The sequence below is a fragment of the Delphinus delphis genome, chromosome 4, assembly GCF_949987515.2.
Source record: "Delphinus delphis chromosome 4, mDelDel1.2, whole genome shotgun sequence".
NCBI classification, from domain to species: Eukaryota; Metazoa; Chordata; class Mammalia; order Artiodactyla; family Delphinidae; genus Delphinus; species Delphinus delphis.
This window is the reverse complement of record NC_082686.1, coordinates 66028759-66996140: the sequence shown is the minus strand read 5'-3', so window position 1 is coordinate 66996140 and position 967382 is coordinate 66028759. Positions and strand designations below refer to the sequence as shown.

At 37.8% G+C, this 967382-nt stretch overlaps 8 protein-coding genes, 2 non-coding genes and 4 pseudogenes across 18 annotated transcripts; 9 read left to right on the top strand and 5 right to left on the bottom strand.

Moving 5' to 3' along the window:
* Positions 1-558: 558 nt before the first annotated feature.
* ARGFX (arginine-fifty homeobox) lies at positions 559-2140 on the bottom strand. Its single transcript, XM_060010136.1, is given in 4 exon segments — positions 559-716; positions 719-926; positions 928-1146; positions 1988-2140. Coding segments are annotated over 4 exon segments (738 nt in total).
* Positions 2141-16452: 14312 nt separating this feature from the next.
* Positions 16453-130708, top strand: POLQ (DNA polymerase theta). Its single transcript, XM_060009907.1, has 30 exons — positions 16453-16633; positions 17101-17280; positions 19233-19363; positions 20819-20975; positions 22587-22695; positions 30268-30487; positions 32981-33128; positions 35511-35657; positions 37350-37562; positions 42075-42214; positions 43899-44103; positions 44429-44571; positions 64506-64699; positions 65581-65705; positions 66997-67240; positions 80808-83917; positions 86257-86400; positions 87408-87604; positions 90361-90601; positions 96838-97031; positions 100555-100692; positions 101932-102106; positions 104618-104744; positions 105317-105438; positions 112829-113013; positions 115695-115806; positions 120703-120827; positions 126902-127055; positions 129184-129299; positions 129750-130708. The coding sequence occupies exons 1-30, from the start codon at positions 16453-16455 to the stop codon at positions 129861-129863; spliced, it is 7791 nt and encodes a 2596-aa protein (XP_059865890.1). The 3' UTR covers positions 129864-130708.
* LOC132423890 (ATP synthase F(0) complex subunit C1, mitochondrial pseudogene) lies at positions 84122-86064 on the top strand (annotated as a pseudogene).
* Positions 130709-145268: 14560 nt separating the features above from the next.
* Positions 145269-505591, bottom strand: STXBP5L (syntaxin binding protein 5L). 5 transcript variants are annotated; one of them, XM_060010734.1, is made up of 29 exons: positions 505438-505591; positions 504109-504305; positions 457554-457651; positions 417596-417677; positions 413816-413916; positions 387478-387612; positions 380985-381048; positions 359639-359722; positions 354263-354386; positions 323029-323107; positions 319660-319814; positions 314556-314628; positions 311274-311421; positions 310291-310358; positions 287634-287674; positions 283727-283944; positions 281424-281596; positions 278370-278495; positions 238111-238262; positions 236049-236120; positions 223166-223231; positions 216505-216597; positions 170513-170683; positions 167977-168216; positions 156557-156917; positions 152070-152235; positions 149504-149615; positions 147315-147535; positions 145269-146738 (listed from the first exon to the last, which is right to left on the bottom strand). In XM_060010734.1, exons 2-29 carry the CDS (start codon positions 504295-504297, stop codon positions 146697-146699), a joined length of 3654 nt encoding a protein of 1217 aa, XP_059866717.1. In that variant the 5' UTR covers positions 504298-504305; positions 505438-505591; the 3' UTR covers positions 145269-146696. The 5 variants fall into 5 exon arrangements, with proteins under 5 accessions (XP_059866717.1, XP_059866713.1, XP_059866715.1 ...); XM_060010730.1 differs by lacking the exon at positions 236049-236120; XM_060010732.1 differs by lacking the exon at positions 236049-236120 and having other exon boundaries at positions 156557-156896.
* Positions 196921-198785, bottom strand: LOC132424096 (actin-related protein 2/3 complex subunit 1A pseudogene; annotated as a pseudogene).
* Positions 505592-626045: 120454 nt separating the features above from the next.
* On the bottom strand, positions 626046-674590 carry GTF2E1 (general transcription factor IIE subunit 1). 4 transcript variants are annotated; one of them, XR_009519249.1, is made up of 6 exons: positions 674443-674590; positions 669390-669867; positions 648935-649136; positions 645681-645922; positions 640798-641400; positions 626046-626219 (listed from the first exon to the last, which is right to left on the bottom strand). XR_009519249.1 is itself a non-coding variant. In XM_060010726.1 (6 exons), exons 2-6 carry the CDS (start codon positions 669835-669837, stop codon positions 626213-626215), a joined length of 1320 nt encoding a protein of 439 aa, XP_059866709.1. In that variant the 5' UTR covers positions 669838-669867; positions 674443-674590; the 3' UTR covers positions 626046-626212. The 4 variants fall into 4 exon arrangements, 3 of the variants coding, with proteins under 3 accessions (XP_059866709.1, XP_059866710.1, XP_059866711.1); XM_060010726.1 differs by having other exon boundaries at positions 640980-641400; XM_060010727.1 differs by lacking the exon at positions 674443-674590 and adding an exon at positions 671840-672153 and having other exon boundaries at positions 640980-641400.
* LOC132425146 (small nucleolar RNA SNORA70) lies at positions 661924-662055 on the top strand. The gene has a single exon (XR_009519348.1). It is a non-coding gene; the product is annotated as a small nucleolar RNA SNORA70 (small nucleolar RNA).
* An 83-nt stretch (positions 674591-674673) lies between the features above and the next one.
* Positions 674674-713497, top strand: RABL3 (RAB, member of RAS oncogene family like 3). Its single transcript, XM_060010729.1, has 8 exons — positions 674674-674775; positions 680314-680405; positions 695528-695657; positions 699664-699778; positions 701964-702114; positions 707370-707441; positions 711574-711612; positions 712200-713497. Exons 1-8 carry the CDS (start codon positions 674730-674732, stop codon positions 712263-712265), a joined length of 711 nt encoding a protein of 236 aa, XP_059866712.1. The 5' UTR covers positions 674674-674729; the 3' UTR covers positions 712266-713497.
* On the top strand, positions 709079-709151 carry TRNAG-CCC (transfer RNA glycine (anticodon CCC)). Its single transcript has one exon. It is a non-coding gene; the product is annotated as a tRNA-Gly (tRNA).
* Positions 713498-720396: 6899 nt separating the features above from the next.
* On the top strand, positions 720397-765701 carry HGD (homogentisate 1,2-dioxygenase). 2 transcript variants are annotated; one of them, XM_060010724.1, is made up of 15 exons: positions 720397-720635; positions 724615-724688; positions 726221-726292; positions 727126-727214; positions 731140-731245; positions 745678-745737; positions 747430-747521; positions 748716-748750; positions 749580-749659; positions 750607-750706; positions 752787-752911; positions 755072-755176; positions 757479-757605; positions 762298-762479; positions 765351-765701. In XM_060010724.1, the coding sequence occupies exons 2-15, from the start codon at positions 724650-724652 to the stop codon at positions 765498-765500; spliced, it is 1362 nt and encodes a 453-aa protein (XP_059866707.1). In that variant the 5' UTR covers positions 720397-720635; positions 724615-724649; the 3' UTR covers positions 765501-765701. The 2 variants fall into 2 exon arrangements, with proteins under 2 accessions (XP_059866707.1, XP_059866708.1); XM_060010725.1 differs by lacking the exon at positions 724615-724688 and having other exon boundaries at positions 720400-720635.
* A 13452-nt stretch (positions 765702-779153) lies between these two features.
* NDUFB4 (NADH:ubiquinone oxidoreductase subunit B4) lies at positions 779154-785494 on the bottom strand. Its single transcript, XM_060010722.1, has 3 exons — positions 785271-785494; positions 780533-780679; positions 779154-779313 (listed from the first exon to the last, which is right to left on the bottom strand). The coding sequence occupies exons 1-3, from the start codon at positions 785448-785450 to the stop codon at positions 779251-779253; spliced, it is 390 nt and encodes a 129-aa protein (XP_059866705.1). The 5' UTR covers positions 785451-785494; the 3' UTR covers positions 779154-779250.
* A 50748-nt stretch (positions 785495-836242) lies between these two features.
* On the top strand, positions 836243-844256 carry LOC132424399 (archaemetzincin-2 pseudogene; annotated as a pseudogene).
* A 24657-nt stretch (positions 844257-868913) lies between these two features.
* On the top strand, positions 868914-869365 carry LOC132424095 (cyclin-dependent kinase 2-associated protein 1 pseudogene; annotated as a pseudogene).
* Positions 869366-902933: 33568 nt separating this feature from the next.
* Positions 902934-954043, top strand: FSTL1 (follistatin like 1). The gene is made up of 11 exons (XM_060010721.1): positions 902934-903044; positions 903206-903262; positions 936174-936278; positions 938975-939104; positions 939937-939969; positions 941254-941384; positions 944970-945088; positions 946408-946520; positions 946844-946954; positions 947880-947956; positions 951358-954043. Exons 1-11 carry the CDS (start codon positions 903042-903044, stop codon positions 951400-951402), a joined length of 924 nt encoding a protein of 307 aa, XP_059866704.1. The 5' UTR covers positions 902934-903041; the 3' UTR covers positions 951403-954043.
* The last annotated feature ends 13339 nt before the right edge of the window (positions 954044-967382 follow it).

Below are 967382 nucleotides of genomic sequence, written 5' to 3'. Positions count from 1 at the left end.
AAATGTCTTTTATTCGAACATTTCCAATGTCCATTATTAAGTTTTAAACTTTTCTGTACAGAGGTCTTAATTTTCTTAGTTAATTCCTAGATACTTTATATTTTTCACTGAGAGGTACTTATCTTGTTATGTGTTTATTATTGCTTTTGAGAAGTGCCATTAATTTTGTTCATTAATCATATAGCTGGAAAATTAGCTTAACTGTCATTCTAAAAATCTGTTGAAAATGTAAGTTTATAAACCTGCTGACAGTAAAAGTGGATGACCCCTAAATGCTACTGACCTTTTAAAAAGTCAAAGATAGTCTTGGGAAGAGGGAATTTTGCAGTCTCATTGGCCATCAAAGGGACTAGGAAGTCCTCTCCAGGGAGACTTGTGGGGCTGATTGTGTAGTACTGGGCTATACTTGCGGGAAGCTCCTAGTTTTTACAACATTTCCATGGAAATCCAAGTAACACTGAGCCAGATATTTGGGTTAAAAGCAGGCAAAGGAAAGAGCATGTACAAGATGCAAGAAGATCCTTTTTCAATACTGTCTGATATTTATTAGTACTTTGATCAGCAACCTCCAAAGTGTGCCATACTGAAGGGGTTCTGGAATTCCAGGCTGTTTCTTAGACTGTAGGCTGCAAAGCTCCAGCTTGTCATACTGAAGCAGGTTTGCCCAGGAGATAAACCTACAGCTGGATCAGCAAAGAGGCTAAGAAAGGAACTCTATTCTAACTGGGCTTTGTCGGTGAGAGATAATGATACAGAGAATGGAAAGAAGAGCTGGCTATCTCATCTTCATCAGGAAAACTGTACAGTTCCATGATTTGTGCTATGTCATAGGCATCAGAGTACAAAGCAGGAACTGAGGCCACTAGCCTCTCCAACTGAGGATCTTGCATTTGGACATCACTTGTCCAAGATTGCTTGGACAGCAATCTCAGTGATTATAGAGTCCCTTGCCCAATGGAAAGGGTCTAAGGGCTGAGGTGAGTGGGAGCTATAAGAATCTGAAACTGCAGGGAGAAAAGAATGAGGACTGGTTGATGCTGTGGGCACATTCTTGGCTGGAAGGACCTGGTTCGGTGGCTTCAGTGATTGCTGCTCTTGTTGCCACTGCTGCTTCCTCTTTTTGAACTGCCGATTCCTGAACCAAATCTGGGAGTGGGGGAAGAGAGATTATGGTCTGTTACTGGAGAAGGAGTTGGAGGCTTCTCCTGGGTGAAAAAAGTCAGATTATAACCCTCATGTCCTCTCCAAATCACTATGATACTGAGTTCTGAGAGAGCAGAGGTAGGTATGAATGGAGTCAATAGGAACAATGAGGGATCAAGGCTGGGCCCCAGAGGAAAAAGAAAGAAAAAAAAGGAGGGTATGTCTCAGAGGTTGTGCTGGGGGTTCAGAGAAAGGGTCCTGAACTCTAGAGAAGAGAAGGAAGTTCAGGGATGTAGGGAGAGGTGGAGAATTTGAACTAAGGGATTTTCAAGGATTATTTTAGAAGGCCTCTTCAGTGAACAATATTCTAACAAAAATTTGGGGTCTTAGCAGACTCAGTTGTTGGAGAAGTTACTTGTCTGTTGGTAATAAATGATTACCAGATTAGTCTGTTGTGAATAAATGAGTGCAGGGTTTTGCTAGAGAAGTTCCTAAGTAAGAAGTCTGTCAGGATGAGAGTCATTTCTCTAATTTGAGCTCTTTTGTACCTCTGGAGTTCTAATTCCAGTTATACTATGTATTATCTCCATGACCCAGTCACTTGGCTCCCGAAACTCACTTTTCCACATCCTCTAAACTGGGTGATAATAAAGCCAGCATATACAATGTGCCCAGCTCAGTACTAGCACACAGTAGGTACTCAATAAATGAAGTGTTACTACTTCATTGTGTTACAATGAAGTAACAATGTTACTTCATTGTGTTACAGAGGGAATTTCCAGGCTGAATGGTAGAATGTAATTTGGATGGGGGCTCAAAGCACACCTCAGAGGATCAGACAGACCTTTATTGGTGACGCTGGTAGGTTGAGTTTTAAAGCAAGTTCTCTCTGGAGGTTTTTATCTGGAAACATATTGCAGCTAAACAGAGCCTCCAACTCTTCATGCTGTGTGTGTGTGTGTGTGTGTGTGTGTGTGTGTGAATGAGGTGCGTTCATGAGGCTTCTTCCATTTTGCTGTAGAGCAGAGATGGAGAGGAGGTGGTTACAATCCCCTTCCCACTCAGATCCCCAAAATACCACAACTGTGAATTTCCCATGTCTTCCCCCCAACCAGGCTTGGAATCTAGGAGATAAAGATCCCAGGTCTTGACTCTAGGAGGCTGAGCCCTGTGTAGCAGCACTCTGTCCTCTGTTTTCTGAAATTTAGTTTGTCCCTGCTAGGAAATGTTACCTCTTCAATTTTCTCTGTACCCAGTCTGTCTACCCTGCCTAACCTTAGGACAGTGGACAGTGGTTTCCCTTGTCTTCTTTTCCATATTTTGTTTCTTTTAGAAACTGGGAAGAAACCTCATGTCCCTGTGCCTGAATATATAACACACTCTTCAAAATGGGTTTCCTTTTCTCATTTATTTATTCAGGAACCTAGTCTATCTCATCTAGAAAATGGGTTTTTTCTTCTCCAGGCTTTCTGAACCTCTATTCTTTGCTCTTCTGAGAAAAGGTTCATAAGAAATGAGACATAACTAAATATGTGGAGACAATTGAAAAATTATGGAATATTTTTAAAAATGGCAATGGAGAGAAAAAGGAAATTTTCTAAGAAAATACAATTACCAAAATTTGCTGAAAAGGAACTTCAGACACTGAATGGACTAATAACCATTAAAAGAACAAGTAAGTTATAGAATTCAAGGCAATGTTGTGCTAATTCTCCTGCTATATGCCCATTTCAGTATAAGGAAGAAGAGTCTTCACTTGGTCCTCACTTCTGTATTTGAAGTTCCTAACACCAACACTAAAACCAGACAAGAATATACACTACCAACAAAACTATAAAACTAATGCTACTTATGAACACACACAGAAATAACTTTTACACATATATTTAATATAATCACATATTTAAATGTACATATTCCTAAACTTATAGTATCTAATTTATTTTTGAAGTTCATATATATTTGAAATCAAATATATAAAATATTAATTTATAATTATTGATTTTTTCTACTCACATTTTACAAAATTATTCTATTCAAACTGTTTGCATTTACTTTAAATAGCCATATCTTCATCAACACTCTGATCCTCTTCTTTTTTTCTTTTTTTGGCCATGCCACGCAGCATTCGGGATCTTAGTTCCCTGACCAGGGGTCGAACCCTTGGCCCCTGCAGTGGAAGCATGGATTCTTAACCACTGGATAGCCAGGGAAGTCCCCTGATCCTATTCTTTTAATTAAATAGTGTAGTTTTACCAGGCATATAATCTTTACTTTGAAATAAGTTTTTTGTGATACAGCACTTTCGGAATACGTTTATGAAATGCTGTTACTAGGAATTTTGTTTTAAGTTACAAGAAACTTATATAATATTAAGATAACTCTTTTGCCCCCACATTCATCCTGTAAGGGTGCATTTGCAATCTCTACAACTTACTAGTTACCATATTGCTTTAAAACAAGACAATGTTTTATTCATGTATTTGTGTTGTCATGTATGGAAACAGTACAAATTTGAAACCATCCTTGTTCCCCAGCCACCCAATTACTTTCTAGAGCTCTTTTGTATAGTATAGTAGCCACTACCCAACATGGCTATCAAACACAAAAATGTGACTAGTTCCACCAAGTACTGAATTTTTAATTTTATTGAATTTTAATTAATTTAACTTTAAACACTGGTTTTCAATCCAGTTATTGGGAAGCTTTTTAATATGCTTAGAACAACTTGCATATGTGAATCTACTCTTTCAACTGTAAATTTTATGAGCTCTAAATGCAGAGTAAGTATTTCTGATGAAAATTTAGCATTTACATTGAGATATGTTGGTAAGTGTAAATTTTTCACTGGATTTCAAAGTCTTGATATGAACAAAAGAATGTTGGGACTTCCCTTGTGGTCCAGTGGTTGAGACTCCACGCTTCCACTGTAGGTGGCACAGCGCAGGTTCAATCTCTGGTCGGGGAACTAAGATCCTGCATGCGGCACAGTGAGGCCAAAATAAAATAAAAATTAAATTAAAAAGAATGTAACTATCTCATTGGATTGTATATTGTCTGTTTAGCAGAAATGTTACAAGTTAAGATGTTAAATCCTATGTGATATATACAATGTCTGATTTAATTATGTATTAAAAATAAAGGTAAAGGCTTTAAATTTATTATCTATTTGTGTATTAAACACAACATATGAAAGTAAATTAAATAAAAAGCTCACAGGTGATAAAAAAGGAAAAGACTAATCTTTGTGTATGTATTTACCTTTTTACATACTCTTAAATTATTATCAGCTTGCTTTTGTGTTTATTTGTAATATTATCCCTTTTAGTAAGGTTATAACAATTTTTTGCCTCAAAGATTTATGCCTATATCTTGGTGTAAGAACCAGACTGTTCTGACACTTCCTTTCTTGTGTTTATCAAATGGATCTTGAAGCTGCTGATTGTCTGTGGCTTCCCACTTATCTGTGCACAAAGATGCAGAAGGAAGACAGCAAGGAATCATCAGGGCTTAAGAAGATGAGAACCCCCCAGACATCAACAGTTATACACTGGAAGGTTCATCAGACCATTCTGCGAAAAGTCATCTGTGAAAAGATGCTTTTAGACATACAAAAGTTGAAATAATCCATTACCAGCAGACTTGTACTATAGGATATGTTAAAGATCATCCTTCAGGCAGAAGGAAAACATCATATATCTGAAAGGATTTGCATCTGGAATATATAATAAACTCTTGTATCTCAAAAATAAGAAGACATATATTCCAATTAAAAATCCTTTAAACCTAATTAATAGATTTGAGTAAGCGTTTCACCAAAGAAGATATATAAATGAAGATGCGGAAGAGTGTGGAGAAATTGGAACTTTCATACAGCAATTGGAAATTATAGGTGGAACTGTTAAATGATATAGCCACTTTGAAAAACCATCTGGCAATTTCTTCCTAGGAATCTACCCAAGGGAATAAGAACATTTATCTATGCAAAGATGTATACCCAACTATTCATAGCAGCATTGTTCATTATTGCCTAGTTGGTAACAATCTAAATCTCCTTATTGAATGAAGACACCAACTTTTTGCATTCATACAATGCAATACCATTCAGCAATAAAAGTAATGGATTACTGATGCATTTTATACAACATGAATGAACCTCAAAAACACTATGCTAAATGAGATGTATACTTGCTAAGATTAAATGATAGACCCATGAAATTATACTATTCTGTTGTGGTTTTGTTTTTTTGTTTTTTGGCCATGCCATGCGGCTTGTGAGATCTCAGTTCCCCAACCAGGGACTGAACCTGGGCCACAGCAGTGAAAGCACTAAATCCTAACCACTACACCACCAGGGAACTCCCCTCTTTTTTTGTTTATATTTTCTATATAATAAAAAGTGGAAATAAGTAAAAAAATGTAAACTTCAGCAATTATTTTTTCAAAAAGGAGAGAGTTTCAACCTGAGATGGAACTTTGATGAGTAGGAACTATGTTTGTTAAGATAAGTGGCTAGAAGTGGAGTGGAGATTCAGTAATCTCTGAATCATTTATGTTTAATAGTAGAAATTTTGCTTATCAACTGTACTTTTCTAGGAATGTGATCATGAACAGTTTAAACTCTTCACCTCAGTTTCATCAATGCAATCCCTATGAAACTACCACTGGCATTTTTCACAGAACTATAACAAAAAATTTCACAATTTGTATGGAAACACGAAAGACCCTGAATAGCCAAAGCAATCTTGAGAACGAAAAACGGAGCTGGAGGAGTCAGGCGCCCTCCAGCGCCTGGAGGGTGGAGAAAAGGGTGTGGAGAAAAGGGAGCCCTCTTACACTGTTGGTGGGAATGTAAACTGATACAGCCACTATGGAGAACAGTATGGAGGTTCCTTAAAAAGCTAAAAATAGAACTACCATATGACCCAGCAATCCCACTACTGGGCATATACCCTGAGAAAACCATAATTCAAAGAGAGTCATGTACTAAAATGTTCATTGCAGCTCTATTTACAATAGCCAGGACATGGAAGCAACCTAAGTGTCCATCAGCAGACGAATGGATAAAGAAGATGCGGCACATATGTACAATGGAATATTACTCAGCCATAAAAAGGAACGAAACTGAGTTATTTGTAGTGAGGTGGATGGTCCTAGAGACTGTCATTCAGAGTGAAGTAAGTCAGAAAGAGAAAAATAAATACCAAATGCTAACACATAAATATGGAATCTAAAAAAAAAATTAAATAATCATGAAGAACCTAGGGGCAAGATGGGAATAAAGATGCAGACCTACTAGAGAATGGACCTGAGGATATGGGGAGGGGGAAGGGTAAGCTGGGATGAAGTGAGAGAGTGGCATGGACATATAGACACTACCAAACGTAAAATAGATAGCTAGTGGAAGCAGCCACATAGCACAGGGATATCAGCTCGGTGCTTTGTGACCGCCTGGAGGGGTGGGATAGGGAGGGTGGGAGGGAGGGAGACGCAAGAGGGAAGAGATATGGGAACATATGTATATGTATAACTGATTCACTTTGTTATAAAGTAGAAACTAACACACCATTGTAAAGCAATTATACCCCAATAAAGATGTTAAAAAAAAAACACAAACATAAACGTAAAACAAAAAATGAAATAAGAAACCTAAGCCCTAATATCAATAATTACATTAAATATATATGGTCTAAATATGAAAATTTAGAGACAGTGAGTGGCAGAGTACGTGGGGAGGAAACGAGTCAACTGTATATTCTATACAATAAACTAAGTTCAAATATAATTACATAAGTTGGTTAAAAATAAAAGGATAGAAAAGATAAAATGCAAACATTAATCAAAAGAAAGTTGGAGTGTCTATCTTAATATCAGATGAAGTACAGAGCAAAGCCAAAAAATTATCAAGGACAGAGAGGGACATTACATAATGATAAAAGGATCAATATACCAAGAAGACATAGCAATCCTAAATGTGTACATATGAAACAACAAATGTGAAGCAAAAACTGATAGAGCTGAAAGGAAAAATAAACAAAACCAGAATCATAATTGGAGACTCCAACATCTCTCTCTCAATAACTGATAGAACAACCAGATGCAATAATTAATTCCCTCAAAGGATTGTAGTAAAGATTTATGGAACAAACGCCTGAGACCTTCAATACTCATCAGCAGGATATACAAAGTCAACCATAAGAGACATGATCTCTGACTTTATGCAGATTATGTCTAGTGGGGAAGACATAATTAAACAGCCATGTTCAAGTGTGGGTAAATGGAGTAGTGGAAATTCAGGCTCCTATGGGAGTTAAAAGGGCTTCTTTTCTTTGGGGGGATTTTATTTAATTTATTTTTTTTATACAGCAGGTTCTTACAAGTCATCCATTTTATACACATCAGTGTATACATGTCAATCTCAAACTCCCAATTCATCACACCACCAACCCCACCCGCCGCTGCTTTCCCCCCTTGGCGTCCATACGTTTGTTCTCTACATCTGTGTCTCAATTTCTGCCATGCAAAACGGTTAATCTGTACTATGTTTCTAGGTTCCACATATATAAGTTAATATGTGATATTTGTTTTTCTCTTTCTCTCTTACTTCACTCCATGACAGTCTCTAGATTCATCCACGTCTCTACAAATGACCCAATTTCGTTCCTTTTTATGGCTGAGTAATATTCCATTGTATATATGTACCACATCTTCTTTATCCATTCATCTGTCGATGGGCATTTAGGTTGCTTCCATGACCTGGCTATTGTAAAGAGTGCTGCAATGAATATTGGGGTGCATGTGTCTTTTTGAATTATGGTTTTCTCTGGGTATATGCCCAGTAGTGGGATTGCTGGGTCATATGGTAATTCTATTTTTAGTTTTTAAGGAACCTCCATACTGTTCTCCATAGTGGCTGTATCAATTTACATTCCCACTAACAGTGCAAGAGGGTTCCCTTTTCTCCACACCCTCTCCAGCATTTGTTGTTTGTAGATTTTCTGATGATGCCCATTCTGACTGGTGTGAGGTAATACCTCCTTGTAGTTTTGATTTGCATTTCTCTAATAATTAGTGATGTTGAGCAACTTTTCATGTGCTTCTTGGCCATCTGTTTGTCCTCTTCGGAGAAATGTCTGTTTAGGTCTTCTGCCCATTTTTTGATTAGGTTGTTTGTTTTTTTAATATTGAGCTGCATGAGCTGCTTATATATTTTGGAGATTAATCCTTTGTCGGTTGATTCATTTGCAAATATTTTTTCCCATTCTGAGGGTTGTCTTTTCGTCTTGTTTGTAGTTTCCTTTGCTGTGCAAAAGCTTTTAAGTTTCATTAGGTCCCATTTGTTTATTTTTCTTTTTATTCCCATTACTCTAGTAGGTGGATCAAAAAAGATCTTGCTGTGATTTATGTCAAAGTGTGTTCTTCCTGTGTTTTCCTCCAAGAGTTTTATAGTGTCTGGTCTTACATTTAGGTCTTTAATCCATTTTGAGTTTATTTTTGTGTATGGTGTTAGGGAGTGTTCTAATTTCATTCTTTTACATGTAGCTGTCCAGTTTTCCCAGCACCACTTACTGAAGAGACTGTCTTTTCTCCATTGTATATCCGTGCCTCCTTTGTCATAGATTAAGTGACCATAGGTGCGTGGGTTTATCTCTGGGCTTTCTATCCTGTTCCATTGATCTATATTTCTGTTTTTGTGCCAGTACCATATTCTCTTATATACTATAGCTTTGTAGTATAGTCTGAAGCCAGGGAGTCTGATTCCTCCAGCTCCGTTTTTTCCCCTCAAGACTGCTTTGGCTATTCAGGGTCTTTTGTATCTCCATACAAATTTTAAGGTTTTTTGTTCTAGTTCTGTAAAAAATGCCATTGGTAATTTGACAGGGATTGCATTGAATCTGTAGATTGCTTTGGGTAGTATAGTCATTTTCACAATATTGATTCTTCCAATCCAAGAACATGGTATATCTCTCCATCTGTGAGTATCATCTTTAATTTCTTTCAAGAGTGTCTTATAGTTTTCTGCATACAGGTCTTTTGTCTCCCTAGGTAGGTTTATTCCTAGGTGTTCTATTCTTTTTGTTGCAATGGTAAATGGGAGTGTTTCCTTAATTTCTCTTTCAGATTTTTCATCATTAGTGTATAGGAATGCAAGAGATTTCTGTGCATTAATTTTGTATCCTGCAACTTTACCAAATTCATTGATTAGCTCTAGTAGTTTTCTGGTGGCATCTTTAGGATTCTCTATGTATAGTATCATGTCATCTGCAAACAGTGACAGTTTTACTTCTTCTTTTCCAGTTTGTATTCCTTTTATTTCTATTTCTTCTCTGATTGCCGTGGCTAGGACTTCCAAAACTATGTTGAATAATAGTGGTGAGAGTAGACATCCTTGTCTTGTTCCTGATCTTAGTGGAAATGTTTTCAGTTTTTCACCATTGAGAATGATGTTTGCTGTGTGTTTGTCATCTATGGCCTTTATTGTGTTGAGGTATGTTTCCTCTATGCCGACTTTCTGGAGAGTTTTTATCATAAATGGGTGTTGAATTTTGTCAAAAGCTCTTTCTGCATCTATTGTGACGATCATATAGTTTTTATTCTTCAATTTTTTAATATGGTGTATCACATTGATTTATTTGCATATATTGAAGAATCCTTGCATCCCTGGGATAAATCCCACTTGATCATGGTATATGATCCTTTTGATGTATTGTTGGATTATGTTTGCTAGTATTTTGTTGAGGATTTTTGCATCTATATTCATCAGTGATATTGGTCTGTAATTTTCCTTTTCTGTAGTATCTTTCTCTGGTTTTGGTATCAGGGTGATGGTGGCCTCATAGAATGAGTTTGGGCGTGTTCCTTCCTCTGCAATTGTTTGGAAGAGTTTGAGAAGGATGAGTGTTAGCTCTTCTCTAAATGTTTGGTAGAATTCACCTGTGAAGTCATCTGGTCCTGGACTTTTGTTTATTGGAAGAATTTTAATCACAGTTTCAATTTCAATACTTGTGATTAGTGTGTTCATAGTTTCTATTTCTTCCTGTTTCAGTGTTGGAAGGTTATACCTTTCTAAGAATTTGTCCATTTCTTCCAGGTTGTCCATTTTATTGGCATAGAGTTGCTTGTAGTAGTCTCTTAGGATGCTTTGTATTTCTGCAGTGTCTGTTGTAACTTCTCCTTTTTCATTTCTAATTTTATTGATTTGATTCCTCTCCCTGTCTCTCGATGAGTCTGGCTAATCATCTTTGTTTATCTTCTCAAAGAACCAGCTTTTAGTTTTTTTGATCTTTGCTATTGTTTTCTTTGTTTCTATTTCATTTATTTCTGCTCTGATCTTTATGATTTCTTTTCTTCTGCTAACTTTCGGTTTTGTTTGTTCTTCTTTCTCTAGTTCCTTTAGGTGTAAGGTTACATTGTTTATTTGAGATTTTTCTTCTTTCTTGAGGTAGGTTTATGTAGCTATAAACTTCCCTCTTAGAACTGCTTTTGCTGCATCCCATAATTTTGGATCGTCGTGTTTTCATTGTCATTTGTTTCTAGGTATTTTTGATTTCCTCTTTGATTTCTTCAGTGATCTCTTGATTATTTAGAAAGTATCATTTATCCTCCATGTGTTTGTGTTTCTTACGTTTTTTCCCCTGTAATTGATTTCTAATCTCATAGGGTTTTTTTCTTTTTTTTTGCGGTACGCGGGCCTCTCACTGTTGTGGCCTCTCCCGTTGCGGAGCACAGGCTCTGGATGCGCAGGCTCAGCGGCCATGGCTCACGGGCCCAGTCACTCCACGGCATGTGGGATCTTCCCGGACCGGGGCACGAATCCGTGTCCCCTGCATCGGCAGGCGGACTCTCAACCACCGCACCACCAGGGAAACCCCTCGTAGCGTTTTGATCAGAAAAGATGCTTGATGTGATTTCAGTTTTCTTAAATTTACTGAGGCTTGATTTGTGCCCCAAGATGTGATCTTGCCTGCAGATTGTTCCATGTGCATTTGAGATAAAAATTTATTCTGCTGTTTTTGGATGGAATGTCCTACAAATATCAATTAAATCAATCTGGTGTATTGTGTCATTTAAAGCTTGTGTTTCCTTATTAATTTTCTGTCTGTAGGATCTGTCCATTGGTGTAAGTGAGGTGTTAAAGCCCCCACTATTATAGTGTTATTGTCGATTTCCTCTTTTATAGCTGCTAGCAGTTGCCTTATGTATTGAGGTGCTCCTATGTTGGGTGCATATATATTTATAATTATTATATCATCTTCTTGGATTGATCCCTTGATCATGTATTGTCCTTCCTTGTCTCTTGTAACATTCTTTTTTTTTTTTTTTTGCGGTACGCAGGCCTCTCACTGTTGTGGCCTCTCCCGTTGTGGAGCACAGGCTCCGGATGTGCAGGCTCAGTGGCCATGGCTAACGGGCCCAGCCGCTCTATGGCACATGGGATCTTCCCAGACTGGGGCATGAACCCGTGTCCCCTGAATCGGCAGGCGGACTCTCAACCAGTGCGCCACCAGGGAAGCCCTCTTGTAACATTCTTTATTTTAAAGTCTATTTTATCTGACATGAGTATTGCTACTCCGGCTTTCTTCTGATTTCCATTTGCATGAATATCTTTTTCCATCCCCTCACTTTCAGTCTGTATGTGTCCCTAGGTCTGAAGTGGGTCTCTTGTAGACAGCATATATATGGGTCTTGTTTTTGTATCCATTCAGCAAGACTGTGTCCTTTGGCAGGAGCATTTAATCCACTCACATTTAAGGTAATTATCAATATGTATGTCCTTATTACCATTTTCTTAATTGTTTTGTGTTTGTTTTTGTAGGTCCTTTTCTTCTCTTGTGTTTCCCACCTAGAGAAGTTCCTTTAGCATTTGTTGTAGAGCTGGTTTGGTGGTGCTGAATTCTCTTAGCTTTTGCTTGTCTGTAAGGCTTTTGATTTCTCCATCGGATCTGAAAGAGATCCTTGCTGGGTAGTGTAATCTTGGTTGTAGGTCCTTCCCTTTCATCACTTTAAGTATATCATGCCACTCCCTGCTGGCTTGTAGAGTTTCTGCTGAGAAATCAGCTATTAACCCTATGGGAGTTCCCTTGTATGTTATTTGTCATTTTTCCCTTGCTGCTTTCAATAATTTTTGTTTGTCTTTAATTTTTGCCAATTTGATTACTATGTGTCTCAGCATGTTTCTCCTTGGGTGTATCCTATATGGGACTCTCTGCACTTCCTGGACTTGAGTGGCTATTTCCTTTCCCATGTTAGGGAACTTTTTGACTATAATCTCTTCAAATATTTTCTCGGGTCCTTTCTATCTCTCTTCTCCTTCTGGGACCCCTGTAATGTGAAAGTTGTTGCATTTAATGTCATCCCAGAGCTCTCTTAGGCTGTCTTCAATTCTTTTCATTCTTTTTTCTTTATTCTGTTTCATGGCAGTGAATTCCACCATTCTGTCTTCCAGGTCACTTATCCATTCTTCTGCCTCAGTTATTCTGCCATTCATTCCTTCTAGTGTATTTTTCATTTCAGTTATTGTGTTGTTCATCTCTGTTTGTTTGTTCTTTAATTCTTGTAGATCTTTGTTAAACATTTCTTACATCTTCTCGGTCTTTGTCTCCATTCTTTTTCCGAGGTCCTGGATCATCTTCACTATCATTATTCTGAATTCTTTTTCTGGAAGGTTTCCTATCTCCACTTCATTCAGTTGTTTTTCTGGGTTTTTATCTTGTTCCTTCATCTGGTGCATGGCCCTCTGCATTTTCATCTTGTGTATCTTTCTGTGAATGTGGTTTTTGTTCCACAGGCTGCAGGATTGTAGTTCTTCTTGCTTCTGCTGTCTGCCCTCTGGTGGATGAGGCTATCCTGCATCCCACGTTTCTGATCAAGTGTATTTTCCAGCTGTTTCTATTTTTGCCAATCACTTCCACTCATGTGAGAAGCACATAGTTTTTTTTATTGCTTTTTTCTTCCAGTTTTATTGAGATATAATTGAAATACAATACTGTATAAGGTGTACAGCAGAATGATTTGACTTACATACATCATGAAAAGATTATCACCATAAGTTAATAAATATCCATCATCTCATATAGATACAAACAGAGAAATAGAAAAAAAGTTTTTTCTTGTGATGAGAATTCTTAGGATTTACTCTTTTAACAACTTTCATATGTAACATACAGCAGTGTTAATTATATTTATCATGTTGTACGTTACATCCCTGAGAAGCACAGAATTTATTTAGTCTGGTTAGATGTTTCTGTTTTAGTCAATTCACAATTTAGTTTGTGTAAATTTCATTTTTTCATATAACCTCTGCAATTTCAATGGATAAACCACTCTTCATTATTTGTGCAACTTACTAAAATAATCAGATGACATCTTTGAAGGTACATCAATTGTTATTGAGTTTCCTTTACTTCTGTCTTTAGCAATATTAGGCCAAACAAGAAACCACTTCTAGAACAGCACACTTTCCTTAAAATTCTGGATGTTATATAAAAAATACTTCCTTTAAAATTCATGACTAAACTGGTAAAATCAGAGATTTCCTTGTCAGTCAAAAAATTTGACATTTGACTCCTTAATAAAAGGAGTAAGTAGAGAAGTGAAGCGTTAGAATCAGAATTTTTCATAGTGATGTCTGCTGATCCCTGGTGGTCTAGAGTATGGATTTTAATGGATTATGTGTTCTGGGGGATAGGAATCTGGTGTTCCTAGCAGGGTGGGTGGTAAGATCTAAAATCCCCTGTATAAAGCCAAAACCCCAAAACGACAGCTCCCTCAGAAAGTAAAGCAGAGAAATATCTCTTCTGAACATTGAGATGGTGAGTGTGGAAGCTGTCCAAATCTGGCTCTGGTGTCTAACATTACTACTTCCATATCTTAAAAAATGCCAACCCAGAGATTACATTTAAAATGGGCCAGAACTGATATGTCTCCCAGGTAGCTGACAGAAATATATTCAAAAAAATTTTCAAGGTCTTTAATGCAGACCTTAAGGAATTACCACAGATACAATTCCAAGGAATCCAAGCTTACAGTTAAAAGACAGGTGGGAAATACTTCAGGTGTATTAGCTTTAATTATTATGGTAACTATTAGCACAAAAAATGTTTAACATTTTTGAGAAGTAACCTTCTCTTTTCTATTTTCTAAGAGTTTTTTTTACATCTTTATTAGAGTATAATTGCTTTACAATGGTGTGTTAGTTTCTGCTTTATAACAAAGTAAATCAATTATACATATGTTCCCATATCTCTTCCTTCTTGCATCTCCCTCCCTCCCACCCTCCCTATCACACCCCTCCAGGCGGTCACAAAGCACCAAGCTGATCTCCCTGTGCTATGTGGCTGCTTCCCACTAGCTATCTATTTTACATTTGGTAGTGTGTATATGTCCATGCCTCTCTCTTGCTTTGTCACAGCTTACCCTTCCCCCTCCCCATATCCTCAAGTCCATTCTCTAGTAGGTCTTTGTAAGAGTTTTTTTTTAAAATTAGAAATTTATGTTGAATGTTTGAAATACATTGTAAATTTTAAAATATTCTCTAGGTTTTTTAGAAGGATGACACAAACCATGCCTTTCAATTTCTTTGTAATTATTTTTCTCACTTGATTATAGTTCACCTAATAAAAATAGAATAACTTTGTGACAGAGATTTCTTTGGTTTATTCTTTTCCCATCGAAGTGCTGGATTTATATTAGAAGCAATATTAGAATATTTATATAGCACTTTCTCTGAAGAGCACTTATTATGTGGTAAGCACTTTACACCTATGACTATCTTAGTGCTAATAATAACCAAATAGTTGTTACTCTTATTATCTCCATCATATAGATGAGGAAAAGGAAGCTCAGGGGGTTAAGCAAAATCACACAGCTACTAAGTCTTCAAACAAAGACTGATTGGCTACAGAGTTGCTGCACTGTTGACCCCTATGCTACACTGCATCTCTGAAAGATCTTCCATGACTACAATCTAAATTAGGATCCTTTTATATCTTTGATAGCACTCTATTCTTTTTTGCCTGAGCAATAGTACAATTTAAAATTATCAATTAATTAATTAGTTTAATGTCTGTCTCCTCTAGTCTCTTTCACTTTGAGAGCAGGAGCCATTTCTTCCATTTCCCTGCCATATACCCAATGCCTAGCACGTAGTAGACGCTCAATAACTAGTTGAGTGAATGATTGCAAGAAAGGTTAACTAAGAAAAATGTTTCCTTCATGGAGTAATGTCTCCATCTTGTGGAATTTTAGAATACTGTCCAAAAAATTTTTCTTTTAACAAGGAAGGTTTCACAGGAGAATTGATTCTCCTATTTCCCAGACTACAAGTCCGGGAAATATGAGAATTTTTGTTGTTGTTATTGGACTGGTCCTTTTGAGACTTTTAGAGCTGTAGAAAAGCACCACCCCTTCAGGGCAGGCCTTTCCCTGACTAGATTTGCTTGGTGAAACGAATTGTGCAACTGGGTAATTAACTGGCATCAGTTTAAGTCCAGAACTCGTTTGATTCTACCTTGCCAAAGGTAGAGCACAGATCCATTAACAAACTCTTGGCTCCGAATGATCACTCGGGCACATCCAGAGCCCCTTCTATGCAGCGTTCTACTACCTAAGAGGTCTATCGGCCGCAGTCCCTATCTCTCCATCACATATTCCTCACAGCGTATGATGGCTAAAGTAGAAATTGTGTACAGAAATAACCTCTGCCCTACCATCTGTAAATCAGTTATACATATACATATGTTCCCATATCTTGTTATAAAGCAGAAAGTAAAGCAGGAGTAAATTGCACTTCATTCTAAATCCCAAATTTTACTTGTATAATATTTTGCACATATAATTTGTAATAATTGTTTTAAAAATACAATATGTTAAATAGAGCTACTTCTCTACCTATTATGGGCAGTTCATTTTATGAAGTTAACATAAACTTGCTATTTAAACCAGACATGGACAAAAAGAAAAGGAAAAACTTTAAGCCAGTATGATTATAATTGGAGATTATATATACTGAGTCTGGTTTTTCCCCCCGTTTAATCTAGGTCCAAGTCTGGTTCTCTTTCACTATCCGACAACCGAGGTGACAGGCCGGAGGTCTACGACACCAGCGAGAGCCCCTCCTTCCCCACGATTCTATGGTCCTCAGGTTACTCTCGTCACTGGGAACTCTATGGTTCCGGGGCGGGCTGGGAGGCCTGAGTTTGAAAGCCGTGGCGGGAAGATGGCGGCCGCACCTGTCGCCAACTTCCGTTTCTTCCGAGCGGGAGGACGCAGGGACTGTGCCTTTCCCTGAATGGCCGAGAATATTTCGCGATGAATCTGACTCGCTGGAGTGGGAAACGACGACGTTCAGCACCAGGCTCAGACTTCTTTTCGGGAAGTGGCGGTGACAGCAGTGACAGCCCCCTGCTCCTCTCGGGGCCGGTGCTGAGCCCGCCCCCGGGCCTGAGACGCAGCCTGAAGGACCGCGGCCGCCCGCCGGCTAGAGCTGCAGGTACTCCCAGGCACTCCGTGGGCAGCGGGCGAGGTAGGCAGCTCAGCCGGGCCACTCGTCGGGAGGTGTCCTCACCGCGCGGAGCTCGCGCGTTTGCACGGCCTGCTAGGCTTCTACTCCCCTTTCTCAGTTTGTGACTAGGACCTGGTGCGGCACGTCACTTTCTATTGACGTGGAAGAGCTTTCAGTCCATATTCAGCGACTGTCTTCAAGTGGTTTCTGGGTCTTTTCGACCTTTATTTACAGAAACAACTTACTAGCTGGCCAAATCTCATCACCTGTAGGGAATTCACTCCTAATAGTGCCCAGTGCTCCTTACAGATCCTTATATTGTATGTGTTTTATGTCAGGATGTACTTTAAATAGCCTCTTTACAACACATAGGAATCCCAAAACACAGTGGAAAGCAAATTACTGAAGTCTTATGTTAGAACTAAATTCAACTATTTCCTTTTTTTTCCTAAAAGGGAAATGCAAGCAGACGTTTCCTGACGATAAAGTAGACAAGCTGCTATTGGCAAACTGGGGGCTTCCTACAGCGGTTCTGGAGAAATATCACAGTTTTGGTGTAAAAAAGATGTTTGAATGGCAAGCAGAGTGCCTTTTGCTTGGACAAGTCCTGGAAGGAAAGAATTTAGTCTATTCAGGTATTCAAATTTGTGCAAGTTAATTTCTCTACTATTTTTAAGACATTATTAATGTAAAGGACACTCTATTGAGGTAAGGTGAGTGAGAGAGTGCTTTATAACTAGAGAAAGTCTTAAAATATTTGAAAAGCAGAGTTTCATCATATGCATACTTAAATTATGAAAATTCCATTAGATGGTAGGGTGGGGGAAGGCAAAAACCGAACAATTTAAACAGAATTATCTGCCTACCATTCCTCTCAAAAAACATGTGTCCCAGAGCTTCCCTGGTGGCGCAGTGGTTGAGAGGCCACCTGCCGATGCAGGGGACACGGGTTTGTGCCCCGGTCCGGGAAGATCCCACATGCCGCGGAGCAGCTGGGCCCATGAGCTGTGGCCGCTGAGCCTGCACATCCGGAGCCTGTGCTCCGCAACAGGAGAGGCCACAAGAGTGAGAGGCCTGCGCACCGCAAAGAAAAAAAAAAAACAACAACAAAAAAACATATGTCCCAGAGTGAGTGTGCGGTATGAGATGTAAATGTGCTCTTCCCACAGTTGATCTCAGTTGCTTTTCAGTGTGTGAACATTTTATGTTATATGTTTCTAAATTGACCTGCTTATACAGGATTGTATATACAAAACCCTATGTAATATACTTTATGAAAGGTTTATATGGGCTTTCAAGAGCAACTTTGACTTACATAATTTTTAACCGTCTGTGCTTAGTATACTGACTTTAGAATCTAATCACTTGGTAAGATGTACGTCCTTTGTATCAGTTTTCTCTGAAATTGTGAGTCATCCAGATTTTCATTATGGCTGCCAAAAATGATTAGAGAGTTAACTATCAATAGATATAAGTTCAGGCTGTTTACTGACTGTGTAACCTTGCAAATTAGTTGAGAGAGAGAAGCAGAGGGAGGGAGGGAGCGAGCGCCTACGCGCACAGAGAGCATGAGTGCCAGGGTGTGGGCTTAGAAAAGTTTTTGGCATGTAGGAAATACTCAGTTAATGCTAACTAGTGGCAGTTGGTGGCATTGGTAGAATGGCCTGACCGTTTCAGTTGCTTAAACAAGAATTTGGGTGTCATTCATAACTCTGCTCACCAACTCACATTAATTAATCACCAAGTGTAGTGTCTGTTACCTCAAATGTCTTGATTCTGGCTACTACTCTCTGTTCTTAGGTCCATTACCTAGTTTACTATCATCTTCTAGATTATGCAATAGTTCTCTAACTAGTTAATCTTTTCTTTCTGCTCTTGCTTTGCTCCTGCAGCCAAAAGTGATCTCTCTAAAGTATAAATATGATTTTGTCATTCCTTTTCATAAAACTCACTAGTCACTCTGCATTGCTTTCAGGATAAGTTCCTTACATGGTAGGATTATAAAAGTCTTCTCCATGTGGCACTTTCATATGTCTGTTTTCACTCCCCTACTTGTACTTTATACTTCAGGCTTACTAAATTACTTGCTATCATCTGAACATACCAGACTTTCCTCTAGAACTTTACACATGCTGTTTTTTTCTGCTTGGCATTCCTTTCTTCTTGCCTTCTTTGCTCTCATAAGTTCTGTTTCCATAAACTTCCTTACAGCTCTTCTCCCTCAACTTCTATCATAGCTCCTATCACAATGTATTAAAGCTTTTTATCTATTTCCCCAAAGCAGGGCTTTTAACTGTTCAGTACTTAAAGGAAAGGATCTTTAGGTATAAGCTAGGTACTCAGTAATATTCATCATTTATTTGATGTAAAGGTTTATTTGTCTCTATTTTCACTGTGAGAGTATTTAGAAACCTGGTTTAAAGTCAGGGGCATTTCAGGGTATAAAGGTTTCAGATGCTAGCTGGGGCCTTAATGATAGTTTAGCCTTGGGCTATTTAGTTACTGGATATGATTTAAAACATTTATTAATGCAGTGTATCAAATATTACTTCTTTTTGTGATAACCTTGCCGAATAACTTGTTTTAGCTCCTACAAGTGCTGGGAAGACTCTTGTTGCTGAACTACTTATTTTGAAGCGGGTCTTGGAAACGCGGAAGAAAGCTCTATTTATTCTGCCCTTTGTCTCTGTGGCTAAAGAGAAGAAATACTATTTCCAGGTAATGTTCTTTTACTAAGTTTGAAATTGTGAAAGGCCTGTTATTGGCAGCTTCGGCTTTACTCATTTAAAATGGAATTATAAAAGCAATTGGAAAATAAAATTTCTTTTATTACATCCCAATGTAGCTTTAAAAGTTGACCATTTATGAGGGGAAACTTTTAAATTACTGCATAAAGGAGAAAGGGCCATTAAATCAAAGAGCAATCAGTGAAAATTGTGTAAAAATTTATAAACTTTTCCTTAGGAAATAGGCAGGGTACTTTAATTAGCATATAAAAGTGCAAATTAAGAATCAACCTCTTAAGTGAATAGTAGGACTAGACTGAAGCATGGAAAGGAAGTATGTTTGAGGAAGCATATCCCATCCTGATGCAAGGCCATTTGGGAACGTTAGAGGATGAAGAACAAGATCCATTGGTGCTTATGTAAAGCTCTAAACCTGTGTTTTCTTCTCCTGTTCCCCTGCAAAAATGAATGACAACAGTATACATTTGTGTGACGCTCACTGGTCTTTAAGGTATTTTTACAAATACAATACTTCATTAAATAGAATAAATTTATTCTGATTTCTGCAGTGAAAAAATGTGATTTTGGAATGCCAAGATTATTGCAGTGGTAATACAAAAAATCTGAGTTCTAGTCCCAGTTTTGTCACTACCTGTGTCTTCAGGCCAGATACATAATCTGCTGGGCCTCAGTTTTTTCACTGGTAAAATGAAACTATGGGGTTAACTATGGGTTAACTTAGTAAACACTCAGAAACATTTTATTGAATGAACAGCTCTAAAATTCAATGGTTCTATAAATCTTTTTAACAGTTATTTCAGAGGTCAAATAGCCAACCAAGCTGGTTTTACATGGTAACATCCTTTCAACTTAGACCAAAGTAACAAAATGATGATCCTTTTTACTGAGAAGGTATGTTAGTTAAAAGTTAAACTAAAAAAATTAACATCAAAGTCCCATTGCATTTGACTTTTGAAACCTTTTCTTCTGTTATATAAAAAACTAATCTTTAGGGGGATAATGAGAATATTTTCCTCACGAAGTATAAATTTCTGAAAATATTAAGTTTCTGAAAATATTACATTAGTGTTACTTAAAGAAAGAGTGAGTTTCTTGCTTGTTTATTAGATTAAAAATGTTAGTGCTTAAGGTAGTTTTTCTTTAATTTTAATTTCTATAAAGAGCTCTTAGAACTTATTTGATTAAGTATGCCATTTTATTTGACTCTGTCTTAACAGAAAATCTCTGTACTGAGTTTTATCAGTTCTGAACTTCTTATTTTTAGTATATGATTCTAAAAAGAACCAGTGTGCCCTGACCAGGAATAACTAACAGTAATCTGATAAATGTATTTGAATACGTATGTCTATGTTTTGGGAAAGAACCAATTTAAGATTCATGAATTTCAAATATTTTCCCCTGTATTTTTCCTTTTTACTCAATTTAGAGTCTGTTTCAGGAAGTAGGAATAAAAGTAGATGGTTATATGGGCAGTACCTCTCCAACAGGGCATTTCTCTTCTTTGGATATTGCTGTCTGCACAATTGAGAGAGCCAATGGTCTGATCAATCGCCTCATAGAGGAAAATAAGATGGATCTATTAGGTAAGCAAATAAGAAAATAAGTATATACTTTCTCTTGCTATTTTTGATAGAATGGAGTGAAGCTGTTGTGATTTCTGTATGACTTATGTTTTATTCTATTGTCTGTCATCTACTTCTAGAGGTGAGAATTGGCATCTGTAATGTTAGGAACTCTGTAAAAAAAAAAAAAGTTTTGCATCCTACTGATGTTATTGACTCTACTTCCTTGTATTTTTGCACTTTACAAAGCATAGAGGGTATGCTTGAACCCTCAAGTCATTTCTCATTGCTTCTTTCCTATCTAAAGTTTACCAGGAATAGAAGGAAGCACCTGCCATCTCTGCAGTTAGTATATATATGTATTCATTATCATATTCTGGTACTGTGGTATCTAGATTAGGGCTGGACCCAGAGGCTACCATTTAGCAGGCAAATGGTAGGGAGCTATAGAAACTGGCACTGTATTTGAGCTTGGAACTTTTCTACCTTAATCCTTTTTTTTTTTCCTTTTCCAACCACTTGGGAAAGCCCACTATGTAGAGGTAGCAACAGGAAGAGAATGGTTATAGCAGCAATAGAAGCTGCAAGAATATCAGTTAGCTACTCATTGTTTTCCTGGTGAACGTAAATGGTAAAGTTAGGGTAGGGTAGGGGTGGGGAGTAAAATCAAAGATTAATGAGACACAGGCTCCGCTCTATAAAGCTTGGAGAGAGAAATCACATTCATCAGTTTGTATCAGAATTGTCAGATTGTGTTATATCAGATTAAGTGTTATATCTACTATACCTAGCACAGTTCTTGGCACACTAGGTAGAATAAATATTCTTTGGATGGATGAATGAATGCTGAAATAAGTCATCATACAATATGATTTGGAAATAGCTTACTGATGAGGAAAAGGATCATCATGTACCATTAGGAAATAGTCTGAAAGGTCTTTATTTTTGTAGGGGGATTTGTGGGGGGGACACTAGTGCACATGCAAACTATGATATTATGAAAATGTTTAAAGGAGGCATTCGTTGATACAAATTTCAGTACTTCTTGAGCATTATTCCAAGTGCATAGACTGGTTTGATTCTCCAAGTAGGGGAGGAGGGAATTACGATCATGTTTATGTTTTATAGTAGGGTGAGTCACTAGTCTACCATAATCAAACAAAAACATCCTCTTAAAATCATTTATTTCTTCCTGATCTGATTCTGTTTTTCTAAGCACTTGCTAACATCAGTATGGTTGCCCTGGCTGTTTTCCCCATAGAAAAGTCAACCCACTGAATAATTGTTGTGGATGTCCTTGATTTTCATTGTACATGTATTTCTACCAGGTTGCCAATTAAGAATTGTCTGAGTAACACGACAAAGTTTTTCTTGAGTTAGACCTGAGTTAGCTAATCATTGATTTTTAGATCCAGAATACATTGTGGTAAGACCACTTATTATACTTGAAATATCTTGGACAAGAATTGTCTGCTATGTGGAATCTGATTTTTGTTTTATGGTTAGAAATTTGTATTACGTGCAGTGTATTATAATGACAGCTATTTATGGTACAAGATACAAGATATTGAGTCTTAAAATTCTTGGAATTGTGAAATTCTGTAAAAACTAGTATCTGGAAAATCTCTTTAGGAATGGTGGTTGTGGATGAATTGCATATGCTGGGGGACTCTCCCCGAGGGTATCTGCTGGAACTTCTGCTGACCAAGATTTCCTATATTACTCAGAAATCAGCATCTTGGTAAGTACCTAAAATAATTAAGTTCCTGAGATTCCAAAGAATGTTGAGAATGTGTTTGCAAAAGTGCATAATAACTAGGAGTTAAATACATCAGAGGAGGGTAGTACTTATTTAGAACAAACTCACGTACAGCATTTCATTTTTGTTCCAAAAGAAGTACTTAAGACTAAGAGTGATTTTAGATTATTTTTAAAACATTCTTAAATTTCTGACTGCTCACCACTTTTATGATAGAATTTTTAAAATCCAGTTTTTGTATTTGTTATCTGCATACACATCCTTTTTAAGTAGTCAAGGCTAATTATGAAAAATAGCATTTCTTTATCCCCTACTTTCCAGAGGTAACTATTTTCAACTCTTACAGCTTATTTTCTTTTTTAAAAAAAATTTATTTTATTTATTTATTTTTGGCTGTGTTGGGCCTTTGTTGCTGCGTGCGGGGGCTACTCTTCGTTGCGGTGCACGGGCTTCTCATTGCAGTGGCTTCTCCTGTTGCAGAGCACAGGCTCCAGGCGCATGGGCCTTAGTAGTTGCGTCACTCGGGCTCAGTAGCTGTGGCACGCGGGCTCTAGAGCTCAGGCTCAGTAGTTGTGGCGCGTGGGCTTAGTTGCTCTGCGGCATGTGGGATCTTCCCAGACCAGGTATTGAACCCGTGTCCCCTGCATTGGCAGGCGGATTCTTAACTGTGCCACCAGGGAAGCCCCTCTTACAGCTTTTTAAAAATTCTGTTTACACGGATATCTCTAAATATAGCTACTTGAGTTTTTAGTTTTACACGTTATATATTGACTTTTTACTATGGAAGATGAAGATCTAGCTCTTTTTTATATTCTTTACTCACTCTGCCTGATCTCCTCCAGCCCCTTAGTCTTTCTTTATCCTCTCATTATATTCCCATTCTTCAAATATACTTATGTTCTAATTTTGCTTAGTTCAGTATTCAATATTACACTATTATGACTATATAAGTGTCGTTGTCAACTGAGCCATGTGGTATATTATGATTATTTTTACTTCCTAAATAACTTTTTGTTTTCTCTGAAATTAATAAATGTCTTTTGTTTGATGAGTTGGTTTTCTGTGAACTTATCATTGATTTATCTCTAGCCTCTTCCCCACTTATATAAATCTCCACCCAGTATGTTCCAATACATTTGTTATTCTGCCCAATTTGTTTTCTTGAAGAAGTTTCTCCTAAAGCCTCCTGAGTTGTTCCAATTTAGATAGGTGGTTAATCTATATATGTGCTGTACAACAGTTATCTTGAGATCTCTTTTTATCATTATCATTAATTCCCATTGCTGTTGGCTTGAGTCAGAGCCCTCCTTTTTTGTGATCATATGTATTTCTCTTGATTCACTTTCTCATTTTAGTGGGGATATCTTCTAGGAAGTTCCACTTTATTTCAGTGTACAGGCTATTATGGGTATAAATTTTGCAAAAATTAGCATGTCTGAAAATGCCTTACAATTATTTCATAGATTTTCCAGGTACAAACGTCAAGATTTTAAACACTTTTAGAGTTTTTAACATAGTACTTCATTTTTCTCATTACTATTGAGAAATGCAGTGCCATGCTAATCCTTCATCCTTTGTATAAATTTTATAAATTTATTTATTTATTTTTGGCTGCGTTGGGTCTTCGTTGCTGCGCGCGGGCTTTCTCTAGTTGTGGTGAGCAGGAGCTACTCTTATTTGCAGTGTGCAGGCTTCTCATTGCTGTGGCTTCTCTTGTTGGGGAGCACAGGCCCTAGGTGCGCAGACTTCAGTAGTTGTGGCTCGTGGGCTCTAGAGTGCAGACTCGGTAGTTGTGGCGCACGGGCTTAGTTGCTCCCCGGCATGTGGGATCTTCCTGGACCAGGGCTCGAACCTGTGTCCCCTGCATTGGCAGGCAGATTCTGAACCACTGGGCCACCAGGGAAGCCCTGTATAAATTTTAAAATTTTTCTCTGAGAGTTTTTAAGAGATCCTTTTCTTCCTTAGTAGTGTGAAATTTCACTGATGTGTCTTGGTGTTGGTCTATTTTCTAACATTGTTCTGGGTACTCAGTAGTTGCTTTCAGTCTAGGAGCTCGTGTCTTTCAGTTTAGGGAGATTTTAACACATCTCTTGCAGTATGTGGGAAAACATACAGATAGTCATCTATATCCCAAATTAGTAGGGATATAGAAGATATGACTAATACAATTAGCAAATTTGACCTAATGGATGTATGTAGAATATTTACCAAATAAGAGCAGTATATATATTCTTTTCAGTTACATATGAAACATTTACAAAAAAAAAAACCCCTATCATGTGCTAGGCCATAAAACAACATATTTAAAGGATTTAAGTCATTTAAAATATATTCTTTGACAGCAGTGGAATTAAGCTAGAAATAACTATAAGAAAAACATAACTGAAAGATGCCCACATATTTAGAAATTAATAAATAATTCTGACCCCTTTTGGGGTGAAAAAAATAATCACAGTAAAAACAGGAAGATAGTTTGGAATGAAAGTATAATAAAAATATCTCCTAATGAAATTGTGAAATGCAGCTAGAGTTGTTTTTTTGTTTGTTTGTTTGTTTATTTTGCGGTACGCAGGCCTCTCACTGTTGTGGCCTCTCCCGTTGCGGAGCACAGGCTCTGGACCCGCAGGCTCAGTGGCCATGGCTCACGGGCCTAGCCGCTCCGCGGCATGTGGGATCTTCCCAGACCAGAGCACGAACCCGTGTCCCCCGCATCGGCAGGCGAACTCTCAACCACTGTGCCACCAGGGAAGCCCTAGAGTTGTTTTTAAAGGGAAATTGATAGTATACAGTGTGTATATTATTAAAGACGAGAGACTGGAAAATTAATGACTTATTCATCTCTAGAACTTAGAAAAAGAATAGTAAAATAATGCCACAGAGAGTGGAAGGAAAGAAATAATAAAGACAAGAACAAAAATTAATGAAAGAGGAAAGTCATTATCCTGAACATTAAAAACAATTCTACAAGTCAATGAGGAAAAATACAATCTAATATATCAATGGGTAAGGAACTTGAACAGACATTTATAAGAGGGTATCCAAATGGTGTCTAAACATGAAATGGTGCTTAATTTCATTAGTAATCAAGGAAATGTAAATTACCTCTTCAAAGAGCTATTACCACACACTGTCCAAAATACCTAACAGATTGACAGTACTAAGTGGTAACAAAGATGTGGAACAGTAAGGAAGTCCTAGCCACAGCAATCAGACAAGAAAAAAAAAATAAAAGGAATCCAAATTGGAAAGGAAGAAGTAAATCTGCCACTGTTTGCAGGTGACATGATAACTATACACAGAAAATCCTAAAGACACCACCAAAATACTAGAACTCATCAATGAACTATGTAAAGTTGTAGGATACAAAATTAATATATAGAAATCTGTTGTATTTCTGTATACTGACACGAATTAACAGAGAAATTAGGAAAACAATCCTATTTATAATTGCATCAAAAAGAATAAAAATCCTAGGAATAAGTCTAACTAAGGAGATAGAAGACCAATGCAATCCCTATCAAATTACCAATGGCATTTTTTTGCAGACCTAGGGCAAAAAAATCTTAAAATTTGTATGGAAACACAAAAGACCCCGAATAGCCAAAGCAATCTTGAGAAAGAAAAATGGATCTGGAGGAATCAGGCTCCCTGACTTCAGAGTATACTATAAAGCTTTGTTCCAGTACCATACTGTAATCAAAACAGTTTAGTACTGGCACAAAGACAGACTTATAGATCAATGGAACAGTATAGAAGGCTCAGAAATAAACCCATGCACCTATGGTCAATTAATCTACGACAAAGGCAGCAAGAGTATACAATAGAGAAAAGACTGTTTCTTTAATAAGTGGCACTGCGAAAACTGGACAGCTACATGTAAAAGAATGAAATTAGAATACTCCATAACATCATACACAAAAACAAACTGAAAATGAATTAAGGACCTAAATGTAAGACCAGATGCTATAGAATTCCTAGGGGAAAACACTCTTTGGCAGAACACTCTTTGACATAAATTGCAGCAAGATCTTTTTGGATTCACCTCCCAGAGTAATTAAAATGAAAACAAAAGTTAACAGGTGGGACCTAATTAAACTTAAAAGCTTTTGCATAGCAAAGGAAACCATAAACAAAATGAAAAGACAACTCATAGAATAGGAGAAAATATTTGCAAACAAAGTGACCGACATGGGTTTAATCTCCAAAACAGACAAACAGCTCATGCAGCCCAATATCATAAAAACAAACAACCCAATAAAAAATGAGCAGAAGATCTAAATAGACATTTCTCCAAAGAAGAATACAGATGGCCAAAAAACACATGAAAAGATACTCAACATCACTAATTATTAGAGAAATGCAAATCAAAACTACAATGATGTATCACTTCACACAGAATCGCCATCATTAAAAAGTCTACAAACTATAAGTGCTAGAGAGGGTGTGGAGAAAAGGGAACCCTCCTACACTGTTGGTGGGAATGTATATTGGTACAGCCTCTATGTGAACAGTACGGAGGGTCCTTAAAAAACTAAAAATAGAACTATCATATGATGCAGCAATCCCACTCCTGGCCATATACCTGGAGAAAACCATAATTTGAAAAGATACATGCACCCCAATGTTCACTGCAGCACTAATTACAGTAGCCAGGACATGGAAGCAACCAAAATGTCCATCAACAGGAATGGATAAAGAAGATGTGGTACATAGATACAATGGAATATTACTCAGCCATAAAAAAGAACAAAATAATGCCATTTGCAGCAACATGGATGGACCTAGAGATTGTCATAAGGAGTGAAGTAAGTCAGACACAGAAAGACAGGTGTCATATAATATCACTTATATATGGAATCTAATAAAAAATGATATAAATGAACTTACTTACAAAACAGACTCACAGATCTTGAAATCAAACTTATGGTTACCATAGGGGAAAGGTGGGGGGAAGTGATAAATTAGGAGATTGGGATTAACCTGTACATACTACCATATATAAAATAGGGAACTAACAAGGCTGTACTGTATAGCACAGGGAACTCTACTCAATACTCTGTAATTACCTATACTGGAAAAGAATCTGAAAAAGAATAGATAAATGTATAACTGAACCACTTTGCTGTACACCTGAAACTAAAACAACATTGTAAATCAACTATACTCCAATATATATATATAAAAAAATCCTAGGAATAAGTCTAAGGAGGTAGAAGACTTGTACTCAGAAAACTATAAGACACTGATGAAAGAAATTGAAGACAGCACAAACAGATGGAAAGCTATACTGTGTTCATGGATTGGAAGAATAAATATTGTTACAATGACCATACTACACAAGGCAAGTTACACATTCAGTGCAATCCCTTCCAAAATACCAATGGCATTTTTCACAGAACTAGAATGAAAAATTCTAAAATTTGTATGGAAACACATAAGACCCTGAATAGCCAAAGCAGTCTGGAGAAAGAATAACAAAGCTGGAGACATCACACTCCCTGACTTCAGACTATAGTGCAAAGCTACAGTAATCAAAACAGTATGGTACTGGCATAAAAACAGACACATAAATCAATGAAACAGATTAGAAAGCCCAGAAATGAGCCCAGACTTTTATGGGCAATTAATCTATGACAAAGGAGGCAAGAATATACAACAATGGTGAAAAGACAGCCTTTTCAATAAATGGTGTTGATAAAACTGGATTACTGTCTCACAGCATGCACAAAAATAAATTCAAAATGGATTAAAGATTTAAATCAAGACCTGAAACCATAAAACTTGTAGAAGAAAGCATAGGTAGTATGCTCTTTGATGTTGCTCTCAGTAATATTTTTAGGATATGTCTCCTCAGGCAAGGGAAACAAAAGTAAAAATAAACAAATGGGACTATATCAAACTAAAAGGTTTCTGCACAGCAAAGGAAACTTTCAATAAAATGAAAAGGCTGCATACTGAATGGGAGAAGATTTTTGCAAATGATGTATTCAGTAAGGGGTTAATATCTAAAATATATGAAGAATTCATATAAATCAACATAAAAAAATCCAATTAAGAAATGGGCAGAGAGTCTGAATAGACATTTTTCCAAAGAAGACATACAGATGGCCAACAGGCATATGAAAAGATGCTCAACGTCACTAATCATCAGTGAAATACAAATCAAAACCACAATGAGATATCACTTCACACCTGTCAGAATGGCTGTTATCAAAAAAGACAGCAAATAACAAGTGTGGACAAGGATGTGGAGAAAAGAGAACCCTTGCGCACTTTCGGTGGGAATATAATTGCTGCAGCCACTATGGAAAACAGTATGGCGATCCCTCAAAAAATTAAAAGTAGAACTGCCATGTGATCCAGCAATTCTACCCCTGGGTATTTATCTGAAGTAAAACAAAAACACTAATTTGGAAAAAATATGTGCACCCCTAGGTTTAGTGCAGCATTATTTACAATAGCTAAGATATGGAAGCAACCAAGTGCCCATCAATAGATGAATGGATAAAGAAAACATGGTGTATTTATATACCATGGAATATTATTCAACCATACGAAAGAAGGAAATCCTGCTGTTTGCAACAACATGGATGGACTTAGAGGGTATTATGCTAAGTGAAATAAGTGAGACAGAGAAAGACAAACACTTTATGATTTCACTTACATGTGGAATCTAAAAATACAGAACAGATGGTTGCCAGAAGGATGGGGGTTGTGGGGAGGAAAGAAATAGGTGAGGAAGATTGAGGTATAAATTTCAGTTGCAAAATAAATGAGTCATGGATATGAGGTGTACAATGTGGGGAATATAGTTAATAACTAATAGCTTTGTATGATGACATATTGTAACAAGACTTATGCTGATCATTTTGAAATGTATAGAAATATTGAATCACTGTGTTGTGTAACAGAAACTAACAGTGTTGTAGGTCAGTTATACTTCAAAAATGAACAAACTCGTAGAAAAAGAGATCAAATTTGTGGGTTACCAGAGGCAGAGTTGGGGAGAGAAGGAGCTGAATGAAGGTAGACAAACTTCCTATTATAAGATAACTAAGTACTAGGGATGTAACGTACGACATTATAAATATAATTAACACTGCTGTATGTTATATATAAAAGTCATTGAGAGTAAATCCTAAGAGTTCTCATCACAAGGGAAAAACTTTTTTCTGTTTTTTTAATGTTGTATTTATATGAGATAATGGATGTTCCCAAAACTTATTGTGATAATCTTTTCATGATGTAAGTCAAATCATTATGCTGTACACCTTAAACTTATAGAGTGCTGTGTGTCAATTATATCTCAATAAAACGGGGAAAAAACACACATGGATTGCAGGGGTGTAACTCTGGTACAGTCTCTTTGGAAAACAGTTGGACATTATCTAATAAAATTAAGATAATATAAGACCCAGCAATTTTACTCCTAGGTATATACCCTAAAGAAATTTATGCACATATATACCAAAGGACACGACCAAGAGTATTGTTAGCACCATTTGTAATTAGTACTGTGTGTCTTTTAGCATCATTTTCATTTGTTTTTCACAGCCAGGCATATTTAGCCAGTCCTCTGTCTAAGGCCGTGCAAATTGTTGGCATGAGTGCTACTCTCCCAAATTTGGAGCTTGTGGCTTCCTGGTTGAATGCTGAACTCTACCACACTGACTTTCGCCCTGTACCACTGCTGGAATCAGTAAAAATTGGAAATTCTATTTATGACTCTTCATTGAAGCTTGTGAGGGAATTTCAACCCATGCTGCAAGTAAAGGTAAGTCATTATTTTTATATAATTACCACCAGTACTTTTGTGTTTGATTGCATTTTCTCACAAGTTAACAGTTTTTTTTGTTGTTGTTGTTATTTTTGTTTTTTGCTATACGTGGGCCTCTCACTGTTGTGGCCTCTCCTGTTGTGGAGCACAGGCTCCGGACGCGCAGGCTCAGCGGCCATGGCTCATGGGCCCAGCCGCTCCATGGCATGTGGGATCTTCCCGGACCGGGGCATGAACCCATGTCCCCTGCATCGGCAGGTGGACTCTCAACCACTGCGCCCCCAGGGAAGCCCAAGTTAACAGTTTTTGAGTTAAGTAAAGTAGGGGGTTGCAAAGTAGTTGAATATGCATTATATATGCATTAGAAGGATTCCTAATGCTAAGCTAATTGGTTTCATATTAAAGAATTGGTGGTGTTGGTGAGAGAGGAAATGTAGCTGTGTCTTAAATTTAAGTATTATCATTTCCTGTAAGTGTAAGTATAAAATTGTGTAGATTTTTCTTTTTAACTAGGAAAAAGATTTTCTTATGGCTTTGTTTACACTAAACACTAATGTGGAAAATTGACCTTTTGTTTAATGTTATAGGTATAATATAGGAGAGTGGAAAAATCATTTTTTGGAGTCAGAAAGACCTACTTCTGATACTTCATAGGGATACTTGATATGGCTATGATATTAGTTGAATCACATAACTTCAATGAATGTAGTGTCTTCATCTATAAAATGGGATATAATACTTGTATTTAGTATTGTAAGAATGAAATTTGATTTAAAAGAATTGCCTAGCACCTAGGAAGGGCCTGAGAAATATCCCCTCCCCACACCCCTAAATACACTTAAAAACGTTTAGTTCACAATATTTTTCTAAGCCTGATTCTTCAGTCCTGAGGTTAAAGGACTGACTCATGATCTGTGCTGTGAGGGATCTGTTTTTATGCCGAGCAGTGCCTCTGAGTACTGAAAAAGTTAAGGGTAAGTTTAGAACTAGGAATAGGACTAAATTCATGTGTTTTAGTACTGTCATAGGTATGCATTTGTAGCTTCCGCATGCCTGGTATGGAATCTTATTTAGTTGCTTCGCTCTGTACCCCAAATTTCACCTGACTGTGCCTTGGTTACCTTAAGCATATAAGTAAACACATTCATCTACTCTCCTGTTAATCTTCTTCTATTATCATGCCTATGCCTCCACCTCATTTAAATGTTACAACTCTTACCTGGATTTTTGAAATAGCCTCATAATTGATCTCTTTGCTTCCTACTTTGTCCCCTTCAGTCTGTGCTTAAATCAAGAGCTAGTGACCTATTTAAAATGAATATCACATGCTGCTCAAAAACTTGTGATGGTTCCCTGTTTCATTTAGAATGAAAGCCAACATCTTTAAAGTAGCCTACAAACCCCTGCATGATCTGCCCCACTCCCTTAGTGCGCTGACTTCAGTTTCTATATTCCTTCTTACTTCCTCGGTAGCCTTTTTGCTATTGCATAATATGCCAAGAATCTCCCACCTCAGGTTCTCCTTATCTGGAATGCTTTCTCCCCCAGGCATCAGTAGGGTTTACCCTTTCACCTTTGGACCTTTACTCAAATATCAATTTCTCAGACTTTCCTTGGCCACCTTATTTAAATTGCTGTGTTCTCCCATTCCTCCTATTTTCCCTTTTTATTTTTCCCCTTTGCACTTTTCAAAATTGAACATACTACGTGTTTTACTTATCTTGTTGTTTTTATCTATCTTTTCTTACTGGAGTAGAAGAACTCTGAGGGCAGAGCTGTTTTTCTGCTTTATTCTCCATCTGCAGTGCCTAGAACAATATATGGCACATAGTAAATATTTGCTTAATGAGTGAATGGATTAATGAATTAATCCAGTTACACACACTCACCTTCCAGTTTTGAGAACTCCCTGGGCCACCACTGGGTGTTTACAAATGCTCTTTGTTCTGCTTGAGATGTGTTATCTGTCCCCCAGTTACCTTTCATTAGGATAATGCTTCCCATTCTTCACGTCTCAGCTAAATCATCAGTTTCTCAGGGAAACCTTTCTTTCAGATCTTTCAAATTTATGTCAAATATGAGGCTTCAAAACACCATAAAACTCTCTTTCATAGTACGTATTATGATTGTATTTTACATTTGTTTGTTTAGTACTTTAATGTTTCCCCAGTGAGACCTAAACTCCTTAAAGATAGTACCTTGACTTTCTTTTACTCACCATAATATCCCCATTACTTGAGGGTTGGAGGTCAGTCAATATTAGTTGAATGAATATAAGATATTTCCTACTCACCTTGCATCATAAGGAAGTTTATTTTCTTCTTTTCTCTTTCTGCTTTTTCTTTGTTTTATTACTGATTTTGTGTAACTGATTTTTATCATGCCTTTGAGTAGAAAAACCTTTCCCTTGAAGCAAAATGAATGACTTTAAAATGATATGAAAATGTTTTGAAAGTACTACTACAGTGGCAACTTCTCTTTCTTTTTTAGGGAGATGAGGACCATGTTGTTAGTTTATGTTATGAGACCATTCGTGATAACCATTCAGTATTACTTTTCTGTCCGTCAAAGAAATGGTGTGAGAAGTTGGCAGATATCATTGCCTATGCGTTTTACAATCTACACCATCAAGCTGAGGGTAAGTTACTGATAGCAGTGAAAGCCTCCATACTTAGGACATTTGCTTGAAAGTAGTGTTAATAATTATATTAGCAAAGCATGGCTCTCTTTCATCATTGCCACCACCTGCCTACTGTATACTCCTTTGTAAAACTATGCTTTTGTGACTAATCATCTCCTTATCCTCCTTACAGACAATGTGTACACACATTTAGATTAATCTTCAGAATTTTAAAATGTTGGATTTCTACAGATATATACTGAGGTTCTTCATCTAGGATCCATGAGCTTTGAGAGGTTGACCTCGAAGCCCCTAAATTGTATAAAAAACTTCACATATACACATTTTTTGGGGGAAAGCAGTCATATCTTTTTTATATTTCCAAACTGTAACTCTAAAAAGAATCATACACACACACACACACACACGTACATATACATATATACACATGTATTGGGTTGGCCAAAAAGTTTGTTCATAACATCTTATGGAAAAAGCCGAATGAACTTTTTGGCCAACCCAATATTTTAAAAGCTTTACTGAGGTGGAATTTATGTGGAATAAAATGTACCCACTTGAAGTGTGTAACTTCATGAATTTTAACAAATGTGTTCACCTGTTTAACTCCCCACTGTGATCAACATGTAGAACATTTCTGTCACTCTAAAATGTTCTCTTTTGCTGTCAATCTCCTCCCTTTATCCCCAGCTTCAGGCAACCACTCATATATTTTCTGTCACTCTAGATTAGTTTTGTCTTCTAAGAATTTCATGTAGTAAATGAAATCATATTGTGTGTATGTGTCTTTTGTGCCTGGATTCTTTTACTCATCATAATATTTTTAAGATTCATCCAGATTGTTACTTTTATCAATTTGTTTCTTTTTTATTGCTGAGTATTGATCTAGTATATTGCTATAACCATTAGTATATATTTTTACTGATTCTAGGATGAGTACTAGCTTATGGTCCCTTGGGGTCAAAGATAAGTGTAGGGAAGACAGAGACCAGTTCTAGTTACAGAATACTGTGATATTTTATGACTTTGTTATGACAGTGGCATCTTGAGGACAGGTGATGGATATCTCAAGCCTAGCTCCAATAAGTAAACTTTGCCTGAAGTTATATTGGGTAGACTCTGATCCAACGTTTTAATATCTCTTCTAGTTCCCTCTTAATTGATACTTTCTTATTATGCCAACTTATATTTTTTATGTGAACCATGATAACTTATATTCCTTAATAACCAGAAACATTATTAATATTTTCTTTGCTTGAGGCTCTGTTATTTTGATTTATAGCAGTGGTTCCCAAATCCTAGTGCTTAGACTGGAGCCTGGGCTATGATGAACTTTTCACCAGAAAAGTAAAGACATGGCAGCACATTTTTCGTAAAGATGAAGTTTAAATTTTGAAATTATCCCTACTGATTTTTTATGTTAAAATAACTTTTCTTTTGAAATAAGGAATCAATGATAATTTAAAAAAAATTTTAAATTGTTCTTAGAGAAATAAAACTTTGGCAACCCTCTGTGGATCCTCAAAATTTTAGGAAAAGTTTACCTAAAAGACTTAAAAATATATAAAATATAAGATACATTCTATGAGAAGGTTTACTAGTTCAGAAATCCAAAATTCTAAGAAATTCTTTAAGCAAACATAGTTCTTGCATCTAAGAAGGTCTTCTGGGGGAAGTTACACATAGAGGCAAAAACAGAGGGTAATGTATGATTAATTACCACATTGGTGCCAAAAAGGCTAGAAGAATTGTCATTTAGAACTAAGCTCCTATGTGATTCTGACACTGCTGGTTTGGGGGGTGGGGCACACTTTGAGCGAGGATTTTGATTTTTAGTCTCTGAGTGGTAGTATCTGTAATTTTCTCCTTCCTTCAGCTGTTTCTTTGATCTCCTCCTGTGGGCTTGATCTCACCCTAATATAGTGTTTCCTAAACTTTGGTACACATTAGAATTGCCTGGGGAGATTTAAAAATCGTTATGTCCAGGTTGCATCGCATCACAAAGTCCAGAGGTGAATGCCAGGCATCAGTATTTTTAAAAGATGTCCAGGTGATTTTTTTTTTTTTGTGGCGGTACGCGGGCCTCTCACTGTTGTGGCCTCTCCTGTTGCGGAGCACAGGCTCCGGACGCACAGGCTCAGCGACCATGGCTCATGGGCCCAGCCGCTCCGCGGCATGTGGGATCTTCCCGGACCAGGGCACGAACCCGTGTCCCCTGCATCAGCAGGCGGACTCTCAACCACTGCGCCACCAGGGAAGCCCCATCCAGGTGATTATTATAAGTAGTAGTTTCAGAACCATTGCCCTCTGTCATGACTCAGGCAGATAGCAGTTAAAGAGGTCCAAGGGGAGGTGACAGTGTTGATGATTTTTTTGTGACAGGATTGGTAAGATCATCTGAACTTCCACCAGTGATACTGGAACAAAAGGGCCTCCTAGAAGTGATGGATCAGTTAAAACGTTTGCCTTCAGGACTGGACTCTGTATTACAAAAAACTGTGCCATGGGGAGTAGCGTTTCATCATGCAGGTATCCGTATTTATAATATGTTATTAAGAAGCCCCCTCCAAGAATCCTTATAATTTCTTCATTTTTATTTTTATATTTGATTTGCATTTGATTTCTTGTTAACCACACTTAATACTCTTAGATTTTATTTTAAGAAATTGTGTGATTAAGGTTAAACAAGAATAACATGTAGGTTTACTTATCTGTATGGTATATAAATACTGGATATAAGCTTTTTTGTACCATTGGGTAAATGAATTCTAAAATTATTACCTTTCTATACTTCGTTTTTTTAAAAATTAGGTTAGAGTGGTACTTGCTATCCTAATTTTATGCCACTCTGTTTCCTTTTATCTCAAGGGGTATTGGAAATATTCTCACGAGTATATCAAAATCAAATTAAGTTTAGAATTTGTCGTATTGTATTTTGAGAGGGCTACAAGTGTTTAAAAACCAAATACCTAGGTTGTCAAAATTGCAAGGGTTATGACAGTCACCGAATTAAATAATTTCTTTCAGGGTATGATCTGTCAATGATGATATATGCTGAGGATATGATTAAGAATATATAGTTTCTGGGGAGTGGGAAGGGTAAGCTGTGACAAAGCGAGAGAGAGGCATGGACATATATACACTACCAAACGTAAGGTAGATAGCTAGTGGGAAGCAGCCGCATAGCACAGGGAGATCAGCTTGGTGCTTTGTGACCGCCTGGAGGGGTGGGATAGGGAGGGTGGGAGGGAGGAAGACACAAGAGGGAAGAGATATGGGAACATATGTATATGTATAACTGATTCACTTTGTTATAAAGCAGAAACTAACACACCATTGTAAAGCAATTATACTTCAATAAAGATGTAAAAAAGAAAAAAAGAATATATAGTTTCTATGATTAGGAACTTAACCTTTTCAATTTATTTAAAATTTTTATCGTGCTATATATAAATAAATTTTTGAAATATATATATATATATATATATATATATATATATATACCCATACACACAAACACATAAAAGAATATTTTCATTGTATATAACTTATAATGCATACTAGTAAAATGAATACCGGTGGACCCACAACTTATTTACAAACTAGAATCCCAATCCTTTTGATTTTTTTTAAAATAAAAGAAAATAAAAAATAAGCCACATAAGTGTGTATTCTGTATGCTGTTTTTCATTTACTCATGTATTTATTTTTCAGACATTTATTTATGTGTCTCACCATGGTGTTGGATAGACCCTGCAGATACTGTCATAAGGCATGTCTCTACCTTCAAGGAGTTCTTGTCTAGAGCAGGGGTCAGCAAACTACAGTCTGCTGGTCAAATCCAGCTGTTTTTGTAAATAAAGTTTTATTGGAACACAGTCTTGCCCATTTGTTTTGCGGCTGCTTTCATGTGACAGTGGTAGAGTTGAGTAGTTGCAGCAGAGACCATCTGTCCTGCAAAATCTAAAATATTTACAGATAAAGTTTGACAACCCCTGGTCTAGAAGATGAGATAGAAGTACAGTATACAGTACAAGGGTTGGCAGATTATACTCTTAAATTGGTAGACTTTGATTACTTCTTTGTTTACAGTCATAACAATAGCTTGAAAAAAATCTTTACATGCTTGTAACAGATTCTCAGATCCATTTGTAAGTGATCAAGTACAATATTTTCATTATATGTTAATAAATATATGCTATTGTAATTTCTTTTTTTTAGGTCTTACTTTTGAGGAGAGGGATATCATTGAAGGAGCCTTCCGTCAAGGTCAGATTCGGGTCTTGGCAGCAACTTCTACTCTTTCATCTGGGGTGAATTTACCTGCACGTCGTGTAATCATTCGGACTCCTATTTTCAGTGGTCGACCTCTAGATATTCTTACTTACAAGCAGATGGTTGGTCGTGCTGGCAGGAAAGGAGTAGACACAGTAGGTAAGTGAGTTTGAATTTTGTAATAGTGTTGCTGAAGGACAGTGTCAGTCTACCTGAAATTGAATGGCAACCCTTTTCTTATCATGCTGTATTTCTTTGTTATCCAAAACACTAATGTCATCCTTTTGGATTTGTTTAATATTTATATGACTATAACTTAAAATTTTCATATCATCAACTATTGATTGTCTAGTAATGTAGAATCAAGATTTTCTTTTGTATTATATACAGTGAAATGATTCAGTATTATGTTAGATGACATCACATTAGCTGTAAGATGACTTTTAATTTCCAGTATCATCTACTATTTTGTGCTAGTGAAGGGATTAATTTATATGGGTATTAATTCTGTTTAGGTGCCTGCTGTAAGAGTTCAAATAGGGATGCTGAGAGCTGGGAAGTACTCGCACACTTTTGGAATAGGAACTTCATGTACCCTCTTTCTCTTTCTAAATTGGTGCTGGCTCTGAAAACACTTTTTCAGTTTCTTATTTTGTATCAACAAGTAATGACAATATTACCAGCAATGCAAACAAAACTTTTGTCTTAAGCAATAGGGAAGAGGCTTGTTTGAATTAAATATGAAGATAGCAGCAAATATTATTTCTTGCCTGCTACATTATTCTGGGTATGACTAAATTGTTGAGTCTTCTAACATTAAAGAACTTCGAGAGGAACATTCTCTGTCACACTTACTTTCTTCTAGTTTGTTTTTCCGTGTTCAGCAGTATAGTTTCTATCTTGTGGTATAAGATGGCTATTCCAGTCTCTGTTATCACATCTGCATTTCAGTCATCAGGAAGGAGAGATGAGGAAGTAAAGGGCCCATCCTACCCTTTAAGGACACTTCCCAGAAGTTGCACTTAGTGTTTCTCCTTACACACAATTGGCCAGAACTAAGTCATATGTTTACATTCCCTGACTACAGGGAAGCTGGTGAATATAATCTAGCTGAGTGACCCTGTGTTCATCTAACATTTAGGGGTTTTATTAAAGAAAGAATGAGAGAATGGCTATTAGGGGCAAGTATTAGTCTCAGCCCTAGTAGCAAATGATTCGTCTGTATGTAATCCCTGAAGGGCCACTGGTCTGCCTCACTTCTAAGCCCTAAGAAGTTTGTTGATTAAACAAACCTTCCAGCTCATTGGATTTCTCTTACTAAAGGCATCAAAGAAGTTTATCCTACTTCTGTCTCTTACTTTATCTACGAAATATGCAGATTACATTTATGTGTTTTAAAAGGGCGGGAGGAAGAGCTAAGATGCTCCCTTCTCATTCCTAACTGCCTCCTTCTGTCCTTCCTCCAATTTTCATTTCTCAGTAGACTCACAACTCTGGAGAGTGGAGTGTAAGTTCATTTTACATAGATACTCTTCTTTCAAGGCCAGAGGGTCTTCAAGGTGATGTAAAGATAAGGAGGTTTTATTTGCTTTGCTATGTTCTTAGCTTGTGCTTATCTTTCTCATGGGGAAGAATAATAGGAAGGTTGGCACCCTGGACTCATATCAAGCCTTAAATCAGATAACATTCAAACAATACTAAAATATACCACAACAACTTTGTTTCTGAGGTCTTGGAAACTTCTGAGATTTTGACTTTGCATAATGTTCCATTTTAGGTGGCATATGGCTTGCTCAGAATTTAAGTGGAGAATGTGCAAATAAAGGGTTTCATATCAACTATGAAGATTTAAATACTTGGTCATTCTTTTTGTAGCATTTTTGTAACTTCTTTGCATTTTATAAATGATATTAATATTTCCTGGATAGTTCATGGAGTTTTATTTAGATGACTCTTTAATCTCTCTTTGGATTTTTTGGAACCTTCCAGTGTAGGATGATGGTGCTTTGTGCCAAAACAGTGACTTGCAGTTAAAAAGTTTGCAGATCTATCTATATCAAATCTATGAATGATTTGACTCTAATTGACTTCTCAATTATAATATGGATACAGCCTCACTAGGCAAGTGGGAATGGGATCTGGACATATATACTGGCATTATTTTGGGCATTTTCATAAATCTTGCTCATCCTGAAAAAGGGTTGTCTATTTTGTTGAAGAATCAAAGCCTGGAAGAGCTTTACACTGCTCAAAGTGGCTTTTTACCTTGTTGCTAATGCTAGTTGATCCATTTTCTAGGTAGTTTTTTTGTTTTAAGCTGGGTTGTTTTATAGTTATCACAAGAGCCAGGTGGTATATTTTATTCACCTGGCTTTTGTTTGTTTGTTCTGATGGCACCTATGTTTTTGTAATTATATTTGGGGTAAATAACCAATGGTTATCAAGTTTATAGTTCCTTATATTTTTCCTATCTTGATTCTCAATTTGGCAGTGTTAAGAAAGCATCATCTGTATTTTCTCTCTGCCTGGGTGGTTAGTATAGTCCACCACAATCCTACTGTTATTTCTGTTTTTCTCTAATGCAAATGGCCTTCATTTTGCCTGTTGAATATCTTATTTACTTCCTCCTTTCCCTTACTATTGGATTCATTTTTGAAAAAAAAATAGTTTTCTCTAGTTTTAATTGTTGTAATAAGTGTTTATGTTTGTATAAATAGTATATTTTTTTTCTTAGTGACTTTTTTTAAGGTTTAATTTTTTTTTTTTTTTTGGTGGCTGCGTTGGGTCTTTGTTGCTGCATGCGGACTTTCTCTAGTTGCGGTGAGTGGGGGCTACTCTTCGTTGCAGTGCGCAGGCTTCTCGTTGCGGTGGCTTCTCTTGTTGTAGAGCATGGGCTCTAGGCATGAGGGCTTCAGTAGTTGCAGCACGTTAGCTCAGTAGTTGTGGCACGTGGGCTCTAGAGCAAAGGTTCAGTAGTTGTGGAGTACGGGCTTAGTTGCTCCATGGCATGTGGGATCTTCCCAGACCAGGGATGGAACCTGTGTCCCCTGCATTGGCAGGCAGATTCTTATCCATTGTGCCACCAGGGAAGTCCTGTATATGTATTTAATTAATAAGTGCTTTCACATATTTTTGTTCACTTGATTGTTTCAATAGCCTAAAGCATTTAAATTAATGAGTGTTATAATGTGATTTCTAGGTATCTGTTAATATTTTTGATTTTATATTATCATAATGTATAACTGATACTGAACTCAGGTTTGGCTACTCATTACACGATAGGCCAGTAAGTCAAGTGACAAGGTGTTCAGTCAAGGAAAGTGACTTTATTCGAAAAAGCCAGCTAACTGAGAAGGAGAAGATGGTGGACTAGCGTCCTTAAAAACGATCTTAACACCTTGGTGCAGGCAAAGAGCTTTTAAAGTCAGTGTGAGGGAGGGTGCTTCCGGGTGCATGAGCAGCTTTTGCACAATTCTCGGATTGGTTGGCATCAAGGTGAAGTTTCAAGCATCACCAGTTTTCTGGGTTCAGCTGGTCTGGGGTCTACATGCTTGCAGTCAGCAGTTTTCATCTGGGGGTCTGCTTCCTATAGAACAACTTAGGAACGTGTGTTAGACCTTTTATCTATATCTTTCAGGGAACTGAGAGTTCGGTGACTCTGCTTTGTGGCTGGTTTATAGTCTAAATTGTTACCAGTTTCCTGGCCCAACAGCTATTCTTTGTTTCTACACCTTCACATTTCCTAATCATTAACTCTTGAGCCAGCCTTTTGAGACTGAGGGGAGGCCTGGGAGCTTTTTACTTCAAAGGACAGGGACACAGGGACTGGTATGCAGTTTCATAACCAGTAATAATTTGCATCTGCATTTTCCTTTATAGTTTTCAAAATATCTATTACTATTATATACTTAATTATTCAATAACAATAGTTAATCCTGTAGGGAAGGAAAAAACTTTTCCTCTACCCTCTTAGGTTCTATGCCTAGTGCCTGCAAATGAAACTGACAAATTACAGATTAACAGGAAAAAAGCCATACATATTTGACTTGATGTTAATATTTAATTTTTTACATACACAGAGTCCCTAATAGAAAAATAAAAATCTAAAGAAGCAGTTAGATGCTGGGGGCTTATATACCCTTTTAACAAAGGTTGATGAATTGTAGAGAAGTGACAAGACAAAGGAAAAGGGGTTTGGGCTTCTAGGGGGTGGTACATTGTGGGAAGGTAGATATATGCTGGAGTTTAATGCAAGTTAAGGTTTCTTTAGTGAGGTTTGTGCACACCCATCTCAATACTGACTTTTTGTCTCCAGTGATAAGAATTGTCCTCCTGCTGTGAGAGACAGGAAGGGGAACACCTTCACAGAGAAATTTATGTCCTGCTTCTAAGCAAATAAGGAGAAAGCAAAGAGCTCTTTCTATGTTTGCTGCTTCCCAATTGGCTTCAGGTCAAAATAATCCTTATGCTAAAGTGGCATATTTTGGTGTAGCATATTCTGATCCCCTTCAATCCAAAATTCAGAAAATAAAAACATTAGTGATAATTATATGACTATAACAACCACTATCTCTTGTCTCCTTTTAAACAAGCCAGTTTAAATTCTCTTTAGCAGGTATTTTATGTAAACGTGTTGGGATTCTGCAACTGTATAGTTTTTTTTGATTATAGGTGAGAGTATCTTAATTTGTAAAAACTCTGAGAAATCAAAAGGTATCGCTCTACTTCAGGGATCTCTAAAACCTGTTCGCAGCTGTTTGCAAAGACAAGAAGGAGAAGTAACTTCGAGCATGATAAGAGCTATTCTGGAGGTAAGAGAGAGTTCACTAAATCACCATTTGCTTTTTTGTTCCTGTAGTACAATGATAGAACTTTAGTATGTGAAAAATCTTAGTTTTGTGTTTCTTTATGAGATTATTTATAGCCTTCCCAAGTCTGAACCTCTTCTACTTTATATAGTTATTTCCTGGAGTTTAATACAGCTAGTGCCATACGAATCTACTTCAAAACAGTGTATTAAATCACAAATGCCAGATGGTTATTTTTTAGATGTTCTTTATTATTTTCTGAATTTAAAAAAATGATGACAGGGCTTCCCTGGTGGCGCAGTGGTTGAGAGTCCGCCTGCCAATGCAGGGGACACGGGTTCGTGCCCCGGTCCGGGAAGATCCCACATGCCGCGGAGCGGCTGGGCCCCTGAGCCGTGGCCGCTGAGCCTGCGCGTTCGGAGCCTGTGCTCCGCAACGGGAGAGGCCACAACAGTGAGCGGCCCGCGTACTGAAAAAAAAAAAAAAAAAAAATGATGACAAAAATGGACCATAGTTCCTCCATCCAGATAATACCTGTTGACATTAAAATAAAATTAAATTACAAATACACAATTAGAAGTTGCAAACTTTTACAGACGGAAGTATCTAAAGTGAAAAATAAAGCCTTTTGCTCAGAGTCCTCAAAGGTAACCCCTTTTAACTGTTTCATGTATTCATCCAAAAAAGTTTCTATTCCTATACCAGCATGCCTTGCTGTTGGTTTCATTGCTGGTGCTGGAGGACTGGTATTGTACTCATTCTCGTTTTTTCCCCTTTAGCTCTGTTTGAAAAAAAAAAAGAAAGTAATTGATAGCACAGGGTAGGTAAGACTGTAGAAAGTAGGCACTCATACAGTGCTGAAACTCTTTTGGAGAGAAACGTGGCCATACCTACTAAGAATTTTTTTAAAAATGCACAAAGACATTTATCCAGCAGATTCACATCTAGGAATTTTACCTAGGGATGTATTTGTGAAATTTCATCAAATTAAAGATACAAGAATGTTTATTATAGCTCTATTGGTAATAAGAAGAAACTGGAAACAACTAAAATACTATTAAAACTAAACAAATCTTGGTAAAACTATGCTTTGCTGTCATTAAAAAGAATGAAATAGCTCTGTTTAGACTGATTTGTTATGTTTCCAGTATACTTTAAATGACAGAAGACAAGGGGCAGATTAGTATATGTAATAGAATAGTTTGAGGAAAATGATATCTATAAGATGCTACTTTCATCTTTTTCTACACTGATTCTCACCCCTCTTCTAGGTGGGGAGTATTCAATGCTTGCATTCATATATGCCCACATATTTAAAAAAGGAAGGATGAGAAGAATTGATTTGGTTCATGGCCATGAACCATCAACACCCCCTTTATATTATATATGTTATATACTTATAGATCTATATTATTTAATTATGTTGTTAATTCCCACATTTCAGATAGATAATGATTCATTTATTTTCATTTATGAGAACATGCTATATCTACTTTTAAGGAAAACTTTTCATGTTGTCAGTAGGTGTTATCTACCTTTGTAATGAATGATGGTGGAAGAGTTAATAAAGAGTCTCTACATTAAGATGCTGATAATATTTTAAGGGAACAAAGTTATTTCTTTTATATTTTGAGGACCTATGTGTCTTATTAAAAAGTTACAGAATATTTCAAACCTCTTGTCTCAGATAATAGTTGGTGGCGTGGCAAGTACATCACAGGACATACAAACTTATGCTTCTTGCACATTTTTGGCTGCAAGTATGAAAGAAGGGAAGCAGGGAATTCAGAAAAATAAAGATTCTGTTCAACTTGGAGCAATTGAGGCCTGTGTAATGTGGCTACTAGAAAATGAATTCATCCAGATTACTGAAGCTAGTGATGGAACAGAAGGTAAATTATTCTTAATTGCAGCTTACTCACTTTTTCACCTTTAGTGATTTAGAGTATCTAAGACTGCTTAGTAAAAGGAAATTGACTTTTTCAGCAGTATAAAAGGAAACTGACTTTTCAACTCATTTTTAGTAAATCAGTGCTGTGTTCAGCAACATCAGACAATTAGCATAGAGCCTGCTAATAAATATCCATGCATTGGATTCTGTTTGTAAAATTTATCAGAGCCTTAAAATGTTAATTATAGAATGCCAAAAGACAGCATTTGTTTTATTTTATTTTTAACATTTGGTCCTTTATTTCTCCACCCCCAATCCCAAATCAGGAAGTGTGTATCATCCAACACATCTTGGTTCGGCAACTCTTTCTTCTTCACTTTCTCCAGTTGATACTTTAGATATTTTTGCTGACCTCCAAAGAGCAATGAAGGGCTTTGTTTTAGAAAATGATCTGCATATTGTTTATCTGGTAAGTTCTGCTTTCTTCATTATTATATTTGTGAAAATGGGGAGAAAATACCTATAAGAATCCTGAGCATCAAAGATACCCTAAGGGAATATCTTGCCTGCTTCCCTTGACTAGGGTAGTACTGGTGGGAGTAGAGAAGAAGTAAGAAGAATTGTTGTAAAGTAATAAGCTAAATGTTCTAGTGACCTTTTCAATCTACTTGCCTACTTGTCTTTTTTCTCCAACTTTCTTTCAAAAAGTATTTGAGGTGACGTAAGAACACAGCAAAGGACAATGAGATATCTGGAAATTAAAGATAAGATCATAATGTAAAACTCAAGCAAATGTTGGTACATAAACAAGAACACCATTAAGTCATGTACAGTTGTTGTGCCCAACATTGGTTCTGGGCTGTCTAGCAGCTGTAGCAAAGAGGGAAGCTTTGTTAGTCTCAATATTCATAAGATAAAAAACAAAAAAATTTAGGAGAAGCATTGCATTTTATTGCCTAAGAGAAATGTCTTATAAAGATACTATGGGACTTAGATTCTTGATAAAATATTTATAGTAAATGCAATTAGGAATTTTAAAAGTTTGTCTACATTAGGTAATCTTTTATAAATGTTATTTCTTATAACAAATATTTTTGATAAGAATTGAGTAAAATAAAGTTTGAGATCATATTCTCTGGGAAGAACCTGACTGGAAATAAATACTTAATTTTGCAATTAAGAGCAGATGTAGGGACTGGTGTAAGCAAGATGGTGGTATAGGAGATCCCTGGCTCTAGTCCTCATCAAAAATACAGATTAGCAACTATTCATAGTCAAGAATGCCTTTCTGAAAATCCCAGAACCTGGTGGTGAGGTTAAAACACTCTCTTAGAGCACAAAAACTGAGAGAGGCCACATTAGAACACTAAGAACAGTGGTTTCACTTTGACTCTGTTGCCCCTCCTTCAAGCAAGCACAGTGCCACACTGAGGCATCCAGTTTCTCCAGTGGGGTGAAGAGAGTCAAGGTAGTCATCCAGTTTCCTCAGCATTATGGAGTATTCCCTGGGAAGGTCACTTCTGTCTCGCCTCATGGAGAACCCTGGGAGAATTGACAAGGCTGGACCACCAAGGGTCAGCTAGTAACAAAAAAGTGGGCGGGGCTCACAGTGACCAGTGTGTGGATCATGGCAGTGGCTCTGCATCTCTCCTGGCCACCTCACCCAATCAGAGAGGCCAGTAAGCGATTCCACTCACTGTGGCATCAGAATGATGTCCCCATCTGGCCAGGAAGCAGGGTGAGCAGTTCTGCCCAGCTGGCATCCCTGGCTAGTGGCCTGTGCATAATCCTCAATGTATATTTATACATTTTTATTTTTTATAATTTTGGGAGAATTTGTGGAGGGAAAAAGTAGTAACAGAGCCAGATTAAGAATGTGATTTATGAGCTCTTAATAAAGGTCATAATAAAAACCTTTTAATTAAAAAAAAAAAAAAAAGAGAGCCAAGCCAGCAGCCCCACCAGACTGCAGAGCTTGCTTGCAGTCTTGCCTGACCAGGGACCCTGACTGTGGAACATAGCCTGGAGTCCTGCATGAACACAGAGTTCATCCTGTGGGCACACCCAACTGTGGAGCACAGTCTCTGTCTACACCTGAACATGGAATCCAGCTAATAGCACCAACCAGCCAGGGAGTACAGTTTGTTCCTGCCTGACCAGAGAACCCAAGCAGCAGCCCTACCCAACCTCAGAGCTCAGCCAGTGGTCATGCCTATCCATGGACCCCAGCTAGCAGTTCCACCTGACCAGGCAGCTCAGGCAGTGGTCCTGCCTGAATGCAGAGCTGAGCCAGTGGCCCCACCCAACCAGAGGCCCTGCCTGCCCTCCTATGGACTCTAGCAGCTGGCCCTTTCTAGAGCCCCAAGCTAGCCTGACTAGTGAAGGTCTTTCTCTGCCAGAGCAAATGTGAGGATTGGAAGAGGAGACTGCTTCCTCAAATGCACAGACACCAACACCAGAATGCAAGAATAATGAAGAATCAGGGAAACATGACACCACCAAAGAAACTAATAAAGCTCCAATAACCAAACTTAAAGAAATAGAGATCTATGAACTGACTGACCAAGAATTCAGACTAATCCTTTTAATGAAGTTCAGTTACTACAAGAAAACACAGATAGGCAACAGAACAAAATAAAACAATACATGAACATAATGAGAAGTTCAACAAAGAAACAGAAACCGTTTTTAAAAAGCCCCCCAAGCCCCCTAAAACCCAGAAATCCCAGAGCTGAAGAATACAATGAGTGATCTGTAAAATTCAATAGAGAGCTTCAAAAGCAGACTTGATCAAGCAGAAGAAGGAATCAGTGAACTCAAAGATAGGTCATTTGAAATTATGCATCCAGAGGAGGGGGGGTGGGGGTTGGGGGGATGGAAAGAATGAAGAGTGAAAAAACCCTGCAAGACTTACGGGATGCCGTCATATACATTATTGAAGTCCAAGATGGAGAAGAGAGAGAGAAAATGGCAGACAGTCTATTTAAAGAAATAATGGCTAAAAACATGCCAAATATGGCGAGAGATATGGACATGAAGCTAAAAGGACCCCAAACAGGTACAACCCCAAAATGACTTCACCTAGACACAACAAACTGTCAAAAATCCGAGAATCAGAATTTTGAAAGCAACAAGAGAAAAGACTCTTGTCATGTACAAGGAAACCTCTAAAGGCCATTAGTGGATTTCTTAGCAAAAACTTTCCAGAGAGAATGGTATGATATATTGAAAATATTTAAAGAAGAAAACTGCCAACTAAGAATGCTATACCAAGTAGTTCTGTCCTTCAGAAATGAAGGTAAGATAAAGACTTTCCCAAACAAACAAAAGGTGAGGAAATTCATCACCACTGAACGTGCATTATAATAAATGTTAAAAGGAGTTCTTCAAGCTGAAATGAAAGGATGCTAATTAACAGTGTAAAAACATATGAATGTGTAAAACTCACTGGTAAAGGTAAATTTATAATCAGATTCAGAATTCTGAATGTAATGGTGGTATGCAAATCACTTTTATATAAAAGTTAAAGACAAACATTGAAAATAACTATAATTACAATAATTTGTTAATAGATACATAAGATAAAATGTAAATTGTAATATTAAAGGCATAAAATATGAGGGGATGGAGAAGTAAAAGCATAGAGTTTTTGTATAGCATCGAAGTTAAGTTGTTATTAGCTTAAAATAGGATTTTATAACTATGTATACAATGGAATATCATTCAGCCATAAAAAACAAGGAAACCTTGCTATTTGTGACAACATGGATTAACGTGGAGGGTGTTGTACTAAGTGTAATAAGCCAGACAGAGAAAGAAAAATTTTGTATGGTCTCGCTAATGGAGAATCGGAAAAGTTGAACTCAGAAACAAAGGGGAATGGTGGTTGCCAGGGGCTGGGGTATGGGGGACATGGGGAGGTGTTGGTCAAAGGGTACAAACTTTCAGTTAAAGGCATACCTCCTCGTTTTATTGCACTTTGCTCTGCTTCATTGTGCTTTGTAGATACTGCATCTGTTTTTTAGAAATTGAAGTTTTGTAGTAACCCCACATTAAACAAGTCTTTTGGTGCCATTTTTCGAACATCATTATTTTTATTTTTTATAACTAAAAATTTTATTTTTATTTATTTATTTTTGGCTGTGCCTTGCGGCTTGAGGGATCTTACCTTGCGGCTTGTGGGATCTTAGTTCCCCCACCAGGGAGCGAACCCCGGCCCTCAGCAGTGAGAGCATGGAGTCCCAACCACTGGACCGCCAGGGAATTCCCTTACAGCATTATTTTTAGATTAAGATGTGTGCATGGTTTTTTTAGACATAATACTATTGCATACTTAAGAGACTACTTTTATATGCACTGTTAAACCAAAACATAACTTTTATATGCACTGGGAAACCAAAAAACTTGTGTGGCTCACTTTATTATGATAATTGCTTTATTGTAATGGTTTTTTTTGTTGTTTTGTTTTGTTTTTTTACATCTTTATTGAAGTATAATTGCTTTACAATGCTGTGTTAGTTTCTGCTTTATAACAAAGTGAATCAGTTATACATATACATATGTTCCCATATCTCTTCCGTCTTGTGTCTCCCTCCCTTCCACCCTCCTATCCCACCCCTCTAGGTAGTCACAAAGCACAGAGTTGATCTCCCTGTGCTATGTGGCTGCTTCCCACTGGCTATTTTACATTTGGTAGTGTATATATGTCCATGCCACTCTCTCACTTTGTCACAGCTTACCCTTCCCCCACCCCATATCCTCAAGTCCATTCTCTAGTAGGTCTGTGTCTTTATTCCTGTCTTACCCCTAGGTTCTTCATGACATTTTTTTTTTTAGATTTCATATATATGTGTTAGCATATGGTATTTGTCTTTCTCTTTCTGACTTACTTCACTCTGTATGACAGACTCTTGGTCCATCCACCTCACTACAAATAACTCAATTTCGTTTCTTTTTATGGCTGAGTAATATTCCATTGTATATATGTGCCACATCTTCTTTATCCATTCATCTGTTGATGGACACTTAGGTTGCTTCCATGCCCTGGCTATTGTAAGTAGAGCTGCAATGAATATTTTGGTACATGACTCTTTTTGAATTATGGTTTTCTCAGGGTATATACCCAGTAGTGGGATTGCTGGGTCATATGGTAGCTCTATTTGTAGTTTTTTAAGGAACCTCCATACTGTTCTCCATAGTGGCTGTACCAATTCACATTCCCACCAGCAGTGCAAGAGTGTTCCCTTTTCTCCACACCCTCTCCAGCATTTATTGTTTCTAGATTTTTTGATGATGGCCATTCTGACTGGTGTGAGATGATATCTCATTGTAGTTTTGGTTTGCATTTCTCTAATGATTAATGATGTTGAGCATTGTTTCATGTGTTTGTTGGCAGTCTGTATATCTTCTTTGGAGAAATGTCTATTTAGGTCTTCTGCTCATTTTTGGATTGGGCTGTTTGGTTTTTGGTTATTGAGCTGCATGAGCTGCTTGTAAATTTTGGAGATTAATCCTTTGTCAGTTGCTTCATTTGCAAATATTTTCTCCCATTCTTAGGGTTGTCCTTTGGTCTTGTTTATGGTTTCCTTTGCTGTGCAAAAGCTTTGAAGTTTCATTAGGTCCCATTTGTTTATTTTTGTTTTTATTTCCATTTCTCTAGGAGGTGGGTCAAAAAGGATCTTGCTGTGATTTATGTCATAGAGTGTTCTGCCTGTGTTTTCCTCTAAGAGTTTGATAGTTTCTGGCCTTACATTTAGATCTTTAATCTATTTTGAGCTTATTTTTGTGTATGGTATTAGGGAATGTTCTAATCTCATACATTTACATGTAGCTGTCCAGTTTTCCCAGCACCACTTACTGAAGAGGCTGTCCTTTCTCCACTGTACATTCCTGCCTCCTTTATCAAAGATAAGGTGACCATATGTGCGTGGGTATCTCTGGGCTTTCTGTCAGGTTCCATTGATCAATATTTCTGTTTTTGTGCCAGTACCATACTGTCTTGATTACTGTAGCTTTGTAGTATAGTCTGAAGTCAGAGAGTGTGATTCCTCCAGCTCCGTTGTTCTTTCTCAATATTGCTCAGGCTATTCGGGGTCTTTTGTGTTTCCATACAAATTGTGAAATTTTTTGTTCTAGTTCTGTGAAAAATGCCAGTGGTAGTTTGATAGGGATTGCATTGAATCTGTAGATTGCTTTGGGTAGTAGAGTCATTTTCACAATGTTGATTCTTCCCATCCAAGAACATGGTATATCTCTGCATCTATTTCTATCATCTTTAATTTCTTTCATCAGTGTCTTATAATTTTCTGCATACAGATCTTTTGTCTCCTTAGGTAGGTTTATTCCTAGATATTTTATTCTTTTTGTTACAGTGGTAAATGGGAGTGTTTTCTTGATTTCACTTTCAGATTTTTCATCATTAGTGTATAGGAATGCAAGAGATTTCTGTGCATTAAATTTGTATCCTGCTACTTTACCAAATTCATTGATTAGCTCTAGTAGATCTCTGGTAGCATCTTTAGGATTCTCTCTCTATATATAGTATCATGTCATCTGCAAACAGTGACAGCTTTACTTCTTCTTTTCCGATTTGGATTACTTTTATTTCCTTTTCTTCTCTGATTGCTGTGGCTAAAACTTCCAAAACTATGTTGAATAAGAGTGGTGAGAGTGGGCAACCTTGTCTTTTTCCTGATCTTAGTGGAAATGCTTTCAGTTTTTCACCATTGAGGATGATGTTGGCTGTGGGTTTGTCATATATGGCCTTTATTATGTTGAGGAAATTTCCCTCTCTGCCTACTTTCTGGAGGGTTTTTATGATAAATGGGTGTTGAATTTTGTCAAAAGTTTTTTCTGCATCTATTGAGATGACCACATGGTTTTTCTCCTTCAATTTGTTAATATGGTTTATCACATTGATAGATTTGCGTATATTGAAGAATCCTTGCATTCCTGGAATAAACCCCACTTGATCATGGTGTATGATCCTTTTAATGTGCTGTTGGATTCTGTTTGCTAGTATTTTGTTGAGGATTTTTGCATCTATGTTCATCAGTGATATTGGCCTGTAGTTTTCTTCCTTTGTGACATCCTTGTCTGGTTTTGGTATCAGGGTGATGGTGGCCTTGGAGAATGAGTTTAGGAGTGTTCCTCCCTCTGCTATATTTTGGAAGAGTTTGAGAAGGATAGGTGTTAGCTCTTCTCTAAATGTTTGATGGAATTCACCTGTGAAGCCATCTGGTCCTGGGCTTTTGTTTGTTGGAAGATTTTTAATCACAGTTTCAATTTCAGTGCTTGTGATTGGTCTGTTCATATTTTCTGTTTCTTCCTGATTCAGTCTTGGCAGGTTGTCCATTTCTAAGAATTTGTCCATTTCTTCCAGGTTGTCCATTTTATTGGCATATAGTTGCTTGTAGTAATCTCTCATGATTTTGTATTTCTGCAATGTCAGTTGTTACTTCTCCTTTTTCATTTTTAAATCTATTGATTTGAGTCTTCTCCCTTTTGATGAGTCTGGCTAATGGTTTATCAATTTTGTTTATCTTCTCAAAGAACCAGCTTTTAGTTTTGTTGATCTTTGCTATTGTTTCCTTCATTTCTTTTTCATTTATTTCTGATCTGATCTTTATGATTTCTTTCCTTCTACTAACTTTGGGGTTTTTTTGTTCTTCTTTCTCTAATTGCTTTAGGTGCAAGGTTAGATTGTTTATTCGAGATGTTTCCTGTTTCTTAAGGTAGGATTGTATTGCTATAAACTTCCCTCTTAGAACTGCTTTTGCTGCATCCTATAGGGTTTGGGTTGTCGTGTCTCCACTGTCATTTGTCTCTAGGTATTTTTTGATTTCCTCTTTGATTTCTTCAGTGATCACTTCGTTATTAAGTAGTGAATTGTTTAGCCTCCACGTGTTTGTATTTTTTACAGATCTTTTTCTGTAATTGATATCTAATCTCATAGCGTTGTGGTCGGAAAAGATACTTGATACAATTTCAATTTTCTTAAATTTACCAAGGCTTGATTTGTGGCCCAAGATATGATCTATCCTGGAGAATGTTCCATGAGCACTTGAGAAAAATGTGTATTCTGTTGCTTTTGAATGGAATGTCCTATAAATATCAATTAAGTCCATCTTGTTTAATGTATCATTTAAAGCTTGTGTTTCCTTATTTATTTTCATTTTGGATGATCTGTCCATTGGTGAAAGTGGGGTGTTAAAATCCCCTACTATGAATGTGTTACTGTTGATTTCTCCTTTTATGGCTGTTAGTATTTGCCTTATGTATTGAGGTGCTCCTATATTGGGTGCATAAATATTTACAATTGTTATATCTTCTTCTTGGATCGATCCTTTGATCATTATGTAGTGTCCTTCTTTGTCTCTTGTAATAGTCTTTATTTTAAAGTCTATTTTGTCTGATGTGAGAATTGCTACTCCAGCTTTCTTTTGGTTCCCATTTGCATGGAATATCTTTTTCCATCCCCTCACTTTCAGTCTGTATGTGTCCCTAGGTCTGAAGTGCGTCTCTAGTAGACAGCATATATATGGGTCTTGTTTTTGTATCCATTCAGCCAGTCTGTGTTTGGTGGGAGCATTTAATCCATTTACATTTAAGGTAATTATCAATATGTATGTTCCTATTCCCATTTTCTTAATTGTTTTGGGTTTGTTATTGTAGGTCTTTTCCTTCTCTTGTGTTTCTTGCCTAGAGAAGATCCTTTAGCATTTGTTGTAAAGCTGGTTTGGTGGTGCTGAACTCTCTCAGCTTTTGCTTGTCTGTAAAGGTTTTAATTTCTCCATCAAATCTGAATGAGATCCTTGCTGGGTAGAGTAATCTTGATTGTAGGTTTGTCTCCTTCATCACTTTAAATATGTCCTGCCAGTCCCTTCTGGCTTGCAGAGTTTTTGCTGAAAGATCAGCTCTTAACCTTATGTGATTCCCTTGTGTGTTATTTGTTGTTTTTTCCTTGCTGCTTTTAACATATTTTCTTTGTGTTTAATTTTTGATAGCCTGATTAATATGTTTTTTGGCGTGTTTCTCCTTTGATTTATCCTGTATGGGACTCTCTGTGCTTCCTGGAGTTGATTAATTATTTCCTTTCCCATATTAGGGAAGTTTTCAACTATAATCTCTTCAAATGTTTTCTCAGTTCCTTTCTTTTTCTCTTCTTCTTCTGGAACCCCTATAATTCGAATGTTGGTGCGTTTAATGTTGTCCCAGAGGTCTCTGAGACTGTCCTCAGTTCTTTTCATTCTTTTTTCTTTATTCTGCTCTGCAGTAGTTATTTCCATTATTTTATCTTCCAGGTCACTTATCCGTTCTTCTGCCTCAGTTATTCTGCTATTGATCCCTTCTAGAGTAGTTTTAATTTCATTTATTGTGTTGTTCATCATTGCTCGTTTCATCTTTAGTTCTTCTAGGTCCCCGTTAAATGTTTCTTGCATTTTCTCTATTCCATTTCCAAGATTTTGGATCATCTTTACTATCATTATTCTGAATTCTTTTTCAGGTAGACTGCCTATTTCCTCTTCATTTGTTAGGTCTGGTGGGTTTTTATCTTGCTCCTTCATCTGCTGTGTGTTTTTCTGTCTTCTCATTTTGCTTATCTTACTGAGTTTGGGGTCTCCTTTTTGCAGGCTGCAGGTTCGTAGTTCCTGTTGTTTTTGGTGTCTTTCCCCAGTGGCTAAAGTTGTTTTAGTGGGTTGTGTAGGCTTCCTGGTGGAGGGGACTAGTGCCTGTGTTGTGGTGGATGAGGCTGGATCTTGTCTTTCTGGTGGGGAGGTCCACGTCTGGTGGTGTGTTTTGGGGTGTCTGTGGACTTATTATGATTTTAGGCAGCCTCTCTGCTAATGGGTGGGGTTGTGTTCCTGTTTTGCTAGTTGTTTGGCATAGGGTGTCCAGCACTGTAACTTGCTGGTCGTTGAGTGAAGCTGGGTGTTGGTGTTGAGATGGAGATCTCTGGGAGATTTTCACCATTTGATATTACGTGGAGCTGGGAGGTGTCTTGTGGACCAGTGACCTGAACTTGGCTCTCCCACCTCAGGGGCACAGCACTGACTCCTGGCTGCAGCACCAAGAGCCTTTCATCCACATGGCTCAGAATAAAAGGGAGAAAAAGTAGAAAGAAAGAAAGAGGATAAAATAAAATAAAATAAACTAAGATTAAATAAAATAAAGTTATTAAAATAAAAAATAATTGATGAAGAAAAAAAAATTTTTTAAGTAAAAAAACAAAAGAAAAAATGGACAGATAGACCCCTAGGAAAAATGGTGAAAGCAAAGCTATACAGACAAAATCTCACACAGAAGCATACGCATACACAGTCACAAAAACAGGAAAAGGGGAAAAAATAATAAATCTTGCTCTCAAAGTCCACCTCCTGAATTTGGGATGATTCGTTGTCTATTCAGGTATTCCACAGATGCAGGGTACATCAGGTTGATTGTAGAGATTCAATCCACTGCTCCTGAGGCTGCTGGGAGAGATTTCCCTTTCTCTTTGTTCGCACAGCTCCCGGGGTTCAGCTTTGGATTTGGCCCCGCTTATGCGTGTAGGTCGCCGGAGGGCGTCTGTTCTTCGCTCAGACAGGACAGGGTTAAAGGAGCCGCTGATTCGGGGGCTTTGGCTCTCTCAGGCCGGGGGGAGGGAGGGGCACGATGCGGGGCGAGCCTGAGGTGGCAGAGGCCGTCGGGACGTGGCACCAGCCTGAGGTGCGCCGTGCTTTCTCCCGGGAAGTTGTCCCTGAATCCCGGGACCCTGTCAGTGGCGGGCTGCACAGGCTCCCCGGAAGGGAGGTGTGGATAGTGACCTGCGCTCGCACACAGGCTTCTTGGTGGCGGCAGCCGCAGCCTTAGCGTCTCTCATGCCCGTCTCTGGGGTCTGTGCTACTAGCCACGGCTCGCGCCCGTCTCTGGAGCTCCTTTAAGCAGCGCTCTTAATCCCCTCTCCTCGCACACCAGGAAGCAAAGAGGGAAGAAAAAGTCTCTTGCCTCTTTGGCAGGTCCAGACTTTTCCCCGGACTCCCTCCCAGCTAGCCGTGGTGCAGTAACCCCTTCAGGCTGTGTTCACGCCGCCAGTCCTAGCCAAGCCCTAGCCTCAGCTCCCAGCCCCGCCTGCCCCGGCGGGTGAGCAGACAAGCCTCTCGGGCTAGTGAGTGCCAGTCGGCACCGATCCTCTGTGCGGGAATCTCTCCGCTTTGCCCTCTGCACCCCTTTTGCTGTGCTCTCCTCCGTGGCTCCGAAGCTTCCCCACTCCACCACCCGCAGTCTCTGCCCCTGAAGGGGCTTCCTAGTGTGTGGAAACCTTTCCTCCTTCACAGCTCCCTCCCACTGGTGCAGGTCCCTTTCCTATTCTTTTGTCTCTGTTTATTCTTTTTTCTTTTGGCCTACCCAGGTACGTGGGGAGTTTCTTGCCTTTTGGGAGGTCTGAGGTCTTCTGCCAGCGTTCAGTGGGTGTTCTGTAGGAGTTGTTCCACGTGTAGTTGTATTTCTGATGTATCTGTTGGGAGGAAGGTGATCTCCGCGTCTTACTCTTCCGCCATCTTCCCCCTCTTCCCTCTATTGTAATGTTTTGAACTGAACCCAGAATATCCCCAATGTATGCCTGTGTAAGATGAATAAGTTCTGGGAATTTAATGTACAGCATAGTGATTTTAGCTAATAATACTGTATTGTATACTTGGAATTTGCTTACGGAGAGAATCTCACCACACACATGCACACAGTGGTAACTATGTGAGGTGATAGATGTGCTAATTAACTTGATTGTGGTAATCATTTCACAGTGAATACATATGTCAAATCAGTATATTGTACACCTTAAATATATGCAATTTCATTTGTCAATTATGCCTCAATAAAGTTGGGAAGGGGGAAAGAGCAAATGCATGTGTTTTGATAGGCAAGAGAGTGGGGGGTAAATTTGAAATTATAAGAATTAGGAAGGCTTATCAAGAAATGTATTTCAATAAAAACACTATATAGAGGCGAGCAGAGGAGAAATTTCTGGACAGGGCCTTCCCTCCGTCCCCCCTTCCAGTGAACATGTGTACTACGTGGGTGATAATGTGTTCAAACTTCTGTGCCTGAGAATGTGTCTAAGAAGAATCTCAAAGCTGGTCTTACCAGTTATCTGGCATGGCCTTATAAATAAGTCTCATTTATTTTACATTGGTTATGATTATGGGCTCTAGAGTCAGACTGCCAGTTTCCTTCTATGAAAATTAGATTTAATGCAAGTTACTAAAATAATTGCTGATAAAACATGTGAGTGAGACTTCTGTAAAGCTCTGAAAAAAAATTATAATCTATATGGAAAACAACTAGAAGGATACTGTTCACAGAGTATTTTGCAATTTTCTTTAATGTCTAATTTCACTTGACCAAAAGAGTAACTGGATTTATGAGACAATGTATTGTGAGTATGGTTTACATAAGAAAGCCATGGTAAATTCTAATCAATAGACTCACACTCAAAAGACCTTAACCCTATCTCAAAAAATTGCCAAGTTAATGTACATGTATTTTTTTAAATAAAACATTTAAGTTTGCATGTACTATTTTGTTTTTTGAATATTTAAAACATTTATGTGATTCAAAAGTCAGAACTATATAAAAAGGAATACCCAGTGAAGTCTGGCAGCTATATGTCAATGCTCTGCATGCCATTTCCTCTTACCTTCATAGATAATTGTTTTCATTAGTTTCTGGTGTATGTCTTTTTCATTGTATAAATATTAGCAAGTGCTAATAAATATTAGCAAGTGCTTAGATACAGTCTCACTTTACCTTTCTTATTCAGAGGATAGTATTCTATATACATTACTTTGTACCTCTTTTTCCCCTTTAACAATATATCTAATATATCTTGGAAATCACTCTTTGTCAGTTCATGGGATTTTTATTCTTTTTATATCTGTATAACCCCATTGTGTATGTGGATAATCCATTGTTTATTCAGTCAGTTCTCTGATGGATATTTGAGTTGTTCCCAGTATTTTGGTATGGCAAATGATGCTGCAGTGAGTAACTTTGGCATATATTATTGTTTAGTTTAGTTTTGATGGAGGTGTATCTTTGCAAAAGAATCCTAGAAGTATGATTGCTGGGTCAAGTGTAAAGACATAGGTGATTTTGGTTTTGCATTGCCCTCTATAGCGTTTATATCATTTTCCAGTTTTACCAGTGCTATATGAGAGTGGTTATTTTCCCACAACCTCATAAATAAAATTATATTGTCAAGCTTTTATATTTTTGAGTGTACTTTTAATTTACACTTTTTATTATGAATAAATTTGAACATTTTTTCTATATGTTTAAGGTAGTATTCTTTTATTTTCTATGAGTTGTCCATGTCTTTTGCACATTTTTCTATTGTATTTTTGGTCTTTTTCTTAAGTTTTAACAATTCTTTTACATATATTAGGGAGAGTAGTTCTTTGTGGTATAAATATTTTTCTCCTAGTTTTTCACTTGGCTTTTGACTTTGTTTATTGTGTGTTTTGTATAGCATTTAAAAAAAAATGTAGTTGAATTTTGAACTTTAGAATCAGTGAGAAATGCTTTTCTTGTTCTGAGATTATAAATTCTCTCACATTTTCTTCAAGTAATTATATGATTGTAGTCCCTCTCTTTTGCGCTCTATTCCATTTAGAGTTTATTCTAATATATGGTTCTTCAATTTTATCTTTTTTCATAATGGCTATCTGTAGTCACATCTTTATTTATTAAAAAGATTTGTTTACACACAGTGACTGAAAAATTTTCTTCAGCTTTCATTTAACTTTTTTCTCCAATTTTTATGTACTAATTTGCATTTGTGTTTAGACGCATTTCTAATTTCCATTTGTTGTTGGGTATATTTCTATTTCATTTGTTGACCTGACAACAGACCAATTTTACCAATATGTACACTACTACCTCTGTTTTAATTAAAAGCTTTTGTTGTATTATCTAGTAGGGTTAGTTTCATTGCTCTCCTTTTTTAGTGTTCATAGGTATTCTTGCTTACCTCCCTTTTCATATATCGCTTAGAATTAACTTGGTATTTTCATTGGTATTGTTAAATTTATACATTAACATGGAGGAGAACTGACTGACATCCTTTTTAATTTGATTGGTCTTATTTATGAAAAGAGATGTTTTTCTATTTCTTTGAGTCTACTTTGGGGCTTTCAGGAGTGTTCTGAAAATTTTCTCATAGGGAATTTGAGTTTTTTTTAAATAGCTGTGTTGCAATACAATTCACATAGTATATAATTTAAAGTGTACAAGTCAATGATTTTTAGTATGTTCACAGAGTTGTGCAGTCATCAACATCTAATTTCAGAACATTTTCATCACCTCAGAAAGAAACCCTGTACCCATTAGCAGTCACTCCCCATTTTCCTTCAACCTCCTCATCTTCCCCTACCCCTGAGCAACCACCAGTGTGATTTCTGTTTTTCTATAGACTTTCTATTCTATTCTTATTCATATAAATGGAATTATATAATATGTGGTCTTTTATGGCTGGTTTCTTTCACTTAGCATAATGTTTTCAAGGTTCATCCATGTTTTATCATGTATCAGTTCTTAAGTCCTTTATATTGCAGAATAATATTTCATTGTAGAGATGTACTACATCTTTATCCATTCATCAAAATGATGGACATTTGATATGTTTTTACTTTTTGACTATTATGAGTAATGCTGCTGTTAACATTCATATTCAAGTTTTCGTGGACAGATGTTTTGGATTCTCTTAGGTATATTTCTAGAATTAGAACTGCTGGATCATATGGTAACTCTAATTTTAACATTTTGAGGAGCTTCCAAAGTCCTAAAAAGCAGCTGCATAATTTTACATTACCATAAGCAATGTACAGGGGTTCACATTTCTCCACATCTCTCCAATGCTTGTTTTTATCTGTCTTTTTAAGTATATCCTTATGGGCTTGAAGTGCTATCTCATTATAGTTTGAATTTGTATTTCCCTAATGGGTAGTGACGTTGAACACCTTTCCATCTGTTTCTTGACCACATGAATATCTATCTTCCTTAGAAAAATATCTACTCAGATCCTTTGCCCATTTTTAAATTGGGTTATTTATCATTTTATTATTGAGTTGTAAGAGTTCTTTATATATTCTGGATACAAGTCTCTTATGAGATATATGATATGGAAATATTTTCTTGCATTCTGTGGGATGTCTTTTCAAGTTTTTGATTATGTTTTTTGAAGCACAAAGATTTTTAATTTTGATGACAATTAACAATGTTAAGTCTTCCAGTTAGTGTACATGGCTGTCTTCACATTTGTGTAGGTCTTTAATTTCTTTCAACAGTTTTTATAGTTTTCAGAGTACAAGTTTTATATGTCTTTTGTTAAACTTATTCTTAAACATTTTATTGTTTTTAATGCTATTGTAAATGGAATTCCTTTGTTAATTTTCTTTTCAGATTGTTTATTGAAATGTATGAACAATTTTTTAATATTTTGATCTTGTATGCTGCAGCCTATTAAACTTGTTCATTAATTTTAATAGTATTTTGGTGGATTCCTTAGGATTTTCTATATACAAGTCCATATCATTTGCAAATAGAGGTAGTTTTGCTTCTTCCTTTCCACTATAGATGAATTTTATTTCTTTTTCTTGACCTGTCTGGAATCTCTAGTTAAATACGAATAGAGATAGTGAGAGCAGACATCTTTGTCTTGTTCCTGATCTTAGAGGGAAAGTGTTCAGGCTTTCACCATCAAGTATGATGTTAGCTGTGGATTTTTTGCACATAGCCTTTATCAGGTTGAGGAATTTACCTTCTATTCCTAGATTGTTGAATTTTTTTAATCACAAAAAGGTGTTAGATTTTGTGACGTGCTTTTTCTGCATCTATTGAGATCATCATGGGATTTTTGTCCATTATTCTATTGATATTACATTATTTGATTTTCAGATATGATATTAATCTTGAATTTTCTGGGTAAATCTCACTTGATCATGTTGTATAGTACTATTTACATGTTGCTAGATTTGGTTTGCTGGTATTTTGTTGAGGATTGTTGCATCTACATTCTTAAGACACATTGGTCTGTAGTTCTTTACTCTCATGATGATTTTGTGTGGTTTTGAGGTAGTGAATGAATTAGGAAGTGTTCCTCTCTCTTTTTGGAAGAAATTGTGAAGGATTGCTGTTAATTATTTAAACATTTGGTAATAGATTTCACCAGTCAAGCCATTTGGGCTTAGACATTTCTTTGGAGTACATTTTTTGATTACTAATTCAGTCTCTATTCTTGTTTTAGGTCTATTTAGATTTTCTATTTTTTCTTGAATCAGTTTTGGTAGTTGGTATGTTTCCAGGAATTTGTCCATTTCATCTAGGTTATCTAGTTTATTGGTATTCAATTGTTCATAGTATTTTTTTATGATTCTTTTTATTTCTATAAGGCAGTAGTAGTGTCCCCTCTTCCATTCCTGATTTTAGTAATTTGAGTATTCTCTCTTTTTCTTGATCAATCTAGCTAAAGGTTTCAGTATTGTTTCAAAGAACTGTTAACAATACTTAAATAAGGAAGCCTGTCTTAGCAGCTTATGTAAGCAAACAAGAACTTAAGCCTTAGTCAATGCACTTGAATCCAAGAAAGTGAAACTTGAGAACAACCAATCACAAAAAGCCAACTAGGTTCTCCCAAATAAGGCAACTGCTGAAGCTATAACCAGTCCTGTAATTGCTTTGATTTTCTTCAGCATCTTCTCTTTAAAAACTTTGCCCCTAGCTCCTGTCATTAGAGGACTCCTAACTGCCTTTGGTTTGGCACTGCCCAATTCTAATTGGTGCGTGCTCAAATAAACTCTTGAAAATTTTAATGTGTTTCAGTTTACCTTTTAACAGAACCTATTTTGGGTAGGTTGATTTTCTCTATTATTTTTTACTCTGTTTCATTAATTTCTGCTCTTTATAGTTTTTTTTTTTTTCCTTCTTGCTTTGGCTTTCCTTTGCCCTTCAATTTGCAGTGTCTTAAGGTGGAAGATTAGGATATTGATTTTAGATCTTTATTCTTTTTTAGTATAGGCATTTATAACTATAAATTTCTTTCAAAGCACTACTTTCACTGTATCCCATAAATTTTGGTATTTTATGTTTTCATTTTTTATCTTCATCTGTTTCAAGGTAGTTTTTAATTTCAATTGTGATTTCTTCTCTGACCCATTGTTATTTAGTAGCATCTTGTTTAATTTCTACATTGTGAATTTCCAAAATTTTTTAAAATTTATTTTTAATTTCATTCCATTGTCAGAAAACATATTTCACATGATTTCAATCCTTTTACATTTATTGAGGCTTGTTTTATTGCCTAGTAGATGGTCTGTCCTGGAAAATGTTCTATGTGGCCTCAAAAAGAATGTGCATTCTGCTGTTGCTGGTTGAAGTTCTACAGATGTCTGTTAGGTCTAGTTGATTTACTGTATCGTTTTCACCTTCTATTTCCTGTTGATCTTCTTAGTTCTTCTTTCCACTGTTGAAAGTGAGGGTATTTAAATCTTCAACTCTTATTTTTGAATTGTCTGTTTCTTCATTTCTGTCAAGTTTTGTTCATGTGTTTCAGAACCCTGTATGTATTTACAGTTGTTATGTTTGTTTGTTGGATGGGTCCTGTTGTCATTATAAAATATTCCTCTTCTGTGAACTTTTTTTTAGAAGTCTATTTTATCTGATATTAGTCTAGTTACTCTGGCTTTGTTATAGTTGTGGCTTGCATATTTTCACTTCCTTTTACTTTTGACCTGTTGTATTTTTGAATCTGTAATGTGTCTCTTATAGACAGCATATAGTTGGATTCTGGCTTTTTTCTTATCCAATCTGTCGATCTCTGTCTTTGATAGATTATTTAGTCCATTTGCATTTCATGTTACTATTGATGTAGTTGGATTTACATCTTCCACATTTTGTCTGTTTTCTATATATCTCACGTCTTCTTTTGTTCTCTTGTACTTTTACTGATTTCTTTTGAATTAAGCAAAACTTTCTAGTATAACATTTAAATTTCTTTACTTTTTCTCTATATTTTTTGAAGTTATTTTCCCAGTAATTACTCAAGGGGTTAGCATATACAGCTTAAAATTTATACTTACTTAATCCCATTGAGATATAGAAACATTATTCTTGTATAGCTGTATTCCTATTCCTTTTTTTTTTTCTTTTTGGTGCTATTAGTGTTATACATGTTACATCTAATCTACATGTGTTACAAACCCAACAATACATTGTTATAATTGTTATTTTATACAATTTTATGTCTTTAAAGAAGCTGAGAGTAGAAAGGAGAGCAAATGTATACATATAAAATTTGTTATATTTACATTTTTATTTAAGATTTGTGCTTCCCTTTTTTTGTTTCTATGGATTTAGTTACTCTCTCTTGTTATTTCCTACTTCAATATAGCTTTGCTCCCATCTGCCTCCTTTGGGCTGTTATTGTCAAACATTTTGTATTTTTATATGTTTTATACATACTGTTTTGTACAGTTGCTTTTTAAAGTCAGTCAAGAGAAGAAAAGAGGGGAAATATGCAATAATACTGTCTTTACAAGTACCCATGCAGTTACCTTTGTTGGCACTCCTTGTTTTTCTGTGTGGAATTAATATACTGTTTTGGGTCACTCTCTTTCAACCAGAAGAACTTTTCTTTAGTAGTTCTTGTAGGCAGATCTGCTAGCAACAAATTTTGTGTTTATCTGGGAATGTCTTTGTTATGCCTTTATTTTATAAAGTTAGTTTTCCTTTATATAAGATTCTTTGTTGACTTTTCTTTTCTTTCAGCAGTTTGAACACGTTGTTTCACAGCATTCTGTCCTCCATTGTTTTTTTTCTTTTTTTGCAGCATGCGGGCCTCTCACTGTTGTGGCCTCTCCTGTTGCGGAGCACAGGCTCCGGACGCGCAGGTTCAGCGGCTATGGCTCATGGGCCCCGCCGCTCTGTGGCATGTGGGATCCTCCCGGACTGGGGCACGAACCCATGTCCCCTGCATCGGCAGGTGGACTCTCAACCACTGCGCCACCAGGGAAGCCCTGTCCTCCATTGTTTTTGATGAGAAGTCGGCTCTTAATTTTTTTTGGTTTCCCTTGTATATGATGCATTGTTTTTCTTTTGCTGCTTTCATGATTTTCACTTGGTATTTTACATTTTGACTCTGATGCATCAGGGTGTGGGTCTTTTTGAGCTTTCCTAGTTGGAGTTCACTTTTAGTCTCTGGCATATGTAAAGTTTTCCGTTAAATTTGGAAAGGTTTTAGCCATAATTTCTTCAAATGTTCTTTCTGTTCCTTTCTGTCTTCTTCTGGTACTCTCATTATGCATGTGTTGGTACACTTTAATGCTTCCCACATTTCTCTGAGGCTCTGTTCATTTTTTTTTTCCTTTTTTCTCACCTCTCAGATTACATAATCTTGATGGATCTATCTTCATGTTTGCTGATTCTTTATTCTGCCAGCTTGCATCTACTGTTGAGCTCTATAGTTAATAGTTCATTTCAGTTGTATTTTTTAACTCTAGAATTTCCATTTGGCTCTTTTTTTTTAATCATTTCTCTTTATTCATATTCCCTACTTGATGAGACATTGTCATCATACTTTCCTTTACATTATTAAGCATGTTTTTTTTTGTTGTTGCTGTTCTTTGACCATACTTTTAATGTCTCTTTGAAGTCTTTGCAGATATTTCTGACATCTGGAACCCCTCAAAGGTGTTTCTTTTGCCTGCTTTTTCCCCTGTGTTTGGGACACATGTTTCTGTTTCTTTGAATGTCTCGTTTTTTTTTGTTGTTGTTTAATACTGGACACTTCAGATAATAAATATATTATAGCAATTGTGAATATTGATTCCTCTTTCCCCTCCCTGTATTTTCTTAGGAGTCATACAAAATACTTAAGATTGTATTTAACATCAGAATACCGAGGTTAAAAGTGTCTATGATTAAAGTCCTTGGATTCTGTAAAATCCAGCTTGTGTGCTTAGTGGTCTCTTCTCTTGTCAGTGAGTTGTTTGTGATTAAATGAAGTTTCCATATAAGTGAGGCATTATCATATTTAGAAATTTTTCCAAATACTGAAGACTTTGTTGGTTTGTTTGTTTGTTTTTTCGGTACGCGGGCCTCTCACTGTTGTGGCCTCTCCCGTTGCGGAGCACAGGCTCCGGACACGCAGACTCAGCGGCCATGGCTCATGGGCCCAGCCGTTCCGCGGCATGTGGGATCTTCCCAGACCAGGGCACGATCCTGTGTCCCCTACATCGACAGGTGGACTCTCAACCACTGCGCCACCAGGGAAGCCCATGAGGCCTTTGTTTTTAACATGAAGTATACGTTTACGATTTTGTCCCTTTTGTAATGCAATAGTTTTAGGTAATGAATGATGCTTCTTCCCTTTAGGTTACACCTGTGTTTGAGGATTGGACTACTATTGATTGGTATCGATTTTTCTGTTTATGGGAGAAGTTGCCAGCTTCTATGAAACGGGTGGCAGAGCTAGTGGGAGTTGAAGAAGGGTTCTTGGCTCGCTGTGTGAAAGGAAGAGTAGCAGCCAGAACTGAGAAACAGCACCGACAAATGGCCATCCATAAAAGGTAAATATCAAGGAGCCTGGACTATCCAGTTTTTAACACAGTATTGGATATACAGTAGATGTTCAGTTTATTGTAATCACTTTCATTGTCATTAAAATAAAAGTTTTGGCTGAATATAGTAAAAATTTTCAACTTCTTGTATTTACTGAATTTATTGATATTTTAGTTTCTTCTTTGTAGCTTATAAGAAGCCACTATATATCAAGACTTTTTAAAGTAGAACTCTTAATTACTTTCTTCCCTTAAAGAAGATATGATCAGAATTGCCAACGTAGTGTGGCTCCATTTGAGGATATGGTTTGTATCATCCTTTGAATTGATTTGTTACCAGTAGGGAAGAGCCAATTAAAAGATTCAGGTGGGGAAATTGTACAGGCTTTAGCTTCTTTGAAATATAATAAAATTATTTTTCTTAAAGCATTAGTCTCATATTATTTACATCATAGTCAAGTGTAAATTTTGTAAGGATTATATACTTGGCTTATTTGTGGCACAATTGCCTTTCACATCAAAACTTCTTTATAACCAAATTTTGATTGAAATATGATTAGGTGATATAATTGTGTATCAAGTGTTCTTTAAAATTTTTGTGCCATCATATTTCTTGAACCCAGTCTCATTTCTTAAAATTAGTTAGCATTATTGAAATATGAACAAAATCTTTTTGTTATACAGATATTAGTTTTTTGCTATAGTACTAACGTATGTTAGAATTTACGAACATTGAGCTCTTTGTCCACTAATCCTATATCCTATTAGGAATCTTCTCACCTTCTCACCCTCTTACCTTTTTTGGTTCTTTCTTGTTTCTCAACATACATTGTACTTTCATAGTAGACATAAGTGACCTCTTACCATACTTTTGGTAATTTACTTTCTAGGTTTTTTACCAGTCTTGTGCTATTAGATTTAATCAGTGAAGTTCCCTTAAAGGAAATTAATCAGAAATATGGATGCAGTCGTGGACAGATTCAATCGTTACAACAGTCGGCTGCTGTTTATGCAGGTCAGTTAAACAAGTGTTCCCACATTTATTTAAGACTCTGTGGTTTGAGGTCAAGTTAAGATTACTTTTTTTCAAATTCCATTTTACTGTAGGTTTCTCTAAAAGTGAGGGATCATGTTAAGCCATAATTTTATATAGTTCCTGTCATCATCAAAACACCCAAAACTATGACTCCTGTGGGCTCAGTTACCCTGCTACAGAAGACTGGCAGCTGGCTGAGTGTCTGGATCTTGGTCCCCTTCCATTCCCTAGCAACCTGCTGACCATCGCTCTTCTTTCTGTTTTTCTGTCTTTTTTTTTTTGGTGGGGGAGCATATTGTAAGAAGAAACAGACACAGTTCTCACTGGTCTTCATTTTTTCATCAAGTTATTGATTAATACTTGTTATTGTGGAAGATGGCAAGTGGAGAGGGCTTTCTGGACTTCTGTCTCATTGTTTTAAATATCTGTTCTCTAAGGAAATACTGGTCTTTCTTAATAAAATTAAACTCTTATCTTCTAAGCTAGGCAAACAAGGGAAGTTCTAGGTCTGATTTTACCAAGAAATCCTTAAGCCCTTAGGAGGGAAATCCTAGGCTGCTGGAGAGTGTGTTTACATGTGTAAGAAGTTTCCTTGTGAAATTGTGTGCATGAGAGATTACCGAGGGAAAGATGCCAGGAGAGGGTAGTAAGAAGGGAGAGACTTACCCTTCAACTCACTGGCATCAAAGATCTCAGATTACCTCTAGGGTTAATGTTCTTGTAGGGAAGTGATTTTCTTAATGACTTGAGACTTGGCTACTCTGGCCTCTTTATTTCAAGAGGGTATAGCTATCAAGCTGGGCAACCTTTTTTTTTTTTTTTATGAAATTATCAATGGGACTTTCACTCTTTGTAAATAATCCTCTCAGCACTTGACAATTTAAATTAGCTCTCTTGTTTTCCTCTAGGTGAAAAGAGTTCTTTACCTGTTTTAAGAGTTCTTTCTTCTTTAAAGAAAGTAAGGAAAAAAATAGAGAGAGAGAGGCAAACTAGTGAGGGCTTTTTGTTTGTTTTGTGTTTATGTGCTCTGCCTCAATTTTTTCAAATGCAAGTTCATGATTAAGAAAAAATGAGATGATATTTAATGTGTCTAGCCAATTAGCTAGGCCCTTAAAGATGTCTGCTCTCCTATTATTTTATACCTTGGGCCTGTTAAACTTTATAATTCTGCAGAAAAAATAACAGCAGTGAAATAAAAATACATCTCAAGAAACGGAGAATTGGTCTAGAAAGAATTTTTAATTCAATAAATATTATATGAATATTCTAGGGATGATTACAGTGTTTTCCAACCGCCTGGGCTGGCACAACATGGAACTACTACTGTCCCAGTTTCAGAAGCGTCTTACATTTGGCATCCAGAGGGAGCTGTGTGACCTGGTCCGGGTATCCTTACTTAATGCACAGAGAGCCAGATTCCTCTATGCTTCTGGCTTTCTTACTGTGGCCGATCTTGCCAGAGCAGATGTTGCTGACGTGGAAAGTGTTCTGAAAAATGCTGTGCCTTTTAAAAGGTAAGAAAAAACCCCTTGTCTACATATGTTATTAAATGAAAACAGGTCAATTTGTAAATAATAGATAATATACTAAAATATTTTTCCCTTAGATAATATCGTGCCATATTTGGTATAAGTGGAAGAAAATGTGGCTCCTTTTCCCCTTGAGGATTACTTTTTTCTTTTTTTGTATGTTTAAAATATATTTTATGACTTTAAAGACACTTCTAAATGTATCATAACTCTCTCCTAGAAAGTTTGAGTAAAGTTAAGTTACCAATGTTTCTGCTTTGATGGATTTTAGTTCTCAGTATATATCCAGGACTCATCTTAGATTTTCTTCAGGCAAGAAAACTTTAAAATATACTCTTCTGGAATATTCTTTGGAATACTAGTCCCTCAAAAACAGTTTATGAGAAGAGGACTTCTTGATGTGTGTGTGTGTGTGTGTGTGTGTAAGTGTGTAACGAATTCATTGAATGGGCTGGACTCAGCATATTATCAAGGAATAGCTTAATTATTTTCTCAACCACTATTCTTTGAACTCACTGTTATATGGAATCTTAGCTAGATTCTATAGCTGTTTAGGCAGTTTCAAGTATTAACAGTTTTATTTTCAGGTTTTAAAAATTTGTCCTAAATTAGAGCATTAATCTCATTTCCAGTTCAGTGCTTCTTTCCTCTTTGGTTTGACACATGCTCTGAAACTTGAAACATGTGTGAAGGGATGGGAGCGTAGTCAAAGAAAGGGCCTCACTGCGCAGTGCCATCTCACATCATGGGCTCTACTCCGTGTACTTCGGCAGCAACGGCAGGTGTGATTCCTACTAGTGGGCCCTAGTACAGCATGCACTACAGCCAGCATAGCTATAGCTGTATAGCTACCTCTACCTAGATTTTGAAGGATGAAATTGCTTGGAGTCTTAAGCATATGCAACCCAAGCAGAGAATGTGGAGCTGTGGGGGCAGGGTCATCCCCTGTGACCCCAGATTGGCAGATCCATTGGTGGGAGATTTTGTCACTTTGGGGTGTGCCTCTGGCTGAAACCTACATAGAGTATGCTTTAAAACCTACTTGTAAAGGTGTTGATCTCCTCTGGAGCCTGTGATTTTCACAGAATCTTTGGATATATTCATAGTTGCTTAGAAATATGTAATAAAAGACCTGAGGTGAAAAAATTCAGATGTGGGAGTATCTGTGTGGTAACAGCATACCACATATCATACTTAACCCTTCCAGGGAGTCATCTGAAGTCAGTACACATTTTTAAAAATTTAATTGGAAAAAATTTGTAAACATATTTTGGAATCTTTTCTGTGTGATTCTAAAGCTATTATTGCCATGACTATGATTCTTCTGAAAGCCCAGAACCTTCACTGATCAAAATTAATGAAACATAGTAATATGAGAAATCAACATTATCTGCCTCCTCATGTGACATACTGAGAAAGACACAACATTACTCCTGGAATATTTTTATCAAAAATGTCTAATGTAAATTTAACTGTAGAGAAACATCAGACAAACCTAAATTGAGAGACATTCTACAAAATAATTGGCCAGCACTTTTCAAAAATATCAAGGTCACGGAAACAAAGACTGAGGAGCTGATTCCAATTAAAGCAAGCTAAAGAGACATGACAACTAAATGTACCACCTTACTCTAGATTGGATTAGAAAAAGGACATACTTGGAACAATTGGTAAATTTTGAGTAAGGTGTGTAGATTAGATACAGTATTGTATTAATGTTAATTTTCTGAATAGAAACTGATGTATTTGGAGACTGGCCACCCTTTCAGTGCCCGGTACGTAAAAGCCAGAAAACCCATCCAACATTCAGATTGTCTCAAATAGCTTGCCATTACCAACAATCTGTAATGAATTACCTTGTGCATATGTATTTTCATATTGTTGGTGATGTTTCTTCAGAGTAAATTCCTAGATGTGAGATTTCAGAAGGTAAGTGCATATATATAGATTTATTAGATTCCAAATTGCTCTGCAGAAGGGTCTAGCCAAGTTACACTCTCACTAGTCTATTACCCCTCAGCTCACCAGTAGAATCCATTGTTGGATGTTGTTAAAAAACAAAATTCAGCTGAGTAAATTTGAAGATCCAACTAGCTTTATTAGGTGATTCATGAATTGCAGCATCCAATCTAGGAACTAGAAGGGGTTTTACTAAAAGATGGAAGGTTTTTGTAGGAAGAAGGATAGGGCAAAGGAGCTATTAGCAAAATAAAAGAAAGGATTATTTTTATACCAGGGCAGCTTTTTGGGGGTAAAAGGGAAAGGCAAGGGGGTTTTATCATGCAGATTGTATCTTGGGGGTGGGTGGGGGTGCGGGGGGGTGGGGAGGGAGGATGGACAGATTACCTCTTGGTGCTGACCAGGAAATTCTAGACTGGTTGATTAAGATTACATTTCTGGTGAAGGTCAAAACTGCAATTAGGTTAGGTATTAAATCTAGGTTTGGTATCATGGGCTTTAGCCATTTGGGGCCTGTGGCTTTTCTCTTTAACAGTTCCCTCCTTTTCATCATACTCTCAGCCTGAGAGATGTGATCAAAATTTAAGGCATTAGCTTCGCTCTCAACTACTGCTCTGCAGCTTTGTTGATCTTTGTTGTGCTATCCATAGGTCATGACGTCTTTGATGAACTCCTGTGATATTCACAGGCCATGACTTCAGGTTTGTTACCAAGTCCAAGCTTGTTCTGCTGCACAACAGACCAATAAATCAGGAGATGAGGTGTTGAGGCAAGGAATAGCGACTTTATTTGGAAAGCTGGGCATCCGAGAAGATGGCAGACTAGAGTCCTAGAGTACCATCTTATCTGGGTCTGGATGCTAGTTTCTTTTATAGAACAGAGATGGGGAGGAGGTGAGGAAGTAAAGTAAAAAGGCTCTAAGTCTTGCAAAATATCTTCTGGTTTGGCCAGCGTCTGGGAGGAGATGTGTTAATTTCTTCTTTGTTGCAGCCATTCACGGGCGGGCAGGGGCAGGGTGTTTCCCTGTGAGCTGAATGAAGGCACTTTGGTTTAACATTGAGGCAGAGGGGCAGGGTTCCCCAAGGGACGCCACTATGTATGCTTATAGCTATAAAGAGCATCCTTTTAGTGATTATAGTCACAAAAGCAACAGGAAGCAAAGGTTAAGTAAAAGAAACAGATCCAACATGGAGTCAGATTTTGTTCTTCCCTGTTACAGGTTCACAATTTTTAAGGTGGCTGTTCTCCTCATTTCTTTTCTGATGTTCCACTCAGGGAGATCACTTCTCTGCTGGTCAGTGGCTGTGAACATGCATTTAAAACTTTTGAGAGAATCCAATGTGCTGATGTTTATGACAGCTATAAATAGGATAACTCCCAGTATTTGGGGTGTGCTTCAGAGCCATAGTCCCCAAGACCCAAACCAGTCAAAGACACTGTTGAAGGAGTCACCCTTTTAAGCCAAGTGGCTTACTCAGTGATCTTACATAATTAAGTTTCAGCTTCACCAGAAGTGTCAATCCAGGTACAACAGATGGTATTGGTCATAGCACAGACACTTCCCTGCTCAGCTAAAAGATTATCAAGGGCTATCTTATTATCAAGAGCAACTGTGACCAGAGAGTCTAAGTATTTTTGTTGGGCAATTAGTGCCCTAGCAATGGAATCTGCAATGTTCTCTAAGAGTTGAGGAAAGGTTCCTGATTATATTCTTCTTTGTTTTAACTCCTAATCAGGGAAGTAGACCCTGCCAAAGGAAGCAGTTCTTGAATCATGAATCCTCCTGTTAGACCTTTTCTAGAACAGTTAGGGGCACAGTTAGATAACCTAAGACGCCTAGTACAGTTGTGTGCCAGCCATATGGGCATTCATATGGGCCCAAGGAGAATGATAACCACCACAGACAAAGACAAGACCTGTCGGGATGCAAACCATTCCTGTTAAGGAATACTGATAAAAGATTTATTCACAGGGACTGCTGCATTTACCTTTTCAAGCCAGGAGTCAGTCAGGTTTTTAGTGCATGTGGAAAGAGAATCTCCCATCCTAAAATAGAGTTATCCTAAATACTGAAGCTTATCCCTTCTTAGTAATGGCCTGGGAGATACAGATGAGGGTGTTATCTTTCCAGGCCAATGCCAGAGTGAAATTAAGAAAGAAAAGGAGAAAGGGTTTCATGTTTAACTAAAGCAAGAAGACTTGAATCTGGTGTCTTGGGTGAAAGCAGTAGACATCAATATCAGTGACTTTTCTTACTCATCATTTTGATTCAGGGGTCTCCAGTGTTGTGTAGGACCAGATGTCAGGTGGTCGTCCTTAGCTGTGAGACATGTACCCAAGGCTCAATGCTTTCCATAATTTTGCATCAGTGTCAGTGGTCAGGAGCACTTGGTAAGCTCCCTTCTGACAGGGCTCAAAGGCTGCCTTTGTTCTTAGTGATGTCAAATCAGAAGGGTGGGAGAAAATTGGAAATATTAATTTGGTGAGTTGTAGCCAGATATTTAAGGACACTAGAAGAATTCAGGATCCAGTCCAGTTTACAGGTATGTAATAAAACCTCAAAGACAATTAACAGGACTAGAATCTAATACTATCTACAAAGGTGCAAAGATAATTTTTCTCTCTTTAATTACCCCTATATTTTTTTTAACCAAAGATAATCGTAGTAAAACTAATTTGTTTGCATTAAACTTGGCCTGATTATTTATATAAGTACAGCAAGAATAATGATTGACCATATAAGTCCTTTTTTAAGACTGCTTTGCTGAAACCTTGTAAGCAAGGTACCTGGTTGATTTTGTTTTGAAGCAGTTCTTTGAAGCTATCTGGTCATATCTGAGTCTGTGCACACCTTTCTCAAATATGACATTCCAGTCAAAGCCTTGGTAATATAGCCAGTGTTTCTAATTGTATCCTGTTATAAGGAGAACAGATTGTTATTGAACTTATGCAAGCAAATAAATTGTTAAGAGAGTAAGAATATTCACTGAGAGTTCCTGAATTCTGGAGGGATCAGGTGGGGAGAAAATGTTTCATCTTTGTTCACAAAGGTATACTTTACCAAATTGTTGTTAAGTCATAGATAGCTTAAGAAAAGGTCTCCTTAAATCTGGAAGAACAGAAACATTAGAGTATCCTCCTCAGGTCATGTAGTCCTATGTAATTAATACTTTTTCTGCTTGAATACAGTTTTTCAAGGGCCCAGAGGGAGGAAGCCTAAGGCCTTTAGGGACACAAATAGTTGTTCTTACATATACTGTGGTGGGTGAAGGAATGGGAAAACAGAAAAATGAGATTTGTCAGGGAGCCAGGAAGAACCATGAGGCCATCTTGGTTTTCCCACAGCTCCAGCTGTTTGTTTAATTTACAGCCATTGTTTACCCATCTTAGTTTCTCTGATTCAGGAGCAGACTGTCGTCTGTTATAAGGACATCAGGTCTGGCAGTAAGCGGGTCATTTTTGGAGAAGTAGAACGAATCTCATCAACACTTGCCACAATCTTCATATAGATTCTGTTGCCTTTACATGAAAGTCAGCTAGGTCATTTCCCTGTTACTCAGGTTCAATATTTTTAGTGTGAGCCTCAATTTTGATGAGTAATTTTAGAAAGTAAGTGAATAGCAGTAAAAGGATTGTTTACTTGTTACCCATTTCTGATTGGGGTCCCAGAGGATGTCATACACCATTTTAAGATAATGACTAGAATTATAAGTTAGGATTATACCAGGATATATCAAGTTTCTAGGAATTTCACACAATTTCTAGAACACTTACACACCTAATCAAGTACAACATAAAGAAGGCTTAATGTTACTTCTTGTTTGGTAATGCTTCCGATGTTATTTAACATATCAAATAAGCCTAACATCTTTTGAAATGTTCCAGGGGCCTCTGAAAAATTTCAAAGTTAGTTTGTGGTCAAAAGACATCATTCAGAATTTGATTTGGGGAAGTTTGTCAAAGATATCAAATGGTTTGGACACTTGACTAAATAGGATCACAGGTCCATATGAAACAATACTCGATTGTCTATTTAGCAGATGAAGGAAAATTAAGTTCTAGTTTTATATAAGTACACTATTGATATTAAAACTTAATTTTTAAAATGCTTATAATAAGTCAGTTTTAGCCAGCTTGATTACACAAGGTAAAATCTTTTCTCTCTTCAGTGAAGAGAGAAAAGATTTTTGTATGCCTTTAGTTTACCCTTTATAACCAGAAGCTCTAGTTCAGACAAAATTACTCTCATTTCCCTTAACAAAATGCATCTTCATTCCTCATGCCTTTTCTTTTCGTTGTTTTTTAAAAAAATTAATTAATTAATTAATTATTTTTTGGCTGCGTTGGGTCTTTGTTGCTGCACGCGGGCTTTCTCTAGTTGCGGTGTGCAGGCTTCTCATCGCGGTGGCTTCTCTTGTTGCGGAGCACGGGCTCTAGGGCTGCGGGCTTCAGTAGTTGTGGCTCATGGACTCTTGAGCACAGGCTCAGTAGTTATGGCACATGGGCTTAATTGCTCTGTGGCATGTGGGATCTTCCTGGACCAGGGCTCGAACCTGTGTCCCCTGCATTAGCAGGCAGATTCTTAACCACTGTGCCGCCAGGGAAGTCTCTCATGCCTTTTCTAGCCAAAAGCATACCGTGCTTTTCTTGCATACGGAGATGTTTCCTTTGTTGTTTCTTGTAGCTTTAATTACATATATTAGAATTTTTAATCTTTTGAAAACCTTAATTTCTGGCTAAAATTTAGGAACTAAACAGTTGTGGACTCTTATACTAGCATTCCGAAGCTTGGCAAAATTATAAGTAATCTTTGTAACTTCTAGAAACATGTGCTTTCTCATAGAAACTTTCTTAGCATGGCACTGTTGACTGAAAAAAAAAAAAAAGCGCAATGTGAGAGTTGTGAGTTAAGTTTTATTTGGGGCAAAATGAGAACTATAGCCCAGGAGACAGCATTTCAGGTAGCTCTGAGAAGCCGCTCCAAAGAGGTAGCGGGGAAGGTCAGTGTTATATGACTTTAGTGAAGGGGGGTACGAGCAGCCAAGCACACATTTTGGCAGAGGCTTGCTGCTAGTCATGAGGAGCAGGCGTCACTGTTAATGATTTTAGTGCTTTTCTAGATATGACGAATGTAAGAATTGGGCTCATAAAATCTCCTGAAAATATCTATCTGAAGACCTTTTCTGCCAGTTTTTCCCAGAGCATGAAGTGCCTCATTCCTGATCTCCACCCTGAACTCCTTTCAGGGGGTGTTGAAGGTCAGCAGCTGCAGCAGCTCATGATTTAATCCTTGTAGAGGTAGATGGCAAGTGCCAATAGTTGGCAGCACCAAACATGCTTACTAATAATCCCAAATTTTATCTTTAGTTTTTAAACAATAGAAAGCCAAAAGTAGATAAAGCTGTGTTCAGTAATTAATCTTTCACCTATTTTATCTTATTTGGAATGATCTAAATGTTCAATAAATTTCCATTACTTAACCTAAGCTTAGCAAAAGGGTTTCAGGCTAAAGATTTGGAAAACTTATTTCAAAAGTTCACCTAGAAAATCTTTTTATTCTACTTTTATTTATTTAATTTACTTGCTCTAAACAATTATATTTAGGTTACTAATGAAAATTTCATCATACCAAGTTATTTTTCTTGCTGACAAATTTGTTAGCTTAGGTAGAATAAAAATATAATTAATGCTGACAAATATTAAGACTTGTCTGTTTTAATTAAAGCGACAAACTTAAACTAGCTTTTACTTCCTAAAGATTATCTTGGATAACTTGATCTTGAAAAGCATTTGAGTTAGCTATATTCCTTAGAACTTTGGAGTAGCCAATCCTTACAAGCTTGTCTTTAAACCAAAAAAAAAAAAAAAAAAAAAATACAGCTCTTATTGTACATCAACTATATTTCAAAAAAAAAAAGATTACACTTCTGATGAAGGTTTAAATTGTATTTAGGTTATGTATTAAATCTAGGCTTGGTATCATGGGCTTTAGCACAAGTGATGCCATTTGGAGCCTCTGGTTTTTCTCTTTGACAAAAAGGTTTTCATTTTTACTAGTTGGATAGATGAGAAGTTGTATCTCAGTATGATTTTAATGTGCATTTCTCTAAATGTGCGTGATGGTGAATATTTTTTCTTATTTTCAGGATTATTTAAAGAAATATATCTTTGTGAATTATCTGGTTATGTCTTTTCCTTATGTTTCTACTAGATTTTGGTTTTCACCCTCTCCTTTTTAAAGAGTCTTAGAATCTTTTCTTTTTAAAACTGATTAGGGTTCTTAGCCATTTGTTTCACATGTATATTTCATACATTTTTCTCAAAAACTTATCAATTGTCTTTTGACTTTATTGCATTGTTTTCACCATGCAGAATTTTTATTTTTCTTTTCATTTATTTTTTAGCAATCTTTTTTTTTTTTGCTTCTAAATTGTCATAGTTAGAAAGGTTTTTCATATATTGAGGTTAAAGAGGAATTCACACGTTTTCTTCTAGTATTTGTAAGTTTGCATTTGGATTCCTGATTCATTTAGAATTTAATTTTGTGTATGGTGTTAAGTCTGGATCCAATTTTATTTCTCAATGGTTCCCATTTATAAAAAAGTTTATCTTTGTCCCAGTGATTTGAGATGCCACCATCATATATTAAATATCCATATGTAATTAAGTCTATTTCTGGACTTTCTATTCTATTTGCTATTCTTTCTGTCAGTTAATGAGCCAGTACCATGCTTCTAATTATAAGGGCTTTATAGTGTGTTTTAATGTCTGGTAGAGTAAATTCTACCTTATGTTTTTTCAGTATTTTCTTGGCTATTCTTGCATGTTTGCCCATATGAAACTTAAAGTGCTTTTTGATATTGTATTAGAATTCGATTGAAATTTAATAGAACTGAAATCTTTATAATGTTGAGTGAACCTACCCAAGGATAGGTAATATCTTTGCATTGGATCTAGTCTTGTTGATTTTTCAGGAGTTTTAAAATATTTTCCTCATACAGGTTTTCCTCATACAAATTTTGTACATTTCTTGTTAAATTTATTCCTGTTTAATCATTATCCTGTTTTTAATTAGTGGCTCTCTTCTATGTCTTCTACATGGTTATTATTTGAATATGCAAATAGAATTATTTTATTTTTTATAGAATTTATAGAATTTATAGAATTATTTTACTTTTTCCCTAACAATTCTTGTGCATCTAACTGATTTATTTGGTCTAATTGAATTAGCTAATAGCTCTAATAGGTAGTGGTAGTAGACAGTAGTAATAGAGATAGTGGACATTTTTGCTTTGTTTGTGGTCCTAGTGGAAATGCCTCTGCTACCCTAGTAAGATACTGACTTCAGGACTATGGGTGGGTGTGTGTGTGTGTGTGTGTGTGTGTGTGTGTGTGTGTGTGTGTGTGTGTGTGTGTGTAATCATTTTAAGAAAATGTCCATTAATTGCAATTTTCTCGTATATTTTTTATCAGGAATGGGTTTTAAATTTTGTTAAAGGCTTTTTCAGTATCTATGGAGATAGTCATAGGTTTCTCCCCCTTTACATCTCTTAGCATGTTATATTAATAGATTTCCTATATTGAATCAGTTTTATGTTCCAGAATAAATTTCACTTGGTCGTGTTATATTATTTTTTTACATGATGTTGGATTCTATCTGCTAATATTTAATATAGTATACTTTTGCATTGTTATCCATAAATAATATTAGTCTACAGTTTTTGTATGTGTATTTTGCACTGTCTTTACTCAAGTTTTCATATCAGACTTTCTTCATGAAAAACAAAAAGGAAGATTTTCCCTTATTTTCAGTACTTTGGGACTGGTTAAAGGTTTGATATGATTACCCTATGAAACAGTCTTGGATGGTGCCTTTTTATGGGGTTAATTCTCTGATCACCTTCTCTATTTTATTTTTTCAGAACTTAATCTCTTTAAGCTTTCTATGTCTAGTGGGGTCAATTTTGGTAGCCTTTCTTTCCCAACGAAATTATCTATTTCATCTGGATTTTCAAATATATTTTCATAGCGATCTATAAATTAGTCTGTTAGGAATTTTAAATATTTCTTCTATTTCATTGGCTATGCCTCTTTTTTGATTTATTATTTTGTAAATTTCTGCTTTCTGTTTTCTTTTTGATCAGATTAACTAGTAGTCTATTTTGTAAATTTTAAAAAATCAAGTATTTTGTTTTACTAGTTAGGTCTATTAAAAAAATCTACCTCATTAAATCCTATTTTTTGAATTTTATTACTACCTACTGCTTTCTTTTGTTTTACTTTGTCATACTTTTTCTAGTTCTTTTTGTTGAACTAGGAGTTTAATTGGTTGACATTCATATTTTTATTGATAAAATACTGTGTGTTTTTATTTTAATACTATGAATTTACTACTGTGAATTTTCCTGTGGTCTCTTATTTTAAATGTACCATAGATTCTGATATTTAGGGCTTTCATTATTTTTTTTAGGAATTATGGAATTTGCATGTTTTCCCTTTTTTGCCTGGGTAGAAGTTCTTTTTTGTTGTTAATAATTTTTAGTTTATTGCATTGCAATATAAGCATGTTGTTTATAACATTTCTACTTTATGGAATTCACTGGCAATTTCTTTGTTTCCTAATATATGATCAATACAAACTAGATAGTTGTATTCTCTATTATAAAAGTAAAATGTTTGAGATATTTTCACAAAATCTACCTTTTTGATTATGTTAATTAAGTCTTATTCATTCCTATTTATTCCTCCCTGCCAGTACTTCATCTGTCTTTTAATAAGAATGGTTTATTAAAGTCTACTAATTGTTAGTACACTTCTCTCTTTGTCTCCTTGTATCTCTTACAGTGTTTGCTTCACAAATGTGGTTGCTTGTTATTTAGAGTGTAAATGTTCATAGTAAATATGACTGATTGATAGTTATCTTTGTTGTGCTTTTGGTTTTGAGCATTAAATTATACCCTTCTTGGAATATCCCTCACTGCTTTCTTCTTGTTTCCCTTTGCCTGGGAATTCCTTTGCCCATTCCTTTATTTTTAGCCTTTTTGAATTACTTTGTTTTAGGTATGCTTTTTTGTACCACATTGAGTTGTAGTTGTGTTTTGCTTTCTGAAACAAATTGAAGATCTTTTTAATAGATGATTTAATCCCATTCACATTTATCAATTCTCTCAAATTATTTTATAATTATGTGTATTATGTGATATTTGCTGTTTCTTTCTCCACCCAAGGGTATTCTTTGGTATTTTATTTTTAAATCTAGAAAGGTGTATATTTTTGTTTTAATGGGTGCTTTTGTACTTTTTATTATATGGTTTGTCAAGATTTTAATTGTATCCTGTAATTCCTACCTATTGCCGGAACAACAGTCACTGACATTGAGCTTACTTTAACTTTCTTTTTCCCTCTCCCTTTTTCAAAGTGCATTCTTTCTACTTTATCTCAATATAAAACTTGCATACATTAATTTTCCACCTTTGCCTCCACCCTTGTGGGGGGGTAGGGTTGGAAGACTAATATAATCTACATTTTTAGTTATTCAGATTCTTACCATCGTTCTTATTTCTGAAGTATTCCTTCCTCTCTTGAGTGGATGAAACTTATCCTCTAGTAGCTTTAGGTTCCTTGAGGAGGGCTTATATAATATAGAATTCTTCAAGTTCTTGTGTGTTTCAGACAGATTTTCCATAACCTTAATATTTGAAGCACACCTTGGCTGGATAGAAATCCTTGGTCTATACTTTCTTTTATTGAGTTTTTTGAAAATGTTGTTTCTTTGCTTTGTATGCTGTTTTCGAGAATTCTTACGGGAGTGTGATTCTTTTGCCCTTCCAAATATGTAGGCCTTGAGAGTTCTTTTCTTTTCTTTCCTTTTAACATTTATTTGTTTATTTATTTATTTTTGGCTGCATTGGGTCTTCGTTGCTGTGTGTGGGCTTTCTCTAGTTGTGGTGAGCAGGGGCTACTCTTCATTAGGGTGCACAGGCTTCTCATTGCAGTGGCTCCTCTTGTTGCGGAGCACAGGCTCTAGGGTGCGTGGGCTTCAGTAGTTGTGGCACATGGGCTCAGTAGTTGTGGCTCGCGGGCTCTAGAGCACAGGCTCAGTAGTTGTGGTGCACAGGCTTAGTTGCTCCACGGCATGTGGGATCTTCCCAGACCAGGGCTCGAACCCGTGTTCTCTGCATTGACAGGCAGATTCTTAACCACTGCACCACCAAGGAAGTCCCGAGATATATTTTCTATATCTTTGAAGTTCAATAGTTTTACTAGGCATTTTAGTTAACTCTTGCTATGGAAGAAATTACTTAAGAACTTAGTGTCTTAAAAGCAACTAGTAAATATATATTTACTCAAAGTTTTTGCAAGTCATGAATTTGGGAGTACCTTTCCTCGTAGTTCTGGTTTGAGCTCCTCAGGAGGTTGTAGTTAAGTTGTTGGCCAGAACTGTAGTCATCTGAAGGGCTGACTTAGATCTGCTTTAAAGATGCCTCACACACATGCTGGCAGGTTGGTGTTCATTTCTCTACGTGAACTTCTCCATAGAGCTGCTTGAGATCCTTTTGCCATGATGGTTGGCTTCCCCCAGAGTGAGTGACCCAAAAGAGAGCAAAATGGAGACTGCAATGTCTTTTATGACCTAGCCTCAGTTTTTAGTTGTTTTGGGTGAGAGGCTAAATTGGTCCCTGTTATTTTATCTTGGTTGTAAACAAAAGTTTCCCAGCTTCCATAATTTTTATGCCTCATCCTGTTTATCTTCTCTTCATGGTACTTCAGTTACGTATGTTTGACCTTTTAGGGTGTAGAATCTATTATTTTACTATGAAGAGCACTGATATTTTGTCAGTCAGCTTGGCTAAGCTCAAACTTTTCCTGTTGTAGGCAATAGCTCAAATCTCTGTTCAGTTGTTTAGACTTTCACCTAGCTGCTTGGAGTCTCTCCACACTTGCATAGTTTTGAGGTCGGCCAGATATTTGGGCAGAATTTGTATGAAAAATATGGGGTTCTCCTTCTCTGGGTCTCTCAATTCTGAACTTTCTCTCTTCATTTTGAATCTCTTGTAGTTACTCTGAACTGTCTTTCAAATTCTGTCAATAAACTCCAGGTTTCCATTTAAAGACTCTGTCTTAGTGAGGCCTTCCCTAATGATGCTATTTAAAAACTGCAGAACCACCTATCCCTTTCTGGTGCTTCATTTTTTTAACATCTTTATTGGAGTATAATTGCTTTACAATGGTGTGTTAGTTTCTGCTTTATAACAAAGTGAATCAGCTATACATATACATATATCCCTATATCTCCTCCCTCTTGCATCTCCCTCCCATCCTCCCTTTCCCACCCCTCTAGGTGGTCACAATTGTGCTTCAATTTTTTACACAGCTCTTATCTGTCACCAGTTGACACAGAATGCATTTTAACATTTGTTTACTTTCTGATTTCCCCAACTATAATGTAAGCGCTATGAGAGTAGATACATTTCCCTCTTGTTCAGTGCTATTTCTTCAGTTCCTAGAAAAGCTCAAATTGATGCTTAATAAATACTTGTATTAATGAATGAATCAATGCATTAATTTATTTCTTTTCCTACCTCTTGTATAGTACCCGAAAGGCAGTGGATGAGGAAGAGGAAGCAGTTGAAGAGCGTCGGAATATGCGAACTATTTGGGTGACTGGCAGAAAAGATTTAACTGAAAGGGAAGCGGCAACTCTTATAGTAGAAGAAGCCAGAATGATTCTGCAGCAGGACTTAGTTGAAATGGGAGTGCAGTGGAGTCCATATTCCCTTTTAAATTCTGATACACACTCATTGACCTGCAGTGAATCAGAAGTAAAAGAACACAAATTTATACCCCAAACTAAGAGTTCTTATAAAAGATTAGCATCAAAGAAAAAAAGTAACACAATATTTAATGATTCTTCTGTTACTCATTTACCAAATACAGTGCAAGATTTAGATAAAAGTAGAGAGCATACAGATTCCTTTTATTATAAATTTCAGGATGGGCATCAAGAATGTCAGTTGCATTCCATTTCCAGAGCAAAAAGACGGGCTTCTTTGAGTATAAATAAAGAAAAGCTAGGGACCTCTCTGAACGAGGGGAAAGTAAGCACTACGAAAGTTGTTCAGACTCTCTCATCTGAGAAAACAAAAAAAGAAGCTTTGAATCTCAGTTCAGAAGAGATGAGTACAACCTCTCAATTTTGGAAACATAGTAAGCATCTAAAACGATCTAGAGACAGTAGCCCTGTGAAAGACACTAGGATGTGTAGAATCAATTTACAAGAACAGACTCTGTCTAATCCTATTCATTGTGAAGAGTCATTTACTTCAGATGAGAAGAATATGGAATTTAGAAGTCCAGAGCCATTTGCTAAAAACATATCTTTCTGTGCTGAGGGAAGATATAGCAAAGTATCATTCCCATCACAAACAGAACAAAGTTGTTCAAGGAACAATAAAGTATCTAATGATATTCTTGTGGAATATTTTATCACAGAATCCCAGAATAAAAATGTGACTCATCAAGCCACCAGTGTGGTTAGTGAAAATGGAAGAGGATTAGCTGTTGAATCAGAAAAAACAAATGAAGTGCTGATACAAAATGATTCAAAAAACCAGCATGTTAATGTGAAACACCATGACACCCATCCAATTAACCAGTGCCTGGAAAAGCAGTTTGATAAACAGACGAATACTTACACCAAACTGAAAAAACCAATAGCAAGACAAATGCCCTATGAGAAAGACAGCAGTTATATGAATAGGGACTCAAATGTTGTTATGAAATGTGAAAGTACAAAGTTTAATGCTGAGGAAAATAAATCAAGTAATCTTCAGGTATCAGGAGATAACATAAGCAGCACTGAGATATCCAGTGGAGTACATCTACTAAGTGGAGTATTTGGTAAATCAGGAGGCCAGCGTGAGAATATTCTGAATACCCTTAGAGTACAAGTAAAAACAGATGCTTATGCAGCAGAGAGAACTAAAAATAATCATGTTTCTGACTTAGGTTTAGATCTCTGTGATTTTGAAGATAGTTTCTACCTGGATACTCAGTCAGAGAAAATAATTCAACAGATAGCAACTGAAAATGCCAAGCAAGAAGGAGCAAAGGATACCAGCCTGGCAACAGGAATGATGCAGAAGAGCCTAGACAAACAGAGCTCAGTGAGCTCCTTTCAGAAAGAGATTCACTTTACTTTTCCAGGTGAACAACATTCACCAGGAACGACAAGTCATTTGAAACTTAAGACTGTAGATGCTATGAAACAAAGCACTGATTCACATGGGGTTGATAACCTGACTCCAGAAAGCCCAATTTTTTATTCTCCAATATTAATAGGGGAAAATGACCCATGTTTTAAAGGCAATGAACTTTCTGTTACTGACTCCCAATTAAATAGTTTTCTTCAAGGTTATCAAACACAAGAAGCTATGAAACCAGTTATACCTCTGGTTCCTAAAATGAGAACTCGTACTGATATAGAAGTAGAATGTCTGCCAGTTCCTGAAACAAGTTTGAATTTGAGTGGTAGTTTACTGTTTGACAGTTTCAGTGAAGAGTACCTGGTAGAAGAACAACCACCTGATGTACAAGCAAAAGAACGCCTTCCTTCTGAAATAACTTCAGTCCATTTTGCTGATTCTCTGTGTCTACAACCAGAGGGCCCAATTAAAAAATCAGATGTGAATGAGAATCAAGATAATCAGCAGCCATTGTCTTGTTTCAGTGATGAGTCTACTGTATTTTCAGAAATGGATTCTGCTCAGATGGTTGAAGCTTTGGATAATGTAGACGTATTTCCTGTCCAAGAGAAACATAATACTGCAGGATCTCTTAGAGTATTAGAACTGAGTGATCCAATGATTGTGGGTAATGATTATTCCCAAAGAGAGGTAATTGGAGGAGATAAAGATAAAAGGTCTCAAAAATCCAAATTTACTGGGACAAGGCAAGATAATTCATTCATATGGTCAGGGGCATCATTTGATTTAAGTCCAGGACTGCAAAGGATTTTAGATAATGTGTCCAGTCCTCTAGAAAATGAAAAGCTAAAATTAACCATTACAGACTTGCTCAGTTTGAAAGGAAAAAACACAGAGGTAAATGACAAACAGGAAGTGATTTCAAATTTGGAGACAAATAAAGTGCAAGGAATTCCATTATCCCCTAATATTGTGGTAAAAGGCAATATTGACGCACTAGAGAACAATGTCATTCATGGTGAAACCTCCTCCCTCTTGCCTTGTAAAGAAAACTGTATAGTTGATGATAATGGACTCATTCCTCCTATACCATCTGCTTCTAAGTTGTCATTTCCAGGTTTTCTTGGAACATCTTCTGTAAAACTTCAGAAAATTAGTGGTGGTTTACAACTTGGTGAAAGTTATTCATTTGGCTCACCTTCAGATAATAAAAACTGCGATTTAAATCCAGAGACTAGAAATGGTTTCAAAGATGACAGTCCTATTGGAGACACAAGTTTTTCACCGCAGTTATCACAGGATGGATTGCAGTTAACTCTAGCCTCATGCAGTTCAGAAAGTTTGGCCATAATTGACGTAGCGAGTGACCAAACTCTCTTTCAAACATTCATGAAGGAGTGGCAAAACAAAACTCGATTTTCCATCTCATTGGCTTGTGAAAAGATCAGTAATTTGACATCTTCTAAAAGTGCTACTATTGGTGGTAGGTTTAAGCAAGGTAAGATTTTTTTTTTAATCTTTTACATTTTTATGTAAAATAGTGGACTGAGATGGGACTGAGACTTTTCAGTATTGGATATTAAATGTAATAAGTATGTTCAAAGTTTAATAAGTTTCAGGCTTCCCTGGTGGCGCAGTGGTTGAGAGTCCGCCTGCCAATGCAGGGGACACGGGTTCGTGCCCCGGTCTGGGAAGATCCCACATGCCGCTTAGCGGCTGTGTCCGTGAGCCATGGCCGCTGAGCCTGCGCGTCCGGAGCCTGTGCTCCGCAACTGGAGAGGCCACAACAGTGAGAGGCCAGCGTACCGCAAAAAAAAGTTTAATAAGTTTCTCCTATGTGGTTTTATATGTGGAACAGCCTTATTGTTCAGCACAACTAGATTAAAAATAGTTACCCTCTGGTATAAGAGATGGGGGACCTCTGGACACATGGGCAGGAGAGCTGAGCAGTGAGGCCAAGAGCTCAAGCTGGTAGACTGAAAACGTGCACACCACTAGGACACTGTTTGTTCCTCTGGCTCTGATCCATTGTTGTGCCTGGGGTCTAATCAGGCCTGTGTCTGCCTCCTTCCAAGCAGGCCAGAAATCCCATCTAAACAGCCTTTCTATAGCAGCTCCCCACAGGAGTTCCATACCAGTGTTGTCTCCCAGGACACTGACCCAGCAGCCAAGCTTATTGCTGGTGGGGACACCACAGTTGGTATGGCTGGTTCAGAGGCCAGCATTAGAACAGTGTTTGACAGATTGATGCTTGGGTGCCAGGCATACATACATACAAACAATACCTCTTCTATGCCATTCTGGGCTCTGCCTTGTCTGAGGCCATAGGGCCCTTCTGTTTGGTTATCTTCCTCATCCTCTACTTTGTGAGTCTCTGGAGGTTTCCTGTACATCCCTGCTGCTTTAGCTCCTGGTCATGCCTGGTGTTAGAGTGTGCCAAGCTTACCATTAAACACAGCATTTCTCTAAGAAAGAAATCATATATATATATACATCTGTGTATCTATATCTATATATATAATCATATGCATATATTAATGTATATTAGTTAGAATATAATTTTGTAAAATTTAAGATGTATATTTTGAAAATGGATCAGACTTGTTATGGTACCTTAATGGTGTGACATGGTTTGAATTTAATTAATTAAAGTATAGCTGATTTACAATATTAAATTAGTTTCAGGTATACAACATAGTGATTCACTATTTTTATAGATTATACTCCATGTAATGTTATTGTAAAATAATGGCTGTATTTCCCTTTGCTGTACAATATATTCTTGTAGCTGATTTATACATAGTAGGTTGTACCTCTTAATCCCCTACTGATATCTTTCCCCTCCCCCCTCCTCTCCCCACTGGTACTCCCCACTTCTACTCTTCTCAAGTAGAACTTGTACCTCTACTGATAGTCATGAAAGCCTCAGAACTCTTTCAGGTTTTCAGAGAATTGAAACTTTTGGTTAAATAATGCCATGTATTCCTGTCTTATTTCATGGAAGTAATGATTCAGTATTATGGGGGATAGCTGTAGTCAGCTTGACAATCTGTTGTGGAAATCAAAGATATGATCAAATTTCTTAAATCTCTATATTTATGAATGAGTTTGTTCATAAAGTTCTGAGTATTTGTTTGATCTTCAATTCAGGAAGCATATGTGTTAATGACAAGTTTTATGCACTTTCATTGTTGACTAGCTCTTTCCATTTTTCATTCAACAAACATAAAATTGAGTACATTTTCTGTGCTAGAGGTTAGAGGGATAAAAACATTCACTTAAATTTAACAAATATGTGACAGTTATTTTCCAGGTATTGGGGATATAATTGTAAATAAGATGGATTAGTTTTTGACCTATGTCTGTGCAATTGAAAGGTGTATTATTTTAGGAAAAATATTGACGCAAATACAAAATCATACCTAATTCTTCACTAAGAAGTAAGACTCTTGATTTTTCTGGAGTTTCTAAGTGTTAAGAATTGCTAAATTTGCTACAAAATTTTTGTAGTATGCAAGTGGTCTTTATTTCTGAGTTATAGAAATTCAAAATGCAGCTTTTGGAAAACTTTAAAAAGTTAATTTTAAACTATCTTAGTCATTATTACAGATCTCTTTTAAGAAATCTTTGGTAGATTTTTCATAGTGACAGTTATCTTAAATGATGGGAAGCCTAGGAAGATCTTACACCTAAAAATGACTATCCACATGATGCATATTGTAGGGATCTGAAAAATTTGCTTATCAAATAATTTTTTATTATATCATTTTTTTTAGTACTCAATTGAGTGGTTTCATTTTCAGAGATTTTTAACTATTTCACTTTGGTTTTACATAGTTAGTTCCTCTCAGGAAAGCCCTATTGGAGATGATGGAATTCCTGTTAAAGGTTGTGATGGCATCTTGGTGGTTGGACTGGCAGTATGCTGGGGTGGAAGAGATGCTTACTATTTTTCATTGCAGAAGGAACAAAAGCATTCTGGTAAGTAATCACTATTTGGTTAAGTTACCATATAATTTTAATGTAACCTCTATGAGGATAGTGACTTGTTTGTTGAGAATAGTTTCCTGAAATTTACCTAGAATTTATTTTTTAGGATTAAAAAAAAAACCTTTAAAAAATAGTAGCTATTGTATACATTATTTCATATATTAACTAGAATGACATTTTAAGAAGCCACCCCCCTTACTGTCTTCTGCTTGTCACATGTGGCTGTTACTGTGTTTTCTTCTTTGGGGTAGTGGATCCTTAAGGACTCACTGGCCACCTTGAGGATTTGCTTCTGAAGACTGGATCATGGCAGTTTCTTTCCAGGCTTTTCTCCTCCTATCGACTGTATCTGGAACTCATTTAGAGGCAGTGATGAGCTAGACATCTACAGTAGTTGAATCACACAGCCTTTGGAGAAGCCTTGGAATTAAAAGGATAGGACCTAGGTATAAATTGTGATCTGATTATGGTTGTTGGATACCTAGTTGATTGTTTGGTTTTAGACAGAAGCAAAATTAATAAGGAAACATTTAAAAAGATGCCATATAATGTCTGTTCTGAGTAAGCATGAAATATTTTCAGTTGTTTCATAGGAGAACATCTTAGGATAAGTAATTACTTGAACTTCTTTTATTTTAGATGTAATTTTATACATTCATACTAAAATTCCCTCTGAAATGAGTTCCTTTAAAATTCATTTAAAAATAACTTTTCTTTTTTTAATTCCACATTCTGAGAAGTGTAAATTTATTTTTAGGAATCTTAATGTTTAGAATTTTCTCCCACCTGATTAAATAGAGCATTATAAATCACCTAGCCCAATCCTTAAGTTTTAGATTACAGAGCACTTCATCTATATAGCCAACATGACCTGGATAAGGTCTTGCTGAACTAAACTGAGGCTTTTGAGTCTTTTTCAGTCTTGGCACTAAAGATTGCTGTTTCAAATGAATGCGTGTACTTTTTGCCTTAAGACTTCTTTTTTTTTTTTTTTTAAGAAATTAGTGCCAGTTTGGCCCCACCTTCTCTGGATCCAAGCCTGACTGTGAAAGACAGAATGCGGCACCTTCAATCTTGCTTTCAAAAGGAATCTGATAAAGAACGTTCTGTTATCATCTATGACTTCATCCAGAGCTATAAAATTCTTCTTCTGTCTTGTGGCATCTCCCTGGAACAAAGTTATGAAGATCCTAAGGTTCCCTGTCTTATCTAAAAGAATTTTACATACTTCAAAAAATATTTAATTTTAATGTTTAGGGTTAATTCTTAAATGACTTGGTATTTATTTAGCTTCAACAGTACAGCTTAAGTATTTTAGAGTAGTCACTTCTTTGTCCAATAACTTCATCCACCCAGAACAGATTATTATGCACCAAATGCCTCTGTGTAGATAAAACCAGAGATGTCACACATTCCAAGCACTAAAGTTCACATCTTTCTTCAGAGACTTAAACAATTTTCATTTTGGTCATAAGTTCTAAATTTTCTGTCTCATAGTAAATTAGAATGAAAGGAGAACTGTCAGATTTAGATATATGATAGCAGGGTGTTTCAAATATCCATGAGGATAGAGGCAGAAAATAGCAAAAGCATACAGATATAAGAGATCACAAAGCATAGTAGTTAGAGGCCATTAGCATAGGGACAAATGGCCTTACTAGCCCCTGAGAACTTTTCCATATAATAGCAAACTATGATATACTGTTCATAATGATGACTCTGAGTTATTAAGGAAAGAGTAACTTATGTTGTTGTAATATACACTTAACAGTATAATGCACTTTCAGAAGATATTTATTTACAGGATCATAGCCCTGAAAAGGGATATCGTTTTTTCCCTTCTGTTGAGACTGGATACATGAGGTGTGTGGAATATTAACTTTGAGTTGAGATATGATACTAATTGGTTGTTATTATCAATATGATCAATGATAATAGGATAATATTTTAGTTTCTTTAGCTTTTTTGGCAAAGATTTTTGAAGGCAGTATCAGGTAAACTAATGATACTATTCTTTGCTATACTTCAGACCAGCCTTGGTTTATATGTGATAAATTTCATATAGTTCCTAAACTGACCTTTACTGGATATAAAAGGTTATCACCTAATTTTGATGTTCCAGAGCCCAAAATGAGAATAATGGTAATGTGAGCTTATTAAAACTGTAGTAGTATCCCAGATTTATATAACACCTTTGGCATAAACTATTTGAAATATTCCATACTTGGTTTTGTTAATCATCACATTTTTGGTGTAAGAAGAGAAGCTATTAATTTATAAAATTTCACTTTTATAAGAGACGTTTGCCAACTTTTACATCAGACTATCTTATTCAACACCCCTAAAAGGGTTCTGATCACCAATTTCTAATGGTGGGGGGGGAGGGGGTTTCGCTGTATCTCCAACAGTTCTGTGGGTACCAGTTGGGTGTCCTACAATTCAGCTCAATTCTGTTACTATCTACCTGGAATGAGCATCAAATCCCATAAGTTAAGGGCTCAGTCCCACAAGCCCCCAACTTCAAACACCAGTTGCAAGCCCAGCTCGTTACCTGTGCTTCTGGTCAACCAGCTATAAATAAATCAGATTCCCACAACCCCCTCCTTGAGTTTGATTAATTTACTAGAGCGGCTAACAGAACTCAGGAAACCAGTTTACTCACTAAATTACTGGCTTATTACAAAGGATATTAAAGGATACAAGTCAACAGCCAGACGAAGAGATACATAGGGTGAAGTTTGTAAGAAGAGGTGTGGAGCTTCTGTTCTTTCTAGGCTTGCCACTCTCCCTGCATCTTCATGTGGTTACCAACCCAGAAGCTCTCTGAACCCTATCCTTTTGGGTTTTTATGGAGGCTTCATTACATAGGCATAATTGATCAAACCATTGACCATTGGTGATCAATTATCCTCTGGCCCCTTCCCCTTCCCAGGAGTTTGAGGGGGTGGAACTGAAAGTTCCAGCCCTCCTATCACAGGGTTGATTACTGGTGGCAACCAGCCGCCATTCCTAGGTGACCTAGGGGCACTCCAAGTCACTGCATTAGCATAATTAAAGACACCTTTATCTCTGTTGGGAAGACCCAATTTATATTTCTTATTATAATTTACAATATCGCCCCCCCCACCCCATAAAACTACATTCTAGACCTATAAAAGAAGTAACCAAGTCATTTAGTAATTATTGAAATTATGAACAAGGCTTAGATTTCCTTATTCTAAATGCAATTTCGCTCTGCTAAAATCAAGTATTAGAAAATACAGGTCTTCTAGTCTCATAGGGAAGCTAACAGTAGCAGTCAAATCACTAGTTGGATGGTCATGGTGACAGGTCCTCATCCTTGAGAGAAATTCTGTAGGCATTCTAAAACACTGGATATGAACTTGTAATGGCGAAATATTTATGTCTCACTTCTTCCAATATTGAATAAGCCACTCAACTGTACAATTAAATATGCTTAAAATAGTGTGTTTTATATTATGTGACTTACCGCAATAAAAAAATTTTTTTTAATTAAATAAACCTAAAACTATATAGGCCCATCTTTGTTATAGTAGTAGGAAAGCCAAAATTAGCCTTAGTGGAGAAGAATCCAGCTGCATTTTCAGAAACATGACTTTTGTTAGCTGAAAGGCACTTGGTTTTCAAGCCTACTTCTGAAGTAGGTCAGGAGGAGCATTGCAGTAGTGGAAAAGTATAAATTTTCCTTCTTTGAAGGCTACCTTTGAAGGCTCTTATTGGTAAAAAATGAGTTATTTTTTATACCAATTATCCTTTCCTTATCCTGGTACAATTATCCTTTCCTTCTCCTCTCCTGGGAAGACCATTGAATAAGTATTAAGTGAAAACGAGTGAGATTAGAAATGAGCTTTCTTTTTTCCCCTTTTAATTTAAGGGTACAGAAATATCTTGGAAAAATCAAGAAAATATTCTGATTGTTATCTCACTCAGGTGGCATGCTGGTTACTAGATCCAGATTCCAAGGAGCCGACTCTTCATGGCATAGTTTCCCGTTTTCTTCCTCATGAGCTTCCACTCCTGGAAGAGATAGAGACTGGCCAAGGAACTCAAAGCCTAGGGCTGAACGTCACCACTGAGCATTCTGGGCGATACAGAGCATCTGTAGAGTCCATTCTCATCTTCAGCTCTATGAGTCAACTTAATTCTTTGTTGAAGAAGGAAAACCTTCAAGGTAAAAACACAGTTCCTGGCATTTTTACGATGTTATGAGACTGGGGATAGTTATGTATTTAGCCACTTTATCACAGGTGGATAAATTATACTTTTTATGCAGACCCTTTCTTTTGATTGTCTAGTACAGGAATCAACAAATTTTTTTCTGTAAAAGGCCAGTGATGAATATTTTTGGTTTTGCAACCTAGACAGTCTCAATCACAAATATTTAACTCTGCCATCACAGCACGAAAGCAGCTATAGACAATATGAAAATGAGTGTTCCAGTAAATCTTTATTTACAAAAACAGACATCTGGCCCTAGTTTGGCCGTAGTTTGCTGACCTTTGGCTCTACTGTAATGAGGTGAATTAGTGGCATCTTCTTCATTTATTCCTAATTTTATATTTGAATGTTATCAAATGGTTTTTATTCACACTTAGAATATATCTTTTATGGATTTAAAAAAATGAACTGTTTTCTTTTTAGAGCTATTAACAGTTATTTTTTTCAGCCAAGGATGTTTATGTGAATCTTTTTTTTCCCTTGTGACAAATAGCATGAATTTATTGTGCAGGCTGCTGGCCCAGATTGAGTACCTTGACTTTGGAGAGCATAATATATGTTCATGGTGAAAATGAGAAAGTGGAACAAAGTTGGCTTCATTGTGAGGAGATATAAACTGTGGATTTACTGGCTGATTAATAAATACTAGAAACAGCAGACTGGTGAATTCACAGAGACCAGGGCTTGAATCTGTATTATTTATTTGTGAGGGACCTTGGGCAAGCTATGTTAACTCTCTAAGTCTGGTTCTTATTTTGTAAGTATTAAATGAGACAGAGAACTTAGTGCAGTGTTTGCAACAGAGCAGGCGCTCATTATTGTATTCCTTGATGATTATTATTACTGCTAGCACAAACCCTCTGTGCTGGTAATAAAGTTCTCCCCAACATCACTGGGGTAGAATATACAGAAGACCAGACTGACTTATTTGCTCACAGGAGACTTGCTTAAGTGATGTTAATTAGTAGCTCTTCAACAGGCATTGTAGTATTTCAGACAGCTTCTTTAAGCCAATCTAGGCAGGCCAAGGAGTGAGAGTATGCAGCACACATACCTCAGCTACTTTACAATAATGCTGAATGAACATAGCTCATTCCCTCTTAGTCTGACTAGTCTGCTCCTAGGATAGGCATCCTGGGTAGTCTGTATAGTTTCTAGACACTGACATTTGACGATGGTGATATGAATTAGTCTGTAACTTTTTAGATATTTGTTACCCATTATCAGATTTGTAAGTTTTCAGTCTGATTGGGAGGGGATGGTTCCACTATTTAAAGACAGTTTTTCACCTATAAAAAAAAGAAGACTGACTTTCCTTTCCAGAAAAGCACAAGAAACCCTCTAGATTTGTAATTTTTAACTTTCACAATTTCTTTCTATGTGCCTTGAAAGCTTTTTTTTTCCCTGCAGATTCAAAAGTGGGTGACCACGAGGTGTTAAATGCCTTCTTGTACAGTGTTAAATATTTCTTATTCACAGAATCCATAGAATTGAAGTACATTGAGATAAGGGAGGTTTTTGGAGAGAATGTGGACAACTATCAAATTTTATTTGAAAATAATTATTTCAGGATGTGCTTGTTAATTTTAATGGGCCTCCAGAATCTTCATCTTTTTCTTTTCTCATCTTCTTGCCTGTTGGAGAGGTGTGTTCTAACTGACTTTCTCCCCATAGAGAGCTGATTTTTGTTTGGGTATGAATTAATATTAATAGTACAATGTGTCTTTGCTTAATTTGAACCAGGACAAAGTATCCTGTCCTCTTCACATTGATCAATTAGGTCCTTTCTAGATAGTTTGAACATAGATTAGATGATTTTCTAGGTATGGAGTGAGTTGGTTTCTCTCTTTTTCAAAGGACCTCAGCTGCACAGATTTATATTAGTCATAATCTTTCTTTCATGAGCACTATCATCATTGGTCCATGTATGGTCCTCTTATTATTCACCATTATTTTAATAATATAATGATAACTGTTAACTCACATTCATAACTTAGACATTTGTCTACCTTTGTGCTCCTCCTTCCTTGTACATCCCAAGTTTTATGTTTATCATTCCCTTATTTTCTTATTTAAATTTTATTTTTAATTAAAAATTTTAGCATATATATGTCTGAGTCCAAACAATGTATTATTTGGTTTTGCTTGTTTTTGAACTTTACAAAACATCTGTCACACTATGTCTTGTTTTACTTGCTCTGCATCATGTTAGTAAGTTTCCTGCATATTATTGCAAGTATGTGTAGTTTATTGATTTTCACTGCTCTGTAATATATCACTGTGTTTTGTGTGTGTGTGTGTGTGTGTGTGTGTGTGTGTGTGCACCAAAATGTATTTATCCATTTTCCTCTTGGTGAATGCTCAGGTTGTTTCTAGTTTTGTTTTATTTTGTTTTTTTGTTCTGCTATAACAGGTATTTCTGTATAAATATTCTTATAAATTTACATGTCTCCTGCTATACTGGGCAAGAATTTCTTTTGCATGTAGAATTGCTCCGTCTTGGAAATGGGAATATTCAACTGTACAAGATTATGTTAAATTGTTTTCCAGAATGGTTGTATAAAGTTTGTTCTTTAAACAGCAATGTGAAAGAAATCTTGCTGATTACGTTGTCTCTACTTTGCCAAGTCATTGGTTGTAAAATGACTGTAATTTTTCTTTCTTGTGCTTTGTTTTTGGTAAGAGAGTTACTCTAGTTTCATGGAATGCGTTGATGAATATAGCCTCTTTTTGTTCTGGAGGAGTTTATGTATCGTAGGAATGATGTGTTCTTTAAAAGTTCGGTAGAATTTGCCTGTAAACTCTCTTTATGGAAATATTTTTAACTACTACTTTGACTTCTTTAATAACGGTAAGATTATTCAGTTATATCTTTTGATTATGTTTTGGTAAGCTATATATATTTTTAAGAATTTATCTAAAGGTATTGCTGATTTTTTATATCTCTGGTTTATCTGTTATGTCGTCTTTTTCTTTCATAATACTATTGTTTAATCTCACTAGAAGTTTATCCAATTTTTCAGTCTTTTTAAAGAACCAACTTTTGCCTTTGATCTTTCCTGTTGTTTTTGTTTTCTATTTCATTGATTTCTGTGAACATTTATGTAATCTCTTTTCTTCTAGTTCCCCTGACTTTATTTGCAGTCCTTTTTCTAAATTCTTAAGTTTGACACTAAACTCATTATTTTTAAAATCATGTTTTTCTTTTCTAATATAAGTACTTAAGGCTATAAATTTTCCTCAGAGTTCTACTTTCATTATATCTTACAAGTTTGACATATATTGTTTTCATTGTTTTATCCTAAATATTTAACATTTCCTGGTATACCTCTTAGACTTATAAATTATAAGAAGATTGTTTTTAATTCTCAAATAGTTGGAAACTTTTATTTCGTATTTTCATTATTACCTTCAATCTTTATTGTGTTGTAGCTAGAGAACATGTTTGTATAATACCCATTCTTTGAAGTCTTTTGATAATTGTTTTGTAACCTAAAACTTGAACTATTGTGTAAATGTTCTGTGTGCATATAAAATAATATGTATTCTAATTCTGGATGCAGAATTTTATAAATGTCTGTTAATTCAATGTTGTTGTTTAAATCTTCTATATCTGATTTTCCCTGTAGTTCAGGTAATTTTATATGTTTTGAGACAATTTTATTAGGTGCATACAGGTTTAAAATTGATGTATTTTCCTGGTGCATTAAACCTATCATTATGTTGTGACTAGCTTTTCCACTAATATGATTTTTACTCTTAATCTATTTTTTGGAATGAATATGGCAGCATCAACTTTCTTTTGATTAATACTTGCCTCATATATATATCTTTTCTTTTCTTTTTTTTTTTTTTGCGGTACGTGAGCCTCTCACTGCTGTGGCCTCTCCCGCTGCGGAGCACAGGCTCCGGACGCCCAGGCCCAGCAGCCATGGTTCACGGGCCCAGCCGCTCCGTGGCATGTGGGATCCTCCCGGACCGGGACACGAACCCGCATCCCCTGCATCGGCAGGCGGACTCTCAACCACTGCGCCACCAGGGAAGCCCCTCATATATCTTTTTTTCTACCCCTTTAAACCTTCTAGATCCTTACATTTTAGATGTCTTATAAACAAAGTATAGCTTATTTCTTCTTCAAACTATCAGTTTTTTTTTACAAATTTAGCAATTTATTATGATGATTGATGTGTTTCTATTCATTGTGATTATTGACATATTTACACTTTCCTGTTTTGTTTCTGTTCGTCTTGTTTGATTTTGTAGATAGTTCATTCGTAGCTGTGCTCCGTTCTAATGATTCCATACCTGCAATTCTTAGGGATCTAAATCTGTCATTTGTTGTTTCTGCTGAGTCCAGTTCATACATCTTTGCTATCTTATATTTTTTATAATCTTTGTGAAATCATACAAGATTTGATCAGTAGAGCCCTGCAGGGCTTATTTGGGGGAAGTCTTCCTCTAGAAAGGCTATGCTCTGGCTTCTGCTTGTTACTAAACTAAACTTCACCCAAGGCCTACATTAGCTTTTCTCGAGAGTTTTGGTTCAGAACAGAAGTCTGAGAATCAGCTTCTCCTCCTATTGCTACTCCAAAAATCTATTATTCCCTCAACCTTTTTGCAGTAGGACTCCATTCCCATTGCAACCCTGTTTCTTCCTACTGTCTGTGAATCCAGGCTGGCTTCCTACCACTCTTGACTCTTCTTTTTCTGACCCTAGTTCCTTATTTCTCTGGTCCCACATCACATGAACTTCTGCTCTGGTTCCAAGTCTCCAAAGCCAGGCTCTGACTGCCCAGTATGTTCTGACTATTAGAGGCCAGTAGCTCTCAATTGTTCACTTTTGGGGGTGGTTACAGGTGTCCTTTGGGATTTCGCCTGCTGATTGAGACCAAGAGTGCCTTAAAGAATGTGTGGGGGCTTCCCCGGTGGTGCAGTGGTTGAGAATCCGCCTGCCAATGCAGGGGACACGGGTTCGATCCCTGGCCCGGGAAGATCCCACATGCTGTGGAGCAACTAAGCTCATGTGCCACAACTACTGAGCCTGTGCTCTAGAGCCCATGAGCCACAACTACTGAGCCCGCGTGCCGCAACTACTGAAGCCCACACGCCTAGAGCCCGTGCTGCACAATGAGAGAAGCCACTGCAATGAGAAGCCCGGGCACCGCAATGAAGAGAGCAGCCCCCGCTCGCCGCAACTAGAGAAAGCCTGCGTACAGCAATGAAGACCCAACACAGCCAAAAAAAAAAAAAAAAAAAAGTGTGTATGTGGAGCTGGGGAAGGCAGGCCAGGGTTACACAGAGTCCTAGTGAGCCATAGTACTGGAGCAGAAATCTTTGTTATGGATTTTTTCTTAATAATTTTAGGATAGCATTTCCCACAGAGTGTTCTATGGACACTTACTTTTCACAATGTTAATAAATATTACACAGATAAAGGGTTTTATGGTCAAATGATTTCAGACTTTTGGTTAAAACAAAATTAAATAGTTGTCTTTGTTCATTTCTACTCAGAGCCTTTAATATATTAACAGGCATCATGAACATCTAAGAGTAATTTATAAATGATGAAACTCATAGTATACAGTGTCTCTCAATCCCAGCCTTTTATAGAGTATTTTTGAGACTAATATTCTAAAGAACATACTGGGAAAACTGATTTAGAGTGACTATTCTGTTGAGAAATGTCAGCAGATAGAAAAATACTCTGATTCTTACTTCAGGAATCTTATTCTTTACTCTTAGAGCATTGGAAAATATAATACCTTCATGTTTAGCTTTGTGCACGCCGGCATACCATGGGACCAGGAATACTGGAAAAAATTTTGGTGAATTAACCTTTTGTAGTCAGCTTAGCAAATTAGATTGGCTACCTTGTTCTTGCTAAGAGTAGAAGCAGAAACATCATCTTGGGAGAAATGCAATCTCTTATAATTCAGACTGTTCATAAGATTGCCTGTTTTACTCTGCATGGACACAGATAGTAATCCAATACTCAAGTGGAAAAGTGGAAAGTACTTTAATACCTTTCACTGATGGTTTGATAATGCTGCTCAAAAGACTGGATCTTGAAGGATAGCTTAGTAGCATCTCTGATTCTCCCAGAAATATTCTATGTATGTTTAGGTAATCATGCTGATCTAGTCACTTAGCTGGTGAATTAATGTTTTTTGCTTTCTTTTTTTCTTCCAGATGTCTTCTGTAAAGTGGAGATGCCCTCCCAGTACTGCTTGGCCTTGCTAGAACTAAATGGAATCGGCTTTAGTACCGCAGAATGTGAAAGTCAGAAACACATAATGCAAGCCAAACTGGATGCAATTGAGACGCAGGCCTATCAACTAGCTGGCCATAGTTTTTCTTTCACCAGTTCAGATGACATCGCTGAGGTTGTATGATGGGAATAAAAAATTTAGAAAAGTCATTTTTAAAGCAAAAACGTGTGTGTGTGTGTGTGTGTGTGTGTGTGTGTTTCATAAGTGTGTTTACCTAAGTACCAAAGATCAGTAAAATAAAACAATCAGTTAACCAGAATACTTTGGAGATAGAATATTCTAACATCTCCTTTGTAAGTTTATACCTATATTTATGAATAGGAAGGTAGTAAAGAAGTATCCTAGAATGTGTGTTCCATAAGGAGATTTGCCTGGAACAGAAGGGGAACCCAGTAAATATTTTTTTATTTTAAAAAATTAACTACCACTATGAGATCCATAGTGGTAGTTGTATAACAGTGTAGGTGTTTCTCCATGAAGTTAGTAATTTCATGAACTCTCACTCCTTCTTCACTGCAAAATTAGATATTTTTCTTAGATGTTAGTGAAAAAGGGATTTTGGGAACGCTCTGCTTTTTTAAACCTACTAATATTTTTATCATCTTAGATAAATTTTGACATAGTTTACTCTTCCCCCCGCCGCCGCCACTCAAAAGTTGGTGTTCTCTTCCCTCCCCACACTCCATAAAGGGTGGTTGGGTTGTTTTAGAGGAGTTACTGATACAGGGTGGGTGCTTACTCTTGATATCTTTGAAGTTCTATTGTTATCTAGATGTGATTCAGTATTATAGTATATTGGTATTATAGACTTTAAATCCAGACTTCTTGGGTTTGAATGCTACCTGCTCTATTTATTAATTAACTCCATGACCTTGGACCACTTCATTAACTCTATATCTCAGTTTCTTCATCAGTAAAATACCTCATGTTAGAAATACCTCATAGAGTTGTGAGGAATAAGCAATAAATGTAAAACACTTAGAACAGTGCCTATCTCATAGTAAGTGTTGTATAAATATTATATAAAGGGCTTACAAATGCCCCCCCCCCACTTTAGCCACAGTTATGCGTTTTTAAAAAATGAGGAACTTTGTTTCTCCTAATCACGTGGTACATTTGTACTGAATTCAGTGGTGTTTTTTGGGGTGTTTTAAAATACTTTCTTTTGATTTCTTTAGTCCACAAGTCCCCAAGCCAGAACCTAGCTCGCTACACCTAAAATTACATGGGGAACTTGTCAAAAATATAGAATCTCTGGATATCAGCACAAGTAGGCTTGGGGCAAAGGCAAGAACCAGTACTCTTGTGATTCAGATGGGTCCAAAGGCGTGTGGGCCTTAGGCCTAGACCAAACTCTGGCCTAGAATAAAAGTCCTTTGATATTATTGGCTTGTTCTTAGATCTTCATGTTAAAATGGAAGTTATATTAAAGGTAATCTAACATTTTCATACATTGATTATTTTATCCTTGGTGATTTTAAGTTGAATCTTTCAAATAGGCAAGATGTTACTAATCTTCTAGAGCTGCAGTGTTCAATAAAGGAGTCACTAGCCACTTATCTCTGTTTCAGTTTAAATTAACTGAAATTAAATAAAATATATCAATTAAGTTCCTTAGTCATGCTAACCACATTACAAGTGTTCAATAGCCACAGGTGGCTAGTGGCCACTATATTGGACAATACAAATATAGAACAGTTTTATTATTGCAGAAAGTTCTTGGATGGCACTGGTCTTGAGAAGGTATCAGCAAAATATGACTTGCAGGCCAGATCTGGCCTGCCACCTGTTTTTGTAAATAAAGTTTTATTGGAACACAGCTATAGCTGTTCATGTACTTATTGCCTGTGGCTGTTTTCATTCTATAATGGCACAATTGAAAAGGTGTGACAGACAGTAAAACAAAGCTAAAAATATTTACTGTCTGGCCCTTTGTAGAAAAAGTTTCTGACTCCTGGTCTAGAGGGAAGCATGGGTTAGTAGAAAGAAAAAGGACTTTAGAGTTAGAAGACTTTGGGTTCTAATTCTTAATTCTACTACATTTTGGGCATGCAACTTTGAGCAAGTTTCTCCAACTGTCTAAACTTTGCAGATTTGTCATAAAGTTGTTATAAGGATTGCATGTTAAAGCACCTAGCCTGATGGCTGGCACATAGGAAGTGCTTAATAAATATTAGTGTCTCTTGCTCCCATCCAGTTCAACTCCTTCAGTCACAGATGTGTTAGTTAAGACCTGAAGAGAGAATTTATGTGTGAAGTTTTTATAATTAATTCTGAAGGATTCACCAAAAATGGAAGCTTAAGATAAAACTTGAGATCTTTAAATTGTCTTAATTATGATAGGTCTTCCTTCCTGGTGTTGTCGATTTATTGTTATTGTAATAATGTTTCATTTTTTCTATTCAGTTATTTTCTTCTCTCTTCTCTGCTGTCATTCATTTATATACTCTTTGATAAGTATATTAGAGTTGCCTGATTAAATACCAGCACTTGGTTAAATTTGAATTTCAGATGAACAGTGGACAATATTTTAGTATAAGTATGCTCCATGTCATTCAAATTTGACTGGGCATCATGTAATTTTATTTGCTAAATATAGCAACCCCAATCCTTATGTGTGCATATGTTCATATCTATATAACACAGTCTTTGGGCAAGTTAGTTATTAACATCCATAGTAAGCCTCAGTAATTTTCATGCCTAGGACCCCACTTATTCACACTACTTAAAACTAAAACCAGATTTTTGTTTCTGTCATCACCACTGTTCTAGGGAAACAGGTATATCTTTACTTCCACCCCTGGCCCAACTTGTAGAAAAAATTCTCATGCAAAGGGTTTCAATTTTTAGAATTATTATTGGGAAAATAATCCAAGGTTCAATAAATCTTACTGAAAGTATATAAATGAATGAGTAGAAAGAGTAGATAGTGTTCTGAATTGCCTAAATTGGAACCCCTCTAACAAGAACTAGTGAGTTTAAGGTATACATGGGATCTTCCCTCTGACCCGCAGCCTGGATCCCTGTTCCGTGTAAGCCTAGTTTCTTCAGTGGGTGCTTACTGGCCACTCTCTAACTTTCATTATTGCTGCATTGGATCAATCACCTTCTCCTGGCTTTTTGCCCAGGGCCTCTCAGGGTCTAGCCTTGTGGTAGTGGAATTAGATGGCTTTTGGGGCCCCTTCCTACTTTAGTGTTCTCTGAGTTTTGTGATCACACAATAGCCACGAAGGCTCCCATGTTTATCCTCTATGGGGCTTAAATGATCAAGCAGCCGCATTGGTCACCACATCAAGGAGTATTTAGGTGAGCTTATAATCAGAGCAACCTAAAGTCGCAATGCCAATAGTTTGTCAGTCGTTCAGCACAGAATATACATTCTTGTATTCTTGACTGTTTAAGAGCCTGGTGTTACTGTTAATCTAATACTGACTAAATTAGGGTATAGACAGCCTACTTGATGTAAGATTTTATTGCCATTATTTACTAAATGTGATAATTCCAAATTGTCCAAAAATATTCTTACAATCCATGTTGAAATGTATAGAATCTTTTCTCGAATAACTTTTTTAAATGTTTTCTGAATGATAATACTTGTGATTTGATTCTTGACTAAAGAAGCATTAATTTCTTGCAGGTTTTATTTTTGGAACTGAAGTTGCCACCAAATGGAGAGAGAAAACACCAAGGCAGCAAGAAAACTTTGGGTTCTACCAGAAGAGGGAATGATGATGGATGGAAGCTAAGGCTGGGAAAACAGTTCAGCACTAGTAAGGTGCTCTTTGGGGCAGTCACAGGGCAGAATCTGAACTACTTTTAGCATTTTGGTGTCCTGAAAGAATGCTGATGAAATCAAGATCCAATGTAGTACACCATTTGAACTTATCCAGACAAAAACAAATTGGTTTTTTGTTCAGCTGCCCACAAACACTATGGAAACATTCCAGCATGGAAAATCTGGATCATAATCTGAGTTAGCAATTGTGTCCTTCCTATCATTAAAACAGTGTAAAGGTTTGTAAATTCAGACCTATATAGACATTAATTATTGATATGCACTACTCTTGGACTTCTAGTATAATATAATTTCTGTCGTTATATGAACATGAACAGAAAGGTATGGAAGAATTTAAAAAATAAAAAGACAGTCAATATAAATAAAATTTTGTTTTTTTCAATTTCAGAGCAAAATAGTAAGTTTTCCATGCATTTGTTTTGAGAATCTAATATGTTAATTTCAAAGTCAAATTGAATCACAACCCTTGGAAACTGTATACATGGGACAAAAGAGAGAAAACCTTAATTTTACATTTTTACTGAATGAATTATCAATGGAAAATAAGGATAGAAAGTACAGCCACAACAGCTATGGAGAGAGCAGTCCAAGTTGCCATTCTGTAGAATTTTGACCATAATATTATTAATTATGACTTGCCTGCCCCGGGGAAGTTTCCACAGCTTCATTCTGTAGCAAAACTTTTTATTTAATCGCATTGGCCCTTTTACCCTACAAGTTTTTGTTCCTTAAAGGTTCATTGAATGTCTGTAGCATGGAAAATTCAAAGTTTTAAAAATAAATTTCCTTGATACAAAGACCATGAAAGTATTATGGCAAAAAGAAGGAAAAAAAAAAGACTGGGAAACTTACAATCACATGAGCAATGGAGGAGGAAAATATAAAGGAAAGAGATGATGTAAACAATTGGGTGGGGTGTGGGGAAGCAGCTGTTTTACTAAGTTGACATCTCATTGATTTTTTTTTTTAATAGTAGATGTAAATTGACATTACTCAACATTAACATGTTTACATTTTATAATCTATAGTTATTATAGATTTATCATTATGGTGATTTCCAAAAAACCCAAATAGTAATTTTATAATAGTAAAGTTGAGTTTAGATACAGGAGTTATCAAATTTAGTTTTGAGATTATATTGTTTACTTAAAAGAGATTCTAGTTTGCTATGGAATTTGGACAAGAATCTGATCCTACTTTATTATAATTCTTTGGCAGGATGTTTTAAATAAATTAAGGGCATTACATCCTTTACCAGACTTGATATTAGAGTGGAGAAGAATCACTAATGCTATTACCAAAGTGGTCTTTCCCCTGCAGCGGGAAAAACGTCTGAATCCTTTCCTTGGAATGGAAAGAATCTATCCTGTATCACAATCACACACTGCTACAGGTAATGAGAAATCTTAAATATGGATAATATCCAGTTTTGCAAAAAAAAATTCATATGTAATATTTGCTTATGTAATAAGCAAATAATAATATTTTAATATAATATAATAATAATAATATAATATTTGCATATGTAATATTTGCTTTTGACGACCAAGGAATTCGAATGTTGATCATTGGGTTCAGTGAAGTTCTATAAACATTTATGAAACGCATACTACATCCAAAGCATAGGTGAATATCAGGTAGATAAAGAGATGAAATTTAGTAAGATAACAGTTCCTGCTTTCAAGTACTGTATAGAGTAACTTGGATGTCTGAGATTGGATGAGAGTATGGCCAGGAATTAAATATTTATTTGAGTCAGTGATCTTATCTAATTTCAGTCACAGCCCTATTCTGAATCTCTTAAGAGTCTCTCCAAGTTGAATCTAAGTAGGCCTGTGCAGTAATAAGGGAGTGTCTTACTTTACTCAATCGGAAAAGAAAGCTGTAGAGTCCTTTGCATGTCTTTTGGCCCTCTTGGGATCAGTATGCATGTAATCTCATGAAGAAAAAAAAGCATTCTTTTTCTAGGTAGTGCACAGCTTCACATATTTGTCAAATGCAATGTGCAGTGGAAGAAAGGGCAGCATTAACTCCTTCATAGAGGGGGCATTTTAGTTTGGTGGTATAGAATGTGGACTTTGATATCACATTTTCACAAGGTTTGAATCTTGGTGCTGAGAATCTTTAGACAAGGTACTTAACCTTTCAGTACCCAAGTTTCCAAATGTATAAAACAAGATAATAACAGTCCTACCTCACTGGGTCATCCTGAGGATTAAATAGGTCAGTACATGTAAAGTGTTTAGAATGATGCGTGGTACATTATCAGTTGTTGCTGTTATTGAGGATGGGGGCACCGTGAGGAGCTGCTTTTCTCTTTGCTTGCTTAGTCTCTGTTCTAAACAATTCCTCTTCCTTCTCCCTATTTAGGTAACCTCTTGGTGCTTCTTGCCTATTTCTTGCCCTGTTTTAAGTTTCATTTTGAAACGTATGCTAATGTGTAAACTTATGTAAAATAAATCCTTGTTGGTGAAAAAACAATCAACCTAGAGTTTTCAAAGCTTTTGCACATTTATTTGTTGCTTATAAAGCAGAAAGTCATCAATTCCTTGTTGTTTTCCTGATTGTTTTTCATTATACTATGCCTACATTTAAAGAATATTTTAGAAATACAAGCTTACCTAAGTATAGTAAAGCCCTTTCATTATTAGAATTAATCTTCATGAAGCTATATTCATGTTTTGTAATTTACTTTTGCCATTTTATTTGTCTACCAGTGTTACCTCATTAATTCAAACACTAGACCTGAATATTAAGTATTGATATTATCATAGAAGAGAAGACAGTGTGCTGAGGCAGAAAGAGACTTGGATTCTTTCCTGTGCTATTTGTTAGCTTTATAAAATTGATTAGGCCATTTAATGCTAATAAGTGTAATAATATCTACCATTAATTGAACACTAATTTTTGCTAAAATCAAAATAACGAGGATATAGTATCAGGAGTTTATTCAGAAAAACAGTATCTGAGATACTTAAGATCTCTGATTCATCTAAAGAAGATGGAATTACGTACAGTAGCTAGTAGAGAGCCTGTTAGAATGAAGAGTGTCATAAAACAGAGGATTTTTTGGTCACTATATGTGTATGATAAAAACTGCAGTAGCAGTCAGTTACCCGAACTTTTTGAACAACACCTGTGTGTTTTTGAAAAATTCATCCAATAAATAAATAAAATGTAAAATATTTGGGGGAAATTAAAGGCCATAAGCATTAAAACAAATAGCTTTCTGTTTCCTAGAAAATGTACTAGCCACCTGATTCTAGTTTCTAGTCATGTCAGTGCTACCTACCATTGATTCTTGTGATAAGTGATGAGGAGGAGGAGGAAAACTGGCCAGGTGATATCTAGAAAGTAACGTTCTAGTCACCATCTCTCACTACTACTCCATCTCCTGCATCCTGTGGCCTAACTCCTGTGGCCCCAGTTGTTCTGTTCAGCACTCAGTTGCTCTTCTGCTTCAGATCCTCTTTTCTGTATCTTGTTTGTTCCTGGCTTTTAAAGGCTTCGACAGTCATTTCTCCTAAGATCCATTTGATTTGTCTTTTACTCATTTGTATAACTGCTAGCATTTTATAGTGCTAACTTCTGGTACTCATTTTAGCGTAGAAATAGTATGATTTATCATATTCTTATCATGGGATTGTTTCTGTAGAACGAGGTTAATTATAAAACACTGTATTGTAGCTGATTCATATATTCACTTATATCACGATTGGTCTTGTACTTGTTATTTTTAGACACATGAACATAATAAAGTGTATATCATTTAAATTTAGTTTAACAATAACAGAGCATGCATTTTTAGGATAATTCAGAAATGGTATTCGTGTTAAAGTAAATGTCAGATTTCCCCTCTTCCCTTCCCCCCCTAATTTTATGTCTTCATTCTGCTTGATTTTAGGACGAATAACCTTTATAGAACCAAATATTCAGAATGTACCAAGAGATTTTGAGATCAAAATGCCAACACTAGTAGAGGAAAGCCCACCTTCTCAAGCCCTAGGCAAAGGCCTACTTCCTATGGGCAGGTAGACTCTATTTCTCTTTATTTGGGTTAATATACTTCTGGGAGTATGAATGGCTCAAAAATAGCCTATTGGACAAATAATGAAATCAGTTTAATTTTCTGTTCCAGGCATACACATTTCTATTCTATTTCAAATCCTGAGTCTGTCTATAAAGAAGCTAGTTGATGGCAAAAAGCTGAAAATCTGGGTCACTAATTAAATCAACCAGCACTATATGCTTAAGTCAAAAACTAAAGGGACAAGTTTAGCAGTGTCTGGAACATCCCCCTTCCTGCCCTCTTCATATGCTCACAAAAGGAAGAAAAAGCACAGATCATTTATATTAGATATGGTCAATGAGATTTACTGAATTGAGTGAAGCAGTTTGTGGGAAAGGTTATTACAGAAATACCTTCCTGTTTAATTGAAGGTTTGCTGAACGAGGTCTAGTATATTTGTTAAGCTTTAAAGTGTGTTTCAAATAAGGTTTTTAAATTTCTTAGATGGAAATATTGACTTACTGAAAAACTCAGACCATTTTCATATATTTAAGACTACTTCATGTCCAGCTGATGATGTTTTTCGCACAACAGAGGAGGAAAAAAGAAGGGTTGTGGCCTGAACCCCAGGCACCAGGGAAAGATGGAGGAGAGAGCCTCAGACAGAGGAATGCCGTTTTCAGTTAGCATGAGACATGCCTTTGTGCCTTTCCCAGGTAAGGTGACCGATGATAGTTTTTGAGCTTCTTTTTGCTGTGGGAATGGTTTTCAAAGCACTGATAAAGCCTGATTTATGAATAAGACTCAGAAGAATACATTAGTTTCTCCATCTTTCCTCTCTTTGGTGGAGCCTGTTTTTCCCCTTCATGTTGCCAGGTTTATAACAGTCAGTCATTATTGTCTTCATGATCTGCTCTGTGGGAAACCTCTGTGCTGTTTGCTCAGCATCCTGCTGAAATCATGTAATCCTGGGTCATTGTAAACCTTTTTGCAAAATCCAGTGAATTTTGTTAGTTGTCATCCTCTTTGACTTCTCTATAGCATTTGTCACTCTGTTAACCCTCTCTTTCCTCAATTTCTCTCCCCCCCGACCTCTAAGGGCACAATTTTTTTTTTTTGGTCTCTTTCTAACTTGTTTTGCTCTTTTGTTTCTTCTCCAGTTCTCCCCACTGCTGCTTCCTATTGCAGGGGGTAACCCTCAAGGCTATCTTACTTCTGTCTGACCTTTCCTCAGTACTCGTCATCAAAACATTTGGAAGTCATGATCTATCTCCCAGATCATCCCTATTATTTGTATACATATTTGCTCTTTTTGCCACCTGGCAGCTCTGGGTGAGTGCAGTTAACCAGCTGAATTTATTTGAATTCTGTCAGAAATTTATATTCCAAGGGTGAATTCAGGTCTATGATAGTATAACCCATTTGGCAGTTTTCAGCTTTGCTTTTTAAATATGAACTACCAGCATTTTACCATTGTAACTATATTTAAGTATTCAGTTCTGTGGCATTAAGTACATTCACATTGTGGTGCAGCCATTACCACCATCCATCTCCAGAACTTTTTATCATCCCCACCTGAAACTCTGTACCCATTAAATATAACTGTCCCCCTGGATTCCCACAGCACCTGGCAACCACCATTCTATTTTCTGTCCCTATAAATTTGACCACTCGAGATCATATAATATTTGTACTATTGTGCCTGGCTTATTTCACGTAGCATAATGTCTTCAGGGTTTATTCATGTTGTAGCAATTGTGTCAGAATTTCTTTCTTTTTTAAGGCCAAATAATATTTCATGATATTTATTTATTCTTACCTAAATAATAAAACTGTGTTTAACACAACAATATTTTATACTGATTTTGTTTAAAATTTTAAAATTAATTTAAATTAAATGTATATGGATTTAACCTGAAAATTTCTGCCATTTAAATGTACTGTTTAGTTAACTATCTAAAATAACTATTGATGGGGTTTATCCCAGGAATGCAAGGATTCTTCAATATATGCAAATCAATCAATGTGGTAAACCATATTAACAAATTGAAGGAGAAAAACCATATGATCATCTCAACAGATGCAGAAAAAGCTTTCGACAAAATTCAACACCCATTTATGATAAAAACCCTCCAGAAAGTAGACATAGAGGGAACTTACCTCAACATAATAAAGGCCATATATGACAAACCTACAGCCAACATCGTTCTCAGTGATGAAAAACTGAAAGCATTTCCACTAAGATCAGGAACAAGACAAGGTTGTCCACTCTCACCACTATTATTCAACATAGTTTTGGAAGTTTTAGCCACAGCAATCAGAGAAGAAAAAGAAAGAAAAGGAATCCAAATCGGGAAAGAAGATGTAAAGCTGTCACTGTTTGCAGATGACATGATACATAGAATCCTAAAGATGCCACCAGAAAACTACTAGAGCTAATCAATGAATTTGGTAAAGTAGTAGGATACAACGTTAATGCACAGAAATCTCTTGCATTCCTATACACTAATGATGAAAAATCTGGAAGAGAAATTAAGGAAACACTCCCATTTACCACTGCAACAAAAAGAATAAAATATCTAGGAATAAACCTACCTAAGGAGGCAAAAGACCTGTATACAGTAAACTATAAGACACTGATGAAAGAAATTAAAGGTGATACAAATAGATGGAGAGATATACCATGTTCTTGGATTGGAAGAATCAACATTGTCAAAATGACTATACTACCCAAAACAATCTACAGATTCAGTGCAATCCCTATCAAACTACCAATGACATTTTTCACAGAACTAGAACAAAAAATTTCACAATTTGTATGAAAACACAAAAGACCCCAAATAGCCAAAGCAATTTTGAGAAAGAAAAATGGAGCTGGGGGAATCAGGCTCCCAGACTTCAGACTATACTACAAAGCTACAGTAATCAAGACAGTATGGTACTGGCACAAAAACAGAAATATAGATCAATGGAACAGGATAGAAAGCCCAGAGATAAACCCATGCACATATGGTCACCTTATCTTTGATAAAGGAGGCAGGAATGTACAGTGGAGAAAGGACAGCCCCTTCAATAAGTGGTGCTGGGAAAACTGGACAGGTATATATAAAAGTATGAGATTAGAACACTCCCTACCACCATACACAAAAATAAGCTCAAAATGGATTAAAGACCTAAATGTAAGGCCAGAAACTATCAAACTCTTAGAGGAAAACATAGGCAGAACACTCTATAACATAAATCACAGCAAGATCCTTTTTGACCCACCTCCTAGAGAAATGGAAATAAAAATAAACAAATGGGACCTAATAAAAATTAAAAGCTTTTGCACAGCAAAGGAAAGCATAAAGAAGACGAAAAGACAACCCTCAGAATGGGAGGAAATTGCAAATGAAGCAGCTGACGACGGATTAATCTCCAAAATTTACAAGCAGCTCATGTAGCTCAATATCAAAAAAAATAAACAACCCAATCCAAAAATTAGCAGAAGACCTAAATAGACATTTTTCCAAAGAAGATATGCAGATTGCCAACAAACACATGAAAGGATGCTCAATATCATTAATCATTAGAGAAATGCAAATCAAAACTACAATGAGGTATCACCTCACACTGGTCAGAATGGCCATCATCAAGAAATCTACAAACAATAAATGCTGGAGAAAAGGTAACCCTCTTGCACTGTTGGTGGGATTGTAAACTGATACAACCACTATGGAGAACAGTATGGAGGTTCCTTAAAAAACTACAAATAGAACTACCATATGACCCAGCAATCCCACTACTGGGCATATACCCTGAGAAAACCATAATTCAAAAAGAGTCATGTACCACAATGTTCACTGCAGCTCTATTTACAGTAGCCAGGACATGGAAGCAACCTAAGTGTCCATCGACAGATGAATGGATAAAGAAGATGTGGCACATATATACAATGGAATATTATTCAGCCATAAAAAGAAATGAAATTGAGTTATTTGTAGTGAGGTGGATGGACTTAGAGTTTGTCATACAGAGTGAAGTAAGTCAGAAAGAGAAAAACAAATACCGTATGCTAACACATATATAGGGAATCTAAAAAAAAAAGGTTCTGATGAACCTAGGGGCAGGACAGGAATAAAGATGCAAACATAGAGAATAGACTTGAGGACACGGGGAAGGGGAAGTGTAAGCTGGGATGAAGTGAGAGAGTGTCATGGACTTATATATACTACTAAATGTAAGATATGGGACTATATGTATATGTATAGCTGATTCACTTTGTTATAAAGGAGAAATTAACACACCATTGTAAAGCAATTATACTCCAATAAAGATGTTAAAAAAATAAAATAATTCTTGATATATGGTTGGATTTAAGTCTATTGTCTTGTCATTTGTATTTTGTTCTATCTGTTCTTTATTCTTTTTTAAAAACTGTAAGTGACTATTTTTGTTATTGTTTTATTTCCTCTATTTTTTTTTTTTTTTTTGCGGTATGCGGGCCTCTCACTGCTGTGGCCTCTCCCGTTGCAGAGCACAGACTCCGAATGCGCAGGTTCAGTGGCCATGGCTCACGGGCCTAGCCGCTCCGTGGCATGTGGGATCTTCCCGTACCGCGGCATGAACCCATGTCCCCTGCATTGGCAGGAGGACTCTCAACCACTGCGCCACCAGGGAAGCCCCTCTATTATCTTTTTAACTCTATATCTTAGATACTTCAGAGTTTACAATATGCATCACATCACAGTCTAGCTTCAAATAATTTTATACCACTTCATCCATAACGTAAGGAGTGTTCTTCCATTTCCCATTTTTTGTAATACGTTTAACTTCTATGATTATTATAAACTTTGCTATGTAGTTTTTTTTTTTTGCTGTAAACAGTTATGACCTTTCAAAGAAATCAAGAAACAAAAGTGTCTTTTCTGTCTGTTTACTTTTTTACCCTTCCTGGCACTCTTTGTTCTTTGAAGTAGACTCAAGTTTCCATCTGTTATCAATTTTCTTTACGCAGAGTACTTCTTTAAGGTTTTTTTTGTAGTGCAGTTCTACTGACAGTGATTTCTCTTAGCATTTCCATGTCTAAATTTCTCTATTTTATCCTCACTTTTGTAAGATTTTTTTATTTGACATAGATTTATGGGTTTATAGTCCTTCTCTTTTAGCACTTTAAATATATATTTCCATTAGCTTATGGTTTGCATTATTTCTGATGAGAAGTACACCACTATTTTTCTTGCTATTCTTCCAAGCATAATATATTTTTTCCCAGGATGCTTTTTTGATTTTTTAAATTTGTTATTCAGTTTTAGCAATTTGATTTGGGTGTGAGTCTCTGGGTGGTTTTTTATGCTTTACTATTTGGGCTTTTGAGTTTGCTGAATTTCCTGAGTCCACTTAGGTTTTTTTTTCTTTCTTCTTCTTAATCTATGTGCTTATATTTTTCATTAAATTTGGAACATTTTCAACCATTATTTCTTATAATATTTTTGTCCATATTTTGCCCTTTTTTCCTATTACTCCAAATATACATGTGTAATACCACTTAGTATAGTCCCACAGATCACTGAAACTTTTTTTCTTTTCTTCTTTATTCCCCTCTCTTCATTTTTTTAAACTCTGTACTGCAATGGATATTTTCTACTGACTGTTTTAATGTTCACTGATCTTTTTTTCTACAGTGTCTAAATGCTGTTATATCCTTTTAGTGAATTTTGCATTTCAGATATTGTATTTTCAGTTTTAGAATTTTAAGTTTTTGTATAGTTTTCATTATTGTAATTCACTATTTGTTCCATCATTATTTTTATATGTCTTTAAATTCCTGAACATATTAAAATTCCATCATCTCTGTAATTTCTGAGTCATTTTTCTATTGACTGAATTTTCTCCTGGTCAGAGTTACATTTTCCTGGTTCTTCATATGTCTAGTATTTTTTTTATTGTATGCTGAACATTATGGTTACTACATTGTTAACTCTTTGGATTTTGTAGTCTTCATTTATAGCGTTTTCTTCTGGCAGGCAGTTAATTTACTTTCACATCAGCTTGATCATTTTGAGTCTTTTAAGCTTTGTGAGCAGACGTTTAGAGTAGCCTTTACTCTAGGGCTAGATTAACCATCATTGTAAGGTTTGGCCTTACTGCGGTCTCTACTTTGTGCTCAAGTTGTTCAGCAGGATTTCTCCACTCAGTCTGGTCAGAGCTTGAACATCTTTCAACATTCAAGAGTATGTTGTTCAAGTAGTTCAGCTGATAGCTGAACTTTGATAATAGCTATTTCTTTAGTGTTTGTTCTTTGTCTGGTTCTCTGAACTTTCTCCCTGCACAGTTTAGTATTTGGTCAAAAATCCAAAGGGATTACTGTGCATATTTCTGGTGATCCTTTTATGCAAAGTTCCTTTCTCTCCAAATTTCACAAGTTGTAGCAGCCTTAGCAGGCCCAAATTACACTTTCTTCTTCCAGCTCAGAGACCACAGTGCTTTGTTTCACCTCTTTCCCTGCGCTGCCTCCATTCAGAAACTTGAGACAGTTGCATGGCTCCTCTTATCTCCCCTCTCCTTCCCCTTTCTCAGGGATTGTAGTCCTGCATTGCCTATTGTCCAACATCTGAAAACTGTTATTTCATATAGTTTGTCCAGTTTTATTTTGTTTAGGGCAGAAAGGCCATAAAAGTTGTGGTCATTTGTTTCAAATCAGTATTTATATATTTTTGAATTGGTTATTCGTTCACATAGTTCAGAAATCAAAATATTTAAAAGGTATATATTGAGAAACTTTGCTTCCTTCCCTGTCCTAGCTACCCTGTTATGTATAACTCTTATAGTTAATTACATATTTGAGTTTCTTATATATCCTTCCAGTATTTCTTTATACAGATACAAGCAAATATGAATATGTACTATTTTCTTCCTCTGTTCTTACACAAGCATAAGCATTCTGTATACACTGTTGTTTGCTTTGTTTTTTTGTTTAATATTTTTATGCTGAAGACTTGTGATTATCAGTAAAGAAATTTGAACGTAAGCCAGTTTAATTTGTATGCAGATAATCTTTGCAGCAGCCTGTGGGCTTGTTTACTGAGTCACAGAGTTAAAAGCCTGTTTAATTTTGATGGATATTGTCAAATTGCCATCTAATGGGACACAGTTACCATTTACTTCCAAGTAACAATGTATGAGTGTTTTCTTTCTCCACAGCCTTGCCACAGAATGTGCCATCCAACCTCTGGATTTTTACAAGTAGAAAAGAATTGTTTCTTGTTATAGAGTTAATTTGCATTTCTTTTATTGTGAATGAAGTTAAGCATTCTTTAATAGGTTTAAGATTCTTTTGTTTTTATTAGTTCTGTGAATTGCTTGTTTATATTTTGTTCTTGATTTATAGCACCTCTTTTATACAATATAGCAGTGAGTCCTTTGTGATATCAGTTGCAAATATTTTTCTACTTTTTCTTTAACTATGCTTTTGCTTGTTCTATTTTGTTTTTGCCGTGCTTATCCAGTCATTCCTAGTCCATAGATAAATTATTTGAATCCTCTTAATTATTTGAATACTCTTTTTCACATACAGGCCACTTGACCTTTTTTTGTTGAGCAAGTTTATTTTCAAAGCAGAGCACACATTTCTCTCCATACCCCTTAAAATGTCAGCACACATTAGAAACCAGTTTCTTGATTCACTCATTCATTCATTCCTTCAACAACCATTTGTTAAGGACCTATTAGGTACCAGGAATTGTGCATTTCTGTAGAATGCAAAGGAAGATTATCTCCCATCCCTAATGGCTCAGTGTTACGTGGGAGAGGCATGAAAGAACCATTTTAGATTATGTATCAGTGCTATAGGAACACTGAGGAAAGCACTACCACAGTGGTTAACGGGCAGAGGTCAAGGGTGGCTTTACATATATTACATATCCTTGAAAGCTAAGCAAAAAATTTTTATATGTTACAGAGCTGAATTGCATCATATTAAGAGCAAGGTTTTAGCTTTTTTTGATTTGAGCTTTTTTACATGATCTCACGGTTGTATGTTGGAACTAAATTTCTGTCATCCTGCTCAGTGTTATAAAACTTAGTTTTGTCTTTGTACCGACTTTTCTAAAATCATTTCTGTTTCAGGTGGTTTAATATTAGCTGCTGATTACTCTCAACTTGAGCTGAGGATCTTAGCTCATTTATCCCACGATCATCGTCTCATTCAAGTACTAAACACTGGTGCTGATGTTTTCAGGAGTATTGCAGCTGAATGGAAGATGATTGAGCCAGAGTCTGTTGGGGATGATCTGAGGCAACAAGCAAAACAGGTGGTCTTTACTGAACATGTTTAACATAAATGAGGAGAATTTTTATGATTTAAAAAAAAATTTTTTAACTATCTCAATCATTTGTGGTTGAGGAGTGATTTCTCCCTCTTTGGATTTTTCACAACGTTCACCTGAGCCTGTCTCATGGTATTCATATTTTCCTTTGTAGAGTCAATAGAAAGAATCAGGTAGAGTTAGTCCGAGCCTACTTAGTTCTGGGAAATCTATATGCATTAGTGGTAGATATTGTGGTGGTGGTGGTAGATATTGTGTGTGTGTGTGTGTGTGTGTGTGTGTGTGTGTGTGTGTGTGTATGTGTGTGTGTGTATTTTTAAAATCTCTTTCTAGTCTGTAAGCACACAAATATTTATCTTTTTATATTCACACGCATTCAGCCATGGTGCCTTTTATAGAAGGATGCTCTCTGAATGTTTGTTGAAAAATAAATATTGCTGAGCTGCGGATTATAATCAGTAACTATTAGCTTTTTAGTTATTTTAAGATTTATTTATTATTATTTTTTAAAATAGATTTTATTTATTTATTTTTGGCTGTGTTGGGTCTTTGTTGCTGCTCACGGGCTTTCTCTAGTTGCGGTGAGCGGGGGCTACTCTGTTGCGGTGCATGGACTTCTCATTGCAGAGGCTTCTCTTGTTGCGGAGCACGGGCTCTAGGTGCGCAGGCTTCAGTAGTTGTGGCACACTGGCTCTGTAGTTGTGGCTCACGGGCTCTAGAGCACAGGCTCGGTAGTTGTGGCGCACGGGCTTAGTTGCTCCGCGGCATGTGGGATCTTCACAGACCAGTGATCGAATCCGTGTCCCCTGTATTGGCAGGCAGATTCTTAACCACTGTGCCACCAGGGAAACCCAGCTTTTTAGTTTTTTGAGGCCATTAGTTAGCTAATCTGCCTGTAAAACTTCATACTGCCCTTGGACTTTTCACATGGGCCCATATTAGTTCCTACTCCTGGATGACTGTTGGGCACAGGGAAAATCAAAGGCCACATTCACACTGTTCCCTGGCCTAGATTAACAACTGATACTTGTTTATCACATGACCTGTGGGAAATCTGATGCCCTTTTCAAGAGAGCAGGATTGTTGGCTGAGGTAAAGGCACACCACCTCTAAGATCCTGCTTTACTGGTTTTACATTTGCACTTCTTGTTACTCACAGCTGTGATTCTTGACTGGCTCATTAGGCATGAAACAATTCCTCTCACCACTGCCTGTTTAGCGCCAACACTTGTTTCTTCCACTATTTAGAAAGCCAGTTTTGTCTTCTCTATTTAATCCTCTCAGATTAAATCCTGCATTTAGCAAGAATCAAACCCTAAGTTAAATAGGTAATATTCCAATATTTAATCCTCGTAGTAAGTACACGAAATAGGTTTTATTATTATTGTTCCCATTTTACATAGGAGGAAACCAAGGCACAGAAAGTTAGTAGTTTGCTTAAGGTCATATAGCTATAAGTGGTGGAGCCAGGATAAGTTCAGAATGACAGAACTTAGACGTTCTGACTCCATAATCTAAGCATTTATATACTGATGATAGCTGCCTCTATTTAATAAGTTCTTGCATGATTTAATAGGGTTTATGATATACCAGTTTTTTTTTCTTGAATCGTCATGCACTGAACCATCTAATCTAGATCTCAGTCTTGCTGAGGTATCAGTTAGCACTAAGTAATATCTGAATTAAGAAAAAAAAGTGTAAAAAGACCTAAAAGGAAAAGAAAACAGGAGTGAAAAAACTCCCTCTCAATGTAATTAAAAAAAAAATATTTTGGGAAGTATTTTGGATTTTGATAATCAATTTTTGCAAGTTATCTTTTTAAATTTTATTTAACAATATTTATATGATCTTGCTTTATGTCAGGTGGTATCCTACACACACACACACACATATAAAATAACTCATCTAATCCTAACAAACTCATGATGTAGGTATTACTGTCCTCATTTTATAGTTGAAGAAACTGAGATACAAGGTAGATTGTGCAAGATAATACCTCTTGTAAATGGTGGAACTAGGATTTGAACCCAGGCAATACTTATTAATAAATCAGTTTCTTTATTGACCTATTTAGACCATTTTCCTCCACTACTCCCAAAATTTTCTCAAAAGTTTGTCTTTAACCCAAATGAATTCTGCAATTGTGGGATTTCAGGTGGCTGTGAGATGAAGAGGATATTTATTTCCAATGACGTCCTCCCTATTATGAAGCCATGTAGTCTACTCTTCCTGCTTTTTTAGTGCTATTCAAAGGTGAGGAGAGGAATGTTTGTAATGCTTCTCTTTCCTGACTCCTAGGCACTTCTTTAAGCAGCAGTTAATGAAGTATTATGAGGAGTAGAAAGCTTCTCTGAAGAGTTCTGGATAAATGACAGAAATATTTCCTTTTAAACAACTAGGGTTATTTTCTTCACCCACTCATATTCATTCATATTCTGCCCCTTCTTCTCTTTCTCTCCACACCTCAAAAAGTATTGCTAAAAGGCAGTAAAGGCGCTCACTGGATATCAGCTTCTATGGATCTAACCCACCAAAGCAAATCTAATCCTTTCTTTGACTCACTATGAAAAGTTTACCAAATCTCAATCCTAATGAACTTTTTATGTTTGCATTTTATGTAGTTATGACCTATAATTTACTTACTGTGTGTGATGAGTCCCTTTCAGATTTGCTATGGAATCATTTATGGAATGGGAGCTAAATCTTTGGGAGAGCAGATGGGTATTAAAGAAAATGATGCTGCTTTTTACATTGACTCCTTCAAATCCAGATATACCGGTAAGGAAGCATTGAATGTTAATTATCTTCTAGATACTATTCTTCTCAACTCTCTTTCCATATTATATTTTTAAAAATTTGTGTTACAGAATTTTCTATTAACAGAAGTTTTCATCAAGCACTGTTGATTAAATAACATCAACCTTACTTAGAGATGTGCTTTTTTCATAAAAGTAGGGACAGAAATGGAATAGCAAAATGAAGTTGATGTATATGCTACTGTGTCGTTGTGAAAATCTTATAAAATCTAGGAATTGTCCTGTGCTTTAGGTTTACATAGCTTTATCTTGAAACAGTAAACCATTGAGTAAATGTACCAGAAACTGTGAGAGAAAAATTGCTTTTATAGAGCAGTTTGAATATCACCATTTTAAATTCTCTCTTCTTTCGGCAGTTTATTGAGGTAATTTGCACACAATAAAATTCACCTTTTTTTAGTTGTATAGTTCTATGAATTTTGACAAATGCACGCAATCATACTGTCTACATTACAGCTGAGGTATGGAACCATCACCTCATCATCTCAGAGAGTTCCTTTATGCCCCTTTGTAATCTACCCTGTCCCCAGTCCCCAAAAAGAAAAACTTTTATTCACACATAACATGATCTTGTACATAGAAAATCACATGAATTCAACAAAAACAACTACTAGAACAAATAACTAAATTTGGCACAGGTTCCCACCATACAAGGTCAGTTTGTAAAAATCAGTTGTATTTTTTTTTTTTTTTCCTTTTTTTGGCCATGCCAGCATGGCATATGGGATCATAGTTCCCGACCAGGGATTAAACCCATGCCCCCTGCAATGGAAATGCGGTGTCTTAACCACTGGACCACTAGGGAAGTCCCTGAATCAGTTGTATTTTTATATACTAGCAATAAACAATTAGTGAATGAAGTAAAAATAAAACCATTTACAGTAACATCAAAAAACATGAAATACTTGGGATAAATTTAACAGAGTATGTGCAAGACTTTATTGAAAACTCCAAAGCAATCCTGAGGGAAATTGAAGAATACTTAAGTAAATGTGAGGTTTACCATGTTAATTTATTAGAAGACACAATATTGTTATCACGGTTCTCTGTAAATTGTTCTATAGATTCAGTGCATTTCCAATCAAAATATCATTAGACTTTTGTGTCAGATTTGACAAGCTGATTCTAAATTTATATGGAAATTCAAAGGGCCTGGAATAACTAGAATAATTTGGGGGGGAAAGCACAATGTTGATTATTTACACTCCTTGGTTTCAAAATTTATTATAAAGCTACAATAATCAAGATAGGTATAAGGGTAGATGCAGGGAACAATGAAACACAATAGAGCATCAGGAAATAGACCTATACATATATGGTGAATTGATTTTCAACAAAGTTGCCATGGTAATTCAATGGAGGAAAGATGGTCATGTCAACAGTTGGTGCCAGAACAACTGGATACCAGTATGGAAAAAAAAATGAACTTCTACTTTATCTCATACTATATTCAAAAATTAACTTGATATGAACCACAGACCTAAAAGTAAAAACTAGAACTATCAATCTTGCAGAAGAAAAGGGAGAGGAGCTTTATGACATTGAGGTAGGCAACAATTTCTTAGGTGATAATAACACTGAATTAGTCATAAAAAATAAATATTTATAAAAGACACCATTAAGAAAATATAAAGTCAAGCCACAGACTGAGAGGAAATATTTATAGTTCCTATTATCTAACAAAGGACTTGCATCCAGAATATATAAAGAACTCTTACAACTCAATACTAAGAAAGTAAATCATGCAATAAAATAAAGTTCAAAAATTTGAACAGATACTTCACAAAAGAAAATATGTGAATAACTACATCAAGTGTTATCGTCATTTGTTCTCAGGGAAAAGCAAGTTAAAACCACAAAGAGATACCATTATATAAACATTAGAATGCTAAAATTTAAAAACATTGTGTCTCTTTTACATTGCTGATTGGTTGTAAAATGGTACAACCACTTTGGAAGACACTATGGCTCTTTCATATAAAGTAAAACGTACACTTAACTGTATGATTCTGCAATTCTACTATTGGATGGTTGCCCAAGAAAAATGAAAACATATGTCCAAAGAAAGACTTGTATGTGAATGTTATAGCAGTTTTATTCATAACAGCCAAAGACTGGAAGTGTTAAACAACAAAAATCCTAGTGAGTAAATTAAAAAAAATTTTTTCCCAGTTTTATTGAGTTATAATTGACACACAGCACTTTATAAGTTTAAGGTGTACAGCATAATCATTTGACTTACATACATCATGAAATGATTACCACATAGATTTAATGAGCATCCGTCATCTCATATTGATACAACATTAAAGAAATAGAAAAAGAAGATTTTTTCCTTGTGATGAGAACTCTTAGGATTTGCTCTCTTAACAGTTTTCATATATAACATTCAACAGTGTTAATTAGCTTTATCGTGTTGTACATTTCATTCCTAGTACTTATTTATCTTATAACTGGAAGTTTGTACCTTTTGACCACCATCACCCATTCCCTCTCCTCCCACTCCCCACCTCTGGTAGCCACAAATCTAATCTCTTTTTCTATGAGTTTGTTTTTGAAGTATATTTGAACTACAAACTATGTTAATTCCTGGTGTACAACACAGTGATTTGATATTTCTATACATTTCAAAATGATCACCATGGTAAGTCTAGTTGTCATCTGTCACCATACAAAGATATTACATAGTTATTGACTATATTCCCCACACTGTACATTTCATACTTGTGACTCATGTGTTTTGTAACTGAAAGTTTGTGCCTCTTAGTCTCCCTCACCTATTTTTCTCCTCCCCCCAACTCCCTCCCCTCTGGCAACCATCTGTTTGTTCTCTGTATCGATTACTCCATTTCTTTATCAACTGAGTAAATTTATTAAAGATCAAATTGGCTTTATTCAATGATTCATGAATCGGGCAACATCCCATCTAGCACTAGAAAGGAGCTCCACCGAACTGTAGAAGAGAAAAGTTTTTTAAAGGCAGAAAGGGGGTAGGTGGATAAAGGAAATATTAGCAAAGAATGCATTGTTTCAGGCAAGGTCACTCTCCTAAGGGGATTGGACGGGCCTATTGGGCAGATAACCTCACTAGTGCTGACCATGTAATACCAGGTTGACTGGTTAAAGGTTACATTCCTGGGGGTGTTGAGGCTGCAATTTGGTTAGGTAGTAAGTCTTAGTTTGCTAACATAGGGTTTAGCACAAGTGACTCCATTTTGGCCCTGCTGTCTCCTTTTTAACAGGAACAAATATCTGTCAACAGGATTATGGATAAACAGATTTTGGTATATCTCTTCAATGGAATGCTACTTAGCAAGAGAAGGCAGACACAAGTGAGAACATACAGTGTAATTTATGAAATTCAAGAACATGAAAAAGATACAGTGTAATAAAGTAGATCCATTAGTGTTTGAGGCTGATAATGGGGAGCTGACTGTGAAGGTGATTAAAATGTTTTGTATCTTGTAGTGGTTGTTGGAGGGGTGCATATGTTTGTTAAAATGCATCAAACTGTTCACCGGAAGTGGGTGCCTTTTATTGTATGTAAATTATATCTCAGCTTTGTTTATTGTATGTAAATTATACCTCAGCATTGATTGTTTTTTTAAAGTAGTTCTTGCAATCTCTGAATATTTGAAGCCTTCCTACAGGAGTCAGGTAAGAGAATTCATAGAGGTGTAGTCTCTTAAATCTCATCCTTTTCTTTGCTCTTTACTCAGCAGTATCACAGTAATTCCTGAAGAGAAGATGAGAGCCTGATTGCTTTCTGAAATTCCTATGCTAGTAGTCAGATATCACCAACAGCTGCACTTGGCAGGATTTCTCCCCTTCCTTTCACCCACAGTCTGTGCCAGCCACACAATAGAAATCCTCAAATGAGGGGTTTTAATTGGGAGGCATTAGTGTTTATTACTTAGGATGAGCAGAGCTGTGAGAAAGCAGAAATTGCACAAAAGAATAAAGATAGATTAGCAGTCTCTGTACTTAAATGTGTTTTAAAGAGTATAGAAAAAGAATGTTCCAGGAGAGAAGAACCTCTCTAGCTCAGAGACAGGAATGGGCAATGAAGAGACTGGCCCATCTGAAGCAAAGAGTTCATCCTGGAGAGTCATAAGACCTAATAACGGACCTATATAGCAAAGGATGAATGCTGGTATAGGGAATGTGAATGTGTTTGAGTAATATACTATATGTAGTCTTTTTGAATTTTAAGAAGTGAGTTGTTTAAGTTTCTAATAAAATATTACAACTTCATGCATTAGTTTCAGTTAGGTCCTATTTGAATCATAGCATAGATGGTAACAAGGAGCTGTTGGAATGTATTAAGCCTGGTAAAGATAAGCTCAAAGAGTAAAAGAGGGTTAGTGTGATCAAAGAACAGAACCCTGTGAAAAGTAGCATGGAGTAGTCTTAAGGTCCTGTAATAAAACCATCTAGGTTTTAGTACCTGCTCTGTTGTTCTAGAGTTTAGTTTTGTATTTTTTGTTGTTGGTGGTTGAAAAACAGAGATTATATCATTTCTAAAGTCCCTTTTGTTTCTAACTTTCATAGCTATATGAGGTGATGAGTGTTAATTAAATTTATTGTGGTAATTTCACAATATATGTATATGTGCTGCCTAAGCGAGCACTATTTCACAATATATGTAAAGCAAACTGTCATGCTGTACAGTGATGTGTATAAGTTATTTCTCAATAAAACTGGAAGAAAAAGTGAATGAAAGTTTATATGCAAAATTTTGATGATGTGATATTAATGTTAATCATGGTGAAGTTTTGGTATATTTCACTATATTGAAACTAGTGAGTGAGATTAAGGATGGACATTGATTGTAATTATTTCTTCATTTTCTTTGCAGGGATTAATCATTTCATGAGAGAGACAGTGAAGAATTGTAAAAGAGATGGATTTGTTCAGACCATTTTGGGAAGGCGTAGATATTTACCAGGAATCAAAGACAACAACCCTTATCACAAAGCTCACGTATGTTGAAATTTCTCTGGAGTTTTAACTTAATATTTTAACTCAAATTTTTAACTTTAATGACATGTACTTTTTCAACAAAGACTGAACCCTGCTATTGTCCCTTTTAGAGATCACTAGCATATTAATTGGATCTTCTATTTTATTAAGGACTTCTGAAGTGATGGTACATGCCAGTATTTGCTGAACACAGTCTCTATAGGAGACTAATGTAAATATGAGTTCACTTAGTAATATTTCAGTTAAAGATGTTCTGTTTTAGTAAGCCAATTATTTATTAGCTTTGGTAATAAGTTATATATAAACTTAATTCTTACATTTGCTAATTGTTCTTTGTTTCAGATATCTATACTAATTTGTCATATTACACCAGATTGCATTGTCTTCAGAGATTAGCCAGTCATTGAATTGCGGTATTTTTTGGTTCATTCCTTTTGTTTATTTATTTTAGAAGCACTGGCTCATCAGAGGTTGTTATTAGGATACCCAAAATATTAAAGAAGATATTAAAATGATATTTAATATCATTCAAAAGATGTATTGATGGTATTTACTCAAATTATGGTTGAAATCTCTTTCTGAAATCATTGGGATCCATAAAAGTGTATCTGTACACTTTTTGTGTATCTGAGCATTTAAATTTCTGTTATAGTCCAAACCTTCCTATTTTAACTGGTTGTATTTTGCCCTTACCTCATACTTTTGTGTGTCAGTGCCCACTACACATTGTATGTAATGAAAATATCCAGCCCCCAAATTGCTAAACTACTGTCTTGAGCTAGAATCTCTCAGAGCAATAATGCTCTTAGGGACCATGGAGGAGTAGTTGGGGTTTTGTTACTTCTTCACTCTCTCGCCTCCCATATATCCACATACAGATGTCAGATATTTATCAGCCTTTTACCATATCTCCAAGTGAAGTAGGCACTGTAGTTGTTGCACTAGGAAAAGTAAGTCTTAAAATGTATTGGAAGAGATAAAGCAAACTAAAAAAATATAAAAGTAGCATGTATACTCAGTTATTTAGGCTTCTAGAGGAGATAGGACTTAAACAGATTCTTGAAGACTATTTAAAATTTAATTGATGGCATAAGAAAAAGATAATCACAAGTGACCAAGAGTTTGAGTAAGGATTGGCTAGAAGCCAATCTGATAGGAGTGGAAAGTTTGAGTTGTCACTTAGGAATAGATAATTTTCTACTGGTCAGATGGAATCAGCTATTGGGGAAGGCTTTTAATGGCAGGCTGAGAAATTTGGGCTTGATCTAATAGGGATTGATTATGTTTTTTGGTATTTACACAATGAAAAATGGAGGATAGAATGATTAATGTTAATGAACCATATAATTTTTTAAAAACTAATATTTTTGAAGTTAAAACTGTGAGAGTAAGACTTTTTATACCAAATCCTTAGGAGTCAGAGTTCTAATTGATTCATTATGTTGTTGCTGAGGGAAAAAAAAAAAATTGCACCCCTCTGAATCAGATATGGAGTAAATATAGCCAGATTTATTGTTTGGTTTTCATTTAGTTTGGTTTTACATTTTATTTCAACTTTTACTGTACTGAAAAATATACATAGAGAAAGCACAAGAAACAAATTTAAATTTCAGTAAATTATCATAGAGCTATACCTATGTAACTACCATACAAACCAAAATACAGAATATTGTCAGCACCCCAGAAGCTCCCCTCATGCCTCTTCCTAATCACCATACACTGCCTTCCCAGAAATAACCACTATAACCTCTAACCCTATGGTTTTGTTTTGACCTCTCTGTATATCATATATATGTATTCTGTGTTTAGCTTCTGTCACTCAAAATTACATTAGGCAAGTCATTTATGTTGTTTCATGTTGGGGTAGGTATATGGCTCTGTTATATGAATATACCACAATTTATCCATTTTTCTGTTGATGGGTTTCTAGTTTGGAGAATTTTCTATTTGGATGGGTTTCTATTATGGATCTTGATGATTTGATTATTCTTGTTCAAGATTCCTGGTGCACATATGTTTCTGTTTATGTTTGGTAAAGCGGTAGACATAGAATTGCTCTCATCTTCAATTTCAGTAGATAAAGCAACATTGTGTTTTATGGTAGTTGTAGCAATTTGTCCTCCCATATAAGTTTGAGTTCTCATTGCTCTGCATCCATGCCAACATTTGCTATTAAGTTAACATAATTTTAGCTTTTCTGGTGGGTGTAAAGTAGTGTCTTGTAGTTTTGCTTTTTCTTGAATACTATGTTTTGATATATGGTAAAGTTTTCCCAACTTGCTTTTTTTCTCTCCCCCAAGATTTGCCTGTTCTTGGGTTCTCTGCATTTCCATATAAATTGTAGAAGCAGCTTGTGAATTTCCACACAAACACAAAATCCTGTTGGGATTTTTTAATTGCAGTTGCCTTGAGTTCATAGATCAAGATGGGATTAATGACATATTTATAAATTTGAGTTTTCCAGTCGATAAACATGTTATATATGTCCATTTATTTAGGTCTTTAGGTCTTTTAAAATTCTCTCACTAATGATGTATAGTTTTGGGGAAGAGATCTTACAAGGTTTTTATTAAATTTATAGCTAGATATTGGAAAAGTTTCATGCTGTTGTGAATGGCATCTTTTTTAATTTTTAATTATTTTCCTTCCCTTTTTACATTTTCTAGCCCTTTACTACTGGTATAGAAAGATAATTGCCTTTATTCTTTTGTCTAGAAACCTTGCAAATATTACTTACTAATTACAAAATTTTATCTGTAGATACTTTTAGGTATTCTATCTACACAGTTATTATCTGGAAAAAAAAAGTAGTTTTATAACTGTCTTTCTGAGTCTTATTCTTTGTTTTTTTTTTTTACTTTTGCTTGACTTACTAGCTAGGACAGTGTTGAACAGAGTTAGTGATAGTGAGTATCTTTGCCACTTTTCAGGTCTCAGAGGGAAATTTTAAACATTTTACCAATAAGTAGAACTTTCCTTTAGGTTTTTAATAGTGTCTGTGTCAGAAAAAGTAAGCTCCCTTAAACATGTGCTTGTAGGCTGCAGAGTCTCCATCACAACTACTCAAGCCTGCTGTTCTAGTGCAGATGCAGCCATAGACCCTACATAAATGAGTGAGTGTGGCTGTGTTCCAGTAGAGCTGTATTTACAGAAACAAGAGATGGGCCAGACTTGGCCTGTAGGCTTTAGTTTGCCCATCCCTGGTCTGTTTCTTCTTTAAATGCAATCTGCCTTTTTTCTCTAGGTTGCTTTTAATACAGTGTTTTTCTTTCCTTGTGGTTTCCAACAGATTTTCTGTGATGTGCTTAAGTTTGTGGGTTTGTTTTTTTTTGTGGTACGCGGGCCTCTCTCACTGCTGCGGCCTCTCCCGTTGCGGAGCGCAGGCTCCGGACACGCAGGCTCAGCGGCCATGGCTCACGGGCCCAGCCGCTCCGCGGCACGTGGGATCTTCCCGGACCGGGGCATGAACCCGTGTCCCCTGCATCGGCAGGCGGACTCTCAACCACTGCGCCACCAGGGAAGCCCCTGTGGGTTTTTTTTTTTTAACTTCATGTGCCTGTGTGTGTGTGTGTGTGTGTGTGTGTGTGTTTAACTGATCTGTTTTTGAGGGTGTTAGGACTTCTTGAATCGGCACCGTGAGATCTTTTGTTGATTTTGGAAAATTCTTAGTCATTTCTTCTTCAGTCATTGCTTCATCAAAATCTCTCCTCTCTTTCTGGAACTTCCATTATAAATTTTAAAAACTTTTCTCTTTAATTCCTCATTTTTCGTATCCTCTGTTCCATGTTTATATTTCTTCATGCTTAATTCTGGATATTTTCTTCTAACTTATCTTTCAGTTGGCTGATTTGCTCTTCAATTTGCTGTTGAGCAACTATTGAGCTTTTAGGTTCTAAATGATATAGAACTTTTCCAGCACCCCAGAAGGCCTTTTTATCTTCTCTCCAAGTCGATACTATCTCCCCACTGCACACATACACCAAACTATAGGGAAAGCACTGTTTAAATGCTTTAAGTTCTGTTGTTTTAATTTTTTTGGTTATAGAGTTTCTATTTGGTTCTTAATGGTATTTTGTTCTCTGCCGAAATATTCAATTTTGTCTTTTATTTTCTTGATAACATGATCATTTTATAGTCTAATAGGTTTGATACTAGTCTGTAGTCAAATATGGCTCATACTTGAATCCCTGTAGTCTGTTCCTATTGCCTTTTGTTTTTCTTAGTTTTCTATAAAAACAGTTGTATTATCTTACCTCCTTACCAGGCCTCCTACTTATTGGGCTGTGAACCCAAATATTTCAAGACTATCAAGTTCTGCTCAGCTTCTTAGCCTGTCAGCTGCCTCTTCTGGAATCTGTTGATTTCCCTGGGAGAAAGGATGGCCTCCAATGCCAGGATCACCTCCTTGGTTTCCTTTCTCTCCCAGTTCTCTAGGTTCTATAATTCTTCACTTCCCTTTTCCTGTCTGATTCATTCAAAGAGGCATTTTCTGACCACCTTTTTCTGGTTATCAGTGGAAGGGTTAGTCCTAATGGCATAATCTCCTATTACCAGAAACCTGTATATTTTTATGTATATGAAAACACTCTAGTGATGAGAAGGGACTAAGATTGTGGGACACAAAGCTGAGACTGCCAAGTTTTCTTATTTTGGAATAGAATCAGGGAAGTACAGTATCATGAGAATGAATTATATATTTTAGTTATATTTGTTGTGTCACAGTAAAAACAACTCCCGTATTTCAGTGACTTATAATAAGAATATTTATTTTTAATTCATAGTATAGTTTGGCTCTGGGTTGACTCTGCCTCTGCTCTGTATTTTCTTCATTCTAAAATTCAGAATAAAGAAAAGTACCTACCTGGGATAAGCCCTTTTTTGTGACAGTGTTAGATAGCTTTTAAAACTCCTTGCATGTGCTGTATGTCAGTTTTACTCACATTTTATTGGCCAAAACAAGTCAAGGCCATTCTTTTAGAGTGAAAAACACTTTGAATTACATGGCAATGGGTGGGGGCCATGGGACTTCACAGAGAAAGGCAGCAAGTAATAGCAACAATAACATAATCCACTGCACAGAGGCATATAGTTTCAAGAACAGGAGCAGTCAGAACTTTGAAATTCAGTCACTCTTTAAACAATGACAACTGAATGAGTTTAGAATGGATTCATCAGCATTTGACAAAACAATAGTTAAAAAGTCTGTCTCTTTACCAGTATGTAATATACTAGGAGTTGGATGTAGCCCAGGTGACAGGGAACTAGAGAACACCTCTCAGGTTACATAGATCCCTCCAGTGAGTAGACCCTTCCCATTTTCTGAGCCCTTTTGCAACAACAGGAGTGATATTCATGGATAGATTACATCTTGGATATTAACCTAGACCCCTATTCCTACTGCCCCAGGATGTTCACTTTTAGCAGCTGTGGTTGCCTGCCAAGAAGCTCATGGCAGCAATAGTTTCAGGGAAGTTCTAATTTAATACCTGGGGATCTAGGATCTGCATTTTCACCAGCAGCTAACGATTAGGCCCAATAGCCCATAAAAAGCTCTGATTCATACCAGAGGGCTGCAGACTTGCTGTGGCCAAACTCTACATAGGACTGAGAGGCCACTGATATGGGGGATGTGCTTGAAACATTCCAACCCACATCACAAAGAATGGTATTCTAATTATATCTATTTAGTGTTAAGAGGAATTGTATTTTGAGGAATGGATCCTTTAAAGTGAAGTTTAGAATACTGATACTATATTTTTAAAAATAATTTTGAGCTTCTAGATACATTTTAAGTGTAATGTAGTTTTTGGTTCCTAACTGTCGAAGATTTCTAAACTGAAGCAATCTGACCTTCTTTTGTTTAGTCTATCCTCATGTGAATGATAGCCCAGGATCTAGAGCCCTGGATCATTCTGGTTGTTATTCTTAAGATACAGCTTATAGTGGATGCCCTGGGTCACATCTCAGTTCCAGATTTCCAGTCTGCACATGTGAGCACTAATCTGTGGACGCTAAAGGCAGGTATGAAACAATGCTGGCGTGTCTGATGGAGCATCTGTTGTTGTTTTTCATAGGCTGAGCGTCAGGCTATCAACACAAGAGTCCAAGGTTCGGCAGCTGATATTGTCAAAATAGCCACAGTTAATATTCAGAAGCAATTAGAAACCTTCCACTCAGCCTTCAAATCCCATGGTCATCGGGAGAGTATGCTCCAAAGTGACAGAACAGGTTTGTTCATAAATGAGGCCCTTGCTATAACATGGTGAGATTAATTACATCAGAAAAGAAAGGGGGAAACGATTTATATTTATTTCTCAGCAGTTCTCAAACATTTTGGTTTCATGATGTCTTTACACTCTTAGAAAGGATCCCAAAGAGCTTTTGTTTATGTGTGTTAATTATATCTACTAATATTTACCATATTAGAAATTAAAACTGGGAATTTAAAAACATTTATTAACATTTACAGGTAACAATAATAAACCCATCATGTGTTAACATAAATAACATATTTTTATGAAAATAACTACATTTTTTTCAGAACAACAAAAAAATTCGTGATGAGTGGTTTTATTTTTTCTGAAAATCTCTTTAATGTCTGGCTTAAGAGATGACAGTTGGAGTCTCTTATTTTTCTGCATTCAGTTTGTTGCAATATTACCTGTTCTGTAATCTCTGGAAAATCCTCTGTAGAGGATGATGAATGTCCCAGTTTGTGGGAGACTGATGGTTTCCCAGGATGTGGGACTTTCATTGCTAAAACCAAGGTAATTGATCACCTTGTTGTACGCTTATGAAAGAAGGAGACTGAAAAAGGAAAATAACCTTTGGGTGTTATTGGGAAAATAATTTGACTTTGCAGATGCTTTGAAAGAATTTCTGGGATCCTCTTCGATCCTCATACCACACCTTAAGAAGATGTTGATTTTCCTGTTCATGACTTTCCATGAACACATGCACACATTCACACTCTTATATTTGTAGAAAGAGGATGTATGGTCAAACTTATTTGGGGAATAACATTGTACTGTGTGCTTTGGAGGATTTAGAAGTAAAAGTTGTCAACCTATGTTTGAATTTTAAATCTGCTAAGGAAAGGAAGATATGATACCTGACTGTGAAATATTTACCTGACTCTTCACAGCAGAGTGATGCAGTGTCAAAATGAAGATATAGGTGGTATCACTCTTTAGAGTGAGTGGAAGACAATGTGGGTATGTCACTGAGGATGGCTTGATTGTGTCATGTTGAGTTAAAGGCAGTAGTAGGTCAGTGGGATCAAAGGGAGCTCAGCCTGAGGAAGCAGACCACACAGGGAACAGGAGGATCATGGCATTCTGGGTCAGAAGCCAAGTAACCAAGGGAAATCAAGAGGACAAAGGTATAACGATCAGAAAGCAGAAAAACTAGAGCATTCAGACAGCCAATGATGCAAGATAAGTGGGGCCCAATGGGTCAGATCAGATTTTAGCCAAACTGGCAAACAGATGCACAGCCTTTGCAGCCCTGGTATGGAAGCAACTTGCCATGCCTCATCTGCCTTTGTTCTCTTACCCTGTGAGAGCCACCTCTGAGAAAACTTGGGCTGCAGGTAGTGACAGCTAAAGAACTCTCTCTGAGGGAAGCACCAGATATCGAGGGAGACAGTATTTGTGCTGTCCTGTCCTGAAGAATAAGTATAGGAAATTTGAAAGGCAAAAAGGAAGGACTGCTCTGAGAAACGGGCAAACAATGGAAGGCAGATACTCTAAAAGTATTAATGTTGAACCTTATTTTAGTGATCAGAGGGGCATAATCTGTACCACTAGGCCCACTAGTTAGGAAATAGTGACTATAATAACTATATTATAATAACTATAATACAGTGATTTTTTTAAACCATTTTTGGATTCATGAGTTCTTTTGAGAATCTTCTGAAAAGGTATACATCATCTCCACAGAAAAATATACAGACATAGACCCTTTCATATATCTTGAAGGAATCTGTGTATTTTCTGAAGTCCACATTTGGACCCTAGGTTTAGAATTACTTGTCTAGAGTGTGTGGTCCAACTGGGGAATCACCAATTCTACCATGGTGACACTTCTGGCCAGAAAAAGACATCAAGGAGTGTCAATCAACTCCATTTACTGATGTCTTTTTTAGACTCCTCATTTCTGGGAGGAGGTAGGTGGAGATTTGAGTTTACCTGATAGGTGGGCTAGGTGGCAATCAGCAATTAGTTATTTTCTTGATAGCTCCAAATTTTATGTGTTTTAATCTCTTAATTATAATTTCCCAAAATCTCTCAAAAAAAAAATACTCCCATAGCACAGTGACATGCTGATCAGTTTTGCTACTTTTCTCATGGGGTAGGATTGTTACCAAAGAGAAAACTGCAAGGGATGTTCTGTCCCATCAGAGGAGGCTTCTTCATCCTTCAACTCCATGATGAACTCTTATACGAAGTGGCAGAAGAGGATGTTGTTCAGGTATTTTTGCAGTGTTCATATCCATTCTACAGAAAGCTAAGACACTGTAAGTCAGGCTAAGATGCATGAGATTTCTGGAGCCCTTCCCTAGCCCCAGGATGGCTATAGAAAAGTAGAATCCTTAAGGGTAGAGAAAGAGCTAAGAGTGCTCATCTTTAAACTCATTTTAAAAGAAATTCCTGATGCAGGGATATTTTTGTCTGCGAGAAGTTAGATGAGAATTTGGAGTCTTGCCCTGAGGATTTCAAAGCTCTGAGCATTCTAGTGAACCTGGCAGAGCTTCTGTTTGTCAGTGCAGATTAGTGTGGGATACCTGGCTCTTTTCCAACTTAGAGTTTTAAGCACCATGAGGTAAAGAGCTCCAGTCTGGTTTATCCCCTCAGTGAGTGGGCTGGCAGACAGTTCTTTGACTGGGCAGAGTTTGTTAACCTCTTTTTTTTTGTTTTGTAGGTAGCTCAGATTGTCAAGAATGAAATGGAAAGTGCCGTAAAACTCTCTGTGAAACTGAAAGTGAAAGTGAAAATAGGTGCCAGCTGGGGCGAGCTGAAGGACTTTGATGTGTGATTGTAGGGAAGCCTGGTGTAGGTACAATCACATGGAAAGAATAGAGATTACCCTTTCACCTACTTCATGAAAACAGAAAACCTCAAGTTCTGGTGAACTTACGATAGTAATTTTATAGTGAGAGTTTCAAAACATATATGAGTTTATTTTCTGTAGTATGAAAAACATTTTTGAGGCAAAATATCAAGTTTAATGATTATATTCGCTCTCAAAGAGTATCTATGAAATTGCCTTTTATAGTTTACTGTGGCCCTAAACAGTTTCAGAACACATGCTTGAAATACGTACTTAGCACTTTGGATCTTCATCTGTCTGGTTGAGCATGAAGAAAATGAAACTGCTGTCTCAGGGTCATTTTCATCCCAACCAGGATTCAGACACTGGTGATACAGACCCCTGAAGGAGCCAGAGGCAGATAAGGATTTGGTTTCACATAAACCACCAGGGTTAGGTGTTGTGTGTGATTTTCATCCAGTATCGGTGTAAGACTTTTGAAGTGGTATTTTTAAATAGCACTGGCTAGTAAATTAAGAATTCTGTAAAGTGGTAAGACTTGGTATGGATGTAGTCTAGGAATGGATTTTCATGAATTGCCATTTCTTCTTCCTTTCCCTCTCCCAATTCATGCAATTAATATATTTCCAATACTTAGGTATTATAAAACAAGCTACACCTCTTCAAGAGGTATTCTGATCTTAAGATCAGATATTTATACTGCAGTTTAATATAACACTGCCAGAGAAGGAAAACACCCCCTCATCAGTCCCTCAGTACCTTTCTCTGTGGCATGGTGAGAATACTCACGCTAAAAGATTGTACTTTATAATCCCAGTCAGAGGTGAATAACTGACCTTTTTTTTTTTGCTGTTTTAATAAAATTAATTTATGAGAAACTTTATACCAGCAGTTCAGTTTTCAAAATTGTGTTTGGTCTAAGTATCAGAAGCCTGTGTATCCATTTACTTATTCTATAGTTTGCTCAACAGTGTACACATAGGAAGTGTTTATTATATTCTTAATCAGTTATCAAAGAGCTCTTTTATGTTTATTCATCAGAATTTTAAAAGACAGTTGCTTTATAAACAAAGTGTAATACACTGTTAGTAGTTGGATATTAGTGCACAAAATCCTCAGATATTTTGGTGCTGGGGGGAAGTGGCAGAAGACGACAGAGGTAAGAGGGAAGTTATATCATTATTTCTCGAGTTTTTTCCATATTCACCTGTACCACGTTTCTCAGAAGAGTTGCAGTGCTGTTAGTATTCTGGTGGCCTTGAGAATCCAGCACAAGAGAAACCTCAGCCTATTTACATGAGTGTTCTCCAAATATGAGCGCAGACATATAGATCACTTCCACCTCATCTTCTGCAGCCATGGCTCTGCATGTGTGGTTACATGCATTTTCTCATCCTTTTTGACCTTCAGCTGGGCTTAAAACAGGAACTCCTTGCTTTGCATGATTCAGTTATGAAAAAATTCAAGTTACCATGGTTTACTTAAATAACACTAGTGTCCATACAACACAATTCAAATTTCAATTGGCATGGTATATTAACTTAATGATCGCATAAAGTTCAAACTTCAATGGTAGCTCTTCAGTCTACAAATCACTATGTTAGTAACAGATGCCCTTTGTTGTAGGCAGAATAATGCACCTCCCCTCCCCAACTGCTCACATCCTAATCCCCAAAACCTGTGAACATTTTCGTCACATGGCAAAAGGAACATTGCTGATGTGATTAAGTTAGAGATCATGAAATGGGGAGATTATCTGGGTGGTTCCAATGTGAACACAAGGGTCCTTGTGAGAGGCAGACAGATGATCAGAGTCGGAGGAGGAAATGTGACGATGGAAAGAGTGAGATTGAGGTTTGAAGATGCTGCACTGCTGACTTTAAAGATGGAAGAAGGAGCCATGAGCCAAGGAATGCAGACAACCTCTAAAAACTGGAAAAGGCAGTGGAATGTACAGCCTCCAGAAGGGACACAGCCCTGGCAGCACCTTGATTTTAGCCCAATAAGATCATATTGGACTTCTGACCTTCAGAACTGTAAGATACTAATTTGTGTTTTTGTTTGTTTTTCAGTTTTATTGAGATACAATTGACATACAGCACTGTGTAAGTTTGTGTACAACATGACTTACATATATTGTGAAATGATTTCTACTATAAGTTTAGTTAGCATTCATCATCTCATTAGATACGAAAACGTTTTTTTTCCTTGTGATGAGAACTTTTAGGATCTACTCTCTTAGCAACTTTCAAATATACCGTCCAGTAGTGTTAACTATAGTCTTCATTCTGTTCATTACATCCCTATTTTCTATATATAAAATCATGTGATCTGCAAATAGAGACAATTTTCCTTCTTCCTTTCCAATTTAGAAGCTGTTTATTTCTTTTTCTTGGCTGATGTCTAGTATAGGACTTCCAGTACTATTTTTTTCTATTAATTAATTAATTAATTTATTTTTGGCTGTGTTGGGTCTTTGTTGCTGTGCGCGGGCTTTCTCTAGTTGCTACTCTTCATTGTGCTGCGTGGGCTTCTCGTTGCGGTGGCTTCTCTTATTACAGAGCACAGGCTCTAGGTGTGTGGGCTTCAGTAGTTGTGGCATGCAGGCTCAGTAGTTGTGGCATGCAGACTCAGTAGTTGTGGCTTGCAGGCTCAGTAGTTGTGGGGCATGGGCTTAGTTGCTCTGTGGCATGTGGGATCTTCCTGGACCAGGGCTTTGACCCGTGTCCCGTGCATTGGCAGGTGGATTCTTAACCACTGTGCTGCCAAGGAAGCCCCCTTCCAGTACTGTTTTTAACAGGAGTGGTTGAGAGTTGGCACACCTGTCTTATTCCAAATCTTAGAGGAAAAGCTTTTAACCTTTCACCATTGAGCATGATGTTAGCTTTGGGCTTGTCATATATGGCATTTATTCTGTTGAGGTACATTCCTTCCATACCTAATTTATTAAGAGTTTTTATTATGAATAGACGTTGAATATTGTCATGCTTTTTCTGCATCTATTGAGATGATTGTATGATTTTTTTTTTTTTTTAATGCAGTACGCGGGCCTCTCACTGTTGTGGCCTCTCCCGTTGCGGAGCACAGGCTCCGGACGCGCAGGCTCAGCGGCCATGGCTCATGGGCCCAGCTGCTCCGTGGCATGTGGGATCTTCCCAGACCGGGGCACGAACCCGTGTCCCCTGCATCGGCAGGCGAACTCTCAACCACTGCGCCACCAGGGAAGCCCAATTGTATGACTTTTATCCTTCATTCTGTTAACATGGTGTATCACACTTATTGATTTGCATATGTTGAAACATCTTTGCATCCCAGGTATAAATTTCAGTTGATAATGCGGTATAATCCCTTTAATGTGCTGTTGAAGTCAGTCTGCTAGTATTTTGTTGAGGATATTTGCATCTGGGTATATCAGTTATATTGGCTTGTAATTTTCTTCTCTTGTAGTGTCCTTTTCTGGCTTTGGTATCAGGGTAATGCTGACCTTATAAAATGAGTTTGGAAGTGTTCCCTTCTCTTTGATTTTTTTCCGAAGACTTTGAGAGGGATTGGCATTAATTTTTCTCTAAATGTTTGGTAAAATTCACCAGTGAAGTCATCTGGTTCTGGGCTTTTGTTTGTTGGGAGGTTTTTTTTTTATTACTGAATTAGTATCCTTACTAGTAATTGCTCTGTCCAAATTTTCATGATTCGGTCTTGGTAGGTTTTATGTTTCTAGTAGTTTTTCCATTTCTTTAGATTACCCAGTTTGTTGGAATATAGTCGTTCATAGTAGCCTCTTATGATCCTTCGTATTTCTGTGGTATCATTTGTAATGTCTCCTCTTTCATTTATAATTTTGTTGATTTGGGTCCTCTTTTTTCCTTGGTTAGTGTAACTGATGATTTGTCAGTTTTATCTTTTTAAAGAACCAATTCTTAGTTTTGTTAATCTTTTCTATTGTTCCTGTTTTCTGTTTCATTTATTTCTGCTCTAATCTTTATTATTTACTTCCTTCTGCTAAATTTGGGCTTAGTTTGCACTTCCTTTTCTAGTTTCTTGAGCTGCAGAGTTAGGTTGATTATTTGAGATCTTGGTTTTTATTTTTCTTTAATTAAAAAATACTTTATTGCTAAAAAATGCTGACCATCATCTGAGCCTTCAGCGAGCTATAATCTTTTTGCAATGGTAATGTCAAAGATCATTGATCACAGATCACTGTAACAAACATAATCATAATGAAAAAGTTGGAAATATTGGGAGAATTACCAAAATGTGACACAGAGACACAAAATGAATAAATGCTATTGGATAAATGGTGTCGATAGACTTGTTTGACACAGGGTTGCCACAAACCTTTAATTTGTAAAATACACAATATTTGTGAGTTTGTCTTGTTTCTTAACGTAGGCATTTTTTGCTGTGAACTTCTCTCTTAGACCTTTTACTGCATCTCATACATCTTGATAAATTGTGTTTCCTTTTTCATTTTTCTCAAGCTGCTCTTTTATTTCCCCTTTAATTTCTTCTTTGATCCATTGGTTGTTCAGGAAAGTATTGTTTAATTTCCTTGTAATTGTGAGTTTTCCAGTTTTTCTCCTGTTGCTGATCTCTAGTTTCTATACCATTGTGGTCATAGAAGGTATTTGGTATAATTTCAGTCTTGTTGAATTTGTTAAGACTTGTTTTGTGGCCTAACCTGTGATCTATCCTAGAAAATGTTCCATTTGTGCTTGAGAAGTGTGTATATTTTGCTGTTGTTGGATAGAAAGTTCTGTATATGGCGGTTAGAGACATTTGATCAATAGTATTGTTCAAATTCGCTCTTCTTTAATGATTCTCTTTTTGGATGAGAATCCATTTTTGAGAGTGGGGTATTAATGTCCCCAACTATATTTGTATTACTGTTTATTTCTCCATTCAGTTCTGTTAGTTTCTGCTAACATATATAGGTGCTCCAATACTGGATGCATAAATATTTACAATTGTTACATCCTCTTGATGAATTGGCCTCTTTAACATTATATAATAATCATTTTTTTTGTCATTTTTATGTTAAAGTCTATTTTGTCTGATATAAGTCTAGATACCCCCTGCTTTGTTTTTTGGAGGGGGGGCAGCGTTTATCATTTGCTTGACGTATCTTTTTCCATCCCTTTGCTGTTAGTCTATGTGTGTCTTTAAGGCTAAAGTAAGGGTCATGTAGTGTTCTTTTTTTTCTTTAATCCATTCATGTTTTGATTGGATAATTTAATCCATGAAAGTAATTATTGCACCCGGATGCTTTCTGGTTGGGCAGGACTGGGAGCTACACTGAACAGTGAGTGGAGCTATGATTCTGCTCCCCTGCCTGGATGGGGAGAGTGGAGGGTGAGGGGAGGCAGACCAGGCTCCAGGGTGGGTAGGGGTATTTGTTTGAGGTCCCAAGTCAGGCAGACCTGCACCTTGCTGAGTTCCCTGGTCAGACTGCACCACTGTCTTGGCTATGCTGATGAGCAAAGCCACTAGTTGGGACTACCACCTGGGTGTTGTAAGTAGGACCTGGGTCTGCAAGATCTGAGTGCTGGTTGTTGCAGGCCTCTCACCCCTTCTTCATCAGGATCTGATTCTCAGAGGTCAAGCCCTGCAGATTCCCTTGTTATCCCCATAAGGCAAGACCCCAGTGGGACTCCTAAGAAGGGACCCAAAACACTGGAAGAGCTGGATGTCCACTGGGATCTCTTTTCCCACTGGAAGAACTGTAAGTTCAGGGGAGACCCATGCTGTGCTGGCCTGGGGGAGAGGCAGTATGGTCAGCATGTAGCAGCTCCTCTCATCCTTCTAACATGGTCTGTCTCAGTCTCTGTGGTACAGGGGATGCTTCAGTCTCACCCCACATTCTAGGATTTTCTCAGTGGTGTCTTGTCCATGAATAGTTGTTAGTTGTTCTTGTGAGGAGGAGTGAAGTTGGGAATGACCTATGTCACCATCTTGGTGATGTCACCCCTAAATTTGTGTTGTTTTAAGCCAGTAAGTTTGTAGTCATTTGTTATAGCAGTAACAGGAAACTAATACACATGGTGAGTTACCAATTGCGTCATTTCTTTCAAAGTCTGTCAATGACTGGTCACTGTACATCTGTCATTTACTTTACATACAGACAATAAAGCATGTAGCAGTGTTGACTCCTAGTCTCCCAGTGTTAAATCCATGTGACATTTTATAAAAATGGTTAACCAGAAGAGGAAATTGGCTAATTAAGATGCAGGTGCACCATGAAATGAAAAATGAAATGAAATGAAAAATGACAGCAGTATAAAGTGAACTTCAAATTGGATGTAGAGTTATATAAGAAGTAGTTGACTGTGGAAGTATTGACACTGATGCCATTCTAGATACTCTAGATATGCAACTTGAAAAACCTAGAAGGCAAAATTATCAACATAAATGAGGGAAATGGTTGTGACAAAGAGGATGAAGATATCCTAGGGGAAGCGATTTCAGCAAAAATCTTTGTTATTTATTAACCTCCAAATTTACTGTAATTCCAATCAAAGTCTCAACAGGAATTTTTTTTTTTGAGATAGATTATATACTAAAATTCACCTAGAGAAAAAAACTCAATACCTATTAAACTAAAAAAGATCAATATTAGGACATATTATAAAGATTGTAGTAATTTAACTATTTGATAAGGACCCTAGAAATAGACAAATAGATTACTTGGGCAGACTAAAAATTTAGAAAACAGACTTAGGTGTATATGGGAAATGATTTAAATGGCACTTCAAATTAGAGGTGAAGGGATAAGTCATTTAAAAATAGGGGTGTAATGATATGTTTTCCATTTGTAAAAGTATGGAGACTCCAGATGGATTAAAGGCTTAAATATAAAAAATAAAACTTTGAAAGTAAAGGAGATATGAGAGTTTATTATTTTATAGATGTAAAGGCCTTTAAAACAAAGTTCAAAAATCATAAAGCTAAAAGATGATAAAATTTGACTACATTAAAAGAAAAAAATCCTCAATATGAAAAAGTGATGACATCAAGATACTGAACAGCCTAGTCCAGGAGAAGGGCATAGATAACCCCAGAGGGCTCCATAGCCTAGATGAGTCTGAGTTAGCAAGTGAGACCACAGGGCCCTGCCCCAAACAAGAGAGCAAGGCACACATTCACTAAGTGTACTTTAGCACAAATCAGTGAAAGGTGCTCAAGTGTCTCGAACAGACCTGCCACTGTTATAGAGGGAATCACAGAGGACTCAGAGTGAATCACAAGGACCAGGACCCTTCTTCCTTTACACCGAGTTCATGTAAGCCTTCCTCTAAACCCAGAAACCAATCATCTTTAGGAAGACTCAAAAATAAGGAAAAAGCAGTTATACAAAGTAACTACACTAATTTCCAGAGTTATACTAAAAATCAATAATAGATAACCTGTGGTAAAGAGTCTGACTCCATCTCTTGATGTTTGCTGACAAGTTTCAAGCCTCACCCCCTCTTTTCCCCTCCAGCCCCATGTCTGGGTGAACTGAGAAGAAAGCCTGAGTGCTCCCCTCTTTCCAGTGCAGCCTCTCTCTGCAAACTCTGGTCCCACTCCCAACCACAATAAAAACCCTAAACCAGTCTCTTTACCTGTGCTCTCAAGCCATTTTAGACCATTTTGAGTGCTACCCTCCTCTCCCCAGAAAGCCTCTTTATGTCAATAGTAAATCTTTTTTGTGTCCTCCTAGGGTGTGTGTATGTGTCATTAGTCTTAATATCCAAACCAAATTTTGGGTAGGGTGTCTAGTCTACTTCTGTAGGATTACCACAACAGAACTATTAAGAGAACATAATAAAAAATTACAAACAGACAAGTCACAAAAGAGGGGGTAAGAACGTAAACATAAAAAGGAGTTCAATTTCACTAATCAGGAATAATAAAAACAAGATGCCATTTTCACCTTTCAGATTGAGAAAAAATTAATATTGAGAGTGGGCAAAGATGTAGGGCAACAGTAGTTCTCATATACTGGTGAAGAATAGTTTAATTGGCAACATCTATTTAAGAGGTTTAAACCAGCACACCCTTTGACTGAATTCCACAGTATCTTCCCTGGAGAAACACTTGCAGATATGCTAAATGCATGTGCAACAATGTTCACTGCAGTCTTGTTTGTAATATTGAGGGATTGGGAAATATCTAAATGTTTACTAGTAGAGTAATAGTAACAAAGTATGCTTTATTGACACCATGCAATAATATAAGTAAGTTAAAAAGAATGATTGATGTTTGAAGTACTGACCTGGAAAGGTATCTCAGACACAGTATTTGAATAAGCAAGTTGCAGCAGGGAAGAATGTTTGGAAGGAAACAAACCAATAACTAGTACAGATAAGGAGGTGACCAAGGGAAATTGCACTTTTATCTTGTCTAAATTTATTATTTGGTGTCACTACAAATATGTATTCATGTATTACATGTGTAATTAAAACACATTTTTGAAAGAAAAATTTTAAATAATGTTTGGATTCCCAAACCAGCTCAGAACTACTCTTTAATCCATAAAGCAGCTGTTCATTTGCTGTGAAAGGTAGAAGACAATGTTTTTGAAATGCAAGTAAATCAACAAAATTGAAAGTATTTTTTAATTTTTATTTATTTATTTAGTATTTTTTATTTTTATAATTTTATTTTGAAATAATTTCAAACCTAAATAAAAGTTTCAAGAATAGCACAAACATTCCCACTTAAGTGGGAAACCACACTTAAGTTTTGTGATTTGGGCCAATTATGTCTTATATAGCAAATCGGTCCAATTCCAGATCATGTGTTGCACCCACTTGTCACGTCTCCTTAAATCTGGAACATCCATCTTTCCTCTACTTTCGTGACCTTGGAAAGTTGGAATACAAGGTAGTCATTTTATAGAATGTCTCTCAGTTTGGTTTTATCCAATATTTCCATATTGTTCATTTTTGTCAGAATTATCACAGAGGTGATGCTGTGTTCTTTTCATTACATGCTGTCAGATGGCACATGATTGTTCCCCTACTGGTGATGGTAACATTGATCACCTGATTAAATATTGTCTGCCGGGTTTCTCCAGTGTAAAATTATTTACATATATTGTGTGTGTGTGTGTGTGTGTGTGTGTGTGTGTGTGTGTGTGTATGGTGATTAGTAAGTACTTTTTGTGAAGATACTTTGAGACAATGTAAATATCCTATTCCTCTATCCCACGTTAACTCGCTAGTTTTAGCATCCACTGGTATCTGTTGTCCATATTATCACTACAGTGGTTGCCAAAGAGAAATCTGAAAATTCCATCCACATTTATTGACATTCTGCAGTAAAGAAGAGCTTTCTCTTTTCCTAATTAATCAATTAATGTCAATGTGGACTCATGAGTTCCTATTTTATTCAATTCCTATCATTACTTTTTGATACAAATTATCCCTGATTTGGCCTGTATATTCCTTTTCAAGCTGACTTCTGTGTCCTTTTGACACATCCCCATGATTCTTTGAATATTTTCTGGCACAAAAACATGCTTCACCCTTGAAATCAGCTATTTCTTCAAGGAGCCCCAGTTCCTTTTAACAGAGAATAGTGTTTAGAAATAAAAATCTAGGCACTAGGTATATTCCTTTTTCCTCAGGTGCTGTTCCCAGTCCTCTCGGTGTTCGGACTTAGGATATGCATGTGTACAACACACGCACACACTTAGTTACATCATATATATGTGTGTGTATGTGTATATATAAAACTCATACTGACAGTTCAAATTCTAGTCCAGTGCTACAGAGGTTATTCTCACTTTCCCTTTTACTTGTTCTTCTCCATCAGTGAGAAACCTGCCTCTTGCCTCCTCAGTGTATTCACCCAATTGCTCAGTCCCTAATCTCCTGACCTGCTGGGCTGGCTTCTGCCCTGTTCCACCGCCTCCCTCACACAGGCACCGCTACTGACCACCTGAGGGCTGACCCTGCCCTTCGCTCCAGCTCTGTCCTCCTGTGGGCTGTCCCTCTCACCCTGCTCCAGTGCAGTCCCTACGTGGGGCTGTGGTCAGAACTTGCTCAGGTTGGTTGACTTTTGGACTGAATGAATGGACAAAGAAAAGAGGGAGGGAGAGAAGGAAGGAAAAATGTCAAATCAGTATTTTAAACACTGAATTACAGCTACGTGAAGCCTGAGTGATTGTAATTCAAAGAGGGTGAGGAAGTAAATGGATCCTTTTGAGAAAATTGCGAAGGGGAGACTGGGTATTTGGATTTTTAAAGAGTCTATCTTAATAGTTTTAACTTTAAATCAGAAAACATTCTTTAGCCTAGGGTTGGTTCGGTTTTTTTCCCATTTTTATATAGACCGAAACTAGGAGGGAAATTTGGTGGTGGTGGGAAATTTTTTCTGAAATACTTAGACAGCACTTGGAAGAGTAAGAGTAGTTGGCCAAGGCCACAGTGGAGGTAAATATAAAGAAAGTGCATGAAGAGGAATTAACCATGCAGCTGAAAGCCAGAGGAGCAGAAGAGTGCTGGCTTTCTGGGGGACTTTTGGAGGTGCTGGTTAATGTATGTTCATAATAACCAGTAGGTGGTGGTGTAAGCCCATAATAGCTTATTTTTTTTGCCTGCATTGGATTAAAGTCTGAACTTTAAAAAAGTGAGGAAGTAGGTATGAATGTTGAATTTGTAAGTACATCTTATTTATTTCTACCATTTTAGATTAATAAACTAGTAAAATCTTTCAGTTTGGGGAACTTGTGTTCAGTTTTTTTTTTTTACCCCTTTCTCTATTTTAGTTCCAATACATATGCTTTACATCGCTCCCCCACCCACCTCCCCTTTTTAAAACAATTTTAGTTTGCAAAACCATAGTTCACACTGTTGCAAATGAGGGTCTTACCTCTGTCCACATTTAATCTTGGCAACAATCATTAGTGGTGTATGACATAACATAAGAGAGCATCTATGTACAAACATATACAATTTTATTGATATCTCTACAGACTACAAGAATTTTAAGTATAGTCACAATTGCTGAGTGCAACAGAAAAATAGTAATTTGTCATTTTCTGAAAAGATGCAAAAATTCTTAAGATGAAAGAAAGATACATCAATGATGTCATCTGTTTCTTATTTCCTAGAATAAAACATCACATAATTAAGTACTAAAAATTATAGGTTATTAGAGATTTTGATCCTGTGCACACTTGTCCATAACTACCACCTAGTTTATTTTCTGGCTTTGCAGTTGAGAAGGATGGGCCAATACCAGAGGGGAGCAGTGTGAGAGGAGAGAACTCTTCTGTTTTCTCATTGACTAGTATTGCGTTGGATAGGCGGACTCTCCCGTTTTTGAAGGTGAAATCACTCTTTCAGGGCACTGGAGGCCACATAGTCAGCTGCAGGCATTCTTCTCCCTTTAAACACATGTCCAGTAACTAAGAAAATAAATCCAAACTCCTTTGCCCTGAGAGCAAAGACAAAAATCAAAAAGGGAGAGTTGCTCTCCCTTCTTGCTAAGATCAAATCCAATAAAATATAGCTGTGGCAGAACCAGGTACCTGGTACCCATGTCTCCTCCAAATGAAGAATGAGTAATAAATTTGGACCTGATTTGGTAAATGATTGTTTTGAGAATTTCTACTATCCCACTATTGAGAATTAGTTTTCCACTTCACGTTGCATGGTATTAAATTTCTTATGATATCTTTGGTGTCTGGTGATGTCACATGTATAAGGCAATCGAAACCTAGATGTTTGAATTGGAATAATTAGTGGCCAGTCATATAGGAGAAAATCACAAAGACAGAGATGTTAAGAATTAATGGGGCACTGCCTGGTCAGAAATTTTTACAGAACATTTGTTTTGGGTTGCGACACAGAATAAATATCAATCTGGCCAATATCTCCAATATCTTGTTTTCCTTGACCCCTCAGAAGTGGGGCTGAGACGCCAGTCAGGGTAGACAAATGTGTCTTCCTTAGTAATAGTTATCAACCTTGGCTGGACATTGGAACTATCTTGGAGGCTTTCAAAAACACTGATGTTTGGTACCCACTCTGAAAGATTTTGGTGTAACTGGGAATTTTAGAAGCGCCTTAGGTGATGCTTATGCACAGCCAAAGTTGAGAATCACTTCCCTACATAAATGTATAAATAGACCAACTGTGCCTCGGTTCCTCATCAAAGCTTCTTATGCTTCACTCTGGCTCCCATGTCCCTTTTTACCCCAGCCCGCTTGTACCAAATTGCACTTTCTCTTCTTTCCTAAGTCAGACCTTTCCTATTTTGAATTTTGTCCTTTCAGGGCTATGTTGTCTGCACATATACACAATAAACTTCTACAGCCATGCTCCCTGGAACGGTGCAATCCAAATACATGACTTACTGGCAAGTATTTCTGGCCCCTGGAGCAGTGTGTCTTTGAAACAGTAACGTCACAAGTGGGGTTGGGGCTACAGAAGACATAGGTGAAGAAGCTGCAAAGGCTACCACTTTTCTCCTGATGCAAAGGGCAGGCCTCGCAGAAACATCTGACTCTTGACATTGCCCTCTCAGAACAAAAGTGGTCAAGTTAACAATGCCTTCCCATGGACACGGGCTATAATCACACAGATACTCCTGGGTTGTCCCAATGACCCTAAACCAATGAGAGGGCTTTTAGCTTACTCTTCTAAATATGCTTCATTTTTCCCTTCTGCCAAACATTTTAAAACCAAGTATCTCAAAGAGCTAATCTTAATCTTCTTCAACCAAACTTGGGCATAATCTTTATTTTCCTTTTCCTTCCTCAAAGCCATGGTGATCCCTTAATGCAGATAACAGACACATGGTTCACATTTTAAAAAAGGACTCCAACGGTAAACTTTTTCCTTTACAATCCCTTAAGATCTTCGAGTACTAGAGACCTGGATTCTGATTTATTAACTGGAGAATCATTCAAATGCTATATGAAAGATTTGAAACATTATCTTTATGACTGAATTATCAGAAAACATCTCACTCAGTTCTGTCACCATCCTTCCAAAGTTAGTCAGATAATGGCCATGATGATGATGGGCACTAAGTCTGGGTCTCAATGAAGTGTAGAAAGCAGAGCTGGCAGTACTGCTTTTGCAGTGGATTAAAATAAATGATAAATCAATCATCCATCCCTCCAAACTCCAAGGTTAATGGATGATTTCTTGGTAGGGATTATTGCTCGCATATTAGAACCAGGAAAAAAAATACCTCTAGCTCCATGATGAATTATAATGCTAAAGGCCCATTTTCTCCTGGGACACTAAGAAGGGGTTATCTCTTCAGGGAATCATAATGAGATATGGTCAACTTGTAGAGAGACTGTGATTTGCAAGCCTTATCTTCTGATGTCACCTTAAGCAGACAAAATGTAATTTTGATGACAACTAAGGCTCAGAGTCATTTTCTCTATCATTGTTCAAGTTACTAGGAGTATTTTTCTTATGTTCTAAGATAGAGGCAAGACATTTAAATAGTAGAGAAGAGAGATGTAAAGTATTACATGGATCAACAGTACTCATTTTCTAAAGATGATGATGGTGAGATGGTGGTGTGTGTGTGTGTGTGTGTGTGTGTGTGTGTGTGTGTGTGTGCGTGTGCACGCGCATGCTAAGGTCAGTGCAACAGAAATGTTCAAAGAGAAAAATCACGTCCATATTAGATTCTTGTTATTGCTATCTCTGAATTAGAAAAATAATTTTGATACAGTAAAACCTCATTAATTTGTATTCCACTAATCAGGAGTCTGTGGGATGAAGTTACCCTTATATTAAGAAAGGGTTTATAAAAACAATATTGAAAGACGAAAAGAACCTATTCTTTTCAAGCATTTCAGAAGCACCTTACTTCCAATTGACGTGCCAATTATAAACTTTTGATCTATTCATTAAAGCCAGTTTTAAGCACTTCTGTGAAATGCTATTTTGTCCTTTCTGGTATTTTTTCTGTATGCTTTAAAATATTCTGTAATTGTTATCTTTCAGTGATTCATGTAAGCTTTCCCCAAAATAGCATTTTATTGCATATGAACCACACATGTAATTTTGGGTATAATAATTTGTTACTGTGTACTAACAATGTTTAATTTTATACAAGACATATTACATATTCACACTTAATCTGTCTCCAAATGATGTAGAACAGTGGCTCTCAACTGGGGGTAATTTTGTCAATGGCTGGAGACATTTTTGATTGTCATTTTGGGGCGGGTGGGAGTGGGGGTCGCTAGTGGCATCTAGTGGAGAGAGGCCAGGGGTGCTGCTAGACACCTGCAGTGCAAAGGACAGTGCCACATAACAAAGAATTTTCTGTTAACAGTGCCATTGTTGAGAAACCCTGATACAGAACAAGTTAAGTCACATCCTATTGGGGCTTTAGAGATAGTCATTGAATTTAATGCCACTTTGGGCTTTATTTCATTGCTTCTAAAATAAACCAATATTTTACTCTTAGGTTTTTTTTTAAGTATAGAAATGATAAAGTATTTGTTCAGAAAATCAGAAAACTGGGTCCTTAAAACTGATGGTACAAATAGTGCAGTGCAATTTGCCTACCAGTGTTTTCCAAATCCTGGTCTCAAGTTTCTTCAGTATTTTTACTATATAATTTTATGTATCATGTTTGTATTTCAAAGTCAGGTTCTGTTACCCTAAGGCTGTTCACAGGAGTCTGGAGAGATTCCTAGAGAGGCTTTTTTGAGAAATCAGGAGAATTCAAGGACTCTGAGAAATGCTATCCTGGTATACATTTTCTGACTCTTTCCCCCATCTCTTTTCAAAGATTACTCTTCTCAAAGATTAATTTGTTCTTCTCAAAATTACTGAGAACATTTGAAAGAAGTGCCACTTTAAACAAATTCACTAAAAATTTAAAAACTAAAAAAACAAGCAGAAATACTATTTTTGGCTACTCAAATAGCCTGGACTTCAGGAAAATGGTGAATTCTTAAGAAACAATGTGAGTCTGGTAAGACCTTGATTAATCAAAATTCAATGAGCCGAACCCATTAATTTTCTTTAAAAAGATTCTTTTTGAAAGAATAACATACATATTATAGGATGGGTCCCAGAATCTGCATATGTTCATTTCCTAAGACTTTTGACTTCCAGAATCATATTAAATGATGGTAGCAGACATCTTTATTTTGTTTGCCTCTACTAGCTCTCTGTTGAGTTATAATAGATAATCTTTTATCATGTTAAGGATATTCTTTATTCCTTTTTTTTTTTAGATGTTGGGGGTAGGAGTTTATTAATTTATTTATTTTTGCTGTGTTAGGTCTTCGTTTCTGTGCGAGGGCTTTCTCTAGTTGTGGCAAGCGGGGGCCACTCCTCATCGCGGTACGCAGGCCTCTCACTATTGTGGCCTCTCTTGTTGCGGAGCACAGGCTCCAGACGCGCAGGCTCAGCAGTTGTGGCTCATGGGGCTAGTTGCTCCACGGCATGTGGGATCTTCCCAGACCAGGGCTCGAACCTGTGTCCCCTGCATTAGCAGGCAGATTCTCAACCACTGCGCCACCAGGGAAGCCTCTTCATTCCATTTTTAAAAGAGCTTTTAATAAGGAATAGGTATTTGGTACCTGTTGACATAATCCTGTGGCTTATGTTATTTAGCCTGTTGAGTGACAAAATTTCTGTTGTCCATAATGGTGACTAAAGCCAAGATAGCAAAAACACCACCACTTTATAACAATTTTTAATAGTAAGTATTGAACCAAAAAGTAATTTCTAATGAAAGCCCTTGTTAATCAGAAATGTCAGAATCCCTTTCCTAAAACATTAACTGAGGTTTTACTGAATCAGACTAAAGAGAATGACCAGTTTGGTCTGTGAGTGTCAGGCTGCAAGAGCACCTTTGAATTGAAGACCCCACTGGGATTGAACAGTAATATACTGTGTAATTGGCAGACAAGGATACAAATGGAGCATTAAAAATATATCACTTTAGAACCTGAAACCAGAGTGAGTGAAATCAGTTCTCAAAGCTAACTACATTGTTCCTGTAAGTCTAGTTTCCCCAAACCTATTGTCAACTCCCCTGCAGAGTATAAGCCAGGCTGAAAAAATGCTTCGAGGTGACCCAACCCTGCACGGTTTGTGACTAAAAATAGCAACTTGTTCTGAAGGTGATAGAAATGGATATAATTGTGTTAGGAATAATTTACTGTACTGGCAATATTTGATTATGACCAAGAACTGTGAATAATGTAAAATATTATGGAGAGAGAAGAACGTTAATCAGACTCTTGCCATAAGAATTCAATAATGTTCTAGATAATGAAAGTTATAGATGAAAAGAAAAGTCTGGTTTTGTTTGTTTTTTCAGTTGGGTATTGCAAATGTACTTGAAATGCACTGATATCTTCTAACACAGATTTTTTTAAATTGTCAGGTGTGGTCCAATTTATAAAAATAGTTTACCATAAATCTTTTTTTCTTCTGTCACAACATGCTTTTTTTTTCTTTTCCTCTTAAGATGTTAATTTATCATGCAAAATTTTTTTTCATTAAGTGCATTAATGGTTTTTGTTTGTACAGGATTTTTTCAAATCAGGACTCCCCGTAGTTCCTAAATGTAAATCCTTAGCAAACGACATGCCAAGATGATAGCTCCATTCCACGTGGGAAGAGGCAAATTCAGCCATATCTTGGGGTTTTAACCAGGGTTCCAGCCTTTGGGTTGTACAGTGTCTCTGATAAGTCTCCCTTATGATAACTTCAGATGGACTGTAATGGAACATTTTGTGGAAGAAACTGTCTTCTAGCAGTTGAATAGTGATGCCGGGAATAAATATGGTTTCCCTGAATAATGGTTTCTCAAAGCAGTCATAGCTTCTTTAGAAGTTTAGAATTGGTACCATTTCTTATCCTTATATTTCAGCATTAACTGCAAAGAAAAAATAGTCACCATAAGATGTTAAAAAATTATTTAAAAGTGCTAATCAAAGCAAGCTCATATTGAGCTAATCATGCATATCAAAATCTCAAAACTTATAAGACTTCCTTTATTTTTTGAAATAAAGTGCATATAGAAAGACTTTTTAAAAAACCAATCAAGCTCTAAAGATTTGCCTGACAGGAAATGATTTTTAATGATTGAGACAAAAAGGGGTGTGTGGATCCCAGCCTCTACTGCCCCCTCACACCTTGTTGGGGGAGATCATGTAATCAACCTAAGTACCTTTTTAGCAGCTGATGCACAATATAGACCCAGTGTACCAGAACCAGTGGATAATTTTCTTTTAAGTCATCCTCTAAGGTAAAGAAGTATCAATATAGTATTAAAAAATTTTTTTCCCTCCAATATGAGGGGAGTTATAATACTTATAAAGAGATCCCAGTTACCTTGGCTCTCACACAGGATTACTTTCAGTGACATCTCTGTTTAGGCTTTCTTTTGCAGGACCTAAATGTTTAAAGTTATTACTGTATGAAGATGCCTTTATTTACTTAGGCAGTTTACCTCATGTGCATGTTTGGAAAATGCTTCTGCACTGGTCATCATGCCTGCAGTTTTCTCTTCCAGCTCTCCTAGCCTCTGTCCTCTCTCATCAAGTGCGATCCGTGCACGAGTCAGCTCTCCCATCACCCCTCCGGCAGCACCTTTCATCCCTTCTATACCACCTGGTCCAGGAATGTGCTGTGCGAGGCTGCGTGATGCTTTTCCTGCTGAAGCTTCCCCAACTGGGAGTTCAAGCCATAGCAATTTAAAACATTCTGTGAGTAATTCAAGTAATTATAGTCAAGTTTATCACCAAAGTACTTACATTGAATTCTACTGTCATAATTCTCATGAAGAGACATATTTGTTCCTATCATAGATCTGTATTTGCAGATGTTAGCATTTACCGAAGAAAAATGCCCATGAAAGAGACTGAGAGAGATATTGGTACCATATGCCTTATTATGTGTGTGTGTGTGTGGGGGGGGGGTGTTCCATACAATACGGCATAATTGCATTTCTTTCTTTTTTTTTTTTTTTTTTTTGCGGTACACGGGCCTCCCACTGCCGTGGCCTCTCCCCTTGCGGAGCACAGGCTCCGGACGCACAGGCCCAGCGGCCATGGCTCACAGGCCCAGCCACTCCGTGGCATGTGGGATCCCCCCGGACCAGGGCACGAACCCGTGTCCCCTGCACCGGCAGGCGGACTCTCAACCACTGCGCCACCAGGGAAGCCCAACTGCATTTCTTGACATTGCTGAATTGGGATGCTCACAATTTTATTGTGACCTCATATTTAACCCATATTAGTGTCTGTTCCAATCTCAGGCCTGATCATTTATTTAAATTTCTGCCCAAGTTGGCATTCCAATCTTCTGTATTCATCTTGCTGTCAGTCTTTGTAGGCCGCAGTTGTCGTTTTTTCAAAAATCTCTGTGTGTGTGTGTATGTAAATACTAGAGAATGGGGTGTATGCATGATGGGCATTAATAAACATTTGTAGGAACTTTATAAAAGACTAAAAATTTCCCCATCATTTACAAAGCGCATTTTCACTTAATTTTAATGAAGTAACTTTTAAATATTGAAAAACAGCTCTCTTAGTAAAAATTTAGTGAGAATTCCCAAGGATATAACATTAGGAATGGAATCTAGATCAGTTTTTTAAAAAATAAGAGGCTTATTGAGATAAAATTCACATATCATAAAATTCACCACCACCCCTTTTTTTAATTTTTGGCCAATGCTGCACAGCTTGCGGGATCTTGGTTTCCAGAACAGCGATCGAACTCCTGGCCCCGGCAGTGAAAGCTCCAAATCCTAACCACTGGACTGCCAGGAGATTCCCAAAACTCACCCTTTTTAAGTGTACAATTCAGTGGTTTTTAGCATATTCACAGATTTGTGCAACTATCACCACTGTCTAATTTTAGAACATTTTCATCACCCCAAAAAGAAAACTCTGTACCTATTAGCAGTCCCTTTCTAGTCCCTCCTTGCCTCAGTCCCTGGCAACTATTAATTTACTCTCTGTCTCTATGGATTTGTCTATTCAGAACATTTTGTATAAAAGGAATCATACAATATGTGGCCATTTTTGTCTTCCTTCTTTAATTTAGCATGATGTTTTCAAGGTTCATCCATGTTGTAGTATGTATCAAACGTCATTCCCTTTTATGGCTGAATACTATTCCATTGTATGGAGGTACCTAGATCTTTTGCATAGTTAAAAATTCAAAAAAGGAGTTTTGATCTGTAAGACCAAATGGTGGGTGAGATATTCTGGAAAATGTATTCTTAATTTATCTCTGAAAATGTTCCCTAGTATCTTTCTACTGCATTTTGATTATTGTTCATCAGAGTTTCGCAGGTAGATTTTTTTAAAGTAATTTATTCTGTACCATTGGTAAACCTTGAATTCTGAATAAATAATCTGTTTCCTAGAAGTAAAGGCAGGCAGATTCAAAAACATTTTTTCAGATTTTAGTAATCAAATGTCTTCACCCTGCCTTGCAGGTATGATCTACCTGCAAATGACACATTTATTAGCTTACTCATTTTTTGTATGAATTGCATGTACTATGAATTGCATATACTATTAGAATTGCATCTAATATAAAGTGACCAATTTTATTCATGTTTGGTAAACAAATAGTTTTCATGGTATAGAAGCAAAACGCTAGTCTAGAAATAGGTCTTCTGTTACTCACAGAGCTCTTCTCTGTCAAATGTTTGTCCACTTCCACCAAACAGTCCTTTGAGAAAGCCTCTGTTTTGAGCTTCTGGTGTCTCTATGGGAGTAAACAAATCTCCTAGCATGTCCTATATCAGATCAAAAGAAAACAGCATTAGACTAAGAGTAAAGTAACAGATCAAAAGATAACATGGTGGCAGGTTAGAGCATGTCATGAAAAGGCAGTCTGTTCTCCATATATTTTCCTGGTGATTTTTGCTTTGCTCCCAGTTCTCTCTGGCCTTTCTTTCTCCATCTCCTTCCTTTCCCTTCCCTTCTCCAAGAACTGACATCCTAAAATTTTCACTTTTCTGCCCTCTTCGTTTCTTCCTTCTACAATTAGAAAGCATGGGACGCTAATATTCACCCTAGGATTAATTTACACTTGATCAGTGACTGCCAATCTAGACTTCTGATTCTTTTTCAATTACCATAGCGTCTTTCCTGTCCTAGTTCCCTTTCTGGAACCAGGTGGTGTGTAGAGAAAGGCTGGATTTATTTTTATATCACGTACAAAATAATGAAGTAGCTCAAGATAATTTAAATGAGTCAAAGTAGGCAGCTACTGCATGGTGAGGTAAAATTGTTCTTAATATTTGATGTAATTTAGAATGACTGGGGAGATATCTTGTTAGAAACACAGATGCACTGGCTTTATTCCACATGCACTAAATCAAAATTTGCATAGATGTATTCTGGTTATCTGTATTTTTAACTTGCTCTAACTTTTCCTAACTTTTAACTTGCCCTAAAAAGTTTTAACTTGCTTTGGTCTTTCTAAAGCAGACCAAAATTTGAGAACCATTGGTTTGGAGGAAGGAACTTCAACCCAAAGTCAGACCGTTGACCTAATATCAGTTTGTCTGTGAACTTGCAGCATGACTGTCATCATCATCCCCTTTCACCTCTACTCCCCAGACCTGTGCTCTTCCTCCGAATCCTTTCTCTTTGGAAATGGCTGCACCATCTACTTAGTTCCCCAACCCAGAAATACAGGAATAATTATTAATTCCTTCCTTTCCTTCACTCCTACATCTAATAACCCTCCAATCCGACTGATTACACTTTATAGCCATTGAATCTGCTAACTTTTCTCTCTCCTCACTGTTGGCTGCCTTATTTCAAACCACTATTATTTTTGGCCTTAATTATTTTAAAAAGCCTCCAAATTTTTCTCCCTACTTTTAGTCTTAATTCCACAAAACTAATTGCCATACTGCAACCAGAATATTAGCTTTAATAAACAAATTTGTTAAACCTTTTCAATGACTTGCTATTGCCCTGGGGATAAATGCCAGATTCCTTAAGGAGCTTACAAGGTGTTCCAAGCTCTGTTCTTGACTAACTCTCCAGCATCAACCCTTCACTCTCTCCACTTCCCAACTCAGCACTTTGTTGGAAGTTGCCTGAACCTTGGGGCTGTCGCATGCCTCTGCTCTGTCAAGAATATTATTACCTTTTCCATCTCCAGCCATCCATTCCTATGGATAACTCCTATTCATCCTTCACAACCTTTTTCTAACTACCCCTTCCCTTTTGTTCCATCAACCCAGGTGCCCCTCTCACATGTCTCCCCAGCACCGGCACAGCCATATAACAGCATTTTCCAGAGTATTGTGGTTGTCTGTTTACTTATCTCTCCCTCCACACTAACAGGTAGGGACTCGTATCTTGTTTATGATTGTGTTCCTAGAGCCCAGCCAAGTACCAGGCATATAAAAAAACTCTAAGTATTTGTTGAATAACATTTATTATTATTTATTTTTAAAGCTTATTATGTTCCAGGCACTGTGCTCAGTGCTTTATATGAATTCTTTCTTAATTCTCACAGCAGTGCTTCAAGGTAGTAGATTAAGTAAAATGGCCAAAGTTATATAAGTGAGCAAAATGCTACTTAAATAGTTCAGAGCTTATGCTCTGAACCTCTATATTGTAATGAATGGGTTTTAGTTTTCTTATTTCTAAAATAAGGAGGAGAAACCAATTAAATCCCTAAGATGCCTTTTAACATTTTGTGACCATATTTACTTATCCAAGGTTAGATAGCCTTTTATATTTGTTTCTAGGTTCTGCTTAACCGCTATGATCAAAGACAAATGCCCAATTCTAACCTACAGGATATGTATTTATTTTGTATGGCTCTTAATCACAATTAAGATTTCTTTAAAAAAATTTCATTAACTCCCTGAATTGTATGCAGAATTTTTGTGTGTACATACATATTCCCCACCCTGGAGGAAGATTTTCATAATCTTTCAGAGGATTCTCCATAGGCAAAAAAACCAATAAAACACACAAAACAACCATTGATATGTATGATCACATTCTTCGCACATCCCGTTTTTTCTTATTTTTTTCTGTGTATATCTGGAACCACACTAGAACTTGGTAGCATCACAATGATGAACATATATTCAAAACATGTTCTAGGGCAGGCATATTTATTGTCTGGCTCAATAATATTTTAGCTTTTAGACATCTTTCTAACTTTTTCTCTTTTTACAACTGTGTCCTATGTTTATTCATAAATGTGCCTGACCTACCTGTAGATTATCACACATCTCTTGGCTGTATGTTAACCGCTGAATTTCAGTAGGAGAGACAAGGTATAATGCCTGTCCTTCATTGGTAAAACAAAACGTCCGTGCTATCCTCATGTCTGTCAGTGGCAAATAATTAACATCCAACATTGGGCGAAGACTAGGTAGGCTGAATGGAAAAAAACAAATCCACATTTCATTTTCAAGTTGTTAGAAGCTTTTAATTTCTTTGTATAAAATGTGCAGATCCTTACATGAAACAATACTTTTTATACCACTACTTTATGGTTGTTTCTTTATCCTCTTGAATTTTCAATGGTAGTAAACTAGACTTTCACATAAAATCATATTCACAAAAAATTATGGGCACAGTTCTTCTATCTTAATCCACACAGATACTTAGCAAATGTCTTTGAAGGATGGATTAAACGCAGTGGCCAGCAATTTCAAAATGCTTTTTGGAGCTTTTCACAGGTTCCTACAGTACAGTTATAATCTTTGATTATGGCAGAAACACCACAGCTAGAAAGTGGCTGCCTGCATACTTGGTCCATTGTCTCTTTTTAAGGCAGAACTGGGTCTGAGGAGGTTATACACTGATGAAGTGGGTCTTGTTCACTGTGCCTGGGAATGGAGTGGCTTTGCTCCCCATTCCTTTACTTCCTCTATACACAGAAAGTGAAAATCACCTATGACTTAGGGCACCTGCACTGAAGGGATGATTAATAAACAAACATGGCTGGGGGCTGTAACAGAATTAGTTACAAATAATAGATCAAAATTTGCACATCCAAGCTAATACCACATCTCAAGTGTCTTACTGATTGGCTCTATGCTTATCCTAATGTTGTAGTCAAATGATTCTGCTTACATATTTATAAAAATGTACTTTTGGATACTGTCACTGGAGCCAGATTTACAAACTACTAAAGAAAACCAATCTCGATGCTTTTAAAGCACATCTCTAATGCCAAAAAGAGAAAAATAAACTTGTAGTTAAATCTCAAGCTTTGAAATCATTCTACTAATTGTAGTGTGCACAATGATTTTAAATTAACCCAGATCATAAAACCAGCACCTTGAAAAAAAAGTACTTATTTCTCTTATCAAAGTAGTTTGTAATTACAACTTAAGCCCTAGAATCTTACCATATAAAATGGGACCTGAAATCTGTGCTATAGGAATAAGTTTTTCATGAGGTCCTAGTGCTGTGCTGTCCAATATGGTAGCCACTAGCCACATGTGGCTATTGAGCAGTTGATATATGGCTTGTCTGATTTGAGATATTCTGTAAGTGTAAATTATATACTGAATTTCAAAGATTTAGTATGAAAAAAGTATATTAAAAATACATGTGATGGCGTTTGAAGTAACAAAGATCCTTAGGATATGAGTCCAAAACAAACCCAGTTAAACAGACTTCCATTCATTCAGATTAATGGGCTGTGGTGGGGAAGAGGTTCCTATGGACTTTCCTGATAAGTTGTGTTGTCTATGTAGCATAATAAAAGTAAGCCAACAAAATACAACAGGTGTAATCACTTTTGGTAGGAAAAGGAAAGAGTAAGTCAATTGCTAAGGTCTAGGAAACAAGTACTCTTAAAGATGGAAAAAAAAAAGTTTTTTTCTGTGCAAGGACATTTTTATAAGGAAATAGTGTCAGGTAACTAAAGATGGTTCCCACTAAAAATGGCTCTCTCAGCCCAATTTGAGAACTTTATACATAGATAAGCCTCTTGCATCTCTCTCTACTCTTTTCTAGGTCTGGGTACATTGGCACATGAGCAATCATACCTACCTAGCAACTATCTGAAAACTAGGACTTGAGGAGATTGGGCTCAGTGTAGTTAAGTTCTGCATTGGAAGTACGGAGTCCTAACCACTGGACTGCCAGGAAAGTCCCGTAGTTAAGTTCTGACAGGGTCTGGAAAGATCTGGGAATATGCTTAGCAAGGTCAGGAGCATGCCAATTTGTAGACTCCAGTTACTCAAGCCACATGTTTCCTAGCCACACCTTACACATTACTAAAATCATGTCAAAATCACTTTTCAAATATTTTTGAGATCCTCGTGAACACAAAGAGTTTCCACTAGGACATAATATTAAAGTAGTCATTATCATGTAAAACAGCTTTTACAAAGGGCAGAGACAGAGAGATCATTTTATCTTTCCTATTGCTATGACTCCTGTTGCTTTTTAAACTCTTGCTTTTCATTTCTCAAGAAATTCCCCTCCTCATAAATGTAGATGTAGCATGTATTCATTTAAGTAGAAATTAATTTTCAGATGTACCATTTAAGAAAAGAAGACATACTAAAATTTTGCAAAAACAGGGTAAGTAGTCACTATCAAGCTAAAAACTCAATTGCGAAATAACATTTTTGAGTGACCAAACGTGAGCTCAGGGGAGTGTATACACACATTTTTTTTTCCTTCTAAACTAAGGCATGTCTAGGAGTTAAGTCGTTATTTTCAAACAAGACTGGAATGGCCTTCAGAAATCTTTAAAAAGAGCTTGAGAAAGAGAAACCAGATGAAGAGAGAAAGAGTAAGAAATATGTAAGAGAATGAGCAGGCCATAAATGATTTTATGTTTTCAAAACTTTCTCCTTCATTAACTACTTCTTGGCTTACAAATCTACTCATGTCTCCCCTATTAAATAAAACATAACAATAAAAACACTCTCAAACACCCAGGTTTGCTCTCGAACTACTTTCCTGTCTCTCATCTCTCTTTTTACCAAAATTTCCCCAAAGAATACTGTCTCAGGGGTTGGCAAACTTTTTTTTAAAGAGCCAGATAGTAAATATTTTAGGCCTCCAGTGCAACTACTCGACTCTGCCCTACTGTGCACAAGCCCCTCTGGGCAGTATGTAAGCAAGTGGGTGTGGTTGTGTTCCCCGAACCTTTGTTTATGGCCATTGAAAATTTGAATTTCATATACTTTTCACATATCATGAAATATTCTTCTCTGATTTCTTTCAACAATTTGAAAATGTAAAAACCATTCTTAGCTTGCAAGCTTTACAATATCAGATTTGGGGGAGGGCAGGGTAGATATGGCCTGGGGCTGTAGTCTGTCAGCCCCTGATGTATGCCACTGCCTCTTCTTGCCCCCTTGAAATTTAGTCTTACCTCCACCGTGCTCCTAAGATTTGCTTTCTCAAAGATCACTAATATCTAGGTGCCAGATCTAGGGTTTTTTCTTGTACTACCTCTTGACCATCGTTTTGATACTCTGCTGTCGTTTTCATTTCATGAAGTTCTGCTACTCTGATCCTTTTCCTAGCTCTCTGATGACTTCTCAATCTCCTTTGCTGGAGTTTCTTTTTTCTCCACTACATAAATGTAGACATATGCACCCCTCCCCCTCAATTTTTGTCCTAAGACCAGTCTATTTCTCCGCTTTTTTTATAGTGTCCTCTTTGATGATTTCATTCACGACTACAACTTTCACTAATGCATTTACGTAAATGGTTTCCAGAGCTGTATCTTCCATCCCTATTTTTTTAAGAGTCCAGACCTTAAATTGCTGGCTAAACTTCTGCAGGCTGGCATATAAGCACCTCACATTCCAAGCATTCATTCTCAATTCATTCCCAAACTTCTCATTATCAGTCTTTCTAAATTCTGACTTTCTTATCTGCTAATGACCTCACTATTATCCAAGTTCATGATAAAACTTTTTAACCTTTAAGTTCTTTTCTAACCCTGAGATTTAAAGACCTCCATTACCTTTCACAACCAATTGGTTTTACATTCAGCAAATTTCCCTCAATTATCCCTCACATCTGTTTCCACCTAGCCTTCAATATAGTTACGACTTCAGTTCAAAAGCGCATCCAAGCTCTCCCTCCATGTATATTTCTTAATGCATAGCTAGAGCAGGTTAAAATAAAATGACTTTTAGTATACTGTTCAGTATTGATCTCACTTTTTCCTAGACTTGCAACCTCAGGCAAATTTGTTAACATATGTAAAATGGAGGATGCAAATAACACTTTATTTTCCTATGTCCTAGAGAAGTTATAAGGATAAAATTAAATTCTGTATGGAAAATTCTTGTGTGTACTATGAAACATAGTAAAGGTAACAGTTCATTTCTTTTCCTTGTAGTTTATTCATCTTCATATATCCCGTGCCTAGCATAGCATCTGGGAGATAACATGTGCTCAATAAATGTTGAATGAATGTGTGGATGACTGGAGAATCACTCTTTCCTTAGATTCCTTGATGTCAATTAACATATTTCATTCACAATGCAAAGCATTTTTAGCAAAAACAAAAAACAAACAAAAAGCAAACAAAAACAAATAAAAACTCAAAGTCTCCTCAAACTTTTGAGCAATAAAACATTCACAAACATAATGAAACAATGATCTCAGGTTGCTTCTTGATAACATCTTGCACATTACACATATACTTTTCATAATTGTACCTTGTTTGCACTATTATGATTACCAGATAATTTATAAAGAAGGCAAGTACCTCATTATCATGATATGCCCATTGGCACAAAAGCATGCCAAGCAGGCACTGTTACACATGACCACCACATCTGCTTGCAGTATAAAAGATGTCTCGGTGATGTTGTGAACATAGAGGCAAGTCTGAGAAGGCAGTGAGAAGACTTTGGCTTGTTTTTCTGAGCAGATTATTGTATACTGATGATCTCCTATTTCTTGGGATGGAGAGGGGCAGTTCATGACCAGCTTTCTTCTCCAAGATTTCTCATTTTCATCTATGTTGTTTGGATCCCTCCAGACTTCATATGGTGGTTGCATTAATCTGCCAGTTCGGTCCATACAGGAGAATGTTAGGACAGCTCCTTTCAATGAGAGGAATGTACCTATAAAAACAATTTCATATCACTGGCACATGAAATTCTAAAACAGCTGCTATTCATCTATGGGTGATAAATGTTTTATATTATGATAATTCATTAATCTATAGTGTCATAATATTGCAGTATTATACATAAATCAGTAGATTTGTGAGTTCGTCAGTTGCAATAACTTGGAATCATAAAAGGTGGGGTCTAAAAGGAGTCTAAGACATCAACTTGTCAAATCCTCTCATTATATTAATGAGAAAACAGAGACCCAGAAAAATGATGAGACTTGGGCCAGGTCACATAGCAAGTCAGTGGCTGAGCCTGGACTAGAACTCAGGTTTCCTAATTCCTAATCCAGTATCCTTTCATTATACTATATAGTATTCATTAAAATACTTTTTTAAAGAGCAAATTTTAGAAAATTTATAATTTTAATTTATTGAATAACCAGCTGAAAAAATAATGCCAACTGATTCCACTTCTTTATTTTATAGACTTATTCACTAGAAAATGCTATTTTTCTTCTTCTGAAAATGAACACTCAGAATATTTCATGAAATTTAAATATCTAGAGTTCATGCTAGCAATTTTGATTGTATTAAAAAAAATCCAAACTAGCTTTGGTGTTTAGGCAGGCTTATGCATCTTTTATACAGAAAAATGGTTTACTCACCTAGACTCTCCAAGGTTGAATATCCATGCCAAACTATTACCTATGGGTGATTTTTACCAGTCCCAGAGACAAGATACAATGAAGCTTAGGAAGTAACTTGGGGTAGACTGACCTTTGGACATTTGCAGATTCTCCCCTAAGCAGCGCCCTAGCAGCCTTTTCTTTCCTTTCTCCTTTGACATCATGTAGAGAGAGTAAGGAAGTTATCCCAGGCTGATATACCTCAGGAGTGTACATGTACCAGAGACTTAGGAAGGGTGTTATAAAAATACATTCCATTTAGAAAGTACTTTATAAAGTATTTAAAATTAAAAATAACATGTTTAGATGATGTAACATGATTTTTAAAAAAAAGCTCAGTAAGTCCAAAATATAGCCTCTACTATTTCAGAAATACACATTACAAAGGAAGCTTAAATTTAAGGACTTCTATAGTAAGATATTAACAATTCGGTCTACAGTAAATAATTCACCAGACAATTAATGAGGATTTTCCTCCTAAAAGAGGTCTTACTGGCTAGAAGTGTACCTTCTCCAGCTTTCCAAATTACCAGTCTTCCCCACTAAAATCTTAATTCATTCAATCAACAAATACTTATTGAGGGTTTACCATGTGTTCTAGGCTCTGTTTTAGGCACAGGGGAATAAAATAGTGAATAAAACAGATAAAAATCTGTACCTTCACAGAACTAACTTTCTATGATAGAGACAGACAATATATACGGTAAGTATATATATGAGATTAGATAGCAATAAGTACTAAGGAAAAAATAAAGCAGAAAAGGGGATAGAAATTCTTGGAAAAGGGTGTGATTAAATTTTAAATAGAGTAGAAGATGTTAAGGACTAATATTTGTTCATTTCCCCTCCCCAAATTCATATATTAAAGCCCTCCCCCCCTCCCCCAGTGTGAATGTATTGATATTTGGAGATGGGCCCTCTATGGGAATATTTAAGGTTAAAGGAGGTCATAAGGGTAGGGCCCTGATCTGATAGAATTGGTGTCCTTATAAGAAGAGACACCCAGAGACCTAGCTCGCTCTTTCTCTCTCTCCCTCTCTCTCTCTCCCCACCTCCCCTCCCCTCCCCTCCCCCACACATAGGAAAGGTCACATGAGTACACAGTGAGAAGGCAGCTGTCTGCAACTCAGGGAGAGAGCTCTCACCAGATACCAACAGTGCAGGTATGTTGATTTGAGACTTCCAGTCTCCAGAAGTGTGAGAAAATAAAATTCTGTTGTTGAAGTCACCCAGTTTGTGGTATTTTGTTAAGGCAGCCTGAGCAGATTTATACAGAAGAGGAGGCTTCTTTGCATTGTACTGTGGAATTAAGGCTCAGGAAACCAGCACAAAATATTCTGGCAACTGTGATTATCCTTTATCTCTGATCCAAGAGTCTCACGTCTTCTATCAGCATCCATGAAACTGGCAACTTAAATTTATTAGCTTGCAAGTAAAGTGAAATCTCAAACTATTCACAGATCTTGACCTTCTGGAGCAGTTACGGGCAGACTTATAGGAGATGAGATCAGAGATAATACGGAGCTAAGTCATGTAGGTTCTTGTAGGACACAGTAAAGACTTAGACTTTTACTTGGTATGAGATGGGAAGATTTTGAGAATAGAGTAATATAATCTAATTTCCATTTAACAGGATCACTCTTCGTGCTGGGTATATCCTAAAGGGAGTCAAGGTTGGAAGAAAGGAGAGCAGTTAAAAGGTTAGTACAATAATTCAGGTGAGAAATGGATAGAGGCTTGCTCAAACCAAGTGGTAATAGTATAAAGGGTGAGAAATGGTCAGAATCTGAGTATATTATAAAGGTCAAGCCAACAGAATATGCCAATAAGTTGGGGTTAGAGTGTGAAAGAGATACAGTGGTCAAGATTGATTCTAATGCTTTTGACCTGAGAAACTGGAAGGATGGAATTGCCATTAACAGATATGGGAAAGACTGTGGGAGAAAGGAAAGGAATATTAGGAACTCAGTTTGGGACATAAGTTTGAGATACTTATTAGACATCCAAGTGTATGTCATATACCTATAACTGGATACCTATATCAGGAATTTGGGGATAGGCCAGACTATAAGTATAAATATATGACCCATTAGATTACAAAAGGCATTTAAGGTAATGAGGCTGGCTGATTTCATGTAGGGCTTGAATATAAATAGAAAACAGAAAAGGTTTAAGGAGTCTGTCTTTGAGCATGCCGGTGTTTTAAGTCCAATGAAATGTAGAGGAGCGAGCAAAGGGGACTGAAAAAGAATGGCTATAAAGGTGGAAGAAAACTAGGTAAATAAAGTATCCTGGAATCTAAGCGAAAAGTGCAATGTTATAAGGTAGGGAAAATGGTAAACTGCAATCTGTTGCTAATGTGTCAGGTAAGATGTGACTTGAGAATTGACCACTGGATTTAGCAGTGAGGTCAGTGATGACTTATATAGAGCTTTTTGTTGATTGGTGTGGGGGAAAGTTTGATTAGAATGCACTCAAGAGAGAATGGGAGAATAAAATTGGAAATAGTGAATATAGCATAACTATTTCAAGGAATTTTGCACTAAAGAAAAAGAAGTGAAATGGGGCATTGTAGGAGAATAGATTCAAGGAGGGTTTTTCTCTTTTAATGGGCGAAATAACAGCATGTTTGTATGCTGATCTAGTAAAATGATGAATATTTATTATAATTATATAAAGGAAACAGGAAAAATTCCTGGATTGACTTTCTTGTGTAGGTGAAAGGGAGTAGAATCTAGTGTACAAGTGGAGACATTCACCAAGTCAGGAGCTTACAGTTCAGTCACAACAGGAGAAAAGGTAGAGACCATGGAGATACAGACAGACAGGTTGGTAGACATGGTGGTGGCAGCTGCTGAAGTTCTTATCTGACCGTTTCAGTTTTCTCAGTGAAAGAGGACACATGGTCATTAGCTGAGATTGAAAACAGTGGAGGAGGTATGGGAGCTCTGAGGAGAGTGGAGAAAGTATGTAATTATTGTTCAAGAGGGTGGACAGAGGACTACCCAGCAGCACAGGAACCCACTTGAGGTTAATGATGATTTATTTCAAAATGAGACTTTTTAGTCTGGTTATATATTCTCCAGCCATATCCAGCTACACAGATACAGAAATAAAGTAGGTAGAATTAAATTTAACCAGGATTGTGATTAACCATATTACGTATGTATGATGTTATGATTTATGATAAATATCTATTTGGTCTTTATTCCTGTTTCTGGCACAGTGCTCTAAAATCCTTGGAATTTCCTGACAAGAGCAACACAGGTGTCTTTCATTTTGTTAATTAGGTGATTGGGGGCCTCACCTAAGGATAGGGGCTTCTTGCCAGGGGAACCAACCAGGTGATCAGAGGGTTAGCACTTTCAGCCCCACCCCCCTACTTTTGGGGCCAAGAAAGAAGCAGGAGATTGAGTTCAATCACCAATGGGCAATGGTTTAATTAATCACACCTGTGTAAGGAAACGTCCATTAAAAACCCAAAAGGTGGGGGTTTGGAGAGCTTCCGGGTTGAGCAGGCAGAGCTGTGGGAGAGAGCTCTTGGAGAAGGCATGGAAGCTCCACGTCCCATCCTACGTTCCCTGCCCTAGGCATCTCTTCCATCGGATGTTCAGCTATATCCTTTTATAGGAAACTGCTAAGCAGTAAGTAAACAGTTTTTTTGATTTCTGTGAGCTGCTGTAGCAAATTAATTGAGCCCGAGGAGGAGGTTGTGGAAACCTCAGGTCAGAAGAACAGGTGACTTGGGATTGGCATCTGAAAGAGCGGGAGGGGACAGTCTCATTGGACTGAGAACTTACCCTGTGTGATCTGACACTATTTCCATGTAGATAGTGTCCGAATTGCGTTAAATTGTGGAACACCCAGCTGGTGTCTCAGAGACTTGCTTGTTTGTGGAGAAAACCTCCACTCATCTGGTGTCAGAAGTGTTGTGAGTGTGGTAGTCGTGTGAAAGTAAAGGAAACGCACAGGAGAAACACGGAAGGAGGAAGGACTGGCTTTTTCCCTATACAGGAGGAAAGAACATTGTTTTCTCCATCCCAGCATGCAAAACTGCATCTGTACTATTATCACCTGCGGCTTATTTAAAAACAAATTCTCAGACTCCATCCCAGACCTACTGAATTAGAAACTCTGAGAATGATTGTAACAAACCCTCCAAGTGATTCTGATACAGACCAAAGTGATGGCTACTGGGATGGATAATCTTTAGGTGTTTTCTCACTCTAAAATTCAGTGATTTAGTGCTTTAGTTCAAATTTCCGTATCATTGATGAGAATTTGTTGTCAAGACAATCAAGATAAATTAATGTGAAATTAAATTTAAAAAGATAAGTGGGCTTTTCTTTGTTGAGAGATTTTTGATTACTGATTAAATCTCCTTATTAGTTACAGGTCTGTTGAGACTGTCTGTTTCTTCATGATTCAGTCTTGGTCGGTTATATGTTTCTAGGAGTTTATCCATTTCTTCTAGGTTATCCTACTATATTAAGAACTATGTATCTAGATCATTGGATTTTCCCAAAGAAGTACATTCTTTTAATCTCTCCATAAAAGAAGGGAGTCTGGCAAGAGTTTGAATTCATGACAGTAGCATGTGACAAAAGGGTATGTGAAATTTCATTTTTTTGATAGTACCTGTAGAGAATTTTATTTTGCTTTTTTAATTCAATGAATTTTCAAATATCTAAAAATCTTAATAGCTTCCCATGTGTCTAGCTATTAAGGGCTTAGACAGATTCCATGCTTTATTCAGCAGTTTCAAGTGACAGTATATCTACTTTGGGGAAAATAGAATTGCTACAAACACATTCAATACAACTAGTAATAAGAACTGTAAACAACTAATAGAGCTGCTACCTATAAGTGGAGTGTGTATATTTGTTTTCCTGTATTAAGCTGTGATTATACTTCAGTCAAATACAATCATTATGCTTGAACTATATTCTTACTGTATTAGTTTTTAAGATATAATGCATGAATTTCACAAATATGTTTGAAATATACACATCTTACATGGAAAGGCCCTAACTAAATACTTGCATAGAGCGAAATTTCTCATCAAGGTTTAGACTTAAGATGAAAAACTACATCCTTCTCATTTGATCTCCAGACAAAACCTATTAACTAGTTTCATATTATATCTGTGAGATAGCACATTCACTCATCTATACATTTGCATAAGTTAATTGTTCTTCATCAGAGAGCTAGATTTTAAAGGAATTAAATGCTAGCAAGTAAGTCTGACATAGGGAGTGGGCTGGGAAAAGTCTAGAGTAGAGGGTAAGTCTAGGAGATATTTCTTGTCAGCAGGCAAAGGACAACACAAGAATACTGTAAGAAAAAGAATAAAGGCAAGAAGATCATCTCTGATATACTTTTGCATATGAAAACAAATATATCTAAGCTTAGATGATATGTAAACAAATATATCTAAGCTTAGATAATATGTAATAAAAAACTGAATTAGTAAGTTAAAATCATATCCTTAGTATACAAAAAGGAAAATCTAGAGAAAATGAGGTAAGTCCATCTACACAAATCTTTATCTCTTACATTTTTAATTTTTCTTTATCAGCCCTTCTTTAAGTGAGGCATGTGTTCATGGGTTTTAAGTTTGTGAAACTAAAATATTTTAACCACAATCAAGTTAAACTCCTTTCTCTTTCCACTGTAATTTTTTTCCAGTTAAGTGACATTGTAGTGAATAGGCATTTCAGGAATCTGGACAAGGGGAAATTAAGATGGGGGTACATCTAGAATTTAGTAGACTTATGTACGTGATTCACAATCACTACCATGTCTAGGTTATTGAAAGCCTTTTAGGTATAGGAATGGCTCCTAGGAAAACTCCCACCACCCTGATGCAACTCAGCATTAATCTGACATGGAAGTGCAGGGCTGAAGATCATATTACAAATTATATACTATGTCAATATTAGAAATATATAGATAATGTAGAAGAAACAAGATTTGAAATTTGAAATGTCTGGATCCAAGAGCTAGTCTGTAGAAAATTCTTCCAAATCTTACAGCTCCCAAGAAACTTGATACACGTTTTCCAAAATTTTGGCAACAAACATGAAGTTCATATGATATCCACCAATGATAGATGATTGACAGGTAGCAAAGAGAAAAGGGAAGTGAGGAAATAAGACTGGTTGGACCAGAGAGCTGGTGCTGGGAAGTAGCAGGAAATCAGATTAGAAAGGTAGAACAAAGCTGAGCTTATAGAGATCACTGACTTCCAAGATTTTCAAGAAATTGCTTCTATGGGTAAGTGAAAGGTATCAGAGAATATGGTGTATAGAAATTAGGTGATGAAGACAATATTGTAATAAGACCAGTACAGAGGCAGTAAGTAAAGGGATCAGAAAAGAAACGGAAGTGATGGAAGTCATCTAGGTAGTATCATGGCACTATTAACAGAAATGGGGAGAAGAGCAAGAAGAAATAGTTCGGGGGTAAAGAGAATGAATTTATTATGGAAAATCTTTAGTTTAATCATGAGTTTAAATCTCTAGTTTGATCATGAAGCATGAAAATAATTTTTTTTTACAAAGCAGTGATAGGCACTTCATGTAGCAGGATTGGTAATTACAGAATAATTTGTAGCTGGTAGCACAAAGCGTTACATGGAAATGAAATAGGATTTAAAGTGAGTCTCAAAAAATTAGAGGGGTAGGAAACTTTTGGAGGTTATAAATAAGTTTATGGCATAGATTTTGGTCATGGTTTCATGGATGTATACTTGTCTCCAAACTCATCAAGGTGTTTACGTTAAATATGTACAGCTTTTTATATGTCAATCATACTTCAATAAAGTGGCTTTAAAATTAGAATCTCAGCAAATTTCTCAAAGAATTACTGTTGGAGAGTAAAATTTCTAGGGGCAGAAGTGTGGAGGGGGAGATGCGACAGAGAAGGGGGAATGTTTGCTGGTGGCGTAATTTTCATTTATCTTCATCTGTATTTGGATTTTTTTACAATTAGAAAATTTAAGCACCAGCGGTTGAGATAAAAAAGCATACCACGTCACAATTTTTTTTTTTGTACAAACAAAAACCCCACAGATCTAGGAAGTCTTTTCCAGCTCCTTAACATGGTTGTAAGGCCCTCTAATCTTCCCCTGCCTGCTTTTCCAGCCTCAACTAGCACCATTCTATCTCTAGGCTTTGGCTGTGCCATGCTCTTTTTTACCTCTAGGTTTTTACTCATGCTGCTTTAAATTACTCTTAAACATCAGTACTATGCACAGCTCCCTTCCAAACCGGTCCCATTTCAGATGGCTGCTGTGTTAGAGAGGTCTTCCCCAAACCCCCGCCTCCTATGCTGCACAGTATTCTTTACTTTCCTGATTGTAATTTTCTGTTTACTTTTGTTCTTCCCTACATATAATCTGGGAATAAAGATCATTCTGTGTCCTGATCACCATTGTATCCCCAGTGACTAATTTATTAGTATGAGCTTGGGAAATGTATGTTGAATGAATGGATGAATAAATTTCAAAATAGATTGTATTCAACTTTGAGGAAATTGCTAGACTCAGATAAATTTTGCTAGGCCAACTGATAAAAGGTAATTTAACAATGTTTTGATGGGAAGAATGCCTTCAGAGCCTGAGAACATGTCACCCACTTTAGCACTGGCAACAGAAGAGGGAAATGCCTCCGATTCCAAACCTTTAAAAATGGTTCCCATAATCTAGAGCAGTACCGATAGGGCAGGGACTAGTGGAACAGTGGAGACTAGTGGAGAGTAGATACTGGAAAGAAGGTGAAGAAGGAGTCAGGAAGTGAGATGTGAGGAAGAGGGGACAAGTTTTCTACTTTAAATTTGAATTGGCTTTCTGTCATCTCTATAGTTTTTCTTTTTCTTTCTTTTTTAAGTTCTATCAGACTATTCCACTTGCAACCCTTTCTTGTTGTAGTATGTATTGATTGATTGCTGCGTCAGGTCTTAGTTGTGGCACCCGGGATCTTGTTGCAGTGCGCGGGTGTGCTGGCTTCTCTCTCTAGTTGTGGTGCACAGGCTCCAGAGCACGTGGGCTCTCTAGTTGTGGCACTCGGGCTCTCTAGTTGTGGCACATGGGCTCAGTAGTTGCGGCACGCGGGCTTAGTTCCCCGCAGCACGTGGGATCTTAGTTCCCTGACCAGGGATCGAACCAGTGTCCCCTGCATTGCAAGACGGATTCTTAACCACTGGACCACCAGGGAAGTTCCTCTATATTTTCTTATGAAACTCCACCTTCCTTTTTCTTTTTATTGTCATAAATTATGGCTTCCAATTAGGCTATTTCTCTTTCAGTGGTTAATTATAAAACAGATCTGAACCTAGACTCATAGTTTCCTCCCTTACAGGTACTGCTTAATAGACTTAATATTTTTAGAGCAATCTTAGGTTTACAGAAAATTGAGCAGATAGTACAGAGAGTTCCCATATGCCCCCTTTGTCCTTTCCTGTTATTAAGGTCTTGTATTAGTGTGGTACATTCGTTACAACTGATGAAGTGATACTGATATATTAACTAACATCTTGAAAGAATGGAATACTGACATAGAAACCTGAAGATAGCTTCTCATTATCTCTCTTTAATGGATAAGGAAAGAGTACGCAAATATTTATGAACCAGATGCCAGAATATTAAGTTAAATATATACTTATTTTGTATTTTGCCATCATTTTAAGTCTAATTGCTAAGAATGTTGAAGAACTTTCTTATAGTACTGAGAGATCCATTAAATTAGTTCCAGACACTTGTTTATTTCTATGCTTGTGGCATAGAAAACCACATTCGTTAGAAAATCTCTTATTAGAAAACTGTCTTTCACTCACAGTTGTAAACTTGTGTATACAGGAGTTTGATTTTTACCTTTAAATTTGATGAATACATGGCATATATTAGGTATCCAATCTGTATACAAATTTATTGAGTTAAATAATGGATTGAATTAATACTTAAAAATTCATTTTGACCTTACTGATCTGGCTCTCTCTCAACCAGTATAAGAGAATTATACATATTTCCTTAAAATTAGAACTATAATAAAAGATATTTTCTTATTGTGAAGTATGTTTACAATTAAAATCTAGTGATCCTAACAGATTAACTTCTAAAATATGGTGCATGTTATGGGCTGCATTTTGTCCTCCCCCACGCCAAATCCATATGTTGAAGGCCTAAACTCCATTGACTTAGAATGTGACCATATTTGAGACAGAGCCTTTAAAGAGGTGATTAAATTAAAATGAGGCTGATAGGGTGGGCCCTCATCCAAACTGTCAAATGCCTTTCCAAGAAGAGGTTAGGAAACATGGGGAGACACCAGGGGTACAAGCACACAGAGGGACAGCCACGTGAGAATATGGTGAGAGTGTGGCCAACTGCAAGCCAAGTAGAGAAGCCTCAGAAGAAACCAGCCCTGCCAACACCTTAATCTTGGGCCTCCAGAAGTGTGAGAAAATAAACTTCTGTTTTTTAAGCCATACACACACAAAATACAATATGTTTATCTGAATTTGCCTCACTAGTAGAGAGCTGACTGTTCTACCTACAGTAAGTTACAATCCATCTATATGAATTTAGCATACCAGTTAACAAAGAAAACAGAACTCTATCTAACCTACCATGCCATATATGTGTTCTTTTAAAATAAAATCCCTTATCCTATATATTAATAAAATTATTTTTACTTAAGAAATGTTTTTCAGATAACTTTTACTCTCTTTTCTATATATGAAAAAGCTATTGATCAGAATAAATTTTAAAATACTCAAAGGAATAACAGGAGGAATCACACATCTCTTTAAAAGGAAAAAGACAAGTCAAGTAGGAAGAGAATACAACATATACTTTAGCAACAATACTCATAACGTGGGTCAAATTCTCTAGGTACTAGGATAAAAAGGGAAGAAATTGTGTGGCATGGCTTCAAAACAAGATGGGCACAGATTATCAATGAATTCAGAAAGCCACCTCAAGTCAGACTGCTTCCAACTTAATCATCTGAGTTCTTTAAGGATGATGTAAAACACTCATAGGCTCTGATCTGGCATGTAACTTTGGAGAAATGCTTCAATTCATTAAAAATTTTAAACTTTCGCTTTAAGGCTTTCCTAAATGCTTTTCAGAAACTTATTTCCCAAGGCATTGTTTAGGTTGGGAGTTCCACAATTTATTACCATAGAAATGGTTGACTATTTCACCCTGCAAGTAAGCTGCAATACTTGGGATAGTATATGATTTATAAAATTCTTAATAGTTCCTATTATACAGAATACCTAAATCCTTGCTCCAGATCAATACAAATCAAATGTTTTAAAATACCATATATTTAAATTTGAAAAAGTAGCAATGAAGGAATAAATAAAAACTCTTACCACTTGGCAATACCATGACTGGCTCTGTAAATCTTTGTTCATCTGCTGAAGGTAGGTTTAGGGAGATGATTAACACCATTCCCAGACTAGTTCCAACAAACAAACAAGGGGAGATAGTACAGTCATTTTTCCGAACAAAGGACTCCATGAAGTATAGTGCTGTAATCGCTTCTTTAGAATCTTTGTCAATACTGGAGATGCTAGAACTTCTCGAGCGATTATAGGAATTTTCTCGACTTTCTATGGGAATTTAAAAACCAAAAATTTAGTTTTAGTGTGTTTCCAGAACAAGTAAAGTCAAACTTAGTAAGTGAAAACCAAAATTATGGGGGAGAAGTAGAACTTGATTCGTTGTTAACTGATCTGTAAGGCAGTTTATCCAGTTCACCAGCTTATTTTGAAGATGAAGAGACAAGTCCAGAAGTGTAAATCATAAACTTAGGAAGAGCTGGAACTAGACCTTGAGTCTCCAGAGATCCAGTCCACTGTGTTTTTCTCTCTACCTCACCTCACAAGTTAGTTGAAATTCTCTAATCTAGAAAAAAAAGATGTTTAGTCTGAATAGTTAAGGTTACAAGAACTTCTGGTGCAGTTTTAATTATGTTTCCCTCCTATCTCTCAATTGTTGGAAGTACTTCTAATGATTTCTTGACAATTCCCACTTACTGACAACATTGTGGCTACTTACCTGAAGGGTCACAAATGTTCTGTGGTAAATACATTCCTCTGAGTTTGTTATATTTGGAGTAATTAAAATTGTAAAAATTGAACTATTTATATTTACACCAAGACTAAAGAGCAAATGTTATCTCCCTGAACTAGTTACAAGCTGCCTACTTTGAATGCAAATACAGTCTTGGCTTTGCCTAGGGCCAAATACAGAGTCCTAGACAATGCCACCCCACCAATAATCTTTCTGAGAGGGCTTCAGCCCACTTAAAGGAAACAAGGTGGTTTCAGGTTCTCCTGCTCATCAACTCTTACACATGTGTAACACTCCAACAAGCAGAAACTCACCACCTCAGGTAAATATTAGGAAGGTTGTATTGTTCATATAATCACTCCAGAGTACAAGTTCCTCATATTCCTCTTTCTACTGCCTTCCCTCTCCTTTCCTTTTTGATAGGTATAAGTGTGACTCATTTTTATAAAAAGAGATAATATAATATATAAATAAAATAATATACAATAAAACCAAATATAAGTTCCCCAGACTATCCCTTTTTCTACAAACCAAAATATAATATTCCTAATTTCCCCCTTCTATCCCTCAGCAAGTTTATACAAATAATTGTTTGTAATAGAATTTAGATCTGAGAGGGAGCTTGGAAATAATCTATATATTTTACAGATTTGGAGACAGAGACATAGAGTTAAGTAATTTTCCCAGAATCAACAAGTTAGAGGCAGAAAAGTCTAAAACTCAAAATTCCCAATTCAATCCAGTGATTAAAAGTACTACTTCCTTTATAACCTTTACATTTTGCTTCCATTATAACATTCCTAGCTAATGTTTCTAGGTTGCTATTCATAGGCACCTGTGAGAGAAGATCATCTGGACCAAATTTAGTACGGCATAGTGTTAAAGGAAAAAACTAAAAATTTTTTTTTTTTACTTGGCCAAGCTGCATGGCATGTGGGATCTTAGTTCCCCAACCAGGGATCGAACCCACGCTCCCTCCAGTGGAAGTGCAGAGCCTTAACCACTGGACCACCAGGGAAGTCCCTAAAAATTTTATTTTAAAAATTTGAAGAATAATATAGATCATTACTACCAAGTTTTTTGAGGGGTGGTAATGGTGAATTACTTTATAGCATAGAATTACCATAGCATATTCCTAAGATTATTTTTTCCTATTTCTAGTCCCAAAGCTTTTTATCAGCAAGACAATAGCAGCAGTTACAGGACTCCCGTGTGTGTGTGTGTGTGTGTGTGTGTGTGTGTGTGTGTGTGTGTGTGTGTGTGTGTGTGTGTGTGTGTGTGTGTGTGTGTGTGTGTGTGTGTGTGTGTCTGTCTTAATTTTAGGCCTTCTGGCTCTTGTGCTTTACTCCCTGCCCCTAACAGTAATTCCATAAGTAAGCAAATAATCCTCCCTTTTTCAAACATACGAAGATGAGATTGCAAACTTTAGAATTTAATGTCTTCCCTTTTTCTTGGTCACATTCACTTAACAGTTGAGGAAACTAAGGTTATAAGACATTAAATAACTATCTACAGATAGAGACACTAAGAGGCTTACCATTGAGATGGAAAGAAACTGGGAGTGCAGATTAAGACATAGGTCTCACTTTGTACAGAGGAGGTGAAAGCCTACTCATAAACAGCCATTCTGGTTTTAGAGATGAAAGAGGTGTAGTGAGGAATGGATTTGGAGTCATGGCCACGGCTCGACCAGGTTCTCAGCTGCTCACTGTCTAGCTGACCATAGTTTTTCAGATCTTTCACACCTGACCACCATCCCTTATCCTCCAGCTCCTGTTACTGTGGTATGTCAAATTTTAATTGTATCCACAAAAATTTGTATGTTTAACCTACCTTCTGTTGTAACTGGCAAAGAAATCTCCATGCAAGCAGCTGACTGTGCTTTTCGAAATGGTGGTCTTCCAGGACCCCAGCGATTTACTTTTGAAACATCAGCACTGGAAAGACGTTTTCCAGAACTGCAACTCTGAGAAGTTGGACTTGTGCAGTGTCCATTTACATGATCTGTACCAAGAGGAAGAAGGCAGCATAAATATCATAATTAAATCTTAATATAAAGGAATCTAAGTGTGTAGATTAATAAATGAAGAGAATTCCTTTTTTCAAAACATATAAAGATGGCTAAGTCCGTGCTATTTTAGTATTTAGTCACAATTTCAATTTTGCCAAAGTATTTAGCCAAATTTTTCATGATATTTATTAAATATAAGATTCGTTTTTAAAATTTGACTAGTTAACATAGTTTAAAATTTATTCTATGTCCTCATTATGTATTCTGCCATTTAATAGCAATACAAAATAGGTTATAGTATTAGACTTTCTTTTGCATAATTTTTTTTTTTTTTTTGCTGTATGCGGGCCTCTCACTGTTGTGGCCTCTCCCGTTGCGGAGCACAGGCTCCGGACGTGCAGGCTCAGCGGCCATGGCTCACGGGCCCAGCTGCTCCGCAGCATGTGGGATCTTCCTGGACCGGGGCACGAACCCGTGTCCCCTGCATCGGCAGGCAGACCCTCAACCACTGCGCCACCAGGGAAGCCCTGTTTTACTATTTTTTTAAAATGAGTTAACATTTATTGAATACTTAAATGCTAGGTATTTTATACACATTATTCATTTAATCTTCACAACAACTATGCAAGGTAGGTGCTTTATTATCCTGATTTTTGCAGGTGAGGAAAATGAAGGTCAGAATAAAGGGTTCAGAAAAGCATCTAATATTACATAAGTAGTATTCATGGAGACAGGATTCTAATCCAGATTTTTCTCACTTAGTGTCTGTATGCTTAAAAACTAGGCCACAGGGTCAGCTAAAATATTTGGTAAGGAGTAGCAATTTTGATGGCATATTTCGTAGGGTTTAGGAGTAGCCTGTATAATGTACATTGAGATCCAAGCCCTTTGGGACCAGTCATCTTCCATATTAACCTAGATCTCTGAAATCAGATTTCCTGAATGGAAAGGCACAAATATCACACGATGAGTTAGCTAGGGGGAAGCAGAAGTCAAGAGCTCTAGCCCTCCTTTGCTAACAAATCTAGTCTTATAAATAGGAAGAACACTGAGGGCAATAGCTGCCAGTAACAAAGACTTAGAGTGACTACTTTGGAGGTACAAATTGCCCCCCTCTGGGCATACCAGTTAGGAAAAGTTGCCCCTTCCACAGGTGTGAAGCCTTGTTCTAGGGCTTATCCAGAGTAATGTGGGATGGATTACAGTCCTCTTCACGTTCTCTTATCTAGGTACAAAAGTATATAGCAGAGCTCTGAGAACAGTAAAATTTGTTCACTTAGCCAGGACTCTGGACTTGCTAAGCCAAGGTCCCTGCCTATCTATTACCATCATTTGGTGGCTGTTTCATGTGAATATTGTTTCATTTGAGCTCATAATAGGGCAGTATCAATTATTAGATTACTCAATATGCTGGTCTTTTTTTCCCCCTACCCACTGTATGGCCACATTTTCCCCAGCTCCTCATGATTGACTCATGAGGTCTGGCTGAAATTACTATACATGGGTAGCCCAGAGTTTTTGGCCATATTCTTCTGTTTTCAATAGGGCTGATTAACTTAAAGGATTTTTTTTGTTGTTGCTAAAAATTTTTAAATATATGGAAGTTAATTTGCTTTAATTTTTTTAAAACCACAGTAAATATTCAAGATAGATATGAGTAGATACAAAACACTTATAAAGAAATTTGGTTATAGCCCGGACACAGTCATTCTGGAAATTTATGATAAAGAAATAATGCTAAATACAAAAGAGAAACAAAAACCTCTATTGATAAAATTATTCAGTATAGTTTAAGTTATAGATAAAAATTGGAAACCAGCTCTCCTTTACAATTTAGCATAAACTTTTAGGTACACTGTGGTATATATTACATAACAGAGTATTATAATCTTTAAAAATGTTTTTGAAATGCTTGTTGAAACTTATAAAATATCTATGATGTGTTTCGCTTAGCTCTTGTTGCATAAAAACCACTCCAAATGTTAATAATGTAAAATAACAATCATTTTATTATGCTTACAGATTCTGTGGGCAAGGACTTAGACTAAGGCAAGGTGGGGATATTATATCCATGATGTCTGTGGCATTAGTCAGGAATGCTTGAATGGCTGGGGGCTTGGAATCTTTTCGAGGCTTCTTTTTTTTTTTTTTTTTTTAAGAAGATGTTGGGGTTAGGAGTTTATTATTTATTTTTGCTGTGTTGGGTCTTCGTTTCTGTGTGAGGGCTTTCTCTAGTTGTGGCAAGCGGGGGCCACTCTTCATCGCGGTGCGCAGGCCTCTCACTATCGTGGCCTCTTGTTGCAGAGCACAGGCTCCAGACGCACAGGCTCAGTAGTTGTGGCTCACAGGCCCAGTTGCTCCGCGGCATGTGGGATCTTCCCAGACCAGGGCTCGAACCCGTGTCCCCTGCATTAGCAGGCAGATTCTCAACCACTGCGCCACCAGGGAAGCCCCTTTTGGAGGCTTCTTTACTCACATGGCCTGGGCTAGAATGATGCAAAGGTTGAGCTCAGTTGGGACTGTCAATGGTGCCTTCTTTAGAAGGCTTGGGCTTCCTCATAGCATGGTGGCCATTTTTACATAGTGGCTCAGGGCTTCAAAATGTCTGGCAAGTGATTTTGAAAATGGGATGCAAGCAATATTTATGCTGCTTTGGTGTTATTGCAATGGAGATTTTACTTTGTTTTGTTTTTGGAAGCAACATTCCAGTGTCCAGTCACAAGCTTTCTGTATGTCAAGAGGCAGTTGTAGTAGAACGCTGATCTTATAACAATGTGCTCTTCAGTTCAACAATTGATCGGCAGTAGTCTTCTGATTCTGTTTCTAACAGTAGCAAAGTTGTCTGCTTCCCTGGTATGTCTGTTTGGTGGCCTTATTCTGAAAGTCATACCTGTAGGCCAAGCTTAGAGTTTACGTCTCCATCTTTCAATGACTTGATAAGCACCTAGTTTCTTGTATTAAGTCACTTTCTGCATAATATAAATGGAATGGTTTGTTTCCTACAACTGCTTCCTGATTACAATGATGTTTTATCTCAGCTGTAGTGCTCTATGCCATTTAGAGAAAATTCAACATTCTAAAAAATTCAACCTTAAAACAATAAGCAGATTAGAGCAAATGGGAAATTGTTATTCTTTATTTTACAGAAAGATTCTCAAATCTAAAAAAATTACAAGTTTCTTTAAATTAGCTGATTCTCTTGTATCTTTAAATCAGTATTTGATTTATTGTATATATTATATAGAGTAAGGTACAATAGTGATTTACTGAAAAATGGCTTATTGACTCCAGTTGAAATTGTTTTTAACATAGTCCTTGCCAAAGCTTTATAGTAGTATGTAAATGAAGATTTAATTTAATACTTGATACACTAGTCTTGTTAAACTTTTTAATATACCATACGATTCCTAGAAAATGAAAATTAGTATTATGCCTATGCCACAGAGGGTGATTCTATGGTGAAATAAATGTTCAACATAATACTAAATCAAAATAAGTATTGGATTTTAAAATTCATGAAAACAAATGAAATAAAAAGGCTTTGCTTTGAACTATATAAAATGTTGCCAGTATCAAACAGTTAGTTAAAATATATGAAAACCCACATAACTTTACCCTTGCTTACTTTTATAGTTCAGAGGTAACTCTTCTTTCCCTCCCTCCCTTATTATTTTTTTTGATTTGAATTTTATTTTATTTTTTTATACAGTAGGTTCTTATTATCTATTTTATACATATTAGTGTATATATGTCAATCCCAATCTCCCAGTTCATCACACCAGCACCCCAATACCTTTGCCCATTTTTTAAATCAGATTGTTTGATTTTTGTTACTGAGTTGTATGACCTCTTTATATAGTTTGAATATTATCCCTTATAAGATATATGATTTGCAAATATTTTCTCCCATTCTGTAGGGTGACTTTTCATTTATTGATGGTTTCATTTGTTGTGCAGAAGCTTTTTTAGTTTGATGTAGTTTAATTTTGCTTTTAGTGTCAAATCCAAAAAAAATAATGCTAAGACTGATGTCAAAGAGCATATTGCCTATGTTTTCTTCTAGAAGTTTTAAGGTTTCAGGTCTTACATTCAAGTCTTTAATCCATTTTGAGTTGCTTTTCTGTATGGTGTAAAACAGAGGTTAAGTTTCATTCTTTTGCATGTGGCTGTCCAGTTTTCCCAGCACCAGAATATTTTGAAAGAGAATACTTTCCCTATTGTATACTCTTGGCTTCTTTGTTGTAAATCAATTGACGATATATGCATAAATTTATTTCTGGGATCTCTCTTCTGTTCCATTGATCTGTGTCTGTTTTTGTGCCAATACCATATTGTTTTGATTGCTATAACTTTGAAACAGTTTGAAACCAGAAAATGTGATGCCTCTAGCTTTGTTCTTCTTTCTCAAGATTGCTTTGACTCTTTGGGGTCCTTCGTGGTTCCATACAAATTTTAGGATTGTTCTATTTCTGTGAAAAATACCACTGGAATTTTCATAGGGGGTTGCATTAAATCTGTATGGACGTTTAAAAAATATTAGTTCTTCCAATCCATGAGCACAGAATATCTTTCCATTTATTTGTGTTTTATTCAGTTTCTTTCATTAACATCTTATTTTCAGTGTCTAGATCTTTCAACTCCCCAGTAAAATCTATTCCTGGATATTTTATTCTTTTCTTAATTTCTCTGGTAATTTGTTGTTGGTGTATAGAAAGGTAATTGACTTTTTTGTTTGTTTGTTGCGGTATGCGGGCCTCTCACTGTTGTGGCCTCTCCCATTGCGGAGCACAGGCTCCAGACGCGCAGGCTCAGCGGCCATGACTCACGGGCCCAGCCGCTCTGCGGCATGTGGGATCTTCCCGGACCAGGGCACGAACCCGTGTCCCCTGCATCGGCAGGCGGACTCTCAACTACTGCACCACCAGGGAAGCTGGGCAATTGACTTTTAAAAATTTTTTTTTTGGTACGCGGGCCTCTCACTGTTGTGGCCTCTCCCGTTGCGGAGCACAGGCTCTGGATGCGCAGGCTCAGCGGCCATGGCTCACGGGCCTAGCCGCTCCGCAGCATGTGGGATCTTCCCGGACCGGGGCACGAACCTGTGTCCCCTGCATCGGCAGGTGGACTCTCAACCACTATGCCACCAGGGAAGCCCGCAATTGACTTTTATATATTGATTTTCTATCTTGGAATTTTGCTGAATTTGTTGATTAGTTCTAACAGTTTTTGGTGGAGTCTTTGTGGTTTTCTGTAAAGATTATGTCATCTGCAAATAGAGAAAGTTTTACTTCTTCTATTCTGATTTGGATGCCCTTTATATTTCTTGCCTTATTGCTCTGGCTAGAACTTCCAGTATTATGTTAAATGAAAGTGGCAAGAATGGGCATCCTTGTCTTATTCCTGATCTTGGAGGAAAAGCTTTCAGCTTTTCACTTCTAAGTACGGTGTTAGTTGTGGCCTTGTCAATTTATGGTCTTCAGTATGTGTTGAGGCACATTCCCTCTATGCTCTCTTGGTTGTGAATTTTTATTAAAAACAGATACTGAATTTTGTCAAACGTTTTTCCTGCATCTATCAAGATGATCATATAATTTTTCTTCATTTTGTTAATATGATATATCACATTAATTTGCATATGTTGAAACATCCTTTCATCCCTGGAATAAATTCTACTTGATCATAAGATCCTCTTAATGTACTGCTGAATTTGGTTTGATAATATTTTGTTGAGGATTTTGTATCTATGTTCATCAGTGATATTAGCCTGTTATTTTCTTCTCTTGTAGTGTCCTTTTCTGGTTTTGGTATCAGGGTAATATTGGCCTTGTAAAATGAGTTTGGAAGTGTTCCCTCCTCTTTATTTTTTGGAAGAATTTGAGAAGGAGTGTTGTTAATTCTTTTAATGTTTGGTAGAATTGACCAGTGAAGAGGTGTTTGATTACTAATTTAATCTCTTTACTAGTAACTGGTCTGTTCAGATTTTGTATTTCTTCATGACTTGGTCCCAGAAGGTTGTATCTAAGAATTGATCTATTTCTTCTAGGTTCTCCAAATTGTTGGCATACAATTTCTCATAGTAGAATGTTACGATTCTTTGTATTTTTGTGGTACCAGTTGTAACGTCTCCTCTTTCATTTCTGACTATTTATTTTAGTCCTCTCTTCTTTGAATCTGGCTAAAGGTTTGTATATTTTGTATTTTCAAAAACCAGCTCTTTAATCTTTTCTACTGTCTTTTTAGTCTCTATTTCATTTATTTCTGTTCTGATCTTTATTTCCTTCCTTCTACTAATTTTGGGCTTCATTTGTCCTTCTTTTTTCCAGTTCCTGAGGTATATTGGGTTGTTTGAGATTTTGTTTCTTAATGTAGGCATTTATCACTATGAACTTCCCTCTTAGAACTGCTTTTGCTGCATACCGTAAGTTTTGTTATATTGTATTTCCATTTTCATTTGTGTCAAGAGATTTTTAATTTTTTTTTTGATTTCTTATTTGACACATTAGTTGATTTTCTGTCTGGATGAACTGTCATTTGATGAAATTGGGATATTCCCCTACTATTTCTACTGTTGTCTATTTCTGCCTCTATAACTCTTAATATTTATTTATTTATTTTTAAGTTGGGCTGGCCAAAAAGTTCATTCAGGTTTTTCCATAAGCTGTTACGGGGAAAACCCAAATGAACTATTTGGCTAACCCAATAAAACCATTCAAGCCACTCTTTGTCTTTTCATTGAATAATTTAGTCCATTTGTATTTAGAGGAACTATTGATAGGTATGAACTTACTGCCATTTTGTTAATTGTTTTCTGGCTGTTTATAAGTGCTGTTTCTTTCTTTTCTTGCTCTCTTCCTTTCTGATTGGATGCTTTCCTGTAGTGGTATGATTAGATTTCCTTTCTCTTTTATGTATATAATACAAGTTTTTGCTTTGTGGTTACTATGAGGCTTATATAAACCATTATTTTAATTCCTTAAAACTTGATGTATTTTTTGACACATAACATTGTACCTCTGTGTCCATGGGTTCCACATCCATGGATTCAACCAACCACGGAACCCTCAGGTATGGAGGGCCAACCATACTATGACATTTTATAGAAAGGACTTGAGCATCTGCAGATTCTGGTATCAGCATGGAGTCCTAGAACCAATCCCCCAGTGATACCAAGGAACAGCTGTATTAGTTTTAGGTATACAAACATATTTATAACAGTCTGTTTTAAGTTCATAACAACTTAAGTTCAAATGCATTCTGAAGCTGTATATTTTTACCCTCCCTCCCAAATTTTGTATTTTTGGCATCATAATTTACATCTTTTTATCTTGTGTATCCTTTAAGAAATTATTTTAGCTATAGTTATTTTTACTACTTTTGTCTTTTAGCCTTCATACTAGATTTATAACTGATTTACCCACCTCCATTACAACATTAGATTATTCTTAATTCTACTATATATTTACTTAGTGAGATTTATACTTTCATATGTTTTCCTGTTACTAATTAACACCCTTTTGTTTCAAATTAAAGAAATCCCTTTAATAACTTTTTCAAGGCCAGTCTAGTGGTGATGAACTCTTTCTGCTTTTGCTTGTTTGGAAAACTCTTTATCTCTACTTCAATTCTGAAGAACAACTTTTCTGGGTAGAGGTTACTTATTTGGCAGGTTTTTTTCCTTCTTTTAGCACTTTGAATATATCATGCCACTCCATGATGGCCTACAAATTTTCTGCTAATCTGCTAATAGTCTTATGGGAAATTCCATTGTAGATAACAAGTTGTTTTTCTCTTGTTACTTTTAAGGTTCTGTCCTTGTCTTTAACTTTGGACAATTATGTGTCTTGATATAGGTCTCTTTGGATTTATCTTATTTTGAACTTTCTGGGCTTCCTGGATCTAGATGTCTGTTTCCTTCCCCAGATTACGGAAGTTTTCAGCCAGTATTTCTTCAAATAAGTTTCTTCCTTTTCTCTTTCTTCTCCATCTGGGATCCCTATAATGCAAATACTGGTCCACTGGATGTTGTCCTATAAGTCCCCTAAGTAATCTTCACTCTCTTTTTTTTTCTGATTATATGTAATCCACTCTCCTGTCTTACAGTTCACTGATCCTTTTCTGCTCCATCCAGTCTGTTGAATGCCTCTATTTTTCTGTGCAGTTATTGTATTCTTCAGGTTTGTGATTTCTTTTTGGTACTTTCATATATTTTCTATCTCTTTGTTTAAATTCATTGTTCAATGCATTGTTCTTATTTTGAACACTTTATCAGGTAAGTCACTTATCTCTGTTTCACTAAGTTCTGTTTCTGGAGTTTACCTTTTTCTTTTGTTTGGATTATGTTCCTCCTTCTTTGTTTTCCTTGTGTTGGTTTCTACACAATAGACAAAGCTGTGGCCTCCCCCAGGCTTGATGGAGTGGCATTTTACAGGAGGTGACCCTTAGCATTCAGCCTGGCATGAGCTCTTGGTAGTCTCTAAATCCTTTGTGATTGTCCAAGCTCATTTTTGTTCTTAGTGGCTCCCAGTATTTGAGAGTATGCCAAGACCTGTTTCCGCATGGGTATTTTCTCATTCATCCAATGTTTAGAAGTTAATCAGCTACTTCTGGACATCTTTCAGAGGAAATTGCTCCATTTAGAGCTTTAGATTTGGTGTATCAGTGGGAGGAGGTGAGTTCAAAAGTCTGCTATGTTGTCATCTTGGACCATAACTTGAAATAACAAAAAATTGTAACATTAAAACACCAGTATATCCTGATTGATGATGAAGAAGCAAACTGACACCTTACCCTGCACCACATAAGTAAGTGTTCACTTCAAGTCCCATGTTAAGAGTGGGAAGAGTGTGTGTGTGGGGGTGAACCCACAGTGTATGCTGAGAAACAAATAAGAAAGAAGTTAGTCTATCTAAATAGTCTCCAAAGAGATGAAATCTTGTGTTGCTAAATTGCTCATTGCTTAACAAAATGTTGTAATTCCTGAAATTTGCAAAACGAATGTCTAAAGATATAATAATCATGTGGGTAAAATCATCCCCCCTCTCCCAGTATGAACAAATTTACCTCAACTTTGAAAAAGCTTATGAGTTTTTTGTTTCTTTGAAACACCTGCTGTAATTTACATTCAGTGAGCCAGTTCTTCAAATTCTGAACTTCCTTGTAAAACACTTGCAAACCAATAATCACTTCTTAATGTTTTTGTGTCTGAATATTCCTTTCACAATGAACTGTACATACAGTATATATTTTCTAAGTCATGTGAAAACTTATAATGAATAATTTGAATCTATTCCTTTTGAGGGGGAAATATCCTAATACGTTGAGTTTAAATTGTTTGGTTAAAAAGATTAAGACTGAGTTTTATTATTGTATATACTATGCAATGTTATGCTCTAACAGTGTTCTCTGGATACTGTAGTATCCATCTCCAATTTACTTTTCTTTAAAATAACTTTTAATGGGAGTCCCACCTCCCATTTAGACAGAGTGTTAACATTTTCTTTGAGTATCCTTCCAGAATTAATCTAATCATTTTTCAAAAGAAGTGGAAGCACATTTCACAATATTTTGTACCTTAGTATTTTTTCCATTTCACACTGTGCCTTGGAGGCCATTCCATATAGATATACATAATTGTTTTTAGTATAGTATAATAGTTTACAAAGGAAAAAAGTATCCATTTTTAGGGCTATATAACAATTAATTTGACTATTTTCTTATTAATGAACATTAGGCTTTCAGCATTTACTATTTCAAAACAAACTTTAATGACTGTAGTAATACTTCTTTGTACACATGCATGATTATATCTGTAGAATGAATTCTCAGAATTGAAATTGCTTGGCAAAAGAATATGCATTTTAAGTTTTGATTGCAAATGGTTTCCAAAAATGGTTAACCAATTTACATTCACACCAACAGTATATGAGAACTCCAGTCTCCCAACATTTTCACTAACATTTTGCTTTATACAATTCTTTGATATTTGTTGATCTAATAGGAAAAATACTGTTTTAATATTCATTTCTTTAATAATGAGTGTTGGACACCTTTTTATTCTAAAGACACTTATATTTCTTTGTGAACTACCAGTACTTAACCTTTGTAAATTTGTCCAGTGTTTTCTTCCATTTCTTGTTTATGTATGAGCACTTTGCACATTATAGAAACTAGTCTTATTTGTCAAGTTATTGCAGACTGTCATTTGTATTTTTTCTGTATTTTTATATAATCAAATTTATCAACTTTTTTGTTTTGTTTTTACATGGGTATTGAATTTTATGCCATCTTTAGCAAAGCCTAAATATTTCTCATGTTTTCTTCTAGCACTTTTCATGGTTTTTCTCTATACATTTATATTTTTATCATCTAGAATTTATTTTGGCTTAAGGAGATTACTTTTCTGATGCCCGGTTACTCATCCCCAAAACATTTATTAAATGACCTATCTTTATTTATTGAATGGCCTACCTGATTTTCAAGACTACTTATTTACAATGACAAAATTTATGTATGCATTTGGGTCTCTTTCTGAATTTTCTGCTTTGTTCTACTGATTGAACTTTCTATACATCAGTACCAAAATTGGTATAATTATTAGTAGATACATAATATATTTTAAACAGTAATTTAATACTGTATTTAACTATCTGGTGGGGCTAGACCAGATAGTTATGACTTGTTTTTCAGAATTTTCCTGGCTATCTTACATGTTGACATTTTCAGATGAATGTTAAAATCACCTTTTACTCCTCTGAAAAATCAGTAGATTTTTCTACTGTTATTTTCAGTAGAATTATTTATTTCTAAAGTATAAAATGTACACCAATTTCAAGTCTTCTTATCCAAAAGGAAGAAAGCAATGTATGTCTTATCATTAATTCAAGTCCTTTAAATGTTCTTTAATAGAGGTTAAAATCATTTTCACATAGATCCTATGGATTCAAGTTTATTACTACATATTATCTTTTTGATAGCATTATAAACGTGGTTTTCCCCATTTTAAAGTTGATGTTTGTTTATTTACTACTGGGGTATGAATCTGTAATCAGCCACATCACTGAATACTCACTCTATTTTTATTAGTTTTCAGTTGATTCTCTTGAGATTTCAGGTATAAAATTTTATCCCCTGTAAGTATAATACTTTTTATTGCATTCTTTTGAATACATATACATAATATATCTTTTATGTAATTTCATTGGCTAGAACTTAAAATGTAAGCTAACAGTCTACAGATGGTAAACTCTTAATTTTTGGATGTCTGAACAAGTCATTGCTCCCCTTCATTCTTGGATGATAGATTCTTATTTGACAATTACATTCCTCAGCACAGGTTGAGATATAATTGACATACTGCACATATTTAAAATTGACAACCACTAATCTGTTCTTAATCTCACAGTAAAAATAATAAATATATCCATCACCTCTGGTCAGTTTTCTCATTTCTATTTGTAATCCCTCTATCCTGCCTCTCCCTATTGGCGCTCTACTCTCAACAACCACTGATGTACTTTCTGTTACTATACATTAATTTACATTTCATAGAATTTTATATTAGAGCATCATACAACTTATACTTGATTTTGTCTGGCTTCTTTTACTCACTATGATTAGTTTGAGATTCCACCATGTTGTTGTATGTATTAAGAGCTCATTTCTTTTTATCGCTGAGGAGTATTTGACTGTATGGATATGCCACAATTTGCTTAACTATTTACCTGCTGATGAATATTTGGGGTGTTTCCAGTCATCAATTATCTTTTAAAGAGATTTACAAACTAAGTAAGTAATTGTTTTTACTTACTCATGCATTTACCATTTCCAGTGCTCTTCATTTCTGTGTAGATCTAGATTTCCCTCTGGTATTATTTTCCTTTCTTTCCAGAAGGACTTCCTATAATATTTCTTGTAGTGCTGATTTTCTAGTGCTGGATTCTTTTAGCTTTTGGGTCTGTAATATATTTTACCTTCACTTTTCAATGATATTTTGTCAAGTATAGAAATGTAGATTGACAATTTCTTTCAGTACTTTAAATATGTTCTTCCACTGTCTTCTAGCTTGTATAATTTGAGGAGAAGTCTGCTGTTATTTGTTCCTCTATATGTTAATATATATATATTTTTTTTTGGCTGGCTGGTTTTTTATGACTTGATTATGATGTGCTTTGGCGTAATTTTCTTCATGTTTCTTATGCTTGAAGTTCATTGAATTTTTTTGATCTGTGGATTTACATGTTCATCAAATTAGAAAGATTTTTGGCATTAGTTTTTCAAACATTTTTTCTGTCCCATCATTTCTTTCCTCTCCTAGGAATCCTATTGCATGTTTATTAGGCAACTTGAAGTTGAACAATAGATTGCTCATTCTCTGTTCACTGATTTTGGTCTTTTTCTTCCTTTGTGTCATTTTGGATGGTAAATCTTTGATTTCAGCAATGGTTTCTTTTTCAGTGTCAATTCTGATGTTAATCCCGTCCAGTGTATATTTCATCTCATATGTATTTTTCACTTCTAGAAGTTTAATTCAGGTCTTTTTTATATTTTCCATGTCTCTTCTTAACATGCTGGTGCTTTCCTCTATCTCCTTGAATATATGAGGTATAGATCTTCGAGTTATGAGGGGGTTAAGTCCCAATAAAGCCATCATAAATTGAATATATCCTATGTAGAAAATGCATTTAATACACCTAACCTACCAAACATCATAGCTTAGCCTAGCCTACCTTAAATATGCTCAGAACACTTATATTAGCCTACAGTTGGGCAAAATAATTTAACACGAAGCCTATTTTATAATAAAGTGTTGAATATCTCATGTAATTTATTGAATACTATGCTGACAGTAAAAAACAAAATGTTAGTATGGGCACTGAATGATTAGAAGTGTATCAGTTGTTAACCCTCATGATGATGTGGTTGACTGGGAGCTGTGGCTCACTGTTGCTGCCCAGCATCACAAGAGAGTATTGTACTGCACATTTCTAGCCTGGGAAGAGATCAAAATTCAAAATTTGAAGTATGGTTTCTACTGAATGTGTATTGCATTTGCATCATCATAAAGTTGAAAAACTGTAAGTTGAACCATTGTAAGTCAAGGATCATCTGTATATTTACAATAGCTGATTTAATGTCCTTGTCCACTAATTTTATCCTGTGTGTCACTTCTGGGTCAGTTTCTACTGACTGATATTTTGTCTTTATCAATTGTATTTTCCATTTATCATGGATTGTATTTTCCTGTTGACATGGTATCATTGCCTGGATGCCTGTGTTATTAAGTGCTACTTGTTTTCTATTCTTTAGATATTGATTTTTGTTCCAGGGCACAGTGTTTTTTAGAAATGGTACAGTTTTTTGCTTTTTATTTTGAAATAAATATATAACCACACCAAGTTCCCAAAAAGTATACAGGATAGCAGTATAGCTTGTGGATAAGTGAAATGAATGGCAGTAGTAATACAAGTAACAGGAGGGAGAAATTAGGAATATTTTGTTACTATAAGATACTTTCACTATCCATGAAGCAGTACAGTATTATTTAAAAGTGGACTTGTATCTGTTGTAAATGTATATTGCAAACTTTAGGGCAACTGCTAAAAAAAAAAGTAAAAAAGAAGTATAATTGATAAGCTAAGAAAGGAGAGGAAAAGGAATCATATAAAATGCCCAATTCAAACCACAAAAAGAAGAAATAAGTGGAAGAAGAAAACAGAAACAAAGAAGAAGGGAAATGAATAGAAAGTAACAACTGTGGTAGACATTATTCCAACTATATAACCACTTTAAATGTCAATTGTCTAAATACATCAATTAAAAGAGAGACTATCAAAGTGATTCAAAAAATGGGACCCAGGGCTTCCATGGTGGTACAGTGGTTGAGAGTCCGCCTGCCGATGCAGGGGACATGGGTTCGTGCCCCGGTCTGGGAGAATCCCACATGCTGCAGAGCGGCTGGGCCTGTGAGCCATGGCCGCTGAGCCTGCGCATCCGGAGACTGTGCTCCACAGCGGGAGAGGCCACAACAGTGAGAGGCCTGCATACCGCCAAAAAAAAAAAAAAAAAGGGACCCAACTTTATGTTGTCTACAAGAAATTTAAGGATACATATATAGATTAAAAGTAAACGGATAGAGAAAGATATACCACCCTAACATTAATCAATAGATTAATAGCTGTGTGTGTGTATATATATATATATATATATTTGCTTTAGGATGGTGAGGAACATTGTTAGACCAGTGACCCCATAAGCATTGGCCCAATGCCCCCCATAAGCATTGGCCCGATGCCATACTTCATTTGTTGTGAAATGAGTTCCTTGATGAAAAGTAATGCTATGCAGAATATCATAATAAGGCATTCTGTTAGCCCATGGATAATAGTTCTAGTAGAAGCATTCCATTCAGGGAAGGCAGATCCATATCCAGTGTAAGTGTCTATTCTCGTAAGAACAACATGCTGTTCCTTCCATGATGAAAGTTCAGGGTCATCAACCTGCCACCAGGTAACTGATCACCTGAGACATGGTGCCATATTGGAGTCAGTGTTGATTTTTGCTGTTGTCATAATGGGCACTCAACAGTGGTTGTAGTCAAGATGACCTTGGTGAGTGGAAGTCCATGTTGCTGAGCCTTTGCATAACCTGCATCCCTGCGACCATGGTTACTCTGTTCATGAGCACATTTGGCGATGACAGGGTGGCTGGGAAAGAAGCTGACTGGTATCCACAGAATGGGTCGTTCTATCTACTTGAGTGTTAAAATGCTCCCCAGCTGAGGTCACCCTTTGGTAAGCATTCACATGGGACAAAAACCTTCCTATATACTAGCAACAGAATTTGAAATTAAAAGCAATTAACATTTACACTAGTATCCTGAAAAATAAAATACTTAGGTATAAATCTAACAAAGCATGTTATATAAATCTAACAAAATATGTGCATGATCTATATGAAGAAAACTATAAAATTACAAAAATTCCTTACTGATAAAAGAAACTGAAGAACAAATAAATGGAGAGAGATTCCATGTTCATGGATAGGAGGGCTCAATACTGTCAAGCCATCACTTCTTCCCAACTTGATCTATAGATTCAACACAATCCCAATAAAAATTCCAGCAAGTTACTTTGTGGATGTTGACAAACTGATTCTAAAGTTTATATGGAGAGGACAAAGACCCAGAATACCCAATAGGATACTAAAGGAGAAGAACAAAGTCTTAGGACTGACGCTACTTGACTTTAAGACTTATTATAAACCTAAAGTAGTGAAGACAGATGATATTGGTAAAAAGATAAATATATCATTGGAATGAAATAGCCTAGAAACAGATTCAACAAATATAGTTAACTGATCCTTGACAAAGGAGCAAAAGCAATACAATGGAGAAAAGATAGTCTTCTCAACAAATGGTACTGGAACAACTAGACATATACATACATAAAAAACAAATCTAGACAGACTTTACACCCTTCACAAAAGTTAACTCAAAATTGATCATAGTCCTAAATGTTAAATACAAAATTGTAAAACTACTAGAAGAGAACATAGGAGAAAATGTAGATGACTTTGGTGTTACATCTAAAAAGACATTATCAAACACAAAGGCACAATCCATGAAAGAAAGATTGGTAAGTTTGACTTCACTAAAATTGAAAACTTCTACTTTGTAAAAGACATTATCAAGAAAATGAGAAGGCAAGCCGCAGACTAGAAGAAAATGGTTGCAAAATATATATCTGATAAAGGACCGTTAACCAAAATACACAAAGAACTCTTAAAATTCAACAAAAAGAAAACAACCTGACTAAAAAATGGGCAAAAGATCTAAACAGATACCACACCAGAAGATAGATGGCAAATGACCACACAAAAATATTTTAAATTTCAAATCAAAACAAGAATGAGAAACCACTACACAGCTATTAGAATGGCAAAAATCTAAGACACTGTCAACACCAAATGCTAGAATGGATGTGTAACAACAGGAACTCTCATTGATGGTGGGAATGCTAAATTGATTGTGGAAAGACAGTTTGCTAGTTTCTTAAAAAGCTAAACATAATTTTACCATATGATCAGCAATCATACTCCTTGGTATTTACCCAAAGAGGTTAAACTTATGTCCATACAAAAGCCTGAATGGATGAATAAACTGTGGTACATCCAGACAATGGAATATTATTCAGTGCTGAAAAGAAATGAGCTATCAAGCCATGAAAATAACATAAAGGAAACTTAGTTACATATTACTAAAGGAAGGAAGTCAATCTGAACAGACTGCATACTGTGTGATTCCAACTGTATGATAGTCTCAAAAAGGCAAAATTATGGAGACAGTAAAAAGATCTGTGGTTGCTAGCAGTTAAGGGGGAAGGAGGGATGAGCAGGGTGATGCAAGATTTTCAGAGCAGTAAAACTATTCTGTATTACACTGTAATGTATTATAATGATGGATACATGTCATTATACATATGTTAAAACATCAAGTGTAAGCCCTATTGCAAACTATGGATTTGGGGAGATGATGATGTATTCATATAGGTTCATCAGTTATAACAAACGTACCGTTCTCGTGGAGGATGTTAAGAGTGGGGAAGGCTCTCGGGGGGGGGGGGAGGGAAGGGGAATACGCAATATGTAAAATTGCTTTAAAACATTAATTATATTAAAAATATGAAAAGGGAACCCTCATACACTGTTAGTGGGAATGTAAATTGGTGCAGCCACTGTGGAAAATGGCATGAGGTTTCTCAAAAAACTAAAAATAGAACTACCATATGAACGAGCAATTCCACTCCTAGGTAGATATCCAAAAAAAAACCCAAAACACTAATTTGAAAAGATACATGCACCCCAATGTACATAGCAGCATTATTTACAATTGCTAAGATATGGAAGCAACTTAAGTGTCCATCGACAGATGAATAGATAAGGAAGATGTTATATATATAAATATATATATATAAAACACACACCCATGCACACACACAGTGGAATACTACACAGCCATAAAAAAATTTTGCCATTTGCTGCAACATGGTTTGTCTTGGAGGGCATTTGCTAAATGAAGTCAGTCAGACAAAGACAAATACTGTATGATATCACTTATATGTGCAATCTAAAAAATACAACGAACTAGTGAATATAACAAAAAGGAAGCAGACTCAGATACAGAGAACAATCTAGTGGTTACCAGTGGGGAGGTGGGAGGGGCAACATAGGGGTGGGGGAGTGGGTGTTATAAACTATTGGGTGTATTATAGGCTACAAGGATGTATTGTACAACACAGAGGATATAACCAATATTTTGTAATAACTAAATTGGGTATAACCTTTAAAAATTGTATAAAAAGTAAAATATATATATATATATATATATATATGTTATTTTTAAAAGCGTACAGGGAGTTTCCATGTACCCTTCACCCATTTCCCCATCACTAATATCTTGCATAACTATAGTTTAAAATCAAAACCAAGATGACATTTGTACAATTCACAGAGCTTACTCAAATTTGTCAGTTTTAGATGTACTTATTTGTATGTATGTGTAGTTCCAAATAATTTTGTCACATGTGTCAATTTGGGGAACTACCACTATAATCAAGATTCAGAACTGTTCCATCATCAACAGGATCTCCCGTGTTACTTCTTTATAGCCACACTAGTCCTTCCCTCACCCATTCCTAACTTTTGGCAAACACTAATCAGTTTTCCAGCTCTATAATTTTATTTCAAGACTGCTATATAAATGGATTCATATAGTACTTAACCTTTTAAGATCAGCTTTATTTCACTCAGTGCAATTATCTTGAGATCCATACAAGTTGTGAATATCAACAGTTTGTTCTCTTTTATTGCTGAATAGCATTTAATGGTATAAGGTGCCACATTTTGTTTAACCATTCACCAGTTGAAGGACATGTGGGTTGTTTCTAGCTTTTGGCTATTACAATTAAAGCTGCTATGAAATCTATATATAAATTTTTGAGTGAAGATCACTTTTCATTGTGTAGAACAGGGGTCCCCAACCCCCAGGTACCAGTCCATGGCCTGTTAGGAACCAGGCCACACAGTAGTAGGTGAGCAGCGGGCGAGCCAGTGAAGCTTCATCTGCCACTCCCCATTACTCCCCATCCCTCGCATTACTGCCTGAACTATCCCCTCCCCTCATCTGTGGAAAAATTGTTTTTTCCCACGGTTTCCACGAAACCGGTCCCTGGTGCCAAAAAGGCTGGGGACTGCTGCTCTAGAGTAAGTACCCAGGAATGGGATTGTTAGATAATAGAGTAATTGTGTTTTAAGTTTATAAGAAAATGCCAATCTTTTTTCTACAATGCTTATACCATTTTGCATTCCCACCAGCAGAGTATGAGAGTTTCAGTTGATCTGTGTTATCCTCATCATCACTTCGTTTTTGCCAGTATGCTTAATTTTAGCCATTCTAATGCGTATTTAGTGGCATTCCATTCTTGTTTAAATTTGCATTCCTCTAGTGGCTAATGATGTTGAATATCTTTTCATGTGCTTATTTGCCATCTATCTTCTTTGGCAAAGAGTCTTTTCAAGTAGTTTGCCCATTTTTTTTTAAAGGAAATATTTCATTTTGGAATAATTTTACATTTAGAGGAAAGTAGCAAATAGAATACATAAATTTCTCATTCTCCTTTCCCAGTGTCACCTTGGTGCACTACTATTGGCTGAACTCTAGACTTCATTCATATTTCACCAGTTTTAAAAATTTTTTTCCTACAGTTTTTATTGAGGTGAAATTCATATAAAACCATTTTAAAATGTACAGTTCAGTGGCATTTAGTACATTCACAATGTTGTGCAACAACTACCACTATATAGCTCCAAAACATTTTCATCACCACAAAAAACAGCACTGACCCATTAAGCAGTCACTGCCCACTCTACTCTTCCCTAGCCACTGATGACCATCAATCTGCTCTCTGTTTCTAAGGATTTACTTATTCCGCATATTTCATATAAATGGAATCATACAATATGTGGCCTTTTGTCTGGCTTCTTTCACTTCATGTAATGTTTTTGAGGTTCATCTACGTAGCATGAATCAGTAATGCCTTTTTAAGATAAAATATTTTAAGATTGTAAAATACACATAAAATTTACCATCTTAACCAATCTTAAGTGTACAACTCAGTGGTATTAAGCACATTTGTACTGTGCACCAGCCATCTCCAGAACTCTTTTCACCTTGTAAAAATGAAACACATTACCCATTAAAAAATAACTCCTCATTTCCCTCTCCCCCAGCTCCTGGCAACCACAATTCTTTCTTTATCTATACATATCACTACTCTGGGTACCTCATACAATTGGAATCATACAATTTTTCTCTTTTTGTGACTGGCTTAGTTTACTTAGCATAGTATCCTCAAGGTTCATTCATGTTGTAGTGTATGTCAGAATTTCCTTCCTTTCTAAGGCTGAACAAATTCCACTGTATGTTTTACACATATTTTGTTTATCCATTCATCCACTGATAGACTGTGGATTAGGTTGCTTCCATATTTTAGCTATTGTCAATAATGTGTGTTTTCCATGGCAGCTGTACAATTTCACATTCCCACCAACAGTACACAAGGTTTCTAACTTCTCCACATCCTCGTCAACACATTATTTTCTGGTTTTATTTTTTAATGGTAGCCACCACCTATTGGGTATGTGATATTTCATTGTGGTTTTGATTTGCATTTCCCCGATGATTAGTGAGTTGAAGATCTTTTCATGTGCTTATTGGCCATCTGTATATCTTCTTTGGAGAAATATCTATATAACTCTTTTTCCCATTTTTAAATTGAGTTGTTTGTTATGGAACTTTAGGAGTTCTCTGAATATTGGATAGTAGAACCTTATCAGACATACGATTTGTAAATATTTTCCCTGTAGGTGGTCTTTTCACTTTCTTGATAATGTCCTTTGTGCAAAAATTTTTAATTTTGAAGTCCAATTTTTCTTTTGTTGCTTGTGTTTTTGGTGTCATATTTGAGAATCCATTGCCAAATTCAGTGTCATGAACATTTTCCCTTATGTTTTCTTCTAAGAGTTTTTTAGCTTTATCTCTTAAAGTTAAGTCATTGATCCATTTTTTTTTTTTTTTTTTGGAAGTGGTATGAGGTAGTGGTCCATCTCCAATATTTTGCATGTGGATTTCCGGTTGTCTCAGTATCATTTGTTGAAGAGACTATTCCCTGCCCCCCACCCCAAACCTCACTGAATTGTCCTGGTAACTTGTTGAAAAATCAATTGGTCATAGATGTATGGTTTTATTTCTGGACTCTCAGTTCTATCATCGATCTATATGTCTATCTTTATGCCAATATCACACTGTTTTTTTTTTTTTTTTTTTTTTTTGCGGTATGCGGGCCTCTCACTGTTGTGGCCTCTCCCGTTGCGGAGCACAGGCTCCAGACGGGCAGGTTCAGCGGCCACGGCTCACGGGCCCAGCCGCTCCACGGCATATGGGATCTTCCCAGACCGGGGCACGAACCCATGTCCCCTGCATCAGCAGGCGGACTCTCAACCACTGCGCCACCAGGGAAGCCCCTATCACACTGTTTTGATATGTGTACCTATGCAGGAAGTTTTGAAATTGGGAAGTGTGAGTCTTCCAACTTTCTCCTTTTTTCAGTATTGTTTTGTCTATTTTTGCTTTGTCATTTCCACATGAATTTTAGGATAAGCTTTTTCATTATTTAAAATGGCTATTGGTATTTTGGCTGTGACTGCATTAAATCTGTTAGATTGTTTTGGGTATGACTTAAACAATATTAAGCATTTCAATTCATGAACAAGGGATGTATTTTCACTTACATAGGTCTTCTTTAATTTCTTTTAGCAATGTTTTGTAGTTTTCAGTGTACAAGTTTTACATCTCCTTGGTTAAATTTATTTCTAGGTATTTTATTATTTGGGAGACTTACAAATGGAATTTTTTAAAATTTCTTTTTCAAAATTTTCATTGCTGATGTATAGAAATGCAGCTGATTTCTGTGTGTTTATCTTATACGCTGCAACTTTGCTAAATTATTAGTTCTAGTTCTTTTGTGGATTCTTTGGGATTTTCTGTATAGAGGATCATGCCATCTGCCACAGGGATAGTTTTACTTCTTTATTAATTTGGATGCTCTTTACTTATTTATTTTGCTTAATATCTCTGGCTAGAACTTCCAGTACAAAATAGAAGTGGTAAACAAAGGCATCCTTGTCTTGTTCTTGATCTTAATGAAGAAAGTTTTCAGTCTTTCACCCTTGAGTAGAATGACTGTGGGCTTATCATGAATGACTTTTATCAGTTTAAGGACGTTCCCTTCTATTTCTAGTTTTCTGAATTTTTTTGTTTTGTGTGGTTTTTTTTTTTTGAATCATGAAACGGTATTCAATTTTGTCAAATCCTTTTTCTGCACCAATTGAGATGATCATGTGTGGGATTTTTCCTTCATTCTGTTAGTGTGGTTTTTTTACCTTTTTAATTTTCTTCTGTTGAACCACTCTTGTATTTCTGAGATAAATCTCACTTGATTATGGTATATAATCCTTTTAATATGCTGTTGGATTTTGTTTGCTAATACTTTGAGAATATTTGCATGTATATTCATAAGGGATATTGGTCTTTAATTTTATTATCTTGGGTGTTCTTTGTCTAGGTTTGTAATCAGAGTAATGCTGGTTCATAGAATGCATTAGGAAAGGTTCCCTCTTCTATTTTTTTGCAAGAGTTTGATAAGGATACGTGTTAATTCTTCTTTACATATTTGGTAGAATTCACCAGTGAAGCCATCTCATCCTGGACTTTTCTTTGTCAGGAGGTTTCTGAGTACTGATTCAATGTCCTTACTTGACATTGAATAGCTAAGCTCAGATTTTCTTTCTTCTTAAGTCAGTTTTGGTAATTCATGTATTTCTAGGAATTTGCCTATTTCATCTAGATTATCTAATGTTGGCATACAGTTGTTCATAGTATTCTCTTATAATCCTCTAACTTCTGTAAGGTTGATAGTAATGTACCCACTTTTATTCCTGATTATAACTGTTTGTATTCTCTTTTTTTTTCTTAGTCTAGGTGAGGGTTTGTCAATTTGTTGATCTTTTCAGAGTCAACTTATGGCTTGATTATTGATTTTCCATTATCTATTTTATTTTCTTTCATCTTTATTTTTTTTCTTACTCTGCTAGCTTTGGGTTTAATTGGCTGATCTTTTCTAGTTTGTTAAGGTGTAGAGTTGGATTATTGTTCTGAGAGCTTTCTTCTTTTTTCTTTTTAACATCTTTATTGGAGTAAAATTGCTTTACAATGGTGTGTTAGTTTCTGCTTTATAACAAAGTGAATCAGTTATACATATACATATATCCCCATATCTCCTCCCTCTTGTGTATCCCTCCCACCCTCCCTATCCCACCCCTCTAGGTGGTCACAGAGCACTGAGCTGATCTCCCTGTGCTATACAGCTGCTTCCCCCTAGCTATCTATTTTACATTTAGTAGTATATATAAGTCCATGCCACTCTCTCACTTCATCCCAGCTTACCCTTCCCCCTCCCCATGTCCTCAAGTCCATTCTCTACGTCTGCATCTTTATTCCTGTCCTGCCCCTAGGTTCTTCATAACCATTTTTTTTTTTTTAGATTCCATATATATGTATTAGCATACGGTATTTGTTTTTCTCTTTCTGACTTACTTCACTCTGTATGACAGACTCTAGGTCTATCCACCTCACTACAAATAACTCAATTTTGTTTCTTTTTATGGCTGAGTAATATTCCATTGTATATATGTGCCGCATCTTCTTTATCCATTCATCTGTCGATGGACACTGAGGTTGCTTCCATGTCCTGGCTATTGTAAATAGGAGCCTTCTTCTTTTTAATATAGGCATTTATAACTATAATTTTCCTCTGAGATGTGTCTACGGTGTAACCTATAGATTTAGTTGTTTGTTTTCATTCGTCTCAAAGTATCTCCAATTTCCCTTTTAATTTCCTCTTTGATCCATTAGTTGTTTAAGAGTGTTCTATTTAATTTCCAAGTTTTATGAATTTTCCAGCTTTCTTTTCTTTTCCTTTTTAAAAATTAATTAATTAATTTATTTTTGGCTGTGTTGGGTCTTCGTTTCTGTGCAAGGGCTTTCTCTAGTTGCGGCAAGCGGGAGCCACTCTTCATCACGGTGCGCAGGCCTCACTGTCGCGGCCTCTCGTTGCGGAGCACAGGCTCCAGATGTGCAGGCTCAGTAGTTGTGGCTCACAGGCCTAGTTGCTCCGTGGCATGTGGGATCTTCCCAGACCAGGGCTCGAACCCGTGTCCCCTGCATTGGCAGGCAGATTCTCAACCACTGCGCCACCAGGGAAGCCTTCCAGCTTTATTTCTGACTTCTAGTTTCTTTCCATTGTGGTTAAAGAGAAAACTTTGTATGATTTTAATCTTCTTAAATTTACTGAGTCTTGTTTTGTGGCCTAAAATATGTCCTGTCCTGGACAGTGTTCCATGAGCCCTTGAGAAGAATATGTCTTCTACTATTATTGTGTAGAGTACTTTATATATGTCTATTAGGACTAATTGGTTTACAGTGTTATTCACATCCTCTTTTTTGATCACCTGTGTAAATTTTCTATCCTCATTGAAAGCAGCCTATTGAATTCTCCAACTATTATTGTAGAATTGTCTAATTCTCCCTTCAATTCTGTTAATGTTTGATTCATATATTTGGGACTCTGCTATTTGGTGCATATTTATTTACAATTGTTTTATCTTCTCACTGAATTGATGCCTTTATCAATATATAATGTCCTTCTTTGTTAGTTTTTGACTTAAAGTCTACTTTGTCTGTTAGTATTAATATTGCCACCCAAGCTTTGTTTACTATTTGCATAGAATATCATTTTCTATCATTTTAATTTTAATATATTTGTTTTTTTAATCTAAAATGAGTCTTTTGTATAGTTGGATCTTATATACTTTTTAGTCTGCCAATTTGACTTTTAAATGGTGAGTTTAATCCATTTAAAGTAATTACTTTAAAAAAATAATTACTAATAAAGAAGCACTTCTGCCATTTTTATATTTGTTTTCAAAAAATATCTTTCTGAATTGCTCCAATACTGCCTTCTTTTTTGATTCATTTTTTTTTCTAATATACCTTTTTTATCCCTCCACATTTCCTTTTCTGTGTATTTTTTAGTTATTTTCAAATGGTTATTCTGGTGATTATAATTAACATCATAAATTTATAACAATCTATTTTGAATTGATACCAACTTAGCTTCAATAGCATACAAAACTCAGCTCTTATAGAGCTCCCTCACCTCCCCTTATGTTGTTGTTGCCTTAGTATCTTTATACATTGCATGCCCATTAAAAAAGATTTATAACAGTTTTATACATTTGTCTCTTAAGTCATGTAGGAAACAAAATAGAGGGGTTAAGAAAAATATAATAATACTGGCTTTTGTATCTGCCTATTTAGTTACCTTTACCAGTGTTCTTTATTTCCTTAAATGGCTTCAAGTTACTGTCTAGTGTCTTTTCACTTCAGCCGGCAGACTCCCGTTAGTATTTCGTGTGTGTGTGTGTGTGGGGGGGGGGGGGTCTACTAGTGATAAACTCTCTTTGCTTTTGTTTATCTGGGAATGTCTTAATTTCTCTTTCAGTTTTGAAGGAAAATTTTGCCAGTTATAGAATTCTTTGTCGACATTTTTCTTTTCTTTCAGCACTTTAAATATGTCATTTTACTGCATTTTGGCTTTTATGGTTTCTGATGTGCAACTGGCTTTTAATCTTATTGAGGAGCCCTTATACATGATGAGTCGCTTCTCTCTTGCTGCTTTTAAGATTCTCTGTGTAAAGTTTGATTGTAATGTGTCCCAGTGTGGGTCTCTTTGAGTTTTTCACATTTGGAGCTCATTGACTTTCTTGGCTGTAGAGATTCACATCTTTCCTCAAGTTTGGGATGTTTTCAGCCATTTCCTCAAATATTCTTTCTTCCCTTTTTTCTCCTTCTCTTCTGGTACTCCCATAATATACTGGCATACTCAATGGTGTCTCACAAGTCACTGAACCTTTGTTCATTTTCTTTCATATTTTTTTGCTCCTCTGAGTTGATAATTTCAATTGGCCACTTTCTTCTGCCAGCTCAAATCTGCTGTTAAACCTTTCTGGTGAATTTTTCACTTTAGCCTTTGTAATTTTTAGCTCCAGAATTTCTACTTAGTTCCTTTTTATAATTTCTATTTCTTTATTAATAGTCTCTATTTGTTCATCCATTGTTATCCAATTCTTAATTGGCTTTTTCATTTGTGCTTGTTTTAGCTTCATAATCTTCTAAAAAATTGTTTCATTGCTCCCTTTGAGTATCCTAAAAGTCTTTAAAATAAGTCTTTTTTATTCTTTTAATAAAATTAATTTCATATAGAATGAACTATTGTAGTACTTAACTTTTGTCTCTTTTAGCACGAGATTTTTTTTTATGTAGTCTGGAATTTTTTCTCCAGCTCCCCCTTCTTTGTTCTCTACTCTGGGTAAGTAGTTTTATAGTTGCTTTCCACTAGTTTCCAGATCTTTAAGTCTATAATTTTCAGAGTTCTTGATCCATGATATTGCAGGAGCTATGAAAAAAAAGCTAGTGGGAAATCCTGTCGGTCCAGTGGTCATGACTTGGTGCTTTCACTGCTGTGGGCCTGGGTTCGATCCTTGGTCAGGGAACTGAGATCCTGTAAAATGCACGGCACGGCCAAAAAAAAAAAAAAAAAAAAGAAAAAGAAAAAAGAGCTAGCTACTCACCTAGTAAGTCAGAAACCAGGCCCAAGAATTGTTTGAGGGTTTTAAAATCATGCAGGTGGTAGGGGTTGTTGTTGTTTTCTCTATTTTTTTGTTTTAATTTCTTAGGTCATTAATTTGATTTAAAAATGTGGTTTGTAAGATTCTACTTTTACATATTAAGGTCTTCTTTGTGGTTTTAACATTGGTTTAACTTTTATAAGTTTTTCAGTGGGCACTTGAAATTATAACACATTTTCAAGGTATAAAGCTCAGGATATATTAAATAAATCTTCCAAGTAAATTATGTTTCTTTGTTCCCATATGGTTTTTCTTACTTTTTGCCTCCTTGAGTTGTCATTAAATTATGTTAGAATCTCTTATGGTTATCACATTTCTGTTTAATGTTTCTTGTACATCAAGAATTGTAAGAAATGTAATTATTATCCTACATTATTTGGTTTATTAAAATTTGTAAAGTTTCATTGTAGATGGTACATTTCTGCACTATAAATATCAGCACTTTTCTAATTTAATGTATTTTGCCTTGAACTCAGCTGATATTAACATCATAATTCCTGTTTTATTTTTGCTAGTAGTTGTCTTATATGTCCTACTACTAGCCTTTGAATCACTTTGCTTTAGATGTCTCTCTTGTGAATTTTGTTTTGCTATACATGCTGAAAGCCTTTTTCTTGTAAGTAAAGTAATTCACTTTTTATGTCTATTGACAGAGACATTTCATTATAGTTCTGTCATTTAAAAAAACACATTTAGTATTTTTACTTAATTTTCTGGGAGACAATTTACATACTAACCCCCTTCTTAAGTTAATGTGACAATTTTCCATAATGAACTGCTTAAAGAGAAGCTTTGGTCTAGAATGGAATGAAACAGCCAAAAACCAAACGTACAAAAAAATAGATTAAAAACTTTAAAAGACTGTTTAAAAATCCAACATTTTCACCAGTTATATTCAAACAACACTCAAATGATATCGGCATATGCATTTTTAGTGTTTCCTTGTGGTTGGCTTTCCTCACCATCTTGCAAGTTACAAACAGAGCTGCAGTCAGTTGTAGTCTGTCATGCTAGATCATAGAGGTTCACTCAGCTTCATATTAGTTGAAGGCCCTGGGTGGAGGACTCTAAGGTCTTGAAATCCCAAATCATCATGGCTCCATTGATTCCTATAGGGCAAAATTTCTGATCATCTTGCTTGTCTATCTTGCAAATAGGTACTTGAGTGATGCTATTCTGGTGTACCATCTCTGAGGCTGTATTATGGTCCTTGATTGTGACTCTTGTCTATGTTGTGGAAGTGTTCCATGGCTAACATGTGCTGCATGCTGTGTTTTGGAAAGTCTAGTTTGGAGACTAAGGTCAAGCAGCCATGGTCATCTTAGTTAAAAAGCACTGGGCAGCATTCTTGGCCAGGAGCTACAACACCACTGTTCTCTGAGACAAATAATACACTCAGGAGTGACAGGAACTCTGTTTTCAGATTGCAACCTGAACACTATTTGAGACATCAGGACTGCATGTGGTGCTTACTCAGGCTCCCAGTGGTAGAGAAGTTGAACCAGGGACCCAGCCTCCAGTGCCACCAAACTGTGACATCAGTTAACCAAAATGCATCTTGCTGCTCCATGGCATGCTGGTTGGCTTTTCATCCACTTTTTAATTGTATGTAGAAGCACTCTGCATTTGAAGTCACATGATCCTGCTGTCAGCAAAACACGGAGATACCGGTCCAAACTAAGGACAGTGAATGAACTGGCTTTTTAATGTGCTTGCTTACCCACTCGTCATTTTTATATCCAAGTGACAGACAGAAATGAATTGTTTTTCACTCTCCACAGCAAATTTGTTCTTTAGAGGGGACCACTTCACAAAAGTGGCTGCATGATTAATTCTCAAGGTTACCAGGGTTAGCGTCCAAACCCCATCTTTCCAACTCCTGCAAAGGACAGTGTGATCATGCTCGAGAGCTCTATCCCTACCTGTGATGTCTCCACTGTGCTCCTGGAGTGCATGAGGTTTCACCCACTGGCTCCCATTCCTCTTAGAGGTGGGAACTTTGTGGGTATTGTGGCTAAGGGCAATCTGAGTATGGCACGGCAACTGGCTCCAGTAAAAATTGTTTCAGGGACAATATTTTTGGTGTTTTTAAAGGTTAGAAAGCTGGGGTCAGGGCAGTCCTGACAGGCTCAGAGTGTAGAATTTGAAGACTCTGGTCAGTCAACAGGAACAGGCTGTGTTCCATTCTGCAAGTTTTATGTAGATTATTTCATCTTCCTCTTCCTTCTCCTCCTCCTCTTCCCCCCTTCTTCCTCTTCCTTCTTCTTTTTCCTTCTCTAGTTTCTGTAGCTTCTTTCACTATATGGCCTGTATTTTCTTATTTTCTTTTTTATATGTATTATCCTTTGCCTGATTTATTTGGGGTATTAATTTTTTTAGTGGTTATCTTGAAGATATAATTTTAATTCTTCTTGAATTGCTATATATGCATAATGTCAATTTATTTCCCCTTGTGAAAGGTGAAATTAAGTATAATTCCTCTTCCTCTGCTTATCTTTGCTCTCAGTTCATCACCGATTAACCACCACACTTAGCTATAGAAATACTAACTCTTGTTAGCAACTTTAACCTCTCTTTTCCCTCTCGAAAAAATAAAAGTTAAGGTATTTCTATATCATTATGGATTTTATGTTTACATTTTATTTTATAATAATATTTGCCACTGTCATTTAACTTTAGTTTTACAATTAAATAAATTAAATTATCACTACTTGTCCTTTGACCATGGCCTCTCCACGCATCTTTTCATTGGCTGGAGGCCATCCTGTAGTAGATATTTTTAAGGGTTCACGGGGGCCTGTGTTTCATTTACAGTATTCTATAATGCATATATAACACTATATTCATAACGTTGTGCCAGCCCCTGGATTATGTGCATTCAGGGTTTGAATTATCAATTCATTTTTAGGTCATTAATTCAAAGTCTTTATTAAGAAAGAGAAATGTCTGTATTTTTTGTTAAAAATTGAGAAACAAGATAGTTTTTCACTGAATGTTAAAATGTTAGGGAATAAAGCAATTTACCATGATTCTGGTAACTACTTCATAAAAGGCTAACAACTTGAGGGTTCTAATTGCATAACTGTCCAACGTATGAGGTTTTTACTGTTATTACTATTATTTTACTTTTACTGTTATACTGCCACTCCAGATAAGGATTTTTGTAACAAAGAAGTTATTACATTAGTACCCAAAGCTCTCCAACACGTTGTCATCTTTCCTTTGTCTTCAGTGAACAGCTCATATACACAGTCATTAATACCTTTACACAGATGACTGTTATCTATTACTTTGGGCTTGAGATTTCCCCTCTACACTCTAGCCCTACATTTCTTTTTTTTCCTTATTTTTTTAATTGAAGTATAGTTGACTTACAATTTGTGTTAGTTTTAGGTGTACAGCAAAATGATATATACATATATTTTTTTCAGATTATTTTTCATTATAGGTTATTGTAAGATTTTGAATATTGTTCCCTGTGCTATATGGTAAACAGTCCTACATTTCTAATTGCTCACTGAGTGGTTAACATGAATGTCCCTGAGCAACTCAAACTCATTTTCCTTTCCTCTCAAACCAGGTATTCTCCATGAGAATGGTATTCTCCATTTTCTGCACTCTGTAGTCATCCTTGACTCCCCCTATTTCCTTATGCCTTACCAGTCCTGTTCCCTCACTGTTCCCAATCCCAGTTGTAAAGTCTCCCATGGTAACGCCTCTTCATTTTCACTGTTGTTATCCTACTTTGGTCCTTATTTGGTGTACTACAATAGCTTCTTACACATTTTCCTCCTTCACTAAAGGGTTATACACCACTGGAGAATATTCTTCCTGAAACCATGTTACAAGCAACCCAGGATATATTTTACAGCAAAGTTTTACATTGGAAGAATTTACATACATAAAGACATTTATCCTCTTTCAGAATCCTTACAATTTTTTTCCTGGAGATTTGTGGGAAACAAGTTTTAAAAATGAAATTACATTGACAACATAGTTAGAAATAGGGATTTAATGAAATTTTATTGTGAATACTTTTAATTGCAAAAAATCCTTTAGTAAAGTGATAAGCACTTGACTATTTTATCTTTTATATATGTGAGTTTTCATAATCATCTTTGTCTAAAGTATGTGTAAAAATAGAATGAAACAACTGGGAAGGAGAAAATTGGCGACTGACAGTTTTAGGAATTGTTTATTAATATGTTTATTAATAACAATCATGCCTAACTGACCTCCAGATTAGAATTAAAACTAAGAGCTTTCTTTGCTACTTCCAATAAATATGGAAGTGGGCTGAGAATCTTCTATTTTTTTTTATTATTCCTGTTCAACATTCTAGGAAAGAAATTATGATATGTGGAAATTATGTGAATATCAGAATGCATATTTTTCTAGAGAAAAGCATTCTCATTCTTTAGTCTTCATTTGACATTTGTCACAGTACATGCTATACAAAATGATAGGTAATTATAAGATTATAAGTTTTGCAATGATATATACCTGATTTAAATTCAGTTTTGCTATAGTTGTATGACCTTAGACAAATTTGAATTTTTCATAGCCTTAATTTATTTGTAAAGTGGGAACAATATTACTGATCTATCTCGGATAATTTGTACAAATTATGTAGCATAATGTCTGACATGTAGTAGCAGGTCAATAAATGGAACTAGAATGTTGATTCTTCCTCTGACATCAATTACATTGGCAAAATACTAATTAACTTCATAACAATTTTGTTAATATTAAACTAATAATAATACTAAATATGTTAGTGCTTTGCATTTAAAAATACAATAACATAATTGTCCAATTTAATCAAATTCGTCTAAGATGATATGTAATCAGATTTTGAATGTAACAAACTATTTGACTAAAAGTTATTTAATTTAGATACAATGAGATGAGGTATGTGAATATGCTCCATAAACTTTGGGTATTATGTTCTGTGATCTAGGTTAAAATCTTAATTCTACAATTTATTAACAATATAACCTCAGTTTCTACTCTGAAAAAAAAGACTGGGAACAATAATAACTATCTTAAAGAGTTGCTAAGAAAGTCAAATAAAATAATGTATGTGAAACAGCTTTGTACACTAAAAAATAATGCAAAGACTAATTATTGTACTTTTCTTATTTCAACCATGACATTAGTAGGATTTAATGCTATGACTTTAAGTCAGAATAAAGGAGATGAAAATAAAAGTAATTCAATTAAATTTCAGAAAAAAAAACTCTTGGCACAAGCAGATAAAAGTTCTGAAAGAAAAATTTATGAAAGCCTATTTATTTCAGAGCTAGAATTATGAATAAGCCCTTAACCACCACAAAAAATAAACTAAAAGTGAATAAAATCTTCTATAACTTTCTTAAATGGAGAGAACTCTATTCTTTTATGTATCGGACTTTGTTGTTGTTGTTGTTAAATAGCATTAATTCTAAATGATATTAATATACAAAATGGGAAAAACAGTTCCAGAAAAAGTGATGTTCATTTACATGGTTACAGTCACAAGGGTCCATATGCATGACTAGTTAATGTTTAAAACCATTCTCATGATAAAAAACAAAAACCCGAAAACACTATATACCTTGGTGTGTAATGATTTATGAAACATAATTTTGTAAAATGATTAACAAACAAAATGTTGAATGCTGCCAACAGAACTGTATGGTGATTTTTAAGAAAGGCTTTTTGGAAAGCCATTAAACACTGCCATCTAGGAAACTTGTTATTCATGGACTGGTTGGTTAAAATGTTCAGCCAAATGAATGTAAGAAAACTTAAAATTGTTGGCTTTTGCCTACCGTACCAAGATCAGCCTTAAGATCTGTTGGCAGACTTAACTTTCTTGATCCTTTAACTGAAACAACAGAAAAAGGAAAAAGGCAGTTGTTAATTATATAAAATTAAAGAGGAGTGTGAGGGAACAGTATGTTTTACAGTATAAGTATTGTGAACGTTACATTTAGTGAGCATTATGGAAGCAGAAATATTGTTCAGTGTTAGTTTGTTGTCATTCAGGAATAAATAATACGCAAACAGAAACATGAGAAAAGCAATTGTTATTACAGTAAATAATTAAGTGCATCTTTGCATAGTTTTTTTCACATGTAGCATGAGAAGTGATTTCTTATTTTGGAAAGAACCAAAAATCAATTCCAGATAAATCTGATAGATAAAGAAGTACTGCAACAAATGTATAAGTTCAGATCATAAATAACAATGGTAAGGGGGAAAACTGATTAACTCTGTAAGCATTTTTTGAAATAGAAAGAAAATTCTATTATAGATGTGTATGATATAGTGAAGGAAACTTTACCATACCTATGGCAGGTGAAATGACTTATATATTGAATACTACAATGTTAAATTCAATAGATAAAAAAATCTTAAATAAAAAATATTTGAAAATAAATTTAATTATATTATTATAAATCAAGCTGTCATAAAATGTTTGAATAAACCAAGAAAACTCCTACAATTTATTGAAAATTTGCCTCATTATCTGTTAATAAAAATTTTACATTGGGCATCTCATAAAATATTTAACTGGAATGTTATAATAGAAAGAAATTGCATTAGGGGAAATCATGTTAGAAATATTTTCTGTCAGTTAATACTTTATTAAGACTCAAATTGATACTATCAATTAATTTATACCTTCTAATGAGTGATTTTCTTTACAATTAGGAAAGATATTTTAAAATAAAGATGCAGTATGATACAGTAGAAAGAATACTCAATTTAAAATCAGAAAACATGAGTCACAAATTTCTGAATTGTTACCACCTAATTAAAAAACTTTGAAAAAATTTTATAAAAATTCCTTCATCAATTTTCAGCTTAATCTTCCCATCTGTCAAATAACATGTTTGATAGTATCTCTAATATTTCAGCTGGAATTATTGGAATATATTTTATAAAACCTAAATATAATAGAAACCTAAATATACTTTTTGTGTGTCATGAAATATTACTCATCTTTTGATTTTTTTCCAACCATTTAAAAAACCCATTCTTAATTCACAAGTCATACCAAAATAGGTTGCAAACTGGATTTGGCCTGTGGGCTGTAGCTTGCTGACTACAATATGCCATGCTAAACTACTTATTAAAGGAAATCTAAGCATTATCATTCTAATAAAAATAATAGCAACAGGCAGTTGTCTCTATAAAAAAGATATTAAATAATTCTATTAAGGAGAAATCAAATCAAATTTGAGCAATTTGGGTTTAGAATCAGCAGCACAACAAAAAGATTGTATTTATATAAAAATATGTCAAACTAAATAAATATATGTAATAATTATGCCAGAACAGGTTGCAAATAAAGTATATTTTGTAAATTGATTCACAATTCAGATAGACTGAGGAAGTGGGATGTTACTATTTTAAATCTTTCACTTAATTTTTAAAATAGGAACTAATTCTTTATAATGTAAGGATTTGTTTCAGAATTTCTTTTTGTTTCTATTTTGTTTTTAAATAGGGTATTTCAATATATCTATATAGTATAAATTCAAAAATGGATTATAAAGATGCTTTCAGAAAGAAGTCAAACAGTTCCTTTCTATTAGTCTAGTATCTAATTTACTCTGGCTCTCAAATCTCCACTTTTTGGGATACCCCTTCCACTTCACCACCAACCTTCTTGGCTTCCTGTAGACTGCTTCCTACCTAAAAATTGGGGGCCCGTAACAAACCCCAACCTCAATTGTATAAATGGGGGAGGAAAAGGGAGCAATTAGATGGTGGGATTGATTGACAAACTTCTTTAATAACAATGTTAATAACAGGTGTCTGTTATTTATGCACAGAAAAATCTTCACTTGTCCAGCTACTAGTAAACTCATACTCATCCTTTAAGACAGCTGAAAAATCACCACCTCCTCGAAGGCAGCCTCAGCCTTAAGGCTTCATTTGGTGCCATTATCTTAACTTTCATAGCACCTTGTACACATCTTTTATAACACATTTTATTATACTTGATTTTTTTTTACTCTGTCTACTATCGACTAAAATACTGAAACTTTGCGTTCTCTAGGGATGGGGATTATATTCCCAATACCTAATTAATTATTGGCATAGAATAGATGTACAATAAGTGTTTGCTGAATGAAAGTTTAAAAAAAAAACAGTAAAGTCGGAAGGTAGGGGTGAAGGGTTATTCTGAAGAGGCCTAAACAGACAGAAAGCATGTTTCAAGTGGTACAAGAATATGTTACACATTAACATTTGAGGAATTTGGGTTGGAAGATGAGTAAGGCAAGAGGGAATAAGAGGCAAGTAGTCCTGGAAATAAACTGAATGAAAACAGTACATATTAACCTGTGCAATGTGCCCTTGGGAATGCAGCTCTCTGAATTTCTTCATTTTTACTGTTACCTAGCAAAAGCATACATACCACTATCATTTCATATTGTTAGCCAAAGAGGAGAAAATGGGAAATAGAAACTTCACATTACTCATTGTCTTAGCACACTGCACTAAGAGAGGTGGAGAATCCTGGCTCAAAGGAATCTTTAAGGTTACATAGTCCAATATCCTACTCAATATAAGTATTCTCTTACAACATTCTTGACATCATACCTGTTTGTGATAGAAACCTTCAAAGTATAAAAAAATCCAATTTTGGGTTGCTATAATTGCTACAAAATTTCCTTCCATTTGAGCTCAAACTACTTTCCTTTACCATTTACTAGTTTGTTCCAGTTCTAACCTCTGGCACAATTAAAAAAAAAAAAAAGAAGTAACTCATTTTTGCTCTCATATGCCAGTTCTTAAAGCATTACGGGCCATCTAGGTACTCTCATTTGGTCAGCAGGAATCTGTATTTTAATAAGTGTTGCAGGCAATACTAATAAAAGAGGTTGGCAGATAGATCACATTTTGAGAAATCATGTTTTACTGTTTTATAAACTTTAACCAACCTATGGGACTTTCACTCAAGACCCTTCCACAAAAAAGTACATCCTGTGATGCATCTCAGATTTTCCATTAAAGAGATGCCATGTTGTCCTTAGTTGTTAAGTTTGATATAGATATTATGCTGCTGAGCATTTTAAGGTGATTATGATTATATATATATATATATATAAAGTTAACAGGTACTTTTTTAGTTCCTTTTGAGCAATTTTTTTCGTATCTGTCTTTGATCTTCCATTTTCTAAAGAGGAAGAGAAGTTGATAGTTACAAGGATAGTAATGCTCCTATTAGAAGAGAATAGATATGTTTTTTCCCTTCTGTAAAGCTCCACAAAGACTTCTGCTTTTCTCCAAGGTGAGTTTCCTAGGGTCTGGCGAAATGAAGCCCAGTGATCAAAACCATAGCTGAAGTCAAACCATAACTCAAACATTTGCCAGCTGAGTGACCCTGGTCTGGTAGTTACTTAAATCTCAGGATGACTGTTTCTCTTCCTTTGTAGAATGGGTTTGATAATTAGTCCCTACTTCAAAGGGATCTTGTCAGTATTAAAGAAATATGTGTAAAGTACTTAACATGGTGTGGTAAATAATATTAGGTATTATATTCATTATTAAACTTAGTTGGCAAGAAAGCTTGTCATTCTGTGGTATTCTGTATCAAAAATGACTTACCCAGACAACATGTCCTTTTTGCAATCTAGTGTCTAGTATTAAATACAGCACGTTTGATAATGCCTCCAGTTGCATATGGTACCATTATTTCTTTCCTCTGCACAATCCCTCAACACCTTGAAAAGCTGCCTGTCTTGGCTCACAGACAGTAATACAGAAAACAGTACCATACTGTAATCCAGCTGCGGGGCAGGGAATATTGCTGCAGCAAGTATTAGAACAGTTTGATTTCTTATTATCCTAGTCCTGTTAGATTCTGGGAAAATTGTCAGGAAATTCTTGCTACCTTAACATGTTGTGGCTTACATTTTTGAAAATAAAAACAAAGGAAAGAAAATGAATAACTGTACATTTAAAAAGGTGAATTTTATTCTAATGTAAATTACATGCCACTAAATCTGAGTTTTAAAAAATTTGAAGCATCCCCACAGATAGTTTTATTCACTTACCTAACCATATCTATCACCTTATGAATCACCTAGAAATTGTTAGGTAGGATGTCATAAGAGACCAAAGATGATGCAAATGAGTAAAAGGATTAGCTGATGGCAAAATACATATTAATATTTATAAATTCAGGCCTAAAGATTTGGTGACAGCCAAGCGCTACAATAGGACCAGATTATAAACCTTTGCAAAACTATTCATCTCTACTCCTAGATTATCTGCCTCCCAAATTCAGGTTCATTTACAGTAATGAGACATGGTACTGTGATGGTTTACCATAGCTTATGCCAGAATGGGGTCATATGCTCAGCCCTAAATATAAACAGAAGTTCAGGTATTACAACAGGGTTTTGCCTAGGAGGCTTCAGTATATCTTGACTGTATCGTTGCCTGTATATTCATATGCCTTTTTCCTAAGTCCTGATTCAATTTAAAGTAAATAATTAGTGCAGCCTGGCTTATCAGAGGAATGTCGTATTGGCTTCAAATAATTTTTTATTCAGATCCTTGGTTCCACATTTGAATCAAAATTTTAGCAACAGAGATGAACCCTCAATCAGTCTGAATATGGCTACTACTTTAATGGGAAATATCATAAAAAGCTAGGTTAGAAGTTTCTAACTCAAATCTTTGATAAGCTGTTTGTTGATTAGAAACAACTGGATTGACTTTTTGATTTCCCATGAAGGATTTCTACTTTAAGGCTAAGCTACAACTATTAATTGGAAATTTAGAATGGTCAAGGAGAACACGTTTAGTCTCTTTAGGCCATGGGAGTTCATCATTGCTTTTATAATATAACCACTATTGTATATTATTGAGAATCTCTGTTCTGGTCACTAGCACACAGTTAAGATTAAGAAACTTGGCTAAAGTTATAATGGTAGAAAGAGGTAGGGTAAGGTCAAATTTCTAAGACTCCAAAGCTATGCCCTTTGCACTAAGCAATACAATCTTCCTGACATAGAAGATACCTATGTATCCTAGACATCTTCTATAAAATAAATAAACCTAACACTAATTAAAATAAAAAGTTGTTTAGATTAAAATGTTTGTAAAGTTTATCTATCTATTGATTCATTACTATATTCCAACCAGTCAGTTAATTAATTTCATTTGTCTCTATCTTCCCTATGCTGGAAACGAAGATAGGACAAAAACACCTGGGGTGTGTGTGTGTGTGTGTGTGTGTGTATGTATGTGTATATATATACACATATATAAATATACATATATATGCATATATACATATACATATATATACGTGCAAGTGTAGTTAAAAAACACACACATAAAAATATTTTGGAGTTACCGTGCCATGGTGGAGTCCTGAAAGACCTATACACCTCTAATTTTGTTGCCATTTCCCACCCCCCATTTTTTTATAAGTGGTTATGATATAGCCAGGCAAAGAGGTATATTTATTAGAATTTGCCCCAGCATACAAAATTTTAATGTCATGACTCTAGCTTTCTTGCCACCTGAAAATATGTATTACATTTCTATCTAAATGATGTTAGTGAATCAGTGACTTTTTCTTAGTGTCATATGAGCAAATGTTAGTGTCATATGATAAGCTCCATATGAGCAAATGTTAACTGATTATGAAACTTTATTTCTGTTCTTGTCTATCTTGAATTATAAACTCCTAGAGAGAACTAGGTTCTTCAACACACCTTTTTGAAAGCATACAAAAGGAGGTCAAGTAATTTGTGGAGTGAGAGGAACTTGAGGTCTAAAGATTAGGTTGGTTCCAGCTAAGCCATGTACTAGCACGATAAACTTGGGCAAGTTATAGAATTATTTTTCTTAGCCATAATTCTCCACTCATATAAAATGAGAACTATACCAACCTTACAGGATTGCTATAGAACTAAATATGATAATACTCATGAAAAATACCTTGAGTACTTTAAAGTACTATACCAATGTTGATTACTGTTTTTAGCAAACAAGGTTTAATAAATTCAGATTGTGATAATTTGATTATATAAATTATAAAAACTACTTTCAAAACCAGTTTTTCCTGGAACTTAAATGGTAAACAGTGTTTCTGATGTTTCATGAAAAATATATCTAAGTTCTTTTTAATTTTTTTGTTAAAACATTGTCTCTTTATAATTTAGCAACTTCTCTCTGCTTGGATGTCATAATTGCTTGGGTTTTTTTTTTCCAGCTTTTTTTTTTTTTTTTTTTTTTTTGCGGTACGCGGGCCTCTCACTTTTGTGTCCTCTCCCGTTGCCGATCACAGGCTCCGGACACGCAGGCTCAGCGGCCATGGCTCATGGGCTTAGCTGCTCCGCAGCATGTGGGATCTTCCTGGACTGGGGCATGAACCTGTGTCCCCTGCATTGGCAGGCGAACTCTCAATCACTGCGCCACCAGGGAAGCCCTTTCCAGCTCTTTTAAAAAATTTTTATTTTATATTGGGGTATAGTTGATTAACAATGATGCATCAGCCTCAGTGTACAGCAAAATGACTCAGCCATACATGTACGTGTATTTATTCTTTTTCAAATTCCTTTCCCATCTAGGCCACCATAGAATATTGAACAGAGCTCCCTTCACTACATAGCAGGTCCCCGTTGGCCATCTGTTCAACACATAGTAGTGTGTATATGTCAATCTCAAACTCCCAATCCATCCCCTCCCATTCCTCCACCCCGGCAACCACAAGTCCATCCTCCAACTCTGTGAGTCTGTTTCTGTTTTGTAAATAAATTTATATCATTTTTTTAGATTCCACATAAAAGTGGTATCATATGATAATTGTATTTCTCTGTATGACTTACTTCACTTACTGTGATAAGCTCCAGGTCCATCCACGTTGCTGCAAAGGGCGTTGTTTCATTCTTTTTAATGGCTGAGTAACATTCCATTGTATAAATGTATCACAGCTTCTTTATCCATTTATCTGTCAATGGACATTTAGGTTGCTTCCATGCCTTGGCTATTGTAAACAGTGCTGCAATGAACATTGGGGTGCATGTATCCTTTCAAACCATGGTTTTCTCCAGGTATATGCCCAGGAGTGGGATTGCTGGGTCATATGGTAGCTCTATTTTTAGTTTGTAAAGGAACCTCCATACTGTCCTCCATAGTGGCTATACCAATTTACATTCCCACCAACAGTGTAGGAGGATTTCCTTTTCTCCACACCCTCTCCAGCATTTATTGTTTGTAGCCTTTTTAATGATGGCTGCTCTGACTGGTGTGCAGTAATATCTCATTGTAATTTGATTTGCATTTCTCTAATAATTAGCAGTGTTGAGCATCTTTTTATGTGCCTCTTGGCCATCTGAATGTCTTCTTTGGAGAAATGTCTATTTAGGTCTTATGGCCATTTTTTTATTGGGGTGTTCGTTTTTTTGGTATTGAGCTGCATGAGCTGTTTTTAGATTTTGGAGATTAATCCCTTGTCAGTTGCTTCGTTTGCAAATATTTTCTCCCATTCTGAGGGTTGTCTTTTCATCTTGTTTATGGTTTCCTTTGCTGTGCAAAAGCTTTTGACTTTAATTAGTTCCCATTTGTTTATTTTTGTTTTTATTTCCATTATGCTAGGAGATGGATTGAAAATATATTGCTGTGATTTATGTCAAAAAGTGTTCTTCAATTGTTTTCCTCTAAGAGTTTTATAGTATCAGGCCTTATATATAGGTCTTTAATCCATTTTGAGTTTATTTTTGTGTGTGGTGTTAAAGAATGTTCCAATTTTATTCTTGTACATGTAGCTGTCCAGTTTTCCCAGCACAATTTATTGAAGAGACTGTCTTTTATCCATTGTATAGTCTTGCCTCCTTTGTCATAGATTAATTGACCATAGGTGCTGGGTTTATTTCTAGGCTTTCTATCTGTTTCACTGATCTATATTTCTGTTTTTGTGCCAGTTCCATACTGTTTTGATGGCTGTAGCTTTGTAGTATAGTCTGAAGTCAGGGAGCCTGATTCTTCCAGCTCCATTTTTCTTTCTCAAGATTGCTTTGGCTATTCATGGTCTTTTGTGTCTCCATACAAATTGTGAAATTTTTAATTCTAGTTCTGTGAAAAATGCCATTGGTAATTTGATAGAGATTGCACTGAAGCTGTAGTATGGTCATTTTGACAATATTGATTCTTCCAATCCAAGAACATGGTATATCTTTTCATCCTGTTTGTGTCATCTTTGATTTCTTTCATTAGCATCTTATAGTTGTCAGAGTACAAGTCTTTTGCTTCCTTAGGTAGGTTTATTCCTAGTTATTTTATTCTTTTTGATGCAATGGTAAATGGGATTGTTTCCTTAATTTCTCTTTCTGATCTTTCGTTGTTAGTGTATAGAAATGCAACAGATTTCTGTGTATAAATTTTGTATCCTGCAACTACCAAATTCATTGATGAGATCTAGTAGTTTTCTGGTAGCATCTTTAGGATTTTCTATGTATACTATCATGTCATCTGCAAACAGTGACAGTTTTACTTCTTTTCCAATTTGTATTCTTTTTATTTCTTTTTCTTCTCTGACTGCCATGGCTAGGACTTCCAAAACTATGTTTAATAAAAGTGGCAACAGTGGACATCCTTGTCTTGTTCCTGTTCTTAGAGGAAATGCTTTCAGCTTTTCACCATTGAGTATGATGTTATCTGTAGGTTTGTCATATATGGCCTTTATTATGTTGAGGTATGTTGCCTGTGTGCCCACTTTCTGGAGAGCTTTTACCATAAATCAGTGTTGAATTTTTGAAAAGCTTTTTCTGCATCTATTGAGATGATTATATGGCTTATATTCTTCAATCTGTTGATGTGGTGTATCACATTGATTTGCAGATATTGAAGAATCTTTGCATCCCTGGGATAAATCCCACTTGATCATGGTGTATGATCTTTTTATTGTATTGTTGGATTCGGTTTGCTAGTACTTTGTTGAGAATTTTTGCATCTATGTTCATCAGCAATATTGATCTGTAGTTTTCTTTTTTGTGTGATATCTTTGTCTGGTTTTGGTATCAGGGTGATGGTGGCCTCATAGAATGAGTTTGGTAGTGTTCCTTCCTCTGCAATTTTTTGGAAGAGTTTCAGAAGGATAGGTGTTACCTCTTCTCTAAATGTTTGATAGAATTCACCTGTGAAGCCATCTGGTTGTGGACTTTTGTTGGGAGTTTTTATTATTTATTTATTATTATTGTTTTTTTCGGTATGCGGGCCTCTCACTGTTGTGGCCTCTCCCGTTGCGGAGCACAGGCTCTGGATGTGCAGGCTCAGCGGCCATGGCTCACGGGCCCAGCTGCTCCACAGCACGTGGGATCTTCCCGGACCGGGGCACAAACCCGTGTCCACTGCATTGGCAGGCAGACTCTCAACCACTACACCACCAGGAAAGCCCTGTTGGGAGTTTTTAAATCACAGTTTCAATTTCAGTAATTGTGATTGGTCTGTTCATATTTTCAATTTCTTCCTGGTTCAGTCTTGGAAGGTTGTACCTTTCTAAGAATTTGTCCATTTCTTGTAGGTTGTCCATGTTGTTGGCATAGAGTTGATTGTAGTGGTCTCTTATGATGCTTTGTATTTCTGTGGTGTCCATTGTAACTTTTCCTTTTTCATTCCTAATTTTATTGATTTGATCCCGCTCTCTTTTTTTCTTGATGATTCTGGCTAAAGGTTTATCAATATTGTTTAATTTTTCAAAGAACCAGATTTTAGTTTCATTGATCTTTGCTATTGTTTTCTTTGTCTCTATTTCATTTATTTCCTCTCTGAGCTTTATGATTTCTTTCCTTCTACTAACTTTGGGTTTTGTTGTTTCTTGTTTCTCTAGTTGCTTTAGTTGTAAGGTTAACTTGTTTATTTGAGATTTTCTTGTTTCCTGTGGTAAGACTATATTGCTATAAACTTTCCTCTTAGAACTGCTTTTGCTGCATCCCATAGGTTTTAGATCATTGTGCTTTTGTTTTCATTTGTCTCTAGGTATTATTTCCTTTCTGATTTCTTCAGTGAGCCATTGGTTGTTTAGTAGCATATTGTTTATCCTCCAAGTATTTGTGTTTTTTTTAGTTTTTTTTTCTTGTAGTTGATTTCTAATCTCATAGTGTTGTGGTTCGAAAATATGCTTGATATGATTTCAGTTTTCTTAAATTTTCCGAGGCTCACTTTGTGGCCTAGCATGTGATCTATCCTTCAGAATGTTCCATGTGTGCTTGAGAAGAATGTGTATTCTCTTGCTTTTGGATGGAGTGGTCTATAAATCTCAATTAAGTCCATCTGGTCTAATGTGTCATTTAAGGCCTGTGTTTCCTTACTGATCTTCTGTCTGTCAATCTTTCTAATGAGGAAAGTGGAGTGTTAAAGTCCCCCATTGTTATTGTGAATTTCTCCTTTTATGGCTGTTAGTGTTTGCCTTATATATTGAGATGCTCCTATGTTGGGTGCATAAATCTTCACAATTGTATCTTCTTCTTGGATTTATTCCTTGATCATTATGTAGTGTCTTTCTTTTTCTCTTGTAACAGTCTTTATTTCAAAGTCTATTTTCTCTGATATGAGTATTGTTACTCCAGCTTTCTTTTGATTTCCATTTGCATGGAATACCTTTTTCCATCCCCTCACTTTCAGGCTGTATTTGTCCCTAGATCTGAAGTGGGTGGGTCTCTTGTAGAGAGCACATATATGGGTCTTGTTTTTGTATCCATTCAGCCACTCTGTCTTTTGGTTGGGGCATTTAATCTGTTTATGTTTAAGATAATTACTGATATACATATTCTTATTTCCATTTTGTTAATTGTTTTGGATTTGTTTTTGAAGGTCTTTTTTCTTCCTGTTTTGTTCTCTTCTCTTGTGATTTGATGAATATCTTTCATGTTGTGTTTGGATTGCTTTTTCTTTTTTGTGTATCTTTGTAGATTTTCCATTTGTGGTTACCATGAGGTTTTGATGTAGCACTCTATGTATAAAGAAGATTGTTTTAAGTTGATGATCTTTTCATTTTAAATGCATTTCCAATATCCTGCATTTGTACTCTCCTCTTCTCACAATTGCTGGTTTTGAATTCGTATTTGTATGTGGATGATTTCCTACCTTTACTGTGTGTTGGCCTTTACCAGAGAGCTTTTCCCTTTGTAATTTTCTTGTTTTTAGTTGTGGCCTTTTCTCTTCCACCTAGAGAAGTTCCTTTAGCATATTTTGTAAAGCTGGTCTGGTAGTGCTGAATTCTCTTAGCTTTTGCTTGTCTGTAAAGCTTTTGACTTCTCCATCAAATCTGAATGAGAACCTTGCTGGGTAGCGTATTCTTGGTTGTAGGTTCTTCCCTTTCATCACTTTAAATGTATCTTGCCAACCCCTTCTGGCCTGCAGAATTTCTGCTGAAAAATCAGCTGATAACCTTATGGGAGTTCCCTTGTATATTATTTGTTGATTTTTCTCTTGTTCTTTTTAATATTTTTTCTTTGACTTTAATTTTTTCAATTTGATTACTGTGTGTCTCTGCATGTTCCTTCTTGGGTTTATCCTGCCTGGGACTCTCTGTGCTTCCTAGACTTGGGTGACTGTTTCCTTTCCCATGTTAGGGAAGTTTTCAACTATTATCTCTTCAAATGTTTTCTCAGGTCCTTTCTCTCTCTCTCCTCCTTCTGGGACCCCTATAAAGTGAATGTTGGTGCATTTTATATTGTCCCAGAGGACTCTTAGACTGTCTTCATTTCTTTTCATTCTTTTTTCTTTATTCTGTTCTGTAGCAGTGATTTCCACCATTCTGTCTTCCAGTTCACTTATCCATTCTTCTGCCTCACTTATTCTGCTATTGATTCCTTCCAGTGTATTTTGTATTTCACTTATGATATTATTCATCTGTTTGTTTGTTCTTTAGTTCTTCTAGGTCTTTGTTAAACATTTCTTGTATCTTTTTGATCTGTGCCTCCATTCTTTTTCTGAGATCTTGGGTCATATTTACTATCATTACTCTGAATTGTTTTTCAGGTAGATTGTCTATCTCCACTTCATTTAGCTGTTCTTCTGGGGTTTTATCTTCTTCCTTCATCTGGGACATATTCCTCTGATGTCTCATGTTGTCTAATTTTCTGTGATTGTGGTTTCCATTCCGCAGGCTGTGGGGTTGTAGTTCTTTTGCTTCTGTTGTCTTCCCCCTGGTGGAGGAGGCTGTCTAAGAGGCTTCTGAAGGCTTCATGATGGGAGGGACTGCTTCCTGCCCACTGGCGGCTGGAGTTGGGTCTTTTTCCTCTGGAGGGCAGGGCCATGTCAGGGGATGTGTTTTACGGGCAGCTGTGTGCTCAGAAGACTTTAAGTTGCCTGTTGGATGATGCGTGGGGCTGAGTTCCTGCCCTGTAGGTTGTTTGGCCTGAGGTGTCCCCACACTGGAGCCTACAGGCTGTTGGGTGGGGCCAGATCTTGGAGAGGAAATGATGGCCTCCAGGAGGGATCACACCAATGAGTTTCCACCAGTGTTTTTGTCCTTGCAGTGAGCCACAGCTGCCCCCCCAACCTCCACAGGAGACCCCCCCAATACTAGCAGGTAAGTCTGCCCCAGGCTCTTATGAGGCATCTTCGTTTTTTCCTGGTCCTGGTGCACACGAGCCCTTGTGTGTGCCTCCAAGAGTGGAGTTTTTGTCTCCCCCAGTCCTGTGGAATTCCTGTGATCAAACTCCACTGCCCTTCAAAGCCAGATTCTCTGTGGGCTCTTCCTTCCATTGCTAGAACCCCAGGCTAGGGAGCCTGATGTGGGGCTCACACTTTCACTCCTGTGGGAGAACTTCTGTGGTATAATTATTTTCCAGTTTGTGGATTGACCACTTGGTGGGTATGGGATTTATCACGATTGTGCTCCTACTGTCTCACTGTGGTTTCTTTGTCTTGTAGGATGTAGAGGATCATTTTTGGTATTTTCCAGCATTTTTTGTGGTTGATTGTTCAGCAGTTATTATTTTGGTGTTTTTGTAAGAAGGGGTGTGCTCACATCCTTCTACTCTGCCATCTTGTCTCCACTGACCGGATGTCATATAATTCCAATTGTGATTATTTTTTGTAATTCCCATATTTTTTGTTCTCAATTTATTAATGAAAATCAGGGGGAAAGCTCAGGCTTTACAACTAAATAGAACTCAGTTGGGATTCTAGCTCCACTTATTTAAATACTCTGAGCTTCAGTTTTCTCATCAGAAAAAAGGCATATCACAGGGGTGTTGTATTACACAAGGAATAAAAAAGAAACTGCTGTCTTGGAAAATTGTGGGTTACAATTATTTTTAGGTTCCTTAGTCACTGACTTTACTTGGGGTCTAGAACATTGGTAATTCAGGTTTGTTAAAGTTGTAAATCTAGTCACAACTATTTTTTAATGAATGCCTAATTTAAGAAGCTGTACAACTTGTGTTTGATTCTGATTTGGTCCCTATGAGCAGCATCAAATATTCAATGAATCTGCATAAAATTTACAGGACCTTTTTTCTGCTCACTACTTTTGAGACAGCAGTGCCCCTCTGAGGTGATTCTTTGCAGTTTCCATGATAATCACAGTTGTTTCTGATCACAGAAAATATTTAATTGTATCATGAAGAGTTAAGAAGAATTTTTACAAAACTACTTTTTGGCTGTTAGGTTTTCCCTAAATTATCTGTTGGCCACTCCATTATTTTCTTATAGGCCTGATGAAATTATCCAGGTTTACAGTAAAAAAACCCCCACCACTATCTAAATTCTATGGCAAATGTCAAAAGCCTTAGGTATTCCTGCTTTATATCTCCTGAAGTTGGTGTCTGTAGTTTTAACCACTGCTTTAGGAAAATTAGTCTTCATTCACTGTGAGAGACCTGTGTTTTCAGCACAACACGTAAGAATAAAGGTTTTGAGACAAATTGTGAAGTCTAGAAAATTATGGAGTATGAATAACTTCTTTGTTCATAAAAGAGATTTTCACTTTCACCTGGCAAGTGATGTACTTGATTCCTCTGTCTCACAGCTGGTATTTCATTCCTATAAAAGCCTGGTGCTGCCTCGGGAGTTCTGGTAGCAAGTCCTAAAGGAAGGGAATAAAAAACTATTGGCATGTAATTTTTAGCCCAAGTAAACCAAGTATTTTTACCTTAGAGGTGAATTTCATGATAACTATTTGGAAGGGTGTCTGTTTTGTGCCTTTACCTGAGTATTTTGGTACTGCCTCAACAGAGGACTCTTTGGAAGGAAGAAGCATTCTTCTTTAGAGGATGTAACGGGGTTCTAGACATGTAGAATCACACAGAGGCAGCATTCAAACTAGGCTATGATACCTAGTTCTAACTCAGGTTTGAGAACAACAGAGTTGATTACTTCTTTTTTAGTATTTTGTGACATTATTTTTTGTGATATTTTTTAATAAAGATTTTTTTTTTTTTTTTTTTTTTTTTTTGCGGTATGTGGGCCTCTCACTGTTGTGGCCTCTCCCGTTGTGGAGCACAGGCTCCAGATGCACAGGCTCAGCGGCCATGGCTCACGGGCCCAGCCGCTCCGTGGCATGTGGGATATTCCCGGACCGAGGCACGAACCCACGTCCCCTGCATCAGCAGGCGGACTCTCAACCGCTGCGCCACCAGGGAAGCCCAAGATATTTTTAAGGATAAATATTTCTATCACCCTAGTCTTCACTTGAATTTGGTAGCATTATAAGTCTGTTGTATATTGTGGACAGTGAGAATCATGAGGATGGATAGCTGCATAGGTAGCAGCTGTATTAGGACATAATGCTAACCTAAAAAATGATGTTGAACTGGGAAAATGATTTTTAAAGGCAAACCTTCAAGTAGGACAAATTAGAAAAATGCACACCTTGTGGGCAGATATAACCCTACAGTTGAAGGCTTGGTTAGTTTCTTGGGCCAAAGAAAAAGGGGCTGTTTCCTTTAGGGGACTGCAGTTCTGTTCCAGGTAAGTGGAGCTAGGGCTCATGTTAGCTTCTGCTCACCCCCTTGGGATGTATGTTTATGCAGTGCACAAAATGCACAAGCTTACCTGGTGAGGGAAAAATGGTTACACAGCTTTAAGGAAAAATAATAACAATTTGTATAACTATTGCTTTAATGTTGGTTTCTGCAGATAGACTGTCAGTTCCATTTGGCATGGGGTATGTTAATTTTGTTCATTAGTTTATTCTCAGTGGATATCATAATATCACTCTAACTGTAGATATTGTAAATTACTTGTTAAATAGTTGGGTGAATGAATAATATGAAATGATTGTTATCCTGGAAGCTGAGAACATCAGCATTCTGGTTGGCTCACTGGGACCCTTTCAGCTCCCAATCCCTACTCTTGTCTCTCTCATCATCCTAAAGGAAATACTTAATAGTCATTCTATTAATTAGAATTATTATTCTATTAATATTTAATTTAATAAAATATTAAACTTCACCCTATATTACTTGTGGTTTATTGGGCTAAAAGGGAGTTTAAGATCCATGTAGGAAAGCAGAGTTATAAAATGATTATCAGTTTCTGGCTCTCCTAATTTCTGACCTCTCTTACTCAGAGATATTCCTCATAATTAACTCTGAAATCTTGAAAGACTCATACCTGAGACTGGAAAAAAGAAAAGATATCTGCTAACACCACATCTATTCAGCATTGTTTTGGAGGTCCTAGCTAATTTTTTCCCTTAGAAAGAAGAAATGGAACTGTCATTTTAACAGGGGGGAGCATAATTGGATACATAGATAATCTAAAAGAATTGACAAATTACTGAAATAAGTTTATCAAATATTCCGGACGTGAGGTCAATATACAAAAATTAATTATTTTTATATTCTAGCCATAAAAAATAATAAAAAGATATTTAAAAATTTACAACATAAAAATATCAAATACTGAGTAATAAAGCTAATGAAAGATGTGTAAGACCTCTACAAAGAAGACTAAAAATATTAAAGTAAAGAAGACACATAAATGGAGAGATACCAAGTGGAAAATTCATTGTTGAATGTCATTTCTGACCAAATGATCTATAGATGAAATAAAATTACAATCACTATCCAGACATATTTGTTTGTGTGCAAACTGACGTTTTTTCTAAAAGTTATATGAAAAGAAAAGACCTAAAATAGCTATAGCATTCTTGAAAAAGAGCTACAAAAACAAAATTGAGGACCTATACAACCATCAATACTATAAAGCTCCAGCAATTAAAACAGTGTGGAATTGGATTAATGGTAAACACACAAATGAAATAGAACATAAAGTCTAGAAACATGCACATACATGGTAGAGTACACTAATTTGTGGCAAAAGTACCATTTCAGTGTAGTGGGGGAAATGATAGTTTTCTCATAAATGGTCCTTGTCAACTGGATACCTAAATGAAAGTAATAAACCTTGACTCTTTCCTCACATTAGACACAGAAATACATTTCAAATGGAACTTGAACTTAAAAGTGAAGGTACAACAATAAGCCTCCTAGAAGATAGGGAAATAGTTTTATGAACTTGGGGTGGGCAAAGATTTTCTTAAAAATAAAACAAAGCACATAAAGCACTAATAATAAAAGAAAGTATTGATCAATTGAATAACATTAGCATTAAAAACTTCTGCTCATGATAAGATCACCTTTAAGAGAGTAAAAGCAAGGCACAGAATGGGAAAAGATATTTTGCCCTATATACATCCAACAAAAGTACTTCTTTTTATGTATGTATCTACCTATCTACATACATATGCAGAATTTCTTATATATCAAAGAAAGTTGGCAACATAATAACAATGAGTAAAATACTTGAATATCTTATAAAAGAGGATATTAAAAATAGTCAATAAATGTAAAAGTTCATCAAAATCATTAGACATCAGGGATATGCACTGCAAGTTAATTCTACAGCAGGACAGCACTATATACACTCCAGAATGATTGAAACTGAAAAAAGAAAATTGGAAAGTATGTGGAACAAATAGAACTTTTATACACCGTTAATGGAAGTAAAATTGGTGCAACCACTTTAGAAAACTTGGTAGTATTTCCTGAAGCTGAACATATGCATACCCTATGACCTCAAAACTCACTCCCAGATACATGTAACACAGAAATGAGTTATATTTGTATTAAAAATTAGACAAGATTGGTCATAAAAGCTTTACTTATAATAGCCCCCAACTGAAAACCACCTAAAATGTTCAGCAATAATAAACTGCATAAATTGAGATATATTCATATAATGGATCATTACACATCAATAAAAATCATTCAGCAACATAGATATCATACACATAATGTTGAACAAAATAAGCAAAAAATAAAAGTAAATACTGAATGATTCCATTCATCTGAGAGTCCAAAACCCACAAAACTAATCTATGATGATAAAAGTCAGAATAGTAGGTAACTTTGTGGGGGTTAGTGGCTGAGAGGGGCATAAGGGGAGGTGCCCGGGGTTCCAGTAACATTCTATATCTTGATCTGTGTAAGTTTACTTGGTGTATTCATTTGTAAAAACTAGTCTACCTGAACTCTTAAGAATTATGCACTTTGAGGTTTACATATTGCACCTCAGTTTAAAAAAAGTTTACCTCAAAAGAGGTAAGGCCAAGGAATACAAAAAGAAATTACAAATAAAAGCAAGAGTTGTGGTATTAATAGCAAACAAGGTGAATTCAGGTGAAGGACACAATATGAAATGAACAATGGTGATTAATGGTAAAGAATGTATGGATATATCTTTGAATATTTACACATGAATATTTTAAAAAATAAACAGCAGATACAAGGAAAAATAGACAGAAACACATGATTAATACAATATTTTAATTCACCTTTTCCCCATCTTTGACAAGTCAAGTAATCAAAATATAAGTAATGACATGAGAGACTTAAATAATATGATTAATAAGGTAAAACTTACAGCTACCTAATGCCACATATTTACATTAAATAACTCTTGGGTCAAAGAAATATAAACAAACTGTTTACTATATAGAAAATACTGTTAATGCAATCATAATATATCAAAAGCTATTACATGTTAAAACAGAGTTCAAAGAGAAATTTAGCCTTGTTTTATCAATATGTAAGAAACAATAAATATAAATGAATTAAGCATCTACCACAAACAGGTGAAAAAGGAAAAAGTAAAATGAAGGAAAACAGAGGAGACTAATAAAGATAAAGCAGAAATCAGTAAGCTAAAAAACAAATTTAAAAAAACCAGTAAAACCACTGTTTGGGTTTAAACAGCAAAATAGATCAATTTAGTTACCCTAATTAAAGAAAGGCTCTCAATCTTTTCATATGTGTATTGTATATTTTTAGAAATGTTCCGTAATGAAAAAATTTTTCAGAGAAAGTACAAACATACAAGATAAGTAACTATAAAGGGTAAATGACAGGGGAATTCTACTAAAATGTTAAAAAGTAGATAACCAATAGTATTTAAATTGTTGGGCATAAAGAAGTCCTTAAAAGAAAAGATCAATGATTAGAAAAAAACTGCTCTAAGGCAAGATATACCACAAGCAAAGTTAAAAGTTAAAATTGAGAAAAATATTTGGATCTCATGTCATAAAGGGAAAATCTTCTTAACTTATGAAGAGGACTAATTAATTTAAAAAGAATGAACAACCCTATAGAAAATGGGCAAAGTATATGAATAGATAATTTACAAAAAATATTTAAAGAACTCTTAAATATATAAAAGGGTGTTCAACATCACTTATAATATGTGAGAGGTAAATTGAAACTGCATTGACATATTCTTTTTACCAAACAGACTTGCAAAGATAAAAAAATTTGATAACCAATATTTTCATGTTATTGCTAGAAGGAGAGAGAACTGTGCAAACCCCAAGAAGAGCAGTTGGGGAGTATCTATAAAGATTAAACAGGTGTATACTCTTTGACCCAGCAACTTCAATTTTAGGAATTTATCTGATAGATATACCTGCACACATTTAAAGTGAGGAATGTACCAAGGTTAGTCACTGTGGCATTGTTTGACATAGCAGTAGACTGGCACTAAACTATATGTCCTTTAATTGGTAAATTGATTAAATAAATTATAGTACACACATGTAATTCAATATCATATAAATGTAAATAATAAGAAAATACTTTATGTAATGAAATGGAAAGCAAGATACACTGTAAAGTGAAACAAGCAAAGTACAACGAAGTGCATAGTATTACTATTTTTGTACAAAACAGAAGGCAAAAGTCTGTTTCTTTTTGGTTTGTTTACAAACACAAATTGCCTGGAAGGATAAACAAGAAACTACCAATAATGTTTAATTTTTCAAGAGAGTAGAAACAATGTATGGGGAAGGATGGGAGGGAAATTTATTTTTATTCTATTTCTTTTTGATATTAGAACCTAATAAATGTATTACTATTCAAATTCAGATTATGGATGAGAATTTAAAGTGAGGTTAAATTGAATTTGATATAGAATATTAAATTATATTTTAATTGAAGATTTCTGACACGGGAAAATATCAAAGTAATATTTTAAGGAGATTAATTTTGCAACATGATATGCAAAATGAATTCTAAGAGGGAGAGATGGAAAATAGAGACACCTGTTAGAATAATTTTGTAATATTCTAGGTATGGTGTAATAAATACCTATATTAAGATGGTGCCAATGGGAATGCAAAAGAAAGGGTAAATGTATGAGACCATGCTTAACATGAAAGCAGTAAAATAAGGATTAGATGGATATGATTAAAACAGAAATTTACACAGGACACAACTAGATTCTATTCAGCCTACATTCCTGAAGAATAACAATAAACAACTAACAACTCTTAAGGAAGTACATTGAAGAATGTCACAATTCCAGCTGAATTTCTAAAAGTCAAAATTCATTGCTTTATAAAGAGATAACTAAATGTTTATAAATTTGCATGAAGTTAAAAATAAAATAAATAAAATAATTTAAATAAAAAAATAATTTTTTGATACTCTATGAAAACAGATCTACAATTCAATGTCAAAGATATACCTAATTTTTTGGTGCTTAAAAATTTACACATTACTATGTGTATATTACAGAAAAATCAGGTAAATAAAAAATTTTTAAAAAGCAAATTATTCACAATGCTGACACCCAACAATTTGTACTATACCTTTTTTTTTCACAGACCTTAAAAACTTATTCCTAAGAAGCTTTATACTCATATTTTTAATATAATGGGCTCACAACATATATTATCATTTTTCTTTTGCCAATGAATATACATGTTTCAAAACTATGATCCAGAGGGATGGTTTCATATGTTACTGCACCTACAGTATATATTTCCCACTAATTCAGCTCTAGCTATGAGACAGTTTCTGTATAATATTACAATTTTTACTTAGCATTATTAATATATCTGCAAAATAACTTCCTTTAAAATGTTTTTAGAAGTATTATACTCATACCTCTGATCTTAATTTTTTGGGAAGTAATAAATATTTTAAGACATTTATTTCTATTTTATTTTGGAATAGAATTTGCTTATGGTTAAATTTCAAAATGAAATTACACCTAATTACCAAAATTATGAATTTCTCAAGAATTATGAAGATAAAGCAGTAGATTACTGCAATGAAGTAATCTTCAAAAGATTGAAAAATACCACTCATGTTTACCTGAAGTGGGAGACTTGCAACGCTCAAGTTCCAGGGGAACTGGACTGTCATTCAGCTCAGTTAAACCTGAAAATAAAATGACAAAAAATGAGAAAATTTGCTAAAATTTCGCAGATAATTCTTATTAATTCCTATAAGTTTTAAAAGGTTTTATTTTTCCCCGTGAGAACTTTTCTATGCTTATGTTATGACAATTATTTTGAAAAATTTTAACAATGACATAGGAAAAAATAAGCAATAACTGATACATAAAGGGTAACTGAATATGATGGTGGAAAGATATAAAAGTCCTTTTCTTATTTTTTCATATGAAGTTAACTGTTTTAGTAAATGATGTAGTTTCATCTGAAAATAAACCAAGAAAAACATGAAGTAGAAGGGGTTTTTAAAAAGATCTAATCAAATCTTCCACTTCCAAGAGAAACGGTTATTGGCTTTTTAAAAGACCTTCAAGGAGATATAACAAATTTTAAATATTATACCTATTTATAAAAATGCAGTATTGTATAGTAAATACTAAATGATTTATTCAATGGTATCAAATTCCTTCTTATAATAAGCACTATATTTTCCTCATTTCTAATATTTCTTATATTCTATTGTCACTTTCCTGAAAAATATGAGGATAGGCACAATAGATTAATAAACATTTTGTAATTCCCACTATCTGCCAGTCTGCTTTCCTGTGTCATTCACAAAATATCCTTAGGGTTTTCCTACCCTTATTGGAGAGTTTCATATTTTTTCTTTGTAAATAAGTATTCAGAGTTTCTACTTTAATGTAAATCCCATACCCAGGGGTACTTAAGAGCCATTGTCAATTACCCAAACCATCTTTATTCATATTCCTTTCCACCACCTCCTTTATATAATTTGTACCAATAAACTTGCTGTAGGTTCAAAAAAATCATAGAATTTTAGAAAATGTCCATTGTCACACTCTATCCCAACCCTTACATTTTATAAATAAGAAACTGTAAGTTCGGAGAGCTTAAACTATTTAAGGTTACAGAACTGAGTAGTGCCAAATCTTCAATAGAATTCTTTATATATTTTCCTTAAGAGTCTTTTGTCGGAAGTAGGTATTGTGAATATTTTCTTCCATTTGTGACTTAACTTTCCATTTTCTTGGTGACAATAAGATGTCTTTTGATGAGCAAAAGATTAATTTGCCTTAAGGGCAATTTATTGATTTTTTTCTTTTCTTTAGAATTTTTTTTTTTTGGTTCCTATATAAGTAATCATTGCCTACCCCATGGTAATGAAAATATCACTCTTTGTTTTCTCAAGAAACTTTTTTAATTTTTAGCTTTCATTTTCAGGGCTATAATTAATCTCAAGTTAATTTTGATTATGGTGTGAGGTAGGGATTAAGGTCCATTTTCCCCCTATTTGCCCAGTTGTTCATGATTATTTATTAAAAAGATTTTCCCTCCTCATTGATTTGTGTTAGTGCCTTAGTCAAAAATAAATTGACCATGTATGTATGGGTCAAGTTCTGGATTCTCTATTCTGTAATCATTGGCCTATTTGTCTTTTTTTTTTTTTGACTACCACACTATCTAATTAATGCAGGTTTATATTACATCTTGTAATCAGGAAGTGAAATCTTCCAACTTTGTTCTTTTGCAAAAGTGTTTTAGTTATTCTAGATTCTTTGCATTTCTACATACATTTTAAAATCAGTTTGTCAATTTCTATAAAAAGATATGTTAGATTATTATTGAGTTGTGATAAATCTATAGATAATTTGGTAGAATAAATATCTTAAAAATATTGAGTCTTCCAACCCATAAAGATGGTATCTCCTCCATTTCAATAATGTTTAAACATTTTCTTTCTGTAGATTTGAGTGTACAGGTCTTATACATGGCATTTTTCAAGTCTTCTATTTCCTCTTTGGCCTTCTGCCTAGTTCTCGTATTATATTTAAAAGTGGAGTATCAAAATTACCAATAATTGTTGAATTGTCTATCCCTTTGATTCTGTCAGATATTGCTTCATGTACTTTGTAGCTCTGTTGTCAGGTGCATATATTTATAATTGTTATATCTTTTTGATATATTGACCATTTAATCATTTTAAATTGTCCCTCTTTAGTGAAATTTTTTGATTTAAAATCTATTTTGTCTGATATTGGTAGAGCTATTAGATTACTGATCTGAGATCTTTTTTCTAATTTAAGCTTCTAATGTTGTAAATTTTCCATTAGGCACTACTTTAGTAACATCTCAATATCACAAATTTTGATATTTTGTGTTTATACTTTCACTAAGTTAAAAATATTTTTAAAATTCCCTTGTGATTTCTTTTTTAAGTCATGAGCTATTCTTAATTTTCAAATATTTGGGGATTTTAAGACATATTTGTTACTGATTTCTAATTTAATTTCTTTTATGATCAGAGAACTTACTCTGCTTGATTTTAATTCTTTATTGTTTCATGACTCAGTCTATATTTGTGAATATTCCACATCTAATGAAAAAAATGCACATTTTCATTAGTGTGGTGTAGGTGTCTATTTATGTCAGGTCAATTTGGTTAAGAGAGTTGCTTAAGTTTTTTTATAGCCTTACCAATTTTTGTCCTTAGACAACTCAAGTGAAGTGCTAATCAATCAGATTCTACACAGTACTGAATTGAACTAGGGCTGGTCTGCAGCTTTAATTAGATTAGGTTTCCCTTCAAAATCTCTTTGCTCCTCAATCCAACACTCAAACTTCCCTAACCCTTCCTCAAGGGGCTGATTCCTAATTTTCCCAGTATTTGTGCAGAAAGAGGGTTGAGATGCAGTTTCAGATAGTTTAATTCAGTTTGGGTCAAATTCTATAATAACCCCTGAATGCAAGCACTTTGAGAGTGCATAAATTCTCTGTGCTTTCTCATTTGCTGCCACTTTCTCAGAAAAATTCTGAGAGTGGTGGGGTTAGTTGGCAGAGAATTGCCAAACTGAATAATTTTGTGTTTAGAGCTATTTCAGATTCCCATTCAACAGTTCAGTCCAGATACTCATTAAACCTATAGTTGTTCCTATTCTTTGCAGTCTGTCCATCTATAGAAAGCCCATTCCTTTCCTGACCTGTGTCCAGCTCAGTCACTTGCCCCAGGTATAAAAGCAGCTGGGGGTTCTGCTTATCTATGAATGGCTCTTATCTCTCTGGAATTCAGTTAATCAAGGCTTCTTTGAATCCACTCTTCAGAAGCCTCGTAGAAAAGTATAATTTTAATTTTATCATTGTTATTATCACAGGATTTTATTATTGTTGTGTCATCATTGTTACCATGGGGATGAAGAATTTTTATATCTTTCAACATCCTATCTGGAAATGGAAAGCCCCTCCATTTATGTCTAATCTCTTGGAAATACTGTTAAAGCTGTATTGAAGGCATGTGGAACAAAGGAATGGAAACCAGGTAAACTGGTTAATCCATTACTGACACTAGTAGGTATTCATTGAAGTGCTCAGGGTAATGCCAAATAATTGTGTTTTTCCTCATAATATATTGAACACTCAATGGTGAGATTTCCCAAAGATTATGTGGAGAAAGTTATGTTTGATATATGGATAAGTAAAGCAAATGGACAACTAAATTTGGAAGATTTGTATGGTGATTCATTAGAAAATAGTAAATCCCGGTTAAGATCAGATAGAGATATTTTATGGTAAATAAATAATTGAATATCAGAAGACAAAACCCCCTTGGGTACAATGAATTATATCAACATTTATTTAAAGATTTCTAAGAATATATACCTATAATGTGTCTTAATGGATAATTTAATCAATATCTTATTTGAAGTAGCAACTTGTGAATGTTAAATAAAATACCAATATTCTTTAGGAGACTAATACCCAGTGTACAAATGTCTTCACATATATAAATAGTCTACACTTTGGGAATGTTCTTACCAAATTACCATTTACCATATAAACTTCTCTGGTCTCAATGCTTTCAAATTTGATTGACATTTTAGCCAAATAATTTTTTTGTTGTGGGGTGATATATTGCAGGATGTTTATCAGCATCTATGGCTTCTACCCACTAGATGCCAGTAGAGTACTCCTCCCCGCAATTGTGACAACAAAAAATGTTTCCAGACATTGCCAAATATCCTCTGGGGGACAAAATCATGCCGGGTTGAGAACCACTGCCCTAAGTTATATTAGCTGTTTTATTTGTTCGAGTCACACTGAAATTACTATTAAACTAAACTCTAGAAAACTCACATAAATTACTAAGTAATATCTCCCCTATTTTTAATTTCTTTGTTCATTTTTTTAGAATTCAAAGATGGAACCTTATATTTTTATCAGTGTGCTTTTCAGTACAAAGTTTGGAGTAAGAAAACACTGTCAAACTGATTTCAAAAAGAAACCTATTAAAATACAGAACTGAAAAGCAGAGATGTGAAAATCACTTGTTTCATTTCTCAACCAAATCATACATTTTGTAACTTATCCCTCTGATTCTGTAGCTTTCTTCTTTTCTTTTATGTACCTCTCTATTACAATAGAGAAAACTTCCTATTAAATACTAATCTTTGTACATATGCTCTGATTTCCTCTCCTGTAACTTTCTGAAGGATTTTGCTTCTTTAGTTATTATTCCCTCTGTCCCCTACCACCAATCTCTCTTTCTCTATGGATCATTCAATATTCACATCAACTTTAAAATATGCTCTTTATCTAAAATGAAAAAAATCCTTCTTTTAACATTTTATTCCAATGCAGGTACTGACCTATTTTTTGGCACCCCTTCATAACCAAACATCTCAAAAGAGTTATTTAGTTGTGCTGTTTCCTCACTTGCCACTCCTTAGTCTAATATAATTGTAGCTTCTATCCCAATATTTTTCAAAACTACTTTTTAGAGAGTCACTAATAACCTTCACAGCACAGCACGCACTAGACCCTTTTCTAAGCTTACCCTACTTATCCTATCTGTAGCATTTGATGTGGTTGACCACTTCTTGAAACACTCCCCTTTAATTTGGCTTCTGCAATAGTCTCATTTCTTCTCTTCTCTCTGGCAAGTCCTCTCTGCCAGCTATTCTTCTTCCTTTGGAAATTAAATGTTGAAATTCCTGTTTCTTTATCCACAAGTCCCCTCTTCCCTTCTTCTGCTCCCTCCATGCCTACATAACTTCATTCCCATAACATTACATACTAAATTACAGCCCTGATATTCAGATTTGTTTACCTATCCACTTATCGTCTTCACTTGGATAAACAATACACACCAAAATTTAACATGTCTAAAACCGAACTCTATTCCCTACCAACATACTGTGCCTCAACCCTAGTTTCTTCATCTTTGTAAATAATATCATGACAGTCATTGGCTCAAGCCCAAATTTGGAAATAATCTTTGATTCCACTTTCTGATCTCCCAAATTGAATTATAATTAGTAGCTCTGTAAGTGATTCTTGCACCTATCTTTTTTCTCCAACAACAGTGCTATCACCCTGGCCAAAGCTACCTTTTCCTGCCTGGAGTATAATATTGGCCTCCCAACTGGTATACTGGCTTTCATTCTTTTTGGCCCCACAATATTTTCTTCATTCAGCAGTGTGGATAACATTTTTAAGATATAAATCAAAGCATATCATTTTCTTGCTCAAAACAGAATTTCTTATAATTGCTTTAGAAGTTTGTATGATCTTGTCCCTGCTCATCTAGACATCAAAATCTTAACCCACTTTCCCTCTCAATCACTACACCCCAAGCCTCCTTGACCTTCTATTTCTAGAAGATAGTTAAAGTCCTTGACCACCTTAGAACCACCTTAGAACCTTCTTATAAGCTGTTCATTCTGCCTGGAATACACTGCTCCCTGCCCTTTATGTGCCTAGTTCTCTTTTAAAAAATAGCTCTTTGAGGTTCAACTGACATATTTATAAAGTATTTAATTTGATAAATCTTGACATATGTATACCCCTGTGAAACCATCTCTACAATCAAGATAATAAATGTATCCAAGAGTTTCTTTGTGTCCTTTTGTAACCCTCCCTTCCAGCCCTCTCCATATCAGCCCCTTCCCCATCCCCAGGCAACCACTGGTCTGCTTTCTGTCACTCTGCATTAGTTTTCAGTTCCTAGAATTTTATATAAATGGAATCATACAGTATCTGCCCTTTTTGTCTGGTTTCTCTAATTCAATGTAAGATTCATTATTTTGAAATTCATCCATGGTATAGCACATATCAATAGTGCATACATTTTTATTACTGCGTAGTAGACCAATGAACAAACATACGAGATTTGCTTATTCATTTAGTTTTTGACGGAGATTTTAGTTGTTTTAGTTTTTGATTACTAAAGATATTTGAATTTTTGGCTGCTATGAATGTCTTTGTATGGATATATGCTTTCATTTATCTAGGGTAAATAACTAGATTAAAGTGGCTAGGTCATATTATAAGTGTATGTTTAAATCTTTAGAACCTGACAAATGGTTATACCATTGTACATTCCCACCAGTAGCGTGTAAGAGATTCTATTTTTTCTACATTCTTGCCAGTACTTGGTATGATCAGTCTTTTAAATTATAGTCATGATAATAGATGTATTATTATATCTCATTGTAGTTTTAATTTGATTTTCTTAATAATGAATGTTTTTGAGTATCTTTTCATATTCTTATCACTATATTTTCATTTGTGAATTATTTATTCAAATTTTTGGCCTATATTTTTATTGGGTTGTTTGCTTATTATTGAGTTCTGGGAAATTAAAAAATGTTATTCTAGATACAAGTCCTTTATCAGATATATGCTTTGCAAATATTTTCTCCTAGTCCATGGCTTAACTTTTCACTCTCAAAACAGTGTCTTATGAAGAGCACAAATTTTTACTTTTGAAAAAATCCAATTTATCCATACATTTGTTCTTTTATGGAGTATGTCATTGGTATATTACCTAAAACACTTTTGCCTAACCTAAGGTAACAAAATTTTTCTTCTTTCTTCCTAGATTTATGGTTTTAGGTTTTATATTAAAGCTTATGATCCACTGTAAGTTAACTGTTAAAAATATAGTACAAAGTATGGATCAAAGTTATTTTTTTTACAAAAGGATATTCAACTGTTTAAATATCATTTGTAGAAAAGATTATTCTTTCTCTGCTTAATTACCTTTGCATCTTTGTAAAAAAATCGGTTGTCCATATATGTGTAGATGTATTTCTGGAGTCTGTTGAGTTCCATTAACATATCTGTCTTTGGACCAATACCAACCTGACTCAATAACATACTAATTTTTTAAAAAGTCTTGAAATTAGGTAGTGTTGGTTCTCCAAGATTGTTCTTTTCAAAGCTGTTTTGACTACTATAAATCCTTTGCATTTCTATATGGACTTTAGAAATCAGTTTGTCAATTTCTATTAAAAAGTCTGCTGGATATTTATTGGGATTGTATTGAACTACAGATCAATTGGGAGAGAACTGATATCTTAATAATATTGAGACATGTAATTTTTCATTTTTTAAGGTCTTCTTTAACTTCTCTCAGAAATGTTTTCCGGTTTTCAACGCATGGGTCTTTCACATCTGTTGTTTAACTTATGGCTAAGTGTTGCAGGTAGACAGAAATAAAATTGATTTTTGTATACTGACCTTATATCCTGTACTTTGTTAAACTCACTTACTAGTTCTAGTAGCTCTTTTGTAGACTTCATTAGATTTTCTTCATAGATGATCATGTTGTCTATGAAAAAGGATGATTTAACTTCTTTTCCAGTCTGGATAACTTTTCTTTTTCTTGCCTGACTACACTGGCTAGAATCCCCAGTACAATGTTAATTAGAAGCAGATGTGAATTTTATATATATATATATATTTTTTTTTTTAGTCTGCCTGGTGGGAAAAAATAGGCACTATTCCCTTTGAGTGTTGGATACCATTTCCTTTAATCCTTTCAGATGGTTCTTTACCTGTCCCTGTGTAGCTACATCATAGGTATGTGTTGATCTGTTGGAGGAGGAAACTGTAGATATCTGGGATCCTCTCTTTAGGATCTGTAGCTGCTTTGGTGTCCCCAGTTTCTCATCTCCATCTTCTCAGCATAGGGAGTTGACTGGTTTCCTCTTGGGTTTCCCCTTCTCCCTTTGCTGCGGTCTAGAAACTCTCTCAGGGCAATAAAGAGGTATGGTTATAGGGTTTAATTGTTTCTTATCTGTCAGAAATTACTCTTCTTCATTGTCTGATGTCCCATGTCTTAAAAACCACAGCTTCATTTATTATGGCTGTTTCTGTTTGTTTGAGGCAGGATGTTAAATCTTGTCCCTGTTACTCTACCTTGGTCAGAAGTGTAAGTTCAAAGCTTTGTCTGATTCCTTCTTATCTTGTAAGGATTCACTTAAATGTTTCCTCCTCAGATAGGCCCTTCCCTAACAACACTCTCAAAAACAGGTCCAACTTTTCCACGTCTAATTTTTCTCTTTCATAGGATTGCTTTCTTTTTTCAACTGTAATTGTATATCTATGAATTTCTTTATATGTTTTCTCTTATAAATTGAGGGAAGAGACTATAATTATTTCATTCATCATTATATATCTACTGCCTAAAAAATGTTTTATACAGAGGATGCTTAATAAATATTTTTTAAATAAATGGACTTTTCCCATTCATTGTTTACCATAATTTTTGCTAGTTTTTGTTCCTTGAGGCATTCCTCTTATTTGTTTTACTCCTCCTCCATTCTTGACTTTCTCCATTTTTAAAAAAATAAATTTATTTTATTTATTTATTTTTGGCTGCGTTGGGTCTTTGTTGCTGCGCGTGGGCTTTCTCTAGTTGCAGCAAGTGGGGGCTACTCTTCGTTGCGGTGCACAGGCTTCTCATCACGGTGGCTTCTCGTTGTGGAGCATGGGCTCTAGGCTCGTGGGCTTCAGTTGTGGCATGTGGGCTCAGTAGTTGTGGCTCACGGATTTAGTTGCTCCATGGCATGTGGGATCTTCCCGGACCAGGGCTCGAACCTGTATCCCCTGCATTGGCAGGCAGATTCTTAACCACTGTGCCACCAGGGAAGCCCGCTCCATTCATTTTTGAAAATGTTTATTTGCCTTTCTTTGCTAGTTTTCTCTTATCTTCCCCTTTTCGTTCAATTTTTCTTTATGTTACTGATTTGTATTTCCAGGATCTGTTATGACTCCCCACATTCTGAACAAACTATGCAGTGAAAGAGAGAAAATGTCTGTAGATAGGACTGAAACTTTCCAAAGGATTTCCCAATGCATAACTAGAAATTGATGCATAAGCACCTTTTCTGACAATGTTCTACCTTAAGCATACCTTCCAAACCTCCTTTGGTGCAAATGGTATATTATCAATTTTTTTTTTAAGTAAATACCTCTTCAACACTGGTAAGGTTGTTCTAATAATGTTCTTTCTCAACTACCTTTTAAGTTGTCAAGCAAGCATGTCCTTTTGTTTATGTACATTGTGAACTTTTCTCAAATGTGCACTTCTACTATGTAGTCAAATTATAGATATTACCAACAAACAAAAACCTTTAACCACAAAGCATTAACTAGCAGAATTTGTCATTATAACAAGTAGAAAGAGCACTAGGTGATGAGGCAGCTGACTGGATGTTAGCCCTAAATTCTTCCATAGATTTGTTGTATTCTGGAAAGGTTATTTAACGTGTGACGTGGTTTCATCTTCTATTATAATAATAATATCTAATATTTATAGAAGTGCAATTATAAACACTAATCTTGAAAAGTTCCAAAAGTCTCTAAGGGGAAAGTAGGGATTATGATTTTTACTTTATATATGAGAAAAAAGAAACTCAGAGCAGTTAAATGACTTGCTTAAGATTATAAATGTAATGAGTAGTCAGTAAGAAGAAAAGGCAGAACTTGATATAAACCTTCTCACCCTATGTCTCTTGCTCTTTCCAAAGCATTTCTTTGCATCCACAAATCATAGTCCCATGGAAGACATAGAACATCTTTTATGGCCTTCTGAGGACTTGATTTTACTTCTGTCTTGACACTTTAATTCTTTGTTTAGAAGAAACTATGATTTCTTTTGCAAAATTCCAGTGAACCTAGAAGCCATGTCTACTCTCATTTATCAAATCTGAAAATTCTGCTGGCTATTCTTGTGAGCAAAGAGTCTCCTGTCATGCTCTATCTCACTACCATCATCATTGACTTGCTGAGCTCATACTTGTGCTGGGTGTAGAGGATAATAACAATTTTAGATATGGTTTTCAGGTTTTTATCATGCATTTATAAAGGTAGAGCATATGCATAAAAATACAAATAAATCTAAGTACCAATTAAATGGTTCAGACACTACTGTGTAGAAGCCTGTACACCGTAGGCACTATAGACATTTAAATTAAGGAATTGGTGCAAAGGGCTCTAATGGCAGCAGGAAAGGTTTACTATAGGGAGTGAAATCTAAGGAAAGTTTCACTTATAAATAAATTATAAGTGTAGTAAGATACATACACTGGCTTAAGAGGAGTGTTTTTATAGCAGTAGTAGAAAATTCATTTGAAGATGCAGATAAGAATTATATTTTAGAGTACCCTGAATGAAGGTTTAAAATCTTGGCTTTTTTATTCTGAAGGCAACATAAGATTATTGAAGTAATTAACTTTAATATCATGGTTGATATTGTAGAATTCAGATTAACTAAGAGCCTGCTTCTTATCCTCAGAATCCAACTTCTTTTTACTATAAAAGCATTATGTCTTTATTATAGAAATACTATAAAATACATTAAAAGAAATTTATAAAATCTACAGTCTCATGTTCCAGAAACTTTTTCTATCTGTACAGATGGATGCATTCTCACACACACACACACACAGTAGGGGGATTCTACCTTGAGAAGGCTAAACTAGGATTCTGAAGTCTGAGTATGTGTGTTAAACCACCTGGAAACTGTTTTCAGGAAATAGTGGCTGAAACCATTTAGGTGGTAGGGGATGGGTAACGAAGACTAGTATAGGGGAGAGGTCAGCAAATTTATGTGAGGGGCAAGACAGTAAATATTTAGGTCTCATGGGCCATATGGTTTCTTTTTTTTTTTTCGGGTGGGCAATTTTTTTTTTTTAACATCTTTTTTTTTTTGCTGTACACGGGCCTCTCACTGTTGTGGCCTCTCCCGTTGCGGAGCACAGGCTCCGGACACGCAGGCTCAGCGGCCATGGCTCACGGACCCAGCCGCTCTGCGGCATGTGGGATCTTCCCGGACCAGGGCACGAACCCGTGTCCCCTGCATTGGCAGGCAGACTCTCAACCATTGTGCCACCAGGGAAGCCCTTAACATCTTTATTAGAGTATAATTGCTTTACAATCGTGTGTCAGTTTCTGCTTTATAACAAAGTGAATCAGTTATACATATACATATGTCCCCATATCTCTTCCCTCTTGCATCTCCCTCCCTCCCACCCTCCCTATCCCACCCCTCTAGGTGGTCACAAAGCATCGAGCTGATCTCCCTGTGCTATGTAGTTGCTTCCCACTAGCTATCTATTTTACGTTTGGTAGTGTATATATGTCCATGCCACTCTCTCACTTTGTCCCAGCTTACCCTTTCCCTTCCCCGTATCCTCAAGTCCATTCTCTAGGGGCCATATGGTTTCTGTTGCAACTACTCAATTCTGCCATTGTAGTTTGGAAGCAGCCAGAAACAATATGTAAATGAATGAGTTTGGCTGTGTTCCAATACAACTTTTATGGAAATTTTAATTATGGAAACTAAAATTTCATATAATTTTCAGGTGTCAAGAAATGTTATAATACCTAATAAGTTTCTGTTTTAGTAACAGCAGAAGCCAACACAGATATGTGTTCTATCACAAGGCACCAGGAGTAGAGGCAGTGGGAAGCACTGAAAAAGGGGGTGCTCAGAGTAGAAAACTAAAGAATAGTTCTGAGCAAAAATAAGTCACCCTCTGCACCCCAGAAAAACTTTAAGGCTTTCACAGGTATTGACTTCTTTTAGCTAATAGAACACAAAATTTTAGGTTTTTATAAGTGATGTAATTCCATTAAGTATGTACAAGCTGGTGAGGTGAGGTCTAAAGAAATTTAGGATACAAGCAACAAACATGTATGTATCCATATATATATTTTATACAAATATGAGATTGTCTTATATGTATTAAGTTCTTTTTAAACATATTGATTAACATATTATATACATCTTCTCATGTCAATAAGTATTCACCCATAATATCACTAGTATCATCTGCACCTCCAATCATACTCTCACTCCCCACTCTTTCTGCACCATTTAATAGAATATCTGACACACCATCTTCAGATTTGCATTTGCTACCATGGTAAATGTTAATATTAGTGACTTTTATTTGTGACCTTAATTCCCCAGTTTCACAATGTTTGTTTCCTAAATTCACTATAGAAATGTGTGTTTGTATATTCTATTTTAATGAAAAGCATCAGAAATGCTACCTCCAAGAAATCTAATTACATTAGAAAAAGCAAGTATTGTGGCCCTGGTTAAAATAATTTTATAAAATGGCCAAAGGCATAAGGTTTCCAAAATAAGCATTCAATTATTATTGATGCTAGAATATCAGGTTTATTATTTACAAGGACACCATGGCTCTTCCTCCTCAAAACAAAAGACAATGGCTCTTGGACTAATAGCACATGGTACGCATGGTTTGAAATAAACACTGAAACAATGAATATGGGTAAATGGGTATATAACTATTTGAAATATTTATATAATTTTTATTAAAATTATCAGGTTGCATTTCCGTAACAAAACAAAAATTTGCATGCATGCTGAATGTGTTTTTAAAAACACATTACTAAGCACAGATATATGGATTTAACTCAAGCATTATGACTTTAAAAAAAGCTATTTGCCTAACCTTTATTGAACTTACTCTGGTAGGAAGTACGGATCCGTTTCGTTAAATCAGGATAAAAGTTAGACAGGCCACGCATGCAAAAGTTGTCTTTGGAACATGCCAGAACACCAGCATCAGCAGCAGGCAGAAGAAAGAGAGAAAAATAGTCTAAAGTGAAAGGAAGTGATATCATACCAGAATATAGAACAGCCAAGATGAAGAAATTGCAGCAAGTTTAGGTAATCAAATTAGAAAGGAGATATTAAAAAATTAAATCAATTAGAAAGTGAGGTGATAGATGAATGATGAGAATGCTGTAGTAATTTTATTTAATCAAATATCTTATAAAAATAAATGGCATATTTCTCTTTATGCTTTTTACATAGTAAACTTATTTAGCTTATAAGTAATATGTATGTTACCTCATAAATATAAAAATGGTTGTCTTTAATCTTCAGTATTAACAAGAAAGCTTAGGGATTTTAGTCTTTTTTTTTTAATAACAGAGTACTCATTATATATACTAAATACAAGCAGAGTTTACAACTTCATCACAGTTTTTCCTAATTTTAAAGTCATTAAAATTCTGAGCTCTAATCATAATTTTTGAGGCTCAGTAAGTTTAAATTAAATAATAATTGTATTACCTCTGTCAAAATATATACTTTGTCATCCCACTGTGTATATCCAGCAAGTAATTTAGATGTTGTCTTAGGATCCACAGCTTTTCTGATTGAATTAGTGTTTCAGCATGCAAACAGTGCCTACTATCCCCTAACATCTTTCTATCAATCAAGAGTCCATGAACTTTCAAAAGTCAACTTTCTCTTTCTCAATCGTGAGGGGATCTCATGGTATATTCATGCACAATTTCTCTTACTCTGCCTTTCTTTCAAAAGCCAGTAGTGGTAGAAGCAGAACCTGTCTAATTTTACATTGCTAGCACTCATAAAATATTGCTAAAAGTTGAGATCCCTAACAAAAAACAAAGAAGCTCCAGGTTCTGAAGGAGAACTTTTGTGCTCCTGAAAAGGGTCTAAATTAGCAATTTGGAAAGGGTATAGGTTTACAAAAGAAAGATTAACAAAGAAGGAGAATTTCAGTATATCAAGTAATTTTTCATTAGTTCAAAAGGAAACTTCATTTATTACCACATTCAGATGTTAAATTTGGCACATTTGCTATTTAGAAAATAACACCTACCATAATGTACTCTTTTTACTTTAAAATAGTCTTTACGTGGGTATATTTAGTAAAAGTGTCAATATTCAACTGATTATTTTAAAAAACAGTAGAAAATTTTAAAAACTGTATAAAATAACACATAATACTATAGATGCATTTCCACCTGCAAACCTTTTAGCTCAGCCAATATTTTACCAACTAAACTATGTCAGTGGACAGAAAATACACAAAATGTTGGCAATGTTTGCAAAGCCAGCTATTTGGATATGTACTGAAATTTTAGTACAACTTTGGATAATTTGGCATATCAAGGTTTGGCGTTATGCGTAGAAAGTATTTTGGCTTGTATTTTACTAACTTTGTATGTTTTTCTAATTTGTCAAGAAAAATATCATCTTTCATAGCATTTTAAGATGTTAATAATGTTTACTGCATTTGTGAAAATACCTCCAAGAAAGTCACCATCCAACAAGGAAAGGTGACAGCCAAAAAATGGAGTTACTTTAAAATATTAAAACTAGTGAATGACCTTAAGTTATATTTTTAAAGCTATCATATATTAGAAGAAAACTATCCCAGTTAACACAACCATAGCAAGCAGCTTTTTCAACTAGATAGCCTGATTTTAGCATTTTTATATTTAATACCTTCTTATCTTTTGTTATTTTTTAGGAATTCAACTTAAGAAACTTGAGATCCTTCCTAACGTTAACAACAAATTGAAGTTTAAACACCTCCTTTACCCTTTCAAAGATTCTTACTATGTTTCTGACCAATTTTACTTACGTGGTATTGTAAAGTATGTTGACTTTATATTGCTGTGCATTTGAATAGCATCACAGAAGAAAGACAAGAAATCTAAAGGTAAGAAAACAGGTGAACTAATCAAGTTCATAATGATCTTATCTCCTACCTGCAATGAACTGCTTGTTTTTTCGAGGAGACCGTGGTTGTCGTTGGTACAGGTCACTTGATCTATATAGGTCAATGGTCCCCATGCTTAACAGTACTGTCTTCTGTATAAAATCCACCACAGCCAACCCATTGCAGTTCCCAAATGCAACTCTGAGAGAAAAAAAAAATGCAACTAGAATGTATTACACCAACCATTATTATTTTTATCTCTGAATTTAAAAATAAATAAGATTATTGGAAAGTAATGCTTTAGGGTTGGGTAAGTCAGGCAGTGACTGGTGAAAGTCAGGAAGGATACGGTGCCTTTACATAGGATACGTTAACCTTATATAATAGCCATGACCACTGCAAAAAATAGGAATGACCTGCAATCATATTTTCTCATATATTTTATCATGTAAGTAGTGATTACTCAACTTGCTCTTTAACTTGATTTTATGTTTTTACAGATGAATCATATAAAATCTTTTTGCTATGAAGGGGGGAACAGATCAAGAAATGTCATACTTCAATAGCTACAGCTGCTTAGGTATGCAATTAGGTGACTTTTTTCAAAAATAATAATTATTAGGTTCGAAATTAATTCTCTTCTTAAACAGAGTGTATACTTAACACAAGATTTTACATAAAGATTAACTACATATATCAAAGATTTTGACACCATAGTAGGTATGAACAGAGATCTAACTCATTCACAAAAATTTAAAAATTTCTCAATCTTTTGTTCTTTATTTTGTCCCATTTACTAAAATACAAAGGCCATTTGATTAATTTCTTAACTAAATCTCCTGAAAAATTAAAATGGATCTCCTAAGCAGGCATTTTGGTCACCTTAACAACTGGCATACACTAAACTCTCTTTTTGCTCCATTTACAACATGCCCTTTAGCTGAACAATTGTAAATCTGCTTTTTGTTTCCTAAAGTAAATATAAAATAGTTGTATAAAAGTTGTTTTGCTCATTTTATGTAATTCCACGTTGTTTTTATTACTTAGATTGAATATGACTGACAAATCATCCGCTTACTCTAAATCTAGTTATTTCTATTCCACCATATTGCCTTCCTCACGAAAAGTGAAAAGTTTTGCTACCATACTATACTAGATGTTTTGCTATTTTACATAAAGTTCTATATCTTCCAGGAAGACAGACTCTGGAAAATTGGAAAAAACATTGTTATAAAAGTCAGAAGATCCTATCTCATCATTTATAGGTTATGCGATTGAGAAAAATTAATGAATCTTGTGAGGCCTTAGCTTCTTTACTTTGTAATGAGAATTATAACGCTAGATTTATCTAGTTCACAGAGCTTTTATTAGCATCAAGTCACAAATGTTATTAAAGTAGTTTGAAAAATTTCCACACAAAAGTAGAACTGATCTTAATATTATTATAAGTGCAATATTATACATACTATATATTGTAGCAAATTAATATCTCTAAACTTTTAATGTTAAAAAGTAGTTAATTACTTCTGCATACAGGTATGAGAGAGTTCCCAAATGCAGTACTGAGAAGAGAAAAAAAGGCAACTAGAATGTATGACACCAACAAAAATATTTTTCTTTTTGAATTAAAAATAAGAATACTGGGGACTTCCCTGGTGGTGCGGTGCTTAAGAATCCACATGCCAATGTAGGGGACACGGGTTCGATCCCTGGTCCGGGAAGACCCCATGTGCCGGGGAGCAACTAAGCCTGTAAGCCACAACTACTGAAGCCCATGTGCCTAAAGCCCGTGCTCCGCAACAAACTCCACCGCAATGAGAAGCCTGTGCACCACAATGAAAAGTAGCCCCCACTTGATGCAACTGAGAAAGCCTGCATGCAGCAACAAAGACTCAACGCAGCCATAAATAAACAAGTAAGTAAGTAAGTAAGAATCCTGGAAAGTTATACCTTAGGTTTGGGGAGGTTAGGCAATTGTTGTTGAAAAGTCAACATGGATACTGGATTTAATCTCCTACCTTAACTAGGAAGCTGAACAAAATATATTAAACGGCAGTCTTCACATATTGGTCAACAGGCAACATAGAATAAGATGAGAGAAGGATAACAATCGAAGTAAACTTTAGTTTAAACTAAGTGTTCTAGCTTACTGAATGGAGAGATTTCCCAGGAAACTGAAACTCAAGGAGAGATCAGAAGTCTCACCAAACCAAGGAGACAGAAATCAGAGTCTAATGTGGCAAAAACAGAATTTATGAGGCAAAATACTAGAGAGAAGAGAGCTGCATAGATAGAATACACCAGAGATTTATAGAACGGTTCTCTTGAAATTTTGTCTGGGTACTGATCTGTGCATCCATGTGAATAAACTACCCCAGGCTTGGGAACAAACCACCAAAAGGATAAAGCAGAACAATTCACAAAGCTCATACAAGGCTGAGAATATTTCATGTCACTACCAGCCAAACTGCTGAGATCTCCAACTACATGGGAAAACAGATATAGGGGTGTCACTTCAGTAGTGGGAACAAATTAGCCATAAACTAAAGGCTTTTCTAGACCCACCCTAAAAAAGCTTAAAAACTGATTCTAAGTAACATAACTTCCTTCCAGATAACTATCTATTGAAAAGAATCCAACAAAATATCACCATAAATGTAAAATTCACAATGTTAACTATGTGAAAAGTAGTAGGTATCAAGAAAAAGATGGATAACCAGAGGAAAAAAGTAAATCACCAGAAACATACCTAGAAATAAAAGAGATGATAAAATTAGCAGAAAAGGATATTAAAAATGCTTTGGAAAATATATTCCAGATATTCAAGAAGGCTGAGGAAAACATGAATGTGATAAAGTGAGAATTAGAAGATATTAAAAAGACTCAAATTTTGAGAGGTAATTTAATCATTTCAGATATATTTTTATCTGAATATTAGACATCATAGCAGAGAAGAATAGTGAACTTGAATAAAAAGCAATAGAAAATTTCCAAAAAGAAACATGAGAGAGAAGAAAACCCCAAAGCATCACTGACCCCTGGGACAAAATTGAGCAGTCTAGAATAAATGTAATTGGAGCCTCAGAAAGGAAGATCAGCAGAAAACATATTTACAGCAATGAAACCAAAATAGCAAAATGATAGCCAAACTTGGTAACAGTAAACCTAAAGATCCAAGAAACTCCTAAGCAGAATAAACAAAGGAAAATACATCATCACACTGTTGAAAACTAGTGATGAAGAAAAAATGTTAAAAGCAGCCAGAGAGAAAAGATATATTTCCTACACAGAGGCAAAGATAAGAATGATGAAATCTACTCACTGGAAACTACACAGTCCAAAATGACATGACATCTTGAAAGCAACAAATGATTATAATGGGTCAAAATAAAATTCTATACTCAGCACATATCTTTCAAATGGTGAAATACAGATTTTTACTCATGAATAAAAATCTGAGGGAGTTCATCACTAGGAGACATGTACTATAAGAAATAATAAAGGAAGAGATTGGTTCAAAATGGTGGAGTAGAAGGACATGCTCTCACTCCCTCTTTCGAGAACACTGGAATCACAACTAACTGCTGAACAATCATCGACAGAAGGACACTGGAACTCACCAAAAAAGATACCCCACATGCAAAGACAAAGGACAAGCTGCAATAAGATGATAGGAGGGGTGCTATCACAATAAAATCAAACCCCATAACTGCTGGGTGGGTGACTCACAAACTGGAGAATACTTATACCATAGAAGTCCACCCACTGGAGTGAAGGTTCTGAGCCCCATGTCAGGCTTCCCAACCTGGGGGTCTGGCAATGGGAGGAGGAATTCCTAGAGAATCAGACTTTGAAGGCTAGTGGGATTTGATGGCAGGACTGGGGGAAACAGAGACTCCACTCTTGGAGGGCACACACAAAGTAGTATGCACATCGGGACCCAGAGGAAGGAGCAGTGACCCCATAGGAGACTGAACCAGACCTACCTGCTAGTGTTGGAGGGTCTCCTGCAGAGGAGGGGGGCAGTTGTGGCTCACCAGGGGACAAGGACACTGGCAGCAGAAGTTCTGGAAAGTACTCCTTGGCTTGAGACCTCCCAGAGACTGCCATTAGCCCCACCAAACAGCTGCGGTAGGCTCCAGTGTTGGGTCACCTCAGGCCAAACAAGCAACAGGGAGGGAACCCAGCCCCACCCATCAGCAGACAAGTGGATTAAAGTTTTACTGAGCTCTGCCCACCAGAGCAACAGTCAGCTCTACCCACTACCAGTCCCTCCCATCAGGAAACTTCTACAAGCCTCTTAGATAGCCTCATCCACCAGAGGGCAGACAGCAGAAGCAAGAAGAACTACAGCCCTGCAGCCTGTGGAATAAAAACCACATTCACAGAAAGATAAGATGAAAAGGCAGACGGCTATGTACCAGATGAAGGAACAAGATAAAACCCCAGAAAAACTAAATGAAGTGGAGATAGGCAACCTTGCAGAAAAAGAATGCAGAATAATGATAGCAAATATGATCCAGGACCTCGTAACAAGAACAGAGGCAAAGATCCAGAGGATGCAAGAAATGTTTAATAAAGACCTAGAAGAATTAAAGAAGAAACAGATGAACAATACAATAGCTGAAATGAAAAATACACTAGAAGGAATCAATAGCAGAATAATGGAGGCAGAAGAACGGATAAGTGACCTGAAAGACAGAACGGTGGAATTCACAGCTGTAGAAAAGAATAAAGAAAAAAGAATGAAAAGAAATGAAGACAGCCTAAGAGACCTCTGGGACAGCATCAAACGCAACAACATTCGCATTATAGGGGTCTCCGAAGAAGAAGAAGAGAGAGAAAGGACCCGAGAAAATATCTGAGGAGATTATAGTCAAAAACTTCCCTAACATGGGAAAGGAAATTGCCACCCAAATCCAGCAAGTGCAGAGAGTCCCATACAGGACAAACCCAAGGAGAAACATGCCGAGACACATAGTAATCAAATTGGCAAAAATTACACAAAGAAAAATTACTGAAAGCAACAAGGGAAAAATGACAAATAACATACAAGGGAACTCCCATAAGGTTAACAGCAGATTTCTCTGCAGAAACTCTACAAGCCAGAAGAGAGTACATGATATACTTAAAGTGATGAAAGGGAAGAATGTACAACCAAGATTACTCTACCCAGCAAGGATCTCATTCAGATTCGATGGAGAAATCAAAAATTTTACAGACAAGCAAAAGCTAAGAGAATTCAGCACCACCAAACCAGCTCTACAACAAATGCTAAAGGAACTTCTCTAAATGGGAAACGCAAGAGAAGAAACGGACCTACAAAAATAAACCCAAGATATTTTTTGATCCACCTCCTAGAGTAATGGAAATAAAAACAAAAATAAACAAATGGGACCTAATGAAACTTAAAAGCTTTTGCACAGCAAAGGAAACCATAAATAAGACGAAAAGACAACCCTCAGAATGGGAGAAAATATTTGCAAACGAAGCAACTGACAAGGGATTAATCTGCAAAATATATAAACAGCTCATGCAGCTCAATATTAAAAAAAAAAACCCAATCCAAAAATGGGCAGAATACCTAAATAGACATTTCTCCAAAGAAGACATACAGATGGCCAAGAAGCACATGAAAAGCTGCTCAACATCACTAATCATTAGAGAATCAAATCAAAACTACAATGAGGTATCACCTCACACCAGTTAGAATGGGCATCATCAGAAAATCTACAAACAACAAATGCTGGAGAGGGTGTGGAGAAAAAGGAACCCTCTTGCACTGTTGGTGGGAATGTAAATTGATACAGCCACTATGGAGAACAGTATGGGGGTTCCTTAGAGAACTAAAAATAGAATTACCATATGACCCAGCAATCCCACTACTGGGCATATATATACCCAGAGGAAACCATAATTCAAAAAGACACATGCACCCCAATGTTCACTGCAGCACTATTTACAATAGCCACATCATGGAAGCAACCTAAATACCCATGGACAGACGAATGGATAAAGAAGATGTGGTACATATATACAATGGAATATACTTAGCCATAAAAAGGAACAAAATTGGGTCATTTGTAGAGACATGGATGCATCTAGAGACTGTTATACAGAGTGAAGTAAGTCAGAAAGAGAAAAACAAATATCGTATATTAGCACAAATATGTGGAACCTAGAAAATGGTACAGATGAACTGGTTTGCAGAGCAGAAATTGAGACACAGATGTAGAGAACAAAACATATAGACACCAAGGGGGGAAAGTGGCGGGGGGTGGTGGTGGTGGTGTGCTGAATTGGGACATTGGGATTGACATGTATACGCTGATGTGTATAAAATGGATGACTAATAAGAACCTGCAATATAAACAAACAAACAAACAAACAAAACAACTAATACTAAACTTTCTTTGGGTTATTTGTATGGAAATATGTTAATATAAATGTTTCAGACATTACATGAAATTTCTAAAAATCTTATATGTTCTGGTATAATGTTATATGTCATAATTCTAGTTATTACTTTAAAATGTATATCTCAGAAATAACTAAATTTCCTTGTCAATTGCATTATTAGGAACTTTCATCAAATCTTTAACCGTGGTCATTTTTAAGTCTTTTGTCATTTACAGACAGTTCTGGGTGTATTCTGATGCTTTTGAAAGTATGTTCCTATAAAAGGGTTTCATCTTCAAGAAATTCATGGAAAAGACTGACAAGTACAGGTTTCTGGTAACTGACTATACTGCTGAACTGAATGGATAAGCATTTTCAGAACTCTAATGGAAAACTGATGAACTCATAAAAGTGCTAACAAAAGATCAAGATAAAAAACATTAATTACACGGGACTGAGTGAACTGATGAGGATGTTTATAATTTTTGTGACTTTCTGTTTGAATAAAAAAAAAAATATATATATATATATATACACACACACATACATATGTACTATTTGCTCAACTCCTAAATATACACTTTTCACATTTTAATTTTCTTAAAAAAAAAGGATGACTAATAAGAAAATAAACATTAAAATTTTAAAAAGCATTTCCAATATAAAATAGAGCAAAAAGGGGAATGAAATGTTGCCATTTGCAGCAGCATGAGTGGACTCAGATGGCATTATGCTAAGTGAAATAAGTCAGACAGAGAAAGACAAATACTGCGTGTTATCACTTGTATGTGGAATCGACAAAAAATACAACAAACTAGTGAATATAACAAAAAAGAAGCAGACTCAACAGATAAAGAGAACAAACTAGTGGTTACCAGTGGGGAGAGAAGGGGAGGGGTCTGGGAGTAGGAAGTATAAACTATTGGGTGTAAGATAGGTTCCAGGATGTATTGTACAACATGGGGAATGCAGCCAATATTTTGTAATAACTATAAATGGAAAGTAACCTTTAAACATTGTATATAAAAACTAGAGCAACTGTACTGTAGGAACACAATATGCCTTCTAATCCCTTGTATATAAAATAGCTACCCTATTCTCCATAGCATTATCTTATTCTAGAATTTTTTGGCCTGTCAGTATTGATAACTTATCTTTAAATAAAATAGCTGAAGTATTAAAAAGAAATAATAAAGGAAGTCCTTTAGGCAGAAGAAAAATGATTCCAGATTAAAATATGGATCTACACTAAGTAATGAAGAACACCATAAGTGGTTAAATATGTGGATTAATATTAAAGACTCATTTCTTCAAAAAATCATTGATCACTTAAAATGCAAATAACAATGTATTGTGGGATTTATAACATGATAGAAATAAAATATATGGCAACAGTAGTACTAAGAACAGGAAGAGAGAGAGAACAGGAAGAGAGAAGTATTAAAGGATTCTTAAATGTGAAGGATTCTTATATTAGGATTCTTATATGTGAAGTGGTATAATGCTGTTTATTTATTTGAAGTTAAAGATATATATATAATATACATAATAAACCAAAGAGCAAAATGTAAATTAAAAAAAAAGTTTTTAAATTAAAATTTAAAACAAATACTTAGGACAATAGGACATAAAATAGAATCATTAAAAGGTAACATAAAAAAGAAACAAATGCGAGAACAAATGGGACAAATAGAAAAATCTTTTCATTCAAGGCAACAATAGGGATAATCACATTAAAGTCAATAAATTGTCTAAACACTCCAATTAAGGGCAGAGATTGCCTGAGTGGAAAAAAAAATTCAGATCCAATATATGTTGCCTACGACAAATACAGTTTAAAAATAAATTAAAAGAATGGAAAATGTATACCATGAAAACACTAATTAAATGAAGGCTGAAGTGGCTATATTAATGGATCATTAATATAGACAAAGTATATTTCAGAACAAGAAAAATTTTGAGAGATAAATAGGGAGAATGATTATGAAGTCAATTCATCAAGAAGATATAGCAACCTTTTATGTGGATTCATCTGGTAACAGACCTTCAAAATACATGGAGAAATACTGAGAGTTAGAAGGAAAAACAGACAAATCTACAATTAAGGCTGAGGATGCAAACATTCTTCTTTCAATAATCGATAGAATTATTAGGCAAAAAATAATTAGAATATAGAAGTTCTGAACAACACTATTGACATCCTTGACTAAACTGAAATTTATAGAACTCTCCATCCAATACTCATAATAGCATCAAATTATAAAATAGGTATAAATTTAACACATGTAGAAAATATGTATACTGAAAATTATAAACCATGTTGAGGGAAATGAAAGAAGACCTAAATAAAGAGATGTACCTTGATCAATGGTCAGAAAACTCAATATTGTTCATTTTCCCCAAATTGATCTACAAAGTGAAAGCAATGCCAAACAAAATCCCAGCAGACTTTTTTTGTTTAAGAAATTGAAACATGATTCTAAACTATGTATGAAAATGTAGTGATCTAAAATAGCCCAAACGGTTTTCAAAAATAAAAAAGTTTAAGGAGCTACACTATAAAATTTCAAGACATACTCTAAAGCTACAGGAATCACAATAGGCTGGTATTGAAAAAGTATTGAAAAAATATAAATATTAGTGTAATGAAACAATATCCACAAACACACACATAAATGACAATATTTGGCGAAAGTGCTATGGCAACTCAGAGGAAAGATAATATTTTCAATAAATGATAAAACAATTAGATACCCATAAATTAAAAATAGAGCCTTAACTTTCACCTTTCATAAAACGCAAAAATTAACTTAAAATGGATCAGAAGAAAATCATAGTAATCTTGGGTTAGACAACAGTCTAGACAAGTTAGACAACAGGGCATGAAAAGCACAAACCATAAAATAAAAAATTGATAACCTGCATGACATCAAAATTAAATCATTTTGCTCTACAAAAGATACCATTAACAAAATGAAAAGATTAGCCACAGACTGAGAGAAGATATTTGGAAAATACATATCTTATTCAAAATATTTACAGAACTCCCAGTAATAATAAGACAACTTGATTTAAAAAGTAGGTAAAAGTTTTGAACAGACATTTCACCAAACAAGATGCACAAATGTGAAATAAGCACTTGAAAGATGCTGAACATCATTAGTTACTAGGAATATGTAAATTAAAATCACTACTAGATACCAGTGCACCCATCACTGGTATCTAATTGAAAATATCGACAATAGGAAGTGTTGACAAGAATGTGGAAAAACCAAAACCCTCATACATTGCTGGTGGGATAGCAAAATGATATAACCTCTTTATAAAATAGTTTATCCTGTCTCATAAACATATACTTACCATATGACTCAGTAATTCTCCTCTTATCTACTCAAGAAAATACAAATAAATGTTACACAAGGACTTTTACCTGAATGTTAATAGCAGATTTATTCATAACAGCCCCAAACTGGAAACAACCCAAATTTCCACCGTTAACGGACACATTTTTGTATATCCACATAATGGGATATTATGCAGCAATGAAAATAAGGATGAATCACAAAAGCATTATGCTAAGTGAAAGAAAACAAACAAAATTATTTATGTTTCTATTTATATAAAATTGTAGTAAATGTAAAAACTATGGTGACACAAAGCAAATCAGTGGTTTTGTGGGGCCAAGGAGTGAGAGGTAATAATTGAATGCAAAGGGCACGAGAGAACCTTTTAAGGTGATGAATAGTTTTTATAAAATTAGTCTGTTGGTGGTTACATAACTTATATTGTCATGTATATTTGTCAAAACTCATATTACACACTTATAATTAGGAAACTTTATTTCATATACATTAATACTTTAATAAAGTTTATTTTTAACATTAATATTTAATTAAATTATTACCAGAATGGACCCACGTGCTTCCTGACCTGGTGGTTGACCGTCCCACCATGCTTTGAGGGTGCCACCTCTGGCCTAGGGTTGTGGCCCCAGCCCTGAATCAGTGAGGCCAGAAAAAGCAGCTAGGCCAGAGCAATGACTCCAACTCACCAGCCTGGACTTGGGGAAGCCACGGGCCGTTATGCCCCTGGCATGGCATGGCACAGCACCCGCAGTCTGGGGGAGGTTGAGGACAAGATGGTGGAGTAGAAGGACTTGAGCTCAGCTCTTCTCACGAAAACACCAAAATTGCAATTAACTGCTAAACAACCATCAACAAAATAGACCGGAACCTACCAAAAAAGATATTCTATATTCCAAAGACAAAGAAGCCACAACAAGATGGTAGGAGGGGCACTTTTGTAATATAGTCAAATCCTATACCTGCTGTCTGGATTACCCACAAACTGAAAAATAATTATATCACAAAGGTTCTCCCATAGGAGTGAGAGTTCTGAGCCCCGCATCAGGCTTCCCAGCCTGGAGGTCTGGCATCAGGAGGAGGAGCCCCCAGTGCATTTAGCTTTGAAGGCCAGTGGGGCATGAGTACAGGAGCTGCACAGGACTGGGGTAAACAGAGACTACACTTTGGGAGGGCAAACACAAGGTCTTGTGTGCACCGGGATCCATGGCAAAGCAGTGACTCCATAAGAGCCTGAGCTGGACCTACCTGTGGGTCCTGGAGGGTCTCCTGGGGATGTGGGGGTCGGCTGTAGCTCACTCTGGGAGCAAGGACACTTGTGGTGGAGGCCCCAGGGAATATTCATTGGTGTGAGCTCTCCAGGAGGTCGCCATTTTGGCACTGAGACATGTCCCCACCCAACAGACTCCAGTGCTGGGATGCCTCAGATCAAACAACCAACAGGGTGGGAACACAGCCACACCCATCAGCAGACAGGCCGCATAAAGTTGTCTGGAGTGCAAGCCATTCCTTGACAAGGCCCTGCCCACCAGAGGGACAAGACCCAGCTCCACCCACCAGTGGGCAGGGACTAGTCCCTCCCATCAGGAAGCCTGCACAAGCCCCTGGACCAACCTCACACACCAGGGGGCAAGAGAAACCAGAAGCAAGAGAAACTACAAACATGCAGCCTGAGAAATGGAGACCACAAACACAGAAAGTTAGACGGCAGAGAAATATGAGATGGCAGAGAAATATGTTCCAGGTGAAAGAACAGGATAAAACCCCAGAAGAACAAATAAGTGAAGATAGGCAATCTGCCTGAAAAATAATTCAGAGTAAAAGATGATCCAAGATCTCAGAAAAAGAATGGAGGCATAGACCAAGAAGATATAAGAAATGTTTAACAAAGGGATAGAAAATTTAAAGAACAGAGATAAACAATACAATAACTGAAATAATATACTAGACGGAATCAGTAGCAGAATAAATGAGGCAGAAGAAAGGATAAGTGAGCTGGAAGACAGATTGGTGGAAATCATGGCCATGGAACAGAATAAAGAAAAAAGAATGAAAAGAAATGAGCAGTCTCAAAGACCTCTGGGATAACATTAAATGCACCAACATTCACATTATATGCATCCCAGAAGGAGAGGAGAGAAAGGCCCTGAGAAAATATTTGCAGACATAATAGCCAAAAAATTCCCTAACATGGGAAAGGAAATACTCAAGTCCAGGAAGCACAGATAGTCCCATACAGGATAAAACCAAGGAGGAACACCCCAAGACACATATTAATCAAGCTGACAAAAAATAAAGACAGAGAAAATATTAAAAGCAAAAGGGAAAAGCAACAAATAACATACAAAGGAATGCCCCACATGGTTATCAGCTGATTTTTCAGCAGAAACTCTGCAGGCCAGAAAGTGGTGGCATGATATATTTAAAGTGATGAAAGGGGAAAACCTATAACCAAGAATACTCTACCCAGCAAGGCTCTCATTCAGATTCAGTGGAAAAATCAAAAGCTTTACAGACAAGCAGAAGCTAACAGAATTCAGAACCACCAAACCAGCTTTACAACAAATGCTAAAGGAACTTCTCTAGGCAGAAAAGAAAAGGCCACAACTAGAAACAAGAACATTACAAATGGGAAAGCACACCAGTAAAGGCAAACATATAGTAAAGGTAGGAAAATATACACACACAAATATGATCACAAAACCAGCAACAGTGAGAAGAGGAGAGCACAAATGCAGGATATTGGAAAGGCATTTGAAAGTAAGAAACCGGCAACTTAAAAAAATCTTGTATATATATAGACTGCTATATTAAAACATCATGGTAACTGCAAATGAAAAACCTACAATAGATACACACACAAAACAGAAAAATCAATCCAAACACAACTCTCTTTTGGCACTGAGACATGTCCCCACCCAACAGCCTACAGACTCCAGTGCTGGGATGCCTGAAGAACAAGAACAAAAGAGAAAGGGAAGAAAAAAGAACTTCAGAAACAAATCCTAAACAATTAACAGAATGGCAATAAGAACATACATATTGATAATTACCTTAAATGTAAATGCTCCAACCAAAAGACTGGCCGAATGGACACAAAAACAAGACCCGTATATATGCTGTCTATAAGAGACCCACTTCAGATCTAGGGACACATACAGCCTGAAAGTGAGAGGATGGAAAAAGGTATGCCATGCAAATGGAAGTCAAAAGAAAGCTGGAGTAGCAATACTCACATCAGACAAAATAGACTTTATAATAAAGTCCACTACAAGGGACAAAGAAGGACACTACATAATGATCAAGGGGTCAATCCAAGAAGAAATTATAACAATTGTAAATATATATGCATCCAACATAGGAGCACCTCAATATGTAAGGCTAATATTAATAGCCATAAAAGGAGAAATCAACAGTAACACAAAAATAATAGTGGGGGACTTTAACACCCCACTTACATCAATGGACCGATCATCCAGACAGAAAATCAGTAAGGAAACATGGGCCTTAAATGACACATTAGACCAGATGAACATTCTATCCAAAAGCAGGAGAATACACATTCTTCTCAAGTGCACATGGAACATTCTCAAGGATAGATCACATGCTGGGCCACAAAGTGAGCCTTGGTAAATTTAAGAAAACTGAAATCATATCGAGCATATTTTCCAGCCACAACACTATGAGATTAGAAATCAACTACAAGAAAAAAAATTGTAAAAATCACAAACACGTAGAGATTAAACAATATGTTACTAAAAAACCAATGGATCACCAAAGAAATCAGAGAGGAAATAACAAAATAGAGACATATGAAAACAAAAATACAATGATCCAAAACCTATAGGATGCAGCAAAAGCAGTTCTAAGAGGGAAGTTTACAGAAATACAATCTTACCTCAGGAAACAAGAAAAATAAACAACCTTACACCTTAAGCAACTAGAGAAAGAAGAAAAAACAAAACCCAAAGTTAGTAGAAGGAAAAGAAATCATAAAGATCAGAGAAGAAATAAATGAAATAGAGATGAAGAAAACAGTAGAAAAGATCAATGAAACTAAAAGCTGGTTCTTGAAAAGATAAAATTGAAAAACCTTTATCCAGACTCATCAAGAAAAAAAGGGGAAAGTGCTAAAATCAATAAAAGTAGAAATGAAAAAGGTGCAGTTACAACTGACACCACAGAAATACAAAGGATCAAAAGAGATTACTACAAACAACAGTATGCCAATAAAATGGACAACCTAGAAGAAATGGACAAACTCTTAGCAAGGTACAACCTTCAAAGACTGAATCAGGAAGAAATAGAATATACGAACAGACCAATCACAGCACTGAAATTGAAACAGCGATTTAAAAACTTCCAACAAACAAAAGTCCAGGACCAGATGGCTTCATGGGTGAATTCTATCAAATATTTGGAGAAGAGTTAACACCTATCCTTCTGAAACTCTTCCAAAAAATTTCAGAAGAAGGAACAGTCTCATACTCATTCTATGAGGCTACCATCATCCTGATACCAAATCCAGACAAAGATATCACAAAAAAAGAAAATTACAGGCAAATATCACTGATGATCATAGACACAAAAATTCTCAACGAAGTGCCAGTAAACCAAATCCAACAATACATTAAGACGATCATACACCATGATCAAGTGGGATTTATTCCAGGGATGCAAAGATTCTTCAATATCCACAAATCAATCAATGTGATACAATACATCAGCAAATTGAAGAATAAAAACCATATGATCATCTCAATAGATGTAGAAAAAGCTTTTGACAAAATTCAATACCCATTTATGATAAAAACTCTCCAGCAAGTGGGCACAGAGAGGGAACATATCTCAACATAATTAAGGCCATATAAGCCATATACTTCCAAATTGGAAAAGAAGAAATAAAACTGTCACTGTTTGCAGATGACATGATACTATACATAGAAAATCCTAAAGATGCTACCAGAAAACTACTAGATCTCATCAATGAATTCAGTAAAGTTGCAGGATACAAAATTAATACACAGAAACCTGTTGCATTTCTATACACTAACAATGAAAGATCAGAAAGAGAAATTAAGGAAACAATCCCATTTACCACTGCATCAAAAAGAATAAAATACCTAGGAATAAACCTATCTAAGGAGGCAAAAGAGCTGTACTCTGAAAACTCTAAGACACTGATGAAAGAATTTGAAGATGACAAAAACAGTTGGAAAGATATACCATGTTCTTGGACTGGAAGAATCAATATTGTCAAAATGACTATACACCCAAGGCAATATACAGATTTAATGCAATCCCTATCAAATTACCAATGGCATTTTTTGCAGCAGTAGAACATTTTACAATTTGTATGGAAACACAAAAGACCTGAAATAGCCAAAGCAATCCTGAGAAAGAAAAACAGAGCTGGATGAATCAGGCTCCCTGACTTCTTCAGGCTATACTACAAAGCTACAGTCATCAAAACAGTATGGTACTGGCAGAAAAACAGAAATACAGATTAATGGAACTGGATAGAAAGCCCAGAAATAAACCCATGAACCTATGGTCAATTAATCTACAACAAAGAAGGCAAGAATATACAATGGAGAAAACACAGCCTGCTCAATAAGTGATGCTGGGAAAACTGGACAGCTACAGGTAAAGGAATGAAATTAGAACATTCTCTAATTCCATACACAAATATGGATTAAAGCCCTAAATGTAAGACTGGATACTATAGAACTCTTAGAAGAAAAAGATAGGCAGAAGACTCTTTGACATAAATAGCAGCAGTATCTTTTTGGATTTACTTCCTACAGTAATAAAAATAAACAAATGGGACCTCATTAAAGTTAAAGCTTTTGCACAGAAAAGGAAACCATAAACAAAACGAAAAGACAACCCACAGAATGGGAGAAAATATTTGGAAATGAAGCCACTGACAAGGGATTAATCTCCAAAATCTACAAACAGCTCATGCCACTCAATAACAAAAAACAAATAACCTAATCAAAAAATGGGCAGAAGATCTAAACAGACATTTCTCCAAAGAATTTATAGAGATGGCCAAAAAGCACGTGAAAAGATGCTCAACATTCCCAATTACTAGAGAAATTCAAATCTAAAGCACAATGAGGTATCACCTCACACCTGTCGGAATGGCCATTATCAAAAAGTCTACAAATAATAAATGCTGAAGAGGGTGTGGAGAAAAGGGGACCCTTCGACAATGTTGGTGGTAATGTATAGATAAATTGGTATAACCACTATGGAGAACAGTATGGAGGTTCCTAAAAAAATTAAAAATAATACTTCCATATGATCCAGCAATCCCACTCCTGGGCATATATCTGGAGAAAACCATGGTTCGAAAGGATACATTCACCCCAGTGTTCATTGCAGCACTATTTACAATATCCAAGACCACTGTTTACAATATCCAAGACTTGGAAACAACCTAAATGTCCATTGACAGATGAATGGATAAAGAAGATATGGTACATACATATAATGGAATATTACTCAGCCATAAAAAAGAACAAAATAATGCCATTTGCAGCAACACAGATGGACCTAGAGATTATCATATTAAGTCAGACAGAGAAAGACAAATATCATATGATATCACTTATATGTGGAAACTAAAAAGATGATGCAAATGAACTTATTTACAAAACAGAAGCAGACTCACAGACTTCAAAAACAAACTTATGGTTTTCAAAGGGGAAAGGTGTGTGGGTTGGATAAATTAGGAGGTTTAGATTAACATATACACACTACTATATATAAAATATATAATCAACAAGGACCTACTGTATAGCACAGGGAACTCTACTCAATATTCTGTAATAATCTATATTGGAAAAGAATCTGAAAAAGAATGGATCTATGTATATGTATAACTGAACCACTTTGCTGTACACCTGAAACTAACAGAACATTGTAAATCAACTATACCCCAATATAAAAAACATTAAATTAAAAAAAAATACCACCAAAATGGCAGTCTGAAAGAATCACAGCTAGAGTTATAGAGTTGTGGATTGTGGTCCCTAATAGTGTTCTGGAGAGAAATGGACAGAGAACAATAATAGGTAGAGAAAAAAATACTTTTAATTGGATATTTTGGTTAACCTACACAAAAGGTAATTTCACTGAGAAAAAAGTGTGTGATTTTTTTCTTCCAATATTTTGTAGGTGAGGAAATTCAAAAGAAAATACTAATCAACAGGGAGATATTTTCAAGATTTGGGATTTATAATAAAAATAACTAATTTTATTAGTCCCTTCTTTGTTTCTTTAATCAACATCTACCTTAAAGTCTGTGTCTTATTAAATTAGCTCTTTTAAATTGTATGGGTTGATAAACTTTTCTATTTTATTAGTATAAAATATTTTTAAATAAAGAAATTAATATAATTTGTCTACCTTAGAAAGGGAATTAAAAGTATAGATTATAAATTCTCTACAAGTCCTATGGGCATCCTGTTCTATTTGCCATTTATAAACAATGTTAATGTATAAGCACTTACATAAGTGAAAATCAAATATTTTAAAAATATTCCTATTTCATATCTTTAAATGTATGTTGGTGCTTCAAGAAATTACTTTCCTGGGACTTCTCTGGTGGTCAAGTGGTAAAGAATCCACCCTACAATGCAGTGGATGTGGGTTTGATCCCTGGTCAGGTAACTAAGATCCCACATGCCACAGGGCAACTAAGCCAGGGCACCAGAACTACTGACCTCTCGTGCCTCAACTAGAGAGCCTGTGTGCCATAAACTACAGAGCCCACGTGCTCTGGAATCCACGCACCACAACTAGAGAGCCCACGTGCCCTGGAGCCTCTGCGCCACAACGAGAGACACCTGCGCCACAACAAAGAGCCTGTGCGCCACAATGAAGAGCCCGCACACTTCAATGAAAGATCCCGCATGCCTCAAAGAAGATCCCACGTGCCGCAACTAAGACCCGATATAGCCAAAAATAAATAAAATTAAATTTTAAAAAAGAAATTACTTTCCTTTCTAAAGCTGTAACTCAAAATATTGACAAAAAACAAGTTTAAATATGAGTTTATTTAATGACTGGATACTAGGTCACAACATGAAAAGCAAAAATTTGCTTTTAAGTACCTTAACATTTTTGTTATTGATATATACTCAGGAAAAATGCTCATGTGATATGTAGTTGATACAGTCTGGAAAAATTAGACTGATTTAATAATTTCATCTTTAAAACAGCTTTGTGTTTTCTCTCTGATTTTACCACCATGTAAAAATAAACAAGTAGTGCTAACATTAAGTTAAATTAAAATTAAACATTTAAGCCCAATCAAACAGAATTGAAAGCTCAGTTCCTTAGTCTTAGTGGCTTTATTTCAAGTGCTCAGTGTAGCTAGCAGTACCATATTTTACTGCACAGATTATAGAACATTTCCTTACTGCACAAAGTTCTATTGGACAGCTGTAAGTTATGTAAGCCTTAGGTTTATTTTCTCATAAAAAGTCTAATTAATTTTAATTTCCTAAATTCCCAATATCAATTGTCTTGGTCAAAGAAACAAATACTATTTTAATATTATAAAATTCCGTATTTAAAGAAATTATAAAAGACAAGACCTGAATAAAATGGACTTATAACACTACAAATCATTAGGCCTTCATGTATTGGCTCAAATTATAATTTCTAGATCTTTAATTATATTCAAGAACTTAGTTTAGTGTCAAACTGAATTTACTGATAATTTAGGATACCTGGATAATTTACAAGAAAAAGACATACAGATAGGTATTCAGATCATAAAATCTGTTTTTTTCTTAAGCAGATGGACCTTTCTAATTATGTTAAACACTTTTCACTATGTATAAAAGACAAGGTTATGTTTTAGGGTTTCTAATTCAAAATGAGAAATGTATTACAAGTTTTCTGCTCAGCCTAATATTTCTCTTAACACTTAGAAAAAGTTTATTTATTTTTTACCTGCTTAAAGTGATGACCAAACAATATTCAATATTTGTCAGCTGGTCACAGTAGTGCTGATGAAATTGTTAATATTTGTTTCCCACATAACTGTTCAATATAGCTGTAATCTAAACCCAGCTAAACTACTTCCCTTCCTGATGAAGGTGAATCACATGATCATCTAATAGCTATTGAAACTTTTAACTTGTCTCATCCTGACTTGACCAATGTTCAACTCTAATATACTATTAATTGATTGTGGTTTGTATACTTAAGAAATCAGATATATCTTATAGTTAAATATTATAATTTTAATATAAAGTATCTAAAATAAAATATTCTATTACCTATACTTATTTTATTTAGATCCACTTTAATGTACTGATAGTAGATGTGCATTCAGGGAGGCACATGATTTTGATATACTGTAAAAATAAAAGGAATATCTTATTTGGATATTTCAGTTTTTAAAAAAGGAAAAGAAATTATGACTATTGGAAGTAATCTAACACCTGGGGGAAAAAAATCCCCTCAATTATTAAGAATAAAGCCCAGATTAATAAAGTTCTCTAGTTGATTTACAAATAAGTAGTCCTACATGCATTTACACCATTAAATAGAAAGAAGATTCACTGTCATCAGACTCTACTACAAGAATACTAAATAAGTTACTGAGGCTAAAAGGAAATGACACCAGATTAAAACTATAGAATTGGGGCTAAAGAAGGAACAGAACATTTACCAAAATAAATCATATGCTGGGTCATAACAAAATTTTCAATAAATGTTAAAGGAATGAAAAATGACAAAATATGTTCTTTCAAACACGTAATTAAATTGGTAATCAATAATCATTAGGTATATAGAAAAGTCCCAAATATATGGAAATTAAACAACACAGTTCTAAATAACCCAAGAGCAAAAAGGAAAGAAATATTTTAAACTAAATGATATTGAAAATAACAAGGCAATATTTATGGAAGGTAGCTCAAGCAGTGCTTGCAGGAAAAAATGTATTACTCTAAATGGTAATATAAGAAAGAAAACAACCATACCCCAATTAAAAAAAGAAGAAAAAATGAAAGACCTGAAAGCAATTATGCAATCTTCCAGCTTAAGAAGCTACAAAAAGAAGAGGAAATTAAATCCAAACTAAGTAGAAGGAAGAAAATAAAATAAGAGGTTAAATTAATGATATAGACAACAGAAAAACAATTGGGACTATTCAGAAGCCAAAAGTTGGTTCTCTGAATATATTCATAAAATTGAAAGTCTCTAATAAGATGGATCAAGAAAAAAAAAAGAGAGAAGATGTAAGTTACCAACATCAGAAATGAGAATCCCAGTGACATAAAAAGGATAATGAGGAAATGTTATATATAAATTTTATGTCAGCAGGACTTATAGAAATGGCTGCATATGGAGCTCAAGAAGTCCTTTCCTCAAAAAGCAATGACAAAAGTGGACAAAATTGACATAAACCAGTATTTAGGCCTCTGGAAATTTCCCAAAGCATACATCAAATTGAGAATTGTTTGTTGAAGAAAATCTACTGAAACTGAGTAAAAACAGTGGAAGTCTGTGGAATTTTGGCCAGGGGCTGCTCTGATTCCTCCCTCCCCAGTTTCACAGCCTGGGTTCTACCAGAGCAAACCCAAGCCCAGATGTCTTTAGTGTTGAATTCTATCAAACATTTAAGGAAAAAGACCAATCCTTTACAAACTTTGCCAGAAAATACAAGATGGAATTCATTCTACATAGTCAGTATTACCCTCATATCAAAGTTAGATAAAGATATCCCAAGAAAACTAGATCAGTTCCACTTCTAGGTAAATCCCCAAGAGAAATGAAAACTTATGTCTACACAAAGACTTATTCATAAATTTTCATAGCAACATTATTCATAATATCCAAAAAGTATTAACAATCTAAATGTCCATGAGCTTTGAGTAGAAAAATAAAATCTAGCATATCTATAAAATGAAATATTATTTAGCAATAAAAGGAAATGAAATACTGATAGATTCTACAACATTGATGAATCTCAGAAACATTATGCTAAGTTAAGGAAGCTAGATGAAACGACCACATATTAAATGATTTCATGTATGCCATATGTCCAGAAAAGGCAAATCTATAGAGATGAAAAAGAAATTAGTGGTAGGAATAAGAATTGATGACAAATTAAAGTGAGGGTCTTTTGGGGGAGTGGTTAAAAAGTTATAAAACTTGATTGTGTTTATGGTTTTCACAACTCTGCAAAATAACTGAACTGTAAATTTAAATGGGTGAATTTTAAGTTATAAAAATTATATTAAAATAATTTTGAAAACCACTTCAAACTATCATTATGTTTATTGCTTTTTTCATGTCTCACATGTATGACAAGTCCCTTGAAAATCACATATTACTAAAATGGACACAAAGAGAAATAGAAAACCTAAATAGTCCCTGGTGCAGCCACTGTGGATAACAGTGTGGAGGTTTCTCAAAAACTAAAAATAGAACTACCATGTGGCCAGCAATTCTGCTTCTAGGTATATAATCCAAAAAAAAAACAAACAAAAACAACCCACTAATTTGAAAAGATAAAGGCACCCTAGTGTTCATAGCAGCATTCTTTACAACTGCCAAGGTATTAAAGCAACCTTAGTGTTCAACAACAGATGAATAAATAAAGAAGATCTGGCAGATAGATATATACAATGGAATACTACTCACCCATAAAAAAGAATGAAATTTTGCCACTTGCAGCAACATGGATGGACTTGGAGGGCATTATACTAAGTGAAATAAGTCAGACAAAGAAAGACAAATACTGTATGATATCACTTACATGTGGAATCTAAAAAATATAAAAACTAGTGAATAAGACCAAAAAAAAGCAGAATCGCAGATACAGAGAATAAACTAGTTCTTACCAGTGGGGAGAGGGCGAGATAGGGGTAGGTGATAAATAAAAAGGTTATTATGGAATTATATGAAATCATGTGTGTGAAACTTGAAAATTGTAAAGCTGAACTTCCCTGGTGGTGCAGTGGTTAAGAATCTGCCTGCCAATGCAGGGGACATGGGCTCAATCCCTGGTCCTGGAAGATCCCACATGCCATGGAGCAACTAATCCCGTGTGCCACAACTATAGAGCCTGCAATCTAGAGCCCGCAAGCCACAAGTACTGAGTCCACATGCCACAACTACTGAAGCCCACGCACTCTAGGGCCAACGTGCTGCAACTACTGAAGCCTGCATGCTCTAGGGCCCATGTGCCACAACTAATGAGCCCGCATGCTGCAACTACTGAAGCCCAAGCATCTAGAGCCTCTGCTCCGCAACAAGAGAAGCCACTGCAAATAAGAAGCCTGTGCACCGCAACTAGAGAACGTCCGTGTGCAGCAACGAAGACCCAATGCAGCCAAAAAAAAGAAAATTGTAAAGCACTACAGAACTTAAAGAATATTCCATTCAATTAAAAAATAAATGAAAAAAGGACATTTTAATAGATTTTTATAGTATTGTTAAATTGATTTCATGAATACAATTATATATTACAACCAGAAAAAAAAAAGAAAATCTGAATAGCCCTATATCTGTTTTAAAAATTGATCTGTAATTTAAAACCTTCCCACAAAGAAAACGCTAGGCCACATGGCTTTCCTGGCTAGTTCAAATATCTAGGAGAGAAATAATACAAACCTTATATAAATTTTTCTGAAAACAGAGGAGGTGAGAACACTTTTCAATTCATTTTATGAGGCCTAAAAACCTTGATACCAAAACCTGACAAACACATTACAGAAACAGAAAATTAAAGGTTAACATTCCTCATCAAAAAGCTCTAAGACGGCTTCCCTGGTGGCGCAGTGGTTGAGAGTACGCCTGCCGATGCAGGGGACACGGGTTCGTGCCCTGGTCCGGGAAGATCCCATATGCCATGGAGCGGCTGGGCCCGTGAGCCATGGCCGCTGAGCCTGCGCATCCGGAGCCTGTGCTCCGCAACGGGAGAGGCCACAACAGTGAGAGGCCCGCGTACCACAAAAAAAAAAAAAAAAAAAAAAAGCTCTAAGAAATCCCTAATAAAACACTGCCATATCAGACAGAGTAATATATTAAAAGCATAACACATTATGACCAAATGGATTTTATTCTAAGACTGCAATAATAGTATACTATTTGAAAATTAATCAGTGTAATTCACCAAAGTAACAAAATAAAGGAGAAAATAATACAACCATCTTAATAGATACAGTGAACAAATTTGACTGAATGTACAAGTCACTCACGATAAAATTTTTCAGCAAATAAGGATTAAAAGGCATCTCTGACAAATCTACAGCTAATGATATTCTTAATGGTGAAATACTGAATACTCTCCCCCAAGGTTGGTAATAAAGCAAAGTGTCCATTCTTACCATGTCTATTCAACACTGTACTAGACAAAAAAAACTAGAAAGTCAAAAGTAGAACTGATTTCTATTCATAGAAACATAATTGACTATATATAAAATCTTAAGGAAACCACATGTAAGTACTAAGACCAATAAGTTAACTAACAAAGCTATAGGATACAAGTATACAAAAACACTAGTGTTTCTAAATACAAGCAGTGAACAATTAGAAAATGAATTTAAAAATAATACCATTTGCAATATTATCAACATATGCAAAATACTTTGAAATAAATTTAACAAAATATATGCAATAACAGTATACTTGCAAAATTATGAAGCATTGCTGAGAGAAATTAAAGATGCCAAATAAATAGAATGCTACACCATGTTTATAGATGGGAAGACAATAATATCAACATGCCAATTTTCCCCAAATTTTTCCATGGAATCAATATAACCTGAATCATAAACCCAGCAAGCTGTTTTGGATGAAACTGACAGGCTGATTCTAAAATGTATATGGAAATTGAGGAGTCCAGTTCCGGGCTAAAAACCTTTGTGTGATTTTTCAGTCTGACCATAGGCAATTACAAAGGCTTTTTACTTGGTAGGCTTCTCAAGGGAAAGCTGCCCTCAGAAGACCAGATTTAGTGCACAGCCAATGCACTGCAGTCTCTGAAGGGAGGTGCGGTCAAGGATCCAGGCCCCTCTAGCAGGTTATGCTCTTATGCCCATTTTCATTCCTAGCTCAAGTGCCTTCATTGGTAGGTATTTTTTTCTGAGGCCTTTGCAGAAGTCTTCAAGCACCTCTGCTGATGCCTCCTCATTGGGGATGAGGTGGTACTCTGAATATACTTTTTCCCCACTCTGACTCTGTACCTAGTACTCTTCCACTCCTAGCCCTCCCCCTTTGCCCTCTCCTCTGACTCAAGGTCCATAGCACTGCCAGAGCCTTCTGTTTGGGGCCATCCCAACAGTGAGAAGACCCTTATTCCTGTGCTGATTCACTTGATCCTCCACTGATGTGCTGTTCCATAGGGGGAAAATAGAACAGGGGGCAGTTGGTGCTTTTTCCAGTTTTACTTCTTGCTTACTCTATCAAAGTAAGTGATTGAAGGCTTCATTTTGGCTCATTGTGTTAAGCAGCTACTCTGATACCTAAGGAGCTCAGCTCTCTCTCTAGCCCAGCTGTGTTTCTGACAGAAATTCAGAAGACCTGGAATAGCCAGAACAATTCTGAAAAAGTAGTACAAATTCAAAGGCCTTATACTACGTGATTTCAAGACTTACTATAAAGCTACATTAATCAAGACACTGTGATACTGGCATAGGGAATAAAATAGATTAATGGAGCAGAGTAGAGATTCTGGAAATAGATTCACAGCTGATTTTTTGACAACCATGCCAAAAGAAGTCAATGGGGAACAGAGGATCTTTTTTATCAAATGGTATTGGAACAGCTGAATATATGAGGAACAGAAAAGAAATCAACTGCTACACATCATACTCAAAATTAATTTGAGATTGCTCATACACCTAAACATAAATCCTACAGTTATAAAACTTCTGGTTCAAAAAAATCTCCTGAGGTAGGCAAAGATTTCTTAGAACACAAAAAGCAATAAACATAAAAGAAAAAAATTGATAACTTAAGCTACTTCAAAATTAAAATCTGCTCATAAAAAGACACCATTAAAAACAGGTAAGCCACAGATTGGGGGGTGAATATTAGCAATACATATACTTAACAAAGAGACTTGAATACAGAATTAACTTTTAAAACATTCTGCATTCAATAATAAAAAGAAAAACAATGGGTAAATTTTTGAACACACTGTCCATAAGGGAAGATATATAAATGATCAACAGACGTGTGAAAAAGGTGTTCAACATCATGAGTTAGACCGTGTGGAAAGGTTAATTAAGAAGACTTACAACACCAAATTGATTGTTGAGGATATAGAACAACTGAATGTTTACATACTGCTGGCTGTAATGTAGATTGTACAACCACTTTGAAATTTTTTAAAGTATTTTTTATAAAAATTAAACATACATCTATCCTATTACCCTGTGATTCCAATCCTAGGTATTTACTGATAGAAATGAAAATACAGTTGACCCTTGAACAAAACAGGTTTGAATTGTGCAGATTCACTTATATGCAGATTTTTTCAATAAATACAGTCAGCTCTCTGTATCCATGGATTCCACATTTGTTGATTCAACCAACTGTGGATTGTAAACTGTAATACATGATTCTTAGCTGGTTGAATCCGTGGATATGGAACCCACATATATGGAGGGGTGACTATGGGACTTAAGCATACACAGATTTTGGTATCTGTGTAGAGTCCTGGAGCCAACCCCCTCATGGATACCAAGGGATGACTGTACAAGTCCCTTAAAACTTGTACAAGAATATTCTTAGAAGCTTCATGTACAATAGCCTCCAAATAGAAATAGCCCAAATGTCCATTAACAGGAGAATGTGACGTATTCACATGTTGGAATTCACATATTCACAAATCATGACGTATTCATATATTGGTAAACTTCCAAGAAATAAAAGGATTGGACACTCATGCACACACATATACATACATATGTATACGTTTTTATATATTGGTGAATATTATTTAGAAACCAGTATCTGATACAAACTTGTGTGTATACATATATGTGTGTGTGTGTATATATATATATATATGTATACATATATACACATACAAACATATTTATACAGTTGATCCTTGAACAACATGGAAGATGGGTTAGGGGTGCCAACCCTCTGCATTGAAATTCCCATATAACTTTGTAGGTGGCCCTCTATATCTGTGGGTCCATATCCTTGGATTCAATCAACCACAATGGTGTAGTATTGTAGTATTTATTGAAAAAATTCCATGGATAAGTGGACCCGTGCAGTTCAAATCCATGTTATTCAAGGATCAACTATATATATACATATATTTGAGTATGTGTGTGTGTGCATATATACATATATACACATACACATATACCCACATACATACTGGTTTATAATTCTCTAATAAAAGGAACCAGAGTTCCTTGCAAAAATTTGATTCCAGGGTTAGGGCAAGGAATCTATAAGATAAATATAAAACAATCTAAATATTTTTACAGAACCATAGAAGACCCAGAATTGCCAAAGCAATCCTGAGGGAAAAAAAAAAGCAGGAGGCATAACTTTCCCATACTTCAGACAATACTACAAAGCTAAAGTAATCAAAACAGTGTGGTATTGGTACAAAAGCAGACATATGGATCAACAGAACAGAATAGAGAGCCCAGAAATAAACCCACACACCTACAGTCAATCTTCGACAAAGGAGGCAAGAATATAAAATGGGAAAAAGACAGTCTCTTCAGCAAGTGCTGCTGGGAAAGTTGGACAGCTGCATGTAAATCAATGTAGTTAGACTACACCCTCACACCATGCACAAAAGTAAAGTCAAAATGGCTTAAAGACTTAAACATAACACATGACACCATAAAACTCCTAGAAGAGAGCACAGGCAAAACATTCTCTGACATAAATAGAACCAATGTTTTCTTAGGTCAGTCTCCCAAGGCAATAGAAATAAAAACAAAAATAAACAAATGGGACCTAATCAAACCTACAGGCTTTTGCACAGCAAAGGAAACCATAAAAAAAAAAAAAGACAACCTACAGAATGGGAGAAAATATTTGCAAATGATGGTACAGACAGAGGCTTAATCTCCAAAATATACAAACAGCTCATACCAGTGAACAACAACAAAACAATCAAAAAATGGGCAGAAGACCTTAATAGACATTTCTCCAAAGATGACATACAGATGGCCAGTAGGCACATGAAAAGATGCTCAACATCATTAATTATTAGAGAAATGCAAGTCAAAACTACAATGAGGTACCACCTCACACCATTCAGAATGGCCATCATTAAAAAGTCTACAAATAACAAATGCTGGAGAGGGTGTGGAGAAAAGGGAACCCTCCTACACTGTTGGTGGGAATGTAAGTTGGTGCAGGCACTATGGAAAACAGTGTGGAGGTTCCTCAGAAAACTAAAAATAAAATTACCATATGATCCAGCAATCCCACTCCTGTGCATATACCTGAACAAACTATAATTCAAAAAGATACATGCACTCTTATGTTCATAGCAGCACTATTCACAATAGCCAAAACACAGAAACAACCTAAATGTCCATTGACAGATGAATGGATAAAGAAGATGTGGTACATATATACTATGGAATACTACTCAGCCATAAAAAATGAAATAATGCCATTTGCAGCAACATGGATGCAACTAGAGATTATCATACTAAGTGAAGTAAGTCAGAAAGAGAAAGACAAATACCATATCATATCACTTACATGTGGAATCTAAAATAGGACACAAATGAACCTACCTAGGAAACAGAAACAGACATAGAGAACGGACTTGTGGTTGCCAAGCGGGAGGGGGAGGGTCGGAAGGACTGGGAGTTTGGGATTAGCAGATGTAAACTACTATATATAAGGACAGATAAACAACAAGGTCCTACTGTATAGGACAGGGAACTATATTTAATATCCTGTGATAAACCATAATGAAAAAGAATATTAGAAAAAGAATGTATGTGTATAACTGAGTCATTGCTGCACAGCAGTGATTGGCACAACATTGTAAATCAACTACACTTCAATTAAAAATATATAAATATAAAAAGGAAGGAAATTCTGCAATATGCCACAACATGGATAAACCTTGAGCACATAATGCTAAGTGAAAATAAACCAGTCACAAAAAGAAAAAAAAAAAGATAAATATGAAATGTTATGGAGCACGAGAAAATAAGAACCTGCTGAAAAAATGATGGGTATGTATAAAAAGGACACAGAAGCCATCTTGATAGGGTCCCATAGGGCTGAATCTGGAACAATTTGAGCATCACAATAACAAATGATAATAACAGATCTTATCTCATTGAATAAAATAGAAATTCATGATTCCATAGTGATATAAACAAATGAATAAGTAAATATTTATGTAAGATAGGAGGTTATACTCTCTAACCAGTAAAATGTTTATGAATAAATGTAGAGGAAATAATGGAGTTAGAAAATCACCAACGGATACTAAAACTAATGAGTGAAACTTGGATAAAATTTTTACATAATTTCACAAATCTCCCCATAAATTACTTACTATTTACAAAGGAAAACAATAACGTTATAACGGTGAAACCTAGTGGGCATCATCTTCACCAAACAATCAAAATTATCACGACTAATGTTAGGATAAACTATTTTCAAGTGCCTTTTGATATGACAAACTAAGGAAGACACTGCCTTCTGTGCTATACCTGCCAAAATGCTTAATTTGATTCTAATCACGAGAAAGTATCAGACAAACTCCAACTGAAGTACATTAAACAAAATAACTGGTCTGTACTCTTGAAAAATATCAAAGTAAAAAAAAAAACAAATGCTGAAGAACTATCCCAGATTAAAGGAAATTAAGAAATGAAAACTAAGATGTAAGAGCCTGGATTTGATTCTGTTCTGGGAATGTACTATACTTATGCTGTAAAAGAATGTCCTTGTTCTTAAGAAATACACAGTGATATAGATCACTTTTCAACTCTTAAATTTGTTATCTTTCCAAGTTCAGAGAAAAACCCTCAGTTACTCACATCTTATTAAAAGTCCAATATGGTAATATACCCCCAAACCTAGATTTCAAAGGTTCTTACAAGAATCTCTATTACAGCAAAAAAAAATTCCTAAAGAAAAAGGAGAGATCTACAAATTGTCTCTGATCATAGACTCAAATGGCAAGTAAAACAATTCAAGCTTTAAGGGCCTCACAGACTAACATAACCAAATTGAGTAAATTATTCCTAAATAACAATGTACAATAGGTACCACATCACACTGTTGTTTGCAGACCATTCTCCATGAATAATTCCGTTAATCCTCCGTGTCTTCTTAGTGAAGGCATTTACAGCCAAGTTAAGGACGTTTGTATAACGTTCCCAGACATCCCAGGCTTCGAGGTAGCTCCCTTCCTGAAGACACTCCAAGGGAGTAAAGATAAAGACCTCTCCTTTTCTTCCCCAGAGAAGATTTTCTTACATTCCAGAGTAAAGATAAGGTTTCTTTCTCTAGATGGGAGAATGGATAGACCACCAGCAGAACTATTTTCAGATCTGAGTTTTAAAAACTTGCGTTCTCGTTATACCACTGCACATGCAGGAACCTTCTGTTCCTCACCATATTAACATGTTGGGACTGAGGGTCAGGAACTGATGCAAGATGTTGCTCTAGCTGCTGGTTTTGCTATCAATAATAAACTATCTTTGTCTCTGACACATATGCCTGTCTTCTGTCACTATACACACAAAAGTGTGGCAAGGCTAATTAACTAGCTTGTAAGAGGGGAAAATCTTAATCTTGCAAAGTTTCTGACTTAAGAGTTGACCTTTGATAAATTGCTCAAAAGAGTAGAACAATCAGTAATCAATGGGAAAATAGGGCTACTCAGTTGGCTAAACTTGATTACACTAATCCTTGGGACTTATTCTCTGGGTTAGACTTAGGCCAACTAGGATATTGGACAGCAAGTGGTTTCAAATCTTTTTTATAATAATTGTGATTGTCCTTATGTTTTTCTCCTTCTTTGATGTCTGATATCCAGGTACTTAAATGCTGCCACAAAATCACTGATCTGGGGCACTATTCAACAAATTATCTGCTTTGTAAAGAGGCTGAGGCCCTCGTAGTCAGTCAGCTGAGGGGGTTGAGTTTGACCAAAAGGGTGGAATTGAGAAATTCTAACAAGAAAAATGGTACAGACCTGGCATATTTCAGATGGAAGTATTCCTAAATGATGACAAACATAATGCAGAAAAGGTCTTTTACATATAGGTCACAAATTAAACAGCTAAGGTCTTCTGGAGATGCCATATATAACTAAAACTGCTTTAGTTAATGATTCATACAGTTGCTCAACAGCAAATACCCTGACTGGTCTCTTTGTTAGCTGCTAACCCATTACCATTTTAATGGAAAACGCAAAGTTCATTATTTAGAAAGTGTCTGTGGTTTTTCTTTCTCTGCTTTCTCCTTTCTCGTATATAAATTCTGTTTTGTATGTATTAGACAAAATCGACATATTGGTTTACTTTGTATTCAAGTAAATAATGTGGTAACAATTAAGTATGTCTGAGTTATCCTTTGACAGGTGGTAATAAAGTACTGTTCTTTCTAGCTCTGGAACACTACATTAGCTCATGTTGTTTCTCTACATCCTAGATAAATAATCAATTTATAAAAACTCCTCAAATTATTCTATTTTGAATATGTCATGTGTATCCTGCTCTAAGCCTAACAGATTATACTTTATATGTGTTAATATATTTATTTAATCCTCTCAACATTTTATTGTCATTTTACAGAAAAAGAAACTGAGCACAAAAAGCTTAAGTAACTTTTCTAAGATCCAACAGCTAGAAAGAAGCAGAATTAGGATTTGAGTCTCAAAGAATCTGACTCTAGTGTTAATGCTCTTTAACTCTATACTAGACTATCTTAGTAAGTAAAAACAAACAAATAAAAAAACAGAGCTCTCCACTAAGCCTAATTATCAAAGCTCCATGGTTCTGTATCCTCTGGAAATGATGGGAGGAGAAAGAGCTGATAATAATAGAAAAGCTGACTCAACATAATTCCTTTTATCTTTGGAATAAAAGTGAAGTAGTCACACTTTATCTTCTCATAAGATTCCTTCAATGACTTTGATTTCTCACGCTCTTTTTTACACTCATTTTGTTCTGTCAGTTACTTTGCTGCATTCTATCAATTTCTACATTTACTCTTTTAAATGACTTTCAAGTCACAGTATATTAATATTTCCATTATTAAATACCCTGACTAGAATATAAACTGAATGAGGGTAGCGCATTTTTCCCCCTGAATTCTAGGGAGTAATTATTTTCAAAGGTCCAAGCTTTTATAGTCATTTTTGATATCTGATGATTCTCACCACCTCACATCCCCAACTCCCAAAGGAAGGTACTTTTCAGAGGCATAGTGCTATTTCTTCTTGTTTTTTTTTAAGTTTTAAAAATTACACTTGAAAATATTCTTACTTTAAAAAATTGAAACAATAACTATAAAATGAAAGTTCCCTTAAATCAACCCACTGTATGCCAATCCCCTTTTCAGATTACTTCCACAAACAGTTTTGTTTATATCCTCTTGGCCTTTTTCTATATTTTAACAAGTAGATATTTGTTCTATAACTTTCTTGTTTTCACTAAAATATGTCTAAGAGGTATTTCCTTGCTGTGTTTTTTAACTTTTGCATTGTATTCTATAGTATAAAAGTAACATTAAAAAAATATCTTCCTATTTATGGACTTTTACATGGGTTCCAAATATCTTGCTATTATATATAATGATGCAAAGAACATCCTTCGACAAACTTTGTGCATAAGTGACAGTCTCCAGGAATTATTAAAATTTCAGTAAGGTTAGATTTTTAGAGTCAAAAGATATGCTTAGTTTTATTTAAAAAAATAAAATATATGTATATGTGAGGATCTACTTTCTAACACTGTTAACAGAAAATACTAGTAATCTTTAAAAATTTGCTCATATAATAAGCAAAAACCACTATTTTGTTATTTCATTTTTCTTTTTCCTTGTTGTTAGTGTCGTTGAGAATCTTTTCAGGTTTGTTAGCCATTTGTATTTCTTTTGTTTACATACTTTGCTTACTTTTGATTGGGTTATTTTTCATATCAATTTACAGAAATTTTTAATGTATTCTGGGAGCTTATAGCATATAGAAATGTATTCTGGATGTTTATAGCATATTACAGATAAACAAATTTTGCCTGGTGCAAATAATATCATGAATCTTGATTTTATAAAGTTTACTATATATTTTGGTAATTATTTATATAAATTCATAGGAAGCTAGTTTTTTAAATGGCTTCAAAATATTTGTGTATACTCTAATTTATTTACTTAGAATTTTGTTACAGACAACAAGGTTGCTTCTAGTCTTTTGCTATTAACAACACAATAATGAATATCCTTTATAAATTACTTTGCATTCAAATATTGAGTATATTTACAGGATAAATTTCTAGAAATAAAATTACTCAATTATTTGAAAAAAACTTTATATTTTACTCTTTAATTCAAGTATAAGACACATAAATGAAATTGTACACTTCAATGAATTATCAGAAAGTGAACAACCTTAAATAATTACCACTACATCAAGAAATAGAATGTTACCAGCAGCTGTGCTGTGCATCTCCTGATTTTTGCTCCTCTCTCGTCTCCCCAAATCTGACTTCCTACATACACCAAAAATCAGTTTTGCTTGCTGTTGATAAATGTTTCACTTTTTTCTAAAATATTGTTGCACATAAATGAAGTTAATTCATTTCATTGCTGTAGAATTCAATTGGATTAATATAATACAATTTATTTATTCAGTCTACTCTGATGGTCATTTGTTTGTAGTTTGGGACTATTATAAATATAAAACTGCCATTGCAAATAATGCTACTGTCATTCGGTGCATATGTGCTTGCATTTCATTGGGTATATACCTAGAAATGAAACTTCTGGGTTGTAGGGCATGCATACATAGGTATGCTAAAATGAAGTAAATAAAGTTAACAACTTTATAAAGTAGATTCACCAATTTACCCTCTTAGCAGCAGCATCTGAGAGTTCTTGATACCCAATATCATTGCAAACACTACCAACATTACCAATGGTAATGGTGTACCTTTTCATATAAATATGAAAATATATGTCATTTAGATACTCTCTTTTATGACATGTTTGTTCAAATTTCTTCTGCATTTTTTGCTATTGAGTTATATTTTCCTTATTGATGATTCTGTTTACACTCTGGATAGGAGTCCACTGTCAGATAAAATTAATCCAAATATCTCTTCCTTGTCCTGCCATTTCACTCTCTTAATTGTGCATTTTTTTCCAAGAAATTCTTTTTTTTGTTTGTTTTTTTGGTTTGTTTTTTTGCGGTACGCAGGCCTCTCACTGCTGTGGCCTCTCCCATTGCAGAGCTCAGGCTCCAGACGCGCAGGCTCAGCGACCATGGCTCACGGACCCAGCCGCTCCGTGGCACGTGGGATCCTCCCGGACCGGGGCACGAACCCGTGTCCCCTGCATCGGCAGGCGGACTCTCAACCACTGCACCACCAGGGAAGCCCCCAAGAAATTCTTAATGTTTTCCTCTATGGTTTATACTTTTTGAGTACTGTTTAAGAAATAATTCCTTAACCCAAGTATTATGAAGAAACTCTCCTATTACACTTTCTAGAATCTTTGTGTACAGTGGAAGAGTCAAATTTCATTTTTTCTATATAATTTTTCAATTGACTTTGTACTACTTATTGGGTGGCAGGGAACCTGTCATTTCCTCCATTGCTCTGCAGAACCAATTTGGCTAAATATGCTTGTATCTATTTCTGTGCTCTTTATTCTGTTCATTGGTCTATTTGTCTATCCTGCACCAATAAGAACACTGTCATGACTAATACAGCTTTATTTAGTAAGTCTTGTTTTCAAGTAGAGCAGTCTTCTAATTCTGTTTTTCTTTAATACTGTCTCAGCTAGTTGTGGCCCTTTGCATTTCTCTGTACGTTTTAGAAGGGAAAATATCAGCTGAAATTTATATTGGTATTCTGGTATATCTATAGATCAATTTGTGAAAAATTGTCATCTTTACACTACTGCTGAATTTTTCATTCCATGGTTTAGGTTCTTAAATTTATCTTAAGTTTTATAGTTTTCTGGGTAGAAGTCTTAAATATCTTTTATTAGATTTATTCCTAGATCTTTTATTATTTTTATTTTATTGTAGATGAAATCTTTATACAATTTTAGTTTCTAACTATTTTGTAAGTATATGAAAATATAGTCTATTTTTTACCTGGACTCTGTATCCAGTAACCTTGTTAAACTCAATTACTAATTCTAATAATTTATCTGCTAAATGATTTTTTTTTACATTTCCTTTGTTTCCAATCCATACGACTGATTTATTTACCTTTCTCAGTACAATGAAAATAGAAGTGGTCACAGCAGTCATCCTTGTCTTGTTTTTATCCCAGAGGTAAAGCTTTTAACATTTTTAAGTATGAATAATATTTGCTGCCATATATCACACTAAAGAAATTCCCTTCTTGTTTTAGTTGTTAGTAAATGTTTATTTTGCTTTTCTCATCTATGGCTTAATCATTATGGTTTTCTACGTTATCCTATTAATGTGATGATTTACACTGATTCATTTCAAATGTTGAATAAACCTTGCATTCCTGGTATAAAACCAAACTCGATTATGATATTTTTATTGCTATATTTATTTATAGTTTGGCTGGGATTTTTGTATCTATGTTCATGCATGATATGGACTTATAATTTTCACTTTTTGTAATGCTTTTTTCAAATTTTTATTTTTTAATTTTAAAAAATTTTAAATTCAACTATAGTTGATTTATAGTATTGTGTTAGTTTCAGCATGGTAATTTGGGTTTTTTGTAGATTATATTCCATTATAGGTTATTACAAGATACTGCGTATAATTCCATGTGGTATACAGTAAAAACCTTGTGCTTATCTATTTTATGTATAGTAGTTGTGTTTGTTAACCCCATTCTCCTAATTTGTCCCTCCCCTCTTCCCTCTACCCTTTGGCAACCACACATTTGTTTTCTATGTATGTGAGTCTGTTTCTGTTTTGTATATAGATTCGTGTGTATATTTTTTAGATTCTACAATACAAGTGATATCATATAGTATTTGTCTTTCTCTGACTTATTTCACAAAGCATAATATTCTTTAGGCCCATCCATGTTGCTGCAAATGGCAATATTTCATTCATTTTTTATGTCTGAGTAATATTCCATGGTATATATGTACCACATCTTCTTAAGCCAATCATCTATTGATGGGCATTTGGGTTGCTTCCATGTCTTGGCTATTGTAAATAGTGCTGCTATGAACATTGATTGGTGTGCATGTATCTTTTCAAATTAGAGTTTTCATTTTTTCTGGATATATACCCAGTAGTAGAATTGCTTATCATATGGTAGTTCTACTTTTAGCTTTTTAAGAAACCTCCATTCTATTTTCCATAGCAGCTGCACCAATTTACATTTTCTCCAACACTGTACAAGGGTTCTCTTTTCTCCACATCCTCTCCAACATTTATTATTTGTAGACCTTTTGATGACAGCCATTCTGATTAGTGTGAGGTGATAACTCATTGTGGTTTTGATTTGCATTTCTCTAATAATCAACGATGTTGAGCATCTTTTCACATGCCTGTTAGCTGTCTGTACATCTTCTTTAGAAAAATGTTTATTTAGGTCTTCTGCCCATTTTTTAAATTGGATTCTTTGTGTGTGTGTGTGTGTGTGTGTGTGTGTGTGTGTGTGTGTGATATTGAGTTGTATGAGCTGTTTGTATATTTTGGATATTAACCCCGTGTTGGAGGCACAGTTTGCAAATATTTTCTCCTATTCCATAGGTTGTCTTTTCATTTTATTGATGGTTTCCTTTGCTGTGCAAAAGCTTTTACATTTGCATTGATTTCTTTTGCCTTGGGAGACTAATCAAAGAAAATATTGCTACACTTTATGTCAAAGAATGTTTTGTCTATGTTCTCTTCTAGGAGTTTTGGTGTCATGTCTTACATTCAGGTTTTTAAACTATTTTAAGTTTATTTTTGTATATGGTGTGAGGGAATGTTCTAATTTCATTGTTTTATATGCAGTTGTCCAGCTTTCCCAACACCACTTGTTGAAGAAACGGTCTTTTCTCTATTGTATATTCCTGCCTCCTTTGTCATAGATTAATTGACCATAGGTGTGTAGGTTTATTCTGGGCTCTCTATTCTGTTCCATTGTTCTATATGTCTATTTTTGTGCCAATACCACACTGTTGTTTTGTTTTTTTTTGCGGTACGCGGGCTTCTCACTGTTGTGGCCTCTCCCGTTGCAAAGCACAGGCTCCAGACGCACAGGCTCAGTGGCCATGGCTCATGCGCCCAGCCGCTCCGTGGCATGTGGGATCTTCCCAGACCGGGGCACAAACCCGTGTCCCCTGCATCGGCAGGCGGACTCTCAACCACTGCGCCACCAGGGAAGCCCTACCACACTGTTTTGATCACAGTCGATTTGTAGTATAGTATAGAATCTGGAAGGGTATGCCTTGTTTTTTCCCCCCAGGATTGCTTTGGCAATTATGGGTCTTTTCTGGTTCCATATAAATCTGTAGATTGCTTTGGGTAGTATGGCCATTTTAACAATATTAATTCTTCCAATCCAAGAGCATGGGATACATTTCTGTTTCTTTGAATAATCTTCAATTTCCTACATCAATGTTTTATACTTTCAGCATATAGGTATTTCACCTCTTCAGTTAAGTTTATTCCTAGGGTTTTTTTTTTTGTTTTTTGGATGCAATTTTACATGGGATTTTTAAAAATTTCTCTTTCTGATATTTCATTATTAGTGTATAGAAATGCAGCAAATTTCTGCATATTAATCTTGTATCCTGTGACCTTGCTGAATACATTTATTAGTTCTAATAGTTTTGGGGTGAAGACTTTAGGGTTCTCTATACAGAGTATCATGTCACCTGTAAATAGTGACAGTTTTACCTCTCCCCTTCCAACTTGGATACCTTTTATTTCTTTTTCTTGCCTGATGGCTGTGGCTAGAACTTCCAATACTATGTTGAACAGAAGTGGTGAGAGTGGGTATCCTTGTCTTCTTCCTGAATTTAATAGGAAAATTTTTAGCTTTTAACCATTGAGTATTATGTGAGTTGTGGGTTTGTCATAAATGGCCTTTATGATGTTGAGATATGTTCCCTCTACACCCACTTTGATGAGAGTTTTTATCATAAATGGATATTGAATTTTGTCAAATGCTCTTTCTTTGTCTACTGAGATGATCACATGGTTTTTGTCTTTCCTTTTGTTAATGTGGTGTATCATATTGATTGAGTTGTGTATGTTGAACCATCCATCCTTGTGACTCTGGAATGAATTCAACTCGATCATGTTGTATGATCCTTTTTACGTATTGTTGGATTTGGCTTGCTAATATTTTGTCAAGGATTTTTGCATCTATATTCATCAGTGATATTGGCCTATAATTTTCTTGTCTTGTAGTATATTTGTCTGGTTTTGGTGTCAGGGTGATGGTGGCTTCATAGAATGAATTTGGGAGTGTTCCCTCTTCTTCAATTTTCTGGAATAGTTTGAGAAGGACAGGTATAAGTCCTTCTTTGTAATTTTGGTAGAATTCCCCACTGAAGCCATCCAGTCCTTGACTTCTGTGCAGGGAGGTTGTTTTGTTTGTTTGTTTTTGTTTTTTTAATTACAGATTCTACTTCACTTCTAGTGATCAGTCTGTTCAAATTATCTGTTTCTTCTTGATTCAGTTTTGGCAGGCAGTTCTATCTACAGCCAAAGGGGCTTGTCTCCTCTGTGTAGGGCCCCAGGACTGGGAATTCCAGTCTGTGGCTTGACCTACTCAGCCCCCAGGGTAAGGGTCCACAGGTGCAGACCTTCTCAACCTTTCAGCTCCCTACCCAGGGTGGAGGTCCCAACCCTATGACTTTTTTCCATCCTACCCTGTTACATGGAAATCTTTCTTGCAGCTTTAGTTGTATAGGAATTCTTCTGACAGTTTCCAGTTCCATGAGACTTGTTCCACATGTAGGTGAATTTTTGAGTTGTTTGTGGGGGGTGATGAGTTCCACATCCTCCTACTCTGCCATCTTGATCCAATCCCTTTTCAAGTTTTGACATCAGGTTATGTTGGCCTCATAAAATGAGAGGAATATGATTTTTTTCTTTCACAATTCTCAGAAAGAGGAATAAGTTCTCAGAAAGAAAATAAGTACTGTTGTTACTTATTTCCTAAAACTTTGGTGGAATATACATGGATAGCCAATTGAACTGGAGTTTTTTGGCAGTTGAGAGTATCTATGAGGCAGGCGTCCAAGCTTTCTCATACAAGTGTAGGTTCTTCAGAGGCTTTGTAATGACTGTCAACCCCACAGTAACTTTATAAGGGAAATATGCTCTCTACCTGACTTACTTATTCCAACAACCTTCAGCTCCTGAACCTGGCAATACACCTTCATAGCTCTTAATTTTGGCATTGCCTTGCCTTTGTAGGTCAGTCTCTAAGTAGGGAACCCTGAAAATGGCTTGAGCTCAGCCAACTTCAGTGATAACTACCCGGGTTAAAAGATAAGCATATCTTCTTGCCATATCAAACAATGGGATTATCAGCTGTCCCCACACTCCCTTCCTTTCCTCCCCTCATCCATGGACTGTTCCTGCCAGCTTTCCTACCAAAGAAGTTTTCAGCCAAGAAGCAAGCTCCCAATATCATATTCACATACATCTACCCCCACCCCAAATTCTAGGAACACAGGTTTTCTTCAGGTATTCACCCTTTCAGCTGGCTTCAAGGAGTTCTCTTAGAGCTCATGAGACTTAGCTTAGGGGCAGACTGGGAAGTATAGAAATAGAGCCAAATATATATATATTTTAATGTATTATTTGATAAAAGATGATTCCAAATTTAGAGGGGAAAGATGAAATATCCAGGAAGTGGTATTGGCATAACTCTTAGTCATCAGGTAAGAAATAAAGTTTAATCCCTATTTCATACCTCATACCTAAATAAACTCTAGATAAAGACTTAAATATATTAAAGAAACAATGATATAAGACAATATTCTTCATTATTTTGAAGTGAAAAAGGCTTTTCTAAGTATGACACAAAATCCAGAGCCATAAAAGAAAAAAATAGAATTTAAAAATTAAATTAAAAATTTTTAAATTTTTGCATGGAAAAAACCATCCTAAACAAAGTCATAAAAGAAACAAAAGAAAGGAAAGTATCTATAGGTTACATCACAGAGAAAGCTAACTTACTTACTATGTAAATATTTTTCACAAATCTAAAAGACAACAACTCTGCCAAAAAATGGACAAAGAATAGAAACAGAAATGTCACAATAGAGAAAAAGATGTCCAATTTCACTTAAGATACAAGGGAAGTGTTAGTATTATAATAATATACTCCCTTTTACTTAAAATGACAGGGATTAAAAGTTTGGTTATATACTATTGTTAGAAAGGTTGTAGGGAATCAGGTATTCTCAAACATTGCTGGTGGGAGTAGAATTTGGTACAACTTCTATGCAGGGCAACAACCTAGGAATAAGGATTAATTAGAACTAAATTAGCTTTTAAAGGGAATACAATCCAACTTTCAAAGACAGGATGTCTGACTGGATTATGCTGTTCTGCACTTTCTACTGACTCTCAGTTTAGCCTGTCAGAGGAAATGAAAAATACTTTTTGGAGAATGATAACATCATTTAGAACCTCAAATTATCTCTATAATATTCTCTATTATATATATATATATATATATATATATATATATGGGAGTATATAATGTTCATATAATTTTGAATTAAAAAAAACAAAACGGAAACAAAATCAAAAAGCAAACGTAGGTTACATGAAGACAATATAATGTGACCAAAAACCAAGACAAATGCTAAGTTAGAAACCAGTTATGGAGTTATCAAACACATATTTAAAGTAACTATATTCGACATGTTCAAGGAAATAAAAGACAAGAGTGATAATTTAAGAAGGTAACAGAAAGCTTTAAAAAGAACCAAATGGAAGGTCTAGAACTAAAAAATAACTGAAATTGAACTCCATGAGTCAATCTACCATTAGATTAGACAGCACTGAAGAATTAGTGAACTTTTAAAGACAAGTCAGAAGAAAGTATCCAAAATGAAACACAAGGAGGGAAAGGATAGAAAAGACAAAGCAAACAAACAAACATGTATGAGTGTATTAACATCCTAACAACCTCCCAACAACATTAAAAGTGGGGATACTATTAAAGTTTGACATCAAGAAAGAACACAGAATCACAGTTTATATTTAAATTATTATTTTTCTTAGTACCATTTTCAATCTAATAAAAATCCAGGTAAGGGCTTCTTTCCATTTTTAGGATTTCACTTAAGTATTTTAAAAGAAACATTTAAATATATCAAACATATCAGATAAACAGTACACATTAGAAGACTATTAACTACTTACATTCCATATGCCGAGCTTACAGCAAGGCTAGTAATCTGTTGTGGAGGTTCACCATCCACCCAGACCAACTGAATAACAAGTTCTGCTTGATACCCTGGAGGCATCCGCACTGGTCGTGTCTTAACACTAGAAAACAGAAAAAGTAATTGCATCATATACAGTTCAAATACGTATGTTCATGCTTATTTTCAGAATTTACAACAAATCTTCCTACAGAAATATACAACACCAGGCATTGAGGACATTATGCAGGTAGGCAGTATCTTCTCTAGGTGTCTCAAAATAAACCAAGACACTTGTGATTTCTTAGCCTTTCCTTTAAGTAGTTTTTCAGTCAGATCCACAACTTCACCTGGCTTTCATCAGTTCCTTTTTCTCTTGTGATAGTAGTATTTTTAATTATTTTTATTATTTATTTTTCTTACATAATATTTGTTACATATATGTAAGTTATAATGCATAACAATAAAAACTATGACCATTAATCTACCACCCAACTTAAGAGTTCAACATATTCAAAAGCTGAATTCCTGCTTTCTCTATGAATTTGCTCCACTTGCATCCTTCTCTATTCCAGCTGATAGCGGCTCTTATCCTTCTAGTTATTGAGTTTAAAAACCTTAAAGTAATCCTTGACTAATATTCTTATACCTTGCATCTCATATCTCACATCCAACCAATTATCAAATGTATTGGTGCTACCTTCAAAATATATGCAGAAGCTGACCACTTTTTATAATACTTTAGTACTGCTACCATCCTAGTTACAGTTGACAAATAAAAATATGGGATATCCATTTAAATCTGAATTTCAAATAAACAATAAATAATGGGTTTATTTTGTTTATTTGGTTTTTTTTTTTACTGTATTTCCCATGTAATATTTGGGATATACTGATACTAAAAATGTTCATTGTTTCTCTGAAATTCAAATTAGTGTATCCTGTTCTGTTTTGTTTTCTTCTGTTTTGCTGAATCTGCCAGACCTTAACATTATCTCTAGGTAGGTGCAATAGCCTCCTTATTGGTCTCCCATCTTTTACCTTTCCCTTCCATCCCCAAATCTACCTTCACCATAGTGACCAAAGTGACCAGTTTAAAATTTAAGTCTGATCATATCACTTCTGTATTTAAAACCCTATAATCATCCCCATTTAATTAGGAATAAAAGTCAAGGTCCTTACAATGGCCTATAATTTGCCCTCTATTACCCATCTGACTTCATCTCCTACTACCTGTCCTCTACTGCCCACCATCCTTTCCTTGTTCTAGCTACACTGACCTCCTTATATGCCAGGCACTTTAAGACCTTTGCTTTAGCTGTTCCTGCTGCCTGGAATACTTTTCTACCAGATATTCTTCAGATAACTCCCTCATCTACATTTGGTTTAAGTCTCATCCTCCTAATGAGGCCTATGATGACCTCATACAAAGTCAAAAGAAAATCAGATAATTGCACAAACATGTGTATATTGATAAGAATTGTAATATTGCTAAAAATGAAGAGCTGGCAGTATTGAAAGGCTTATTTATTAGCTTATATATATGGATATCTAAATCCAGCAAAGGAAAGTCATTTAGGGATGGATGCCAACATATAATTTAGTAAAGCATAGATTATATGCAACTCAAGAACCACTTGTAATATACTGTAACTCAAAGAATAATACACTTCTGCTGCTTGGTCCTTTGGAGCTTATATACATAGAGGATTATACTGAATCCCCTTGGTTCTCTTGATAATCCTTAAGATTGTCACTACTACTTTACAAGTCTGCATTAAATGCTACAACACATGGTATTATTTACTTCATCTCCACTTTCAGATTTCTGCTGATTTTACTGGTTTTTCTCTTTTATCCCTATCTTTTATATTTTTTAAATTTTATAGAAAAATACTCAGGTCATTGCAGGACCCACTTTAGTGATGGGTCTTCTTAGCTAATAAATCTACAGTGCTTTCTTAAGCTTTGTTTAATTTTTTGTTCTCTTTCTGTCTTTCATTTTAATATAAATCAATTAAGTGAAGCAAAGTGATATGAAGGAAAAATTAAATGTGTAAAATTATAACATTATGAAAGTTTTCCATTTGCTAAAGTTTAATGATTTTGTTTCCCCTTCATAGATTTTCCTCTCAGTAATGCCTACTTATACTTCCTTTTTTAATTTCACAAGAAAAATTTGGGGTGCGGGGCAGAAGCAATGATTACAAAAGTACAGCAACTGCTAACTGTATGGTAAGCTTATTTTTCTCCTGAAACCTCATCTTTAAATTTCCCATAAGTGTTTTTATAGGAAATGAGGAAACTAGTTATCCACAGTTTCTTGAGTAGCAGACTCAGATAGTTTCATATGAGGCTCAGAGAAATTCCTTGCTTAGGCTAAATTCTCCAACCAGCTAATACTAGAAACATTTGGTTTGACGATGTAGAAGCAGTAAGTGGTAACTTAAGGAAACTACATTCTTTTGTACCCTATTACCAGAAAGCATAAAAACAAGATAAACATCACTATAGGCTTGATTAACTTTAAGTTTTATTTGAGCATGACACTAAATTTGTTTAGATATACTGAGACAATGCAGTTTATTACAAAATAGTATCAGTTGAAAAAAGAGAAAGAAATATTATGCAATATCCTAGTAACCATGAGAGAAAAAAAGCCTTTTTTCTGACATAGTATTCTTGTAGTAAACTTGGTTTAACTTTTGGATTACAAGAAGGCTGAAGACGTTCCCTAAAAATACTTTATCAGTTGAGAAGTACCAGGCAAGTGGCAAGTTTCTGCTCTGCCAAACGTTTTCCCATTCTATCAAAGCTATGTTTTCTTTAGGGTCGGTCAGGGAAGGAAATATATTAATTAGTAATGAAGAATGGAAATATTGTGCCCTCTTCATAGATATTCCAAAAAAAGAAGACAAAGGTACCCCTTGGTGGACTGTAGACCACTTGACAACAACTTAATAAAAGAGGAGGATGATTTTATTTGGTACAGTTTCAATGAATGATACAATTAACATGTAAAATTGTTTTAAAATTTGGTAGCAACTCTTACTTGAGGCATGGGATACTATCCTTCGTTACTCCTTCACTAGCCACAGTGTTAGTGCTCCCAGAAAGACTCCTTGAAGAAGGAAGCTGGGATGAGAGATCAGGAAATGGAGGACTTGTGTCTGGTTCTGGCGTAATAATATCTTCAATATCACACTGAAGTCGTACCTCTAATGACTTAAAAAAAGAAAAATCAAGTTTTGATTTAACCTAGATTTTCATAACAATCACATTAAAATATCTGGTACTCTTTCAGTAATTATTCATTATTTTTTTCAGATTAATTAGTTCAATTCATAGTAAAGTTGAGATACCCCAAACTGAATTAAATAATAAATTATATAGAATATTCAGTGGCATTCACAAAAAAATGTAAATTAAAAAAATAAATAAATTTATTTATTTTTGGCTGTGTTGGGTCTTCGTTGCTGTGCACGGCTTTCTCTAGTTGTGGCGAGCAGGGGCTACTCTTCATTGTGGTGTGCGGGCTTCTCACTGCGGTGGCTTCTCTTGTTGCAGAGCATGGGCTCTAGGCACGTGGGCTTCAGCAGTTGTGTGGCACACGGGCTCAGTAGTTATGGCACATGGGCTTAGTTGCTCTGCGGCATGTGGGATCTTCCTGGACCAGGGCTTGTACCCATGTTCCCTGCATTGGCAGGCGGATTCTTAACCACCGCGCCACCAGGGAAGTCCTTAAAATGTTTTTTAATTCTTCAGAATTATAAGAAAATACCTACCAGTGGAGATAAATTTTCTGTATAATAAATATTCCTTAAGATAAAGTATAAATTACAATTCCATATATGATAAAATAAAAGGAGAAACTGGTCATGGTTATTCCAATGAAAGAAACTAAATTGGATGTGTGTGTCTGTAAAAACACACACACACGCAACACACAAATTGTTATTTGTACAAAGCTTCTTAGCTTTAAAAAACCTTCATTCAATCTTGACTTTGAATTACTTCAGTATAAATTTTCCAAAATAAATTCCATATTTTTGTTTGTTTCATTAGTTTAGCTCTTATATAATTTCATTAGCTTGGTCAGAATTGCTTAATGAAAAACATATGATAATTTATACTGGAATAAAAAGGTGATCCACACCCTTTTTTTTTAAAGCTGAAAATGTTTTTAAATTACTTTATGACTGCATTCAATGCTCAAATAAAATCTATTTTATAACATAAACATTCACTTTTCAATGTAAAAATAAGCATTTTTGAGATTAAAAACAATTGCTTACAAAAAGTGTAATTATGGAGTAGTGAATACAGCAATATTATCAAAATGATTGTCATAATTATCTTAAAACTTAAAACCTCTGGTGACAATAACAATTACCAATTATTGAGTGCTTACTAAGACACTCTGCTAATGACTTTATATAATCATCACAAGAACTCTATGAAAGTGGCATTACAATTTCTAGTTTATGATTATTTTCTGTTTTTCTATTTTATTTACACAGGAAGTTATATGAGTGATGAAGTTGAGACTTACCCAGACTGTACTACTGACTAATGGGCCTTGTGACTTGTTCAGAATCACACAGATATTCATTGGTAAAGCCAGAATTAAAAGCTAGGCTCATCTGACTCCAAAGCCTGGGTTTTAACTAATATATACTTTAAGGGCAATGTTTAATTTTAGCCGTTGAGGTAAAAACAGTTATACATAGGCCTTTAATAGATAATCTTTATTTTCTGATAAAATGGTAAAATGGACTGGGTAGAGAAGACCCATTATCTATAGGTGCCTTAAGTTAGATTTAATTTATCCCATGAGAGCATCATTATTTTGAATAATTAAATTATTTCATCAGTTTAAAAATTAAGATTACGTAAGGCAGGCCCATAATTATTTCCACCCTACAAATATGTTGCTATTTAAAAAATCATTCAAAGTAATCTTATTGTAGTTGAGAAATAATCATTTATGGCAATTAGTTGGCAAAAAGATAAATTTTTAAAAAATTTAATAAAGATATAGAACAAAGCTTGCATTAATTTGACATTTATATAAAAAATAAATCAGTAACTATCTATATAAAACCTATAGGCACAATCTATCCTATTTAATAATACTAAATTTTGATAGAGAACTGTTTTTGTCATTTTAAGCCAAATTTTTTTTTAATATGTTATAATAAGTAACAAGAACAATTAAAAATTCTATGAATTGGATTACTGGCCACATACTGTACTCTTGGTGGCTTAAAACCATACCAAGCACTAGTTAAGATCTATGATAACTGTTTTCTTTTAATAACTCTAAGTGTGAAAGTTAAATTTTAAATGACTTACCACTATTTCTGTTGTAATTTCATGTCTGCTGAATTTATAAATTATGACATATGCAGAGACTCCTGATACACAGAATATTCTGCTCTCTGGACACCAGTGGATCATCTGAATGGCATATGGATCTTCCTCTACAATTTCACATGTTTGTTTTCCTTCTCCTAGCTTCTGTTTTTCAAACACTTTTGAAGTTTTTAGCTTGTACAGCATCTGCAGTGTTACTATAAGATATTGAATCATAGTTATCTTCTAATTTGAACTTAATTCATAGATGTTGTCGAAGCCTTTTAAATATACGTATTAAATCACAAAAGTAAAACCCAACTGAACAAAATAAACTACATTTTAACAAGGAATCATTCAATGTCATGCTCTCATATCAGTACCATTTAGCTGGAGGAAGACTATAGGGAAAAAATAAACATTTATTGAACATATACTACATACCAAAGAACATGTAGGACCTTTGTATGCATTGTCTCATGAGCTCCTCAGAAAAGTCCTGCGAAGTGAGTATTTTTATCCTTGTTTATTGACAAAAATACTTGGGTTCAGAAACTTTTAAATGAAACTACTGAGCCTACTTCTCTCTTAAGGGGGACTCCTCAATACTATTTCACAATTTTTTCCTTTGATTGTTAGATGAGAGGTTGATGCTATTCTTCGAGGGTTTATTCCTCTCAACAGATTTTTAGACACTCCTTCAGATGAGAAACATTTGTAATTTACCAGTACCAGTTAGTAATATTGGGAGTCCAATGATCTGGACTCTTTTAGAAAGAATCTTTTCTGAGTAGCTCTGTGTTAGGAAATGGTCAGTTGTAATTGCTAAAAAAGTCTGGTTTTGTGAATTGTTTTTGGGAATATTTATTTGGGGGAATATTAGTTCCATTTTAGAACCTGATGATAACTCCGCTATATAAAAGCTCTGATTCTACAAAGGATCCTTGAGAAACATTCTAAAACTCTAGGAGTTCCTGCCAAAAGTGCATAATCTGGACCTAATCATGAGAAACATTAGTCAAACACAAATTGGAAGAGATTCTACAAAATAACTGGCTTGAACTCCTAAAAATGTCAATTTCAAATACTCAGCAACCATTCCAGACTAAAGAAAACGCAACAGATACGATAACTAAATCCAACAAATAATTCTAGATTTTCTTTTATTATGAGAGATATTATTGGAACAACTGGCTAAAACTGAGTCAGATGTGGAAGTTAGATAATAGTATTGTATTAATATTAAGCTCCTGATTTTGATAACTATAATTCGATTATATAGAAGAATGCCCTTGTTTGTAGGACGTATACACTGAAGTATTTAGGGGGGCATGTACTGTTAGAGGAGCATGATGTTTGCAACTTACTCTCAAATGATTATAAAAAGCTATATATATATGTATATATGTATGTGTGTGTGTGTGTGTGTGTGTGTGTGTGTGTGTGTGTGTGAAAATGGAGGGAAGAGAGGAAGACTAAAGGGTGGGGGAGGACAGGAGGGAGGGGGAGGGAGGAAGCGGGGAGGGAAGGGAAGAGAGAGAGAGGGAGCAAGCAAGTGCTAGATTGAGAGGAGGGCGGGTAAAGGGAACACATGCATACATAGATATTTGGGGAATCTGGCTGAAGGCTATACAACAGTTCATAGTATGTTTTTATGATTTTTCTGTAAGCCTGATGTGACATGGAAATATTAAAGAATATTGCAGACATAATTATTTAACTTTGAGTTAATCAACAGAGATTATCCTTAGTAGGCCTGACAGAATCAGGTGAGCCCTTTAAAAGAGGGATCAGGGCCTTCCCTGAAGTTAGAGAGACACTCCCTTGCTGGCCTTGAAGAAACAAATCACGAGTTTTAAAGCTGCAAGAAAATGAATTCTGCCAACAACCACAAAAGCTTGGAACAGAACTCTGAGCTGCAGGTGAAACTGCAGTCCTAGCCAACACCTCAACTGCAGTCTCTGAGACCCTGAGCAAAGAACTCAGCTAACCTGAACCAGATTCATGACACACGGAAACTGTGAGACAGTATATGGGTTTTGTTTTAAATTGCTAAATTGTGGTAATTTAATACTCAGCAACTGAAGATGAATACAGTTGACCCTTGAAGAGTATGGGTTTGAAATGCATTGGTCCACTTATTCTCAGATAATTTTCAATAGTAAATTCTACAGTATTACACAATCTGAGGTTGATAGAATCCTCAGATGCTGAACCACAGATACAGAGAAATAGTGTATAGTGAGGGCCAACTATAAATTATGCCCCAACTATAAGTTATGCTCAGATTGTGTAGAGGGTTGGCACAATCTGACTGACTCCCATGTTGTTCAAGGTCAACGGTACACATATTAACATAAACTCAACTTTCAAATTCGGTATAACCTCATTTCCTGTACTGGACCTTATCCCACAAAATTGGCAAATTAAGTGATATTTCTCCAATGACATCCATCGATTTGGAGATATGCCCTTATAATTGATTACAGTAAAAATATTAAACATGCTGCAAACCTCTGCAACATATGTTCTGAATGTAATAAAATATTTTATTTAAAATTAACTTCTTAAAATATTATCGTGCATGCTTAAGGGTGGTATGCACTTCAGTCATTAGAGTGTTAAAGTGTCTTCTCACATTTTAGAAGCTAAGGAGTGACTCTGAGGTGGTGGAAAATGAGCAAAGATGTTTGCTCGTTGTAATTGTAACTATACAATTAACTGTGTTCGTGGAACAAACTCAGATTTACATGAAAAGGTTCATAAAAATAAAAAATCTGTTGTCCCTTGGAATTTCCCCCTGAACAATTGATCTTTATTGTGTGAGGTCAGAAAGGGCCCTCAGATTTCATGGCTTTAAATCTTTTAATCATTTCCTCTTGCTGATGCTTTGCTCCACTGCTAAAGGACTCTAGATTGCAGACGAAGATTATCACTAATGTTCAACCTTCTTCCCTCTGCTTTTCTGTTTATCAGTCTTTCTCAGTTCACTTCTATAGCTTCAAGTATCACTTCTATGCTGCTTCTTAATTAGTTACCATTCTTGACTGTTCTCCCTACCTGATAGACAGTTTTACTTGAATTTCCTGGTGTTCCAACAAAATCCAAACTTCCAGAACTCTTCTGTATCCTTATTTCCAAAGAGTTATCTCTATCTTGATGGTTACTCAGAAACTTAGAGACATTACTCACTTCTTCTCCTCCTAGTCCTGACTATCAAAATCTTAACTATCTCCCAAAACTCACATTAAATGTCACCCCACCAAAATACCCTTCCTGGATCTACCTGGTTCAAATAAATCTCCCATTTCCGATAAAAAATAGAATTTGGGTTGTACTACATTTAGAGTTCTTATCATATTGTTTGCCCTGTAAGTTCTCTGAAGGGTATGTATGGGTATAATCAAGTCTTAAATCTTTGCATGCCCTTCAACATTGAACAGAGTACCTGTAGTCCTTAAATTATGTAATTCTCAAGATTTCAAAAGAAGTTTTACATTTATCAAATTATTTCTTTTGATTCTCACGGACTTGGTAGACAAGTGGCAAAGAAAAGTGAAGACTAGTGGGATAAAAGCACTTTTCTAAGAGTGAGGAGGTGAAGGAAATTCCTTGAAAAGAGTTAGTCTGACAAAGTTTGGTACTTTTTCCAATGTACATTACCTCATAAATATAATAGGTTGCTGATAAAGAGTGATTTCAGTTGTGTCTGTTTATATCATAAAAGTACAGTAGAGATAATACTTTAGACTGATTCAATAATATAGGAAATGCATTTTTGTAACACAGCCATATGTGTATGCTAAATATGTATCAAAAATATTAACTGTCCAAACTAAAAAGTGGTCAATGGCTATGAGTAAATATTAACTGTTTTCTGTAATATAAGGAGAAACTTAAAACTTACTTGCAGAAGCATCCCAAAACTTTATCGATCCATCTGCATGACTAGATAAGAAATAAATTAGCATTAAGTATGGTAAATAAAAATCATAATTGTTCTAAATGTATAAAAACTTGAATTACTATTAAAATTTGGTTTAAAAATACCATTTCAATGAAAACTAATGTATGCTAAACAATTTCTAAGCTTAAAACAATGGTTTATTTTTTAAATACCACACAAGAATCTAAATTTTAGAAAAAGACAATAATTATTTAGATTTATTGTAAGAATATTTTATACGTAATAACAATGAAAACTGATCTGTGAAGAATGAACAGTATAATTTTATATAAAATTGTTTTCACTGAATAAAGAGACCTGAGTTAGATTACATTAAAATAATTTTGAAATGAATATCATAGCGGAATTAAAGTTGAGCATAAAAATATAAAAAGCAAATCCTTAAACCTATCTAGAGTTGTATCATTATTTGATAATAGGTATAATGGTAATTCTATAAGAAATCGTCTACAAATAATCGCCATTTCCCCAATGACTAATGATGTTGAGCATCTTTTCATTAACCATTTGTATATCTTTTTTTGAAAAAAATCTATACAAATCCTTTGCCCACTTTTAAAAAATTGGTATATTTGTCTTTTTGTTTTTGAGCTGTAAGGGTTCTTTATATATCCTGAATACTAAACCCTTATCAGATATATGATTTTTAAAAGTTTCTTCCATTCACTGTTAACCTTTTCACCTGATAGTGAAGACCATTTTATCTATTTTTTTCTTTGTTGCTTATGCTTTTTCCCCTTTTTCTTCAGTACATTTATTAAATGCATAATTGCATGAAGCCTGAGCTGTGTATGGGCCGTTAAAGGGTTGAGTGCATAGCTAAAACTAGGAAAACTGCTGCCCCTTTCTCATGTTGGCAGAGCAGCTACTGCTCATAGTTGGGCCAGTTCTATGGCCTGCAAAGGAGTGGGTAAATATCCCACAGCAAGATTCTGCTGAACTGGAATGGAGCCAGGAGTGAGGGCACTGAGCCACCCTCCCAAGGAAGTGATCTTACAGCCTATTCTTCCTGGTGTCCAAGCTCTTTTGCTCTGAAGACAGATGGGGAGCTTACAGGCTCTCTTCTGGCTGGGATGAAGCAGGTAGATAATAGAAAAGAAAGCCAGAGAGACTGGGGAAGGGAGACAGGAGTTGCTTTTTATTGACTTGGTCATGGGTTCCATAGAGGAGCCCCTTGGTGTTTAGGAGCATTTTTCTGCTTCCTTTTTTTTTCCCTGAAAATTCTCCTGCTGTCTGAGCTGCCATGCTAGTAATCCAGCATCCATTTCCTATAATTTCTATGTTTTGGTGTAATATCTAAGAGCCACAGCCACAATCATATTCAGGAAATATTATCCCTGTTTTCTTGAGTTTTATAGTCTTAGCTGTAAATTTACATCTTTGACCACATCTGAGTTAATTTTTGTATATGCTAGGAGGTAATAAGGGTCCAACTTTATTCTTTAGCATGTGGATATTCAATTCTCCCAACACCATTTGTTGATGAGATTATTGTTTGCCCCATTAAATAGGCTTGACACCATTGTGAAAAACCAATTAGTCATAGATGTATGGTTTTATTTCTGGACTCCCAATTCCATTCCATTAAATTATAAATCTGATCTTACGTCAGTACCACACTGTTTTGATTACTGTAGCTGTGTAGGTAATTTTACAATTGAGAAGTGTAAGTCCTTCAATTTTGGTCTATTTTAAGATGATTTTGGCTATTTTGGATCACTTGCCATCTCATATGAATTTTAGGATAAACTTTTTTCATTTCTGCAAAAAGATCATTGGGATTTTGATATGAATTGTAGTGAATCTGTATCACTTTGAGATACTGCCATCTTAATAATATTGCCTTCTAATTCATAAACATGGAATGATTCCACTTATTTGTGTATTAATTTTTTTCAGCAAAGTTTTATAGTTTCCAGTGCACAAGGCTTTTATCTCCTTGGTTAAATTTATTTATAAGTATTTTATTTTTTGATGCTATTGTAAATAAAATTGCTTTCTTAATTTTCTTTGCAGATTGTTCATTGTTAGTATATAGAAACACACTAACATATATATAAGATTATGTCATCTGCAAATAGATATAATTTTACTTCTTCCTTTCCATTGTGATGTCTTTTATTTAAAACTGCAACAACAGCAACACTCAGAAAACTAGGAGTAGAATAGAACTTCCTTAACCTGGTAAAGGGCATTTTTGCAAATGCCCTTTTATTTTTCTTGCAAATGCCCTTTTATTTTTCCTGCCTCACTCCTCTGGCTAGAATTTCTGGTTCAATAAGAAATAGAAGTAGCAAATGCAGAAATCTTTGTCTTGTTCCTGATCTCAGAGGGAAAGCTTTTAGTCTTTCACCATTGAATATGACGTTACCTGTGGGTTTTGCAAAAATGCCCTTTACCAGGTTAAGGAAGTTCCATTCTGCTCCTAGTTTTCTGCATGTTGCTGTTGTTGCAGTTTTAAATCGTGAAAGTGGTGTTTAATTTTGTCAAATGCTTTTTTTATGCGTGAGATGACTATGTGTTTTTTCCCCTTTATTCTATTAGTGTGGGTATTACATTGATTTTTATATGTTGAAACACTCTTGTATTCCTAGGATAAATCCCACTTGATCACAGTTTATAATCCTTTTAATATGCTGTAAGATTCAGTTTGCTAATATTTTGTTTAGTATACTTGAATCTATATTTATAAGGAATATTGTTGCAGTTTTCTTTTCATTCAGTGTCTTTGTCTAGTTTGGTATTAGAATGATGCCTCAGATAATGAGTTAGGACGTTTTCCCTTCTATTTTTGGAAAAGTTTGAAAAGCATTTGTTGTTACCTATTTAAATGACTGATAGAATTCATCACAAAGCCATCTGGTCCTGGTCTTTCCTTTGATGGAAGGTTTCAATTACTGATTTAATCTCTTTACTCGTTATAAAACTGTTCAGATTATCTATTTCTTCTTGAGTCAGTTTTGATAGTTTGTGAATTTCTCAGAATTTATTCATTCATTTAGGTTATTTAATTTGTTGGCATAGAACTGTTTACAGTATTCTCTTATAATCCTTTTTATTTTTGTAAGATTGACAGTATTATACTCATTTTTCATTGTGATTTTAATAATTGTCCCCCATTTTTTTTCTTGAGTCACTCTAACTGAAGTTTTGTCAATTCTGTTGAAATTTTCAAAGAACAAACTTTTGGTTTCATTGAATTCCTTTATTGCTTTTCTATTCTCTGTTTTGTTTATCTCTGCTCGAATTTTTATTATTTCTTATATCTGCTGGTATCAGTTTTTCTTCTAGTTCCTCAAGGTGTAAAGATAGGTTATTGAACTTTCTTCTTCCTTTAATGTAGGTGATTACAGCTATAAATTCCCCTATGAGTACTGTTTTTGCTACATCTCCATGCTATTATTTTTCTTTTTATTTATATCAAAGTATTTTCTAATTTCCCTTGTGATTTTTCATTTGGTCTGTTGGTTGTTTAAGAGTGTGTTGCTTGATTTCCATAAATTTATGATTGTTCCATTTTGTTTCTTCTGTGTTTCTTGACAATCTTGTACATACCTTTAGCAACTTTATTATTTATTTCCATAAACCAACTTTGGCTTTGTAAATCTTTGCTATTGTACATTTTCTTTCTATTTCATTAATTTTTGTTCTTAACAGTATTATTTTCCTTTTTACTTTTGGGGGAATAATTTTTTATCCTTTTTAACTTCTTAAGATAGATAATTAGATCATTAAATTTTTAGTCTTCTTATTAACATGCATGGGTATAAATTTATATTAACTTATATAAACATATAACATGGGTATAAGCTTACCTCTAAACATAAATTTAGATTTATCCACCTGTTATATTTTAGTTTCACTATCTTTCTGTTTGTGATATATTAAAATTTTACATTGTGATTTGCTTATTAACCAGTAAGCTAGTTGGGAATAGACTGCTTAATTTTGAAAACTTGTGAATGTTCTTTATATATTTTTGTCATTTGTTCCTAGTTTAATTCCCCTGTGGTCAGAGAACATGTTATATATGATTACAATCCTGTGACATTTATTGGCACTTTTATTATGGTCCTGCATATGGTCAATTTTGGCCTGTGTCTCATGTGCACTTGAAAAGAATGTACATTCTTGAACTGTAGAGTGTAATGTTTTAAATATGTCAGTTAAGTCAGACTTATTAATCAGGCTGTTCAAAACTTTCTTTATTGTTATGGATTTTTCCTTTAATTTTAAAATCAGTTGCAGAGAGAGGTTTGTTATATTTTCTTCCACTTATTGCAGAATTGTCTATCTCTTTGTGTATTTTGGGGCCCTGAACTCAAAATTCTTATGGATTCATCCTTTTATTATTTTAAAATAGTCCCTTTTACATTTGATAATGCTTCTTGCTTTAAAGTTTACTGTGGTAGGCAGAATTCTAAAATATTCCCCAGGATTCCTGCCTTCTGGATAATCCTGTATATTCTCTGGGACTGTGGATATAATAGAGAATATATCACTCCCATGACAGTTATATTATGTTGACTTTAAGAAAAGGATACTATTTGGGTGAACCTATCACATGAAACCTATAAATATAGATCTAGAGGTCAAAGATGAAAGAATTTTGAAATTTGAAGCATGAGAAGTACTAGATGCATTGTTACTGGCTTGAAGTAAGAAGGGGCCACGTGGCAAGAAATGCAGGCAGACTTAGGTAGCTAACATGCTCTCCCCCCATGACACCTAGCAAGGAAATTGGGAGCTCAGTCCCACAACCACAAGGAACTAAATTTTTCTAATAAAAACAATGAGTTTGGAAGCAGATTTTCCCTCAGAACCTCCAGATGACAACTCAGCCTTGTTGACCCCTTGATTTCAGTCATATGGTACACTGAGCAAATATCTCAATCATACAGTGCCAGATGTCTGACCTATAGAGCTGTGAGTTAATAAATGAGTTTTCAGCTGTTAAGTTTGTGGTGATTTGTTATGCAGCAATGGAAAACTACTGGTATAAGTAGATATAAGTAGAGATGTACCAAAATTTTAAATTGTTCATGTTACAATTTTTCATGTATTTACTTTCAAATTTTTAGCATACATATACTTAATGTGTCTCATAAGTGATTTAGAATTTTTTTTATTTAGACTGACAGTCTTTGCTTATGACTGCAGAATACAGTCAAATTATATTTAGTGTAATTACTGATACACTGGAATTTAAATCTGCCAACCTCACAATTATATTCTATTTGTCTAACCAATTCTGTCTTCTTTCTCTCTCTTTTCTGTCCTTTTAAGGATTAATCACATTTTAAAATATTACTCTATTTTATTAGTTTTTGAGTATTATATTCTTGCACTATTATTTTAGTGGCTAACACAGATATTACAAAACTGACCCTTAAATTGTTGATCCTTCAGTTGTTAATTTGACACCTACCCAGACAAAGCAAGAATGTTAAATATTTTATCTCTATTTTCCTTTCTCCCACCTTTTGTGCTAGCATTATGATATATTTTCATTCTACATCACAATATTATTAAAAATTATTGACATTTTAATACTTATACCAAAACATAATATTATTGCTATTTATTTAGATTTATTCTTGCATTTACCTTTTTCTGTTGTTATTATTTAATTTCTGCATTTCTATTATTCTATCTGGTATTGTTTTCCTTCTATTTAAAGTATTCACTTTAATTCTCTCAACATTTGTTTGAAAAAAAATTTGCCTTTATAGTTGAAGAATATTTTTGCTAAGTATGAAATTCTATATTAGCATTTTTCCCAGTAGTACAGAGATTTTATACCAATATCTTCTCTTTTCACCATTTCTGTTAAAATATCAACTCTCAATCTTATTACTGTTTGTTTTATTGTAAAGTGTCCACCTTGGCCGCTTTCAAGAATTTTTTCATTACCCTTTGTTTTCATCAGTTTTACTACAATCTGTGTAGATGGTTTTCCTTTTATTTACTCTGCTTTTAGTTTTTAGCACATTTTGAATTTGTGTTCTCAATGGAAAAAATCTGAGCCATTATCATTCAATAATTTATTCTGCTTTATTCTCTCTCTCTTTTGTTTGTGTCTCCAGTTATATATATGTTCAAACTTCTTCACCAAGTATCGTATATCTCTTATGGTTTTCTTTTTTCTCTGTGATTCCATCTAGATATTTTCTACTCACTATCTTCCAGATTACGAATCCTTTTTTCAGCTGTCACTACATGCTGTTAAGCCAATTTATTTAGTTCTTATTTTCAGTTATGGTAACTTTTAGTTACATATTGATTTTTTTTATTGTGGTAAAAAGCACATAACATAAAGTTTACTATGTTAACCATTTTAAAGTGTATAATACAATAGTATTAACGATACGCACATTGTTGTGCAGCAAATCTCTAGAATTTTTTCATCTAGAAAAATTGAACTCCACATCCATTGAACAACAACTCCCTTTTACCCTCTCTCCTGAGAACCACCATCCTTTCTGTCTTCTGTCTTTATGAATTTGTCTATTCTAAGTACCTGATATAAGTGGAATCATGCAGTATTTGTCTTTTTGAGACTGGCTTATTTCACTTAGCATAATTTCTTTCTGGTTCATCCATGTAATAGAAAGATTTCCTTCTTTTCTAAGGCTAAACTAAATAGTATTCCATTGTATACAATGCATTTAAGAAACCCATTCATTTTTTGATGGACATTTATGTTGCTTCCACCTCTTGGATACTGTGAATAAATGCTGCAATAAACATGGATGTGCAATAAACATGGAACACCTTTGACATCCTGTTTTCAATTCTTTTGAATACGTGCTTAGAAATGGGATTGCTGGATTATATGGTAATTCTAATTTTAATTTTTTGAGGAAACTCCATATCGTTTTCCATAGCAGCTACCTCAGTTTACATTTCAACCAACAGTGAACAAAGGTTTCAATTTCTCCACATCTTCACCAACACTTATTTTCCTGTTGGTGCTGCATAGTGCTATCTTAACAGTTGTAAAGTGATATCTCATTGTGGATTTGACTTGCATTTCCCTGATGAGTAGTGATGTTGAACATCTTTTCATACGCTTATAAGCCAATTGTGTATCTCTGGAGAAATACCTAATTCGAGTCCTTTGCCCATTTTAATTGAATTGTATGTTTTTCTTGTTGAGTTACAGGAGTTCTTTATATAGTTTGGATATTAACCCCTTATCAGATATACGGTTTGAAAATAACTTCTCTGACTCTGTAGGATGTCTTTTCACTCTGTTGATTGTTCCCTTTTTTTCACAGAAGGTTTTAAGTTGACGTAGTCCCATTTGTCTATTTTTGCTTTTGTTGCCTGTGTTTTTGGTGTCACAACTAAGAAATAATTGCCAAATCCAGTGTCATGAAATACTTCCCATTTTCTTTTGGGTGTTCTTTAGTTTCAGGTCTTAGATTTAGGGGTTTTTGTTTTCAGTTGATTTTGTGTATGGTATATGGTAAAGGTCCAATTTCATTCTTTCACATGTGCAAATAATGTTTTACCAACATCATTTGTTGAAGAGGCTATCCTATCCCCTTTGTATAGCCTTGGTATCTTTATCAAAGATTTGACCATATAGGTGATGGTTTATTTATAAGTTCTTTATTCTGTTTCAGTGGTCAATATCTCTGTCTTTATGTGAGTACCATACTGTTCTGATTACTTTGTAATATTTTTGATTAGCTTTGTATCATGTTTTGAAATCAGGAAGTGTAAGGACTCCAGCTTTATGTTGAATCAAGTTGTGTGAGTGGGTATCCTTCCTTTGTTTCTGATCTTAGAGGGAAAACTTGTAGTTATTCACCATTGAGTATGATGTTAGCTATGTGCTTTTCACACATGACCTTTATTATGTTGTGGTAATTTCCTTCTATTACTAGACTGTTTAATGTTTTTATCATTAAAGAGTGTTGAATTTTGTCAAATGCTTTTTCTGCTTCATCTGAGATGTTCATGTGGTTTTTGTCCTTCATTTTGTTGGTGTGGTATATCACACTGATTGCTTTTCATGTTGAACCATCCTTGCATCCTGAGGATATATCCCACTTGTTTATGATCATTTTAATGTGTAGTTGAATTTGTTTTGCTCGTATTTTGTTAAGGATTTTTGCAATAATAGTCACTGGGGATATTGCTCTGTAGTTTTCTTTTCTGGTAGTATCTTTGTCTGATTTTGACATCATGTAATGCTGGTCTCATACAATGAGTTTGGAAGTGTTCCCTCTTCAATTTTTTGAGGAGTTTAAAAAGAACTACTGTTAATTCTTTAAATGTTAGGTAGAATTCTCCAGTTAAGCCCTCTACTTCTGGGCTTTTCTTGGTTGGGAGATTTTTTTTATTACTGATTCAATGTTCTTACTGATTATAAGTCTGTCAGATTTTTAAATTTCTTCATTATTCAGTCTTGGTCGGTTGTATGTTTCCAGAAATTTATCCATTTCTTTTAAGTTATCCATTTTGTTGGCATATAATTCTTCAGAGTAGTCTCTTATGAACCTTTTTTATTTCTGTGGCATCAGTTGTAATGTCTCCTTTTTCATTTCTGATATTTGTTGAGTCTTTTTTTCTTAGTCTAGCTAAGAGTTTGTCAATTTTGTTGATCTTTAAAAATCTCAGTTTTTAATATTTTCTATTGTTTTTCTACCCTCTATTTTGTTTTTATTTCTGTTCTAATCTTTGTTATTTCCTTCCTTCTGCTAAATTTGGGTTTAGTTTTTTCTAATCCCTTGAGGTGTACAGTTAAATTGTTGATTTTAGATCTTTTTTTAATGTTGGCATTTACTACTATAAACTTCTTAGAGGTTTACTTGTAAACCTCTTAGTTGTGCTTTTGTTGCATCCCATAAGTTTGATATGTTGTCTTCTTTATCATTTCTCTCAAGACATTTTCCAACTTCCTTGTGATTTCTTTAACCCATTGGTTGTTCAAGAGGGTATTGCCTAATTTCCACATATTTTGTGGATTTTCCAGTCTTCCTTTTGCTATTCATTTCTAATTTCATTTCATTGTGGTTATAAAAAAATACTTGTTATGATTTCAATCTTCTTAAAAATTTTAAGACTTGTTTTATGGCCTAACATGTGATCTATCCTGGAGAATGTTTCACGTGTACTTGAGGAGAATGTATATTCTGCTGTTGTTGGGTAGAGTGTGCTGTACATGGCTATGAGGTCCAATTGTTCTATACTGTTTTTCAAGTCTTCTGTTCCTTATTGAACTTCTCTCTGGGTGCTCTCTATCCATTATTGAAAGTGGGGTATTGAAAACTACTATTTTTGCACTATTTCCTATTTCTCCCTTCAATTCTGTCAGCGTTTGCTTTATATATTTGGGCAATATGTTGTTAGGTGAATATACATTTATAATTTTTATTTCTTTCTGGTGAATTGACTATTTTATCATCATATATTATCCTCCTGTGTCTTTTTGACAGTTTTTGGCATAAAGTCTATTTTGTCTGATAAAAGCATGCTCACCCCGATGCCTTTTTTTGTTAGCATTTGCATGCAGTATCTTTACCCATCCTTTCATTTCAGGCTATGTACACCCTTATATCTAAAGTGAGTCTCCTGTAGACAGCATACAGTTGGATCTTGTTTCTTTTTCCATTCTTCTACTCTGTGTCTTTTGATTTGGGAGTTTAATTCATTTATCTTTAAAGAAATGATAGTATAGGACTTACCACTGCCATTTAAAAGTTGTTTTATGCTTATATTGTATTTATTTTGCCCCTTGTTTCCTTTCTTGCTGCCCTCCTTTTGTTTCATTGATTTTTTATAGTGACATGTTTTGATTTGTTTCTCACTTTCTTTTGTTCAATTTCTTTGCAGTTACCTTGTGTATTATGTAAAACATCTTGTAGTTATACTGATCTATTTTAAAGTGACAATTTAACTTCAATTGCATACAAAAACCCTACTCCTTAAGTGGGCTACACTGACCTGCCCATTCCAATACCATGTAGAGCAGACACTGATGTCTTCCCAAAGGCAAAGGGACTAAAAACTGGAAGCAACTCTCACCAATGTACCCAGCAGCCCTTGGGCTTAAACCTGGTCTAAACTTAGAATCACCTGGAGTTAAAACAACATGGATGCTCCCACCCAGATCAATAGACAGACTCTGTAGGGAGGGCACATGTGATGTAATTTCTAAATACTCATCATGTAATACTAGTGGGAAACTGCATGGCAACCACATAGCAAACATTTCTTCTGATTCTTTAAAGTGCATACAAATTTGGAGGGAATCAGGGCCCCACTGTAAGTTATGATTCTCCTGTGGGGCTCATGAAATGGCACCTTTAACAAGTTTTCTTATTGGTGCAGATATTATTCCCTCAGGCCCGTATTCAGTAGCACTGAGCTAGAGATATCACGCATAGCACACCTGAGACCACTGAGTAGTTTTTCCAGGGCCTGTTTCCTAGTGGCTGAGCTCCTCCTGGAATAGGTGTGGCCTTGTTGTTGCCTAGGGTAGATGCTGCTGGGTTAGTGGAAATCACATGGTGTATTTAAGGTTTAGGGTTGTGTGAGGGGTCACCCTTAGAAATCTACCCCAAAATACCCTTAGTCCTCAGGGCCTTTAGCCCCCTCTCCTCTCAGGGCCCACTTGACCCACAGGAATCCCCGGGGGCAAGGCATGACTACCTGTCCTCAGGTGAGCTGAGCCTCCATTCCCCATAAGATCCAGAGCATGAAGTTGTTTACATCACAGATCTGTTTGAAAATAAACCAAAGGTTTCAGTGGAGGGTGGATTAATATTTTGTGTTGGGAATGGACAGAAGCCTTTGAAAACGATGCCATGAATGCATATTTGAGGATTAACAACGGAAGATGTGATCTACGTTAAGTAATACAGCACGTTATAACTGAAAAAAACACTACTCCTTTCTCTCTCCCCTCACTTTAATGTTAATGATGCTGTAAATTATCAATACATCTCTTTATATTTTGTAACCATTAACACACCTTTATAGTTATAGTTTCTTTTTGTTTTTTTTTTTACATCTTTATTGGACTATAATTGCTTTACAATGGTGTGCTAGTTTCTGCTTTATAACAAAGTGATCAGTTATACATATACATATATTCCCATATCTCTTCCCTCTTGTGTCTCCCTCCCGCCCACCCTCCAGGCAGTCACAAAGCACCGAACTGATCTCCCTAGGCTACGCCGCTGCTTCCCACTGGCTATCTATTTTACGTTTGGTAGTGCATATATGTCCATTCCACTCTCTCGCTTTGTCACAGCTTACCCCTCCCCCTCCCCATATGCTTAAGTCCATTCTCTAGTAGGTCTGTGTCTTTATTCCTGTCTTACCCCTAGGTTCTTCATGACATTTTTTTTTCTTAAATTCCATATATATGTGTTAGCATACGGTATTTGTCTTTCTCTTTCTGACTTACTTCACTCTGTATGACAGACTCTGGGTCCATCCACCTCATTACAAACAGCTCAATTTCGTTTCTTTTTATGGCTGAGTAATATTCCATTGTATATATGTGCTACATCCTCTTTATCCATTCATCCGATGATGGACACTTAGGTTGTTTCCATCTCCTGGCTATTGTAAATAGAGCTGCAATGAACATTTTGGTACATGACTCTTTTTGAATTATGGTTTTCTCAAGGTATATGCCCAGGAGTGGGAATGCTGGGTCATATGGTAGTTCTATTTTTAGTTTTTTAAGGAACCTCCATACTATTCTCCATAGTGGCTGTACCAATTCACGTTCCCACCAGCACTGCAAGAGTGTTCCCTTTTCTCCACACCCTCTCCAGCATTTATTGTTTCTAGATGTTTTGATGATGGCCATTCTGACTGGTATGAGATGATATCTCATCGTAGTTTTGATTTGCATTTCTCTAACGATTAATGATGTTGAGCATTCTTTCATCTGTTTCTTGGCAGTCTGTATATCTTCTTTGGAGGAATGTCTATTTAGGTCTTCGGCCCATTTTTGGATTGGGTTGTTCGTTCTTTTGTTATTGAGCTGCATGAGCTGCTTGTAAATTTTGGAGATTAATCCTTTGTCAGTTGCTTCATTTGCAAATATTTTCTCCCATTCTGAGGGTTGTCTTTTGGTCTTGTTTATGGTTTCCTTTGCTGTGCAAAAGCTTTGAAGTTTCATTAGGTCCCATTGTTTATTTTTCTTTTTATTTCTATTTCTCTGGGAGGTGGGTCAAAAAGGATCTTGTTGTGATTTATGTCATAGAGTGTTCTGCCTATGTTTTCTTCTAAGAGTTTGATAGTTTCTGGCCTAACATTTAGGTTGTTAATCCATTTTGAGCTTATTTTTGTGTATGGTGTTAGGAAGTGACCTAATCTCATACCTCTACATGTACCTGTCCAGTTTTTCCAGCACTACTTATTGTAGAGACTGTACTTTCTCCACTGTACATTCCTGCCTCCGTTATTAACGATAAGGTGACCATATGTGTGTGGTTTTATCTCTGGGCTTTCTATCCTGTTCCATTGATCTATCTTTCTGTTTTTGTGCCAGTACCATACTGTCTTGATTACTGTAGCTTTGTAGTATAATCTGAAGTCACGGAGCCTGATTCCTCCAGCTCCGTTTTTCGTTCTCAAGATTGCTTTTGCTATTCGGGGTCTTTTGTGTTTCCATACAAATTGTGAAATTTTTTGTTCTAGTTCTGTGAAAAATGCCAGTGGTAGTTTGATAGGGATTGCATTGAATCTGTAGATTGCTTTGGGTAGTAGAGTCATTTTCACAATGTTGATTCTTCCAATCCAAGAACATGGTATCTCTCTCCATCTATTTGTATCATCTTTAATTTCTTTCATCAGTGTCTTACAATTTTCTGCATACAGGTCTTTTGTCTCCTTAGGTAGGTTTATTCCTAGATATTTTATTCTTTTTGTTGCAATGGTAAATGGGAGTGTTTTCTTCATTTCACTTTCAGATTTTTCATCATTTATGTATAGGAATGCCAGAGATTTCTGTGCATTAATTTTGTATCCTGTTACTTTACCAAATTCATTGATTAGCTCTAGTAGCTTTCTAATAGCATCTTTAGGAGTCTCTATGTATAGTATCATGTCATCTGCAAACAGTGACAGCTTTACTTCTTTTCTGATTTGGATTCCTTTTATTTCCTTTTCTTCTCTGATTGCTGTGGCTAAAACTTCCAAAACTACGTTCAATAAGAGTGTTGAGAGTGGACACCCTTGTTTTGTTCCTGATCTTAGTGGAAATGCGTTCAGTTTTTCACCATTGAAGACGATGTTGGCTGTGGGTTAGTCATATATGGCTTTATTATGTTGAGGAAAAATCACTCTATGCCTACTTTCTGCAGGGTTTTAATCATAAATAGGTGTGTTTTTTTTTTTGTCAAAAGCTTTCTCTGCATCTATTGAGATGATCATATGTTTTTTCTCCTTCAATTTGTTAATATGGTGCATCACGTTGATTGATTTGCATATACTGAAGAATCCTTGCATTCCTGAAATAAACCCCACTTGATCATGGTGTATGATCCTTTTAATGTGCTTTTGGATTCTGTTTGCTAGCATTTTGTTGAGGATTTTTGCATCTATGTTCATCAGTGATATTGGCCTGTAGTTTTCTTTCTTTGTGACATCCTTGTCTGGTTTTGGTATCAGAGTGATGGTGGCCTCGTAGAATGAGTTTGGGAGTGTTCCTCCCTCTGCTACATTTTGGAGGAGTTTGAGAAGGATAGGTGTTAGCTCTTCTTTAAATGTTTGATAGAATTCGCCTGTGAAGCCATCTGGTCCTGGGCTTTTGTTTGTTGGAAGATTTTTAATCACAGTTTCAATTTCCGTGTTTGTGATTGGCCTGTTCATATTTTCTATTTCTTCCTGATTCAGTCTTGGCAGGTTGTGCATTTCTAAGAATGTGTCCATTTCTTCCAGGTTGTCCATTTTACTGGCAAAGAGTTGCTTGTTGTGATCTCTCATGATCCTTTGTATTTCTGCAGTGTCAGTTGTTCCTTCTCCTTTTTAATTCTATTGATTTGAGTCTTCCCCCTTTTTTTCTTGATGAGTCTGGCTAACGGTTTATCAATTTTGTTTATCTTCTCAAAGAACCAGCTTTTAGTTTTATTGACCTTTGCTATCGTTTCCTTCATTTCCTTTTCATTTATTTCTGATCTGATCTTTATGATTTCCTTCCTTCTGCTAATTTTGGGTTTTGTTTGTTCTTCTTTCTCTAATTGCTTTAGGTGCAAGGTTAGGTTGTTTATTTGAGATGTTTCCTGTTTCTTAAGGTAGGATTGTATAGCTATAAACTACCCTCTTAGAACTGCTTTTGCTGCATCCCATAGGTTTTGAGTCATCGTGTCTCCAGTGTCATTTGTTTCTAGGTATTTTTTGATTTCCTCTTTGATTTCATCAGTGATCACTTCGTTATTAAGTAGTGTGTTGTTTAGCCTCCATGTGTTTGTATTTTTTACAGATCTTTTCCTGTACTTGATATCTAGTCTCATAGCATTGTGGTCAGAAAAAATACTTGATACAATTTCAATTTTCTTAAATTTACCAAGGCTTCATTTGTGACGCAAGATATGATCTATCCTGGAGAATGTTCCATGAGCACTTGAGAAAAATGTGTATTCTGTTGTTTTTGGATCAAATGTCCTCTAAATATCCATTAAGTCCATCTTGTTTAATGTATCATTTAAAGTTTGTGTTTCCTTATTTATTTTCATTTTGGATGATCTGTCCATTGGTGAAAGTGGGTGTTAAAGTCCCCTACTATGAATGTGTTACTGTCGATTTCTCCTTTTATGGCTGTTAGTATTTGCCTTATGTATTGAGGTGCTCCTATATTGGGTGCATAAATATTTACAATTGTTATATCTTCTTCTTGGATTGATCATTATGTAGTGTCGTTCTTTGTCTCTTCTAATAGTTTTTATTTTAAAGTCTATTTTGTCTGATATGAGAATTGCTACTCCAGCTTTCTTTTGGTTTCCATTTGCATGGAATATCTTTTTCCATCCCCTCACTTTGAGTCTGTATGTGTCTCTAGGTCTGAAGTGGGTCTCTTGTAGACAGCATATAAATGGGTCTTGTTTTTGTATCCATTCAGCCCGTCTGTGTCTTTTTTTTTTTTTTTTTTTGCAGTAGCGGAGCACAGGCTCCGGATGCGCAGGTTCAGCGGCCATGGCTCACGAGCCCAGCTGCTCCGCGCCACGTGGGATTTTCCCGGACCAGGTAACGAAACCGTGTTCCCTGCATAGGCAGGGGGACTCTCAACTACTGAGATACCAGGGAAGCCCCAGTCTGTGTCTTTTGGTGAGAGCATTTAATCCATTTACATTTAAGGTAATTATCGATATGTATGTTCCTATTCCCATTTTCTTAACTGTTTTGGGTTTATTATTGTAGGTCTTTTCCTTCTCTTGTGTTTCTTGCCTAGTGAAGGTCCTTTAGCATTTGTTGTAAAGCTGGTTTGGTGGGGCTGAACTCTATCGGCTTTTGCTTGTCTGTAAAGGTTTTAATTTCTCCATCAAATCTGAATAAGATCCTTGCTGGGTAGAGTAATCTTGGTTGTAGGTTTTTCTCCTTCATCACTTTAAATATGTCCTGCCAGTCCCTTCTGGCTTGCAGAGTTTCTGCTGAAAGATCAGCTCTTAACCTTATGGGGATTCTGTTGTGTGTTATTTGTTGTTTTTCCCTTGCTGCTTTTAATATGTTTTCTTTGTATTTAATTTTTGACAGTTTGATTAATATGTGTCTTGGCATATTTCTCCTTGGATTTATCCTGTATGGGACTCTCTGTGCTTCCTGGACTTGATTAACTATTTCCTTTCCCATATTAGGGAAGTTTTCAACTATAATCTCTTCAAATATTTTCTCAGTCCCTTTCTTTTTCTCTTCTTCTGGAACCCCTATAATTCAAATGTTGGTGCGTTTAATGTTGTCCCAGAGGTCTCTGAGACTGTCCTCAGTTCTTTTCATTCTTTTTTCTTTATTCTGCTCTGCAGTAGTTATTTCCACTATTTTATCTTCCAGGTCACTTATCCGTTCTTCTGCCTCAGGTATTCTGCTATTGATCCCATCTAGAGTATTTTTAATTTCATTTATTGTGTTGTTCATCATTGCTTGTTTCATCTTTAGTTCTTCTAGGTCCTCATTAAATGTTTCTTGCATTTTCTCTATTCTATATCCAAGATTTTGGGTCCTCTTTACTATCATTATTCTGAATTCTTTTTCAGGTAGACTGCCTATTTCCTCTTCATTTGTTAGGTCTGGTGGGTTTTTAGTCTGCTCCTTCATCTGCTGTGTTTTTCTGTCTTCTCATTTTGCTTATCTTACTGTATTTGGGGTCTCCTTTTTGCAGGCTGCAGGTTCGTAGTTCCCGTTGTTTTTGGTGTCTTTCCCCAGTGCCTAAAGTTGTTTCAGTGGGTTGTGTAGGCTTCCTGGTGGAGGAGACTATTGCCTGTGTTCTGGTGGATGAGGCTGGATCTTGTCTTTCTGGTGGGCAGATCCACGTCTGGTGGTGTGTTTTGGGGTGTCTGTGGACTTATTATGATTTTAGGCAGCCTCTCTGCTAATGGGTGGGGTTGTGTTCCTGTCTTGCTAGTTGTTTGGCATAGGGTGTCCAGCACTGTAGCTTGCTGGTCATTGAGTGAAGCTGGGTGCTGGTGTTGAGATGGAGATCTCTGGGAGATTTTCACCATTTGATATTATGTGGAGCTAGGAGGTCTCTTGTGGACCAGTGTCTTGAAGTTGGCTCTCCCACCTCAAAGGCACAGCACTCACTCCTGGCTGCAGCACCAAGAGCCTTTCATCCACATGGCTCAGAATAAAAGCATGAAAAAGTAGAAAGAGAGAAAGAAGGAAGGAAGGAAAGAAAGAAAGAAAGAAAGAAAGAAAGAAAGGAAGGAAGGAAGGAAGGAAGAGAAAGGAGGGAGGGAGGGAGGGAAGGAAGGAAGGAAGGAGGGAAGGAAGGAAGAAAGAAAAGAAAGAGGAAAGAGGATAAAATAAAGTAAGATAAAATAAACTGAAGTTATTAAAATAAAAATTAAGAAAAACAATTTTTTTTAAGAAAAAAAAAACAAGAAGAAACAAAAAAACCGGATAGAACCGTAGGATAAATGGTGACAGCGAAGCTATACAGACAAAATCTCACACAGAAACATACACACTCACAAAAAGAGGAAAAGGAGGAAAAAAGAGTCAATCTTGCTCTCAAACTCCACCTCCTCAATTTGGGATGATTCGTTGTCTATTCATGTATTCCACAGATGCAGGGTATATCAAGTTGATTGTGGAGCTTTAATCTGCTGCATCTGAGGCTGCTGGGAGAGATTTCCGTTTCTCTTCTTTGTTTGCACAGTTCCCATGGCTCAGCTTTGGATTTGGCCCTGCCTCTGCGTGTAGGTTGCCGGAGGGTGTCTGTTCTTCGCTCAGACAGGACGGGGTTAAAGGAGCAGCTGCTTCGGGGACTCTGGCTCACTCAGGACGGTGCGCGGGAGGGGTGCGGATGCGGGGCGAGCCTGCGGTGGCAGAGGCCGGTGGGACGTTGCACCAGCCTGAGGCGCGCTGTGCATTCTCCCGGGGAAATTGTCCCTGGATCCCGGGACCCTGGCAGTGGCGGGCTGCACAGGCTCCCTGGAAGGGAGGTGTGGATAGTAACCTGTGCTCGCACACAGGCTTCTTGGTGGCGGCAGCAGCAGCCTTAGCGTCTCATGCCCGTCTCTGGGGTCCGCGCTGTTAGCTGCGGCTCACGCCCGTCTCTGGAGCTCCTTTAAGCAGCGCTCTTTATCCCCTCTCCTCGCGCACCAGGAAACAAAGCGGGAAGAAAAAGTCTCTTGCCTCTTCGGCAGGTGCAGACTTTTCCCCGGACTCCCTCCCGGCTAGCCGTCGTGCACTAACCCCTTCTGGCTGTGTTCACTCTGCCAACCCCAGCCCTCTCCCTGCGCTCCGACTGAAGCCCAAGCCTCAGCTCCCAGCCCCGCCCGCCCCTGCAGGTGAGCAGACAAGCCTCTCGGCCTGGTGAGTGAGTGCTGGTCGGCACTGATCCTCTGTGCGGGAATCTCTCCGCTTTGCCCTCCGCACCCCTGTTGCTGTGCTCTCCTCTGCGGCTCCGAAGCTTTCCCTCCTATAGTTATAGTTTTTAAAAATGCTTTTATCTTTTAAATTCTATACCTGAATTTAAAGTGATTCATGCACCACCACTACAGTGTTACAGGATACTGTTTTTGTCTGTGTATTTACTTTTACCAGAGAGCTTTATATTTTCATATGCTTTCATTTTGTTGTCTAGTGTTCATCCATTTCAACTCAAAGGACTCCCTTTATCAATTCTTGTGAGGCAGGTATAGTGGTAATAAATGGTTTCAGTTTGTTTTTTTTGTTTTTTGTTTTTGCAGTACACGGCCTATCACTGTCATGGCCTCTCCCATTGCGGAGCACAGGCTCCGGACACGCAGGCTCAGCGGCCATGGCTCACGGGCCCAGCCGCTCCGTGGCACGTGGGATATTCCTGGACCGGGGCACGAACCCGTGTCCCCTGCATTGGCAGGCGGACTCTCAACCACTGCGCCACCAGGGAAGCCCTGGTTTCAATTTTTGTTTATCTTGGAAGGTCTTTATTTCTCCTTTTTTTTTTGAAGTACAGTTTTCCAGATATAGTGTCCCATGGCTGGCTTTTCTTTTTTCTTTATGCACTTTAAATATATCATCCTTCTCCCTTCTAGCCTGTAATATTTCTGCTGAGAAATGCAATGATAATCTCATGACATTTTTCATACAGATAATGAGTAGCTTTTCTGTTGCTGCTTTTAAGATTGTTTCTTTGTCTTTGACAATTCAATTATAATGTGTCTCAGTGTGGACCTCTTTGCGTTCATCCTCATTAGAATATTCTGATACATATCCAATGAATATGGAAGTCCATTTACCTCCTCAGATTTGAGAAGTTTTTAGCCAAGATTTCTTCAAATTGGTTCTCTGTCCCATTCTCTCTCTAGTCCTCTGGGACTTCCATAATGCTATACTGGTATGTTTGATGGTTTCCCATAAGTCCTTTAGGCATTCACCACTTTTCTTCATTCTTTTTCCTTTTGTTCCTCTGACTCAGTGATTTCTTATTACCTATCTTCAAGTTTGCTGGTTCTTTCTTCTGATTAAATCTGCTGTTAATCCCTTCTAGTAAAATTTTCAATTCAGTTATTGTATTCTTCTCTTTAAGAGTTTCTTTCTGGTTCTTTTTAAAAGTTTCTACCTCTTTGTTGATATTTTCATTTCATTCATACATCATTTTCCTGATTTCATTTAGTTGTCTACCTGTGTTCTCTTTTCATGCATTGAGCTTCTTTAAGACAGTTATTTTCAACTGCTTGTCAGGTAATTCACAGATACCAAATTGTTTAGGGTCAGTTTCTAGATAATTATCTTGTTCCTTTGATTGGGTTGTGTTTGTCTGTTTCTTCCTGCACCTTGTTATTTTTTACTGTGAATTTAGCATTTGGAAAACAGCCACCTGTTATGGACGGCTTTATACAGGGGAAGACCTTCTCCAAGCTCAAGATCCTTGGGGTCTCTCAAACCTTCAATGGGGATGCATCTTCTCTGGGACTGTATGTGTAATTTCCCAATTAGAGAGGTTTGCTGGTTTCTTTTTCAGGAGCTTGCATCTCTTGCTCCTTCTATTATCTGTCTTAGTTCTGCAAGTTTCTTAGCACTTCAATAAGCCACTGAGCTCTCTTTTGTTCTCTGCAGCCCCCAGGCATCCAGGTTCCATCAGTACTCTGACTCAGAGGAGATAAAAACTAGTCTCTTTGGAAGTCCCCTGAAAAGCAGGAACATTGGATGTACAGTCTACTCCACTACTTCCCTCTCATGAGAGAAGATTCCTCCTGAACAAGAGCTGTGCCAATTTGGGGAAGAAGCTGATATAGTTGAAATAAAATAGCTGTTTTTACCCATTTCAGTGTGGCTACTCTTGGCTTTGAGCTCCCCTGGGGTACTATGATTTCCTAATTGGTTTCTAGAGTTTTCATAAAGGTTTTTGGACCATATATTGTTGCATCAGTGTGTCTGTGGGAGAACGAGGTCTGAGGCTACTTATTTTGACATCTTGCTGATGTCACTCTCCATTGATTCTTTTTTTTTTTTTTGCGGTACGCGGGCCTCTCACTGTCGTGGCCTCTCCCATTGCAGAGCACAGGCTCCAGACGCGCAGGCTCAGCGGCCATCGCTCACCGGCCCAGCCGCTCCGTGGCATGTGGGATCCTCCCAGAACGGGGCATGAACCCGTGTCCCCTGCATCGGCAGGCGGACTCTCAACCATTGCGCCACCAGGGAAGCCCTCCATTGATTCTTTTATAAAGTATTTTTCTGTCCTTCTTCTCTAAACCTGATTATACTGTGGTATTTGAAGTGAGTGTATTGTTAATAGCATAGCGTTGGTTTATGTTTTTTAATCCACTCCGCTAATCAATTCATTTGAATTGATGTATTTAGACCATTTACATTTAAGCCTTAACACTTCCATGATTAATTAAGTCCGTCTTTTTTTTTTCTTTTCTATTTTTCCCTCTTTTATTGTCACTGTTTTTTTCCCCCTGCTTTCCTGTAGGTTAATTGAATTATTTTAGTACATCCATTTTTATGTGTCAATAATGTTTTTCAGTGTATCTCTTAGCCCAGATCTTTTTACAGCATTGCTTTAGGTACTGCATTGTAATATTCATTTAATTTGTCACAGTCTACTGGTGTTATCATACTACCATTTCAAGGGAAGTATAAAAACCTTACCTTTCTTTATACCAGTTTACCCTCACCCATTTATAATTACCTTAAATATTTCCTCTATACATATGTAGAACCACATCAAACAATGTAACCATAATATTTTCTTCAACCATCAAATATAATTTTAGCAACTCAAGAGAAAGAAAGCCTATTGTATTAACCCATATTTTTGCTTACTGTGTTCTTCCTTCCTTCCTCATATTCCAAGGTTCCTTCTTTTATCATTTGCTTTCTGTTTACAGAATTTCCTTTAGCCATTCTTTCAGAGTAGTCTGATGTTGACATACTCTTAGTTTCCCTCATTTTAGAATGTATTAATTTCTAATTAATTCCTGGAAAATATTTTTGCTGGGTATATTATTCTAGGTTGCCAGTTCTTTTCTTTCAGCACTTGAAAAAGATTCAGGTTTCCTCTGGCCTCCATGGTTTCTAATGGAAATATGCCATCATTCAAATTGGTTTTGCCCTGTCGGTGAGGTGTGATTTCTCTTTTGCTGTTTTCATATTTTTTTCCTTGGTGTTTAGTATTCAAAAGTTTGACTATGATGTGTCTTATTGTGAATTTCTTGTGGTTCGCTCACCTTCTGCAATCTCTAGGTTCATGTCTTTTGCCAAATTTGGGAAGTTTTCAACCATTATTTCCTTATGAACTTTTTAAGCTCTGTTCTTTCCTCCTTCCTCACTGGACTTCCATTGACAAAAAAGGGGAGGGTATATGGCTCCTCATTACTGCTGGGCAGTGCTGGGAATTCTCTCCCCACATTATCTCTGTCACTACAGGTAAAGAGTTTCACTACCATTCAGCAGGGTTAAAAGTCCCAGCACCCTACTCAGCCTTAGCTCAGTGTCAGAAACTGACACCCCCTTCATGGGCAAGTTGAGGCACCTTATTATGGCCTGATGAGGGTGAAAGTCCACGCTCTCCACTCAACCTTTGATGAAGTGGGCAGGGGTGGAGTCATAGTTTTTTTCTGTGTTGGTTAGCTATAATAGAAAGATTATTTTCTAAAAGTTTACTGTCTTTATAGGCTTCTCCTTTCCTCACCTTTTGGCTAGAGAGAGCTAGCTTTCGTTGGGCTTTTTAGGTTTGTGCCTGGAGCTCCAGGTTGCCAGCTTCTTCAGCTCCAATTCTGGGATATATGAGGCAAAAAGAAAAGCCAGGAAACTCACTTCCATGTCATTCCTTGAGTCTTTGGGGACCTATCCAGTCTGACTTCTCTCCATCTTTTCCAGTCATATTATAATAATATCCAGGGGTTTTAATTGTACTTAGTGGGAAGAATAGGGAAAAGTACATCTATTCCATACCTCATAAGCAGAACTCCTTATGATCTTTTAAGTCTTATCTTTATCTGTTGCTATGTTTCCATTTTCATTCCTAATATTAGAGCATGAAATGGGTTGCTATAGGAAGTAACAACATTTCCGGTGCTATAAGTTTTGAAGTATACTTTAAATAGCCACTTGATGGAGATACAGAGCACTGATTCCTGGATTTAGATGGAATCAAGAGATATTGGTAAGGGCCTGTCTAAGGCTAATAATCTATGATTTCTACAGAAATTCTTCTTTGACTAATCTCTCATGATTTTTCTATCTCTGACTTTCTTCTGGTCTTATAATCTATACTTACTTATTTTTGTTATATGTCTATGTTTTCAATGATTTGATTTTATCTTCTATAAAGGTTATAATCTTTGGATAGAAGCTGTGTCTTATATTTTAATTTAAACTGTCAGCATTCCTACAGCACAATTATGGGAAAGTGTGAAAATTCAATGAAATCTTTTTGATGATAAATTGATAAACTCATAAATCACATCCCACTTACCCAGTAATAATAATTTCTGGATATGTCTGTGTGCCAAGGTTCCAAGCTCCTCCACTGATTGGCCACTCCTAAACAGATTATGTGGGAAGAATTTATAAGTTTTATTTTTTAAATTTAAATAACTTAGAAATTTAAAATAAAAATATTTTAAAATAACAGTAAAAGTTTCACTTAAAAATAAATAGCTGTTAAGTAATGAAGAATGAAATGTGTACCTATTTTTTAACTCCTTCATTGAACAAACAATTCCAAATGCAAAATTTCATATCCTTTAAAAATATAGATTTTAACAGATATTACCATTCATATTAAAAATGCAAAGAAGTATCTTTAATCATACAAATGTGGTGTTGCTACATCTTCCATGTAATCTATGTACCTCCAAACTATGGTGGTGCCATTTAACACAAAATACTATGTAAATTGTGCCCCCTGGAGTTGTCCATCTCAACAGTCCTGTTCAAATAACAGAAATCATAATAGGGGGGTCTATTATAATTGTAAGTATTTGAATCCTGTAGTTAAATATAACAAAATGGAATTCTAGAAAGTTATTTAATGAAAGTCTTTGACAATTATGTCTTATTAACCATTGATTGATAAGAAATAACTAGAGAGAGTTGACTCCTGAATTTCTTAAAACGTAATCCTTCACCTAAAATAATCAAAAGTAACATCTTATGATTCAAGCATATGTTAGTTTAAACATATATTTAGTATATAAATATATATGATAGGTAAGTATATCTTAGTAGATAATTGTATACTTTTTATATAAGAAATGTATATTCTCATAGACTTAAAGCTATGTAGCATTTAGGAAATTTGAATTTCAGAAATTATGTCTTTTATAGGTGCCAGCTTATGACTTGAAAAGAATTTAGTTCAAGTTTTCTTCTACGGAAAGTCAGAAAATAACAGAAAAAAGTATGACCATATGATATGGATATGAATACAAGAAAATTTCTAATTGTTGCTTTTACCTTATTACTGTATCCTTGTTTTTTATGCTTGACTCCTATAGAGTAGAGCACTAGAATCAAATCTGGTGGGCAATCAGCAAAGTATGCTGTGCACGTAACTGGTGATTCATGAATGTCCATGGGATATGGATTTTCAAAGATAGGAAAGCTAATAGATAAAGATAATATATTAGTGTCATTTTGCACTGATATAAAAATGAAATAACTTTTATAAAACAAACCCTAAACTCTTCTAAATATTGATTATATTGAATATATTTCACATAATTGTTTTTTAAGCATCATAAAACAATGATCACCTGAATAAGAATTCTCTTTTAAAAATATATATCTATAAAATGTAATATGAATACTGGTAGATTTTTACTTGAATAAACTCATTTTCTTTCCAGTAATTTCAAAATTGCACAGTGATATCACTTTCTAAAATGGATAGACTAAATTATGTTAAATTGAAAATATGTAGCAAGTTGACTTATCAGTCAGTTATTAAAACATTATCAACTAGGTACTTTATCTACATACAAGTTTATCTATATATTTATATAATACAAGTATTAAAATATCTTAGAAAATTTTACATGCTCTCCAAGGGACATAATACATAGGCAAGTATTTTGGTTTTGTATTTTTATAGGGAGTAACTGAAAGTTGTGTGTGCAATGTAGGTATGTGTGTGATTACACATGTTTAAGATTGTTTCCTATGTAAACTAGAAAACAGGGGAAATGCAGACCTATGGCTGTAGTAAATTTCATATCCTCAAGCCATATATCATTTTTAAAAGGGGTATCAGTAAGAACCAAATTAAGAATTCTTAGAACCACAATATATTGTACACTTCTCATGTACCAGATGTACCAGGTACTGTAGTAGATGGAATGGAGTATTATTCTATGCTGCATCCGTTCTCAGTCTGTGTGATCATGTTACTTCTGATACAGCGTGCTTTTGGGGGGTGGGGAGGACTATTAAAAATAATTTTCCCCATATTATAGGAACTTAATCAGAAACTTAGTTCAAACACCAGAAAGAGTTTGGTGTGTGTGTGTGTGTATGTGTGTGTTGACAGCGGTTCTCTTCCCTCCAATCTTAATGGTTTCCCAGATAAGAATAGTAGTATATGCAAAATCACATGGAAAGGAGAAAGTTGTGTTTAATAAATGGCAAGTAGTTTAAACTGAATGGATCAGAGGTTCCCTGTTTCAGAGCAGAAATTATCAATATTTCTGATATTGAAGAATTAGAAGTAAAATAAGTGCATCACCTTAAAGATCAGATCTACAATTTGGGATTTGATAATAGCAAGAGATTACAATGATAGACTCCTGAGAAGGTGAACAATATCATGGAAATGTTTGGGGAAAATAACTTTATTATATTGGCAAAGAGTAGAAAAATGACATTTAAGAAAGAAATAACTAAAAATGTATTACAAAAATTTACATGTGAAAGTGTGAACTGGTTGTTGTAGAAATGTAAACAAAGATGTAAATCCAAGAAGAGGAAAAATTTTTAAGCCCTAATGCTTGCTTTCATGTAGAGGATTAACTGGAAAAGAAGGAAGGAAGGAATAAATTAATTTGAAAAATGAGTACAAAGCTGCAATTTAATTGTTAACATTAAACATGGCTAAAAGTAACTATTTGGAGGGAAAGAGAACATGTTCAGTTTTTCCACATTAAACTTCTTGTAATAGACAACAAAACAGGAATGTCACATAGATTTTAAAACATGGTGCTGAAGAAGGCAAAATATTAGATAAAAACGTGCAAACAAAACGTCAATTCACATATTTATATAAGGTAATGAAAAGCATAAGAATTAGTGTATAAAAATAGTAACTTTTATGTTATATGTATTTTACCACAATAAAAAAGTTTTAAAAAGAATAAATGTATATGCTAAAGAATGTGAGTATTAAAGACAAAGTATAGTGGGCCTTGGAGGATGTTAGACAATTAGACAAGGTATGAGGAACCAACAAATATGGCACAGAAGGAAGAGGTGACTACCAGTGAGATCAGAAAAGTATATTTTAATAAAACCTATATTAGAACTTAGAGAAAGAGGCATAAATCCACACTCGTACACAAAACTTAATCAGGTTTTATGCTGATAAATACAGCAGCTAGGCAGAATTCAGTTATGGTGATATTATGGACCAACCCTATTCCCTTTCAAAATATTGAAATACATGTGATGCAAATTATCACAAAGAAGAACTTTGGCTCTTACATTCACAAACTACACTGAGAGTAAAACTCAGACTGTACTTCATCCAACAAAAATTTATTAAGAACCTACTTCATGTGGAGACAAAACCTGTCCTTCATGAGGCCTACAGTCTAGTAGGGAGACAATCTTTAAAACAATAACAAATGGAAAATTTCATCTGTGTCAAAGCTATGAAGGATAGGAACATGGATCTAAGACAGCCCTTAATAGGATATTTGACCAAATTATACAGATAATGAAAGATTTTCTTTAATGAGAAAACGATATCTGAGTTGAGATTCTTATAGATGTTAGTAAGGAGAAAAAGGAATGGAAGATTATTCCATGCAGAGAAGAGAGAATGTACAAAAGCTCTGCAAATATAACGGGCTAAAAAATGATCAGTGAGTCTAGAACAAAGAATGAGGGAAAATGAGCTTCATGCCTATCATCATTGATAATGAAAATATGTAGCAGGAAGACAGTGTTCATCAGTTTCAAGTCTACTTTTACTGTACATGTAAAGTAGTGGAGAGCACCACTCTAACAGCAATATTTAATATTTGTTTCTACTGCCCACAACATAATGAAAAAGAAAAGAAAGTAAAAGAAGGCATCTATCATCTCTTGCCTCGAGATCCTGATCTTCTGTATCGTCTGCCACAGTAGTTCAATAATACTTTTATCATGTGCCATTTTTCTTTAGTCAATAGAGCAGATGGACAAACAGTACATTATGTAATTTTTGTAACAATTGTTTTTTGCTTAGGGAAATAGCAGAAATGTGATCCATTTTATGTGTTTGGAGTCCCCAAAGGCATCTTTTTAAACATTAGGTGTTGCCTTTAAAATATCTTACAATATTCTCAGTGTCCCCTAAACTCTCCTGGTTTAGTTTTCATTATTGAACCAAATTACATTTTTGTAATTCTAGCAAAACAATATTACACATAAAGAATATTTACCATCTAAAGAATTCTAATGCCAATTATCTATAATGTCCTCCTATATTTTAATTGCAATAAATAGTCTAAAATAGTGTTAATCCGTACATGGACAACTTACTTGCTTTGTGTCAGATCAACTACAATGAGATCTTTCTCCAGAAGTACAGCAACGGCATAGGGTTCTTGAAATTCTACAAGTAGAAAAGAAAAATGGAAAAGTTTTCATATTTAACATTTTATAAAATCACCAAACTTGTATTTCCTTTATCTCCTGTATAAATGTTATTTAAATGATTTGAGAAGACCAAAGTATGAGCTAAAATAAGAAGTAACAAAGAGCACTTTTTAAAAATATATGTTGTCCATTGTAAAGCAATTATACTCCAATAAAGATGTTTAAAAAAAAGAGAAAAAGAAAAACGTGGGACTCAAAAAATATATATATATGTTGTGTTTCTCAAACAATGTTTAAGACCATTATAGGAAACAAGGAAAAAATGAGAAGTTGCATAGCATAGAGTTAAATATTATCTCAATAATCATGATAGTAGTAGATTATTTGAAGAGAGTGAGTCTGTCACCTCCATCTCACATTTATCTTAGTCTTCCATAACCTTCCATTTCAGATCTGATTTCATGCCTACAGGAGATATACTAAGGAAACAGTTCTGCTTCTCTCAGTTGTGATACATATTCACCTCCCTATGAGAGCAACACTCCTTATACTAAAAAAATTACTTTCAATTCAATGTGATTTAACAGGTACTTAAAGACTTCCTACTATGTGCCCAGGAGTATATATCTCAAAAAATCAGAGTCTGAGGATAGCCTAGGATTTTCAAGTTCTTAAAATTCAACCCTTCCTTTCTCCCTTTCTCCATCCTCCCTTCCTTCCTTCAAGATGTTTCAGAAACTGTCTTAAGAACAAAGGATATATGGGGAATAAGAATGACAAGGTCTTTGTTCTAATAAAGTTTACAATCTAGGGGTACATACAAACAATGAACAAGTAAACAAATAAGATTAATTCAGAAAGTAAAGTGAACTATGAAAAAAATAACAAGGGTAATAGTATAAGAAATGACTTCTGGTTGGTGGGGAACACTAATTTAGTTATAGTGGTCAAGGAAGACATTGCTTTCCATCTGTAATAAAGGACTAATAAAGGAAAGCCACAGTTACAGTGTTAGCTCAATTTAAGGAAAAAAGTATTTACAAAAACATTTTACATACATGGTATTTGATTCTCAGTAGCTAGAGCATGTATCATCATTTTTTCATTTCATAAAGAAAACTGGAGTCCAAAGAGGTTATGAGATTGGCACAAGGTTACAAAACTAGTAAGTTATAGACCTGAAACTTTAATGCATGCTGTTTTCATTATACCAGCAGTTTCTACTGGCTAGTTTAAGAGGTATTTAATCCTAAACTCAACAATCACTTGGCAGGAATTTTGTATTCAAGAGTATTCAAGTCTTGAATGGTAAATTAAAATAGATGGCCTTCACAGTCCTTCCAGTCCTGAGAAGCTACAGAACCGATTCATATTTATTTTTTAAGTCACAAGCTATGAGAGAAAAACTAGAATCAAAAAAACACAAAAGAACAAAAACTGAGGAGCCTGACCTTGTTTGGGTGCATATTTATACAACAGTATACAGTCCTCAAACTATTTGCTACTCAAACTTTTTCAAACTGAGGCATTTCCCCTCTTCTCCCTTATCTCTTAGAGCTGTTTTAAGTTTTCAACATTATTTCAAAACGTTTTGGGGTTTGGGGATTTTTTTGTTTGTTTTTCAGTTTGAAGAATACTACTAGTTTCCTCTTTGTCTTCTCATCCCTCTCTAGGAAAATCACTGGTTGGGAAGCAATGGCTACAAAAATAAAACAGCTGAGACATTGGCATGAATGAGCAAAAGTCTTAAATAAATTTTTATTTTAGGTAATAACACCTGTTTTAGATTATTGTTTCTTTTCAAATAATAAAAACTGGTAGCAAAAGTTTCACGTTTGTAGAAGTACTTGGTGTGCTGTGGTAACCACTGAATAAAAAGATTTCTTGTGGAGTCAGTGTTAGGTTCAATTTGTGTCTATTATTTATTAACAGTTTGATCCTAAGCAAATTAGTTAACTTCTTTGATTTTCAATTTCTCTACCCATTGAAATGGCAAAATAATACTACCTTAGACTGTTAATAAAGATTAGATGTATATAAAAATGTTTGATGCAAAGGCTGGCCTATAGTAAGTACTCAATAGATGCCAACTGTATTACTTTTTTTATTAGATTGGTTGTTTTTGAGCAGGCTCAGCCTTTTAACCCTAGCCCCCAACAAGACGGAAAAGCTCTATCATAAATACTACTTCTCTGAAGAGAAATGCATTATTTATGACACTTGTAGAAGACCAGATACAATTAAATATAGATGCAAAACTGACAAATTCGGAGTATAGTTGGTTAGTTACTCTGGGCAATGCCCCCTGAGATAAGAGGATTAGGCATTTGTGTTCTTTGAGAAATAGGCTGAATTGTCAGATGTCACAAATGATTCAGCAATATTAAAAACTGTTAATAAGTGTATTTTGTTTAACATATGCATAACACTTATCATTATGTGGCTATAAAGGAGATTAAAGTTCCATATTTACTAATATGGAATCATAATCAAAATACTGTATACTGTTAAGTGAAAAAAGTGTGATACAGAACAACATATAGAGTATGCTGTCATTTGTATAAAAAAGATAATGCATATATGCATACATTATTTGGGGAGAATACATAAGAAACTTAGTAATAGTGGTTGCCCCTGGAAGGGCAGTGAGAAAGTTTTCACTATTACTGTTGTGTATTGTAGGGTTCTTTTCTGGCATTTTCATGTACTATTGTTTTAATCAGAAATAGTTAATAAAATACACTTATATTTTACTGAGTAAAGTTAAACTATTTCTCCCAGCTCCTAGTAAGTAAAAAGTTCCATCCTCATTACCACTTCTCTGAAAAGCAAAGTAATATATGTGGCTTGGAAGTGATTAGGCTTGGTTACAGTACATTTATAATTTGTTTAACATTATTAGAAACTGTCCTAACATCTCTACTGATGTGCACAAATGTATATACACATATACCTATAGTGTTTGGTCTTGGCAACCGCACATTTTCAGTTTCTATTACTGGTATGCACACCTTTTTTCTTGAGGCTCCTTAGTAGAAGGCATTTTCCTAAGCTCAGCTTTTGGTCCTCTGTTCTTTCTTTCTTTCTTTGTTCCTTTATCATTCATTCTCACAACTCCAAAGAGCATCCATATTCTGATGACTCAAAAATAAATATTAAAGACCTTTTCTCTCTCCTTTTCTGCTCTCTAAACAACTCTACTGACTCAAACTTATTTTTCTCTCTTTCCAAGAACTGTTATTACTTCATATGAAACCACTATTCCTAAAATGTTTTCTTTGACTCATCTCTCATATCACTCCCTAATCCAGTTGTTGACCAAATTCAATGGGTTTTCATCTTCCATTCCTACAAGCAGCACTCTGTTTCAGATCTTGACCATTTTAATGTACACTACCACAAAAGCCTCCCAGTTGGAATCTGAAGTTTTAGATTTCAGGGTCTCTCTCTTCAAACCCACACACTAGAACATTGCTTTCTTTCACTTAATATTTCCTCAAAATTCCTCTGTAGTTCCCTATTTCCAAATACCTACAAAAGGCTTTCAAATTTTTCTCTGAATTGATCTCACTCTAGCAAAACCTCACAATTTCTAAAACCTTTACTCAATATTATTTTCAAGGCCCAAGTCATTCTTCAAGCCCTATCTAAATCCTACTTGTTCCATGAAGCTTTGCATGAATATTTCAGTCATCGACTACCTGACTAGCCTATAAATTGGTACATTATTTAAACTCTGATTCGTATAATTCAGCGCTTAATTAAGCCATTATGTTTTTTAAACTTAAGTCATAATTATCTTCCTCATGTGGCCAGATTTTCTGATTTGACATCAGAGATCAGTTTCATACTTCATCCATATTCTCAACAAGTTCTTGTCATACTGAGGCCATAGAAGCATCCAATAAATATTTGTTGGTTAATTTACAACACAAGTAATTTGTCTGCCCCTGGAAACTCTGGGAATAAAGTGCCACACTGATTGTTATTTTATATCACTTTATTTCAGTTTTTAAATATGAAACTCAATAATTTAAAACAATGAATACATTTATAATGAAACTAATAGCTATTTATCTTCATAGTTTATAAGGTATATTCCCTTTGGCCTTCCAGTAATCATGTGGTATCAATATTATATTCTTTCTTCAAATGATTAATCAAACTTGTAAATATGAAGTGACTTGTCCAAGGTCACATAGCTAGTAAGTGACAGAGCTAAATCATAAGCCCAAATACTCTGTCTCCAAGTACAGTGCTCCTTTCCCTACATCTATGTTCCCTCTTGAAAATGTAGTAATATATATATATACATACTACCTTTTGTAATCATAAACTCATATTTCCCTTTTTATATTTCACCCTTCTCAATTTTTAGATTCCATTATTAAAATATTTCATCATTAGATTCCATTATACAGTTTGCATATAAGTTTAGACTGTCTTTTTACGTTTACGAAGTCTTTATATTTGGGATAATAAAAATACATAAGCACCTCTCCTCCCAAAGGCTCTTCTAATTATTTTCAAAATTGGAATAAATCACTAACCATACATCAGCAATCCTAGAGTAATCACAGGTGCTACAGTTGCATCTGAAGCAAAGCCAGATGTGAAACAGATGCAGCACCACCAGAGTTACAGATCACTGATATCAGGTAAGTGCTTTAACTTTGATTGGCACAGGATTGGGATGGGTGGAGCTGGCCTAGGAAAGGCTATTAGGAGACCTCAGTTTCTCCAAGTGATTTCACCCCGGACCCTGAGTGGACCCTCCCAGCTCAGCTTCCACCATCCTTATCAAAGTTTAAAGCACTTACCTGATATTAGAACCTGAAACTCCAGCACTGTTGCACTACATCTGTCTTACTTCCATTTTCTCAAGTAGGTACAGCTGCAGAACCTGCTCCAGCACCTGTAGCTCACCGTGTTGTATCACAGTCGATATCAGCTGCTAAAACTAAAAATATTTAAGCTTAATTTTGTTAGGAACTTATCATTTCAAAAATGATTTTTCAACATTAATAGTTTCATTTTAGTTACTTACCATTTGGATAGGGTGTTTCACATAAAGTTAGAAATTCAACAATAGGATGATCCATTTCAAGCACTGTAATTGCTTTTCCATGCATGATGGTTAAACTTGGTCTTCTGCAAGCTTTGTCATAGGACAGCCCACCAGAAAATATTATGAATGGTTCACTACAGAGGAAAAAAAGTTAATGAGACTGAGTTCTTTAAAATGACACAATCTCACAGTATTGAGGCAAAAAGGAATGGGCTTAGTAGGGATTATATACAATAATTCGACAGAGAGTAAAAGCCTTTCCTGGCCCCAAATATCTCACCCAACAATTTACTATTCTACCATTTCCTTTTTTCTGGATGTATATTCTCACCATTAAAATTACTAATGAATCAATCTAAAGATGTTGAGGTGAGATGGGGGAAAGGCAGTGAGGTTGGTGAGAGGGGAAGATGCTGACTGACTCAACAGAACATCTTCACATATATTAGTTGGTTACCAAACTCTAAATTACTACTATTAGAATATTAGGCTATGTTACTTTATCATATTAACCAGTAGGCATGTGGGACCCCAAATCACTAAGAAATAGAGGCAAATTTCAACATGAAATGAAATGTGACAGTGGCAAGCCCAGAATGGTAGAAGGTAACATGAAAAGTCTACATAATAGAGTTTCTGTGGGAAAGGGTTATGACAAACAGATGGAGAAAACGAATATATAACGGGAAAATGATTCACCAAAAGTAAATGTGACCTTCTTCTCAACTTTACCTAGGGTCAGCCAGTTCTATTTAGCTTGTAAAACTAACTTCGAACAAATTTTTTCATTTCTGTTAACTGCAGGTTACAGTTAGATAATAGAGTGGGGCTGAAATGACCATAAAATATCGTAGCTATGAAATATCTCCAAAAGTTTTCATTTTCCTTTTCTCAAATATCTGTATCTCTAGTATATGTATATAAAAGAAAATGTGTGTTGATATGAAGTATTTTTCAATAAGACCAAACTGAAAATACTCTCCAAAATTTTTTTAAAGGAACTAGACACTTTTATTGTACCAAATTCCTTGAGAACATGTTTCTCTAAATAATTCACTTCTATCCATCTACTAAACTGAAGAATCTACTTGTTTCTAGAACTCACTCCATAAAATTTCCCTTTCTTTTCCATTTTGTATCATACATAATACCAAACATTATCAAAGGGACATTTGCTAATCTTATGCTGGCTATGTAGTAACAACAAAAAACCCTTTTAAAAAGTTTCCATCAAAACCTACATATAAAATGCCTTCACTACTTTTTATTTAAAGTTTTGTCTTAATATTTTCATATAAATATTTGTGTTGTAAGCTAAAAAAGGGAAAATGCTCTAATTTATTTTTTTAGATTCCATATATGTGCGTTAGCACACGGTATTTGTTTTTCTCTTTCTGACTTACTTCACTCTGTATGCCAGGCTCTAGGTCCATCCATCTCATTACAAATAACTCAATTTCATTCCTTTTTATGGCTGAGTAATATTCCATTGTATTTATGTGCCATATCTTCTTTATCCATTCATCTGTTGATGGACATTTAGGTTGCTTCCATGTCCTAGCTATTGTAAATAGTGCCGCAATGATCTTAATCATTATTTTAAACTGCCTTGCCTTGAATTCTTGATTTCTGAAGTACATTTTCTTCATGTTTACCCTTTTCTCCCTTCATCTGGCACCATCCTATCTTCCATCCCTTAAATCCCATCTCAGGCATCTCCTTTCCTAAGGAGAATTTCAGTGATTTCTCTCTTCACTGTTGTCTTCCCTACTCCCTTTAGGCAAGGTTAGCTGTCCTTTTGCTGTGCTCTCATAGCATGTCTCTATAAAAGCACCTTACATGTTGTATAGAAACCACGAGTTTATGGGCTTACTTCTGGTACTAGACCATAACAGATTCAAAAGCAGGCGGTAATTTCTATTTTAGTGTGCCAAACAAATTGCTCAATGCACATTATGCAGTAATAACTTAATACATTTTGTTTTAATTGAATTAAGCTACATATTGTTGAGCACCTCATAAAAAATACATTTATATATAACAAAATACATGTCATAAAGTCCATGGATCATGTACTTTATCAGGGAAAAACCTCTCACGCCTTCACATGAACCTCTTCATTCTCATTTTACAAACTAGGGTTTCAAATTTCTTAGTCTATAGCAAATAAAAGACTAGATACTAGTGGATAAACACAATGGAAATTAGAAGTCCCAAAAGCCCAAAACTGAAGGATAGAGGAAAACTTTCAAAAACAAATACATACATGAAAAGAAAAGAAAAAAAAGAAACCACAAGCTGCTAGGAACAGTTAATAAGTGTGAAGTGGTCAACTGCTTCAATAGTCCTTTAAGTGTGACACTGTATAACAATGGATGTAAATAACATTGAGCCTGAAGACTCAAGCAAAGTTTAAGTTATAAACACTGATTTAAGAAGGAAAAGAATATATGTAAAATATTTTCATCCATAATGATTAAATTTTAAGTGTTTTAATACTTTAGTTACAATAGTAATAAAATCATGATGATTTTTACTAGTTATACATAGTAACATTAGGCTGAACTAAAGAGGTATTGATCCATCTATCTACTATACCTTGAGAAGAGCAGCTATAAGCAAACATTAAATGCACCTATGACAACAGGAAAATATTCTAGTGTGAACATTTAAGTAATATAAAGTAGAATTATCCAATTTAGACTTAAAATAAAACTAAGGTCTAGGCAAGATTTGTAATTATGGTAATTCTGGATGAGAGTATTGCCACTAATAATTACTGTAAGTATAAACATTGCTGATGCATAGGATATGGCTGCTGTATATACAAGATAAATTTCTATTAAATATTATTTTTTATTTAATTTTCTGTATCTTAAAAGTTAGCACTATTGTATTATGGCAATATACATAAATGTTTACCTTCACAACTAACTATAGTCTTTCCAACTTCAGAATGTAAGATCCTAAAGTACAGAGACTTGGTTATGTATTTAATTCATGTGTAATACCAACAGGTACATAGCTTCTGCTGTTTAATAATGTTGAATGACTGCTGCTTGTAATTGCATGGCCCAAAAGCCCTATATTGTTAAAATTAATGTATATAATACTCATCTGAATATTCATATAAATTTTAAAATAACTGATTTGCTATTTATAATAACGTTGACATAATACATTTGCCACTTGAACAATAAGAAATCTGTTACTATCAATGAAGAAGATTCAGCCAGTTAATATAATTATGTAAAACTTTAAACAATATATAAACATTAAAGGTTATCTGAATTTCTTGTCTCTGTTTCTTACATATTTTCCCATAACTCTCAAAGTAAAAGTGCATACCTGTTTCTACAGGTTTTGTATTCTACTTTAAGAATTGGTTTGCAAGATTCAGATTTTCTTCCTTCTCTTTGAGTTTTTCCTAAAGAAAGAAAAAGGACTTTATTAAATATGATTTAAATTCTACTAACCCATGAGAATTTTAAAAGCTTAATTAAAGGAATATTTTTAAATGTAATTATGTGTTTTTCATAATACAATAAACACATTTCTACGCATCCTAACATATTTGTTAAATTTATAAACAATTTGTTGAACCCTAATAATTGACTGTTATATAAACAATAAAGTTATTTGTAAACATATTTGTATTGCTTCACATTCTCCATGTATAAATATAGTATCATATAAAGTTATCTTAATTATTTAAGTTTCAAGATAAACAACTTCAGAATTGAAGACATACACATACATACTTATCTGCATAATGAAATGTATAATGAAAATCCATACTAGGCTGAAAATTTTACCTATAAAACAAGCAAATCCCTTTCTTATGCAGAAAGATTTGCCATTTAAAACTTATGAAAATCTTTGCATTTTCATCAAATTTATTTAAAGGAAAGTCCATTAGACAATGAACACTGATGGTATATTTCATGATTTTTTAAAATTTTAATGATGTCCTCTATTTGCATAAAACAAAAATAATAGTTTCTTATAAGGGAAGGATTATGTTGTTTAGACTCCATAAGAGTCTAAATGAAAGATCAAGAAGAGTTGAAAATGGAAATAAAGCTGCTTCTGCCTATAACATACTTATCTTTCTAGTTATGATTTTACTTATAATTCTACATCTCATTTTGATAAAATTCATCTGTTTTTCAAGATATGTTTGTTTGTTATTTTAATAAGTACCCTATTTATTCTTGTATTGCCATAGCTGTTTATAGACACAGAAACCTATTATGTAGATAGATGTTTACATGCATATAAGTTAAAATTTCAGAATGGCAAAGCCAAATCCAACTAGGATGTCAGGACAATTTTATCCAATTTGCTTAACGGGCTATCAGCATAGAATACACCTTATCTGCTCCATGGCATGCTTTCTGAAATTGCCTTCTCTTTCTTTTATGTCAACTAAAGAGGCAACCCAATAATAAAATACTGGTCAGTATCATTCACATTGTAAAATAGGATTAAAAGTATCTATATTATATGTGAAAAAGAAGTGCTGACATTAACTGTATTATATATGAAAAACAATTGCTGATATTAAATATAGATCATTACAAAGAGACAACTTTGGCTCAGGGACTCACTCTGAACAGTGGTCTTAGAGGTGAGGAACATCTGGTTGGTGATTACTAGTTTTGATAATGAATGGAAATAGAGAGAACTGAAGGAAATGACAGAGTCAGCAAAGAGACCCATTCTTCTCAGTTGATGTTTTTTCTATCCAGAGCTTCTCTAATAATCGCCAAACCATTAGTTGACCAAAACAGTATATTTGCAGTTGTTTATATATATGGGACCAACTACTATTTTTCAATCAATAAACACCACTATCATGCACTGATTTTAGTAGAAAAGAGTAATTGTTTAATTAATTAATGTTTTACTTCAATTTCCAACTCTAATAATTAATTTGGGGGTAAAGCTTTTCTGTTTTGATTATATTCATTGCCTGTCAGTAATTGAAATATGCTTAAATGTCATGTTGCATAAAACATTATCAACAACTGCATTTATTGCTTTTCCTTATGTTCAGAGTACTGTATTAAGTGGGAAGATGCAAAGAAATAACTAACTACCAAAAAGCTTAAAATCTACTAAACTGAACAAAACAATTTTTGAAAATGACAACACGCGGTACCATAAACAAGTGATAGACATGAAGTGTTGTAGGAGTTGAGAATAAAACTGTGGCTTCCTTTTACAACAGACTTACCTAGATTTTCACAGAAGACTTCCTAGAAGCTAGATTAAACATTAAAAGATAGAAGTTGGCTAGGAGAGCATAAGAAAAGACATGAAGGCAGAATGTGCCTAGTATGTTGAGAGAATAATGGATAAGCCAAATTGGGCAGATTAAAAGATTAATGTAGAAGAAGAGTACAAAAAGGCTGATGAGGTATGATGAGCCATACAATGGCAATCTATAAAACTGATTTGCAGTATAGACAAGGGAGAGTCCCTGGAAGCTTTCAAGTTGGGAAATAATATGTGTAAGCAATGCCTCAGAAATATTAATATGGATTTATTTAATAAAGAAATTTTGAGGATGTAAGATACTGATAATGGAAAACAAGGAGAAGATAATCACAACTGTGCAGGAAAAACTGAAGAAAAGTGAACAGTCTCAAAGAAAAGTGGGATACTATTAATCACACCAACATGTGCATCTTGAGAGTACTGGAAGGAAAGGAGAGAAAGGAGGAGAAAAACACTCAGAAATATTGGTTGAAAATGTTCTAAATTTTTTGAAAAGTATTATTTATACATCTAAGAACCTCAATAAACTCCATGTAGGATACAATCAAAGAAACCTACTCCCAGACACATCAAGGTAAAAATGCTAAAATCAAAAAAATATATATTGAAAGCAGCAAGAGGAAAATGATTCATTGTATACAAGGGAGCCCCAATAAGATTAATAGCTGACTTTCTTACCAAAGACAATGAAGCCAAAAGGTAGTGGAATGACATACTTAATGTACTGGGAAAAAAAACAACAACCCTGTTAACCAAGAATCAAAGTTCATCAAAATTATCTTTCAAAAATGGAGGTGAGGGCTTCCCTGGTGGCGGAGTGGTTGAGAGTCCGCCTGCCGATGCAAGGGACACGGGTTCGTGCCCCGGTCCAGGAAGATCCCGCATGCCGCGGAGTGGCTGGGCCCGTGAGCCATGGCCGCTGAGCCTGCGCGTCCGGAGCCTGTGCTCCGCAACTGGAGAGGCCACAACAGTGAGAGGCCCGCGTACCGCAAAAAAAAAAAAAAAAAAAAAAAAAAAAAATGGAGGTGAAATAAAGATGTTTCCAGATAACAAAAACTGACAGAATGTGTTGCTAGCAGAGCTCCCTTTCAAAAAATACTTAAGTTCTTCAGGCTGAAAGAGAGTAATATGAATCTACACACAAAAAAAAAGATTACAAGGAAAAGTAATTAACGTAGATAATTATAAAAGACAGTATAATTGCATATTTCCTCTCCAATCTTAACTGGTTAAAAAAGCAATGTAAAAAGTAATATGTATATAATTGTAATATGGGATATATAATATATTTGAAAATAATAACACAAAGAAGGTGTATGGGAACAAGGTTACACTGGAGGAAGAAAATGACACCAAATGGCAACCTGAGTCCACAAGAACAAAGGAAGAGAACCACAAATCAGAAGCAGAAAGGCTAATGTAACAAATTTTATACATATGTGAGTTTGTATATATATATATATATATATATACACACACACACACACACACATATATATATATAATATATACCCTTGACTAAATAACAAATGGGTGAAAGAAAAAAACAAGAATATTGTAGAACAGTGTATGCTACAATGCCATTCATACAATGAACAGTGTTCACAACATCGTTCAACAATTGTAGAACAATGTATAATACAACACATCAAAACTTCTGAGATGAAGCCTAAGCAGAGCAGAGAGGGAAATTTATACCTACGAGCAGCTATATTAAAAAAGAATATATGAAATCACTAACCTAACCATTCACCTTAAGTCACAGAATAAAAGAACAACCTGAAGCTGAAGCAAAAAGAAAGAAAGAGATAATAAAGGTTTGAGCAGAAATTAATGACATAGAAAAGAGAAAAATATAGAAAATCAATTAAACTAAAATTTGATTCTCTAAAGAGATCAAGAAAATTGACAATCCTTTAGCTAAACTGACCAGAAAAGAGACAGACAGAGATAAAAGACTTACACACACACACAAAAGATGGAACATAATTACCTATTTCAGCCTGAAGGGGCTGGAGTGTGCCTTAGGCTGCAACTGGGGGTACGCAGGACAGAGCCCAAGTCTCCCATTGAAGCCCCATTGTTAGTGTATGCAAGAAGGGAAGGGTGGAGCCCCACCAAAACATGCTTGCAGTGGGCACAGCTCTGCCTCTGTGAGCTCTGGGAGTACACAAGCACCATGGGCTGTCCACACTCAGAGGCAAGGCTGAAATCTGTGCTGATCCCCAGGAACCGCACAACTTTCAAAGCGGGGCTGAAATTTGAGCAGTGTCCTGGTGGCTTTTGAGGTTTTATGCCATCATCTCCTTTGTAAGCTCAGTGCCTACGGAACATTCGAGCAGACTACTGGTACTCCTGTGGCTGGGTGGATCCAGCATTAGCAGCTTCCAGAACACACAGAGGCAGGGTCGAGGTGTGGGTTGACTCCATAAGTCTCGGCTGGTCCCAGTGCCTGATTTCAGTGGATCTGTGCCAGCCTATCTATGCTGGTGGACTGGTGAGCACAGCGCCTGAGAGAAATCTGGGCTGATTGCTTGCATTCTCAAGGCTGAGGCAGGGCCAAGGGCAGTGCCAACAACAGTATACTTTGTGAGCCCACACAACAGGTAATGGGCTAGACCACAGAGTACACTTCCCAATAGACAGCTCCTGTGGAGGAACACTCAGTGGCTCTTCTTCCAGTGGAAGTGTTTCAGTCCCACCTACCTCACACCACAGCTTAGAAACGGATCAGGAAGCTTCTACTCCAACAGTTGGGGAACAGACCCTACCCGCAACAGGGCTGTGTGAACCACAGAGCAAAACGGAGGCCCCGCTCAACATCCAGTGCAGGCTCTGATCACCCCAACACCAGCCACACCCCACATCAAGAGGATAACAGGCAGTACACACTGAGGAAAGCCAAGGAAGGCATCCATACTAAAAACAGCCCTCTAACCAAAAATATTAGACTCACACAGGCTAGACAGGGAGGGTCCCACATAAAAACAGCCCTTCAAGACCACAGTAGATAACTGTTTCTCCTAAATTCGTAGAGTCACAGAAATATAAAATGAAGAATCAGAGGAACCAATTAAAAGAACAAGAGAAATCCCCTGAATGAAAAAACAATTAAACAGATCTCTCCAGTCTACCAGATCCTGAGTTCAAAAAGGATGTAATAAAAATACTGAAGGAATTAAGAAAGGCTATTAATAGAAATGCAGACCACTGTAACAAGGAACTAGAAACTATAAAGAGGAGCCAATTAAAATTAGAAAACTAATTTGCTGAGCTAAAGCAATAAATACCAAACTACATAATTCAGAAGAACGAATAAGTGATCTGGAAGATTAGAATGGAAATCACCCAGTCAGAACAACAGACAGAAAGACAAATGAAAAAAAACAAACAAACAAAGTGAAAGCAACATACAAGACCTATGGGATAATATAAAGCAAACAAATTTACACTTAATAGGGATCCCAGAAGGAGAAGAAAGAGAAAAGAGGATTGAAAATGTACTTGAAGAAGTTACAAATAAATTGGCTGAAAACTTCCCAAATCTAAAGAAGGAAATTATATCTAGGTACAAGAAGTACAGAGGGTCCCAAAAAAAATGAACCCAAATAGACCTACACCAAGATATATTATAATTAAAATGGCAAAAGTTATAGTTAAAGAGAGGATTCTAAAGGCAGCAAGAGAAAAACAAAGAGTCAGTTACAAGGGAACCCCCATAAGGCTATCATCTGATTTCTCTACAGAAACACAGACCACAGGGGAGTGGCAAGATATATTCAAAGCCCTAGAAGGGAAAAACCTGCAACCTAGGATACTCTATCCAGCAAGATTAGCATTTAGACTAGAAGGAGAGATAAAGAATTTCTCAGATAAGCAAAAACTAAAGGAATACAGCAATACTACATGTAACCCAAAAGAACTATTGAAAGGACTTATGTAAACAGAAAAGAAGCAAGAATCTATAGGAAAGAGAAAATCACAGTTGGAAAGCAAATCACTTTAAAAAGCCAGTACATAAATTTTAAAAATAAAGATAAAAAAATTTGAGCGTGATGAAACTACAATGAATAGCAAAAGGATAAACATGAAGATGTAAAACAGTGCATCAAAATAATAAAATGTTGAGGAGGGGTGTAAGAAAATGGAGAATTTTTAAAAAATGTGTTTGAGCCTATATGACTACAAGTCTAAAGCAAGTAGGTATAGTAATGGGTTAATACACTTGAAAAACACTAACCACAAATCAAAAACATAAAATAGATTCACAAAACCCAAAAAGAACACAAGCATAATACAAAAGAAGATTATCAAACCATAAAAGGAAAGAAAAACTAAAAGAAAGGAACAAAACAGAAATATAAAATCAACTGGAAAACAAGGTTTAAAATGGCAATCATCAAAAATTACCTTAAATGTCAATGCACTAAACATTCCAATCAAAAGGCATAGAGTGGCAGATTGGATAATAAAACAAGAGCCCACAATACGCTGTCTATAAGAGATTCATTTCAGGGCTAAAGACACAGACTGAAATTGAAGTGATGGAAAAAGGTATTTCATGAAAATAGATATGAGAAGAAAGAGAGTGTAGTAAAAAGAATTCTACACCATGACTAAGTGCTATTTATCCCAAGTGTGAAAGGCTGGTGCAACATTCAAAAACCAATTGATAAATCCATCATATCAATAGGCTAAAAAAGAAAAACCACATCATCATATAAATAGATGCATAAAAAGCATGTGACAAAATCCAACACCCATTCATGACAAAAACTCTCAGTAAACTAGAATGAAACTGAGCAGGACCCTGAGAGGCCTTCTCAGACACAGACACCCCACTGTGTCCCCTGCCTTTTGTTTGTAGAAGAAGGTTTAGCCTCCTAGGCCTTTGCCGAGTTCCAAAGAGCAACTTTAATTAAAGAAGTGAGAAAATACAGGAACAAAGGAAAACCACCAAGCAAGACAAAATAATATTAATTAGCCATAAAACATCATGAGGATACTTAGCTCCTCCTCAAGAGCCATAGATAATATTTAGAGCCATATCCTTAAGTTGTTTTGCAGATACTAAAAAAAACCCACCAGGTGGAAGAAGTTAACTGCATGCTGACAACCAGCATGTAGACCCCAGACTAGCTGGAACCAGAAAGTTGATGATCGAGATTTTAGAAACATCACCCTGTTATGTCACCATCAACCAGCCAGAGCACAAGCTGATCATGTACTCTGCAACCCTCTCCCACACACTGTCTTTAAAAGCCCTAAAGGCCAATGGGGAGTTCAGGTCTTTTGAGCATGAGCTGCCCATTCTCCTTGCTTGCCCCACATTGGGCGCTTTGCAATAAATACTGTACTTTTCTTCACAAAAACCCAGTATCAGCAGATTGACTTTACTGCACACAGGCAAGTGTACCCAAGTTTGGTTCACTAACAGAAACAGATGGGAACATTGTTAACTTGATAATACCTACCAAAAATTCTATAGGTAATATGGTACTTAATGGTGAGAAACTCAAATCTTTCCCACTAAGATTAGGAACAAGGCCAGGCTGTCACCTCTCACTACTGTTTTTCAACATTGTACTGAAGTTCCAGCTAATGAAATAAGACAAAAAAATGAAATAAAAGGTATACAGACTGGGAAGGAAGAAATAAAACTATCCATCCATAGATAACATAATCACCTATGTAGAAAATCCAAAAGCATTGACAAAAAATCTTCTGGAACTAAGAAATGATTATAGCAAGGTTGCAGGATACATTGTTAATATACAAAAGTCAATTTATTTCCTATATACCAGCAAAAACTAACTGGAATTTGAAATTGAAACACAATACCATTTACATTAGCATCCAAAAAAATGAAATACTTAGGTATAAGTCTACTGAATATGTACAAGATCTACAGGAGTAAAACTAAAAAATGCTGATGATGAAATCAAAGAACTAAATAAATGGAGAGATATTTCATGTTCACGGATAGTTAGACACTATATTGTCAAGATGTCAGTTTTCCCAATGTAGTCTATAGATTCAATGCAATCCCAATCGAATTTGGGATTTTGTGGATACCAACAAACTGATTTTTAAAGTTTATATGGAAAGGCAAAATATCTAGCATAGCCAACACAATACTGAAGAACAAAATGGGAGGGCTGAAAGTACCGGGACTTCAAGATTTACTATAAAGCTAAAATGATCAAAACAATGTGGAGAAAGATAGACAAATAGATCAGTACAACAGAATAGGGATCCCAGAAATAGACCTCTGTAAATATAGCCAACTGACCTTTGACAAAAGAGCAAAAGCAATACAATGGAGCAAAGACAGTCTTTTCAACAAATAATGTTGGAACAACTAGACACCTACATGCAAAAAAAATGAATCTAGACACAGATGTTACACTTTTTACAAAAATTAACTAAAAATGGGTCATAGATCAATTTGTGTAAACACAAAACTACGTAACTCCTAGAAGATAACATAGGAAAAAACCTATCTGACCTTTGGTATGACGTTTTAGATACAACACCGAAGACATAATCTATGAAAGAAATAATGGGTAAGTTGGACTTCATTAAAATTAAAAGCTTCTGCTCTGTGGAAGATAAGAGAATTAAAGACAAGCCACAGACTGAGAGAAAATATTTGCTAAGGCACAGCTGATAAAGGATTGTTATCCAAAATTTACACAGAACTCTTAAAAGGCAGCAATAAGACAACCAACCCAACAAAAAATGAGCCAAAGGTCTTGACAGATACCTCACCAAAGAAGATATACAGATGGTAAATGAGCATATGAAAATATGCTCCACACCATATGTTACAAGGGGAATGCAAATTAAAACCACAATGAGATGCCAGGACACATTTATTAGTATGGCCAAAATCTGGAATACTGACAACATCAAATGCTGAAGAGGATGTGCAATAACAGGAACTCTCTTTCATTGCTGATGGGAATGCAAAATGGTACACCACTTTGGAAAACCGGACAATTTGGCAATTTTGTAAAAAACTAAACATACTGTTACCATAGGATCCAGGAATTTCACTCCTTAGTATGTACCCAAAGAAGCTGAAAACGTACATCTACACAAAACTCACACATGGATGCTAATAGCAACTTTGTTCAAAACTGCCAAAACTTGGAGGCAACCAAGATGTCCTAAAATAGGTGAATGCATACATCAATGGTGGTACAACCAGATAATGGAATAATATTTGGCACTAAAAATAATGAGCTATCAAGCCATGAAAGATACGGAAAACCTTAAATGTATGTTACTAAGAGAAAGAAGACAATCTGAAAAGGCTACATATTGTATGATTCCTACTATATTCTGGAAAAGGCAAAATTACGGCGAAAGTAAAAATGCCAGGGGTTGTGGGGGAAGAGGGTGAGAGAGAGATGAATAGGCAGAGCATGAGGATTTTTAAGTTATTAAAACTACTTTGTATGATACTAGAATGATGGATATAGTCATTATACATTTGTGCAAATCCACAGAATGCACAACACCAAGAGTGAACCCTAAGGTAAACTATGGACTTTGGGTGATTATGATGTGGAAATGTAGGTTTATCAGTTATAACATATGTACCACTTTGCTTGAGGATGTTGATAATGGAAGAGGCTACTCATGTGTGCGGGGCAGGGGGTTTATGGGAAACATTTGTATCTCCTTCTTAATTTTGCTGTGAACCTAAAACTGCTCTAAAAATTGTCTTTAAAACTAAATATATCAGTAGAAGGACATGTGCTCACTCCCTCTTGCGAGAGCACTGTAATCACAAATAACTGCTGAACAATCATCAACAGGAAGACACTGGAACTCACTAAAAAAGATATCCCACATCCAAAGACAAAGAAGAAGCTGCAATGAGATGGTAAGAGGGGTGAAATTACAATAAAATCAAATCCCATAACCACTGGGTGGGTGACTCACAAACTGGAGAACAATTATATCAGAGAAGTCCACCCACTGGAGTGAAGGTTCTGAGCCCCACGTCAGGCTTCCCAAGCTGGGGGTCCGGCAACTGGAGGAGGAATTCCCAGAGAATCAGACTTTGAAGGCTAGCAGGATTTGATTGCAGAACTTCTACAGGTCTAGGGAAAACAGAGACTCCACTCTTGGAGGACACACAGAAAGCAGTGTGTGCATCAGGGCCCAGGGGGATGAAGGAGTGAACCCATAGGAGACTGAACCAGACCTACCTGCTAGTGTTGGAGGGTCTTCTGCAGAGGCAGGGGGTGGCTGTGGCTCACCAAAGGGACAAGGACACTGGCAGCAGAGGTTCTGGGAAGTACTCCTTGGTGGGAACCCTGCCAGAGTCCGCCATTAGCCCCACCAAAGGGCCTGTAGGCTCCAGTGCTGGGTCGCCTCAGGCCAAAAAACCGACAGAGAAGGAACTCAGCCCAACCAATCAGGAGACAAGCAGATTAAAATTTTAATGAGCTCTGTCCACCAGAGCAACACCCAGCTCTACCCACCACTAGTCCCTCCAATCAGGAAACTTGCACAAGCCTGTTTGAGAGCCTCATTCACCAGAAGGCAGACAACAGAAGCAAGAACTACAATCCTGCAGCCCGGGGAATGAAAACCACATTCACAGAAAGATAGAAAAAATGAAAAGGTAGAGGACTATATACCAGATGAAGGAATAAGATAAAGCCCCCCAAAAACAAATAAATGAAGTGGAGACAGGCAACCTTCCAGAAAAAGAATTCAGAATAATGATAGTGAAGATGATCCAGGACCTGGAAAAATATGGAGGCAAAGATTGAGAAGATGCAACAAATGGTTAACAAAGAATAGAAGAATTAAAGAACAAACACCTAGAAGAATTAAAGAACAAACAAACAGATGAACAATATAATAACTGAAATGAAAAATACACTAGAAGGAATCAATAGCAGAAAAACTGAGGCAGAAGAATGGATAAGTGACCTGGAAGACAGAATGGTGGAATTCACTGCCGTAGAACAGAATAAAGAAACAAAAATGAAAAGAAATGAAGACAGCCTAAGAGGCCTCTGGGACAACATTAAATGCACCAACATTCACACTATAGGGGTCGCAGAAGGAGAAGAGAGAGAGAAAGGACCCGAGAAAGTATTTGAAGAGATTATAGTCGAAAAGTTCCCTAACATGGGAAAGGAAATAGCCACCCAAGTCCAGGAAGCGCAGAGAGTCCCAAACAGGATAAACCCAAGAAGAAACACGCAGAGACACATAGTAATCAAATTGACAAAAACTAAAGACAAAGAAAAACTGTTAAAAGCAACAAGAGACAAATGACAAATAACATACAAGGGAACTCCCATAAAGTTAACAGCTGATTTCTCAGCAGAAACTCTACAAGCCAGAAGGGAGTACATGATATACTTAAAGTGATGAAAGGGAAGAACCTAAAACCAAGATTACTCTACCCGGCAAGGATCTCATTCAGATTAGATGGAGAAATCAAAAGCTTTACAGACAAGCAAAAGCTAAGAGAATTCAGCACCACCAAACCAGCTCTACAGCAAGTGCTAAGGGAACTTCTCTAAGGGGGAAACACAAGAGAAGAAAAGGACCTACAAAAACAAACCCAAAACAATTAAGAAAATGGTAACAGGAACATAAATATTGAAAATTATCTTAAATGTGAGTGGACTAAATACTCCAATAAAAAAAAAGACTTGCTGAATGGATACTAATATAAGACCCATATATATGCTGTCTACAAGAGACCCACTTCAGACCTAGGGACACAATCAGACTGAAAGTGAGGGGATGGAAGAAGATATTCCATGAAAATGGAAATCAAAAGAAAGCTAGAGTAGCAATACTTATATCAAATAAAATAGACTTTAAATATAAAGAATGTTACAAGAGACAAGGAAGGGCACTACATAATGATCAAAGGATCAATCCAAGAAGAAGATATACCAATTATAAATATATACGCACCCATCATATGAGCACCTCAATACATAAGGCAAATGTTAACAGCTGTAAAAGGGAAAATCAACAGTAACACAATAATATTGGGGGACTTTAACACCCCACTTTCACCAATGGACAGATCATCCAAAATAAAAATAAACAAGGAAACACAAGCTTTAAATGACACATTAAACAACATGGACTTAATTGATATTTATAGGACATTCCATCCAAAAACAACAGAATACACTTCCTTCTCAAGTGTTCATTGAACATTCTCCAGGATAGATCATATCTTGGGTCACAAATTAAGCCTTGGTAAATTTAAGAAAATTGAAATTGTATCAAGTATCTTTTCCAACCACAACGCTATGAGACTAGCTATCAAATACAGGGGGAAAAAACTGTAAAAAAACAAACACGTGGAGGCTGAACAATATGCTACTAAATAACCGAGAGATCACTGAAGAAATCAAACAGGAAATCAAAAAATACCTAGAAACAAATGACAATGAAAACACGATGACCCAAAACCTATGGAATGCAGCAAAAGCAGTTCTAAGGGGGAAGTTTATAGCAATACAATCCTACCTCAAGAAACAATAAACATCTCAAATAAACAATCTAACCTTACACCTAAAGGAACTAGAGAAAGAAGAACAAACAAAACCCAAAGTTAGTAGAAGGAAAGAAACCATAAAGATCAGAGCAGAAATAAATGAAATAGAAACAAAGAAAACAATAGGAAAGATCAATAAAACAAAAAGCTGATTCTTGAGAAGATAAATAAAATTGATAAACCTTTAGCCAGACTCATCAAGAAAAAGAGGAAGAGAACTCAAATCAATAAAATTAGGAAAAAGGAGAAGTTACAACGGAAACTGTAGAAATACAAAAGAATCATAAGCGACTGCTACAAGCAACTCTATGCCAATAAATTGGACAACCTGGAAGAAACGGACAAATACTTAGAAAGGTATAACCTTCCAAGACTTAACCAGGAAGAAATACAAAATATGAACAGACCAATCACAAGTAATGAAATTGAAACTGGAATTAAAAATTTTCCAACAAAGTTCAGGATCAGAGGGCTTCACAGATGAATTCTATCAAACATTCAGAGAAGAGCTAACACCCAGCCTTCTCAAACTCTTCCAAAAACTTGCAGAGGAAGGAACATCCTGAACTCATTCTACAAGGTCACCATCACCCTGACACCAAAACCAGACAAAGATACTACAAAAAAAGAAAATTACAGACCAATATCACTGAGGAATATAGATGCAAAAATCCTCAACAAAATACTAGCAAACAGAATCCAACAACACATTAAAAGGATCATACACCATGATCAAGTAGGATTTATCCCACAGATGCAAGAATTCTTCAAAATATGCAAATCAATCACTGTGATTACATCATATTAACAAACTGAAGAATAAAAACCATATGATCATCTCAACAGATGCAGAAAATGCTTTTGACAAAATTCACCACTATTTATATAAAAACTCTCCAGAAAGTGGGCACAGAAGATACCTACCTCAACATAATACAGGTCATTATTCTCAATGGTGAAAAACTGAAACCATTTCCTCTAAGATCAGAAACAAGAGAAGGATGTCCACTATGATTCAACATAGTTTAGGATGTCCTAGCCATGGCAATCAGAGAAGAAAAAGAAATAAAAGGAATACAAATTGGACAACAAGAAGTAAAACTGTCACTGTTTGCAGATGACATGATACTATAGATAGAGAATCCTAAAGATGCCACCAGAAAACTACTAGAGCTATTCAATGAATTTGGTAAAGTTGCAGGATACAAAATTAACGCACAGAAATCTCTTGCATTCTTATACACTAACAATGAAAAATCAGAAAGGAAATTAAGGAAACAATCCCATTCACCATTGCAACAAAAAGAATAAAATACCTAGGAATAAACCTACCTAAGAAGGTAAAAGACCTGTACTCAGAAAACTATACGACATTGATGAAAGAAATCAAAGATGACACAAACAGCTGGAGAGATATACTATGTTCTTGAATTGGAAGAATCAATATTGTGAAAATGACTATACTACACACAGCAATCTACAGATTCAATTCAATCCCTAACAAATTACCAATGGTATTTTTTACAGAACTAGAACAAAAAATCTTAAAATTTGTATGGAGATACAAAAGACCGCAAGTAGCCAAAGCAATCTTGAGAAAGAAAACTGGAGCTGGAGTAATCAGACTCCTGATCTCAGACTATACTACAAAGCTACAGTCATCAAGACAATATGGTACTGGCACAAAAAGTGAAGTATAGATCAATGGAACAGGATAGAAAGCCCAGAGATAAACCCACACCCCTATGGTCAACTAATCTACGACAAAGAAGGCAAGGATATACAGTGGAGAAAAGACAGTCTCGTCAATAAGTGGTGCTGGGAAAACTGGAGAGTTATATGCAAAAGAATGAAATTAGAACACTCCTTAACACCATACAGAAAAATAAACTCAAAGTGGATTAAAGACCTAAATGTAAGACCAGACACTATAAAACTCTTAGAGGAAAACATAGGAAGAACACTCTTTGACATAAAATACAGCAAAATCTTTTTGACCCACCTCCAAGAGTACTGCAAATAAAAACAAAAATAAACAAATGGGCCCTAATGAAACTTAAAAGCTTTTGCACAGCAAATGAAACTATAAACAAGACAAAAAGACAGCCTTCAGAATGGGAGAAAATATTTGCAAATGAATCAGTGGACAAAGGATTGACCTCCAAAATATATAAACAGCTCATGCAGCTCAATATTAAAAAAACAAACAACCCAATCAAAAAATGGGCAGAAGACCTAAATAGACATTTCTCCAAAGAAGACATACAGATGGCCAAGAGGCACATGAAAAGCTGCTCAACATCACTAATTATTAGAGAAATGCAAAGCAAAACTACAATGAGGTACCACCTCACACCAGTTAGAATTGGCATCATCAGAAAATCTACAAAAACCAAATGCTGGAGAGAGTGTGAAGAAAAGGGAACCCTCTTGCACTGTTGGTGGGAATGTAAATTGATACAGCCACTATGGAGAACAGTATGGAGGTTCCTTAAAAAACTAAAAATAGGGCTTCCCTGGTGGCACAGTGGTTGAGAGTCCGCCTGCTGATGCAGGGACACGGGTTTGTGCCACAGTCCAGAAAGATCCCACATGCCGTGGAGCGGCTGGGACTGTGAGCCATAGCCGCTGAGCCTGTGCTCCTCAACAGGAGAGGCCACAACAGTGAGAGGCCCATGTACCAAAAAAAAAAAACAAAAAAAAACTTAAAATAGAATTGCCATATGACCCAGCAATCCCACTGCTGGGCATAGACCCTGAGAAAACCACAATTCAAAACGACACATGAACCCCAATGTTCACTGCAGCACTATTTACAATAGCCAGGTCATGGAAGCAACCAAAATTCCAATCAAGTGATGAATGGATAAAGAAGATGTGGTACATATATACAATGGAATATTACTCAGCCATAAAAAGGAACAAAACTGGGTCATTTGTAGAGACATGGATGGAACTAGAGACTGTCATACAAAATGAAGTAAGTCAGGAAGATAAAAACAAATATTGTATATTAATGCATATATGTGGAATCTAGAGAAATGGTACAGATGAACTGGATTGCATGGCAGAAATAGAGACACAGATGTAGAGAACAAACATACGGACACCAAGGGGATAAAGCGGGAGTGGGATGGTGGTGGTGGGATGAATTGGGAGATTCAGATTGACATATATACACTAATATGTATAAAATAGATAACTAATAAGAACCTGCTGTATAAAAAATTATTATTAAATAAAAATCAAATAGTTTGTTCAATAGGAAAATTAATAATACATGAACATGAAAAACAGGAATTTTATTGTGCTTGTTGACTACATGAATAAAGAATCATATAATAACAAAAAAACTATATATATCAGGCAACTACTGTTCAAAGGAAAGCTAGTACAGCCATATTTCTTATCAGACAAAATGTTTTAAGACAACAAGCATTATTAGGCATAGAGATGATTTACAAAATGACCAATGGTTTCTTACATCCTAAAATTCTAAACTTGAATAAATTAATAAAATTAAATTCTCCTTCTGAGAACAGGTAATATAAATTTGCAGTGCACAATGGCATTTTTAAAGCAGGTTTCTGGTTGGCAGTTCTCAGGTTACTTTTATCTCCCTTCCTAATAAGCACTAGTTTTGATGCAGGCAATCAAGTTTTACTTTTGTGCATTTTTGAAAGGTAGAACTTACTTCTTGTTAACTAGTTTCACTAACTGTACAACCACCTTGAGTACAGGCTTTACACAAGTGTTTCTTATTAGACTATTCACCTCGAGTAGGCCTCTAGGTTTTACCTACTCCCCTCCATTCTACTCCATGGAGCCTTTGGAGCAAACGTTCAAGTTTGCATTTGGAGTATTTGTATTTGTTGATTCCAAAACCTACCAAAAAACTACAGTAATCAAGACAGTGTGGTGCTGGCATATAGATTAATGGAATGGAACTGAGAATACAAAAATAAACTCTTACATTATTTGTAAATTAATTTTCAAAAAGGGTGCCAACAAAATTCAATGGGTAAATAATCTTTTTCACAAATGATGCTGGAACAATAAAATATCCTCATGCAAAAGAACGATACTGAACCTCTTCCTTACACCATTCATAAAAACTAGCTCAAAATGGATCACAGACCTAAATATAAGAGCTAAAATTATATACTGTTAGGGCTTCCCTGGTGGTGCAGTGGTTCAGAGTCCGCCTGCCGATGCAGGGGACACGGGTTCGTGCCCTGATCCAGGAAGATCCCACATGCCGCGGAGTGGCTGGGCCCGTGAGCCATGGCCACTGAGCCTGCGCGTCCGGAGCCTGTGCTCCGCAACGGGAGAGGCCACAACAGTGAGAGGCCCACGTATCGCCAAAAAAAAAAAAAAAAAAAAATATATATATATATATATATACTGTTAAAGGAAAACAGGAATAAATCTTTGTGACCTTAGGTTAGGCAATTATTTCTTAGATACTATACTAAAGGCATAAACAATAAAATCAAAAGCAGATAAAATGAGCTTTATCAAAATTAAAAGTTTTGTGCTTAAAGGGCACCATTAAGAAAGTGAAAAGACAACATACAGAACAGGAGAAAATATTTTCAAATCATATATTTAATAAGAGATATGTATTCAGAATGTACAGTGAACTGTTACAACTCCATAATTTAAAAAAAAAAAACCTTCAGTTTGTAAATGGGCAAAGCAACTGAATAGACATTTCTCCAAAAAATACACAGAAACAGGCAACAAGCACATGAACAGACGCTCAACATCTTTACTCATTAGGGAAATGCCAATCAAAACCACAGAGTGGGGGGAATCGGGAAGATGGCGGAAGAGTAAGATGCGGAGATCACCTTGCTCCCCACAGATACACCAGAAATACATCTACATGTGGAACAACTACTACAGAACACCTACTGAACAATGGCAAAAGACCTCAGACCTCTCAAAAGGCAAGAAACTCCCCACGTACCTGGGTAGGGCAAAAGAAAAAAGCATAAACAGAGACAAAAGAATAGGGACGGGACCTGCACCAGTGGGAGGAAGCTGTGAAGGAGGAAAAGTTCTCACACACTAGGAAGCTGCTTCATGGGCGGAGACAGCGGGTGGCGGAGGGGGAAGCTTCGGGGCCACGGAGGAGAGCACAGCAACAGGGGTGCGAAGGGCAAAGTGGAGAGATTCCCACACAGAGGATTGGTGCCAACTGGCACTCACCAGCCCGAGAGTCTTGTCTGCTCACCTGCCGGGGCTGGGAGCTGAGGTTCCGGCTTCGGTAGGATCCCAGGGAAAGGACTGGGGTTGGCGGAGTGAACACCGCCTGCAGGGGTTAGTGCACCACGGCTAGCCGGGAGGGAGTCCGGGGAAAAGTCTGGACCTGCCAGAGAGGCAAGAGACTTTTTCTTCCCTCTTTGTTTCCTGGTGCGCGAGGAGAGGGGATTAAGAGCGCTGCTTAAAGGAGCTCCAGAGACGGGCACGAGCCGAAGCTAACAGCGCGGACCCCAGAGACGGGCATGAGATGCTAAGGCTGCTGCTGCTGCCACCAAGAAGCCTGTGTGCGAGCACCGGTCACTATCCCCACCTCCCCTCCCGGGAACTTCTGCAGCCCGCCACTACCAGGGTCCTGTGATCCAGCGACAATTTCCATGGGAGACGCACGGCGTGCCGCCAGCTGGTGCAACGTCACGCCGGCCTCTGCCGCCGCAAGCTCGTCCCGCATCCGCACCCTTCCCTCCCCCTGGCCTGAGTGAGCCAGAGTCCCCGAAGCAGCTGCTCCTTTAACCCCGTCCTGTCTGACCGAAGAACAGATGCCCTCCGGCAACCTACACGCAGAGGCAGGGCCAAATCCAAAGCTGAACCCCGGGAGCTGTGCGAACAAAGAACAGAAAGGGAAATCTCTCCCAGCAGCCTCAGAAGCAGCGGATTAAAGCTCCACAATCAACTTGATGTACCCTGCATCTGTGGAATGCATGAATAGACAACGAATCATCCCATATTGAGGAGGTGGACTTTGAGAGCAAGACTGACTATTTTTTCCCCTTTTCCTCTTTTTGTGAGTGTGTATGTGTATGCTTCCGTGTGAGATTTTCTCTCTATAGTTTTGCTGTCACCATCTGTCCTAGGGTTCTATCTATCCGTTTTTTTTTTCTTTTTAAAAATTTTTTTCTTAATAATTATTTTTATTTTAATAACTTTATTTTATTTTATCTTATTTTATTTTATCCTCTTTCCTCTTTCTTTCCTTCCTTTCTTGCTTCCTTCCCTCCTTCCCTCCTTTCTTCCTTCCCTCCTTCCTTCCTTTCTTTCCTTCTTTCCTTCTTTCTTTCTTTCTACTTTTTCTCCCTTTTATTCTGAGCCATGTGGATGAAAGGCTCTTGGTGCTGCAGCCAGGAGTCAGTGCTGTGCCCCTGAGGTAGGAGAGCCAACTTCAGGACACTGGTCCACAAGAGACCTCGCAGCTCCATGTAATATCAAACGGTGAAAATCTCCCAGAGATCTCCATCTCAACACCAGCACCCAGCTTCACTCAACGACCAGCAAGCTACAGTGCTGGACACCCTATGCCAAACAACTAGCAAGACAGGAACACAACCCCACCCATTAGCCGAGAGGCTGCCTAAAATCATAAGTCCACAGACACCCCAAAACACACCACCAGATGTGGATCTGCCCACCAGAAAGACAAGATCCAGCCTCATCCACCACAACACAGGCACTAGTCCCCTCCACCAGGAAGCCTACACAACCCACTGAAACAACTTTAGGCACTGGGGAAAGACACCAAAAACAACAGGAACTACGAACCTGCAACCTGCAAAAGAGACCCCAAACACAGTAAGATAAGCAAAATGAGAAGACAGAAAAACACACAGCAGATGAAGAAGCAAGATAAAAACCCACCAGACCTAACAAATGAAGAGGAATTAGGCAGTCTACCTGAAAAACAATTCAGAATAATGATAGTAAACATGATCCAAAATCTTGGAAATAGAATAGACAAAATGCAAGACACATTTAACAAGGACCTAGAAGAACTAAAGATGAAGCAAGCAATGATGAACAACACAATAAATGAAATTAAAAATACTCTAGATGGGATCAATAGCAGAATAACTCAGACAGAAGAACAGATAAGTGACCTGGAAGATAAAATAGTGGAAATAACTACTGCAGAGCAGAATAAAGAAAAAAGAATGAAAAGAACTAAGGACAGTCTCAGAGACCTCTGGGACAATATTAAACGCACCAACAATCGAATTATAGGGGTTCCAGAAGAAGAAGAGAAAAAGAAAGGGACTGAGAAAATATTTGAAGAGATTATAGTTGAAAACTTCCCTAATATGGGAAAGGAAATAGTTAATCAAGTCAAGGAAGCACAGAGAGTCCCATACAGGATAAATCCAAGGAGAAACACGCCAAGACACATGTTAATCAAACGGTCAAAAATTAAATACAAAGAAAACATATTAAAAGCAGCAAGGGAAAAATAACACACAACAGAATCCCAATAAGGTTAACAGCTGATCTTTCAGCAGAAACTCTGCAAGCCAGAAGGGACTGGCAGGACATATTTAAAGTGATGAAGGAGAAAAACCTACAACCAAGATTACTCTACCCAGCAAGGATCTTATTCAGATTTGATGGAGAAATTAAAACCTTTACAGACAAGCAAAAGCTGAGAGAGTTCAGCACCACCAAATCAGCTTTATAACAAATGCTATAGGACCTGCTCTAGGCAAGAAACACAAGAGAAGGGAAAGACCTACAATAACAAACCCAAAACAATTAAGAAAATCGGAATAGGACCATACATATCGATAATTACATTAAATGTAAATGGATTAAATGCTCCCACCAAAAGACACAGATGGGCTGAATGGATACAAAAACAAGACCCATATATATGCTGTCTACAAGAGATCCACTTCAGACCTAGAGACACAAATAGGCTGAAAGTGAGGGGATGGAAAAGATATGCCATGCAAATGGAAACCAAAACAAAGCTGGAGTAGCAATTCTCATATCAGACAAAATAGACTTTAAAATAAAGACTATTAGAAGACACAAAGAACGACACTAAATTATGACCAAGGGATCAATCCAAGAAGATGATATAACAATTATAAATATTTATGCACCCAACATAGGAGCACCTCAATACATAAGGCAAATACTAACAGCCATAAAAGGGGAAATCGACAGTAACACATTCATAGTAGGGGACTTTAACACCCCACTTTCACCAACGGACAGATCATCCAAAATGAAAATACATAAGGAAACACAAACTTTAAATGATACATTAAACAAGATGGACTTAATGGATATTTAGAGGACATTCGATCCAAAAACAACAGAATACACATTTTTCTCAAGTGCTCATGGAACATTCTCCAGGATAGATCATATCTTGTGTCACAAATAAAGCCTTGATAAATTTAAGAAAATTGAAATTGTATCAAGTATCTTTTCTGACCATAACGCTATGAGACTAGATATCAATTAGAGGAAAAGATCTGTAAAAAATACAAACACATGGAGGCTAAACAATACACTACTTAATAATGAAGTGATCACTGATGAAATCAAAGAGGAAATCAAAAAATACCTGGAAACAAATGACAATGGAGACACGACGACCCAAACCTATGGGATGCAGCAAAAGCAGTTCTAAGAGGGAAGTTTATAGCAATACAATCCCACCTTAAGAAACAGGAAACATCTCGAATAAACAACCTAACCTTGCACCTAAAGCAATTAGAGAAAGAAGAACAAAAGAACTCCAAAGTTAGCAGAAGGAAAGAAATCATAAAGATCAGATCAGAAATAAATGAAAAAGAAATGAAGGAAACGATAGCAAAGGTCAATAAAACTAAAAGCTGGTTCTTTGAGAAGATAAACAAAATTGATAAACCATTAGCCAGACTCATCAAGAAAAAAAGGGAGAAGACTCAAATCAATAGAACTAAAAATGAAAAAGAAGTAACAACTGACACTTCAGAAATACAAAGGATCATGAGAGATTACAACAAGCAACTATATGCCAATAAAAAGGACAACCTGGAAGAAATAGACAAATTCTTAGAAAAGCACAACCTTCCAAGACTGAATCAGGAAGAAATAGAAAATATGAACAGACCAATCACAAGCACTAAAATTGAAACTGTGATTAAAAATCTTCCAACAAACAAAAGCCCAGGACCAGATGGCTTCACAGGCGAATTCTATCTACATTTAGAGAAGAGCTAACACCTATCCTTCTCAAACTCTTCCAAAATATAGCAGAGGGAGGAACACTCCCAAACTCATTCTACGAGGCCACCATCACCCTGATACCAAAACCAGACAAGGATGTCAGAAAGAAAGAAAACTACAGGCCAATATCACTGATGAACATAGATGCAAAAATCCTCAACAAGATACTAGCAAACAGAACCCAAAAGCACATTAAAAGCATCATACACCATGATCAAGTGGGGCTTATTCCAGGAATGCAAGGATTCTTCAATATACGCAAATCAATCAATGTGATACACCATATTAACAAACTGAAGGAGAAAAACCATATGATCATCTCAATAGATGCAGAGAAAGCTTTCGACAAAATTCAACACCCATTTATGATAAAAACCCTGCAGAAAGTAGGCATAGAGGGAACTTTCCCCAACATAATAAAGGCCATATATGACTATGACAAACACACAGCCAACATTGTCCTCACTGGTGAAAAACTAAAAGGATTTCCACTAAGATCAGGAAAAAGACAAGGTCGCCCACTCTTACCACTCTTATTCAACATAGTTTTGGAAGTTTTAGGAACAGCAATCAGAGAAGAAAAGGAAATAAAAGGAATCCAAATCAGAAAAAAAGAAGTAAAGCTGTCACTGTTTGCAGATGACATGATACTATACATAGAGAATCCTAAAGATGCTACTAGAAAACTACTAGAGCAAATCAATGAATTTGGTAAAGTAGCAGGATACAAAATTAATGCACAGAAATCTCTGGCATTCCTATACACTAATGATGAAAAATCTGAAATTGAAATGAAGAAAACACTCCCATTTACCATTGAAACAAAAAGAATAAAATATCTAGGATTAAACCTACCTAAGGAGATAAAAGACCTGTATGCAGAAAATTATAAGACACTGATGAAAGAAATTAAAGATAATACAAATAGATGGAGAGAAATACCATGTTCTTGGACTGGAAGAATCAACATTGTGAAAATGACTCTACAGCCCAAAGCAATCTACAGATTCAATGCAATCCCTATCAAACTACCACTGGCATTTTTCACAGAACTAGGACAAAAAATTTCACAATTTGTATGGAAACACAAAAGACCCCGAATAGCCAAAGCAATCTTGAGAACGAAAAACGGAGCTGGAGGAATCAGGCTCCCTGACTTCAGACTATACTACAAAGCTATAGTAAATAAGAGAATATGGTACTGGCACAAAAACAGAAATATAGATCAATGGAACAGGATAGAAAGCCCAGAGATAAACCCACGCACATATGGTCACCTTATCTTTGTTAAAGGAGGCAGGAATGTACAGTGGAGAAAGGACAGCCTCTTCAATAAGTGGTGCTGGGAAAACTGGACAGGTACACGTAAAATTATGAGATTAGATCACTCCCTAACACCATACACAAAAATAAGCTCAAAATGGATTAAAGACCTAAGTGTAAGGCCAGAAACTATCAAACTCTTAGAGGAAAACATAGGCAGAACACTCTATGACATAAATCACAACAAGATCCTTTTTGACCCACCTCCCAGAGAAATAGAAATAAAAACAAAAATAAACAAATGGGACCTAATGAAACTTAAAAGCTTTTGCACAGCAAAGGTAACCATAAACAAGACCAAAAGACAACCCTCAGAATGGGAGAAAATATTTGCAAATGAAGCAACAGACAAAGGATTAATCTCCAAAATTTACAAACAGCTCATGCAGCTCAATAACAAAAAAACAAACAACCCAATCCAAAAATGGGCAGAAGACCTAAATAGACATTTCTCCAAAGAAGGTATACAGACTGCCAAGAAACACATGAAAGAATGCTCAACATCATTAATCATTAGAGAAATGCAAATCAAAACTACAATGAGATATCATCTCACACCAGTCAGAATGGCCATCATCAAAACATCTAGAAACAATAAATGCTGGAGAGGGTGTGGAGAAAAGGGAACACTCTTGCACTGCTGGTGGGAATGTGAATTGGTTCAGCCACTATGGAGAACAGTATGGAGGTTCCTTAAAAAACTATAAATAGAACTACCATATGACCCAGCAATCCTACTACTGGGCATATACCCTGAGAAAACCAAAATTCAAAAAGAGTCATGTACCAAAATGTTCATTGCAGCTCTATTTACAATAGCCCGGAGATGGAAACAACCTAAGTGTCCATCATCGGATGAATGGATAAAGAAGATGTGGCACATATATGCAATGGAATATTACTCAGCCATAAAAAGAAACGAAATTGAGCTATTTGTAATGAGGTGGATAGATCTAGCATCGGTCATACAGAGTGAAGTAAGTCAGAAAGAAAAAGACAAATACCGTATGCTAACACATATATATGGAATTTAAAAAAAAAAAGTCATGAAGAACCTAGGGGTAAGACAGGAATAAAGACACAGACCTACTGGAGAACGGACTTGAGGATATGGGGAGGGGGAAAGGTGAGCTGCGACAGGGCGAGAGAGAGTCATGGACATATACACACTAACAAACATAGTAAGGTAGATAGCTAGTGGGAAGCAGCCGCATGGCACAGGGATATCGATCGGCTCGGTGCTTTGTGACTGCCTGGAGGGGTGGGATAGGGAGGGTGGGAGGGAGGGAGTTGCAAGAGGGAAGAGATATGGGAACATATGTATATGTATGACTGATTCACTTTGTTATAAAGCAGAAACTAACACACCATTGTAAAGCAATTATACCCCAATAAAGATGTTAAAAAAAAAAGAATAAACAAGGAAAAATTACAAAATCAACTTGAAATCAAGGAATAAAATGACAATAAATACATACCTATCAATACATGGAATAAATGCTCTGATCAAAACACATGGAGTGGCAGAGTTGATAAAAAATAAATAACACAAGAGCCTACCATATGCTGCCTACTAGAGATTCACTTCAGGGCTAAAGACAGAGACTGAAAGTGAGGGGATGGAAAATGATATTTCATGCAAATGGAAATGAGAAGAAAGAGATGGTAGCAATACTCATATCAGGCAAAATAGACTTTAAAACAAAGTCTATAACAAAGACAAAGAAGGGAATTACATAATGATAACAGAATCAACATAAGAAGAGGATATTACACACATCAACATATAAGCATACAATACAGGCACACCTAAATATATAAAACAAATACTAAGAGACATAAAGGGAGAAATTTACAGGAATACAATAATAATAGGAGAAGTTAACACCCGACTGACATCAATGGACAGATCATGCAGAGAGAAAATCAATAAAGCAATACAGGTCCTAAATGACACAAGAGACCAGGTGGACTTAGTTTATATCTACAGGACACTACATCCAAAAAAAAAATAGAAAACACATTATTTTCAAGTATTTATGGAACACTCTCTAGGATAGAGCACATATTAGCTCACAAAACAAAGTTTCAACAAATTTAAGAGGACAGAAATTATTTCAAGCATCTTTTCTGACCACAACAGTATGAAACTAGAAATAAACAATACAAAGAAAAATGGAAAAATAAGAAACATATGGAGACGAAACAACATGCTACTAAAAAAACCAATCGGTCAATGATGAAATCAAAGAAGAAATCAGAAAATACCTCAAGACAAATAGCAATGAATACAGAACCTTACAAAATCTATGGGATGCAGCAAAAGCATTTCTAAGAGGGCAGTTTATACTGATACAGCTCTTCATCAAGAAACAAGAAAAATCTCAAACAGCCTAAGTGACCACCTTAAAGAATTAGAAAAAAAGAACAAAAAAGCCTAAAGTTATCAGAAAGAAAGAAATAATAAAGATCAGAGAAGAAATAAATAAAGATTTAAAAAATAACAAAAAAGAGCAATGAAACCAAGAGCCGTTTTTTTTGAAAGATAAACAAAATCGACAATTCACTAGCCAAGGTCACAAAGAAGAAAAGAAAGAGGACCCAAATAAACAAAATAAGAAAGGAAAGAGGAGAAATAATAACTGATAGCACAGAAATACAAAACATCATAAGAAAATACTATGAACAACTATTATATGCCAAAAACTAGACAACTTGGAAAAAATGGACGAGTTTCTAGAAACATACAGCCTGCCAAAACTTAGTCAAGAAGAAACAGATAATGTGGACAGACCAATCACTAGAAGTAAAATAGAATCTGTAATAAATAAAAAAAAAAAATTAGGGACTTCCCTGGTGGTCCAGTGGCAAAGAATCCACCTTACAATGCAGGGGACAGGGGTTTGATCCCTGGTCAAGGAACTAAGATCCCACATGCCATGGGGCAACTAAGCCTGTGTGTCACAACTACTGAGCTCATGTACCTCAACGAGAGAGCCCACGTGCTGCAAACTACAGAGCCCACTCGCCCTGGAGCCTGCGCACCACAACTAGAGAGAGAAAACCTACACGCCACAACTAGAGAGAAACCCACATGCAGCAACAAGAGACAGGCCCATGCACCATGATGAAGAGCCCACATGCCTCAATGAAGGTCCCGAGTGCTGCAACTAAGACCCGATGCAACCAAAAATAAATAAATAAATAATGAATAAATCTTTAAAAAAAAAATTCCCTGCAAATAGAAGTCCAGTACTGGACAGATTCACTGGGGAAATCTACCAAACATACAAAGAATAACTTATTCCTATCCTTTTCAAACTATTCCAAAAAACTGAAGAGAATAGAACACTCTCTAATTCATTCTATAGGGCCACCATCACCCTGATACCAAAACCAAACAAATACACTAAAAAAAAAAAGAGAAAGAAAGAAAAGAAAATTACAGGCCAATATCTCTGATGAATATAGATGCAAAAATCCCCACCAAAATATTAGCAAATCAAATCCAACAATACATAAAAAGGATCATACACCATGATCAAGTTTGTTTTATTCCAGGGTCATGAGGATTGTTCAATATTCACAAACCAATCAATGTGATACACCACATTAACAAAAGAAAAAATAAAAATCACATCATAATCTCAACAGACACAGAAAAAGCATTTGGCAAAATTCAACATCCATTCATAATAAAAACTCTCATAAAAGTGGGTATAAGGAACATATCTCAACATAATAAAGGCCATTTACACCAAACACAGAGCCAATATAATACTCAACAGTGAAAAGCTGACAGACTTCCTGCTAAACTCAGGAGCAAGACAAGGATGTTCACTCTCACCACTTCTATTTAACATAGTATTGGAAGTCCTAACCTAACCACAGCAATAAGAAACTGGAAAGGAAGTGGTAAAACTGTCACTCTATGAAGATGACATGGTACTGTATGTAGACAACCCTAAAGTTTCCACACAGAAACTATCAGAACTAATAAAAGAAGTCAGCAAGGTAGCAGAATACAAGATTAATATACATAAATCTGTTGTATTTCTTTATATTAACACTGAAATGTCAGAAAGAGAAAATAAAAGAAAAATCCTGTTTAAAATTGCATCAAAAATATAAAATACCTAGGGATAAACTTAACCAAGGAGGTGAAAGACCTTACACTGAAAACTATAAAACTTTGATAAATGAAACTAAAAGTGATTTAAAAAAATATATATTCCATGCTCTTGGATTGGAAGAATTAATATTGTTAAAAATGGCCATACTACCCAAAGCAAACTACAGATTTAGTGCAATCTTTATCAAAATATCCATGACATTTTTCACAGAACTAGATCAATCCTAAAATTTATATGGAACCACAAAAGGCCCAGAATTGTCAAAGCAATTCTGAGGAAAAAGTACAAAGCTGGAGGTATAACCCTTACAGACTTCAGAAAAAGCTACAGTCATCAAAACAATGTGGTACTTGCACACACTAAAAAAGGCACATAGATCAATGGAACAGGACAGAGAGCCCAGAAATAAACCCACAACTTATGGTCAATTAATCTACGAGAAAGGAGGCAAGAATATACAATGGAGAAAAAATAGTCTCTTCAGCAAGGGGTGCTTGGAAAGCTGGACAGCTACATATAAATCAATGAAATTTGAACACTTCCTCACACCAGATACAAATATAAACTCAAAATGGTTTAAAGACTTAAATACAAGACTTGACACCATAAAACTCCCAGAACAGAACATAGGCAAAATATTCTCTGATATAAATCGTAGCAATATTATCTTAGATCAGTCTCCCAAGGCAAAAGAAATCCAAGCAAAAATAAACAAATGGCACTTAATCAAACTTAAAAGCTTTTACAGAGTAAAGGAAACCATCAACAAAATAAAAAGACAACCTACAAAATGGGAGAAAATGTTTGTAAATGATGCAACTGACAAGGGGTTAATATCCAATATATACAAGCAGCTCATATAACTCAATATCAAAAAAAAACCCCAATCAAAACATGGGCAAAAACCTAAATAGACATTTTTCCAAGGAAGACATACATATAGCTAACAGGCACATGAAAAGATGCTCAACATTGCTAATTATTAGAGAAATGCAAGTCAAAACTACAATGAGTTATCACCTCACACTGGTTAGAATGGTTATCATCAAAATGTATACAAATATATGCTGGAGAGGATGTGGAGGAAAGGGAACCCTTGTATGTTGTTGGAAGGAATATAAATTGGTGCAGCCATTATGGAAAATAGTATGGAGGTTCTTCAAAAAACTAAAAATAGAGCTACCCATATAATCCAACAATCCCACTCCTGGGTATATATCCAGAAAAAAAATGAAAACTCTAATTTGAAAAGATACATGCGCTGCAATGTTCATAGCAGCACTATTTACAATAGCCAAGACATGGAAACAACCTAAATGTCCACCAACAGATGAATCGATAAAGAAGATGTGGTATATAAATACAATGGAATATTACTCATCCATAAAAAAGAATGAAATATTGTCATTTGAAGCAACATGTATGGACCTAGAGAATATTATACTTAGTGAAGTAAGTCAGACAGAGAAAGACAAATACTATATGATATCACTTATATGTGGAATCTAAAAATTAATCTATATACAAAACAGAAACAGACTTATAAATATAAAAAACAAATCTATGGTTACCAAAGGGGAGGGAGGTTGGGAGGGACAAATCACATGTATTGGATTAACAGATATAAACTACTATACATAAAATAGATAAGCAACAAGGATTTACTGTATCAAACAGTGAATTATATTCAGTATCTTGTAATAACCTATACTGGAATATAATATGAAAATACAAATAACTGAATCACTACACTGTACACCTGAAACTAACAAAACATTGTAAGTTAACTATACATCAATAAAAAAATACTTAAAGAGTATTGAAAGCAAAAATTGTAACATTGTATTTAGATGTAATACATATGATAACTGTTGCATGAAGGACAATGGGTGAAGATAAATAAATATATGTGGTAGTGAAATTTCTACATTTTATGTAAAGTGTTACAATTAACCCTAATAGAATATGGAAAGTTAAGGAAGTACAATATATTGTAATCCCTAGAGCAACAGATTAAAAAGAATATGTGAAGATAAATTGCCTATATGTAAATTCAAATGGAATCATAATAAAAACTTTCAAATAATCCAAAAGAAAGCAAAAAGGGGAGATAAAAGGAACAAAAAATGATAGGACCAACAACAACAAAAAATAAACTGGTATACCTAAATCCAGTCCCATCAGTAATTATATTTAATATTAACGGACTAAACACTCCAACTAAATTATGTAAGACTGAATAAAAAAGCAAGACCCAACTATATGTTCTCTACAGGAGACATGATAGCTACCTAACAATAAAACCTTAAAATACATGAAACAAAAAAGTACAGAATTAAAGTGAAAAGTAGACAATTCTATAATCATTAAATTTTAATACCGCTTTCTCAGAAATTGATTCCTAGTCAAACACCAGTTAAATCACAGAATATCTGATAAACGATATCAGCCACATTTAGCTATTTGATTTTTAGAGTATAAAAACAAAAATAAATAGAAGTACAAGGAAAATATTCATAACACATATTTTAACTTACTTCTCTAAGAATTGAAAAATCAACCAATAATAAAAAACAGTGAAGATTTAAACAGTACAAAGTAAAAATGAGAATTTCAAATTTGACTCAGATCACATATGTGTGTGTGTGTGTGTGTGTGTATATCTCACATCTATATAATGGATATTACTCAGCCATGTAAAAGAATGAAATTCTGCCATTTGCAACAACAGGGATGGCAGAATAGCATAGAGTACTATGCTAAGTTAAATAATTCAAAGAAAGACAAATACTCTATGTTATCACTTATACATGGAACCAAAAAATAAAACAAAAACAAAGCAGAAACAGACTCACAGAATAGAGAACAAACTAGTGGTTACCAGAGTAGAGACGGAAGGGGGGAGGGGCAAATTAGGGGTATGAGATTAAGAGATACATATACATTTATTTATATGTATACAATAAATAAGCACTAAGGAATATTGCACAGCACAGGGAATTATAGCCATTATTTTGTAAAAACTTTAACTGGAGTGTAATCTATAAAAATATTGAAAAACTATGTTGTACACCTGAAACTGATATAAATAATATATCAACTGTACTTCTATTTAAATAAATAAAGCATCTCTAAGTAAGTTTTTAAATGTAACGTAATCACTAAGTAAACTGCTAAGGTAAATGTTGCAATAATTTAATCTTTTGTGGTGGAACATGCAACTGTGGTACAAAAAATGGCAAACCAACCCAAGCTGGAATAGTTCCATCTTTTGATTTCACCCACTATAAAAACATACCACTATTTTCTCAATGTGAAACTATAATAAACACTCAGAAACTATGAAATAGAATGTATTTCATTAACCTCTAGGTTTTGACCTCTTTATTCTTACAACCAACCAATGGTAAGAGATAAACACAAAACTCAGATCATCACCAATATTAGGGAAAATAATATGGCCTCTGAATAAAAAATATTCATACATTTGAAATTTTTATTCTGCCTAGTTAGATCCAACATAAATCCTAAATATCTCCTTTCAATGAGGAATATAATAAGATAAATACAACCTACTATAAAAACCAGGTAGTCATAATTTAGTGGAATCAAATGGCAGAAATGGAAATAAATGGGAGAATTTAGAAAACAACAGACTCTAAAGCAGTATAGAAATTAGGTCCAAGAGTCAGATCTATAAAGTGTCATTCTCTCACTAGCTCCTTACCCCTTAAAATTCGTCAAATATCCTATATTATCTCCTCTGCTTCAGGTACATCAACCATCAGTTATTCAATTTTTGGTATCAAAATTGAATAGGTATCACTTACAATGTAGGAAAGTTGATATATAGGAGGAAGGGAAGTATAGAAACTTTGGGTCATAATGTAGGGATCTGAAGGAGGTATAAAGGGGTATTTAGAATCAGAAGCTATGTGCTATTACCTCTTTCTAGTGATAATGATACCAACTTTCCTACTTCAAGTAACGGCACTGAATGTCCAGAGTTGATTTCTTTTGAAAGCATACATCTTACCATGTGGAATTGTGGTCTGGAAAGGACGACTTGGGCTTTTCAGGTTCCATAAAGTCAAGCTACCATCTGAATGGCTGCACATGAATTGTTTGCCCTCATGATGCCAATCAATTGAATGAATAGCCTAATGAAATAACAATTAAAAACAAGTAGAGGAGGGGAAAAGTTGATATATCATTCTATATTCCAAAGGAAAAATATTTTAACACAGAATTATTATAGCAATAACACTTAGGAAACATATGTAATTTTTCTGACCTAGGTCATACTACCTTTGGTTTCAACCTTCTATAGGCTTATAGAAGGCTACAAAAACTCACCTCCTAAGATAAAGAAAAGTTAAGTAAATTTCATAGTATTGTTAGATCCCAGAACTTTTTGTTGTAAATTCTAGGTCCTCCCCGTACCCTTTAATGCTTCTTTGAAAATTATTACACAGAAGTAAAAGCAAGGTTATCAGAAAATAATCTCTGGTGAGGTAGAAGCCTAGTTCCACTTAAAATAGCCAACTTAAAAGGTAGTTTACATAAGAGTTGCAATTTGAGGGCTTACTACATGACAGACCCCAGGGTAAGCAGTTTAGGTACATTATCTCATTTAATCCTACAAAACAGATATTATGTTTTTCCAAATTACACGTGGTGAAATAGGCCTAGAAAGATTGAGATACTTGCTCAGGTTACACCACTCAAAGCCAGTGTCTGACTACAAAACCCATATTTGGAATCATTGGACTATATTAACTCTAACATATACTATTTAATTTGACTTAAAGCAAGAAGAGTTTAAAATTTTTGTATTTACAGATTCATTCTGTAGATGTGAATTAAATAAAATTAAAAAGTGATCATTACATTTTCCTAATTTGTTTTATTCCCAGTGGTTGCACAGTGTCTTGCATAAAGTAGGTACTCAAAATATCTGTTAAATGAATAAGTAATTAATGTTATCAAATATTTCCACACTCTTGGTATTCTTTCAAAATTAATAAAGTATATATGGAACTTGGGTAATGTGCTAATAAGCAGAATGAAAGAAACTCTAGTAGGCATAAAAGTTGAACAGATGTATATGCAGACAGCATGATGCTTTCCTTAAAAGAACTTAAACAACTGCGAGGTAGGAAACATTTATACCAATATTAATACTACTTATTGTTTGGAACTTTTAACGTTTAGTTTTTTAATCTATATTTATAAAACTAAGTTATGTATATATTTATTTTATACCAAACTTATACATATATACACACACACACACACACACACATATTTCCAAACAATAAGTATTGTTAGAGTTATAAATAAATGATGACTAGAGCAGTCATTAGACATATCAGAAATGAAATAGTATATGAGTGGACCTCAAGATAAGTAAGATTTGGTTAATTGCAAAAGATACCATGACACACTGGACTTATGTTTTCTCTCACCCTGGTCTTTATTACTGGGCAGAGAAGACTTCTTTATTGCCAGGGTTCAGCAGAGGCAGTGAGAGGGAAAAAACGCTCTTCTTTGTCTTCTCCTCTGCGTATTTCTTCTCATTTTTTATGTGACTAAAGGGAAATGTCACTTCTTGCCTCCTCTACATGTTAACCTGGATGAACCTTAGTCAATTTAAAGTTCTCTCAGACTACTTTGCTATAAATGGTAGGCACAGAGCCCCAGCCCTAACCTTTCTTTCTATCCCACTGCATTTCTGTCTACTGGAGAAGACAGATATAAAAATGATATATATAACATAAAACCAAGATAAGTACTATAAAAGAAGTACATTTATTGTACAGAAGAGTAGGCATGTAAAACCAACTTGTTATTAAAGAATAGGATGTCAAATAGCCCATCATTGAAGAGACTGAACAGCTGGAATTTGAACTGACTTAATGGGTAAAAATTCAATTTCTATTTATTTGATTATACCCCACTCTTTTCTTTAAAAAGGACCTTAAGCATTTGCTGAAAAACCAAATATAATACAACTAATTAAAGAAAAAAATTTTTAATGAAGAACAATATGGAAAATAAACTCAGTGGCTGTGACTGAATTTCTTGTAAACGAAAAAGACAAAGGAAACCCAAAAAGCTAGGTAACAATCTGAAAAAAGGAAAAACAGCAGTTAGTAAGGAATTAAAAAGTTATCCTCATGTCAGACTCTGAGAGATTTCTCTATCAGAGATTATTTAAGAAATATTGATGTAATGAAACAAAAATTTCACAGCTAATGTGGAAGTAAAATTCATATGGTTATTTCTGAAAATGATCTTGGATTTCCAAAACAAAACTCTGAATTCATCAGTGGTTATCTATCAAGTGGCTAGTTAGATAGTCCAAATAGCTTTACAGTAGCTAAATAATAGAATTTTGATATGCATAAGAGGAAAGAAGGGAGTTCATGATAAGGTATTAGCAGAAGCAAAGACCTGGAGGTAGGAAGTAAATGGTATGTTTAGGAGACAGTGAGTAACATGTCTGAAGTGTAGAAGTGTGTAGAAGGATGCAGTAAATTAAATTCAAGGGAAAAAGCACCAGGGCCTTAAACCTCCTGTCAAGGAATAAGACTTTGTACTGTTGACAACTGGAAGCCATTCAAAGGTTTTGAGGTAGAGAATTACCTGATCTGCTATGTCTTAAAATGATAATCTTGTTAGTGAAAGATATATTGAAAAGGTAAGATATCTGAGGAAACATGATTAGTTAAAAGGCTACTGTAAGTCTTCCAGGCAAAAGATAACATCCTCAACTAGGATGCTGAATGTGGGAATGAAAAAGGAGAAGAAATAAATCAGAGACAATATAAAAATTGGATCAAGAAGACCACAAAAGTGATTGCATATGATATATGAAGAACAAAAAAGGGTCAAATATGACTCTGAGGGTTATAAATTAAAATAACTAAATCAAAATTGAAAAACTGAAACAGAGGTTCAGACCTGTAAATATAAATTCAGTGCCAATGGAATATTCATCTGGACTTATAGATTATTAGATATTTGGATCTAGATCTCAGGAGAGAGGTAAGAGTTAAAGATATATGAATTTTTAATTTATCAGCATAATATAGGTAATATTTGAAATGGTGGGAGGGGATATGAACATAAATGTAAACTGAAGGAGAAATGAAGAGAGGGTGAAGACGTAGAATCCTGAAGAGTATCTATAATGTAAAGGAGAGTTAAGGAAAGAACCAGTGATGGAGAAAGGAGGGGTGAAAAATGAGGTGGAAAAACACAAACAAGGGAAGAAACCATTTTAAGAAGGAAGGACTGATGTAAAGTCACAGGTTTAGTGAGGAACTTAAAAGACTAAGGAAGGGGTCACTGATCATTGGTGACTTATGAGAAACCATTTCAGGACAGATGATTTCAAAATATGAGACGTAAAGTGATGAGGAAAGTTTGAAAAGTTTGGTAATAACATGAAGTATACAACTATCTTTATTAAAATGATAGGACATATAATTATGCATTAAAGTAAATCAATTTTATATATATTCATATAATTCTAAGTATAAAGTGTAGTATTCTACTGACTTAAACATTGTTAATCTTTATTTAAACATTTCATTGCAAAATTACTTTCACTTACTTTTTAAAGTTAGAAATCTTCCTTCCACACTTTTTAAGGCCACAGGAAAACTAGCTGATTGAGCATTCTCATCTGGATTTCCATTTCAGCTGCTCCACTCTAGTTCCAACTGGCTAAATACACAGATGGTATTTGGACTCTTATCTAACTGCTAGTCTTTTTTTTTTGCAGTACGCGGGCCTCTCACTGTTGTGGCCTCTCCCGTTGTGGAGCACAGGCTCTGGACACACAAGCTCAGTGGCCATGGCTCACGGGCCTAGCCGCTCTGCAGCATGTGGGATCTTCCCGGACCCGGGCATCCGGTTAGGAAGCCCTAACTGCTAGTCTTAAGAGAGGAAGTGATCTTCATACTCATCTTTGTATTTTATGTATTTAACAAAAGGAAAACCCTAGCTTAGCTCTCTAGGACCTTCTTGCCTTATGATTCAAGGTGCCTCGTAAGTTGATCATAAAGAGCATAATTGTATGACATTGCTTGCCAGAGTACTGTTCACTAATCATGACCAAATTACCCAGCTGTTATATCATTTACTTCTGAATTCTTTATCACCATGACAATAATCTTGTATATATCATAAAATCTTAGTTTTCCAGAACCACTAAGAAATGAATGGGGGGTGGGGGTTATGGGATAGCCGAAGGCTTGTACCTTTAAGCACCAAAATTTAAATTTTATTTTTATAAGGGGATGGAAGAGGGCATAAAAAGAAACTGTTCTAAAAAAATGTGTTTTCCTTTCAAATTTATTTCTCTATTTATCTTAGTGTTGTCTTAAATTCTTTGGCACTCTTCCCATTTAAGCCTGGGTAATTCTAAACACTGATTTTTGACCTGTATTTTCCTATCTTTCATCACTGTAACAATTTTTAGTTTAATTGAGAGCCTAGATGATCTCCTTTATTTCCACAGCTACAAGATATAATTTCCCTTTCTCACCTTTTGCCCCTAGCCTCACTCTTTTCACATTAGCTTCTTCTTAAGAAGGAAATAATAGCCTAGAATCAATCTTCGAACAACCGAAGTATCAATTAACAGACTATCCTTGATAAGAGTTCATTGTTTTCTCTACAGGAAAACCTAAAATCTCAATTCTGTATGATAAAATGTACTTCAAGATCTGACTTTTATTATTAAGTATTACTATTTTAAAAATCTCTCTTTACTGTAAGAAGGCAAGTATTAGAAGATAAGGCCTTTCAAACTGACTACTTAAACTTTCTGCCACAGAAAAACAATTTTCTAAAGATGTGAATAGTATCTTTAGAGACCTTAAGGACAAAAAGGTTAAGAAATAAGCATAGGGCTTCCCTGGTGGCGCAGTGGTTGAGAGTCCGCCTGCCGATGCAGGGGACACGGGTTCGTGCCCCAGTCCGGGAGGATCCCACATGCCGCGGAGTGGCTGGGCCCATGAGCCGTGGCCGCTGAGCCTGCGCGTCTGGAGCCTGTGCTCCGCAACGGGAGAGGCCACAACAGTGAGAGGACCGTGTACCACAAAAAAAAAAGAAAGAAACAAACATAGAGCCTAAAGGAAAGAAAAAGATAGGTAATAGACACCAACATATGTAAATGCCCAAAAAAGGCTTAAAAATAATCCGTCAAGGCAAAATTTCCACTCAGGAGAACAACCCAGAGGTGGAACTCGTGCAAATACCAACAGGCAGTGTGAGGCACTGGATCAGAACTAGGCAGTTTTCCAATGATAAAAATACTGGTAACATACAAGGCTTAAATGTAGAAAACAGGCATAAAATCACAATACTCTTTTCAAATATTCCAGTAGAAATCACTTACCTCATCATAATAAACTCTCAGTTCTGCTCTTTTAGATTTCAAGTCCCAGAATACTACAGTACCATTTTCATAACCTATTAGCAGCTGGAAAACATTAGAACAATCATTTTTGTAATTCTAACATTAATTTTACCTTGCTCCAAATAAAGATTAATGTTAATACAATAAAGTATAATCATACTACATTATACAACTTTATTTAGAATACCAATTTTTCCAAACCTGAATACAGGTTTTCTACATTGAAAAAAATTGGCAAATAAACTCTACTTCAATATAAACATTTACCAATGAAATCTACCTCATTCCAAAGAGTATACTGAGAAAATACGTAAGTATATATGAAACAACATAAAAATAAATGAGAACATTGGAACAAAAGAAAAATGGGATTGAAAATGAAGATGAAATAAAGGATGAAATGTGATAACTTTAACAAACAGTGTATATGCCATTCAGTTTTTTGCACGTGAAAAATGTGGCCACAAATTTGGCTTCAAATTTCTTTCTATCAAATCCAATTTTCTGACTTACGTCAGTATTTTAAATTGGTGATTTATGAACTCTCTGCAGTTCAAAAAGGTATTCTAGAGATTCACATCATTAAATATAGTTGATACTGATTTATAAATCAATAAATAAGACAATTAACAAAATATACATTCTTCATTTCAAAAGAAAAGGATTTGAGAACAGAAAATGATTATTAGATGATCATATTCAACACTCAGTCATTCAGCTAAATACTGCTAGCTGTGCTGATGGTTTTTACTATGATTCTGAGTTTTATTTGTAGTTATATTTTGTTAAATTTAATCTACCATTAGTTAAAAAAAAACCCAGAAAGGATAAAAATAGGCCAACGTTCAAATAATATTTCACAGGAATGTGCCTTAAGATGATTTTCTTGAAATCCATTAGTATTTCTCTGGTGAAAATTCTTATACTGTTAATAAAGATGTTTCAGTAACTCCAAAACACAGTGGTAAAAACAGAAAATATAATGGTAGTTATAAGTTACTCCTACATAGCTTCTTGAGACCTAATCATTTCCCTAGAAATTTTATAACAGAACACAAAAAAACAACAAAAATAAGCCAGCTAGTAGTTTTAACAGGAAACAAAATTTCAAATATCAGATCATGAAAGCAATGCATATTACTTTTGAAGGCATAGCATATACTTAAATGCTTTATTATTAAACTGCAAACAATAAATTCTAAAATTGACTTAAAAAATTGAGCTTTCTACATATTAAGTTAAAGTAAATGGCATAATGACTTCATAAATTTAAAAAGTCAAAATTAGTGTAAACAAAGACTTTCTTAAAATAAAATTTATATAAAGTAATATATACTGTACTAAGATATGTATTAACTTCAACTTTTTTTTATATACCAGAGAAAATGATAAACAATAAAACCAAATCCTATGAGGTGTATGATAAAAGTTTCTATGAAATGTATGAAAAGAAGATTTATAAGTCTAAAAAGTTTGGAAAATCTGACCTAAGCAAGAAAATGAATAATATAACCTTTCAGAAATTGAGCCTCAAGATGTAATGGAATGATATTCTAAAATGCTATTATATTTTTTATAATAAACATAAGATAGAAGTCATTTTGTTTATAAAACATTATAAGCAATAGCCCCAGTAAATCACAAAATATAAAATAATAAACCTCAAAGTATCAAAAAATTGAGATAACTATACAAGATTGTGATATAGGAAATATGAAAATATATTAGAAACACTTAAAGAATTGAGAATGAGAAAAACAGCCCCTGACATCCAGGAGACACCAGACAAAGTCATTCTGTGACCATGATGAATCAAGACAAAAATAAGATCCCTCTGTAATCATGCCTGATCACATCAAAACAGGAATATTGCCCACATCACAAATACATATCATATATGTACGTGTGTGTACATATATATGTGTGTGTGTGTGTGTGTGTGTGTGTGTGTGTGTGTGTGTGTGTGTGTGTGTATATATATATATATATATGGGCAAAGAAGTAGGTGATTTCTTCACTACATATTATCAGGACCTGGAAAAGTTTCTGAAGAAAATAGGTATCTGCAAAAATATCTGTTAAATTAGTTAGTAAATACCAAATAATCAAAATCAAAGATACTATATATTCTCTAACAAACATGAAATAAAATTAGAACTCACTGACAAAAATATTTTGGAAACTAAAAAATATGCATTTAAGTAATTATGGCCAAACAAGAAATCATAATGAAAAGTATGAAACAGAAAAGAACAAAAATGCCTCATATTGAACCTTGTGGGATACAGATGATCCTCATCAAGAGGGAAATATATGGTTTTATAAATACAGGCATACCTTGAAGATATTGTGGGTTCAGTTCCAGACCACCTCAACAGAATGTAATATCAAAATAAAGTGAGTTATACAAGTTTTTTTTGGTTTCTCAGTGCATGTAGACTTCTATACTGTAATCTATTAAGTGTACAATAGCATTATGTCTAAAAAAGCAATGCACATAACTTAATTAAAAGTACTTTATAGCTAAAAAATGCTAACCATAATCTGAGCCTTCAGTGACTCATATTTTTTCAAGAGTAATATCAAAGATCACTGGGCAGAGATGGGATCAAGATGGAAGAGTAGGAAGACCCTGAGCTCACCTCCTCCTGTGCACACACCAAAACTACAACATATATATAAAATAACTCTCTCTCAGAACAACCTGAAGACTGGCTGTACAGCTTTTTTACAATTAAGGATATATATTTTTTTAATCACATAGAGACAGGTACAAGGGTGAAAGAAGTGATCTAGTCAGGACCCACACCCCCAGCAGGTCACCCAAAAGACAAAGGGGATATTACAAACTCAGAGGCCCCAGCCAATGCTCACTTCAGCTCCAGCCCTCCCACCAAAGCCACCAAGCACACACAGTCTGCAAAGGGACACTCCTACACAATGACACACTTTCCACACCAGGTGAGACAAATGTTTTGCCTAATTAATAAAGACAAACACTGAAAGTGAAACAAATTAAGAAGGCAGAGGAATATGTTCCAAATGAAATAACAAGATAAAACTCCTAATGAAATGAAGATAAGTAATTTACATGATAAAGATTTCAAAGCAATGTCATAAAAATGCTTACCAAACTCAGAAGAATAGAGGATCACAGTGAGAACTTCAATAAAAAATTAGAAAATATTAAAAAAGAACCAATCAGAGCTGAAGAATACAATAACTGAAATGAAAAATATACCAGAGAGAATAAAAAGCAGATCAAGTGGTAAAGAAGAATTAATAAATGAGTTGGAAAACAGAATAGTGGAAATTACCCAATCAGAACAGTAAAAAGAAAAAGTTTTTAAAATGAGGATAGTTTAAGGGACCTCTGAGACAACACTGAGTGTCACAATATTCATGTTATAGGATTTAGTCCCAGGAGGAGAAAAGAGAGGAAAAGGGGCAGAAAATATATTTGATGAAATAAGGGCTGACAAATTCTCTACCCTGGGAATGAAATAGATATCCAGGTCCAGGAATCAGAGACAGTCCTAAAAAGATGAACCCAAAGAATCAACACCAAGACACATCATAAGAAAAACAGCCAGAGTTAAAGAGAGAGAATTCTAAAGGTAACAAGAGAAAAACAAAGAATCAAACAAAAGGGAACCCCCATAAGGCTCTCATTGATTTTTCAGCAGAAACTGTAGGCCAGAAGACAGTGGCATGATATATTTAAAGTGCTGAAAGGGAAAAACCTAAACCAAGGATACTCTACACAACAAGGTTAGGCATTCAGAATTGAAGGCGATATAAAGGTTCCCAAGACGAGCAAAAAGTAAAAGAGTTTATCGCCGCTAAGCAAGCCACACAAGAAATGTTAAAGGATCTTCTTTACGCAAAAAAGAAAAGGCCATAACAAGAAATGAGAAAATACATGAAGAAAATAAATCTCATTGGTAGAAGCAAATATAATAGTAAAGGCAGTGGATCAACTGCTTAAAAAGCTGATATGGAGGTTAGATGACAAAAGTTGTAAAATCAATTCTAATTACAATGAGTAATTAAAGGATAAACAAAAAGATGTAAAATATAATGTCAAAAACATAAAACATGGTGATGGGATTATAAAAACTGTAGAACTTTAAGAATGTGTTTGAATTTAAATGACTATCAGTTTAAAACAAATATCTATCTACCTACCTACCTATTTATTGCATAGTAACCAAAAACCAAAAACCTAGACTAGATACACAAATACAAAGAGAAAGAAACCCAAACATAATACTAAAAAAAATCATCAAACCATAGGGAAGAGACTAAAAGAAGAAGAAAAGAATAGAGAAGAACTACAAAAACAACCAGAAAACATATAACAAAATGGCAAAAAGGACATGCCTATCAATAATCACTTTAAGTGTAAATGAACTAAATGCCCCAATCAAAAGACACAGTGTGGCTGAATGGATAAAAACAAACAAGACATCTATATGCTGCCTATAAGAGACTCAATTCTGAGCTAAAGACACACATAGACTGAAAGTGAAAGGATGGGAAAAGATATTCCATGGAAATGGAAATGAAAAGAAAGCAGGGGTAATATAACTCATATCAGACAAAATAGACTTTAAAACAAAGATTGTAACAAAAGGCAAAGAAGGGCATTACATAATGTTAAGAGGGGGGTCAATCCAAAAAGAGGAACTAATATTCATAACATATATGCACCTAACATAGGAGCAACTAAATATATAAACCAAATATTAACAGACATAAAAGGAGAAATTGACAGTAACACAGTATTAGTAGGGGATTTAATATCAATGAATAAATCATCCAGACAGAAAATCTATAAGAAAACTTTGGCCTTCAATGATACTTTGAGCAGTTGGACTTAATAGGTATCTACAGAGTATTCCATCCAAAAACTATAGAATACACATCTTCTTCAAGTACACATGGAACATTCTCCAGGATAGATCACATGGTAGGCCACAAAACTAATCTCAGTAATTTAAAGAGTAAAATCATATAAAGTATCGTTTCTGACCACAGTGGTATGAAACTAGATATCAATTACAGAATGAGAGGTGGAAAAGACACAAACACATGAAGGCTAAACAATGGGCTGCTAAAAAAAATAATGGGTCAATGAAGAAATCAAAGAGAAAAATTTTTTTAAATGTCTTGAGACGAATGAAAATTGAAACACAACTTTTCAAAATCTGTGGGATGCAGCAAATGCAGTTCTTAGGGGGAAGTTTGTAGCAGTACAGGCCTATCTCAAGAAATTTAAAAAATCTCAACAAACCTGACTTGAAACCTAAAGGAATTACAAAAAGAAAAAACTCAGAGTTAGTAGAAGGAAGGAAATAATAAAGATCAGGGGAGAAATAAACAAAATAGAGACCAAAAAAAGGAGAAAAAGATCAATGAAACTAAGAGGTTATTTTTTAAGATAAAGAAAATGGATGAAACTTTAGCCAGACTCATCAAGAAAAAAGAGAGAAGGTCCAATTAAATACAATCAAAAATGAACATGAAGTTATACAAGATATCACAGGAATACAGTAATTGAAGAATACTACAAACATTTACACGACAACAACTTGAACAATCTAGAAGAAATGGACAAACTCATAAATGTACAATATCCCAGGAAAAAATAGAAAGTATGAACAGACACCAATTACCAGTAATGAAATTGAATCAGTAATAAAAAACAAAACCAAAACTCCCAACAAACAAAAGTCCAGTATCACATAGCTTCACACTGGAATTCTACCAAACACTGAAAGAAGATTTACTATCTATCCTTTTCAAACTCTTTTAAAAAACTGAAGAGAAGGGAACACTTCCAAACTCATTCTTTGAATCCAGCATTACACTGATACCAAAGCCAGGCAAAGACACTACAACAAAAGGAAATTACATGTCAATAAATCTGAAAAATATAGATGCAAAGATCCTCAACAAAATATTAGCAAACAAAATTCAACAATATATAAAAAGGATCATACACCATGATCAAATGGGATTTATCCCAACGGTGCAAGTTTGGTTCAGTATCTGCAAATCAATCAATGTGATACACCATATTAACTAAAGGAAGGATAAAATCACATGATCATTACAATCAGTGCAGAAAAAGCATTTGACAAAATTCAACAACTATTCATGATAAAAATCCTTATCCAAGTTGGTATAGAGGAAATATATCTCAATATAATAAAAGCCATTTGTGACAGAACCACAGCTAACATCACACTCAATGGTGACAAGCTAAAAGCTTTTCCTCTAAGTTCAGGAACAAGACAAGAATGTCCACTCTTATTCAACATAGTATTGGAAGTCCTAGCCCCAGGAATCAGACAAGAAAAATAAATGAAAGTCATCTAAATTAGAAGGGAAAAAGTAAAATTGTCACTATTTGCAGATGACATGATACTTTATATAAAAATCCCTAAAGACTATTAGAACTAATAAATAAATTCAGTAAAGATGCAGGATACAAAATTAATATACATAAATCTTCATTTCTATACATTAAAAATGAACTATCAGAAAGAGAATGCAAGAAAGCAATCCCACTTAAAATTGCATCAAAAAAATATAAAATATTTAGGAATAAAGTTAACCAAGGAGGTGAAAGACCTACACTCTGAAAACTATATGACACTGATGAAAGAAACTGAAGACAACATAAATAAAGATATTCTATGTTCATGGATTGGAAGAATTAATAGTGTTAAAAAGTCTAGGGGCTTTCCTGGTGGCACAGTGGTTGAGAGTCCAACTGCCGATGCAAGAGACGCGGGTTCGTGCCCCTGTCCAGGAGGATCCCACGTGCCATGGAGCGGCTGGGCCCGTGAGCCATGGCCACTGGGCCTGCACATCTGGAGCCTGTGCTCCGTGGCGGGAGAGGCCACATCAGTGAGAGGCCCGCGTACCGGAAAAAAAAAAAAAAAAGTCTATACCACCCAAAGCAATCTACATATTCAATGAAATCCCTATCAAAATACTGATGGCATTTCTCACAGAACTAGAACAAATAATCCTAAAATTTCAATGAACCATAAAAGACCCTGAATAATCAAAGCCATCTTGAGAAAGGAGAACAAAGCTGGAGGTATCACACACACTCCCTGACTTCAAAATATACTATAAAGCTAAAGTAATCAAAACAGTATGACACTGCACAAAAACAGACACATAGATCAATGGAACAGAATAGAGAGCCTAGAAATAAACTCACACACATACGGTCAATTAATCAACAACAAAGGAGGCAACAATATACAATGGGAAAAAGACAGTTTCTTCACATAAGTGGTTTGGGGAAAACTGGACAGCTACATGTAAAAGAATGAAACTAGACCATTTTCTCACAACATATAAAAAAATAAACTCTAAATGGACAAAAGAGGACTTCCCTGGTGGTCCAGTGGTAAAGAATCTGCCTTCCAATGCAGGGGACGGGGGTTCGATCTCTGGTCGGGGAACTAAGATCCCACATGCTGTGGGGCAACTAAGCCTGCACGCCACAACTATTGAGCTCATGCACCTCAACGAGAGAGCCTGCATGCTGCAAACTACAGAGCCCAGATGCTCTGGAACCCGTGCACCACAACTACAGAGCCCACTCACCCTGGAGCCTGCATGCCAAAACTAGAGAGAGAAAACCCTCATGCCACTACTAGAGAGAAGCCCACGTGCTGCAATGAAGAGCCCATGCACCACAATGAGCACTGCAACGAAAGATCCCACATGCCGCAATGAAGATCCCATGTGCCACAACAAAGACCTGATGCAGCCCAATAAATAAATATTTTTTTAAAAAGCCATAGCAATGGGCATACCATTAAAAAATAAATAAATAAATGTACAAAAGACTTAAATATAAGACCTGAAACAACAAAACTCCTAGAAGAAAACATAGGCAGTATGTTCTTTGAAATCAGTCTTAGCAATATTTATTTGGATCTGTCTCCTCAGGCAAGGACAACAAAAGCAAAAATAAGCAAACAGGACCACATCAAACTAAAAATCTTTTGCACAGTTAAGGAAAGCATCAACAAAATTAAAAGACAAGTACGGAATAGGAGAAAATATTTGCAAATGATGTGACTGACATTCAAAATATATAAAGAACTCATACAACTCAATATCAAAAAAACAAACTATCCGATTAAAAAATGGCATTTTTCCAAAGAAGCTATGCAGATGTCCAACAGGCACATGAAAAGATGCTCAACATCACTAATCAACAGGAAAATGCAAGTCACAACCACAATGAGATATCACCTCAACCTGTCAAAATGGCTATCATCAAAAAGACAACAAATAATTAACAAGTGTTGGCAAGGATGTGGAGAAAAGGGAACACTCGTGCATTGTTGGGGAGAACATAAACTGGTGCAGCCGCTATGGAAAGCAGTATGGAGGTTCCTCAAAAAAATTAAAAATTGAACTACCATACAATCCAGCAATTCCACTCCTGGGTATTTATTTAAAGAAAAGGAAAACACTAATTCAAAAACATATATGCACCCCAATGTTCACTGTAGCATTATATACAATAGCCAAGATATGAAGCAACTTAAATGTGCATAAACAGATGAATGGATAAAGATGTGGTACACACACACACACACACACACATACACACACTGCAATATTTCTCAGCCATAAAAAGGAATGAAATAATGTCATTTGTGACAGCATGAATGGACCTGGAGGGTAGTATGCTAAGTGAAATAAGTCAGACTAAGAAAGACAAATAGTATATGTTTTTACTTATATATGTGGAATCTAAAAAACAAAACAATCAAATACAACAAAACAGAAACAGACTCACAACAGAGAACAAACTAGTGGTTGCCAGAGGGAAGGGTTGCAAAATAGGTGAAGGGGATTAAGAGGCACAAACTACCAGTTTTAAAATAAGTCATAGGCATGTGATATACAGCACAGGGAACATAGTCAATAATATCATAGTAACTTTGTATGGTGCATAATCTATAAAAGTATCAAATCACTATGTTGTACAGCTGAAATTAATATAAGTAAACTATATTTCAATTAAAAATAATCACTGATGACAGACCACCTTAAGAAATATAATAACGAAAAGTTTGAAATACTGTGAGAATTACCAAAATGTGACACAGAGACATAAAGTGAGCAAATGCTGTTGGGAAAATGGTGTCAATAGACTTGCTCGACTCATGGTTGCCACAAATCTTCAATTTGAAAAAAAATGCAATATCTGTGAAGTGCAATTAAGTGAAGCACAATAAATCGAGGCGTGCCTGTACATATTAAAAGGAGAAAAGTATAAATTTTTAATAAATATAAGCATTTAACAGTAGAATGTCAAGAAAAAGAATAAAGTCCAACAAATAGAAGAAAAAATGAGTCATCTTATCCAGGAGCAAAGCATACCTTTCACTTATTCAAGTTTTCAGGAATTTTGAGTTTTCCACATATAGATTTTCTTGTTAATCTTATAGAAAATTATTTTTAAAACTTTTGTTGCTATTTTGTACAGGATCTTCTCTTTATTATGTTTTCTCAGAGGGTACTGTTTCTATAGTTGGATTTTAGTATGCTACCTTCTAAATTATTTTATTCTTTGTATTAATTTTAATGTTGATTTTCTTAGGCATTCCAGGTTATATTAGCATATAATCTAAAATAGAGACTATTTTACTTCTTCCTTTCCAATTTTTATACCTCTAATTGTTTGTACTTGTCTAACTGCATTACTAAAACATCCTATAGTGTTAAAAATAGTGGAGGGGATGAGCATCCTTGCTTTCTTCCTAACTTTAGTGACAATGTCTCTTGGTGTTTCCCTATTAAATAAAATCCCAGATTTTATATATATATATATATAATATTATTATTATATAATTATACATACATATATAATATATATAACATATATCATTAAAGAAGTATGAATTCATTCAATATTTTATAAATTTATTTTATCAGGAATAGATGTTTAATTTTTTAATATTTTTATTGAAATATACATATAGAAAAGTACACAAATTACAGCTGTGTCTTTCTTTAGTAATGACATTTAATTTTTTTCTTCCAATTTTGAGACATAATTGACATACAGCACTGTATAAGTTTCAGGTGTACCACATAATGACTTGACTTAGATACATCATGAAATGTTCATCAAATAAGTTTAGTGAACATCCATCATCTCATACAGATACAAAATAAAATAGAAAAATTTTTTTCTTTTGATGAGACCTCTTAGGTTTTGCTTATTTAACAACTTTCATATATAACATACAACAGTGTTAATTATATTTATTATGTTGTACATTACATCCCTAGTACTTATTTATCTTATAACTGGATGGTTCTACCTTTTGACAGCCTTCATCCAATTCCCCCTCCTTCCACTCCCTGTCTCTGGTAACCATAAATTTGATCATTTTTTCTATGAGTTTTTTGTTATTTTGAAGTATAATTGACCTACCACATTTTTTAGTTCCTATTACACAACATAGTGATTTGGTATTTCTATACATTTCAAAATGATCACCACAATGAGTCATAGTTATTGACTGTATTCCTCACATGACTCATTTATTTTGCAACTGGAGGTTTGTTAAGCTTAATCTCCCCCACCTATTTCTTTCCTCACGCCAAACTCTCCTCTCTTGCAACCACTTGTTTGTTCTCTGTATTTGTAACTCTGTTTCTGTTTTGTTATATTTGTTCATTTGTTTTGTATTTTAGATTCCACATATAAGTGATTCACAACAGTATTTGTCTTTCTCTGTCTGACTTATTTTATTTAGCATGATACACTCTAGGTCTACCCATGTTGTTGCAAATGACAAGATTTCATTCTTTTCATGACTGAAAAATATTCCTCTGTGTGTGTGTGTGTGTGTGTGTGTGTGTGTGTGTGTGTGTGTACCACATCTTAATCCTTTCATCTATTAATGGGCACTTAGGTTGCTTCCAAACCTTGCCTATTGTAAATAATGCTGCAATAAACATAGAGGTGCACATATCCTTTCTAATTAGTGTCTATGCTTTCTTTGGATAAATATCCAGGAGTGGAATTACAAGATCAATTTATTTTTAATTTTTTGAGGCGCCTTCATAGTGGAAAACCACTATGCCTTCCATAGTGGCTGCATCAATGTACATTCCCATCGAATGGAAAGAAATTTTTGTTTCTGGATTTTTTTATTATTGTGTTTCATTCTCAATATGAAATGCACAATCAAGTATAGTGTGTGGGGATCTATGCACTGTAAGAATTTTTCTTCATCAGGTCACTCCATGTCACCCCCTAAGTGGAGACATAATTGAGCAGTACTCCTTGCCCAGATAGTACCAACCAATCATCTGACCCTGTCTATGAACCAGGCCTGAATTCTGTCCTACTCCATTAGTTTGTTTTAGATATTCCCCTCCTACTCCATAAGACCATATATGTGGGTTGAGAGAAAGGCATTGTTGCAACATAGGAATTCTTGGTTCCCCATTTATCCAATTCACTTAGGCCTTTTGGACAGTTCAAGGTTGATTTCCCAAATATACCTCTTCCATTGTAAAATGGACTGTCACATCCCTCACCCAATCCTAGGAATCAATGAATATGATGACATCCAACTCATGCTGGACAGGTCAAGTCACAGTCACTTGGTGTCCCATGGTTAGGTGTTCAGTCTCCACAAGGGCCCATTAGCATACCAGAAGTTACTTTGAAAATGGAGAGCAACTGTTGTTCCTCTCTTATGGGGCTTTCCAATAGAGTGTTCTTAACTACCAAATACATTAAGCTCTAGCAGATCATAGATACCAAATGGTAGGGTAGGCTGCACTTGGACTTAGGGAAGAGACCTTTTTTTCTCTAGGCTCTACTCAAAAGTGGCAGAATTTTGGATAACCTAAAAAACTGATTTGGAACAGTAATTTCTAGGGCCTTATATACTATTATCTAAATCCAAAAGCACCCACCAAGTGACATGACACTTTCTTAATAAGGAGAAATACAAAAGCTTACATTTTACCTTAGAGGAGATGCCCCTCCATCCCCAGACCATTAGACCTTCAAAATCATCACATATAGGGCCAGGTCCTAGATATTTATGGGATAAAGCCTTAGGACACATGAGTCTCTGACATATGAATCTTATGAGCTATATAGCTACTTGCCACTTCTGCTCACCAGATGAGAGTTGGAAGACCTCAGAAAGTGTCCTTACTTGGAAATAGGGTCTTTGAAGATGTAATTAGTTAAGAATTTTGCAACGAAATCATCCTTAATTTAGGGTGGGCCCTAAAATCAAATGACTGGTGTCCTTATAAAAGAAGAAGAGAGGATACAGAGACACAGAGGAAAAGGCCATGTAAAGACAGAGAAAGAGATTGGAGTTATCCTGCCAAAAATCAAGGAACATTAGGCGGCACCGGAAGCTGGAAAAGGCAAAGAAGGATTCTCTCTTCCAGAGCCTTCAGAGAGAGAATGGCCCAACCAAGACTTCTGGCGTGCAAACTGTGAATTAGTAAATTTCTGTTGTTTTAAGCTACCCAGTTTATACAACGTTGTTATGGCAGCCCTAGAAAGCTATACCAGGTGTCAGGGTCATACTCTTTCCTATCAGGGCTTTGACTTTAACAAATAAGACCTTTCAAACTATGTGTTCAGTCTCCTTATAAAAAGATCCTGGGCCTATTTTTAGCACAGTCTGCCCTAGAGCTGCAGAAGCTAAGAGTTCCTTTAAGTTGTTTTAGAGGGCCTCTGGAATGCCTTAAATCAGTAATGAACTGTTCTAAGTTGATCATTTTATTTTCATACAGTCTCTGTGTTTTGGTAGGTGAAATAATGCTCCCTCCAAAACTGTCTATGCCTTAATCCTCAGAACCCATAAATATATTACCTGATATTACAAAAAAAGACTTTAGATGTAATTAAGGTTTGTTGAGATGGAGAGAGTATCCTGGATTATCCAAGTGGGCCCAATCTGAACATACGAGTCCTTAACAGTGATGAACCTTTCCCAGCTGTGGTTAGAAAGAGGTTTGATAACGGAAGGAAGTCAAAGAGATGCTAAATTATTGTCTTTATAGATGGAGGGAGGTGGCTACAAGCTTAGAAATGTGTAAAGCCTATAAAATCTGAAAAAGGCAAGAAAAGTTCTCCTCTAGAGCTACCAGAAAGTAATGCAACCCTGTAATATTTTGATTTTATCCCAGTGAGACCTGTGTTGGACTTCTGGCCTACAGAACTGTAAGACAATACATTTGTGTTGTTTCAAACTACCAAATTTGTCATAATTTAAATTGGAATAGAAAATAACACAAATGGCATCAAAGCAAGCTATTTTATTCCATCATCATTATAATTATCATTGCCCTTTATGAATTAAGCACCACAAATATTCGATCTCCTGTTGGCTTGCCTTTCCATTAGCCCCTCATCCTAATTAATCAAAGGAGAATGTTTGAGTAATTTTGATGTCACCACATGATAGGGTTTAATACTTCACTTGACACCTTCACTGGGTCCTTTGATTTTAGGTAGGAGATAACCCAACTCTAAAATCCCATCCTGAAGGTCTACAGTCTAGAACAGGGGTCAACAAACTTTTTATGCAGGGAGAGACAGCAAATATGTTAGGCTTTGCAGGCATATAGTTCTGTCACAACTGTTCAGCTTTGCTTTTGTAGTAAGAAAACAACCACAGAAAAACATGTTAATGCATGAGCATGGCTGTGTTCCAAGAAATCATTTTACAAAAACAGGCAGTACACTAGATTTGTCCCATGGGCTACAGTTTCCTATCCCTGATCTAGAACAATTCTGATACTATTATCTTAACTGGGGTTCTATAGAAAATAGACTGAGGCAAGGCCTAAGTGCTAATGTTTCACTAAGAAGTATAATCTCAGGGCTGCAATAATAAAGGAAAAGTGAAGTAAAGCAAAGAAGTAAAAGATGATTCATTATCATACTAACCACTACTTCTTGGGGAGAAGCAGAAGAGACATAGCCAATAACCCAGCAGGTGTATTTACTTGGCTTGCAGGATGTCTCTAACAGCTTACAGGGAAAAACCATGATTCAGAATAGCCCAACCATAGGAAGGAAGGGAGGGAGAATTTATTTCTTGTGTCTTATCTAATAATATTGGTCAAGGTTTTCTTCATGGGAAATTAACACCCCTTCACTCCAGGGCTGTGTCATTTGACCCCTTTGGCATCTGTTAGGGAAGCCAGATCTCATGCCTTACAGTATGGCACATTATCTAAATCCAGAATTAAAGAGAGGAGCCAAAGACTCTGGGTATAGCCAGTCAGCTTCAAAAAGTAGTACTGCATGAAGCTGATTAACCCTGACAAAACTGAGATGAAGCAAGCATCCAAGGGTTTGAGAGATATGCAAAGCTGAGAGAATCTAAGGAGATGTACACAGTAACATGCCCAATACAGGTACCTCTCAGTCCAAGAGCACCTTCTTGTATTTGACAGGCTAATATGCAGTTTCTTTAGTAAATGGTGTCTCAGGGACAGGGGGTTCTATTTTCTGATTTTATGATACTATTTTGTTTCAGCAGGAACCTTAACATAAGTAATTTGTTCCTTCTTTCACTGTACCAACAAGCCTCCATGAAAGTTTTCCCCTTCCAGGTTGAATTTATCCCAGAAATGCAAAAATATTTACATTAGAAAATCTATTTACATATTTCAACAAATAATTAAGGAACAGTCATTTTGTAGTGTAAGTACCTGACAGTTAGCTTTTTAAATTGCAATGTAAGTGCCTGACACTAAGCTTTTGATTACTGAGGCATCTATTGCAAAGACCTCCATCTGAAATAAACCCATTGCCAGCTACACTACTAGATAAAGAGCCAGGATGAGCCACCCAGGAAGTTTCCTTTTTTTTTCCTTAAGAAAGCTCTGGTTGACTTAGATAAACTGGCCATTTGACTGACTGCTTGCATTTCCCTTCTTGCACTTTAATTCCTCCTCTTGTTTTAAATTCACCAATAAAGTGAACCTGTGAAACCATAGGTATCCCACCCCGATCTCAATAAAACTCCAGGTCCATGTTCCCTCCCTCCCTCCCTCTCTCCCTCCCTCCCTCCCTCCCTCCCTCCCTCTCTCTCTCTCTCTCTCTCTCTCTCTTTTTCTCTCTCTCTCTCTCTCTCTCTCTCTCTCTCTCTCTCTGTCTCCCCCTCCCTATTTCCCTCTCTCCCTGACCACGACATCCCTGTGTGGCCCCAGGCATGCCATGTACTCTCCAGGAGCTATGAGTAATAAACCATGTTTTTCAAAGTCCTCAGATAGTTGTTGCTGAGGTGTGTCTTGCAATCATAGTAAGAATCACAAGGGCTGTTCCAGCCTCAACACTGGCTTCAAAAGGGTTAACATTTGTGAAGACTCACCCAATTGAGTGTCACCAGGCATTTCTACTATCACTGTCAATACCATCTTTATCAATAGGCTGAGACTGGTACAAAACACATCTTGATACTATAGAAAAGCATTAAATAAAATTCCACACCATTCATAATGTAAAGCCCTTGGAATACTGGAAAGAGGTGGAAACTTTCTAACTTCATCAATCAAAGGCCTGCAGCAAACATCTTAAAGTTGAAACCTTGGAGGCATTTGCTTTGCAATTAGAAACAAAAGACAGTTCCCATTAAAACAATTTATATTCAGCACTACACTGGGTTCCTATCCAACAAAACAAATATATATATAATATATATATTTTAAGGCAAGTCAAGGAAAATTTAAACACAAAAATTTTTCCTGCCCTTTGGCCTCCTCTCTCCCCTCTACTGTACTTTGTGCACCTGCATTACGCATTGACCAACCCCCCCACTCACCGCATCGGTAGAAATACCTGCTCAACGATAAAGAGCAACATTCTCCTAGCACCAACTAGACAACTCCTTAGAAGATAACATTCCTTTTTAATCTTGTAAGGGGTCACAATGACCCATCACTTTGTACTTGCAGATCTGGATTGTGTAAACTATCTACATCATTAAGTGTATAGCCCTCTGTCTCAAAAACCTATATAACTGTGCTTTGACCTCTAATGGGTAGAACAGTTCTCAGAGTTTTCTGAGAAGCTGTTCCCAGGTTATAATCTTCAATTTGGCTCGAATAATATTTTCCATCTCTTTCAAAAATTGACTATTGGTTAATTTTCCATCAACATATATATGAAACAAAATTTGTCTACAATTGCTATGCTTTTATACACAAAATATTTCAGATAATCTAAAGACAGCTACTAAAAACAAAACATTCCGTGATGTAGTCAAATATAAAATAACAAAAATGAACAATATATTATATACTAACAGTTAATTATGAAACTGATTTTAAGAAAACTAATTCATAGGAGCAATAAAATCTATAAGATACTTAAATTTAAGGTAACAAAAGATATGTATGACTTTCGTGAACAAGTTACGAAGCCATATAAAAAACATAAAAGAAAGCCAAAGTAAATATACCGTGTTTATAAGATGGAAAGATGGAACACTCATGTATTAACTATGTAAATCTTCTCTAAATACATCAATATGTTCAAGTTTCAAACAAAATCCCAACAAGGATTTACACAGAGCTTGATAAGCTAATCCTAAAATTCATATAGCAGAATAAATGGTCATAAAAAGCCAAGATGAGAGAGGGAGAAGGGGAGACCTACCAAATATCAAGATATTTTGTAAAGTTATTATAATTAATAAAGTGTGCTATTAGTAGAATAATAGATAAATATATCAGTGCAACAGAGGAAAAAAATCCAGAAAAAGACCCACCCAAATATGGGAACTTGATATATAAGTGAGATGTCCTTATAAATCAGTGGAAACTGAACTGACTATTCAATAAATGAATTATTCATATGTAAAAATGAAAGTATACCCTTATTTCAAACCAACATAAAATAAATTACACATAGATTAAAATCGAATTGTGAAATGGAAAGCCTTAAAACTGATAGAAAAAAATAGAATTATATTTTCCCTCAGGAAGGGAAAGATCTACTGGGTAACAAACAAAATGCAGGAGTCAAATAAAAAGACTGAAAAGGCTGAGTACATTCAAATCAAGAATTTGTATGTGACAAAAGGCTACGGATGGAAAAACTAGTCAACAGGAAGTCAAGTGATTTATTTAAGGTTATATGCTAATAAGCAGTGGAGCCACAATTCAAACACAGTCTTCTGCCTGTAATACTAATTTATTTTGCATTCCTTTTAATTTTTAATTACATAATTAACACATATTATATTCTTTCATAAAAATTTGAACACAAGTAAAATAAGAATAACTTTGACCATTTTCCACAATTCTAATCACTAGTATCCTCCCCAGATTTATACATTTCCTTTTAGGCTTTTTTCCTTGAGTATCTGAATATATAAGTAAAAACACAAATTCATTATTCAAGTGGTTTTATACTACACTTAGTATTCTACATCTTTTCTTTTAAAAATGTGGTTTGAAGAATTTTCCTTATCATCACTGCCTTCCACAGTAAGTATACATCATCATTCATTTATTCAATTTTCTATTAATAGATCTTTAGGCTGTTTTCAGTATTTTGACCTTTGGTCATATAAACAGGATAGATATCTGAAATGGATTTTCTATCTATCAACATGTTGTAAATGTTGATAACAAATTGCCCATACTGGTATGTATACCCATGATTGCTGCATCTAGATGCCCATTTTTCAATGCCTTTTCCATTACCTGATATTATTAATATTTTCAACTTTTAATATTTTGCCAGTCTAATGGGGGACAAGGGGCATACTGCATTTCCCTAGTGATTACTAATGAGGCTGGTTCCTCCTCACTGCCAAACCCTTATCTTCAGAGGTAAGAGGCAACCACACCTTCAACTCTTAAAATCATCTTTTCTAGTAGACTTAGTTTCATATTTCTAATTATATTTATAATGCCATTTCTTGATTTATTAGACATTATCTATTGATTTCCTATTATGAAAGATGAGGATTTAGCAAAAGATCTTTATAGATTTTGCATATTCATTATTTGCCTGCTATATATCTAGAAAACACTGTCTCCCAGTTTGTTGCCTGTCTCTTATCTTATGGCATATTCCTTAAAGCTTTCCTAAAGAGGTCCCTACTCCACAGTAACAACCTGTTTCTTATTGTTTCTTCTAAAACTCTCTGAGTTGCTATTTGAATATCTGTGTATTTTCTCCATCTGGAATTTACTTCTGTGAATGGTATAAGGTAGAGGTCTTATATTTTTTCCAAAATGGATACTAATTGGCCAAAGCCATTTATTCAATAGTTTATCATACCCTGAAACATCTTCTCAAAATATACAAAATTCTCCCAAACACCTGAACCATTTCTGGAATATCTGTTTAGATCTATTGGTCTTCTTATATTCCCCTGTACCAATATCACAATGTTATTCATTCTGAAAAAATGTTTTGCCTATTCTTAAACATTTCATTTTTCTTATGAATTTTAAAATCAGCTTGTAAATTCTTTAAAAATGTAAGTAAATTCTCTATATCCACTTTGATGAGAGTTTTTTTCATGAAAGGATGTTGAATTTTGCCAAATGCTTTTTTCTGCATCTATTGAGATGATCATGTGATTTTTATTTTTCCTTTTGTTAATGTTGTATATCACATCAATTGATTTGCAAATGTTGAACCATCCTTGCATTCCTGGAATAAATCCCATTTGATCATAGTGCATGATCTTTTTTGCACACTGTTGGATTCCGCTTCCTAACATTTTGTTGAGGATTTTTACATGTATATCCATCAGAGATATTGGCCTGTAATTTTCTTTTTTTTGTAATGTCTTTTTATGGTTTTTGGTATCAGGGTAGTGCTAGACTAGTAGAATGATTTTTGGAGTGTTCTGTCCTCTTCAATTTTTTTGCAATAGTTTGGGAATGATAGGTATAAGTTCTTCTTTATATGTCTGTCAGAATTTTCCTATGAAGCTGTCCAATCCTAGACATTTTTGCTGCAAGGTTTCTTTTTTTTTAATTACAAATGCAACTTCACTCCTAGTGATTGGTCTGTTCAAATTATGTTTCTTCTTGATCCGGTCCTGGTAGGTTGTATGTTTCTAGAAATTTGTCCATTTCATCTAGGTTGTCCATCAAAAAGTCCATAAAAAGGGCTTCCCTGGTGGCGCAGTGGTTGAGAGTCCGCCTGCCGATGCAGGGGACACGGGTTCATGCCCCGGTCCGGGAAGATCGCACATGCCGCGGAGCGGCTAGGCCCGTGAGCCATGGCCACTAGGCCTGCGTGTCTGGAGCCTGTGCTCCGCAACAGGAGAGGCCACAACAGTGAGAGGCCCGTATACCGCAAAAAAAAAAAAAAAAAAAAAAAAAAGTCCATAAATAGGGCTTCCCTGGTGGCACAGTGGTTAAGAATCTGCCTGCCAATGCAGAGGATGCAGGTTCGAGCCCTGGTCCAGGAAGATCCTACCTGCAGCAGAGCAACTAAGCCCGTGTGCCACAACTACTGAGCCTGGGCTCTAGAGCCCATGAGCCACAACTACAGAGCCCATGAGCCACAACTACTGAGCCCATGAGCCACAACTACTGAAGTCCATCGCCTAGAGCCTGTGCCCCGCAACAAGAGAAGTCACCACAATGAGAAGCCCATGCACGGCAATCAAGAGTAGCCCCTGTTCACCGCGACTAGAGAAAGCCCGCGCGCAGCGATGAAGACCCAAAGCAGCCAAAAATAAATAAATAGTAAATTAAATAAATTTTTTTAAAAGCTATTAAAAAAAAGTCCATAAATAACAAATGTTGGAGAGGATATGGAAAAAATGGAACTCTTGTACATTGTTGGTGGGAATATAAATTGGTGTAGCCACTATGGAAAACAGTAAGGAGGTTTCTCAAAAAACTAAAAATAGAACAACCATATCATCCAGCAATTCCACTCCTGGGTATATATCTTAAGAAAATGAAAACACTAACTCAAAAAAATACATGTACCCCAATCTTCATAGCAGCGTTATTTACAATAGCTAAGATATGGAAGCAACCCAAGTGCCCATGAACAGATGAACAGATAAAAATGATGTGGTATATATACATATATGCACAATGAAATATTATTCAGCCATAGAAAGGAATGAAATCCTGCCATTTTCAGCAACATGGATGGACCTACAGAATATTATGCTTAGTGAAATTATTCAAACAAACACAAAAATATATATCACTTATATTTGGAATCTAAAAAATAATACAAATGAGTGTGTATAGCAAAACAGAAACAGATGCACAGATATAGAGAATAAACTAGTGATTACCAGATGGGAGCGGGAAGGGCAGAGGGGCAAGTTAGGGGTATGGGATTAAGAGATACAAACTGCTATGTATAAAATAGATAAGCAACAGGGATATATTGTATAGCACAGGGAATTAGAGCCATTATCTTTCAATAACTTTGAATGGAGTATAATCTGTAAACATACTTAATCACTATGTTGTACACCTGAAAGTAATATAATAATGTAAATCAACTATACTTCAATTAAAAAAGTAAATTCTAATGACATCTGATTGGAATTACACTGTATTTATAAATCAGTTTGAAGAAATTCAATGTTTTTTCTCTCACCATCAGGGGACTTGTCTTTCAGGTTCAATATTTATTAGGCCAATTCAGTTTCTATCATTTAAAAATAAAGAACCAAACCCATACTAAATAATTTATTTAGGTGTTTTATATAGTACTTAGCAAAAATTATATACTTGAAGGGATATTTATAATGAAAGTGACACTCTAGAGATTTTCACATTATCAACTTTGTTTCTCATAATTAAAGGAAAATTATGAATAATCAAAATTAAGGATTATTTCTGTAATCTTAGAACATTTTCTATATTATTACCTATTTATAAAATTAAGATTAGCTAATTTATGATTATTTAATATTGGTTGTTTATCATTACCATTACTGAATATCAGGGACCAATGATTAATGATATTGACAATATTTTTAACTTCAGGCATTGAATATTTGAAAATTAAAGTTGTTCTATGTGTTACATGCCTTCCTCAAAATTCTAGAATTAAATATCAACTTTAGGTGAAACTAAAGACTCAATTTGGGACCATTATTAGTGTAAATAATATGTTCATTTATTTGCTCATTCATTCATTCAACATATTTTAATTTTAGATTACACTGAATGCACTGTGCTAGATGTTAGGTATAAAATAATAGTAAGAAACACCTTTATTCAAGAATAAGGAAAATAAATTCAAGAATAGTGGTATTGTAATACTCACTTTCCCTTCATCTCTTGGGCTATCACTTAAATGTACAACTGGACCTGGATGAGTCTTTGTGGATCTGTTAAATCAATTCAAAAGAGTAATTAAAAAAAAAAACATTAAAACACCTTACCGTTAGAGACTGAAACAAAGAAATTAAGATTATACTGGAATACACTCCCAATATTCTAGAGTTTAGCTTAGACTGATTTGAGTCTTTGGTTGTTTTTCTTTAAGACTACTTTTTTTTCTCCTACTAACTCTATTAAAGTAGGTCTATTTTTAAAAATCAGGTTTAAGGACATAGATCCACATAACAATGGGATTCTTTATTATCTTATATGCTTATATGTTTGTTGCCAGATCTGGTTCTCTGAAAATTTGACAATGAAGTTTTACTTATACAGCCACAAGGCTAATGCTGCAAACCTGTTTCAACCAAACTGCAAATTACATACCAAATTTAAAATTTCCTTTGACATGAAATCTCTGATTTTGCTCCTAAAGGAAAGTACAGTGGCTCCTTTTATTTACAAATAGACCCTTTCTAGTGATAGCCATCTTACAGAAAACTGAGCAACTAGGGAAACGTAGTTCACTGGTTCTGTCTCATTTATCTGGTTAACTAGGGTAATCAATAATAGTGTAACAGCGTATTGTTAAAGGGATCTTTGCTCTGTTAATCTGACTTTAAATTTATTCTATTCTAATATCTGGCATGTTTCTTTTATATTTCCTACTTTAACTGATGTCACCGTTGAGTATGAATATGTCATGGTTAAATATGACATGAACGGATATGACATAGATTTATTATTGCTCTTTTTTTCCAAATCCTTTCTTCAATGACCTAATTGTGCCAGATTAACCCTAGTATAAGTATATTGACATATTTATAATTTATTTCTTAAGCATACATGAAAATCATCAAATATTCTGCACAAAAAAATAATGAAGATTTAAATTTTAGAAATTCTTTGGACTCAGACAAAAGTGACAAATTAAGTAACTCCAGGTTCCCTAGATACTGACTCACCAGAGTAACTCAGAAAAATACATCTTTTTTAGATATTTTGTTAGTGGCTTTATCCTAAATTTTCTCACTTAAAAATGGAGATGATAGGGCTTCCCTGGTGGCGCAGTGGTTGAGAGTCTGCCTGCTGATGCAGGGGACACAGGTTCGTGCCCTGGTCCGGGAGGATCCCACATGCTGCAGAGCGGCTGGGCCTGTGAGCCATGGCCGCTGAGCCTGCGCATCCGGAGCCTGTGCTCCGCAACGGGAGGAGAGGCCACAACAGTGAGAGGCCCTCATACCACAAAAAAAAAAAAAAAAAAATGGAGATGATAGCAGTGTACCTACTGAATAACTGTGAGGGTTAAAATATACACATAGCATCTAACATAATGCCAAAACATAGTACTCAATAAATAGTATGTATTATGATTGTTGTAAATCATTGGAATAATTAGAAATTAGAGTTACTATTTGCATTCTGGGATATGTGCAGGAAGAAAAGGCTTCATAAAACGTTTACAGGGTTTTTTGCATTCCTTTTATGTTTATATGTAATATATTATTCACATATAAATGCAGTGCTTTATTACAGTATAAATGCCTCTGATAAAAGACAATGTTTTTCAATTATCTTTTGGTAACTAATAGTATCCAACAAACCAAAAACCCTATCTGTCTTTTGGGTTTGATTGGAACAACAAATACCCAAAGTGTACACCATGATAAACTAGTGAATATATATAAGATGTTTCACATAAAGACTGTCCCATATCAAAAAAAAAAAAGTTTGGGAAACCTTGAATTAAAATTAAATATTTTTATTTAATAATATTAAAGTTCTTTTACAGAACTTCTTAGAGCCATAATATGCAAATCACCATTGCAAATCTTCAATATTTTCCAAAATTTTGGTCCATAGAATCCTTTTTCATTGATCCTCTATTGAGGGAATCACTGAAATACACGTTGAGAAACACTACTTAGACCATATGAAAGACTCTTCCATTTAGCTTATGACTCTATAAAACACTCAAGTTCAGGAAAAAAATCTACAATTAATCTTCAGGTATTTGTAATAACTTTTTCAGACTATAGAAGAGACTTCTTTTTAATTGTAAAAAAAACCCCTGAAACTCAGAAGATAACCAAATTTAAGAGAAAAAATCTCTCATATTATTTCACTGCCTAGATATGACTGTTAACATTTTGATATTTTTTCTGACTTTTTCCCTAATATTAAATTTCCAAAAACTACCAAGCATTACTTGCAAAATTTACGGCCATTAGAAATTGACTTTAAAAAGCAACTGTGTACCCTGGATTCTATAAATCCCATAAAAATTACTTTAGATAGAATTATCAATGAAATTAACTTCATGGGATAGTCATCTAAACAATTTTTCTAATATCCCTATTTATGTCTCTCCCTCCCATTCACCAGAATGGCTTCTCGATAGTTTTCTTTGTGGACTTACTCTTCCCTTATCTTAAATACTGGTATTCCTTTGTATTCTGTCCTAGACTGCAATGTATTCCCATATTATATATGGTCATGAATTCAAGAGCCCACAGGAGCCAGGCAGGTACTGCAAATGAGTTCAACAGGCTGAATAAGAACTGTGCCAAACTGGATAGCACATTACCCACCTACAAAACGAAAGCTGTCAGTTCCTGTTGATTACTGACTTCCATGCAAGAATACTGGACTGGGATTGTTTCATCAGGAATTTTTTCATGAAAAGATGGAAATCCAAATTTTTATCTCTACTCTACCAGTTCTTAAATATTGGAAACTAATAATTTAGAATATATTTAAATACTCTGATGGGCAAACAAAACATATCTGTGAGTCAGAATTGGTTCACTGTCTACAAGTTTGCTACCTCATTTATATACACTTTTCATGCACAATCTCAAATATTCTTATAATTTCAATGACCATGTAAATTCTGATCTCATTAGGTTCAGATTCATATATCCTACATCCTACCATTCTCCCATACCAATTCCATTTGAATAACTTAAAAACACATACAACTCAACCTACCTAAAATTGAACTCATTATTTTACTCCCAACCTACTCCATCTCCTGCATTCTTTCACTAAATGGCACCCTTATCAACACAGTTACTCAGGTCAAACGCTTTGGGTCACTCTTAATTCTTAATATATTATTCTTACATCTTCCCACAATACCCAAGTATTGCCTCTTCTATCTTCTAACTATTTGTTTAATATGTCAGCTTATCTTCACTCCTAAATCCACCCTAATTTTTACCAAGAATACAGTCTTTTCTCTTTTCAATGATTTCTCCATACCTGCATTCAGAGTGGACTTCCTAAATGCAAATTTGGTCAAGTCAATTCTTTGCTTAAAACTCTTCAAAATCTAGCTCCCAACCTTAGATAAAGTCTAAATGCTCAAACTGGCTTACAAGCCTTTCATACTATATATTTTTATTATCTTCTCAACCTTATCTCTTGCCATCCTTTCCCCCAGCCTTTCCAACCAACTAAACTACTTAAAATTTCTGTGAATGGAACAAAAACTCTCACATTCTATCCTTTAAAACTTCTGTTCCCTCTTCCTGGAAGCCCTCTCCTCCAGTTCTCCACTCACCTAACTGAAACTCATCCTTCAGATCTCATGGATGTAACTTCCTTCACAGATACTTCTCTGAGACTTCATGTCTATATTAGGTATCCTTCTTATAGAATTTTCACTTTATATTTCCAATATATTGTAATTGCCTTTTTACTTAATCTCACCTTTATTACACTGGAATCCCGAGAGGAGAGAAACTATGTCTTCTCAGTTTATACTTGTTTCCAGGAGCTAGTATATCATAGTGCTCAATAAATATATTTGAAGTCTGTATGCCTTACATCTATGATTTAGTTCTAAATTTCATGCTCAAATTTTTAATCACATGTAGAAAAAACTGGTTATTTTTTTTTTCTTTTAAAGCTAGGGCTGTCCTTCAGAAACAGCTATTTCTGTGCTATAACCTGGAACATATTTTCCCATATAAAATTTTTTAATGTCATTTTTGTTCTATACTACTATTTTATAAGGTATTCTACAAACATTACCGTTTCTACAAACATCACAAAAATGGCTTCCAGTTTCCAAATAACCAATATACACATTATGAGAACACAAGCTATTTATAATTATGGGAACTGCCTACAATTACAATTAGGAGACTTCACTAAAAACACAAACAAGCTAAAAAAATAACAAACATTGAATGAAAAGTATTTCAAGTAAGAACTTAAAATAGAAATAATCTCATATAGCTCAAAGATAATTCTGCATTTCTCACACTTAAAACATGTACTGTTAAAATTTGTTTAAATTTCTAATTATAAAATGATTCTTCTTAATTAAATATGTATTTTATTATTATCCCATACTCTTAACACATATTAATAAGTGGCATGCATTTTCTAATGTATCTCAAGAGGTAGAGAGCAATTAAAAGACTGACTGCTCAGGGAGACTGGAAGTTAGCATTTAAAATTATATCTATCACAGTGGGACTATAATTTCATGGAAAAGACTTCTGGAAATCTGGTGTAAATAAAGCAAGAAACAGTCAGGAGATAAGGTGGCTACTAATGATTTCTTGAGGATATTTCAAAGTCATTTTCAGAGGCACATACAACTCTATAAAACACCGGATTTATATAAATGTGAGATTTTATTCAGAATCACATGCATAAGAAAATATTATGAAAAAATAAAATGCCTTATTTTATTTCTTTAATTTCTCCTAATTTTACCCTCCTTTATAATATACATTTTAAAATTTTCATTAGTTCTGAAATCATAAAGTATGGACTATGTAAATACATATAGGGTGTAAGTCATAGTTCAGGTCATATTAATCTGAACTATGAAAAGGATTTGTTAAGTAAATGAATATAGAAACAACATTGCAAGTGTGGTGAAATATTTGATCTGTTTAGATAAAAAACTCTTCTTAATTACTTTATCAGCATTGAATTGACCACAAATGATACACCTATTACTATCTGTACTAATATTAAATTTATATAAAATCTCTATGTTTGATCTCTCAAGTTTACTTTATCAATATCCCAAAACAATATTATGAAAACAAATATTAAGTTCAGCCCTATTTAGTGCTTTTATAGAACTAAGATTATAGGGGGAAAAGCCTTTCCCAAATAGCTGAAAAAATAGATAACTTTTTGGGAGACACATAATTGTCTACCGGACAAGTGTTTTTAAAAATATACACATAGAATATTAAAATATATATGAGCAAAATAGCTCACACCAATTATAATTATAAATGAAAGCTGTAAGTCAACAGCACTTGTATCTATTTATCATACTAATTTTCACTGTCATTAGTTATTTAGTAGCCACTCTGTGGAAAGCACCAAAATAAGCCAAATATGAAGAAAAAAAGAGCAATGAACAAAGGATTCTGCCCTGGAGCAGTTCTTAATCTAATGAGGAAGAATTATCATTAATTAAAAAAACTCATTAGGACATAATATGAGAGGAATATTTTAATAAGAATATAACTAGTAACAACCTTCCCTATCAAGTAATATACATGAACATTGAAACATTGGGAATAGGGAATAGTAGATTTATTTTAAAGACCACAGTTAAGTTTCACGAAAATAGGCTGTTTTAATCAGAGTTTTAGAGAAAACTAATTATGCAATTTAGAATGTATATATACGTGAGAGAATGAGCCAACCTCAAGTCAAACGTACCTTATTAAGGACCTAATATGTACAGAGCACAAACATTTATTAAAGAAAAATTGTTTTTCCAATTAACACATTGACCAGGAAAATTGTCTCTGTATATGCTACAAAAGATGGCTTGGAATTCCATGAAATTTCACATTCGAGGGATTTCACATTTCACATGTGTAGAAACATAAATATCAGTGCCAAATGAAAGTGGTAATTGCCATCAGCCACATACCCAAAGAGCTGTATACATCACAACATGGAAGATACTGATGAACTGATTCTTCTTGGAACTCAGAACAATATGTTAATGAGGCAAGTGAAGAATAAGCTACCAGCATTTAAAAATATGTGAACTGATCATAATTATTTTTACATAAAGCTAAATGTGGTCATAATCCACTTGCCACTCCCACTGGAAGTGGCTATACTAAGGTTGACTATAAAGAAATGAGATGATTTTCATGTATAAGTTTTAGAATAAGCTTTAATATTTTGTCATCAAATTTTGTATACATAATAACCCTTAATTATTTACAGTATTTGGAAAGTCTAAAATTAGCATATGTTAATACTACAATATCTATTTTTAAAAGCCTTTCGAGTTTTAAATTATTTTAGATGAACTTTTCACTCAAATTCATCATAAATTAGCCATTGATGTTTCAAATAACTCTGCAATTTGATATATATACTGCATAACCATAAGATGTATTTAATCCAAATAAAGTGGTATTCAAGTTCAAACTTACAGTTCAATTGCCTTGTTCCACATGATAACATATCCAGAAAGAATGAAAGATTCAATATTTACAATATGTGTATTTCCTCTTTCTGTTCCAACATAGAGCCATTTACTCTGGAAAGGTAGATGACAGTAAGTAATTCTGAAAGAAAGAAAATTACAATTAAAATATCTAAATTTTATATCTGGTCAGCATTATATTTTCCTTATGCTTATAACATAGCGATACCTATATAAACAATAAAATTTACCATATACTCAGTAGCCCTTAGTTATTAGTTAGAGTTTATAGGATAAATAACAATAGTATGTCATTAAAAATAATAATGATAAAACAACCACTATTAAGTATCTAACATGGGCATTGATATATATTATTTCTACCTGAAAATAGCACTTCAAGACATATATATATTTCTGTTTCACAAAAATATTTGCTTTTACTTGCCTAGGACTGACAGCTAATAAGTGGCAAAACTGGGATTCAAATCCATTCCTGTTTGGTTGAAAAACTGCCATATTTCTACAATGCTATACTGTTTGCTTTTTTTCACTTGAAATAAAAATTAGGTATATATGAAACATAAATTTCAGAGGTCAGAGAGTCTGTAGCTTTGTCTACATGAGGTGATGAATTATTTACTTTTTATTCTGATGTTTGGCATCTAAGTAGTATAACGAAAACTTATAAGGTCAGAGATCCATTATACTATTCCCTTATTCTTTTGTTCTGCCTTCATCTTCACAATGGGCTTTCTGACCAATTCTGGGAAACTGTTCCACAGCCAAAGCAACCATGACTCCTATATATGAAATTTGGGAATTTATCAGAGTCTTCTATCCACAGCATCATCACTTTTTCTAGTTGGGCCTACTTAGGCTCCCTAACCACTCTTAAAAAGACATGGGGGGATAAGTTCACAGTTATTCCTTATCCGAACTTGTTACTAAATCATAATATTTCCTAGAGTTTATTTAGAAAAGGAGCTGGTAAATTGTTAGCAGAGCAAAACAGAATTCTGACACCAAGCAGACACACAACTATGGAAAAAAAAAGGAAAATGAATGGTAAATTCCAAAAAGGATTCCATCTTGTACCTCTTTATATAAGAGTGAACATGCAGTATGTCAAATTTATATTTTCAATCTGGTTCATTGACTTTCTCTACACCAAACTTTATCTATTCAAAAGTATTCTGTTGAAGGCACCTTGCACACTACAATCCAAAAAACTAGAAGCCTTGTTATTACATACACATTTACAGAGTCAATTGACAATCTAATTGAAGTATAACATATATGACATTGGACAATTTTGATTAAAACCTAAAGTCTAGAATTGCTGTTGCCAAGAGATACTCAATAATGTTCCACAGAAAATAACTTGATAGTCATGTTTCTAGGCAATGAACAATCAATTTTCAATTCAATCCATGTAGAAAGAGGAAGCTCATTTTAAAAAGGATCTATGATCACCCTTTCTGAATACTGGGAGAGTAGAAAAAACACCAATCCCATTAAAGTAGACACAAATACAGGAGTTCAGATAGAAAAGGAGCAAACTTAAATATTACACGGTCATTTATAAGGTTAAGAAGAAAAGTCTAAGAACTGCCAGGTTTCACTAATGAGACCTGAAGCAAGCAGCAAAATTCCAATATAGACAGACTTTACAGTAAGTACAAGAACAGTGGAATACATGAAGATCCAAACAGAAATATAAATATTCCTTGGACCAACACTACTGTATTCCTCATTCTTATTGATAAGAAACTAGACCCTTTATGACAAAAGGGTTTCATCTTATGTCCAAAGTCCAACTGATGGGTCATGGTTAAACAAGTAAGAGATTCCCAGAATTAATCTGAACCCAGTTTGAAAAGTAGAACAATAAAACAATAAAAACACTAATTTGAAAAGATATATGCACCCCTATGTTCACTGCAACATTACTGACAATAGCCAAGATACAGGAGCAATGTAAGTGCCCATCAGTAGATGAATGGATAGAGAACATGTGGTATATACATGTACAATGGAATATTACTCAGCTACAAAATGGATGAAATCTTGCCATTTGTGACAACATGGATGGACTTCTGCTAAGTGAAATAAGTCAGACAGAAATACAACTATTATATGATTTCACTTATATGTGGTATCTAAAAAACAAAACAAATGAACATAACAAAACAGAAACAGAGTTATAGATACAGAGAACAAACAGGTGGTTGCCAGAGGGGAGGAAGATGGGAGGATGAGTGAAATAGGTGAAGAAAATTAAGAGGTACAAACTTCTAGTTACAAAACATATGAGTCATAGGGATGAAATGTATAGCATGGTAAATAGAGTCAACAATGTAATATCTCTGTATGGTGACAGATGATACCTAAACTTATCGTGGTGATCATTATATATAGAAATATCAAATCACTATGTTGTGCACCTGGAACTAACATTGGGTTGTAGGTCAATTATACTTTTTCTTTTATTTAGTATCTATATGAAATTATGGATGTTCACTCTTCTTATTGTCATAATCACTTCATGATGTATGTAAGTCAAGTCATTATGCTGTATACCTTAAAGTTACACAGTGCCGTATGTCCATTTTATCGCAATAAAACTGCAAGGAAAAAAAAGAAACTGAAACCTAAGGACAACCACTCGAAAAAGCCAGCTATGCTTTCCTAAATAAAGCAACTACTTAAGCTATAGCCAATCCCATAATCCTTTGCTTTGCTTTCATGTCTTATCTATAAAAGTCTTGCCCCTAGCTATCTGTGGAGCACTCTTAACCACCTCTGTTGGCACTGCCCAATTCAAATTGATTTTCGCTCAAATTAACTCTTAAAATTAAAAAAAAAAGTAATGTGATTTACTTAAGATGATTGACATAGGTGAAGGAGAGGGCATCATTAAACTTGTGCTGTGTGTTTGATAACCATAAGTGACTAATCAATATCCTTATAGAACTTAATTTACTGTACTTAATAGCTACATTTTCATTTATAATGTATTTCTACCACCACCACCTGCAAGATGAAGGATTTTCTATTATATGTGGGCCTTGGAAAAATAATATTGTTCCTATATCCATATTCACTCATTCTTTTGTAGTAAATCATCTAACACATTGTCTTCCTTCCATTCATCCATTTATTCAAGCTTCACTGAATAATTCTTTATAAAAAGTACTGTCCTTGATTACAACATACCTAATCTTTTTCCTTAAAAAAATATAACATCTAACAGGAGAGATAAGACAAGTTGACAAGAAAAATAAAAGTAAAATGTGTTAATTGCTATAAAGAGTTCAAAGGAGGGAGGGATTAATTCAAGGGAAATCAAGGAAAGCTAAGGTAGAAAACTGTACAGTATTTGAATTGGGCCAAAGGACTCTGTAATTTGATATATTTTTTACATAAGCATATTAAATAAACAAAATACATGTTTCTCAAGCTTGAATAATATACAGATCTTTAAAAAAATTTTTGCTGATCCTCACTTTGACTTACTTTTATAACTTCTTTAACTTATATATAAAAATAAGAAATTCCTCATACTTATGACTCATATATACATAAAACAAAAAACAAATTAAATACAAATAAAACTAGAATTCAAATGACAATTAATTTACATGACATATGAATTTTTTTTACAAAAATAAAACAATCTCACAATATGGATATGATTCTGACTCCACAGGTTCTTTTATGTCTATACTTACTCTGTGTCTCTCTTTCACCACTTGCCTCTACTTGAATACCTTTGAATTCTGTTCCATAGTATACCATCACATAATTTTATAATCATTTGGTATGAATACATAATACATGTGCATAGTCCACTTTGATTTTTTATTAACCCATAACAATTAAAATAATACTACTTGGTACCAACACAACCATAAATGCAAATATAACTTCACATATTGAAATTGTATGGCAGTATTTTTGCATAAGAGGGTTCATTCAAATCATTCAGAATGTTTCCATTAGTCTGATTATAAATTACTGTGGATAATTCACAACCCCAAGACTATAAATCCTATTTTGAGAAACACTGTCAATACACAAGCCAAAAATATACTGTAAAAAGGAAAATGGCTTAAAATGACAAAAATTATGCTGTATAAAATTTAGTGGAAGATTTCAGTTTTGAAACCTTCCCCCCCACTAAGTTCTAACATAGTTCAATTTTAATCTTATTTTTTGTCTGGATTCCAGGTGAAACTTCTAGTACCGGGCATGATGACTCTGGCACCAGTCCCTTCTATAATATTTATAATCATTCTTTATAACCTGGTTATACTCAGAATCAGGTATATGATTCTGCATATTAAAAATACAAACCAGAGATGACGATTCAATAGTTCTGGAGTAATATCTAGGAATACTGTTTTAAAACTCTTTCTGGGTGGTTCTGATACATAACCACAGTTAAGAACTACTAAATTATAACAACAACCTTAAATTTTTAGTATAGATAAATATCTCATTAAAATGCATATCCCAGATTCCAGTCACACAAACTGTGACTCCTTGGACTTGGGATGGAACATATGACTGATATTTTAACAAATATTTTGCTATTCAAAATGAAGTCCATAGACCAGCAGCATGGATGTTACCTGGAAGCTTAGTAGAAATTCAGAATCTCAGGCCCAATCCCAGAATTAGAATTTGAATTTTATGAAGAACCCCCAGGTGAGTCACACACACATGAAAGTTTAGGAAGCACTTCTCTAGGTGATTCTGATACAGACAATTCATGAACTACATTTTAAGAAATGTAGTTCTGTGGCTGAATGACTGCTGCTTACTTACTCTTCAAGTTTTAGGATAAGAACCTAAATTACTAAGTTAGTAGTAGGGATAAAGCTATGTAGTACCCCCCAAACAGCTAATGATGGTTATAATAATGATGATAAGGTGAAGCACAACAACAGCTAGGGAAAGGGACAGATAGCTACCCTAAGATTCCCTCAACATCTTAAGTCAAAGGCTGATATTTAGGAGTTTTAGTGGAAAAACTCAAATCATATAAAAAGCAAAAATAAGGAATTAAATTTTCTTTATGAAAAAGAATCTGATAATTTTAGACAACCTATATCTAGCTGAATTATAATACAAGAGATAAAATTAAATAGGTAGTGACATTTTAGTTAAATTTCATTCATTGTCTTAATGGGCTCTAATTAACCAGACAGTAAAAAATTCACTGAATTTTATTGCCCATAATTAGTTGAAAAACTAACAAATGTAAGTCAAATTTTAAAAATAAGTCAAATCTGCATTTGCATAGGGGATAACAATGATTTTTGGCAAATGCAATTCTGAGAAGCTTATTTTCATTCTCCTACAGTGAAAGAAATAACATTTTCTATCATCATTTAAATTCATAGAATATTTCAATTTCTGAATGGGAGAACTGAATTAGTGGAGGCCACGTGGGGAGCAGGAATGAATCACAGGTCTTCTGGTCAGGGTGATAAAAGTAGAAGTATGATGGGGAGCCATAACCCCACCCCAGTAAGATGCCTCTCCCAACCTCAGGTGTTAGTTGAAGGCCAAATAGGGAACCTGAACTTCTATTCCCACCAGTTAGCAACAAGAGGTCATCTGCCCTTCTGTTGCCAGAGCAAGGTCAAAACAACCCACCCAAAACAGGAGGTTTAAATAAGACCTAGGGTGCCATAACATTATACTGAAAGTGTTCAGTTTGTATTAAAAAATCACTCATACCAAGAAATAGAAAAATCACAGTTTGAATTAAAAAATAGATACCAATATCAAGATGATACAGATGTTAAAATTCACTGAAAAATATTTAAAAGAAGCTATCATAAAATGGAACAAGCAATTATGAATAAAATGAAAAAAAAAAACAAAAACCAGAAAGTCTCAGCAAAGAAACAGAAGATAAAAAGAAGAATCAAATGCAAATTTTACTACTAAAAAGTACAATAAAGAAAATTTTAAAACCTGCGGATAAACTGAATAGCATAATGGAGGAAACAGAAGAGGCAGTAAACTCAAATATAAAGCAATATAAATTATCCAATCTGTAAAACAGACAGAAAACAGATGTAAAAAAAAAAAATCAGAGACTCAGAAACCTGTGGGACAAAAACAAAACATGTGATAACAATCATGTTATCAGGGTCCCAGAAGGAAAAGGATGGGACTGAAAAAGGAGTCAAAAAAATAATGTCTAAAAACTTCCCAAATTGGTAAAAGGCAAAACAAAGGATTCAAGAAGCTGAAAAAACTGAAAAGGATAAACCCAAAGAAATAAAACCAAGACAGATCACAACCACATATCTGAAAACTAAAAATGAAAAGAAAAAAATCTTGAACGTGGCAAGAGAGCAACAACACTTTAACTACAGGGGAAAAATTCCGATGATAGCAGATTTCTCATCAGAAAACAGGGGACCAAAAGGAAGTAGAACATTACTCAAGGGCTTAAAGAAAAGAACTGTCAACCCAGAATTCTATACATGCCAAATATATTTCTGCTTTTATTAGATGAAGGAAAGCCAAGAATTTGTCACTAAAAGATCAACTCTAAGAGAATGGTTAAAGGGAGTTTACTAAACAAAAAGGAATAATTTTTTTTAAAATAGGAATATTTGAATATCAAGTGTGAATAAAAAACAACAAAAAGTAAAACTATGGGTAAATACAATATATTTTCCTTCTCATAATTTCCTAAATTATGTTTGACAGTTGAAGGAAAAATTATAACACAGTCTGATTTGGTTCTAAATATAGAGAGAGGAAAATTTATTATAAATGAGGGAAATAAAAAAGAAAAGGTCTTTATACTTCATTCAAACTGGGAAAATGCAATAGCAAAAGACTGTGGTAAATTGTTTATATATAATGAAATGTCTACAGCAACCTCTAAAGAAGTGAAGTGATACAAAAAGACACTAAATAATAAAGATAAATCAAAATGAAATTCTAAAAAAATGTTCAAGTAAAAACAGGATGGCAAGAAAAAAAATACCAAGTAGGTTAAAAACAGAGAGATCAAGCAGACAACAAAAAATAAAATGAGATTAAGTCCTGAGATATCAATAATTACAGAAAATGTAAACACCAATTAAAATACACAGATTGACAGAGTGAATTGAAAAAACATAACCAAACTATACACTGTCTACAAGAAACTTACTTCAATTATATTGACATGGAAAAGCTGAAAGTAACAAGAATGACAAGATATATCATGCAAACATTAATCAAAAGAAAGCAGAAGAGGTTATATTAATATCAGATTAAAAAAAGAGTTCAGATAAAAAAGAGTTCAGATAACCAGAGACAGAGAAGGACATTATGTAAAGATAAAAGGTCAGTCCACCAAGAAGACAGAGCAATCCCAAATGTGCATGCACCAAACAACAGGTTGCAAAATACATGAAGCAAAAACTGATAAAACTGAAAAGAAAAAAAGAGAGACTCCATGATGCTAGTAGATTTCAACACCTGTCTCTAGCAAATCAGTAAGGATACAGAAGAACTCAACACAACCATCAGCCAACAGAAACTAATCAACATTTATAGAATAATCTGCTAAACAACAACAAAATAGGCATTCTTTCCTAGCAGCCATAAAACATATACTAAGATAGATGATATCCTGGGCTAAAAAACCTCAGTAAATTTAAAATAATTCAGATCATATACAATGTGTTCTCTAAACACAATGGAATCAAACTAGAAATCAATAAAAGAAAGATAATAGGAAAAAAATCTCCAAATACTTAGAATTAAGCAACACACTTCTAATCCATGGGCCTAAGAAGTCATCACAAGGGAATTCAAAAAATACACTGAACTGAATGACACTGGAAATACAATAAATCAAAATATGTGGGAGCTTAGACATTGATTTGAAACTTTTCCTAAAGCAATGCCAAAAGGGAATTTATAGCACTAAATACTTACATTAGAAAAAAGGAAAAGTTTCGAATCTATGTCTAAGTTCCCACTCTCAAGAACCTAGAGAAATAAGAGCAAAATAAATCTAAACCAAGTAGACAAAAAAAAATAATAATAAAAAGCAGAAATTAATGAAATTGAAAACAGTAAAGCAATGGAAATAATCAATGAAACAAAAAGCAGTTTCCTTGAAAAGTTCAATAAAACTGAAAAATCTCCAGCAAAACTGACAAGAAAAAAAAAAGGGAAGACCATTTAGCAATATTAGGAATTAAAAAGGAATATCACTACAGATCATGCAAACTTAAATATGACAGTAACAATTTTACACAAGTAATTCTGACAACTTATGAAATGAACTGATTCCTCAAAAAGCACAAATTAGAGGGCTTCCCTGGTGGCGCAGTGGTTGAGAGTCCGCCTGCTGATGCAGGGGACACGGGTTCGTGCCCTGGTCCGGGAAGATCCCACATGCCGTGGAGCAGCTGCGCCCGTGAGCCATGGCCGCTGAGCCTGCGCGTCAGGAGCCTGTGCTCCACAATGGGAGAGGCCACAACAGTGAGAGGCCCACATACCGCAAAAAAAAAGCAAACAAAAAACAAACAAACAAAAAAAAAGCACAAATTAGAGCAATTCCCCAAATCTGAAGTAGATTGAATAGTTCTATAACTAGTAAGAAAATTTATTTAGTAATTTAAAAATTTCCAGAAAAGAAATCTTCAGGTCCATATGGTTTCACAAGAGAATTCTATCAAATATTTAAAGAAAAAAATATCACCAATTCTAACAATCTCTTCCAGAAAATACAAGAGGGAAAACTTCCCAATTCATTCTATAAAGATAGGATTACCTGAGAGTGAAATCAGATAGAGACAATACAATAAAGAAACGCACAAAGTGTATACCCTAAAAATATATAACTTTTACTTGTCATTTTAACTCAATAAAGCTGGAAGGGGGAAAAAAGTATGTACCAATACTCCTCATGAATACTGATGTAAAAATCCTTAACAAAAGATTAGCAAATAGAATTCAGCAATATATAAAAAGACCAAGAGAAGCTTATTCCAGGAATGCAAGGCTAGCTCAATATTTGGAAATCGGTCAATGTAATTCACCATAGTAACAGGCTAAAACAGAAAATATGATCATATCAATTGATGCAGAAATAGCATTTGACAAAATTCAACATGCACTCATGATAAAAGCTATCAAAAATAGTATTAGAGAGTATTCTCTCAACTTCATAAAGATCAGCTACAAAAAGCCTACAGAAACATTATACTTAATGGTGAAAGAACGAATGCTTTCCCTCTAAGATCAAGAACAAGGCAAGTTCTTCTATTTCTAGTTCCTTGAAGTGTAAAGTGAAATTATTAAGGTCTGTCTCATTTTGTAATGTAGGCATTTATCACTACAAACTTCCCTCTTAGAACTGCTTTTGCAGACTTTCATAAGTTTTGATATATTATGTTTCCAATTTCATTTGTTTCAAGATATTTCTTGATTTCTCTATTGATTTCTTCTTCAACCCATTGGCTGTTCAAGATCATGTTGTTTAATCTCCACATATTTGTGAATTTTCCAGCTTTCCTCTTGTTATTGATTTTTAGTTTCATACTGTTGCGGTCAGGAGATATTTGGTATGATTTCAATCTTCTTAAATGCTAAGACATGTTTTGTGATGTATCATGTGATCTCTCCTAAAGTATGTACGTTCCATGTGCACTTGAGAAGAATGTATATTCTGCTCCTGTTGGGTGGAATGTTCTGTGTATGTCTGTTAGATCCATTTAGTCTAAAGTGTCATTCAGGTCCATTATTTCTGCAATGATCTTCTGTCTGAATGATTTACTCATTGCTAAAAAAGTAGGTATTGAAGTCCCCTACTATTATTGAATTGCTATCTTTCCCTTCATATCTGTTAACAATTGCTTAATATACTTAACTGCTCCAATATTTAATATGTATATGTTTACAACTGTTATATCCTCTTGATAAATTGACCCCTTTATCATTATATAATGAACTATTTGTCTTTTGTTAGTGTTGGACTTAAAGTATATTTTGCTGATACAGGTATAGCTACCCTTGCTCTTTTTTGGTTTCCATTTTCTTGACATATCTTTTTCCATCCCTTCACTTACAACCTGTTAGTGTCCTTAGTGTATGGTATTGGAAAGCAGACTTACATTCATTGTAAATGCATATTGATAAACCACTACAAACTTTCTAAAGAAGTATAACTGATATGCTAGGAGAAGAGAGAAAACAAAATCATACAAAATGCCCAATTAAAACCAGAAAAGGTAGAAAAGGGGGAAGAAAAGATTTAAAGAATAAGTGCAATGTTTAGAAAACAGTTACAAATATGGTAGATATTAATTCAACTATTCAAAAATTACATGTAAATGTCTTTGTTGACAAATTAAAAGATAGAGATTTTCAAAGTAGATAAGAAAAATAACTATGGGTTATTGAAAACAAAACTCTTAAAAATACTGACAGTGTTCCACTCTGTGATATTTATCCAAAGAAAATGAAAACACTAATTCAAAAAATATACACACCTCAAGGTTCATAACAACATTACTTACAACAGCCAAGATACGGAAGCAACCTAAGTGTCCAACAACGGATGAGTAAATAAAGATGTGGGAGATATATACAATGGAATATTACTCAGCCATAGAAAGAATGAAATTTTGTCATTTGTGACAACATGGATGGACCTGGAGGGTACTATATTTAGTGAAGTCAGAGAAAGACAAATACTGCATGTTTTCACTTATATGTGAAAGGAGAAAGATATACATATGATGCTAACACTAATCAAAAGAAAGCTGAAGTAGCTATATTAACTTAAGACAAAGCAGACATCAGAACAATAAATATTATCAGGGATAAGGATGGGCATAAAATAATGATAAAAAGGTCAATTCTCCAAGAAGATGTAACATCTTAATGTATATGCACGTAACAACAGACATTAAGGGCTTCCCTGGTGGCGCAGTGGTTGAGAATCTGCCTGCTAATGCAGGGGACACGGGTTGGAGCCCTGGTCTGGGAGGATCCCACATGCCGCGGAGCAACTAGGCCCGTGAGCCACAACTACTGAGCCTGCACGTCTGGAGCCTGTGCTCCGCAACAAGAGAGGCTGCCATAGTGAGAGGCCCGTGCACCACGATGAAGAGTGGCCCCCGCTTGCCATAACTGGAGAAAGCCCTCGCACAGAAACAAAGACCCAACACAGCAAAAATAAATTAATTAATTAACAACAGACATTAAAATACATGAAAAAACTGATAGAAATGCAAGTATGAAGAGAAGAATTTATTAATATAGCTGGAGACTCTAACACCGAGGCAGAAAGTCAGAATACAGGTGACCAGAGTAGCAGCATCAATCAACTTGATGTAATTGACATTTATATATTACTCCAAATAAAAACAGCAAAATTATATTCTGTTTAGGCTCACATGAAATATTCACTAAGACAAACACATTCTGGAATAAAACACACCTTAACAAATTCTAAAAGTAGGAATTACATAAAGTGTGTTTTCAAAATATGATGGAACTGAACTAGAAATCAAATACAGAAAGATAGCTGGGAAATTCCCACACATTTAGAGATACATATCTAAATAAAGCATGGTTCAAAGAAGACATCTCAAGAAGATTTTTTTATATATTTTAACTAAATGAAAGCAGAACTACTCAAAATTTACAGGACACAGTGAAAGCAGGGCTAAGAGGAAAATTTATAGCACCAAAGTGAATATTTGAGAAAATAAAACAAACACATGGTTACCAAAGGGGAAAGGTGGTGGTGCGGGGATAAATTAAGAATTTGGGATTAACATATACATACTAGTATACACAAAATAGATAATCAACAAGTACCTACTGTATAGCACAAGGAACTATACTCAATATTGTGTAATAACCTATATGGGAAAAGAATCTGAAAAAGGATGAATATATGTGTGTGTATATATATATATATATAACTGAACCACTTTGCTGTACACCTGAAACTAACACAACATAATATGCTGTAAATCAACTATACCTCAATTTAAAATAAAACTTAAAAAAAAAGAGTTTTAAAACCAATAATCTAATATTACACTTTGGGAAACTAGAGAAAGAAGAGCAATTTAATATTAAAGCAAGAAGAATAAAGGAAAGAGTAAAAAATTAGAGCAAAAGTAAAAAAAGTAAAAATAGAGAAAATCAACAAAACCAAAATATTGTTCTTTAAAAAGATTAATAAAATTGATAAACCTCTAGCCAGGCTAATCAAGAGCAAAAGAGAGAAAACACAAATTACCAATGTCAGAAACAAAGGAGGATCATCATGCTACTCCCATGAATATTAAAAGGATCATTAAGGAATACTATGAAAAATTCTATGTCCACAAGTTTTATAACCTATAAGAAATGGCCTGAGTCCTTGAAAGATACAAACTACTAAAACTCACACAAAGAAAAGTAGATAATCTGAATAGGTGTTGGGAGGTGGAGATATTGAATAATATCCTTTGAACTGAGAGGGAACTTTAGGACCAAAAAATGAAGCAGGCATCTCCAGAAAGTGTAATTATGAAGTTTACTGTAGTTATCTTACACAAAGGCAGGACTGGGTGGACAATGATTCAGAGGCATTTGCAGCTGCACTCCAAGAGGATGAAAGGGGTGCCTAGAGATATAAAAGGGCCAAAGGTAAGAATAGAATCTGCCTACCAAGTGAGAAGCATGTCCGTACCAACAGGAACAAGGGTTTCCCCCCACCCCGGGGGCCTCATGACCATTAAGCATCTGTATCAGCAAAAGGCATTCTTCTAGTTTTCATAAGGGCATAAGGGTAGAAGTTGATTGGGGACTTATCTGGTTTGGGCATATTCCTTGTGAGTAGGCTAAAGCTCAGTCCCACAGAAAGAGGAAGAATTAGGACTTCAGGCCTAAGATGGAGCTAACAAAATGGAATCTGTGTGGTTCAGTCACACGGTAGGACTATACCTATTAAAGAAACTGAATGAATTAATAACCTTTAAAAAAATAAAAGAAAGCAACAGGCCCAGATGGGTTCATCAGTGAACTCCACTAAACATTTAAGGAAAAGAAAATACCAATTATCTATAATCTCTTCCAGAAAATAGAAGCGGAGGCAACACTTTCTAACTCATGCTATGAGGCTAACATTAGCCTAATACCAAAACCAGACAAAGACATCACAAGAAAGGAAAACAATAGAACAATGATTCTCATGAGCATACCTGCAAAAATCTTCAACAAAATATTAACAAATAAAATTTTTAAACTGTATAAAAATAATTCTACACTACAACTCAACGTGATTTATTCTAGGTATGCAAGGCTAGTTCAGTATTTGAAAATCAATTAATGTAATGAATTATACCACCAGTCGAAAGAAGAAGGATATTGTCAATAGATGCAGGAAAAACATTTGAAAAAATCCAGCGCTCATTCATAACAAAAATGAAACCAACTCTTGCTAAATCTGAGTTCCCTTACTGAGTTTATGATTAACCTCTCCATCAAAAACATTATTCCCTTTCTTGTCCCCTCTGACATCAATTTGGTGCTAACTGAAAACTAATCAACCAGAGTCAAATGACTAAAATTGCTATTGTTGATGACATCATTAATGTACTAAAATTGCTACTATAGATATCATCATTAACGTACAAACTCAGGTTGTTTCTCCAGGGCAAGATGAGCTAACAGACCCCTGAGCCATGGACCACGTGGCCTGAGAATCATAAACTAGAGACATCCTTTCTCCTGAAACAAAGATTAAGAAATGTCACGAGATGATGATTAATCCAGCCTCTATGTTCTTCCCCCTTATAAAAAAAACTCTAATTCAAAGACCAAGTTGGAGTAAATCTGAGACACGTCTCCCACTTCCTTGCTTGCCGCCCTACAAATAAGCCCTAACTTGGCTTCAAACAACCACTGTCAGAGTTTGGCTTTCTGCGCCGTGGGCACACGAGCCCTTGCTCAATAACAAAAACTCTCAATAAACTAGGAATAAAGAGGAACTTCTTCAACTTGATAAAGAATAGCTACAGGGGCTTCCCTGGTGGCGCAGTGGTTGAGAGTCCACCTGCCGATGCAGGGGACACGGGTTCGTGCCCCGGTCCGGGAAGATCCCACATGCCACGGAGCGGCTAGGCTCGTGAGCCATGGCTGCTGAGTCTGTGCTTCCGGAGCCTGTGCTCCGCAACAGGAGAGGCCACAACAGTGAGAGCCCCGCGTACAGCAAAAAAAAAAAAAAAGAATAGCTACAAAAATGTTTCAACATCACACTTAATGGTGAGAATACATGCTTGTCCCCTAAGATCAGAAACAAGGGAATGATGTCCCCTCTCATCACTCCTATTCAACATTGTATTAGATGACGTAGCTAATGTAATATGAAAATTAAAAAGAAATAAATGATATATAGATTGGGAAAAAAGAAATAAAAATGTCTATGTTCATAGAAGACATGATTCTCTATGTAGAAAATTCCAAAGAACTGACAAAAACAACCTCCTAAAACTAATAAGCAATTTTAGTAAGGTTTCAGGATACAGGACAATTGCTGTCAATTGCTTTACTATGTACCAGAAATAAACAAATGAAATTTAAATTTAAAAACACAATATCATCTATAATAGCACCAAAAAATGAGATGCATGGATATAATTCTAACAACATATGTACAAGATCTATATGCAGAAAATTTCCATGGGTTAGTAATGGGACAGGGAGGGAGGAGAGTGAGTGTAACTACAAAGGTACAGCACAAAAAAGATCTCTGAAATAATAGAACAGTTTCTTATTTTGATTGTAGTGGTGTTTACATGAGTGTCCACATATGATAAAATTGCATTATTTATGGCAGACTCAACTACAAACACACACACACACACACACAAATGAGCACATGTAAAGTGAGTGAAATCTGAAACTGTGAGTAGTACAATGTTGATCTCTTGGTTAATATTGTACTATAGTTTATAAGATATTATAATTGGAGAAAACTGGGTGAAGGGAACACAGAACCTCTCTGTACTATTTTTGCAACTTGCTGCAAATATACAATTATTTCAAAATAAGAAGTTTTCTAAAAAGTGAAATAACAACAAACAAAGCCTGAGAGAATTCATCCCAATAAACCTACAGTAAAATAAAGAATAAAGAATATTCTTAGGAAGAAGAAAATGAATCCAAACAGAATTACAGAAAGAGATAAGGATCAGAAGAAAGAATAAACATATAGTGGTAAAAATATATTAATATAAACTGAATATTGAGATTATAAACTATATTAGCAATACATTATGGAGTTTAAAGTGAATCTAGAAATAAAACACATGGTATCAATTATGCAAAAGGCAAGAGGGATGGTAAATGGAGATAAACGTTAAGTTACTGTCATTATCAAAGAAGTGACAAAAGAAATACTGTTTTAGACTGAAATAAGTGAAGCTTCTATGTTGAAACCTCTAAGTTAAACCCTCAAACAAAAGGGAAAAAATACATATTAACTTCACATAGAGAAAATAGGATAATCAAAAGTTTAAATCGAAAGCAAGGGAAATTAAAAAGAAATATAAAAATTAGAGTAAAATAAAAAACATTAAGATAGTAGATATAAACCCAGATATATCAGTAAACTATATTAAATGTAAATATACCAAGTACAAGACCAAGATTGTCAGACTAATTTTTTAAAGTATATGTTTACAAAAAAGAACATAGAGAAATTGACAGTAAAAAAATAGAAAATACACACCATGCAAAAACTAACCAAAGAAAGCTGGTATAGCTATATAAATATCAACAATGTATATTTTAAAACAAGATACATTACTAAAGAGAAAGGGGATATTTCATACTGATAAAGGAATAAATAAATATATACAACAATTCCAAATCTGTATGCATCCAACAATTTAGCTTCAAAACATATAAATTGTTAGCATTAAAAAGAGAAGTATCCCTCTACTTCACTTCACTGTGCAGCAGAAACTAACAACATTGTAAACAACTATACCCCAATTAAAAAAAAGAGAGAGAAAGAGAGGTAGTCAGATCTATAATCATAGTGGGATATTTTAACACTCCTCAATACTACCTGGAACAAATACAAATAGAAGCCAGTAATAATTTAAAAATCCAAACAACACAATTAACAAACCTGGTCTAATTTACATATATAACATGCACCCAATAACAGATGAGTAAAAATTCAGTTTTTGTGCACATTTACCAAAATTGTCCATATTCAGAATCATAAAACAAGTCTTAACAAATGAAAAAAGAACTAAAATCATATAGACTATAATCTCTCCACAGTAGTATTTCATTGTTTACTAAAAATAAAAAGATAAATAGAAAACCTCCAACTGCTTGGAAATTAAGTCATTTATAAATAACACAAGAAATCATGGAGAAATTATAACAGATTTTAGCTTCACATTAATAAGGATAAGACATACCTACAATCTCCAAATACAGCTAAAACAGTATAATTTACAGGAAAAATTTTAGCCTTAAATTCATTTGTTATAATGAAGAAATATTAAATTAATTACATGAGATTCCATCTCAAGAATCTAGTTAAAAGATAGTTAATCAGACACAACAAAAGTTGCAAAGAGTAGTCATCAATGAACTAGAGTAACATACATTGTTCAACTGAGGAAGTCAACAAATCCATCAAAATGATAAATCTATCAAAATCACAAAAATGATAAATATGCAGATTGATCATGAAAAATGATAACTCAAAAATCACCAATATCAAGAATGAAGAACAGATCTTCTCTATCCATTCATCAGTTGATGGACACTTAGGTTGCTTTCATGTCTTGGCTATTGTAAATAGCGCTGCTATGAACATTGGGGTGCATGTATCTTTTTGAATCGAGTTTTCAGCTTTTCTGGGTATATGCCCAGAGTGGAATTGCTAGATCATATAATAGCTCTGTTTTTACTTTTTTAAGGAACCTCCATACTGATTTTTCATAGTGGCTGCACCACTTTACAGTCCCACCAACAGTGTAGGAGGGTTTGCTTTTCTCCATACCCTCTGCAGCATTTATTATTTGTAGACTTTTTGATGATGGCATTCTGACCAGTGTGAGGTGATACCTCATTGTGGTTTTGACTTGCTTTTCTCTAATAATTAGCGATGCTGAGCATCTTTTCATGTGCCTGTTGGCCATCTATAAGGAACATGTGGTGCATGTGTGTATATATATATATATATATATATATATATAGACACACACACACACACACAATGGGATATTACTCAGCTATAAAAAAGAATGAAAGAATTCTTTAACACCATACACAAAAATAAACTAAAAATGGATTAAAGACCTAATTTAAGACTGATACTATAAAACTCTCAGAGGAAAACAGAAGAACAGCCTTTGACATAAATCATAGCAGTATCTTTTTCGATCCATCTCCTAGAGTAATGGAAATAAAACAAAAGTAAACAAATGGGACGTAATTAAACTCAAAAACTTTGGCACAGCAAAGGAAATCATAAACAAAATGAAAAGACAACCCACAGAATGGGAGAAAATATTTGCAAATGAATCAACTGACAAGGGATTACTCTCCAAAATCTACAAACAGCTCATGCAGTTCAATACCAAAAAAACCACAAACAACCCAATGCAAAAATGGGCAGAAGACCTAAATAGACATTTCTCCAAAGAAGACATACAGATGACCAAGAGGCACATGAAAAGATGCTCAACATCACTAATTATCAGAGAAATGCAAATCAAAACCACGAGATATCACCTCACACTGGTCAGAATGGCCATCATCAAAAAGTCTACAAACAACAAATGCTGGAAACGGTGTGGAGACAAGTGAAAACCATGGTTCGAAAGGATACATGCACCCCCAATGTTCACTGCAGCACTGTTTACAATAGCCAAGACATGGAAGCAACCTAAATGTCCATCAACAAGAATGGAAAAAGAAGATGTGGTACATATATACAATGGAATTAAAAAGAATGAAATAATGCCATTTGCAGCAACATGGATGGACTGGAGATTATCATACTACGTGAAGTAAGTCAGACAGAGAAAGAAAAATATCATATGATATCACTTATATGTGGAATCTAAAAAAAATGATATAAATGAACTTATTTACAAAACAGACTAACAGACTTAAAAAACAAATTTATGGGTTACCAAAGGGGAAAGGGAAGAGGGGAGGGATAAATTAGGAGTATGGGATTAATGAATATACACTACTATATATAAAACAGGTAAGCAATATGGATTTACTGTATAACTCAGGGAACAATATTCAATATCTTATAATAACCTATAATGGAAAATAATCTGAAATATATAACTGAATCACTTTGCTTTATACCTGAAACTAACACAATATTCTAAATCAGCTATACCTCAATTTAAAAGAGAGAAAAAAAATGAATGAAAAACAGGAAATTACTATAGACACTACTGTTAAGGCCAATAAATTTAAAAGTTTTGATGAACAGGATAAATTTCTATCAAAACATAACTTACCAAAACTGACTCAAGGAAAAAAAGAATATCTGAATATTCCTAAACCTATTAAAGAAATGAATATGCCATTTAAAATCTTCCCACAGAGAAAAACCCAGGCCCAGATTGCTTTACTGATGCAGTTTTTTTCAAATTTTAAGAAAGAAATAATACCAATCTTTCACAAGTATTTGTAGAGTATAGAAAAGAGGAAACATTCCCTCATTCCCCTCCATTTTATAAGGTCAAAATAACTATGACTTAAGAACCTAGCAGGGAATTCAAAAGAAAGGAAACTTACATGCAAAGCTCTTTTTAACATAAATATAAAACTCTTAACCAACTTATTAGCAAAATATTAGCAAATTCAGCACATATATTAATGCTAATACATCACAAAAGTTGTATTTATTCTGGGAATACAAGGGTCATTTAACACGCAAAAATCAAGTGATGTTATTTACCACATTAATAGATAAAAAAGAAAAAAATAATATGATCATCACAAAAGATGCATAAGAACTATGTGATAAAATTTAACACCATTCATAATTTTAAAATATATATGCTTATAACAAATTAGGAGCACAAGAAACTTTCTTAAACTAATAAAGAATATCTATTTAAAAACGTGCAGCAAACATACACTTAAAGGTGAAATAATAAAAATATTTTCCCTAAGATCAGTAAGTAGACAAGAAAAGCATTGTCCTTGGACATTTTATTCAATATTGTACTGGAAGTCTATGATGGACAGATTCCAAGGTAGTCCCCACAATCACCACCTCCTGATATCCTTGCCCTTGCATAATCCCCTTCCCCTTCTGTGTGCACAGGACCTGTGATTTGCTTATAACCAACGGAATATAGCAAGGGTCATGAGATGCCACTTTCATTACTAAATCACATGTGATTGTAACATTCATCTTGTGAGAAGACTCTCTCCCTTATTGACTCTGAAGAAGGAAGCTGCCAGGTTGTCAGATGTCCTATGGAGAAAGGCATATTGGAAGCAATTGACAGTGGTCTCTGGTCAACAGCCAGTAAAAACTAAGGCTCTCGATGCATCAACTTGTTAGGGAACAGAATGCTGCCAACAACCAAATAAGTTTTGAAAATGGATCCTTTCCCAATCAAGCCTCAGATGAGGTCACAGCCCTGGCAGTCACCTTAACTGTAGTTTGTGAGATCCTGAAACAGAAACTCATCTAAGCCGCACCTGGTTTCCTGACCTACAAACTCTGAGATAAGAAATGCATGTTGTTTTAAGCCACTAAGTTTGTGTAATTTTGTCACACAGCAATAAATAACTAATACAACAGGCGGGGGAAGGGGAAGCTGCGACGAAGTGAGAGAGTAGCATTGACACATATACACTACCAAATGTAAAATGGAAGGCAGTGGGAAGCCACTGCATAGCACAGGGAGATCAGCTCGATGCTTTGTGACGACCTAGAGGGGTGGGATAGGGAGGGTGGGAGTGAGGCTCAAGAGGGAAGGGATACGGGGATATATGTATACATATAGCTGACTCACTTTGTTGTACAACAGCAACTAACAACACTGTAAAGCAATTATACTCCAATAAAGATGTAAAAAAAATTAATAATAATAAATAAATAAATGCTTCAGTACTCCAACAGTGCAAAAAAAAAAACTAATAGAAGGTCCTAACCCCAGTGCAATAATAAAAAGAAATAAATACAAAGACATAAAACTAAAGAAGGAAATAAAACTGTCATTATTTGAAGATGGCATGACTGTGTACATAGGAAAATCTACAATAAATAAGCAATTTGAATTTAAGTAAAGTCATTGGACACAAAGTCAACATATAAAAATAAATTATATTTTCATATTCCAACAAAAATATTAAAAATAATATACTGTAATATAATTATCATTACGTACAATTTACAATATATTATCCTTTTATCATTATGTACAATTTTCAATAGCATTTAAAATTATCAAATATTTATGACTAAACATAAAAATATAGAAGACCTCTACCGAGAAATCCATAAATGTCATTTAGAGAAATCAAAGAATACCTAAGTAAGTGGTGGGATATATACCATGTTTGATTCCCTGACTGTGTGTGATTCAGGCAATGAATCAATATGTCATCATTGTTAATGACAATCAATCGATATTGCCATTCCCCATCATCATGGGGAATGTCAGTTCTCCCCAAATTGATCTACAGATTCAAGATATTTCTAATCAAAATCTCAGATGTGTTTGTGGAATTTGACAAGTTATTTCTAAAATTTACAAAATTTTAAAAGTTTTTAAATTAAAGAATTAAATTTTTAAAATTAAAGAATCAAATTAAAGAATATCCATTAAATTGAATACTACATAACAATGAAAATAATAAACTATGGCTACATGCAACATGAATGAAACTTACAAATATAATGTTGAGCAAAAGAAGCCAAATAGGGACTTCCCTGATGGCACAGTGGTTAAGAATCCACCTGCCAATGCAGGGGACACAGGTTCGAGCCCTGGTCCGGGAAGATCCCACATGCCAGGGAGCAACTAAGCCCGTGTGCCACAACTACTGAGCCTGTGCTCTAGAGCCCACGAGCCACAACTACTGAAGCCCACGTGCCTAGAGCCCATGCTCCGCAACAAGAGAAGCCACTTCAGTGAGAAGCCCACGCACAGCAATGAAGAGTAGCCCCCGCTCGCCACAACTAGAGAAAGCCCACGCAGAGCAACAAAGACCCAATGCAGCCTAATTAATTAATTAATTAAATTTATTTTTAAAAAAAGAAGCCAAATACAAGTAAGTAGATATGTACAATTCCATTCCTATAACTGTGAAAAACAACAGGCAAAACTAATCTATAATGTTTGAAATCAGAATAGTGTTACACTTGGGGGTTAGGTAGTGATTAGAAGGTAACACAGAGGGATTTCTGTGGCTTTAGCAATTTTCTGTTTCTTGAATTGTGCATTTGTCACATGGATGTAAAATTATTTCAAGGCATACACTTTAATATTTACACAGTTTCTTGGCAGTTTGGTAACATTTGCATACACACCAAAAAAAGAATAAGGAAACTTTTTATGTACTAATAAGGAATGATCTTGAGAACATGTAAAGGGAAAAAAACAAGGTACAAAACTGTTTGTATAATGTGCTACAACTTATGTAACAGAAATATATGATACTTTCATATTTGTCTATAAATACATAAAGAAGAAAATTATGTTACATATAATATTTGCTTATATGTGTACAGAATGAATCTCTAGAAAGACACAAGAAATTAATAACACTGCTTGGCTCTGCGGATAGACAGAGTGTCCAGGGGACAGGAGGGGAAGAAAGATCCTTCACTGTACATACAACTTTTATCTTTTGACTGTCAAACCAGGCAAATATGCTAATTAGTTAAGAAAATTTTAAAAGAAAAGTAATTCAGATTATCTTTATAAAGCAATAAAATATTTTAAATTTGGGTTATAAATAGTGTCCCCCAAAGCCAACTCTGATGGGTCAAGTTTGCTAGAGATTTCAGAAATAAGGTTCTTAATAACATATTCCTTCCTGGCGGTTTAGCTAATATTCCTTAGAAGTATTCTGACAATATTAATTAGCAGAACACCACTGACAGAAAAAATAAACTCTGATATAATTAGTACAAATACTTTATGATCTGTATATTATAGCCTATCTGTTGAATTTTACTTGAAAACCATATAAAACAATTCTAGGCTTTCCCCAACATTACATGATTTATGATCAGTGATAGCAAGGACTGTTAATATGCCTGAAATGTAAATGCTTGATTTTATTCATTTTTCAGATCATGTACCACAGAAATCAAAAGTTTTTCTTCCATATTTAAGTTTATAAACTCTGATATGAGAGGAACCCAAAGATCATCCACCAGAAGCAGCTGGAATATCTAAACCTACTTCTCAACAATCTAAGCCTGGTTGCTACCTTCAAAGACTATAAAACCAAAGACTGAAGTTGCCCTAATTAAAAAAACCTAAAATTTACAAACTATATAAACTAAATATGTATATGGCATAAGCACAAGGATACATAAACAAAGAATATTGCCCAACATTCCAGTTCTACAAGGATTAAGTTACAACCCACTGCAGTCACCCACTGACAGGGCCCCCAGAGGGGAATTCAGGACAGAGAAAAACAGGATGGAACATTCTGTGTTTTAGATATATGGTCCCTAGACAGTTAAGATTCATATCTAAGGAAGAATTTGAATGACCCCAGATTCTTGCATCTTCCCATACATAGAAAAGCACTTAAATCATTAACTTGAGATGTCTGTTCCTTGTGATTAGCAGTAATCTTTTATGCTTGCTACTTGTATTTCCCAGCCAAAAAATTTATATACTGGCTCCTCCCCTGTGGTTTTGGAGCAGTTCCTCAGAGCTATCTGAGAGGCTATCTCCCAGCTATAGTCCTCAGTAAGACCCTCAATAAAACTTCACTCCCAACTCTCATATTGTGTGTCTTTCTTCCAGTTGACAAGTATATAGAAATGTATACAGTTAAATGGCCGATTTAAGAGGGCTTAGAGTTCCCAAAGACACTTGGTTAAATTCTCCTTCATTGACTTAAGCCTTGCATTCATGATACATTTAAAGATATTTTCCGCTCCACAATAAATTGTGATATTAATTATTATTCTCAAGTTCAAGATAATTAATTTAACTTTCACAAAAAGATAAATATCACATTTTTGTAAGCATTAAACAGGCAATGTCAGACAGCACTGTCTTTTAATTTCATGTAAAAGAATAAAATTAGAACACTCCCTAACACCATACACAAAAATAAACTCCAAATGGATTAAAGACCTAAATGTAAGACCAGACACTATAAAGCTCTTAGAGGAAAACATAAACAGAACACTCTTTGATATAAATCGCAGCAAGATCTTTTTTGAACCATCTCCTAAAGTAATGAAAATAAAAACAAAAATAAACAAATGGGACCTAATTAAACTTAAAAGCTTTTGCACAGCAAAGGAAACCATTAAAAAAATGAAAAGACAACCCTCAAAATTGGAGAAAACATTTGCAAACGAAGCAACTGACAAGGGATTACTCTCCAAAGTCTACAAACAGCTCATGCAGCTCAATATCAAAAAAACAAATAGCCCAAAGAAAAAATGGGCGGAAGACCTAGATAGACATACAGATGGCCAAGAGGCACATGAAAAGATGCTCAACATCACTAATTGTTAGAAAAATGCAAATCAAAACTACAATGAGGTATCACCTCACACTGGTCAGAATGGCCATTATCAAAAAAACCTACAAACAATAAACGCTGGAGAGTGTGTAGAGAAAAGGGAACTCTCCTATACTGTTGGTGGGAATGCAAATTGACACAGCCACTATGGAGAACAGTACAGAGATTCCTCAAAAAACTAAAAACAGAACTACATTTGACTCAGTAATCCCACTCCTGGGCATATACCCAGAGAAAACCATAATTCAAAAAGATACATGCACCCCAATGTTCATTACAGCACTATTTACAATAGCTAGGACATGAAAGCAACCTAAATGTCCATCAACAGAAGAATGAATAAAGAAGATGTGCTATATATATACAGTGGAATATTACTCAGCCATAAAAGGAATGAAATAGTGCCATTTGCAGAGATGTGGACAGACCCAGAGACTGTCATACAGAGTGAAATAAGTCAGAAGGAGAAAAACAAACACCGTATAATATCACTTACATGTGGAATCTAGAAAAATGGTATAGATGAACTTATTTGCAAAGAAGAAATAGAGACACAGATGTAGAGAACAAACTTATGGATACCAAGGTGGGTGGGTGGGATGAAGTAGGAGATTGGGATTGACATATATACACTACTATGTATAAAATAGGTAACTAATGAGAACCTACTGTATAGCACAGGGAACTCTACTCAATGCTCTGTGGTGACCTAAATGGGAAAGAAATCTAAAAAAGAGGGGATATATGTATACGTAAGACTGATTCACTTTCCTGTACAGCAGAAACTAACAAAACATTGTAAAGCAACTATACTCCAATAAAAATTAATTTAAAAAAATAGGCAGTGCCTGCAAAGTTCCTAAGATTTAAACTTGTCCAAAATCTGTCAGCTTGGTCTTTTACGTTCCTACCAGTTAAATATACCTCAAATGAGTTAATAAAATTATAACTGGAAATCATCACCATCAATCATTTCTTCTCCCCAAAATGGCTATAAAAGAGGCCAGAACATTTCCTTCAACATTCCAATTGTGAGGGGAAAAAAACTCATTCTGCCCATCTACACAAAAGGGTAGGGCCAGATCTACTCAAAACATTGACAAACAAAAAATCTTACAAGTAGAGAAAGAGATAAAATCAATATGGCAATATCTGAGGTAGGTAATATTTTTAGTGGTAAAGGTACAAGGAACAGTATAACAACTCTTGACTGATCTTTCAACTTTTCATATCCTGAAATATTTGCTACATTACTTATTTTAAAATTTAAGATAAAATAACCAAAATTAGATATAATATAAAGAAAGAAGTCCTATCTAGTTTTAGCAAATAGCTAAAATATAAATTTCCTCCTCTCAAAAAAATACTGGATTAACAAAAACTTCCATTGATGCTGAATCCCAAAATACTGTGGACATAATACTCATGAATACTACTCAGAATATTGAAGGTTAATGATTCAAATATTACAGTACACATATAAGAAGAAAAAGAAAAAGCTCCAAATAGAAAAAGGAAGAATGTCTATAGCTGCCATCCTTTTTTCTCAACAAACCTATAAAAACAGGTTTACTTCATTAAGCTCTGCCCATACAGTGATGATTCCTTATGAACTATTACCATTCAACAAAATAAAATAAGCACTTTCTTGAGCTCTCAGCAGTGGCTGCCTGTCTCTATCATCTACCTAACTCAGTTTTGACTAGTACTTGCTAATCTGTGTAAATTTACTTCTCAGAGGTTTCTTTTTCTTTCATTAATATCAATTTTTCCTGTGATAGCCCTTCTCAATCACACCAAAAAGTTTGACTGTTTCCCAAATAATAAACAAATATCAGATCATTTAATAGTTAAATAACAGATACAGATAATAAAATACAAATTTTACTTCATCTCAAGGTGGATTATCAGCTAAGTAGATGTCTGTTATATTCTAGCTCTGGTTGAAACCAACACTAGAAACATTAAAATTTGGGACAATTTGTTACAAATAAAATCTAGTAACATTTTCCATATCCATTCATAAAATTTTCTTTTTCTAATTATTATTTCATTCTAAAATGGGAGAATTTGAATTCTGATCCATTCACCATCTTTGAAAATATCAATCTTGGATGTGCAATGTTGCGCAACACTTAGTACCAACATTTTTGGATGTCTAAAACCTCTGTCTCATATTTTTTTAAGGTAAAAAATATTTAAGCAAAAGGGTGAAAGTGTAGGAGGTAACTTCCATGATCAAAAGGTGTGGAAATACATTTAGTATTTACTTGACTTTTAAATTTTAGGTCTGGCTTTTCAGCACCTTGACCTAAGGAAAAGAACACATCATTGGTGAAGTCCTAGTTTATAGCAAGGAGAACAAGAATGCTAGGAGTTCCCATTAGAAAAGGACTGAATCTATATCAATTATGAATTTTCTATGAAAATAAATTATTAGAAAAGTAAGCATAAATATTATTTCTAGCTATTAATATTATTTTTTTAATTCTTTCAAAAATTAACCTGAAACTTGATCGGGAAATAATTTTCTTACACGTTAAAATATTGTTTAACTCTTACATTCTTACCGTTCTCTGTTAAATTTAAGAGAATGAAGAACAGCTGGCCTTTTTTGTCTAAGGTTCCACAAATGAAGTGTATCATCTGAACCTGCACTGACCAAAGCACCCTGGAACAAAATGAAGACAAAGTGAGCGATTTACTAATTTATGGGGGGTTTTTTGCGAAGCAAAAACAAGCTAATTTACTGAATTTTTCACTGCTTTTAATGTTATTTGTATTTATATAATGTAGAAATACAAGGAAGGACAATGCACATACTTCAGTCAGGAAGCCTAAGAATGCTAACAGTAGAAGAAGCAGGTAAACTACTGTATATGGATTGGTGAGAATGATTAGTTCAAGGAATATGCATTTATCAATAGAGGGATTATTATTATAAGAATCATTGTGACTATTAAAGATTTCTTATATTTTCTTTGGGAAAAACTAAGTTTAATTTTTTTGTTGTTTTTACTATTTATACACATACCATGTAGCTCTACAGAAAAGCAAATATCCAACCCAGTTTTAAATTGCAATCTGGTCATATAAAAATACACTGTTTGTAAACATTTTCTGTATAGTTAAGAAGTGTATAGTCTTCCTAAAAGAAGTATATAGTCTTCCTTAAAATTTTCTGTATAGTTAAGAAGTATATAGTCTTCCTATATAGTATATTTGACATAATTTAATTTGTTTTCTTACTTCAAAAAGCTTCATCTATGACAAAAGAAAACATCTGTAATAAAAGAAAACATTTCTCCAACTAGAATTCAGTATAATTACAAAAATAATACTAAGATCCTTTTTATACAAAGCCTCCAAATAAAAATGGATCCTACTTCAAATACAATAGGATGGGTTCTACCTATTAGTATGGCAGACACCATATGGGCAGAAAATTAGCTGCCATGTATGACTTCATATACATATTTTAAATTATTTATTTTACTGAGTTAAGTAAGATCATCTTAAACTATTATAAACTATTTATTTTACTGAGTTAAGATCATCTTAAACTATGTCAGAACTTTTGCCATTGAGTTTCCCAGCAAAAAAACATCAATGCTTGCCCTGTCAGAGCCTGAAGCTACTCTAGAGTATTGAATGTGTTCTGTAAAAGTGATCTTGCACAATTATGGTAGTCTGGAGATACCTAAAATTCTTTTCATACTTTACAAAGTACTCGGTTACAAGTAACCTTTCACAGTTTATTAAATCAATCACAGATATAAAAATGATAAACCATGTAGATGTTAGGAAGAACTATACTGAAATTCCTAGAATTTACTTCTTCTTTAGGAATTAGAGAGAATATAGGAATCTAAATGCTCTTCCATAACAATTCCTACAACAAACATATGCTCATGTTGCCTATGATGGTTCTCGATATTATATACCTATGATTTTAGTCTCAAAGAAAAATAACTTTTAAAACAATAATCATAACCAGAGAGTATAACCATTAAAATGTTTTAAAATGTGTACAAATTGCATATTTGTATATAAATATGTTAATACACATATTCAAAGAGGTATACATTGATATATACATTTTAAAATGAACTCATAGATAATTACATTCATGCAATAAAATGTATCCTACACATGCCTTGAGGATTTTTGTGTTTGTCTGCTTTTTTTTGTGAACTGTTCTCAAGTGTTCTACATATTCAAATTAGAAAATTATTAGGACTGCTTGGAAGTACTTGATGAACTACAATTTTTTTTTTTGAGATATAGAATCGTGATCTCATTTCTCAGAAAAGTGGAAACTCATTTGGGATAGGGTGAAGATAGACTATGATATATAAAATTAATAAAACATTGTCTACAGTAAATAGTTATGTGTTATACAAAAGATATAATATAATATGCCAACGGCAATGAAAGTAAAATAAATCAGCAGATGTTCAATAATATCTTAGTGCAATAGCTGAATAAATCTAGGAAGGAAGTCAGTATTAATAATTCTATGATAAAACTAGGAGATAACTTAGCATTTGAGGGAGGTGAACAGAACCACTGAACAACACCAACAGAAACATAAGACACATGAAAGTAAGCACATTGGCAGGGTGTCTAGGGCTCATTTACAAAAGCAAATCCATAAAAAGCACTACTAATGAAGATCTGTGAAAAGATTAAAAACTGAATAAAAACACAGGTCAAGAGGTCAGAAGCTGGGAAGTTTGGAAAAAGGTACAGAAGTTGAGTATAAGGCAGATCGAGGTGAGCAGTTCAGGACAGACAATGTAAACACTGGAAAGATGTTGAAGGCTTGCTTTTATTTCTTCTTAGTTATGTAACAGCACAGAGGCAAACTTATGGCCTTGAAGACAATTCTCAGAGGACAGGACACACAGAAAATCACCTGGGAACAATTTATGCCTGCCAGTAAACATCCATGCAGAAGGCAAAAGGCTGAGATCTCTCAACTAGGAGCTATAGAGTAACACTGAGACTTCAAAAAGGTTGTCAGTCTAGATACTAAAGACTAGTTATTACGATAAAATATTTTTTTAATGTTTCCCCTGCTCTTCCTTATTTCCCTCTCTCGTTTTGGTACCCCACAGCAAGTATGCCTACAACATGAAATATGCTAGGCTGGTCAACAAGGAGAATCTCACAGCCTTATGAGAAAGATTTTTGAGCTAAGAGAAGTAAAAAGTGGACATTTCCCAGTATCACAAATTTTTCATGCCTCAGGTATCTCTGGTGTAAAGTTATATGAAACATTTCACCCATGTTTATGAGTAAAAGTTCTTAGAATATATATATGCAAATATATAGAGATACTGAATAAAAGATCACCATTCATGCCACAAGAAACAACCAGTGATACCTCTTTTTTTTTTCTTTCAATACACTGAGTTCAATCTCCTAAGTGCCCAAATTTGGTATGGCATAAACTCTTAAAACATTTTTGCATTGACTGAATCACTTAATATAAAAGAGTTCAAAAGACTCAAGGATCCATTGTAAAAATATGAGTCAAGAAGGCCTTGAGGGACTTCCCTGGTGGTGCAGTGGTTGAGAGTCCGCCTGCCGATGCAGGGGACACGGGTTCGTGCCCCGGTCCGGGAAGATCCCACATGCCGCAGAGCGGCTGGGCCCGTGAGCCGTTGCCGCTGAGCCTGTGCGTCCGGAGCCTGTGTTCCGCAACGGGAGAGGCCACAACAGTGAGAGGCCCGCGTACCGCAAAAAAAAAAAAAAAAAAGAAGGCCTTAAGTAGCCTTCAACTACTGGAAGATCTGCAAACTTTCTGAGCTTTACAAACTTTGTCTTTAGGGAGTTCCTCATCACCATAGGTCTATAAAAATAGGAGTAGGGTAGGCAGCCAATTGTTATAAAGCTATGCATATGTATACCAACAAATGAATATGGAGATATATACAGACAAAGAAGCCCAAAGTAGATAACTGAAAAGATTATTTAATGGAAGATAAAGACAAAACATGAAAATTAATGCTGGATTAGAAAACAAATTGGTGGGAGGAGAGTGTGTAGAGGGAGAGTTTAATGGTCAGTGTAGCAATCAAAGGATTTTAGTAATTTTTTAAAAACCATTTAAACAATTAATCTATAAATTATACTACACAATCACAATAACAGGATCTTCTGGTACATACAAAATTTTTCCTTTAAAATTTAATAAACTGACAAATACAGGAGTACAGTCTTTTATGAAAACTGTGACCATGAACAATATTGCATACGTATATATCTTTAAGCATGTAGAAAAATAATATTAAAAAGATTACACAATGTGTGTGTGAGATAGAAATATCTAAGAAAATCCTTACCTCATTGATCAAGAATTGGAGCTGCAGAACAGCTGCACCACTTTCATGTTGACAATAACAATCAACGCCAGGTCTCCCAAGTCTAAAATAATAAAAGTCAAGGATTCTAACATTTTAATTAGCATTAATACTAATGTGTAAAGAAAAAACTAACTTACTTAGCAACTGACATTTGGCTTACTAGTTATCTTTATTTTTGTAAATAAAGAGTTGAAAAATCTTGGTCTTAGTTGATGGAAATTACATTATATAGCATTGCTTGTCAGAAAAATGTCCCTCGTACATAATCAACCCCCCTCAAGAACAGTAATTTTGCATCTACACTCACAGACAAAAGTGTCTTCACAGGAGCTTCAGGATCCAGGTTGGAGATTGTGAAACCCTGGTGCAGTCCAAGAATGAAGACAGCCATTTTGAGGAGACAGGCTTGCACTTAGGCAGCTGACTCACTGACTGTGGTCTCAGCTATAGAAACAGAAATAGCTCTGTACCCCTGAGAACTTAGCTACAGCTCCATTTGGCTCTGGGTCTGTCACCAGTATATGCCACATGTCAAGGGACCCAAAGGAGTCACACTCATTCATGTATCAGGTAACAGGCATAATAAAGAACTTAAAGAACTTGTTCCTGGCTGTAGAACAGGAAGTGACCTTTGAACCAGCTCCAGCCTCACTAGGCTGCGGTGTGGGAACCCCTGAAGGTAAGCCCCTGGAAGTAAGGTACAGTCCGTCAGACTGTGGATTCTGAAGCGGCCTGTAACAGGGCTCCAGCAAGTCCCAGCCACAGTCTAGGAACAATCATGCTGGCAAAGGAACCCTATAGGAAACACGCTTGTCTGTACCCTCTAAGATCCTAAAAGGGGTTTATACTCAGCTCAAGCCCCCTCACTGCCAGTCTTCTAGAATTTCTGCTTGCACAAAGACCAGGCAGGAGACACTCCTGTCTCTGTTCCCTGGAGTTCCTGAAAAGGCCCTGTATGTGACTCCAGCTTCCTCATAACTACAGTCTGCCAGTCTACAGCAGTCCTGAGGGTCCAAGGTCTCAGTAGGAAACACACCTGGCTGCAACCCTGGAGAACTGAAAGGGCCCTACACTGAGTCCTAGCCCCTTCCAACTGGAGACTGTGAACAGTTCTGCTGCCACAGGTACCCAACAGGACACACTCCTGTATGTACTCCCAGAGATCCTGAAAGGGCCTAATACTCCCAACCACAATCCCCAAGCAGTCCTGGCACAGGAACCTGTCAGAAAACATAACTGCACTCCAAGAGATCCTGAAAGGGCCCTATACTCAACTCCAGCCCCTCTGGCCACAGTCAGGGACCAATTCAGCCCATCCAGTGATCTGGAGGGAGACATACCCATCCATGACTGCAGAGCAAATCTTGGCTGTGGAATCTGAAACAGCATTGAGGCTCAGTTCCAGTACCTCTCAGCTACAGTGCAGGGTCAGTCCTGTCCATCCAGGGACCCATCCAGTGACCAGGCAGCAGTCCACCCAAGATCTGGCAGGAGGCACACCCACCATTTACCTGGTAATAGGCTTGCTACCTGGGGACCCACACGTGGACCCCAAAGCAGACCCTTGTCCCAGTCCCACCCTACTGAACAAGGTACTGCAGGTAGTCACATCTACCTGGGGACTGGAAGGGATCCACACCAGCATAAGACCCAGTAGCAAGCCCACAAATCATAGATGCTACTGCAGACCCAGCAAAAGCCTCACAACTGGCTCCAATGCAGCACAACTGCAATTATGGAAGTAATCCTATCAGCTCGGGAAACAAACAGAACGTCTTTATCTTCTGAAACCAGTCTGTAAAGACTGGAAGAGGTGCTTGCTTCACAAATGCACAGACACTAATATAAGGCTACATAGACAACAAAGCATTATACAAATATGATGCCACCAAAGGAAAGTAATAGAGCTCCAGCAACTGACCCCAAAGAAATGGAAATTTATGATTTCCCTGACAAAGAATGTAAAATCATCATCTTAAACTGTATGAAATGCAAGAAAACACAGATATACAACTAAGCAAAATCAGGAAAACAATTCACGAACTAAATGCATTTAATAAAGAAATGGAGAAATCAAGATGGTGGAGTAGGACATTGGGCTCACCTCCCCCAATGAATGCATCAAAAACAGATCTATGTGTGGGGCAACTCTAGCTGAAAACAAACTAGAGACTGGCAGAAAGGCTCTTTTACAACCAAGGCTATAAAGAAAGACCCACATGGAGTCAGGTAGGAAGGGAGGAGAGGGGATCAGTCTGGGACCAGTTCTTGTAGCAGGAAACAGACAAGAGGAAGGAGATATCACAGGTTGGGAGATCCTCCCTGGGGACTGAGGGGTTTGAACTACATATTGGGCACCCCAGCCACTGGGTTGGACATCAGGTAGATGAGTCCCCTGAGCAGGTTTAAAAACCAGTGGGATGTACCAGAGAGTTGAAAGAAACTGAGACTCCACTCACACATGCTTGCTTACTCCCAGGAACAAGGTGGAGAAAGTAGGCTGAAAACGCCCCAGGGCTCATGCCAGTTTCCCACTACTGCCCCAGTGCACCCCAGCCTGCATCTGGAGACTGCTGCAGCCCCTCTTGCTCCAGCACACCTCTCCGCTAGGGCAAAGGCTGCCACTGCTAAGGAATAACATACTTGGAGGTGATGGAGCTGGTGTGCAACCAGCCCTGAATCTGAACAGGGTGAGGGCGGCCACTGCTGGTGTGTGGGAAGGAAGCAGTTTGGAAGCAGCCTGGGGCTCTGACTCCTGTATGGGAATCAACCCAGCAGGCATCCTGGCCCACGGCAGGCAGTTGCTCCAGCTCCTCTTGCTCCAGAGCTGCTCTCCACTAGGGTGAAGGTACACACATTTGGAGGAAGCAGAGCCAGCTAGGGCCAGGCCCCGCTTCTAAACAGGGCAAGGGAGAATGTTTCTGGTGAGCACATGAAGGCAGCGGATCAGAAATGGCCTGGGGCTCTGACTGGCTTGCTGGGACCATACCAGGGCATAACCCAGCCCCACTGGGGGCCGCTCAAGCCCCTCTTCCTCTTATGTTCCCTTCCACTGGGATGGAGGTGCCAACACCGAGGGCAGGGGAGAGTGCACACTTACAGGGAATGGAACCAGCTCCAATCGACACATGGGACTTCAGCTCCAGCATCTTGGGCCCCAAACCCACTCCCATAGGGTGGTGACAGCCACTGAGCATAGAAGAAACCCAGGCTCACACCTGGCTCTGGCTCTAGCCCCTCCACGTCCACCCCTGCCTCCCAGCAAGGTGGTAGCTGCCAGCACACCCAAAGGGAAGATGTGACCTGTGCTCACTTCAGATTAGCAATCCCAAGAAAGCCACTCAGCATGTGAAGACTGCATGGGGATGCTGTCACACAGGACACCCCTGCAAGACTGAAATAGGTAAATGTTTCACCTAATTTTGTAAAGACAAAGAAAGTTAAGTAAAATGAGAAGACAAAGGAATTTGTTTCAAGCAAAAGAACAAGAAACAAAGCCCTGAAAAAACAACTAATGAAACAGAGATAAATAATTTGCCAGATAAAGAGTTCAAAGCATTAGTAATAAGAATGCTAACTGAACTTGGGAAGAGAATAGATGAACACAGTGAGAATTTTAACAGGGAACTAGAAAATATAAAAAAGAACCAGTCAGAGAAAAAGAATAAAATAACTGGAATGAAAAGCATACTAGAAGGATTTAACAGCAGACTAGGTGATGCAGAAGAATGCATAAGCAATCTGTAAGAAAGAATAATGGAAATCACCCAATCATAACAGCAAAAAGAAAAATAAATTTTAAAAGGTAAGGATAGGGCTTACCTATCCTTTGGCGCAGTGGTTGAGAGTCCGCCTGCAGATGCAGGGGACGTGGGTTCGTGTCCCGGTCTGGGAGGATCCCACGTGCCACGAAGCGGCTGGGCCCATGAGCCATGGCCGCTGGACCTGCGCGTCTGGAGCCTGTGCTCCGCAGCGGGAGAGGCCACAGCAGTGAGAGGCCCGCATACCACAAAAAAAAAAAAAAAAAAAAAAAAGGTAAGGATAGTTTAAGGGATCACTGAGGCAACATCAAGCATACTAACATTTGCATTATAGGGGTTCAAGAAGGAGCGATAGAGAAAGGGGTTGAAAATGTGTTTGATGAAATTATGGCTAAAAAATTTTCAAGCCTGAAGAAGGAAACAGACATCCAGATACAGGAAGCACAGAGGGTCCCAAACAAAATGAACTGAAGAGACCCACACCAAGAGATATCATAATTAAAATGGAAAAAGTTAAAGATAGAGAATTCTAAAGGCAGCAAATGAAAAACAAAGAGTCACATACAAGGGAATACCCATAAGGCTTTCAGCTTATTATTCTACAGATTTTGCAGGCCAGAAGGGAGTGGCATGATATATTTAAAGTGCTGAAAGGGGAAACCTACAACCTGAGATACTCTGTCCCACAAGATTATCATTTATAAATGAAGGAGAGAAAAAAATTTCTCAGACAAGCAAAAACTAAAAGAGTTCATCAATACTAACTAAATTGACCCTAAAAGAAATGTTAAAGCATCTTCCCTAAATGGAAAAGAAATGGCTACAACAAGTAAGAATTTATAGGAAAGGAAAAATCCCACTAGTAAAGGCAAATATATAGTAAAGACTGTGGATCAACCACTTAAATAAGCTAATGTGAAGATTAAAAGACAAAAATTGCAAAATCAACTATAACTGCAATAAACAGTTAAGGGATAAATATGAAGATGTAAAATATGACATCAAAAACAAAAAACACGGGGGAGGGGAGTAAAAGATGTAGATCTTTTAGAATGTGTTTAAACTTAAATGACTACTGCTTTGGAAGAAGTAGACATAGTTATAGGTCAACATATATAAACTCCATGTTAACCACAAATCAAAACCATACAATAGGCAATAGGTACACAAAAACTAGAGAGAAAGGAACACAAGCATACCACACACACCTATCAAACCACAGGAGAAGAAATTAAAAGAAGAAGAAAAGAACAGAAAAGAACAAAAACAACAAACAAGTAACAAAAAACAAGTAACAAAATGGAAATAAGTACACACCAATCAATGCTCTCTTTATATGTCAATGGATTAAATGCTCAAATCAAAAGACATAAAGTGCTGATTGTATTTAAAAAAAACCCAGGACACATCTATATCCTGGCTATAAGAGACTCACTTCAAAGCTAAAGGCACTCAGACTAAAAGCGAGGGAATAGAAAACGATATTTCATGCAAATGCAAACGACAGGAAAGATGGAGTAGCAATACTCTCATCAGACAAAATCAACCACAGAAGAAAAAGAAGGGCATCATATAATGATAAAGGGATCAATACAAGTAGAGGATATAAGACTCGTTAGCATATATACAGCTAATATAGGAGCACATAAGTAAATGAAGCAAATTTTAACAGACGTAAAGGGAGAAATTGACAATAATACAATAATAGTAGGGTACTTTAACATCTTCTTACATCAATAAACAGATTATCCAGAAAAAAAATTAAGAAACAGTAGTCTTAAATGACACATTAGACCAACTGGACTTAATAGGTATCTAAGGGACTTTACATCACCAAACAGCAGACTACACATTCTTTTCAAGGGCGCATGGAATGTTCTCCAGGACATATTACACGCTATGCCACAAAACATGTTTAAACAAATTTAAAAGGATAAAAAGACATCAAGCATTTTTTCTGAAAAAAAAAAACAAAACTAGAAACTAATACAAAACTAGAGATCAATCACAGAAAGAAAAATAGGTAAAAAAAAAAAATGGAGACTAAACAACATGCAACTAAAAAGCCAATAGATCAATGAAGAAATCGTAAAATACCTCAAGACAAATAAAACTAAAAATGCAACTTTGCAAATCTATGGGACACACACACAAAAAAAGCCGTTTTAAGAGGGAAGTTTACAGTGATATAGGCCTTCATCAAGAAATAAGAAAAATCTCACATGAACAACCTAATGTACCATCTGAAAGAATTAAAAAAAAAAAAAAAGGAACAAAGCCCAAAGTCAGGAGAAGGAAGGAGATAATAAAGATCAGAAAGGAAATAAATAAAATAGTGACCCCCCCAAAGAAAAACCAGAAAAATCAATAAAACCAAGAACTTATTTTTTTAAAAGATAAACAAAATTGATAAGTTTATAGCTAGGCTCATCAAGAAAAAAAAAAGACAAGATCAAAATTAACAACATAAGAAACAGGAAAATTTATAATTCATATCACAAAGGTACAAAAAAAATAAGAGAATACTACAGTTATATGCCAATAAATTGAACAACCTAGATAAAATAAATAAATTCTTAGAACCATATCCTTCCAAGACTGATTCAGGAAGAGACAGACAATCTGAACAAACTATCACTTGTAGTGAAATTGAATTTATAATTTTTAAAAGCTCCCAGCAAACAAGGCTCCAGGACCAAACCACTTCACCAGGAAATTCTACAAACATAAAAAGAAGAACTAATATCAATACCTGTCCTTCAAAAACTATTCCAAAATAGTCAAGAAGAGGGAACACTTCCAAGTTCACTCTATGAGGCCATTGTTATCCTAATACCTAAACCAAAGACACCGCAAAGAAAAAAAAAGAAAGAAAATTACAAAGGACGGAGACAAGATGGTGTAGAGGGACATGAGCTTACTGCTCTTATGAAAACACCAAAATCACAACTAACTGCTAAACAACTATCGACAAAAAACAAAACAAAATAAACAAAAAAAGCTGCAACCTACCAAAAAAATCGCCTATATCCAAAGACAAAGAAGAAGCCACAATGAGACAGTAAGAGTGGTGCAACTGCTATAAAATCAAATCCCATACCCACCAGGTGGGTGACCCACAAACTGGAAAATAATTATACCACAGAAGTGAAAGTTCTGAGCCCCACATCAGGCTCCCCAGCCTGGGGGTCTGACAATGGTGGCAAGGGGAGGAGGAGCCCCCAGAGAATCTGGCTTTGAAGGCCATCAGGGTTTGATCACAGGAATTCCAGGACTGGGGGAAACACAAACACCACTCTTGGAGGGTGCATGCAAGGTCTCGTGTGCATCAGAACGCATGGAAAAAGCAGTGATCTCATAAAAGACTGTGCCAGACCTATCTTCTGGTATTGGAGGGTCTCCTGTGGAGGTGGGAGAAGGCTGTGCTCATTACAGGGACAAAGACACTGGCGATGGCAGTTCTTGAGAGTACTCATTGGTGTGAGCCCTCCTAGAGACTGTCATTTTCTTAACACCTGGCCCCACCTTACAGCCTGCAGCCTCCAGTGCTGGAATACCCAGGCCAAACAACCAACAAGATGGGAAAACAGCTCCACCCATCAGCAGACAGGGTGCATAAAGTCTTCCTGAACCCACAGCTCTCTAGACACATCCCTTGGCACAGCCCTACCCACCAGAGGGACAAGGCACAGCTCCACCCACCAGTGGGCAAGAACCAGTGTCCTGCACAAGCCTCTTAGACAGCCTCATCCACTAGGGAGCAGACAGCAGAAGCAAGAAAAACTACAGCAGCCAATGTAAAACCCTGCAGCCAATGTAAAGGAAACCACAATCACAGAAAGTTAGACAAAATGATATATGGCAGAAGAATAAGTCCCAGATGAAGGAACAAGATAAAACCCCAGAACAACAAAGGAAGGTGGAGACATGCAATCTACCCAAAAATGAATTCACAGTAATAACAGTAAAGATGATCCAAGATCTCAGAAAGGGAGTGGAGGCATAGCTCGAGAAGACACAAGAAATGTTTAAAAAAGATCTAGAAGAACTAAAGAATAAACAAACAGAGATGAACAACATGATAACTGAAATGAAAAATACACTAGAAGGAATCAATAACAGAATAACTGAGGCAGAACAGATAAGTGAACTGGAAGACAGAGTGGTGGAAATCACTGCTGCAGAACAGAATAAAGTAAAAAGAATGAAAAGAAACAAGGACAGTCTAAGAGACTTCTGGGACAACATAAAATGCACCAACATTTGCATTATAGGGGTCCCAGAGGGAGAAGAGAGAGAAAAAGGCCGTCAGAAAATATTTAAAGAGGTAACAGGTGAAAACTTCCCTGACATGGGAAAGGAAACAGTCACCCAAGCCCAAGAAGCGCAGTGAGTCAGAGGCAGGATAAACCCAAGGAGGAACATGCCGAGACACATAGTAATCAAATTACAAAAATTAAAGACAAAGAAAACATATTAAAAGCATCAAGGGAAAAGCAACAAATAACTTACAAGGAATCCCAAAAGGTTATCAGCTGTTTCTCAGGAGAAGCTCTGCAGGCCAGAAGGGAGTGGCATGATATATTTAAAGTGATGAAAGGAAAGAACCTACAACCAAGAATACTCTACCCAGCAAGGCTCTCATTCAGATTCCACAGAGAAATGAAAGCTTTATAGAAAAGCAAAAGCTAAGAGAATTCAGCACCACCAGAACAGCTCTGCAACAGATGCTTAAGGAACTTCTCTATAGGGAAAAGAAGAGACCAAAACTAGACACAAAAAAATTATGAATGGAAAACCTCTCTGGTAAAGAAAAACACACAGTAAAGGTAGGAAATCATCCACTAACAAATAAGATATCAAAACCAGCATTCGTGAGAAGAGGAAAGCACAAATGCAGGATATTGAAAATGCATTTGAAATCAAAAGACCAGCAACGTAAAACAATATTGTTCCTATATAGACTTATATCAAAACCTCATGGTAAAAAAAAAAAACCTCATGGTAACCCCAAACCGAAAAATCTACGATACACATGCAAAAAAGAAAAAGAAACCCAAACACAATGTTAAAATTAGTCATCAAATCACAAAAGAAGAGAATAAAAGAGTAGGGGAAGAAAAAAGACCTACAAAAACAAATCCTAAACAATTAACAAAATGGCAATAAGAACATACATATCAGTAATTACCTCAAACGTAAACGGATTAAATGCCCCAATGAAAAGACATATACTTGCTGAATGGATACAAAAACAAGACCCATATATATGCTGTCTACAAGAGACAAACTTCAGATCTAGGGACACATACAGACTGAAAGTGAGGGAATGGAAAGGTATTCCATAAAAATGGAAATCAAAAGAAAGCCAGAGTAGCAATACTCATATAAGACAAAAAGACATTAAAACAAAGACTGAAACAGAGACAAAGAAGGACACTACATAAAAATCAAGGGATCAATCCAAGAAGAAGATATAACAGTGGAAAATATATATGCACCCAACATAGGAGCACCTCAATATATAAGGCAAATGCTAACAGCCATAAAAGGAGAAATCAACAGTAACACAATAATAGTGGGGGACTTTAACACCCCACTTTCATCAATGGCCAGATCATCCAGAAAGAAAACCAGTAAGGAAACACAGGCCTTAAATGACACGTTAAACCAGATGGACTTAACTGATAGTTATAGAGCATTCCATCCAAAAGCAGCAGAATACACATTCTTTTCAAATGCACATGGAACGTTGTTCAGGATAGATCACATGCTGGACCACAAAGCAAGCAATGGAAAATTTAAGAAAACTGAAATCATACCAAGCATTTTTACTGACCACAATGCTAAGAGATTAAATATCAACTACAATAAAAAAAAATTGTAAAAAACAAAGCACGTGAAGGCTGAACAATATGCTACTAAAAAATCAATGGATCACTAAAGAAATCAAAGAGGAAATCAAAAAATACCTAGAGACAAATGAAAATGAAAGCATGATGATCCAAAACCTATGAGACACAGCAAAAGCAGTTCTAAGAGGGAAGTTTATAGCAATACAATCCTACCTAACGAAACAAGGAAAATCTCAAATGAACAACCTAACCTTACACCTGAAGCAACTAGAGAAAGAAGAACAAACAAAACCCTAAGTTAGTAGAAGGAAAGAGATCATAAGGATAAGAGGAGAAATAAGTGAAATAGAGACAAATAAAACAATAGAAAAGATCAATGAAACTAAAAGCTGGTTCTTTGAGAATATAAACAAAATTGATAAACCTTTAGCCAGACTCATGAAGATAAAAAGGGATAGAGTTCAAATCAATACAATGAGAAATGAAAAAGAAGTTAAAATGGACACCACAGAAATACAAAGCATCCTAAGAGACTACTATAAGCAACTATATGCCAACAAAATGGACAACCTAGAAGAAATGGACAAATTTTTAGAAAGCCACAACCTTCCAAGACTGAACCAGGAAGAAACAGAAAATAAGAACACACCAATCACAAGTACTGAAATTGAAACTGTGATTTAAAAACTCCTAGCAAACAAAAGACCAGGACCATATGGCTTCACAGGTGAATTCTATCAAACATTTAGAGAAGAGTTAACACCTATCCTTCTGAAACTCTTCAAAAAAATGCAGAGGAAGGAACACTCGCAAACTCATTCTATGAGGCCACCATCACTCTGATACCAAAACCAGACAAAGATGTCACAAAAAAAGAAAACTATAGGCCAATATCACTGATGAACATACATGCAAAAATCCTCAACAAAATACTAGCAAACTGAATCTAACAATACATTAAAAGGATCATACCCCATGATCAAGTGGGATTTATCCCAGAGATGCAAGGGTTTTTCAATATCTGCAAAGCCATTAGTGTGATACACCACATCAACAAATTAAAGAATAGAAACCATATGATCATCTCAATAGATGCAGAAAAAGATTTTAACAAAATCCAACACCCATTTATGATAAAAACTCTCCAGAAAGTGGGCACTGAGGAACATATCTCAACATAATAAAGGCCATATATGACAAACCTACAGCTAACATCACAGTCAAAGGCAAAAAGCTAAAAGCATTTTACCTAAGTTCAGGAACAATAGAAGGATGTCCACTCTCGCCACCTTTATTCAACATAGTTTTAGAAGTCCTAGCCATGGCAATCAGAGAAGAAAAATAAAAGGAATCCAAACTGGAAAAGAAGAAGTAAAACTCACTGTTTGCAGATGACATGATCCTATACATAGAAAATCCCAAAGCAGCTACCAGAAAACTACTAGAGCTCATCAATGAATTCTGTAAAGTTGCAGGATACAAAATTAATACACAGAAATCTGTTGCATTTTATACACTAACAATAAAAGATCAGATAAAGAAATTAAAGAAACACTCCCATTTACCACTGCATAAAAAAGAATAAAATACCTAGGAATAAACTTACCTAAGGAGGCAGAAGACCTGTACACAGAAAACTATAAGATGCTGATGAAAGAAATTGAAGATGACACAAACAGATGGAACGATATCCATGTTCTTGGATTGGAAGAATCAACATTGTGAAAATGACTACACTACCCAAGGCAATGTACAGATTCAATGCAATCCCTATCAAATTACCAGTGACAATTTTTACAGAACTGGAACAAAAAAATCTTAAAATTTGTATGGAGACACAAAAGAGCCCAAATAACCAAAGCAAACTTGAGAAAGAAAAACCGAGCTGGAGGAATCAGTTCCCCTCACTTCAGACTACACTACAAAGCTACAGTCATCACAACAGTATGGCACTGGCACAAAACTGAAATATAGATCAATAGAACAGGATAGAAAGCCTAGAAATAAACCCATGCACCTATGGTCAATTAATCCACAACAAAGGAGGCAAGAGTATACAAACAGAAAAGACAGTCTCTACAACAAATTGTGCAGGGAAAACTGGACAGCTACATGTAAAAGAATGAAATTAGAACATTCTTTAAGATGATATACAAAAATAAAATGGAGTAAAGCCCTAATTGTAAGACCACATACTATAAAACTCTTAGAGGAAAACATAGGCAGAACACTTTTTGACATAAATCACAGCAATATCTTTCTCAAGAGTAATGGAAATAAAAATAAACAAATGGGACTAATTAAGCTCAAAAGCCTTTGCACAGCAAAGGAAACCATAAACGAAACAAAAAGACAACCCACAGGTTGGGAGAAAATATTTGCAAACCATGCAACCAACAAGGCATTAATCTCCAAAATCTACAAACAGCTCATGAGCTCAATATATTAAAAAAAAAAAGAAAAAAACAGACAAACCAATCAAAAAATGGGCAGAGGATCTAAATATACATTTCGCTAAAGAAATGTACAGATGGCCAAGAAGCACATGAAAAGATGCTGAACATCACGAATTATTAGAGAAATGCAAATCAGGACTACAATGAGGTACCAGCTCACTCCACTCCGAATGGCCATCATCAAAAAGTCTACAAACAATGAATGCTGGAGAGAGTGTGGGAAAAAAAGGAACCCTCCTACACCACTGGGAATGTAAATTGGTACAGCCACTATGGAGAACAGTATGAAGGTTCCTCCAAAAACTACAAATACAGCTACCATATGATTCAGCAATCTCACTCCTGGGCATATACCTGGAGAAAAACATGGTTCGAAAGGATACACACACCCCAATGTTCACTGCAGCACTGTTTACAATAGCCAAGACATGGAAGCAACCTAAATGTCCACTGACAGATGAATGGATAAAGAAGATGTGGTACATATATACAATGGAGTATGATTAAACCATTAAAAAGAATAAAATACTGCCATTTGCAGCAACATGGATGGACCTGGAGATTATCATACTAAGTGAAGTTAGTTAAGTCAGACAGAGAAAGACAAGTATCATATGATATTGCTTATATGTGGAATCTAAAAAAAATGATACAAATGAACTAATTTATGAAACAGAAATACTCACAGACTTAGACAATGAACTTATGGTTTCCAGGGGGAACAGGTGGTGGTGGCAAGGATAGATTGGTAGTTTGGGGTTGACATGTACACACTACTATATTTAAAATAGTTAACCAACAAGGACCTACTGTATAGCACAGGGAACTTGGCTCAATATTCTGTAATAACCTAAATGGGAAAAGAATTTGAAAAAGAATGGATACTTGTATGTGTATAACTGAATCACTTTCAGTTCACTGTACACCTAAAATAACACAACATTGTTAAAGAAGTATACTCTAAAATGAAACTAAAAAAGAAAATTATAGGCCAATATCTCTGATGAATGTGTATATAAAAATCCTCAAAAATATTAACAAACCAAACTTAATATATAAAAAGGACAATATACTGTGATCAATAGGATTTATTCCAGGGATGCAAGGAAGGTTACAATATCCACAAATCAATCAATGTAATACACCATGTTAACAAATTAAAGAATAAAAATCACATAATCATCTCAATAGGTGCAGAAAAGCATTTGATAAAATGCAACGTTCATTCATGATAAAAACTCTCATCAAAGTTGGTATGGAGGGAAGATATATCCACATAATAAAGTCCATTTATGACAAACCCACAGCTAACACCATACTCAATGTTGAAAAGCTGAAAGCTTTTCCTTTAAAATCAGGAACAAGACAAGGATGCCCACTCTCACCACTTCTATTTAACATAGTATTGGAATTCCTAGCAACAGCAATCAGACAAAAAAAAAAGAAAAGAAAGAAAAAGGCATCCAAATTGGAAGGGAAGAAACAAAACTGTCACTATTTGCAGAAGACATGAGACAATATAGAGAAAACCCTAAAGTGTCGCCCACCAAAAAAAAAAAGAACTATTAGAACTTACAGACTAATTCACTTAAGTTGTAGGATACAAGATTAACATACAGAAATCTGTTGCTTTTCTATACACTAAGAATGAAATAACAGAAAGTGAAAGTAAGGAAACAATTCCATTTGAAATCATATCAAGAAAAACAAAATACCTTAGAATAAACTTAACCAAGGAGGTAAAAGACCTATACTCTGAAAATTATAAAACACGAAGCAAGTTGAGGCTGATACAAAGAAAAGATATCCTGTGTTCATGGGCTGGAATAATTGATATTGATAAAGTATCCATACTACTCAAAGTAATCTACAGATTTAATGCAATCCCTATCAAAATACCCATGAAGTTTTTCACAGATCTAGAATAAATCATTCTAAAATTTATATGGAACCACTAAAGACCCCAAATAGCTAAAGCAATCTTGAGGGAAAAAAAAAGAAAACAAAGCTAGAGGTATCACACCCCCTAACTTTAGACACACTACAAAACTACAGTCATCAAAACAATATGGCACTGGCATAAAAACAGGTGCACAGATCAATGGAACAGAAGAGAAAGGCCAGAAATAAACCCATGTACATATGATCAATTAATCTATGAGAAATATGGCAAAAATATGCAATAGGAAAAAAGTCCCTTCAAAAAGTGGTGCTGGGAAAACTGGATAGCTACATGTAAAAGAAATAAATCAGAACATTTTCTCACACCTTATACAAAAATAAACTCAAAATGGATTAAATATATAAATATAAGACCAGAAACCATAAAATTTCTAGTATAAAAGACAGGCAGGGGGCTTCCCTGGTGGCGCAGTGGTTGAGAGTCCGCCTGCCATTGCAGGGGACATGGGTTTGTGCCCCGGTCCGGGAAGATCCCACATGCCGCAGAGCGGCTAGACCCGTGAGCCATGGCCACTGATCCTGCGCGTCCGGAGCCTGTGCTCTGCAACAAAAGAGGCCACAACAGTGAGAGGCCCGTGTACCACAAAAAAAAAAAAAAAAAAAAAAAAAAAGACAGGCAGGACATTCTTTGACATAAGTCATAGCAATATTTTTTTGGATCAATCTCCTCAGGCAAAGGAAACAAAGGAAAAATAACAAATGGGACCTAATTAAACTTAAAAGCTTTTGCATAGCAAAGGGAACCATTGGCAAAAGGAAATGATAACCTACTTAATGGGAGAAAAAAACTGAAAATATGACCAATAAGGGTTAATATTCCAAATATATGAAAAGGTCACACAATTCAATATCAAAAAAACAAACAACCCAATTAAAAATGTCAGAAGACCTGAATAGACATTTTTCCAAAGAAGACACACAGATGGCCAACAGGCACATAAAAAGATGCTCGGGCTTCCCTGGTGGCGCAGTGGTTGAGAATCCGCCTGCCGATGCAGGGGAGACGGGTTCGTGCCCCAGGCCAGGAAGATCCCACATGCCGCGGAGCAGCTGGGCCCGTGAGCCATGGCTGCTGAGCCTGCGCGTCTGGAGCCTGTGCTCCACAACGGAAGAGGCCACAACAGTGAGAGGCCCACGTATCACAAAAAAAAAAAAGAAAAAAAAAGATGCTCAACATTGCTAATCATCAGGGAAATGCAAATTAAAACCACAATGAGATATCACCTCACACCTGTCAGAATAGCTATCTTCAAAAAGACCACAAATAATGTGTTGGCAAGGATGTGGAGAAAATGGCATTCTTCACAGAATTAGAACAAAAAATTTTACAATTTGTATGGAAACACAAAAGACCCTGAAAAGGAAAAGCAATCTTGTGAAAGAAAAATGGAGCCAGAGGAATCAGGCTCCCCAACTTCAAACTATACTACAAAGTTACAGTAATCAAGAAAGTATGGTACTGGCACAAAAACAGGAATATAGATCAATGGTATAGGACAGAAAGCCCAGAGATAAACCATGCACATATGGTCACCTAATTTACGACAAAGGAAGCAAGAACATACAATGGAGTAAAGAAAGCCTCTTCAATAAGTGGTGCTGGGAAAACTGGACAGCTACATGTACAAGAATGAAATGAAATTAGAATTAGAAACCATACACAAAAATAAACTCAAAATGGATCAAGGACTTAAATGTAAGACTGGACACTATAAAACTCATAGAGGAAAACATAGGAAAACATTCTTTGACATAAAACCACAGCAAGATCTTTTTTTGACCCACCTCCTAAAGTAATGTAAATAAAAACAAAAATAAACAAATGGGACCTAATTAAACTTAAAAGTTTTTGCACAGCAAAGGAAACCATAAACAAAATGTAAAGACAACCCTCAGAATGGGAGAAAATATTTGCAAATGAAACAATGGACTAAGGATTAATCTCCAACGGACAAAGGATTAACCTCCAATATATACAAACAGCTCATGGAGTTCAACCTCAAAAAAACAAACAATCCAATTAAAAAATGGGTGGAAGACCTAAATAGACATTTCACCAAAGAAGACATACAGATAGCCAAGAGGCACATGAAAAGATGCTCAACATCACTAATTATTAGAGCAATGCATATCAAAACTAGAATGAGGTATCACCTCACACTGGTCAAAAAGGCCATTATCAAAAAATCTAGAAACAATAAATGCTGAATAGCGTGTGTGAAAAGGGAACCCTCCTGCACTGTTGGTGGGAAAGTGATACAACCACTATGGAAAACAGTATGGAGGTTCCTTAAAAAACTAAAAATAGAACTACCATATGACCAAGCAATCCCACTACTTGGCATATACCCTGAGAAAACCATAATTCAAAAAGGGACATGTACCACAACGTTCACTGCAGCACTATTTACAGTAGCCAGGACATGGAAGCAATCTAAATGTCTATCAACAGATGAATGGAGAAAGAAGATGTGGCACATATATACAATGGAATATTACTCAGCCATAAAAATAAACGAAATTGAGTAATTTTTAATGAGGTGGATGGACCTAGAGTCTGTCATAGAGTGAAGTAAGTCAGAAAGAGAGAACAAATACCATATGCTAATGCATATAAATGGAATCTTAAAAAAATGGTACTGATGAACCTAGTGGCAGAGCAGGAATAAAGACGGAGATATAGAGAATGGACTTGAGGACATGGTGGGGGAGGGGGAAGCTGGGGCAAAGTGAGAGAAGCATCAACATATATACACTACCAAATGTAAAACAGATAGCTAGTGGAAAGCAGCAGAGTACAGGGAGATCAGCTCAATGCTTTGCGACAACCTAGAGGGGTGGGATAGGGAGGGTGGGAGGGAGGCTCAAGAGGGAGGGGATATGGGGATATATGTATGCATATGGCTGATTCACTTTGCTGTACAACAGAAACCAGCACAGCACTGTGAAGCAATTATACTCCAATAAAGATGTATAAAAAAAGAATTTTATTTCAACTATTACATTTTTCAAACCCCCTAAAAAAAAGAACAAAGCTGCAGCCACCACACTTCTTGATTTCAAACTATATTACAAAGCTACAGTAACCAAAACAGTATGATACTGGTGCAGAAACAGACACAGAGACCAATGAAACAGAATCAAGAGCCTAGAAATAAGCCCACACACATACAGTCAACTAATATTTGACAAGGGAGCCTAGAATACACCATGAAGAAAGGATAGTATTTTCAAAAATGACATTGGGTGTTTTCTATACATAGAAATAAATATTCTGATGCAAGAGAATGAAATGGATCCCTATCTTATATCATTCACAGAAAGTAACTTGAAATGAATTAATGATTTCAACGTAAGACCTGGAACTATAAAACTCCTGGAAGAAAATATACACCAAAATCTCCTTGACATTGGTTTTGGCAATGATTTTTTGGATACCACCAAAAGCACAAGCAACAAAAGCAAAAATAAACAAGTGGCACTACAGCAAACAAAAAAGCTTCTGTACAGCAAAAGATGTAATCAACAGAATGAAGAAGAAACCTACAGAACTAGAGAACATACTTGCATGCCATATATCAGGTAAGAGGTTAATATCCAAAATGTACCAAAATACTCATAGAAATCAACAGCCACAAGAGGAGGGGAGGGGCAAAGGACCTGAATTTTTTCTGACATTTTTCCAGAAAAGACATACAAATGGCCAACAGCATGAAAACATGCTCAACATCACTAATCATCAAGGAAATGCAAATCTAAACCACAATGAGCTATCATCTCACATCTGTCAGAATGACTGTAATCAAAAAGCATTGGCAAGGATGTGGAGAAAAGGGAACCCTTGTGCACTGTTGCTGGAAATGTAAATTGGTACAGCTATTATGGAAAACAGTTTGGAGGTTCCTCAAAAGATAAAAATAGAGATACCATATGATCCAGCAATTCCACTTCTGGGTGTATATATATACTAAGGAAATGAAATCACTCTCTCAAAATGATATCAGTATCCCCATGCCCCATGCTCTGCAGCATTATTCACAACAGCCAAGACATGGAAACAAACTATGTGTCCATCAACAGATGAATGGATAAAGAAAACATTTTTTATATATGTGTGTATAAATATATGTACATATATACATATATATGTAATGCATGTATACACATACACACACACACAATAGAATATCATTCAGCCATGAGAAAGAAGGAAATCCTGCCATTTGCAACAACATGAATGGACTTTGTTGGCATTATGCTAAGTGAAATAAGTCAGACAGAGAAGGAAAAATACTGTATATTATCACTTAGATGTAGACTCTAATAAACTTGAACTTGTAGAAACTTAGAATGGTTGTTACCAGGGTCTGAGGAGGTGGAGGAATTGGGGAGATGTTGATCAAGAGGTACAAACTTGCAGTTAGAAGATGAATAAGTTCTGGAGATCTAATGTATAACACTGTCATTATAGTTAAAAATACTGTATTATATACTTCAAAGTTGTAAAGAAACTCTTTACAAAGTTATAAAGAAACTAGATCACAAAAATAAAAAGATAATTATGGGATATGATGAAGGTATGTTGGAGGATATCATCAAGAAGATAAAACCACCAGTCTATCCAGGCAATTAGAGGCTCCACACACCCTCCATTGTCCTTGGAATGTAAGGTCCACCCAACTGCTATTCTCATACTAGTAGCCATTTCAAAGATGCAGCTTTGAGAGAGTAATGTATTATTGAGACCATCCAGATTGAATACATGGCTGAACCCAGTTAAGCCCTCTATATAAACTTTCAGGATTCTGGTGGGCCAGAGTGGTCATCTATTCATCTTGCAGTCTTTCAGGACAAGCCTTGTATGCAAATTGCCTTGCTGATTAAAACTACCACCTACCAATCTGGACTGGTCTGCCTCTTTCTTTGGCCTCTCTTTGCCCTCTGTGTATGGAACCCAGTTTTGAATTTCACCTGGGGTGCTCCTGAGTTTGGGAACAATACCTAATACTACATTGTAATCATATTGCAATATGTAAATGTATCAAACATACTGTATACCTTAAATTTATACAATGTTATACTCTGATTATATCTCAATAAAAAAATAAGAAGAAAAAATAGGAGATTCTGCTTTACCTTCATTTATTCCTTCCCCAACACTCTTCCTTTACATAGATTTACATTTCTGACATATCATTTTCTTCTTCCCGAAAACACTTCTTTTTAACATTTTTAGGTGCAGCTCTGATGGCAGTGAATTCTCTAATTTTTTGTTTGTCTGAGGAACTCTTTATTTCTACTTACTTCTCTCCCCAAATTTTATTTCTTTTTGAAAATTTTTAATTATTTTCTTGTTTTATTTTTTCATTGTGATAAAATATATATAACATAAAATTTACCATTTTAACCATTATCAAGTACACAGTTCTGTGGCATTAAGTACAATCACATTGTTGGGAACCATCACCACCATCCATCACCAGAACTTTTTTGTTCTTCCCCAACTGAAACTCTGTACCTATTACACAATAACTCCCCATTACGCTCTCCATTCCTAGCCTTGGAAGTTACCATTCTAGTTTCTGTCTTTATGAATTTCATTACTCAAAGAACTTCATATAATGACAATACATGTCCTTTTGTGACTGGCTTCTTTCACTTAACATAATGTCTTTAAGGTCCATTCATGTTGTAGCATGTATCAAAATTTCCTTTCTTTTCAAGGCTGAATAATATTCCACCATGTATATGTACTACTTTCTGCTCATCCATCCACGTTTTAAATTTTTTTAAATAATATCTTTCCTAGTAAGTGTGAAGTGGTATTTCATTGTGGTTTTGATTTGCATTTCCCTAATATTGAGCATGTTTTCATATGTTTAATGGCCATCTGTATATCTTCTTTGGAGAAATGTCTATTCCAGTCCTTTGCCCATTTTTAGCTGGGTTTGGTTTCTTGCTGTTAAGTTGTAAGCGTTCTTCACATATTCTGATATCAATCCCTTATCAAATATATGATTTGCCAATATTTTCTCCCATTCCACGGGTTGCCTTTTCACTCTCTTAATAGTGTCCTTTGATGCACAAAAGTTTTTAATATTGAAGAAGTCTAATACATCTATTTTTTTCTTTGGTTGCCTATGCTTTGGACACCATAAGCAAAAATCATTGCTAAATCCATTGTCATGAATTTTTCCTTTATTTCTTTCTAAGAGTTTTATAGGTTTAGCTTTTAGGTCTTTGATCCATATTGACTTAATTTTTGTATATGGTTTAAGGTAAGATTCCAACTCTATTATTTGTATGTGGATATCCAGTTTTCCCAGAACCACTTGTTGAGAGGACTGTCCTTTTCCAATTGAATGGTATTGGCACTCTTACCAAAAATCATTTGACCATGTATTCAAGGGTTTATTTGTAGGCTCTCTATTCTATTCCATTGGTCTATATGTCTGTCTTTGCACTATTACCACACTGCTTTGATGACCATAGCTTTGTAATAAGTTTCAAAATCAGGAAGTTTGAGACCTCCAACTTTGTCCTCTTTCAAGATTGTTTTAGCTATTTGGAGTCCCTGGAAATTCCATATGAAATTTAGGATGAATTTTTCTCTTTCTGAAAAACATATTGAGTTGATAGGGATTACACTGAATCTGTAGATCACTTTGGGTAGTACTGACATCTTAACAATATTAAGCCTTCTAACCCAAGAACACAGGATTTCTTTCCATTTATTTAGATCTTCTTAAACTTATTTCAGAAACATTTTGTAGTTTTCAGTGTACAAGTCTTTTGTCTCCTTGGTTAAATTTATTCCCAAATATTTTATTCTTTTTGATGCTACTGTAATTGGAATTGTCTTCTTAATTTCCTTTTCAGATTATTCATTGTTAGTATATAGAAAAAACTGATTTTTTGGTGTTGATTTTGTATCTTGAAGCTCTGCTGGATTTATTTATTAGTTCTAACATTTCTTTTTAATTTTCACGGTTTCCACTTCACTTGTGAAATATAATTTCCTAGATACAGAATTATATGTTGCTGGCTTTTCCTTTCAACACTTTATATATTTCACTCTTATCCTTGTTCCTCTACTAGTAAGGCAGTTTCCTTCCTCTGGCTTCCTTCAAGATTTTCTGTATTTTCTTATCTAAAGTGAATATTACATGCCTCATGCAGTTTTCTTTTTTGTATTTATCCTGTTTGTTGTTCCCTGAGATTCCTCAATCTGTGATTTGGTGTATGTTATTAATTCTGAAAAGTTCTCAGCCATAGTTTACTTCAAATATAGTTCTTCTGTTCTTCTCACTCTTTCTTCTCTTTCTGGTAGTCCAAGAACATTTACTTTACACCTTTTGAAACTGGCACACAGCTCTTGGATATTCTACCATGCTTTTTCTTCAATTATTTTCTCTCTTTACTCTTTAATTTCTATTGACCCACATTCAAACTCAATGATTCTTTCTTTGCCTGAGTCTTGTCCATTGATAAGTTCATCAAAGGTATTCTTCATTTCTGTACAGTGTTTTTGATTTCTGGCATTTCCTTTGGACTATTTCTTAGAGTTTCCATCTCCCTGCTTAGATTACCCATCTTACATGTGGTTAACTTTTAGACACATTGTCTAATGTTTACATTAGAACTCTTAGCATATTAATCATAGTTATTTTTAATTTCTTATCTAATAATTCTATAATCTGTGTCATAGCTGAGTCTGGTTATGATGCTTGCTTTATCTATTTAGATTGTATTTCTTATTGCTGTTTAGACGGCATGTCTTATTGTTGGAATGGCTTACAATTTTTTGTTGAAAGTCAGACATGAAAGTATGGGGGCTCCCCTAACACTTTGGCCCTCAGGAGTTTCATGTTTTCATGCTAATCACACATTCAGCATCTAACATTTTGGAAAAAAAATTACTATTTGAGTGTTCCTACCAGCTTATGGTTCCAGCGGCTTCTGAAATGTCTGTGACTCTCTAGATTTGCTGTTCTCTTCAGATTTTGGGGTGGAAGTATGCCCTGCAACCTTATTTCTCTAATAGGTTCAGGAAACGTTGTTGATTTTAGGTTTGACCAACATTTTAACTTCATTTTATTTCATTTGACAACTTCCAAGCTCTTCACATGTAGAAGTTGAAACCAGATAGGCCATAAAACAAGCCTTAATACATTTAAAAGGATTGAAATCATATAAATTATGTTCTCTGGCCACAATGGAGTGAAGTTAGAAATCAGTTACAGAAAGAAATTTGGGAAATTCACAAATATGTGGAAATTAAAGAGCATATCCCTAAATAACCAACAGGTCAAAGGAGTCACAAGGGAAACTTTAAAATAATTTTAGATGAATAAAAATGAAAACACAACATAATAAAACTTAGGGGATACAGCTAAAGAAGTTCTTAGATGGAAATTAAGCATCTATACAAAAAAAAAGATCTCAATTTAATAACCTAAAATTGCACCATAAGAAACAACAAAAGCAGAGTAAACTAAACCCAAGCAATCAGAAGAAAGGAAATGAAAAAGATGAGCTGATATTACTAAAATGGAGTATAAAACAAAAATAAAGAAAATCAATGAAACCAAAAGTTGGTTCTTTAAAAAAACATCAAAATTTACAAACATTCATCTAGATCAACCATAAAGAAAAACACACAAATAATTAAAATCAGGAAGTAAAAAATGGGACAGACTACAAATCTTACAAAAATAAAGATTATAAGGGGATACTATAAACAATTATATGCCAACAAATTAGATAATATAGATAAAATGAAAAAATTCCTAGAAAGACATAAGCTAATTGATTAGAAAAGAAGTTTAAAAATCTGAATAGACCTTTAAAGCGATTGATTTAGTAATCAAATAACTTCTCAGGATGAAAAGCCCAGATGGCTTCATTGGTGAATTCTACCAAAAAGTTAAGATTAATACCTATTCTTCATTAACTCTCTTAAAAATCAGAAGAGAAAACACTTTCCAACTTATTCTATTAGGCCAGACTACCCTGAAATCAGAAACAGACAAAGATATTACAAAGAAAGAAAACTTAAGACCAATAATTTATTAATATAGACACAAAAATTCTCAGCAAAATATAAGCAAACTGAATACAGCAACATCTAAAAAGGGTCATTTATCATGACCCAGTGAGATTTATTCCAGGATTGCAACACTGGTTTAACATTAAAAAATCAATTAATGTAATATACCATATCAATAGAATAAAGAACAAAAGTCACCTGGTCATCTCAGTAGGTGCAGAAAAAGTATTTGAGAAAATTTTGTACACCTTCATGATAAAAAACTCTCAATGAATTAACAATAGAAAGAAATTTCTTCAATCTGATAAAGGGTGTGTACAAAAACCCATTGCTAGTTAATGTCATACTAGTGAAACAATGAATGCTTTCCTTCTAAGATCAGAAATGAGACAAATATATACTAAAGGTTTTATCAATGGCAATTAAACAAGAGAAATAAAGGACACCCAGATTACAAAGGAAGAACTAAAATTACTTGTAGGTAACATGATCTTGTACACACATGAATACCTTCTTTTATTGTGCTTTGCTTTATTGCACTTCTCAGATACTGAGTTTTTTTTACAAATGTAAGGTTTATGGCAACCCTGCATTGTCAGATGATGATTAGCCTTTTTAGCAATAAAGGCATGTACACATGTTTTTCAATTAAGGCATATACATTATTTTTTTAGATATAATGCTATTGCATACTTCATAGGCAATAGCAGAGTGTAAACATAACTTTTATATCCATTGGGAAACCAAAATATTCATGTGACACTTTATTGCAATATTTGCTTTATTGCAATGGTCTGGAACTGAGCCCACAGTATATCCAAGGTATGTCTGTACACAATCCTAAGAAATATACTGAAAAATTATTACAATTAATAAAAGAGTTCATTAAGGCTGCAGGTAACAAAATCAATGTACAAAAATCAATTATGTTTCTCTATATACTAGCAAAGCACTATCCAAAAATTAAATTAAGAAAATAATACCATTTATAGTAGCATCCAAATAAAATAGGAATAAACTGAACAAAAGTATAAAACTTATATTCTAAAAACTATAAACATTGATGAAAATAATTAAAGACCTAATAAATGGAAAGACATCTCATACCTATAGATCAAAAGACAATATTATTAAGGTGGTAGTACTCCCCAAATTCAGAATCAGTTCAATCCCTATCAAAATCCCAGCTGCATTTTTGCAGCAACAGACAAGATGATCCAAAGATTCATATGGATATTTAAGAGACACAGAATATAAAAATAATCTTAAAAAACAAGAATAAAGTTGGAAGATTCTAACTTAAAATTGTATAGAAAGCTACAGTAATCAAAACAATAAGGTACTGGAATAAGGCAGACATAGAGTTAATTGGAACAGAATTGAGATTCTAGAAATAAACCCTCACATACTTAGTCAACTGATTCTCAACAAGGATATCAAGACAATTTAATGGAGACAGATTATTTGTTTTTAGGAAATAGTGCTGCAACAACTGAATATCCACATGTGAAAGGATGTAGATCCCATCCTAATACCATATACAAAAATTAACTCAAAATGAATCACAGCTTAAATTAAAAAGCTAAAACTATAAAACTAATAGAGGAAGGCAGTCACAGTAAAGGGAGTCACACGAATTTTCTGATTTTCCAGTGTGTATAAATGTTGTTTACACTATACTGTAGTCTATTAAGTGTGCAATAGCATTATGTCTAAAAAAATGTACATACCTTAATTAAAAATACTTTATTGCTAGGAAGTGCTAACCATCATCTGAGCCTTCAGTGAGTCGCACTCTTTTTGCTGGTGGAGGACTTGAAATATTGAGAAAATTACCAAAAAGTGACACAGAGACAGTAAGTGAACAAATCCTGTTGGAAAAATGGTGCTGATAGACCTGAAGACACAGGGTTGCCACAAACCTTCAATTTATAAAAAACGAATACCTGCAAAGCAAAATAAAACGAGGTATACCTGTACTTAATTCATAGAACTGTATATTATTAAAAGAAAAGTCAAATTTACTATATGATAATATTAAAAGATGAAATTTAAATTGATTAATGTATTCTCTAACAAGAAAAGTAACATCTCTTAAAAATAACTATTATGTTAAAACATAAATCTATCTTTAATATAAAAATGAATCAAAAAATTATAAAGGACAGAGACTGTCAAATTAGGCAGAAAAGCAATACCCAACTATATGCTGCCTACAAGAACACACTAAATATGAAGACACAAATAGGTTAAAGTAAAAGAGATGGAAAAAGATGCACCATGCTAAGAATAATCAAAAGAAAGCTTCAGCGGCTATATCCATATCAGACAAAGTAAATTTCAGATCAAAGAATACTACCAAAGACAAAGAAGGTCATTTCATAATGTTAAAAGAGTTAACTCAACAAAATAACTTAATACTCCTAACTGTTCATACAGCTAAAAACAGAGCTTCAAAATACATGAAATAAAACAAAACAAAACTGATAGAACTTCAATGATAAACAGATCATTCTAAAATGATAGTGGGAGATTTCAATACCTCTGTCTCAGTAATAGATAGAAGTGGATAAAAAATCAGCATAAATATAGATTTGAATAACACTATCAATTTTTTTAACATCTTTATTGGGGTATAATTGCTTTACAATGGTGTGTTAGTTTCTGCTTTATAACAAAGTGAATCAGTTATACATATACATATGTTCCCATATCTCTTCCCTCTTGCGTCTCCCTCCCTCCCACCCTCCCTATCCCACCCCTCCAGGCAGTCACAAAGCACCGAGCCGATATCCCTGTGCCATGCGGCTGCTTCCCACTAGCTATCTACCTTACATTTGTTAGTGTATATATGTCCATGCCTCCCTCTTGCCCTGTCACAGCTCACCCTTCCCCCTCCCCATATCCTCAAGTCCATTCTCCAGTAGGTCTGTGTCTTTATTCCTGTCTTACCCCTAGGTTCTTCATGACATTTTTTTCCCTTAAATTCCATATATATGTGTTAGCATACGGTATTTGTCTTTCTCTTTCTGACTTACTTCACTCTGTATGACAGACTCTGGGTGCATCCACCTCACTACAAATAACTCAATTTCGTTTCTTTTTATGGCTGAGTAATATTCCATTGTATATATGTGCCACATCTTCTTTATCCATTCATCCGATGATGGGCACTTAGCTTGTTTCCATCTCTGGGCTATTGTAAATAGAGCTGCAATGAACATTTTGGTACATGACTCTTTTTGAATTTTGGTTTTCTCAGGGTATATGCCCAGTAGTGGGATTGCTGGGTCATATGGTAGTTCTATTTGTAGTTTTTTTTTTTTTTTTTTTTTTTTGCGGTACCCGGGCCTCTCACTGTTGTGGCCTCTCCCGTTGCGGAGCACAGGCTCCGGACGCGCAGGCTCAGTGGCCATGGCTCACGGGCCCAGCCACTCCGCGGCATGTGGGATCTTCCCAGACCGGGGCACGAACCCGTGTCCCCTGCGTCGGGCAGGCGGACTCTGAACCACTGCGCCACCAGGGAAGCCCCTATTTGTAGTTTTTTAAGGAACCTCCATACTGTTCTCCATAGTGGCTGAACCAATTCACATTCCCACCAGCAGTGCAAGAGTGTTCCCTTTTCTCCACACCCTCTCCAGCATTTATTGTTTCTAGATTTTTTGATGATGGCCATTCTGACTGGTGTGAGATGATACCTCATTGTAGTTTTGATTTGCATTTCTCTAATGATAAATGATGTTGAGCATTCTTTCATGTGTTTGTTGGCAGTCTGTATATCTTCTTTGGAGAAATGTCTATTTAGGTCTTCTGCCCATTTTTGGATTGGGTTGTTTGTTTTTTTGTTATTGAGCTGCATGAGCTGCTTGTAAATTTTGGAAATTAATCCTTTGTCAGTTGCTTCATTTGCAAATATTTTCTCCCATTCTTAGGGTTTTCTTTTGGTCTTGTTTATGGTTTCCTTTGCTGTGCAAAAGCTTTGAAGTTTCATTAGGTCCCATTTGTTTATTTTTGTTTTTATTTCTATTTCTCTGGGAGGTGGGTCAAAAAGGATCTTGCTGTGATTTATGTCATAGAGTGTTCTGCCTATGTTTTCCTCTAAGAGTTTGATAGTTTCTGGCCTTACATTTAGGTCGTTAATCCATTTTGAGCTTATTTTTGTGTATGGTATTAGGGAACACTATCAATTTTACCTGATTAATACTTACAGATAAATCCACCCAACAATAGCAGAATACACATTCATTTCAAATGCATATTTAACATTTGTCATGATAGACCACAGACAGGGCCATAAGCCAAGCTTCAATTAATTTAAAAGTATTCAGGTCATATAAAGTATATTGTCTGACCACAATTGAATTAAATTAGAAATCAATAACAGAAAGATCTCTGGAAAAATCTCTAATGTTTAGAAACTAAATAAAACACTTATAAATAACCTACACATAAAGAAAAGAAATCAAGCAGAAATTAGAAAATATTTTAAGTTAAATGGAAGGAAAAAACAACATGTTAAAATCTGGGGATGGAGAATTACAATTCTGCCAAGATGAAAGAGCCCTATTCCTCCCAGTTTCTGTCTTTCACAACTGAAAACAAAAATAAAAACCCTGCCCTGGAGATAATATTATAAACAAGTGAAAGGAAACTCTGAGGTAGAAGGGAGAAATGCCTAGGCATCTCAGGAAATGGGGAGTGACACAGCAGTGAGTTCCTTGAGTTTCCTTATTGTGTCCCATATGTCCTGGACAGGACGCTGCAGAAGTTTCCAACCCAGGACCACCAACTAGCACAAGCAAAAAATAAAGACAAAAACAAAAAACAATCCAAGAAAAGGCTGTTCTCCCAGTCAAAGGACAGAGAAGAGGGTAGGCTAAAAGCAAATTGTGGCATTACCCACAATTCTAGCCAAACAATGAGAAAACCATACTCTAGCCAAACAACGAGAAAACCATACTCTTCTCTTTCCCACTCCATGGGAGTTCAACAGAGCTGACTGCAGAGCTGATCTTCTACCTCATCTCACTCCCACGCTGCAGAGAGCACACTTCAACTCCCCCAGAAGGTAGTATTTAAGGTCACAAGCAGGTTGCTAATCACCCATCCCCTGCCTGGAAGAAGCAGGTAGCACTTTGTTCCACTGCCAGGTTGTATCAGTGCACTCAGCAGGATGCTGATCACCCATCTCCATACAAGCGGAGGCAGGTGGCAGCAATCCAATCCTGACGCAGTAGTAGTAGTGAGTCTAAATTAGCAGTTGATCTTCCATCCCCTTACAAGCATAAGGAAAAGTTGTTCTAATTCCCCCACCAAGATAGCATCAGTGGAGTCCAGGGGCAACAAGATTGAATGAGGTAGTATAAGGTGGGGCTAGTCATCATTAGCCTTCACTCACACCCTCCTAGCACTCCAAGTCAGCAAGGTGGTCATTCAGAACCAGAATCCTCACTTCCACCTGACAGCAACAAGACTGAACAAGGTGGGTGAAGCAGGGCTAGTCAGCAACCACACTGTATCAGAGAATCCTAGTAGGAGCTGAACCTCTATTCACATTGATGAGGCAAAACAAGGTGGTGCAGGGAGAAGTGATTGATGCTATGCTTCTTATATCTCCTGATGTCACTGGAGCACAGTGGGAAGATGAACTTCCACCCCATCCATTTTAAGTGAGGCAGTGTCAGTCACTATCCTTTTTCTGGGGGTATGTTGACAGGGCTCACCAAGTAACTGAACATGCACACCCACCTGGCACTCAAACTGCAAATGAAGAAGTAAAACTGTCACTATTTGCAGATGACATGATACTAAATGTATAACATCCTAAAGTCTCTATCAGAAAACTACTAGAACTAATAAATAAATTCAGTAAAGTTGCAGGATACAAAATTAATATACAGGAATCTGTTACATCTCTATACACTACCAGAAAGAGAAATTAAGAAGACAATCCCATTTGCAATTGCATCAAAAAGAATAAAAGATCTAGGAATAAGTTTACCCAAGGAGGTAAAACACTTATATACTGGAAACTATAAGACATTGATGGAAGAAACTGAAAACAGAAATAAATGGATAGATATACTATACTCTTGGGTGGAAGAATTAATACTGCTAAAATGTCCATACTATCCAAAGCAATCTAAAGATTCAATGCAATCCCTATCAAAATACCCATGGCATTTTTCACAGAACTAGAACAAATAATCCTAAAATTTGTACGGAACCACAGAAGACCTCAAATAGTGAAAGCAATCTTGAGAAAGAAGAGCAAAGCTGGAGGTGTCATGCTCCCTGGTTTCAGACTATATTACAAAGCTATAAGTAATCAAAACAATACGATACTGGCATAAAAGCAGACACATAAACCAATGGAACAGAATCAAGATTCCAGAAATACACCCATGCATATATGGTCAACTAATATTTGACAAGGAAGCCAAGAATACTTAATGGGGAAAAGGCAGTCTCTTCAATAAATGATGCTGGGAAAACTGGACAGCCATATGCAAAAGAATGAAGCTGGACATTATCTTACACTACACACAAAAACTAACTCAAAATGGATTAAGAACTTGAACAAAAGACCTGAAACCATAAAACTCCTAGAAGAAAATATAAGCAGTAAGCTCCTGTAAATCATTATTGGCAATGATTTTTTAGAGTTGACACCAAAAGCAAAAAAACAACAACAAAATACAAAACTAAGTGGGACTACATCAAACTAAAAAGCTCCGGCACAGCAAAGCAAACTGTCAACAAAATGAAAAAGAAACCTGTCATATGGGAGAAAATATTTGCAAATCATGTCTGATAAGGGATTAATATCCAAAATATATAAAGAATTCATATGACTCAATAGCAAAAAAACCCAAACAATTCAATTAAAAAATTGGCAGAGGAGCTGAATGGACATTTTTCCAAAGAAGATATACAGATGGCCAAGAGGTACATGAAAAGGTATTCAACATCACTAATCATCAGGGAAATGCAACTTAAAACCACAATGGGAAACCAGCTCACACCTGTTAAAATGGCTATTACCAGAAAGACAAGGAATAACAAGTGTTAGCAAGGATGTAGAGAAAAGAGAACCCTTGTGCACTGTTAGTGAGACTGTAAATTGGTGCAGGCACTATGAAAAACAGTATGGAAGTTTGCAATTGACATGTAAACACTACTATATTTAAAATAGTTAACCAACAAGGACCTACTGTATAGCACAGCGAACTCGGCTCAGTATTCTTTAATAATCAAAATGGGAAAAGAATGTGAAAAAGAATGGATACTTGCATGTGTATAACTGAATCACTGTGCTGTACACCTGAAACTAACACATCATTGTTAATCAACTATACTCCAATATAAAATAAAATAATTTTTTTAAGAATAAAATAAAATAGAACTACCATACAATCCAGCAATTCCACTTTGGGGTATTTATCAGAAGGAAATGAAAACCTAACTTAAAAAGATATCTATACTCCCATATTCATTGCAGCATTATTTACAATAGCCAAGATATGGAAACAGCCTAAGTGTCCAATGATGGATGAATAGACAAAAAATGTGGTATACATAGAGAACAGAGTGTTATTCAGCCATATTAAAAGAATGAAATCTAGCCATTTGTGATAACATGGATGGACACTAAAGGCAAATGCTGACTGAAATAAGTCAGACAGAGAAAGACAAATACTGTACAATCTCATTTGTAGTGGAATCTAAAAAACAAACAAACAGAAATACTGAACACGTAGATATAGAGAACAGATTGGTGGTTGCCAAAGGTGGGAGGTGTGGGGTGGGCAGAATCAATGAAGGTGGTCAAAAGGTCAAACTTCCATTGTAAAACAAATAAGATCTGAGGACATAATGCATAGTGTGGTGATTATAGTTAATAATACTCTATTGTATATTTGAAAGTTACTAAGAGAGTACATCTTTAAAGTTCTCATCAGAAGAAAAAAAATGTTTGTAACTATGTGTGGTGATGCATGTTAACTAGACTTATTGTGGTGATTATTTCACAATATGTACAGATACCAAATCATTATGTTGTACACCTGAACTTAAGATAATGTTATATATCAATTACACCTCAATAAAAAAAGAAAGAAAATGATCCAGCAATATGCTGTATACAATAAACTCACTTCAAGTACAATGACATAAATTTACAGTAAAAGAATGGAAATAGATATAACATGTAAACATTAACTTGTTTTTAAAAAGTAGGAGTGGTTATACTAAGATCACATAAAGTCAATTATAGAGCAAAGAGAATTACTGGAGATAAGTAAAGACATTACATAATGGTAAAGGGATCAATCCATGGAAGATATAACAATCCTAAATGTGTGCACACCAAACCACAGAGTCTCAAAATACAGAAAGCAAAAACTAATGAAGTTAGAAAGAGATAAATATATCCAAAATTAGAGTCTGGAGAACTAATTCACTCTACTTTCAGGATTTGACAGGAATTTTCAGACAAAAAATTAGCAAGAATATGGAACTCAACAACACAATCAACCAACAATATCTAGTTGACAAATAGAAAACATTCCACTCAACAAGAAAAGAATGCACATGTTTTTCCATAGTCCATAGAGTATCCACCAAGACAGATCATATCCTAGGCCACAAAACAAATCTTAACAAATTTAAAAGAACTGAAATCATAAAGAGTGTGTTTTCTGACCATAATGATATCAAAACTAAAAATCAATAACAAGAAAACTTCCAAACAGTTGCCAATTAATTAAAATACTTCTAAGTAACTGATGGTTCAAAGGAGTCTCAAAGGCAATTTTTAAAACTACATATGATTGAATGAAAATTCAAATGCACATATCAAAATCTGTGGAATCCAGTTAAAGCCATGCTGAGAGGAGAATTAATAACACTAAATGTATACCTTAGAAAAGAGAAAGGGAACAAATCAGTAACGTAGGTTCCTACTTCAAAAAACTAGGAAAAAAGAGCAAAATAATCTCAAAGAAAAGTAAAGAAAGGAAATAATAAAGATAATTCAGAAAAAAATTGAAAAGAATAAAACAGAGAAAAATCAATTAAACAAAAGCCTAGCTCCTCAAAAACAAAAAATCAGTAAAATTTAAAAACCACTAGTAAGACTACAAACTATGCAAATTTAACAAGATAAAAGAGAAAGCTAAAATAGTCCTAAAACTAATTTTTAAAAGTGAATCTGTAATAAAAAAAATCTCACAATCTCTAGGCCCAGGTACTCTCATTAGAAAACTCTTCCAAACACTTAAAGAATTAACACCAATTTTATACAAACTATTACAGAAAACAGAAGCAGAGGGAACACTTCTCAATTCATTTTATGAACCCAGTATTACCCTAATACCGAAAGCAGATAAAGACAATAGAAATAAAAAGTTAACTCAAAATGGAACCTGTATTTAAATATAAAATGTTTAACTATAAAATTTTTAGAAAAAAATGAAAGAAAATAATTAAGATCCAAGGTTAGACAAAGAGTTCTAAAAGGTGATTCCAAAAGAGCACATGCCAGTCTCTGGTGTCTGAGCTGATGGCCATGGGTCACGCCCATCTCTGGAGCTCATTTAGGCGGTGCTCTGCCTTCTGTGGGCAGACAGGGAAGGAATCCCCTCTCCTCACGCACCCCGAAACAAAGGTCTCTTGCCTCTTAGGCAGGTCCAGAGTTTTTCCTGGACTCCCTCCCGGCTAGCTGTAGTGCACTAGCCCCCTTCAGGCTGTGTTCACGCAGCCAACCCCAGTCCTATCCCTGGGGTCTAACCTCTGAAGCCCTAGCCTCAGCTCCCAGCACCTATAAAGGAAAAACTGAAAAACTGAACTCTGAAAGGCCCTGTTAAGAGGGTGAAAAGACAAGTTAAAGACGAAGAAGACAAATATCATATTATCACTTATATGTGGAATCTAAAATATGATACAAATGAATTTATTTACAAAACAGAAACAGACTCACAGACATAGAAAACAAACATGGTTACCAAAGGGGAAAAGAGAGGGAGGGATAAATTAGGAGTTTGGGATTAGCAGATATAAACTAGTATATATAAAATAGATAAACAAGGGACCTTCAAGATGGCGGAGGAGTAAGACGTGACGATCACCTTCCTACCCACAAATATATCAGAAATACATCTACATGTGGAAGAACTCCTGTAGAACACCTACTGAACACTGGCAGAAGACCTCAGACTTCCCAAAAGGCAAGAAAATCCCCACGTACCTGGGTAGGGCAAAAGAAAAAAAGAAGTTAACAGAGACAAAAGAATAGGGATGGGACCTGCACCTCTGGGAGGGAGCTGTGAAGGAGGAAAAGTTTCCACTCAATAGGAAACCCCTTCACTGGCGGAGACAGGGAGTGGGCGGGGGAAGCTCCAGAGCCACGGAGGAGTGGGCAGCAACAGGGGTGCAGAGGGCGAAGCAGAGAGATTCCAACACAAAGGATCAGTGCCGGCCAGCACTCACCACCCTGAGAAATTTGTCTGCTCACCCACCAGGGCGGGTGGGGGCTGGGAGCTGAGACTCGGGCTTTGGAAGTCAGACCCCAGGAAGAGGACTGGGGTTGGCTGCATGAATACAGCCTGAAGGGGGCTAGTGCACCACAGCTAGCTGGGAGGGAGTCCAGGAAAAACTCTGGTCCAGCCTAAGAGGCAAGAGACCATCGTTTCGGGGTGTGCGAGGAGAGGGGATTCCTTCCCTGTCTGCCCACAGAAGGCAGAGCACCGCCTAAACGAGCTCCAGACATGGGCATGAGCTGCAGCTATCAGCTCAGACACCAGAGACTGGCATGAAACACTAACACTGCTGCTGCAGCCATCAAGAATCCTGTGGGCAAGCACAGATCACTATCTACATGCCCTCCCCACCCACCCACTCTCCGGGAGCCTGTGCAGCCTGCCACTGCCAGGGTCCCATGATCCAGGGACAAATTTCCCAGGAGAACACACGGCACGCCTCAGGCTGTTGAAGTGTCACAGTGGCCTCTGCTGCTGCAGGCTCACCCCGCATTCCAATTATAATAACCGTACCCCTCCCTCCAAACTGCATGAGTGAGTCAGAGCCCCCTAATCAGCTGGTGCTTTAACCCCATCTTGTCTGGGTGGGAATAGAAGCCTGAGGGCAACCTATACACAGAGGTGGGGCCCAAACCAAAGCTGAACCCCAGGAGCTGTGGGAACAAAGAAGAGAAAGGGAAATTTCTCCATGCAGCCTCAGGAGCAGTGGATTAAATGTCCCCAATCAACTTGAGGTATGCTGCATCTGTGGAATACCTGAATAAACAACAAATCAACGCAAAATTGAGGCAGTGGACTTTGGTAGCAACTGCAGACTTGGAGTTTGCTGTCTGTGACTGACTTGTTTCTGATTTTTATGTTTATCTCAGTATAGTTTTAAGCGCTTGTTACCATTAGTGGATTTATTTTATTGGTTTGGTTGCTCTCTTTTTTCATTACTTTTTTTTTATTTTAATAATTTTTAATGTTATTTAAGTTTATTTCTTTATTTATTATTAATTATTATATTTCTCCTTTTTCTTCCTTTTCTTCTGAGTCGTGTGGCTGACAGGATCTTGGTACTCCAGGCTGGTGTCAGGCCTGAGCTTCTGAGATGGGAGAGCTGTGTTCAGGACATTGGACCACCAGAGACCTCGAGCCCCATGTAATATCAATCGGCGAGAGCTCTCCCAGAGATCTCCATCTCAGCACTAAGACCCAGCTCCACCCAATGGCAGGCAAGCTCCAGTGCTGGACGTCCCATGGCAAACAACTACCAAGACAGGAACACAACCCCACCCATTAGCAGAGAGGATGCCTAAACTAATACTAAGTTCACAGACACTGCAAAACACACCACTGGATTCAGCACTGCCCACCAGAAAGACAATATCCAGCCACAGCCACCAGGACACAGTCACCAGTGTCCTCCACCAGGAAGCCTACACAAGCCACTGAACCAACCTTACCCATTGGGGGCAGACACCAAAAACAACGGGAACTACAAATCTGCAGCCTGTGAAAGGAGACTCCAAACACAGTAAGTTAAGCAAAATGAGAAGACAGAAAATAGGCAACAGATGAGGGAGCAAGGTAAAAAACAACCAGACCAAACAAATGAGAGGAAATAGGCAGTCTACCTGAAAAAGAATTCAGAGTAATGATAGTAAAGATAATACAAAATCTTGGAAATAGAATGGAGAAAATACAAGAAATGTTTAACAAGGATGTAGGAGAACTAAAGAGCAAAGAAACAATGATGAATAACACAATAAATGAAATTTAAAATTCTCTAGAAGGGGGCTTCCCAGGTGCCGCAGTGGCTGAGAGTCCGCCTGCCAATGCAGGGGACATGGGTTCGTGCCCCAGTCCGAGAAGATCCCACATGCCACGGAGAGGCTGGGCCCGTGAGCCATGGCCGCTGGGCCTGTGTGTCCAGAGCCTGTGCTCTGCAATGGGAGAGGCCACAACAGTAAGAGGCCCGTGTACAACAACAACAACAACAACAACAAAAAATTCTCTAGAAGGTTTCAATAGCAGAATAACTGAGGCAGAAGAACGGATAGGTAACCTGGAAGATAAAATAGTGGAAATAACTACTGCAGAGCAGAATAAAGAAAAAAAGAATGAAAAGAATTGAGGACAGTCTCAGAGACCTCTGGGACAACATTAAATGCACCAACATTCGAATTATAGGGGTTCCAGAAGAAGAAGAGAAAAAGAAAGGGACTGAGAAAATATTTGAAGAGATTATAGTTGAAAATTTCCTTAACATGGGAAAGGAAATACTCAATGAAGTCCAGAAAGCACAGAGAGTCTCATACAGGATAGATCCAAGGAGAAACACACCAAGACACAAATTAATCAAACTATCAAAATTAAATACAAAGAAAGAATATTAAAAACAGCAAGGGAAAAACAACAAATAACATACAAGGGAATCCCCATAAGGTTAACAGCTGATCTTTCAGCAGAAACTCTGCAAGCCAGAGGAAGTGGCAGGACATATTTTAAGTGATGAAAGGGAAAAATCTACAAAAAAGATTAGCCAGCAAGGATGCCATTCAGATTCGATGGAGAAATTAAAACCTTTACAAATAAGCAAAAGTTAAGGGAATTCAGCACCACCAAACCAGCTTTACAACAAATGCTAAAGGAACTTCTCTAGGCAGGAAACACAAGAGAAGGAAAAGACCTACAGAAACAAAGCCAAAACAATTAAGAAACTGGTAATAGGAACATACATATAAATAATTACCTAAAATGTAAATGAATTAAATGCTCCAACCAAAAGACATAGACAGGCTAAATGGATACAAAAACAAGACCCATATATATGTTGTCTACAAGAGACCCACTTCAGACCTAGGGACACATACAGACTGAAAGTGAGGGGATGGAAAAAGATATTCCATGCAAATGGAAATCAAAAGAAAGCTGGAGTAGCAATTCTCATATCAGACAAAAAAGACTTTAAAATAAAGACTATTACAAGAAACAAAGAAAGACACTACATAATGATCAAGGGATCAATCAAAGAAGATATAACAAATGCAAATATTTATGCACCCAGCACAGGAGCACCTCAGTACATAAGGCAAATGCTAACAGCCAGAAAAGGGGAAATCGACAGAAACCCAATAATAGTAGGGGATTTTAACATCCCACTTTCACCAATGGACAGATCATCCAAAATGAAAATAAATAAGGACACACAAGCTTTAAATGACACATTAAATAAGATGGACTTAATTGATATTTATAGGACATTCCATCCAAAAACAACAGAACACACTTTCTTCTCAAGTGCTTATGGAACATTCTCCAGGATAGACCATATCTTGGGTCACAAGTTAAGCCTTTGTAAATTTAAGAAAATTGATATCATATCAATTATCTTTCCTGACCACAACGCTATGAGACTAGATATCAATTACAGGAAAAAAAATGTAAAAAATACAAACACATGGAGGCTAAACAATACACTACTAAATAACCCAGTGATCACTGAAGAAATCAGAGAGGAAATCAAAAATATCTAGAAACAAATGACAATGAAAACACAATGACTCAAAATCTATGTGATGCAGCAAAAGCAGTTCTAAGACGGAAGTTTATAGCAATACGATCCTACCTCAAGAAACAAGAACAATCTCAAACAACCTAACCTTATTCCTAAAGCAATTAGAGAAGAACAAAAAAAAAAGCAAAGTTGGCAGAAGGAAAGAAATCATAAATGAGAGCAAAAAAAAAAAATAAAAAATAAATGAAGGAAACAATAGCAAAGATCAAGAAAACAAAAAGCTGGTTCTTTGAGAAGATAAACAAAATTGATAAACCATTAGCCAGACTCATCAAGAAAAAAGGGAGAAGACTCAAATCAACAGAATTAGAAATGAAAAAGAAGTGAAAACTGACAGTGCAGAAATACATAAAGGTATGTGACCACCTAGAGGGGTGGGATAGGGAGGGTGGGGGGAGACACAAGAGGGAGGATATATGGGGATATATGTATATGTATGGCCGATTCACTTTGCTATAAAGCAGAAACTAACACACCATTGTAGAGCAATTATACGCCAATAATGATGTTTTTTTTAAAAAAAGAAATACATAGAATCATGAGAGATTACTACAAGCAACTATATGCCAGTAAAATGGACAACCTGGAAGAAATAGACAAATTTGTAGAAAAGCACAACCTTCCGAAATTGAACCAGGAAGAAACAGAAAATATAAACAGACCAATCACAAGCACTGAAATTGAAACTGCGATTAAAAATCTTCAACCAAAAGCCCAGGACCAGATGGCTTCACAGGCAAATTCTATCAAACATTTAGAGAAGAGCTAACACCTATCCTTCTCAAACTCTTCCAAAAAATAGTAGAGGGAGGAACACTCCCAAACTCATTCTACGAGGCCACCACCCTGATACCAAAACGAGACAAAGATGTCACAAAAAAAGAAAACTACAGACCAATATCCCTAATGAACATAGATGCAAAAATCCTCAACAAAATACTAGCAAACAGAATCCAACAACACATTAAAAGGATCATACACCATGATCAAGTGGGGTTTATCCCAGGAATGCAATGATTCTTCAATATACGCAATTCAATCAATGTGATACACCACAATAACAAACTGAAGGATAAAAGCCATATGATTATCTCAATAGGTGCAGAAAAAGCTTTCGACAAAATTCAACACCCATTTATGATAAAAACTCTCCAGAAAGTAGGCATAGAGGGAACTTACCTCAACATAATAAATGCCATATATGACAAACCCACAGCCAACATCATTCTCAATGGTGAAAAACTGAAACCATTTCCTCTAAAATCAGGAACAAGACAAGGATGTCCACTGTCACCACTATTATTCAACATAGTTTTGGAAGTTTTAGCCACAGCAATCAGAGAAGAAAAAGAAATAAAAGGAATACAAATCGAAAAAGACGAAGTAAAATTGTCACTGTTTGCAGATGATGTACTTTACGTAGAGAATCCTAAAGATGCTACCAGAAAACTACTAGAGCTAATCAATGAATTTAGTAAAGTAGCAGGATACAAAATTAATACACAGAAATCTCTTGCATTCCTATACACTAATGATGAAAAATATGAAAGAGAAATTAAAGAAACACTCCCATTTACCACTGCAACAAAAAGAATAAAATACCTAGGGATTAACCTACCTAAGGATACAAAAGACCTGTATGCAGAAAACTATAAGACACTGATGAAAGAAATTAAAGATGATACCAACAGATGCAGAGATATACCATGTTCTTGAATTGGAAGAATCAATATTGTGAAAATGACTCTACTACCCAAAGCAATCTACAGATTCAATGCAATCCCTATCAAACTACCAATGGCATTTTTCACAGAACTAGAACAAAAAATTTCACTATTTGTATAGAAACACAAAAGACCCCGCATAGCCAAAGCAGTCTTGAGAAAGAAAAATGGAGCTGGAGGAATCAGGCTCCCTGACTTCAGACTAAACTACAAAGCTACAGTAATCAAGACAGTATGGTACTGGCACAAAAACAGAAATATTGATCAATGGAACAGGAGAGAAAGCCCAGAGATAAACACGTGCACATAGGGTCACCTTATCTTTGATAAAGGAGGCAAGAATATACAATGTAGAAAATACAGCCTCTTCAATAAGTGGTGCTGGGAAAACTGGACAGCTACATGTAAAAGAATGAAATTAGGACACTTCCTAACACCATACACCAAAATAAACTCAAAATGGATTAAAGACCTAAATGTAAGGCCAGATACTATAAAACTTTTAGAGGAAAACATTTACAGAAACGGGATGACACTAAAACAAAATTTGGGAGGAAATTCACAGCCCTACAGGCATATATTAGAAAAGAAGAAAGTTCTCAAATCTGTGACTTCAGTTTCCACCTTAAAACACTAGAAAAGATAAAATGAAACCCAAAATTAATCAAAAGAGGGGAAATAAAAAAAATCAAACCAGGAATCAATGAAATAAAATATAGGAAAACAATACAGAAAAGCAATGAAACCAAAAGTTGGTTCTTATGAAAATCAGTGCAGCTGATAAGCTTCTAGCCAGACTAATCAGGAAAAAAGTAGAAGACACAAATCACCAATATCAGGGATTTTAAAAGGAGCATCAATACTTATCTCACAGACATTAAATATATGCCAATAAATTTGATGATGTGGGTTACTCATTGCTAAAGAAACAGTAAACTTTATTTGGTCATAAATATTTCACTTACCTAAATATTTAAGGAAATGTAATTCGTATTAATATAGCAAATAATGAACCAAAAAATAAGGATACATTCGTATAGCACCAGTTCTCGTCCCAATAGCCAAGATTTTCTGAACTGGATCAAAGGCTAATGCTGTGGGCTGATAAGGAAAACCATGCCGAACTGTCTGAAAGAGAGAAAACAGTGAAAATAGTCATCAGGGAAATAAAAATTAAAATCACAACAAGATACCACTATCCAACCACCAGAATGACTAAAATAATTATTTATTTTTTAAAAACTACTACCAAGTATTGTTGGTAGAAGTGTAAAATGACACAACCACTTTAGAAAAATGTGCTGTAGTTCTTTAAAAACTAAACATATACCCGTCCTATGACCTAGAAATTCCACTCCTGTGTATGTACCCAAGGAAATGAAGAGCATATACCCACATAATAATTTGTATATGTCCCTAACAGCTTTATACATAACAACCTAGAAACAGCCCAGGTGACAATCAACAAGAGAATTCAAAAACAAAACTGTGGTATATGCATACAATAGAATACTACTCAACAATTAAAAGATAAACTAATGACAGAAGCCAAAACATGGATGATTCTCAAATATATTATGCTAAGTAAAAGAAGCAATACACAAAGAGTACATATAGTATGATTACATTTATATTAAATTCTAAACAAGTAAAACTAACCTATGGTGAAAAAAATCAGAACAGTGGTTGATTTGAGGAGAACTGACTGGAAGGGGTATGAAGGAACTTTATTTTGACAAGGTTTGAATTACAAACATGTATACTTTAGTCAAAACTCATCAAACAGTACAATAAAATTGTGACAACATATAAATACATATATGAGTGTTCCAGTATAATTCTTTCAACTCCTTTGTATGTTTGAAAGCTTTCATAATAACACAGCGGGAAGAAAGGAAAGAAAATATAAAGAGTTCATAATATCACAAAAGAGATAAGACTAACATGTAAAAAAGGAATATGCAATATTAGACAGGAGCTAATTTCAATATGAAATGTGCTATAACTTTTCCAAAAAAATAGAGGACCCACATAGGTCAGGATAAAAGGGATTCTATACCTTTTCAGCCACATATTTAGTGCTCCAAAAACTATTTTTAATGGAAATATCTTTATAATAAAATATGGCTTTTGTAAACATTTGAAGATGAAAAGATTAACTATAGCATGTAGTTTATCTAAAACTCATTCCCCAGAGAAAACACGGTAAGGAGTTCATTGCATAAACTCCTCATTTTCTTTTAAAGCATATATGAACATATATGCATATGCATATTAACTAATATATAACCAGATCTGTAATCTGGTTTTCTCCCTTAGCAGTATATCATAGAAATATTTCCACAAAAAAATATGTTTAGATGTCTAATGCTTCAACCTATTTAAAAGTTGCAGAGCTTATTATAGTATGAATATACCACAATGTCTTTAACCAACCAACTACTGTTCTATAACCTCCAAAGAATTCTCAACTAAGTTGGTTAAAAAATTATTACTAAGAAGACCCATTTTCTATTCATGATCCTTAACTGAGGTGTTTCCCTTTGATTCTGAACTGTCCTTCTTATTTTGACTTATAAACAGAATTGTCAACAGGAAGATATTCATAATCTTCATGCAGATCAATGTGGATAACAATAATTGAATATAGTTTCTCTCAAAAAAAAACAGAACAGGTGGGAACACTTCCCAACTCACTCTATGGCCAGTATTACCCTGATCCCAGAAACAAAGTCATCACAGAAAAGAAAACTAAATACCACTAATTCTTAATTAATATAGGTATAAAAATCCCCAATAAAATATTAGCAAACCAATTCCAGCAACATATAAAAAGGAAATACAATGTGACTTGGTAGAATTTATGCCAGGAATGCAAGGTTGGTTTAACATCAAAAAATTAATGTAATATCCTATCTCAATAGAACATAGGACAAAAATCACATGGTCACCTCAATAGATGCAGAAAAATTATTTCAGAAAATCCAACACCCACTCATGTTAAAAAGCACTGAATAAACAGAACTGTAGAGAACTTCCTCAATCTGATAAATGGCATGTACAAAAAACCTACAGCTAACATCATACTAATTAGTGAAAGAATAAGTGCTTTCCCTCTAAGATCAGGAATGAAACAAGTATGTCCGCTCTTGCCACTTCTACATCCTATCCAGGGCGATTAGGCAAGAAAAAAAGAAAGACATCAGATTTTTTTGAAAAAAGAACTAAAACTATCTGCAGATGACATGATCTTGTGTATATAAGCCTAAGAAATACACTGAAAAATTATTAGAACTAATAAAGAAGTTAAGCAAGATTACAAAATTAATGTACAAATCAATTATATTTCTATATACTAGCAATGCACTATCCAAATATAAAATTAAGAGAACAATTTCATTTACAATAGCAGCCAAAGGAATAAAATATTCAGTAATAAAATGAACAAAAGAAGTACAAAACTTACATGCTAAAAACTACAAAACACTTTTGAAAAAAATTTAAGACAACCTAAATAAAAAGAAAGGCTTCTCATACCCATGGATTAAAATACTATTGTTAAGGTGACAATACTCCACAGATTGATCTTCAGAATCAATGCAATCGCTAACAAAACCCCAGCTGGCTTTTTTTTGCAGAAATTGACAAGTCGACCCTAAGATTCATATGGGTATTCAAGAGGCCCAGAACACCAAAATGATCTTGAAAAAGAAGAACAAAGTTGGAGCATTCACATTTTTTAAATTTAGACAAATCTACAGTAATCAAGACAATGAGGCACTGGCATAGGATAAACATTTAGATCAATGGAACAGCATTGAGATTCCAGAAATAAATGTTCACATTTTCAGTCAGTTGATTACTGCCAAGGGTGCTAAGACAATTCAATGAGAAATGAACAGTCTTTTAACAAATGATACTGCAACAACTGGATATCAACATGCAAAAGAATCAAGTTGGACTAATATATACAAACTAACTCAAAATGGATCATAGACCTAAATGTAAGGACCAAAACTATAAAAATTTTAGAAGAAAACATATGCTTAAATCTTAGTGACTTAGGATTAGGCAATGGTTTCTTACATATGACCCAAAAGGCACAAGCAATAAAATTAAAAATAGATAAATTGAACCTCGTGAGACTTAAAAACTTTTGTGCTGTAGAGGATACTATCAAGAAAGTAAAAAGACAACCCAAAGAATGGGAGAAAATATTTGCAAAGCATATATCTGATAAGGAATTTATATCCAGAATAAATAAAGAACTCTTACAACTCAATAATAAAAAGACAAATAACTCAATTGAAAAAATGGGCAAAGGATCTTAATAGACACTTATCCAAAAATATATATATAAATGACCAATAAGCACATGGTAAGATGCTCAACATCATTAGCCATTAGTAAACTGCAAATCGTATCCACAATGAGCTATAACGGCATACTCACTAGGATGGATACAAAAAAAGATATTAATACAGGCTGACTAAGATGTAGAGAAATTGGAGCCTTAATACATTACTGGTAGAAATGTAAAATCATGTAGTTTCTTTGGAAAATAGTTTGGCATTTCCTCAAAATGTGAAATAGAGTTACACTATAACCCAGGGATTCCACTCCTGGGTATATAACCAAGGAAAATAAAAAAGAAATCCATATAAAACTTTTATACAAATATTCATAGCAACATGACTCAAAATATTCAAAAAGTAGAAACAACTCAAACATTCATCAACTGATGAATGAGTAGATGAAATTTGTATGTCTGTACAATGGAATATTATTCATCAATAAAAGCAACTGAAGTATGATACATGCTACAACAGGGATGTACCTTGAAGATGAAAGAAGCCAGTCATATATTGTATAATTCCATTTACGTGGAATGTACAGAATAGAAAAATCTATAGAGACAGAAATTATTGGGTTGGCCAAAAGGTTCATTCAGTTTTTTCTGTAAGATGGCTCTAATAGCTCTTAGTCATCTTTAACTCCATTCAAAACAATTTTGTTAGATTGTATGTGACAGCTGTCATATCAGTGTGCATTTAAAAAAAGCCAACAAAATTGGTGAATTTTTTTTTTTTTTTTTTTTTTTGCTGTATGCGTGCCTCTCACTGTTGTGGCCTCTCCCGTTGGAGAGCACAGGCTCCGGACACACAGGCTCAGCGGCCATGGCTCACGGGCCCAGCCGCTCCGCGGCATGTGGAATCTTCCCAGACCAGGGCACGAACCCGTGTCCCCTGCACCGGCAGGCAGACTCTCAACCACTGCGCCACCAGGGAAGCCCAAAATTGGTGAATTTTTGTGTAGCCATTTTAAAATTGAAGATGGAAGAAAGAAAGCAACATGTTCAGCATATTACGCTGCATTATTTCAAGAAAGGTAAAAACGCAACTGAAACGCAAAAAAGATTTGTGCAGTGTACGGAGAAGGTGCTGTGACTGATCAAATGTGTCAAAAGTGGTTTGCGAAGTTTTATGCTGGAGATTTCTCGTTGGACGATGCTCCACGGTCATTAGACCAGTTGAAGGTGACAGCAATCAAATCAAGACATTAATTGAGAACAATCAACGTTATACCCCTCTGGAGATAGCTGACATACTCAAAATATCCAAATCAAGTGTTGAAAATCATTTGCACCAGCTTGGTTATGTTAATTGCTTTGATGTTTGGGTTCCACATAAGTTAAGTGAAAAAAAACTTCTTGACCATATTTCCCATGCGATTCTCTACTTAAACATAATGAAAACTTCCGTTTTTAAAACAAATTATGGGGCTTCCCTGGTGGTGCAGTAGTTGAGAGTCCGCCTGCCGATGCAGGGGACATGGGTTCGTGCGCGGGTCCGGGAAGATCCCGCATGCCGCGGAGCGGCTGGGCCCGTGAGCCATGGCCGCTGAGCCTGCGTGTCTGGAGTCTGTGCTCCGCAACGGGAGAGGCCACAACAGTGAGAGGCCCACATACCGCAAAAACAAACAAACAAACAAACAAATTATGACGGGTGATGAAAAGTGGGTACTGTACAATAATGTGGAATGGAAGAGATCCTGGGGCAAATGAAATGAACCACCACCAACCACACCAAAGGCCAGTCTTCATCCAAAGAAGTTGATGTTGTTTATATGGTGGGATTGGAAGGGAGTCCTCTATTATGAGCTCCTTCTGGAAAACGAAACAGTTCCAACAAGTACTGCTCCCAGTCAGACCAACTGAAAGAAGCACTTGATGAAAAGCATCTAGAATTAGTCAACAGAAAACGCACAATCTTTCATCAGGATAATGCAAGGCTGCATGTTTCTTTGACAACTAGGCAAAAACTGTTACAGCTTGGCTGGGAAGTTCTGATTCATCCACCATATTCACCAGACATTGCACCTTCAGATTTCCATTTATTTAGGTCTTTACAAAATTCTCTTAATAGAAGAAATTTCAATTCCCTGGAAGACTGTAAAAGGCACCTGGAAAAGTTCTTTGCTCAAAAAGATAAAAAGTTTTGGGAAGATGGAATTATGAAGTTGCCTGAAAAATGGCAGAAGGTAGGGGAACAAAAGGGTGAATAGGTTGTTCCATAAAGTTCTTGTTGAAAATGAAAATGTATCTTTTATTTTTACTTAAAAACTGAAGGCACTTTTTGGCCAACCCATATATTACTGGTTGCCTAGGAATGGGGGAGAGGGGCTCTGGATAATGGGCATTTACTGCTAATGAGTACAGAGTTGTTTTGGGCGTGATGAAATGTTCTAAAACTGATTATGGTAGTTGTTACATAACTGTGAATATACTAAAAACTAGTGAAATGTATGCTTTAACTGGGTGAATTTTATTGTAATTTGAAAGAAAAAATACTGTTCTCCTCAAGAATATCAAATATTCTGATATTGCATCATCAGACAATGTATACAATAAGAAGTTAGGATCAGTTGGGATACCTGGCTGATTTCAAAAGAATCAAGGCTATCAATTGGAATGGCATAGATGTGGTAAAAAAAAAAAATTGAAGCAGAGAAAAATGTAGGACAACTGAAGACAACTTGTCAAGGTGAAAAATTCTCAATTTTAGACAGAGTCAGAAAGGGTTGTTGAAATACTATAGTTTATGTTCAGCTGGTGAAATAAGCAAAGCTGATAAGCAACAAATAAAATGAGGTTCTTAAATATCTAATTTTTCCTAATATTATTTTGTTTCTCTTGCTTTGTTTTGCTCTCTATTTGTCTGCTCAGGCTGCTATAACAAAATACTGGGTAGCTTAAACAAGATGTTTATTTCTCACAGTTCCCAAGGCTAGGAAGTCAAGATCAAGCTACTAGCCAATTCAGTTGCTGGTAAGAGCCCTCTTCCTGGGTTGCAGATGGCCACCTTCTCACTGTGTCCTCATATGATGGGGAGATAAGCATCTCTGTCTCTTCCTCTTACAAAGCCACAAATCTCATCATGAGGCCTTATCCTTATGACCTCATCTAATTCTAATTAACTCCCAAAGGCCCCATATCCAAATACTATCACCCTGGGGGTTAGGGTTTCAACATATGAATTTTGGGAGAACACAATTCAGTCCATAGCATTCTCCCTTCAAAACATTACAGGGGATGAGGTAAGGTGGCCAACTGTACCAAAAGTTACACAAATCTCTCTAGATATCTGGAGCAAAAAAAGATGGTTACAAATAGGTGGAAATGCTGGTCATGTCACCCTGAGTTAGGAAGCTGTTACTATCTCTGAAATGAAAGACACAAACTTGTACTCATTGCTGACACTGCAAAAGGCACTAGCAGAAATAAAATGACTTACTTTCTTCGTGTCTTTTAATCTGGCACCTTCCATTGGCAGAATCTAACCACAACACAGCTAGGAAGGAATTCTGAACATTTAGCTTTAGTTTAGTTTTCATTTTAATTTCCTCAGTATACAAATGAGAACACCGAAGGGCCAGTATGGAACAAGGGCAGTATGAGACAAAGAAGAACTCATATTAGGCCTGGCTGACTGGGCTTAATATTATCATAATATTTCAAAACAGCCTCAAAACCACCTATGACAGAGACTGTCTGTTGCTTCCCACTATCTTCTTCTCCCCTTTTTCTATAGTACTAAAATTTTGAGTTCAGCACATGGCAATCCAGTTCACACTACATTTCCCAGCCTCCACAGCCGAGATTAGATTCTAAACAAAGGAGTGAGAGCAGAAATGATATAAACCCATAAACATAAGGGCAAATACAACTTATTTTTCTCACCTTTCTACTAACTGGAAAATGGATTCAATGGCAGGAATTGGATCAGCCAACTTAGAACATGAGATGAAAGCCATATGTCAAGGACAGTAGAGCACCAAGATAGAAAGACCTTGTTGGGTTCTAGATACCATAAAGCCATTGAATCAGTCCTTGGTTGCTTAAAATTAGACAGATTTCATGAAAGAGAAATAAACTTCTACATTGTTTAAGCTGCAGTTATTATGGCCTGTTAAAACATCTTAACTGTCATCCTAACACCCATACCAACCATTCATTCCTAAAAAGAAGTAAATATTTTTTAAACCAACAAGTTAGTTTATGGGGAATGTTCCCTAGTATTGCTCATTAGTGTGAAAAATGAAAGAAGCAAATATGGGACTTCCCTGGTGGCCCAGTAGTTAAGAATCCACATGCCAATGCAGGGGACACGGGTTCGAGCCATGGTCCGGGAAGATCCCACATGCCGGGGAGCAACTAAGCCCATGTGCCACAACTACTGAACCTGTGCTCTAGAGCTTGCGAGCCACAACTACTGAGCCCACGTGCCACAACTACTGAAGCCCTCACACCTAGAGCCGGTGCTCTGCAACAAGAGAAGCCACCTCAATAAGAAGCCTGTGCACCACAATGAAGAGTAGCCCCCGCTCACCACAACTAGAAAAAGCCCACACACAGCAACAAAGACCCAAGGCAGCCAAAACTAAATAAATTAATTTTTAAAAAGATACAAATATGGCTTTTGATTGTATACTACTAGGATTCCAACTTGCTACTGTATTGGTGATTCATGCTTATACTTATCTCTATACTACTGATATGCCAAAGCTATCATTTCTATAATCTGAGCATAGAATTCCTAATATCATATACCAGTTTTCATCTAATAACATGAATGCAACAATTGAAAACTACCATATATAGAAAATAAAACTACCTATAGATTACAGAAGATAGAATATTACAATTATGAAATAATTCTATTTAAACTTCCTCTAGATAGACAATTTGCCTCTCAATATTTATGATTACATAATATGTACTTTTTCTGATATAAGTTCACTTGCCTGGTTAGGTCTACAAATGTTACAATCTTGGCAAAGGGTAGAGTGGGGTAAATCATTCCTGATCTTGGATCCAGAAACTGGAAATTAACCACAGTCTCAAAATTTGTTCAGTAAGTCATAAAGTCATATAATCTGAGATAAAATATCTGGGCTGTTCTACTACAAAAAAGAACGTTCACATGGACACACATATTTTGGTAAGCAAAAACCAATTATTACTGTAACTAGAGCAACTCCCATTGATGGGAAAAGTCCCTCAATTTCAATGATATTTGTTTCCAATAACAGCCAAATTACTTGAACTTTGAGGGTTTTTAGGGATATGTGTGTATGTCCATAGCTCTTCTCTAGATGTGATGTCATCTTAGATCCCTGAAAATATTGCTGAATGATTTCCTGCTCCCTTAGATGAAGAATAAGACTAAGAGAACTATGATAGGCATATGACACCATGGAGTGGCATAATGGTAACAAAAATAACAAGTTCCTATGAAACCCTGTCACTTTGCAATAGAAAGGTAAGATTGTGCTATATGCACAAGTATGGCAAAATACCTACTCATGCAAATGCCCTTGGCAATTGATGTATTGGTACCAGTTTCTCATTAAGACTTTTAAATCTCTTGAAAGATTGAGAAAACCACCATGCTCAAAGATCTAAAAGGCGGTTGATATTAAAATTAAAGGAGAGGGACTTCCCTGGCGGTACAGTAGTTAAGACTCCACCCTTCCAATGCAGGGGGCGCGGGTTCTATCCTTGGTTGGGGAACTGAGATCCCACATGCTGTGTAGCGTGGCCAAAAAATTTAAAAAAAAAATTAAATTAGAATAATGCCCAAATATACCCCCATTTGATAAGATATTTGGAAGTAGATATAACAGAAATGTGATTTTATCATTAATATTTTAAAATTTTATATTCATTTTAGTTTTATTTTCATCAAACTCAATCACGCCACATAATTTAAAAAGTCAGATAATTCTATAGGACATGTCACGAAAGTTAGAAATAATCTGTCCCCTTCCCTCGCCCATTTCCTGCTTTCTAGAGGATCTTTTTACTATTTGTTTTGGCATTTACCTAATGAGTCTGAAAATAACATTTCGGTAGGCGGGCCTCTCACTGTTGTGGCTCCAGACGCGCAGGCTCAGTGGTCATGGCTCGCGGAGCACAGGCTCCAGACGCGCAGGCTCAGCGGCCATGGCTCTCGGGCCCAGCCGCTGCGCAGCATGTGGGATCTTCCCAGACCAGGGCACGAACCCATGTCCCCTGCATCAGCAGGCGGACTCTCAACCACTGCGCCACCAGGGAAGCCCTGAAAATAACATTTTTATATTGCTATTCACTGACTTCAAAAAATTCTCTCTCTTTTCTCCCACCTCCTCATTACACATACAAGCACACTTGCCATATCCCTATCTTCTCAATAAATCATAGCAGTTAGTGTTAACACTCTATTAATACTGCTCTCTTATTTTGCCTCACAAATGTTTTATTCCCTGAGGTTACATTTTTTTAAGTTGCATTTGCTAAGTTTTTATGTGCTTTTGTCACTAATTCAACCCCAAACTTTTCCCCAATTGCCCACATTATCTTTCAATATGTTAAACACAACAGGTATATAGATTCAGAGAGAGGAAGGAGAAAGAGACAGAGAGGGAAAGAGAGAGAAAGGGACAGACTATTTACATAAAATTCAAACAATCCCTAATGACTTAAAAGCAAATCAGCTGTTGCCTGGGTCCAGGAACAGAAAGAGGGATGGGCTGCTGCAAAGGCCACAAGTGATGAAAATGTCTGTCCTAGTGATTTCACAGGAAACACATCACATAGTACAGTATACATAATTTCAGATTGTTTTAAGCATTATAAAGTAAATACTTATGAATATAGGTACAAAATACTAAATAAGATACTAGTAAATCCAATCCAGTAATGTATACTAACAATGATAAACCAAGACCAAATTATTGTTTATCCCAAAAATTTAAGTAAGTATATATACTTCATATTTCATTTGTTACTAACATATTTCATCCTTTTCTTTTCCTTAATTTAAATTTTAAGTTTTTCAGGCCTTAGCCTTGAAACTGGGGGCACTTCGGCTTACAAAATAAACCTTGACAAGATACAGACACAGAAAAGCAAATAATATTCTTCATCATATAAATGTCTTTGCAAATGCCATTTCTAAAAAGGAGCCTATACCCTACAAATTGATGCTACCTCTTGTGAATGCAATCTTTAGTTTTTAAGCAGTCTCTAATTCTGATTGGTTGTTTTATTTATTAATGTGTTCCCCTGACAATAATATTTAAATTGACATAGCATTTTCAGAAAAATATAAATACACGTGAGTTTTCTTGAAAAAGCCATAAGAAGATCGTTAGTACTTTTTCTTTCATAACGATGGAAGAAAAAATAAAATTTTAAAGTATGTCTCTGTTGGGTTTAGATAGAGTTTGGTTGCCTAATCTCATTTAAATTAACACAAAGACAGCTCAATATGAGGATATATACTGACATTCATTAAATCAACAAATAAAAAGATAAAACCTCATGATTATATCAGTACGTTCTGGAAAGACATTTGATAAACTTCAGCAGTCAATCCAAGTAAACATCTTATGTAAAATAGGATTAGAGGAAAACTACTTATATATGATAAATATTAACAATAACAAAAATAACAACAAATAAAATACTAAACGGCAGAAAGGTATAGTATTCCCAGTAAAGTCAGGAAGAAGAAATACATGTTCATTATTCCCATTATTGTTCAGCTTTGTTTTAGAGATTCAAGCTAATTTAGTAAGACAAGAAATTGAAATAATATATAAATATAGGAAAGTAAAAAACAAATTACTAAAATTTTTTGGAAGAAAAAGAATCTGGTAAGTCGTCTAGATACATGATAAGCAGACAAAAATCAGCAACTTTTCCCTCCACTAAAAGTAACCAATTACCAATAAAATTGGGGGGGAAATACCCATTTTTATTTTTGGTTGTTAATTTGAAGTCTGTCAAATTTTTTAAAAGTCTAAAAATAAATGTTTTATTCAGTAGCACTGAATAATATATTTTCTAATATATAAAATGGTTAGGGAGACAAAATATTTTTCACTAGACTAGAACTTAGTGATTAATAATAGAATTATATTCATATGTATCAATGTTTATTTAATACTACAGAAGTTACAACACAACTGTTAAAATTCTATTAGAAATGCAGAGTTGATGTAGTTTCTGTTGTAGCTAGGACAACAAAATCCCATCAGGATTTAGTATTCAAGAAGCAATTATTTGTTTATATACTTCAGAAACTTTTTCATTATTGTTGTGTGATTTAAGCTGCTAAAAGCATCTCTTTCCAAAGTATCTACAAAAACCTAGTTTTTTGTAGGAAAATATATTTACACATAGGAAAAACTGGAAATTTTATTTATACATAGTAATAAACAAATGAGGTCCTAATTATTAGTGTTTTTCAAAAATAAAGTATTTACCTACTTATCTCTCAAATTCCAAGTCAAGTTCTCACTCCTACATGAAATATTTACTAAAATTCTAAACCAACACCACAGTGTAGCACTTATTGAAGAATGATTATTGCCCTTTGATCTCCCCAAATAAGTTCTAACTCCTTTGTGAGCAGGGACCATGCCTTTAATGTGTCCCCTTCACTAAGCTTAGTGCTATGATTAAATAGTTAGGCTTTTTAAAGTTCATCAATATGATTTGTCCATGTAAGCAGTAGTTCCTTTAAAAACTGTTCTCTTATATTTTTAAGAAAGATGAATAATTACAACCAAATATTTTATAAGTATTGAAATAAAATCTTTATCTAGAATATCTCTGTATCTGGAGCTATTGTCTCAACTTTCCACAGTAATGAAAGCACACTTGAGATTTTACTTTAAATGTTCAATAGTTATCATTCTCACCCTTTTCCCTCTGAGCACCTTCGTGAATTATTATAACCACATGCAATTACATAATGCTAAGGTGTTAGAACAGAAAAAGAACCCACACTTGGATAATATATTTTATATATATTTAATTGGGAATATGTTATAGATACTAATGTATCATTAAATCTAATGTAAAAGTAGGTTATTCTTTACTACCTAATTGTGTTTCTTCCTACCATATTGTATTACAAACTACTTGAGGTTAGAGATTCTGTTGTTTCAAGCTTAACAGCCTTACAGGCATTCAAAAAACTACTGATTTTTATTACAACAGTTTAACACATATAGTGAGTAACTTGGACTCTATAGTTCACACTGTTAATCTTACCAAAAAAATCTGACTCATAAATGAGGTAATGCATGTAAATGTGCTTTATAAATTGAGCATACTATGTAAATATATGTTTATAGTATTTAAACTTAATAGAAAGGTGTCCTTTCAAAACATGAGGGAATCACGTTCAAATTAAATGAATTTATCTTCTCTAATACTATCTCATTATCTCTCATATTATCACGGTCTCGCATAATATCACGTAGGTATGCTAAAATATACCTTCAAAAAAACACACCAAGTAACATGAACAGGGCTAATTCTCACTACAGAAACGTATAGAGATATATATACAAATATGTATTGACATAAGTAATATGAATACGAGCACACTAATAACAAGTAACCATGGGTATACCCAAAGGTATCCAAATCTATCATCTTTACTATTTAATAAAGGACACAACTGAAGGATAGAATGTCTTCAATGTGGCCAGATTGTTCTCTCCAAAGTACTTCCACTGTTTATGTTTTGTTTCTTCCATCCACAGGATTCATTTTTATCTTCTAGGTGATTTTACCATCTGGCTTATATATTTTCTTTCTACTCTGAGCCCTATTAACAGCCTTATGTCTTCAATATCCTTGCTTCAATCTATCATACACCTTGACTACATCATTCTTCCTTCCCTTTAAATTCAACTGAGCACCACAATTAACATCACCAGCCTCAAATGAACACAGCCTCATCATCATAGACTTCCAGACCTCTTTCAAGAACCCAGATTTTGCATTCTCTATATTCACTCACAGTACCTTTCCTGCCATCACTTCTATTCCATCTTTCTTACTATCCTAGTATTTCCGCTTAAACCCTACTTATTTGATACCCTTATTTTCTTTCTGGCTACACTAGTGTCTATTCCCAACTTATTTAACATTTCAACTTAATTCTGTATCATGCTTAAAGGAAATATATACATCTTTTTTGAAACTATTTTATATGTCTATATAGCTATCAAACAAATTTCTGGGAACTTAAAGATCTTTTCCCATTGATAAATAAGAAAAATGGAAATCAGTAGTCATAGAAAAATAATCTGGACTAGGGGTAAAATAAAAATCACTTTTAAAAGAAAAGAAAATAAAAATCTTGTGAAGCAAAATTACAGGTAGGATGATGTGGAAGAATATTGCACTAGGAGTTAGAAGAGCTAGTCCAGGTCCTAACTCTGTCACTGACTATCTAACCTGTACACATTACTTAAGCTCTCAGTTTCTTCATCTATAAAATAAAGGGAATGAACTAAATTATTTCAAGGTGTTTTCCAATTCCATACTATACTCCTAATACAAATACTTGTACTAGAAACAATGGCAGACTTAAAGACACATGATAGACCAATAGATATTTCTCACAAAGAATGTATTCCTTAAAAGAAACAAACAATGGGCTTATATTTAGTGGCATATTCCCTGATTCAAAAGGACTAATTATCTACTTAGTTACTGTGTTAGACTATTAAAAATGATTTGCTGTTTATTTAGTTTGATTCCCTTGTGAGCTACATACTTGGATTTCAAACAGTCCACTGAGATAGCTGATACTATTGTTATTTCTATTAGTATAAATAGTCTTTAAGTATTTGAGGGCCACCTCTCTTCCTCAGATGGCACCTTCTTAAATTTCCAATAATAGGAAGGGTAGACATTTTGAGCCTCCATTACAAATAAAATAAGGTCTAAATTTACAATCTACTTGCAGAAACAGCATTTTGCTCTCTACCAAAGAAGTAATGCAGAGCTGATGTCTTTCTTTCCTCAGCCTATTTACTGTCAATTGCAAAGAATGTGAAAATGAAAATTTTCCTCTTGCTACATTAGAAATAGACAATGAAGACTATATGTATACAGTCCTTGCCCCCAGGGTCGCTGTCACCACCATTTGTTTACTATGTACAGGGTATAGTGAAGAACACTTTACAATTTGCATTTATTTCTGTAGTCCCATGAGGTAGGTGGTGTCATTACAGAGGAAGAAATTGAGGCTTAGTAAAGTTAATCAACCTATCCAAAGTCACCAAGCTAATGGATAAACAGTTCGATTGATAGCTTTGGAAATGAGAGCCATGTAGCTTTTTGGTACTCTAATCTTATCTCAGGATGAAAGAATGTAACCTTCTGATTTGCATGATAAGAATTTAAAATCAGAACAAGAAATGCCTTTCAAAAGGATCATAAGAAATATCAGAGTTTCAACTTGGGGTAGAATCAATATCAAGGGAAACCACAAAGACAATAACCAAACACTTCTGCTCCTAACTTCACTAAGTTGTGTAAATAAAATCAAGTGAAGGATGCTTCATGCTTCAATCAAGAAAATATTAAGATTGTATCAAAAAAAGGAGGAGCTGTGGTCATCCCTGATCTTTGAGTCATAGGGTATGGAAAAAGGGGCATTACAAACCAGCAAAATGTTTTTTTCCCCCTTTTTATTCATTTATTTAGTCTTCATCTTTGTTGCTGCGCGTGGGCTTTCTCTAGTTGCAGCGAGCGGGGGCTACTCTTTGTTGTGGTGCGTGATGCTTCTCTTGTTGTGGAGCACAGGCTCTAGGCGTCCGGGTTTCAGTAGTTGTGGCACACGGGCTCAGCAGTTGTGGCTCACGAGCTCTAGAGCGCAGGCTCAGTAGTTGTGGCGCACGGGCTTAGTTGCTCCACAGCATGTGGGATCTTCCCGGACCAGAGCTCAAACTCGTGTCCCTTGCATTGGCAGGTGGATTCTTAACCACTGCATCACCAGGGAAGTCCCCAAAATGCTAAAAATGTTTTTTTTTTCCTCCCACTACTCAGAACCATTCTGGAATAAGCTATTTCATGTTAAGAAGAAACTGATCCATGCCAACCTTTAAGTTCTTATGGGTTTATACCTCAAGGTACTTATAAAAATCTAAAGTGTTAGCTTATTAATTTTCTTGGAATGTGTAAAAACAGTTCATTTTACAAAAAAATAGGGCAGAAAAAAACAAGAGCATGGTGATAGCAAAAGTATGGTGGTTCAGGGTACAGTAAAAATGGATACAAGAACTCAGAAATTTATAATTAAGAATGGGAGGACAAAAAGGGATAGCAGGGGCAGAGGGGGAGAGACAAATTAGGAGTTTGGGATTAATATATACACACTACTGTATATGCAATAAACAACAAGGACCTACTGTATAGCACAGGGAACTCTATTCAATATCTTGTAATAATCTCTAATGGAAAAGAATGTGAAAAAATAGATATATATGTATATGTATAATTGAATCACTTTGCTGTACACCTGAAACTAACAAAACATTGTACATTAATTATACTTAAATTTTTTTTTAATGGTTTAAAAAAAAAAGAAGGAATAGGAGAACAAGGTCCACACTCAAAGGGGAAAGAAAAAGGCTGGCAGAGATCACCAAAGGGAAAAAATATAGGCCAGTGACCCTGCGCTCTGTCAGGCCTCCACCTCAAGTTGCTGCTGGTAATAGGCCTCAACTATAGCCAGCACAGTCAGTCCATTAGGTAAAAACTGAGAAACAAGTGGATGCTTGAGAGGGCAAAATGTGAGCTATTTATGCTGACTCTAAGAGTTCTACCCACCAAAGCAGAATTTCAGAAGCAGTGTAAATATTTTTTGGCTCCATATACCCCCATAATTTCCATTAATTTAGTCCGCTGCCCAAAATATAACTCTCAGAAGGTCAACACATTTTTTAATACCACAGCAACAAAAACTCAAAAGACAAATACCTAGTAAAGACAACACCTGGGAGACACATTTTATAAAACAACACATTGACTAAACACCTTTTCACAATGGGACTATCATAATGATAGCAGTGTTTATACTCCTAAAGTGTGGGAGGGATGTCAAGATAATAGTAGGGAAAAAGTTAAGAAAGAGAAGACTGGAAGCTGAATACCAACCTCATCTACTGAAATAGAAGCTATGAAAGATGTTTTCATGTTGAAAAACATTAATCCCAAAGGTAATACTTAAAGATTTATAATCCCTGATCCTTGGGTAGTAGCAGTAGAAAGATGAAGAAAAAGAAACCTTAAGAACAAACACCTTTGGTGTACAGATCTTTCACTTCCTTGATCAAATTCATCCCTAAGTATTTTATTCTTTTTCTTGCTATTCTAAACAGGATTGTTTTCTTAATGTCTTTTTCAGATAGTTCATTGTTAGCATATAGAAATGCAACTGGTTTTTATATGTTGTTTTTTTTTATGCTGCAACTTCACTGAATTTATTAGTTTGAACAGGATTTTTAGGAGAGTCTTCAGGGTTTTCTATATATAATAAGATCATGTCACCTACAAACAGAGACAATTTTACTTCCTCCTTTCCAACTTGAATGCCTTTTCTTTCTTTTTCTTTCCTAATTAGTCTGGCTAGGACTTCCAGTATTATGTGGAAGAGAAGAGGTGAGAGTGGGTACCCTTGTCTCATTCTAATCTTAGAGGAAAAGATTTTAGCTTTTCACCATTGAGTACAATGTTAGCTGTGGGCTTGTCATATATGGCTTTTATTAGACTGAGGTACACTCTTCTATACCTAATTTGTTGAGAGTTTTTATCATGAGAGTATATTAAATGTTGTCAAATGCTTTTTCTGCATCTATTGAAATGATCATATCATTTACATCCTTCAATTTGTTAATGTGGTGTATCACATTTATTGCTTTGTGTATGTTGAGCATCCTTGCTTACTAGGGATTTATCATCTGACTTGACCATGGTATATAATCCTTTTAACGTACTGTTGAATTCTGTTTGATTCTATTATGTTGAGAATTTTTGCATCTATGTTCATCATGGATATTGGCTCATAATTCTCTTAAAACACTGGTGAAAGAAATCAAAGAAGACACAAATAAATGGAGAGATATCCTGTGTTCATGGATTGGAATAATTAATATTGTTAAAATGTCCATTCTTCACAAAATGATCTACAGATTCAAGTCAATTTCCCATCAAAATTCCAATTGCATTTTCACAAAAATTTTTAAAATCCTAAAATTTATATGGAATCACAAAAGACTCCAAATAGCCAAAGCAATCTTGAGAGAGAAGGACAAAGTGGGAGGTATCACAATTCCTGATTTCAAACTATATTACAAGTCTGTAGTAATCAAAACAGTATGGTACAGGCATAAAAACAGACACATAGACCAATGGAACAGAATAGAGAGTCCAAAAATAAACCCATGCATATATAATCAATTTTCAACATAGGTGCCAAGAATGTTCAATAGGGAAAGAATAGTCTCTTCAATAAACGGTATTGGGAAAACTGGACAGTCACATGCAAAAGTATGAAACTAGACCTTTATCTCATACCATATACAAAAATCAACTCAAAATGGATTAAAGGCTTAAACATAAGACCTGAAACCATAAAACTCCTAAAAGAAAAGATACAGGAAAAGCTCCTTGACATTAGTCTTGGCAACAATTGTTTGGAATTGACACCAAAAGCACAAGCAACAAAACCAAAAATAAACAAGTGGGACTACATCAAACTAAAAAGCCTCTGCACTGCAAAGAAAGCCATTGACCGGCAATCTACAAAATGGGAGAAAATATTTGCAAACCATCTATCTGATAAGGGGTTAATATCCAGAATATATAAGGAATTCATATAACTCAAGAGCAAAAAAACAAAACTAAACTAATAACCCAGCTAAAAAAAATGGGCTAAGGGGGCTTCCCTGGTGGTTCAGTGGTTGAGAGTCCGCCCGCCGATGCAGGGGACACGGGTTCGTGCCCCGGTCCAGGAAGATCCCACATGCCGTGGAGCAGCTAGGCCCCGTGAACCATGGCTGCTGAGCCTGCGCGTCCGGAGCCTGTGCTCTGCAACGGGAGAGGCCACAACAGTGAGAGGCCCATGTACCGCAAAAAAAAAAAAAAAAAAAAAAAATGGGCTAAGGACCTGAACAGACATTTTTTCCAAAGAAAACATACAAATGGTGGAATTATAAATTGGTGCAGCCACTATAGGAAACAGTATGGAACTTCCTCAAGAAATTAAAAATAGAACTATGATATGACTCAGCAATCCTACTTCTGGGTATATATCCAAAGAAAATAAAAACATTATCTCAAAGAGTTATATGCACTCCCATATTCACTGCAGCATTATTCACGAGATACAGAAACAACCTAAGTGTCTGTTGATGGATGAATGGATAAAGAAAATACTGTGTACACACACACACATGTGCACACACACGATGGAATATTATTTGGCCTTTAAGAGGAAGGAAATTCTGCCATATGTGACAACATGGATGAACCTGGAGGACATTATACTAAGTGAAATAAGCCAAACACAGAAGACAAATATTACATGATCTTACATATATGTGGAATCTAAAAGAAGTCAAACCCATAGAAACAGAGAGTAGAACAGTGGTTACAGGAGGCTGGTGGGATGGGGAAAAAGGGGAGATATTTAATGGTACAAACTTTCAATTATAAGACGAATAAGGTCTGGAGACCTAATATACAACATGGTGACTATAATTAATGATAATATATGTATCTCTGAAATTTGCTAAGGGAGTAAATCTCAAGGATTCTCATCACACTCACACACAAAATGGCAACTATGGGAAGTGATGTATCAGTTTGTTTGTAGTAATCATTTCACAATGCACACATATATCAAAACATCATGTTGTATATCTTATATACAATTTTTATTTTTCAAAAAGAAAGAAAGAAATAAAATTTTTAAATCTACTCATCAATTTCATTAAAGGATCTGGATTCAGGATAAATATGCTTATTCATAGTAGCAAAAACTAACAATGCATAATATCGGAATCAGGATTCATTATAACAAGAAATATATGGGATAAAAAGACCAAGATAAAAGATTTGAACAAATGCAGAAAGAGATCCACATACCTGCATGGATAGGAAAAATATTAAGGTACTACTTATTTCTCAAATTAACTTATGGATTTAATATATTTTTAAAATCAAAATCTCAATGCATTTTACATGTACTGGAGGAGGTAGATTAAGATTCTTAAGTTTAGCAAGAAATATATACACTTTTAAAAAGTGTAGTAAGAAAAAACTAGGTCTACCACTTAGTAAAACATGTTCTAAATGTGTAATGATTAAATAAATCCGTATGCTACTAGGGTAGGACTAGATACCAATGAATGAAATAGAATTGATATCTCAGAAGCAGACCATGATTTTTGGTTGAATTTAACATATGATAAAGAAAACATCAAGAATTACTAGGAAGGGAATTAATTATTCAGGAATTGGAATTCAGGAAATTAAATAACTACTCAGAAAAATAATTTTAGGTTCTCAATCACACCACACAAAGTCTTGATGTTTGATTGAACTCTAAGTCTTGGCTAAAATGTTTCAAAAGTGCCACTGTATTTCTCACCCTGGAGTTCTTTGATAGATGGAAAAATGACCAAAAATTCTTTCCCTCCAATCAATGAGTAGAGCCTATATCCTCCCCTCCTCTCTATCTTAGTCACGTGATTTGCTTTGACCAATAGGACAACAGTACATATGACCCAACATTTGAAAAGTGTTGTGCACTGGGAACTGGTCTTTTGCTGCTCTTAGAACCTCAAGATCATCATGTGATCCAGCCCAAACTAGCTTAATGGAGAATGAGCAGCCACAGGGAGGAAAACCAATCATAGTTGACAGCCAGCACAAACTCCAGACATATGAGTGAGGCCATGCTAGATCATTAATCCACCAGCCAACCCAACAGCTGATCCCAAACATGGGAGAGAGCTGAGCCTGTGTCTGTGGTTAGCTGGTGGGTCCACAGCAGAAAACCTGCCCAGCTAACTCACAGAATCATGAGCAAAATAAAAGATTATTTGTAAAGCCAGAAAAGGAAAAGAAAAAAGGAAACAAAGCCTTTGGATTGTCAGTAACAAGATTTTGTAGATAGACCTGCCTATTTTACAGACAGGACTGCCTTTGTTACTAGGCAGGTCTGTCTGAAAACACCCAAGATAGTATTCAAGTATTTAAGTGGTTGGAGGTTATTTTCAGATAAATAAGCAGAAATTAAGAGAACTACTAGTGATAAATGACTTGGCAATAGTGAAACAACTCATAAAAACTGGCAAATTTGACCTGGCTTAGAGTGTAACTCTCAGGTTAAACAGACTGGATTTTGAATCATAGCCCTACACTTATTAGTCATGTGACTTTAGACAATTCATATAACCTCTCTAAACTTTAATTTTCTTATCTGATTCATGAGAATAAGAACAATTCTTACTTCATAGGGTTGTTATGATGACAACCAAAAGACGTAATCCCTCCAAAGTGCTTCATACTTTCTGCATACTTACTGTATTTCTGGTGCATGACCAGAAGTAGGCACTAAATAAATTTTAACTATTATCATTGCCTTCTTTTATAATTTAATGTAAAAAATGATACCAGATATTCATTTTGACTATCCTTGGCTTTGTCAGGTCCTTAAAATCCACTTACTCTATGTTTAGCAACTCTAAATTTACTGTTACCTTCTCCTCCTGACAGGCTGATGATTTAGTCTAGTTAGTGGAAAATGTGGGTATATTTATGTCTGTGTGTGTGATGAAACATGAAAAAAAATGATGAAAAAATATTTAAATGCCAAGTTACCTAAATCCTATGGAGTGGCAGAAAGGCATTAGCTTGAACTGGTCAGTACTGGCAAAAATAGTTTATGTTCTACTTTATTCAACTGTCTTTCCCTAGGCAAGATAAAGCAGATGAGTCAATAAGAATCAGGCCCCTGCTTCTAAATAAATTAGTCTCAGAAGTAGAACAAGCTAATGAAAAATAAGCCTTCATTTTTGTTGTAACAATTTTAGGACTAGGAACAAAGCAAGTCATATTTGTATTAGATGGAGTGAAATAGAATTATGAGACAAAATAAGCCCTGATCATATACTAAAATTCTTACAGTGACCATCATGCTAGTTCAGTTGATACTTTTAGACTGGACTTGATCCCTATGCCTGACTGTAAAAAGAGCACCTTAGGCAGACACTGAAGAGCAGAGCCAAATCATGATTCAAGAGTCATCATCAACATTATAACAATTATAAAGAAGAATGCCTCCACCATGAAAACAACATGCTCTGGAACCAAGAGAGCTGACCAAGGGGAAGTGGTTTGCACCAATATTTCCTTCTTAAGCCACTGCCCACCTTTTTAAAAAGTCTGAGGTTAAGAGCACTCAGTTGAGCAACCAGCGAAATACAGAATGTGGGAAATTCTAAGACAAATGACCTGGTTTCTTCAACTATCAATAGCATGGAAGAAAAGGAAAGGGAACTATTATAAATTAAAATAATCTTAAGGGACATATGCAAAGAAAAAGGACGCATGGCCTTTGTATCATTATACTAACAAATCTATTATAAAAAGACATTTTTGAGACAATCGGGAAAAACTAAACAAGTATTAGATATTAAATAATATTAAGGAATTAATTTTGCTAAGATAGTATCACTATGGTTGCTTCTTTTAAATCCTTACATGTTAGTAATATATACTTAAGTACTATTGGGTGAAATAATAAATATCTAGGACTTGTTTTATTTTTACTTTTTGGAGGAGGAAATACATTATTTATTTACAATTCTTTCACTTTATCCACAATTTCCCACACAAACATAAGAACTAAAAAAAATAAAACCACCACTTGGGAACACAAGTGTCTTTCTTTAATTAGTCCAGTAGAGGGAGGGTCACAGCCCTCTCACTCTGTGAAGGAGACAATTGAGGCACACTGAAGGGGAAAAAGGGCTAGAAAGAGTGCCTGAGAAACAGCTTTCAATGAGAAACACTACATGCCAGCGTGGTGGGCTTCTCTGGCAGACTCATGGTGTTACCCACAGGGGACACTGCCTGGCTTCCCAAGAGGGTGCCACCTCCTTGCCACCATCCCCCACCTCTTTGCTACCAAACACTGAACATCCAACACAGGTCACACATCTCATGAGCTGTGTGGGGTGTGACAGTGGGGGACACTGAACACCTCTCTCTCTGGGAAGAGCCCAAAACCCCAGGGACACACAGGAAACCCCTTTCCTTGGCATTGACAGTCAGTCACAGCTTCTGTCTTGAATACAATGCTGACCTATAAAAGTAAAAACAAAAGCACTTCCCAGATTCCAGGGGAAAGGCAGGGACTAAAAACATGCAGAAGGGCTTCTGCCTCTGTAGTCCTCTCTCTGGGAGGCTGCTAGGGGTGAAGGGTGGGGAGCTCTGACTGCTGAAGATGGGGAAGGAGCAGGGCAGATGCTCCACAAAGGCTCTAGGATTTGTTTTAAATTACTCCAGTAAACCAATAACTCCAGTAAATTGTTTCTAAGTTCTACAGAATAACTGACCTGATCTCTTCAAAAATATCAAGATGAGAGAAGTCAAAGACTGAGTAATTGCCCCATTTTAAAGGAAACTAAAAAGACATGACAGCTAAATATAACATATGATCTTGGATTAGATCCTGGCTCAGAAATAAATTTACTTTTATCTTGTCATAAAAGACATTAGTGAGACAACCGGCAAAATTTGGATAAAGTCTATAGATTAGATAGTAATATTATACCAATGCAGATGTCCTGATTTTGATAATTGTACTGTGTTGTTTTTTTTAAGTCTTTATTTCAAGAAAATAAAAGCTTATGTATTTAGGGACAAAGGGGCATCATGTCTGTAACATACTTTCAAACAGTACAGAAAATGAGAAAGAATAGTAACTCAAATGTGATAAAATAATATTTGTGGAATCTGGGTGAAGATATATGGAATTCTTTGTACTACTTTTGCAATCTTTCTGTATATCTGAAATTATACTTAAATGAAATTTAATAAAATAAAATATTCCAACAAAAAAGTCGTGTGTTTGAGGAAAGGGGTAATAGACAAAATAATAACAGCAAAATGTGATAACTATTGAAACTGAGTGAGGGATACATATAGTTTTTTATATTCTTCTATTTTTGTCTATATTAAAATTCTTCCCTATAATATTTTTGTTAAAGAATGCTCAGCTAGGGCTTCCCTGGTGGCACAGTGGTTGAGAGTCTGCCTGCCGATGCAGGGGACGCAGGTTCATGCCCCAGTCCGGAAAGATCCCACATGCCGTGGAGCGGCTGGGCCCTTGAGCCATGGCCGCTGAGCCTGCGCGTCCGGAGCCTGTGTTCCCTAACGGGAGAGGCTACAACAGTGAGAGGCCCGCGTACCGCAAAAAAAAAAAAAAAAAAAAAAAAAAAAAAAGAATGCTCAGCTGGCCAAATAGATAGATCAGAGGGTAAATAAGCTTTCCTTGTCTTTCAATTTCTTTATCTGTCTCAAGGATCCTCTGGCATATATACTATTCGACCAGCCAGATTAGTACTGTCTTTTAGAGAAATCTGAAAAAAATTGAAATACCTTTTAAGAATTCAAAGAAACTTCAAAAGTCTTACTAAAAATAGTTGTCCAGCACTATACTATGTAGAATAGATTCATATGCTTCTTATTAGTATTGGTTTCCATAAGGAAAACATCAAATATACCACATATCTTCAAATAAGTAGGGGTAAGAAGGATATTGTATAAAGGGGTGTTCCTATAGCAGGGGTGTATTCCCCCCTGCGTACTTTTCACAACACTATTTAATTAATTTCACAACACTATCTTAGGGTTTAATACAGGGTATTTTGCTTTTAGAAATTGTTTTAACTCAATGCCAACAAAAGCTAAAACTGAAGGTGGCATTGGTCAGCTTTCAGGTAGCAATTGTGGGTTCAGCAAGATAAAAAACAACTAAAACTCACCCAAATTACTTTGTAAATTACCACATCATGTATCCATAGTGTTTCCTATTAGCAAACAGTGCTATAGTAACTATTGTGTTATAGTGCTATTGTTTCATCCAAAACAAAGACCTGCTCACATTCTTGAGCACCACTTTTATCACAGAGACAATGAGGAACAATTCCAAGAAAACAAAAATAAAATTTACATCCAGAGCTCAAAAACACCCGTATTTCCCCAAAATATAACTTTAGTTTACCCAATTCTTCACCCATAGTCCTTGTAGGCTGGCTGGGTTTGCCCATAAAGTTCTCTTACTATTTCCATCTCATAAAAAGCGGTGGAGTTCATTCACCAAATATGCACAGAATCTTAATTCCTAAGACTTAAATTCTTTTTATTTATTTTGTTAAGGAGAGTAAGGAGGCTATCTAGCTTTCCTTTCAGAACAAATTTCAAATATAAAAATGAAGTAAACATTGAGTTGTTTGCAAAGTAGTTATCCGTTGCTAATTTACTATGAAAATTAAGGTGGCGCAGTGGGTGAGAGTCCGCCTGTCGATGCAGGGGACACGGGTTCGTGCCCCGGTCCAGGAAGATCCCACATGCCGCGGAGCGGCTAGACCCGTGAGCCATGGCCGCTGAGCCTGCGCGTCCGGAGCCTGTGCTCCGCAACGGGAGAGGCCACAACAGTGAGAGGCCCATGTACCGCAAAAAAAAAAAAAAAAGTACAGCTTTATTGAACAGCTTGTTAAAGGCAAAGAGACATATGAAAGCATTATTTGAATAAGAACTGGCATTCAAGAGATTAACATTAATAAAAAGACATTAATGAAATATGGGAATAGATGTGTTATACTGAATAAAACATTATGAGGTGTTTATTAAAATAGAGTTCAAACTATATCTCTAGTTCAAGAGCACAGAATGGGTTATTTTCCTTTGCAAAAAACTTGGCAAAAATATAACAATAGTCAACACTGTCTAACCTTAATGTTACTTTAATGTAATCTTAATGTCTTTGAACTTGATTTCTGCACTTGTAAAAGGCATACATTCAACTTTATTATCTCTAAATTCTCTTCCATGTCTAAAATCTTGTGATGATTTCAAATTATCTCCAAGGGATTCAATGGTTTCCCCAAGATTTGGAAGTCTTCAATCTGCATCCCAGTTGCATGAGCCAAGTAAAATAGTCCTGAATTCAATCTGTGTATTCCTATATTCCATAATGTATTATATAAGGAGGTTACCTAATCATGGGGGAAACACACTGTATATCATGTCTGGCCCTTAACAAGAAATTATAAGACATACTTAAAAACCAAAAAAACCACAGTTTGAAGAGACAACAAACATCAGAACCAGTTTCAGATATGGCAGAAATTTTGTAACTATCAGTCCAGGAATGTAAAACAACTATGATAATATGCTAAGGGCTCTAAAAGAAAAATAGTATACAAGAATAGGTGGGTAATGTAAGTATAACAATTGAAACTCTAAGAATAAAAAAAATGCTAGAAATAAAGCACACTATAAAATGGAAAGGAAGAACACTTTTGGTGGGTTCATCAATAAACTGGACACAGCTGAGAACTGAATAAGTGAGCTTGAAGAAATGTCAACAGAAACTTCCAAAGCTGAAATACAAAGAGAAGAAGGAATGAAGAAATCAGAATAGAATATCCAAGAACTATGGAACAATTACAGAAGGTGTAATACATGTAATGAGAATATGAGAAAGAGAAGAGAGAAAGAAACAGAACAAATACTTGAAACAACAATGACTGAAAATTTCCAAAAATTAATGACAGACACCAAATCATAGTTCCAGGAAACTTAGAGAATTCTAAGCAGGATAAATACCAAAACAATCTACACATAGGCATATCATATTAAAACTGTGGAAAGTCAAAGACCAGGAGAAAAATCTTGAAAGAAGCCAGAGAAACAAAACCTTACCTGTAAAGAATCAAGGATAAGAACTATATCAGACTTCTCTTCAGAAACCATTAGTGGAGTAAAATATTTAAAGTGTTTAAAGAAAAAAACCACCAGCCTGTAATTCTGTATCCTGTGAAATTATTCTTCAAAAGTGAATGAGAAATGAAATTTTTCTAAGACAAACAAAAATTGAGTGAATTTGTCACCTCGCAAGAAATGTTAAAAGAATTTCTTCAGAAAGAAGGAAAATGGTCAGAAACTTAAATCTACATATAGAAAAGTAATGTGTAAGAGAAGGAATAAATAGAGGTTAAAAAATACTTTTATTTTTCTTATTCTTAATCGATCTAACAGATGATAGTTTGTTCAAAATAATAATAGCGACAATGAATTCGGTGATTATAACCTACAGATAAGTGAAATGAACAAGAGCAATGTTATAAAGGACAGGAGGGAGAAACTTGCAATACACTGTTAAAAGGAACTTGTACTACCCATGAAGTGACAGAGTGTTATTTAAAAGAGGACTTGGATTAGTTGTAAATGTATACTGCAAACTCAAGGACAATCACTAAAGAAGCATAAAAAGAAGTATAATTGATAAGTTAAAGAGAGAAAATTGAATCATATAAAATGCTCAGTTAAAACCAGGAAAGGTAGGGAAAAAGTCTAAGACAAAAAAAAAAAAATGACCAAAGAACAAGAGCAACAAATAGAAAACAGTAACAAGTATAATATATGTTAATCCAACTACATTAATAACGATTTTAAATATCAATAGACGAAATACCAATTAAAAGACAGAGACTGTCAAAGTGGATTAAAAGAAAATAAGAGCTCAACTATACTTTTTCCACAAGTAACCTACTTTATTTGTAAAGACACCGATCAATTAAAAATAAATGAATGGAGAAAGGTACCAAGTGATATCACAGTTCTCCTGCATCACTCTTCCCTCCAAGCCTTCATCTTGAATCTTAATCTCTAACTACATATGATCACACTAAAGCTAGCAAATACAATCTTTAGACAAATTAACTGCTTTCTGTGACTATGCCCTATGCACTTCCTTGCCTGCATCTCCACCAGACTCAGTAAGTTAAGTTTTTGAGTATGATTCATTCAACAGCCTGGCCATCCTGTTCCCAAATACAATTCTATCCTCAAAATACATAATTGCTAAGGATATTATTTTACCTCACATAATTTTCTTTTATCAAATAATCTATGTTTGCCAGTATAGGAGTGACTAAAAAGAAAGGGTTCAAAAAATAGAAGTGAGACTGTTTCAGCATTGTAAAATGTTTGCAGTGATGTAGGACAGATAATAATTTCTCTCTGGAACTTAGTTAAAATAACTAGTTTAGCTGATGTCACAGAGTTCAGAAGAAAAATCAGAGTATTATAGACAGCTTACTTCACTCATACACAACAGAGCTTCCCAAAGGATTTTCAAAAATTAGCTTTATTTCTATAAACAGTGTATTTTTGAAAATCAGTTTTATTTCCACAGTAAATGGAATTTTGCATATCCACCCAGCTATACAAAAATACTAAATTAATTTGCTGGGTTGAACTCTCAGAAAAGCAAGAGTTACTTCAAATCTTCTTTTTAACCTGCTGGAACTTAAAAATGGCTGCATCTCAATAGATGTGGAAAAAGCTTTTGATAAAATTCAACATCCATTTATGATTAAAAACTCTCCTGGGCATAGAGGGAACATACCTCAGCATAATAAAAGCCATATATGACAAACATACAGCTAATATCATATTCAACAGTGAAAGCTGAAAGCATTTCCTCCAAGATCAGAACCAAGACAAGGATGCCCATTCTTACCATTTTTATTCAACATAGTTTTGGAAGTGCTAGCCACAGCTATCTAAGAAGAAAAAGAAATAAAAGGAACCCAAGTTGGAAAAGAAGAGGTAAAACTTCCACTGCCTACAGATGACATGATACTCCACGTAGAAAATCCTAAAGATGCTACCAGAAAACTACTAGAGCTCATCAGTGAACTTGGTAAAGTTGCAGGATATAAAATTAATACACAGAAATGTGTTGCATTTATATACACTAACAATGAAAAATCAGAAAGAGAAATTAAGGAAATAACCCTAGTAACCATCACATCAAAAGGAATAAAATACCTAGGAATAAATCTACCTAAGGAGGCAAAAGAACTGTACTCAGAAAACTGTAAGACACTGATGAAAGAAACTGAAAATGACACAAACAGATGGAAAGAAATACTGTGTTCTCAGATTGGAAGAAACAATATTGTTAAAGTTACTATACTACCCAAGGCAATCTACAGATTCAATACAATCCCTATCAAATTATCAATGGCATTTTTCACAGAACTAGAACAAAAAAAATTTAATTTGTATGGAAACACAAGGACCCCGAATAGCCAAAGCAATCTTGAGAAAGAAAAATGGAGCTGGAGGAATCAGGGTCCCTAGCTTCAGACTACATTACAAAGCTACAGTCATCAAAATAGTATGGTACTGGCACAAAAACAGAAATATAGATCAATGGAACAGGAGAGAAAGCCCAGAAATAAACCCATGCACCTATGGTCAATTAATCTGTGACAAAGGAAGCAAGAATATACAATGGAGAAAAGACAGTCTCTTCAATAAGTGGTGCTGGGAAAACTGAACAGCTACATGTAAAAGAATGAAATTAGAACATTCTCCAACACCATACACCAAAATAAACTCAAAATGGATTAAAGACCTAAATGTAAGACCAGATACTATAAAAGTCCTAAAAGAAAACAAAGGCAGAACACTCTTTTACATAAATCACAGGAATATCTTTTTGGATCCGTCTCCTAGAGTAATGAAAATAAAAACAAAAATAAACAAATGGGATCTAATTAAACTCAAAAGCTTTGTACAGCAAAGGAAACCATACACAAGACGAAACGACAACCCTCAGAATGGGAGAAAATGTTTGCAAATGAGGTTTAATCTCCAAAATATACAAACAGCCCATATAACTCAATAACAAAAAAACAAACAACCCAATCAAAAAATAGGCAGAAGACCTACATAGACATTTCTCCAAGGAAAACATACAGATGGTCAAAAGGCACATGAAAAAATGCTCAACATCGCTATTAGAGAAACGCAAATCAAAACTACAATGCGGTACCACCTCACTCTGGTCAGAATGGCCATCATCAAAAAGTCTACAAATAATAAGTGCTGAAGAGGGTGTGGAAAAAAAAGAAACCCTCCTACGCTGTTGGTGGGAATGTAAATTGGTACAGCCACCATGGAGAACAGTATAGAAGTTCCTTAAAAAACTAAAAAGAGGACTTCCCTGGTGGTACAGTGGTTAAGAAACACCTGCCAATGCAGGGGACACAGGTTCAATCCCTGGTCCAGGAAGATCCCAAATGCCACAGATCAACGAAGCCCATGTGCCACAACTACTGAGCCTGTGCTCTAGAGCCTGAAAGCCACAACTACTGGAGCCCGCATGCCTAGAGCCCACGCTCTGCAACTAGAGAAGCTACCTCAACGAAGAGTAGCCCCTGCTCACCACAACTAGAGAAAGTCCATGCACAGCAATGAAGACCCAACGCAGCCAAAAATAAATTAATTATTTTTTTAAAAAAAACCTAAAAAGAGAGTTACCTGGCTGCCTGCCAGGGAGCATTTTACAGAGGAAATAAAATCTGCGTTATTTTCTCAAAATGGAGAGGAAAAGAAAATGTGAATAAATGGAGAAATAGTGCAAATGAAAAGAAAACAAGAAATTATACTTATTTAGGATAGTTGTTTTCAAGTACACTATTTCAACTATATAATTATACTAAACAATAGCTGTTGTCCAACAATTATATAACAAACTCAAATGAACCAACATGGATTGTTGGTTGTCAATAAGAAAAATTTCTCTTGTCTAAGTATTGAACCAGGCCTGCTTAGCAACATATTGTAGGAACTTCAGCTACAAAAGCTACTTTTAAAGTAATAAATTGCTAAAAGAGAAAAAAAAGCAGCCTCTAACAGCTGTCAGCTGGAGCTTGCCTGGCACTAACAGCTAGGCAGGCCATGGTGTTCTCCTGTTGAACATGTACAATTTCACAGAACAGATATCAAACAAGGCCACTCTATGAAGCAAGATAAAAACAAAACCACTGCAGAACCATGTCTAGGTCAGATAAATACAAGAACATTGCGCAAACCACACTAATGATTAAACGTTCCCCTCATCTAGCTAACACAAGCAACTGCTGCTCTTTAGCAATTATAGTTTTATGCCATTCCTCTTGCTTCCTGGATAAAAATTCTTAGGATACCAAATGACAGAAATGTCCCCAACTTTCTAACAACACTCAATTCATGTTTCTTTGAACTTTGCTAAAATCACCTGACCCAAGCCCGTATCCTATAACAAGCCCTTCCTAACATCCTCTTACTGGGATGTCTCATGGTTCCCTATGGTATGCAATCTCCTTTGTTGTAATAAACCCAGATTTGTTTGATCATATTTATACAGTCTTTGGTTGATGGGCACAGACACTGCATTTCCTTTCAAATATTCCAAAACCCAGCCTACACATTATTTTGATCAGTCTTTTGCCTGAAAATTGTCAGTATGGTATTGGTATAAGAACAGGCAGAAAGATGTAAAAACATTGTAATCCCAGATACAAATCCTAATACATATCAAATGTTAATATATGACAAAGGAGTATCACAAACAGTAGAAAAAGGAAGAATCAGTTATTAAGTGGTATGTTAAAACTGACTGTCTATTTGGAGGAAAAATCATTTTAGAGTCACACTATGCAGCCAAATTCTGTTTGGATAAAAACATTAAAATATAGAATATCAAAGCACCAGAAAAAAAATAGAAATAGGTATTTAACCAAAACTCTGAATTTTAGAGGCACTTCCTTGCTTAGGAGATTAAAAAAAAAAGGGACCAATAGATTTAACCATACAAAAAATAAATCAATAAATACATGTAAATATATATATGTATATATATAAATGAAAATCATGAACTAGGGAATATTTTCACAAAAATATAAGACAATTGATTAGTATGCTTTATAAAAATGTTATACAAACTAATAGAAAATTACTAAGAACAAATAGATAAGAGGGTAAAGGATATGAAAAAATAATTCATGAAAGAAGAAACTCAACTGGTTAATAAATATATGGAAAAATAATCAAGGTCGCTAATAATCAAAAAATACAAATTAAAATAAATTCTATTTTTCATCTACTGAATTAGAAAAAATATTTTAAAATATCTAAAGCTGGTGACTATTATTTAACTGGCAGTTATATATTACTAAAGTGAGTTTAAATTGGTGAATCCTTTTGGAAAGTAATTCAGCAAGATATATAACCCAACTCATATATATATATATATATATATATATATATATGTCTATATAACCCAACTATTTTACCTCTAGGAATCTAGTCTGAAGAAATAATAATAAATATGCTGAAGGTTTAATGCTCACAGACATTCATAACAGCATTATTAAAAGAATGGAAAACTGAAACAACCTGAATTTCCAATAATAAAGGAAGAGTGCATCCACTAGATGGACTGTTCTAAAGCCATTAAACTTATGCAAAGAAAAAAATCTTAACAACATGAAAAAAATATTAATGTTTAATAATAAGCAAAAAAATCCTAGGATGTACAATTCTACATAGGATCCACAACACAAACCAAAATACAACTGAGAGACTGAACATACAATACAATATATAATGCTGGACCAGGTATGACAACAGAGCTCTGGTCCACAACTCTGCAGCAGCAAGTAAGCTCAGGAAACCAAACCACAATCCCTGCAGCAATCATTCCAGGAAGCCAAACCACAACATCTGCAGCTATCAGCCCAGAATGTTAAGATTTGGTCAATGACTGCTGGGCTTCCTAATTTTTGCAGACCCCTCCTCCACAACACTTCAAACTCAGTACTAATAAGAAAGGCAAATATGATTCCCAAACCCATCATATAGGATGCCCTACTTATAGTTAGTCTGCCTCCAGCTTCTCATGCCAACAACCTCCAATAAGAGCAGACCTTACTCAGCCATAAAAAAGAGTGAAATAATGCCATTTGAAGCAACACGGATGGACCTAGAGATTATCATACTAGGTGAAGTAGCTCAAACAGAGAAAGACAAATATCATATGATACCACTTATATGTGGAATCTAAAAAAATGATTCAAATGAACATATTTACAGATCAGAAATAGACTCACAGACGTAGAAAGCAAACTTATGCTTACCAAAGGGGAAGGGGGGGAGGGATAAATTAGGAGTTTGGGATCAACAGATACATACTACTATGTATAAAATAAACAAGTATATCATAGGAAACTATACTCAGTATCTTGTAATAACCTATAATGGAAAAGAATCTGAAAAAAGAACATATATATATACATATATATAACTGAATCACTTTGTTGTATACCTGAAACTAACACAACATGGTAAATCAACTGTACTTCAGTTTAAAAAAAAAAAAGGAGCATACCTGAAGCCTACCCTTTTTTTCAGTATAAAGCTTTCCCCACTCCCTTGCTGGTCTTTGAGTCTTTGCCAAAAGCAAGTAATGGTCACTGACTCCCTTGCTATAGCAAGCTTTGAAAAAACAACATCTCTTCTCATATGGGTGGTCATTTATTTCCACATAACAAAAAACTAAACAAAAAATTCTGATATAAAATGTACCTCAAAGAAATCACTAATCATTATCTGTATCTGAGTATTCAAACTACAAATTTGAATAATTTAGGAGTGTTTTCTCTCTACCTGTTGTATTTTCTGTTATGAGCATGTTTATATTTGTAATAGAAATGTAATTTTTCAATAAAAATATCTGATGGACTATTACTCAGCAATAAAAAAGAGAAAAATTGCTGATAGATTCAACAACACAGACATATATCAAAAACATTATGTTGCATGAAAGAAGACATACACACACACGTAGACACATACACACAATACATACTGTGTGATTCTATTTATATGAAGTCCAAAAACAGGCAAAACTAAGCTATGGTGATAAACGTTAAGAATTCATTGCCTCTGGAAAGTGGTGGAAGTAGAAACTGACTGGAAAGGGGCAGGAAGAAACTTTTTAAAAATTTAAGATATGCTATATCATATTTTGACTGATGGTTACATAGTGTTTATAACTGAAAACTCATTGAATTGAGCACTTAAAATCTGTTAATTTTATGATGTGTAAATTATACCTCAAATTATTGCTTCCCTGCTCTTTCTTATGTTGCCTTCAGCTGTCAGCTCTCGAGTGTTCTGCTCCTAGTATCCAATCCTCTCGATATTTATCTTTTACTCCAAGCTTCTTAAACCTATAGCTCTCCTCAGAATAAAATACATGGGCATGTGAAAAATGTTTAAATTAAATAAAATTTTTATCATAAATGTATAATCCTGCTTTGTATGAAGACAGAAATTAGGTTAGTTATCAAATAGCATGATTTGAAGATAATTCTTTGAGGATTACACTGAGCATACCAAGTTTAAACACCTTTCAATCCTTTAAAGAGAATACTGATAAATAAAAGAGAATCTGTGACTTAAACAGCTATTTTGGTATATTAATAGTCCCAATAAAACCATTAGACTTGTTAGGAGAATGAAAATTGTGGCAAAAGAAATATGTTTTTAACATTTTCCAGGTTCTTTCATTTTAGAATAAAAGAGCTTTTAGTCAAGAGAATAGAAATAGAAAGAGAAAGACAATACATATGTTAAAAATGATGCAAAAATAGTAGAAGTACAAATAAAGAGGAGGGAAGAAGCAAAGAATTTAAGCCATTTTTTTAAATTTCATTAAAGAAAATAAAAGAGGAAGTTTTATAAAACTTGCCAAAAAAATGAAGTACACATGATGCAAATCATTAATCCCATAAAAATATAAATGGTTCATATAGTGTGTGCTGGCCTTGCAAACTCATTCCAAAAAAATGATGACCTAGTTAAAAAGTGCCTAATATAGAGTTATACATAATATAGGTCTTTAATAAATAAGTACATAATAAGTAATATACATAATAAGTAAATGAATTCACCTAATGCCTAGGCTAATACTAATACCTGTGTCAGAACAAAGGAGTACTGAATATTGATCAGTTTGAAATGTAGAGAAATACTGAATCACTATGTTATGTAACAGGAACTAACATAGTGTTGTAGGTCAGTTATACTTCAAAAACAAACAAACCAACAAACAAACTCATAGAAAAAGAGATCAGATTTGTGGTTACCAGAGGTGGGGTGGGGGGTGGACGTTGGATGAAGGCAGTCAAAAGGTACAAACTTCTGGTTATAAAATAAATAAGTACCAGGCATGTAATGTACAAAATGATAAATATAATTAACACTGCTAATTATATGTGAAAGTTGTTAATAGTAAATCCTAAAAGTTGTCATCATAAGAAAAAATTTTTTATTTCTTTAATTTTGAACCTATATGAGACGATGGATATTCACTAAACTTACTGTGCTAATCAATAATAGATGTAAATCGCATCATTATGTTGTACACTTTAAACTTATACAGTGCTGTATGTCAATTATATCTCATTAAAACCAGAATTTAAAAAAAGAGTATTGAATATTACCTCAAATAGCAATGGAATTTTGGTTAAGATAGAACTAGAAAAAGCAAAGAAAGATCCTATAATAAATAAACTACCAGGAGGCTTTTGAATTATATAAGTAACCAATAAAAATAGTGTACTAATTATTTATAAATGGATTTCTCAATAAATCAAAGTACGTTCCTCATCAGTATTCTGCTCCTCCTCTTAATGCACTCTAATTCAGTTCTTCAAGTATATTTAGTCTATTAATCTGATATCCTATAATGTAGAAGAAATCTACGTTAATAGACTTGACCAATGCACTTTCAGCTTCTTGCTACATAATTCTAAGTAGCGTGAGTCCTTGCAAATGTTTTCTTTTTTCACCTGTCTTTTAAATATTCACTTAAAAAAAGAGACGTGCAACGGGATCCCATCCTATCCCTCCAGTAAGTTATTTCATAGATAAAAATTAATACTGTTGAGTGCAACCTAAAAAATCTACTCCACTCTTATTCACTTTGATATATCCTATGTCTTTAATATTTTCCTCTTTTCTAATATTCTCAGGGAAATATACCCCACAGTAGCAACAAACAGTAGGAATAGCTCAGGCTGACTTAAAATATTATTTTCCAATTCCTTAAAAGATGTGACCATCTCTAGAAAATAACTTTTAAGTCTACTTTTCATCTTGTGGTACACTGCACAGCCCACCCACTTCCTCACATATAGTCATCCAGTTCAGAAATGAATCAGAGAGCTTTGTTCTCAACAACACACACAAAAGCACAGGATAGCTGATCTCAAAACAAACCAACAGACTCTAACAGCACACAAATTGAACTAAAGATAAGTTCAAGTCAGATGAAAATGAAATGTGGACCTTGTTTGGATCCCAATCCAAACAATTCAATTATAAAATGATACTATGGAACAATTTAGGAAGTTTAAACATTAACTGCATATTAGATTATATAAAGAAATTTTGTTAATGTTTTTAGATGTGACAATGGTTTGGGGTTCATAGCTTTTAAAAGAGAGAGGGAGCCCTTATCTGATCTCTGAAGTTTTTACAGATAAAATGGTATAATGTCTGGGGTTTGCATTAAAATAATGAAATGGGAGATGAAGATTTACAAAGTTGATAATCGTTGAAGCTAAGAGTTTATTATACTATTGTCTCTGTTGTTATTTTGTTTTCCATAAAGTAACTGAAAACAAAAGACAGGTGAAAGTAATGAGCATCTTTGTGAAAGGCAGAATAATGGCTCCCCAAAGAACCTGTGAATATGTTAGGTTATATGGCAAAGGGGAGTTAAGGGTTGCAGATGGAATGAAGACTGCTAATCAGTGGACCTTGAGACGGGGAAATTAATCTGGATTATCCTGGTGGGCCCAATGTAATCACGACTGTCTTTAAACGTGGAAGAGGAAAGCAGGAGAGGTAAAGTGATGCAATGCGAGAAAGATTCAACTGGCCACTGTTGGCTTTGACGACAGAAGGGGGCCACCAGTCAAGGAATTGTGAGCAGCCTATAAAAGCTGGAAAAGGAAAGAAAACACTCTCTCCTAGACCCTCCAGAAAGGGATGCAGTCCTACCAATGCCTGGATCTTAGCCCAGTGATGCCCATTTCAAACTTCTTACCTCCTGAACTATAAGATAATAAATTTGTGTTGTTTTAAGCCACTAAGTTTTTGGTACTTTGTTGCAGCAGAGATAGAAACTAATACAATCTTCTAGTAGAAACACATATTTTTATATGGAGATAAAGCACAGAGTTTACTGAGAATTCAAATGAAATATGTATTCTCCTCAAGTAAAGAAAAATTTCCAAATCAGATACCCTTACTTTTTTTGTTGTTTTTTTCGTTTAAAATAATCTTTTACTGCTCAGGATATTTCTTTTTCTTGTGTCTTATTTTGTTTGTTTTTGTTTTCTTTTTTAATAACTATAAATTCAATTAGGGAAGCTTGCCTTTGTCTTGAAAAACAAAATAACAAGGCTTTTATATCATGCTAACCTTGTCTTGTCTTAAGAGAGAGAGGGAATTATCTTGCAAGAGTAAAATTTATACCATGAATGATGCAGGTCTAAGTTTGGTGGTACTAAAAGGAGAAAACAGAGCACTGCTGACAAAAGTATAATCTGCTGGTGGCATTTGTGGAAAAGAAGCCCTTGCAAATTTCTAAACCACAGTAAACTCTGTTAGGAAGATACCCTTACTACTTTAAAGGGCAAATCATACCTCTATTTCCCACCCTACTCTTCCTTTTCTGGTAGCCTCAATTTCTCTTCTGTGGATAGACTGCATTACCCCCCTACAATATACCAAAATGCTATCAGAATCTACCATCTCTGCTACTTTCCCAACACTTTTCTCTTATTTAAAATCAATTTACACGCTTACTCTTAAAAGTACTAATCCTATCAATTCTACCCTCTATTATAGTGTGACCTTAATTCTGTCCATCATTTTACCATAAATATTTTTACCCTAATCAACTTCCTCTTGGTCTAATTCAGCTGTCTCTTGGTAGTTCTTGGTTTGTTTGCTTGTTTTTCATTTGTTTCGTTTTCACCATCCTTGATCTCTTTACAATGCTGAGATACTCTTGAATTTGTCTCTTAATAATCTTTCTTAAGAAAGCTTCAGATTATCTGCTTCTACTTTTGAGTTTTCCTCGTATCATTCTGCTCAGTTCTCCTATGTCTCCTTTGCTAGCTTTACATTTTCCATCTACTTAAATGTTGACAAACTAAGCATTTCCCCCAGACTCAACCTAACTTCTCAATTTACTGTACTGCTTATTTTCAAACTTTCTTTGGTTTGCAGACTTATAGACAGGTTTTTAGTCAATTTATAATGAACAAATTAGGCTGAACATTAAGCCATCCAATAAATTTTCATGACAGTCTAATTTTATTGTGTTCATTTAGGTAAAGTACTAGATTTCTAATGTGACTGAAATCTATAGGTGATTAACAGAGGAGAAAAACTGAAGAAATATAACAGTTTTCTCTAGCTACCCTACCTTTTAAATCCAGGTATTAAACCTACATCTAAAACCACCATTATTTGTTGCTTTTATGCTATTTTCAATCCAAGAGATACTTACTGTATATACATAATCCAATTATAAGACACAACTAAAATTAATACATTAAATATTATATATTTTAATTAAAATTCATTATATTGATAATATATCATCATTACATAATATATTCAAAGTCATTCTCTACACCATCAACAACAATTGGTAACTTGGGGCCTCCAATAGAACTAAAATCATACTTTCTTTCTAATATCTTACATAAGTCCAGAAAGTACCATAAGTGATTTCTCTGATAAGTCAACCAAAACACATTATTTCACTCATTAGAGTCAGTTGGCTGAGAATGGTTTATGACCTAATCATTTTTAACTCTGTATAATAAATATGTTTTGAATAATAAACTTGTCAAAATATCTTCTTGTATTCCTTCAGTGACTATGAATGCTCCATTTAACCAAGCCTCTCTACATGTATCACAGTAGGCCTATTATGCACTTTTTGGAAGTCTTATATTCTATTGTTTACAACTACCTTCTATAAATCCTTTAAATACAATTTCTATTTTTTTTTCTAAAACTTAATCACTGATTTTCTACCAGTCCTTATAAATAACTTTTAGCTTTACTTAGATAAGTAGAAATGATTCCCCGGTATGCTTAATATATATTTTTAAATAAAAACACTTGTGTTTAACACATATCAAAAGATTAGCCTTCAAATAATAAAGAAGAAAAGATAAGAAGAAAAGTTGTCTTCTTTTTTAAATTAAAAAAGAAAAGAACTCTTGCTATAACTAAGATCTTTTATAAAGATTATTATTTTGACAATTAATTAGGAACAAAAACTCAATTTTCTCTGAAGAAAAACTCAATTTAAAAGCTTAGAACAGGACTTCTATTGTACTTGAAACCTTTAATGGATACAAAGTTATTGCTATTAAACTAATATGTAAATGGTTCATGGAACCATAATGTAGGAAATCAATATAATCATTCTATCATTACAAGTAAACTATGAAACTTAACTATGGTTTTTCACAGGCACATCTTCAAGTAAAGTCGGAAGGGGTCTACAGAAATGCACTAAACTTCAAGAGATAGGAATCTACTCTAATCATTACTGATAATCCTACAGATAACCAAAGTCAGAAATTACATAAGATTTTAAATTAGTTCTATATTGAGACATACACAAAGCACGACACCGTTTGTTTTTAAGGACATAAGAACTGCCATACTAAATGAGACCAACAGCTCAATTTGCTGAAAATATACTAGTACCAAAGGACCTTTTGTGAGAAAACATAATTGTTCTCTATGGTAACCTAAAAAATTTGTAATCATACTTCCCACAAATCTATAATTTCTTACTCAAGCCTGCCCCTGCACCCTTATGCTCTCAGGATAGGCAAAGTAGAGAGCCTAGAGTACTGAATAACTTGGCTTTGGTTTTTCTAGCTCTTAAAAAAATTTTATTTTAATTCTTTTTGGTTCTTAAATTTGTTAACACCTCAATCCTAACAAGAGAGCTTAATTCTTCTGGTTTGCCTCCATTACTATTCTTAAAGATGTCTATTCGCTACTGTACATTCTAGTGACGGGAGCATGAAGTCTTTGTCAGATGCTTTATCCATAATAAGTTATCCTGCAGTATCAACTGTACTATGTTTTATTCAACCCATTTATAAGTATAGAATGAGACAAGTCCACACATCTCAGGGAATCTTGTATAGTTCTTTTAATGAATGAAAACTGCAGAAATGTGGAACTATGATCATGGTCTTGTGCCAATCTCAGGTACAGAATCTCCCAAGTAAAATGATATGAAATTGGAAGAATATGGGACAATGAAAAACCTGAGGAAGGGATATCTAGGCAATTAATCTCCTTTCAGCTTTCCAGGGTCCTGGAAAGCCCAACTCTCCACAGTCCACGACCATGTTTCTGAGCTTACACCAGTTTATCTGGAAAGATCTGATATTATGTTTGGTATGAATATCATGATTACAAATCCATTTCCATTCTACAAATCCATTTTATTCTACTTTAAACAAACAAAAACTGAAAATTGCACATAATGAATTTGGGACGGTTTATGGATGAGAAGTTCACATAGAACTCTAATCAGAGAACCAGTGTGCAACAAAATAATTTTGGTCATTTATCAAGTGATTTGTAAATTGATGCATATTTAAATGTTTTCATTTAAAATAAAATGTTTAAGACATATATCATTATTAATGACTTTATGCTTTAATCTCTTTTCAATTAATCAACCAACCATGTATATGCTACTTCATTTATAAAGTATATCAAGTGCCTGCTATACTGGTTCTCAATATTGACTGTGCATCAGAATCTCCTGTGGGGTCTTTTTTAAAAATGCATGTGACTAGGCCCAATTCCTAGAAACTCTGATTTTCTAAGACTGGGTAGAGCTAGAAATCTTTCTTTTAGAAAGAGTTAAGAACCAGTGGCCTAACAGGTAGTGAGCACCCTAACAATAATAAGAAAATAAAATATAATTGTCTCCCAGAGTTCATAGTATAATAGTAGTGACAAAAAAATCTTTTTTAACCACAATAAGTTGCTAAATTCACACTATAGCAGATCCTATAAGCAAACAGAGAAGAGGAGGAAAAAAAACCTAACTCTGCCTGGGGTGGGTAGATGAGGAAGGCAGTGGTCAGAGCTGGTTTCATATAGATGGTGTTTCAACTACAAAGTAATGAAAAGTAACTGGAATTCTCTAATTATATTAAAGCTGGAAGAGATATTCTAATCTGTAGCAATAAGCTAAGAAAAGGCGTTGAGATATGAGAAAATATGGTGCTTTCAGGGAATACAATATATTTAGGGTATCAAGGAAATGAGGATGGAAAGGTAAACATGAGCCCCTTCTGAAAGGAACTATATAAAGATCAATTAAACAGTCTGAAGTTTAGTGTATAGAGCAGTGGTTTCAAATTGTGTTCATGGAATTCAAGTTTGGAAAAGGCAGTTCATTACTGCACAAACATCATGGGCATTCAAATGCATACATACTGAACTTAAAACATTGCAGTAAACCGATGCCATTAACCTGTTTTTTGCTGACCTTGAACAAAAATTTCTTCTACCATTTCTCTTTTTGAACTTCATATAGATGTGTCACTGATTATAAAGGCTGTACTTTTACTTTTTTAAGGTTAGCAAATATCCTACGACCTGTCTATGGATAATATCATACAACAAAACCAAATATAAAAAACAGTTTTTTATTTATTGGCTGAATAATTTATTATAATTTATTTTTTTAATGTACACCAATAAAGTACCATATTTATTTGTTTTAATAGGTGTTATTTTGCTTGGATTTTACATAAGACCCTTGTTTCTAGATCACCACTGCTCTAGGGAAACCAACATAGAATTTTTAGCAGGGAAAATGACATAATTACATTATAATTCAGAAATAACCATTATTATAACAAAATGAATTGGAATAGGGTAAAACAAGAGGTGACAAAATCAGTTAGGAAGTGATTTCAAGAGACCAGGCAAAACAAACACATGAAAGAATACTCAACATCATTAATTAGAGAAATGAAAATAAAAACTACAATGAGGTATCACCTCACACGGGTCAGAATGGCCATCATCAAAAAAATCTACAAACAATAAATGCTGGAGAGAGTGTGGAGAAAAGGGAACCCTCTTGCACTGTTGGTGGGAATGTAAATTGATACAGCCACTATGGAGAACAGTATGGAGGTTCCTTAAAAAACTAAAAATAGAACTACCATATGACCCAGCAATCCCACTACTGGGCACATACCCTGAGAAAACCATAATTCAAAAAGAGTCATGCACCACAATGTTCATTGCAGCTCTATTTACAATAGCCAGGACATGGAAGCAACCTAAGTGTCCATCGACAGATGAATGGATAAAAAAGATGTGGCACATATATACAATGGAATATTACTCAGCCATAAAAAGAAATGAAATCGAGTTATTTGTAGTGAGGTGGATGGACCTAGAGTCTGTCATACAGAGTGAAGTAAGTCAGAAAGAGAAAAACAAATACCGTATGCTAACACATATATATGGAATCTAAAAAAAAAAAAAAATGGTCATAAAGAACCTAGAGGCAGGACGGAAATAAAGACACAGACCTACTAGAGAATGGACTTGAGGACACGGGGAGGGGGAAGGGTAAGCTGGGACAAAGTGAGAGAGTGGCATGGACATATATACACTACCAAGTGTAAAATCGATAGCTAGTGGGAAGCAGCCGCATAGCACAGGGAGATCAGCTCTGTGCTTTGTGACCACCTAGAGGGATGGGATAGGGAGGGTGGGAGGGAGGGAGACACAAGAAGGAAGAGATATGGGTATATATGTATATGTACAGCTGATTCACTTTGTTATACAGCAGAAACTAACACACCATTAAGCAATTATACTCCAATAAAGATGTTAAAAAAAAATGGGCACAGGTTCGTGGTGCCCCAAAACAATTACAATAGTAACATCAAAGATCACAGATCACAACAAATATAATTATAATGAAAAAGTTTGAATTATTGTGAGAATTACCTAAACGTGACACAGAGACATGGAATGAGCAAATGCTGTTGGGAAAATTGTTCCAATAGAATTACTTGACGCAGGGTTGCCACAAACTTTCAATTTGTAAAAAGCACAGTATCTGCAAAGCGCAATTAAGCAAAGCACAATAAAATGAGGTATGCCTGTATACGTTATACTTTATACACTGCAGTATTCAAGGCTCAAATTGTCCCAAATTTGGCCAATGTGAACTCCTTGAAGTTGACCCCTGTATCCACACAACCCCAGTGGTATTGAAAGCATTCCTGCTTTCTGGCATATCAAGAGGTATCAAGCTCATCTGGTACACTTCCTGCCCTGGACCTAGAATCAGCCATTCTTTTCAAGGAGCCCTTCTTCCTTTTGTTGGTAAATGGCTTTCAGAGACTATGATCAGCACTGGGGATGCTCACTTCTACCAGACTGTCATTATTATTTCTATGCCCTCTCAGTAAATAAAGCTAGGAAATACGTGAATTTCAGAAAGAAAACTAAATCATGCATTCATATGGATATTTCCAATTTAAGTGAACAATTAAATCATCAATTATTATATTTGTATCCCTTTGCCTTCACACTGAAAATCTTGGTTTTAATGACATTAACATGATTGCGTATTTGCTTATGCATATACATAACATATACATATATAATGTATATTATGCATAAAATAGTTTCAAAGCTACAAGACTAGTATTACTACTAACAACAGAACTATCAATTGTGGGACTTCCCTGGTGGTCCAGTGGTTAGGACTCCAAGCTTTCACTTGCATGCTTTCACTTGCACAAGCTGTGTGGTCAAAAAAAAAAAAAAAGAACTATGAATTGCAACTGAATATTTCATTGTGGTTCTTTTTGCTCTTTAGGATATACCTCACCATGGAGGTCCATTAAAAGTTTGAGTTTTTTGTTTTTTGGTTTTTTTTTGCAGTACGCGGGCCTCTCACTGTTGTGGCCTCTCCCGTTGCAGAGCACAGGCTCCGGACGCGCAGGCTCAGCAGCCATGGCTCACGGGCCCAGCCGCTCCGCGAAATGTGGGATCTTCCCGGACCAGGGCACGAACCCGTGTCCCCTGCACCGGCAGGCGGACTCTCAACCACTGCGCCACCAGGGAAGCCCAAAAGTTTGAGTTTTAATGTCATTTGAAATAATTGTTCTTTTCTGTGTGATTTATACTATCAATTTTATATACTCCTAGGTTGTGGTATATACTATCGATTTTATATACTCCTAGGTTCATTTGTATCCATTTGTTTCAGATTTGTAGGAGTTTTTTTCCTTTTTGATCCAAATTTTTTAATTATATGAAATGTTCACTTGTTCCAAAATCAAAACTATAAAACAAGGTGCAGTCAGAGAAGCTTTTTAAACACTTTATCCCTCCTTTTCACAATAAAGGTGTTTTTTAAGGTTATGAAATTGGACTGAATTGTTAAAGAGAACCTGATACCAGAGAGAGATTCAACAGAGTGCATTGTTAGTAACAGTTACAGGGGGGAAATTACATGTTAATGAAATAAGCCTTATTCAAATCAGTAAACATGTTATAGATCCAAAATAAATTTTACATACACACACACAAAAAAGAAGAGACCAGGCAAGAAAATATGGTGGAATGAACAAGTACTGGAGATGGTGAGAAGGGAATAAATTGTAAAAATACTAAGGAAATAGGATAGAATTTGACAACCAATCAAATAATAGAGAGGAAGATAGTTTTCAAAAGAGCAGATTCTTGATTTGTACTTTAATTTTGGCCATATTAAAAAGGTAGAAGTACTCAGAAGGTACCAACTGCTTAGTACTCAGAATAGAATGTTCTTTGCACATATAATCAGTGAGTCCAAATTAATTCCCCATTTTAGTAACAGTTTTAATTTTGGAGTTTCTTTAATGCATCTTTACACATTTTATTACAGTCCAGGTAACCTAAAGTCATATAACCACTTTTTAAAATTAACTATATTCCTATCTAAAGATGTCACAGAACTTTCCCCATTTAGTGAGATTTCAATACTATTAGTGTTCAGCTCACATAGCTTTCTATCCTTATAATTTCTTTGAATATTGTTACCTAATATTTTATAACCCACTGGTTATAGTCATTCCACCAAGAACAAGGTGATTTTAAAACTTTAACAATCATATAAATATGCGTTTCACTGCCTTTTCCAACTTATACATTGCCTTCACCTAATTGTCTTGTTTGATCTTCCCAACTACCCTCTTAGGTAAGAAGAGCAGAAATACTTATTACCATACTACAGATGAGAAAATCAAGTCACAAGGCAGATAAATGGCTTTCCAAAGAATATGTGGCTGGCAAGTGGCAGAGCTTTAAATAAAATATAAATTTTCTGATTCCTAGGCCAGTGCTCTACCTACCATCCCATATGTTTTTGAAGTAATACATATTTAACTTCAGCCACTTTGCATGACTGTCTTGCCTAAATAAATAGGAAGGTGATTATCTATCCCATTTTCCTCTCTTGCATTCACCCATTTCCCCTGAAATGTTTTACTTAAAACCTTCTCTACCAGTTTATACCATCAACAGTCCAATGCCATTCTGTTTCAGAAATTTATCTTTTCTATATCAAGTTTACCTCTACTAAAACTATCCTGCATTACTATCATATTCACGAACTGAGAGACTTTGGAAATTTTTTAAGATTCTTGGAATGGTAATAGTAATACATCAAAGATTAGAGAATCAGGGCCTAAGTTCCCTGCTTAGCAGTTCAAATTTGGCCTTTAGGACCCTTTCACATATCTGCCTCATGACCACTGTTAAGCTCCTCCCTAATCTGACAAAATATCTATTATTTCAAAGTGAGGACAAAATTGTATACAACTTTGTATACAAAATTGTATTGTATACAAATTTCACAGGGTAGATTAGAATTAAATCTGTTTATCTAACCTAATTCTAAATAAACTTGCTTTTATGTAATCTATAATATTTTAGTAATTATAGATTTGTTTTTATAATGACCCTACTGGGAACAGAAATTAAGGGAATAATTGAAACTTATCCCATGACACATAATCTGTTTACTACAAAAATAATTTTAATAATTTCAAAAAAATTTGTGTTGAATTACTGAAAAATTTAATACTTAATTTCAAAAATTTACTATTTCTTCTCATGTATTCAAACACATTTATAAAACTATATTCATCTGCATCATATGAATGACTTGGTAACTTTCTTACTGCACATGACACGTCAAAAGCACATTCTTACGCCACCCCCCAAAAAAGGACAATACAAATTATAAATCACTTGATGTCAGAAAATAAAACAATTATCTCTATATATTAACACAATGCTTGTTTTGTAAATTCTCATCTCTCCCCATCAGAAACTCTTTCTTTTGCTTATTTATTAGAAGTTCAATATTAAAGTATAATTACCGAAAATGCTTCCTCACTAAACCAGAACACAGGCTATTTTTGCGTTCTTACAAGTATTAAGCCCATAGCGTTTGTTTGTTTGTTTATTAAGAATTTAAGAATCTGGGTGTGTTTTTATTCAGAATTTTAAACACTGCCACTAGATATTTTAAAATGGACATATTCATCTAGCTCTTATCCACTTAATTCTAGCAACATCTTAATAGCTTTAATCATTTTATACTGAACAGTGAAATAAAATTAGTTTCTCTGAATGACAGAATGGGATTAACTATTTATACATAAATATTAAATTTAAAAAGTAGTCCATTAATGGGCCTTAATATTATCTTGCAGAGTCTACTTTTTATGTTTGCTTATTTCCCTCTTAAACTATCATTGCTTTTTAAGTTGATGCTTGGAATATCTTAATTCAAACTGACCTACCCACAAAATTCCCTGCACCAGACTCTCTGATACTGGCATCTCAACAATTTCCAGTCCCTGGAGTGTTTTAATTCTTTCCTCACAGTAGTAAAATAAAGAAATAATAAGCTTTAAGCCAATTCAAAACTTACCTTACAAATCTGGAAATAGTCTGAAGTCAAGGTTTCCTGAATCTCCTCTCTGAGAAGCCCTGCAGTCCCTCCTGGATGCATGGAACCACTTCCAGCCCCGCCACCACTGTTACTGCCACTGCTGCTACTACTGCCAGGGGAGGAGGCAGTTAAGCCATCCAAAACTTTTCGGAAATTAAACTTCTTCATTTTAAAAACTGTTGAGAAATTCAAAGGAAAGGGTGACTTAACACATGGAATTATACGTGGGTAAAAGTGTTTAGCTTTTCATCAGTCATGGCAGTAGCCAGTCCGCATTTTACGAGCATTGGCTTTCAATGAGTAAAAAAAAAAGGAAAAAAATCAACCTTTGGTCAAATTTTAATTCTAAAATGCATATCTTTGAAAAAGAAAAAGAAAACACAACTCCAAAAGCACCAGTATTCCCTCCTCAGACACCAAATTTTCAAGGGCTTTATCCCCAGCTGTAGCTACGCTTTATCAGCACCGGGGTAAAAATAAAAGGCAGTGTCATCATCGTCATTAGCATTATATCATCATTATTATACAATCAAACCAGAGTCCATCAGACCAAGACTCTCTTTCTTAAAGGTGGGCTTTCCTCCTAAAGGTTGAGCTCAGTATTTTATTTTCAGAAAAATGGTGGTGGGGGAGAGCTCGTATTTATTCTGCCACCACCTTCTGGGCTTTCCCTCATCATCTTCAACGCTCCCTTTTTCTCAACAGGAAACGCGGGGTGGTGAGGGTGCCTTTTACCATTTCCACCCGGTACAGCCCGGACCCCAAAACACTTGCAGGTGACCCACAGCAACAGCCGACGGGAGGGGCCAGCAGCGGCGCCGACTGCCTCCGCTTCCCCCTCCGTCTCCCCCTTCCCTCCCCGAGTCTCTGCCCCCACCCCGCTGCTCTCACCCTCCACACCACCACCACCACCACCCCCGCCCCGCTCTGCCCGCAGCCGCCGCCTCGCTAGCCCGCCCGTCCGCTCTCCCCGCAGCACGTTGGTGGCTCTTGGGGGACATGAGGCAGTGGTGACGACGGTTGCGGCCCGAGTCCCGCCACAGCCTGCTGGGCAAGGAGAGCCGCCGCTCCCGCGGTCCCTCCCCGGGCCGAGCGCCTAGGCGCCGGGCTCTCGCCCGCGGGCGCGCTAACACGCAAACACCCTCACACAGACATTCGCGCGCCCAGCCGGAGCACACGCAAACACCCTCACGCAGACATACGCGCGCGGGCGCTCACGCGCACAGACACACACACAGGTGTGAGGGAGCCAAGGTTGGACGGCGGCGTCGGCGTCCCAGAGGGATGACTGACTCCCGACTTAGGCACCTTACTCAGCCGCTACTATCCGCCTGCCAGCCCGGAAAGCTGTGGGTGCGGAGGGATGCGGGCTCGCAGGCGTCGGTCCGGCCCGGCTCCGGCCGCTGCTCCAGTCCCTCTGGTAGCGAGCGGCGTCCGGCGCTCTCCGAGGTCCTACCGGAGCAGGCAGTCTCCACCGCAGGCTCCGCCCTCCCGCCGTGGGAGGCAAGCCCCGCCCCCAAACCACCCCCTCGCTCGCCCGCCCTTTCTCCCCTGGCTGCTAGGGGCCCGCGAAAGGGGCGGAGAGCTCCGGTACGTCAAAGGGCGGGAGTAGCCTCGGCTCCAATCCTAGGCTCCAAATAGCCAAGTTCCGCGGTGCGAGGCGCGGAAGAAATTTGTGGATAGGTCGAAAGAAGCGCCAATGAAAGGGGGAGGGGAAAATTTAGAAAGGCAGGTGAAGTATTTGATTGACAGCGGTATTGGCCACTATGCTGGGGGGCCGTGCTTTGTGGGCTGTAATTGGCGCTACCTGTTGAAGGACGCAAGTGTGAATCAATAGAATGCCAGGAAGCGTGAGAACTTGGGCGCCTTCAAGGCTACAGGAAGGGTTTCCCTAGGTCTGACTCTGGACAATATTGTGATTTGGGCAACTATTTTGCAGTTTACCGCCTCTGAGCCTCTTCCCGCTCTCCAGGTGCATCTATGGGCTTCCCTCACTGCCGTGCTACTTGTATAATTGCTTAACAGGTCACATCTGCCAAATGGAATGTTATTGCAATAGAGTTTTGGAATATACAGCCTTTCAGATCCTGAGGAATGAATCGCTCACCTTGTTCCAATACGTAGACTTGTCGCTTCCTCCCATTTTCATATATACAAAAAAAATTTTTTAAGAAACATCTCTCTCACTTAGTAAGCCATGTCAAAAATATTTTTTAAGCTTTTTCTGAGTCACTATAATCATTTTGAAAGATGCATGGGAAGATGTGGTTCTGAGTCCTAACTTGCTACTGAATTTGGGGAGTTTTGGACCTCGATTTCTTCATCTCCGAAAATGAAGGGCAGCTCAGGGGACCATAGCAAGCTGTAGACTACAATCTGGGCAATGCAACAGAGCTTATTAGTAATCATCCCATATATTCTTACATTTTAGCGATCTTCTAGGATAACCTCTTCTTTTTCTTTCTTTTCTTTTCTCTCTTTTTTTTTCCTTTGGAGGAAGGGAATGGAAGGGATGAGGGATGAAAGGGGAGACCTGAAAGAGAAATGAGTTGCCCAAGGTCACATAGCAAGGAAATGGCAGAGATAGAATAGAGCACAGTTTTTTTGGATCCTCAGCTCAATGCTCATGTTCTCTTTTTTATTTTTTTAGTACTATTTTACTCCTTTGGAGACCTCCCAAGGACCCCTCCAATACTGCTTAGTAGTCTCTTATTGCCACAGTTAGAAAGTAATGCTCTTGTAGTCAGACATGGTATTGTATATTTCTCCTATCTTATTCAGCACCTGACACAATGTTTCACACATAAGAGGTGCTTAAAGGGTTTTGAACAATTGGGTTATTGACAGTCATTAGTAAAAGATTTATGAGATGGCACCCAATTATATCTAGTTTTGGAGGGGTAAAAATAAGGGTGAAGCAAATGCCATGTCTGATATAAACCCATTTTAGTAGGGTTCCAAATTTTATATTGGATTCCTAACAATGTGTATCTGTCCTTACTCTCTTTTTCTTCTCTTCTTCCTGGCCCATTTCACCTCTAAGCATGGGTGCCTATTGAGGCTGAAGAGTTTGCTTTCCTCTTTTTTATGTCTTGCTTTTCTTTTAAAAAGGGGAGAGGGGAATTGCTTCAACTCTTTGAGAAGTAGGCATTGTGGTCTAAAATAATGGATTTAGATGCCCTCCTCTCCTTCATCAGAAAGTCTATTGGCAACTCCTTAATTTTCAAATAAAGGGAAACAAACCTATAGCAAGTGATCGTTTGGTCTTTTGATGAGAATGAAGAAAGAAGATATCCTAATTCAGCAAAGTGACAGGTAATGTTTGCAAGAAAACCCCCTAAGCTGCTAATCACTAACACTATACTATCTTAGCAAACTAAGTGGTGGTTTTATTCTAAATATTATGGGAGAACTGAGAATGAAAAAGCACACAAAACAGATTGACAAAGACTCTGCTTGAGGACCTGGAGGGAATTCATTGGCTTTCTTGAGTTAAAAAGAGGTGACAGGGCCTCCTTGGTGGCGCAGTGGTTGAGAGTCCGCCTGCCGATGCAAGGGACACGGGTTCGTGCCCTGGTCCGGGAAGATCCCACATGCCACGGAGCAGCTGGGCCCATGAGCCATGCCCCCTGAGCCTGCGTGTCCGGAGCCTGTGCTCCACAACGGGAGAGGACACAACAGTGAGAGGCCCACGTACTGCAAAAAAAAAAAAAAAAAAAAGAGGTGACAGAGTAGATATCTCTTCAGATGGGACAACAAATAGGAATGGGAAGTAGAAGAAAAGTCATCAGAATATATAAATGTTTTCAAACAAATATTAGAAGCCTAAAAAAATATGATTAGAATGAGACTGTGGACTCTTTGAGGCTATTCTAAATATTCTTCTTCCTCCACAGTAGATACATAACACAGTGACTTATACATAGTAAGTGCTCAGTAAATATTAATTTGAATAAATTATAGCAAGTAAAAATCTTCACATAATTGCAGTCTCACAGAGAGAGAGAGAGAGAGAGAGAGAGAGAGACACTGGGGACAAATGATATTATGATGCCAGTTTACAAACTGTGAGCAAAAGATAGAAATGAGCAAGAGATAGGGTGAATTATGTACATGAGGAGACAGCATAAACATTTATAGCCTAAAATTCTTACCAGGTAAGAGAAGCATAGTGAAATATCTATGGAAGCAAATTCCATTCTTAATTAATTAAAGAGAAATAAGATGTTATTCTATAAACCATCTGGTAAAGGGAATGAGACCAGACTATGAAATATACCTTATAAATAATATAGAGAACTTTAGAATTGAGTCAGATACTGAAATTGTAGAACTATGTTCTTTCTACTGCAAACTAGAATACCTCATGGAGTGGAGTTTCTGATAAGCCGTGATGTTTTCCTAAAATGAAAAGTTTGAAGAACTTCAAGAAAGAAAAATAGCCTAACTTGGTCCTTGGAGAAAAGTTATCAGATAATCTAAACAAGTCTAATACATTAGAAGGATTTTTCGGATATATGTTTAAAATATATTACAGGGCTTCCCTGGTGGCACAGTGGTTGAGAGTCCGCCTGCCGATGCAGGAGACACGGGTTCGTGCCCCAGTCCGGGAGGATCCCACATGCCGCGGAGCGGCTGGGCCCGTGAGCCATGGCCGCTGAGCCTGCGCGTCCGGAGCCTGTGCTCCACCACGGGAGAGGCCACAGCAGTGAGAGGCCCGTGTACCGCAAAAAAAAAAAAAAAAAAAAAAAGAAAATATATTACAACTCACTTCATGGGTTTGTGATCTTGGCTTCAAGCCAACAAGGAAGCTAACAGATGCTGCTTTTCCACACCCCAAAAATAATCAAATAATCATAGAAAGTATGTATGTGTGTGGCACTTCATAAAGAGAAGATTTACTAAACTGACCAGACTTGGAGAAAAAACTAAGCCAAATTGACAAAACGCAGTCAAATGGTCCATCATACATAAAGTTGATAAATTCTACCACTTATTTAGCACCTGTATGCCAGACAGTATACTATGAAATTTATAAACATCTTTTTAAACTTCATCCTTACTATAACTCTATGAGATAGGTATTATCCCCATTTCACACGTGAAGAAATTTGCGACTCAAAAACATTTGAGAAGTTCACCTGAGTTCACTTATGTATATAACCCAGTCTTCAAATTCAAGGCTAACTTCTAAGATTATGCTCTTAATCACTGCCCTATCACTAAGTAGAGGATTAAATAAAAACAGGAACAGGAGAAGTGTGGGGGTCAATTCCTCTGAAATAGTGAATATATGTGTACTAGTTTGCTAGGGCTGCCATAACAAAATACTACAGACTGGGTGGCTTAAAACACAGAAACTAAGTATCTCACAGTTCTGTAGGCTAGAAGTCCGAGATCAAAGTGTCAGCAGGGTTGGTTTCTTCTGAGGCCTCTGTCCTTGGCTTGTATATTACTTCCTTCTTACTGTATCCTCACATGGTCTTTCTTCTGTGGTGTGCATCACTGGTGTCTCTGTGTGTCCAAATTTTCTTCTATAAGGACACCATTCAGATTGGATTAAGGCCCACCCTAATGGTCTCATTTTAACTTACTCTCTTAAATGCCCTATCTCCAAATACAGTCACATTCTGAGGCACTGGGTGTTAGGGCTTCAAATAAGAATTTGGGGGTAGGAGGGACACAATTCAGCCCATAATAATGTGGCAATCAAATTCAAGGTTCTTTGAGGAGAGCATCTATTATGACCTGGGACTGTGTAAACAATTTTACATTTCATTTCTTATTTAATTCTCACACAGTCATGTATCGTAGCTATTGATAACTCTATTTTACAGGTGAGAAAATGGAAGCAAAGAAGGGTTAAGTAGTATGTCCAATATCATACATTTAGTGGGTTGTGAAATAGGAATTTGGACTCCTATAAACCATACCTCAAAGCTCTTTCCTCATGCTGTTAACTTTCTTTAGAGAAAAAAAAGAAATCCCATTATATAGATATTTGATATCAGAAAAGGATATTATTATAGAATATAAATATTAGGATAAAACAGACAGAAGAGATAAAAGAAAGGAAAAATATATGCTAAGGAGTTTGGATACTAGACCTAAAAAGACATTTGAGAGTTGGCGGGGGAGTGAGAACTAGCAGCAGAGAACATTTGGGATGGCAAGATAATAGGAAGTCTTATCTCACAATAAATCTCAGTATAATTTGAAGTATATTAAGAGTCCCAGGGGAGTATTCCCACCAAAGAAAATCAGTTATTCTGTAACTAATTAGACATTGCTCAGAGAGGCCATAGTCTCAGAAATATCATAACAGCTGGATGATGACGCAAGACTTACCATAAGGCCAGGCTGGGAATTATTTACATTAGCAAGTGTGAACATTTCCAATCTGCTTACTAGAGATACTGGCTTTTGGACTGAGCAACTTAACTTATCACCCGTTTCTGACTCCTCAGTCAAGTTATAGCACCATCCTTTAGTATTTGCCAGTCTAAGAATTAGAATTTCATTAAGAGAACACAGTTGAAAAACAGGTTCCACCTATAGCCTTTCTGGCAAAACTTTCAAAAGGATTAGGAATTATATTTCCTTCCTAAATCTTCATCTGACTTTTTTCTGACTTTATTATATATCCTTCAGGAGGGGTACTGATTGGTAATTGTCAGCTTTCTGTCATATGGCAGGAAATAGCAACCAGCATTAAAATCCCTTATTCAGCCTACTCCAAGCCCACAAAGGGAGAAACCACAGGGTTAATTAAATAATGTCATAGCCCTCATGGGTTTTAGATAAACAGACAAGTGTCATTAGGATAGACCCAAAACATACAAAGTATGGCTCAGCACACAATCAATGACAGAATTGCAAACAGAACTCATGCCTTCTAGGGCAAAACGCAAATATTTGCCATTAAACATGTAATTAAAGTCAGCTCTTCGTGCATATTTAAAAATAGATTTTCACATATCCATCCATCACGTTGGGATGTGGTAAAAGAAAGGGATTTAGTCTTGAGACAGGACTAAGTTTACTCACTGAAGCACTAACAATTCCTTTCAGCCTCCTACCCTCGGTTTTTCCTTTATATATGTAGGTTATTTTAAGAAAAAAATGGGATTATGTATGAATTTGTAGAATGCAAACCACTATACAAATATATTGTTATTATTTTCATTATTCTTTTGCTTTAGTGAAACAGTTTATAGGAACTTACTTTAGAGTTGAATTTATTTTCCCATTATTATTAATATAAAAGATGCTTGCATCTCTGGATTTACTGTTGCTGAAATTGAAGGAGAGGTTTGGACTAGATGATCTTTAAGGTTCTTTCCAATCCAGAATTCTGTCTTTATATAATTTATTTAGTCAAGGTTCACTGCATTCTCTTCCTAAATACTATAAAGCATCATTGAAAAAGTAATTTAAAAGATATCCATTTAGGTACAGGCCAACAGAGTTGAACTGCAGCCTACATTAGGCAAAAAAACATAGGAATCCTAAAAACCTTCTGTCTACCAGTTAGACATACTTGGAGATCACATTTTTTATTAATATTTCTATTTATATGAATGTCATATATATCTGATTATAAAAGTAAGGTGTGCTTGTTATAAAAACTTTACAATATTTAAGCATTTATTTCTAGTCCATTTCAGGACATTTTTGAACAAATTGGAAGTGTCCAGTATATACCACTTTGATTTGGGGTTTTTTTTAACTAAACGTTTTGTTGTGAACTCAAAATTTTGTGTTCCGTATTTCATTAAATATTCTTCAGAAATACTGTTTTGAATGTCAGTATATATTCAGTCATACAGATATTTATACAATGTATTTAATCATTTCCACATTCTTGGATATTTCATTTATTTCTAATTTTACACTATTATAAATGATAATGGTGAGAAGACTTTTATACTAAATCTTTGGCAAAGTTTCAGATCATTTTTTCATAAATGTGCTTTGTATATTAAATTTTTGCATGATATTAATTCCTCAGACAGGAACTCTTCAATCAGATTTTTTTAGGGAATATTACTGTGTCAAAATAATATGTCTTCAAACTTATTTCTACATTTTATTTTTAAAAGGTTGCACCCTCATTATACCCTCATTATGAGCTTATGTTCCTGTGGAGAACTCAAGTTACAATAAACATTTTTGTAAAGTGATATCCCATACCAGCTACATTGACATTTTTGTTTAGATGTTGAAAAAAATTAATAAGGTTTTAAAATTATAAGACTTGGTAAGCATAATCAACTAAACAGAGCAGAAAAATATGACAAGGTAAAACATATAATTTGAGTAATGCTTGTAATTTCAGTTTGGAGGAAGAAAATATAAAAGTTTTCATAGAACTTTAAACTTAGAAAGAAACAGTAATTCACATGTTTGATTTTGAAATTTAAGAAATAATAACACAGGGGCTTCCCTGGTGGCACAGTGGTTAATAATCCACTTGCCAATGCACGGGACACAGGTTTTAGCCCTGGTCTGGGAAGATCCCACATGCCAGGAAGCAACTAAGCCCGTGCACCACAGCTACTGAGCCTGCGCTCTAGAGCCCTTGAGCCACGACTACTGCAACCCACGCACCACAACTACTGAAGCCTGCACGCCTAGAGCCCATGCTCTGCAACAAGAGAAGCCACAGCAATGAGAAGCCCATGCACCGCAATGAAAAGTAGCCCCTGCTCGCCACAACTAAAGAAAGCCCACACGCAGCAGCAAAGACCCGACGCAGCCAAAAATAAATTAATTAATTTAAAAAAAAAAATAACATAAACTTCCATTCAGTTATATCAACAAATTAAAATTATAATTTTGTCATATGCTATTGTTATTTGAGGAGGAAAATGAGAAAATAAGCACAGGGAGAGCTTAAAGGATAAAAAAGAAATACAGGTAGACCTACAGAATCATAATTTCACAGGAAAACAACCAAATCTTAAAAGAATATTTAAGGCTTTTAAAAATAGGTTGGATTTTTGCCACTATAGACTAAATAGAGATGCGAACTCTTGGAATTTGTTATACAAATTGAACAGGAGAAAAAGATTCAGACCACAGACCATAGATGCTCTGTCCCTAATGCAGATGATAACAACTATAAAGTGTTGACAGCCTTTCCTGGGTTTGGAATATGGAGATAAGTGGAAACAGTTTCTTTTATGACCAGCCTCTTGTTTCCTGAAGCTTTGATTCACCATGACTCATGATGCTTGGACCAATTTAAGTAGGAATATGCATTTGTTTTTGTGATGGCAATCACAAAATTTAATAATGCCATTACCTAATTTTTTATAATGGTTAACAAAGGGTTAAGATAAGATTTTTATAATATGGACAATAAAATGTCCATATTAGTTATTAGCTCTGCAAAAATTGGCACCCTAGAATTTCAGAGTATAAGCCAGGGTGCCGGCATGACTTTGCTTTCCCATAAACAAAAGTTCCCAAAGAGAGGAGTGTAGAAGGATGAGTGACTTCTTGTCTGCCCAGTTGCAGACTCTAAGACAAGAGAAAACCCTGTGTGTCCTCTCTGGCCCTGCAGGATAAGCTTTCCCTTTCAATCAGCTCCTTGGCTAGCTTGGGCTGACAAAACATTGTTGTTCTCTTAACTTTTGCAAAGTAGAGGAAACTTACAAGTATTTTTTCAGTAACATCCAGAGTGATTTATGGCTTCTTCTAGCTCTCCTCAGTTAGAAAAACAAATTTTATTTCTCTGCGTCACTCCTTCCTCCCCATTATCACACTCTCTATTGTCTTCAGCCATAATCCTTTATTTAATGCAAATATTACTTTGTTTTGTGTAGTTTTTCAAGCATGTCTGTGTCTATCTAATGTTCTTTAATTATGGAGACCAAATTTCTTGGATTTTCTGGAACAGTTTCTATTTAAAATATTCTATGCCACTCTTCTCACAAACCATTAAAACCACTTCAAAAAACTTTCCAGCTACTCAACAAATACCACTGTTTTCCATGATGCCATTTTAAAATTTTGCAAAACCTGTGGAGAAGGAGGATACACAATAATATATTTTTAAGAGCAGGAACTCTGATTTCAGACAGACCTGAAATCAGGTCTGCTAGTTATTCAGCATGAGACCTTGGACAAGTTATTTATCTTTTCTGTGTTTCAATTTTCTTATCTATAAAAGGAAGATAAAATTACCAACCTCATAGGATGGTTGTAAAGATTAAGTGAGAGAATTCATGCTGGCACTCAGCACACTGCCTGGCACATAGGAAACCCTCTATACATGTTAGCTATTATTTTTTCAGCACCAGAAGTCTCATATGAATATTGGTGATCATAAAAGAATTGTAAGAAAAAAATTTAATTCTACTGCTAAAGTAAAATATCTTAACATGAAAACTACTAAAATGCTATTTGTTGTGATTAGGACCTTGGGAAGTAGACAGCTGGGTATTTGTAGATTAATAATTAACTAGCCCTTTGGAAAGGAAATCTTCGTAGAAACTATAAACTTGGCTGGCTTCAGTTGGGGAGGCCCAGAATGGTAAATCTTGGAAAATAGGCAATTAATTTAGTCATATTATCTTTTTAATGAACACTGTATCCTTAAGTCACATCTTAATGAGAACTTGCTAGTGAAATATGGGAAGGAAAATGTATCTATAACTCAAAGATGGTTGAATATGTTTAAAGGTTTTCAACAAGGAAACATTGTTCCTCTAAACAGAAAGAAAATGTATAAACTCAGTCTCTCTTTGTCCAAACTCCGGATGGAGAAAAGTTGTTGCTGTTATTGTTTACTTGCTTACTCTTTGTTGTTGTTTTGTGCTTTGTCTTTTTTTCCTCATTAACAACTTTTGGAAATTGGAATAACCATTGGCAGCCACTGGGTATTATAAACTCTTTCCTGATAATCCACATGAAGTACTCAGAGACTTGCCAAGAAATGCTGGAAAAAAACTGGAAAGAATAAATAATTATTAAGCAAACCGAGTTCTTCAAACAAGTATGCGGAGAATAATGTGCCATCATTTCAACAGCAGATGATGAAACTGACAATGCAAATATTGTATTAACTAATATATCTCTTGGCTGAATTTTTAAATTTCTCTTCACGTAATTGTATACTTTTTAAATGAAAGTTATACATTATATGTATAATCTAATGTGATATAAAGACTTATGCCACTGTAAGACTTTTGATGTCAATTTGTTTACAAATAAGAAAAAATAAACCTTTTGTAAGAATATATGCCCTTATTTATAAATCTTAAAATGTGGTTACCATATTTATAATTCATCAACTCTTACAGAGATTTCCACAATCCAAGAAAGAAAGAAGCTAAAGGAATCAAGGGTGGTGGCTACAAAAGCATATGTTCCAAAGGATGTGAGAAGCAAAGCAGAGAATGAGGAAGGAGCTTAATTTCCCTTATATATACCAGGCCTATTGAAGGCCTTAGTCTTTTATAGTACAGGATGAGAAAAGAGGAAAAATACCAAGAATAGATATGAGTCAGTTTTATAATCTGTAAAATGGCTTACAAACATCAATTTTGTCTATTTTGTTCATGGTTATATCCTTGGCACTTACAGTAGTGTCTGGCACGTGGTAGGTGTTTAGATTTGCTGAACAAATGAATACTAGTGTATGATATTCATGCTCCATGCAAGAATTTCAGGTCTGACTTTTTTGAAAATGTAATTAAGCCACAAATTAGATAAAAGGCTTCAGTTATTTAACAAGTATGTATCGCATGCCTATTTTGCACTAGGTAGGATGCTGGATGTTATAGGGCACAAAAGAAAGAGAAAGAGTAATACTGACTCAAAAGACCTACAATAATTGAGTATGGAAAGTGACAGACATGCAAACAATTACTTATAAACAGAATTTTGAGAGTAATGTGAATGGTATAAGCAGAGCCCTGTGATTGCATTGAAAGAATAAACAATTATTTCTTACAGGTGCCTCAGTGAAGAAGAGCTGAAAGAATTGAGAAGGTTGGTTTTAGCTCTCCCTGAATCTTTTTGTATACTTAGCTTCCTCAACACAGGTCTATGTTGATTTTCCTTCTACTGCTTTGAGGTGTTTTCCACCTCCTTCACTGAGTCATCTTTTCCCAACCCCTAAGGATTTAAGGAGCAAATGGAATATGAGCAAGAATTGGTAGTTATCATAAATTACTATTTCAAGAAGTTTGGTAGTAAGGGAAAAGAAGAAAGTAGAGAAAATTTAAAAGTGAAAAGAGAGGGGCTGGAGGGGATAGAAATGAAGAATATTCTTGGACAGAGAGGTAAAACCAGAAAGAAAAATATTAAAGATTCAAGAGTAAAATAAGATAACCAGTGAAACAAGGTCATAGTCCATAACAACAATTTCATAATCTTTGTACTTTCCCCAACCCTCCAACTTCTCCCCTCTCATTACAACCCTAGCAGATGGTTTTGCCCTTAACAGAGAAAATGGAAGCCATTAAATGAGAATATTCTCGTCCTCCTACCATCATCTTCAAGGCAATAATAGATAACAACATCAGCACCCTCTGTGCCTTCGCACTCTCATCCTACCCCTTTGTTAATTGAAGAGGGAATTCTCCTACTAACAGCCCTTACCTCCCACCTTGTTCCCTCCTTCTCACATTTAGCTACACTCTCCTGCTTCTACCAAGCTTCACATATGTCTTTCTCTTTGTTTATCAGTATGACAATTAAGAATCCCTGGGAACCTCGCACCTTCTCTACATGCAAAAGTATGATCAGGGCTTCCCTGGTAGCGCAGTGGTTGAGAGGCCGCCTGCCAATGCAGGGCCACTGAGCCTGCGTGTCCGGAGCCTGTGCTCCGCAACGGGAGAAGCCACAACAGTGAGAGGTCCGCATACCGCAAAAAAAAAAAAAAAAAAATGATCATTTACCCTAATTTTCCAAGTTATGGTTGATTTTTAGGACAAAAATACTCATGAGAAAAAGTCCTACACAGTTATAAGTGAACGTAAGATATTTCTTCATTCTACAGTAGAAATGGTGAAGTAATGGTGAAGGAAAGATTTTCTTTTGCAATGCCAGGGAGCATGGGAAGGAAGATTTAGAAGATTCCTACCTAGGAGGATTATAATAGGCTTTATTCGGCTTCTCAGTAAGAATAACAATTTCCTCAACATATTATTTTTTAAATCATTGAAACTTTTTTTAAAATCCCAGATTACTACTAAATTAATTGCTTTAGAATTTGCATGGTGTTTTGATATTCAGATAAAAATAAACAGAAGCCCAGTATTCTTTTTGCTTTGGCATTTAGGTTTTTTTAATACAATAAAAAAGCAGGCTTGCCTCCTGGGTGTAAGGAGAGCTTCTAGCTGTAAGAGTCAATCAATCGGGAAGGGCATTTGTGGGTAGAAGTGAAAAATTGCCAACTTGACCTTGAAAATAATGAAAAATAATTGAGACTCGTGGCAATGAGCATTTATTTCCCATGTGCTGCAGTCTCTCACGTTTTTTATTTGGTTTAAATTTCTGTCCCCTACCACCTACTCACATATATTCATGTGCACTATTAACATCGTAATGTATATTAATAAGCCCTCACAGCTGGTTAAGAAGCTTCTTCTAGCAGGCTAATAACATCTATTTGACTCAGTGATGCTGTGCATAACGTAATCTAATAAAACTGTGTCATGTACACTGAAAAGCAGCCAGAATAAAAGAATAGCTCACCCACCCAAAGAGGCAGCAACTAGGAACACAGCTATACTAGCAAAATCATCCTCATTAATATAGCTCAGTGGAATTTGTGTCCTTGTGTATAATTCTTTGATTCCATATACATGCATTGTGGTGGGCTGATATAAAATAATAGAATCTCAAGGTTGGGAAAGATATAAAAGGTCATCTACTGCAATCAACTGTTTATTATTCAAACTATCTCAACAATATTTGCTCCAAGTGGTCTTCCAGCAGGTATCTGAAATGTTACCCTCCTCTTCCCAGTATCCTACCCTTACCTATCCCCTGCAACAGCAAGAAGGAGTAAAATACGTCTAGAGAAGAGGTTTTCAACCTTGGCTGCACAATGGAACATCCATGGGAGATTGTTAAAATCTCCACACTGAGGTTACAGACCAGGTCAACTAAATCAACCTCTGGGGATGGGACCCAGAAATCAAAATTTTTTAATACTTCCCAAGTGATTCCAAATGCAGCCAAGGTTGAGGATCACCTCTCTAGAGGCAATACGTCCTGAAAATGGTAAGATTTTTACTGGAAGCCAAAGTCGGTCATGCTGCAACTTTTGCCTACTGGTCCTAAAAGCAGCTTTCTTGAGAATTCTCAGCTGAAGTGCAGGGAAAGACTCTCATCTCCTTGTCAGATCAAAAATGAAATAATAGGTTATATTTATAAGCATGAGTGAAAGTTTCAAAACTATAAGTGAAGACATCACATTGATACCCATTTGTTTTTAGTGCTTGAAGGAAATATCTCTTTCCTTAAACTTTTGCATATTTGAGTGGAAGAGAAGCCCCTGTCTAAAGAGGATTAGACAGGAAAATTTCATGTAGAGTCTGGGTCCATGGACATGACCCTGTCACTGCTTCTCTACCCATGAGATGCCTGCCCATCTCTTTCTCATGTGAGATGTGATAACATCCAAGTAAACGTTTTCTTTTAGGACACCGAATGATGGGCTTCCTCTGTACCTAGCAGAGATATTGCAAAGTAACAACCATACAAAAATCCTTAGAACATAGAGCAAGATATTAAGACTGTAAAACATCTTAAGGTATTGTTTACTTCCTTTTTTGTTATAAATATATAAAAGATATCTTGGGAACTAAATGACCTAAGTCTTACAGTATCGTGTTCTCCTGATTATCAAGTCCATCCATTCTCAGAAGAAGAAAGCATTGTCACATCTTTAATGATCTAAGTGAACCAAAATGGACAGTCCAAGTATGGTAATCACATTTTCACACGAAGGACTCTAGAAATATTTAATAATAGATACCACATCTTATTCAATTTCTTTTCTAGGTTAAATATACCCTCAAATTCTTCAACTATTCCTCATAAAACATGTTACTTTCCTTCAATATCTTGGTCATTTTACTCCTATTACTTTCCAAATACCTGTAGCCCTCTTAAATTATTGTTCCCAGAAATATGGAGATTATCTTCTTGATCCTAGATACCATAAAATAAAGGTCATCTTACTTAAAGTATTAAGATAAGTAGTTGATCAACAATTTAAAAAGTTTAGTAATATGAAGAACCATTAAAAAAGTGATACTCCTCTAGTATATAATGGTACACTATGAATGAAAGGCTATAGTCTCAGCCCTGAACAATTAAAAGACTAGAGTTGCCATTAACTAGTCAGGGAAAAACTTAGGAAGGAGAAAGTTTTGAAGGAAGGGCAGAACAGGACTTAATTTTGGACCTGTTACTATTTTGGTCCCTGTTAGTTGGTAGTTGGATATTTAAGTCAGGTATTCAAGGAAGAGGTCTGAGCTATGAATAGTAGAAAGATATAAATTTGTGAGTCACCAGTGTTTAGATGGTATTTCAAGACATGATTTTGGATGAGACCACTAAGGGAATGAGTATAGATAGAAAAGAGAAGAGATGCAAAGACTGAGCCCTAGGGCATTCTGACATAAAGTAGTAGGTAGTAACCAGGAAACAAGAATGAAAAGGAGCAATGAGATAGCTGAAAAACTGATAGAGCGTGTTCTGCATGCCAGTGTGCTCAACTATGTCAAATACTGCTGAAAGTCTGTAAGATGAAGACTTGAGGTCATGAATGACATTGACAAGGGTGGTTGTGATGCAGTGCCAAGAGCAAAAGCTTATTTAGAGCAGATTCAACAAAGAATGGGAATAGAGGAATTGGAGATCAAGTGTATAAATACTTTTTCTTTGGGTTTTCTGCAGAAAGAAGAAGAGAAGTAGCATGGAGCTGGAAGAAACTGAGATTGAGAGAAGAGTGATTTTTTTTTGAGATAGAATAAAAACAGCATGTTTGTTTACCATTAGGAAAAATCCATTAGAGAGGAGGAAATCAATGATGCATGAAAAGTGGGGAGAATCGTTGGAGAATATCCTTGAGTGGGAGAGAAGGGAAAACATTGAGAACACAGGTTGAGGGCCTGATCTTATCTAGAAGTACATAGAATTTATCCATAATAACAGGGGAGAAAGCAGAGTATATGGTTACAGACGCGTGAGGGTAGATAGAAAAGGTGGTGTTGCTTTTGAAAGTTCTTTAATTATTGCTTCTATTTTCTCAGGAAAAGAGGAAAAAAGATCATAAACTAAAAGTGAGGATGAAGGAAGAAGTGTTGGAGGTTTAACAAGAAAGAAGTATGAAATAATTATCTATGTCTAACAGAGTGGGAGTATAATTCCTAGGCAGCATTAAGGGCCCATTTAAGATTAATGGTAGTGAATATTAATGGAGACTGGCCAGCTCGGTTGTGTGTTTTTCTTTAGTCATATCAACTAAACAAGTACAGGCATGCAAGAAGCATAAAATTGGATTTAACTAGGATTGAAGACAAGTGAGAACAACTTAGTAAGAAAGTAGAAAGAGGCTGAGAGTATAGGCAAGGAGTTAGTATAGTGATTGACTATAGAATTCAAGCTGAATAACTAAGGAAGTGAAGACATAAATGATGAGATAGTGAAAAGGAAACAGGATAGATACTTTATTGGTCTTGGTGAGTTCAAGGGATTGTTGGAATTGAGGTACTAAAAGAAATGAACTAGAAAGGTTAGAGAAAGAGGTAGTCGGTGTGTAAAGTTTGACATTGAAATCATGCAGAGGTTTCACTTATTGACAAGCACAAGGTTTAAGTTGTGACCTATAGGGTGAGTGAGGTAAGGTGAAAGACAAGGTCATTGGAAGAGAGGAAGTTGAGAAACTGAAAAATCAGGCAACTGGAAGGATCATCTATGTATATAAAGAAATTACGAAGAATCAAGACAGCAGTGTTACTGGAAAGAGTGACAAAAATGAGGAGGAGTGATCTACCGGGGGTCAGTACGTGACTGCAAACAGGTGGGGTAGTGGGTGGAATAGACATCTGATGACATAAAAATCAAATCTTAAGAGGAGATGGTTTAGAGGTTGTTTTGGATATTTCTGTACGCAACATACTTGTTTTCATCTTCAGATTATCATTGATCTTTGTTTAACACATATTCTACATTTTTATTTGTGACTTAGATGAAATGATAGAACAAAATAAATCTAAGGATAGAGCTCCAAACCATGCCACTAGAAACCTCCCTCCAGGTTGATACTGACCCATTAATAAACATCCAACTAATTATTGCTATGGTTTAATAATATAATTATCTTGTGCATCCATAAGGATGTCCAGTATTGTGAGACAAGGCATGCCTTATTGAAATTTTGATATTTTATATCAAGTTCAGTGTTTCTCAGCTTAGCATATGCTGCCCCTAGTAGTCCGCAGATATATCCTCAGAGGTCCTCAAGTTCCATATGAGAACTATTCTAGTGTCCTTTTATTTAAATTTTTAAAATTGATACAGACATATTCAATATAATTTGGATGACCTCTTTATAAGTTAAGACTGCTACACTTCTGTTTCTGGGTCTGTATTTATCCTCACATTGATACCAAGAAGTACTACTTTAATTGTTAGTTTAAAAAAAAAAAACACAGAGGATGCCTTAATACTTAAATGACGCATGCACACAAAAAGCAGGCCAAATGACATCATTGTGTCCTCTGTAAGTGATGATTCTGCAGTGTTTCAAATAAAGAAAAGACGTGGGTGACCTGAATCATCACATGGCATGTGGTAGGATTGGAAGATCAAACCCATGGAAGTTAGTACCACATTCACATTGCTAAACAGTGATTTTAGCTCATCTAAACAATGCCAACTGTCACATGAAATTAATGGGATGAATTTAAATAATTCTGGTTTTGTAGCTTTATTAGATTCATATTGGATGATCTTGGTATATAGTCTTATCTATATTTGATTATCATTAAAATAAAAATAATTTAGATTTAATTATTACTAGAGTTGGAGAAACACCAGTCTTTTCCATTTTCCTTATATTTCTAGTCTAATGACTCTGATTTTAAAAAGTGAGAGACATGTCCTTTATCACCGCATGCTGGCAACCAGAAAACTATCCACTTTTCTACATCCTATAAAGTCACTCTTGTAGTATTGTCAGTAACACTCCCCACTCCTTAATCTCAATAACTTAACATAACAAAAGTTTCTATGTTCCTCACACTACAAGTCTCATGTAGAACAGGAGAGAATCTCTCCTCATCATAGTCACTCAGACACCCAAGCTAATAGACTTCATCTGGACAGGAGCTTCCCTGATCACCAGAACAGTGGCAAATTGCACACAGGCTCTTTAAAGTTTCCACCTGGAAATGCTCCATATCGTTTCCAATCATGTTTCATTGGCCAAAATGAAAAAAAAGTCATATGACTTTCCTTCTAAGGAGACGAGGAAGGCCAGTCGTACCAAGTAAGTAGCAAGGGAAATGGAAAGATAATACTAATGACTGTCCACATCCCTAGAGTCTTACAGGATGAATACCATATTCACCAGTTTAGAATTAACATTTGTGTCAATCAGAGTTCTTTAGTTGCAAACAACAGAAATTGACTCTAGCTATCTTAAGCAACAAAAAGGAATTCATAGAAAGGACTAAAAAGAGAAGATTAAATAACCAGGTTCAGAAAGATAGAAAATCAGAGCCATTCTGGGTGTCTCAGTAGTAAAAATAAATGAACGGCCTCTTCAAGGTGTCCCTATTAGGGTGAATGAAATCCACACAAATTCAGTGTTTTTGATGCTCATCCAGGGGTTGGGAATAGCTTGGTTATAATCAGTTACATGCCCACCCCATGGCTAGGGGACATCAAGTACCCCTAATATCCGATGTCAGTGGGGAAAGAGGTAATTTCTCAAAAGAAGTATCAGTGTTTTAATGAAAAGAAGGATAGAGGGACACTGGAAAACCAAAAAGTAACCTTTTTTTCCCTGTTGAAAATCTGAGCTTCATTATGCTGTCTCCTGGCATCCCTTCAGTTCTTGATCCCTCAGAAGTTTATTAATATTCTCATGGTCATAGGATGGGAGACTAAGAGAAAGATCCTGTCTGCCCACAATTATCTTTCCTACTGACATGCCACATAGCTGAAATCTTTCACCACTATAGACATTGTGTTGTACAGTCATCATCTCCAGGAGGGGTTTAACATCAATCATCACTAAAACAATTTATGGATAAATTTGTGAGATTAGATGGCCATAATTTTTCAGAGCAAGACCATGTGGGAAGGAAATGAAGGACGATGGGGACATTTTTAAAAGTCTGCATTCTGGGGAACTTCTTGAGAATGATGATTTGGGGGTGGGGGGCAGTTCTAGAGAGAAGTCCTGGGCAGTCTTAAGTACAAGTTTTATGATTGGGAAAAGGAACCACAGGAAACATTTTTACAGGAAGAGAATGAACACAAAATTCTTTCTCTCATTCCACACTTGCAGCAGCTGACCTTTGAAATTTGGCTACTATTGAGTTTTCCATGAGTACCACCTGTTTTTCCTACTCTCGAGACTCAGTTATAAATAAAATGAGTTATTAATATTTGGCAATGCAGCTTCAAACACTAAATAGAAAGTTTTACTGACTACTCTGCCGAGTCCTTGAAGACAGATGGACCAAGCATGTGTGCATCATTTGGAAAGGCAACAGTTTGCAATGGAGGGCCAAGACTTCATTCTGTCCGCCCAGCCCCCCCGCCACACTGTTTCTGCAGGCTGAGCTCTCTGCATAAGCAGAGATAGTTCTGCACATGTGAGAAAAAGACAATAGCTCAAGTCTGGGGTGGGTTATATTTAGTTACTTTTATTTATTTAATCTTTTTAAGGAGACTGATGCCAAAGAGTCTCTAGATATGCTTATAAAGCATTTTATAATGAACCAAATTCTCCCAGTAGAATATCTCACTAGTCATAAATTAAGCAATCTGGTTGCTGCACGTGATCTCTCAGACCTTAAGTAACTGCTACTTTGCAGAATGGCCCAAATGCAGAAACAAATATAAAGTAAAGAAACGGGCTTCCCTGCCAGTTTGCTAATAAATTGCCTCTTCAGTTCCCTAAATGAATTCCTAGTGGCCTAAAAGAGTTGACATTGACTCTAAACCCTGTCAGACTTCTAGGAAAGGAACTTAGAGGCCAGTAGGAAAAAAATGATAAATTATTTAGATTTTAAAAGACTAAAGATGAAATAAAGAAAACATTAGTCCCTGCATTCATGCCTTAGGCTAAGAAGTTAAAGTCAATTTTTCTAAGAAGCAATGTGCAGCACAGTGATCTTAAATTTTAAGGACTTACTCCAAGAATGGACTAAGAAATGCATTATATACAATGCTACTGGTTACACTATAAAAATGCATTATACAGAATGCTACTGGTTGCAGTATAGTGGACTGAGGCAGCTATTTGCTACAGGCTAAATTAGGGGGACAGCTAAACCTTCGTGGGGTCACTGTAGACCTGATACTGGATCTAAACCTAAATCTAATCATGTCGTCGTGTCATTCTCCTGACTAACATACTCCAGTGGTTTTCCATGGATCTTAGAATGAAGTCTAAAATCTGTGACAAGGCCTGCAACATCCTGTCTGATCTAGTCCTTGCCTACCTTCCAGCCTTAGCTCATGAAATATACTTTAGCCACACTGGCCTCCTTTCAGTCCTTCCAGTACCTCAAGCTCCTCCTCACTTCAGATTCTTTGCAGATACTTGCTCCTTTAATGGGGATACCTGTTCTCCATTTGGTTAAGTGGCTAACTCCTCACATCTTTCAGGCCCCCAATTAGCCCTCCTTAGTCTTCCCTAACTCCTGGAGGATGTCAGGTCTCCTAATTACATTCATTTGTTTAAAAAATCAAAAATAATGAAAATAGGGTTATTATAAATTAATGATGAGCAGTAATTTATAATAGTGATAGAGCAAAGACATTTCCCAAATTCCGAAACTGGTTGTTCCCCAAATCTCATGTGTACATAGATTTTATTTTTTTAAGTGTGGGATATGTTTTTCAATCATACTTGAAGTCCCAGGCTAATTTTAAAAGATTGATCCACCCCAAAACATGCTTGAGTATGGTGCTTTCCATATTATTTTGACTACACTTAGCCACAGTTTATAATATTATTTATAGACAAAAAGACATTCTGAATTCTACATAAAGACACCAAGAATACATTTATCCTGTGACAGCAGCTTTCCCGTGACACTCCCCCTCCCATGACAGAGATGGTACAGGGACCTAGGGAAGAAGTGGAAGGAGGAGAAGTGACATAGGAGCAGTCACCCGATGCTAGGTTGATACTTCTAGACACACATAACGTTTAATTTCCCACCTACACCTCACTTCTCATGTGCTCTACAATAGGAGAACAAATAGCAGGGGTATCAGAGATGGGAAGGATGGTATATGAAACAGGGTTGTGAGTAATATTGAGAAAATATTCCAAAGGTTCCAGTTGTTTGTAAATCAGATATTCTCAGATCCGGGAGTACTTGACCTCATATCTATTAGTTAAGATATATTCTTCCCAAAATAATAATTAGAAGATTTTCCTTAAACCTGAAGCCAGAGAGAAGGTATCTGAATAATTTATGCAAAAGCCAAAAGATTTATACCTGCTCTGTCCAGAGAAAACCTTGCTAGAGACTAGAATTCTTATGTCTACCTGCCAGACAGACAGTGCTTTTTGCCCTTGGACACAACTAGCTGAAGACTCATCATTTTTTTTTCACTTTCCTTCTCTTCCTTTTTAATATTCCCTATTAGTCCACAAAGTGCTTCAGTCATTACAGCCTTACCTCTCAATATAATTTCCAAGGTTAGAGCTTAGCCTTCATCATCACATTTTAGACTGGCTTCCTGATGAGATGTTAGGAGATCGGACACCTTAATCTCACCAGCAACACTTTATAAATGATATTTAAAGTGGGTCTCCCCTGTGAAATTGTTTTGCAAAGAGTGCTATCTACCAAGTGTTGATTCCTGTGTCTCACTCCTAAATTTAAAGCTCTAGCTTACATTGGGAGTGTTTTGACATTTATCTTCTTCTTATATTTCTCTTGCCTCATTTTCCACACCCATTGCCTCAAGTCTATGAAAACTACATATGAATCTAGACAAGAGAAGAGGCTGGTGATTGTGTGTGCGGGGGCAGGGCAGGGGAAGGGGATGACCAGAGTACATTTTTACAGCAGAGGACCTCAGAGGCAACCATCTGAGTGATAAGGGGACTTCTCTTAACATTGTGATTGTGAAAGGAACACTGTTTTTTCTAGGCACCTGTGTTTATTTAAGGGTAGAGTGAGAATAGAGGTGGCCTTTTTGATAGATTTTTTTGTTTCACCACTTTTGATAGTACTGATATGGGTAAAGGAAAAATTTTTTCTCTACCATGTGGATCATCAGCAGTCCGAGTAGGATAATAAATGGCAAATGTTATTGGTCTTAGTCTCAGGGATCAAAAAGGAGTGACAGGAATATGGCAAAATGAAGAGGGCCCCATCTAAAAGAGGCAGCTGCTCTTTGGCTCAGGTGGATTATTGCCACTTAGGAACATGGGCACTATGTTATCAGTCTTTTCAATTTTTCAAAAGAAGTCAGAAATCCAGACTTTTATGTGAGCTCTCCCAATTGTTTTCAGCGTTGGCTCAAACTAATGCTTTTTCGTGACTTTACAAGAAAGTATGGCATCTTTTTTTCAGGAGACATTGACATCCGTTCTATCTTGACTGACTCATCTGGTGGGAACAAGAAGTCCACATGCCAATGCAAATAAAGAAGGGAGAAGAGGTTCAGGAAGAGGGAGGTGAGTGGGGGAGACATTCTGCACTGTATAAAGATAATAAGTATTGATGCTTTACTTTTTACCAAAATATATATATTCCACCAAACTGAGTTCTTGAGATAAAGAAGATAAAGAAGAATATTGGGATATACAACTGTGATAAATCTAGTAAGAGCTGTGCTTATAAAGAATTGAGGTTGGTTACTAGCAAAAATATAGAGAAATTCCCTCTATGATAAACAACAAAATAATTCAAGATACTAGTTACCTGAGATGCAATCTGAGAGGGGTACAAGAGGGCTTTAATTGTATTGCTGGTGTTTTACTTCTTAAAATGGGCAGTAGGTTTGGGAATGTCCACTATAAATTGGTATGAATTTCTATATGTCTGAACTATTTCATAATAAGCACATTTTAAAAGAACGTTAGGCCTTTGTCAGACCTCTGAATGTTTTTTCTACCAAACAATTATATTTTCTTTTCAAGAGCAAGAGGGCAAATGGCCCTTAGACTTTTCTTCCCTCACTAAAAATCTCTCAGCCTCTGACAGATGACAGGAGTCTGTGAGCTGAAAAACACACCTCAGGTTGGCAGTAACATTGAGAGTTTACCAGAAATGTGCTAGCCAATAGCCCAGCCATGACTCCAGCAATTACACCCTAGATATCTGTTTGCTGTCTGAATCCAGACAGAGATGTTTATGAATGACAGTGCTGAAGAGCCTGCTGTGGTTTTTAGAAGGAGGTAATTGAGATTAGTAATTCCTGAGTAATATCCAGGCACCACAGTGGGCATATGAATTGCTATCATCGTCACCATCATCATGACAAGCAACATTCATGTAGCATTTAAAAGTATACAAAAAGATCTTATATACATTATATTATCTGAGCCTAGCAAAAACCCTGGAAGGAACTCAGGAAAAGGAGTATTACATTCATGGAGAAAACTGAGTAACAGAGTAATTTTTCCAAGGTCAATGAGCTATTAAGTGTCACAACACTGAACTCAAATCCAGATTTTCTGATTCCAAGCATTTATTTTTTCTTACTATGCTCTGGGTCAGCTGAATGGTTGAGCTCGCCCAACTTCTGATACTGAGAGGTAGTTGATAAAGAGGTCCTGAGATTCTAACCCTCAAAACATAATTAATCAAACATCTCTAATCCCCATAATAGGTTAATAGAGATCTATAGCCATAACTTTATCAAAACTCTTTCTACACAATTGCCTACCAGTGACTCATTTTCCCTAATGCCACAATTTGAGTCTACCTACCTGGCTTGGACCAAATGTTTGGCCATGCCCCAGACTTGATGACCAGTCCTGTTCTTATCGTGGGTAATTTAAAAAAAATTCTTACATGTGAGAATAATATCTCACCATTCCAGTATTATCTGTCTGACTGCTAGTCCCATCTAATATGGTGCCCACGTTCTTATAACTATAAGACTTGTTTTTTTTTACAAATTATTTATTTTTGTTTTAATTCTATATCCCAGCAACATATTTACCTTCTTATTTGTAGTGGTTTTTGTCATTTGATTCTCATGTGTTTTACAATCATACAATGATATCCTCTGTAAATAGTCATAATTTTACATATTCTTTCAGATTTTATATCACTAGTTTTTTTTCTCTCATATAGTTGAAATGAGTAATACCTCCAGTGAAACATTAACTAGTAGTGGTTACAGGGGGCAACCTTGACATGTTCCTGACTAGCAGGGGTTCCTCAGTGAATCCTCATTAAGATGCTTCTGATGTGATGAGGAGCTTCACTAGCAGCTTGAGGAAGTATGTACTTGCTTCTCCTCGCTGAGGGAGAGAGTGTGTGTTTTCTAGTTTTTTGAGATACTGTAGACATATAACATATATAAGTTTAAGGTGTACAACATGATTTGATACGTGAATATGTTGTGAAATGATTACCACATAAGGTTATAACTTCTATCCTCTCACATTATTTTTGTGTGTGGTTAGAACATTTAGGATCTACTCTTTTAATAACTTTAAAGTGTATAATACAGTGTTGTGAATTACAGTCATCATGCTGTACATTATATCCCCAGGACTTATTCACCTTATAGCTGGAAGTTTGTACCCTTTGACCAACATCGCCCCATTACCCCCAATCCCAAGCCCATGACGAATACCATTCTACTCTCTATTTCTATGAGTTTGACATTTTCAGATTCCACATATAAGTGAGAACATAGAGTATCTGTCTTTGTCTGACTTATTCACTTAGCATAATGCCCTCAAGGTGCATCCATGTTGTCACAAATGGCAGGATTCTCTTCTTTCTCATGACTCAGTAATATTCCACCATATATATATATGATATATATATATCATATATATGCCATATATATATAATATACATATACCATATATATACCATAACTTCTTTATTCATTGATTTATCAATGTGTTTGTAAATAATCCTGCAATGAACATAGAGGTGCAGATATCTCTTCAAGATAGTGATTTTAATTTCTCCAGATCAATACCCAGAAGTGGTATTGCTGGATTATATGTAGTTCTATTTTTAATCTTTTGAGGAACGTCTATACTGTTTACATTCTCACCAATAGTGCACAAGCATTCCCTTTTCTCCACATACTCACCAGCAATTGTTATCTCTTATCTTCTTAATGACAGTCATTTTAACAAGTGTGAGGTGATATCTCAGTGTAGTTTTGATTTGCATTTTCCTGATGTTGAGCATCTTTTCATATACCTGTTGGCACTTTGTATGTCTTCTATAGAAAAAAGTCTATTCAAGTCCTCTGCCCATTTTTTGATCAGATTGTTTGTTTTCTTGCTATTGAGTTGTATGTGTTTCTTATATATTTTGGTTATTAACCCCTTATCAGATAGATGATTTGCAGGTATTTTCTCCCATTGCATAGGTTGCTTTATCAATTTGCCGATTATTTCTTTTGCTATACAGAAGCTTTTTAATTTGATGTACTCCTACTCATTTATTTTTGCTTTTTCTTTTTTATGGCTAAGTAATATTCCATTGTATATTTATACCACATACTCTTTATCCCTTTATCTACCAGTAGACACTTTATCTACCAGTTGCTTCCATATCTTGGCTATTGTAAATAATGCTGCAATGAACATTGAAGTACATATCTCTTTTCAAAATAGTGTTTTTGGTATATTTGGGTAAATACCCAGAAGTAAAATTGCTGAATTATATGGCAGTTCTATTTTTTTTTAATTAATTAATTTATTTATTTACTTTTGGCTGTGTTGGGTCTTTGTTTCTGTGTGAGGGCTTTCTCTAGTTGTGGCAAGTGGGGGCCACTCTTCATCGTGGTGCGCAGGCCTCTCACTATCGCAGCCTCTCTTGTTGCGGAGCACAGGCTCCAGACGCGCAGGCTCAGTAGTTGTGGCTCACGGGCCTAGTTGCTCCACGGCATGTGGGATCCTCCCAGACCAGGGCTCAAACCTGTGTCCCCTGCATTAGCAGGCAGATTTTCAACCACTGTGCCACCAGGGAAGCCTGGCAGTTCTATTTTTAAGTTTTTGAATAGCCTCCATACTGTTTTCCTTAATGGCTATACCAATTTACTTTTCCACCAACAGTGTATAAAAGTTCCCTTTTCTCTACATCCTTGATAACATTTTTTATCTCTTGGTCTTTTTTATAAAAGTCATTCTAACAGGTGTAAGGTGATATCTCATTGTGATTTTGATTTGCATTACCCTGATGATTAATGATGTTGAGCATCTTTTCATATGACTATTGACCATCTGTATGTCTCCTTTAGAAAAATGTCTATTCAGGTCCTCTATCCATTTTTAAAATCAGGTTGTTTGGTTTTTTGATATTGAGTTGTATGAGTTCTTTGTACAATCTACCACTTTTACTGTGTGTTTGCCTTCACCAATGAGACTTTTCCTTTCATAATTTTCATATTTCTAGTTGTGATCTTTTCTTCTTAGAGAAGTCCCTAAAGGGACTTCTTGTAAAGCTGGTTTAGTGTTGCCAACTCTTAGCTTTTGATTATCTCTTCTTCAAATATGAATGATAGCCTAGCTGGGTAGCATACTCTTGGTTGTAGGTTTTTTCCTTTCATCACTTTGAATATATCATGCCACTCCCTTCTATCTTGCAAAGTTTCTGTTGAAAAGTCAGCAGAGATACATATAGGAGTCCCTTTGTATGTAACCAGTTACTTTTCTCCTGTTGCTTTTAAGATTCTCTATCTATAAATTTTATCATTTTTAATTATAATGTATCTTGGTATTTTATTCCAGGAATGAAAGGATGGTTCAATATCCTCAAATCAATAATGTGATACACCACATTAACAAAAAGAAGGATAAAAGTCAATGATTATCTCATAGACGCAGAAAAAGCATTTGATAAAATTCAACATCCATTCATGGTAAAAACTCTCATCAAAGTTTGTATAGAGGGAACATATCTCAACATAATAAAGCCCATTTATGACAAACCTACTGTTAACATCATACTCAATAGTGAGAAACTGAAAGCTTTTCCCTAATATCAGGAACAAAACAAGGTTGCCTACTCTCATCACTTCTATTTAACATAGTATTGGAAGTCCTACCTACACCAATCAGACAAGGAAAAGAAATGAAAGGAATTCAAATTGAAAGGGAAGAAGTAAAACTCTCACTAACTGTAGATGACATAATACTATATATAGAAAACCCTAAAGTCGCCATCAAAAAATTATTAGAACTAATAAATCAATATTTGGAAATGATATGACTGACAAGGGGTTAATATCCAAAATACATAAACAGCTTATACAACTCAGTATCACTTAATATTAAAAAAACAAACAACCCAATTAAACAAGGGGCAGAAAACCTGAATAGATATTTTTCCAAAGAAGACATACAGTTGGTCAACAGGTACATTAAAAGATGTTCAACATCACTAATCATCAGGGAAATACAAATCAAAACAACAATGTGATATCTCCTCACACTGGTCAGAATGGCTATTGTCAAAAAGACCACAAATAACAAATGTTGATAAAGATGTGGAGAAAAGGGAACACTAGTGCACTGTTGGTGGGAATGTAAACTAGTGCAGCCCTTATGGAAAACAGTACAGAGTTTCCTCAAAAAAACTAAAAATAGAACTACCATATGATTCAGCAATTCCATGTCTGGGAGTAAATCCCAGGAAAATGAAAACACTGATTTGAAAAAATATATGCACACCAATGTTTATAGCAGCATTATTTACAATAGCGAAGGTATGGAAGCAACATTAACATCCATCAACAGATGAATAGATAAAGGAGATGTGGTATACATACACAATGGAATATTACTCAGCCATAAAAATGAACAAAATTTTGCCATTTGCAGCAACATGATGGGCCTGGAGGGCATTATAATTAGCGAAATAAGTGAGACAGGAAAGATAAATACTATATGTTGTCACTTATGAGTGGAATATAAAAAAATAAAACAAGTTAGTATAACAAAACAGAAACAGACCCACATATAAAGAGAACAAACTAGTGATTACCAGTGGGAAAAGGAATGGGGGAGGGGCAGGATAGGGGTATGGGTTTAAGAGGTACAAACTATTATGCATAAAATAAATTAGAAGGATATATTGTATAACACAGGGAATATAGCCAACATTTTATAACTTTATATGGAGTATAATCTATAAAAATATTGAATCATTATGTTGTACACCTGAGACTAATATAATATTGTAAATAAACTATTTCGATTATTAATTAATTAATTGTATAAATAAATAAAAGTCTTTTTTTAAAAAAAATGGTGCTTTCCAGCATCAGTGTCCTGGTAGAACAATCTCCCCAAAATGGCTGCCACCAACATTTATGTCCCCAGGTGGATCTCAGTTGCCTCTTGTCTCTCCAGGCAGCCTCCAAAATCAGCAAATAGGTCTGACCCAGTCTCCTTTCAAATTACTAATTCTGTGCTGATACTCAGAGCACGTGAGATTTTGTGCAAACCCTTTAAGAGTGGAATCTCTGTTTATAACAGCCCTCCAGTCCTCCTGTACACAAGCCCCATTGTTCTTCAAAGCCTGGTGTTCTGGGGCTTGTCTTCCCAATGCAAGACCCCCAGGCTGGGGAACCCGATGTGGGGCTCAAACCCCTTCACTCCTTGGGGAGAACCTCTGCAGTTGTGATTATCCTCCTGTTTGTAGGTCATCTAGCTAAGGGTGTGGTTTTTACTATACTGCATCTCCACCCCTCCTACCCATCTTGTGGTTCCTTCCTTACATCTTTAATTGTGGGAAAACTTTTCTGTTAGTCTTCAGGTTGTTCTCATAGATAGCTGCTCTGCAAATAGTTGTAACTTCGGTGTGCCGGTGGGTGGAGATGAGTGCAGGGTCTTCTTACTCTGCCATCTTGGCCATATGTCCCTCGACGCTCAATTGTATAACTTCTATTAGCTGAAGGAGTTCTAGGAAACATGAAAACCTTAGGCTTTCTAGTCACACAGAGAATTTTCTAGTATGTTCTCTCCCTCTCTCTCTCTCTTCTTTCCCTCTCTGAAAATCATTCACACTGTCATTCCAGAATATTTTTTATATGCCACTGTTAAGCCCAGCACATCCTAATTAAGAGAGAGCCTAACAATCACTTAACACACAAAAAAAAATCTTGGCCAAATTTAGAGATTTGGTTTGTCCAAGTAGAAATTGCTTCATATTAATGCTATAGAGAAAACAAGTTTCTTTCTCTTGGCAACATTTTTCTCATAAGTAGATGATTATTACTTTGTGGCCTTGTAATAAAGTGCTCCAACCATTATCAGACATGTCAACTGCCAGTTTGAACAGGTTTGAAATGCCTGGAGCTCTAAAAACTGATAAGAAAAATCAGAGCTTATTTCAGCTTTTCAAAAGCTTCTTGACACTCTAGGTGACAGATATCCTTATCATGGTTTTCTCTTCTAAGTAAAATAAAAAATCAGACAAGCTAGAGTGGCAAAGTGAGGCACTTTGTATTAAAGTTCTTGTCCCCAACATGCTGATTTGGTCTTTTAAGTTATTTGTTTGCAAGTATGTAAGAATTTTCCAGTGTTTCATAGTTTTCTCTTTGTTCTGTAAAGAAATTAAATGTACTTTCCCAAATTTAATCGTACATGTTTAACCTCTGAAAACTCAAATTTGAATTTTCTAAGCTTCAATATAAAGCCAATTCGTTAAAGTTTCAACAGATATTTTTGTTTGTTCATGCATTGTATACAGACACTGTAATAAGAACTGAAGCTACAATAGTGAATAAAATAATGGACTCTGCCCTTACTCTTACCGAGCTTACAGTAGAGTGGAGAAACAGACATTGTCGGTCAAAGAAGGTTTATCAAGGAAATTTAAAACTAAGCTAAAACCTTGTATTGCTTAGGAAAGTAATACCAGCTGCTGAAACAAACCCCAATTTCTGGGCAATTTAATACACTAGTGATTTACCCTTGTTCATGTTACAGCCAAATGAAAGTCCCAGGCACCTTCATCTTTGGCCTCTGTCCTCTTCCAAGTTCTGAAAAGTACTGAATCCTTTTCAGTCAGATGGTGGATGGCAAAATAGAACAAGGTTTGCTTGTGGCAGGGTTTTATGGACCAGTCCTGACAGTGGCACATCACTTCCACCACATTTTATTAAATTACATGGTCACACTTAACTGCAATGGAGGCTAGGATTGTAGTGTAGCCATGAGCCAAGGATGAAGAGGGAAAGGTCGATGCTGGTGAGCACAGGTAGTGCCTACCACATCTGAAGGGAGAGTAGCAGTAGCTGTGAAAGTTGAAGGGGAAGAGGACTGGGAGAGAGGTAATGAAGCACGTTATAGGGTGAGAGAACATAAAATAGAAAACACGGAGGTGAGAGAGCTTAGCATGTGGGACTTGAAAGTTGTCCATTAGGGCTGGATTATGGAATTCAAATTGGTGAAGTGAATGATGGGCAGGTCATGAACATCTTTGCAGACCACTTTAAGAAATATAGGAGAAAAGAATATTTTATCCCAAGAAAAGTGAAGCTCCATTAAATGTTTTACCCAAGGAAGTGAAATGACTAGATCAAATATTTAGAAAAACCATAATTCCCGTAGTGTGAAAAGAATTGGAATAAATGAGAGAGAGCAAGACTGGAGGCCAATTAAGAAGCTGTTTCAATAATCCAGATGATGGACTCTAAACTAGGATAATGTGACTAAAAGGCCTCGAAAAAATGTGGATTGTTTTGGGAGATATTTAGGAGGCAGAATTGAAATAATATGGTTTCTAATTAAATGTGGGTTGCATGTAGCAGCAACCTGCAACGTTTCAGATATTTTTCTGTATTTTATCTAGGTATACTTACTTATTCATCTAGGTAAGATACAGCAAACACTCCTAGTTCATATCACAACCATTTATCAACCCTGGAATGAGGTTAGGGTATTCCCAACTCAAAGAGCAAGATATCACACCAATATATTACATTTAGAATTATAAATGCAGTTGAGGACTTTACTTCTCGTGCAAGGCCAATTGACTGAAATCATTACATAAATCAATAACTGAGATGAATTAGGAAGTTTCCAATTGACTCTGGTCATCTGATATCTCACTTTTCTCATTTTATAGACTTCTAAAAATTACAGGATTGCTCAAATTGAAACAATTTTCTGCTTCATGGCAAGCCAGGTTATAGCTTGGTTTGGAGTGAACATTTAATTTTGTCACTGGCTGAAGAAGTCAGGGACATCTTAGTCAGACAAGAAGCAGGAGATGCCAGCAGCCTTGCTGTGCAAAGGCCTTTTCAGCATATTCCAGGACATGTTGGTTTAGCAGAATCCTAGCCTGTATTCTGGGACCTACCACCTGAAGATATTCTGTCTTTGCAGTATCAAATCATAAGGATGCTGCTTGCCAAGACTCACACTGTTGTCCACCTGGCCAGGCCTGACCACTTTAAGAATTGAGAATAGTGGGCAGAAGGTCCTGGTTGACAGTGTGGAAATTAGGCCATGCCTACAAGCTCATCTTTAGAAGTAACTGCCTGCTGGATTCTGAAGTCCCCTTGTGTATCCCCTACTTTGCTCTTGATCAGTGATCCTGAGTGATGTCATGCTGTTCCTGACTCTGTTTCTTCAGTCCTCTCTCCTCTAGACACACCCAGAAACTTTCTACTTCCTCATAAATCCCACTTACTTCCTTGTGCATTACACACGTTCTGGTGTCATACTTTGATCTTCAACCTGTCTGAACAGGGCATCTGGCTCCTCCCCAGGAGGAAGGTGTGTATTTCTTCCAGGTACTCCACTTCCATCCTGGAGCTTCCCCTAAATTCTGGAGAGCCTCTTTCTTACAACTGTTATTCTGGCTTCACTCCAGTCATTGCACTTGCTCTCTGCAACTGGAATTACCCATTGGATCCCATCTGTTCCTCCAAGAGTGATACCACTTGCTTTCTAGTCTTGTAAAATGTGATCATAGAGCTGGCTCCATATTTCTTTTTTGAATCTGGGATTTAAGAAACTTGCAGCAGCAGGAATTAACTAACAACAATTACTCCTGTTTCTTAATAAAAGTCTATTATTTATGTTCTTTGGTTCTTAAAATTAGAAACACATTTTGAATCCCAAATATATTTTAAGTTGACTTTACCCATAATTTAGTTGACAAGTACCTAACAAAACTGCTACTTGATTCAGAGGCAATGATTACTAAATACTGTGGTTTTAAAATATTCTGTAGTTCGTAGCTAAATTTTGTAGTTAAACTCAAAATACTGCCTTAGGTGATTTGCCCCTGTTTTTCTGAGTACGGTAAGATTATTAATAACTAATGCTATTTTTTGAAGTTTTTTAAAACTCTCAAAGGCTAGGATTCATAGAAGATACAATTCCTCACTGATTCTTCCTTTCAAGATCCCATGACCTGTTTATATTCTGACTCCAAGATGCGCCTTGATTAAATAGAGCATGCAGTAGAAAAATGGAAGAGTGGTCTTAAGAAGTTAAAATGCCATAATAATAACTACCACATTCTGAGTACCTAATGTACAATGTACCTAATTGTACAATGAATGTACAATTCATTGTGTTAGTTGCATTTACAGATATTATTACTAATCCTCATAGTAAAAGGTATGCCTTTTTACCTCCCTTTTGTAGATAAGGGAAAGGTAGTTGAAGCCCAGAAAGATACAGCAGATACAACTAGTTAAGATGAGGTCATACTGAAGTAGGTTGGGCTCCTAATCCAATAAGACTGTTGTCCCTATAAAAAGAATACCATATGAAGAGATAGACATACACACACAAGGAGAACACCATGTGAACATAAAGGCAGAGATTGGGGTGATACCTCCACAAGCCAAGGACCACCAAAGATTTCCAACAACCCACCAGAAGCTAGGAGGCATGGAACATTCTCTCTCACAGCCCTCAGAAGAAACCAACACTGCTAACACTTTGATCTTGGACTTCTAGCTTCCAGAAAACTGTGAGAGAATAAATTTCTGTTGTTTAAGCCACCTAGTTGGTGGTACTTTGTTACAGCAGCCCTAGCAAACTAATATATAAGCTTCAGAGAACAGAAAAACATGAGATATGGAGAAATTGACAAGAAGCTCAGTCACTTGTGTAATTAGGAAATAGGAAATGAACCTAACCCGGAACAGTTAGAACAGACACTAGGGTTAGAGAGGGGCCATCAACAAACCTGACTTGATCTCAAATCAATGAGTTGGATAAACTCATTCCAAGATCTGAGAGGAAGCAAAGCCTCCAGGTAGATTTAGGTGAGGGGAATCTGGGGGCAGGAAGAAAGTCAGGTGTACTGTCAGTAAACAACACTGCCCTGTGACAAATTCATTCTTCTTACAAGTGTTTGGTCAATATATTTATTGATTCTCTGTGGTTACCTTGCCTACAAATGAAGGTCACTGAAAGGTTTTTGTGTATTCACTTGTTTTAAATATTTGATTACTCAAGGAAGTTAATTGGGTACCTCTCTATTCATTTTGCAAAAGTAGCAGCAGAACATGTGGCGATAGAATAGTGGCAAAGCAACTTGTCTCTCTTCTTTATGACTCTTTCTCTCCTATATCCATGAAGGATTCCTTTAAAAAAAAAAAAAAAACGGCAGTACACTTCCTATATATAAAAATGTGCTTGGTCATCCTGGTAGCATTGGAATTGTACATTTTATTGGACAGCATTTGTGAATTTTTTTTCATTAGAATTACATTTCTTCTTAGAATTATACATCCAAGGAATTGGTTTCACCATTCTGCTGTGGGGGTAACAAAAAAATATATAAATAATTGGCTAATTTGCATGTAAATGCCAACCTACAGCATGTGCCAATATAGGGATGGGTCCCCACAAAGTTAAATGTAAACAAATGAAGTCTAGGCTTCATTTCACTGCCAAGTTTGAGTAGGTGATTATGCAATAACACTTGGTAAACAGAACTTCAATGACAATTTTTAAGGCTAGGAAAATATGCTAATGTTGTTAAAATATAGTCTAGTATTCCCATTTGTGTATATTTGAACTCTTATTTGTCAGTGGTGATCTTTCAACTCCTTGGTGAATCAGGAAAAGCCATATTCCAATTATTATATCTTTAGATTTATTTATTCACCTTCCTCTCTCTCTCTCTTTCTTTCTCCCTCTCCCTCTCTCTCTCTCTTTTTCACTTTCTCTCTTCCTCAATAGTCTTTGAAGAATTAGGGCAATATGCTTCTTGATTCCAGTCTCTAAGCGGGTAGATGTTTGTTGTAACCACTGTTTCACTCTAGACTTCAAAGCCTAATCAGCAGAATAGGAAAGCTCCCCAACTTTTAAATTAGAAGACTATAAGCAAAGAAAGCCCTTAATTCTTTGTTCTCTTCAGCTTGGAAAAATAGAAAGATATTCTGAAATTTATTTTATTTTTGCTTTTGAGAGCTGTGCTGTATTACTTGTCACCTGACACTGTACAGAGGTTTACATTTTTAAAAAATTCCTTTTGAATTTGGAATGCGCAAAGACCAGCCATCAATAGAAAAAAGCCTCATTCTAAACATTTATTTTTTAAAACAGTTTTAGCGTCAGTTTTCTTTTAAAAGAACATTTTAAAAATTCCTGAGTTTATAAGATAATTATTAATTTTTCCTCCCACCCACTCCTTTACCCTGTTTCAATTCTCATCAAATCATGTGAAGATTCTCTCTCTCTTAAGGGGGAAATAACAGATAAAAATTAAAAGACCACATTCCTCCAACATTTTATCCAAGAAAGGGGTATCTCTATGTAAGAAGAGCCAACTGACCACATCACCCCAACTCTAAATCCTAGAAATTGACCTTTCCATCCACACCACCATTTTGAATTCTCAGAGGTCTGCAGGTAAAGCTCCAACCCAATAAGACCAAATCCCTTTCTTTGGTTCCCTTTGGCTTGGCTAGGCAGGATGGAACCTTCAACACAACTCTATTAAATAGGAAGAGAAGAAGAAAAAGAAAATAAGCAGAGTACAAAAGGATAAAAACAATGCAGCAGTTTCTGACAGTCTTGTAGCCAGCTCGCTTTCTATCCTATTCCATCTGTATCCTCTCTATTAAGACATATGCTGAGCCTCAAAGCCCTCTCTTAATAACTCTCACCAAGAGGTCATTTTAATCCTCTGTAAACTAGACTAAGCTAGACTGAGTGCCTTCTGCTTTCAAAATGTCATTGCTCCAGTTCTGGTAATGAAAAACTTTCCTTGTTCCCATTACAAAAACCTGCAGTAATCTCACCTTTCAAATGAGACCCTAATTCCTTACAAGGTGTGACTAAAAGTATAACCAAGGGAATTCCCTGGCGGTCCAGTGATTAGGGCTCCACGCTTTCACTGCCGAGGGCCCGGGTTTGATCCCTGGTCAGAGAACTAAGATCCCACAAGTCGAACGACATGGCCAAAAAAAAAAAAAAAAGCTTTAAAAGTAGAACCATATTTTATGAGACATGGTGTAAATTTAAAGTTTAAAACAAATTACCCTTCCCAACAGGAGACGTTTCTTTACACTACTCTTTGTTACTATATGAGGTAATAAACAGAATGCCAGATCTGGAGTTAGGAGACCCAAGTTTGAATCCCAAATCCATCATTTATTAGTTGTTTCACTCAGAACAAGGTACATAACTTCACTAAGTTTCAGTGTCCTCATCTGGAGAATGGGGATAATAATGTCCCCTCACCACCTGCCTCATCATAATGTTCTACCAAAAAGATAATCAAAGATTATAAAGTTTTATAATTACAAAACTTTAAGCAAATGTAAGTTATTAGCACTACTGTTGTCTATAAGCTACCTTAAATAAAGTATTTTTAGAGGAAGACAGAGGAAAAACAAAGTAACAAATAAATATACAAATACTTAATCCAATAAAGCTCAGTTTTAGTATGGTATCACTCAGAAAGAAACAACAGTTCAACAACCAAAATAGAAATTATTGTGATAATAATAATTTAAAAAAATTTAAATCTTTACAGAAGTCACTCAAAAATATCAATTTTATCCTAATGCATAGCAAAATTTCTTTAAGTTTTCTCTCTCCATCTCTCTCTATATGTACTTTTCACCTCCCTCAAGTCTATCTCCAAACTGCTTTAAAAACTCAGAATAAATCTTTTCCCCAAACCAGCCCATTCTGGTTCTTACTCCTTTCGCTTTCTGGCCTATTATGTTATCCTTCCAATAACCATCTTCTCTTACCTGTTTATAGATGTTCATAGATGAGGAGTCATGTGACTCTCCTTCAGTCCACTGCCACAATTCCATCTGCATTTGTTATTTACTTTGACCAATTGTTCTTTTAGTTCTTCAGAACTTTTGGGTTGCCAAAGTTTGGTGGCTTGTTTAGATCACTCATTTGCATTATATTTATAAACTCTGTCTAGAAGTGAGATCACAAATTACAGGGTCTACTCACTGCTACCCCTCCCACCCACGTTCGTGGTAACATCACCAGTGGATTACTGCATTTTTTTCTCCCCTGAGCTCAACACACTACTCCAGACCAGTTGTTCTCAAACACTGATGTGCATCAGAATCATCTAGATGACTTATTAAAATAGAGATTACCTCAGAGTTTCTGAGGCAGTAGGTCTGGGGTAAGGACCAAGTATTTGCATTTCTAACAAGTTGCCAGGTGATACTAATGTTGCTGGTTGGTGGGCCACACTGTGAGAAACACTACTTCAGTCAGTTACTACCATAACTGAACACAGTTGGCCCTAAGACGGACCCTATTTGCTATCACTTGTTAGGATACCTTATCCCCATGGGTCTTCAGAAAACAGGTAACTGCTCTCCAGAGCAGAAGAGAACCCTTAACAGTTCATATTACAGGTATCCTATAAAAGCTCTCCTCCCTTTGATTCACAAAACTTCTGGTTTCTCCTTCCAAGATGCTTCTACTCAGTATCATGTATTCTCCATCTCATGTCCTTTGTCTTGGACTTAGATCCAGCTTTTTGTACTATGCCTTTGGACTGAATATGTGAACTATCAAGTTAATTTCCAATCTCACCTTTGATCAGAAGAAAGCAGTGAAGGGGTATCTGCTACCCTTAGAAGATAATTTGGACAGGAATCACAGGGTTTTCTAACAGTGGGTGGGACAGTACAAACAGTCCCCAGACTGACAAAGAAAAATTATGCTGGACTTTGCTTGCTTCTGTCTTATCAAGCATTCAATGTGGGAAAAAAACCTAAATGGTTAAAACTTAGAAAACTAAATGTGTCACTCTGTGGAGAAGAAGGAAATGAGGGGGAACACTCGAAGTTAGAGGGAATACTAAAGAGGTAATTAATGTCTTCTCTCTGCTAAGCTGCAAATAGATAGCTGAGGACTTTTAACACTGCTCTCAAGCACAGATGCGCCTTGAGGTATACCCACCTGCAATGATACATGTACACAAAGAATAATCTTTAAAAAAAAAAAAGCTATATCCAACAAAAAGTTAAACACACACAAGGGGACTAACACACCTGAGTGTCTACTTTGTGCGAGACGGCTAAACAGAAACAGTTCAAGTACAGGCCAGACACAAGTGATAAATGACAACTGACCTGTTAAACTGGTGTAAACATCTATTGAATACAATTAAATAATTACCCAGAGGTTATCATTTAGCATACTACGTTAGCCAAATCTCACACACAGTGTAATGCAGAGATGACTCAACCATATTCACCAAATATTTACCAAGTACCAAACTGGCAAACATCAGTGTATAAGACAAAAAAAACCTGCCTTTACACAGTTTATAGTCCAACTGGAAGAGACAGACAGTAAACCAAAAATGTAATAAATAAACAGATTGGCAACATTTGAGCCAAGATTTGAAGAAGGATCTCCAACATTGGTAACTTCCTCAGGTAACTTCTACTTTCACTGCCTTTTGTACACCTGGCTGAATTCACTGATGGCGCCAGTGAATCTCTGCTGGCCCAGGATGCATGTTGGTTCACCATGGGTCTTTGAACAGGAAGACTGATTTAAACTCCTACAAGCTCCAGGAAGAAACAGGTCTGGCATTTGTGTGAGTGAAGCACTTGTCGCTTCCCCGTCCAGACTTTTAGATTTTCAAACTATTGTTTCTTCAAACTGTTGACTTATACTAGTTTGATATATTCTTTTGTATTTTATTATTATAAATCATAGTAGCAAGAGTTAAAGTTTATTGGGTATCAAGCTAAGTATCAAGCTTAGTATTGAGCACTGTATATATAGTATCTAACTTAATTCTCACAACAATTCCATGAGATAGAGAATGTTATTACTTCCATTTTACAGATGAGAAAGCGGAGGCTTAGCGAGGTTAAATAACTTACTCAAAATCACACAGATGATAAGTGCCAGAGTCAGGATTCAGTCTGTCTGACTCCAGAGTCATTTTAGCCTCTATTTAGTAACTAAATTTAGTACTGAATTAAATGTATTCTTCAATAGAAACTTTAAAATGTATGGTAAAGATTATCTAATTCAACAGTTTTTTGAAGACTTCGCTCCATCTTGGGTAATTCACATTCACAAAGAATGTGACATTTGTTCTTACAATGCTTCTGATTGATCCAGTGTTGTGGTTCTCCAAGTGGTTTTATTTTGCAGTAGAATTTTGTGGTTTTATTTAGCAGTAGAATCCTCTACTAAACAAGATCTTACAATAGAAGACTGAATCAGTCATAGTCCTAGCATGGAAAATTCAAACACAGATGGAAAACTCAAAAAGGGTGACTGAAAAGGGTTTAATGAATGGACTATTCACAAAAGACTGGATAGGGTAAAGAGAAACCAGCAAGGGATGGTAAAAATAACACAGGACTAACCACAGTGGAATGCAATGGCCACCCCTAGGCTTGAACGGGCAAAGGAGACAGAATGGTTACCAGAATCTGGCAAGAACTGTAGCTATAGGAAGGCACCAGCAGATAGGAGCTGTGGACTTTTATAGAGGAATGTAGCCATTGCCAAACCACAACCTAGAAGGGAAGGAGTCAGGGAAATAAACACCCCTGATTCTCTCTCCTCTGCCCTACAGTCTCCTACTGCTCCTCCCTTTGGCTGAACCCAGCTTGAGGGCAAGGAAGACCAGATGATGCAATCCATGGAAGTCAGCTTCTTGGGGGCAAAGAGCAAGATGGAGAAGGGCAGAGAATGGATTTAAACAGGCAAACAGAGAATATCCAGTGCAAAACCAAATATGCAAAACTCATAAAGCAGAGCTACTCTTGTTGAATTGGGTGGTGGCGGGGTGGGGGAGGGTGGTCTGCCAGCTTGCCTCTCTCTAATCTTGCTCATTGTGACCACAGCAATCTCTAGGGTACCTTTGTCAAACCCCAGTGCTCTGGTCTACTACTTATGTTATAAATACCTTAGTCACAATAAACAACAGGTCTGTGTGCTTTGCAAAAATACAATATGCATGTGAATAAGATAACTTGGACTTACCATAGGATGATGAGGGGCACCAGACATGTCTCTGAAGGTTCAGGGTCCCAGGCTCTGAAAAGAATAGTCTGATTACACACATGATCATTCTGAGGGGATGAATCTGGGAACCTGAGGGCTCAATGAAATGTCTATAGGTCCTCCAGCTGAAGAAACTCATATACCCCTGGACGGGCTTTGGTTGTAGGCTAAGGGGCTTCTTTTGAGTAGCCTCATTTGTCTTTAAGTAGAACCCTTCCAAAGTGATTCACATTTAAGTTTCATTGTCCATCTGATTAGAGAGAGAACTTTATATCCAAATACACTGAAATGCGTAGTTGTTCACAAGGGCAAATAAGGAGGTGAAAGAAAAGGGAGATGGGGTAAAGATACAGGGTCATTGGGAAGAGGGTTAGGTAGACAAGAGAAGTGATTAATCAGAAAAATGACCACAGGGCTTCCCTGGTGGTTAAGAATCCACCTGCCAATGCAGAGGACACGGGTTCGAGCCCTGGTCCCAGAAGATCCCACATGCCATAGAGCAACTAAGCCCGTGCGCGGCAACTACTGAGCCTGCACTCTAGAGCCCGTGAGCCACAACTACTGAGCCCGTGTGCCACAACTACTGAAGCCCATGTGCCTAGAGCCCAGGCTCCACAACAAGAGAAGCCACCGCAATGAGAAGCCCGCGCACCACAGCAGAGTAGCCCCCGCTCACCGCAACTAAAGAAAAGCCCACATGCAGCAATGAAGACCCAACACACCCAAAAATAAATAAGTAAATATTAAAAAGAAAAGAAAAATGACCACGGAGTGCCCATCACAAACAGAACACAACATCTAATACTGTTACTGGCAGCTGAGAAGCAATACCCTCCAAATGTGCTCTGAAGTCTGAATCTCAGCCTGGCCTCCCCAGCAGGGGCTGCAGCAGGTCCATCAGTCATTGGACAAAGCTGCTGCACATACCCTCTGCTGCTATGCAGAGAAGTCTGACTAAGGAAGCCAAAACTAGGATGGAGATGGGTGGGGTGGAGAAACGCCAGCACACAGGAGCCAAACAACCAAATATTCTGTCACTGGTGCTGCCACTTAAATCTCTTGGTTCACTGGAGAGAGGCTTTTTTGTGGGGAGGGGGGTTGTTTTTAATCTCAGTAGCTATAATGGCCTTCATGGGAACAAAAATAAGCTGCGTTGAGGAGAAAATCACAGCTGTTCTTTCCTTTCTGAGGAGTTTACACATCTCTTATTTTATTCTGTGTTGGTGCAGCTGCCCAGACAAGAAGAGCACAGGCTACACCTATGACAGGTAGAGAGCAAGGTGGTATGACCTGCAGCCTATACCTATCCTGTATCTCCTCTGTGCTACGGCCCCTGGCCCTTCCCCCTCACGGTGTGTCTCTCCTCTAGGTTGGCAAGCCTTATATTACTAGCATAAAACATTTGTCACACATGAGATAGACTCAACTCATTTTACATATATTATCACATTTAGTACTGAAAGTAACTTTATGAGGTGGGTTCTATGATTACCATATGTCTATTCAGATGGGGGCATTAGGACTTGGGGACGTCAAGAGACTCAGTAAATAAATGGCAGGCTGGAGTGCAAGCCTCAGTAGCCTGACTTCAGTATCTGTGCACTTAACTGCTAGACCATCCTATCCTGTCCTTACATGGACATTTGCTTTGCTGCTTCTGTTCTCTGAGCCAGCCTGGCCTCCATGTTTCTGACCCTGGACTGATCACTTAATCTTTGATTTCCAATTATTTCCTCTGTCATAGGTGCTGAGAAGGGAAGCTCAGATTCACTTCACTTGGCTTCTCTCTGCTCGTAATGAGAGCCAGTTGGAGGGCCACCCTGAGGCGCAGCGGGTCCTGGGTCAGTGAGGGATGAAGCACTCAGGCCTCTTCCTGGAGAGCCACACCTCATCAGCTTAGAATCCCATTTTCAGATCCTAACCTTGAATGCAGAACCCTGCCAGAAATGTTCCACTAAGTCCAGAAAGCTTCCCCAAACCCTCTTAGAAGGAAAAGGAAGCTGGGCCATTAGTCAGAATCTATGGCAATGCCCATAGAAAGCAATGCTCCTGTGGCAGAACTGAGTCAGAGAGAAGAGGAAAATGAATCACACTCCAGAATCATCCCACCAGGTATTTTCAGAGAATTAAGGATGACTTAAATACTCATGTACAGGAATTCAATTATAATTCAGAAATCTACTAAATTTTCCTTGATTAAAATAATACATGGGTTTAGATAAAGCCTTTCAATTGGTTAGTCATAACACTTAAAATTGCTGAAGAAAATGAAAACTTCAGGCATCTGTTTAGAGTTTCCTGAAAAAAAATTTAGACTATGTTCATGTTTCACATGTACATTTTAGTATTTATAGGAATAGATTTTAAATTGTTTGCTTTCTATATATATCATGGAACTTCATGCTTCAATTCCATATCTTCTGCCTTCTTTCTTTTCTAAGTAACACTCTATCCAGTATTCTGGTAAATTTGGCATATGCATATATGCATACATATGTGCTCTTTCATGTATAAATGAAAATACTATGGTTTTTTTTTTTCTGCGGTATGCAGACTTCTCACTGTTGTGGCCTCTCCCATTGTGGAGCACAGGGTCCGGATGTGCAGGCTCAGCAGCCATGGCTCACAGGCCCAGCCGCTCCGCAGCATGTGGGATCTTCCCAGACTGTGGCACGAACCCGTGTCCCCTGCATCGGCAGGCGGACCCCCAACCTCTGCGCCACCAGGGAAGCCCGAAAATATTATTTTTAAAAGATTCAAAAGAAAGTTTACATGAATCACAGAAGCAGCTATTTAACCACCTTTGTTTTTCTTTCTCTACTCTGCCCCCTCTATATGGTATGAACTTTGTCCTCTATTCTAAAGAATAAAAGGATATGTAGAATTACACACATTTTGGCATATACCAATAGTTATTCATGGTTTTGGTCTCTAAAGCTTAATCTCATCCATAGAAGTAATTTTATCCTTTGTATTAGGTCACATGTGGTTGCAGGGAAGAGAAGGTTTCTTAAAATGACTCAAGTAATCTTCTGAGCATACAACTGGAAAAGCCGAAAACTCTAATTTGAAAAGGTACATGCACCCCAATTCATATCAGCACTGTTTACAATAGCCAAGACGTGGAAGCAACCTAAATGTCCACTGACAGATGAATGGATAAAGAAGATAAGGTATATATATGTACACAAACACACACACAGTGGAATATTATTCAGCCATAAAAAGAATGAAATAATGCCATTTGCAGTAACATGGATGGACATAGAGATTATCATACAAAATGAAGTAAGTCAGAGAAAGACAAATATCCTATGATATCACTTATATGTGGAATCTGAAAAAAATGATACAAATGAACTTATTTACAAAACAGAAATAGACTCACAGAAACAGAAAATAAACTTATGGTTACCAAAGGGGAAAGGGAGGGGAGGGATAAATCGGGAATTTGGGATTAACAGATACACACTACTATATATAAAATAGGTAAACAACAAGGACCTACTGTATAGCACAGGTAACTATACTCAATATTTTGTAATAACCTATAATGGAAAAGAATCTGAAAAAGAATATATATATATATATATATATATATATATATATATATATATATATTTACTGAATCACTTTGCTGTACACCCAAAACATTAGAAATCAACTATACTTAAATTTTTAAAAATAGGGGGGATTTGGAGTTTATTATAATGATACAGATCTCTAACAAACCTAGAGGCCTCAGAAAAGTCAAATCAACCTCAGTAACAGTCATTCTCAGTTTTCAGTCTAGGATTCCACCATAAACAGTATTCAGCTGCCAATGCCCTCAACTTCTAGGCTTCTTGGTTCTTAATGCATGTGTGTGTGACAGAGAGGCTGATTGGTCAGCCTTGCCTATACATTAGATCTCTTTGAGTCAGATGACTACTTCTCCTGTGGTCACTGTAGCCATGGTGGGACAGGGTTACTTGCTACCAACAGAGTCATACTGCAGATCCTCTCAATAGGTTATACAATTAAGTGGATGTGAGCGCATGTTTGAAGTTGAATGGGAGGGGAGGGGGAGAGAAAGTGAAAAATATCAATTTCTAATATATTCATTGAGGGAAAGCTAAAATGGATGAAAAATATCTTTATTCAAGGATTTTGAAAGGTTCATATTGTGCTTTCAAACCCTAGGTTTCTAGGATGTTCTTATCTTACAATTTAGTCACACACTGTATGTTAAAATATCTGTTCTCCAGCCCCTAAACTGTACCAAGCCCTAGAGCAGCCAATCATGAAAAATAATACATAACAGCAGTATACAACTTACCAATGGGTCGTGTCCTAAGAGTTTACTGGTGTATTAGTTTTCTAGGGCTGCCATAACACATAACATAGACTGGGTGGCTTAAACTACAGAAATTTATTTTCTCACAATTTTAGAGGCTAGAAGTCTGAGATTAAGTTGTCATGAGAATTGGTTTCTTATGGCCTTTCTCCTTGGCTGCAGATGGCTGTTTTCTCCCTGTATTTTCACATGGTCTCCCCTCTGTGTGTATGTATGTGTCCTTATGTCCTCTTCTTATAAGGACACCAGTCACATCGGTTAAGGCCTAACCTAATAACCTCATTTTTTTTTAAGTACCACTTTGAAGACACTATCTCCTAACATAATCACATGCTGAAGTAGTAGAGGAGGGTGGTTAGGACTTCAACATATGAATTTTGGGGTGTACACAATTCAGCCCGTAACAACTGGTAAGTCTATTATTTGGAACTAAGAATAGAGGACACGTTTTGCCATCTCTTAATTGGACAGTAGCCTCCTACCTGATATCACACTTTGCTGCACTATTTTAAATCTGTCAGAAAGCCATGAGATGGACCCTTTTCTAAACTCATTGATCCTTTTCTAAATTACTAATCTGATTTTGTTATTTCCTGCTTGGAGGACTTCTCTGGCTCCTTAACACTTTGGTGTAAATTCCAAATGCTTCCTACAGCACACACAGCTTCTCACAGTAGGCTGCAGTCAGTCTTCCCAGCCTCACCTCCAGCCACTCCACATGATGCCTGGACCACTGACTGGTAACATGCTGAGAAATTTATATATTCTATATTTTATGTTCTTATTTATTCTGTGTATTTAAACCAATGTTATAGTACTTTAAATATGGAGATGATTTCATATGATTGCTTTCTACCATTCTATTGTTAATGTATATCTATTTCAATTACATTGTAAGTGAAACAGGATTTTGAACTAGTCTAGGAACATAATCTGTTGTTCTGATTAGTTTCTAAAATATTTGTGAGGCACCTATCATATGTCAGGTACTCTCAACATTTATTACATAAAGATGAAAAGGTCACTGAGTTTAGGAAGTTCACAGTCTAGCTGGGAAAGAGGACAGGCAGGTAAAGAAATAACTATAATACAATGTGACAAGTACGTGAATAGAAATATGCATATGGTACTCTAGGAATGCAAGGTAGATTAATTTTCCCTGAGGTGGTCAGGGAAAACTACAGGGAGGAGAGTTGATATTTGAGCTGGGAACTTGATAAGAGAGAGAATGGAATTTCAGGCACAGAGCAGCAAAAGCAAATCATATACAGACACCTGCCAGGACATCAGTCAACCCTGAACCACTATCTCTTTTCTCTGAGGATCTGAAACTGAGGATTGAGTAGACTTTTCTTTTGAACTTTCAAAACCTAAAGCATCTAATGTCATATCCCCTTTTATCTAGACAGTGACTGCTGAGTTCAGACTCCAGGGCTCCTATACACCTGCCAGTCTGAAAGGAACCAACTTCAGATTCCAAGGTAATTTGCCTTCTAAAAGAGTCCTGAAGTAATTTCCAAGATGCTTCATTGTATCTCTCTTCCTAGAATAAAGAAAAAGAAACTTAATCTCTGGAAAGTTTCCCTGCTACTTATCATCATTCCTTTTCAGAACATTGGTTCTCATCCCTGACTGTTAAGTTAGATTTACCTAGACAGATTTTAAAGATTCCAAGGCTCAGGCAGCACCCCAGACCAAATAAATCAGAATTTCTGAGACTAGGACCCAGACATCAGTATTTTTAAAGCTCCCCAGATGATTCCAATGTACAGCCAAGGTTGAAAATCACAGATTCAGAATTTATGGGGATTTTCCCCCTTAGTACAAATGTTTAACTATCATAACTCTCAAGATTCTCCAACAAGATTAGGATTACTTATTCATTTAGAAATGGAATGGACAAACGTTGCTTTTATTCATCCCCAAGGTAAAATTTGTCTCCCTGTTTTGGTTTATCTCAGTCACACTTGTCTCTCTGGTTTTGACCTTAATGTTCATCTCTCTGATGTGTATGTATCTTTCTCTTGGGCTCATGGCCTCGGGTGAGGAGACAGGTTTTGGCCAAGTGATTTTAAGAGAAAGGTCTGAAGCTTATCCCACCTCTGGTTCATTGTTGCTATAGCTGCAGGTCCCCTTAATTTAAGGTTGCAGACTCCTGTGTCTTTACCCAACTCAAAGGTCTTCTTTGGAACTAAATCTCTGCAGTTCCCTCTCCATGTCTGGCCTGGTCTCAGGCCCTGACCCACAGGCTGAAATCAGGATCAGTGTAGGTGTTCCCATTGCCTAATCCTCCCAGTGTGCTGATGAGGGAGAGAATGAGGGGAAGAGAAGGGAGGAACTTCAGGTTGAGGGAAGATGGACAATCAACCTTCATCCTGAGACAGGAGGCCTGATCTATGCCCCTCTTTCTCCCTGATTTGAGAGGAGAAATTTGAGAATACAGAGTGCAAGGGGAGCTGGACAGAGGAGAGAAGAGTGAGCCAATTAGCTAGCCACCAGAAAGTCAGCAGGAGAGTGGAGAAAGGATAGGATCAGAGCCCCAGCAATCATGGTGACAGTGACAGGAAAATGAAGCCCAGACCAGGCAACAGTCTGATGCTGCAGTCCATTGAGTCAAAAAGAACTGATTTCTCATCAAATTAACCAGCTAACGCCTGTGGATGAAGCATCCCACACAAGTGTTGGCTCTAGCTGGGCTGTTCTTTTGTCAGCATTGAAGTGACATCATGTAAATTCACAAGCAGATGCCAAACTTGATGAAAACTCATGATTCACTCCATGTCTGTTGGGCATACACAGCTAACTGGATGACCTCTAAGGTCCCTTCTGACTTTTAAATTCTAAGATTCTGTGATCCCAAGTGACTGCTATGAACCGGGCATGTCCCAGAAAGTGCACTTGGAGAATTTCCAAGGAGCTTTGTGTCTAGGTGCCAACATGTTATATGCGAAAAATGAGGAGCTCACCATGCCAAGAGGCAATTTCCAACAGGGGAATGGCTGCTTATGTGTGCTCATTCTTCCTAAGCAGTCCTCTCAACAGTACATATACAGAGGGCCAGTGTCTCTGATCAGTCCCTACCCAGGCAATGAAATTTTTTTTTCTAGCAGAGATCTGACTCTTCTTTCTGGTTGCCCATAGACAGTACTCACTTAGGACCATACTATAGAAGGCACACCCACCTCCCACTGCTATTAGCAATCTGTCCACCCTTCTGTGGCTTTCTAAGCTTACTTATTCAAAGGCACCATGGGGGCCTTGGTCTTTATTTCTGATCCCTCCAGGCAGTAAACATTGTGCCAGTTCTTTCTGGGCTGAGAACTAGGGTCAGCAGAGAACTCAGCGGAAATAGGAACTCTGCAAGGATGGAAGCAGACCATGTGTTCCCCACCACGTGCATAACACGTCTCTGTTCTCATGCTGAGGTAGCAGCTGCAGCACTGCAACCTATCTCCACCAGACCCTTGCCTCATTCTTTTTCTAATCATTTATTCTGGCTGTTCTTCTTTCTGCCAACAATAATTCATAGTGATTTCACATATAATGCTCCTCTCAACATGGTGCAGCATAAACAGTGAAATTATAATAAAAATGATAAACAGAAAATACTGCTTACACAATTCTTTGCACATGAAAATCAGGGGAAAGACAAGATATTTCACTTCTAATCATGAGTTGGGAACACTGGTAGAGTTTGGCTTATAATCACTTTTTTAAAAAAATAACATTTTCTACTTCATGAGTATTCTTATAGTAAAATCTTTGTTAATAGGAACCCAGCTACTGAGACTGAGTTCACTTGCGGATATTTACTATAGCTTTATATTTTTAGAAGGAGACCAAGTACAAGAAAAAATTAGACATCATGGGTTCAATTTTTTTAAAAGACTAACTTTAAAGCATGTTCGGAAGTCCATAATGAATTGGTGCAATCTTATAAACCTCTGCTGGGTACATCATCTGCAATAATAGGTGATAGACAGTCAGGAAGATTCACTCATTCTACAAAATCCTCAAACTTTGAAGAAACATTACGTTCCCTGGTAATTCCATGTCTTCAAATTACCCAGAGTTGTGAGAATCAATAACCTGAGCTCAAGAGGGGAACTCATGTCAATTACTTTTGCCATGCCTGTAAATAAAGCACATCTCTGGGATGAGAAATCCAAGTTAAATGCAAGAACTCAAACAATTCTGGGACTTTTGAGCCAGAAGAAAAGAAATTTGCTCTGAGAGGGATTGAGAAAGCCAGTTAGGCCAGTTCCTAGGAAACAGAATATAATCAGACTCCCAGAATCCATATAGCCAAGGCGAGGCCGGAATTTGAGAGAAATGGTAGGAAAGACACTTATGAACTTGCACCATGTCTTCAGACCAAAGTATGTTTATTTTAGGATAAGGAGATTTGAGGCTCAGATAAGCTTTTGCTACCTTTACTAGGATCCTTAGCACCAAAAATATATGCTGTGCTTTAAAAATTAGAACATTGTAAATGTCTTTATACTCATTCTTATTTATTTTTCCATTCCATTAAATTACAGAGTCACCATCATCCATTATTTTTTTAAATTGTTTTTCCTACCTCATATAAGGTAAATTCTTGTTCATTATAGCTCTTGATTTTGGACTATATCTCCCTGCCCTACTTGGTCCACTATAAAGTGACTGCATTTACTAAAATGGAAAAGAAGACTCTTATGTAAAAAGTCATATGTAAGGTTGAAATTTTTTCCTAACTAAATTAGCAAGAAAAGTCAATTTTACAGAACCATTACAGATTAATATTTAGTAATCATAGAAGATAGTAAAGAAGCCTAGAGATTAGAAAAAGATAACTTTACCTAATTAACAAAAGTGGCAAGGTAAAAGAGAGCAACTTTTTCTATGACTTGGAACTATGGACAAACAAGTATGAAATTACAAACAGATTTATTTACAATGGTGAATAAGCACATAGATAAAGAAGTAGTGACCATCAGGACCCAGTATGGGATCTTAAAAAAAAAAATTATTTTCTTTCATTAAGATTAGAGGTTTGCTAAATAAAAGAAATTCTAAAGACAAATTATGATTTCAGTAAGGCTTTTAGACTGTCATGGACAAGATGATTTGTTGTGAGATAGGATGATGGTTTACAGTGGGTTGAAATTTCTTCAGAATGTGTCACTCTCTCCCACTATACTGTGAGCGCAATGACAGAATGGAACATATTTCATATGTCTTTGTATCACCGGTACTTAATTCAATGCTTGACAAATACTAAGTACCCAAGCCATTTTTCCTGAATTCATAGGCACTTAAACAAGTCTACTCAAAATGAACTTTTTAACAGATAGAGGTCAACCACAGCAGAACAGATAGAGGTCAACCACAGCAGAACAGATAGAGGTCAACCACAGCAGAATTATTAAGTGGCATGTTTTAAATGCCCTGTGCATGACCATTATCCTTTTCAACACTCTCATACTAGCAATCAACAAGTAAAATTTTAAAGGCAAGTCGTCTAGTGCATAAGAATCAGAAACTCATAACCAGAAAGAGGATTGTAGTCCTATATCTCATAATGTCTATTATAGTGCTGCATACAGAATAGGTGTTCAATAGCTATTTTCTTAACTTTTTAAAAAATTAATCATGCCATTCTCAAGCTTTAACATTTATGGTGGTTGGGACAAGTAGATATCCACATTTGGCCCCCCTATCTCACACAATATTCGAAAATTACTCAAAATGGGTCAAAGGCCTGCATGTGAGAGCTAAAACTATAAAACTCATAGAAGAAAACAAAGATGTAAATGTTCATGACCTTGGATTACAGAATGGTTTCTTATATATAACACCAAAAGCATGAACAACAAAAGAAAAAATACATTAAACTGGACATCACCAAAATTTTAAAACATTTGTACTTCAGTGGACATCATAAAGGAAGTGAAAAGACAACTATGGAATGAGAGAAAATATTTGCTTGTCATATATCTGACAAAGGATTTGTATCTAGAGTCTATAAAGAACTACTACAACTCAATAACAGGAGGACAAATAATTCAATTTAAAATGGGCAAAGACTTTGAATAGACATTTCTCCAAAGAGTTGTATAAATGGCCCATAAACACATGAAAAGAAGCTCAACATTATTAGCCATCAAGGAAATGCCAAACAAAACTACAAGGAGATACCACTTCACACCGTTAGAATGACTATAATTTTAAAAAGATAGACAATAACAAATGTTAGCAATGATATAGAGAAGTTGGAACCCTTATAAACAGCTGGTGGGAATGAAAAGGGTGTAGCCACTTTGGAAAATAGTTTGGCGGGTCCCCAAACGGTTAAACATAGAGTTACCATATGATCCAGCAATTCTACTCCTAGGTATATATCTAAGAGAAATGAAAACATATGTCCACACCAAAAACTGTACATGAATATTTATAGCAGCATTATTCACAATAGCCAAAAAGTGAAAATAAGTGAAATGTCCATCAACTGATAAATGGATAAATAATATCCATACAATGGAATATTCTTCAACAATAAAAAGAACTGAAGAACTGATGTATGCTACAATATTGATGAACCTTGAAAACATTATGTTGTGTGAAAGAAGCCAGTCACAAAGAACTATATATTGTATGATTCCATTTATATGAAATGTTCAGTATAGGCAGATGTATAGAAATTGAAAGTAGGTTAGTGGTTGCCTAGGGCTGGAGATGACGGGAGGACTGAAGGGTAACAGATAAGGGGAGCAGTGTTTCTTTTTGTAGTAAAGAGAATGTTCTAAAATTATGGTAATGGATGCACAACTCTGTGAATATACTAAAAGCCATTGAATTGTATGCTTTACGTAGGTGAATCACTTAGTATGTGGATTATACCTCTATTAAGCTGTTTTAAAAGAAAACCTATTGTGGGCCTCCTGTTTATCATAGACATGGAGATACACTACCCACATCCCCCTTCAAGGAAGGACTTGCTGCCCAACTGTGAGGGGCATAGTCAGCAGAGAGCCTACAGCTATCAGGTCCTTCAGGGTTACCCTCAGATTTAGGGAGCTGCCTTGCCCAATGTGAGATGACAGAAAATATATACATTGGTCTCTGCCCCTGGTTCCTGGCACAAAGCTCCTAAAACCCTTGTAATTTTTTAAGTGGTAAGAACACCTGGAGCGCCTCTTGTTCTTTGACCCCATCCCTAACACAGGGCTCCTAAAACTCTTGTAAATTCCTAAGTGAAAAGAGCACTAGGAGTATTTTTTGTTCTAATGAAGTGACTCTGGGTGGCTCCTGGATGGGGGCTGGTAACCAGAAAAACTAAGCCATGATTAGAAGCTTGGAATTTTCAGCCCCATCCCCCTGCTCCCTTTCTCCAGAGAGGGGAGAGAGGCTGGAAATGGAGTTAGTAATTGACTATGAGTACATGAAGAAACCTCCATAAAAATCCAAATAGCACCGGGTTTGGAGAGCTTCCAGGTTGGTGAACACATCCACCTACTGAGAGGGTGACACACCCCACCTCCATGGAGACCACAGCTCCTGTGCTGCAGACCTTCCCAGACCACACCCTATATATCTCTTCATCTGGCTGTACATCTGTGTCCTTTATCATATCCTTTAATAAACTGTTAAATATAAATGTTTCCCTGAGTTCTGCAAGCCACTCTAGGAAATTAATTGAAGTGGAGGAGGGGGTCGTGGGAACTTCTGATTTGTAGCCAAACTGGACAGAAGCTGTGGGTAACCTGGGGGCCTACTCCCTGTGAGTAGGCATCTAAAGTAAGGTAGGAGGTGGTGGGTCTGAGCCCTTATCCTGTGGGATCTGGCACTATCTTCGGTAGATAGTGTCATAATTGAGTTAAATTGTGGGATGCCCAGCTGGTGTTGCAGAGACTTGCTTGCTGTGGGAGTAAACTTCCACACATTCGGTGACCAAAAGTGTCAGAAGTGAAGTGTTCTGCGTGAGTAGTAAAGGAGACTCACAGGAGAAAAGCACAGGTGGAAAAATGAGCTTTTCCTTTACATCCAAGGTCACACCCTTCCCAGGGCAGCCCACATTCCAGTAAGGCAGGAGTATAAAGACCCAGCTATTGCCACTGGATCAAGAACAGTTCTGACTAGCAGTGCTCACTACAGAGCTCCTTGCTGGGTTGCCTGAGGCTTTGTCAGACCTGCATCATGGTTTGACTTCTCCCTCTGCTCAATCCTGCTTCCTCCTCTTTCCTTTCACAAGTAATGATCTCTAACCTTGAACCTCAAACTAACTCAGCAACTGTTTCCAGGGAAACCAAACTGTGACTATGTTAAACATGACAGATTAGGCATACACATATGTATTCTATATCTCAGAAACTCCATTAAAATGAAGGTAAAGTAATATTGGTCTTGTTTTTAACTCAGGTGAAAAGAAAAGAAGCTCTGTCTATGAAGGGATAACAGTTGTTTTAGCAGAAAAGAGGAAGCAGTAAAAATGCTTGTAGAGTGGGATACCAATGAGAAGTTGGACGATTTCTTCCAGAAGACTGCTGAAAGTTTCAGGACTTGGAAGGACAGGAGCCTCTGGATGCAGATGCAAAAACGACGTTGACAAGAGGGGACTGATTGAAATCAATATGCCAAATGCTTACAGCTCCTAGGCTTCTTCTTTTATCTTTGCTTAAGACTAGAGATTTATTTCCTAGAAAAAACAGAGTAGGGAGACTCTGAATTTGTGAATCCTAGGATCACCAGAGGAGGAGTGAGGTTCGGAGCTGAAAATATTGGAAATAAATGAAAATCTGAATGTTGAATAGGAAGACTGCTCCCCTCCCCTCTGCTTACTCCTATAAGTTCTCTTCACAAAGGCTGGAGTGTTGACCTCAAAAAATAGATTGGGGATTTTTCTCTGTAGAAACTGAATGACTTCAGAAAAAACATAATTACTCAATACTGGCATTTGAAGGTCCTCAATGAAGAAGCTATCTGACTGCTCTATCACCCTACACTGCCCCCACTCATGGAGTTTCCAGTTTTATAGTATGTCATTCTTAAATATGAATGGTCAGGCTAGGGTGACCAGACACGTAAAGAAAGCCTTCAACATGAAAAATAGACCAAAACAAACAGGGAGAAAAAGAGCATAGAAGAAAATGCAAGGAAAAGAAAAAAATTTCCAAGAACAAAATACTCATGATTTAATATCTGTGGGAAAAAAGGAAAAGTTATTGCACTTATGAAGCAAAAATGGGAAGGGAAGAACAATTAGAGGCTAAGAACTTTTGGTAAACAAAAATATGATAAAAATAAAAATGCAATAAAAGGCTTGGAAGACAAAGATGTGGAAAGCACTCAAATATAGAATAAATGACAAAGAGATGAATAATAGAAGGGAAAAGATTACAAAGAAAAGAGCCAAGTACCAAGGTTCATAGAAAATGATAGCATAAGAGATAAAGAGAAAATTGTGATGAAAAAAACAAATCACAAAGAAAGGATTGGAAATGACTGGACTTTTCAACATCAACACCGAAAGCTGTAAGATACTGGAGAAATACCTTCAAAAGTCTAAGGGAAATTTTAACCTTAATTCTATGCTAAATTAAATTATCAATCAATTATAAGAACAGACTAATGATGTTTTTAGGCATTCAAGGACTCAAAACTGGACCTTCCATATACCCTTTCTTAGGATGCTTCTGGGAGATGTGCACCACTAAAAGCAACAGAGTAAACTGAGAAATAAAGAGTTACATAATTCAGGAAACATGAACTCTAACACAAGGGAGCAGTGAAAGATGATAGTAGGATAACAAGTCCAGATTTGAGCAGGAGATGGGGGCAGAAAGAAGGTTCTCAAAGACCACAAAAAGGGGGGGTGGGGAACTGATAGGTTATCTGATGAAATTGACCATATAGAAATAGTATTGTGAGATGTTTCTAAAAATCTATGGTTCATTTAGAAAGAATTAGCAGTAAGTGGATAAGAAACAAAGTCATTAAAAAAACAAGGAAATTTCTTACTCAAAAAAAAAAGGCAAAGAGGTATACAAGAAGGAAACATAATCAGGGTACAATACCTAGCTAAGCAGTAAACATTATTTATATCATCATCATAATGTAAACATTAAGTATTAATTTACCCCTCCCAAATTATATGATTGTTGAGAGGATGGAGTAGACAGAGGAAGAAGAGGTAGAGGTATATAAAAGATAAATCCTCATCTACAAAAACAAGATATCGATAGATAATGTTTTAAAATGATGAAACAATAAACAGCAGTCAAGTATTTCATTTTGAAATATAGGAAACAGAATAGAATGAAAAAAAACTAAAAGAAATGGGCATGGTTGCCTTTGAGGAGCAGTACCAGAGGCAGGGAGGGAGAAGTGGACAGGGAACTGATAAATTTTGTTATGTCTTATATTTGACTTTCAAAACTATTTGCACATATTATTCTGACAAAAGTAAAATTGAATTGAAAAATAAAATCTGTAAATACCCCCAGCTTCCTAGCATAGTCAATCTAAACTACTTGTCACTCAAATTTTGAAAAGGGGAAAGAACATGAACTGCAGATTCAGACAGATGTGTCACTTTTTAGCTGTGTGACTTTGGTCAACCTTTTTAAGCCTTTTATTGCATCATCTAAAACAGGATTCATAATACTTTCTGGTAGGTGTAAGGGAAGTTAATAAAAATAGTCTTGTTTAGGCTTCATAGGCAATAATAGACCTTTGACTGAACAGAGACCTTAAAAGAGTTACATGCCAAACTGCTGACCAGCAGAAGCCACGAAAGTAGGTCTTGAGAACCAACAGATAGGGGAGGGAGTAAGTCTGGCAGGTTTTGAGAACCAGCAAAGGGAGTAAGTCACAAAGCTTCCTGGGCCCTGGGAATCTGGCCAGTTCCTGGGGATCAGTGAACATTCTGAGACTTATGATTAGAAATACAAGCATTTAACATAATAGCCAGAGCTACACATTTGCATGTAAGCTGATGATTATCAGTTTGCAGATTGGCGATAAAAGCAGGATTCCTTTGGACGACACTCTAGAGTCTCACCCTTTGGGTGGAAGCACCACCCAGGACCTTCCCAACTGTGACTTCAGATTGCTATTCCAGGGACTCCCCAGCATTGCTTGGATCTGGATGAAGTTCTCCCAAATTGCTGATGTATGCGCTTCTGTCTCTTTATGTATTGCTTGTTCTCCCAAACTGGTGATGCAAATTCTCCCAGGTTGATGATGATGCTTGTTCTTTCAATTTGGTGATGAAAGTTCTCTCAAACTAGTAACGTATGTGGCGATGTAAGTGCTCCCAAGTCAATGATGTATGTGTGTGTATATATATATATATATATATATATATATATATATATATATATATATATATATAGCTTGTCCTTATACTGTAACCTACTACTAATATAATAAATTTCCTTATTTCTTGCTTATTGCAGTGTGGAGTGGTTATTTTGCCAGTAAATCCTCTAAACCTAAAACCGAAAGTAAGTCTTCCAGCAGAACATAAATCTTTCGGCAAAACAGTAGGACTGTTGTAGAGCTAAGATAGTACCCTATCTTATTGTGATACATAACATGGAGCCCAGTATATAACTGAGGCTTGAGAAGTGTTAGCCTTTGTTATCATTTAACTGGCTTTCAGGAACCTCCATCAGTTTACCCTTTTCCAATCTCCATTTTTTTTCTCCCTACAACCTGACATGGCTTTCTTTTTGCTTTAGCCATATCTCCTTTCTCCATGCTTGTTACTGGCTTTGTACAAACCTCTATCTCCAAATGGAAAAATCTTCCTTAACCTTTTTTCTAAAATTCTACATGCATCAAAACGAAAAACAAACACACAACAAGAACATCCCCTGGACTTTTCAGTTACATAATTTAATAATCTACCTTTTGCTGCTTAAATAAATAATAAATAAATAAATAAAATTCTACATGCATCATTTTCTTTGAAATTCATTTCTTCTCAGTATACCTCCAGGACTTTTAAATTTGAGGAACTCAGGTTATATGGCAACCTGATCTGAGGGGAGTAGTTACGGGTCTTATTTTACTGCTGAAATTGTATAGGAAACTTGTTTTTCTTAGCTTGGATAGTATGTTTATTTGGGGTAGTTTGGGAATGAGTGCTCATGGAAATTATTGAGTCTAAGCACACTTAAATCACTACTTGACACTCTTTTCTCTTCTTCCTTAAATCTACCCCTGTGTAACCCCACCTGATACCTTTACTCAGAATTCCCTTGATTCTCCTACAAGTGCCATCACATATAACACTTGGCACCCATTTAAATGTTGCTTTTCTTAGGTGATCTCATCCTTTACTTTCTAAACCAGTTGTAATGAGGGAAGATACAGCTTTCCATTTGTTTTGCATACTCCCATAACACCCGATACATACCATACTCATAAAATCCTGATGATGTGTTATTTGATTCTAACTGATACATGGAGTGAGGTAGCCCAACATATAGAGGAGAAAAAATGGGAATTTAGGCATCTCCTTGGAAGAAATCAATTGTCAAGAATCCTTGGGAATACACAGTGGCCCCTTCAAAAGAGAAAATATGGCTGTGAGAGTAGGAAGAAGAGAACCAAGGCAAGTATGGGAACAGCAGGGATTTTTGGAGACATAGCATGAAAGGGAGAGAGACTGTGTAATCAGCAAAATGGCCACAGCTCTTCAAGTGAAGCTCAGGTACTGCAATAGTACTGGGGCTGGAAGCATCACCATCACTATTATTATTTAGATCTTTGAAATGTGCCCATCACTGAGCCCTGAGACACATGTACAGAAACAAACACATGTTTCAATATTTACTCTCTGGGGCCTGAATCCATGGTGGTACAGTTGTCGATCCTCCCACAGCCATCAGGCACATGCTTGACTAAACAGATGGCCATCCAGAATTTTTTCACTTGGGTAGGAGGGTGGAGGCTTGTACAGCCAGAATTCTTAATTCAATATATCTTCCTGAGTATATTCTCTGAACAGGCCACCTTATAAGCACTATGGGAAGGGCAGTTGACAAGGTGGAGGGGTACGGGGGAGGTGAGGGGGAAAGGGGGCAGCAGCCATGTGTCACAGAACACAGAACCTAAGAGATCAAAAATCTAGTTTCAAATTGTTTCTTGCCACTAAATTGCTAGTTGACTGTGCAAAAATCTCTTCACTTCTCCTGGTCTTAGTTTCCTCATCTGTGAAACGGTAATAATAATGTTTCTCTTGCTTATTTCTCATACTTTAACAAGGATCAAGCAAGTTTAATATGTGTTAAAATACTCTGTAAACTGTAAAAGATTACATCCTCATCTCATGATACTCTAGTGTCTAAGACAACTCTTTTAAACTCTTTTTTCCCAAAGGAGAAAAATAAATGCTTTCTTCTTTTAAAGGCTTTGTAAAAAATTTACTTACATAACAAAATAGTTATTTACTACCCAATATTCTTTAAATTTCCACAATTATTCTAGATTAAGGAGGAGAAAATAATTTATTTTTAAAAATTCAGAATGAAAAAAAAATTCAGAATGATGTTCTGTATCAAAATATTTTTCAAAAGGAAATAGAATTTGAGTAAAATTTTACGTAAGATAAACTTTTATTTCTACTTCAATATTTTTATAAGTAGGCCCTTTAAACTAGTGAAAGGTCTATACGTGAACATTTCAACCATATATTTATTTTTAAATCATCTCCCAGTTGAACCCAGAAATGAGAAGAATGAATGAATAAAAACAGATAATGCAAGACTGAGTGATTTGGGAAAAGGGCAGAAAAAATATTATGGAAGAAAAGATGACACACAGAGAAAATATCCTTGTAGGAACACATTTTTTTAAAGAAGTTTTCGGGGGACATTTATTCTATAATCTATACTCCTAGTTCCATGATAATTGTATCTAAAGTTTAAAAACTGAAAGTAGTTTAATTCTCTCCTGTGCCCTGAACTGAAACCAGATTCTGAAAAACAATATTTGATAGCATGCATCACATATTATCCAGGGATGCCACGACTGGATTGGCCTGGGTTCCAGTTACCAACTCCTGTCTAACCTTAAGTGAGCTATTTCACCTCTGCCTCCTCATCTATAAAAATGAGGAATCGGCACCTGGTAATCACTGGAGTTTCTTTACCTAGGACTCCAGGCCATGGGACTTCTTTTGACTTCTGAGAGTTTGTTTTCCAGTTTATTGGAGAACAGTAACAATGTTTATGTTAATGCTTTATTTCTGGATGGAAAAGAGATCATTGAGATGTTCCTGAAGTTTTGGTATTGTGAAGACAAAAGAGCCAACTGGGCTTTTTCATATAGAAGTTAATATGTAAACAATTCAGGAACAGGTAAGAGCCATCACAAATTACCATATACAACAGTAATATCTGGGATCAAACTGACTCTTGTCTTTTTACTCTGTTGCTTAACTCAGCCTCAGCCAGATCAAGTTTTAGTCGCTCAAAAGAATCTTGTCAGAAAGTAATTTTTAGTTTTATCTCCTGTAGGCCATTGACATTTTTGAGAATGAAAGCAATTTACTTCCAGAAATACAGTTTGAAATAGATAAAAAATAAAATTTGATCATGGTATTGAAAGGAGAAGTAAGTTTTGTATTTTTGTTATATTTAGGAATAAGTGGAGAATTTATATCTAGCTTAAATGTGTTTGATTTGAAAACCACAATCTAATGTTTTTTACTGAGTGTATTTTTCAAAGTGTCCATTGTATAGTTAAATGACAAGAAAATAAGTAAAATTTTCAAAACATTGTGCAGGTAGTGATTTATAAAGAGCCTCACTGAAGATGGTGACTCCTTTTCCTTCTATCCTTTCCTCCCCTTTTTTTCTTTCTCCTTTCTCCATTCAGCCATGTCTTCCTGACAAAGCCCCCAGACTGTGTAGGACTTGGCTTCTCTGTGATGGAGAGGCTACAGGAAGATGGCAGCTGTTTATGGGAGATCTAGTAGCCCAGTCACAAAAAGGGAGTTATAGGGGCTGACACTAGGTGATGGGATTGCTTTTCTTTCTTTTTTTAATCTTGCTTTCTTTCCTTCTCCTTTTTGAAAAAGCTTTCTTTGATTATCATTCCTTTCACTTGGGCTTAGCCATTTAAATCACTGCTTCTTGTTCCTCTTTTAAATTTTCAAGATGCCAACCAAAAAGGATGAAAGCAGGGGGGAAAGTGTAACTATCTGATAGTTGGGGAGAAAAAAAAACTTAGCTCCAAAGGAGAACTATCTTTTAAAAAATTAGTACGTAATGTATACCTATAGAAAAATGCATATGTGATAAGCATATAGCTTGATTAATTTTCACAAATTGAATACAGCCATTTAACCAATACTCTGATCAAGAAACAGAATATTAGCAGCATTCCAGAAACCCTAAACCCCAAGGCCCCTTCTAGTCCTTATTTTCCTCTTCAAAGGTAACTGCTATCCTATTTCCTAATAGCAGAGATTTGCCTGTATTCATATTTTATATCATTTGAATCATATCATATATATTCTTTGTGACTGTTTTCTTTTGCTCAATGCTACATTTGTGAAGTTTATTCATATTGTTGTGTTCAGTTTTAGATCTTAATTCTCCATGGCAAGATAGTATTCCATTGTGTGAATATGCCACAATTTATTTTTCCTTTCTATTTTTATTGGACATTTGGGTAGTTTCCAGTTTGAGGCTATTATAAATAGTGTTTCTATATACATTCAAGTGCGTGTTTTTTTGGTGAATATGTGTATGCCTTTCTATTGGTTATATCCTGGGACTGGAATTGCTGAGTCATATGCACATTTTTGGCTTCAGTTCTACCAAGCACTTTTGGGGATATAATGGTTTCACACTTCAGGGAAAGAATTTGGTTTTTGCTTTGCACACAAAGAATAACTTTCCTCTTCCTTCCCTCTTATAGTTAAACTTCCCTGCATTCATATATGTTTTATTCTTTTACATGAAGCTTATTTGCTTTTCCTAGATTTAATAAAAGTGGGATAGTCTAAGGTTAACAGAGCCTTCTTCTGAGAAGAGAGACTGAGAATGTTGTATAAAACTCTTCACTGTGCTCCTGTTTGCCCTTTTCACAAATAATTTTCACAAAATTATTTTAATTTTCTTCAGCGCTATTTTCAGGAGCTCTAACCATATATTTAAATTTTCTGAAATCATGCATAGTTCCATTCCCTAATCATACCAGTTTGTACTTCTCTCCACTCACCTCTTGATTCACCTAGAGACATCACATCTGTTTTTTAACTATACTGAACTATATATAGGAGCTACAGCAAATAATTTAAGGACAGAGAAAAAAGATAATCTTTCAAGGGACAGACTAAGAGAATATGAATGCCTTATATCAGCTTTTCAAACCATTTGAACAAGAGGCCCCATTAATCCTTTGTCTATTAATCCAATAATTGTTTGATGGTCTCAGGAAGGATTTCAGCAAAAAGTAGGTCAAGGGATGAACTATGCTCAATTGCTGATTAGCCTTGAAACCTTTGTGAGATTTCTGGAATTACAGAACTCCCATGATTCTTCAGGTTTCCCATTCAGTCTGTTTCAACTCAAAGTTTTGGACCTCCACCATCACTGAGAAGCCTTAAAACACTCTTTTGGTAGATAACATAATGCTGGCATATTTGCCTCCAACCAAGGTTAGATCCAATTCGAGTATCCATTCTCCAAGTAGTTATTGAACACCTGCAACATAGCATGCTCATTTATATATTTATTTAAATCAGCATGCTGCTGATTTAATATTGGACTAACCAGATATAGTTCATGTGTCCTTGTAGAATTTATAGCCTAGTGAATAGTTTTAAAAAATGGAGATGAGTAAATATATAAGCACAGCTTGTGATTAGCCTAAGAAGAAAATAAACAGAATAAAGTAACCAAGCATAATGAAACAAGAAGGACATTGGGGTCTATGGAAGGTAATATTTAAACAAAAATGTAAATGATGAGAAGGAACCAGCCACTTACAGAGCCATGGGAGGAAGTGTTGGAAGGGAACAGCATATGCAAAAAGGCCAGTGCAGCTGAGGAATGGCTGGTCAACTTTTAAAGAAATGCATATTCCCTCTGAATTTATTTTGAATTTATGATACAAACTTTGGATTTTCCAACTCGTTTAAAATGTAGCAAGGACAGTCAATTTGTTAATAGTAAATCTTGTATAAATGTGAGAGATAGCCCTAATTGCTCTATGCTAAATACTTGTAGTTTGGCAGCAGGTGTGTGGATTAGAACTGGAAAATGGGGATAGGAACAAGGAGTCCAAATTAAGTGACAGAAAATAATCAGTGGCAGAAATAATGGAACACCAGGGCAGTTGACAAAGGCATAGCGCTAACACAGCTGAGGTTCAAAGTGTTTGTCAGGAGCCAGAGCTTCAGTCTAAGGGAACAAAGTCAAGTAATATTGGCAGAGCCAGCATTCTAAAACATCTGAAAGATTGCTCTCAAACCAACAGGGTTTCCTGGTCCCTTGCATCCTTGGAGGAAGCAAAATGGCGAGTTGGACAGGCTGGAGCAGGCAAGGGACCAGAAGTAGGAAGTTAGAGTTGGAATGTACAAGAAGTGAGAGGGTCATGAGACAGTGGGTCAGATATTGGACAGCAACTAAGGAAGAAAGTCACATAACCAGAGAAACAGGGAGAAACCAAAAGACAGGTATGAGGCAACCAGAGGAATGCAGGACTTTGATAACAGAGAGAAGGGATTTTAGGCATCCATTTCACCATCTCAGAGGAAGATAGCTGCTGTTGCAAAACAGGGACCAGGATTTTAAGAGCTTTAATCTCTGTAACTTCTTTATGTTTATACTTTTTACTATAAATGTAGTAAAAAACTATTTTCAAAACAATTAGAAGGAACACCCTTAAAACCTACACAGCCTGTGATCCTCAAGAGACTGGGGAGCTAAGGAGTCTGTGTCTCTGTAGCCAAACTGGGGTGGGTAGGGGGACAGATCTCCAGAGATGGCAATAGCTACAGAAAGAAAAACAGGAGAGCACAGAGAGCTGCTTTGGAAACCTTGGGGCTGAGTGGTAGAAGGGCCTATATGAGGTTCCCTGACATTTGGTGACCAGATATGAGGTTAATTCCACTTGGACTCATGCTGAATCTCATGAGGCCTGGTTGGAAACTCAGGGACCCAGGAATGCAGATGAATGAAAGCATAATTCAGCCAGGCAGATGTAGTGGTGGCCACCATCTCATCTTCAGTTGAGGTGGCTTACTTAGACCTGAGCTAGGATAGACCCCCAAGAAGACAATCTTCAGAACCTTGCTACTTAGAGTCTGATGCATAGACCAGCAGCATCAGTTTCACCTAAGGATACTATTAGAGATTCAGAATCTCAGGCTCCAGCCCAGACCTACTAAATTAGAATCTGCATTTTAAATTACAGGTGATTTCTATGTAATTTAAAGCTTGAAAAATACTGGTCTAGGACATCCTTGGAGAATCCAAAAGAGCATTACAGACTATATAAAGAGAGGACAGGAGGAAGAAGCTCATCTGTGGAACTGGAGACAGATGATGAATTGCAGTTTGAACCAAAGCTAGACTGGGAAAAATCCGAGGGGGAAGGCCCAGCACAGCACTACTGCAGGGGGAAGGGTGGAACCTCTTGGTGAGAGAACAGATTCCTTTCCTTGGCCAGCAAAGCAGGTAAGAGTTTAAAAAATATCAGGCAACTCTAAAGATCCTCTCAGGAGAAAGTTCTAGATGACTGGGAGAAGATACTTAGCCATGAAGAGCCAGGGATTAAATTGGTAACAGACTCTGTTATAAGACAAAAAAAGAAGAGAAAAAGAGAGATGGAGCATCCAAAGGAGGCAAATGGCTGCATTCCATCAGAGGAAGCAAGCCCAACTCACACCAAAAGATTTCCAAGTATGCAAAACAAAGAAATCTGTTTGCTTTTCTTTGTTCCTCTGAACAAACAGCAGTCCTGTGGAATATTCCTATGAAGACTAGGTACCATTTCATAAAAGCAAACTATGAAGTCAGAGAAGTCCAGATGGATATCTGACCATCCCTACTTGTCCAGCCTCATATCCTACTAGGCTTCACTTCATACTTTATATTCTAGCAATACTGAGGTGGGTTTAGATCCAGAAATTTCCACACACCTTAGTGTGTAAAGGAGATGCCATGTGGTAGGTAAGGGAAAACGTGTGACACTAATAAGGAATCCTAAACTATTATAAAGGCTTTTGAAAAGGCCAGATTTTCTGCTGAGCATGTTAGGGACAAAACTAGGGACTTAGTTTCATGATGAATTTTGTACTCTGAATTTTACCCTCAAGCAAGGATGAATAAGTAACCTGGGTTTCACTGGTGATTATTATATTTTTATAATTATTTGTTTGGTTGACTACTAAGAGATCATCTTTTTGTCTTTGTGTCTACAGCACTCAGCTTTGTTCCTAACACAGAGAAAGTACTCAGTTCATATCACTTGGAAGAATGAATAAATGAAAGATTTGTCTTGGCTCAGAGGCTCACACAGGCTTCCTGTAAAGGCAAATATCAGTCTCCAAATTGGTCCAAAGCCAGTAAATAAAACATATAAACAAACAAATAAATAGAAAATCATCCCTGGAGCAGAGAAACAATCAGGCTGAGAGGAAGGAATATGCAAAAATCAGCCCTGACTTCCTCTTGTTAGTCCTAAATTTCCAGCTACTTCCAGAGGTACCTATTTTAATGACACAAACTTAACAGGTCAAAAATTATCCCCTTCAAAATATTATACCTTCCTAAATTCTCCGTTATTATTGATGACACATGTATCTTCAGTTTCCCCTTACTCACAATCTCAAATTTACTTTCTTTTCTTTGTTCCATGTACATCCTTGTACAAAGTTCTGTGGTTTGTTTTACTGAATGTCTTTCATATCTCTTCTTTCCTATCTTATCCCATAGTTGTCATTCTTGTACAAACACTAATCATTTCACTATCATATCATCATAATATCCCCCTGACTGGACTTTCTTCCTCTGGTCTCCAACTCTTCCCAGAAAAGCTTTCAAAAAAAGTTTTCATCTTGTCATTCTCTTAAGAACAACCAATTTCTTCCACTTGTCTATTGACTCAAATATAAATAGACAGGTAGATAGATGTTTATGTATTAATATTTCCTCATTTCTTAGTATCTCTGCATGGTATAAGTCAAACTGATATTCTTACCATTCCCCCCTACCAACTCTTGATAATTCCCATTTTTGTTCATTTTTTAATGATTTTTCTCTTTGCCTGCATGGCTCTCAACATCTCTCCATAAATTCACGACCAGCATTCAATTGAAGTCAGATTCAAGACTGACTTGCTACCTTCTTTTGTTAAGCTTAGGTTACACTGATAATCACCTTGATTTTCATTTCCAAGTACTTTCATATATATATATATATATATATATATACATATATATATATATACACATAAATTATGTATATAATTCTTTTTATATATTAATATTGCTTATTTTATCAACCAAACTAATTTATATAAAATTAAGGGACTTTATTACTTTAATGTTTTAATGTAGAATTATACAGAAACTAGATTATTACTAATGATTTTAGAGGAAATAAATGAATAATTTTGCTTTGAAATATTGCTGTTGCCATTTGTTTTTCTTCATAAATAGATTACTTGATCCATACATCTACAGATTCATTCATTCACTGATCAACTACTTACTTATTGAGCACCTATTGTTCTGAAACTGAAGTGTGATCTGGAGATGCCAAGATGAATAAGACACTATCAATACGCTCAAGGAGCTTACAGACCAGTGAGGAGACAGAGAAAAAACTAGATAATTGCAATTATATCAGACACCTGGAATTGTCAGCTACTTTTCTAGGAATTCCCCTCCCTGACCCACATAGTCACAAAAGGCAGTATTACCCTACCCTAGTAAGCAATTATCTCGTGAGTATTTTACATTTTTATTGAAGAAATGATTCTTAAGTCCAGCGGTAAAAAGTTATATATCATTCAGTCAGAGTTTTATTTGGTGCCCAGCAAGACAACAGCAGTTAGATTGACTAACTCACCAGTGGTGATACTGGTCTAAAAACAATGACTAGAAGAAACTTTGGGACCTGAACAAGATTTACTCTCTGTTTTTCTCAAGGAAACGTGCTCTGAATAAAAGAGCCCAAACTGAATTGTTCTAAACTGAATGGGCTGGGGACTTCTAAATAGCCTATTTCTTGAGATGATCCAAATTATGTAATTTAAATTGAGATATCCAGGAATCATTTTATTTTCAACAAGTTCTGTCTTTTCCTCTTCCCTGGTGTTCTGTGGTAAGTGACTCCTATCTGATTTTCAGTTATTGACTTCCTCATAATCGCACATTCTTTGTTCCTTCTCTTCTATGATCTTCAGTGGAAACTGGTTTGTCTTGATTCCCTGTTGGAACATATATTTTAGGAGTGTGAGTGTCATGGTTCATGGCATTCTGATACTGCAGGTTCAGAAATACATCTATTTGGTAAGATGAGGTGAAAGGAAAAAAACGTTGATAATGACTCTGATAAATGTGAAAATAGAACAATAAAATGAAATTCAATAAAGAAAATTCAAAGTAGTTGATTTATAGACAGAGGCACAAATATATAAATACAAGGTAGGGAACAATACTGTGCAACTGTGTAGAGCTTTTCAGCTAATAGAATGATTTGCAAAGGGAAAAAGAGAGGGATGAACTGCATTTAGACTTCTTACATACTTGAAAAATTTTAAGAGACTAGTGCTCGTCAGGCATTCTCCAGGGACAGGAAAAAAAAGGAAGGGAAAGGAAAGAAATTGGCTTAGAATAAAGAATATTATTTTTAGTTGTATACCAGCAAAGCTTTCCTTACTCTCAGATGGATAAAATACTGAAACAGGCTCCTAAGGGGACTGTAAAATCTCTAATTATTCAATAAATATTTATTGCTATCCTTAGGGAATCATCATAAAGAGGACAGACAACTCCCTGAGCTGGAAGATTTAATTCTTTGCCTTCTTAAAGAAAGGTAGCTGAACAATCTTTCAGATTCTGCCTGACTTTAGAATACTTCCAAAAACATGATTCAGGGGAATTCAGGATTCTAGAAAGTGAATTGTTTAGAGCTGTATGCTGAATTGATCCCATGCTATAACCTGACTTTCTAAAATAAAAAACAAAAAGAGGTATCTGTATTTTATATGGGCCCTTCTCTTAATTTTAAATTTGACTTTCCAAAGTTTGTTGACTTCCATGACTAGTTGTGGTTTGGAGAAATGGTTCCTATTTTATACCAGTTTTGCCCTCATTTACCACTTGTGACCACTAACATTTTCAACTGTCATCAAGTTCAGAATGAATATTAAAGATAGAAATAATTCAGTCTAATTAACATAATAACTAAATAAAAATGTTCTGTCTTATAGTTTCTAAAACATGCCCTTGTGAATCTATGTTCTATTCTGGAACCTAAATTCCTTTTCCTTCCCTGGCCCTACCACATCTTAATTGTAGCTCTGAAGTATCCTGAATTCTAGAAATGTGAACCCTGTGATTGCATTTCTTGACCCAGAGGCCACGGTGGTGGGGGTGAGGAGACACCAGAGGGAAGACATTCAACAAAATGAGAGCTGACTTACCTAGCAAAGCAAGAATGACATTCACTCTAATAGCAAACCCCCCATTTCAAGTTCTAGGTATGAGCTACCCAACAGAAATATCATGTGAACCACATGGATAACTTTAAATTTTCTGGTAGCTACACTAAAATATATTTTATTTAACCCAGTGTACACACAATATTATCATTTCAACATGCAATCGATGTAAAAGCATTAATGAGGTATTCCACATTCTTTGAAATCTGGTGTGCATTTCACACGTACAGAATATCCCAATTTGGACTAGCCACATTTCCAGAGCTCAATAGCCACATATATCTAGCAGTTACTATGTTGGTCAGAGAAGTTCTAGATCATATATCTAACTTCAGCTGCAAGGAAAGGAAAGAGCAAAGCAAGGAAAGGGTGGACCTGCTCTGTGGTATTTGCCCTAGCACCTCACTAATTCTTTTCCCTCTTACCATATAGGAAAAAATACTTTGAGAGGGCATTGGACAGGACATTGCCACATCTTTGCTTAAATGGTACTTTCTCAGTCCCACCTGATCACTCTATATAAAATTGCAACTCTTCCCCACACCACACTCCCTCTTCATTATGCTCTTTATTCCATAGTACTATAACCTTCTAATATACTATATTATATATTTATTATCATGTTGTTCATTGTCTGTCTTCCTCCCCGATAGAATATAAGAGAAGAGAGGGCAGGATATACGTCTGTTTAGGTCACTAAGGTAACCCAAGTAACTAGACCAGTGCCTGGCATATAGTAGGTTCTGATGAATGTTGGAGGAATGAGCAGAACTTTAAAGCTGATGAATGTTGGAGGAATGAGCAGAACTTTAAAGCTTGGATTTTAAAGACATTGGGGTCCAGAGAAGTAAAGTGACTTGTCGAGGTCAAATAAGCTGGTCAATGGCAGAGCCAGTCCTAAGACCCAAGCTTTTGAACCACTCATATGAAGCTTTTTACACCACTCCATGTATAAAAAGAAACGCAGAAAAATAATTCAGTTATTAGATATGAATTACAAATTAACAGTATTGCTAGTGCAACAAATTTGCATTGGATTATGGATTCCTAGAAGGCAGAGACTGTGTTCTTATTCAGCATTGAACCTTCTTCCCCAGCCCCATCATTGCAAAGAATGTTTTATACATTGTAGGTACTGAATTAAAAACAGAATTAGCGGTCAGTGGTATCTGGTTTGTTGTATAATGTGTGGTTTTCTTTTATTGGGAAAGCAGTAGAGAGAAGTTGCTGTGTTCACCACAGAAAGTTACTAGCTTTTCATCATGGCTTGGAGAGCTCAGGATGAGGCTGACATATCTTCTGCTACTATCAGCAACTAGCCTGTGTAGCTGAACCACTAAAATCTAAGAAAAAAGAAGGTGACTCGGAGGCAGATTTTAACAATGTCTAGTTTCTAATTGTCTCTAAAGATCTGACATTTGCATAAGTGTTGATAGTTTGAATCAAATTTTATGTATGTTCCTGAGATTCTGGCTTTTTAGACGGAAATCAATGTGGTGATGGTAAATAATTAAGCTGAATAAATGAGCAACAAGAACGGCCCTTTGTATGTACCTGTAATAAAACTTAGCTATTGTCATGATGTGATTACATTTATGATATTTTTATGCAATAAAATACAACCTCTCTTTTAAGAATGTTCACAACATCCTTAATCCTTGATACCCCTGGGAGAATAGAAAGAGACAGTTGTTACCTTTCTTCCCTAGAGAAGGAAACAGAGATGAAGAAAGATATCTGTTGGTTATTCAGCAAGTTAGCAGCCAGATCACAAATCTAAATCTCTGCATTCTAAGGACACCTAAGAAAGACTTTGAATAAGCGTCCAGTGATCTTTGATATCCGTTTGAACTGAAGGTCATGTCCTCATTTAAAAGCAATACTAGCCAGGACCCTGAGAAATCCCATTTGCATAGGAAATCCACAATCAAAAGTTTACAGAAACATACTATTGGCATCCTAGTAGCTTGCTCAGCTTGAACATGTGCTATCTGATCCTTTTTTAGAATCATAAAAAAAAAAAACAGTGCTGGAACTTTGGGTGCATCTTAAAGTACAAACTCAGGACAACTCGGAGCAATGCCTCTGTAATTGAATTTGAATAGAGAATTTTTAGTAATTTTAAAACAAATAGTGGGCATCCCACTATCATTTTTTTGAATTTTAAGTTTCCTTTAAGGATTACAGATTGAAAAGCCATAAAAATTAAGCCATATTTTACAGATTAATTTGGCTGGTTATGTTAAAATATCATCATTTGCCAGGACTAGGGTCCAGTATAAGGGAAAGAGTCTTCAGAGGCTAATGTTTTCCTGTATTTTATTGTCAGGCAGGTGCTATACAAATGCAATTTGAGTTTCCATTTATGGTTCCATCCTATATTAATCTGATTCTGAAACAAGCAGTGTGACTAAGGAAAGAAAGCACTGTCTTGAGAGTCAGAAGAATAGATTTAAATCCAGCTCAGTCACTTGCAATACAAGCTCAGAAAAATCATTCAACTTCTTTGAGCCTTGGATTTTTTATCCCAAGAGAGGGAAGGGAGAAAATTCTAGATGAAGGGAACCTTATGATCAGAGACCTGGAGGTGAAAGTTATAGAAGATCTTGGGCTTGACTAAGGCAGAGACTACATATTGTAAAAAAAAGAAGAAGAAGGTGGCATGGATAAAGTTAGATAAATAGGGTCAGAATAAGGGTGTGAACTTCACTCAGTGGGCCACTGGCAACCAGAGTAATGTGAGAAAACAGTGTGTAAAGATTGGCCAAGTGTGGTAGCAGTATGCATCAAAGAGCAAAGTACCTGGAATTGGGAAGGCCCCCAAAAGTGATCTGCAGTAATTCCTCTGCGAGGTGAGGAGATCTGAAGTAACATTCTGGTAGAGGGAATGGAGGGAAGAAAATCAGTAGGACTTGGTGAGTCTCTTATATATATATATATATGTATATATATATATATATATATATATATATATATATATATATATATATATATATGAATGAAAGGAGGAGAAGGATGAGTCAAGGATGACTACAAGTTTTAAGTCTGGGTGATAGCAAAGATGATGATTCCACACACAGAGAAAGAAGATGGGGGAGGAAAATGAAAGGGTTTCCAAAATGTTGAATTAGAGTGGTGATGGCGAGTCATCCATGGGGAAACATTGATTGAGGTTTTCATGTGTGGACCCAGTGATGTGGCTATATCCAGATTAAGTATGACGATGATAGTTGAAGCCATTGGAACAGATAAGCTCTCCTGGTGAATAGAGAAAGACAGAGCATAACTCAGGATTTAAGATGGAGCACTGGCGAATTAAATATGATTATGTATGTAAAGTGGCAGGCATATAGTAAGAGATCAATAAATGGCAGCTTTTACTATAGTTAAGAACACAGATTTAAAAGATAAGGCAGACAAGGAGCTTTCAAAGGAGAGAGGCATGCATGGTAAACCACAGCAGCTCCCCTATCTGATTAGAGAGTGCAGTCTCCATGGTAAGGGAGTCAGCCTTCAGTGCAAGGATGCCCCAGGGCTCCTGAGAATCATCTTTCACAAAACTCCTTACGAACTATAGGAAAGAGCTGAATATTAACAGCTAATATTGTTGGTGGGTTGAATTCCTGAGAGAAGTAGTAATTGTTCATTCAGGCATTAACTGGAAGTGATGTAAAATATGACCCACAGATATTTTTTTTAAGCCAGAGTTTGAGTCTACCATTATTATTCTCCTAGCCAGTTAAGATCAACCGTGGGGCCACAAACTTTTTTTTTTTTTTTTTTTTTTTTTGCGGTATGCGGGCCTCTCACTGCTGTGGCCTCTCCCGTTGCGGAGCACAGGCTCCAGACGCGCAGGCTCAGCGGCCATGGCTCATGGGCCTAGCCACTCCGCGGCATGTGGGATCTTCCCGGACCAGGGCACGAACCTGTGTCCCCTGCATCGGCAGGCAGACTCTCAACCACTGCGCCACCAGGGAAGCCCGCACAAAGTATTCTTGCTTGAGTTAAGTCCAAGGGCAGTTAGTATCAAATGGAACAGGGACTTCCACTTTGTAGTGCTCCTCCAACTTTATGGCCACTTGACCTCAGCACTCTGTACCTGGACAGCTCTCTAGTCAAGCAGCCCTAACATGAGACGTCTTAAATGCCACAGTACCCATGGTACCCATATAGCGAGTTACTCCTAGAAAATCATTTATCCATTTGTTAACGTATATTGAGTACCGACTCTGATCCAGGCCCAATGTCACCCACATTCAAAAAAAGAAGGTTCTAAGAAGGGGTAAGTCACTGAATAGACAAGGAAGTGGAGAGAAAATAATTAGTAAGAGCTAAAGAGATACAGGCTGCTAATAAGATGACGCAAAGCATTTAACTCTTTATCTGTCTTCATAAGCTCTTTCTACTTTATAGCAGAGAAGACAATTAGATGTGTAGGCTGCTCAATCCTAATTTCTGAATTCAAGAAGAAATTAATGGTTCCAAAAAAGAAGAGTTTTTCCACTTTTCCTACATCAATCCAGCATGAGCACAAATGTATCTCTGTTAAGGCTAGGGGGAGAAAATGGGAGGGAGAATATGATTACTGCCAGAACAAGCTCAACAGACAGGAACAGAAAAGAATTTCACTGGCAGAAATTAGAAATTGTTCTTTCTCACTCCACCAACACATAAGTAATAAACGCAGAACTACCTTCTGCTGCCTTTATAAACTGTGTTACAGAAAAGATGCCTCAAGGGATACAAGTAGAATCTGCCATGCAGTAAAACTCTACCACCCCACCTAACACACCTGAAACTATTTTTAAAATATTTAATTTTGGGGGGCTTCCCTGGTGGCGCAGTGGCTGAGAGTCCTCCTGCCAATGCAGGGGACACGGGTTCGTGCCCTGGTCCGGGAAGATCCCACATGCCGCGGAGCGGCTGGGCCCGTGAGCCATGGCCACTGAGCCTGCACGTCCGGAGCCTGTGCTCCTCAACAGGAGAGGCCACAACAGTGAGAGGCTCATGCACTGCAAAAAAAAAAAAATTTAATTTTTGCTCATGATTTTTAAAATATTAACTCAATAGTCTAAGTTAGATCATAAATGAGGCTAAAACATTTTGGCCACAGACCTTTGCAAACCCTCCAGAACAGATTGAAAAGCATATGGTGCAAACTTTAGAATTAATAAAAACTGCCACACACACACACACATACACACACAAAACATACACGCACACAAGTTGAATGTTTCATGCATGAGACGTAATGTTTCAGAGGGTACCAGACATGTGTAATGAGATGTTAAAATAAGACTCGGCCTTTGGCCAAAGCTCCAAGGATAACGAACACCAACCACTCCCACATTCCAACGTGAGGTGCTAAATCTCCTAAGCAGGGCTTGCTGTTTTGTAACCATTAGTTGATCACCCATTCCCTACCTAGGAAAATAAGGCTGGAGATGCTGAGAGAGTTTTTGGAGACTGAGAAAAAGATTTCCTCTAGAGTGAGCTGTGGAAGTGGGATGACATTCTCCTTCCCCATCATGCCCACCTCGCACCAACATGGAACCCTCTATTCCACCTCAAGCCCAGTGAGAGGAGTATCAGGGAGAACACCAGAGTTCAGAATGCATCTCCAGGTCAACGGTGAGGTATCTAAAGGGTTAGAGACTGACGGAAGTACCCTGAGGCAGAGAATAGAGCACTGCAGCTGGTAGGTAACTACATCCCCACTGACAGCATAGCCAAGGTGCTTGTTTGCTGTGAGTCAGTTGTGGACAACACAGGAAAGAGGCTGTTGACCTGGAACTGGTTAGAACAGTGCCGAGGAGGGTTTTCTGTGAGGAACAAGACAACCTTCAGCAGCAGTCAGCCAAACAATAGCTCAGCCAGAGACTATGACATGCCCTTGAGCAAAAAGATATGTAAGGGCTATCAGTTTCCTTGGCATGTGAATATAAGAAAAAGGAGAGAATGAATATACTTAACCATGGGAGTTGGAGCTAAAATATCATTCATTCATTGAACAAATATTTTTTGCGAGGGCACTACCATGCTATAATAAGGAATAAGAAATATGAAATCCCTGTTCTCAAGGAGCTAATGTTCTAGTGGGGAAGCAGACAAAAAGCAGTTAAAAATAAATAAATAAATAGGATAATGACAGAGTATTATTATTGCCACAAAGGAAGTGAATAGAATATTTGAATAAGGAATAGCAAGGGAGAGAGACCCTACTCTAGGGTCTGGGAAGGACTTGTTGATGTGTGATTTTTAAACTGAGACCTGAAAAATGACATAGATCCAGATTTGTGAAGAGTCAGGGAGAGAATGTTCCAAACATAGATAAAAGCAAATCCAAAGACCCTGAGGAAGGAAATTGCTTGGCACATTCCCAGAACTGACAGACGGCCAGGGCAACTAGATCAGAGTGAGAAAGACAGAAAGATGAGCTCAGAGAGGGAGACAGGAGCCAGACCATGCTGAGATTGGGAGGCCATGGTGAGTACAATGTGACCTAATGAAACAAAGTTGAGACCTCTGTGGACTAAGTGAAAGATACCTTTAAAAAAGAGCAGAGACTGAGCAGTAACTATGAGCTGTCTAGTAAAAATCATAGCTAACAATTATTGAGTTCTTTGATGCCTTTTAGTGTACTATATTAGAGGCCAGCAAACTTTTCCTACAAATAGCCATATAGTAAGTATTTGAGACTTTGTAGGCCATACAGCCTTGGTCACAACTACTCAACCCTGCTTTTTTCGTGCAAAAGATGCCATAGACAATATGTAAATGAATGAGTGTGGCTGTGTATCAACAAAACTTTATTTATGGACACTGAAATTTGAATTTGATATGTTCATGTGTCAGGAAATATTCTTTTGATTTTAAAACCATTTAAAAATGAAAAAAATATTCTTAGTTTATGGACCTTAAAAAGCAAAATAGCAAGACTGGCCTACAAACGATGGTTTGCCAACTACTAGTCTACATACTGTACTTGCAATTAACTCTTGTAATACTCTCAACAACCCTATGAGATAGTTACTATTAATATGTTCCCTTCATAGAAGAGGAAACTAAGGCAAAATTATCACAGCTAGAAATCAGCAGACCAAGCAAATCTGGTTCTAGATTACATGCTGTTAATTTTGTAATCTTGCCTTATGCTAATAAATAATTCAAATTTAACATATTCAAGAGAGCCCTTATGGAATGGTGGTATAAGAAATGGTAGAGTAAAATTCCTTTCCTCCATAAAAGCAAAGAGAGCACTAGCAAAAAAAATAGTCAAAATCAACTGTTTCAGAACTCTGGAAATTAACCAAAGACTTGCTATAATCTGGGAGGCATTTATTTAAGAAAAGTGGTCAAAAAACAGGTGAGGTTTTTTAGTGTTTAAGTTGCCCTATTCCCATCCCACTCTTCCCAGCTCCTCAGTAGCCTTGAATATTAACAACCTTGTGAATACATAGCTGTGAATATCAGCCTAGCAGCCACTGGCAGGAGACAAAATTGGTTTGGAACACCACCTTATCAGAGAATTACCATTATCTTACTTGTTTGACAGCTCCCTGGAAGCCCCAACTCACAGGGCTTTATTTGATCTGGCCCAGAACTCATTCAGTTTATATAGTCTTTTCCCTGAGGCATCTGTCAAAAACAATTTGTGGTAGTTGTTTAATGTCACAAATGCCTGCAAGGAAGATAATTGTTGGGACAAATAAGAGGTTATCAAAAAAACCTAAGAAGAAAAGCTGGGGAATAAGATATCATTAGGGGGCTTTGAAAAGCTCCATCATATTCTTAGAAATCTAGAAGGCTACACACATGTGCAAGCCTGTGAACATGTCCAGGAAAGAATTGAGAAGCTCCTAAATTCTTGACTCTGGGTAACACTGAGGTTCTACATAAACAGGTAGTGAGGGATAAAGCGGAGGAACTACCAGAGAGCTGAAGGTGTGCCCCAACACACACACAGAGCTCATTAGCAAAGGATAGGAGACATATTAGTTCAAAGCATTTAAGAAAATCACTGCAATTATTAGCTGACCACTAAGATAATCAAGCAGAGAGTTTAGTAATGGAACATGTGCAAAATTTACAGAATTAGTTTATAAAAGTTACTAAACAAATAAGAAGCAATAACAACAATAAGGGGAAAAACAACAAACCCCAGGAAAGAGGGGCAATCTGATGTGCAAAGTTGACACATTATTTTAAATGCCTAGTTATGAACAAAAAAATTAAGATACATACAAAGAAACAAGAAAAGCAATCTATGAATACTGCATTGGACTTTCTAAACAAAGACTTTATATAACCTAGTAGAAATATGTTCAAATAACTAAAGGAAAATAAAAGAAGAATGCCTTACCAAATAAGAACTATCAAGAGATAGAAATTATGATTTTCTAAAAAGCAAATATAAATTCTAGAGTTGAAAAGTACAGTACTGAAATAAAAAATTTACTACCTCAGCTGTTACTGACTCAACAGCTGATTTGAGACAGCAGAAGAAAAATTATCAATGAACTTGAAGATAGATCAACATTATCCAGTTTGCAGAGAAAATAGAATGTATACATGCTTCTAGAAGTAGAAGTAAATGAACAGAGTGTCAGAAACCTGTAGGACACATCAAAAATATCAACATAGGCACAACAGGAGTCCCAGGAAGGAGGAAGGGTAGGAGGGAGGGAGGGAGGGAGGGAGGGATAGTGCGCGCACGAGAGAGACAGAGACAGAGAGAGAAAGGGCAGAAAGAATATTTGAAGAAATATTTGCTGGAAATTTCCAAAATTTGATGAAAAACATTAATCAACATATCCATAATCAAACTCAAAAAAGTCCAAGTAGGATAAACTCAAAGAGATCCATACTGAAACACATTGTAATCAAACTGTTGGAAGCCAAAGACAATGAATCTTGAAATCAGTAAGGCAAGAAATTTATCATGTACAAGGAAGCTATAATAAAATTAACAACTGATTTCTTATCAGAAACTGTGGAGGCCAGAAGACAGTGAGTTGATATACTCAAAGGACTAAAAGAAAACCACAGTCACCCAAGAATTCTACACCCAGCAAAATTTTCTTCCAGAAACAGTGAAATAAAGAAAGTCCAGATAAACAAAAAACTGAGAAAATGCATCACTAAGAGACCTACCTTACAAGAAATACTAAAGGGAGACCTTTAGGCTAAAGTGAAGGATACAAGAAAATAACTCAAATCCACATAAAAAATAAAGAGAACCAGTAACATTAATTATTTAGGTAATTATAAAAATTATAATTATAAATATATTTAAAAATTATAACACTTGGAGAGGAACCAAGATGGCAGAGTAGAAGGACATGCTCTCACTCCCTCTTGTGAGAACACCAGAATCACAACTAGCTGCTGGACAATTATCCACAAGAAGACACTGGAACTCGCCAAAAAAGACACCCCACATCCAAAGACAAAGGAGAAGCCAAAATGAGATGGTAGGAGGGGCACAATCACATTAAAATCAAATCCCATAACTGCTTGGTGGGTGACTCACAGACTGGAGAACACTTATATCACAGGAGTCCACCCACTGGAGTGAAGGTTCTGAGCCCCACGTCAGGCTTCCCAACCTGGGGGTCCGGCAACGGAAGGAGGAATTCCTAGAGAATCAGACTTTGAAGGCTAGTACGATTGGACTGAAGGACTTTGACAGGACTGGGGAAAACAGAGACTCCACTCTTGGAGGGCGCACACAAAGTACTGTGCACATCGGGACCCAGGGGAAGGAGCAGTGACCCCAGGGGAGACTGAACCAGACCCACCGGCTAGTGTTGGAGGGTCTCCTGCAGAAGTGAGGGGTGGCTGTGGCTCACAGTGAGGACAAGGACAATGGCAGCAGAAGTTCTGGGAAGTACTCCTTGGTGTGAGCCCTCCCAGAGACTGAAATTAGCCCCACCAAAGAACCCAGGTAGGCGCCAGTGTTGGGTTGCCTCAAGCCAAACAACCAACAGGGAGGGAAACCAGCCCCACCAATAAGCAGTCAAGCGGATTAAAGTTTTACTGAGCTCTGCCCACCAGAGCAACACACAGCTCTACCCACCACCAGTCCCTGAGCTTGCTTAACCCTCTTAGGTAGCCTCATCCACCAGAGGGCAGAGAGCAGAAGCAAGAAGAACTACAATCCTGCAGCCTGTGGAACAAAAACCACCTTCACAGAAAGATAGACAAGATGAAAAGGCAGAGGGCTATGTACCAGATGAAGGAACAAGATAAAACCACAGAAAAACAACTAAATGAAGTGGAGATAGGCAACCTTCCAGAAAAAGAATTCAGAATGATAGTGAAGATGATCCAGGACCTTGGGAAAAGAATGGAGGCAAAGATCGAGAAGATGCAAGAAATGTTTAACAAAGACCTAGAAGAATTAAAGAACAAACAAACAGAGATGAACAATACAATAACTGAAATGAAAACTACACTAGAAGGAATCAATAGCAGAATAACTGAGGCAGAAGAAGGATAAGTGACCTGGAAGACAGAATGGTGGAATTCACTGCTGCAGAACAGACTAAAGAAAAAAGAATGAAAAGAAATGAAGACAGCCTTAGAGACCTCTGGGACAACATTAAATGCAACAACATTCACATTATAGGGGTCCAAGAAGGACAAGAGAGAGAGAAAGGACCCGAGAAATATTTGAAGAGATTATAGTCGAAAACTTCCCTAACATGGGAAAGGAAATAACCACCCAAATCCAGGAAGTACAGTGAGTCCCTTACAGGATAAACCCAAGGAGAAACATGCCGAGACACACAGTAATCAAATTGGCAAAAATTAGAGACAAAGAAAAATTATTGAAAGCAGCAAGGGAAAAACAACAAGTAACATACAAGGGAACTCCCATAAGGTTAACAGCTGATTTCTCAGCAGAAATTCTACAAGCCAGAAGGGAGTGGCATGATATACTTAAAGTGATGAAAGGGAAGAACCTACCACCAAGATTACTCTATGTGGCAAAGATCTCATTCAGATTCGATGGAGAAATCAAAAGCTTTACAGACAAGCAAAGGCTAAGAGAATTCAGCACCACCAAACCAGCTCTACAACAAATGTTAAAGGAACTTCTCTTAGTGGGAAACACAAGAGAAGAAAAGGACCTACAAAAACAAACCCAAAACAATTAAGAAAATGGTCATAGGAACATACATATCAATAATTACCTTAAACGTGAATGGATTAAATGCTCCAACCAAAAGACACAGGCTTGCGGAATGGATACAAAAACAAGACCCATATATAGGCTGTGTACAAAAGACCCACTTCAGACTTAGGGACACATACAGACTGAAAGTGAGGGGATTGAAAAAGATATTCCATGCAAATGGAAATCAAAAGAAAGGTGTACTAGCAATACTCATATCAGATAAAATAGACTTTAAAATAAAGAATGTTACAAGAGACAAGGAAGGACACTCTTAATGATCAAGGGATCAATCCAAGAAGAAGATATAACAATTATAAATATAAATGCACCCAACATAGGAGGACCTCAATACATATGGCAACCGCTAACAGCTATAAAAGAGGAAACTGACAGTAACAAAATAATAGTGGGGGACATTAACACCTCACTTACACCAATGACAGATCATCAAAAATGAAAATAAATAAGGAAACAGAAGTTTTAAATGACACAATAGACCATATAGATTTAATTGATATTTATAGGACATTCCATCCCAAAACAGCAGATTACACTTTCTTCTCAAGTGCACACGAAACATTCTCCAGGATAGATCACATCTTGGGTCACAAATCAAGCCTCAGTAAATTTAAGAAAATTGAAATCATATCAAGCATCTTTTCTGACCACAATGCTATGAGATTAGAAATGGATTACAAGGGAAAAAATGTGAAAAACACAAACACATGGAGACTAAACAATACGTTACTAAATAACCAAGAGATCACTGAAGAAATCAAAGAGGAAATCAAAACATACCTAGAGACAAATGACAATTAAAAAATGACAATCCAAAACCTATGGGATGCAGCAAAAGCAGTTCTAAGAGGGAAGTTTATAGCTATACAAGTCTACCTCAAGAAACAAGAAAAACCTCAAATAAACAATCTAAACTTACACCTAAAGGAACTAGAGAAAGAAGAACAAACAAAACCCAAAATTAGCAGAAGGAAAGAAATCATAAAGATCAGACCAGAAATAAATGAAATAGAAACAAAGAAAACAGTAGCAAAGATCAATAAAACTAAAAGTTGGTTCTTTGAGAAGATAAACAAAATTGAAAAACCATTAGCCAGACTCATCAAGAAAAAGAGGGAGAGGACTCAAATCAATAAAATTAGAAATGAAAAAGGAGAAGTTACAACAGACACCACAGAAATACAAAGCATCCTAAGAGACTACTACAAGCAACTCTATGCCAATAAAATGGACAACCTGGAAGAAATGGACAAATTCTTAGAAAGGTATTACCTTCCAAGACTGAACCAGGAAGAAATAGAAACTATGAACAGACAAATCACAAGTAATGAAGTTGAAACTGTGATTAAAAATTTTCCAACAAACGAAAGTCCAGAACCAGATGGCTTCACAGGTGAATTCTATCAAACATTTAGACAAGAGCTAACACCCATCCTTCTCAAACTCTTCCAAAAATATTGCAGAGGGAGGAACATTCCCAAACTCATTCTATGAGGCCACCATTACCCTGATACCAAAACCAGACAAAGATACTTCAAAAAAAGAAAATTACAGACCAATATAACTGATGAATATAGATGCAAAAATCCTCAACAAAATACTAGCAAACAGAATCCAACAACACATTAAAAGGATCATACACCATAATCAAGTGGGATTTATCCCAGGGATACAAGGATCCTTCAGTATATGCAAATCAATCGATGTGATACACCATATTAACAAATTGAAGAATAAAAACCATATGATCATCTCAATAGATGCAGAAAAAGGTTTTGACAAAATTCAACACCCATTTATGATAAAAAACTCTCCAGAAAGTGGACATAGAGGGAACCTACATCAACGTAATAAAGGCCATAGATGACAAACCCACAGCAAACATCATTCTCAATGGTGAAAAACTGAAAGCATTGCCTCTAAGATCAGTAACAAGACAAGGATGTCCTCTCTCACCACTATTATTCAACACAGTTTTAGAAGTCCTAGCCATGGCAATCAGAGAAGAAAAAGAAATAAAAGGAATACAAACTGGACAAGAAGAAGTAAAACTGTCTTCTGTTTGCAGATGACATGATACTATACATAGAGAATCCTAAAAATGCTACCAGAAAACTATTACAGCTCATCAATGAATTTGGTAAAGTTGCAGGATACAAAATCAATACACAGAAATCTCTGGCATTCCTATACACTAAAGATGAAAAATCTGAAAGAGAAATTAAGGAAACACTCCCATTTACCACTGCAACGAAAAGAATAAAATACCTGGAATAAACTTATAAAATACCTAGGAATAAACTTACTTAGAGAGACAAAAGACCTGTATGCAGAAAACTATAAGACACTGATGAAAGAAATTAAACACGATACCAACAGATGGAGATATATACCATGTTCTTGGATTGGAAGAATCAACATTGTGAAAATGACTATACTATCGAAAGCAATCTACAGGTTCAACGCAATCCCTATCAAATTGTCAATGGCATTTTTTATGGAACTAGAAAAAAAAAATCTTAAAATTTGTATGGAGACGCAAAAGACCCCAAATAGCCAAAGCAGTCTTGAGGGAAAAAAATGGAGCTGGAGGAATCAGACTCCCTGACTTCAGACTATACTACAAAGCTACAGTAATCAAGACAATATGGTACTGGCACAAAAACAGAAACATAGATCAATGGAACAAGATAGAAAGCCCAGAGATAAACCCACGTACCTGTGGTCAACTAATCTATGACAAAGGAGGTAAGGATATACAATGGAGAAAAGACAGTCTCTTCAATAAGTGGTGCTGAGGAAACTGGACAGCTACATGTAAAAGAATGAAATTAAAACACTCCCTAACACCATACACAAAAATAAACTCAAAATGGATTAGAGGGGCTTCCCTGGTGGCGCAGTGGTTGAGCGTCTGCCTGACAATGCAGGGGACACGGGTTCATGCCCCAGTCTGGGAAGATCCTGCATGCCGTGGAGCGGCTAAGGCCATGAGCCATGGCCATTGAGCCTGCGCGTCCGGAACCTGTGCTCTGCAACGGGAGAGGCCGCAACGCGAGAGGCCACAACAGTGAGAGGCCCGCGTACCACCAAAAAAAAAAAAAAAAAAGTATTAGAGACCTAAATGTAAGACCGAACACTATAAAACTCTTGGAGGAAATCATAGGAAGAACACTCTTTGACATAAATCACAGCAAGATCTTTTTTGATACACTTCCTACAGTAATGGAAATAAAAACAAAAATAAACAAATGGGACCTAATGAAACTTCAAACCTTTTGCACAGCAAAGGAAACCATAAACAAGACAAAAAGACAACCCTCAGAATGGAATAAAATATTTGCAAGTGAATCAACGGACAAAGGATTATTCTCCAAAATATATAAACAGCTCATGCAGCTCAATATTAAAGAAACAAACAACCCAATCCAAAAATTGGCAGAAGATCTAAATAGACATTTCTCCAAAGAAGACATACAGATGGCCAAGAAGCACATGAAAAGCTGCTCAACATCATTAATTATTAGAGAAATGCAAATCAAAACTACAGTGAGGTGTTACCTCACACCAGTTAGAATGGGCATCATCAGAAAATCTACAAACAACAAATGCTGGAGAGGGTGTGGAGAAAAGGGAAACCTCTTGCACTGTTGGTGGGAATGTAAATTGATACAGCCACTATGGAGAACAGTATGGACGTTCGTTAAAAAACTAAAAACAGAATTACCATATGATCCAGTGATCCCACTACTGGGCATATACCCAAAGAAAACCATTATTCAAGAAGACATATGCACCCCAATGTCCATTGCAGCACTACTTACAATAGCCAGGTCATGGAAGTAACCTAAATGCCCATCAACGGACGAATGGATAAAGAAGATGTGATACATATATACAATGGAATATTACTCAGCCATAAAAAGGAACGAAATTGGGTCATTTGTTGAGATGTGGATGGATCTAGAGACTGTCATACAGAGTAAAGTAAGTCAGAAAGAGAAAAACAAATACCGTATATTAACGCATGTATGTGGAACCTAGAAAAATGGTACAGATGAACCGGTTTGCAGGGCAAAAGTTCAGACACAGATGTAGAGAACAAACATATGGACACCAAGGGGGGAAAGCTGCGTGTGGGAGGGGATGGTGGTGTGATGAATTGGGCGATTGGGATTGACATGTATACACTGATGTGTATAAAACTGATGACTAATAAGAACCTGCTGTATTAAAAAATAAATAAAATTAAATTTAAAAATTTAAAAAAGAATTATAACACTTCTCTTCTCCTATCTGATTACCAGCTGCTATCTGAGGGTCCAACTTCTAATAAGCTCACGTCTGTATGCTGACTGAGATCGTGCCCAGACCCCAAAACAGCCAGTGGGTACCTTCTCCCACCTTCTCTCTGTGGCTAACTCCAATGGTAAAACCAATTCACCAGGATCTACCTGGAAGAAACGTGTCCATACATTTAGCACCCCAACTTTTACGGTTGCCACCTAAGGGTCAGACCCTCAAATCACCTAGCTGTGATAACCAGTCTGGCTTGCATTCATTCATGAGTTCCACAGGACTTTAGCCAACAAAGAAGCAGGTGGGTTTTTTTGTTTTGTTTTGTTTGTTTGTTTGGGCTGTACCACATGGTCTGCAGGATCTTAGTTCCTTGGCCAGGGGCTGAGCCCGGGCCCTTGTCAGTGAAAGCACAGAGTCCCAACTACTGCACCACCAGGAAATTCCCAAAGAAGCAGTATTTAAACAGGCATGTGAGCCCTGTCTGCAGCTATATACGTAGGCTCACTGTAGAAGGAGCAGGCAAAATTGTTCATCTCCCAGTTTCTCCCCAGAAGAAGTTTACTTACACTTTACTAGCTGCTGCCAGAGGGGCTAGCTTCTAATCAGTCTGCACCTAGGCAAGGACTGGAATCCTCCCAGGAACCAAAAAGAACTGGTGGGCTAGTAGTCACTTACCCCACATTCTCCCTCTTGCTCATTCCAACAAAAGAACCAAGTCTCCAGCTTCTACCTGGTAAAAGCTTGTCCACATATCTAGCACCCCAAATTTTGTGTGCCATCTGAAATATGGGCCTTCAAATCACCTAGTTCTGATTGCCAAAAGGGCTTGGCCTTCACAAGTCCCACAGAACCATATTAATTTTTAAAAAGGAGTTTTCAAAGAGGCACAGAAACACTTGACGCAGCTATTCCCTCACCAGGCTCAACACAGAGGAAACAAGCCAAAAATCCCATCTCCCAGTTTTTCCCTGGAAGGAGTTTGACTGCACACTTCACCAGATGCTTCTTGAAGTCCTGGTTTCTAATCAGCCTGCCTATGGAAGCTGACTAGGCTCCTTCAAGGAGTCTGAGTAGGCATGTTCCTGCTGTCACCCCCTGGCTCACTCCAGTAATAAAATCAAGCCACTATCTTCTCCCTGAGAGAAGCTTGTCTGCATATCTAGGACCCCAACTTTTATGGCTGCCACCCAAGGTACTGACTCCCAAATCACTTAGCTCTGAGAGTTATAAAGGCTCAGCATTCACAGTCTCCCAGAGCCACACAAAACAAAGAGGTGATTCTATTTGGTTTGTAAGCACTCCCAGAAACTATTCCTTCTGGTTCAGCACAGAATGAGTAGCAAAGAAAATGCTGCTCCCAGTTTCTCCTTGATAGGGCCTAAAGTACATATCTAATGTGCTGACTTTCCTAGACACTGCCTGAAGGTCAGGCTTCTTGCATCATGGAGCTGAAGGTGCAGGCCATTTGTAGTCCTCTGGGAGCCTGAACAGGCATAAGTATGGGCATTCTCCATGCTGTTCGGACACTGACAGGTCCTGGCAAAACCTCAACTACAGACAGCCACTAAGAACAAAGATAGCAATTTGGACAAAAGTTTGATAGGTAAGCAGGAATTCTAGCCGGGTTGATTGGTGAGCTTCTTCTCCTACACAAGACCAGTCTGTCAAGACTAGAAGAGGTGGTTTTATCTAATGTGCAGAAAACAACACGGAGAGTCAAGGAAAATGAAGAAATAGGAACACATTCCAAACAAAAGAACAAGAATAGATCTCCAGAAACTGACCTTAATAAAACAGAGATAAGTGATTTATATGATAGAGAGTTGAAACTATTGATGATAAAGAAGCTCACTGAGGTCGGGAGAAGAATGCACGAACAAAGTGATAATTTCCACAAAGAGATAGAAAATATTGAAAACTATCAAACACAAATCATAGAGCTGAAGAATACAATAATTGAACTAAAGAATTCAATAGAGGGGTTCAACAACATACTAGATCAAGTGGAAGAAAAAAAATAGCAAACTCAAAGACAGGGCAGTAGAAATCATCCAATCAGAAGACCAAAAAGAAAAAAGAATAAAAAAGAGTGAAGATAACTTAAATAACTTATGGGACAACATCATGAAGGCCAACATATGTATTATAGATGTCCCAGAAAGACATGCTATTATATATGGAACATTCAAAAGACTCCACCAAAAAAAAACATTGTTAGAACTAATAAATGAATTCAGTAAAGTTGCAGATGTAAAACCATTATGCAAAACTCAGTTGTGTTTGTATACACAAACAAACTACTGGAAAGAGAAATTTTAAGAAAACAATCCCATTTAAAATAACATCAAAAAGAATAAAGTACTCAGGCATAAATTTAATCAAGGAGATGAAAAATCTGTACATTGAAAACTATAAAACATTGATGAAAGAAATTTAGGAAGATACAAATAAAGGAATGATATTTCATGTTCATGGATTTGAAGAATTACTATTGTTAAAATATACATTCTACACAAAGCAATCCACAAATTCAATGCAAGCTCCTTCAAAATTCCAGTGCCCGTTTCACAGAAAAAGGAAAAATAACACTAAAATTCATATGGAACCACAAAAGACTCCAAATAGCCAAAGCAATCTTGAGAAAGAAGAAAAAAGCAGGAGGTATCACATTTCCTGATTTCAAACTATATTATAAAGCCATAGTAATCAAAATGGTACAGTATTGGCATATAAACAGACACATAGACTAATAGAAAAGAATGCAAAGCCCATAAATAAACCCACACAGATATGGTCAATTTTCAAAAAAGGTGCCAAGAACGTACAATGGAGAAAGAATAATCTCTTCAGTAAACGGTGTTAGAAAACCTGGAAAGCCAGTATGGTGGTTCCTCACAAAATGAAAAATTAGAACTACCATATGATTCACCAATCCCACTTCTGGGGATATATCCAAAGGAAATGAAAATAGGATATTGAAGAGATATCAGCACTCCCTGTTCATTGCAGTATTATTCTCAATAGTCAAGGTGTGGAAACAACCTAAGTGTCCATCAATGGGTGAATGGATAAGGAAAATGTGGTGTATATATATACAATGGAATATTATTCAGACCCAAAAAGAAGGAAATCCTGCCATCTTCAATAACATGAATTAACCTGGAGGGCATTATGATAAATGAACTAAATCAGACAGATAAAGACAAATACTGCATGGTATCACAATATGTAGAATCTTTAAAAAAATTTTTTTTAACTCGTAGAAAGAGATGATAGAGTGAATGTTGCCATGGGCTTGGCGTGGATGAAATGGGGAAAGATGGTAAAAGGGTGCAAACTTTAATCTATAAGATGAATAAGGTCTGAGAATCTAATATATAACATGGTGACTATAGTTGATAATACTTTATTGTATAATTGAAATTTGCTAAGAGAGTAGATCTTAAGTGTTCTCATCAAAAAAATTAAACACATGAGATGATGAATGTGTTAGTTAACTTGATAGTGTGAGTTCTTTCATACATATACATGAATCAAATCATCACATTGTATACTTTAGGTATAATACAATTTTATTTGTCAATTATACCTTAATAAAGCTGGGGAAAAAAGGATAAAAGATCACAAATCAGTAATCTAAACTTCCACCTTAAGAAACTAAAGAAACTCAACCTAAGGCAAGTAAAAGGAAGGAAATAATAAATATCATAGTAGAAATAAATGGAATAGATAATAGAAAAACAATACAGAAAATTAACAAAATTAAAAGTTGAGTCTTTGAAAAATTCAACAAATTGACAAGTCTTTACTTATCAAGAAAAAAATATCTAAATTTCTAAAATCAGGAGTAAAAGAGGGAGCATTACTACCAAACTTACAGAAATAAAAAGGATTATAAAGAAATACTATGAACAATTGTATGCCAGTAAAATACATAATATAGATGAAAATGGACAAATCCCTAGAAAGACACAAAACTGACTCAAGGAGAAGTAGAAAATCTGAATAGACCTATAATAAATAGAGAAATTGAATTAGTAATTGACAGAATTCCCAAAAGAAAAGCCCAGGTTGTCAGCACTTCACAAATTCTCCCAAAAAATAAAACAGGGAGAAATACTTCCTGACTAATTCTATGAGGCCAGTAATATCAAAAGGAGACAAAGAAATCCCAAGAAAGAAAACTAGGGACTAATATCCCTTACGAATACAGAAGCAAAACTCTTCAACAAAATACCAGAAAGCAGAATCATATGTCACAACTAAGTGGGATCCACCCGAGGAATGTATAGGTAGCTTGACATACGAAAATCAATGTAATACACCATATTAATAGACCAAGAAACAAAACCACATGAGGTAGTAGAGCATAATGGCTAAGAGCACAGTCCCTGGAACCAGCTACATAGGTTTCTATAGTAGCTCCACCACTAGCTAGTTGTGTGATCTAGGGCAAGTCAGAAATTTTCTATGCCTGTTTCCCCCTCGGTTATTTTGAGGATTAAGTTAGTAGAATGTAAAGCACTTAGAATAGTGTCTGATACATAGTAAGTGCTAGTCAAGTACTTTCTGTTGTTATTATTTTACTACTTTTTATTACTAAATTTATTAAAGATCATGAAAATTATGTCTTATCTAACTCCAAATTACATTTGCTGCTGTGCAACAAGTATCTAAACTGACATACTCAATTTACTATCTTTATATGTTATAGAAATGATGTTGAGAATTAACAGATGCTTTCAGAGATTAAAATAAACTCATCAATCTAAGAAAAAAAGTTTACCATAATCAAAATCTTGATATCCCCTACTTAAACCTATTCATCCTCCAATGTTTTCCTTCTCAGAAAATGACAACACGCAGTTTCTCAGGCCAAAAAAAGATTTAAGTCAACTTCGCTTTCTTTTCCCCCTCATATTCAATATCCAGTGCAAAAGCAAATTCTTCAAAATTTATCACAATCCATCCACTTCCTACCTTCCCAGCAGTAGCATGTTAGTCTGAGCTGTCATCACCCCTCTTTGGATTACTATACGTACTCACCACCTGACTGGCATTTCACTCCTGCTCCTCTACAGTCTAGTCTCCACACAACAGCCAGAACAACACTTTAAAACTGTAAATCAGATCACGACTGTTTATTCCATGCCCTACAGGGCCCTACATAATCTGGCCCCAGGACACCCCCTTTTATTTTTTTAACATCTTTTTTGCAGTATAATTGCTTTACAATGGTGTGTTAGTTTCTGCTTTATAACAAAGTGAATCAGTTATACATATACATATGTTCCCATATCTCTTCCCTCTTGCGTCTCCCTCCCTCCCACCTTCCCTGTCCCACCCCTCTAGGTGGTCACAAAGCACCCAGCTGATCTCCCTATGCTATGCAGCTACTGCCCACTAGCTATCTATTTTACGTTTGGTAGTGTATATATGTCCATGCCACTCTCTCACTTTATCACAGCTTACCCTTCCCCCTCCCCATATCCTCAAGTCCATTCTCTAGTAGGTCTGTGTCTTTATTCCTGCCTTACCCCTAGGTTCTTCATGGCCTTTTTTTTCCCCTTAGATTCCATATATATGTGTTAGCATACAGTATTTGTTTCACTCTTTCTGACTTACTTCACTCTGAATGACAATCTCTAGGTGCATCCACCTCATTACAAATAACTCAGTTTCATTCCTTTTTATGGCTGAGTAATATTCCACTGTATATATGTGCCACATCTTCTTTATCCATTCATCTGTCAATGGACACTTAGGTTGCTTCCATGTCCTGGCTATTGTAAATAGAACTGCAATGACATGGTACATGACATTTTTGGTACATGACAATTTTTGAATTATGGTTTTCTCAGGGTATATGCCCAAGAGTGGGATTGCTGGGTCGTATGGTAGTTTTATTTTTAGTTTTTTAGGAACCTCCATGTTGTTCTCCATAGTGGCTGTATCAGTTTACATTCCCACCAACAATGCAAGAGGTTTCCCTTTTCTCCACACCCTCTCCAGCATTTATTGTTTGTAGATTTTTTGAGGATGGCCATTCTGACTGGTGTGAGATGATACCTCATTGTAGTTTTGATTTGCATTTCTCTAATGATTGATGATGCTGAGCATTCTTTCATGTGTTTGTTGGCAATCTGTATATCTTCCTTGGAGAAATGTCTATTTAGGTCTTCTGCTCACTTTTGGACTGGGTTGTTTTTTTGATATTGAGCTGCATGAGCTGCTTGTAAATTTTGGAGATTAATCCTTTGTCAGTTGATTCATTGGCAAATATTTTCTCCCATTCTGAGGGTTGTCTTTTGGTCTTGTTTAGGGTTTCCTTTGCTGTGTAAAAGCTTTTAAGTTTCTTTAGGTCTCATTTGTTTATTTTTGTTTTTATTTCCATTTCTCTGGGAGGTGGGTCAAAAAGGATCTTGCTGTGATTTATGTCATAGAGTGTTCTGCCTATGTTTTCCTCTAAGAGTTTGATAGTGTATGGCCTTACATTTAGATCTTTAATCCATTTTGAGCTTATTTTTGTATATGGTGTTAGGGAGTGTTCTAATCTCATACTTTAATATGTACCTGTCCAGTTTTCCCAGCACCACTTATTGAAGAGGCTGTCTTTTCTCCACTGTATATTCTTGTCTCCTTTATCAAAGATAAGGGGACCATATATGCATGGGTTTATCTCTGGGCTTTCTATCCTGTTCCATTGATATATATTTCTGTTTTTGTGCCAGTACCATACTGTCTTGATTATGGTAGCTTTGTAGTTTCAACCCTTTTTTCTGTGAATTCTTCCCCTGCTCCCCTCACTCCAGCCACAGCTAATTTCCATGTTGATCCTCTCGCTGGCCAAGCACATTCTTTTCTTTTCTTTTAAACATCTTTATTGGAGTATAATTGCTTTACAATGTTGTGTTAGTTTCTGCTATATAGCAAAGTGAATCAGCTATACGTATACATATATCCCCATATCCCCTCCTTCTTGTGTCTCCCTCCCACCCTCCCTATCCCACCCCTCTAGGTGGTCACAAAGCATCCAGCTGATCTCCTTGTGCTAGGGCATGTCCTTTTGATTACCTCTTCCAACAAACTGCCCTTAGAATACAAGTTTGGGGTGGGAGGGGACAGGCTTTGCTGCAGATTGCAAGTGTGGAGTTCAAGTAGGCAACAGGGAACTGTAGATGTACACCCTCAGCTCTATTCAGCACTCTGATGGTGTCAATTTAACCTGGTTACATAGCATAACCTTTGCCCTGTTGCTGAGAGATCCAGGCAGGCTCCAGATCCCAGGATTACTTAATGTATTAGTAAATGTTTCTCCATTGCTTCTATTTGTTATCTGAATTCGTAAGAAGCAAAAAGTTTACAGGCTATAGTACAAACTTGCAATAAATTCAAATAGTCATCTGTGCTCTCTTCTGCCACAATTAACAATCATAAATATTCGGTGATTTAAGACTTAAAATTATCATTTTTTTTAAAAAAATAGTCATTTTAAGAACTACAGTGAAGCTCATCTCAGTCGTTTCAAAAAAATTTTTCCTTATTTAAAAATTTAAAGCAACTGAACGTATTCATTATAATTAGGTATGGCTGCAAGTAACAGTGACTTAAACAAGGTAGAAGTTTATTTCTCTATCAGGTAAAAGTAAGGTGGCCCAGGGCTTGTATGAGAATCCACAGTCTTCAAGTATTAATGCTTTTTCCAGATCACTGCTTTGACATTCTATGACAAAGTCTTTGTCCTCATGGTCCAAGAGGGTAGCTAGAATTCAGTCATCACATCATATTTCCAGGCAGAATAATACAGAAAGGGATGAAGGAGAAGGGCAGAAGACACCCATCAGCTGCTTTTTAAAATGGTTTCCTGAAAGGTGCTGAACAATATTTCTGTTTACCTCACATTAGCAAGATCATAATTACCTTGTCCTGAGGGTCAGCTACAAGGAAACTGGAAAATGTCTATATTCTGGGAGGCTATATGCCTAGGTGAATATTGGGGTTTATATTACTAAGGAAAGAGAAGAATAAATATTGAGGCTAACAACTGGCAATCTATGCCACATTTCAGGATAGAGCTCTGGAAATTCTGATTCTAGAGCAGCTTAGCCACAGTTGTTGCTAGGGATGAGAAGATTAATCCATGTAGCTATTAAGATATGCCTGGCTAGAGGTAGAAAAAATGGAGGTGGAAATTTAGGTGAAAAGGTAGGTATAGAATGCTTTGATTTTAAAATATAAAAAGAAATTATTGATTAGAAAATACTGATGAGGGGCTGGAAAGGTGGCTATGCTTTTAATGGATACCTCCTCTGCCCTTCATGCTGCAGACGTGGGAGGGTTTGTGGAGAGTCGTGTTAAACTGAGGGTTAAAAGCTGAAGTTGACAAACTATGGCCTTAGGACTAAATGCAGCTCACTCTTTTTGTAAATAAAGTTTTATTAGAAACCAATCATGTTCATTCATTTACATACTGCCTATGGCTGTCTTCATGCTTATAAGGGTAGAGCCCTGTAGTTGCAACAGAGACCATGTGACCTGCAAAGCTGAAAATATTTGCTATCTGGGCCTTTACAGAAAACGTTTGCTGACCTCTGGTTAAAACACCTGCGTAAGGCAGTCCAGTCCCTGACTTTAATACTTGGCTATGTTCTTAAAGCAATTTCACATGTAAAAATAATAGTGGATTGTAAATATGATCTGAGACGTAATTACAAGAATGTAATAGCTGGATATTATTGAGGGAGGGGCAATATTGCTTGTCTTAAATAATGAGTTGTCTTTGCCCTGGAGAAATTCCTATTTCTTATTGTAGCTAGTTGAGTTCTCTCTGGATTCTGCATTCTTTTGTTTCCATAACACCCTTTGCCTGGCTACTGGAGCAACTGAATGTGGACCTTCCCTCTGATAGATAATGATAACATCCCCAAGGAGTCATCTCACATATTGTCCCTGCTGTTGTTATAATGCAAAACGGAGAGATATAATTTTCTTAAGGTAATAACTTTACCTTTACATATAAGGAAAGCATCAAAGCACAGTGAAAAGGAAAAATAAAATCATCTTTCACATTCCAGAGCAAATGTTACTTCCTCTGTGATGGTATCCGTGCTCTGCTAGATGGAATTATTGTCAGCCTCATCTGTCTTCTGTAGCAAGCAGTGTGTAGCTCTATTGAATCTGTCACATTATGCCTTGTTTTGAGATTGTCTGTGAACAGATCTCTCTCCTCTTCTAGAATATGAAATTCTTAGGGGTATAACTTTTATCTTGTTAGTTTGTGAACACCCAGCGTCCAGCACATTGCCTGGCACCTAATATGTGCTCAGTAAATGTTGAATTGAAACGTGAAAATGTGCTCTCACCACCACATCTTTTCTCTTTCTTCTCCATTACAGAGGCTGGCAGACCTGCCACCAGCCCACCTTGTTCTGGCCACTGTATTGTCTTTCCCTTTCCCTTCTTAGTTTATTTGCTCAATTACAGATCTACATAAACTGTTTGTGTGTGGAAAATGTGTCTTTCATGCTGAAATTCTCCAAATATGGATTTTCTTCTTTCTCTAAAAATTCTCGTTCTGTGATACTTTTTTCCTCTGGACATTATTTTCCCTCAACCCCTTCTCCACTCCTAAATTATATCCTCCTTTATGCATCCACTAAGCAGTGAAGCAGAAGAGAGAGAAAAGGGGCTTGCTTTTTCTATATTCCGCCACCTCCCTTACTCTTGCTCCACTAACCCAAAACACTTGAACCTGTCTTGGCAAGAATTTACTCTGGTAAGAAGTGCAGCAGCTTTCCTGCCCTGAATTTTATTTTATTTTTTTAACATCTTTATTGGAGTATAATTGCTTTATAATGGTGTGTTAGTTTCTGTTTTATAACAAAGTGAATCAGTTATACGTATACATATGTCCCCATATCTCTTCCCTCTTGCTTCTCCCTCCCTCCCACCCTCCCTATCCCACCCCTCTAGGTGGACACAAAGCACCGAGCTGATCTCCCTGTGCTATGAGGCTGCTTCTCACTAGCTATTTATTTTACGTTTGGTAGTGTATATATGTCCATGCCACTCTCTCATTTTGTCCCAGCTTACCCTTCCCCCTCCCCGTGTCCTCAAGTCCATTCTCTACTAGGTCTGCATCTTTATTCCCATCTTGCCCCTAGGTTCTTCATTTTTTTTTTTTTAGATTCCATGTATATGTATTAGCATATGGTATTTGTTTTTCTCTTTCTGACTTACTTCACTCTGTATGACAGACTCTAGGACCATCCACCTCACTACAAATAACTCAATTTCGTTTCTTTTTATGGCTGAGTAATATTCCATTGTATATATGTGCCACATCTTCTTTATCCATTCGTCTGTCGATGGGCATTTAGGTTGCTTCCATAACCTGGCTATTGTAAATAGTGCTGCAATGAACATTGGGATGCATGTGCCTTTCTGAATTATGGTTTTCTCTGGGTATATGCCCAGGAGTGGGATTGCTGGGTCATACGGTAATTCCTTTTTTTAGTTTTTTAAGGAACCTCCATACTGTTCTCCATAGTGGCTGTATCAATTTACATTCTCACCAACAGTGCAAGAGGGCTCCCTTTTCTCCACACCCTTTCCAGCATTTATTGTTTGTAGATTTTTTGATGATGACCATTCTGACCGGTGTGAGATGATATCACATTGTAGTTTTGATTTGCATTTCTCTAATGATTAATGATGTTGAGCATTCTTTCATGTGTTTGTTGGCAACCTGTATATCTTCCTTGGAGAAATGTCTATTTAGGTCTTCTGCCCATTTTTGGATTGGGTTGTTTGTTTTTTTGATATTGAGCTGCATGAGCTGCTTGTAAATTTTGGAGATTAATCCTTTGTCAGTTGCTTCATTTGCAAATATTCTCTCCCATTCTGTGGGTTGTCTTTTTGTCTTATTTATGGTTTCCTTTGCTGTGCAAAAGCTTTGAAGTTTCATTAGGTCCCATTTGTTTATTTTTGTTTTTATTTCCATTTCTCTAGGAGGTGGGTCAGAAAGGATCTTGCTGTGATTTATGTCATAGTGTGTTCTGCCTATGTTTTCCTCTAAGAGTTTGATAGTGTATGGCCTTACATTTAGGTCTTTAACCCATTTTGAGTTTATTTTTGTGTATGGTGTTAGAGAGTGTTCTAATTTCATTCTTTTACATGTAGCTGTCCAGTTTTCCCAGCACCACTTATTGAAGAGGCTGTCTTTTCTCCACTGTATATTCTTGCCTCCTTTATCAAAGATAAGGTGACCATATGTGCGTGGGTTAATCTCTGGGCTTTCTATCCTGTTCCATTTATCCATATTTCTGTTTTTGTGCCAATACCATACTATCTTGATTACTGTAGCTTTGCAGTATAGTCTGAAGTCAGGGGGCCTGATTCCTCCAGCTCTGTTTTTCTTTCTCAAGATTGTTTTGGCTATTTGGGGTCTTTTGTGTTTCCATACAAATTGTAAAATTTTTTGTTCTAGCCTGCCCTGAATTTTAAAACTCATGAGAAAGGAAGAGCCTCTTCCCACCCCCACTCTTATCAAAACATGGCCTTAGCTATAAGGACATATGATTCCTGTATTTGAAAAACAAACTTATGAAAAACTAATTGTGATGAAAATGGGAGCCCACAAGAATAGATACTCCCCTGATGCCCTTCACAGGCCATGGAGTAGGTCTGCCTTTATTAGCAAGGGACCCATGAAAAGGGTCAAAGAAGGGCTCCTTTCTGGCCCAGCCTTGTATTTGTGAGCCTTTTACCTTTTACTTGTGCTGCTGCCAGTGCTGCCTCTTAGTGTTCCAGCTTCCTAGGCACCCACCAGATTCAGCTGCCAGGCTGAAAGGAAAGAAGAATTGATTTCAGTTTCCAGCTACAGAATGTCCTCACTGCTCTGACCTTGAACAAGGCTATTTCAGTTTCTTGCCAGTCCTCAGTCCATAGCCAGAGTTGTGCTCTCAGCATTGTTTTAATGCATTTCTCCAGGATTTTCCCCCTCATTTCTTCTCTCTGGCCTCTCATCTTGGCTGGCCCTGTGCCCTGACCCTCTCCAAACCTAGCAGGGCCTCCTCACCAACCAGGATAATCATGAGCAGTAAGAGCTTTGCAGCACTGGTTCTTGGCGGGCTGACAGGCACCAGAGAGGACCAGCAGCTGGAAAAGAACCAAGGCTACCTGGTCCATCCCTCCTAGTCTGAGAATCCCTTTGTAAATGAAGAGAGACTGGTCCTAATATTGAGGTGGTGTGACCTTTGGCAGGATCTATTCTTGCCTCCTTTTTTATTTATAAGATGAAAACAACACCAGAAGTCACAAATCTTCACACAGAGACACTCAATGTCAGAGCAGTGGCAAGAGCTCCTTGAAAGAAAGCAGTGATTGCTTTAGGCTAGAACTATTAAAGATTTGAGAAAGCAGTACAGGAGAACTCAAATTTGCTCAGACTTTCCAACAATAAGATCCAAACTAGATTAGCTCTGTAGTCAAGCAATTACACTTCTCTTTCCAGCAAATATATCTTATTTTCAGAAGTCAGACTTGGAAATACTGATTCTTGCACAGTATTGCTGTTCTAGAATCCTTTATTTACCCCCATCCCTCTCCCCCTGGGCCACATCCTAGCAAAAGGGAGTTGTGTGACTCTCCCTGAAGCAAAGTTTAGCCTTCTTGCTAGGAAGCAAAATGAAGATCCGTAGATTCTTCTGCAAGCTGGAAGTCAGGAATGGAGAAACATGTGATTTGGTTTCAGTTCTACCTCAGCTACTTGAGCAAGTTTCTTCACCTCTCTGGCCCTCAATTTCTTCTCCATACAAAATAAGTAGGCTAAGTCTTTCTCTAAGATTCCTTCCAGGCTCTGCTGCAATAATTCATTCTTAACTGCATCAAGTGCATCACAACTCTGAAGGCAAGAGAGAAATGACTGGCTCTCAGATGCACTGATTTCTCTTTGCAGCATGAATGGAAAATTTACTGAGAACACTGCCATATTGCCTTAGACATGGGGGGAGGAGAGTTGTGAGCAAAGAAAATTGTGCTCCAGAGTCCTGGGCATCGATTCCTCTTGAGAATTCATAGAGTTGACACACATTCCTCTACTGGCATCTACAGAGGCAGCAAGAATCATCTTCTTTAAGCATTATCCCTGCCCTCCACTGCCCATCCAGCTTACTACACATGGAGCAAGTACTTTTCTATGTCAGGCACTATTAGAAATATAAAAATTAATTTGGCAAGATTCCTTTCAAATCAAGCTTACAATATTTGGTAGGAGCGCAAGGACCCAGCAAGGCAAAAACCCAAGGATCCTACTTGAAGAATCATTCTGATCCTCTTTTTCACCTGCTCAGGAAGGGAATTAAGTAGTGGTTCAGAAGATCTTTGACATCAGACACACCTGGATTCAAATTTGGGCAAATTAATCTCTCCCATTTAGTTTCCTCATCTTCAAAATATCACAAAAATAGAACCTCTCTCAAAGGATTAGTGAGATAATAATGCAAGTAAAAGTTCTTTACTTTCTTGTCATAAATAGTTTTTGAGGGTTTTTATATATTTTGGAAGATAACTAAGGATACAGTTTTGAGTGCAGAAGTGCCCCTCATGAATTTTTCAGTGGTGCAAACATTAATTAGATGTCATACAAGTAAATATATAGTTTAAAAAGCGATAAGTGCTATGTGTCATTTGGACCCTCCAGGGAACAGATGCAAAGACAGAATTATAAGCAAAAGAGATTTTGGGGGGAGGTTAATGCCTGAGAAACATTAAGGGCAGAGAAAGCAGAATAGGGCAGAAGAGTCTCAGACTGAAATGCAGATCTGCCAAAGGCTCGGCCAGGTCAAGACGTACTTAGGAAAAAAGATTGTCCATTAGAGGAATCCCACATTGGATAGAAATGACCAGGCAGTAGGACTATCTGCTATGTCCACTCATTAGACTGGGGCTTCCTGGAAGAGTGTGGCCGTGGCTAGAAAGCTGGGGCAGGTCCTGAAGTCACTAAAACAAGGCATTCAGTCATCTATACTCTTTGCAGCTGCATAGCAAATTCTTGAAGGAAGATCCACTTGGTGTACCTCCATGGCTGTCCATGCTATGAAGGAAAACTCTAAGAGAGGTTAATGCAGAACCTAACCTAGGCTTCCCTGACAATGTATCATTTACATGGAGATGTAGAAGATAAAGTAGTGTTAACCAGACCAAGAGGTACCAGCAGGAGCTGTCCAGGGTAAGAAAGAGCATCTGTGAAAGCACTCTGCCAGGAGAGGGAGGATTTGGGTTAAGGAACCAAAAGAGAACAAGATTTGAAGCTGAAGAAGCTGGAGCCAGATCTGGCAGGACCTAGTAGGCCATGAAAAAGGATTTTGGTCTTTTTCAGAAGAGCAAAGAGAAGCTGGTGAAGAATTTTAAGAAGGGTGAGGGAGAAGTCAACAACACGATCAGATTTGCAGTTTTTTTAAATTACTGTGGCTGCTCTGTTGAGGCAAGAATTAACAGAAGAACAAGAAAAAGTGCACGGAGACCATTTAGGAGGTTCTTGCACAATGACTTGGACATAGAAAGCCCTCCAAATATAAGACCAATCATCGTTATTATTAATACTTACAAGCCTGAATTATGTACTCTTACTCTTGCTCTTTGTATTAAATCTAGACACTTTTGCATTTGCTTTAAGCTCTCTACCAATTACCTCCAGCCTAGTCTTCATTCATCACAAATTATACTGTTCAATAAGCTCACATCCCATTGCTCTGTTTCAGACATTTTACTTCATCATAACAACCTTACTATTCCCTGAACACTTTATACATTTCTGCTCCAAACCACAGTTCATGCCCATCTGGATGCCCTTCCCCACCCTCTGCAAAAATTATCTTCCCCTCTTCTCAAACCCTGCTAAAGTTGTCCCAGACCACTCCACTTAGCCTAATATGCCCTCCATCCCATCCTCCTTCTGGCACTAAAAACTTTGTAAGGCAGAGGTATGTATTGCAATGTGTTCTTTTCATGGTATTTTCCCCTCTTTTGACTTGTAGAAATCAAGGGCTTGAGGAGTAACAGGCACTTAGAAAATGAAAATGTAGAGGAATAGCTTATATTTCCCAAAAACTTATTGTTTAAAAAAATAGTCAGAAATGGTCAATATAGATTGTTTACGATGGAGAACAGGAGCAAATGGGAAAACTGCTAGAAAAGGAAAAAAATAAATGTGATGTGCTAGGAAAAGACAGCTAGTAGTAATAGGAACTAAAATGTATTTAGCACTTACATTGTATCAGTTACTGTCCAAAGAACTTAATATATATTATCTCATTTAATTTTCACAACAACTGTATGAAGTATGATTCTTATCCCTATTTTGTAATGTTGAATGATGAGCATCACCCAGTCCCCTGAGCTCTAAAGAGAAAGAACATTTACCTGGGCAGCTAATTTTTGAGCCTTAGTTATGTCATGTGGTCGGAGGGGAGAGGGTCACTGGAAAAGCTGATAGAAGCCAAATGGCTTAGAAGATGAAGTTGACCCCCAGAGGGAAAGATTGGGTAGTGGGAAGTAGAGGGAGGAGAGGCAAGGAAGAAGGAAGTGTGATTTGGAAAGGTGAAAAGTTTACAAGATACTTTAAGGAAGTTTTGCATATCCCTTCTCAACGTCCTCAAGAATTTTTAATGAAGATCTACATTGCCCTTTAGAATTTTCTACCTCAGGTTTTTTTAGTCTTCAATAATGTGCCAAGTCTGGCCTTGATGAAAGCTAGATAGCCCAGCTCCTTCAGATTTCCCTAAAGGTATGGTCTCTGGGAACTCTGGAGAAGTGTACATTACAGACATTAACTTTAAATGGAGAGGCACCTCTTTCTCTAGATCTGGAGGGTAGGATGAGGGAACACAGTTGGGAAGGGTTTTCTCTGTCACAGTGAAGGGCAATTTTGAAAGAGTAGTTTCATGGAATGTCGGTGCCAAGGAAATGAAAGCAGGGACTTTGTGCAGAAGCTTTAGAATTCCCATGTTGATCAAAGTAGTCCCGAAGGCTCAGGAGAGCCAAGGAGTGGAGTCTACACTGAGGCCACAGTGAAGGTGAAAAGCCTTAATTTCCAGCAAATTGTAGCTAAATCGGCACTGTTCTGCTTCCTCTTCCTTAACATTCAGCTCATTGACTTACCCACCCACCCAAGAACAGACTTTATGTCCTGATCCCCAAGTTGCTGGTGGCAAGAAGAACGAGCAAAGCTTTGCTCAAGGAAGAGCTATTATAACAAAATAACTATAATTAGCGTGGTAGTGCAGGGAGAGAAGCTCCATTTCTTCTGCTGAATTCAGGGCCTTATTTGCATTTCAAAAACAATCTCATTAGAACAGTGTATTAGATTATATTTTCCAGGAAAACATTTCAGAAGAACCATAGCGATGCCTTGCATGTACACACACAAACAGACACAGACATATACCCTTAATTTTCCAATTAAAAGTACATACATACTTTTTACGTTAAAAAGCAACCAGAAAGTAATATAAACTGATCACTAGATGTTCCTAAATTTAAGACGGAAAGACCCGTGGAAGTTTAGAGAGAAAAGGACTGGGAGTTTGGATGAACAGACATTAAGGAAAGCTATATGACAAGTTTAAGAGAACTGTGGAATTAATGCTGTTTAAAAATAATTGTGTTAAAAATCTTTCTCAGGGAATTAGTCCATTTCACGGACTTAGGTGATTACAAAAGTAATCCCTTTTTTCAGGAATTTTAATTGGGTGGCTACAACCATATACACATGGGGAACCCCTCCTAGTGCTAGAATTGCAGTCAGCATGTTCAATTCATCAATGGGGGATGGTAAATCCCCCAATTCAAAGGGGTTCCATATAGCTACCACGTACCTAAAACCACCCCCAAATGGTTTCCTTGCTTTCATGTGCCACTTCCAAGTCCTTACTTTTGGCTAAACATGTTCACATGTTAGGCAACTTGCTTACTTTCATTCCCCCTTACACTTACCTTACAAAATATTTCTGTTTTCTCTCTTGGTTGCACAATTACAGAAGATAAAACTATTTAGGACTGCAAGGATCCTTAATGATCATCTTGTCCTATTCTCTCATTTTCTTTTCTTTTTTAAATTAATTAATTAATTTGGCTGCGTTGGGTCTTCGTTGCTGCATGCAGGCCTTCTGTAGTTGCATCAAGCAGGGGCTACTCTTCATTGCAGTGTGCGGGCTTCTCATTGCGGTGGCTTCTCTTGTTGTAGAGCACGGGCTCTAGGCATTCAGGGTTCAGTAGTTGTGGCACGCAGGCTCAGTAGTTGTGGCACGTGGGCTCTAGAGCACAGGCTCAGTAGTTGTGGCACACAGGCTTGGTTGCTCCGTGGCATGTGGGATCTTCCCGGACCAGGGCTCGAACCCATGTCCCCTGCAATGGCAGGCGGATTCTTAACCACTGCACCACCAGAGAAGCCTCTTCTCTCATTTTTTAGATAAGGAAACCAGGACAAGATAGGTTAATTTTCCCAGGATCATATAGCCAGTTAAAGGCAGGGGTGGGGAAAGACATAGAACCCAGGTCCCCCTCCCACAGGCCTCCTACTGTCATGCCTGTCTTCAGTAGCTTTCCTTGGGCAGCTCTCTATCTTCTAATTTTCCCTCCTGGGGGCCTTTGACAGCTCTTTATAGCATCTTTATAGATGACAGGGAGCTCAGTATGACACACACACAATATGTTTATGCAAGGGCGATCTCAAATGCCCTGGTTTGTTTCCTAAACACATTTTGTGGCCTTTTGGCTTACTTTGCACATTGGACATATGTTTCACTTTAAGTAGGCTGGCCCAAATTCCTTCTTTCTAAAAGGAGTCTTAAAACAGGAAAAAAGAACTCAACAGAAAATCCTCTCTTTTTCTTTTTAAAGAAAATGGAAAATACAACAAATGCATAACAGAAAACTGGGAAAGTCGTGATCCTATCACTTTACCCACCATTGTAATCACTATGATGTACTTCCTCCGGGCTGTTCTCATAGGCATCTCTTTTTCATATCATTGTTATATGTCCTTAATCTGACTTAGCTCTAAATTGGTGCTGGAATAAGCTGTCTACAAACTGTCTTGTTCTTCCTCAGAATCAGTGAAAGGACATCCACAGAACACGAATAAATCTTAGAGCTTCACCCAGCACATAACTGGGAGTTATCAATTTTCTGTCATTATATGGTTGGGGTTTGTGGTATAGCCTGCTAATTTTCTATTGAATATCCATAATCCCCTTTTATCTTACTAAGAGAACCCCAATTTTATTTAAAGCAACTTAATACCAAGCTTAAAAAACTATATTTCTGCAGCCTCTCTTTTAGTTAGGATTGGTCAAATGAAACAGACCTGGTGAAAAGATGTAATCAGCAGTCACAGGGGGGAATAGTGCAGGGAATGCTCTTTAAAGGGGACTGGCTGACTCAGTTGATAAACATTTGTTTTGTTCTCCCCGATTCCTCCCTCTTCCTACCTGTATGGTAGATGTGATGGCTGGAGCTGCAGAAACCAACTGTGACCATAAGGCAATCCTGAAGATGAAAACTACAGGCTAAGGAATAAGGCCAACCTTGGCATTGTGGTGCTGCTATACCAGCTCTGGACTACCAACTTTCCAACTTTATGTTCTTTGACAGAAAAGTATATGTCCATCTTGTTTAAGCTATGTTTTTATCAGAATTTTTTTTTTACTTGAAGCAAAAAATTACTGACACAAGAGCCAAACAACTCTGAAATGCTTTCAGATAGCTTCCCTTGAATGCTCTCTTTGAATGCCCTAATGGTTCCTCTAAGTCTGGATCCTTTGGTTACTTGGGGTTTCTCAGTCCTCTCTACACACCTCCGCGTCCCACATTGGTGCCTTGGCAAGGCCACAACCTCACCCTTTGGACTCTTTAGACTTGACTCTCTTGACACCCAGGGCTAGGTTCTTTTCCTCTTACCTTTGCCCGTTTCCCGTTGCATTTGCTGAAAAGGCCTGGCTTTGCCTGGGAAGCTGCTGCTCCTTCTAAACCCGCCCCTCCTCATTCCACCCCCTCCTCAATTTAGTGTCTGCACCTGCTGGGGGTCAGCCTAGACAATTTTATACTAAATGCTTAACAGAAGATTTACATGTAATATTTCTTTGTAGAACATCACCTAAGATGTGCTTAAATTTTATCTATTTCCAGATATATATTTTCCCTTCCTAACAGTCTCTATCAAATCGAGTGACTAGTCCCCATAGTTCCAGCAAGGGGTGATCATTGCTGATTAGACCCAGCTGAAAAAAAATCTATCCATAGGTGGCTAATGAAGAAGCTTTTGGGGGAAAATTTTCCCCCAAAGTTTAGCCATAGAACTAGAGAGGCCCTTGTTCCATGATATTATTTTTACCCCTTATCTTTCTCCTTGAGTTATTATTCTAGCAACACACAGGATCTGAAATTTTTAAGATGTAGATTTACTTAATGGATAAGTGATAACTTTTAAGCCAATCTAAAATATCCAACTTGTGGATAAAAATAAGCAAAGTAAATTATTAAATAGTAACTCAGTGCCTGGATTTTAGTGGTAAGTACAATTCTATCCTAAACTATCACTCAGCAACATTAGCTTGTGACTATAAATTAGTCTGGTCAAGTATTTTCTCCTTGGATTCTCATGGCTATCCTTAACCCAAACCCTCAGGGAAGCAATCTTCCTGGTCCAGATTCCCTACTAATAAAGCATTCACAGGACTATTGACTAATGTGATTTAACTTGGCTCATGTGTGCTCCCACTTGCATAAGAGCCTGGTTTGAGATAGGAAAACACAGAAGAGACCTGCTTGGCTGGCCCTGGGAGGAATGGGTCAGAGAAGAATGACTTGGCAGAGATGGAAGGCTAGATAAACATCTCTGGGCATGAGTATCTGAGGCTTGGTTTTCAGAGAGTCATATTACTCTCAATGAATTAAGAACTGCTATATATATACACTAATATGTATAAAATGGATAACTAATAAGAATCTGCTGTAAGAAATAAAAATTTAAAAAAAAAGAACTGCTATAAAGACATTACAAAGGAAGTCCATTCTGACAGGGGCAGTTCTAAAACTTGGGGCCCTCAATAGCTTCCTTCTCTATCTTAATAGAGGCTGCTTATAAGATCTAATCCAGAGATTAAATTATTTCTTCCCTAGGAAATCTCATTTACCGTCTGTGTTATGCAGAGCAATTCTACACACACATACAGCCCAACTTCTACCTCCAAATTTTCTCCCCACCACCCATGATGACTTGGCAAACAGAGAGTATTCTAGCTACCAGGACCTCCTCTCAGAATTATAAACAACAAAACATTAATTTCTTTTACACATAGATAAAAGACAAAATGAAAATAGCTCAGTTCAGGTGGTAGAATTCTGGGTGGTTTATTTTTTTCTTCTTTCTACTTTCAGTCTTCCCATACTTTCTTTGATTATAATACATATTAATAAACATTAACATTTCCTGAGTACTGACTCTGGGCCAGGCACTCTGCTAAGCACATTACATATTTTATCTCACTTAATCCTCTTTAAAAATCTATGGATTTACATATAAGGAAACTAAAGAAATTAAGTAACTTATCAGTGAGTAGCCTGCATCTAAGTCCAGGTCTAGCTGACATTAAAGTCAGGACTCTTAGCTACCACAATATTATTTTTATAACGGAAAAAGTACACATTAAAAAAAGACTATAAGATGTTGAAACTAGAAATTTAGTCATGGATTTATCTCAAGGAATTGTACTGTTCTAAAAACGAGAGGGTACATGGCATGGTAGTATATATAGCATGGTGGTTAAGAGCCTGGATTTTGGAGCCAGAACTCACGAGTTCAACTCTCAGTGTACAGTCTTCTTACCTCCATGACCCTGGGCAAGTTACATAACTTCTCCATGCCATATTTTCTCCATCCACATAATGGAGATAATAGCACCTACTATGGGGTTATTGTGAAGATTAAATCTGTTATATTACATAAAATGCTTAAGTAGTGCCTGGCACATAGTAAGTACTATGAAAGTATTGCTGTCCTTATTGTTATTATTATTATTATTTTATTCCAAGATATTTTGAAGCCAGGCTTGTATCCTCCTGAAAAGAAATCTGGGCTATAATTCTCCTAAGCTCCTGGATCAAGGATTTTAAAAATGAGACTGCCTGACCTTTCCTAGCGGGATAGCTGTGAGGTAAGGGATGAAGGGGGCATGGTGGTCAATCCTTTTGGGGGCTGAATGGATGCACTTTGCAGAGAGAAGTCTCCTGGTATCATTTTAACTACACAGTCAACACTCAGAGCAGAAATTTCCTGTTCATCTTTTTTTTCCTTCGTGTAATCAATTAAAATTATTATATTATCAAAGGTCTGTTCATCATTTTTAAAAGCAGGGGAAAAAGTGTCTAAGAATTACCTAATGAAACTCAAATAAATAAAAGTACAATATATGAAATAATAAAAATATTTCTCCAGCAGAAAAAATAATTGCCTAATATATACTCAAAAAGTAAAGTGAGTCTTTCTCTTATTAAGCTAATGGATGAGTACAAGAACTTAAGTTTCACTGTGGGGAGAATTCCTAAGCCACTCAGGTTTTCCAGAATGGTGGTCCCTCCTCAGGAAGTCACGGGCCTTGAATCCTGGACCCCCAGCAGATGTCAGTGGCTCCCAAATTAAGGCCGAAGAAAAACTATGAAATACGTACCAGGTGAAATCAGAGAAGTGAATCCAACTGGAGGAAAACAGAGAAAATGGTGGTCTCTTTGGTGTAGGGAACATAAGTCAAACAAATAATGCTTCCTCACGTCTCACCTCACCATTGCCCAGTGTAAAATTCTCCTCCAAGATAGCCTTAGCCATAGTACTTCTGGAATCTGGGAGCTCCCTCTCTCTAGGGCAATGGCTCAGCTGTTGAACAGCTTTCATGCTGAACTGGAATCTGCCTTTTAATTTCTACTCCTTGATCTAGTTCTACATCTTGATAGGGAAAAACAAATTTATTCTGCCTGTCACATAAGAGCCTTTGAAACATTTGCAGACAATAATCTGCTGTTCCTTTGGTTGACATTTTTTTCTTCTCCAGGCTAAATGTGACCATTTCTATCAACTATCTCTGACTTCCTGACTCTCACCATTCAATTTGCCTTGCTCTAGTTGGTCAATATCCCCCAAGAATTGTGGTACCTACCACAGAACCCAGTACTTCAGTGTGGTCTGACCACAGCCCACTGCAATAGGACCAGGGTTGCCTGTGATCTCCACCTCACTTCCCTTCATGCAGTCAAAGGTTGGGTTGGTTTTTTTCAGCAGACACATCATAGTCTTGGCAAATATTCAACTTGTGGTTAATTAAAATTCCCAGTTCTTTCATATGAATAAACACTGTCTAGGTAATCTCCTCCATTCTTAATAGCTGTGTTTCTTTTTTACCCTAAATGTAGAATTCTGCAATTATTTCTGATACATTTTATCTTATTGAGTTAGACAAGACACTCTAGACTGTCTAGACAATTTTGCATTCTGATTTAGTTCTGTGGCTATACTTTCTAGCTTTGTGTCACTCGTAGGTTTAGTAAAAATGCCATAACCTATTAATGCATTGCAAAAGTAAAGCAAACTTTTCTGACATTATTGGAAGTGTAGGCTTGGGTACATGTTGCAGAATGACTTCTAAATTAGCTTGAGCAATTTATAGACAGCATTTTTCAATTCTCTCCAACCCACCCGCATGACATGCAATGCAAGGCACACAAAGAAGAAAAAGAGGCCTCTTTCCCGTGGGTAGTGAGCAAGAAAGAAAAAGGAAAGAAGTAGTGACACTACCTCCATCTTCCCTATTCTCCTATCCCTAGTCCCAGGATTGTACACTCTTGTGCTCTGATTCAGGCATCATCCCTTGGGGTAAATGAGGCTGACAATGTGTTTATAGCTCTTTCTAGACCAGTGCTCAGCCTAGCCACCCAACTTCCCTGTCCAGGAAGATCAGAGGCAACAGGTTGGTATCGAGGCAACATTTGAAGAGGATGGAAGTCAGATGCAGCAGCCCCAGTCTGTACAAGACCCAGCCTGTTGATAATTCTCTATCTTCCCACCAGCAACCAGCTCTTCCTCCCTCTTCCCTTCACCTCCACAGGATCAGTACCAGACAGAAAAGGAGTTTTTCCCTCATTGATTCAGTTCCTACTATTTAGAGCCAGTCAGAGGAAATGGGGCTAACTTTTATGAGCTTAATATTAGGAAAACAAAGTTTACTAATAAAACTAACAAATAGAAACAATTTTATGGCCAGGGTCTGCTCACCAGTATAATGTTTTCTCTGAACCCAAACATATTCAATCTGACTTTTATATCTCCCCTCCCACAGGGAGATAATCGTAACAAAAATCTCCAGGAGATTCCCTTACATAGGATTATATGGGCTGCTTTTTCCTCATATTTCAAGGTCAGGTAATCTCAAATGGAACTTTAAGAAATGTCCTACACAGTCGTCAGAGTGGGAGCCATAAAACAAGAGAATAGAGAGTAGGACCGTACTTGGGACCTGGCTCTAAAATCAGTCCTAGATTTCAGTATTGGATTCTTTACCTATCAGCCATGTGGTCCTGGGCAAATTACTTATCTTTCTGCTCCTCAGAGATGGGTACATAAAAGTAGAGTTGATGTGATAAGAATTAATCAAGTCTTAAATTAGTTATTATGGTCCCTGGCATCTATATAGTTCTTAATAAATATGTTATTTTAAAATAGTTTTCTAATATATATATTCAGCTTTCATTTTGTCTGGTATTCAATTGCTATGCTTTGATCTAAAACAATTAAGAAAGTTGGTAACTGTTGTCACCAGATTCTTAGAATCCTAGCATATTAGAGATCTAGTCTGACCCGTCCTTTTGCAGATGAAGAAATTGAGGCCCAGGTAGGAAAAAGGAGCTTCTTAAGGCACACAGTGAGTGCATGGCTGAGCCAGGACTACAAACCAAGTATCCTGATTCTCAATCCTGTCCCCAGTTATAGCAGAAAGGAATCAGAATCAGCTATATAACCAAATGCAGATTTAGATGCTAATATATATAATATATCTATATGTAATTGGTATACATATATATTATTATATAGAGAGAAATTTTAAATATTACCTATAGCACAATGAATCTTATGCTCAAAACTCCTACTTTAAAACCACCTCTTTACTAAGCAGCATGGGGTCATGGGGAAAGGGCATAGAACTTGAAAACTGAGTGGGCCTGGATCCAAATCCCAATTCCACCACTTACTCCTTATATGACCTTTAGCAAGTCATTTAACCAAGACAGGAATATTACCCCCTATCAGTGGCTTTTGGGATGCACAAGGCTCATCCAAGTATGGAGACACAATGCCTGGAATATTGAGATACCCATCACATGTTGGCACCCCTCTTTAAATGATGCTCACTTGATTCCCCTGATTTTGGTGCTTTGCTAGGAGCAAGCCACTGCCAGGTGCTAGTGAGATCAGAACCACGTTTGAGAGGAAAGACACTGACCTGTTTTCTTTGTCATGGGTGGGATGGGGACATGGTACTTGGAGTTTCCATCAAGGCTACTTGTGGGTACAAGGTTGTTTCCTAGAGGACATCAGCTCAGGAAGTATACCAAGACCCAGGATTACTTATCACAGGGAAATTGTCTCTAGATTGTTTAATGTCAGGCCTTGGTTTTATTGGCTGGCCTTAGAGCTGTCTATGCACTGGGATTATATATCCCAATCCTCAAAGTCTGTTATCACCTAAAAGCAGCTTTTGCTTTTGGCACTTGAAGGGTTGACTGCCACAATCTTCTCTTAGTAAGCTTCCTTATGCATTGGATATTTATAAATATTTATGGGAAGAAAGAAGGCAAGAAGGCAGGAAGGAAGGTAGGAAGGAAGGCAGGAGGCAGGAAGATTGGTTCAAGGATGCAACTGTGATTGGTCCTTGAGAACTAGGAAATAAAATTTTGTTCTGAGAGTTAATCTATACAACCAATTCATAACGGATCAAATCAGAATATGCAAAGTCATCTTAAAGGGACAGTACAGATTCTTAGCCAAATAAGTGGTTCCCCAACCTGGCTAATGATCAGAGTCACTTGGGATCCCTGTAAACATTCAGATTCCTAAGCCTTTCCACAGACCCAATAAATTAGAATTTCTAGTTGAGCCAAAAAATATCTTTCTTTGTAAACCCTCCAGGTGATCTTGTGGCAATAAACCCCAGCCTAGCCAGCAGACTGGCTTTGGGAACCACTGCAAGAGGTCTGAAAAGGATTAACATATATAAGGAACAATGTGTAGGTCTGAAGAGGGCTGGTCAGCAAAGGGAATGTGGAGAAAAGGGCACAACTGGCACATTCTGGCTCAAGTAAGCAAAATTCTAGAATTGGGTGCCCTGCCAGGGTTCCAGAAACATCTAGACTATTTGGAGGGTGGATTCCTTTTGAGAAGATAGCAAAGCCAAATGAGCAGAGCCTGATGTTATTAAACATTTGAATCGACTGACTCCCCTTATCAAAGTTCCTTGCTCACTGAGCAACTTTCTAATGATTTCTCTTCCCTTGCAACTAGTCTATAGGGAGAAAAGGTGCAGATCAGGCCAAATATTTCCTATTGTAAATTAATAAACTGGCATTCTGGTTATATATCTGTCTCTTGTGAGTTAGTATGAGTCAGCATCCTTGAGTCTGATCAACTCAGAGGTTCTGCAGAAATTGAATTCTGGTGCTGCAAAGCTGAGGGCCTGACCCTAGGTCCCAGTGAATTCATCAGAGTAAAAGCATGCCATGCAGGCCCCAGGAAACCAGCCAGTTAACCTCTCTTGGAGAGGTTATCCGTTCAGTTGAATTGAGTACCTATTGTGCACAAGCCCTCATGTGCTAAGTGTTATCAAGAGGAGGAGAGCTTCAGAAAGAATATTTTTAAGCATGTATTTTGGTGTGGCAAAGAGTGACACCCCACCCCCAAATCTTCTTCCTTCTTTAATGCAGCACCAAAGAGTATAATCCACACCCAGTGTATTTCGGGGAGGTGGAAAGGGAGACTGTGGTAGTTGAGAAGCTGACTTTGATTAGGACTCTGGCAGCCAAGACCATTTGGAAATGAGGTCTTGATGACATCTCATCAGGGATGGATGTTTGTGCAAAATGCTTCTTGGGGAATAAAAAAGACTGCAGCTTCCTCAACATTTTTCCATCATTGTATTTTACCTTAGGTCTTTAAGTCTTTGCTGACTTCACCAGTGACAGTTCCCAAAATAAACCTGTTTTTTGCAATTGCATGAAAACAAAATCTAGATTCCAGAGGAGCAGGAATTATGAAAGGGGCAAGTCCCTGTGCTCCTCTTTCTCCTGCTCTGACATGCTCTTCAGCATGATCTGCAGCTGGGACAAAGGGCTCCAGCCAGACCTCTCTGTTGATTAGCCCACAGACCCTGCCCAGTGGCATGCTTCAGTCCTCATATTTTGCAAACTGGTTTCTCTTTATAAATCTGTACATTCTGATGTGAGCACTCTGGGGTGGCAAAGGGAGAGAGAGCTGCCTGTTCCCAGCCTGATCAGTTCATGTCTGGCTGGATAAACCTCCCACCTCTCTGGCTGATTCATCAGGCTCAGTCTATTCAAACAGATGGGACTTCTATTTAGGTATTTTAATAGCATGTATTTAAGATACCCTATTGAGAATCTGATCTGACAGAGGTTTGGTGAAGCGTTGACGTACTGAAAAACCAGGCTCACTAGGTAAAGAACTTCTTCCCAAGCCAGATAATTTGAATCCATTCAATCAAGTACTTCACTAAGGGCCTACTGTGCAACGGTGTGTGCCCAGCATTGAGTTAAGAGCCATAAAAGTAGAATGCTTGGCAGACAAGCCCTCAAAAACTTCTTTCTCTAGGGAGAAATAGTGCATTGATGGATGTCTTTGTAATTTTACAAACATCTATGACTGCCTACTATGTGCAAGGGGTTTGAGCAGGTAAGGAGCTAAGTAGTCAGAGTAGTGTCCATAACATCCCTTTTGTATCAAGTCTACGTCAAACATTGCAAGGGAAAGTGGCTCTCTATTGTCTCATGGTGAGAAAAATGAAAAAAAAAAAGATCTAACATTTACTGAGCACCTAAATTGAATGTATTGAATGGTCTTCAGTACACCATGTTCCTTCTTGATACCATGCTGTTGCTTGTTATTGCCCTAACTTTAAGTAATATCACTCTCCCACTCTGCTATGCTTATCCATATCTGATCCTTTTTTTTTTTTTAAAAAAGAACAGATCTGACTTTCTCCAAAAGCTTTTCACTCCCAGCCTTCACCCAATAATGATATCTTTTCTTCATAGCCTTTAACCTGCCTTTTGGAACTTCAGTTTAGTACCTAAAGGCATTCATAATGTTTTGTATTAGTCTCAATCTTTGAGGTTTGTGAGACTTGGATAGTCAATAATACTATAAGCTCTTTAAGAGTAAAACTCAATTTATATTTGTTCAGTTATTCAGTATCTGGTAAGCATCTACTTTGCACCAAATCACCACTGTGAGGGAAACATATAAATAAGAACTCTCAAGGAGCTCACACATACACTTTCTATTCTAAAATGGAATCAGAATCCGTCTGGAAAACACTTAGCACAGTTCCAGACACATAGTAAGTCTTCTATAAGTGAACTATCATTAGCTATTATTTCTGTGATAGTGGATAAAAGAGTGAGAAGTAGAGATAAGAACTAAGAAGGGAAGTCATAACTATTAGGTTACTTTTGGAGGTATGTAACAGGAAACCCAACTCAAATGACTTAAGCAATAAAGGGGACTTACTGGCTTATCTGAGAAATTCCAGAGGAAGGGTAATGAGTGGTTATGATCCAGTCAGGGTTTTGTCTCCATTTCTTTGTGATTCTTTTGGTGCCACTCCCCTGTTTTGGCTTTATCCTCAGGCTGGTAGCAAGATGATTGTAGTAACTGTAGGCTTCACATTTATACACAGCATCCAGAGAAAGAGAGAATTCACCTCTTCTGGCGGCTCTCTTAAAAGTGAGGAAAGATCTTTCCTCAAGGCCCCAGCAAATCTCCGTTCTCATTTCAGTGTACCAAGTGAGTCACAACCTTTTTCTCAACCAATTCCTTGACCAAGAAATGCCATGACTACTTGGCTTGGACTAGGTTTCTGACCCAGGCACTGTTAAGAGGATGAGATTACTATATCAGTTAGAATGGCCTGCTTATACTGCAGTAACAACCAACTCCCAAATCTCAGTGGCTTAATACTGCAAAAATTTGTCTTGCTCTTACTATATGCTGGTATAGGTCGGCAGGGGGAGCTCTACCATTATAGTCACTCTGGGACCCAGGCTGATGGAGGCTTCATCTTGACACATGCTTTAGCAATCACTGTATCAAGGGGAAGGGGACCCGGTGAATCATACACTAGCCCTTAAAGGCTTCTACCTGGAAATGACATATATCACTTCTATTCACATTTTATTAGCCAAAGCAAGTCACATGGCCACACCTACATTCAACAAGTTATGAAATGCAATTCTATTATGTATCTAGGAGAACGAGAATATCTGAGAATAGCTACAATCACTACTGCAATTGTTCTTGGCCCAATCAGGACCAGCTGTATAGATGACTTCTCCTGAAGCACATGTACTTCCTTGGGAAAGGGATCCCTTAGCAAAAATTAGGTACTACTAGGAAGGGAGCAATGGATGCTAAATAGGCAATCAATAATGTTTATTATAGAAGTTATATGAAGGCAAAATGATCTCAGACATCACAGAAATGGAGAAAGGAAGATCATGAACAGATTGGCAAAGGTTGAGGGAGAGAGAACCACTGTAGGACTGTAGCCATCTAGAGATCTGCAAAGCAGGAAGGGCCCAGATGAAAATAGGCAGCAGGGCCAGGGCATGAGTTAGCATCTTTGCTGCTGCACTTCCCAGCCCAGGCATGGGGACATAAAAAGTATATCAGGAAGGTATGTAGGGATGGTGGATGATTTGAGGGGTTTTGTGTGAGGTCTTGGGTTGTTAAAGAAGTTGAAGAGTTGAAGAAGTCAAGGGGTCCTCAAATGGGCAGTGGGGCCAAAGTCATAATATAACCCAGAACCAGTCATATTCTTAAACTAGGTTAAGTCCTTGAGAAATAACCTACAACAAAGACTTGTGACAGCTGGTGCAGACAGATAAAATGGAATCCAAATGATGGAAAACAGAGGACAGCCAATATGAGATACTGATACAAAGATAAGGCCTTCTGTCCACCGAGTCTATACATGTTAGAAAAAGGAGGTCTCCATGGGAGAGGAGAGTGTGAGTTTACATTAGAGCCAGGGGAGGAAACACAATATAGAAAAAAGAACTCTTCTAGATCAGCAGTCAGGGAACTTGTATTTGAGTCCCAGCAATGACTATAAATATGATACAGGCAAATCATCATAAACTTCTTTCAACTTGTTTCCTCAGCTGAAGAAAGGGGATAATCATGCCTCCTCTACCTTCCTCAGTGATTTATGTGAATCAAATGAGATAGGAAAGCCCCTTGGTAGACTACAAAGCCTTAGATAAATGTATGTGTGGGATTATAACAGATATGTGGATCAGTGGGAAGAGTTGAGGGTGGTTAGGATATAGGTGAGACTATCTCCAACTGAACAGAGCCCAGAGTGAAAGACAGAGTGAAGATGAAGTAGAGATATCAGTGGGCTGATAGGCATTGTCTAATAAGTCAAGACTTTTTCAATTGCAAGAGACAGAAACCCAACTCAAACCGGTATAAGAATAAAATTAAATGTATTGACCCACATAATAGAAATAATTACAAGGGTAAAAATGGCTTCAAGTATGGCAGGATTCAGGTGCTCAAGTGCTGTGGTTGGAAATCGCTCTCTCCATCTCCAGTGTCTGCCTTCCTCTATGTTGGTTTCATTTTCAGGCAGGTTGTCCTCAAATGGTGACAAAGATTGCCCCAGCAGCTACCAGTTATGCTCTACCAGTTTAGTAACCCTAGTAGAAAAAGGCAGTACCTTTTTCTCATTTCAACAAAAGTCCTGAAGTAACTCTCATCTGGCCTGGATCATATGCTCCTCTCTGAATCAATCACTATGACTGGCATCAATCCCAGCTGAATCATAAGGATGGAAAATGGGGGAGAAATGCAAACTGTGGGAGAACAAATGAAAACCACCCACGTCCACCATAGGAAGTAGGCTTAAGAGGCTTGTTCCTGAAATGATGATTGTGGAGAAGAGGACACAGGACACAGGAGGGAAGAACATCAAGGGAGGATTTGCAGCAGAGGGAAAGTACCACTTATTGGAGAAAAGCAAGTTTAAAAAAGGGATTTACCAAGTGCACTTTGGGAGATAGGGAGGTGGTATAATGTGACAGATGCTGAAATGAAGATATCTGTTGCTCAAAACACTGTGAGGATATGTTTAAGAATCCCCAAAGTAGCTCAATGCACTCTTTGAGAAATAGTGGTTTAGGAGGCAAAAGCAGCCACTGTCACAGACTTTCAATTAGTTTTTTGCTTGTTAGGTGTTTTTGTTCTTAACTGCTGGGGTGGGGGAAGGAGGAAAAAGACTGTGTCAGTCTTGAAGGAACTAGACTAATGCAGGAGACATGGAGAGAGGTCTCCATATCACTGCCATAATTTTATAGCTTAATGAGTCTCAGTGGAAAAAGCAGCAAAGAAATTATCCATAAATTTACTACAGTTATAACCTGTCAAAGAGATGTGAAATGTGACATAAACAGCATGCTAGGTCCTCTCCACCCACCAACTAAACATAAAGGCCCACCCGTCTTGCCTTTTTTCCACCCTCCTACATACACATTATACCTGCACACAGGCACATAAAAGCAGGGAAGGATTCTCTTGGAACATTCTCAGAATCATTCATTAGACCTCCCAGGTAGGTCACTACCCTGAAAGGAAAAGCTGCCAGCCTCCCGTTTTTGAATCTGGTAGAAAAGGGCTGATCAAAGTTGACTTCATACTGAGAAAATGCTTAGTTCTGGATCCATCCTCTGGATCTTAACAATTACCATCACCTCCACCCCTGATATTGGTACACTTCCAAGCATGTTCAAACAGAAGGGCTTCACCTCATACTTAACCAAAAGAAGACATTAGCCCACTATGACCCTGGACTTAAAGGCTTGACTCTGTGACAGAGAACTGGAGCACAGATATCACAGTCACAGGTTAGTACTCAGATGGCCAGAATGAATCTATGTTAGGAATTAGAGTCTAAATCCCAGGAATGGATATAAAGGGCAATGCAGAGAAGCTAATTCCTTCAGAAAAGAAAATCCAGAGAGACCTTCAAGATGGCGGAGGAGTAAGACGTGGAGATCACCTTCCTCCCCACAAATATATCAGAAATACATTTACATGTAGAACAACTCCTACAGAACACCTACTGAATGCTGGCAGAAGACCTCAGACTTCCCAAAAGGCAAGAAACTCCCCACATACCTGGATAGGGGAAAGGAGGAAAAGTTTCCACACACTAGAAAGTCCTTCACTGGTGGAGACGGGTAGGGGTTGGGTGGGGGGTAAACTTCAGAACCAAGGAGGAGAGCACAGCCACAGGGTGCAGAGGGCAAAGCGGAGAGATTCCCACAGAGGATCAGTGCCGACCAGCACTCACCAGCCTGAGAGGCTTGTCTGGTCACCCGCCAGGGCAGGCTGGGAGCTGAGGCTCGGGCTTCAGTCGGATCCCAGGGAGAGGACTGGGGTTGGCTGCGTGAACACAGCCTGAAGGGGGCTAGTGCACCACAGCTAGCCGGGAGGGAGTCCGGGAAGAAGTCTGACCTGCCAAAGTGGCAAGAGACCATTGTTTTAGGGTTCACAGGGAGAGGGGACACAGAGCACCACCTAAACGAGCTCCAGAGACAGGCAGGAGCCGTGGTTATCAGTGCGGACCCAGAGACTGGCATGAGACGCTAAGGCTGTTGCTGCTGCCACCAAGAAGCCTGTCTGCGAGCACAGGTCACTATCCATACCTCCCCTCCTGGAAGCCTGTGCAGCCCATCACTGCCAGGGTCCCGTGATCCAGGGACAACTTCCCCGGGAGAACACACGGGGCGCCTCAGGCTGGTGCAACGTCATGCTGGCCTCTGCTGCCACAGGCTCGCCCCACATTCTGTACCCCTCCCCTCCCCCCGCCTGAGTGAGCCAGAGCCCCCTAAACAGCTGCTACTTTAACCCCGTCCTATCTGAGCAAAGAACAGATGCCCTCAGGCGACCTACATGCAGAGGCGGGGCCAAATCCAAACCTGAACCCCAGGAGCTGTGCGAACAAAGAAGAGAAAGGGAAATCTCTCCCAGCAGCCTCAGGAGCAGTGGATTAAATCTCCACAGTCAACTTGATGTACCCTGAATCTCTGGAATACCCGAATAGACAACAAATCATCACAAAATTGAGGCAGTGGACTTTGGGAACAAATGTAGACTTGGGGTTTGTGTTCTGCAACTAAATTGTTTCTGTTTCTGTTTTATGTTTATCTTAGTTTAGTATTTAGAGTTTATTATCATTGGTAGAGTTGTTGATTGATTTCGTTGCTCTCATCCTTCTTTTTTTTAAATATATATATAGATATATTTTTTTCCTTTTTCTCTTTTTTGAGTGTGGATGTGTAAGCTTCTTTGTGTGATTTTGTCTGTGTAGCTTTGCTTTTACCATTTGTCCTAGGGTTCTGTCTGTCTGCTTTTGTTTTTTTAGTATAGTTTTTAGTGCTTATTATCATTGGTGGATTTGTTTTTTGGTTTGGCTGCCCCCTTCTTTCTTCCTTTCCTTATTACTTTTTAATTTTTTTATTTTTAATAATTTTTAAATTTTTTTTAATAACTTTATTTTATTTTATTCTTTCTTTTTTTCTCCCTTTTCTTCTGAGCCATGTGGCTGACAGGGTCTTGGTGCTCCAGCCGGGTGGCAGGCCTGTGCTTCTGAGGTGGGAGAGCCGAGTTCAGCACATTGGTCTACCAGAGACCTCCCAGCTCCACATAATATCAAATGGCGAAAGACCTCCCAGAGATCTCCATCTCAACACTAAGACCCAGCTCCACTCAACGACCAGCAAGCTACAGTGCTGGATACCCTATGCAAAACAAATAGCAAGACAGGAACACAATCCCACCCATTAGCAGAGAGGCTGCCTAAAATCATAAGAGCACAGACACCCCAAAACACACCACCGGATGCAGTCCTGCCCACCAGAAAGACAAGATCCAGCCTCATCCACCAGAAAACAGGCACCAGTCCCCTCCACAAGGAATCCTACACAACCCACTGAACCAACCTTAGCCACTGTGGGCAGACACCAAAAACAACGGGAACTATGAACATGCAGCCTGTGAAAAAGTGACCCCAAACACAGTAAGTTAAGCAAAATGAGAAGACAGAGAAACACACAGCAGATGAAGGAGCAAGGCAAAAACCCACCTGACCTAACAAATGAAGAGGAAATAGGCAGTCTACCAGAAAAAGAATTCAGAGTAATGATAGTAAAGATGATCCAAATCTTGGAAATAGAATGGAGAAAAAACAAGAAACTTTTAACAAGGACCTAGGAGAAATAAAGAGCAAACAAGCAGTGATGAACAACACAATAAATGAAATTTAAATTCTCTAGAACGAATCAATAGCAGAATAACTGAGGCAGAAGAACAGATAAGTGATTTGGAAGATAAAATAGTGAAAATAACTACCACAGAGCAGAACAAAGAGAAAAGAAAGAAAAGAACTGAGGACAGTCTCAGAGAACACTGGGACAACATTAAATGCACCAACATTCGAATTTTAGGGGTCCCAGAAGAAGAAAAGAAAAAGAAAGGGACTGAGAAAATATTTGAAAAGATTATAGTTGAAAACTTCCCTAATATGGGAAAGGAAATAGTCAATCAAGTTCAGGAAGCACAAAGAGGCCCATACAGGATAAATCCAAGGAGAAACATGCCAAGACATATATTAATCAAACTATCAAAAATTAAATACAAAGAAAAAATATTAAAAGCAGCAAGGCAAAACAACAAATAACATACAAGGGAATGCCCATAAGGTTAACAGCTGATCTTTCAGCAGAAACTGCAAGCTAGACGGAAAGGGCAGGACATATTTAAAGTGACAAAAGGGAAAAACCTACAACCAAGATTACTCTACCCAGCAAGGATCTCATTCAGATTCGATGGAGAAATCAAAAGCTTTACAGACAAGCAAAAGCTAAGATAATTCAGCACCACCAAACAAACATTACAACAAATGCTAAAGGAACTTCTCTAGGCAGGAAACACAAAAGAAGGAAAAGACCTACAAAAATAAACCCAAAACAATTAAGAAAATGGTAATAGAAACATACATATCGATAACTAACTTAAAAGTAAATGGATTAAATGATCCACCAAAGACACAGACTGGGTAAATGGATACAAAAACAAAACCTGTATATATGCTGTCTACAAGAGACCTACTTCAGAACTAGGGACACATACAGACTGTAAGTGAGGGGATGGAAAAAGATATTCCATGCAAATGGAAACCAAAAGAAAGCTGGTGTAGCAATTCTCATATCACACAAAATAGACTTTAAAATAAAGACTATTACAAGAGATAAAGAAGGACACTACATAATGTTCAAGGGATCAATCCAAGAAGAAGATATAACAATTGTAAATATTTATGCACCCAAAATAAGAGCACCTCAATACATAAGGAAAATGCTAACAGCCATAAAAGGGGAAATCAACAGTAACGCAATCATAGTAGGGGAATTTAACACCCCACTTTCACCAATGGACAGATCATCCAAAATGAAAATAAATAAGGAAACACAAGCTTTAAATGATACATTAAACAAGATGGACTTAATTGATATTTATAGGACATTCCACCCCAAAACAACAGAATACACTTTCTTCTCAAGTGCTCATGGAACATTCTCCAGGATAGATCATATCTTGGGTCACAAATCAAGCCTTGGTAAATTTAAGAAAATTGAAATTGTATCAAGTATCTTTTACGACCATAACGCTGTGAGACTAGATATAAATTACAGGAAAAAATTTGTAAAAAATACGAACACATGGAAGTGAAACAATACACTACTAAATAACCAAGAGATCACTGAAAAAATCAAAGAGGAAATCAAAAAATACCTAGAAACAAATGACAATGAAAACACGATGACCCAAAACCTATGGGATGCAGCAAAAGCAGTTCTAAGAGGGAAGTTTATAGCAATACAATCCTACCTCAAGAAACAAGAAAAATCTCAAATAAACAACCTAACCTTACACCTAAAGCAATTAGAGAAAGAAGAACAAGAAACCCCAAAGTTATCAGAAGGAAAGAAATCATAAAGATCAGATCAGAAATAAATGAAAAAGAAATGAAGGAAATGATAGCGAAGATCAATAAAACTAAAAGCTGGTTCTTTGAGAAGATAAACAAAATTGAAAAACCATTAGCCAGACTCATCAAGAAAAAAAGGGAGAAGACTCAAATCAATAGAATTAGAAATGAAAAAGGAGAAGTAACAACTGACACTGCAGAAATACAAAGGATCATGAGAGATTACTACAAGCAACTCTATGCCAATAAAATGGACAACCTGGAAGAAAGGGACAAATTCTTAGAAAAGCACAACCTTCCGAGACTGAACCAGAAAATATGAACAGACCAATCACAAGCACTGAAATTGAGACTGTAATTAAAAATCTTCCAGCAAACAAAAGCTCAGGACCAGATGGCTTCACAGGCGAATTCTATCAAACATTTAGAGAAGAGCTAACAGCTATCCTTCTCAAACTCTTCCAAAATAGAGCAGAGGGAGGAACACTCCCAAACTCATTCTATGAGGCCACCAACAGCCTGACATCAAAACCAAACAAAGAAAGAAAACTACAGGCCAATATCACTGATGAATATAGATGCAAAAATCTTCAACAAAATACTAGCAAACAGAATCCAACATCACATTAAAAGGACCATACACCATGATCAAGGGGGTTTATCCCAGAAATGCAAGGATTCTTCAATATACAAAAATCAATCAATGTGATACACCATATTAACAAATTGAAGGTGAAAAACCATATGATAATCTCAATACATGCAGAAAAAGCTTTCAACAAAATTCAACACCCATTTATGATAAAAACCCTCCAGAAAGTAGGCATAGAGGGAACTTTCCTCAACATAATAAAGGCCATATATGACAAACCCACAGCCAACATCGTCCTCAGTGGTGAAAAACTGAAACCATTTCCACTAAGATCAGGAACAAGACAAGGTTGCCCACTCTCACCACTATTATTCAACATACTTTTGGAAGTTTTAGTCACAGCAATCAGAGAAGAAAAAGAAATAAAAGGAATCCAAATTGGAAAAGAAGATGTAAAACTGTCACTGTTTGCAGATGACATGATACTATACATAGAGAATCCTAAAGATGCTACCAGAAAACTACTAGAGCTAATCAATGAATTTGGTAAAGTAGCAGGATACAAAATTAATGCCCAGAAATCTCTTGCATTCCCATACACTAATGATGAGAAATCTGAAATTGAAATCAAGGAAACACTCCCATTTACCACTGTAACAAAAAGAATAAAATATCTAGGAATAAACCTACCTGAGGAGACAAAAGACCTGTATGCAGAAAATTATAAGACACTGATGAAAGAAATTAAAGATGATACAAACAGATGGAGAGATATACCATGTTCTTGGATTGGAAGAATCAACATTGTGAAAATGACTATACTATCCAAAGCAATCTACAGATTCAATGCAATCCCTATCAAACTACCACTGGCATTTTTCACAGAACTAGAACAAAAAATTTCACAATTTGTATGGAAACACAAAAGACCCCAAATAGCCAAAGTGATCTTGAGAAAGAAAAACGGAGCTGGAGGAATCAGGCTCCCTGACTTCAGAGTATACTACAAAGCTATGGTAATCAAGACAGTATGGTACTGGCACAGAAACAAATATAGATCAATGGAACAGGATAGAAAGCCCAGAGATAAACCCATGCACATATGGTCACCTTATTTTTGATCAAGGAAGCAAGAGTATACAATGGACAAAAGAGAGTCTCTTCAATAAGTGGTGCTGGAAAACTGGACAGCTACATGTAAAAGAATGAAATTAGAACACTCCCTAACACCATACACAAAAATAAACTCAAAATGGATTAAAGTCATAAATGTAAGGTCAGACACCATCAAACTCTTAGAGGATAACATAGGCAGAACACTCTATGACATAAATCACAGCAAGATCCTTTTTGACCCACCTCCTAGAGAAATGGAAATAAAAACAAAAATAAACAAATGGGACCTAATGAAACTTCAAAGCTTTTGCACAGCAAAGGAAACCATGAATAAGACAACCCTCATAATGGGAGAAAATATTTGCAAATGAAGCAACTGACAAAGGATTAATCTCCAAAATTTACAAGCAGCTCATGCAGCTCAATACCAAAGAAACAAACAACCCAATCCAAAAATGGGCAGAAGACCTAAACAGACATTTCTCCAAAGAAGATATGCAGATTGCCAACAAACACATGAAAAGCTGCTCAACATCACTAATTATTAGAGAAATGTGAATCAAAACTATGATGAGGTATCACCTCACACCAGTCAGAATGGCCATAATTGAAAAATCTAGAAACAATAAATGCTGGAGATGGTGTGGAGAAAAGGGAAAACTCTTGCACTGTTGGTGACAATGTAAACTGATACAGCCACTATGGAGAAGAGTATGGAGGTTCCTTAAAAAATACGACCATATTTTCCAGAATCTCACTGCTGGGCATATACCCTGAGAAAACCATAATTCAAAAAGAGTCATGTACCACAATGTTCATTGCAGCTCTATTTACAATAGCCTGGACATGGAAGTAACCTAAGTGTCCACTGACAGATGAATAGATAAAGAAGATGTGGCACATATATACAATGGAATATTACTCAGCCATAAAAAGAAACGAAATTGAGTTATTTGTAGTGAGGTGGATGGACCTAGAGTCTGTCATACAGAGTTAAATAAGTCAGAAAGAGAAAAACAAATACCATATGCTAACACATATATATGAAATCTAAAAAAAAAAATGGTTCTGAAGAACCTAGGGGCAAGACAGGACTAAAGATGCAGACGTAGAGAATGGACTTGAGGACACGGGGAGGGGGAAGGGTAAGCTGGGATGAAGTGAGACAGTGGCATGGACATATATACACTACCAAATGTAATACAGATAGCTAGTGGAAAGCAGCCACATAGCATAGCGAGATCAGCTAGCTGCTCTGTGACTACCTAGAGTGGTGGAATAGGGAGGGTAAGAGGAGACGCTAGAGGAAGGAGATATGGGGATATATGTATATGTATAGCTGATTCACTGTTATAGAGCAGAAACTAACACACCATTGTAAAGCAATTATACTCCAATAAAGGTGTTAAAAAAAAATCAAGGATGCTTGAATTCTTACCTCATATGCATATCTCCTATTACTCTGTCCTCTGTAGCTGTTGCCAGGAAAGGCTCTCTGGTCACAAACCCTAGAGTTCTGATATTTTCTGTTGACTCTCACATCTTGGTTACAAGGCCCTGTCTTCTCCCCAGTGATTGATAGTAATTACTGCACACAGTGCTGGGAGAGGTATTACTTTAAAAAGAAACAGCACATAGATATAAATTATCACAAACCCAGCAATTCCACTCTTAGTTATATACCCCCCAAACTGAAAACAGGTACTCAAATACTTGTACATGAATGTTCATAGCAGCATTATTATTCACAATAGCTAGAATGTAGAAACAACCCAAATGTCCATCAACAATGAATGGATAAACAAATTGTAGAAATACACAAAACAGAATACTACTCAGTCGTAAAAAGGAATGAAGTACTGACACATGCTACAACACGGGTGAACCTCCAAAATATTATGATAAGTGAAAGAGGCCAGATACAAAGGGTCACATATTGAGTGATTCCATTTATATGAAATATCCAGAATAGGTAAATGCATAGACAGAAAGAAGACTGGTAGTTGCCAAGGGCTGAGGGGAAAGGAGAATGGGGAGCAACTGCTTAACGGTTATGGGTTTTGTTTTGGGGTGATGAAAATGTTTTGGAACTGGTTGGAGATGGTGCTTGCACAATATTGTGAATGCACCAAATGCCACTGAATTGTTCAATTTAAAATGATTAATTCTATGTCATATGAATTTCACCACAATCAAAAAAGGGAGGGGGATACTCACTCAGCTAGCATATAGCTTTATCCCCTAACTGCCTCACTTCTACCTGAAGGTGTGTGTAGAAAGGTGAAGTATCGGCCACTATGTGACCATGAAGCAACAAATATTTGCCAAGAATGGCTGAGCATAAACATAAAAGGAAGCTACGTCTTTGATATCAAGAAGGAAACCATGGTATCATCAATTTTAATTTATTAAGAGACAAATAAAATCCCTAGTTGAAGAAATAGGACAATCTTTCTTCTTTACAATTTCTTCTTTAAAGATTGACCTTAACATAGAATTCACGTGTAAGCTTTCATTTAGATGCATTTGTTAGATGTACTTTTGGTTAGATGGTTTCACCAGTTGCTGGGAAAATGCACTTTGCTGCGTAGATCAGCACTCACCATCTGTAAGTATTCCAAACAGGAAGATAATTAATACAAAATAGCATCACAAACATTAGGTATTCAAGTAATGACAGAAATGGAAAATAACAGTCTTTTATATAAAAGCCATGGTTTACTCCTGGCCTGAATAAACATAAATATTTATTCATTCAATATGTATTGATGACTACTTACTATGTGTCAGGCATTGAGCCAGGGATATGAGCCAGAACACTGCAGTGAGCAAGAAAGATAAGCCTCTGCCCTCATGGAGCTTACATTCTAGTGAGGGGAGAGACAGACAATAGACACATGAGCAGTCTCACATACACTACCTGTTAATATCATGCATACAGAGCAACACACTGGGCTTCCAACTCCTTTGATTTAAGACTGGCTGTCAGCTCCTCCGGCTCTGGTCTGGTTTCACAGCGTGCTCAGGTTCCTCAGTTACCTAGGAGTCAGCAGCACTTTCAACATCACAACATTGGTCTCAGTAGTCAACAATTTCTCAGTTCCTTATCTCCACTGCTGATGTCATCCCTACGTTTCATCTTACTTCAGGAAACACACAAACCAAGAAAACACCTCATCCCAACCATTCCCACCCCTAAAAGGGGAAAAATTAAACCAGAAGCAAAATCCATTACTGTTCCCAAGAGAAAGAGCCTACCAACAAAACAAAGCCTGCCTTTCTGGTAGAGGATGAGGGAGGAGAGGAGGGTGGGCATAGCATTCAGGTTAAAAACTTGTACATGAGGAAAAACGCAAATAATCACTAAGCACAATACGTAACTCTAGCACCTGAAGAGAATGCCCTAGACCAGTGCTGTTCAAGAGAAATATAATGCAAGCTACAAATGTGAGCAAAATATGCAATTTAAAAATTTCTAATAGCCATATAAAAGAAACAGGTGAAATTATCTTTAATAGCATATTTCCTCTAACCCAAGATAGCTACAGTACTATCTTTTCAACAAATAATCAATATAAAAAATTATTAATAAGATATTTTGCATTCTTTAATCCCACTCTGAGTCTTCAAAAATTGGTATGTATTTCATGTTTACAGCACATCTCAGTTTGGACTAGATATAGTTCAAGTACTCAATAGACACAAGTGGCTAGGGGCTACCATATTGGACAGGGCAGCCCTGGACAAAGTACTCACTAAGTTCCCTTTTCCATGAACATTAAAGCTAATGGCTCCCGAGAACTAAAGCTTCTAGACGTCTCATTGGCTGCACCAAAGAAGCTATATTCTGCTACCCTCTACTGTTAGTCCTGGGGACACAGCCCTAGGTACCACAAACCACAAGTAAACATAATTCACTGATTAAGAAAAAAATATATATATATATAAATGTATGTATGTGTATATATATACATACATATACATATTCAGGCAGGAACAAAATGATATGATGTGGTAGAGAAAAGACTATGTTTTCCTAGTGCCAATTCATCTGTTCATTCATCCATTCAACATTTGTTGAGAGCCTATCATGCACCAGAATTAACTGCATATGCTAGTATCCTGCCCTCAGGGAACTTACCATCTTTGGGGGGAGAAGCTGATAGATATCAATAATTAAATAAAAAAATAAATAAGTTCACTGTCCATAGCAATTTTGCTATGAAGAAAATAAAACAGGAAAATATCATCATGAATGGGAGAAGAGATTACTGTAGATACGGCAAAGAAGGCTTTTCTGAGAATGTGCCATTTAAGCTGAGAATGAAATAATAGGGACAAAAATGGAGAAGAATGTTCTGTGCAGAGAATACAACTAGGGCAAAGACCTCAGGCAGGAAAAACCTTGGCATATTTGCAAAATGAAGAATGTCAATGTGGTTAGAGAGTAGTTAACAGGGAGAAGAATAGTAGATGTAGTCATAAAAGTAGCCAGGAGCCAGACCTCTTTGGACCCATAGAAAAGGGTCAGGAGTTTAGAGTCTAGATGTTATTCTAAGAAAAAGTCAATGAAGGGTTTTAAGCGCCAGGGGTGAAGGGGGGGTGGTTTGTTAATATGGCTTGGAGTAGGCTGGTAGTGGTGGGGTCAGATTTAGAATATATTTTCAATTTATTAGCAAGTCCTATCAGCTCTATTTCAAATCTGACAGGACTTGCTGATGAATGGGACATGGGATGAAAAAAAGGAAGGATGGCCAACTACTAGACTTTTGGTGTGAGCATGCAGGTGGAATGGTGGTGTCATTTACTGAGATGGGGAGATAAAACAGGAACAAACACTGCTCCCGCTCCTCTATTTCCAATCTTGATAAATGGAACAACCATTCAGTCAAAAGCCAGAGCTTCATCCAAGGCGGTGCCATATCCAAAGAGTCATCAAATCCATTAATGCCACCTCCCCAAACTTAAAGCTGTCCCCTCCTTTCCATCCCTACTGACTTGGACAGGTCTTTAGACCTATTACTCACTAAGACTATTGAAATCACCTTAATAATCTCCACATTTAAATTCCAACCCAACGTCAATGCTACAAATTGTTCCCCTGCTTAACATTCTCCAACAATCTTTTTGAAGAGCAACTTGGCAATAGCTATCAGTTTAAAATGGACATGTCCTGTGATTGGCTATTTCTCTCTTATGGTTCTATCCTATAGAAGTACTCAGAGAATGCGGATATGAGGGTAATTCATTATAGCACTTTAATAGTAAAAAACTGGACACTACCTAAATGCCATTCAAGAAGGGAATTGTTACATAAACCATCATATAATTATAAAATTCAATCTAGTCCTTATTTTTAAAGATGAAGCAGGTTTAAATATATTGATTTAGAAAGATCTCCAAGATATTTCAAAAACAAATGGCAATGTGTATATGATTGTATTTATTTAAAAAGCATTGCAGTATATCTATGGAGATGTATGAGTATGTTGTTTCTAAAGGCCTAGAAAATATCACATTAAACTATCAACAATGGTTACCTCGGGGTAAATGAAATAGGGATGGGCTGGGTGGGGAGTTCTCATTTTTTTACCATATATATATATATTTCTTATTGGATGAATTTTTAAATAATTAATACACTTATATAACAACAACAGCAAACTGTACAACTATCCTGTATGCTTTGACATGATTCAAGGCACTTTAGCACCTGGCACCAGCCTTCATTTCCAGACTAATTTCTCAGACTTATTTACATTAGGTAGGTGATAATGTACTTTCGTGTGATAGGAAATGTGGGTTGATTCTTGAAGCTGGGTCGTGTACTACACCTATCTGCTTTGCAACTGGAATAGGAAAGGCAGCGCCTAGTATTCAGGAGGACAGGAAGCTCTTTCTGAAGAGAAGCTAAGGTACTTGAGGGCACACCAGAATTAGTTCATTCCTTTAGCTCTTCAAAGGAAGAAGTAAAATTTCAAGACTCTTGCCCCTTCTCAACCCATTTGGCTTTACATGTTTTAAGAATACCTGTACTTATCTTGTTCACAGTTTATTTTACTTTTATAATATGAAAATCCAATAGAAAAGACAGCAAATTTAGTGCCATAGTTCTAATTCCTTTCTGGAAAATCTTCATTTCCCAAGAGATGTTTAGATATTAAAAAAAAAAAAGTGATAGTAGCCCAGCTCTGATAGAGATAACACATGTGAAATAGCTTTGGTAGAAACAAAATGCTGAACAAACAGAAGGTAGAATTATACCAATTTCTAAATTCTAAAGATTTTCATATTTGTTTTTGGATTGTCATTTCCTAGTTAACGTTTTTTAAACTCAGGAATAAAGAGAACAAGAAAGTACATATGTAAGTCTTTCTATTGTGGTCCTGGCTGGGAATCTAGTCATAGAGCCAACCGGTAGAAAGAAAATGAACTGTTCTTCCCAATCTTATTCCCATTCAGCGTCTAATTCTCTCAAAATGATACCAAAAAGAGTTATGAAATATTCGATTATTTCCGCCCTAGTCTGTGAGATTAGAAATGAAGTACCTTGGCAAGATAGGAAGAGAGAAACCTAATTAGCAACTGTTTATGCTCTGGTTTGCTACATTCTAAATCCTAAACCTGCCACCTACACTAGTCCCTCAATTAAAATATCCTTCAACTGGTTTGAATTGCTGTAGAACATCAGAAGGTTTTTGTTGTTGTTGTTTTGTTATTATTATTCAGCCTCATTATAAAATGTATTAGCTACCACTTACCTCCATAAACTATCAGAGCAGAAAGGAATCATTGGTGATTCTAGCATAATCCTCTCATTACTGACAGATGAGAAACTAGCCCAGAAAGATTACATCAGATAACGGTGTCACACTGCAAGTGTCTAGTTAACTGGAGCTGGGACTAGAACCTAGTCTCCTGACTTCCAGGCTATGCTAAATTGGATATTTTCTTTTAATCATTTAAAGTTAACACTCCTTAAGGTGTTTTGGAAAAAGTGGTATCTAAATAAGAAAAAGGCTTCAACTTCAAGGGCAGATAGAATGAAAGCAGTTTTCCAGCACATACAAAGCTATGGATCATCTAGGGCCAGTTATTTACTCATCATCTTACTTTTGGCCAAATATATGAGTAATATTTTTTTGGTGTAATGAGAGGAGAAAAAAGTTGGAAAGTAGGGGGTGTGGGGAAAAAAGTAGGTGGGAAAATGGTTCCTTGGTTAGGGAAACATCTTGATAGGCCACTTTGGATGTGATAGGACCTTTCAAGGCCCTGCTTGGAGTAGGAATAAAACAAAGAACTAAATTATCTTCTCTAATACATTTATAACTTTCCAAGGTCTTTGGAAAGAAAAGGGTGATAATGAGAAAGAAAAAGGAAGCTGAAATTTTAGCAAGGAAGGCAGCACTCTACTTGGGATGAAATATGTGAGAATGGCAAAGACACTCTTGAAGAACAAGGATGTATACAATCCACTCATACCTTGACTCTTCAGTGCTGAGACAAAAACCCCTCTCACTGCCCGCCCCCTGCCCATTACTACAAAAACTTCAGTGAAGCTCTGCTACACAGACTTGTGTCCATAGTACTGTGAGAGTCGGTATACGTAGTGCAGAGGAGAGGTGAAGAAGCCAGGGAAGCAGGGAGGCTTCCTGAAGTAAGGAGAAACCTGGCCAGTGTAATGGCTAGGATACAAAACGAACATGTTTCAAGGAAAAAGTGGGTTTATAGCACCAAATCCTAAAGAGCAGCCAAAGAGATTGAGAAATAAAGGGCTGTTAGGTTGGACAATTAGGACTGGAGAAAGCTGTTTCAGTGTAGTAATAGGGCATAACACAGACTGCAAGAGGAAGATGAAAGAAATACGCAACAAGTCTAGATGAGTCTTTAAGAAGTTGGTAGATAATGGATAAGAAAAACAGAACAGTAGCTTTAGGAAGCAGAACGTGTAAGTTGGATTCAAGAAAAAACAATAACAAGAAACATATATTCACTGAAATGAAGAGCTGAGAGTTCACCTACAACTACATTTTAAAACTTAACATCTGATTACTATTTTATTTAAATGAACTTCTTTCTAAATTATGAATGTTTAGAAAACAATGTTTAAAAGTTGAATAGCCCCATATGCACGAGGTACATAAAGTCATTCTTTTTTTTTTCTTTTACATCAAATAAAAATTTATTTCCAATATATTTATCAACAACCTAACTATACACCTTAAAGAACTAGGGAAAATTAAATTTGAATATATCAAACAGAATGAGATACTATAGATTAAAATGGAGACAGAGGAGAGAAAAAACAACAAAGAAAATCAGCAAAAGTAGGTTCTTAGCAAAGATCCAGAAAACTGACAAATTTTCAAATAAGTTGACTAAGAAAAAAGAGAGAAGATTTAAATTATTAAAATAAGAAATAAGTGTGTTGACATTACTACTGAATTTACAAACATAAAAAGGATGCTAAGGGTATATTATGCACAATTGCACATCAAGATTTTAGATAATCCAGGTGAAATGGATGAATTCCTGGAAATTCTCCCACCAAAACTGAACCATGAAAAAATAGAAAATCTGATTAGATTTAAAAAATTAAGAAATTGAATCACAAATCTAGAAACTCCAACAAAGACAGCCATGTACCATATGGATTCACTGTTGAATTCTACCAAACATAAAATATATATATATATATATATATAAAAATATATTTTTTCACATCTTTATTGGAGTTTAATTGCTTTACAATGGTGTGTTAGTTTCTGCTTTATAACGAAGTGAATCAGTTACACATATAGATATGTCCCCGTATCTCTTCCCTCTTGCATCCCCCTCCATCTCACCCTCCGTATCCCACCCCTCTAGGTGGTCACAAAGCACTGAGCTGATCTCCCTGTGTCATGTGGCTGCTTCCCACTAGCTATCTATTTTACATTTGGTAGTGTATATATGTCCATGCCACTCCCTCACTTTGTCCCAGTTTACCCTTCCCGTTCCCGTATCCTCAAGTCCATACTCTAGTAGGTCTGCATCTTTATTCCCATCAAGCCCCTAGGTTCTTCATGACCATTTTTTTAGATTCCATATATATGTGTTAGCATACGGTATTTGTTTCTCTTTCTGACTTACTTCACTCTGAATGACAGTCTCTAGGTGCATCCACCTCATTACAAATAACTCAGTTTTGTTCCTTTTTATGGCTGAGTAATATTCCATTGTGTATATGTGCCACATCTTCTTTATCCATTCATCTGTCAATGGACACTTAGGTTGCTTCCATGTCCTGGCTATTGTAAAGAGAACTGCAATGAACATTTTGGTACTTGACAATTTTTGAATTTATGGTTTTCTCAGGGTATATGCCCAGTAGTGGGATTGCTGGGTCGTATGGTAGTTCTATTTTTAGTTTCGTAAGGAACCTCCATACTGTTCTCCATAGTGGCTGTATCAGTTTACATTCCCACCAACAGTGCAAGAGGGTTCCCTTTTCTCCACACCCTCTCCAGCATTTATTGTTTGTAGATTTTTTGAGGATGGCCATTCTGACTGGTGTGAGATGATACCTCATTGTAGTTTTGATTCACATTTCTCTAATGATTATGTTGAGCATTCTTTCATGTGTTTGTTGGCAATCTGTATATCTTCCTTGGAGAAATGTCTATTTATGTCTTCTGCTCATTTTTGGACTGGGTTGTTTTTTTGATATTCAGCTACATGAGTTGCTTGTAAATTTAGGAGATTAATCCTTTGTCTGTTGCTTCATTTGCAAATATTTTCTCCCATTCTGCGGGTTATCTTTTATTTCCATTTCTCTAGGAGGTGGGTCAGAAAGGATCTTGCTGTGATTTATGTCATAGAGTGTTCTGCCTATGTTTTCCTCTAAGAGTTTGATGGTGTCTGGCCTTACATTTAGGTCTTTAATCCATTTTGAGTTTATTTTTGTGTATGGTGTTAGGGAATGTTCTAATTTCATTCTTTTATGTGTAGTTGTCCAGTTTCCCCAGCACCACTTATTGAAGAGACTCTTTTCTCCATTGTATACTCTTGCTTCCTTGATCAAAAATAAGGTGACCATATGTGCGTGGGTTTATCTCTGGGCTTTCTATCCTGTTCCATTGATCTATATTTCTGTTTCTGTGCCAGTACCATACTGGCTTGATTACCATAGCTTTGCAGTATAGTCTGAAGTCCGGGAGCCTGATTCCTCCAGCTCCGTTTTTCGTTCTCAAGATCACTTTGGCTATTCGGGTTCTTTTGTGTTTCCATACAAACTGTGAAATTTTTTGTTCTAGTTCTGTGAAAAATGCCAGTGGTAGTTTGATAGGGATTGCATTGAATCTGTAGATTGCTTTGGGTAGTAGAGTCATTTTCACAATGTTTTTTCTTCCAATCCAAGAACATGGTATATCTCTCCATCTGTTTGTATCATCTTTAATTTCTTTCATCAGTGTCTTATAATTTTCTGCATACAGGTCTTTTGTCTCCTCAGGTAGGTTTATTCCTAGATATTTTATTCTTTTTCCTGCAACGGTAAATGGGAGTGTTTTCTTGATTTCAATTTCAGATTTTTCATCATTAGTGTATAGGAATGCAAGAGATTTCTGTGCATTAATTTTGTATCCTGCTACTTTACCAAATTCATTGATGAGCTCTAGTAGTTTTCTGGTGGCATCTTTAGGATTCTCTACGTATAGAATCATGTCATTTGCAAACAGTGACAGCTTTACATCTTCTTTTCCAATTTGGATTCCTTTTATTTCTTTTTCTTCTCTGATTGCTGTGGCTAAAACTTCCAAAAGTATGTTGAATAATAGTGGTGAGAGTGGACAACTTTGTCTTGTTCCTAATCTTAGTGGAAGTGGTTTCATTTTTCACCATTGAGGATGATGTTGGCTTTGGGTTTGTCGTATATGGCCTTTATTATGTTGAGGAAAGTTCCCTCTAAGCCTACTTTCTGGAGGGATTTTATCATAAATGGTGTTGAATATAGTCAAAAGCTTTCTCTGCATCTATTGAGGTGATCATATGGTTCTTCACCTTTAATTTGTTAATATGGTGTATCACGTTGATTGATTTGCATATATTGAAGAATCCTTGCATTCCTGGGATAAACCCCACTTGTTCACGGTGTATGGTCCTTTTAATGTGATGTTGGATTCTGTTTGCTAGTATTTTGTTGAGGATTTTTGCATGTATGTTCATCAGTGACATTGGCCTGTAGTTTTCTTTTTTTGTGACATCTTTGTCTGGTTTTGGTATCAGAGTAATGGTGGCCTCATAGAATGAGTCTGGGAGTGTTCCTCACTCTGCTCTATTTTGGAAGAGTTTGAGAAGGATAGCTGCTAGCTCTTCTCTAAATGTTTGATAGAATTCGCCTGTGAAGCCATCTGGTCCTGGGCTTTTCCTTGTTGGAAGATTTTAAATCACAGTTTCAATTTCAGTGCTTGTGAGTGGTCTGTTCATATTTTCTATTTCTTCCTGGTTCAGTCTCGGAAGGTTGTGCCTTTCTAAGAATTTGTCCCTTTCTTCCAGGTTGTCCATTTTATTGGCATATAGTTGCTTGCAGTAATCTCTCATGATCCTTTTTATTTCTTCAGTGTCAGTTGTTACTTCTCCTTTTTCATTTCTAATTCTATTGATTTGAGTCTTCTCCCTTTTTTCTTGGTAAGTCTGGCTAATGGTTTATCAATTTTTTTTATCGTCTCAAGGAACCATTCCTTTGTTTCTTTTTCATTTATTTCTGATCTGATTTTTATGATTTCTTTCCTTCTGCTAACTTTGGGGATTTTTGTTCTTCTTTCTCTAATTACTTTAGGTGCAAGATTAGGTTGCTTATTCGAGATGTTTCCTGTTTCTTAAGGTGGGCTTATATTGGTATAAACTTCCCTCTTAGAACTGCTTTTGCTGCATCCCATAGGTTTTGGGTCATAGTGTTTTCATTGTCATTTGTTTCTAGGTATTGTTTGATTTCCTCTTTGATTTCTTCAGTGATCTCTTGGTTATTAAGCAGTGTGTTGTTTAGCCTCCATGTGTTTGTATTTCATACAGATTTTTTCCTGTAATTGATATCTAGATTCATAGCATTGTGGTCGGAAAAGATATTTGATACGATTTCAATTTTCTTAAATTTACCAAAGCTTGATTTGTGACCCAAGATATGATCTATCCTGGAGAATGTTCCATGAGCACTTGAGAATGTGTATTCTGTTGTTTTGGGGTGGAATGTCCTATAAATATCAATTAAGTCCATCTTGTTAAATGTATCATTTAAAGCTTGTGTTTACTTATTTTCATTTTGGATGATCTGTCCATTGGTGAAAGTGGGGCGTTAAAGTCCCCTACTATAATTGTGTCACTGTCAATTTCCCCTTTTATGGCTGTTAGTATTTGCCTTAGTGTTGAGGTGCTCCTATGTTGGGTGCGTAAATATTTACAATTGTTATATCTTCTTCTTGGATTGATCCCTTGAACATTATGTAGTGTCCTTCTTTATCTCTTGTAATAGTCTTTGTTTTAAAGTCTATTTTGTCTGATATGAGAATTGCTACTCCAGCTTTCTTTTGATTTCCGTTTGCATGGAATAGCTCTTTCCATCCCCTCACTTTCAGTCTGTATGTGTCCCTAGGTCTGAAGTGGGTCTCTTGTAGATAGCATATACACAGGTCTTGTTTTTGTGTCCATTCAGCCAATCTATGTATTTTGGTTGGAGCATTTAATCCATTTACATTTAAGGTAATTATTGATATGTATGTTCCTATTACCATTTTCTTAATTGTTTGGGGTTTATTTTTGTAGGTCTTTTCCTTCGCTTGTGTTTCCTGTCTAGAGAAGTTCCTTTAGCATTTGCTGTAAAGCTGGTTTGGTGGTGCTGAATTCTCTTAGCTTTTGCTTATCTGTAAAGCTTTTAATTTCTCTGTCAAATCTGAATGGGATCCTTGCTGGGTAGAGTAATCTTGGTTGTAGGTTTTTCTCCTTCATCACTTTAAATATGTCCTGCCCCTCCCTTGTGGCCTGCAGAGTTTCTGCTGGAAGATCAGCTGTTAACCTCACGGGGATTCCCTTAGGCGTTATTTGTTGTCTTTCCCTTGCTGCTTTTAATATTTGTTCTTTTTATTTAATTTTTAATAGTTTGATTACTATGTGTCTTGGCGTGTTTTTCCTTGGACTTATCCTCTTTGGGACTGTCTGTGCTTCCTGGACTTGATTAACTATTTCCTTTCCCATATTAGGGAAGTTTTCTACTATAATCTCTTCAAATATTTCCTCAGTCCCTTTCTTTTTCTCTTCTTCTTCTGGGACCCCTATAATTCGAATGTTGATGCGTTTAATGCTGTCCCAGAGGTCTCTGAGACTGTCCTCAGTTCTTTTTTCTTTATTCTGCTCTGCAGTAGTTATTTCCACTATTTTATCTTCCACGTCACTTATCCATTCTTCTGCCTCAGTTATTCTGCTATTGATTCCTTCTAGAGAATTTTAAATTTCATTTATTGTGTTGTTCATCACTGTTTGTTTGCTCTTTAGTTCTCCTATGTCATTGTTAAACATTTCTTGTATTTTTTCCATTCTATTTCCAAGATTTTGGATCATCTTTACTATCATTATTCTGAATTCTTTTTCAGGTAGACTGCCTATTACCTCTTCATTTGTTAGGTCTGGTGGGTGTTTGCCTTGCTCCTTCATCTGCTTTGTGTTTCTCTGTTTTCTCGTTTTGCTTAACTTACTGTGTTTGGGGTCTCCTTTTCGCAGTCTTGCAGGTTTGTAGTTTCCATTGTTTCTGGTGTCTGTCCCCAGTGGCTAAGTTTCAGTGGGTTGTGTAGGCTTCCTGGTGGAGGGGACTAGTGCCTGTGTTCTGGTGGATGAGGCTGGATTTTGTCTTTCTGGTGGGTAGGTCCACGTCTGGTGGTGTATTTTGGGGTGTCTGTGGCCTTAGTATGATTTTAGGTAGCCTCTCTGCTAATGGATGGGGTTGTGTTCCTTCCTTCCTAGTTGTTTCACATAGGGTGTCCAGCACTGTAGCTTCTTGGTCTTTGAATGGAGGTGGGTCTTGGCGTTGAGATGAGGTCTCTGGGAGATTATCGCCATTTGATATTAGTGGAGCTGGGAGGTCTCTTGTGGACCAGTGTCCTGAACTTGGCTCTCCCACCTCAGTGGCACAGCCCTGATGCCTGGCTGGAGCACCAAGAGCCTGTCCTCCACACAGCTCAAAATAAAAGGGAGAAAAAAAAAGAAAGAAAGAAAAAAGAAGATAAAATAAAATAAAATAAAGTTACTAAAAAAAATTTTTTTAATTAAAAAAAATGGACGGACAGAACCCTAGGACAAATGGTAAAAGCAAAGCTATACAGGCAAAATCACACACAGAAGCATACACATACACACTCACAAAAAGAGAAAAAGGGAAAAAATATATATATATCGTTGCTCCCAAAGCCTCCTCAATTTGGGATGATTCGTTGTCTATTCATGTTTTCCACAGATGCAGGGTACATCAAGTTGATTGTGGAGATTTAATCCACTGCTCCTGAGCTGCTGGGAGAAATTTCCCTTTCTCTTCTTTGTTCGCCCAGCTCCTGGGGTTCAGCTTTGGATTTGGACCCGCCTCTGCATGTAGGTCACCTGAGGGCATCTGTTCTTTGCTCAGACAGGACGGGGTTAAAGAAGCAGCTGATTCGGGGGCTCTGGCTCAGTCAGGCTGGGGGGGGTGGGGGTGGGAGGGAGGATTTCGGATGTGGGGCGAGCCTGCGGTGGCAGACGCCAGAGTGACATTGCACCAGCCTGAGGTGCGCCGTGTGTCCTCCTGGGGAAGTTGTCCCTGGATCACGGGACCCTGGCAGTGGCAGGCTGCGCAGGCTCCCGGGAGGGGAGGTGTGGATAGTGACGTGTGCTTGCACACAGGCTTCTTGGTAGCTACAGCAGCAGCCTTAGCGTCCCATGCCCGTCTCTGGGGTTTGCACTGATAGCCGTGGCTCACGCCCATCTCTGGAGTTCCTTTAAGTGGCACTCTTAATCCCCACTCCTCGTGCACCAGGAAACAAAAAGGCAAGAAAATGTCTCATCTCTTCGGCAGGTCCAGACTTTTTCCCGGACTCCCTCCCGGCTAGCTGTGGGTGCACTAGCCCCCTTCAGGCTGTGTTCACGCCACCAACCCCAGTCCTCTCCCTGGGATCCGACCAAAGCCCAAGCCTCAGCTCCCAGCCCCCGCGCGCCCCAGCAGGGGCACAGACAAGCCTCTTGGGCTGGTGACTGCTAGTCGGCACCGATCCTCTATGCAGGAATCTCTCCACTTTGCTCTCTGCACCCCTGTGGCTGTGCTCTCCTCCATGGCTCTGAAGCTCCCCCCTCCACCACCCGTAGTCTCCGCCCATGAAGGGGCTTCCTAGTGTGTGGAAACCTTTCCTCCTTCACAGCTCCCTCCCACTGGTGCAGGTCCTGTCTCTATTCTTTGTCTCTGTTTTCTCTTTTTTCTTTTACCCTTCCCAGGTATGTGGGGAGTTTCTTGCCTTTCAGGAGGTCTGAGGTCTTCCGCCAGCATTTAGTAGGTGTTCTGTAGGAATTGTTCCACATGTAGATGTATTTCTGATGTATTTGTGGGGAGGAAGGTGATCTCCACGTCTTACTCTTCCGCCATCTTGAAGCTCCTCCCATAAAGTCATTCTTGAGGCAACTTATTGCCAGAAAAAGTTTAGACTACATAAAATTGCATCTATTATTTGAAACATGACCAATAAGAGAAAATATTCTGAAACACTTTTTTTTTTTTTTTTTTTTTTTGCGGTACGCGGGCCTCTCACTGCTGTGGCCTCTCCCGTCGCGGAGCACAGGCTCCAGACGCGCAGGCTCAGCGGCCATGGCTCACGGGCCCAGCCGCTCCGCGGCATGTGGGATCCTCCCAGACCGGGGCACGAACCCGCGTCCCCTGCATCGGCAGGCGGACTCTCAACCACTGCGCCACCAGGGAAGCCCTGAAACACTTTTTTTTAAATGGGAAGAGTATTCATTTTAATTATGTAAAGATGTTACAGAGCTAGAATAACAAATTTCAGTCAGTATAAAATAGATTTATTGTCAATATTCAGTCATAATACAACCCAGGTAAATGAACCATTACTTTATACAAGGCTCAGATGTTTAAAATCTATCTCAACTTTACACATGTACTATAAAATGATAAATACTTAAAATGACAATGCAAGGGAAAATATTATAAAAAATACAATTGTTGTAGACCTTTGTATGAAAGTTCTTTAAAGTTCTGCCTTAAGGAATAATACCATACTACATATCAGAACCAAAAATAAAGTATTTTCCTTGAGGTTACAATGCTCAATGATATACTGGATGCACTCTAAAATACCATTCCTGACAAGAATCAAAAGAGACAAGGTCATCAATAATGTTGAGAGAAAAAAAAAAGAGAGAGGAGTAATCAATTGTTATATGCTGATTTCTGCTGGAATGGCCTCTTTAAACAATTTATAGCACTGTGGAAGAACTGAAAAAGAAGGGGACCAGTCTCAGCTTTATATAAAGGATTTCCAAATCAGCACACACTCAGACAATGTTAAAGGGTACTGTTCCCAGTGCTCTCCACTCTTCAACCCCTTACATGGACTCCTTATCCTAAGTCTGTGTTTTTTCTCTAATTTCTTCCTAAGGGCTTACCAAACACATTTTCTGTTTTCTATTACCTAACATACAAACCAAAAGGCATTATGCACAACAATAATATCTGTCAGTCAAGTCAGTTCTAAAGACACCAATTTTGGTTTAGATATTAATCATGAGATTTACGCATAACCATCCTTCTTCCACACACAGTTCCACCTCCCCTTACATATTGACTCCATCCTAAACTGTGAAGCAATATGAAGCTTTAAGATTTTTTTATTTCCTTCATCAATGATTTGCCTGTTGCCAAGCTGCTTGGTTGGCAGCAATATCAGGAGCTTTTTGGAATGCTTGGTCAGAATAAATAAAAAGGATGTGATCAATGAATTACTGTAACCTATCAAAGTGGGCTTCTACAGGCAGACATGAAGAATTTACCTTTAGACTTCTCTCACTCATTTCAGAAGGGAGAAAAATGTGTCTTAAAAGGGAAAGAAAAAAGGTGAGATAGGGAAATACAGCAAAATATTAATACTGTAGTAATAGGAAAGGGTATGCTTATAGCCAACCTACCTCATGGAGAAGTTTCTGGCATAAAAATCAAACTTTCTCTCTCTCCCATTACTCTTTGCACAAGATTAACAGTTGATTTACATCAAGAGAGGCAGAAGGCCACTGAACACTTTTCTTCAAAGGTAGGGAATTTCTTTTTAAATGCACATTAGAGAAAGGAGGAAAAGGTAGGGAAAGCTCACTCAAAGAGGTCCTCAAACATGCGTTGTCCCATTGCTATGTACGCTTCCTTTTCATCTGGTGTCATTTGGGCCACCAGCTCTGGCTTCTGGCTCACTTCGCTGTAGGAGAACGGACGGCCAGCCACCATGACAATGGGGTCATCTGCTACTTCCTCAAATTCATCATCTTCCTCATCCTCTTCCCCATGATGTGCAGCCACAGCTGTAGCACAGGGTGGAGAGTCATCGTCTGACTCACTGGTCTCACTCTCAGAGTCACTGCCATTGGCAGTGGTCACAGGAGCAGCTGCCCCCACTGAGCCTGCTGTGGCAGAGGGGGTCTTCTTCTCATGAATGAGCAGTGCTCGCATGACCTCCTCATTATCATCTGGCCCCGCACGGCCTTCCTCACGCTCCTGAAACGAGTCTATATCTAAGCCACCTGGAAGGGAAAAAACCAGAAAGTCAGTACCCTTAAACATAAAAGGCATTCCTTTATAAGTAACAAAATACATAATATTTTAATATATTATATTTAAATATAGGATAATATTATAAAATAACACAGACTTCACTGGTTCCATTTTTTGAGCTACTGTCCACAAGATATTCAAAATGTTTCTCACAAACTGGAACTTAAGTAGCATAATGGTTAAGTTGACCCTTGAACAACGTGGGTTTGAACTGTGCAGGTCCACGTATACATGGATTTTTTTTTTCCAATAGTAAATACTACAGTACTACATGATCCATGGTTGGTTGAATCCATGGAGGTGGAGAAACCATGAATTTAAGTTATACTCAGATTATTCCCTGCACAGTTCAAGGGTCAACTGTACATGGGTTTTAAGAAATATATGGCTTGGATCTGAATTCTGGTTCTTCCACATGCAAGTTGTAACACTTTAGGCAAGTTATTTAGTCTCTAAACTTTGGTACCTTTTTCTGTAAGATGGGATAATAAAAGCATTTGTCTTCTAGGGCTCTGGATAAGAAAATGAAATAATGTCTATGAAGGACCAATTTTGTAGCTGGCATAATAGGACATCAAAATACGGCTCCTTATCTTACTCAGAGTAAAAGCCAAAGGCCTTACAATGGCATATAAAGTCCTACATCATCTGAACTCCTCCTGCCCACCTACTTATCCCTTCATCATTCTGCTCCTGTCACAGTGGCCTCCATGGTATTCCCTGTACACACCACACACACACTCCTACCTCAGGGCCTTTGCACTGACAGTTTCCTTTGCCTGGGATATTTTTCCTCTAGGTATCCATACCCCCTTACATCTTTCACGTCTTCACTCAGATTTCACCTTCTTTCAATTCATCCCTACCTCTATATTCCCAATGCTCTATTTTCTTCCCCATAGCATTTATTTTCTAACATAATAATTTATGTCTATTGTCTTTGTCACCTACTTTCCACAGCTGTAGGTTCTCCACAACAGATATTTACCTTTTTTATTCAGTGATATATCCCATGCATCCAGAATAGTGCCTATTGCTTGTTAGGCACTGAATAAATATTTGATGAATGAGTAAATAAATGGCAGTTTTATTTTCCTGAAGCAAATTAAGTGTACTTTGAACTGTTTATCTAGGAATCTAGTATCAGAAATGAAACTTCTCCCACCACACACCTCCTATCATTTTGTGTACATATTACAGATGAAGAATTTAAGAAAAACATTTATATTCTGAAAATAATACAAAATATAATGCCATTTAAATATATAAAAGAATTTAAAATGTTGATTGAAACCTGACTCCTTGATTCAAATCCTGACTCTTAACACTTTTAGCTGTATGATTTTGGCCAAGTTACTTCATCTTTTTCTGCTTCAATTTTCTCAAGTACAAAAAGGGGGAAAAACAGTATCTACCTGACTGGATTATTGTGGGTATTAAGTGAATATTTGTGAAGGCCTGGCACTTAGATTAGTGTTACTTATTATCAAGAGAAGACCCAGAAATGGCCAATTCTGGCCATGGATGAAGTGAAAGCATCTTCTCATTAACATATTAGGATGAATTAGTTGTAACCCTGGACATTTTAGAAAGTATAGAATTCCTGAGATAAGATATTGGGCACATAAGAGAGAGAAAGGGAAACAGGAATTGAGAAGTTAAAAGTTTAGATTAGAGAAAACAGGCTTTTGATAACATGGATGTAAAAGTGAGGGTTAAAATCAAACTTAACCATTTTAAAATAGTGCCAAAGGCTGAACCTCCTCCTTAGAGCCCTTATTACCAATGCAGTATTTCAAAAGGAAAAAAAGACAAGGAATGTATGCAAGTCTCTAAGACTTATACACTTCGAAAAGAATTTTCCAAATACCTTAATATTACCAACATAGTATTTTGAATAATGCTTAAAGTAAATACAAAATTAGAGGAAAAGCAATTTAGTTTTGTAAATTAAATGAAGTCATATCTGAAAGATTTCTGACAAGGTTCTTGAGAGATTTAGCCAAAAAAGGAATTATTCTGTTACAGATGAAGACAGAAAACAAAAAATAAGGATAAATGAACAAATTTCTAGATGGTAAGGTAGAAACACTAGTTCTAGGAGCAGTCTTATTTAATAGAGTTACAAATTACGAAGATGTATCCTGGGAAACTGTCAAGTTCACTGATGATGCTAAGCAATTCTGGGTTCTTAAAGGCCAAACTGATAGCAAAAAAATATAGGAAGAGCTGAAGGTTGTATAAGTGGGCAGAAAAGTGGCAGATCTATTTCAATATTGGCAAGTGTAAGAAAATCTGCCTATAGAAAAGTAATCTAAAATATACTAAAAAACCTTATCCAAGTTATCAAATAAAGGGCAGGAGAGGGTCTGAAAAAAATCTCTGCACATAATTCTAAAGTTATTGGTCTTAATATGCTTCCAGAAGCAAAGCAATAAACTGTCATGTAAAAACTAGAAGGATATTTGAGATAAAACTCAAATAATTAATGATAAATTCATGCATAAATAACATATATTGCTCTGGTCACTAGGTCTCAAGTAAAGTATATTACAATTGGAGATGGTCCAGAAAAAGATAATTAAAATAAGACAAAAACTGTAGGTGGAGATGGCTTGGGGGAAGAGAATCCTTTGTAAGGAAAGTAGAATCAAAAGGAATTAGAACTTTCAGTAGAGTAATAAGGACATGATTGAAGTCTATAAAATTCTGAAAGATGTTAAAATAACTTGAACTCTGAGGAAAATTAAGTGTAGGACAAATAAGACTCACTTCACACATTCACTGGATAGAGCCTATTCAACTATAATAAAACCTAACGAAGACAAATTTAGACATAAAAGCATATCCTATTTTATACATAGAAGGAAATATTCACAAAAGGGAACAGGGTAGACTAGATGACTTATTTAAAGCCCTTATGATTCAAGTTGTACCATTCTAGGAATTATAAACATTGACTGTTAAACATATGAGCCTAACTGTATACAATACTTGCTAACAATAGTTTTATTTCATTCAATTTTGTTCCTAAGTTCACAGAAAAAAAGGCTTGGTTGCTTCAAGAACAGGCAAGAAGCCAAGTTGGGGAAAACGAACCTATTAAATAGTTGACAGCCTAACTACTATGTAACCTAAACCAATATGCACCAAAATAACTAAACCTCATAGCCAAGGTAATCAGTGGGAAGGAGGGAGAGTAAAGTATGATTGCCAAGGAAAACTTTTTTCTGGTTGGAATTAAAACACCAAAGAGAATCACACTAGAGAATCACACATCTGCTTTTACCATGACTACCCAACTCCACACTACTTTTACAATTCTCAGCATACACAGTAATGAAACGCTAATTATGAAGGAAAAAGAGTTTAGAAAAAAAAGTCAAAAAACAAGTGGTTTTTAATTACTGATGATTCTTTAGTATTAAAGAAACAGACTCAAGTGATACGTTAGTAATGATACATAACCTAGGAATAGGGACGGGTAGGTTCTAATGCTGATGAAATCTAACCAGAGGGACAGACTCCCTCTTTCACCTCTGTTTCCCAGTTTCTGAGCAATACTTATCCAGTTTTAGTCTCCCATTTTCTACCTAGTCCTAAACCATCATCACCCAAAGTCTCTGAATCCAGTAATTTGAGACTAACATTTAAAAAGTAAAATCGTGCAGTTCTCAAGCTTCTGATTATTATATAATTCTTAACGCTTCAGGGCTCACAGAGATTTCCAAAATCTTCTAGTATAAAGTTTTGCCAATCTTCTTGGATGGTGAGAATCCTTGTCTTTACTCATTTGGTATCTTTTTATATATTTCAAGTAGCGCATCTCCTTGGTATTTATGAGGAGACAACATAACTAGTATATAGTTATGGCTCCTAATTCAAAGAAACAAAAATGCGTGCAAGTTAGGGCAAGAGAAGATTAAAGAAGAAATGAATTTGGCCACTTTGAACACAAGAGTACTTTTTCAAGAAATTAACATAAAAAATGACAATTTCTTAAATCTAAAATGGAAATTTAAAAAGCTGTCTGTTTTTTCAACTAAGTTGAAGTTTAATACAAGTATACTGGTTGGTTTTAATGCTTATTGCTCAATTTACTTCCTGCTATAATGCAATTGTTTTACAAAACAGACACAGTGGGTTTCCAATAAAACTAAGAATTGTTTTAAATTCTAGGTGATTTCCTAGGTCAAGTTCATTTTCTACCATACCCAAGACATATTCATCTTACTTCTTCTACTCTTACCTTCCTTCATCTCTTCAGAACTATATGCTCCTTGGACAGTGCTCTCTCTTAACCAAATAGGTCTCTCTTTCGCAGATTTCCCCTCCAGTGAGGCTCGATGAAGATCTTCTTGGTCATCCATGTTAATGACAACATTCTGAGTGTATAAGTCCTCATAAGAGGGACCCTTGGTGGCCCATGCTTCCCGGTGGTGCCCACCTGCCAGGCCAGCAGCTGCAGCAGCAGTTGCTGCACGGTCCTTGCTATATAACAAGATTAGAGGAGGAAGGGAAGAAGAAAACTTGAAGTCTTGGTGCTAGAAAAGAAGGGCAGCTGGGGAAGTAGTTACTGAAGAATTACATATAAATTCTATCTAGCAATCATGCACACATGCTTTCATAATTCTGGAAAATCCGCTCTTATACCACAGGGTGAAAGTTACATTGGTTAGAACAACTCATCATATTTATATTTAAGTTTCTCAAACACTGAATCCTCTGGTGTATATAAATGCATTAGGTGTATATAAATGATTGAGGTTGTACAGATTAAGATGTTTAAATAAGTCTACTTAGAGAGAGGGGAGAATGAAATAGTGACATAATCCACTTAAAGACACTAGTCTGGTGAAAATCTCTCCCAGTAACATCTTTGATGAGTATTTTGTTTAAAAACAAAACAAAAACCCCAAACAAAATAAAACACATGTTATATTTTAAAAAGCATGCTCTCAGCTCAACCCAGAAGAATTCAAAGTAGTTCTGTGGGCTTTTCCCTTTCTTTTGTGTGCTGAGAAGCTAGAATAGTATTCTACAAAGCCAGACTTCAACTCAGAATTAATATTCTGCGACTCACCAAATAAGGCAAATCTTTATGCAGAGATCAGTTTCTTTTCAAGTTGTATCTGTCCATCTCTGCACCAATGCTGACTCTCCAAATCCAGGCCCAACCATTATTTCTACCCCACAGCAACCATGATCTGTTTCTGGGTCTATTTTTTTTGTTTCTTACTTCTACTATCCATGATCTTCTTAGTCTGTTCCAGGTTGGATCATTCCTTATCTTTCTCTAGTCACTTAACGTTTCCTCATCTCTATGAGTTTTCAGCCTTTCTGCTGCTCCCCGTTTTATCTGATCATTTCACTTTCAATGTGCTCCACATTCTTTTGAATATACCTGATTTTCTGTGTGTCTAAGCTCACACCTTGTCTTTCTTTGCCTGCTACTGATGCTTTTCTGCATCAAGTTCTAGGCATGACTGTCCCTCCCTTTCTGTTTAGACAGCTCTTTTATTGCACAAACTATCTTCATATTTCATGAACTACCTGCTTATTTAGTACCTGTTCTGTATCTTTCTCCATACCTTTTGCTGTGTTCCTTTCTGTGTCTGCTGACTGATTCTCTTGGCCCTATGTTTCTCCTTTACTTCTCTGCCATTTTTCCTAAATCTTTTCCATGAATCCTGGATTGTCTCCTGTGTCTCATTCTGAGCCTAAGCAATACTTCTTCATTTATCTTTAAGTTCTGTATCAGTTCTCTCTCTCAGAAGCCATTCACTGTTTTTCCTTCTCTTTGGTCCTACTTCATATCTGCTTACTCCACTGCTCCTCATTTCTTCCTGGGCCCACTCACATCTACTTGAGTTTTGTCTCATGTTTAGTTGAGATTTCTCTGACGTATACATGTCTCTGACTGGCCCATTACATCTCTCCCTGAGAATACTGTGTTTCTGACCAACCTCTGGAGGTAATCGTGGGTTCATCCCATCCCTCCCTCCTGTTCTGCCTCTGGATATCTACAGACCCACTGCCACTTTTTCTATCAAAAAAATGCACCCTCTCTAGTTGTACAAACCATGCTGATCTGGTCACTTAATCCATGCCTTGTAACTACTGCCTTTAGCTGTACCAGGGCTGCTTTGTAAATCACTCTTTCCTATAGCTTTTTCATCAGTTATTTGCTGGCCCACTCTGAGTCTAGGCCTACGAGGCCATCTCTCTGTACCCAATCTACCTATTTGTCTTACTATATTTTAAAGTCTTATGTTACAGCTTTTTTCCATCTTAAAACAGGACACAAGGAAGGGATGGTCCAATTTTCTGTGCTTGAACATTTTCATCTAAATGTGACCACCTTAGGCTAGCTCCCCTGGTGGTGCCAAGAGGAAAACCAACAGGCCAAGTTTGGCAGAGTAAGTATGGAACAAATCTAGATCCTTGAAGATGAGAAGCTGTGGAATTAATTCTGAATTGTGCTACCTAAGGGCTTCTGGTCATGCTAGAAAGTTTTTCCTACTGTTGAAGCTACTTCTAGTTGGTTTTCTGTTATCACAGATAAAGGTATCCTAACTGACACAGATGCTAGAAAAGAAAATTCACAATAACTTGTACAGATACAAAACCTTCTGTATAACTGGATTGTTTTTAACCACCAAAAAGAAACTCAGTTTGCTCAGGACTGCCCAGAACTGGCTTTTCTGCAGCATCAGTACCAGAGGGCACAAAATACTAAGAGTGCTCCCAAAATCTATAGAGTTACAACTTGGACTACTGTGTTCTATGGAAGGGAGTAGACGGGTATAAACTCTAAAAGCCCTCAGCTTGAAACTGGGAAGAAGAAAGAAAAAGGAAAGAATAGGAGAGTACTCTCTGACCTCAATTCTCAGTTATACTTTTCAAAGAAGAAAAGCCACTTTTTATGGCATGGCAAAATTAAGGCTGCCTCTGCAATTCAAAAATTAGGGTACACTGACAAAAATAGGGAGCCACAGTAAGAAGTATTAACCCATAGGTAACACCCACTATACTTCGCTTTCAAGAAAGTTGCATTGAAAACTAAGGAAGGCAAGAAATGTGTGGTTAAAAACTTCAAAAACAAACATACAAAAAAAGTGAAAGCTGTATTCCTTAAAGAACTTCAGCCTTCAGAACTTGACTAGGAAAATTCAGATATCCCCAAAAGGCACAACCAATTTAGGACTAACTAACAATTGGCTGAGTTGCAGTGGGCCCAAGCAGATTGAGTACTTAAAAGTCAAACCTGACTATTTAAAGATTTTTGCCTAGGGCTCATACTGTTCTGCATTCAGTACAAACAAATTTCATCACAGGCACAAGTTAATACGACATGTGTGGCAGAGCTTAGAATCCACATAATCTTATAGTTTTTAGTCTCCTGGTAAATTACTTACCCAATCCTGCTCTCCAAAGTACAGGTAGTTAAAACAAGGGCAAGCTTAAAAGTGTTCTTGGTAAGAGCACAGGGCCTATACTCACCTCTGTTTCAGGGCTGGTATTTCTGTGGGTTCTGGCTCAAGTATTTCATAGGCCAAGTTCACATCCTCTGTCTCTCGAAGCAAAGCATAAATGGGCTCAATTTGTTCATTAAACCTTGCCAAAAGTGTGCGTGCATCTTTTTTGGGCATTGCTGATTCATCTTCTTCTACCTCTGTATGGCAAAAAGTACAGCGGAAAGTTCCTATAGAGAAAACAAAAGTGTCAGGTCAGTGAAGAGAAATTCTCAAGACTAGCCTTTAGCAAACAGTTTATATCTCCACTCTTCCTCCAACATTTTATTATTAAAACTTTCAAAAACATGGAAAAGATTAAAGAAGTTTACAGTGAACATCCATGTGCCCACCACTGAGATTCTACAATTAACATTTTTCTATACTGGATTTATCACATATCTATCCATCTATCATTTTTTGAAGCATTTCAAAGTAATTTCACCCCTCACTGCAGCACAGCAAACAGATTTTAATCACAACATTTCTAACATACATATACTTACTTTAACTTAAAATCAAATTCTTTACAGCTTACCACTGAAACCTGTATCCTTTTCCAACAGTTTTCTTTTTGCACAGTACACATTTGAGTCTATGTCATGGGGAAAGCCAAATAAGTACCTAAAACCGAAAGTCTCTGGTCATTCTGTACATTGTAACACGGTTATTTCTTCAAATTTATTAACTATTTACATCTAAATAACTTTAACCAATCCATTTCCAAAATTAAAGTTCAAGAAGCCTTTATTGTTATTTCTACAGCCTTCACATTCAGCTTATAATTATATTGTAGTAATTCCTTAGAAACATCACAGATTTTTCACTTCTACTATTATTTCACTAATCTGGGCCACCATTACTTAGCCTGAAATTTAGCTTCCTAAATCTGGTCTTTGAACCTTTAGGCTCTCCCTCTCCAATTCCAAGTTTCCTAAACCACCATTTGAATCATCTCATCCCCCTGCTCTAAAGTCTATCTGATGGCTGAACTTCTAAAGTCCACAGCATCAAATCTAAATTTCTCATCCTAACATTCAAGAACCTGTATAACTTGATCCAAAAATATCATAACCCTACCACAGTCCTTTCTTGTCAAGTAAATTCAAACACTTGAGAAACAATATATTAGTCATTAACATTTATCTTATTTGTATAAGTGCTTTCTTTCTAAAGCGCTTCAATTTACACTTTTTGATCCCTATACCAATCCTGTAAAATGACGTCAGAACTGAGGATCTGAGTTTTGTGATTTGTCCAAAGGCACATAGCCAATAAGAGAAAAGTAATAAAAGCAGCTACTGTATACCGAGTGCTTACTAAGTACCAAGTATTGCCAGTCATCTGAAGACAGTATTATTATTATTGCCCATTTAAATCTGTAAAATACAGAGGTTCTAAGGGGTTGAGTAACTTGCTCAAGATCTTATCACTACTAATTGGGAGGTGGTGGCAGGATTCAAACCCAATCTATTATGATGAAACTCACACTCTTAAATATTACTTAACACCACTAGCCCCACTTGGATCTCCAGTTTGGTCCTTATTCCCAATGCCAGGGCTATGCATCCTTCTTTTCTAACCTAATTAACCCAAGAGATTAAAAGAGATCACACAAGCACTTAATGTCTGGCACATAGTAAGTATGCAAACATTTAGTTTTAAATAGCCCAATATATGACTGACACATAACCCCACCCCCAACCCCTCTTCCCCTAGTAAGGAATAAACAAACTAGACATCTCTGCTTCAACATTAACACTAGATTCTACTGATGTATTTCAAACAGAATAAGTTTCTTTACTGCCTCTCACACATAAACAACCAATCACAAGTAAATTCTTTGTTCATACACCCTGTCTAAACACTCTTAATCCATCTTCCTGCTATCCATATACTACCTCATCTTTTACATCTATTTCAAATAAGTGAGAGAGAGAAAAGCAGCCCCTCATAGCTAAGAAGGAACCTAGCACTCATAGCTAGGCTGTGATGCTTTTCTGCCAAACGGAATCTCACAGATCACCAACATCAGATAAAAGGTCCTCTGAGACCATGATGCAAGTGAGGCAAAACCAAGCCAATCTGAATCTGTCTGAATATAGACAAAAGCAAGATCTCTGCACAACCACACACACACACACACACAAAAAAACCCCAGCTAACACGAATGACTGCTACTTCTTTACCAATTACAGTTTTAGCCTCACCCTGGTCTTCTCACCTCTGGCGTAAGATTTATTAAGATATCCAATCATAGAATTACCCTCACTTCTTTTTTTGTTTTGTTTTGTTTTGTTTTATTGTGGCACGCGGGCCTCTCACTGTTGTGGCCTCTCCCGTTGCGGAGCACAGGCTCCGGACGCGCAGGCTCAGCGGCCATGGCTCACAGGCCCAGCTGCTCCGCGGCATGTGGGATCTTCCCAGACCGGGGCACGAACCCGTGTCCCCTGCATCGGCAGGCGGACTCTCAACCACTGCGCCACCAGGGAAGCCCTACCCTCACTCCTTGATAGTACCTAATCCACAGCAAATCCCCACCAATTCCCTGAATCCTCCCCAATATTATCTAACAAAAGCCCATATTCTCTAAGTTTGTTCAGCATAGTCTTGCTGAGATACATGGTTTCTTATGGTGTGTGGTTTCCTTGCTGCAGAAAGCATCAACAAACCCAATTTTGTACACTGTGGGCATGATGGTCTTTGACTAATGGGCATCAACATAAATATTCTGGCTTAACTGATCAAGAATACTATTTACCAAAATAAAGAAAGAGGAAGAACAAGTTTGTTTTTCTTTGTGGGAGAAAGATACCTTTCTTGAAGAAAGATAAATAAAGATTCCTTGCTTTAGATATCTGAATCTATGTTGCCCAATGGCCATCAAAATGGATATGTCAGAAGTCAACTTATTACAACTGCTTAGAGCTCAAGAGTGGAATGTAAGACTAGAAATTTTGATATGAGAATCAACAACATATAGATAGTAACTGAAGTCATAAAGTAGATCAGAGTATCCAGAGATTAAGGAGTAAGAAGCATGGACAGTCAAGGTATAAACCCAAGGAAAGAAGAATCGTTGAGAGATAGAAATGGTACAGCCAGAGGGATAGGATGGCGTTTCAAGGAGGAAATGGTATGGCACTAATTTTCAAGGTCAATAAGAATTGGAAGCCAGCCTTTATATTTAGTAACAAAGGGTAAATAGAGACCTTGGCTAGAGATGTTTTAGTTTGTATGCTATCTTAGGGTATTCTCTAACTATTCCAGCCTGCCTCAGTCCCTTCTCTTCAACAGAAATATAAAGAAAATAATCCATGTGGGAGTTAAAACATAAGTCATACAGAGGCATACCTCAAATATATTGCAGGTCCAGATCCAGGTCACCACAATAAAGCAAATATCGCAATAAAGTGAGAGCGAGTCAAAAATTTTTTGGTTTTCAGTACATGAAAATGTTATGTTTACACTATACTGTGGTCTATTAAGTGTGCAACAGTATTAGGTCTAAGAAAACAATGTACATACCTTAATTAGAAAACACTTTATTGCTAAAAAATGCTAACCATCATCTGAGCCTTCAGCAAGTTGTGGTAGTAATGTCAAAGATGTTACTGACCACTAACCACATATCACCATAACAAAGATAACAAAAAAGCTTGAAAGATTGCGAGAATTACCAAAATGTGACAGAGAAACATAAAATGAGCAAATGCTACTGGAAAAATGGCACCAACAGACTTGCTCAATGCAGGGTTGCCACAAATTTCAATTTGTAAAAAATGCAATGATCTGTGAAATGCAATAAAGCAAAGCACAATAAAACGAGGTATGCCTGTAAAGTAAGGTCTAACACAGCTCTCAGATACCTGCTGAATTGAAAATCACAGATGTGGGACTTATGTTGACTGCTGAAAAATGAGCGCTTACAGAGACCAACAAGGAGAACTACAGAACACTGCAGAAGAAAAATTATCTAGTTTAGTAGTTTTCAAATTATTTTTAAAGGAAGAAATCCCATTCCTCAAGTGAAAAAGTACCTAAACATAAAAGTAAGTGCTCTGGTTGAAGAATAAAAAGATAGCTAAGCAAAGGGCAACGTTATAATCCTCTCATTATATGTCTTCAAAGCATTACAAATCAGCCTCCTCAATGTTTTGTACCAGGAACACTTTGCTGCAGAGCCTTTGTACTTGCTGTTCCCTCTGCCCAGAATGCTTTTCCTCCAGAGAGTTAAATGGCTCGTCTCTTAACTTCAGACCTTTACTCAAGTCACCTCCGTGAGAGCTTCCGTGGCCAACATTACCTAAAATTTCAACACTGTCCTGTCCTCCCTTTCTTTCTCCTTAACATTTGTCACCATCAACATACTATGTTTTATTACCTAGTTTATTAGGTTATTTATCATTGAGATTGTCATGTTACCCAATTAAAAAGAAATGTCCTCCCAACTACCCCATTTTTCTCTTGAAGATAACATACGTTCCAAACTTCAGTGTTAAGTAAACAAATCAACACACTTGCCAGTGTAGCTTAACTGTATAAAATAGCAATGCTTTTATTTTGGGAAAAGAGAGAGAAAGATAGATCACTGTTAACATCATTTCATAGAAAGATGATTTCAGAATGATAGTCCTTGAACTTGAATAAATTTAGTTTCATTAAAAAAAAAATAGGGAGAAAAGAGAAAACACAGTATAGTCATAAGGAACCTGAGTTCTAGCCTCATCTAGGTACCTTTCCAGAGACCCAGGCTTAATGTAGATTAAGGCTTAACAAGAATTACTTGTAGAGGGCCCATTTTGCGTTCTGAAAAGAGTGGCTTTCATATTACTATCAAAAACTGTGACGGGTCTGAAATTTTACCCCACTCGTAAACTAACAAATTATCCTACCACGGTTTTATAGATGCTGAAGACAGACACAAGACTTACAGATTAGAGAAAAGAACTTTATTACTCATGGCAATAGCAGTACCAGTATCAGGTTTTGTGCCAGTTCCCTGAGTCCCATTTCTCATAGGGTAACACAAAGATGGCCAGGTGACAACTGTACATGCAGTGGATCATGTTCCATGAAAGAAACCCTGAGCTTAGGAACCCAAACCTTTTATAATGGGCATAAACATGCTTATCTTTTGCTCTGTAGGGTGCTACTACCTTTACCATGCTGGACACTAAGTAAACACACTCTGAAGGGAGACTTTTTTATTATACTGAATAGCAAGCAAACCTGCCTTTTGCTCTGGAGAGAAACAATAACTCTATCTTCCAAGGCTGCTCACTATATAAACCTCCTTGAAAAATACAGTCTAGAAAAAAGGCAGTCAGTAGCATCTCTGCTTGTAAAACATACAAGACATGTGAGAGACCCATGGAGAACTGTCTTCCAACAACAACCATGTCTGGCAAACATTACAAGAAGAAAAGCTAGCCTGACATCTGAGTCTTATGTTTATCATAAAAACACAAGTTGTAGACAAGAAAGCAGCCTGTCAAAAACCAGACCTGGAGTCCAAGAAAAATAAGAAATTCTACATTTTATGGAAAATGACTTAAGATTAGCTTAACATACCAGGAGCATTTTTTATAAATTTTACTAAACATTGTAAAAATGCAAATCAATTTCCCCAAAATCTGAAAGGGAGATGGGGCTCAGCACACACTGTACGAAGTACCATTCTACTGAGGGGGCAGTAGTGTAACACATATAGACACAGAATCTGTCATCCAGACGCTTAAAGTTTAATAGAGATGAAAGGTATCTGGAGACAAGGAATCTAATGCATACCCCTTGTGGAGAGCTGCTGTTAAGTAATCAATATAAATATCTCAACTCTTCTTGAAACTGGACTATACTATACCGCACAGAATATACTATTCAATAAGAGAAGAAACTGGAATTGAAACTCAGAGCTCTTTACCATTTTTCCCTTGCCACACATAAGACCAAAAAGCCACATAAGGGAGAACATGCAAGCTAGATCAAAGAATGTGGCAGCAGAGAGAAAATGAAGGCTACGAAGATTCTTCAGGCAAAGCTTGACAGATGATGAGATAAGGAGAAAAAGAAGAGTTCAATGATAACATATATGTCTGATCATATACACCCATAAACCACACACACCAAAAAAAAAACTTAAAAAGCTACTTTACAAATATTCCCACGTATTCATCATAGCCAAGTCTGTGCAACAGTATTATTCAAATCTAACATATGAGGGAATAAAGACTCAGAGAAGTTAAGTTCACCAGGTCATAGCGTAAAAGCAAAAATCATTAAGCCTGGATTCAAATACAAATCTTTCTGATTCAAAAGAGTAAATTCACCGTACCATCCTGAATTACACATCCTTTTCCTAACCTCCTATCATCCCTGCCAGCTACAATTTAGCAAACTTTTCCCATGTATATACATAGGTTCTAACTTTTAAAAATATGGAACAGGAGAGGATTTGTAACAAAAAATTTATTTAACATTAAATGTGCATCACATGCCTGGCATTGACTCAGCTGAGTCTTAATGTATCAGGTTTGCAAGAAGGATTAAAATATATCCAGATGTAGATAATTACCAGGCATTGAAAATAGGGAGAAAAAAGATCTTTTAAAAATAGATATTTCAAAACTATATTTTAGGGTTGTCCATGCAGTAGTATATGAATGTCCCAATTCTATGACTCAGGACTCTTTTAGTGAAGTTAAGTTATTACTCCAAAATGAGAAAAGAAATAGAGACCTACTTGTTGGGATGGGAGGGAAAGAAGAGGGACAGTGAGGGGAAAGAGGGCCATACAATTTTAAGTTTCTCCCAAAATAAGAAATGTAAAAATAGAAAGGAATCAAGAGACATGGGGGAGGGGAGAGAAGGGACTGGGAACAAAAGAAAAAAAAAACAAAACAGTAATGTTCAACAAAATTCAAACTTAACACTTTCCTTTGCTAAACACAGAAAACGAAAATTCAGGTAGTGTCTATTATGCTGGCCAAAGTCTTCTACTTAACTGTTTATTCATCATTTTAATTATGTGAGTATTCAGTCAAGGGAACAATGAATAAATACAGGTAAAACCAAACTGGAAAAAAATGTTTCTCCTCCTTAGTTTAACAAGAAGAAAATGCTTTGGAAATTTATCATAACTGAGGAAAAGGGAAGAGGACATTATGGGTCAAATCCCCAAATAATTAGATATTACTTGGATTGTGGTTCTTCCTTCTTCGCTCCAAAATACACAATGAATAGGCATCAGCTAATGCCTAGAGTTCACTGTCAAAGATTTATCAAACATATTAATTGCAACTGGAATATTACTCAGCCATTTTCCTACCAAAAATAAAATCAATCAATCAATCAAAATAAAAGAAGCCCAATTGTTTTGATATGCTACAGGTGCTGCAGTGCTGAAGCAGGAGTCATGCTGCAGCCCAAGTCCTCAAGGCTGGCCAAAGAAACAGGCAGGATCAAACCTTCCCTGCTGCAGAGTTCTCAATCCAACATGGCACAATTAACATACCAAGGATTTCCCACATTCTGCCTCCCTAAATCTTGCTAATCATCTTCTGAGCTGCTTTTTTGGAGCTCACATTCTACTGGGGAGTAGTCAAGACAAAAAATAACATCAGAGGTTGATAAGTATAATAAAGAAAAACAAAGCAGGTGGCCTCCTAGAATGAGTTTGGGAGTGTTCCTCCCCCTGCTATATTTTGGAAGAGTTTGAGAAGGATAGCTGTTAGCTCTTCTCTAAATGTTTGATAGAATTCACCTGTGAAGCCATCTGGTCCTGGGCTTTTCTTTGTTGCAAGATTTGTAATCACAGTTTCAATTTCAGTGTTTGTGATTGGTCTGTTCATATTTTCTATTTCTTCCTGGTTCACTCTCAGAAGGTTGTGCATTTCGAAGACTTTGTCCACTTCTTCCAGGTTGTCCATTTTATTGGCATATAGTTGCTTGTAGTAATCTCTCATGATCCTTTGTATTCCTGCAGTGTCAGTTGTTACTTCCCCTTTTTCATTTCTAATTCGATTGATTTGGCTTCTCCCTTTTCTTCTTGATGAGTCTGGCTAATGGTTTATCAATTTTGTTTATCTTCTCAAAGAACCAGCTTTTAGTTTTATTGATCTTTGCTATCGTTTCCTTCATTTCTTTTTCATTTATTTCTGATCTGATCTTTATGATTTCTTTCCTTCTGATAACTTTGGGGGTTTTTTGTTCTTTTTTCTCTAATTGCTTTAGGTGTAAGGTTAGGTTGTTTATTTGAGATGTTTCTTGTTTCTTAAGGTACGATCGAATTGCTATAAACTTCCCTCTTAGAACTGCTTTTGCTGCATCCCATAGGTTTTGGGTTGTCGCGTTTTCATTGTCATTAGTTTCTAGGTATTTTTTGATTTCCTCTTTGATTTCTTCAGTGATCTCTTGGTTATTAAGTAGTGTATTGTTTAGCCTCCATGTGTTTGTATCTTTTACAGATTTTTTCCTGTAATTGATATCTAGTCTCATAGCATTGTGGTCAGAAAAGATACGTGATACGATTTCAATTTTCTTAAATTTACCAAGGCTTGACTTGTGACACAAGATGTGATCTATCCTGGAGAATGTTCCATGAGCACTTGAGAAGAATGCGTATTCTGTTGTTTTTGGGTGAAACGTCGTATAAATATCAAGTCCATCTTGTTTAATGTATCATTTAAAGCTTGTGCTTCCTTATTTATTTTCATTTGGGAAGATGTGTCCATTGGTAAAAGTGGGGTGTAAAATTCCCCTACTATGATCGTGTTACTGTCAATTTCTCCTTTTATGGCTGTTAGCATTTGCCTTATGTATTGAGGTGCTCCTATGTTGGGTGCATAAATATTTACAATTGTTATATTTTCTTCTTGGATTGATCCCTTGATCATTATGTAGTGTCCTTCTTTGTCTCTTATAATAGTCTTTGCTTTAAAGTCTATTTGGTCTGGTATGAGAATTGCTACTCCAGCTTTCTTCTGATTTCCACTTGCATGGAATATCTTTTTCCATCCCCTCACTTTGAGTCTGTATGTGTCCCTAGGTCTGAAGTGGGTTTCTTGTAGACAACATATATATGGGCCTCGTTTTTGTACCCATTCAGCCAGTCTATGTCTTTTGGTTGGATCATTTAATCCATTTACATTTAAAATAATTATCGAGGCCACCATCACCCTGATACCAAAACCAGACAAAGATGTCACAAAAAAAGAAAATTAGAGATCGGTATCACTGATGAACATAGATGCAAAAATCCTCAACAAAATACTAGCAAACAGAATGCAACAGCACATTAAAAGGATCATACACCATGATCAAGTGGGGTTTATCCCAGGAATACAAGGATTCTTCAATATACCCAAATCAATCAATGTGATACACCATGTTAACAAACTGAAGGAGAAAAACCATAAGATCATCTCAATAGATGCAGAGAAAGCTTATGACAAAATTCAACACCCATTTATTACAAAAACCCTCCAGAAAGTAGGCATAGAGGGAACTTACGTCAACATAATAATGGCCATATATGACATACCCACAGCCAACATCGTCCTCAATGGTGAAAAACTGAAACTATTTCCACTAAGATCAGGAACAAGTCAAGGTTGCCCACTCTCACCCCTATTATTCAATATAGTTTGGGAAGTTTTAACCACAGCAATCAGAGAAGAAAAAGAAATAAAAGGAATCCAAGTCAGAAAAGAAGAAGTAAAGCCGTCACTATTTGCAGATGACATGATACTATACATAGAGAATCCTAAAGATGCTACCAGAAAACTACTAGAGCTAATCAATGAATTTGGTAAAGTAGCAGGATACAAAATTAATGCCCAGAAATCTCTTGCATTCCTATACACTAATGATGAAAAATCTGAAAGAGAAATTAAGGAAACACTCCCATTTACCACTGTAACAAAAAGAATAAAATACCTAGGAATAAACCTACCTAAGGAGACAAAAGACCTGTATACAGAAAATTATAAGACACTGATGAAAGAAATTAAAGATGATACAAACAGATGGAGAGATATACCATGTTCTTGGATTGGAAGAATCAACATTGTGAATACGACTATACTACCCAAAGCAATCTACAGATTCAATGCAATCCCTATGAAACTACCAATGGCATTTTTCACAGAACTAGAACAAAAAATTTCACAATTTGTATGGAAACCCAAAAGACCCCAAATAGCCAAAGCAATCTTGAGAAAGAAAAACGGGATCTGGAGGAATCAGGCTCCCTGACTTCAGACTATAGTACAAAGCTACCTTAATCAAGACAGTATGGTACTGGCACAAAAACAGAAATATAGATCAATGGAACAGGATAGAAAGCACAGAGATTAACGCACGAACATATGGTCACCTTATATTTGAGGAGGGAAGAATATACAATGGAGAAAAGACAGCCTCTTCAATAAGTGGTGCTGGGAAAACTGGACGGATACATGTAAAAGAATGAAATTAGAACACTCCCTAACACCATACACAAAAATAAGCTCAAAATGGATTCAAGACCTAAATGTAAGGCCAGAAACTATCAAACTCTTAGAGGAAAACATAGGCAGAACACTCTATGACATAAATCACAGCAAGATCCTTTCTGACCCACCTCCTAGAGAAATGGAAATAAAAACAAAAATAAACAAATGGGACCTAATGAAACTTCAAAGCTTTTGCACAGCAAAGGAAACCATAAACAAGACAAAAGGACAACCCTCAGAATGGGAGAAAATATTTGCAAATGAAGCAACTGACAAAGGATTAATCTCCAAAATATACAAGCAGCTCATGAAGCTCAATATCAAAAAAACAAACAACCCAATCCAAAAATGGGCAGAAGACCTAAATAAACATTTCTCCAAGGAAGATATACAGATTGCCAACAAACACTTGAAAGAATGCTCAACATCATTAATCATTAGAGAAATGCAAAGCAAAACTACAATGAGGTATCATCTCACACCTATCATAATGGCCATCTTTAAAAATCTAGAAACAATAAATGCTGGAGAGGGTGTGGAGAAAAGGAAACCCTCATACACTGTTGGTGGAAATGTAAATTGATACAGCCACTATGGAGAACAGTATTGAGGTTCCTTAAAAAACTAAAAATACAACTACCATACGACCCAGCAATCCCACTACTTGACATATACCCTGAGAAAACTATAATTCAAAAAGAGTTATGTACCACAACGTTCACTGCAGCTGTATTTACAATAGCCAGGACATGGAAGCAACCTAACTGTCCATCGACAGATGAATGGATAAAGAAGATGTGGCACATATATACAATGGAATATTACCTAGCCATAAAAAGAAACGAAATTGAGTTATTTGTAGTGAGGTGGATGGACCTAGAGTCTTTCATACAGAGTGAAGTTAAGTCAGAAAGAGAAAAATAAATACCGTATGCTAACACATATATATGGAATCTTAAAAAAAAAAAAAAGCGGTTTTGAAGATCCTAGGGGCAGGACAGAAATAAAGACGCAGACATAGAGAATGGATTTGAGGACAGGGGAAGGGGAAGGGTAAGCTGTTATGAAGTGAGAGAGTGGCATGGGCTTATATATAATACCAAATGTAAAATAGATAGCTAGTGGGAAGCAGCCACATAGCACAGGGAGATCAGCTCAGTGCTTTGTGACCACCTGGGGGGTGGGATAGGGAGGGTGGGAGGGAGACGCAAGAGGGAGGAGATATGGGGATATATGTAAAAGTATAGCTGGTTCACTTTGTTATAAAGCAGAAACTAATACACCATTGTAAAGCAATTATACTCCAATAAAGATGTTTAAAAAAAAAGAGATAATGGCTTAATGTTTCTAGACAATTCTATGAAAAAAATTTGAGTAAATGTTTTTTACTTCCCCTCACTCAAGAAGCTTCCAGGAAAAACAAAACAAAACAGAAGACAATTCACAGTTCCATGTTAAAACCAAGTTACTGGGACTAGAATCACTAGGATTTTATTGAAATAAAGAGGAAACAAACTTCAAGACACATCACTAATATATGGTATTAATTTTATCACTCTGTAAAAATCCAACCACTGTATATATCTTAGGAGTCAAATTTGGACGTTGGTTCCCCTCTCACTGAATATTTTATAGATTATGTATATATGAGGAAAGGGAGTAAACTGGAGAGCTTGGGAAAATAAGACTGCCAAGAATCCTAAATATTATTCCCCATTATGCCACAATGTGTTTCTGAATACGGCCTAATTCAACATAGCATATTTTCTATACGAACACTACTATAACAAGGTGTTTCAGTTCCTAACCTAGGATTTCAAATTAACCAAAGTGACTAACATTATCTTCTAAAAGCAGTGATAAAACATCCCCAAGCTTCTCTATACTTTTAAAATGTCAACTATTCTCCAAATCAAAGGGTGCTTTGAAATTAGAGTTGAAAGAAACCATATATGGTATAGAATAGACTGAACTTATCATTTTACATATCCTTAAAAAAGACCTACAATGATTATAGGATTTGCCCAGGGAATAGTTACTAACATAGCCCAAGACTGGAAGCCAGCCATGGCTCTGGAATCCTAATACACTGTCACTTTGCTGTCTTATAGCCACTGCTTAAAAAACAAAACAAGATAAAAAAAACCCTCTGAAAATGACATACCCACTGAAAACACTGATTACACAAAAAGACCCAATGTAATAAGTGCTCTGAAAAACCCTTACAATACTAACATAAGTTGGTCAAGCATTAATAACCAGAGCTGTGATAACAACAAAATATTTAATTAAGAATCACCTTCCCTGGGCTTCCCTGGTGGCGCAGTGGTTGAGAGTCCGCCTGCTGATGCAGGGGACATGGGTTCGTGTCCCGGTCCGAGAAGATCCCACATGCCGCGGAGCGGCTAGGCCCGTAAGCCATGGCCACTGAGCCTGCGCGTCTGGAGCCTGTGCTCCGCAGCGGGAGAGGCCACAACAGCCCGCGTATCACCAAAAAAAAAAAAAAGAATCACCTTCCCTGTGGAGGCCTGGTGTGCAATGGCTACAAACACAGCCTCCTGGGCGGTGTACAGCCTGTTGCTTATACAGGTTGCCCGAAGGGACCTTGGAGACAGCGCTTTCCGGTGGACATTCATGTCTGGATGCTGTCCCCAATCTGGACTCCAGACAAGTATGTACAGTGGCTAGGGTCCACATTGGCCAAGTCATAAATCCATCCACACCAAGCTGAACAAGGAGCACGTGACTGAGGGCCAACTCACGGCCAAGTTCATGTTCCCTGGCCACCAGGAGATCCACATATCCAAGAACTGGGGATTTACTAAGTTTAATGCAGATGAATATGAAAACATGGCGGCAGAAAAGCGGCTCATCCCAGATGGCTGTGGGGTCAAATACATCCCTAGTTGTGGTCTCCTGGACAAACGGCTCTCACTCATGACAGCTTTGGCACTGTCCCCTCCTTACTCATGCCCACCAATAAATCCTACTTTCCTGTCCAAAAAAAAAGAAATCACCTTTCTTTCTCAGATTTCAAAAAGGCTTATGGAGGAGGGAGGGTGAGGTGGGGTTGGAGACATAAAGTGAAACGTTATATAATCATAAAACTTACCAGTTGTCAACACAGAGAAAGGTGGAGAGAATAGGGACTGGGTTGCGCGGGAGACCATAGAGAAGAAAAACTAGGTTTGCCATTTTAGTCTATCTATTTTTCTGTCAGTTGAGTCTTCAACAAGTTTACATTCATATATTACTTACGTATTTTTAGAAGAAAGAAAACAAATGTTATTTTGAATTCTCCAAAAGCACTCAACTCCCTTTAATACACAAAAGTTACACAGTCATTCTTAGGATATTCTTTGAAAGCACTATCAAGTCCTCTGTTAAACCTTTTATAACTCAAAATGTTCAGGGGTATATATATTAAAATGTTAAGCCAAATACTGAAGTCTCAAAAAGTCACCCTTTATTCTAATTTCCAAAATTATTTTATAAAGCAAATTTCTTCAGTTTAATTGGGCAAGGGGAAGTGTGTGAAAAAAGGAATTGCTATTATAAAATAATAACAGACATGAGAGGAGCATAGTTAAATATTTTATATAATTATTTTACCTATAATAAAATGGAATTTGAAAAATCATCCTTTAGCGATTCCCTGCAGAACATATAACACTGTAAAATACTCATTTGCATGCAAAAGGAAAAAAATAGAAGTACGTTTAATGTATTTTTAATTTCAGAAGATCTCAAATGTATTCATAATGTACCCAATACAACTCTACCCCCAAAACTCAATTTAATCAATGAAACTGGCTTCTGTCCTTCCTTAACTGAACACATCTAGGTTTGGCCTAATCATGCATTATTCCTAGATTCTGGAACTCATTATAAAGGGGAAAAAAAGTATTATGCCTGGGAGGGAAAACAATAAACTGAAGTGTGGTACTTGGGTGAATACTGAAGCTTATATCAATAATAAATTCTCTGAATTAGGCCCAAATCAAATTCATCTCAACATGCAGTGAGCAGGCAAAAAGTATGTGGTTTTGATATGACTATTTGAAAGACAATAATCAACAGAATGTTATATGCCAGCATCAAAACTAAAAAGCAACTTTTCACAAATAAGTTTGTTCCTATGTAATCAGCTTCAAAATACAAAAAAGATAAAACACAGATGATTTTTTTTTTAAGTTTTCAAACCCTTAAAACCAAGAGCAACAAAAGTTTTAAAAAATGAGCCCTAAAGCTTTTGCTGGAAAGTGAAGGGTAGCAGAGAGAAGACATCTGTTTCTTACTATTTTTCCATAACTAGTTTTTTGTGTTTTTTTTAACTCATTCTAGTAATCACCTTCCTTCTGTCCCATCATCAGCCTCCTCAAAATCCACACCACTGAGCTTTCCAGTATAGTTTCTAATGAACCCATCCTGGGCAAAGATTCCAAACCAGCAACTGAGCAAAGTACTCCTAGAAAGATTTCTTTTAATGTTTGTTTGTCTGTGTTTTTAGCATTTCAGGAATTGGAAACACTGCTTATAAGACATCTTCTTGCCTTAAGTAGAGAGAGATGAAAACAGGAAAAAGCCTGCTCTATGAAGGTGAGCATGAAGGAAACAAGTCTTCAGAGGCTCATGAATACAGGGCCCTGACAGTTTTAAAATGTTAGGTTAAAGGAACTGAAGAGGAATTTCAATGATGTGGGGATCAGGAAACTGATGTGTCTAAATCAAAAAGCATTCCTGCAGTCACAAGCAAAAGAGGGACTCGTGATTTAACACCAAACTTAGAAATGAATATCCCAAGTAGATAAGGACTTTACTTGAATATTGAGGGACTCAGAACTAACCACTGGAAGAGGTCTGTTTCCATTGTTGGCTTTTTTTTTTTTTTTTTTTTGCGGTACGCGGGCCTCTCACTGTTGTGGCCTCTCCCGTTGCGGAGCACAGGCTCCGAACACGCAGGCTCAGCGGCCATGGCTCACGGGCCTAGCTGCTCCGCGGCTTCTGGGATCTTCCCGGACCGGGGCACAAACCCGTGTCCCCTGCATCGGCAGGCGGACTCTCAACCACTGCGCCACCAGGGAAGCCCTGTTGGCTATTTTTAAGAGTTATTTATTGGACACATTTTAGAGTCAGTTTTTAAAGACTTCTTTTACACTAATCCTAAAATCTACCTGACTCAAAGTCTTTTCCCTGGAGCCACACAAAAGCTGAATCTCCATGAAAGCTATCTTATCTTCCCCAGTACTCATTTAAAACATTCTGGAAATCTATATGGCCCTACATTTATTTATTACTTTGTAAGATCCTCCAAAACCTAGAGTATAACAGACATGTGTGTGTGTATCCACACACATTTGATGAGTTGAACTAGATAATCTCTTAGCTCCTATTTATAAGATTGTATTAAACAAACATTTATAAGATTCCTTTTTTTAAAATTTAACTTACTTCAAAGTTTATTTAAAATGGGATCCCCTGGTCTCTAGGTGAATTCAGTAATAGGGGCTCCCAAACTATTTCTAATTCAAACACCTAACAATTTTACCCAACCCACAATAAAACTACATTGCCTTATGTGCCTTTACAGAAGCTATAAAACTATATTTTTTCACCTAATATTCCCACTGCTGAGAATCCTTAAGGAAAAACTTTAAAAACAAGAATAAAATGCTATATATATAAAAATATTCAGTGTCATATCTATACCAGCAAAAAAAAAAAATACAAAGTGCCCCAAAGAAGTGGAAAGGAAAACAGGAGAGAAAATCACACCTAAAAACATATTTAGAACACTAGATAGAAACAGGAGAGTTGGTACATTAAGGGACCAAGAGATCACAAACTATTCTTGACTATGACTGTAATTATAAATAACACGTAAAAGGGTAGTGGTTTTGTCGTAATTTTTTCTATTCAAAAATTTTTCTGGCACCATGGTTACATAATTTTTAAATTAAAAATGGAAAATATAAAGCTATTTCCATATCATCTAACTTTAACACCTAAAAAGAAAATACAGGGCTTCCCTGGTGGCGCAGTGGTTGAGAGTCCGCCTGCCGATGCAGGGGACGCGGGTTCATGCCCCAGTCCGGGAGGATCCCGCATGCCGCGGAGCGGCTGGGCCTGCAGCAGTGAGAGGCCTGCGTACCACAAAAAAAAAAAAGAAAAAGAAAAAAGAAGAAAATACAATCTCCCCCTCCCTTTTGGGGAAGCATGTTGCTGAATTTAACTCAGAAGTGTCATTAATGAAATCACTGTGGTTGAGATTGCTATAGTAGAAATGCTATGTCTCTTCACACGGTCAGAGCCTTGCTAAATCTAAAACATGCATTTATGAACCACAAGATGCTATTTTGCTGATTGATGGATTTCATGCCATGCTACCTTTGTTCTGATTACATAAGACCCCCATATTTCAGAAAATAAAACAGCTGATTTTGCCTGATTAAGTTTCTGAAACCAGGGGCTAGTGGGCAAAAGCTAGGCTCTTCCATTTTAATAAAATTAGCAGGTGGATGGACCTAGAGACTGTCATAAAGAGTGAAGTAAGTTAGAAAGAGAAAAACAAATACCGTATGCTAACACATATATATGGAATCAAAAAAAAAAAAAAGTTTCTGAAGAACCTAGGGGCAGGGCAGGTATAAAGACACAGACGTAGAGAATGGACTTGAGGACACGGGGAGGGGGAAGGGTAAGCTGGGACGAAGTGAAAGAGTGACATGGACATATATACACTACCAAATGTAAAACAGCTAGTGGAAAGCAGCCGCATAGCACAGGGGATCAGCATAGCACAGGGGATCAGCTCGGTGCTTTGTGTCCACCTAGAGGGGTGGGATAGGGAGGGTGGGAGGGAGATGCAAGAGGGAGGAGATTTGGGGATATATGTATATGTAGAGCTGATTCACTTTGTTATAAAGCAGAAACTAACACACCATTGTAAAGCAATTACAATAAAGATGTTAAAAATAAAATAAAATAAAATTAGCTATACATATCAAGCATCAAACATTGGGAGAGTTCAACCCCAGAACACCAAAGGCAAAATCTAAATGGAAAGTATGGAAAGAATCTACAATTTTCAGGAAAAAGAGAGGCGGGGGAGGGAAAAGCTATAAACTGAAGTAAGAAAATTGCTGGTTTATGTGTGAATTAATGCCGGTAAAACAATTCTTGCTGGACCCAATTTCCTGAGCCCAGAATTCCTGGATACTCATCTAGGAGTCACTACTCTCTGTCCAGTGGCAGAGTTGCCCATATACTTGAGTTAAGAACTTTTTATCAGGGAAGAAGTAAAGCCTAGAAGGCTTCAAATCTAATTCCTAAGTACCCCCAATTGCTAATATAAACCATAGTTTATAAACCTAACAACTGTTGACATTGGAATGGAGATAGAAGCCCATTAGATACCTCCATCACTGGTCAGAAACACCATCAATCTCCAATAGCAACCAAGAAATAGAACAGCTTTGTACAGCACTGGCTTTGAATGAAAACTGTAACTATTAATTTAAAGAGAGAATAAATATTACAGCAGAAAAACTTCCCTCCTCCTCTTCTGATACACATACCAAATGTTTATTTCTCGTCTTCTTCAAAATGACGGGGAGAGCAATGAATACTGAGCAAAACAGGAAGGGAACAGAGGGAAAAAGACCAAGATTTTTAAAGGGAATGTATAGAAGAACAAGGGAGGGTTGTCAAGGTACTAATAGTGGAAAAACAAAACAAAACCAGACTGACAAGGAGGTTGGGGGGTCTAATATCACCCAATTATCATATTCTCTCTGTAAAGGAAAGTCCAAATGAAAAACCAAATTATAATCAAAAGGCAAGTATATTCTCATAAAGAGCGTTCCCAATAATTAAGAATTTTCAATCATGGTATCTCAGGCTTCACTGAGACATAACTGCCAATTAAGTTGACTATTAGTGCTGGCTGTTCAGGGCATCCTCCCATGAGCGATACCAATGTAAAGTGACTTACTCTTGCTCTCCTGAACCCCTTCTTTCCACCATCATGTTGACCGTAACCCTCATATTAAGAAAACAGTCTCTGTTCAGACTGGCCACAAAACAACTGTTTCAGTTTTAGCTCTCTTTCATAATATGTTTTCACGCTCCCTACCCTATCTCAATTCCCTCACACAAATAATCTTGACTATATTTGGTCAGGCCATCTCTTCCACAAGCCACCTGTTAATTACAACTAATTTCATTCAGATACAAACCCTAGGTAAAATTCGAAGAGCATCATGAATCAAACTCCTAAATACTGATATATAAGTAACGGGATAACTTCCTTTTAGAAACTTTCATGAAATTAAATAAGAATCAAGTGATACGTAAATGTAGTAGAAGCATATTCCTTTAGATTACCCTCTCTGAGGGACTGGATAACACCTTCACTGCAGTCAAGAGTGACGAGGACGACCACTGTAACACCAACATCTGCAGAAAATCAAAAACCAAAACCCAGAGCTCCTTAAAGAAATCTGTTAGAGTGAATAGCAAAAATCATGAGACTTTTCTAGTCTATTTTGAAAGAGCTCCAGATATAGTCTACAACCCTCCTCTACAGTACACTCAAGCAATTCTTAGGATGGCTAAGATTTTCTCATAACCAAGACCTCTCCTAGTTAAGCCCTTTCAAGGTAAATAGTTAGGTTCAGACAAATTAAACATTTAAGACAAATGTGAATTCTTTAAATGAATTTTCATCCAAGATGACTGCTTCACAGTAAATAAGGGGAAAAAAAAGTCATAGGCCATCACTGCTCTTTTTGTGAATAATCTTAATTGATATCAGCATTATTTCCCATTAAAATTTTTAAAAATTCTTTAAAGTGTACAATATATAACATATACAAAATTAAACATGTACACAAACCTGTAATTTTTTTATAATAAAACATTTCATGTGTAAAAGCTTAAATTATATTTTTCAGATAGTTATTTTAAAGTCAAATCTATGAACTAAAAAGTAACCTATACTCCTGAATTCAGCCGTAACAAAGGGACAATCTAACCTAACAGCTGTGATTCTTTCTATAGATTTTTACAAATTTTTAACACAAAATTGATCCACTTGAGTAATTAGTAAAACTATAGTCTCTTTTCCAGTTTGCAAATAACAACATAACTATACAACCTAGCACTTTAAAGTGTCCCATGTTAATGTTAGACATGTATTTTTAGAAAAAACATGCTTTGTAGATTCTGTGTTGATTAGAAAAATCCTTAAAACTAAAGTATTTAATTAAATGAAGCAATTTATAACTCCTGTTGATGATTCGCTTCCATTAATGAATGGCTAAGAAACTAAATATCTGTTGTTAACTTGGAAAAAGTGCCCCTCTTATTTCATCTGGCTAACTTTTACTTATTTTTTAGGTCCCCGCTGTTTAAACTTCTTTGAGAGGCCTCCCCAAATCCACATTAGATGCCCTAGTTATGTCCTCCTAATAGCACTTTGCACTTCCACTAACAAAGCATTTAAGTTCTAATAATACGTATTTATTATAACTGTCTGGCAGTGACTGGCACAAGTAGGTACTCAAATATTTGTTGAATGAAGAGCTCAAAAGTAAACTTAGTAAAGTCAGAATAGCCTCAAAGTGGTAGAGAAAGTCAACCCTTTAGATTAGGCTGCAGTTGTAAATAAGGGACGGGGGTAGAAACAGAGGTAGAGGGCTATGGGTAAAAGAACAGTCCATGGACGAGTACTCCCTTGTAAAGGAGAAAGGCTTTGCAACAGCTTCTAAAAGTAGTATGACAGTCAAACAGGACATTAAGACTAAGAATAACTATATGCTTACTTACACCAATATATCCATTTTATAATGATATATATGATCAGTTTAAAAACTAGATGAATCAACTTAAGAAAAAGGTTACATACTTTAAAAAGTTACTTGAAAGATTCATAAACTGGAACAATCTCACCTGTCATGGGATCAAAGAGCTGATTAGCTTCTAAATCTGTAAAAGTACTACTACAGACGGGACATTTGAAGGAAGCCCGGTTGGTGGAATCTCTCTCATCAGTTTCAATCCTCCTTCTCATGTGGTCCAATTTATATTTTACCACATTAACAAGAGTACGATAATTGATAAAGTAGTAGTTGTGGCGAGTGGTTTTCCCATCTGCAGCAGTCTCTACCCTCATTCTGCACTTGATGAATTTGTCTCCCTTTAAATTATTCAAGACTGATCGAAGTTGCTTCCGATCAAACTTGAGCAGCTCCAGCATGTCCTCCTCTTTCACACAGGGGTTTCGGATCAAGATGTCCAAGGCCAAAGCATGCTCAATGCCATAAAACCCCCGGATCACATACTTGGCTAACCGCTTCAAAGCTGCAGGAACCTCGGTGAGGACATCTGGATCTGCCATCTTTAGCAGCAAACTTCAACTTTAAATGTACTGAATTCAGGAAAAAAAAGAGAAAATTAGCTAGGCATAAGGACAAAGTAATCATTTTAAATCTAGAATAATCAACCCATTAGGTAGTTGGTAATCGCTATTCTTGGAGTGCCACAAAGGTACTTACAACATTGTTTTTAAAAGACTTATAATGCTAAGCATTTAACAGAGAACAAGACTTTCCTCTAGAGTACACAAAAGATTACACCTTAAAAGCTTGACATATTTCTTAAATGGTTACTTTCATGACCTACTGTGTGTTTAATTCCAAAAATTAACATTACTTATAGCAATGATATACTATATCAAGCTCACTTTATTTCAGAAAGAGAAACTCAAAAATCTAAACGAAGTCTCATTATTCTTAATGCTACAGATCTTTGGGAATGCTGGGAAAAAAAAAAAAAAACCCTGAGAAACTTAGCAGTTAGCCTAGTTTTTTAAGTGCCTTTATTTCTTTTCTTGAGTAAAAATTTTCTACCAAGATAGATTCTAGGATGTTTTACATAGTCATGCTCTCACAATAAAATCACAACAAACCAATAAATGCCTAAGTAATCACCAGCTGGGATGTTTGGCAAAATTACTGTTATAAATCTGAAAGAAATTAACAATTATATCCAGACAGCTTTACCAACCTTGAAAAGTTAAATGACCAAGTAAGCAAATGCTATACGGTTCTAAAAAACAGTAACAACAAACACCAAGATATCCTTAAATACTGGATCCCCTGCAGGACAAGTAGAAGCTAACTGTACCCAGAAAGCTGTCTTCTAGAAGCCCAAACTGGCATGGGCTAGACTTTCATGTGGTTGTTAAAAAGCCTGGGATTTGGAATTAGAGTCAGATAGCCTTGTTTAAGTGGCTGTGTGATCCTGAGCAAATCCCTTAACAACTTCAAGCCACACTTCACGCTCTGAGAAATAAGGATAATATCAACTACTTCAATGAGGTGGTTGTGATGAATAAATGAGAATGTAATGTGCTTAGGAAGCACCTGTTAATAAAGACACCATCTATATCAATTTAATACATCTCAAACTAAAAACGGCCAGGCACACAGACTATATCATACAGACTATATCAAATGAAATTTCCCTACACTATAAGGAAATTTTTAACAGCCTTCTGAATTATTTCCATAGGGAATCATAGTGTTATTAATACTAGTTTCTACTGAATCTTTTATTTAAAATCAGTAGTTATCAACCCTATCACCCTATTTTATAAGAAACAGTTTTATATCCACAGTACTATTCTAAAAAGATATTCCTAAATAACCAATGAATACACATATGGTGGGGGGAGGGTGGTTATAATACCCTACCTTTAATAAAGGAAAAATAAAAGGAAAGTCAGTTATATTTTGGATTGTGAATACTCAGGCATGACTATATATAAGAGATAACGAAGTAGCACCTAGGTCCAAACCTGTGGTCCTAGAGCCTTCCTGTCATCCCAAGGCTTAAGGATGCCAAGCAAGTGCCTGGGTTCAACACCAAAGTAGTAGTATAACACACTGCCATGTGCATTTTATTCTTTCCAATTTGGTCTATACATTGAACTTGAACCTAGTTTTTGGGTTTTTGTTTTGTTTTGTTTTACATGGTCAACAGTTGGCAGAACACAATATGTGGCTTCGGAAACAGACCAAAGGATGGTAGACCAATGTCAAAGTAACCTACTTTTCCAGTATTATTTCCTACTATTGTACTCCCCTCCCTGACCTTCCACCCCATATACTCCATTTTCTGGGCCAATGGTTCTCAACCCTGGCTGTAAAGCAGAATCATCTGGGGAGCATTTAAAAATACCCACCCTGGGCCCCATTCCCAGAGATTCTGTTTCAGCTGGTCTGAGCAGGTCAGATTAGGCATCACACTAATTTTTAAAGCTCCTTAGGTGACTCTAATATACAGAATAAGTCCCTGACCACTGTTACCAACAAACTGGGTACCTGACTATTACATACCTGGCCAAAGCACATCCTGCATGGGGAGGGCCCTGTGCCACATCATTCAGCCTGTTACCTTTGCCTGAAACACCCTAGGGGGCCCTAAAGGTTTGAGAAAGGGAGTGACATGAGGACTCTGCAGTCCAATAGTTTTAGGTTTTGAATCCCAGTTCCACCATTTCTTAGCCTGTGAACCTGGAAAGTTCTCAGCTTCAGTTTCAGCAGATTAACAGTGCCTTCCTCATAGAGTTGATGTATGAGATTAAATGAGATAATTCATGTAAAGTGTTTGACTTTCAAGGCTGGCATCGTAAGAGTTCCATTAAGTACTGGCATACATAACAAGACTCCCTACTTAGAAAAGTGACTCTTACAACAATTTGAGAAATGGGCTGAAGTAAGTGAAAATGGAGGCACTGTGGAAACATTAAGAGTGATAGTAATCAAACCTAAACTACGAAAGACAAGAAAAAATTACAAGAGGACAGGATGAATGAAACTTATTAGAGGAACAAAATCAAAAGGACCCAATAATACATTGGAAATGGAGTTACAGAGTAGGGAAATTTTAAATAGCTATTTGGGGTTTTTCTCCCAAAATTTTATTGGGATAAAATATACATAACATAAAATTTACCGATTAAGTATTTTTAAGCAGACAGTTGAGTAATGTTAAATACATTCATAATGCTAACCAACTATCACCACCAACCACTTCCACAACTCTTTTCACCTTGTAAAACTGAAACATTATACCTATTAAACAATAACATATAGCTATTTGTTTTAAACCAGTGTAACTAGAAAAGTACTACTATGAGAAAGAGGTTAACACCTGAAGAGGAACAGGTTTGGAAGAAACGAGGCATTCATTCAGTTTTAGTTGCTTGTCTTTGAGGAAATAACACAGAATATTACTGTGAAGATGTCCTGCAGGTGGCTGAACAAATGAAACTGGAACTCAGCAAAGAAGTCATGCTGTGCCACCTTGTTCAAAATCTCTACACTCTAAAATCCTCCTTCCTGAACATTGTGTTCTCTCCTTCACTGCCTCTACTCCCTCAATTATGCCAAATCTCCTCAATCTCTGGATTTCATAATACTGAGATGAGAGGTCTCAAACTGGTAGCCTGTGCCACATCGTTTGACTCAAAGAATGTTTTGAAAATTTTCTGAATTTGTGGTTAACATTAAAAATCATGAGATTTCACATCAATTTCAATTTTTTCAGGCCCTCTTGAGAACTGCAAATATCTGCAGAAAAAAATGAGACCATGTTCCCACATGGAAACAATTAGCTAAAGAGCAGCTGACATTTTTAAACAGGGAAGGAGCTTGGCTGGCCTCTGGAGACTTTGCAGTGTGTGACCTCTGGGGGCCAGGCCTTGTTTCTTCTTCTTAGCCTCAGAATCTATCAGTCACCTCCCAGCCTCACCTACCACCCTACAGCCCAGACCCCCAAAGGCAAGTTGGTTTTGCTTTTGAACCCTATGTATTCTAATCATACAAACACCGGGCAACAGAGTTGGAGAAACAAAGTTGAAATGAATGCATTCTCTGTGCTTGGTCTACCCTCCTCAGCTTTATCTCCGGCCACACTGGCATCCTCTCAATTCTGTGAGCCACACACGCGTTCCCTACTTCCAGGCCTTTGCACATGCTGTTTTCTCTGCTCCCACAGCTAAGCCCAAAGTCCCTTCTCCTAATCATCCTTCACATCTCAAATGACATTTCCTCAGAGACACCTTCTCAGACTTCCCTTAGTGGCTCAGAATGATCCCCCCCCCTTCACATGTTCCCATAGTTCTTTCCCCTTCTTCGCTGCAGTGAATAGACTTATACTTTCTCCATGTCTACCTCGGAGACCAGGAGATTAATCTTGTTCACCACTGACTTTCCAACGTGCAGCACAGCTGGTCTAGTACTTCCATAAAACTTTCAATAGGTCTCGTAAAGCACCTTTTCTTCAAACATGCCCACCCTGCCAGCTTCCCCCCAATTCACTTCCTCCACTGCAGCTTCCAGAGTAGAAAAAGATAGGGTATTGGAAACCCTCTTCTTAAACTTCAAATGGTTTTAAGGAGGTGAAAGCATCAAATTCGTGATTGTAAAGGATTATGCTGACTGCAGCGTGTAAAAGAAGGAAGGAGTGGATGTGGGGAGTCCTGTCAGATTATTTCAGTATACTTCTATTCCAGTTCCAGAAGAACTTGGATTCTACACAACCAACTGGCTTTCTCGGCTACCATATTTCACGGTACTCTCCACGCCTTCATACATACAGTGGCATATCACCGCGAAACCTCCGGACAAGCTGGCCTCCACGAGCCCGGTAATGTTTACCTCCTCCCCACTGTGACACCCCGACACCCTAGATCCGCTCGGACTCTACCAGCTGAGTCCAGAGGCCACACTCGGCGCAGCCAAGCCCGTCCTACCCGAGGTCGCACATGGGCCGCTCCGGGTCAATAGTTCTTTGGAAACCAAGGAGAGAACCGAGTCAAGAGAGCAGCTAAGGGGGAGGAGGCTAGCTATGGAGAAAGGAGCGAAAAGGAGAAGACACCCTGAAAGGCGGCGCCGGGCCAGGGAACCGAGAACAAGGAACAGGGAACAAGGTTTACCAAGGCGAATCCTCGAACACTCCCACTACAGCTTCCCTCAGCGCCTCAACTACTGGTTTAAACGAGCCACGCCACTTGTGCGACAAGGAGAACGCCCTATTCCTGCGACCAGCTTTAGCAACCACCCGCTACTTTTAACTAGGCGGGCCAATCAGCACAGTGAGGCCGTCAATCAAGACAGTCACGCTCCTATTGGCCAATGACATTGAAGACTCCGCCTTCCAATCCCAGCTCTGATTGGCCTATAATCCCGGAATAGGCGTTAACCTCAGGAAGGCAGTGGCAAGATGGCGTCCCTGGATCGGGTGAAGGTACTGGTGTTGGGAGACTCAGGTGAGCCGCTTAACCCGCCTCTGGGGCTCCCGACACTTTTGAGTTATCCGAAAATCCTCCCCTTTCACTCTCCCTTTACACACACACCGACTAACTGACTCCGGCCCGTGGCTGAATTCCCTCTTAAGGCCTAAAGACTACACTTCCCAGAGGACTTTGCTCAATTTAACGGAGCGGCGGCATCGCAGGGGTGGGGGGCGCGGAGCCGGGGCCTTTCTCTGTTTTCGCTGGTTTCTACGTCGGTTTCCAGGGCGACCGAAGCCTAGTGATCCTTTGTTTTAAAAGATCTGCGGAGGTTGAGTGTTGTACTGGGCGCCGTGCTGAGACAGAAGTTCGGACCTTGCCTTTAATAGATTTTGTTAATTAAAGAAACCAAATGTGCACTAAGAAGAATGACACTGTTCCAAGTGCTTTGCATATATTAACTCATTTAATCCTGAGATCAGTCCTATTATCCCATTTCACAAATGACAAATCTCTTTTAAAGAGATGTAAATGACAGAACTAGTTTGAGCCGGGAGTCCACGTACTTAGAACACTAACCCATATTATTTCGTGAAGTATCAGGTGGTAGACCTGTTTTAGTCTCAACTGCGCTTCTTTTTTCTTTGTTCTGTTTAATCTTAATTGAAAAACTGTTATGTGCTAGGCTGGAAGAAATAGAAAAAATAAGATAAGGGCCATTTTATGAAGCAGCTAGGACTTAATGCTGAGCCCAGTTTAATCCTAGTGTTAAAATTCTTACCTTGGACGCTTGAGAACAGGAGTTGAAGTCTGTGTTTCTATCTCCCCTTCACTATCCTGTTTCTCATACCCTCCACTCCTAAGCGTCTTAAGAACTTGGAATAAATGTTAACCTTGCATTTCATAGACGTGCTTTTCTGGAGTTGACCTTTGGATGTCTGCTTGAGCAAAGACGTTGTGTCAGATGCTTGGAGGTGGAGAGGACATACCCCAAAGAGCTTGAAAACTAGCCTTACCAAACTGAATAAAATTGGAGGGGGGAGGAGGTTGAGAACATTTTCACATTGCCTGAAGATTATTTGCATTGCAAAGTATTTTACAGAGAGCATTATTTAATATTCCCTTCAGAAAGTTGCATTATGAAATTCTATGAACATAATCCAATTTATGTCAACTTTAGCATGAAGTGGTGCTGAAGTTAATTTAATAAAAGCACTCAGTTTTACAGATAAAGAAAGCAACAGTGGTCTAAATGGGCTTCGTAGGAGTATCACCAAGTAGGATTTAGAAGAATCCAGAGCTAACACAGTTCTTCATGATATGTGAAGTGGGTGCTTTCTCTCATTTATAATTACCTTTCTATTGCATCTAACAATCGCTTCATGTTACATCTTGCTCAAACTAATCGATTTATTTTTTTCCCAAAAAAATTATTTCCCTATTATAATACATGGCAAATGCTGAATTAGGTGCTGGGGATATAACTGTGGAATCAATGCATTACACAACAGCATTGAATTGGCTGCTGTATTAAATGTGAAAAAGTGATCAGGCAGTTAGTAAGCCTTTTAAAATTATTATTATAGTTTAGTTGTAAAACAGAAGACAGAGCTATGCCCACCAGGAAAGTGATTGATCTTGTCACACATTCACTGTTGTTAGGCTATATGTGCAAAGTCAGTTATTGTCTTTTTATCAGTTCCCTTTTAACAATGATTTGCTGTCTTACAAGTTAGAATATACTTTTTACATTTCATCTGCCTTTGTATTTAAACTTCAAAGTTTACCTTGAATAAAGGCTCATTTCCCCTGTGAAATTTTGAGGATTTCGCAAATATATAAAGGAATGACTAGGGATTTAGAAATTTGTTTGTATCCCATAGAGATATTTGATAATTTAGTAAGGAATCCTGAAAGTCTCTCTAACATGCACACACTCTTTTCTCTTTGTTCCTTCATATGTAAGGGATGAGCTTAATACATTACCAGCTCTGTTTGGAGCTGGCATTTATTTGATTATATTGAACTTTTTTTCCCCAGCAAATCAAGTGCATTCTTTTGATCTAAGTTAGTTCTAATGATGAAAACATTGAATCAGAATTTTCCAAAATTCTTAAAGTTAACCACTATTCTTGGCACTTCTGTTGTTCTTACTGTTTAAAGTTCATCCCATGTTAGCTAACTCTTATCACCCAATGCAGTTAATTCATGGAGAGCTATACAATATTATTACATAGAGCTGTTTACTCTGACACAGTTAAGCTTAACTAGAATTTCAAGACTTGTATCAAGCTGATAACTAAATGCCTAGTTATATTCCTCCAACATAAACAAACCTACATGTAAACACAAAAATCAACAATATGCCCTAAAGGCCATAGATATCAGATGCAATGCAGTAAATAAAATACAAAGCTCACTTTGAGTAGTCAAAAATCTTACGTGCCTGTATGTAAAAAAATAAAAGGAATGAAAGGGAAATCTGGGGAAATGTTTGGTTCAATTACATGAGCAGCTAGTATATGAAGAGGTCATGTAAATTGACAACAGTAAAACCTAGTAGATAAATGGGCGGAGCACATCAATAGATAATTCATAAGAGAGGAAAAACAACTGGTTAGCAAAGATGAACATAATGTGTATCTTTACCAGAAGGTAAAGAAATGCAGACTAAAGCAAGATGTCACTTTTTTTTCTCTTATAAGCTAACAAAGATGAAAAAGCAACTACATACTGTTGAGGTGCAACAAGACCTGCAGGCTTATGTGTATGGCGGGTGGCATAGTAACCAGATAAACATTGTCAATGTATATCAAGAACTTTCAATGTTGATTTCGGTTTACATATTAATTTCACTTCTGGGAAGGTATACTAATAAAATAATTTTAATTTTAAACGAAAGTGTAAACAGAAATCTTTTCTTAGCATAATGAAAAGTTCAAAGCACCCTAATACCTAATAATGAGAAAATGGTTACATAAATCATTATGTCTCCTCTCTGAACTACTATGGAGACATTAAAAATATTTATGAAGATTCTGTAATAACATGGAAATTTTTAGCCACTAAATAAGCACTAATTAAGGCCCTCTCTGAGTACTGGAAATAAAAAATGAGTAAAACCCAGTCCCAGGCCTCAAAGAACTTAAAATCAAGCAGAGTGAGTAAACTCTATAAACAAGCAAGTGTAATAGTGTATTTTAAGTGCTCTATAGAAAAATGTACAGTGTACAGCGGAGATGCAGAGGATGGTGGGTGATGTGCTTAGTTCTACCTGTATGGAGTAAGAGAAGACTTTATATCTAGAATGATGCTGAGTCTTGAAAGATTAATTCACCAGGCCAATGAGAGGGAAAATGGAAGGAGAGGATGTGTAGGATATTTCAGACAAAACCAGCTGTGTAAGCAAAGGCTATGTTTCATTGTTTTTAAGTACACTGTGTAATATATTCACAATAACAACCTGCTTATAGAAAAACTCTGCTTATGAATTTAAATCTACATTATTGACAGTAGTGCTCTTTGGGTGATTTATTTTCTTCTTTTTTTTCTGTACTTTCTAGATAGACTGTAAATAAAACTTTATAATAAAAAGTGATAGATCCATGCACAGTAATGCGCACAAAGAGGTCGGCTAAATTTTTGATAACTAGTGACGCATAAAGATTCACCAACAATGCTTGTTATAATGGCATCCCAGTTATGTTAATTGAATGAGTAACTCTACACATAAATGTACAGGGATAGCTCATTCCCTTTCCTCTTCCTACAGATCTCAGAATACTAGCCCTAGCATTAGTAATTAGATTATCCTAAACCCAGGAGATCTATAAGAAAAGAAAGTGCTGTCCTACTGAATGGGAGAAGATATTTGCAAGCAACATATCTGATAAGGGGCTCTCCAGAATATATAAAGAACTCATACAACTCAAATCAAAAAACAATCCAATTAAAAAATAGGCAGAGTACCTTAATAGACATTTTTCCAAAGAAGACATACACATGAAAAGATGGTCAGCATCCCTAATCATCAGGGAAATGCACATCAAAACCACAATGAGATATCATCTCACACCTGTCAGAATAACTCATCAAAAAGACAACAAATAACAAGTGTCATCGAAGATGTGGAGAAAAGGGAACCCTCATGTACTGTCAGTGGAATTGTAAATTGGTGCAGCCACTGTGGATAACAATATGGAAGCTATTCAAAAAATTAAAAATAGAATTACTGTATGATCCAGCAGTTCCACTTCTGGGTATTTACCTGAAGAAAACAAAAAGACTAATTCGAAAAGATGTATGCACCCCTATGTTCATTGCGGCATTATTTATAGTAGCCAAGATATGAAAGCAACCTCAGTGTCCACAATAGATGAATGGATAAAGAAAATATGTGTATATATACACATACAGGTCGACTATTAGCCATAGAAAGAATGAAATCTTGCCATTTGCGACAACATGAATGGATTTAGAAGGTGTTATGCTAAATGAAATAAGTCAGAAAGACAAATACTGTATGATCTCATTTATATGTAGAATCTAAAAAAAAAATGAACAAACCAAATGAAACAGACTCATACAGAGAACAAACTGGTGGTTGCTAGAAAGGAGAGGTGGGGAGAGGGGTGAAATAGGTGCAGGGAATTGAGGTACAAACTTCCAATTATACATAAGTCACAGGAATGTATTGTACAGCATAGGGAATATCACCAGTGGTACTGTAATAGCTTTGCATGGGGACAGATGGTTACCAGACTTATTGTGACGATCATTTTGTAATGTATTTAAGGATTGAACACCTGAAACTAACATAATATTGTATGTCAACTATACTTCAATAAAAAGAAAAGACAAGTGCTGTCTATGAAGTTAAAGGGCCATGATGTAGAAGAAGAAGAAGAGTTGTTCTCCTTTTCCAAAAGATAAGTCTGGGCCAAGTGGTTGACTGCTTTCTAAAAATCACTGTATGGGAGAACTGGAATATCTAAATATGGAATTGTGAAATGGTGAATCCCTGTCACTGATAGTGTTCAAGCATAATCTGAAAGACGATCTAACAGGGTCTGTGGAAGGGGCCTCTGCATTGGTGGTCAGGATAGAGGAGATTACCTCTAAGATATGTTAAGATTCTACAATTCTAAAATAGGCTGAATAGATGAAATCCTTCCAAAGGAAAGGGATTAGTTTATTTGAAATTGCCCTGGACCAGTAGTTCTCAAAGTGAGTTCCCTGGATCCGTAGCATCAACATCACCTGGGAATATGTTAGAAGTGCAAAATCTTTGGGTTCCATGACAGACCTGTCAAATTGGAAACTCTGGGGACAGGACCCAGCATTCTGTGTTTTAACAAACCCTCCAGAGGATTCTGATGCTAAATTTGAGAGAACCAGTGTCCTTAACCATCTTCTCTTTATCAATGAAGCTTATTAAATCATTGGTATGGTATGAACACCCTTTAAACAACCATGCTTTATATATCATTATTACTGCTTATTCTCAGTCTTACTTTTGCCATAATATATTTCAGCATGTCTTTTAAATGACTAGAGTTCTTGTATCTTTTACAGGTGTTGGGAAATCTTCCCTAGTTCATCTCCTGTGCCAAAATCAAGTGCTGGGAAATCCGTCATGGACTGTGGGCTGCTCAGTAGATGTCAGGGTATGTGTTTCTTATATTTTAGTTTTTCAGTGCCATATTAAAGATAACTCCTTCAAATTCATGATCCAATTACAGCCCTGTAGTCAAGACTAAGTAATAATAATAGCTGGGTTTTATTAAACACCTACTTTGTGCTAGATACTATGCCCAATGTTTTACATGTCTTTGCTTACTTAGTCTTTTTTTTTTTTTTAAATATTTATTTATTTATTTATGGCTGTGTTGGGTCTTCATTTCTGTGCGAGGCTTTCTCCAGTTGCGGCAAGTGGGGGCCACTCCTCATCGCGGTGCGCAGGCCTCTCACTATCGCGGCCTCTCTTGTTGCGGTGCACAGGCTCCAGACGCGCAGGCTCAGTAATTATGGCTCACAGGGCTAGTTGCTCCACGGTATGTGGGATCTTCCCAGACCAGGGCTCGAACCCGTGTCCCCTGCATTGGCAGGCAGATTCTCAACCACTGCGCCACCAGGGAAGTCCCACTTAGTCTTTTTTAAACTGTAAGATATAGCTACAAAAATTAAGGCATAGAGAAGTAAAGTAATTTGATCAAATTCATTCAGTTCATAAGAAGCAGAGTCAAGATTTGATCCTAATTAGTCTGATTCCAGAGACTTCACTTTTAATTACTATACTGTATATCTAGAGTTCACTTAACATGCTCCATAAATCATTCTGCTCGAGGCTTTCCCACTAAGACAGCCAACTTTTGGCTAGAAATATAGTGTAAAGGCAAAAGCTTCTGGAGCCTTATATCTAGGTCATCTGTTCCACATCACATTTAGGAAACCCAAGTGCAGTTTCCACTGAATTAGCTATCTTCCCAGATATTTTGGTCTTGGTAATTCCAGCTATTCCTGTCCAGGCCTCTCTTGTACTAGCATACCTCTCTCCATTGAGTTAAGAAATAAATAAGGAGGGAATAGCAGTTAGCTAGATTGACAGTTATTTTCCTTCAGTTCCTTGAACCTGTTGTTCCACAGTCTGCGATATATATTGCCACTGATTAGAAATCCTCTGTCAGCCTAAGTGTTATTCCTTTTTAAGGTAATTTCTTCTCTCTAGTTGCTTTAGAAAAAAAAAATTTTTTTATAATCTTTGATGTTCTGTAGTTTTGCTAACCTACATCTAGGGGTGGATTAGTTTTTAGTCATCCTACTCAGAAGTTGTACGCCTCGTATATATCTTCATTTTTCAAAATTTTTAGCCATTATCTGTTTGCCTTACCTCTTTCCTTCTATCTTCTTCTTTTGAACTTCTATTGGATTTTTGTCCTCCACATCTTTTAATTGCACTTTCATGTTTTCTATTGTTTGTTTCTCCGTGGTGCATTCTGGATGATGTACTCATATCTGCCTTCCAGTTAACTAAGAATCTCTTCAACTATGTCTAATCTGTTTTTTAATAAATCCACTCAGTTTTTTATTTCAGTAACTGTAACTTCTAATTTCCAGATGTTCCTTTCGGTTCTTTTTCAAATGTCAAAATTTTTCAAAATATTCTGATCTTTCATTATATTTTACTTTTTATTTTAATCATATTCAACATAATATTTTATGGTTTCTTTTGGCTTGTTCTATTTTTTTTTCTGGGTGGGTGACAGATGTCCTACTTGCTATATATGCAGACTCTACCTCATGGAAATGTACCTCTTGTATGGTTTGTAATTCTTGAAGATGACCACATCTTCAACAGGATTTTTTTTCTTCTCTTCCCTTTTGAAGTCTTGTATGCTGTGTTGTGAGAGTACAGTGCCTTTCATTTCTGTTGCTGCCAGAGCCCTAGCGATTTCAGTGATCCTTGTAATTACTCAGCTTGGAATTTCCATGCAATCTTGATAATGTAAATTCCCCCCAGCATCTGATTGTGGTTTCCATTTTTTGTGGATCTTTCATCTACCTTCTACAAGGTCCCTGACAGAAAGTTTTTCCTGCTTTCCTTAGCCAGTGGACAGAGTTTTTCCTACTCTCTTTCACTGACTGGGCTGCTCATCAAGGGTCCACATTTCAAGAAGGGAATCTGTTCTTTGTCACTCACCCACATATACTCTTGCCTTAAAAGCTGGAAAACAGACCCCTATTCTTGGCTGGGCAGTAAAACTTTGGGGACCAACCCCTAAAGTTATATCTGAATCTGGGTCAGCTCCCATTTCATAATCTTTAAGTTTTTCCTTCATTTCTAGCATCTGGGGAATTTCCTTTTTTTTTTTTTTCTTAAGTGTGTCCTTTTTATTTTTAAAAAATATTTTTATGGCATTTCTATGAGTTTGAAGTCGGAGGGGACCTGTCTATATCATTTCAGCCTACTATGTTCCCAAATTCTTAGCTATGGAAGAAAAAGAAACTAGATAATGAATTCAGTGGCAACTTTATTTAAGTTTGGGAGACCCAATAATAAGCTCTGGACAAAATTTCCCTTTGGACTTTTCTAGCTCCCTTTCTGTGAGAAAGCTTAACATATTGAAAAGAAACTTAGAGTTGAACTTCCACTTCCTGAGTCAGTCGCATATTGCTTTTGCTTCTTAAAGAGAAACTTAGACTAATCAGTTTACTTCTCTGAGCCTTAGTATGTCATCTGCAAATTAGAGGTAAATAATACCTGCTTTATCTAGCCTACAGGTTTGTAGGGAGGATGAGAGAGAAGCTTAAAAGGTGTGAAGTTAAGGTCTAGTGCTTTACAATTTGAAGTTGAAATTGAACTTAAATTCATTTTCCTGCCCCGCCCACCTGCCCCTCTTATCTACTCAGAGCCCAGTCTGCGCGTGTAATTCACCTTTTGTCTTATTTGGAGTTTTTTCCCCTTTTCTTATTGAATTGGCTAAATCCCCAGTACAGTGTTAAGTAGAAGTGGTGCTAACAGGCATCCATGTCTCATTCCCAATCTCAGGAAATTTTTAATGTAATACCATTAAATATGGGTTTTGCTATAGGACTTTTTGTAGATATACTTTATCAGATTAAAGTTACGTTCTCTTTCTATTTCGATGAGAGTTTGAACCACGAACTGGTATTGGATTTTATCAGGTGCTTTTGCATGATAATCATAATTTCCCTGCTTTATTTTGTAACTATGGTAAATTATTTTGATTGATTTTTAAATGTTAAACCAACTTTGCATTCTTGGAGTAAATCCAACTTGGTCTTGATGTATTCTTTTCATATATCACTAGATTCAATTTACTAATACTTTTTTTTTTCAAATATTTGCATCTAAATTCATGAGGAATATTGGCCTATCATTTTCCTTTCTTATAATCTCCTTGTGGGATTTTAGTATCAGGATTATGCTAGCCTCGTAAAATGAGTTGGGAAGTTTTACCTCTGTATCTATTCTCCGGAAGAGTTTATGTAAGATTGGTTTTATTTCTTCCTTAGGTATTTGGAAGAATTCACAGTTAAAAACCTCTGGACCTAAAGTTTTCTTTGTGGGAGTTTTTAAATAACATTAAAGAAAATATGAAAATGACTATTTCTTCTATATCAATTTTGATAACTTACGTTTTTGAAATAATTTGCTTCATGTAAATTGTCAAAAAATTTGTTTTTATATCCTCTATTGTCTTTCAATATCTGTAGGATCTGCAGTAGTATTCCTTCTTTCATTTCTGATATGGGTAATTTGTGGCCTTTCTCTTATTTTCTTGGCCAGTCTTGCTAGAGGTCTATCTAGGACCAGTTTGGGGCTTTGTTGATTTTATCTATTATATGTCTGTTTTCTATTTTATTAATTTCTGGTTTTTTCTCTATTATGTCTATACTTTCTTTGGGTTTAATTAGCTGTTTTTTTTTCTAACTTCTTGCACTGGGTAGTTGTTTCACTGGTTTTTTTCAGGCTTCCCTTTAGAAAGCTCTAAGGCTCTAAATTTCTATCTAGGCACAGCTTTAGCTGCCTCTCTGAAATTTTGTTCATTATCATTCAGTTCAAAATACTGTCTAATTTCCATTATGATTTCTTCTTTGACTCATGGGTGGTTTAGAAATGTGCCACTTAATTTCCAAACTTTGAGAATGTTTATTATCTTTTAATTATTGATTTCTAGCTTACTTTCATTGTGCATAGAACATGTGCTGTATGATTTCATTCTTTGAAATTTGATGAGATTTGCTTAATGCCAATTTTGGTAAATATTTCTGTGCACTTGAAAAGAATGCATATTTTGTAACTGTTGAGTGCATTGTTCTAAATATATCAATTAGGTCAAGTTTGTTAGTCTTTTTGTTCAAATCTTCTCTATCTCGACTGATTTTCTTTGTTGCTTGTTTCATCAGTTGCTAAGGAATGAGTATTATAATCTCCAACTATAAGTGTGGATTTTTCTATTTCTCATTTTAATTCTGCCCATTTTTGTTTATATATTTTGAGGTTGTTTTATTAGGTGTGTTCTAATTTAAGATTGTTTAAACTTCCAGAAGGGTTTAACATTTTATCATCATGATATATCCTCTGTATATCCAGTAATACATTGTACTTTGAAGTCTATTTTGTCTGGTAATAAAACAGCTAAATCCCACTTTTTTCCCCAGTTTTATTGAGATATAATTGACATATAACTTTGTATTAGTTTAAGGTGTACAACAAAATGATTTGATATATGTATATACTGAGAAATGATTACCACAATAAGTTTAGGTAACATGCATAACCTCACATAGTTACAATTCTTTTCTTGTCATGAGAATTTTTAAGATTGTGTTCACTAATGAATGAATGGATAAAGAAATTGTGTTATATATACAGTGGAATATTATTCAGCCATAAAAAAGAAGGAAATTCTGCCATTTGAAACAACATGGATGGACCTTGAGGGCATTATGCTAAGTGAAATAAGTCAGAGAGAGAAAGACAATTACTGTATTAGCACACTTAGATGTGGAATCTGAAATAACCAAACTCATGGGAACAGAGAAGAAATTCGTGGTTGCCAGAAGTGGGGGTGAAAGGGGGAGAGGGGTAATATGGGTGAAGATGGTCAAAGGTACAAACTTCCAGTTATAAGGTAAATAAGTTCTGGGGATATAATGTACAACATGGTGACTATAGTTAATAGTATTATATTGTATAAACCAACTTATTTTTAGTTAATGTTTTGTGGTGTATCTTACTTCCATCTCTTAACTTTTGTGTTTCCTGTACCCTTGTATTTACAGTGTATTTCTTGTAAATAAGATATAGTTAAATTTTGCTTTGATAAGCAGTCTGATGTCTTAGTTTTTTTTTGTTTTTTTGTTTGTTTGTTTTGCGGTACGCGGGCCTCTCATTGTTGTGGCCTCTCCCATTGCGGAGCACAGGCTCTGGATGCACAGGCTCTGGACACACAGGCTCAGCGGCCATGGCTCACGGGCCCAGCCGCTCCGCGGCATGTGGGATCCTCCCAGACCGGGGCACGAACCTGTGTCCCCTGCATCGGCAGGCGGACTCTCAACCACTGCGCCACCAGGGAAGCCCTGATGTCTTAGTTTTTTAATTTGATTCTTGGACCTTGCCCCCAGATATTCTTTTTTTTTTTAACATCTTTATTGGTGTATAATTGCTTTACAATGGTGTGTTAGTTTCTGCTTTATAACAAAGGCCCCCAGATATTCTGATTCAGAGTTATACATGCCCAGGAATCTACATTTTAAGAAGCACCTGAGACAATTCTGGTGCAGGTGAACAGTGTTTTGAGGAACACTGGGTAGGATGTGGAATCAGTTTTCCAAGTGGATATGGAAGTGGTTAATGACAGGACTTAGAGAGGCAAGACTATGAATCGATGCTGACAGGGAGTTAAAAGGTATTAACAGTAAGGGAAGAGGAAGGGAAGGGGAGTATAGCTAGATGGTCCAAAGCCTCATGCAAGGTATTTCCTATTTTTTAACTCCAGGGTAATTCGAATGTGGAAGAGTGAACAGCATCCATCTGAGAGGGCAGCAGGAGAAGTTTTATCTTCAGGGTAGAGGCTGGCATCAGTTAATACAATGAGGTTGAGGATAAGAATATAATGGAATTTTATATAATCATGGAGTAAGTTTCTAGGAGAGAAGTGGAAAGATTTGGAAGAAGGAAACAATTGGGATTGAATAATGGGTAGAGGAAGCAGAAAGCAGTTTGGGAATCAGAATATAAGAAACCAATTAAGGACCCAAAGTATATGGGAACTTAGGATAACAGGTCTTGAGTGTAGCTGGTAGCAAAATTTCCAAAAGAAACTTTGTCTTAGCAGCCTCCTGTATATGAAGGTGGAGACTCGGGGTGTATCTGTAAGGAGTTCTTCTACGTATGTCCCAGATTGCAGATCAATATGAGTTTAGTTAGTTCCCAAGAACCCCGACCAAGTTTTAGAAGTAACAGTAGCGATTTCCTTTGGAAACCCCTGCTTTTGGAGAAAGTGAAATTGAAGTTCCCTTGAGTTATCTTATGAAAGACTGTCGACTTTTGAACTCCCTCCATAGTTCCAGGGAACAGTGGGGAGGATGTAAAACTGCCCAAAGGGAGACTGGAATAAAGGCTACAGTAGTCGAAGACAAGTGTCATGTAATAATGTGATGGATTTTACTGGAATGAGTGTGTTACTGACTTCTTTAAAGCCAGACTGGCCTGAATTGCATTACCGTGGAAGAGTTGGGCATGTGGGGCTGAAAGTGATCTTGCTTTTATTACTCTTCATTGAATTGGGCTGGTTGATCTGTCTTCTTTGAGAAAAATGCATTTCTTGAGTGACAACATAAGTAAAAGGCATTTTTAAACGATAATCTTAAGGTAAGTTTTGATAGACATGTAAATTATATTGACTCTTGTTGTAATAAAGTGAACAGTTCTTCCCTCTAGCAAGGATGGTTAAATCTGATAAAGGCTTTACCTAAATAACTTGAAAGAACACTTTCTGCTGTAGCAGCTTTTATATTGCAATTACAGCTTCTGTGTTACTGAAACCTGAAAGGGGATCTCCAGAATCAGTATAGATCCATAAATACACACTCTTCAGAACTCTTAAAAACAGTTGCCCCATTTAGCTCATTTCACATCTGTTAACAGCCAACTAAAAATAGAGATGGTAAAGATGATAATGTAATGGTTTAATTTCAAGTACTGGGTGAAGCTAATAAGCTTAAAGTATGTACTCGGTAATTATTAACATTTTGGATTTAGTATGCAGTGAAGAGGTGTAACTGAACTGAAGGGAAGAGAGAGAAAAGTTTTATTTTGTGGTATTCTTCATTCATTGCTGTGTTCTAATTTTGTTGCCCCAAGTCTAATGGGACCAATATAAATGCATGGCTATGTTTAATTATGAAAACAAAACTTACAGAATTTAATCTTTTCACAAATTATAAATAAGGAAATTGATTTGTCATTTCTAGTTCACTTTAATGGGATTTTTAACTCTAATTTACACATTGCACACAATCAGTATCTATTGAATTCCTCTTGGGCAGCATAACAATATACAAGCACTGGGGAGAAAAAAAAATTTTTTAAGGGCAGTCTTCCTACCACTAAAAATATGAGGTGGGAACTGGTAGGTGGGACAAGGTCTTTATATAAATGATCTTTAAAATAATGGTAATAATAAATGATGGCTAACATTTTTTAGTGCTTACTTTGGCTAGGCACCTATTTTGCATACTAATCCACAAGCCTTAATGCCCACAACCCTTTGAGGTAGGTACTATTAGCTTCCCTATCTGACACATGAAGTAGTTGAGGCACAGAAGTATTAACTGACTTGTTCACGGTCACAATGCTAATAAGTGATGGAGGTGGAATTCAAACCCAGACAGTCTGGTTCAGAAACCTGTGCTTTTGATCACTACTCTGTACTGCCTTTTGTTCCAGAATGGTATTAAGAAAAAGGTATTCTAATGCTGTTAAATACAGTAACGACTAGACTCATGGAGATTTAAATTTAATTTAAATGAACTAAAATTAAAAATTTAGTTGCTTGGTTGAACTAACCACATTTCGAGTGCCCAGTAGTCACATGTTGCTGGTGGTTACCATATTTGACATTTCCATCATCACAGAAAGTTCTGTGGGATAGCTCTGATATAGAATATAAGTGTTCAAGCAAGAAAGTGAGTCGCTTGTGAAGAACAGAAAATTATACTGAGTGTTAATGATTGAATGGGCAGCCTGGGCAACGGACAAATGTACTATTCCTTAAGAAGAGGGATATATATTACAGGTGGAAGAGAAAGAAATGATAAATTTAGCTCTGGACATGATGAAGGGAGGGATCTGTGAGCTATCCAATGTCTGGAAGGCATTAGACGTGTTGAAGCTCAAGAGAGAATTCTGAATTGGAGTTATCTGTATAGGGATAATCCTGAACCATGAGAGCTGATGAGGTTTTCAGAAAGGAAAATTTAGAAAGAGAAGAGCTGAGGGAGAACCTTGGGGTATATTTAGAGAGTTGATGTTGAAAAGGGGGTCAGAGAAATATTGATCAAAGACATAGGAGGGATAGCCAAGATGATGAAATACCGCAAGAGCAAAAAAGAGATGAGAATTTCATGAAGGAGGGATTGATTTTTAGTATGAAATAATACAGAGATATAAGGACTAAGAGAAAAAAAATTGGATTTGGTGACGATGAAGGTAGTGCTGACCTTTGAAAACGCAATGGAATGTTAGTGGCAGAAACCAAATGATGTGAGTAGGCAGAGAGGAAATAGAAACAGGGGTTTAAATCAGTCGTTTAGAGGTTAAATAAAGGAGCAGATGGGTACAGAATAGAAGGAGAAAGTGAAGGGTTTTTTAATTTATTTTTTTATTTTTATAAATTATTTTATTTAATTTATTTTTGTCTGTGTTGGATTGCCGTGCGAGGGTTTTATCTAGTTGTGGTGAGTGGGGGCTACTCTTCATTGCAGTGTGTGTGCTTCTTGTTGTGGTGGCTTCTGTTGTTGTGGAGCACAGGCTCTAGGTGCGCAGGCTTCAGTAGTTGTGGTGCACAGGCTCAGTAGTTGTGGCTCGTGGGCTGTAGAGTACAGACTCAGTAGTTGTGGCACACGGACTTAGTTGCTCTGTGGCATGTGGGGCAGGTGGGATCTTCCCAGACCAGGGATCGAACCCGAGGTCCCTGCACTGGCAGGCGGATTCTTAACCACTGCACCACCAGGGAAGTCCAAGGGTTTTTTTTTTTAAATAGAGGAAATGAACTTGGCTGAAGGCAAAACAAGATTACTGGTAAGGAAGAGGCAGTTAGCAGACACCTTTATGATATTATTCATTCATTCATTTATTCATTCATTATATATATTGCATACCTCCTGGGTATCAGACACTGCAAAGAATTAGAAGTACAGCAATGAATGAGACAAATTCAATTCCTACTCCCCTGGTACACTCTCATTGTTGACTTTTTTCTATCCTTCTGTCTTTTCTCCCAACTCTCTCCTAAGACCTCCTACCTTCCTGACTCTCTTTAATAATAGTTCTACAGGCACACATACTAAACCAAACTTACTAGAGAATATCTACATCCACTGCTCTTTCCTGATATGTATCATTTTCTTTACTAAATTTGTTTCTCCTTTTTAAAAATTACACACAATGAATAAACTCTTCAAATGAGACAAAACCTTTTATACTTAGTCTTGATTTGATTTCCAATAAAAAGTTAAGAGGTGAGTAAATGAGAAGTACCAAAGTTACAGTATAGTTCCTTTTCCCATTTGATGATCAGCACATACTTTTGCTACCTGTTGAGAAAAATCCTTCTTTATATAGCTGTAAAGTCTGTAATGACTTTAAATATTCGTTCCTTGATGACCTGATTTAAATATAAAACACATTTCTTATAGTTTGGCATTACCCCCCATCATGTTGGGCTCTTAGTATAGCACCGACGGACCACTTATTGTGTCAAGAGCAATACTTGTTAAAATGTCAGGCTTTCCCTTGGAGATCACTCACCCATATAAAAGATATTATGTCATAGCTACGAGCTACAAGCCACGGTTAAAATTCTTAGGACTCATTACATTTGAATTAAGTAAAACTTAGTTTAATTCACCAGTTTGGAAAGAAAGAAGGGTACCTTCTCTTCTAATTCTGGAAGGAAACATGAAAAGATTTAATTAAGGAAGGTATTTTGTGGTGAAGAGTACAGATGAGTGGGTGAGTCTGGCTTGGGAGCGTGTGTAGCCAAAAGGGAGCTGGCTAATAGACTTGGTACATTGCAAGGCTAAGAGGGCATGCTACCTGGAAGTTGTATTACATAGTGGCTATTCTGGAAGGAGTTACAGTCTGTTTACAGTCTGTAAACATTAGACATTTGAAATAACTTTAGAGAAAAAAAATGATGTACTTAAATTGTTGCCCAGCTTAATTATGTATGAGAATCTCCTAGAGAGCTTTCTTTAAAATACAGATCCTTGAGCCTCACCCCAGAAGCTTCAAGAGTTGTCCAAGAATCTGTATTTTTTAAAATAAGCCTTCCTATTGGTTCTGATTTAATTTGTTCTTAGAACTGTACCTGAGAAGCACTGGAATTCAGTAAAATAATAAACTGAGTATAATAAAACCTTAGAGGATGATATATCCTGAATTTATTCCTTGATTTAACTAAACATATCAAAGCATCTAATATGTGCCAGGTATTATGCTATGTTGTAGGCCTACCAAGATGAATAATATGGTCCATGCTCTTAAGCTCAGTCTAATAGAAGAGATATCAGCAGATAAATAAGACAGTGTGGTTAGTGAAATGATAGAACTGTGCAGGATGTTATGGGAGCAAATAAGAAGAGTACCTAACTGGCCCTGATTGGTTTTGGAGCCAGGGAGGGTGGCAGGATCAACAAAGCTTCACTAAAGTAGTTGAGCTTTTTGATACCAGGTAACTGACTCCTTATAATACCTTGTATTGTTCGTTTCAGTGGTTTTGCTTAGAAATCTTGATATTATAAATTTCCTTGCTTTCATAAACAGAATTCATGTAGTTTAACCTTTTTATTGATGACTTAACATTTTCACATATTATCAGTTATTTATGCCTTATAGCAAAATAGTGATACCTTTTATCACAGTATACAAGATTACTTTCTATTATCCACAATGGTCCCCAACTGCTGTGATTTTGCTGTTGTCATTTTTGTGTCCTATCCTCTTTGTTGCCAGTCTGCTAATTGTCTTATCTTAACGTCAATGTGGCTATCTGTAGAATATCTTATTTACTTAAAGTTTTCCTTGGACAAAAGGATTTGGACCCAAAAAAAATGTGAATAAGTAAAAAGTATGAAGCATTCTGTTAAACATATTGATATATGCATTTTATGACATCTATTTTAACTATTCAGCTATCTTGCTTTCTGTTATTTCAGAGCCATTTGATATACAGAATATAACTTCTTCGTTTTGTAAGCAAAGAAACTGAGACTCAAAGATATCAGGGATAATTAGTAGCAATCAATGAATATAGTCTAGGCTTCCTGATACCAAAAGAGTTCCATTGTATAAAATGAGTAATTCTTAACTAGAGGTTACAGCAAAATCATTTGGAGAATTGTTCAAATTATGCATGCCAAGGACTGGACCCCAAAGTTACGGATTCAGTAAGTCTGACATGTATATTTCTTTTTTTTTAAGGACTTTTTTTTCCAGCTTTATTGAGATATAATTGACAAAAAAAGTTGTAAGATATTTAAAGTGTATATTGTGATGATTTACTATATTCTTACACATTGTGAAAGGATTCCTCCCATCCAGTTAATTAGCACATCCATCACCTCACATGTTTATTTATTATTTATTTGGTGAGAACATTTAAGTTCTATTAGCATGTTTCGGTTATACTATAGAGTGTTATCAACTACAGTCACCATATCATACGTTAGGTCCTCAGACCTTATTCATTTTAGAGATGAAAATTTGTACCTTTATACCAATTTCTCCCTATTTCCCCCACCCCTGCAACCCCTGGCAACCACTTTTCTATTTTCTGTTTCTATGAGTTTAACTTTTTATTTAGATTCTACATATAGGTGATAGCATGCAGTTGTTGTTTTTTTTTTTCTCTGAGTGGCTTGTTTCACTTAGCATAATTCCCTCAAGATCCAATCATGTTGTCTCAAATGGCAGGATTTCCCCACCGCCCCCCCACCCCAGCCCCATGGCTGAATAATGGGATAATATTCCATCTCATGGCTGTATATCACATCTTCTCTATTCCTTCATCCATTGACAGACACTTGAATTGTCTTCATATCTTGACTGTTGTGCACAGAACATGGGAGTGCAGATATCTCTTCAGTATCCTGTTTTCATTTCCTTTGGATATATACCCAGAAGTGGGCTTGCTGGATCATATGGTAGTTCTATTTTTAACTTTTTGAGGAACCTTCATTCTGTTTCCATGGTGGCTGAACCAATTTACATTCCCACCAGTAGTGTACAAGGGTTCCCTTTTCTCCACATGCTTACCAACACTTGTTATCTCTTGTCTTTTTGATAACAGCCATATTAAGAGGTGTGAGGTGCTATCTCACACTTTTGATATTCATTTCCCTTCTGATTAGTGATATTGAGCACCGTTTCAGGTATTTGTTGACCATTTGTCTTCTTTGAAAAAATGTCTATTCAGTTCCTCTGCCCAATTTTTAAATTGGGTTTTTTGCTATTGAATTGTATTATTTCTTTATATATTTTGGATATTAACCCTTTATCAGATGTATGATTTGCAAATATTTTATCCCATTCCATAGGATGCCTTTTCACTTTGTTGCTCGTTTCCTTTGCTGTGTAGAAGCTGTTTTATTTGATGTAGTCCCACTTGTTTATTTTTTGCTTTTGTTGGCATGTATATTTCTAAAAAAAAAAACCTTGAAAGATTCTGATGTACACCCCTGAACCACCGTATTATAATCTGGCTCTTGTCTATATTCTAATAGATAAGGTTGCCATATATCAGATTTCGTTTCTGAAATATAAGCAGTAAATTCTTATAGAGTCTAGACAATGAGAAAGAGAGAGATTTTGGAGTTTACTCTGAGTAAGAAAGTCATTGGAGAGTTTTGAATTGAAGGGGGATATGATCTAACTTTCATTTTAAAATGATCACTCTAGCTACTATTTGGAGAACAAATGGAGGGTGGTGGGAAAGTGAGTCGGTGAGGCTCTAGTGGGGAAATCAGTTAGGGGATGATTACATTAATTCAGGCAAAGAGATAGAGGCTTTGAGGGTGGTAATAGTTGAGATGGTTTGAAATGAACAGGTTTTGGATATTTTTTTAAGGCAAAAGCAACAGAATTTGCTGACAAATCAGATATGCAGTATGAGAGGAGTTAAGTTTTAAGTTAAGAGTTAAGTTAACGCTTAAGTTTTTGGCCCTTCAACTAACTAGAAGGCTAGAATTGCCTTTTACTGGATCAGAGAAAACTGGGAGAAGAATGGGTTTGGGAGGAAGATTGGGTTATTATTTTTAAATATGTTAAATTTGAGGTGCCTGTTAGACATCCAAATTGTAGTTAGGTGATATGGTAGTCTGAGGTTCAAGGGACTGCTCCAGGATGTATATAAATTTGGAATTCATCAACGTATTTATGACATTTTAAATCATAAGAGTAGATGAAATTGTCAAAAGAGCAAGTGTTGCGAGATATCCAAGAACTAAACCTTGGAACACTCTAACAATTAAGAGGGTAGAGAGATGAGGACAACCCAAATGGAGACTGAAAAGGCTTAGCCAGTGAGGTGGGAAGAAAAGCGGAACAGTATGATATTCCTGTAAGTTAAGTGAAGAAAGTATTGAAAGAGGAGTGATTAGTTTTATCAGATGATAGAGTAAGATGGAAACTATTCATTGATTGTTGGATTTAGCAGTGTGGAAGCCATTAATGACCTTGATAAGGAATATTTCAGTGGGGTGACTGGGACAAAAGGTGTGACAGGAATGAGTTCAAAAGAGAATATAAGGAAAAGAATCAGAGACAGTTGAGAAGAGACAACTCTTTGGAGGGCTTTTGCCGTAAAAAGGCATAGAGAAGTGGTTTGGCAGCTAGAGGAAGACATGAGGTCAAGAGAAAGTTATTTTTTTATTTTTTTTTTGCGGTACGCTGGCCTCTCACTGTTGTGGCCTCTCACTGTTGTGGCCTCTCCCGTTGCGGAGCACAGGCTCCGGACGCACAGGCTCAGCGGCCATGGCTCACGGGCCCAGCCGCTCCGCGGCATGTGGGATCTTCCCGGACCAGGGCACGAACCCGTGTCCCCTGCATCGGCAGGCGGACTCTCAACCACTGTGCCACTAGGGAAGCCCAAGAGAAGGTTATTTTAAGATGGGAAAAATTATGGCATGGTTGTTTGCTGGTGGGAATTAATCCAACAGAGAGGGATAATTTGATGATGAAAGGGAGAATTGATAGAGCTACCTCTTTGATAAGAAAGAAGGGATGGGATTTTATGCATAAGAAGGGGATTTGACCTTAGAGACACGGACAGTTTATCTATAATAGCTGCAAGGAAAGCAGATTATATGGGTACAGATACAGGGAGTGGATAGATAAGCGAAGAGCAGGTTGTAGAGTTCTCTTCTGATTGCTTCTGTCTCTGGAAGCAAGATTATTAGCTGTGCCTGAGGACAAGGAAGAGAGATTGGAAGTTTGAAAAATAGGAGTAAGTGTGAAATAGTTACCTAGGGGAGGAAAAGAGGAAATAGACTATGGAACTGATTGACAGAGAGCTCCAAAGGTAGACTTGAATTTAAAATGAATCCAGTTAGCTTGAATGTATATTTTTCTGAACATTACACTCGCTAGCTGGGTTGCAGACATGGAATACAGGAAAAGGTGGATATAATCAGGGCTGGAGTTTTGTCTAATGAATACTATGTGAGGGAAGAGTAAAGGAGAGATTAAAATGACGAATAGCAGAATTTATGCTTAGTTAGGAAGGAAGTGAAGGTTTGGAAGTGGAAGGGGGGACTTTGGAAGGTGTTAGGATCCATGAACTATAGGGACCTTTGGGGTCAAAGATTATTATTAGAGTTGGAGTGTTAGAGAGAGGAAGCTGTAAAGATAGGAGGTGGTGATTAGAGAGTCAGAGGGTAAGCTGCTGATATGGAATGTTCAGTGCTTTAAACTGGAATGAGGGTGTTTATGAGTTTTCTTAGTGGCTATAATAATTATTTTGATGAATTGATTTGTTAGGTTCATGACTACAAAGAAGGAACCCCAGAAGAGAAGACCTACTATATAGAATTTTGGGATGTTGGAGGCTCTGTGGGCAGTGCCAGCAGTGTGAAAAGCACAAGAGCAGTATTCTACAACTCTGTAAATGGTAAAACATTTTTTATTTTTACCATATATTAATGGTCTCAGATCATCTGATGAGGAATGCTGGACTCATCTTAATTTAAGAAAGATCTAAGATACCCCCAACTCTTAATTTAAATCTGCATATCACATTCCAGTTCATGTTTTTTAGATTCTAACTATGTATTTCAGAACATTAGATATTTGCTTTGTCTAAGTGTTTCTATTTATATTATTGTCATAAACTAAATATTGAGAGATAGTTTGGGTACTCGACACAAAACATGGAACCTTCCAAAACACTGTCCCCTGGGAGTGCTGTTTCTTCAGTCAACTGAGTATATACCATTAGGAGTCCCATGATCTAAGCCAGATGTCCCAGAGATACTGAGATTTTTTTTCATCTGCTCCTTAGAGTCCTGTGTAATTATAAAAGCTGCCTAAGGATGTTTTTAGGGGTGCAGAAATTTCATCCAGTTATAGATATACAAACACCTGGAGCAGACTTCCAGGTAGAGGTGTGTAATAGGACATAATTGCAGTTCATAGAGTGCCTACTCTGTGTCCAGGAACTAAACTACTGACACCTGTGATTTACCTATAGAATTTTTTTATCTTCTCTTTAATTCATTTTTTACCTTTTTTTTTTTTTACTGTGAAATATAATTTCAACTTCTCTTTGATTGATGTACCAAAAGATTTAGTATCTTACCCCTTCCTTTCTGGTAGATGCTTAGCTATTAATTGGCCTTCATTTATACTATGCTTAGATCTCATTCTATATTAAGTAAGCATTGTAATTATTCAGTACCATCTTCATTACTTATATTCCTCTTTCAATATCTTATCCCATATCATAAGGTGTTGTAGATACTTCAAAAAAGTAGAGAAGGCTCTTGTCATTGGATGCGTACTGTAGAATACAGGATGAGTCATGTTAGTTCAGACCTATGTCGCATTTAGCTCGGAATTCTATCTGAAAGTGTCACAATCTAATTGAAGAAACAAAATATTCATAAATGAAACAAAACACAGTTTAAGATGGTGACATTAATATATGACATCATAATGATACATGATAAAGTACATGATAATGGCATATATTAATAGAATGTATATAAATGAAAAAACAGTAAGATAAGACTGGTATAGTATTAGGTGACTTGCTAAAGAGCAGGAGAGAAAGAAATGAAGCCTGGTTTAGATCTAGGATCAAGTGATAAACTTGGATTATATCAGTCAAATGACTTGTCAAAGTTGATATCAATCCGATTTGGCAAAGAAAAGTTTGGATAAATAACACTTTTCCTGTTTAGATCTTTTTGACAAAGAGTTAGGATAAAAATTATAAATAAATAATAAAGACCATTCAGATCCTAGAAACTTTATGGAATTCTGAGTTGTAAGCTTAGTAAGTACTGAAGAAATCCATCTAAATCCATATTTATTTGGTTATCTTTTCTATACCTACTCTCCATTAGTGATTTGTGTCTTCCTTAAATATTATTGAAGTAATTTCATATATCCTATGTTAGTTTTACAAGTAAGACTGAGAGATATTCCTGTTTCTTAAAAAAAAAAAAAAACAACTCCCTATTAAGAGCAATCTTAATAGGGACTCACAGACAGAGAAAACAAAATTATGGTTACCAAAGGGGAAAGGGAGGGAGGGATAAATTAGGAGTTTGGGATTAGCAGATACAAACTACTATATATAAGATAGATAAACAATAAGGTCCTACTGTATAGCACAGGGAACTATATTCAATATATTGTAATAACCTATAATGGAAAAGAATCTGAATATATATATATATATATATATATATATATATATATATATATATATATATATATATATATCTGAAGCACTTTGCTGTACACCTGAAACTAACACAATATTGTAAATCAACTATACTTCAATGAAAAAGAAAGAAAATCAGTTTCTGTGTTCTTCGAGCCTACCTCTGGAACATTTCTCTTGGTAGAAGCGTTCAAGGTTCTTTACTCCATCTACCATCCTTAGTTTTCTAAGAAACAGAGCATAAGGATCACTCCATTCAAATACAGTCTATTCTTAGCAATAACTTCCTTCCCTCAATACCCTACCTCTTCCCACTGTGATGAATGAGGCTGGTAATCCCCAAAGGAAACCTGTAAAGTGTCTCTACCTCTCTATTTTTAAAGATTTAGAACATATTCTGATCAGCTATCACCCTGACTTCTTTCCTTTGGGCCTCACTGTGTCCCATCCCTTCTACCTCGTAATCTACAAAGCAGGAACTCTCAGCCCAAATGAAAGAAGGAAAATAAGGAAAAAGGTGCTCAATGCCCTTAAAAGCTCAAAAGCCTTAAATAGAGATCCTCAAAAAATAAACTCCTCCCTGTGCATCTAATAGCTCATTTAGGCCTTTGTAATCTTTTCACTCTCCCAACCAAACCCACCCATAGTTTTGTGGTATTTATACCTAGGAAATAAGGAGAGGAGAAAGTATCTTCCACTCCCTTTGCCCTGAAGTGACTTTATTCTGTCTTCCTCTAATCTTTTACTGTCAGAATACTTGATTTCAAATTCCGCTACCCCACTTACCATGTGATCTAGGGTAAGTTACTCAACCTCTCTGAGCCTCAGTTTCCACATGTGTAAAATGAAGATAATAATTCTTACCTCATAGGACTGTTCTGAAAATCAAATTAGATGCCAGATGTAAAGCACAATATTTACCACATAAATACTGAATAAATGTTAGCTATATTCTTTAACGGTAGCTCTTTATTCCTTTTTTAAAATCTATCCTTGTTCATGTTTCCTTAATGCCTAATAGAGCCCCTCATTGAGGAAAGTAGAGTGAATGCAGTTGGACACGGGGGCAAGTGTCAGATCTCTATTTTTTCCAGATCCCAGGAGAGATACAGATTTATCTGAGCTAACTGGAACTAGTCAACTATAATTTGCACAAGCACCTTAGTTACACAATGTCTGTAAAAACTAGAGAAGCCAAATAATTCTAACTCTTATGCCCTTCTTTTTCAAATTTACATATCTTACATCTTGAAGATGGAAGAATCATCAGTTTCACATTCTCTCTTCACAGTAGAATCTGGGTAATATAGGCAAGGGTTGGGGGTTTAAAAACCTATTGTCTCTTGATCACAAGATGGTACCCTAAATTTCACTAGGCATTAAAGCTTTTCCTTTTTTGTCAATATCATATTGTAATAACCTGCTTTACCTTTCTGTCCAGGATCTTAACTGATTCTGTTTAATTGTATTTCTAAACCTTATTACATTTTGCTATTTTTCAATCTCTTAAAAGTCCATCTGTTTTCTACTATTCATACTTCTTGACTATCTTTTCCTACCTCCTTCTAGTGGCATATTTCTTTTGCTTTGTTAACTAGATCTCTTACAGGTAGAGCAAGCTTACATAGCTAGCCATTAATCCGAAGAACTAAATGATTAGACTTTTGAGTTGATTAGGTTCAGGTGATCTACAAGAAAACATCTTGTCAGCTAAAGAATAGGAATTGTATCAAATTAAATCAATACCATTTTAATAAATTTTTATTATTAAATATTTTAATGAGTGTAAGTAATATGTGTATGTATGATGTCTATGACAGATGCATAGTGTGGAAAAAAATAACCTTTTTGAATGAATATAATTTCCTATATACTTGAAGTAGTTTTGATTCTTTTTATTGATGAAGTAGTTCTGTAATTAGGACCAGGCAGAATAGGCACTCATTAAGTGTTGAATGAAGAAAAAAAGAAGACATTCTAAAAGTTTAATGACATCTGTCAGCCCTTGTAGAAGTTTTTAAAAGTTATATAACTGACAAAGAAAAGCTTTTAGATAATTATTTTTAAATAATTATTTGCAAGAATTTACAGAGGAAATTTAAAAATAATTGTGTCTGAGTTTGTTAGTCGTACCAAAATGCATTCGGTAAGCAACCTAATGTTTTGCCAATTGTGAAATGAAGAGGAGTTGTTACAATATTGACATTATTTTCTTTGGTTATTTTAGGTATTATTTTAGTCCATGACTTAACAAATAAGAAGTCATCCCAAAACTTGTATCGTTGGTCATTGGAAGCTCTCAACAGGGATTTGGTGCCAACTGGAGTCTTGGTAACAAATGGGTAAGCCCAGATTACTTCACAGTTGGTTTGAAATGCTATAGCAATCCCAGGAATGTACCCTCCAAAATAACATTCTGTAAAATGTTTGATTTGCAAATATTTTCTCCCACTCTGTAGATTGTCTTTTCATTCTCTTAACAGTATCTTTCACAAAGCAATAGTTTTTCATTTTGATGAAGTCTAATTTCTCTTTTATGTATTATGTTTTTAGAATCATGTATAACAACTCTTTGCCTAATCCCAGATCATGCAGGTTTTCTCCTGTGTTTCTTCTAGAAGTTTTACAGGTTTTGGTTTACTTTTAGATCTATGATCTGTTTTGAGTTAGTTATAATGTGTGAGGGTTTGGTTGAGGTCGATTTTTGTATATGAATGTCCAATTGTTCCAACATTATTTGTTTCTCTGAATCCTAATCTTCTTCATAATGGTAGTTAAATATAGTGTCCTGAAAGATGCAAGGTTTTTTGTTTTTGCCTAAGTGGTACAGAGCATATAATACAATACCTGGTTATCTGTCTCTTTGTGATGTTAAGGTGTTATCAGACTTATCCATTCATGATAAAATTCCCCATTTGCTTTTTACCTAATGATTTAAAAAGAAAAAAAGGATTTTGAGATCAAATTTCAAATTGGATATAAGATTTAATGAAAGAAAGTGAGAAAAAGGAAAGTTAAAAAGAGAAATAAGAGAACAGATTGTAAATATACATATATTATGTGCAACATATATGTTATGTTACATATATACAATAAATATATATGTTAATGTGCAAGAGATTATGAAAGACTGCAAGTGACAAATATGTGTATCAAAGATGATGTTTGATAAAATATATACAAAAAGTTGTATGTAAGCCAGAGTTAGAGTATAAGGGGAAAAAAGTCCTAAAGGAGGGTACTTTCAAAACTTTATTCTCTAATAAAGCAAATTTCAGTTTTGGACCATGTCTCCTAAGTCAACATTGATGTTAGTAAGAAGAATCAAAGGCCTTGAACTCAAACTATTGTTGGCTTTGATGCAGTAATTAGGATTATAGTATTTTTATGAAATGGGAGGTAACATAATTCAAAACAATTTTGTTCCAAGTCTGAACAGTAACTGAGGCTCTGTAAGGTTATTGTGAAGGGCAAAAAGATTTGGTAAGTTCTTGTGTGCAGGCGCACACACAAACACAATTTAGATTATTCAAAGAGAAAGAAGAGTGATGTCAAAGGAAGGAAAAAAATTATGCTCACCTGGTTTGTATTGATTGGGTTATGCAATATTGATTTACTGTCATAAGGTGTCGCAACCAGATTTTGCTGACTGTTATAAACTGAGCTTATAATATGTCAGAACTCCAAATCTGTTTCATTTCTCATATGTGAGTAGAATTTATATTAATTGAACAACATTGGGCTCTATGTTCCTTTCAGTAATAGAAAGACAGTGACCCAAGGCCACTAACCCTAAGTGATTCTTACTACCTGTTCTGTGTCTCCCACAGCTCTCGTGTCAGGACAAACAACTATTTGGTACTTAATTCTTTCCTTTTACTATTCATTTTGCATTTCAATTGTTTCTTTCCCTTTCCATTTGTTGACTCCATCTTTCCCCAGGCTGTAGCATCACCTATGGTTGATTTATGCTGGCCTTCAGCATTCCTATTTCTGATTTTCCTAAAATGATCTATTTTTCTTTACTATTCATAGACAGAAATGAGTATGGTAGGTGTAAAGCTTATGCATACCCCAGGAGGTACCCAGAAGCTTGACATTTTCCCCTCTGGCAAAAGGCGTGACTGCCATGCTAGGGTACTGGGTTTTCTCTCCACAGAGGTTTGAATCCACTCTCTGCATCTACCCAGAAAAATTCCTGAGCTGTTAGCCTTAGAAGACAGAGCTTTGGGAGAAGTCAAGTCAACCTACTTTCATATACCTGGTGGGCACTCAGTTTATTCAAGTAGTCTATAAAGACCCATGGGACAAATTTTGAGTAGTTGAATTAATAGTTGGAACTTGAAAGATGGCAAGGATTGATTGAAAAAATGAACAAGTAGGTGGGAGAAAAGTAAGTTTATAGGTAATGGGTGAGCAAGAGTCAGTGAAGTATCTGTAAAATAGTGTGAGTAGCTGCATTTAAATATTACACATCTACATCAGAAAGGTAAATTCTATTCACCTCTTCATTATTATTTATCACAGGGATTATGACCGGGAACAGTTTGCTGATAACCAAATCCCACTGTTGGTAATAGGGACTAAACTGGATCAGATTCATGAAACCAAGCGCCATGAAGTTTTAACTAGGACTGCTTTCCTGGCTGAGGATTTCAATGCAGAAGAGATTAATTTGGTGTGTATTTTTTACTAATGCATGTTTGTATTATTATCAGGTAAAGGCAAAACCAAAGACTTTGAAAGTTCTATATGCTCACAGAGGAAGCTTTATATTTGAAATCAGGCATTTGGGTTCTAGTCCAAAAAGTAATGAAGATTGGAGCCAACATAGATTATGAGATGGGCAAAGCCTCCTTATATGCTGACCTGTTGGAATGTTCAAACTTTGTTTTATTCTTGCTTTAGAAAAGCCTCTTAGCTCTTAAACTACAGAATTTACCTTAAAGGGTAAACAAGTATATAAATGAGAAAATTACAAACTGTAAACTAGGAGTGCTTCATAAGCATTAGTTTATATAAACTAATGTATAGTTAGTAATGTATAAGCATTAGTTTATACAATAGATTGAGTCCCTTCCTAAGATATTTAGCTCAATTAGAACTGGACATTAAGAAGGCTAGAAAAGTTCTCATATAAGCTAGTTAATGTTGCCTAGAGAATGATCCTGGCCAGCAGCTTCAGTCATGGTTTATATGTCATTGTTTGCAAGTAGGATTTCTGCAACATATCTGCGCACTAGCATTCCAGACGTGGTGGTGGTAGTTTAATACCACTAATGGCTAACATTCATTAAGGACTTATTAGTGCCAAGCACTGTTCTAGTACTTTATGTACATTATCTCACATGCATCGTCTTCACATCAATCCTATAAGGTAGGTACTATAAATACCTCCATTTTAAAAACGAAGACTAGAAGCAAAGAGTGGCACTTAGGCCAAGGTTACACGGTCAAACCAGGCACTCTGACTCCAGAGCCCATGCTCTACAACTAAGCCTGTTTTCCACTTAATTATCCTTCACCTAACATTTAGAATCTCAGAGCTGAAAGAATTGTTAGAAATCATCTAGATCACCAATTACTCAAACCTGACTGTGTATTCAATATTATAGTATTTGTGAAAATTTTTGAATAAGTGCCCCACAGCTGGTGCTTTTTATTCATAAGGTTTGACAGAAGGACTCAGTATTTTTTTTTTTTTTTTGCGGTACGCGGGCCTCTCGCTGTTGTGGCCTCTCCCGTTGTGGAGCACAGGCTCCGGACGCACAGGCTCAGCGGCCATGGCTCACGGGCCCAGCCACTCCGCAGCATGTGGGATCTTCCCGGACTGGGGCACGAACCCGTGTCCCCTGCATTGGTAGGCGGACTCTCAACCACTGTGCCACTAGGGAAGCCCCGGACTCAGTAATTTTAACTAATAACTCAGCTGATTCTGATGCCCTTTCTCTGTGAATCAGCATTGGTGAACACGGCTTGGTTCAACTCCACCTGTACCCCCCATAATTGAGTCAGCTTCTGCCTGCCATTCCATTGTTTTTTACATTCTGCTTTGCAGTGGAGATGCCTTATTTTTCTCAGCTGCCACCATGGAATATTCAGCATAAATGCCCAGGTAGTCAACACTGGACCATCATATTCCAGAGAATTCCTGTTACATAGAATATATAATATCCTTGTCAAAGAAGTACTGAGGTTACTTTGTCTGAACATTGTTTCCAAAGGGAAATTTACCACTGAATAGCTTAATTTGTTCCAGCAATTACTTTTTTTTAATAATAAAAGTAGCTGGCATTTATTAAGTGCTTACACATTCTAGACACATACTATTTTACTTTTAATGTATTTTAGAATGTATCTGTTTCCAGTGCCTGTGGGTTTCTGTGACAATCATCTAGATATGTGCTTTTCCTATTTTACTTGCAAAGTCAGGGCGATCTTTAATTGTTAACAAAATGTAAAGGTACTCAAGTGGCAAACATGGTCTTCACAGAATTCACATACAACATACTTATGGCCTTTTATCAGTGTACACCTTCAAGAACACAGCAGAAACAAGAGGGTCTTGAGGATGCAGGGAAGAAAAGATGAGGAGGAAAATTGGATAAGAGTTTCAAAAAGAGGTAACAGTCAAAAAGACTCAGCAAGTAAATATAAAGTCTCAAGTAAAAACTAATTTAACACTGTTAGTGCTAGCATCTTTGGTTACTGTATGAATTTACTTAAAATTATTAAAAAGTAAGGATTAACATAACTGTATACATCAAAGATAGAATCAAAGCTTTCTTGTGCCTGGAAAAAAAAAAGACAAGTTGTTTAAATTATAAACAGGGAGGAGATTACTTATTTTTTTAAATCCTATTAGGTTTTTTTGTGTCTAGCACAAATTTTCCTCTGTTATGTGTTTACTTCAAAGTGATCATTCTGAAGCATCTTCCCTAGTTAATGTTTCTTTCTCAAGCATTTAGAGCTATCAATTTTCAGGCTTTGCCCTCTACCATGATCAATAGCAGATAGTTATAGTTCTTTCAGATCTAAAACTCTCTTCCTAAAATCATAGGGTTTCTCTAGCCTGGTCAACCTGAAATTCTGGAGGCTTAGAAATAAGTTTTGGGGAGGTTTTGTCTGTTTGTTTGATGTTTGATTTAATTTTTGTATTTAGTACTTTAGCTCTATTTGGAGTCATCTCTGAAGTCTTTTGACAATCTGATGATTATGTGATCAATATCTGTTTTGTAAATCGTATCTAATACAGATCTAGTTAAGGTTTGTCTTTTATATGCCTCAATTGCTGTATAAATGTGTTCAAACATGATTTCAAATACAACAGTTTACACAATGACATTTCAGTCTGCTTAATCCATACATAGAATTATCTTTTATTATGTTAGGTGCTTTTGTGTCTGAAAATTCAATCTGATGGCATTTTCTTGGGATGAAGAAAGAAGGAAACTAATATTTCAGTACCTACTATGTGTCAGACATGCATTATCTCATTTAATTTTCACAAAAATCCTATGGGTTAAGTATCGCTATCTCCATTTCACAAATGAATAAGCTCAACTTTAAAGGTTTAGTAGCCTAACCAATGTCACACAATCTAGAGATGTTGGGACAGATACTCAGATTCAGAGCCTGCTGGCTTCAAAGACCTCTGATTTTTCTTTTACTCTATGATCTTTGAAAAGTTGTAGTCTCTCTTTTGTGGTTTTGGAAAATGTATAGCTTCTGGTCAGAATTTAAAATGTGAGCCTTGAATGTTGTATATTGGTAAAATAGGGATTGTTACAAAATGCACTGGAATGGAATCATGTGGGCTTAGAGATTACAATCAGAATAAATGCAACAATAATAACTTCAGTGATTTCCCAAGGGACACAGATGATCTATAACTGAAAAAATAGATACTATCCTTGCAAAGGAGCCTATATGATATCCCCATGGTTGGGTCTTAGGTGGCATTTGAGGTACAAATCAAAGTACTCGGTCTCTTGAGTTGGCAAGTCAATGATGACAAGCTAAGGCAATTCAACATTGGAATTCCAGGAAAGGGATAGTAAATGTTTTAAGGTCTTTACTAATCATTGCAATGTACTAGTCACTTCATTATAATGTTTCAGATTCTTTTGTCTCTTCAGAGCCCCATTTTTTCCTATTTGTATCCTAATAGTAAATATCTGTTGTTTATTATTTATTATTAAAAATAATATTTAATGATATTTTAAAATAAACTTTTCTATTGTTTATTTTAACCAAAAAATATATCTATTGTTTATTATTATCTTTATGGCCTACCAAGAGATGTAGTGCCTTGCATTCAGTGAGTGAGAAATCCCTGGCCACCGTTCTGTTTGTTTTTTGCTCCTCCTGCTCTTTATTTTCATGCTTCCTACTATTCCTAAGAACTTCATAGTACTTAAGTTAGTTGAGCACTGGTGAGTAACTAGTACTAAAAAATGAAGTGTTGTCCTCAGAATGGGAGAAAATATTTGCAAACGAAGCAACTGACAAAGGATTAATCTCCAAAATATACAAGCAGCTCATGCAGCTCAATATCAGAAAAACAAACAACCCAATCCAAAAATGGGCAGAAGACCTAAATAGACATTTCTCCAAAGAAGATATACAGATTGCCAACAAATACGTGAAAGGATGCTCAACATCACTAATCATTAGAGAAATGCAAATCAAGACCACAATGAGGTATCACCTCACAACGGTGAGACTGGCCATCATCAGAAAATCTAGAAACAATAAATGCTGGAGAGGGTGTGGAGAAAAGGGAACCCTCTTGCACTGTTGGTGGGAATGTAAATTGATACAACCACTATGGAGAACAGCATGGAGGTTCCTTAAAAAACTAAAAACAGAACTACCATGTGACCCAGCAATCCCACTACTGGGCATATACCCTGAGAAAACCATAATTCAGAAACAGCCATGTACTACAATGTTCATTGCAGGACTATTTAAAATAGCCAGGACATGGAAGCAACCTAGGTGTCCATCGACAGACGAATGGATAAAGAAGACGTGGCACATATATACAATGGAATATTACTTAGCCATAAAAAGAAACGAAATTGAGTTATTTGTAGTGAGGTGGATGGACCTAGAGTCTGTCATACAGAGTGAAGTAAGTCAGAAAGAGAAAAATAAATACCGTATGCTAACACATATATATGGAATCTAAAAAAAAATTAAAAATAGTTCTGATGAACCTAGGGGCAGGACAGGAATAAAGAAGCAGATGTAGAGAATGGACTTGAGGACACGGGGAGGGGGAAGGATAAGCTGGGACGAAGTGAGAGAGTAGTAGCATTGACATGTATACACTACCAAATGTAAAATAGATGGCTAGTGGGAAGCAGCTGCATAGCACAGGGAGATCAGCTAGGTGCTTTGTGACCACCTAGAGGGGTGGGACAGGGAGGGTGGGAGGGAGGTGCATGAGGGAGGGGATATGGGGATATGTGTATACATACAGCTGATTCACTTTGTTATATAGCAGAAACTAACACACCATTGTAAAGCAATTATACTCCAATAAAGATGTTTAAAAAAAAAAGTTTGTTTTTAATAGCTCTGTTTCTGCTTTTGAAGGTAAATGTAGGCAGGTCACCTAATTAGTATGTTGGTTTTGTTGTTAGTAAGACATTAACAATCCTGTCTTCCTTTATGAATTATTTGGTGATGAATACAGTGGTTCAGTGTCCTCTAAAATTGCCTAAATAACAAAGAGTAAGTGGCCTCACCTTCCTTTAGCACTTTCCTCTTTGCTGTGTGCATCATAATTTGAAAATTACTTGAATATTTTATGAGAGTATTATGCCTAATATTTTACTATAGAAATGTGCAAGAGGAACAGTAATGACTCACAAAGAGCTTCTGTTTCCTAACGTTTAATTGTGGATCTTATGTTTTATCTTCTAGGATTGCACAAATCCACGGTACTTAGCTGCAGGTTCTTCCAATGCTGTCAAGCTCAGTAGGTTTTTTGATAAGGTAATGGCTTCAATTAAGTTATTTTTAAACTTAATTTATATATTATGAGAGTTTAAATTCTTTGTAGAATGCTTTGTCCTTTTATTCCTTCATGCTAAACTTCACAGCCTGAATACTATTTGTTTTGATCTCTTTATCTGTTGGTGTAATTGCTCAATGCCTGCTGACGTGTTTATTCTATCACCAGTGTTCTCTAAGCAAAGGATGAAAGCTACTGGATTCAAATGGGGTTTTTTAAGATACCTAATTCCCTCCTTAAAACAATTTATGTTTCCATATTTTCTAGCATTTTTGTGCTTATTCACCACCCCCAAGTCCCCACAAAAGGCACTAAACTGAGGACATTCTGCTTAAAGCCCTGAGTTATTTTTGCTCTCCCAGCTACTAATATTCTCCATATAAATGTTACTGTTACTTTTAAGGCTAGGTCATCTTCTTGATTCCCTAATTTTCCCTATCAGAAACCTTTGCATTCCAGTTATTCACTCTTACCAGCATCATCTTATTGTCCAGAACTGGAATGAAAATGCAGCATTTTCAACATACTGGTAAATTAGAGCACTGTTTGTCTTTCCTTCACAAGGCCATACAGCTGCATTGCATACAATATTGACCAAGTTAAATTGTTTACCCAATGTTGACATTGTGTAGTAAAGTAAAATAGGATGTATTTCTGTATTATTATTGAAAAAAGATTAATTTCTGTCTTATATTTCCTTTTACAAGTAGTCTCCCAAGAAAAAAATTTCCCTCCTCATAGCTCTTCTTTATGAATCATTTTTCTTTTAACTATTTAGAAATCTAATATTTGGCTTTTTTGTCCAATAGGTCAGCATAAGATGAGGCCCACACTCCGTCCCTGTTTAATATTAGGCCACTGGGAAATTTTTGCTTTATTGCAGAACTTCCCAACTGGTGTGTGGCCAAAAGGGTACAGGTGCACTGAGATAGTGATCCCCTCAGTTCTCAGAGCAGCCAGAGCCCCTGGCCTGGCTCTTCCATTTACTCCATTTGTACGTTTGCTAATGTATAAATATTAGCATTTTCTAAATGTGTCATGACATGAAAAAATGGTTGGAAGCACTGCAAGGCACCAAATTTTCTCTCCACATTGTTTTCAAACTTAAAACATAAGAACTTCCATTTGTTTAGATCCGTGGCCACTATCTATGTCCCCTAGGAGCAGCATCATATAGATCTGTGTCTGACATGGAAAGATCCCACAATATATTGTTTAAATTTTAAATAATTTATTAATTTTAAAATTAAAAAAGTAAAATGTGGGCTCCCTTGGTGGCGCAGTGGTTGAGAGTCTGCCTGCCGATGCAGGGGACACGGGTTTGTGCTCCAGTCTGGGAAGATCCCACATGCCGCGAAGTGGCTAGGCCCGTGAGCCATGGCCGCTGAGCCTGCGCATCCGGAGCCTGTACTCCGCAACGGGAGAGGCCACAACAGTGAGAGGCCCGCGTACCGCAATAAATAAATAAATAAAATAAAATGTAATAAGTTATATCCTAGAGAAACAATGGGTTATAGATCAGTGTGACCCAAGTTGTCAGGCAAGACTACTTAAAAAAAAAAATTAGAGGGAACTTGGTTGGTTTTAAGAAGAGAGCAAGTTTTGATAAGAGGAGACTTCCCTGGTGGTCCAGTGGTTAAGACTCTGCACTCCCAATGCAGGGAGCCCAGGTTCGATCCCTGGTCAGGGAACTAGATCCCACATGCCACAGCGAAGATCCCGCCTGCTGGCAACTAAGAGCCGATGCAGCCAAATAAATAAATAAATAATTTTTTTAAAAAATGGTTTGATAAGAGAAGGACATCGCAAGTTGAGGGCAGGGAATTATGAGCAAAATTGAAAAGCAACTTCTCTCTTGGTTTCCTAAATCACAAACAAAGTCAGGTGGATTAAGAGGTTGGCCAGGACTTCCCTGGTGGCGCAGTGGTTAAGAATCCACCTGCCAAGGCAGGGGACATGGGTTCCCTGTTCCTGGAGGATCCCACATGCCATGGAGCAACTAAGCCCGTGCACCACAACTACTGAGCCTGCACTCTACTGCCCACGAGCCACAACCCCTGAGCCCACGCGCCACAGCTATTGTAGCCAGCACGCCTAGAGCCTGTGCTCCACAACAAGAGAAGCCACCGCAATGAGAAGACCACGCACTGCAACAAAGAGTAACCCCCGCTTGCCGCAACTAGAGAAAGCCTGCGTGCAGCAACGAAGGCCCAATGCAGCCAAAAAATAATTAATTAATTAAAAAAAAAAAAAAAAGAGGTGGGCCAGACCTCCAGACTGAGGTGGTTGCCTGAAAGCAAGGGACTTGGCAGCTAAGATATGACTTTACATCATATCTTCCAGAATTTAGTGTAAAGATTTCTTTTCCAAGGGACTTCGCTGGTGGCGCAGTGGTTAAGAATCCACCTGCCAATGTAGGGGACACGAGTTTGAGCCCTGGTCTGGGAAGATCCCACAGGCTGCAGAACAACTAAACCCATGAGCCACAACTACTGAGCCCACGTGCTGCAACTACTGAAGCTCATGTGCCTAGAGCCCATGCTCTGCAACAAGAGAAGCCACTGCAATGAGAAGTCCATGCAGTGCAACGAAGACTAGACCCCGCTCGCTGCAACTAGAGAAAGCCCGCGTGCAGCAACAAAGACTCAAAAATTAAATTAATTAATTAATTAAAGATTTCTTTTCCAAGAGGGAATCTAATCCTCTTCCACACTCCCTTCGCTAATAGTAATTCCTAACCACTCCAGAGTAATAGAATTTTCCTGTCCTACCCTGGAGAGAGGAAGGAAAATCAGTCCTGTCATAGTTTTTGTGGTGTCAGGTATTTTAGATGGGTACTAATCATGAACCAGCTTTTCTACCTTTGAGGCCAGTGAGTGCAACCTTACCCTGAGTCTCTTGTGACTAAAAGTAACCCATCCATAGTCTCGAAGATAAAATGAATCCAGATGATATGGCTGTCAGGCCAATGAGAGCAAGCTGCTGCAGGCCTGGAAGAAGATGCTCTGCTTTATTCTGAGGAAGTTCCTAGCCTCATAATTCTAGATTCTAATGTCTTAGAGTTAATCTCCAGATAATCTGTATTCTAATCTGCTGAACTTTTCTTAATCACATGTAAAGCTCTGTGTAAAGAAAATAATACTGCCTCTGTCACCATTGCAGTTTCTCAAGTGTTAAACAGAGTTCTTTTTTTTTTTAAATGTTTTTCATCATGTGAATGTAGAGAACAAATGTATGGACACCAAGGGGGGAAAGTGGCGGGGGGTGGGGGGAGGGTTGGGGGGGGATGAATTGGGAGATTTTGATTGACATGTATACACTAATATGTATAAAATAGATAGCTAATAAAAACCTGCTGTATAAAAAATAAATAAAATAAAATTCAAAAAAATGTTTCTCATCCTGTGAAAATATGGTGCTCTTAAACTCATTATGTTAGGGCACATATTTTGAAGGCTTCTTTTCAGTAGTGGTGATGGATTTGTACAGATACATCCACTGCTTTACCTTATTTCTCCTACTGACCAAATACAGACAATTCCGAAACTGCTGAATTAAGGGTGCAGATTAAGTTGGAAAAGAAGTTAATTGACTGCTTTTGATGTTGTCATCTGTCTCCATTAAGGACTGACAGAATTTACAACTGTGTTTACTAGAGGAATGTGGTAGTTTACTACATTATATAGACAGACTCCTCTTTAAGGAATAGGTATGCTATTGTAGTAGCAAAAGTGCTTTGCTTTTATCTTATGGATTCTGTTTGGTACCTTTTGGGGCCGACTGCTAGGGAACTTTGAGTCAAATTTGCAGCCATACACTAGGAATTGCATGGGATGTCATGTCACTCTCTGGTTATTTAGTCTTTTTTGTTGTTCATGTATTTTTTGACCTATCATTAATGCTTTTTGGAACAAGAGGCAGGCTTTTATAAAAATACTTCCACAATCCTGATCTCATTAGCACCAGATTTAACTCATTGTATTAGATGTCTGTGCTGTTGAAAAGACTCTTAATTTGGGTATATACCTTTTAGTGCCATTAGTGGCCATTGCAGTTACTACCTTTTCAAGGTATATGTGCTAAGCCCTTAAAATCTTTATTTGTTTTTCACAGGTCATAGAGAAGAGATACTTTTTAAGAGATGGTAATCAGGTCTGTATCTATCTTTTCTTGATAAAATGATTTCTTGAAATTGGAGAGAGGTTTGACTTATTTGAAATTTATTTCCAAATTTGCTTTTGAAATCTTTTTTAAAACTTGGGGTCGGGGGAGTCCTTTGTAGGCCCAAGCAACTGACTTTCTTCTGTCCTGTTAAATACAAAAGAAAAAATCAGATCAAGGGAAAATAAGAGTCTAAGAAACAAAAAGAATCCAGAGATAAGGTTACATTATAAAATAATAGAATTGCTTGAGACTCCAAAGGCATATATCCAGAGTCTATCACAATGCAAATAATTCATATAAAAGTCCAATAGGTGAATATTATGAGATTCACCGCCATCCTGTCTGATTTAGATGGCACTATCACCAATTGCTTGGCAAATGTTTTTCATTTTGGTAGAATTTATTTTTATTATTTAATCTGCTGTGGTTTTCGGAGTAAAACCGCAGAAAGATAGTTCTTTAAAGAACAACAGCCCAACATACAGAAACAGAAAATAAGGAGAACATTTTAAAGGCTATTAGCATTTGAACTCTGCCTGCTTGAGTCCTAATATAATTATCTTTCTTGCCTACAGATTCCAGGCTTTCCTGATCGAAAAAGGTTTGGGGGAGGAACATTAAAGAGCTTACATTATGACTGAATTACACTCATCCTTTGAAGAGTAAGCAAGCAGTGGCAGTTTTTCACAGCTTTCTTCTTGCTGTGTCAGTTATTAATGTCTCAGGCTTTTAACGAAATCATCTTAAAATGCCACCCTTCAGCCTCACCCTTTAATGGAAAACTGAAAGGAAGTAACAGCGTGGGAAGTCCAAACTTTGTCCCCATTCTCTCTGTTCCTCACCTTTCTGTCCCTGTTTATAGATTATATAAAAGCCTTGTGGAAATACGAGATGTCAAAATGATGCAGTAAATGAGCAGTGACAGAATGCTGCAGAGAAAATTTACTCTTGCCCAGAACTGGAGGGTTTTTATGGGTCTGTAATTTTCCCACACTCCTTGCTGAAGGCTTAATTAAGTACTTCAAAAATGTATCTCCTTCAAAAATGTATCTCTATTGTTTTACCTTCTGAGGGGAAAGGTTATGTTAACCGGCCCTGAGTTGTCCACCCCTAACACTCTCTGTCATTTTCAAAGAAGCAAAATGGTGTTATTTAACTGCCTCCACCTTCATCACACAAAAGGATGCCTAATAATAGCAACCGTTGTCTCTCTCTCCTCTCCTTTGCAAATGGCTCAGTGGCTGGAAGAGGCGGACTAATAGCTGGAGTTAAATATAAATAGATTAATAATACATAGAGAACAGCAGTACCAGAAAAGAAGAATTATGCGAGAAATTGACAGCTCACTAAATCCTTCACTCTTTAGGTTACAGCTGTCTGCACCCTCTTACTGTTTTCTGTTTGGAAATAGGTAGGGTGAAATCTAAGACCTGCACAAGGGCAGTAAGAGAGATTTACAGCCTCTTCAGTTTTTATTTTTATTTTTGAAGGAAAGATCAACTCCTAAAATGTCCCTTAACTATAATCCGTAAACTAAGAATATTATTCTTTGTGTCAACAATGTATTTATGGAGAGAAGTAAAAATAACTTCCACAGCAACACATTTACATGAATTATGGACTAGGATTCTTGGATTTCATAATCCAAAATTGGGGGGGTGTGTATATGCATAATTGTTCATCACTACTTTTTTTACCCATCTTTTTTGCTCGTGTAATTGCCTTTGCCCCAGTCTTTGTTAATATATAAACCTGTTTTACGAAAACTGTAATTTGCTGCCTTATTCAACAACTCCTTTTCACATGTATTCTTCTCTCTAGGAGGTCTCTGCACTCCTGATTTTGCTCCATATTAAAGTATAATAATAATCAGTACACAGTTTCAGCTTCTCATTTTAAAACTAGGGGAAAAAACCACTAAAATCTCTTTCTATTCCATACTTTGGAAATCAAGGTGTGCTGAAAGAGGATATTAAAATGATGATGTTAGAGAGTGCTTTTAGAAAGTCTGTCTTAGGAATTTGGCAAGGGATTTTAAAGCACTTTTCATCAGCTAGAATTTTCTCCAGTCTTTCTTCACATCCTCCCCCACAAGAGTTAGCCCTGATTTCTTTTTTGACATAAAGGAGAGCTATGCAAATCAGGATCTGTATGTGGAATTTGGCACAAGTATTTTGTGACAGTGGCTGTGCAGTTAAGAAGTAGAAACCAAATGCATATGCAGAAGACCTAAACCAACTGAAGCTCTTTGTATTCCTCTTTTAAAAAATAAATCAATAACCCTTAATTAGAAAGGAGATCTATTCCAATTTCTCTATTTTCTCCCTTATTAAAAAATAAGATGAAAATAACCTATCACTGATGGCTTCAGGGTCAATCTTGAAAAATTAACAATACTCAACTTCATTTGTTCTTGCTGTCAGGCTTGACTCCTGAATTACAGTTTTCTAAGAAAAAATGATTTTAATCATCTAAGGTAAGTTTGTTGCAGCATTAGTAGCAGCAAAATAAGGTTGTTGGCCAAAGTGAATGTTATTAGCCAGAGTTCTTCAAAAAGAATCTTTTGAAGCATAAGTTTTGCTAAGACTTCCTGAAACCTGCTCATAAAAATTGCTTTTAGGTAATAATAAGTTTAAATACCAAATACTTCCTAAAAAGTGTTAATTAAAGCTTTAATTTTCTTACTTTCTTGATGGAACAAATTGCTACCTATAAGAGAACTTTTTTTTTTCCCCTGTTGTGATTCAGATGTCTAACCAACGTTCTTACTCACTGTGGAGGCAACCAGATACGAAGATCTGTAGCCACTCATCTGTCCCCCAGGCGGCTTAGTTGGAATCCAACTAAGGATTCGGGTTGGTCTCTCTACCTTAGTGCTGTAGAGAGAGAGCCACTCCCAAAGGGGTTGATCCATATCAGCTTTACTCAGGTTTTCAAAAGTCCCTGAACTTGGGACATCTATGATATAATCCAGGTGCCGTGACACTGCTGTTTTTCTCCATTCTGGAAGTGGACTGCATAGAACTGATGTGCTGGGCCATCGGACTGAGGTGAAGAGCTCCTAACCACTGCCATAATCAGAGCTTCTGAGTCTTCATTTCAACAGGGTATGCTTTAGCACCCAACCTAGGTAGGGCCTTATATGGGTATCTAAATGTTGGTTTAATTGAAATTTTTAAAGCACAGGTAGCATCTATTTTAAGAAGTTTGAAGTCTAACAGGATGTCTGCATTGATTTAACATCTGTTAAAATTCAAAGGAGGATACTCTGGGGGAAGGAGGAGTAGGAAGTTAAAAAATTCATTTCTCCATAGTCCCAAAACTGAGTTAAATTACTGTGGTAGAAGAGGAAGGGTTTCGGGAGATCTAGCACTGGGAGAACCCTGAGCCTCACATATTCCCCAGTATGTCTGCCTAATGCAGAATTGGAGTTGGAGCCTGCCAGCGCTGCTCCATAGAGTAGGAAAAGGATCCAACTTTGAGTAACAATTAATAAGCACCTACATTTAAGGACTCAAAGCAATGGCTTTCAAACTCAAAAGTGTATGGAAGTCCTCTGAAGTGCTTGTTTAAAATGCAGATTCCAAGATTTCTTCTGCCCCCCCTCGCCCAATTCTATGTATATGGGATAGAGCCAGGATTTTGTATTTTTAACAGGCAAACCAGGTGATTTTGATGCAGGTAGCTCAGGATCCACCCTTTGAAAAAAATAAACCCATATCAAAAACGTAGGGAACACATGGATTGTAGACTCTACCTTATGGCACCGTTATAGCAGAGTTCATCAGAGTTCATGATCGCCCCTTAATAAACTAAGTAAGCCACTCCTCCCTCCCAAGGCTACACATGCCACAGCAATCGTAGCGTGATTGTCACATCCTCTATTGGCAAAACAGGAAATATTTGTCTTCGATGTACTGCTACCCATTTTTAATACTAGCACTTTCTACCCTCTGGGTATATCTATTTCTAATGAAATGCCTTGCCATCTTATACATAGCCCCTCTCTTATACCACATTTGTTTTCTCAGCTGGCCAACCACTAAGCTTTACCAAGATCATCAATAAGTAAAGGTGAAGAATGAAACCCCTAAACTTCAACAAAGATGTAAAATCTTGTTCAGTACCATCAAATATATCAGGTAATCTATCAGTTTCATTTTTTTCTTGGAGACATCGGTCCTGAAGTCCTCCGTCCTCTAACTGCACTCTGGAGTGATTGCTCTCTAGGCCTGCCACTTGCCCTTCACATTACTCTGTAATAATCCCCAGTTTCCTAGATGTAATATTTTCCATTTTCTTGGTGTGGATCAGGGGTCTTCCAACTGGGATGTGTGGAAGAATCTCTTCCAAGAGGTACATGGGCACGGATAGTTTTAAGGGAATCATTTTTCAGATCACGAATTCTCATATGAATGTATCTTTGTTAAGATTGATCTGCTTGTGAAGCAGCTCGCGCTGGCTCTTATTTACCACCTCTACTTTCCCAATTGCCCTTTTCCCACTACAGAAAAAGAGCATCTCACTACTAGTGCAATAGAAATACGGCATATTGCCCAGGGGTGTAAATGTCTTCTGGATGCCAACAAAGGGACAATTCTGAATATTAGTTTTATTTAAGGATTTTGTCTGTTCCACTCCTCACAATTACAAAAAAAAAAAAAAAAAAAAAAAAAAAATGCAGAGCTCTTAAGGAAGAGCTCCTGAGAACAAAGCAAAGAGCTTTGGTAGGAAACATCCAAGGCTGTGGCACATTCTTTCATGTCAAGTCTTCTTGCCTGGTCTATCAAAATATCAAAATAACATTTACATCAAAAATAATTATACAGGCAAAGGTATATAAAATTAACATTTTTGTTTTCCTAACCCTTTCTGAGTAAATGAGTTAGACAAAGCACCTCCAAGTGAAAGGGTAACAGTTAAAGTCACTGATTCCAATAGCTGGGTAACAAAGCCTTTTCCAATCAGGTTTCCAATTATTTGCTTGCAACAAAATTGAAGAAGAACCAACCTGAGTTATTGACTGATAGGTCATTAAAATAATGTTTAATGATAGGTCAGTATGTGATTTTTGGTATTTAATTCAGAAGGAATTTGAGTGCTACCATAACAAAATCCCTTCCATTCATAACTGCTTATTTATGTGAACAAATTTTCTCAACATTTATGTCTAAAAAAGCAAAAAATAGGATTAAATGATGCTGAATCCTGTGTCATTCTAGAAATAAGAATTATTCATGGATATTTGAATTAATGTGGGAGGGAGCCATCTACCTCATTAAAAGAAGCACTTCCAGAAAGACTTTGCCTTTTATATTTAATAATTATTGATCAAAATGTATAGTATTTATGGGACACTGTCCTAGAGAAGAATCCTCCAGTGTCCTGTCTGGAGGGTAAAACACTTGCTGATAGCATTCTGGAAATGCAATTGGAGAAGGAAGCTGGAGATTTTATCATCACTACACTTGGTTTTGGTCCTACTCCCCACTCCCTGATGTTTGTGAGTCCAGAGCTTCTGCAGAGAGTAAACCTATCTTGTGCTAGAATCCAGAGGTGGCAGGGATCTGGTGTCTCCAATTTCTGGTCCTTTTCAAGTTCTTCTCTTCACCTGTTCCCCATATCATTCTCTGAATCCCTCTCCCTCTGCCTGGCTTTTGGCATCTTTGTTCTTATTGCTCACCACTTTGATACTGTGACTCTGCTCTGGTCCAGTATATGTTTGCCTTGTTCCTGCACACAACCTGCTTCTTCCACTGGGTGTCTTTTTATTTTTTTTTTTTTGCAGTATGTGGGCCTCTCGCTCTTGTGGCCTCTCCCGTTGCGGAGCACAGGCTCCGGACGCGCAGGCTCAGCGGCCATGGCTCACGGGCCTAGCCACTCTGCAGCATGTGGGATCTTCCCGGACCTGGCACAAACCCGTGTCCCCTGCATTGGCAGGCAGACTCTCAACCACTGCACCAACAGGGAAGCCCTAGGTGTCTTTTTGAATGCTAATCACCCTGCCTAGAAGTTCCCCTCTTTCCCCTGCTTTAAATGTCTGCCAAAACTCCCCTTTCTGGAAGCCTTCCCTCACTAGGCTCCTCCACTCTGTTTCCGTCAGTGCCCTAAAAACAGGTCTTTGAATGCACTGCACTTCTCTGTCTTTGTGTACAATCCTCCCTCTCCTCAGTGCCCTATCCAACTCTTACTCTGTGTGACTTGGCTCAGCTATCATCTCCTCAGGGAGCTAGTCAGAGCTCTGTGGTTCCTAGTCCCTCCCATAGCACCCTGACTCTTTCTTGTCACAGCATACATGGCACTCCGTTGTAATGGCCTGTTTATTGGTCAGTCTTCTCCAGCATGCACCCTCCTACAGGACCAGACTCTCAATCATTTCTGTATTCCCCCACACCTCACAGGGCCTGGCACATAGCAGGTCCCCTATAATTGTAAGATAAATAAATAAGTGTGTGATTAGATTAAAATAGAAAGTCATCAGACATAGACTCAGAGCTATGTGTTCTATATTTTATTTATTCTCATTTCTTCTGTGTGTGTGTATGGCACAGTACCTGGCACATAGTGGTTACAAAGCAAGTACTCGTTTTCTTGAATTATTGTTACAAAAACAGAAGAAGACGGGAAATAAAGTGAACCCACTTGGGAGAAATCTCTAAATAGGGAATTGATAGGTTTATTCAATTTTAAATATTTTCAGGCCCCTCAAAATAATTTTCATCCAGTCAAGGATCTGTTACCACTTTCTTACTCTTTCAGAAATCTCTCACACCTTAGGAAGGAACTGAAACACCTCTTAAATCTGCCTTCAAAGCTGATTTGGAAAGAACATATAAAGTTTATGGAAAAACAAAGCAGTAAAGCTTTTCCTTTGTCATTTATTGGTTCCCATCCATTTTTCCCCCTAATCACCAAAGCCTAACTTCTATGATCAATAGAGATTCAAGACCCAATGTACTCATAAACTCAGATATGCAAGAAATATTTTTCTTGAATTCACTTTTGATTTTGAGTCTGCATACTGCATACTGCAGGAATAATAAAAACTTAGCCTCAGTAAAGCTAGGGTTTACACCCCCCTTTCTCCCAGGTTTGCATATAAATTCCAGGGAAGCTTATATAATACCACAATGTCAGTTGTCTATGCTGACATATGCTGAGATGTGCTATAAACTCCCTGGTCTGCAGGCATCAATCCACACAGTTTGCTACCAGCCTGTCACTTGTTTATATCAACATGGCTCCTTTGGCCTGGTCCTTTCTGTGCTAACACCTCAGACACAGGCAAATCATTCTGCTGCTACTGCAGTACGCTGGAGCCTGGGGACCTCTGGAGGTTGCTTAGACCCCTTTATCTAAAGCAGAATGTGTCAAACTGGCAGCCCATAGTCATTCACACCTACATGCATGTTTCTTGACATAATTGTATCAGTTATCTATCACCGCTTAACAAAACACCCCAATATTTAATGGCATAAAATATGTCATTCTATTTGCTCACAATTTTGTGGGTCAGCAGTTTGGGCTAGGTTTAGCTGGTGGTTCTCCTGCTGATCTCACCTGGGATCACGTACGTGTCTGCAGTCATCTGGCAGCCACATTGCCTCATTCACACATCTGGCAGCTAGTGCTGGGCTGTTGAGTGCCTGGACCTCTTGGTCTCATTCTCAAGGAGGCTAGCCTGACTTCGCTGAATGGTGGTCTCAAGTAGCAAGAAATGGGCAAATCGTAAGGCACAGCATTTTTCAAACCTGTGCTTGTGTTGTGTTTGCTATTAGCCAAAGTAAGATTCAAGGAGGTAAGTAAAAGACTCCGTCTCATTTTGGGAGGAGCAGCAAAGTCACATTGCAAAGGGGCATACATACAAGGATGAAAGGAATCTGTGGGCATTATTTGCAATCTATTACAATGGCTTTATTCATTCATTCATTCATCCATTCACTTGTTTAAGTTGCCAATGTTTAAAAATTGGAGCTTCGTGTATAAAAGTCATATCTTAAAAAATCACCTAGCCTACTTTACCCATTTACACTTCCTGCCTGTTCTGCTGCACCTGAGTTTATGATAATAAAGCCTAGTTTAAAAGATTGTTTTTGTGAAATTAAATGAGGTAATGTCTGTGGGAAAATCTGGCATGAACAAGCTCTCGATATATGGTTTCTTCCTTCCTGAATGCCATTAGCCATGAAGTTGATACCTGACCATGGCTAAGGAGAGCAGCCAAGATGAAGGACAAGGGAGTCATGGAAAAGGTGGCTGGAAAGTAATCCCTTGGTCTCTTTCTAGAGAGGTACAGGCATTAGGAAATAAGATTCTTAAAGAATTTATAAGAACACTAAATACATTTAAGAAATTAAGAGGAGCAATAGTAAATATCTCAGTTTGCTTTAAGCGAAGTGCTTCAGGCTCTGAACTGTTCACCCAGCTCATCCCTGGGAGCAGGTATGGAGAGCTGTCCAGACCCTGTCCCTGCTTCAGGTAGCTGCGTGAAAACGCCTGTGTCACAGCACGGATCATTTCCTCACTGCTCTCCAGAGAGTGAACACCCTGTTCCTTCCCAGCCTCAGTCGGGACTGAGTGGAGAAACCTCTACCTCACACAGCAGGCCCTAACTGCCACAGTTCCTTCCGCAGAGAGCTTTAAATTCTCTGCCTTTAGTCATAAGCCTCTTTCTTTTAACTGGAACAAATCATTGGTCAACATTTACCTTGGGTGAAGAGGAGACAGGCCTCTGCAAACTTCAGAAACAGCCCGGGTTTCAAAACCAAAGACAGTTGTGTAAGCAGTTTGGAAACAAGCATGCTGGACTTTCTCCCTAGTGTAGCAGTTAGGAAACGCTTGTGGCTAGTTTGAGCGACCAGCTGACCAGCGAGCACAGTGAAGCAGTAGAATAACAACATCCAGAGGTGATTTGAAGGAGAAACAGAAGCATTTTGACTTCATACCCTCTCTGAGCCTGGGTTTCCTGAAATCGCCACACCTGCAGCAGAAGGAAAATGGCAGAGTTGAAGGTAAGAAACTATCTGGCCACTTCGCTGTGGCTTCTTCAGCCACAACTCATGGAAGTGTCTGAGAATTCCAGAGCTTCAGAGTCAGAAAGAACTTAGAGAGGCCCTCGTCCAAGCTGTTGTGTTCAGAGGCTTCGCTGTGGTGTCCGTAAGCATGGCTGGGGCTGGGGGATGATAAAGAAAAGAGATGACGGCCTAACTGTCCATCTCTTGCCTAGCTTTTTTCATATATTGTCTTGGGAATCTGTAGATGTCATAAGGGCTCTCCTCCACCATGGACAGACATGTTTCTCACTGTGTCTGTTTGCCAGCCCCTACTCTCCCACACCTTCCTGATGCTGCAGCTTCCTGGACAGCCTCCAGCCAACCAATTAGGCATGTTTAATCTATTCAGTTATTTTGAGGCTCACAATCAGCACTTGGCCAGTAGAAACCCTAGCACTTCCTCTAGGAAATAATTCCTTTTATTATTTAATCTTCGATTGAAAAATATGTGTGGGTTATGTGGTACTAATGAATTAACTCATAATCTTCAAAGTAAATCTGGAGGTAGCCACTTTACCATTAAGGAAAATAAAGTTTAGAGAGATTAAGTGACTTGCCCAAGGTCACTGCTGGTAGGTGATAGAGACTGGATTAGAAATTGGGTTTGTCTGAATCCATGCCCAGGCTCCAAAAGGAGCTTTAGTAGCATCTGCTAGACTGAGTGCCTCAAGGCCAATGTCTAAAACTATGCCTAGTGTCCACCCCAGGCTGGCATCAGTGCCCAACACATGCATGTGGACCTGAGTAGAACTGCCCAGAATCTTGACTCAAGCCAAGTGTGCCAGACTCCAGGCTTCTTTCCAGGGTTTGAGCACTTTCTGAATGCCCTTCAACTGATGCTGAGTTTGAAAATCAAACATCTCCCTAATTAACAGGGGTCCTAAAACCACTCAACACTGAAGTAAAAGAGTTTGCTTCTTTATGCCTGATCAAGAGTTAGAAAGACTGAGAAAGAATTCTCATTCTTTCATTCGGCAAATATTATATGTTAATACATGATGCCACGAATTAACATAGGAAAGGAACTGAATCTGGACTAGGTGGAGCCCAGAGAAACTCCTTGAAGGAGGCAGTTCCTAAGCTGAGTCTTAGGAGAGACGTAGAAATTGACTTCACTGAAAAGGGGCTAGAGGAAACAAGTGCAAAGGCACAGCACACACAGAAAGCCCTGCATGTTCTGGGATCCAAGAGTTAAATTTGGGTTGCTGCAGGGACAGCCAAGATGAGATACCCAGGATGTGGTCAGATGTATGGATCTGGATCTCAGGGGAGGGGGTAGAGCTAGGAGAATAGATATGGGAGGTCATCATATCAATGGTGGTAGTTGAAGTCTTAGAAGAGGGGGAGTGCATAAAAACTTCATTTCCTGATGAAAAGGCTATGGGGAAGTTCAGCAGGGGTGGAAACATCCTTACCATTTATAAATAAATTATATCTAAAATCCTATCCTGCTGAAATTTTTGAGCAACTTATTATGCACAGCACCAGCACACCAACGTAAATTGCATGCTGCTCTTTGTTCTCAATTTCAAAGGCATTTTCCCCAGCCTGCTGTCTAATCTCTGCAAGGAAAGGTTAGCTCTACAGATCACAAATCCAAACACAGAAAGCCAGATTGCATCACTCTAATCAATACACACTATAAGTTAAAAAAAATATTTCTCTGCTTTTATTTCTTCCTTTTAATGGATATGTCAACACAAAGCCTCAAATGAAATCACATTAACATAAAAGCAGCACAACTGGGGGAAGAAAGTTCAAAAGATAAAATAGTAAAATTAAATTTTAAATGAACCACCCAATGTTCTTAAGTCTTCTACAAGTCCACTTCTACAAGTCTTGATTTCTTCATTTCTAAAAAAGAGAGCTGTTTAACATGCAGACTTCGGGCCCCAGCACCAAATATTTTGATTCACTAGGTATGGGTCTGTTTTTAACAAGCTTTGGGGGTGATTCTAATTAGCCAGAGATGGGACCCCCTGGTCTACATAATTATTGTATTCATTTCCTGTTTCTGTTGTAACAAATTACCACAAATTTAGTGGCTTAAAATGACCAAATTTATTTTCTTACAGTTCTGGAGGTCAGAAGTCTGAAATCAGTTTCACTGGGCTTAAAGTCAAGGTGTTGGCTGGTTCCTTTTGAAGACTCAAGGGGAGAATCCATTTCCCTGCATTTCCAGCTTCTAGAAGTTGCCTGCATTTCTTGACTTATGGTCCCTTTCACCATCTTCAAAGTGCATCACTCATCTCTGCTTCCATCATCACATCACCTTTTCCTCTTTTATAATCAAATCTTCCTCTACCTCCCTCCCTTACGAATACTTATGATTACATTTAGGGCGCACCCAAAGAATCCAGGACATCTCCCCATCTCAAGATCCTTAACTTAATCACATCTGCAAAGTCTCTTTTGCTATATAAGGGAACACTCACAAGTTCCAGGGATTAAGACATAGATATCTTTGGGGCATTATTATTCAGCCTACCGCAGTTTAGCCTACTTGCAATAATCTTCAAGTTCCCCTAGCAATCTATATCCTATGTTCCCATCAAGGTTAACTAGAAATACTGGACTCTTTGCACAGGAGAAAAAGGTAGCTATAGTTCCATCTCTACCCTGACTTCTCTCTCTTTCCCTCATGCCCAGGAAAAGGAAGTGAGGTATAGTATCTGCTCGTCCCATCAGGGTGTTACCCAGAATCAGAGTCAGGAGAAAGCACCTCATAAAACTACTCTGACAAATAAATCATATCCTGGGGACCAGGTGAAAATTAGAAAGCTGTACACTAGGGAGCTGCCAAAGAACTGATGGTACTGAAGTTACATGGACCTCAGTAATTTGTTCTTTCATTTAGAAAGGATGTGTATAATTCTCTTGGAAGGAAACAAAATTGTTTCTATGTGGGAGCAAATTATTCAGAAATCTGGATTGAAGAAAGCATACAAACACACTTGCTTAATGTCAGACGTTTTTATTTTTAATTTTTCGGCATAAGGTATATTTGTATAGTCACTGAACCAGCTGGAGTTGAAAGCTTGGATTTTCACAGCTGATATAAGCAGAGTTCAGATTCTGTCCTTGATCTCAAAGCCTTGGGAAAGCAGCTGCAGAATACTGCTTCCTTGATTCTGATACCTTCAGCAGTAAGGCACATGATATTTTAAAACTCTAACAAACTCATCTGTAATTTTTCTCTCAGGGGATTAGAAAAACCAACTGGTTTGAGAATGACTCAGCAGTTTTCATCCCCCTCTTCAGCCAATGCACCTCAGCTAAGATTGAGAAACCGATTCAGAACTCACACCTCTCTCTGAGCTGGATGGCTCCCTTCCAAAGCACCAGCTGTTCTTTCTACTTTCTTTTCTACTTTTTAAAGCAGTCTGAAGCATATGCTTTAAAATTACATATAGTAAGTCTCTTTTCCTTTGTTCCCAACATACAAATAACCCTGGACTCTGTTCTGAGGCCAGCAGTTGCAAAGAATGGAGAAGGTTAATGAGTAAACCCACCCACTCCTGCCAGAAAGCTCAGCCTCAGACCTTCTTGCCTCCCTTTGCAGAGGGAAACAACGCTGCATTTGAACAAAGTGAAGCCACTGAGGTACTCAGTGGCTTCAGGCAAGATTGGTCTGCAATTCCATTCCACAGAACTGAAGATAATTTCGGGTCAATACCATTTCTCAGCAGCTCAGATTCAATCCTCTTGATGGTGAGCATGAGGTTCATTAGAGAGAAGAAAATTGTATTCAGTGGAGAGTCAGAATGCTGGATGGTCTCTGCCCTTTCCCCAAGGAAATCATTCCAAATTGCATGCTGCTGTTAACCAATCTCTGTGTAATATAACACACTCTTTTTAGTGCTGATAGATTTTCAAATATAAAAAAATATTGTGTCTGGAGGCAAAAAAGAATAATTTCACTTCCATTGCTTTCTAGGTCATAACATTTCACATTTGATATTCCTTCCAAATATGGGCAGCTGTTACCCTGATCATTGCTCCCACATCCAGGTGTGTTACATCAATCTCATCCTGCTCCAAGCTGCTGAGAATTCTGGAGGGTTTATCCTCCACCCACTTACTTCCTTCTTATATCTCTTAAAGACATGTACTCAGATGGTGGCATTTCACTCACTGAGTGACGCTGCAATTTCATTATCGTGGGCTAAAATTAAGTATTGATACATTTATGAGGAACAACTATGGGAAGAAAATGGCCTTTTTTTTGATGTTTAAGTTAGAGAAAAGGGGGTTCTAACCCTACTTAGATCAGGATACATCCACTCGTGTTAGAATAGGCTCTAAGGGGGACTTCTCTGGTGGCGCAGTGGTTAAGAATCTGCCTACCAATGCATGGGACAGGGGTTCGAGCCCTGGTCAGGGAAGATCCCACATGCCGCGGAGCAACTAAGCCCGTGCGCCACAGCTACTGAGCCTGAGCTCTAGAGCCCGTGCTCCACAGCGAGAGGCCACTGCAACGAGAAGCCCGTACACCACAACTAAGGGTAGCCCCAACTCTCCACAACTAGAGAAAGCCCATGCACAGCAATGAAGACCCAACCCAGCCAAAAATAAATAAATAAATAAATAAATAAATAGAATAGAACAGGCTGTAAGGGAAAAACTAAATCAAACAGTAGATATCTACTGAGTACCTTCTATAAGCCAGGCACAAGGCATATAGAGGTAAACAAGATGCCATAGTTCCAGCCTTCATGGAGCTTATAAACTAGCAGAGAAGCCAGACAGTGAACAAGAACTCACAGGTGTGTTTAAGTGTTGTCAAAATAAGTTTTAGAGGCTCTGCACACTTTACTTTATTGAGAAACTCCCTTTTTTTCCTCTGGATGAAAAGTAAATTGATGACAATCAGAATGAACTCCATTGTGCCACGGAGGACAGATCTGGCTATTCTCCTGAAAGCCACGCATATCTTCAAAACTTGTTTTCCTATATCCACATAGATGCAAATATATTTACAAGTGCTCCATAGATGAGCCAGATGATATAGGTTTTTGCCTGCAGCGAGGCTGGTTGGAGGGCTTTTTCTCAAGGGTTTTGCTGTCAGATTGGATCCACACACTCTTTACAGCTACTTGTTTCATCATATGAAGGGGAAGTGGAGCTCCAACCTCAGGGAGGTTGCAAGCCAGGCCAGCCAGATCTTACTAACCTGGAGTTGAGATGATGCCTGAGCCATCTCCCCTCTCAGGAACTCCCTGATGGGTCCAGAATTAAAGAACCTGTTCTTGGAGTGGGATAATTAAGAATAAGCCCATAAATCAACTAAGTACAGCTAAGGATGGAAAGTCCATGTAATATCCAGCACTCTTCTCCCAATTAATTGGTGGTCTTTAAAATTCACACAGAGAAATTATCTTTCCTAAATGGTTCACATGCCAAGACATAGCAAAGATGTTATGTATAGAATGTGATCCACAAACATATGTCATAAAGAAATTCTTACCTTCATAGACAGTCAAAATAGCAAAATACTCTTTAAATCCCATTAATGATGGCCTTTGTGTCTTTGTCACATGCAGTACATTTCTGGATTCGGTAATGAGTGTGCCTCAGAGGATCCTCGCTGCCCAGGTGCCCTGCCAGAAGGACAGGTATGAGTGAATAGAATATCAGCTTGGAGAACTCTGAATTATAGGAATGAATGACCAGCTTTCAGGCCAAGTGCTTCTACCCACCGTCTTGAAAATTAGCCTGTGAACTGTCTAGGAGTTTCACAAATCATTAAGACAATTGGGATGCAGAACAATGACAATACAAAGTTAAAGTTGGATAATGGTTACCTATGGCAAAGCACTTAGTCCCAAAAAAGTAACATTAAATTTAAGGCTTTCAAGAAGATCCCCTAGGTCCGGGGTTAAGAGACTTCCTTAAAGTTCCCTTGAACAGCATAAGATATGGCAATGATGAGAAAATAATCAGTCCTTGTTAAAAAAAAAAAAAAATGTGTGCACAAAGATGTTCATACTAGTGTTGGTTAAAATAGCAAAAATATGGCAAACAAAACTTTTGTCAAAAATTTTTAAGAACATTTCATGGCATGAAAAAATGCTCATGATATAGTGTTTCCTCTTTTTTTTAAGTGCTAATTATTAACAGGACTACACATATCATAGCGTTGCCATTTTGGAGGATAAGAATGGAAGGAAATATACTCATATGTCAACATTGGGTTATTTCTGGATGGTGAGATAATGGGTTATAGTTTATAAATTTTCTACAATAAGCATGTACTACTTTTCTAATCAAGGAGGAAAGTCACCTAAAACATTATTACAAGAAGGACGTATGGGTTGGAGATGGTCATGTGCAGTGAGTGGCTCAGAGCATCGCCATCCAAGACAGAATTCACCCACTGAGTTGTTTGATGGGAAGGTGGAATGCTTTTCTGATGGAGTGATGTCATTTATTGCCTCCTTTGTTTTAGAATAATCCTCAAGTTTGCCCTTACAATCTGTATGCTGAGCAGCTCTCAGGATCAGCTTTCACTTGTCCACGGAGCAGCAATAAAAGAAGGTAAAAGGATTAGGTTAATTCTGACCTGCCGTCTATGGGAGCTATGACTAGTATTTAGTGCTGCCTCCTATACCTGGGCCACAGCCTCCCAGGGTTGCCCAAGATCCTGCTTCTTACAGGCTGTGCTCTGGGTCATAGTGAGGGGAGGATGAACCTCATCTCCAGCTAGAATCAAGTGACTGATAGAAGAAGGGGAGAGAGCAGCTGCACAGAGCCTAGAAAACAGACATGTCTAGTTCCATTTATAATTTGTTGCTTGTACTCAGAAGAAAGTCTTCCTCACAGTCTGGCCTTCCCCTGGGATTGTGCAGTTGAGTTCCGAATTTTGATTTACTTGGGAGTTTTTTTTATAATGATTAACTCAAAATTATAGAAGATTCAGTGCAATATCTTCCTCAGCTGACTAGAAGTATTATGTTCTTTGGATGAAAACGTTGGATAATCCAAGCTTGGGTTAGATGAAAGGTCATGTATTATGGCCCCTGGTGGTTTGAATTAATAAGGATTTTTCTCCTCGGATTTTGTCTTTGCTGGAAACCAGCACATTCATTAGCACAACATGTCATGATCCATGTTTGCTCTAATCCTACAAGCCAGGTCAATGAACTCAGTCTCTTGGTTAACTCCTATGGGGCAGGTTGGTTGCAGTACCTGTTGTGGTTTAGGGAAGCAGTTGAGTGTTGTGACTTAAACAAGCAGTGTCTAATTATGGGAATTTCAGAATAGAACACCTGTGTAGAGGGCTGCTGCTTATATTGGAGTTAGGGGGAGGAGGGCAGGCAGTCTTGTACTGCTTAGTGGAAGGTGATTGGGTTTGTCTCCAGCGAGTCCTCCTGAGAAGTAAATGAGATAGTGAGAACAAAAGCACCATGGACTACACAAATGATAGGTTGTTTCCCTTAGGGGTTAATCGTGCCCACTCTGGAGGCAGGCCTCCTGAGTTTAAATCCTGGTTCCTTCTCTTTCCAGCTATGTGACCTTGGGCAGGTCATGTACCCTCCAAGAGCCTTCTGGTTTCTCATTTGTAAAAGAGATAATAATAGTACTTATCTCATAGCTGTGATGAGGATTAAGGGAAAGAACATATGTAAGGTGCTTAGCACATTGCCGGGTACATGGTGAGTGCTCAATTAACATTAATTTTTATCATCATCATTATTGCCACAGTAGCAGAGTGTCTCCTTCCAATACAGTGTATCCCTAGAAGGCTGTCGGAAAACTGAGTGGCAGGTGCTATGCTACCATGTCAATATCAATATTGCTTCCCTCTCAATAGATCTGTACATGGAGGGGGAAGAGATAGTTTCCCATACTTGTCAAATCAAGATTAATTCTATCACTATTTAATCATCTCTCTCTCTCTCTCTGCAAGCCCAGATAGCCAAGGTAAGGTAAGCACACAGACAATTCCTGTCAATTCTAATTTATGACAGCCTGGCCTCCATGACTATGTTCTTGACTTTATGACCCATTCACTAACTGGACACCTGGACTCTGGATTCTGCTGCCTGCCCCCATTATTCAGCAATATCTTCAGTCAGCAGGAGCAGAGCTCTGTTCCAGGAGGCTGAAAAGGAGCTGTTGGCATTTCATTAAGATGCTGGCACCATTCCCTGAATCAGAATTAAATCTCTGTCCAGGGCAGTGTAGTGCTGCCTGGGGAGTTTTATAAACTCAGCCAAAAAACAAGGGACACTAGGCATGGTTCACCCATCTGTTTAGAACTCTTCAAAGGTACCCACAAGAATTTTGTGAAAATGCTCAAAATCCCCAGTGGGAAGATGGAACCAGCCCCATCCATAGATGAGAAAGCCTGAAATTCCTACATTTAGTCACTACTCATTTAAGCCACAGAGTTCAGGAACTCCCCACCCCCCACCCACAAACTATCAGAGAGTATATCTATCAGGGGTTGATTTTTATCTGATTAGTTAGCTGATCCCTTAGGTCCTGAGAAGGTGAGAGCCAGCACAGAGAATGTAGGAAATCTGGACCATCATAAAAACCCAGATGATTAGGGGTAGACAGATAGACAATTCAACACACATCTAGTAATTGAGCATCTACTGTGTGCCAGGCATTCTAGGTACATAAACTCTGAATCCTCACAACAATCCTAGGAGATAAGGATGAGGAACATAGGATCAAGAAAGTTTTGGGAATTCCCTGGCGGTCCAGTGGTTAGGACTCTGAGCTTTCACTACTGAGAGCCTGGGTTTGGTCCCTGGTCAGGGAACTAAGATCTCACAAGCCAGGCAGGGTGACCAAAAAAAAAAAAAAACAAACAAGAAAGTCTTGTAACTTGCCCAGGATCACACAGCCGGTTCTAAAATACACACACACATGTTCTCAATTCCATATAGAACCTAGAGAGGCCTAGTTAATTCATGGCCCGAAGTCCAATGTCTGAGATTACTTCACCTAGAGCTAGAGGAATCAAAAGAAAACTGAACAAGTCTAGCTAGCCCTTTAATCTCCCAAATGGCTCAGTGTAGGGCCAGGTCAGTTCCACCCCCTGAAGTAGACTGTCCTGGGGCTTAAAGGGCTAGAGCTTGTTCAAGCAGGTCTGGTCTTCCATTGCCCCAAGTGGTGTTCCTCTTCCTGCTGTACCCTGTCAAGGTAACAGCCTCTGAAAGGACTTGGGTCCCTCTTCTGGATGGTTCTCCTCCTGGTGTCCTTCAGGGTTCCTTCATCAGAGTCTTCTCTTCCTGAAACAAAGCCAGAAATGTACTATAAGAAAGTAAAGATGGATGCTGTTATAATTTTAGATATGTTAATTTCCTAAACATCTTACAAATTAACATCAAAAAGACAACCGAGGGCTTCCCTGGTGGCGCAGTGGTTGAGAGTCCGCCTGCCGATGCAGGGGATGCAGGTTCGTGCCCCGGTCTGGGAAGATCCCACATGCCGCAGAGCGGCTGGGCCCGTGAGCCATGGCCGCTGAGCCTGCGCGTCCGGAGCCTGTGCTCCACAACGGGGGAGACCACAACAGTGAGAGGCCCGCGTACTGCAAAAAAAAAAAAAAAAAAAAGACAACCCAATAGAAAAATGGTAAAGGACTTGGGCAAGTAATTTATAGAAAAATTCCAAGGGGCCAATAAACATACAGATTCTCAACCTTACTCATAATAATGGTAATACAAAATAAAAATGAGATAGTATTTTTTACCTACAAGGCCAAAATTAGTAATAATACCCCCTATTTGTAAAGATGTGGGTGATCAGGCACTCTCACACATTAGTGTTGTGAGAATAAAGTGGTACAACAATTTGGCAATTTTTCTTATTATGCATTGGAAATATCTTAGAGAATGTACAAGAAAATTGTTAAGTTCTGATGTCTCTGAGGATTGGCTCTGAAGAAACTGGAGGAGAAAGCCATCTAAGTCTACCTTTTGAGACATTTTAAATTACTTGAATTATTTTTATCACTGGCATGAATTACTTCTATAATTTTAAAGAAGAAAATTGATTTATATTTCAAAAATGACAAAGAAACCACCCATATTGTCTCAATCTGTGTAGGACTCCTTGTCCTCACTTTCCAGAGCCAGAGCAAGGATTAGTATCCAATATGTACATAAGCTAATGTTTTTCTGTGGATTTGCCTGCACAGATATCCCTCAAGGTACTTTCCCTTCCTTTATAGTTGTCATTGGGAAAGGCAATTCTTTTTTTGTCAGTATGGAAATAACCAAGGGCTAGAGGCTCAATTTGAAGAGTGATGGATCGTGTGGAAAGGTGAGAAGAGGCCAGGGCTATGGGCAGCAGTGGCTATTAAGAAATGATGCTGTGTCATTGCTTCTCACATTAAAGCCCACAGATCATTGTTGACTTGAGCGTCTTCCTAATGGTATTTCCTGAGCCAGTCTGTGCGTCACTCATAACATCACCCTAAGGCTTACGTGTCCTTGTTTCCCCCCAGCTGGCTATATAGGATTCTACCTTCGGTTTCTCACAAGCCTTTTGAATCCATTGACCAAGGCCATGTCACTCACAACTGGGATGAAGTTGATCCTGACCCTAACCAGGTAACCTGGTCCTGTATTCACAGGAGAATAGCACGTATCCAAAGCCTTAAATATAAACATTTAAGTCTAACCTGGGTCTTTGAGGAATTAGACAGATTTTTAAAATAAATGCTAAAGTATATCTGTTCTTTTGCTTAAACTTGGGTAGGAATTTTGGAATTGATTGACCGTGCCTGTGCACGTGTGTGTGTGTGTGTGTGTGTGTGTGTGTGTGTGTGTATAAGCTTTCGTTTTTCTAGCCTAATGGCTTTAGGAGTGCTCCAGTGAGTTGAATGAATGGAAATTATATAGGCTCGTGAAAATACATCTACACATCCGTAGGTTGGTTGGTTTGTTTTAATCGAAACTCACCACAGCATACTGAAAACACATTCAATACTTATGCCTCTGAAAAGAGGCCTCTGATATGGAGAAGAGAGGCTTGTTGTCTGACCTGGTTTCTGTAAGACTAGTGTCACCTAGGAACTTCCATTCCTTGCCTAAGAGTTTCCTTCTTTTGATCTAGTGACAGGCTTTCCCTCTGCATATCAGTATTATTTATGTACTCTACTTTCAGTAACAAGACAGACCCATTGCTATAATGGACTGAGCTCCTTTTTTTTTTTCTTTACCTTTTGAGCACCCCAGTGTATTCCCTTTGTCCCTGAGTTTAGGTACATGTCACTGATAACTAGAGCATAATGGAGGAAGGAAAACAGACCTGGGTTTGCATCCCTGGCCCTCTACTTGTCACTGTGTCTTTGAGCTACAGTGTTTTACCTGTAAACTGGGATAATCATGACATCTGCCATGCAGTGCTGTTTTGTGAAGTTTACTTGACAGAACAGGTGGTGACCATGCTTCACCCAGTGCCTGGAACACAGTAGGCAAGAACCGTGACTCTGATACAGCCATTTTGATATATTCACTTAAGGGCAGTGATAGTACATGTAAATCTCAGAATTTATATTCAGGTAATTTTTTTTTCATTTTGTATTTTTTTAAATTCTGAGGTCTCCATCTGCCAAATTGGCAGAAAACAACTTCGTCTCCGTCTTCCCTGAGGATCTCTTGTTTTAAACAATGCCAAAGTAGGACTGGGGGTTGGGCCATGCTTGTTGGTCCTCTTTCACTTGGTAGTGTTGAGATGCCCATTGTTCTGCTGCTATCGTGTCAGGCCTGGGCATGGAATCATCTACAAGACATTTCTAGTTCTGTTGTCCCAGACATGCCACACAACCATTTCTTCCTTCTGGGAGTTGCTAAGACATGGGCTCAAGGGTCCCCTCTGTATTCAAAGTTCACACAAATTGATCAGTCTCTCTCCCTCCCCTTCCCTCCACTCTCCTCTCCTTCCACAACTCCTTCCCACAGCCCAAGGAAATCTTCTGCTTCCTCTTGGTTTGCCAAGATGTTTGGTCTATATACCTGCTAATCCCCTTCCCTCAAATGCTTAGACTTTTTGTAGAACAAGACAGAATAATTTAGAGTCACTTTTGTTTTCCTGCCCTGCTCCATCTTTTCCCTAATTATGGAAATCTCAGAGAACCAAGTATCTGCTTGAGTGCTACTCACCCCTCTCCAACAGGGACAGGAGGAGAAGACTTAAGAGTGGAAAAATATGTGAGTTAGCAACATACAGTATCACCCATCTCACAGTCATTTTGAAGCCAAGACATCCTGTTTAAATAACTGACCCTTAAACTTGTGTGAAGTTTAGTGCATGAAGCAGACATCCTCCCTGGTCTACCACTGGCCTATATATTGCCTTTGAGCCTATGGGAAAAGGCAGCCCAACCCCCAACCCTGCAGGCACAGTCCTCTGCTGAGACACTGCCCCTTTCCTCTTCACCAGATCAGGGCCCTGTGCTGGACACAGTTTGCACAGCCAACCTGTGGACCCCATCTTTACCTGTCTGAGTCTCACCTGGGATCCTAATCCAACCCCATACATCCTTCTCTCCCACACTCTGGGGTTAGGAACCCATCTGGCAGACACACTCATTTAACCATTTACTTCCCCACTCATCTCACAAAGGGCCATAAATCATTCTATCCAAAGTCACTGTTCATTCTTTGAGAATCTGCTTGACTCCTCAATGGGTTACATCTCAAATTCTCCAATTTCTCTCTTAGAGTTACAATGGTCATACTTGTTTGTTTTAGATTAATAAATAGACCTGACTGCTTAATAATAGGACTCCATCTTTCATTAGAAAAAATAAAGGATGGTTGCCTATACCTCTATAGGATTCTTGGTCAGGCTAAAAATTAAACATTTATTATATACTAGCTTTGGAAGGTTGAGAAGGTATTTGAACCACAGTAAGTTTTCTAATTCTTTTCTTCAGGGGGCAAAGAGAATCCCCAATTAAGTTTCTGACAGTTCTCTCAAGTAGAGCCAAATCTCATATTATACAAAGGAACAGCGTGGCTGTAAAGTCAGCAAGTAAGACAAAAATTAAGTACAAACAAAATTATCTCTGAAAAATTCCTTAAATCACCCATAAAGTGTAGGATACATGGCTTTGTGTGTGCTTCTTGGTATGGTAATTCTTATGCACACTAAATTTGAGAACAATTAAGCATTGACTAAAAGAGAGATTATAGGCAAAATCTGTAGGCAGATGTTTGGGAATTCAAGTCATGGAGCCCTTAAGGTAGCTATCGACCAGTGGTATATAGGGTGGAGAGGGGAGTTCCAATGCCTCTGCCTGCTCATATCACCCACACAGTTATCTAAGTCTCTTTATACATCGTCATAGATTTGTGCGTGGTTGTGTTGGCAACAGTGGAGCCACACCTATATCATTTTGTTTGGGGTGGGGAGGTGAGGTTTTAAACCTAACCTTTAAGGAAAATGTGAGTGTGATGTGTAATATGTAATATGCTCAGTAATATCCTTTTATTATATAATATTATTATTGCTATGACTACTATCAATACATTTTTTAAAACATGAATACAACACTTCACAATGATTATTTGGGGGTACAAGTGGCTTATCCATGGAAGCTAACCTCATTCTGATAGAATTTTTCTGGTTTTGTCTTATTATAAAAGTAATGTATACTTATAAAAACTTAAATGTTATAGAAATGAACAAAGTAGAAAATGGAAATCTCGCCCATATGTGAGAGTCAAGTACATCAGTTGTGCATGTTAATTCATTATTTCATAAGTAGTTAACATACATTTTGAGAGAGAAGTTTGAGGAAACTGCATTTAAAAGCCTGAGTTAATATAGAGGCAACAAAATAGCTGCATCAGAAGTTTCCGCTTGCTTTCTAGTAGAACCTTGATACACATTTGTTTCCTTCTCCCCTTCCCCATTTCCTTGCTTTGCATTTTCCCTTGAACTTGTTACCTTCCTCCTGTTTTGAATCTTTCAGATGCTTTCTACATAGTGGCCACCAAATATATTTCTTCTCCAGTATTTCCCCTGCTCATTTTCAATGTTGTGCTCACACATGTTGGGACAGATGTGCCCCAGGACTCGATCATGCCTCTTTGGACACCAGCTCCATCAAGGTAGAGGTTTATCCTCCTCCCACTCTGTAACCTACACCTGCCATCCTGCTTCCCTTGTCCTGATACACACCCTGGCTGTTCTTGCAAAATCTATCCTTTTGTCTTTTCATTTACACCTTCTTGACAAGTTAATATCTCTTTCCAATTTTATGCTTCATTAATTAACCATAGCAATCTGCATTCATCACTTCCCCCCCATCTCCTTGTAACCTCTTCCAAATATGTACTCCATACTCAAAGAAAAAGTCTGAGAAAATTATATTTAGATACACATCTGACAGTTCTTCTCAGCTGAAACCTGTATAGTAGGTATGTTTTCACCTATCACAGACCAAATCCAATGCTTCATCAGCTTCACCAACTCCCACGTTAGTCATCTCTGGGAATTTGAGAACATGAGAATTACTTAATATTACCTCCAAGGGAGCATTATGGGATATGCTACCATCACCGTGTTCTTTGATACCCTCCCAGGGGAAACTATGCCCCCAAACCTTCATTTTCTTTTAGGGTATATTTAATTAATCATCTAAGAATTAATGCAAACTGGTTTTGAGTGTATTTATATTCAGCTGTGGACATAACAAGTTCAATCCATTAATATCTCACATAAGAAATATACCTAATTTTGTTCATCATGCACCTTCCTCTAACTTCTGGAATCCCAGAATTTAACAAACAAATCTGCATCTAATTTAACTGTGAGTTTACAGATTTCAATTAGCATTCCTGAATCAGCATTCCTCTTTTAAACGTCAGAGTCCTTTAAAGTTTATCTTTGTTATCACTACAGCCCTAATGTCTTAATTGTTGGAAAGTCAGACTCTTGACTCAGTTAAGCCTCAGCTGAGGAAATTACCTTTTAGTTCTCAATCAATATCATTTGGACCAAGTGAGAAACACCTCAAAGCTAATTAAAGATTATATCATAAAATTCCCTCTGCCTCCAGGACATACAAATTATCAAAAATGTTTCAAAACAATACATTGTTAGTGGGTGTTTGATGCCTTATTTGTCAAACTCTTTAGATCTCACTATCCTAAAAGCCCCCTCCCTCCAAAAATGTCTTGGATTTCCCACCTCTTTAAGCTTTTGCCCAAGTCTCTCCTATTCATAGCAACTTCTTGAGAAAGTAATCTAAGCCCACTTTATCACCCCTATTCACTCCTAACCCTTTGCAATTCAACCTGCCCAGATCACTCTACTGAAAGTATGTATACCTTCTTTAAACAACAATAATGCACCCCTTACCATTAATACATGTTTTTATTCAAAACTTACATAAAAGTGTCAATGCCTAATAATCCCACCAATGCGGAGTTAACCACTTCTAGTGTTTTGGTTTCTTTCTTTCCAGTCCTTTTCTTTGCACATATATGTAAATAAATAAGGTCTGGGGTCTCATGTAGCCAGAGACCAAAAGTAATTGAAAATAATCCCAATCTTCATTTGCTTCCCCTGAAAACATTAAGGAGCATCCAGGCTATGACCCACAGCAACACTTTTCAAAATCCCCATCCCCCAATTTTTCCTAGACTCCAACCCTCTCACACCTAGTCTTCCCCAAGCTCCTCAGGCCTGGACCACTTGTTCATGGCTTGCCTCTGCCTGCCCCTACCTTCTGCCTCTAGAAAATGACACAGTGTAGTTCCTCATCCCATTTTCCCAGGACACACACACACACACACACACACACACACACACACACACACACAACATTGATCTACATGGTGAGACTGGAGTTCAAAGGACTGAGGGAGTGGGAATGAGCAAAGCAGAATTTTCCATAGGGAGCAGGGAAGGGAAGGGGAAGAGGCTGTGCATGCTCTTATATTAATGCTGTTTATGTCTGTCTTTCTCTATCTGACTTCACTAAGTAGAGATTATCATACTACTTATATGTGGAATCTAATATATGATAAAAATGAATTTATTTACAAAACAGAAACAAACTCACAGACAGAAAACAAATTTATGGTTACCAAAGGGGAAAGGGGGAGGAGGGATAAATTGGGAGTTTGGGATTAGCAGATACAAACTACTATATATAAAATACATAATCAATAAGGTCTTACTGTGTAGCACAGGGAACTATACTTAATATCCTGTAATAAACCATAATGGAAAAGAATATGAAAAAGAATATATATACATATATGTGTATAACTGAATCACTTTGCTGTACACCAGAAACTAACACAACATTGTAAATCAACTATACTTTAATTTTTAAAAAGGTAGTTACATATATATTTACTGTAAGTACAGTCATTCTCTAATACAGTTTTACATTCTGCTTTTCTTAATTTATTTAAACATCATATTTTGTGCCTTTCTCCAGGTCTTTGTGGGGTTTTTTGGGGTTTTTTGTTTTTTTGCGGTTCGCGGGCCTCTCACTGTTGTGGCCTCTCCTGTTGCGGAGCACAGGCTCCAGACGCGCAGGCTCAGTGGCCTGGCTCACGGGCCTAGCTGCTCCGCGGCATGTGGGATCCTCCTGGACCGGGGCACGAACCCGTGTCCCCTGCATTGGCAGGCAGACTCTCAACCACTGCGCCACCAGGGAAGCCCTCCATGTCTTTTTAAACTCTTTGAGTGTAGATGATTTTTCATGTGGCATAATTATCCAATACATGTTTATAATTCCTCTGTTGTCAGATATTTAGATTGTTTCCATTTTTACTATTATAAATCATCCATGGCTAAATACAATCCTTTTCTCCTCAACGTCCCAAAGCCTGGAACAGTTGACTTCCCTCTTTTCTTTTATTTTTTTAACATCTTTATTGGAGTATAATTGCTTTACAATGGTGTGTTAGTTTCTGCAGTGTAACAAAGTGAATCAGCTATACATATACATACATCCCATATCTCTTCCCTCTTGCGTCTCCCTCCCACCCTCCCTATCCCACCCCTCTAGGTGGACACAAAGCACCGAGCTGATCTCCCTGTGCTATGCAACTACTTCCCACTAGCTATTTTACATTTGGTAGTGTATATATGTCCATGCTATCTATTTTACATTTGGTAGTATATATATGTCCATGCCACTCTCTCACTTCGTCCCAGCTTACCCTTCCCCCTCCCTGTGTCCTCAAGTCCATTCTCTATGTCTGTGTCTTTATTCCTGTCCTGCCCCTAGGTTCATCAGAACTTTTTTTTTTTTTTTTAGATTACCCTCTTTTCTTCCTGGATCTCTGTCGTTTCCTGTGTTCTGTGACATTGTGTAAACCTGCAAAACAGGCCATCTCCAAGGTCCTGAACTAGACTCTCTTGCCCCTGCCCTGTCTCCATCATCCTCCTGGGAGAGAGGGAAGTACTTACTCTCTCCTGCTGCTCACTTCCTCTTCCTTCTTGTCTTTCTTACCTTCTTTTTTTCTTCTCTTTCTTTTCACCCCCATTGGCCCTTCCCCTCTGTATTAGTTCGCTAGGGCTGCCTTTACAAAGTACCACAGACTGGGTGGCTTAAACAATAAAGATTTATTTTCTCACAGTTGTGGAGGCAAGATGTCTGAGATCAAGGTTTCAGCAGCTGGGTTTCTTCTGAGGCCTCTCGACTGGCTTGCAGTTGGCTATCTTCCCCTGTGTCTTCACATAGTCTTCCCTCTCTACGTCTCTGTGTTCAAATTTCCTCATCTTATAAGGACACATCATGCTGATCAGAGCCCACACAAATGACTTCATTTTAACTTAATCACTCTGTAAAGACCCTATCTCCAAATACAGTTATATTCTGAGGTACTAGGGGTTTGGACTCCAACATACGAATTTTGGGGAGGAGACAGTTCAGCCCAATTCTCCCTTTGCTTCCTCCCCTTTCCTTCCAATTATCAGTTAGTGAGTCCCACTTTCATTGGACTCTGTTTTAGAGATGAAGGGTTAATTGCTGCTTATAAGAAATACCCAGCTTTGGTGAACTAAGAGGAGGAATTCCTTAAGCAACAGGGGGGGTTTCTAGCCCACTTCACTTCCCACCTATCCCCACATGTCTATATCTCTGCAGGTAGAATTATAGATATCTAACTTCACCCAACCTAATTTCAGCCCAAAGCTTGGTATAACCTGGTAGGCCATGTTGCAGGAAGTCAGTCCCACCACTCGGGTTTGGAAGCTATTCTGGGGCTGCCTTCATTGCAGAACCTCATTTATACTCTAGCATCCACTTCTTCTCCCTCTTGCCATCTTCCACATGTTTTACTTTTTAAAATCTAACGAACATCATTCGTTCCCATGACATTAACTATTACCTCTCTGCAATACATTTTACAAATCTCCCCACCAACTTCAAACCCCACAGGAGACATTGCCATGTGTATGTCCCAACTCAACAGGATCCATACTGAAGACATCATAGTCCCATCCAAACTTTCCTCTCTCTCTGGCTTCTCTAGGTCTGTTAATGACACAACCATTCTTTCACACTCAACCTGCTATTACCCCTCCCCTCCACTGCCCAGCCAATCCTTAGAGTCATCTTTGAGAACTTCTTTCTCTCTTTACATTGAATTAGGTGCCATGTCTATAGAATGGTGATTCCCACCTACATAAAAGTTACCGGGGTGACTTGTTGAAAATGTAGATTCCCCAGACTCCCCACCCAGAGATTCTAATTCAGTAGGTCTAGGATGATGCACAGGAGTCTCTCTAGATGATTTCCATTCAGATTGGCTCTGGACCACACTTTAAGAAACACTGCCGTAGCATTTGCTCCCAAGATGTCTCTGGTATCTGTATTCTCCTTCCTTTTCTTCACACCCCTGGTCTGGACCTCTTTTCCTCTTACCAGGACTGTTAAAATGGCCTCCTAACTGATCTGTGTGTCTTCCCACCCTATCCCACACATTGCTGCCAGACTCAACTTACTAAATTATCATTCAAAAATATTTAAATCCTGCCATTAACTCTCCCTCCCACTGCCCAGCCAATCAAGTGCAGGCTCCCACGACAGGTGATTCTTATTGTATCTTTCAAGCCCTTCCCTCTCTTCCATGTCCTCTACCCATCAGCCACACTGGAACTTTCACCATTCCAGGACAATACTCTAAATTTTCTTGCCTGGGTGCTTTATGCTCTTTCATCTACTTAGAATTTTCTCTTCTTCCCTCACAAGTATCCACCCACCCAAATGCCACCCATAATTTAAGATTCATCTTAAATTCCACCTTCTTCACTGAACTCTTTCAATATTTCTCAGAGTATTTGAGAGTAGGATCTATGTCTCCATCATTTTCATATAACTTGCAGTGTCCAGCACATGCCTTCTTCCAAACGATAGAATCACAAGTATTTGTTGAAGTAACTCCCTGATAGCTCAGATCCGATCATCCTATAAATAGACTAGATTACATTTCTCTAAATGCATTCACTGGCACTTGCCAACACCGCAGTGCACATTGCCCTGTTCAGCCCTTTTGGACAGTTTGCTGGCTCTTTTTAAGTACATCTCCATCAACTTGCACTTCACTGCTTGGAAAGATGTTGAAGCTGTATGCAAACCAGATTATTTTATTGTGTGTGTCTCTTATTGCTCGTGTGTAAGAATGTTAAATATGCCCTGTACCAGGAATTATTCCTGAGGGAACATTCCTGCTTATATTTCTCTTCCAAAGTCACTTCCAGTTATCCATTTCCTTGTTTTTCAATCATGAATTGCCCATACTTGCAGGGTCTTCTTGTTCCCTGAGGGCAGAGACTGTCATGTTCACCTCTGGTACCTAGCACAAAACCTGGCACAAGGAGTGGTACAATAAATCATTTGAATGAGTTAATATATAGGGATTGGACAAGAATGCTGACTTTGAAGGACCTTAGCAGGATTTGGGTCCCAGGAGTCAGACTGGGCCAAGACAACTCAGCACCTGAGGAGCAGTAGATAAGGGCCCAGATTAGAGGACCAAGTACAAGACCATTAAAAGGAGGCAAAGCCTGGGAGCCATGGAGATCATGAATGGTTTGGAAAGCAGATCAAGACAGGCTGAGATTAAAGGGCTCAGGGTTTAGGTTGCTAAGGGAGGCTGAGAAATTGTTGGTATCAGTTCTTAGTAAAGAAAACTTATCTGCTCTAAACCATTTGTCTTGTCACTTTAAAGTAGAGACAATAATTATGGGAGCCTTAGAGGGTTGTTGTGAGAATTAAATGTCATCCAACAAATATTTATTGAGTGACTACTATGTTTCATGCTCTGGGTGCTGAATAATGGATATAAAGCCCTTAACTTTACCCTCAAGGGCAAGGTCAAATAGGAATCCAGGTTTCTATCCATGAAAAAATGTCATCTAAATACTATGCTGGCTCATCTTTTTTTGTCTTCTCATGAAAGACTTTTAAAAGGCTAAACAAAGTACAATGATTTGAATCTTCCTTAACTGTGCTCTATTACCTCTAATACCGCCAAAGAGTCTCCCAAAGCCTGATTTCTCTCCACATAAATTATGTTGCCTTTTTCCTCAAATTCTAGATTTGCTGAAGAATTTAATGAGCCACTGTTTTATTTTATCCCCCTGTCCCATCTTCCCTAGTCTGGGCTGAAACTCACTGTAGTACATTACCCTGGACCTCTCCTAGCCATAGCTGCTGCTAACAACTGTTTGCATATTATGATCACAAAACCATCTACAAGTTACTTCCAAAATCTGGGATAGATGTTATCAATTTCTAATGATATGTCTACCTCTAGCCCACCAGTGTCGTTGAGAGTATCCAACTCATCCAATCTAGTTGAGTCCAAGGCAACTTTGGAGGGAATCTTATGTAGTGTTGAAGGTGATACTCAGATCATCCAGTACACCTCTCAATCTTCTGACTTTGGAAATACTGAGTCCAATTCTTTGGTTTCATTTACATCCCTGAGCATGAATTTCAAATCCTGATCATTAAATATTGCCATGATTCTCCTACTCCTTTGGTAACCTTAAAGAATTTTTAATTCTAACTTTAGTCTCTGTTGAAGATGCTTTCCAAATTATTTTTGACCATCTCACTTCTAGTAAGCAAGAGTTTATTTTCCAACAGAATTTGCAGACCACAGCTGCAAAATATGTGAAGCAATGATAGAACTGAAAGGAGAAACAGAGTTAATCCACAATTATAGTTGGAAACATCAACACCTCTCTCTCAACAGCTGATAGAACAACTGGACAGAAAATCAGAAAGGATATGGAAGAACTGAGGGGTTTTCACATGTGTAAAGAACTGACTTACATTTTAGAAACAATCTCAGGACTTTTAGAAACATTTGTCAATTTACTAGCTATTGCCTGAATGTCATTTTGACTTCCAAAAGTCTCACAAATTTGCTTTAGTCTTGTTTTTTGAGATACTAGCAATGTTCTCAGTGTCTTATATTTGTTCATTCATTCAATCATTCAATACAAATATATTAATATCCACTATAGTCAAGACATTGTATTGGGTACTTCAACTGATTTCATTGTTTTTGAAATGTTAATAATTGAATTCTGTGTGGGGGTTTCTTTAGCAATAATATAAACAAAATTAACTGTTAAAAAGTTATAGAATTAATTAAATCAGTTAATAAGCATCCAGTGACTTGCCAGAAGTCACAGAGTAAATAGGAACAGAGGCAGCTGCAGAACCCAGGTCTCCTGGCTCAGCCCAGTGCACAGTCCCCTTGGGCTGGCCTTGGATCAGAGGGTTACTGCTCCATAGCATGCAGTTAGTCTGAATATCTGGCTTTAGCAGGAGATGTTTCCACTGTCCACTCCATAGCCTCTTCCTGTTTATCCTCTCCTCAAATTTCCCTCCCTACATTCAACATGATATTGCACCAAAACTCTTGACCCAAATCTCTTTCCTGAAGACTCAAAGCTGGCTTCTTCTTGTGGGTACTGGGTTCATCAGAACCACCTTGGGGTCTTTATTATTGTTCATGATATGCTGAGTATAGGTCCTGCACAATCCTCTGCCATCAGACTCAGCAGATAAATTACTCCTTTCCCTATAACATCTCCATCATCTGAAGGGCATCACCTTTTGCATTAGAGAAGGTTCTTCAAGACCACCACCTCATCCAGGATGTGGGCCCTATTGAAGGCATGTTACCTACATCATCACGTAGGTGCCCTTCCACCTTCCACTCCAGGCTCTATCTCCTCATGACTGATGTGCTACAGAAGATTTTGAAAAACTGACCAGCAAAAACCTAACCAAACCAACCCATTGGCCTCTCTGATTCAGTCTTTCCTACTCAAAATGTACCAACCTCTTCTCTAGGGGCCAGGACTTTATTTCTACCCACAACAGGTATTTTTAATTTCAGGAAGATCTACAAAGGTGCTGTCATGCTGTCAAACCCAAGTTCATGTAACTGATGCACAGTGAGGCTAAACAAAATGAGATGTCAGAGTTTGGAGCAGAGAAAGATTTATTGCAAGGGCCAAACAAGGAGAAAAGGTGGCTCATGCTCAAAAGGGCCAAACTCCATGATGATTTCTGGGGAAGAGTTTTTAAAGGCAAAATTTGGGGTGAGGACTGCAGGGTGTGTGACTTTCTTCTGATTGGTTGGTGGTGAGGTAACACAGTGATGTCTCTGGAATCTCAGCCTTCTGGTTCCAACCAGTCTGGGGTCTAAATGCTTGTTGTCAGCATATAGTCACCATCTTCTACTGGGTAGGGGTCTTAATTTCTGCAGAACAACTCAAAGGTATGCATCAGATACAGATATGTATATCCCTTGAGGAGGATCCAGGAGTCCTGTGACTCTCTCTTCCTATTAAATGCTTGAGCCTGCTCTTTGGAACTCAGAGAAGGCCTAGCAAATTAAAGCCTTTTTTTTTTTTCTACAAACAAGAAACAGGGGACACCTGGGAGGGCCCTGCAGGGTCCTGCTCAGTTTCAGTGTCAGTGCAACAAACCAGGTAGTGCTTTCCTATTACTGGGATTCTCTCTTGCTTACTTGCTCCCTTTTGTTTATTTCTTTTTTTCTTTCTTCTCTCTCTTTTCTTGCTCTTCTTTTTCCCTTAGGTTTGGAAAGCCTTAGACTTGTATTATTTAAACATCCTTGCTATTTGGTAACTGGCCCTAGATACAGCAATTTAGTTGATTGACTGGTTGGTTGACTAAGTGGACTTTTCTGAACATGAACATGAATAGCAATACAAAAATCACAGGCTCTCTGGGTTGGGTGTGCTCATTCTTAAACCATAGCTGCACATTAAAGTTTTTTTTATAAGACAGAGCTTTTATAAAATACTGATGCCTGGGCCCTACCTTCTCAATCAGAATTAAGATTCTGATTTAATTTGTTTTGGGGTCTCAAAGACTCTCTGGGTGATTCTCACGGCTTGCCAGGGTTTAGAATCTCTGGATAGATCTAAAAGGTTGCCCAGGTAACCATTGATCGGATACTTACATCCCTTCCATTGGGAAATTTAGAATGATGACTCCTCTTAGAACCAAGATTCTAAGTAATATTATCTTCCAGACAATCTTCCTGGGTGTACAAACTCTGTGCTGCTACTAAACAGGGAAGCAGCAGGTAATGGTTCATGGTAAAAAAAAAAAAAAAGCCAGCAGTGCTTAGCTGTGGCCCTGGCTGATGTCAGGGAAATATCCTCCTAGGTCAATGGTGCTCGACCAGGGAATATTTGTCCCCCAGGTGACACCTGACAATGTCTGGAGACATTTTTGGCTGTTATAACTCGGGGGAGTGCTATCAGCATCCAGTGAGTAGAGGTCAGGGACGCTGCTAAACATCCTGCAATGCACAGGACAGCCCCTGCAACAAAGAATTGTCTGACACAAAACGTCAATAGTGCCAGAGTTGAGAAACCCTTTCCTAGATCCTTGGTCTCAGGTTCCCCCCACTCCCCCAGGAAATATCATCCCCAGTGGAATTAGTCCTAAACCTTTTCCTTCTCTCTGAAGCATGATTTCAACAATGTTTTTCAAGTCAACATCTTTCATTCTTTTAAAGTAGTCCCAGAATGTGATAATCCTGCTTTGCTTTTAAGAAATAAAGGCTGCTGCCTGACTGTGTACATCAGAGAAGCAGGATCATCCCAGCGCTGCCTTTTCCACGTGCTGCTTCCTTTCCCACCCAGCTGCCTCTCTGGAGTACAGAATGAGCTGAGCCCCATGACCCACTGGAGGGCCTGCCTTGACCAGGCACTGCAACCAGTGGAGCCAGCCCTCGGGGTGCAGGTCACTCCATGAGATGTCCTGAGGCTGCTGGGTTTATCAGCTGCCAGACTGCCTGGGTCAGGCCCGCAGCCAAGTTGATTAATAAGTGCTGGGCTGACACTTCTAGTAGGGCTCAGACCTGCTGATTTTATTTCCTACTTGCTTAGATCATTTCATTATTAAATTAAAGATTGTTGTGATTTAAACTGAACCGGCAGGCAGCCTGGGGACAAACACGGGGTTTGGTGAAGAAACTGAACCTGGTACTGCATTTACCAAATCCAATCTCAGCTGGGTGCTTTTTCTTTCTCTTAAAGAAATAATTCAAAACTCCAAGGGCTGGAAGTAAGAAGTAGAGCCTTCCCCTTCAGTGTCAGGAGCCCACACAGAGAGGCTGGCACACCAGGAAAGGGAGCTGATTATAAATAGCATAAAAAGCAGCATCAGTCAAAACTCACTGATGTGCCAGAGCAAAATGTTAAAAGAAATAGGAAGCAATGATTTTTTATTTTTGTAATTTAAAATGCTAAGGAATGAAGACAACATATATACATATAGGTTAAACATTCACACACAACACAAACATACACCCTGCATACACACACAGAACCCAACTGAGCCCCTTTAAGGAAATGATGGATAATTATTAAATTGAAAATAACAAAATCACAAGTAGTCAGAGCCTCACAGAGTGAGCAGCTGTCCTTTTCCATGCTATTTATTGAGAAAGTCTGTGGTTTCCCCTTGTGAAATAATTTTTCTGTATGCGTATTTCTTTTCCAGCTGAGATGGAAACCATTTGAGATTCCAAAAGCCTCTCAGAAGAAAGTGGACTTCGTGAGTGTAAGTCAGTCAATACTATCCACACCTGCCCACCACTCTCTTCTGCGGTGAGTGATCCAGCCATTTGCAGGCTGGATGCCAAGCAGAAGCAGCCTTGGAGGCAGGCAGCAGACATAGCACCACCTGCCTCTGCTTTGGGGGCTGGCAGAGGGATGTCTTACGTACAGGCAGTATATGGCCACCGACACCAAAGGGCACTTGTGAGCTATTTACAACATCTCCAAACAGCCAATGGAAATTGGGCATTTACCTACTTCACGTTTCTTTGTTCCTGGCTGGAACACGGGTTCTGAGCCTTTTTGTTCCATGGACTCCTTTGAAAGTCTGGAAGCCTGTGTTTTTATTTTATTTATTTATTTATTTTTTAAGCCTGTGTTTGTTTTTAAATGCATAAAATAAATTACATAAAATTACAAAGAAGCCAATTATATTGAAATACAGTGATAAAAATATTAAAATAGCAAGTTTGGTTTGGTTTATAGTAATATATATGCTACCTTCTTAATGCACTAAATCACAAGATCTATGAAAAGATCTAACAACTATGGTTATTAAAAGTATGAGCATAAATGATATTTTGGGATATCTGTAACAACTATAATGTGATATAAAATCATCTATGGTTTCTATCAGTACAAGGTTACAGGCACTTCTAAAACTGCTGTGGTTTGTTGCTTACATTCACGTTAACTGAAGGAAATGATAAATTTCAGTCAGAGATTAGTGAAATACATATATAATTTTTTTCCCCATCCAATTTCATGAACTCCCCAAAATGGACCCCTGGGCTAGAATAGCATCGACTCAGGGTGGCAACTCTAGTTAGCACAATGCTGATTAGAAGTTCTGCTTGGTAGTTATAGGTGCTGGGAGTATTGGAACAACTGTGCTCAGAACAAAGCATATATAGGGGAGAGGCTGGGAGCTACAAGGAGGTGGGGCTCAAAGAAGCCAGGGGAGGGTTCTGTACACCAAGCTCAGCTCATAGCTTACTTAAGGAGAGTCCAGGTGCCCAGCCTTAGGCCAAATTGTTTGTTCCATGTTGAATTCTTTATCATATTAAGTGCTCCAAGCTCTGTGTGGGCTCATCTAAATAGGCCCCAAACTTGCAAACTGAGTTAAAATATAAAAAGAAATCTCTCACTCTGGGTGAATTATAGATATCTGGAGGAACAGAGCTCCCTCCTTTCGGGAAGGCCCATGTGTTAAAGTCTTTGGGACTGTGGGTTATTAGCAGAGAGGATTACAGTTGGTCAGAATACTTTACCCTGTTCTGGAAAGATTAGGGCTGACCCTATTCATAAGCAGAGGGCTACCCACATGGTAATGTATATTTGAGGGGCATTAATTGGTCCTTAATGCTGCAACTTTCCTCCCCAAGCCTCCTAGATGCCTAATTTTACCTCCAAAGGAAACTCTCCTTCAGGTTGATCTTAAGCACCAAACTGATAAAATGCCAAGTAATGAATTGATGCTCTGTAAGGTCAACTCTGATGGAGCCATTAAGACAATCCAGACCTAGGGCCATGCCTGGCAATGAGGGTGAGCCACCATCTACAAAACATAAGTCAGTAAATTCCGGGTTCCCTGGTCCCAAAGGGAAGACCCTAGTAGAATTTGCCTCATGACTCTCAGGGACCCGTGGGAGGGCTGGCCTCATTCACCTTTCCCTCTCGTGCGGGTCTCTCCCAGGGCCTGCACACCTTGTGTGGAGCTGGAGATATCAGGTCTAACAATGGGCTTGCTGTCCACATTTTCCTGTGCAACACCTCCATGGGGAACAGGTAAGTGGCTCAGAGCTATGGCACGAGAGCCCCCTTCCCCAAGAGCTACTGGCAAGAGGGTGAAGGCTGGTTTGTTGTTTTTGTTACTATTTTTTTTTTTTTACCCCAGAGCAATCTTGATATACATTTTAAAATAATGACAATAAATGAGCATTTCTATCTTGACTGACTTCTGTGGCATAAATAAGAATGTCACATAACAATGCAAATACAAAAGGGACAATGGAGCACTGAAAGCAGGAGTAGTCTAAGTATTCTGACTCAAACCTTGACTTTAATCAGGTTTGAGTCAGAATATCCTTAACGTCTAAGGTTCCCCAGGGCTGTTCTTGAGTCCAAAGTCATACTATCTGAGCAGCCATTAGGGCTACCTGTTGGTGGCAGACTTTGGCTTCAGCTAATAACTTTGCATAAGCTTAAAGATCCTAAATAAAAGAACTTACATATTAGTTTTTTTTTCAAAATCAGAAACACTTCCATAAAAGTCATTTTTGCCTTTTCTTTGGGAAGCAGAATATCATAGCAGTTTTGCACACTACCTTTGGAACCAGACGGCTGTGTCCAAAGCCCAATCCATTCTTCTTGGCTCAGCAACCTAGGACAAGTCGTTTAACTTCTCTGAGCCATGAATCAGGGCCAAAATCACGGCCCTATGACAAGGCACTGGAGATGTCCCTCGGGGTCCAGCGTCATACCAGGCTCCTCCTGTCTGTCTACCTGAGCTACATTAGCCTTCATTCAGTTCTTTCTACCTGCCATGTGCCTTTCTGCCTCAGAGCAGGTGCCTGTGCTGTTCCTTCTGGAATGTTCTCCCCACCCCACCCCCATCCCATCCCCAAGCCCTTGCCTAGATGATTTTTTCAGATCTCAGGTCAGACATTCCCCCTTCAGGGAAGGCTTGGCTGCCTCCTCAGACTAGATCAGGTTCATTATTCTTTCAGTCCCCTGAACGTGACATTCACAGTGCCATTACAGTTTATGACGATATGGTTCTGTAGTTGTTGGATTGCTGTCTGACTTCCTACTAGACTGTAAGACTCCATGAGGGCAGAGATGGGGTCATTTTGCTCATCATTTTACACCCAGCACTAAGCCTAGCACATACCAGGTACTGAGCAATAATTTGTGCAGTGAATTAATTTGCCTGGACAGTGTTAAAACTGACAATCATAGGAATTATTCTATATGTTTCAGATGCTTTTACAGTTCAGATGGAGACTTCTTGATTGGTAAGTTTTGAAGATTTCAGACCCTTTCATTGGTAATTGATCCCTAGTCATAAGCTACTTTTTAATTGTATACATATGACTTTCCTTTCAATCTGTCTTATTTAGTGCAGTCTACAGACTGAGGTGTAAAGGCGATTGGAGGTCTGGAAAAGATTCTTTGTGTACCCCCAAGCGCCTACTCTATTTCCTGGTCTCCCTGTCTTTGCTCGTTTCTTCTGGGCCTTTCTGATCTGGGAGATCTGGGCAGCTGAAAAGAAATGAAGAGTAATACCAACATGTGATTAACTTGTTAAGATAACTCTATTTGCCTTCACACTCACCCAAGAAAAGACCATCTGTCATTGATATCTGCAATATAAATACAAATTTTCATGAGACCATCAGGAAGGATGGAAAGTCTAGTAGGGATTTTTCTGGTCTATCCATTCTTTTTCGATGGTTTTAGTACGATATTATGGAGTGAACATTTTGATGTAGACAGTAGACATGCAAATGCCAGCATTCTGCTGGAACTATCAGAAATGGGTCTTTTTCCATCCTATTTCTTCTGCTCTTTCTGGTCAAGCCACAGAATTGTGCAAATACAAGCTCCTTACCTGGCAACCAAAGAAAAGAAGAAAAAAGCAGAGTCAATTTTTCCATTCATGTTTTTCTAGATAGTAAAATAGCTAACATAAGTTGTCAATTCTGTCATATTCCCCCATGAAACTCAATAAAGTACTTTTCATTTGGAATGAAAAAGCAAATGCAGCCCTTAAGCCTTTTACTCTTCATGAAGTCATTCTCGCCTGAAAAGAGCTACCCACTGCCACCCTGTCTTTTTTGTTAGTTCCCCAGAAAGGGAAACTTCTCATTTACACCGAGTTTGGCAAGATGCTTGTTCAGCCCAACGAGATATGCGTCATTCAGGTTGGTGATGTGTCCCCCTCTCCCTGCTTCTCCCTAATTTGGGAGCAATCTGATGTTGCAACTGCTGCTATTTCCAACTCTAAAATTTCTCTGTCACGTCTGGGCAATGGGGAGGAAGTTTGAGTTATACAGAAGGCTCCCTGTGCAGAAGGGTAACTAAACTTGTGTGCCTACTTTGTTTTATTATTTTTCAAATTTATTTTATTTATTTATTTAGTTAGTTTAGTTAGTTAGTTAGTTAGTTTGGCTGTGTTGGGTCTTCGTTACTGCACGCAGGCTTTCTCTAGTTGTGGCGAGTGGGAGCTGCTCTTCGTTGCAGTGCGTGGGCTTCTCATTGCAGTGGCTTCTCTTGTTGTGGAGGACAGGCTCTAGGCACATGGGCTTCAGTAGCTGTGGCATGCGGGCTCAGTAGTTGTGGCTCACAGGCTCTGGAGCGTAGGCTCAGTAGTTGTGGCGCATAGGCTTAGTTGCTCTGCAGCCTGTGGGATCTTCCCAGACCAGGGCTCGAACCCATGTCCCCTGCATTGGCAGGCGGATTCTTAACCACTGCACCACCAGGGAAGCCCCCTACTTTGTTTTAAAATAGTACACAATCACAAAGCAAAAAAAATTGTCAATTCACTTTCCTAAATATTTATACACACTCTGGATAAGGCCCTGGTGCGGGTGGAAAGCAGTGAAGATGGATTTCTTTAAAAGTTGGCTAAATCAGGGCACTGTTATCTATGGACCCAGTGAGAGAGTAGACTAGAATTGGTTTGGTCACAGATGTGATTAGAAGTTAAATTTTTCTTTCTACCTCCTCTTTGAGCTGGTCACCTCTCCAACATAGTTCAACAGGCTACAGAATTACTTGTGCAAGTGAGGTTGGCTGTGGCTCTTGGGCAGCTTCTTTATAACTACAGGTATAATTTGGGAGAGCACACCAATGTTTACTTCTGTTCCAGAGAGGAATGCGGTTCAGCATAGATGTCTTCGAGGAGACCAGGGGCTACATCCTGGAGGTCTACGGCGTCCACTTTGAGTTGCCTGACCTGGGACCGATTGGTAAATCTTCAATGCGAGCTTCTAAGCCTGACTTGAAATATAGGACACAGATAATTGCATGAAAGTTAAACATCCATCTCCCCTCTTTATCTCACTCAAACTTCAACTTTCCTCTCTAGACAACTTCTTCCCTAGACCAAGTGTAGTTGGGAATTTCAGAACATACTAGAGTTCCCTGAGCAATCGCAGACTTCTTATTTCAGACTTCTACGTTCAGGGGCTCCAGGTGGCATAGCTGACCCATCTGATGAGATGACAGCTTCATTAATTAGCTGGTCAGTGCACCAGTCCATCAGCTTGTCTTGGCTCCCATGTTGTGCTGAGCGTAATGACAGGAACCACATTAAGGCTAGAACAAGCTTCTTCCCATCACATACATGCATAACAGAAAACGATCCAAGCCAACCCATGGTAAATCTCTCTCTAGAATAGTATACAGACCATTGGAGAGCAAAACAATACGTAATAGATTTCAGGTTATACAGAGTATACCCTAGAGGATGTAGAAGTCTGGGTTACTGTAGGCCAAGTCTCCAGTAACAGCTTCATAGAAAAGATAAGATTTGACTAATCCTTGATGGAAAGTTGAGGGAAAATAAAGAGGAAAGAGATGAGCTTAAGAAAAAGTGTATAAGTGGGAATGGGTTTTGTGGATAAAAGGAAGATCATGTTCTTAAATGAGTGGTTTGTATGTAGACAATAAAATGGGAAAAGCCATAACAATGGTAGGGGCTATGTGGCTATGGAAAGGGGAAACGGACTGAAAGACATACAGTCTATGAACCTCACATTCCTACTGAGCATCCTCCAAAACATCTACACACTTGAGAGTCAAAAAGCATACCTCCCTCAGTACTGTGAAGGAGCTAGAAACCACAGCCTCCATGAGGCAGATTAAAACTTTCAAAAGTGAAACAAGGTCCCCCACCCCCAATTCTTCTGGCAAGCTGGAGACGGGAGAGCAGGAGAGAAGTGAAGGCGGTAGGAGGGGTTGTTCGCAAAACGTCCCTGGGAGTGAAAGGAGTGGTTGGGAAAATTGGCCCTTGGTTCCATCTTTGGCATGTTTGCTGAAGGTGGTGGCCACAGCCCCCAGCTCTTCCCTTTCCTTGTCAACAGATTTTTTTTAGAGCAAACCAGGGACAGGCCAGCATGTGCCTTCTGGTCACTCCCCTGGGGGATCCAAATAGTCAGAGGAAGGTGAGAAGCAGCAGAGAGGCAGTGGAGCCATGGTGGGCCATCTGTTATCTTGCTCTCCACCCGCTCTTCCCACTTTGCTCTGGCTTCCTGCTGCTCCAGAGCCAGCAGAGCCTCCGGGTTCCATGGAACACGTACCCTCTGGAAAATATATATAATTTACTAACCAGCTGGGGACATTTTTTCTTTTAAACCCCAGGAGCTGGAAATGATAAAACACTCCCCAGGTCTCTCCACTCAGAGTTAAATTATGTTTTTGCACTTACGTTTTTCATTTTTGGTCTTTTGATTTATTTTTTTCTCTCTGGAGGGAACACTCACAAAGCAAAGGTAAGCAGGCAAGTCCCAAATACTGTCTCCCTCAGTGGCAGACAGATTGTCAGGCTGCAGAGCAGTTTTTCAGGCTTGGGTTGATTCTGAGTTCTGTCTGAGGAGCAGAGGCACGCCTGGGGCTACAGGATGTAACCTTTCTCAAGGACTGTAGATGAGTTCTAGAGTCATCAGAGTTTTCTTGGAAAAAAAGATCTAGTATTCTATCATATCTTCCCTTTCCTCTTTTCTAGTCTCTCCCTCTCCTCCCCTTCCCTCCCCTGTAGTGATGAGATAATGCATGTAAAATGTTTATAAACCATATTCACTCTACAACTTTAGGACATAATGCTGGTGATGATGATGATGCTATTTTCATGATTTTTTTCTGACGAAATTCCTTAGGTCCTCCTTAAAAGGCACCAGACTGGGATTCCAATGAGCCTTTGAACAATGAAAGCAAATTGTGGAGTAGCTTTTGACGTGGAAGAGAGCCCTTTCTCTTTGTGCAACAGTGGGCATCTTTCCTATGTGATTTCAGAAGTGTCTAAAAGACTTTTGGGTCATTATGTTCTAGGAGCCAATGGCTTGGCCAATCCTCGTGATTTCTTGATACCTGTTGCCTGGTACGAAGATCACCAAGCGCCAGGTGGTTACACTGTGATTAATAAATACCAGGGCAAGATGTTTGCTGCCAAACAGGTAAAGTAAGCGGGTTTGTAGGCAGGGGAAGGAATGAATAGTTATTAAGCACCTTCTGATTGCCAAGGCTAGTATTAAGTATTTACATATATTATTTCATCTTTACCACATCACTAAGATACTACAAATAAGGTGCTACTTGCCTTACTTGTAGTCATGAAAACAGGCCAGGTGGTGATAACTTACCAAATGTCACACTAAATGACAGAATCAGCATTCAAACCCATATCTTTCTGACTCCAAAGGGCATGCTCTTTCTATTTATCAAGCAATAAAAACCCCGCAATATCTAGGTCTCTATAAATGTTGGGGAAGCATAATATACAGGCAGGGCAATATGTTCTGAAAAGGAAAATGAGTTAATAGCAGTTCATCTAAGACTTATATTCAAGAATGGTCACCATATTTTCAAATACAAGCAACAATTGATAGAAAACAAGCAGAACTCAGTTAGTTTGACTTTGTTTATAGCACCAGCCTGGTAAACTCAGGAGATAAGCAAAGGCATAGATAATAATAAAAATAACAATATATAATCTGTAATATAATACATTATTACTTCATATACTGGATATATAATATAGTAAAATAAAGTAACCATACAGTAAAAATAATCCAAAGATCTCTTCTGTTTACCATTATTCATTTGCTTTATTTTTGCCCATTTAACTTATTGCTTATATTTTGCTAAGGCACGTTATTTTCTTTGGACAGCATCTAGAAGGTATGCTAACCAGCAGAGACCAACTAGTTTGGCGTTTAAAATTAACTCTTGAGGGTTCATTGTCACACTCATTGACACATAGTCACCCTCATATTCTCTGGATCAGGATTTCCTAAAATGTGGTTCAGAGACCACTTGCATCAGAAATTCTCAGGAAACTTGTTTAAAATGCAGGTGCTGAGCTACTACTCCAGCCTGGCAAAAATGATGACCTCTGGGGATGCAGTGTGGAAATCACATTGATTTTTTTTTCCTGTGCTATACAGTAGGCACTCACCAGCCATCTACTTCGTACATAGTAGCGTACATACGTCAATCCCAATCTCCCAGTCCGTCCCACCCCCCACCCCTTGGTGTCCATATGTTTGTTCTCTACCTCTGTGTCTCTATTTCTGCTTTGCAAATAGGTTCATCTGTACCATTGTTCTAAATTCCACATATACGTGTTAATATATGACTTTTTTTCCTCTTTCCGACTTACTTCACTCTGTATGATAGTCTCTAGGTCCATCCACGTCTCTGCAAATGGCGATAAAGAAGATGTGGTACATATATACAATGGAATACTACTCAGCCATAAAAAGGAATGAAATTGTGCCATTCACATTCATTTTTAAATGACTATTCCCTGTATTATATTTGACATATATTTGATAGAGGATCACCATTCTAGAGGTAGCCAGCAGCTCCATGGGTTTCCACTTTCCAAATGGACTCTGTGTGGGTTATTCTCTGTATGAGCCCCCACTGATCCATTCTCCCATCTCTGCCATGATCTGTGCCCTGGGAGGCTGACCTACATGGACTGTATCACCTGGACTCCCTAGCCTAACTACCTTCCTATAACAGAACACTGATCCTCTCTTACCCCAGGGCAGACCCAAGAAGCATCACCTTAGGATTGCTCTGAAATCTCAAGTCCCTGGGGCTGGAACTCTTAGAGACCTTCTAGCCTTCCTGCACTCACCAACCGAGGCACTGAATATACTAGAATCTCCTCTGGGCAGCAGTTAGCTGGAGAGCAGTCACAGCCAAGTGCCTACCCTCAGCACTGGGAAACCCAGACGGTGGCCCAGATTGTCAAAGAATTGCTGGCATCCACAGATTCTCACAATTGTGTTAAAATTGTTGAAAAGGCACTGCTTGGAGCATGTGCTGTGCTTGTGCTGCACATGTGATCAGAAGCAGCTGCAGCTTATGAACTGGAAGACTAGGGTTAGCGGCATAGCGAGGACAGTTTGAGAGAATGTGAAGCAACCACAAGATGATTCAGGGTGATATTTTTCCCAGAGATGGTATTATTAAATGATGAGAACAGAATCACATCAAAAAAGAGACAATAATGCCAAGTACAAACTGAGGAATCATAGCTACAAAAGCATTACATGCTAAAATCACCCTTTCCTGCCTTTTTGTTGTTGTTGTTGTTAAATCAGGATGTCTCCCCGTTCAATGTTGTGGCCTGGCATGGGAATTATACGCCCTACAAGTACAACTTGGAGAACTTCATGGTCATCAACTCAGTGGCCTTTGACCACGCAGTAAGTCTGGCCCATGGAGGGGCCCCGGGTAGAGGACACCCGTAGGTGGGAGGGGTCCACAGTAGACCCCTGACATTCACAGATTTAACACTACCAGTGTCACCCTTGGAAGCCCGAGATTTAGTCATTTGTTGCTGTGCTGACAGGAATTTGAATCATCTGCTGCAAGGCTTCAGTGAAGGAGTAAATAACATAGCTAGAGGGCGATCCAGGCTAAAAGCTCAGCACTCACCCTGCAGTACAGCTCAGCTCTCTACAGAGTATTCACAGGAACTCTCCTACATGGCTAAAAACTTGGTTTCTTCCTGGAAAATGTATCCCCAAAAGAAAACCAGTGCTAATGTTAGTGATGGAGTGGTGAGGAAGGAACATTTCTGGATTTGGAAAGTTCTCTGTCCTGCTCATAAATACCAAGAGTCTGCTAGCTCTGGCTGCCCACTCCAGTGCCTCCACTCCCAGCTCTTTTTAGCCATGATGGAACAGACAGCCCTCTTCTAAAGTTACTCATAATGTTCAGTGCTTGAATTTAAACCAAAGAAATTCTAGATTATGAACTCGATCATATTTTTCAGTCAATCAGGGGACTACAAATAGGTCCCCAGCCTACAGTGCAGGCCCCCAAGGCCCCACATTCTCGATAAAGTGCTACTTCTGAGATCCTGGGGGAAAGTTCACTTTGCATAATAGATTAACTTTACCCACAAGCTGGAGGGGTAATTAGAGCAGAAGCAAGAAACCAGAGACAGAAAGATTACTCTGAGCCAGTTCAGCTTACCTCTAGGGGCCCAAAACTACCCTTCTGAAGAGCAGCAACAATTAATAAAATCAAAAGGGAAAAGAAAATGAGGCATCATGCCCAAAGCAGCAAGAAAAAGGATCCTGAGACACTGATAGAGCTTTATTTGAGCTTCGCTACCTTTTAACAGTTTCAGATCATTTCTCATGACAGATGAAGGAGTGTTCATTTTCACAGCATAAAGCGTTTTTTGACTTGCATTTACACATGCCCAATCTCCTCTGTACTGCTGCTATAGTTGTTTTCCCAAAACTCAGACCTGATCATTCTATCACAGCATTAGAAAACCTTTGCAGGTTCCCTGTGGTTTAGGATTAAGTCTGAGCTCTGAAGCATGGTATCTGATGGTCTTTGCCATCTGGCCCTGGGCTCATTTCCCAGTACCACCTCTTGCCCCTCTCCCTTTTGCCAGTGCACTCTGGGCTTTAGCTCTCTTGCCTCAACAAAATCTCTGTGCATTTTGATCTTTCCTGTTATCTGTGCTTAAAATGCCTTTCTGCCTTTTCCTTCCTTTCCTTCCCTTCCTTCCTTCCTCCTTCCCTCCCTCCTTCCCTCCCTTTTTCTTTCTTTCTCCTTTCATTCTTCAGGTCCTACCTCAAATGTCACCTCCTCTTTGAAGCCTTCCCTGATCCTCTCAGTAGAGATAGGCACTCTGTACCCCCTTGGCTCTCTATTTGTAAAGCTAGATTTCCCTTGGCACCTTGCTGTGATTCATTATTCATGCACTTGTTTTATTACTCCTTCAGTCCCCCTCACACACACCCACCACCACCACTAATGATGCTAAAGAGCAAGGAGTAGTGCTCAATCATCTTTGAATCCCAGACCCTCATGTGGCATCTGAAAGTAAACATGATCATTGATTGCCATTAAGTTGAATCTCAGTCTTTCCACCGAAGGAGTCTAAAGTTCTTGATAAATCATAATATTGTCCCCCCACCTATTCCCTTTTCCCCTACACTACCACCACCCAGACGAGTGATGCATTTTAGACCTGAGAGTCAAACAAGGGTAAGAAAGCAATGAGGATACCATCTGGAATCTCTGTGATTCCTCCAAAGAGATGCACATCCTACATCTATACCAACCCTTGGATATTATTTTATTTCTATTTCCACCTTACTCTGAGCACCCCTTCTGCCAAGAGCTCCCTGCAGCACATCCCAGCTCTGGTCACTCTGACCTGAGGTTGGGAGGCATGCACTGCTTGTTGTCAGACCCACAGGGTAGTACTTACATGAAATGAGGGCTCAGCAGGGTGAAAAAGCTGCTCAGAATCTCCTTAGCTGGTGTTAATTCATTTTGCTTCAAGCACAGCAAGAGGGGAAAGTCAGATGAGTGATTACTACACCTCGATGACAAGCCCAGACTTCTTAGCCTGGCCTGTGGTTTGATCAGACATTACAGTTTCACTCAAAAACCCTTCATGCATGGGTGACATGTGTCATTGTTCAGTCACCTCCCTCTCCTCGTGTCTTCAGGCTTTCCTTGTCCTGTCTTTCACAGGACCCATCCATTTTCACGGTATTGACTGCCAAGTCTGTCCGCCCCGGAGTGGCCATCGCTGATTTTGTCATCTTCCCACCGCGATGGGGAGTTGCTGATAAGACCTTCAGGCCTCCTTATTACCACAGTAAGTCTTTTGCCAAGTTACATTTGAAAACCAAAGAGATGGCAGAGTGGTGAGCGTTACCCATGGGGAACGCTGCCAGAGGTGTTTTTGGACGCCCTGTCCTGGCTGGAGTTCAAAGCCTGCCTCCCCAGGCCCAGTGCCGCTCCCCCAGAATTTTAGCTACTTAAACGCCACAACTTGTGTGGCGATGGCAGTGGCATGTTGACTCTGAGAAGGAAACAACTGTGTAATGCCTAGAGCCCAGTTCCTCTGACCCTGAAGAATGGCACAAAGGCTGGTAAAGGATGAAGCAAGATGTTTCTCTACATTTTAGGTATAAAGGGAGGAGGAACCACGGGATGTTGTTGGTTAGTTTGCTGTTTTTGGAAAGTTCATTATCTAAGTCTGGTTCAAGAGCCAATAACATGTGCCTTCTCCAATAATAATTGGAGGGGTAAAGCAGATTGCAGTCCACACTAGGGGATGGATCCTATTCTGGAAGCAGTTTCTGCAAAGCAGTTGTTGTCTAGAACAGAACTTACCAAATCTATGATTTTTTTCATTTTATTAATACTGTTTTTACTTACTGCGAACACTTACTGACAATTTCCTATGGCTCTAAGGTTCTTTAAAAGTATTAACCCGTTCAATCCTCGTAACAGTTGTGAAAGGTAGGTAGTATCATTATCTGCCTCCACCCCCGCCACTTTTTTTTTTTTTTCAGAGATGAAACTGAGCTGTGAAGGATTAAGTAACTTGCTCAAGGCCTCACAGCTAGTTGAGTGGTGGAGTCAGGATTTCATGAAGGCAGTCCGATGCCGGACCAGTCATGGGCGCTAGCAGATATGCCTAGCACAGTGCCCAGTGCATGATATGCATCTAATAAATATTTATTTAATAGGTGAATGCATCACCAAGAATGAATAAGGTACCTCATGGCTGTACTTAATGAAGCTGGCATTTTTAATTGTGCAGTAGCTAGCTATAAACCCAACCTAAATGTCAACGCACAATTCTACTTCCTGGAGAGTGCATTTTTGTACATAGAGTTCTGGAAAGATTGTGAGGTGCATGTCAGCTGGAACCTTCTAAAAAACAAACCCCTTTCTTTAGGTAACCTCAGGGCTTTCTGTCTCTGAGGCGCCTCTCGATATGTACCCAGGTGGCAGCACTTTAACAGGATACAACAGTGACTAAAGGAGCGATTTCGGCATTTGTAGAGGATGGAGAACAAAGGCCCTCAGAATGGAAGAAGGTCACTTCATGGTCAAATGTCAGCATCACCTTTCTCAGGTGAAATCACCTGAAAAGGACACAACTGGTTAACACTTCAAGGACACCAGATACTTTGTGAATAGAGATGTAACAAACTATGTCCTTTCTGAAGAATATCAAGCCCATCACAGGTCCCAACTGTTCTCCTCCTGGAAATTAGTCCCCTAGAGAGCCTGTTGTCAAGGCAAGGGAATTGCTCTGGATTATAGCCTGTACGTCACATACTAATCCTTGATACTTCACTATTTCACATAGTTCTTATATGGAGGCTGCTCTTCGTGCCTGAGGTAGTGGTTTTCAAATTTTAGCATGTGTCAGTGTCACCTGGAGGGCTTGTTAAAACGCAGATTCCTGGGTCCCACCCTCAGAATTTCTGCTTCAGAACGTCCAGGGTAGGACCTAAGAATTTGCATTTGTACCAAGTTCCCTCGTGATGCTGATGCAACTGTTCCAGGAACCACACTTTAAGAGCATTAAGGGATATGAAAACCACTTAGAATGACTTTTTTTAAAAAAATTTTCCCCTGGGTCCACTCTCAGAGAGTTTAATTAGTTGGTATTGAGGTGGAACCTCAGAATCTGCGTTCTGAACTAGCAAGTCAGGGGATTCTGATGCAGGAGGTCTACAGATCACATGTTGAGAAATGCTGGCCTGGGGCTTGTCTCCCCACCCAGGTTCGCTCCTGTGCTACAGCTGTCAATCCACTGCTTGATTTTAGTTTGTAATTCAGACTGCCTGAAACAAATGGCCTCGTGAAATGCCTCTTCTAATTTTTTTTTTTAAGACTCTCAAATAAATTTGGCCCAGGATAGATAAATCTCAGAGAGGTATGGTTGCCCTGAGTTAGTTGGAAAAACCCCAGAACCCTGCGTTAGAAATTATTTTTACCAGAGATATTAAAAATAATGCTTTAGGGCTTCCCTGGTGGCACAGTGGTTGAGAGTCCGCCTGCTGATGCAGGGGACATGGGTTCGTGACCCGGTCCAGGAAGATCCCACGTGCCGTGGAGCAGCTAGGCCCGTGAGCCATGGCCACTGAGCCTGCGCGTCCGGAGCCTGTGCTCCGCAACGGGAGAGGCCACAACAGTGAGAGGCCCGCGTACCGCAAAAAAAAAATAAAAATAAAAATAATAATGCTTTAGCAGTAATCAAAATCTCTGCCACTTTGATGTGACTTTACAGAAGTGGAGAATGATTTCTGTAGAAATATTGCCTCCAGTCATCTTGTTTTTTTTAATAAATTTATTTATTTATTTATTTTTGGCTGCATTGGGTCTTCGTTGCTGCACGCAGGCTTTCTCTAGTTGCGGTACGCAGGCTTTCTCTAGTTGCGGTGAGCAGGGGCTACTTTTCCTTGTGGTGTGTGGGCTTCTCATTGTGGTGGCTTCTCTTGTTGCGGACCATGGGCTCTAGGTGCACGGGCTTCAGTAGTTGCGGCATGCAGGCTCAGCAGTTGTGGCTCACGGGCTCTAGAGAGCAGGCTCAATAGTTGTGGCACACGGGCTAGTTGCTCCATGGCATGTGAGATCTTCCTGGACCAGGGCTCGAACCCGTGTGCTCTGTGTTGGCAGGTGGATTCTTAACCACTGTGCTACCAGGGAAGCCCACCTCCAGTCATCTTAATGCACCTTAGTCAACTGGATTCAGCATTTATCAAAAAGGCAAGGTCTACCTTCCCAGTGTCCTTTGAAATACAGAAAATTATGTAGAAATGTCATCACCAAATCATTGCTACCTAAATTCATATTCAGATCAAAGCTGAATTCTGTCTTGCTCTCTTCCCAAAATTAAGCCATGAAGGTGACCCTGAGGATACATACTAGATCAAGGAGTGTGACAGCATATTTAAGTCATGAACAGAACTGCTTTTAAAATATAGACACTTTATGCTTACCGTTGCTTCTTTTCCTCTATTTCTGCTTCATGGAGAAACAAGTAGAGCTATGACCTGGGTCTTACCTTTTCTGCAGGGGCCTGCAGCAGCATTTTGTTTTCTGGGCAAAATGGGTATGGCTGCTCAGTCAGTTCCACAAGTATTTTGGCGCTTGGCTATATTCACAAGTAAGGAAGGGGGTGGAGCATTTATCATGTCAAATGTTTGGCTTTGCAAGGGTTGCCAATGCCATATCTCTCTTCTCTGTCTAAGATTTGCACTCTCAGCACTCTCATGGGACAGACTATGACTACGACTATGACTATGAAGAACTTTAAAGAGGCTGTTTCTTACTCATTTCTATCTGTGATAGAAATCTTAGCACAGTGTCCATATATGCAGGATGGATGGAGAGGCAGATGGATAGGGTAGGAAATGGACAGATGAATGGATGGATGGTTAGATGGGTAAATTTTCACCCAGGTGTTATATTTCTTTAATTCTTGCGCTAGATAAAGAGCTTTGTTTCAACAGAAACATAAGATAGAAAAAGTGGAAACATTGTGATTTTTGTCAAATTTTGTTGATTCTGGAGGCACAACTGGGACCAGTATACTTAACTTATATGAAAGCAAATTTCCATTTAACTTGGGAGAACTTTCTAACACCCAGAGTCTTCATTAATATGATAGGTTCCTTTGTTGAGTAGAGTGCTTCCATTCACAGGAGACATGCAGGCAGAGCCCAGAAGGTAATCTGTCAGGAATGGTATACAGAATATTTCTGTTTTGAGTAGAAGTAGGGGTACCTTCCAATATTAAGATTTTCAGATTCTATGAAGAGAATGTCAATGGGAAAAAGAATGAATCTAAGAAGCATTTTAGAGAATGAAAGAATAAGTTGATATTAGATTCAGATATAGAAGATATTTGTTAGAATATATAGTATTTATGGATTAGTTTTTTTAGATAATAAGATTTTTTCACACAGATTATTATTTATTAACAGCCTCCAAGTCCAGGGTTCTTTCCATTACATCACATTTCCATCAACACACACACACACACACACACACACACACACACACACACACCCCACTTCAATCTTCTAATTTGGTAACCAGAAATATAGTGATACCCTGTATGACTGTGAGGCTATTTGGGAAGGGATTCAGATCTGAGAAAGAGGATAATTTTTATATGGGGCTTGTAAGCCTAGATGATGGAGTACATCCCTTCTTTATTATGATTTGCATGTTAACTATTATTAAAATTCTTGTCTGGGCCTTGATTTTCTTTAGATCTAGCATAATTTCATCCAGGCAGTGGAACTGAAGACCTCTGATAATACACAGGGCCATGGAGTAGAGCTTTGCCTACCAAGAATTCCACCCTAATGAATGTTTTGCAGTTGTTTTCCTGTCTATCTATATTCTTTATTGTTTCTATGAAATTTATCAGATTCTCCTATCTTCTTGACATTCTGTGGAAATAATGTTTGAGAGGTCTTGGTGTTTTCGGGCCTTGCCTGAGATAATAAAAATAATACTGTTTCAACCTTCCCAGGGAACTGCATGAGTGAATTCATGGGACTCATCAAAGGTCACTATGAGGCAAAGCAAGGTGGGTTCCTGCCAGGGGGAGGCAGCCTGCACAGCCCAATGACGCCCCATGGGCCTGATGCCGACTGCTTTGAGAAGGCCAGTAAAGCCAAGCTGGCGCCTGAGAGGATTGCTGATGGCACCATGGTAAGCAAGTTAGATGTGAGGCTCTGGTGGCTTCTGGGGTCCCCAACCTTGTTGAGAGGCTATTTTTTATTTTTCCGAAGTCACAAAGAAGGAGTCAGGAGAGGAGAGTGTGTGTCTATGTGTATGTTCCCATGTGTGTATGCACACACCCCAATGTATACACTAGACTCCTGATGTGGTAGGGTAAAAAGAGTTTGTATTGTACTTGGAGTCAGACCTGGGTTCAAATTCTAGCTCTTGGTTCCTGTGTGACCTTGAGTAAGTCACTTAACTTCTCTGTGCTTCATTTTCTCCATCTGTAGAATAGGTAGAGCATCCAATCCAGCCAGTGGCTGTGATTTAACCCTGCTGACTGTACAGCACTGTTCAAATATAAGGGGGGATATTTTTAATACTATGTGAGGAGTCTTCCCTTATCTGTATGCAGCCCTCTGTATATATGCTCTGTCTCAGAGTCATCTCCTGCATTTTGAAGTAATCTTCTAGGGCCACAGGAACAGGGGATACAGGATGTCACCTTTAGCTTGTTTCTCAAGCCCAGGAGGGTCAAGGAAACCTTTGCCTGACTACAGTCAGAGATTGTGAGCAGCAGTTCTCAGCTGTTTTCTCATTTTGTTTTGCTCTCCTTTGGCATGGGATGAAACTGATGGGATTTAAAACCTGTTTTGTATTCCTCCTGTGTCACGCTGTAAACACTGAGGTTGAACACAATTGCAGTTAGCTGCAGTACTTGATTTCATTTTATTTTGCATTCTAGTTTATGGACCACAATGAGTAATTTTATGCTAAATCATATGTAAATTTGCTTTAAAGTTTTAAACAAATGCCTTCAGTGCCACCTCACTTTAAAATTGATAGCACAGACCTGCCTGACTCCATGCCCAGCTTGCAAACTACCTAATCAGAGAGCTTATCTGTCCCTCTGCCCAACGCATTTTACTTGCAGTTCCAACTTGAGGACCATAGTTGATGGAGCTGATCTGCAGGGGCAGGGTGCGAGTCCCATCTGCTGGACCTCAGCTCCATTTCCCCTTGCAAGGGCCTCTGCAGAGTTTCTGTAGAACCCCTTCATCTCTGTGCGAGAGCTCTATGAAATATTGATAATCTTAAGCTATTACCTCTGAAAGTTCCTGGAAGTTCACAGGCCACTCCAGAGTTACCACTTAGTAACCTTCAGTGCCCAACTTGGCTTTGGATAGTGTTACCAGGGAGCAGTGCTTTTGCAACAGTGAGGCACAGGACAGGGCTGTTTCTATGAGGAGCAAGACTTTGGGGAATGTCTAGGGCTTGGAGCTCTAGTGAGAAGGAGCTCTCCTATGGAGGGGAGCCCAGACTACCTGGCAAAGGAGAGTCTAACACTTTACTCGACCTAACTGGGTCTCCCTCACCATTTCCCATTGCATAATTTGGATCCAGGCTCATCCATATGCCTTATCCTTATACCACTTTGCAATAAATTAACTTTATAATACTGTCTTCATAGCTCAGCTGGGATGGAGTTTTGTTACTCCAGTCAGACAGCAAGGCTCCTAAGAAGTGGTCAGCAAAGAGACAACAATAATTATGGCCTTAATAATGACTTTTATATCTGAATAGTGCTTTATAACGTGCACAACACCTCCATATGATCTTATTTGGTCCTCATATCAAGCTTGTCACGGGAAGTCAGGCAGAGACAATCAACTCCATTGTTTTATTTTTTAAATATGTATTTATTTATTAGTTTACGTTTTTGTTTGTTTATTTATTTTGGCTGCTTCTGGTCTTAATTACGGCACATGGGATCTTCGTAACAGCATGTGGGATCTTTAGTTGCGGCATGCACACTTCTTTAGTAGCAGCATGCAGACTCTTAGCTGTGGCACGCATGCAGGATCTAGTTCCCCGACCAGGGATCAAACCCAGGCCCCCTGCATTGGGAGCGCAGAGTCTTACCCACTGGACTACCAGGGAAGTCCCTCTCCATTGTTTTAGGCAAAAAGAAGTTAATGTATATTAGACACCAGACATTAACATGGGTTCTCTGAGTTGTGGCACAAAGAGAATTTTTATCTTCCTTTTGTCCATGTGTATTTTTTAAATTTCCAGCGACATGAGCACATAAGAATTGTAGGGTTTTCTTTTTTTTTTAAGCCATAGTGAGTCGGAAAATCAGCAACAGGTGAAGCTGGAATGTCTAGGATGCACAGGGCACTTGCATATTCTTTCTGTTGCAGATGAAACCTGCCTGAACATAGCAGGACATCCACCATTCAGAACCTTCTGGGACAGGGCTTTTAAAAGTGCTACAGACATTCCTGCTCCCCTCTTCCCATCTCCTCCTCCTCAGTCTCTCTTTTCCTTCTTTTCCTTTTCCCAGCCTATCTCTTGGTCAGAGTCCTGCAAAAGAAAGGCTCAAATCCCAGCTCTATGATTTCTTACTACTTTCACCTTAGACAGTCATTTCCCAGCTCTGAACCTTAGTTTCCTCATCTGCAAAATGGGAAGTATGTTCTCCCTCACATGGACATAGCCACAGTAAAGGCCCCTGAGAAGAATATTCCTAGGACTCTCCCACCTCTGCCCTTGGATCTAGCAAATTTAGCTCCATGATGCTACAAGGACAATGTGATGCTTACGTGTCCAGTTCCATTTGACAGAATGAAACTTGAGTGTCAGAGAAGTTAAGGATCTTGCACAAGCTACTACCCACTTATAAGTAGTAGGGCCAGAGCCAGAACCCAAGGCTTGAGTTTTTCTCCTCACCGTGCTAGCACACATGATTTATTATTCAAAGATTCTACCTACTCATATCGTCTCTCTTGACATCTAATCAAATGTGTTTTATTATCCACCTCACTTCTTTCTTGTCCCCATCCTCATTCCCTACAGGCATTTATGTTTGAGTCTTCTCTAAGTATGGCCGTCACCAAGTGGGGGCTGAAGACCTCTAATTGTTTGGATGAGAACTACTACAAGTGCTGGGAACCTCTCAAGAGCCACTTCACCCCCAATTCCAGAAACCCTGCAGGAACTAATTGAGACTGGAGCATTGCTACCATAATTGAGGATGGATTTGTGTGATTTCCTTTAGAATCTCATGCTCTTTGGCAGTACTGGGGGAGGAGGTTGGTTAAAATGAGAACTTTTTCACAGTCAAGGAACTCAAACATTTATAGAGATGTATTTGGAAAGTGCTGTCAGCTTAATTACTCAATAAATACTTGCTGGTGTTCTGTGAAAGTGGCAGTTGGTCATAATCAGGCCTTGATGGGGCAGACCTGTGGTGCCCAGGAATGGAAGTCCATGAGATTGGACCAGGAGATTAGGTTCTCCTGGAGTGAGAAGACAGGCAACAGAACAGAAATGAATGGGAAGCAGTATTTCTCACTACTTTATTTTATTTATTTATTTTGTGGTACGCGGGGCTCTCACTGTTGTGACCTCTCCCGTTGCTGAGCACAGGCTCCGGATGCGCAGGCTCAGCGGCCATGGCTCACGGGCCCAACCGCTCCACGGCATGTGGGATCTTCCTGGACCGGGGCACGAAACCATGTCCCCTGCATCAGCAGGCGGACTCTCAACCACTGTGCCACCAGGGAAGCCCTTTCTCACTACTTTAGTTCTGTAGTTTTAACACATTTCCCCCACTTTGTTGCCAAATTTTGCTGCTACCAAATTTTTATTTAACAATGTGTAATGAGAGTCAGCTATGTGTCAGGGCCTAGGAACTAGGGTTGCCAGATAAAATACAACATGCCCAGTTACATCTGAATTTCAGATAAATCACAAATAATTTTTAGTATGTCTTGTGCATTATTTGGATATACTTATACTAAAAAATCATTTGTAGTTTATCTGAAATTCAAATTTAACTGATATGCCTGTATTTTTATTTGCTAAATCTGTCAGCCCTACAAGGTCGTCAAGGAGATAGACATGGTCCTGGCCCTTACAGAGTTTACATTCTAGACAGGGAGACAAAATACACAAACAGTATAATTACAAATTGTGAAACAGGCAAAGAAAAAAACAAATAGGAACTGAGATGGGAATGACAGGTGGGATGGGGAGATCTTTCTTTAGAGAGGAAGGTCTTCATTGAAAAAGTGACATTTAGCCAGACCTAAGGGATAGGAAGGAACAAGTCATTGGAAGAGTAGGGCTGGGCTGGGTTGGGCTGGGGTAAAGGAGCATTACAAGAAAAAGCCTCGTGGGTTCAAGGAACTCAAAGAAGAGTGAATGTGGGGAGCCCAGGAGCAGGCCATTGCAATAGTCCAAGCAAAAGACACCATTGTCCTGGACTAATGAGGTGGCAGCAGGGAGAGAGTGGATAAATCCCTGAAAGCTTTGGGGTAGACCTGAAAGAACTTGTTAGTGGACTGGATGTAAGGTCTGTGGGAAAGAGGAGTTGCAGACAGGGCTGGCACAACTGCTAAGTTTCTGGCAGTGGCATTTCATGATCTCAAACAATAAGGTATCTTTGAGGGTGACAGTAGTTGGTGTGCCTTCCCAATGTTCCTTAATATATTAAGAAATCTTTATTAAAAATAAACCATTGTAAACTAGTAAAGCAGTTAATCCTGTAAAATTTTTAAATTGACTCCTATAGCAGGTTGCCAGTGGCTCACCTCTATCCCATTAACAATCACCATCCTGTGTTGACCAGCTGCTTCCAGTTGCCAGCAGGACACTCACAACATTGACTGAGGCCCAAACCAGAACAAAGTGCTGAGGATTTCTTTTTTAACATCTTTATTGGAGTATAATTGCTTTACAATGTTGTGTTAGTTTCTGCTGTATAAAAAAATGAATCAGCTAGTGCTGAGGATTGGATGGCCCTGGACGCAGCCCTCAACCAACAGAACAGAAATTAGTGGATAAATACGCCAGCTCTCTTGCTCCATACTTCTGAGACTTGTGTTCAGCTGTGATTCCCCTCAACTTCCAGAAGGATTAAACTCCACTGCTCATGGTGGCAACTTCTAGAAATGCATCCATTAGTAGCTTCCTTCCCTCTCGCCTCCCCACTCTCCTATGGTGCTTCCCAGGCTCTTTTCTCAACCCCAAACTAAGACAACCACTGAATATTCCCAAACTCCAGCACTTCCGTAATGAGCTCATTCTACAGTTGGTGCAGTTAGGTGCAAGGCCTCCTTTATACACAAACCTAGACTCTCACCCATTTTGGTTCACTCTATCATCAGTGTGGTGACAAAGCCTTCCTAGAGCTAAGGAAACATTCTGGGTTTACATCCATTTAGCATCCAAGCCTGTGTACTTTATCTCCCCAGTGCTGGCAGCAACTCATCAGCAGGAGACAATATTTCACCCAGACCAGGCTCTTCACACTAATTTAAAGAAGATTGTTTCCTTCTGTTGTGCTTCAGATCAGCTAGAAAGATCTGTATCATTTCCTTAATTCCCTATTCTCGAAGATACCTTCCTCTACTATGCTTCCCAAGAAATACACCATCTCTTGGCTTAGAAATTTAAAACTCTTTTTTTAAAAAAAAGCCACCCCGTTTAAGGTTCCTCCAATGACAGGAGAGTTTTCTGCCAGGTACCCTTGGCATCTTTATATATTTTCGAGAGAATGCCACAGAAGCCACCCTTCGCTTTTTTCTTTTTGGGAGACTTCTCTCACAGCCTGGGCTACTGGCAATCGCTCTACAGCAATGGTTCTCAGTAAGGGTGATTTTGTACCCCTCGCCCAAGACATCTGGCAAAGCCTAGAGACATTTTTTGGTTGTCACATCTGGGGAGGGTGCTACTGGCATCTATTAAGTAAAGGTTAGGGAAGTTGGCAAACATTCTACAATGCACAGGGCAAAGAATTATCCAGTACTGAATGTCAATAGTGCCGAGGTTGAAAAACCCTGCAGTGGTTTTTAACTTCAGCTATACATTGGAGCTCCTGGCAGCTTCTGAAACTCCAAGTGCCCAGGGTGTATCTCTGATCAACTAAATTAGAAATACTGGGAATGGAATCCAAGTGAGAATTTTTTTGAAACTCCTCTGGTAATTCCAATGCACAGGCAAGTGTGAGGACCACTGTTTTGGAAACTACCTTAAAATCAGTATCCAAAACATTCTGTTTCCAACCCTAGATCCTGGTCCAAATCTGGGCTTCCTGGAGTCTACAGAAAGGAGGTGGAAAAAGTTCCCAATGTTTCATGGAATGAGATGGGATGGGATGGGATGGGGTGTGTAGTGAGCAATTACCCAGGAGGAGAAGCAGGCTACAAGGCAGTGGTGGGGTGGGCCACTGCCTTCCTTCAGAAAGCACAAGCTTTATTGCCCAGATGGGGCACAGAGAGAGTGCAGGGAGGACGAGAGGGAAGGTAAGAAACCTAATGCCCGGATGTAAACTATAAGTTAATAGTTAATGTGCAGTTTCTGTGTTGTAGTTTCCCAGAGTGATGAAAGAGTTATCACTTCTGGGTTTGAAGGTAGTTCTATCCTTCTGGAAAGATATTTTACTACTAAAATGAAAAAAAGGTGGGGGGGCTTGAGAGCTGACATTTAAACTTCTTTGTTACATTTAGTAATTAGCTAGCCTTCAATTTAATATAATCAACTTTATATAATTGCATGACAAATCTGAAGTATGTCCAAAATGTATCCTTTTGTGAGTCAGTGTCATACATAATTAAGAGGACAGATGCTAAAGCCAGACTGCCTGGGTTCCAATCCAGGCTCTACCACTTATTAGCTGTGTGACCCTGAGTGAGTTATTAATTTTTCTGAGCCTCTATTTCCTCAGCTGTAAAATGTGGATAATGATAGTACCTACTTCATAAGGAATTCAGACTCTGGAATCCAGACTGTGCTTATAGCTGAATGAGTTTGAGCAAGTGACTTAACCTCTCTGAACCTCACCTTCCTCATTTGTAAGAAGGAAATGATTTATTTCACAAGGATTTGGTGGGGGTTAAATGAGAGCCTGCATTGAAAGCACCCACACTGCTTTTGGCACATAGTGAGCATAGGCAAATTTAGCTGTTATTGTTGTTATAGTTTATTGTTGTTATGGTGACTCAGTGAATACTTATTAGTTCCTGCCTCAGAGAAGCTATTGTGTGACCTACTGTAGGATACACTGGAATGAGTAAGCCAAGGTCCTTGTCCCTAAATAACTAGCCTTTAGCTGAGGAGGAAGGCATGTACTCTTCTAATGCAATAAGTAACAGAAGCCCAAAGTGTGGAAAATTTAAAGTACATACTGCCTTCTTTTCATCATCTTTTAGGTCTTAAAACAAGAAAACCATTTTGAAGTTCAGTTGAAGATTTCAACAGTGCATATTAATAGCTCAATTAAAGTGAAAGTTAAGACAGAATCTAAAATGGCTTTGATATAAGTAGTTCACCTATGACTAACTACAGAGCTTTTCCTGAGGAATCTTGCCTAATCAAGTGGGCCTTTGGACCCTAATTAGCCTACTCCAGGTTTTTTAAATCTAAAATTATATCACAAGCTTTGACACAACTCACTACAGTACTATTAACAGTGATACCTCATAAAAAAACACATGTATGCAATTCTATACAGTTCCTGGAATAGAAGTTTAACAAATGGGGCAGTTTCACTCATTAATGAGCATTTACTGCCCTTATTTTATAAATAAAATTAAAATCTAAAGGACAGGTATATTTTACAACACCGCTTCTCTTAATAAAAGGACATGGTATCAATTGAGTGCAGTCAACTGTAACTGAAAATCTAACATTAGCTTAACAACTAGGACTTTATTTCAAAAAAGAATCTGAGGTTGGCAGGTCAGGACAAGGACAATGATAACATGAGGTTATCCTGGAACCAAGTTCATTCTGGTTTTCTGCTCTGCTATTCTTGGATATTGTCTTATCTTCATCTCACTTCCATGTCTAGGTCAGGGGAAGGGAGGAAAGCAAAAGGGTGAAGGAACAGAAAGATTTCTCCTTGGGAAATGTCTTTTATTGAGGGAAGGAAGCCCTCCCCAGTAGATTTCTCTTACGTCTCATGTGCAGAACTGGGTCACATGTCCACCCTTAGACCAATCCCAGGTTCATTCCCTAGGCGTGGGATCATGCCCACCCTCCCTGAGGTAAAGGGACTTCCACCACCCTCCTGAACAAATCAGCGTTCTATTAGAAGAAAAAGGAGAGTGAGTATTGGTGGGCAACAACTACTGCCTGCCATGGATACATTCTTTTGGAAATTCGGCAAGAATAACATGGGAAGTGTTGGTTTTGAATCAAATATTTTCACTCTCAGAGCCCCAAGAAGAGATAAATCTACTAATACTTGCTTTACACAGAAAATGCTCCAAACATCTGCCTAGTTTCTCTCCAAATACATCCTTATTAAAATTGTTACCAACCTTCCCGGGTTGGTCCCCAACAAAGGTCCTTCTGCCAGTGTCGTTGGAGCTAATAGAACAAGCTGCTATAAACAAGACCAAGTTCAGTTCAGAAGCAAAGGAAAGCTTTATTCTTTGATCAAAGAATGGAGATGTGAGCTCGAGCCCTAGAGCATATGCTCTCTCTGGGACAGGCAACTGGAGGGGCTGCTTTATAGGGTTCTCATCTGCAGAGGGAGGGGCAGCGGAGTTCTTGAGGGTCATGCGCAGTTGTGCTGTTCACGGCACTTCAGGCCACAGCATCTCTTCACACAGCACGTGGCCATCTTGAATTGAGGTGTCAGGCACAGCTGTTCTGCCCCAGGAACTCTAATCTGATGTGTTAGGTGCAAGGCCTCTGCGCACAGGCCCCTATGGGCAAGTGAAACTAGACTAAGCACAAGAGAAGAGGTTTAGACCTTAAATTATCACCTAGATTCCATCTTATTTTTCCCAGGACCCAGTGGGCTTTGATGGTGACAAAATGGCTTTTCAAGTCTTCTTTTTATACAGGGTAAGGAGGTTGGCTGGCAGTTGTCTCAATTGTCCTGACAGTATCATTTCTAATCACAAACAGGTGACACGGACAATCAGAGCAGTAGGACTTAATCAAAACCTAGAATACTGATCCTCAAATTAGCAGGGTTTCTTTCTTTTTTTCTTTTAATTTTAACTTTTTAAAATTTTATTTATTTATTTTGGTTGTGCCGGTCTTAGTTGCGGCAGGCAGGCTCCTTAGTTGCAGCTGGCAGGCTCCTCAGATGTGGCTCACGGGATCCTTAGTTGTGGCACGTGAATTCTTAGCTGCAGCATGCCTGTGGGACCTAGTTCCCTGCATTGGGAGGTGGATTCTTAACCACTGCGTCACCAGAGAAGTCCCTTTCTTTTCTTTTTTTTTTTTTTTAAATAGACTTTATTTTTTTAGAGCAGTTTTAGGTTCATGGCAAAATTGAGGGCAAGGTACAGAGATTTCCCAAATACCCTCTGCCTTCAGTCATGCATGGCCTCCCCCATTATCAATATCCCCCACCAGAGTGGTATATTTTTTACAACAGAGGAACCTACATTGACACACGAGTGTCACCAAAAACCCATAGTTTACATTAGGGTTCACTCTTGGCATTGTACATTCTGTGGGTTTGGACAAATATAATAACATGTATCTACCCTTACAGTGTCCTACAGAGTAGTTTCACTGTCCTAAAAATCCTCTGTCCTCTGTCTATTCATCCCTCCCTTGGTTGCTTCCAGGTTATGGCCATTATGAATTAAGCTGCTATAAACATCCATATGCAGGTTTCTGTGTAGGCATAAGTTTTCAACTCCTTTTGGTAACTACCAAGGAGTATGATTGCTGTATCATGTGGTAAAAGTATGTTTAGTTTTGCAGGAAACTGATACTGACAAACTGCCGAAGTGACTGTACCATTTTACATTCCCACCAGAAATGAATGAGAGTTCTTTATCAGGGTTCTTGAAGAATTGGACAAGTTGTTTCTCCTATTCAAACCTTTCCTATAGAGTTAGGCTGTGAGACTAGCAGATTTTTAAAGATACTTCCAGCTCTAACTATATACCTGTGAATGTGCTAGAAATGTGCACATGGGGGTCCCTGTTCTTAAAGGCAACATCTCTTAATCCCTCCAGGCTGGATTAGGTGTCCTTTCTCAGTATTGGGCTCCACACAACATCAGTCTTTATCACTTTCAAAGATATGCCCTCTGGAGTCAGCCTGCCCAGATTTAACTTCTTTCTCAGCCCTTATTAGCTAGAGGACTCGAGCAAATTATTTAACCTCTCAAAATTTTATGATGATGAGATATAAGATGATTTTAATGATGATTTTTAAGATATGTTGAGAGGTGTGTAAAGCCCTTACTTTAGCTTAGTGCCTGGAACACGAGTAAAAGCTTAATAAGCATTGACTGCTGTAATTGTTTTTCTCCATTGTGAGTTCCTCCAAGAAGAAGCTGTATCTTCAGATTAGTATCCTTAGTGCTTAGTAAATGACCGGGGCTCAGTCAAGTATTTGATCAACACAGAAGACGAGCAGGATGACACTAGCCAATGATGTAACCCTGGACGACTTGATCACGGCGAAAGATGACCTCTCTGGTGCCGACATCAAGGCAATCTGTACAGAAGCTGGCTTCATGGCCTTGAGAGAACGTAGAATGAAAGTAACAAATGAAGACTTCAAAAAGTCTAAAGAAAATGTTCTTTATGAAAAACAAGAAGGCACTCCTTAGGGGCTCTATCTCTAGTGGACCACAGTTGCCTTCCAGGAAAAGGTTGGAAGTGTCCCGACCCCTTGGAGGTGTGAGGTTGGGGAAGTTGCCTAGGAGTCCATGTTCCAGTTGATCTTCATTAGCACAGCATCCTGAGTATCTTTTGAGCATGATGTGTAGGATTCCCATCTGGCTCTCTTTGTATGTTGGTCACGTGCAGTGCTGTCTTCCCAATAAAGCGGCTCTTTCTCAAACCCCCCCCCCCCCCCCACACACACACAGAAGAGACCTGATGGCCAGTGTCCTACTAGAATTCAGTAGGACACAGGCTCCTTTGTCTCACTGGCTCCAGGAAACTAACCATCCCCAGTACCTGCAGACCAACAGCAGCTCATTTTCCTTGTGGCCTGCACTTGTCTCTCCTCCCAAACCCCCTTGATGGGAAAGAATTGCTTCTGTGCCACTCCTGCAGAGCATGATTTTGGAGGAGAAGCTGCCCATCCAGCTTCTAGTATATGGCACCGGGGTTATTGAAACCCTCCACCTCCATCTACCCTCACCCAAGCCACTCCATATAAAATAATAATAATACTCTTTGATGCCGTCTCTATCTCACATAAAGAATAAAACCCTCTTTAGAAAACTTTGTTTTTAATTGATGTGAAACATATAATGTAAGTAGAAAAAAGTGCTTAACTGTGCAAATGTAGTTTCAAGAAAAGTCCCCTCTCACATCTTCCTCCTACCCACAACAATTTTATATCAGACTGCAGTCCTTGAATCCCTCCTGTAATGATTTCTGGAGCAGCCTCAGCCAACTTGCCTCTCTCCCCCACCCCCAAGATTTTTCCAGAGCCTAATTATTAAATGAGATGAATGATTTAAATGCAATTGGTGATAAGAACTGACTTTAATCTGATAAGATGATACTCCTTGTGATTATGGGGGAAATGAATTTGAACTTTAGTGCAGGTTTGCTCCAGAATTCTCAGATGTTTCACCAGCCACCCATCTCCAGGGACATTCAGAGATCAGATGTCAGACTTTCAGCTTGACTTTAATCCTATAAATCCTGAAACTTGGCCATAAGATTGATGCTCACTGCACCTTCTTGGGATGATAAAGAGTCTCCAGGTAGATGACACTGTTCAGGCCACAGTGGTTATCAGCAGAAGGAGTCATCTCTAGCTCAGCTAGAGAAATGGCAGTAAACAAGGCAGCCAGAGAGGGAACTATCGGATGTATTACAGTCATCATTATAGGTACAAATAGGTCCTATAATAGAAACATGATAAAATTCTGTTTGTTCACACAAAGGTAGAAAGTGGCACTGGAAGCTTTGAAAATTCAGAATCTTTGAATGTTTTCATAGGATTATGTTTTTACTAATTTTAAAGTGCTGTTCATATTTTTAAATCACACATATTTGATCAAGACAGTTTCTTGTTCAGATCTCTAATCTCTTCAAATACCCCATTAACGATCCTGAAGACTGTAGAGATAATCAATACCCTGTATCTTCCCCAAAGTTATGAGAAGACTGTGCCAGGAGTGAGAAAGAAAAATAAACCAGGGACTGGACCCAGGGGATTTTGATCAGAGCATGAATAATCTTTTTCTCCAGGCAGGATCCATAATAAAGGATAAAAAGACATAGTCCTTAAACAAACCAGCCTGTTAGAGAAGGAATATTGTTCCAGAGAGAGGAAGGGATGTCATACAAGGAAAAGGAATTATTAAGAAGACTGGCTCCTCATGCATGTGCCTAAAGGGGAACTAACAGAGATAATATATTTAGACTTTCATAAAGTTTTCGACAAGTTCACATCTAAATGAGTCATCCTGGGATCGGCAGGGGCTGCTTTGTCCTGCACTGAGAGCTGTCTCAAAAATTGAAAATAATTTCTGGCCTGAAGTCTTACAACAGCCTGGTTACTAGTCATCCTCCAGCCTCTCCTACCCCAACATGTTCCTCCAGGATCCAGAAGGATATTCCAGGAGTGCAAATTCAATAAGGTTACTCCTGCTTAACACCTTCAAAGCTCCCACTGTCATCAGGTTGAAGTCTAAATTCCTTACCTGTGATAAAGGCTTTATGATCTGGTTCCTGGTTACCTTCCTCAGTATATAACTATCATTTTTTGGATGCTCAACATTTGAACCACTTTATGTTTGGGAATTCCTTACCTGCTTTAAAGCTGAACATACTACATGTTTGCTTTTTCAGTCTCCCTTGCAGCCAGAACTCAGGCACATAACCGGGGCTCAGCCAGTCCCTGGGTTCAGCCAATCAGATGCCCTGGACTTAGGAGCAAGTGATGGGAAGATACAGTGGCCATGAGGAACTCTTTCCAGCGGCTGTACTTGTAACAAACTTGAGTTCTTGGGCCAACAGAAGCAGATTACTGTGGGCTTCTGTGCCCAGTGCCCCTAGCAGAATCAGTCAGACAAATGGCAGCACTGAGTGCTCAGATGAGTGTAACTGGTGTTCTCACCAGATCACTTCTGAGTGTGATCTGGGGCACTGTTCATGGTGATAAAAAATCTTTTGAAATTGATTAAACTCTTAAGGACACATTGCTCAATAATTCTCTATGTTAAAAAAGTGTGTGTTTAAAAAATTCTGCCTATGCCTCTCTGGGTATTGCCTTCGTTCAAAGTTTAGACACAAAAGATATATTGTAAATGTTTTTCCTGTTACTGAGGTGTACTAAAACAACTCTTGAGGAAAGAAGATTGGTATAATCAAGGATTAATATCTTTTTTTTTAATTTATTTTATTTTTGGCTGTGTTGGGTCTCCGTTGCTGCGTGGGCTTTCTCCAGTTGCAGCAAGCGGGGGCTACTCTTCATTGCGGTGCGCGGGCTTCTCATTGCGGTGGCTTCTCTTGTTGAGGAGTGTGGGCACTATGCACGTGGGCTGCAGTACTTGCAGCATGCGGGCTCAGTTGTTGTGGTACACGGGCTTAGTTGCTCCGCGGCATGTGGGATCTTCCCGGACCAGGGCTTAAACCCGTGTCCCCTGCATTGCAGGCAGATTAACCACTGCGCCACCAGGGAAGCCCAAGGATTAATATCTTTAATTTACCTTAAGTCTTAAAATCATTAAGAAAAAAAGACGTTTTACATCAGAAAAATTGGGCAGTGGATTTGAGCAAGTAAATAACAAAATAAACATAAATGGACAAAAATATATGAAAAAAGTTATCCTTCAATAATAAATGAAATGCATATTAAAACATTTTCATTAATTAGGTTTAAAAATAATAATTGGGGCTTCCCTGGTGGCGCAGCGGTTAAGAATCTGCCTGACAATGCAGGGGATGCGGGTTCCAGCCCTGGTCCAGGAAGATCCCACATGCCGTGGAGCAACTAAGCCCGTGTGCCACAACTACTGAGCCTGCGCTCTAGAGCCTGTGAGCCACAACTACTGAAACCTGCACGCCTAGAGCCCATCTCTGCAACAACAGAAGCCATGCAATGAGAAGCCCGTGCACCGCAACGAAGAGTAGCCCCCACTCACCGCACCTAAAGCCCACGTGCAGCAATGAAGACCTGATGCAGCCAAAAAAAATAATAACAGTAAACACTCACTGAGGCCTGAATGTATGTCACTAAATATTTTATAAGTAATAACTCATTAAACAATGAGTTTAATAACAATGTAAGTAGTACAATGTAACTAGTTTATCCATTTTAAAGATAAGGAAACAGAATTTAAATACATTCCAGGACACTTCACCAGTAAGTAGCAGAGCAGGGATATAAAGGTAAGGAGGGGTGGGACTGAAAGTTCCAACTTTCTAATCACATGGTTGGTTCTCCAGGCAGCCAGCCCCCATCCTTAGGTGTGGCCCAAAACTCACCTCATTAATATAACAAGATACCTTTATCTGTTTCATCACTTAGGAAATCCCAAGCGTTTTAGAAGCTTTGTGCCAGAAACAAAGACTGAATATATATTTATTATAAATCATAGTATAACAGGATTTCACTTTAATTTGAAGTTATAACTATCTCCTGGCCATTTGTACCTGGGAAACAGCAATAAGAAAAAAAAAAAAAAGGTTTTCACACTGGCAGCACTAAGTGACCTTGATTAAAAGGAGCTAGGGTTGCTGCTACACAACGGGGGCAGAAAGGGATATGCCTGGCACCGGGGGCAGAAAGGGATATGCCTGGCACCGAGGGGATTCACTGCCTTATCTTGGAGCTTTCATGTCCAGTGATAACTGTAAACAGGCAGTTGCTGCAACAAAGGCCTGATGATGCCAGAGTAACTAAGGTTCTGGCCTTTGGAAATGAAGGTCCTGGTGACTCAGGCAAGCAACCTAGATCTGCAAAAGTTATGGCCAAGAGAAGGGAAATCTACAGCATGGTGGGGGTAGATGAAGATTATCAGCTAGGGCCTCAGACCAGTCACAACTGTGTAGACTGTAGCTTGTTCCACTAACTCTCCGGTTAAGACTGTACCTGACTACCACCCTGAATGATACACTGCAGATTAGATTCAATGTGTGCACAGATCCAAGCAGTACATGGAGTGGATGAGGAAATAGTATACCTCTTGTGCATGCCTCACTTCCCCTTGGCCCATCTTTTTACTCCAGTTGCTGCTGCAGCTCTCATTTGCCTGCAGGTGTGACCTGACAATACTTCACCTCAGCTGCACAGCACACCACCCGCTTTCTGCCCTATGCTTCCTCCTCCATGAGATGCCAGTAAGAACCCAGTCAGCCAGTCTGAGCCATGCCCATACCTGGGAGTACAAGGGAATTAACTGCATGAGATAACTCTGGACCAAGAGGGATAAAAGCTAGTACGTAAATATTCACCTTTTCCGTGTCTGGGGGTAAAATTCTGTGTCCATTCCACAGAGCTCCTCAGAAGGCGCCTATAAGAATTAAGCCCATTACCCCCAGAGGCAACGGGCCAAGAGCACCGTTTGGGCTCTGAAGATCACAGGGGCTGACAGAGTGAAATAGGAGCCCAAAAGGGCAAGGTGTGTTGGCTATGGCTAGATTGGGGGCCGCGGTTGGGTGAGAAGACAGGGAGGGGGGAGGCCGTGCTGAAGAACACAGGTAAAATGGTATAGAGCATTGGGTTTTCCCTCAACCTGTTTCACTCTGAGCAGTCTCCCACCTGTTCTTTCAGATCACTTCCTAACATAAACTATCTACATACAAGCTTTTCTCTCAGGCTCTGCATTTTGGGGTACTCCAGGCTCATACAAGGATCAAATGAGACAATAGTTGTGAATATGCTCTGAAAGTTAAAAGCAATATACTCATGTAAGCCAGCCCCACAGAGCATGCTGTTCTTCCTATAGCACTGGATTTTACTTTGTCTTCATAGATGAAATTGTCACCCTACTGTTTCAAGACTAAACTACAAAGCATGGGGCAGCTTTTATTGAGCAATACTGTTACTTCATTTTCATCTTTATGACCTTATGAGGTAGTAGGCATTACTATCTCCAGGCCATAGATGATGAGAGGGGGGCCTGGTATTCCAACTGCTAAACTCAAGCTAAGATTCTAGCCCAGATCTGACCTGCAAAGCCCATGCTCTATACCATTTTACCTGTTCTTCAGCATGGCCTCCCCCCTCCCTGTCTTCTCACCCAACAGCGGCCCCCAATCTAGCCATAGCCAACACACCTTGCCCTTTTGGGCTCCTATTTGCTCTGTCAGCCCCTGTGATCTTCAGAGCCTAAATCAAATGCCATCTCCCTAGACAGAACTGCTTCTTCATCAGCTTGCCAACATCACTTTCCTGAATCGCTATCTTTTTTTTTTAAACCACAAGGTTGTAACTGTTCTGCTGAATTTACCACTGGGGCTGGAGCCAGATGACAGCTTAGGTTTTAAGTAGTACCAGATAGATAATAAGCACTTAAATAATAACTGTTGAATGAACAGTTGTCAGAGTGTGTACTCATTAAGCACAGGGCCTAAGTTGTCCTGTTGATCACTATATTCTCAGCACAATAGCACAATGCCTGGCTCATAGCAGACACTCATTTGCTGAATGACTGAATGAATGAACATGAATCTGTTTCTTCATTAAACTGTGAACTCTTACAAAGTAGGGATTCTACAATGTCCAGCAAATGTTTGTTGAATCTTTTTAATGATTAATAGATTCATTTAAACAAAAGTACATATAGTCATCATTGCCAGACTTAATATGAGATGTTAAATGTTCGATCCAATTTTCCTTCCCGGATAAGTTTTTCTTTCCTATCCTGTATAGACAGAAAAGAAAAAAGTACATTAAAAACAATGCATTCTGGCACAATTCATGGTATAGCTCTAAAAACCAGAAATGAAACACTCCCAGCCTAATTACAATCCCCTATTGTCTAAAGCCTACAGAGTATGAGTGAGGAAGTAATAATCTGAAGAAATAAAGGGACAATAAGAAAACACTCCTATTGAAAAACACCTAAATTTTAGTAAGTAGAATTATATTACCCCACTAAATAGCATACACTGAAAGCAAAATGTAAATACCTTCTAGGTAAGTGTGGCCTACCTTTCTGTTAAGCAATAATTTATCAGATAATCAAAATATATACACTCCAGGAGAGTGGACTGGCCAGTTTAAAGCAGTGCTACATGGGTGGGCTCCAGTGTAGATGGGAACATGAGGCCTGGGGGCTGGGGTTGGGGACCTAGTATCAGAGTGGTCTAGTGTCAAAGATTAGCTTGGCTTTCTGTGCAGTCACATACCCAGGCCTCTGATGGCAGTGAGCCCCACCACAGGCTGCTTTGGCTTTTCTGTTGTTGGAGTATTAACATATTTTAACATTAATTCACAAAATGTGACCAACAAAACTGGAATTCATGCAGACAGGGAGCATACTAAGTGATATATGTATTCTGCTAATACTTAACCCAATAAACATCTCTTTTAAAAGCAAACAAAATAAATATAAAAATTTGCAAAGATAACATCTAAAGATTAATCAGAATAGAAAAGTTTAACTTCTGTACATCCAGTGAGAAAAAAGAAATTAACTTTTTAAGTTATTTCTATATTCTCTTGCTTAATATACATAATATAATTTCCTTACCTAATCTAAAACACACCAGGAAAACAAAAATAAATAAATAAAACACATCAGGAAAACTCTTTCATGAGCTAAGTTCAAGTCTTAGATATTTAAAGTGACCAATTCATTATTTTAAATTCTAGAGTAGCCATTAAATTAAATTTGAAAGACCCAGAGACAATCGTAGTTTATAAGAAAGTATATTTCTATATGAGTTGAAACAATAAAGCAATAAAACTAAACATATAATTGAAACTTCCTGTTTTAACTCAGTTGGAAAGGAATAAAGATAAAAGAGGAACTGAAGGAAGAGTAGAAAGACAAGATGGGAATTATCAAGAGAGAGAGCTGCAGCCAGCACAGAGGGAACCTATCACACAGATACCAAACACAAGGTCCTAATACTTACTCTGTCGGTTTTGAAAACATAATACCAGAAGAGGAGGGGCCCAATTCCAAACAGAGCTCCTAAAAGTGAGGTCTTGGGAGTGGGTCTGAAATTGGGATAGACATTTGCTGATCTTGCATAGGTCCAACGAATCAAGGCAGGATCTTCCTAAAATGAATGAAAACAAAAGATACAGGAAATTAAGTTCTACACTAAGAAACAATCTCATCAGGACTTTTGTGGAGAAGCACAAGAGATGCCCTTTGTTCTCTTCTACAGTTAAGGGTATACCCCGAATATTCCTAAATAGCTTCAAAGAAGATCTTTCATTTCCAGTATTTGTTGAATAATTCTCTGATGATCCTGTTCAGAATTTAAAAGACTCATCCTTCAGCTTCCTATTTATTTAAGATTTAAGAATCCTAATCATTTTAAGCTGTCAGAGAAGGCACTTTTTTTAAAATCATTTTTTTCTATTCTTTTCTGGATTGTTTTTGGCGTCACTGTCTTTCTTGAAGTATGACAAACAGAACCACACAGCATTTCCAATGAGGACAAACAGATTTCATATGCTCTATCATACTGTGAACTTTGTTTCCAGGACCTTTTCTAATGCTATGCCCACACTGGTCTCTCCAGGCTACAACTAAACTGCAGGAAGAGGAAGACAGAAGTAGGCTAACTCTGAACTTTACATTTTTTAGGCTGACTTGGCTGGTATTTTAAGAGCAAAATTATTACATTTCACATTATTAAAATAGTTTTTTGAAAGGACAAAGTTGTTAAAGAAAAATAATCAGATTGTCTTGGTTAAGAAAAAAGTAACTGTCAATTTTAATATATTTATACTAGAATAACTATGTAAAAATAGCAAATCTACCCCAAATACGTAATTAAATTTAATTAGCTAAATACCCTAATGATTTTACAAAATTATTTGCTCCAGTTAACTGATAGATAAAAATAAGCAAATGAAATCAGCTTTAAAACTTTAATACTAAGCTGTGAAGAGAACATTCAAGGTTTTAACCAACGCCAAGAAGTCATGATTGGTAGGACATAAATAATTAAACTGGATCTTTCACAGTAACATTTTAAATCAAACTGTTTGTCAAACTCTTTGCAGAGACAGTAAAGAAGGTGAAGACACAAGATACAGGTTCAAGGGGACATTTGAGCTCTATACCTGAAAGGATAAATACATCTATCTATTCTTGTATCTATCCCTTCCTGCTATTAATGCATTTGAATGACTCATGCCAGAATTCTCTACCAGTCACCTCTCTACACCTAATATCTGCCAGATCTGTCTTCCAGAAACAGACATTTCATTTCATAAAAATACCAACAGCTCCATGACCATGGTTCATTGAACTAGGTACTGTTGTTGAAAGAGGTTCCAAAACACCTGCCGTGGGAGACAGTTCTCCTTCCTTGACACCACTCCACATCCAAAGGACTATCAGCAGCATGTGATATGGTGAACACCACTTTTTTTTTTAATTTATTTATTTTATTTTTTTATTTTTGGCTGCGCTGGGTCTTTGTTGCTGCACGCGGCACGGGCTTTCTCTAGTTGCGGCGAGCGGGGGCCACTCTTGGTTACAGTGTGTGGGCTTCTCATTGTGGTGGTTTCTCTTGTTGCAGAGCATGGGCTCTAGGCGCGTGGGCCTCAGTAGTTACGGCGCATGGGCTCAGTAGTTGTGGTGCACGGGCTTAGTTGCTCCGCGGCATGTGGGATCTTCCCAGACCAGGGCTCGAACCTGTGTCCCCTGCGTTGGCAGGCAGGTTCTCAACCACTGCGCCACCAGCGAAGCTTATGAACACCACTTCTTGAAATCATTTCTTCACTTAGCTTCAAGGGCACACACCAGCTTGGCTTTCCTCCTAACTCTCTGGCCATTCCCTCTTAGTCTCTTTCGCTCTCTTCCTCCTTATCTCCCCAGTCTCTTAATATAGGACCTCAGACCTTGTGGGTCTTTCCTATCTACATTCACTCCCTTGATAATCTCTAGTCACATGGTTTTAAATATCCACCTATAGGCTGATGACTCCCCAAAACTATGCCTCCAGCCCTAGACCTGTACCCTGAACTGCAGACATAATATCCCACTCCCTGCTCAATGCTGACATATTGTCTAATTGGCAAATGTGATGCCAAACATGATGTATCCCAAACTGATTTGCCAATATGCCATTCCACCTTCATCCCTGATCCTTTCACACTCTTCCCTATCTTGGTAAAAGGCAACTTCATTCTTCACTTCAGTCAAAAACCTTGGAGTTATCCTTGAGTCCTCTCTTTCTCTTACACCACATATCCAATCTGCCAGCTAACCTGATTGGCTCTACTTTCAATACATAACCAGAACGGACCACTTCTTACCAACTCCACTGTCACCAACCTTGTAGCCACCATCAACTAAGAAATTAGATTACTGCAAAAGGCTCCTAACTAGTCTCCCTGCTCCTGCTTTTGCTCCCCCATAGTCTCTTTTCTACTAAGCAGCCAGAGATGTTGTTAAAATGTAAGTCCTGGGCTTCCCTGGTGGCACAGTGGTTGAGAGTCTGCCTGCCGATGCAGGGGACACGGGTTCATGCCCCGGTCTGGGAAGATCCCACATGCCGCGGAGCGGCTGGGCCCGTGAGCCATGGCTGCTGAGCCTGTGCGTCCGGAGCCTGTGCTCCACAACGGGAGAGGCCACAACAGTGAGAGGCCCGCGTATCGCAAAAAAAAAAAAAAAAAAAAAGTAAGTCCTGATTATGGGACACCCGACTCAGAAAAGTTCTTTCAATGGCCTATGAGGCTTGGTGTGATCTAGTCCCAGGTAACTTTCCCATCTCATCTCTTCCTACTCTGCTCTCACCTTTCTCCATGTTAGTCACAATGGTCTCTTCAGTATTTTGGGGATTAACCAGGCACACTCCTGTCGAAGGACCCTCGTATTTGCTGTCCCCTCTGACTAAAATGCTACTTTCCCAGAGAGCTGAATGGCTAGCTCCCTCCCCTCACTTCTCTGAGATCTTCAATGTCACCTTCCAAGTGAGGCCTTTCCCTGTGCCTTTCTAAAACTGCAGTTGCTTTCCCTCTCTACTACATACACACACTCCTAATCCCCTTCCTTGCTTTATTTTTCTTCTTATCACTTCCCATTACTTAACATACTAAATGATTTAATTTTTTAACTTATTACTTGTCTTCCCTCTGGAAAGAAAGCTTTATGAGGACAGGAGTCTTTGCCTGTTTTCTTCTCCACTGTTACTGCAGTACCTAAAAGAGGACCCTGAACAATTATTTATTCACTAAATCAATCATTCTTAGACATTAGGCAAAGAATTTCCATGTATTGCTCAATATATAATTGTCAGGCCCTCATTTACTTAACAGAACCACCAGTGAGGCTGGTGTAAAACCTCTTTTACACAGCAAAACTATAACTGCCCTGGGTCACAGAACTGGAAAAAAGAAAATCTGGAGTTTAAACCTCAGCTCTGTCTGACTCAAAGTCTCTCTCTCTCTTTTTTTTTTTTTTACTACATCGTACTATCTAGCACATCAAACCCAATCGTGTGAGTATGTATACAATCAATGTCTCTGTCCTCACCTTCTCCCAAGTAAATGAGGTTCTGGCTGAAGACAATATAGCCAAATGGTTAAGAGATGCTTTGGGTTATACAGACTACGGTTCAAATTCTGCTCTATCACTTGCTAACGTATATCTCTCTATGACATACTTGTCCTTCCCATGTAGTCTTTCTCATCTGTAAAATGGGGATAGTAATAGAGCTTAACTCTTTGAATAGCTGTGATATTTGAATATCATTCAGAAAGAGTTTCAATAGTGCCTGGCACACTGTAAGTTTCTTTCAATTCTCACAACTTCCTAACATTCCTACAGAACACCAATGCAACTGTTGGGAAAAGTCTTTTTTCTTTTTTAATCTAAAAGCACACTTCTTAAATAATAATAGCTATCAGTTTACTGTGCATGTATTATGTGCCGGGAATGTTACACAGACTATCTCATTTAACCTCACAACGATTCTATAAAGAATGTACTACCATTTCCATATATGAAAATTAGAAAACTAAGGTCCAGAAGGCTTAGGAATATTGCACAAAGTCATATAGTTTGCTAGTACATAGTGCCTTGGCGTTTGACTCCAAAGCCCAAAGCTTCAGCAAGCTGTAGGGTGTTTGGGTCTTTAAAAGATATAAACCGAAAAATCACTATATTCCCTTCAGAAGAGAGCAGTATTGCTATAAATGTGAACTGAAAAGTGGAAAACATCTTTAAAAAAAATACACACACACCCCATATTTCCTGAACACTCATCACAAGCCAGGCACTGTGCTGGCCGGTCACGTGCCTCATCTCATTTAATCCTCCTAACAGCCTCATAAGACAGGAAGTACTATATTATCCCCATTTTTCAGACAGGAAAACCGAGGCTAAGCAACAGAGTTGAACAACTTTTTCAAAATCACTCAGGCGGGAAATGATCAAGCCAAGACTCAAACCCAGCACGGTGTGAATCCAGAACCCGTCCTCTTGACCACCGAGCTCTCTACCCAAGGTCAAAGGGCTGATGAACTGGCCTGCTCTCTGGGCCTGGAAGAGGATCCGTGTCTAAAATACTCTTCGGGAACGGTGACCGCTCCGCGGCGTGATTCCCCTTGTCAGGTCTGAGCTGCCCAGCCCGACGGGACCGTCCCGACTCTGGCCCCTCGATTCCCACCCGCTGGCCCCTCACTCACGATGACCCCATGACGGCTGGGGTCGTTGTACTGAAGCAGGTACTCCCGTTTAAGCCGGGATCTTATGGCCAAACGCTCGGCTTGTGCCTTCCGAGTTTCCGGAGATATGTCGTATTCAGCTGGGTCGAGGGTAGTGGGCAGGGTCGCCAGGCGCGACGTCTTGTGCTCGGGGAACGACATCTTGGCGACCCGGCGCACAACTGCGCCTGCGCGATCCGAGGCCCGCCCTCTTCGGTCTGACCTTCGTCCTGAGGCAGTGCGCCTGCGCGTTAGCCAGAGGTTGAAGATGGAGTTTAGTAAGAAGTTCAGCCTCTTTCCTCAACCTTCCTCACGGTCCTGGCCCCCTAGTGGCGACCTGCGCAGGCTCAAGGTACTTTCCTCGCCTTCCCCCACCCCCCTCCTTCCCCTACCCGCCTCCAAATCTAACGCTTGTTGCTCCTTCCTAGCAGCGTTATCTCTACTAAAATACAGAGCTTATTATGTGAAGTTGAGCTGGCAGAGACTGAAAATGGGATTGACTGTGGAATTCTGATTTAGTGTGGGTTCATCTCTGCGATTTGTGACATGTCACTTAACTTCTCGGAGTTTCCTCTTCCTTATCCCGGAGATAATGACCCCTATTCTATCCACGTAGCAAAACTGTTGTGAGGATTAAAATAAATAATTAATAGATGCCAACATACTTTGCAAGGCACAATTTCTCTTCCAAGAAAAAGAAAATTAGCTTTTCTGTGCGTTACCATATTAGATCCATACAACATAAGCAGAAGAGTATTTTTCATTGGCGTGAAATAATGTTTAATAGGAGAATGATGTTAGAAGTGTTCCCTGCCTGACTATAGGTCAGAAAAAAATGGTATTGTATAAACCTCGCAAAGAAACAATATCTTAGTTAAAATACTAAAACCTCTTATGTAAAATCCCTAGCACTCTTCAGGTGCTAAGAATAAAAAACATCCTTAGAGATATGAAAATAAGCATAAGGGCACTGTGTCTTGCTGTGAAAGATAATTTTGGGAAACAAGGAGTGTAACCTAAAAGGAAACCTTCTCCACCCCTACTGTCCTTCTCCTTTCCCCACTATCACCACAGAAAAAGGGCAACTTCAAATTGTATGGCAGGGTCTTTGGGTACCAGTCAGACGCTCCTTAGGGGAAAACATGTAAACAGTATTTCCATAACTCAGACAGGGAATGCTGGATCAGCTTGGGTGAAGCGTCTGGGGACATGTAGGTATGTTGGGAAATGGTTACTAGGCAGAGAAGGGACCTAGAAAGTGTTGGCGCTTGAAGTGATGAGGAGCAGCACTACTGTCAAATTTACTCAACATTTTAATACTGTTTTAAAATATTTATTAAGCACTCGCCGCATGAAGCACACTAGTCAGTCAATCTTCCAGGCTCAGTGCGAGAAACAACAGAAGAAATGAAGGACAAGATGTTTGTCTCTGAGAAGCTGACAATCAGGCAGTACAGAAAGAACAGACAGAATATGATAATATTTGCAAAGCAGTTTAATGATCAAATGAATATAGTAGCAAAGTGGGCTCAGGAGAATGCAGGCTGAGGGAATATAGAAAAAAGAAACTTGAGACAAATCACTCACACTCCATTTTAAAGGAGTGGGGGGGAGAAGTTCTGTTTTTTTCTGAGTGTTTAAACATATTAAGAAAATAAAATGAAAAGCAGGAGCAAGTTGAAAATTCTAAAGACTACTTTGATAGTTTCAAAAACCTTTTGTTAATAGATTAGACACTGATCAAGGAAGAAGGGCATGTTAAAAAAGAAAAGAAAAGAAAAACAAAAGGAGTACATTGAGTACAAGCCAACTGACAAAGTTAAAAAAAAAGAGACTTTTTAAGTTTAAGAGAGGGAGAGAGAGAGACAGAGAGAAGAAACTTCATCATTTCGTTTTGGATGAGTTAAGGGGATTATCTCCACATTTGCTTTTTTTTTTTAATGAGGTCATTTATTCATTTATTTATTTATTTTTGGCCGCGTTGAGTCTTTGTTGCTGTGCACCAAGGTTTTTGTCCGGTTTCGCGGCGAGTGGGGTCTACTCTTTGTTGTGGTGCGTTGGCTTCTCACTGTGGTGGCTTCTCTTGTTGCAGAGCGTGGGCTCTAGGCACGCGGGTCTCAGTAGTTGTGGCACGTGGGCTCAGTAGTTGTGGCTCATGGGCTCTAGAGCACAGGCTCAGTAGTTGTGGCTCGCGGGCTTAGTTGCTCCACGGCACATGGGATCGTCCCTGACCACGGCTCGAACCCGTGTCCCCTGCGTTGGCATGCGGACTCTTAACCACTGCGCCACCAGGGAAGTTCCTGCACATTTGCTTAATTATCATAAGGATCCCTTCAGATAACTGTTAAAAATATGAAGTCCTAGGTTTTGTTCTGCTCTTGTAGATTCAGAACTGGTCTTCAGGGAAACCCAGGAGTCAGTATTTTTTACAATTTCTTGAAGGGATTCTTACAATATTGCATGTTTGGGGAACATAGAGATGAATATAAGAGGTCTTCCTTTTCCCAGAAAAGGCCATCTTAGAATGAATCTATTTAAGATGGAGACCTAGATTCTATAGTGAAAGAAAAAGACTTGATTGGGACTTCAGCTTGAAACGGTGCAACCAATTATGAAAATGAACTTATCTTGTATTTAATACATTTTAGGTCACAATTACAACTGTGTGCTAATTCTGATAAATCAGGTGTTAATTTGTGGGGACATTATTTTTATGTAGCTCATTATGCTTCACTGCATTTGATTTTTTGCAGCAGGGTTATATTTGCAAAAGTGCTGGAAGGCTTTGTCCTTTGAAACCAGATTATTTCCTTCTGAAGCACTGATGTTATCATCATTCTTATTCATTTTTCTCTTTTTCATTTGTTACCTGGTCCAGCTGTAAGATCCTCCTGTATTAGTAACTTTGCATGTGGCTCTAGCAGTTCACCAACATCACTTTCATCAATTTCATGAAATTCCACATCTTTTGCAAGATTTGCAATAGATTTCTATTGCATTCGAGAACTGGATATTTCCAAATGGATGACCAAGACTTTGATGGGGTGAATGTAGGCACTAGAGTTAGCAGATGGAATAATTTCAGTGAGCAGCAGTTTCACAGGTGGTCATATCATCAATGTATATTTCATGTTTTGAAGATTTTTACTTCTCTAAGAAATCTCCTAATAGAATTTATGAGAATTTATTGGATTACAGGGACTAAATACATGTATCTGTACTTGGTCGGAAGAGGGGGGATGAAGTGGTGAAGTGTAGAAGGAGAGAAGTGCATATATGCAGGGGTGGTTAAGCTATATAAATGGGGCAGGGTTTCAGGGAACAGAAGACGGACAGGTGAATACAGAAACTGTAAGAAGCAGATAAGTTCCAGCTTGCAACAATATGAAGAACATTCCTTCTCTTAATTGAGTAGGATCATATGTATATTTGGGAATAAACTCTTCACTTTGGGTTGAAAATAAACCCAATGCCCAGAGATTTAATTAATCAGTGATTAACAGCATTTGACATTTAGTGAGTATTCTCTGTTACTATTATTTTTTAAAATCTTGTCCTAACATTGAATGTTAGCAAAGGATATACTCTCAAGCTAATGAAAGGTCCCCTCTTTACAGGAGCCCTCTCCACTACCCTGGTAAGGACCCTAAAAATGTGTTCGCATGGTCATTCTGTTTTTGTAAAATTAGAAAATGTAAGCTATTTGAATCACAATTGCCTAAGACTGCTGTGTCTCTCCTCTCTGACTTCCCCCTTCTATCATATTTTTCTCCTGTTGGGTGGTATTGCGGTGGCCTTAGATATTTGGGGGATCTTACCAACAAAAATTGGGGTTTAGTAAGATATATTTATTTGATTCACATCTATGCCAGGTGGAGTTAAGTTATTGCTAGCCATCCAGGTACAGGATGGCTTCCAGGGATACTGCCATCACCTAGTGTGCCATGAAGGTTCAGGATCAGAGTTTGTACTGTGATATAAACTTGTCCTGTGAAGCCTGGCCCTGGAAATAATGAGGGTAGAGGAAGAGAACAAGGTTTGAAATAAACAGAACTAGAAGCTAATTTGTAGAATGTTCTTCTAGTCATCATTGAATCTTTTTTTCTCAAAGATTTTTTTCTCCCCTCCTTCTCCCCCAAATTATATAAACTTCAAATCCCATCAAACCTGGATCTTCCTGTTTGTCAGTCTTGTTAAGGCTGCAAGGAAGAGACTCAGAGTGCTTTGTGAATTAATTTATTTGCAAGGACATCCAGGAACATGGGGGTAGCAAGGAAAGTCATCTCTTGTTTCACATAGCTACCCTGGGAACTTGTCTTCCAAAACTGAAACGAACAGCAGTTCCAAGGGAGAATAAGAAAAATACTCCAGAGTTTTCAGAGTCTCACCTAAGCTCACGGATCCCACTTTCCCTTTGTTTATTACCTAGTGTTAACTCTTCCTTTAAAAAAGGATATTATTGAGTCAGTTTGACACTATTCAATTTAGATTGCCCCAAAGCTCTACATGGGAGGTTGGCTTTCATTGTATCCAACTCATCTGTGGCTCTTTGACTTGGGCACTGTCCAAATTAGTCATGAATAAGATTACACAACTGTTTTTCTGTATCCCTAACAGATACACCTAGGTCAAAGAAGCTTATGGTATTTGGAAAAGACTCACATAGAACTACTATCTTCAGAAGCAGATTGTATCCAGAAGGCACTTGGAGACTACACAGCCTCTTACAAACATACATCACTTTCTACTTGTTTCTACCATAGCTTTTTAATAAGTCTTGATATTTCATGGGGCAAATCTCTCCATTTTATTATAGTTCACAATTGTCTTAGCAACTTTTTTTTCCTTTTCTCTTTCAGAAGAATTTTAGTATTAAGCTATCAAGTTCCATGAAAAAAAATAATCCATTGGGATTTTTATTGGAATTGCACTAAAGTTATAGCTTGACCTGAGAACAAACATCCTTATAATATTGTATCTTCCCATTCATTAGTTAGGTCTTTTATTTCCTTCAATCATGTTTTGTAACTTTCTCTATAAAGAATTCTGGCCTCTTCTTTTAGATTAACTCCTGCTACATTATAGATTTCATTGCTATTGTTAATTGTTTATTTTTCCTATTATATTTTCTAAATGGTTATTGCTGTTATATGGTAATATTATTGATGTGATGTTGGTATGCTAACCTTGGAACCAGTACCCTTATTGAACTTTTTACCAGTCCTATTAGCTTTTCTATATATTCTTTTCAATTGTTCTGTGTAGTCAGTCATATCTTGTGAAAATAGCAGTCTTGCCTTTTCTGTTCCAAGTTTTATACTTCTTTTTTTCCTCTCTTATTGCATTAGCTAGGACCTCCAGGACAATATAATAGTAAAATCCTATCTTGTTCCCAGTTCTAATAGGAAATCTTCTGTTAGTTCACCATTAAATGTGTTTGCCGCGGGGTTGGTAGAAGCGCTCTATCAGGTTAATAAAGTTCCCTTTTATTTCTTGGCAAAAGTTTTTTAAAATAATGAATGATTGTTTAATTGATCAAATGCTATTTCCACATTTCTTTTTTTTTTTTTTTGCGGTACGCGGGCCTCTCACTGCTGTGGCCTCTCCCGCTGCGGAGCACAGGCTCCGGACACGGAGGCTCAGCGGCCATGGCTCACAGGCCCAGCCGCTCCGCGGCATGTGGAATCCCCCCGGACTGGGGCACGAACCCATGTCCCCTGCATCAGCAGGCGGACTCTCAACCACCGCGCCACCAGGGAAGCCCACATTTCTTGATCTATATGTTTTTTCTCTGTTAATTTGTTAAAAAAGACAGAGAACCTCGGTAGGTTTTTCTGATGTGTTGTCATTTTGCATTCTGGAAGTAACTCTACTTCATGGTCATGTCTTTTTCAATATATTGATGAATTAAATTTATGAGCATTTTTTATAGAATTTTACTATTTATGTTTACAAATGAATTGGCTCTTATTTTGTTCTTATGTACTTTTGGTAATATATTTAAACGAAATGAGTTGGATAGATTTCCTTCTTTTTTTTTCTTTTAACTCTCCAAAACGGTTTGTACAAGACAGGAACTATAATTCTTGAAAGCTTAGTAAATTATCTAATAAAACTGTCTGAGTCTTCTATATTTTTTCAAGAGAGACTTTTGGCTATCAATTCAATTTCTGTAATGATTGTTGGTTTGTTCAGGTTTTCTTCTGGAATCATTTATTGTAATTTACATTTTCTCAAATATCTTTCTTTAAACTTATTGCCATAGGGTTTCTCATCTTATGATCTTTTCAGTCTCCATTGTCTTTTATAATTATGATCCTGTTTTTGCTTCTATTACTATTTATTTATTGCTCCTTATTTTTCTTCCTCAATGCTGCTAGAGTTCTGTCTACCTTATCTTTTCAAGAACCTATTTTTAATTTTTAAAATTATCTCTAATCAGTAATTTTTCCTCTTATACTTTTTTCTTCTATTTTTCTTGAGAGTACTCCAATGTTCTTCTTCCAGCTTCTTAAGCAGAATGCTTATCTCATTTATTTTCGTTTATATGTGTTTTATAATTTTTATGCATGTAATTCTGTACATTTTCATTTTAGCTACATCTCTACAAGCTTTTATTAGTATTTTCATTGTCATGTAGCTCTGAGTATTTCATAATTTCCATTATGTTTTTTCCTCAACCCATTAGTTATTTAGAAATGCAAAAGATGTTTTGTTTTGTCTGTCTTTTTAATGTTAATTTCTAGTTTAACAGCATTATTGTCAGAGAACTTTGTATAATATTAGCCCTTTGGGACTTCATATGTGATGAGTTTTTTGTTCAGTTTGTTTTGTTTCTAACACACCATTTTTTTTTAAATGTAACCTACATATAGAAAAATGCATTAATCGTACATATGCTGTTCAATGAGTTATTACAAAGTGAACACACCCTTGTAATCACACATTTTTTAAGTGATTTTTAAAAATTTATTATTATTATTTTTTTATTTTTGGCTGGGTTGGGTCTTCATTGCTGCACACGAGCTTTCTCTAGTTGCGGCGAGTGGGGGCTACTCTTTGAAGCAGTGCATGGGCTTCTCATTGCAGTGGCATCTCTCGTTGCAGTGCACGGGCTCTAGGCGTGCGGGTTTCAGTAGTTGTGGCTCGCAGGCTCTAGAGCACAGGCTCAGTAGTTGTGGCACACAGGCTTAGTTGCTCCACGGCATGTGGGATCTTCCTGGACTAGGGATCAAACCTGTGTCCCCTGCATTGGCAGGCGGATTCCTAACCACTGCACCACCAGGGAAGTCCCACACATAGTCATTTTTTAATTGAAGTATAGTTGCTGTACAATATTATATAAGTTACAGGTGTAGAGTATAATGATTCACAATTTTTAAAGGTTATATTCCATTTATTTTAAAGGTTATATTCCATTTATAAAGGTTATTATAAAATATTGGCTATATTTCCTGTGTGTACATAGTCATTTTTATAATAGTTCCATGTGAGCTTTAAAAGAATGTATATTCTGTATTCATTGAGTGCAAGGTTAGATCAAGCTTGTTAATTGTGTGCTTTGGATCTCTCATATCTTTATTCATCTTTGTCTACTTGGTCTATTTCTAACATAGAGTTGTGTTATAATCTTCCAATGCCATTGTGGTTTGTTCATTTCTCCTTGAGTGAAATTAGAATACACAGGGTGAATTGAAGGTGGTATGAAAACATTTTGATGTGCATGCATCTGTGAATTGTTTTACCATAAAGACAAAGCAGTTCACACATAATGGTTCGCTCACTCCATCCACTTATTGAGCTGTATACAAACCAACCAGGAAAAAAGAAAGATTTCTGCTTAAAATATACAGTACACTTAGAAACACATCTGTCATGTAGACCTAAACAAAAGCTTATGAATATTACATTTTGCATTCTTCTTCTTCAGAGACAGTCTTTTCATCCTAGTCATATATCTGTTCTTACTACTAAAGTCACTTACATAAGGACATATTTGTACTTGAAAGGAACAATAAGTTTCCTACAAAGTGTAAGGTGACATTTTCTTGCAAGTTGTCAATTTAACATAAAAGAGGGTTAATACTCTTAGCTGAGGCTATGTCATAATTTCTTCTTGGGATAAAGTTCTGCCCTACCATCATCTTTTGCTTGGGAAAGGCAATAGCCTCCTAGTTGGTTTTCTTATATATGTGCACACTTGCCACACTTTCAATTTTTTTTTTTCCCACACAGCAGCCAGAGTGACCTTTTAAAATATCTGTTGTCCTATCTCTCCTAATTAAAGTCTTGCATAACTTCAAGATCCAGTGAGGTCTGCTTCCTACCTCTTCAGCTACACTTGGCTCCATGCTCCCCCATCACTGTCTGTGCTCCAGCCACACTGGCCTCTCTTCAGTTCTTTCCTTCCACAGGGCCTTTGCACCTACTTTTCACTCTGCCTTAAACATTATACTCTACACTCCTATTCATCCTTCAGAACTCACTCAATTCTATATTCCCGTAAGTAACCAACAAGGTCAAATTCTCCTATGAGCTTTCATAGCACTATAGACCTCTCCTTTACAGCACTAACTACAATCCTAACTTCACATTTTGTATTATTTAGTTAATCCCTGTCTCTCCTCACCCCCCACATAAGAATGTAGGCTCTTTGAAGACCAGGACTACATCAGGCTTGTCTCAGCCTCCATTCCAACACTAGCACACTGCCTGGCACATCATAGCAGTGATGAATGAATAAATGACCAGTTGTCTTTCTTCACTTCAAAGAGAATATATTAACCAAACATGCCTACACCCTTCTTGATGCCTCTGCTTTCATCCCATCCTCATTTCCACCCCATACGCCATACTCATCACCTCTCCCCCTTGTGCCCCCAACCCCAAATTAAAAATTCAAGTAAAACACCATTGTCCAGTAATGTAGACTTTTACTGAAGATTTTGTGTAGTTACAGAGGAGGGGGTACATCACAAAGCAAAATGCCCTAACAATGCCCTTTTAACATCTCTGCTTTCCCCCCTAGTTCTTATTTCTACAACAGCTTGGAGGTGTCTCATCCCTCTTCTTTTTCCCCCTGCAAAGTCTGCTCTGGGAGCCCCTCTAGCCAAGCTACCTCATCCTCTACCTGCCTCTGCGTCTATGCTCAGCAAAACAAAGCACAGCCATAGACTGAGCCACAACTCCTAGGGCCCTTGGTTTATAGAGCCTCTTGCATTTTTAAAAAATTTGGAACAGAAAACGTTGCCCCTTTTTCACTTTTTCCTTTGCTTGATGATATTATTCCCTCCATCAGTGCCACTCTGTGCCCTCCCTGCTGTCTGTGGCCGACTGAAATATTATGTCCATCAAAGTCCACTTCAAATGTCCAATTTTCTGGAAACCTTTCCATAAAACATCCAAGTAGAAGTGATTTTTCTCTTCCTTAAGTATGTTTACTACTTTTTTTATTCTACTTGTTATTACAGGCAATGTTATGGTTGTTTTTCTCTCCCTCTCTTTAAGAACAAGTTTGGTTTCCTGTTCTACACGTCCCCTGAAGAGCCTGGCTCAGAACCTGTGCACAGCCCGCTCTAGTCCTGAATAGATCATAATGAAATTGTTCATGTATCTTTTCTTAGGCTTTAGTAAAAGCCTCTTCAAGAAAGCGACTAAATTTCATGTTTCCAAATGACAGCCAATGTTTCAATTTTGGAGTTACCTCGCAGGAACTACTCCTCGCTGGGAAAGAGCTCTGTAGATATTGTGGGTGGGTGCAGTACAGCTTTGGTTTAATAGTCTTGGAGAGAAGTTCTCTCTCCAGCTAAAAGATATAGTTCACATTTTTGCCCAGGTAGACTCTAGCTTTCTAAAATGCAGCATCAGTCTGGCCCTTGAAAGACTGTCAGGGCCCCTGAAACAGAGTCTTAACTCTTATGACTTCTTAAAAGTTCCAGCGAGGGCTTCCCTGGTGGCACAGTGGTTGAGAATCTGCCTGATAATGCAGGGGGCACGGGTTTGAGCCCTGGGTCCGGGAAGATCCCACATGCCGCGGAGCAACTAGGCCCGTGAGCCACAACTACTGAGCTTGCGTATCTGGAGCCCTGTGCTCTGCAACAAGAGAGGCCGCGATACTGAGAGGCCCGCGCACTGCGATGAAGAGTGGCCCCCACTTGCCACAACTAGAGAAAGCCCTCGCACAGAAACGAAGACCCAACACAGCAATAATTAATTAATTAATTAATAAACTCCTACCCCCAACATTTAAAAAAAAAAAAAAAATGCCAGCGAGATGGCTAACGAAAAGTGTTGGCATACAAATTTAAGCTCCTGAGGTCTAGAGAGAGACCTATTGCTAGCACTATATTCTGTTACCATTAGTGTGATCTTCAGGTGAACAGATCTTCTCAATGTTTTATAGTCACCTTGATCAAGCAAAATGTATGGAGGCCCAGTGATGAGGTTACTTCACTTGTAAATAGCTGAGGGCAGCTAAGATATAACTTACCATCACTTGCTCAAATTTCCTGCCAAATTATATTTATGTTCTCAACGCGAAACTAAATATCTTTAGCTTCTTTTATTCCTATTAGCATCTTCATTACCCTGGATTAAACATGGATAGTTTTATATATAGTTCTTTGGTTTATTTTTTAACATTTTTTCCATTCCAAATACATTTCATTATAGGAAAATTTTAAGATAGAAAGAAAAATCAAAAAAAAAATTTTTTTTTTTGCGGGCCTCTCACTGTTGTGGCTTCTCCCGTTGAGGAGCACAGGCTCCGGACGCGCAGGCTCAGCGGCCATGGCTCACAGGCCCAACTGCAACCCGGCATGCGGGACCTTCCCGGACTGGGGCACGAACCCGTGTCCCCTGCATCGGCAGGTGGACTCTCAACCACTGCACCACCAGGGAAGCCCCAAAATATTTTTAAGAATCTATATTTCTACAACCTCAGGACAATCACAAGATTTTTTGTCATTTTTTTCAAACTTTGTTCCATGCAGAGGATGTTTTTAAAACATTGTAATCATGCTATAGATATACTGTATGCTGTTTTTTCACTTAAGATTTTATGTAAGCATTTTTCTTTAGTCTTTATTATGGATAATAATATCCATAATATTATGGATACATAAAATTCCAACAAGAGGAAGTAATTATAATTTACTTATCTCCTGTATTCCAACTTAAAGTTGGTTTAAAAAAAAAAAGAAACTATAAATAAGTACTTAAATAAACTCTAATTTTCTAAACATTTTACATTTATTCATGGAGTTATTTGCTTTTTTTTTTTTGAATTTTGTTTTATTTATATTTTTAAACAGCAGATTCTTATTAGTCATCAATTTAATATACATCAGTGTATACATGTCAATCCCAATCTCCAAATTCATCACACCGCCACCCCCACCTCCCAGCTGCTTTCCCCCCTTGGTGTCCATACATTTGTTCTCTACATCTGTGTCTCAATTTCTGCCCTGCAAACCGGTTCATCTGTACTGTTTTTCTAGGTTCCACATATATGCGTTAATATACGATATTTGTTTTTCTCTTTCTGCCTTACTTCACTCTGTATGACAGTCTCTTGATCCATCCACGTCTCAACAAATGACCCAATTTCATTCCTTTTTATGGCTGAATAATATTCCATTGTATATATGTACCACAGCTTCTTTAACAATTCGTCTTGTCGATGGGCATTTAGGTTGCTTCCATGACCTGGCTATTGTAAACAGTGCTGCAATGAACATTGGGGTGCATGTGTCTTTTTGAATTATGGTTTTCTCTGGGTATATGCCCAGTAGTGGGATTGCTGGGTCATATGGTAATTCTATTTTTAGTTCTTTAAGGACCCTCCATACTGTTCTCCATAGTGGCTGTATCAATTTACATTCCCACAAACAATGCAAGAGGGTTCCTTTTTCCCCTCACCCTCTCCAGCATTTGCTGTTTGTAGATTTTCTGATGATGCCCATTCTAACTGGTGTGAGGTGATACTTCATTGTAGTTTTGATTTGCATTTCTCTAATAATTAGTGATGTTGAGAAGCTTTTCATGTGCGTCTTGGCCATTTGTATGTCTTCTTTGGAGAAATGTCTTAGGATGCTTTGTATTTCTGTGGTGTCTGTTGTAACTTCTCCTTTTTCATTTCTAATTTTACTGATTTGAGTCCTCTCCCTCTTTTTCTTGATGAGTCTGGCTAATGGTTTATCAATTTTGTTTATCTTCTCAAAGAACCAGCTTTTAGTTTTATTGATCTTTGCTATTCTTTTCTTTGTTTCTCTTTCATTTATTTCTGCTCTGATCTTTATGATTTCTTTCCTTCTGCTAACTTTGGGTTTTGTTTGTTCTTCTTTCTCTAGTTCCTTTAGGTAAGGTTAGATTGTTTATTTGAGATTTTTCTTGTTTCTTGAGGTAGGCTTATATAGCTATAAACTTCCCTTTAGAACTGCTTTTGCTACATCCCATAGGTTTTGAATCATCATGTTTTCATTGTCATTTGTCTCCAGGTATTTTTTGATTTCCTCTTTGATTTCTTCAGTGATCTCTTGGTTATTTAGTAACGTACTGTTTAGCCTTCATGTGTTTGTGTTTTTTACGTTTTTTTCCCTGTAATTCATTTCTAATCTCATAGTGTTGTGGTCAGAAAAGATGCTTGATATGATTTCAATTTTCTTAAATTTACTGAGGCTTGATGTGTGACCCAAGATGTGATCTATCCTGGAGAATGTTTCGTGTGCACTTGAGAAGAAAGTGTAATCTGCTGTTTTGGGATGGAATGTCCTATAAATATCAATTAAATTTGTCTGGTCTATTGTGTCATTTAAAGCTCCTGCTTCCTTATTTATTTTCATTTTGGATGATTTGTCCATTGGCATAAATGAGGTGTTAAAGTCCCCCACTATTACTGTGTTACTGTGATTTCCTCTTTTATAGCTGTTAGCAGTTGCCTTATGTATTGAGGTGCTCCTATGTTGGGTGCATATATATTTATAATTGTTATATCTTCTTCTTGGATTGATCCCTTGATCATTAAGAGTGTCCTTCCTTGTCTCTTGTAACATTCTTTATTTTAAAGTTTATTTTATCTGATATGAGTATTGCTACTCCAGCTTTCTTTTGATTTCCATTTGCATGGAATATCTTTTTCGATCCCCTCACTTTCAGTCTGTATGTGTCTCTAGGTCTGAAGTGGGTCTCTTGTAGACAGCATATATATGGGTCTTGTTTTTGTATCCATTCAGCAAGCCTATGTCTTTTGGTTGGAGCATTTAATCCATTCATGTTTAAGGTAATTATCGATATGTATGTTCCTATGACCATTTTCTTAATTGTTATGGGTTTGTTTTTGTAGGTCCTTTTCTTCTCTTGTGTTTCCCACTTAGAGAAGTTCCTTTAGCATTTGTTGTAGAGCTGGTTTGGTGGTGCTGAATTCTCTTAGCTTTTGCTTGTCTGTAAAGCTTTTGATTTCTCCATCGAATATGAATGAGATCCTTGCTGGGTAGAGTAATCTTGGTTGTAGGTTCTTCCCTTTCATCACTTTAAGTATATCATGCCACTCCCTTCTGGTTTGTAGAGTTTCTGCTGGGAAATCAGCTGTTAACCTTAGAGGAATTCCCTTGTATGTTATTTGTTATTTTTCCCTTGCTGCCTTCAATAATTTTTCTTTATCTTTAATTTTTACCAATTTGATTACTGTGTGTCTCAGTGTGTTTCTCCTTGGATTTATCCTGTATGGGACTCTCTGTGCTTCCTGGACTTGGTTGGCTATTTCCTTTCCCATGTTAGGGCAGTTTTCGACTATAATCTCTTCAAATATTTTCTCTGGTCCTTTCTGTCTCTCTTCTTTTTCTGGGACCCCTATAATGTGAATGTTGTTGCATTTAATGTTGTCCCAGAGATCTCTTAGGCTGTCTTCATTTCTTTTCATTCTTTCTTCTTTATTCTGTTCTACAGCTGTGAATTCCACCATTCTGTCTTCCAGGTCACTTATCCATTCTTGTGCCTCAGTTATTCTGCTATTGATTCCTTCTAGTGTAGTTTTTTTTTTTTTTTTTTTTGCGGTACACAGGCCTCTCACTGTTGTGGCCTCTCCCGCTGCGGAGCCCAGGCTCCAGACGCGCAGGCTCAGCAGCCATGGCTCACGGGCCCAGCCGCTCCGCAGTATGTGGGATCTTCCCGGACCGGGGCACGAACCCGTGTCCCCTGCATCAGCAGGCGGACTCTCAACCACTGCGCCACCAGGGAAGCCCTCTAGTGTAGTTTTCATTTCAGTTATTGTATTGTTCATCTCTGTTTGTTTGTTCTTTAATTCTTCTAGGTCTTTGTTAAACATTTCTTACATCTTCTTGATCTTTGCTTCCATTCTTTTTCCAGGGTCCTGGATCTTCTTTACTATCATTGTTCTGAATTCTTTTTCTGGAAGGTTGCCTATCTCCACTTCATTTAGTTGTTTTTCTGGGGTTATATCTTGTTCCTTCATCTGGTACATAGTCCTCTGCCTTTTCATCTAGTCTATCTTTCTGTGAAGGTGGTTTTTGTTCCACAGGCTGCAGGATTGTAGTTCTTCTTGCTTCTGCTGTCTGCCCTCTGGTGGATGAGGCTATAAGAGGCTTGAGCAAGCTTCCTGATGGGAGGGACTGGTGGTGGGTAGAGCTGGGTGTTGCTCTGGTAGACAGAGCTCAGTAAAACTTTAATCTGCTTGTCTGCTGATGGGTGGGGCTGGGTTCCCTCCCTGTTGGTTGTTTGGCCTGAGGCAACTCAACACTGGAGCCTACCTGGCTCTTTGGTGGGGCTAATGGCAGATTCTCAGAGGGCTCACGCCAAGGAGTACTTCCCAGAACTTCTGTTGCTGGTGTCCTTGTCCTCATGGTGAGCCACAGCCACCCCCTGCCTCTGCAGGAGGCCCTCCAACACTAGCCGGTAGGTCTGGTTCAGTCTCCCCTGGGGTCACTGCTTCTTCCCCTGGGTCCTGATGTGCACACTACTTTGTGTGTGCCCTCCAAGAGTGGAGTCTCTGTTTCCCCCAGTCCTGTCAGAGTCCTGCAATCAAATCCTGCTAGCCTTCAAAGTCTGATTCTTTAGGAATTCCTCCTCTCATTGCTGGACCCCCAGGTTGGGAAGCCTGATGTGGGGCTCAGAACCTTCACTCCTGTTGGTGGACTTCTGTGATATAAGTGTTCTCCAGTTTGTGAGTCACCCACCCAGCAGTTATGGGATTTGATTTTGTTGTGATTGCCCCCCTCCTACCGTCTCATTGTGGCTTCTCCTTTGTCTTTGGATGTGGGGTATCTTTCTTTGGTGAGTTCCAGTGTGTTCCTGTCAATGATTGTTCAGCAGTTAGTTGTGATTCTGGTGTTCTTGCAAGAGGGAGTGAGAGTACGTCCTTCTACTCCGCCATCTTGGTTCTCCATCCATCAAAAGTCTATTTCTTAAATAGACCAGCCTCCCTTTTCTTCTAAATGTTCAAAAAATATAAAATCCAGCCAAAGTGTTTTAAAAAAATATTTATTTTTTATTATTTATTTATTTTCATTTTGGCTGCACTGAGTCTTGGTTGTGGCATGTGGGATCTTTAGTTGCGGCATGCAGACTCTTAGTTGCAGCATGCATGCAGGATCTACTTCCCCAACCAGGGATCGTACCTGGGCCCCCTGCATTGGGAGTGCCGAGTCTTACCTAGTGGACCACCATAGAAGTCCCCGGCCAAAGTTTTAAAATACACTTTTGTGGTAGTTTTTTCACAAGTGGTAAAGGCAGTTGGATATGATATCCTCCCAGGACCATCATTAAAATATCAGGGTGACTTCTATTTTTTTTTTAATTATTGAAATCTTCAAATATACACAAAAGGAGAGGAAATCGTATAATGAACCAACCCCATGTACTCATCCCTCAGCTTTTACAATTTTAAATATTTTGTCAATGTCATTTTATCTATCCCCCGACATATACATTTCACTTTTGGTTTTGCTGGATTATTTTAAAGCAATCTCTGACAGTATTTTGTTTTACCCATAAATACTTCAGCATATATTTCTAACCGTTAAAAAGGTTTTTTTCCTACATAACCACAATGCTATTATCACACATAACAAAAATATCAATAATCTCAGGAGCATTTTAAAATTGGATTCTGGAAAAAGCAAGCCAAAGGAATGAGTAATATAGAATTTCAAGCACTAGGGTAAGCAGGTTGGAAAGATGCTTTTGGCAAAGTTGGTACTTTCGCTCTTGTAAATGACATCACAGAGCCAGATGCCACTTTCTCCTACATATTTGAAATTGGATTTACTTTCTTACCCTAAAATGTATTCCCTTGTTCAGTTCAAGGCATTAGCCACCATCCAGGAGCTCAAGGTCAAGACCCAGAGTACTTGTAGAGTCTTTTTTCCCTCCCCTCTCTCTGGTGTTCCATTTGACCAGTTCTAAAGTCCTAAATCTCAGGGTGAATATCGCTCATATCCATCCCCTCCTCTCCATTCCCACTTCAGCTTCTTTTGGACCCCCATTATCTGTCTCTACACTGAGGTACGGGAACGTCTTCGTTTGGGTTCCCCTAGAAACAGAGGCCTGAGACAAGGATTTGTGTATAGATCATTTATTCTACGGGTGATCCCAGGAGACCTGGGAACTGAGTAGGGGAAGTGAAGGAAGCCAATACAAGGTGTGTTATCAAGCACAGCAGGACATTGGAGCTCCATTCTACTGGAAAACTCTGGGGTACATTATAGAACATACCTCAGAGTCATCCCAACTGATGGGCAAGGGAGCTGGGGTATTTATCCACCACCTCTCCACCCATCATCGCTTGATGGCTGCTCTCAGGGGCAAGAAGTCCTGCACTGTGTACAGGCTGAGCATGCTGCCAGTCAGAAGGCAGAGGGTCACAGGCCTTCAGTGTATAGTGGTGAATAAGGAGGGTACATGGCAGGGCACGAACAGCACTCACTACATCGCCTCCGTTCTTGCTCTCTCCCCACACAAAGCCCACAGATAACTTTCCAAAGTGCAAATCTGGTTCTGGCACTTCTCTATTTAATAAAAAGGGTATATGGATGATGCTAAAGAACAACCTTGCTTATTTACCCTGATGGAGGTGACTGTCTTGAGTGGTACTTGACCTTATGATCCTGGGCACCTTTGGCATACCTTTTGCATATGAACAAAGTTTGGATTGGACTTTGAGTCCAATTGTGAATTCAATGGAGAGAGAGCTTTATTCATATGTGTATCATTAAAACCTTGTTTACTTACAGAACAGGTTGGGAGGGGGAGGGACAAGTGATTGCTTCCGGTTTGGATTCTGCTAGTGCAGCCCTTTACACCTCAACAGTTTTGCATAATCCTTCCCAGGCAGTGGAGTGCCTCCCTCCACTGCCGCTGCACCAAAGCTATCGTGGCAATAATTTGTTCTTCTTTATGCAGTCACATTATCTGGAATCTCAGTGTGATTTACAAGCTTACATAACTTCCCAAATGAGTCAGCGTGCTCCTCAAGAAGGCAGCATGGTGAAATGGAAAAAACACAGCATTTGGTAACAGACAGAACAAGTTCAGTTCCTGCATCTGCCACTTCCTAACTGTATGTCAGACAAGCTCTTCTACCTCTCTAAGCCTCAGTTTCTTCCTCTAACAAATAGGGATCAGAGTACCTACCTAGGAGGGTTATTATAAGGATTAAATGAGGTAGAGAGCACTCAGTGTGATACATAACAGGCCCTGAATCAGTGTTGACCTTCCCCATCCTACATCCTGATTTTACACATCTGGCAGCAAGTTCTTGACCGTTACCAACCTGCAGTGAGTGAAAAATGCTGATTTATATTGGTCTGCTTTTAGCACCAGTGGATTTTAGATGAAAGTCCAAATCAGTTCTTTGTAAAGGAAATTGCTCTTGCTCCACTGTGGGCAAAGCAGCCACACTGTGTGTGAAATAAATCCATACCAGAAAGGGCTGGGGTGCTCTAGGAAGAACTGGGCTGGCACAGCCTGGCTCGGTCCCCACTGCAGTGGCAGCCGAAGATCGCTGGCGTTCAGAGGCGACTTTGTGAGCGCACGGTCGGACAGACAGCCAGAAAAACAAAATGTGCAGGAGAGGACGTGACATCTCATCTGCATAGCTGCTCACCTCAGCGGGGAGCAGTTAGGAATAGCCTAGCAGGATGCCTTTTGCTAGAAGTGGCAGCATACGAATGTGGGTGCTGCTGTGCTGGCCAGGGCTGGGGACGATTCTGGAACTGTTTTTCCAAAGTGGCTGGAACAAATGCCTACAAGTTACAATAAATAAATAAATAAAATCCCTGGTCACCAAATGAGCACTGCCGCAAACGCTCTTCCCTGCTGGTCACAACGCTCTTAGGGCAGGATTACCAGACAAGCTCATTTCCAGGATCATTATAGCCAGCATAATCCATAGTTAGCAGTCAGCTAGGGTAAGCAGAGAAAGTATTCATAATGAAGGGTGATTGATGAGTGTACTGTATCCATAAAAGCAAAGAAACCTCTGAAAAGAAAAACCAGGAGCCAATCTTTGAACGTCGAAACACTAGAACATTAGAACAAGAAAGATTCAGATCATCGAGCTGTTCTGGTGATATTTAAATACTAAAAAAATAACAGAACCTTTCCTTCAAATAAAATCTTATTCAGACTCTCCCCATATAAGGCAAATAAAAGGGATACTGCTCAGCAGGGCAGGGGAGGAGGACAGAGGGCAGTGTGGTTCTGGAGCTCCAGCCTGTGAGTGAGCCCTCACTAGGTCTCCCAGTGTGGCCCAGAAAGATGTCTTGGAAATCCTGAGGCCCCACTGACCCCTGTGTGAAAATCTCTGGTCTAGTCTACTCCTCACATTGTACAAATGGGGAATTTAGGCTCAAGTTAATCTAAGATGGCCTAGCAGAATTGGGACTAGAGCCCAAACCTCTTGATTTTAAGTTCCTTGCTCTCCTAAAAACCATCTCCCCTTTAAAAAAAAAAAAAAGTGTCTTTAAAGGTAAAGTTACCTCATGAAATAGCTTGTTAAAGTAAATGAGAAGGCCAGAGGCATCCAAGTATAAATACTGCCTTTGGAAGTGATCCCATTCTATCTTCTTATCGCTGTACCCAAGTGCAATTTCTTATTACATTTACGACTTTTAGTATGGCAGTCACAAAATCCAAGGAGAATTGCTAAATTAATGGTCTCTTAAGCCAGGATAAGTCTAACCAGTTTGTGCCTTCTAGAAAACAATAACTACAACAGCTTAGTATTTTTAAATTAAAAAATATATATATATTGGCACAATAAGAAAGGAATCTGAAATGCATGGCGGATGGAGATGGCCAAACCAAGGCTGTCACACAGGGGAGCACAAGGCATATCAGACTTCTGATCTACTTCCTGTTGTGAGACCTTGGATAAGTCACAACCTCTCTGGACCTCAATTTTTTTTAATCTATAAAATGATTAAATCATTAAAGTCACTAAAAGTTAATATTCGACAGAACCCTGACACAGAACTTCCCAGTGCTGTGGGTCAGCCAGCACTGTGCCTATTTCATGTACAATAGAGGTCCCTGTCTTCAAGGCTGAGAACCTGGCAGTATAATTACTATAGAAGAGAGAAACGAAGCAACGTGGAGATCACTGTGGGATACAAGGAAAGAGGGAGGAGGGAAGCGGATGGAGAGAAAAGCAAAGGCTCTCCTTACATGCTTCAGAGGACTGGATGTTGGTCAGTATCCATCCTGTACATTTTTGTGACACCTATTACCCTAAAGTTCTCTAAATGGCAAGATAAATGGCATATGTAGACGAAGAAAAGTCTGTAAGACCATAAGCTGAAATACTAACTGTTTTTTTCTGGGTTGTATGATTATGAATGCCCTGCATTTTCTTTTTTCCTTTCTTCCTTTCTCCTCGTATGTGTTTCCTAAATTTTGTACCTCATCTATATATTACTAGTGTTCCCCCACCAGAAGGTAAGCCAGATAAGTGCGGGAATTTTTGTCTATTTTGTTCACTACTGTATTTCCAGTGCCTGGAACAGTGCCTAGCATTTTGTAGGTGCTCAATAACTATTTATTGAGTGAATTAATGAGTATGTAATTAAAAATGATATAAGAACAGACACACAGATCATTGGAACAAAATAGAGATCTGAGAAATAAACACATGCATATATGAACAATTAATTTACAACAAAGGAGCCAAGAATATACAATGGGGAAAGGACAATATCTCCAATAAATGGTGTTAGAAAAACTGGACAGCCACAAGCAAAAGAATGAAACTAGACAACTATCTTATACCATACACATAAATCAACTCAAAATGGATTAAAGACTTAAATGTAAGACCTGAAACCATAAAATTCCTAGGAGAAAAAAATAGGTTGTAATTTCCTTGACATTGATCTTAGCAATGTTTTCTTTTAAGATCTGACTTCAAAGGCAAGGGAAACAAAAGCAAAAATAAACAAACAGTACTACATCAAACTAAAAAGCTTCTGCATGGCCAAGGAAAGCATCAACAAAATGAAAAGGCAACCTACTGAATGGGAGATGTTTGCAAATTAAATCATATATCTGATAAGGAATTAATATCCAAAATGTGTAAAGAACTCACATAACTCAACAACAAGAAACAAAGAACCCAATTTAAAATTTACACCCAATTAAAAATTTAACCCAATTTAAAAAGGGGCAGAAGATCTGAATAGGTATTTTGCCACAGAAGACACACAGATAGCCGCCAGACACATGAAAAGATGCTCAACATCACTAATCATCAGGGAAATGTAAATCGAAACCACAATGAGATATTACAACTGTTACAATGGCTATTATTAAAAAGACAAGAAATAATAAGTGTTAGAGAGGATGTGGAGAAAAGGGAACCCTTGAACACTGTTGGTGGGAATGTAAATTGGTACAGCTACTGTGGAAAACAGTATGGAGAGTCCTCAACAAATTAAAAATAGAACTACCATATGATCCAGCTATGCTTCTACTTCTGGGTATTTATCTTAAGACTATGAAAACACAAATTTGAAAAGATATATGCACCCCTATGTTTATTGCAGCATTATTTACAGTAGCCAAGATATGGAAACAACCTGTGTCTATCAATGCATGAAAGGATAAGGAATATGTGGTGTGTGTGTGTATACATACAGCTTCTCTTCAGAAAGACATTGTGTCTTAGAACCTTGAGTATAATCATAGCCAACTTCATCATTGTGTGTATGTACACACACACACACACACACATACACACACACATATACACACACCATGGAATACTATCCAGCCATAAAAAGAAGGAAATTTTGCCATTTGCAGCAACATGGATGGACCTAGAGGGTATTATGCTAAGTGAAGTAAGTCAGACAAAGAAAGACAAATACCATATGATTTCACTTATATGTGGAATCTAAAAAACAAAACAAGCAAAACAAAACAAAAACAAACTCATAGGTACAGAAAACAGACTGGTGGTTTAACAGAGGGGAAGGGGTTTGTAGGGGGAGGGTGAAATGGGTGGAGGGAATCAGTTGTATGGCAATGGATGGTAACTAGACCTATGGTAGTGATCACCTTATACTGTATACAAATACTGATTTATAATGTTGTACACCTAAGATTTATATAATATTATATACCAGTTTTATCTCAATTAGAAAAGAAAATTAGTGTGATTTTTTAAATTGCAGGCAACACAGATCATGTCTTAAAGCAGTAGCAGTGGATTTAAATTCTTTTGGACCATGGCTCACGGTTAAAAGTGTGTTTTAAATTGTAACATCGCAATACATAAATCAACACACATATATGACATGTAACAAAGATTTCACCAAATAACACTTTATTATTACTACTTGTGATGTACTCTGGTCTTTCTCATTTAACCTCCCAACAACTCCATGAGGATAGGGTTCTTAGCCCCACTTTACACAGGAGGAAAGTGAAGCTTAGAGAGGTTAAATAACTTGCCCCAAATCAGCAAGTGGCAGAGTTGGTTTCTGATGAAGACCTCTCTGACGCCAACCCCCATATTCCCAACTACAACGCTTACTGTTTCCTAATGGACTTGGTTTGGGGTTTCTATTCAAAGCCCTGACCCATTTGGTGAATGTTCAATTAAAGACAGTTAGTAGAGTGTGGTAGAAAATGATGAAGTGTTACCAATGGATGTATATAAGGGAAAAAGAAGCAACATTTTTTAAAATGCAATATCCTAGGCATTTTGTTTGTTATACACCTCAATCCTTCCTACAACTTTCAAATTTAGGAATCATCTTTTTTTTCCATCTTATGGATTTGGATGCAGAGAGGTTTAGCAACTTTTTAAAGATAAGTATTTTATGTAGCTATTGGACTGTAAACTTTCCGAGGATAGAGACTTGACTCTCTCATTCGTGCTTCTGTTTTCAATGCTTAACAGTACCTGGTACATAGTAGGAGATCAATACACATTTCCTAAAGGAATAACAGAAGGAGATAGCCAAGTGTTAAATCCAGATCTTCCCAACTCCCAAATCTAATTCTTTCTACTTCTGAACTCATAATTTATTAAAAACAATTGGTGTTTGGCCCGTGTCTTTTAACCTCTTACTTACTGCATAATTGGAAGTGTTTTGAGCTCTGGTTCCAATGCCCATTTGAAGCTCTAGGTACCTAATTAGTTACTGAGTTCCCGTCTCTTGGTGGAATCTGTAATTAAGCAGGTTTCATAAGACATACTTAGACATAGTCCCTGGTTCCCTAAAATGCGTTAACATTCACCCAGAAGGCCAGACTTGGAGAAAAACAGGGGGCTGGAAAATATTTACTATACTCCAGTATCATTGCTCTCCCTGGTCACCATAAGAAATTACAGAACTGGAAGGTGCTTTTTTTGTTTAAAATCAGTAAACACAAATTTTAAAAGGCATACACTTTCACAGAGTTTCTTCACAGTGCATCTTAGAAGTGAAACAAATTTTGACTCGCTAGCACACAATGATATTAACATATTACACTTTCTCCCCAGGAATTGGATAAAGGTGAGAAATTAAAGACATGTCAAGCATGCTGTTCTAGAAGGACGTGTTCAGATGTGCCTGGGACCTTGCCCTGCGTAATGCTTCAGGACTCAACAAGGCAGGCCCAGTGATCTGTGAATCATCTTTATCTTCTGATAAAGAGTGGGTGAATAAAGTCATTTCTTCTTGTCTTTCTTACTCATGTGTTGACCAAGGCCATAACTGGCCATGGCCCCAGGCATCCCAGGGCACATCACTGGGCCTTTTCACTTGTGTGCTCATCTATTTCTTCATTCCTCCACTTTTTTCAAGTACTTACTAAGAGTTCTTATAGGTTCAGGCTCTGCAAGATGTTGTGCGGCGGCTACAGGAGGAACGAAGTACGAGCTTCTAGACTCTGTGGGCATTATTGATTATACACCTGGAATTCAGGTGTGACTGTGAGGCCCCCAGCAACTGAGCTGGTGACTTAAGTATTATCACCTTCCTTCCTCGCCAGCTCCTGAGAGCTTGGGAAGTCTTTCCTGTTACTGTGCCCTGAGGTGTGTGATTCTCCCTTATTTCCCTCTACACAGGGTGTCACCCTGACATCAACACAAGGGTGGCCCTCTTGCCTTGAGTGAAATAGTACCCATGTTACCATGACTGCATGATCAAAGAGGTTCCACCCTTTACAAGTTAGGCAGTTGGAGAAGATGCAGGATCAGTTCCGCTTTGTGGATAATTCTCCTTGCTTCCTATAGTGAGTTGGGCTACCTCTATTTCCAGTCTGAACTAAATCTACTGTTTTCATTCAAAATATTTTTTAGCTTGGGGATAGGACTGGCTCTCCTAGAGTCAAATATTCTCTTTATATTCTCCTTATTTCCTGCTCTGAGTTTCCCTCTGTAACATCTACCCTGCTCAAAATCTTTTTTTAAATAAGTTTTATTGAGATATAATTCACCCTTTTAAAGTGTACAGTTCAGTGGTTTTTAGTTTATTTGCAGAGTTGTACATCACCACTGTCTATTTTCAGAACGTTTTTATCACCCCCCCCCAAAAGAAATCACATACCTATTAACAGTCGTTCTCCAGTCCTCCCTTTCCCCAGCCCCTGGCAACCACTAATCTATTTTCTGTTTCCATGAATTTGCCTGTTTTGGACATTTCATACAAATGGACTCACACAATATGTGGTGCTTTGTGATTGGCTTCTATCAATTAGCATGAAGTTTTCTAGGTTTATCCATGTTGTAACATGTATCAGTCCTTCCCCCCTTTTTGAGTGAGTAATCACTTGTGCAGATAAACTACATTTTGCTTATTCATTCATCAGTCAGTGGACACTTGGGTTGTTTCTCCTTTTTGGCTATCATGAATGATGCTGCTATGAACATTCCTGCCCAAGTTTTTGTGTGGACATACGTTCTCAATTCTCTTGGATATATATCTAGAAGTGGTGTTGCTAGGCTGGCTCAAATCTTAAAGAAACATTTCTAATGGTCGTCATTCTTACCTGTTTCCCAGGGAACAGGTTTCTCTATGTTCATTAAACAAAAGGGAATGACCAATAGCAGGAACTTCTTCACCAAGTCCTGGACACAGCACCTGCTTTTCCAAGTCAGATACAAAGCCCAAACATTTCCACTCTAAACAATATGCAGCTTTGAAGGACTGTGGCAGACCAGAATGGGAACAAGTCACTGCAGTGGCTCACCATTAATAGCAGCTTGCAGCACCCAGAGGAGGTATGCAGAACCAGCCTTCTCTCATAAACAAAGGAACATTTACAGTTATGTCATTCTGTGCTTATGACCGATTCCTTGAAATCTAGTCCCTCATATCCTGTCAAGAATCTTGGACTATGATCTCTGATGGTATGCATATCATGGAATAAGCAGTTTACAACCTTGGAATCTTAAATTGCCCTTTCCCCACCATCCACTCTGAAGGCTCCTGTTTATAACTGAAGTCTGCCCTCTGCTGGTCGAGGGCAGCCCAGACTGACACCACAGAGCCGCTGAGGTTTCTTCTAAAATCATCTCTTCTCCAGGAGCATTTTGGAAATTGCTACAATTTATTTAGCTATAGAAATACGACGAAATGACCTCTTCTGCAAAGCATTCCTCTTTTATTTTTATTTTTTGATTTTTGTAGGTTTTTTCCTTTTATTCAACAGTAGCAGAACTGGACCAGTTTTGGTTATATTTATGAGCCACTTTCATTTGTGATAAATAACCATTATTTGTATTTATGCAGTGCCTTCCCAGGCCCGTCTGCTTATATTGACTCATGAATCACTAAAATGCTTTCCTGTGGTAGAAGCGGAAAAGGGCTGTTCGAGATAGGAGATGGTGCAATTTATGGGCCGTTAACTGGCCAGTAGTTTTCCAGAGGTGGTTTGTAGACTGAGTGGTGAGTAAAGAAAGACCCAGAGACTGATTCTCCTCACATTCTGTAGGGTATCCATTTGCCCTGTTAGAAGGCTGCAGGGCATCAGGCATTTGGGGATCCCAAGCAGACCTGGCAATCCTTTCTTCCTATTCGTTCCACATGGGCACTGTGGCCAGGAAAGCAGGTGCAGGAGGATGGGAAAGGTGAGTGGGGAAGGAAGCCAGAGCCCAGGGAGACCATGAGACAGTGTGAGCAAAAGTCTGAACCAGTGATAAGAGGAAAGGAAGAAGCTAGGGGAGGGAAGGTGGATAAGAGAAAGGAACAGTGGATAAGGACAGAACAGGGGACTGAAGAAGTGACTCCATTTTTCTGAGGGCTGTTATCTGCTTTCTGCAATGCAGTTAACTGTAAAAATCTGTTTAGTTTTCAGTTAACAAAGGAAGGGAATCCTGTCTGATATTCCAGAGTCCTTGAAAACAACCCTATGCCTCTGACCTAATGTTTTAGGAACACTTATACTTTCTGCCTTGAGAGAAACGCAGCACTTTTATGAAAGAAAACTTAATTTTTAGAGAGGTGGTTTGGGTTTCTAACCTCTGAGTAGGTGGAGTGGGAGGAACGAGAGCTCCTTATTATGAGCATACACCATAGCCAGAGGCCTGCAAATCTGTCCCATTCCCCAAGTACTTGATCCTCAAGTTCAGCCAGAGTGGGGGCTCCACTGCCCACCCCACGGTCACCCTCACCCCAAGGGTCTGATTACCCCTGTCAGTCTGCTTGGGGCTGCAGAGCCCCGGGCTCGGGGTGTAACAGAGATGCCCGTGTCCTGTTCTTTCTCTTCCCCTCCGTTTCCCTCTTGCCTCCTCCCTCACCTCCTTCCCTGGCCCTTTGGACTCAAGTTCTCTCCTCCCACATTGCCCCTCTCCAGACTTTGTTACTCAGAACTTAAGCGCTTGAGGAAAGACAGGGCTCAGTGTATTCCTATGAGTGGGTGCTGATGCCCCTTTAAAATCCACCTGGGAGAGAGAGAGGAGAGAGAACCAGATCTTCTGCCTTTCCTCCCAGAGATAAAGATTATTCTTAGCAGTAAATAGGTTTGGTATTTGGGGAGTGTTTTGTTTCTCTCCTTCCTGTCCCAGGAGCTTTGCACATAGCAATTCCTCTTCTTCATGCAGGGAAGACAAACGGGGAGAAAGAGAAGAAAAAATAGAGAGAGGGAGGCCGTCACTGTTGCCCTAGTAGGCTCTTCTCAGGACTTTGGAAGGCCAATCCCATTGGTTCTGTTGGAAAGCAGGGGAGTGCCCTCACCCCCAAGCCCAGAAGGCCAGTTTAATTCTAGCAGTCACTTTTGAGGCGAGAAGGCTAACGGCCAAATGAACTCCCTTCAGGCCTTTCCACAGCACTTTGTATGTAGCACGGGTTCGATAAATGTTTGCTCAGCCAGCCTCCCGCTTGCACCCTTGTTAGTAAGGGTCTCCCAGGACTGCCCTCACTGGGTGTTAGGACGGTAGCAGTCAGTTAGGGAATTCAAACCCCAGCATTAGACTGCAGACTTTGGAGAACCAAGAACTTGAGAAATTTTTTAAATTAAAAAAAAAAAAATGTATTAAAAAGGTAAAAAAAAAAAGACAAAATGGCGGGCAAACCTCGAAAAGACTTACGTAATGCTATTCCACTTTGGAGCCGGATGGTGAGATTTTGCAGAGCCGCCAGCAGGGGGAGCTCGGGCAGTGTGTCAGAATGCCAGCACCCAGGTTGCCAGGAGCCAAAACCTCCCGATAAACAAAACAGTGAACCTTTGTGGTTTCTCTTGGGTTCTTAATCCTGGGACGCTCAATCCAAGACGGCCTGATTTTCATCCTAGGGGATCCAGCTAGCTTCTCACAGAACACTGGCTGGGTCCTGGAATCTTAATAGATCTCTCCCTCTTTTTTCTCCCTCCCAAACTGCTTTCTCTCTGTCCTCCTCTATTTCTAATCCCTTGTCTCAAACTCTCTCAGTATCTCTTTGTGTGTATCTCCTTCTGTAATTCCCATTTCCTCTGAATATGTGTTTCTGCCTATGCTTCTTTCTTGTTTTTTCTCTATCATTCTAGGCCCACTAGTAAATGTTAATGAAAAATAAATGGAGATGAAACTACTGCAGACTGAGCTCTGAAAGATTTTAAGATCTGGCAAAAACTAACACTTGGAATAAAATTTAAAATATGCTACACAGCAAAAGTGGCTAATCCTGCCAGCACTTACAGTTCAGTCATGTCTTCTGTGTATATTCTCCTGTGTTTGTCTCTAGGCCTGCTGCCCTTGCCATCCTATAATTCTCTGTTGTCCATTTGCTGCTGCCAAGCTGCTGCCCACCTCCCCCAAACCATTGACCTCCAAGGGTCATCTCCCTCTCTGACCAGTCCAACAAGGTGTTTCAGGTCCAGAATAGTTGTACCTCTAGTGACACAGTTTTTTGCTTCTTAAGTAAGACCCAGCCCAGAGCACACTGGAACTCTTGGGATTTGGGGTCGAGGGGCTCCAGGTGAGAAACTGGTGAGGAGCTCAGCCTTGCGCTCTACCTGAAACCTCTTGTCCTCCAATATCAGGTGCTCCAGCTGGACCTGGTCTACTCTGCCAGAGTATCTTTGCTCATGGTGACTTTCTCTCGGGGATCTTACTCATTGTCTTTCTTTTTCTCCAGACTGACACCAGGGGACCTCTAGCTTATCACACAGTCTGTATATATCTGACCCCTTTGGGGGACAAAGTTTAAATTCTTTTTCTGGCGTTTTGGGCACTGAGGACTCAAGAAATGCAACTGAGTATGTGTTTTAAGTTTCCAGAATATCCCATGACAGTCAAGAAGCACCCCTAGCATCTTACAAAAGGATGCTTTGCCTGGACCCCACAGAGGCCAAATGAGGGTCCTGAGCATGGACTGTATACAGATGGCTCTGGGCAATGCCACTCAGCAGGCACTGTCTCAGTTCCAGCCCCAGGTACTGTGACTACTGTGGTGGTGGTGGTGAAGTATCCTCCTCATTTCTACATTTCGTGCTTACACCCTCATTAGGATGAGTCTCCCAGGACCCATCCTATGTCCAGATTTATCCTGTCCTATCCAGGTTCTCATTATTTTTCAGACCCTAATCATGTGTATCCCTGAGAGGCAGATTCTACCATGAGATCAGGTAGGACATGAGACTCTTTAATCTTAGCACTTTAACTTTCTTTCAGCCTCCTGTAGCCAGGGAAGGTAGTGGTGGTATGATCTCATCACCCCTCTTCCTGCCCTGCTCAATACTTGGTAACCATTATCATTTCCTAGTTCCAGAGCCTGTTTGGACCAAGTTGAAGACCAAAGTAGGGAGTAGGGGGGCAGACAGGCAATACAATCCAACATTTAAAGGCAATGACGACTTGCTTGCCCTTGCTGGGCCCTGACCACACAAAGAGGCTGAACAAGACATAGGCCCTGTCCTTAGAAAGTGAATGCTTCAATTGGACTGACGCACTATGTCTCTGAATAGGAATAAAAATGAAACTGCTGCAGAAAAACCCAGTGCTGCAAAGTGCTAACATCATCAGGCAGGTTGCCTCTGCAGTGCGATCCATAATCTCTGTGACTTCCAGAGCCAAAAGAGTTGTTATATGACTTTCTAAATTAAGCTTTTGCATTACTTTGGAAACTTACAAAGCATTCCTTCCCACAGACACTGTTCCCAAATTAAACACTTTGTGCTTGTGCAGCTGTTCAAATGTTAGTGAATTGAAGATGGAAAGGTTCTTAGGAAGGGAAGAGAGGTGGGTGCCTAGAAAGGAGAGGAGAGCCCTGCGGGGGAGTTTTTTTTGTTTGTTTTTGTAGGGGGTGGAATTGAAGAGCTGGGGGTCAGATATCAGGGATTATAGAACAGTCGAAGAAAATTATAATCAAGTTAGTCAGCGCATAAAATGTTTTTTAAATTATTAGGTCTAGATAAGTGTAGGTTAAGGGGGGCGCATTATGATCAAGTATTTAAAAGCATGCTTTTTTTTTTTTACATCTTTATTGGAGTATAATTGCTTTACAATGGTGTGTTAGTTTCTGCTGTATAACAAAGTGAATCAGTTATACATATACATATGTTCCCATATCTCTTCCCTCCCTCCCACTCTCCCTATCCCACCCCTCCAGGCGGTCACAAAGCACCGAGCTGATCTCCCTGTGCTATGCAGCTGCTTCCCACTAGCTATCTACCTTACATTTGGTAGTGTATATATGTCCATGCGTCTCTCTCGCTTTGTCACAGCTTACCCTTCCCCCTCCCCATATCCTCAAGTCCATTCTCTAGTAGGTCTGTGTCTTTATTCCTGTCTTACCCCTAGGTTCTTCATGACATTTTTTTTTCTTAAATTCCATATACATGTATTAGCATGCGGTATTTGTCTTTCTCTTTCTGACTTACTTCACTCTGTATGACAGACTCTAGGTCTATCCACCTCATTACAAATAGCTCAATTTCATTTCTTTTTATGGTTGAGTAATATTCCATTGTATATATGTGCCACATCTTCTTTATCCATTCATCTGATGATGGACACTTAGGTTGTTTCCACCTCTGGGCTATTGTAAATAGAGCTGCAATGAACAGTTTGGTACATGACTCTTTTTGAATTATGGTTTTCTCAGGGTATATGCCCAGTAGTGGGATTGCTGGGTCATATGGTAGTTCTATTTATACCTTTTTAAGGAACCTCCATACTGTTCTGCACAGTGGCTGTATCAATTTACATTCCCACCAACAGTGCAAGAGGGTTCCCTTTTCTCCACACACTCTCCAGCATTTATTGTTTCTAGAGTTTTTGATGATGGCCATTCTGACTGGTGTGAGATGATATCTCATTGTAGTTTTGATTTGCATTTCTCTAATGATTAATGATGTTGAGCATTTGTTCATGTGTTTGTTGGCAGTCTGTATATCTTCTTTGGAGAAATGTCTATTTAAGTCTTCTGCCCATTTTTGGATTGGGTTGTTTGTTTTTTTGTTATTGAGCTGCATGAGCTGCTTATAAATTTTGGAGATGAATCCTTTGTCAGTTGCTTCATTTGCAAATATTTTCTCCCATTCTGAACACTTCCTAACACCATACACAAAAATAAACTCAAAATGGATTAAAGACCTAAATGTAAGGCCAGAAACTATCAAACTCTTAGAGGAAAACATAGGCAGAACACCCTATGATATAAAAGCATGCTTTTAAGTGGAAAACTTGGTGAGTGGCTGTTCTCCACTTTTAATCAGTATGAACCAGAGGAAATAAACTGCCAAGGTGGTATCTTAAGGTCATTGTAAGGCCCACTTTTGAAGATGTGACAATAGTTAAACACTAGAATGGGTTACAGAATTTGGCTGGGCACCCTCCTCCAGAGGCCTTTGTTGAAAGAAGCAGCCTTGTGTTCTGCAGGGCTGCAGGTGACACCCGGCATAGACACGGGCATGACCTGGAGAACTTGGCTCCCCAGATTCTCTTCTAGATTGGGAGAGAAAAGAACTCATGTAACATTAGAGGCCTTTAGCAGCATCTGGAAAGAAACAGATACAAGGCCCACGGTTCCCACTGGCCCACCTTTCACCAACATGCCAGGGCCCCTTCTATCAAGCCACCCCTGGGTTATTTGTTTCAAAACTTGTGCCTAAATCTTTGCCTGCAAAGATGTGAGCCATCTTGGCAAATGGTTGTTCAGAGAGTCCTTGCTCACAAAACTTCTGTCTGCAATATTTGGATTGGCTACCAGGCCTCTCACTTTTGCACATAAGGTGACCTCACCTTATCTCTGGGTCTCTTCCAGAGAGGCAGAAGTTATTTGGTGGTGATGTAAGAGGAAACACAGATTCGTCTTGGAAACCATTTTTATAGGGGTTGGCTGCATGGTAAGGGATGGAAACAGGGGTTGGAGCAGAGTAGAGTGAGGAGGTGAGTAAATCCACGATTAGCCCCATAGTGTTGTCCATGTGGCTGAGGGAGCTGGAAGCCCAGCCTGCAGCAAACGGGGCCCCCAGGAGCACAGACGCAGAGAGCGCTGCTGAACGCTGGCTGCCTGGCTCCCCCTGCGGTTCCAGGGCAGGGCCCTGAGGAGGCTGTCCTCTGGTCTTGGCTGTGTCCCAGATTAGCTCTTTGTCCCTGGGCCACATATCCACTCTGGGTCTGATTTCATTATCTGCAAGAGGAAAATATTTGTGCAAACATCTCTTAGGTTCCCATAAACTCTATGTTCTCTCATTCTGTATGGCCTTGTGTTTTGGTTTTAAATATTAACGATACCTTTTACCTGTATGGTGCTTTATGATTTATAAAGCACTTTCACATGCTTGCCTTATTTGATCCTCACAACCATGCTACGAGATAGGTAGGACAGAAATTATTCTCCCTATTTTAGAGATTAAGAAACTGAGGATCAAGGAGGTTAGATAATGTGTTATTACACAGACAAAAAGTGGAAAGCCAGGACTCCAGCCCTGGTCTGCTAACCTAAGCTCAGTTCTTCATCTTTTGTCGGAGAGGGTCTAGTGTGCTTTTGAAATTGGATAATTATGGATCATCTATCTAGAAAAATGAACTTGGGATTCTTAGATGCTTAAGCTCAACATGGACCCCAGGTAAAATCCCCTTACTCTCAACCACCCTATGAACTCTTGCAAATGTGTGAACGCCTTGTTTCTCTGACTAGATTGCAAACTCCTTGGAGGTTCAGGCCATGTGTTTTCTGTTCCCTCCTATACCCCTCCAGCAAGTGTCACAGAGCCAAGCACCTAGCAGAGGCTGTTGCATTGCCAGGAGAGGAAAAACAAAGTAAGAATGTGAAATACATAAATGGGACAGATGTATGTTTCCACATTTGACCACTTGTCCCAAAAGAACTATTATCCTTGTACTAGTTCTGCCCTAGACAGTAATCTGATTGCCAGACTATTCCCCAAGTCCTAGAATACAGCACAATTTCCCCTGATGGCAACAGCAACATCCTTCCCCTCAGCATGATTTTCCAGGCACAAGATGGGCTCATAGGTACAAAGAGACATGGCCTCAGTGATCTCATGCCTCAGGAGCCTGATGTAAGTAAAGAAGGCCTACTGGCTGCCTTAGCTGAGGAGTAGAGGTGAATTACTTTGGGAGGGTCTGCTCTGAGCTAAAGCTGAGAGGAAAAGGAGTGCTGAGGCAGGAGCAGCCAGAGCATCTGAGGAAAGCTGCCACTGACATCTGGGTGACTGGAAGGAGAGAGTGCCTTCTGCCAGCAGGAGGGATGGGCGGGTCTGGGGAATGAACCAATAGGGCTGAGCCCAGGGCCTGTGTGGGTTCTCTGACCACCTGTGCACACTTGGTACCTAACCTCAGTGCAGTCTTGCTTCATGTCCCTAGACCCCTACCCTCATCAGTGACTGTGACTTCAGTCCTTTTGTCAGGACCACAAGGAGGGAACGCTCAGTGATAATCTAGAGGTGAAGACAATCGACGTGATAAACAGGGATGGCCCCAACTTAAGACCTTTGCCCCATTATTACCCTGACATCTCTTCATTATCCTATATCCCAAGTCCTTACTTTCCCAGATTTGGTGGAGAAGGAGAAGGATTCCAAGACTGTTGCAAGCAGGGCCGCTCCCAATAAATAAGACCATCCCATACCCTAGGGGTTCACAGAGTTGAGCTCCACTGGCCAGAAGAATCTTAATTCCAGCTGAAGGAGGTCTCTGTCTCTCCCCTGGTAGCTACCAATGACTCCACTATGAGAAGACTCCTAAGGTGATAGAATATTAGGATAACATGCATGCTAGAGATTACATGTTCATCCGACACCCTCATTGACGGATGAGGGAACTTAAGAGTATGGTGATGATATAAGTGTCCAAGGCCACCCAGGAAGTTAGTGAAACAACCTGGAATAGAACCCGGAAGTCTTGACCGAGTACCATGCCTTGCTAGTTCTTCTCCTAGCTTACCTGACCCTGGCCCTTTTACACACCAGAAGTCTCCAGCCAGGGGCAACTCTGAACAACCAAGCAAGGAAGATCTGAATGTGCAAAACTTCTTTGCAGAAGCAGCTGCTCTTCAGGAGACTTGATGTTACAGCCAGGACTGGGAACTCTGTCTCTGTCTCCCTGCATCCCCCCAAATTGCTATTCTAAAAGCCTTTCTGGTTACCAAGCCTGCACCCTCTGGCCAAACACAGCACCTGATCTCATCCACTAATCAGTCCTGGTGCCTCCTAGCGGTAGGTGTGAAACCCTGTCAGGTGCAAGGTGGAAGTGGAGAGCCTTGCGCAGACACTTCATAAATGTTCTGCAAGTGAATACCTAAGGTTCCAACTCTTCTGCACTCCCTTTAGCCCACCACTTCTGAAAGCATCCAGCAAACTTGTATTCAGTCTGCAGATCAATCAAGTCAGACAAACAGATATTTATTCAGCTATAACTGGGAAGGCAATCTACCAGGTGCTGAGCTCTATACAAAAACTGGTCTGAGTCCTTGCCTTCAAAGGACTCACAGGCCAACTCGGGGAGACCAGGTGAAATTATATTTGGATTATATTATAAGGCAGCAATACAAGAAGTGCAATGAAGCAACAAATGACCGTTTGCAACACTATTGGAATAGATAATTTGTGTATTGGTGCACAAAAGAACACCATGAACTGCACAGGCCAGGGAAGTCTGTGGAAAAGGAAAAATCTGATCAGGACTTTAAAGGATGGGAAGTGGAGAGAAGGGATGAGCATTTCAGGAATTAGCAACTGTAAGAAAAGGTACAAAAATAGAAAAATACAAATGTATTGAGGGTAGTGAGTAATAATAATCATAATAGTAGATGATGCTTATCATGTATCAGACATTGTTCTCAGCAACTAACATTTATTAATTCTCTTGATTCTCATGCAATTCAAACTATTTCTATTAGTAAGCCACTTTTACAGTTGAGGAAACTGAAGTGTAGAGAGGTTTAAGTAACTCACCTGAGGATACAAACTGTTAAGTGACTGAGCTGGGATTTGAGCCCAAAGGCTATACATCCAGCCACTGCTTTATACAGCTTCTTTCTTTGTGGCTAAAGGAATTGATTTGTTGAAAAGGTGTGTTGGGGGAAAATCACAGAGGATCTTGATTTTTGTGGGCAGCAGGGAACCATTAAAGCTTTCTGAATAGGGAAGTGGATCTGGATTTAGGTTTTTATTTTTTTTTTAATTTTTATTGGAATATAGTTGCTTTACAATATTGTGTTAGTTTCTACTGTACAGCAAAGTGAATCCACAATACATATACATGCTGGATTTAGGTTTTTAAATTGAAATACATACAGGAAGAAAATCCTAAGGACACATTCATATAGGAAAAAGCACAGAGAAATATATTAGCACATACATGCAGATGTTCTTCCTTTTCATAGAGTGCCTTGTCCGGAGTTACTTCTGGTGGCATCTCTTAAACTACCAGATAATCAAATCCTTGGTCAGTGGCACCGAGGGAACAACCAGAAGGTAATCAGCCCTCAAATCTACCCAGGCACGTGCTCAAAAGCTAGGGACAGAGATAGGCTTGGAGGGTGGTGTATATACGGAAATAGGAGGCATCAGGAGAGAGTGGGAAAGAGTGGAGGGATGGAAGGTATCAGAGAACAAGTGAGAGGTCAGCACAATGAAATGGGACCTCAATTCAGCAAATTACAGCAATGTAATTCAGCAATACCTTAACCATGATTGGATTGAAGCTTCTGGAAGAAAAAAATATATTGCTGAATATTTTATGATAGCAGATAATTGAATATTTTGTAATAGCAGATAATTTATTTAGTCTCTTCCCTCGATTTACAGGCTGAAATGGAAAATTCCTTTCATGCACAGAATGCTTTTATTTCTCTCTCTCTTTCTTTTTAAGACTCAATTTTGCTAATACATTCCAATACAGCTGAACTTGTTCTCATGACCATCCACTATAATGAATGTGGGACAGATGAAGTAATAAGACCTCTGAAAGGGAGGTAACTGAAATGAGAACATCTTTTTTTTTTTTTTCAGGAACTATATGCACAAAGGAGCCTGCTCAATCCAATGAAGTAAAAACATTAGGTAATTTGAGTCCTGAGCAGAGATTAGATAATGGTCTTGGATGGGACCTTGGGAACAGTCATGGGAGATGAGGCATCATCCTGTTGAGATGGTCTTTGGGGAATACCTGGTTTGTGTGAGTGTTGTTTTGCTCCTGAGTCACAAAGCATGGGTTGTAGGGCTGGCCTTGGTCTGGGCTCCAGGCAAAGTTATGTACTTACCCTTGTAAACTGTGGTATTCAGTATAAGCGTTGCTGCGATTTATGTCCACACCTTTATGACCCCACTTTTGGAAATGACTCCAAATCTGAGTTCCAGGCAGCTGTTTCATGTCCACCCACAGCAAAGCAACAGATAGATGATGTAGGGGCAGCATGAGAAATGGTTTGTGAATGCCCAAATCTTGTTCTCTTGAACATATATTTTTGTTTGAAGAATGGGTTGATTCATATGTGTTTAAGAGAGGACAAAAAAATACTCTAATGTAAGAAAATCAAAAGTTGTGTAGACATACCCTCTTCAATCACGTGGCATTGAGAAACTGTGGCTGTTGGTCTCTCCTCCCTTTGCTTTCTTCTCAGCTGCTACTATCTGAGAAGACTTAAGCCCATGCCTGACGTTGAGTCATTTCTGGCTGAGGCTATGCATAGGGAGTTTGGAAATGTCACATTCCCAGACCCACATTTTAGGAACCAAGTCACTACTTTTGGGCTCCTACGTTGACCTAAATTCTTCCCTTTCAGCCAGATCTGCGATATCTGGCACCAAGAATAAACCTGGGTGCCCTTGTGGCCCCAGAGCCACAGTTCTCTCTATGTTGGCCTTTCTCTGTATGTTGGCCCAAGTCCCAGAGGTGAACTGTTATCCCTGTTTCCCCTCGTAAATTCTGACTTATTGTTCTGCCTGGATTTCTGCTTCTTCCTCTAGCACTAGGTACTCTACCCAACTTTCATCCACCCTTGTCCCTTCTTTCCACCATGGGGTGATCTGTGATGCCAGCTCATGGAATGACTGTGCCATAGGAAGGCACATTTGCCTTATTGGACCCTCATATTGATTCCTGTTCACTTAAGTCAGTGTCTCTCAATAGGAGTGTTACGACCCCCTAGGAGATATATTGGAAACTCCAGGGGGCATTTTTGATTGTCACAATTATTAGGAGAGGCACTAGTGACGTTTATGGAGAGGAACCAAGGATGCTGGCTATTTGATCATGTGCAGCATGGGCAGTACACCAACAAGTGTGGTGTGTCCTGTGCAACCTTCAAAAGTCACACTGGACATTTGTGCGGAAAAACCTGTTTATAATTATCTGGCTGTGAAACTCAATCCCATTTTACTTGGAAATACAAGTTACTTCTGCATATTTTAATATACACTGACTTTTCTGCAAACACCTCCTAGGCATTTTTAAAGGAAGAGAAGATTGCACTGTATTTGTTCAGAACTTTACCAACAGTAGTCACAATTTCAGAAAAGCACTTCGCTGCCAGCAATTTGCTTTTGTAATTTGAGTTGTCCGCACACATGTCTCTGTCTCCATTTGTCTCTGTCGTTCACTCAAATCTCAAAGCAACTGCTTCATTCTGCCTGCTAGTTAGTCATCCCTAAATATTAATATACTCCAGTACATATTATTTAATTATAAATTATTCCTCTTCTACCAGTAATTTTCCTTTGTCTTTATAGTTAGGACATTGTATTGACTTTTAGAAATGTGTACAGAAGGTTTACAACCTGTGAATTTCTTTTCAGAATAATAAATGGGACCTAACAAAACATTCACTTAAAAATAGGTCATTGGATCTGATGGGGTTGAGAACCCTTGACCTAAGTGTATACTGTGGTACTGTCCATGGAAGGTAGAAAAGGACTGAAGAGGAGGTCGGTGCATTCCTGGAAGAAGACTGTAGCTACCTCAGGAGGTCTCATGGGTAGCATCCCCTTGAGGAACTAACCACCTTCCAAATTCCAGTGTTTACTCTCATCAGGTTTTCAGAAGTTTTCAGAATCCAGGGTCACTTGAATTACTCAAATCCATGAAGTTACTCATAGCCATAGTACAAGTTTACAGTGGGAGACATTTCTTCCCAGGGACTGAAAAGCTTATGTCCACTGCCCAGGGCAGCCAGTCCCAGGATCAGAATGAACACAGGATACTGAAGAGAGATAAGAAGAGGCGCTCCTGTCCCATAGCAACCACAAAAGGCAGGGTCTCTCCTTGGCATAGGGCTTGGGTGTGCACTGCCGAGTTAGGATGCCTTGGGTTTTTATTTCCTGTAGTCCAAGGTGACCACTTCCCCTCTGCCCACACCCTCACCCACCTTCACACAGTCTTCCCCCAGGCATGGTACAATTCAATTGATTAAATATCTTCTACGAAATGACATTCACATTCTGGACCTGCCTTCCTCTGATTACATCTGGATTGCCTCCCTTGATTGAAGTTTCCTGAGAGCCACACATTTCAGACAGTCTCTTGCTTTACTCCCACAGGTGACTAACCACATCCATTGTGAATTTTGCTAGTTCAACTCAGAAGGTGACCTTATGTCCCTGATCTCCAAATTCATGGAGAGGGAGACCTCCCACTGTTGCTTCCATATTCTGCCAAAACTGATGTCAGAAATGAGGACGGAGTCTGTCTCAGTCTCCTTTCCTGCTCTGCACCAGTCCTATAGCTAGGACAGTTCTCCTGATTCTCAACTCAATTTGATAGAGAATATTCCTGCCTCACTCCAGCTCCCCACTGACTCCCCTCCACCCCCCCGGGTGGCAAAGTTTCAGCACAGATCAAACTGGAGACCACCTGAATTATGGCGATAACTGATTACGGTTCAGAATAGATAACATGGGCATCAGGATATTTGGTTTTGGGGGGTTTTGTTTGTTATTTATTGTTTTCTAAGGTACAGTGACTCCACTCATATAGACTGGTCAGAGATGGAATGATGAACTAATTAACTGAACAGTCTAGGTAATTAAGAGATAGTATATATAACATAGATGAACAATGTTTTTGTTTGTTTGTTTGTTTGTTGTTGTTTTTGCGGTACGCGGGCCTCTCACTGTTGTGGCCTCTCCCGTTGCGGAGCACAGGCCCCAGACGCGCAGGCTCCGGACGCGCAGGCTCAGCGGCCATGGCTCACGGGCTCAGCGGCCATGGCTCACGGGCCTAGCCTCTCCGCAGCATGTGGGATCTTCCCGGGCCGGGGCACGAACCCGTGTCCCCTGCATCGGCAGGCGGACTCTCAACCACTGCGCCACCAGGGAAGCCCCTGAACAATGGTTTTTGAAGAATTATTAATGAAATACAGTTAATTCAAAATGTATATTAACTATAATTGAGTTGTTTTTTCATGGTTCAGAAGGGAAAATTTCAGGAAAGTATGCTTGCGCCCCACCCACCTCTCATGATTATATTACAGACTGAAATAATTGTTTCCTCACACTTTTCATCTCAATCACCCAAATCCTCTCAGTCTTATCAGTGTTCTCCGTGCTCTTTGACTTCCCAGAATTGAAACGTTCAGTATTATTTCTGCATCAGTAAGAATCAGTCACTGTAACCTCCTTGTAGCTTCAGCTCATTTTTGCATTACTTTCATTAACTTTTTTGATTGAGTGTGAAGAAGCTTCCCTCACCAAATCAAGAATTTATGTTAGTGTATATCTGTAAGGCTTTAATTTAATGCCAGCCATTCTTCTTCATTAAAAGAAGATACAGTAAATATAGCACAAGTTCATAGCTTTCTCCAAGAACTTTTAAATATTGAATGAACACTAAACTGAAATTTAAGTGTAAGAAATATTTTAAATTGTACATCATTTATTCATTCATTTAATTATGCATTACATGAAACATTTGTTAAACATCCATCATGTGGCAGACACTGTATTAGGCGCTGGAGATACTAAGATAGTAAGTCATGGTCCCAGTTCTCAAGGAGCTCATAGTTTAAAAGAAGCGAGACAGGTAAGTAAAAATACGAGTTCAACTCAGTGAAATGGGTACTACATGGAGGTTTGCTGATGCTCAGTTGTGGCACAAATGAACTAAATGATCAACTCTACTTAAAACAGAGGGCTAAAAAAAAAAAAAAAAAAACAGAGGGCTACAGGGACTTCCCTGGTGGTCCAGTGGTTAAGGCTCTGCGCTTCCACTGCAGGAGCACAGGCCTGATCCCTGGTCGGGGATGGGGGTGGGGGGAGCTAAGACCTCACATGCCCCGCGGCGAGGCCAAACTAAGATTAAAAAAAAAAAAAAGAAGGCTACAAAAGGTTCACAGAGGAAGATGCTTATAACAAGTTTTGAAGGAGAGGTAGAAATTTTCCTGCTAGAGACAGCAAAGAAGGACATTTCAGAAAGATGGAAGAGTGTGTGCTAATGTAAAGAGGCAAGTAACAGTAATTGTACTTTGTTCCCAATAACTGGGAATTAGAAGCAGTTTGATGGCACTAATGCCTAAGACAAGACCTTATAGGAGACAGGGCTGGAAGGGCTAGATCCTAAATGGTATTGAATACCTTGATAAAAGGTTTGGATTTCATTCAGTTGGCAGTCGGCAGTAATTGGGTGCTAAATGTGGAAGTGACATCAGATCTGTGGTAAGAAGACCACGATTCTGTGTGGATGGATATACGGTAAGATCAGAGATAAAGAGTGTAGCTGAAATAGTTGGCTGACTACTGAATATTCATGATGCAGGGAAGCATTTGCTCCACCAGTGTCAACATTTCCTAGATCTTTCCAGGTGGAACCCTGTGGCTCGCTCTGGCTAAAGGAATGTGAGTAAAAGTGTATAGGGCATTCTGAGCCAAGGTGGTTAAGTGAATCTACCTCATACTGTCTTCCCTTCCACAGCAGCCCTGGAGGCCTCATTGTGAAGATGGTTGTGTCACAAGATGGGAGGAACCTGGATCCCTGAGTCAGAGAAGAGGTGCCCAGGAGAGCCACCCAACCAAGAACACTTACACTGAACTCTGCATGAGTAAAAAAATAATTTGTGTGTGTGTTAAGCGTCAGATATCCAAATATTGTTAACACTGTTAGATTACCTCAATCTAACTAATCTGACTAATGCAAAAGGAGTATTAGGAGATGTTTGCAATATTTGAGATAAGATAAAGACTTTCTATATTATATGCTGAAGTATAGGAGCCCTTGGAGAAGACAAGTGGAAGATGGAAGAAAGAGGGATAATAATTTATGGATAATATTGAGAAGGCAGGAGGAGATAGGATCCAGAGCATAAGAAGCATTAGCTCCTTCAACAGGAGGCAGGAAAGAGGGATGCCTATTTAAAACAGAAGGGAAGACACATCTATAGGTGAGCAGTAAGAAGCCACCTAGTTTTCTCTAAGACAGAGGAGGTAAAGACATCTGCTGAGAGAGTGAAAGGATAGCAATAAAGGTCCAAGACAAACAGTAATTTCTGTGAAGAACAGGAGAGAGCTGGGCAGAGATATTTAACAAGTGAAAGGCCACCAGCCCACATGGTTGGATGAATTTTCTCCAGCCCAGCTCATCATTCTGGGTGTAGGGGGAAGATAGGTGGATTTTAGGATTGATCCAAGGTTAAAGGATTGCAGAGTAGATGCATTGCAAGAACAAAGGAATGGTGGAATTGGCTCAGTAAGTTAGGATAGGCCTAGCTGCTGTAACCAGGGACCCAACAGTAATTCAGTGGTTCAAACAAGATAGAATTTTCCAATTCCAGGTACAATGGAGTATTCCACAATGGATGCAGCTAAAAATAAAACAAAAACCTGGACATAATATATAGAGCAGATTTTTGAGGACTCTGAAAATTAAATAGTAGTTGGTGATTGGGGAAGAGGACTAGAATTTGAAGTACCATCAAACTGGTAGTGAGTTTGTCATCTTTTTGCTCCAATAAGCAGCATAAAACCTGAATTTGGGCATCTGCACAGAGGGAGCTCCAGGAGAATCCCTCTAGCTCTGGCTCAAAGAACAGAGAAGAGTCTCCTAATGCTCTGAGAGAGTGGGGGAAACCCGCCTTTTTTCTTTTCTCCATTCTCTCACACGCCAGCCCCTAAGAAATCCTATGGTGGCAGTGGCAGTGGCAGCATCTGTAGTGACGGTTGGACCTGCAGGATTCTAAAATGCTGAGGGAGGGGAACCTTTGTCTCTGATCAGAGGAGCTGTGATCATCTGTGTGGGACAGACCCCTGTTGCTTTTTGTTTTCTCTCTGCCCTCCTGCTGGTTGATCCTGGACATCAGTGTAATTGCAAAAACTGTGCAACAGAGTCAATAAAAAGCTCCAGCTTTCTGGTTGGAGAATTCCAGGTAACCAGAAAGTACTGAAGAGATTGCCACAGGGAGGAGATTGGGAAAGCAACCCCATAAAGTTGCTTATGAATTCTTGGGCCCACTTCCAAGTGCATATGCCCATGCCCATGCTGACTCCAAACAGCATACAAGTTTAAGAACTGAACTTAAACTTGTTCTAATAAGAACTTGGAATTCTTATTAGATACTATGGAGGACAGAAAGAAGTGAGACAACGTTCCTAAAGTGAAGAAAGAAAAAACACTGTCAAGCCAGAATTCTATATCCAGGAAAAATACTTTCTGGAGGGAAGGTGAAATAAAGACATTCTCAATGAAGGAAAACTAAGAGCCAGCAGACCTGCCCAAAAATAATTGCTAAAGGAAGTCCTTCAGACTGAAGAAAAATTATACCAGAGGAAGGAAACTTGGGATATCAGAAATGAAGAGAGAGCAACAAAAATAACAAATACCTAGGTAAATATGAGAGTATTCTTCTCCTCTTGAATTATTTGAAATACTTTTCTAAAGCAAAAATTAGAAAACATCTAGAACTGAACAAAAATGAAAATACAACACATCAAAATTTGTGGATGCAATTAAAGCATTGCTTAGAGAGAGATTTATAGCATTAAATGCTTATATTGGCAAAGAAGAAAGTTCTCAAATCAACAATCTAAACTTACACCTTGAGAAGCTTTTAAAAAGATGAGCTAAATCAACCCCAAACAGCAGAAGAATGGAAAAAATAAAGATAAGGGCAAAAATCAGTGAAATTGAAAACAGAAAACCAATAGATAAATATCAGTGAAACAAAAAACTCAATAAAACTTGATAAATCTTTAGCCAGACAGAGAGAAAGAGAGAGAGAGAGCATGAGGGGAATGTGGGAGGGTGGCAGTAGGCAGGGATTGCCAATATCAGGAATGAAAGAGGAATATGACTACAGACCCTATAGACATCAAAAGAATATTAAGGGAATACTATGAAGAACAACTCTACACGCAAAAATTCAACAACTTCAATTAAATTGACTGATTTCTTGAAAATTACAAACTATGAGATGTACTAAAGATTAAATAGATATTAAAGAGATTGAATTCATGGTTTAAAATCTTTCAAAAAAGAAAGCTCTAAACCCAGATGGTTCCACTGGTGAATTTGCCAAATGTTTAAAGAATAACTAACATTATTTCTACAGTTTCTTCCAGAAAATATAAGATGAGGGAACAGTTCCCAACTTACTTTATAAAAGCAGCTTTACCCCGATACCAAAACCAGACAAAGATAGTACTAGGAAAGAAAACTGGAGACTAATATACCATATAAACAGAAACCCAAATATTCCAACAAGATATTAGCAAATTGAATCCAGTAATATATAAAAAGAATAAAACACCACAATCAAGGAAGTTTATCCTGGCAATGCAATGTTAGTTCAATATTTCAAAATTATTCAGTATAATCCACCATACTAATATCAAAACCCAGCATTAAGAAAATGAATAGGTGAACCACAGGTAGAAAGAAAATATTTGCAAAACAAAATATCTGATAAAGGACTTGTATTCAGAATATATAAATAACCCTCAAGACTCAACAAAAACAAATTGGACAAAAGATTTGAGCAAACATTTTACCAAAGAAGCTATATTGTTGGCCCACAAGCCCATGAAAAGATGCCCCAAATTGTAGTCATTAGAAAAATGCAGATTAAAACTACAGTTTAGCCAGTAGGATAGCTGAAATTAAAAACACTGACAATATGAAGCCTTGGTGAATATGGAGAAACTGGAATCCTCATACGTTATAAGCAAGAATGCAAAGTGGTACAGCCACTTGGAAAATCAGTTTGGCAGTTTTTTTTAAAGTTAAACATATACGTACAATGTGGTCCAGCGATTTCACTCCTAGATATTTACCTAAGAAAAATAAAAATATGTCCTCACAAGACTTGTATTTGAATATAGCATAAGCATTCATAATAACCACAAATGGTAATAATACAAATGTTCATCATCTAGTGAACGGGTAATCAAAATATAGTATATCTATGCAATAGAATATTACTCAGCAACTAAGAGGAATGAACTACTGATACACATAACAGCATGGATGAATCTCAAAAGCGTCATGCTAAATGAAAGAACCTAGTCACAAAAGTCATAACATACTATATGATTCCATTTGTATGAAATTCTAGAAAAGGCAAAACTATAATGACCTGAAGCACATCAGTGGTTCCCTGGGGGAAAGGATGTACTGCAAAAGGGCAGAAGGGAGCTTTCGGTGAGTGAAAGAAGTGTACTGAAACTGGATTGTGGGGGGCTGGCTGCATGACTCTGTACATGTATGCATGCAATTTACCAAAATGCATCAAACTATACATCTAAAATGTAGGTGAATTTTATTACATGTAAATTATGCCACAATACAGATGTAAAAATTAAAATGAAGGTTAAGTAAAGATGTTTCCAGACAAACAAAACATGAGAGAATTCAATGCTAGCAGCTGTAAACCAAAAGAAACACCATGAAGTTCTTCAGGCTAAAGGAAAATGATATCAGATGTTAGCGTGGAAGAGCACTGGAAAGGGTAAATTTGTGGTTAAATGTACAAGAATGTTGACTGTTTACATCAAAACAATAATAACCCCATTTGTAGAACTAAAATACAATACAATGGTAACAATAGCTCAAACTGTGGGAAGGTGATAAATGCAGTTTAACTGTTGCAAAGTTTCTTGCCTTATTTAGGAAGTGGTAAAATCAAAAGTACTTACTTAAGGTAGACTGTAATACATCAAGAAGGCATATTGTAATCTCTAGGGTAACCACTAAAAGAACTATTGTAAGAATGTGTAACTAAAATGTGAATAAAGAAGAAAAATGGAATAATTAAAAATGTTTTCATAATCCAAAAGAAGGCAAGACAGTTGGACCCCCAGGAACCTGTTGAGATCGCGGGCCTGATCCTCTGCCCACCTAGGCCCCTGCCAGCTGCACGGGTCCTGGGGGAGTGGGAGGGAGGGAAAGGGGAGCAAAAGTAAAGGCCGGACCTCCGGGACGGCACCCCTGAGTGGTGGCTGGGGAAGGGAAGGAGTCTAAACCCAGTGGGACCCACCCACGGTTCGGGGTCCAGCAGGGATGGGGTACACCCTGGAGGAGACAGTGGGAGGGAGCGTGAAGGAACAGAAGGGAACGAGGTGAGTGCTTCACCTGTTCACTTAGGCACCGGGAAGGCTGTTGGGCTCCCAGGCCTAATCCTCTGCCCTTGGAGCCTCCTTCCTGCTGCGCAGAGCACAAGCCCCGCCCCTACACCCCCACCCAGGGCCCCACCTCTACACTCAGAGAACCCCTCCCACAAGCTGGGCTTAAACCCTACCCACACACCCTCACTCAGGGCCCTACATCCAAACTCTGGAACCCCACACTCCAGAGGCCCTTCTTTCCATGTGCTGTCTCTCCCCTTCCATGCAGGTCCTAAGCAGAGGCCCCGTGCCATGCTCAAACTTAACCCGCCACCTGCCTAGGTCCCACCGCACCCTAAACCCCGCCTCTGCCTAAGTTCCACCCCCCACCTAAACTCCACCTCCACACCCAAGGCTTTTTTTTTTTCCTCTTTTAAACTGGGGTTCTGTTTTACCTTGTTGATTCTTTTATATTTTTATTTTTCCTAATAAATCTTTTACTTTTCTAATTTTATTTTATTCTTTATACTTTGTTAGTGATCTCTCCTTTTGGTGTGTTGCCCCACACACACTTTTTTTTTTTTTTTCCTTTTTTCTGCTGTGGTTTTATTTTACCTGGTTGCAGTTGTTTCAATTATAGTTTTATTTTTCCTAATATATTCTTTATCTTTCTAATTTTATTGTATTTTTTATTCTTTGATATTGTACTGCTCCTTTTTTTCTTTCTTTCATCCTTTTTTTTTAACCATGCCATGAAGCTTGCAGGATCTTGGTTCCCAGGCCAGAGGTCAGGCCCATGCTCCTGTGGTGGGAGCTCCAAGTCCAAACTGCTGGACTAACAGAGAACTTCAGACCCCATGGAATATCAGTTGGAGTGAGGCCTCCCTGAGGTCCTCATATCAGCACCAGGACCCAGCTCTATCTAACTGCCTGCAAACTCCAGTGCTGGACACCTCAGGCCAAACAACCAGTAAGACAGGAATTACAGCATCACCCATCAAAAAAAAAAAACAAAAATGAAATGACAAAAAAATATGTTACAGATGAAGGAGCAAGGTAAAAACCTACAAGACCAAGTAAATGAAGACAAAATAGGCAAACTACCTGAAAAAGAATTCAGAGTAATGATAGTAAAGATGATCCAAAATCTCAGAAACAGAATGGAGAAAATTCAAGAAACATTTAACAAGGATCTAGAAGAACTAAAGAGCAAACAAACAGTGATGAACAACACAATTACTGAAATTAAAAATACTCTAGAAGGATTCAATAACAGAATAACTGAGGCAGAAGAACAGATAAGTGACCTGGAAGATAAACTGGTGCCAGGGAGCAGAATAAAGAAAAAAGAATGAAAAGAATTGCAGACAGTCTCAGAGACCTCTGGGACAACATTAAACACACCACCATTCGAATTATAGTGGTCCCAGAAGAAGAAGACAAAAGAAAGGGTCTGACAAAATATTTGAAGAGATTATAGTCGAAAACTTCCCTAACATGGGAAAGGTAATAGTCAATCAAGTCCAGGGAGCACAGAGAGTACCATACAGGATAAACCCAAAGAGAAACACGCCGAGACACATATTAATCAAACTATCAAATATTAAATACAAAGAAAAAAATATTAAAAACAGCAAGGAAAAAGCAATAAATAACATACAAGGGAATCCCCATAAGGTTGACAGCTGATTTTTCAGCAGAAACTCTGCAAGCCAGAAGGGAGTGCAGGACATATTTAAAGTGATGAAAGGGAAAAACCTACAACCAAGATTACTCTACCCAGCAAGGATCTCGTTCAGATTCGATGGAGAAATTAAAACCTTTACAGATAAGCAAAAGTTAAGAGAATTCAGCACCACCAAACCAGCTTTACAAGAAAAGCTACAGGAACTTCTCTACGCAGGAAACAAAAGAGAAGGAAAAAACCTACAAAACAAACCCAAAACAATTAAGAAAATGGTAATAGGAACATACATATCAATAATTCCCTTAAATGTAAATGGAATAAATGCTCCAACCAAAAGACATAGACTGGCTGAATGGATACAAAACAAGACCCATACATATGCTATCTACAAGAGACCCACTTCAGACCTAGGGACACATACAGACTGAAAGTGAAGGGATGGAAAAAGATAGTCCATACAAATGGAAATCAAAAGAAAGCTGGTGTAGCAATTCTCATATCAGACAAAACAGACTTTAAAATAAAGCCTATTACAAGAGACAAGGAAGGACATTACATAATGATCAAGAGATCAATCTAAGAAGAAGATATAACAGTTGTAAATATTTATGCACCCAACATAGGAGCACCTTAATACTTAAGGCAAATACTAACAGCCATAAAAGGGGAAATCGACAGTAACACAATTATATAGGGGACTTTAACACCCCACTTTCACCAATGGACAGATCATCCAAAATGAAAATAAATAAGGGAACACAAGCTTTAAATGACACATTAAACAAGACGGACTTAATTGATATTTATAGGACATTCCCTCTAAAAACAACAGAATACACTTTCTTCTCAAGTGCTCATGGAACATTCTCCAGGATAGATCATATATTGGGTCGGAAATCAAGCCTTGATAAATTTAAGAAAATTGGAATCATATCAAGTATCTTTTCCGACCACAACACTATGAGACTAGATATAAATTACAGGAAAAAAATCTGTAAAAAATACAAACACATGGAGGCTAAACAATACACTACTAAATAACCAAGACATCACTGAAGAAATCAAAAAATACCTAGAGGGCTTCCCTGGTGGCGCAGTGGTTGAGAGTCCACCTGCCGATGCAGGGGACACGGGTTCGTGCCCTGGTCCGGGAAGATCCCACATGCCGCAGAGCGGCTGGGCCCATAAGCCATGGCCGCTGAGCCAGCATGTCCGGAGCCTGTGCTCCGCAACGAGAGAGGCCACGACAGTGAGAGGCCCACATAACGCAAAAAAAAAAAAAAAAAAAAAAAAAAATACCTAGAAACAAATGACAAGGAAAACACGATGACCCAAAACCTATGGGATGCAGCAAAGCAGTTTTAAGATGGAAGTTAATAGCAATACAGTCCTACCTCAAGAAACAAGAAAAATCTCAACCAACCTAACCCTACACCTAAAGCAATTAGAGAAAAACAAACCAAAAAAAACCCCAAAGTTATCAGAAGGAAAGAAATCATAAGTATCAGATCAGAAATAAATGAAAAAGAAATGAAGGAAACAATGGCAAATATCAGTAAAACTAAAAGCTGATTCTTTGAGAAGATAAACAAAATTGATAAACCATTAGCCAGACTCATCAAGAAAAAAGGGGAGAAGACTCAGATCAACAGAATTAGAAACGAAAAAGAAGTAACAACTGACCCTGCAGAAATACAAAGTTTCATGAGAGATTGCCAAAAGCACCTATATGCCAATAAAATGGACAACCTGGAAGAAATGGACAAATTCTTAGAAAAGCACAACCTTCCAAGACTGAACCAGGAAGAAATAGAAAATATAAACAGACCAATCACAAGCACTGAAATTGAAACTGTGATTTTAAATCTTCAACAAACAAAAGCCCAGGACCAGACGGATTCACAGGCAAATTCTATGAAACATATAGAGAAGAGCTAACACCTATCCTTCTCAAACTCTCCCAAAATATAGCAGAGGGAGGAACACTCCCAAACTCATTCTACGAGGCCACCATCATCCTGATTCCAAAACAAGACAAAGATGTCACAAAAAAATAAGCCTACAGGCAAATATCTCTGATGAACATAGATGCAAAAATCCTCAACAAAATACTAGCAAACAGAATCCAACATCACATTAAAAAGATCATACACCATGATCAAGTGGGGTTTATCCCAGGAATGCAAGGATTCTTCAATATATGCAAATCAATCAATGTGATACACTATATTAACAAACTGAAGGATAAAAACCGTATGATAATCTCCATAGATGCAGAAAAAGCTTTTGAAAAAATTCAACACCGATTTATATAAAAACTCTCCAGAAAGTAGTCATAGAGGGAACCTACCTCAACATAATAAACACCATATATGACAGACCCACAGCCAACATCATTCTCAATGGTGAAAAACTGAAACCATTTCCTCTAAGATCAGGAACAAGACAAGGTTGCCCATTCTCACCACTATTATTCAACATAGTTTTGCAAGTTTTAGCCACAGCAATCAAAGAAGAAAAAGAAATAAAAGGAATCCAAATCGGAAAGAAGAAGTAAAGCTGTCACTGTTTGCAGATGACATGATGCTATACATAGAGAATCCTAAAGACGCTACCAGAAAACTACTAGAGCTAATCAATGAATTTGGTAAAGTTGTAGGATACAAAATTAATGCACAGAAATCTCTGGCATTCCTATATACTAATGATGAAAAATCTGAAAGAGAAATTAAGGAAACACTCCCATTTACCGTTGCAACAAAAAGAATAAAATACCTAGGAATAAACCTACCTAAGGAGACAAAAGACCTGTATGCAGAAAACTATAAGACACTGATGAAAGAAATTAAAGATGACACAAACAGATGGAGAGATATACTATGCTCTTGGATTGGAAGAATCAACATTGTGAAAGTGACTATACTATCCTAAGCAATCTACAGGTTCAACGCAATCCCTATCAAACTACCAATGGCATTTTCCACAGAACTAGAACAAAAAAATTCACAATTTGTATGGAAACAAAAAAGACCCCAAATAGCCAAAACAATCTTGAGAAAGAAAAACGGAGCTGGAGGAATCAGACTCCTGGACTTCAGACTATACTACAAAGCTACAGTAATCAAGACAGTATGGTACTGGCACAAAAACAGAAAGATAGATCAATGGAACAGGATAGAAAGCCCAGCGATAAACCCACACACGTATGGTCACCTTATCTTTGATAAGGGAGGCAAGAGTATACAGTGGAGAGAAGACAGCCTTTTCAATAAGTGGTGCTGGGAAAACTGGACAGCTACATGTAAAAGAATGAAATTAGAACACTTCCTAACACCATACACAAAAATAAACTCAAAATGGATTAAAGACCTAAATATAAGGCCAGACACTATAAAACTCTTAGAGAAAAACATAGGCAGAACACTCTATGACATAAATCACAGCAAGATCCTTTTTGACCCACCTCCTAGAGAAATGGAAATAAAAACAAAAATAAACAAATGGGACCTAATGAAACTTCAAAGCTTTTGCACAGCAAAGGAAACCATAAACAAGACGAAAAGACAACCTTCAGAATGGGAGAGAATATTTGCAAATGAAGCAACTGACAAAGGATTAATCTCCAAAATATACAAGCAGCTCATGAAGCTCAATATCAAAAAAACAAACAATCCAATCTAAATATGGGTGGAAGACCTAAACAGACATTTCTCCAAGGAAGATATACAGATTGCCAACAAACACATGAAAGGATGCTCAACATCATTAATCATTAGAGAAATGCAAATCAAAACCACAATGAGGTATCACCCGCACACCGGTCAGAAAGACCATCATCAAAAAATCTACAGGCATTAAATGCTGGAGAGGGTTTAGTGAAAAGGGAACCCTCCTGCACTGTTGGTGGGAATTTAAATTTTAATTTAAATTAAATTGATACAGCCACTATGGAGAACAGTATGGAGGTTCCTTAACTAAAAATAGAACTACCATACGACCCAGCAATCCCACTACTGGGCATATACCCTGAGAAAACCATAATTCAAAAAGAGACATGCAGCGCGAAGGGGCGGGGCACGGTGTCGGGCACAGGGCACAGCGCAGGGCAAGGCGCAGGGCGGGTGACGTCGACGCCCGGCGGGAAGACGGTGATGACGTGAGGGTGATGGGGGTGAAGGCACCTGCACCACGCGCTCCTGCCCGGACCCAGACATGCCGGTTCTGGTGAGGCAGAAACTTGAGAGGAGCCGTCCTCTCCCTGAAGCCTCGTGGTGGAACAGCTGTCTGACCCGTTCAAAGGGAAGGATGAAATCTCTTCACACGCACGCGATGTGAATGGAAGAGGCCTGTCACTATGCGAACAGTACGGCACTCTGAACACAGACTAAAGACAGCTCTCATCTCAAAGAACCCAGCGCTTGTGTCACAGTATGAGAAGTTAGATGCTGGGGAAAAGCATCTGATGGACGAAGCCTTCCGGCCAAACAGTGATTCTTTGGACCCATTACTTTGCATTCGCAGTCAGACTGGATAACCTCCCATCCTGAGGCTCCCCAAGACTTTGAAGAGTTTTTCAATGATCATTACAGAAAGACACCCTCTCCACAGAAGCATAGTATTTATATACAGTGCATTGGATTGCTAGGAAACACCAGAAGTATCAGTGAAGAATATGTGAAATGGCTCAAGGGCTACCGTGAAGCATTTTTCTATGGCTTGACGGTAAAACTCCTAGAACCAGTTGCTGTCTCTGCAACGAGATGTTCCTTTAGAATCAATGATAACACACAGAACCTACGGATTCATGCAGGGCAGATCCTGAAGTTCTTAAAAAAGAAGAAACCTGAAGATGCTTTTTGTGTTGTGGGAATAACAATGATCGATCTTTACCCAAGAGACTCCTGGAATTTTGTCTTTGGACAGGCATCCTTGACAGATGGTGTGGAGATATTCAGCTTTGCCAGGTGCGGCAGTGATTTTTACAGCTGACACTACAAAGGCAAACTGAAGAAGCTGCAGAAGAAATCTTCAAGTGACTACTCAGTGTTTGATAATTATTACGTTCCTGAAGTGACTAGTGTTTTGCTGCTTTGGTCCTGTAAGACTTTAACCCATGAGATTGGACATATCTATGGACTTCGGCACTGCCAGTGGCTCACATGCCTGACGCAAGGCTCCAACCACTTGGAAGAAGCTTACCAGCGTCCCCTCGACCTTTGCCCCATCTGTTTACGCAGAGTGCTATCGGCTTCCACCTTAAAGACAGATACAAAGGGACACGGGTTCCAGCCCTGGCCCGGGAAGATCCCACATGCCGCGGAGCAACTAAGCCCGTGCGCCACAACTACTGAGCCTGCACTCTAGAGCCCATGAGCCACAACTACTGAGCCCATGAGCCACAACTACTGAAGCCCGCGCACCTAGAGCCTGAGCTCCGCAACAAGAGAAGCCACCGCAATGAGAAACCCATCCACAATGAAGAGTAACCCCTGCTTGCAGCAACTAGAGAAAGCCCACGGGCAGCAATGAAGACCCAACGCAGCCAAAAATAAATTAAATAAATAAATAATAAATTTACTTTAAAAAAAAGACATGCACCATAATATTCATTGCAGCACTATTTACAATAGCCAGACATGGAAGCAACCTAAGTGTCCATCAACAGATGAATGGATAAAGAAGATGTGGCACATATATACAATGGAATATTACTCGGCCATAAAAGGAAATGAAATTGAATTATTTGCAGTGAGGTGGATGGACCTTGAGTCTCTCGTACAGAGTGAAGTAAGTCAGAGAGAGAAAAACAAATACCATATGCTAATACATATATATGGAACCTAAAAAAACTGGTTCTGAAGAACCTATGGGCAGGACAGGAATAAAGACACAGATGTAGAGAATAGGCTTGAGGACACGGGAAGGGAGAAGGGTAAGCTGGGACGAAGTGAGAGAGTAGCACTGACATATATACACTACCAAGTAAAATAGATAGCTAGTGGGAAGCAGATGCATGGCACAGGGAGATCAGCTCGGTGCTTTGCAACCACCTAGAAGGGTGGGATAAGGAGGGTGGGAGGGAGATGCAAGAGGGAGGGGATATGGGGTATACATATGCATATAGCTGATTCACTTTGTTATACAGCAGAAACTAACACAACACTGTAAAGCAATTATACTCCAATAAAGATGTTAAAAAAAAAAGGCAAGAAATGAGAAATAAAAGAACAAAGCACAAGAGGACAGATAGGAGAGAAATAGCAAGTGTTAGACTTAAACTGTATCATTAAGTATTAATTATTTTAAATGTCAATGGTCTATGATCCAATTAAAAGACAAAGTTTGTCAGAGCAAATAAAAACACAGAAACCAGCTAAATGCTATTAACCAGAGCCACACATTAGAGAGAAAGATGAGGAAGATTGAAAAATAAAAGGATGAGAAAAGATATCCTACCCAAATACTAATCAAAGTAAATCTTATGTTGTGAAATTAATATCAGACAAAGTAGATGTTGAGGTAAGCAGTATTGCTAGAGGTCAAAGGGAACATTTCATAATTAAACATATTTTAAAACATTACCCATTTCTATCTTCCTTTCTTTTGTTAAGTGCTATAATTTTCTAATAATGGAATAACTATATTCAGGTAAGATGATGACTCCAAAATGCTGTGTCATTTCAAGCACAAAAATATGATGAAACTAATTTTTTTAAAAATTATTGCCCATCTATGCATGCCATTAGACTTTTAAGAGAGACACCTTTGAAAATGTTAGGACTTACATTTGCTGATCACCAAAGATTTTATTTGTTCCTATATAGCATTAATGTGCAAAACTACTTATTGCATCTGTCCTGTTTAATAGTCTGCTTCCCTTTCCTCTTTATTCTTCTGAAGTCACGGGTAATGAATTCACTCAGAAAACAGGAGTGAGTTAGCACTCATCAGCTATTATGTGTCTTGATGAGAGTTCGGACATTACCTGTCTTTAAAAAAATAACTACTGTAGCTTCGCGTTCAGCTATTTTTTTCTGGATATGCATCTAGCTTCTAATATACCCTTAAACAGAAGGTAATAAATGTAAAGCTATAGAACTTTGTATAAATGTCAGGTTCTGTGATTATTTTTCACCAAACTCAGAACGCCATCATTCAGAAACCACATATGATTCAGTGAGGTGCTTTTGCTCATAAAAACCATTTAGTTTCTCTCGGGGAGCTGTAGCCAGAGGAAGAGACACTCTCTAAACATTGAACCAGGAGCTGTTCAGGTAGAACACTGGGGAGGACACACAGAATGTGTCCATCGTTCAACAACTTCATTTGAATCAGAACCAGTAACAAAATAACAACAAAATGGAGGGGCCGTCATTTCCAAGCTTTGATGTCTTATAAGCTGGTGGAGCTAAAATTTACTGTAACTGTAGGCACACTGAAACCGGGAGATCTGAGAAGGTGTGGCCACGGTGTAGGGCCCTCAGAGGAGGGAGTGGTTATCAAAACGCAGAGGAAGCATCCTGTGCAGAGAGGAGCTAAGACTTTTGGTTGGTGGAGCAGGAGAGAGCTGGGGAGGAGAGCAGAAAAACCTTTGCCTTACTCTCCTTCCTTTTTCACACCTCCTGCCAATAATCTCTACTGGCCAAACACAATGGGAAACCAGCAAGCAAGTTGGTGCAACCTTTGTGGGAACAGAGTAAGATGGAGAAGTGTATAGAGGGGATCTGGAGGAGCACAGGGAAACTATCTGGCACGGGGGCTGTCACAACTGTCTAGATAAGAGACCACTTACTGAATTTGAATCTCAGCTCTGCCATAAACTGTGTGCTGTTTGACTTTGTGGAAGATGCTTAACTGCTCTGAGCCGCAGTGTCCTATTCTGTTAAAATGAGAGGAATATCCTTACCTCACAGATTATTGTGAGGATAAGGTTAACGTGTGTCATTTAGTGCAGTGCCTGGCACACAGTAAGTGCTAGATAAATAAGTTACTTTCCCTTCTTCGTTGAACTTATACTCTTCTTGCCTCTTTTAAGCCAAGCCTAGAGATCTACTTTCTTTTTAACATTAGCATGCTTTAGAAAGATCCTCTTATTCGTAAAGGCCGTGGGGAAGAGTTAGGATCATTCCTATGTCAGGTACATTACAGTTATAATTGCTTTGGATCATGGTATTATTTAAGCAGAAAAACATTTATTTTTAATTCTTCAGAAATGCTGTGCACACTACAAGGGACTAATTTGGCCCTTAGCAAATAATTCAACATAAATTACCACCTATTTACCAGAAGCAGCAGTTTATTTCCTAGGACCACTAGACACTGACATCAGCTGTACCCTATTTGTTTGTGTCAGGTAATGCGATACTCTGCATGCAGAACACTTCATTGGATAGCCTTTGGGGGAAGCTCAGAAGATTTTCTATAAGCCAATTGCTCATTCCAAGGATTAGAAGAACATTTCTTATTGTAAACTACACACAGATTTGCCAGGTCATTTCCAAGTTCTGATGGAAAGTCTATAATGTATTCTTATAGTCATCTAATGTCTTTATCCATGATCCCTCAGGCTGGAATGTTTTCTGCTATTCCATTCACCCAGAGTAATTCTAAAACAATGATGGTTGCCCTGCTGACTGGGCCTCCAGAGGAGTCTGGAGCATGCCCAGACTACAGGCTTTCCCTGTGGGGTGCTCTGATGAGGTGCGGCGGGTGGGGGGGGGGCGTACTGAGTGTACTCAGTGCAGTGTTGAGAAAGACCCACAAAATGATAATAATGCTTACATGTGTATCCACTTCCCACTTAGCAATTTCACAGCCATTATGCCAGTTGAGGTGGGTAGGATAATTACCTGCTTGCTCTTTTCAGATGAGAAAACTGACTTTCAGGGATGTTAAGTAGCTTGCCCAAGGCCTTCCAACAATTTGGGTTGACACAAGGATTAGAATATAGGTCTAAAGAACTTGTCTAAGGATGAAAAAGCAAACTTACATGCCAGAGTCACTTGCTAACTGCCTGGTCCCTGTAAAAGAATGAAACAAAGACCACCAGAGCTTTAACAGTAAAAAAAGAAAGCAGAGTAAAGTTTATTTCTTTGCCTGACAAGAAAACACTCATCAGTTAAAAAAAAAAAAAAATCCAGCGACTAGTTTGCTGAGGGGAAAAAGTCAGAATTTGTAAGTGCTTTAGAAAGGTAGAGGGGATTCAAGGTGGTTATGCTAAGTAAGCGTTGAAAACTAATTCTTTGGATAGAATGGAGCCAGACCCTAGGTCTTAACATGATCCATTAAAACCAGCCCCACTGTCCATTGATATGGAGAGTCTTTAGTTAGGCCCAGTGAGGGTCTGGTTGCGGGCTCACTAGAAGTTGATGTTCCTTTTTCAGCTTCAGCTGGTTACAATAGTTAAAGACGGCATTCAGTTTTGACATCTTCTCAAACTCTCAAAATTCTCAAATATTTATCGGAATTACTCAGAGGGCTTGCTGAAACAGATTGCTGGCCCTAACCCCAGAGTTTCTGATTCAGTAGGTTTGGCATAAAGCCTGTATTTCTAACAGGTTCCCAAAGAAAGTTTTGTGGCTGTCCAGGGTCCATGATTTGAGAACTACTATCCCAGACACATGATGCTATAAAGGAGGGGTTTTCATTTTATACCTCTTTGATATCAACGTCCTCTTTGGGATCTAACTACCAGATGACTCCTTTGCGCCCAGGAGGGACGGAGGTCTCTTCTGATAATAACCTTCATGTTCAACTTACAGAAGACCTGCCTTTCTTCCATCAATAGTTTTCAGAGGAACTATTTTTATGGGGGAGGAGGGGATAAAGAAATTGCTCATAAAATCTAAAGTCAACACACCTTCATACCACAAACTTTATCTATTTATTTCCCTTCCTGGTGGGGAATCAGTAGTGAATTATTTGACTTGCCTTTTTAAAAAATAGCATTACATGCATTGATTCAATCTCATTACATTTAGTTTGCTTTTATTACCTTACCCTCCCTGACCAGTAATCACATTTTTCCATCCTCATAACCTTTTCCCATCTGATTTTTGATGAGTGTACAATCTGATTTATTTCTGCTGTGATTCAACCTTACACTTCTCCAAGCTTACAATTCTCCTTGTAAGAATCCAGTGTTCTCCATTTACACCTTCACTGTTCCTTTGTTAGGCACATATCCTAAGTAAATAGTAGTTATTTGTGTACCTGTTTGTGTCTTCCAGTGGACTGGTGTCTACAGAGAGAAGGAGCTTATTAGAAGGCTTTGTTTTCCTCATACCACTAGTCCAGGCCCTACTCATAATAGGTGCTTAATAAATACTGGTTTCAATTTGTTGGCAGGTCTTAATGAGATATGCCTTAGCTGATTCTTCTTTTTTAATTCATATAAGTAAAATTCACACTTTTTGGCATACAGTTCTGCATCATGACAAACATAAAAAGCCCTGTAACCACCACCACAATTAAAATACAGAACAGTTCCATAACCCTAAAAGACTCCATCATACATGCTGCCTCTTTGTAGTCAAAAACTCCCCTTTCCCTTAGTCCCTGGAGACCACTGGTCCATTCTTTGTCCCTGTAGTTTTGCCCTTCCTGATTGTTATATAAAGGGAATGGTGCAGTGTGTAGCCTTTGGATATGGCTTAGTTCACTTAGAAAAGTGCTTTTGAGAGTCATCCATTTCAGTGACTGTATCAGTAGTTAATTCTTTGTTGCTGAGTAGTGTTCCACTGTATGGATGTTCCACAGTTTGTTCATCCATTCACTAGCTGAAGGACCTTTGGGTTGTTTCCAGTTGTAAATATTTGCATACAGGTTTTGGGTGAACATAAGTTTTCATTTCTCTTGGATAAATAACTAAGAGTGGGATTGTGGGGTAATATGATAAATCTATGTTTAACTTTTTAAGAAACTGCCGGAGTTTCTTATAAGGTAGCTGTACCACTTATCAGCAATATATGAGTTCCTGTAACTTTGTCAGTTTGTTTTGCTTTAGACATTCTAATAGATGTATGGTATTTTGTCATTGTGGTACTAATCTGCATTTCCCTAACAAGTAATGATACTGAGCACCTTTTCATGTGCTTATTTGCCATCCATGAATTATCTTCTTTAATGAAATATCTGTTCAAATCTTCTGCCTATTTTTTAATTGAGTTGTTTGCTTTCTTACTGTTGAGTTTTGAGAGTTCCTTATATATTTTGGATAAAAATCCTTTGTCAGATATGTGATATGGAAATATTTCCCCCAGTCTATAACTTAACTTTACAAAGCTTTAAATTTTGATCAAGTTCCATTTATTAATTTTTTTCTTTTGGGAATCATGCTTTTGCTACTCTAAGAACTCTGTGGCTAACTTAAACTCACAAAGATTTTCTCCTATGTTTTCTTCTCAAAGTTTTATAGTTGTACCTTCTTATTTAGGCCCATGATCCATTTTGAGTTAATTTTTGTATAAGTTTGGAGCATGGTTTAAGGTTCACCTTTATGCATTTGGGCATCCAATTGTTCCTGCACCTTTTGTTGAAACAACTGTCCTTCCATTGAATTGCATTTGCCCTTTTGTCAAAACCCAATAGACCATATTTGTGTGGGTCTATTTCTGGATTCTCTATTCTGTGTTACTGATCTGTATACGTATCTTTTTACCAATACCACACAGTTTTTATTTTAAAAGACTTTTTAGGGCTTCCCTGGTGGCGCAGTGGTTGAGAGTCTCCCTGCCGATTTAGGGGACACGGGTTCATGCCCCGGTCGGGGAAGATCCCACATGCCGCAGATCGGCTGGGCCCGTGAGCCATGGCCGCTGAGCCTGCGCGTCCGGAGCCTGTGCTCCGCAACGGGAGAGGCCACAACAGTGAGAGGCCCGTGTACCGCAAAAAAAAAAAAAAAAAGAAAAAAAAAACCATAAAAAGACTTTTTAGGAAGTCTTGTAACCAGGTACTAAGAATCCTTCAACCTTGATTTTTTCCAAAATTGTTTTTATTACCAACCCTCCCTAGTCGGTCCCCAACAAGGGTCTTTCTGCCTGGTGTCACTCATGCCAATAGAATGAGACCCAGTTCGGTTCAGAAGCAAAGGAAATCTTTATTCTTCGATCAAAGATTGGAGATGTGAGCTCACGCTCTAGAGCACATGCTCTCCCCAAAAAAGGCCAGCAGTGGGCGGGGCTGCTTTATATGGATCGCCTCCGTGGGGGAAGGGGGCGGAGCTCTTGCTTGGCAGATGCAGCTGTGGTGCTCACGCTCCAGATCACCCCAGACCACAGTGCGGGCCCAGCGTCTCTGCACAAGGTCCACCGGCTCTGGCGGCGGCGCTGGCGCTGGCGCTGCCGCTGCCGCCGCCGCCGCCATCTTGAATTGAGTCAGGTGCAGCGTCCCTGCACTCGGCCTGCTGAGCTGAGGTATTGGCGCAGCCATTTCACACTAGGAACTCTGGTCTGAAGTGCTGGGTGCAAAGCCTCTGCACGCTGCTCCCCCCGCCCCCCATGAGCAAGTGAAACTAGACAAAGCACAAAGGAAAAGAAAAAGGTAAGACTTTATCTTACTACCCAGCTTCTATTTTTATTGCCTGGGAATTGTTAATGGGCTTTGCCAGTTTGTCTCCTCTGTCTTTTGTCCTGCTTCTCATTCTTGAGGGTACTGAGGGGTGCAGGTCCATCTTCTGTAACTGCTTTCTGCTGAGGGCAAGGAGCGGAACTTCTCCTCAGCTGCTTTTAGATACATTTGATGGTCACCAGACGTCAGCCCTGACTGTTGGTATCCCTGAGTGACCATCTTTTGTCTAACCTTTTGGAGACAAAGGGCACCAGACAGTTTGAAAAAGTAGTGGTTACCAGTGGGGAGAGGGAAGGGGGAGGGGCAATATAGGGGTACAGGAGTAAGAGGTACGAACTATTAGGTATAAAATAAGGTGCAAGGATATATTGTACAATACGGGGAATATAGCCAATATTTTATAATCACTGTAAATGGAGTATAATCTTTAAAAATTGTGAATCACTATATTGTACACCTGTGACATATAATACTGGATATCAACTATACTTCAATAAAAATAAATAAATAAATAATACATGGCCCAAATACTAGCAAGAGAATAATGGTCACATGTCAATTTTCTTTCCTAAAAATGCAGGTATCTAGGTCTTTTGCCTGTAGGCAAAAGTGTGCCCTGATGTTGAGGGTCACTGCCATGGCCTGAATATCCCTGGTCACACTTCTGTTGTTTTTTGGAAGAGAAGCTTCGGGTCAGAGAGAGGTTCACATGAGTAGTCAAGGGGATTCATTGCCCCAGGTTGTTTCTCCAGAGGTTGGGGCTCAGGGGCCTCTTTGCTAGAGTGTGATGTACCCATGGAGTGATCCCTGCAACTTCAGGTTGGAAAGGGTGGTTAAGATTACCAAGTGGAGTCTGTTCTCCTTAGGAGTGAGTTGGTCTTGCAGACTGCCAGCTTTCTAGGTTTTTAGGTTCACCCAGGCTCCTGGCCGGAAGGGGTGCAGGGCAAGGTCAGTGGGTGCAGGCAGCACCTGGTTTTACCATATTTCATGAGGGTTTCATGGTTTCTCCTATCTGGAGGGTATACTTGAGTTGTCCCATTTCAAGGGGTTAAAGTGTCCCTTGTCTCAGGCTTGGGAATGGGTCTACCATACATGAGTTCAAATACACTAAACTTTAACCTGTCTCTTGGAGTTAACCGAATACTGAGCAGGGCAATTAGAAGCAACTTAATCCAATTTTCTTGAGTTTCCTGACATAGCTTGGCTAAGGCCTGTTTCAAGGTCTGATTGGATCTCTCTACTATCCCTGGTGATTGGGGTCTCCAGGCTGAGTGCAAGGTCCATTTTATGCCCAGGGCACTCGTTATCCCCTTTGTCACTTGAGAGACAAATGCTGGACCATTATCACTTTGTAGGGATCCTGGGAGCCCAAACCTGGGGATTATCTCTTTTAGTAATAATTTAGCCACTTTGGCTGCCAGCAGAGAACACTTCTACCCACCCTGAAAACTATGCGCTAGCACCAAGAGATACCTGAAGTTGCCTGATGCTCTCAGCATGACAGTGAAATCAACCTGCATTTTCTCCAGGATATGTTTCTCTGGTCTGATGGACCTTATGTGGGGACCTCTGGGGGGTCTGGTGCTGGGGTTGTTCACTGTGCAGATGGGGCAGGTCTCAACTATCCGACTGATTATACTTTTTACGCCAGGAGTTACCATGACCTCAAATGACCAATTATATAGGGCTTCTCTCCCATAGTGAGTTCCTTGATGAGCCTCCCTGACGGCTTGACAAGCTGCAGTTTAGGGAAAGAAGTATTGCCCATGTTCATCAGGTAGGCACACATGGCCTCCTGGATCTCTACTGAAGCTCCATTTTCAGGCTCTAATTCTTCCTTTGTGTAGATTGGGGAATAATTGGATGGATCTGGCCTTCAAGGTATGAGGGGTCGTTGCCAAGTTACTGTTTCTAGGGCCACCCTTTTGGCAGTTGCGTCTTCCTTGTTTCCCTTTATAACCTCTGCATCCCCCTTTTGGTGACCCCCTGCAATGAATCACTGCCACTTTTTGGAAGCTGTACTGCTTCTAAGAGTGTCAGTATGCTTATGCCATGTTTCACCTGTTTATTCTCCACAGTAAGCATACCTCTTTCCTTCCAAATAGCCCCGTGTGTGTGTGTGTGTTTGTTTGTAGGATGGCCTATGCATACTGAGAATCTGTGTAAACATTTAAGATCTTCCCTGACCTGAGCTCCAAGGCTCAAGTGAGGGCTGTCAGCTCAGCCTTTTGGGCTGAAGTCCCTGGGGGTAGTGCCTCTATGACTTTGGTCTGGGAGGTTAATGCGTATCCTGCTAGCCTTTTACCCTCCCCCATAAAACTGCTCTGTGAACCATTCCTCTTCGACATTTGGGAAAGGATCACTTCCTAGGTCAGGGCAACTGGAATAGATAATGTGTATGGTTTCTACACAGTCATGCTCCAGGGGCCCCCTTTCTATATAGTCACCCTCCAGGGTAGCAGGTGGCAGGATTTAGCATGTGTCAGGTTTTCGTGGTAACAAGTGGGTTGTCTAAAAGCATAGCCTGGACTTGAATCGACCTTCTGGGGAATAACCGTTCTGTTCCCTTAGAAGTTACTAAAGTGTGAACCTGGTGTGGAGTCCATATAATGATTGGCCGACAAACGTTAACTTTCAGCCTCCTTTAGCAGGGTGGTAGTAGCTGCTACTGCCCAGAGGCAAGGAGGCCATCCCTTAGCAATCTGATCCAATTGTTTAGAGAAATAAGCAACCACCCCAGTAAGGGGTCCCAGTTTTTGAGCTAATATCCCAAGGGTGATTCCTCTTCTCTCGGGAATGAAAAGGTCAAAGGGTTTAGCTAAATCTGGGAGGACCAGGGCAGAGGCCTGAAATAATGGCTTTTTTAATTCTTGAAAGGCCCCTTGGCACTCTGAATTACATTCAAAAGGATCATCATCTTTTCCTTTGAACATTTCATATAGAGGCCTAGCCATTAGACCATAGTTAGGGGTCCAGATAGGGCAAAAACTGACCATCCCCAGGAAACCTCTAAGCTGTCTTCTAGTTTTAGGAGAGGCAGAACTGGAAATGGCTTATTTTCTTTCCTGGGGTAGGCTTCTCTGACCTTCTGTGAGAATGAAGCCTAGGTAGGTCACACTAGTTGGTGACCTGTTGATGGGCCAACTTTCCCCGTCTCCCAGCTGGCATTGGGGCCGGGCTGTATTACATAGAAGACCGAATGTTCCTGCAGGATGCACCCTAACAGGCGGTCCTTCGGTATAGTGGACGTTTGGTTCCCCGTACCTTAGATGCTCTGTTTTGGATTTGTCTCCCACTACTGAGGGGGCGGTTGGAGTGATTTATTGGCACACATTTGGCACGTGATTTGACCCGAATAAGATTTCCAGTTCAGGAAATTTGGAACCAGCACCAAACTGTTAATGGATTCCTCAAAAGACCAAAATACGAGATGTCCAAATGGCATGGCCTCGATATAACTGGGGGTCCCCCTTGAATTTGTAACGGCCTGTGCTTGAGATAGTTAGTCCCCCCCTCAGTCAGAACATCCCAGAGGAAGTTAGACAGGACCACCTCTGGGCCAGAGCAGCTTAGCCACATTAGTTCCTGACCCACCTGGTCCGTTAGGGAGTGGCACAGCTATCTGAGGCAGCGGTCTTCTCTTTCCTCCTTTTGGCCAAAAAGTTTTCTGACTTCTCATCAGGTGAGAGCTAAAGACATGAGGGGTTCCCATAGGGTACTCACCGGATCACTGGGGAGGGAAGCCCCTGGAACCTTGGTCAATAAAGAATCGCCCAAGGTTCGCCTCATAGGCAGAAGAGGGCAGAGGTCAGGTGGTGGGTGTTTCCTGTTCTTGTCAGCAGCTCACAGGGCTTCCCGATAAAGGAGTTCCTGGTCTTATGAGTGGCTCACAGGGCTCCCCAGCCCAGGCTCCCCAGCCCATTTCAGAGAAACTAGTGCTGGAATTGGTCAAGTCACCAGTCGCACACCTACACTGGGACCCTTTCTCACTCAGGCATCCCTCATGGCTTTCCCCGAACAGCTCATTCCGTTTTGTCAGGCGGTCCTTACTACCTGGGCCTCTTCCCAGTCTCACCTTTGCGAACCTCCCAAAGCCTTCACCATCCTCCCGCTGGAGCCAGGGTAAGCCTGGAGCCTAGTGGATAGGTGCAGGCAAAAAGGCCACAGTCCATCCCACCTGTGGTGTCAAAATTTGTTCCCGATCCTTTTGAGTTGGATCCCAACAAGGGTCCTCCTGGATGGTGTCATTTGAGCCAATAGAAGGAGACTGAGTTCGGGCCAGAAGCAAAGGGAAGCTTTATTCTTTCATCAGAGAATGGAGAGGTAACAAGCTTATGCTCTAGAGCACTTGCTCTCCCTGAAAGGCCGTGGGAGGGGCTGCTTTATAGGGATCTCAGCAGCAGGGATAGGGGTGGAGTTCTCGAGGGTCCAGGCACAGCTGAGGTGCCCATGCTCCAGATTGCAGTGCGGGTTCAGCATCTTTGCACACGCACACCCCCAACTGAGGTGTTGGCGCAACCATTTCGCACTAGAAACTCTGGTCTGGAGTGCCAGGTGCGAGGCCTCAGCACGCAGCACCCTCTGAGCAAGTGAAACTAGACTAACCACAAAGGAAAAGGAAAAGGTTAGACTTTATTTTATTACCCAGATTTTATTTTTATTTCCCAGGAATTGTTAACAGGCTTTGCTGGTGACATTTTTACTATTTTAATTTCTTTGCCTTTCCATATAAATTTTAGAATCAGGTTGTGAATATCTGCAAAAAATTCCACCCTCAGTTGATTCTTAACTTATACCATTTACAGTGGCTAGCCTACGGTTCTCAAACTCCAGTGTGCTTAATAATTATAAAACGCACATGCCTGGGCCCAACTCTGAATATTCTCATTCAGTAGTTCTGCCTTTTTGAACACTGTCCCTAAGATGAGCTAATGTAGGTGGTCATGGACTATGATTATGTCCTAGCTTCCCTGGAACCTAGGAAATGCTCCACAAGCTTTGAGGAATCTTATAAATATTACATCCACAAACTTGGTGAAAGGACACGGCATTGGGTTCACAGTTAAACCTAACAGCTGTTACTATATGTTATACAATATTGTGGCCAGTCAGTATTGTCCAGCCAGTGCTGGAACACAAACCAGAACCTCACAGATGTCTAACTACCCTGCTTTAGATGATGAGAAAAATGATGTGGATTTCCTTATCCTGTGAGTAGCTCCTCTGTGGTAGGTATTCCATGGACCACTTCCATGAACATTTTCTTATACTCGGGGCAGAATTCTTACACCATTCTCAGACAAGGAAAAACTGGATTGGAGGGATTCACAAGGTAAGTGAGAGAGTTGCAAGGAGAAGCATTAATCAAATGAATAGATTCTCTAGAGAAAAATTAGATTAACGACCATAAATATTACCTTTGTTGTACGTTGAAATACGAATAGACCAACTTGCTCAGGGAATTGGACATTCTTGTTAATTTAATTTTCTGGGTAATGGGAGATGGAAGGTTAACTGAAAAAACCTTCCAGTAGAAAAATCTTTCTAAAATGAATTAGTGTACTTTCCATGTTAATTTATTACTAAGCATTCACTGCTTTGCTTATTTCCTAAGGGTAGGAAATAACAATTTACAAAAACCAAAGTGAATTTAAGAGGCTTCTCACAGGTCCCTAGACCGAGAGACTCACTGAATAGTCCTGGCAAACAGGTGGGAAGAAATACATTATTGTAGAATGCCACTGGGGAAGTGAACTCCTTTCCAGGTATTAATTGCTTTGCTTATAGGCCAAAGCTGCTTAGAAAGGGGGAGGGGAAAGTAACAATTTAGAGGAAAACCAACCTTCAGTCTTAAAAGAGCCTTCTCAGAAGCCCCAGAATCAGCAGCCCTTGTGAAAAGGTCCAGCATATGGCAATATTGGTTCCCATTGGGAGAAGCAAATAGGAGAGCCCACCACCCGGCACAGGACACTTCTTGGTCTTAAATTTTATCAAGTAACCACCTATTCTTGACTCTTCCTTTAAGTCTTCTTGAGGCACCATAGGGAGGCTTGATAATCTTTCACTGGGCAGTGTAGTCTAGGGGTTCCTAGGTGGGCTTGGACCAGGATGCCTACATCTACAGCCTGGCTTCACCTTTTGTTGGTTATATGACCTTGGAAAAGTCGTTGCACTTCTCTTTCCCTCAGTTTTACTATCTGCAAAATGGATGAAACAATAGTACCTACCTCAGAGTTTTTTATTGTAATTAGCAAATGAGTTCATGTATAAGATATGCAGAATAGTCCGTGGATAGTAACCAGTACTTACATGTTAGCCACTACTAATAATAAAATTCTTTATTTATGAGGAAGGATTTAAGACCAAGAAAGCATACTTTCTGAGGCAGACGTTGTAGGACTTGGAGTACGGGTGCTGTGCCTCTTTTTGCCTGAATTGCTACCATATATTTGTTGTATGTAAACAAGGTGGTTAGGTCTGCAGCATAGCTGCAGCTTTCCCTGCCCAGTTATGCTTCTTCCCTTCTCTCCTTTCACAGGTGTCAGACCTACCTCCCAGTCTGAAACCTTTCCCTGCCCTAGCCTGCTTCCACCCCCTTTATCTTGACTCTTGAACTCTCGACTCTGTCCCATTATGCTTCCTGGAGGACCCAAACTGACACACTGGGCTCATTGGCCCCCAAGAACACCTCCGAGGACAGAGCCCCCTGGGCCCTCTCGTGAGAGGCAGTATCTCACACTGAATCCTCAGCAATGAACCCTCAGACAGTGGACACTGAGCTGCTGGATGGGGAGGGTTACAGGCAGAGGACTGAATGTACCAGCACTATCTTAGCTCTTCCACTTGGAAGTTGTGCCTTTGGAGGATTAAGAAGATTACTGGAAGTGAATAGGTATCTCAGAAGATGGTGTCAATATTTTTCTTCTCAACTCTGATTTATAATACCAAAATGACAGATTCCCGGCAAAGCAAGGGACGCAGGTTAGGAAGATTAAAAAAAAAAATGTTTTAGGGACAAAGCTTACTAGCCAAAGGGCTCCACATGAAGTTTGAAGGGAAGGGAGAAAAAGGCTCAGAAGAAACTTCTAAATCACATGAATGGAAGTTATTATGAATGACATAGAAAAAAGATTCACAGTGGAAGAAAGAGAAGCCCAGTAATTCTAAGAAAATAACAGAGAACCAGACTGGGAATAATATTTAAGGCTCAATTATTCATGTTTCAATGTATAAGGTAATACAATATAACTGAGAGTTTAAGATAAGCAAATTGTCCCAGGTTGGATTTCTCAGGAAACAAGCACTGAGACAGAGATTAGCTTGCAGGAAGTTTATTAGGGAGTGCTCTTGGGATGAATACCTGTGAACGGGAAGGAAAGAAGCAGAACTGATCAGAGGGAGAAGTGGAGTTTCTGTGCCATCTCAATGGAATGTCTCAGCCAACCTTGTTGAGGATGACCCTCAGAGCTATCCTGAACTGAGGCAAGAAGGCCTGGCCTTTATCCCCACATCAGTCAGTCATTGGATGCAGGCCACCCTGGAAGGGGCATGGCCTTGGGAGATGAGGCAGCTCTCCCTAGCTGAGACAGTCCCCGAAGAGACTAACAGGTGAAGACCAGCTTCAGTGTCATTCCCAGTAGCTTGAGTAATAATTCCTTTATTCCTGAAGGGGAATGGGTGGCACATCATAGCATCCACCTCACAGATAAGTATAATTTCATAGATCTTACTGAGACTTGCGGAAATGAAACTGGTTTAAGCAATGAAATGGTATGTTTTTCAATGTAAACATATCTGATAAAAATGGATATATAGTACCACCATATATATATAGTGTCAAAACTGCAAATGTATGGAATCCACAAGTACAGTATACAGCATATGGAGAGGATTAAATGAGAGTGATAGAGTACTGTCATTTGTGGGAACATGCTAAGAATGCCAGGCTCAACAGGAGGCTGCTTCCCTAAATCAAATGATAAAAATGTCACAGAGGCAGGAAGTAATATTGTTATTTACTTCAACTACTTGGATGGCTGTTCAAAATCTCTACAACAATCTTAGAATTTAATACATCCTTGACTTGCCTTCCTAATAATTTCATCTTTAAAAAAGTACAAGAAGGAATGAAGAGAACTGCTATGCTAGACTCAATCTGACCAGCAAGGAAGGATTTGTTGGTGATGTTTATATAAAAGAAATCTTTTAACAAACTTGAAATAAAATGCAGTCCTTGCCTTCCTGAAGAAGAAAGAAAGGAATCATGTCATTCTAGAATCTGTAATAGAAAAAAAAAAAAAGAACCTTTCATCATAATAGACATGTAATTGAGGCTTTAGGAAAACAAACTTCAACAAGTTCATGGAAATATAAATATAACCCCAAGGCCAGAGGCAGTAAAAAGGACGTTGGTTTTTCTTAATTGTGAAACTGAGAAAAATTAAACTTTGTACTATACTAATTACCTGCAGAAGCCAATTTGATCCAACATGGAATTCTCCAATGAGTCTGTGTTTTGAAGTGACACATACAAAAGATGAAAGGTCACAAACCAAGATGAATAAAAAAGTTATAAAAACATTGTAAGAAAGTGACAGAAGGCAAAAATCCAGAATGAGGTGAGGAGTGCTAAATGGTAAGGACCACAGAAAGGGCTTTAAAAACACACACACAGTTTGAAGCAAGATGAAGGAACAGATAAGCTGACTGCTTAGAGAAGATTCTGTTAAACAATAACGGAGAAAAGGCAAAGCTACTCAATTGCTTCTTTCTTCTCCAATAAGGAACATGATCTTCAAACTGAGAAGGGTATAATAGATATCACAGTGAATAAATTGAAGCCCAATCTCAATGAGGAGAGAGTCAGAGAGAACTGGTATGCAGGCTTTGCAGGTCTCAGGGAAATAGAAAATAGGACAGGTGCCAGAAATCTAAGCCAGGCAAAAATACAGATTTTCTAAAAGGAGAAAAAATGGATTATGGAATCTATAGAGTGAGCTTAGCATTACTTTCTGCAGTATTCTAGAATGCATATTACATAAACGTTTGTGAACTAAGCGTTAAGACACTGAATTTACTTCATGTTATTTTCCGATAGAGCTAAAAGATAGATAGAATGTAAGAATACCAGGCATAATTAATCTTTTTTCAGCACGATATTTTGCAAAGATGCTCATAATAATTCGTTTGAACAAGATGGAGGGATGTTGCCCAGTTTGTACACTGGTTAGAGGGATCCACTGCTGACCAGACAATTGCATTCAAATGTCTGTTCATTGATCCATGTCCATCATAGAGGAAGGCCTCTAAGGCTGTAATGTGTAGCTCTGTACATGTTCTTTTCCTATTCAACACTTTTTTGGGAAGGTGCATATGAAGACACTATAAAACAGAGTAAAGAGAATATTGTGAAAAGAATGAGAAATTCATAGAAAAGGAAATAGCTCCTCAGCTGCATTAGGAATTGGAGCAATTCAGGTTAGTAAAAATTAAAGGAATTTGTACTAATCAATGTTACTGAAAGTGTGGGAGAATGCTCCCCTTGTGCACATTGGCAGGAAGATACATTGGAAGGCCTTTTTGCAGGACAATTTTCGCATTTGTTATCAACATTTGAAAAGCATATACCTTTTCAATTCCATTTCCAGGTACATAGCCTAGAGAAATTCCCACAAGTGTATCCAAAGAATCAGGTACAAGGTATTTGTTACAGTATTTTTTTAATAGCAAAACGGAAAGGCAAGTTTAATGTCTATCAACAAGAGGAAAGTTAAATAAGTAATACACATCCCTACAATGGAACACTGTGCATCAGATAAAAAAATGACTAGTATATGTAAATGCTGAAATGGAAGGACTCTAAAATATATTATGAAGTGAAATGGCAAATTTCAGAAAAACAAGTACAGTATGATATCCCACAAAATGAACTATTTCTAGGAGTAAAGAAGTGCATGGGAAAAGTCTTGAAGAATACATTCCAAGCCACATTGGGTGAATGCCTCTGGAGAGGAACATGGGGTTAGAGGAAGAAGGGCCAAAGGGGATGTTCACTTAATCTATGGTGTTTGGTTTTATGCAATGTTATTTAGCATGTTACTGTAAAATTAAAAATACATTTAAAATTTTTAATTAAAAAATTAGATAATTTTAAAAATATGTAATATTTTAAAGAAAAAAGGCACAAGGCACTACTCTGAAGACATGTATCCTCTGTGCTTGCTAGTAAGTCACCTTGCTGCTCTGAGCTTCAGGGCTCCTGTGAGAAAGAGAATGAGCACTTCCCTGAGACATTGATGATAAAACGAGATAAAAACAACAAGGTTTCACAAACTTCACAGTGCAATGAAGTTTCTTATAATTAAGGTATATCCAAGTTGAAGTTTCAGTGGACCAGGGTTAGGAGGGTAAGCTAATAAATTGATCGAAATAGGGTTGAAATTATCTTAATGAATTGGAACAATTGGCCTCACACAACCAGAATAATGGACTAGGGAAGAGTATAAACTTTTATTTAAAGGTTTAGAACATGAATTGCATAAGTGTAGGATATAAGAAACCTAGTGTTAGAATCATCATTGTAGAAGCAGTTCTACGATGTATATGCTAAAAATACAGCATAATTTCAAGCCATATTAGGAGAAGCCTTGGGAAGAGAGATGTGGCCACAGTTGCCACTTGGGTCATCCACTGAGATTGACTGGTCTAAGCTTGTTGACCAGTTTGAAACACTGAAGTATGTATCATACAGGAACATAACAGGTTTCTCTGAACTTCTCTTCATTGAATGCCATACCATTTAGCATTTAATATTTCAATAATTTTCACTGTTGTTCCCATTATATTCTAAGCTCCTTAAGGGCACACACCATAGATCATACTTTTTCATTCCCTGTAAAACTTGGAGGAGAACTGAGCATATAAAAGACATTTAGTAAATATTGAACATAATAAAACAGATTTTAAAAACTGAAGATAATGCAGGCCCCGCATCCGTCATTCTGAGATCAGTGATCCCATACATGATTCTAAGAGTAGATGTAAGGCAGTGGTTGTACCTCTACTGCCAGTTGACTCTTTTGTTACTTTTATATGACCTTGTTTTCTTGGGGTGTTCTTTTTTTTTAAGCAGAGTACAGTGGAAATTTCAGTGGATTCATTACTGTATCATATTACTAAAGGTTTTATGTGCAGAGGATTTTATGTTACAGGTGACAGAAATAGCTAAGCCACCTGTAAGAATGTGAGAATAAGTTATCCATCAATCAGAAACAACTGGGGAAACAGCTATTTAAGCAAGAAAGCCCTTTATAGAGTTTTATGAGAATTCAGACAGGTACAATTTTTCTCTCTGTTAAAAAAATCCACTCAGGGTACTAATTTTAGCTTTCTCAGAGTTGTGATACTCTCAAAGGAGGAAATATGTCCATTGGAATATGTGGAAAGGTGGGAGCAGTTTTTACCACTTTGTGTTGTTTCAGTGAATCCTTCTTCCCTAGCATCTATCTGTGATTTGTCTCAGAATCAGCTGATATACTTATTAAAAAGATATATATGACTTGGTCTCCCTCCTTCTGGTCTGAAATGGAGCCCCAAGTTCATGAATTTTTAAGTGTTTGTATGATGCATGGCCAGGAATGAAAAGAACTTGGCTATCGCTATAGAAAATAAATTTTGAAACCTTAATGATATGTTTCTCCTACTGTCCTGTTTTAAATATTGTCTTCATCTAATTCAATTAATCAGTGATTTGGGTTTGAGAAGAAAACAAAAGGAAATATATTCTGGAATTTTACTGGTGAGATGAGAAAATAAGGTCAGGCATGTGCCACAGTGGGGATGGATGTATTTGTTATTTGGGATCATGGCAGGGAACTGATAAAACATGCAAATAGGATAATTGGGGAGAGTTTAAAGAAGCTATTTACAAGGTATGGAGAGGATAGGGAAGTCACAAGGGGTGGGTAAGTGCCCCAGCTAGCAATGGTGGGAACCACTGAACCTGGAGGGGCAGGAGAAAGGAGTGATGGCCAGAACTCCAGCTGTAGGAGAGGGTCACCCAACAGGGGCCTTCAGGATAGAAACAACCTGCAAATCAGCCAGAAGGGAACTGGGGTAATAAACGCCCAAACCTTGCCCTTCTGCTACCTTCCCATCTTCCGCCAGCCCCTCCCACTGGCCAAACCTAACTGGAGGCAGAAGGCAAGGAAGCTGGTTGATGAAGTACACATAAGTCAGCCTCTCGTGGCACAGTGCAGGGTAGAGAAGGATGGAAAATGGATTTAGAGGAGTAAATGGAGACTATCTAGCACAATGGATTGTCCCCATGCACCCCCATGAACACTTCCGCTTCTTTGTTTGTTTACCAATTTTAATTTATTAAATGTAGAAAACATTGGCAAACTTTCTAGTTGCTTGGTACCTGATCATTGTTGAGATATTTGGGGAAGCTTCCATGTTCAGAGCCCTGGCTCTACAAGATAGGAAACGGAAAACTAGCTTCCCCAGCCCCTCATTTGCAGCTAGCTTGAGGTGTGAGCTGTAGTACATCAATTAGACATAACAAAGCACAGCAGATTCCTGCTTGAAGAAAGAAGCTTTGCATATTTTGCTACTCAGGATGGCAAGAGAGGTGACTGGCTTTCAGAATTGGTAGGGTTACAACTGATCTCCCATGACTGGAGGAGTACCAACACACTGCACAATTCCAGCAGGTGTCATTTAAAGCATGGTGTATTCTACACAGAAATAGCACTGATGCTAGTGGCAGTTGTAGTTTCAGTAAAGCCAAGTTCCTCTAAGCAACTAGTTCACTATAGCATTCATTGCTCAGTGCTTGAAACAGTAGTGGTTTTCTCAGCAGGCTACTTCTAAAGTTTGGGGCCCTGTTTCTGGAAGCTTATTCTCAGGCCTGATTCTAGCCTTCCCAACGATTTTGTGAGCTACACAAAACCCTAGTAATAAGTTATTTTTCTGTTTAATCAGCTAGAGTCACGTTCTGATGCTTGTAACTGTGGACCTTGAAATACACGATACTTCTTTTTTTTATATAAATTTATTTTATTATTTATTTGTTGCTGTGCACAGCCTTTCTCTAGTTGTGGTGAGCGGGGGCTACTCTTCCTTGCAGTACGCGGGCTTCTCACTGCGGTGGCTTCAGCTGTTGTGGAGCACGGGCTCTAGGCGCATGGGCTTCAGTAGTTGTGGCACACGGTCTCAGTAGTTGTGGCTCGCAGGCTGTAGAGCATAGGCTCAGTAGTTGTGGCGCACAGGCTTAGTCGCTCCGTGGCATGTGGGATCTTCCTGGACCAGGGCTCGAACCCATGTCCCCTGCATTGGCAGGCGGATTCTTAACCACTGCACCACCAGGGAAGTCCCCACGATACTTCTATTTTCATTTCTATTCTTATTTTTTATTCTCCTGTATTTATCTAAATTGGATACAATATGACCATGTGAGCAATAGAATAAGGAGCATCCTGGCTAACTGCTTTCTGTCTGAAGCAAGAAATGCTGGTATGCACATATTTGTATTTGAAAAAAGCACAGTAGATTGAAATTGAGACCTTATAACCTGGATGTGATTTGTTCTGTGAAATGCCTCTACTTTGTAAATAATTAAGCATCGCAGTAGAACTCATTTATCAAGTATCCTAGTTCTATCACTTCTGATATATGCCACAGACAACTTTGTTGGAGAAATACAAACCTAGGAGAACCCAATTACTCAGGCTCTAGCTTTGCTACCAGAATACCATGTAACCTCGAGCAAAAGTTTTCTCTATGCGTCTCCTTTTCCAGGTCCGGAAGTGAGAGGTCTACAATATGTGATCTTTGATGTTCCTTTGAACTCTAAAATCCCATGATTATATATCTTCCTCAAGATCTTAAGAGAATATGCTTAGCTTTTTCTGGATTTTAGGTCCTGAGGGACCACAGAATTTTCAAATCAATTCAGGTACTGAGCTCTAGATTCTATAAGAATAGTTTAACCCTTGACAAAGAAAATCTTACTCTATTTTTAGAATCAGCAAGTCATTCTAACTTTGCTAATTACAAAAATTCCCATTCATACCTTAAACATTACAACCCATGGCCTATGTTTTAATTAATGGTCACTTTGTCGCAGAAAATTGAAAGCTTGGCAAGGGAGATTTTTAAAAACAATTGCTGGACTTCTAATAAGATGGGACAGGGAGTTCACACTTTGGCATTGCTATTCTTCCCTCAAATACATGGTAAAGATAAACTATGAAAAAGAAAATAAAAAAACATTGCAGAGTCCAAGACGGAAAAAAAAAGATTGCTGTCTCCAAGGATGAGAAAAAAAACAACAGAATACCAAAGAGTGAGTAAGGCTAAAGCCATGGACCTGCCAGTCTCCAAGTCCAGAATTAGGTGGTGAAGGCTGTGTGACTGGAAGTCTACTCCACTTGGGACAAGGGACCTCAATTAGGATCATCGCCTTCGCCAGAAACTGCCTGAGCTATGAGTTAGGAGAGTCTAGGTAGCTAGGAAGGTGAGAGGACACAGATCCAACCACATGTTGGCCTGGTGACTGGACCTGAGGTATCTCTGACATCACCACGGCCAAGAGCCCTGAATGGCCTTTATAGAATCTGGTTCTGAAACAGAATTCCAGGGGGCCAAGTGAAGAGACAATCGCAAAACCAATGAATTGGGAGAAGTAGACACAGGAAAGGAGGAGAGAAAAAAAGAGACTGAAAACAAACAATAATAAAAACATTTCAACCCAAAATTAGCTTGCAAATCAAAATTCCAATAGCCATGAAATCTAATCCTAAAAAAATAAAGTCAATAAAATATGAAATCAGAACATGAATTCACTCCAGAAGGAAATTAATTGTAATGAATATATAATGAGTATAACAAAATGGTTAAAACAAGGAAGCTCAAAGAGATAAGTAAGAGAATAAGTTATAAAAAGAAGCAGCTATTATGGAACAAAAACAGGCATAAATGAATCAAAAACAGTTGGATATGCAAAATGACCAAATAGAACTACTCTTCAAGTAGCCCCTCGAAATTTTAAAATTACTTAATAGACAGAATGAGCTCTAGACTCAGTGAAGAAAGTACTGGTTACTGGAAAGCTCACCCCAAATTTAACACGGAGAGACAAAGAGTTTAATATACAAATTTAACACGGAGAGACAAAGAGTCTAATATACAAAAGAGTGGTTACAGGCATATAATATGAGTCTCAGAAAAAGAGAATGAAAAGAACGACAGCATAAGTTGCTTCACATAAAAGTAATGGCTGAGAATTCTCCAGAGCAAAAGAAAGACATAAATCCTCAGATTGAAAGTTCACTCTTAGTAACGAAAGGATAAATAAAAATAAATCCCCACCTAGGAATGTTGTCACGAGACTTAGAACATAAAGAATAAAAGGAAATCTTAAATGTGCCCAAAAAAACGCCACAGATTATTATAAAAAAAAAACAACCCACAGATTATCAGACTTCTCAGCAGCAACATTAAATACTACAAAACAATAGAGAAAGCAGTCTTCAAAATGCTGAATGAACAAAACTTTCAACTTAGACTATTATATTCAGCCAAACCACAATTTGACTGATGAAGAAAAATAAAGATATTTTCAGACACACAAAACTAAAACTATTTATAATCCACAGACCTCCATTGAAAGAACTTTTGCTTTGCCAACCAGGCTTCCTGCCCATCTCTTCTTCAGCAGTTTTCCACCCCAGACCACTCCTACCTCACTTTCCTCCCTGCTTTTGCCATGCTTGGTGCCCTGATAGTGTACACACCATTAACCCTTTCCCTCCGGTCTCTCTCTACTCTTCCTCACTTTACTCTCCCCCTCCTTTGACCTGGTTCTCATTATCCCCATGGTACCAAGCAACTGCCGTCTCCTGCATCTCACCCTCTAAGCCAACCAGCCACATATCTGTTGCTGGATTTTCTGCTATATTCTTCCCTAGAGCATGCAACCCAGGCAACCTAAGCCTGGAAGCATAAGAAAGGCTTCCCCATTATCCTTTATGCAATTGGGTTAGTGCAGGAGGTAGATGAAATATGTAGAAATAAGAGTGTCAGGGAGAAAAGGAAGAGGGCCAGGTCATAAGAAGAAAGATATAACAGGAAGGAACACTGAGAATCCAACTATTGCTATAAGTCACGCTCCTAAAATCTGTCTCTCTTTCTACTGGGGGATGTATATGTGTGTGTGAGAGAGAGAGAGAGACAGAAAGAGAAACGAGATTGAGATTTTGCAGTTTTTAAATACATGTGTCTCGATTCGGGAGTAGCTAATACAATAACACTTTAGTTTCCTGACCATCTTGGATAATAGGGTTTAATGGAATTTCCCATCTAAACATGAGTCATTCTCATTTGTGCTGTGAAATTGCCACGGACAGGGATCCTTCCACAAAAGAGTGCATTGACCTAAGGCCTGATCTTTCCCCAGTGCACAGTCTTACTGGTCAAGGCCTCAATTCTCCATCTACAGTCAGGCAGCTTGATCTGTGCTCTGCATGCTGGAGCACCCTGGCTTAGCATGTATGCCTTCTTTTCAGTTTCTAGGGTTTGCATATTGTTTTGAGGGTGGTGTTTGTCTATGGAGGTTTTTGCAGTAATAAAGGACTGTTTTATTTCAGGCCTCTTGACCAATTTAATGGCCTATTAAAGCCACCTAACAACTTTTAAAGAGGCTTCACAGAAATAAAATTAAGACCATTTCTGTTGACCTTGGCACACTGAAATTTAATTTCACCAAAGCATCGCATAAGTAAAGAGCAGAAAACTTCCAAATATGACAGGAACTGACAGGTATTATTTTTTTATTGATGAGAAATATAAGAAGTAGATTCACTCTAAAAACCCAAGTAATTTGAGAGTTCTAATTTAAAAATAAGAGATTAACGTATGCACCATTTCGCAGCAGATTTTGCAAATGAAATGTCTTTTTGAGGCATTTATTTCTCTTTTCTTTGATTATAGAAAGAGGCAGAGAGAAAAAAATTCAGGTTTTTCTGGCATTGCCTTAGAGATGGCCATGATTAACTTTTGGAGTCTTATTTTTTAACCTGCTTTTTTTCTCAATACATATAATAATTAGTTTAATATATCATAAAATTTTCTTATGAAATTCAATATTACTACAACATAACATTATTTTATAATTGTATAATATTCCACTGTGTGACCATATCATAATTTGTTTAAAGGAGGATTCTCTTTTTGGCTATTTGACTGTTTCCAATTTCCCACAATGATAAATATTGTTGCAACAAATAACCTTCTACAAAGTTTTTTTTTTATTTTGCACATCTTGGATTATCTTTTTTCCTTCCTGAAGGCTGGAGTAAATGACTTGAGAGATAACTTTCAAGTGCCAATTTTTTTCAACCTCAGGCCCTCCCAGGAATGTTGACCTTCTGGTTCACAGTGGTATCAATTACCGGAAGGCTTGATGTTAGTAGTAAGATGGTGCATCATTCTTAATGGACAGGCTCATGGTTAGTAAACTCTTCATTTCCATCTTGAAACCCTAGATTTGTTTTTGCCATTCTATTCAAACCAATTAGAAAAATCAAAAACAAGTCCTGAACTAACTCACAGGCCAAATTTTTGAAGCAGCTGAAATTAATTTTGATGTGTTTAATGTGAGGTTGGGAACTGTTCTCTGAGGATTGTTGTTTTTAGGGTTTTTGTAGCTGTTCCTATGCCTTCCCAATGCCAATTCATTGTTAAGTGTATCAGATCTGTAATGTACATTTTAATTAACTCCGTGGTTGAGTCAAATAGAAATCTGCAAAACGTGGTTGAAATTTTGGAGACGCTTGATGGGCATCTTAACACATAGTTCAGTCCTATTTAACATGAGTCAGAAAAAAGGCATCTTTGGCTCACGAATCTGCCGCCCTTACATTAGCAGTCACTCAAATCCCAGCAGGCAGAAAATGAAGTCACTTTGGACCAAAGCCTAAGAACACAATGACTCAGAACACAAAATCTTCATCTAGGGAGGAGTTTGAACATAAACAGTTCCACTAATGTCCAGGGAGTTTAAATTCTACTTCTAGTTAGGAGGACTATTACAAATAGCCAAAAAAGTAGGGGAGGGAGGAAGGGGGATAGAATTTTCTCCTATTTATCTGTTTCATTTGATTATTTCTCCTTTAGTGGTGCTTTTTGATAGTACAATATCTAAATACATAATCATGGAATACTATAGTTCTCATAATTTCATCATCAATAAAAAAAGAGGAAGAAAATGTAGGTTTATTCAAGCTGACCTAATTACTATAAAGTAACCTTGATAGATTAAAATAAAATCTTTTTTTTCTGAATATAAATAATATTCTGAATATCTTGGGTTTCCAAGGTGCAGCAGCTGAAAATTAAGTTTATGGCCTATGGCAAAAGCAACGTATCTTAAGATATGTCAGATTTTCTCACTGAAAACAAATAACTAGGGAAAGTGGGGATAATGAAAGCATAGAATTTCCAGGTTAATTCCTAATATTTTTAGCAGTCCTGGCCCCAGAAGAATTATAATTGGTTTTTAATAAAGGCCAGTTCAGTAGCATCAGTGTAGAACGTGATGTTCATGGCACCTTCCATAATCATGGCTTGTTTTCTTATAAACCTCTATCCTTCAAGTTGTAAAAATCGGATAAGGCTGCCTGGCTCATTAATAGTTTATATGAGTTCAGACTAAAAGGATGCCAGAGAAAGAAAGACAAGCCTTCAGAAGGGTTGGGAGAGGAACCCAGAGGAGAAACAGAGCCTATGCTGAGAGCCTGGGGGCATGTGGGGCATGATTTCAACCATACTCTCCACCCACACAACTGGGCCAGAGGAACATGTGGGGAGCACAGAGTGAGTGCAAGAATAAAAGCTCCTTCATGTTCTCTTTTTATAATCGAAATGAAGGAAACCATGTGATCTTCCATCATCCATTTGTAACTCAAGGTGAATTGGAGTTGGGAAATTAACAAAAATGCCTAGGGTCAATGTGCTACCACTCTGGGGAGAAAGAGCAGAATCAGGATGTAATAAGATGAGTCTGGGCTTATTGCCAAGCTGGCCAGGCTACAAGGATGGGATTGGACTTCTCCCTGAGGAGTATGAGCATACAAGTCACCAGATGACAGGGCCCCATTCCCCGACTCAGTACATAGAAAATAGAAACCACTGGGGAAGGTTTCAAGGGGTGGTGTTATATACCAATAAGAATAAACAACACCAGCACTCTAGTTTACAAAGCACTTTCAACTTCTTTTTCTCCTATCTATTCCATGGACTCCTCACATTTCCAACAATGGGTAAACTCTTAAGAGAAATGATACCGGAAATAGTGTGTAATTCCCACGTTACCAGGGAAAGATTCAGTAAAGGGTTCCAAATAAACTCATGAGAGAGCCAGGTTCTGAGGGAGTAGTTAGCACACAACAGAGTGTAGCACTCTGGACTTGTTGCATTCTTGAGCTCACTTAACAGACTCAGTTTTGTTCTGCTCTCCCAGGGTATTCAGAGAGATAGAATGTTCCACTACTTGTGAAGAAGAACCTGTACAGGCCAGTCCTACCCAGGCTGTGGTAAAGAGATACCAGATGGGGCTGGGAAGACCTTGCTGCCTACAAGCCTTCACTCTCCTCCTAGGTGACCACATGATATTTCCAGAGGAAATATATCAGATATTTCCATCTGACACTATTTCCACTATTCATCCACTTTCCAGTCAAGTGAGGCTGGCATCCTCAAGTGGGTAAGTCAGTGACCAAGACTGAACTCTCTCCCATACTTCAGATTCCCAGTGCATGGTTTAGCCCTGGGAAAGAGGGTCCTGCATTGATACAATAACCCTCATGAAGTAGGGTTACAAGCAATATCTAGTTTTGCCTTCAATATCATAGCTCTGTGTTTTACTAACACAAATCCACACCATCTATAGGGGGCATTAAATCCTGGAGAACCATCTGAGCCGAAGCCAACAGCTCTTCAATGTTGTATTCATGACAAGGCTCTAGAATTTTACAGCCAGGTTTGGCCTTGTCCCATTGTGAAAGGCTATGACCCTAAAGGGCCCTGGACCAGGCATGCAGCAGCACCAAGTGTGGGTCCAGCAGTCTGAGCTCTTTCAGGCATTAACTCATTCACGGAGAGGAGTTCTTAGTTTTAGAGAATGAGGGAAGCATTCAGTGGAGGTGTCTTGTATCTCTCCCTGCTCAAGCTCATTCAGCCCTAAAGCCCTGGAGGTAAGTGGTGAAGCCCCTGGGACTGCTGGAGATGGCTCTGGAGTTCTCCAGGCCATGGGGTTAGGCCTGTGAGTGAGTCAGTAGAATGTTAACCTGAGGTTTGGTGGTAAGGGAGCAACAACCCTTGGGGACCCTATGAAGCCAAATGGGTGGCAAGCAGCGCTCAGAAGGCTCCCTCTGAGGTCCTCCTAAGCAGCTGTGTTACAGGATGGAATTTCTCTGGGCCTTTCAGTGTTCTAGCTGCCACCTCAGTCTTCCATGAGCATTCGCAAAAAGAAGACCCAGTGAGGGTGTTTCAGCAAGAGAGAAGCAATGACAGAGAGGAAAAAAAGGCAAAGAGAAAGTTGGAGAATCAGCAGTTTAAAGGAATGCAGGAAAGAATGGAGGGAGGACTGAGAAAGAGCAGTTACTGTAGCTGTACCCCCTCTGTGGCCCTCAGCATCTGATACTATTTACATCCCACATTTTTTATTTATTTATTTTTTTTGCGGTACGTGGGCCTCTCACTGTTGTGGCCTCTCCCCTTGCGGAGCACAGGCTCCGGACGCGCAGGCCCAGCAGCCATGGCTCATGGGCCCAGCCGCTCTGCGGCATGTGGGATCTTCCCGGACCGGGGCACGAACCCATGTCCCCTGCATCGGCAGGCGGACTCTCAACCACTGCGCCACCAGGGAAGCCCCTACATCCCACATTTTGACCAAACCTCTTAACAAAGATTTTTGCATTAACAGGTAGGTGTCCTTATTTGTGTTTCATAGATGGAGACATGAAGGGTGAGGACTGGAGTGTCCTTCCTCAAGAACACACAGTGTCAGAGATTTTCCCAGCTCCTCGTTTGTCAGCTGGCCTCTGGAGACTAAAATGCCTATTGATTACCCTTAACCACTTTATGTCCTGTGAAACCTCTCCCTTCAGTGGGTTCCAAGACATAATCTGCCATAGCTGTTCTGTGCACTTCTTAATTAGAGAGCATTGTAGCATTGTTTTTCCAGAATTGTACCAAAGCATCAGAATAATGAAAATAAATGACGGAATCTGAGAGACAGAAGCAACTCTTGAGATCATTGCGCTCAGTCTCCTCACTTTCTAGATTAGGCGCCTGAGTGCAGTCCAGAGAGGTGAAGAGGTTCACCAGAATCACCTGGCTGCACACGGAAAGCTGGAACTGCAATTTAGATATCTTGATTTCTAGGAAGCTATCTACCCAAGAGTCTTACCAGACACAGATTTGTTTCTTTTTTTATACCCAATCCCAAGTATTTAGCATTCCCAGAGCATTCCAAATGGGTGAACCATAGCAAAGAACTCAGTGTGATCCAAAGCACTGATTTCTGGTGTTTCTTCAAGGGTGTTTTTGGCTTTCAATCTGTTAACCATAAGGAATATTGAATTTAGCAAAATACATCGAAGTTTTCTACGCAACATGTTAAGAACAGCTGAAACCAATTAAATGCTAATCAATTTTACCCTGTCTGATGCAGAATGGAAAAAATGTTCCAGAGGTCTCTCCACCCTGAGATGTTCTTGGCAATGGGTCTCTGTGCTGTGGGCCCCCTCCCATCTCTCTTAGTCATGTACACTCAGAAGAGGAGACCTGGCCAACTCCCTTCAGTACTGGGAGGAGAGTAGAACCCAGCACAGACTTTCCCTTGAAATGAAAGTTCATCTTGGGAAAAGAAGTCTGCAGACTCTGGGACAATGCACATCACGACTGTGAGAATAGAAGGGACTGAGGAAGGCAGTGAAGTCCAACCACATCTATCAATCCTCTGTGACCACCTCGTGGAGTTTACTGAGGTCTCTATTACCTTATCTCCTGATGTGGCTTTCCCCAGACCCACCTTCCTCTATGAGAAATAGGCAGCAAAGCAGACGATGTCCAAATATGACAAACTGGGGTTTGAATTTTGGCTCTGCAATTAATAGATGTGATGTTAGGCAAGTTATTTAACCTCTCCTGGCCTCAGTTATTTACTTATTGGTTAAAATTGAGTAGTAATACCAACTTTTAGAAATTAAATGAGTAATGTTTATAGAGTATCTGATACATAGAGGATGAGCAACAGGTCTTCTAATTAATTATTCATAAACTCTCTTTCCTATATTCAAGTCATTTCAGTCACTTTTCTATCAGCCTAGTTCAGTGTCTCACAGTGTGTATGTGTATCTGTCTGTCTGTCTGTCTGTTGACTATCCTGCTCTATCTGTCCTGGGGACAGCTGGATGAGAATATGTGTATTAGGAAGCCACAAGCCAAAGGGTCCTGATCCACTGCTTGTGTGCAGAACTGGGAACATATCACCCTCGACTTTGCACAGGATTCTGTGTCCAGGGTAACTATCATCTTCTATCCCCAAGGTCTGAAATTCAGGGCCTCTAGAAGATACCCAACATTCTCCAATTCACAGCATCAGTCTAAACGTATATATTTTTGAATATGTTAACTTTCATGATCCTATGTCTATAAAAATATCTACGTGGGTAGATAAACATATGTATCAAATTATATCTTTATTTTATTTACTTAACTTTTTATTTAAATAAACTCACCTCTTGATTAATTAATTATATTTATATTATTAATTAATCTAAAATATTTTACCAACTTGGTGCTTTTACTCTTTTGTATTTATGTAAAGGGTAGGAGTGAGAAGGGGGGAAATGATGTGCCTGAGTCAGATCACCAAGTGTTTATTAAGACTTCAAAGAGACCCAGTGACTTCTGCTTCCAAGAAGATGGAGGAAATGTAATTTTCCCTATTGCTCCCACTAAGCACAACTGAAAACCCTGGACATAAAATATAAAACAAATATAAGAAACCTCAGAAAGGTGGAGAGAGGACAAGACTTCTGGACCCAAGGAATGGCATGGTGGCAAATTCCCTGGGTTTTCTCTTTGCCTTGCACAGACTGTTATGATCCCACAGTCTGAGGTTCTGTTCTTTTTTTTTTTTAAGTCTATTTTTTTCTCTATTGTTCAGATTGGGTAATTTTTATGGTTCTTTTATTTCACTATTTCTTTCCTTTGAAAAAAAAGTGAACAGCATCTCAGACTGTGGGATCATAACAAAAGATCTAACATTTGTGTCATCAGCGTCACAGAAGAGGAGAAAGAGGATACGGCTGAACAATTATTGAGAGAAATAATAACTGAAAACTTCCCAAATTTGACAAGAGACATATATTTCCAGGTTCAAGAAGCTGAGCAAACTCCAAACAGGATAAACCTAAGAAACCCATGCCAAAAACACATTATAATTAACCTTCTGAAAACTAAAAACAAGGAAAACTTGAAAGAAGCCAGAAAAAATGACACCTTATCTATTGTAGAAAAATGACTTGTATAACAGCAGAGTTCTCGTTAGAAATCATGAAGGCCAAGGGGAAGTGGCATAATGTTTTTCAGATGCTGAAAGAAAAGAACCTTCAACCCAGAATCCTGCACCCAGTGAAAATATCCTTCAGGAGTGAAGGGGAAGTCAAGACATCTCAAGTGAAGGAAAACTAAGAGAATTTGTCACCAGACCCATGTTAAAAGAATGGCTAACTGAGGTTCCCTAAACAGAAAGGAAACAAAGAAGGAAACTTGAAATATCAGCAAAGAAGAACATAATAAGCGAAATTATGGTAAATACAATGGAATTTTCTTCTCCTCTTGAGTTTTCAAAATTATCTTTGACAATCAAAGCAAAAAAATTATAACACTGTCTGATTTGGTTCTAAATGTAAGATATTTAAGACAATTATATTATAAATGGGGGAGGGTAAAGTACACAGAGGGAGGTAACACTTCTCTAACATTACTCAAACTGGTAAAACGATGACACCAAAAGACCAGTAAGTTAGGTAGATACAATACTTAGAGCACCTATTTAAAAAGCTATGCAAAGAGATACACTCAAAAACACCACAGATAAATCAAAATGGAATTCTAAGAAATGTTTAAGTAACCTACAGGAAGGCAAGAAACAAACAAACCAGAGAAACAAAAACAGAGAGAAAACAAAAATAAAATGGAAATAATAAAAAGTGTTCAGGAGCTCAGTGGGCGCCCAGGTGTACAAACCAGCACACAAAATGCTGGGCTTGCTAAGCCACCACTACTACCTGCCAGTAGGCCCAGCTTCACCACTACCACACTCACAGGCCTGCGCCTGGCTGCAGCCAAGTGCCATCCATCACTGATCGGGGAGGGGAGGCATGTTTTCCAAACTAAACTTGACTGCACAGGCCCATGGTCTCACTCAACAAGGTTGGAAACGTCCACTCACCTTTTACCTTCATGGTAATATCCTTACAGTACTATCAGCTGCTGAGTGACTACAGGCCACCACCCCTAGGCTACACCCAAGGAACTGGGAACAGCCAAGTACCTCAGAGCAAATATGCAGAGTGGCTGACCATCATAAAGGGTTGGGGAAAGTGATCAGACCCACCTACACTGAGGCATCATCCACCCTAGAGGACTGGTTAGGGCGTGCTTGGTTGAACCAGAACACAATGCCAGACCCTAGTCACCTCGTTAGTTTTGAAAGGTTTTCCTTTTTTTTTTTTTTTTTTTTTTTTTTACAAGATGGGAGGTTACACTTGTCTCTTCTGTCCAAAAGAAACATGTTTTCAAAATAATAACAGTTTGAATTTTTCTCCCCTTTTCCCTCTCATGGTTCATTAGGCTCTGAACCCATAGAAGAGATTTTGCAGTTAATTAGAATTTGCATTTTAAGTAGTTAGGAACTAGTCGGGTTTTTTTAAAGTATCGATTAAAAAGATGCACATAAAAGTTGTTATCTACTCTTCTGGCAAACTGTAGCTTGCCTCCAAGATGCCAGTATGTCACTTTAATCTTCTCTGTTGAATTCATTTATGTAGCCCAAATTCTTCCTTGTTCCTTTTCATAAGCCGATACCACTCTATGGATTTTGTTTTTAATGAATACTGACAGCTCACTTTATTTTTTAAAATTTTTATTTTATTGACAGCTGTACAGTATAGATTCTACATAATAGAACTTCTTTTTTGCTTAAGCACTTGCATGGCTATCAATGCTTTGAAGTCAGTTTAAAAAGTCACAATTTATAAATACAGAAAAAAGAGCAATCAACCCAACAGCAATTTTTGTACCAAGACTGTAGATTTCAGTACTGTCTTTACTGTAAGCTGATCAAAACATCTGGAAAAAAAGACTAAAACTGCTTTCATCTTCGTGTGTATTTATTATTTGACATAAAAAACTTATTTTCATTAACAAAAAATTAAAATAAATGGAAGATTAAGGCCCCTAACATATTAATAATTACTAAACACAAATGGTCTAAATACACCAATTAGAAGACAGAGATTGGCAGACCAGATTTAAAAACATGACCCAGCTTATATGCTGTCTATAAAAGACTCACTTCAATTATGATGATATTGGCAGGTTGAAAGTAAAAGTATCGAAAAAGATATACTATGCAAACATTAATTAAAGGAAAGAAGGAATATTAGTAACAAATAAAGTAGACATCAAGCAAAGAAACTTACTAGAGACAGAATGGGACACTGTATAATGAGTCAATCCATCAGGAAGATAGAGTAATCTTAAATATGTTTGCACCGAGCAACAGTGCTGCAAAAACCAATAGAATTGAAAGGAGAAATAGAGGAATTCTGAAGGAAGAGCAGATTTGAATCACTAGAGATTTAGAAAACAGAAAACATGACAGGACCGGAAATCAGTAAAGATGGACTTTGTACAGATGGGCCAGGCTGGGCCCCGTGAGAGACAGAGTCAGCTACATATGATGGCACCTGAGGATTCTGGCAGAGTGTGGTATGCAAGATGATTTCAGGAGGCATATCACTGAAGGGTTTTTTTTTACTTTATACCTAAGTATTTTAACATTATTAGGGAGAAAAATACTTGGACACAGAAGGTAGAAACATGTTTACACAGGCCACCTAGATTAACACTTTGCCATGAATTTTTCAGACCTTCATGTACTAAACATTTCACCATGACTTTTTGGAAGTAGGGATAGTAAGAATAACTGCTCCTATCGTCTTTCCCATAGTGGTCTTTGTAGGTTATCATTCCCACATTGAGATTACATCCAAATTGGCATGGGCTGTCAAGGTGTCCCAACTGTGTCATACCACCAAGCAGGGGCACCACCCACTCTTAACCAAGGAAGCATCTAAGCTTAGTGGTAACATCAGTCACCAACTGGCCAATCTTGAACCTAGACCAAGGAGTTTTTCACATGTTTAAAATAAACTCTTTTCTTGTATGCATTTGAAAACAAAATTATATTTACTACTTGATTGTCATTTTTTTATTTTAATTTTTTAAAATATAACTTTTGTTTTTGCAGTTTGTGTCTCAGCAGTACATTGAACAAGTATGACTGAGACACAATCAAAATTCAACTTAACGTTTTGTTTCCCAGGTCTCCTTTAAACTTGATCCAGTGGGAAAGCTTTTTTTTTTTTTAACTACCACTGGATAATATCCCAGCAGGCCCACTGTCTTTTTTTTCCACTAGCTCGCTCTTAGGTAAAAGGCAGTCTTACAGTCTTTTCTGTTCTAACTCAGTTTTAATCTGCTGACTTGAATGTCAAGTCCTAGATATTAGCCAACTCTTCAACCTCCTCCCCGTCCCCTGGGCAAGACCTCTACTCAACAGCTGCCTGCCTTCCAGGAAGGCAGTGTGGTTGGCTTCTGCTCTTTCCACTCGCTTCCTCCTTCATTTGTTAGCTGCTCTTCTACTTCTTCCCAGGTTAGAAAAGGGGAGGTCAGAGAGAAGAGAGGTAAAGGCGCTAGGACAGTATTTTCTGGCTGGTGGCTGAGGGCTCTCTTGACCAAGTAGGTCACACCTGAGTTCTTCTTCCCTGGGCACTTTCACATAGATTTCTATCTCTCCCCGTGGCGGGGCACTTAAGTATTGCTAGTCCTTTCACAGCCCCTAAAAAGACAGCATTCCCCTTTAGCTTCTTTTTGCTGGAGTTCCTCCAGGACCCTAGATGATCTGACGCAACTTCTCTTTATCCCAAGTGACCCACCTCTGGTCCATGGGAAACAGTAACACCTTCCTTGTCCCCAAAACACTGGGAATGCAGCCCACTCCTAACACAGCCACTTCTACCCTTCCTTAGGCAGGAGTTGGTTGCAATTACTCCATCTCCCCTAACAGTGGGGAACATATTCCATAGCTCTTTGTGTGGTCCCAAGGAAACTTGTCACTCTAAGTCTGAAGAAGAGGCAGTACCCCCTTTCTTGGGTCTCTGCTATAGCACCAGACCCGCCCTGAAAGATCCTCCACAAATCCTTCTCTCCCTCCACGCTTTGACTCATTTTAAATATCATTGATCTGGCTAAGGGGCACAAAAATCATGGAACCAGTTCTCCACAATTTCCTATGTAAACTTGCATATGAGGAGTCCATCTTACACTAACTTTGGCAATATATGCTGCATATTACATTGGAGCCTCAGTCAAAAACCATGGTTGGAAACCACATTCTAACATCCTGCTATATTTATTTGTATGATTACTTTCTATTTAAGGAAAGTGATATCAGTTTTCATTTATGATAGAGTTTATTTTTTAAATGTATTTATAGCGTGAGTTGATATTTTTAACTATTAAGTGATAAAATACAGGAGGTAACATAGATAAGGCTAAAACACAGAGATAGTATATCAGTAATAGTCATCATAGATTATAAATCTAAGGTATTTTATAGAGATTAATTCAGTAGAAGTGAGAAGAATACATTGGAGGAAGGAGAAAATGGGATTTTCCCCATAAATCCCATAAATCCCCAAAATACAAATACACAATCATGAAGAAGACAATAGATAGCACAGGGAACATTTGGGTATAGAATGCCTTCTGAGAGTTAAGGTATAACACGGGCTGCAGTGTACAATTATGTCCGTTGTTTGCCATATTCTCTGACTTTTGAGGAAACTGCCCTGTCCCTCCCAAATGCATATAAAATAAAAGCAGTACATTCAAAGGGACCTCAGTCCTTAGCCACAGTTGATTGTTCCAGGGCAGGAAATTGACTGGAGTTTGGCTAATTATACTCCTTCCTTAGGAATTTGGAATTAGGACCAACAGATTACAACTCAGTTTAACTATCCTGCAGGAATGGATTAACCATTAGTGTGCTGGCAAATTGTATTTCTGAACTTGTGAAATGGACAGCCCTCCTCTCAGAGCCTGATGATATGTGTTACCCAAACTCGTGAAAACTAATGAGTGAAAAAACCAGAACTCTGATTTTTACATTTATAATGAGAAATATAATGATCCAACAAACTAGATACTTTGGCATACAGATCAGCATATCCTGTCACTGCTTAATCTACATGAGCAGCCAAGTTATTGGAAAGTTCTTTGAAATCAGAACAAGGGATGCTAGCTCAGTGAGCACAGTGGCTGGTGTCTGGACCACAATAACATGACGCATCCGTCCCATCTCCTCCAGGGGGATATGCAACCTTGGGGGGGGTCACATCCTGTGTTCTTTGTATCTGGGGGCCTTTTATTCCACCCCATGCTGAAAATACTTTGTCATACCATTGCCAGCTAACACCATTTTAAATTGGCATTTTGTTTTTTAAATATGCCAAATGTGGGAGGCTATATAATAGTTCCCGAAAAGATATCCATATCCTAATCCCTCGAATCTGAATATTACCTTATATGGCAAAAGAGGTCTTTGCAGATGTGATTACATTAAATATCTGGATCATCTAGATGGGCCTAAATGCAATCACAGTGTCCTTTTAAGAGTAGGGAGATTTGATGTACAGACAGAAGATGGGAAGGCAACATGACCCCAGAGGCAGAGATTGAAGTGACTGATGTGGGCACAAGTCAAGAAACTGTGACAGCCACTAGGAGCTGGAAGAGGTAAGAAGCAGATTCTCTCCTAGAGTTTCTGGAAGGAGCACGGCCCTGGAGTGAGCATGGCCCTGCTGACACCTTGATTTTATCCCAGTGATACTGATTTTGGACTTCTGGTCTCTAGGACTGTAAGAAAATAAATTTCTGATTTTTTTAAGCCACCAAGTTTGTGGTAATTTTTTACAGTAGCCACAAGAATATAATACACCAATAATTAATGGTTTCAGCTTGAGAGTCACCCTTTCTCTTACAGATGACTTTACATGACTGAATTCTGATTCATTATGTGTGTGAAGTAAAAGAAACTGACCTTAGTGACCATAAGCAGAAAAGGCAATTTGTAATAAGGGTCTGGGGGAGTCTCATGAAGCCTGGAGGCAGGAGTGCAGCTGGACCTCAAGAACAGATAGAACTAGGCAACCTGGGAATTCTCTTTCACAGCCTCTCATCTCTGCTCCTTTCTGAGCATCTCTCTGCTTCACCGTCTCTCTTGCACCAGTCAGGCTTTCTCTGTTGCTCAGCCTGCATAGCAGGTAATGGCTTCTTCCTCCAAAAGCTCTCAGCCGTAAATTTTGTTTTCTCAGCTGTTAAATGAAAAAGTCGGATAATATGCTCTGCAAGCTCCCTCTGGCTCTAAAATTTGATGGAATTCTATTGAGTCCTGTGTGGTAAGTGATGGAAGGAATGGAAAGTCAACGACGGTGGGTGTGAGGGAGCAGAAGTGCCACAGAGAAGGTAGCTACAGGGTGAGGCTCAGGGTACGGAGTTGGAATCTCTTAGGGCCCAGTGAGCTCACGGGCTTGGGCAACTGGAGAAGAGATTCTGACAGGCGGCTTGAGGAGGGGGTTCACTCTGACACCATAGTTTTAAGCAGGCACTATCCAGTCATACCTAATGGCTGACAGAAACTCTAGCTAGGTAGTTGCTTACCTCTAGTTAGCATCGATTATTTATGAATTCCTTCCCCTCATTTTATAGGAGGACACTTTCATTTTTTAATAGAAATGGGTCATACTGCCCCAGTCTATATGTGTGTTCCCTCAGAGCACTTCCTATGGCTTTGGAGGAAAGTTCAGTCTGGGCTTGGAACCGCAGTGTGACAACTAGACACATCTTTGCCCATGCCCTTAACCTAGATAATCACACCTGCTCACATGACACCTCCTCTGGGACCCTTTCACTGACTCTGTCTTATTAGGAGCACCCCTTATATGTACCCAGAGCCCCCCTTACTTGTTATTAAGCTTATCACCCTGGCTGGCAGTCAGCTATTTACTTCACAACACTGTGGTTCCAAAGTGTGCCTTTTCCACCTACATCTCCTGTGCCTATCACAGAGCATGGAACATGGTAGAGACCCCACAAATGTTGAATGATGAGAAGGCCAGGTGGCCATTTACCCACCTTAATTATGTTGGTCTTCTGACAGAAACCACTGGCCCCTTCCACGTTTCCTGCTTTCAAATTGTGACCCCTTTTATATTATAATGAACATTTAATCATGAGATATAGTGAAAAATGAGATGCTTACTACCCTAAACAGGGAGAAGTCGATGTTTTCTTAGATTAGCCTGATTTTTTGTCCACAAATATCTAAATGAAGTTTTTGTTTTTTTTTTAACATGGCAAATGTTCAGGGAAACATAGGAAGGGATATAGGGAGGAAAACCAGCCCTTCCTGCTCTCAACTTAGACCCTGAAGGGAAGCCTTCTAAGCGTCCTCCCAGTATTGTTACAGGATGACATGCACTGACCCACTCCGAGTTCCCCTTGTGGCTTTATTTCTCACATTCCTATAGTTTGAAAAGCAGAGTGAATTCATTTTGAGACTTCAGCTTAATGTGCAACATTCTAATGATTAAATCCATCTAGAGAAACATCACTCATTGCCTGACTGAGGTTATTGTTGTGTGGTTAGCACATATTTTCTGAGCATGAAAGGAAAGGGTTGATGTGTGGAGCCTCAGAAGAAATATTTTACTTGGCACCTGCTCCAACTACTTCCTCAGGACCACTCCACCCCCAGGCAACCTACCTTCCCTCAGAGGTCTCAGTTCCTATCCAGAGCCTCAGGAGTTTAAAGGAGCCATGAAGCACCCCAGGGAGGGGCTCCCACTCAGGAAGGAGGCATTCTTTTCCCATGAAATTAGGCGAAGGAAAGAGACTCCATTTTACACAACTGGGAGTATGACTTCCTTTTTTTTTAAATACTAAGCAGCATAGACATAACTACTGCTTCTGTCAAGGCTGCACTGCTACTTCCAATACCAAAGTGAGTGTCTGGGTTGGAGGAAGAGGATGGAAGTGTAGGCGAGGTCGTGAGGCAATGAGGAAGAACCCCCTCGCTTGACTCTGCAGAGCCAGGCCTTTGCCGATGTGCACACGTTGACATGCTGCCCTTCCAATGCTTGTTGTCACTCTAGACCAGTGGTTCTCAACTGGGAGCAACTTTGCTCTCCAGGCAGCATCTGACAAAGTCTGTGGACATTTTTGCTTGTCACAACTTGGGAGGTGTTACTGGAGTCTAGTGAGTAGAATTTAGGGATGCTGCTAAACATCATATAGTGCACAGGACAGCCCCCTACAACAAAGAATTATCCAGCCCCAAATGTCGATAATGCCCTGCTGTAGGCACTTTGACTTAGTGACCTTATTCCTGTCCACGGCAGCAACCATTTTTCTCAACTCCAGCCCAGAACAGCCTCCCGAGCTTCTGCCTTACACAACTGACTGCTTGACGGGTATCTTTACCTGGAGGTCTCAAAGGCTCCTCAAACGCAACAGGCTGAAAACTCATCTTTATTCTCGTTCAACAAACATAAAGAAGCACTTGCTACATGATAGGCGCTATACTCATGGTGGAAATATAGCAGTAAAGAAGATAGGCTCTCTGCCACCTTAAAAATTCTGGTTTGGTGGAATGTCTAAGCAGTCAAATAGGCAATTATAATACTGAGTGAAAAGTGATCATTAATTCAACAGAAGACTAGGCTTTAGAATTGGTGGGAACTAACACTCAAATATATAGATGGTATGCAAATTCCACTCTACTGTTGTAGGTTTAAAGGATACAACTGTCAGCAAAAGGATAAGAAATATCAACTAGAGATGCTTGATAAGTACAAATTCTTGGATCTCCTCTGGACCCTCCTGACACACACTTTCTGTTGGTGACCAACAGTGGCCAATCTGGGGTGGGTGTTGGGAGATGGAGTCCTGTCAGGGAATAGAAAGCTATGAACTCAGGGCACGTTACCCTGAATGTGCTTAATAACCTGCATTGGTTATAATTTCTGTTTTATTTTTTCCTCTGCACGTCAAGGTTCAAGATATAATTTCTTACTCTGCCACAAGTGCCATGTTTTTGCCTTATCCAGAGGCTATATAAGAATAAATAGACTCTACACATGGGCCATGGCACTGTTTTTACATAAATCACATTTAGCTTGAGGACATGGAGGATCATTTAACTACTATAACATAGGCTTAGAAGGATTAAATGTGGCAGACTATTAAATGGTGCTTTAAAAGGGAGAATCTAACTCACGCTTGGAGGTTAGGGAAGGACTCCTGGAAGAAGTATCTCTAAGATATGACCTGAAATACCAGGAAAAGTTATACAGATGATGGTTATGGTAGTTTGTGTGTTCCTGGAGACTTTCACTTTTCTCAGTGAATTTCTCTGGATGCCATAATTTAGATACCTACCCTCACTCTCGGCCCTGGCCCTCTGTAGTCCCAACTTCCTTCTCTTCACCAACGCCCTGCCCTACTGCTGAGGTCCCCACTGCCTTACAGTTGGACCTGCCTACATACAACCTGGTTGAGACCACATTTTTTTTTTTAAGTGTGTGGGTTTATTTCTGGGCTCTATATTCTTTTTTCTTTTTTTTTGGCTGCATTGAGTCTGTTGCCGCGTGCAGGCTTTCTCTAGTTGCAGTGAGCAGGGCCTATCTTTTGTTGCAGTACACAGGCTTCTCAATGCAGTGGCTTCTCTTGTTGCAGAGCATGGGCTCTAGGCATGCAGGCTTCAGTAGTTGTGGCACACAGGCTCAGTAGTTGTGGCTCACTAGCTCTAGAGCACAGGCTCAGTAGTTGTGGCGCACGGGCTTAGTTGCTCCGCGGCATGTGGGATCTTCCCAGACCAGGGCTGAAACCCAGGTCCTCTGCATTGGCAGGTGGATTCTTAGCCACTGCGCCACCAGGGAAGTCCTGAGACCACATCTTTACTCCCCAACTTACCAGCTGTGGGACATCAGGTGGTACCAGGTTTCTCACCTGCATCATTCCCCTCAAGAATGTAGCACCTCAAATTACCAAAGGTATATTGTTCCAGAAACAAGTTGATTAGAGTTCATTGCATTTATTGGTCTGTCTCTCACCTGTTTCCCCTTCTAAAGTAGTTCTCAAGTGTGTCTTCATATTTGAATAACATGAAGTTTTAAAAACTACTAATGTTCCCAGAGATTCTTAATTAGTATAGGATACAGCCTGAGCAGCAGGAGTTTTTAAATCTTTCCAGGTGATTCTAATATGCAGCAAATTCTGAGGACCACAAAGCCAATCCACGCCTGCTGGGCCCACAGCACAGAAGCAGTGATCTGATTTCTATGACCCCACACCTGCACTCTGCCCAAATCTGCCAGGTGTGTGCCTTTTCCATCTGTTTCCAGTAGTCCTGCCTGGGCTAACACAGAATTGTCCATTCATAATGCTCGACTTGCAACAGTGTTATTGATTCCCCCCCAAAACAGGGTCTCTTCAGTTTCCTCAGCAGCCTTCCCATCCACTCCATTCTACCCAAGTGCAAACTTACTTCTGCTTCCCCCACAGCAAAGGACTGTTTATCTTCTTATCGTGTTCCCCTGTGTATTAGTTTATGACTGCTGTAGCAACTTACCACAAATTTACTGGCCTGAAACAACACACATTTATTCTCTTACAGTTCTGAAGTTCAGAATCTGAATTGGGTTTCACTGGGCTGTCCTCAAGGTGTAGGCAAGGGTGCATGCCTTCTGGAGGCTCTAGGGGAGAATTCATTCCCTGGCCTTTTCCAGCTTCATGAAGCTACCCACATTCCTTAGCTTGTGGCCTCTTCCTTCATCTTCAAAGCCAACAGCATAGCATCTTCTAATCTCTCTCTCTATCTGACCTTGCTTTCATCATCACATCTCCTATTCCCTAGTGATTACATTGAGCCAACTTGGATAACCCAGAATAATCCTTTATCTCAAGGTCCTTAATTATAACTGCAAAGCCTCTCCTACCATGTAAAGTAACAGATTCACAGGTTTCAAGAATGAGAACTTGAACATCTTTGCAAGGCCATTATTTACCTACCATTCTATGTTTGAGGCAGTCATCTTTTTGTAATCTGTCAGCTTTCAGTTATCTAGAGGTTCTGAGAGCCTAGAAGATGTGGACATCTGAGAGCCTAGAAGATGTGGACTTCAGTTTGCAATAAAATGAGAAGGTTGGATTACGCTAACACGGTGGGCGATGGTGGTAGCAGTGGTGGTTTTGCCCCCCAGGGGATACTTGAGAATGTCTGAAGACATTTTTAGTTGTCACAAGTATGTATGGGAGTGCTACTGGCATCTAGTAGGTAGAGGCCAAGAATGCTGCTAAACATCTTACATTGCCCAGGATAGTCTCCTAAAACAAAGAATTATCTTTGCTCAAAATGTCAGTAGTGCCAAAGTTGAGGAACACTGAACTAGACCATTCCTACTCAGAGTGTATTCAGTGGACCAGCAACCTTGATGTGACCTAGAAGCTCTTTAGAAATGCAGAATCTCAGGCACCAGGCTGAGAAAATGCATTTTAACAAGATTCCCAGGTGATTCCTATACCTATTTTGAGCAGCCCCGACTAGAGCAGTGATTCTCAACCCTACCTGCACATTAGCATCACCTGGGATGTTTTGAAAAAAGACACTGATGCCTGAGTCCAAACACATACCAGTTAAATCAGAAACTTTGGGTGGGGGCGGGGCAGGGGCGGTGGTGAACCAGGAACTAGCGTTCGTTAAAAGCACTCCGAATAATTGTAATGTGCAACCAAGATTGAGAACCGCTGTTTTATGATCACTAAAGCTTTGTTATTCAAAGTGTGGCTGGTAGACAAACAGTATTAGCATCACGGATGAACTTCTCAGAACTGCAGAATCTTAGGCCCCATCCCAGACCTCTCAAATCAGAATCTGCATTTAAACAAGATCCGAGGTGATTCGTATTCATATTAAAGTTTAAGATGCACTGCTAAAATTCCTTCCAGCCTGAATTTGTCAATGTTCTCCAGAAAAACAGAACCAATAGGAACTACAATATATATATAGAAAGAGATTTATTATAAGGAATTGGTTCACATGATTATGGAGACTAACAAGTCCCAAGATCTGTGGGGTGAGTCCACAAGCTGGAGACCTGCAGAGCCGATGGTGTAGTTCCAGTCTGAAGGCTAGCAGGCCCGAGACCCAGGAAGAACCGATGTTTTAGTTCTGGTCCAAAAGCAGGAAAAAGCTGATGTCCCAGTTCAAAGGCTGTCAGGCAGGAGGAATTCTCTCACTCAGGAGGAAGTCAGCATTTTTGGTCTATTCAAGCCTTCAACTGATTTGGATGAGGCCAGCCCACGTTAGGGAGAGCGCTCTTCTTTACTCTATCTACAGATTCAAATGCTAATCGCATCCAAAAACACCCTCACAGAAACACCCAGAATAATGCTTGACCAAATGTTTGGGCACCCATGGCCCAGTCACGTTGATAGACAAAATTAACTTTCATACCACTTTAAAAATTCCAGGGCTTCCCTGGTGGCGCAGTGGTTGGGAATCCACCTGCCAATGCAGGGGACACGGGTTCATGCCCCAGTCCAGAAAGATCCCACATGCCGCAGAGCGGCTAGGTCCGTGAGCCATGGCCGCTGGGCCTGCGCGTCCGGAGCCTGTGCTCCGCAACGGGAGAGGCCACAGCAGTGAGAGGCCCGCGTACCACAAAAAAAAAAAAAAAAATTCCATTTGCTTTCAAAGTATATAATTCAGGCTTCACTAAGCCCCCTCACTGTATCCCTACATGGAAGAAACTATTCAAAAATCCTGTTTAAACAATGCTCTTCTTTTTCAAAATACTGCATTTTTTGTGACTATATTTAGCTGTGCTGCTCATAGGTAACCGTTACATTTTAAGCAACTCACAGCTTGTTAGCTTCCAGGGACAAGGATTTCTAAACAAAGTAGTGTGTGGAAAAGCACTTTCCCCTGAGAGGCAGGGGTGTGGATAGCTGCCAGAAACTTGGCCAAAACTTGTTTAGGAAAGTGGGGTCTCTAACAGAGACACACCCAGATGGTGCCAAAGGGAGCAGAGAAATGAGTTACAGAGCAAAGAAAGGCTGGGAGGCAGGCCTGGCGACTCCACTTGAATTAGAATGAAGGACTTCAGAGAGCTGTTGGTGGAGGTCTGAATTTCCAGTGGTCAGTAGAGTCTGTCAGTCAAGTCTCAAAGTCGGTTGTGAGCAGCAAAACTTCATCTTTTCGGACTTCCTTGGTGGCACAGTTGTTAAGAATTTACCTGCCAATGCAGGGGACACAGGTTCGAGCCCTGGTCTGGGAAGATCCCACATGCCATAGAGCAACTAAGCCTGTGCACCACAACTACTGAGCCTGCTCTCTAGAGCCCACAAGCCACAACTACTGAGCCAGCATGCGACAACTACTGAAGCCCACACAACTAGAGCCTGTGCTCCACAACAAGAGAAGCCACCGTAATAAGAAGCCCACGCACCACAACGAAGAGAAGCCCCTGCTCGTTGCCAACTAGAGAAAGCCCGCGCGCAGTATCGAAGACCCAATGCAGCCAAAACTTAATTAATTAATTAATTAATTAAAAAAATTCATCTTTCCATCTAAACAGGATGAGAATAATGGAGTGAGCGGGGGGGTGGGGGAAATACATTTATCTTCTACAAAATGTTAAAAAGAAAGGAGAATTGGGATATCTTTATATTATCTAATTGAATCTTTGAAGTAGGAATTACTATATCCATTTTATGGAAGACAAAAATTGAGGCTTTGAGAGATTAAGCTACTTGTGCAAGGATATAGAGCTGAAAGTGGGCTAAGCAAAGCTTAAACACACAGTTTTCTCTAACTGCTGTTCATTATGCTGAAGGCAACAGTTATGGGTTGAATTCTGTGGCCCTCCATATGTTGAAGTCCTAACCCCTGGTACCTCAGAATGTAACCTTATTTGGAGATAGGGTCTTTATAGAGGTAATCAAGTTAAAATGAGGTCATTAGGATGAGTTCTAATCCAGTATGACTGATGTTCTTCTAAAAAGGGGAAATTTGGAAACAGATGCACATAGAGGGAAGATGGTGTAAAGAGACATAGGGAGAAGATGGCCATTTGAAGGAAGGATAGAGGCACGGAACAGATCCTTCCCTCATGACCCTCAGAAGGAACCAACCCTGCCAACACCTTGCTTGCAGACTTCCAGCCTCCAGATCTGCAAGATAATAAATGTCTGTTGCTGAAGCCACCCAGGTTTTGGTAGTTTATAACAGCAACCCTAGCAAACTAATATGGTGAATCTATAGTAAGGATTTAATCAAGAAAACAAAATCCACATCAGTTATTTTTACAGAAAGAATTTAACTGAAGAAACTGATTAAGCAGGTATTGCAGACTGAAAGGTAAAAGAGAATTCAGGAAGCAGCTACCATCCTAGGGCAAGGGGAAATGGGTTATCAGAATCTAGAAGCTTAGAAGAGTGGCCCTGCTGAGCTGGGGTTCAGACATGGGGGCTGCCTCTTAGTGCTGGTGCCTCTGGAGCTCAGAGGAAGGACCCGCCAAGCTGGAACTCATCTCTGAGGAGATGGGGCCAGTGGCTGGGGCTGGCATCTCCAGGGGGATGGTTCAAAAGTGTGAAAAATATGGAAACCAGAACCCATTGTCATCGACATGATGAACACCATTTCCTGGGGTGACACTGACAGGAACAGAAAGCAGAACAGTTCCAAGAATCTCCTCCAGCCTTCCAGTCTCCCTTTAGTATCCCCTATTGTCAGTGTCACAGGGAGCCAGCCAGTCAAGGAGAAGTGTGGCTTGAAGACATCTGTCTTATTATAAAGGTCTAGATGGTTTTCCTTCAAGAGGACCCTGCTCACCGTCCCTCCTTCAGTCCCATTACTAGTCAGCCTAGAACTTGGCAAAGCTTACCTGCACCATCTGGTATACCAGCACTTTATAAAATCCCTGAAACACATTTGTCATCACATTGCTCCTCTCCTCAAAAACTTTTAGTAACTCACTGTTGTCTCTATAACCCTATTTTCTCTCAACTTTGACCAGGCCCTCAGCCCTAACCAGCAATGATTTCACTTGTCGCTACTAAATGCCCTTTCTCATTCTCCGTGTTGGCGACTCCACACACCTTCCACAGCTCTTTCTCCAGCCTATCCCCCTCAATCTCAGCAGTTGAGATAATTTGTCACAAAGAAAATGGGCCATCAGATCAGAGCCCCTCGATTTCTCTTTCCTCTTCCTCTAAACTCACCTATCGTGGCCGCAACTTTCCTCCTTCCTGCCTGGCCCAGAGGAAGAGATTTCAGTCCTCCTGTCTCAGGCTAACCTCCTCACCTCCCGGAGCCTCAACCCAATCCCTCCTGCCTCTCCCCAGGCCTTGCTCTTTCGTCTATATTTTTATAATCTCACCCTCTCCAAGAGCTACTTCCTATCTACCAAAAATATATCCAAGTCTTCTCCCATCTGAAAAAAGGGTTCCCCAAATCCAGCTCCCTTTTCATACTCTCATCCACACATATCTTCACTTCATCACTTTTCAGTCACTCCTCCACCTATGCATACTGGCATCTGTCACTATCACTCACCTAAACACCTTCCACTAAGGTCAGCAATGACCAAATAATCAAATTTATTTTGTACTCTCTTACCTGATCTCTTGGAAGGTTTTATGATGGTTTTTGTCTTGTTTTAAAATTAATACGCAGTCATTATAGACATTTGGGGGAATACAGAAAAGAATAAAATATAGTAATAAAAAAAAAGTTCTGAGGGGGTTCTGAGAAGCCATGGGGCATTTATGAGACAACTGGGATTCTTGGAGTAAAAAATTAAAAAGGAGAATAGGAATTAAAAACTGTTCAGAGGTCACAAAATATTTACACTGAAGTCTCAACTATTGACATCTTTGGAGAATAGTTCTGGATAATCCAGCATTCTGAATACCTAATGCTCATCCCTTTAACCATCAAGACATTTGAACCTTATCACATAAGGCTAAAAATCTGTTTTAAAAAATAACATACCCCCCCTTCTTCAACAGAAAATAACATACAGAGTTTAATCTTTTATTGATGACTTAAGGTCATCATATGGTGAGTAGAAATAATAATAGAACTATATTTGTTTTCTGCCTATTATGTGCCAGGTCTGTGCTAGGTGTTTTGCACATATAACCTGAATGTAATCTCATATAATTTGCACACCTCATCTGTGTTTTGTAAATGGGCAAACTGAGGCTCAGAGAAGTGAAGGAGATTGTAAACTGCAGCCCACCTTCTAAGTGGCAGGGCCCTGTATTTGAACCTAAAGGCTTAGGTCCTTTCTGCTACACCAAGCTGCTGCCTGGTGGGCAGGAGGTTGGGTTGGGGAGCGCTGGGTTCAATTCTGTACCTTCCTGGAGATCTTGGAAAAACCTGTGGTCTGCTCTGTGACTAAACTACAAAACCTTAGATAGACTTTTTTCAGTAGAAAACAGATACCAGAGAAGTCAGTTCTTGGCTTCTGTGTTTCAAAATAGTCTTCATATTATTTTGCTAGGGCTACCATAGCAGAATACTACAGACTGGGTGGCTTAAACAACAGAAAGTTATTTTCTCACAGTTTTGGAGCCTGGAAATCCAAGATCAAAGTGTTGGCAGGTTTGGTTTCATCTGAGGTCTCTCTCCTTTGCTTGCAGATAGCTGCCTTCTCTCCATGGCCTCATGTGACCTTTTCTCTGTGTGTGTGCATCACTGGGCGTCTCTGTGTGTCCTCATCTCCTCTTATAAGGACACCAGTCAGATTGGACTAGGGCACACCCTAATAGCCTAATTTTAGCTTAATCACCTCTTTAAAGGCCCTTTCTCAGAAGACAGTTACATTCTAAGGTACTGGAGGTTGAGACTTCAACATATGAGTTTGGGGGAGACACAATTCAGCCCATAATAATCTTTGCAAAAAAGAAAAAAAAAAGTTTTGAGATCTAAAATCTTGCCTTTTAGTTATCAAATGCCAATGCGCCAAAAGACTTAGGGCATAAAATCATGTCACACTGTTATTATTATGTCATATTATTAAATTATGAATCCCATATTTCATACTTGGATTAGATTCCTCTGAATTTCCACTGAGCTCTAAGACACTGATCAATTACAGCTCTGGTTACAGAAACAAAAGAGAAATTTAAGACATGCTGTCTTTACACTGATGTCCCTAGACAGCACTGATGTTTTAAATGTTTATATCTGATTTTTGTTGTATTTCTGACTCTTCTGTTGCTATCATGCTAACAGCACTTTTTCTTACTGTTTGCAATATACAGCTAGATCCTCCTGTCACTTACCAACCCCAAACTAGCCTAGAAACTTGATAACTTGGGTGTGTTTGAATATGTAACAAGAACAAATAAGCTTTATTGGAGGCTTTAAGGGGCTTGCCTATGAACGAACTCTTTGGTGTATTGTCTTCTGTGAAACCTGTTTTCGTGACTCTGAGACTTTGTTTGCTACTTCCTACCCCTAGCTGTGTTTTGATTAAGTCCAATCCAAGTTTCAGGTAGAAGAGATGTCACCATATAGTAGAACCTTTGCAAGGGAAAATCTTTTCCTCTTTCCACAGAGGAAAACCTTGAGCTTGGCAAGGGGAACACAGGGGTCTATTTAAATCCCCCAATTCATGAATACTCCACTGGCACACAGAGTGGATACTGTGACCCAATGTCTTCTCCTCCTACCCACCCACACACTTTCTGCTATCCTTTGTCCAATCTGCATTTGACTTAGACCTGAAGTTGTCATTGTCTCAGGGTAGATTTGTTACAACAAAATGCAAATAACAAGTCAGTTCTTAGCTTTGGGGTTTCAAATAGGCTTTGCAAGAAAAAAGGGTTTTGAGATCCCAAAGCTTGGCCTTTAGATATCAAAAGCTAATAACAAAAAAAATTCAGGGCATAAAATCATATCAAATTATATATTATTAAATTGTGAATCCCATGTTCCTAGGAGAGCAATACAGAAAGACTCTCTTTGTTGGTTCTGGTTATTTTGTAATTAAAGAAAACAACCAAATAAGCTATTTCTGTATAGGTACTCTAGTAAGAATAAAACACTATGTTTTAAAAGAAACTGTGCCATAAACAAGAGGCTGAGAAGACTTCCAGGGGAGGGTCTATGATCCAGTCCACCATCCCAGGGTTGCACAAGAGGAAAGAGAAAGAATGTCAGCTAGTAACTTGAGAAAGGCCCTCGTGCCCTTCCACAAGCTAAGCCAGGGAGGAAAATGAACAGACCACTCAGAATCCTGCTGGGGAAATCTGAGCCCAGGGAGGGGCAAGACTCTACCCCTGTGGGCAGTGGAGCAATTGCAGGGTCTGGCCCTAGAGAAGGTGTGGGCTGAGAGGCCAGAAGCTACCTCAGAGAGTCCCTGTGCACTGAGGCAGCAGGTCTGGACCCCAAGAGCAGGAGGGCCAGGAGGACCAGAGGGTGAGGGAGATCATTGGAGATGCCAGGCGCGCATCAGTGGTGATGACCCAGGGTTATAGCCCTTCCTCACCAACGCATTCCCCCAGGGGGAAGGAGGAAAAACACTGAACCCGGGGAGCAAACTCAGACTCTGCTACCAGGTAGGAGGAAGGCTGAAGATAGGAATTAAATTCAGCATCGAAAAGGCACAAATGTTACTCCCCTACGCCCTAGCCCACACCTGAGTTTGTGGCCTGAAGAATATGTTCCCACTGCACATGTGGTTTACCCTTCCAAAAGCTGTAAAGTACAATTGAAAATTATGCTTCCAGTTAATACTTTTATTCCGCCTCGACTCCATTGAGATGCAGAAGCTAGCAGTCTGCAAGGCACGTTCTCCAGTTAAGCCACTCTTCCCGATCTCAGCTCACAGGAGGAGGCTCGTACACGCCCCCACTGCACCGGTTACCACAGACTGGCCAGGGGGCTTGATTGCAGCCCATTTTTTCAAAAGGGCCAGAACAACTCAAGATAGCTTAAGCAAAAAAAAAAAAAAAAAATTAAGAATTTATTGGAAGGCTACCAGGGTATTCCATGAACCTCAGAAACAGAAAGAAGAGGTAGACCTTACACTAGAACCAGGCCTCTGGACCCAGAACCAAGAGATCAGGAATGCACCCCATGCTCCCCATTTCCCAGGGATCTCAGGCTCTCTCCCCTCTGCATGTTTCTGTACCTTTGCTTCTCTTATCTCTCTCTGAAGTACAGCTTTCTCTTCTGTGTATGCTTGGCCCCTTCCCCCAAGATCAACAGGCAGTTTCTCAGCTCAGAGCCTAGGAGAGATGCCTAGAGGCTCAGGAGCTCATTGTAACTCAAGGAGTTTTGTTTTGTTTTAATCTTTTTAAAGGGGCTTTTCATTTTCCATTACAATCTTTTCCAGTGTTTAAAATTTTAAACCAAAGAAAAACTGAAATAATAGTACAATGAACATTTGTATACCCTTCAGTTAGATTTATTAATTGCTATAACTCTGTGATGTTTGCTTTCTCTCTCTGTATAATATATACACATATACACACTTTTTTCCTGAACCATTTGAAAATAAATTATGTCTATCATGAGATGTGATCCCCAATTTCTTCTTCATGTATCTCCAGAAAATAAGAACAATCCGGGAGAGAAAATTAGGTTGACTCAAGCACCAAATCAGCTCTCCCTGGGTCAGGTGTCCCATCAGTTGTGGTGAGGGGTTACAAGCCAGCTCTGGGGGTCCATCTCTTTTGTTGGCGGGGAAGTTCTCAGAGGAGAGCATGACTGGGTGGGTACTCAAAATGATTCTACTGCATCCTCACTACTTCTTATCCCTTTTAGATTAAGGTGATATATATTATATATATATATATAAAATATATACCACGTCACGAACCCTTGAGATTGTCTATGGATAGCTGAAACCACAAAACTGAAATCCACGAATGACAAAGGTCTACATCATTTTACAAATGGCTCAAATCTGTCCCTGCTAAATGTCTGTAAAACATTCTGCTCTAGACCATTTTCAGCGGTGGAATTCTGATATTGGAAGGTTCTGGAATAAAGCACTTGTATGCAGGTTCAGTACCTATGAAAAAATAAAATAGTTAAATAAATAGCTAAGTAGTAATTAAGAACTCACTCTGTGCTAGGCACTAAGTGTTTTACATACGTTATCCAGTTCCATCCTCATAAAAACGCTGTGTGATATTATTCTTCTTCACGTTTTACAGATGAAACTGAAGAGCAAAGAGCTTAGGTAACTGGCCCAATCAGCTAGTAAGCTGCAGGTCTCTCATACACTGGAATCTGTAGTCTTAACCACTGCTCTGTATTCAAAAGCATAACTGTGCCCTGAATGCCTAAGGAAACTATTAATTTTCCCCTCCCCCTATAGAGAAAGAAAACTTGAGCCCATTTTTAATAACAAAGGATGGAAATGGCCCCAATACTAAAACTGGGTAGTCTCAGACAACCCTTATCACTTTTACTGCAGGAAGCTCACCAGGGAACCATCATCACAGAGTAAGTATTCTTGTGCCATTTAGCACTATCTCTGAACAGCCCCAGATACTCCAAGTTCAACTAAAAGGTCACATGCCAGTTAAAGAGAGGTTATCCTTTTCTTAAGAACGCCGTGGTGTTGGAATGAAACCATCCTTTCTAATGACAGTCCTGCCTCAGCCCACAACATGTCAATGGGAGTCTCTGAAGTGCTTAGCCAGGTGGCAGGCACTGTGTCTCCCACACTCACTGTATGTTGTGAGGGCCTTTCACAAGAACATTCTGGGCTAGGCAGTGTGTCCATGGAGTATACTTCTAATTACCCTCATCCTTGCAGAGACCCAGAATGTTGACTCGATATATTTAGTCCACAGACAAATTGATAAATACACTATATTCCTGCCTCTGGGCCTGCTTTGGATGCAAGGGGTTGAATGTTGCCTCCCACTGAGCCCATCACAATGGTTCAGCTCACTGCTCAGGTCTGGTTTAGGGCTTCTGGGGCTCATGTCCTCAGAGGCCATTCTCAACTTCACAGCCCCTGCTGGCAGCCTTATCAAGAGGAACCCTTGCTTCAGGCCGTCCTGGGTGGGTCCTGCCCGGGACACCACAGTTATGCCATAGGAGATCATCACTCTCCTTCCTGACATCCATCTCATAGAAGAGGAAATAGTCCCAACATATTGAGCTTTTCCCAATAATTCCTTATGACTCAACCACACAGATAAGTTTTAAAAGTTTTCTTAAGCCCACTTATGTTTTCTAATTGAGGGAGTGGAATGTGTTCTGAAACTTCCTTTTTGCAGTGTAAGTTACTACTTCCTGTTATTGACCTAAATTGTACTCTTTCAGGTTTTCCTTGGATGCTCTCTAGTACAACTCTTTTAATTTTAGTTGCCAAATCTCTTTGTAAAGGGAAAATTTACCCCCTTGTCTGCTAGACTCTTTCAGGCTGCTTGGGAAAAACACACCCTTACTAGTAAAGGAATTCATTGCAAGGATACATGAGAATGTGAGCCAGGAGGCATCCTCTCCATCTTGACCGTAGACTTCCAAAACTGAGGAGCACACCAGGCTTCACGAAGACCTGGAACAACAACTCAACATTGCTCGCATTCAGTCTGAGCTCTAGTCACCCACTTTCCCTTTCTCCATCTAGCATTTATTCTTCCAAAGACCGTGGATGGGATCAGTTTGTCATGCCCCACCCTACTGCTCCCCTTATTGGTCACACTCTGTGACTCTTGGTCTAGATCCTGTCCAACTGCGCTTCGCAGCTTTTGGCTCAAGGAGAAATCTCTTGTTTCATCACTTATGGCCAGGACAGCAGGATAAACACATGATAAATAAATCCAATTTGAAAGAAAGGTGGGAGCATGACAGACATTTGAGGCTTCATGGTGTATCTCCCAATTTATGTTTAATAAATTCTGTTTTATAACTTCAAGTTTTCCTTAAAGCAGGAAAAGCTACAGACACTGGCAAATTGTGGAGATTAAAGAGTTAACATAGCAGGCCTGAGACTGCTATCCTTAGAAAGTCCTGATTGCAAGTTTGGTCCATGGCTGGCATCAGGAAACTTGGATTTCAGGAGGGTTCCCACCATTCCCAGAAACGATGAGAGTGGTTCATTGTGCCTAATCTGTGCAAACAGTATGGCTTATGCTGAACACTTGCTTTCCTTTTAAAACTCTGGAATTCTGGTAGGACCAAGCAGCGTGTGCCTATATGACCAGCTCCCAATAAAAGCCCTGGTTACGAGTCTTAATAAGCTTCCCTGGTAGACAATATTTCACACTTGCGCCAATTTGGGGCTGGAAGAATTCCGTGCATTCTGAGTGACTCCACTGGCAATAGACTCTTGGAAGGCTGCACCTGGTTTCTTCTGGTCTTTGTCCCATGTGCTTTTTCCTTTTGCTGATTTTGCTTTGTATCCTTTCACTATAATAAGTCATAGCTGTGAACACAACTATGTGGCCAGTCCTGTTAGTCCTCCTAGCAAATCATGGAACGGGGAGTAATCTTGGGGATCCCCCAACACACAGTCAATCTGGTCCACAGATTTCCATTCATACTGAAGTAGCACCATTTCCTCACATTAAAAAATAAACTGTACGTCTATCTGCAAGGAAGAGATATTACATTTGCCTCCTTCCCCTCCCCCATACACCAATTACAGCTATTTAAGTCAGTAACTTGAAAGAGTCAGCTTTCTTTGAAAGAAGCCATAAGTGCCTAAAAATTTAATGAGGGCAAAGAAGAAACATCAAGGGGGCAGACCCAGCTGGAGGGGGCTTCCAGGCAGCATCTCTGGTAGGTTCACTCTGAGTCGTATTCAGCAGGTTAATGGCAGCATTTCTATTTACCATGAAAAGCCAGTAAAAATGAACATTTTCTGCCACGTTCACACATCCTAAATGAACCAAGTTCTTCTACTGCATGATCTTCATGTGCAGGTCAGTTCCTTTAACCAACTGCATTTATTCACTTCCATTTTTAGGTTTTGCTGGTGCATTAAAAATAATACCTAAGGATGTGAAAGAAGCCCTGTCATTGCTCAAAATACCTGATTTACTCCCAGGGAGTAGCCCAGACCCTGGAAGAATCTCAGTCTGTGAGGTTTTATGATAAATGTCAGTGATTATGCTGATAATAGACTGTTCCACCAAAACTAGGCAGGGGAAGGCATTGCTTTTCAGTGGGGAAAAAAAATCATAAACTGCTTTCTACAAAGCCCATGGCTGGTGTGTTAACATCCTGCTTCTTATCCCAAGGGTGGCAGTGAGGAGAGAAGAAGAGAGAAAAAAGAGGGAGGGAGGGTAGTAGAGGGAGGGAGATTAAAAGGGGGAAAAGAGAGGGAAGTGAAATTGCCAGAGAATGAGGCAGGGCTCTCTTCAGCCTTGAGCTCTGGCCATGAAAATGTCCTATCCCTAGGGGTCCTCTCAGGAGAGTCCCAACCTGTCCATAACCGGCAACTGCCAATTAACTTCACAGCACCACTGAGGCCACCCTCTCATCCAGCCTAGACCAGGCCCACTCTGACTGGAACACGTAGGAGGGTGGGCCCATCATTTTGATCAAACACGCAGCTTTTCCAGTCTCCACATAAATTCCAAAGGCAGTTGTTTACTCCTTCATCTGGATTAGGGGAGGGAATATCCAATGTCCCATGTCCCAGAGACAAGTCTGTTGTTCCTCTGCCCATAACCCTACACATCCTCATGGTGTCCCAAGCTGGGAAAGAGCCCAGGAATCTGGCCGACTACCTTGTGCTGGATATTTGTTGTTTTAGTCCGCCCAGTGTCCTTTCTTGGGAAGAAACTGCTGCCCCATACCATGTGTTTTGGGAAGCTGTTAATCAGAATGTGCTGCCTGCTATAGGGATGATATCATGACCCAAATACAGCCTAGCACAGGACCACCCCCTTGACAATATGCTTTGTCCAAGCACATGGTAGCGGTGGGGGGAACATGACACAAACAGGACCAATGAGAATCCTTCCCTGGATTGGATGTACACAACCTTGGGAAAATACACACTCTCTTCTTGCTGTGGTACCAAAGCTGGGAGGATGCAATTTGGGGACTTGCACTAGCCATCTTGTCAGCCATATGGAGAAACTAAAACTGCAGAATAAGCTGAGAGTCTGATGAGAGAAAGAGAGAGAGCGAGCAAGTACTTATAGCATTGAATACTGTATTCATTTCCTGGGGCTACCATAAAAAATTACCACAACCTTGGTGGCTCAAAACAACAGAAATTTCTTCTCTCCCAGTTCTGGAGACCAGAAGTCTGAAATCAAGGTGTGGGCAGGGCAGTGCTCCCTCTGCAGGCTCTGGGGGGAGAATCTGTTCCTTGCCTCTTCCAGCTTCTGGTAGCTGCCAGCATTCCCTGGTGTTCCTTGGCCTGTGACTGTACCATCTCCCATCTCCACTTCCCATGGCCTTCTCTGTGTGTCTCTTCTCCTTTGTCTGTGTTGACTATCCCTCTGCCTATCTCTTACAAGAATGCATGCGATTGCATTTAGGGCCCACCTGGAAAATCAAGGATAAGATCCTCCTCCCAAGATCTTCAACTTAATCACATCTTTGCCTTATAAGTAATATTCACTTTTTTGCCTAAAAGGTAACATTTGCAGGTTCCAGAGATTAGGAAGTAAATAAATCTTTGTGGGAGTCGGGGGGGGGAGCATTTTTTTAGCCTACCACAAGTCCCATTCAAGTCTCTGAGACCTTATTTCTTGCCAATAAGTTCCTTCTTGTCTTAGGCTAGTATAAGTTGAGTTTAATCACTTGTGTTAAAGGTATCTTAAATGATACACATCCCCATGTCTGCAGCAAGCTGGGAAAAACACGGAGGAAGCAGCCTAGTGCAGTGGACAGAACATCTGCTCTTCTGCAAGTGTTTGCGAAAACCATTTCCTTTTCCCAGCTTTGATACTTCACACCTCTTACAAAGATTAGGTTTAAAGGACTGTTGCATTTGCATATGCTAACTATTTTGTTTTAAACACTCTGTACTTATATTTATGGGCTGATGATCAGTTGGGACTTTCTTCAATTATGATCAGAAAACTCAACCTAAGAGGCTTGAGCAAAACCAAGCAGACAACAAAGCTAAAAAATCTGGGGCTAATCAGGTACAGCTCAGTTTGAGGCTCTGATGATATTATTGGGCTCCATCTCTTAGCTCTGTCTCTTTACGATTGGTGGTATCTCAGGTCCCAGGAAGCGGCCCCTTGCAGCTTCAAACTCACATCATCTTGTACCCTGGCCAGTGGAAGAGAAAGTAGCCTTCCCTGATGGGTAGAACAGAAATCTTGAAATTGGATCTCATTGGCCCTATTGGTCTGACTTCTGTCAGATGTCTACTGCTGAACTGTGGCCAAGGGAATGAAAAGCATTAGCTTACCCTAGAGATCATTGCTTTAGCTCTAGAGTGGACTAGAACACAAGGATGAAGAGTGGAAGAGGAATGGTATTCTAGAGGGATATGCAATATGGTTACCTGAAGTGGGGTGAAAGCATGCTGGCTGCAAAAGGAATAGATGTGTACTTAATATCAGAGATTTCATGATATAAATTCCTTTATTTTTTCAAATGAATAGGCCTGTCAAGCTCATGATACATAGATTATCATAAATCATAGTTTTGTGAACACAATATGATAATTTATACTACCAATTCACAGAATTTTCAGAAATTAACTTGGAGAAGATTGTGTGAATCTAGCGCCTCTAGACAGGGTAGAATAGGCATACATATAAATTACACATTGTTCTGTGTATGTAAATAAACACATAAATATGTAATATTTCCCTAAGTTGGTGATGAAAGCGTCTTGTCACAGGTGCTCTCAATGATTAAACAAAATGTCACAATGATTTGATTAATGTCACAATGAACGTGATTAACAATAATAAATATTGCATTCAATTCTAGAAATGTTCTTTTGGCTTGAGAGTGAGATTTAGTTTTCTGTAGCAGCGGTCTTCGAACTTTATGGTGACATACCTCCAGCAATAACAATGGACTAAATATATACATTATAAAACATACACAAAATATAAAATAAGAAGATGAGTTAAAGACAAAATAATCAACATTTAAAAAACACATCATTTTACTTATTAATGGTTGAAAAACCTTTATGCTCTCATTGGAATAATAATAAATTTAGTGAGAGTGGTGTTTTTATTTTATTTAGAAAATATTTGCTTAATGTTTTGTGACAGAGACAGTTGAAGGTCTGATCCTAAGTCCAGTTTATTTTGATATTTGGTTTGATGACTGTGAGAGGTGAAAAAGATAACTCATTTTTATAGACAAAATTGTGTTTACCCAAAACTTATATGTTGAACCCCCAATGTGGCTGTATTTGGAAATAGAGCCTTTAAGGAGGTAATTAAGGTTAAAAGAGGTGAGAAGGGTGGAGTCCAAATCCAATAGGACTGGTGTCCCAATAGGATGTGTCATGTGAGGACACATCAAGGAGGTGCCCATCTGCAAGCCAAGGAGAGAGACCTCACCGGAAACCAACCCTGTCAGTGCCTTGATCTTGCACTTCTAGCCTCCAGAACTGTGAGAAAATAAATTTTTGTTTGGTAAGCCACCCACTTTGTGGTATTCTGTTACAGCAGCCCTAGCAGACTCATACACTCCAAATGTTCATAGATCAAATGGGAGATGTGCATCAGTGGCCCACTCGCAAAATTATGACAGTGTTATAAATCAATCATGCAAAAGTTTTGTCTAAATTTGGCTAGTAAATTTCCATCTGCTCCAGAAATCATTTGTTCTTCAAATTAACTGAAAGTTTTTACATATTTAAACTTTTCACAAGTGAGTAGATAAACTATTAAAACTCTTTGCTGGGAGATTTTTTAAACAGGTTAGAAAATTTTGTTAAATTTATTTATTTATTTTTAAACATCTTTATTGGAATATAATTGCTTTACAATGTTGTGTTAGTTTCTGCTGTATAACAAAGTGAATCAGCTATATGTATACATATATTCCCATATCCCTTCCCTCTTGGGTCTCCCTCCCACCCTCCCTAACCCACCCCTCTAGGTGGTCACAAAGCACTGAGCTGATCTCCCTGTGCTATGCGGCTGCTTCCCAGTATCTATCTGTTTTACATTTGGTAGTGTATGTATGTCAGTGCTTAAAGTTTTTTAAATGTGCATACATGAGAGTTTTTTTATGGTGCCACACCTTTTTTGTTTGGGACAACAAAATCACCTAACAATGAAACGTTTCCAAATACCCGATTTCAAAGTATTTTCTCCATAGCACAAGTTTGTTTTTGTTTTTGTTTTTTTGTGGTACGCGGGCCTCTCACTGTTGTGGCCTCTCCCGTTGCGGAGCACAGGCTCCGGACGCACAGGCTCAGCGGCCATGGCTCACCCGCCCAGCCGCTCCGCGGCACGTGGGATCTTCCCGGACCGGGGCACGAACCCGTGTCCCCTGCATCGGCAGGCGGACTCTCAACCACTGCGCCACCAGGGAAGTCCACAAGTTTGTTTTTAAGAGCAATTACTTTCTCACTCATTATTAGCATCACAAATTTTCCACGAAATGGTAGATTGTGTGTGGATTCTTCTTTTAACATGATTTACATGATAGGTAGCCTTGTTATCACATAATAAGACAACAAATTTAGAACAGCTGTCTTTTTTTTAACATCTTTATTGGGGTATAATTGCTTTACAATGGTGTGTTAGTTTCTGCTTTATAACAAAGTGAATCAGTTATACATATACATATGTTCCTATATCTTTTCCCTCTTGCGTCTCCCTCCCTCCCACCTTCCTTATCCCACCCCTCCAGGCGGTCACAAAGCACCGAGCTGATCTCCCTGTGCTATGCGGCTGCTTCCCACTAGCTATCTACCTTACGTTTGGTAGTGTATATATGTCCATGCCTCTCTCTCGCTTTGTCACAGCTCACCCTTCCCCCTCCCCATGTCCTCAAGTTCGTTCTCTAGTAGGTCTGTGTCTTTATTCCTGTCTTACCCCTAGGTTCTTCATGGCATTTTTTTTTTCTTAAATTCCATATATATGTGTTAGCATACGGTATTTGTCTTTCTCTTTCTGACTTACTTCACTCTGTATGACAGACTCTAGGTCTATCCACCTCATTACAAATAGCTCAATTTCGTTTCTTCTTATGGCTGAGTAATATTCCATTGTATATATGTGCCACATCTTCTTTATCCATTCATATGTTGATGGGCACTTAGGTTGTTTCCATCTCCGGGCTGTTGTAAATAGAGCTGCAATGAACATTTTGGTACATGACTCTTCTTGAATTATGGTTTTCTCAGGGTATATGCCCAGTAGTGGGATTGCTGGGTCATATGGTAGTTCTATTTATACTTTTTTAAGGAACCTCCATACTGTTCTCCACAGTGGCTGTACCAATTCACATTCCCACCAGCAGTGCAAGAGGGTTCCCTTTTCTCCACACCCTCTCCAGCATTTATTGTTTCTAGAGTTTTTGATGATGGCCATTCTGACTGGTGTGAGATGGTATCTCATTGTAGTTTTGATTTGCATTTCTCTAATGATTAATGATGTTGAGCATTCTTTCATGTGTTTGTTGGCAGTCTGTATATCTTCTTTGGAGAAATGTCTGTTTAGGTCTTCTGCCCATTTTTGGATTGGGTTGTTTGTTTTTTTGTTATTGAGCTGCATGAGCTGCTTGTGAATTTTGGAGATGAATCCTTTGTCAGTTGCTTCATTTGCAAATATTTTCTCCCATTCTGAGGGTTGTCTTTTGGTCTTGTTTATGGTTTCCTTTGCTGTGCAAAAGCTTTGAAGTTTCATTAGGTCCCATTTGTTTATTTTTGTTTTTATTTCCATTTCTCTAGGAGGTGGGTCAGAAAGGATCTTGCTGTGATTTATGTCATAGAGTGTTCTGCCTATGTTTTCCTCTAAGAGTTTGATAGTTTCTGGCCTTACATTTAGGTCGTTAATCCATTTTGAGCTTATTTTTGTGTATGGTGTTAGGGAGTGATCTAATCTCATACTTTTACATGTAGCTGTCCAGTTTTCCCAGCACCACTTATTGAAGAGGCTGTCCTTTCTCCACTGTACATTCCTGCCTCCTTTATCAAAGATAAGGTGACCATATGTGTGTTGGTTTATCTCTGGGCTTTCTATCCTAGAACAGCTGTCTTTATATCAGACAAAGGTTTGAGTTTTCAAGTTCGACAACATTTATGGCCTCTGCCCCAAGGTAATCTGTGAGCCTCAATGTAGTATAAAATGCTTTCATAGTCATTTCCCATATCATTACTAAATATTAAAATATTCTGCTCTATGTTAATTTATAAAATAAACCACATCAGTGACTTTCTACAGCATGCTATGCAGCGCTGGCCTCAGTCTCTTTGCTGCAGTATCTCATCTGTGAATTGTGCAGCACAGGGTTCCACCTGTGAGGGTAGCCGCGGAACCTTACCCTGAATCCTTCTTCCACTCTGTTCAAAGCAGCCACTCTTCTGTGGCTTCACATACACAGTTCTTCCAGAAGATGTTGCTTTCATTAAAGAAGTCATTTAATACTAAGAATGTATCTTTTCCAGCACTATAGCTTTCTGTAGTTGCTCACACACAAAAAGCAGTTCTTTGTTGATTTCATTATTGAAACAGAATCTAGCCAATCTTTAATAAGCAATGAAACATTTGAGGCATCCATATTTTCATCACTATATAGCAACTATGGATGGTGTAATTTGCTCTAATACTTGTTTTTCCTGCTGATCTTCAGGAGTGAGTGTGTGTGTGTGTGTGTGTGGCTTTTTGAATTTTTTTTGCCAATTCCAGTGGTGTGTGCTGACCAAAATATGCATTTTAACTTGTTATTATATTGTTTTCCATGTACTATTTCTACTATTCCTGATTAGATCAGGAAGATAATTGTTCCCCCTCAAGGTATGTCTTTTGCTATTATGTAAGAAACCTAAAAGAGTGTCTCTAAATACTTAATAACAAATTGAGTGAAATTTTCTAAAGTACAGAATTGAGTACTGCATATCTTCGAACGTCACCCCACCCCCCCAAAAAAATGATAGGTATCTGTCTCAATGTCTTTATGTTCCAGATACCTGGTTTCTAAAGTTCTTGGTAATCCTAAGTACAACATTCCTGACAAATAACTCAAAGCATACTAAGCATGAGGATATCACTAATAATAATGAATGTGAATCCATGTTTCACATAGTCTTATTGTTACTTTTGTGTTTGACTCATTGTCAGATCTAATTAAGTCGTTTGTTTTTATCTTGTTAATGTGTCAGTCAGCGAGCTCTTTTCAGAAGTAGGAAACATGTCAGCTCTGACCTTTTCTTATTAATAGGAAGAAGGTTTATCCTCAATTTATGGTTCTGTTCCTAAAATGTTTTTTTGTTTTGCGGTACGCGGGCCTCTCACTGTTGTGGCCTCTCCCGTATGCGCAGGCCCAGCAGCCATGGCTCACCGGCCCAGCCGCTCTGCGGCATGTGGGATCTTCCCGGACCGGGGCACGAACCCGTGTCCCCTGCATCGGCAGGCAGACTCTCAACCACTGTGCCACCAGGGAAGACCCCTAAAATGTTTTTAATCTAGTTTAGTTAAAACTAGATCATATAATATGTAAATCCATTTAAGTGGGCACACTGCAGTATAACACAATATGTTAAAGGAAACGATGCCATCATCCCTTTGTGGGGAGAAGGCCCACTCTTTCCTCATGGTGTTTGGCAACAGGACATAACTCGTGACTGTCTGACATAGGGACTAAATATGGGCAACAGAGTCTATCTACATATTTACAAAGTTAATTTCTATTTTTAGATTGGAAATAAGTAAAAATAGACATTCCAATATTTTTTCCCATGCCCTCGGGGGACCCTGCACCCCAACTTTGGAGAGTACTGGTTTCACAGTGTAGGTTGGTGATTCGTTGCTGCAGCGGACATTCTTGGCTTGGTCCCAGCATTCATTCCTGCTTTTCCTGTCAACATTACCCTTATTTTCTTTTGGGTGTGTCTTCATTGGCTCAAATTAGCCCAGCCCAGCCTCCAATCAAAGTGACTGGTATGGAGATGTCAAGAAATTCAATTTATGCTTTCCTTTTTAAAAAGTGAACCCTAAGATTTTGTAGCAGCTCCCAAAAGAGGCTCTCTCCCTCACCCAGATGGGGTAGTCCAAGGGCGTGATGAGGCTGGCACTGAAACCAGTTTACCACCCTGAGAGCATAAACTGGAACTCTCAGAAGCCACCATATGGAACCCAGGGATGAAATAAGATTGCTGAAGGTAAAGAGGAGAGACGGCAAGAAACAGGATCCTTGCTGACCTTATTTGCGGTCGGATGAAGGCTTTCCTGAAGCCAGACTTACCCCTGGAGCTACTAGGTGAATAAATTCTGTTTAATTGCATAAGCAATTTAAGTTGGCCTCTTTGTCATCTGCAGCCAAAAAATTCATCACTGATACAGCTGTCAACTCCTTTGTTTTGTTGTTATTGTTGTCGGTTCGTTTTGTTTTGTGTTTATTATAGAGAGTCAAGTTAACCATACTCTGGAGCACAGAATTATCATCAGTATCTGCAAGGTCCTTCCATTGAATTATTCCCCTAGCAGCACACATTAATTATAAGCTTATGTACCAGGCACTGTTCTAAGTAATTTACATATATTAACACATATAATCTGCAGAACAATCCTATGGAGTTACTATTATTATTATCCCCATTTTACAAATGAGGAAACTGAGACCAGAGGTAAGTAACTTGCCCAAGGTTACTCAGTAAGTAATAAAGCCAAGATTTACTACCAAGGCAAATTTGAACCAAGGTAACCTGGTTCCTAAACCCATGCTCTTAATCACTACAGTATACCAGAAAGACTACACTATGCACATACTAACATTTGGCATTGTCCAACTCTCTAATTTTTGCCACTGTAATAAGTGTAAAGTAATATTTACCATTTCTTATGTAACTTTGGACAAGTTACTTAAACTCTCTGTGTCTAAGTTTCCTTACCTGTAAAATGGAGGTAATAAAATAATACTGATTTTATAGGGTTGTTGTGTAGTTTAAATAATGCCAGTGACTGTGAACATCTTTTCTCTACTTGTTGGCCATTCAGGATTCCTTTTTTTGAGAAACTGCCTGTTCATACCCTTTGACCATTTTTCTACTGAGTTTCCTGTCTTTTTCTTATTGATTTGCAGGGGTCACATATATATTGCAGTTATGTCCATTTTAGATATTACACATCTCCTTCTAATCTATCATTTTTCTGTGGTGCCCTTGTTTAACAGGAATCTTTAATTTTGATATAATCAAATTGATCAATTGTGCTCGAGATGTGGAGAGAATGAAGACATGAAAAACAATGTTTATGCCCTCAGCAACTCAAAATCTGGCTGAAGAATCAAGACTAACAACTATTATGAACAAGTGTCAGACACCATATAACAATATGCAATAAGATGCCAAGTTGTAAGTCTATGTAATCAACTATTAACCTCGGAAAAGTACCCCAATTTTTCTGAGCTTCAGTTTCCTTACTTGGAAAGTGGACACAATAAAAAAATACTTTTCAGTTTGTTGTGATAATTAAATAAAAAAGACCTGGCTCTTGTGGTTAGTACCTGGCATATAATACCGACTGCAATTCAGATGCAAAGCAGATTAATGAAATAATAATGGCTACCATTTATGAAGGGCTGCTACCTGCCTGGCACTTTCTATAAGATACCATATTTAAGGTATTGTCAAGATATTGACAAGGCATTGTCAATGCCTTGGCAAGGCATTATTGTCAGATGCAGAAACCTAGGTTCAGAGAGCTTCAGTAATCTGACAAAGTCACACAGCCAGTAAAAGGTGGCAACAAGATTGAAAGCCAGGTTCATTTGACCTCAAACCTCATGTGCTTTCCACTATGCCAAGTTATTGCCAGAAAAGGTACCAGAAAAGCAATGAAACTTTGCTTGGATCCTGAAAATTTTTTTAAAAAGACAGAATTTGAATAGACAAAAGGAAGAAGGAAGAGAGGAGACCATGCCAGATTCTGAGAGGGTGCAGTGCATGGGCCAGGGATGAAAAGTATTGTGAGTTCTTACAGGGCAGAAGCAAAACTTGTACAACATAGTGCCCTTCAGTCCCAGCACAGAGATTGGGACAGGTAGCTGGTGGGGGAATGCCTATTCCCTACTTCTCTTACTTCCATAACGAGGAAGCAGGAGTGCATTTTCTGACTGGGAAGCTTGAAGGAGGAACTAGGGATGTGTCCCTCTGACCCCTCAATTTTGGGAAGCAGGCCTGCCCCAGGAAGCATGCTTTTCTTTTCTGCTTTTCCAGAAACTGTAAAACTGCAGTCAGTTTTATACAAGCAGACTTTCCAACTCTGTTTGTGGCTGGTGGGGTATGTTCAATTCTGTGGTGAAGTACAAGCAGGTCCTTGTCCCTGCAGATCTAAAGCCACTGCCACCATTCCAGTTTTTACCAGGGACAGGCTGACATTTTGCTTTCCACCAGTCTGACTCCTGCAGCTATCTCAATGGATTGTGAACTTGTATGGGCGATATGGGTGTTATTTGAAGCCCCCTAAGACCACAACCGTCGGCACTCAATAAACCATGGTAAAAGAGTGAATGTGACAAATTCAGAGGACAATGAGAAGATGGCCTGATGTGAGCAGAGGACATATAAGTAGCTTAAGTAAGGTTAGATGGATGACTTACAAGAAAGGCTTTTGGATTTGACGTGGGAAGAGTGCTTAAGTTTCTGAGCAGGGGAAGAGCACGAGGAAGACCGTGTTTATGTAGAGATAATATGGCAGTGCGCTGCAGTGGAGACTGGTGGGGGCGAACTTGGAGCTGGAGGGAACCAGAGGTGGTTTCTATAATTCCTAAGTGAAAGAGGATGAAGGTCTGGCCTAGGGAAGTGGAAATGTGATGGGGGTGAAAGGATGAACAGAAGATCTCGAAGGAAAAACTGTCAGGATACGGTCACAACTGGGGTCTGAGAAGTAGAGATAACGTTTTTGAGGGAGGTAGATGAGCAGGCCCGGAACTGGTGGGAAGTGGGTCTCAGCCTTGGGCACATTAAATCTGAGGTGTCAAGTTGGTTTGCTCTCCGCACCAGGGACACCGGACGCACAGTAGGAAAAAAGCTACAGTGGGAGCAGTTTGCGGAGTCAACGCTGTCAAAGACGCATCACGCATTTGAGGACCTCTGGGAAGAAGTTGGTGGAGATGTGAAGTATGAACATAGAGGGTGCCCGGGATGACCGAGGTGGGAGTAGGGACACAGGTGAAGCTGGGAAGAGGAGAGCAGGGGACCCCGGTCGCTCCTGGGCTTGAGGGAAGGACGGGATGAGGCTGCAGGCAAACGCTGGAATCAGGATCTTCTCAGCAGAGGAGGATGGCCTCCGCCTCCCACCCCCCTCCCCAGGAAATCCACAGTTGAACCCAAAGCAGCTTTCCTCAGGCTGGCTGGTCTTCTGGGCCCCGCGCCCCCTTCCTCGCGCTCTGGCGACAGTGATGCCCTGGACCCGGAGCTGCGGGGGTCCCTCTGCACCTCTGGCCCTCTATCAGCCGTAGGGGGCGACTTCAGCTCCCCACGCCGCAGGGCCTTTCCCCCCAGGTTCCCGCCCCAGGGCGAGCCAGGGCCCCCAGCATTACCGCCCCACCTGGCCACTGCCGCAGCCCGCACTCGCAGCCTGCCCGAGCTGCAGCAAGCCAGCGGCCCCTCCCGGGGGTGGGGTTTCGGCTCCCACACCCACACCCCCTCCGCCTTTGTTGCAGTGTCCCCCAGGACCACCCCCTCTGTGCCTCGGCTTCCACGTCCTGGGGGCTAAACTAGGGGCCTGGGTTTCGGGAAAGGGGTTCGGCGGCGCCAGGACGCTCGCGGGCTCCAGGACGTAGCGAGGGGCTGGGAGGAGGGAGCGGAACCCTGAGCCGCGGGGGCCGCTGCTGCAGAAGGGGGAGGAGAATGGGGAGGAGCTGGGGGGCAGGCTGTCGGGGAAGGAGGGGTCTTAAGGGGCGGCGAGGCCAGGTCGGATTTCCTCTGAGGCTGGCGATCGGCGAAGCTCCCACCTTCCCTTAGAGCTCGCTGCAGCCGCCTGCCCCCGCGCCCTCCGGAGACCGGAACGGGACCATGGTGAGAGCGGGGTTCGCTACGCGGAGCCGAGCGCACTGGCCCGAACCCTCTGGGCGGCCGAGGGTGGCCGGGCGGAGGGAGCGAGCCTCCGAGGCACGAGGAAGTTTCCGGGGTCGACACGGGGCCCGGTGCCTTCACTCTCGCTCTTGTCTTTTCCGCAGATGTGGACACGCTGGCTCGCGCTCGCGCTGGTGGCGGTCGCCTGGGTCCACGCCGAGGTAGGTGAGCCTCTGAGGAGGTCCGAACTCAGGCGCCGGGGCCACTGGGGTCTGCGCGTCGCGCGGGCGGTGCGTGCGTCCAGGGGATGCTCTCCCCGGGTAGGACTGGGAGTTTCCATCTGCCGGGTGAGGGGGGCGCTCGGAGCAGAAATGCTGCTTACGAAACTTAAACCTAAAAATCGGGAAAAGTAGTTTGGGCCGTCAGCGGGAACCCCCCCGCGGCTAATATGGAGGGAGAGTGGGGAGGGGGAGAGAGGACGAGCAGGGCCGATTGGGATGCAGGCGGCCACAAGAGCCGGAGCCGAGTTCAAAAAGGCGCCTGAGTTCTTTCCTTCACTTAAGAGGAAATTGAGAATAGTTGGAGACTTTTCCCTTCCGAGTCTGTCTCCTGGGGGAGGGGGGTCGGGGGATCTCAAGAGACTCTTCCTTTAGGGCGGGATATTTTTTTTTCTTTTATAAAGCAAAATGATGATTCTCTGGGGTTTTTTCTTTCTTTTTTTGTAAAGTGCCCTCGGATTTTGCGTTATTATCAGAGCCAAATAACGGCCTTTTAAAATCTCAATTTTTTTCTTAAACTGGCGTTGCGCAAGTATGAGTGATCCATTGCTCTGCTCTTTGAGGGCTCTGCGTTTCCAGTCAAAGTATTTCAGCGCCTTTTGGGTAATGTTTTCTTTTCAACTCCAGTGACCTTCCTGAGACACTACAAACAAACCAACAAACCCTTCGCTCACAAGCCCCTCCATTAACTCAAAGGTTTATGGACAGAAAATAAACAATTCTAAATTCCCTGGGCTCTAGTCTCCAGAAAAGTGAGGTCAGAAACCAAACATTTGATAATTATGGCAGGAAATGTGGAAGGAATTAAAAAGCATGAGGGAGAAGAAATGGAATGTACATTACAAAAGAAATAGCTCCCTGGTGGGTGGTTATTCTCCCTCTTTGAATTTTTTTTCTTCATATTACAGTTTAGCCCCACCCTTAGCATCACAGCTTGACTGCCCAGAAAAGTCATAAAAGCCTGCAAGGTCTTCACGATTAAAAAAAAAAAATACACATTATACTGAACTCTCATTTAATTCACTACCACACTTTTGGTTGATCTGGAAACACGTGCTGTTTTTACTCACAATGAAATAAAAATAGCTAATGTTTTTTGGATATCTACTTTGTGTTGTAATAAAACTCCATTTGAGTGATGGGGACACTAAGTCAGAAAGGTCATGTAATTTACCTAGTGTCCTAAGTTGTTAAATGGTAGGAGTGGGATTTGAACACAGTCAGGCATCGCACCCCAGGCCCTTAACCACTGTCTCACACAAGGACTTCATATTTGCTATGTACTTCTCATATAGCAGACATTGGTTGGGCTGCATGCCTCATTTCTTTTAAAGCTTCCCAGAACCTTGTAGGGTCAGTTTTGTTATCCACAATTTACAGAGGAAGAAACAGGTTCCGGAGACTAGGTAACCTGCCCAAGGTCTCACAGCTAGTTCTTAGGAAGGATCTGAACCCAGCTCCTTCCACTGGTGGAGCTCATCTTGAACTCCAGATCTGCTTCTAATGCATTTTGTTCTCCAGGGTTTGAGTTTGAGGGAGGATCCTTCACTGGCTGATTTAGTCCTGGCTGAGAAACAGCCTTCCATCCCTGCTGTTGCCCTCAAAAGGCTGCTGTAGTCCATTGATGGACGAGGTGAATCCCTGGTTTGTTTTACTGCAGGTTTAGGAATTGCCAGCTAGTGTGTGAAATCGCTCTGTGAACTGGAATGCACATTTGAGGAGTGAGGATGCCATAGGTTCACTCACCACAAGGCTCTGTAGCCCAAGGTCTGGGATCTATTCTCCCAAGCTGTTTGTACTATACACCCCCCCACCCCCCACCCCCAGTGCATTGCAGGGAAAAGCTTAGCCCTCATAGGAAGTTCCCCCAGCAGCAATTTCCTGCTTGAGGTGGAAGAGCAGAAAGTACTCTCACAGAATTCCCAAGGCAAAATCGTGGGGAAAGAGGCAAAATCAAGAAGTGCTGAGGCATGAAAACGGAGGAAGTGGTGCAGAAAGAAGGTTGTGAACTCAGGGTATGTGAGGAGTAGGTATGATGTAGCTTTCATTTCATGACTCCAGATTATTAAGGATTATTTTTTTTATCAATACAATCTCTTGGTATCTGACCCTGGTAACATTTGGCAAGTTTTTAATCAGTGTTTTAATAATAATAAATGAAAAGGTAGATTAGCCCTAGCAATTTGGATATTACTTTCAGCATTTTATCGTGTAGTTAATGGTGCTTTTGCAGTGGAATTTTTTTCCTTGTTAGCTGCAACAACATATAGCAAACAAAGCCAAGTAATGGTATTGACTGTTTTTATTGACATGAATCCACTTTAGTAGACTTTAGGGCTGAAATCGTACAAATATTGTTGAACTTTTAAAATGAAATTTAAAAAACAAACTTAGTTTTCTTGGTGCTTTTTGATTTAATACAAGCACAAGGATTCAATTCAGCATATTTTTAAAGTATGTGATTGCACAACAAATTATGCTGATAGTTGAAGAAGCCAAGTCTTTGGAATAGTAGTAGACCTCTAGAATCAGGTGTCCCTAGCTTGAGAAAAGGTGGTTGTCGTCATTATTAGTGCCAGTCTATAAATCCTGTTTGGTTAGATTCAAGAAACTATTAACAAATCTCATTAAGGAAAGTGTTATATTTTTAATGTTTTTCATGGTCTCTTGGCACCTCAGGGTTGATTTTTTGACTGCTTCCTCTTTTTCTTTCTTTTTGTCTTAATACTTCAGGCAGCCTCCATCAAAATTCCATCCCATCCACTTGAGCTCACAGCCATGTACTCTTTAGAGTCTGCTTGAAACGGGGTGTTGGCACATATCTCTTGATGAGCATATATTAGTATCTGCAATGGACAAGGAATGGGGGGTTGCAGCGGCAGAGCAAGCTACCTTGTTTCAGAATCTTTTGGGAGGGGGCTAGGTGGGCCTGCTCACTCTTCCTTCACCCATCCCCCTCCCATTGAGAATTACTGCAGTTCACTGCGAGGTGTGGATAGTGGAGGCTGGGAAAGGTTGACATGTGCCCTTGAGTCTCGGGAGGTGGTGGGTATGAGTCTATTTTAACACCAAAAGGCAGCCTTGGCAAGTGCCCAAGCACACTCCACTCTCCGTTGGTGGTTATCTCTGCTGGCACTCTGATTTCCAACATTCCAGGTCTATAAATTCATCACGATAAGTCACAAGTACAGGAGACTGATTCACAAATCAGAACACTCATTCCAGTAAGGGAATATTTAACCTATGAACTGTGAGCGCATCATTTAAGATAATAGCAGCAAGAACAGTAACAATTATACAGATAGGCAAGAAGATTCTTAGGGCATTGTCCCTCTGAAGCCAGGTTTCATAACCTCATTTATACCCTATTATCAACATACAGTTAAGCAACCACCAGGGGTATTATTGGCAGATGTGGGGTCTCCTCTTTATTCTTTAGAATTATTCTAATAGTGGATTCAGGAAGGCCTAGAGTGTGATTTTCCCATTTTGCCTTGATTTTCCCCACATCCTCTGACTGCTTCTTGAAGCTACAGAAAAAACTAGGATTTTAATATCCATCTTGTACATTAACCACTATCTCTTGTTTGTTTATCCTTTGGCAAATAAACTCCTGGCTGTGATTCTGGAGACCATTGTTAGAAATTGGGATGTTAAAACATGGCAGTGACTCTGCTGAATAGCCAGAACAGATGGACAAGCACCCTGCAAATTGAGGCCCTGGATGTTGAAAATGTCTTTAGAAAGGACATGTCACAATTCCCATAGACATCTCTGGATTGGGTAATGGAAAGCAGGAGTCCATTCTCAGGCTCAGAAGAATGAGTTTGGGAAGAGCTGTGAGGTGGGGGCATGGGCTGCTATGAATGTAATGTCGCAAAGAAGAAAATAAAGTCTTCAAAGTCAGTGAGGCAGGAAGACACATGTTTCCAGGAGAACAGGGAAAGGATGAGCTGTAAATGCCAGTGGTCACACATGGAGGATTGAAAACATCATGGTGTCTTTTTCCTGCTCCTTTTCAAATAAATGGACATCCAGACAGAAATTTCTAGTAGCCACAAATAGTATTAGCTTAAGGACGCCAGATATTATAGGACTGAAAAACAACTTACACTTAGATGGGTTCATTTTGTAAGCTATGTGACTGATGTCCTGTAGGTCAAATGCATACTTTTCTCTAAGGTTCCATCTTCTGTCACTTGGGACTTTGGCATGGGGTGCTTTCTCCAGGAGTGAGTCATTAACAGCACAGGCCTTCACTTCATGGTGCCCATCAGTCAGTATTCCCTGATGTAGGCTGAGCATGCCCTACACAGGGCAGAGTCATGGATGTCATAGCAAGCATAGCTATGTCAGAGTCATAGCAAGACATGGTCTCTGCCCTCAGGTTGCTTACAATCTAATGGTGAGCCGTTAGATTTAAACTGGCAGCTATACTGTATAATATTATAACTGCATGATGAACAACTATCTTCATTATTATTATTGCTTTTTTTTACATTAACAAGGACTTCCCCTGATTTTTAAAGTTATTTTACATTAGTACAATGCACAAATCTTTAATGTATAGTTTGATGAACTTTCACATGTGAATATACCCATGTAGCCACCACCCAATCAAGACTGAGGGAGTTGGTACAGTACGGAGGCTATGAACTCAGGGTGTGTGGAAACAGTTAACATGAAAAAAAGTGAGGTATAGATATGATCGAAGTTACGTTTCATCACCTGATGATCATTGATTATCATTTAATTAGTCCAGTCTCTTGATGTCTGTCCCTACTAACATTTGGCGAGCTTTTAATTCATGATTTAACAATAATGAACCTTTAATAATTCATGAAAAGGTAAATGAACCCTCTCCATATGAGACTTGCACTTTGGATATTATTTTAAGCATTTTTAACTTGTAGTTAACAGTGCTTGCAGTAGACAATTGTTTTCCTTGTTAGCTACAAAAACATAGCAAACACAGTTAAATACAGTCTTTATTGACATGAATTCATTTTAGCAGACTTTGTGTAGCTGACTTGACTGTTTTGCTGATGGATATTTCAGGGCTCCATATAATCTACGCTGAGAAACCAAATCAAGGAAAGAAACTCAGTTAATTCTGTTTGACCGCTTTGCCCTGGTCATTCATTATTACTTTTAAAGGGACTCTACATAAGACGCCTATCACATTAGGAAAGCTAAAAACTTAAAGCCTACTACCTACCTAACAAGAGGAAAAGAGTTAAGAGTTAACAGCAATATATGCCACTAAAAGTTATGTTTACAAAAAATGTAAGGCTCCGACAAATGATGATCATTTAAATAAAAAAGCAGAACACCCCCCCACTCCAATGCCTATCCTCACAACTATGTAACAATTTATAGAGAAGTATGACAAAATGTCTTAAAATCCATCATGAGGATTCTTGTGACATCTCACCTTTTTCGAGAGGAATTTATCCTTCTAATATATGCTATTTTATTTAAATAAGAAAGTGTTATTTTCTGATAAAATATGGAAGTTAAATATGTTCATAAAAAGCTCAGAGAATATAGAAAAAACTAGAACAACGAATAAAGTTGCCCATAATTCTACCACCTAAAGATAAACTAGCCCTTCATCCCTCCTTTCAGAGAAATTATCAAAGTCAATTAACAGATGTATGTGATATGCCTACTAGACACTGTAAGCAATGAAAATTAGTGCCCCCCAACACTATGATAAATCGCCTGCAGAGATGGAACAAACATGGTGTGCATGTCACCACTACCCTCTCCCTTACCCATGGCAGACCTTACTAATCAATCAGAATTCTTCCTTCTGAGCCTGGAGGAGGTTAGAAAATCCTTCTCAGCAATGCTGTAGACAGCCGCTAGCAGTTACTGTGTGTGTGAGATAAAAGACATTTGCCTTTTCTGCTGGAAAAGTCAGTCCAATTTGACAGACATTGGTATATCTTTAGCCAGAATTAAGATGATTAGAAGGCAGAGTTTGGGACTATGTGAAACAACAACAACATGGGGTAATAGGTGATGGAACTAGGGTAGCAAATGGATGAAAATGTCGAGAAAACAGCAGTTTGTTCCTGGCTCAAGCTTCTAAGTTCTCTAGATGAGTTCGAACACCTTAAACCCGTAAGCCAAACTCTCTAATACTGGCCATTAACAAAAATATGAGAATTTTCTTGGCTCTTCTGCTGGAGTGAATAGTTGTTCTTGCTAAGGCTCTAAGAGCTGCTGCTGTCATAGATAACAGCTTCTGCATTAGCAGCCGCCTGGCAAGAAACTGCTAAATGGAAAGCTCTCTGGGTAGTTGGAGTACAAAATATATCCTGTAAATCTGCATTTTCTGCTGTGGTTGGAGGATTTCCATGTAATCTCTTTGCAGACTTTTTATATGCTCATTTGGAAGCCATCACTAGTAAGCTATTCCCAGGATTGTCTGAATTTATGACCTTTAAAATGTTTCCTGTATAATCCCAGACACTATTTGTGACCAACTAAGCTGTTGCCAAAACAAGTCATGTGACACATGGCAAAAGCATGATATGTTGCAGGCCCGGTTTATACATATGTGTGGCATGGGATATTGGCTTGAGGTAGGGAAAATGTCTTTTACTACTTTTTATCGTATTCAGGATTTAAAATCCTGTGTCTGAGGCAAAATTTGTCTTATTCCACAGTCTGTCATTGTGTCCCTCAGTGATAGTAAATGAATGTAATTTATTGATCTACAGCAGTGCCAGTTATACCAATCACTCTGCACATATACTGCTATTAAGAATAGTGTGGAACTAAAAGCAGTACCATATTGGTCCCTATTCTGAAGTAGCTGCTACCACCATAGCTACTGTACAGCTCAAATGGACCTGGCCGTTAGGGGGCCAAATCTTTGGCATTCACAGAAATTACCACCCCCTTCCTCACCTCTTGCTGCTGGTGCAGAAATCCCTGAAATGCAGCTGTGGGATGGATGCCTTCTCAGAATTTGAGAGGCTCCAAGGGAGCTGCTGGGGCCATTTTCAGGCTGTTCACCTCGACCACTTGACCAGTCTGTCCAGTAGGTGGCAGCTTTTTGTGTGGAACTTCATCTGAAATTGTGTCTGTTCCTGGAGTGCTAGCGCTTTTCTCTTATTTCTTGTTTTCATGTCACTCAAGCCTTCTACTGAGTTCCTTTCTTCATTCTCTTCTCTTGTTCTCATATCTGGGTGTTTCCAAGTCTTACCTTTTACATGGACCCTGTTACAGAACTTTCTTATTATTAAGAAGAACATAGTGAAAGAGTCCTTGATTTAGAAGTTCTGCTCTTTCCCTTTCTTGCTAATGTTACCTTTTTAAAGCCACCTAATTAATATCTCTGACTTGCAGCCTCAGTTAAGAGCAAGGGCTTTGGGGTAATGAATAGGTTTGAATTCTGGCCTTGTCGAGCTGTGAAACCATGAGCAAATTACTTTACCTCCCTGAGCTTACTTTCTTCATTTGTAAAATGAATAATGGCTAGACGTCTCTCTTGCCTGTCAATCCAATTAGATAATAAAAAAGCCTCTTCTCCTCATAGCACACAGTCAACACCAAACACTTGCAAAAAAAAAGTGCATCTTAAGAGTCCCTACTGGGCACTGATAAAGACTGTTTTTAACTCTAATGATTTCAACAAGAGAATTCTCAGTTTACACATTAACATTCACTAGGCATTGTCTGTATTTGTACAACCTGTGCACTGGCTCAGATTGTTCTGTTCACTGATTTATCGTTGAGAGGAAGTATAGCGTAATGGTTTAGCACTCAGGCCTTGAAGCTACATTACCTGAGTGTAAATCCTAGCGTAGCCCTTATTAGCCCTGTGAACTTGGGGAAGCTACTTAACCTCTCTGGGTCTGTTTCCTCATCTATAAAATGGGCTTAATATGGAGTATTTACCCCGTAAGTTAGTTGTGAGAATCAAGTAAGCTATTCCATGTAAAGCAATTAGAAGAGTGGTTTGGCACACAGAGTACAGTAAATGTTAGCTATTATTATCAAGCTTGTGGCATCTCTACTTATTGGAAGAGCTCCAAAAGCTATGGTGTGTGTGTATGTGTGTGTGTGTTTGCACACTCGCATGTGCTCATGGCTGGCAGAACTCCCCTTGCTTCCTTTATTCTCTCCAGTGATTAAGGATCACCTTTTAAAAGACAACTAGAATATTTATTTCAGTGGATGCTTTGACGCCCAGAATTCATATCAGAACCCTTGCCTCTACTTAGCCAATCTTGCCTTCAAACTTCCAGCATTTCCTCTGTGAAGCCACAGCTCTGTCATTCCTCGGGGAAAAGAGTTAAGGACTCATTGAGCACCTTCCTTGCACAGGCAATGCATGTTGTAAGCCAGCATAGGTTTTCCCTGAAGACTGAGTGAACAAGGCAGAGAACTGGAAAGGGAAGAAGAGTGAGAAAAGGCAGAAAAGAGAGGTGATAAAACTCCTCTGGAATTTTTCCAGATTCAGCTTTTCTCCTGTGTCCACCCTTCTTACACATGGAGGTGGCCACCAGATATCTTGGATTTTTTGTGGGATTTGTCATTTGCATATTCTTGCTGTAGTCCCCGTAGCACAGCCTGTCCCCGTGCCACAAATACTCAATTTGGGGTTTAGAAAATAATGATCAGGCAAAGGAATAGAACCCTTTGCTTTCACTGTTTGAAAAATAAATACCGGGCTTCCCTGGTGGCGCAGTGGTTGAGAGTCCGCCTGCCAATGCAGGGGATGCGGGTTTGTGCCCCGGTCCAGGAGGATCCCGCGTGCCGCGGATGGCCACTGAGCCTGCGCGTCCGGAGCCTGTGCTCCGCAATGGGAGAGGCCACAACAGTGAGAGGCCCGCGTACCGCAAAAAAAAATAATAATAAAAAGAAAAAGAAATACCTTCTCTCAAAGACAGGGTAGGAAGTATCCCTGGAGCAGGCTGATTTGTCCGTTTGGGAACCAAGGCAGTGCTTCGGGTGTTTTGCACACAAACTTGAGTCCTCTGCTGCTGTGTCTGGCAGCCAGCCCTGACTGCAGCCTCACGTGGCCACCAATTCCCAGGCCCCAGAGCCTGGTCTCTTTATTGCTCCCTGCGTTGCTCTCTTCATCTTTTCCCTCTGCCTTCTTGTCTTTCCTTTTCTTTCTCATCTCCTTCCTCCACCATAACAAAGAGGTCATCGTGGAGTGTTTGGGCTGCATTTTCGGAGCTGCCAAAACATACACAGAGCACCAGGTTCACATTTCATGCAGAGAGAAAGCTGCACAAAATCTTGATGCATTATTTTGCTTCACCATCTGGGCCAAAGTAACAGTTCTCCAAGTAAACTCAAGGAAGGAAAGGTTTCCTGTTCTCTGTCAGGCACTGAGTTAATGCTGGTGACTAAGACACAGACCTGTCCCCAAGGAGCTTGCAGTCCACTGGGGGAGGCACACAGGGCGGAGTGACCCAGCATGGTAAGTGCTAGGACAGGGCTGACAACGTAACCCAGCACTGGGGGTTGCGAGAAGGCCTCACAGAGGGTGTGCCCCCAAGCTGAGCCCCAAATATGAGTGGTGTTAGCCAGACAACAGCAGGGAGAGGGAAAGAGCCTTATCTAACTCTCACAACATGATGATGCTGTTACTATAATCTTCATTTATCAGTGAAGAAACCATGGCTCAGAAGATTGTTAGTTACCCTAAATCAGTCACCTAGTAAATCGTAAAGCCAGGATACAAACCCAGGACTTCCAACTCTCAAGGAAGGCAAATACTCTGTGTTCAAGTGTGCTTAAGGTCCACTGAGTCTTATTTCTGAAAGTGACTTTGAAAACAAAGCAAAGACCTTTTCTCTCTAGGTTATGTGGACTCAAAAACAACTGCACAGGCTCTGTCATTTAACTCTTCATGCTCTGTCAGCTGCAAGTGCCTGGATCAATACTTGAGGCCTGGTAATGGTCATTCTGGCCACATCGACATGGGCATGGCCTCAACTTGGTTCGGGTCCAAGTGCTTCTTTGACCCACATTGAAGTACAGTATAGTTGTTCCACCAGAGCACTTGCCTCATAATGGTCAGTGACTCAGGAGCTGCTTTAAAACAATTTCTTTGTCCTTCAGATGTATTCACAGCGATTCCACATTGAATAAGACCAAACTTCAAGACAGCTCTAAGACTCCAGCTAAGTGTCTGGGTATGGTTGTTCAGACTGTCGACTGCACAAAAGTGGCTGGCGAAGGGAGCCAACTGGGCTGACTCCATCCTGCACTCTGCTTACCAGTCTCTGTGCCCTATCCTGGGCCTTGTCTGCCCACCCAGGGGGAGAACCACCTTTTTTCTAACTGATGTGCAGAGCTTCCCAGACCCAACATTTTCTCTCAGATATAAGATGCTTATTTGACTATGGTGGCCATTTCTCCTCTGTACATTTTGTAAATTGATATCATTCAGAGTCTTAGAAAGCTTTCACAACAGGCTTCCACCAAAAGCCAGTTCTGTATGTTTGTGGATTTTCCTCATGGATTACCTAAGATGATACAAATGGAAATTTTAAAAAATCTGTCCTTTTACAACCAAAAATGTGCTACTTTTGGCTCTTGCCCAACTCAATTTAGTTTGGGAACTATGATTCCCCAGGAATTGAGAAAAGCATTCCTAGCTTCCCCCGGATTGCTGGATTAGCACAACTTCCCTCAGCCCACAGCTGAATTCCAGCGCCGAGGAAGAAACGTCTTAGACAGAGTGAACTCCCAGCCTGGAGCCTGTCAGAGGTTGTGTCATGTGTTTGCATTAGCTGAATAAAAAGCAAGCAAGCTTTCTGGCCTTACTCCCCCTCCTCCCCACACCCCGCTCTGGAGAGGCCGGTTAAAGTCTAGACAGTGTCTGCTTGGCAGTGAGCCTTTTCAGCACAGTCTGCACAGTTCTGCAGCTCTGACTTGGGTTGCCTCTCTTCACTCATTCCCTGCCCCCTCGCCCCCGTTTTCTTAGTTAGCCTTAAACTGTCTCAGGGGACTGGCATGAGCCTCACATGTAAGAAGCAGGTGACTGAATTTATGAGACCGTCAGGATTCAGCTGTCTTGAGAGGTTCAGAGTTGAGAAAATATCAGCAGTGCTGGCTGCAGCTGTGGCTGAGTTTACAGAGATTCCGTGATGTGAGCCAGCTTCCAACAAGCCTCCATTTATTGGCCAGAGATGGGCTGGAGGGAACCCAGGACAGACAGTGACACCCAGGTAATGAGCCTTGGTGGAGTGAATTTGGGCAAGTCACTGGGCCCCTCATCTGCAAAATATGGGGGTTAGAGTAGGGGAGCTCTCAAACCCAGCTCTGAAATCCTATCCATATAAAAGGAGGCAGGCATTTTAGGTTGGATTGTCAAAGTATTCTACTTAATGGAGTTAAGATATTTGATTAGCTCTTGTCTTAATTGACGGCCCAAGGAGGAGCAGTTTGAAAGAGAAACTGGCCCAGGAATGGGAACAGAGAACGAGTAAAAGCAGGAGGCATTTTGTGTCCCTTGCTTTCTCCTGTGTGCGTTGAATGAAATATAAACGGTACATCACGTGGCACCCGAACAGTCTTCATGCCCAGAAATCCCAGTTGCTGTCTATTCTACAGAAAGGAATCACTTGATTTTTCCACTTTAGAAAGCAGCTAATCTACAACTCTGGGCAAGAAATGAAGGATGCTGGGTCTTCTTGGGATTGAGCAAGGAATCTTTTTTTAAAAAAGAAGACAACCCAAGATTCCAAAACGTGCAACTTGAGCTTTTACTGAACTTACAAAAAAACAAAAACAAAACTTTCTTCTGACCTTTGTAAATGTTCACGTTTTCTTTTCAAAATAATGATGCAGTATTGAAACAGCTTACAAAGATCATTGTCTGAAAGCGTTGCATGGACCCTATTTTGTTTTCCAGAACTCTTCTTGCCTTCTCACCATGTTGCCTGGCCCATGACCAGGATCCTGGGTTTCCTCAACAGGAATTGATGAAGTTCCTGCCCTGGTCCCCATGCCTTCTCTCTAAATCAGTTCAGGGCTCTTGTTACAGCTGAAGGCACTACTCTTTGGCCTTGACCTCAGTGGTTAAATCAAGTGACTTGAGAGGGTGAATGCAGTAAGGAAGCAGAGGCCAGTGCAGATGTTTTAGTCCTGTTTAATGCTTGGTACCTCAACTGCACTCTAGTTCCTGAATCCCACTAGACAATCCCAGTATGCTAAACTCTGCTGACCTTTGGTTCTGAATTGGGGGGCCAGCCCAGTGCTGTCTGTGGCTTTCCTAATAAGGCCACTTATACAGTGTCAGAATTGAATTCCAATTGGCTGTGCTCCAGGGTAGACTATATACACAGAGACACCCATAAATTTTACTACTTAACTGACTTAAGTTTCACTACTTGGAGAATGTGACCATCTACTTATAGACTACAATACACTCCCCTCACAAATACACTCCCCTCACAAAAACAAATTCCTGTGGAAACTAAAGAAGAGAAGCATATATGTTATTAAATTTCCCTTAATTTGATTGTTGTGTTTAATCTAGTTTGGTATTTAACTTCTGTTATAATGTCCTGATTTCTTTCTGAGCCTAGTGATATAGATCAGTGCTTATTTTTGTGGTTGTGAAGTTTGCTTGTTAACTTAATGTGTCATTCATTCATTCATTCATTCCCTACCTCATTCCAAAAATAAGAAGTATGTTTTTCTTCTCAAATTCTGTGGCTAGCACGTCCTACTAGTTTTTGTTAGGGTCATGCTAAATAGACATATTTTCCATTTTGGTAAAGGACTCAAGTTTACGGCGTAACAGTTGCAACAGAGAAAAATAAAATGGATGGAGAACTTAAAATTCCTGATGACTCACCACGATACCTGGCTCATCTAGATTTTAATGTGAAATTGACACACTAGTGTGGAATTCCTATTAGAGCAGCTACAACCTTTGAAGCAGAATTCCAGATGCCTGCACTGAGCCCAGACTCAGACATACCAGAGTTCCCGTCATTGTCAGGGTCCCTATCAGGAGGACCCAGGTGTGGCTTCTGGGGGGCCCAACCCAGCTCACAAAACCTTCTTGGGAATGGTGGCAGAATTCACAAATGCTCAGAACGGTCAGCTTCACTTTTCCAAGGGCGTTCCCATCCTTGGGTCTTCACCCTATGCTGTGATTACAATGCTACAATTAATTGGAGCAGACGGAGGTCTACATCAGAAGCTGGAAATTCACCTGGCTTCTCCTCAGAGTCCTTAGGATCTTTCAGGAATCTGTTCATTTGTGCTTTGTCCCCCCTACCCCTCCTCTAGTCTTCTGTCCTTGGCATTTTCTTTCATTTCTTAGCCCGTGTGGCCTTGGCCTTGCCAGCAGCCACATGCAGAGGAGCAGACTTCCTAGTTTAGCTCTTTATTTTAAGGGTAAAGCCTTTCACTTTATGCATTAATTGGTGTCTGTATCATGTTGAACAAAAGAGTAATTTTCTGCGTGGCATCAAGGGCTGGCTAATGATCAGAGAAAACCCCAGCACAAGGATATCCACTTCAGGTATGAGTTTGTTTGGGATTTCTCAATTTCCTTTCCTGGGGGATGGGACTAGAAGGGAGAATGGGATTGGGAAGTGTTTTGAGCAGAGGCCAGACATTCAAGTCTTTGCTAAATGTTGGGTAAAATAAATTCAGTACTCACTGCAGACTTATTTCTTAATAAAATTTTCTAAGCTGTCTGTGGGCCGTATCGTTTAAAGGGCAGTTAAAAAGTTAACGGTTTTCTCTCTGAGAAATACAACTGGAAAAGAGTCTTTGTGTTTTTCTTTGTTTTCTGTAAAAGAACGGGTATAATATAACCTGGATGATAATAAGAAACTGTATTTTTTTGTTTGTTATATGCCCTATCTAGGCTTTCTCTTTTTTTACATAAAAATAAAGAAACCATGAAGGTGATATGAAATCCTGTAAGAACAACCAACGCTTGAGGATTATTAACCCTGCTATGTTGGTCATTTGACAGCTTAGGTAATTGCATTTTCCCTCTAGATTCCCTTTACACATCTGATCAAACAGAAGGCTCTTCATTTCTTGCCTAAGTTGTTTCATTGAATTGCTGTGTGAATTAGAGAGCAAGCTGGGTGCCTCCCCGGGGGCTATATTTGAGTTGGTGATTGGGTTATTTTTCTAAGTAATGCTGTCATTATTTGGCCTAGGGTAAATAGCATTGTCATTTAGTGACCATAATTACTCACATTACAGTGGCCTGGAGTGCAAAGACCTCCTCATTCCCCAATGATCTGTTTAACTCCAGGAAAGTCTTCTCTCTAACCAGGTTGGTGAAGCGAGCGTGTGTGTGTGTGTGTGTGTGTGTGTGTGTGTGTGTGTGTGTGTGCGCGCGCGTGTGTGCGTGTGTGTGTGTGTGTGTGTGTCTACATTACCAGTCTGTGGATTTACATGTGACAACAGCCATATTCAGAAAGTCATGACATTCTCTTTGGGGGAGAGACAAAGGATTCTAAGGCCAAGGGTGTTCAAGGCATGGAACTGTCCTAAAACAGTTTCTTGTTTAGAAATGCATGGAGTAAATAGGAAGAAGGAAAGTAGTGTTGGGGAAGACTGCAGGGAGAGGAGGGAGGCGGTGGTGGGGGTGGGAGACGCTCACCGTTAGCTATAGTTGGGTACGTAAAGGAAGAAGGGGTGATAAAGTGAAGAATATCTGGCTTTTATCTTAAATGCTTTGTGAGGAAATACTGTGAGTGAACTCTGCTGATACATACGATCAGAAAAGAAAGGTGACTTTTTACTAAATGAATGTGTGGACCATAAGCAAAACTCACAACAGCAAATGATAACGCACAAGGTGTAAATTAAAACAGCACCTGTATATAGTGTGTATAGCAAGGGAGATAATGGTACAAAGTACCTTACGTAAGGTAAGTGCTCAATAAATAGTAGCTGCTATTCTCTTGTTGTTGCTTGAATTCCAGGGGAGAGTAGAACTACAGGGAGAGACATACAGAGCCTAAACCCATGTTTCTCAAACTGAGTACTGAGTGATGTTAATATATATGCTTGGTTAAATGGTCTTTTAGTTGCAAGACTTCAGACCCTTATAATGTTCATGTGCATTATTTATCTTCCTCTCTAAAAGAAAGTACTATAAGCAATGTTTTCCAGACATTTCACCACAGAAAGCCATTTCGAAAAATACCATAAATATTTAAAGGCTAGTGGAACAGTTTGGAAGTATGGGTCAATTCTAGACAGATTTCCATAAGCAGAGTCTGTTTACCCCAGGTCTTCGTGAGCTTGGTGAACTCACTTCCTAAACTATAATTCAATTTCATGAAGAAGGCATGGGACTCATCGGGATCCCAGGGCCAGTCTGACAGAAGATTCTTCTGAGCCTGACTCTAGACTGGACCACTGGCGTGTCCATGTCTATATCTACCTAGAACTGGCTGGGGTCTTTTATTATCAGCTTGAAGTATCCAGGAATCTTCTTTTTGATTTTTCACTTGCCCCATCTGTACCCACTCAGTCCATCAGCAAATTCTGTCGGCTCTGCTGTCAGAGTATATCACCTCTCTATTGACTGTTCTGTCTCCATCACTACCACCTTAGTCCATGCCGCCATCATTTTGTACTTGGGCTATTGCAGTAGCATCCTAGCTGCTCTACCCCTTTGCCCTCTAGCTTTCTCCATCTACTTCTCTGCACAGCAACCTGAGCGATCTTCATAAAGCACTTATATAATCACGTCACTCTTCTATGTAAAACCCTCCACTAGCCCTCATCTCATTAAGAATAAAATATAAACTTCTTACCCGTGCCTACAGGGCCCTACATGCTCAAGCCCTTGCTTGCTTTTTCTAGCTCACCTCTCACTGCTCTCCCTGTTGGGCCCTGTGTCACAGCCACAGTGACCTTTCTTCTGGTCCAGGAACATGACAAATTCCACCCTGCTTCAGAACCTTCACACTTTCCTTCTGTCTGAATTGCTCCATTCATCCCTGAGGTCTCAGCTCGAAAGAGTGTTTCCTAACCACTCGACCTAAGTGGTGACCTCTCTCCCAGATTTCTCTGTCAAACATACTCTATATTCTTCTAAACATTCATCACAATCTGAAATGATCTTGTTATTTGGGTTTACTCACTGTCCTCGCTCTAGAATATGTACTCCTTCAGGACAGAGCCCTTCTTTCTCCTTTACCAATGAATCCCCAGCACCTAGAACTGAGCTTAGCATATAGTAGGTACTCAGTAAGTAATCTGTGGAATTAATCCACTGGCCAAATGTATTGATCAATGCACTCAAATATCTCATCTGCAGTATGAGAAGATGCATAGTATCCTGCCCACCTCAATCATTTCTGTGCCAGATTCTGCAAGTATATTGTGCACCTGGGAAGGTGGTTGATAGCACGTGTCCATCAACACTTTGCTTAACCTTGGACGTGGTAGTAATGCTGGGCTTGCTTAGTCTGAAACCTGGATTCTGATTCTCTCAGGTCCAGGTAAAGTTGGAATTTACGCAGACACTAGCTGAATAGTAAATATTTTTATTCTTTCTTTCCATGATCAGCAATTCTGATTTAACTGGGCCTCATTCCCAGAGTAAGCAAATGTCCCAAGGAATGTAAAATAAAGCATTAAATTCTGTTATCAGTGATTCTTTGCCCCAAGGCCTCTGGTCGGTTTGTCTTCTGACCTCACCATTTGCTGAGACCTTTACTTTTCGGGAGGCTTCCTGCTTTTGTTCTTTCTTCTGTTTCATTTGAATGGCACCTGTGATGTCCCCAGTATGGGTAAAACAATGTCTCTGGATTTCCACATTAGATCTCAGAGAAGTCTTCTCTCCTGGTGAAAGTTCCACCAGAGGCACAGTGACCAGTAGTGAGTGGAGTCCCAGGGAACAGACCAGCCCCTTATCTGCAGTTTTACTCTCTAAACTCTCCTGCCATTGACCCACAGACCACGTTCCCGACTTCCGCTGCATCTTGCTCCACTTTTCAGTGAAGTCAGTTCAGTGTGTGGCATTTCTCTCGTTTTCAGTCAGTTAAAAATGAAGGAGAACAGAGCTTTAAGAACTATACCGCCACATAATACTTGGGAATGTTTTTACCACAAATGATAATCTGTGTGTAGTTACTGAGCTAGTGGGTTTGGGGTAGGGTTTCTAATGCAGCCCTTAGGGAAAACAAAATGAACAGAAAAGGAGGTCTTTGTGCATTGTTGGTATAGCTTAAGGGTCTCACAGGATTTTAATCTCTGCAAAAATAGGGAGTTTGCTACAATGGAGCAGGATACCTGGCACATTCCCACTAGTGGGCCTCCTGTCAGCTAAGGCCTGATTGGCCAGCACAAGTAGGTTTTGCAGCTCCTTCCCCCACAAGCTGTGGCTTCCCAACTGCTCCAAGGAAAGAATGCAAGGCAGGAGTATCTCAAGAAGAATAGAATGTGCATGTTTTCATTGACTTTAATCTCAAGGCACTAAAAGTGTGTGTGTGTGTGTGTGTGTGTGTGTGTGTGTGTGTGATATTATTGAAAGCTGACGGCAACAGAGTAAATATATCAGTAGAGCAGAAAAATGAAAAAAAGAGTTTTGAGAAATATCCACCTCATTGCGAAAGTTGTCCATGGACTTCTATGCGAAAAAAAAGCGTATTTAAGTAGTTAAGAGAAGGCTCAAAATATGTAGTTTAATTAGCCCTTTAACACTGTTTCATGAGATAAGCCATACAGTCCTAAAATAGGAGGTAGCAAACATTTTATCTTCCTTATAGGGGAGACCAGAAGGGTGAAGTGCCTTGTCCACAGGCATTGAAAGCTGAGTCAGGATTAGGCTTAAGCGCCCAGGATGCCTGTCCATTTTCAAAGGACTAGGTACTCTTTCAGTTTCCTGGTCTCAGACGCAGCCCAGCATGCTGCCTTCCCCGCGGGATCAGATAATATCTGTTGACTTCTGTAATACACACCACTTCTAAAACATTCCCAGTTAAAGTCTTAATCTCTCTATCTAAACTCTCCTCCTTGATTCAGCTCTCAGTAATGTCAGAACTCAGAACTTACTGTTTAGAACTGTGCTGTTCAGTAGGAAAAGCACTAGCCACAGGTTGGCTCTTGAGCACTTGAAATGTGGCCAGTCCCATTAAGATGTGCTGTAAGTATAAAATACATGCCGGATTTCAAAGATTTAGTATGAAAAAAAGGAGTGTAAAATGTCTCATTAATAATTATTACATGCTGAAATGGTAAACTTTTGGCTATATTGGCTTAATAAAACAAATTATTAAAATAATTTTATCTGTTTCATTTGGCTTTTTAAAATATGGCTACTAGAAAATTTTAACTCATTTATGAGCCTGGTGTTATATTTCTGTTGGACAGCACTGCTCTAGACAGTTGTCACCTAACCATATGTTGCATTTAGCCACACATTGTCTTGACTTAGCTCTTATTAGATTGTGTTGTTCTGTTATTTAAAATTCCATCTTCTCATCTGAACTGTCACCAGCTTAGGGACGTGGACTATGCTTTATTGTTCCTTGAGTCCCTAGCATCTAGCATGATGTTTGGTATTTTGTTGCTTGATTATTCCATATTTTGCTGACTTTCTCCAAAATAGGTTTTGTCCAGTTCCACTCTGGACAATGATAAGGAAGTGCAGATTAAATTGTGTTTGGAGTGTAGCTTTTCTCAAAAGGATTGATTTTATGTAATTCTTAATTCATTCCAGAAAGATTAACATTCCTCTAAACTGGACTATTAAAACCCAGGAAACATGCAGTGGGTGCTGGAATTTCCTGACACTCCTGCCCAGCAGAGAGCAGCAGTGTTAATTGATGATTAAGGGTCATAATTGCCACCCAAAAATCTTGGGGAAGCTCTACATTAAGCTCAGAGATTTTGAGCCCCATTTTCCAGAACCTGTCGGGGTATAGGTCCAGGTAAATAAGGCACATTGGCCCCAGTGGCTGCCAACCTTGAACCAGGGTTGAGAGGAGAGGGCTGCGACCAGCCATGATTGCTAAGTAACTGCCAGGAACTCTGACCAGATGGCTGTGATTTCCAGAGTCCCTGAGAAAATACTAGGGGATGCACCCTGGGTGGCCTTACCGTTTAAACATCCTACAATTTTGTAACTGAGGTTGTGGCTGGACCACATGCTCATAATTTCTAGGCTGGCTGTATTATACCTAAAATACAGTCATTTCTGCTGGTTGCCTGGGAGAGTCTGACCTTTCGCTGGGTTTTGTGACCAGAGGATCCCTGAGCCACTGCTTTTGGTTCTGTTGTTAAGGAATATTTAAGAATGCACCTTTGGAAACCTCCCCTCTTCAGGGGGAGATTTATTAGGTCTCACTGCTGTGGAATGATCCCACTCCATTGACCACATTATTGCCGTAAATTCATTAGGACCGTCTCCCTTTGGCAACGATGCATGAAATTAATGATTGTCTCTTTAGAGAAGTAGTTAGAAGGATTTGTAATGACAAAGATTTTGAAGTAACAATGGTCTCATCTGCCCAGGTTCCCCAGCTTTGCAGCAGCAGAACCCCATGAATATCCTCATGTGGCAGTTGAATCAAGGGAGATTAAAGCTACAAGAGGCAGCTCAGGCCCAAAATAGTACTTTCTTTGGGTTTTTCATCTTTCCTAGGTTATGCCCTAGGAAAACCGAGTACCAAAATCTGTAGCTGGGTTTCTAGGGTCTCATAGACACCAGGTAAGAATTCCCACATTATAAAATGAAAATAAGCATTTTCCACTTGGGCAGCCTAATAATTAAGGTGACCATGTGTCACAGTTTATGCCTGTTGTCCAAGTAATCTATTTGAAAGTTCCCCCTTTTACTCTCAAAAATGTCCCAGTTTGGCTGATAAAATGTATCATAGTCCTACTATGAGCACATGTTCCCCCACTCAAGCTCACATACCCCTACTTGCCCTCAGCACTCATCCAGCATCCCCCTCATAGAGGAGCTAGGCTCCATAGTGATATATAAATTAAGCCTGCAGCTTCCTTCACTGGTCTTCAGACTCAGATCCAGAAAGCTCCTGGGGCCAGAGACCACCCAGAGAAGAATATCACCTGCACAAACTCTTCCCCAAGAATCAACTTCCTTTGGTTGCCATCTGAATGTAGCCCTTCATTTGCATGTGGAATTGCTCTGGGTATGTACCCGGCCGGTGGGAAGTGAGGAGGAACTGGGTAGGGAGAGTCCTCAAGAGTCTGGGAGTGGGTAGGCTAGAGAAATAGACCCTGCTTGTGGAGCCTGAGGGTGATGACCGCCACCTGCCTCTGGCATTTCGTTGGAAGATTGTATTCCTCAGACTCCAGGTTTTCCCCCTACTTCCCCACCAGTGCCCACCTCCCCCTGCCCCTGTCTGGCAGTTGCCATGACAACACAATGTCTGGACACTTCTAATTACATCTGTCTATTTCTCCTAGAACCATACCGAGCCACACATATGGAGACTTCATTTAGTCCAGAGTTTCTTGCTGGGTTTTAACCCCTTCTGCAATCCCTGGGCTGGAGAATAATTGCCAGGATGCTGCAAACTTGACAGATGCTTTTCAGCTACACTACCCCAAAAGATTCCCAGGGCTTTGTCTATGTCTTTAAAGAGGAGACTTAGGCTGCTCTGCTATGCTGGGTCTCTGGGTCTCTCTGTTCTATTTTGTTCCAGTCAACCCTGCCTTCTTGGCTTTCCCCCCACCCTCTTGCCCGCTCCATTCTGTCATATGGTCTCAGCTCTTGGTTAGACATCACAATTCCTTTTCCCCAAGCACCAGGGGAAATAAATCACTCGGGCACAGCTAAGTCTTTGCCTTGCCCTGGCAACTCATTTCAGTGTATTCCAGCCCACTGCAAGGTCAGCCTAGTGGATGAGCCAGAGGGGAGTGGCTAGAGAGATTCTCAGACTGGAGGAGGGGTAGAACAAGGCAAGAAGCTTCTTTTTCTCATGTAGGAAGACTGACCATCTTGCCTTCCTTCTACCTCATAGGGCAGTGTCAGGTGGGGTTCCTGAGAAGAGGTAACACAAAACAGCTGCCTTGATAGTAAGCCCATTTGCACAATTTCTCTTGGCCTCTTCTCACGTGCTTCTCTTCGTGTCCACCTCTCCCTTTTATAGGCCACCTTGTTGGGCTGCTCTTGGGTGGCCTGTACGCTGCACTCTGAAGTCCCACCCAATTTTGCCCTCCCTGAGGGACCTCATATTCCCGCATCACCTCATCTTCCACCCTCCCTCCCTCCACCAAATTCTCATTCCCTCAGGCTATCAGCTAGGTTATACATTAATTGTGAACAAGGACATGTCTGAAAGTCATTTCAGTCCCCCATTGTTCTCCTGTCCACTTTATCAAAACACACATACACGTGCACCCCAATGTCTTTCTGTGGGTCTAAGGCAATCTCTAATTAGTGAAATTCCAAGCTAAATATTTATGGCCTGGTGGAAGAGTTGGGTCTTGATCCTATTTCCCCAAAAAGACTGGTCCTGGAAGGGGGCAGCCCCAGGAGGGAAGCTGGCACAGGGGCTGGCTTTCTGCCCCTGCTCCAAGTCCTTAGGGCAGTGGGATTCAGTCCCCCTTTCATACTTTCAACGAAGGTTGACTGAGTGTCACAGGGTGCTATGCCAGGACCTGTGACAGAACTCTAAAACATAATCCTTGTCCTTTAGGAACTTACAGTTCAGCTGGGAAGACAAAATCTGCACAATTAAAAGTTTTTAAAAGTGATCAAAAGGAGTTCATACAGAGAGGAATGAACGTTCAGAGAAGGAAGGAGGAATTCATACCAATCAAAAGGAAAAAGCCACTGAGGATGGAGTGGTGTAACTTGAGCTAAGCTTTGAAGGACAGGAAGAATTGGGGCAATCCAGACGATAAATCAGACTTCCCCTCTCACTGTTGTGGCCTCTCCCGTTGCGGAGCACAGGCTCCGGACGCACAGGCTCAGCGGCCATGGCTCACGGGTCCAGCCGCTCCGCGGCATGTGGGATCCTCCTGGACCGGGGCACGAACCCGTGTCCCCTACATCGGCAGGCGGACTCTCAACCACTGCGCCACCAGGGAAGCCTGGTGACATTATTTTTTTAGCTGGTCCTGTGGGACATTCTTTGCCCATCTGAAGGTTAAAGAAGCAGATAACAATACCTCATGGTGCTGACATTTTCAAAGGGTAATGAGTTTTCTTTTCAAACGTAGTACCTCAGGTGCCCCATACCCTTTATTTTAGTCTGCTTTGGCCACCTGCTCTACTCACAGACACCTCCTGAAGTGCCTATAGCCAGAGGACCTGAGAAATGAGGATTCCTGGAGGTGAGAAGGCCAAGTAAACAATGAAGTCACCCAGAAGAGAGGAAGAAGACTGAGCCACGTGCCAAAGACCTGGTTAAATGTGGCCAAGTAGGTGACAGTGTTGGCACTGGTGCCAGATCACGTGAACCACCTTGGAGAGTAGTGGATTGCCTTTCAGTTTTAGGGAGAGCCATGTGCAAACTGGGATGGTGGAAAGGAGCCACAAATGGTTATCCCCCAGTTCAGGGAAGGTACCCAAGTTCTCTGCCACATTGGATTCCTTCCTTAGGAGTTATGTGATATCAGGAGCTACCTAAATTGAGAAGGGCCCAGGCCAAAAGGGCTGGTGAGGAGAACTTGTAGCTCTTAGCCTGTATTCATGTCTCTTCTGCCTTCCACCAAAGCAGGGGAATAAATCCTATATTCCACTCAGAAGTCCAAAGAATGTGAATTCTCTTTTGTTCAGGGCTTGGGAAGCCTGGGGAGGTGGAGGGTTGGCTTGCTCGGGAAGGAGTGCCGGGAATGTGTGGGGATGTTGGTCCAGATGTGGCCAGCACTGCAGGGGACACTTCTAAAACTGGCTCTCAGAACTCTTCCACAGCTGCCCTAGAGCTGTCTCCCTTCTTTAGTTGAGGGAATTGGGACTTAGGTGTGTGGGGTTTTTTTTTTTTAACCTTTAATCAACCATTTTCCTTGAACTACATGTGGAAATAATTAGAGCATGAATGCTGAGTAAATGTAAGTCCTGGCAGTCCCAGACATACTTCAGTGACAGGTTCTTGGCAGGAATGAAGAATTGTGAATCTCATGTGAATTTCCTTTAGCCATTCTCTCCCTTCTTTTCTTCCTTTTTTTTTTCTTGCAAGGCAAACACAAATAGAATAAAAATGTTATTAATGGCATTCTAGGGGAGTAGAGGGTTCCAACCAGTTAAGAGTGAAATCAGGCCACTCAGTTGGGGTCCCATTACTGCTCCCCTGATTTCCTCTGCCATGATCCAGGAGGGAATGAAAAAGCATTGCTTATGAAAATCCTTTGACTATGAAATCCAACTTTAATTCCCCCACCAAAGCCCAGCAAAAACCGTGAAACACCCTCAAGAGGGTCTATACATAACCAACATCTTTAGTTTAGTTTAGGTTAGTTTCCTTGGGAGGTTAAAGTTTGATATTCAGGAACATCTGAAATGGTAAATTCCTGTGCTTCCTAGGTAAGAGAATTCTAACAGTTTAAGGGACTTTGGCATCATCAACAACACTTACATTTTATAGATGGGGAATCTGAGGCCCAGAGAGGTCAAGCACCTTGCCCTAAGTCACACAGTGTGTTAGAAGCAGAGACATGTCCAAGGCCTCTCTCCAGGCTCTTGCACCAATTCTCTTTACATAGGACCTCACTGCCTCTGCCTGGTCTGACGCCTGGGTTACTGATTCAGGTTTTAGCAGAGGTTTAAAAGTTTTTTTGTGGGTTTTTTTTTTTGCCTACTTCCCAATGTTTGCCAAAGCATTTCGCATGCAGTGCCATTCATCTTCCATTTCTAGGAGCTCTCTAGACTTCCTGGGTTTGCTCCCAGTTTTCTGAATGTGCCTACTCTGCTTTCTTGGCTGGTCCGCCTTCACAGCCCTCATACAGTTGTGCAGGCTTTTTACTGCACAAGGAGGTGAGCGGGGCTGAAATCCAACCTGCACTCTGCTTGCCAAGCCCTGTAACCTGGCCCGGTGTTGCATCTGCCCAAAGGGGAAGACACTTTTTCTGATTTGCACAAGGACCCCATGGGTAACCTGCCTTCCTTTCTGCTGCTCTCTGTGTTCATCTTGTCCCTTTGTCTCAGTTGCCCTCAGCCCTCCATTCCCACCCTTTCCTCCTGAGCTCATTTGTTCTCATCATCTACACAGATGATGTCCAGATGTTCACCTCCAATCCTTTATTTTCAACTTAGTGGGATGTTTTACTGTCCCTTTAGACTAATGTCCATAACTGACTCATCATTGCCTGCCCCTCTTTCATTCAGCCCCTTCCCAGGGCTCCACTCTGATAGACACACCAGCAGCCTTCCAGGCCTTCAAAGCCAAAGATCTTGGCAGCTCCCTGGATTTTCTCCTTCCTCTCTTCTGTCTGGTATGTTGCCAGATCCCCTTGTTCTTTAGAGATTGCTCTTGGATTTCTTCCTTTCTCTGAATCCATGTCACTACCCTCCATGAGACTTATCACCCCAGACTCTTTCTAGCTGGTTTCCTTGTGCCCCCAATTCCTCCTGACCTATTTCTTCCCACATACCACCACCCAACTGTTCTTAAAACCCTCCTGCTAGGGCTTCCCTGGTGGCGCAGTGGTTGAGAGTCCGCCTGCTGATGTAGGGGACACGGGTTCGAGCCCTGGTCCGGGAAGATCCACATGCCGTGGAGTGGCTGGGCCTGTGAGCCATGGCCGCTGAGCCTGTGCGTCCGGAGCCCGTGCTCCGCAACGGGAGAGGCCACAAGAGTGAGAGGCCTGCGTACCGCAAAAAAAAAACAAAACCCTCCTGCTCAGAAACTTACAGATTTTCTGTCCAGATCCTACCATTCTTCAGGACGAGTCCCACCTCGTCCATGAAACCCATCTCCTAAGGTCAGCCCCATTGACTTCAGGACTGCATTGGTCTGTGTGTGTTAGTTTCATCTCCCGGACTACGTTAGAAACTTCTGTGAAGGCAGAGGCCACATCCTGTACTCTTTTAGAGTATATGCCACAGGACTTGTACCATGCTAGTCACAGGCTGTTATCCTTTTTTCTTTTTTTTTAAATAAATTTATTTATTTTATTTATTTATTTTTGGCTGTGTTGGGTCTTCGTTGCTGTGCGCAGGCTTTCTCTAGGTGCGGCGAGCAGGGGCTACTCTTCGTTGCGGTGCGCGGGCTTCTTATTGCGGTGGCTTCTCTTATTGCACAGCATGGGCTCTAGGCACGCAGGCTTCAGTAGTTGTAGCACGTGGGCTCAGTAGTTGTAGCACACGGGCTCAGTAGTCGTGGCTCACGGGCTCTAGAGTGCAGGCTCAGTAGTTATGGTGCACGGGCTTAGTTGCTCCACGGCATGTGGGATCTTCCCAGACCAGGGCTCGAACCCGTGTCCCCTGCATTGGCAGGCGGACTCTCAACCACTGCGCCACCAGGGAAGCCCCTGTTATCCTTCTTGTTTGTTGTTATAGGCATTATCAAATACGCTTTCTGAGAGGTTTAAACTCCTTGCTTTGGCTTTCACTGAAGAAGCCTAGAGGACTATCCATACCCTCTACTTTGTCTTTTAAAATGGACAAGTCTCAGGCAGATGGTTGGAAAACAGAAAATGAATACCATGCCCACACCCAACAGACTAATTCAGGGTGGAGAGTCGTCTGGCTTAAAAGTTTCCATTCAGGGTTCTGATGAAACTGAAGGGTGAAATTGTGAAACCAGGGAACTTACAAAAAGCACCCTTTAGGAAGACTGCCACGCTATCTTGGGAATTCCCAGGGGTCACTCTGAAGACTATTGACAGATAGTGGGGATCCCAATAGCCCCTGTCAGAGTGGCGTCATTGCATGTGCCTGAGTTGGGGAGATAGCATGGCACTCCACAGGAAGACACCCAGCTCATTGCTGTGGACCATGACCTGAAGGCATGGGAGCAGAAATGCCTACTTACCTCACACACAGCTCAGAGTTACAGCCTCCTCACTGCCAACAGGGATGAATACTCTACCCTCATAGACCCTTGTGAGATTATTTTCAGTCCATGTGAAAGGGCCTAACATATTGCTAACTCTGTGCTTACTAAATGCCACTATTTGTTTATGCTATGACTGGACAAGACCATTGCAGAAAACTGAACTTACCATTATATAGAAACCAAACATCCAGTCTGCCATGCTGTATCTGGGCCACCTCAAAAAAGTCCTAACATATGGAGGGGGAGGCATTCCAGAGACGGCAGGTGAGCAGCTGGGAAGGTGAAAGGGCTTCCATATGAAGATGGCAGTGTAGATCCTTGTGTGACAGGGCCAGCACTTAGGAGAATGTGACAGAATCTGTAAAATAACAAAGACAGTGGTTAAGGTAAACAGCTTTGTCCCATTTGAAATTTGAAAGTAGACATTTCCAGGCACACAATACATTATCACATAATGAGTAGAAAATGTGCTATCCTGTAAGCTATGATAGAGGCTGGACATAGAAATTAATACAATGAAAAAATAGATAATTCTTGAATGACAGATCCATAATAGAGGTTTTTTTTTTTTTTTTTTAATCTTAAGGCTAATCCTCTTGGGGGTGTTGCAGCCCTTATTTTGATATCATGAAGCTTAGCCATGCCTTACCCCAAACATCCTGAGTGCATTGTCGCTGGCCACTGACACTGACACCAACCTGAAGAACCCCAAATGACATTTAATGTAAAAAACGTTTACTGAGCATTTTTCTCTGGCAAGACAATGTGGTGAGTCTGTGGGAAGCCAAAATGTGCAGGCGTTTAGTCTACTTGAGATACACTTCGTGTGCATAAAATATCAAATAGGGCTCTGACTGACAGACTACAGGCCTCAAAGCCTTCTTGTTTATGGTGAGTCAGATTGACTGAGAAGCTAATTAAGCTTCATTTTCGGTCCTTTTACTTGTAAGGCCCACTTCCAAAGCCCTGTGCCCAATTTTACAGTCATAGTGGTGTATTCTTTTTATTAAGGGGGGGCCCCTCAACTTGTTTAAGCTTCAGGCCCCACAAAACCTGGGTCTGGCCCTGGTACCTAAACCTTAAGATGAGGGATTGGCTGTGAGCACCCACGAGGGAGGGACAAACACAGTGCCTGTTGCCAAGCGCATCAGAGCAACTGCTAGAAGTCACTCCTTCCTCCTCTTTCCTGGAATATGTAGGACGCAGCAACACACTCTTCAGAGAAAAAGAATCAGAGAATTGAGCAAGGTCACATGATGCTCCAGCCATATTTCAGGGTCCTGAAGTGGCCTTGCTTTCTTCCTGGCTTTCTCAAGCCTGTGCTACTGGGTTCCATTCCAGAACGGCCGTCCCAGCCTGTGCCCCACCCAGGTCTCCTGCTCTCCCCAGTTCTGTGAATTCCTTTGTCCCCAGCTCTGGTGCTCAGCATATCTGAGGGGCCCTGGTGTTCCTGTGAAGTTTCCATGACTAATTCTGGCAAAGCAAGGAGCGCCTTTCTCATGTCAGCAAAGCCGCTCTGTCACAGAATAGTGGCAAGGGGAGCCAAAATTCCACCTTGGCATATGTAGGGCTGTTTTTTTTCAAAAAGAAAGTTGGGAAGGAGAAAAGGGTTGGAGGGGACAGAGCCAACCCAGTTCACATTAGTGAAATGATGATGGTATATTAAGCTGACAGTTTTATGGCTTTGCTTATAAGCTTCCTCCCCTGCCAAAGCACACTGTTCTTCCAGAAATTGTTTTACTTCAGAAGACTTCTTTTAAACATTCAAAGCATATTTTATGTTCAGGCTTAGTGCTGGTCAGCCCAGAGACTCAGACACCCTGTCACCTCTACTGGTGGTTTTGCAAATAACTGGTTTTCCCATGGCTTGCAAAGGATCTCTTTCAAGTGCAAAGATAATTTCTGTTTTGTTTTTTTTTTTAGACCTTGGATCCAAGACAATACCTTTTCTAGCTCTGATTTGTAGAGAGGCAAAGTGGTTTAGTGGAAAGAGGACTGGAAATAAAGTCTGGAGACCTTGGGCCAGGACCCAGGTCTGTACCCATGAAGTCTTGGACCAGTCAATACAGCTGTGAGCCTCCATTTCTTCTTTATCACAGGATGTTACATCTGGAGGGGGCTTAGAAGTAACCCCTGCCTGCCTATCCTAAAAGGTTTTGAAAATAAAAGTAACAGTAAAAATTACAGACTCGTCAAAATTGCTGTTCAAACAAAGTATCATTATCACCATGCAGTGGCTCAGAGAGGACGTTTTTCCCTGGTAAAAGTCAGCAATGTTCCCGGTCATCTTTTACCAAGGAGAATTTGAAGTGTGCAGATGAACATGAGACCAAACCCCCAGAGCATGGCTTGCGACACATAATGAAAGCAACATAAAAGCAAGTCAAGGAGAGGATGTAGAAGGATAAAGCTAGAAACTTGATGTTTCTCCATAGGGAGCAAGTATTTTGTTGATTTTTCTCAATATATCATGGTGGCCTCACTTCCAGAACACATTCCCTCTCTCCACTCAGTCACACAGGTATATTCAGACAACCGGTTCATATACCTGCGACCTCACGCTCCCAGAGAATATTCAGATGCCAACGTCGTTATCTCTACGTAGATGAAATTCTCATACAGCTTTGGGACCTAATTCCTAAAATTGTTATGGTAGTAAAGCAGACAATTTTCTTTCCATTGTGAGAACTGCACTGCGCCTGTGACTCCTCCCTGTACCAGCCCTTGTAGCTGTACCCTCTCCCTGCAGCTCATTTGACTGTTCCCCATAAGGGATTATCAAGACTCTGGGGTCAGGCTGATCTGTGTTCCAGTTCTGACGCAGCTCTCGCTAGTTATGTGGACTCTGCACATCACAGAGCTTTTCTGAATCTTATAATTCCTCCCTATCTGTTACATGGAACTAAAAATATGGAAACCTACACAGACGTTGTGAGGACAAAGAGATCTGTGAAGAGCCTCACTCAGTTGTAGGTGCCCTGATTAATACTAGCCCTAGGCCCTGGTCACCCCCCACAAGATTGCGGCCTTACACCTGGCAGGTTTTTGTCTCCAGCCTTTCTCCAGGCTGCCCTGCACTTTGAGTCGGTATTTCCAAGCTGGAAGGGACCAGACACAATATTCGAAAGCACCACCTTCATCATGTCACCTGCCCCGTCCCAAACTTCCCAGGGTCTTCACTGTGCATCAGATCCATGGAGAGCCCCTTGGATCACCTGGCCTGACCCGCCCCCTGCCACCTGCGAGCCCCACCTCATCTCTCTCTTCCTGCATTCACACACCAGGCAGCCATTGTCCTGTACCTTGAGCATGTTCCTGCCATGTTTATCCCCTCTCAAGATGTTCTCCCTCACTCAGAATCAGTCACTCAGCAGACGGGTAAGAGCACCTACCCCTCTGAGGAACTTCTCAGGAGCCTCAGGGATGCTCCTGACATCCCTGCTCCCAGAAAACATAGGGCTTGGAGAAGGGCTTTCAATGACACAAAGAAAATTTTCTGCCTTATTGATTTCTACATGACAGCATGCCTGTGAATGGGCAGAATAGGGGGCTGGTGTGCTGTGAGGGCTTCAGGTTAGATGTTTTTTCCCAAGTCAGCAAATCCCTGGTTCTTGGTGTCCTGATGCCCTCAGGGCACCCGCCTATTCTCCCACCCCGCTTTGTCACATGTCGATTGGGAGGACGGAGCTGGGAGGAGCTGCTGAAGCCAAAGCTGCGCTTCTGCATTGCAGCTCCAAGCTCCGTAAGACAAAGAGAGAGATTGCCCCCTATTGACAGATGTGCCACCTGCAAAGAGGAATGCTGTTTAGCTAGCATTTCTCTGTGGTCTTCAGACACGATAACAGGGTTGTTAGGCTCTTGGTTTTTTCCATTCGGTCAGTGCTGCTCTCAGTATTATCATTCAGTGTAAGGAAGGATGGTTGGGGACTTGACAGCCCAAGGTGATGACAGCATCACGGTGGGAAAATTGTATGAAAATCAGTTGCCCTCTGTAATAATGGCCGCTTCCTGTTGTGTGGCAGGCACTGTGCTGCATGCAGTACATCTCATAGAACCCTCCCACAGTCCTCATAGGGATTAGTGTTCCCATTTTACACACTGGAAACTGAGGTTTAAAGAGAGTACCTTGCCCACAACCATGGCAAGTAAGGAGCAGAGGTGGGAGGTGGACATCAAATCTAACTCTGTCATAGCCTTAAGCACTTTCTCCTGACATTTGCTAATTATGCAAATCAAATCCCCATCATAATTTTTTTAATTTTCAATCTTATAGATATGAAAATAAATCAAATATAAAAGAATAGTTTTCCCTTTGGTTGGGTAGAACCCTAGCTCTGCCACTTTCTACTTATTTAAGCTCTTAAGGCTTAGTTCCCTCATCTATAAAATGGGGATAGTTATGATGTCTGATTTACGGTGTTGTCGTAGAGCTTAAATAAGATCCTGTAAAATGAAATTCACTTAGCAGGGCGCCAGGCATTTAGAAATAGGAGCTTAGTCACCTATTGTCTGAAGATCTGGGTTGGAATCCTAGCTCCTCATTTTTAGCTGTGGGACCTTGGGCAAGTCACTCGACCTTCCCATTTTGTTTCCTCATCTATAAAATGTGGTTAATAATACGCATGTTTTTGCAGGGCTGTCCACAGTAAGATGAAATTGTATGTATGAAAACGCTTTGTAAATTTTAGTAGTACTATTCAATTATTAGTCATTATATTTTATGTAAAGGGTATCTGTTTCTTTAAATGGGTTTTTGAGAATTATTTCTGAAAAATGACTTGGGTTGAGTTCGACCTATCAGTAAAAGCTTTTATTTTTAATACTCACTAAAAACAAACATAAGATGAAAATAGGCTCTGTAAATGCCACAGGTTATTCTTCAGGAAACTCTATAATCATTAAAATGAATAATACTTAGCAAGCAGCTTGCTTTACAGTTTATGATGCAGTTCCAAATATATTATCTCATTTCATCTTCACAAGGTAGGGCAGGTATTTACCCCTATTTTACAGATGAAGAAAGCAAGGCTCAGAGAATTGATGTGACTAATTATGGACATACAGCTAGTAAGTGGTAAAGGCTTGTGGGACTGTCTGCTGGTGTGTCTTTGAGTGTAGGCATATGTCTGAGCATGCTTTTTTATGCAGTAGTGTGTCTTTAACTCACGTGACACACTCACTGGGGGTATATATTTGTCTGTAGCCCTCAGCATGTTGTTTCATGAAGGGGGAGAGGAGAAGGTAGTCTTATGTGAGATTTTTTTTTACACTGGTCAGCAATAGCCTTTTCCTCTTCATTTTTAGAGCTGCTTGCCATTCCCAGGGAGTTTCCAAGAGGGCCCTGCCTGGAGAATATACTAGATTTTATCTCCACTCCTGGTTTAGGAAACAACAGCTTTCCAGTACCCCCAGCCTGCTGGGAATTACTTCCTCTTTCTTTGCTCCCTGCCAGCTTTATTGAATTCGCCTTAGCAACATCCAAAAGAGAATGGGTTTAGCAACAGCTTGTGAACCAATGAAATGCGAGCATGGCAAGGGTTTCTAGACCAATGGGAGCCCTGCATGACGGGCAAGCTGGCTCAGAGAGAAAATAACCTAGAGTTTGCAAAGCAGCCTCCGGGTGGCAGCAGACCAACTTGTATTGGACATACCCTCTCAGCCCTCAACATCCACTTTGTTTATTGCTTTCTTTGACCTTTTCTTGGATGTAAAACATTTACCGACTATAAGAATTTTACAGTTACAAGCTTTGCGGGTGTGAGTTTTCTGCATGACACGGCAGACACGGCCTGAAGGATGGAATCTTAGGTTCCATCCCCCAGCTTTACTATAGCCAGTCCCACGACCCCATCCCAGCCTCTGCCATCTTTGTTGGTTCTTCCACGGCCAATGCTACCCCAGTGGGCAGAAGCCTGGAGGCACTGGTGACTGCCTACCCATGCAGTCAAGAAAAGGGCTCGAGAAATCACATTCTCCTTCGTTCAGCCTCCACTACTGCTGACCTGAGTGGCAGATGAGGTGGGACTAGCTTTCTGCCACCAATTAATAGGAGGGAAGGACTGTGTCACTGACAGATTAGTGCCTGTGAACACCCACATTGTCAGTGGCACAGACTGGGACCATTCCCTGCCTTGTCAGTTTTGCTGCACATGTCTGAACACGAATGTCTGACCACAAGTGGTTTGAGAACAGGTCTGTCTGTCACGTGATTCTTTGGCCCTCTTGGTCTTGAAGCCAGAGGCAGATATGGGCAGGGGCTGCATAAGACCATGTCGAATAATAGCAGATCCATGTTTCCAATGGTTTAACCATCCTTCTTTTGCCTTTTGAGATGGCAGTGCCTTGAACACTGCTCAGTGAGATTTTGGTCCTTCAGATATCTGTATTTCTCTCAAGCATTTCCACTTCTGCCTAGCTTGCTCTTCTCATCCTGTAGGAGTCAGTTAAGGCATCTTATCTTCAGAAAGTCTTGTTTGAGTCTCACCTTCCTGTTGTTAACACTTGCTCATTGCTTTCTAGAGGTCTCTTTAGTCTGTTTCCTTGGATAGCCATGGAGCTTCTTGAGGACAGGGACTATGCCTTTTTATCTCCAGTCCTTAGCCTAGTATTGGCATTTAATGGGTGCTCAATAAACGTTTTAGAAGAAAGGAAGCCTGCAAGAAAGAAGCTCTTGCTCTTTGAGAAACAATCTTAGAGATTCATAGGGAGCTGGGCCTGAGAGGGAGCAGTGCCAGCAAGACTGATGCTGGCTGTTGGGGAGAACTTCTGGCTGTTTAGGACCCTTCAGCACCATGAGCCTCGACTCTAGGCCACGGCCCGAGGCTGAGACATAATCACCACCATTGGCTCATCCGGAGATGGGCTCATCTCACTGACACAAGGGTTTCCTTGATGATTTTGTGTTTTAGGAGGAACCAAGGAGCAAATCCAAGATCTGTGCCAATGTGTTTTGTGGAGCCGGCCGGGAATGTGCAGTCACAGAGAAGGGAGAGCCCACCTGCCTCTGCATCGAGGTAAGTCCCGAGGGTGGGAGCCAGAGTGTGGTTATCTCGCTGGAGCTACCAGTCTGCAGAGCAGTGCCAACGATTTCATCATCTTTATAAAAGCACACCTTGTCTATCTGAGAGAAGTGAAATTTTTATCTCAGAAGTTAAAAATCAGATGTGAATGTAGGGATATTTTTCCTTTTAAAAAATGTTTAGCTTTAGAAGAGTTTTAAATTACAAAATTAACAATTGCTTTTTATAAGTCAAGTAGTACAGACATTTATGCAAACATAAATATAATAATCTTCCCCATAACCCTCAAATCCCATTAGTCTGAAATAACCAGTATAAACAGTTAGGTGTTCCACACGGGTTTTTTTTCTATGCAGCTATAAACATATAGGGTTTCCCCCTATTTTATACAAAAATGGGATCGTGATATAGACAGATCTAGATATATGCAACTTGTATCTTATACTCATTAATATATAACAACAACCCTCTAGGTCAGCATATATAGTTCTAACTCATTTTTTAATAGATCAATATTTAGTGATGTACAGGAACCAGATTTATGTAATCATTTTCCTATAGAAGATGGACATTGAGGTTGTTTCATGGATTGTTTGCCACTACAAACAATGACATCTTTCTACAAATGTTCTTACATGCTGCTGGCTTTACCTCTGTAGGATAAAGAGTCCCACTGGGGCATGCTAGGTCAAAGGATATGCATATTTTAAAATACTAGATGGAATGCAGATTTCTCAGGTTTGGTTTTGTTTTTAATGAAGTTTAAAAAACAAAGTGACCTTTTAAGAAATACTTCTTTTGTAGGCAGGATTCTTGCTCTTGGCAAACATAAATAACCTGGATGTGTGCCCTTTTTTCCCCTTTCTGTCAAATGAACCCAAGACTGGAAATTCATCTGTAATTCTACACGTAAATACACCCACCTTAGTGCCCTGTTGAAAGATCCTGACCCATTGTCCCAGAAAGGAAGTCCCCAACTCAGAAACCTGCAAACCAAATCTGCTGGGGACTCTGGGATGTCCTCACTAGTGGTGTTCCTGGCCACTACGTGGCCATTTAGGGTCCAGAAACCTGGTGTCTAGCCTCAGCTCGGCCATATATCATTGTGTGATTTTAAACAAATTAGTTGCCACTGGATGCCATAAAGACAGACCATGTTTGGCTTTGCTCAGGGCCAGCACATGGTAAGAACCCAGTGGTAAGTATTGGTTAAAAGAAGTTTGTCTTTCTGGGCTTTGGTTTTCTGGTCTATAAGTTGGAAAGGTTGGGCTACTTTCCAGTTCCAGGGTTCTGTGTTCTTTTACCACAGCTGCTCATTTTTACTTTAGTGCCTTTGTTAGGTCTGAGCAGAACTTGCTCCCCCCTTACCCCTTTCAAAAACCATGGAAGTCTCAGGCTTCCCTCCTGCCAATGCAGGGGACACGGGTTTGAGCCCTGGTCCGGGAAGCTCCCACATGCCGCGGAGCAACTAAGCTCGTGTACGACAGCTACTGAGCCTGCACTCTAGAGCCCACGAATCACAACTACTGGGCTCACGTGCCACAACTACTGAAGCCCGCCCGCCTAGAGCCCGTGCTCCGCAACAGGAGAAGCCACCGCCCACGCACCGCAACAAAGAGTAGCCCCCGCTTGCTGCAACTAGAGAAAGCCCGTGCACAGCCAAAAATAATAAATAAATAAATTAAATTAAATAAATTTAAAAGAAACTAAAAAAAAATCATGAAGTCTAAAGAAACTGAGCTTGCCTGTCACAATGGCACTTTATATAGTATAGCCAAAGTAGAATCAGGTTGCCAAGTGAACCTTAGTTCATTTACTGTGTAGTACTTCACAAAGACCCAGGCACCCCCTGCCCCTGCCTCACAGCAACTGTTGTGAGATTAGGAGAAAAACAAAATACTAAATAAAGCCAGAGAGCAAAGATTCTTGTAGCTAGACCCTGGAATAAGTGAAGAATTGGGGTGATGGGGGGTAGGGAGCTGTATGTGCCTGTCTTTCAGTCTCTCCACATTCCCAGCTCTGGCTGTTTTGTGTCGTAGAATGTTGGAATTTAGGGCTTCCCTGGTGGCGCAGTGGTTGAGAGTCCGCCTGCCGATGCAGGAGACACGGGTTCGTGCTCCGGTCCGGGAAGATCCCACATGCCGCGGAGCGGCTGGGCCCGTGAGCCATGGTCACTGAGCCTGTGCGTCCGGAGCCTGTGCTCCGCAACGGGAGAGACCACAACAGTGAGAGGCCCGCGTGCCGCAAAAAAAAAAAAAGAATGTTGGAATTTTAAGGGATCTTAGATCATCCAGAGACATTGATTGACTTTCTACAAAGTGATAAAGTGATAGATAATCCAGATTCCTGACTTCGAATAAAATGCCCTTCCTGCTAATTTGATAGGGTTGGAGTAGGGGGGATTTATTTCTTTTCATTGAGTAGAAGAGATGACCCTGGGCCAGGATCAGCACAGAGCACCACGAGGGGCTGCAAGGTGATGTGGTCCCTCTAACAATGAGTGGGGTAAGGTCACTGATGCCAGAGCTGAGGCTCCCTGTTGCCCTGGCAGGATAGAAGGCATCTCTGCTGGTGGGGACTCCCCTCACAAGATGGCTCTGTGTGCGTGTGCGTGTGTGTGTGTGTGTGTGCACGTGCACACACACAAACTCAGCCCTAACTGCACCAACGTCCTCCGCGGTCTGTTTCAGCAATGCAAACCTCACAAGAGGCCTGTGTGTGGCAGCAACAGCAAGACCTACCTCAACCACTGCGAGCTGCATAGAGATGCCTGCCTCACTGGATCCAAAATCCAGGTCGATTACGATGGACACTGCAAAGGTAAAGAGTGCTCTCATCACCACATCACAGCTCCAGCTGGGGAGCCATGGAACGGAGCAGTGTGGCCCCCTGGAGTCCTTTCCACCCTGAGCATAGGGCCCAAAGCTGTGGAGACCACCCAGTTGCTTGGAGAGGCATCCCCTTGGTGCTCATGAGCCTGCTGGGTTTGCCCTGGGTGGCCCAGGCCTCTGCCCTGTGCTTCCTGCATCAGATTCCCAATGTGGCTTTCAGTGCTGTCTGGAGATGGATAGTGGGTGGGGAACCACATCAACAGTCAATAATATGGTAGCATTTAACTGAATTCTGTACCTTTTTAGAAAGCAGATAAATTTCACATATCCTATGCTTTTTAAATTTGGGCACCTCTCAGCCCTGATAATATTATACTTCCTCTAATTCACACTCAAACCATTGCTATTATGGTAAGAAGGAAGGGGTCCCAAGCTTGTTGCTACCTAGACACCAGCCGCCTGGCCAGCCTTGAACTTCCTTGGAGAAATAAGAAGCTGTTTCCCACATGTTGGTCTCCATTTCTTTGTCCATAATGATTCTGTATGAATTCTCAAACTCCCAGCAGCACCGCGCCCCCCGCAAGCTAACAGTAGGAGGTGTGAGATCAGGAGGGTAACTCAGTGGCCTCAAAATGTCAAACAAAGCAGGGAAGCAAAGATCCCCAAACGTGGGACCTGGAAGGAGAGGATATAAGGACTCAAGACGAAGTGATGGAAAGATATAGTGGCCCCCTTAATGTGGGCAGTTTTAATCCTAGCAATACACAGAAATTTCTTTTTTCTTCACTTTGCATTATGCATTTTCTCCTTTTGTCTTGCAGAGAAGAAATCTGTAAGTCCATCTGCCAGCCCAGGTGAGTGCCTGTTTTTTCTACGGTGTGCATCTTAGGGAGGAAATCCCATGTTCCACAATCCCTGCCAAAGCTCACAAGATCTTCAGTGTGTCAGAACTTGTGACCCAGAACTAGTCACTCCTCAACATAGCTCACAAAAGCTGCACAACTGCATTTTTTTGTGCTTGTCACGGGAAGCAGCTGGTTGGGTCAGAATGTTGGCTGTGTTTTCCATTTTTGCTGAGTAATGATTGAACTGCAAGGATGGGAAAGCCACCAAGTCCCTCCTTCAGTGCTCTGTGAGACCTGCGGGTGTCACAGAACAAGGAGAATCAGATAGGACAACTCGTTTTGAAAGGGGTGATTGGAAACGACAGTGAGACTCTTTCCATGGTTTTCTATGAATACAAATTCAAAATTTCCTCATGATTTATAGTTACCAGACTCCTTTAGCATACACTTTTCCTTAGATCCTCACAATAACCTTGTGAAGTAGCTTTTACTATAATTACCTTATAGATGAGGAAATCTAGGCTCAGAGAAGTTAAGTGAATTTCCCTGAGTCACACAGCTAGGAAGTGGCAGAGTGGGGGAAAGTGCCCATAGTTTCATTTCCCTGGCTCAGTGCCCTTTTCACATCCCAACATGTGTTGCCTCCAGGAATTCCCTTTTGCCAAGGCTTTCCCTTCTCTGCTTCCCCATCCACTGGACTCTCAGCCCCACCTGTTGTTGCCATGTGGCTTACAATGAACAGCTCTCCAGAGCAGGGCTTCAACATGCCCTTCCTTGGCCTCATTTTCTGTTGTTCATAATAAAGTATAAAATTTTAAGTGGGAGAAGTTTTTAAGTGAGAGAGACGAAAAGCTATATAGAAAGAATCAGAAATCCAGTGCATAAAGAATTGTAATGTTTTCACTTATTCGTTTATTATTTCAGCTCATTTTTGAGCCAAGAGAGCTGTTCTATTGATTGATTGATTTTTTTTCCCCTCAGCTTCCTAAAGTTAATGAAAATGTCCTTTATTTTTCTTTCTTTTTTCTCGCCTTAGCAACATAATCTCTGTTTCAACATTCTCAAACTTTATATTTTTAGACATGAGCTTGAATCCTGGGTTAGATACTTTCTAGTGTGTACCCTGGGCTGACTCCTCTGTACATGTGTGTGATGATCCTGTTTCCCTGGATTGCTGTGAGAATTCAGTGAGATGACACATGCAGACTCCTGGGCACTGAGTCCCCATGTACGCGGTGCTGGGTGACATTGGGGTCCTCACTGCTCGGCTGACCTCTCTCCCCTTTCCTGCAGTCGTTTGCTATCAGTCCAACCGCGATGAACTCCGGCGTCGCATTATCCAGTGGCTGGAAGCGGAGATCATCCCAGATGGCTGGTTCTCTAAAGGCAGCAACTACAGTGAAATCCTAGACAAGTACTTTAAGGTAAACCAGAGTTGGAGTCAAAGACTGTTCAGCCCAGAGAAAGGGAGTCTTCCTCTTCCATTACCTGATCACATCTTCCCAGACCACAAGGAAACATAAACCTGCCTAGAGTCCCTGAGTTTCTTCACAGATCATTCCATGAAGCTGTGACAGACAGTGGGACTCCAGGAGTCCAGCCTTTGGGATCTAACACACATGGGCTGCTCCCTTTGGGCAATTAAAGCCACAAAGGTCTTGGAGAGCCTGTCCATGAAAAATATGGCCAGGCTGTATCCCCATCCTCCATATGACACCTTGTAGAGCTGCCTGCCAATACCCAGACCCAGGCCACTTCAGCCTCTTTCCCACCCAGTTTGGCTTTTCTCTAAGTCTTTTTTTTTTTTTTTTTTGCGGTACGCGGGCCTCTCACTGCCGTGGCCCCTCCTGTTGCGGAGCACAGGCCCCGGACGCGCAGCCCCAGCGGCCATGGCCCACGGGCCCAGCCGCTCCGAGGCATGTGGCATCTTCCCGGACCGGGGCACAAACCCATGTCCCCTGCATCGGCAGGCGGACTCTCAACCACTGCGCCACCAGGGAAGCCCTTTTCTAAGTCTTTAACTTGACCATCCATGGCCTGCAGAGTTTCTCTTCATCTGAGGAGAGTCAATGGACTGGTGTTTCATGGGTCCAGAATTCTTCATGAACCTAGATATTGCTGTTCCCATTGTGTTTAGCTGAAGAAACAGATCGTTCCAGTTGGAGGGAGGAAAGATGCTGCTTTCAAAGAGGAAAACGAGGGAGGGGATAGTATTTAGCAATGAGTAAGGCTGCCATGATGTGGAGATCTTTCAGAGAGCTTGAGACAGTTGCTGGAAGAAGCAGTTAATGGCGCTCTTGCTGCTGACTGATAAGGACATAATCGCACACATAGGTACATCACACTCATAAACATAACACACACAGAAACACAGACGTACATACACCACATACAGAGATGTGCATGCCACACAGAGACACATCCTACACACACGTTCAGGCGCCCGCATTCCCACACCTGCACAAAAGACCCCCTCACTTACAGACACACACATCTCTGGGTAGGTGCCCTTGGAGGCTCATCCCCAGACGGATGCCCTCACATGCCCCCAGGGTGTGTCGCAGGCCTAGCCAGCCCGGACTCGGGGGCAACGCACACACACACAAGGGACTTCTTGGCACCTCTGTGGCCACTGAATGTGGTCAACACCTGCCTAGTCTGTGGCTTCCTCTTTCTAACTGGCATCATGGACCCCACAGATGGAAACATACCAGGTTGGGTTGAAGTAGGATATTGGTCATTTAGGACTTCATTTGCGTTACCGTCCTTAGGTAGAAGTTTCTCTCTGTGACAGAAAGTAAATCTCTCTGGATTCCAAGTGTTTGAGAAGAGAAAGCACAGCCTCTCACTCTGTCTTCTCTCTCAACTACTCCCACATTAGAGAGCCCTGGGGGCAGGGGTGTTTCCTTGTCTACAGAAAGGAGCCAGGAGAGTCAGACAGGAGCAGAAGGTTACTTAAAAGAAAATGATTTTTCCAAAGCCAAGTGAACAGCACCTGCTGGGTCGGTCGTGAGCAGTGACTTTGCCGTGGTCATTACAGCCCAGGAGCCGTGGGGCCCAGGATGCTCTTTCCAGGAGACCTCCTGGGACCTTGTAACCGTTCTGGTGGCCCCTTGATGGTACCCTGCTGTGGGCATCACTGGCAGGTGCTGTTAATTTGATTCTCAAGGACCAGGGCCACACACCCCCTCCACACATCTCCACCTCCTCTGGCAGTAACTCTCTCTAATAGGCTCCCATCTAAACACTGCAAGGCCACTTGAGAAAGTAGCTTTTCTGTAGGGCATTCTCATGCTAACCAAGAAAGCTTACTCCTGACTGACAAACAAATGCTCACTCTTCCCAGTGTCTTCCGAGAAAACAGGGTTTTCACTATCTACTTGTTGATGATTATCAAAGAACCATATGGTGCAATCTTCAAAGGGAGGCTTCTTCCCACTAGGCAGACAGCTGCCTGTTGCTGAGAGATCAGTATCTCACAGAGACTGTTTCTGAACCGGTGAATTGCCCTCTAGCCCAGTCGGCATTCCTTACATCAAAATCAGTTGCAAAACAAATCTAATCGGAATTTGGATAAGACCAGAATCAGACTCTCATCTCAACTGGTGTTTCAGTCACAATTTTTAGACAAAAGCGTAACAGAGTGAAGAGGGGAAGACCGGGTAGAAAGAGCCTTTTATGACCGTGTCACACACACACACACCCTGAATTCCTGGTGGCCAGGGCTGAAATTGGAGCCAGGGTATAAGTATAGTGACCAGAGATCTGAGACCTTTTCCTAGGAATTACGATGAGAATGATAACTAGGGATTAAGCAAAGGCCTACAGGGTTGTTTTATACGTACCCGTCATACATACCACGGAAAGATTTACAACCTTAGTGTAGAATGCACATGACACATGAGTCATGCAAGGAGAGTCAGTCAGTAGCTGTATCTTTCCCTTCCACCTGGTCAGACTTTTCTTCCAGAATTCCTTCCACCGCCTGGGAGCCACTTTGAAAGTAACATGGGGGTGCAGACTATTTCCCAGGGTAGCAATATGAGGCAGCCTAGGGAAAGAATTTTGAAAAAAAATTTTTTTCCACTAGAACTATTTAGGAGAGCAGCAGTTATCCAACTTGGACTTTGATCAGAGCCTTGAAATTGCCACCCTCCTCCTGCGGCTGGGGCCTGGGCATCCTGAATTGTCCCAGATGGCTAAGGTCTCAGTTTAGCATCTTGCCAAAGGGAGGACAGTACTGAGCTCACTACACCCTTGCCTTGTGCTCATGGGGTGTGAGCTGGGTCATGAGGACAGGCTGCACCATCTACAGTGTAGCCTGCAGCATAGGGTGGAGGGGTAGGGGGCTTGCACCACCTCCAAGGGGAGGTTATCAATGCAAATAACATGCAGCGGCCTTTGCCTTTGACTTCTCACTGATGAGTTCAGCTAGGTGTACCAGTGTGAGAAGTAAGCACTGAGAGCAGGCCAGGGAGGCTGGAATTCAAGCAGCAAGAAATGGTCCTGTGATTCCCAAAGTGAGCTCTGAGGGTCACCTGCACCATTGTTCCCAAGCAGCTTGTTAGAAATACACATCCTGGGCTCCGACACAGATTCTGATTCACAAGTTTCTTCCATGATCATTAGGGTTTGAGAACATGGAGTGGTGGAGTGAAGTCAAGAATGTCTGGAACAGGGTCAGGGATGCGGCTACAGAGACCTCTTAAGCACCCCCAGGCTCCTTGGACACTGCAGGCCTAGGTTCAGGCTGCCATCCTGAGCAGGGTCTAGGATTGAAAGGCCCTCAGTGACCTCTGCCCAGACACTTTGACTCTCTCATCTTGGGGCACAGGTGCCTTCCTTCTCTGGGTGCCCCAGGGCTTTGAACCTTTTTTGCTCAAAGGGCAGAGCAGGGTTGGACAGTGTCAAGAACAAGATGAACCAGAGATGGGTCAAGCTGAATGGGGGAATGATAGAGCTGGGGTTTTACAAAACATTCCTGAAAGATCACTTTGTCCCCTTTCTAGAACTTTGATAATGGTGACTCTCGCTTGGACTCCAGCGAATTTTTGAAATTTGTGGAGCAAAATGAAACTGCCATCAACATCACTACCTATGCAGACCAGGGGAACAACAAGCTGCTTAGGTGAGTGGAGTGAGCGGGTAAGGGAGAGGTCCACGAGGGAAGGCTGGATAAGAGAAGAGCTTTGAACCCCTTCCTACCTGCAAAGGAGCCACCAGTGTCAAAGTCGATGTGAAGTAAAAAGCAAAATAGGGATTCTGTCCTGGTCTCTTCTGTGAACGTTATGATATCGGATCAAGTAGTTACTGTTTTTGGCCAGAAATTGCAAGGAATGGAAGAATGTAATTTTAAAATAAATGATCACATCAGACCAAAGTTGTTTCTGAGTGTCATGGGTGATGTTTTAATGTTTAATTTTCTTAAGGAATTACTTTAATGTTCTATTTAACCATAGGTCTAAAATAGCTTTAGTTCTGATTTTAAGATAACCAGTGCTATTTCATGTAAAGAACTCTAATTGTTACAAATGTAAGCACGTTCCTCTCCTTTTCTGGTATTATTCCAGAGTAAATATTAATAAAAATTAACCCCTAAGAAACTTCTGGTGTGGTTCCAGTATACTGGTAAGAATTAAAAATAGGAAAAGCACCTATTTGTTCAAAAGATTTCAAAGCATGAAACCCAGATTCTAGGATTCTTTCCTAATAATAGCCCATGACCTTAAAGTATAATATTTGTAAATCCTTCATATTTTGATAACCTGAAATGAGGTAATATTTTACAAGTTCAACATCTGATCCCCATAATACCCCAGTGAAGGAGGGCTCCTCGTTCCCATTTTACAGATGAGAAAACAGGTGTGGGAAGGTTGAATAACTAGCCCAAGGCCATTTGGGTTGTAAGTGGTTGAGCCAGGACTCAAATCCAGGCCAAGGGGAGACGGAGGGAGCTGGAGTTCTAGAAAACTTTTCTGAAAGATCTCTTTGCAGAAGGGTGATAGTGGTGATGCTGGCTTCAACTCATGTTCTTTCAAATCCCACATGCATTTCATATCATCTGTTCCTACCACTTCTGTTTGATTTTTCTAGTTGGGTTGACTTGACATGCATAGCATGGGGAAAGGCAACTGCTAGTGGAAGGTATGCAGGTGGTGAAACATTTGCCAATCCAAGTGGACAAAACCATCCAGGAAACTTTAGTCATCTTGGGCATATCTGAACAGCTTGAGTGATCTGACATCCCATATAATAAACTAAAGGTTGGATGCTTACAGGAGTCGGGTCGCATAATGGTTGTAGGAGGTCAGTGTAGAAATGTTCTCTTTAAATAGTCCCGTTGGCCGCCTGCGGAGGCCTAGGTCTGTGTGATCCTGATGCTTAATTCCTTTCTTTGGGACTGAAGCTGAGGTCTTGCTGACACGTTTCTCCTGTGTTTCATTTCAGAGGACTCTGTATCGATGCTCTCATTGAACTGTCTGATGAAAATGCTGACTGGAAACTCAGCTTCCAAGAGTTCCTCAAGTGTCTCAATCCAGCCTTCAACCCTCCAGAGAAGAGTATGCCTAACCTAAGAAATAGGGAGGGGGTTGTAGGGAGTGGGGACATTTAGAGGGGGCCAAGATAGAGGGGATCGTGGAACTCTGCAGAGCTTACTAAGAAAATTCCCTTCCACGATTCTAGACTGGGCGCTAGCCCAGCATCTCCGAGCTGAGATTCAGGTCCAAAAATCTTCAGGTTGTTGGTGGCGTTTGCTCAGATATGGTGCCTCTGAGGGACAAGCAGGTCTTGTCTGGGAAACGGGTAACATGCACAGACTATAGCCAAGATGTCCTGTTCCACCCTCGCCCTAAACTCTTGCCTCTTATTTCTGGTCCCACAGAGTGTGCTCTGGAGGACGAAACATATGCTGATGGAGCTGAGACCGAGGTGGACTGTAACCGCTGTGTGTGTGCCTGTGGAAACTGGGTCTGCACAGCCATGACCTGTGACGGTGAGCTGTGCACCTCACGCAGAAAGAAGGGACGGCACGGAGACAACTTCCGTCGTGAAATCACCATGAGAGAAGTCAGAGTGGGGATGGTGGGGAAGAGTGCAGTGGCTGGGTCCCAGCAAGGAAACTGGGGAGCAAGAGACTGGCTCATACTTGTAATGTCAGAGCTCTCAGGGGGCAGCATTGAGGGCAAAGCACTTATGCCAGATGCATTATGTTGGAAAGTTACTCCAGAGGTTTGGAACAAGAGAGGTTCGAGACCCAGGACAAGATCAAATGTTGATAAGAGATTAGAATGGTAATAATAATAAAGAAAGCAAATGCATAAGAGTGAGAACTACATGCATTTCTTTTAAGCACTTTACATATTAACCCACTTAATCCTTATGACAGCTTAGGAAATCCTATATGTCAAAGACTTAGGTGGTTGGAAGACAAAATGACTCTTGCTTGCCATCCATGCCAAGCAGGAAAAGGAGGCATGTTCATACACATGTTTGAATTAACAGCATTGGGTCCCCCAAAAAAGAGAAAGTTGAGATAGTTGAGATATGAGCAGGGTGGGTTGGGAGATAGAGATGTCAGGGAGAGTTTGGGGAGGAGGGGGCCGTGCACAAGCCAGCATCACCACTATCACCCTTCTACAAAGAGATGTTTCAGAAAAGTTTTCTAGAACCCCAGCTCCATCCGTCTCCCCTTGGCCTGGATTTGAACCCTGGCCCAGTCACTTACTACCCACGCACATTACTTTGGAGGTGTCCATTGCACTGGGACACTTTATAGTTAGAAAAATGTGGGTAATTCACCTCACCTTCCATATGGTAAATGGGAAATGAAATTGAGAGCCTAAAAGGTAGATATTAGTGGCGATCCCTAACTGGCCTCCCTCAGCCACCACTGCTCTGAGCCTTGGTTCTTCTTACAGGAAAGAATCAGAAGGGGGCCCAGACCCATACAGAGGAGGAAATGACCAGATATGTTGAGGAGCTCCAAAAGCACCAGGTGAGTTGCAGCCTCCACGCTGGTTCAGGTACCCCTGTTGCCACCAGGCCCTTCCACCACTGAGACACTGCCTAACTCCCCAGGTGACCAAGGAGATGTGCTCTGTCCCATAAGGTCCCGAACGATATACCTGTATACCTGTATTACGCAAACCATGATACATACAGCTCCCTGACGGAGTCCTCGTGGGGCCCATATGCCCCAACAGATGTAGGTTACAACTTGGTAAATTGCTTTATAAGTTAGAATCAGCTGAGTGGTGGTTTGCAAATGTGTTGGAAGTGGTTTGCAAATGAGCATAGTCTAAAAAACCTCCTATTTCTTTTCACCACCAGTGCCCAGACCCAAAGACTGTGAGCCCCTTGAGGGCAGGCTCTATGACTTGCTCACCATTGTAGCCCTGCATTTAGCACAGGGTCTGGTGTACAGTTGGCTCTCAATGAGCATGAAATTAGTGGATTTGGGCCACAGCAGAAAGGATTTAAGTTAAATGCCAAGCTAGCTAGAACATAGCCTGGAAACTTAGAGATTCTGCTTCCTAGAGACTTGAGAAAATAGTAAATCAGTATTCTATGTCATTAAGTTGAAGGCCTTCTTTGGGAAAAGGTTCTTAGCAGAATAGTGATCCACTGACATATTTTTCTGAGGGCCTAGGGAGAAAACATGGATATGCTGGACTTCTGGGCCTGTCTTTCCACTGGTTTACCTGTAGTTTTAACAGAGGATGTTGCTCCTTGAATCATCTGTCTGTAAACTGGGTCTGGTAATATGACATATATGCCTTCTCTCTGACATATAAGTTTTTAAGGAATATAATGGTCACAAGAACTATTGACATGAAATATTTGAGTTGAAAATCAAGAATTATTAGTATTAATAATAATTCTCATATTTATTGATGCTTTTTCATATGCATTGTCATTATTGTCACTGATAGTGTAGAAACTTCATGTCTTTTTTTTAAACAAATGCAGAACCTCCTAGCCCTTTGTTTTTCCATATTTCAGCAGCCTTGTCACTGCTGAAATATCATTATTGTCATTATTGTCACTGATAGTGTAGAAACCTCATGTCATTTTTTAAAACAAATGCAGAAGCTCCTAGCCCTTTGTTTTTCCATATTTCAGCAGCCTTGAGCCTCCAGATGAGTATAAACCCTTAAAAGCAAAAAGAACTTAATAGGAATTCCTTTCATGTCTAGGGTGGAGAAATGATCAGAGTAGACAGTGGGGAGTGAATGATAATAGCTAACATTTTTTAGCGTCTCTGTTTTATGTGAGTTGCCTCGGAAGCAGACGCCAAGGCAAGGACTCAAGTACAAATAGTTTATTTGGGAGGCAGTCCCAGGAAACACCAGAAGGGGAGTCGGGAAGAGAGCCCATGAAGGGAAGGAAACAATAAAGAGTGCGTATCCAGGCATGTTACCACTGGGAGCAAGTGGAGCTTAGTCCTGTTGCAGAACTCCAGGAATAGTTACTGTGCGCAACGGAGCAGGGAGCTGGGCTATGCCTGTATGAACTCCCATCAGCCAATGGCTGAGAGCAGCCACCGGCAAACATGAATTCCCTAGCATTTCTGCCCTGTCGGCATGTGTGGGCAGAGCAGGCTCCAGCAGCTAGAGAAAGCCTCAGACAAAGAGATGCAGCTGCTGGCAGTAAGAAGCCAGGCCAGTGTACTGAAACGTTAAAGGCACGGGCTATGGATGGGGCACCGACAGTGTGTACTAGATGCCAGACACTTGTTTTTTATTCCCTATTTAATTTTTTTATTGAGATGTAATTCACATACCATAAAACTCACCCTTTTAAAGTATACAATCCAATGGTTTTTAATATATTCACAAGATTGTCAACCATCACCACTGTCTAATTCCAGAGCATTTTCATCTTCCCTAAAAGAAACCCCATACCCATTTGAAGTCACTTGCATTCTCCCCTCCCCCAGCCCCTGGCAGCCACTAATCTACTTTCTATTTCTATAGATTTGCCTATTATGGACACATATAAATGGAATCATATGATATATGGCATTTTCTGTCTGACTTTTTTCATTTAGTGTAACGTTTTCAAGGGTTATCCTTGTTGTAGCATGAATCAGGACTTCATTCCTTTTTATGGCGAAATAACATTTCATGGTGTGGATATACCACATTTTATATATCCATTCATCAGTTGATGTATATTTAGGTTGTTTCTACTTTTTGGCTATGATAAACAATACTGCTATGAACATTCTTCTACAGGTTTCTGTGTGGACTTATGTTTTCAGTTCTATTGGGTATATACCTAGGAGTGAGATTTGCTGGATCATATGGAAACTTTGTGTTTAATCTTTTGAGGAACTTCCAGACCGTTTTCCAAAGTGACTGTACTATTTTATATCCTCACCAGCACTATTCCAATTCCTCCACAAACTCACCAACATTTGTCATGGTCGTTATTTTTTATTAGCCATCCTAGTGGGTGTGAAGTGGCATCTCATTGTAGTTTTGATTTTCATCTCCCTAATGACTAAAGATGTTGAGCATCTTCTCATGTGCTTTTTGGCTATAAGTAAGAATGTCTTCTTTGGAGAAATGGGCTACTGGTATAAGAGGTAGTACTCATTTTGTAGTTGAAGACATTGAGACAGAAGATTTCATAATATGCCCAAAGTCCCCCAGAAAGTCACACAGCCATGATTCAAGCTCAGGCAATCTGCCTCCAGAGCCTGTTGCTCATTTTTTGTGTGTGTGTGTGTGTGTGTGTGTGTGTTTGTTTTTTGGGCTGCATTAGGTCTTCGTTGCTGCCTGCGGGCTTTCTCTAGTTGCAGTGAGCGAGGGCTACTCTTCGTTGCGGTGCGCAGGCGTCTCAGGGCTTCTCATCGCAGTGGATTCTCTTGTTGCAGAGCATGGGCTTCAGTAGTTGTGGCACGTGGGCTTAGTAGTGGCTCATGGGCTTAGTTGCTCCGCAGCATGTGGGATCTTGCTGGACCAGGGCTCAAACCCATGTCCCCTGAGTTGGCAGATGGATTCTTAACCACTGCGCCACCAGGGAAGTCCCGAGCCTGTTGCTCTTAATGCTTCTCCCAACTTGGATTCAGAACATTTTGTAGCACCTCCATTTAGCGTCCTTTTCTTCATTTTCTTCATTTCTTCGTGAATATAATAATGTCTGACGTTATTGTTTCATAGGAGTTTAAATGGGGTCAGCTCTTAATTTAGCAACAGTCCCTATACAGCCGTGTCACGAGTAAGACATGATCCTTGTCCTCAAGTTGTTCATCATCCACAGAGGAGATAGACAAGCAAACAGAACTCGGCATAAGCATGTATCTGTCATGCTATGTAAAGTCTTGAAGACTAGATAAATGCCAATATTTTTTTTTATTCCATAACGCTTATTTTCTCTTGCTTCTCAAAGGAAACAGCTGAAAAGACCAAGAGAGTGAGCACCAAAGAGATCTAATGAGGAGGCATCTGGGAAAGGTGTCCAGAGCCTGGCACCTTCTCTTCCACTTCAGCGCTGGGTCCAGTATACGCAAGTGTCTGCTACAATCGCCAAATCACCAGTATTTGCTTGTATAGCAATGAGTTTTATTTTGTCTATTTGTTTTGCAGTAAAGGAAATGGGGGTGGCTGGCTAGGAGGGGAAGGGCCATAGCCTTCATTTCTAGGAGTACTTTGAGAGAAACTGTAAATGGTGCTCGGGGGCTGGAGGGAAACTGCATCGGTGTTGGGAGAGTGTACCCAGATCTGGAACACTTCTGAGTCTACCACAGCTGTGAACATGCTGCAGGGGGTGCAGGCAGTGAGAAAGAGCTTAGCAGGCTGTCCCCAGAGGAGGGATTTGGGAAGCTCAGTGGAGAAGACTGCATTTGGCTTCCAGCCCTTCCTGCTGCCATCAGCATAACAGACCTCTAGCATCTGTGCTTCTCCTCATGGCCCCAGCCACTGGCTCTAGATACACGGCCATCCTCCTAGTTACCCAGTGTCTGGGAGGGTGCACCCAAATGATGCAGATACTTGTAGACTTTGAGCCCCTTAGAGACCTAACCAAATTTTTAAAATACTTTTTACCAAAGGTGCTATTTTTCTGTAAACTTTTTTGGCAAGTTGATTTCATTCTTCAGTTATTATCATTATATTATTGTTGTTGTTGTTTAATATTTTATTTTCTTCACTAGAAATTAAGCTTTTGTAATTATTTTTCATTAGTCCTGCCATTTCAGAGGTGGGAGAGTTTGGGGTTCTTCCTTGTGCAGGGACTGCTATCACCCGGACTCCCCCCAGCCCTGCCACATACTAGATGCAGCCCAGAGTTTGCCCCCTGGCTTCCAGTGGGTCAGCAGTCTGTCAGAGGAGCAGGGAGTACCTCAGACAGCAGCCAGGAGAAGTGTCTCCATACAAAGCTTTTAAGATCCAAAAAGCTAATTTGTTTTCATTCATTCTCATAGATCCATGCAAATCAGTATTCCAAAGGATTGAGACCAGTGCAGCTAAGCAAGGCTTAGATGTCCCAGCCTATCAATATGCTCACTGATCCTCCACTAACTAGGAGAGTGACTCTGTCCCTGTCTCTTCCTATTTCTGGGCCTCAGTTTCCTCAGCAGGTAGGAATGCATTAAACTTTTGACTTGAGAAATTGTAAATTCTGTGGTTCTGATAATTGGTCCAGAAGGAGACAATGTGATTTTCCTCCTTCTGCTTAAGATAAATGAAACCTTGTCGTTATATAAGAGTCAGACAGCCAAAAACAAGCTGACCAAATCTGACCTCGGTCTGAATGGCCCCACGGGTTGTGCTGTGATGTAGAGCCTTCTGGTAAAGCCTGCCCAGGAAGAGAGTGGGAAAGAGAACCACTTCACTTTGTCTTCACTTTTGCATGTCACCTTTAACCTTCGTGGGAACAGAAATGGCTTTCCCTTTAGAGATGAGGATGAAAGAAGGTTTCACATTTCGAGAGGGAAAAAAATGGACATTGAATCTTAAAACTGTGACTGGGGAGAAGTCAGTCATTCCTGTGTCTTTCGGCCTCTGTGATAATTAACTCCACTCAATACAATGTTTAGGATGCATTTGGAATAACAAAATTAAAAACTTGACATAAGATCTCATTTTCAGAAAGCAGATTACAGACCACCAAAGGGAAATGATGTAGACTGTACTGCACAGGCAACTCTGAGACAGTTGTGCTGAAAATGGAATTCCTTCTAAACAGGTTTCCTTTTTCTCCTTTGAAAACATTCCACTTTGTTTAGAATTCTGAGCTTTTGTAAATCATCCCACTTAAAAGCTGTCTTCCAACCCAACTTGTGTGGTCTGAAATGTACCTCCCTGTCAAAGTGCCTTGGAGAACTCCCAACAGCACGCCTTGATCAAGATTTGCCAGCCCTTGGACACTATGGAAGAGAGGGCAGGAGTACCAGTCTGTTTAAAGCAAGAAGGCAGAGTGTCTCCTCACCAGTTACATTTAGGTCAGTGGTTGCTATCCAAGACGACCCTCCCCTGCAACATTGAATTCCCAAGAGCAAAATCTGCATTCCTCCTGTAAATAGGGAAGCTACTGTCTGCACCACAGGATCATGTGATCTGACAATCATTCACGGAAAGCTGCTAAATAGCCTAGTCTGGGGAGTCTTGCGTGAAGCTTTGCATGGAGCAAATAAACAGGATTCAATTGGGTTCTGTTCCTCCAGCTTTCTAAAAGCACAGGGCTTAGACTGCAAGCTTCCTTGGGCTTTCTCTGTGTGTGTATGGTTTTTATAAACATATTACAGCATCTGTTAAGATTCAGTGTCCATGGAAACCTTCTCACATGCCATGACTCTGGACTCCATCACTGCTTTTGGAAAGCAGGGCTCCTCCACCTGCTAATAAGCCCATGTGGACCAGTCTGAATGTCTTCCCTTTATACTTGTGTTTTTAAACAGTCAAATTCCAAGAAGCAATTTGGACAGGTTTCTGTTGCCTGTGTATTTGTGAAATGTATTTGTATTTAGTAGGCTTCCTTATTGCATTTAACTTGTTTTTTGTTAACTCTTGATTTTTTTTTTTTTGGATACTATTGATAAATAAAGAAATTAAAATAATAGTTGTATTGTTTTCTTTCCCCCAAATTAAGGCCAAATAAAGTTGCAAGAACATTAACCATTTACCTCATAAAAGTAGATTTGAGTTTCAGGAGGCTTAAAAGAGGCCTGAAAAGTTTCTCCTGATCTTGGGACTGCAGCTGCAGGGGGAAAGGTTTACTCAAGGACTGATAGAACAAGTTTATTTAAAAGAATCACCAATGGTGGGTCTGGGTAGGAAGTAATGAGAAGTCAGGGAACAGTATTGGGTAGAGGTTAAACTAAATGACTCCAAAAACTGCCGTGGACCTTATGAGACTGAACGGCATCGGGTGAGGCTGGCTGCAGGTAAACCTGTATGAGAAGCCAAACAAACCTGGGAAGGTGGCACAGGGAGCATGTGAAGATCTGGTAGGATAATCTTAGTGGCTGTTTACCAGGTACACGTGTATACCATAGGGATAAGCATTTCCAAGTGGACTGAATGTTGGCTAGTTAAGACCCTCTGCTTTGCTCTATCTTGGAGATACATGACCAATACTAGTTCTCCATCTCCCTGTCCAAGTGATTCTTACAGATATCATGTACTCCCCACCAGCAATAATTAATTCTGTCTTCCAAGAGAACTCATTACAGTTGGTTTAAGCTTTCTTAATTTTAGTCATAATGTATAGAAGTCTTGCTTCTCTCAAATTATAGCCAGGTCACCTTGATTGGATTTGGAGTATTATTCAAATGCTAATCAGATATTAAAATGTCATCTCTGGTTGTGTTATTGCTACAAATTACTGATCTCATTAATCACCGTTTGATTCTTTAAACTTTCATTCTCAGAATTCTTAAACCCAATTTGAAGGGTACCTTGTCCACAACCACTTTTAAATGCTGGCTGGCCTCTCCCAACCTTCTACCATGCTCTGGGAGCACTTCTCCTGCTATTACAGTATGCATGTGTTCAGGAAATGAAAATGAATTAAAAGAGCCTGAAAGAAACATAATTTAGAAGGTAAGTTTCCTATAATCAAAATGTAACATTATGAGCTCTGTAAATTAGAACAAATTACTGTGATTAACTTTAGTTTTGGAGTGCCTGTGTCAAGTCCCCAACAGTCCTCTTAAATTACTTCTGAAATAAGGGGGAGGAGGGAGTAAAAAAAGTCTATTGAACGAGTAGATCTAAGCAGATGCCCTCAGAGCCCTGGAGTAAATGTAGCATAGGTGGAAGACATGAAGAACGTAAACCCTGGGCTACTGCTGCTGAAGGCTGATTCATGAAGTAACTAGGAAGTATCATGTTGCTGTCTGAATGAGAGGTCTTCCTGTCAATAGGAGTTCACTTTTAAAAATTATTTAACACATTTCTTATTGATAAACTAATACATGCACGTGGTAAAAGAAAAAATTCAAATTGTATCAAAGAAAATACAGTGAAAAAAATTCATCCTCTTAGAGGGTGTGTACACTTATAAATTTGCTTATAATTGCCATTTGTCCTTCAAAGAGGTTGCATGCATTTACCTACAATTGCACCAAAAATACATACACTGAGCATATCTGTTTTCCCAAACTTTGCAAGCACTGTGTCTTCAAACTTTCGGGTGTCTAACAGAGGAAAAATGGTAACTCATTGACTTATTTTTAATTATTTCATTATTCCTTATGTGAGATTGAGCATCTTTTCGTGAATTATTGGTCCTTGTTCTTTTCTTCCATTACCTTTGTTCATTTTCTGTTGGTTGCTGGCCTTTGCTTACTGGTTTATAATAGTTCTTCATGTATTATTATTAGCCCTTTGTCATGAGGGTGGCAAGATCTGGCAGTAGTGGACCAGATAGAAGGCTACTTCAGGAATGAGGTGAGAAATAATGGTGACTTGAATTTTAAGATAATGGCAGTGGGGATTAATAGAAGGTTAATGAGGTAACATTGACAAGAGCTGGCTAATGACTAGCTATGGGAGTTAAGGAGGAGGTAATGGTCATGAATGACCCTAAGGTTCCAGCTTGGATGACTTGGTAGATAATGGTGCCATCTTCTAGCGTTGGTAAGAGAGCAGGAGAAACCAGTTGGCTGGGGAAAGGAGGAAGGAACGGGAGGTGATGAATTCAGTTTTTCACAGGTTGAATCTGAGTTTAGAGGTATGAGTAGTTGGATAGGAAGGTTTTGGAAGAGATCTGGGCTGGAGATAAAGATCTTGGAATAGACAGTATGGAGATAGTGTTCCTTTGTGTAGACAAGATGGCCTATGGAGAATATATCAAGTGAGAAAAAAAAGAAAATGTTGAGTTGGGAAGGTCCATAATAAAGACAGAGAACCCTTTTGAGAAACTCTGGGTACGTGTATTTCTCCTGCTTCCTTGTGGCATCGTTAACAAACAGTGTACACAGAAAAATGGTACAATGGGTTGGATTCATAGATGAAAACATAGCATGTAGAGAGTTCAGATGGGAAATGGTACCATGGATTCTATAGAGAGGTCAAAACTGAGAAGGAAACACCATGAATGTATGGAATGGAGTAACACAACTTGCTGGAAAACGGGTTAAATGAATTTAGGAGAAAGGAACAGGAAATGCACCCTGATCATGATCACTGTAATGCACAGGTCTTAACTGACCTGATGTGGTCAGATAAGAAACTTAGGAAACTTGACAGTGTTAGGGTCTGTAAAAATAATATATTGCCAGGAAAATAAGAGGCAAGATGGTTAATGGATAAGAATAAAATATTTAACCAGGAAACCTGTATAAAATTGTCAAGAGGATGATGAAAGGAAATTTCTGCCGCCAAAAGAGAAGGGACTTTATCCTTCTAGTGCCTTGCCTCATTTTAAATTATGTAAGTTAGCAGAATTTGTCATTTTCCAAGGAGCAGTGACAACTCAAAACAAAATGCTTGCTCCAAAATCCTTCCACTAGACTCCATAGTTAAAGCTGGCAGCCAGTAATATTTATAACTTTATATATTCTTTGTCTTTCATAAATACCATTCTTAGTTTCATGTTTCAACTTCTTTCTAATTTATCTGTATCATAACATTGTTCTTATTGTGACTGATAACTTACTGAGAGACGATATCATGTAATGTTTAACAACCAGGCTTCCTGAGTTTATATCCTCGTTCTGCCTCTGCCCTTTATATTCCAGGAGTTATTTAATCTCTCTGTGTCTCAGTTTCCTTTTTTTTTTTTTAAATTTTTTTGGCTTCATCGGGTCTTAGTTGCGGCACGTGGGATATTCGTTGAGGCATGTGGGATCTTTTGTTGCGGCACACAGGTTCTTCATTGCGGCACACACTCTTCTCTCGAGTTGTGGCGTGCGGCTTTTCTCTCTGTAGTTGTGGCGTGCGGGTTTTCTCTCTGTAGTTGTGGCGTGCAGGTTTTCTCTCTCTAGTTGTGGTGTGCGGGCTCTGTAGTTTGTGGCACACGGGCTCTCTAGTTGAGGAGCGTGGGCTCAGTAGTTGTGGCGCATGGGCTTAGTTGCCCCGTGGCATGTGGGATCTTAGTTCCCTGACCAGGGATCAAACCCACCTCCCCTGCATTAGAAGGCAGATTCTTTACCACTGGACCACCAGGGAAGTCCCTCAGTTTCCTCTTTAAAGTGGCATAACAAGAGTACCTACCTCATTTTGTTCTTTTTTCGAGGATTCAATGAGCTAATGTATATAGTTTTTTCAAATAGTCTCTGGCACGTAGAAAGTGCTGTGTAAATGTCAAATTATCACCAATTATTTTCTATTATACATTCTTATAATTCTCACAATGACTTGGTGAAAAAGATATTTTACAGATAAGGAACAGACAGTTTGTAAAGTTTAAGGAATTTATGTAATACCACACAATTTGCAAAGAACAGAGTGAGGATTCAAACCCGGGTCCCTCTCATACTCATTCTACTTTGCCACCGTCTTTCCCTTTATTTTAAAAATTATTACATCCACATGAGCCATTAATTCCTCATTCGTGTTCTCTAATTATGTAACTGCTGAGCACGTATAAGCAATTAATAAGTTTTTTCATTTAGTTCTAATAACTGTCTGCACGTCTTCTCACTCTTAAGTGAGTGCAGATCAGGCCGGGCCTCTGAAGTTCCCCGAGGCGTGATCCACAATCCAACTTGGTTTCCCCAGAAACGATGCATCCAGGAGTCATGCCAGCCAGTGTGGGACCCCAGCAACCTCCAACATACACCTCAGAGGTTTGGCCCAGTAAACCTCTCTGAGATGCCTTCTTTTTGTGACATTCTATGTGGACGTTTTAGAAGCAGATATATGTCTTATCTCCATCAAAATTATTTTATCACCTGAGTCCAGTAATTCAAAAAATTGGGGTTTTAACCCAATTAAAATCTCTGGTTCCTGGATGATTTTCTGAATTCCCTTTTCTCTTACATGCCTTTTTCTCCTCTCTCCCATAACCTAAGCTTGATTCCTACAAGGTCCGGGACAGATATCACCCCCACCCCCTTCCAAAAGGAACAAAGGAGGAGATTCTGTACAGAAAGTATAGAGATAGGAGAGATTTGGAAGGTGAGTTTTAGGAATAACAAAGACTCTGAAATCAGTTGGGCGAATCAGAAACGTTCAAGAGTGAGTCTCACCTTCTTTGACTTTCCAAGATTTCCATAGCCTTTGCTCAGTTATGCTATGTAAAAGAAGGCTTTTACAGATATAGTGATTCCCATTCATAATCAGTTTTAGGAAGATGTCTCTCTCAACTTCATATCAGCAAAGTGCCCATGTAATAATATTGATACCAAAACCCAAAAAATCTGGCTTAGAGAAATCCTGCTCTGCCCTGAAGTCTCCAACAAATCGTCTGTCACTGCAGCACCACATCAATGAAACATACACAGAGTAGAAAGTTCATCAGGTTTTTGGTCATCTTTCATCTCACAGTAAAGATTTTAAAATTTTATTCAGAGAACTTAACATATGAGAGGCATGAGGTCAAATAAAAGTAAATCTTATAAATAAGAGAATTAGAGATAAAGAAACAAGACTTTATAAATATACAGACCTAAGAGAGACAAAATAGGGGCGCTCCTATAGTTTTAGTCAACATCCAGTACACTGGACCTGTTACCTCCTTATCTTTTAGGTTTATGACAGGTAGGTGCCTAGGACAAAGAGAATATAGTCCACAAGAGAAAACCAGGAGCTCCAGTGGCTAAAGGCAAGACAGTTTGGTCCTCGGGCAGATGTTATTCAAATCTCTTAATAGTAGTCATATGTACGGGGATACTTTCTCCCTGTAAAAAAGAAAGCAAGCATGGAAGGCTGGAGTTTTATATTAGAGGCAAACCCTGCATTCAGCTACAATGCATTCCTGAAAGTCACACAGGAAGGAACAGTCGTGAAAAATGAGTTCTCTCTGTTCCTCCTAAGAGCAGTAGCCCTCAAATAACTCATTCACCATTAGTAACTCTCCTTCATTTTTAAGGCAAAATCCTGGTTTACTCATTCATTAATTCAACACTACTGTTAGGGGAACAATGACAGAAGCAAAAAGAGAAAAGAGAAGTGAATGGGATATTTCCCACCAACTTTCAGAGAGAGGGGAAATACAGAAGCAAAATAGGCCCAGGGCTTTGGAATATACTATACTACTGTGTCTGTTAGGTTTGTGGGACTGAGATACATGTCAGAGGAACTGATACCATCAGTCACCAGATCCCACCGCATTCCAGTATACACCGGAAAGAATACATCCCAGGCCAAGGAATGACTGCAGAGTCTGCTTATTAGATCTGAGCCTGCAGGGGGAGGAGGGAGGAAGATGCTCCTGATGTGTCCTGAGAAAAGGAACAAGAGTTGTGCGTTTCCATTTCAAGATTCAAGGTTATTTTGCATCTCTGGGGCCATGACCATGAGACTCAAAAACTAAGAGCGAACACCACCTATTCCAAGAGACTGCTGTGCATCAGGAGCCAGAAAAGAGGGATAGAGGAACATGGCTGCTGCTTGTGAGGGATTCGCAGTCTCGGGACAAGACTTAGATGACTTAAATCTGTTCATGGAGTGTATAATCTTAGATACATAAATGCTGGGTGGTGTAAGAAAATAAAGTATATGAGCTTTGGATTCAGAAAGAACGGATTTGAATTCTAACTCACGTGCTTATTAGCCATGTCCTTGGTCAAATTCTTTGCCGTCTTGCTTCCCTCACACAGGAGGGGGACAGCAATAACAACTACCTTGCAGGGTTGAGGCAAGGACTTAATATGACGTATGTAAAGTGCCAGGCACATGGTAAGAGACTGATAAAGGGCAGCTATGCTTATTCAGCCTGTCACATCATAAAGCTGACGCCCGTAGCAGAGGGAGAGAAGCCTTACCAATAGGAACAGACACATCGATTGGGATGAAAGCTGTAAGTTCCTGAAGTGTGGTCTTTTTTCAAACACAGAGAAACTCCCACCTCCCCACCTTCTCTTGCCCCAAGCTACAACCTTCTCTTCCTGAGTTTCTTTAAATCTCCAAAGTGCCCAGAAGTGCCTGATACATTTGGCATTTGGTAAATATTACTGAATAATGACTTCTTTGTGGGGGAATACACCCTGCTTTAACTCACTTACTTGGGTACTTGCAGATGATTCTGAAGGGCTGGTTGTTCACATCTGTCTCTGTTATGTGGCAGACATATTTCTCATTTAACTTGACCGGGTATTTCAGGACAGAGAACACCCGGTAGAAGCCATTCATCTGCTCCTCCAGGACCTCCACGGTACTGTGGTTGCTCAGGTCCCTCTCTTCCCGATCCAGCCAGGTCACACTGGGCGTGAGGTACCAGCCCCTGGAGACGCACGTGGCCACATCCTCATCATTAATCTTATCAAACCGCACCTGGGGCGTTTCAGAGTCTGGTTGGAAAAAATAACAAAACAATTAGTTCCTTTTTTAATTCCAGCCCCAAGAGGATCAGGCTAGCAGAAATCTTGCCCTGAGTTTTTACATTAACCCTTATGTAGGCAACACATCTTGAGGTTCACCATAGTTAAAGTTTTGATCCAGGCACAGCGAGAGAATATCAGGATACACACATATGCCTGCCCTCCAGGTCTCATCTACCACTGCTGTCTTTATTTTTGGAACCTTCCTCTACATGAGGGGGTTCATTTCAGACTCTCTGCTGCACTCAGATAGCCCTGCTGAGGATCATAGAAGGAAAATGACTCTCAGCACCCCCCTGGCATCTCTTCCAACTCCTACCAGGAGGAATTCTGCCATGCCTCCCTCCACCTTTGTGAGATCTCTGATGAGGAAAAGACCACTCCCCATGTCATCCTGAAAAGGGTGAGGATCCTTGGGGCACTATGGACATCCACTGGTCCCGTCCAATCTTACATTTTAATAGTGAGAAAATGAAGCCTGGAAAATCTAAATGGTTTGTCCAGAGTCACACAATTAGAACCTGGGCCTCCTGACTCCCAGCACAGGGCTCTCTTCTCACCAAATCATACATCATATCTCAGAGTTTTCATGTAGGAGGCTTTTGCAACGTGTTGGTTTTTCAGTCTTACAATTTGTTTAGTAAGTTTGGGATAGGACCAGGGTTTTGGATTTTGGTGTTTTTTTTTTATGTTTTGTTTGCTTGTTTGAATGAATGAATGATGTAGTCAGGTACAGATTAACACCTTTGGTTCAGAGCAATATTTTTAGCTAAGGTGAATTGACATTCCAAATACCTGACTCTCATAATGGGAATAAGAAGTACCTGTAATGATTTGAGTAGAAGGGAAAAAGTGAGAACACAAGAAGAGAAAACGTGTAGTTTATCTTTGTGAACAGAAACAGAGCTTGAAACCAAGTTAATCCAATAAATTCCCTTACCTTCTCCTATTAGCTTAATTGTACTTTTGCCTCTTCCATTTGGTGTGATGGCTGAGCATTTGTAGATAGCTTCATCCATGAAATCCACATTTCTTGATAAGAGTGATAGAGTCCACTCAGAAATTTCCTCCCGATCCATGGAGACTTTCCCCTCATACAAGGAATTTTGGTCCTCTAGTTGCTCTGTGTTACTGCTAAACTGGCAAACCAGCTTCGAGAAAACTTCCAAAAAATCATAGTACCTAAAAAATTGGTAATATTCTTTATCATCCTCTACCTCATACTCCTGTCTTATGTCTTCTCTCTTCCAAGGAAACTCAAGATTTTCTGTGCCCTCCACAAAGGAGAAATGACAGGAAAGGGTAACATCAGTGAAAGGATGGGCCCGCAACTCTGCTATAGACACTGAGGATGTCAAAGAAGAAATGAAGTCAGCAAAGTATTTGTAAAGACCAGTGAACACTGCATCAGGTAGGGTTTAATAACAGATAAAATAAATCACTCTAGCTATGTCAAACAGAAAGAGGTTTAGTACAGGGAATTAGACATTTACAAAATCATGGGGAGCCTAGAGGAATGAGCCCAAAGAAGGTCACGGAAGGTAAGACGTGCAATGTCTTATGTGTTAAGTCCTTCCCTGAATTATGCTCAGAACAACAGGCTGAGCTGGTCTGCCAGTGGAACTGCTGCCTCTGCCACATCAGGAAGCTGGTAAATCAGGAAGTTGTCACTGCAGGTATTGGCTCCAGAGTCAAACTGCACCTGCTAGATTCACACTGGGAACAGAAAGGATGCCTCATGCACTATCACCATTCTCCTCCCTTAAATCAGTTGCTAACTTGGTCCTTTAGCAAATGTATCTGATTGGCAGAGCCTACGTCATTTCCAGAACCCAAAATACAAAGGAATCTTGGAAATACAGTTTTTTACTCTGTAGTCTCAGCAGTTCAGGAAGGCATGTTAAAAAGGCAAAAATAGAATTTCAGTAAGTCAGTCTATTCTACCTGCCACAAATATCTACTGGTCTGGGCAGAGTTATCAACAGAAGGGGCTGAGGGCTATGGGGAATATAGCCATTGCACTATGTACCGTTCATAGAATCATGACCTAGAATAGAATCCTGATATATTAGAGCTGAAAGAAAGTTTAGAGGTCATTTGATTCAATCTTTCCAAACTATTTTCCCCAAAGCCCACCTCATTGACAGCCAGGTGAAAGACCAAATCAGTGAGATCTGCATTCCTTTATCACTTCAATCAGAAAAATCCCTCTATAATTTAATTTATAAATGGGGCTTCCAAGTAAGAATTCTTCTGTTAAGTGTCTCTGCTACTAAAAGACAAAATTGAAACCCAGGGAGCAATGTTGCTTGGGGTCACAAAGTAAGATACTGTTAGCACAACAGAAAGAAACAAGACGTCTCAATTTAAAAAGAACCTTTTGGGTCATAGTTATCATACTTTTGAGCCTAAAAGACTTATTAAATTCCCAACTTGAGTAAGACAGAATAATGAAACTTCTGCATTATGAAAGTAGGGACTCCATCTCTTTTTTCTCCTAGAGACACTATGCAAGTAAGAAGCATCCTAAAGGAAGAACTTGTCATATAAGCCTAAGTAAGGATATTGTTTGATATAATGAAGTGAGATCAAATAGAAGAAAGAAATACGTGAGGCACCAAGGAAAACCCAAATGGTGAAAGTTAATAGGCAAGGAAGCTTCTAAGCCATCAGCCCAGCAAAGAGCAGCCAGAGAGACATCTGGTAGGGGACATTCCAGCTGAATAATAGATGCAATCTGCTCATTTCAGCAGTGGCAACCACATGGCTAATGATGGCGCTGGGTACAGACTGTACACAGAGGGCAGAGACCATATCTTAACCACCCTGTTTCACCAGTGCCTAGCACAGGACTTGACACAGTAAGAAAACATCAGGTGTAATGGTAAATTTTATGTCAACTTGACTGGGTCACTGGGTACCCAGATATTTGGTCAAACATTATTCTGGGCATGTCTGTGAGGGTGTTTTTAGATGAGATTAACATTTGAATCAGTAGACTGAGTAAAGTTGACTGTTCTCTCCAATGTGGGGGGCCCTCATCCAATCAGTTAAAGGTCTGAAAAGAACAAAAAGACCAGCCCTCCCTTGAGTAATAGGGAACTCTTCCTGCCCAGCTGTTTGAACTGAGACTTTGGTCCTTTCCTGCTCAGACTTGAACTGAAATATAGGCTCTCCTTGGGTCGTGAGCCTTCGGACTTGCACCGGAAATATACCATGGGCTTTCCTGGGTCTCCAGCTTGGTCAACACTGTAGTTCTGGGGACTTCTCACCTCCATAATCACTTGATCTCTTTATATAGATTTTATTTGTTCTGTTTCCCTGGAGAACTCTAACTAATACGTTGGGTAACATTTAAGTTTTTCAATGTCCTAGGCGTATTCAAAGAGCTTTTCCTGAACTAATTCATTTAATCTGTATACTAACACCGAGGTAGGTACTGCTATTATTCTCAATGTACTACTGGGAAAACCAAGGCACAGTGAGTGAGGTGAAGTAAGTTGTTCAGGGACACACGGCTAGTGAGAAATAGGGCTATGATTCAAACCCAGGCAGTTTGGCTCCAGAGCCCGCCATCTGAACTGGGTTCTGTCTTTTAACAGTAGGCACTCGTTCTAAGTTTGATGAATGAAAAAATGACTGATGAAATAAATGACTGAATGAATATAAAGGAAGACAGATGACAATGGAAAAAAAGGAGGCAGGGAGAAACAACTTGTCCACCCTTTGGAAGGATGGATTTGCATACCAAAAAAACTAAGTGCTTTCCTGCTCAGATTGTTATTTGTCTGACGTGGTTATAATCAAGAAGCAGTGGATTACAGGTACAAAAATATCTTGATAGATTTGTAAATCCAAGTTCTAGTTCTAAGTTTTCTTTATTAGTCATTTGAAATTGGGCAAGTCACTTAATCTCTCTTATGTTACAGTTTCCTTATGTATAATTAGGGTAAGAACACCTGCCCCAGGGCTGTTATGAAATACCTTGGGATCTTAGGGATTGTTTTTATATGACATGGTTTAGTCATTTTCCAGAGGGACAGAAGGAGTGGACCAGATGGGTGGATACCTTAGTAAACTGCCCCTCTTCCCAAACTCTCTCATAAAAATATGAGAGGTCCTTGATTCTAGCTTTTCAGTTTATATCCAGGAGGTCTTGCTACAGCTGTACACTTTCTGTCCCCAAGGGAAAGGGTCTCAGACTCAGGAATCCAAAGGCTCTAGCCAATGAATCATGAAACAGGATCTGCCAATGATGTAATTGTTAATATAAAAGCCAACTTCTGAGTGATGTGTCTGCAGATGGTCCTACTTGAATCTGAATAACTCTTTTGTCTATTTCCATCTGTATTATTTCTAGACCTTTGTATATTTAGCTTCCCAAGGCCTAAGAAGCTGAGGCAAAAGCTCAGCAAAAAGTTAATAATATGGGAAAACACTTTGAAAACTATAGAAAGATACTACATCTAAAGCACCTAATATAGTACCTAGCACCTAGTATTAGGTTGTCACTGTTGCTATAAAATATAAGATATTATTAGAACTAACACAGCTTTCTCATTCTCACTTACATATATACCCATTCCTTTAATCTGTTTGGTTGGGTTGTTCCTAACTATGAGTGGATTACCATCTCACTTTGCCTTACTGCTCCCTTCTACACACACACACACACACACACACACACAGAGGAACCAAGCATCAAAAGAAAAGAGCCAGTAAATATAATCTGGGTGGACCAGGCCTTGCACTAACTCCTAAGTAGATCTCTGGATGCATCTCCTGAGGATGCCTTCCAGCTTCTGCCAGCTTTAAGAGACTGGCAGAACTGCCGTAGGTCCCTGAGACACTGCATATACCTAAAACCGATTAATGTGTTTGACCACTTTTTGAGTAGTTATATTGCAGGTTTGGGATATTTTTTTTTAAAGAAATTTTTGCATATATATTTTTGGCTAGCTGAATTACATTATCAACATCTATATACTATTCATCTCAACATTTTTGAAGAAATGAGTATAAAAATTATACAAACTCTGTGTTGACTGCCCATCCAGATTTTTCAGGACAGACCTGATCTCAAATATTCTGTGATGCTATACTCTGAATCAGCACTTATCAGGCACTTGAAGTGGGGAGGACTGTCTAGATTTTTTTTAATTGGGGGAGTTCAAATTATAGATGTGAATAGGTGTAGTTATCCAGATATGGCCTCAAATGGGCAATTCAAATTGGCAGTGGGGGTGGGAAGGCTTTTCTCATTTAAAAACATGAAAATAGAATAAACAAGAATGGTTTACAATTTGGGGTCTGTTATATTTGCCCATCTGTCTTCACCATTTCCTGTTAAACAAATATAACATTGTTATTCCCATCTAAAAAAAATGAAAAGACTGAGGTTCAGAGAGATTAAGTAATTTGCTTGTTTTTTTTTAATCTCCAAATCACTATTTCCCTCACTATCCCCAAAGTTTTCTCAGAAATACCCACAAAGATTTTTTGAAAAGTGACTCATCTACATTATGAATAAGTAGAAGTATATTGACAGTCACCAAAAAGAAAGACATTCTGTAAGGAACAACAAGAAAGGGAGAAAATTTGCTTCAGCTGAGAAACAGTGTGAAGCAGCACAACACTGCTGGGTCCAAGGAAGGCCCCACCAACAGGCACCACCACCAGACTCCACACCCACCAGATGCACTCTTAGCAGACAGAGGCTTCCAGCACTTCAACATTCTGTGTGGGATTGTCCACTGAGTCAAGTTCACCCAGGCTGATTCTATGCAGATTTGTTTGACTTGCTATATGAACCTGGAGCTCTATTTCTGTAATATGCAAATCTATCTCTAGAGGTGAGTCACATTTGAATTCCTCTGGATCAGAGTTAGCCCTGAAATGATGTTTGAGGGATCAGTGACAGCTTCCCAAGCAATTGTCATTGATTTTTCTGGATGTTGCTTGGGGAAAGTCAGCAGTGGGGGAGATATAACTAGTAGATATACAGATGTATCTGGGAAGTTATGGAGCGATGCTTCCCCAAACAGAGAAAAATAACCAAGAGACAGTACTAAACACGTCTGCCCTGCCAGGGCTGCACATTAATGGAAATGGTACTAACAAGCCTGGGACATCTCTGGAGGCGGTGGGAGAAAGGTATCGGGGAACAGTCAGCCCCTTTAAGAAGCTCTGACATAAATGTACATCTACAGCAGGTAAAGGCAATCTTACGGTCTGGATGCTGCCTCCCTCTCTGGTCTCATCTCTCACTACTCCCCCACACCTCAAGTTCCACCAGTGCCATCCCTGAGTCATGGTGCTGTTCAAAGCCTCCTCGCCTGGCACATCCCCCATCACGACCGCCCTCATCTGCCCTCCACTACTCACTTAACATTCAAAATTCTGCCTCTTCCTATAATCTGTTAAGGAGAAAAATAAAACTCCACAATCCCCCAGGTCCGTGATACATTATAATAATAGCTACTATATA

What these genes read in the sequence shown, in the direction of transcription:
- FSTL1 (XM_060010721.1), top strand. An exon ending in TTACGATGGACACTGCAAAG is followed by an intron (nt 939,105 to 939,936) that starts GTAAAGAGTGCT and finishes TTTGTCTTGCAG; the next exon opens with AGAAGAAATCTGTAAGTCCA. An exon ending in CTTCAACCCTCCAGAGAAGA is followed by an intron (nt 946,521 to 946,843) that starts GTATGCCTAACC and finishes CTGGTCCCACAG; the next exon opens with AGTGTGCTCTGGAGGACGAA.
- GTF2E1 (XM_060010726.1), bottom strand. Translation starts at nt 669,837, where the DNA reads ATGGCAGATCCAGATGTCCTCACCGAGGTTCCTGCAGCTTTGAAGCGG. An exon ending in ATACCAGCCCTGAAACAGAG is followed by an intron (nt 645,923 to 648,934) that starts GTGAGTATAGGC and finishes CTTGTTATATAG; the next exon opens with CAAGGACCGTGCAGCAACTG. An exon ending in TTCTGAAGAGATGAAGGAAG is followed by an intron (nt 641,401 to 645,680) that starts GTAAGAGTAGAA and finishes TTTCCCTTCCAG; the next exon opens with GTGGCTTAGATATAGACTCG.
- STXBP5L (XM_060010734.1), bottom strand. Translation starts at nt 504,297, where the DNA reads ATGAAGAAGTTTAATTTCCGAAAAGTTTTGGATGGCTTAACTGCCTCC. An exon ending in CTTAAATTTAACAGAGAACG is followed by an intron (nt 387,613 to 413,815) that starts GTAAGAATGTAA and finishes TCTTTCTTTCAG; the next exon opens with AATTACTTACTGTCATCTAC. An exon ending in GTTTTGGGATGCTTCTGCAA is followed by an intron (nt 283,945 to 287,633) that starts GTAAGTTTTAAG and finishes AATATCTTATAG; the next exon opens with TAACACTGCAGATGCTGTAC.
- HGD (XM_060010724.1), top strand. Translation starts at nt 724,650, where the DNA reads ATGGGCAGCTGTTACCCTGATCATTGCTCCCACATCCAG. An exon ending in CAGGCCTCCTTATTACCACA is followed by an intron (nt 757,606 to 762,297) that starts GTAAGTCTTTTG and finishes CAACCTTCCCAG; the next exon opens with GGAACTGCATGAGTGAATTC. An exon ending in GGATTGCTGATGGCACCATG is followed by an intron (nt 762,480 to 765,350) that starts GTAAGCAAGTTA and finishes CATTCCCTACAG; the next exon opens with GCATTTATGTTTGAGTCTTC.
- RABL3 (XM_060010729.1), top strand. Translation starts at nt 674,730, where the DNA reads ATGGCGTCCCTGGATCGGGTGAAGGTACTGGTGTTGGGAGACTCAG. An exon ending in ACTGGTGTTGGGAGACTCAG is followed by an intron (nt 674,776 to 680,313) that starts GTGAGCCGCTTA and finishes TATCTTTTACAG; the next exon opens with GTGTTGGGAAATCTTCCCTA. An exon ending in ATTCTACAACTCTGTAAATG is followed by an intron (nt 695,658 to 699,663) that starts GTAAAACATTTT and finishes TGGTTATTTTAG; the next exon opens with GTATTATTTTAGTCCATGAC.
- POLQ (XM_060009907.1), top strand. Translation starts at nt 16,453, where the DNA reads ATGAATCTGACTCGCTGGAGTGGGAAACGACGACGTTCAGCACCAGGC. An exon ending in AGCTAGTGATGGAACAGAAG is followed by an intron (nt 44,104 to 44,428) that starts GTAAATTATTCT and finishes ATCCCAAATCAG; the next exon opens with GAAGTGTGTATCATCCAACA. An exon ending in TGCCTTTGTGCCTTTCCCAG is followed by an intron (nt 105,439 to 112,828) that starts GTAAGGTGACCG and finishes TTTCTGTTTCAG; the next exon opens with GTGGTTTAATATTAGCTGCT.
- NDUFB4 (XM_060010722.1), bottom strand. Translation starts at nt 785,450, where the DNA reads ATGTCGTTCCCCGAGCACAAGACGTCGCGCCTGGCGACCCTGCCCACT. An exon ending in CCAGCCGTCATGGGGTCATC is followed by an intron (nt 780,680 to 785,270) that starts GTGAGTGAGGGG and finishes CATTCATTTTAG; the next exon opens with GAAGATCCTGCCTTGATTCG. An exon ending in ATGTTTTCAAAACCGACAGA is followed by an intron (nt 779,314 to 780,532) that starts GTAAGTATTAGG and finishes CTGTCTATACAG; the next exon opens with GATAGGAAAGAAAAACTTAT.